At 36.3% G+C, this 1,153,433-nt stretch overlaps 3 protein-coding genes, 1 long non-coding RNA gene and 3 pseudogenes across 22 annotated transcripts; 6 read left to right on the top strand and 1 right to left on the bottom strand.

The window, feature by feature from the left end:
- The first annotated feature begins 47,834 nt into the window (after nt 1–47,834).
- Nucleotides 47,835–48,462, top strand: FERD3L (Fer3 like bHLH transcription factor). The gene has a single exon (XM_003252620.2). It carries the CDS (start codon nt 47,888–47,890, stop codon nt 48,386–48,388), a length of 501 nt encoding a protein of 166 aa, XP_003252668.1. The 5' UTR covers nt 47,835–47,887; the 3' UTR covers nt 48,389–48,462.
- Nucleotides 48,463–77,270: 28,808 nt separating this feature from the next.
- TWIST1 (twist family bHLH transcription factor 1) lies at nt 77,271–81,058 on the top strand. 2 transcript variants are annotated; one of them, XM_030822202.1, is made up of 2 exons: nt 77,271–78,290; nt 78,826–79,494. In XM_030822202.1, the coding sequence occupies exon 1, from the start codon at nt 77,640–77,642 to the stop codon at nt 78,246–78,248; it is 609 nt and encodes a 202-aa protein (XP_030678062.1). In that variant the 5' UTR covers nt 77,271–77,639; the 3' UTR covers nt 78,249–78,290; nt 78,826–79,494. The 2 variants fall into 2 exon arrangements, with proteins under 2 accessions (XP_030678062.1, XP_030678063.1); XM_030822203.1 differs by lacking the exon at nt 78,826–79,494 and adding an exon at nt 81,012–81,058 and having other exon boundaries at nt 77,327–78,290.
- A 112,891-nt stretch (nt 81,059–193,949) lies between these two features.
- On the bottom strand, nt 193,950–1,100,771 carry HDAC9 (histone deacetylase 9). 17 transcript variants are annotated; one of them, XM_030822201.1, is made up of 27 exons: nt 1,100,396–1,100,658; nt 1,028,381–1,028,501; nt 689,007–689,069; nt 599,717–599,958; nt 594,747–594,897; nt 593,597–593,723; nt 591,212–591,333; nt 555,258–555,389; nt 549,994–550,109; nt 539,956–540,078; nt 536,735–536,948; nt 536,052–536,269; nt 517,918–518,181; nt 456,742–456,919; nt 439,901–440,034; nt 426,799–426,919; nt 421,861–421,910; nt 395,616–395,723; nt 362,972–363,027; nt 362,640–362,727; nt 356,615–356,734; nt 356,204–356,301; nt 318,736–318,854; nt 252,750–252,883; nt 234,222–234,306; nt 212,518–212,665; nt 193,950–197,485 (listed from the first exon to the last, which is right to left on the bottom strand). In XM_030822201.1, exons 2-27 carry the CDS (start codon nt 1,028,403–1,028,405, stop codon nt 197,446–197,448), a joined length of 3,276 nt encoding a protein of 1,091 aa, XP_030678061.1. In that variant the 5' UTR covers nt 1,028,406–1,028,501; nt 1,100,396–1,100,658; the 3' UTR covers nt 193,950–197,445. The 17 variants fall into 17 exon arrangements, with proteins under 17 accessions (XP_030678061.1, XP_030678047.1, XP_030678048.1 ...); XM_030822187.1 differs by lacking the exons at nt 193,950–197,485; nt 212,518–212,665; nt 234,222–234,306; ... (6 more) ...; nt 1,028,381–1,028,501; nt 1,100,396–1,100,658 and adding an exon at nt 689,308–689,621 and having other exon boundaries at nt 395,546–395,723; nt 593,603–593,723; XM_030822188.1 differs by lacking the exons at nt 193,950–197,485; nt 212,518–212,665; nt 234,222–234,306; ... (9 more) ...; nt 439,901–440,034; nt 456,742–456,919 and having other exon boundaries at nt 515,552–518,181; nt 593,603–593,723; nt 594,747–594,888.
- Nucleotides 238,695–239,562, top strand: LOC115837350 (annotated as a pseudogene).
- On the top strand, nt 707,293–710,758 carry LOC115837230. Its single transcript, XR_004032250.1, has 2 exons — nt 707,293–710,309; nt 710,519–710,758. It is a non-coding gene; the product is annotated as an uncharacterized LOC115837230 (long non-coding RNA).
- On the top strand, nt 845,465–846,320 carry LOC100607377 (annotated as a pseudogene). Its single transcript, XR_004032249.1, has one exon. The product of XR_004032249.1 is annotated as a 60S ribosomal protein L7 pseudogene (transcript).
- LOC115837426 lies at nt 996,079–996,171 on the top strand (annotated as a pseudogene).
- Nucleotides 1,100,772–1,153,433: the final 52,662 nt, after the last annotated feature.

Genomic DNA, 1,153,433 nt, shown 5'->3' with positions numbered 1-1,153,433 from the left:
TGTTTGTTGTGTATCCAGTTACAGGCACCTACTTTAAGTTGGTAAGATAAAGATACTCCTTTGTTTTCATCCAGTAAAGTTTCATGCAAGGGACTGAATAAAGGGTTTATTTCCAGGAGACTGTTTTTGCCATCGAAAACTCTGTCCTCTTCAGACATTTGGCAAATGATACATTAGCAGGAGCCACAAGGATCACATTGTTTCACACCAAATAGCTCCTACACTTTGATTCATATATCACACATGTTCTGTTTCTTGCATTTCTGTTTCACACCCACTGCCTAAGTGCAAAGGGATTTGAAGACAAGCAACACAGTTTTCTAACTTTCAGCTGCTTGGTTGTATTGATGGAGGAAGTTATGGAACATGTAGAAAATAGAATCAAGATTAAGGAGATCATATTTCTGTTTTATGCCCTGTGATACAGTGAAGTTCACCGAGTAACAATTACTCAGAACATTCATTTCAGATCCTTTAGTTTCACTGAAAATCCTTTAAATTGGCAAAAACAATAAAAGAAAAGATTATTCTAGAGAAGAGAGAGCCAGAGGTGTGACTTCATAGAATGTAAAGGAGGCTATAAATAACAATAAATAATTGTTTTATAAAATAAATTGACAAGCAGTTCTCCGTATCTTTTGAGAAATTTAAAACAAGGTAGTGAAGTGAAATGACTCCAGGAATGTTTGTTTCTTATAGATAACAACAAATAACAATAATACTGAGATATAATAATGAGGATGATTACATAATTTCTTTATGATGTTTTAAAAATGCACAAATAGTCTATTAATGAGTCTTGAAATTTTGCGTAGTTATACTTCCTGGTGATTCCAGGACTCTCAAAAAATGAATTCAACAAATAGCCTTAGGAAGTCCTATCTGATCCTATTAATTCACATTTTTCAAATAAATTTAAATAAGTTCTCAATCTACCAGATGAGTAGCTAATAGATGTTCAACCCCCAAGACATTATTCTTGAAATAATGTAATTAATTTTATGATTAATGGGACCCTGTGACCATACATCTGACTAAACCCTTTTTTCAGTATATATAAAGGTGTTATAGGGGAGACAAATGAGGCTGGAAAATAGTACAGACTTGTTCAGTACCACAAAGTGAATTCTGCAGCTCAGGAATCCTGATTTCGAAGTCAACGTTTTTGCCACTATATCTCATTTCACACACAATCTGCAATGACAAATCTATATGGATGTACTGCTACTACTCAGGTCCACCTTCTATGCAGCGTACTTAACTTTCAGAGGGACTGGAAAGAGATTTAAATATCAGTTCTTCCATCAATGCACAAAGATATTTTGCATAATTTCTTAATTACCATCATGGAGAATGTAGAGTGAAACAATAAGAGCAGTACTGTCAACATTAACAAAATGAGAAGGAGGAAAATTGAATAGGAAGGGTAGGGGGTGACTCAGCCACAAATTAGATCAAGTTTATGAAGGAAGAGGTGAGAGTGGTTATTGCTGACAAGAAAGCACCATGCTTCAAACATAGGAGGCACTTAAATACACCAATCCCACAGAAATACAAACTACCATCAGAGAATACTATAAACACCTCTATGCAAATAAATAGAAAATCTAGAAGAAATGGATAAATTCCTCGACACACACACCCTCCCAAGACTAAACCAGGAAGAAGTTGAATCTCTGAATAGACCAATAACAGGCTCTGAAATTGAGGCAATAATTAACAGCTTACCAATCAAAAAAAGTCCAGGACCAGATGGATTCACAGTCGAATTCTACCAGAGTTTCAAGCAGGAGCTGGTACCATTCCTTCTGAAACTATTCCAATCAATAGAAAAAGAGGGAATCCTCCCTAAATCATTTTATGAGGCCAGCATCATCGTGATACCAAAGCTTGGCAGAGACACAACAAAAAAGAGAATTTTAGACCAATATCCCTGATGAACATCGATGCAAAAATCCTCAATAAAATACTAGCAAACCGAATCCAGCAGCACATCAAAAAGCTTATCCAACATGATCAAGTGGGCTTCATCCCTGGGATGCAAGGCTGGTTCAACAGACGAAAATCAATAAACAGAATCCAGCATATAAACAGAACCAAAGACAAAAACCACATGATTATCTCAATAGATGCAGAAAAGGCCTTTGACAAAACTCAACAACACTTCATGCTAAAAACTCTCAATAAATTAGGTATTGATGGGACGTATCTCAAAATAATAAGAGCTATCTATGACAAACCCACAGCCAATATCATACTGAACGGACAAAAGCTGGAAGCATTCCCTCTGAAAACTGACACAAGGCAGGGATGCCCTCTCTCACCACTCCTATTAAACATAGTGTTGGAAGTTCTGGCCAGGGCAATCAGGCAGGAGAAGGAAATAAAGGGCATTCAATTAGGAAAAGAGGAAGTCAAATTCTCCCTGTTTGCAGATGACATGATTGTATATCTAGAAAACCCCATCGTCTCAGCCCAAAATCTCCTTAAGCTGATAAGCAACTTCAGCAAAGTCTCAGGATACAAAATCAATGTGCAAAAATCACAAGCATTCTTATACAACAATAACAGACAAACAGAAAGCCAAATCATGAGTGAACTCCCATTCACAATTGCTTCAAAGAGAATAAAATACCTAGGAATCCAACTTACAAGGGATGTGAAGGACCTCTTCAAGGAGAACTACAAACCACTGCTCAATGAAATAAAAGAGAACACAAACAAATGGAAGAACATTCCATGCCCATGGGTAGGAAGAATCAATATCGTGAAAATGGCCATATTGCCCAAGGTAATTTATAGATTCAATGCCATCCCCATCAAGCTACCAATGACTTTCTTCACAGAATTGGAAAAAACTACTTTATATGGAACCAAAAAAGAGCCCGCATCGCCAAGTCAATCCTAAGCCAAAAGAACAAAGCTGGAGGCATCACGCTACCTGACTTCAAACTATACTACAAGGCTACAGTAACCAAAACAGCATGGTACTGGTACCAAAACAGAGATATAGACCAATGGAACGGAACAGAGCCCTCAGAAATAATGCCGCATATCTACAACTATCTGATCTTTGACAAACCTGACAAAAACAAGCAATGGGGAAAGGATTCCCTATTTAATAAATAGTGCTGGGAAAACTGGCTAGCCATATGTAGAAAGCTGAAACTGGATCCCTTCCTTACACCTTATACAAAAATTAATTCAAGATGGATTAAAGACTTACATGTTAGACCTAAAACCATAAAAACCCTAGAAGAAAACCTAGGCAATACCATTCAGGACATAGGCATGGGCAAGGACTTCATGTCTAAAACACCAAAAGCAATGGCAACAAAAGCCAAAATTGACAAATGGGATCTAATTAAACTAAAGAGCTTCTGCACAGCAAAAGAAACTACCATCAGAGTGAACAGGCAACCTACAGAATGGGAGAAAATTTTTGCAACCTACTCATCTGACAAAGGGCTAATATCCAGAATCTACAATGAACTCAAACTAATTTACAAGAAAAAACCAAACAACCCCATCAAAAAGTGGGCAAAGGATATGAACGGACACTTCTCAAAAGAAGACATTTATGCAGCCAACAGACACATGAAAAAATGCTCATCATCACTGGCCATCAGAGAAATGCAAATCAAAACCACAATGAGATACCATCTCACACCAGTTAGAATGGCCATCATTAAAAAGTCAGGAAACAACAGGTGCTGGAGAGGATATGGAGAAATAGGAACACTTTTACACTGTTGGTGGGACTGTAAACTAGTTCAACCATTGTGGAAGGCAGTGTGGCGATTCCTCAGGGATCTAGAACTAGAAATACCATTTGACCCAGCCATCCCATTACTGGGTATATACCCAAAGGATTATAAATCATGCTACTATAAAGACATATGCACACGTATGTTTATTGCGGCACTATTCACAATAGCAAAGACTTGGAACCAACCCAAATGTCCATCAATGATAGACTGGATTAAGAAAAATGTGGCACATATACACCATGGAATACTATGCAGCCATAAAAAATGATGAGTTCATGTCCTTTGTAGTTCATTCTCAGCAAACTATCGCAAGGACAAAAAACCAAACACTGAGTGTTCTCACTCATAGGTGGGAATTGAACAATGAGAACACATGGACACAGGAAGGGGAGCATCACACACCGGGGACTGTTGTGGAGTGGGGGGAGGGTGGAGGGATAGCATTAGGAGATACACCTAATGCTAAATGATGAGTTAATGGGTGCAGCACACCAACATGGCACATGTATACATATGTAAGAAACCTGCACGTTGTGCACATGTACCCTAAATCTTAAAGTATAATAATAATAAAATTAAATTAAAATTTAAAAAAAAGATAGTGTGGCTGGTAATAAAGGATAAATATATGGAGTCTTGCCCACATCCTTTTATCTATCATGATTCACAATTCTTCCTTAGCAAGTTTCCCATCCACTGAACACCACCAACAATGCTACTCTGCTATAAAAATTCAATGTTCATTTTTCCTCCTTTGTAGAAATATTCATGAAACACAGCTTAGCACAAGTATCCGTATTCATTACATTGTAACTAATATTTTTTAACTCTATAAAAGCTCAGAGAACCTTTTGAAGTACTTTCTACTAGACCCTAAAACAGACTGTCTAAAATACTCTTTTGAAAACATAACCACAGCAAGGTAAAAAAATCCATATATATTCATTGTATATACATAAATACATATATGTTTATGTATACATGTGTGTGTTAATATGCATTTATACCCACACACAACACAAAAATTTGGCCAAGCTACTGTGATGAAGAACAAAATACTAAATATAATGTTACTTAGTACATAATGACTTTTAATGACACATCGCCATTCCATACGGTTCTAAACATATATTGATAGAAACAAAAAGCTAACAAATAAACAAAAAAGTTCTAATTCTTTCCAAACAAGATCTTACTAAAATGGAAATTTGGTCTTCAAAACTTATTGGCAGCATATACCAGAAGTACTGATGGCAAAAATATATTGCCTTTAAAGAAATATAAATTCTACATGGAAACACTTCAATGTCTTTAAAAAACAAATTTAAAACCCCACTGTTATGATTCATGAAATCCTTAAAGTATTTTTTACACATTAGAACTATAGTACCCATGGTGTTCTCAACGAGTAATCACTGACCATTAAAGCACTTGAAAAAGCAGGAAGATAGTCACACTAAAAAATAAAAACCCTGACTATGATGTATACATATACACAATGAATATATATGGAATTTTTTAACCTTACTGTAGTTATGTTTTCAAAAGAATATTTTGGACAGCTTGAGAGGCCCAGCAGGGCTATATCTAGAAGTCAACTTCAACAGGATGGACCTGCCCGGGATAAGCTGATTCAAATGAGCTATGTTGTTGCATCTTTCTTCGGTTCTTCGTGTTATGATTTTCCATTTTTAATTGATACATAATAATTGTACATATATACATACAATATGTAATAATCAAATCAGGGTATTTATGATATACATAATCTCAAACATGTATCATTTCTATGTGTTGGGAATATTTCAAATCTTCTCTTCAAGCCATTTTGAAATAAACACGAAATTATTATTCACTATAGTCACACTATTGTGCTATAAAATATCAGAACTTATTCCTTCCATCTAATTGTATGTTTGCACCCAGCTTCTCTTCACTCCCCACATCCTCCACTCTTATCATCTTCTGGTAACCATCATCCTACTCTTCACTTCCATGAGATCAACTATTTTTACTTCCATATATTAGTGAAAATATGTGATATTTGTGTTTCTGTGCCTGGCTTATTTCACCTAACATAATGACCTCCAGCTTTATCCATGTTGCTGCAAATAACAGGGTTTCATTCTTTCTTATGGCCAAATAGCATTCCATTGTGTAACTATACAACATTTTCTTTATCCGTTTGTCCACTGATGGACACTAAGGTTGATTCCATATCTTGGCTATTGTGAACAATGCTGTAATAAACATGAGGCTGCATGTATCCCTTTATATACTGATTTGCTTTCCTTTGGGTAAATACCCAATAGTGGGATTGCTGGTATATATGGTAGTTCTATTTTTAGTTTTTAAAGAATTTTCTATGTTGTTTTCTATAATGGCTGTAATAATCTACATTACCATGAACAATGTATGAGAGTTCTCTTTTCTCCACATCCTTGCCAGAATTTTTTTTGTTTTTTATATTATAGCCATTCTAACTGGGATAAGATAATATTTCATTGTAAATTTGATTTGCATTTCCTCAGTGATTAGTAATATTGAGCATTTTTCATATACCTGTTGGCCACATGTATACTGTTTTTTTCAGAAACATCTATTTAGATCCTTTGCCCATTTTTAATGGGATTGTTTTGTGTTTTGTACTTGTTTGTTTTATTTTGTTTGTTGTTGTTTGAGTTTTTTGTATTTTCTAGACATTAATCCCTTATCAAATGACTACTTTACAAATAACATCTCCCATTCAAGAGGCTGTCTCTTCACTCCATTGATTATTTCCTTTGCTGTGTAGAAGATTGTTAGTTTAACATAATCCCATTTGTCTATTTTTTGTTTTTGTTGCCTGTAGCTTCCAGGGTGTTAGCCACAAAGTGTTTTCCTAGACCAATGTCTTGGAGTATTTTCTCTATGTATTCCTCTAATAGTATAACAGTTTTAGGTCTTATATTTAAGTGTTTCATCCAATTTAAGTTGATTTGTGTATATGGTGAGAGACAGAGGTCTAGCTCATTATTCGGCATATGGATATACAATTTTCTCAGCATATCATTTATTCAAAAAGGTGTCCTTCCCCAGTGTATCTTCTTGGCACCTTTGTCAAAAATCAGTTGGTTGTAAATACATGGGTTTATTTCTGGATCTCTGTTCTCTTCCATTGGCCTATGTGTCTGTTTCTTGTTTTGTTTTATTTTAGTTTTGTTTGAGACAGGTTCTGACTCTGTCATCTAGGCTGGAGCACAGTGGTGCGATCTTCACTCACAGCAACCTCACTCTCCCAGACTCAAGTGATTCTCCTGCCTAAGCTCCCCAACCAGTAGCTAGGACTACAGCTGTGTGCCACTATGCCTGGCTAATTTTTGATGTTTTTTTTTTTGGAGAGACAGGGATTTGCTATGTTGCCCAGGCTGGTCTCGAGCTCCTGGGCTCAAGTGATCTGCCCACCTCACCTCCCAGAGTGCTGGGATTACAGACGTGAGCCACAGTGCACGGCCTATGTGTTTGTTTTTATACAAACAGCATGAAGTTTTATTTACTCTAGGATTGTAATATATTTTAAAGTCAGATATTTTGTACATCCAGCTTTGTTCTTTTTTTTTTTGAGACGGAGTCTCCCTCTGCCACCAGGCTGCAGTGCAATGGGCAATCTCTGCTCACTGCAACCTCTGCCTCCTGGGTTCAAGCAATTCTCCTGCTCAGCCTCCAAAGTAGCTCGGGCTACAGGCACGTGCCACCACTCCCAGCTAATTTTTGCATTTTTAGGAGAGATGGGGTTTCACCATGTTTGCTGGGATGGTCTTGATCTCTTGACCTTGTGATCCGCCCGCCTCAGCCTCCCAAAGTGCTGGGATTACAGGCGTGAGCCACCGCGCCAGCCTTTGTTCTTTTTGTTCAGGATTGCTTTGGCCATTTAGGCTTTTCTTTGGTTCCGTACACATTTTAGGATTTTTTTTTTCTATTTCTGTGACAAATGCTATTGAAATTTTAATACAGCTTGCAATCAATCTGTAGATTGCTTTAGGTATTATGATCATTTTAACAATATTAGTTTTCCCAGTCCAAGAGCATAGGATGTCTTTTCATTTTTTTGTGTTCTCTCCAATTTCTTTCATCAGTGTTTTGTAATTTTTCTTCTGGAAGTCTTCCACTTCCTTAGTTAAATTTATTCCTAGAGTTTTTTTTTTTTTTGTAGCAATTGTAAATGGAGTTGCTTTTTTGATTTCCTTTCCAGCTAGTTCATTATTGGTGTGTAGAAACACTACTGATTTTGTGATGATTTTGTGTCCTGCAACTTTACTGAATTTGTGAGATTTCAGAGATTTTAGTGGATTCTAGGTTTTTCTAAATATAAAGTTATGTCAGCTAGGCATGGTGGTTCCTGCCTGTCATCCCAACACTGTGGGAGTTTGAGGCAGGAAGATTACTTAAACCCAGGAGTTCGAGACCAGCCTGAGCAACATAGTGAGGCTTTGTTTCTACTGAAAGTGAAAAAAAAATTAGCCAAGCCTGGTGGCACATGCCTGTGGTCCCAACTACTTGGGAGGGTAAGGCAGGGGGATTGCTTTAGCCTAGGAGGTTGAAGCTTCACTGAGCTATGATTATGCCACTGCACTTCAGCCTAGGCAACAGAGCAAGATCCTGCCTCAAAAATAAAAAAGGGACAACTCGACTTCCTCCTTTCCAATTTGAGTATCTTTCATTTATTTTTCTTGCCTGATTACTGTGGCTAAGAGTCTAAGAGTTCCAGTACAATGTTGAATAGGAGTGGTGAAAGTGGGCATCTTGTCTAGTTCCACTTCTTACAGGAAAGGTTTTCAGATTTTCCCCTTCATTATGATGTTAGCTGTGGGTTTGCTATAGATGGCCTTTACTGTGTTGAAGTATATTTCTTTTATGCCTAGAATGTTGAGCATTTTTATCAGGAAGGGTTGTTAAATTTTATCAAATGCTTTTTCTGTATCTGTTGCAATGATCTTATGGTTTTTGTCCTTCATTCTGTTGATATGATGTATCCCATGTATTAACTTACATATGTCAAACCATCCTTGTATCATTGAGATAAATCCCACTTGCTCATGGCATTTTATTTTATTTTTTGATTTGCTGTTCAATTTGGCTTGCCGGTATTTGTTGAGGATTTTTGCATCTATGTTCATCATGGATACTGGCCTGTGGTTTTCTATTTTGTTGTGACCTTGTCTGGTTTTGGCATCAAAGTAAGGCTGTGTCTGGGTTCAGTGGCTCACATCTGTAATCCAAGCACTTTGTGAGGCTGACGTAGGCAGACTGCTTGAGCCTAGGAGTTCGAGACCAGTTTGGGCAACATAGTGAGGCAATTTTTAAAAACAATTGTAAAAATTAGCTAGGCATGGTGGCACACACCTGTAGTCCCAGCTACTCAGGAAGCAGAGGTGTGAGGATCACCTGAGCCCAGGAGGTCGAGGCTGCAGTAAGCCGTGATCGTGCCACCACACTCCAGCCTAGGCAACAGAATGAGACCCTGTCTCAAAAACAAGCTAACTAACTTAAAATCAAAGTAATGCTGGCCCTGTAGAGTGGGTTAGGAAGAATTGTATCCTCCTTCATTTTTTGGAATAGGTTGAGAAAAATTGGTGTTAGTTCTTTATAAATTTGATAGAATTCCACAGTAAAGCCATTCAATCTTAAGCTTTTCTTTGATGGGAGACTTTTTATTGCCACTTCACTCTTGTTACTCATTATTGGTCTGTTCAGGTTTTCTATTTCTTCCTCGTTCAATCTTAATAGGTTACATGTGTCCAGAAATTTATTCATTTTCTTTAGTTTTTCTAATTTGTTATTGTATAGGTGTTCATAATAGTCTCTAATGATCCTTTTTCATTTCTGGTTTTATATATTTCAGTCTTCTCCCTTTTGTGAGAGGGTTAGTCTAGCTAGCAGTTTATCACTTTTGTTTGTCTCTTCAAAAAACCAAGTTTCCATTTCACTGGGTTTTGTTCAAGTTTTCTTTTTTCTTGTCTCTATTTTGGTTAGTTCTGCTCTGATCTTTATTATTTCATCCCTCCCACTAGTTTTGAGTTTTGTTTGTTCTGGCTTTTCTAGTTCCTTGAGGTGCATCATTAGGTTGTTTATTTGAAATTTTTCTACTTTTTTATGTAGATGTTTATTACTATAAACTTCCCTCTTGGCACTGCTTTTGCTGTATCCCGCAGGATACAATGTTTTGTTACATTGTGTTTCGATTTTCATTTATTTCTTAAAATTTTTTACTGCTTCCTCAATTATTTTATTGACCCATTGGTCATTTAGGATCGTCTTGTTTAATTTTTATGTATTTGTACAGTTTTCAAAGTTCTACTTGTTATTGATTTCTAGTTTTATTCCATTGTGGTCTGGGAAGGTACTTGATATTATTTTAATTTTTAAAAATTTGTTGAGACTTCTTTTGTGGCCTAACACATGGTCTATCCTGGAGAATTTTCCATGTGTTAATAAGAAGAATGTGTATTCTGCAACTGTTGCATAAGATGTTCTGTAACTGTCTGTTAGGTCCATTTGGCCTAAAGTGCAGTTTAAATTCAATGTTTCTTTGTTGATTTTCTGTCTAGATGTTCTTTCCAATGCCATAGTGGGGTTTTGAAGTTCCAAATTACTATTGATTTAGATTCTACCTGTCCCTTTAGATCTAAGAATATCTGCTTTATATGTCTGGGTGCTTCAGTGTTGCATGCATATATATTTAAACTGGTTATACCCTCTTTCTGGATTGATTTCTTTTTCATTATATAATGACCTTCTTATCTGGTTTTATAGTGTTTGTCTTAAAATCTGTTTTGTCTGATGTAAGTACAGCTACTTCTGTTCACTTTTGACTTCCATTTGAGGGGAAAATCTTTTTCCATCCCTTCACTTTCACTCTTTGTGTGTCTTCACTGATGAAGTGAGTTTCTTGTAGATAGTATATCATTGGGTCATGTTTGTTTATCTGTTGTGAGTCTATATCTTTTAAGCAGAGAATTGTATCCATTTACATTGAAGGTTTTTATTGACAGTTGAGAACTTCAGTCATTTTGTTAATTGCTTTTTGATTGCTTGTATATCATTTGTTCCATTCTTTTGCTCTTGTTCTTTATCATTATAGTTTGGTCATTGTCTTTATTTTATTTTGATGGAGTTTTGTTCTGTTCCCCGGGGTGGAGTGCAGTAGTGCAATCTCGGCTCACTGCATTCTTCGTCTCCTGGGTTCAAGTGATTCTCCTGCCTCAGCCTCCTGAGTAGCTGGGATTACAGGCGCCTGCCGCAATGCCTGGCTTATTTTTGTATATTTAGTAGAGACAAGATTTCACCATGTTGGCCAGCTGGTCTCAAACTCCTGAACACAGATGATCCACCCACCTCGGCCTCCCAAAATGCCAGAATTACAGGCATGAGCCACCATGTCTGACCAGTTTGGTCATTTTCAATAGTGGTAATGTTCAACTTCCTCTTTCTCATTTGTGTATCTGCTTTACCAGTGTGTTTTATAGTTTCCTGTGTATTCATGATGGTAGATAATGTCATTTTGCTTCCAGATATGGGGCTTCTTTAAGCATTTCTTGTAGCACCAGTCTAGTGGTGATGAATTCCATTAGTTCTTGATTTTCTGTGAAAGCCTGTATTTCTCTTTCATTTTTAAAGAAATGATTTGCTAGGTATAGTATTCTTTGCTGACAGGGTTTTTCTCTCCCCCTAAACACTTTGAATATATCATTCCATTCTCTCCTGGCCTGTGAAGTTTTTCTCGGAACTCTGTTGTTAACTTGAAAGGTATTCTCTTACATTTTACCTAATTCTTTTGCTAGTTTTAGAATTGTCTCTTTGTCTTTGACTTCTGACATTTTGACTATAATGTGCCTTGGAGAAGACCTTTTTGCATTGAATCTACTTGGGGAATCTCTGAGCTTCCTGTATCCTGATGTCTATATTTTCTACAAGACTTGGGAAGTTTTCAGCTATTATTTCACCAAATGGATTTTCATGCCTTTGCTCAATTCTTCTTCTGGAATTCCCATAATTAAATAACTTATTTGCTTTATGGTGTCCCACATGTCAGGTAAAGTTTCTTCAGTTTTTTAAATTCTTTATTTTTTTTAATCTGACTGGGTTATTTCAAAAGAACTTCAAGTTTAGAAATTATTTTTCACATGATCTAGTCTATTGTTGAAGCTCTCAATTGTATTTTTAAATTTTATTTGTTGAATTCTTAAGTTTCAAGATTTCTGTTTTGTTCTTTTTTATGATATATGTCTCCTTATTGTATTTCTCATTTAGACTATGAATTATTTTCCTGATATCTTTGTATTGTTTATCTGTGTTTATCTGCATTGTATATCACTGAGTTTCTTTAATATGGTAATTTTGAATTCTTTTTCAGCCATTTCACAGATTTTCTTTTCATTGGTATTTATTACTAGAGAATTATTATGTTCTTTTGGAGGCCTCATGCTTCATTACTTCATATTTCTTGTGTCCATATGTTGATATCCCTACATATGCTGTAATAGTAATTTCTTCCAATTTTATGGATTGGCTTTCATAGAGAAAGACTTTTCTAAAGATGTACATAGTGTTGGTTCAGTAGGGTGCTTTGGCTTTGATTATGAGTGGGCACAGTAATATAGTCTCCATATAAATTCTTCAGCTGTAATCAGTATCAATGTATTCTGTGAGTTCTTCAGTGGTAGGCTGTGGCTATTAGTGAAGGCTACAGAGAGGCTTTTCTGGGAATGAAGAAACTAGGTAGGGTAGTTCTTGTGCCCTAGGCAGCATTTGTGAGCAGCAGTGATGGCAGGGCCAGGTGGGTCAGTCCTTGGGCTTTCAGGTGGTTTGTTTGAATGCCAGTGACGGCAGTAGTAAGACAGGTGGGTGAGTAGATTCTTGGGTCCCTGGGTGGTATGTGGGGTGCCAGGGGTGGTAGTAGCAGCATGGATCAATACTCAAGTCCCAGGATGATGTCCACAGGTGCTGGCAGCAGTGGCAGTGATGAAAGGGGCAGACCTGTTCCTAGGCTTCTGGATGGTTCATGTAGATACCCAAGGCAGTGTGTAGTACAAGTCAACCCTCAGGCTCCCTGAAGACATGCACAGGTGCTGGCAGTGGTGAATAGTGCAGGTGTGTCCTCAAGTCTCCTGATTGTTTGTATGAGCACTGGCTGTGATGGCTGAGGCAGGTTGATTCTCCAGGCTTCCAGATGGTACACTCAGTGCTGGTGCCAGTGGGTGTGGTGGCTGTCCTCAGACTCTGGAATGGTTCCCTGACAGTCTGGTTTCCAGGCTCATGGAAGGCCTATGCTGGTGCATTGCAGCCATGCCACTGGAGGGGGCATAGTTGCTCTCAGTGGCAGTGGCTTGGTCCCTCATATTATTAAAACAAAATTTTAAAATTGAATTTTAATGATGCTCAGAAAAGCAAAGCACAGTCATTCCTTTACACCCCACCCTGAGCAAGCATCCAGACTGGCTTCTGCAGTTGCCAGATGCAATAGATGAATATATATTGTATCAACTAACCACAAAGAAAGAGGAGTCAATGTTAGGTCTTCTTGGATGTCTTCAGAGGGAATTAACATACCAACATTTGTGTTTTCTTTTGTGAATGACTAGTACATCTAAGCATATGTGAAGTAATTGTGAGCCTCTTTAAATTTATTTATTTATTTATATTTTATTATTATACTTTAAGTTTTAGGCTACATGTGCACAATGTGCAGGTTTGTTACATATGTATACATGTGCCATGTTGGTGTGCTGCACCCATTAACTCGTCATTTAGCATTAGGTATATCTCCTCATGCTATTTTAATTAAAGATAAATTTATTAGCTTCTGGATCATTTATATTAACTCATATGTATATTTCCATATTTAGATTTCACCAAAAAGACACATAGGAGCAAAAAATCTCACTCCTGTGACTTGAAAAATCTAAAGGCCATTAGGTTAGAGCCATAATTTTACTTTACATAGGGGCTACATATAAAATTAGTAGTTGATGAAGAATTATAAAGAGACACATCTAGTCTGGAAAGCTACAGAGAGAAAGAATATATTAATATTTGCAAACCATATTATCCAATAAATGACTAGTATCTATAATATATGCATATTCTCAAAACTCAACAGTAACAAACCAAACCAAATGATTAGAGAATGGGCAGAAGATATGAAGAGACATTTCACCAAGGAGGATATACAGACAGCAAACAAGTACATGAAAAGATGTTCAACTTCACTAGCTATGAGCAAATTGCAAATTAAAGCCACAGTGACATATTTATATACACTTATATAAGTGGCCAAAATAAAAAATAGTGGCAACACCAAGTGCTGACAAGGATGAGCAACAATGGCTCTCTAAGAAACAGGCTGGCAGTTGCTTAAAAACCAAGCATACAAGCACCGCACAACCCTGCAATTACACTCCTGGCATTTATCCCAGAGAAACAAAAATGTATGTTCACATAAAAACTTGTAAAACAATATTTATAGCAACTTTATTCCTAATGGCCCCAAACTGAAAACAACCCAGATGTCCTTCAATAAATGAATAGTTAAAGAAATAGTGGTATATCCATACAATAGAATAAAAAGCAATCATAATAAATAATCTATCCAAACACACAACAATCAGCATGTGTCTCCAGAGAAATATGTTGAGTCAAAATAACTTTCTTGAAATGACAAAAATTAAAGAAATAAATAACAAATTAGAGGTTTCCAGGAGATGGGACAGAAGTGGGTTTGGCTACAAAAGGGCAACATGATAGATCCTGTAATGACATAAATTTTCTGTATCCAAACTGTATCAATGTCAATATCCTGGATGTGCTATTGTACTATTAATTTAGCCAGATGTTACCACTGGGGAAACCAGATAAAAGGTACATGTGTTCTCTCTGTATCAATTCTTATCACTGCATGTGAATCTATAGTTATCTCAAAAGAGAAAAATAATTTTAAAAAGTTTCACACCCACTGTTTCAACTGACTAGCCTTAAAAAATAGTTTCAGTGTTAACTTCCTCAAAACAATTAGTCTCCACCTCTTCTACAACCCTACTATCCAGCATTTATCCCAAACATATTTGGAAAAGTGATATTAATTATAAAACACTTCATAGTCTATTGTAATTATTATTTTAACCATCTACTTCCACAAATCTTTGAGGCATTTAAACACACTAGCTATAGTCACCATTGTAAGCAAAGATGTTTGTATCTGTTTCTGTCATTGGATTACAATCTTTTTGTGAGGAAGAATGGATCTAGTTTATTTTTAGGTCTCCAAGATTAAATTTTTCTTAATAAGTTCAAAAAAGAGATATATCTAATCTGAAAGATAATTTTTTCCTGTGGTCTTTCCACATTTTATATGTCACCACCATATTTCCTTGTGCATAAAATGCTTTTACTTACTGGAACAAAAGGGCATAATTCTCAATGAAAAAAATTAGTCCAATCTAAAACAATGTATAAATCCTCTACATTAGAGGCCATATGATTCATAGACTCCTAATGATTTGCCACAATACATGTACCAGCTGAATATCTAACAAACAGGTAACATTACCTAAATTCTTTATTAAGGGGCTTCTAACTGATTTTTAAAAGGTGTGGCCTCAAACTGTCTTACAAGTAGTAAAGGCTACAACAATCTCCTGCAAAACGACACAGCAAATATTGCTAAACACTACCTAAAAATCAAATATTTGCATTTTATATACATACTCTTGTCAGTGACTGTTCAGTTTTGACACACATAATCTAACTGGAATTCAGACAACTAATAACATACTTCTAGAGAAAAACCTGTATAAATGCAGAAGACAGTGCCTGAGAAACCACCTTAATGTAATTGCTTAGATTTCCATCTTTTTGCTTTAATAGCATACATAAAAGTTTTAAAAATCTGACAGTGGAAGGCATTATGGTTCTTATACCTCCTGTAGTCTAATGTCACTCCGTTGTGCATGGCAGCCAGACTTGAAGAGCGAAAACTGACAAAGTGAGAAGAACAGATAGAATCAAGAAAATATAAAGTCTTAATTCTCTCTCTCTGGAATTCCAGGGCCTCATAATGGTTCTACATCCTGACTGTTTTTGGTTTGCAAAAAAAAAAATGTGTATCTTACTATATATCCTATCCTCTATTATATACATGCACAAAATTATGATTTCCTTGTGATTTAATTAGGTTTTCCCTTAATTTGAAAATACCTGGAATAATGACATAATATTATGGTTTTATATTTGCTTTTAATTTGTTCTAGTTTTTTTAAGTAGGAAAATAAATTTTTGTTTTCTTACTGATGTGCTAAGGATTCAGCTGTAGCTACACAGACCTCATATTCCCTCATATCAATAAGTGGAGAGAATTGAGGTAGTAGCTGCATAGTTTACTAGGAATGAGTGCTTTCTTTTGTCCCTAATTTTCAACAGGACACTTTTCCCATTCACTACTACTCAGTCCCTGTGAAGCATTAGTGTGTGACCTAAATAAAAAGGTAAAATAATGTTTTAAAATAAAATAATCTAGATGTTGGCAGATACAGAATAAACTGGTGGAAAGATTGTCGGCCAAAAAGCAAAGGGGTAACATTTTATCACCGATAATCTCCCTGAAGTCATACACATTTTTTTTACACACTCCTGTTCTATCCACTATTATTATGTCATCATCGTTTTAATTTTTTTAGGTAAAGCATACAACATATCTCCAAATAAAGCTCAGTCACCACCTCCCTATTTTGGATCTTTTAACCTTATTTTGATATATTCCACCTCTTTATCCTACTTTCTAATCTTAAATATGCTTCTATCCTTTACCTATAACTACTTTTCCAGCTTTTATTTATCTTTAAAATGAGAATAGACAAGGAAATATCACGGAAAAAATGTGAAGTTATGCTGATGTTATGGTTAAGCCTATTACAACTCTGAATATGTGGTCATGGTTTCCTTTATTTTAGACATTTCATACACAAAGAAATTCTACGTAACTTCATGGGAGAATCTAAAGAATATGAACCCAAAAATACAACGTGGGCAATTTATTCAAGACTTTATGCTAAAACAGAGAGTTATGCTCCCAAACCCTTAAAATCAATAAAGAGTAGCCACATTCTGATGGAATAGTGTATCTGAATGTAAAATATGAAGTAAAAATAAACTAGGAGGATCAACACATGTTAGAAACAGTGTAAAATGCAGCTTGAACTAATAAGTGCTTGGATCTATTTAGTTATGCCACCTTGAAATATATCTACAAAGTGAACTCTGGTTTCCTAAGGTTTAGATGCATTAAATATTTAAGCAGATCTCACAGTTTAATCACTTTAAATCATGCTCTTTTGGCCTAAGGCTACTGACACTTTTGTACACATGCACAAGACACTGAAGTTAGGAATAATACACACTTAAATTTTTAAATCAAATTTAAAATTATGAAAAGTAATTTTCCGAAAGTTTTTTCCTATAATTTCTCCTTTTTATTGTTGTTTATCTCTCTAAATTATGAGAACCTTAAGGCACTTTGTATGATTTGCTGCCAACTTAAGGCCTAGAAACAACGCAGACTATTAAATCAGTAGTATAGCCTTGAATAACCAAATCTTGTCTAGTATATATGTATATATAACATATCATATATGTAACATTTATATATATATATGTGAGTGTGTGTGTATATATATATTACTGAGAGTGATCCATGTTGCTTTAAGCACATCACAATCTATAACATGCTCACCTTTCTGGTAGCACATGTCTGGGACGGAAAGTCCTCTGTAACAGGTCATTTTCTATAATAATCACTTATGTTAGTTTAGTCAGAACACTAACATTTGTTTCACATGTCTTTTCTTTTACCAGCTGAACCTCAAGCTGAATGCGTTTCTTCTAGAAAATGCTAAATTGCCTCAGAGAGACTTGGTGGTTACACACAGGGTGGTTCCTGCAGCCAGAATTATGTGCGTTGTAATTCTTGCATGCCACATCATGGTGCTGCAAAAGCAACCAGAAGTCACAGTTGTCCCTAGAAAACCACAGTGACTGGACACATTCCCTTTGTGGCTGTGCCAGAATGAGTTCCTGTCATCTGTTCCCACCTCATTCATGAGCCATCACCTTCCACCTTGAGTCTAAGCTTCACTGTAGTGCGATGACCGCAAAGAAGAAAGTAAATGTCCTTAAATGAATGTCATCCTGAGCTTATACACAAACCTTTCTCTAGTTATCAGAGCTTGCTATTCACACAGGGATAACTTCTTTTGCCTGTAATGTTTCACAAGCACTCACTGAAAGGTTGATAAATTGAAAAGATGGCATCTCCTTCTCTGTGTAGTCTTTGCCAGTGTCCCCAAAATTGCTGTGCTGTATTACATAATACTTCCTTAGCCAGATTCCAAGAATTCTATAGGCTGTAATTTTATCCTAGGAAAACCAGAGGATATTAAATGATCTAAACTGTCTTAGCCAGAAATCTCTGACTTGGCTGCCCTTTGAAGTTTGTATCTGAAACTTTTTGATGTCTTAATATTGTTTTAGAAATTGGGGGGTGAGGAGTTGACTTTGTAAATCATTTTAGGATTGCAAAAATGACATTATGATGATGAATGGCACAAGGCTTTAAAAAAAGTTTCTCTGAATATTAAATTAATCACAAACCAAGGCTGTCTAACATTAGCTCCTGATAACTTAGAGATCCTGTGGCATTCCAGATGCTCTATGAAACAGAAATATTCTGTCTTTATTATGAGCACCTTTCCACATCTGCAATTCTGTTATACAATAAAGTCTTGTTCTTTTGTTGCAAGATTGCCCTGGCTCATTTTTTTATTATTAATTTAAACCATGTGGGTAAAGGGTAATCCAGTAAGCCATAGGATTTCAGATCAGAGCTTTCATACAATCACATGTAACATCAAACATCTGGATATTTAGATGAATGGGGTAGGGGGGAAATTAACAGGAACTAAAGCATTGTATGAATGAATAAATTTTAATTGTATATAATTTTATTCACTTTGAATATATTTTCTTAGTGTGCCTTCTTTAAAGATATAAGGAAATAGAAATAAAAATTCATAACTCAATTGCATCAATCACATATAAATGCCTAATAACAAATTGCTTTCAATGAAAAAGCCTTTGGCTATTAATACGTTATAAATTGCTTGACTAGCCTAAAATCACTTTTATTATACTGATTTTATTACACTTTTATTATATTTTAAAGCATGTCTAACAATCCACGTAAAGAGAGCATGATCTACTAGCTTTCTTAGAACGCTAAGTCACATGATTGTCTATTTAACATAAAACTGTCCCGGAAATAGTTTGCCTCAAAGTACTGAGATATATTGTGGATTTAAAAGTACTGAGATATATTGTGGATTTAAATATCCACATTACTTAATTATAAATAATAAATTAATATTTGTCTTTCTCTGTTTTTGTTTTTGTTTTATTGCCAATTCCTGTATTTTTCCTAACTCCTCTTCCATGAAAGCTTTGGGGAAAATAAGTCACGGTGATGTACAATTAAAAAAACAGTCTTTTGCCTGGTTTCAAATTTTTACATTTTCCCAAAGTACATAAAATTTCCAGACAATAAATAGCATAAAGAAAATATTTAAATATTTTGCTAATTAATAATTCTCTCCTGCCTTTATAAATCTGTTTGAAGCAGAAAGTTACACAGAAACTTTAAGAAGCAAAACTAGTCATTCTTACAAATAAACTAGGTTAATAACACTCTTAGTATTAAAATAAAGTTGAGAATAGCAAATGATCCTACTCAGTACCAAAAAGGGAGGAATAATAGGTCCATCCAAAAAAGAATTAAGGTTGACCCCAAAAATCATGGAAAGTTTTTACTGCAGTCCAAATCAATTTATTTTCAAACAGTTATTCTTAAAGATGTGCCTGAACGGATGTTATTTTCATTCTTTAATCCAGACGCTGTGCATTTTACTGCAGATGCCAGGTGTGGACATTCAAAGGTAAAAATCTAAAGATCAAAGAAGCAAAGGTTGATCCTGTTGAAATATTTAGCCACAAGTCATTCATATGACTAGAGACTTTTTGTTTCATGAGGTGTTTACATCCTTTGTTGTTAAAACTATTTATTACCTTTGAAAACAGGTCACCTTCCTTTTTGGAATACTACAGAGTGTGATATGGTCTTAATGTGTGTTAAGGAAATATCCATGTTTGCAATGAAAATCGCCACCATTATTCCTTCAAATGTAAAGTCAACTTTTTGATTAAAAAATAAAAACAGGTCAATGTTTTACTTAGAGAGAAAACCCAAGCCCTTAAATAAAGTGTGATGAAAAGTAGATAAATATAAAAATGTAAAAGCTAAAGTAAATAAAAAGAAGGAAAAAAATATAAAATTCAGTTAACTCCGAAAGGTCACTGGACAAGGGTCATTAGACAAAAGTCAGAGTCACCATGCAGCATCCTCTCTTTCCTTAATAGATTTGACCATCTGACTTTAGCATCTCTTTAATCATTAGTTAACAAACACTTTTTAAGTACCTTCTGTATGCCAAGCAATGTACATACCAATGAAAACAAAAGAGTTACTTCCCTTGGCAGCTTACAGTCTATTTGAAAGAGACAAATATACTAAATTTTTCAGTATACTGGAAGATGTATTGGTTTGAACAAAGTTCAGGTGGCCACAGAAACATTAAGAAAGAGGACACCTATTTTAGTGGATCCAAGCAGACATCCCAGAGTGATTTCTACTCTGAGACTAGAAAAATGAACATTAGGCTTAGTCAGAGAAGAGGAAAGAAGTGAGTGATCCTGGCAAAAAGATGTGTGACTTCCCAGAGACCAGAAAGTACAGCAAGTATATATATGCACATGCAGAAAATGAGGGCTCTAAGGCAATAAATGGAAAAAATTAATCTTGAGGGGTAAAAAATCTCCAGATCATGAAGAATTGTTTTTATTTCTTCTCATTCCACTACTCCAAGAAGGAAATATTATCACAGCTCAACTCACACTATTCATTACATAGCTCCATCTTAGGCAAGGAATTATTTATCCTCCTCTAGTCTACATTGCATGGCATATGTTCTTCTGAAATGTAGACTTAATCTATTTTTTAAAAATAGAAATCCAGAATGGACAGTTTACACTGTTGTCTCAATAGTCACTTACTTGTGAAAATATTATGCCAGATCTTTAGGACAAATAGCAATGGAGAAGGAGTAGGATTCCGCTGGACCTTTTGCCCTGCTGAAGTTTGCTTGAAAATAGAGAAACAGTGAACTTAACCATTTTCTAAACAATCTATCTTACTGCTACTTTTCATTACCTATTATCATTTAAATGGGCATAATAGTAACATTAATAATAGTAATAACTTTGAGAATTGAGTGTCTGCTAGACATTCTCCTGAGTTTTTCATGCCGTCTCTCATGTGTTCTTCACAATAAAGAGTTCTGAATTGGTTTCAGTCATTATCTTCATTTACAGGTTAAAATACTTAAGGTCAGTGATCTAGGTTGTTTGCCGGAGATTACAAGTCTAGTATGTACAGATCCAGGACTCGAAGATAGAACGTGGAAAATATACAAATACGCAGAGATAAATTTTCACATACTCTGATAACATACCCACAGTTCCAAATAGATAGGAGTGTAGATTCAATTACAAAATAATAATTTCCCAAGTCTGTATGGTCCCTCAGAGAAATGCTAAATGTCCTCTGTGGGGATGATGAAAAACTTTCTGGGAAAAAAAACACTCTTTAGCACTCTAACAATCTCTCATTACTCTTAATCACTTTCAGATTCATCAACCTTATCCTCAGTTGCAAACATATGTGTCCCTTTTTCTTTCTTGTCTTCTTTGGCCAATAGATCACTGCAGTAATAAGTTTCAAACACAGTCCAATCTTTAAACATTCAGAAACCACACACTATTTCCTGTTTCCTCCTGCTTTTCATCTCAGTATCACAGACAGAAATAAACTCTTAGTAAAAAAGATCACATGATCCCCATTGATAGAGTTTATTTTTGCATAATTACCATAACATCTTATAATCCTGAGCAACAATGTGGAGATGAAGTGTTCCTGTTGTCAAATGCTTCATATCAATCACCCCAAAACTTAATGGCATAAAACAACAATTCATTATCTCACATCATTCTGTGGGTCAACTGAGCTCAGCTGAGTCATTCTTGTTTGGGGTCTCTCATTTGATTATAGTCAGATAGTGGCTGGGTCTAGGTTCATCTGAAGTCTTTTTTACCCACACGTCTAATGCCTGTACGGAAATGGTTGGAGCAGCAAGGGGTTGACTAGACATCTTCCTCCGAGTGGCTATCCATGTGACTGGCCTGGGCTCTTCCATAGCATGGTCCTTCCAGCATAGTCAGATTTCTTACCTGGAAGCTGGCTGCCCTCAGAATGAGCATTCCAAGAGGTTAGAATTGGAAACTAACTGCCACTAATTCTTAATAGGTGGGCTTGGAAACATACACAATGTCACACTATCATATTCTATTGACCAAAGATATCATAAACTCCCTCAGATTCAAGAGGTAAGGCATAGACACTACCTCTCCATGGGAAGAATGTTAAATAATTTGTGGCCACCTCTAATTGACCGTACATAGCTCTCAGTTGGAAATAAAAACAATCTTAAATTTTATTTTGAAAAACAATTGTTTTAACATTCCAAATTTCTAAAAGCAGTGAAGTAAAAAAGTGTTGTCATTCAATATGCTTAATCATTGTTCCTAAGGAGAAAGTAATTTACATTCTGTTAGAAATTTAAATTTTAGTTAGGTTACAACTAGTACATAATGTTGACCAGTGTCCAAGTTGGTTATTCATGTTAGCCATGAGACTGAAAATTTGATAGATGGTATTATTATTCATAATTTCAATTCAAATGAGATGAATTGTCAAAGATTCCAAGATTCGTGATTATAGGGCAGAAAACGGTAATTCTTTCATAGTACTTACAAGCATTTTTTAAGCAAGAAGTTATGACAGACTGCATAGCAAATAATATGCTACTTTCAAATGAGTTTATAAAGATAGCAACAATTTTCATATACTGGCATGGGAGAATTTTTCTTTCCATAAGTACTTTTTAACGACTATTTAAACAACAGTCAATATTCACACAGAATTTAAAACACACCATAATGGCTTGATTCACCTCATTAGTAAGTCTGTGGGAAAATCAGTGGCCCCTTAATTTGGGATTAAAAGGTTTCTTCCTATGGTCTTTAATTTAAATTGTCGGGGAGAGAAAAAGGACATGAGTCTTCAAAGTTACATATTTTAATGTAGCCTATCTCAAATACAGCGTTTACTGACCTGTTTCATGCTGAATAAAATTTATGACCCTATCTACAAGGGAAGTGGTAAAATGATTGTTTGTTATGGTGAGAAGTTGGAGATCTGTGAATCCACCACTGGGAAAGGAGATAGATAAAAATGTAGATTTGCACACTATAAACTACTTTCAGAAACAGGGAAAATATTGTATGCATATAAAAATAGTAACACACGGCCGGGCGCGGTGGCTCAAGCCTGTAATCCCAGCACTTTGGGAGGCTGAGGTGGGCGGATCACGAGGTCAGGAGATCGAGACCATCCTGGCTAACGCAGTGAAACCCCATCTCTACTAAAAATACAAAAAATTAGCCGGGCGTGTTGGCGGGCGCCTGTAGTCCCAGCTACTCGGGAGGCTGAGGCAGGAGAATGGCGTGAACCCGGGAGCCGGAGCTTGCAGTGAGCCGAGATCGCGCCACTGCACTCCAGCCTGGGTGACAGAGCAAGACTCCGTCTCAAAAAAAAAAAAAAAAAAAAAGTAACACACATATATCTTAAAAAACATAATGCTAAGTAGAGAAACCTAAGAAACAACCAGATCTGTACAAAATAGACGTTTTATAAAATTAATCAAAGACCAAGAAAAAGTACAAATGATAATGGAATCAAAATCCATGTACATGCCAAATATTAAATTTCTCATGTTTGTTTCAGACTTGCAAATTAAAACCTAAAGCTAAGGTGAAATTCTTTATATTCCCCTCCTACTCCTTTCTTCCCACTTATTTCCTCAAAAAAAAAAAAAGCTACGGTAAAATCATAAATCTGATATGCATCTAATCAATGTTTTTAAGTAAACTGAGTAGATATAGATATACAGGTATTGTTGAAGGTTGGGTCCTATGAAGGCAGATGTTGAGACAGAATATGGGATGCAAAATATTTCTTAAGGACCAACGTCTATCAAGGGAGTGGAGAGAGAGTAGGGTTGGGCACAGGAAGAAGTCACTGGGATGCAGGCTCAACAAAGGCTAGGTCAACCTGGCAGGGAGTTCTGGATGGAATATTAGCCAAAAGAATATCCTTCATTGGGCTAAAATAACCTGGCCCTCCTCATTCAGTCACTAGGTGGGGGATGCCATAGAAAGAGCAAGAAGGGCCCCTGCACTGTGGAAAACTCTAAAGCAGGGGGTCCCTAACCCCTGGGCCATGGACTAGCACTGGCCATGGCCTATTAGGTACCAGGCTGCACAGCAGGAGGTGAGCAGTGGGTGAGTGAGCAAAGCTTCACCTGTATTTACAGCCATTCATCATCACTTGCATTACCTGAGCTCTGCTGCCTCTCAAATCAGTGGAGGCATTAGATTCTCATAGGAGCGCAAACCCTATTGTGAACTGTGCATGCAAAGGATCTAGACTGTGTGCTCCTTATGAGAATCTAATACCTGATGATTTGTCACTGTCTCCCATTGCCCCCACATTAGACAATCTAGCTGCAGAAAAACAAGATCAGGGCTCTCAGTGATTCTACATTATGGTGAGTTGTGTAATTATTTCATTATATATTATGTTGTAATAATAATAGAAGTAGAATAGCAGAATATAATAGAATAATATAGAAATCTCGTTATATATTACAATGTAATAATAATAGAAATAATGTGCACAATAAATGTAACGTGCTTGAATCATCCCAAAACCATCTGTCCTATGCCTGGTCCACAGAAAAACTGTGTTCCATGAAACAGGTCCCTGGTACCAAAAAGGTTGGAGACCACTGTTCTAAAGGATCTAACAACTGGAGGCTCTCTGCTGATATTCCTTGCAGTTGGGCAGCAAAATCTCTTTAAAGTGTAATCTGGGTGAAGTCTCTCTGTGTCTATTACATATAGATAGATATATAAATAGATATATATAAATACAGATATAGACATAGACATGGACATGGATGGATATAGATATAGATATTACAGATCTATAGATATAGATATATACAGATACACATATAATTATTGTATGAGGGTATATATCAAAAAAATAATATATAGCATTGTGTTTGGTTATTTATTATTGCTTTAAAAATTTCACCAAAGTTTGGTGAATTAAAAAGAAATCAATTGTTTGCTCATGAGTTTACAATTTAGGCAGACCTCAGAGAAGACAACTTGCCTCCACTCCATGGGGCATCAGCTGGGGTGTCTTAACTAAGGCTTGAGTATTTACTTCAATAGTGGTTCACTCGTGTAACCAACAAATTGGTGCCAACCATCTCCTGGAACATCAGCTGGGCTCAATTACACTCAAATTGTGTATTTTGATGTAACAGCACGGGCTTGCTCACAGCATTGAAGCTGAATTCTAAGAAGGAAAAAGAAGCTCTCATGCCTTTTATATCGTGGGATTTGCAATCTAGACCACCACTGTTTCTACGTTCCATTGGAATTATGTCCCAATCCAAGTTCAATGGGAAGGGAATATAAGCTCCACCTCTTAATGGGAAGAGAGGCATGCACATCCAGGGAGGAGAATAATTATTTGTGGATCTCTGGAGACTAACAATCACAGCCTAGCTACTGGCCACAAAAACTCACATCCCTCCATGTACAAAACAATTTCACCCATTTCAAGACCCCTAACAGCCTCCTTTCATTATTGCATCAACTACAAGTTGAGAATTTTATCTACATCCAAGTCTAAGTAGAGATGAGTCTAGGCACAGTTCCTTGGAAGAAGTTCTTTGAGAATGGTTCTCCTCAATGTGAGGAAACAAGGCATCTGTTCACATACAATGGTGGAAAAGAGACAGGAAAACTTCAACGGGTGCTCCAATTCAAAAAGGGAGGAGGAAAGGAAGGTTCATAGTAATGACAAATCTATTACAAAGCTAAACACATGTCTGCAGTTACTTGATTAAAGCCAACTGAGTTGCCTGAGAGTGGCTTACCATGACACATGGCTCTATCTTCACCTGTGTTTAGAGCTAAATAACTTTGTCTGCTTCATGTCTATAGAAAGTTAAGGACCTAGATACATCTTGTTATAAAATTCCTCTGTTCCTTTAAATTCAAGCTAACATAATTTATTTAAAATTCTGATGGGCTTCTTGTTTATCAAATTATAAGCCATATTAAATGGCATACGAATAAGCTAAATTTGAACCTCCAAGGAAAGGAAAAGCTTATTTGTGACTTAGCTAAACAGATATGATAATCCATGTTAAAATTCAAACTTCATCTTATCAAAAATAATGCTTTTATTCATTTTTCTAACATGGATCTAAATGCAAAACTTTAATTGTATTTGACAGCATTATGTAAATTGAAAAACTGCAAGAAATTTTGAAGAACATTTTGTTGATATTGATAAATTCATAATTTTCAATTTTGCCAAACCCTTTTGAATTTAATGTTAATAATGTGAAGTTATTGAAGATTTAGTGAATTTACTTAACTTGGACAGATACCATCTTGAAATTAATATACTTTTGTTTTAAAGTTCTATCAATTCCTCTAATAACTGAATCAGTTTTATCAATAGGCATTTGAATGTTAATAAAAATGATTTGGGGTTCTCAATTAAGTTATTGGAAAACTGGTAAGTAAATTTGACATAATTTGAGTGTATGAATCTACCTTTTCAACTATAAATTTTATGAAATTTAAATATACATCAAATATATACAATGAAAATTTGGTGTCCAAATTATGATGTAGGGGTAAAATATACATTGAATTTTGAATACTTAGTATTAAAAAATAAAATATCTCATTAACAATTCTATATTGGTTAAATGCTGAAATAATGCATTGTTAAATTGCATTCAATATTATAGTTATTTATTTCACCTGAGTTTTTCTAATATGGCTGTGTCCGTTATCAATTTATTGCATCTCAGTCCCAAAGTCACCCTTAAGTACATGCTCTGTGATAACGAACTGGATTCTTAAACATTTCTCCTTTATAGGCAATATGATTTTAAGCTTTGTCAGTTGCAGATGCTAGAGGGACATTGCAGGATGCAGAAGACTTCTTTTCCTGGTTCTGACTGCTGAGCTTTGGGATTTTATCTTGTTCCTGATAAACAATCATTCCGCATGTGGGTGTTGGAGGACATTTATTTGTTGGTGCTCAGCCCTAACTATGTATCTAGGGTGCACAGGCCCTCATCACCTTCCCACATCTGATACAGACACCACACCCACAAGAGTGCCCCAACCCTTTCTGAATACCCACCTACTAGCCTCAGCTTGTCACAGTTGCACCCTCGAGGATTGTTCCTTGCTGCTCAGCAACTGTAGACCATCACTCTTGCCCAGGTAATCTAGCAAATTGTCTGCTGTCCAGTGAGCTGAAATCATACTTTTTTCCAGGGAGTATGGACCTCAGCCTGAAAGAGGTCCCCCACTTTCAAGGTTATCCTTCCTTGACTACTCTTCCTCAGCTCTAGGATACCTTTTAGAGTTCTTTTTAAATCTTCATAGTTTTATCTTAGCTTAATAATTCTTTATATTAAACTTCCCCTATTTAAGTTGCTGTGTGATTTCTGTCCTTGATTAGACTCAGATTACATGGTAAATGTGAAGAAAATCTTTAATTACATATATGACTTACATTATATTTTTATTAGATAGTGCTGCTAAAGAGTATATACCTAGAGAAGATAGGGAGAGTGCAAGTAGTTGGAAACCTTGAAAACAATGACAAAACATTAAATTATATTTTAATAAAATTAAGAATTAAAATCAGGTCAAGCTTCAAGAGATAGATGAAGTATTTGAATTGGCACATCAAAATGGCATTGAAATATGATTCTTTCTACCATGACTCAAATATTTTTCTGGGAAAAGTCTGAAAGTCTACCAGAGAGGTTAGCATTCTTGTCCCATTGAAAGATAGTTTAAGTTTCAAACTACAGCTGTAGAAAAGAATGGAGAGGAAGAGATAGACATGACAAAAACAAAAACAAACAAAAGTTAGGAGTAAAATTGGCAAACTAGTCTTTAGACAAAATAGATATGTCTGGCAAAGGCCAATGTGATATTAAAGATAACACCAAAGTGTACAGTTTAGTCATTATTAGAATAGCAATATCTGAAAACAAAGTTTGTTCCTAAAAAACTGCTAGTCTAGATCTCCAGTAGCACGAATGAGTACAAGCAAACCTACAAAATAGAAGCATATTTTAACCTTATCACTTGAATTTAGGTAAGCAATGTTATTCAATTAAAAATCACCTGCTTAGAAATCTGTAAAAAAGATTTTAAAAGGGCTTTAAAAGGGGTCTTTTTAAAAAGGGATAATAATTATAGACTAGTCAGAACTGCACCACCAAACTGTTAAAAGTTAGACAGAATCTCATTATTGATTGTTAAGATAAGGCCTAATACTGTCTATGTGAGCAAGGTTATATAATAATATTGATTTCATGTTTAATGTGAAATAAATATATTATTACTTTTCAATTTTTAAAAATCCTAATTAATTTTGTTCCATGTGGCTTAAAATACAATTATTTATGTACTTTATATATAATAACTGAATAATCTTTATAACATTAGGAAAACTAAAAGCCATCAGCTAATTAAAAGCCGTACCCATTGAACAGCAAAGGAGGGGAATTTTACTGCAATGTAAATTCCAGTACTCCAATTATAATTTCAGTCATGCAAAGACCAGAATATTAAGCCAACAGAAAAAATAATTCATGGAAAAACTGCTTATTCCATGTATTTTTGACTGAATATAGCCCTAAAAATACATTTCAGAAAGTTTGTTTAGTATTATATAACTACTTGGGTTATGTGGTTTTCATATTTTTTAGTATATTTACTAAAACCATTGGTCCTACATTTAATTGTTCACCACAAATACAGACTTTCCAAGCTTTCAAAATAATGGAATTACATTAAGTATCATCAATATTTAGGATGAGAATTGCATTAGGTTTCATATTGATGATAAATGTAATCAAGATATTTTTTAAAATATGTTCAGTATGTGTAATTCACTATAAAATTTTATTTAAAATTTTTCTATGAAAGCCTTTTTCAGAGTTACCAAAATCAATTAAGGCAAGTACAAACTGGATTCCACAAAATTCTATCTGCATTAGGTGTTATAAACATAATGTAAACAACAGGGTCCAAAGCAATCCTACTGAATTGCAGGTGACACAAAACTAGACAATATAAGAAATGCATAATTAGATCATGGGCCAGATAACTAAACTGATAACAGCTTATAAGGTTTTGAGAATTTCCAGGTTTATACTTCAAGAACCCAGATCCATTCTCAAGTCAATAGAAGTCACATTCTCCAAACCTTTCAGTTAGCAACTATTAATCTTGGTAGCACCCCACACATTCTGCTGAGTAATTTCACCTCTCATCAACTCAGGAGAGCTACAGAAGTAGCTTAAGGGAAGCTTTGCCTGTTAGACACATTCTTTTCTTTTTTAAGATAAAACAGCTTTATTGAGGTATAACTGACATATAATAAACTACACATTTAAATACAATTTGATAAGTTTTGATATATGGATCCACCTATGGAACCATCACCACAATCAAAATAATAAGCACATCCTTTGCCACCAAAAGTTTCCTCATCTCCCTTAGGAATTCCTCTCGGTAAAGCATGTACCCCTAGTTCACTGGCCACTGACCTGCTTTCAGTTATGATAGATTAGTTTGCACTTACTAGAACTTTACACAAATGAAATAATAGAATATGTACTTTTATCTATTTTCTTTCAGCAATTTAAGATTGATTTGTTTTTATAATGTGTACTAATAGTTCATTCCTTTTTACTGCTGAGTAGTACTCCATTCTTCAGATGTATCACAGTTTGTCCATTCATTTGTTGATGAACATTTGGATGGTGTACAACAAAATTATAAGAAAGATTGCAGCTATTACAAGTAAATCTGCTATAAACATTTGTGTGCCACATGTATACTTTTATTTCTCTTGGCAAAATAACTAGGAGTAAACAGCTAGATCATAGGGCAGGTGTATGTTTAACTTATTTAAAAACTGATAAATTTTTTATTGTGCAGTCATATCATTTTACATTCCAACTAGCAGTGCATAAGAAGTCCAATTTCTCCACATATTTGCCAACACTTAGTATAATTAGTCTCTTTATCCATTTTTGATAGGTGTATAATGATATCTCATTGTGGTTTTAATTTATATTTCCCTGTTGACTAATGATGTTGAGCCTTTCTTCGTGTACTTATTACTACAAGTATTTTTTCTTGCGAATTTTTGCAATATTTGTTCAAAAATTTGCACAGCTTTTTACCGGATGGTTTATTTTCTAATAATTATGTTTTCAAAGTATTTTCAATATAATTTAAATATACTTCCTAAGTATTTGAATATGCAATTTGAAAATTGTTTCTCCTAGACTGTGACTTTTCTTAACCATGCTTTGAAAAGCAAAAGTTTTAATTCTGATGGTCTAATTTATCAATTTCATATTTTTATGGATCATGCATTTGAAATCAAGATCACAAAGGTTTTTTCTTGTATTTTTTTCTAGGAGTTTTGTAGTTTTATGTTTACATTTATGGCTTTGATTCTTTTTGAGGAGAATTTTATTTGATTTTAATATACACAAAATTCAATTTACTGATATGGCATTACAGAAGAAATGCATAGTGGCTAGTTAAGTGACCAAGAATTATAACCACAGGTTAGGTGATGGGAAGATTTTGCAGATTGTTTGAAAATCTGACCACCTGAGAAGGTTTTCATGATTTTTTTTCCATTGTCTCTTTTTTTCAGGTAGTAGGATAAATTCAGTGCCTTTTGCTCTACTTTGCCTAAAAATGGAAGTCACTTGTTTTTTATTTTATTAAAAGTGTACCAACACTACAATCTCTGTATTTCCTACCTGAAGAACTGGAAAAAATCAGAAGGATGTGGTGGCAGAGGGCATGTAAAAATGTTTTACATGTCAGATGTCCTTTTAGGTATTACGGCCTATCCCTGGAATTCAAAAAGCATAAGCATGTCTAAAGCAAAGAGAAAAACTGAGAGATGGTTATAGAGAAGTTGGCAGTGATCAGATTACTGGAGGCTTTGTTAGTCATATCAGAGATTTCTTAATATATCCTAAGAATGATTAAAATCATTTAAAGGTTGTAAGCAGGTTGGTGGTGATCAGATTTCCCATGTTAAAATAATCACATTTAGCTGTTGAATGAAATATATGTTACAGCAGGGCAAGATATTCAGAGACCAATTAGGAAATGGGAAACATTTTGAGCAGAGGAGTGAAATAATGTAAGTCAGGGGTGTAGAATGAGAAGAGTAGGGAGTACCAGGGCAAATAATCAGGAATGAGAAAATGTATTCTTGGGATGGCTAAGAGAGTTTAAAGAGGGCAGGTGAGGGTAAAAGGTAAGTAAAAATACAGGGTGAGTCTGAAGGGTCCTTAATAGTACTCAAAGGATTTGAGGATTTTATATGTATACGATTTTATATATACATATAATAGTTTATTAATTTTGTTATATATATACAATATTTTGTAATTTATTTTGTTATATAAATATATTTGGGTGTGTAGCTATACAACAAAATAAATAAACTATTAAGAAATTGAAGGTTTTGTGTGAAAGCATGTCAGAGAAGTTCTTTATTGATAATAATATGTCACATGGATTAAGAGATAGACATAACCTTCAAGGACATTTGGAGATAACTGCAGATAGCAAATCAAAATAATCTGGAATTCAAGTAGATTTGAGAAAATGGAAATTGATATTAGGGCAGAAATTTATTTAGATAGTCTTAAAGCTTATATAATTTATTCACACTCCCTCTTTAAACCAAGCTCATTTCTCAAGTCTGCCTTAGATGTAGATAATTGTCTCTTATAAACCTAAAATATTATTTAGCTACCAAAAATGTTTTATGAGGTTTAAGATACCCTAAACATAGTATTTTGTAACTCTTTTTGTAGTATACAAACTTTTTACCAAGTTTAGCATTATTTCGACCTACACAATTTTTCTTAGAATTAGCATCTTAACCATAAAAACCATATCCTTTTATTGATTTCTACCCTAATCTACTTAAGCATTTAGTAGAATAATGGCAATAAAATGATTTAAAACTGAAATAAAACAATTAACATCTTCATAATTATCATTATTTATCAATAAAGGCAATGTGATAATGGATCGATGCATACAGATTTTTCCTTCCCTTTATGGATGAATGTTCCTAGCAAATTCAACTCTCTGATGAACAAAATACATCCAGTGTGTTGTAATTTGAGATTTGGGTTTTAACTATTTGATTCAAACATTGCATTATAGAAATCACTGCTGATTTTTCTGTTCGTTTAAATTACCATTACTGTTTTCAAAACAAGAAAGCTAAGTCACATCAATGAAATGAATGCTCAGATTCACTAAAATTATTATCACCAAAGTCATAAAATATATAAATGGCAACTTCAGTAACTATATAGACAAATATACATATTTCAGAGTACCGTATGTGTGTCTGTGTGTGTGTGTGTGTGTGTTACATTTGAATATAGAATCCTGTAAGAAAATATGCGCCATACCTAAGAACCCTGGAAAGCCATATAGGAGATCACCTGACACAGAAACATAGAACATTAATCTGAGTACTGATTTATGCCTTAGCAATATGATGGTGATTTAAAAACCCAGCAGCAGTTGCAGTAATTGGGACTTCATGCATCAGATTACTATCACCTACAGGATGAATAAGACAGAGAAGGTTTTTCTTTTCATTTTAAATGATACTCTGATTATTATCTTTCAAACCTCAGAGGAGAATTATTGGTTTAATATACTTAAAAATCTATTCCATTTTTTAGTAAACAATGTATGTAACTTGAATTTACCTCATGATTGTATTTTTAGGTTTATAACTTATTATAATAAAGTTTCCCAGGCTAATAGCTCAATACAAGTATTCTAGTTCATGTTTGTTATTATTAATTCCAAATATGTCTCATCTTTCTTCCTGCTGGAAGTGTTGACCGCAGTGGTTGTATAAGAATCCAGCTTTGATTGGACCATATACTACAGGGTCAGAGAGAAAGCAAAGCAAGTCAAAGATAAGATTACACTATTCAGGTAACACTATTTTCCTAACCCATGGCTTTCAAATCTCGCTGCATATTAGAATTCTTTGGAGAAATTCAGCTTAAACGCTGATTTAATTTCTTAGGAATGTGGCTCCACTATCAATAGTTTTCAATTCACAGGAAATTCTAATATGCAGCCAGGATGAAGAATCACTGCTAAACTAAACCTCAATTCTTAGCACACATAACAATCTCCTAACTAGGGTAATCTCTGTATATCATTAGATATTCTGATTCTTTGTCTTTGAGTTGGGTCCAGGAATCTACTCTTTAGCTAACTGGTCATTCTGAGACAGGTGGTCTTCAGCTCAAATGAGAGTCATTGCCTTATGTTCAAAGCTGCGCTTTGCATTTTTCTGATCTGTATTCATTAAGGCTTGTCTAAAGAATACCCCCACTTCCGTAAAATAAAAAGACTCAGAGACTCAGAAAGGAGGAAAATGAAATCAGAGGACAGGTTGACATGTGAGGACTCTAGAAATCTTATTACTTTCATACAATGGAATAAAGAGCAAGAAGAAGAAAGGAAAACCAGTAGGTGGGCAGAAGCTTCACCTTTGCAAGTTCTGCCCACTAGGACAATGACCCAATAAAACGTCCTAGAATCTCCATCAGAAATTACTTATCTTCCTTGGAAATGAAGTAAGAGAAGGACTAGAGAGAGGACTTGTGCTCCTCCTAAAAGCCAGTGTTCTCTCCATTACTGTTATTTAGAAATAAATCTTGATTGATTTCTTCAGGACTATCACTGTCACATTATGAACCTAATTCTCCATAACGTTAAATAAATTAAGATCCTAAAGATAGCATACTTTAAATGATTGTATATGTGATATGTAAATCTTCATCCTACAGTCACACCAATATGCATCAAAATTACTCTGCTCTTCTTAGAGAACCCTGCAGTGGAATATTCCAGGCCAATATTTAACCTAGGTAATGAAACTAATCCACCAAAGCTTTAATCAAGTTATTAACCATAGTCATATCATACTAGAAAAAGACTAATTCCCTCTGGAGATACATGATAAAGAATGAAACTGATCATTCAAATGCAAGAAAATTTCTTGGTCTAGATAGGATGCATATCATGGTTGAAGACAAGGCAGAATCAAAGGTAAAGAGACTGCACTTGCACTGTGCCAAATACATAGTAAGTGCTCAGTAGTTTTAAAAATTATTTTAGTATTATAGTATCAGTCATGGTGGAGCCCCTAGCCTAGTGGAAAAAGAGAGTATTATGAGATCTGAGGGTCACTGAATGAAAATATGAGGTGAGAAAAATGGGAAAAGAGAAAAGATACAATATGGAACCCTAAAAATCCTAAGGCCCCCAGGACCCACTCCACTATAACAGTGTGTGTGTGTAGGGTGTTTCTTCTCAGATGACAGAAAGTAAATTGACAATGGCTAACAACATTACGGTATTTCTTTATGTTGTTACTTTATTAATTCCAAGGGTATTACTGAACCAGCTCATACTTGCCCTACACAGTTTTTGCCTTCCACAGAACATCAAGTTCAAACTTGATATTCAAGCAAGGTCAAGGTCACCAGATTATGAGCTAGAGTTAGAACAAAACAAACCTTGCAAGTCTTTATCTATAAAGTACAGATAAATTCTCAGAAATGTTTTAACCATTTGATCATTTTTTCTCTAATATCTTAAAAAGCTTGTTTAATATCTAATAATCTAATATTTAATATCTTAATAATCTCTACTATCTTTACTTATGTCTACCATCTTACAACTTTACCCTATAATGAACATAAAAAAATTGATCACAGAATCCCTAATGCATTCACAGAGAAAAAGAGACAGAGAGAGATCAGTTAGCCTATAACAACCATCAGAGTAGAATTCTGTAAAGAAGAACCTCAGGCAGAGATTCCTACTGAAGATAACCAATCTGCTGCTAATGGTTCCAAGAGCCACTTCAAAGTCATCTAACCACGGAGGAGAATAACAGATCAAATCTAGAGTATAATAATCCAGGTGGGAGTAACATACTAAATTCTGAAGCCTGGGGAGATAGAGAGAAAGACTGAGACTGCATACATAGATGGGATAAAAAGGGAGTCAAAGACTCCAGAACAGTTCTATTGATCCAGCAGCCATTCTTGGGTTTGGGCACTTTGCTTTTAAAGGGTCTTTAAGTTAATGCTGTGTAGGAGAGCCAGTGTGGCTCTCAAATAAAGAAACAGGATAAGCTCAAAATTCAATCTGAAGACTGCATGAAATCCCAACGGAATGTATTGAAAGAGGTCTTCTTGAGTCTGTGCTCTAGGAAGACGATAAAAAGAGTAGATCAAATCACTTTGCTAAACAAGATGACTGATATAAATTTAAGGCTACTTGGATAGAGTGAAGGGAGATTTGTTTTAAAATTCTGAATTTTCTCTTGGCACAGAGCAGCACTTGTGAGCATGCTCCTGAAGGTCATCATCTTTCAGGACCCACAGGGATCAAGAAGTAATGCCTTCCACCATGTTAATGGTTTTCTCCATCCATGATACTAACCAAAGCGAGATTCTGTAATCCTCAAATGATAGCTATCAGAAGCCACAAAGAAGTTAAAGACAGTAGCAGGATAACCAGAAAACCCTGCGTGAAGTTTGGTGAGTCAAGAAGCAGGAAAATGGTTAGGAAGCCTTCCATTTCAAAGTTGTTAGTGCTGATACAACCAGCATTTTTAAGCTTAAGTAAATCCCTTACGTTTAGAAGAGATAATATAGGACAGAAATAAGTACAAATAATACCCTTAATATCATTGCTTAAAGTTATTTAATGGAAATATCTAATGAACTTATTGTGATATTCTTCATTGAAAAAATGATACTTGGGCATTTGCACATTGTAAACTCAATCTTTTGGAGACTTGCTTTAAAAATGAGGAAAGGAGAAACCCTTCTATACAGGGTTATGGTAAGTATTAAATGAGGTAATATAAGCACAGCACTTAACACATAGTAACTGCTCAGTAACTATTACTGTTATTATTATTATTATCATACCAGTCTTGAGAGAGCTTACAAACTAATGAGAAGGGAGATAATTATCATGTGTAACTCAGGTTGCAATTTTCAAAATTTACTTATTTAATGCCTGTAACTTGGAATATACTGTTCAAAACACTGGAAAATTAGTTCAGAATTAAAAAGATAACTCTTGCCCTCATACTGAGAACAGTTACGAATGCAAGAGGTAAATACATGTGGTGGGGTAAGGGTAGGTGAACTATGAACTATAAAGAGGAAATATGCAGAATTGGGCAAGAAAGGCTTCAGGCTGTCATAAAGATATAACATCTGTGAAAAGAAAGAGGGGAGGAAGTAAAACTGGGCAGAAAGAGCACTAGACTGTGCTGCAGATACAGTGCTGTCTCAGCCAATACAAGAAACAGCTACAGCACAGAGCTTTTCTATTAGAAGAGTCTCATACTGGGCAAAAATGGCCAGGCTTTACTATTATCACCATGCTCAGTCATTGGCTGGAGACTCAGTGAGAAGAGCACGTCTTCAGCTTGAAAGTTGCAGTGGATTCGGTAGATGTTGCAGTTGAAGGCAGTCAGCTAAGTGCACACCTTAGAGCTGAACAATTTCTTCCTAGAATAGAGATCTGAGCATTGCACCTCTACGGATGCCACACTTCACTCTTTGTGCCATGTGATTCACCTCTCTATACATGAGTTGGGTGTTGGACCCTTCAGAGTTCAGTTAGCCTCTCTTCCTGAGCAAAAATTTAGAAGGGAGGGATTAGTGGAACCAACTATAATCCCATTACTGCAGTTCTTGAAGTTACAATTGGTGCTCCTTGTCTTCCTTTTCCACTCCATATTCTAAATTTTCCCCATCTCAGGCATCATCTCTGATGGTCTTGAGAACTTACCTAGTGATGTAGCTCAAACTAGCTTTCCTGAGAAGTCTGAGTCTGGTGTAACCATATCCTCCTCAGTCACGATTGAGCAAGGGAGGGCCAAGAGGCACCAAAGTGGATCATCAGAGTTCGCTACATTTTCCTCCTATCTCCTCCTGCTTATCAGAGGATGATGGCTCCTCTTCCTGCCTGCTCATCCCTGGAAACAACACTCCAAAATGTCCAGCTGGCACCCATAGCTTATGATTCAACAGGACCTTTGCTCCCTTGGTGGATCATTTAATCATTTTTGAAACTCAACAACTCTAACTATTAAGTCCTAAATTTGGTTTTCAGCTTTTTCTCTTCTCCCATTGCAGGAGATAAGAACCTTGGCCTTCACACTTTTTAGAAATTATTTGTTAACTGATTGCAACTTTTCACTATTTTTCATTAGGACATCATTGCCATTTATTAACAATCAGTCAATATCATTATCCTTTGTGTCTTCCACACTTTTATTACATCACCTAGTATAATTCCCTCCACTCAAACATCCTTTCCAGTCACCCTAGTGAAATTTTCAGCAAATGTACCACTTCTTTGTGCCAGGGACTATCTGCATTCTACCCACCATCCAGGATGAGATTCTCAGTGTCAGCCATGGGCGGGGTGGAGGGCGGGTAACCCAATTCCTAAACCCCAAATTACTACTTACTTAGAATGCTCCCAGTAACAAGTGTCTCCATTCAGAGTCTTCATGAATAAAACACTAAGACTTAAGACCAAGTCAGGAATACAAGAGATTTGGGAAGAGTGGGAGATGGAATGGTAAATCTTGTGAAATATAAAGGGGAAAGAAACGGAATTGATGTGGATGAAGCTTGAGGCCAGAATACGGATCTGATATCTATCAAAGGAAAAAGGGAAGGAATCAGGACTAGGCAAGAAGAACGTCAGACTGTGTTGCAGAGCTGAAAAAAGTCTCAGCAAAGACAACGGGGAGATCTGGAGCAAATAATATCTTTGGACAAGTCCCACATTGGGCAGAAATGACCAAGCCCTAATATCCCTTTTCTGTTGGGGCTGTCCAAAAAGAACATGGTCTAGGCTTGAGTACTGTATTGGCTCTCTAAGTCACTGCAATAGAAACATGTTAGCTAATTGCAATCCTTGAAGCTGAAAGAAAAATCTGAGCAGTGCAGTTCCATGGCTACCATTTGGAACTCATATTCTAGTGAAGAAAATCAAAACTAACCAAGTAAATACGAAAATATATATTGTGCCAGATGGTTTGTGTGCTATGGAGAAAAAAGCAAGGTAAAAGTGTTAGGGAGGGCAAGACAGAGGAGGAGAGTACTAGTTTATATAGGGTGGTAAGGGATCACCCGATATAATATAGGGTGCTTCTCTGATAAACTGGGATTATCGAGGGACCTGTTTATCAGAGTGACGGGAATGATAGAGTGAGATATGTGAATATCTGAGAAAGAGTATTACAGTCAGAGAAAGCAGAAATGCAAAGGCATTGAGTCAGATAATATTTGAGAAACAATTGGCTGGGCACAGTGGCTCACACCTGTAATACCAACACTTTGGGAGCCTAAGGCAGGAGAATTGCTTGAGTCCAAGAGTTGCAAGAATTGCTTCAGTCCCAGAGGTTAAGACCAGCCTAGGAAACATGGCGAGACCTCGTCTCTATAAAAAATAAAAAATTAGCTGGACGTGGTGGTTCGTGCCTGTGGTCCCAGCTACTGGGGAGGCTGAGTGAGAGGATTGCTTGAACACAGGAGGTTGAGGCTGTAGTGAGCCGTGTTCATGCCACTCCAGCCTGGATGACAGGGTGAGACCCTGTCTAGAGAGAGAGAGAGAAAGAGGAAGAGAGAGAGAAAGAGAAAAGAAACCAACACAGCTAAAAATGAGTGAGGCAGAAGGGAAAAAATGAGATGTGTTCTCATAGGTATTAGGGTGTAAAAATAGTGTAATATGTAGCACCCTGTAAGACATGAAGATTACTTTTACCCTGAGAGAGACAGAAACTTACTCAGAGTTTCCACCTGTCTGTCAGGTGGAAATAAGTCTGTCAAATAAGTATATTAAACTTAAGATGATTGAAATGGATCTCCTGATCTTTGACATGCCCCAGATCTCCTCTTCCTGGGGTTTTTCTTAGGTTAGTTGATCACAACTCTTTCTTTCCAGGTACACAGTGAACTCTTAGATCAATTACATAATTTACATAAATGACAAAATACATAAATTACAAAATCACACATATAGCATTTAGTCTCCAAATATACAAATAACTTGTAGATTTAAGGATTAATGTAAAACCTATAACATTTATTACAAAGAAAATTCACCTTTAAAAATCATATACCGAGATGTAGTATAAGAAATGAGAAAAAAATTATTTGAGCATAGTATTTTATAGCATCCTGGGGGATATTTTTTTCCTTTATACCTCTCTAATTTTCCACATTTACAAAAAGGAATAAAGAATTTGGAGAGGGTTCAAACAACAACTAATGTAAGAACTAATATAATTGAAAATTTGAAAGATAGATTTACCCCAAAGGCTAACTGAAATGGAATTATTTCATAGGAAGAGAAAAAACCTGAGATGAAAAAAGTGATGACAGATTTTAAGCAGTTTTTATAATTATACTTTAAAAATAGATGTAAAGAAGCATATCTATCTGCTTAATATTCAAGTCATCTTCTAGATTTTTAGGTGCCAGCAGAAAGCATACCACTTTCATAAAGAGATATGAGATGCACTAGAAGTATACTCCCACCTTTACTCTCTATTTGAGAGCTACAGCTCTACTCTACAGGTCATATTAAGTCCCAGTTTTCTGTTGCTCTGCCATTCCCTAAGGCAGGTGTAAGCAACCTATTACCTGAGAACCACATTATGCCTTCCTTCCACTTTTGTAAAGAAAGTTCTTAATAGCTACACCCACTCAGTTATGTATTGTCTATGGTGTTTTCACAATACAATGGCAGACTTGAGTAGTTGCGGCAGAGACCATACAGCCTGCAAAACCTAAAATATGTGCTATCTGGCCCTTTACAGAAGAAAATTTCCCAAATCTTGCCATACAGTGATATCCTTTGCTACATGGCTAATTCTAGCTCACTACCAACATTCCCACATTTTAGGCAATGGGAGGAAGGCAACAAAACCAAGCAGAGGGCACATCATTTGCTATCCAAAAGACCAACTTTAAGTTGCACATATCAATGCTACTCATATCCCATTGGCGTCAAGGTAGTGGGGTAAAAATATGCCATCTAAAATATGTGTGGGTTGTTCTATTACCAAAAGGCAGGAAGAGCAAGTAGATGTTGAGGAAAAATGTGCAGTCTCTGCCAGATAATCTATGGCACAAAGATGGTAATGTAGGTGGACAGGATCAGCAGTTGCCTACATCATTTAATTTGGCAACATTAGACAATGAGATTAGTTCATCTTAACAAAGAGAAGCAGTTCACACAGTAAAAGACTGCTCTGTCCAGTAACTTTACCTCTTCCTTCCTTATTCCTAGTTGAATGTAATTTACCTATAGCCTGCTAATACTAATATTTGAAAGAGTAGATCATCAGATTTGGTGTTTCTTGTCAGTGATTAAAACTAAGCATTCAGTCTCTGCACTGGTAACTTTAAGGTGGTATGCACACCTCCTGTGCAGAGCTGCTTCTTGTTACTCTCTAACACCTCAGTGTAACTTCAAAGACAGAAGCTACAGATTCAGTTGTTTCAGGAGCATTTTTATATTCTCTTTTCACCTCCCCCAACCCATGTGAGATACATATATACGCGTAAATCTAATATACACTCAACAAATTCATATTCACTTATATTTTTGATGGCCTTATCTTGGCAAGTATACATATTAGGTGTACCAGGGTACCAGGGAATATGGAGATAGGCTCAATAAATGGGGCAGGAGTGAGAAAACTATAGCCCAAGGGCCAAGTCCAGCCCACTGCCTAATTTTGTAAGTGAAGTTTTAGAGAACACAGTGATGCTTATTCATTTGCACATTGTCTATGGCTCCTTTTGTACTACAAAACTGGAGTTGAGTAGTTGCAACAGGACTCATGACCTGTACAAACTAAATTATTTACTCTTTCATCCATTAAAGAAAATGTTAGCCAATCCCTAAACTACAGCATTCTAGAGTCCTTATTTTTATTTGAACCTAGATTATAATCAAAATGGCAAGAAATTAGTTGGAGTATAAGCAAGTGAACTATAATATAGTTCAAAATATAGACAAATCCTAGAATTGATTTCCTTTTATATTTGAATTCTTTTCTTAGCACTCCTAAGAACAGAAAAAGTTCTCATTTAGTTTAGAAATTTTTTCATAAAATGAGTAAGTTTAATAAAATATGATAGTCTTTTCAATAAATGTTTCTGGGTCAATTGAAAACCAAATAAATTTTGACCACCGCCTTCATTACTCATACCATACAAAAATAACTTCTAGATTGGTTACAGTTCTAAATGTTAAAGAAAAAACAGGCTTTTAGAAGGAAGCATAAAATAATATCTTCATGATGTTAAAATATGTTAAGATTCCTTAAACATGACATAAACAACACTAAGGACTAAAAAATCGTAATTTTGACTACACTAAAAATAAGAACTTCTTTTCATCTACGGATATTAAATTATTCATACTTCCTGATTTCAAAATTTACTACAAAGCTACAGTAAACAAAACAATGTGGTTCTTACATAAAGACAGGCAAATAAACCAATGAAATAGAATAGAATGCCCAGAAATAAACCCTCACATATATGGTCAAATGATTTTTGACAAGGATACCAAGATCATTCAATAGAGAAAAGATAGTTTTTTTTTTAACAAACGGTATCAGGAAAACTGAATATACTCATGTAAAAGAATGAAGCTGGACCCTTACCTAACACCATATACAAAAACTACGTTGAAACGGATCAAGGACCTAAACATAAGACCTAAAACTAAAACCTCTTAGAAAAAAAAAAAAAAAGATTTACAACATAGGATGTGGCAGTGATTTCTTAGATATGATACCAAAGGCCCAAGCAAAAAGAAAATATAGACAAATTGGACTTCATGAAAATGTAAAACTTTTGCGCATCAAAAGACACCATTAATAGAGTAAGAAGACAACTTATAGAGTGAGAAAAGTATTTGAAAATCATGTATCTGATAAAAGATTGATATCCAGGATATATAGAGAACATTTTCACTTACATATACATAAAGAAACAATTATTATTTTTCTCAGAATACTTTTCAGATGTATACAGGGTTTCAAAATGTATAACACATGGAATGAATCATAGAAAGTTTTTGTCCAATAAAGGTCTTGGAAAAAAAGAAACAAACAACCCAATTCAAAAATGAGTGAAAGACCTGAAGAGACATTTCTCAAAAAAAAGATACACAAATAGACAATAGGCATATAAAAAGATCCTCAACATCACTAATCATTAGGGAAATGCAAATCAAAGCTATAATAGGATACAAACACACCCATAAAGGTGGCTACTATCTAAACAAACAAACAAACATAAAACAAGTGTTGCTGAGGATGTGGAGTAACTGGAGCCTTTCCACAGTGTTGGTGGGAATGTAAAATGGTAGAGCCACTGTGAAAAACAGTTTAGTGGTTCCTCAAAAAATTAAAACTAGACAGCAGCACAAATGAGCCTGAAGGACACTATGTTAAATGAAATAAATCAGGCACAGAAAAATATGTGGTATTTTTCTTATTCATATGGTCTTATTCACATGTGGGTGCCAAAAATGTTGAGCTCATGAAGTAGAGAATGGAATTGTGGGTTTTCAGAGTCTTGGAAGGGTAGTGGGAGGGGAGGATAGAAAGAGGTTGGTTAAAGAATACAAAATTATTTTTAAAATTAAAAATAGTGTTACCATATTATTAGCAATTCCACTTCTGGGGACACATCCAAAAAAATTGAAAACAGGGTCTCAAAATGATTTGTGGATATCCATGTTTATAGCAGCATTATTCACAATAACTAAAATCTGGAAGCAACCCAAGTGTCCATCAACAAATGAATGGGTAATCAAAGTGTGGCATATACATACAGTGGAATATCATTCAACCCTAAAAAGAAAGGAAATTCTAATGTGTGTTAAAATATAGATGACTCTTTAGAACATTATGCTAAGTGAAATAAGCCAGTCACAAAAAGACAAATACTGTATAATTCCACTTGTATGAGCTACCCAGAGCAGTCAAATTTAAAGAGACAGGAAGTAGAATGGTGGTTGCCAGGGGCTGAGGAAAGGAGAGAATGAGGAGTTCCTTTTTTAATGAATATGGAGTTTCCGTTTTATAAAATTAAAAGAGTTCTTGAGATGGATGATGGTGATGGTTGCACAATATTATGAATGTATTTAATACCACTGAACTGTACACTTAAAAATAGATAAAGTGATAAATTTTATGTTATATGTATTTTACTGCCATAAAAATTGGAAAAAATATAAATGAATTTTTTTTTTTTTTTTTTGAGACGGAGTCTCACTCTCGCCTAGACTGGAGTGCAGTGGTGTGATCTCGGCTCACTGCAAGCTCCGCCTCCCAGGTTCACGCCATTCTCCTGCCTCAGCCTCCCGAGTAGCTCGGACTACAGGCACCCGCTACCATGCCTGGCTAATTTTTTTGTATTTTTAGTAGAGACGGAGTTTCACCGTGTTAGCCAGGATGGTCTCGATCTCCTGACCTCGTGATCCGCCCGCCTCGGCCTCCCAAAGTGCTAGGTTTACAGGTGTGAGCCACCACACCTGGCCTGAAATTTTTGAATATACCATAAAGAGAGTGAAAAGGAAAGCCACAGAGTAGGGAGAATATATTTACTTTACATACATCTGACATGGAACTTATACCCAGAATATTCATACAAATCAATTTTTTAAATTAGAAAAATCCAAAAAACATTGGAGCGGTACTTTATTAAAGAGTCAGTAACTAATCGGCTAACATGAAATGGTGCTCAATTTTACTTATCATCAGGGAAATGTAAATTAAAACTGAAATGTGATACCCATACACATCTTTAAGACAGCTTAAATTAAAAAGACAGAAAATGGCAAGTATTGGCGAGGATGTGAAGAAATTGGAACTCCAATATATCATTTGTGACAGTGTAAATTATTACAACCATTTTGGAAAACAATTTTATAGTAACCACTAAAATTGAACATATGCATAATCTATTCCAATTCCAGGTGTATCCCTAACAGGAAAGGATAAATGTACTCACAAAAAGATATGTACAATAACCTCTATGACACTGCTATTTATAGTGACTAAAAATTGGAAACTATCCAAATGTCCACCAACAAGAAAAGGAAAGAACAAATAAATAGTGGTATATTTACACAATGAAATACTATTCAACAATGAGAATATGCACAAATTGCATAAATAAAATATTGACCGAAAGACACAAGAGTATACAGAATATAATTTATTTTTATAGATTATGCATATGCTCACTTTGTGAAACAGTCTCAAACTATAAACTTAAGACTTAACTGTTTTTACATTACCTCAAACTTCAAAAAGGCATTCCATTTCTTCATTTGGGCACTGGTTCCATGGATACATTCACTTTGAAAATTCATGAAGCTGCACGTATATAATTTGTGAATTTTAAAGTACATACACTGAGCTTCAAAAAAGTTTACCTAAAATATGAAATGAAAAAAACAAAATAAATGGATATATATTCTTCTATCTCTAAAACCAGCCATGGTCACAGCCCCACATAATTTGAAATTGAATAGGAAGAAGACACAGGTCCCTTCTCCAGGTCAGCGGAAGGAGTGCTTATGCCTTTCTCCTACAATCATCACAGACATCTACCTTCGTCATATCTTTATCATTTGCCCTAAAAGTTAATGTTTCTGGAATAATAGAGGAAGGGACATGAGGAAGGAAAGGCAGGGTTTTTTTAATTGTGGAGATTTATATATTTGCTTTACTCCCTGGATGCTTTATTTGTCTACCTTTCTCCCCTTAGCACCATTAAACCCAAGCTTCAGCTCATTCAAGAATTATTGCTTAAGTTATTCTTGGTCATTTTTTTTTCTTTTTGCTTTGATTCTGAACAGTTTAATAGTATAAACAAAAAGTTTTATGTCTAATAGGAATGGTCAATAGAAATAAACTAGATAATCAAATAAGCAAAACTGCTTGTCATTTCATAATCATTTCTTGAAATATTTTGAGTAAAATTTGTGAAGGAGTTATCAAACTTTTTATAAATACCTCCCTATAGGTCACTGAATAACTATAAACTATAGGTCTAGAACACAGAGGAAGGGGAGGGAGGGAGAGAGGAAGGAACGAAAGAAGGAAGGAAGGAAGGAAGGAAGGAAGGAAGGAAGGAAGGAAGGAAGGAAGGAAGGAAGGAAGGAAGGAAGGAAGGAAAGCAGGCAGGCAGGCAGGCAGGCAGGCAGGCAAGCAAGAAAGATACATTCCCTTCGCTAAAATCATAAAGGAGTTCTGTCCAGTGAAACTATCTCTTTAGCCTCATGAAGGCTTCTGACCCCCATTTTATGAAATTTTAAATGTAAATATCGACCATGTTTTCCTTCATTAAGTTTTCCAGTGTATTATGTTGTGAAACTAGATTCTCACTTGACTGAGGTGTTTAATCCCCTTGCAAATAGGTTGTAAATGAATAAAAAATAAGTCACTGAGAAGCATTTAACATAATTTAAAAATCAACAATAAATTTGTCCAAATATTTAATAGCATATTAATTTAAACAAGGGTTAGAAAGCATGTTACTACTTTTTTGCAACAAAAATCAGTTCTCCCATTTACTAGCTTCATAGCCACTGTTGACAATCCTATTAGTTTTTATTTTTCAGCCTTCCCTTTGAAAGAAGCTTAGCAAAAATCAACTAAGTAATAACCAAAGATCTCATTCTCTTTAACATCTTCCAGGATTACAAATTTCAATTATTCTCTGCCTGAGTTATCACAATTCAAACTGGAGAATGAAGAGTAAACACAAGCAAAAGAAGATAAAATCTATTAAAAGATCGAGAGACACCAGACACAAATGGGTTAAAAGAAGAAGAAGAATTAAAGATTATACTGTTTTGATTACACAGAGAGAGGCTACGAAGAAGAAAATGAATTGAGATTACCTGTTAGAAATAGGCGGTTTCTGGTTTCTGGGAGCTGTCCAATGTACTGAGTGAACCATCATAGCCACGACTTACCCCCTTAATAGGAACTGATGCCCTGGGCAGTTCCCTTTTGAACCGGGATGTTTCTACATTCATCTTTTTAGGCTATTTCTTCTAATCTACCTTTAAAATTATCTTCTAATCTGTCACTTTGACACAATGGGTCTTTTAAATAAATCTTTACACAGTACTGAATAATTAAGTAAATATAGTTATTGGCAAACAAAGAAAAAGAACCCTTTTGTTAAAATATTAGGGATACTAGAGATAATATAAAATGAGTAACTCTTATTTTTCTTATGCCAAATTTAAAATCTCTTTCTTATCTCAAAAATAACGATCTAACGATAGCCAAAAAGCTCCCATAAATATACTTCAATAAATCATTGTTTCTGCACTTAAATCTTACTGTAGGACAATACAAATCAATGAGGAAAATACGCCAGATGGAAGTGTTAGGTTTTTTTCTTTGTTCAGGAACAAATACTCAATCCGCAATTTAAAAGTCCGAAGACTCCTCAGCAGAGGGTGAGCTGATTGACTCTTTGGCTTATCAAGGGCAAATCGCATTTCTGAAAAGAGCTTGAAGTGGTTTTGTTTTTGAGGAGAGTTTGCTTTGTCCCCCACACTGAAAAGTATACAGCAAAGCCCTAGCATAGAAAATATCCTGAGCTTAAATTTCTCATTTTATTGCCGTCATAACTTTTCCTCTTGGAATAAAATCCTCTATTTTATATGAGTAGGAGGTAAAGGTAGGGAAAGGAAAGTCAAGTATCTCAATTGTTAGGCTGATTGCATCCAAACAGACTTTGGAAGTCAGGGTTTGTAACGTGGCAGGAGAGCTATTTGCGATGCCCTGGAAAGAAAAAGAAAGCCGGTTCCAACAGCGACTCTGGGGAATGCACTCTCGGCCCCCCTGCCATGCTTACTTAAGCTAATGGAAGGTCTTGCCTTTCAGCAGCCGCTGCACTGGGATACCAGACAAACAGCTCCCCTGGATCCCAGGCAGGCAGGGCCCCTCTTCAGGACATCATTAAAAGCACATGCACTTGCTCCACATCCATTGGCAGATGGTGGCAAGATTCAAGACTCCTACCCTGAAGTCAAGGAGAAGCCATCGCGGTGGAAAACATCCTCGCTTTGAAAATCCAACATGAAATTAAAGAACTACACGAGTTAAGGATCCTGGAGAACATTAGTTGGCTGCAGGGGTGAAGACAGACACAAAAAGCACAGCAGGTAAGAGCTGGGGGTTGTTGCCAACAAGGAACTGTCCCGGGTGGCGCAGAGAAAAGGATCTCAGAACTGGAGGCCTGTCCCTTTGAGTCTTCCAAGCGTGCTCAAGCTTGTCATCTTCCATAAGCTTCGAGAGAAGGGACGTTGTCAGAGCATTCCTTATCGGTGCGACTAATCCTGTTATCAGCTTGGTTATAAATATTTAATGTTCCCTGGCCCTTCGATGATGGTGCCCCATCAGATTCAAGGCTGTTAAGAATCCCCACCAGCAGCCTCGCCCCTCCCTGCGGAAAACCGATGAGAGGCAGGGCCAAGCCGAAGCGATGGCGGCCTATCCGGAGAGCTGCGTGGACGCTACGGTGCTGGACTTCGTCACAGACCTGTCCCTGGCCTCCCCGAGACGCCCTCTCCTCTGCGACTTCGCACCCGGGGTCTCCCTGGGGGACCCAGCCCTTGCGCTCCGAGAGGGAAGACCCAGGAGGATGGCGCGGTTTGAAGAGGGGGAACCAGAAGAAGAGGAGTGCGAAGTGGACCAGGGGGACGGAGAAGAGGAGGAGGAAGAGGAGCGCGGAAGAGGTGTCTCCCTATTAGGCCGCCCCAAGAGGAAAAGGGTGATCACCTACGCCCAGCGCCAGGCCGCCAACATCCGCGAAAGGAAGCGGATGTTCAACCTCAACGAGGCCTTTGACCAGCTGCGGAGGAAAGTGCCCACGTTTGCTTACGAGAAAAGGCTGTCCCGAATCGAGACCCTCCGCCTGGCCATCGTCTACATCTCCTTCATGACCGAGCTCTTGGAGAGCTGTGAGAAGAAGGAAAGCGGCTGAGCCTGGTGTGGAGAGTCTGCCCTTCCTCGTCTGGTAGTGCTGGGGTGTGTCAGGACCGGGCACTGGGTGAGGCTAAAGGGCCGGGAGGGACGCCCCAAGACAGAACGTCTGGCCTTTTGGAGGTCGGGGTCGAGATTGTAAGATCCCCACATCCCCTGAGCAGAGTGGCTGCTGTAGAGTTCATATCTACGCGACCGCCCTAAGTGAAGTCGGGGTCACGGGCGAGCGCGGAAGTCAGAGAGCGTGAGGATGAGTCGGGGCCGTTCAGGCTGCTCCTAAGAGCTTCCGTGGGCTGGGTGGGTGGGAAGTGACCCTCCTCGCAAATGGCAGACTTTGGAGCTTCTATAAAATCTAACCTCTCCTCTTTACATTTTTTTTTCATAGAGATAATCAAGTAGAAATTCTTACTTTTTAAAAAGCCTCAAGGGTCGGTGGTACGCCATCCCCAGCAGGCGCTCCAGCGGGCGCCTGCGCGGAGGGTCTGAAGCAGACGCCGCAACGGTGCCGGGGGTGCGAGCTTTTCTGATAGCCAGAGGGTTCTGTCTGGTCCTCCGAGGCTTGTCCAGGAACTGAGGAAAGGAAATATGGAAGTCAGAGCAGTCGAGAGGAACTGCTGACGAAGTGCGACCTCTGAGAAGGGACACCCTTCCTGTCTTCCATTCCCTCTCCCTCCCGTACCTTCCTCTCTCCAGCGCGCGAGCCCTCTCTCTTCCTTTCTCCCTCCCCTTCTCCACCTAGTTGATCCCAGAGGGACCATAGCTCCTTGTCCCAGGGCCACAGTGGTGTTCATTCAGTGCCTTAGCTAGAGTGCAAATCTACGCTTTGCATCTAAAGTGCAGCATCAGCTTCCGTGTTCCAGGGCCTTAAGGCCCCAGGCCAGTGTAAGGAGCGAGTGCACTCGGGTCACTCCTGGGCCGCAGGGGGCCTTGGGCGCCCTGCAGCTTCGCCCCCAGCCAGCGCTACCAACTGTCCCCCGGCCAGGGGTTGGGGTATGAAGGGGCCTGGATCTTTCTAGGAGCAGGGCCGCCTGAGCGCTCACTTTTACATTTTCAGCTGTAGGGAGGAAAGTTAGCTTTCACTCTAATGGCTTCTAGAGACTACCAGGGGAGACAAAAAGTCCAAAGAGGAGATGCCTTCTGACGCCTTGCAAAACGCCTGCCATGCAGATGAGGTTGAAGCGGGTCCATGCTGAGAGGCCGCCTCTAGTTTGGACCTGTGCCATTCCAGGATTCTTCCTACTAGGTGACGTGCTAGTACCAGAACTGGGGTCTTTCAGAAGGGAGTGGGTAACTGAGGAGAGGAACCCGACTGAATAATGCCCACCTAAACATAAATTCAGTAATCCTAAAGGATAATCCCCAGTGATTATTCCAACACTTTATTTCGCCCCTTATTACACACAGGAATAGGCAGGCGCCTGTGCGAACACACAATTCTCTTAATCACGCTTTCAGAAATAGAATTCATTTCATTAATAAGTAACATATACTCATCCTAGAAATTTTGGAAAACAAAATTTCAAAAAAGAAAAAATTCGAATCACTCCACATTACCATACTATTAGCATTTTCATCTATTTCTTTCCAGTCTTTTTTTCCCTGTGCAGTTATAAATTCAATATATTTAACTAATTCGAGATACGTTGGGACACTGATATTTTTCCACTTGGCATTATAGAAGGTGCAATGTTTTCCCTTAACTTTAAATATTATTCAAATGTGATTTTGATTACCATATCTTATTGTCATATCCATGTATCACAACACCAGCCCTTTACAGATAGATAGCTATTTCCTTTTAAAAAATAAATGATGCTGCTAAGAGCATTCTTGTAAATGTCTTCTCTGTCTATTATTATTTCATAATATTTGATACCTAGAAGTGAAATTTCCGGATTCAAGTTTGTGGATATAAATGGCCAGATTCCCTTCTTGGTGGGTTCTGCCAGTTCACTCTCCCACCCTCTAGCATTGCAGGGATTTGCCTGTTTCCCAGCCCCTTCATTAGTACTTCGAATATTTAAAACTTTTCTTAGTTTTCCTTTTCATAGGACCTGGATTAGCTCTGAAATGAGCCCCCACTCCCAAGATGTTTTTTTACTTTTACTGTGTCTTTCCACCAATAATTTTTCCAACTCTACCATAAGAACATCAGGATAAACAGGTAAACGAGAAAAATACATAAACAGCTAACACCAAACAACAACAAAGCCCCATAGAGTGTTGTTTTTTCTTATTCTTCCACCAATTCAAGTTCCCCTGGAAATTAAACATCATTCTTTTTTAAAAAATCTTCTGAAAGTGTTGAATAAATAAAAAGAAAAAAAAGTAATTCCAATCTAGGAATTCTTAATATTTTGTTGAAAGAACCAGTTTTGAAAACGAGAAATAAAGCAAAATTATGTAGACCAGGGACCATCAACATTCCTAAGTCCTGAAGAGTAAACACAGCCACCCATTTTCCTTAGTCTTCTCCCTTATATTCTAATACATTTTGTTCCTAGTAAGCAAATAATATTCCTCCAGTGAATACCTCTTCATCGTTGTAAATGATACCTAAAAAACTTCTAAATGAAAAGTTATTTTCCTATTATCAATAGAGGAATTATCCACCCTTCTTAAAAAAACTTTAATAGTTTATAAATGCTTTGCTATTTGTAAGTTTACATGTTTGGGAACTGCCTCAAATGTAGTCTTTTAAGATATTTTCATAATAATTTTACTCAGAGTAATTTGAACCCAGGTAAGGATCAGAGTCACATAGAAAGGGATTGACTTATTCCTTTCATCAAATACCAATAGAGGTAAGACAAAATGATCCACGTCCTGAACTTAAATCGAGTATACCTCCATATTCTGACCCTCAACTTTTCTAAGCATTATTTTAATTTTAGTTTTCCTCATGTTAAATGCATAAAATCAGTGCACCTTTAATACAAGCTTTTTGTTTGTTTGTTTGTTTGTTTGAGATGGAGTCTCGCTCTGTCGCCAGGCTGGAGTGCAGTGGTGCAATCTCAGCTCACTGCAACCTCCAACTCCCTGGTTCAAGCGATTCTCCTGCCTCAGACTCCCAAGTAGCTGGGATTACAGGCATGTGCCACCACACCCAGCTAATTTTTAATACAAGGGTTTTTGTATGTAATACCCACTACATTAAAATAGTTTTACTATTTATTATCTCCTAAACTAACATTGATAGAAATATGAGTAGATATTGGCTTTTCAGTAACTTCAACCAGGTTTTTTTTAAGACCTAATGGTGTCAGTTACTTCTGGAAAATTAAAATAATTTGTTTTTGAAATCTTAAAGTCATTTGAACATTTAGAATCTAAATACCATCTGAGATGTTGCTTGGAGGCGATTTATTTATATACTCTCTACTGATGGAACACTGCCTTTTGGTCTCAAACTAAGTTCCCCATAGCTATCAGATTACTATTAGTATTCAGACATGTAAGCCATAAAAAGATCTAAATGAAATCATATTTGAAAGACATAATTAAGCTTTCTGAGGAATCTAAAAATAATCAGAGCCCTTACCATCTACAGGGAGTCATTTAGGCTGATCATCTTTTACAGTTAGTTGCCCAATGTTAAAGCAGATTTTGGCAAAATTAAGTGCTGGAAACCGAACCAAATATTCTGCTAGTAAGCATAATTCCTACATGCAGACATATGATACAATTAAGACCCTTGGATTAGTGTTTATTATCACATTTGTCAGCATTTCCATTATAAAATAGTCTTTTGGGAGATCGATAACATAGCTGTAAAAATCCTGAGATGAAACTTGATAAGCATGATTTTAGGATACATTTTTTTCTTAATTACAGATCTTCAAAGGAAACTTCTAAGGTAACGAAGCCACAAGTACATTTTACATGTGCAGTTCCAAAATATACCTGATACTTTAAAAAAACAAGAGAATCTATTTAATACAAAATACAAATTAGACTATTATTTTATTTTTATCAGAAAGAGCTAGCAGATTAGTATTGAATGTTAAGTATGAACTTGACTTTTTACAGGATGATATTATTTCATGAAATTATATTTTAAATGTTTTTGGAAAACTGGTGAAGTTTGCTATACATCATTAACTTGGCACAAGTTCACTCAAAGGTTCCTGAACTTTGCCAACATTTTGGGTGAAGTTAGGCCCAATTTCTGGTCAGCACCCTCTCTTCCTGTGAATACTGGACTAAAAAAAGATTACAAAACAAGAGTCAGCAGTTCTGACCATTTTGTTTTGACTTTGGGGTTTCTTTGAATCCAAAGCTTAAAACCAAACCTGGCGGAGGAGGAGAAGGAAAGAAAAGAACCAATGCAAACTGACAGGAATACAATACCAGAAAGGTGGAAAATTTTCTTCAAGTCTCTATAAACCAAAGCCTATAAATTTTCACAACATTTTCTGTGATACCAAATTGTTAGTTCTGTGTCTATACTACATTTCTTAACGGAGTATGAGGAAATGCAAAGAAAAATATGAATGTATTTTCAAACACTCTTCATGGCAATATGTGGTAGAATCCCACCCTTAATCTGGCAGAAGGCATGGAACATTCGATATGCTGTGAAAGAATTTGGCAAATACGACATGATGGAAATGATTACAATAAACTGTTTTAGGTTTACTTAGTGCTTTATTGTTTTCAAGGCACCATTCACATACTTTCTCTCATTTGATCTTCACAATTGGATTTCAGCAAGTTCTAGAGTCTCTCTATTAAACTGAGTCATCAGTGTACCATCTTAAACATTCCTTCACTCACTATTGAAATCAGCAAGATACTGGGACTCCCAAAAAGGACCAATGGTCACACATAAGCACCACAGCACTTTGAAAGACATTGCCCTCAAAGATCAAAAGCACCTTAACATGTTCTGTGGATGATAAATTATACAAAAGGCTGGTTTGGTCTGGCTCCCTCAAAGGCCAAATTTTACAACCTTCTATTTCAGCCTGTGTGAAGGAGATTTCCACCTGCAGCCAACAAATGTAGATGACCTCAAAGCAGCTGTTATGGACAGTTTTTTATGATTTCCAGTCTTCAAAAGAGAAGAAAAATGTCTATGAGAATTTGGCAATAGATCAAACAGTTGGTGAACAATAGAAGAAAAAACATCTTCTAAACATGTTTGAATGAGTGAACGAATGAATGATAGCACTATTACTTTACTGCAGATAATTTTGTAACTTCTTCAAAAGATAGTAATACAAATCTATATTTGGTACTGGCTAGATCTTGAACTGATTGGCTATATTGAATACCAAAGTTCAGTGAAATATTGGAGAAACCAGAAAGGGTCTCAAAGAGAACAAAAAAATAATTGGATTATTGGATCTGAATGAAGTAATATTATCCATAATAATAAGTAGTAATATCTGTAATAATATGACAACTGTATTGAAAGCTTATGACAGCATATGTTCTATACACTGTGTTGAGTTCTTTATATGTACTAAACACTGTGTTAAACTTGTAAAGTTCTCATAAAAATTTTAGGATATACACACTATTGTTATTTCCATAGTGATGAGGACACTAAAGAATATGGAAGTTAAATAATTTTTCCAAGTTCAATCAGCTAACAAATACTGAAGTTAAGATTTACACCCAGACAAGGATTTCAGAGACCAAACTCTGAGGGATTAAGATTATTTGGTGATGATTATATGATCATTATATTTAAGTAGAAATATTGTAAAAAATGAAAATTGTCTGTCATCTTTGCATAGTCTTGTGAATCTATAATTCCTTCAAAATAAAATTTAAAAATTAAAATAATCAGATAATTACTATGACAATCCTTTGAACCTATAAAACACCATAGTAATATAAATTATCATTAGCTCTAATGAGCCATTCACAGATACTTAACTTATGTCTTGTTCTACTGTAATTTTTCTTCATGTGTTTCATGAAAGTGAAACCAACATTTTGTGCCTGGCATTATGTGGTTTCTGGAAGAAAAATCGAGACTTGTTTTTTCACTCTGACCCTAAAGAATATAGACGAGCACTGAGTGCTTGACACTGGGTTCCTTGGTCTGTGCTGATATTCTTGGTCAGCTACATTCTAAATATGGATTTGTAGTATTTGCACATTCTAATTCTGTTGCTTGCTAAATTAGATTACTAACTTAAAACTTAAACCTACTCATCCTGATTTGTAAAGTGGAAATCATGAACACAGAACTATTTAAAGACTCAGAAGAGATCATATAAGTACAGTGTCTCACACAATATAAAAATTTAGCCAATGCCACTATTGTTGTTTATGTTATTTCAATGTTGAATGTGTGCGTAGGACAAAATGATAATTCAGCCTTTTAGAAAGGCTCATGATAACACATAGAATAGGATTATGAAATACCTGTCCTCTTTCTCCTAAATATAATCAAAGTTTTTTAAGTAATATGACATTTTGTGCCCAATCTAAGTTGCTGCCTTGAACTCTTTTATGTTTTAGAACATATAAATTTAAAGGTAAGGCTTCTGGTCCATGGCATATGTAATCACAATCTTCAGTCTGCCAGGAAGGTCACTGTAAACCCTACGCTCCTGAAATGTCGGCCGGGAATGGTGGCTCAGGCCTGTAATCCCAGCATTTTGGGAGGCAGAGGCAGGTAGATCACCTGACGTCCGGGGTTCAAGACCATCCTGGCCAACATGGTGAAACCCCATCTCTACTAAAAATACAAACATTAGCCAGGCCTAGTGGAGTAAGCCTGTAGTCCCAACTACTCGGGAGGCTGAGGCAGGAGAATCACTTGAACTGGCGAGGCAGAGGTTTCAGTGAGCCAGGATGGTGCCATTCCACTCCAACCTGGGCAACAGAACAAGACTCCATTAAAAAAAAAAAAAACTCTTTAATTTGCATATAAAGCTTTTTATATGAAAAAGTTACCATACGTTTGGTAAATCCTCTGGGAATTTATTTTCGAGTAAGTAAACTGCCTTATCTAGGCTGATATGAAATCTGAAAACCTAGAACCCACTCAGCCTGTTCAACTGGAAATGAGGTGGTGTGCCATGCTTTGTTTTAGGTTCCCTGAGACATATGTCTCTGTTTACCCAAAAAAGTTAAGACGCTTCTACCTGCCTCCCATAGAAAGGAATCAGAGAGGAAAAAAGAAAGGGCCTCTTCTTGGTGCATCAGAGAGGCAATGTGAGCCTTGAAGTGGTCTTTGGACATCCTCTGTTGTATGTGCCATTTACACAGTCTTTAAAAATTTGACACCTAACCTATCCTCTTTATACAAACAGATTTTTTGTTTTTTGCACTTTAACATTAGTGGCTTTATACAATATCATGGCAAAAGCTCTGTATTCTTTGGCCTAGGTTTACCCGCAATCTAAGTAACAGTTTTTGCAAAGATAAAATTGGCGTTCACTTGCACATAATCTCTCAACATTTAAAAATGCATAGCTCCTTTTACATATGTACCATGTTATATAATAAATTTTCCTCCTTGCCTAGAAAGTTAAAAGGAGAATTATTAAATATCCCATTTCTTTTAAAAGCTTTGATTCAACTCAAGTGGCTCATTTGAGGGTTGATGGTAAAGAGCTTTCTGAAATGTACTAAAATGTTTCCAATTTGGGAAACATACCCAATTTCAAATATTCTGACCATCGGTTCATATTTTTGGCCAAATAATGTGGTGAGTATAGTTAACAAGCATTTGACAAGTAGTGGTTTTGTTAATTGTAGATCTTATTGAACAAGCCATGCCATTTCTTTCATCACTATTTATTTGCCTAATCTCACCAAAGCCCATTAAAATTAAAGCAGATGAGTTCAGTTAAAAAATATATATTGGATGCCATTTTGTTTCAGATGACAGAACCACAAATTAAACTTCATACCCTTTATTAGTATACTACATTTCATCAAATTCAGTCAACTGCTTCTAAAGTTAACATAAAACAGGCTGAAAAAGGCCCAAACTCAAAGCATTACATAACAAAACACAACAACTTCTTCCCAAATTACATGCACATGAATATATGCATCATACTTCAATCCAAACCTCAGGGTCCTTACACTGAACACCCTCAGAACTTCTGCTTCTCAATTCCACAATCCCCCTACTCCCTGCTAATTGTATGATTCACACATGGAAACCTACATACATGCAAAACCAAAGTATTTCAATCAGAGTGCCTTCGTGTGTATTTTAGAATGAATTCTGCATATGTAAAGTCTTTTTTGTTTGTTTGTTTTTTGAGACAGAGTCTCACTCTGTTGCCTAGGCTGGAGTGCAGTGGCAGGATCTCGGCTCACTGCTACCTCTGCCTCCCGGGTTCAAGCGATTCTCCCACCTCAGCCTCCCAAGTAGCTTAGATTACAGGCAACTGCCACTATGCCCAGCTAATTTTGTATTTTTATAGACAGGAAGTTTCACCATGTTGGCCAGGCTGCTCTCGAACTCCTGACCTTAAGTGATCCACCCACCTCAGCCTCCCAAAGTACTGGGATTACAGGCATAAGCCACTGCACCTGGCCTGTAAACTGTTTTTATTCCTAGCTCAAACCTTAAAAAGGATTGACTTTTCTTCCTTTTCCTCCATGATTTGGTAGGCAGTTTTACTCTTTTTTCGTAATAGATGTCTCTTTCTTGAATAATTTATGTCTTAATAATAAGGATTATTGAATATTTCTGTCTATTGTAACCAAAACAGGTATTTAAGTGAGCATCAGTATTTTTCTATGCATTGAAAACGAGCCCAGGAATTTTGCTAGTTCTTCACCAAACATTGGCCCCACATATGTATATCAGGTCTGAATATAACTACTAAGACCAACAGCCAGAAAATGGTAGAAAAGAAAGTGTCTGGAATTGCTATTCTGAAAACCTACAGAACACTCATTGATTAGATGAGGGTCATTGACTCAATGAGAAAAACGGAATTTTCCTTGGGAGTAAGACTGTTTCTTCTTGGGGAGATTCAAGAGTATCTGAAAGTTCAAATAATTTACCATATCAAGAAAGGAGTTAGAAGGGATTCAAGAATGCTCTCTGAACCTTGGCTCTGATTGGGAAGATCTAAGTCATATGTATAACATGATGACATTTTGTGTATTCTTACAACTTGCCTACAAAAATTTCACTTGTAGGAATTTAGCCTAAGGAAATAATCAAGACCATGCACAAAGATGGCACTACAAAATATGCACCGCAGTATTGTTTATAATATCAAAATATGGAAAATAGCCTAGATGTCTAAAAAAGTAAGTCCTTAATTAAAATTGTTGCATCCATTAAAAGGATGAGTTATCAAAAAAGTTTGTACTGCAGAAAGGTAATTCCAAAAATTGATAAGAAAAAAGTATTTTATAAAGCAGTGTGTGAGGCGTAATTTTATTTCTGCTTCATATGAGAACATGTATATCTGTGAATGTGCATATTTTCATATCTATAAATATAAATGTTCATTTTATATATGCTAGAGGGGGACTGATCATTTTTTGTGCTTGTTTGTATTTTCCTGGTTTGTAATCAGGCCGTCCTTTTGTAATCAGAAAAATAATAAAGTTATTTTAAACTAAAAAGAGCAACACAACAATACAATTTATGATATCTACTCTTAGTTGAAGAGCAGGATCTAGTTATCTAGGTCAGAACTCTTGTCTTTTTAACTCTAAAACATTTGAAGTAGGTATTTAAGATGCTTAGCAGTTATATTGTATACCTTTTTTTTTTTTTTTTTTGGATACTTGAGAATAGACCCTTCCCAGCACACTACAGGCCCCTTTCCAATCATTGCCCGTCTCTTCTTGCAAGAATATTCAGTATCCTGACTTCTAATAGCCTAGTTTCCCAGTTTTTGTATTGTTTTACATAAAAGAGATCATTGGTTTTGGGAAAACATTGATTTTCTTTTTCTTTTTTTTTTTTTTTTTTTTTTGAGACGGAGTCTCGCTCTTTCGCCCAGGCTGGAGTGCAGTAGTGCGATCTTGGCTCACTGCAAGCTCCGCCTCCCGGGTTCACGCCATTCTCCTGTCTCAGCCTCCCAAGTAGCTGGGACTACAGGCGACCGCCACCATGCCCGGCTAATTTTTTGTATTTTTAGTAGAGACGGAGTTTCACCATGTTAACCAGGATGGTCTCGATCTCCTGACCTCGTGATCCGCCCGCCTCGGCCTCCCAAAGTGCTGGGATTACAGGCGTGAGCCACGGTGCCCGGCCGAAAACATTGATTTTCATTTATAAATCTGTCTTCAACAAAACATGTATTCTGACAGCTTTCCCCAAAAAAGGAAGTTAAAATTAATTAGAAAGATAAGGATTAAATTTACCATTAAATACTCAGAGTTTAAAATTTTAAAGGAAAACCATTTAACAAACATGCTCTTTCATTCTACTGACACTTAAATGGAAAATTTGATTAAACGTTAAGGGATTTCATTTAAACACAGCTCAGTTTATCTATAATTTACACACAAACACACAAACACCTTCCCCAAAACAAACAGGTCACAGTAATCTATACTGACACTAAGGCATTTATTGACTAGTCAGGAATACACTTAACATTTCTAATGAAATTCCAGACTTTTAAACAATTAGTAAACAGTTTTTCTTCCTACTTAGCCCCAGCGTGTGTCTTGTGTGTGTGTGTGTGTGTGTGTGTGCGTGTGTGTGAAGGTGCATAGAAATTGTGTAAAATTTAATATTTACTTTCTAAAAGAACATATTAGAACCTGATAAATGTGATCTCCGAGAGCTTTTACAAATTCATGTTCACATGTTCATATGCATATTCATTTTAACATATTTTGCATATTCATGTTTTGAAAATTCCGCCACAAAAGAAAAAAAATCAACTTTTCTAGCATAATTTCAAAATATTTAAAATCTGAACTGCTTTTAATAACTTGTATTGTTTTTAACATGTGACATTTTATCCCCATTAGTAATAACAGATGTCTAATGCATTAAAAAGGAAAATCCTGCACATGTGTTGAAATAGAGGACTGTACTGAAAGGAAAGCATGTGCTTTGATTTATATTAGTCAAAATTTAGATACTGTACTTGGCGCTATTTCAGGAAATGAAAAGGTGAGGAAACAGTTATATACCAGTAAACCAGAACAAAAAATCTCCTCAGAAACCAAAACAGTTTGCCACTTATGCTAAATTAATACCTAGAATATGGTCATATTAGCCCCGAGAGAGAGCTAATTCTAACAAAACAAAATCCTATCCATTGATTCATGTGAATTATATTGTATTTACAATTATTCTTTGTTCACATTTAATTGTCAAAAATTAATCAGTTAATTACATAATCAGAGATTATGAAAATTTGGGTGAATTCTAAAAAGAAAAAGGTCACGAAAAACAAGTGTTTACTTACTGTTCTCTGACTCCATTATCTTCACTACTGGTGTAAAGGAACACAAAGGGCAAATTCAAAAATAATGAGCCATAAATCCAGTATTATTTGTCTGGCTGGTTTTTGCGTCTGCTTTTAAAGGCACCTTCTCTCCTGCGGACTGTTCCAGTGAGCTGTTGCCACCCCCACTGCAGCCAGTGCAGAGAAAAGCACCTCAAAGCCAGGGGGCAGAGCAATTAATTCACAGGACAACTACTGGGTGCCAGCTGTTTACGTAAGTTACGCCATTCAAACCTCCCAAAGACTTACTAAAAAGGATATTAATATATCCACCTTACACAGAGAAAAACAAATTCAAATTGGTTAAAATAGCTTGTTCACGCAGAGACAAAGGTGGAGCCAGATTTTGACTCAATTGTTACCATCTCTAGAGGTAAACTTGACAAATGTCGGTATAATGAAAGCTCCATGTCCATAACAATTAGGCATAGGTTTGCATACAATCTACAATCCTTGCAAATATGGACCAGAATTGCTGGAGTGGCCAGCAATTTACAAGCATAAACAGAAGGACTCCTTTACAAAGTTGCTGGTAGTTCCTCTGTTTTCTATTTATACTACTTTTCAAATAGCATATCTGTTGCTACTGAGATGATTTCTACTTCATAAAATTCGTACGATGTTTCCCTACTCTCATTTTATATATTAGTACTGCTTTGTGTTCACAGAGTGAGAAAGAAATAGTTCCTTTAATCTGAATTGGGCTATTTCTTAAATGCTTCAGAAATACATCTACGTTTATGTGTGTTTATATGTGTTTGCTATATATATATGTGTGTATATATGTATATGTATATATACGTGTGTATATATGTATATGTATATATATGTGTGTATATATGTGTATATACACACGTATATATACATATACATATATACACACATATATATAGCAAACACATATAAACACACATAAATGTAGATGTATTTCTGAAGCATTTAAGAAATATATGTATATTTCTTACATATATATATACACACATATATATACAGCATCCCCCTGCCTGTGCTATAATAAAAAGATTATTACTGCAAGACCATATAACACTTGTTATTTCCTTTAGGTGATACATTTTATTAGAGTACTTCATTATTAATAATAAATATGATAAATAGGGTACTTTAGCTGACAACATAACATTATCATATTCATGCCTAGAGCATGAATATGAGAGACAGGAAAAAATATGACTATTAGATAAACCCATTCTGTGTTTTAGCCCAGGTCTGGCCCACTACAGTCAAACTTTATATCAATACCTTTGTACAACTTAATTGAGATGAATTTCTAATGGTTAAATTTGAGCATTATAACAAAGAACATTTGTGTGAAATGTTTGTTTCATTATCTCAACGAAAGAGAAACACAACTTCTGAGTGAAAAACTGTTTTATGTCATATGCAGTGCTAGTATTAAAAAAAAAATTGCTAAGTTATACTGTCATACCCAAGGAGCCCAAATCAATGACAAGAGCTGCACTGAGTTCAGAGATGCTAAAGAGTCCTGGCCGAGAGGAGAGTGTGAACACAACCTAAGTAAACACCTTTTAAGAGGAAAGAACACTACTCAGACAAACAGTAATTTTCAGTCTGAGGTCAGGGGGAAACCCTTTATGGAGGCTCATACGAAATGTATTACCAACTGGATCAAGTGACAAAGTGAATACAATTCTCAAATTTATGGCATTTAATTCAGAAATAGAGGTTCTCTTGAAATAAAGTTCCAAGCATTGGGAGAATTTCCAAGTCAGATGATGTGATTTATAACATTTTCTTCATCAGCTTGAAGTATAATGCCATTATTGCATCTATGATTTTGCAGATGTTCTTTAAGAGTACTCCACTCTTTCATAAATCTAACATTTTTAATACTCTGACTGATTTGCTACAATTTAGCTGTAGTTGTTTTTTAATGCTCCTATATCATTAGTAATTGGCTTTCAATGTATTGTACTGTATTACCATTCTACTAGTTGTTCATTTATCATTCATGGCACAAGATAAGTAGCTATGAATAACAATAACTTTTTAAAAATCATAGCTGTCTTCCTCTCTCTCTGTCTCTCCCCCGTCCCCCTTGTCTTCAGTCTTTTTTCACTTTAGTGACTACATTTCCTATGCTGGTATATAAAATTAAAAGTTTCTTTTCAAGATTCTTTTCTTCTATAAAAATGAATGCAAATTATATGTTTTCTACAGAAATTATATAGAAAGAAAACATGAAGATATATTTTATTTCAGCTTAATAAAGTTACTGGGCTACATAAATGTCTCCTTTGGGAAAGAGGGGTTGACAAAATGATCAAGAAGGTGAACAATTTCCTGATTCCCCTTTCCCAAGTCAAATGTTCATGGTCATTCTTACGTGTAGCCCTAAACTAAACAAGCATATAAATGTCATAGTGAGGAGAGAGTGAAAAGCAGAAATAATGTAGGCTCAGTTTACATTTAAATTGGACAGGATCAGATTGAGTTTTCTTGCTCTATTCAGCATCCAATTCTTGTGCTAACTTTCATTACCAATTTAATAAAAATCTATCAAATATTTATTGGATGCTTACTATGAACTTGGCTCTGCTCACCACAGTTTTCTAGTTTGGTTAGGAGTTCATAATAGAATGAGGGACATGCACTTGGCCAACTTGAGTAGATATTGGATGAGATGTGGGGGAATTAGTAACATGAGCCACTAGGATGGGATAGAAGAAATACCGTTAACATATTGTAAATTCTATACTATTTTATATTTAAATGTCCATAAATTGAGATTGCAGGGGAGAGCAGCATTGGCAGGCTAAGCAAAATGTTGTATAACTAGCATGAAGAATATGAATAGAATTAAAAGAGTAAATTCTAACTTTTGAGCCAAATTTAAGCCAAGGATCACGCCTACTTCCTTCTCCACATGAGAAAGGGCCTGTTTTAATTATCCGACAATATTTATTGTCCCCTTCTTTGTCAGCAATAGAACCTGCAGAGGTTATGCTAAACATGGCCATCCAGCTATAGGTACATTTCACAGCCTCACTTGCAGTTAGCTGTGGCCATGTGACTAAGATTTAGCAATAGGAAATGAGCAGAAGTCACATATGTAATTTTTAAATAGTTCCCCTTAAAAAAGCAAGGAGACATGTCTTCCCCTTGCTTCTCTCCTTTCCCATTGGCTAGAATGCAAAATTGGCATGAGACCTGGAGTGGTCTCTTGGTCCATGAAATTGAAGCCACATTCCGAGAATGGCAGAGCAAGAAGTTAAATCTCCAACATGGCTGAGCCACTGCTATACCAAGCCTGTAGCACCTACCCAAATTTAAAAATAAAAAACCGCCTTGTTTAAGCCACTATATTTTGGGATCTCTTTGTTACAGTCCCATATCCTACCTAATGTATGTCTTCATCCCAGGTGCCTTGAGGTAGTGCCTGACACATAATAAGGTCTCATTTAATACTGTGAACCACCAAGGAACAGAATGGTTCCAAAATACACACAAGATTTTTAAGCCTATGGCTAGAATACAACTAGGCAAAGACCAAGCTGAAATTCTTATGAGCATATTAGGCTGACATGAGAGAGGGGGTGCTATACACAATGCCTTGTTCCCACTCCAGCTTATAACACATAAGCTGTTCCTCACCCCCTTACTTCATCTCACAAGGTATTATTCTGATGTTTCAGACCAGAAAAGCAATCCAACTACATAAAATGAAAGAGAGCATGACATGTGATGGAATAGAACGCAGTTGTATACATTATGAAATACAATTCAAAGTTATGTTTATTCCATGACAGTGTGAACAGTATAAATTTAAATGCAATAATGTTTTCCAAAGATACAGTAAAATATATCTTACCTAAATTCAAATTTTAAAATTATAAAAAATGTTGCCTACTTTTACATTATGTCTGATATGACTTTCTGTCTTTGACAATTCAATTCAATACTATTAGATTTGAACTATTTGAACTAATAGTATTGAATTATACCATTAGTTCTATACTACTGAATTGTGCTATTAGTTTAAATATAATAGTATTGAATTATAGATGATGATGATGATTGAATGGTTACTTATTATGTCCTTACCTCCAGTGAGGGGCAAGAAAGCATTCCAGTTAAACATGCCTTCCATTTAAGATTTTGTTGAGTTCAGTGATTCTCTCAAAAGATTATCACCTCACTGGTAACCTAGATTATAGCATTTTATTATCAAATTTCAGGAAGCACAATCTCAAATCGCTTCTCAACAATTTCAATGTATCAGCTAAGAAAGACAATATTTAGAAATGATGACTAGAAGATTATATATAACTCTAGACACTCAAAAACCTATAGCAAGATTAAACCACACAATCAGAAAGAATTAGCCTTTGGTAAAAATTACTTGGAGTACATCATTTTTGCCACCATATCATAAACCTATATTAAGTGACATTATTAAAAAAAAACAGTTCTGGCCAGATATGGTCATTCACACTTGCAATCCCAGCATTTTGGGAGGCTGAGGCGAGTGAAATGCTTGAGAGTCCAGTTCAAGACTAGCCTGGGCAACATGGCAAGACCCTGCCTCTACAAAAAAAAAAAAAGCCAGTACTATGAAACTTAGTGGATATTTAATATGCGTGTGTTGTCAAGGAGACAAGGATACTGTCCTTGATGATATTCAGTGCTTATTTCTCCATGAACTTAAGTGAAAAAACTTTTTTTCAGGTCACAATACCAAGAATAGTTGGGATTCTTCTGGACAGTGCATGTGTGTGTGTACACATATTTCCTTAGAGGCCCTATGAATCTTCACAATTGTTTGTAAAACCTGTTCACATTATTTACTAGACTTTCTTAGAGATCGTTGTCTGACCGACCACTACAAAATACATGACATTAAATATACATTCTGAGGCTAAGTTTTATATTCTTCATATTCTTCTCTTTTTGATTAATTTATCTCACTTGTCTTTAATGTGTCTTATTGCTGAGTTTTTAAAATTCATGTCATCTATCTCAAGTCTGTTTCTGGAATTAAGTTTATATTTACAAATACATGAATACTTTTATAAGATATACTTCTTGTTTAAGAATGTGTTGTTTCTTTTTGTACTTACTCTTGTTGTCTTTTTTTGTAACAATTGATTAGATTTAAATCTCTATGTTTATTTGTACCATTGCTCACCACAGTTCTTGGAAGTGGGATTCTCAAAAAGTAAAAAAATTCTTGACTTTGTTTTTATAAGGGAACAGAATGGTATTTCCATAGTCCTTTCACGCTTCGTGTAGTAACACGCAATCTTAGCTGGGTATATGAACTGGCTGGACAACATCCTTTTGACATTTTTTCTTTATGGAGAAAACCTAAAAAGCCTGTTTTCATTCCTTTACAGGTAAATTTTCCTCCGCATGCTTATAGGATGGCTTCTTTGTCTTTAATGGTCAACATTTTTCTGAGAATATTTATGGATATGAGTCTATTTCATTAACTTTGCTCAGAATACAATGTGCTATTCTGCTTTATAAACTCTGGTTTTTTTGTTTTTCCTGCTCTGGAGAATTTTTTCTATTATGTCTTGCATTATTGCTTCTTCTCAATTTGTCTTAGTCTTTTCTTAGGAAAAGTAATTATCTCTGATTTCACAAATATTACCCTTCTTAAAATTATACTTTCTCCATTAATCCCTATGTCCCTTCCTTGTTTTATTTTTTTTTCTTCATAGCAGTATTCACCATCTTTTTCAGTTTCAGTCCTCATCTCTTCCTCACACAGACTCACTCCCATAGTGATCTCCAATTACGTAGCTTCAAATGCTATCCATACTGATTAATTCCAAATTCTATCCTGGAGCTCCCAACCCAGAGCTCTCTCACAAACTTGAGATGCACATATCCAACTACCTGCCCAACAATTCTACTTGAATTTCTAGCTGACAACTCAAAGTTTACATATCTAAAACTGAATTCTCTATCTCCCTTGAAATGTGTTGCATTCACAACCTTCTCCATCTCAGTGGTTGCCGACATACCCTTTATTTTGCATGGATCAAAAGACTTAGTGTCACCCTTCATTCCCCTCTCTCACACACCTCGTCTTACCTTTAACGAATCCTGTTGGCTACTTTCAAAATGTATCTGCAATCTTATCATTTCTTTCCAACTCCAGTTCCACCACTACCACTCAAGTTCAGGTCACAATCACCTGTTATCTAGATTATTGCAATGGCCTCCTAACTTGTTTCTCTGTTCCCCCAAAGAAAAGCCCATACATGCCATAGACACTGACCAATTTCCAGGTCAGCACTATTCATTCCTGCTGCACAAGAATGGTGTGGTCAAGTGAATACTCATGAGTTCTGAGACTGCTGATGGAGTGACATTGACAGATTATGACCAGAATGCACCACTCCTTAAATGTTTGGACCATCCTGAGAAATCAGAAGAGGATAGAATTGATGTTTTCCGCCGTCAAAGAAACACTCCTTTCCTATTCTAATTACTACAGCCACTGATTGGGAACTCCCTTGGTATTTTCTCCCTACTGTTTTATTACACAAATCTTTGGCTTTTGAAACTACACAAGTGAAACGTTCTTCTCCTCTTCCAGTTCAGGGTCAACTAATTTAATTCATTCTCTGCAAAGAACATAAATCAAATAATTTACAGATGGTCTCTGCTTTATTGTAGTTCTTTTTACTTCTCATCAATACTTGTACTGTGTCACATCCTTCTGGTTCTATGATACAAAATACAATATTGTCCCAATTACTCATTATTGTACTTGGGCAAGCAGGGCCAGATATGTTCATTGGGTAATTCCAGAATCCAGAAAGAAATATTCTCTAAATTAATATTTCTAAAGAAGTGTTTTTTAATCTCTGATTTTAAGTGACAGATATTACTTGGTTTTACTATTTGTGCATATTAGCTAAAATGCAGGTTTAAAGTAACACTGAGGTAAATTGAGAAATATTTGACCTATGGAAGACTGAACTTCTTGTAATTCTCCAGAGAGAATAATAATCAATACACAAGAGTTTATGAAGTATCTATTTTGCACATTACGGAGTCCATAAGTAATATGAGAAGAGTCTGTGTTCTTGCGGCAATTAGGCTACTTGGGAAGAAAATCCTAACACAAATGAAACAGACTCCAGTTATGAGCCATTGTATGCCAAATTGTGCCACAGAGAATCTTAGTGCTACAAACTCTGGCAATGTCGTCTCTATTAGAGTTTTGTGAACTGTCCTGCATGCAAACCAACTTCCTACTATTGGTGAATATCCAGTCTGTCAGTCTTGTTGGGAGACTGCTCTCCTCTCATAATCACTCGGATGAAGGAGATAGTGGGCTAAGAAAAACAGAGGAATCGATGATGGCTCTTAGGCTTTTAGGCTAAACAGATAAACAATTTACCAAAATTTACTGATTTGCAGGGGTGGAAGCAATAGGTTATGTGAAAGCGACAGTAGTGAGATGTCTGTGAGAATCCCACATTGTCATATGAAGTAGACAGTTTAATATAATAGTCTTTACCTCAACAAAGATGTGGCCCAGTATAGAAACTGAAGAAATCATATGTGTCCTGTTACCATTCTTTCACAGGCAGGGCATAGATAAATTATAAAACTTCCAGTTGATGTCGCCAGTGTGCACTTTGTGGCTTCGGGTGGTAATAGATGGATATAGAAATAGTTGCTCTTCAAACAGAAATGGCTCATCAATTAATTTCCTCATTTACCCTTTAAAGTGCAACTTTTGCATTCAGAATTGAGGGTAAATGCTTCATTTCAGTCTACAAGGTCTTGCATAACTTAGTTCTCAGTTAAAACAATAATATAAAACATGCATCAAGTACCAGGCACCATCTTAAGGGGTTAGCACTTAGGAATTTAATCATCACAACCACCTAATGAGGTACATTATTTTCTCCCTTTCACAGGAAGCATGGAGGGGTAAGTAACTTATCTAAGGTTAAACAGGTAGTGAGAAGTTGAGCCATATTTGAACCCAGGCTGACTGCCTCTAGAATCCGGGCTATAATCCACTACTCTACTCTCTTCAGCCACTCTGCCTTGCCAGAAAAGAAAGAGTTGCTCTGGACTTATGAAACCTCTTCTAGCTCCAGTATTCTATGATTTTATTCAAGTGCATTTTGTAAGCAGTTTCTCCAGTCCTCGATTGTGATGTGTTAAAAGTTTGACAATAAGTTAAAGTAGAATTAGATTCCTTTTTGTTCTATTTTTATTCTGCTTTCATTCTATCAAATTATTCCAACAATATGAACTTCTGCTATACCTAGTAACCCATGGGAATGATACAAGATAAAGCAGTTGTGATTGCTACTGTACTCACATGTAAAATTGAATAATCTTTCTGCTAAATTTTCTCTTAAAATTCTTTCTCTTCCATTTAAAATATGTGTTAAAATTTCTACAAAATTACCATAGAATATTTTAATGAATCTCTATTTAAAATCTGGGTGCCCAACATTCATATAAGAATCAACATAATGAAAATAACACTGAATTAAAGTTATATAAAACAAGAAGTAGAGTTTGTTCTTTCTCATAATTAAATCAGATTGTAGTATATTTTAGAGGATGTCCCAGTTAAAACAAATTAAGTATAATTCACTTACAGTATCTACTTGCTCCTCAGATAGTCCAAGTCTGCTCACGTTGTTCAGAATTAATATCTTTGTCTTTTTTTTTATTTTTTTTTTTTGAGATGGAGTCTCACTCTGTTGCCCAGGCTGGAGTGCAGTGGCGTGATCTTGGCTCACTGCAATCTCCGCCTCCCGGGTTCACACCATTATCCTGCCTCAGCCTCCCAAATAGCTGGGTCTACAGGAGCCCGCCACCAGGCCCGGCTAATTTTCTGTATTTTTAGTAGAGTCGGTGTTTCACCGTGTTAGCCAGGATGGTCTCGATCTCCTGACCTCATGATCCATCCACCTTGGCCTCCCAAAGTGCTGGGATTACAGGCATGAGCCACTGTGCCTGGCCCTTTGTCTTTCTTTTAATTTATACATAACTGTTACTTTCTTCCTGTCCAAAATTTGGCTGTAAAGTTAAAATTGCGTTAAGATTGCTTAAGACCATTAATGGATATTTTTGTTTTCCCGGTCTTCATTAGATACACTTCATATTTCCTGGAAATATTCCTACTCTTGATGACAACTATGTCTCTACAGCCCATTACAGTTAAAACGAAGAGCCTATGCAATACTTTTTGTTACTAGCTCACAACTCAGAGTGAAATAGAAGAGTATGTCTTATTTGATAGACATAATTCAAGGTTTCAAGACCTTTTAATTGACAGAAATCAAGACAGTGAGACAAGACCAGGTGGGTTCTTATTTCTTCATTTTCTCACTGTGCTCTATGTATCTAGAACTGGTCCCAAAAGACAGAACTAACAGTTTCAGCCATGCTGTTCAGTCCCAGCTGTGGACAAGAGCTTCTGCCCTGTGTGTCTCCATTCATCCTCCATTCGTGCTTATCCTTAACTTTGGACCTCTTAAGCACAGCATCAGCAGGGAAGATTGATATACAGAAATACAGAGGAAAAAAAACCTAGGACATGTTAACAAATGAAAGGCATGGAAGACTTGAACAGGACCATGATATCAGGCCAATTCCTACGTTAGGAAAAAACAGCATAGAACCTTAGTACCACAACCTTCATTTTCTTCACAATTCTTCCTGCCTTTCAGCCTAGCCTCCCCAACATGTTCCAGTGTCCTCTGGCTGCCTGAGCCCCCCTGTCTTGAGAAAAACAACATACAATCAAATTTATTCAAAGATATTAGAGATCCAATGTGCTCCCTCATGTTGGGGACATTGTGATATAAAAGAGGAGCCTGGAGAGGACAATGTCTGACCCAAATTAATGAGTTACCAGTGATAGATTTAAAGCATGGCTCTGGGAAACATAAGGTGGCTTTTAGAGGGAGTTCCTTTTACCCCATTCAAACCACTTCACTGCCTATTTCAATCATTTTTGGCACTGAAGTTTAGGTCCACAGTTGGCCACAAGTAGTATCTACAACTAGAAGAAAACATATTCTTATCAGTTGGAAAAATGCTTTTGGGTTACACGTATGACTGAATTGTAGAGTTAGAAATGAAGCAGCCAGAAAGACAAAAAAAAATCATCTATAAAGCTGGCTATTTAGACTAGATAATTTCTAAAATCCCTTCGAATTTAAATGTTTTTCAACTTTTTCAAATTACAAATTTAATTACTTCATTTTACATCTCAGGAAACTAATATTTGGCATCAGTTCTGGCTGCTCCCTCCCCCACTCCACCTCCACTCATACAAAAACTCTTTATGAGCTCCTGAAAAAGCCATGCATGCCCATGCCTCTGTGCCTCGCCCACACTGCACCCGGCACCTGGAACCTATTCTTCCCCCTTTCCTTTCTACTTCTTACCTGGTTCACTACCACTCATCTTTCAAGAATAAAGCTGAACTAAAGTGTCCTTCAGAACAACTGCAATGTATGCTTACTACGATTTTTATGAATAACTATTTCTACTAAAGAAAATCAGAGAAACAAGAAGAATAGATGAATTTCAGCAAAGAAACAAGTAGCATGAGAGACATCTTAAATATCAGTGGTGTAAGCAGACCAAATAGAGACAGAAAGACCAAGTAAGCATGAAATTGTCGTAAAGCTTGTAAAGAACCCCATATTCATGAAGCACTCATATTCATGAGGTCTTAAATAGGCTCTTGTCATGGACATCCAATCTGGCCCACTCGTCCTTTAGCCATGACAGAAATAAAATCCATAGCTGCTCAGCAGGCTGTGTCAAGCCCCAGCTGTGGACAAGAGCATCTGCCCATGTCACATCCTGCATTCATGCTTATTCTTAACTTTGGACCTCTTAAGCACAGCACCAGCAGGGAAGATTGATATAGAGAAATAGAAAAAAAACCTAGGACAGGTTAACATCATATACAACAGGATCTGGGGAGCATGGTCCTTCCTTCCTGTTTGCAACCTATGCTAGTATATTAAACTAGGCTATAGATTTTCCTTTTTTTTTTTTTTTGCTGTATATTTCAGATTGACTCAATAAACCATGTGACATGTCATCTGTATCTTAATTTGGTCTGTGAGCCTTTCTGTGCCTTTCCGTGTGGGATAGCTGTAGTGTTCCTGGCCACTACTGTGGCATTAAGGTAATTCTCCAATGCACAAAGGCACTCATCACCTCAGTCCAGGTTTGATGTCCTTCCTTGGCATTCTGTGCACACATATATCATAATATTTAGCTCCCTATGTTACAAAATTATTTTCATATTTTGTTTCCCAAAATACTGTTACATATTTGTCAGGGACTAAACCTTCTTACTCAGAGAACCTAAGACACATTGACACATTTCTGTTAAATTACAAAAGAATCAATAAATCTATTGCAGTTAATTAGTGCCAGTTGAAACCAGATTTCAGATCTCCCAAATGCACCATTAGGCAGAACCAGAACCTTACAATGTCTCAAGGTCTTGAGTAGAGTGAGTGAGAACAAGAATCGTCATTTGCATTGCTTTTACTAAGGTATCTGTGGTGGGAAGGGCAAAGACATTGACCCTAGCGAACCACTAGGAAAAACACAGTTTGACTTCTAATGTGCAGGTCAAATGGAAAATAATATCATGTCCATGGAAAAATGATGACATCTGTCTTCCCCCAGATGAGATCCACCCTGAGATCCGGTAATGACAACATATTGCCATCTTTACTCTAATTCGGCACAGAGCTCACCCATTAGATGAACAGCAACCTTAAGTATAAATTGAATGGCTCTCCACCTGTCTCAGCTTTGTTATGACTTGGGCAACAGTTACAGAAATTTTTGAATCTAAATGTCTGTACCAAGGGACAGGCAGTGTCTTTGATCAGAAACAGAGACAAATAATCCTGGAGCTTTTATATTTCTCTCAAATGCATCAATTTCTTTCTCGTTATTTAGGCCTTTTATTCCTCCTATATATAAAGTCTCATTCTCTTGTTCTCTCTCACTCTTGTCCACTTGTTCCAGCTCTCTCTTTCACCTTCTCTCTCCAGATTCTGCTCTATCTCTTGACCTCCTTATTTTTCTTATTTTCTCTTACTCTTTCCGCTTTCTTTCTTTCTTTTTTTCAGAGTCTTTGGTCTACTGCTCACTCACTACAGCAGGGTCTCAGAGAGAGTAATTAGGGATCTATCTGCATAAAGATACAAATGCAAAGCAAAAGCATTTAGTTCCAAGGAAAGCAGGATTCCACAGCCTGATACTGGTAGCAATCCACCAGAACCATGAAAGTCTTCAGAAAAGTATCAAGCTATAATCCAACTTAATGTACAAAGTAATCAAATATTCTAAAATGTTTTTGAAAGAAGGTACTAGAAAAGAGGAAGGATCTCTAAAATCAGAGATTGTGTGTAATAATTCTGAGGAAGTGCTGAGAATCAGTACCTTAAGATATCGCATTTTTTCCATGTATCTGCAAAATAATTTTTATTATCCTAAAATTTGCATTAAAATATGAGTGGAAAACTGTGAAACATAATTTTCATATAGTTTTCAATGTAAAGACAACCCAAATGCCTGAAGTAGAAATTCAAACTGTTAAAGACATTTTGAAAAATTTTTTAGAAAAAAAAATAAACTGTTTTTCATTGCCAAACATGGAATTATGTAAAATTCAAAGTCACCAAGAGTTTTGTACAAAATTATGTCAACGTAAAATAAACATTTTCCCTTAACTACAACATTAGTATATTTTCTTTATGTTCTAAGAAAGTACAAATTATAAAATCTTCAAAAGTTTGAATGCTAACTCATGCTTTTTTAATAAAAATGGCATAAATCAAATAGACATCTCCAAATGATATTCATTAATTGTGTGTTATTTTTGCTGTTTTGTTAGCTTTCCTCTTCTCTGAGCTTCTTTCTAAACAAAGTTATCTGGGAAATTGTGTCCTCTTGTGGTGACTGGCAAAAACAACATGTTTTCTGCAGAAAGAACCAAATCAAACAATAGCAGCAGGACACAAGGCTTCAGGAAAACCCATTTGTGAAAAACGGAAATCCCTTCAAGTGAAGAAAGGTGAAAGTTATGAGTAATCAGAAAGAGAAATTAAACTGAAAAAACATAGAATGTAAATCATTCAATTTCTATTTAAATTACTGGTCATCGGATGATTAAAAAGAAGATGCATAATGCTATGTAGAAAGACTGAGACCATGATAATAGTTCCTATGAATAACTATTTATTTCTTGCATTCTTTCATCAGTTATTCCAGCAACTCTTTGATATAAGTGAAGTGACTGTGTTTTCCAACAAGGTTAATGGACACCAACTCTCCAGCCTGCAAACCCCCTGAAAAAAAAAAGAAAAAAAATGCTCTTCAAGACTCCATACTTTTCCATATTCTGATCCTGCGCTTTCTACAGGTTAGACCTATGTCTCCTCATCCCATCCTTAAGCTGAGTTCAGAATGTCAACTATTTTAAAGATTAACATTTATTTGAAAATTTCGCTTGCGGTACTGTTGGCACCCCAATTTATTGTGTTTTTTACTTTTTCATTTTATTTCTGAATTGAAAACTTCACATCTTATAACTTTAGTTTTTTTTTTTTTTACTTTTAAAGATATTCCGATAGAAAAATGTAGAATCAGTTGAATTTATGAATTAAATCATCATTTAAAGAGAAAGAATGAGTTTTTATATAGGGAAAGGTGTTCAAACATTATTAAGGCTACCAGGGTCATGAAAGAAGAATAAGCTTTTACACAGTTATTGTGCTGACATGACTTTATATTCCACTTTACTAAAATTCTCTCATTTAAACAGCAGTCCCTCTGGAGTGTTCAAAACAAGATGAAATCTAAGATATACAACCTTATCTGATATTCACTCAATTGCAGCCTTTCTAATTTTCACTCCCTTCCGTGCGAATGATCCTGTGCATTATTTATGCAATTCAGATAAATTATTTCTCAGAACTCGGAGCCAACAAACAGGTGATAGGCCATCTAAAGTCTGAGAAGAAAGAAGGGTAGGAACAGATTGAGGTACTCACCTTTTATGCAAGCCCAAACTCCAGAATTTACCAGTTTGGTAACCATTCTACAGTGTGTGTTTCTTTTCCTTATCTAAAAGTATTTATAACTGATTGTTGCTAAGAGAATGTCACAGCATATTCAAACTGTCAGGATACTTAATACTTATTGTATATGTTCAATGTGAGATTTCTAACTCCGTTACTTTTAACAGTATTTTTTGTTTCAATTTTTAACACAGCACACATTCCTCAGGCAGGATTGCAAACATGCCAAGTGTGCAGTTTGAAAACAAAGATCGTTTTGAACTATCCAAGTACAAAAGAAATTTTTTTTTTCAGTTAAATTTTTTTGGGGAGGACTTTACTTTAGAAGGAGGCAAAATGACTGAATTCCAGTTAATCTAGCATTCCCAAAGAAGGTAGTCCCCACTGACATCCTTTCAGTTAGGCTAACTTCAGCCTCAAAAGAAAATTTCTAAGATTGTTTTTATGATCCCAAGATTGGGATTTTAGAAAGAAGCTTTCGAATTTAAACTAAACATTGCAGAAGTTGCAATTATTGTTGCATATATAAGAGAATCCAGAATTATACCTGACCTGTCAACAAGTAAAAAGGGAGCCATCCTTACAAATGTGGAAAAGAAAATTAGTAGGTAAAATGTTAGATAAGAAAGAGCTGTATATGAGCAGACTGGACTCGTCAGCCAGGGCGTGTTGCAGTTTGTAAAGCAGGGAGTATCTAGCTCCAGCCATTTTTTGAGAGGTAACTCCTGGACTACCTTTTGCTACAAAAGTAACATTCAAGCCCTACTTAAGAACTCAAAAGTCGTCTCATCCTCCACTCTTTGGAACAGTTCAAGAGCCATTTCTTCTTAGAACTAGGCATCAATTGTGACTGTGGCTGAAAGATTCCATGGTCAGGATGGTTCTGGTTAGGTGTTCATTTTGAATTCCCCTCTAAGTATTCTGGCATCAGAGCGTCGCCTGAGCCTTGGGGGGGTCCCTGTACCCAATGGCCAGGAGCTCTTCATCAGCTAGAAGTTTAGTGCCGGGAAAAGGGCTGGGCTCACTTGTTTAAGAACCAGTCTTTGAGATTGATGACTTTGCAAGATGGGCTGGCTAATGACCCCTGGCTGCTGCACTGTTGTGGACTTGGTTTCTCCTCCAGCTTGTCCGCTCCCCTCCCCTTCCCCAATTCCCCTTGGTCAGGTAAGATTTCCTTTACACTTTACCCACACTTTCCTGTCTTGCTTATCCGCGGCCACAAACGAAAGAGTCCAATCATTCGATCTCTTTATTTTTGAGAAAAGAGAAAAAAAGAACAAAACAAAAATAAGATTTATCTTTAAAAAAAATAGCTGAAGTGGAAAAAGTTTCGAGATTTCTGCAGCCACGCTCTAAATAAGAATTGCAGAACACTGTAAATTCAGATTTACAAAAAGAACACTTGGTGGAGAGTGGGGCAGAATTTCTGCCGCATTCTGTAAGCGCTTCCAAGAGATAAAATCCTGTAAGCGGAAGATGCAAACGCAAGGGTGCAGGGGTGACTGTTTTGAGAACTGCTAGAGTGCTACTGAAATTAAGTGGAGGTCAAATGGAATCTGAGTTTCGGACCGACTATTTTACAATAAGACAGCGGCTCACTAAACAGGCCAGTTGACAAGCTGTAGTCACTGTTTCTGAATATTTCTGTAAAAATTGTAAGGGATCAACTCTGCAATTTGTCTCTCCCATGAAAGCACGGTCTTGTTTACACCTCGCTGGAGAAATAACACTCGCTCTTACTTCTCCCAAAAAGCTGAACCCTTCAGTCGGCCCAAGGAGCTCCACACCCTAAGGTTTCCAGGACCAAAGCTGCGAGTCTCCGCGGGCAACAGCCACGTGGCCTGCCTGCGCCTCGCCTGGGTTCCTGCCTCCAGCTTGAGATATCTGCAGCCGCGAACCTTGGTCCAGTCCAGAAAGGGGCGCTTTGCTCAATTAATTGTTCCCGCCGGCGAGTCCGTACTGAGAAGCCCATGAGCGGACCTTATGTGCAGGGTACTCCAGCGCAGTGCACAAAACTCGTCGCCCCCAAACGCTGCCCCCACCCCAACACTGTGTACTGACTCCAGCTTTTTACTTTGCCATGTAAGGGATGGACCTGAAACGGTTATTTTACCTCAATTCATTTCAAAAAGGAAATGCCATAGCATTGCAAAAGATGGGCTTCTTATCCAAGGCAGCTTGCTTTCTCGTTCATCAACTTTGTTGCTTCCAGTTTGCCAGGATCTACATTAACACCCTCTTCAGGGCTCTTCGTTTTAACTTATAGACAGAAATGCTTAAAATGTTAGCGTATCCAAGTATTTGGAATGTGTTTGGGGCTCACGAAGCCAAATCGTCCACTGGATCCCCCAGATAGTGGGGGCTGGGGCGGGGGGGTCTCAGAGCGGGCAGTCCCTTCTGTCCAGGCGCTATCGAATTCCCACTTCACTCTCTTACAAGCTGGCCTTTCAAGGTCACAATGCGGAGCCTAATTTGGGGGTGGGGATGAAATGGCCACAGGGTCTCTCCCTTGGGTTGGCATTGCCAGCTGTTAGGGCCGCAGCAAAGGCGCTGCGCTGCCCCCCTCTGGCTCTGCTGCCTTTCCCATGGACTGGGTTTCCTTCCACCGAAGAGTGAACTTCTGCCTCTTTCGAGCACCTTCCGAGGCGTAGTCCTTTGGATATTGGGGAGTGTTAGACTGGGTCGTTGTAGAGGGGAAAGGAGGGCCCAGAAGGGTGAGAGAGCAGGCCGGGACGCAAATCCTCAGCCCCCGCGGCGCGGCCACGTCTTCAGAAACGCCCAGGCCCTCGGGGCTGGGCCGCCGCGGTTTGGCCCTTGGAACTCCAAGGGGTTCATCTACCTGACCATTGGGTGGGCTACGCGGTTGACAGTTTTCTTGGCATGCCCCCCCACCCCGCGCCACACCACCCCCCAGCCCCAGCAATCCCAAATCGGCCCCACGGACCTAGAGGGATCTTGGGCGAGATGAGACATCACCCACTGTGTAGAAGCTGTTGCCACTGCTGCTGTCACAGCCACTCCCGATGGGGCTGCCACCGCGGCCAGGACAGTCTCCTCCGGCCGCTTCCTGGGCTGCGCTAGGGTTCGGGGGCGCTGCCCGCACGCTCCGGCGGGGAAGGAAATCGCCCCGCGCCCGCCGGAGGAAGGCGACGGGGAGGGAAGGGGGAGGGCGGCTAGGAGGCGGGTGGAGGAGCCGGCCGCCCGGGCCAGGTCGTTTTTGAATGGTTTGGGAGGACGAATTGTTAGACCCCGAGGAAGGGAGGTGGGACGGGGGAGGGGGACTGGAAAGCGGAAACTTTCCTATAAAACTTCGAAAAGTCCCTCCTCCTCACGTCAGGCCAATGACACTGCTGCCCCCAAACTTTCCGCCTGCACGGAGGTATAAGAGCCTCCAAGTCTGCAGCTCTCGCCCAACTCCCAGACACTTCGCGGGCTCTGCAGCACCGGCACCGTTTCCAGGAGGCCAGGCGGGGTGTGCGTGCAGCCGTTGGGCGCTTTCTTTTTGGACCTCGGGGCCATCCACACCGTCCCCTCCCCCTCCCGCCTCCCTCCCCGCCTCCCCCGCGCGCCCTCCCCGCGGAGGTCCCTCCCGTCAGTACTCCTGCTCCCTCCTCCGGGGGCCGCACCGCCCGGGCCGGCGCCGCGCGCGGGGGAAGCTGGCGGGCTGAGGCGCCCCGCTCTTCTCCTCTTCCCCGGGCTGCCCCTCTGCCCCGGGCCCGCGAGGCCACGCGTCGCCGCTCGAGAGATGATGCAGGACGTGTCCAGCTCGCCAGTCTCGCCGGCCGACGACAGCCTGAGCAACAGCGAGGAAGAGCCAGACCGGCAGCAGCCGCCGAGCGGCAAGCGCGGGGGACGCAAGCGGCGCAGCAGCCGGCGCAGCGCGGGCGGCGGCGCGGGGCCAGGCGGAGCCGCGGGCGGGGGCGTCGGAGGCGGCGACGAGCCGGGCAGCCCGGCCCAGGGCAAGCGCGGCAAGAAGTCTGCGGGCTGCGGCGGCGGCGGCGGCGGCGCGGGCGGCGGCGGCAGCAGCAGCGGCGGCGGGAGCCCGCAGTCCTACGAGGAGCTGCAGACGCAGCGGGTCATGGCCAACGTGCGGGAGCGCCAGCGTACCCAGTCGCTGAACGAGGCGTTCGCCGCGCTGCGGAAGATCATCCCCACGCTGCCCTCGGACAAGCTGAGCAAGATTCAGACCCTCAAGCTGGCGGCCAGGTACATCGACTTCCTCTACCAGGTCCTCCAGAGCGACGAGCTGGACTCCAAGATGGCAAGCTGCAGCTATGTGGCTCACGAGCGGCTCAGCTACGCCTTCTCGGTCTGGAGGATGGAGGGGGCCTGGTCCATGTCCGCGTCCCACTAGCAGGCGGAGCCCCCCACCCCCTCAGCAGGGCCGGAGACCTAGGTAAGGACCGCGCCGCTGCACCCCTTTGCCTCTTAGGTGGCAGACGGCCGGCCGGCCAGGCCGCGGTTCCCAGTCCACCTCGATTTCCTCCCCTCTCCCACTCCCCTCTCAGCCTTCGCACCTCACTTGGCACCGTTGCCTCGCGCCCCCAGCGTCCCGGGAAGGCCGATCTGACCCGGCTAGGGAGAGCAGTCTCCAGGGGGATGCGCCCTGGTGAGGGGTGTGTGTGCGCGTGAGTGTGCGTGACAGGAGGGGAGACAGAGACACCCAGGGGTCACGGGTAAGGACCGTTTTGCCAGCGCCACCCTTTCTTTCGGCTTTCAATTTTTGTTCTCCTTAAAACAAATGTTTTAAAACAAATTCCACCTCCTCCTCCTTTCCACCCACCCACTTCCTCTTGCCCTTGGGCTGAAATCCTTCCAGGTTGTTCAGCTTAATTTCTCAGTGGTGGTGATGAGAACAGTGCTCACTAGTCTTAGAAAACAGCCACAGAGACCTAAACAATAACCGACTCCCCCCCTCTGGGTTTTTGCAGATGTCATTGTTTCCAGAGAAGGAGAAAATGGACAGTCTAGAGACTCTGGAGCTGGATAACTAAAAATAAAAATATATGCCAAAGATTTTCTTGGAAATTAGAAGAGCAAAATCCAAATTCAAAGAAACAGGGCGTGGGGCGCACTTTTAAAAGAGAAAGCGAGACAGGCCCGTGGACAGTGATTCCCAGACGGGCAGCGGCACCATCCTCACACCTCTGCATTCTGATAGAAGTCTGAACAGTTGTTTGTGTTTGTTTGTTTTTTTTTTTTTTTTGACGAAGAATGTTTTTATTTTTATTTTTTTCATGCATGCATTCTCAAGAGGTCGTGCCAATCAGCCACTGAAAGGAAAGGCATCACTATGGACTTTCTCTAGTTTAAAATGGTAACAATCAGAGGAACTATAAGAACACCTTTAGAATTAAAAATACTGGGATCAAACTGGCCTGCAAAACCATAGTCAGTTAATTCTTTTTTTCATCCTTCCTCTGAGGGGGGAAAAAAAAAAACTTAAAATACAAAAAACAACATTCTATTTATTTATTGAGGACCCATGGTAAAATGCAAATAGATCCGGTGTCTAAATGCATTCATATTTTTATGATTGTTTTGTAAATATCTTTGTATATTTTTCTGCAATAAATAAATATGATAAAAAATTTAAAGAACCTTAGAGTTTGGTCTATATTTTTAAAGCTAAAGATTAAGTTGGTGGTAAATACCTGCTTGTTTAATTCTAGAGGCACCCAGGAGGGAGGGGGCACTAATACAAACAAAGCAATGAAAAACTCAAATAAAGCAGCTACTGACAGGCACAAGCATGTTATTTTAAAAGACAGCTTTATTATTATTCCAGTTTGGTATTCAGAGGGCTTAGTAGCATCTCTTCATCTCTTATCGTCTCCAAACAGCAAAAACTAACAAATTTGCTATTCACCTCCTTTATATTTTGAGGTGGTAGTTGTCAAAACAGTTAAATGCAAATAAGGAGTGTAAAACCTGCACTATTCTCTTATTATGTACTTTTTGTCATGCTCTTCACTTTGTGAAGATTCCTGAATAACAGGTTCTTTTCAGTGAAAAGATACATAGTGTTAGGAAAATCATCTGTACACACATAGAAATGACCAGAAATGCATAGAAAATAAAGTGTAAATCATCAGAAAAGAGAAAATTCAATTTGTAATTTGCTTAACTCTTTCATGAATGAATATGACATTTAGTGTCATGTTTGCTAAAAAGAAAAGTTAATATGTCCCCATATTGATGCTATTTGGGAAGCATCATTCTTTTTTTTATGTGTGAAGAATATAAGGCTGTGGAATAATATACAAATAATGAAGATCCTGAACTTTCAGTATCCTTGGTAACTGTTGGAACAATCACAGTTTTAAATACTACAGCTATGCAGTTTCTAGTCAATTCATTAGCATTATATTTGATCCAGAATTACACAGAATTTTTCCCTGGTGAGATCATACATACACACACACATTCTGAAGTTAAGTAAAACAATAATGGGCAAACGGGCGTGTTTGATTTTTTATTTCATTCTGATTTTTTGTGGGCCAGGAACATACTGGCTTTTATAATTAACATTATTAGAAATAGTGATTTTATATCAGTTCTTAACTTTTACGTCCGATTTACTGCATTCAAGTGTAACTGGGGAAGCTTTCAAACTGGAAAATTATTTTGGTGCCTATTTCAAACAATGACTAATAAGTGTATGTATCCAAACAGATCGTTTTTGCTTAGCTCAGGTCGAGGTTATTTTATTGCCTGAAGGTTTTTGTTTTCTTCTTCACACAGCACCATAGAATGCTGACATAAGAATATTATGAATTTATTGTTAATAGTTCAGTATTTTACAATAAGGAGCCTGCAGCATTTACTTGTATTAAAACGTTACTGAAAGCTTGGAGAAGTATTATTTTTTTATTTTGATAATCCTTTAGCAAATAACAGAAAGGGAAGGTGATTATGTGTTGGTGTATTTGTGGGGGGGGGGTTGTGTTGTGCGTAAGGCAGGTTAGAAATGTAAGGAGGGTGCCCTAGGAGGATGAGAGAAAGCATTATGTTGGTAATTCTCTTTTGTATGTATCATCCAACCACCTCCATTTTCTAAATTATTCATGGGGAATCTCCTTGTTCACTAGCTTGGTCTGACTATTTGATATTTCAGATTTCTTAAGGTACACCAGGATGGAGCTGGCCATCACTGCTGAGAAGGTAATTGTTATCTTAACTCTGGATATAAGAACTAGATGTGTCAAAGAAAGGTAGCTCTCCATTTGCCTTTCTTTTCTTTCTTTCTTTCTTTCTTTAATGTGTTTTGCTTTTTCTACTTTTTTCATAAGGAAACACTTTGGAGAAGAGCAAATGCCATATTTATAGTAATATTAAATATTAAACTGAAGGTAATATTTCCCCCCAGATTTTCAGAGAAATAAATGAATGAAAAGGGTGATAATTTTATTTTGAATGAGGCGACTGCACGCTGAAAAATATTAACTACTGGAATGCAATTTCCAGCTTGCAGATTCTAATCCCTACCCCCGTATACACAAGACATAAATCGCGAAATTCTTTTTTGGAATAGAAATGAAGCCACCTGTTTCTTTCCCTCCACCATTATATCTTCTTTTGATTTTATGTTACTTCATTTTATTTTTGCTACCTACTCTTATTTAAGGAACACATAGAATGAATTACCTCTTGTTTCAGAAATAAGAAGCTAACGCTTTCCAATTAATGTGTTGGTTCACTCGGGATCTTTTTCCTTCAGGATGCATTTGCTAGGGGAAAGTGTTGTATTAAATTGTCTTGGGTAAATTGTAGAAAATTGAATGTTTCCTTTACTGTGCTATTGATTATTTTTATCTTATTTATAAGTTGGTCAGATTGATAGCCTTTAGTTATAAGAAAGCAGTAATTTTTTTACCCGTATGTACGTTTCCCCTTTTGTGCACATACACGCTAAGCACATGTCAGATGATAATTCACGCACAGTTACAGGTACCCTCCCCAAAGTGGAACGTATTATTAATAAAATAATGTTAAGAAGCAGAAACTTGCACAATGTGTGTAAATTTTTTCCCACACTCAACAACGGCACAAGCTTCTTGACCCTTCAGTCTTAAGGTTCATATTCATAATGGAGCTTTTTAAGGGACACTTGGCCTCTTGCAAAAAAGTAGAGCATTTTGCACATTCCATGGTTTGGCAAAGTCAGAACTGGTTATTTTCTCTAGACCGGTATCAAGTTCTTCTCAGGCATATGATTTCACTTGAAGTCCTGCCCAGGAATCCTTCAAAGTGAGCGTTTGTCCCGCTCTCATGATGTCAGGCGGTTTTCCCTGCATCTGTAATTTGAAGAAAAACAAACCTGCGGGGAACAAACGCCACGGAAACTCAAACAGAACTCCGTGGGGAGCGAGGGTCTCACCTGCGGCAGGCGCGGGAGAGGGGTACCGGCACGGTGTCCGCTGCGTGGGTGGCGGGCCCGGCCCGCGCGGTGGGGAGAATGACGATGTCCCTATCTCCTTCGGTTTGCGTGGAAGGCCCCCAGCCCCGCGTCTGGCCGCTGCTAGGAGGCGGCGGTGCCAAGTGTCAGCGGTAGCAAGGGGAGCAATAGCAACAGATTCAGGCAAAGGCCCAACCTCGAATTTCCAGAGACAGGCCCACATTAGCGACAGACAGGGGTCGGGCGGTGATCCCCGGGGGCCACTTTTGCAGAATTTTCCTCTTATATGTCGTAAAGAGTGCGCCGCCCCCAGCACCAGTGAAAGTGGAAGGAAAGTGCATTGGCAAAGTGGAAGGAGAAATCGGTTTCTTCATATTTTCTCAAAACCGGCAATCCCACTATTTCTCAGAAACCTTCCAACTCTTTGAGAGCCCACGAATGTGCAAATAGGAGGATTATTAACTATATTTACTGGACAGCAAAGGATAGACTCAGTTTAAATTTAAAAAAAAAAAAAGACATGGGATACATTTTCCATTTTCCCCTCGCTTTTGTCTCAAGGCCTCAGGACGTGAGCCCACTTAATGTTCTTAGCAAATCAAAGCACGTGTCCTTTGAAGAAGGTGTGTAATTGGAGTTTAAGGCATGTATGGAATTCCCAGATGTCTATAAAGTAAGAAGGAGCATGTGGCAGGTCACTGGAAGGTGGAGCAGGTTAAAATCACTGGCACAGACGTGCCCCCTTTAGATTCTCCTCCTTTGTAAGGACCAACGAGATAAGCCTTCTGAAAGGTTAGGATGGGATCATGATGAATATTCAGCTTCTGGAATCAGAGTCACAGTAACCATGGTAAAAAGCACATGGTCAGAAAACCTCAAAGAAAACACTCAATTATAGCCGGGATTTTGTGGGCGCCCTGCAACGAGATCGTTTGGGGTTTGCTGCAGTGAGAGCCTCCAACAGCCTCCTTTCTTGTTTACGTGGACTCTTCTTTTCCTTCTATTTTTTTTTCTCCCACCCGCTCTCAAGTTTGTCGATGTGTCCTCCTCCTTCGTGCGATTTAGGCTGAAGTCAGAGGAACAAAATTTCAGATTAGGAAAAGAAAAAACAACTCTAAAAGCGTTCATTCCAGAAGGCAGCCTTCTTGGGGGAGGGGAGATTTCCAGCAAGTGAAATTAAGTTTCTGTAAAACATGAAGTTTGCGTATCTACCAGAGAGGGAAATCTCACGAAATGACTACCACCAAAATCAGCTGCTCTTTTTTCACTTTGTTGAGGAATATATAGATGTATAAGGGACTATCGAACCTAAATGTGAGTTTGTATGGAGTAGTCAGCAGTTTGTATGGCGTTTGTATGGAGTAGTCGGCAGTTTTCCTTTTGGTTTGGTTTTGGTCTGAAGACAGAATCAAAATGTGACTTTTTTTCTGGGGTTCAAAATGCTACCCTCATTTACCTGCACAGTCAGGCCTGAAGTGGGAGACTAAGGATCGGGAGTCTCTCAAAGAACCTGGCCATGGCAAAGGTTGGCACTGGGAGGGGGTGATATTGTGGGAAGCTGGAACTGGGGGCCAGCGACATGGGGGTGGGAGGTGGGAGGACTGGAACAAAGTGCACCCCCACAGAGGCCACCACTGAGGCAGGCGGGAGAGGGAAACGGATGCCTTGGGGGGTGATGTGAGTGTGACAAGTGAAAAGTTAAGCAGGTACCTGAAGGAAGTTTATCTTGCCCAGATGTTAGGGCTTTTATGAAATGTCACGTGAAAGGAACAGATGTACAACTTGCAAATGGGGACACGCCTGTAAATACAAGGAAGGCAAATGCTTGGAGAGAAATCCAGGCATAAATCATCAACCTCCTTTTCTAGATATCTATTTTCTTCTTTAAACATTTGCTTTCAGAAAGGGAAGACACATCTTAAGTTGTTAAGTGCATCTTCCAGAAGTCGCAATTCCATCTCCTGCCCAACATGCCCATCCCCTAGGTTCCTTTGGAGAGTTAGGGTGAGAGATGAATTTCACCATCCCCCTCCTGTTTTCCTTCTTCACATTCCCCATTTCCCACATTGCTCTCTGGACTTCTCAAAGACGTTTGATCCTGAAAAACATATCGAATCTCGGTTTGGAAAAGCTGAAACTAATCAATTGCCTTTTTGAAGGGGTAGAGAGTGATAAGAAGAGCCAAGGAATGCCAGGCCTGACAGATTCTAAACCTCCAAGATGCTTGGATGGGCTGAAAGATGAGCGGGTGATCCCTCACTCATGGGGCCAGGACCCAGCACTCTGAAATCCCTGAGCCCGTGCGGAAGGGCTTTTACCAAGATACGTGATCAGTTTGATTGAAAATGATTTTTAAAAATGACTTGTAAACAGAGGAAGCATTTTTTTTCATGCAAGAAGAAAGCTTGTAAACAAAATTAAAACGAATTAGCAGTTCACCAGATGTGGAAGAGAGTCCAATTCCTTTCTCCATGTTGAATAGGAATGTTCATAGAGGTTACTGTGAATGCTAACATGTGGCTCAGGCCAGGGTCTTGGCATACAATAAGGTTTTAAATATTTGTTGCCCATATATTAAGACGATATATTCAATGAACTGTACTGTGGCTCTTCTTTTAAATGCAACACTATCCCTAAATCTCTATTAAATTGACATTACATCTGGCTTATGTTATTATATAGCCACCCATATAGCTCTCTACTTTAAACAAAATTTAAAAGTCAGGGTATTTTCTTCCACAATATTAAATCCAATTTTACTGTCAGGGTTTATCTTATTCCTTTTTGGGCTTCCTACAGGCATAATCAGAAATGAAATATAGTCAGTGATCATATTAGCTTTAAGGGTTGGCAATTTTTAAAATTTCCAAGACCAGATGGAAGGCTCTTTATCTCTATAGCATTTAATCTCAATACCCATCCAGTCATTCCTAGCCTTCATTTATTGTTACCTTTGGGTGCATATCATATTATTTGGTTATAGCTCACAGATGTCCTGGTCACTGAGGAGCATCAGATCCTGCCTCCCTAGGTTTTCCTGTCCTTGTAGAAATATTGGGTCAAACCCCAACACCCAGATTTGGTTGTGCGAAGCTCTCCTTTGGGACTGCTATGCCTCCATTTTCTAAACATAGTACTGGACAAAAACAGCCCACATTTCTCTTCTTTTGTTCCTGAAACTTAACACCAATCAAATAATTGTTACTATTATTGAAAGCAAACTTGAAGCAGAAACCATCTTCCTACCTCAAATTTAGCAATGACAAGTCCTTCAGAGAGGTCTCTGGATGCACCCCTAATGGAGTCAGCACTCCATTCCTGGGGAAGAATCCTGACATCTAGAGCAATATTTACAAAATGTTCCTATGAATCTCGTTTGCACATTATGATGGAGGAAATTTCTATTAGCTTCTTGCTAAGGTTGCCTTTTGCCTCATTCCACCCCCGACTTCTCTCCCTACCCTTCATCAACACACACCTTTTAAAACTTCTAACTTTGTAACCTAGAGACTCCTTCTTCCTCTTCCTTCTCTCCCCGCTGGACTACGTGAAACTTAAAACACATCTCATAGATCAGTTTTCCTTCTCTGATGTTAGGCACAGTCCACCGCCCGGATTTTCAAATAGCCCAGGCTGGAGTCTGCAATATTTAATCCAGTCAGCTATTAAATGTCCTCTGGCTAAATCAAGAGTATAAGAAAGAATCCATAGCGGGATAATGATACCAAGAGCAGTTTGGTGGAGGGAAAGGAGGCTAGGAGGGGGCAGATAACTCCGGGGATCCTTTGATTTGGAAAAATCCTGTTTTTAGAACTCCTGTCAGAGTAATAACAAAGCAAAGAAACATGAAAGAACAACTGTTTGTTCCAGGATATGGTTTTAATGAAATACTACTAACACACACACACACACACACACACACACACACACACACACACCCCTACTATTAATAACCGCTTCAGAACTCCGCTTTTCCTTTACCTATTAGGGACTAGGAGGCTCTGTAACGTGATCCTCTCCCCCTTCCAGCTGCCTCTTTCCCTCCCCAATTAAGCCAAAGTGGTTGTTCTGATGAGTCCCGGCCCGCACAGAACCGCAGGCTGAGGCTTCCCCCGGTGTACTGGCTCCCTACCCCAGCACCCGCCTTTTCTGGGCAGAGCAAGGCCCATGGGACTTGGCTGTGAGGACCTCATCTTCTCCTTTCCGAAGGCAGGCAACCCCCACCTTAAGAGCAAGCTCTTCTGGTCTCCAGCTAGGGGCCTTAAGACCCTAACAAATGTGGCATCAGGAGGATGGCGTGCCCAAAGTATGCCTGCCTTGGCTTCCTACTGACCCTGCTCTGCGCTTTTTTGTTGACTTAACCACCCAGAGGGATTGCAACTAAGACAGCAAACGGGGTTGGGGGTAGGGGAGGAGAACGAAGAAGCAGGGGGTGGGGACCGCCAGAGAAAAAGCAACAGCATTTGGGAAGGGGGGAGCAACCTTTTAGGCAGCGGGGACCAGGCATTTTAGCAGTCGCATCTGTCATCTGTAACAGTGGACAGATAAAACCGTCCCTGATCAAAGAGATTCGTTCATAAATCACCCGTAAGAAATGGATTGTGAGGAATAAAAGACACGTGTCGAATAATCTCGACCCTGGAGTCTGCTCGCCGCCAGCGCGGTTCCCAGCGCCCCCTCCTTAACATAAACGCTCTGCGAGCGAGCTCGTCTCCCAGCTGGGAATGTCTGTGGGGGAAGGACTCTTCTTCCCGATCCTCTCTGTCCCCCATTCCTGTCATTCCCCTGCCTCGGTTTCAGAAGCTGACTGGGCCATCCCTGTTCGGGATTTCAGGAGATTTCAATACAATCGTTTGATTCTGAGTTGACCAAGGAAACAGCAGGAGGGAAGTTGGCGTCTTTTCATTTCTGAGGCGACGAAGTTGCTCTCTTGGGAGAGAAGATATCTGCCCTCCAGGTCCCCTCTTAGTGTTCTCGTCGCCCTAACGATCTTTCCTCCGAGAGGACTCGGACATTTACAAACAGTTGCAGTGCAAACGTAACGCAGGCGGACGAGTTCAGCGAGGGCTAAAATTGGCTGGGCGGGAGTTTTCTGTTCCGGGTTTTGCAAGTTTCGAAGGCACAGCGCTTTGCAATCAGGTTTCCGCCCTGGAGTAATATCTAAGGAGCGATTGCCGTCCTCTACACTAGGACCTAGTGGATTCTCTTTCCCCGCCTTCCACCTCCTAAGCCCCAGACTCTCGCACCTGCTTCTCCTGGTTGAAAAACAGGCAAAGGCGAAGGTCCAGTCCCGTGTACTAAAAGCCCCGGCCAGCTGTTCCGAGGACTCCAGAAAAGCGTATTGGGTTTAGAAGCGTTGTAGCCTGTCTCCAAGAAGGTAGTTGATAATGCTAACAAAAATTTTGAGATTTGTGTAGGAAATTTACAGCGAAAAGTGCCCGTTACCCCTTACTTTACTCTCAGTTTTGGCATCCTCCAGATAAGTAGGATTTTGCATATAATAGGTGTTTATGGTTCCAGGAACTGCACTTTGATCTAGGATTTTGGGGGTGGAGTGTCTAAAGGGTCTCTAGACGCTTGTCTGATTTGAATGCTTTTCAGGATGATTTATGGCAAAAGGCTCATTTCTGACACTTCCAGATGTCAAAGCTCTTACCTTCCAAGAAGGGATGAGGGAAACTTGCTTCCATAGCCATGCGGATGGGAGCCTGAGCGCCTAATACGCCTGCCTGCCGGTCTTCCTAAACTGACCCTGTCTACGGGCGTCCATCTGGAGCCGCTGATAACCTTTCCCCGCCTTCCAGCTCAGGAGAGGGGAGGGACTTGCTTTTTATGACGGCAAAGCTACAGAGGGAAACCAAGTCACTCGCCTGCAAAACGAGGTTTTTCTGTAACTCTGTTTGTGCAGTTAACCACCTGCTCCCCGCCCCGTTGGTGGTTTGGCTTTAATGCGATTTGACCCCCAAATGTGAAGCTGGGCAGAATAAACCCTCCGTGGGGTCCCTGGTGGTGTCAGCCTCCGGCCTCAACCTCTAGCCGCCGAGGAACGGATCGCAATCCTGGTTCCCGCGGGGTGGAGACCCGCGCAGCGTTCAGAAGCTGCCGGGGAGTCAGGGGAAGGGGGCGATGTCTTTCCGAAAGCTCCCTGCAGGCTCAGGACCGCGAGGTGAGGCCAGGAAAAATAACCCTCGCGACTCAATTACTGAGAGCTCCACCGTGAAGCTGAAAAGCTGAAATGTGCGCCGCGGCAGGGGGGCAGGTCAGACAGGGCGGACGCTTGGGCGATTTTAGGGGACCCCTAGGGCCAGCTGAGCTGAGAACGCGCTGAAGGCATTTGTCAACCTGAAGCTAAAGGTGGGGCAGACCCTCAGTAGCTGCCGCGGACGCTTTTCTCAAAGGAAACGGAGTTTTGCAGTTATTTCTCCTTCTATGAAATGTAACATTGGGAACGGGGAATGGGGGGATTTTGTTTTCTTTTTTCTTTCTCAAAGTGAAGGCAAATTAAGGAAGGAATTGTCTGCGGAGACTTGGAGAGCAGCTGTTAGGAGGGTCTAGTCCAGGGCATTGCTTATACAGGAAGGTGTACCCCAGAGTGATATTCTGGTTATTTGCTTAGAATCCGATAAGACAGGAAATCTGTAATATTTGGGGAACAGTATCTGACTTTCAGTCTTTTTTGATGAGGTTACATAGTCCCTTCTCTTTTCAAGTCCTGTCGATGTTAGTAACTTGAAGGTCAGCTGTTTGCCTTCCCAGTTGAAAAAAATACGTGCGATTTCCCAGGTGAAATAAATTAATTAATTCGAGCCCCTTTAAACAAACTTATTTTCCAATGCACAAGCTTTCCTCATTCTTCATAATGTTACAAAACAAGGAACCAGATCAGAGCTTATTGGTGTGTGTAGAACCGATCCTGATTTGATAAGCTTAATCATATGACAAAGGTCTACTAATTATTCCGTCCTCTCTCTCAAAAGACAGCCAGAAAGGTTTTTGAAAGTCTCTGCCTTTTTCCTAAAGTTCGATTACTACTTCAAAAGACTTAGGTCACCTCTTGCCTTTTCTGTATGTACATAGTCAAGAGCATAAAAATATTAAATAAAAAACTTTCCCAACTTCAAACCTATCAAATGTTTAACAGCTGAAGGATATTCATCTTTAGGAGGCAGGCCAAAATGTCAATAAAAATTTAATTGTTTCTGAAACATATGGGAGCACTTACAAGACCCAAAATGTGATACTAAGTATTGATATTAAGGGGAAACCTTACAATATACTTTCATATTTGCTGGTCAAGACCTTATACCCTCAAAAGGTTCCAGAAGCCACAGAAATTTTTATTCTTCCTGACAAGGTTTCTAAAACTAGCTTGAGCAACAGGTTGATGGCCAAAGGGGTCACCTGTATTTTGTGTAAGGAGAAATTAGTGTTGAACTTCTATATGTTTGACACTTGTTTTCTGTATAAAACTGTGATATGTGTAGTAGCAAATAATATATCATTGTGGAATGGGGAGATGGTATACATTGGTGTGGCCATTTTTGTTAACAGCAAACACTGATTGCCTTCCGAAATGTTTCTTCCAAGTATTCTTCCTGACCTATTGGGAAGTGACACTGGTAGTGTTATTTCCATAGTTGGCTGTGACAAACAAGAATGATATGTGACCTAAAATGAACTCCAAAATATAGGTAGAGTCTTTTGGTAGCCACTTCTTCTATTCATAAGCTACAGTTTCATTTTTACATATAGCTTCCAGAAGACGTTTGATTTTATAAACATGCCACTCAAACTTCAACAGTTGAATTTCAGGTTAGGGGGCCAGTCAGATCAGGTACTGCTTTGGGACCATTCTTCTGATAAACTCTGACAACTGGTTTGACTTTATTGTCATTATTTCCGATTTTCACTGAGGTTGTCTTCACAATGCTTTCAGAAGTTGCTTTGGCTGCCTCTTTCTCCCTGCTAAGACAAGTGGTTTCCAATGCCAACTTTCACCTGATGGTGATTTCCATACCTTTGTTTGGCTATCAATAGGCCTCCAACATTGGAATAAAGTTTCTATTTCTTTCAGTGTTTAGATTCGTTTGATTTAACTATTTAATTTATAGGAAGGACTCAAAGCCCAATATGTTTGAGACATTTGCCCAAGAATAATTTGGCCTAGTCTAGCATTCTTTTCTCTACTTGGAAGCATGATTTTTGTACTTTAAGTACGATAGTAAAATCTAAAATTGGCCTGGGTACCAGAACTACTCATTTTCTTCAGCTGAGCAAGGATTCCCCAAGGCTCAGTATCATTTTCTTTTACTACAAAGTTTTAGATAAACAAAGCAGATAACAAGAACATGACTGTCTCTTAAATAATGAGACTGGACACTATGTATAGACTTAACACCTGGTAAGTTGTAAAGGCCAAATTATAGGAATAAGAATTACTATTTGGCTATTATAGCATTTCATTTCCTGACTGAAAATACGTGTTTTTATTTAAGTTAAAAATTCTAATAGTAGTATTTTGAATACATGTAACTTTCTAAATACTTTTAATTCCATTTTGATTTTTACCATTTCTGATATAAAGCCTTGCTTGTGGAAAAATGCCCTGAGACCATTATTTTTGCCTTTTATAAGGATAATTACCACTAAAAATACTCATATGAATTCAAGACTGATGGAAAAGGAAAGATAATTTTTTTTTTTTTTTTTTTTTTTTTGAGACGGAGTCTTGCTCTGTCGCCCAGGCTGGAGTGCAATGGTGCGATCTCGGCTCACTGCAAGCTCCGCCTCCCAGGTTCATGCCATTCTTCTGCCTCAGCCTCCCTAGCAGCTGGGACTACAGGTGCCCACCACCACACCTGGCTAATTTTTTGTATTTTTAGTAGAGACGGGGTTTCACCGTGTTAGCCAGGATGGTCTTGATCTCCTGACCTCGTGATCCACCCGCCTCAGCCTCCCAAAGTGCTGGGATTACAGGCGTGAGCCACTGCGCCCGGCCAGAAAGATAATTTAACTAGCATGTGCAGAACTGTTTGTTGGTCAGAAAAACCAGGAGTGCAGTTTGCCCCGTGGAGTGATTACAGAATGAGGCAGAACCAAAGGAGAGTGATCATGAGTGGTTTTTCCTACTCTGTGCAGATGATCCCAGAGGTCTTTTCAATCTGTGATCTGTGGTGCCATTCTTACATCTGACATGCTCTCCTAGTGGGTTTTCATGAGTTATTGATGTAAAGAACAACTTGTAATCAGAGTGTAGGTAGCACAATTCATAAATATAACAACCTATGTAAAAAGTATGTGGACTTATGCAAACATACAGCCACAGGTGACTCTCATTTATTTCTGTAAATCATGTACTCAGTTATCTGGCTGTACAAATAGAGTTAAAATTGTAGATCTGCAAGAAGTGATGTTGAAATGTTCATTCTTCCTCAAGCACTTTTCTTCAAGTGACAGGCTGCATGTTTGGTCACTATGACACTGCCTTCAGTTGAACAAATGAATGATTATTCAGTCAACAAACATTTCTTGGAGTTCTGATTATGATCTAAGGACTATGCAGAAGTGACCATGCTATGCTCATGACAATGAAGGAAGAAGCCTCTAATCATAGAAGCGTGGTCTTGCTTGTGTATGTTTAGCTACATGTGCACTGGAGGTCCTTGCAGTGGCTACCATACCCCAGTTTTCTTTGATATTTTGAGGTGGTGCAGGAAATTAGAGACCCCTTACCTGTGGGAGAATAGGAGTGGAGAGGCAAAATAAGTTCCTCTGCATTAAGCATTCTGAGAGTATAAACTTTAGAACAGAACTAATGGAAGTGAGCCCAAGAACTTTTTCTTTTGCATTTGCTATTTTATCTTTTCATCAATTTGTAGGAAAAATTAAGTGATTAGTAGTCACTTATTAGACTATATGCTTTTGGTATACAGATGCCTATCCAGCTTAGTGATGTATTTCTAGCACTTTGCTTAGTGCCTGGCATATGACATTTTTGTTAATTTGAACTAAATATACTAATTATCACCATTATACCAATAGGAAAACCTGGGCAGAAATGACTGAAAAATGACAATACTGACAGTCCCATTCTATCATGGGCGGGGGGGCAGGAGGTAGAAGGATTAATACTCTTATCTTCTGAGTCTGTTTAGAATGAAAGCCCAAGTAAGCACAAAAGATGTTCAAAAACATTTATTGAAACATTATGATTCAGACACTTATTTTAAATGTTTTAGATTTAAAATAGCTGTGGAGCCCATAGTTGCTATTTGCTTATATGAGCTCCCTGTCTAAATAGTAAAGGGAGCCCTTTTTTTCAGGGCTTATAACTTATTGTGCAGAGTGGAACTTATTTCAGGCCCCTTTGCACTGTGGACCAAGTGCCCTTGTTCAGTGAACATCCCTCACAACCATACGTGGCAGCCATGGTATTCTGCAAATAATAAGTATTAAGTCTAATAAGAAATTTGGCTAGCATATTAGTGCATTGTAATGTCTGAAATCAACTCCATTTGTTTCATATGAGAGCTCCACATATACTGTCCACATGTGATTCTTGGCCAAACTGGAGCAGCCTGTCCAGAAGGGTCTGTTTTTTCTCCTGATTTGGCCAATTAGGGCTCTATTTTCATATATTCCTGTGCAATAAACAGCTCCACATTGTTCTTTCACCTTCTAAAACAGCATAATCACTGATGATTAAACAGTATATGTCAATCAGTATCTGCTGAGACACTAAAACTTCAAGTTACTTATTTATTGCACATATACAGACATTATTCCAAACCCAAGAGTGGTGGTTTAGAGACTGAAATGTAATTGATTGTGAATTGAAAAGAGGCATTCTAAAAAGATTTTACCATTTGTGTGATTAGTATGAATGGAGAAAGTTGCTTCTCCACCCCCATTCTTCTCCTGCCTTCCCCGTCACTCCAGGGATGCAGTGAACTTGTGTAATTTAAGGCAGGTGGTCCACATAGTAGGCTGACCACAGAGGATGAAAGAGTGTGCATTTGATACTCTGACTGCTGCTCTTTAATAGACTTTAAATATACTCTGACTATTATTTGGCTTTGGCTATTACATTTATTTTCACTTTCTTTCAAAGGCTTTTCTCTTTCATTTCGTCATTTTTCCACATACTGAAATGTAACCTCGGTCCAATGGCACCAAATGGAGGATTTATCTATATTGTCATCAAACTAAATGCAAACGAAAAATCAAAGGAGAGCAGAGGGCACCACTATATTGGTCTCTTGAATGCTGACAGAAAATGTGTGCATTTTTCTTTGCCTAGGTAGTAGCAACACTTTATTTTTATATAAAGCCTTTCATCTGAGAATCTCAAAGGCCTTCACGATGTCATTTGGGTCTGGCATTCTTCAATTGGCTGCCTTTTGTCTCTTTCAGTAAGGAAATATTGCTGTTGGATGTAGTTTTATAACTGAGCTTGCACTTGGGTATGCACATTCAAAGGTCCAAGGGCATTGGGTGTTTCTTGAGTGGATCAAATAAATGACCAGTTATGACATGCTCAAAACAACCCCAAGAGGAAGATGGGTGGCAAAGGTGATTACTGAATTTGCAGGTGGGGCAGTTGTGACACAGCAGGGTTAAGTGACTCACCTGTAGGCACACAGTGGAGTCTTTGTTACTGCTGGAAACAGAAGCCCATGTACCATTCACATGGCTGTGCTTCTGTGACATACCACTTATCTGCTCCTTCTTTCAAAATGAAAATCTGGAAGAAAAGGCACTCTTGTGCATATAAGAAAAAGATTCCAATGCAAGGGAGAAAAGAGTAACAACTTTGGAAATGTCAAAGATAAAGAAAGCTGTGGACCTTGCTTTTCCAGAAAAGCACACAGCTTCTAGTGAAATTATTGCATATAAATATAGAAAGAATATTGCTTGCACATAGAAAGTGGAAGTGTGATTTTTAAAGTTTACTTCCTTATAAGTACAAAAGCATGTTGATCTCAGCTAGGGAGAAAAGGCATAATGCTATATGTTATATACCTATACACACATACATATATATGTATAACTATACATACACATATATAGATGGATATATATGTATGCTTTTAAGCTACTTGCACATTTTCAAACTTAAAGGCATTTTTCTTTTCTATCTTATTTATAGCTACTTTATTCTGTCCTGGAATTTTGTTTTGCCTCATTATCTCCAAGCATAGGCATCTGCTTCAAGATCGTAGTGATTAGTCTGAAGAGCTTCGAAATAAATGTAGATTATGCCTCCTTGGCATCATTATACAGTTTACTATTAACTCTGTGTGACAGTTTTGACTGTGTTATTCCACTTGACATTTATGTTTTAATATCCTCTTGAGACACCATTTCACAATTTACATTTACTTTTAAAGCCCATTGTCAAGTTTGGGCAGGAATCTCAACTCTGCTTTCAGATGTAAAACAACTTGAGTATTTTATTCCAACGAGGGAGCCGATAGAAGGACTATATACAATTTTAGCAGAGAGGATGTCATAACAAAGAAGACTATAGTTTGTATTCGAGAATAATTATACATTTGAAACAAAACAATTTATTAAATACAAATTTATTTTAGTTTCCCTTTCTTTTACTTTATATTCAAGGTGAGTTTTTAAATTGCAACCTATGTTTCATAGTGAAAGATTCTTACACAAAGCCAGAAACGTTCCGGAATCATTCTAATATCATACATACTAAAGCTGACCTTAGTCCATCTTACTTGTAATTGTTTACGTAAAAAAAAAAATCCTAGATCTATGTCCTCTAATTTTCTAAGCTTAGAAATTCTCAGATCCAAGCTATGTAATTTAGAAACTTTAGAAAAAGCTGTTCCATAGATAACATTGGTTTTACCATATCGGGGTAGAAATCTTGACGTGATATGCCCATTTCTTTATCTGTGCATACCATCTAGGTTCTCAGCTTAGTTTTGATCTGCTCCAGAAGAAATATGCATAAACAAGCAGGAGTAATGATTTTTTTAAAAAGTTAAAAACGTGATTATGTTATTTCGCCTGAATTTGAGAGTCTAGAATCTGCACTGCATTTTGTCATTATTAGTCTCTCTTGTCCATGAAACCTCTGTTGCTTTGTGCTGTCTTTGGTGAAGTTTGAGAGAGGTTAAAGTTTAGCAACATAAAACAATGTTTTAAGAATGTTTCTGCTTCATGATTGCTTTATGAGCAATATGCATTTTGCTCTTCTTTTTCTTATATACAGTAATCAAACCATTAATGTTGCCCTTCTCATTGGCATATGTGTCTTTATTTTGAAGTTATGAGGTCTTCTTGCATTGTTAATTTTGCCCTAAATAATTTTGCCCTAAATAAAAATTCCTTTTCTGATGTGTAGTTGGATTAGCTTGGGGTACAAATGGAAAAAGAAAGAGTCTAAGTTCTGCCAATTATTAGCTCTGTTCCTCAGCCACTTAAATGAATTTATCTGAGCATCTAGGTGTCTATAGTTGCATAGCAAAATGGATGTATCCCTAGCACTATCATTGTGGTAATTGAATATGTCTGACAATGCCTCAGTAAAATACAATTTTCAATTACTGCTCTAAATTATTTATGCATAGTGTTCCATTATTGGAATGATAAGCTTGTGAGAGTTATTTGTATCCTACTGCTCAAGGTCATTGCCAAGGTCTGATTTTTCACAAGAAAATTTGCAACCTCCATCATAAATGGGTTGTCAAGAAATGTTTTCTGTCAGATGCCAAATTTTAAATCTATAGAATCTTTTAAAATGTTGTGTTTTTAAAAATCATAACTAAAGGCTGCAAAGTGAAGCATTATTTTAAAAATCCAAAAATTCTTTTTGAATCTCAAATTACTATAGTGAAAAAACAAAAAGAAAAACTTGAGATCCAAGAGCAAGAGCAAAAACAAAAACAGTGATCAACTAATAATATGTTCTTGCTATTAGAAGTCATTTGCTAATAGTTTTATTTCACTATTTTCTTGTTAAAAGAAAGTATTTGTTATTAATTCATTGAATCAAAAATTAAGAGTCTGCCATAAGTCATTCATAAGATATCTTTACTAGTCAATATTAGTCTTATCCAACAGCTCATAGCTATGTTATATGCCTATGAGAGACAATGAGTGTGTATGCTTATGTAATGATTAGCACTCTTGCTACTGATAATGGAAATAATAGATACAGGAACGTATATTGGCAAGAAGTCTTTAAAATATCAGTTCAAAATTCTTCATCAAAATTTTCTTTTTCACCTATGATCTTAAAGTAAGGTTTAGAATTTGAAACTTTTCTTAGGATCTATGCTCTGGAGTATTTCTGTTTCTTGTTTTGTTTTGTGGTCACTAACCACAGAGAAATTTGTCTTTTTTACATATGCTGGAAATAATTTACTGCTTTTAGAAATATTAAACCACACTAAAAAGCCAATACTAAAGAAACATTATGGGTCTGCTGAATCCCTCAAAAAGCCAGGAAATTGAGAGTTAATGCAGAAGCTCTGATCTGGCTCTGTGTCCTAGGGGCTTTAGAACTCTGAAGTATGACAGGTAGTACCCAGCCCACATATATGCAAAAATTAAGACAAAAACAAAACTATTTCGGCAGGATGTGTGGTAGAGGGCATGCTTAGTTAGTGCAATTTATCTGAGACACTAACATTTACACTTACTTGATATAAAATAATGCTTTTCATAAACACCAATTATTGTCTAACACTTAGATAAAAATTATAAATTCAAAGGCTTCCAATGTAACAATGTAGATTGTGATCTGTGGTATAGATATACTTAATGGTGTAGACTTAACAAATATGAAACTCTCAAAGTTTTAGGAGTAATATTCACTTGTATTATCTCTGCATGTGGTTTATGGTAGAAGCTATGCTTCTAATCTATTCTACTAATCTCACTTAAGAAACCAGAAATTCAGGCTGTTCCCACAGATTCGGTCTTGAAAATAAAGTCTCATTTATGTACATGGCACAAAAGCAAAAGTTCAATGTTTGTAGAGTACGTTTTTCAAGTGTTATTTTCCAAACATTATTTTACATATATACATATACAAATTGAAATTTATAAATTACTCAAGAAAGCAAATTTCAACTGATAAAAACATTGAATCTGATTAGCTATTATACTGTAATGAATTTATTTAAATTACATAACACTTTTCCTCAAGACCTTATAGTTACCTGTTGTTTTCATTTTAATATTTAATTATTATATAATACACAAATGATACTTGGGATTTTTAATAACAAGGTTTATATCAAAAGTGGTTTTATTTTTAAAGAAACTTCAACACATAATTTATTATAATAAAGCTAAGTTTATATCAAAATATTTTCTTGAATTGAGCACAACGCTTTAAATGTTTTAAATCTATAAAAATAGACTGACAATCCTTAAGTTACAGATATACTCCTGATAATATTATTCAAAGTGCATTGTCTCATAATGGATAGGATATAGTATACTTTAAACGTATTTCCCTTGAGCTGAAGTTTTGTCCGAATAATTAAACAATGATAATTATGAATAATATATTGCTTCACTTACAGCCATATTATTTGCTTTCTTTGTAAACGAAAGAGAAAGGTAGTAATATACAAATGTGTGAGTTATTTAAAGTAAGCATGTTTGGAATCAGAAAGCTGAAGATGAATTGAAATAAAGCAGAGAGCATAGACTGCTTCTAATTTTAAAGGAAAAAATATTTTTTGTTGTTTTTGACATAGACTTTACCTCCCCAAATGCAATTTTTGTTTTTTAAAAAAAGCTCTGTTTTAAAAGAAATTTTATCATAAAAATTAGGCATGATAGATGATGTATTTAAGAAATAGTTATTATTCAACATAGAATTAAATTGATTGAAAACTGATAATTTGCCTGTTCATGCTAGTGATTTCAGAAAATACTGGTACAATAACAAGTATATAGTGAGAAATATTTAACAACCCATTAAGCTAGGAGTTAAAATATTTTTATAGTTTGGAAAGGATTCATTGCTGCATTCTAGAAATACTTTCTATACTTATTGAATTTTTATATATTAGTTTAGATCTAAATTATTGATTTCTATACTTCAACATAGAAACGTTTAAAACATATTGCTGAATGAAGGTTATACAATGAAGTATTTCCAGATTCAGGAGTACAATTATAATTTTTCACATTACATATTACAAATCAGAGATTTTATTGGGTTGCAGTTTTGTGTAAATAAATGGATTTATTAATCCTACTATTTAACATATTTTCCCTATAAACATGGGAAGCACATTACCAGGGAGAAAAATGAGTATGTGAACAAAAATTGTCATTAATACACTTCTGAAAATTAAACTTTGTAAGTTTAAAAATCACAGCTTCACAAACAAGAGACAGTTTGCCTTTCTACTCTGGGCTGAAAGAAGGATATTTGACACATTTACATAGCAAACTTAGTCAATGTTTGGAAATGCTTTGTAGTGGCCAAAAGCTATGCATTTCCTTCTGTTGACCTGATTTTTTTTCCCTTCCAATAAAGTAAATTAATAGAAGATGCATCAAACAGGATTATTGCAGATGTGCACATACTGCAGTACTAATTGCTCTTTTATTTTTACAATCCAATCCTGCACATGCTTTAATTTATATTTGCCTGAGTTAGCTTTTTAGTGAATTAGCAGTATCTGCCACACGCTGAATAGTAATGTGCTTGCATCACGCGATTATCTCAGATATATTATTGTCTAGAATCCATGATCCTAATTTCCTTACCACCCACACCCATCCCTTTTCTCTGCTTGGAAGGCTGATTTGTGTTAAGAGGGACCACCAAGATATTAACCCTAGGACACAACTAGCATTGTGCATAGAGAGTAGGGCATATGATCATATCACATTTTAACTCTTCCACCAGCATTATCCTTCTTTCCCCCAATGCTTTCACGAGGTAATAACTCCAAATGCCTCGCATGGAAATGATAAACTGCCTGTTGTGCCTTTCCTTTGACGGAGTTCTCCTGCAGAGTATCATATTTAAATAAATTGCCATTGAGTTTAGCAAGCAGCACAATCATGCCCATTGAGGTAGATTCTTTTGATCATGTTTTGTAATGCAATCAAGGATCACATGAGGATGCTCAAACGGGCCAGCCTTGCTGTGTGCTAAATAGGCAACAGGAGAAAGAGAACATTAATTGCCCTGAATCCCAAGGACATAACAAAGCACACCTGTGTCCCATGTCCCACAGACCCTAAGGCAGTGGGTACATAGACAACCAAAGTAATTCTTTTCACGTGATCGATCAGTAATTTTAATAAAACTATTAGATTTTTAAAATAGCTGATATATTCAGATTTTCAAAAAATCTCAAATGTGAACACATAAGCACAGCATTTTTGTACTTTTATGTAAGGGAATGTACTAGATGGCATCCAGAGACCTAGGCTCCTGGTCTGCCTATTGGTTGAGTGAGTTGGTTAACATTCCTGCCACTGATCTTCCCCTCTTTCACACCCTATGTACAAGAACAATAACTGCCCACTTACTGGCACAGTTCTTTTGAGTATTGCAGGAGACCATGATTAAGAAGAATTTCAGTAATAAAACACCTTACAAATGTATTTTTCTAATAGCTGTGTGGATATATGTGTGGCACAAACTGTATATGAAGTGTTCCATTCCCATTAACTGTTTGCAAACATTTTTACAGTATGAATCTTTCTGAAAAAATAAAGGGCTTGGGTTCTTTCATCTACCAAAAGTATCAGTCTACTAGCAAGGAATTGCCTACTGAAAAATTAATTGAGGAAACCTGGGGACACTATCGAACTTCAGCAGATGGACTTAAAAAGAGGCAGCAGATGTGGAAGTGGGGGCTTGTAAAGAATTTCCTGCTTTACTGTTCCAGCATTCCAACTTTCTGTTAAACTCTGAAATGTGAATGAGAAAGAACTAACCCATACTATCCCAAATCATTTCCTGCCGACAGCTACTGTTTGGTAACCTGTTACCCTGTCCACCCCCTGCCTTTGATGGTGCAAGAAAGATAAGTGAGAGAAAAATTAAAAATTGAGAAAGTAATTAAGAAACAGTTTTTTTCTATCCCTACCAAGATCATTTTAGTGGAAATGTAATTTGTTTTTCAGAATGGTTCAACTTAGAATAGAGCATTGTATAGTGGAAAGAATATTGCTCTTTCATAAAGAAGAAATGTGGAGGTCCAGTCATAGTCTAATACCTTACCTTTATGCCAAAACGGAAGCAACCAAAAATATTAGGGGTGGGAAAGGCACATCTTTGTTCCTAGAGGGTGGTGACTGAGGCTCTTTCATAAATGTTAAACAATGTTTATAATTCTATATTCTTATTATGACGTAAAGTCAAATAACCTGAAAAATAAATTACTGGGAAGACAAATGGGCTGAATGGCTTTTATATTACTTTGGAATCTGAATTAATTACCTAGAGTTGCTATAACAGAGGACCACAAACTACATGGCTTAAACAATAATTTATCTCACAATTTTGGAGGCTGGAAATTTGTGAGCATGGTGTCTGCAGGGTTGGTTTCTTCTGAAGACTGTCCTTGGCTTGCAGAATTTCACCTCCCTGTGTCTTCACATGGCCTTCCCTCTGTGTCTGCCTCCTAATCTTTTCTTGTGAGGACACCAGTCATATTGAATGAGGGCCTGCCCTAATGACCTCATTTAACTGTATTTACCTTTTTAAAGATTCTATCTCCAAATATAGTCACATTGTGAGGTACTACTGGGGATTAAGAGTTTCACATATGAATTTTTAGGGAACACAATTTGCCCCACAACAGAGTCCTTTTTTTCTGCCCAAGCAGTATTGAAAAGATGCTGCCTCAAGTACTCTAGGGGTAAAATTTCTTCCCTCAATTCCTACTGATATTACAGAAAACTTACAATGTATTTTACGGTCCTGACAATTACAGGTGGGATTCATAGGAGATATATTGACATGACTTTTGGATTTTAAACAGTGCTGAGGTAATTAAGCAGAATCTGAATTAAGATTGGAAGTGGCCACCCAGGAATGATAACATTTAAATAATCTAGAAACTACTTTTGTAGTTGCATTAGGAGAGAGCAAGTGTTCTCATGGCTGTTCTTTCTCACATAGATTCACATAAACCATCCACAGCCCATCTGTAAACCTGCCTTATGTTTCCCCATAGCCTTTGTTTCTCGCCTTTCCAACCAAGTAGCTCTGGCCCTCTCACTCCCACCTTATCCTACAAATGTAAACTTTATAGGGACAGGGCATTGTGTTTTTCGGTCACCTCTGTAAAGTCAATGTTAAGCATGCAATGAAAGCTATGTACATATTTGATAAATAAGTATTAAGGTTGTTGTTTTATGTAAGAGGCTAAAGTTTGGACACAAAATTACTCTTTATTTCATCTTGTACTCCGCCTATCACAGGAGCAATAAAAATATCAGAGTTTCTTATGAGTCCAACATGTTTAGTAAAGCTAAAGCACTTAAATAAAGCTAAAGCATGGGAACTATGGTAGAAGTCGCAGTCAGATCAAAGAACATCTTGGTAGCAGCCATACCTGCAAGCCAGTTGGCTCATCAGATTAACAATCAGTTATTTATAATGGGAATTGGTACTAGTAACTAGGCATATATATGCGTTATCTCTAATCCTTAAAGTAACTCATAGTGTAATATATATAACTTCCATTTTACAAATAAGGTAATGAAGTTCAGAGAGGTTTGAATAACTTATCCAGGATTCCACAGTCATTTAATTGACAGACCCATGAGTTCTATTTAAGTCTCTCAGGTTCCAAACACCATGACTTTACCCCTTACTCAACGTTGTATCTCTCTAGTCAAAATGACCCCTCTAGTGGGGCTGGGGAGATCTAGCCAATTACAACCTAATAATATTTTTATATATTCTGCTTAAGAATTTTTCCAAATACTATTTTTCTTGTTAGTAAAGTTGAACAAACTATTGACTTCTTGTTGTAAATGCAACATGTGTAACTAAAAGCTGGGTGGTATTTTCCGAAAAGAAAGGAGAATGGTTTGTCTGTGCTCAACTGGTTTTCTCATAACTTGACTTCAACTAACCTTATTAATCAGGACAATGAAGAAAAATTCACAAGTCTCATGAGTCAGCCCATTTTAGATTCTCAGTGTCAGCATATGGTCTCAAAGCCCAAATGCATTATTTTCACACGGTGCATCTTTGTTTATTACAGGGGAGGTAGAAGAAGAGGAAAGCTTTCTTTTTTGTTATACATTTAGGAACACAGTTAAATGTCTTTATCCCCAAAGGCAACTTGGCAGTTTTGGGCTTGGTGCCCACATTGTTAAAGCTGCGTTTGTTCTCAAGCCCCTAGAAGGACTTTTTAATATTTTAAATATTCTAGTTTCTTCATGTCCCCTCCCTATCCTCAGAGGAATTGTTTAAATCATATGCTTGATCTATTTTTAAGCAGCAATTCTGTCATGAGTGTACAGCAGGGAGACTTGTTTTCTTTTAACTTTATGGTACTTTATATAGGACCTTTTAGTCATGTTCATAGAATATCAATCAATCTGTAATCCCAGTCTCGTGTGTTTTTTTAATGCTTTATGAATTAAACATTGTATTGTATGCATATGACTGAAAGCCCTTCTTTTCAACCACAGGAATAATAAGTTCTAAATATAAATTAAGTAAAAATTTCTCCTCCTTATTTAATTCTAGTGATTTAATTTTAATATGGGATAGGAAGAAATGTATTTGGATTTCATGATTCTTATTGTACATAGAAGATTTTAAATTAAATGGTTGGTGAATTGAACTAATATGCAGGCCATGGGTTTTGTTCACCTACCGAGACCCCCATTTACTGCTACACATAGGTGAGGCCCTTGGCATCCAAGGTCAGTGCTTTTGATTCAAATCTCCCTTGTGCCAGCTCAGCAATGTGATACTGTGCAAGGTGCCCAATCTCTCTACACCGTTCTCACATTTGCTAAGTGATGTTACCTATCCATAAAGGTGTGTCGGTTAAATGAGATTATCTATGTAAAAGATTTAGACTAGCATCTGGCACTTCATACTTCCTAAAAACTACTCAATCTTGTTATAATTGTGGTCATTATTATCACAGAAAACATGAAAATATCACCCTTCGCTTTTGTGGAAAAGAAGAAAAGCTATTTCTCTGAACTTTTCTCCTCCTTTCCAATTCTGTGCCTGTTGAAAACAGATTTTCTCAGCTTTCTGTCTAATGCCAGCCTGGCTGCAGTGCAACTAATAGCACCAACTCACTACCTGAAATCTGAATTTGTTACTAGTGTTGGGGACACTGAAGTTCTTTCCAAGCTACAGTGAAAAGTGCAAAAGAGTGTGTGTGTGTGTGTGTGTGTGTGTTAGAGAGAGAGAGATGAGGGTTTGAAGGCTGGACTCCTAAATAATATTATTTCGGTGGAGTAAATTGTTTTCATCTTCAGCTCCTCCTTTTCTCTTGGTAAATCTAATTCACTTGCAGTGACTCACCGCAAGTGCAGCTGGAATAAGGGTGGCTCTTCCCCAGCAATGGGAAGGATTTTAAAGCTTTTTCTGTCTTAAAAATAATAGGTGGGTTTCTATTGGGTCAGAAGAAGATGTAGGCACTAACAAGTTAATATTTGATTTAATATTAAAATGAAACATCTTGGCACATTTTTGCAAAAATTTTGGGATTATTGCCACTAGGTATAGACATGGAGGAATAGAAAAATAGAAAGATGTGAAATAGATCTTGTATGTCACTCTTTGCAAGCCATGATACTTCTTTTGGCAATAGTCCTGCTACTTGTGTGCATTGAAACCACACAATCAACAACCAGAAAAACCTAGAAAACATAGTAAACTTCTTAGGGTGAGGGCAGTTAGCACATAGTTTCATGTCTTGAGGGCAGTACCATGCTTGCTACTCCAACAAATGGCACATGTTCAGTGCTGTCAGCCTTGAGGATTTGAGGCTGCCAGTGTCTCCTAAATAATTCTGAGTCAGTGTCTCTGCAGTACTTCAATTCTACAATTAAATATCTGATAAATAGCCATACTATCTCTTTTCTCTTCCCCACTATCCCCCTTTCACAGAAAATTTCACTTTTATTTTCTTTCACAGACATAACTTGTGTAGGAGAGCTAGCAGAAAGTCACTGCATGAGAGAAAGTCAAGGGAAGCCCTCGCCAGGACTGTTCCTCCTGCCTCTTCTTGGCAGTACCCGCACATCACCCCTCCTCATTTCCACTAATGTGTCAGCCACAGGAACAAGAACTTCTGCAAAGCACGTTTTAGGCTTTGCTATGTATTAATTTATATACAGCTATGTATTAATTTATATATGTCTAAAAACTCTGGGCTTTTGAACTTGCTATCTTGCTCATCAGTGTCACATGAAACCTACTTCATCATTCAAATTAGAGTTAATAATATGTTCTGCATTTTTACAAAATGTAAGACTCCCTCACAATTCCTGAGATCTGAGTTTGGAACTGGAAATGGACCTTCCCAGAGCTAAGTTAAGTCTAATGTTGTCAAGCACAGCATCATGGTTCAGAGGGAAAAAAGAAAAGCATCCAACCAAGGTTCACTAAGTAAAAAATTTATCAGTTCCCTTAGTCAGCAAATGCTGCCTCAGAAGCCACGCTAATGAATTGCACGTTAATGAATCAGAAACAGAGCTGTAATTAACACAAGCCTTCAATGGGAAAAAATACTTGGTCATATGCTTTTTCAAATTTTGTAAATATTGTTCAGTTCTACAACTGATATGTTAGAAAGTAGATTTTTTACAGCTTACTCAGGCATAGTACACATAGCATACAGTTCACCCATTTAAAGCATACAAACCAATGATTTTTAATATATTTACAGTGCAAAGACCAAAACAGTACATTTTATAACATTTTTTTATTTCAAAAATAAACTGATACTATTTAACTGTCACCTTTCTATGCTCCTATCCCCAACTCTTCCTAAACAATCACTAATCTACTTTTTATCTTTGTTGATTTGCCTATTTTGGACATTTTGTATAAATGGAATTATACAATAGGTGTTCTTTTGTGACTTTTTTCACTTAGCCTAGTGTTTTCAAGGTTTATCAATGTTGCAGCACGTACCAGTACTTCAGTTCTCTTTATGACCGTATATGAGTGTACATTTTGCTTATCCATTCATCAGCTGATGGAAATTTGAGTTCTTTCCACTTTTTCACTGTTGTAATTAATGCTGCTATAGACATTCATGTACAAGTTTTGGTTTGGATGTATGTTTTCATTCCCCTTGAGTGTATGTAGCCAGGAGTGAGTTGCTGAGCCATATGATAGCTCTATGCTTAACCATTTGAGGAACTACCAGAGTATCTTCCATAGTGAATGCACCATTTTACATACCCACCAGTAGTGTATGAGTATTCCAATTTTTCCACATCCTTTTTAACACATGTTATCATCTGACTTTTTTATTCTAGCCATCTTAGTGGGTGTGAAGTGGAATCTTGTGGTTTCCATTTATGTTTCTCTGATGGCTAATGATGTCAAGCATCTTTTCATGTGCATCTCTCATGGCCATTAATACATCTTCTTTGGAGAGCTGTATATTTTAATCACACGTATCTTTATAAATTGGGTTATTTTTCTTCCTATTGTTGAGTTGTACGAGATATGTATGTTCTAGACAAAAGTTTGTTACTATATATATGATTTGCAGATGTTTTATCCCATTCTGTGGGTTTTCTCTTCCTTTCTTGATATTGCTCTTTAAGCACAAAAGTTTTTGATTTTGATAATGTCCAATTTATCTATTTTTGTTTATTGTTCATATTTTTGATTTCATATCTAAGAATTTATTGCCAAATCCAGGGTCGTGAAGACTTATACCTAAGTTTTCTTCTAAGAGTCTTATACTTTTGTAATTATATTGAGGTCTTTGACTCAATTTAATTTTGATGTATCATATGAAGTATATGCCTAACTTTATTATTTGGCATGTGATTATCAATGTGTGCCAACACCAATTGTCAAAATAATTATTATTTCTCCATTGAATGACCTTGGAATCCTTGTTAGAAATCAGTTGACCATAGATATGTAAGTTTAGGTTCTTAATTCTGTTCATTTGATCTATATGTCTACGTCTAACCTTATATCAGCATCATACTGTTTGATCAATGTTGCTTTCCAGTTAAGTTTTGGAATTGCACAATGTGAGTCTTTCTAATTTAATCTTTATTTCAAGATTGTTTTGTCTATACAAGTCTCTTGAATTTCCACAGATATTTTAGAATCAGCTTGCCAATTTCTACAAAGAAGTGAGCTGGAATTCCGATAGGGAGTGCAGGGAAATCTGTACATCCTTGGGCAGTATTGTCATCTTAAAAATATTAAGTCTTCCAATCCATGAATATAGGATATTTTTCCATTTATATAGATATTCTTTAATTTATTTCAACAATGTTTTGTAGTTTTCACAGTATGTCTTACTCTTCTTTTAAAATTTTTATTTCTAGTTATCTTATGTTTATGCTACTGTAAATCAAATATTTTTCTTAATTTCATTTTCATATTGTTCATCACAAGTATACAGAAAGACTATTAATTTGTCCGGGCACGGTGGCTCACGCTTGTAATCCCAGCACTTTGGGAGGCCGAGGCAGGTGGATCACGAGGTCAGGAGATCGAGACCACGGTGAAACCCCATCTCTACTAAAAATACAAAAAAAATTAGCCGGGCGTGGCGGCGGGCGCCTGTAGTCCCAGCTACTCGGAGAGGCTGAGGCAGGAGAATGGCGTGAACCCGGGAGGTGGAGCTTGCAGTGAGCCGAGATGGCACCACTGCACTCCAGCCTGGGTGACAGAGCGAGACTCCATCTCAAAAAAAAAAAAAGACTATTAATTTTTAATATTGATCCTGCAACCTTACAGAACTCATTTATTAGTTCTGCTAATTTCTAAAGTGCATTTATATTTAGACATTTTTCCAAGATCAAGGCAGAATTCAAAAGATTAAAATTAAAATAAATTTAAAGATATGTATAGATGGCCAGGCATGGTGGCTCATGCCTGTAATCCCAGTAACTTGGGAGGCCGAGGTTGGCAGATCACTGGAGCCCAGGAGTTCAAGACCAGCTTGGCCAACATGGTGAAACCTCATCTCTACTAAAAATACAAAAATTAGCCAGGTGTGGAGGTGTGCACCTGTAGTGCCAGCTACTTGGGAGGCTGAGGTACAAGAATCACTTGAACCCAGGAGGTGGAGGTGAAGGTTGCAGTGAGCCAAGATTGTGCCAGTGCACTCTAGCTTGGGTGACAGAGTGAGACTCTGTCTGCAAAAAAAAACATATAGGTAAGCTCTAGATGACTTTTCTTTCTTTATGTTACTTAATTGCTATGGCTAGAACTTCCAGTAGAATATGGAATAGAAGTGTGAGAGTGGACATCCTTCTCTTACTTCTGATCTTAGGTGGAAAAACCTCTAGTGTTTCACCATGAAGTGTTAGCTGTGGGTTATTTGCAGATGTCCTTTATGAGGTTGAGAAGATTACCTTCTATTCCTAGTTTGTTGAGTATATTTATTATGAAACAGTGTTGGAGTTTGTAAATGCTTTTTCTGAGTCTATTGAGATGCTAATGTGGCTTTTGTATTTTATTCCATTGATATGGTGTATTAACATTAATTGATTTCCAGATATTAAACCAACCATGCATTCCTGGGATAAATTCCACTATTTCATTGTGTATAATCCTTTTTCCATGTTGTTGGATTTGTTGGATTCACATGGCTAGAATTTTGTTGAAGATTTTTGTATCAATTTTTATGAGACATTGATCCATAGTTTTCTTTTGATGTCTTTGTCTTGTTTTGGTACCAAGATAACACTAACCTTGTAGACTGAGTTGGGAAGTATTCTTTCATCTTTAATTTTTTGAAAGAGTTTGTGAATAACTTGTATCCTTTAAATGTTTGGTAAAATTTAGGTGTGAAGCCACATGCACCTGGGCTTTTCTTGTGGATACATATGAATTCATTTTCTTTACTTGTTATAGTGCTATTCAGGTGGTATATTCTTGTGTTAATTCTAGTAGTTTGTGTTGTTCTAAAAATTTGTCTTTTTTGTCTATACTACTTGATATATTTGTAGATGATTTTTTTATTTATCTATTGAGACAGGATCTTGCTGTATCACCCTGGCTGGAGTGCAGTGGTGTGCTCACAGCTTACTGCAGCCTAAACCTCTTCAGGCGAGGTGATCCTCCCATCTTAGCCACCTGAGTAGCTGGGACCACAGGCACATGCCCCCACCCCCTGCTAATTTTTTTTTTTTTTTTTTGGTAGAGACAGGGTTTTGCCATGTCACCTAGGCTGGTCTTGAACTCCTGGCAGTTTGCCCACCTCAGCCTCCCAAAGTGCTGGGATTACAGGCATGAGCCACTGCACCTGGCCTGTATATGATTCTTTGTAGTATTCTTTATAATTAATTTTCTTTCTCTAAGGTTAGTAGATATGTCCTCTCTTTCATTTCTGATTCTATTAATTTTAACCTCATCAATTTTTTCTTGGTCATTCTAGCTAAAGTTTCATCAGTTTTTGTTGATCTATTCAAGAAACATTTGATTTCACTGATTCTTAGCTCTTATTTTTATATTATTGTTGTCAATTTCTGTTCTAATTTTCATTATTTCCTTTCTTCCATTTTAGGTTTACTTTGCTCTTATTTTTTTCAGCATTTTAAGGTACAAGGTTAGATTATTCTTATGGTATATTTCTTTCTTTATTTAACATAGGCACATACAGATAGCTTTCCCAGTAAGTACTGCTTTAATTGTATTTTGTAAATTTTGGTATGTTGTGTTTTTATTTGTTTTCATTACAAAGTATTTTCTAATTTCCCTTTTGGTTTTTTCTTTGACTCATTAGTTATTTAGGAATATATTGTTTAATTTTCACATATTTGTGAGTTTTAAAAAATATCTGTAATTGACTTCTAATTTCATCCCACTGTGATTAGAGAACATACTTTATATTATTTCTACATTTTCAACTTTATTTTGAAAGTATAGGTTTGTTTTATGGCCTAACGTATGTCTAACCTGAGGAGTGCTTCATGTGTACTGGCAAGAATGAATGTTCTGTCATTGTTGAGTGGAGTGTCCTATAGATGTCTGTTAAGTCTAATTTGTTTACAGTTTTGTTTAAGTCTTTTATTTCCTTGTTGATCTACTGCCTAGTTGTTCTATCCATTATTGAAAGTGGTGTATTGAAGTCCCCAACTATTATTGTTGAGTTTTCTATTTCTCCCTTCATTTCTGTCAAGTTTTCCTTCATGTATTTTGGTACATTCATATTAGTTGTTTATAATTGTTATATCTTTCCAATGAATTCACCCTTTTATAATTATAAAATTTATATCTTTATCATTAATAAAACTTTTTGTTTTAAAGTTTATTTCATCTCATATTAGTATAGCCACTCCAGCTTTCTTGTGGGTGCTGTTTACATTATATATCTTTTTCACCCTTTTAGTTTCAATCTGTTTTTATCTTTGACTCTAATGTGTATATACTGTAAACAGCATATAGTTGAATCTATGTGTTTTAAAAATCTAGTCTGACAACTCTGTCAATTGGTTGGGATATTTAATCTATTCACATTTAATGTTATTGATATGGTTGAATTTACATCTGCCAATTAACTTTTTGTTTTCTGTATCTCTCATATCTTTTTTGCTCTTCTATTCCTCCTTTAGGGCATTTTTTTCATTAAGTGAATATATTCTAATGTAACATTTTAATTATTTTAATACTTTTTTTCATCATATATTTTAAAAATTATTTTCTGACTGGTTACTCTAAGGCTTATTATATACAGCTTAACTTCTCAGAATCAGCTTTAGACTTACGCTAACCCAATCTAGTAATACATAGAAAATTTACTGTTATAGAGCTGTATTATCTTTTTCCCTCTTTGTGCTATTATTATTATACGTATTACATCTATAAATATTGCAAACTCCACAATATATTATTATAATTATTATTTTATACAATGTTATAATTTTTAAATACTGTGAGAGAAGAAAGAATAGCAAGTACATACTTACAGCTTTTGTTATTTAAATCTTATTTATAATTTCTGGTCCTCTTTATTTGTTCCTGTAGGTCAGAGCTATTATCTAGAGTCATTCCAATACATCTTTTGTTTCCACCCATCTCCTTTGTGCTGTCAGGGTTAAATATATTATCTTTCTTTATGTTATAGGCCCAATAATACACCATATATATATATGGTGTATTTACCTTTACTGGCACAGTTTTTTCATGTCGATTCAGATTATCACGTGGAGTCACATCCTGTCAGCCTGAAGACACTTCTTTAGTATTTCTAGTGAGAGGGAGATTTGCTAGTCAAAAATTCTTTCAATTTTTTTATCTGTGAATATCTGTATTTCATCATGTATGTTATCCCACTACTTTTCAGCTTCTCTCTTTTTTTTTTTTTTTTTTGAGACAGAGTCTAGCTCTGTCTCCAGGCTTGAGTGCAGTGACATGATCTTGGCTGACTGCAACTTCTGCCTTCCGGGTTCAAGCAATTCTCTTGCCTCAGCCTCCCGAATAGTTGGGACTACAGGTGCCCACCACCATGCCCAGCTATTTTGTATTTTTAGTAGAGATGGTTTCACCGTGTTGGCCAGGATGATCTCAATCTCTTGACCTTGTGATCTACCCACCTTGGCCTCCCAAAGTGCTGGGTCTATTTTTTTTTTTTTTAAATGAGAATTCAGATGTTAATCTTATTGGGTTTCCCTTATAAGTGACATACTTTTTTTTTCCTCTTGCTATTTTTAAGATTTTCTGTTTGTCTTTGGCATTCAGCATTTTTTCATTTGTATGTTGAAAATTTTTTTTTTAACATTTTTATGTTTTTCTTTTTAATACTCGGACTCAGCCGAATGCACCCCGTGTTTATCCATTTTGGGGAAGTAAAACAACATATATTGATGAATATTCTCCCAAATGTTTAATATGGCAAACCTTTACTCAAATAATAAAAGCATTAAGTATTCTCTGAGTTTTTGTTCTTATAAAACACATTTGAATAAAATGCATAACTTTGTAAACTCATGAGGTACCTTAAGAGTATCCCCAGAAATAGGCCAGTGCACAGCAGGCAGGGAGCCAGGGCTGACTCTTGAAATGAAACTCACACTCCTGAAATCCCTTTTAGGGTCACATTCTTGAAAAAAATCCCCTTTATACACAGTTGCTTTGTGTTCCCCCAGCAATGGTGCATCCCTTGGGCATATGTTATTGTATTATATTTATTTTTCCATCCCACATATTTGTGAGTTCTTTGGAAGTGGGTGCTTTGAGAAGATCAGCTTCACACTCCCCAAACATAATACTTGGCACTAATCCAATCCCAAATAATAGACCACTAATTCCAAACATTACATATTCAGGTGAATTCATCCCTACTGACATAATTTATTGCCTCAGCACAGTACTATTGATTATTTTTTATTCCTTTATTTATTTATTCACAACCTGGGTGCCTTTAAGGAGGGCCTAAAACTTCCAGTTACCACAATGCCTCTCCCAAGGTCTTTTACCTTGATGTTCTCCAACTCCTGCTGCCTGGATGGTCCCTGGAAGTCCTGGGGATTTTTATCCTTTTCAAAAATAATGTATGCAAACTAAATGACTGAGTAAATTTTAATTATATAGATCAAGTTTCTTAACCAAATATTCATGAATTGGCTTCTGGTAGTTAATTTTTGTTCCTTTGGCATTTATAAAGAATATTATTGATACACATATATAAATGTATTTTCATGGAAAGAAGATCCACAATTTTATCAATGATGAGTATATGTAGCCACCATATTTCCTCAATTGTAATATGCACCATTGATTTAGTAACAGTCTTTTGGAAAAATTAAAAATTAAATGTATGCAGTGTTTTTCAATTGATTTTACAATTCAAGAACATTTTCTTCAATAGCACAATCAAATTTGATTGAGTCTTTTACAAATTTAAAATATAAATAATATTTCTGGCACCAATACATAACTAATTGAGTTGAAAAAGTCAATGGTAGGCAAAAGTATTTCTCTTATGCATGGCTACATTTGTAACTGTATAGGAAGAAACTACAATTGGTGTTTCATTGGTTATTTTTCTACTTAGCAACTTCCAAAGTTTCTTTGACAGTGACTACAAAATACATACAATCTTCATAGAGGTTAAAATTTTAGTATGTTTTTGGAAATATGGTGTTTATGTAGTTGTAACTACAACTGTTTATTCTATTTTGCTCTCCTTTCACAAATTCTGATCAGTGCTGGAACTTTAGCTTCCTAACTCAGGGACACTATTTCCAAGTCTCAATCTTCCCTCTTGCAATTTCTCCAAGTATAATCTTTGAATACGTATTCTTGGCTGCAATGCTCTAACTCATTGATTGTGCCGTGTTGGCAACAGTATGGTCTATGTAATGCTAAGACTGTGATACAGCGATGATGAAAAGAGTTTTCAAGAGCTCTATAGAGATGAGTCTCTCTTCTTACTTTGATTATGAAGTGAAATATGGATCACCAATTAGTAGAGTGTGATTGAATCATTTGGGCAGAACTACTATGGTTGCCTCAATACTATTACAACTTAATTGCTTCATATCTCAATGTGTGGCTTCCAATAGCAAGAATTTAGTTGACAAGAAGGACTTGATCTATTTAAAAGCATCATAATAATGATAGGTTCAAATCTATAGTGCACCTAATTATGAAGATGTAAGTTAGTTCCTCAACCATGTTATCATTTGTGGATAAAAATAGAACAGAAATTGAGATATTAGAGGAAGTTGTGGTTTTTCTTTTTGTGTTTGATGGAATGAGAATATTATGCAAAGTATGACATTTATCTTATGCCTTTTTCAAGTAGCATAAAAAGGTAAAATACATCTTCTGTTTTCCAATTTCATATGCTTTTTCTCTTAACTAACTATACAATTTATGACACCGTCCATGTATGATTGTTTTGATTCCTCCTCATTTTGAGGGACTATATCTTGCTCATCTTTGATATTCTAGAGTCAAGAATAATTACTAGCACATGGTAGATGCTTAGAAATTTTATATTGAATATTATGAACACTTAGATATTGATTCTTAAATATGTAGATATTTTTTTCCCTTAAGAGGTTTTGTGAACTTCCAAATTTTATACTGAGTGACTTTATTTGAGAAAGCGTGCAATTATGTATTTATTTCACAGTTTCCAGTAATCTCAATTATCATAAAGAAGTCAAGTGAACCTTCACAAAATTAGTTCTGTTTATATTTGGTGTCCATGTATGTTAAGAAGTTTAAATGTACAGAACTATCTTTTCAGGCTTCTCTTTAGGAGAAAATGATGTTATAGGTGAATTTCAAGGTAAGAATGTTGCCAGAAAGTGGTCCCAATTCAGACCCAAAGAGAGGAAGGTAAGAATGTTGGCAGAAAGTGGTCCCAATTCACACCCAAAGAGAGGGTTCTGGGATCTCACACAAGAAAGAATTTGGGGATTCTTTCCCCAAGTCCATGGAATAAAGTGAAAGGAAATTTATTAAGCAAGTAAAAGATGCCTCCTCCATAGGCAGAGCAGCAGCGTGGGCTGCTTGATTGAGTATACTTATGGTTATTTCTTGGCTATATGCTAAACAAGGGGTGAATTATTCATGAGTTTTCTGGGAAAGGGATGGGGAGTTCCTGGAACTGAGAATTCCTCCCCTTTTTAGACTATATAGGGTAACTTCCAGACATTGCCATGGCATTTGCAAACTGTGATGATGCTGGTGAAAGTCTCTTTTACTATGTTAATGCATTATAATTAGCATATAATGAGGTCACTTTTGTTGCCATCTTGGTTTTGGCTGGCTTCTTTATTGTACCCTGTTTATCAGCAGGGCCTTTGTGACCTGTATCTTGTGACCTCCTATCTCATCTTGTGACTATGAATGCCTAACCTCCTGGGAATGCAGCCCAGCAGGTCTCAGCCTCATTTTACCCAGCCCCTATTCGGTTGTGATTTGGAGTAGCTCTGGTTTGAATGCCTGACAGGAAAAATGATCAAACTAGGAATGTGTCATGGGGTTCTATACTCAGAGCAGATAATCAGACAGAAAGGTTAATAACTAAGGTTAGGAAAATGAGGTTTTGATGATGATGTGTGCAGATAGCAAGTGGTGAAGTCCACAACTGGGAAAATTGATAACAGGAGAGATGGGAGCTTATGAACAGATGGAAGCAACTGGTTGAATACAGAGGTCAAAAAGAGGTATGAATTTAGGATATAGGTTTAATTAGTACTTAGCATGTGTTTTGAAGACATGGATGGGAGCCCAAAGAAACCGTTTTTATTATAGATATCACAAAATTTTGCTTTTAATATTTTGGGTATTGAAATTGTCTTATTTTGTAGTCTTTCCTCTTGAAAGAAGGAGGAGAATCAACCTTTAGATACTCCTTCTAGATGTGTTTATACCATATTTAACTAATTAGTGAACTGAACAATCTAGTGGTATATATTTTTATGCCCATTTTACAGATAAGGAAAAGGAAATTCAATAAATTTAAAGCCATCTAGTTAGGCAGTAATAGAGGTGGGATTTATACCACTCTGTTATACTACAGATGACAAAAATAGAAAATTCAAAGACTTCAGCTTCTACCATGAAAAAGTAATCAGTTCCAGTTTTGCCTTACTGCTATAAACAACTAGAGAACAGGAAGAAAATATATGAAGCAATCATTTTTACAAATTGGACAGTAGGCAGTACAGGACTGTGATCTTCGAGAGAAGAGAAATAAACAAAGTGAGCTTTATGATTGCATCATCTTTCTGCCTAAAGGAATTTTCCGGACCATAAGACAGGGATGGGACCTAAGGAAAGCACGATGGTCTTGCTGGGTAAAAAAAGAGATTATTGTTCTGGGAGGCAAAGCCAACCGAACTCACAAAATCCTTCAGAGGAGAAAGGTGACTAGAAAAGGAGCATTAGAGTCTGCATAGAGGTGACCTGAGTCTGTGACTGATTACTAAACTCTGCATTTATAGGCTGGAACATGAGGTCAGGCTCAGAACTACTAGGGAGTTGTAAGGTGAAAAATTCTTAGAGCTCACCTGCAAATGGCAGATATTTGTGTTCCAACTAGTCAGAGGGAAGAATTGTTGAACATCTGGGGCATTCAATATTAAGTAGTAAAATACAATGTGTTAATAGTAAAACAAAGCTAAATGTAGAATAAAGGATACTCTAGACCTGCTCTAATATGATTTATTTTTATTGGTACATACTATTTATACATATTTAAGGGGTATATGTAATATTTTGTTGCGTGCAGATATGTGTGATGATCAAGTCAGGGTACTTAGAATATCCATCACCATTAGCATGTATCATTTCTGTGTTGAAAACATTTCAAGTCCTTACTTCTAGCTATTTTGAAATGAACAATACATTGTTGTTAACTATAATCACTTGCTGTAGTATCAAACCTTAGAACTTATTCCTTCTAGCTAACGGTAATTTTGTACCCATTAACCAACCTCTCTTCATTCCCCCTCTCCCTACACACCCACAGCCTCTGATAACTATTATTCTACCCTCTACCTCCATGAGATCAACTGTTTTACCTTCCACATATTTGCCTTTCTGTGTCTAATTTCACTTAGCACATTAACCTCCAATTCCATCCATGCTGCTACAAATGACAGAATGTTATTCTTTTTTAATAGCCAAATAATATTCCATTGCATAAATATACCACATTGTCTTTATCCAATCACCTATTTATGGACACTTGGGTTGATTTTGTATCTTGGCTATTGTGAACAGTGCTGCAATAAATATGGAGCTGTTTGTATCCCTTAGATATACTAATTTCCTTTCCTTGGATAAATACCCAGTAGTAGGATGGCTGGATTGTATGGTAGTTCTGATTTTAGTTTTTTGAGAAGTCTTCATATTGTTTTTCATAATGGCTATACTAATTTACATTTCCACTAATGGTGTATGAGAGTTTTTTTTCCTCTGCATCCTTGCCAGCATTTGTTATTTTTTTAGTAATAGTCATTTTAACTGGGGTAAGACAATATTTCATTGTGATTTGATTTGTATTTCCTTGGTGATTCTTTTGAGTGCTCAATACACTGTTGGCCACGTGTTTTTGTTTTTTTTTTTTTTTGAGAGACGTCTATTTAGATCCTTTGCCCACTTTTTAATGGGATCGTTTGGTGTTTTTTGTTAGTTTGTTTTGTTTGCTGTTGAATTGAGTTTTTGTTTATTCTAGATATTAGTCCCTTGCCAGATGACTATTTTGCAAGTATTTTCTCCATTCCATTGGTTGTCTTTTTATTCTTGATTAGTTCCTTGGCTGTGCAGAAGCTTTTTAGTTTAATATAATCCCATTTGTCTATTTTTGGTTTTGTTGCCTGTGCTCCTAGGGTGTTAGCCATAGAATATTTTCCTAGACCAATGGCCTGGCATGCTTCCCCTTTATATTCTTCCAATAGTTTTATATTTTCAGGCCTTATGTTTAAGTATTTAATCCAATTTGAGTTGATTTATGTATATGGTGAGAGATAGGTGTTTAGTTTCATTCTTCTGCATATGGATATCTAATTTTCCCAGCACCATTTACTGAAGAGGGTATCTTTTCCCTAGTATATATCCTTGGCACCTTTATCAAAAGTCATATGGCTGTAAATACATGAGTTTCTTTCTGGGTCTCTATTCTTTTCCATTGACCTATGTGTCTGTTTTGGCACAAATATTGTGATGTTTTGTTGACTCTAACATTGTAATATATGTTAAAGTCCAGTAGTGTGGTGCTTCTGGCTTTGTTCATTTTGTTCAGGATCGCTTTGGCCATTTAGACTCTTCTTTGGTTCCATACATATTTTAGGATTCTTTTTTCTATTTCTGTGAAAAGTACTCTTGGTATTTTGATAGAGCTGGCAATGAATCTGTAGATTGCTTTGGGTATTATGATCATTTTAACAATATTAGTTTTTCCAATCAAAGAGCTGTCTTTTCATTTGTTTATGTTCTCTCCAATTTTTTTCATCAGTGTTTTGTAATTTTTTTTTTTTCTGGAGGTTTTTCATGTACTTGGTTAAACTTATTCCTAGTTTTTTTTTTTTTTTTTTTTTTCTGGTAGCAATTGTAAATGGGATTGCTTTCTTGATTTTTTTTTCAGCTAGTTCATTATTAGTGTTTATAAACATTACTGATATTTGCATGTTGATTTTGTATCCTATAACTACTGAATTATCTATGTGATTTTTTATGGAGTCTTGAGGTTTTTTTCAATATGCAATGATGTTATCTGAAAAGAGGATCTATGTATTTCTTCTTTTCTAATTTGAGTGCCTTTTATTTTTTTCTGTTCCTGAGTATTGTGGCTAGGACTTTCAGTACAAGGTTGAATAGAAGTGGTGAAAGTGGGCATCCTTTTCTAATTCTACCTCTTGAGTAAAAGCTTTCAGAGTTTCCCCATTCACTATGATGTTAGCTATGGGTTTGACACATACGGCCTTTTTTAGGTTGAGGCATATTCCTTCTATGGCTAGTTTGTTGAGCATTTTTATCATGAAGGAATGTTGAATTTTATCAAATGCTTTTTCTGTATCTATTGAGACAATCACATGGTTTTTGTCCTTCATTCTATTGATATGATATATCACATTAATTGATTTGCACATGTTGAGCCATCCTTGCATCCCTGAGATAAATCTCACTTGATCATGGTGTTTTGGGTTTTCCTGATTTGTTATTGAATTTGGCTTGCTAGTACTTATTGAGGATTTTTACATATGTGTTCATCAGGGATATTGGCCTGTAGTTTTTTTTGTTGTTGTGACCTTCCCTGGTTTTGGTTTCAAAGTAATACTAGTTTTGTAGGATGAGTTAGGTAGAATTCCATTCTCTTCAATTTTTTGGAGTACTTTAAGAAAAATTGGTGTTAGTTCTTCTTTATAAGTTTGGTAAAACTTGGGCTTTTCTTTTTTGGTAGACTTTTTCTACTATTTCAATATTATTACTCATTATTGGCCTGTACAGGTTTTCTGTTTCTTTGTGGTTCAATATAGTAGGATGTATGTGTCCAGGAATTTATTCATTTTCTCTAGGTTTTCCAGCTTATTAGCATATAGTTGTTCACAGTAGTCTCTGATGATTTTTTGTATTTCTGTGGTGTCAGTTGTAATGTCTCCTTTTTCTTTTCTGATTTCATCTGAGTGTTCTCTTTTTGTCTTGGTTAGTCTAGCTAGCAGTTTGTCAATTTTATTTATCTTTTCAAAAAGTCAACTTTTTGTTTTGTTGATCCTTTGTATTTGTTTTTGGTCTTTACTTTGTTTGGTTTTGCTCTGATCTTTATTATTTCTTTTAATAATTTTGGGTTTTGTTTCCTCTTGCTTTCCTATTTCCTTGAGGTGCATCTTTAGGTTATTTATTTGAAGTCTTTCTACTTTTTTGATATAGGTGTTTATTGTTGTAAACCTCCCTCTTAGCACTGCTTTTGCTGTATTCCATAGGTTTTGGTATGCTATGTTTCCTTTTTCATTTGTTTCAAAAACTTTTTTTTTCATTCTTAATTTCTTCACTGACTCAATGGTCATTCAAGAGCATGTTGTTTAATTTCCATATATTTGTACAGTTTCCAATGTTTTTATTGTTACTGATTTCTAGTTTTATTCTATTGTGGTCTGAAAAGATACTAGATATGATTTTGATTTTTAAAAATTTGTTGAGACTTGTTTTCTGGCCTAATACATCATTTATCCTAGAGAATATTCCATGTGCTGATGAGAAAAATATATATTCTGAAGTTGTTGTATAAAACGTTCTGAAAATGTCTATTAGGCCCACTGGTCTAAACTGCAAATTAAATTCAGTCTTTCTTTGCTCATTTCCATATAGATAGCCTAACTATTGCTGAGAGTGGGGTGTCAAAATTCTCACCTATCACTGTATTGGGTTTATATCTCCCTTTACACCTAATAATGTCTGCTTTATATATCTGGGTGTTCTGATGCTGGGTGCATATATATTTAGAATTGTTATATCCTCTTGTTGAATTGATGCCTTTATCATTATATAATGACCTGTTTGGTCTCTTTTTACTATTTTTGACTTAAAATTACTTTTTAAAGATATAAGTATAGCTACTCCTGTGAGCTTTATTTCCATTTGCATGTATTTCTTTTTTTTTTCCTTTACTTTCCTCCTATATGGGTCTTTGCAGGTGAAGTGAGTTTCTTCTTGGCAGCATACAGTTGGGCCATGTTTTCTTATTCATTTAGACAGTTTATATCTTTTAGGTGAAAAATTTAATCTGTTGACATTCAAGCTCATTATTTATATGAGAGGACTTATTCCTGCCATTTTATTAATTGTTTTCTGATTTTTTTTTGTATATTCCATATTCTTTTATTTCTGTCTTATTGCTTGATTTGTTTTTTTCTTTTTTTGTAGTGGGGACATTTGTGTCCTTTCTTTTTCTCATCTGTGTGTTTACTCTACCAGTTAGTTTCATACTTTCATGCATTTTCATGATGGCAGATATAGTCCTTTCACTTCCAGGTGTAGAATTCCCTTAAGCATTTCATATAGGTCTAGTTTATTGGTGATGAATTTCTTCTGTTTTTACTTGCCTGAGAAAGTCTTTATTCCTCCATCTTTATGAAGTATAACTTTGCTGAGTATAGTATTCTTGAATGACAGTTGTTTCCTTTTAGCACTTTGAATATATCATCATATTATCTCCTGGCCTGTAAGGTTTCTCCTGAGAAATTCACTTTTACTCTAATGGGAGTTTCTTTATATGTGACTAGATATTTATCTCTCACTATTATTTTTAAGAAATTTCTCTTGGTCTTTGACTTTTGACAGTTAAACTGCAATGTGCCTAGGAGGGAGAAGACCTTTCTGGGTTGTATCGCTTTGGGGTTATCTGAGCTTCTCATATCTGAATGTTTAAATCTCTTGCTAGACTTGGGAAGTTTTCGGGTATTATTTTGTTAAATAGGTTTTCTGTGCCAGTACATTTCTCTTCACCTTCTGGCTAGTGGGTTCAAGCAAGCCTATTCTTGGGGCTCCAGATGTCTTATGTGGGTGCCCATTGTGACAGTGGTGGGTCAAGAACTCACCCTTGAGCAGCATGTATGTTATGGGTGATTGTAGTAGTGGTGGCTGGACGTTCCTTGGGCTTCCAGGTGGTACTTGCTCGTGTTAGTGGTGGCAGTGTGGCACAAGTGGACCAGTCCCCAGGCCTCCATGTAGCATGTGTATAAGGATATCAGCAGTGTTGGTTGTGGCATGCTGCTCAGGTTGATCCTCAGACCCCCAGGAGAACTGCCCATATTCCAGTGGTGGTGGATGGGGCAGAGTAATCTTCAGGCCTCCAGATGGCATGCTTGGGCAACAGCAGCAGGTTTTCTGGACCTGTTCTTAGGCCTTCTCGTGGTGTGCATGTGCCACTGGGGTGACTGATGAGGTGGGCAATCCCCAGGCCTCCAGATAGTGAGCCCAAGAACTAGGAGAGGGTGGTCCCAGGTAGGCAAGAACCTATTCTCAGGTTCCCCCAATGGTGTATATAGGCATCTCTGTTAGGCAGGGCAGAGCAAGCTCCAGACACGTTAGGTGCCAGCTTTGGCAGGCATTCTGAGGCTGTAATTAGAATGCATAAATAGAAGATGAGAAAAATGGATAAATCAAAGATGAGAAAAATAGAAAAAATGAGACAAACTCCATCATATCAGTGCTTGAATTAATTAAATATAATCTAAATGTTCTGGTTAAGAGGCAGAGATTATGGAATATTTTATACATACAGGCCCAAATATATGCAATCTATTAAAAGATTTTACAATATATGAAATCATAATATATAAATATATGTTTTATTGTATATACATCATACAAATATTAAAAGTAAAAGGATGGGAAAGATACACCATGCAAGCATGTTACATGATAACTCTGAAATGATTATATTAATATCTTACAAAGTAGACTTAACAGGAAATATCGAGGATAGAGATTATTTAATAATAATAAAAAGCCAATCCATCAAGAAGACATAAAAATTTAAAATATGTTTGCACCCAGTAACACAGCTTCAACGTGGCTGCTTCAAGTATTGACAGAACTAAAAAGAGGAATAAACAGATCCACAATTATAGTTAAGATTCCAGTAATTGATAGAAAATGTACCCAGCAAATCAGTAAGGATACAAAAGACTTGAAAATAGTATCAACTAACTTGAACTAATTGGTGATTATAACACATAGTAAACAGACTATATACATTCTTTTCAAGAACACATGGAACATTGACAAATATATACCTAACTCATGGCCATAAAGAGTCTCAAAAATGTAAAAGAATTGAAATTATACAGATTATCTGTGTTTAACTCTGATCACAATGAAATTAAATTGAAAATGGATAGCCAATAGTTACTTTATAAATACGCAAATATTTAAAAATTAAATAACCCTCTTCTAAATAACCACAGTTAAAGAAGTCACAAATTAGAAAATATTACAAATTAAATAGACATGAAAACACAACATGTTAAAATTTGTGAGATGTCACTAAAGCACTGCTTACAGGGAAATTTAAGATTTAAATGCTTATTTTAGTAAAGAAACAAGATCTAAAATACATGATCAAGACTTCAAACCCAAATTAAGTAGAAGAAAGAAAATAGAAATACGACAAATATTAACAATATGAACATCAGTGAACCAAAAAGCATATGATGTTTCTAATTTCTAGCATTCTTGTTCTTTCTTAGAGTTTCCTTCTCTTTAGTGGCATTACCCAAAAGTCGTTGAATGCTGTCTAATTTCCCATTAGAGACCTTACATATTAGAGTTATTTTTAAACCTATAATTAATTCAAAATCTGTGCCATATCTGGGTTGCATTCTGATGCTTGCTTTGTTTCTTCATACTGTGGATTTTTAGCTTTTTAGTCTTTAGTTGTTTAACATGCTTTGTAATTATATTTGTTAAAAGCCGGACATGTTGTATCCAGTAATAGGTCTTTAATGTAGAGTTTTATGTTAACTGTAGATGTAGATGACAGAGCAGTCAAATTCCTCTAGTGTCTTCCCTGTTGACTTTGGACTTCCCTGAGGACTCCTTCCCACAGACAGCCTGTATCTTGCAGCTTGTTCATCCATAGCCCACTATCTTGAAAACAGAGCCCTCTTGTGTGGTGGTAAAGTCTAGTGGGAAGGGGGGAAGTCTTATGATTAAATATTAATCATTTATTGTGTCTGTGATCCTGAGCTATGACTTCACAAGTGTTTCTTAGCTATTTTCCTCCACCCCCTTAGGTGAAACAGGAAGTCTAAAGGGGCCTAGGGTGGGAGAAATGTCATTCACTCAGTGGGATAATGCTCTTTCATGTTAAAAGTAAAAGGATGGGAAAGCTATACCATGCAAACATGTTACATGATAACTCTGAAATGATTATATCAATATCTTACAAAGTAGACTTAATAACAAGAAATATTGGGGATAAATAGGGATTATTTCATAATAATAAAAAAGCCAATCCATCAAGAAGGCATAAAAATTTAAAATATGTTTGCACCCAGTAACAGCTTCAACATGGCTGCTTCAAGTATTGACAGAACTGAAAAAAGGAATAAAAAAATCTATGATTATAGTTAAGATTCCAGTAATTGATAGAAAGGAGTAGGGAGATAATTGATAGAAGAGAGTAGGGAGAGTAGGCCTTTGTTATGGAGAACATTCTAAGTGCATTTCAAAATGATAACTCTTCATTTACCCTGCCAGAGCCACCAGGGTACCTTTCTCTACTTTTCACCATAAGAATTTGGTGGAGTTCCTAGGGACAAACATATAGAAATGCAGAGACCCGCTAAGACTGCAGCCCCTAATGGATTCCTACTCTCACATTAGTCCAAATTCAGCCTCCAACAATTTATCAAAATTGTAATTTAATTGTTCCTACCCGTTTATGGCTCCAACGGCTTTGGCTTCCAATACATAGATCTCAGCAGTGAACTTCTAAATTCTCTTGTCTCCAGATTCATTGTGCTCATTTGCTCTTAGATCTTACCTTTCCAATGGGCCCAAGAAAGTCATTGACTTTTGGTTCATTCAGTTTATTGTTTCTTGTTTTAAAGATGAAAATAATGACATCCAATCTCTTTGCATATTGGAGATAAATTCAGAGTCCCATCCATTGAGTTTTTAAATTTCAGTTATTATAATCTTTAGTTCTAAGACATTTCTTTGGTTCTTTTTCATATCTTCTATTTCTTCTTTGAGACTTCCTATATTTCATTTGTTCCAAGTGTATTTGTAATTGCTCATTGAAGTATTTTTATGATGGCAGCTATAAAATTCTGGTCAGATAATTCCAACAACTATCATGTTGTTGACATCTCCTCATTGTCTTTTCTCATCAGTTTGAGCTGTCCCTGATTCTTTTCATGACAAGTGAATTTTTCATTGATACCTGGATATTTTGTGTATTATGTTACAGAATTTTGGATCGTATTTAAATCTTCCATTTCAACAAGCTTCCTCTGACCCCACTCCATTGAGTGCAGGAAGGTGCCACATCATTACTGCCAAATTACAGTGAAAGTCCAGGTTTTTCACTTGGCCTCCACTGACATTAGGAGTCAGGAGTAGGGGACCCCCATAGGTCTTTGCTGACACTACTCTGGCCACTTCTTGGGTCCTGATGTTACTAGCTTTCCTATCTTCTTTCTATCTTTTATGTTTGTTTTTTATATGACATACAGGCCTTTAAATGTATTTCATTTTTCTTAAAAATCAATGATGCTACACACACAAAGAAGGCATAAAATGATTATTACTCATGTAATGAAACGTTTTGTGGAGAGCTGTGGAAAAGGGCTTGAGAAAACAAGGGAAGAAGATGGGCTTTCAGCTTTATGGCAGTTGGGAGTGGGGCTGAGGGAAGAGTTCTTGTCTGTGAGCCCAGGCTTACACAGTTTGAAATTCCCACTGGCACCAAAGGAGGGAGCACCTAAGCTTTCTCATCAGCATCCCTATATAATGAAGCAAGAGGGGTAGGAGGAGGAGTGAAACTTAAAAACTGTCAAAAATTTAACATTAAAGTGGAGTCCAGACTCTTTATTACACAACCCAAATGTCCATCACGGTGACTATATAAAGCAATTGTGACATATGTATACAGTAGAGTAGTATTCAAAAATAAAAATTAATGGACTGCTCACATATGGAAAAACATGGGTAAATCTTAAGATTTTTTGACAAAAGAAGTAAGACAGAAAAGAAAACATCCTATGTGATATTATTTGCATGAAATTCTAGAATGGGTAAAACTAATCTAAATTGACAAAAGAAGTGTGCCTTTGTTTACTTGGGCTTGGGGAAGGGGTTATTGACTTCAAAGGGACAAGAGGGACCTTTTTTTTTTTTTTTTTTTTTTTTGGAGATGGGGTTTTGCTCTTGTTGCCCAGGCTGGAGTGCAGTGGCGCGGTCTTGGCTCACTGCAACCTCCGCTTCTCGGGTACAAGCGATTCTCCTGCCTCAGCCTCCCGAGTAGCTGGGATTACAGGCGCCTGCCACCATGCCTGGCTAATTTTTTGTAATTTTAGTAGAGACGGGGTTTCACCATGTTGGCCAGGCTGGTCTTGAACTCCTGACCTCAAGTGATCTGCCCACCTTGGCCTCCCAAAGTGCTGGGATTACAGGCGTGAGCCACCGTGCCCGGCCAAGAGGGAACTTTTTTGGATTATGGAAATATTCTATATCTTGATTGTAATGTTGATCATATGTTTGAATATATTTCCCAAAACATGTGGAACCGGAAACTTGACATAGCTAGAATTTTTTATATGTAAATTATACATCAATAAAGTTGAATAGAAAAAGAGGAACTTTACAAATGAAAAAATAAAAATGAAGTATAGACGTGAAAATGTCTAGCCTTGCAAATCATACTAGCAATTAATTTGTATTTTGATTAAATTTTTAAAAATGGTATAGATCAAAGTGATTCAGTTTAAATTCTGATAACCACTTATTAGCTAATAGATTAATTTGGGAAAATTACTTGATCTCTCTGTGTCTTTTTTCCTACTTCAGTAAATGGGACAAATATTAGTTAATACCTCAAGAGTTATTTTGAGTACTAAATGAGTAAATATACCATAGTGCTTAGAACAGGGCCTGGGAAAAAATAAGCCAATGTTAAATATTAGCTTTACTATGTTTTTACAAGCCTCTAGGGAAATGGGTACTTTCATGCACAGTTGCTGGAAATGTATATTATTGCATTTTTTTGAGGTCACTTCATATAAAATCCCTTTAAAATGTGCATTAATTTGGCCACCATTTCCATCCCTGGGAATGCATACTATACAATTAATTGTGTGCAACTGCAAATTTTCTTCAAGGATATATAATTACATCATTGTTTATAGAAAGAATAAAAGGAAGTAGCACAAATATCCACATTTCCAAATATAGGGAATTAAGTTATGGTGTAGTCATATATGATTTTCTTGAATTTCCATAAAAACATGTACCAACATGCAACAACACTATAAATTAGTGTAGAAAAAAATCTCAGGTTAATAATTAATGATAAATCAATGCAAAAACATTGTATACATTACAGCAAGAAAAAAGTAAAATGCTAAAATAACCTATGTAAAAAATTTTAGTACTAAAAGGGAGAATTTATACAGAAAAAAATAGAGTCATATCTAGCTGTGATTTGCTAGCTTTATGATCATCAATAATTCACATAACTTTTTAGAGCTTCAGTATTTCTAAGGGTTAAAATAGGGATAAGTATACAAGGGTATATATATAAAATCTTTTATAAAATCTAAGAAATTTATATATATATATAAATATATTTTTATATATATAAATTTCTTAGATTTTATGAATAATTGAGGTGTCACATATTAATAAAACATGTTAAGTGATGAAAAATGATGTTTATTATTATTCAAATCAGTTTAACAAGACACATGAGTAGATTAACATGCCATTTTGGGGGGATAGTAAAACTGAATATTACAAAGATGCACAGCCTAGCAAAAATTTAAGAAGCATCACAGAAGTCCATTTATAACTCTAATAAGATATTTACTGAAATACTTGCTACATTCATTTGGCAAAACAAACAGTAAACATATCTAAGAACATTAAAAAAATAGGACAAAGGGATGAGTCTTAAAAAGTGTTTTAAAGCTACAATAATTAAAGCAATGTGGCTATGAAGAAATCATAGTCAAGTCAGTAAAATGGGAAATTATAATGAAAATATATTTTTATCTATTCATACTGATTTAGATCTAAATATGGATATAAGATTATATACAGTATAAAAGTAAAATTAAAAATCAATGGTAAATAGATTTCTCAATATTTTATATCAGAAAAAATGAATAAATATTTGAAAAAATTAGGTCTTCACCTCACACCATAACCACAAAATACATTTTAGATTAAGAAAATACTTAAACGTTAGAAAGAAAAAAAACTAGAAAATGAATATATATCTGATCTCTAAAACTTTTTAATTTAAATAAAAGCAAGTAATCACAAAATAAAATATCAGCAGATATAAGTACATAAAAGTGTCTGTTCCTGAAACACAGAAATCTTAAGTGAAATTAAGAGGCAAAAAATTGAAAAATATTTGCAACAAATAAGACAGTCTTGATATTCTTAATGTACATATTTTTTGCTTTAAAAATCATTTTTGTCTGGGTGCGGTGGCTCATGCCTGTAATCTCAGCACTTTGGTAGGCCAAGGTGGGTGGGTCATTTGAGGTCAGGAGTTCGAGATCAGCCTGGCCAACATGGTGAAACCCCGTCTCTACTAAAAAATACAAAAATTCGCTGGGAGGCTGAGGCAGGAGAATCGCTTGAACCTAGGAGGTGTAGGTTGCAGTGAGCCAAGATCGCACCACTGCATTCCAGCCTGGGCGACAGAGCAAGATTCTGTCTCAAAAAAAAAAAAAAAAGTTTAAAATTATTTAAAAAACTTTTATAACATTTCATTTTTCTTAAATTTTAACTAGAAGCTTTTGTGATTTTATAAGAAAAAATAATTTTACGAACAATAAATGGCAAGATTTATTCATGAAAACTGGGTGATTTTGTGGAGGTGACAAAATTTAAACCTATTCTTGACTTGAATGGCAAAACTTCTAAGTAAGGAATCTTATTTAAATAGAGCCATTCATCAAAATTGCTTACTCTGTGAATATAAGTATTTTTAAGTGCGTGTAAATAGAAAGAAAAGGGAATCAGGGATAGTGGATGTAAGCAACAGGATAGTAGATATAAAGCAAAAGTAAGCAAAGGCATAATAGATGTAAGCAATTAATTGTTGATAAATACAACTGATATTGAAAATAATCTGGCCTTATTTGTAATTAAATGAAATTCAAATTTTAAAAAATTCCAATCCTTTATCTTATATTAGCAAATCTATCCTGGTTCCTGTATCACAAAGGCAGGTAAGTCAATGATGTTCACTCATTCCCGCAAATAAAAATGTATGTGTCAAGATATTTGGAATAGAATTAATTATAGAATGAAATTATCGTTAATGTCTTATATTAGAAAATAAATTGCAGCATTCATCCTTATGTTGAAATATTGTCTACCAATTAAATTATTTATTAGTAAGAATTGTTAATGATAATGAAAATAGGAGTGAAAATACCAAGATGTGAAATTATTGGTGATGTATTCTTAACTACGAATCATTAAGGCATTCACAGACAAAAGCCTAAAAAGAAATATGGGTATGATTATGAGTATTATATTCTTCATGATTTTTTGTGTTATTCCAAATGTATTACTCTGCATTGCAATACAAGTTATTTTTATATGAATTGTTTTATAGCAATACAAAATATGCTCTGTATAAAATTCTTTTGCTATGACCATCAAATTTAGAGTTGGTATATTATAAAAATATTTTTAAACGTTTGTGTAAGTAAATTGCTTTGTTTTGGGCTTGTAAAAGAATGAATTTCATGAATGTATTAACTACTTGGTTAGTTGAAGAATTCCAACAATTCCTCACCTTACTTTTAAAAAGTGTGGTTTGTACTTAGACATGCTTATCATTAAAAACAAAATTCCTGTTTTACTCTTTTCTGCTACACTGGAGAACACAATGTGAAGGAGATAGAAAACTCTAGAATTACCTTTTCAAAATGACAGAATTTATTGTTTTAAAAATGTTATTTTATAAAAGACTTCATTGAGTGGATACTATTTAAATGCTAATATATTGCCCACTATCAATTGTTGACATTACTCTTTTTGGTCATTTTAAAATTTGTTTTAATTAATAAACCAAAATATTAAATAGTTTTATCTCCGTATAGTCAGTCTGGAAGGCAGTTTTGTTTAGTTTGTATGTTGTATCATGGATTTTCAGTATGTTGGGAGAGTTCTCTAAAATGCCATTATCCAGAATGATTTTAAATAATATTCAATTTTCTGACTGATAAAAACATTCAGAATAAATGACAGAAAGGTCTTAAAACATATACTTTTCTTATAAAGTCTTATAACACCATCTTTAAATACCATTTTAAAATAAAGGCAATATAAAAAGTAATTCTTAAAAAAATAAAGAGTTTGAAAGATATCATGTTAGAGTTTCAAATGGTGAGTCCTGTTTCCTTTGAGACACTGCTGCTCCAGAGGCCTATAAATATTATTGTTTATACAAGTGGAGTATCCCTAATCCAAAACTCCAAAATTCGAAGTACCCAAAAATTTGAAGCTTCTTGAGAACCAACATGATGCTTAAAGGAAACTCTCACTGGAGCGTCACAATTTTCAGATACTTGGATTAAGGGTGTTCAACTGGCAAGTATAATACAAATATTCCAAAATTTGTAAAACAACATTGAAATCTGAAACACTTCTGGTCCCAAGCATTTCAGATAAGGGATACTCAACCTTTATGTAAAACAGTATTAATTATGAATTCACATACTTTTTTTCATATTTATTAGGGATAGTGGATGTTTTCTACAGACATGCCAATTCACGTGCTACTTAAATCACTCTAAAGGATCCCTATCATATTCCTTAATATTTTATCTACATAGATCTCTTCTCTATTTTAGGATTAATTAGATTTTAGTTCTATGTTTCACATACTTACCCAAACAAGAAATGCTCCCTGAGGAAAAATATTGCCATAATCTTCTTCCTAGAAAGCAGAGAAGTTTCCAGTCAAAGATACGAAACTAGAAATTAGAAACAAGAAATCTAGACCAATAATAAGTGTATTCACTTAGTATTCATCATTTGCCTGTCACTGTGTTAACTGGTTTATATACATTTATTTGTTTAATCTTAAAATCAATTCTGTGAAATAGAAAATTGAGAAAATGTATGCCCACAGAGGTTATGAAACTGGCTTAAGATTATGTGGCCAATAAATGAAACATCTGAGCCTGGAACCCAACTCTGGCTTCAGAGTCCACACTGTTAATCACTATTCTATATGATTAACAGAGTCTGAAGTCAGCTGCATCTAGAAACTACTCAGTGTCTTGATTATTTTATCAGCGAAGTTGGACCTATCACAAACACAATTATTTTTTCATTCAGTAAGTATATTAGCATTATATTCTGGCTGGTAAATAGGATCCCTATATTAAAATTTCAGAACACACTGAGTTCCCATGCTGAAGAGCAAGTATTCATCATGTAGAAGACTTTGAAAGTAGCCTGTTTCACTATCTATTTAATAGTGGAATTAAGTGGGATGGTTACAAAGAACATATGTGGCAGTCACATTAGGGACCAGTAGAAGTCATGTGCTTAGTAGAAAGCCAATGTGCTTGGTAGAATGAGATGGTAGAAAGATGATGGCCTGTGGGATACAAATCATAGCTCTTCTTTACTTACGTTGCAAGCTTGTGCAAGGTCCTCCCCATAACCTTTAGTTTTCCCATGTGCAACTTGCTCTCGTAAGGCCTATTTGGGAGAGTTTTTATGAGGATTAGTGACACCAGTGAAAGTATCCAGACCAGCCTCTAACACGCAATAAATTTTGGCTATTATTACTGTGTATACTATGAGTAATAGGTACAACTTACAGACTAAAGAGGGTCTTCTTCTGCTCTGTATGGGAGTACTAACATCAAGAGAAGGCATGCATTATATAAGATAAAAAGATACAAATGCAAATGCTGGTCTACTTGTAAACAGTGAACATACATATCTTAAAAGCATCTTCTCAGTATGGAAGGGTGTGTTGAAATTGTATAAGTAACAAATGACAGCATTCATTTTATCATTCATTCCACAGGCAGTTATCCAGAGCCTACCTTATTCTAGGTGGTAAAGACAGACTCAATCTATCCATTGGTGAGAATGTAAATTAGTACAACTGCTATGGAGAACAGTTTGGTGGTCCCTAAAAAACCTAAAAATAGAGCTACCATATGATCCAGCAAACCCACTGCTGGGCACATATCTAAAAGAAAGGAAATCAGTATATTAAAGAGATACCTGCACTCCTATGTTTGTTGCAGCACTGTTCACAATAGCTAAGACTTCGAAGCAACCTAAATGTCCATCAGTAGATGAATGGATACAGAAAATGTGGTACTTATACACAACGGAGTACTATTTAGCCATAAAAAAGAAAAAGATCCTGTAATTTGCAACAACATGGATGGAACTGGAGGTCATTATGTTTAGTGAAATAAGCCAGGCACCGAAAGATAAACATCACATGCTTTCACTTATTTGTGGAATCTAAGATTCAAACAGTTGAACTCATGGAGATAGAGAATAGCAGGATGGTTGCCAGCAGTTGGGAAGGGTAGTTGAGGAGTTGGAAGGAGGTGGGGATGGTTAATTAGCACACAAAACAATAGAAAGAATGAATAAGACCTGGCATTTGATAGCATAACAGGGGGACTATAGTCAATAATAATTTATTTGTATATTTTAAAATAACTACAAGGGTATAATTGGGTTGTTTGTAACACAAAGTATAAATGTTCGAGGGGATGGATACCCCATTATACATGATGTGATTATTACTCATTGCATACCTGTAGCAAAATATCTCATGTGCCCCGTAAATATATACACCTATTGTGTACCTACAAAAATTAAAAATAAAAAAATTAAGTATGTTCCATGAATGGACTGCCCATCTAAATTACTGATCTTTGATGAGAAGGAACTTGCTCTAGATGTAAACTAAATATGTTACTAAGGACACAGCTGAATTCAGTAACAACTTTCTTGATGAAGGAAGCTGTTTGTTGATTTACACTCTGGTGCAAGCTTCTAGTAGTGGATCAGCACTTTGAGTAACATTAGATTAGCTGTGTGTCCAAGGGAAAGAAACAGATTGGGATACCAATTAGCCAGTTTCTACTACACTAAATGTATAATTTAGATAGATCTACATTGTTAAGCAGGTGTATTGTGCACTGGTTACCAACTTGTCTCACTTCAGTGAGAAAGAATACCGTCATACACAACTTACATGAAGCAGATTTATTACTTATAGATGGGCAGCAAGGGATGACAGATGCCCAGGATTCATTGTGATGCAGTTGCTGAAGGCTGAGGAAAGCTGCCTGGGATACATGGAGTCTCTGCTGCATATGCCCCACTTGCACTACAGCTGAGGGACCTCGAAAAGCAGTCTGCCCTTAATTTTATATCTCAGGGGGTCACATGATTTCCTGGGCTAAAGCATTTGAGGGACAAGTATTTATCATTTAGAAGACATTTGAAAGTAGCCTGTTTCACTATCTATTTAATAGTGGAATTAAGTGGGATGGTTACAAATAACTTATGTGGCAGTCACATTAGGGACCAGTAGAAGTCATGTGCTTGGTAGAAAGCCAAGTTTCTGCTGGGAAGGGCAGGGCAGGGGAGACTGCAACAGAGCTTGGGCTATTCCAGCCAGTCCCTCCCTATCACAGAGTGTTGCATTCCCAGCACATTCTACAGAACTTTAAAAGAAAAGGGTAGGGCGTGGGGAATTGAATCAATCCAAGGCCACCCAGAGAACTGTCCTGCATATGTGTGTGAGTGATGATTGTTTGGATTTTAAATATCTTTAAGGAGTTATCAATATTAAAATGTGAGTTACTTAGGCCGGGTGTGGTGGCTCATGCCTGTAAACCCAGAACTTTGGGAGGCCGAGGTGGGCAGATCGCTTGAAGTAAGGAGTTTGAGACCAGCCTGGCCAACATGAAGAAACCCTGTTTCTACTAAAAATACAAAAATTAGCCGGGCATGGAGGCATGTTCCTCCATACCATGCTCAGGAGACTGAGACGTGAGAATTGCTTGGACTGGGAGGTGGAAGTTGCAGTGAGCTGAGATAAAGCCACTGCACTCCAGCCTCGGCAACAGAGCAAGACTCCATCTCAAAAAAACAAAAAACAAAAAATAAAAACAAAGTAAGTTACTTAAAAAAATTGCAAGAAATGAGTCTCTATAATGTTCTTTTAAAATATGTGTATGAATATATTAATACATTGAGAATGAATAAATGATAATATAGGTTAACTGTAATCTACATGGTAAGTTTTGAGAATCAAATTTTACTGTCATTTTAAGATGTAAAAATTATATTGCATATACTCATGTAACCCAAATGAGTTTACTCAGTTAACTCATATCTAAAGAAATGAGATTTTTGATAGTAAAAGGGGCTACAAAAGCATAACAGACTTGAAATTAGGAGTTTTGCATTCTAGACTTAGCTGTATAGCTAACCACCTGTGTGTCATTGGATAAGGAATGAGCATTATTAGGAAAGTTTGACTAGATTAGGGATGTCAAATTAGTCTTGCTTCTTGCATCATTGCAACATAACTACTGGGAGAAGGATTCTGAAGCAGAATTTAGGCCCTTTGGTCAAGAATACCATGAACAATAACAAATTTATACTAAGGGTGAAAGATAAGAAAATAGCCACATAAGAAGTAAATATTTGCTGTATTTCAACTATCTTATTTATCAGGTTCTTTATGTCTCTAAAATAAGTGTTCCTTTGGAAGTTGTAGACATAATTATCATAAAGTATACCAAAGGAAGGGTGTGCAATAGAGTATGGATAATTAAACAGCAAAAACAAGAAAACTGAGATGTTTAGAAAGTGACTTCATTTGTTTGAAGAGAACTTTCAAAACATAAATGTCCATGTTTATTGTTAGCACAAAGCACATTACAAATGTAAATGTCTTTTGGATTACTCACCATTTTGTATTATCCACACCCTGTTTCTTTTTTAATGTGGAGAATCAAGAGTTTTCTGGATGGCACATTGTACCATTATTGTGACCTATTCACTTGAGCATAGAAATAGACTCACATGGTAATACTGAGATATAGTACTGTACACATCGTTAACAAGGGTGATGCAATACATTTAAGGAGGGAAATGTGACCCTACTATACAGGATAAAGCACATGTAGATGCAGATGGAATTAATGAAATAGGATTTAAGCTGTGCTTGCAGATGTTTGACATTCCTCTTTAAAACATGTCATATGGAAAAACCAGTCTATTTTGGTCGATCTTGCTTTGACATACACAGTGAATTCGAATCTAGATTACAGATCATTTACATTGGTCAAAGATATTCTGAACATTTAGAATGAAATGGATCTCTTGATCTATCTGGGATAATTTAAGGTTTTTTTATATTTATAAATGCTGCTGATTCAAAAGTCAGGAAGGTAGGATTCTAGTGCTAGCTCTGCCATTATGGGGGCAAATCATTTTGCCACTCAAGATTTTGGTTTCTTCTGTAAAATAAGCTGGTTCAAACAGATGCTCTCTGATACTCATGGTATCTTATGTTTTAATCACAGAACACCAAGGGTTCCCTGGCTTGTGATTTACAGGTAGGAATCTTGAGAACCACATGAAGGCAGAAAGCTAGACCTTGGTGTCAATAATCTTCTACAAAACACGTAGCCACTGTTACAGAAATCCCAGAGTCATCCTGTATATTCCTTCCTCAAATGAAATCCATTTTCTTCTTAACATCTGTTGGGTTCACGCCATACCATGCTTCAACTCTATTGCTGGGGTTGAATGAAATCTGGCATGAAACAAAAGATCACTTATTTCCTTTCCTTCAGGGCTCCCCTGCACTTTTCCACCCTCCAAAACCAGTTCTTACTCTTACTCTTTTTTATCTCAGTTCTTTGTAATATATGTCTGCTTTCCTTTTCTCCCCGAAACAATGCAAAGCTAAAAGGTTCATCGTTAGCCATTCCTGCTCCCTGAACATTGAGATTTTAAAGTAATTATGACAGAATTTTAAGGACTTAAAAGGCAACTATGTCATGAATGACATAGTTCATTGATTTCCAGCCTTTCTTCTTTTCTAAAATGCCCCAGTGGGGGTCCAACTCCCTTCGTGGCCTCTCTTGGATAGCTATGGGATTGTATGTGTTGATATTTACTTTATTATAAATAAAAACTTGAAAAATATTTTTCTAAAAGAATATATTTTCCAAGACTAAGAAATATGAGAAAAGTGACATTGTGTTACAGTTTTGCAAATCTCCTGATTTCTGATTCTGCTTTAGCATTTAATCTTCTGCAACATGCCGTTTCAATTGTCATATGTAGCAAAATTTTGGCCTCACTAAAAAATGTTGTGGGACTAAGGAGTATTTTGCTAGCCTTTTTAAGGTAATCATAAATATTCTTCTTTGATATTACACCAAAACTCAGCAATAGTAGTTTCTTAAAGATGAGTTTTGATGGGGAATTTGAAACCATATCAATGCATTTTTTCCTGCTCTGTTACATGAAAATCTATTAGTCTATATCATATGTCGAATAGGACTTTTAACCATGCATAACTTTGTAACAATATGCATTTATATTTGAAAATTATTGGTTAACTGAGTTACCTAGAACTTCCAAATCTTGACACATTTTATTATATAATATCATAATTCCAAAATCATTAATATCACCAATATCTTCCAAAAAGTCTTAAGTATTGGGAAGCTTTCGAGCTCAGGGCAGTTGATGTAAGTTTTCCAAAATTTGAAACTTTTGTTTGAAAGATTAAATTTTATCATTAGCAACGAACATTTTCAGTTATTGCTTTGGAGTCACAAGCTTATTTTGGTCATTTTCAAGAAAATGTCTGCCAAAAACCCATGTCTGAATAATCATAGTTTGACAGTCATTCTTTCATGTAAAAAATGACACTCACTCACCTTTTCTGTCCCCTCTTGAACCCCACATACTCATCAGCAAGAAAGAGTTTTTTTTACACTTATTATCTTAAACAAAGATGGTCATAATACACAGGCTCAATATGGTTTTGGATAAATACTGATTAGATCTCATTCCTCCAGAGTGAGCCAGTCAGTTATCCTTTTGCCTAGTGCTAAAGTATCGATTTTAGCAAGTCAATTACCCTTCTATTTTAATATACCTAAATGGATGAAGGAGTTTCTGATGTATACATATTCATATACACACATTTACATATATTGCAAGCACCTATATCCATTTAGGTATATTAAATATTGGCTCTTTCATGCATACATATATTGTGCTTTTATACAACATTTATTTAAAGGAGAAAAATTGCTAAAAAAATTTTTTTTCAACAAGAGTCTCTGTTTGCTAAAGTTCTAAAGATACCCCAAGCATGACTGTGATATAAATATTCATGTTCAGCATTACAGAAAAGTGTGCCTCCTATTATTTAAGTCTCTCAATTCCTATAAACTCTTAGGGTCTGTGTCATTTTTTAAATCAGGAAAAAACATTAGGAAGAAATGATCACTTGAATAATGAGAAGCAACCTAAAGTAGTCTGTTGCCTCCAAGTTGAGATAATTGATAAATAAAATAATTTGAGCCAATTTGTATTAGTTCTTGTTTTCAAATTTACAGAAAACTATTCTTAGTTTCAAAAATATGCGAATATTATACTAACTATTATTTTTTCTTGGCATTATTCTAGATACACCTATACAGGTAGAGCAAAATGCAGAGCAAGCACTCAGCTGGAGAATTTGATTAATGCAGGCAAGCAAACCGTTTATTTTGTTTTGTTTTGTTTTTTCCTAAACAGATTTGGATGCCCAATTTGTAAAATTGTCTCCACTCTCTTTACTTCATTCCGGTATATGTACAAAGCACACATGTCTAATAGTAGTTATTGCTTTGGGATAAAAGAGTATAGAGTGGTGGTAGTGCTGGTGGTGGTGGTGGTGGTGGAGAAGATGCGTATATGTGTTTGTGAAGTTTCTCTCAAAGCCAACATAAAGCAACATTGGCCTGGAAAGTTTGTAGATACATCCTAGAGTATCATTACATGCATCCAGAAAGGGGGGCTGGGATAAAGATTGCTGGCCTCAGTAAAAGTTAAAAAACATTTCCTAGGTTGAGAATGTGCCTTTTAGGTCTTAGGTAAATGATACTTTTGACTCTATCTTATCTTTCTTAGACAATATAGTTTTAGTGGTGGCAGCAGGATACTTCTTAACCTACTTGTCATATTTTTCTGATTTTACTTTCACCTACTGGAACTGAGTTGAATATGGGAAAATACAAACTGTTTCTGCAAATAAACGAACCATCAACTGGACTTGGTACTGATAAGTGAAAGAGTTTGGAAGAAGCATTCAAACTTATTTCCATTTATTAATCACAGGTGTTTTTAAAAAGTGGCTCAATGCTAACATCATGTTAATCCTTGTTATAAAACAAGGAACCCATAGCTACAAAGAGGCAGAAAATAGATTAAGGCTTGAAACTTACTTGGATATTTTATCATATTTATTTTATTTTTAAAATTGTAAATTGAAAAAGTGTAGCTATACATATAGCTAAATTAAAGCTATATGTATACATATATACAAAATGATGTCATGATTTATGAATACAATGTAGAATTAGATCAAGCTAATTAACATATCCATCATCTCACCTGGACTTTTATTTGTTATATAACCTCAATCCAGTTGCTTAAACCTTTTGAGCTTCAGGTTCTGCATTTGTAAAATAGGAGCAGTAATATCTCGCGAAGATCAAAGGAGATATCATATGTTCACATATGTAAAATGACCCATGACATAGCATAAGCACTTGATGAATGCTCATTATTTTCCCTTATATTTTCCAAGATAATAGTCCTAGTAAAAATAGTCCTAATTAAATTGATTGACCATTTTTAATTGGAATTTCAGGATAGCAATAGGGCTAAAATACTAGGAAGTATTCCCAATATCATAGGAATTTAGACATTAGAAATCTCCGTAACAGTATAATTTCTGAGTCTATAAGAAATTTACCTCTTTAATAGGAAAGCAACATCATTCAGTACTTTGGTTACTTTCTGATGTAGTAGAATTAGTCTCCTAATTAAGTTGCAGTTACTGCTATTATACATCATTATGTTTAAATGGAGTATCTGGAAGATGTCTCAATTAGACAGTCCTCCCAATTAAGTGTGTCCTGTAGGTTAATAGAAATCACTTCCTTTACCTTGGATAGTGCTGTTTGGAAAAAATACCAAAGGCCTACTCATTAAAAGGTCAAAATTATGCTTCTCAGTTAACACTCCATTAAGTCAAACTGGGAAACTTTGCCATGACTACTGTTTTTTGTCAGTCTGGCTGCAAATCAATCAAGACATTACATTCTGAATTACAGTATGATGTACACTTTGAGGCAGAATAATGCACAGTGAGATCAATAAAACTCTTCAAAAGAACCAAAATCTGGTACTTGTCAGAATAATTCACCATTTTTTTATGCAGGTGTGATACAATTCGTAAAATAATTTGTAATTAAGAAAAATCAGACAAGATGGAGAACAAGAACAAATTTTGATATGACTTCCAGAGGCAAGAAAAAACACTTCACAGAAGAATGGTAAGTTTAAAAGAGTAACATTATCTGCTGTACGAAGCATTTTGCACTATGACAGTAAATATCAAGACACTGGAAAATCTTTTTTTGTCCATGAAGTACAAGATGGTGAACACTTCTTAATTGCTGCTACTGTGACAAATGTCTGCAGATAGTTAAGTTACTGGAAACCTGGAACTGGGTGTAAAATGTATACAATACTAATGTCTAGGGTAAAAATTTTGGGTAAGGCCAGTGTTTCAACTGAACTTGACTACCTGGAACATGCTGCCTTATTATACTTATAGTCTGGGAAGGAGTCACAGAAGGAAAATGCATCTTGCTCTTTCGGACTTAAGCTGCACACAGCCTCCCATTTCTTTGGCTAAAAGAATTGAAAATTTTCAAAGACAAAGATTGATGAGAAATATTTTAGAAGATGAATCTTTGTATTTCCTTTTTTTGCTGGAAATGACTGAGTTTCTTCAGGGCACACACACAAGAAAATATAAAGGAAGAAGTTTTCCCAAGAATATTATTAATGTAATCTTGTCGAATATTCTAGAAAATCGTAGGATATTTTTATATTTTAAATATCAGTACATAGCCAGGAATGAAAAATATTACCAACAAAATTTTTTAGATAGCCATTCATTTATTATGGAATCAACATTATGTTTTACTTTTTTTTTTTTTTTTTTTTTTTTTGAGACAGGGTCTCTCTGTCACCCAGGCTGGAGTGCAGTGGCACAATCTTGGCCCACTGCAACCTCTGCCTCCTGTGTTCAAGCAATCCTCCTGCCTCAGCCCTGCAAGTAACTGGGACCACAGGTGTGTGCCACCATGCCCTGCTAATTTTTATACTTTTTGTAGAGACGGGGTTTCACCACATTGGTCAAGCTAGTTTCGAACTTGTGGGCTCAAAGTAGTCTGCCCACCTTAGCCTCCCAAAGTGCTAGGATTACAGGCATGAGCCGCTGTGCCAGGCCTAAAAGGAATGCACTAACATTACATGTGGCAACAATATTTTTAATCTCCTCCTTATTTACCTCCCTGGAGTTCAGTCTTACTCCTTGACTTCATTTGTATGCATCCTTAATATGCTTGTGATAATACTTTATATAATCTATAATTTTCTTTTCTCCAAAATTGGGTATCATTTTTCAGAGTTAAGAAATGTGAGAAAATCTTTGTTTCTTCATTGGGCAAATCTAACCTTTTCTAATTCACTAAGTGGTTATGATCTTTTACTGGCATGTAGTTTTTTTTGTGGGGGTTCAGGATACACATATACACATAGTTGATTAGGAGACCCTAAATAAATAATAACATTGCAAGGCTTGTCAATCAAACTGAACCAGTTTATTGGTGAATTGGAGATTCCAACAACTAAATAAGGCTGAAAGTTGGCACCCAGTGTGAAGTATTATAGTGGGTGGCTTCATTAGGGGCTTCTGGTATATAAAAATTGATCCAACGCCTAAATCCTCATCATCTAACTTAGAATGGCATTCTAAAAATTGTGCCCAATGGCACCATCCATAGAGTCTACCATGGTGGCAGGAATCAAATTGGAGCACTATGGTGGACAAGATGTGCCACTCAGACCTCACTTCATAGGAGGACATGTTCCTCTGTCTATCAGCAGGCAGCTTCCATCTGTCAGCCCCTTCAGGGTTTGCCTCAGCTACAGTGTACTGTCTGGCCAAGGATCACTATTTCCCAGGGCAGCCCACCTCCAGTGACTAGTCAAGATGGGATTAGAAAAGCTTGGCCATTTTAGCTGCATGCTGCATAACTCTAGCATAATTCTGATTCCAGATCTTGCTGTGAGGATGACAGGTTTTATAGGGCTTGAATCCAGACTTCCCCTTTGACCCTTTCTGCTTCTTCTGTTTCCCTTCCATAGGTGTCAATCTCTGAAAACTTCACCTCAGCCTCTGCTTTCAGAAAAGCTTATTGGCAGCAAGCATAATATGAATTTGTTGAATTTCTGGGCTTCCGTATCTCTATTTGCTCCTTTTCTTTGATTGTTTGTGTTGTGTATAATGACTTTCATTAGATACTACCTTAAGTGCCTGACAATATTTGTCCTTCTCTTTAAATCAAGCTTGTCCAACCCATGGCCCATGGGCTGCATGCAGCCCAGAATGGCTTTGAATGTGGCCCAACATATTTCTTAAAACATTATGAGATTTTACCAATTTTTTTAGCTCATGAGCTGTTGTTAGTGTCAGTATATTTTATGTGTGGCTCAAGACAATTCTTCCAATGTGGCCCAGGAAAGCCAAAAGATTGGATACCTCTGCTTTAAATCATGTGACAAATCCTGTGTTCTACGGCTAGACATTTTTTGGTTCTACAGTGCTATTCTGACCATTACTGTGTAGTTGTCTAAGTCTTTTCTCAGGCCTGGAAGTACTTGTTTTATGAATCTGAGTGCTCCAATGTTAGGTGCACTTATATTTAGGATAATTAAGTTTTCTTGTTGAATTAAACCCTTTATCATTAAGTAATGCCCTTCCTTGTCCTTTTTTTTAATGTTGTTGGTTCAAAGTCTGTTTTATCTGATATAATAGTGACCTCTGCTCTTTTTTGTTTGCTGTTGGTGTGATAGATCTTCCTACAACACTTTACTTTGAGCCTGTCGGTGTCATTACATGTGAGATGGGTCTCCTGAAGACAGCAGATGGATGAGTCTTGTTTTTTTATTCAACTTGCAATTCTATGCCTTTTAACTGGGGCATTTAGATCATTTACATTCAAGGTTAATATTGATATGTGAGGTTTTGATCCTATCTTGAAGTTGTTAGCTGGTTGCTTTGTAGTTTCTATTCTGTGGTTGCTTTATAAGGTCTGTAGGCTATATATCTCTGTGTTTTTGTGGTAGTATGTATCATTCTTTTGTTTCCATGCTTAGAACTACCTTAAGGATCTCTGCTCAGGGTGATCTAGTAGTAACAAATTCCCTTAATGCTTGCCTTTCTGGAAAAAAATTATTTCTCCACTGTTTATCAAGCTTAGTTGGTGGGATATGAAGATCTTGATTGGAATTTTTTTTTTCTTTAAAATGCTGAAAGTAGGTCCCCAATCTCTCCTTACTTGTAAGGTTTCTATTTGGAAGTCTACTCTTGATGGGGTTCCCTTTGTAAGTGATATGACCTTTTTCTTTAAATGCCTTTGATTTTTTCTTTAGTGTTGCCCATGGAGAGTCTGGTAATGACATGCCTTGGTGATGTTTATTTTGTATAGGGTCTTGCAGGTGTTCCCTGGATGTCTTGTATCTGCATGTATCTCTCTCAAGCAAGATTAGGGAAATTTTCTTGAATTACTCTGACAAATGTGTTTTCCAGGTCATTCACTTTTTTTGCTTCTTTCTCAGGAATGCCAATAAATTATAGGTTTGAAGTTTACATAAGTCTATATTTGTTGAAAACTTTATTCATTTTTTAAAATTCTTTTTTTTTTATCTGACAGGGTTAATTTGAAAGACTTGTTCTTTAAGTTCTGAAATTACTTTTCTGCTTTGTCCAGTCTATTGCTATAGCATTCCATTCTATTTTGAAATTCCTTAAGTGAGTTTTTCAATTCCAGAAGCTCTGATTGATCTCTTTTTAAGATGTTTATCTCTTTCTTCAGTTCCTGGATTGCTTTAGATCATTTGTTGTTGTTGCTGTTGATGATGATGATTTTCAGTCTTGGATCTCATTCAGCTTCTTTGCAATCCATGCTTTGAATTCTTTACCTTTCATTTCTCAGTTTCCATTTTGGTTAGGAACCATTGTTGGAGAGCTACTGTGATCCTCTGGTAGTGTCAGTACATTCAGATTTCTCATCCTGCCAGAATTTTTATGATGGTTCCTTCTCATCTGAAGAAGATGGCACTTTTAATTTTTGTAATTATTTTCATGTGGGTAGGATTTCTCTTCTTTCTTTTTTCCATATATCATTGTATTTATTTCTTCCCTTCCTCCCATTACCCCAGAGGTTGTGACTATAGAGGATGTTGGATAGGGTCTTTGGGCTTTGCTTCTATAGACCTATGCCCTTCTCTCCACAGGTTATATACTGGGATGTGCAGTACAACGGAACGGCCAGTAGATGGCGATTATGGGTAAAAGCCGGCTCCAGCCAATGTGGTTGGGTATATGCTTATTTATTTATTTTTATTTTTTATTTATTTATTTTATTATTTTTTATTATACTTTAAGTTCTAGGATACATGTGCACAACGTGCAGGTTTGTTACATAAGTATACATGTGCCGTGTTGGTTTGCTGCACCCATCAACTCGTCATTTACATTAGGTATTTCTCCTAATGCTATCCCTCTGCCACCCCCCGACCCCAAGACAGGCCCTGGTGTGCGATGTTCCCTGCCCTGTGTCCAAGTGTTCTAATTGTTCAATTCCCACCATGAGTGAGAACATGTGGTGTTTGGTTTTCTGTCCTTGTGATAGTTTTCTGAGAATGATGGTTTCCAGCTTCATCCATGTCCCTACAAAGGGCATGAATTCATCCTTTTTTATGGCTGCATAGTATTCCATGGTGTATATGTGCCACGTTGTCTTAATCCAGTCTATCACTGATGGACATTTGGGTTGGTTCCAAGTCTCTGCTATTGTGAATAGTGCCACAATAAACATACGTGTGCATGTGTCTTTATAGTAGCATGATTTACAATCCTTTGGGTATATACCCAGTAATGAGATCGCTGGGTCAAATGGTATTTCTAGTTCTAGATCCTTGAGGCATCACCACACTGTCTTCCACAGTGGTTGAACTAGTTTACAGTCCCACCAACAGTGTAAAAGTGTTCCTATTTCTCCACATCCTCTCCAGCACCTGTTGTTTCCTGACTTCTTAATGATCGCCATTCTAAATGGTGTGAGATGGTATCTCATTGTAGTTTTGATTTGCATTTCTCTGACGGCCAGTGATGATGAGCATTTTTTCATGTGTCTGTCAGCTGCATAAATGTCTTCTTTTGAAAAGTGTCTGTTCATATCCTTTGCCCACTTTTTGATGGGGTTGTTTGGTTTTTTCTTATAAATTTGTTTAAGTTCTTTGTAGATTCTGGATATTAGCCCTTTGTCAGATGGGTAGATTGCAAAAATCTTCTCCCATTCTGTAGGTTGCCTGTTCACTCTGATGGTAGTTTCTTTTGCTGTGCAGAAGCTCTTTAGTTTAATTAGATCCTATTTGTCTATTTTCGCTTTTCTTGCCATTGCTTTTGGTGTTTTATTCATGAAGTCCTTGCCCATGCCTATGTCCTGAATGGTATTGCCTAGGTTTTCTTCTATGGTTTTTATGGTTTTAGGTCTAACATGTAAGTCGTTAATCCATCTTGGATTAATTTTTGTATAAGGTGTAAGGAAGGGATCCAGTTTCAGCTTTCTTCATATGACTAGCCAGTTTTCCCAGCACCATTTATTAAATAGGGAATCCTTTCCCCATTTCTTGTTTTTGTCAGGTTTGTCAAAGATCAGATGGTTTTAGATGTGTGATATTATTTCTTAGGCCTCTGTTCTATTCCACTGGTCTATATATCTATTTTGGTACCAGTACCATGCTGTTTTGGTTACCGTTGCCTTGTAGTATAGTTTGAAGTCGGGTAGCGTGATGCCTCCAGCTTTGTTCTTCTTGCTTAGGAATGTCTTGGCAATGTGGGCTCTTTTTGGGTTCCATATGAACTTTAAAGTAGTTTTTTCCAGTTCTGTATAAAATTGGATAGGGATGGCATTGAATCTATGAATTACCTTGGGCAGTATGGCCATTTTCACGAGATTGATTCTTCCTATCCATGAGCATAGAATGTTCTTTCATTTGTTTGTGTCCTCTTTTATTTCATTGAGCAGTGGTTTGTAGTTCTCCTTGAAGAGGTCCTTCAAATTCCTCGTAAGTTGGATTCCTAGGTATTTTATTCTCTTTGTAGTAATTGTGAATGGGAGTTCACTCATGATTTGGCTCTCTGTTTGTCTGTTATTGGTGTCTAGGAATGCATGTGATTTTTGCACATTGATTTTGTATCCTGAGACTTTGCTGAAGTTGCTTATCAGATTAAGGAGATTTTGGGCTGAGAGGATGGGGTTTTCTAAATATACAATCATGTCATCTGCAAACAGGGACAATTTGACCTCCTCTTTTCCTAATGAATACCCTTTATTTCTTTCTCTTGCCTGGTTGTCCTGGCCAGAACTTCCAACACTATGTTGAATAGGAGTGGTGAGAGAGGATATCCCTGTCTTGTACCAGTTTTCAAAGGGAATGCTTCCAGTTTTTGCCCATTCAGTATGATACTGGCTGTGGGTTTGTCATAAACAGCTCTTATTATTTTGAGATAACGTCCCATCAATACCTAGTTTATTGAGAGTTTTTAGTATGAATGGCTGTTGAATTTTGTCTAAGGCCTTTTCTGCATCTATTGAGATAACATGTGGTTTTTGTCGTTGGTTCTGTTTATGTGATGGATTACATTTATTGATTTGCATATGTTCAACCAGCCTTGCATCCCAGGGATGAAGCCAGCTTGATCTTGGTGGATAAGCTTTTTGATGTGCTGCTGGATTCGGTGTGCCAGTATTTTATTGAGGATTTTCACATCGATGTTCATCAGGGATATTGGTCTAAAATTCTCTTTTTTTGTTGTGTTTCTGCTGGACTTTGGTATCAGGATGATGCTGGCCTCATAAAATGAGTTAGGGAGGATTCCCTCTTTTTCTGTTGATTGGAATAGTTTCAGAAGGAATGGTACCAGCTCCTCTTTGTACCTCTAGTGGAATTCGGCTGTGAATCCATCTGGTCCTGAACTTTTTTTGGCTGGTAGCCTATTAATTATTGTTTCAATTTCAGAGTCTGTTATTGGTCTATTCAGGGATTCAGCTTCTTCCTGGTTTAGTCTTGGGAGGGTGCATGTGTCCAGGAATTTATCCGTTTCTTCTAGATTTTCTAGTTTATTTGCGTAGAGGTGTTTATAGTATTCTCTGATGGTGGTTTGTATTTCTGTGGGATCAGTGATGATATCCCCTTTATCATTTTTTATTGCGTCTATTTGATTCTTCTCTCTTTTCTTCTTTATTAGTTTTGCTAGCAGTCTATCAATTTTGTTGATCTTTTCAAAAAACGAGCTCCTCGATTCATTGATTTTTTGAAGGGTTTTTTGTGTCTCTATCTCCTTCAGTTCTGCTCTTATCTTAGTTATTTCTTGCCTTCTGCTAGCTTTTTAATTTGTTTGCTCTTGCTTCTCTAGTTCTTTTCATTGTGATGTTAGGGTGTCCGTTTTAGATCTTTCCTGCTTTCTCTTGTGGGCATTTAGTGCTTTAAATTTCCTTCTACACACAGCTTTAAATGTGTCCCAGAGATTCTGGTATGTTGTGTCTTTGTTCTCATTGGTTTCAAAAAGCATCTTTATTTCTGCCTTCATTTTATTATTTACCCAGTAGTCATTCCAGAGCAGATTGTTCAATTCCATGTTGTTGTGTGGTTTTGAGTGAGTTTCTTAATCCTGAGTTTTAATTTCTTTGCACTGTGGTCTGTGAGACAGTTTGTTGTGATTTCTGTTCTTTTACATTTGCTGAGGAGTGCTTTACTTCCAACTATGTGGTCAATTTTGGAATAAGTGTGATGTGGTGCTGAGAAGAATGTATATTCTGTTGATTTGGGGTGGAGAGTTCTGTAGATTTCTATTACGTCTGTTTGGTGCAGAGCTGAGTTCAAGTCCTGGATACCCTTTTTAACTTTCTGTCTTGTTGATCTGTGTAATATTGACAGTGGAGTGTTAAAGTCTCCCATTATTATTGTGTGGGAGTGTAAGTCTCTTTGTAGGTCTCTAAGGACTTGCTTTATGAATCTGGGTGCTCCTGTATTGGGTGCATGTATATTTAGGATAGTTAGCTCTTCTTGTTGAATTGATCCCTTTAGCATTATGCAATGGCCTTTTTTGTCTCTTTTGATCTTTGTTGGTTTAAAGTGTGTTTTATCAGAGACTAAGATTGCAACCCCTGCTTTTCTTGCTTTCCATTTTCTTGGTAGATCTTCCTCCATCCCTTTATTTTGAGCGTATGTGTGTCTCTACACATGAGTCGGGTCTCCTGAATACAGCACGCTGATGGGTCTTGACTCTTTATCCAATTTGCCAGTCTGTGTCTTTTAAATGGGGCATTACCTCATTTACATTTAAGGTTTATATTAATATGTGTGAGTTTGATCATATCATTATGATGTTAGCTGGTTATTTTTCCAGTTAGTTGATGCAGTTTCTTCCTAGCATTAATTGTCTGTACAATTTGACATGTTTTTGCAGTGCCTGGTAATGGTTGTTACTTTCCATGTTTAGTGCTTCCTTCAGGAGCTCTTGTAAAGCAGGTCTGGTGGTGACAAAATCTCTCAGCATTTCCTTCTCTGTAAAGGATTATATTTTTCCTTCACTTATGAAGCTTAATTTGGCTGGATATGAAATCCTGGGTTGAAAATTCTTTTCTTTAGGAATGTTGAATATTGGCCCCCACTGTCTTCTGGCTTGTAGAGTTTCTGCCGAAAGATCTGCTGTTAGTCTGATGGGCTTCCCTTTGTGGGTAACCTGACCTTTCTCTCTGGCTGTCCTGAACATTTTTTCCTTCATTTTAACCTTGGTGAATCTGACAACTATGTGTCTTGGGGTTGCTCTTCTCGAGGAGTATCTTTGTGGCATTCTCTGTATTTCCTGAATTTGAATGTTGGTCTGCCTTGCTAGGTTGGGGAAGTTCTCCTGGATAATATCCTGCAGAGTGTTTTCCAACTTGGTTCCATTTTCCCAGTCACTTTCTGGTACACGAATCAAATGTAGATTTGGTCTTTTCACATAGTCCCATATTTCTTGGAGGCTTTGTTCATTTCTTTTTACTCTTTTTTCTCTAAACTTCTCTTCTCATTTCATTTCATTAATTTGATATTCAATCACTGATACCCTTTCTTTCACTTGATCTAATTGGCTACTGAATCTTGTGCATGTGTCACGTAGGTCTGGTGCCATGGTTTTTAGCTCCTTCAGGTCATTTAAGCTCTTCTCTATACTGTTTATTCTAGTTAGCCATTTGTCTAATCTTTTTCCAAGGTTTCTAGCTTCCTTGTGATGGGTTTGAGCATCCTGTTTTAGCTCAGAGAAGTTTGTTATTACTGACTTTCTGAAGCCACTTCTCTCAATTCGTCAAAGTCATTCACCGTCCAGCTTTGTTCCATTGCTGGTGAGGAGCTGTGATCTTTTGGAGGAGAAGGGGCACACTGGTTTTTAGAGTTTTCAGCTTTTCTGCTCTTCTCCCCATCTTTGTGGTTTTATCTACCTTTACCCTTTGATGATGGTGACCTACAGATGCGGTTTTGGTGTGGATGTCCTTTTTGTTGATGTTGATGCTGTTCCTTTCTGTTTGTTAGTTTTCCTTCTAACAGTTGTGTCCCTCAGCTCCAGGTCTGTTGGAGTTTGCTGGAGGTCCACTCTAGACCCTGTTTGCCTAGGTATCACCAGTGGAGGCTGAAGAATAGCAAATATTGCAGAACAGCAAATATTGCTGCCTGATCCTTCCTCTGGAAGCTTTGTCTCAGATTGGCACCTGGCTGTGTGAGGTGTCAGTGGGCCCCTACTGGGAGATGTCTCCATGTTAGGCTACATGGGGGTCAGGGACCCACATGAGGAGGCAGTCTGTTCGTTCTCAGGGCTCAAACACTGTGCTTGGAGAACCACTGCTCTTTTGAGAGCTGTCAGACAGGTTCATTTAAGTCTGCAGAAGTTTCTGGTGCCTTTTGTTCAGCTATGCCCTTCCCACAGAGGTGGAGTCTGCAGAGGCAGGCGGGCCTCTTGAGCTGCAGTGGGCTCCACTCAGTTTGAGCTTCCTGGCTGCTTTGCTTACCTACTCAAGCCTCAGCAACGGCAGACGCCCCTTCCCCAACCAGGCTTGCCACCTTGCAGTTCGATCTCAGACTGCTGCGCCCGCAGTGAGCAAGGCTCTGTAGGTGTGTGACCCACCAAGCCAGGCACGGGATATGATCTCCTGGTGTGCCATTTGCTAAGACTGTTGGAAAAGCACAGTATTAAGGTGGGAGTGTCCTGATTTTCCAGATACCATCTGTCACGGCTTCCCTTGGCTAGAAAAGGGGAATCCCCTGACCCCTTGCACTTCCCAGGTGAGGCGATGCCCCCACCCTGCTTTGGCTCCCCCTCCATGGGTTGCACCCACTGTCTGACCAGTCCCAATGAGATGAACCAGGTATCTCAGCTGGAAATGCAGAAATCACCTGTCTTCTGCATATATCACGCTGGGAGTTGCAGACCGGAGGTGTTCCTATTCGGCCATCTTGGAATGGACCCCCTGATTGATTATTTTTCACTCAGAGAAGCTCTCCCGTTGCCTCTGTCAATGGGTTAATCTGTGGCATGCACAGTGGTTTGAACTCCCTGCTTAGCTTCAGAGGGGCAGGGGAAAAGATGGGCAGGGTCAGACCAGGTAGGTTCCCTGATGGTAAGTATAACCTCCAGTGCTGAGGGTGAATCCAGTGGGCGGCCACCAAGCACCCAGAGGTGTGCCTAGGTGTGGAGCTGGCAAACATTATCTGCCCAGGTGGGTGGGACAGTGGAGGCAGCCTAAACTAATAATCCAGAAGAGTGGATGCTCCAGTCGCTTGCAGTTCTGTCTAGACATGAAGTTGAGAGGCCCTCCCTGTACCAGGGTCTCTGCATAGGAAGGCTGCGTGTACTCAAGCTGCTGATCCAGGTGAGGGTGTGCTCTGAATGTCTGGAGATCTGCCTGGTCTTGGAGTGGAGAGGGCCTCACTTCACCACAGTCTCTGCACAGCAAGGGTAGGGTGGCTCAGGCTGCTAATCCTGGCAAGTGGCTTCTCCAATTGCCTGAAGATCTGCCTGAGATAGTTTATTTTCAATGCAAAATTGAGCTAGAAGAGCAAAGAAAATGTTAAGTATTTGGAGAAATCTAAGGAAACATTGACTTTGCAAAATTATAATATGGGGAGAAATTATGAGTAAAATACATAATAATGACATGGAAGTTGAAGGTCATAACTGAAGTTACAGTGTTCTAAAGACCTGATTGCTTTGGAGTCAGGTAATAAATACTGATCAAATTTGTATACAACAAATTAGGTATACATATTAAAATTCTAAGGCAGCCATTAAAAGAATAAAAATAGAATGTATAACTTAAAAGGATAGAAAAAAAGAACAATTAAAAGATCAATTTAAAAAACAAAATGAAGAAAAGAAAACAGAAAACAGAAAATGCAGAGTACAGAATATATATTAAATAAATATTAAAATAAATGCAAATTTAAAATAAATGCAAATTTAAGGCATAGATATTTATGCCACAAGGAAAATATAAATTTATGTTTTCTTATCACATAGCCTCTAATATAGTATATATATCAAGAATTAGACAAATCCACTATCATATCGGGAGGTTATAATTCACCTTTCTCCTTAATTGATAGATCAAGTAGACAGAATATATTTTTTTTTCTGAGATGGAGTCTTGCTCTGTAGTCCAGCCTGGTGTGCAGTGGCATGAGCTCACCTCACTGCAACCTCTGCCTTCTGGGTTGAAGCGATTCTCCTGCCTCAGCCTCCTGAGTAGCTGGGACTAGAGTCATGCACCACCATGCCCAGCTAATTTTTGTATTTGTAGTAAAGACAGAGATTCACCATGTTGGTCAAGCTGGTCTCAAACTCCTGACCTCAGGTGATCCACCCGCCTTGGCTGCCCAGAGTGCTGGGGTTACAGGTGTGAGCCACCATGCCCAGCCCAGAAGAGGATTTCAAACAATGTAATTAGCACACAATATTAGAGCCATTATATAACTCTGTATCTAACAAAGCAGAAGAATTATAGTTTGCATATTCACATAAAACAATAATGAAAATTGATCACAAAATGAGACACAAAGAAAGATGCCATAACATTCACAGAATATATTCTTGGATCATAATGAAATTAATTTCGAGGTAAAAGACAAAATAATATTTTAAAATTTGGAAATGGAATATATCTCTAATCAATTCAGGTGCTAAAGAGGAAATTAAAAAGTCTGGAAAATATTTAGAAAAGAGACAAAGTTAGAGGCATCACACTACCCTGCTTCAAACTATAAGGCTACCATAAATGAAGCAGCATGGTGTTGGTACAAAAACAGACACATAGACCAATGGAACACAACAGATAACCTAGAAATAAAGCCACACACCTACAACCATCTGATCTTCAACAAAGCTGATAGAAACAAGTGATGGGGAAAGGACTCCCTATTCAGTAAATGGTGCTGGGATAGCTGGCTAGCTATGTATAGAGGAATGAAATGGACCTCTGTTTCACCACATACAAAAATTAACTCAAGAAGGATTAAATATTTAAGTGTAAAACCTAAAAATAAAAAAATCCTGTAAGAAAGCCTCAGAAACACCATTCTGGATGTAGGCCTTGGGAAAAGATTTATCTGTAAGCCCACAAAAGCAATTGCATCACAACCAAAAATTGATAAGTGGGACCTAATTAGACTAAAGAGCTTCTGCACAACAAAAGAAACTATCAACTGAGTAAACTGACAACCTACAGAATGGGAAAAAAATTTGCAAACTACGCATGCAACAAATGTCTAATATCCAAAATCTATAAGGAACTTAAACAATTTAGCAAGCAAAAACCAAATAACCCCATTAAAAAATGTGCAAAAGACATGAACAGACACTTCTCAAAAGAAGACATACATGCAGCCAACAAACATAAAAAAATGCTCAGCACCACTAATCATCAGAGAAATGCAAATCAAAATCACAATGAGTTATCATCTCACACTAGTCAGAATGGCTATTATTAAAAAGTCAAAATGGCTGTTATTTTTAAAAGTCAAAAAATAACATGTTGGTGAGGTTGTGGGAAAGGGTACACTTATACACTGTTGGTGGGAATGTAAATTAGTTCAGCTACTGTGGAAAGCATTTTGGAGATTTCTCAAAGGGCTTAAAACAGAACTACCATCCAACCCAACAATCCTATTATTGGATATATGCCCAAAGGAAAATAAATTGTTCTACCAAAAAGACACATGTACTTATATGCTCATCATGATGCTATTCACAAGAGCAAAGACATGGAGTGAACCCAGGTACCTATCAATGGTGGATTGGATTAAGAAAACGTGAAACATATATCCCATGGAATACTATGCAGCCATAAAAAATGAAATCATGTTTTTTGCAGCAACATGGATGCAGCCAGAGGCCATAATCCTATGCAAATTAATGCAGGAGTAGAAAACCAAATACTGCATGTTCTCACTTGTGAGACAGTGGGTACTCATAGATATAAAGACAGAAACATCTTTAGACATAGATACTGTCTAAACATTGCAGACTACTAGAGGAGTAGGGAGGGGGTTGTGGATTGAAAAACTACCTATTCACTACTATACAGCTCACTACCTGAGTGTCAGAATGTGTACCCCAAACTTCAGCAGCATGTAATATATGCCCATGTAACAAACTTGTACATGCATCCCCTGTACCTAAAATAAAAGTTGAAATTATTTTTAAAAGTCTACTAATAAGAAGTTAGAAAACAAAGGAATAAGATCATAATAACTAATTCTATTTGGCAAATTTCAAGAAACCATTAGGATCAAAAATATAGCAGAAGTTACTAAATATAAAATATTCAGAATCAACCATATACAGATCCGAAAAACAAAATGTAATTTTAAAATACTATTTCAACACTATAAAATAAGAAATCTAAGAACAGATTTACTAAAAGAAGTCCATGATATCTACAGAGGAAACAAATTAGAAAACTTTATCTAAAGCCACTAAATGTGACTTTAAAAATTGTGTATAGTAAGTTTACGAATTGGAAGTTTCAATGCTATAAAAATTTCAGTTTACTCTGATCATAATTTCAATTTAATTACAAATTAAAATTTCAGTGAACTTTTTGTAGAACCTGACAAGTTGATATTTATATATATATAAAAATGCAAATGATCATGTAATGGTGAGATATAGCTGAAGAAGGAAAAATTGGTATAACTTGATTTTAAAGGTATTAAAAGTTATTGTAAAGCTATAGTAATTAAGATGGTGTGATGTTTGTGCAGAACTAGAAAGAGATCGATGGACCAGATACATATATAAGAGGAGACCAGTAAGAATGTTCCCAGAAGTATTGTTCACAATAGCAAAATTCTGCAAACAACTCAAAGGTGCATCAATATGAGATTGATTTAATGGAATCCATTTATACAATGGAATATTATATAGCAGTGAAGATAAATGAACTACTCAAATATAATACATACGATGACTCTCAGCAAATAATATATAAAAATCTGAGAATATTAAATGTTTTACCCTTTTTTAAAATTAAAAAAACCTAAAAGTGAAAAATACTTTTAAAGAAATACATAGGCATGCACTAAATCTAGAAAAAGAAAGAAATAAAGCTAGGGAAGAATAATAAACATAAGACTCAGGGGGATGGTTATCTTGTGTAGAGGGATCCAGGAAAAGGTGATGGAAGGCAAACTGTGGTTAGATAAGGTAATTTTCAATATCCTACCTTTTGTTTTTGATACTGGGTTTTAGGTGGGGTGTTAACTATAAATATCTAAATAGCTATTAAGTAAAAGCACATCATACAATGCTAAAAGTGTATTATGAATTAGGGATTATGATTCAATTTTGTGTGTCCAAGCCATCAAAAAATCAAAATTCAAGTTCTGATTTGATAGTGGAATCTCTAATAAAAGATCTCAGATTCCTTTTTGAGCTGAATGCAAATCAAATTAAAATCATTAAAATAGATGGTTTTTTGATCATTACTATGGTAAAGGCTATTATTGCCAACTAAACATAATTTTATTAGAATGTTATTTCTATAGTTTTCAATCCTAGACAATACCTATTTAGGATGAGCAAAACCTTATTATGAAAAAAAGCACTTGCATAAGAAGAGGTATTAAATCCATATTTGATATACTTTCTTCGCATCTTTTCTTTTAGCTTTTACCCCGCTTTCTTACTCCTTTTCACTTTCCCTTTTGATTCTCTCTTCTCTCCAACCTGTAAGTGTTGAAATGCTCCACAACTCCGTTTTTGGTTCTCACCCATCTATACTTACCTCCTTGTTATTTTCCTCCAATTGTATGGTTTTAAATAGCATTCATATTTGGTGACTCCAAATTGTATATCCCTAACCCAGACCTCCCTCCCAAAGTCTAAATTCATATTTCAATATGTCTTCCTGATACCTCTGCTTATATGTCTAATAGACATCTCAAATGCAAGCTGTTAGAAACTGAACTCTTGATCTAAACCTGCTCCACTACAGCCTTCTCTATATAGTTCAAAGGCAATTCCATTGCTCTCCTTCTCAGCTGCCAAACTTTGGAGTCATTCCTGACTCTTCCCTTTCCTTCTCATCATACATTGAATCTACTAGTAAAGTTGCTTGTTTCAGTCTTCAAAATCTGTATAGAGCTTGCTCCTTATCTACTGCCATCCGAATCTGAGCTAACATCACCCTCTGGATCAGTGGCTTAACTGCCAAATTGATGCATTCTAAATTTGTTCTTCTGAAATCTATTCCTGACAAAACAGACAAACTGATCCTTTGAAAATATAAGTCAGATCGGTCCGTTCCAAGATGGCCGAATAGGAAGAGCTCTGGTCTGCAGCTCCTAGCATAATCGACGCAGAAGACAAGTGATTTCTGCATTTCCAACTGAGGTACTGGGTTCATCTCATTGGGACTAGTTGGACAGTGGGTGCAGCCCACAGAGGGCTAGCTGAAGCAGGGCAGGGTGTTGCCTCACCCAGGAAGCTCAAGGGGTAGGAGGATTTCCCTTTCCTCAAGGGAAGCTGTAACAGACTGTACCTGGAAAAACGGGACACTCCTGCCCAAATACTGTGCTTTTCCCCTGGTCTTATCAACCAGCAGACCAGGAGATTCTCTCTCATGCCTGGCTCGGTGGGTCCCACATGCACAGAGCCTTGCTCACTGCTAGTGCTGCAGTCTGAGATCAATCTCTGAGGCTGCAGCCTGGCAGGGGGAGGGTTGTCCGCCATTGCTGAGGCTTGAGTAGGTAAACAAAGTGGCCAGGAAACTCCAACTGGGTGGAGCCCACCGCAGCTCAGCAATGCCTACTGCCTATATAGACTCCACCTCTGTGAGTAGGGCATAGCTGAACAAAAGGCATCAGAAACTTCTGCAGACTTAAATGTCCCTGCCTGACAGCTCTGAAGAGAGCAGAGGTTCTCCCAGTATGGCGTTTGAGCTCTGAGAACGGACAGACTGCCTCCTCAAGTGGGTCGCTGACCCCCGTGCAACCTAACTGGGAGACACCTCCCAGTAGGGGCCGACAGACGTCTCATACAGGTGGGTGCCCCTCTGAGACAAAGCTTCCAGAGGAAGGATCAGGCAGCAATATTTTCTGTTCCACAATATTTGCTGTTCTGCAGCCTCCACTGGTGATACCCAGGCAAACAGGGTCTTGGGGGGACCCCTAACAAACTCCAACAGACCTGCAGCTGAGGGACCTGACTATTAAAAGGAAAACTAACAAATGGAAAGGAATAGCATCAACATCAACAAAAAGGACATCCACACCAAAACCCCATCTGTAGGTCACCATCATCAAAGAGTAAAGGTAGATAAAACCACAAAGATGGGGAGAAACCAGAGCAGAAAAGCTGAAAATTCTAAAAACCAGAGTGCCTCTTCTCCTCCAAAGGATTGCAGCTCCTCACCAGCAATGGAACAAAGCTGGATGGAGAATGACTTTGATGAGTTGACAGAAGTAGGCTTCAGAAGGTCGTTAATAACAAACTTCTCTGAGCTAACCCATCTCAGACAATGTTCTAACCCATCACAAGGAAGTTCAAAACTTTGAAAAAAGGTTAGAAAAATGGCTAACTAAAATAAACAGTGTAGAGAAGTCCTTAAATGACCTGATGGAGCTGAAAATGAGAACTTCATGATGCATGAACAAGCTTCAATAGCCAATTTGATCAAGTGGAAGAAAGGATATCAGTGATTGAAGATCAAGTTAATGAATTAAAGCGAGAAGACAAGATTAGAGAAAAAAGAGTAAAAAGAAATGAACAAAGCCTCCAAGAAATGTGGGACTATGTGAACAGACCAAATCTACATTTGATCGGTGTACCTGAAAGTGATGGGGAGAATGGAAACAAGTTAGAAAACACTCTTCAGGATATTCTGGGAGAAATTCCCCAACCTAGCGAGGCAGGCCAACATTCAAATTCAGGAAATATAGAGAACACCACAAAGACACTCCTTGAGAAGAGCAACCCCAAGACACATAATTGTCAGATTCACCAAAGTTGAAATGAAGGAAAAAATGCTAAGGGCAGCCAGAGAGAAAAGTCGGGTTACTCACAAAGGAAAGCCCCTCAGACTAACAGCGGATCTCTTGGCAGAAACCCTATGAGCCAGAAGAGAGTGGGGGCTAACATTCAGCATTCTTAAACAAAAGAATTTTCAACCCAGGATTTCATATCCAGCCAAACTAAGCTTCATAAGTGAAGGAGAAATAAAATCCTTTACAGATGAGCAAATGCTGAGAAATTTTGTCACCACCGGCTTGCCTTACAAGAGCTCCTGAAGGAAGCACTAAACATGGAAAGTAACAACCAGTACCAGCCACTGCAAAAACATGCAAATTGTAAACACCATCGATGCCATGAAGAAACTGCATCAATTAATGGGCAAAATAACCAGCTAACATCATAATGACAGGATCAAATTCACACATAACAATATTAACCTTAAATGTAAATGGGCTAAATGCCCCAATTAAAAGACACAGACTGGCAAATTGGATGAAGAGTCAAGACCCATCAGTGTGCTGTATTCAGGAGACCCAGCTCACATGCAGAGACACACATAGGCTCAAAATAAAGGGATGGAGAAAGATCTACCAAGCAAATGGAAAGCAAAAAAAAGCAGGGGTTGCAATCTTAGTCTCTGATAAAACACACTTTAAACCAACAAAGATCAAAAGAGACAAAGAACACCATTACATAATGGTAAAGGAATCAATACAAAAAGAAGAACTAACTATCCTAAATACACATGCACCCAATACAGGAGCACCCAGATTCATAAAGCAAGTCCTTAGAGATCTACAAAGAGACTTACACTCCCACACAATAATAATGGGAGACTTTAACACCTCACTGTCAATATTACACAGATCAACAAGACAGGAGGTTAACAAGGATATCCAGGATTTGAACTCAGCTCTGCACCAAGCTGACCTAATAGAAATCTACAGAACTCTCCACCCCAAATCAACAGAATATACATTTTTCTCAGCACCACATTGCACTTATTCCAAAATTGACCACATAGTTGGAAGTAAAGCACTCCTCAGCAAATGTAAAAGAACAGAAATCACAACAAACTGTCTCACAGATCACAGTGCAATCAAACTAGAACTCAGGATTAAGAAATTCACTCAAAACCGCACAACTACATGGAAATTGAACAACCTGCTCCTGAATGACCAGTGAGTAAATAATGAAATGAAGGCAGAAATAAAGATGTTCTTTGAAACCAATGAGAACAAAGATAAAACGTACTAGAATCTCTGGGACACAGTTGAAGCAGTGTGTAGAGGGAAATTTATACCACTAAATGCCCACAAGAGAAAGCAGGAAAGATCTAAAATCAACCTCCTAACATCACAACGAAAAGAACTAGAGAAGCAAGAGCAAACAAATTCAAAAGCTAGCAGAAGGCAAGAAATAACAAAGATAAGAGCAGAACTGAAGGAGATAGAGACATAAAAAACCCTTCAAAAAATCAATGAATCGAGGAGCTGGTTTTTTGAAAAGATCAGCAACATTGATAGACCACTAGCAAGACTAATAAAGAAGAGAAGAGAGAAGAATCAAATAGAAGCAATAAAAAATGATATAGGGGATATCACCACCGATCCCAGAGAAATACAAACTACCATCAGAGAATACTATTAACACCTCTGTGCAAATAAACTAGAAAACCTAGAAGAAATGGATAAATTCCTGGACACAAACACCCTCCCAAGAGTAAACCTGGAAGATGTTGAATCTCTGAATAGACCAATAACAGGCTCTGAAATTGAGGCAATAATTAATAACATAACAACCAAAAAAAGTCCACGACCACATGGATTCACAGTGGATTTCTACTGCAGGTACAAAGAGGAGCTGGTACCATTCCTTCTGAAACTATTCCAATCAGTAGAAAAAGGGGCAATCCTCCCTAACTCATTTTATGAGGCCAGCATCATCCTGATACCAAAGTCCGGCAGAGATACAACAAAAAAAGAGAATTTTAGACCAATATCCCTGATGAACATCAATGAGAAAATCCTCAATAAAATATTGGCACACCAAATCCAGCAGCAAATCAAAAAGCTTATCCACCATGATCAAGTGGGCTTCCTCCCTGGGATGCAAGGCTGGTTCAACACATGCAAATCAATAAATGTAATCCATCACATAAACAGAACCAACGACAAAAACCACATGATTATCTCAATAGATGCAGAAAAGGCCTTCAACAAAATTCAACAGCCATTCATGTTAAAAACTCTCAATAAACTAGATATTGATGGAATGTATCTCAAAATAATAAGAGCTATTTATGACAAACCCACAGCCAATATCATGCTGAATGGGCAAAAACTGGAAGCATTTTCTTTGAAAACTGGCACAGGACAGGGATGCCCTCTCTCACCACTCCTATTCAACATAGTGTTGGAAGTTCTGGCCAGGGCAAGCAGGCAAGAGAAAGAAATAAAGAGTATTCAATTAGGAAAAGAGGAGGTCAAATTGTCCCTGTTTGCAGATGACATGATTGTATATTTAGAAAACCCCGTTGTCTCAGCCCAAAATCTCCTTAAGCTGATAAGCAACTTTAGCAGTCTCAGGATACAAAATCAATGTGCAAAAATCACAAGCATTCTTATACAACAAAAACAGACAAACAGAGAGCAAAATCATGAATGGGCTCCCATTCACAATTACGATAAAGAAAATAAAATATCTAGAAATCCAACTTACAAGGGATTCGAAGGACCTCTTCAAAGAGAACTACAAACCACTGCTCAATGAAATAAAAGAGGACACAAACAAATGGAAGAACATTCTATGCTCATAGATAGGAAGAATCAATCTCGTGAAAATGGCCATACTGCCCAAGGTAATTTATAGATTCAATGCCATCCCCATCAAGCTACCAATGACTTTCTTCACAGAACTGGAAAAAACTACTTTAAAGTTCATATGGAACCAAAAAAGAGCCCGCATCGCCAAGTCAATCCTAAGCCAAAAGAACAAAGCTGGAGGCATCACGCTACCTGACTTTAAACTATACTACAAGGCTACAGTAACCAAAACAGCATGGTACTGGTACCACAACAGAGACATAGATCAATGGAACAGAACAGAGCCCTCAGAAATGATGCCGCATATCTACAACTATCTGATCTTTGACAAACCTGACAAAAACAAGAAATGGGGAAAGGATTCCCTATTTAATAAATGGTGCTGGGAAAACTGGCTAGCCATATGTAGAAAGCTGAAACTGGATCCCTTCCTTACACCTTATACAAAAATTAACTCAAGATGGATTAAAGATTTAAATGTTAGACCTAAAACCATAAAAACCATAGAAGAAAACCTAGGCAATACCATTCACGACTAGGCATGGGCAAGGACTTCATGCCTAAAACACCAAAAGCAATGGCAACACAAGCCAAAATAGACAAATGGGTCTAGTTAAACTAAAGAGCTTCTGCACAGCAAAAGAAACTACCATCAGAGTGACAGGCAACCTATAGAATGGGAGAAAATTTTTGCAGTCTACCATCTGACAAAGGGCTAATATCCAGAATCTACAAAGAATGTAAACAAATTTACAGGAAAAAAACAAACAGTCCCATCAAAAAGTGGGCAAAGGATTTGAACAGACACTTCTCTAAAGAAGACATTTATGCAGCCAACAGACACATGAAAAAATGCTCATCATCACTGGCCATCAGAGAAATGCAAATCAAAACCACAATGAGATACCATCTCACACCAGTTAGAATGGCCATCATTAAAAAGTCAGGAAACAGCAGATGCTGGAGAGGATGTGGAGAAATAGGAATGTTTTTACACTGTTGGTGGCAGTGTAAATTAGTTCAACCATTTTGTAGAAGACAGTGTGGCGATTCCTCAAGGATCTAGAACTAGGAATACCATTTGACCCAGCCATCCCATTACTGGGTATATACCCAAAGGGTTATAAATCATGCTACTATAAAGACAGATGCACACGTATGTTTACTGGGGCACTATTCACAATAGCAAAGACTTGGAACCAACCCAAATGTCCATCAATGATAGACTGGATAAAGAAAATGTGGCACATGTACACCATGGAATACTATGCAGCCATCAAAATGATGAATTCTCATCTTTTGCAGGGAAATGGATGCAGCTGGAAACCATCATTCTCAGCAAACTATCACAAGGACAGAAAACCCAACACTGCCTGTACTCACTCATAGGTGGGAATTGAACAATGAGAACACATGGACAGGGCGGGAGAACATCACACACTGGTGCCTGCAGTGAGGTTGCGGGGAGTGCTGAGGGTATTGGGGAGGGATAGCATTAGGAGAAATACCTAATGTAAATGACGAGTTGATGGGTGCAGCAAACCAACATGGCACATGTATACCTATGTAACAAACCTGCACGTTGTGCACATGTACCCTAGAACTTAAAGTACAATAAAAAAGAAAAAAAAGGAAAATGTAAGTCAGATCATGTCACTCCTCTTCTCAGTACATTTCAGTGGATTCTTTTTCACTCAGCGTGAAAATGAAAGCCTTTCCAAAGTCCTACAAGGTCCTTCAGAATCTGATTGCTTCTCCTATTCCCCGTCACCTCTTGCCCTGGGCTGACCTATCTGCTGCTCCTCAAACCCTCCAGGTACTGCCTTTGCTCTAACTGCTCCCTCTGGAAGGGTCTTCCCCCAGATGTTTGTTTGGCTAACACCTTCCATTTCTTAGTCTTTGCTCAAATTTTGTGCTGAGCCCCCTTTTTACCAATAAGAACCAATTGTTAAATATTCAAGAATTTTGTTAGCTATTTTTCAAACCTTTGGTAGCTTGAAATTAACCATAGTGGAAGTATTTACACCACAGGAAATAAGGCATACCCTGAAAATTTCATTTAAAATTGTGATTTTTCACATTCTGCCTCTTTAACTCAATTTTTTCTGATTCCAGTCTACTTTTTCTTTCTCTAATAGCACATGCCATCTAATAACTTACTGTTTAATGTGTTTATTGCCTTTATTATGTATTGACTATCTGCAAGCTCTAGAGTTCAAGGTTAACTAGGGTAAGGTTTTTGTTTAGTTTACTGACATAACTGAAGATGTAATATCTAACACATGGTAAGGACTCAATAAATATGTATTTATTGAAAAATGAAATAAGATAAAAGGTGTTTTCATTTGTTATTATACTTTAACTTCTGTGATACATGTGCAGAACATGCAGGTTTGTTACAAGTGCCATGGTGGTTTGCTGCAGCCATCAACCTGTCATCTAGGTTTTAAGCCCTGCATGCACTAGCTATTTGTTATAATGCTATCCCTCCCCTTGCCCCTGACCCCTCGACAGGCCCCGGTGTGTGATGTTCCCCTCTCTGTGTCCATGTGTTCTCGTTGTTCAACTCTCACTTTTGAGTGAGAACATGTGGTGTTTGGTTTTCTGTTCCTGGGTTAGTTTGCATAGAATGATGGTTTCCAGCTTCATCCATGTCGCTGCAAAGGACATGAACTCATCCTTTTTGATGGCTGCATAGTATTCCATGGTGTATATGTGCCACATTTTCTTTATCCAATCTCTCATTGATAGGCATTTGGTTTGGTTCCAAGTCTTTGCTATTGGGAATAGTGCCGCAATAAACATACGTGTTTATTGTTATAATCCTTTGAATATATACACCCAGTAATGGGATGGCTGGGTCAAATGGTATTTCTAGTTCTAGATCCTTGAGGAATTGCCACACTGTCTTCCACAATGGTTGAACTAATTTACACTCCCATCAACAGTGTAAATGTGTTTCTACTTCTCCACATCCTCTCCAGCATCTGTTGTTTTCTGACTTTTTATTGATTGCCATTCTAACTGGCATGAGATGGTATTTCATTATGGTTTTGATTTGTATTTCTCTAATGAACAGTGATGATGAGCTTTTTTTTCATGTGTCTGTTGGCTGCATAAATGTCTTCTTTAGAGAAGTGTCTGTTCATATCCTTTGTCCACTTTTTGATGGGGTTGTTGGTTTTTTTCTTGTAAATTTGAACAAGGTGTTTTATCTTCCTGTGAGATAGTAACAAGTAAGACTTATAAGTAACTTTCAGTATTTTTATATCAATCACTTTAACTTGTTCTTTGAATTGACTAATAATAGACTAAATAGCAAAGCAGGGGCAGTGATTTCAAATTTCAAATAATTTTCTCTGAATGACAAAACAAGTTATCTTTAGTAAGAAATATTTACCAATTTAGTGTATATGAAAGCAGCTGAGAAATGTTAGAGATGGCTTCATAAAGGAAATATTTTTAATAAAATTTGATGGGTATTTTCCATTCTTGCCCAAATGCCAGACAGCCTACATAACTTAAATTTCTCTTAAGTGCTTATTCCACAAACAGAATAATACACTCAGTTCATAAAGCAATGATGCATGGTGAAGCTAATCCTTTGATAGCTATATGTTATTTTTATATTTACTTTTCAATTAAGGAAATTGACTTTCAATTGTTAGAAAGCAGTTAGCTACCCTGTCTTTGACCGTTCCAAAATTGTAGAGAATATTAGAGTTGAAATAAAGTAAATTATTTCATATTTATATATATCTTTTCATTGCTAAGATTTCCATAAGCAAAAATTGGACTAAATTTAGTGTTAACTACCAACAATTTCACTTCGTGGCTACTGAAAGGAAAATGAGTGTGTGTATATACATGTGTACACACACATATCTGAAAATCACATACTTCATTTTAACAATCTCTTTTTTGAAATTATATTTTTAATTTATTTACTGCCCAAAACACTCACCTTCAATTTGCCTGGGTATTACCACTTAACATAGGATTTAGGCTGGGTGTGATGGCTCACGCCTATATTTCCAGCACTTTGGGAGGCTGAGGTGGGTGGATCACCTGAGGTCAGGAGTTTGAGACCAGCTTGGCTCACATGGCGAAACCCCATCTCTTCTAAAAATAGAAAATTAGCCAGGCGTGGTGGTGTACACCTGTAATCCTAGCTACTCAGGAGGCTGAGGCAAAGAATCGCTTGAACCTGGAAGGTGGAGGTTACAGTGAGCCAAGATCGTGCCACTGCATTCTAGCCTGGGGAACAGAGAGAAATTCTATCTCAAAAAAAAAAAAAAAAAAAGTAGGATTTAATTGACTTCTGACTCTCAATATTCCCAACAGGTAAGTTAGCTTTCAAATGACTTCAGCATGTAAACATGATAAAAGTATTTGAAATGTAACGAGATGGCAAAATTCACACATGCTAAAAAAAAGTGGACCAAATCCTCCATGTTTATTCAACTGTATCTTGATCAGATGTTATTGAGATATCTTATATACTAGTGGAAGTGCCTTCTCTTTGCAATTGCCTTATTGGTCTCTCATGTACTTGCTAGCAAAAGTGTAAAGTCATTTTCATACTGTAATTCGAGAAATGTCAAAACATTAAATTATAGCCACTTAAAATAATTACATTTCTCTAGCTACAAATGATAAACATCTGAAGTTTGGTGCATGTGCTTTGCTTGTGTTGACACACTAGTATCTTCTTCAAGGTGTGGAAACCAACAACAGTTTGAAAATTTTAAGCACAATATTAATATTTTTCATTATAGGAAACAATAGTTTATATAAACCAAAAGTTTTATATAAACCAAAATTTTATATAAACCAAAAGTTTTACACAAAAGTAAATCAAATGGGAAGAAGCTCTTTTAAAAAGACAAATCTCTGCAAATGAACCTTATACTTATTTCCAGTCACGTTAAAATTCAGTGAAATACTAGAGGCCTTTAGGAATCTTAAATATGTTTCCCAGAAAGGTTTCACTTTCTTAACTTTTCTAAATATAGAGAAGCTCCCCCAAATTGTTATTTCCTTGGCTTATTACAGTTACTATAGGGAAATATTACAGATTAATAAAGTAAATCCTGGAGTGTAGAAGGATTTATACAAATTAGATTGCACATAAGAAATAAATTTGAAAATGTTTTTGTGATAAAGATACTAAAGCTGTGAACGCTCCTATAAATCTAACATTTACATTTTATAATGATTATGGGACCTCACTTCAGTAAGTCTCATGCTTACAGAATTCTAACACTCCAAGTTCTTTTTCACATTACTCACAGTCATTTCTGCCAACGTTACCATGGACTCATTTCAAAATTCTAGGTATTTATTGCTCTAAAGTGTGTCATAAAATGTTAAATCAACCTGCTAGCCTGAGGTCTACAAGATGGTTTATGACTTAAACAGATACCACAGGGTTGCTTGAAGTCATTGCCCTGGCCTTTCTTTCCTCTGAATCCAAAGGCATTGAGTCTAGCACAAGGCAGTCTAGATGACATAGAGCTTGCTGGTACCCAGTAGTTGGGTCAGCAAAGGTGGTTTGGGAATTTGCGATTTTTACTGTGATAAATATTTCAACAAAAATTGTCCAGCAACTGCACATATTGTAGGTCATGTTTTAAAGCTTTTATCATTTAAAATCATATTCTGCTGCAGATCAAGGAAAACCTATCGTGGATGAACAATTAAGGGTTATTTTTTCCTTTTTTTCCCCACGTTGTAACATGAATGTTGATGATAGGTTGCCCAGGGCTGATGCAGTTGCTCAACCATAGTGTCAGAGACCAAAGATCTTTTTGCATCCTTTGTACACTGCCATGCTTAGTATATTGTCTTTCACTCTCATCCTTGTCATTTCTTGGTCACAACATGGCTGATGTAGCAACAAGCATTATATCTGTATTCCAGGCAAGAAGAAAGAAAAAGAAGCAAAGATCTACATAAGCCATATCTTTTTTTTTTTTTAATTGAGAATGTAATGCCTTTCTAGAAGCTCAGTCCAGAAGACTTTCTCTTATATCTTTTGGGTTAAAAGTAATTCACATGACCACTTCCAGACCAATAATTGACCAAAGACAATTAGATAACTACAATGGTTTATACCAATGGAGCTTTGCTCCCTAGCCTATGGTGAGAACCAAAATCTCTGAAATCAAGGTACTGTAGGCACCAGCTGAATAATATCTAGCAGCAGGAAAAGGTTATTGAATGTTGTGTAGGCAATGAAGAGATATTTTCATATACACCATTCTGCCTCATTCCTCTTCAAATTTAATTCTTAGCTTTAGCAAATAGCACACAAAGCCAAAGTATAAAGTACAGCAGCAATTGTCTGGCAACATGCTTTGACTTTCACCTTGATTTGCTACCTAGTTTTTAGGTATAAAGGGTTATAAATGACATCCAGACTTCTTAATATGTTGATATGTAAGTAAGCCTTAGTCCCATGATATAAGTGAAGGATAATATTCAAGACTTGGCTTTGATTCTTAGTTTTGGCACTTACAAGCTATGAGACTATTTAAGGGATGTTAACTAAAGCTCAATATTCTCATTTGTAAAATAGGAGTGCTATCAGTTATTGTGGGGACATATGCCACAGTGTGGTTGTACAGATTACAAACTTTAATTGCTTAGCACAGAGCGTGATATTTTCTAAGTGTCCAATAAATGTTTGCCATTAGGATTGTTCATTGTCATTACTATTCCTATGCCCAGGGCTTATTGAATCACTAAATTGACCTCCACTTAATATTTATTGTATAGTATATAAGGTGGGAGTCGGGGGAGTATCCATAGTGTGTCCAGTGCAGAAATTCTAGCCTCAGGATAATAACTAAACTTTCAGTATACATATATATATATATGTATATATATATAATAGGATATATATATATATACACACACGTAGTTTATACAAACTATTTTGTATACAAACTATTTTATATATAAACTACATATATGTGTGTGTATATATACACACACACATATATGTAGTTTATATATACACACACATATGTAGTTTATACAAACTATAAATATATATTTATATATAATAGTTTGTATATAAAATATACAAAATATATAAATAGTATATATAATATAAATATATAAATTATATAAATATATAAATATATAAAATAGTATATATGTATATAATATATATACTATAAATATATATAGTATATATACTATACTGTATAGTATATATAAATATATATAGTATATATACTATATATTTATAAATATTTTTATATTTTATATTTTATAAATATTTATATATTCATAAATTTATATAAAAATTTTATATTTTATAAATATTTATATATTTATAAATATATAAAATTGTATATATATAAAATATTTAGAAACTATTTTAGGGTATATATATATATATATATACCCTATTTTAATACCCTATTTACCCTATTATTCACCTATCATGTGATTACAAACCTTAGAATCCAAGGAACACTTCTTTCTCCAAAACTGGGGACCTCACAGGAATCAAGACTGTTCCAGGAATTTTTAGAATTCAAGAGGGAAGTGGGTTCTGCTTGGATACTTCATCAAGGCATTTGCAATGTAATTTCATTTAAACTTTTAATGTTAAGCCAAACTTCTACAAATAAATAAGTTTATGTCAGATTCTGAGCTATTGTCTATTTTAATGATATTTTAAATTAATTGTCCAATTTTAATGATATTTTTATACATCCATGTTTATATAGAACAGATCTCACCCTCTGTTCATTAAAACAAGTCACTCATTAGATTCATTTTTAACTTAACTTTGGAAAAGTTAGCACTGTTCACCCCATCATAAAATCAAATGGCATAAAGTGACTATAGATGTAAAATGTAAAGAAATATAAAATTGTTTAAAAAGCAAAAGAAATCACATTCGAAGCACAGAGATTCAGAGAACCTTGTAGTGATTTAAACGGACTGACCTAGGATGGTACAAGCATTACTCATGGCTCTGTCAGTTTCTCTTAGCCTCTTTTTCAAGTAGAATAAAAATAAGTCTCCCAGCTGAACATGTCTGGTCATGGGGATTTTACTCAATCCCACCAAAAGATCACTAAGAAGGTAGCCTTAGACCTCCAAGGCCATTATCTGACAAACTTTATTGAACACCTACTATGTAAACATATTGCAAAACTTGTTGGAAGTATTTGATGTTGGGTCTTTTTTTTTAAGATAGTATTGGAAATTGCTAAGTAATTGCCTTTTTTTCTTTGATGCTAAAATGTAAAGTCTGTTATAGTTTTTCTACAAATTTTCCAAGGGATTAAAAAGGGAATACATTTGAAGCTCCAGAATATTCTAAGGGTAGAAGATAGCTTGCTGGAACTTTCTCTAAAACTTGAAAAATCAAATTATTACATGCGGGACGTACATGGAAATAGGACAGTGCTTTACTATGTTCCTTACTTAGCAAAAAATACACGTTTATATAAAATATGTTCCTCTTTCTGTTCACTACAGTGTTCATGTAATTTCTATGTCCCCTAACTGAAAACCTTTCAATTTACCATCCTTCTAGATGAGTCTCCATTTCAGAATCCAGTTTTTTGGTGTAGTTTTAGTTGCATCCATTATGTCAAGAGAAGTTATTGCCACTTTACTTTCTGTGTCATCATTCCTCTTCATCCTTGGTTTCTCTAAACCCACAGGTTGCAAATCCTTTGGGGATAAACAGTGCTGACAATTTGGGCTAACTCTAGTCAAAAGTTGGTCTTCTAATCCCTCCTATATCCAGCAGTTATTGCCTTCCCACCCAATACCCTGAGCAACTCCAGTCAATCTGTCCACCCATGCCTGTCCACAACCATGCTTTCTTACTTCCTCTTCCATTATTGTGCTGCAACATTAAGGTTTTTTTCTGATCAGTGTTAATAACCAATGCCTCAAATATCTATCTTTTATGCCAACATTTGGTAGATTTGAGAACCTGAAGTCTTAGGGGAGCGGGTTGGAGAAAGCTTCTCATAGCATCATGGGCTCTTTTCTCTTTAGGTAACTTGAGAGCATATACAATGGTCCTCTAAAGACCATTTCTACCTTTGCCATCCAACCTGGGGAACAAATAATTCTTATATAATTTGCTAAATTCTTACTGACCTACTCATCAGCTCTAGCTTATTTGTTCTTGTCTTCCATATAAAAGGTTTTATAATTTTCTTCTTTTCTTTTTATTGATTTGCTATAGCTTAAGCAAAAATTATCCATATAATAGATACTTAGAAAATCATTCAGCTATAAAATGGCAGTAGGATAAGTAATAGCCTGGTAGTCAGGTGGTAATCCCACTTCTAAAATCTCTAACAAAATAGCAAAGTCACTATGCAAGAAGGATATGACTTATCTGTTTCCTAGTCATATTCTAATTGTGATCAGCTACCATTATTGCATTAATATACATTAAATAAAGATATTTTATAGCATCAATTCTCACAACCAGGGCTAGACTGACATTGTAGGTATCCTAAATTGATTATTGAGGGACACTTCATGCTGATTTGAAGTATTAAAATGTTCAATTTGATTTATTTAATTCAATATTTTTGGTTTTATTTAATATTTTGATTCAAATATTTTGAATATTTCCTTAGGAGAGTTTAAGGTAAGCCAACTTTCTATTAATATACTTTGTTCTCATAATTGGAAATATACTTGGACAGAATGCAACATAACATTTTAAATTATTTGAGATTGTATTTATTGCAAAAATTTTCCATTACTCATTATCATATAGCATCAGTCACTCCTACTTACTGAAGATAGAGACAATGTTTTAAGGTTCTTTCCCCACCATCTTGCCCCTTCTCCACCCCAAGTTTTTTTTTTTTTTTTGAGACAGAGTCTCGCTCTGTCATTCAGGCTGGAGTGCAGTGGTGTGATCTCCGCTCACTGCAAGCTTCGCCTCCCAGGTTCACGCCATTCTCTTGCCTCAGCCTCCCCAGTAGCTGGGACTACAGGCGCCCACCACCACGCCTGGCTAATTTTTTGTATTTTTAGTAGAGACGGGGTTTCACTGTGTTAGCCAGGATGATCTTGATCTCATGACCTCGTGATCCACCACCATCGACCTCCCAAAGTGCTGGGATTACAGGCATGAACCACTGCACCCAGGCTCTCCACCCCAAATTTCAACATATTATTCAATTTTTTGTCTGCACTTTTTTGTGTGTGATTTTCAGAACCAAATAACTTCTTTGGATACCAAGTAAATGGTTTCTATTTGTAGATAGAAATTTACATCACCTGTTCTGGTAATCGGCCCTGTGGCTGCCAACTTCAGGCAACTACAGCTTTGTAGGTCCCAGGGATCGAGGCCTGCAGTTGCACCACATAACATACACATGTCTGTGACAAAACTTTTCAATAAAGTCAGGCTAGTGCAGATGATGACTGTGTTTTATTTCCACTCTGGGGTGCTATCTGTTTCAGGGAAATCAGGGCCAACTGACCTCTTGCCAGTTATATAAAAAGTCCCATGTGGAAACCTGAGTTAGCTGGCCCCATTTTCCAATGATATTTTTGTACCTTTTACAGTTGGCTTCCAAGGCAGCAACACAGTTAGACTTACCCCATAGCATAGCATGATTCAGCTCACAACTATCATAGTTATCAAGTTAACATTCAGAACAGTACTTCCTTCTAAAGGCATGAAAACTCCACTGTGGCAACTGCCGAGCGCAGAAGCTATTTGTTAACGATCCCCAAGCTAATAGGCTATGGTATTATATCTGTCATATACTAATCAGCAGAGGCTTCACAACTTCTTAGGGCCTTGAAAAATAAGTCTATTTCTTTTCAGTCTGGTCAGATTTTAATGAAACCAATCAATAATCCACAGACTTTTTTTTTCCTACGCGAATAGATGGATATAAAGAAAGTTGTTTTTTCTACAAAAAATTCTTGTCAGTGTAGATGAACAGGAAAGACAGAGATTCCAGTTTCTACTTGAAGCAAAATTGTTAATCATAGCAAAGGGCAATGTGTAACTCTTCCTTTTGAAGATTTTCCTACAGTATCAGTGTAAAGTAGTTCGTTCTTAGCTCTTTTAAGTTTCTTTTCTGAAGCACTTTTCTGCTTTTCTGGTGAGGTGCTTTTCTCTTAAATGTTCAGTTATCTCTACCATCCACGTTCTGCTTTTACTTACTGTTCTGTGGATAAATGCGTTTTAATCTAATGCATGGCCTGTCCTAACAGTATTTGTAGTTCTCCTTGTAAAGTTAATGACTTTCCTAATGTTAAATACATGTTTGCTGTATGATAAAGAGGGAGATCCATCAGGGCAGAGGGCTGAATGGCCCTGATGATCTAGTGTAGGAATTGCTTTGGCACACACAGTCCTATGTAAGAGTTTATCAGATGCACCTAGCACATTTTCACAGTAACCTCCAGGGGGGACATTGGGTCAGCTAATCAAAGTCCCACATTTGTTCCCTGACCTGTGGAGCGAAGGCTATTATGGTGGGGAAAGGCAAGGGGAAGCCACTAGAACTGTGTCTACCTAGGAAAATAGTAAACTAAGACCAACGCCACATTCCGGGGGCATTATAGAAATTGGTAGCACCATGAAGGACTTGAAAGATGCAGAGGTGGTGATTCTCCCTGCATCCCCTTTCAATTCACCTCTTTGGCCTGTGCAAAGCACAAACGGATGTTGGAGACTGATAGTACCATCAGCTCAACCAGGTGGTAACTCCAATTGCAGCTGCTGAAACATATGGTTTCATTGCTTGTGGAAACTGATACATCAATTTATACCTGGTATGCAGCTATTGGTGTGGCAAATGCCTTGTAAGAATAATCAGGAGTTTTCTTCTAGCTGACCAGCAATAAGCCTTCACTGTCATACCTCAGGGATATATTAACTCTCTAGCCCTATGTTATAATTTAGATTGTAGGCGTTTTGACTGCTTTTGCCTTCTATATCACACTGGTCCATTATATTTATATAATAACATTATGCTGATTGGAACTAGTGAGAAAAATATAACAACTACTCTACACTTATTGGTAAGAAATTTGTGTGTCAGAGAGTGGCAAATAAATTTGACAAAAATTCAAGAGCCAGGGAAATTGCTGAGGGTCCAGTGGTGTGGGGCATGTGGAGATATCCCCTCTAAGGTCAAGGATAAGTTGTTCTTATCCTTATCATATGCTGGCCTTATCCTGGCCTCTCCTGAAACCAAAAGGGAGGCACAATGCCTAGTGGGCCTTTTTTGATTTTAGAGGAATATATTTCTCATTTGGGTGTGAAACTCTGACCTATTTACCCAATAACCTCAATAGCTGCTGGTTTTGAGTTGGGGCCAGAACAAGAGAAGGCTCTACAGCAGGTCCAGGTTGCTATGCAAGCTGCTCTGCCACTTGGGCTATAAGATCCGACAGATCCAATGGTACTCACACTACCAGTAGCAGACAGGGATTTTGTCTGGAGTATTTGGAAGACCCCTATAGGTTAATTTTCATGCAGGCCCTTAGGATTTTGAAGCCGTGCTCAGCCATCCTCTGCAGATAACTACACTCCTTTAGAGAAATAGCTCTTGGACTGCTACTGGGGCTTCGTAGAGACTGACCACGTAACCATGGATCACCAAGTTACCATGTGCCCTACCTGAACAGCCCATTATGAACTGGATGTTATCTGGCTTACCAAGCCATCAAGTTGAGTATGCACAGCAGCACCTCATTATCAAATGGAAGTGATATTTATACGATTAGGCTTGAGTAGGCCCTGAAGGCACAGTAATTCACAGGAAGAAGTGATTCCAATGCTCGTGTTCCCCATTCCTACTACACTGTCTTCTCGCTCAGATTGCACCCATGGCCTCAAGGAGAGTCCTGTACAATTGACAGAGGAAGAGAGAGTTTGGGCTTAGTTAACAGATGGTTCTACATGATATGCAGGCACCAACGAAAGGCAGTTGCATTACAGCCTCTTTTTGGGACATACTTGAAACATAATGGGGGAGCAAAATTCTTCTAGTGGGCAAAACTTCAAGCAGGGAACCTGGTTGTTTACTTTGCTTGGAAGGATAAATGACCAGACATATGATTATATAACAATTCGTAGGCTGTGGCCAATAGCCATGATGATCGGGCAATTGGAAAAAATATGGTTAGAAAATTGGTGACAAGGGAATTTGGGGAAGAGACATGGATAAACCTCTCCGAATGGGCAAAAACTGTCAAGATATTTGTATTCCATGTGAATGCCTACCAAAGGGCGACTTTGGCCAAGGGAGATTTGAATAATCAAGTGTACAGAATGACTTGTTCCATAGATACCAGTCAGCCTCTTTCCCCAGCTACTCTTCTTATCACCCAGTGGGCTTCTGAGCAAAGTGACCATGGTGGTGAGAATGGAGGTTATGCATGAACTCAGCAAATGGGCTTCCACTCTTCAAGGGTGCCTGGCCACCTCCACTGTTGAATGCCCAATCTGTCATCAGCAGAGGCCAATGCCGAATTCTCTACGCAACCATTTTCTGGTGGAAGGTTGATTACATTGGGCTACTTCCATCATAGAAGGGGCAGCATTTTATTCTTACTGGAATAGACACTCTGGATATAGATTTGCCTTCCTGTCATGCAGTGCTTTTGGCAACACTCTCTTCTGTGGATTTACAGAATGCCTTGTGCAGCAAAGGGCCCATGCTCATGAAATTCACTGGTCTTACCAGGTTTCTCCTTATCCTGAAGCAAATGCTTGATAGAAAAGTAGAATGGCCTTTAGGAGACTCTCTTACAGTACCAGCTATGTGGCAATACCTTGCAGGGCTGGAACAAGGTTCTACATAGGATTATACGTTCTGCATCAACGTCCAATACAGGAGTTATTTCTCCATAGCCAGGACTTACAGGTCTAGGAATCAAGGGTGGAAATGGGAATGGCACCACTGAAAATTATCCTTAGTGACTGACTAGCAAACTTTGTTTCTATTTCCCATGGTCTAATGCTCTGCTGGCCTAGAAGTTTTATTCCCAAAAGAAAGAATGCTTCCATCAGAAGACACAATAATGATTCCAGTGAACTGGAAATTAAGACGGTTACCTGACCAATTTGGGATTCTCATGCTTCTGAATCACCAGGAATGAAGAGAATCACTGTGCTGGCTAGGGTGACTGATCCTGAATATCAAGGGAAAGTTGGAGTACTACTCCACAATGGAGGTAAGAACTAGTAGGTCTGGAATACAAAAGAATTCACAGGGAGTCTCTTGGTATTACCAAGCTCTGTGATTAAGATCAATGGGAAACTATAGCAATCCAGGGAAAGATTTGGATCACTTCATCAGGTAAAGAATTATGACCAGCTGAGACTCTTGCTGAAGGCAAAGGGAATGCAGAATGGATAGTAGAAGGTAGTTATAAACACCAGCTATGACTACAGAACCAGTTACAGAAATGAGGACTGTAATTGTCATAAATATTTCCTCCTTATTTTGTTATAAATATGCTTAGAGCATGTGTGTGTGTATCTATCTATCTATCTATCAATACTTCAAATATATTTTTCTTCCCTCTCTTATTCATTTGTCATGTAACATAAGATATATTGACTTTATATCATAGTACAGCAGGTTGTAAAATGAAGTCATTTTGTTAAACATTGTTTTGTTATAATGTTAATGAGAAAAGAAATCAAATCCCAGCAGGGGCCACTGTCGTGTGGAGTTCTCAAGTTCTCTTCGTGTCTGCATTGAGTTTTCTCTGGAGACTCTGGTTTCCTGCCACATCCCAAAGATGTGCATATTAGGTTAATAGGTGTGTTCAAATTGTCCCGGTATGAGTGAGTGCGGGTGTGTGAATGAGTGTACCTTGTGATGAAATGACATCCTGTTAAGGGTTGGTTACTGCTTTGTTCTTTGAGCTGCCAGATTAGGCTCCAGCCACCCACAACCCTGAATTGGAATAAGCAAATTAGAAAATGAATGAACACACGAATACAAATTATTGTAAAATAAACATTTATAATGTATATGAAAATCATACTAATGCATGACAATAAATGATGTGGCACTTAGGCATGCAGTGACTTTGCCATATTTGCTCTTGTTGGTTTTTAAACTTTATGGTGGGAGGAGATGCTCCTTAAAATTTTCACTTCATAGACACTTATTCCTTCATTTAACCCACCATCACTATGGCCACCATCACTCATGGATTCACCAAAAATTGGAAAAAATAATTACCTTACTTGTTTTTTAATATTAATCTTTCTTAAATGTATGATAGCTCACATTTATTTCAGTGTTTAATATTAAAAGTGTTTGGGGTCTTAGAAATTTGATGATGTTTTTGTATCAGAAATTTGCCATAGGAACTTAACTCTTGTTTATATTAATATCAATTAGCCTATGCAAAACTGGTTTTATTATACATCGTTTTGCTTACTCACAGTCTCCAAGAACCTATGGACAATGTTTAGTGAGGACTTATTATGTGTTAACTTTAAATCATAGTATTTAACGTATGGGATATGAAGGAGAAGAGTAGACATCACTCAAGAACTTTACCTCCTCTTTAGGGGAAGAGGTAGTGCATTTTTAGTGATATGCAGAATAGTTGTATCATGTTAGGTGGATATGGCAGATTCGATTTCATTTAAGGAGATGGGTATAGACTCTAAATTGACAAGGGGTGTACTTGTGAGGGTTAATTTTATGTGTCAATTTGACTGGACCATAGGGCTCCCAGACATTTGGACAAACATTATTCTGGATGTGTCTGTGAGGGTGTTTTTGGGTAGGAGTAACATTTCAATCTATAGACGGAGTAAAACAGATTGTTTTCCTCAATGTGGATGACTGTCATCCAACCAGCTGAAAGTCTGAATAGAACAAAATATCTGACTGTCCTAAAGTGAGGGGATTCCTGCCTACATTTGGGCTAGGAAGTCAGTTTTTGTTGTTGTTGTTGTTGTTTGTTTGTTTCCTGCCTTCTTTTTTCTTTTTCTTTTGTTTTTTTTTTTTTTTTTTTTTGAGAGGGAGTCTCGCTCTGTCACCCAGGCTGGAGTGCAGTGGCACAATCTCGGCTCACTGCAAGCTCCGCCTCCCGGGTTCATGCCATTCTCCTGCCTCAGCCTCTCCAGTAGCTGGGACTACAGGCGCCCGCCACCACGCCCAGCTAATTTTTTGTATTTTTAGTAGAGACGGGGTTTCACAGTGGTCTCGATCTCCTGACCTCACGATCTGCCCGCCTTGGCCTCCCAAAGTGCTGGGATTACAAGCGTGAGCCACCGCGCCCGGCCTGTTTCCTGCCTTCAAATTCAAACTGGAACATCAGTTTTTCCTGGGTCTCAAGCCCACTGGCGCTTGGACTGGAGCTACATCTTCAGCTTTCCGGGTTCTCAGGCTTTCGGACATAGACTGGCACTGTACCATCAACTCTCCTCAGTCTCCAGCTTGCCAGCTACAGATCTTATGGCTCCTCTGCCTCCATAATCCTTTCTGTTTCAATAAAATCAGTAGTAATGTCCCTTCTTTCATTTCTGATTTTAGTTATTTGGGTCTTTTCTCTTTTTTTCTTAGTCAATCTAGGTAAAGTTTTGTGAATTCTGTGCATGTATTTGAAAACCCAACTCTTGGTTTCATTGACGTTCTCTGCTTTTCTATTCTCTATTTAATTCATCTCTGCTCTAATCTTTACGATTTCCTTCCTTCTACTAGCTTGGGTTTAGTTTGTTCTTAATTTTCTAATTTCTTAACTGGATGTGTAAACTTAAGTTATTGATTTGAGACCATTCTTTCTTTCGAATATGTTTACAGCTATCAACTTCCCTCTTAGCACTGTTTTCACAGCATCTCGGATGTTTTGGTATGTTGTGTTTTCATTTTTTTTTCTCTCAAAGACATTTTCCAGTTTTCCTTGTGATTTCCTTTTTAAGCCAGTGGTTGTAGAAGTGTATTGTTTAATTTCCATATATTTGTAAATTTTCTAGTTTTTCTTCTGCTACTGATTTCTAGTTTTATTCTGTTGTGGCCAGAAAAGGTACTTGGTACGATTTCAGTCTTCTTATGTTCACTGAGACTTGTTTTGTGACCTAACATATGATCTATCCTGGAGAATGTTCTAGGTGTGCTTGAAACAAATATATACTCTGCTGGCGTTGTATGCAATGTTCAGTATATATTTTTTTACCTTCAGTTCATTATAGTGTTATTCAAATCTACAATTTCTTTGTTGATTTTCCATCTGATTGTTCTACCCATTATTGAAAGTCAAATTAAAGTCTTTAATTATTATCGTATTGCTGCCTATTTCTCCCTTTAGTACTCTCAATGTTTGCTTTATATATTTTAGGGGCTCTGGCGTTGAGTGTCTGTATATTGGCAATTGTTATATCTTTCTATTGAATTGACCCTTTTATCATTATATAATATACTTCTTTGTTTCTTGTGACAGTTTTTGACTTATTTTTTTCTGATGTAAGTATAGCCACCTTGTTCCCTTTTTATTACTATTTCTATGAAATACCTTTTTATCCTTTCACTTTCTACCTAAGTGTGTCCTTAGAGCTAAAGCATGTTTCTTATAAACAGCATACAGTTTAATCCTTTTTTGTAAAAAACATCGATTCTGACAATCTGTGTCTTTTTATTAGTTTAATTATTTACAAAGTGATTACTGATAGAAAAGCATTTACCTTTGCCATTTTATCAATTCTTCCAATACTTTTTTTGTGTTTAATTCTCTCTGTCTCTTTTTTTTTGTAGTGAAAATATCTGAGATTTTCTCCTTTACTTTTCAGTATATTCTATAGATAGTATCCTTGTGGTTACTATAGGGATTACACCTAATATCTTAAGATTATGATAATCAGTTTTATATTGATACCAATTTAACTTCAAGTGCAAACAAAGCTCTGCTCTTTTACAGCTTAAGAATCTCCTTATTTATGTAAATGATACCAGAAGTTACATTTTCATATTTTATTCTCATTAGCATAGAATTAAGTTTATATTCTATTCATTTGTCTTTTAAATCCTGTTGAAAATAAAAGTGGTTTCAAACTAAAATTACAATAACACTGTTTTGTGTATTGGTCCACATATCTACCTTTACTGGAGAACTTCATATTTCTGTATGGCTTTGATTTACGATCTAGTTCCATTTTGTTTATTCTTGAATGACTCTCTTTAACATTACTCATCGAGAAGGTTTAATGATAATAAACACACTTAGCTTGTTTATCTGTGAATGTCTAAATATTTTCCACATTTTTGAAGGACAGTTTTGCCAGACGTAGAATTCTCTTTAAAAAGTTGTGGGTTTGTTTTTTTTTTTCAGCATTTAAAATATATCATTCCACTATCTTCTGGCTTGCAATGTTTCTGCCAAAAGTCTGCTGATTCTTATTGAGTATCTCTTGTGCTTGAAGGGGTACTGCTTTTCTCTTGATGCTTTCAAGATTTCCTCTTTGTCTTTTTCTACAGCTTGATTATAATGTGTCTCAGTGTCAGTCTCTTTGCCTTCATTCTACTTGGAGTGTATGGAGCTTCGTGAATTTGTATATCCACGCCTTTCCTCAAATTTGGAAGATTTTCAGCTAACATTTCTTGAATTAACTTATTTTGCCCTTTCTCTACGTCTTGCACTTCTACGACTTCCATAATGTACATATTCATCCACTTGGTGGCATCCCATAAGTCCTTTCAGCTCTGTTCACTTTTCATTCTTTTTTCTTTTTGCACTTTAGACTTAATAATTTGAAATGGCCTACCTTCAAGTTTGTTGGTCATTTTCTCTGTCCATTGAAGTTTTTTGCTGAAATTGTCTAGTAAACTTTTATTTTGATGTGGTATTTTTCAGCTCCAGAATTTGTGTTGATTTATTAAAAAAATTCTATATTTTGTTGGCATCCTCATTTTTTTTCAAATTTTTTTTTCTTTTCCCTGCCACGATGATGGATTAGAGGCTTTTGGCATACCACTGCCGCTTAAAAATAGCAAGATAGCACATAAAGATCAACTCTGTGAACTTCAGTTCAAGAAGGAAAACATGACTCATCTAGAATTGTGAGAGACGCCCAGATCCTGGTGAATAGCACACTAGCAAAACTCCGTGTGATGGCATCTAGCTGATAAAGATGAGAGAAGCCCTGGGACATGAGAGCAGCAGAGAGCTTCCCTTTGTGATTCATCTTTCCACTGAATAACTGAGAAATCTAGGCCAAGGGAGACCACTATGTTTCTCCCAAGTCCTAGAGTTAACTTGGGAAGAGGCTTGGAGATGCTATGAGAGGAATACAATGGGAAAAACTGCAGACATTTTCCCATACTGGAGACTGAGAGCAGGATGCCACTTTTAATCTGGGTGCATACAAAATCAGTCATTCACCTCTTAGGGAGGGGGAGAAGGAGAAAGCAAAAAATATTATTATAGGGAAAGAAAGAAGAAAAACTCCTACCCACATGAAAGTAATATGAACATTAGAAGTGCCAGCATCTCCAGATGAGAGGGAACCAACGCAGGATTTCTGGCACCATTAAAAAATCTGAATTTAGTGACATAACCAAAGGATCACACTATCTCTCTAGCAATGGTCCCTAACCAAAATGGAAACTCAGAAATGACAGAAAAAGAATTCAAAGTACAGGTTGCAAGGAGGCTCAATGAAATTCAAGATAAGATTGAAAATCAACACAAAGAAGGATCTAAAGCAATCCAGGAAATGAAGGAAGAGATAAGCATCTTAAAAATAAATCAACCAGAGCTTCTGGAATTGAAAAACTCACTTAAGAAATTTTAAAATAGAATTGAAATGTGTATCAATAGACTGGACAAAGCAAAAAGAGAATTTCAGAGCTTGAAGACCAGTCTTTCAAAATAATGCAGTCAGACAAAAATAAAGAAAAAAGAATTTAAAAAATTAACAGCATCTTTGAGAAATATGGGATTGTGTAAAGTGACCAAACTTATGAATTATTGGCATTCCTGAGAGAAAAGCAGAAAAAGTTAACAACTTAGAAACCATATTTGAGGGAATAATTTAAATTCTTTTTCTAATCTTGCTAGAGAGTATATTTCCAGATACAAGAAATCCAGAGAACATCTACAAGAGCCTATACAAAAGGAACATCAGCAAGCATATCACCACCAGGCTGTCCAAGGTCAACACTAAAGAAAAAGATCAAGGGCAGCTAGAGAAAAAGCTCTGACCACAAATAAAGGGGACCTCATCAAGTTAACAGCAGACCTCTCAGCAAAAAAAAAACAAAATACAAAAAAAACTTACAAGCCAGGAGAGACTGGGGCTTATTTTCAGCACTAAAAAAAATTTCAACGAAGAACTTCATATTCTGCTAAACTAAGCTTCAGAAATGAAGGAGAAATAAAATCTTTTCCGAATTAGCAAACATTAAAGGAATTGGCTACCAATAGACCAGCCTTATAAGAGATCCTTAAGAGTGTTAATAAAATGAAAGAACAATATCTACTATATCTATCTGCTACTACAAAAATACACTGAAGTACATAGACCAAAGACCCTGTAAAGCAACCACACAATAGAAACTACAAAGCAACCACCTAACAACTTCAATATAGGATCAGAACCTCACCTATCAATGTTAACCTTGACTCTAAAGGATTTAAACACCCCCACTTAAAATGTACAGACTGGCAAGTTGGATAAAAGAAAAACAAAAGAAAATGAGCAAGAGAAAGAAGTTAAAGTTATCCAAATAATAAATTAAAGAAATTAAAAAGATCCAGATAAGAAGAGAATAAGTCGAACTATCTCTCTTCACTGATGATATGTTTCTATACGTAGAAAACCCTAAGGACTCTGTCAAAAAGCTTCTAGAACTGATAAACAACTTCAGTAGTGTTTCAAGATACAAATTAAATGTACCAATATTAGTAGCATTCAAGATGGGAACCAAATCAAGAATGCAATCTCATTTACAATAGCCACAACAAAATAAAATAAAATACCTAGGAATACATCTAACCTAGAAGATGAAAGATCTCTGCAAGGAGAACCACAAAACATTGCTGAAAGAAATCACAGATGACACTAACAAATGGAAAAACATTGCATGCCCATGGGTTGGAAGAATCAATATAATTAAAACGGCCATACTGCTCAATGTACTCTACAAATTCAGTGCAGTATTCCTATCAAAATACCAAGGACTTTTTTCATAGAAATAGAAAAAATATTCTAAAATTCAAATTGAACCATAAAAGAACTAGAATTGTCCAAGCAATCCTAAGCAAAAAGAACCAAGTCAGAGGCATCACATTACCTGACTTCAAACTATACCATAAGGCCACAGTAACCAAAACAGCATGGTACTGGTACAAAACAGACACTTAGACCAGTGAAACATAACAGAGAACCCAGAAATAAAGCTTCACTCCTAAAGCCATCTGATCTTCCATAAAGTCAACAAAAATAAGCAATGGGGAAAGAACTTCCTGTTCAATAAATGGTTCTGGGACAGCTGACTAACCATGTGCAGAAGAATGAAACTAGACCCCTACCTTTGTCACCACATACAATAGCTAATTAAAGATGGATTAAAGATTTAAATGTAAGACCTCAAACTATAAGAATCCTAGAAGAAAGCCTCAGAAACATCATTCTGAACATAGACCTTGGGAAAAAAATTATCTGTAAAAAGCAATTGCAACAAAAACAAAAATTGACAAGTAGGACCTAATTAAACTGAAGAGCTTCTGCACAGCAAAAGAAACTATCAATAGAGTAAACAGACAACCTACAGAATGGGAGAAAATATTCACAAACTGTAAATCCAGCAAAGGTCTAACATCCAGAATCTACAGAAACTAAAGCAGCTGAACAAGCAAGAAACAAGTAACCCCATTTTTAAAAATAGGTAAAAGATATGAACAAATACTTCTCAAAAGAAGACATCTGTGTGGCCAACAAACATGAGAAGCATGTTCCACATCACTAGTTATCAGATAAATGCAAATCATAACTACAATGAGATATCGTATCTCACCAGTCAGAAAGCCATTATTAAAAAGTCAAAAAAACAAGAGCTGCTTAGTGAGGCTGCAGAGATGAGAATACTTATATACTGTAGGTGGGAATATAAATTATTTCAGCCATTGAGGAAAGCAGCTCAGAGATTTCTATTAACAAAAGAACTTTAGGTTCTAGATAACTTAATAAACAAAGTTACCGCTCAACCCAGCCATCCTATTATTAGGTATATATCTGAAAGAAAACAAGTCATTCTACCGATAGACACAAGGACTCGCGTATTCATCGCAGCACTATTTATTATACAATAGCAAATACATGGAATCAATCTGGGTGCCCATCAATGGTGGATTGGATAAAGAAAATGTGGTACAGATACACCAGGGAATACTACGTGGACATACAAAAAGTAAAAATACATCGTTTGCATTAATGTGGATGCAGCTGGAGGTCATTATCCTAAGTCAGTTGGGTGAGGAACAGAAAATCAAATACCATATGTTTTCACTTTTTTTTTTTTTTGGGACGAATCTCACTCTTGTCCCCCAGGCTGGAGTGCAATGGCACAATCTCAGCTCACTGCAACCTCCGCCTCCCGGGTTCAAGTGATTCTCCTACCTCAGCCTCCCAAGTAGCTGGGATTACAGGCGCCTGCCACCATGCCCAGCTAATTTTTGTATTTTTAGTAGAGATGGGGTTTCACCATGTTGGCCAGGCTGGTCTCGAACTCCTGACCTCAGGTGATCTGCCCGCCTCGGCCTCCCAAAGTACTGGGATTACAGGCATGAGCCACCGTGCCCGGCCATGTTTTCACTTTTAAGTGGGAGCTAAACATTGGGTACTTATGGACATAAAGACGGCAACAATAGAAATTGTGGACTACGGTAAGGGAGAGAGGGAAAGGAAAGAAGGTTGGAAAACTAATTATTGGGCACTATGCTTAATACCTGGGTGATGGAAACATTCATACTCCAAACCTCAGAATTACACAATATACCCATGTAATAAACCTGCATATGTACCCCTGATTTTAAAATGAAAATTTAAAAATCAATAAGTAAAATAATCTGATAATGATGTAAAATTTAAAAAAAAGAAAATTATTTTATTTCTACCTAGCAGCCTTGCATCACTTATTTCCTCTTTGATCCCTTTCATTTCTTATCTATCATGCAGATTTATTGCTGAAAATGCTTTAGATCATATGAATTTAAATGAAGTCTTTAATGTAGCAAAACTTTTAGCTGGGTCACCCAAAGAATAGGAATGACTGTTTTAAAAGAGAGACCCTAACTAAATGACCTTTAAATGAAAATCGTACTCTATGATTTCAACATTTTCTAAATCTTAAATTGCATGTAAAATATCAAACAAAACACTAAAATAGCCAAAAAATCCACCAAATTTGTTTTACCGATTTTCTTTAGTCCTTGTCCCTGTTTCATTTATTTGTTTGTCTCTATTTCTTTTAGCCTTTTAAGCATATTTAAGACAGATGTCTTAAAGTCTTTGTCTAGGAACCCTGATGCATGTTTCTTCGGAGACTGTTTCTGGAGATTGATTTTGTTCCTTTACACTGGCTATATTTCCCTGTTTCTTTGTATGACTTGTGATTTTTTGTTGACTATTGGACATTTCATCAAATAGCCAGTTTCCTCAGTCTTTAAAATTGGCATGGAAATCTTTTACTGATTAACAGGACCCTGAACCTTGAGGTTAGCCCAAGGTAGTCTTATCAGGTCTTTGGCAGCACGCATTTGTTTGGGCCTATATGTGTGCTTTTTAAAATTTTTTCCCCTTAATTCTCCTGGCTGCTTTTAAGTGTCTTAAGTTCCCAAAGAGTCTTACTCCAGCTTCTTCTTGGGGCCTTAGATGCTCTATTATATTCCTTTGCCCGTAATCAATCATTTGCCCCAGGTGGGTGCAAGTGTATAGTCTTCCTGCAGTTTTCACATGTCATTGTCCATCACTATCATCCACAGCTTCTAGCCTCAGATCTAAACTATGCTACCATTTCCTGTCTGTGCCGTGAGACAGATACCAGTCCCTGAGCAACCCACGGACAGGAAAGAACTACTTTGCCAACAATTTACTCTGCTGTTTCTGGCCTGAGGTAGAGAACCAGGAATTGTGCCACACTGTAGACCGAATGTTTGTGCCTCTTCAATTCACACCTTGAAGCTTTAACCCTCAATGTCATAGTATTAGGAGGTAGAGCATTTGGTAGATAACTAGGTTTAGATCTGGTCTTCAGAGCAGAGCCCCCATGATGTGATTAGTGACCCTATAAGAAGAGAAAGAAATGCCATAGCTTCCTGTCTCCACCATGTGAGGATACAGCAAGAAGGCAGATATTTGCAATCCAGGAAGATGGCCCTCACCCTAACCTGCCCATGCTGGAAACTTATTCTCTGATTTTCCAGCCTCCAGTACTGTGATAAATAAATATCAGTTGCTTACGTCACCCAGTCTATGAAATTTTGTTACAGCAGCCAAGTAGATTAAGATAGGCTGCTTCCTCCTGATCTCAGTGCAAAGAGTGAGGCAAAGATGGATGAAGAAAACTTGAAATTTCCTGTCATTTGAATACAGCTTTTTCTTTATTGGGTATTTACTTGGTTAATGTAGATTTCAACTAGTTTCCAGAGTGTCCATAAAGTTATTTTTATCAGCATTTTGTTGTTAACTTGATATTTCTGTAAGGGAACAAGATCCTGGAGCACCCTATTCCACCATCTTGCTGATGGTACTTTCCCCTATAATTTAGAATGTTTAATAAATGGTGGGTAATATACCATGAATCCAGGCACACTACATCAATGTTAGACTACTTCCTTTACCTAGGAGTTTTGAAAGTTGGCCAAGGCCGGACGTGGTGGCTCATGCCTGTAATCCCAGCACTTTGGGAGGCCGAGGTGGAGTTCAAGAGGTCAGGAGTTCAAGAGCAGCCTGGACAAGATGGTGAAACCCCATCTCTACTAAAAATAGAAAAAAATTAGCCAGGTATGGTAGCTGCACCTGTAATCCCAGCTACTTGGGAGGCTGAGACAGAGAATTGCTTGAACCGGGAGGCAGAGGTTGCAGTGAGACAAGATTGCGCCACTGCACTCCAGGCTGGCAACAGAGCAAGACTCCATCTCAAAAAAAAAAAAAAAAAGTTGGCCAAATATTTAATTAACATATTTAATATTTCAATATCATAATTTGTATAAAAATGCTTAGTTTCTAGAAATTCATTAATATGATTCCATAGTTCAGTATATGCACTGTAAAATATTCTGAAGTATACATGATAAATAGCCAAGTTTCATGCCTAAGTACACACGCTATACATATATACAGAGACATTCCTGAGCAATTACAAACTATGGTTTCCTAACAAACACTGTGTTTTTTCATATATAACAAATGCATTATTTTCTTCTGCCCAAAATGCAAATTTGCAAATTGCATCCAGGAACTCATCAAATCTGCTAGATGAATTATGTAATTCAATTTGGCAAAATTTTTGCACACAGCACAAATAGTTTTCTCTGGTTTTCTTGGATTCTGTTCTGAGAAGGAGGTAGCTGGAAAAAAAGTGAAAAATTACAGGATATGATTCATAAAAATCCCACATCTTTTTTGTGTGCTTGTACATTCTTTTTTGAGGGAAAATGTTTTTGTCCCACGGTAATGGCTCCTCATCCTTCTCAATGAGTACTTTTTAGTCAGAAAGATAGCCACACACAATATTTCCAAGATACTCAAAAAAAGTAGTCATAATGAGAAGATGCATGTCATTTAGCAGCTAAAAGAACATGTAGCATGTTCATTAAATCTCTTTTTCACCAGAAAGGAATGTGAAGACTGAACTTTAACATGGCCACAGTATGTACAAAGAAATGAAACCTCAGCTATGTATGTTCCTGCCAAGCATTAGTTCAAATCTTTCACTCTTCAACATGTAATGAGTATCTGTTTTTCTGTCATGTTTTGACAGTGAAGAAAATGAACCTCATTTCTAAGGTTCAGACAAGTGGCACTCACTACTATTCCCTTCTCTTTTTATTTGATGCCAACAGTAAGATTAAACACATACCACCAAAGAAAGGACTACCAGCACCCATTGTCAGAGACAGTTTTCAGTGGGTGCATTAAACATCAAATCTCTGCAGATGATCTATGTGTTTCTGATTTGTAATTTCTCTCCGGAAGCAGCCTGCAAACTTTTTAATCATTTTCAGGTTGTCAAAAACTGTTAAGGCACTGGCTGCCCATTATCCAAAGTGAGGAGCTCTTTCTTTTTTTTTTATTATTATACTTTAGGTTTTAGGGTACATGTGCACAATGTGCAGGTTTGTTACATATGTATCCATGTGCCATGTTGGTTTGCTGCATCCATTAACTCCTCATTTAGCATTAGGTGTATCTCCTAATGCTGTCCCTCCCCCCTACCCCCACCCCACAACAGTCCCCGGAGTGTGATGTTCCCCTTCCTGTGTCCATGAGTTCTCATTGTTCAATTCCCACCTATGAGTGAGAACATGCGGTGTTTGGTTTTTTGTTCTTGCGATAGTTTACTGAGAATGATGGTTTCCAGTTTCATCCATGTCCCTACAAAGGACATGAACTCATCATTTTTTATGGCTGCATAGTATTCCATGGTGTATATGTGCCACATTTTCTTAATCCAGTCTATTGTTGTTGGACATTTGGGTTGGTTCCAAGTCTTTGCTATTGTGAATAGTGCCGCAATAAACATACGTGTGCATGTGTCTTTATAGCAGCATGATGTATAGTCCTTTGGGTATATACCCAGTAATGGGATGGCTGGGTCAAATGATATTTCTAGTTCTAGATCCCTGAGGAATCGCCACACTTACTTCCACAATGGTTGAACTCGTTTACAGTCCCACCAACAGTGTAAAAGTGTTTCTATTTCTCCACATCCTCTCCAGCACCTGTTGTTTCCTGACTTTTTAATGATGGCCATTCTAACTGGTGTGAGATGGTATCTCACTGTGGTTTTGATTTGCATTTCTCTGATGGCCAGTGATGATGAGCATTTTTTCATGTGTTTTTTGGCTGCATAAAGTTTCAGAAGCTAAAGTGTCAATTTTATACATATGAAGAATTCGCAGAATAACAGAGCTAAAGAGAACCCTAGAGATGTCCTTTCGTGGCTAGAGACTGAGGCCACTTCCAATTCTCATCAATGTGAAAGACCAGATAAACTGCAACACCCCTGCCATAATGTTCAGAGATGCGAGTGGAATATTCTTTTAAATGCATAGCTAAATTCAGTGCTAGAATACCAGGAAGGAAGGCACTGAAAAAGAAAGTGGCATGTGGGAGAGCTGATGGTGTCATTGGCTTGGGATGGGGTTGTGGAGTATAAGTTGCCAGTATAAGTAACCAAAGGGTTTGTGTTTTAATACCTACATAAAGACAGAAGATGAACTCTTGGACTTCTTGAGAGAGATAATTGAAAATGAGAAGCTCATCCTATCACAGGCATTCACAATTGATCAGGAACCTTGAAAGGCTGCTCCCAGGTGGGAGAGTAGAATGAAAAAATGTCTTCCCACTGATGTCAGAATGATGAGGAAGTTGGTTGTTTCTTTGTGCAGACTGGGTGGGTATAAAAAGTTTCTTCGGAGATTGTTAAGCCTGGACATAGATTTTTAAATTTAAATTTATATTAGTCATATGGCCAAATAATCCATAAGCAAAATAGTAATACTAAGCATTAAAGTGGTCCTAGGTAGTAAAACTACTGAAATGCCTGTCAGAAGCAAATAAAAAACTACCTGAGAGGGATACGTCTTCAATCCAGATAACATGTAATTCTCACAGATAAAAGCCCTACCAAAAATTAGCTCATGATAAAATAGTTTTAGAGGAGTAACCAAATTAATATAAGCAAGTACTTAAGTATGAGATCACAGAGAACTCTGATAGAGACTGTAAACTAAATGTGTAGAAAATTATTAAAATATAAAGTAAGAAATCTAAGCAATAAAATAATACACTAGAATAGTGGAATATTTAAAAATTAAGTATGTCTTTAAAAATGAATAATGTTTTTGAAAGTTAAAATTTATAGTATAAAAATGCATAAAATTAGATCTGCAGTTTTAGAGGAAATTATTCAAAGACAGCATAAAGAAACAATGCAGTGGAAAATGTGAAAGACAAGTTTAATGACATAAAGTATAGAGTAAGTCTTATCTATATATATCTAACAAGACTTCTATCTAACAAGAATTAAGAAAAAATGGAATAGAAGACTAGGGGAGCTATTATCAATCATAGATAACTTAGAATTTTCCAGAATACAGGAAATAATGGAATTTTTACATTTAGGAAACACGGTCCCTTGCAGCTTACACACACACACTCACACACATACAATCACACTTGCTCACAGAGAGGATCTTAAAATGCCGAGAGAAAAAAAAGTATTTTCAAAGGAACAATTATTAAGCAATTACAGACACCTTGGCAGTGAAAGTAGAGGCAAGAATACAATAAAGTGATGTTATCACAGTGCTGAGAAAAAATAATTGGCAATCTAGAATTCTATACCCAGCCACGATCATTCAAGAGTGAGGCTAAAAAATAAAAAATAAATTCATCTCAGACAGGCAAGCTAAAAGAAAGTTAATCACTCCCATCCTGAAAGAAGAAAGAAATGAGGTGTAACCAAAATTATTGAGCAAAGATATTAGCAATAATTATTGACAACCTTTGTATTATACCTTGATTTATATAGTCGTACATATATATCAATAATTGCTCTAAATAAAATCAAGGTTTAAAAATAAAGTGAAACTAAATGCTAGGCAATAATGAGATGTAGGATAAAATAGAATATGTAGGACTCAATACAGTTTGTGGTCCTTGTTATCTGCAAGTGGAAAGTAGACATGTGTAGTTAAGACAATTGACTTTTAAGTCAATTCTGCATTTGACTAGTTTGAGTAAAATAATAGACATATAACGTATATTTTTTAATAATAAAAGTTGGATGTATAACTTTCAAATCATTAAATAGGAAATAATAAAGAAATTAAGGCTATGAGAAGATAATGAACTTGCCAAATGTCACAAGCGAGATTGTTGCAGAAATAGGGCTGGAAACTAAAAGTCTGGATTCCCAGGCCTTCATTCTCTTCTCTGGAAATACTCTGGGAATACATCTACTAAACTTGAATATTGTTAGAGTATAAACAAGATTTGTAGATTTATCTGCTTTTAAAATTGTTTCTTTTCTTTTTTTTGAGATGGAGTTTCACTCTTGTTGCCCAGGCTGCAGTGCAATGGCGTGATCTTGGCTCACTGCAACCTCCGTCTCCCGGTTGCAAGCAATTCTCCTGCCTCAGCCTCCCAAGGAGCTGGGATTACAGGTATGCACCACCACACCCAGCTAATTTTTTGTATTTTTAGTAAAGACAGGGTTTCTCCATATTAGTCAGGCTGTTCTCGAACTCCTGACCTGGTGATCCACCCGCCTTGGCCTCCCAAAGTGCTGGGATTACAGGCGTGAGCCACTGTGCCTGGCCAAAATCGTTTCTTAAAGTTGTAAACATCTGACTTGGTTTGATCTCAACACCAAGGACAATGATTTTTTAACACAGATTATTATATGGGGCACTATATACTTTTCCATCCACTTTCCATTGAGCTTAAAAGAAGTAGTGACAAGAAATGACTACTTTATAGCATCTAGCCATCCTTTATAAACATGTACTAATTGCAAAGCAGTGTTTTTGGCTGTTTGGGACTTCTGAGCTAAATTTAATAGTCTAGTGGGAGAAAGGGCACTGTATGTAACCATGAAAAAGTAGTTAGAATGTATCTGGTTAAATACAGGCTGGATTTTAAAATAGGAAAACTAAAACTTCAAAATGGTAGCACAGCATTAATGGCCCAGAGACCACCTCTAAGTACAATCTGCCTGATTGAGGGTGTTACAGTCTATCAGGATTTGGGGTCTGATGAACGAATTAAAAAAACTGCTTATTAAGATCAGTGCTTTCAAAGGTAAAAGAGTTTGGAAATTATGCTTTATTAAGGGGCAATGGAGTAAAGCTAAAATGGTTATTAACGAATTTGACTGTTGGGGACGTGTCTCTCCAGAAATTATAATCAACTAATTTTTTTAAAAGAAAATAATGGGAGAAAAGCAAATGACTGGAATTTAGAAAGCAATTTCTAAGTTTTTTTTTAAGTATTTCTACAAAATTAATCTCCTGTCTTTATACATCTTAACATGCCTTTAAATTGAATGTTTACAATCGGGTAGACCTTAGGGATGAAAGGGACTTGAACAAATACGCTAATCATATCTACTTTCTTGATAGGGCGGTGCCCAAATCTTTCCATGAATATAATTATATGTAATTTAGACCACACATATTTCTTAAATCTATTGTATCTCTGTCTCTATATTATAATACTATGAAGAAAAAAGAGAAGTCATATTTTTTAGAAAGTCTTAGTGTCACACAATTCTAAAGCCAAACCTATTTTGTGGTAATATTTCTTTCGTAGTTATATCAGATGGAGATTTAATGAAATTTTCATTTCCTTTATATATATTGCCAATTTTCTTGCTATTTTCCATGCCATTCTGAGAACAAGTACTGAATACTTGTGACATATTGTAGGCCGTCAGTGAATGCTGATTACATTGTACGCACTAGTTGGATAGCAGTAAAGAAGATGAGCTTTGTTCTGGCATTTAAATTGTAATTTATTCATCCATTAAATTACCCCTCTCATGGGTTTGTTTTGAGATTTAAATAAGAGCACAGGGTAAGTGGTAAATAACTATTAATATTTTTATTTTTAGAGTGAATAAAACAACCAAAACAAAACCTGTTTAACAAAGGAGAAAAAATAAAAATTGTGCACTAAAAATACACATTCTTAAAAGAAACAACCTCATTTTACATGGATGTAAAGTCTTCACATTTGGTTAAGAATAAATCTTCAAAATACATAATTTATTAAAAGATTTGCTTTTTAGTATACCATTAAATTGATTCACTTTATCACATCTTAAGTTTTTAAACCTTACTTTTTTGGAAAAAAATATTTTTTAGGAAAAAATATATATGGGATTATATTATATTTTAAATGCATAAGCTTTCATTATGGAGTTAATAATACCTTTTCTACATACACTAAGACCTTTCAATTTGATTTGATCTAAGGCGAATGCAATCTTTTAAAAAATTCTCTTATTTCTCCAGTTTTTTTTTTTTAAGATTACAGAAGGAATTCATCCATCTTTTCATCTATTTTCCTGAATCTTACTTTCCTTTTCTTAGGACATTTGAAAGAACAGCTGTCAGTCTTTTCCAAAGTAATTATTAGGACATGTGGGGAATTATGTATTTGTGGTCAACCTGGAGGACCATAGGAATTTGTATAGCCTATTGATATTACAAAGTTGAGGGGTAATTACAGTATTCAGAAATATTTTGGGTTCAGTAACCCTAAAGCACCACAGAAGTGTTAAGTAGTGAAAGATATTCTTTAGGCTTTCTTCTTCAACTACAAACTACTCTTTTAAAATAACAATATGACATTCATTCTTAATTTTTAAACATAGGCTCCACTTTTTCAACTGTTCGCTTTTTACCATGGAAACTTAAACGAAACAAAGAACTACAAAGTAACATTTGCCATTTGACAAATCTGATTAAACCAAAGGTGTTTACCATTGAAATCCAGTCTACCCACCCACTCCATCTCAAGTTTACCTTTTGTTAGATAAAATATTACTGTCTTTTCCCAGAAGGAACCCAAACCATTGTCCATTGAAAACAGTTATATTTTAGAATGTTAAACATGCAGGGGGTTATAAAATACAAAAATAAGTATTGGTCTTGGAATATTTAAACAGTTTTTGGAGTATGTGCTCTAAAGATATCTTAGGGTTCTTGGCTAGATTAGAGAAAGTTGTTGATATAGGAGTAGAAACAACCATTTTTTAACTTGTACTTACTGTACAAATCTAGCCACAATTACCAGATCCATTTAAATAACTTAATAAAACTTAGCAAAGACTGAGCATACAGTCTGTTCTGAAGGTTAATCATAGTTTTTTAGTCAAAGAATATCTTTAGTATGCCATCTTTGATGTGTCATATACACATTTGGAGAGGATAGACTTTATAGATAGATACATGTAGATTAAGGGTCAAATCCTGTCTGTCACTGTAACAGTGTGTTAACCTTTTTAATGCTTGATGTTCTCATCTCTAAATGAGACTAATAACACCTATGATGCAGGGTTCATGTGATGGTTAAATATCATTCAGGTACAGTGTTCAGCAGAGTGACAGGCACATGGCAGGTACTTAATCAGTGGTAGTTATTATTGTTCTTTATTCAAACCATCAAGCTACAATCAAATAGCAACTCTTTTAATTTACTTCTTCTTTTGTGAATTTTCACATTATTGTAAGGGAGAGTAACAAGTAAATCTTTTTTTTTAATGGAATAGCACATTTTATGGTAATTCATATTTCATAATATTTTATTTATCCAACAAATATTCGTCAAATATCTGCTATCCAGAGTCTAATGGTAGGCACCAAGGACATAGAAAAATAAGAACACTTTTATTTCAAATAGCTTTTATTCACATAGGACTAGAGGAAAATCTAATTCAGTAGAAAACACAAAACAAAAGGGGATCTTTTATTCTCTTCAAAGGAGAGTCATGACATTAACAACATCAACAATAATTTGGAACACATCGTTGCATTTTCAAATACAAAAAAGGAATCAGAAGAAGGTGGACATTCCATGAGCATGTTCAACAATGGTATTGTTATTAGATATTAATCCTTTATTAGATTATTATTTTTCACATCTGGGAAAATACCACTGGCAGCACAATTTTAAGAAAAGTTTGGCAACATGTATTTTTCTCAGCAGCTCTGGATGACAGATCTTGGTGATGCTAGCCAAAAAAAATTAAGGGCAAAACCACTGGTGCACAGAGGACAACAAACTGATCTTATTACAGAAACAGATATCAGACCACAATAGAAAAGACATTTTAATTTTACACTAAGCCAAAAATTCTAGATTATTGGCATACACATCAACAAGCCTGGTCTAGAATGTTTAATCACAAAAGTAATAAATATTGGTTTTCTGCCTGCCCTGCCTACCTTATTTAAAAATATCAGGATATTTGCCTTCAAATGACACAGATTGCTGAGGCTGTAACCTACAAGATGGTCACTCATTTTTAACGGCTTGTTTGTTATACCTAGAAACCACTGAAAGGACAGTTTCCTGTATCATAGTTATTGTGGAGGTAGACACTGCCGTTGCTTCCCCAGAAAGAATTTGAGAATATTAAAGTGTAGGAAGAACAAATGGGGAGTTTTATCCAAAAACAACCCTTACATACCCAAAGAAGTGCCATTCCACTTCAGATTTTGCAATTCTTCGTTTTTTTAAAAATTATTCCATTTCTGTTGAATTTTAAGTTAATAAAACCAATAGCCAAATATTGCTGCAAGATCTCTATGAATTGTCACAAAATGCCAACTCCAAGAAGGGGCATCACAATGAAGGATTAAGGACATGACCACAATGTCCCAGGAAACATTGAACTCTCCCTATTATATTTGATATTGCGACATTTGCTTCTATTGTGCCTAAGGCCCAAACAAACAAAAAAAAAAAGGATTCCAATTTTCTTTGAAAAGTCTGGAAATCTCTTCCTTTCAAAACATATTGATTTAAAGTTTCTCCTTTGCCAGTTTTCCTTCAGATGAGAGTTCATGCTTGTGGGTTTGACTCAAAGACATCTTCCAGAGGACAAAGAAATGTATGTACAATTTTCTTTACACAATAACTAGTACAACATGATTAGGTAGTAGCAAGATGATGGCAAACTATGTTTGAAACAAAATGAGTAATTCTGCATTAGTAAAACAAACTGCCAAGTCCAAAATTGTAGACCAAAATATAATAACTAAATCTATCTTTTAAGAATATTTGAAAAAGTCAAGTGACTCTTGAAAAGAGATAAAAAACAAAAGACAGAGTATCTATCAAAGTGCTTATATAAAATGGCATGAAAGACAGTAGGCCTAGTGGTATCTCAGAAAATAAGTTGTCAAGGTCATTTCTACTAAGGAAACATAAAGTAGAGATTTCAGAAACTTTTGATTGCTTAGATATAGGCAATTTGGTATAGATTGTTAGGCAGAAAAAGTAGAGAAGAGTTGAAAGAAAATTATTTGTTAGATTGTAAGTTTACGCCAAATTCACCATGTATTTGCCAAATGTTTCAGTTTGAGAATTAAGATGGTTTGAGAAATTGCTACAACCTTATTACCTTATCATTGGATCAAGTCCAAACAGCCCCAATCAAAAGTCTAAGGTTTGTCTGACCTAGTTATTTCCAGCATAGTAATAACTGACTCAATTGTATTTAATGTATTTTACAAAACCATTATATGAAGGCAGGAATATCATAGATAAAACGGACTGCAGTTGATTTGGAGAAACTAAGTTATGTAGTACGAGTATAGCATGTGTGAGTATACCATGTTCACTGACAAATGTCATCCTCTGGCCACTTGACAATCATGCTCTGCTTCATGAAGCATTTAATGGAGTAAAAGCAAGCAAGGAGGCAGGCAAGGACTGTGATTTTCGATGCAAATGTGCCCCAAAAAAGAAGCCACACATAGGAACTTACATATTTAATGGTGGTGTTGATGAAGGTGACAAGATACATTATAATACTTTATTCCAAAGGCAGCACATCATACAAAATACTGCTGGAGACTGTACTATAATAGTGGCCTTTGGGAACACAAGAAATTTGATGATGATCATGACCATGTTGATCAGTTTTGAAGACAACACAATGCCTTCACTTCTTAGCATAGACCATCTGGTTTTCATTTCTTTTGAAAGCGAAAACGCCATCTTTATGAAAATAGTTGAACAGGTGTGTTGTTTTTTTACTTCTATCTTGTTTTCCCCTTATTTTCTCAGCAGGACAAGTGATTTCATTCCTGAAGCAGGAAAAGAATGTTAAGATACATGCCACTAGAAATGACAATGTCAAACACTGACAGAGTCATTTCAAGCTCAGAATGAATCACTTTTAAGACAGTAAGGTTTGGCTTGTTTCTTTTGGGGCCATAAGACTTCTAATATTTCTTTCATTGAGATAAGTTGAGAGTAAACATTCGACAGAGAAATAGTAAGAAATATTTAAATTAATTCTTCTAAACATAAGTGCTGGGATTAAAACAAAAAGTTTGGCCGGGCGCAGTGGCTCACACCTGTAATTTCAGCACTTTGGGAGGCCGAGGCGGGCGGATCACCTGAGGTCGGGAGTTCGAGACCAGCCTGACCAATATGGAGAAACCCCGTCTCTACTAAAAATACAAAAATTAGCCAGACGTGGTGGCGCATGCCCAGCTACTCGGCAGGAGAAATGCTTGAACCCGGGAGGCGGAGGTTGCAGTGAGCCGAGATTGTGCCATTGCACTCCAGCCTGGGCACCAAGAGCAAAACTCCATCTCAAAAAAAAGAAAAGTTTTAAAATGCTGATTGAAGAGGAATTTTTTTCCCAGGGGACTTTCCAAATGCTCATTCTATTTTACTTCCATATGGAGTCTGTAAAGGAACCCAGTAAATCCACGAGGCTTTATAATTGACCTTTGGAAATAAAGCAGGACTAAACTATTAAGAGAGACCAGTACCGTAATTTCTGAAGCCTTTGTGGGAGGAGATCCCCTGCTTTCAAGGCCATGATGTTGTCAGTGAGAGGTTAGTGAGAGTGTCGTGTAGGGTTGGAGTAAAAACTGAAGGCAATATTTCCATCCCCAGGATTGGTAACGGAAATGTGATTTGTAGTGGTTTTTTCATAAATATCTCTCTTTTCTCCAAAGCTGACTTCTATCTCCACTATTGATGTTATAAACTTGGTAAAATATTTAAAGATAGTTCATCTCAAAATGTTCTTTCCATTTACTAAGCAATGGTAACATAGCCTCTGGTTTTATCTAAGTCCATTTTGGTTACTATTTAATAAAACTATCTGTGTTTTTTAGTTTAATATGCAGCCCCAAATTATACAGTTGGGAATATTAATTTTTAAGCCTTCTTTTATACCTACATTTGACAGCTTATTAAATTCCTAGTATTATTTACTAGTAGATTTATCAAAAATCATTTTTATTCACCCCGTATGAGATATCATGAGACCGGGAGAGAGCATATGTGATTTTCCTTCAAAGTAAGGATCACAAAGAGTTGCAAAATTGATAATACTCTTCTAGCCTCTTATTCAGAACAATTGCGAGCAATACAATTTAACCGTGTAAGTGAAGAAAAACTATACCAAGTGAAACTACCCTTTCAAAAAGTGCTGGTCTATTTCAAAAGAAGTGTTGATATTTTCTGAAAGCCTCCATTCTGTCCCTCAGGGCTATGCTCCATCTTATAATGGTATAATCAAAAAGCACTGGCATTCTGTTCTTACAACTACATTCAGCTGTGAATAATCCGCTCCCCAGTTCATTTGCTTCTCCAGGTATCTTAAAGACTCTAAGTGCAACCAATTGGGTATGGTGTCACATGGGAGAATGTGTGATTAACTCATTAATGTGTCAAGTTTTAAATCTGAATAACCATGGAGATGTCCTAGTGATTTGGCTTTATCGGATTAATGGCTTGGCATAAACATGTGGCTAAACTGTTGTAGGAAACTAGTAAATTAGTATGTTTGCATTACACTGTTTTCTTATTCAACATCTAAAAAATATCTGGGAGGACTAAAAAGTAATGACAGAGATAATTATGAAGTTGATTTTAAAACTATACAATTATTTTTCTAATTAAAACATGAGTTTCCTTTTTAAAACGGGGGAGAGTCTTTTGTTAAGCCTTTGGCTGTACTATTTTTTTAAGTAAATATCCTCAAGCAATCACTGCAAAATAACATAAGCTAGCAAATATGATTGGTATGAATTTCTCATGAAAATATCATGAAAATAAAATTTATAAAAAATTGATTACTACTATGAATCTAGACTGAATTTGCCCTTATGCAATGAAAGCAATTTTTACCTAATACTAAGTTACATTCCATTTCAGATTTCCTATTTCAAAGGGTGTCTCAAATTTCTAAGATGTTAAACCAAGTATTGAGCCATTTTTGTATATGTAATAAAAGTCTTTAAAATTAAAATGGTAATCCTAAAAAAACCAAATGCATGAAAAATATGGTCTGACTGTATAACAAAGGGAGTTATATAATTCTACTTGAGTGAAATCTTTCATCTTTGATTTACAGGTTAGAGTCCTCTCTAACTAAAACCACATTGTTCCATATCTTTCATATCATGGCCTTCCCTAAAACCTTGTTTTAATTAAGGTTTCTTTCAGATTTCTGAATAAAAGCATGACAATCTTCACTTATGGCTTTAATATATCCTTTGAGTTAGAAAAATATATAAAAAGAAACATCAACTCTTTCAAAAGCATTGTCAGATATTAAATACTGTGAGATATTCTACCTCAATATGTCTAGGTGTTTGAGTTATATGTTGAAATCGAATTTTAGGAGGTAGGAGGATAACCTCCTTATATTTAGTAAGTTACTTTTTATCTCAGAAATAAATGTCCTTTATTTTTAACTTTTGACACTAAGGAAACTTGTTTAAAGGCTGTTTTTTGTTTTTGTTTTTTTTCACATGAAGGCACAACTTCTAGGTTAAGTCAATTCAAGGTGACTACAAATAAGCAGTGCCTTCATTAACACATTTCAAACACATAGAAAATTTAGCAACGTTGCTTAATGATATTCGTCTCAGCGGCTTCACAGTTAATAAAACGCAATCAGACAAAACAACTGTGTTAACCTGGAAAGTAAACAAAATAAATAGTCAAGGCCCTCAAGTAATAGAGGAGATTATGGGTAATCTTCAGTTTTTCTAAAGGAAGGAATGAATGATGAAAGGTAAGAAGAAAGAAATTGATAGAGGGCAGAAAAGGAAAGGTGAGCGCATAAGTCCTTGATAGATATGCAACAAATTAAGACCACCTTTGAAAAGTTACTTGCTTTTCAAAGACACTGAAAATGCTTGGTGGAACATTTGCTCAGATCTACTGTCATGAGAACAAGGGATGTATGTGGGGCTGGGAGGTGGGGGGGGCTTCATTCTCCAACACAATTGCAAAATTGCAAATCGCCTGTGTGTGAGAACACAAAGATGTTGGGGACGTTTTAAAAAAAGTGATATAAAATATTGCGCTATTACAGTGTGTGAGGTTCCTTTGGCATTTGGACTTCGAGATACGGTGTGGTTTATTCCACTGAAAAAAGCTTCATGCTAGTTCCTCCATCTTGAACTTTTACTAGGAACAGTTGAACTGTGTGTTAAAGTTCAGATAAAAAACCTAACAAAACAAAACAAACAAACAAGAAACATTACATTCTGGGTGGAATTACGATCCGTTCATAGCTAAAAGCAAATCTTGTAAACAAGTTAAGACTGTTTGTTTGAAAAAAAAAATTACCCCAAAAAAAGCTGATCAGAATGTCAGGAATGAATATGTCTCAGGTTTTGCCCAAAATTTCACTGGCTTGTCATAGCTTCTGAAATTAACAATATCTAGGGCTGTACTGAATGTTTCTAGTTCAAACTTGGTGTCTAGGAGTGGGTCACCCAGCATATTAAAAGCATGCTGGACGCAGTTTCTTCCAATCGTGGTTTACTGTAACTCTAGAATCACAGCGGTTACGTTTAAGGAATCTTTAATGCCCTTTCAAGTCCATCCAAAGAACAAGTGAAGCTGCTGTTCAGAATTTTGTGCCCAGTGTTTATGTTCCATTGAATCTGTGCCACCCAGGCAGCAGACAAGACATGTCTGAGGGTGCTGGGGTGGGGGGATACACAATGATGTCACACACAGGAAATATCAGAGGGGGACTTGGCACTTCACAAGGCTGGCTCCTCTTCCATAGGCTCACCAGCAGTTCTGTAAAAATAAACAGGCAATCAGAATACGGCATAAGAGTACACAATGACATTGTAGATTTTCATGCATAATCAAAGCTGATTTTTCAGCTCTCTCTGATGTTTATTTGTGTTATTCAGTTATCCATAAATAGAATTTCTTTCCTATGAAGTATAAACAAATGTCAAGGGGAAAAACATTTTCGATCCAAGCAATCATTGGAAATGTTCCTGTTTATATTAAAACATGTCAGAATATTTTATAATTCTAGATTCCAAAATGTACATGTTTTGTGTCTAGTACAGTTCAATAATTTATTGAAAAAAATTAACTATGATATTTTATATTAGGAGCAATTGCAATGATTTCCTATGGAACCAGTTTGCTAATGAGAGCAAAGGACCCAGCTAGCTTCTGGAGGAGACCCACTAGGGCTCTGGTTTTTGCTTCTGTTCTTTCATAACTGGATTGGCTGCCTGCCGGAGGCATTTCAAATCAAATTCTGAATTTGATTAGCAAATCGTTGCTACAGACCCAATATTTTTACAAGAAATGCACTATGGTAGTGTGTAAATAGTTTTTATTCGGCATCATCTGCGGGGTGTTCTGTGCAGGCAAAACCAAAACTAATTGCTTGAAAATTTATACTTGAGATTTAACCTTAATTTAGTAACACTTTGAGGGTGTTTTAAGGCAAACTTTTAGAATGACTTTTTTAACTTAGTCAAAAGAATAAATTGTTGGAGGAATCCAAATACATGAGGTAGTTGGATTGTCATGGGAAGATTACTGGGATATGAGATGCCGGGTGAATTGAGTTTGCGTCGGAGCTCTGCGATTTGTTAATTTTGCAACTGCTGATTTAAATACACTTTTGTGAAGCTCTGGTTTCAGGTGTAAACCATGAACAAAATGACGTTCCTTATAGAATTAGCAAAGGTTAAAAAATAAAGGAGGTAAAATTGACCTGTAAATGATAAACACTATGGGACATTACTTAATACTTTAGATTTGTCCCTTTGCTGTCTAACATGCATAAAATCATGTTGCCACACAAATGCAGAGTTATGCCTTTGCTACCAGAAGGAAACAATATTTGGATGATGCTTCTCTCCAGGTAGCAGAATAATAGGGGGGTGGTTTTCATTTTCTTCTTCATAATGTTTACCTACTTGCCAGGATTCTATAATGAATTACTTACATATTAGGAAAAAATGCTATATTTAAACCAGAGCTGTTTATGCAAACAAATGAAATATTTGGCCATGTTGTTTTACAGATTTATAAGAAAAAAAGCCAAGATTTCAATGCATCTCTAAATAAAGGTGTTGACAAATAAAGTAGTAGCTTAGCATTTGTATAACAAATCTAAAACATTAAAAGAAAGATTTTATCCATAGGATGGTAATCAAAAATTTTTAAAGCATCCTTTTAAAAATAATGATAATAATTAAGTCTTCATTATTTATTGTTACCAAAAAAGAAAATTCTAAAAGAGTCTGTGTGGAATATTTAAAAAGTTGCTCCTTAAGAAGTTATAGCTTGTCCTAGAGTGTCTGGGATAAGGAGATTGTGAGAGAGTGTTTAGAGGTGGTACATAAGATAAATGAGTCATACTTCAGAAAAGTCTTTTCTATCAAAAATGATCAGCATTGAAAGAAGAAAGATTTTAAATTAAGGAAGACATTTAAGTTTTGAAACTAATTCATACGTAAATATATAGCCTTATTTACATCTGAGAATATGTGAATAATACAGTTACAGAACTCAAACTGGATATTCTAATGGAGACCGATTTTTCCAATTTCTAACCCAAGCTGCAGCAGGATAATCTTTTCCCCCAAATCCAGGATTCAGTGTGGCTGGAATTCCAGAGACAGTCATGTGTGGGAAATGTCTCAGAGGTCACAGATGTAAGGAATACACATGTCCCTGTGGTAGAGGATCTGTGAATTCTCCACATGTCCAACCTAGGCTTAAAGGATGTGAGTAGGCTGTGTACACTGCAACCCACTCACTGCCAAAAATTAAGCCTCTGTGGTTGAAACAGGGCAACTTGCAGGTACAATAGAAAGCTTTCCATCAGATGCTTCTCTGCCTTTTCCTCTCTTTGAAATCATTTTATATTGACCTCCTTTTTTTTTTTTTTTGCAAATAAACCACTTATAGCTGCCCACCTTCTATCGAACCATCTACACATATGCATAATCAACCAATTCTCTCTCTCTCTCTCTTTCATTTATTTATTTATTTTTGAGACAGGGTCTCACTCTGTTGCCCAGGCTGGAGTGCAGTGGTACAATCACAGCTAACTGCAGCCTCTACCTCCTGGGCTCAAGCCATTCTCCTGCCTTAGTATCCCAAATAGCTGAGACTACAGGCATGTGCCACCATGCTGGGCTAATTAAAAAAAAAAATTATAGATGGGGTCTTGCTGTGTTGCCCAGGCTGGTTTTGAACTCCTGGGCTCAAGAGATCCTCCTGCTTTAGCCTTCCAAAATGCTGGGATTACAGGGGTAAGCCACCATGTCCAGCCTCAATTCTCCCCAGTGTCTTGCAGCATAGAAGTGTTAGTAGCCTAGTAAGTTGGAAAATATCTTGGAGTTCAAGGTAGATGTTCTGGGTTCAAGTCCCAGCTGTTTTACTTTCGATAATTTGACTTTGAGTGAGTCAATTTCTCTAGATTGTCAATTTTATATTTAAAATAGAAATAATAATCCCTTACTTGCCCTCAGGGTTATGAGAATTGAATGAGTTAATGTAAAAAAACATGATTTATAAACTGTGAAGTGTGAAATAATTGTAAAATAACTGGATTATTTATATCTGCCATTGGGACAATTTATAGTATCTCCCTTCTCATATCCCTAGCTCTCAGTAGAGGTGGCATTATCTTCATATAATCCCTGTCCCTAGGTCACTATTTTATATGTCTACATTTTTAAAAAAGATGATTTTATTTTATTATTATACTTTAGGTTTTAGGGTACATGTGCACAATGTGCAGGTTACATATGTATCCATTTGCCATGTTGGTTTGTTGCACCCATTAACTCGTCATTTAGCACTAGGTATATCTCCCAATGCTGTCCCTCCCCCCACCCCACAACAGTCCCCGGAGTGTGATGTTCCCCTTCCTGTGTCCATGAGTTCTCATTGTTCAATTCCCACCTATGAGTGAGAACATGCGGTGTTTGATTTTTTTGTCCTTGTGATAGTTTACTGAGAATGATGGTTTCCAGTTTCATCCATGTCCCTACAAAGGACATGAACTCAGCATTTTTTATGGCTGCATAGTATTCCATGGTGTATATGTGCCACATTTTCTTAATCCAGTCTATCATTGTTGGACATTTGGGTTGGTTCCAAGTCTTTGCTATTGTGAATAGTGCTGCAATAAACATACGTGTGTATGTGTCTTTATAGCAGCATGATTTATAGTCCTTTGGGTATATACCCAGTAATGGGATGGCTGGGTCAAATGGTATTTCTAGTTCTAGATCCCTGAGGAATCGCCACACTGACTTCCACAATGGTTGAACTCGTTTACAGTCCCACCAACAGTGTAAAAGTGTTCCTATTTCTCCACATCCTCTCCAGCACCTGTTGTTTCCTGACTTTTTAATGATGGCCATTCTAAATAGTGTGAGATGGTATCTCATTGTGGTTTTGATTTGCATTTCTCTGATGGCCAGTGATGATGAGCATTTCTTCATGTGTTTTTTGGCTGCATAAATGTCTTCTTTTGAGAAGTGTCTGTTCATGTCCTTTGCCCACTTTTTGATGGGGTTGTTTTTTCTTGTAAATTTGTTTGAGTTCATTGTAGATTCTGGATATTAGCCCTTTGTTAGATGAGTAGGTTGCAGAAATTTTCCCCCATTCTGTAGGTTGCCTGTTCACTCTGATGGTAGTTTCTTTTGCTGTGCAGAAGCTCTTTAGTTTAATTAGATCCCATTTGTCAATTTTGGCTTTTGTTGCCATTGCTTTTGGTGTTTTAGACATGAAGTCCTTGCCCAAGCCTATGTCCTGAATGGTATTGCCTAGGTTTTCTTCTAGGGTTTTTATGGTTTTAGGTCTAACATGTAAGTCTTTAATCCAAAAAAAGATGATTTCTTTATGGAACATTTAGAAAGTAATCTGGTGAGTGATGACCCTTTAATGGCTGTGTTTGGAGGAATGAGAAGCAGTGCTCTGAAAATCTGGGGGCTTCCCACTTCAGCCATCCCTAGATATATGCCTACTTCACCTTGATTAACAAAGACACAAGCTAGGGGAAGGAAAGACATGCAGGGAGGTGAAGACAGTAAGTTCAGAGATAACTATAAAATCAACCCAGAAAAGATAAATTTTAGTATAATGGTTTAACGAATTGAAAGACATAAGCTTCCCTCCAGCAAGTCAATGTCACAGTGAACATTGATAGTTTTCTCTCAATGAAAATCAAAGATTTCACATCCTAAAGAAGGATCAATTCAGTCCAACAGTCATAAGATAATTTACAAAAGTAAAAAACAAAGGAAGTAATTTCAGTTGAGACAAGATGTAGTATTAAATTCTTGTATTCTCTCTTGTGGTTTTAAAAATAGCATTTGTTAATGTATATTAATACTGTTATGTAGTAAAATATTTTCTCATTTTACTGATTTAATTTAATTCTTATTTCTTACTTCTACTCCTCTTCCTCCTGAAAGGCAAGCAATACAATGCCTGTTACATTATTTTGTTTGCAGGTGTTCTTTAAAGCTGTGTATTATTGTTTTGTGGGTATATATTTTTATTTTATGTAAATTTTATCTTTATACACATGTGCATAATTTTCTCACTCAGTACTGTATTTATTAGATCCGTCATGCACTTACATTTATCTAGTTTGGAGCTGGTAACTTCTACGTGGCATCTCCATATGGTGCATCCACCACATTTTAACTATTAATTTTCCCAATAATGGACACTGGGCTTTACTCCAACTCTCTATTCACCATGAATAAAGCTGTAGTGAACCTCCTAGTACACGTACTCTAAAGACTTCCGCTGAGAATGCCTTTGGTATACATTCCCAAGAGCAAAATTACCAGGTATATATTTTGTGTATATAAAATGGTGCTAAATTAGTATGCAGCATGGCTGCCATAGTTTATCTTCCCAAAGCAGTTAGGCTCTAAAGCCCCACATCTCCACCCATGCTAGCAATACTTAGTTTACTAATATTTTTCATTGATTCTAGAAAAAGTTGCTGAGTGTGTACTGTGTGCCCTGGTTCTGTTCTAGGCACTAGGAACATAGCAGTGAACAAAATAGACAAACATCCCTGCTCTCATAGAACTCACATTCTCCATTGGCCTTATATTCTAATTGAATATTTACCATCTAATATATGTAAAACAATACCTTGTTGTTATTCAGATTTGCATTTATTTGATAACTAATCAGTTTGGACAAAGATTTGACTTTTAGTAAGCCACAAAAGCTAAAGTAAAAGACAGAGAATCAAATGACTTTCATAAGTATGTGTCATAAGTAAGTCAAGTCTGTTTATCTCACTGATGACTTTTTTTTTTTTTTTTTTTTTTTGAGACAGAGTCTCGCACTGTCACCCAGGCTGGAGTGCAGTGGCACGATCTCTGCTCACTGCAAGCTCCGCCTCCTGGGTTCACGCCATTCTCCTGCTTCAGCCTCCCAAGTAGCTGGGACTACAGGTACCTGCCACCAAGCCTGGCTAATTTTTTGTATTTTTAGTAGAGACAGGGTTTCACCATGTTAGCCAGGATGGTTTAGATCTGACCTCGTGATCTGCTCGCCTTGGCCTCCCAAAGTGCTGGGATTACAGTCGTGAGCCACTGTGCCCGGCCTGATGACTTCTTTATCTTTCCAGTATTCACAAACTGATTTTATATATAACTAATTCATATATTAGTTCGTGTTTTGTGAATTATGTTTTATGTTCTGTCTTTCATTTCCTCATTCATTTTTCTTTTTCATCTTCCCCCTCCAATGTTATACCATTTTGTATACATACTAGTCATCCCATAAATACTTTTTGAAATGTTTATATACATATGTTGGAATGATTTCAATGCTCTTTAGAAGTATGATAATTTAAATCAAGAACAAAATAAGAATTTGCAACAAAAGAATAAAGATCCAGAAATATTCTCAGTAGAGACTTCCTGTGTAACAATTCTACACCTAAATGTGTGATTGGAAATATATTCCCTCATATCACAAGGCTGTGCAGAAATAAAAGCCAAACAAAAGCAAACATATTTATACACACACACACAAACTCACATCTACCATAACAATACAACTGGCAGCAAGTTTTTGTGGGGAATTGACATAGATTTTCTAACAGTACCATTACTCAACCCTAGTTTGCCTTATTACTTCCTTTTCTCCATGTTTGCCTCTTAATTCTACAATATATAGTCACCTTCAACCAATGTATTCCTTTTTTCTCCCTCAGCTAATGGCATTATCATCCAGACTATTAATTTGGACTTCTTTCTCTCCCCTTTCATTGATATTTCATGAATTTCTCCCCTTTCATTGATATTTCATGAATTGCCAACTACTCACTATTTCTCAGCAATTTATCTACACTAGGTTTTCTTCCTTTCCATTTCCTCTACCATGATTAATTGGCTTCTTTACCACAATAACCATAAGGATTTCTTGGCTGTCCCTTTAGTAGTATGCTGGCCCCTCCTCCATGACACTCTCTGTTCAATGTATAGACCTAAGTTGTCTCTCTCTCTCTCTGTGAAAGCTTAATACTGAAAACAGGATATAACTCAAATTCCAATGGCAATATTTTAATTCCCTTCCATTAAATTTTGTGTCATGATCCCTTTCTACCCATCCAGCTTACTCAACTCTGTGGCACCCCAACTGCCCCGAGAGTCCTTTCCTTTCCCAAAGTTTGCACTCATATACTCTCTGAACTTTTGCTCATCTGTTACTAACAAAATGGATCTTGAGTACCTAATTTGTGTCAGGTAATATACTGCTATTAAAAAAATAATGCTAAGCCAAAGGGATGCAGATTCTATTCATAAGGAGCTTACAGGAGAAAACATAAAGTAATCAAATAAGCACACAAACATATCTAATTTTCAATTATGTCATGTGGAATAATGCGGAAGTGTAAGGAGACATGAGAAAGTGTGGAGGACCTGATCTAATTTGGGGGTTAGTGGTCAGTGAATATTTTTCAAGAAGAAGAAGTGATATTTGATCTGAAATCTACAGGATATGATGAAAAGAATGGGAAGGCCAATAAAGGGTTGGTGGAAGAAGGTAGAGGACAGGACAAACATTCCAAACAGAAGAGAAGGCATGTGCCAAGGAAGCCCTGATATGGACATAAGTATGACTTTTTGGAGGAAAACTGAAGCCACAATGAAATATCATTCCACATCCACAATAAAAGGCTAAAATGATAAAGACTGATTTTACCAAGTGTAGGTGAGGCTATGATGCAATTGGAACTGTCATTCGTTGCTAGTGGGAATGAAAATGGTACAGCCACTTTGGAAAACAGTTTGGAAGTTTTTTATGAAGTAAAACATATGACTTCCCTACAACCCAGCAATTCTACTTTTAGCTATCTTAGCTATCTATCCAAAAAAACTTAGTGCTGTGACCACAAAAAAAGACTTCTATGAAAATTTCATTGAGATTTAGATTCCTCAAGAAATTAAAAACAGAATTTCCATATGATCCAGAAATATCACTTCTGGGTATATATCATCCAAAAAAACTGAAAATTAAAACTTAAAGAGTTATTTGCACATCCACATTCACCACAGCATTCATTCACAATAGTCAAGAGGTGGAAGCAATCCAAGAGTCTATCAGTGGATGAGTGGATAAAGAAAATGTGGCATATACATGCAATGGAATATTATTCAGCCTTAAAAAAGAAGGAAATGTTTTCATATGTTACCACATGGAGAAACCTTAAGGACATTACACTAAGTGAAGTAAGCCAGTAGAAAAAGACAAAAGTTGCATGGTTCCAATTATGTGAAGTATCTAAAGTAGTCAAACTCTGAAACAGAAAGCAGAATGATGGGTGATAGGGGCTGGAAGGATGAGGGGGGGAAGAGGAAGGAGCTGGTCAATGGCTACAAGGTTTCCATTTTGCAAGATCAAGTTCCAGAAACCTGTTGCACAACAATACACATATAAACACTGCTGTACTGAAAACTTAACATGGTTAAGATGGTAAGTTTTACATGTGTTTTTAAACCACAATAATAATTAATTGATCAGCTTTATTCATAATAGCCCTCAAAGTGTGAGCAAGCCAAACATCCATCCGCAGGTATATGGATAAACAAATTAGGGTGTATTAATACACTGGAGTAATGTACAATAATAAAAATGAAGAAACTTCTGATTGTCAATGGCATGAATAGATCTCAAAAACATGCTTAATGAGGTGAAATAAGTCAGATTAAAGAATACAGTACACATGCATGATTCTATTTAAATGAAATTCAAGAGCAGGCAAACATAATTGATGGTGTTAAAAGTAAAATGGTAGTTACCTCTGGAGGGAGTGGCACCAACTGGGAAGTGGCAGAAGCAAACTTTTTGGAGGTAATAAAAATGTTCTTGAACTTGTTCTGGGTGGCATTTATATGAGTGTGGCGTTGGTAAAAATCTTAGAACCTGTGCATGTTATTATATGTAAGATATATTTCCATTAAAAATTAATTAAGGTCATTGTTGGAAACATCAGAAAAGAAAGAGGAAGAATGTTAGAAGTAAGGCAGGAATTATAGGTATGAGTCTACTAATACAGACCTTATGGAGCCTATTGAAGATGATGATCTTTATGTTAATGGAAATGGAAAAGTATTGAAGGGTTTCAAGCAGAGGCATGACCAGATATGCTTTCCAGTTGTTTTGTTGTTTTTGATTGAGGTGTATAAAATGGATTAGAAAGAAGGTAAAACTGGATATGAAAACCAGTAAGGAAAGTACTGTAAAAGTTTGGATGAGAGATGAAGATACTTTGGACTGAGTGTCAGCAGTAGAAGTTAAAAATATATATATTGTCTCAAGTTATTGTCTTATAAAGTAAGGGCTTCTTAAATTGTCTTGTCAAAGTAAAGACATCTTGAATCCTTTTGTCCTATTTACTATGTGAAATCTACATATTCTTCCACCCTGATTCACTTCTCCCTGGTTCTGCGATTTGCTCCCCAGTCCTTGACCTATCAGGTGTTTCGTTCTGTTTTGCTTTTTTTTTTTCATTTTGCGAGACCCTATTTCAATCTTATCAAAGACTTGTCATTTATTATAGTTGATTGTTCATGTTTGTTTCTGTGGTAGGAAGAATAATAGTCCCCAAAGGTATCCATGTCCTAATCCTTGGAACGTGTGAGTATGTTACCTTACCTGGCAAAAGTGATTTTGTAGTTGTGATTAAAGTTATGGGTGATAAGGTGGAGAAATTAATCGTAAATTATCCTGGTGAGTCTAATCTAATCACATGAGCCCTTAATGGCAGAAACCCTTTCTCAGCTGAAGGCAGAGAGAGATATGATGACTGAAGAAAGGTCAGACAGATGTGCAGTTGCTGGCTTTAAAGATGGAGGAAGGGGTCATGAGCCAAGGAATGCAGGCAACCTCCAGGAGATGGAAAAGGCAAGGAAACCAATTTTCCCCCAGAGCCTCCACAAATGAAGGCAGCCTTGCCAATACATTGCTTTTAGCTCAGTGAGACCTGGGTTAGTTAGACTTCCGACGGACAGAAACTTTGTGTTGTTTTAAGCCATTAAATTTGCAGTATTCTACTGCTGCTGTAAAAAAGTATGTGAATGTTTTGAGGAATACAAGGCAGCTTTGTGATCCTGGCCCCTAACACTTTATCTGGCTCCTAGAAATAATCAGAAAGTGTTGAAAGAGTGAATGAACTTGATATTTTCACATGTTCTTCTTCCTCATTCTGCTGGTTGGAGGATAGTCCTGATTGATTTAACCTATGGGCAGCTAAAGGTATAGATGCCCAAGCATAGGCTCTATATTCTTATATTATAGATTACTGAATGATGGCCAATATATTAAAAGAAGAAACAGGCTGGGCACGGTGGCTTACGCCTGTAATCCCAGCACTTTGGGAGGCAGAAGTGGGCTGATCATGAGGCCAGGAGATTGAGACCACCTGGCTGACACGGTGAAACCCCATCTCTACTAAAAATACAAAAAAATTATCTGGGCATGGTGGCACGTGCCTGTAGTCCCAGCTACTCAAGAGGCTGAGGCAAGAGAATCGCTTGAACCCGGGAGGTGGAGGTTGCAGTGAGCTGAGATCACGCCACTGCACTCTAGCCTGGGCGACAGAGTGAGACTCCATCTCAAAAAAAAAGAAGGAAAAGAAGGAGAAGGAGGAGGAGGAGGAGGAGGAGGGGGAAGAATAAGAGGAGGAAGAAGAAGAAGCGTAACAAATTGAGGAAGAAGAAAAATGATAGAAAAATAATAAAAATCAACCTTTATCAAGTTTTATCAAGTATTTACTACATGCTAGGTATTGTTTTAAGTTCTTGTGATGTGTTGTTTCGATTCTCAAAACTCTATGAAATTTTTCTCTCATTTTAAAGATGAGGAAAATTAAACTCAGAGAGCTTAAGTAACTTGCCCTTGAGCAAACAACTGTGAAGTGTGGAGACTCTAGAGGCAAGCTCTACTCTTCCTCTGTAGTGATAAAAGGATAGGATTGAAGGAGCGAAGAAAAAGATGAGATGGAAAGCTAAATTATGCATCTTATTTGATATATGTTTCTATTCAATTTTGTTTCTTTTTTCAAAGTAAACACTGTTTTATAAATAATACAGAACTGAACCCCAAAATACATAATTGGGCATTGGAGGATTGGAACATCCCTAATGTTCTAAGTCAGACTTCATATGAACCTCAAAACCACATGTTAGACACGTCGGGAAAATAGAGATAAAATGATGGCCCTGGGAAGAGGAGGAAAGATAAGTGAAGAGGGGTGCCTGCTAATACAGTTTGGATAAATGTTCCTGCCCAAATCTCATTTTGAAATATAATCCTCAGTGTTGGAGATGGGGCCTCATGAGAGGTGTTTGGATCATGGAGGTAGATCCCTCATGAATGGCTTGCACCATCTCCATGGTGATAACTAAGCTCTTGCTCTGAGCTCACATGGGATCTGGCTGTTTAAAAGTGTGTGGCTTCTTCCCCTCCCCTCTCTCTCTTGTTTGCTTCTGCTTTTGCCATGTGATGTACCCACTCCCCAATCACCTTCCTCCATGATTTTAAGCTTCCTGAGGCCTCTTGAGAAGCCACGCAGATGCCAGGAACTTGCTTCCTGAAAGGCCTGTGGAACTGTGAGCTAATTAAATCTCTTTTCTTTATAAATTACCCATTCTCAGTTATTTATATAATAGCAATGCAAGAACAGCCTAATGCACATACTTAGTTATCTAAGTTGTCTAAATAAGTTCTTAGTTACCTAAACAAGTGCTTAACATAACAGTATCATGGAATAAAATAAGAGGGGTGAATAATTTGTGCAACATTTAGCTTCTAGAAGCCTTTGGAGACACAATCCCATTGGATGGGCTATTTGAGGAAAACCATGTTTCTAAGTACATTAGATATGAATGTACATTTAATAATGGTCTATATTTCTATATAAATCTTAAGATTCAGGAAAATGGGGTTTTTGATGTCCTTGGAACTATTGATTAGCTATTCAAAGCTCAGGTAGATGATACTTGGATTTAGCTGATTATTGCACTTTTATATTCACAAACTAGATAGTTACTCAAAAAACAAAGAGGTCAGACTTTGAATAATATGTTTTCTCATGTTTCTGTATTATCTAATGACATGAAACCATCACGTTCATGAGAAAGGTTGCCAAAAGTTGAAAGTTAAATGATTAAAGAGACAACTATTCTGGATTTTGTTAAAAAAATGTAACACGATTTACAGGTCAAAATGACAACTACAAATCTAACTTTCCAGTTTGTTTGTTTTTTGTGTTAGTTAAAAAAAAAAAACAAAAAAACAAAGTCACAAAGTCAGGCATTCTAGGGTGCAAATGTGCTCCTAAATACCTAATAGTTGATCATCTTAAAGTATTGATTGCCTTTCCAAATCTTTTCTTGATCTTCAGCAGAGCCTGAACTGGTATCCAAGAGTAAACCTGAGTACTGCACTGACCTTTCCAAAGTAGAAGCATTTTGAAACAGATATTCAACAAATGCAAACTACAATTGTTTAAAGGTACACATTCCTAGCAAACAAGAAGAAAACTTCTTGCTTCTAAGTAGTATGCTATATGTGACCAGGCCTATATATTTAATTTTATTTGACTATATAACTTGGATCCCTTCAAGATTTTTTGTATTGTTTTGTTTTGTTGAGCCATCGATCATTTTTTTTGATCAAGTCTTTTGCCCCCGGAAAATTATGTGTTATGTTTGAAAATGAACTATCCCCAAAATGAATTCCCACATATCAGCCTTTTCCTAGTAATTTATTCTTCAAGGCCCATCAATGTAGTTATTAAAATGAAATGACTATCTGCACTGTGTTGTCATCCCCTCCCCCATCCAAGAAAAATGAACAAAAAATACTTACAATGGTTCTTAGCCAGGAGCATTTTATCCCTTATTCACTAGTGGTAAATGAGTCAGATATGAGTTGGCCAGGAAAAGAGCTGCTTTGCCCAAAATCTTAGTATGAAATGAGTCATCTCACTCCAAACACCAATATGTTCTCCAAAACAACTGGCAAGAATTTCCTATAAAAAGAATCTTGCCTTCACTCTTTTCCATCCATTTAGCGCTCTGATTTTTCTAATTTTTCAATTTCCTGTGTGCTTATAATATTGCATTCATAAGAAAAGCCCAGAAACATTTCCGCCACTTTATCTCATTTTGAAAGTCATCTTTCCTGTATTGAGTAGGGGGACAATACTTATAGTATTCCCCTGAAAAGAGTAAATGCTCTGATGCTCTGTGGCTTTTCAGAGCATTCTCTCTCTCTCTTTCTGTGTGTGTGTGTGTGTGTGTGTGTGTGTATGTGTGTGTGTGTGTGTGTCTGTCTGTCTCTGATGAAATTCATGCATGGTTCAATTGAAATGCAAGAGCCAGTTCTAGAAGAATTTTTCTTTTCCTCTGCTGAAAAAGGGAGTTCAGTTCAAAGCCATCAAAAATATTTCAAGCAAAACTATTTTTCTTCCCACAAGAAAAATCAATCACAATAGATATAATCTGTCTAAAAGTGATAAACGAACATGAAACCAGGCTACACGCTTTGACTCTGCTTTCCTGCACATCAGAACATTCACATTCTCTCTCTGCCATCAGATGAAGCTTAAAATAAAAATCACTGTGGACTGAAGCCAAGGTTAAATCTCTATAGACTATCATGAGTCAAGCACACTATTTACCTGAGGATAAACAAGTTTGCCTACAGGGCCAATTCCTGCCAAACTGCTGAGATTTTTATATTACTTGAGGCTCATAACATCACTTATTATTGTTAATTATTCTAAGCTCTGCAATTTAACAGGCAAAATTATTTACAATTCATTTCACTCAGGTTGGAATTTAGCTTCTTTTTTCTATATTAAATTAATTCTAAAGAATAGCTATGCTCCTTTTATATCCAACACTAACAGATGTTAGTTTCCTCAGTTTTATGGCCCTCAGATGACAGACAACTAACTGTTTTTGGCCGTGGGAATAATTGCAACACCTTTGGATTATGAACTTGGTTCAGTTCTTAGCTGGGAACGGCAGGGGGTTAGTTCATATTATCAAAGATGTAAAGTAAGTTTTCCCGTATGCTCTAGATATTCATATAAAGATATCTTTCAATAGAGTAATATACAACTTTTCCCCCTTATTGCTAATCTGCTGTTTAAGTGGTTATGGTAAGAGAAAATAACTGCATAAAAATAAAATCTCTTATTCATTTTATCTCCTGCTCTTGGCCAAAACAAGATGTTAAATCCATTAAACTCTGAGTATCCAGTAAAAGCAAGAAAGTAGAACTGTTCGTATTTGTGCATTCTTGGGAAAATTGCCAACCTGTGCACTAGTAGCAGGATCTGCGTAATTAATGGTGATGTTATTGACGGAGGGAGTCTGATTTCCTTCTCAGGAGCAATTTAAGAGTGCAAGCTGGCAGAGCTTTAGCAAAGCCTCACCTGATTTGTTTTTAAATTGAGGAAATGTGACCTTGAAGTCAGCCATAGAAATCACCAATATTTATGTACATTTGTGGTGGCTTTGGTAGACTTCAAAGAAATTCTGAATGTACCCTTTTCTGTAGAACTGAATGATGAACACCAAATGCACAAACTGACAAACATTCCTTAAAAAGAGAACAAGCGAACCAAATCTTAGTTTAACTGAATTTTTTTCTCCAGAAATCTATATTCATAAGAAGACGCATTAAAACCAATTCTGTCTTATCAGAGGATAAAATAAAGTCAGCCCCAAGTTCACACAGTCCTTTACACACAGCCTCTTGTCTCCTTTGCAGGCAACTTCCACCTTTATCCAGTTGTTGGACCTCAAGAACAGCCACATAAGGAGTGTGTATGTATTTTGGCTATCCAACGGTCTAGCATTATTTCCATCTTCTACTCTCCTCTTTCTCTTTGTTATATCAGCAATTTCAAAATGATTAGAGAAAGAAAAAGAACATCTGGAAAAACAGAGATAACTAGGAAAAGGAGTTAAGCCCACAAGCAGCTCTTTCCATAACGATCTGCACTCAATTATCTGATAAGGCGTGAGTTTTCTCACCATCTGTCTCATCCCCTCTATTTCTCTGTGAACTGCAACCACATGCTCCAGCTCTGCATTTCGCCTGAAGAATGAAGCAATGAATTCTCAATAGCCTAAAGCATGTGCTGTGGCATCTGTGGCTTTGGAGAGGACAGGTGGTGGAAGTGGAGGAGACAGGTGAAGGAAAGCCAGGAGGAAGATTCACAAACATCAACGATGAGCCTGGATATGACTGACCCGGATTATTCCCCCACGTTGGATTCATACCTGCTGTCTTCCTGAGCAAAGGGCTGTTCCACATCCACTGTTAGGGAGGCCAGGGCAGAAACGGTCTCTGTCTCCTCTTGCAACTGAGCACCAGCCAGAGCACAGCCCCTTGGCACAGCCACCATCCTTACTGACTTCCAATACTTGCCTAGGAAAAACATCCATCATACTTTATAAGAATTGTAATTATAGCAGTAATAATCAGAATACTCATATAAGTCCAACTCAGAGCAGTTGTCAAGTTAAAATTCCCCACGTTATACACAGTTGTAATTTGGTTTCTTAACTGTTATGATTAAGTCTTTTTCTCAATCTAAGAATGCCAAGTGGTGAAGTGTCCATATTCCCAAGCTGAGTCTCCCCCTTGCTTACACAGCAATAAAGTGAGGAATAATCCATGGCCTACTGAACTCACCCTCAGACTGACAGCTGTCTCTGCAACTAAGTAAGCAAACTCCGGGCTTCACGCTCCCTGGGAAACCCACAAGAGACCAGGAGGCAGCACTCTTACAGAGAAAATGAATGGAATCGTACTGTTAAACATGGCTACTTGAATCATTAACTTTAAGAAAATGAAGTTGGAATATTAAAGAAAAAGAAAAGCCCAGAAATGCCAGCATGAATTGAATGGCAACTTTGCCAGAACAATCAGGTTTGTTAGTCCTGGATGTTCTTTCTTTCTCAACCTCAGGGTGTGTACTAGAACAATAATTGATTTAAAACTTTAATATATATACTGGCTGATGTTGGAGCCCATCCATATGTCATACTGATGTTTCTTTTTTTGAGGCAGGAAAGGAGAAAGAGAGGAAAATAGAAGGTCATTTCATGAGAACATGCCAATGGGATAAATATGAAAGAGCAGAGTTAATGGCTTTCTTGCAGCCCTTAGGCTATTTTTTTGTGAAATGACGAGTAGCCCCAAATCAAAGTAAGAGAATCTCCCTAGGTGCTGACATGACTCACCAGGTTAGTACTATCTCTGCAGCCCGACTAGTTGGCAAGAACTTTGGTATGCAGTGTTTGCTTACTTCTTAGAAAAAAAGCCTTATTTGAGTGGAAAAGGCAAATGGGTGAATGCTGGATTGGGCAGTAAGATAACAGGGTTCTGGACCCAGCACTGCCATCCCAATGACGTTAGTGAGGCTTCGCAGGACTTTATTTCTGTCTCTGAAATAGGGAGATGCCTCAAATCTCTTGCAACTGTAACATTTTATGATTGGCCTTTGCTTCTTACTGTTTCGTAGAGGGACAGATGTCACATCAGGAGAGGATACTCAGTCTCCCCCATCTGTTCCCCATGCCAAAAAGACCATCTGACATAGGTGTCCATTACTATTTAACTTGCTGTGATCCTTTATTCTGACCAAAGTCTGAGAAACACAAACCTTTTAATTTGAACCAAACAATGACAATTCTGTCAATGAATCCAAAAACTAACATTTTTTGAAAGCTAAGGCTTTTCCACATGTCGAGGACACAAAGATGCTTCCCCAACACCAAGAAATGCATGGTCCAGTTGAGTCAGCCCTGTTAGTTAAGAATTACAATTCTGTGTGTAAAATGCCCACAGTGACCTTGAATGGGAATAAGTAGCATATGTATTTAAGATGATGGGAAAGTATGGGAAGACACGCCAGGAAAAATAACACTTGACTGAGTATTTGAAAGAAAGATCATTAGAAATTAGAGTGCAAATGTGCTCCTAAAAACCTAATAGTTGATCATCCTGATGTCTTGATTGCCTTTCCAAATCTTTTCTTGATCTTCAGCAGAGTGAGGTGGTGGTCATGGGATATCCCTGGAAGGGGAAACAGCACATACAAATATACAGAGACTGGAGTCTCTGTGTTTTACTGGGTGACTGTCAACTGCTGGGAATGACTAGAACATAGGAAGAGTCTGGAGTGGGATGGATGAGACTGCTATGGTAGGCAAGGGCTAATTAATACACACTCTTGAATGACAGACCGATGATCCTGGACTTCAGCCTGAGGATGATCAGGGGGCATTTTAAGCAGACAAGATATAGAATCAGGCTTATGTTTTTAAAAGATCCCTTTGGAGAGATTATGGGTGATGGATTGAAAGGTGATAACAGTGGGGGCAGGAAGACCCATTTCACTTCTTGACAAAAGTCCAAGTGGGAAACCATGATGTCTAATCCAAAAGGAAGTAACAGAATCGAAACAAGACGCTAAGAGATATTTGGGAGGTTGAAAATGTATCTTTGGCCTACCCTACATCTATCAACTTTGAAAGTTATCTCTGAATTAACAGTTCCATTCCCAGGGCCTAGTTTCCCTAGATCACAGTGTCAAATATTATCCAGCTCTAATATTTCATGATTGGCCTTTCTTTAACTTGCTGTTTCACGAAGGAACAGATGTCACATTAGGGGTCGGAAATTCAGTCTCACCACCCACTTTCCATGCCAACAAGACCTTTTGACATAGGTGTCCACTACTATTAAACTTACTTTCAAGTTAGTGTTATTGTAGTATTACCCAAGTTGAAAATTCCATATACCATCTATAAGTACATATATTGTAATGAGTTACACAAAATATTATTATTAAACATTATTTTAGCAGATGACATTTGTAAAGCTAGTGATGCCTTATGACATCCTTTTCTTGTTTTCTATGACGGCTAACATGGGGACTCTGACAAACACACTATAAGTGACTAGTGGCTTATGGGTCAAATTATACAGACTATAGGAAAGACAAACTAGCATTATTGAGAACTAAATATGTACCAAGACTGTGCTAGGTGTTTCTACATTTATAATTTGTAATTTTATTTAACCCTGGTGACAACTATTTAGGCAATGTCAGGTAGTGTTTTTTAAGATCACATGGCTAATAGGCAGAGGAGCTAAAATCCTTACTCAGCACTAATTTTAAATTGCCTCTTCCTCTGCACTCTGCTGTCCTCCACCCACCTTCCAGTAGACATAAAAATACCAAAAAGCTCAATTATAAAATTCTCAGCTTAAACGAATTATGCATATTGCAAATTATTTACTAAAGAAATAATCTTTGGAAATGATACGTTACCCTTGTACTTTCGATATGTGATTCAGTTGACCCACATTTTATTGACTTTATGGTTTATTTGGACAGTGTGAGACTATCATGTTGAAACTAGTTCATTCTACTCTTAATTTCTCATAAAATTGCACTATTGCAAGTACCTTTTACCAGGTAAATAATTGAGGCTATCATAAAACTGGAGACAGGGCTAATTGAAGTGTATGAATAAGAACCTCATCAAAGGCCAGGCTGGGATTACACAAAGTGCTGTAAACCCAGCACTTTGGGAGGCTGAGGGGGGTGGATCACTTGAGTTCAGGAATTTGAGACCAGCCTGGCCAACATAGTGAAACCCCGTCTCTACTAAAAATACAAAAAATATCCAGGCGTGGTGGCGCATGCCTATAATCCTGGCTACTCGGGAGGCTGAGGCAGGAGAATCCTTTGAACCCGGGAGGCCGAGTTTGCAGTGGGCTAAGATTGTGCCACTGCACTCCAGGCTGGGTGACAGGGCAAGACTCCATCTCAAAAAAAAAAAAAAAAAAAAAGCTCATCGAAAATTGAGCTAACTAAAAGTATTTCCAGATTGGAGATATTGGAGATCCCACACTAATCCGGGAGAAGTCACTGGATCACAATGGAGCACAATTTCCACATTTATAAATAATAGTGGTAGGCTTAATGATATGAAAGTTTTATTCCTGCTCTCATTCTCACTTATTGTGATCCTTCTGATCACATGTTACATATCAATCTCGGATGTTACAATAAATTTGCTATGGCAGAAAACCTTTTCTTTTCTATGAGCCTACGAACTCTTGAAGAGGCCAGCAAACATTCTTTGCACATAATATGCACATCTGGAATAAGCAAGGGCTTTAATTTTCAAGCATTGGGTCTTATTTCTCAAGAAGAGAGGTCTAGGCCACAAACAAACATCTTTACTTCCATAACACAATCAGGACAGAAGGTATGCATGGTTAATAGCAATCTTTAAGAAGAATGACTGACAATGATCCTTTAAATTTTGGCCCATATGTATGTCAGTACTAGGAAGGATTTAAAATAGTTGAGACCTTTTTGGATAAAATTTAGTGTGTATAAAATATCCTAAGTTAAGATTAAATATTAGAAGTTTGGCTTTTATCCACATGTATGAGTTTCCTGACTCAGAAATAACCCAAAACTTTAAATGCTATTTGGCCTCTGGCAAAGTCTATAAAAACAAGGGAAATATTCTACATTAATAATGCATTTATAGACTACTATCTCTATTCATAGAGGAGAATAATTGAAATGGAAGTGGGTACAGCACCGTCTGTGCAATATGCAGACAATTCAAACCCCATAATTTATGGGTTATATTTTCATGTTATATGTAGGGTCTTTTCTTCCATGACAGAAACAGATGTGCAAGAAAGTCATATCTATTGGCATAGGAATAATATCACCATTATCACATACGAGAAATGAACCAAGGTTGACTGCTAGGGTTTTCAGGAGCTGTTATTCGTAAAGTCAACTATTAGTAATGAGCCACAACTGGGTTGCTCTCCTATGGCTATGCAACTGGCAAAAGAGAAGAGTTTTCCATTAAAATTGGACATGCACACTCCCTCTTCAGTCATATCCTCTATCCTTATTCATTTTTCCCACTATGTAAATCTTCCCACTTTTCGGCACTTTTTAAGGACTATCCAGTCTTCATCATTCTGTATTTTTATCTGGCAAAAGCAACACAAATAATGAATCTACAATAAAGACAAAAAGTAGAGAATGGAATGTAGAGAGTCAAGAGTTAGAGGTGAGGGCCATAGATGGGGTTCTACTGGGTCACACAAGACCCAGAAGAGGGCATCCTGCAGGTACTCTGTAAATGGACTTCAGTATAAACCAGATTGTTCTTGGAAATGGACAATTTGGAAAAATAGGCAGTTGTTGACTCATGAAAATCTGTGTTACACAAGTCACCTATCTACCAAAAGTTTTCTCAATTCAAATCCCTTTGCTACTTTGAAGACTTCCTGACCCCAGAAATCCCCCATTCCATCATCATTTTGGAGACTTAGAGCTGTTACTCCTTCTCAAATTTGCTTTTTTTTTTTACCTTCTTTCCATTTGCATGATGTTGCCTTTCATCTTTACATACCAGGTTATCATAGGAAAAGAAGCTGCTGCTAATCTTGATCTCTTGCTATCTCCCTCCTTCAACCACAGAGATTATTAACACCTGGGGCTTACAAGGAAACTAGGTCTATAGATTTTCTAAAATTTCTTAACACGTTTTTAAGATAAATTTTTTAGCTAAATAGAGAACTTTGGCATGATCGAAAACATTGTTTAAATGCAAAAATAAAGACACATTGAAAATTGGTGCATAAATTGAGTGACCGGGTAATTTTTCATCTAAATTGGGGCTATTTTGAGGCTAAATGGGGATACAAATAAAAATTATATGTTTTGGAAATATTTGTTGGCCAAGAAATTATTTTTATCAGTTGGCCTATAAAATAGTCCTATTCAAAATTTATTGTTACAACTAAAATTCATTTCAAAAAATAAAAATTGCATAATTCATGTTTGTCAAAGCGTGGCTACCAGCTTCTTCTTTATATTGATTATCTGAGCCTTAGAAAATAACATGAGCAGAATTATTACTCCTGCTGAATATCACATATGTTAATCAGTTTTGTAGCTCTATCACTCACTGATACAATATACTGACGTTTTTATGAAAAATGTATTTTTTGTTTCAGTGGGGTCTAAATACTTTAGGCTTTTTGATAGAATTGCCTATAATCTTGAAAACTTAATTGTATGGTTAATAAGTTTGAAATTTTTGGCATCTTTAATTTATCCTTCTCAAGAGACTGCAATATTTTTCATTGAGAAATAGTCTCTACAGCTATGGTGCTACCTGGTAAGCTCAGAACAATTTCTGCTAAAAGCAGAATATTTTCACTTTTAATTTTTAAAATACTGAAATGAGTAACTATTTTATTCCAAATATCTCATGGTTACTGTCTTTTATCTCCTTTCAGCATACTCCACTTTGGCAAACATTTTATGTAACACAAACAAGTTAAATGTCAAAAAGTTTTCGTTGTTTTTGACTCTTCAAAATTTTACCAAATTCAGATGCTGCTATGTCTTCAACTTCACTAATTTTCTTCTTCTGTATTGCATAATCTGCCCTTAATCCATCCAAATTGCAGACTTTTAAAAATATCAAATGCTGTATGTTTTGTCTCTAAAATGTCAATTCGCATGGTTTTTATCTTTTAATTTATCTCTTCATTATGTTCACACTTTCCTCTTCATATTGGAAGTACATTTTTAACGTTCTGAGTCAGTTTCTGTGTATTGATTTGCCTTGTGATCCCTTTCCTACATTTTTGCATGCCTAGTAATTTTCATTTGGATGCTTGACATTGGTAATTTGAACATTTTTTGGCTATTGGATTTTGTCATATTATTTGGGAGAGTACTGGACTTTGTTTTGGCATGAAATTAAGTTACTCACAATTAGCAAAATACTTTTGAGGCTCACTTGTACACTGTGTTAGGATGGCTAAAATGTAGCCTTTAGTGTAGGGCTAATTTAGTCCTATAACTAAGATGATACCATTTTGATGTCTCTGTGTGATGCCTTGTGTATTATAAGATCTCTCCACTCTGGCTAATGCAAACTATTCCCAGTTCTGTGTGAACTCCTTGAATTGTTTAACCTACTACTTTTCGTTGGTTATTTCCGCAGCTTTATGGAGTTTCACCTCACATATGTAAAGAAAACTATTCAAATGAAACATTAAGGAAACTCCTGTAGATGCAGCACTCTGTGTGCCGCGGGTGCGCACGCGTATGTGTGTATGGCAACTTCCTCTCCAATATTTTGCCTCACAAATTCTAGCCACTTTATCCTCCTTTATTTAGAGGATAAGTAATTCTCTGTTTTTTTTTTTTTTTTTTTGAGAGGGAGTCTTGCTCTGTTGCCCGGGCTGGAGTGCAGTGGCCTGATCTCGGCTCACTGCAAGCTCTGCTTCCTGGGTTCACGCCATTCTCCTGCCTCAGCCTCCCAAGTAGCTGGGACTACAGGCGCCTGCCACCACGCCTGGCTAATTTTTTGTATTTTTTAGTAGAGACAGGGTTTCACCATGTTAGCCAGGATGGTCTCGATCTCCTGACCTCGTGATCTGCCCTTCTTGGCCTCCCAAAGTGCTGGGATTACAGGCCTTAGCCGCCGCGCCCAGCGATAAAGTGATTCTCTAACTTTGATCTCTTTATTCTCAACTCAGTAATACCACTGGACCCTATTTGTGTTCTTCTTCCCTATGCTGCAGCCTGGAAACTTCCTCTAGTCAGTTACCCCTGGAATCTGCGGGACTCATTTTGTTTCTTCATTGCCTGAAGGCCAATGTCAGAAAGACAGTGTTCCATATATGTATGGAACATTAGATATCTCTCTATCTATCTGTATCTATATAGTTTTCTCTTGTTTCTGATCAAAGGGCAACTTCTATAGCAGTTACTCTTTCATACATGGGGTCAGAGGTCCACTTATTGAATATTTTGATGAATGATTTCCAACCAATTGGAAAAATATAAAAATTCAGAAAGCTAATTTGCAAAATAGTTCAATATTACTAGAGATGTTCAAACATTCCTAAAGTATGGTTGATAAGGGGAAGCTAAGAGAGAAATTTTGAACTGTCTTGCTGAAGTTTCTTTTTTTTTTTTTTTTTTTTTTTTTGAGGCAGAGTTTTGCTCTTGTTGCCCAGGCTGGAGTGCAATGGCACTATCTCGGCTCACTGCATCCTCTGGCTCCTGGGTTCAAGCGATTCTCTTGCCTCGGCCTCCCAAGTAGCTGGGATTACAGTCATGTGCCACCATGCCTGGCTAATTTTGTATTTTTAGTAGAGACGGGGTTTCTCCAAGTCAGTCAGGCTGGTCTCAAACTCCCAACCCCAGGTGATCCGCCCACCTCGGCCTTCTAAGGTGCTGGGATTATAGGCATGAGCCACCGTGCCGGCCTGAAGTTTCTTTTTTGTTTTTTTTGACTGTCCTCATCAGTCACATATCTAAAACAGTATATTTTATTACCCTAACTATGTTTAAGTAAAGAGTTTTAAAATTTTGACAATAGCTTAGATTTTCATTGGTAGAATATCAAGCTTTTTTAGGTTTTTAAGAGATTGTTATTAAATGTTAACTTTATAATTAAATCTTATTAAATTATTTATAAAAATGGTGTGCTGCATAAGTAATGCTAAGTACATTCCTGCTCTATAAGATGTTATGTTCCACCAAAATTTAAATTTGTATATCAATGCAAAACCAAATGATTTTATTATCAGTGTTACACTTTTACCAAAATTTATAACAAATAGCTTTCACAATAACGCCCTGCTTTTTTTTGGGGGCAACTTTATTTACAAACGCTTTACTTTGATTCCATAAACTGAATGAAAAATATAGAAGAATTATTAGAATTTAGTGATTTTTCTGTTTGAAGCAATTAAGGACATTGTATCATTAGCAAGAAATTATGCTAATGGAATCAAGAAAGAAGAATTATTACCTCACTCCTGAACTTTTCAAAGTAATACTAGAAACTGAAAATTGATTTACAAAATTTTAAATCATAGTCATTTTATCTAAATAAAAAGTAATGCTTCATAGAGTGTTACATAAATGCACCCCCTGCAACTGCACTTCTTAAATTGTTCCTTTTGGTTTTAGTTTTTATTTTTGTTTTGTTTTGGTCAATAATAACTAAACTTTAAAGTAGAAACTGCTGCTTCTTTAACAGCATTGTGTCTTCAGTGTTCGTCTGTGATTTTACTCTGTCCCCTTGACGAATAATGAATATTGACAAACATTTTGTTCAAGTTACATATTCATTATCAGCTCGCTTGGGAAATAGAAGTAGAGCACTCATTTTTAAAATTCACATTCACACTTGTTTGTGAGCTCATTTCAGACAATAATGTTGATAGCGAAATTAAAATATGTAACAAAACATAAAACAAATATATAGTGAAGTTGCAATGTATAATAATTGACAAAATCTCTGTGGCAAAAGTATTGAGAGTGTAAATGCTGTATGGAAGGCTGGTCCTTTCTATTTCCTGAACATATTTTATTCACACCTAACTGCTGATTTCTCAAATTTTCCCCTAACTCTATCTTCTTTTTGGTTTGTTTTTTAGAGTCGGAGTCTCGCTCTGTCACCCAGGCTGGAGCACAGTGGTGCAATCTCCGCTCACTGTAACCTCTGCCTCCCGAGTTCAAGCAATTCTCCTGCCTCAGCCTCATGAGTAGCTGGGATTACAGGTGCACACCACCATGCCCAGCTAATTTGCATTTTTTAGTAGAGACAGGGTTTCATCATATTGGCAGGCTGGTCTCGAACTCCTGACCTCATGATCTGCCTGCCACGGCCTCACAAAGTACTAGGATTACAGGCGTGAGCCACCGGCTCCCGGCCCCTAACTCTAGCTTCTAACGGCTTGGTAGCTTCATGCATGTCACAAGCTACAGCACTGACTACAGCACCCATGACTGGTGTGCCAAGTGGCAGCAATGTTGAGTATTTCTTCCTTTACCTCCCAGATCAGAAATTTAGATGTCATTTACAACTGGTATCCATGAGGACCCTGCATGCTTTTCTTAAAAGGGAAGTGCTAGTTAAATCAGAAAAGGACCTGGAAAACAGAGAATTGTTATCAATTGTATTTCATATAGATTTAACCACGTTTTCAAAGTAAAAATTATATTTACTTTCCATGCATTTCTCATACAGTCAAACGAAACAATGATAGAAGCTAAAGCAAAGTACAGGTGTAACCCATACATCCTTACTCACTTAATAAAACTATAGATAATAATATTTCATTCAGAATGAAAAATCTGAAACAAACGATATCTGGGTGAGATGTTGAGACAACAGACATAAACCAAGACTGACTGTGGCAGACAAGAAAGAACTGTCATTGTAGCAGCCACTGTCAGGGCCTCATCCACATGTCCTGCCCCCTACTAACTCAGTGCACACAACCTCATTTCCATTCACCAGAACCAGCATGTCTTTTCAGGACAGCTTTCAGTGCCCCTGGAGTGTTTTTGCTCTATGACTGGCCAGGAATGTCAGGGTAATATTGTCCCCCAGGAGCAGTATTCAGGCAATAACTGTTTGGAGTTGGAGCATAAATTTCTCTGCTCCCTCGCAGCTCACATGAAATAACTCTGAGCTACGTGTTTTACATCAGCTCTCAGAATTTCCCCAGAGGAATTAAGCTCTAGATACCTACAAGGATAGTTGAACAAATGACACTTCATTTCTTTTCTTGTCACACTTCACTATTCCTCTTCCTTTTCTCCCTATGCCTGCACCTGCAAATAAATGACTTGTACATGACTCCTTGTGTATCAGGATCTGTTTCTGGTAGAAGCCAAACCAAGACAGTCTCCCAGCATGTAACAGATGTGAGGAAAACCTGGTAGAAATTGTTCCTTTCATACATCTCAAGCGTCCTCTCTGTCAATGTTTTGATATATTCAAGCCCTGAGACACATATTACTACAATGCATTGAATGTTGCATTAGAAACCAATCTTTTTTTTGAAAATTAACTTTTATGGAGTAATAAACTATCCCATGTCCTGGAAATAATAGTGCCAACATGAATAGTGAATTATCTCCCTGTACATAGACAAACATAGATATTCCAGTTTTCCTAGCAAGCATGAAGCCAGATTAAGGGGTATTAGATGAAATGAATACTCACCTTCTGGGAAAGAGTCAGTCTCTTGGATATGGAGCTGTGAGTGCATTAATCAGAAGCTATTTATGAATAAACTGCAAAGCTAATTTGTTAACTCACCAAAGAAGTATAGCTTTTATGAGGGCTATACTATTACTGTCAGGATGACCAGTCCATTTTATCTCAATTTCCCTACATGGGAAACCAAATTGCATTCAAAGGATTGTTTCTGTCACTCAGTGATATGGTTAGGCTTTGTGCCCCCACCCAAATCTCACCTTGAATTGTAATCCTCATAATCCCCACGTGTTGAAGGAGAGACCTGGTGGGAGGTGATTGGATCATGGGGGTGGTGTCCCCCATGCTGTTCTCATGATAGTCAGTGAGTTCTCAGGAGATCTGATGGTTTTATGTGTCCGACAGTTCCTCCCTCACACATTTGCTCTCTCTCACCTGCCACCACGTAAGATATGTCTCTTTCCCTTCCATCATGATTATAAGTTTCCTGAGGCCTTCCCAGCCCCGTGGAACTCTGAGTCAATTAAATCTCTTTTCTTTATAAATTGCCCGGTGTTGGGCAGTTGTTTAAAGCAGTGTGAGAATGGAGTAATATACTCTTACTTTTCGCTTTTATTACCTACCAAGCATTCTGATATTGGAAATACAGGATGTGGATACTTTCATAGATCTTACAGGTTGCCATTAATCAAATGATCATGCCCTATGCGTACATGTCTCACACTGAAATAAGCTACTGAAATGAAGGTACTGCATTCTATGAAATTAAAAAAAAATCTGATCTTAACTGATAATCAGAAGGTTTATATCTGATCAAGGGACAATTAAGCTGAGATATAAAGTATGTATAGGAGTCAAGTAGTCAAAGAGAGGAATAGCAGGAAAAAATATATGAAGGTCTTGAGGAAGGTGGAAAAATAGCACACTAAAAGAACTGAAAGAAGGTAAGTTGGGTCCAGAGTAGAAAGCAGTAGAATGGTAATGGGCCCATTTAGGTTTGGTAATTATAAGTTTCTAAGAGGTCAAACTGCTATACATCATGACAATCTCTTGAAGACCTGCATTGGGGAAATCTCTGGAAGACCAGCATCAGGGAAAGTTGTTTGTCATGTATATCCAGGGTTGAGATTTTCTTAGATCGGTAAAGTTGAAGGGCAAGATTGTTGGTAAGGTAGACTGAAAAGTAGAAGGGCAAATGAATGTTATAATTTTAATGCTGAATGGAAAAAGAAGTGAAGACAGGAAAGCGCAATGAATGAGGAGAAATGAGGAATTAAAAACTAGACAACAAAACAGTGCCTTAGGTGTGCAAATCAACAATTCCATGACATGGGTATAATAATAGCCTGATATATCCATACCATCAGAGATATGCTTGCTAGTGTTGCTTTAGGATTCACCTTTTTTTAGGTCTGCTAAGACAGTAACAGATGGTTTCCTTTCTCATTCTTTATCCATAGGAGTTTATGTCTTTAGGAAAAAAGAAAACTCTATTATTGTTTTAGTGGGTTTCCATGAAGAAGTGAAAATAAATGAATATTCTTTATCTATTTTCAGTATTTGAAAGTAATCCTCCTTCTCCATTTTAACTCCACAAATAAGGCTTATTATTCTGATATATCTCATTTCTGCTGACTTTCCCTAGTGCCTTGTGTTATTGTGCATTGGATTTTATTCATTTATTTAAATATGTATGTATTTATGTCTTTCAGTTCATATTTTGTTGGGCTTGATCTCTGCATATATTGAGGGTCTAAATTAGAAATACATTCCTCCAGGAAGGAATTTTACTGGCTTCCTCCAGAATCCAGGAGTGGACAAAGATCAAAACTCTTTAGTATCTATCAAATTCATATCCCTTTGATGCAGATCTTGAGCTTTCTTGTGCATTATAGCACTGATGCCATTATTTGCTTCAGAGATATTCCCCTTTTTTGTGTTACTTACTGCTCCTTATTAAATTTCAGCCTATGTTTTTTCCCCTCTCCTATTTGCTGACATTCTAGCAAGTCCACTAATGTGTTACAATAGATTGTTTTAATGTATGCAGACTCTATTACATTTTAGGAGAGGCCTGTTATAATGTCTATCCTGTTATACTTGGGAAGAGGAAATCTGGCAGAACACTGGTCTCATTTTTGACATGGAGTGAGAACAGGAAAGTCATATAGATGCTTTAATAGAAAGAAAGTGGGCTTTGACATCACAGTAAGACCAGGATTAAAATCTTAGTTTTACTGCTTACCAGTAGAAAGAACTTAAACAAGCTACCTAAACTTAGTAAGTCTCAAGTTATTCATGAACAAAATGAGGAAAGAACTGTGCATTACAGAATTATGTGAGGACTAGAGATAATACATATAAACACTTAGGAAACGATCTTCCCTTAAACCTGACTTTCTTCTAGTATGTCCTATTCTCAGTGAATGGTATCATGGTATCATGTGTGTGTGTGAGATTGATCTGGGTGCTAACACCTGAGTATGTGATCACAAAGTATTCCTACTCTTTCATAATCCACAAAGAGTTTTCAGTCCTAGAAGCATGCATAGTTTTATTTTATTTTCTTGGTTTAATTAGTTTTCCCTTGGTAGATGTGTGAGTGAAAAAAAAAATTGCAGATGCAGTTGAAATAAAAAATACCCCCCAAAATTGTGTCTTATAGCAGATGGCAGATTTTTCTTTTTTATTCTGATACATTCTAGTATTAGGGTGCCACCAACACAACAACCAGACTTTCAACATTTGAAGAGAATGGTTAATTAGAAGTTCAAAATCAACTTTCACAAAGCCATGTGTACAAGTCTGACCTAGCTGTGATACAAGCGAGGGTTGGCAGGGTTAATAGCGGGAAAATGCCTAACGCTGCTTTTCTTCAATGAAGGTCTGCCTGGCCCAGGACTTTAACGTCAAGGCCTCTGTCTAAAGCCAAAGAATATATGACAAATAGCAGCTCGCACCTGACAACAGTCAGGGCTTTAAACTCAACAGGGCAGGGATTTGAAATTCTGCCAATCCTTGCATTTTTTTCTGATTAGATGTATTTTACAAGTTTATAAGGGGCTCAAAAGTGGACGCACAGCTCCATGGCTCCTTGTAATTTGGCACTGAGCTTCCAGAACTGACTGTGGCTAAATCTCAATTAGCCAGAACTTCCCAAATTCCTAATTTTAACTTAACTTAAATTTTGTCTAAATATGTCACTTTGGGAAGAAATGGGAAAAACTACACAAAAATTGCAAAAGGAATGAAGTTGTTTGTGACATAGTGTAACTTAGAGGCTAAGAGGGAAGACTGGATCTAGACTGCTTGGTTTATGATCTTGCTTTTGCCCACTCAGCTGTGTTAACCTTGGGGAATACAATGAACCTTGATGTGCCTCAGTTTACTTCGCTAGAAAATGGGAATGAAAATAGTAACTACTTTACAGGGTTGTAGAGAAGATTAAACGAATTAATTTTTAATAGTACCTCACACACTGTAAGTACTCAATATTTTACATTATTTTATTACGTAAGATGTTATGCTAACATCTTACAGGGTTTGTGTTGTGTAAATAATTTCATGCAGTGCTCCTCTGTAACTTCAATACAGTGAAAATGTATATTCTGGAGGATACTGCCTTCTCCCTAAATCGTCAAGACTTTCGATTAGCAAAGGGTCTTTTTCTTAAGTCTAGTATTTTTCATTTCCTTTCAAACCTTTTCTTTCTTCGCAATTTCCTATCCTGGGAGCTGATCACCACCATCTTCTTAGTTTTCCAAGCCAGAAAACCTAGAATTTGTTAATCCTCTCCCTGTCAGTTAATTACCGTATTCCACCAATTCTACTTCTGAATTAAACTGCTCACATCTGACAATAAGCCCTGCTAATCTGCTGTCTTTAGAGCAAGCACAGTGATCTTTCGATTTGCAGGCTTTATCATGCTTCTTCTCTGCTTGAAATAAAACCTCAAATGGCTATGAGCTAAAAGCTCCTTTCCAATATTGGGAATATCTTCTTGTCCTTCTTCCCTGGATCTCAATAGGATGGAAATGGAAGAGAGAAGAGAAGAGACATATGAAAAAAAGGCAGAAAATCAAAATGAAATAGACGGGGACAAAAAGAAAGAAGAAAAACTGAGTTTGAGTTAGAATTTTGGTGTGGAGTCAAGAAGCTAGTAAAGTCTGTGAGATAATTTATGCAGCACACATTGCAATCTGGAGAAACAACCCTTTTAGTTGTGTATGTAGCCCCATGAGGTCAAAACTTTGGATAACTTCCCCCACAACAAGAGATGTATACAAATTCCTTTCAGCCTAGAAGCAATTTGGGTTTTCTCCTGGATTATCTGATGTAAATGCCCCTTCTCCTTGGAGTGGGGTAGGTAGAGGATATTATAATGATGGGAGAGGATGGTATTTCAGATAAAAGAAGACAATGGTGGTTATCTTTATGGTAACATTACATAAAATACGGTCTTATTTTACTTTTATAGCCTTTTCCTTCAATTAATAACCAGTTCTCTTAATCGCCAAGAAAACTAGGTACCACATATTTTGATTATCCATTCTAATACATCGACAGTGTTTATTTAGTATTTTATTTTACCAGTGAGTTATCTCCCATTGGAAATATAGTAAAAAGTAAAATCAACAAAATTAGCATTGCTTTGTTCTTTTCTAGTGTCAGTTGTTACTTCTAAGACTAGTTCCCAGAACTACAGATATAATATTAGTAATAATAATAGGACGACAAGGAAGAATAAGAGTAAAGACTAACAATAACATAGGGGAAGAGGAGGAGAAGGAAGACATCATTCACTCAAAAACACATATACAAAACATAAATCAAGCACAGTTCTGACAAGAAGTACGTGTCAAATATACTTGCTTCTCATCTCCCAGGGAAAATCTGATTTCATTCTTATTACTCTAGAATGTGTGAGAGTGTGCTCTGTGCATTGCTGATATGGAACCATGCAGATAACTGATTATGCTTTAGTCAATTACATAGTTACCTGTAACATTCTCCTGCAACAAAGGAAATCATGTCCATTTTCAAATTGTCCTCAAAAGTTGGATAAATTCTGAGGACTATAAATTCACTTCTCTTTGCCCTAAATAATACTCTGTGTGTGTGTGTTTACAACAATAGAGGATTAGTTATACTCACAAATTTTATATACAAGAAACATGGAAATTACTCCTCTATTTATGTAAAACACATTTGACAAGAACATACGGTGAAATTGCAGGTACTGTCCATTCCTCATTCTTGCCTGTGCCACCATTTTGCCTTGGTTGGCATAATAAGAAATTCTAAAAAGACCTCAATTCACTAAATAAGGGATAATCCCTAGAGTGGGGAAAACTGAAAGTGGGGCTACAGGAGGAAAATTCCTACTGTTCTTTTAGGATACTTCTGCCTATTTGCCACTTTGTTGTCACAGTAGCACCAACTTAGAAAAGCAATTCTAGTGATGTGCCATGTCATTCCTGGTGAAATTCCTCAAACAAGTGGCTTGCTCATTGTCACATGGTTGCTGGGTGGAGGAGAGGATTACAATGGAATTCATATCATTTTAAAATCTCCTACACTGGTGTTTTTCAACTTGTCAGAGGCAAACCACTGCAGGGTTGCAGCAAAATTGTGAAAGAATCCTCAAATCCTTGTGCATGTGTATGTTTCCTTGATCCACAAAACAAAAGATGCTATGATTATCATTATTATCATTCAAGAAGTCTACAAAATTGGTTGACACTTAAAAGGAATACTCTTCTCACTAAGAAATTTAAATAAATAAAAGGAAACTATGGCTCTATACTTATCATTCTCATATTTTGGGGTTTCACAGATTAATATCAATATCATTATTTGTTTTTAGAACTTAAAGTGATAGTCTTTCAAACTAAATAAATTTACTTTTATAGAAAACTCACTTCATGGTTCCTCCCCTCCCAAATCTGTGAAAAAGTTATAATGGGCCAGCACTGGTATAAAGAGTGGTGTTTGAGAACCCTGGCGCCCACCATGCCATGCAGAAAAGTGAAAGAATTCAATGGCACATGGATGCTGCAAATCACTAGGGTGGGTTTCAGGAAAGGAAACATCCATATGAGAGTTCTTTATCTCACTCTGGGCTAACTCGTTACTGGCATCACTTGTTGATTATCACAGCCAGTTAGCCAAGTGCTAGATCCAGCTCTGGGAATTGTCACCCCAAGCTTACCCATGGAAATGGCAACTCACAAAAATAATCCATGTTCTTCCCAACTTAGAAATGACTCATCCTTGTGGGTCATGAAGAAAAGAGAAGAAATGGACTCTCATGTATTTTGCTTGGTCTTCTTAATCCCTCATTCTGCATGAGTGTGCCAAGGAGTGTAAATATGTGAGGTTAGTTACAAAAATCAATCCAGGCTTAGAAGAAAAATGTGGCAAACACTGACAGACTAGCTGATTCATTCATTCAATACACATTTGCAGAGCACCTAATACATGCCAGAGACTGTGCTAAAGATATGGCAATTAAAAATAAACAGGAACACAGCAGAAATAATATCTGCCATCAAAAGATACTGTGCTAAGTTGCCACGTATTGCAGAATTTCCTTTTGTAGGTCTAAATAATATTCTATTTTATGTCTATACAACATTTTCTTTACCCACTCATCCACTGATGGACACTTAGGTTGCTCCCATCTCTTGGCTATGGTGGATAGTGCCGCAATGTACATGGGAGTGCTAACATCTCTTTGAGATTCTAATTTAAATTCTTTCTGATAAGTCTTCAGAAAGTGAGATGGCTGAATCATATGGTAGTTCTATTTTTAATTTCTTAAGGAATAACATGAAACTTTTTTTCCATTTTGTCATCTCAAAGACAGTTGACCCTTGTATGCCATCTATCATGTTAAGATGGAACCAGACCCTCTCCTGTCAGGAAGGGTCTTCACCTGTCGGGAGAAATCATTGTCCTTCTGCGGACTTGTAAGGCCTTTTCTCTTCAGATGGATGAGCAACATAAACAAGGACAGGACAACATAAATGATCCTGTTGGAAAATATTCACATACATATGGCCAGGCAAGGAGCCAATGCACCTCCAGCACCTGCATACCCTCAGCTGGGGGGCTCAGTTCTCAAAAAGAAATTCACAGGAGACCTGTCAGCACCTTGCCATGTGCCTTGGGATAAGGCTATCTAGAAACTTGCCTGAATGTTTCCCACATGCTACAGGCCTGCTTCTCAACAGTAACATAGTTTTCTGATACTGTGGTTCCAAACTGCAGCACAAAAGAACCCTTCAGAACCTGGGCTAGGAGGTGGGCTGAAATCTGAACACCCCCCAAAGTTGAAAGGAGGCACTTGTGTGACACTCAGAGACGTATGTGAAAAGGAAGTGCTCCTGTTGAACAAAGACTACCTTCAGGGGCAGCTTCATAATGGGTAACCTGTGCACTTGTGAAGCACCCCACTCTCAGAAAGACCCCATGCTTGGTTCAGTGCTTTGCTGTTACCCTCTAGAAATTATTAATTTTTTAACAAGGAAGAGTTCACACAGTTTCATTTTGAACTGGGTCTTACAAATTAAGTAACCTGTCCCTACCACTTTCTCTGCCAAAGGGGAAATGAGGAACACAGTTAGGGTCCTGGAGTCCCAAAGGAGCAGGTGAAATGGAAGCACGGGTTATAAAACAGTGAGAAGCAAGAGTGCGATTTCATATCTTGTAAGGAAATCAAGCACTGTTTACTAATCAGGGAGCCCGTAATTTTAATTTCCCAAGCCATTATGAAGTTTGAGACTCTGAAATACCCACTTGATTTTATTGCTCTGTGGACATTACAGGGCTCTTTTCTCTTCCTTTAGTATAGAAGAGTGGCCCCAAAGACACATAGTTATAACCACATAAAAATGCACCACACAGTGGTCAAAGCCACAGCGCTGAACCACTTTGTCTCTACCAGTTCCCACTCCACTTCTCAAATGGTGAGAGATTGCTTTCCGATCTTGTGTTTTCTTTCCCTTTACAACCTCAACCCACTATTCAGAGCCCTCTCAACCGACATTTAAGCTGTCCTTGTGGTGATGCTGCTATCATTCCTTCTTGGTAAACATTTTCTGACATCACCATCACCTTGACTTTCATCAGTACAGGCTACAGAATTTATAGGGCCTGGTACAAAATGAAAATATGGGCTGCTTCTTTAAAACACAGTAAGAATTTTAGGCAGCAACAGCAAGAGCCTTACACTAAGGATGGGGCCCTTCTATGTGTGGGACCTGTGTGACCATGTAGGCTGAATACCCATAAAGCTAGTCCTGATTTTCACTGGCCTGAATTGAGTCATGTACCCATTTCTTAACCAATCACTGTTAAGTGGGTTGACTGACTTAGACTAAAAACAGCTCCCCTGGAGTTGGAGCTAAGTTGAACTTCCCCTGAGTTGCACGGTATCTGGTGGCAAAGATTCATAAATAAAACCAGACTCCTTTTGAGTAGATGTGAAGAGTGCATTGTTTCTGGGTATACCAAAATCAGTGTCCACTACACCATATATCCTTGACTCAGAAGGAGGAGCTCTGGTTGCTTATGGCCTTTGTTGTTTATGGTCTTGAAGAGTTATTCAAGTCCTACCTAACTCAAATCTGCCTACTTTTAATGGCCAGGCTCCCATGCACCTCACACCTGCTGTCGACCCTTCCTGGAGGGACATCCAGAGACAAAAAGATATGATTCCTGTCCTCCTGATGATTATCCTCTAATTTGGGAACCAGAGCTAACAGACATTTAAATATTTGATATTTTTAAGAGAAACATTGAAAATAAATATATCACTGAACCAACACATATTGGCCTCGAGAAATTATGGCATTATTGGATCATCAGTAATGCTCCAGGCTGGGTGGGGTACTCATTAAGAGTTTAGAAGGAAATGGATTTCACAGACAAGTGATCAGTGTTGGGTGGTGTAAAATGCAGGTTGGGGCAGAAGAGTGGAATTGACAATCCTTAGTGGCAGGATACTCCTACAGCAAGCTTTGATAGTAGATTGAGTCCTTTTCAAGAGTCAAACAGGTTTGCTTGGCTAGAGCAGACTGCAGAGGTCACTTGAAAATATCAGCGGTGAAAGGAAAAAACTGTGCAGTGGAAAATCATTACTAGGAAATTAGATCCAATATAAAAGGCAACAGTAGAGTTTCTAAAGATGCACAGAAATTATGACTTTTTATACCTATGTGGAAATAGAGTCCTTCACTTCTGTTGTTCCTTTCAAAGCATTTTCACTCTTTCCTCAGTTATCCAACATGCTGTTCAGCCCTGATGAACAAAGCTCAGGCTACATCACTGTGAAGCAACCTTCCTTACTATCCAGTCGCTCTCACCCCCAGTTGAAAGGGACTGAAGAAACAGACCACCCCTTCTCCACGATCTCAGTGTACTCTGTGAATACTGTATTGCAATTATTTACTTGGTTGTCTCTCACTCATTGGACTGTTAGCTCCTTGATGCAGAAACTATGTCTTATTCCTCTTCATAACCTCTGTGCCTTGGTAATTGATCAACATGTAATAACTCAAAAATGCCTATTGAAGTGATATGCTCAGAATATACATAGGAACAATCAATTTTAACACTCTGTGTATATAATGGCTAAACAATGCTCAGAAAAAGATAATAATATGTATCAAGACGGAGATATTTTCATTCTATTAATGACCTGAAAGCATACATTGGATTGCATGTGGATGAAGAGGAGAATGCTGTCAAAGATCACTTCAAGATTCCTTGCTTTGAAATCTAGAATGACATGGAATAGACCCTCTTTATCTAGCCCCAGTGGAAACGAGACAAAGACAGGACAATGACAGGATTTTCTTCTCAAGCTTATGAAATCATCTCCAGCCTTCCCTGCTTTGTCTCTGTCAGTTCCTGTACTTTAGGCTTATATCAGAGACTTGAAAGTGCACCCCCGCATTTGAAGGTTTATTTTTCTATTCCCTAAAAGTCTTCGAAATTCATAGTTTATTTCAGTTATGACATGTAGTCAATAAATGTTTATTGGGTACATATGGCCCTCAGTCACAGCATGAGTGAGATGAAGTGGAGAATTATTTTTAGTTCCTGTATGGCCTGATGTGTAAATATTCACAGTATCAAATAAATGGGTAATTTAACTCCAGTCAACCCATATCTCCAAATTGCTACTGAATAAACAAAGGCAATGACCCAAAGAGATAGCTGGCAAGTGGCTTCTTAAGTGGCACTTAATAAACACTTCTACAGGACAGTAGCAAACCTAAGGGTTTTCCTAATTCTCCTGGACACCTAATAGTGCCCTTTGGTTTTTCTCTTCTTGCTAATCTTCATGTTTGTGCTTGATTTCAGCATGTGTGTGCACCCATGCGTGCTTAAGCCTATGTATGTGTGTGAAGGGAATTGGATAATAAAAAAAGTCTATGACTTAACCCCGCTTTGTTAAGTTGGATTTTCCCATACAGAGGCTTTCTCATTCATTTTTTTTCCTCTCTTGACACATATAAATCAGTAAATGATTGCTGAATTCCAACATCATTAGGAGATAACTACCCTTCATTAAGATTGGATTACAAAATCACAATTTCTGCATTTATTTCATGGTTCTGGGTAAATGCTTAGTGATCATAATGGTAAAAACTCCAAATACCTGAAATACATGAGAAAAACAAGATTCTAAATCTAGAGTCTCTAAGTTTTGTCATCAGTGTAAGATAAGATTGCTGCATTAAGAGCAACACAGTAAGATATATACTTAAGAACACGTGCAAATTATAACTCTAAATGTTTCTTTGTACTATAATTCTCAATATAATTTTAGTTAGTTTTACCTGCTTAGAATTTTTAAGAAAACTTTAAAGACATACTTTGAATTTCGATGATCTTCTGTAAAGAAATAACAGCATTCATATTCGGGCTTTGGTGGAGAATATCTTCTGCAAGTGGCTCCAGCTGCAAGAATAGTAGATAACAGTATGAGCAGAATATTATGACTTCATAGTAAGTCTCACAGAAGCAAAGCAAACTGAAACAACCTAATCCTCAGGAAAAGCTTGCTCCGAGAACTAGTTAACATTTTGCTGATATTAATTCTAAAAGTGTAGCCAGTTTTATTTTCTGTTTTGCATCCGTGTAATTGAATTCCAAGGGGCTTTTCCATTGGTCACAAGACTAATCTATGAAGTCCCTGAAGCAGGTGCATGTCTGTGCATTATTCATTAAAAATCTGAGTTATTTGTGTAATTTTTGTAGGTTCCTGACAAACCAAATTCCATCATGTCTGTATATGCAGCTGGGCCCTGCAAACAAAACCTCAGGGAAGTTGCAATAGACAGAAAGTGGGCAGTCTATTATCCATACTTTCACAGTGTTTTTACATCTAACCACCTTATACATTTGAACAGTTCACGACAGAAAGCCATGAGACACAGCTGCTTTTATTCAAAGGCCATTGAATAAAGTAGTAGAGAAAGGGTTCAAATAACCAAATGTAAAATAACTGTACAGTTTCATTTAACTTCTACTTTATTCATAACTATGCAGATGTCTGCGTGTAAGCACAGGCTAAATTCCTACCTTGCAAATCTATCATAATCTTCTGGAATTACACTAATTTTTCATGGAGAAGCTCAGCAAACATTGCTTTGCAAGAAATGAAGAGAAGCTTTAAATAATTTATAGAGCCTATTTGTCAGACCTAAGTCTGATAACGCATCCCTCAGAATGTTGTGGTGATTAGTTAGGCGTGTTGCAGCAGAAAGCACATGGCTAGGGCCCTTGCAAATAAAATAGTTGTCCAGCTATTGTGACCGAAAAAGCAAATAAAGTAATAGTAACAAAAGGATTAACAAAAAAGTAGTTTTCCTAGAAACGTTAAGGTTAATCATCTCAAATAAGAACTGGTGATCAAACTATAATATGGCACGAATGGGAAGCGATGTCACTAGATGCATCAAAGCATGAACTCATCTATGTCTCTTCATCTGTAGGAAAACCTAAAAAAACACAGGGATTACAAGTTTCCACCGCATATGTGAGTGAATCTTCCCCTCAGGGTCCCTCTGAATTGATTATTCTATTCTTCAATCATGAAATCTAAAACAATAGCACCTTTATTCCAGATGCCACAGGATAACAGACTAGCTCAGGGATATTTATACACGGGTAAATTCACTAACTATAACTTTCCAGAGTGTTTTTCTTAGCTGCCAAAGAAAAACTTTGAAACATCAAAAGGTTTATTTGCAATACAGTTTGGTGAGAGGAAAAAAAAAAAACATCACCACCACCACTCTGTGGCAGTACAAGGTTCTGAAATAAACTCTTAAAACTTGTTAAAATCATTTTTTAAAATCTGGTATTTCAAATTGTATCTTCAAGAATATGTTAGTCTAGTAACACTCTCTTAACTCAGAGGGACTACTGAATCATAAACCGAAGCTTACTTGGAAAACTCTAATACATTAGACAAGGTTCAGAGGGCTACTTTGCTTATAAATAATGTTTCACTGCTTTCTTGGAGCTTAGAGAAAATAATTTTTAATAGAAACCAGGTAGATTTTACTAATAAAATATCTTGAAATGACACTCTATGTTCCAATATTTAAGACTAAAAGCACAAGGCGATGTCAGCATATTTAGCTCTTCAAAAAGCTTCCCTGTGACTTTGGGGTAAAAATCCTGACAAATTTAAAGGTGCTGGCTCCTGGAAAGAAAGCTATAGGCAGATCATATATGTAAAACATCTAACTTCTGGTCTCTTGCACACTGAGGTCTGGGCTATTTTAAAGACTCAGGTTATATAGAAAGCATACGTGATTCAGAGTATTGAGAGTAAAATACAAACACCCCTAAACCCCCAATTTAGAATCTTCAGTTAGATGCAAAAGGGTTGTGTCTATTTTAAAAAGCAATTCAGAGAATTAAGGCAATTAAATTGATCATTTAAACCTCCCAAACCATTTCCCTGCATGTTTTAGCTGAATGTCATTTAAAGGATTTAACCTTCAGTAAATTGCCCCAATTTGTTTCATTTTGAGTGTATACATGCAGACAGAGCTGAATTCAGAAAGTTCTCAATGTAGGTTCTTTACTTTTTCTCTGGTAGCTATGCAATGGATAATATTCTCTCCGTTGGCAAGAAGGCAAGTGGCATTTAGAGTTTGTTTTTATAAAATTAAAATCTTGTATGGCGGGACCACAGAATTGGGTTGTCTTTTCTAGAGAGTTGTTTATTTAATCACTCACAATTATAAGCACTAACAACATCTGACTGAAGCATCCACTTAATAAATATTTATGAGTGTTGGTCATTATTCATAATTTAATAACCAATAAAATGATAATAAATATTCATTTTTTATAAATTTGTAGCAGAAAATAAGAATATGTGGTAAAGTTTTGCTATGTATTTAATTTAGGTGATTAGCTACAGCAAAAACATTGGTGACTGAGGTTAATCAGCATTACCAGAAGTTATTAAAAGATAAATAAGGAAGTAATTTATACAAACAAGACAACTTTTGCATGCAAAAGTTACAGAAAGATAAAGCAGATGCAAATGTAGGAAATAGTACACACCCATCATGCCATTTCTGTCGAGCAATTCTGTTTAATAATGGTAATTATCATGGAGTTATAAGATACACTAGATAATTTTAACACAACCTCTTGACACTTAAAGCTCTCATCCAGCTTAATTGTATCTAAAGCTTAATCACAAGCATTACTCATAGCAATTCTTTACACAGATTTTCAGGCTCAGTGACAGGGAAATTTATTTTTCTACATCATTTTCAGAAAGTTGTCATAACGTATTGACATGATTCAGATGTTTGTTAAGTTGCATATACCATATACATTCTAAGTACCATAGCTATTTTAAAACACCATAAAATTGTGGCCATTATCATCTTATAAGTAATTTCCAGGTTCTTTAGAATCAGATCATTTAAATCGTCAAAAATCATTTTAGTTTGCCTAAGATTCATCTATAGAAAGAGGCGAGGGATATTCTTGGAGAAGCTGTTGAGTAAGATTTTTAAAATTTACGCTGTACTGATGAGCTATGAAAAACAGCTCACTGATTTTTTTTATTTGCATGACTCAGAACAGAACATAAAAGAAGCTAAACAGAGCCTTTGCAAATGTAACAGGTGTGTGAGGATGGATGTATACATCAATCAAGCAAAGGATCTATTAAATAGTCTTGTTAGCGTTTTTGTTATGTGTTGATGTTTCCCAAATATGCCAAGTATTTTAATATTTCTGTACCTTATCTATTCTGTTTCCACTGAATTCTATTTTTTTCATTCTTCTTTGAATTGGTAAAACCTTACCAAGCATTCAAGGACCACCACAAATATTGCCTGCTCCTCAAATTCTCTACTAGAGCAAATTTCTTCCCCTCCTATGGCCCTTTCCCCCACAAATATTCTCATTTACTAAATACATTATGTAGTACAAAGTCATTTTATCCCACTCTCTACTTTGTTGTGAGCCATTTAAAGACAAAGATGGAGACTGTATATGAAAGACATTTTTAAAATGTTGAATAAATAGAGAAATAATTAATTGAAAAAGTAACACGAAGAGGTGGCCTTTATTCTGCTCACCATAGCTAACAAGACAAAATAAAATGGGTTCTTCCTTTTGGTTGCCTGCTGTAAACAGGATATGGTTTTAAGATGAAGAATTAGAACGGCAGTGATAATTCATTTTGTTTTCTAAGGTGAACTGTTCTTGCATAATTTCCAGACAATTATTTTCTCCTATGCATCGGCAAGGTTTCCTGACATGCAGGCAGATATTTCTATAGATCAGAAATGCAGGGAAATGCAAAAGAAACAAAGACCCAGGGCAAGTAGAGGCAGAATGGCCGTGCCAATTATTAGAGGAGAAAAGGTCGCTTCCAACTGAGTGGGAAGAAAAAGCAATAGAATGACAATAAAATGGAATGAAATTTTGAAAGGCATTGAAATTAATCTTTAACCCAATTTGAGGAGAATTGGGATCATCTCAATACCTAGACCTCTAATCCATAACATAATATATTCTATAATTTATTTAGATGTTTGTTAACTTCTCTAAAAATATTCTACAATTTTGTGAATAGGGTCATATTTTCAGATAGATTTATTCTAGGTATTTGGTTTGTTTAATGCTTTTGATAATTATGTATGTGTATATATTTACACTATGTATATAAAATATGTATATTTATAATTTAATTAAAAAATTTTCAATCCTGGTGTGATTCTGTCCTGTGTGTTTGTTCTCTGGAGTAGGAGTCATTTATCTCCATTCGCCTTCTCTCCCACCTAAGTGAATGCCACAAACCCATGGAAGATTTGATGGACGTGGACATGAGCCCTCTAAGGCCTCAAAATTATCTTTTCAATTGTGAACTAAAGCTGACAAAGATTATCACTTTATTGTGGATGATGATGAAAATGAGCACCAGTTTTCTTTAAGAATGGCCAGTTCAGGAGCCAGTACCTATGATGAATTGCACATCGTTGAAGCAGTAGCAATGAAATATAAACGCAGTCCAAATAAAAGGAACACTGGCAACTTTGAAAATGTCTGTATAGCCAACAGTTTCCCTCGTGGGCTTTGACATACCACCACCTATGGTCTTATGGCTGAAGCATAGTTCAGGGCCAGTACATATTAATGGGCAGCACTTAATAGCTGTGGAGGAAGATGCACAGTGAGAAGATGAAGAGGAGGAGGATGCGAAGCTCTTAAGTACGTCTGGAAAGCGATCTGCCTCTAGAGGTGGTAGTGAGGTTCCATAGAAAAAAAGTAAAAACTTTCTGCTGATGAAGATAATGATGATGACGAAGATGATGATGACGAGGGTGAGGAAGATGAAGAAAAAGCCCAGTGAAGAAATCTATACAAGATACTCCAGCCAAAAATGCATAAAAATCAAACCAGACTGAAAAAGACTCAAAACCGTCAACATCAAGACCAAAAGGTCAAGAATCCTTCAAAAAACAGAAAAAAAAAAAAACCCCTCCCAAAACACTAACAGGACCTAGTTCTGTAGAAAACATTAAAGCAAAAATGCAAGCAAGTACAAAAAAAGGTAGTTCTCTTCCCAAATTGGAAACCAATTCCATCAATTATGTGAAAAGCTGTTTCCTAATGACTGACCAAGAGGCTATTCAAGATCTCTGGCAGTGGAGCAAGAAGTCTCCTTAATAGTTTAAACAGCTTGTTAGAAAATTTCTGTCTTATTTCATTTCTGTATCATGTGATATCCACCTGTCTTTTAGTAACGCAGAGTGAGAACTTTACATACCATGTCTGATAAATGTTGTCCAGGTTCCATTGCCAAGAATGTGTTGTCCAAAATGTCTGTTCAGTTTTTTAAGATGGAACTCCACTGTTTGCTTGGTTTTAAGTATGTATGGAATGTTACGATAGGATATAGTATAGTAGTGGTCAGACACGGAAATGGTGGGGATACAAAAATGTATGTGTGAAAATGATGAGTTCGTGTCCTTTGTAGGGACATGGATGAAACTGGAAAACATCATTCTCAGTAAACTATCACAAGGACAAAAAACCAAACACCGCATGTTCTCTCTCATAGGTGGGAATTGAACAATGAGAACTCATGGACACAGGAAGAGGAACATCACACTCCGGGGACTGTTGTGGGGTGGGGGGAGGGGGGAGGGACAGCATTAGGAGATACACCTAATGCTAAATGACGAGTTAATGGGTGCAGGAAATCAACATGGCACATGGATACATATGTAACAAACCTGCACATTGTGCACATGTACCCTAAAACCCTAAAGTATAAAAAAAAAAAAAAGTATGTGTGAAATAAACTCATTATTAAAATGTTTTCTGAAGTAATTTTATATTTATAGAAAGTTTCAAACATTGTACAGAATTCCCATGTACTCTTCACCCAGTTTCCCTTAATGATAACTGGTTACATAAAACCAGTTATTCTTAAACTCTTATTTTCTACAGTTATGACAGTTATATAGATATATAATTAATTTTTACTAAACCTTTTAAGTGAGTTTTAAATTTTCACTGATTTTTAATTAACTACCCACCTTGTTAAATTTACGCATTAATTCATAATTTAAATGAACATCTTTTAATAGATTTTCTTCATACTCAATTACAAATCATCTGTAAATAGTGAAAGATTTATTTATTTTTCTCCAATACTGATACTTTTTTCTTTGTCTTCCTATATTGCACTGTCTAGGATTCCCTGAACAATGCTGAAATGAAGCAGTAAGAGTATCTTTGTCTTGTTTTTGATTTAAAAGAATAATTTCTATATTTCACTTTTAAACCTGATGTATACTGTGGAATTTATTTTGTAGCTATCCTTTATCGAGTTAATAAATATTTTTTATTCCTATTTGTAAAAATTGTTCATTATGATTGGGTAGTTTATCAGCTGCTCTTAAAACATTTATTGAAATAGTTACATTTCTTCTTCATTGTCTTAATGTGACGAATTATAATGAATTAGTTTGGAAAGTTAATATGTTATATTTCTAGAGTAAACCCAATTTTTATGAACATTTAAGATGTTGATGAACTGCTAATATTTTATTTAGGGTTTTAACTACTATGACTATGAGAAAGATTCTCCTATAATATTCCTTTCTTATGATATTCTCTTAAGTTCTTCGTATTGGTATTACATAGGCCTCAAAAAATTATTTGTCATGTATTCTTCCTACCCTCCACTCCTTTATTCTAAAACAATTTGTGATTGGTGTTATTTTTCCTTAAATTCCTGGTAGAATTCCCTGGTGAAGCTATATGGCTTTTGTGTTTCCTCCTGGTAAATTTAGTTTTAAAAACTCAGTTTTGTTAGTAATTAAAGAACCATTCAAATTTTCTGTATTTTTATTCAGTCTTGCAAGGTTGCATTTTTATTATTTTTCCATTTAATATATTCCATTTCATAAATTTTTGAAATGTTTACATAAAGTTGATTTTAATATTTTCTTGTCATCCTTTTAATAACATTACAATCTGTAGTGAAGTCCCCTTTTCTTTCCCAGTGCAGGGCATGCATGCTTTTTCTTTGTTGGTCAGTCGTACTAGAGTTCGATCAATTTTACTACTTATTTCGAAGAACCAACCTCTGACTTTAAAAATCTTACATATTATCTGCTTGTTTTCTATTTTATCATTTTATTTATATCTTTGGTTTCTTTGCATTTAATTTGCTGCTTTGATTTTCTAATGAGATATACGCTTTTAAACATTAATTTTAAGCTTCTTTTCTAATATATACATTTAAAACTATATATTTCTCTAAGTTCAGCTTTATGTATCACACAAGTTTTCACATGTTATATTTCATAATGCTTTATTTCAGAATACTTTCTAATATTTCACTGTTATTTCTTTGGACACATGAATTAGAGTATATTTGAAATCTCAAAATATATACAATTTTCTAATTACCTCACTGGTAAGAAATTATACTATGTATGAATTCAATTAGTTCAAATTTATTGAAACTGGCTTTATGCTCCATATACAGTCTATTTTTTAAAATGTTAAGAATGTCCTTGAAAAGAATGATATTCTGTCATGTTAGGGGATATATACTCCATTATATATTTAAATTATAGCAAGTTTATCAAGTGTTTAAATCTTCTACATCACCCTTCAGTTTTATTTTCTTCATGGTTTATCAGTTACCAAGAGATGTGTACTAAAATTTGTTATGGTGATTGTGGTTTTGCCTATTTTTTCATTTGGTTCTTTCCATTTATACTTAATATGTTTTCGTGCTGTCTTAGAAACAAAAAGTTTGAATTGTTTTATCTTCTTGGTTCATAGAATATTTTATCAGTATGAAACATCTCTTTTGATCTCTATTTTCTCTTTTTTCTTGCCTTAAAGTCCATTTTTATCTGATATTAATATGGTCACATGAATTTTCCTTCAGTTAGTTCTTGTGAATAAATTTTTTTTCATGTCCTTCATTCAAACTTTCCTTATAATTATATTACAGAAAGCTTCCCTTTAAAGAGCATCTGTTATTACAATGTAATCACCTTTGTCTTAATTGGTGAACTAAATCCATTTATATCCACTTGTTGTGATTTGTACAACCACCCAAGCTGATTCTAAAATTTTATGTAAAAATGCAGTGGGGCCAAATGTAGCCAAGACTGTCTTGAAGAAGAAAAACAAACTGAAGGATTTGTTCTACCAGATATCAAGACATTTTATAAAACTACAGTAGTTAAGACAGTCTGATAATATCACATAAAAAGAGAGAAACCTGTGAAATAGAATAGACTCCCCATGTATACATGGATAAAGTTAACACTACTGAGCCATAATGAATGGGTGGCCTTTTTTTTTTTTTTTTTTTTTTTTTTTTGAGACAGAGTCTTGTACTGTCACCCAGGCTGGAGTGCAGTGATGCTGTCTCGGCTCACTGCAACCTCTGCCTCCTGGGTTCAAGCAATTCGCTAGCCTCAGCCTCCTGAGTAGCTGGGATTACAGGTGCGTGCCACCACGCCCAGCTAATTTTTGTATTTTTAGTAGAGATGGGGTTTCACCATGTTGGCTAGGCTGGTCTCAAACTTCTGACCCCATGATTCACCCACCTTGGCCTCCCAAAGTGCTGGGATTACAGGCGTGAGCCACTGTGCCCGGCTGAATGGATGGTCTTTTCTATAAGTGGTACTTGATCAACTGTATATTCACATTGAAACAAACAAACAAACCTGACCTCTATATTATGCCATATACATATTCAATGCCAGATGAACTATGCATCTAAATGTTGAAGTCAAAAAATAAACCTTTCAGAGAAGAGGAAGAAAAGAATAAAAATAATCTTTTCTTAACTTTGGGAATCCAGAAAGAATACTTAAACAGAATACAAAAAGAACTAATCCTACAGGAAAAGATTGATAAATTATACCACATTAAACAGTTATTTTCAATTATCAAAGGTCACCTTTAAGACGGTGAAAAGACAAGATATTTCAACACATGAAACCAACACTAGAACCTATAAAGAATTGCTAAATCAGTAAGGAAAAAGACAATATGAAGGTGGACAAAAGTTTTGAATAGATACTTCAAAAACAGTATGTACAAATGATCAATAAATAGATGAAGAACTGCTTTACCGCATTAGCATCTGGGCAAATCAAAACCATGGGGATATACCACTACACATCCAACAGAATGGCTAAGATTTTAAAAGACTGACAATATGGAGTATTAGAAGGATACAGAACTGTGTAAACACTTGTACGCCACTGGTAGGAGTACAAATTGTAACTACCACTATGGAAAACAGTTTGGTGCTATCCACAAAATTTAAGCACATGCATATTTCGGGATTCAGCAATACCACTTGTAGAAATATATTCAACAAAAATATCAGTACAAGTGCACCAAGAAACACATATAAAATGTTCATCACAACATTAGATACAATAGCCCCCAAACTGGAAAAATTCCCCTTATCTGTCAAAAGTAGAATATGTAAATAAACTGTGACATTTTCCTAAAAATTATTTTTATAGAATGGAATACTACATGTTAATAAAAATGAATCAACTATAGCTAAATGCAACAACATGGATAAATCTCACAAACATAATATTGAGCAAAATGAGTAAGAAAAGAATTATATATTGTATGATTTCATGGATATAAAGCTACAAATTAAAATATAGTGTTAGAAATCAGAAAATTGGTTACTTTCAGAAAAGAGGAAGGGGATACTAGTTAGAAAGGGAATGTGGGGTCTTTTGACAACACTGACATTACTCTATCTCTTGGTTGATCATTACATATGTGATCGCTGTGATATTTCATTGAGTTGTACATTTGTGTTTTGCATTTTTCTGTATAAGTGTTATGTTTTACAATTAAAAACAGTTTAGCAAAAATTAAAAATTCAAAAAAAATAAGCACTGTGACATAAGAGAATAGGGAAACAAAGTCTGGATCTTGAGTTCATGTTCCGTCCACTGTGTTATTGTCCTTCCAGGAAACAAAGTGAGATTATATATTTTGCATAAGAGCCACATGTTATATTCTTAGATACAAGGCCACAAATTCACTTACAAAGAAAGCTGAAAGTCCCCCTGCAACATGCAAAGCGACTCAGACAAAATGCAGAAAGGGTTCAGTTGTCAGGGTCAAAGATATTGTGGAACTTTGGAAGAATATGATAATCAAGACCAAGAGGACAAGGGAAGCAGATTGTAATGAAGACCTGGCTCTCCATGCTGATGAACTATTATCAATTCCCTAGTGAGGAGGGATTGGTGGTGGAAACTCAACTCTCATTTGAATAATTGTCTTAGAGGAGTCTGCAATTAGTTGTGTATGTTTAATTTGATTTTGTAAGTAAATCTGGTTATAATTTTATCCATATTGTGATTCATGAGTCATTCTCGAAATAACCTATTTTATTTGTTTGAAGTCATTAAAATTCTTGACCAAATAGATTGGGGGAAATATCAGAATCAGGGTGATTGTATTGACAATCAAGTTATTACACTGAAAAACTATTGAAATTATTCAGATTGGGTCTGCCTGCATCCTACCTACATGTGGATGACATAGGGTGATATCAACACAGCAATAAATATCTCTGGTCAATAGCAGTGACATAAGTCTTATAAGAGTAACAGGAAGACCAAAAGGTAAAGGGAACAGTCACGGTCATCAGCTCACATGAGATATTGCAGGAATTCCTTGAATAAGGTAAGAGGGACCAGTGAGCCACTCTGAGATTATTACTGTAGTTATTGTTCTATTAACTGAGTTTAATCCAAAACTACTATGGCTTAGAGAAATGTAGGTTAAAACAATACATCAGCCAATGAATGAATGGAGGAAGGCTATGAGAAGATGCCTCTGTTCCATATGAAACCCAAATAGTATCCTATAATTTCCATGATGCTTAACCATGGACAGTTTGCACATGATATATTTAAACATCTATGGCAATCACCAACTAAGTAATTAAAAATAAACCTAAAAATAAATGGAAGAAGGAATAGCGGTCTATTGGAAAGAGGATAGTGAATGCAATTTGTTGGATAATTCAGATTATTGATATTCTTGTTTAATCATTAAGGTAAGTTTGTAGATATACAACATAATGAGAAAACAGTTAGAACCACACAGTAGAGTTAGGAAAATGCTATATATGTTGAAAAGTGCATGTCAAACTGAAGTTCTAACAACATTGAAGGGAAGTTCGTTCAGGGCTGTATGTGTAGTTTTCTAACATAATGTCCGTAGTTTGGATATCAGTTGTTATGAAGAAGGCTTGGCTCACATTAAATGCCAAAAATTTTGTTGTTTACTTGCCCCTGTTTCTGCAAGTAAGTTTAAATTTGACAGTCAAATTTGGTAAGTCCTGTTTCACTTTGTGTGCCTTAGTATTCTCTTTATTTGCTTTTTAAATCCCTTCTTCCTTTAATCTGCTAATTTCATATGTTTCAATATTTTCTTTTTTTTTGTTTTATTAAAGAGATTTTGTATGATACTCTTTTCCAAATGTTGACCTTTCTGCTAACAAGACCTGTTTCACATTATGTAGCAGTGGTGTGCCGGTAAATATTGAACCGCTAACTGTCCAAGAAGTAGTCCTAATTTGTAGCATTTGCTGATTTCTGTGGTGTAAATATTCCCACCATGGCCTGTTTCAAGCTACTAATGTGATGTTATTGAACTTAGATTTAAGCAGAGATACACACAATTGGCTTTCACAAGTCATTTACAGTCAGTTTCAGCATATTGTGGTTAGAGTATAATTTTGTTTATTGATTATCTGGGAAAATTGCTAATAGTTATTTTCATAGTAAGCTTTGTTTTCTTCTATAAGCTTCTGCCATCTCCACAACAAACAAACAAACAAACAAAATGCTGTTTTTTTGCTGTTGCTGTTTTACACCAAAGCTTGGGATTCATTTATTCAAAGCTTCCATATTTTTTCACAGAAATTCTAATTCCTTATGATATTCCATTACCCAGATTCAGCCTCAGTATATACTTTTATTCTACTCAACATACCTCTCCTCTACCAAAAACAAAACAAACAAAGCCAAACAGAGCCATCCACAATTCCAAGAAGTCTTAATGTCTTTATCTATGCTTTCCCATTATATGATAATCTTAGATATTAGCTCATATTAGCCTGATTTTTTATTCAAGACCAATTAAATATTAAAATATTCTTCCATCTCTGTAGTTATAACAATGGTTTTATGTTACATTGCCAAAGCACTTTGTTTTAATTTTACTTATATTGAAACTTTTGGGCACAAAATACATGCCCAATAAAAGACTAATGAATGGTCAGATAAATGAATGTCATTACATGTTTGTTTCACCATGGCAAAGAACTGCTTTCTTTTATTGGTTACCACAACCTGTGAAATATCCAGGTCCCTGGCCCATATTCTCCTTAACACCCTCTGAAAAACCTAAAGACTACACAGAAAATTTATATAATGGAGTTTTGAATTATCCAAACAACCTCCACTTCATTTGGCATTTGATAAAACATATAAACAAAAAAAAAATCCACAACCAATTTGGCTCTGCCTTGTTGAATGTAAGAAATGCAACATCACAGGCCATATCTACACTGAAAAGTATCTTCAAATAATATTTTCCCCAAACAGTTTTATTCTCCTTAGATTATCCATACATTCTCTTTCAGAGTATGGAGAGCCTTCAAAGTTTAAAAGAAAACCGTTGAAAAACATTATTCTGACATATCATACATTGTCCCTGTATTCAGTTCCTCCATTACTCATGAATGGCAACTATTTAGGAGCCTGTAAGCTTTCCCAGATTCACACCAATTCCCCAATGGACTAAGCCTCAGCCATACATAATCTAAAGGATGAAAAAGATGGCAAAACAACTTCCCCATTCGGAATCCAATGCAAACAAACCCCTGATGAGCAACTTGGACAACAACATCTCAAGAGTTCACCTCAGGGGTGGTTGTCAACACTTACTAGAGTCAATTCAAGAGACTATTTCAGCAGCTTTAGAGCAAAACGTCATCTTTAAAAGATTATCAACAAACACAATCACTAAGTTTAGCCACTGTTTGTGAAATTCAAGTCAAATAGAAGCAGCTGAGCATACTCAACAGGAGATAGCAGTTATTAAAAAGAAAGTGGAGAGAGGGAGGGAGAAAGGGAGAGAGGGTTGAAGGGAGTGAGGAAGTGAAGAATAACAGGAGGGAGGCAGGGAGGGAAAGAAAAAAAAAGAAGAGACAAAAAAAGAAATCAGAATCCAAATTTTAAAAAGAGTGAGGGAAATCAAAACATGCTACATGCTCCAAGTGTAAATGCTGAACTTGCAGTACTAGACGCTTTAGCATAATCTCAACAGCTTCCAGATCTATGACAATTTGTTTTGCTTTTTTCCTCTAACAAACTTAGAAATCATCATTTATTCGGTATCGACAGGGGATCTTCTAATGGCCATGTTCTCAACTCACTACCCAAGGCTTCTGCTACTACATGTCCTCTCCTTTCTTTGACTTGCTTGAAGTTTTTCAATGTTTTTGTTTTAGATTCCATAGGAATGGCAACTGCTTAAAGCTTTTCTCACCTCTTGGGAAAATTTCTTTCAGAGGAAGTAACCCGGGGTGTCACTAATTGGCTTTGCATAACAGTAGGCAAATTTGGCCTTAAAGCAATTGTGACACTGTTTGCCAATCAGCTCAAATACAGATGACCAAAATCAGATTTTCTGGGAACCTCACAGATGTTTCTATTACGAATTCTAAAAACTGTGTGGTTATTGACACAAGTATCCCTAATGCCTTTCCAAGCAACTTAAAGATTCTTCTCATTTAAATATTCACTTCAATTTCTTGCAAACCCCAAGCTGGTGTTTCTAAGTGCTTCATTGAAAAAGATCAAAAATATTCATCAGGCACTGATTGGACTGATAAATCTAAGTTCTAAACTTTGCCAAGAAAAAGAAAAAAATGGACTTCTGGTATGTCTTCAAAATCAGTTGCCTCTAGGAATTTCCTGTACCATGCTCAAATTAGTTTTAATCCAATAGTATACTATTTTGACTGACCTTGTACATATTTCTTAAAAGAATAGTTAAGAGATGTTTTTCTAAGTAGATCATTTTCATGATAAAGATATTTAAAAAGAAGAAAATGCCTGTTTTGGGTGCAACACTCAGATAACTAAAATTTTTAAAAATCCAGTTTTTTGGTACCCATCTATGTGTCTACACAGATGCAAAGCTAACGGTTCCTGCTGATTTTATAATTACTTTGGGTTATGTAATACATATTATTCTGCTGATAATAAGCCCTAAGAAGCAAATTTTGCTGTATTGACATGGCCTGGCCAAAAACAACAAGGGAAAGAAATAGCATTCAAAAAACTGGCAAAATGTTTATGAATTCTAATCCTCTGCACATGAATAAATACATCTGACAAAGAGCAGAGGCCCTCAGAAAGGCCCCTCTTGACCTTTCTAATGTGAGTTCAATTGCATGTTCAGTGTTGAGAAACTCAAGTGGGTTCTGCCAATGTTTTAAGTTCAAGCTTTACTACATTTTGTTATTTGTAAAAGTGAAATCCCAGATAATGAGTTATAATTGCTCTATTAATCACTGAATAAAGGGTTTGGAGGGAAACTGGGATTTGAAATCACAATCTGAAAGACATCCTTTTGTATTTTTTTACCTACAGCTTACCATATAAAACTACTGTGAAAACTACATATATGCACTTTTTAAAAAATGGCGAGGTACATGCAATATGTCTTATATATTATTTTTCTAAAAGAATGAAATTTAAAACTTCAGTGTAGTCATAATTATCTTTGACCTGGAAAAAAAATTACAGAAAACCAGGCCTTGGATTATAAATTATATTGTCAATGAAAGTGAGAACTCTCCATTCTTTAATGTGTTTTATGTATTATATTTTCATTTCCTTTTTCCAAATGAATTATAATGTACAACACACTTGTATTTTTCTTTAATTTTTCACTTTTAATAATCTTTCTTTTTCTTAACTTTGTTCTTCCACATACTGATAGACCTGACACAACAAAATTTACCTTTCAAAAATTCAATAATCCCATATTCATTGTTACCCTTAAAGTATCTGCTAGGAAATCTATATTCTTATTTATGTTCCCAAGAAAGTTTAATGCAAAAAATATAGAAAAGCATACATTATTTAAACCTCCCTTCCTTTAGAGTTTATATTGAAATAATTTCAGGTTGTGCTTATGCAACTGAAGATCACCAACCAAAAGGGACAAGCTGGTATTTAGGGCATCATAATAACTAACTCAAATTTACCATAAGACATACATATTAGTAAGTTCAATAGTCAATATAGCCCAAAATAATCATTTCAGTTAGCACTTACTGGAAATTTTAGCAATCTAAACACTCACATGGTCAGGTTTAATATTGTCCAGCGATACCTTTATTCCTTTCTCTTTCTCAAGCATGGTCTTTCTAAACATGTAGAGAAAAGGCACAAGTCTCCAACTTTAAATCAGGTGATATCATTGTCATTCTTTCTGCGTTCTGGTCTGCAATTAAATTCCCTTTCCTTCTTAGGCCCAAGGCTCTGACTATCTTTTGCAATATGCAGTAGATTATTAATGTTCAAATTCTGACCAACTGGTGATTTTCAAACAGATGCCTCCAAGGTAGCCAACAGTTACAGTATTCACTCTCCTTTTTCTATCTTTTTGGAAGTCATTCATAAATTTAAAAGGGTGGTTTTAATATTTAATTCAGCATTTTGAGATTTTTGTTTGTTTGTTTTGTTTTTCTGAGACAGAGTCTCGTTCTGTCGCCCAGGCTGGAGTGCAGTGGTGGGATCTCGGCTCACTGCAAGCTCCGCCTCCTGGGTTCACGCCATTCTCCTGCCTCAGGCTCCGGAGTAGCTGGGACTACAGGCACCCACCACCACGCCCGGCTAATTTTTTGTATTTTTAGTAGAGACGGGGTTTCACCATGTTAGCCAGGATGGTTTCAATCTCCTGACCTCGTGATCCACCCGCCTTGGCCTCCCAAAGTCCTGGGATTACAGGCGTGAGACACTGCGCCCGGCCAGCGAGATACTTTCATATAGGAGTATTTAAGAATATGTAATCTCTCATATTGCCATCAATTTTAAAGTCACTAATTGCTCTACAAAAGCAGTCTATTTCATCTCCACGAAAAGCACGGGTACTAAAATGACCAGCGTTCTCCCAGTCAAAAGGGCATAGAATGGCAGCAAGGTACAAAACACACTTTGTTTTACAGTAAACACAGATAAATTAAGAAAAACATGTAACTCCACACAATTGAATCTGTTCTGAAACATAATCATTTCTTAAAGAAAGAGATCATAGGGGAGATCACTCCATCCTCATTGGAAATGTTGAGTTAAGAGCAAAAGATTATGAGTATAGAGACATTTGAATGCATGTGTTCAAAGAAAGCCAGCAAAATCCCTGATTTCCTTCCACATAGGCAGAAAAGTAGTTGGCTTTTGCAATCAGGTAACATTTCTTTCTGGCTAGGTCAATTATCCATGGAGCTACAAATCCACAACCTATTCTGACTGTCTGCATATCTGGTGTAAACTTTTATAATGCAAATATTAATATTATTATGCTTCTGTAATATGTTTCTATATTTAAAATCAAATAAGTGATTTCAGAATACAGGTGACTATGCAAAAAATGTTATCTAGGGGACAAAAAAGCACCCCAATATCAACTTATAAAATAAAAATAGCATTTATTTCTTGCACTCCCTTACTGCCACAAAAAAATACTCAACATCCTGTTTGACATTACTGGCTTACAGGAATCACAGAAAGACAGTAACATTTTAGAAAATTTTACACACGTTGAATTGTGTGTGATCTGAAAGAGCAGTACTTTGTTGACACTAATCATTAGATAATTACATCCTTTGAGTTACTGTGTTGTCTAAAATTAACAAGACAGCCAGGCACAGTGGTTCAGGCCTGTAATTCCAGCACTTTGGGAGGCCGAGGCAGACAGATCACGAGGTCAGGAGTTCGAGACCAGCCTAGCCAACATGGTGAAACCCTGTCTCTACTAAAAATACAAAAATTAGCTGGGCGTGATGGTGCACACCTGTAATCCCAGCTACTTGGGTGGCTGAGGCATGAGAATCACTTCAACCCGGGTGGTGGAGGTTGCAGTGAGCCGAGATGGCGCCACTGCACTCCAGCCTGGGCGACAGAGCAAGACTCTGTCTCAGAAAAAAAAAAAAAAAAAAAAAAAATTAGCAAGAGTAAAGTACTGAGCAATGCTTAAGTTTTCTCTCTCATATTTTTTCTTCAAATTAACAACATACATTTTTACTTCAATATATATGAAAAATAGTCATATGGAAACACTACAGGTTTGTAAAATAATGATTACAATAAGAACTATCTGTTCTATGTGCAGAAGAAAAGGTACATTTTGTTTCATAAATACTACAGGCAAAGGCATGCATTACAGTTAAAAAATGATATGAATGATAGATTTTTAAAAAGATTTTGTATATGTTTAATAAGCGAAATCATATTGCAAATTCATAAAAGAAAGGCAAAATGCATATGGTAGTCCTAACACTACTGTATAATCACTATAGAAAATAGATTAATGGATAATATTAATGAATACATAGAAACTTTGAACTATTTGCTGAATTGCAACTAATTGGTTGAAAATGTTGCCATGAGCTGGAAGTGAACCTCATAGCAATTGGATCTGAATTCTGCAGAGTAGTCAGAAAATATGTTGCAATGTAGCCATGTGATGTGAAAGAAAAAATAATGGTCTTTGGCCATTTAGATTCACGTTCATGTCTTGGATCTTGTAATGCATTCTGACTGCATGACTTTGGATGGATTTCTCAACATTTTTGAGACTCATTCTCACCATCTGTAAGATGGAAATACCTATCTCTTAGCATAAAGAATTCTTAAATGGTGACAAAAATAGTTTACCAATTTTTAAAATAATTTTTTTTTCCCAGAAATAACATAATCCTACATGAAACCTCCAGACATTTTTTAAAGTTTTATTTCTTATTCAATGTTTCCATACTCATTGGTTGGGTCAGTAGACAAAACGTTCTTATTTTTTAGCTCCGTGGCTAACCTGATTGAAGGGAGCGAGTGCTATGTGGATTCTATACCTGGGATAACATTGTAGTACACGAGAACATGTAAACTTATCTAAGGCTTACCTTCTTTCTTAATGGTAAGAGCAATGTTAAGCTTTCTGAGTCTGCAGAATTTTTTTTTAGTTTAAAAATATGCATGCATACATCCCTGATTCTTTACCCCTGCCCTTTTGTACTTTCACTTTTTTACCTCATTTCCTAGAAGGGCATTTACACAGGCTTCTGATGCATCACAGATGGCTGTGAGATCATGTCCTCCTTCTAGAGCCAACACCACACGTCCATCAGCCAATGTCATCAATTGCTTCGTCAAATGACCAAAACCTACAATAATACAAACAGAACATTTCAAAGTATTAAATCAAGAGAAAATGATCACTAGAATCTAGCGTTGAGCACGTATTTTGAGTAAGTCATTACTAAGCATTTTCTGTGTGCTAACTCATCCAATACTCAAAATAACTTCATGGATTAGGTCCTATTATTATCTCTATTTTACAGATAAGGGACCCAAAGCCCAAGATCCCACAGCTAAGAAGTATCACAACCAAGACTGTCACCAATCTGGCTCTTCACCAGTGCACAGGGCTGCTTTTCATAACATGGTCTGTATGTATCTGGATAAAAAAACTGAATACTATTCAGTGGGTGTTAACAAGGTAAACTGTTCCGTTTGCTTACCATATGCTTCCTGTCGCTATCATTGACCTTTATTATAGAAAGTTTTCTATGCCCAAAATTGCTATCTATTACAAATTTACATTATCTAATATAATTATTTACATTATCTAATGTAATGTAAAATCTATTACATTAGATTTTTATAAGCACTATTTTATTATGAAACATTTGATAAATGCAAAATATGAATAACATCTATACGTGTTATAAAATACAGTAATATGACAAATATCTGCTTTTTTACCTTCCAACTTAAAGAAAATTAAGTTAGCAACACTTTTAAACCCCCATGTGCCTCTCTCTGACGCAGCTATCCTCCTCCTTGTGGGAGATCAGGATCCTGAGTTTATAATTCCATTGCTTTCCTTTAATTTCCTTGTTTTTGAACTTTATAAAAATGGTTTTACACTTTTACAACTTGCTATTTTCATGTATTTTGTTAGCTCATCTCTGTTGATGCCTGTAGCTATAGTTTTTTTGCTGTCTAGTAGGCCATTATATGTCAACAGAGGTTATCTACCCATTCTTCTATTGACAGAGAGTTGGTTTTCTTGTTATCACCAAATTCCAGTTTTTTTGCCATTACAAATAACGTCGCCATGAACATTCTTACACGGGTCTTCTGGTGCACATATGCACATTTGAAATGGAATCGTTGAGTCTTAAAAATCTGCTAAATAATGCCAGATTATTTCCAAAGGGCTATTACCAAGCCCCACCCTCAGAAACAGTATATGTAAGAATTCCAGTTAAGTCACATCCTTGCCAACATTTGGTATGATTTGCCAAGTGGGTGGTAAAAAAAAATGGCATCTTATTGTGGTTTCATTCAGTGTAAGAGGGGAGTTTTCTATTTCTAATTTAACTTAGAAATTTCATTACAAATGTAATTTAATCTAATTATTTCTTTACACTGATAGACTTTTCCCCATAATTTCACAGTGTTGCTAGTTACATTAATTAATATTTCAAATATGAAGCCATCATTGCATTTAGGAAGTAAAATAAGCTCCGTCATAATGTATTATCTTTTTAGTACACACCTGGATTTGTTTTTCTAATGCTTTAAGATTTTTTTGAGTATGTTCATGAATGGGGTTAATCTGTACTTTTACATTCTTGTATTGGCCATAATGAATTTTGATGTGGTTGGGACCCTCTGTTTTTATTATCTGATGCCAGAATGTTGGGGAGAAATCTCGTATGAAACCATTAAGGTCTTGTGTTCACTTTGAAGAATATTTTTAGTATTGATTGAATTTTTAAAGGGATTATATGACTACACCTGCTTTCTATATCGTCCTAAGTTATATTTTTACAGGCGTTTCCTTCTTTTATTTCAGTGTTTAAGTTTGCTGAAATAAAATGTTTTTTTATTATATTATTTTGAAATTCCACATAGATGTAGGTGGACATTGTCTGTAAATATTTCCTTGATCTCTTTTAAGTTCTCTTTCATATTTTCCATCTCTCTCTGTCCTGCATTATGTATATTTTTGATTCAGAGCTGTCTTCCAGACTTTCCCTCTTCAGACATCTCTAATCTGCTACATCACATCTTTAGTGATATTTTCATTTCTGTGATGGTATTATTTAACTCTAGAATTCTGATTTTGTTCTATTTCGTGACTTATTGGTCATTATGATACTTTCTTAACTCCTTGTTTATGTTTTTATTTCTTCTTTTATTTCTTTCAGCAGAATTATTTTATATTCTGTAACTGACATTTGAAATCTTTTGGTTTAGTTTACTGTTTGTTGTTTCTGCTGATTCATATTCATGCTGCCTTAATTATCCCCTTTTTAAAAAACTTTTATTAATTTATTTAATTTGTGGAGTACTTTGAGCTCGTATTGATTGTAACTTTATATGTGAAAAATATTTGAAGCTTGGTGCAATGGACTGAATGTGACTACACCCCAAAATTTATATGTGGAAATTCTAAACTCCAAAGTGATGTTTTTGAGAGGCAGCCTTTGGTAATTAGGTAGAGTCCTCATGAATGAGATAAGTACCCTTAAAAAAGGGACCCCAGAGAGAGTCCTCTAGCTCTCTTGTTGTCTTCTAAGGATCTAAGGAGAAGTTGGCAGTCTTTAATCCAGATTAGGTAGAGTCCTCGTAAATTAGATTTGTACCCTTACAAAAGGGACCCAGAGAGTCCTCTAGTTCTCTTGTTGCCTTCTAAGGGTCCAAGTCTTTACTTGGCAGTCTTTATTACAGAAGGCCCTGACCAGAACCTGACCATGCTGGCAAGCTGTTCTCAGACTTACAGCAACCAGAACTGTGAGAAATAAATTTCTGTTGTTTATAAGCTATCAGTCTATTATATTTTGATACAGCAGCCTGAACTAAGACACTGGGGTTGAATGTGGTATCTGTCTTTCAAGTCTGGCTCAAGTGTGATATTGTTTGCTTTTGCTGGATATTTGGGACACTACCATCTAGGACCTATTTTAAATTCTTATATTGCAAGACTGGTTGTGGAGTTTGCTGTTGTTGTTTGCACATGTATATTATAAATATGGACCTTAAAACTTTATTACGAATCCTCATGGAGAAGAAAGTCAGGGCATCTTTCTTTCTTTCTTTCTTTCTTTCTTCTTCTTTTTCTCTTTCTCTCTTACATTCTTTCTCTGTCTTTCTCTGAAACTTTCTTTTGGAAATTCCCTTTATTGGTGGCAAAAGCTAAGATAGATGTGATGTTTTATTTAGGAGTATTTTCTTTTCTCCTATTTATTCTTTTCCAAAGTGTTGGCCATTTGTCATTCTTTCTTTATTCTGGTCTCCAATTAAATTCCCTTCCCTTCTTAGGGCCAAGCCTCTGACCCTCTTTTGCAATATGCAGTAGATTATTAATGTTCCAACTCTGACCAATTGGAGATTTTGGTATAGATGCCCCCAGGGTAGTCAACAGCTTTAGGATTTATTCTCCTTTTTCTATCTTTTGGAAGCCAACCATAAATTTAAAAGGATGATTTTAATATTTAATTCAGCATTTTGAGATACTGTCACATAAAAGTGTTTAAGAATATGTAATGTCTCATATTGCCAAATTTGAATGTTTCTCATTCAACATTTAGAAAAAATTATCATGGCATCCAACCTGTCCAATTTCAGGGGCAATTGCCAAAAGGTAGCATAAATAAAAATAAATAAAAATACGTGTTTCAACAGAACATTTCATTTTTTATATGCTTTATATAAAAAATTAAATTTTTTACAGCAAAAAAAATAATTTTTAAATCAATTGAATTTTTTATAATTCATAGATTTTATTTTTAGAGCAGTTTTGTATTCACGGAAAAACTGAGCAGGAAGTACACAGCAAGTTCCCATATCCAATCTCTTTCTTTCCATATTAACATTTTGCATTATTTTGGTACATTTGTTATGATTGATAAGCCAGTACCAATGCATTATTATTAACTAAAGTATAGCTGAGGTTCACACTTTGTGTTGTACATTCTGTGGGTTTTGACAAATGCATAATGTCATGTATCCACCATTATACTATCAGACAGAATCGTTGACTGCCCTGAAAATTTCCTGTGATTTACCTATTCATCCTCCCTCTCTGCCCCTCAACCCCTGGCAACCAATGATCTTTTAATTATCATAGTCTTTTGTTTGAAAAGAAAATAAATTCTCAGGATGTATTCACTAGAATTTAATGAAAGCCTATAAAATCATCAGATAATAAGAACCTGAAACTAAATTACGTTGCTTCTATTTTGAACAATAAAATAATACATTAATCCTAGTAATGCATTAAAATAATCCACTTGGTAAACAACTGCCTAGATTTTCCCTTCTGGTCTAGCACTTGATGTTCACCATGAACAGGATGAGTTAATCGCCTCAATATCTTGAAGCACTTTAATATTGATTTTAACCACTTAACTACTATTTGGATGGAAGTCAAATTAGTCACTTTACAATTACCCCATGTTTTAAAATTCTTGACAAAAATTCATTTAAAAAGTATTTAAAAATTAGTTAAATACTGTTATCAAGCATTTTAGTGTTTCTCAATTCCTCTGGACCTCATTATGATGCCAATAAGAATCTTTTACCCAGGCCATTTACGAATGAGGCTGTCCACACTAAACTACCTTATTACCGGATGACCATAAAAAGAATGATAAACATTCAGAAAATAAGTAAAGCCAAATTTTGATCCTAGTGCTTAGAAATGTTCTTACCCTAAGCCAAGATTAATAGCACATAGTAATTAGTACCATTCTAGGAAATTTATGTAAAAAACCTAATAGGTAAGGACACATTTCTGTTAATCATATTATTAAATATTCTAGATAGCTTTTTCTGTAACCTAAACCAGGGCTACAGTTATAATTTTAAAAGATATAATAAATCAAGCCAGAAATCTTACTAATAATTTCTAGTAATTGAGAATTCAATTATCTAAAGTCACTATTGAACAAACCAAATCACTGGATTAAAGAAAGAAAGAGAGAGAGAGAGATCCAAATCTGGTTTAAGTTCACTCTTTCCTTTGGGAATGAAAAAAAGTCCCATAAAATGCCAAATTTAGATGGGATAGTAAAAAGTGGAAGGAAAGAGTGGAATGAAGTCAATCTTTGATCTCTATCCAAATTCCTCTTTCTTTTACCTACAGGGTTTATTTCCATTCACATGTTACCCATGTGATCTCTGCAGTCAGAGATTGAGGCAGCTGAACTCTGAGTTATGCATGCACAAAACATTCAAGTGATGTATAGAAATTTCTACAAGGCCCATGCCCTTTCTTCAAATCAAAATAAGCAATTCAGTGTTTTTTTTAATTTTATTATCCTGAATTCTGCTGTGTCCATTGTTACTGTACACATTAGAAACATTAAAGATGCCAGCTAAGTGTGGCTACCAAGGCGAAGGTATTATTTTTCAGGACATATTAAAGGTTTCAGTGGCATGTGTATGCGTGTGTGTGTGTGTATATGTGTGTGTTAGATTAGAGCATATATAACATTTTTAGTAGGCATGATTGCAAGTTTCATGTAATCATATTTACTTCTAGCTTCACTAAAGACACAAAAGCTCATCCTACATTTGACAGTAAACTTAATAAAACCTTCAGAGTTGAAAAATTATAGCAGAGACCTTCCTCAAGGGGGGTTGAGCATTTTGAGTGTGAGGGCTGATGGGCTAAGTGATTAAGTGGAAAACATATTCCTGTATCTACCCTGGTACCTTGTAGGCTCAAGCAATCACTGGACATAGAGATGGAACGGGGTTCTCAACATCCACATAGGCCACCAGTTTCATAACTGAGTGCAGAACTGAAGGAGGAACTTGGATGCCTCAGAGCAGCCACATGTGCAGGCTCATATTGGGATGCACTGACTAAAAATCAGCCTTGACAGTCATCCCTATTACCTGCACTGGCTACAAAAGAATCTGTATACTTTATAGGTGTTGGTTTCTGATAAGAAATCATATTGTTTCAGATACTTTTTTTTTTTTTTGAGGTGGCGTCTTGCTCTGTCACCTGGGCTACAGTGCAGTGGCGTGATCTCGGCTCACTGCAACCTCTGCCTCCCGGGTTCAAGCGATTCTCCTGCCTCAGCCTCCTGAGTAGCTGGGACTACAGGCGTGCACCACCACACCCAGCTAATTTTTGTATTTTTAGTAGAGACGGGGTTTCACCATGTTGGTTGGCCAGGATGGTCTTGATCTGTTGACCTCGGGATCCACCAGCCTTGGCCTCCCAAAGAGCTGGAATGACAGGCATAAGCCACCATGCCCAGCCGTGTCAGATACTTTTTAAAAGAGATTTGGTACTTTAAGCTTTTATTTTAGGAAATATTTTAGAATGAGGCATTAATCAAACATCACAACTACTACTAAAGAATCCTACATGTAGCCTGGTTGTTTTAAAAATTGTCTATCAGCATTAAATTATAAGCATGAGAAGGATTCTACACTGTAACAAATCATTTCTTTTGATGACCAAGTGGAGCTGAACTGGTAATTACCAAGACCTTGATACCATTGAGAAAGAGAATTAGAAGGGCCTTTTCAGAATGAAATCCTCTGTTTGGTTCCTTTAATTTAGTACAAACAAATTTAATATTTTTGATTATAAAAATAGAATTAAATAAGCTATCAATGTGGTAATGGTTTCAAATTATCAATTTCAATTTGATTTCCTGATACTTTATAGGGGTTGGTTTCTGCTAAGAAATCATATTGTGTCAGTATTTTCTCTAGTTTAGAAGTTGTTTGAAATGAAAAGTTGCTCTAAGAAGGCTCAAAGATTAAGCCTTATATACATATTTAATAACTAAGTCAGATAACACAAAAGGATTCATCCTTCAAGGTGGCATGTCTCAAATGCTTCTCTCTAACATTTCCAAATAGTTCCCAGAGAATAGTGGTAGTGAAAGGAAACAACCTTAACTAGCTTTAATTTAAATTAAAAATAAAACTATATTAAAAAACCAAAATTATTGCATTCTCATTGTAAGAAATTTGGAAAATGATAGAAAATAATAAATTAAATAGTATAATAATATATAATAAATAGGCTCTATGTTGTGATATATCATATGAAGTGTTATCTTTTATTTGATAAATATATAAAATAAATGATCATCAAATAATTATAAATAATAAATACATAGTTCCATCAACCAGAAATAGCCAATTCTACCTTTGTGTATTTCATGCTTCTTGTTGTATTTTCTAAATAAAACAGAATCATTCTGTTTTTTTTTTAAACTACATTTACAAATATCAAATAGTGGATAAATTTTTCATGTTCTCTACAATATCATTTAAAATGTATCCATGCACCAAGCAGTTCTGTTTTTAGATATTTAAGTGTGTTATTAGGTTTTCAGTTTAATATACAAGATAGCAAATAATAGCCTAGTGTATAATCAAAGTGACCAATGTATGTTAGTATTTATCTTATTCCAGTGTTATTACATATTATTAGGGTTGGAAGAAGGCTTGCTCTTTTTATTGCTAACTTCTCTGTTTCACCAGAGCATGGGCTAGAACCTAAGTAGTAAAGCACATAAAGCCAAAATGAGAACAAAGTACAGTCAGAACTGTATAAACTTTTTTTCTTTTAGAACCCATGTATATTTAGCAATGCCTATTGTGAATAACCTAATGTTTTGATAGAAGCTCAGAGAAATGAGAGATTCTCCCACAAAGTCTGTTTCTATTACAAAATTGCAAATGGTATTGGAAGTCTCTATGGAGGCCAAAACTGAGTTAATGCTGTAGTAGGTTGAACAGGGAATTCTCTCCAACCTACAATTTAGTTACTATTGCTATCCTGCCTCCCTGTAGTAAAATAGAACAGACTCTAGAATCAGCAGCCAATTCTCAGAGAAAGATACCTTGATCATGATTCATTTGGTTAATAAAGAAATGGTGACACATTGTGATCTATTGTATAAGTCATTTTACTTCTACTTAAACATTTGTTGACGTTGCTGATGCCAGCCTCCCATTCATGACAAGTCTTCCCCAACTATTATTTTCTTTCTATTGAGGAAAGCCTTCAGTTAAAAAAAGAAACAACAAAAATGATTCTGGCAACCTCCATCCTCACTCTGCCATTCAGCGGCAGAGGCACTGGCATCAAGATAAGCAGGAGTGAAAGCTTTTGAAATACTGACACCTATCTCATGATGATTTGTATTAATTTGTAACTCTTCTATGACTAAAAAGTCTCACTACCAATTTACTCATTTATTAACATGTAATTACATTTGGGCCTGAAATATTTGTGAAGACTTCACCACACATTTAATATAGTAGGGATCAAAGGAGTCACACATTGTTGCCCTATTTTCATTTGAAATTAAATTTTTCTCACCCATTGAACTATCTTCTGTAGTTATATCCAGAAAGGATTACTGAAGAATGCACATCCAGGAAAGTCTAATTATAAAAACTGTAGCCATTTTCCTCCCTCTCTAAACCCCCTGGTCATTAAGTTACCATGTTATTCTTTAGGAAAATGCAGTCAGGCTCAAGTAGAGAGAGAAATTTGGGTAGCATGTGGCAGTCTCATGTATTGTGAGGCTCTCCAGCAGGACTTCAAAGCAGCATCTGATTGTTGCAGATGGGAGGAATGCTTTCCACAGAAATACCTTTTTAAGACTCATGGTGCTGTAATTCATATGGTAGGCACTTGTGATTCATTCCTGATGATGTTTGGATCATTTAACTCACAGAACTATTGTTGCTACCATAAAGTCCTTTCATCTGTAGCCAAAAAGGTTTATTTCATGCAAATGAAAAAGTTTCATTAAAGTATCACCTTAATAATGGGTAAAGATACATATTTTCTGGTGATGTTTAAAATGTAAATTTATGAACATATTCTGAAGATTCATTTCATGTTAAGATCTTTACTTATTTGATGTCCCAGGATTCTTTCCAAGTTCATTGAATCCGGAAATCAATTTTAGAAGGAATATGGAGATTATTATCATTAAATCTTTCAATTGGCTTATTCCAAGCAGCCCTATAAATACTGCAAATGTTTTAAAGAAAGCATTTTCAATCACAGTAAAAATCCTTTTACTCTTCTAGTCAGTGATGCTCCAGGAGGTAAGTTTATATTCTCAGCACCTTTTGAAAGCAAATGAATATTTGGTTTGTATCCTAAACAAAGTCTGAAACAACGGAATACTTCAATGCCATTACTTTTGTAAGACAAAATTGATCCTCAGAAATTCCTGAGAAAATAAACGGCAAGAATGATTGACTGGAACTTTAGTTATCCATCAATCCATCCATCCATCCATTCACCCATCTCTCCATCCGTCTATGATCCAACTACAAATCAACTATTATTTATGAAATACCTATCCTGTGCCACAGTTTTATACATAAATCTGATACTTCTATTAGATGTGAGTTATTACAAACTCTATTTGAACCTCAGTTTTATTACCTATGAATAAAATTAAATACTACTTATTCTACCTCACAGGTTTGAAATGAATATTTAATTATTAAAGACCAACTGCAAAATGGATACACAGTTTATCAAACAGAGTCTGGCGTATGGCAGGTGCTCAGTATTTATGCTTTTTTTTTTAGAGATGAAGTCTCATTCTGTCATCCAGGCTGGAGTGCAGTGGCACCATCATAGCTCACTTAACCTAAAATTACAGGGCCCAAACAATCCTCCCACCTCAGTCTACTGACTAGCTTGGATTACATCACACTACCACACCCTACTAATTTTTCAATTTTTTTATAAGGGCAGGGTCTTACTATGTTGCCCAGGCTGGTCTAGAACTCCTGGTCTGAAGCAATCCTCTTGCCTCAGCCTCCCAGAGTTCTGGGATTACAGGTGTGAGCCACCATGCTTGGCCAGTATTTATACTTTTAATGAAAGCTTTTCATTTAACAATTATAGATCTAGATATTAATTGCAAGTTTATGTATTCCAATTCTATCATTTTAAGAAGTGGATGAGGAAACTAAGACCCATAGTGATACTAGAAGCAATTTTTTGAGGAAAAGTAAAGAAGAGCAAGTAAAACATGAAAAACGTTATGCTCTTGTGATATATCTGCTATAGGATGTCTATTTTCCTTTTTTGAAGAATGTTTTTAAAAAAGACATTATGGCCAATATAAGTAGAAAATCATGTTCAAAGATGGGGGTGAGGGTGAGGAGTGAGAGATGTGTGGGGAAGAAGTTCAAGTCCAAATAAATACAATACACCAAATGAAAAAGTCTCAACTCTTTCTGGCCACAAACTCTTGCTTACATCTGTCTATGGGGAAAAAAAGATGTATTTAACTAAAAAAATTTAACTTATACAAAATTTCATTGATTTAGTTTTACACCGGGTAAAACTAAAACACCATGTATTCAAGAGGACTCAAACAATAATTGTGGTAGATCCATTCAATTAAGAGATACCTACTGAGAAGCTACTATGTGACCAAGGAACCGTGCAGGCAATGAAGGCATAGTTATGAGCCAAGCAAAGGTGTTCATCATCCTTATATGGTGTATAAACTAATGTTAGTGAGACCTAATATAACCAAGTACCATGCTAAGTGTTTGAAATGCATTATCTTATTTATTCATCACAAAACTTCCCCAGTAATAAGAAAATTAACGTGCCCAAGCAACAATGACAAAGTTGGGATAAGAGGTTGGGTCAGCTGACTTTAGTGCCTGTCATCCAAACCACTCTTCTGTGGCTAAATCCAAGTAATATTGAAATGCAAATTTAATGTATTAGTACTACAATCACAGTGCCAGTTGTGCCTGAAAAATAATCCTCAAACGTTAATGACTGTAACCCATTCATCTTACTCAAGCTACAACTTACAGTAGTTAAAACTGATTTTCGGGAAAATAAATATCCACTTCGATTTTTTTTTGCTATTTTTTCAGTTTGAAAAGGAAATATATCACCCCCTCAAAAAACTGATTCCTTTTTAAACTAACCCTGGCATCTAAGCTTGCATTTTAACTTTGAGCATAGCATTAATTCATGGCAGTACTCCCAAAATTCAACTCAGGTTATGATGGCCATGGCAACACTTATAATTGACCATTGCCAAAAAGCTTATGCACTGATTTGCCATACTCATCCTCATGGTTTCTTCATGCCTAATTGCTTTTTATAAACTGATATTTTCAACTAGCATAATACCTGACACACAGTAAGTTATCTGGTCTTTAAAAAAAACAAACAAACAACAACAAAAATATTACTATTGAATCTCAATGTGTATATTCTTCACAAACAGATGATCATTCATCTTTAAAGTGCTAGATAAGTATCAGCTAAATTACACAGATCTGTTAAATGGTAGAAAAACAAACTATTGCCTTCTAAGGAAAATGGGGACATGTCTCATTGCCAAAAACATTCCTTGGAATTGCATTTCCCAAATGACCTGGGTTTTTAATTTCAAGACCAAAATACCTGATTTAAAAAGATAAGTATCTACCCTCTGGGCAAAACTGACGACTTCTTATTTTTCCTGCCATAAGTCGAGGTTCAGGAACCCTCCGAATTATAGGTTACAAGCAACCATTTAATTTAGATTAAATTAGACAGCAATAGTATGTTAAATAAATATGAAATGGCTCTAAATGTATTTGTTAAAGATCAAGAATTCCGTAATACGTAAGCTTCTATTATACATTTGTTATTGATGATTTTTAAAATAAATCACCATTTAATTGAAATACTTAAAGAATATTTGCAAAAGAAAGCATAACATTTTGCAAACTTCATAAGCATCTTATAAGCCCAATAGGATAGTTAGGATAGTTTTTTTTTTTTCCTTCCTTTTTTTTTAAATAGGCAATTCTCCAACATCAGGGCAGAAAATCTGCAGTACAAACATGGCCAAGATCCTACACCATCTTTACAAATGCCATGATTCAACCTGTCAATATGGATAAAATAAAGGCTTGTTTTCAAATACTTATCACAGTGGTTTTGTTCTGTTTTAAGTCTATTCCCACCTGCCATTAAAAAAATCATTAATAGAAAATAAAGACTGCCTCCAATTTCCATGAAAGATTTCCATATAACTATCATTCTTTGGGGAATAACATTACATATTCCATAGCATATTGGATCATTGTTTTTATCTTGCATGATTTTCCTACCTTTCCAAGTGGGAGGTGTGGGACATGAAAAGGGAGTCTTTCCTTTATTATGCCAGAGGTCTTTCAACTTAAGCCATAGTCTATTTGTGAAGGAAGTCCAATATCCAACTTATATAAAATGCTATAAAACCTTCATAATGGTAAAAATAGAGTATTTCGGGTAAGGTGGTGACACTTTAGGTCAAACACTTCAAGACACTTAGGGGATCTCAAAGAAGATGACAAGATTGTGGAACTGAGTGATGAGATAGTGAGGTAAGCAGAGGCCAGATCCAGGGTGGGGAGATCAAAGATAAAGAGGAGTTGCTAGGACTTTGGGGAATAGCTGGGTATGTACCAGAATAAATAAAAAAGCACGATGCTGGCCATTCTAGAATCATTCAAACTGAGAGGTCATGCACATCTTTCAACAAGGGTCTGTAATGAGATTAGGCAACTACTTTTCAAACCAAAGAAGCTCACAAATGCATTAGACTGGGAGTCAAGCTGGAATACACTAGGGATACGCAGCTGTTGAGTCTATTGCTCTACCCTTAGAGTGTGAGTTCAGATTTTTAAAAAATAGTTAAAATTTCAGAATCTGGATATTAATGGATAGATGTATAAGATAAAAAAGTAGCACTTTATTAAAGTGGGACCATCAGCATTTCATTTATCCCAATCACAAGTGCTATGGCTTCAGAAAATAATAGCAACTGGGTGTTCAAAATTACCTAATTAATAATAGGTGACAAAAGAAATTCATAGTGACTATTAAAGGAATAAAGCTTTTATCACTATCACCATGTGTCAAAAGAGTTGTGTAACTCATCCTAATAATTTCTAACTTCAGACAAATTCATTGAAGAGGCATTACTTCTCTTAGGAGACACCCAGGTGTTCTCTGCCAGCTGCTTAAACCCTCTCTAGACATTTGTCGATTTTTATTACCATAAAAATGTTAACTGCTTAGGAAAATTATCTAGTCTACCCTGGGACGCATCATCAACAGAGCCAGGGTGGCACCACTGATTCTGAGTTTGGATAAAATGAATCAATAATTACAAATGATATTAGTAGCTAAATCTAACTCAGGTTCCATAGCCTACCGGATAATTGGACCTGCCAATTCCCATCTCTGGGCTTTGCTTTGTTTCTCTAAGGGTCAAATATAAGTGTTACACTAACTCATATTTCTTAAAGTGGAGTTTAACCTTTGATTAATCAGAATCTCCTGGGTGTTTGTTAAAATGCAGATTCATGAGCCTCATCCCAGACCAAGTTTGAATCCAAATCTCTACATTTAAAGTAAGTTCCTCTATTGAGGTTTGAGTGTTTCCACTGAGGTCCTTCTACCTGCATTGAGGTTTGAAGGTCATCTGACTACAAAATCTTGAAGGCTTCCTTCTAGCTGTGCCATTTGAGTTGATCCTTTGACAACTTTTATAACTTTTTAGTAGTCGACAACTTAAGCCCACCAGAACAAAAACAAAAAACAGTCAGGTTTTGATTTGTTTATCAACAAGATAAAAAATAGTATATATTGTTACTCCAGGTCTAGGACTTCCATGAAATTGTATGGGAGGTGGCATTTCATCCTGGTCTTTTACTTCTCCCCTGCATCCCATCTCCCTTTCAAGTGCTCTTTTCTTCTTCCCTCTAATCCCTGTGAAATCTGCTTTGACACAATGAATTTACGTCAATGGGTTGTTTTTATCAGGTAGCTGTAGATTTGGGAGACACATCTCAACATTTAAATGCTAATACTTGCGAAACTCATAGAAAAGTGCCTAACATTGTAAGACTTATGTAACTGCTCATTAATTCTAGAAAGATACAATATTTTTTCTTCTCCAGGAAGATTGCTCAAGTGGACTTGTGTCCTGGCTCTCACAAAATATAGTCCTAAAGGAAACTATTTACTCACATTTAACACCAAACAGGTTACCATCATATTGGTTAGCTTTATGATGAATTATAAACAGTTACATGCCAACATGAAGAAAACTTTCCAAAAATAGTAAATAAATAGTTTAGGTATCATGATAAGGGACAACTCTTTGGAAATGATAATTTGCAAAATGATACATAAGCACCCTTCTGACTTTGTGTTTCCAAAAATTATAAATTTTCCTTGAAGTGCATTGGCTATTCTTTATAATTAGGCCTTTACATTAATTGTGGCTTATTATTGATTAACTCAAGTATTTATTGAAAAAACTTTTCTATGTTGTAATTACCTCTTTATTACCAACGACTTAAAAGGGCAAAGACTTGATTTGCACAGGGGATCTGAAACATGTAATATTACTAAACAAAAGCAACTTGGGCTCTGTTGAACCAATCAGAGAACTAAATACGAGAGGCTGTGATTCTCAACAGAAAACAATTGTTCAGGCCCCTAGGATTAAAACTAAGTTTTTAAGCAGGAGAATGCTCATTAATTCCACCGTAATCATTTAACTACAAGGAAAAGCAGGTTCTTTGGATACTTCATCATTTCAGTTAGTTGATTCAGTAGAATAATTTCAAGTTTTGTTTCTGGTGAAAACAATGGAGGTGGCACCATTTGTAGGGCTATGCAGTCAAACTGTGTATGAATGCATTACCCAGGAGTATATTAATCTTTTAGTGGAGGAGAGACGGACAATAAACGTGAAAAGGTAGTAAGACTGTGGTTATTTTCGTGGCTTAACTTAGGGGCAACTTTTAATGATCACCTGAAAAAAGCCTAAAATTCTTATGTCCATTCTTAACTGAGTAGTAAAAGCTATAAAAATTATATATTAGGTGCACTATATAAAATATTTCTAGAATAATACTCTGTTATTAACAGTTTTATCTCTCTTGCTTTATAAAACACTCTTCTCACCTGGCCTAGTGCCATCACATTCTTGGATTTCCCCCTTTCCCCTCCTTCCCCCCCATGTCAAGCTGCCAGCTCCTCTACCTCCTTCCACCTGAGAAACATGGGTACTCCTCAGAGACTGGCCTCAGCACTCCATTCTCCCTCTGCAAACACGGTTCATCAGTGAATGTTCTCACTGTCACAGTTATATCCATTATCACTGAACCAAAGACTGAAATCTCCTTTTCTTCCTACTCGCCTTTTCTAGCCCTTATCTCCAATCAGAAATGGCCAGAAATGCATTTCTTTGCACATCTACTTGATTTTAATTGAATGTGTTTAAATATTATCCATTATCCATCATCCTCAGTTTCTCCTCCTGATGTCGCTACTTTGGCCAATAGGTAATCAAGACTGTGAAACCTTAATGTCTGTCAACGCTAATGACACACTATCTCAAACTACCCAATGACAAATGAGCTTAAACTGCTCAGTTTGGTAATCAGGGCCCCAATATGCCATTATTGTCAAAATGACTGCACTGAATAGGCTTTCCTTCACATGTATTAGATAAGAGCATAGATTTGGGGGCCTGAATTTCATCTCTCTCACTGTCATCAGTGTCATCTCAGACATATTTTTAATTTCCCTAAGTCTCCCTTTCTTCTTCAATAAATCAGGTATAATAACACCCAAAGTTAAGGTGAATACATGAAAAAAATGTACTTATTTACTTTGCCCAATGCAAGGACACAGTAAAAGCAGCAAATGGCTGCTGGAGAACAAATGTGATCTCTTCACTCATGTCCTTCTTTCCATCTGCTTTTCCTCCTCCTCTCATCTATGTCTAACTTACCACTCAAGAGCAACTCTGCTGCCCCCACCACAACATTGAGACAAGTGTCTCTGATCACTAGACATTTTGCCTGCAGAATTTGCTCAATCAGATACTGTCTTTTTTCATATATACATGTCTTTTCTATTTTCAATTTATTTGTGAGATTTTGAAAGAGTAGTTCAGCATCCTAATTCTTGGCACATCAACCAATAAATAAATACAGTAGTATTTACTGAAAAAAAAAAATCCCAGTTTTTTTCAAATTCATATCCAGAGGTCCAGAGGGATGCTTCAATTGTGCAGTGCCCATGCTTGATCCTGAGTTCTTCCTCATGACTGACTGCAAAAACCATGACAGCGTCTGAGCAGAGAGATCAGTGCTTGGACCTTATCCTTGCTCTTTCCTAAGAAACATAAGACGATTTCATATTTGCGAGCTTTGAAAGCATTTCAGCTCGCGTTTACTATTTTCTCTCTACCACAAATATTCACAGAACTTCTAAGAGCATATTCAAACTGAAGTGTATCATCTCTGATTGGGCACAATGTACTCTCAGAATGTCTTTTAACATCAATAAAATGTGGACTCTTCCCAGCAATACTCAGGAAAGCCTCTTAGGTTCCGGAAATAAACATTCTGGGATGCTCTGCAGGCCAGATGTGCAGACTGTTGAGATGGCATTGTGGGAGAGAAAAGAAAGAACCCAAGCCCATTAAACTTAGGATATTCCCAGAATGGCTTTACTTTTCTCTGCTTTTCTTTGCGAAGACATGGCCAGCAGGTCCTTTACTCCTGGTTTCTATGTATGTACACTTTTTGGTTGTTTGTTAATATTGATTAAATGAGGAAGGCAGAGATGTTTGGGAGTAATGGCTCTGATAGGCGGGTAGAATGCAGCACTTAAATCCAAAGCATTTGTGTGCCTGTTTCTCTCTGAAGCTCAATAGCTTCTATATCTATCTCATTAGCCACATAATAGAATTCATCAACATTTTACACCACTTTATGTGCCTGTTTCTCTCTGAAGCCCAGTAGCTTCTACCTGAAGTTTCAATAGTTTCTCTCTGAAGCCCAATAGCTTCTATCTCTATCTCATTAGCCACATAATAGAATACATCAAAATTTTACACCACTTTACTAAGTGTATTATTTTGAGCAAAACACTTTGCCACCCTGAGACACACTGTCCTCACTTTCTCATTTGTAAAACTAAGAAATTATTGCTGATGATATCAAAGTCCCTTTGCATTTATGATTCTACATTAGTCAAAGATTCATCTCTACCGCCACATCACAGAGCTCTGTGGGCCAAACTCTAATTATTCTCTTCAATGCTCCAAGAAATGGCTGCCAAATTTCTGGCTAGTGACTGACATTTTATATTCACGCTAGTGCACTTTCAAACACAAACCATCCCTGAGCCCTTCTTTGTTCTTTGGAGATGTCTGCTTCCGTCATCCCAAGAAAATGCAAGAACAGCCAAATGCAGGTGTTTGGGTATGGCCTAATGACTAAGGTTCTTTGTCTTTTTCCGTTTTGTTTTGTTTTTTTTTTTTCCAGCGGGGGGGGTGGGAGGAGGGTCTGTTTTAATGTACAGAAAAAGTCACAAAGGCTGATGCGAAGCCTTAACATCTACTCTAGTTTCCTGAAATTCCCTCTGAAGTCTACGGGAACTCTGCACTCTAAGGGCCCAGTCCCATAATTGGTAAATGAGAAAATATCCAAAGGAACACAATTTCAAAGTTAACAAAGAAAAAAACCATAAATAGAGAAAAAGTGATGTTGTTGTTGTTGTTGTTATTAGGGAAAAAAATAGGAGTTAAAACGGCATATTTATTTCGTTTTAATTTCTGGGCTGTCAGACATCAGCTCTGAAGCCCTGATTCAGAACACATGCGGGGTCGCTTTGAAGTCCTGACTGCTTTTTTTTTAACAATGGCAGAAAGATATAAAGAAATTAAGCTGCAACATAATCATAAAACAAAACTTCTGGACTCCTGATTTGCAAACTATCATTCTTTCATTTGTTCAATGCTTCATTTTCAAAGCTTCATTGTAGCACATAATTTTTTGTAATTTTTTCCTTTAAGCTCAACCTTAGCTATTCTTTTCCTCTCCAAAGTGAGGCATTCTAATTTTATTTTATTCAACTAAAAAAAATAGTTTGTTGCGGTTTTCTGAAAACAAGAAAGGAACAGGAAAATCCAGAGCAATATAGTAAATGGAATCTTTTTGATAAAAGCCATAGCAATATAGGGTTTAGCTCTTAAAGTAACCAGTTCTCTTGGCATAAAGACAAAAATGTACCTTAAATTTTCAGGCAATCTAAAGAAAACGTCTACTTGGTTTTCATGCTGTACTTATAAAAGATCCTTACAGAAGATTTTAGGATCCTTAATAAAAACTGTGCATTTCAAATATGGCCTGACAGATCCCACATTTGAAAACACACATCCCCCACACATACAGACACATGCACAAATGCGTACAAATTGATTTACTGTTGTCAATCAGTGGTCATATATCTTTATTTGAACAAGATACACAAGATTTTGTAATCCAACCATCCCTTTTAAATCTTAATACCCGCAAACAAGCTACAAGTTTCTTAGTCCCCAAAATCATGTTTCTCATTCTGTTTTTCTCCTATAATCTCTTCTTGGTTTTATTATGTAAAGTATTCCAATATTTATACTCTTTCCAAATACTGCTATACCAATTCTATAGTGTAACTTCTATTCCAGAGTTTTTTTCTGCTATATCTTTAACGGTCAAGATTTCAAAAATTATGTTTCTCATCGAGTGTAATGACCTTTAGCACACTTACAGTGACTACTAGTCATCTTTTACATCAAGTTCCAACTCAATACATCAAAGTTAAGTGGGAAATTGAAATAACTATCCCATCAATGGTGTGCTAAAGCCAGCTCATATTGACTTGCAAGAATTGACAGCTAAATCTTCAGAAATTTGTGAGCCTGGTTTAAACACAGCCATTATAAATGTTAAATTATATAAACTTACAATTTAAAAATTATATTAGAAACAAAGCATTATGTACCCCAAATTCATGATTTCTGAATTATTTTACTATATTTGCTATTATTTATGCTATTGGGGTTACTTATGTCTATTGTATAGATAGAGTTGAAATACTGGACTACGGATTGCTGTTGCATGTCTTGTCTCGGCTGTGTTAGTGACTTCCACATTGGAAGCCTGAAACGAATGAATAGCCGGGTGGAATGCCTTAGTCTGTCTGGACTGCTGTAACAAAATACCATAAACTGGGTACCTTACAAACAACAAAGACATATTTCTCACATTTCTGGAGGGTGGGAAGTTCAAGATCAAGCAGAAGAAAATCAGGTTGACAGCAGATTCAGTATTTGGTGAAGGCCCACTTTCTGGTGCATAGACAGCACCTTGTCACCATGTCCTCACATGGTGGGAGAGGCAAGACAGCTCTCCATGGCCTCTTTACTGAGGGCACTAATCCCATTTATTTAGGGCTCTGCCACCCTCGTGACCTAATTAGCTCTCAAAAGCCCCACCTCCTAACATTATAACATTGTTGATAAGGTTTTAACATATCAATTTTCAGAGGACACAAACATTCAGACCATAGTAGTGTGGATATTTTCCTTGGTTTTGTTTTTTTGTTTTTGTTTTTTAAGAGCTACTTTTTAAATATTTACCTGCAAATTACTAATTGTCTTCTGTACCAGAATTATTCAAAGAGCTAATTTACAATTTACAATGAGTACTTATATTGAATCGTGGATATTTCATCCTTGACTTCATACTGTTTTTTAATCCATTCACTGCTAGTCAATATATTATCTTTTTAAATTCTTATCTTCTAGGGTTTTAACTTCCCTTCTGCCTAGAATGAAACTGCATTTTCACATCTACTGAACCACCTCTCAAAGCTTTAATGAAAACTTACATATACTGTGATGTCAATATTAATTAGGAAGGTTGCTATAAGATTCTTCTTATTTTCTGGCACAGGGTCAGGCACATGGAGTCCAAAGGAAACAGAAAGAAAATTACGCATATTATTTGTTTAAAGGTGGGTGGAACAAATTGTGTATTGCTATGTCATTACCTTAGAATTTTGGACTGTAAATGTCTAGAAGGGAGGTACCACGTATGTCAAGTAGCCTGATTCCTTAAGCATTAAATAATCATCAGATAGATTGCCAAACATCCTCCCATTCTATTTTGACAACAGCCTACGTCTATAAATGAAAAACATTTCTGCATCAAGTAGTTTAAATTCTATTATTCTGACATGAGTGACTGTCTTGAATACAAACAGATTTTAGACATGGCGAATTAAGATATTTTTATCCAGAAGGGATGTGGAAGAGATTTGGATGAGAACTGGAGAAAGTTTAACCGTGGAAATTAGCCATGTGTTGAAAAGATTGCATTATTTATGTACACTTATACAGCCTTTTTTCTAGTACTCAAAAATGCTAGATTCCTCTCTGACACAAAAGAGAAATAGAAAGTTTTTAAGCAGAGAAAATATCCATTTGTATGTGCTACAACTAAACGACAATGTTTTCACTGAAAACTCTTTAGTTTTCTGATAGTTAAGATCAGTATTATTTACAGTGCAGTGAATTACTAAACATGTTACTTAAGCTCTAGCAGAACATAAATTTCAAGGTGCATGAGCATATTCTTGGTGAAATTATAATACCTACCTCTCAAACCTTCTATATGTTTAACAGAAATCTGTCTCACCCCAACTTCTATGTAATAGGGGATTACTCTAATTTTTTGTTAGAATCCTTGCAATTTATGCAATTTAGAGTTGTCTCATTTTTGTTTTTTAAAATTAAAATCTGACCAATATTTCTTAATGTCCATACTGTTGAGATTTCAGAGCAGATGATGCTTTGATATAGAGAACCATCCAGTGCACTGTAGAATGTTCAGCAATATCCTTGGGCACTACCCACTAGATGCTAGTGGGACCTTCAAGTTGTGGCAACCACAATGTCTCTAGATATTGCCAAATCCCCAGGAAAGCAAAATCACCTCCATTTGAGGGCAACTAAATTAGGCTAATTTTCAGAGAAAGTGTTAATTCAATGCATAACATATTTTCAAATGTTTCTTATTTATTGATAAGACAAATTTAATATTAATACTTATACCCACTTATTGGATACTTTTATAGTTTTCTACAGTTTTAAAATATCATCTCATTTTATTCTTATAAAAACTTAGGGGTACAGGTTTTTATGTTCATTCTCACAGCTGAGAAAAGTGAACATAAGAGAGGAAATAACTTCCTAAAGCTCACTCATCTATAGTGCTGGTCATTACATATTGATAATAAGATCAATTGAGCAAATATATTTAACAATTGTAAATACTCAACACTGGAGCACCCAGATATGTAAAGCAATTATTATTATATGTAAAGAGAGAGAGATATCCCAATATGAAAATAGTTAGGGACTTCAATACCCCACTCCTAGCATTGAACGGATTATCTAGATGGAAAATCCACACAGAAACTTTGGATTTAATCTACACTAGACCTAGCAGACATTTAAAGAATATTTTATCTGACAACTGCATAATACACATTCTTCTCATCAGTACATGGAACATTCTCTGGAGTAGATCATATAGTAGGCTACAAAACAAGCCTCAAAAGATTTTTAAAAATTGAAATCATATCAGATATCTTTTCTGACCACAATGGAATAAAATTAGAAATCAATAACAAGAGGAATTTTGGAAACTGTACAAATACATGGATATTAAACAACATGCTCCTGAATAACCAATGGGTCAATGAAGAATTTAGAAAGGAAATTTAAAAAATTCTTGGAACAAACGAAAATAGAAAAACAACACACCAAAACCCATGGGACACAGCAAAAACAGTACTAAGAGGGCAGTTTATAGCAATAAACAATAGATGTCAAATAAACAACCTAACAATGCATCTAAAAAAAACTAGAATAGCAAGAAAAACCAAACCCCAAATTAGTACAAGTAAAGAAATAATGTTTTAGAGAAGAAATGAACAAAATACAGACCAAAAAATATAAAAGATGAACAAAATGAAAAGTTTTTAAAAATAAAGGATAAAATTGACAGTTAGCTAGACTAAGAAAAAGAGACGAGATCCAAATAAACAAAATCAGAAATGAAGAAGACATTACAAATGACACCAACTATACAACTGTATGACAAGATATTACAACTGATACCAACTATACAACTATACAACACCAAGACATTACAACTGACACCAACTACACAACTATGCAACAACTAGAAAACGGACACAAGTATAAACCAACAAATTAGAAAACCTAGAGGAAATAGATACATTTCTGGATACATAAAACCTACCATGATTAAACCAGAAAAAAAAACCCTGAACAGACCAATAACAAATAACAAGATAGTATCAGTAATAAAAAGTCTCCCAACAAAGAGAAACCAATTCAATGCTGAATTCTAACAAATATTGGAAGAATAAATAACACTAAGTCTTCTCAAACTATTCCAAGATATTAAAGGGGGGAAAATTCTTCCAAACTCATTCTATGAGGCCAATATTACCCTGATAATAAAACCAAATAAGGACAAAACAAAATAAGAAAACTATAGGCTCATACCCCCAATGAATACAGATGCAAAAAAATCCTCAACAAAGTACTAGCAAAATGAATACAGAAGCATATTAAAAAGATTATACACCATGATCAAGCGATCATGGATGCAAGGATGGTTCAACTTAGACAAAACAATAATCAAGATACATCACATCAACAGACTAAAAGATGAAAGCCATATGATCATCACAATAGACACAGAAAGAGCATTTGAACCTGCAGCCTACTGTGATGAATACTGAATGCTGAAAGCTTTTTCTGTAAGAACTGGAATGATACAAGGATGCTGACTTTCACCATTCTTATTCAATCTAGTACTAGAAGTCCTAGTCAGAGCAATTAGGCAAGAGAAAAACATAAAAGGCATTCACATGGGAAAGGAGAAAGTCAAACTCCCTGCTTGCAGATAATATAATCCCATATAAAGACCTAAAGAATCCATCAAAGAATTCCTTGAATTGACAAATTCAGTAAAATTACAAGATACAAAATCAACATACAAAAAATCAGTAATCTTTCTGTATACCAACAGTGAGCTACCTGAAAAAGAAATCAAGAAAGCAATCCAATGGACAATAGCTTCAAAAATATATGAGAAAATATTTAACCAAGGAGGTCAAAGATTTCTATGATGAAAACTATAAAACACTGATGAAATAAATTGAAGAAGACACAGAAAGTAAAAAGACATCCCATGTTTATGAATTGGATGAATTAATATTGTTAAAATAGCCTTGTTACCCAAAGCAATCTACAGATTAAATGCAATCTCTATGAAGTTAATGTAAAGATGTAAAGAGAGAGATTGATCCCAATACAACAATAGTTGGGGACTTCAACACCCCACTCTCAGCATTAGACAGATCATCTAGATAGAAATATCATTCTCTGCACAAATAAAAAAAATTCTAAAATTTGTATGAAACCACAAAAGACCCCAAATAGCCAAAGAGTCCTGAGCAGAAAACCTCACAAAAGAACGAAAGCTAAAAGCATCAAACTACCTGACCTCAAAATATACTACAAGCCTGTAAGAACCAACATATCTTGGCACTGGCATAAAAACAGACACATAGATCAATGGAACAGAAGAGAGGACCCAGAATAAACCCACATATATACAGTCAACTGATTTTTGACAGAAGTAGCAAGAACATACATTGGGGAAGGGACAGTCTCCACATCATGCAATATATCCATGCAATGAACCTGCACATAGTATGTCATGAATCTAAAATTTAAAAAATAGATAAATAAATAGTGCTGGGAAAACTGAACATCCATGTGAAGAACAATGAAACTAAACTCCCATCTCTCACCATATACAAAATTCAACTCAAAATCGATTAATTACTTAAATGGAACACCCATAACTATGAAACTACTAAAAGAAAACATAGGGGAAATGCTTTGGGACATTCAGCTGGGCAAGAACTTTATGGATAAGGCTTCAAACACACAGGCAACAAAAGCAAAAATAAAACAATGAAATAATATACTAGAAAGCTGCAGAGCAAAGAAAACAATCAACAAAGTGAAAAGACAACTTGTAGAATGGAAGACAATGTTTGTAAACTATCAATTAATTTCCAGAATATATACACAAGGAACCTAAACAACTCAACAGCAAAATAAAACCAAATAATCTGATTTAAAAATGGACAGTTGTTGATCAAAATGATCATTTCTTAAAAGAAGACATACAAATGGCTAACAGGCATATGAAAATATTCTCAACCTCCCTAATCATCAGGAAAATGCAAGTCAAAACCACAATGAGATCTTGCTTCACCGTAGTTAGAATGGCTATTATCAAAAAGACAAACAATAACCAGTGCTGGTGAGGATGTAGAGAAAAATGAACTCTTATACACTGTTCATGGGAATGTAAATTAGTACAGCCAGTATGGAGGGTCCTCAAAAAGCCAAAAATAGAATGACTGTATGCTCCAGCCATCTCACAACTGAGTGTATATCCAAAGGAAGGAAATCAATGTGTTGCGGGAATATCTGTACTTTTGTATTTATTGCAGTACTATTCACAATAGCCAAGATATGGAATCAACCTATGTGTCCATTAATGGATGAATGGATAGAGAAAATGTGGTATAAATACACAATGGAATCTTATACAACCATTAAAAAAGAATGAAAGAATGAAATATTTTTTGTTGTCATTTGTGGCTCTAGATGAGCCAAGAGAACATTATGTTATGTAAAATAATGCAGGCACAAAAAAATAAATACTGCACAATCTCACTTACATGTGGAAGCCAAAAGAGTTGATGTCATGGAAGTAGAGAGTAGAATAGTGTTTACCAGAAGTTGGGAAGTGAGTGGAGAGAGGGAGAGATAGGAAAAGGTTGGTTAACAGTTACAAAATTACAGGTCGATAGGAGAAATACCTTCTAGTGTTTTACAACACTGTAGAGTGACTACAGTTAACAACAATTTATTCTGTTTTCCAATAGCTAGAAGACAGGATTTTGAATGTTCCCATCACAAAGAAATGATAAGCGCTTGAGGTGATGGATATGTTAATTTAATTATCGCACATGATTTAATCATTACACACTGTAGAGATGTATCGAAATATTACTCTGTACCATATAACCATGTACAATTATGTCAATTAAAATTTTTTTTAAAGAGTACAAAGAATAAAAAAATTAAGCTCTGAATATATAAAGGCACTATAATTGATGTGGCTGGGAGCTTCTATATTATGCTTATTTTTAGAATTTTAATGTTTTTAAGGAATATACATAATTTGAGAAGTACTAACTATTCCATGTGACATTTAAAAATGGTCCATAGAAAGTGTTTTTCTACTATGTGGTGAGAGGCAGTACAATAAATTATGCCTTTTCCTTTAGAATAAAATATTCTATCCTGGAAAAATCACTGTAAAAATGGCTAAATATACGATATATACATAGTATGTGTACACAATAAAATACACTATGATGAAACCAGAGGTATAAATTTAATCAGATCCAATTCTAGGTGAGTGGCTCCCTTTCAAACTTTTGCATATGGATAATGCTACAAATGACCAGACATTCTAAGCATTACTCTCAAGATGTCACTACCCTAACAAAAGTAAACTGTAAGAATGGCTCATGCTCTCTCAAGTTTGCTCTTTGGTGAGTTTTGTTTTCTTTCCAGAATTATCTGATTGTGCATTATTGGTGGTATGATACAGAGGATTATAGGTCCACCTTTGCCCAAGGAATTATCTAGCTATAGCTCCGAAGGCCTGTGGCCCTTCCCATAAAGCCTGTGGTCCTTCCTTTGACCTTTTGTCAAATTTTGCTTGTCGAATAATATGACATCACAAAATCTGTAGGGAATTCTTACACTAGCAATAAGGCTCAACTAGGAATAAAGCTAGGTGATATAATCTTGACATGCATCATAGCATCTTATAACGTGCCCCTCTTTAAAAAGTCATTGTAAACAAAACTTCATCACTCATGAATTAAGTAATTTAGAATTCCCATTCTAGCTCATCTAGTGACAAATGTGTTTAACAGTTGTTCTGGGCATTGTTCTATTTCACTTGGGAAACATTTTTCAAATCACAGAATTCCAGTGATTTATGTGAGAATCTCCCTTCTCTTCTACATTGAGCTGAATTGTTTTCCATTCAAACAGAATTAGAAAGAAAAATACACCTTTCCATGCTCTGCATGGGACAACATCCTGCAGGATTGATTCCTACCCTCGAGATCATTTGGGTTTAATTGCAGCTGGTTTCCATAGTGCCTCCTTGTGGTTTGTATGCTTTTGGATGCACATAGAGCTGGTTTCTTCTTTTCTTGTGAGGGTGCTCCCGATGTGAAAAGAGAGATCTTCCTTCCATCTTGTGTTTTCTCTTTCCCCAAGTATACTTCCAAACTGTTGTACCTCCAGCATAGGAGTTTCTGGAGAATCACAGGTTTAAATCAGGGCTTTCCAGAGCTTAAAAACCTTATGAAAAGTGCAGTGTACTCATGGCCATATCAGCTGTTATCACATTCCTTTGTCAGTGGTCCTCAAAATTGATTGTGTGTGTACTGAATAAAGAGAACAGGTGGATTGTAATCTCTAGCTGTTAAGACAAGGAATCTGCATTTTAAACAAGACTGCTCAGGTTAGTTGAATCTATTTGTAGGAGGCTGTCAAACAAGGTCTTCAGAATCACTGCTGTATATTTTCTGGAGCTGTGAAGGAGCAAACAAACTGGGCTTCCTTTGCCACTGTTGCATCCTGTAATCTCTTTACCATCATTTTCCCTACCATAGGTAAATCATACATACCCTTGAAGATCCTTTACAAACTCTATTTCACCATTTCATGCATTTGTAGCAGGGCAGAAAACTATATTATCTTAACAACTCAAAATGTTTCTTGGCAGAGGAACTGTCTGTACTTAGAAAAAGACATTTGTATCTGTATTTAGAAAAAGACATTTGGCAACATGGCTCACGTCTGTAATCCCAGCACTTTGGGAGGCTGAGGCAGGTGGATCACCTGAGGTCAGGAGTTTAAGACCAGCTTGCCCAACACTGTGAAACCCTGTCTCTACTAAAAATACAAAAATTAGCCGGGCATGGTGGCAGGTGCCTGTAATCCCAGCTACTTGGGAGGCTGAGGCAGGAGAATCACTTGAGCCTGAGAGGCGTACGTTGCAGTAAGTTGAGATTGTGCCACTACACTCCAGCCTGCCTGAGAGATAGAGTGAGACTCTGTCTCAAGGAAAAAAATAACATAAAAAAAAGGAAAAAGATATTTGAAAGTGAAGAATTAGAAGCAGAGGTTATGGGTCAATGAGACAAAGCAAAAGGAGAGAAAAGAAAGGACAGAAAAGAAAGAGAGAAAGAATGCAAAAAGAAAGAATAAAGAAAGAGAGAAAAGGAAGGAGGGAAGGAAGGAACGAAGGAAGGAAGGAAGGAACGAAGGAAGGAAGGAACGAAGGAAGGAAGGAATGAAGGAAGGAAGAAAGGAAGGAAAGAAAGAAAAAGAAAGAAAGAAAGGAAAGAAAGAAGAGAAAGAAAGATGAGAAAGAAAGAAAAGAAAAAGAAAGAGAACTATTCAGCATTAGAAATAACTATAAAACTTGAGGATGAGGGAGAAGGAAGAAGGAGTGTGAGTGCTAAGTAATATGTTAAGAGGTTGTAGTTTAAAATGCACAGATGGCTGAAATACTTCTAGAAATTGGAATGTTACATTTCTGTCTCATCTGCAATGGAAATCCCTTCAATTTCCCTGCACACAATAAATGCTTTCACACACAAAAACTTGCAGGTTTGTTTCTTCACAAAAACATTTTAAAAGGGTTTAATTTTACATTAGCATTGATATTATGCAATGTAAAAATGGCACTGTTGAGCTGTGGCAATATCTTTAACATAAAGTTATTAAGAGGAAGCAGGCACACAGAGCTACAACATTCAAGAAACTATAAATATCACACTATCCTCACCACCTCACTTGTACAATCTTGGGTAGAAAAATGGACTTTCAAAAATCTACATGAAGAAGCTTTGAATTTAGCTTATCTAGCTTCTGAGGGACAACATTGTCTTAATGAACATCTACTCTGTATAAAATGCCTTATTAAACCTTCAAGTGCCCGCAGGCTGGTAAGAGATATATGGCAAGGCCACAGCTTACAACAGCAAAAAAGAAGTGAGCAACAAGAGAGATTCTGACAGTGTCATGAGCGGTTAACAAGAAATGGGGAGGCGGGGCCGGGCGCAGTGGCTCACGCTTGTAATCCTAGCACTTTGGGAGGCCGAGGTGGGTGGATCACTTGAGGCGAAGAGTTTGAGACCAACCTGGCCAACATGGTCAGGTTGCTAAAAAACCAAAAATTAGCCTGGCATGGTGGCTTATGACTGTAGGCCCAGCTACTCAGGAGGCTAAAGGAGTAGAATCCCTTGAACCTTGGAGGCGGATGTTGTAGTGAGTGGAGATCCCACCACTGAACTCCAGCCTGGGCAATAGAACAAAACTCTGAGAAAAAAACAAAACAAAACAAACTCATTAAAAAAAAAAAGAAAAGAAGTGGCCGTGTGCGGTGGCTCACACCTGTAATCCCAGCACTTTGGGAGGCCGAGGCAGGCGGATCATGAGGTCAGGAGATGGAGACCATCCTGGCTAACATGGTGAAACCTCGTCTCTACTAAAAATACAAAAAATTAGCTGGGCGTGGTGGCGGGCGCCTGTAGTCCCAGCTACTCGGGAGGCTGAGGCAGGAGAATGGCGTGAACCTGGGAGGCGGAGCTTGCATTGAGCCAGTTGCGCCACTGCACTTCAGCCTGGGAGACAGCGAGACTCCGTCTCAAAAAAAAAAAAAAAAAAAAAAAAAAAAAAAAAAAAAACCAAGAAAAAAAGAAGAAATGGGTGGGTAGAGGGTTCCCCATTAACTTATGTTGAGGATCAAGCAAGTAGGAAACTCAGATGATAAATAAGCCAATGCAATATTTTATGGATCTAAATGTTTTATAAAAAAATTCATTCCTGTGACATATTTCCATATAGATTTTAGCTTTCATGAGATTTAAGAGCACATCTTATGTTACATATACTTTATCATTACAGTGGCAACGTAGCACCCTGATCATCATAGATACTCTGTGAATTCTTTCACCTGTTAGCTGCATTTTTTTAAATCCTCCTTTTATAACATGGTTGGACTGGGAAGAAGAATGTATCTCTCATAATTATCTTCTACTTTTATTGTATGAATATGTAAAGCAGAAAACCTTACTATTTCAGTAAATTCATACTTGTCACTAAAGTAGAAAGTAAACTTTATCTACTTAAAAGAAATTGGGAAAATACACATTTTTAATCCAAGTAATGCTAAAGCTTGTTCCAATTGTTGGGTGTTTTGGGAAGGACAGGAATTGTGTTTATTGTAATTATGACTATCGAAACTACAGACTTCCATCAGAATCTCTGTTCCCAATCGTAGCCAGCATTATTCTCATCCTAGATTTGTTGCCAGTTGTGTAAGGGTCATGTGGAGGTGAACAGAATATGAGGTATCTGGCTCCAATTCCATCTGGAACATTAAAGTGACTCCAGATTGATAAAATAGAGAGAGAGAACAGCATACTTGACTACAAAGATCCTGAGCCAGAGTGAGCCAAATGGTACATTCTCGACTAACGGTGACTGGCAATGAAAGAGAGAAGAGATCTTAGGAGTGGAATTGAAGCTCCATTTTATCAGGGCTTACTTTAGGATGTAGGTAAAATAAATGAGAGTGTTTGTCAGAAAGATAGTGAGGAGTAAATGGGAGTAAATAGCTGACACAAAGATAAGAAAGCTGTCAACATTTTCTGCAAGGGTATGAAAATTCATCTTTTCAGGATCACATGCTGGCTGCCAGTGAAACAATGGTAAAAAAGAAAGTTAAGGAAGCTAAAAACAGAAACTCTAGGGATGGCTTCAGAATGTGGAAGAGAGGAAATTCCACTGGATGTCTATTTGAAAGATTGACAAGAGGAAGGATATGTAATAAAGAAGTCAAAAAAGATGAAAATGGATTAAAACTTGAAAGGATTATTACCGATTCCCTGATTTTGTTCTAACACCATTGCTTAGGCGCCACACAAGTATTTTACATAAACTATGAATAAAATGCAGTTGTCGTCTATGTTTTACAAATGAGAAAACTGGGATTTAAAAGAATTAACAACTTGCCTAAAGTCCTGTTACTGCTTAGAAGGGCCAAGTCAGGACCCAAATGCAGGTTTGTTTAGTCCCACAGCCTTTGCTATAGTTAACCATCAGGCTGAAATTCCATCATTTCTCAAAGCACCTCCTTTCTCCTACTGTGATCAAAACACGTATTCTCTGGCCTGAACATGTAAAATTGTTTTCAAATTGCTCATGCAAGAAAATTGCTGAATATATTTGTTCATATTCCCCTACATAACTGTGTATCATGCTTTATTATATCAGACTGACCTTTCCTACTAGGCAGGGAGTAGCTCTGCTCAATTTGTTTTGCTTACCCCTTAGCACAATACCATATGTAAATAAATGCTATTACTACAGATGACTATACTCATTAGAAAACACTCCTGGAATCAGAAAACTTGTACATTTAAGCTAGAGACATATTTCACTTATAGTGTGAAATTTTTTTCCAAACTTTTCCATTCCTCAGATATTAAAATCAAAAGTGTTCCTTATTTATGTGCTAATTCAAATACGCAGCTAAATAATCATATTTTAGGAAATCCAACAAGATGTCTCCTGAGGTAAGCATATTTTTATTTATTTCAGTGATGCAGTTCATTCAATCACTTCCTCCTGCCCTTGTCAATTGTTTCAGTTGCTCACAGGCAATTCTATTAGAAATAAAATATTGTTAGAGGGGGTTCTCGAAACTGCTTTATCTTCATTATATTGAAAATTCTATTCCAAACGAATCTTTGGGGAAATCTTTTTTACTCACATACTTTTCTTTCATAGTTTTGTTTCAAACACAGAGAGTTATTCCTGCCAAAGCCTCATTTTTCTCCTTCTTTTTTGGCTAAAAGCAATCTTCTGGAGACTGTTCATTCCCCTACCCCTCCGCAGATCTCACCATGATGACTCTCCTAAGGACACATTAGAGGGCTTTGCCCTAATCCATATTTTACTAAATAGCCCCAGGAGTGAGAAGAACCTTCACTAGGATTTGATTAAACAAATTCTTAAAGCCAATAAAATGTTTTCAAGTTGTAAGAGAAAGCAGCATTAGTGCATGTTCCCAAGCAGGGCAGACATTTCACTGTTCAGTCATCCTTAAGGAAGACAGTTTGGGATGGAGTACATTCTCCCTGAGACTCCTTCCAGAGGCTTCAGCCTCCAGCAACACTTGCCTGTGAGGGTAGCTTTATTGCATAGCACAATGCAGTTGTGACTGAAGCTGTTTCCAAACACTTTAGGGCAATTTTATGTGTAACTTTTCCTCTGCCACTTTACGGGGTTACTGAAAGGGCAGAAGAAAATACAGTAGGTAAGGCCAGACAAAGCTTGTGACTAAATTGAATCTGGCATAAAATAATAATATGACATACTCTTGGGAGAAATAAAAAAGAAAGCTGCTTGTTGAATGCAGTAGATTAGAAATGTATATATGCAGATGTGAACATTTAAAAGATTAAATTAAAAATACTGGACTGATATATGGAAACAACTTTTATGATTAAATAAGATAGGTTATGAAAACAATCCTGTTCGATGTTCAGGAAATGGTTAAAACGAACCAAGTTGAGATATAGTTGGTTCATGGCCATATTTATACGTGGTAAAATACCCATACTATACAATGAGGTTAAGTCTAGCAATTATGTGGTTAATTTGGTCACTCTCCATAATCATACAGATTCATTTGTTGGGGGTGGGATCCCCTACAGACATTGGATTCTCCCAGTTGACTGGTAATAATAACAAACAGGCTTACCAGAAACAAACAGTTGTAAAGTCTCCACTATATTACGTGTTCAATTGATGCAGTTGAAATATCAAACCTAGCTTTTCTTTTCCCTAATGTCAGCAATGCAGACAAATAAGAGGCCTTTGGAAAAAAAGGATTTTTTTTAACTTTGAGATATTTTAATTCTGTCCCAGCAGAGAGTCAAAGAATCACAGGAACAAAATATATTATTCATACAATTATATATATATATGTATATATGTGTGTGTATATATATATATGTATATGTATTATATATACAGAGAGAGAGAGAGTCTGATCTGTTGCAGTATTGGAGCCTTGGGAATAAAGTATCTTTTTGGGAATCTCTGTAGTGTATTATTAGAAGATCATGATTAATGTTACAGGACTTAAGCAATCTTTGAAAAGAAGTCAAAATGTGCCACAAAAATTCACTTGATTGTGCCAGTGGGAATATTTCCTAACATAGTCCCAAACTTCAAAAACAGTATAAAGCATGCAAATGGAGTAAGGGGCGGGGTCCATCCGTTTCTTCCCAAGTATATTTAATCTATTTAACAGAAAAATGTTGGGAAAGTTGAGGCTCTCATTAGCATGAGAAAAGGGCATCCAGTGGTATCTATACACTAGACTGTTCACACGTCATTTTTCCCAGGGTAGGGGTATTCGTATTTCTTATTGCTTTATGTCACCAGTCTGTAACCCAGATTGTAACTTTAAGATGTTATCTTCTGGCTGCTCAGATAAACAGCCCATTACGTTTTTATGGTGGGCAGTTCTGAATCCTCAGGGAATTAGAAGATATTGGCTAAAGTTTGTGGCTCCCTGCTAGACTATCAAGGGGTCCATGGGATCTTGTCCGGACTATGACTTTAAGCAAACACCTCTCTCATAATGGTATTCTCACACTGCCTTCTTGGCCATGGACTTCAAAAGTTGATTGCAGGGAGGGCCAGAAAGGCAATAACCCTTAATATAGCAGGACTAGCCTAGAGGGGACAGACAGGGCAAAGGTAAGGCGTCTCTAAGGTTGGCATTTGTGTGTTTAGCCACATGGGGTGATTAAGGGCCATCTGTTCTTCAATCGGCTAACTCATCGTTTTTACACCATCCCAGGATCAAGTACATTTCATGCTTAGAAAGCGTGAAGAAGCACGCTAGAGCTTTCCCAGTCCTAATGAGACATATTTTAAATTTATTTATCTTTGATTTCTAAAGAATGATAGTGTGCATAGGTGCATTAGTGTGTGTGCACCTGTGTGTGCATGTATAGATTTCAGTTGTTTTTGTAGACTTGAAATTAAGAGTATCACAATTAAAGCAAAATTCTGGTATGTATTCATATATCTTTTGGACAGGGTAAAAAACCTCTGGAATGCTATGCTGATAGAAGTCTTTTGTTTTGAATATATTGTGTGACCAGTTTTTTTTTTTTTTTAAATTAGAGAAACTCCTTGTTTGAAATTCATGTACAGAGAAATCTCTTTCTATCATCTTTCTGTGTGTGTATTATCAAGTCTTTCAAACAACACTTTCAGAAAATGCACATTATCAATTTGTGAAAATAGAAACTTGAATTTTTCTGACAGTATTTCCATACTGAAGATAATTTTTTTTATATTACAGGTCACAGATAGTATGAAGCTTGTTAAAAGTTAGATGTGATTAGTGTGGATATCTGTCTTTATCCATACTTCTAGGGTTATATAACCCTAGTTATATAACAAATTACACTGATAATTTGTTAAATAACAAATTACATTGAATAGTTCAAGGCTTATAGATTGATTTTTAAATACTGTATCATTAACTCACTGTATTCACATTATTTATAAGGTAAGCAAACCACCATGTCTTCTAAAGAAATAATTAATATACTATTAATTTTAATTGGACTAAACCAAATGATTAAAATCTGTAGATTTTGAATCTATAAAATTTTTGAAGTATGATTTATTTAATTGTTACATAGCTGAAACTTACTATTGGCAATCGATAGTCTTCCATCATGTCACTATCTTTAACATGATCTAGCCTAGGTTGTCAGATTCTTCATCAATCTCAGAAAAGATAATAAAAAAGAAGACATCAAGTTCATGTTTGGGTATTGGGAGAGCGAGTAACTTAGGAAAAAAAAAAAATTTTACCAGTACATAAGGTGAGTAAACTCAGTCCTACTAATTACTAGTTACCACACAGGAGCTCACTTCAAATCTAAGCACTACAAGAAAAGTGCCCTCTATTGATAAGACACCCAAACAGCATTTTTATTAATAGGAATGACAGTCTAGTTTTCATCCAAAAGTTATGTTTTCAATCAGCCAAACCATAGCAAATATATCCTAAGATTAAAACATGTTTTTTCATTAATAACAGTTTGCTTAGTGGAGATTCCAAAACCTAAGCCATACTTTGGAAACTTTCCCTATGCAATAACTTCCTAACTCAGCAATCTTCATACTTTTTGGTAGCATAATCTTAACAGAATTTGAAAAACCATATACCTTCTTTCATCTTTTAAGGGGATGTCTAATATTTTTATGAGTTAGTATTTCTTAAAGGATATACTTTTAAGCATATTGTGTAAGTGATTTAAAAATATTTCCTCAAAATATTGGACCTCTGGATTTAGCTGATTCAATTTATGGTAAATGTCCACTATACAATCAGATAGACAATACCAGTCTTCTCTGTCACACCAATCAACTAAATCAGACTCACTTATAAAAAAAAGTCTTATCCTTTTTTTCCATTCAAATATTGTAAATGTGAATTCCAACATAAGCAGACTGATGATCGATGGATAGATAAGTAAGTAGATATATATTTACTGCATATATGTGTGTATATATATATATATATGCAGTATCTATATAGATACACAGTATATATAGATACACAGTATCTATATATATATATACAGTAAACACCCTTTCTCTGAGTACATACCCTTTCTCAGAGTTTGTAACTTAGATAAAATGAGATACTGCCTCTCTCAGTATTTCTTAATAAAACTCACAGTATTTTGTGGTCAAAGGAAATGCCTTCAGAAATACTATGTTCTCTTAATTACTCTCCTTCACATACCTCAAACACTATCAACATGAGGGCACTCATTATTTTTCTGAAAATATCACATGCCTTTAGAATTTTTAAAAAATTTATGTAAAAAATTTTTAGCTATTTGTTCCATTTGGCTGTGTACCACTCATCTTTTTATGCCATATTCGAGTTACCTTGTCAGTGAGCTCTTTACTCAACCAGGTAAACGGATGTACTTCTTCATCTGTGTTCCCATAGAATATTATAAGTATTTTACAAATATATTGTCATAATTGTGTGTGTGTCTGTCTTAATACACCATGAATGCTTCCCATATGTTAAAAACTCAATAAATGTTTTAAAACAAAACAAATAAATCAATGAATGATTCAATAATTAAGAAATAATTCCACCAAGAAATGTCTAAAATGGTGCTTTACAAGGTCAGTAGCCACGTATGACTTTATGGTCCAGAGGAGATGATTAAAGAAATGTGTTAAATATATTTTACTATTCATGCATATACAAAAATGTGTTTGTTCCTGAAGAGATTGACTCATAGGGAACATTTTAAAAGTGACAGTAAAAAACTGTAACTAGAAAGATCACACGTGGACACAATATTTAAAAGCATTGGATCCATGCATGGTTCCCTGGCCTTAGCTGAAATGGAGGGATCTTTTTTTTTTTTTTTAAGTAACCATATTTTAAAAGAGCAATTAGATAGAGAAAAACATAACATTTGTTTTATAACCACTTTTAAAATTTCATTATACTCATTCAACACATATAATGAGTAGCAAATAAAATTTTTAAGTAGAGTCCAATTCTTAAAATATTATGTAGAGAATTATAGCCCATTATTCACCCTTTTAGGTTGCCAAATCAAGCAGTTTAGCTAGACCTTCTCCAGTAAAACACGGTTGAATTGATGTGACCTACAAATCTGATTATTCGATATTCTGCAGATAAAGGTAGCAGAGCAAACAGGAAGGATCAGAAACCTGTGCATAGCATTCTTTAAACAATTTTTAGTAAATTGTAACACTGCATTTTAAGAGTCACATTATTTTTATTATCTTATAGCTATAGTCTAAGAAAACAAAGGAAAAAGTTGTAAAGTCCTAGAGTTTTGACAAATCATAAATTCTTCCAAGTCTTTGTTTAGATTTTCAAGAATTATTCAATAAGCGATCATTTGAAAGGCTTTATTACCTTTTCTTCAAAAGTCATCTTTAAATCAGATGTACACATTTCTTAGCCACAGTCTGTTACAAATAATTGTGTAGAAAAATGTCACTAAAGCCATTTCTGAAAAATTTAGTCAGACCAGATTTTTTCAGCCTTTATTTTCCCCAAATTTAATTAAATTTTTTTCTATTTTTTTAATTTATTATATTCAGGAAATTCAAGGAAGATATAGGTTGTGGTTTTAAACTAGAAAAAATGAGCATACGCATACTCTAGACTTAATGAATACATATATTGCTAAATCCTTTACAATGTCATTATATGCAGAAGTGGTTCAAAACACCTTATTTTTCTGTGTTCATGTTTACGGTCTCAGGAATTGAGAATGAATTTTCCTCAATGGAAAATTTAGAGTTTATTTACCTTCACTATTTCTCCATAGATACCCATTGTAGTAAAAGTTTCAATAGTAGAATTCGCAGTGTGAAGGAATTGGGTCTGAGACAATGTTCATGCTAGTTCTCTAACAAGCCAGGTCCACAGGAGTGGCGTGTGACCCGATGTCACTATCATTAACAAAATGGCTTTTGCACAAAAAGAAAGACCTTTATATCTAAAAATAAAATCTTATAGCACATTGTGAAAATTATTGAGTCTGGCATGGAGTTTTATTATGTTTTGTGTTATTCAGGAGGGACAAAGAAGATCATGCTCAAGAATGAAAAAGAAAACCCTTAATGGGGTCTGGGCAGTTTTAACAGCATAAGTGAAATACAACACCAAACAGGATGTCTCTCTTCCTTTGAACTTGAGGCATTCCATAGACCCTAAGCTACTGAATTCTCTGGTTAGTTATGTGGTGCCAGACATTCAGTGGCACTTAATGAAGATAAGTTTCTACCTTGTGCTTTTAAAGGTAATGGTGAATGAATCCTGCCTGACCAAATTGAGTGTTTCTTAAAAGTTACTGTAAAGTTGGAAAAAATATACATATTTTTCTTGGCTCTTGAAGCAATTAGCCTCTTTTCTATGTTTTTATGATCAAATGCTAATAAATCTTCAAATTAGTAAGTAGAAATATTTCTATATTTTTATCTTAAGCATAAATATAAATATTTGTCCATTTTTGAAACATAAATAAGACTAATGGAAAATAAAATTTACATTTAAACATCAACAGATCGTATTTCATAAAATAGTTTCTTCTTTCATAAATAACACTTGGAATTTAATGTACATTAGGAAAAGTATCTTCTTGATGTTTCCCTTCGGCATTAATGAAAACTGTAGCTGCTCCTTTTTGAGATTTTCTTGGTTATCCAAATAAACAAATGTTTTCTTTATGCTTGTATAGTCAAGGAATACCAAATCCACACCTAAGAAACTGCTACCTCTCCCCTTTGGAAATATGTCCATTTAAAAAGTGGTTAATCATGATTAAATAATGCCTTATTGTTACTAAGCTGCATTTCAAGTCTCTAAACAGGAAACTCTTGGAAATTGAGTAGAATAAGAAGCTTAACGCCTCAGATCAAATGCGAACTCCAACTGTCTAACCTTACAAGAGAATAGACAGCCAAAGAGAGCTGTTCGATGCTGAGGGAAACATGCTGCCCTGTTGTTTTTTATTTTTAAATCTCAGCATTAACTGAAAGTATCAAGTCAAAACTTTCTTCTTTCATAAACAGATAACACTCATATTCAAAAGAGGAGTACACTGACCTAATAAGAATTTAAAGTGACTCACTTGATGAGTTGATCTTTAGAATAGGATTTAGTGACTCACTTTTGTAATCATGCTCTCGTCCTTTTGATTAACAAAAATCAGAACTCTTTCATACTATCAATTCCAAGCATCCTCCTCTCTTATTATCACCTTCTAGCTTTTCAATTTACTCTTTACTGCCACACTGCAGTATTTCTAGGATCTACAATGCATTGATCCTACCAATTTTTCATTTCTCTTATCATCTTCATTGTCTCACTTTCTTTTTAAACCAGTTTAAAATCCTTGGTACATCAGATAATCACTTGTCTCTTTCACTCTAACTCAATCCTGGTTACATCCTGCTCTCTGCCTAGCGGGGCCTGAGCCCTATTGAATATGGCTGGTGAAATTGTATTGTTATTTGACATAGTTATTCTGACTGGTCTCACTTTAAACTGGTATGTGAAATTTACACGGGCTCATAAGTTGTTCTAAGCTATTTTCCGCTAGTAGATCCCCTTTTTCACTCCTGTAGATAATTATGCCATACCTTCTCTCATGTTTTCAAGCCTCCAAAACGTTCTTGCCCATTCTAATTCTCAGTGATTACCTTGGTTCCTGTTTCACTGAGAAAAAGTCTGAAGCACACTTCATAAATCTCCCACCATTACACCCATCACCTGCCAGCATCTGGACCCACATACTCTGCTTTTTCAACTGCTCCTGTGGATAAATTCTCCTGTATCTAAGACCAAGCCTTCTATCTGTGTCCTAGAGCTCAATCCTTTCACAAATTCAAGGACATTTCTATAGCAATTCTCTCCTCTCTTTACAGCAGCATCAATTTTCCCTCTGTCCTAGAAGATTACCAGCATCACATAAATATGCTGTCATTTTATTAAGATTATTTTTTCAAGTACTCATCAGACCCTTTTCTCCCTCTACCTACTGCTCCATTTATCTCTTCCCCTTTAGAGTAAAATTCCTCAAGAGGAGCAGTCTATATATGCAGTCTACAATTTCTCTCCTCCAATTTCTCCTCTAATCAGGCTTTTAACTCATCAAACTCCTTATCTTGTCTAGGTCAGAAGTGGCCTGCATGTTACTGAATCTAGTGGTCAGTTTTTTATCTTACTTGACCCTTTAATGACATTTGATAGAGCTAATGGTGTGCTCCTCTTTGAACAGCTTGCCTCCATTGGGTTACAGGACAGCACCCTCCGCCAGTGAAAATCAATCAGGCTTCATCTGGCTCCCCCTCATGGCTCCAATGTCATAATGTTAAAGTGACCCAAGCCACAGTCTTTACATCTCTTTTCTACCTACACTTGTTCCCTAGGTGATCTCATCTGGGCTTATGGCTTTAAATACTGTCTATATGCTGATAACAACTAAATGTAACTCTCAGTTTAAACCTGCTTCCACATCTTTCCCCATTTCAGTTAAGAGCTACTCATTCCTCTCTGGTGCCCAGACCAAAAACCCTGAAGTCATCCTTTACTCCATTCCCACCTTCTGATCTTCTCTCGTACCCAAGCCAGCCCGCCAGCAAATCCAGTTCACTTACCTTTAAAATAAATCAAACTATGACTACTTTTCCCCACTTCTATCACCCTGTTCTCTTGAACATCTCACACTTGCCTTCTTCTTCCTTGAGCACTGTGGGCTTGGTCCTGCCTCAGGGCTATTGCCCTTTCTGTTCCCCATGCCTGCAATGCTCCTCCCTGTGATAGTTTCACAGCTTGCTCCTTTATCACCTTCAGCTCTTCAGGCAAACATCATTTATAAGGGAGGCCATTTCTGATTACCCTTTTAAAAATCACAAACCTCCCTTGTCCCAGCAAAACCTGACCCTTTCCCTGCTTTAATTTTATTCATGAACTCCTAATATACTCTATGTTTGCTTGTTTATTTTGCTTAGGCTTTAACCACTAGACAATGCTCCCCAAAAGAACTTTCGGTGATGATGCAAATGTTCCATATCTGCAATGTCCAGTGTGGAAGCTGCTAGCTGTGAATGGCTATCGGGCAGTTGAAATACACAGTTTCATTAAGTTAAATTTAAATAACCACACATGGCCAGGGAGTACCATTTTAGACAGCACGGTTTAAATATAAGCCACATGCAAACAGGGAGTTTTGACTTCTTCAGACTGATGTAGCTCCAGCACTAGGTGCCTGATGTATACCTGTGAATTGAATTAGTCACTTTCTTTTCTTTCTGATTTTATTTCTCTGGTTGAATATCGCCCCAGGCCATGGTATTTGGTTGATAAGGAGAGCGAAGGTTATGTTATGTTCCTTCACGCTGCTGCCCCTTGTGTTAAAGCACAAACCACACAACTACAGGTTGTGACCCTGAGTAACTTGGTTTTGCAGATCTCCCAGTAGCTTACAGTTTACAGCTTTCTCTCTGCTTTTTGACACTAGTATCACTATCAATATGAAAAGAACGTTAAGAGTACAGTGAGAGAGCTCTAGATATGAAGGTGTTTGCATGTCTGTTGTTCTCACTGCTGTAATGACAAAATTACTTAGGGTTCTTTTCTTTTCTTTTCTTTTTTTTTTTTTTGGCCTATTACCTACTTGAAACGCTGTGTAGGCTCTCAACACAGCTGCAGAAGAAAGGCCAAATACGAGAAGCAACAAGTAACAACCTGGGAGGAAAAAAAAATGATCTGACATAAACTTAAGCTCCTTAAACTCAGAATTAATTATCGCTAGAATATAAATCACATCTCTCTATCAAGAAAGACGATTCATCCGTCTTACATGGGGTAGATTTAATTGCATTGTATGTCTGGGACAAAAACAAATACACCTTCCTGAGCCTTCAGAATTTATTTCTGGGCAATAATTCTCCTTTTCCCCACTTTGTATTGCTTTTAAAAAGTTATCCTTTAATAAAGCATCATAAGATAATAGATACACAAGGAGCCAAATTTACCTCTTTCTCTCTTTTCAGGGCAGGGCTCAAGACCTTACAGTGGAAGAGTTGTGCTCTCCATAAACATATGACCTCCCAGGAGAGAAGAAAGAACAGCGGGAAGGACAGAGAGGGAGAGAGACTGCCTCTCTTTGTTTTCAAGGTCAATTTCTGATATAAATGTAGACAGAAAGTATATTCCACTAGCTCTGATGCCAGACCACCTGTGAATTCCATCTATAGCTCTTTCATAAATTTGACCCTTTCTTATCTTTTTTATGCTTTAGTTTCTTCATCTATAAAATGGGGATCATGGTGATATTGTTTATCTTATAGCATTGTTATAAAGATTAAATAGTAAATGCAATGTGCTTACTATTGATTATAAACACGTTTTAAATGTTTGCAGCTCTTGATATTCTAGATGGAGCATTTTAAACCATTGTATGAGTTAGTCCAAATAGTTCATTTTCCAGATGAGGACTGAAGACATCAATTCTTTAAATAGATACTTCGTGTCTGTAGAACGCAGTTCTCCTATTTCCTAGTTTGTGTTTCTTCCAATAAACTCCTTGAAAGCTCACTATGTCCCCTCATTCTTTTTCATTCTTTTGTTGATTGTTACATGGGAGTAAATGAAGTAATCAGAGCTTGGAAATAAGTGGTAATTGTGCCTTTCGTTGCACGTAAAAAATTACTGATTTTACTCTCCAAGATTTATTTTTTATTTTTACTTTTTACCTACATGGGTGTCCTCAAATAGATAAGCTGGATCTAATCAAATAGATCACCCCTAGAGGGAATGAATCCATTCATACAAAGATCTGCCAGGCTGTTTGACACTAGTATCTCTGTCCTATGTGTCCTATATGGAAGGTGGGTCTAGGGCTGCACTTAAATAGATGTGAATAGTATAGGACTTTTCAGGTTCCAAGTTGATGAAACTTCCAAACCTTTGGTGATCTATTGGGATTGGAAGTTGATTGCAACTTTCCCATTGCTAAATATCTGAACACCACCTCAAGTCAGTCACACGAGGAGCTAGGGCCCCAAGCACCCTGGAAAGACTAAGAAGCCAGACTTACCAATATCCTTAGGCTATTACTTTGGCCTGGTACTTACTAGCTCTTAAGCCTGGTACTCAATGATTTACTCTTCAAGTGCCTGCAGTGGTTCTTCCTAATTGCTGATCTCATTTTGCACCCAGGTGCCAAATAGTCCCCTGGAGACTACCGAGTAAAATAACAGGAAAAGTTCCAATAACCATCAGGATCCTTAGTAAAATGCAGCTCTTGAAGTAGAGGACCTTCCTGGAACCATCCCAAGTAGCCTGACACTCCTGTTTTCTTTAGGCACTTCATGTGCCTGTCAGTTTCTGAAATTAACTACATTTCATAAATGATTCCCTCTGCTGGCTACTTGGGCGACAAAGTGGTTTTAGGGACTCACTTTATTTAGATGATTACCCTAAGGCAGGAAGGAAATATTGTGCATAAGGACAGTGCTGTGGGGAGAAATCTTTGACTAAAGAGTAACAACATCTGAGAAAACTGTTTATAGTAGATTCAGAAAAGTGCAAACAAATGAACAGAGCTGGCAGCTCATTCTGAATCTGAGATAAGCAATTCTAAATGAGACAGCTGGATTTTATATAGCGCACAAATACGTGCTATGAAACCCAGATCAGACAGACTCGCCAAAATATCCTAGACTGCTGGAGGTCAGTACAGGTCAGCCAAATAAATTAAATCCTAAGTACACTACCTTGGTCTAATTGCCTGGTCTCTCTGGGCTTACCTTTGTCTTTTCATCACTAGCTCCACCTATCCTTTCATCTATTTTCTACTTTCGCTTAAAGTTTATATTACGGTCCCATCAAAGATAAGTTTCTATGTTACAGCCCGAAAGTAAATATTAATACTTCTATGTTACACTGTAGTGAATTTCCTTACTTTTTAGTTTAAAAAATCTGCTTTTCAAAAGGTAATCAACCACAATGGATGTGGTATAATTCCAATCATCAACAGAAATGTTCCCTCTGTTTCATTCTTTGTATTTATCTTGAGCAGCATAAAGTCTTCTTTCCCACATATGAAAATCTTTGAAGTGTTTATGGAAATGCTTACTAAATGAAGAAGTTTGCTAAATGTCCCAAATATTATTAAACCTGTACTATCTACGTGTGCCTGGCTATCAAGACTGATTCCTTGTTACGTAGATGTCTGGGAGAGTCATCCTATGGGCAGATCTCCAAAACTCTCCAAAACAAATCTCCAAAACTCTATGACTCATGTATTGTAGACTTTTGGTGGTTGCTCATAATAGCAGTTTTCATCTGTTAGGTGGTTTGAAGCATTTAAAGGTCAGATAGTTATACGCTGTTATCAAAACACAGATCTAGAACTGTTCAACTCTCATGCATTAAGAACGATATGCTGTGCAGGCGTTAGAGATGTTATAATCCAGAGCTCTTTTGAGGCACATGAAAATGATAAGACTATCTAATATTGGCTAACATTTGTTGAGTGCTTGCTAAATGTCAGGCTTTAGGTTGAGATGTTTAAATGAGTTGCTGTATTTAATCTTCACAAATCTATGAGATAGATAGTCCTATTTGCATATGAGGAAATTAAGGCCCACTAAAAGGGAAAGTAAGTTGCCCAAGGTCACTCAATTAGAAAAGTGGCAGTGGCCAGGGGTGGTGGCTCATGCCTGTAATCCCAACACTTTGGAAGGCTGAGACAAGAGGCTCACTTGAGCACAGGAGTTCAAGACCAGCCTGGGCAACATAGCAAGATCCTACCTCTACAAAAAAATTTTCACAGGAAAATGAGTTGGGCATGGTGTCACAGGCCTGTAGTGCTAGCTATGTAGAAGGCTGAGGTGGGAGCATCACTTGAGCCCAGGAGGTAAAGGCTGCAATGAGCCATAATTGCACCACTGCACTTCAGCCTGGGTGACAGAGCAAGACCCTATCTCAATGACAAAACAAAGAAGAAAAGTGGCAGAGCCATGTGGTGGTCCTATAAAGGTATATATACTGCAGAGCCTGCTTTTTGAACCACTGCCAAGTAATGGTCTGGCAGGCTGATCATTGTTTCCTTTTTTTTTTTTTATAGCAACAAGCACAATACAACATGGATGCTTATTATGAAAATATCTCGAATAAACACCCATGCAGCAAACTTTTCAAGTAAAAGAAAAAATAAAGAGATTGACTTTAAATATATTTTTGAACAGATCATTTTTTTTTTAAAATCACTCCATACATGAAAGTAAATAAATATCTTTGGAGCCTAGACAATAGCTGAGGTGATATTTTAGCCCCTGGGGACACATAGTAGTTAACAACACACAGTAACGTCAAAGAAGTGATAGAGCATGATGGAGGATGGGTACACTGGTCAGGAAAATTGACCTGAGAAGGTGGTATCTGAGCTGAGAAGATAACCAGGTTATCACTGAAGAAGAGATCCTTTGAATAGGATCTTTCCGTGCGAAGACCCTGATGTGAGCCTGGTCTGTTAGAGAGACAGAAAGATTTTCCAGGCTGCAGAATAGTGAAAAAAGGGCTGGCAGAGGAGCATAGAGTAGGGTAGAGAGTACACAGACATCACATGTGGTAAGAAATATACACTATTGCAGTTGCAGGAAAAGAATATAAAGCAGAGGAATGATACACCACAGATAGTCAATTGTTTGCTAAAATAATTTCTGAAATAGGTAATTTCTCCAGCTTATAGACAAATTTCACCAAGGCAGAGAAAAGAGGAAAACAGCATGGAATAAAGACCTTACCTATAGACTCTATTGTTATATATGACTAGACAAAGCCATTCCTGAAAAAGGGTTGAACATTGCAAAAGCAGGCAGCAATCAAAGCCAATATTTACAAAATTCATATTTATAACCCTAGGCATTTCTGTTTCACTTCTATCATTAAAATAAATATGTATCTTACAAAGGTGGCTCATTTAGATTAAAAAGTTACACACATTAAAAATGTATAGAGAGGGTGGAGCCAAGATGGCCAAATAGGAACAGCCCCAGTCTACAGCTCCCAGCCTGAGCGACACAGAAGATGGGTGATTTCTGCATTTCCATTTGAGGTACCGGGTTCATCTCACTAGGGAGTGCCAAACAGTGGGTGGAGGACAGTCGGTGCAGCACACTGTGCACGAGCCGAAGCAGGGCGAGGCATTGCCTCACTCGGGAAGCACAAGGGGTCAGGGAGTTCCCTTTCCTAGTCAAAGAAAGGGGTAACAAACGGCACCTGGAAAATCAGGTCAGTCCCACCCTAATACTGCGCTTTTCCAACGGGCCTGGAAAACGGCACACTAGGAGATTGTGTCCCGCACCTGGCTTGGAGGGTCCTATGCCCACGGAGTCTCCCTGATTGCTAGCACAGCAGTCTGAGATCAAACTGCAAGGCAGCAGCGAGGCTGGGGGAGAGGTGCCCGCCATTGCCCAGGCTTGCTCAGGTAAACAAAGCAGCCAGGAAGCTCGAACTGGGTGGAGCCCACCACAGCTCAAGGAGGCCTGCCTGCCTCTGTAGGCTCCACCTCTGGGGGCAGGGCACAGACAAACAAAAAGTCAGCAGGAACCTCTGCAGACTTAAATGTCCGTGTCTGACACCTTTGAAGAGAGTAGTGGTTCTCCCAGCACGCAGCTGGAGATCTGAGAATGGGCAGACTGCCTCCTAAAGTGGGTCCCTGACCCCTGAGCAGCCTAACTGGGAGGCACCCCCCAGTAGGGACAGACTGACACCTCACTCGGCCGGGTACTCCTCTGAGACAAAACTTCCAGAGGAACTATCAGACAGCTGAATTTGCGGTCTCATGAAAATCCACTGTTCTGCAGCCACCACTGCTGACACCCAGCCAAACAGGGTCTGGAGTGGACCTCTAGTAAACTCCAACAGACCTGCAGCTGAGGGTCCTGTCTGGTAGAAGGAAAACTAGCAAACAGAAAGGACATCCACACCAAAAACCCATCTGTGCATCACCATCATCAAAGACCAAAAGTAGATAAAACCACAAAGATGGGGAAACAACAGAGCAGAAAAACTGGAAACTCTAAAAAGCAGAGCACCTCTCCTCCTCCAAAGGAACGCAGTTCCTCACCAGCAACGGAACAAAGCTGGACGGAGAATGACTTTGACGAGTTGAGAGAAGAAGGCTTCAGACGATCAAACTACTCTGAGCTACGGGAGGAAATTCAAAACAATGGCAAAGAAGTTAAAAACTTTGGAAAAAAATTAGACAAATGGATAACTAGAATAACCAATGCAGAGAAGGGCTTAAAGGAGCTGATGGAGCTGAAAGCCAAGTTTCGAGAACTACGCGAAGATTGCAGAAGCCTCAGTAGCAGATGCGATCAACTGGAAGAAAGGGTATCAGTAATGGAAGATGAAATGAATGAAATGAAGCGAGAAGGGAAGTTTAGAGAAAAAAGAATAAAAAGAAACGAACAAAGCCTCCAAGAAATATGGGACTATGTGAAAAGACCAAACCTACGTCTGACTGGTGTACCTGAAAGTGATGGGGAGAATGGAACCAAGTTGGAAAACACACTGCAAGATATTATCCAGGAGAACTTCCCCAATCTAGCAAGGCCAACATTCAGATTAAAGGAAATACAGAGAACGCCACAAAGATACTCCTCGAGAAGAGCAACTCCAAGACACATAATTGTCAGATTCACCAAAGTTGAAATGAAGGAAAAAATGTTAACGGCAGCCAGAGAGAAAGGTCAGGTTACGCACAAAGGGAAGCCCATCAGACTAACAGCGGATCTCTCGGCAGAAACTCTACAAGCCAGAAGAGAGTGGGGGCCAATATTCAACATTCTTAGAGAAAAGAATTTTCAACCCAGAATTTCATATCCAGCCAAACTAAGCTTCATAAGTGAAGGAGAAATAAAATACTTTACAGACAAGCAAATGCTGAGTGATTTTGTCACCACCAGGCCTGCCCTAAAAGAGCTCCTGAAGGAAGCACTAAACATGGAAAGGAACAACCGGTACCAGCCCCTACAAAAACATGCCAAATTGTAAAGACCATTGAGGCTAGGAAGAAACTGCATCAACTAACGAGCAAAATAACCAACTAACATCATAATGACAGGATCAAATTCACACATAACAATATTAACTTTAAATGTAAATGGGCTAAATGCTCCAATTAAAAGACACAGACTGGCAAACTGGATAAGGAGTCAAGATCCATCAGTGTGCTGTATTCAGGAAACCCATCTCACGTGCAGAGACACACATAGACTCAAAATAAAGGGATGGAGGAAGATCTATCAAGCAAATGGAAAACAAAAAAAGGCAGGGGTTGCAATCCTAGTCTCTGATAAAATAGACTTTAAACCAACAAAGATCAAAAGAGACAAAGAAGGCCATTACATATGGTAAAGGGATCAATTCAACAAGAAGAGCTAACTATCCTAAATATATATGCACCCAATACAGGAGCACCCAGATTCATAAAGCAAGTCCTGAGTGACCTACAAAGGGACTTAAACTCCCACACAACAATAATGGGAGATTTTAACACCCCACTGTCAACATTAGACAGATCAATGAGACAGAAAGTTAACAAGGATATCCAGGAATTGAACTCAGCTCTGCACAAAGTGGACCTAATAGACATCTACAGAACTCTCCACCCCAAATCAACAGAATATACATTTTTTTCAGCACCACACCTATTCCAAAATTGACCACATAGTTGGAAGTAAAGCTCTCCTCAGCCAATGTAAAAGAACAGAAATTATAACAAACTGTCTCTCAGACCACAGTGCAATCAAACTAGAACTCAGGATTAAGAAACTCACTCAAAACCACTCAACTACATGGAAACTGAACAACCTGCTCCTGAATGACTACTGGGTACATAATGAAATGAAGGCAGAGAAATAAAGATGTTCTTTGAAACCAACGAGAACAAAGGCACAAGATACCAGAATCTCTGGGACACATTCAAAGCAGTGTGTAGAGGGAAATTTATAGCACTAAATGCCCACAAGAGAAAGCAGGAAAGATCCAAAATTGACACCCTAACATCACAATTAAAAGAACTAGAAAAGCAAGAGCAAACACATTCCAAAGCTAGCAGAAGGCTAGAAATAACTAAAATCAGAGCAGAACTGAAGGAAATAGAGACACAAAAAACCCTTCAAAAAATTAATGAATCCAGGAGCTGGTTTTTTGAAAAGATCAACAAAATTGATAGACCACTAGCAAGACTAATAAAGAAGAAAAGAGAGAAGAATCAAATAGATGCAATAAAAAATGAAAAAGGGGATATCACCAGTGATCCCACAGAGATACAATCTACCATCAGAGAATACTACAAACACCTCTATGCAAATAAACTAGAAAATCTAGAAGAAATGGATAAATTCCTTGACAAACACACCCTCCCAAGACTAAATCAGGAAGAAGTTGAATCTCTGAATAGACCAATAACAGGCTCTGAAATTGTGGCAATAATCAATAGCTTACCAACCAAAAAGAGTCCAGGACCTGATGGATTCACAGCCCAATTCTACCAGAGGTACAAGGAGGAACTGGTACCATTCCTTCTGAAACTATTCCAATCAATAGAAAAAGAGGGAATCCTCCCTAACACATTTTATGCGGCCAGCATCATCCTGATACCAAAGCCTGGCAGAGACACAACCAAAAAAGAGAATTTCAGACCAATATCCTTGATGAACATTGATGCAAAAATCCTCAATAAAATACTGGCAAACTGAATCCAGCAGCACATCAAAAAGCTTATACACCATGATCAAGTGGGCTTCATCCCTGGGATGCAAGGCTGGTTCAACATACGCAAATCAATAAATGTAATCCAGCATATAAACAGAACCAAAGACAAAAACCACATGATTATCTCAATAGATGCAGAAAAGGCCTTTGACAAAATTCAACAACCCTTCATGCTAAAAACTCTCAATAAATTAGGTATAGGGACATGTCTCAAAATAATAAGAGCTATCTATGACAAACCCACAGCCAATATCATACTGAATGGGCAAAAACTGGAAGCATTCCCTTTGAAAACTGGCACAAGACAGGGATGCCCTCTCTCACCACTCCTATTCAACATAATGTTGGAAGTTCTGGCCAGGGCAATCAGGCAGGAGAAGGAAATAAAGGGTATTCAATTAGGAAAAGAGGAAGTCAAATTGTCCCTGTTTGTGGATGACATGATTGTATATCTAGAAAACCCCACTGTCTCAGCCCAATATCTCCTTAAGCTGATTAGCAACTTCAGCAAAGTCTCAGGATACAAAATCAATGTACAAAAATCACAAGCATTCTTGTACACCAATCACAGGCAAACAGAGAGGCAGATCATCAGTGAACTCCCATTCACAATTGCTTCAAAGAGAATAAAATACCTAGGAATCCAACTTACAAGGGATTTGAAGGACCTCTTCAAAGAGAACTACAAACCACTGCTCAATGAAATAAAAGAGGATACAAACAAATGGAAGAACATTCCATGCTCATGGGTTGGAAGAATCAATATCCTGAAAATGGCCATACTGCCCAAGGTAATTTATAGATTCAATGCCATCCCCATCAAGCTACCAATGACTTTCTTCACAGAATTGGAAAAAACTACTTCAAAGTTCATATGGAACCAAAAAAGAGCCCGCATCACCAAGTCAATCCTAAGCCAAAAGAACAAAGCTGGAGGCATCACCCTGCCTGACTTCAAACTATACTACAAGGCTACAGTAACCAAAACAGCATGGTACTGGTACCACAACAGAGACATAGATCAATGGAATGGAACAGAGCCCTCAGAAATAATGCCACATATCTACAACTATCTGATCTTTGACAAATCTGACAAAAACAAGCAATGGGGAAAGGATTCCCTATTTAATAAATGGTGCTGGGAAAACTGGCTAGCCATATGTAGAAAGCTGAAACTAGATCCCTTCCTTACACCTTATACAAAAATTAATTCAAGATGGATTAAAGACTTAAATGTTAGACCTAAAACCATAAAAACCCTAGAAGAAAACCTAGGCAATACCATTCAGGACATAGGCATGGGCAAGGACTTCATGTCTAAAACACCAAAAGCAATGGCAACAAAAGCCAAAATTGACAAATGGGATCTAATTAAACTAAAGAGCTTCTGCACAGCAAAAGAAACTACCATCAGAGTGAACAGGCAACCTACAAAATGGGAGAAAATTTTCGCAACCTATTCATCTGACAAAGGGCTAATATCCAGAATCTACAATGAATTCAAACAAATTTACAAGAAAAAAACAAACAACCCCATCAAAAAGTGGGCAAAGGACATGAACAGACACTTCTCAAAGGAAGACATTTATGCAGCCAAAAAACACATGCAAAAATGCTCATCACTGGCCATCAGAGAAATGCAAATCAAAACCACAATGAGATACCATCTCACACCAGTTAGAATGGCCATCATTAAAAAGTCAGGAAACAACAGGTGCTGGAGAGGATATGGAGAAATAGGAACACTTTTACACTGTTGGTGGGACTGTAAACTAGTTCAACCATTGTGGAAGTCAGTGTGGTGATTCTTCAGGGATCTAGAACTAGAAATACCATTTGACCCAGCCATCCCATTACTGGGTATACACCCAAAGGACTATAAATCATGCTGCTATAAAGACACACGCACATGTATGTTTATTGCGGCACTATTCACAATAGCAAAGACTTGGAAGCAACCAAAGTACCCAACAACAATAGACTGGATTAAGAAAATGGGCCGGGCGCAGTGGCTCATGCTTGTAATCCCAGCACTTTGGGAGGCCGAGGTGGTCGGATCACGAGGTCAGGAGATCGAGACCACGGTGAAACCCCGTCTCTACTAAAAATACAAAAAAATTAGCCGGGCGTGGTGGCGGGCGCCTGTAGTCCCAGCTACTCGGAGAGACCGAGGCAGGAGAATGGCGTGAACCCAGGAGGCGGAGCTTGCAGTGAGCCGAGATTGCGCCACCGCACTCCAGCCTGGGCAACAGAGCGAGACTCCATCTCAAAAAAAAAAAAAAAAAGAAAAAAAAGAAAAAGAAAATGTGGCACATATACACCATGGAATACTGTGCAGCCATAAAAAAAGATGAGTTCATGTCCTTTCTAGGGACATGGATGAAACTGGAAACCATCATTCTCAGTAAACTATCTCAAGGACAAAAAACCAAACACCACATGTTCTCACTCATAGGTGGGAATTGAACAATGAAAACTCATGGACACAGGAAGGGGAACATCACACTCCGGGGACTGTTGTGGGGTGGGGGGAGGGGGGAGGGACAGCATTTGGAGATATACCTAATGTAAATGACGAGTTAATGGGTGCAGCAAACCAACATGGCACATGGATACATATCTAACAAACCTGCACACTGTGCACATATACCCTAAAACCTAAAGTATAATAATAAAAAAAAATAATAATAAAATAAAAATGTATAGAGATGATAGGAGGAGAGAAATAATAGTTTTAATCTGGCTACATCCACACAATTTCTCATGGAAGAAGCTGATACTAATAAGATCTGGGGATAGTGAAGGTGGGAGGTCGATAGGATAAGGACACTTCTAAGAGAAGTTTAGCATTTTAAAAGCAACTTGGAGGAAAATTAATACATCTCTATTATGTCACTTTTCATATTGTTTATTGAAAATGTATCAAATCCTGAGAGCTAGTGAAAGCTCATTTCTTATTTTATTTTATTTTTTGAGACGGAGTCTCGCTCTGTTGCCCAGGCTGGAGTGCAGTGGCATGATCTCGGTTCACTGCAAGCTCCGCCTCCTGGGTTCATGCCATTCTCCTGCCTCAGCCTCCCGAGTAGCTGGGACTACAGGCACCCGCCACCACGCCTGGCTAATTTTATTTTTTTATTTTTAGTAGAGACAGGGTTTCACCGTGTTAGCCAAGATGGTCTCGATCTCCTGACCTCGTGATCCGCCTGCCTTGGCCTCCCAAAGTGCTGGGATTACAGGCGGGAGCCACCGCTCCCGGCCCAGTGAAAGCTCATTTCTATAGAGCTCTTTCTATTAATATTGACAGAGATTTTGTGGCGCTTTACCAAGTAACAGGTTACTTGGGATAAGATAAAAGAGGGAGTTCATAAAAGCTACTCTTGGTCTGAAACTATGTGGGAGAAATATTGGGTAAAGGAGGCTAAATTTCTATCATTCTGAGGAATTCTAAGAGCTGTTGGTATGAGAACCACTGCAACTCCAGATGACTTATCTGTGGCCACGAATCTTGGTGCTGCATGGGACAAGTCTAGAGGTTCAGTTGGAAAGGGATTAGGTAGAGGCAGAAAATATATGTGGAATCCTAGCCACTTCCTATAAAAACCAACAAAAATACCTAAATATTTCAGATGTTTTTAGAAATATAAAAAATTATGTTAAACATTTAAAAATAAATAACTTAGTATTAATTTTCACATAAGACTGCAAATGTATTTTGACATATGAATTCTGACCCCAGCTTATATGTATGAAAACAATAGTAGATTTGGTGGGGATGATATCATTTATACCTTATTATATGTAGAGTGTCACATTTTGCAAACCATTTTATTTAGGTCTGTTACTTCATTTGATTCTCATAATGGCCCTATATTTAGCCAAAGCAGACATGATTTGTACTATTTCTGTTAGGAAAAAAAATAACATCAAGACACAAAAAAAGAAATTAGTTGGTAGCCAATTAGACCCAAACTGCAGATTAACCAAGTGAAAATCCTGTTTCCTTTTTTTCAATCACTAGCCCAGTGGTTCTCAAAGAGTGGTCCCTAGATCAGGAGTATCAGCACCACCTGAGAGCTTATTGGAAATGCCAATTGCAGTACCCTCTCCAGACCTACTAAGTCAGAAATTCTGGAAGTGGAACCCAGCATGCCTAACAGGCCCTCCAAGTGATACTGATGCTTGCTAATTTGGAAACCACTGTAATAGTCCATAGTGACTCTCCAGCCCATGACAGTAGTGTGAGGAGAACTTCCTATAGAGGGAAGCTGCACATCCATTCCCCAAGATTTCCTTGATTACTTCATCAGCCACACACATATTAATAGCTGATTCTTGGTCATATGCTATTCCATACACTTAACACTGTTGGCACCAGGCCATGACATTACTTAACAAAGGATTTGACTAACTGATTCTTTTCCGTATTGATTTGATTTGTAAGATGAATCATAAACCAATTATTTTACTTATAGCAATCATCATAATAAAGGTCAAAATCTATGGTTATGGAGATGTCAGGCCAAGGAAGAACCATTTTTTGTCTGAGCTCAAAGCAAACTCACAGTAAGAGAATCAACTATTATTTAAAATTTGTCCATGGCAGTATTTTTTGTTCATTTTGTTATTTTAATTTTTGCTTCTTTGGGATTCTATTCAGTCACTGGAAGTCTGTAAAGAAAATATAAAATAGAAATCTAAGCTATTAGATTAGGACGGCCATTGGCTGGGATTTTACAAATATCCCAAAGAACAAAATATTATTTCCATTGAATCTAAGATGCCATCAATTGTGGCACAAAATAAATGTAACCATTATTTTATATACCACTATGAAAATTAAAAAAAACAGCTCCAATCTCATGATGAAATAGCATCAAGTGTGAGAGACATTCCAATTTCAGATATGTCAAAATATGAAAAAGTATATCTTAGTATTAATGGAATACAGTACACATTAGTTGCAGTTGGCATCTTCCTCTGGGGCAAACTCTGCTTACATATTTTCTTTTCATAAGCAATGTTCATCTGGCCCGTTATAGTACAGTTATAGTAACTTTGTTCTTCAAAGTTAAGCAGTAGTCATCCTAGCCTAAGAATTGTTTCATGGCATCAGTAACTAAACACTGCAGGTGGAAAATATTCTAGAATTTGGTATCTGAGTTATCATGTGGTATGAGGAAATAGGCAATTGAACAAGAAAGTGAATGCAGAGTAATAGTGAACATGGAGCACTCATTCACTTGAATAAATCTTTTAGTTGTAATTTTAAAATAAAATCATTCTCAAATTTGTGTTTTTATATCCTGACAGGTTTGCCTTCTTAATCAGCCATGTTGCTTTATGTTAGCTGTTAAATATATATGAGCGAACTCTATTACATGCAATCATAAATGTCTTGCATATTCCCTTCCTCTGTCATTGCAGGAAGCCATGTACTTGCTTGAGAATATAATAGACATACTGGTTTGCAGGAATTTTGAGTCAAAGAGTAAGTCCTTGACTCGTTCTTGTGAAAAATGCTCCATGAAAAATAGGAAACATGGTCTGTAAACTGCTAATATATTATAAAGCTTACTTTTTTGACCTGGAAAGTTTTATTTAAATAAAAAGTCATTGTTGGAAAAATTTTCTTTTCGAAAAATATTTTCACAATTTAGAGAAGCTTCTACAGCAATTAAAAAGTGCGTACATATTTATTTGAGATATTTTTAATAACCCATTAAACCTAGTGAAAATAAATGAAGGCGGAAGTCTAGAGACACGAGATCTGGTTGTGGTTTTGTTAGTCTTCATCTCTGTGACTTAAGCATGATTACTTAATTTTTCTGTTACTTTTAAAATTAGAAATTTAAATGGTTGTAAAATTTTGTAATGGTTTCAGAGGGATAAGAAAATCTTAAAAAATGATATTAATACAAAAAATACAAAAAGGTACTACGTATATAGTATCTCATTTAAGCATAAAAACAAAATAAGATAGTGCAGAATATGATTTTGTTTTAATCATAAAAACAAAATAAGCATTGAGGCATAGTGCCTAGTGCATAGAAAACATTCAACATCACTGGCAGGTATCATAATTCTATCATCAATAATAACAACACAGCCAGGATGAAGTTAATGTTCCCTTTTCCGTCAATATCTGATGGCCCAGGTCAGAATTATGATGTTTTCTGCTGGACGACCAGGTTGTGCGTTCATAGTTATGACCACATTGCCCTCCACAGTCCTTGATAAGAAGAATGTTTCGAGTAGAAAGTCATCTTTTCTATTTAAATCGTAATTCCCAAAGTATTGCTTGAAAACACCTCAAAATGATATTTTACATATCTACCACATGACTTTTGACCTGCTTTTCCCCTAAAGTTTGGATTAAAGTTGAAGAATATCAGTATACAGAACCACCCTTTCTGCCAATTTTAACTGGAGCCGAAGAGGTGTGATATACAGAGTATAAAACAGTAAAGAGAGGAGGAGAGATTTGTTGTGTGGGTGTGTGCCTGTGTATTGAGAAACAGGGATACGGACTGAAGTTTAAGGAATAGGTAAGGAAGGTCGAAAACATTCTTTCCTTATTTTCCTGCCTCCCTTCATATTTTCACGTGCTACATACTAAAAAAGAAACAGAAGCCCCAACTGACTAAAAACATCAGCCTAAGGTAACTTTAACACACATGCAGAGGGAGACTTGTAAAAGGATGTTCACTTCAACATTGTTTATAATAGTAACTATAGCCATAGATCTTTTCTCCTATGTTTTCTTCTATTAATGTTACAATTTCAGGTCTTACGCATAAATCTTTGCTCCATTTTGAGTTGATTTTTTTTTACATGGTATAAGACGAGGGTCTAATTTCATTCCTCTGCATTTGGATATCTAGTTTTCCCAGCACCAATTATCAAAGACTGTCTTTTCCTCATGGAGTGTTCTTGCCATCTTTGTCAAAAATCAATTGACCATGGTGTGTGGGTTTATTTCTGGGTCCTCTATTCTGTTCCGCTGGTCTATGTGTCCGTTTTTATGCCATTGTCATGCTTTTATGATTACTACAGTTTTGTGGAAGCTGTTAACGTTGGAAAGTATGGTACCTCCAGCTTTGTGCTTTTTGATCAAGATTGCTTAGGCTGTTCAGGGTCTTGTGGTTCCACACAAATTTTGGGGTTGATTCTGCTATTTCTGTGAAAAATGTCATTGGGAATTTGATAGAGATTGAATTGAATCTGAAGATAGCTTTGGGCAGTATGTAAACTTTAACAATGTTCATTCTTCCAATTTATGAACAGGGGATATCTCTCCATTTACTTATATCTTCTTCAATTTTTTTCATCAACATTTTATAGTTTTCCGTTTGGAGATCTTTCACCTCCTTGGTTAAATGTATTCCTAAGGTTTTTGCATTTTTTCCCTTTTGTAGCTATTGTACATGGGATTATTTTCTTAATCGTTTTTCAGATAGGTCATTGTTAGCATACAGAAATGCTATTGATTTTTGTATGTTAATATTATATTCTACGAGTTTACTGTATTCAGTTATTGGTTTTACCAGTTTTCATTTTTTGCTGGAATCTTTTGGATTTTCAGTCTATAAAATCATGTCATTTGGAAACACAGGCAATTTAACTTCTCCCTTTCCAATTTGGATGCCCTTCATTTCTTTTTCTTCTCTAATTTCTCTGAATAGAACTTCCATTAGTATGTTGAATAGAAGTGGCGAGAGTGAGCATCCTTATCTTGTTCCTGACCTTAGGAAAAAACCTTTTATTTTTTCACCATTGAGTATGATGTATTTATAGCTTTATCATATATGGCTTTTATTCTGTTGAGGTACATTCCTTCCATACCTAATTTGTCGAGAGTTTTTATTATAAAAGGACATTGAATTTGTCAAATGCCTTTTCTGCATCTATTGAAGTGATCATATAGTTTTTGTCCTTGGCATACTGTTAATCAGGTATAACACATTTGTGGATTTGCCTATGTTGAATCATCTTTGCATCCCATAGATAAATCCCACTTGATCACGGTGAATGACACTTTTTTTTTTTGAGGTGGAGTCTCTGTCTGTCTCCCAGGCTGGAGTGCAGTGGCGCAATCTCAGCTCACTGCAAGCTCCGCCTCCCGGGTTCCCGCCATTCTCCTGCCCCAGCCTCCCGAGTAGCTGGGACTACAGGCGGCCGCCACCACGCCGGGCTAATTTTTTGTATTTTTATTAGAGACGGGGTTTCACCCTGTTAGCCAGGATGGTCTCGATCTCCTGACCTCGTGATCCGCCCGCCTCGGCCTCCCAAAGTGCTGGGATTACAGGCATGAGCCACCACGCCCGGCCGAATGACACTTTTAATGTGTTTTTGAATTTGGTTTGGTAGTATTTTGTTGAGAAGTTTTTTCTGACTTCTCAAGTGTGTTTCAGATAGTTAACTGTCAGTTAACTAAAATTGTAGTCAATTGCTAAAAAAGCATCACTGGACTATTTATTCTGCACTGGCATATTCACAATGTTAAGAGCAGAACATACCTCAATATATCATAACAAAATGCAGTTTTTAAGCAAGCAATGACTGAGGTATCCTCGTCACAAAATAATAATGTTTTATATTCTTTTAAAAACATTACCACTTTTTCAATTGTCTCTGGATTTATTATAAAGTAGGAATACAAACAGATATAGAAATGTGAAATGCAGGCACTTATTTTGCTAAACTGACTTTTAATTAAATGGACAATACACTTACTATTTACCTAAAATCCTGCATTGCTTCCAAAGATGTCTGCCCATCCTCCTTCCATTTTCTTCAAATAGGAATGTAAAATACCTTCAAAAAAGCTACAGAATTTGTGTTGTATATTTTGTGCTCAAATATATCATCTAAACACCCAGACTTTCAGTGAATATTTAGAATTGTTGAAATGATATGAACAATAAAATTCAAAACTATTAATTCACAACCTAATCATTTATTACATAGGTTATAGGTAAAATTATTATCTCCCTTCCCCACCCACTTTTTTTTTGGCTGATTAGGAAACTAACTTGATTACAAAATTAGTGAGAAACATATTTGAGATCCGAACATATATTTTCTGATACCAAAATTAGCTATTGTTTACTCTCCTTTAATTCTTACTGTTTATTTCAAGTTTAATAATTAAAGGACTCTATCAACTCCCACTGTCCTGCTTTTCTGAGCAGAGATTAAATGAGTTTCTCACCAATTAGATTCAAGCAGGTGTTAACAGCCAGGTCTCCACACTTTTGCCCAAGGCCCACTGTTACAAGGAAACCATGACTTCCCTGAATACAATTCCTATTAAAGGAAAATATTAAACAAGTGTCCATTGTCAGAAACAGTTTTCAGACAAACAAGGTTTTGTTAATTAAAATATGGTAGGACACAGGAATATGTGATTCAAAACTCAGAAAGAAATGGCAGTGATGGGGAAGATAGCAATGGCAAAAAAGAAAAAAATTATGAACTATTTCAAGAAACATCGAATATAGTGGAAGAAATCATCTGACTTAAAAAAAAATCATGGATTCTTTTTAGCCTTACTCATTTTTAAAAATGCTATTTAGACTATGTTCCAGGCCATTGGCCAGTTTTTGAAATACAGCACAGAAGCAGATGAAGGAGGTTAATCTGATGGTAACTGGATAAGACAATACTTTGAAGAATCAATGCTGCATAGTATTCTTCTGTGTTCACCCTAATCTGAAAGAACTGAAGCCCTTCAAGTTTAAGGTTGACCCTTCATGAAGTGGTACCTGGTAGGTAGGTGACTTCTAGACACTCCTTTTCTCCATACCTGTTTGTTGTGGCCTGAAATGCGATTATGAGAAGACACGGCATTGAGTCCCTGATTACAGATAAGTAATAAAAAGTACAACTGCTAAACAGAACTACTACGTTCTGAATAGTTACAGAAGTATTACAACCATAACATTAGCTGAAATACACTTACATTTAAAGACCATAATCAGGTAATTAGTGAAGCATTTAAGTAAATATGATTAGGTTCTTTATAGATTTTAATAATGTGGAAAAAATTAGACACTTAGGAGAGCCATGGACATTTTAAGATAGGTATAGAGTCATTAGTAAAAAAGAACAAGAAAAAGATCAGTCAACTTCACCAAAACACACTTAGTTCTGGCTCAATCTATATTCAACTCTGTGGACACAAGAAATGGATAAGTGGAGGGTATTTGAGCTATATACCCATATATGACCTTTTATTGAGTATCTGCACTGTGATAAAGAATAAATATCCATTGAGAAGACAGGACCTTAGAATCCAAACAGATTGTAATCAAGGCTATCTAAAAAAGTTTATATGTCTCATAGATGAGGAAACTAATTTATCTTATTATCTGTAATAACTGGAGTTAAAACTGAAGTGCTTATTCAGAATTCATAGTTAGATAAAACTTCATGAGGCACCTGGGATAAAGCATGTACATGCATTGCTAGCAGACGACGTAGACAACATGGCCTTGTGTATTTGTCAGTTTGTTTCTTGGCATTTGTTTATCGGATTAGCACTCAAGTTTTTAAAGTCTTACTTTTGGATCATTGACTGACTAATCAAGGAATCTTTGTACTTCCCTAAGAATAACTCACTGTTAAGTCTAAATTCATTTATACAGGTATCTTCCCCCAAATTATGCTTTCTCATTGTTAAACAGACACTCAGTGGGGGAAAGAGAATCAGAAGATACTAAAAAGAAGTACAATTTTCTATTAAAAAAAAGATGGTAATTCAAGACTCTAAGCTTTGTTATTTGATTTCCCCCCTGGCAACTATTAACTTTTCTTTTTTAAATCACTTAAAATTTTTTTTTAACTTTTACATTCGGGGGTACATGTGAAGGTTTGTTACATAGGTAAATTCATGTCACAGGTTTTTATTGTACAGATTATTTCATCACTTAGGAATTAAGCCCAATAGTTATCTTTTAAGCTCCTCTTCTTCCTTCCACCCTCCTCCCTCAGGTAGACCCCAGTATCTGTTATTTCCTTCTTTGTGTTCAGAAGTTCATCATTTAGCTCCCAGTTGAAAGTGAGAACACACAGTATTTGGTTTTACATTCCGGCATTAGTTTGCTGAGGATAATAGCCTCCAGCTCCATCCATGATTCCACAAAAGACATGAGCTTGTTCTTTTTATGGCTGCATAGTATAGTATATATGTACCACATTTTCTTTGTCCAGTCAATCATTGATGGGCACTTAAGTTGATTCCATGTCATTGCTATTGTGAATAGTGCTGCAGTGAACATTTGCGAGCATGTGTCTTTATGGTCAAATGATTTATATTCCTCTGGGTATATGCCCAGTAATGGGATTGCTGGGTCAAATGGTATTTGCACTTTTAGCTCTTTGAGGAATTGCCACACTGCTTTCCACAATGGCTGAACTAATTTACACTCCCACCAACAGTGTCTAAGTGTTCCTTTTTCTCTGCAACCTTGCCAGCACCTGTTATTTTTTGACTTTTACATAGTAGCCATTCTGACCTGTGTGAGATGGTATCTCATTGTGGCTTTGATTGCATTTCTCTAATGATCAGTGATATTGAGCCTTTTTTCATATGCTTGTTGGCTGCGGGTATGTCTTCTTTTGAAAAATGTCTGTTCATGTCCTTTCCCCACTTTTTAATGGGGTTGTTTTTCTCTTGAAATTTGTTTAAATTCCTTATATACGCTGGATATTAGACCTTTGTCAGGTGCATAGTTTGCAAAAATTTTCTCCCATTCTGTAGGCTGTCCGTGAACTCTGTTGATAGTTTCTTTTGCTGTGCAGAGGCTATTTAGCTTAATAAGATCTCACTTGTCAATTTTTGCTTTCGTTGGGATTGCTTCTGTGTCTTTGTCATAAAATCTTTACCAATACCTACGTCCAGGATGGTATTGCCTAGGATGTCTTCCAGGGTTTTATAGTTTTGGGTTTTACATTTAAGTCTTTAATCCATCTCGAGTTGATTTTTGTGTATGGTGTAAGGAAGGGGTTCAGCTTCAGTCTTCTGCATATGGCTAGCGAGTTATCTCAGTACCATTTATTGAATAGGGAGTCTTCACCCCATTGCTTGTTTCTGGCAGTTTTGTCAAAGATCAGTTAGTCATAGGGGTACAGCCTTATTTCTGGGTTCTCCATTCTGTTCCATTAGTCTATGTGCCTGTTTTTGTATCAGTACCATGCTGTTTTGGCTACTGTAGCCCTGAAGTATAGTTTGAAGTTGGATAACATGATGCCTCCAGCTACGCTCTTTTTGCTTAGGATTGCCTTGGCTATTTGGGCTCTTTTTTTGGTTCCATATGGATTTTAAAATAGTTTTCTTCTAGTTATGTAAAGAATGTCATTGGTGGTTTGATAGAAATAGCATTGAATCTGTAAATTGCTTTGGGCAGTATGGCCATTTTAATTATATTGATTCTTCCTGTCTATGACCATGGGATGATTTTCCATTTGTTTATGTTTCCTGATTTCTTTGAGCAGAGTTTTGTAATTCTCATTGTAGAGATGTTTCACTTCCCTGATTAGTTGTATTCCTAGGTGTTTTATTCTTTCTGTGATAGTTTTGAATGGGATTGCCTTTCTAATTTGGCTCTAGGCTTAACAGTTGTTGGTGTGTAGGAATGCTACTGACTTTCGTGCATTAATTTTGCCTCCTGAAACTTTGATGAAGTTGTTTACCAGCGAAGGAGCTTTTGGGCCAAGACTGTGGGGTTTTCTAACTATAGAATCATGTTGTCTGCAAACAGGGAGTATGACTTCCTCTCTTCCTATTTGGATGCCCTTTATTTCCTTCTCTTGCCTGATTGCTCTCACTAGGACTTCTAAACTATGTTGAATAGGAGTGGTAGAGAGAAGGCATCTTTGTCTTATGTGGGTTTTCAAGGGGAATTCTTCCAACTTTTGCCCATTCAGTATAACGTTGGCTGTGGGTTTGGCATAGATGGGTCTTATTATTTTGAGGTATGTTCCTTCAACACCTAGTTTATTGAGAGTTTTTATCAAGAAGGGGTGTTGAATTTTATCGAAAGACTTTTCTACGTCTATTGAGATATTCATGTGGTTTTTGTCTTTAGCTCTGTTTATGTGATGAATCACATTTATTGACTTACTTGTCAAAATTTGCTGAGAGAAATGGTTTCTGTCTCAAGGACTATAAAATGTTTATTAAAGGAATGTATTTCACATGTTTATAAAAGGAACATACTTTTTATGAGATATGGCTATCATCTCACAATGATTTTGCACAATTCCAAAGGAGAAACATATTCTTGTTCACATGACAAAAGCAATTTGAATATATGAATTCACTGCCTGACACCAACAAAAGTAGTGAACGCATATATGTGTTGAAAGGGAAGAAAAAATTTATGTTGTGGCAAAACGAGTTTAAACCAAAGAATCTTTTTTTAAAAAAAATGTTAACAACACTATAAAGCCAGGGGGTGGTAGTATATGGTGAATTAACTTTATTGTTTGAATATAGCACTTAGTTGTCATGGCAACCTGATTAAGCTGCAACCTGAAGACAATTATATCTGAATCAGCATATTTAGAAAGATAAACTGATAACTTCAAGGTAAAGTTTGATGCTGGGTTTAGGGCAGGTTAAAAAGCTATCTAGTCATTTCAGGTTGGGATTTAGCCTTGGTTCTTAAAGAGCAGCACTGATAGTAAGTAATTCAGATTGCTTATTAAAACTTCAGCAGAAACCAATGCCAAAAGTTTTGTAACAGAAAACACTTAGCATATAAAGAAAGGAGAGAAGAAAAGAGGAAGAAAGAAAAACATCACTAGTGAAAGGAATTACCTTTAATTTTAAATCACCTCTATATTTGGGCTGAGATATTGGTGATTACACCAACCTTTTATTATTATTTTTCAATCAGGTAACTAATATTTAAAAACAAACAAAAGGCCGGGCGCGGTGGCTCACGCCTGTAATCCCAGCACTTTGGGAAGCTGAGGCGGGCAGATCACGAGGTCAGGAGATCCAGACCATCCTGGCTAACAGGGTGAAACCCCGTCTCTACTAAAAATACAAAAAATTAGCCGGGTGAGGTGGAGGGCGCCTGTAGTCCCAGCTACTCGGGAGGCTGAAGCAGGAGAATGGCATGAACCCCGGGGGGTGGAGCCCGCAGTGAGCCGAGATCGCGCCACTGCACTCCAGCCTGGGCGACAGCGAGACTTGGTCTCAAAACAAACAAACAAACAAACACCCTAGTTATTCTGACTTCATTTCTCTTTTCCTTTCAGAGATAGCAAACAGAACTATTTTAAAAGATTGATTCAATGTGCTAAGAAAATATAATTTTAGCATCTCTGAGATGGATAGCATCCTCAATACCACTCTCTATAATTATCAAATATTCTACTTGGAGCAGGAATGAGTTCTGCTAGAATTGGAAAACACGGGGAGAGGAACTTGGTTGTGTATCTTGTTCCTACTTTTCACTTTAGAATCTAGCCATCTCTAACTTCTTTTTGGGATCACCCTACTCCCACAATGAAGGATGACTTCCTGAACAAGACAGTGAAAGTCCAGTGTTAATTGCCTGTACAGAACTTTTGGACCAAAGCAATATGAATGCATCTGCCAGGTGGTTAGAAAGCAAACAAAGATACCAGGTGGGGAGTCCTTTAGGGAACAACTATTGAGCTATCTAGTAATCCCAGCTTCTACCCAGTTGTTGTGACAGCATCTCTAGAAAGTACAGCTGACAAACTCAGGCTTCCATGAGATAATATATACAGTTGCCCAGATGTGAGGCTTTGTTTTTCACTTAAGTATCACAATACTAGTCAATGTCTGTCATAGACTATGTTTGGGGGATTAAGGGTCATGGGCACTAATATTGTCTCTGTAGTATGCATCCAAATTCTCTATTCTCAGCTGGGCGTGGTGGCTCATGCCTGTAATCCCAGCACTTTGGGAGGCCAAGGCAGGTGCATCACCTGAGGTCAGGAGTTGGAGACCAGCCTGACCAACATGACAAAACCCTGTCTCTACTAAAAATACAAAATTAGCTGGGCATGGTGGCACATGCCTGTAATCCTAGCTACTAGGAAGGCTGAGGCAGGGGAACTGCTTGAACCTGGGAGGCAGAGGTTGCAGTGAGCCGAGATCATCCCATTGTGCTCCAGCCTGGGCAACAAGAGTGAAACTCTGTCTCAAAGAAAAAAAAAAACCAAGATCTATTCTCATACATTTTATGAAACATTTTCCTTTTAATGGAAAAAATACAGAAAATGCCTGATGCAATTTCACCTAACTACTGATTTAGGATAAGAACTTTGATTTCAACCCCAGTTATTTCAGATTTTAAAATAAATTAGTTTCCTTGTCTATAAGATATGTGAAGAGTTTCAACTACAGTCTGTTTAGATTCTAAGGACCTCTCTTCTCATTGTATATATTTTTCCTTATTAAACTGCAAATATGCAAAAGGTCACGTATTATATCACTTAAAACATGTCTGCTTGCTTTTCTTAGGAAATAGGCACCTAGCGGAGAACGTATGGTTCTTGAGTAGGAAAGATACACAAGGGAAGAAATGGGTACGGAGGGACTGGGAACGAGGGGAGGGGAGTTGGAGGCATTCTAGACAAACTGATTCTAAGATGGAACACAATGAAGAGCTTCCTCTCCAATGGATAAAGATATATGTAAATGGGTAAAAAATATATTGAAGACTCTATTGTACTCTACTAAACCTAGAAGTGGTAGAACCCACGTCTCCTATACCTAATGACCAAAAGAAACCATGCGACTATTCTCAAGGTAACATTTGAGATTTGAACTTGACTTGGCCAACAATGAAGACACAAGGGAACAAAATGATCAATCCCTTTAACTAGTTCTGACAAATAGTCTTGTTACAACCTTTTCCTGTGGCAAGGAGAAAGACCTAAACATAGACACTCCTCTCTTCTGAGTGAGATTCTTGGATTTAACAGCAAGGAACACCTTTTCGAGAGTTCCTTCTTTCTTCGCTAGGTATTTTGTATTTTTGGGTTTATCTCAACTTGATGTGCAAACTCTCTTTTTCTTTGTTTATTTGGACTACTATTTACCAGTTTTGACCCACAAGTGAGGTTTATTTGTGATGGAAAGACTGACTTCCATTGAGTGGAGCTCCATGGATAATAATTTTTTAAAAAGGCCATACAGACATTTAATCTGAGCAAACATCTCTCTATTCAATTTTACCAAAATCATGAATTATTTTGCTTCGTTTGTCTTTGTGGAGTTTCCTGTTTTTATATATATATATATATATATATATATTTTTTTTTTTTTTTAATCAATGTTGACCAGGTTGGCCTCGAACGTGTAGCCTCGCCTCTCCCAAGTGCAAGGGCAACCGGCCTGAGCCACAGCGGCTCCCTTAATATGTTTTTAATAGACAACAAGGCACAAAGAATCCTGGGTAAATAATACATGTTAAAAATAGTTACTACCTAACAATGTTACTGGAACAATTAGAGTGCAGAAAACTCTTTCACATGAGAAGCCAACTAAAAACAAATGTTGGCATGATGCTCTTTGATTTTTTTAAAATTAATACAGCACATTTGCTCCGAACTCATCTCTCCCACTTAAAAGTATTTGGGTTTTTTGTTGTTGTCTGCTTTGCAACTCTCCCTAAAATACACCATTGTGGGCACTATTCTTTGTGTAATTTTACTTTTTTCTTCTATTTTTAAATAGATACCCCTGGTGCCAATGTACATTTATATGTGAGCTATATATATATACCTTTTTTCCCCACTCAGAGAGCAAGGGAATTATTTTTAAAGAAATCCTCTTTCTAGCCAGATTCCATTAGGTTGTGTTATTCAAATACACTGTAACATAAAATTTATTTCTTCATGTGGTGTCCAGTTGCTAAGGAACACAGCCAAAAAGTTCAACTTTGCAACACAACAGAACACGAGTAGAGATTATGAGGGTTGCCCATAGACACATACAGAGGCTCTGAGCAAGGGGAATTACACTCTTGTTTTCAAACCTGGAAGTGCATAATATTATTAACAAATAGCTATTTTTATCCCATGTACAATGGAACTTCCATTCTCCTTGGAAAAGCACAGTAGCTTTTCTAGACTCATGACCTCTGAAGTCATGCAGCGTATTTTAAACAGAAGCCCTATCACTTCTGCCTTTAAATGTAAAACAGGTCTCCTGAAAAGCATACAATTTCTGAAATGTGCTGTCACGTCCACCAAACGAAACACTTTAACTCTGTTTTTCTTAAAGGCAAATTTCTACAGAAACATGAATCTGACAGAGCAATAAATACCATCTGAATCATTTTTAAATGTCTCACCCAAGTTTACTGGACACATGTAAAAGGTGGTGTCTATCATAAAGACCTAAAAGAAGGTATGATATCAGAGCCTTTCATAAAGTCCTGAAAGAGGTACTTACATTTTGCCGTCACTTTGTACCCTCCTAGAGGAGGGGTGTGGCCTTCCAATGCATCAAATCCAGCAGATACTAAGACCATGTCTGGATCAAACTCTTTGGCCACAGGCTTCACGATGGTCCTGCACAGTAAAAATGCAACCGGTCACACGTGGGACTGGTGAATACCTTTACAAATCGTTCAGTGAAAACGAACTGGCACAACAATAGGAACCTCCCAAGAATAAAGAAAAGGGGAATAAAAACATTTGAACGGGACAAAAATGTATCATTTCCTTTATAATGAATCGCTGTTATTTTAGCATCCCTATTCAGTCTTTTTTTGGTTCATCTTTTTTCCTCCAAATGGAAAAAAAAAAAAAAAACTGCTTTGCAGGTACATTCTAAAGTCCATCATATTACACATAAGTCTGTGGCTGTATTATCCCACCGCCTATAAAAAACTGCTTCTTCCAAGGGAGTGACTAATGTTTTACAGAAGAAAGTCAAAGCTTTAGTGAAAACCCGGCTTGCTCCAGTTAGTGAGAACTTGGTGTAAATTTGAACTATAAATTTCTTTTGGGAAAAGTTTGCTTTCCCAACTTAAAAAAAAAAAACATTTTTAAATATTTATCATGGTAGGGGGTGACTCTTGCAAAGGAGAAACATGAAGTTCCCTTAATAGAATCCAGACTACAATGTTAAGTGAGTCCAAAGTCAGACACACCAGGAATGTGGCAGCCTCATCCATGACAGCAACCCCTGCTGGCCCCAGTCAGACACTTCAACACTTCCCTTCCCAACTTCAGGGCTCCCAAACCCCTTTCTCATCATTGCTAGCTTTGAGAAAGAATGACTAATGGACGCAACTGGGCTTTATAAAATTTTTAACATAGGCTTGAAGACCAGTATGCCATCATAAAAATTCAAATTTCAAAAACCAGTTACTGAAATGGGGAAACTGCACGCTATAATGAATTTAAAAAGTAATACAATCACTCTTGTGTGTTTGTGAGATATAACTAAGACAAATATTAAAATAGTTATCCTTCAATAATGACATAATTAATTTTTATGTTTGTAAGTTTCCAGATTTTCTACAATGATTACATATTAATTTTATATTTAAAAAATGTTATTGCATATCATAAACAAGAAGTTGTTGCAGTTATACAATAAAAATATTTAGTTGAAACTTACCTAGAAATGTAAATGATTGAAATATTTTTCCTAATGAATCTACTACTGTCATAAAAATTCTATCCTTCAAGTTCATAAGTATACATGTAAGTGACTTCCACAGTAGTCCCTCCAACTGGTAAACCACATAAATCTGAATTGGCTCATCAGTAAAACTAAGTGAAAACCTAATTTTATTTACTATACACAATTGTATTATGTTTTTTCTTCAATAACATTAAAAATTTCGAATACAGCTACATTATCAGGAGATATACTAGATTCTTCCCCATCCCAGTAATTACAAACCTTACATTATGGTTGTCATTGAGTGTCACATATAATAAATTCACTATTTTTCATGAGTGAAATAGTATAGTGGTGTATGTTGGGATATTAGAGATTGGAACAAGTTTTTTCAAAGAATTAAGAGTGCTTTATCAAGATACTCAATTTAATTTTATTAATCCTATGTACTCCCTTAGAGAATGGATGCTTCTACAAACTTCAGTAAGCAGATGATTGAACCAGATTGTCTATGCAATCATAAGTATCACAGTAATCAATTTTCCATCTCTTTTCCCTCAATCAGAAGGTCATCCTTCCCTCATTTTCCCCCCAGTATTTACCCATCCTTCAAGGCACAACTCATATACTATCTTCTCCATAAAGGCTTCTCTCTACCCATAGTTATTAAATATAGGTGCATATTTTTGAAGTACAAGAAGACAGGAGAGGAGACAAGATTGCCCACATAATTTTAGAACACTGAAAACATAGAGATGATCTACAGCGTAGAAGTGCCTACAGAAAAGCCACAAAAAGCAAGTGAGGCCGGACGCGGTGGCTCACGCTTGTAATCCCAGCACTTTGGGAGGCCGAGGCGGGCGGATCACGAGGTCAGGAGATCGAGACCACGGTGAAACCCCGTCTCTACTAAAAATACAAAAAATTAGCCGGGCGTGGTGGCGGGCGCCTGTAGTCCCAGCTACTCGGAGAGGCTGAGGCAGGAGAATGGCGTGAACCCGGGAGGCGGAGCTTGCAGTGAGCCGAGATAGCGCCACTGCACTCCAGCCTGGGCGACAGAGCGAGACTCTGGCTCAAAAAAAAAAAAAATAAAATAAAAGCAAGTGAATTATTCTCTCTCTTCTTGGAGAAACTAACTGAAAAAGCAGAAAATATCAATAGTCAGTTTATTTTTCCAAATCTTCCTATAGTGAATCAGTGGTCAAAAAGCCCCATTCACCTTTACAGTGCCCTTTTCTTAAATATGATGAATGCAAATATTTTGTTAATAAAGACATCTTACCCACTTACAGGGGAACTATATCTCTCTATGCCACATATCTCTGAATATACGGAATCTACTGGTTTCTATCTGAAGCAAATTGCACATTTGCTATGTAGGTCACTTCTGAATTCACAAACACAATGTGTTTTCTAATTTCCTGTGGGTTTTCAAATTCCTTCACCTTATAGGCCTAATCCTATACATTTGAACTCATTCCAAAAAGTAAGAAAAAGATGGGAAATTTAGAAAAAGGATACATCACCTGATAGAATCCTTTCACTTAAAAATATACATGCCTAGAATTATGTCTGGGTGGAAGCTGTTTGCTGAATCAATTAGTGAAGTATGATGAGAACAGAGGCATCATGCTGCAATGCATGCTGTGTGTTTTCCATTAAACTGAAGAACTACATAGCAACAGATGGTTATGGATGGTGACATTGGTAAGGTTCATTCATTCCTTTCAACAAGTATATATTGAGTGTCTACTATGTTGCAAACACCGTCTTGTTCTAAAGATGTGCTCAATTTTGAAGTGAATATTATTTATTTTCCTATTGTCAGCATTAAACTCTTGCTCTCCTCTCTGATAAATGAATGAAACTGAGACTCCATAGATCTCTTTATTTTGGCAATGACTTTACGAGTGTCCATGGAAGTGTTCACTGTTTTATTTATGCCAGTCTAGATTAATTTGTATTCAAAAAGATCTATCGTGTCTGAAAGATTGAATAATGTATTTGAGAGTACGAAGTAGGAAAAACAATGTAATTTTTATTAAAACAAATCTTCGAAAGCACTGATTTAAAATTTTATCTGAAGAATTGGGATTTCTGATTAAAGTTAGCAAACAAAGAATACATATTTGCCTCTCATCTTTTCCAATATCCCACTGAAAAGAAAGTATAGGAAGATACATATGAACCCATGGTTCTTAATATATAACAGATGAATAATTTAGATGACTGTATCCATGGGTTAGTATATATTTCCTAAAAGCAATGGCACCCCAGTGACAAGGAGCAGAGTTAATACCCAGATCTTGCTTTCTTATATCAATCTCCAATAAAAGGACCCAGAGATCCTTGGAGAGGTGGTTGATTCCAGCACTGCATCAGGGAAAATATTACATGACTCTGGAACATCTTGTTGTGACAGAAATCAACAAAATGCTTAAAAAGAGACATGGACATGTCAGTAGGACATGTGAACCAATCTGAAAGCACTTTCAATAGCCAAAGCTGAAACAATTTGATGAGCAAAATAAATAACGATAGTATTGGATTATAATCCAAACAATCAAACACCAAGTCCATAGTGAATACATAATAATTGAATAGAAAGGAGAGAAAATAGCTCTTTCTTACAGAAAAATATCATCTAATAAATGTAGAAGAATTGAGGAAAATATATAATTACCATTGGAACAAGACAGAAATAATTGAGGTGGGCAAGATTCAAGGATGGATACCAAAATTAGTGTAGCCAGGCATTGTGGCTCATGGCTATAATCCCAGCACTTTGAGAAGCCAAGGCAGGAGAATTGCTTGAGCTTAGGGGTTCCACCCTGGGTAACACAGAGAGACCCCATCTCTCCAAAAAAGATTAGCCACACATGGTGGTATGTGCCTGTAGTTCCAATGACTCGGGAGATTGAGACAGGAGGATTGTTTGAGCCTAGGAGTTTGAGGCTGCAATGAGTTATGATCGTGCCACTGCACTCCAGCCTAGGTGACAGAGCAAGACCCTGTATCAAAAAATAGTAATAACAATAATAATGATAATAAATAAGATTAGTGGACAAAAGTTTGCAGACAATCATTATATTTGCATAATCCCAAAGTATCTTCTGCAAGGTAATAAGAAGGAAAATAATAGAAACTTTGAAATGAAGAAAACTTCAGACACGACCTGAATAAAGTTAACATCTCCTATGATTGGACATACCAGCATCAATACTCCCTGATATGATGCATTAAAGGCAAAGCACTCCTATGGCATTTTTACTAAAAACATATAACTTCAAATCTCATGATGAGGAAATATTAAACAAATTTAAATTGAGGAATATTTGACAAAATAAGTGACCAGTATTCTTCAAAAGTAATGGCCATAAAAAACAAGGGAAGATTAAGGACTTGCTACAGATTGGAGGAGATTGAGGAGGCATGATGTCAAAGGGCAATGCAGTATGCTGGATTGGATTCTGGGACAGAAACAGGACATCAGTGGAAAATTTGCAGTCCCATATAAAATCTGTAGTTTAGATAAGAGCATTGTACACATATTACTTTCTTAATTTTGATTACTATGATTACGTAAGTTTTTAATATTAGGGTACACTGCGTGTTGGCGTACAGGAACTCTGTCCTATTTTGACAGCTTTTTCTGTAATTTCAATATTATTTCAAAATAAAATCCAACAAGTATCAGAATATCAAAATAAATAAAATTATAGCAATTAAAGAGGGTAGGACCATTGCTACCAAGCAAATTTCTAACAAATTTCCAGAATAAGGAAATTGACTGGAAGTACACTAAAAACAAAACAAAACAAAACAAAACAAAAACAAAAAATAAAGCTACTGCTTTGCATATGTGTTCATGGGACCACAGAAGAGATGAGATACACTCCATCCAATTGAGCCTGTGTCAGGAAAACTCTCTAAACCAGTGTTTTTTTCTCTGCTCTCATATGACCACAATAATCTTCAATACAGAAGACGTCTGTGATCAAAGGTGGGTGCTTTTCTCCACACGCCAAACAGTAGATGTCTGCTGGGTGTCCTCCAATTCAGTTTCAGCACTATCTACCTGGAGATAGTGAAGATCCCACAAGTTGAGGACTCAGTCTCTTTATTAGTCTGTTCTTGCACTGCTATGAAGAAATACCTGAGACTGGGTAATTTATAAAGAAAAGAGCTTTAATTGGCTCACAGTTCTGCAGGCTGTACAGGAAGCATGACGCTGGCATCTGCTTGGCTGCTGGGGAGGCCTCAGGAAACTTACAAACATGGCAGAGTAGGAGGAAGAGAGAGAAGAAGGAGTTGCTACTTTTAAACAACCAGATTTCATGAGAGCTCTATCATGAGAACAGCCCTAGGTGAGTGGTGCTAAACCATAAGAAACCGCCCCCATGATCCAATCACCTCCCACCAAGCCCCACCTCCAGCATTGAGGATTACATTTTGACATGAGATTTGGTGGGACACAGATCCAGACCAAGACAACTCTCCCAAGGCCCTTCCCCCCACCTCAAAACACACACACACACACACACACACACACACACGCCCCAATTGTGAGTCCAGGAACTTCCCTTCAATTTGGGGTTCCCATGCCCCCTTCTTTGGGTTGGATTAATTTGCTAGAGCTGCTTCACAGAACTCAGAGAAGCACTTACTGACATTTACTTTATTATAAAGGACATTCAAAGGCTACAAATGAAGAGATGCATAAGACAAGGTATGGGGGAAGGCATATGGAGTCTCCATGCCCTCCCTGGGAACGCCACCCTCCAGGAACCTCTACATTTCCAGCTATCTGGAAGCTCTCCAAAGCAGTCCTCTTGAGTTTTTATGAAAGCTTCAGGACACTCAGCATTCCTTCATTCTAGAGAGAGTCTTAAGACCTACAATAAGAAGGGTGGGAAGAGTAGAGTCCTGCCTTGGGACAGATGAAAGGAGAGCAGAAGATCAGAGGCCCGCCTCTGAGGCCTAGCACACCCAATATTATATTACTTTTAATGACATTACTTTTAATGGCAAAAAACACAATTACTTTTGCACCAACCTACTAAGAAAAAAATCTGTAGCAAGAACTATGGGAGTTATGAGCCAGGAACTGTGGAAAAAAACTAATGTATGTCCTAACACCATATACTCCACTGAGGAAATGGGTATGGTGACGGAAAAGAGGCAGGACTTAAAACAAGAAATTAAAAAAGTGTCAGTCGGTTAAGAATATCAAACTACATCCCAACGCCTTAATTACCTTTCCTCGATGCCAGCAACCAAGCAACACAGTTGGATTGCCTCTTTCTTAAAGAAAAGTACGTATGTGTGTGAACAAAGCTAAGACTTCTAATGCAGATATTGGGACTCTAACATGCAGTCCTCCTTATTTTGTCATTTATGGGGATCCAGAGACCAAGAGCTGCTGTCTTCTAGAATGCTAACACTAAATTGGGGTTTGACAGTCCACACACACTCAATTGACCCATTTATACAACCACAGGGAAAACTGGTACCAGCTACTTTCTTAAATATGAGTGGAAAATCAGGGATTATCTGGCATATAAGAAGACCATGTTGTATGAAAGAAAAAAAAAGATTAAAACAAACATATATATAGAAGACTCTAAATGAAACAGATAAAGTTCAGACAACAAACATAACAAACATAATAATTTCAAAGAAATGCTGGAAAATGTTTTAGCCTTAAAACAAAGACATGCTGTTATGAAAAAGAACAATCAAAGAACAAGGGAAGTACTTAAAGATAAAAACTAAAATTGCATAACTTAAAAAATTAGTAGATGATCTGAAGAAATAAAATTGAAGAAATCGCCCAGAAGAGGAAGCAAATAGGTAAAGTATAAAATAATGGGAAAATATAAGACACAGAGGGTCATTGCAGAAGTCCTATATTTAAATAATAGGAGTCCCTGAGAGAGCCAAGAAAAGAGAGGAGAGGAAATGATCAACTTACAACAGAAGATAATTTTTCAGAACTAAAAATACTCAAGTATATGAATTTGATTAGTCCAACCAGTGTGAAGCTCTATGTATTTTTTAAAAAATACACACTTGTCAGATCCTAAGAGAGCCTTAAAAAGAAAAAACGTGTCCTCAAAGAATCAGAAAATGATATTGACAGCAAAGTCCTAATCAGTAACACTGAATGTTTTTACATTCTGAGGGAAAATTATTTTTAAACTTCAATGCTGCTTGCAGCCATCACACACTAGTATTTAAGTATGTGACTTAAATAAAAATACTTTAAAACATATTAGGGCTCAGAAATTTATTTTCAATGCTCCCTTTCTGAATAACTTACTCAACAATGTACTTTTGCAAAGCAAGAAAGTGTATCAAAGAAAGAATGAGGCATGGGACCAAGTAGTGGATATGCCATCATAGGAGAATATAGAGGATTCACTGGTGATTTGCACCTACACTGCTTTGCTAGAAAACACATGATTGAAGCAATAACAATGGCATATATGCTTTTTTGTCCTCACCTACCAATGGTTATTCTGTCATGTTCTTCTTGAAGAACAACCCTCTTCCTTCTTCCCTGCATGTCTCTACCCCTGGTGAAACCCATGCTAGTGAGAATAAACCAAACTTATAAAAATAAAAGGAGACAAAAAGAGTACTACCACTAACATAAAGAGATATCAATCATGTGACTAGATGCTAAACACAGTAAGCAGAAAATAATTCCACTTTAAATTTCTTTCCATGAGATTTGGAACAATTGATTCTGATTCTGAACTTCCTCAGAATCAGATTTCTGGAACTATTTCATCTCTAGTCAATGGCCAAACAATTGGTTGCACTGACATTGAGTCAAGTGTTGTCCTTAAGTTGAACCACACTAGTAATTTCCCATGACTCACCCCAGCATGTGCTGAGTGAACGGTATAAGACGCTACCCACTCATTTGACGTGCTCAGTTGCAAGAAGGGAATTCCCATAGGAGCAGAACTCTGGCTTGGTTCCACAGCCTGCAACTCAAAATTATAAAGCAAATTTCACAACATCTTAACCTATAAAGTTATTCAACAATATTTTTATATTCATTTAGAAGTAATTTATTGAGTCCCTGCCATATGGGAAGCACTGGGATGGTGCTGGGATTCAAAAATGCAAATATGTTGTAACTCTGCCTTCAAAAAGGTCATAGGTTAGAAGGAAAGGCAGGTGGAAAACAAACCCAGGCGCACACAATGTACTGAGGGACAGAGGACAGCGGGCAACCAACAAGGAAGAAACAATGTGAAAGTCCACCAGAGAGGATATGTGTAAAGTGAGTTAGGATGTCAGTTATAGGCCAGTGTTCACAGCAAAGTCCCTGATCTCTTGCCTTCATGGCAAGACACTATATAAATAAACAGGTAAGCATGTAATAAGGACTAAGGTGAAAAACAAATTGTACAGAAAGTCACGGGGGTGGTGCACGTTGAGACAGGGGTACCTAGAGAAGGCCATTCTGAGGTGGACATAGCCCTGAAGTGGAAGGGTCTTCCACATATTCAGGACATCAAAAGAATGTCACTGTGGCTCACACAAAATGAATGAAAGGAAAGATGGTTGGAAATGGGATCAGAAAGGTGGCATAAAGCCAGTTCATGTAGCATCTCGTAGGCCATTGTGAGGACACTGGATTTCATTCTGAACAAGAGTGGAAACTCAAAAGTTTTGAGTAGGCAGTTATATGATCTTATACGTCACCTCTGAGACAGCAGATTCTGATCCCCTGTATAATTTATAATAGCATATTATAATCATGCAAATGTAGATTATAGGTGTAAATCCAAGCCTACCTTTTTTCTCTATAGTCTAATTGTATATCATTGCATGAAAGCATCATATTATAAAATTATACCTTTTCAAATGGTACAAGAACTTTTATTTCTTTTAGGTTTTTCTGGCAAAACCAAAAATGCACATTACAGACTGCACATTTTTTCATGCATTCACCTACGTTTGTGCATGAAGTACAAGGAAAAGATGCTTCCAAGCAAAGTGGTGAAGGCAGCACATCAAAGAACTGTTTCTATACAGATTCCAGGCAGCTGTTGTGGCTGCTGGTGCTGCAGAACAGCCCCCAGCGTCTCACACACCACAGGCCCAGTAGGGTCCTTGTGGGGGGCACTAAATGAAGGCTTACCATGGGCATTTGTGGAAAAGCATCAGTGCTAGGAGCTCTAAGCACACCAGGTATAATTGATGTTCTCCTCTAGCTCCACCAGCCCAGACCTGAGTAAGTCCTGCTCTTCCTCCTTAGCATTCACCCTCCAACTCTTCACACCCCCAACACACACACATTGCCCCCTTCTCTCTTTCACCACCCCCTTTTTTATTGCCTCTATTTTTCATCTTTGGCAGCTCCCTGTCTCTTTCTCAAACCCATAGCCAATCTTTCAAGGAATCCTATTGTCAAACTTTCAAAATATATCCAGAAATTTACCACGTTCCTACACCTCCACTGTTCTCACCCTGGCCTGTGCCAACTTTACTGCTCACCTGGATCACAGCTGTGGCCTCCTCGGAGGGGCCCATACTACCTCTTTACCCCTGTACTCTGTTCTCAAAATGGCAGCCGGCCAGCTTAACATGTTTAATCAGATCCTCATCTGATTAACTAAAAATTAAAATCCCCCCCAAAAAACATAATGTTTTAAGAAAGTTTACGAATTTGTGTTGGGCCACATTCAAAGCCACCCTGGGCCCCATGCGGCCCATGGGCCATGGGTTGGACGAGCTAAAGTCTAGCACATAGTGGATACTCAATAAATAGTTGTTGAATGTTATACCCAGTGATGCCCTCTCTGGTTTTTCGTGTTTGCAGGTCAGATTTTCTTGGTGCCTCACTCTTCCTCAGCCTCTGCACATTTCACAAATGTATGTAAAATCCCTCTTTTAGTGAAAGGCCATTCACATTTCTACTGTGGCATCATTGTTTATGAGCCTTTGCTTTAAATGCAAACATCAGAAAATCGTCCTTTCCTCTCTTGTCCAGCTGGTTCCGAATCTCTCCAGACACAAAAGCAGAACGGGGAGGATAATTACAAGAATATGCAAATGCTCATTTAATTCATTTTTAATCTAGAAATTATACTACTGTAATGAGGAGAAAAGGAAAAATTGGGCTAAAAATCTTTCACACCTTCAGAAAATGTGACATATATATGATATGGCTTCTATTTTTTTATGTTTTGTTTATTGCATTCTCTGAATCTACATAGCTTTTCTCGTTCTGTCTCCATAATTCTTCTCAAAATGAATTTCCTCTTATCTTGCCCTATTTTTATTCATTGATTTAGACATGCTTCTAAGCTAGCTAGGTTTTTTTTTTGTATTTTTACAAATTGATTATCCAAATTGGAACTCTGTCAGTATAAAGGAAAACATTATTCTCTAACCATTTTGCTTTGATGAGCATTGGAACACTGTATAAACCAGATGGAGAGGGGGAAAGGTGAGGTTTCTCCAAAAGTCTTCAAAAAGGGGGTTAAATTCTGCAATGATTTCTACTGTGTGCCATCTCAAAATTGAATTATCTGGCTTCAGTGTACAATTGTAGGGGGTTAGAAAAATCACTTGATTCCAACTCAAGATATTCAATTTCTGTTCTTGGCACTGCCTCCACTTGGGTAACCTTAGTAAATTGTCTTAGTTTCAACTATTATATGAGACTGGGGGGATTCATTTAGATTAACTCTAAAGTCATATGCGGCTCTATTATTCTACGATTTTTCTATGTTCCAGATCTAATACACCAAAGGGACACTTTTTCCCCCTTCATATGCTCTTTCTCTTGCATTTGATAAGAAAAGTTGTTGCCTGAAGCTCAGCATCCTTGCTGATCAAAATCTTTGCCTACATATCCACTGATTTGCCCCTGGCCTTTCAGATCGATTCTAAAGTGTGTCTTTCCTTTGATGACGCTAGACCCTAGAGTGGAGAGCAAACTATTTCAGTGCAAGAACAAAGTTTGTATGAGCTATATTTTGGGGGCAGAATTATCACTTCTAAAGAGATTGGAGCTCTAAATGTGACATTGTGAGTCCATATCATTTCACTACATCAAAATAGCAATCCTATAGTACTATGTGCTTTTAAATGAATCATTGATGAGAATAAGGAAACTACATACAAATAGCACATATATATCATAATATAATGCAATATATTATAACTAGGAATATGTATGTGTGTGTGCACTCATATATATTCCTGGTCCAGAAAGTGTATTCTTTGAATTAGAGTTTCAAATATGACATTTAATAAGTTTATATTGCTTTAGTGCTGAAGAAGCCAATGCTAATTTTAAATGCTATGTGTTTAAAAAATAATGAATACTTGAAGGCAATGAGGGACTTTCCTTGTCTAAGATGTGTCATGTAGCCAATAACATTTCTGACTAATTCTGAGATATTGCCCAATGTGTCTCTGAGCTAAGAGTTGAGAGAGAAATTTTTCTCAACAGTGTCTCTTCCTGACTTTGGGACATTGTCTGTGAGAATAGTATTAGTATATTTATATTATTACATTTGGAACACCTCTGAATATAGAATGATGCCACCTCCCTAGGCAAAATCCTATATGCAAGCATAGAGAGCTGGGCAAAATGGTAAGATTGCTAGTTTATCAAAACAGATAAACCGATTCTTATCTAATTACCATATATAAAACAATGACAATAGAATTAACAGATTTTGCTTTTGTTAAACTCTGTACTAAAATCTAGTCTAGAAAAACCAACAACAAAATGTTGAAACATGCTTAGTTTGGAGTTGCTAGAAGTCATTAAGAGTTAATATTAAAATTGTATTGAAGTAAACACTCTTTTGCTGAGAAATGTAGAATGTAATGTATATATGTCCCTTACCAGTCATTATTATATAAAAGCATAGAAATACCGTGAATTTTAATATGCCAAAAATGTGTCTTTAAGTTTGCAACAGTGGTTCTCAAGAAATATTTTATTATGATTTCAAATGTGAGTCCAGTAACATAAGGGGGCTGTTATGTATTTGGTTTCATCAGCATTACTAAATCAGTCTTTCCACATTTGTAAGTACTAGAGCTGGAAAGGGACAGTAGTCCCGACTTTGCTCTGCTACTATACAATTAACAAAAGACCAGGTCCTAGAGAACCGAGGCTGAGCTACAAGGGTGTGGGGAGCGGGCAAGGGTCTTTGCCAGCATAATGCACTAGAACTATTGATTCTTCTTGAACCCCTTCAAAATTGCCTGTGATTGCTCAATAAAATACACCCTTCCTTATAGTTCCAGTGGGTGCTGACAAGGAGGTCAGCTGTGTAGCAACTTTTAGTTTTATCTTATGCCTACCTTATTACCCCTTCCTCTTTCCTTCCTTTCTTTCTTCCGTCTTCCTTTGTTTTCTTTCCTTTATTTCCTTCTAATTTTATCCTCTTTTAGCCCAATTTATTCTTAAAGGGCATGAAAAGAGTTTAAGACATTGAGAAAAACTTAACACAAGTCAGAACAAAGTATTTAACTTTGTTTCCTTATATTAAGACCAACTGGATAACCAAGGAAGAAAGTATATTTAAAGAATAACATAATCCTCATGGTTTAGGCAAGAGACGCAGAACAAGCCCCTGCAACATGTAACTTTCCAAATCTTTGTTTATTTTCATTTCTATAGCAACCTGGTGGTTGTAAAACATTGCCATAATGAATAGAAAATAGAACACAAATGACAGTAAAATGTTCTTAAAACTTACATAGCAGAGAATTATTTAGAAAATTCGGAAAGGCTGTTTTTTTTTTTTTTTTTTTCTCAGATGGGTTCATAGCAGGAAAAATGTCTACCCAAGTCATTAGTAAATTTCCCCTCCAGAGGGACAATAAGATGCTGGTGACACGTGCACTTTGGAAACTTAATTATGTGCCTATTTTTTGTTATTACTTTCTTTATCCAAAAAATCCCTAAAGAGATTATACTACCATCAAATCAGTCATAGGGATTTCTCTCCTTTCGGTGGGGTGCAGTGTGTAGCTTAGTACACATATTGCATTTCCCATTACCCTATGAGCAGCATATACTTTTTGCAAAGTTTCAAATGAGCCTCTCTTTAGTCTTTGCACAAGTGATTGCATTCCATAAAATATTATTGCATAAAGCCAAAGGACTTTGGCTAAAAATTAAACTCAGTATTCCAATAAAATCATATATATTTCTCTCTCTTTCTCTCACATACATATATATATGAGAGTGTTAGCCTTTATATTTCTTCTCAAGAGGAGAGAAAAAGAAGCTTTGTAGGCATAAAAATAAGTAAAAAGAAAGGTCAAACATTACTGTAAGTAAATGTTCTGTGGTTTATAGAATTCACAAAACAAATTACAGCATGACATCCTTTTCAAGGAACTGTTTGTGTCTTTGGAAAAAGTGTGTATTATTTTTGGTGAACTCTACCTTTTGATGTGGCCTTTCTGAGGAAGGCAGCATCATCAAGTTTTTTTTTTTTTTTAATTGCGTAACAATGTGAAATGAACAAGACAAAAGGCAAGCTCGTTTAGTAACACATTTTTCTTGTTCCCTGAGGCATAGCCAGAAAGAGACTGAGAAGAAAGAACGAACTTGGGGCCTGAATAGAGTTCTGAAGTACAGAGTCAGGCTGTCTTCTCAATCAGGAGACCAGCCCAAGATCGAGGAGCGTTACATGTATTCATAGCTAAAATAACAGGAGAATAGGATTAATTCCAAAGCTAAAAAAATCGCTTATTTATCTTGGAGGCAAGGAAACTCTTTTCTTCTAGCAGCAACAATAAAATTATCAACCATTTTGACAATGTACTAGGTGCCAGGCATGAAGTTAAGAAGTTTATAGATTCCTTCTAATGTTGCAATGATCACAATATACTTGAAATTATGTATTTTGATCCCAATTATAGATAGTAAGACTAAGACTCAATGAAGGTAAGACATTCAGTCAAGTTGTTTCAGCAAATAACTGACTGACTTGGGATTCAAACTCAGATCTGTCTGAATCCAAAGATCATGTTCTCGGAAACTTGACAATTCCACTGCCTTTTAACTGCATTTTTGGGGGAAAAATTACTGTTTCTAAGTGCTCTGATTCTATGAGGCAATTAAGGCATATCATGTGTACTGAAGCAATCACTTCAGTGTTTCTATGAGTTAGAAAGGAAGTAGGTATGCCACTCAAATTTCACAGGAGATCAGGACATGGTAAAAATGAGACACTGCTGTCAATATTTATTCAGCAGCAACTTAATTCCAGGTACAATTCCAACTGCAATGTTCACTCCACCAAGTATGAACGTTCCATGGTGACATGATAGAGTAGTTTTATTACTTAAGATAAAAATATACTCTGATTAGTTAGACTATGGATTGTCACTTGGATTAGGGTGAAAGCAATTTCTGAGTAAAGTATATTCAAACATTCTAGATAGGAAATGTTAAAATAAGCTGATTTGGTTACTCTGGTGTCCTCACCCAAATCTCATATTGAATTGTTTTCCCCTATCCTGTTCCTGTGATAGTGAGTTCTTATGAGATGTGATGGTTTTAAAGGGGCTTCTCCCTTTGCTGGACACTCATTCTCTCTCCTATTGCCTCGAGAAGACGTGCCTCCCACCATGATTGTAAGTTTCCTGAGGCTTCCCTAGCCATGCAGAACATGCAGCCACATGAGTCAATTAAACCTCTTTCCTTGATAAACTACCCAGTCTCGGGTATTTCTTCACAGCAGCCTAAGAATTGAGTAATACATTGATTATCCGTTTTTCCAAATATGCAACCGTGTGGATCCATATGCACAGATAGCTAGCTTTCTCACTGATTATTTTCATTTTTTGAAAAGGGAATGTTACGGTGGTATGTCGACACTGCTGTCATGATACTGTGACATGCTAAATGAACCACTAAACAGCTGGCAGAATCCAAGATTTCAATGGATAAAACATTTGAAAACTAATTTTCTTTTGTGCATGTGTATTTGTTTTAGACCAAATAATACTCCACAGTTATTAGTACAGCAGTACTATACTCTCATATTTTAAAAAATTTGCTTGTTTTTAAAAATCTTTTCAAGTAGCAGATATTATATAAATATTTTCAAATTGGTCTGTATATATCACATTCCAATTTGGAAACAAAATAGCTGAACCCAACTTTGTCAAGTTTGTCTTTTCATAGATTTTTTCATTTATTAATTTATTCCTGGAACATTCATTGAGCATCTACAGTGAATCTCAATGCCAAGGTGCCAAGTGCTGGATTTCATACTGTCAGGACAGATTCCTATGATTCCTATACTTAACAAGTTCAGGTGGCATGGATGAAGCAACTCCGTAAACAAATTTCTTCCAGTTCAAAGGGATGCGTTCGTTAATACAGATATTGACTTTTTTTCTCCCAGTTCAAAACAATAATTACTCTAAAAACTACAGCTATAAATGTGGACATAGAAAATGAACTTATTAATTATTCTGGAGAACAGAGACAAGGCTTTATAGATAAAATGATATTTTAATTTGCTGTTTAAACAGTGGCTTTCAAAATTCTCAAACCACAACAAACAGCAAAAAAAGTACATTCCACTCCAGGAACCAGTACATACACACACACACACACAACTAAAACATATTTTGTGAAACAATACGTAACACTATTTTATCTTCTATTACATTCTATTAAAATGCCAGTCTTGACCCTCTAAATTGATTTCATAAACTTTTAATGTGCTGCAACACACAGTTAAAAAAAAAAAACTAAAAAAAGAGAAGCAATTATTCAATGAAAGAAAATAAATACTTCCAGACAAAAGGAAGAGCATGTTTTAGTCATAAAATTACCAAAACTACGACACATAGAGAAAATGATAGAAGTTAAATGAAGTTGAATCATGACATATATGGGAGTGAAGAGTTGAAAGCTGGACTGAAGAAATCAGAGAAAGGAAAAGATAAAGCTGAGAGGTAGGAGAAGAATATATGAACAGACTGTGAATAACTGCACTGTGATTTCCTTCAAAGGCACTTTATGGTTTGACAACAGTGACTCAGCAGTGATCATTAAGGTGGCAAATGAATACTACCTATGCTTCAGGGAAAGACAGTAATTTGGAGAAAAGATAGGAAGGCACTGAGGTGACAGGGAAAATCACAGAGACCCAAATCGATGGTACATTTGATGTATTATTCACATCCACCAAAAAAATGTTAATAGAAAGCAATTGATTAAATAAATTGTGCTATTTCCAAAGCTAAATGCACACAAATGTTTTTCTTTCCTGCCATTTATATCACAAACTCATAAACTGAAATTAAGGGAAGCTGCTAATGCATTTGTACATTTGTAATGTATTTGTAATATACATTCATAATGTACATTTGCAATGTATTTGCAATATTTGTAATGCATTTGTAGGCTTCTTTTTACCCACTCCAAGTTCAATGTAAGAAAAATAGAGGTTCTACCTACATAGTTTATAAAATCAATAATATTAACACCCTTTAGGGGCAACTTCTATGCAGCAGCCATGAGTGGTGGAGAGATAACCATGTGTTCAAGTCCCTCTGTTCATTATAGTGACCAAAACAGCAAAATAGATTTTGATTTTTAGGGATAGATTCTTACTTTAGGGGTTTGATTTGCAGTTAAAAAATCTAATCAGTTACTCATGGTTTCTAAATAATACTCATAGTTTCTAAGATAAGAATAGATTCTTATTTTAGGGACTTGATCTGCAGTTTAAAAAATCTAATCAGTTACTCATAGTTTCTTAGGGGCTATGAGCCTTTAGCATGAACCTATGATGCAGTATCTCTCAGGACCAAAACATTATAAGAGCATTCTTTTCAAAGCATGCGTTTTAAGGAAACAGCAGGATTCATCTCCCATAACTAAATCTCTGCTCCAAAGATCCAACAGATGTTGGGTCTGTGTGCAAAGCAAACACCAGCCCCACTAATGTGGTCTGTGCTGAATTCTTTGTAATTAGACATCTATCCCAGTGCAGAGTCAAGGTCATTAGAGTAAAAGGCTGTAATGCTTACAATTATTTTGTTCCTTGTGTTTCTCTGCATGAAGTCAAGGAAGATGACGGTGCACAGAAGTAAAAGAAGGAATGTTTCCATTACTGCAAAAGTCTCTTGGTACCATAAAAGGCTGGGAAACAGAGACCAAGTCGGTAGTAGAATCAGCTACCGTTTGGTTAGACAGCTTGACCTGGATTTGGCTAAGAATCCCTTCTCCCTCTTTTCTTCCCCTCTCCACCTTCTGACCTATGCAAGGGAAACATTAACTGACAGAACAGCAAGCAGAAAAATAAGGGGCTAACAACCACAGCCTAATTAAATTTAACATATTAAGAAGTGGTGAAACCACAGGCAGCTGAAAAGGAGTGCTGAAGTTCAGCACGGCCACCATGCCTAAACACAGTCAGTGCCATGAACTGTGAACAGTGTTCTCAAAGGACAAGCAGGAAAGGCATGCTCGTGATGAAGACTTAAAGCAAAAGACTCTAGCAATGATAGAAATGAGGTGGATAGAGCTACTGACCATGGGCCAGGATAAAAAATAATAAAATAACAATTGCAACTATTTTCTGTAAATAGAGGAAATGTGCATTTATGTCAGGTTTACAGAGAATGGCCACTAATCAATCAGTCAATCTTTCCAACTCCCTTCTCTGTAATAACACTACGCTAGGTCGAGATAGATCTTTAGGGGGTGTATATTTGGAAAACGTCTGCTGCACGTAATTTAATTTAAAGCAAGTCCTGAGCTGGAAGTCTTGAAACCAGTCGGTGACATTCATTGGTTGTGTGATAGAGACATGTCCTATTACTGCTCTGGTTTCAGAGACGGCTTCTGGAGAGTAGAGTGCAGTGGGATTAAGGGATGCCTTCTAGCTAATTCTTACTACCTCTGAAATCTGACACCAATCACTTAGCAGCCAATTGCATCCATTTTCCCATTATATTATAAAAGCATTATTTTAAACCTAGGTGATAATCAAAATATTTAACAATAACAACCCAAGCCCTGCCCAATTTATGCAGGCACTAACCATGTTGCTTGCCTTGGGGATTTAAGTACACTGTCAAAATATATAGACCATAAATGCTGTAACATCGATGACCGTGATAAAAATCCCATTTTCATAAATTTTAGCATTTATTGGAAATAATGGCATTTACTATTTTTTTCTTGCTGTAGTGGCTCCTTACTCCCACCCATTTAAAAAATCACCCCAATTTGATTATTTACTCTTCTATTAGACTTTTTATACTTTTCTCTATTCAGTATTTTTTTCTTTTAGCATCCCATACTAGTGTTTTTGTGCTGTATTTCTCTTTGTTTCTTTCTCTTACAGCCATTTCTGTATTTTCTCTACCCTCCTATTGACTATTCTTCTGATTCCCCTTTCTGTTTAATTGGAAATGCACCTGAACTACCATAAACTTATTTTCTTTGCAGTAAGATACACCGACAGCCTCTGTATTGATTAAATGACCATTATCAACATCATTACAATCATGATCACTACCTTGAACCCCATAAGAATATAATTTACATAATATCTGTAGCCAAGATAGCAAAAATAAAATTCAGTTTTTCAGCTGCCAATATATGACAGTAAATGATATATCACCTGGCAGATAGAGCTAAGCCTTTCTCAGGAACGTGTTTTAAAAGTACCCTTACATTTCATTTTCTTGTGCTGCATATTAGCAAGTATCTGCCAAGTGACATGCTTGCCGAATACCCACAGGTACATCACATTAAGGCAAATTTCTGGTACATTTCTGGTGAAGTCTTCCCACATAGCAATGAACAGAAAGATTTTTAAAATAGAAGTTTTATTGTATTACTTTCTTAACCTTGTTTTTAAAAAGTATTTCGAAAATAGATGTCTATTTATTTATACTAGAGGAATTAAGAGTATGTCACTATGTTCCAAGCAAGTAAACTACATTTTCCTTGGCTAATTCCACTTTTACTAAATATTATAGTCAGCTGGATAAATTACAATTCAATCAGCAGTTAAGATAACCAGACATGTGAATTATTCTTATGTCTAATGTTTGTCATCAGATAGGTAACTTCTGAGAAAAATGCCAATCAACTAATTTTTGAAAATACATTCATTTGACTAATTTAATTTCCTTGAAATTTAATTATATAATCATGTTGTAAAGGTATAGGTAAATGCACGCTAATGAAATCTAAGAGTTGAAAAGATTCTGCTGCCCTTAAATTCTATTAAAATGACTAGTTCTGTATTAGTAGAACGGCTATGACAAACAATTAAAAGCTAAACTCTTAAATTATAACACTTTCAAATAGATACTTTAAAGATGGCACATGCTTAATTCTCATTAAGACAGTAAGAAGTCTGGTATTCGATTTATAAAGATGTTCTGAATATATTTTGTGAATCATGATTTTGGGATTAAATTTTCAGAAGCCAAACAAAACAATATTCTAAATTACAGAACAAATTATCTTACAATTGATGCTCATTTTGTAACCTTCTATTATATTACTGAACTTAATGACTTTAAAAACTTTCATTTCAGAATTGGTAAGAAACCCCCAAACTCATTTTTTTTTTTCCTAATGGATTTAACCCTTCCCAGGGTCACCTACAAATTTATTCTGGTATGGATTGAAGTCTTCCATTTGTTTTAATAAATATAATCATGCAAAAGTCCTGGACATATTTATTTAATATTTTTAAGGAGACTAGGATGTCAAGGGTATATTTTCTGTTTCATTTTATTAACATAAATCACTCTGCTTAAGATGAAACACCATACACGTGAACCACATTAAAGCAACTCTACCCCTTCAGTGGAAAGTCGGAGCCAGGCCAACTCAGGGACTAGCCTCAGTCCACATTCTGAACACGTTCACAAACAGGTGCAGACCCTTCACACCAAACCCAAAAGAAGAGTGTGTGCTCCCCATGTAAATACTGGTTGCTCCCCGCACCCCTACTATGATTTGTTTGGTTTGGATTGACTTCATTATTTTTCCTCGATGGTTCCTTTCTTCTTATATATATTTTTAAAAATCTACCTTAACATACACTGGAAACAAAGGGAAAAAAAAAAAAACTCCTTTACTCTGATCTCCTCAGCATGTGCCCTCAGATGAAAAATGTATCCCAGTTGAATTTTTATGTCAAGATCATTCCCTGTCAGTGCAGTTTCTCTAAGAAATCCCCCACCTTTGTAGAATTTCTCTCTCTTCACTACCCAGCATAGCCATTAATTTTACCTAAGGCTCATTCCATGGTGCAGTGTCCATTGCTTCACTCCAATTAATGGCAATACAAGGCGTTAGGACTATATGTACCAAGGCATATTTACCATAAAGCTAACGAATCTGAATTTTCAAAGTCCCTCACTCACGTGGACCTTTTCCAAGTCCCTGTACCTATTTTTGAATTTTTGCCTTTGTATTATTTCTTTGAAAGAGAGTCCCTGTAATTGTACAAGATTAACACCCACAAATCAGGCCTGGCCTCAAAATAGGAATGATAGTATGTCTGTAATCATCCTCCTCCTCACCTGACTCTAATCGTCCTCAAGTTCCTGGACATGCCAGGAGGACACTGGGCTACTCACAAGACTTGGATTAATAGTCCTTTCCCTTATCTCTGTTCTCCTAGTGCATGGTCAATATTTCAGGCTTTGCTCATTCTCTAATTGTAGTGATTCACACTCCCAGCCCCGACTGTTACATGCTTCTGCATTTTTCTCCACGGCAACTAGCTCAGTTAAGCACGTGGGAGAAAGTCAGCTACTTGTAAGGCAGCTTTATGCACATTCATACTCATGAAAGATACCTCAAAGCACCAAAGGCTAAATTGAGACACTGATCAAGCAGCCAGAACAGAGGTGTACCATTTCAGCACCCCTCAGCAGCCTTGTTAGAAAGACTGTCTCTGAAGACAAGTTTCCAACAATCCTTGGTTCCTAAGGTATTTCCCACACAGGCACCTACCTGCCTGCAAGGAGGAAAGAAGGCATTGCTGAGTAGCTGCTCCTATATTTTTACAAATGAAGAAAGTCTAATGAATCTAAACATTCAGGAAACCAACTTTGATTGGATGTTTCCATAAAAGAAAGAAAATGGAAAATGGTTTGCTTTCCTAAATGCATTTTACAAGACAGGAATAATTAGACATTTGGTATTAATGGAATTTTTAAAAGTAGATTGGATGATGTAATATAAATCACTATACTAACTAACATTTCAGGAAAAGGACATCATACAAATGTAGTCTTAACCTTTCAAATCCTTTCATTTTCAATTGCAAATTAAAAATGAAGTTTCATGGGAAGGCAAATAAAAGACGATAATTACTAAGAGGTAATACTAATGTAGAGCACCTGTATTAGTCCGTTTTCTCACTGCTATACAGAACTACCCGAGACTGGGTAATTTATAAAGAAAAGAGGTTTAATTGACTCACAGTTCCACATTGCTGGGGAGGCCTCAGGAAACTTACAATCACGGTGGAAGGTGAAGGAAAAGCAAGGCACAGCATACGTGGCAGCAGGAGAGAGGGAGAGGGGGAGAGGGGAAGAGGGGGAGAGGGGGAGAGGGGGAGAGGGGGAGAGGCGGGGAGAGGGGGAGAGGCGGGGAGAGGGGAGAGGCGGGGAGAGGGGGAGAGGCGGGAGAGGGGGAGAGGGGGAGAGGGGGAGAGGGGGAGAGGGGGAGAGGGGAGAGGGGGGAGAGGGGGAGAGGGGAGAGGGAGAGGGAGAGAGGGGAGAGGGAGAGGGGAGAGGGGAGAGGGGAGAGGGGAGAGGGGAGAGGGAGAGAGGGAGAGAGGGAGAAGCTGCCAAACACTTTTAAACCATTAGATTTCGTGAGAGCTCATGCAGAGAGAGAGAAAGAGAAGCTGCCGAACGCTTTTAAACCATTAGATCTCGTGAGAGCTCACACACTATAATGAGATCAGCATGGGGAAATCGCCTCCATGATCCAATCACCTCCCACCAGGTCCCTCCCTCCACACGTGGGGATTACAATTCGAGATGAGATTTAGGTGGGGACTCAGAGCCAAACCATATCAGCACCCAAGAAAATAGAGCGAATAGATACTGCAGCTCAGCTGCTCCTCATGGAAATTTGGTGAGAGCAGAGGAGACCTGCTGTTGCTAGGCAAAGGGAAGCACTGCAACCATGAGAACTGGTTACTTCTCACTACTCTTCAAAATCCACTCATGTTTGTCTTGGAGATTGCTATGGCCTAAATGTGTCCCCCATAAATTCACATGTCAAAATCCTAACGCAGAAGGATATTAGGAGGTGGGGCCTTTGGAAGGTGATTAGACCATGGGAACAGAGCCCTCAAGAATGGGATTAGTGCTCTTGTGAAAGAAAACCTAGAGTTGCCTCACTCTTTCACCATGTGAGGATTCAGCTAGAAGGTGCCATCTATGAACCAGAAAGCAGCCCTCAACAGACATTGATTCTGCTGACACCTGAATCTTGGGCTTCTCAGCCTCCAGAACTGTACAAAATACATTTCTGTTGTTTATGGGCCATCCAGTCCATGATATGTTGTGACAGCAGCCTTAATGAAGCAAGACAGGAATGCACTCGGTTTCCCATTTTGAATTAATGGCGAGGGAAGCCTCTATTCTAGACATGTGACTGGTTTCCTGTGTGATTTTCAAAAGTACCATGTTCAATTCATAAGGATATTTGAGGACAAATAAAATATGACAATAGATGCAGAGGTTTTGAGCTTTGAGATAAAAAATACTTCATTATGTTTGGCTGAGGAAAAATCTACTAATGGTCCACAGAAGAAAGCATTCTGTGGGTTTATTCCAGGGAATAATCCTCCCCTACACTGTCATTTTTGGAAGGACATTGTCACACCTCTGCCTCTCCCAGAACAAGAAGTACAAGGGTCTGTGCCCCATAAATATTGCATATTTCAGCCACACCATCATTGCCCAAGCACAGCCCACATTCAGATTGTTGGAATAAGAATCAATGTGCTAAAGAAAGCTGCATGCTTTTGTGTTACTCAAGGAAAGTATTTTCTCTCTCTCTCTTTTTTGTGAACATATAAAGTGTCATAACTCATTTGTGATAATGCTATTCATGATTTCTGAATGCTTCCATACAAATAATGCTTTGTGTTTGCTTATTTGTGTGTGTGTGTGTGTGTGTGTGTGTGTGTGTGTGTGTGTGTTTTTTACTCAGGCTTTTAAAGACATTGGTTGAATACTTATATATGCAGTAAAATGAAAGAGCAATTTAAGCAAACTACTAAGGACTTTGCTGACATACTGCTTTGATAGCTGTAATATCTTTTGAATAAATATGTGATAACCACAGCTGCGGTTTAATAAAGTTCAGGACATCTGTACATCTCCAAATGTGTTATCTTTGGAAACAAAATGGCATTGCCACACCATGATACGCACAGGGTCCACTCCCAAAGCCAAGTTCTTTTCTAACCAGGAAAAGTAATACATTCTAACATTTAATGTCTTATTTCAGGGTGTGCTTTCTCATCATGGAGAGTATGAACTTAATGGAAACTCTCCCCTTTTTGACATAAACAAGTATTTTTTTTCCACAGCAAAATGTAGTTACGAATAACAAATGAAGTCTTAAAAGTTTGTAAGCCGACAAATTGATTTACCCATAAAACCAATTATATGTTCACACTGCCATTAGTTGCTAATTGTAAGAGTTTTTAAAAAAACAAAGCCATCTTTTTAATGTGTCATATCTGATCTAAAAAGGTGTGGGAGATATGTGCCCATACTTAAGCTGAAACAAAATATACTCAGCTGAAACAAAAAATATATGACTGTAAAATATTACCAATTTACTATAATTTTGAATGGCAGTAACTTTACCCTAAGAAAATTCACTGAGTCATTTAATAGTGATAGCAAAGGAAACTGACACTCTTTTCCCTCTCTTGTTAATTCTGTTTCTCTTCCTTTCTTTCTTTGTCTTTAGGGTGTGTTATCTAAGAACCACTCACATGTAACCAGTGGAAAATGGAGAAGACAGTCTGCAGAATATGGATTGTGGTATGCTCAGTTTATGTGATAACACAATATTATAATGACACGTAATATAATGTACTTATTTTATTAAAGTGACTGTGAGAATCTTAGGAGCAGATGTGTTTTACTTACTTTTATTTTGTCATGTTTACTGAATTAGTGATGGACTGTTTAAAATGCCCACTAAGTTTGCTACTTATATCTATCAGAATTTTTCAAACTGTGTTCTACAGAATGTTAGTTTTCATGATAGTTACAGATACTGGGTGAGGAGATGTGAGGAGCTGGGAGATTCATGTTCAAATAATTTGAGGAAGAATGCATTAAATAATGTAAAATTACTACTGGAATTCCTGTAGTTGTTATGCATTTACATATTATATATCTTCAATAAGAGATTTTTCACTACAGGATAGTCTTTATTGTTGAGAAATACTTATTAATACTTCTTGTATCTAGTGTTTAGCAAAATATGGTTTGGAAGATACTTTTTTGGTAATTTAATTCCATTAGTGGGTTGCTTGGTTTCTCATATTAAAGATCTTCGTAGTGTCTGTCTTATTCTGCTCAGGTTGCCATTCAAAAAGAAATACTACCAAGTGAGTAGTTTAAACAACAGAAACTTATTTTCTCACAGTTCTGGTGGCTAGAAGTTTGAGGGCAGTGTGCCAGGATGGTTGGGCCCTGATGAGAGCGCTTTCGCCGGATTGCAAACAGCCCTATCTCGCTGCGTGCACCCATGGCCTTGCCTCGGTGTGTGTGCATGGAGAGAGAGCAAGGAAGCAAGCTCTCTGGTGTCGCTGCCCATAAGGGCACCTACCCTCAAGATTCCATCTAACCCTAATTACCACCCACAGGCCCCAACTCCAAACACCATCACACTGAGGGTTAGGGGTTCAACATACATGTTTTGGGGGAACACAAACATTTATTCCATAACAGTGCCTAATGAAAAACATACATGCTTAAAATGAGCTGAGTATGATCAGATTCTTCTTCTGATCAGAGCTGATATCACATTCATCACTGGCAAAAATTTGTATAGGGCCTCCTTAATTCCGCTTAGGAGAGGTTAGGAAGCAGAAGCTCAGTTTTGTCTTCCTAATACTGGTCTCCCTGGGTTCCTAATATGGTTCCTTAGGCCCAGACACACATCATCCTAGTGGAGACCTAGGACCCAGTCCACCTGTACATAACAATACCCAGAAAGGAGTATTGGATAAATGGTTAGCAGGATCATGGATGAAATTGGATCATATTAATGTCAAGTTTACTTAAATAATGCAAAAAATACTCAACTTGTTCTTTCATAACGAGTTAAGTCTGATAGAATCGCTCATGACTTTCCTAACCAAAGGTGATAAATAGGGCAGGAAATAGGACTGGACTCCGTGTCCCTTGGCTTTCATAGCATAACCAGATCTCCTCATCTGAGAGGGGTAAGGGTTGAATAGTTACTAATTCATTTGTATGCATAATCCATTTTACCGGTTGGACCAAAGGCAGAGCAGCGGCCAGACTGGGGAGGACAGAATCCTCAGTAACTCCACAGCTGACCCCTCAGGGGGAGACTTCCTCGTTTTTGCTTCTTGGCTTCAAACTGGATTGGGAGCACTTTTGTGTAACCACTTTGTGAGAGACTCTAGAAGCTGGGATTTAATTTTGTCGAGTCTCCTGAGGCGTCTTTATTCCTCAGGGTGTCAGGACAACTCTCACACCACAGGAGGGTTCCTCACTTATTTCCACTTCAAAGGGGCATTAATAATAATCCTCCTTATTACAGAATCCAACCAGACCTTCTGGTGTGATGATTAATTGGGAGGTGTTGTATTCTTTTCTTTTCAGTGTATCATGTGCAATCATTTCAGCCCTTAAACATAAACGTTCTCTCTAAAAAAAGGAAAGAAAGAAAAAAGAAAAAAAAGGCACAAACAAAAATGTTTTGAAAAGTAATCACTTGTTTAAAAAATGGAAATTGGGCTTCTGTGTTGTAAGGAATGTATGTGCATAACGGTGAAATTCAACACTGGTAAATGATCTGACTACCTCAAAGTGAAGTTTTTGCCTTCCTACAGTGGCCTTTAACCCTGCCCTTTCCTCCAATCTGAGAAGAGCTGATGTTGATGGAACATATAATGGCCCCTTTCCTGTGTAGTAAAGTCAGCAATAAAGCTTAGTAATTAAGGGTACCAGGGAGGCCCAGCCCAGCAGGCTAGTGGTGTGGCGAACACTTTTAGAACTTCAAACAATATCAAAGTCACTGAGAAACGGGCCTAGCTCAGTTCTGGTTTGAATTAAGCCTCACTTCCACACGCACTTTTCAAATCCAAGCTCAAACAAGAAAGCCAAGGCCTTCTGGATTTCATTAGAGCCAATTATCTTATCTGTTTCATCTCAGGCCTGACCCTAAGGCTGGCAAACAGCTATTCAGTGCATTTGTGTGGTTGTTTGAGAAAGCCTCTAGTCAGCCAATGGCCCGAGGACCTGCTAATTAAAACACCGTTGCCCCCCTGCCTCTAGTGATTAAATATTTTCAAGCTTTTGTAAATAATTTTTCCATTCTTTGCCCCAAGCCTCAAAGGTCCAATACATGCAGTAATTTATTTAGTTTGTCAGAGAATACTGTTGGAAATAGGGTTATAATGGAACCTTTGGAAACTTTTATAAGTCTTCGTACTTCTGAAAGTGACAGTTTATAAACCAGCCAAATGTGTATACTGTTTCTGATGTAATTATGTCCTAATGGCCTTTCTCCTTTTGAAGTGATACAGTCTATAATGGGCTTACATTTTGTCAATAATCATATTTCCTCAAATGTCTACATGAGATCTAGAGTCGGAATTTAATGAGGTCACGTAAGTCCTAGAAATTATCTCAAGGTATATTGCCTTTAAGTTTTTTGTCTGAGGGTGGGTCCCAGTCACAAAGACTAGCTTGGGAAGTTAAGGACTAATCAAACTCTTGCTTGCTCTTTGTGGCAAGGAACTGCTAGGGAACATTATGAATTCTTTCCAGAGCCAACTTCTGAGGAATCGGTGAGTGATATGGTGATACCGCTTCAGAAAAGAAAATATTCAGGGAGGAGAAGAGCATTTAGAATTAAAATCATTGAATTAAAAACTTTTCCCAGACCTAATTTATATTCAGAATGATCTAAGATAATTATCTTGCAATCAAATTGTGGGCAGAGGGAGGACATGAAGAACTTTGTAGTTCTGAGATCCACTAAAGCCTTCGTAGGCTTCGTACACACCCCAGGAAGCCCACTACGGCCCTTGTGACACAGGGGCTTCACTGCCTCCCAGCTCCTGAGATTTGCTACGGCCTTGTGTACCACAGTGCATGTGACGCCAAGCAAACTCCTCCTGGAACAAAACACAGAGCAGATGCACATCCACAGATACCTCTCTTCCTTCCAGGCCTGGGCACAGCCATGGAGACTCCTAGCTCTTCTAGCCAATCTGGTCATGTTTTATTGGAGGAAAATAAAAATCAAGGGTTTTGCTTGTTGTTGTTGTTGCTCTTTGTGAAGTATTACAAGAAAAATTTTCAGCCGATTCATTAGCTGTATCTAGTATTCACTAACACACCTATGAAAAAGAACTATGAGACCAAGCAGTTCTGCTTCTGTTGTTCTTAAAATGACACTTTGGTCTTATCCTAAATAATAAGCTTTTAATAAAAACATCCACCAAAGCAAACAATTAAACAATACATAAAGCACCAGGAGGCAACCTCGTGGTTCAGTTACACTCTGGAGCTATTCCAAAGGAGAACATGTGGGTATTTTATAAGGAACAATACAATTCTCCAAAGTTATTATAAAACAACAAAATTTTAAATTGGGCCACAAAAGCCCTTCAAACTTGGTGCGGATTTCATGCTCAGCTATGACAACGGGAGGATTTTTTTTCTTCTAAAGTATGTTTAGAGACCTGTGCCAAACTCACCCTCTCTCTCCCCTTCTGTGTGTATCTTAGAAGAGAGACAAAATAATATTAATTTGTTAATTAAAAAAATTGAGACTAGTAATTTAACAGGTGAGTGAGCCTTCCTTCATATTAATTTTTTTGATTCTACATACAATCATTTGATTTTTATTAATTGTCACACCCTCAAAAAACCAAACTAAATGTTATATATTAACAAACTTTTGGCAGACTTCAGTTCTTCTAATAATTTAGAATTTAATCAGTTCATTGAAACTGAGTCAGTAAAATATGACACGTCAGATTTTATTATTTCTGTTCCTGTCCTTTTCACCTATTATGACAGTGTCATATTTATTGGAAAGGAAGATGTCACTGAATAATTTCTACAATGCTGTATTCATTTTAGAAGTACTGAAACATAAAAGAATTTACAGTGTCAGAAATTTCTACAAGGGAGATGACATGGGTCTATAAAGCAAAATCAGAGGCCTAATGAGGCAACTCTGACTTTCTGAAACTAAAAGTACAAAAGGATAAGAAACCCATATCTCTTTGGGTAACAAAACTTTTCAAATTATAAATCTGTGCCTGTTCTATTCTTGCTCTTGGGTTTGAATGAACTCTTCTTCATTTATTTGCTTTTGGCTTCTGTTCCAGTAAAAATGCTCTTTTGTTTCTGAAATTGAGTCCATTTCAGTAACTCCAGCATCACTTTAATTTTAAAAGAGTTAAGAACCAACTAAAAATATACATCCTAGGTGAGCCAACATTTTATTTTCAAGTGCAACAATATGTTTCTTTAATGGGAAAGATAATGTGTACATGTTATTTTCTTGATGGCCTTTCATACAAGTGTTTTGGGATATAAAATATCTTCAAATTGAGATGCAGATTTACAATTCTGCTATGCTTAAATATTTCTCCTCTTCTCCTCTCCACTTTGAAGCTGAGATATGAGTGATAATGGGACAAATGCCATTTTGCTAAGTCTTTCCCACTAGAAGCGTTGTCGTTCTTAAGCTTACCACCCTCCCTATGGCTTTACGACAGTAGTGCTGCTCTTTGGAATAGATGTTTAGATAACCAATACCCAGTACTGCAGTGCCCAGAAGAAAGATGGGCAGATTCCTAATGGATACAAGAACAAGCCATTACCCTTCTAGAATAGTGCCAGAAAAGTTTAAATTTCTGCCTAAACGAAAACAGATGTTGATTTATAAGTTTCATCTATATGACATCAAATCATTGGGATGAAATATGGAAAATTGAGTCTATCATCCACATGTTTGATGTCATGCAAAGACTTGAACTACTCTCTGAAAGTCCTGGCCACCAGAAAACAGTGAACTTCAGCTCTGCATCTCAGATGTAATATCTGAACAGACTTTCAGTCGAGCAAAGTTTTCATGAGAATGATTCCTCCACGTGGGAAAGTCAATATGTAAATTTTAATACCAGTAAGCCATTGTATTTATCTAGCTCTCAAAAACGGGACTATAAATTTATATTTACAGTATATTAAAACAAACATTCAATCTCTTTTTTTCCACATTATTTGTCATCTCAATAAGTCTAGTAGTAGTAAACTTTAGACGTAAAATCATAGAAAAAGAGGGTAATTGCTCAGTTTCAAGAAAAATTCACTCTATGACCCAAAGACATTGAAATTTGGTTAAAAAACAGCTGTTCAAAGAAGTAAAGGATAAGTAACTTTTAACTGAGGGAGAGCTTTATCTTACCAGTAAATGAAGCAAATTCTAAAATATTCACTAGAACTCTGAAGAAAAGTGTGACTCTATAATTTATTAATTATGTTTACCTTCCATTCTGGCCATCTCATATCATCATTAACTACACAACAATTCCATTATTACTAGATGAGATTATTTAAGTCAATGAATTGATGTAAGCTCCTTGACAGTCCAAAAGATCTGCTATTTCTGGCCTTAAAATGCTCCACAATAATATTTCATAAAAAGATTTGATTTCCTGATATTTCAAAGTATTACACATACATTGAGAGGATTTTGTGCAGGCAAGGGTTATATAATTCAGTGTTTCACCTGGAAAACAAAAACAAATCACTTCTAGGCATACAAATTACCTTTTTCTCAGAGAGAACTTCTAGAGAAAAGAATTAATTAAACATAGATATCCTTTTAATTAGTCCCCATTATTTGGAAAATTGTTTAATTGCTATACAGATTCCAGAAAAGTTTTGGCTTTAGAACCAATTTAAGGCAGGGAAAAAATATTGTCTTAAAATTTTTATAGCCGATCTGACCTTTTAAAAATAATAATAAAAAGTAAGTTGTAGCATTTGATCTACTTTAAATAGCTCTTCACTGCAGATACCACTTCCCTTTCAAAACTTCAAGCACTTCAAGATACTTCCTGGACTTTTTACCTGAGCTCTATACTGTCTAATAATATCATATCTCTTTGATGCTTGGCTCAAAAATCAAGTTTGCAAGTTTCCCTAGGAAGACAGGTGTGCATAAGATCAATTTACTCTCAGGGTCAAAGAGCAGAAATTCTAAGGGTATCTAGAGACACACACCTAGAAATTGTAATTTTTTGATGAAAATTGGTACAATATGTTGAACAGATGAGAGAAAAAATGTCCTTAAACTATATTTATTTTTGAAGCTGAAAAGCAGATAGAGCTGACAGCTTTCTCAAATTTATTCCTATGGATTTTTTTTTCTTGTGACCCGCTTTGATAAAACTTTTTGAAACATCTCAACATACTGAAACTAGAGAACGGAATCTGGACAGTGAATAATTGTGGTTCACACTAGCAATAAATTCATATGTATTGCTTTTTATTGAAATAAAACATTAATAGATGAAAATCATTACTGCTTTTTTACTAAGATTGATTGACAAGTTCAGATTGAAGCCCACATCTTCTTTATTAGTCAAGTCTTTCAGAAAGAGAGAATGTGGGCTTGATCTGTGAGGTATGATAAATGGTCTGGGAAAGATGGTAGTAGGGCCAATTCAATATGTACAGTATTTCATATTGGCAAATTGTCTCAAGAAACTCCACCCTTTTTCTCAAACTGTCTTCAACATCCTTGGGAAAATACATAATATCATGAGCTTAATATATTTACTTGTCACTAACAATTGAGAATACATTGCAAGACTGGGAAGCATCAACCACAGCTCTCATTGACAAATTAAGATCCCAAATCATTTGACATTATTAAGTATGACTTTTAGATGACAACGAAATCATGCTTTATTTCAAAATTAAATCTAAATGTTCATTTATCACTATATATTCTATTAAAATTTAATTTGGTATTTTCAAGTTCTATTACATATCCCTTCCACAAAATCTAAATGCGTACATAAGAAGAATATTTCTTTTAACAAAGATGAAAACATTTATATCCCCGCTGTAATTAGATTGGTTATTAAAAGGAAAAAAAGAACCAAGGGTTTAATTTGATAGGCTCTCTTACTATGTCAGATGAGGAGAAGACACAAGGAGAAGTGGCTTGGAGATATCAAGGGTAGTCAAAGTCTAAATTTTCAATTTTGGGGCACTTACCAGTTTAGATGTCCAAGCCAAAGTTAAATAGACTAAAATGCATCGCAAAGAATTTTTCGGTATATGATTGTTTTGTTATCCCATACTCTTGACACAGGAACTACAGTTCCTGTATGGTTTGGGACCAACAAAGTACTGTCTCCAAAATCACACTTGCTGCCTCAGAATCCCTGATCACCATATACCAGCTGCGTGACATCGGAAAACCTACCAAAGCTCAAGAAGCGTGGTAACTGCCTGTGGAAAACAAGAGCACTCAAGGACTTGTAAAGCTTTTTAAAAAAATAAACTACTAGCAAAAATTAAAGCCTCAATGAATACTCTATATTACTATGTTATTATTATTATATTGTTGTTTTTACAATGGTATTATTCTACATTCACTTTTCATGAAATTACACTAAAATATTAAAAATAAGAACAATAACAACAACAACAACAAAAAAACAGTATTTACTTAGTTGTCATTACCAAAAGAATGAATGCAAATATTTACTTATGGTCCCATTTTATCTCTTAAATAGAATTTAGAAACCTCTTTTTCAGTTTATACACATAACAAGAATATTTAGAAGTTAATCTTCTAAGAATTAGCCAGAATAATGATGATATATTTTATAAAATAAGAATGAGAGGAAAATATATTTTACTTATTTATGGGCCCTGCCCCAAATTATCTACTATAGTTCCAAGGCAAACCCAACCATTCTAAGAAATCTCTAGGCTGACCATTATTGACTTGTCCAAGGAGCACTTGCAGTGTGCATATGACAATAAAAGGTTTTATTTCATTCTGCACTTGAGTTAAATGCCCTTTTTACATTTTTGTCACAAGCAGGGGAGGAATCCCAGGAAGCCATGATTCCTATATTAAAGACTCAGCATCAGGAACAGAATTGCCACTTTGACTGTGAACTAAGAATAGACGGGATATCTGGACAGATTTCCAATCACAATTTTGTATTAATGGACTTTAATTTTGCTTATGTCATTAAAGCAAACAGATGTGAACTCAAGACAGGAGAAAGAGATAGAAACTGGGCTGCTTGTGTGTGCTCAAATGGTTCAATGGCTTTGACTATGTAGCAAAAACATTAAGCTTCTAAAAATTCCAGTTAATGATATGTCCAAAATATTTTAGTAATGGCTAAATTTAGAAGCACGTAGCATTTTGATTAAATACAGATACTACCTACATAAGTCAATAAAATAAAAATAGGTAGTTTTCAATAATAACCACAAAAATTTTGACTGAATATGTACTACCTCTACTAGACAACTCTCTCAAAGTCCCCTTTTCAGTTGGCATACCGACAACCTCAGTGCAAGAGAGTCCTTCAGAGTTTTCCCCTGAGATGAACTTCCCTGAAGAGCTGATATGTACAGATACATTGTCTATTGAAAATATGCATCAATAACAAATATTAATTAAGGTAGCTACATACTACAACATACTGACATGAAAAGATGATATTTAAAATTAGAACTTGTTTGCATCTAAAGAACCCAGATCAACAGCTCTATGACCTTTCTTTAGCTAGTCCTCAGTATATGCCAAATGGGTCACTTTAATTATTTCATTAAAACCTGCTAAATTTAAGGGGCTTATATTTCTTTTCTTGAAATTAAAAGGGGCTACACAGGAATTGTCCTCCATTCACTCATTTGTTTATTTATTTAATAAAATACGCATAATTTCAAGGACTACTAAAATCTTATTCATTGGAAATTGCTACTTATTTTTTAAACATTTGAAGATATTTTTCTCAGATTTAAACGGAAGCATGAGATTCATAATTGTCTCTTGCCCACTATAAAGAAACCACTTAAATGGTCTGACATAAATAATCACTTTAACATTTGCAGGACTCTTAAAAGAATTAGTCTTTAGAAAAAATAACATGCCCAATCCTCATCAATGGACGGTAAAGAGTATAAAACCATTGGAACATCCTTTTGAAATGATTGAAACAGAGATTCCTTAGCAGGCATTCAGCAAAAGATTTGTTCAATAAAGACAAGTCTGACATTCTTATAACAAAACAAATAGATGTTCAGAGTTCTTTGTAGAGCATAGTTTTTAAGAAGCCAAGGTAGTTCCCTCAGGCCTTTGCTAGGTTCACTTAATACCTGAGCTTGACAATGCTCCTATTGCCACCATTATTCCCTCTTTCTTCTCTGATTCATTCACGCATTCATTGACTCATTCAACCAGATATTATTGAATAGCTCTTCTCTGCCATGTTGTTCACTAGGCATTTGTGCCTCAGGTTGGGAGGCTATGTGGGCATGAAGGTCTTACACTTTGGTAAAAAGTCACTGTGCTTTATCACTCCTGGGTATTTTAAGTCATAAACAGAAGAGAGTAGCAACGTGGTGTGACAAAAGGAGCATAGATTGTAGAGTTACAAACTAAGTTCAAATTATTGCCCTTCCAATTAGTAGTTCTGTGACTTATATAAAGCACTTAAGAATTAGCCATAACGTCTATAAAGTTTCTAATCTAGGACCTGGCATGTAAGACCCCAATAAAAATAGTCATAATTATTTTATACAATGGTAACCTTGGAAATATATTTTAGTTGAACATAAAAGATCTTTGATACTGAATATTTTAAGAATTCCCATGAAGAATCTTAAGTATACCCTTCAATTATTTCAGAGATGAATGATAACTGCTTGGAAGAAATAACTAGTCATTTGAAACAATTTAGTTATTCTATTATATTTTTAAAATTCTATTTAAAGCTTATAGTAAACGTGAAATCTTTGGTTTGTCTATGATTTTCTTTTGCTATAGAAAAAGCACATAATAGAAACCATGAAGCCAATATATGTGACAAATTCTGGCTGGTAAAATAAGCAGCCCTCTTATATTCCACTTTAAATGTAGCTTCACAGGGAGAGAGATTTTCCTTCAAAAGATACTTATAAGAGTCCAGAAACAATTAAAAACTAAGAGAAAAGAAAAGGCACCATTTACTCTTTCCCCCACCTCCATTTCCTGCACCCACACACAGATGCCAGAAAGATCTTCTGGTTCAATACTAGGAAAGAAGAAGTGTAGTAAAGATAAGCTTAGAAAATAATACTACATTAAAAATTATTTGGTAGTCTAGCTGACTAAGCCCAAATTGACAAAGGAGTATATACATATATAGATGGGCTATCCTTTGCCTGCATAAGAGTTTACAAAATATGATTCATTTTCTTTCTACCAATCCCACCCTCATGTCCTTGAGTCAATACAGAAAGATCATTTCATGGCTCCATGCATTTCACAGTTCACTCTCTCTGCCCAGTCAGTATGAATAACCCCGACTCCAATTCTGTTTTTCCCCTTGAAAGTTCCCACTCATCTTTAGAAGCACAGGTTGAACAATACTTGATGAAACCTTTCCTGAAACCATTGAGGACAAGTTAATCACTTTATCTGCTCTGAGCGCTTCTGTTCTCTAGAATAATAAGCATGACTTATATTATGATCCCTGAAAGTAACAACAGCTCTGAATTCCAAGTGCTTACCACAGTGCCCAGCATATAATATGTGTTCAATGCCGGTTTTTGAAATGAATGACTTACCTGTTTGACCTAGCCGTAACAAATTCACAAGTACTTGTAGTCATAAATGATGAATAGCAGACAAGCCATAGTTCAAAAGTGGCAGGATTCTTATAAATTAAATCTGGTTCTTAAATAAATATGGACACTGAAAGCCAGAAATTTACATTTCTGCAGCCTAGCTAAATAATGCCACTTCTCTAATTAAACTCAAGTAATGGAGATACACTGGGAAGCTTAGAAAAGTTTGCTAATCTAAAGTGTCCACCTTCCAGGCAAAGAGAAGTTGCCATTCTTGAGAATAGTCAACTCCATTCAGGAGTACTTCATTCATTTACCATTTAAATCACAAAACAATACGTGCACTTAATATCTGCTTTTACATTATTTAATGAAATGGTTGTGTTCAAAGAGGTTCTTTAGAAAAAAATCTCATCCACCACTCACTTTGTGATGGGAAAACAAAGGCCCAAAATAGAAGTTGCCTTTCATTGCTGTGCATACCTGATTTATTTTTATATAAAGCTATAGTACCCTAAATTGAATTATAATAATTTTAAAAATCTATGAATTCTGCATCAAAGATAATGGATATGATTATATGAGATAGTAAGGTTGAGAATTTAATGTGCATTTAACGTGAATTTAATGTGTATCATGCAAGTTACCAGGTTAACTTGAGAGGCAGACAAATAAATTCATATGTGATATAATATTGAAGTCTATTATCCTGTTAAAGTTCCTACAAGATATTAATAATGTTTGTGAAATTTACAAATGTAATAGTATTTGTGATGTTGAAAAAGAGAATTCATAACATTAAAACCTCTATTTCTTAACATAATTTTTTATTTTGCTCCTAATTAAAGCAAAATATCTTCACAATCAACCCAAGTTTACAGTAGAAAAATTTATTCCAGCCATTTTTTCCTACAATATTGTGGATATCTTTGTGTATATTTTTTCCCAAAGTACACATTCCAGAATGTGGGTAGAATTTTCCTTTGTATCTTGAATGCCAAGCCAAATATATTTATTTTAAATGTATTTTTTAAATAGCTATTTTTCTATCATTTTTCCTGGACCTGCTTTCTCATGAGAAATGAACTTCAAATGAGACAACGAAGTATGCGTGACACACAGGACAACAGGAACCCACCAAAACTTCATTAATTAAAAAATTTCCCCATTATTTCCCTAAGTTTTAAATATAGGGTATCAACAGGATTTTCCTCATAGGAACTTATAAATGGCAAATTTCAAAACTATGAACACATGTAAGTTTTTTTAATGTGGTTGTTTTGCTTTCAAATAAATAAAAAATTCAAGAAATTATGCATTACCAATAGGCTAAAACCTCTTCCAAAAATCTTGCAAGGGAGGCTGCTCAGGTTTAATTAACTAGACTGATTGGCTTCTGAAAAAAGACTAATGTTTAAACTACAAACTAATATTTTCTTAATTCCAGAGAAGAAATGCTCATTTTTAAAATTCTCTCAAAGAGAAGCCTTTAATTTGTTTTTTCTTATTTATATTAATACTTAGTTATTCGCTTAGACAAAAGCAGAATGCTATGTGAATACATTGTATTTAATGTTACATTTTGTAGATTTTGTTCCAGAGAAACTGGAAGCAACCAATTAATTAGTCACTGTTTTCATGTGAAAGGAAAACTATACAAAAGTCATTTACCCTACCATCAAATGAGATTGCCTTGGCCAATGTCATCAAAATGAGTGAGCTCCCCAGAACTAGGAATGCTAAATGGTGCTATGTAAAAAAGGGATTCTGTAGTCCAATGAAGTTTGAGAAATGCTTGTTCAACAAAATTAAATAGGTAATGAAGGACTTCTCAGGGCAATGAATATGCTAATGTCTACTGTAAAAATCACATCATATGTTATAATAGGCAGAATTTTCCAGACAGAACTATTTAATAATAAAATATTTTTTTCTCCTGATTTGGGAGGGAAGGGGGAAAATGGGCCATTGGCCAATATACCTGTATAATTAAAACCAGGTCTTGATATATCTTTTCTTCTTATACATATTCCTATGTGGCTTTGAGCGATAATTTACCTTAATTAGACATTTACATTTCTCTTTCATATTTGGTGTTATTTCAATGGACACTTATTTTCCAATTTGCCACTTTCAGAGAGAAAGAAGTACCAACCTGAATGCTTCAAGGTACTCAACATCTCCCATGGGAGGATCAAGGCCACCTGTCCAGGCAATATTTATATTGTAGCCTTCTCCAAGGCCTGTTCCAACCTGGGAAGAGAAAGACACACCACGGTGGGCAGAGAAGAGGGCAAATGGAAGAAAGCAAGAAGAGAAGAAAACAAGCACATGGGAGCTCTTGAAATAAACATCAAACAACACATCAAATCAGCCCAACCTTCCCTGACAAACAATGCTCTGGGTTATGCACTTGTTCTGCACTGGTTCTTGGTCCCATGGGACAATTCAGTAATCTCGTGTAATTTAAAACACCAGCAAAGGACAAGAAAATTAGGGGTAATCATGCAATGCAATTACGTGAAAGATACAAATAAAAGTGGGGCTCTAAAGAAATAAACCGAACCTCATTTGGGGCTCCACTGCCAGGGAAAAAGTTCCCTTCATCATAGCGATGGAGTGAAATGTACAGGATGCTGGGGTCAGCATAAAAGGCCTGCTGGGTACCGTTTCCATGGTGAACATCCTACAGGGAAATGAAAACAGACGACAAATACAGTCATGTCTAACTTTGTGTGGAGACAACCTTTCTGATTTCTAGTTCCCTGTCTTTTTACCACTTTCTTTCTCATTTTCTGTCTTCTCACTATGTTCCTCTTTTCTTTCTCCCATTCAGCCTGCTTCCACACCACCCCCTTTACTTCCTGAACTTTCAGGCAAATTACCCTTTAATGCACTCATTTTTTAAACTGGCTTCTAAAAATCAGGAAACCACAGCGAGCATGCCCTGGAGACTCCAGATGAGCAGTCATTGAGAAAGCCCAGTCCTTTGGTACAATTAGATATTTATACACCGGCTCTTTGTACTCTTTGCTTCAGTGATGGAATCTTGCATCCTGTTTTATGGAGGAATTTTATGACTTATTAACTGCCAACAGTTCATAACCCCTCAGGCTTAATTAACTAGCCTCATTGGCCTCTGAAAAAAGACTAATGTTTAAACTAAACTACAAACTAGTATTTTGCAGAAGGATCTATGGCTTACAGAGCATTTTCGCAATTCTTGACAGAACACTAAACATACGTGTATGCATTGATTTGCCAAGTCCCACCATTAAGGTCAAAGGCTTTGCAACCAGCTGAATAAATTGGCTTTCTTGAGGCGTTCAGTTCAGTTAGCAATCCCTCCGCAGTTAGAATCACTTCAAAAGAGAAGCCAGATGCAAAAAAACTTCATACTTCATTTTGATAAAACGGTAACACAAGAATCGAAGACACAGGAGCATGAGCTCATTAGCTCTTAAATCATTTAGGCCAAAGCAGAAAGATGGCATGGGGTTTTATGCAATCTCGTGCAATCTGCCTAATTTTAATATCATATGATAGCTTTCTTTACAGCCTCCTTCCTGCTCTTTTTTCCTTTCCCTACACCAGTCCTCTTTCCCACTCAAAAAAAAAAAAAAAAAAATAGCCTGATATAAAACTTGACAGTTCTTTTTTCTCGCTGTTTTATGATACAGACACATGCCAGAATTGATATAAGAAATGAAAAATAGAACTAATAGCATTATTTTAAATGTCTTCACTGAAAGACCTCAAATGTAAAAAAAAAAAAATACTCAATTAATATGCTTCGTAATACCTTCTACCCAAAAAAAAAAAAGAGCCACTCCAAAAGTGGATAATTTATGTATTTGTATTCAATAGAATATTACTGCTATACTTTAAACATACATAGTTTCTGGTTCTGTTATTTAAAAGTTTTAAAAACTTGTAACTAAATACTTACTTTATATTAGCAAGATATAGAATCACACTATTTTCAACAATGATTTCTACAATTTTTAAGTCAGGCACTATATAAATATCTGGTATGGATTATTAGGTAAACTGAGGCTCAGAGAGTTTCAGTTACTAAGACTATACAGGAAATAAGTTGCAAGACTGGGTCTTGAATCTACTTCCTATTCCAAAGGCCAAACTCTTAACAATTACACAGTTAAACTTACGTTCATAATCTGTTTGATCCTCTTGGCAAACCTGTGAGGTGGGTTGTCAGTCATTATTGCTCCATAGGAGATTTATATGACCTGTCTTCATGCCAATCTCCAGCCCAGTACTCCTTCACTAGACACTATCATACCCTCCTTTTGGTGAATTCTGAAAACCTGCATTGATCTTGCCATCCATGGCGCAGACATACAATAATCCTTTCCCCTTTTTGAATGGTACACATATCCAAAATTAAGAAATCATAATGTTGGGGCAGATACACATCATCCCAGAAAGTTGTTTCAGCTAAAGACATACATCATCAGAAAAAAAAAAAACTTAGTCAAATTATATCAATTCCTGGATTTCTGAATCTCCCAAGGAAAGGAAGGAGGAGACAAAAAAACCATTTCCCTGTATGTAAACAAGGGTGAAAAAATTAAAGCCACAATGTCTTTTGTGTTTGTTACTGGATATCTAGAAAATGGACAAATAAAATATTTTGAAAAACAACATTAAGGGGATATTTGTATTTCCCCTCTACAATAGTAATTTTAGTCAGTCCTAAGACACATTTGGTCTGAGCATAAATGCATCCACAATTTGAACAGCAGAAAAATATTGCTTTGATTACTTTTGTTTCTCTGGGGACATTGTAAATATTTACTTAAAACAATCAACTATAAAATGATATGTTCTCTCAGATATAAAATTATTCGTTCTTGAAAAATCTATTGGGTACTTACTAGTGCATAAATTTCTGGGTAAGAAATAAAATCCTGTTCACAGCATAATAAGATTTTCAACAGACATTATTATTAAAATACATAAATCCATTCTAATACGGGCAATTCTTGATTCTCTATTCATATTCACCAAATATTTAGTGATAAAGGTTAAATTCAATTATATCTTTTGTTTGGGGGAACAACTTACAGTATAGCCTTAAGAATATCATTTTTTTAAGGCTGGGCATGGTGACTCATGCCTGTAATACCAGCACTTTGGGAGGCCGAGATGGGCGGATCACCTGAGGTTGGGAGTTCAAGACCAGCCTGACCAACATGGAGAAACCCCATCTCTAGTAAAAATACAAAAATTAGCCAGGTGTTGTGGCGCATGCCTGTAATCCCAGCTACTCGGGAGGCTGAGGCAGGAGAATCGCTTGAACCTGGGAGGTGGAGGTTGCGGTGAGCCGAGATCGTGCCATTGCACTCCAGCCTGGGCAACAAGAGCGAAACTCCGTCTCAAGAAAAAAAAAAAAGAATATCATTTTTTTTGTTTGTTTTCCTTTCTGTAAAATATTCATACAAAGTACTGATTGGTCAGGTATGATCTAAAGCTTGTTTCTGCATGGCAACACATATATAATAAACTAAGATAAGAAAATTATTGGTGATTGTGAGAAATTACTATAGAAATGAAATAAAATGAAACATTAAAACTCCCAAAATAGACCTTGTATCTAAGATACGTGGGGAAATGCTGAAAAATCATTTAAATATTTTACTGGTTAAAAAGCATACTGCAAATATTGATGCTGTACAAGGATTTAGAACCTGTATATTTTCACTATTATGTTAAAATAACTTTGAGTAACCTTGAATAAATCATATATTCTACCAGCTAATGTTATCACTCCTAGTTACTTAGTATAGGGACTTGTAATAAAGATCTAAATGTACTTGATCAACAATGCAATTTCCCCAAATCTAAGGACATTTGAATTAACTTTCCTTTTACAAAGACAGCTTAAAAAGTACTATTGTCAAACTAAAAGTCACATTACCTAAAAGCTACCTGAGTCATACAGTCTTACTTGTAGGACAAGTTAATCCCCTGAACACAATGGTCAGTCTCTTGCAAGTTGAAAAGCAAGTACACCTGCTCCCTCTCCACACCAGTCTGAATATGTTTGGGATCTGCCTCAGAAAGGAACATGCAATAAATGAGCTCCACAGATCAACTAGAATCATTCTTGCCTAAAATACTCAACGCTGCTGAATTTGGCTGTGACCCAAAGTAGTAGGTGAATTAGAACTCTAGCTCTGTATTTACTAAGCATATAAAAATGCTGAAACTGCTGGACAAAGGAGTACCTTTGCCATCTATTGGCGCTGTAATTTGTGGAGTTAGTTCACACCTCCTAGCTAACATTAATCACTTTGGATTTGCAGGAATAACTTTTTTGTTGTTCTTTTTTTGGCTATTGAAAAGCCATCTATTGGCTTTTTCATTGCTAACTTGCAGAATAGACCTGTCAGCCAGGGAGAACGGATGTCTCAAGGCCACGTGGCACTTTAAAACTTCCTTCTCAGCAGCTGTAAGAAACAGGAATTTCCTCAAAGAAGCCCTGCAGCTGCAGAATTTGGAAGACTTGAAAGTAAGAATATGTGGGCTGGTGGTGATCTCAGAGGCAACCCTCTGGACAGAACTCCATATATTTAGAGAATTTGAAACAAAAACTTCTCGTCTACTACAGCCTGTTGGGAAATCAGTATCCTTTCTGATTGGATAATGGAGCAAATACATAATCAAAGGCCAGGAAGCTTACAGGAAACTCCTTGGAGCTACCAAGTAACTTATTTTATAAATCGTATCAGATTTTTCCAGCAGTCTTTTATTCCTATACTGTATTACTGTACAAAAACAAAACTTTACATATACATCCTCTGAAGTACAAAGTATCCATTTATCACAAGGGAGGCATTTTAGCTTTCAAGTCTCTTGTACAATTCACTACTTTTGAGTCTAGATATCACAAATGTGTTTTCAAAGGGGACTCCTAACAGTTTTTGACTATCCTCCTAGAACCTAAAAAGGTAGCGAGGAGATTCTTTAGAAAGTAAACACTAAAAGATCCTCAAGGATAGGACAAATAGTTGACCAATCACCTTCTTACATAATTTTGACAAATTTAGAAAGCCTAAAATATTCTTTCCCTATAATCTTTGCTCTTTATCTGCTTTTCTTAAGTTTCTGGCTTATCTTCCTGGCATAGAACTTACAGAAAGAGTAGCATACTATTTTTAAAGTTTTAATGTCTTACAAATTATGCAGAACAGCAGTTATTAATTACTTTAGCTGTCATTTTGCATATAAATGAGAAAATGGGTACTGATGTCTTGATTTTTATAAAATTGTAACGTCTTGCTGCTGCAGTATATCTAGGCCTTCAACACATTTCTTTAATGGTGAACTATGACTGACATTGAGACTCAGGCGTGTTTGGAAAATACATGGATAGTTAGGTTTCAATATTCTTCTCTCCAAAGTGCTTGCAGGAATGCTTCAATATAGTATGTGAAAAATACCCATTCCAACGAAGCACAACAAATGGGTATCGTTCTTCCATTTCTTTTATCTTCGTTTTAACTTAACTAAGCATTTCTTCACATGGCTTTGTTTGTGCTCTCTCAACCCTTTGGTGTGCCTGCTTAACTGAATTTGAAGGCTGGAGGGTGAGGCCGTGACTTCCAATAAGATTTAATTATGAGTGCAGATATGAACAAGATTTAGACTATTAAGGCTTGCACTTCAAAAAAAACCTTTAGCATATTTTGCCTTTAAATCTTTTATCACCTGCAAAAATTAATTAAGTGCAGATGTACCAGGTTCGGTTTGGATGCCAGGGTTCATTTCCTGTCTATGCTTTGTCAGACAACCTATTACACCTCCTCGAGAACTGGAGGCAAACCGAAAACGGGGCTCATAAATCACCATTCACTTCTCTTTCGCCCTTTCCTGGGTTGGTCCTTTTTGTATGGGGCAGATCTCCAGCTCATTATTCATGAATATACTGTGGACAATATGCCAAGTGTCATCTGCTTTTAAACAAACCATTTGTTAAACAAATTATAACTTTATTGTGTAAGAATGCATCATGTTAAAACACAAGACTAGTCTAATGCCTCTAACTTTTAATCACTCAGGGTTCCTGCAGAGAATCATCCCAAACTGGCATCTGAGATTGGAGATCATTTCAGTAAGAGTGACATGCCGACTTGTTTTAATAATACCACTGTTGCACAACAAGCAACGTGATTGCTAACCAGGGGAAGTGGCCAATTGGTTACCAAAGCAACAGCATTCTTTCCAGCACATCTGACTATTGAGTCTATATTCTGTAGGGAAAAGTAAATTCAGGTTCTGTTGGGTTATTTTAACTGTGGAAGTATCAATTCATTTAAGGATCATAAAAGTTGCCCTGATCTGCGCCTTCTTCTCATTAAATTGCAGTTAACACCATGAAAGTGAAACGTGAATGTTTATGGTTTCAGAACTGCAATCCTGAGTTTAATGAGTTTCCACATTCAAAGGAAAACACACCCTTCAGTTGTTTGCAAGTGCTAAAAGCAAGACAACCTAACAGAGAAATACAAATCCACTCCCTTTTATCTAGAATCACTGAAAATGCAGCTCTGGCCAGGAATACATACCAGATCTACAATCAATATCTTGCTTATATTTAGTTGGTCTCTCAAGTATTTGGCGGTAATTGCAACTGAATTAAAAAAGCAGAACCCCCTGCGGAATAGAGAAGAACAGAGAAATAAGAAAGCAAATCATCCAGGAAAACCATTATAAATAATGTTCAGAGCATTTTTTTAAATGCTATATGATCTCTGAAGCCATAAATCTGCTTCTGGGAGTACCTCGCAAGATTTTTCAGTCCATCTGCTAACAATTAGAGGCTTCAGAAACATGCACGGGGCAGGTGACCGCCAGGAACCGTGGTGCTTGGAGATGGGCAACAGTCCCTGGTACTTACATGGCTGTGGATTCTTCAGCGTGATGGCCAGGGGGCCTCACAACAGCAAATCCATTCTGTGAAAACAAGACAGGTTTTCAACGGTCAGATATAATGGAGAGAGTAGGAGAGGGATTGCTTGGCTCTCCAGGCACAACAGTGCCTCAGGCACACACACACAAAACTGAAGTCTCATATGCTTCCAAGATTGTTTTTGTTCCCCCATCGCCAGCCATAGAATGAAGAGAAACAACACATATGATCACATTTTCTCAGATCATGTCCCAAAAGAAGGCTCCAAGTCAGGGGAAGGGCAGGATTTGGGGAGGTGCACCTAGCTGGCAAACATGCATGTCAGCTGTTAAACTAGCATGATTCATTATCAAGAAGAACTTCTTATTTTATGACATCAGCATCCTACAGAGGGAGAAGAAATTCACTCTTGGTGCAGGTTTGGGTCAAAGTTTGGAAAGACCAGAGAAGATCCGAAGTGAAAATTCTTTAACTGGATCTCCTTGATGGTTATTTACACTCCAATGTCAGTAAAATGATAAATTTACACTCACACACTCACATAGACACAAAAGAAATCCCAGAAAGGTGAAAAAGAGAACAATGGAAAGCCCATATTTCTTCCAGTCTATAAATTTAGCTTGGATGACCGCCAAGACTTGCAACTTTATTGGATTCCTTAAGTCAATTTCTAGCCCGCGTTCTGGAATTTTATAAAGAATTCCAGGGCTGAGAAGCAAGCAGATCCATCCATGATCAAGAAATGCCTTAACCTCCAGATTAGTTGGAACGCATCACGGAAAGCTGAAGTAACTCCGGCATGAAGGCAGGGAACTATAAATCCTTGCAAAGCCAGCATGCTCAGAAAAGTTGGGTTGTTTGACGTGAAGTAATCATTTATCACATGGTTCACACCACCTTTCATTTAACTATGGTTCAAGTAACATGCTCAAAAGAGCATGTTAATGCTGTTTTATACACAATCCTAAAACTTTTGAAATAATTTCAACATACCCCAAGGACTTTTTTTTCAAAACTTTTACTGCATATATAAAAATATTGAGAAAACTAATCTATTCGCTAGGTCTTTAAACGCACACACATTTTTCCAGAATGTTATGGTCATTAACACACAATGAGTTAATTTGCTATGTATTTTGTTGAATATATATAATAATACACTAAGAAGCAAATTAGAATCATATAACATAATATCAATTAGAAATCTAGTAATGGTGATAAACACATTCTCTGTTCTTATTCTTAAGACACTATCTCTCTGATGGTAATATATTAATATGAAAGAAACTATCAATGAACAACACAAGATAATAGAGACTGAAATATTAAGATGGTAGATTGACACTATAGAGTGCCACAGGACTTCTGAGAACAGAGAATTTAGTATAGATTATGACAGATGCACATAGTTCACTGGGAAACCAATAGTTAGGATGAAAATAACAATTATATACTACAAGAATATAATTAGCATGTAAAGAACTTTCATGTAGATCAACCACACTAAAAATTTTGTGATTCAACTAAAAATATGTTTAATGGGTTAAAGGTATGACATAACAACACAAAGAAGAAAACACCCAGTAACCAGTAGCTATTAAAAAATTCAACTTAATTAGTAATTAAATGAACACAGCTTAGAACCCAAAGAGAAGCCATTTTTCTACTCTGGAAATTAAATTTTTAGAAAATGTTCTATGCTGACAATGGAGTGGGTACGCTAAATGCTCACATGCTGCTTGTAGAAGGATAACTCATTAGAGCCTTTCTAGAAAATAATTCACCTCTATATATCCAGAGCCTTAAAAAAAATACGTATCTTCTGATTTAGTCATCTAGTTAAAAAATTTCTGCCTTAAGGGTGCCATTAACTATGTACACAAGCAATTATGTAAAAGATAGTGTCTTATTTATAACAGGGAAAACTAAATTACTTTAGTGAGCTAACAGTAGGAAATTGGTTAATGACTTATGGTACATTTATAACATGGACTATTAGATAGTCTTTAACATTTTGTTATAAATATTTAGTGGAACCGAAAAGACTTTATAATTTTTGAAGTGTTAGTATTAATAATATACATAGTATAATATATATGAAGGAAGGTTTAATATGGGTTATTTTATTTTTAATTTACAATTTCATATATATATAGTTTTTTTTTTTTTTTTTTTGAGACGAGGTCTCGCTATGCTGCCCTGACTTGTCTTGAACTCCTGGGCTCAAGCATTCCACCCACCTTGGAGTCCCAAAGTGCTGGGATTACAGGTGTGCACCACTGCACCCGGCTAAATTTCACATATTTTTCAAATAGTTTTACAACAAAAATGAATTATCTAACAGGGAAAAAATACATATAACAGATAATATTGAGAGATAGGTGTTAATGGGTCTTACCAGAAAAGTTGTGTTTACAAAGGAAGAAAAAAAAATTTAAGGCATCCTAGGCAGGGGTTAAAGCATGAAAACAAAGAAGAAAGGATTTTAGAAAGCATTATGGAAGAAAGTCAATCTGACTCTAGAGTTCTTGTTAAGAAACAAAATGGAAATGAAATCTCATAGGTAATTAACTGGATCATAAAGAAAACAAAAACAAAAACAAACAAACAAAAAAAACAGACTTGAATTCTGTCTTCCTCCTTTCACTTACAGCCAAATTCCTTGAACGAAGTATCTGCTTTTCACTTTATAATCCTTTGTGGGAACCTCCATCATTGTGCTAAACTATTTCTGAAACTGCTTAATCTTAGGTTGAAAATGATCTTCTTCTCGCCAAAATCAACAAACTTTTTCTCAGTCATCATGATCCACCCAAACCTTCCATTGTGCTCTCAGGAATATCAAACTCCTCTACATTTTCCATGTATTTTTTGAGTGCCCCACTTTCCTTAGCTGAAACCTCAAAAGGCTGCTCATTCCTTACCCTTTGCTGATGACTTTTCTTCTGATTTCACTAGATAATAGCAGCAATTCAAATACAATGTCTACATTCTTCCACCAGAAATTCTACCCACCTACTCCACCATCCCTGATCCTATGTGAGAACAGTTAATTGGCATGTGCATTTAATCTTAGTCCCTCTCACCTATTCAAGGACATCTCACTCACAGCTTTCCTCTCTCCCTCTCTGATAGCCTGTGTTTTCTTTTATTGGGTTATTTCCATCAGAATAAAAAACATATTAAGTCTTAATAAAAACAAAACAAAATGACAAAAGTATTATATCATAGTTACAGCAGAATATACAATACATAAATAACAAAATACAAATACTATGATACATAATAAAATCTAATATTTTATTGCCCATTTAATCCTAACAACTTGTGTTAGGCAGATAATATCATTATCCCCATTTCACAAATGAAGAAATTGAGGCACAGAAAGATGAAAGAACTTGCCTAAGGTTCATATCTAGCAAGTGACAGTGCTGGGATCATATTCCAGGCAATCAGGCACATAAGAACAGTCATTTAAGACTAGTCAATTGCCTGATTTGGTCTCTGTTCACCTATGACATAAAAAAGAAATATGTGGCCAGGTGCGGTGGCTCACGCCTGTAATCCCAGCACTTTGGGAGGCCAAGGCAGGTGGATCACCTGAGGTCAAGAGTTCAAGACAGCTTGGCCAATGTGGTGAAACCTCATCTCTACTAAAAATACAAAAATGAGCCAGGTACGCTGGCGGGCGCCTGTAATCCCAACTACTCGGGAGTCTGAGGCAGGAGAATCGCTTGAACCCGGGAGGCGGAGGATGCAGTGAGCCGTGATTGCCCCAATGCACCCCAGCCTGGGCAACAAGAGTGAGACTCCATCTCAAAAAAAAAAAAAAAAAAAAAAAAACCACACAACAACAGCAACAACAACAAAACAAACAAACAAACAAACAAAAAGCAAACCCTTGGACTCTCTGAAGTGTAAGGTGTCTTTTTGTATGTTAATGAGATGGCTGGGGGCTGGGAGCTCCTAGATAGCCTCAGGATGGTGGCTGGTTTCCAGAGGAACCAACAACATGATTAGAAGATTGAAATATTTACCCCCACACCCTAACCTCTGGGGAGGAGAGGGGCTGGAGGTAAAGTTGATTATCAAGGGCCAATAATTTGATCAATCTTGCCCATGTGATGGAACCTCCACAAAGAATAAAAAGATAAGGTTCAGAGAGTTTCCAGGCTGGTGAACATGAGGAGAAACTGCAGGGGTGGCACACTTGGAGAGGCAATGGAAGCTTTGTGCCCCTCCTCCATACCTCTTCCCATGCATCTCTTCCATCTGGCTGTTCCTGAGTTGTGTCTTTCATAGTAAAACCGTAGTCTAGTAGGTAAACTGATTTCCTGTTCTAGTAGGTAAACTGATTTCCTGAGTTCTGGACATGCAACTGGCATCTGAAGTGGGGACAGTCTTGTGGGACTGAGCCCTTAACTTGTGAGATCTGATTCTATCTACAGGTAGAGAGTGTCAGAATTAAGTTAAACTGTAGGACACCCAGTCAGTGTCTGCAGATAATTGAAGAATTGCTGGCTGCAGGAAAAAAACACATACATACTGTGTCTGAAGTGTTCTATGTTAATTGAATATACAGAATAACAGTTGATTTTCCTTTTACCACTGCATCAGTTTTATTTTGTACCACCACCCATCTTGCTTTCTCCACCCCAGTCACACTGGCCTTTTGGATCCTTCAGCCACAGGGCTCTGCCTATGCTCCCAGTTCTATGTGGGATGTCTTCCACTTACCCACTCCCTCCCTTTGCCTGGATAAATGCCTCCTTATCCACACACTTCAGCTCCAACATCATTTCACCAGAGAAACCATTCCTAAGCCTCTATCAGTCACCATCAAGTTCCTCTGTGTTCTGGTTTAAATGTGTTCCCTCCAAAATTCACGTGTTGAAACTTAAGGGTCAATATGATATTATTAAATGGTAGGGCCTTTAAGCAGTGATGAGGCCATGAGAGCATTTCCTATCATAAATCGGATAAGGCCATTATAAAATAGGCTTCATGCAGCCTTTGGTGGGCTTGCTCTTTCGCCTTCTACCCCATAAGGACACAGTGTCCCTCCCCTCAGGTGGCTGCAGCAACAAGGTGCCATTTTGGAAGCAGAGAAAGACCTCACAAGACAACTAAATCTGCTGGCACCTTGATCTTGGACTTGATCCCAGCCTCCAGAACTGTGAGTAAATACATTTCTGTTTGTTATACATTACTGCATCTGTGGTATTTTGTTACAGCAGTACAAATGGACTAAGACACTCTATAATATGCTCTTAGAGATCTCCCAACCCCGATTTCTGAGAACTCATCTCTATTTGTAATGATATACCTCTTCGTGTGATTATTTAATACATTTGTTGTTATTATGTTTATTATACGATTAATGTCCTCCTCCCCACTCCCTAAAGTATCTACTTTTTGCTCACCATTTTATCTGCTAGATTTACATAGTATCTGACATATAGTGGCCAGTAAAGAATGATAAAATAGATTTATGAATAGCTACTACCCTGGCTTTTTTCCTCTCCCTCTGGCAATTCCTCTACTCTGGCCTTTGCTAGAAAATTTTCCTTCTCTCAAGGGCCCCCGATTTTGCACCCCAGGTTTTGGGAGAAGGTTGCTGTTTAGACTTGGGAGCACCTTCTTTCTTAAAACACGTAAAATATTTTGTGCTTTATAATGAATAGAATCATTGATTTGACTAAACTGTGAAAATGTTTTAAAATAAGATTACTATTCTTACAGTATCTGCTTTTCACACTGAATTCTGAGTCTCCTAACAGGGAATTTGTGTAGTATTTTTCTGACATAAAGATGTGTTGTATATTATACTAGAACCAAGTTTCTCCTTGGCTCAAGAACATGTCTCTCTTCAATGAGTATTTCTCAACAAGTTTTTTAAATAATTAATTTACTGTTTTTCAAAGAACTTGAAAATCTACTAGTCTCACAAAATATAACTATCAGAAAACATATGCAAGAAATAATTCAGTGACTTAATTTCTTATTTTCTTATTTAATGGTAATAAAAATAGAAAATTTTTTCATTTTATGAAAACAAATCTGTTTCTCAAACTTTGAAGTGAATATGATATTCATATTTAACCTTTTTAAACTTATGAGCATCTTAGATTGTTGTAGTAAAACCCACAAATGCCATATTATGCAATACAATTTAGATTTTTTTCTACTTAATAATATGGAAAAACTCTTTGCTTTATATTTTATTTTAAGTTACAAAGACCAAGCAGTTAATCTAAGCAATATATCCTATAGTACTTTTCTGTGGATTTCAGTCAACTTAATGGTGATACAGATTTTAGTTTAATAAACTGATTTGTAACATTTCTTCTCAAGTTTTACTTTCTCTTCAGGCATGAACATGACTAATAATAAAACTTTGGCAGTATGTTAATGTCACCAAAAGTGACAATTAATGTTTCAAGGACTGAATACTCACATTCCTACTTTCTTGTTGTTGTTTAGACTGTTGTTATGGAGGTTTCTCCTTAGTTTAAAGGGAAGAAATGATGTTTTCCAGTGGGACCACATGTGGAAGTACAAGAGAATATTTGATTGCCAAATATAGCCATGTGGTATCCAGGAAAGAAAATCTATGGCATCGTCTATATGCAAAACTGGATTTGAAGAAAAAGAATCTGATCATTTTAGACTAGTCTATTTTCATAACTGATGAAATTCACATTTTCTGGGCAAATTTATCAAAATGTCAGATTTATTTTTGTGTTCCTTATATACATAGTGAAACTCTCCCTAGGCAAATAAAGGGCAGGCAGTAAGCAAATCACTGGAACCAATTTAAACATTTGTTTTTTGTTGGTTTTTAAAATTCACTTATTATTATTATTATTTTTAGATGGAGTCTCACTCTGTTGCCCAGGCTGGAGTACAGTGGTGCTATCTCAGCTTACTGCAACTTCCGCCTCCTGGGTTCAAGCGATTCTCCTGCCTCAGCCACCTGAGTAGCTGGGATTGCAAGTGCGCGCCACAAAGCCCGTCTAATTTTTGTATTTTTAGTAGAGACAGAGTTTTGCCATGTTGGCCAGGCTGGTCTTCAACTCCTGACTTCAAGTGATCCACCCACCTCAGTCTCCTAAAGTGCTGGGATTACAGGCATGAGCCACTGTGCCTGGCTAAACATTTTTTTTTTTTAATTTCACATAAACTAAGTCTATTGCTATGGCAATGATGGGTACAGAAAATAAGAAAGTGCAAATTAATATGATCATTTTACTTGCTGCATTCATTAAGATTGTCCCATGGGCAACAGAAATGTATATTTTCATTTCCCTAACATCCCCATAGCCAAATAGTTAGTATTTGGATGGTAAGAACTGCTACAATTCCAACCCAGATGGAGTAATTTAGGCTTCAAAATCATGAAAAATAAGGGTCAAATCTCCACTGATGAGAGTAAGAACACATCGTGTACCAGAATCAGCCAATAAATACAGAATGCAGAACAAAAAAGTCAAGATGATTCAGACTTTAACAAACATTAAGCAATGAGCCAGAGCTTCAATTAATACTACCTTTGATACCCAGCAGTCCTGCTAGCTACTTACTAATTTTTATATATTTATTCTTGGTAAAGGTATAGCTGCAGTGCAGAGAATAGTAAGTCTATGTGACATTTATAAACTGACAAGAGATGAGATGATTGTGTTTCTTTGTTGGAAGTAGTTGATCAAATACTAGAATTTTACTTAAGTTTTATAAATATAACTATTTTAGGAAACTATAACAAAATAAAAAATCATACAGAGAAAAATGTTTTATGTATAATATAACTGCCTACTATCCAAAAACTAATTGAGCATATCAGACCAGCTGATTGGGATTCTGTTTTTAAAATTTCTCTTTGAATGTACTGGTAATTTAGAGCTCAGTAATTACCTCCCAATGCTTAAGTATCAGCACTAAAGTACTTCTAAATGTCCGAAAGCATCAATGCTCAGTAAAATAATATGTATCAAAAACAAGAACAGTATGGAAAAATTCTACAGCATGTATTTCCAAGTGAAGATGTGATGGTTGAATTACTACTTCCAATACATTTGCTGAATTCAAAATTCGCATGCAATGTTTTATGTGTGTGAACTATTTCACTGGAAGCCAAAATTTCAGCTACCCAAATTCGTATCGATGCATTATCAATTTTGAAAATGACCTTAAGAAGCAATTTTTACATAAATGTAGGTTGAGGTTTTTGTTTTTATTTTTTAAGAAGAATGAGGATATTTAATCTACTTTGCTACTTAATGATAACTATAATTATTAAATATATTTGTGCATAGGCAATTTGGGTCTTTTAGAAAAGAAGTGTTGAAAGCAGCCAGAACCTGCAGTTTCTATGACTATCCTGGGATAGTACAGTTTTTCTCCCTCAAAAATAGGTTTGCTAGCAAGTGCCCTTTCTAACCTCCCGGTCATCTTGCTTGCCATTTGTACAAGTCTCTTACCTGATGACAGAACAAAAGAATAATGAAAATAAAGCATACATTAGCTAGTTTAACATATTTAAAAATATTTACAGCAATAAACTTCTGATTTTTTATATTAAGTAGTACAGAGGTCAAGAAATCAGAAACATGGTCAGGACATAATGCTTTTGAAAGATTTAACTGGAAAAAAAGATCCAAATGTTCTCCTATTACACTAAAATTTTGTTTTGGAAAATCACTGCTTCAAGCATTTGTGTTATTGGTTGAACCCTCTTTGGGTTTTTTTGGTTGTTTTTGTTTTGGGGAGTGAGTGTGTAATGATATTTGTTGTAACAGCCTTTACAATATAAATAATACTTCTCGGCCAAGAGCGGCGGCTCACGCCTGTAATCCCAGCACTTTGGGAGGCCGAGGCGGGCGGATCACGAGGTCAGGAGATCGAGACCATCCTGGCTAACAAGGTGAAACCCGTCTCAACTAAAAAATACAAAAAATTAGCCGGGCGTGGTGGCGGTGCCTGTAGTTCCAGCTACTCAGGAGGCTGAGGCAGAAGAATGGCGTGAACCCGGGAGGCGGAGCTTGCAGTGAGCCGAGATCGCGCCACTGTACTCCAGCTTGGGCGACAGAGCGAGACTCCATTTCAAAAAAAACAAAACAAAACAAAAAAAAACTTCTCACCTAGGTATATTAAGTAGTTTATTTATAAGTATTTTCCCCCTTTTATTCAGGTAAAGTTGAATAGGGCCCAAAAAAATACAATCAAAATTCTTTAGGTCCTTGTGGAATACCTCTGATAGGTCATTTGTATGTGACTGCTTCCCCATCCAAAATGCTGTTGATTACACTTAACATAGTGATATGGGATTCCGTTTTTTTTGTGTCTAAAGAAACTGAACATTGTTCAGTGGAAATTAAACACAGTGTCTTTGTTGATGTCACTGGTATGTTAAAAATTGTTGAGTTAGATCATGTATGAAAATTGGAATGAATGAATACTGCCTTCCCCTGCTCTCACTCTCTGGTAATGGATTGGGGGATTTAGATGACCAGAAACCAATTTAGGAGCAGAGAGAGAAAACGAAGTCTTTCCTCCTGGGTCACCTCCCTTGGTTTTGTTGACCTTGTAAGAGCTTGTGCAACAATTGGCTCAGATTCCTCTTTTCAGAAATGGCTCGGGTATACCTATAATGTTAATATCCTGTTAAATAACTGGCAATCTCAAATTAACCAGTATGAATATGATACAGTTCACCATTTATTCAATATGCCTACACTAGCTCACATTCAAAGTTCCTGTTCAATAGTAACTATAGATCCCTGATATGTTCTAAAGTCTTCCTCTTTAGCTACACTAATCTCTGTGATGAAAAATAGTTTCACATGATTTATATTATGGCAACAATAATATGAAAGTTGAATGCTTCCTTCCTAACTTCAATTTATTGGAATTAAGCTTTATTTAGAAGTAAAAATAAATGCATGTGTCTACTAAAGATTGTAGATAGTTGTTTTGCCTTAACACATAAATCTTTATGAGAAAGGGAAAGAGGATCATTCAGTCAATAGGCATCTCTTCATGTCTGAACTATTGGTATTGACATTCAGATTAGTAAATAAAGCTCACTTATTTGTATTGCCTTTGTATTGTATTGCTATGGTTTACCATATGCATAATATTTTGGAATATGCTAATATAGCCCCTAAACCCAGCTAACTTCAGCCTTAAAAAAGACCTTATAAAAAGACAGTTTGCTTTAGAATCAATGCTATTAATCTGCAGCCTTTGAGGGAGGGAATTTTCACAAAGAAAATTTGTCTCTCACATGCTGGAATCTGGGAGATTATGGGAAGTAGGGATATTTGCCAAGAAAACAGTAAGGGACATATGGGAATACCATTTTGTTTCTTTGAGCCAGCTCAAGGGAGCTAGGAAAACAAGAGCCCAGCATTAGAAATGTAACTGGATGGTGGATCCCAAAGTCTATGCACAGCTGCCAGCCCTGCTCTGTAAAGAATCTGGAAGGAGGGAGTTTGTTGACAGCACTGGAAAACAGTTCTTAAGAAGCCTGGCATCTGCGGCCCATCATGCCTGCGGCCTTCAGGCTGTCAAAACTGGGGCTACAGATAGGACTAAATGCATTCGTGAAAAACCAGGCTTCTGGTAGGAAGGAGACAGGGCCTCTGATGATGGCGCTTCTATTACACGTAATTTAAGTTGAGCCTTTTATGAAAATAATAACAATGGATCCACTATGAAGAAAGTCTTGTGAGAGGGGAAATCATCAGGATGTGGTCTTGGTAAGGCAATAATAACCCATTGAAAGCAATTTGTTTAGTTTATCAAGCAGTGGTTTTATTTGACACGAGGCCCAACAATTCAATTGGCCAAATTTTTTGAAACATGACTGATTTTTGGATCACATTGATCAAAAAACAAAATCAGATATTTTTCGTCATATAAATATGGCCCAAGTATGCAAAACTTCAAAAAAAAAATAAATTAGGGAAGAATAATATTTGTTTTTGTTTTTAAGACACTATTTTTTAAGATAGATGTTCATAGCCTTTTTGAAGATCATAACACACAATAATCACGACTTGAACAAAGATTATACTGGGCTATAAAGACTGTATCAACGAATGCCCCATAGTAATATCTCTTTGTCTTATATTTTACTACAATAGATGTGCCTTCACTCAACAGTAATACCAATATTTTCACCATCATTCGTTACCTATAAACATTTTCAATCAGATTTATAAAATTTCAAAAATTTGAAGAGTAACTAATTGCAATGTACATTGTATAATTATTATCAAAATGTCTAGGTTCTTTGGATAGATGATTTTAGTTTTGACTATATTATTCTAATTGTAAATGTTCTTCCTGCATTAAACTCGAATTTTCCATGGCTATACACTAGAAGAATAGCTACCAACAAGTAAATTTGATCAATTTAGTAAAAACTAGGCAATTGAATACAAATTTTGACCAAAGAAATTAAATTATGTGGCATTAGGTACATAATAGCATTATATATAAAGAACGCCAAAGCAATTGACCAACCTTTTCACTTTATAGCAAATTGGGGTGGGGGGTGAGCAGGCACATGTGAATGAAATTTACTGCCATATAAAATTACAGAGGTGAAAAATACTAATGTTCTCCAAGTGTGTATGATATGTACAATTTGAACACTGGTATCAAAAAAGCCAAACAATGTCTTTTGCAGAGATTGAAACAAAAAAGCAAGGAACCATCTGCAATATACATAAGCCAGCGGATATCAAATTTAATACTATCAAAGATAAAAACAAACATAAATTATTTGGAAGATATTTTTCATTTTACATTAGTTATTTGTTCTATATTTTAAATATTCAGGTAAAAATATAGCAGTAGAAAACCTTTTAAGTAAATGCTAAAGACTGTAATTTATTTCGGGAACCATTCTTTCCCATTTATATTATTTTTAAAATATCAGGACTTTGTTTAAAAGTGTAAAGTAGGTGTCAGGTACTGAGAAAAGCTCAGCAAGGTTTAGAGCAGGGAATGATGTAGAGTCTGAAGAAAGATGCAGCAATTTTTAGTCAGTATAAGCTAAAGCATATATAAGTAATGAAATCCCGACAGTCTGAAGCCAAGAGCCAGATGAAGAGGCTGGAAATAGGCAGATCCAATTACCATAAAGCAGGCAGTTAAAACTACAAATGAGAAACTGAAATTTTAGTTTTCAGAAATGCAGACCAAGGGACTAAAATCCTAGAAGGAAATGGACTGTGGTGTGGGAACACCATAGACCAGACAACTAACTGACAGGTCTTGGTACCTGAACAAAAAATCTTTGTAACAGGTAGACTCACCTTTTACTTCACCCAAAGTTTTTAAGTGTTTATTTGTTTGCAACTTTTCAGAGTTGTAAGTCAGTCCATAATTTGGCTAACTTAAGCTTTCAGAAAGAGTTGGAGCACTGGTACAACAGGAGGCAAGAAGGCTGAAAACAAGGCAGTTTCCCACAAAGTAAATGTATAACTGCCAAGGTTTATTCCTTTATCAGATATTTAGGTAGCTTTTCAGCAGTGGATGTGCAGAAAGTATTTAGTAACGTATTTGTCCTTTCCTCCATTTAAGTTGAAGAAATAAATAGATAAATAAATCAGTGTGCCACTGTTGTCATCACTTGACTTTGTCCTTTATGAGTATGACCATAAAATTGGAAACATCAAAGAGCTTCAACACCCTCTCAAATATGAATCTTTTTTGGAGATCCACACCTGACTAGGAAGAAGAAGGATGTGCAAAACCTTCAGTCTGCCAAAGTAACAATAGATAACCAAAGAAGCCCCAGAGAAGCATGTTTTCCTTTAAATAATTGAATAACTTCACAAATAAACTTTTAAAAGAATTAAACTCCAAAGAAACAAGCTCTTTTAAGCCTCCACTGTTTCTTTTTCTTTAACACAATGCCTAGAATATGATCAAATATTACAATACAGGCAAAGAAGCATAAAAAAGAGACTCGTAATCAAGTGAAAAATAAGATAATAGAAACAGACTCACAAATGACTCAGAAGTATAAGATAAAAATCTGAAAATAATTATAAGCATGTCAAATAATCTATAGGAAAAGATGAATATAATGGTGAAGTGACAAATAATTTCAAAAGAGAATTGGAAAGTGTAAAAAAGAACTAAATGGGAATCCTAGAAGTAAATAGCACAATGTGTGAAATGAAAAATTTTTTGGATGATATTAGCAGCAGGTTGAACATAACAGAGGTCAAGGACAAAGAATTTAAAGATAAGGCAAGAAAAACAAAAGTACAAAGAAGAAAATGAGACTCAAGAAAATGAAGAGAGCCTTCAACGTCCAGTAGGCCATACCGAAGTGATAAAATAAACATGTAATAGGACCCTCAGAAACAGGACATAAAAAAATGGGGCAGAAAAGTGTATTTGAAGAAATATTAGCTAAAAGTTCTCCAATTGTTATTAAAAACAGCAAGCCACACATTAAGCTCAATGTACTTCAACCAGAAAAAAAGAGGAAATCTACCTAATCATTAAACTATATAAAGAATCTTAAAAAGAACCAGAGAAAAAATATACATCTTTTCAACAACAAGCATGACAGCTGATTTCTAATTTTCAAAAAAAGGAAAGACAAAAATAAAAAAATGACATTGAAAATATATCTTTAGAGTGTGAAATAACTGTCAACATAGTTTTATATATCAAATGATAATATTAACCAAAGATTAAAGGAAAATAAAAATATTTTCTTATAAACAAAAGATGAGAGAATTTGTTGCTAGCAGAACAGTGGTGCAAGGGATGTTGAAAGAAATACTTCAGATTGAAAGGAAATGATACCAGATGGAAACCTGGATCGACTCAAATGAATACAGAACACTAGAAAGGTTAAATATGTGAGCAAATATAAAAGATATTGCATAAATTATCTTTATTTTATACATATACTGTTGACCCTTGTATCCATGGGTTCTGTATCTGTGGATTATACCAACTGCAGATAAAATAGATTTAGAAAAACTAAAAAAGCAACAATATAATATTTAAAAGTACAAATAGAAAACACAGCATAACAACTATTTACCTGACATTTACATTATATTAAGTATTATAAATAATCTAGAGATGACAAAATATATGGAGGATGGCATAAGCTACATGTGTATATTACAACATTTCATGTAAGGGATTTGAGCTATTTAAGGGGGGGTTCTAAAACCAATCCCCTGTGAATATCAAGGGATGACTATGCACATATTCTGTCTCTCTCTCTTGCTCTCTCTCCCTCTCCCTTTCTTTCCTTTACTCTCTCCTTCTTTCTCTCTCTCTCTCACACACACACCCACAAACACATATAAACATATACCAACATTTAAACTTGTTTAAAATTTTTCAACTTTTTAAGAAAATTAATAATAATTAAATGTGAGAATCTACATATGCATAAAAGTAAATATACAATAAAGTAATACAAATTGTAGGAAGAGATAAAAAATTATACCATTATAAATATCAATAAATGTAAAAGAATTAAAGCCATACAAAAAATGTTTTCTGACCCCAGTGGAATTAAATTACATATCCATTAAAGAGAGATATCTGAAAAAATGCCCAAGAAATCAGACACTAAATAATATACTTTAAAATAACTCATGTGTCAAAAAAGAACTCAAAGAGAAAATCAGACAAATGAAAATGAAAATATAACATAGCAAAATTTACAGAATGTAGATAAAGCTGTATTTAGAGGGAAATTTATAGCAATAAATGCTGTATTGGAAAGGAAGAAAAATCTGAAATCTATGACCTCAGCTTCCACTTTGAAAACTAGAAAAATAAGAGCAAATAAAACACACTGTCTGGAGAAAAAAAAGAAATAATAATGATGAAGTCAGTGAAATAGGAAACAGGAAAAAAGTAATGAATATTAACAAAACTAAAGGCTGGTAGAAGATCAATAAAATTGATAAACTTCTAGCCAGACTGATAAGGCAAAAAAATATATAGACACAAACTACCACTCTCAGGAATAAGAAAGTTGACATTACAGATTCCACAAATAAAGTGGTAATTACTTTGGAAACTAGTTTGTCATTTTCTTATAAAATACACACACAGTTAGGCTGTAACATTGTTTTCTCTGATAGTCATTTACCCATATGAAATAAAAACATATGTCCAAAAACAGATTTGTAAAAGTTTCTTTATAGCAGTTTTTTTCATCATAGCCCAAAACTGGAATGAATCAACAAATTAGTTCGTGTTCATACAATACTTCTCAGCAGTAAAAGTTAACAAACTCCCATGCAAGAGCATGGATGTATCACATAAACATTTTGTTAAGTGAAAGAAGCCACATAGAAAAGACCATATACTCTATACTGCCATTTATATAAAGTTCTATAATAGGAACAAATAGATTATGATGAAAAAACAGATCAGTGTTTGCCTATGATCTAGGTCTACTACCAGGGACATGAAGGAACTTTCTGGGGTGATTTAAATATTTTATAATTTGTGGTGATAGTCAGGTATAGACATTTGTCGAAAGACATTATGTGTGTTTTATGAAAATCTGTGTGTTCTATTCAGTGTACATTACACCTTAATTTAAAAATAAATGATATCATCGATTTCTGAAAAATATCAATGGATTGTTAAACTGCTTATAGCCATATACAGTGAGAATATTAAAGAAGAAATCGACCTTGAATCTTGGGTAACTGGTTGCGGTAGGCAGAATAGTTCCCCAAAGGTGTCCACATACTAATTCCCAGAATCTGTGAATGTTACCTTAAATAGCAAAAAAGACTTTGCAGATGTAATTGAGATTAAAGACTTTGAGATGGGAAGAATACTCTGAATTATGCACATGAGCTCAATAAAATCTTGTGTTTTCCTTTCTTTGTTTGTTTTTTGTTATTGTTGTTGTTTTTAATTTCATAACCTCTCCATTTCCTTCTCCCTGCAGTTTCTGGCAACCCCCTGTTTCTATGAGCTCAACTATTTTAGAACCCACATGTAAGTGTCTGGATTATTTTACTTAACGTATTGTCTTCCAGGAACATCTGCGTTGTTGAAAATGGCAAAATTTCCTTCTTTTTAAAGGCCAAATAAGATTCCATTGTATGCATAGGCTATATTTTATTTGTAGTTCATCTGCTAATGCACATTTAGGTTTTTTTCCGTATTTTGGCTATTGTGAGTAATGCTTCAATGAGCTTGAGAGGGCAGATGACACTTGAAGATCCTGATTTCAGTTCCTGTGTATGAACATTCAGAAGTTGGATTCTGGATCATATGGCAGTTCTATTTTTAATATTTTGTGGAAATTCCATACTGTTTTCCATAATGATAAATTTCCAGTTTAGACTCCCATTAACAGTGTAACATCATTCCCTTTTCTCCACATTTTTGCTAACACTTGTGTTTTGTTTTTAATTATAGCCATCCTAACAGGTGTGAGGTACATCATTTTCATTTTCATTTACATTTCCCTGATAATTAGTGATGTTGAGTATCTTTTCATGTATCTGTTGGCCAGATATATGCCTTCTTTTATCTGGCCAGATATATGTCTGTATATCTTCTTTAAGAAATGTTTATTAACGTTCTTTGCATGCCTTTTCATTAGGTTATTTTGTTTTTGTTTTTCCCATTGAGTTGTATGAATTTCTTATATAATGTGGACATTAACCTCTTATCATATATATGGTTTGTAACTATTTTCTCCCATTACACAGGTTGCCTTTTAATTTTGTCGATTGTTTGCTATGCAGGAGCTTTTTAGTTTAATATAATCCCTTTATCAACTTTTGCTTTTGTTGCCTGTGCCTTTTGTGTATAACCAAAAAATCATTGCCAAGACCCTGTTAAGGAGGGTTTCCCTAAGTTTTCCTCAAGTAGTTTTATAGTTTCATGTCTTATTTTTAGGATTTTAATAGATTTTGAGTTAAATTTGGTCTATAGTATAAAGTGAGGATCCAATTTTATATTATTCCATGTGGATATCCAGTTTTCCCAATTCATTTGTTGAAGAGATTATCCTTTCCCCATTTTGTATTCTTGATGCCCTTATTGAAGATTAACAAACCATATTTAGGTGGATTTTATTGCTGGGCTCTCTATTCTATTCCATTGGTCTATATGTTCATTTTTATGCCAGGATCATACCATTTTGATTATTATAGCTCTGCCACAGAATTTGAAATCAAGAAGTGTGATGTCTCCATCTTTGTTTTTGTTGTTGTTGTTGTTTGTTTTGTTTTTTGGGCTTTTGTTTTGTTTTGTTTTTGGTTAATATTGCTTTGGCTATTCAGGGTCTTTTTTGGTTCCATATGAATTTTAGGATTTTTTTTCTCTTTCTGTGAAAAATGTCATTGAAATTTTGATAGGGATTGAATTGAATCCATAGATTATCTTGTATATTTTACCAATGTCAATTCCTCCAGTCCATGAACATGGGATATCGTTCCATTTATTCAAGTCTTTCAAAATTTCTCTCATCAATGTTTTACAGTTTTCAGTACACAAATTTTTTATCTCCTTGATTTAATTTTTTTCTAAGTATTTTCTGTAGCTATTGTAAGTGGGATTTTTTTTTGGACAGTTCATTGTTAGTATATTGAAACACTACTGATTTTTGCATGGTGATTTGTATCCTAAAACTTTCCTGGATTTATTAGTTCTAACAGTATTTTGGTTGAGTCTTTAGGGTTTTCTATACATAGAACCATGTCATCTTCAAACAGAGACAATTTACTACTTTCTTTCTAATTTGGATGCCTTTCGCTTCTTTTTCTTGTCTAATTTCTCTAACTAGGCTTCCAGTACAATGTTGGATAGAAATAGAAAGATTGGTATGTGAAAGCAATCTGACTGCAACATCTGTCAACTCATTGATCACCAGGGTTGATTTGGCAGATCACTGGCTATGCAGAGATCCCCTTCCTCCTTCACTGCTTTGCATGCTTTTCTCCTGAAGCTGAGCACTTAGTTGAAGATGACATTCCTCAGTAGAGGAGTACCATTCTTCGATCAAGGGTATACAAATAGCTGCACTTCCCTGCTAGAATCTCCAAACATGATCTCAAGAAGTAGCAAGATTACCTTGTTACTGATCTTACAGAATAGATCATCCACAAAAAAAGAATCAATAAGAAAACAGTGGACTTGAAAAACACCACAGATCAAATGGACATAAAAGACAGATGCAGAACATTCCATCTAGCAGCAGCAGAATACACATTCTCCTCAAGTGCACACAGAACATTCTCCAGGACAGATTACACATTAGGTCACAAAACAAGTCTTCACAGATTTACGAAGACTGAAATCACACCAAGTATCTTTTCTGACCACAATAGTATGAAACTAGGAATCAATAACCAGAGGAAAATTGGAAAATTCACAAATATGTGAAAATTAAGCAACATATTTCTGGGAAACCAATGGGTCAAATAAGAAAACAAACAGAAATAAAAAATTAATCTAAATGAAAATGAACACACAATATGCCAAAACAAGGGATAAAGCAAAAGCAGTTCTAGGAAAGAAGTTTATAGCAATAAATGCCTATAGTACTAAAAAAGTAAGATCTCAAATAAACAACAAACCTTTACAAATAACTAAAAAAAGAAGAGTAAACTAAGCCCAAAGTTAGCAGAAAGACGGAAATAATAAAGATTACCGCAGAAATAAATGAAACAAAAACACTAAAAATTAGAAAAGGTCAACAAAACGGTTTCAGACAAGATGAATGAAATGGATAATCCTTCGACTAGATTAACTAATAAAAAAAGATATCAGACTCAAATAAAATCAGAATTGAACAAGGAGACTTAACAACTGATACCACAGAAATTAAAAGGATCATAAGAGACTATGAATAACTATATGTCAAAAATTGGATAACCTACAGACACAGATAAATTCCTAGCCACATATAGCCTGCTGAGAAACAGTCTTCACGAAGAAATAGAAAATCTGAAGAAGGCAATAGCAAGGAGATTGAATCAAAAATTTAAAAATCCCAACAAAGTAAAACCCAGGACCAAAAAGCTTCATTGGTAAATTCTACCAAACATTTAAAGAATCAATGCTAATACTTCTCAAACCCTTTCAAAAATTAAAAAGAAGGGAGCATTTCTAACTAATTTTATGAGGCAAGCATTACTCTGATACCAAAACCAGGCCAGGACACTGCAAAAAAAGAAAACTACAGGCCAATATCCCTGATGAACATGGATGTAAAAATCAAAATACTAGCAAACCAAATTCAAAGCACATCATGATAAAGTGGGATTTATCCCTAAGTTGCAAGGTTGTTTCAACATATGCAAATCAATAAACGTGATATAACACAGTAACAGGATGAAGGATAAAATCATATGATCCTCTCAATAGATGCAGAAAAAGCATTTGACAAAATTCAGCATCCTTTCATGACAAAAATTCCCAACAAATTAGGTATACAATAAGTGTATTTTCATATAATGAAGACCATCTAAGAGCACAGCTAATATCATAATTACATGCATCCTTAAAAGCATAGAACCTTTTCCAACCATGGTCACAGAGAGACATAATGACAGACGGGGTTAGAAAAAAGACAACATGAGAAGGATTCCATGCCATCTTTTTGGCTCTGAGATGTAGAGGTACAAAGAATGGGGAGAGTACTCTAGGAGCTAAGGGTAGCCTGCAGCTGACAGCTAGCAAGAAAATGGAGACTCAAGTCTTACAACCACAAAGAAAGGAATTCTGCCAACCCCTGAATAAGGAAGGAATGTAGTCCTGCTGACATCTTGATTTGGCCCATTGAGTCCTGTCAAAAGACTTCCAGGACTGAAAAGAATAAATTTGCATTGTTTTAAGCCACTAAATTTGGGGTAATTTGTTATAGCAGCAATAGAAAGTTAATAATACACTGATATATCCAATGGAGTGAAATGGAAGCGGGATTATTTTTCTCCAAGCCCTAGTCTTTCTTTAGTTTTTATCTGATGTATTCCACAGCTTTTCAGGTTACTTTTACTATAGAAATAGTCTCATTTTTAGATGTTAAAAAGTCCAGTTCAGCCTCATTGAAAACTTTAATGTCACATTTTATTTGAGGCTTCCCCCACTCCTCCGCTGACCCACGGGATCAGGGACCAGCAGTGGGCAAATGTGATGTGTACATCTGTGTGTGTTGGGGAGGGGAGGCTATATAATTTATAGTGTATATTTTCTCCTTCTTACTCCACTTACTTCCTGCTTACTTTACATATCCTACAGCTCTGGAGACTGGGAAGAAGGAAAAATCATAAAGACTTTGGATTAGCAGTGCAAGTTGATGATCTCTCTGGGTTCTTCAAAGGCCTTCAGTCACAGCAGACATCCAGACGCTGCTCCTTATGAATGGGAACAGTCTCAGGTCCACTGTCAGTGACCTGTATCTGCTAAGTTCACTGAGATGGGTCATGTACTCACTGGCTGACCTTGCAGGCCTTCATCAGCTCTTTCACATGCCTCCAGTCTCATTCTACTGGTGGCTTTTCCCTTGCAGGCAACCATTGTTGGTGAAATCCTTTCATAACGATTAAAATTGGCTTCTGCCCAGTGTCCACTGGCCCACAGGGGGAAAAATCCTTGCCCCACCAACAGTTTTTGCATCTGTGCAGCTGCTCACTTCTCTCTCTTGGACCTAGCCACATGGGCACGTTCAGCCAGCTCTCCACTTATCTCTTCTCCAGGTGACAAGCCTGAGTATTCCTCTATCTTTACATAAGCTCTCAAACTCCTGACACATTTATCAGGCCTTCTAGTGAACATCCTACCCCACTCTGGTAACAGTCTAAAGTGAACCTACAAATTCCTATAGCTCAACATGCAGCAAGTTAAAGACTGAAAAGCTACTCCTCCTGTTTGTGGACATGAGTGATTTCCTTCCTGTCCTTCCCCTTCTCTCGCACATTTAGTTTAAGTGGGATCAAAGCTTAGGAAGGGAACTGAGCAGGATAGTCAGAATATTTAAATTCCTTTTAAGAATCTTCCATTGGGCCAGGCGCAGTGGCTCATGCCTGTAATCCCAGCACTTTGGGAGGCCGAGGCAGGCAGATCTTTTTGAGCTCAGGAGTTCAAGACCAGCCTGGGCAACATGGCAAAACACCATCTCTTCAAAAAACACAAACAATTAGCCAGGCGTGATGGCGGGCACCTGTAGTCCCAGCTACTCAGGGGGCTGAGGCTGGAGAATCACTTGAGCCTGGGAAGCAGAGGTTGCAGTGAGCAGAGATTACGCCACTGCACACCAGCCTGGGTGACAGAGTGAGACCATGTCTCAATAAAAAAGAAAAGAAAAGAATCTTCCATCAATCACATCTATGTTCTCTAGTCTTTTGTAACACGACCTGGATTAGGTACGATAATTGCAGTCTTCTTTGGCTGTTTTAAGGAATTCACTGAAGCAGCATATAGTATGCATGGTAAATATCCATTGTCCACAGTTTAGGATTTGGTCATAATTGGAGTCAACTCAAGTATTTCAATGCATACCTTATTTGTTGAACCATTTTAGGGTAGACAGCAATATAACATTTTAAGAAACGCCAAATGTGTGGCAAAATGTATATGAAATGCAATGCAGCTTTCCTTATTCACAATCAGCACTTACCACCGTCGCTATCCTTATGCCCTAGCTATTAGAAATAGACTCTTCATTTTTAATATTATTTACATATGCATACATGTGTGTATGCACCACAGCGTGTTTGTGTGTATGTGTGTGTGGATGTGCACATGCATCCCATCATGTAGCCCTTGACTATCTCTCTAACCTCATCTCCCGCAGATCACTCACTTTCAGACGCTCAGGCCTTGAAGTTTCTTAAACATGTCAAGACCTACTTACTTGCCCCACCCTGAGAGAGCTTCTGTATTTGATTTTCTTCCTGTGTGGAATATTCTTTCCCCACATATCTACATAATTCTTCCCTTACTTCACTCAGCACAGATCTCTCCTTATCAGTAAAGCCTTTCTGATAAGCTAACAGAGCTAGCCTTCTTCCTCTAGCTCTCTTTCATCCTTTACTTTTATCCATAACACATTTTCACATGAACTTGTATCATATGTCTATTTGTTTATCTCTTTATCATTGTTCTTCAGTAGGAAACCTAATTTCCCTGTCTGGATCACCACAGTATTTTCAGTATTTATAGTAGTTTCTGGCATATGATAGGTACTTGAAACATGTTTTTTTAAAATAAATTAATCATTGATTATTGAAATCAGCAAGGTTGCTTGCAGTCTATTGCAAGGGACATATCACAAATTATCATTGACTGGCTGCATTAAATTTTGATTTTCCTAATACATATGTATTTTAAACAACTTGACTGAGTGAAATCCACTAAAAATACATGGTAAGCAAGATACAGTATAATGAAGCCAAAACGAAGACATTAAAAGAAATCCAAGAGAAAAAAAATAGAAAATCTACAAGAAATGATCATCAGACTATCAGCTGATTTTTCCTCATCAAAATTGGAAGCCAGAAAAGCATAGAAGAAATTCAAAGTGCTGAGAGAAACTGTCAACTTTGAACTGTGTACTTAGCAAAACTGTCTTTCAAGAATGAGGGTAAAAGACATCATAAAAAAATAAAAACTGAGAAACCGTCAGTAAGGAAAATCCAAAAAAATGTCCTGGAAGAAAGAAAACAACCCCAGAACAGAGGTTTCAGATACAATGATAAATGGTGATAAGAAAAATGGTAAATAGCGGGCAAGTATAGAGAAACACTGATGGTTAAAACAGTACAATCATACCTCATCAGTGATGTTATTCTTTTATAAATACAACTAAAGTCCTAAGCATGTAAGTTAGGACATGACTATTGCTTTAAAATAGAAAGACAACATAAAGTTCTTGTATTGTTGGTGGGAAAAAAAAGATAGTGAAGTTTAGGATGTTTTATAAATAGGTTAAATTTTTAAAGGTAATTACTAAAATAATAGAAAAAAAGTATGCATTTTCTGAAAAAAGAGGTCACATAGAGAAAAAATAAACTAATTCAATTAAAAATAAAGCAAGGGGTGGGTGAAAGTAAGGGGACAAACCAATAATGGAACAAAAAGAAAAAACAAAATAAGATGATAGGGATATGTTTCAGTATATTATAAATCATAACACATATAAGTGAATTGAACTCCCCAATTAAAACACACAGTCACATTAGAAAACAAATCCCGACACGCAATTTATAAGAGATAGACCTAGTATGTAATAAAGAGAAAGTCTGAAAGTAAAGGAATGGTAAATAATAAACCAGGAAAATACTAGAAAAGAAAAAAAGCTGTTTTTGCTATATTAATATCATAAATATAATTGAGGATAAAAATATTTACTTAAGATAATTATTAAATATTAATAAAGGATTTATAAGCATATAATAGTCTTAATTTTACTGTACCTAATAACGGAGTTTTTAAATATCTAAAGCAAAAATTAACAGTTCCATAAAGATAAATAAAAAATCTATCATGATATTTAGAAACTTTAACACCACATTTTTAAATAGCCATTATAGAATCCTGCAAAAATCCTGCAGCCAAATATGGACTATTTTAGCAAAATAATTAATAAGCTTGTGCTAATGGACATATAAAATATTACACTCAATAATATGTGGATGCTGATTCTATTCAAGCACACAAAGAACACTTTACAAATAGCAAGAACACTAGTCAATAAAGTGGGTCTCATAAACTTCCAAGAACTAGTATGATACAGACCAAATTTTATGAATATCTTATATTTAAATTGAGTCAATAACAAAAATTGTGACTAAAACAATCATACATTTGGAAATTTAAAAATACACATTTAATACACTAATGGCTCAAAAAAGGAGATAATGGAAATAAAACATTTTAAAAACTAAACTCTCGAGAATTCTTTATAGAAAACAGTTAGCATGTAACTCAAATAGTACTTAAAGAAAAATTTATAGCTCTAATAAGTAGAAAAGACTACAGGTTGAAAAATGATGAGCTAAATACTTTAAGAAATTATTAAAAGAAATATATGGCCTCCCCCCAAATAAAACAAATAATAAAAATGGAAGAAATTCATAAAATATATGACATCTACAAAGGCCAAAGTTTGCTCTACAGGAATTAGAAAATTGTCAAACTTCTGACAGAATTGATCAAGAAAAAGAGGAAAGATAAGCAATATGATAATGAAAAAGATATATTGCTAAAGCTCCTGCAAACATTAAAGTGTTAAAAGAGGATATTATGAACAGATTCATATGAGTAATTTTGAAAATTTAGCTCCAATACGTAAATGTCAAGAAAAAATACAACACTCCTAAATTGACTCAAAAAGAAATACAAATTCCAAATAGTTTCATAATAATGAAAGAATTTGAATCAGTAGTTACAAAGCTTCCTAAATAACAAGGCTCTATGACTTTAGAGGAAAGTTTTACCAAACACTGAAAAAACAAATTTCCCAATTTTACCGAACTATTACTCCAAAGTAGAGAAATATAGAGACAGTCTCAAATTCACTTTATGAAGCCCTGATGCACTAGATTGATGGGTCTTTATAAGAATTACAGACCAATTTCAGTAATGAACATATATGCAAAAATTCCAACCAAACTATTATTAGCAAACCAAATGTGAAAATGTATAACAATGATAATAAATCATAACCAAGGTAGATTTATCTCAAGAATACAAAAATTTTTAATATTTAATTAATATAAGTTATCACATTAATAAATTAAATACAATTCACTTCATAATACCAATAGCCACCTATAAAACATTTCACACAATGTAAAATTCTTTCACAGGAGAAAGAAAATTCTTAGAAAAGTAGAAATGAAAGTCAATTTCTTCCACAAAATATAAAATATTTACAATAGCCTGTAGTAAACATAATATTTAATGGTGAAACAGATAATCTAGAAAGACACAAGAATACTCACCATGATCAATTGTCTTCAGCATTATATCAGAGATTTTAGCCCATGTAATAAGGAAATACAAAATTTAAAATGGCATAATTATTGGAAAAAAATAAATAAAATTGTCATTATTTGCAGATGATATTAGAAAGAAACTCCAAATGACTTATAAATTATTACTAGTTTTGCAATAATACTGATGTACAATGAGCAAAACATAAACAGCCCCTTTGTATATCAGAACAGAGAATGTAATTGTAATAAGATGCCACTAAAATTCTTTTCAAAAACATGAATTACCTACATATACATATTTTTTGTCTTTGGAGAAATTATTACTATTATTATTATTTTGAAACAAGGCCTCACTCTGTCTTCCAGGTTGGAATGAGATGGCACGATCTTGGCTCACTGCAGCTTTGACTTCCCTGGCTCAAGCAATCCTCCCATCTCAGCATCCTGAGTAGCTGGGACAACAGGTACATGCCACCCCACCTGGCTAATTTTTGTATTTTTTGTACAGACAGGGTTTTGCCATATTGTCCAGGCAGATCTCAAACTCCTGAGCTCAAATAATCCACCCACTTCAGCCTCCTTAAGTGCTGGGATTACAGGCATGCACCACCATGCCTTGCCCAAGAAGAAATATAAAACTCAATTAAGAAACTTCAAAGAAAGTATAAATAAATGTAAACATATGCTCAGAAACAAATAGAGTCAATCGTCTAAAAATGTTGATTCTCGTCAAACTCATCTGTAGATTCAAGGCAAAAAAAAACCTCTCATGGAACGTTTCATGCAAAATGACAAGGTGAGTTTAAGCTATACATTTAAGAAAAAAGAAAATGTCAAGATCTAGTGAGGAAGAATAAGAAAGTGAAAAAATTTTTCCTATCAGATAGTCAAGACCTCTTATAAAGTTGAAGTTAATGAGTAGTATGTGGTACTAATTCAGAGATAGGTGAATGGACTAATGGGGTAAAACAGAGCATGTATTAAATTCACCATCATTTTTGAAGGACAGATTTGCTGGACATAGAATACTTGATTGATGGTCTTTTTCTTTCAGCACTTTGATGATGTCATCCCACTGCCTTCTGGCCTACATGGTTTATGATGAGACATAAGTTGTTGATTTTATTGAGGATTTTTAGAGGTGATGAGTTGCTTCTCTCTTGCTGTTTTTAAGATTTTTTACTCATCATTGGATTTCAATGGTTTCATTATGGTGTGTCTAGGTATGGATCTCTGAGTTTATCCTAGTTGGAGCACACTGAGCTTCATGAATATGTAGATTAATGTTTTTATTGAATTTGGGAAATATTCAGCCATAATTTCTTCAAATATTCTTTCTTCCCCTTTCTCTTTTCTTCTCTGAAACTTATTATGCATATGTTGGTACATTTGATCATGTCCTACAGGCCTTTGAAACTCTGTTCATTTTTCTTCATTCTCTTTTCTTCCTGGTCTTCAGACTAGGTATCTTCAGGTTTGCTGACATTTTCATCTGCCTGCTCACATTTCTACTAAGCCCCTCTAGTAAATTTTTCATTTGTTATTGTATTTTTCAAATCCAGAATTTTCTTTGGTTCTTTTATTTTAGCAATGTCTGTGTCTTTATTAATATTCTGTTTATAGAGTCATACATCCTCATATAATCTTTAGACATGGCTTAACTTACTTCTTTAAATTATTAAAAATATCTAGCTTAAAGTTTTTGTCTAGTAAGTCTGACAACTGAGCTAACTCAGGGACAGTTATTATTGACTGATTTGTTTTTCCTCTGTGTGGGGCATTCTTTCTTGTTTCTTTGCTTGTCTCAAACATTTCTGTGGAAAACTGGACATTTTAAACAAAACAGTATGGCAAAACTAGAAATCATATTCTCACCTCTTTCCAGGATTTGTTGTTGTTCCTTTTGTTATTGTCATTTTCTTAGTGACTTTTCTGAAATAGTTGTGTAAAATCTGTGTTCTATGTTTTATGTGCTACTGAAGCCTTTGCATTGTTAGCTTAGTGGTCAGTCAATGATTGGATAAATATATTTCTTTTAATGCTTAAAACCAGTACTCCCCCAGCCTTTGCCGAGGGGCTCTGTGTGGTGTGTGTGTGTGTGTGTGTGTGTGTGTGTGTTAGGGCACATTTTAAATATTTAGCCAGGCAGCTGACAACTCCACCTGGACCTTCACTTCCTGTTTGAACAGAGCCTCAAAATCAGCTTGAGATAAGAGCTTAGGGCATTTTCAGGTCTTTCCTGAGTAGGAACACAAACCTGAGTATATATATAGCCCTATCATACATGTGGCTTTCTAGATCCTTAGGAATCTGGTGTGGCTTTTCATAGACTTATGCACATTCCTCAGTTTTTTCTTTGATGCTTTTGGCTAACCTATTGTTTGCCCCATTGTTATCCACCACCTCAAGCAGCCATAAAGTTAAGTGATCGCCACTAATTTTTCACAACAAATACTTCTAAGAAAAAGGCTTTCACACTATGTGAAAACCTCATGAGGCCAAATAAAGCCTTGCAAGTAAGTTATGCAGGGAAGCACTGGACAGGTCAAATAATAACAATTCTGTAGGATTGAGGCTATGAAGGAGTTCCAATTCCATTATCCACTCCCTTATCTCCCTGTCAGAGGTTGCCAAGTTACTAGTTTATGCTAAGAACGCAAGCTGTGATTTGGTAAGACTACCATGGACCTAGAAAGGGGAAGATGGAAATACGATGAGTTAAAACACCACAAATCTCTCTGTTCTCACCAAGATTCAGCTGGTTTGTTTTTTGAAACATGCTTCCTGAGTTGTTGGAAGACTTTGGTTACTTTCCTGAGTTTCGAAAAATTTCATCCTGACACATTTTGCCCATTTTAACATTGTTTTTATGGAGAAAAGAATTTTTGAACGCTTAGACTGACACTTTGCTGATGTCATTGTGGTAAAATGACTTTGGAATTCCACTTAGCATTACCTCCTGAAATTTATTGTGAGAGTAGCCTAGGAGCTGACTGTTTAACTCTTTGTTATACTCTAGTGAAAGAGCAGCCATGTTCAAGGGTGTTAATATAGCATTATTCAAAAAAGCAAAAACCTGGAAACAACTACAATGTCCTGCAGAAGAATAAATATATAAATTATGGTGCAAAGGGAATATTTTATAGCAATGAAAATGAATTAATCATATATATATATATCCACATGGATAAATCCTCATAATATACCTTGTAGGGGAAACATGCTGAAGAAGAATATATTCGATAAGGTTCCATTTTTATAAAGAAAAAACATGTTTAAAGCTATTAACAAGACGAAAGGAAATTTTTTTTTTTTTTTTTTTTCTGAGACGGAGTCTTACTCTGTCACCCAGGCTGGAGTGCAGCAGTGCAATCTCGGCTCACTGTAACCTCTGCCTCCTGGGTTCAAGCGATTCTCATGTCCCAGCCTCCCACATAGCTGGGATTACAGGCGCCTGCCTCCATACCTGGCTAATTTTTTGTATTTTTAGTGAGCACAGGGTTTTGCCACGTTGGCCAGGCTGGTCTTGAACACTGGACCTCAAGTGATCCACCCGCCTCAGCCTCCCAAAGTGCTGGGATTACAGGCATGAACCACTGCGCAGGGCCATAATTTAAAAAAATATAATAGATTAATGACTGTCTATTTTTAAAATATAGGAATGAGATAAGTACTGAGAGAATTTTAATATTGTGAGCAAAGTTCAATTCTTAAATTGGACGAGGAGTTCGTGGGTATTTATTTTATTATGGTGTTTGTTAGGTAAGAATGTAACTTCTTGTCTTTTTGTATGTGTCAAATGTTTTATAGTAATAAAAAAGATAAAATTTTGCTTACTTAAAATAGTTTTAGCCCCTTTTTTAAATGTATATTTATGCTATCTGTAAAAGAATGTCCTGATAGAGTGGTTGAAAGAAAATAGAGAATTATCAGATTTACATATTTTATTATTTATTAACCTATCTACAGGATCTTAAAAGGTTACTTAACGTCTTTGAGCCAGTATCCTGTACTTACTTCAAGGGTACATTGTGAGAATAATAGTAAATTACATATAAACTGGCTGCCTATAGAAGGCACTCAATGAGTAGCAGTTATTATTAGCAACATGACATCATAATACAAACTCAAACTCATATTCAGTATACACTCAAATTCATCCATCACTCAGATAACCAGGTGTTTAGGATTTTTTTGTTTTTGTTTGTTTTGATAAATATATCTAGAAGCTAAAAGCAATTTTGACTATTTTATGAAGACATGGTAGCATTGTCAAAAGAACATCAAAGTGAACCTTTATATTAAATTTCAATAAGTATGAATCCTTTTTTATTTATGATTACAAAATGTTCACCTTTTAGAGCTATTTCCATGTCTTTGACATACTTTCTAAAATGTCCTATAAAACAATAAAACCATTTTGAGATAATTGTTCTTCCAATTATGATTTCCAATATACCAAACATGCCAACAATTTCAGAATATTTTTGTTCCTTTGTAATAGAATCTGAGAAATAGCCAATTTGAATATCTATAAATTTGAGGAATTCCTTCCTATGTATTTTTTAAAATGTATTGTTTAAAAACTTGGAAAGCCTGAAAGTCCCCATGATTTTCACTGAGCTCCACTGAGCAGGTCTATGCTGTGCCAAAAAATATACCAATTTGCTAATATAGTTTGCTGCACATGTTCTATTTAAGCATTAACATGAAACCCACCCCCTGTGTCTGGTTCATTCTTCTAATTCCTTCAGCTCATCAATATCCCCTGGGGGAAGAAAGGAAAGGACCTATCAAAAGTTAGGAGGTTAGCCATGGTCAAGTTCAGCATCAAACAAAATTTCCAAGTCACACAATTTTTTGTAGCATTTTCTTTTTTTGTGCACATTTCTTATCTTTTAGGTCCTCATCCTCTACGAACTCAGAGACCTCCTCTAGCTAGCTCTCATCTCTCATTTCCACACTATATCCAGGCCCATCATATTTCAAATAAAGCTCTTAATTTTATTCTATTTTCCAAGAAAAATTAGTGCAATCTCATACGATGTGGTATCATAACATGCCAATGTTATTTAATTAAATGTTGATTTACTGGAAGAATGGGATAGAATATGTGAGAACTGAATGTAGATGCAGAAAAATGAATAACAAAATGCTCAAGTCTTTTCTTTTCACGTTTCTTATTACTTACCAGTGTCCTTGAATAAGCTTCCCTATTTTCTTCCAAGTTCTGAATGAATCGAATCCACAAACCATGAGTAATAATGCTCCTGGCCTGCAGGTATATCAGCCCTGTCATATTTGAGTCTGGGACAAGTAGGCACTGGGTAGTCTTTGTGGTTGTTGAATAGCGGTCCACAAACATGGCTGTCTACCTCAGTTACACGTGTTCTTTACTATGGCTCCAAATCATTTGTGAGTTCTACTCTTTCCCCATGGCATCTCTGTAGGCTTACCCAAATTATTAGCAACCCAGGGCTTCAGTCTCTTGACCTGTCAGCATAGTACCAGTGTCTCTGTTATGATTCTGCCTATCTTGGACTTTTACAATGGACTTGGCAATCAGAAAGATAACCCAGCTGCCCAATCTGGAATGTTCATCAAAGCAAATTGAAATTTCAGAATATCTACTGCTTGGTATGCCATAGTGTGTATAATTGAGATTTATATCCACTTTTCATTTGCAAATAGCTCAAAATGCCAGTGCCATGGATGACCTTCAATATTATCAATTCCACCTAGATGATTGTGCAGAACAAAAAATTGAGCCCCAGAAAAGTTACAGATTTGCCACAAATGACACACTATTTAAGTGGCAGAACCTGGACTAACATTTCTTGATTCTTAGGCTGGCTTTTCTTCTTTTTCATTGTTTTGTTTTCTTTTTAAACCATGCCTGCTGATTCCTTAACCAGAGGAAGAGAAGACATTTGTACCAATCCTTGTTCTTAATATAAATACCTGATGTTACTACAGCTGGTGGTCAGCATGCCCATACTATGTGTTGTTGACACATTGTTTGTAACTGGCTATTTTAAATGGATAACTTCCAAACATGGAATTATGTTTTCATTCAACTATCTTCATGCATATATTTGGCAATTCTGCACACAGTGAAGCTAATAATGATGCTTCTGATGACTGAAACATGTGGGCATTCTACTTGAGAAGGTTTCTGAATTATTGCTTAAACTTACACAAACTTAAAACAATTAGAAATTGTGAAAGCTAACACAATAATTATCTTTGTTATCAAAGAGCTGTGCCAGCATAATCTTTAAAATTATAATATTGTGGCCTGGCTGATTTCTGATATTTGGATTCTTTTTAAAATAAGATGTTCAAATTTTCTTTTAAAGTGTTAATGTATTGCAGTAGTGCAAGTACAACACAAGTACTCAAATAGGAAGAATTTTTCCTCAAGTTCTACTGGGAGATAGCCAACACCTCTCCACAGGCTGATTCCTTTCCTCTTTTTATTTGCTCATTTTCAAAAGTAAAGACTGAAGAGTCAGCACCACATTAATGACCCCATATATCCCCTGAGATGAGCAATGTCCTAATACTACTTATGTCAAATATATACAGGCACATCTACTTTTTAAATAGAGCTTACCCTATCAAAATTATATTTCCGTAGGCTCTGACTGTTAAAAACTTCTTGGACAAACGTTGCATTGTGAAGTGCACATTTCTACACTACATTTTTAATCAGAACTGGAAGAGTCCCATGTAATTGAATAAAAATTCACTAGACATAAAGAAAAGTAATCCTAATTACATTTTATCTTGGTTTAACAAAACTCACAGTGCATATGTTATTGGTCATAATATATTTCCCTAAGCCCCACAATTGCTAAAAATACCGAATCAATCACCACCCAGATTGCGTCATGAAGTGTGTGAACTAGTGCATTAAAAGGCCGTGTTAGCACCAACAAAGTTTATTGGGGTAACTGCATTCAAGACGCACATGGCATACCTTTAAATAGCACTGTTAAAATACCAAATAAAATGTCAACGTCTGTCAGGTCTCTGGCTTTTATAAATTGTTTAGACTGGGAAACGCTGGGGTTTGGACATTGTTCTTTTCATATGATGTAGAAAAGAAGAGACCATAAAAAGAAAAGAACAATAAAGCATAGCTCATTTTTTAAGTTCTTTCATGGAAAAACACACTCTGGATCATTACCCTTCTAATCAACAATTTCCTTCTTCCTCCCAGTCCTTCCCGTCTGGTATTTACCTTTCTCTGCCTCCCTCTCTTTGGGTGGTATTCTGAGCTTATACACACTTCTCAGTAATCATATTTTTAAAAGTGCCTCAAAAGAGAATCTCAGGATGGCATGACAGATATGTATATACTAAAGATATTTTTAACCTGAAACATAGCTTTGCTTATTATCTCTATGCTCTTAAATGCACACCGGTGGGCCCTGACTGCAGAGTGTTCTCAGGGAGAAGAAGGCCCTGCAAGCAGGATGAGCTACTCCCTGCCTTCAGATGAGCTATTATCACACCTTAGTGGCCATCTCTACCCTTTTCCTTCTGCCCTTCCTTTTATTACCACACCACCCTCCCCACAATTCCCACACAACAACATCTCTGTTTCAGTTTCTTCTCTGGATTTCCCACACTTAATGCAACCCAGACCTCACCTTCAGCTCTCCTGAGGCCACTTTGGAAGCCAGCTCGATGACACAGCCAACAGCCATGCGTGCAGCACCGGACGAGTGCAGCTCATTCCAAATGGTGTCACTGTCCACCTGAGCAAACAGTCAGCAGAGTCCGAAGACAGAAGAAGAAAGCAAAAGAGAAGGAAGAGATGAAAGGGGTAGAAGGGGAAGAGGTCGTGGGGGAAGAGGGACAGAGAGAGAAAGCAAATCTGTGAGGAAGGGCTGGCAGGGTAACAGCCTATGTACAATAACATTAGTCTTCCGTCTTGGCCAGCTGAAAAGGCCTTCTGGACATGGCTTTGCTTATACTTTTTCTCTACACTGACTTCTCCAATGGAAACACATTCCTGCCATGCCTCACTGCCATTCCCTGTTTAGATTTCTCATTACAAACAGCATTACATAGGCCGGATCTGGCTTAGTTACAGGCCTGCTAGAAACCAGGCCCCAGTAGTAGATAGAGTAAAAACTAAGAGCACTTAGTTATACATAAAAATCGGATTTGCAAGTGCTAGAGGGGGAAAATTCAAATACCTTTCTGACTGCAGGTTTACAGGGAGCCAAAGACAATTATTAGGCAGGTAGCAGCAGCAGTCAGGGAGTAGAAAGTAGCAACCACAAGTCAGGTTCTCCAACTAAATGGAAGGAATGTGTGGTCCTCACACTTAAAACAATAATAGCAAATTGCAAGGAGAAATTTGATGTTCAAAGTATAAGCTTAAGATTTCTAACTTTCAGTATAATTTGTCAGCTTGTTTCAGTTCAAACTGGTATTGTTAAAATTGGATAAGCTAGTAAAATACCTGGTTGCTTACCTACTAGAGAACATTATTATCAAAACAAAGCATGTACCAATATTCTGGATTTCCCTTTATAAAATGCTGTTTACCCTTTTTCATGCATCAGTGAAAACACATAATAATGCATACATGAAAAGAGCAACAATAGTGGTTTATAATTATCATATATGTTATATTTTTAATGTATAAAATACTTCATAACATAAAAAAACAGTATCGGATGGTAGAAGCCTCTAATTTTAGGACACATAAGTTATTTGAAGCACCAGGAAATAGAATACGAAGTTTGTGACTGTAAATAGCAAGACTTCCCAAATAGATCAAAGGGGAGAAATTCTGCATAAAACAAAGCTTTTTTAAAAAAAAAAAAAAAAAGAAAAGAGAATTTAAAAAAAAACAGAATTAAATGCAAGGGGCCTAATCACATGGAACAAATACAATAAATAATAACAACACACATTCACAGTGTAATAAGCAGTTTTCTAAAAATATTCACATGCCTTTTTCTCATGAGGTTCTTACAGACTTAAATACTACCAAGAACAATGAATACATAAATAATAAATGAGAACAGTAAATAAGTATACATAAAAAAAAGAAAATTAAGATCCTATAAACAGCAGTATAGTAGTGAAGTTTCTGGAATCAAACTGGTGGGGTAAAATCATGGCTTCATCATTAAAACCTGAGTGATGTTGGGGAATCAATTAATTAATGGCTCTGTGCCTTGGTTCCTTTATCTGTGAAAATACCAACTTTTTAAAGTACCATCTGCATACGATTTTAGTGAGGATTAAATGAGTAAGTGGTAAGCAAAAGCTAGCTACTACCATTTCAGCTACTGTTATACCTGTTTTGGACAGCCTGGCACATAGTAGAGGCCTATGTGTTGATTGAATGAGTACACCGTGGCTTAGAGAGGCTATTCTGAAGACCGCAGGACCCTCACACAGAACTCTGACCCTGTCAGCACATGCCTTTCCATCACCCTCCTGAAGAAACCCATGCTTTCTAGGAGCCAGCATCCCCTATCATAGTCGATACCATCATGGTCTACACTGTCAGCTAAAGAGTGAAGGAATCATTGAAATGGACAGTGAGACCTAATCATTTGCCCTCTCAATTGGAAGTTTTATTATTTTACTGAACCAATATAAATAAGTAGTTGTTTAAGCTTCGTGTAGCTATATTCTTAAGGAAGATGACTGCACAAGTTGAAAAATAAAAACCATTATTTGCCATGCATTATATAGGTTTTAGTCAGTTTTCCCACCACTACAGAGCTACTAGTACCAAAGAAAAGCCTGCATTAATCAGAATTTAAGTTACTGGGGAAGCAAGCAAAAAAATAAAATAAATAAATTCTAAAAGATGTATTCGGTGACTCAAGAACCATGTAAAATTCCTAACCCCTTTTTACTCAATTTTGGAGTACATCATAAGCTTTGTTTCTTTATTTCTTAAAGCAGTAGAAAATTTCCTTCCAAAAAATTATAAATACTGAACTTCATTAGAAAAACATTCCAGCAGCAGAGTGCTGTCTCTTTGACCATACTAAAGGGCATTAGGTAGCCACAAATACCTTTGTGTGATATCCATATGCCTGTCCATACCTTTCTATCTGCCTAAGATGTTTGTGATGTTAATTTGGTGTCTAAACTTCTACTAATAATGGTAGTTTTGTTTTAATTCAGTTAACATTCATTGAGTACCTACTGTGAGTTGCTGGGTGGGGGTTACTTTTATAATAAAACTATGTTTACTGATCATAAAGTATGTTGAACACATAGGTATCCAGGGGATGATTGATATTTTGACTTATAACCAATATTTGGGCTTATCCCTAAAGAAGTTCTCTTCAGGAATCTATGGGATTTATCATGCATTAATTTACTTATATTTAAACAAAAACAATATTTATCTCAATACTACCTCAACCTATGTTTTACTTACATTTAGTTTATAACTAAATGGTAATGGTCAAGTTTTGTGGATATAATCTGTTCATAAATGGGTAATTGTACTTAATTCTGAATTTACAAACAGGTTTGTCTTTGTCAATTCAGGTTGCTATAACAAAATACCAAGGGGTAGGTAGCTTAAACAAAATAAATTTTATTTCTCACAATTCTGGAGGCTTTGAAGTTCAAGATCAAGGTGCCAACCGATTTGGTGACTGGTGAGGATTCTCCTCTGGCTTGCAGATGGCCACCTTTCTGCTACATCTTCACATGGCCTTTCCTTGTACTAAGGTTCCTGTTCATGTAAGGATATCAGTCCTACTGGATTAGCACACACTACCCTTATGACCTAATTTAATCTTAATTACTTTCTAAAGGTAGTCAAATATAATCAGATTAGCAATTTGAGCTTCAGTACATAAATTTTGAGGGCACACTCTTCAGTTCATAGTAAGATTAAATCCCAAAAGCTTGTTCATAAGTCAAATTACAAGCATACTTTCTTAAGGCATGATGTTCTAAATGGGGTTCAGGGCCAAATTAGCTGCCAAAAGCTCCCCACATGTATTTTCCATGTTACAGTTTCATAAGAACTTCAGTGATAAAACAGGATGCATAACTCATGAATTCTGCTATAATCTGTGTCACTAGAAGAACATCCATATCCACTTTCCAATATTCTCAATGGTAAAAAGTATTTTTCCTCCCTCTATGTCCCTCTCATTGGTTGGCAATCTCTCCAGCCAATTTCCCTATATTAGTGATAGCATCAAGAAGGCCACTTCCTTAAGAGAGCTCTGATTTCAACTGCTGAAGAACATCTTGATAGTAGGAAAAAACTCTGGGTAAGGGAAAACAGTAGAGTTCATCAACTGATAGTGGTTCCTTGCATAGAATAAGATATTTTGGAGCTGAAGGGGAAGAAAAAGGGGAAAGAAGGATTTGCTTGGAATGGATACAGATATGCAGGATTAAGGGGCTGAAATGGCAATGCAATAATGATGAAAGTAGAGACCAGAAGGGTTTGGAACTATAAGAAGACAGGCACCCTCACATTTGGAAGTTGAAGGACAGTGGCATAAAGTTGGCTCTGGAAATGGAAAAATAATGCAAGACATAATAGATGAGGCTGGAAAGGAAAGAAATGACAGTGGAGCAGGGAGCCACCCTGAGCACAGTGGCCTACTACTAAGGTCTTGCTAAAGTTGAGAAGACATGCAAGGCAAATTCTTAAAAATAGAACTACTATATTCTGAAAAAATATGCTTTGTCATTTTTCTTTCCATGCACATAAATTCTCCTTTGTCTCTCCAACAACTTATTCTTTTTCCCAGTGAGAGAGAGAAAGGGAGAAAGAGAGAGAGAGAGACTGTGTGTGTGTGTGTGTGTGTGCATTAAGGAGTAATAGTACATGAGCTGAAAGGGAGATTAGGATGGATATAGAAGAAAGGTAAACAAAATGATGATCAAAATAGGATTTTCCTTCAATATACCTAAAAATACAGATTTTGTGGTGAGAGATGATATTTTCCCAAATTCCTTTACATATCAAGAACTGAACCCGGTTGTCTCAGATCATGGTCCTGTGTTAGTGATAGCATTGAGAGAATATGATTATTTCTTCTCTGAATGATTCACAGTAGAGACCCCTTCTACCTGTGACAACCAGACATGCTTGTTGATTAGGGTACATATAGAATACATTGAGTGGAAGGAAAACCTAAAATCCATCTCTTCTGGTCCTGACAGACTGGAGAAAGCTGGACTCAAGGGGTGCGGCACAAACAAGGAACACAGAAAGCGACATGTGAGCAAACGAGAGAGAAAAATGTTTCAGGTAAGTTGACAAAATGGTCGGTGAGCCTTCACTTTGGTTGATATTTGGGTCTTTTTTTTTTTTTTTCAGACATAGTCTCGCTCTGTCATCCAGGCTGGAATGCAGTAGCTTAATCTTGGCTCACTGCAACCTCTGCTTCCTGGGTTCAAGACATTCTTCCGCCTCAGCCTCCCAAGTAGGTGGGATTTCAGGCACCCGCCACCACACCGAGTTAATTTTTGTATTTTTAGTAGAGATGGGGTTTCACCATGTTGGCCAGCCTAGTCTTGAACTCCTGACCTCAAGTGATCTGTCCGCCTCAGCCTCCCAAAGTGCTGGGATTACAGGTGTGAACCACCCCATTCAGCCAATATTTGGGACTTTTTGAAGTCATGTCTACACTAAACTGTGGGTACCACATAATAAAGTCTGCAGAGTGGTGTGAAAACTAATGGAAGATTAGACTACAGCATTCCTGAGATGCTCTTGGTTCCCGTATAGTGCAGCTGGAAGCCTCAAGTTCTCACCATCCTCCAAGAGGTATGACATGGGAGAACCTTTGAAATGGTTTAACAATAGATGGAGCCAAATGGAGTCCACAGAGGGGTTCAGAGGAACCCCAGTACCAATGTGAGCCAAAGGGAGGCTACTGGAGCCCGGGAACCCTGCCAAGCTCCAGGTGGCAGAGAAGTCAGTAATCGGGAGTTAATCTGCTGCCGACCTCAGCTTCAACTTCTGGGAGATCAGGAAGAGTCAGGTGGTGCAGAGAGGTTGCCATGGAACCCTGAGTGTTCAGAGGACAGCAAGAGGATCCAGGTACCCCTTCAGCTCTCCATCCCTCCCTCAGGTGCCCAAATGCCATCTTCGAAGAGGAATCTGAGAGGCTAAGCAATTACCTAAAGACATTAAGTCCAATAACAAGGTGATCTTGAACAGACAGTTTTTCTAAACTGAAAGGAAGTTATTCAAACTGGAAGAGGCTGATAGATTATTAATTGTAGAGAGGATCACTATAATTGGGAGAAAAAAGAAACAACATATTCATCACACATCTGAGGGAGCATGGGAAATATTGTGTCCCATTTATTTCCAAGGTCAGGAATTTATTTTGCCAAATGGCAGGGGTAAAAATCTAGCCAGGATTCTGTGCAGAAGTCTCTAAGGATGTGCTGTACACACGGGCTAGTGAGGTTTAATTGTATTTTACAGCATGGCAATATCTAAAGATTCCTACCTTCAGATTCCTCTGGAAACTTTACCAAGCCTTGCTTTATGTGCCATTCTAAAAACAGTATGTTTTTAACTTTCAAATGTTTCTAATGATGTAACTAGTGTACAAAGCATGAAGGCAGCTTTAGTAGTCTGCTGAGAAATAGGTCCACAGAGGCCTTGTTTTATTGCCGGAATTAAAGTCTATCAGTCTTGAAAGAGGCGTCCCAAAGTTCAACTCACTTTATAAATATGTAGGAGGATCTGGACCTAACACACATCCAAAACTGGGGTTGAGAAGTGTAAGTGAAGCTATTCCACAGAAAGTCTTTCTGTGTGAGGAAGCAAACACACTTAGTGAGATAGGGTAGAACCCCGCTTTAGGGTGAGAGTCAGAGGAGCTTGGCCAATAAGAAAGATTTAGTCATCAGAGGAGGAGGCACAATCTGAAGTAGCACGGAGTCTCACTGAGATTCTCTCTCAGCCCACACTCCCAGAGTCCTGTCTATTTAATAGGGTAGAAAGGGGTTGAGAAACACAGAAGATTGTAAGTAACTAAAATAGGCAAAACATTTTAAACGCTCTAAAAACATGAGAATTAAGTAGAACACTTTGGTATCAATTTGAAAAATTATGACCTTAAAAGAGGAAAGGAAGCACATTTTCTGTTTCTCTATAAACCTCAGAGAATCCTGAACACTTGACAATGTGAAGACCCCAGAATATCGGTAATGTGCATCAGCAGGGGCCAGCAGAACTCACTGGTAACAAAGAAAGAAAAGACGAGGAAGGAAGGAAGGAAGAAAAAGAAGGAAGAAAAGAAAGAAAGAGAGAAAAAAGAAAAGGAAGGAAAGAAAGAAAGCCAGACTCAAGAGGTGCAACAGAAACAGAGGACACATAAAGTGATATGTGAGCAAAAAGAAAAGGAAGGAAGGGAGGAAGGGAGGAATGGAGGAAAGAAGGAGGGAAGAAAGGAAGGAGGGAGGGAGGGAGGGAAGGAAGGAAGGAAGGAACGAAGGAAGGAAGGAAGGAAGGAAGGAAGCCATACCCAACAGGTGTGACAGAAACAGGGGACACAGAAAGTGTATGTGAGCAAAAAGTACATGAGAGAGAGGAAGGAAGGAAGGAAGGAAGGAAGGAAGGAAGGAAGGAAGGAAGGAAGGAAGGAAGGGGCGATGGGGAAAAACATCTTGCAGTCAGAAGCATATGGTACTATTCACATTAGGCATTATCTGAAGCTCCTAAAATAATTAGGAAGATGCTCTCTCTATGGAAGCATGGAGGAACTGCAAGAGGATAGAGTTAGGGCCGGTAAAGCGCTAGTTATATATCTATTTATTAAAACTTAGCTACTAAATAATGCTGTTCACATTTTAAAGAAGAATAACATGTTGCAATCTCTTTTACTAGTGGTGATCCAGAATAAGGGATAAAAAGGATGAGTGCTGAGTTAAACATAACTTAGGGAACATGAATAGCACAAACATGATCTCATATACTCAGTCATAGCAGAATGCAATTCAGAAAATACATAGAGAAAGTAATAAAAAACTAAAATTTAACAGTCCACGTTTTCAGTTTTATTATATATTTCCCTACTCTATAAAGTCATTTTCTTTTTATTTAGAAATAATAATGACAATAACAATAATATCGTCTAGCAATTATTGAGTATTTACTAAGATCCAGGCACTGTGCAAACCATTAATGCAGATGCTATTATTAAGCAGTTTTATATATGAAATTCAGAGGTTATTCAGCTAGTAATTAGAGAAGGTAGAAAAAGAACTGAGAAAAGTATGAGCTGTTTACCCATAGTAATTTTTATGCTAGTAAAATCAAAATCCAAAAAGTAAAATAAATAATAAAATTATATTTTAAAAAACAGATTCTAATCATATATGTATAAAGAGTTTTCTAATTAAATAAATTAGCTAAGACCTGCAAGAATGCTTTTTCTTTCAAGGTATTGAAACCCTACCCTGTTAAAAGTGCTACAATATTTTTTAAAAATCAAATGTTTCAAGTGGTACCTAGAAGAGTTGAGCTTTTCTTGAGTGTTGTGATGTGTCTGCTATTATGGTAGAGCAGTGGTTCTCAATGAAAGTGATTTTGTGTCTAAGGGGTCATTTGGCACTTTCCGGAGACATTTTTTGTTGTCATGACTGAGTAAGGGAGGTGTGCTACTGGCTTCTAGTGCATAGAGCCAGGAATGCCACCACGCATCCTACGATGCATGTTTTTTTTTTTTTTTTTTTTGGTATACAACCAAAAACAACTTTAATCAATGTCCTTTCCATGAATTTGTCCAAATAATTCTGTCTACTGAACAGAATCAATGCTGTTATATATTTATTTTTAAGCATTGTTCTGCCCTTGGTTTCTTAAGTGCCACAAATGTTAGTGACAGAACCAGTAAAAACTCTTCATAGTTCTTCCCATTCCTTTGCTTCATTCTCACCTTAGCATTCCTTAATACACCAAAGGAAAGGACTGCAATTTTATTTAATGATTTCAAAAAGAGATAATTATATAATATCATTGGCAAAATAGAGGGTCAAGGAACATCATATAATTTATGAGTTTATACAAAACACACACATGCACGCACAAACACACACACACAAGCAATTGCTACCTATTAAAAGCCAAGTTTTTGAGAAATTGTTGTTCATGAGAATGTTGGGTTCATACTATACACGTGGCAGGCTGGGAGTACATGGAAAGTCTGCTGCCTTTGAGTGGCCATGATTCATTCTGTTAAGTGAAAAATATGTGGGCACTGATTCTGAGTAACCCACCCTTCTAATTGTTCACTATCTTTGAAACAGATTCTGAGCAGCTGAGAGATGGGTATAACATTTCAAAACCATTGTTTACACCATTTCTTTATTCCACTGTGAGTTAAGAACATGAATTAAAATGATAAAAACCCATGACCACCTCAGGATTTTGCAAGAACATAAAGATGCTTCCTGAGTGCTCTCCTATCCAGAAGCCTCTGTGCTTCTGCAAATGTCTGGGGCAAGCACCTAGTGGCCTTCAGTTTTTCTTTGTCCTCTTATTGTTCACACTGAGAGCAATAGCAGCAACCTTCTCTTCTAAAATGCCTCCTCGGATTTGAATCAGGAATAAATTAAATGTTTACTAGGTTGTAAAAAAAAAAAATTCTTGAGCTAGCTTTTGGTGGTGTGTGCCTACAGACCCAGCTACTCAGAAAGATGAGCCGGGAGGATCACTTGAGTCCAGAAGTTTGAGGCCAGTCTGGGTAACAAGGTGAGACATGAAAGAAAAGAGAAGAAAAGGAGAGGAGAGGAGAGGATTTCCTTGGTGTTAAAGGGATTAATTGTCTTATATATATAGGAATCAAGTAGTGTCCATGAGTCCACAGACAGAGACAAAGAACCAAAAAATAATAATAATAATAATACCCGGAAAGGCTCAAATATAGAAGGGGCACAAATTAGGGCTAAAGAAGTAGCCATGTGTTCAAATGACACCGAAAGCCACAATGGCGACATAGACATAATGTCAGGTAACTGGGGATGAGGGACAGGCTCTCTGGTTGGAACTATGGTTGACTGGAGTGTTTGTGTCCCAGCTGAAAGGACAATGGCTACACAGTTCCAAACAATTTTTGTCTTAAGGAAATGATAGCATGGTATTTATTAGTAGCCCTAAATATTGTATTCTTAGGTGCAATTTTTCTATCTTAAATATTGACAATAATTCACTTAAAAATCCCCAGGCAGGCTAAGAGAAATCTATGTATGTGTTGAATATGGCTTCTGGCCTGGCAGTGCATAACTTCTGCTACCCAGGGTGATTTATTTTTACACAAAGTTTGAAAATTCTAAAGCAGGGAAGGCAAAAAAAAAAAAAAAGTCTCAGCAGAACTAGTTGAGTTGATTCCTTGTGTGGTAACCATCAAAGCTTAATTCAAGGAGGTTTCTCAGGGCAGTGCCCTGGGAGAATAGAAGTCCTCTAACTCTTACAGAGGTGTGTTACTGAAGGATTCCAGCCTCTGCCTGAGGACAAGGCCAGGCATGATCTGTTGAATCTAATAAAAAATAAGTGAAGTTTTTATGTTCTATGTCTTTCGTATCTCACTTTTGGTAATTTGTATTTATTGCCTCATATAAAAGTATTTCTTCACAACAGATAGGAAATGAAATGTAAGTAAACAAAACCTTGCCCCTTACCACATAATAATTTGAGAAGCATTAACTTCATAGAGAAATGATTTTCTTTGCAAACTGTTTAAAGAAATAGTTCAATTTGGATAAAAGGATAGAAAGAAAAGGTGAAGCCAGAAGTAAAATTAGAATGTTTTAGGAATTTTTATAATAAGTTACACCTATCAAGACAAATTGTACCAAGAGAGAATTACTACCAATAATTTGTCTGAGTCATACACTAATATTTGGTACCTACAGACTGGTATAAACCCAGGATTTGGAGAAATTGTTAGGCTTTAAATATACTTTTAAACAGATATTAAAAGGAAGCAAGCTTTGGGCAAATCCTCCTCTACTTTATCCTTTTCTTTTAGGTGGTAGCATTGGCAAGGACATCATCGACATTTGGTGCAATGACACCTTGTCTATTTTGTTACCTTAGCGTTAGAGACCTTGTAAACCAGCAGTTCCACTTGCAAACTATTCAAACATGGGCCAGTTCATTCACTGATCCAAGACCTAAGAAAAATGGAGATAATACTCCTTCCTCATAGGATTATTGTTAGCATTCAACTGGTCAATACATATAAAGTGCTTAACACAGCACAAGACAATGCTGGAAGCAGTAAACTCTGAGTCAATGGTAACTAAGAAAAAAGAAATCCCTGCATTTTGTTTCTAACATTACTTTCTATTTAGCAGCACACCAAAGGACAAAAATCATCTGTGATAATGCTGGAAGCCAGGAACTACCTCCAATCAGAAAGCTACATGTTCTCTAGCCACATATGGATCTAGTTCAACTGCAGTTTCCTGAATGAATGTGGGTCTTTGCAGGCTTTTCCAAGCACATCCAGCATAGCTCAATCATTGGAACCTGAAACAAAGCTAATGCTCTGAAAAGCCGCACATGATAGAAATTAAGCTACCTGTCCTGAAAGTGGATGTGAAGGTATTTAAAATGGGAAGGGAATGACTTAAAAGAAAAGGAATTTAGGCACAGTCTCCTTTGTATAATCTAAATGCAGCCTGTTGCTTCCTTGTGGAAATATTCCCAGAGTTAAATATACTATTGTGCCCATTAACAAAACAGGTTTCATATGCACTGTGCATGTTTAATGTGGTACACTATCCTTCCTCAGATGCCTTGAACATTTCACCCTGAAATTTGGGAAATGAAACTCTCCACCCAATTCTGAGCAGTTTAGTAAGCTCTTGCTGCTACGTTATGCTGATGCTAGGGCCACAGGGCATTTTCTGAATAATTGGGTTTAAGCTTAAATAATGATCAGATGCCCCTAGAAACCTACTGACAGACACCAGACTCAACAAAGAAACAGAGGTTTTTCATTGCAGTATTGATTCTGTGCCATTTTAGCATGTTGTATTAAAGCTAAACTGCAAAATAAAATAAAAATCATTTTAACTTCTGCACTGTGTCAGATAAAGTGTATTTTTTAAATGAATCATCTACTGTGGACCAAATATTTCTGCAAACAGCATCTTGATTTGGTAACTTAAAAATTATCTAATTTCATCTTCTAATGCCAAATTTCTTTTTGTGTTTGCTTTGGGAAACAAAATAATTACCTTTTCCCACCTAAGCGGTATTTGATAAGCTCAGCATTTTCCTATCCTTGATCCTTTACAATTAGGGCTGAAGCTGACGATTCCAGTAGATATTTTGGTTTTGGAAATGGTAAGAAAACGGGTGTGAGTTGCGAGGTTCCAAGAAAAAGAAAATCCTAATTTATTAGTAGAGTCACAGGAAGAGGTAATAAAGTCAAATCTATTGCCCAAAGAAAGCAAAAAGTAAGTATCTTTGGTCAGTATTTAAAGAACAGCATAGTGGGTAAGATTGGGGCACCTACTAGGTGCTGGACCCTATTAAGCACTTTACAAACACTACCAATTTAATTCCTCATGAGAGCTTTATAAAAGTATTGTTAGTCGCCTTTACAAAAGAGTAAACTGAGCTGTAAAGAGGTTAAGTAACTTGACCAACGTTACATATTTGATGAGATGAAGAGCTGGGGTTTCAACCAAAGCCAACCCTGGACATTAATATCGCTATGGACTGAATTGTGTTTCCTCAAAATTCATATATTGAAGTCCTGAACCCAATGTGACCGTATTCAGCAATAAGTCCTTTGAAAAGGTAATTAAGGTTAAATGAGATCATAAGGGTGGGTCCCTAATACAAAATGACTGATGTCCTTATAAGAAGAGAAAGAGACAGCAGGGATGTGCGTGAACAGAGAAAAGCTATGTGAGGACACAATGAGAAGAAGTGCATCCAAAGACCCAGGAGAGAGGCCTTAGGAGAAATCAAATCTGCCAACATTTTGATATTGAACTTCTAGGCTCCAGAACTGTGAGAAAATTAATACTTGTTGCTTAAGCCACCCAATCTGTGGTATTGTGTTACAACAGCCCTAGCTAGCCAAATACAGATGTGAACTTTAAAAACATATTCTGTGTTGTTTATTCTTTAGAACACGATGGGCTAGTGCAAGCGTCATAGGCCTAGGGTTATGGGTGTCTCTCTTTACTGCTCTGTCTTTAAGGTCTGACACATAATAGATGCTTAACAAATTTTGTCGAGTGAATGAATTAACGGATGAGAACAAAAGAATCCTATAGTGATACCGTTCTTTGCAGGGCTTTACTGTGGCTAAACTATCTAAACTACAAACACCACCCCTGTTTGGATCCTGCAATACATCCATGATGTAGTGATGACTGCTTCTCTCATCTTCAGTCAGCACCATGTTTAGCCTCCCAGCTCTTGCTTGCCAGCATTCAGTGCTTCCTTTCGTGCATCATCCTACAATGATGCTTCTTCACTGAATCATCCACCAACATCTGTGATGTCCCCAGTGCCCTGGATCTCTGTTGTCATGCATCACCCCTGTCTCTCACAGAAGCTTCCCCACTCACTATTTTCCCAAGAGAGACAGACTGCCTAAGACTTAAGTCAACAAAAGATCCCCAGTGACAAGCTAATGGCAGCCTGCTATCTGATCTCTCAAGAAAAATGAATTTTGTAAAAAGCTGTTTTAAATTTGGATAAAGTACTATCACACAGTAATGACACATTTGATCCCCAGAGAAGACAATAAATCACATTTCATTTATCACCTTATTTCATAGGTGAAGGAACTGAGGCCCAGTCATTTCAATGATTTGTGAGTTCATGGTCTTACAGGATCTTACCACTCAAAATGTGATCCACGGATGAGCAGCAATGCCATCCCTGAGTACTATGAGAAATGCAGAATCTCAGCTTGCATTTGGTCCTGCTGAATTGGAATCTGCACTTTAGAGTTGAAAAAGCGCTTTTGGAGCAGTAACAATGTAAAGATTTGAATCCAGATTCTGGAGTTCCTAAATGAAGGCTCTCTGCCTAGATGCTTAATCACTGGGACTCATGAAAACAATGTCCTCCCTCCCTTTATTTGTCTCCCTGCAGTGCCTTGATTCTAATGGTAGACTATTAGCTGGATAGGTAGGTCAGGTGAGACCTCAGGGTTGCAGGGCTTTGGAGAACCTTTAAATCAGGGAGTCTGTTTACCCTCTGCAGACCTGAATCTACTCAAGGTGACCCCACAGGGTGGTGCAGTGCTCATTACCACATATAGCTGCCAGTGATAACCTACATTATCACATTTGATCCTCACAATAATACCATGTGGGAGCCTTGCTTAGCCCTATTTCCTCGATAAAGAAAGTGAGTCTCAGATAAGTGAAATAATAATTAACAGAGACTTTGCATTGCTGGTTTCTCAGACTCAGGCTGGGCAGAAGGATACTTCTCCTAAAATCATAAAATGATTCCAAGCAGTTTTGTGGACACTTAGTGTCAACACTTCAAAACTTCTAGAGCCCTCTCTAATTCTGGGTGACTGTCCCTTTTCTCTTCCTGTGGGATAATAATGAGAATCATCATTCTGGTCTGAGAACCTCTGATATTCTTTATTGCATTCTTTTTCAATCAGCTCTGAGGCTGTAATAATGGGTGTTTTCCCTTCTCCCTTGTGATACAACATGCCAACTCCTTGAATGTATATATTCATTTCATGTTAGATGTTCTGCAGAAACCCTGAGAGTCTTGAAATGGAGCTGGGATGGATTTATGATAACAATGGGTGGGTGAACCCACATGCATTCTCTCTTTTGTTCAACACTGGAAGGAAGACGTGAATGACAGCCCATTCCTTTGGGATCACTTGTAGGTTATAATGCCCACACCTTAGCTTCTTTAGTCATGGTGAGATGAAAAAGAAACAGAGCAGCTACAGGGAAGACGTTCAGATTCCAAGTAAAGCCATGGATATGATGAATGAATACTGTGACTGATATTCCATATGGAAAGAAGGTGTGAACTATTAATGTGACAGCTGGAGGAGAAAAGGGGCATGCCGTGTGCATTAATGTTCTACCACAAACCATCTCCCGGTATGATCAACTGCTTTCTGGCAGCTCCATTGACCTTGCATGTGCAATTTCTAGTCACTCTTTATCTTCAGAAAAATCTCCCTTTTGCTATTTACTTGCCAGTAACAAGAATAAGGAGAGGAATATGTTTGCTCTGGCAAAAGGGCTACATCTTGAGACTCTAAGGATCCTTACTTAAGATCCGGGAGACTCATAGATTTACCAAGTAATATATGGATTCCTGCGAGTTACGTGGCCAGTAAAGGCCAGTAAAGGAATTTGAGAGTCCCTATTGTTATCCAATTTCAGTGAACTGCTGGTCAGTTCTACCAAGACTGAGTTAGAGACAGAGCCAAGAAATACCATTTTAGTACTTTCCTACTGTTTCTTCATTTAATCTGATGTCCACACTGTGTAAAGGGTACTTCAAAATATGCCAATCTTTTTATTCACTGGACAGTGCACATTAGAGCCTCATTCCTACAGAGTGCAGCTTAATAAAATTAACTCTGACTCAGTAGGTGTGTGAAATGAGATTCTCTCTATCTCATCCCACAGTGGTTTGGTCCAAGGATAGAGATTTTCAGTGTTCTAGTTAAGGTTGAAATACTGTGTATAGCTGTGTAATTTTTTTTTTTTACCCAAAATTGATGATGTTTGAGTGCATGGATTTAATACTTCATAGGAATTTCAATAAAAAAGAGAAGGCTCTTGGCAAAAATAGCAATTGTTTTTTTCTTATGGCTAGGGCTATTCTCACTTGGGAAAGGAGTGTTGACAATCATATGAGGTTGAAATTATGGTGAGTTGTGCTGTGTGTGCATAGTATTGCGGTTAAAAGCTTGGGAGTCAGGCCCTCTCTACTCCACGGCCTACTAATTCTATGACCTGAACAAGTTACTCACATCTCTGAGCCTTTGTTTCCTTTTCTGTAGAATAGGAAACCTCAATTGCATCTTTAGCAATAAAACCTCTGGGATTATTTGGGGTTTAAAAGAGATTGAGGCAGGTTATCATTGGAAGGTTTGTGTAAAGAATGGCTAGTCTCTGCTGTGAGGCTGTGAATCAGCCCTCTTGGTTCTTTGAGAATAAGGAGGGTATGTTTTACAGGATTCTCTATTGCCCAGCCTAATCTAGGGCACCTTACCTGTCCCTTTACTTGATGGATAATCCCATCATTAAGGTCGATTCTCTGAATACCACTGGGGTCAAAGCCGAGAATTATTATTTTGCTAAAATGGTAAAAGCATAATCCTAAAAAATTTAGCCAAGTTTTTTTTCTTGCTTCTATTCATTTAATATTGAGGATGCTGAGGATCAGAAACTGATTACCAATAGTAAAAATATCCTGGAATTCAGACTTTTATCTCTCTTGCACTATATAAATACAACACGAAATTGGGCATATGGAAATTGAGACGTCATCATTATTTGGTCCATTCTATGCACCAACACAATGGGACCAACAAATCAGTTACCCCAAATCTCACAGTTCAGATATAAATCAGGATGGACCAGCCAGAGCAACTGAGGCCATAATGTGACAATGTCATTCAAGAAGACACTAAAATGCACAAGGAAAAAAACCCACTTGTAAAGGTCATGCAAATGTCAAGACATTTTTATTAGATTTGAAAATGGGCAGGTGTTGGAGTACTGTATATAATTTGCAGCTGCCCAATTTAAAAAGAAAAGCACGTCCACATAACATTCCAGGGACTTGGAACCCCAAAGCATACAGTGCTGCTAAGATCTGGAACTACCCAGAGAGATATCTTACAGCCCAGGGCCTGCTGTTGAGTCCCAGATCTTTGAGTGCCTGGGTAAGTGTGCCCCGACCCCCAACCTTCTCCATACCTCCATAGCCAGCTCTGAAGAGAAATGTCAAGATCTCAGGATGTGCCTAGAAATTCAACTTGCCCTCTCATCATCTATTGCCACACCTCAATCCAGTTATCAGAAGGAAGACCAGAAGCTCTATGTGTTCTGAATAGAACAACCCTACCTCTAGACACCCAGATCTTGACCAGTGAGAGTGAGATGGGGTCCCCAAACTGTGAGCAGTCTTGGCAAACCTCCTCTCCACCTCCTGAACTTCCCTTGCTTCCCCACCACTCTGCTTTGCACCCTCAGTATGGATCTCATTATTCTCTGTACCCCTCTTTAAGTCAGTCACCACAAGAAACCGGTGCTCCCAGGTCACCCCTCACCTGTCTATTCTAATATCCAAAAAGCAACACTTCTCATTAACCACTAGCTCTCTGCCCCAACCCTACAAGACTCCACACCCCTTCCTTGCTTCCTTTTCTCTACAGCATTCATCATCATCACAAACATGCACATATATTTAAAGTCATTCATTCTTGCTTATTTGTCTCCTCAACTGGAATATAAGTTCCAGTAGGATAAAACATTTTCTGTTTTGTTCAGTACTGTATTTGCAGTTCCGGGCACACAATAAGCATTCAATAAACATTTGCTGTATAAATAAATTACTAAATAAGTGAGCAAATGAATTCTGCCCCAAGTTGTGAAAATTGGAAATTGTGAGTATAGTAACTGCAGAAGCACAGAGAATAGTCTGCACCAGTGAGCACTGGTCTTTGAATTTCTTTCACATTTGCTATTAATGGAGTTGTGGATTGATGCTGGATACTGCGCTTCCTAGCTCTTGGAATGAGAATTTGCCAGGCACAGTGGCTCAGGCCTGTAACCCTAGCAGTTTAGGAGGCCAAGGTGGCAGGATTTCTTGAGGCAGGGAGTTTGAGACTAGCCAGAGCAACATAGTGAGACCATATATCTACAAAAAAAAAAAAAAAAAAAGAAAGAAAGCCAAATATGCATGGTGGTGTGCACCTGTGTTCCTAGCTCCTAGCTCTTAACAAAGCTCAAGCAAGAGGATCTTTGGAGCCCAGGAGGTTGAGGCTGCAATGAGCTGTGATTGTGTCACTGTACTCCTGCCTGAGCAACAGAGCAAGACCCTGTCTCAAAGAAACAAACAAAAAATTGGATGCCTCCATCAAAGAAAGCTGAGACAAAGAGGCCATCTCATAGAACTGTTTCATGAGACAACTGAATTTGAATCTTGTTCAACTGAGTATGGATATTCTGATTATCTTCTGTCCTTAGTCCTATGAACTCCCAGGCCTTTCCTACCAGAGCTGACAATTACAAATAGAAGAAAATCAATGCAGAGTCTAAGTGATAAGTATGATAAGATACATGAGTGGGAATTGAAAAGAAAAAAAAACACAACATAAGAAAAAACGTGAGTCTACATGTTGCTTCACACTTAGCACATAGGATGGTACATACTTGGCACATAGGACAGTACATGTTTATTTAATAATGAATGAATGGATGGTAAATTGTCTTTAGAGGCAATAGATTAAGGAGAGAAAAGTAATCTATTTAGCAGCAAAGAATTTCACTACTTGTAGGTCTTGGTTTTTATTCCTTAAATGGTCACATTTCAAAATGATACAAGTCATTTTGAGAAGTGCTTACAGATTGTCAGGAAGATACTCTATACAGGCACACCTTGTTTTACTGTGCTTCACTTTATTACACTTTCAAGATACTTTGAATTTTTACAAATTGAAGGTTTGTGGCAATGCCAAGTTGAGCAAGTCTGTGGGCATCATTTTTCCAGTAGCGTGTGCTCACTTCCTGTCTCTGTGTCACATTTTGGTAATTCCTGCAATATTTCAAAAGTTTTTCATCATTATTTTATCTTTTATGCCCATCTGTGATCAGTCATCTTTGATATTACTATTATAACTGTTTTGGGGCACCATGAATCGTGCCCATATAAGACAGTGAACTTAATTGATAAATATTGTGTGTGATTTCTGCTCCACCAATCAGTCTTTCCTCCATCTCTTCTCTTTCTCAGGCCTCCCTATTCCCTAATATTCAGGAATATTGAAATTAGACAAGTTAATAACCCTAAGATAGCCTCTAATCTTCAAGTAGAAGGAAGAGTTGCACATCTCTCACTCTCAATCAAAAGCTAGAAATGATTAAGCTTAGTGAAGAAGGCATGTTGAAAGCTGAGATAGGCTGAAAACTAGACCTGTTGTGCCCAACAGTTAGCCAAGTTGTGAATGCAAAGGAAATGGTTTTAAAGGAAACTAAAAGTGCTACTGCAGTGAACACATGAATGCTAAGAAAGTGAAACAGATTTACTGCTGATATGGAGAAAGTTTGAGTGTTCTAGACAGGAGATCAACCCAACCACATTCCCTTGAGCCAAAGCTTTATCCAGAATAAGGCCCTCAATACTGAAGCAAAACCCTGCACCAGCAAAAAGATTACCACTCACTGAAGGCTCAGATGATCATTAGGATTTTTAAGCATAGTTTTAAAATTATGTACATTTTTAAAGATATAATGCTATCGTACACTTAATAGACTACAGGATAGTATAAACACAAGTTTAGTATGCACTGAGGAGCAAAACATTTGTGTGACTCACTTTATTGTGCTATTTGCTTTATTCTGTTGCTCTGGAACTGAATCTGCAATATTTCCAAGGTATGTCTGTTTGTAGCTATAGTAAATATCAATTAGAGATTATATAAATCATAATATTTAGAATATAACAGAATAAATTCACCAAATGATTTCAGGTGCATATAAATATCAAATATATTAGTCCTTCAATAGTCTTATCAGTCTTCATAGAAACAATGACACAATGCATGCTCTATTGCTAAGAGAATCATTGCTTAGTCATTTAATTCCTTTATTTTACCTATTATTTTTTATTTAAAGTTAAGACACTCAATAGCAATAACGATACTGCTAGTCTAAAACCCAGAAGCTATGGGTTTTTCTTGAGTTGGGGAATGATTAAATCCTAGGGATTCTGCTGTGAACTGCCTGCTTATGGCTCAAGCATTCAGTGAGCTAATTTATTTTGGTTTTGAATTTTGAAAAAAAACCTGTTGTTCTCCATTAATGAAAGTTTAGAAGTTATGGTTTACTAAATTTGTGGTAAAATACTTCATAAAGACAAATCGGATAATGACACATCAGTTTTACATATTGAATATTAGTTTGTTACGGGGGTGAATATCTAGATCTGGAACTAACTATTCGGAGTGGAAATATGACAGATGAAAATACAAATGCTGTTACTTCACATTAAAATGAAAAGCTTAGGTGTGCCTGAATGTAGCTGTATTTCAGGCTGTTACAAGAATTATTTTTTTTTTAGGTAGTCCCATTTCCTTTGTCTACTCTAAATTTTCATTTGATTTAAGCCTAATGTCTCCTTGGCAGTCAGAAGTAGCAATCAGTAGATGATCATATTTTCAAATTTATTCAAGTATGTTTTACTTTCTCAGTTTTTATTTAATCGAGCCATAGATGTTCTAAGTTAGATAGAAATTTAAAGTTTGTCAAATCCTTTACCTTCAGCAACTACAGAACCTAAGGCTCAATTTCTTCCTGTCTCAATGTTCATAATTGTTTTCTTCCTCCCTGTTATTGACATTACTTTGGTAGAAATAGTTGCTTTTATGTGTGTGTGTGTGCGCGCGTGTGTGCATGTGCGTGTGTGCGCGTGTGTGTGTGCGTGTGTGTGCGTGTGTGTGTGTGTGTGTATAGTTTTTTTAAAAAATAGGTCTTATGGCCCCAATAATGTAAAAAACACACATAAAGCTTTGATGATGGCATTTTTTTAGCCATCTCATTTTGGCAACAGAAGAATTTTAACAGCTTTGTGATATTCATGCTTACTTTAAATAAGAAAATGAAGTATTCTTATTTCAAAATGCATCTTGTTGTACTTAGCCATAATATCAAAGCAATATAAAGAACTTAATCACAGATGAGATGCTGCAACTAAGTGAATTAAGGAGGAAATTAAGGTTTTCTTCTCTCGTTTTCTTCTTTCCTGCAATGGACATTAGATGCTTAATGATTCTATGTATTTTCACATTTTGTCTCATACACAGAGTAATGTATACATGCGTATCTCTGTAGGGAGTGTTGTCTACATCCCGACAACTATTATTGAGTATACACAATTAGCATAATCTATGCAATACTGGAAACTTCCTTTGCAATTTAGAAGAAATTCCCTGATTTTAATAACATTTCATACTTTTTTTCCAAGTCTGAGGCAACATAATCTTTTTATAGAATTTGCAGCATGAAACTAAATTCTCAGTTTCATTAAGGCGGCTTATCAGTTTTAATTTTGCCAGGTGCCATGGGGTGTTCTTGCTAGTATCAATTGCATCAAGTCTGAAACTGATGAAAATCCAGATACAATTAGGAAGAGGAGATATAAAAAAGAGAGATTCCAAATCAGAGTGGATCCTTTTATTGTGCTGGAGGGAAAAAGTTTGTGATACCTCTTTGATAGCAACAGTGGAGGAAATGAAGTACTGATTGCAAGCCAGGTTTGAGTTGAACATTAATAGGAGGGAAATCAACATTACCCTGATTACTGCATGTGAGAAGCAGATGCTACCCCCTCCTCTTTCTGCTGATGCAACAAAAGGCATTGTGCTTGCTCAGGATAATTGGGTTGAAATAACATATGAAGAAAGAGGTTCCTAAGTCAATATCAAAACCTGAGGAATATGCAAAGTTTTGGTATAAACAGAAGGTGGGGTTTTTCCCTCCTTTTTTGGAAGAAAAAAATTCTCTACTAATTGGCAACAGCTTGGTGCAATTGTCAGAAATATGGTGTGTTCTATTGCCTGAACAGTCAATGCCTGGCTGCCTCCCCCATGACCTATCCTCATACCACCCCCAACACACAACTCACACACATTTATTACTAATTCTTCTTGAAGATTTAGCTTATAACTGCTTGAGTAACCTCCACACCCCTCTTCTTTCTTTGCTGTTTTAAAAGCTTCCTTCTCTGTGCTCTCATAGCTTAGCATTTTTCTAAACCAGCCCAATGGCTAGGCTGTGAGCAACTGAGATTGAGAGCAGTGGTCTTGTCTCATTGGTTTTTGCATGCTGCACCTTGTCTAGTCATCAACATCAAGCCTTATCTTATTCTTTCTGCCCTTCATGCCTTATCTGATGACACACATTATGGCTTTGAAAATATTGGTTCTGTTTCAAAGATGACCATCCCAAATCACAGCATTAAAATGCATTATTAACCAAGCTTTTGTCACATTGAGTTTAACTATATGTCCATAGATTTGGTCATAAAACAAAATCCATTCCCTAGCATTATAATAGAGAGGGAAACACCAGAGCAGCTCTTTGTAGGGCTTGCCACTAGAATATTATTTACTGGTACTGGGGAGAATAAATGTGAAGGACCAATGTGGTGTAATAATTAGAAAAACAATATGAAGATATACATGTGGTGTAAAATAGATTTTTCTCCTGATTATGTATGTATATATACAATATTTCTTGCATATATATATACACACACACATATCTGTAAATTTATAAATAAGAGGAGAGAGCTTACATTTTAATTCTGACAAGATAAAAGAAAATTTAAGACATTTCATCCAAATCTGCCTCTCGCATAGTGAGTATAGTTGGTATATAACTGAAACGTTTGCAGAAAACCTCAGAGCAATTGAAATGGGCCTTAAATTACTACCCTCTCACAATCACCTAATCCTTCTCCCCATCTCCCCTTCCCTAATCACAAAAATGACGTTCCTAAGTGTATCAGATCTAGGTATAATCAAACAGAATATGAACAGGGTAAAAGTTGTAATAAAAAAGCTAGCTTTGTGTTCACAGATTGACTGAGTCGCTGCTGGAGAAGGTGCCTTCCTTAAACGTTTTAGAGCCTCTTTTTGCATATCTTCGACCACTTAGGTCCCAGTTCTGCCCGTGCCCTGCAAATCCTCATTCCTCTTAGGGGATTGTTCTCCCTCGTCCACAGCTCCTCCTCTTCCAATCAAGGGTCTGACACTGCCCATTGACCACGTTTATTTTTCTGCCTTTTGGCCCTGGGAGCTTGTCTGCTGTAGGATAAAAGTGGAATTCTCTGCTGTCTGCAGGGCTTTCCCCAGGGAACAGAGCATGAAACCCAAACTTATATAAAATCATATCCTGTTTGCAAACATCATATTCCCTTTGCTTCTCACTGATCTGGTCCTGTAAACCCCAGCACAGCTTGAGAGCCCATTCCTCATCTAAACAAATGCCATAAGCCCCTTTATACTTTTACAACCATGTCAAAAAATAATATTGCCTGCCAATAGTGATGTGATTGGAGTTGCCTCCTCTGAGCCATAAAAGAAGCGCGGAGTCTGTTATCAATTTCTCTAAGTGTATCAGGGGAATTACGGGTCGATTCAGTTCCAAGTTATAAATGACAACTCAAAAGCCGCAGAAGCGTTTGAAGCTGGGAGCTGATGACGACATTATCATAAAAGCCTGCTCGTCCTTACTTTTGTGGGTTTTTCTGTGGCCTATCAAGTGAAGAGGGGAAAATGAGGCTGAGAAATGACTTCAAGATTTCTTCACACAGCAGCAGGTCAGATGGCCAGGAAAATGATCACTATTTTTAGTGATATACCCTGAGGAGTGAGAACTGAAGTGATCCTGCACTGGCTCTTGTTTCCAGAGTCCCTTAATTATCTATTTTACTACACAATGACCAAGTCCTGGGATTTGGTCAAATGTTCTTTTCAACTGGTGCATTTTCTTGTGTGCAATCACACAGGAATCAGAAATGAGTCATGCCATAATAACTGAACAAAATGAAAAGCAAACACAAAGGAATTCAGAAACCTTGACATTGTTGCTCGAAATGCAATTCTGGAGAGTACATTTCACAGCACCTTAAATATCGTTTATCCACTGAGCTCCTTGACCAACACTAAATTACCATGTGCAATTTTAGGGGAAATTTTAATGAGAAGTAGAGATGTTCTGATTTCATAATGTCCCAGGTAGTGTCCTCAAAAGCCAATTAACCCATCAGTATTCTGTAGGTATATATTAAACCCCTCCAGAATGAAGTTATATATTCTAAGGAACTGGAGTTTACTTTAACAATTGGGGATCACTGAGTATTTCAGAATGGAAACCAACAGGTCCCTCTTAGGTAATTTGAGACAGAACCGTGCCTTAAGACAAAAGTCATTTCAGTAATTTCCAAAATCTCTAGGGTGCTCCCATGTTGCCAAGTTGGGGCCCTCTGAGATCATACTGGGGATCTTTTGTATAGCTAATCTGTCTGGGATTGTCCTGGAGGTGAAAATTTAGACTGGCTTAAATCCAGAGGATCCAGGGTTTCTCCTAGGACTTGTACCAAAACCAAAAATCTGAGAGGGCAAGATGGCTTCTGAAAGGCTAAGAAAACTATTTCATTCCTGTAAACAAAAATACTGAGTCAAACTGGTTCACAAGAGCATCAGCAAGTGCAAACTTGCACACACGTACACACGCACACACACACACACACATTCACACCTACCCTGACCTACATAAGCATCACCTCTCTCCAACCTTCTCCAGCACTGATGGAGTCAAACTAACAATGCAGGACTCCTTCTCCTGCCTCTGCTGGCCTACCCTAGACCCACCACCACTGCTGCCACCATCCAGGTGAGGTCAGCTCTAGGGACATTACTAAGGACTTACTCTATGACCCACACTGTGCATTGTGTTTGATATACTGGTCCAGAGGAAGCAGCCAATATTCACTCCTTGGTGATTTTGAAGAGTTTACTAAAGCAGTTCTAGGTGAGAAATTAGAAGTCAATTTGGGTTTAGAGCAGCTGAGTGGAGGAACTTCGCATTGAAGGGATAGTGAATTAAAAGCACATCCCAGGTCAGATCTGGGAGGTGAGTCCTAGGGAGATGGCCTCAATTCAGTCCTAGGTCATACATTAAATATACAGATGCTCTTTGACTTATGACAGAGTCCCGATAAACCCATTGTAATTTGAAAATGTCCTAAGTCAAAAAAGAATTTAATACACCTAACCTACCAAACATCATGGATTAGCCTAGCCTATCTTGTTCATGCCAAACACTTACGTTAGCCTACAGTTTGGCAAAAGCATCTAACACAAAGCCTATTTTATAATAAAGTGTTAAACATCTCATGTAGTTTATTGAATACTGTACTGAAAGTGAAAAATAGAATGGCTGTATATTCAAAGGATAGTTTCTACTGAATACATAACACTTTTGCACCATCATAAAATAAAAAAAATCGTAAATTGAATCATCATAACTCGGGGATCATCTATACTTCTAAATGAGTGGGGTTTGATGACCGCCACCCTTTTAATAGCTTTGATTTCCTCCACATCACTGTTTCCATTGAGTTGTCATTAGGTTTGTTTTATTTTTTGCCCCATTTACAGGTAGGCAGCCATTCTTATAAAACAGCCATTTGAGATGTTAGAAAGTAAGCACAAAGCCAACGAAACCCATTTTAAAAGTCAGCTTATCCTCTGCTTTCCAGAATTATTTTGCAAGCTCCCAGCTCCACAGGAAGTTGGCTAAAAATGAGCAAGGTTTAATGCGGGATGATGACTGTCCCATGCTGGTGGTCAAAAAGCAAAAGTCACTGGTGAGCTGTCACAAAGGGGTTATACTACATCAGCCACACTGCACTGCTGATCCAGAGGGAGTGGGGGGAAGCTGAGGCTAGTTTGTTAAAGATGAAAGCCATAGAAGTGTCTAGAAAGCTCTTCTGGAACTCCTCGACAAGGATGTGTACATCACCCCCATACTTTCAGCTTTTTACCCTTTACTGTGTGACTTCAGGAAAATAACTCAGCTTCTCCTAGCCTTCACTTTCTCATCTGCAAAATGGCGTTAATAACAATGACTATTTCACAAGGTTGTTTTGGAACTTAGTTGTTTGTTGGCAAACTGTAAAGTCCACACAGAGGCAAATGGATATAGCTACCATCTTGTTTTCCAGAGTAAGCAGAATCACAGGCAAAGGAACAAAAGACTACAACTCACTAAATCTGGCATCATCAAAATGATAGAATAAACTGAAAATATTCAAGATTTCTTTGCATCAAATTTAGTTCTCGCAGAACAATTGTTTAAAACATGATACACATGTGACTAGTTTTGTTCTTTCCCTTCAACATCGAGTCAATTTAATTGACTTAAATATCTCAGTCTTTGAAAACTTCACCTAGAATTATGTTGTTCTAACATAACGCTCAGTTCTACAGGATGATGGTTTGTTACTGGTAAGGGTTAACTTTAAATAGATTTCAGGTTATAGGGTATGTTCTAATCATCTAGAAAAATGTAGACATTTTTCTTCATGTGTTGCTGGGTTCTAACAAATTTTTCCTTGAAATGTGGTCTAAATATGTTAAGTCAAAAGGCTTCCTTAATTATTGAAGACAAAAATGTCCCCAAGGGGTTCACAAACAAAATGTCCCATAATGCAAAGCACTTTGTGAAGTTTATGCCATTTTCACCAGGAATATAATGTATGTGCATACTTAATGTGATTCTATTGAAAATGGAATTCTGCTGCAAATCTGTGTTAAACCCTCTTACAGCACCTTTTCTCTAGCTATATAAAGGCCTAGCAAAGCTGGCTTCATGAGTGTGTGACCTGTGTAATCACACGGGAACTTACAGTTAGAAGGAAGGGCCTTGCTCTTGGTTTAATTCTGCATTGCCACCATCTTGAAATTCTTAAGAAATTTTTTTAACAAGTGCTGCCACATTTTTACTTGGCACTTAGCTCTGCAAATTATGTAGGCAGTCCTGAAGTCTACCATAACCTTTACTGAGAAATAACCTTAAACATAACTGAATAGATAAATCAAAAAAGAATTTTTTTGTAATTTTATGTTATTTAAAGGCAGCAAACCAACTCGTACTTACCCCAAGTCCACCACAAGGTAATGAGGAAAAAAACTTTTGAGAGTCATCACCTATACAGTAAGAAGACATAAAAATATAGATAAATGGGGGTTATATCGTTTTTAAAACATTGGCGTTTATTAACACATAATAATATGTCACGTGGTATTTATCATTTGATGCAAAATAAATTAATAAAACTTCAGACCAATTATTCAATACAGTTAATTTTCAGAATATCATTGATCTGCCTCTCTGTATACACAAATAAGAACTAAAAGCAAATCAGTATAAATATTATTGCATGTAGAGTCTACTGCCCCACATGAATAAACACATGCTCATGAGATTTGGGTCACAAGATTTTTTTTTTTAAGTTGGCCTACATGTCTATATCATACATTACAATTTTTTAAATTTATGGTAACCAATTCAGCTATTCACTGAGTATATTCATTCAATGGGATGTTTTGAGCTACAAGGTTTATGCCATCATATACTGTCATTTTAAAAATATTTCAAATATTAAAATATCTTCTCAAATGTACAGACTTATTCTTAATTTCTCCTTAAGACATAACTAAGTATAGCTGGTTATAAGTAGCTGTATCAACTTTAAGATAGAGCTAAAGCCAAATACACCATAAGCCACTTCTAACATCCACAATTTTTTAAACAGTACACAATGAAAAATAATCCCGTTTGGGGATCTACATAACATCAATATCAATATAAAATATCTTCTTTAAAAATATATGCCCAAAACTGAATTGTGAGTATCTCTTAGAACTGGTGTTTCATGGGATTTTTAGTAATTATTTTGTTTACCTGTGCTTTTATTTTCTACATTATCTACTACACAAATAGAGAAAAACAGTAGTAACTGCTACTAAATCTTTAACATTAAAATCTGCCTGTGGAGTAATCACGGGGAAAGGCAGTGAACATTTCTATTTCGTAGTCAAATGGTTCTGAAGGGACTCTGGCATGTCACTCAGCAGTTCAGTGGTAGAACCAGGTACAAATTTCCAATTCCCCTATCTCATTAATTTGTTCTATTGATGGTCAATGAAATAAGAAATTAAAATTGAAAACAGGTTTGTAGTAGAATTCATATGCCATGTCAGTAAAATCTAAATAGTTTTTATTGTCACAGAAGAGAGTTTGTTCTGAAAATGATAAATCATATTAGTTGGTTTTTTAAATGCAATTACTAAAAGATGGAAAATGATAAAGAAAAATATATGTACAAATGAAGCCATCCAGTTATAAAGAGAGATCTTCATTTTAACAAAAAGATGTGAAGTCAACAGAATTAAAAATAAAAATCATAAAATAATATTAAAACTGCAATATTGGCACCAGTAAAAGGCACATCAAAATTTCCGGGGAGGAGTAAAGTTTTCTTATGTTGTTGCTCCTAACAAAAATATAACTGTATCCTTGAATATTTTGCAAGAGTATATTCATATATCACCTGTGAAATTAAAATACATATGTACATTTTAGTGTCTGAATTCTTAATAGTCAACAAACAGGAATGAAGATAATATTATAACATAGTAAGTTAATTATTTTTTTTTTGAGATGAAGTCTCACTGTGTTGCTTAGGCTAGAGTGCAGTGGTGCGATCTCGGCTCACTGCAACCTCCACCGATTCTACTGCCTCAGCCTCCTGTCAGCTGGGACTACAGGTGCGAGTCACCATGCCTGGCTAATTTTTGTATTTTTAGTAGAGACGGGGTTTCACCATGTTGGCCAGGAGGGTCTCCATCTCCTGACCTCGTGATCCTCCTGTCTTGGCCTCCCAAAGTGCTGGGAATACAGGCATGAGCCGCTGTGCCCAGCCAATAAATTAATTTTTAAGAGTAATTTAAAAAAATTATTAACCCCCAAGAGAATTAGCAAAATAAGTATCCTACTTAGGAGAGTTTTATTTAATACTATTATTTAATACCTACTTAGGAGAGTTTTATTTAATACTGTTATTTAATACCTACTTAGGAGAATGTTTACATAATACAAAACAGGCATATAATTGATACTTTAAATTTAGAAATGGGCAAGAAACTTTTATTTCACCAAACTGACTGGATTTATTTTTAATTATATTGTCTTATCAATGCACTGAAATTTGGCCAGCCTCAAGACAACTGGAAACTGGTCATAAGAGTGACAGGAATATTAATGCTAAGGAAAACCTTGCACCAGAAATAATTGGAGAGAATGTCTTCTCCATGTAACCTTACAGGGTCTAGCGTATTTAAAGAGATAAATGATGTTCATTTTCAAATCCAATTATTTTATCATCTATAGATGTCTTTCAAGATACAAAGACTGATAGGTCTGGTCATACTGAACTTTTATTTAAACCCTTCCTCCTAACTCTAGAACACAACTATCAAGGGAAATAGCATTAATTTAACTCAGAAAAGACATCTCCCATATGTGTTGGGAGGAACTGGGGGATGTAGTAAGATATATGGAAGTGAAAGGAATGGATAAAAAGAGAGAAAACATCTTGACGATTATGAATTTCTATATATTCACACATGGCAGCTTCAATCCGGTCTTCCAGATACAAACAAACAAACAAACAACAACAACAATAAGAAAAGCCAGAAGAATCCAAATTTCACAAAAAGCAAAAAAGTATTAAAAGTTAACCTTTAAAAAGAACAGAATTATTCACTTTGAACTGAGATTGAGAAAAATTAGCTAAACTTTTGGATACACTAGGGAAAGAGAAGTAGTTTTGAAGTGTTGATACAGTTGAATTTAGTGCTCTACCTTAAGGCCTGATAGAATGCAACATCCCTGTTTCTGTGTACTTATGTAGCCCACACACAATATTGAAATTGTTGCAGTGATCACTGAGAAGTGTATATGAAACTCCACACATGTATAGAATGCTAACTCTAAGATTATCAACTGTAGGAATATTATTTCACATCAAATGTTCAAAATTAATGAGATAAATGGCTAATTTATTTAGATTAAAATTTTAAACATTGAATCATAGGTACTTGCTGCTTTCATCACATACATACATGAAAAGAACCTTTGTCCAAGTTAAAATTATAAATGGAATTTCATTTTAAAATCATCAAATTTAAAAATGATATGCACATCAAATATTTTACAAAAAATAGGTTTGTTCAAAAGAGTCAAAGTTTTTTAAAAAAACATCGCCATGTTTTATAAATAAAAGTTTGATGTTGCAAAAATTTAAACTTCATTTATCTTATAAATATGTCTTTTCTCTTAAAATGTGGAACAATGGTTGTTTAGGAGCACCTCTCAAATATCAAGTGTGTGTTTATATTCACAATTTGATCAATCCCAGCCTGTTCCAATAAAGTTGGAAGGTTGATTTATACTTTAGGACCAGAGATTTTTAAAAAGTGGGGGAGGTTTTCTACTTGTTTTTTCTTAACTCAATTAAAAAATAATGACATGGACACAGTCTCCTATGTTTAAGTGCTTGAGTATTATGACCTCATAAAGTCATGACAATTAAAATGTCTGGTTTACTTCATCTTTTTGGTTAGTTGGGTAGGATTATTGATTCATGTTAAAATAAGAACATTTATTATACAATATTTGCAGCAAAAGAGGAATTTTATGTAAAGTATCTGCATGTACAGAGACTGGTTTCTAAAATAGAAAGGAAAAAATAAGCATATATGTTTAGATTGATTCATTTGTATTCATATTAATCTATAATGTTAATTCGATAGTATACATTATTTTTTATCATCAAATATTAGCAATGTACTTTCTAAAAATTGGATAATCTTTATGTGTTGCCCTTTGGTCTTACTTCTCCCCAAGCTACTGCTACCTATACTGTTACATGCATGTGTGGGCATATTTATGCTCACTCATATGCCTGCACTTCATAAACTTACAGAAGCTTGCCACTTGTTTAAAAAGGTATATGGTAAGTGTTACAATGAGTAACTGTTAATTCTTCCTTACAATTGCTTTCCAAGATACCTACCTACTATATGTTATCTACTTGCTTTCAAATTGTTTAGGACCAGTTAACATAAAACTATTTTGAAATAATATTGAATTAGGTGAAAGAGTTCAATAACTTAGAGCTGACACAATACATTCATTTGAAGGAAAAACTCCTAAAATGTCTTTTTTAGTTAAAACATTTAAAACATGATCCCGTCAGCATCTATTGCCAATGTTAGATATTGTTATTCACTTATAAAAAGTTAAAAAAACAATATTATCATTTCAGCTAAAATAAGGTTTGTCACTAATTTTTCTTCCAGAAACCTGTTGTTTCTATCACTCATATAAAGCTTATATAAAGTTCTGCAACATAAATTTTATTATAAAATCTGACGATAAAGTTTCAAAAAATCATACATTAACAAAAAAACTGTTTATTAGTTTTCTAGTTTTGCATTTAATGTATTATTTAATTCCAAAGGTAAGGCAATAAATAGATTTGCAATCTTGCTATAAAATGTAGTGTGATAGGCATAGTAGTAATGAGTTTTCACTTAATACAAGTTGTACTATTTCCTTTGTTTCTTAAGGTCATAGAACAAAGAACTAAAAGATACAAAAAAAATGGGAATGGTGAAAATAAATTTGCATAAAGCATGTGTAAATCATTTCTACTTTAAGTTTGAAAACATAATAAACAAATTCAGCGATGTAGTTTTTTCTATATGCAAAAACACATTGTACAAATGTTATTCAAATGAAGGTTAATTTTAAAGTAAACATCATGGAAACTACATTGTCATTTTCTAATGCAGGATTTTCTTAATCTACAGTGGCTTCTATTGCAACTGCCTCATTCCACAGAGCAAAGCTGTTGGAAAAACTGATTTTTTGTTGCACCACTTGCCAAGTATTTCGAACTGACACCAGCATTGACTAATGATAGTGCTGGAATGTGCTGTTCCCAGTACAGTGGAGGCCCGTACAGACCTAGAAGTATCCTGGGGTCCAGCTTCTGTCCGTCCAGGGGGTTGGTGCCATACAACAGTGAGTGATGTTCAGAATGAACAAGCTGTATTTCCTCCAGGCTGGCTTTTCGACCTTGAATTCGCTGAAAGAAAATAGCAGAAGCCAACAGTACTCCACTGACAACATTTAGAAGAAAATGAGACCCCAAGTCACATTTAAGATGATTAATAATGGGCTGAATTTCATCATGTAGGAATGTGACACTGATTTGCTTAGTAAAGTACCATAATAATATTTGAAAAATGAGTGTATGGAAGGTTCAGATCCAACTGCTTGCTTATACCTAAATGGGCAACTGACATAAAGTATATTCTTATTTGGTATGGAAGAGAAAGCTATAACACAGAAATTAATAGTTAACTCTTTTGTAAAGTATCAGTTTAAAAACCAACAGGGGCTACTATTTAGCTGATAATTAAATTTATTACAATCTTATTTTACACTTACCCAAAGAAGTTGTTAGAACACATTCCTTATTCTTTCTTGAAGGACATAAATAAATACCATTTCATTTTAATGAACTTGATGATCACAGATATGCTAATCACTTCCAATGTGTGCACCTCACAGTAGTATTAGTTTAAATCAATGTTCCTCGACCTGTGTCCCATGGGATCAATAATAGGTCAATATCTGTTTATTAATGGTCTGTAGTGAGGTCAGTACAGAAATTCAGATCAACATTTAGAAACTTATATGGCAATTTGACAGTATTTTTATGTCTTTTGAATCTACTATAATCTTGTATCGCTTCAATATTTATTTCAATTTTGCCACATTTCATTTTTAACATTTTTTATGAGTATTAGTCTCTGACAGATTGGAAATTAAACAAAAACAAAACCTGCTGTTTAATCAGACACAGTTTGAGACTCTAGACTCCATCAATTTTTTCCAAACAGGCTAGGCAGAGACCTTCACTCCATCTAACAAATTACAGCCCTTCAACATAGGCAAAACTGTTTATTAAGTCAAACCTCAATTATCCAATATGCAAAGTGTTCTTTCTGGCTACATTCCTCAGTTGGCACATCTGTGAGCCTGATAAATATTGTGCTGGTGCACGAAGTTAATTAGCCTTAACTTTTGGAAATGGCTGTGCCTTCTAGTATTACAGAGACAGTATTAATATTTCACTTAAAAATATATATAACCACAAGTCAGTTGTAAGTTAATATTTAAGTACAGAACAACAGTGAAATTCAAGGAGAATTTGTTCGGAGAATGCTGTCCTTTCATGTTCCTGACCAAGGAACCACCAGGTGACCTGGAAACATCAGGTGATAACACCTATCTCAGGATGAGGACAATTCCACATTCAGCCTCCCTAGTTTAAGGTGATGCAGCTGCTGCCAGACTCTTCAATGTTAATGTGTGGTTCACTGAAGGGGCAGGCCAGGAAAACGTCAATATCTGACAATTCTTCAGCATTTACTGGGCAGGAGGCAGAGCTGTGCTTGTCATTGAAAATAAATGATCAGGTCACAGTGAGGGAGGATTGGTGGGGGTCTGCAGGGGTAACAGGAAGGGAGTGATTAAAGCAAAATCTCATTAACACTGCCTTTACGTGCTGAATAAACTTGTGAATACTTATGGAACTTTCTTTGTATATCATTGAAGTTCTCTGTTTTTGATGCTATCATTCAGCATTGTCTAACCCAATTCAAATTAGTATAAAAAAATGATTTAGAGAAATTATTCCAGGTGGGTAAGATCAGAATTCTGATACTGAAGACTAAGAAAAATTTAATGATGGCCTTCTGGTCAGCCGTCTTTCTGATTGATAAGAAAACATCTTGAACCAAGTGGCTTGCTGGGAAACATTCAATATGGGAAAGTTTATGGAAGACCAGAACAACCAAAGAAGTAGGATGACATGTAAAGAGACAAAATAAGCATGAGAAAATTCGAAGGCAACATTAAAGGGAAACGTTTTAACTGTGAGATTTCAGGGGGTGGAGAATCCCTCAAGATAAATAATGGTAAGTCCATGGTTTGAGTTATCTAAAATTGGACTGAGCAGGGCATTGGAAAACAGAATGTGGCAACCAATCCTAGTCTGGCAGAATAATGAACACCATGAAATAAGAGGGCTTCGGGCTCTTCTTTCTATGGGTCTTTGAAATCCATAGCCACCAACACCATATATGCTGATACAGTGCAACATCAGTATCTTAAACAATGTCAGTTCTGCAGCTAATGATCAGACCCATGTTTTGATGACTATCATAAACTTTCATTGATTTTTTCCCCTTTCTTCATGTCTATAAAGATTCTTTTCATCTATAAATTAAATTTTTACCTTTGGTATAACATTAAATACCATTAAGTATATCTTGATGTGTTCATACACTAGTCAGGTAAATTTGCATACCATGCACTCTATGCTTGTCCAACACCTTTTCTTATTCTCCCACAATCCCACTGATTCTAGCTGAATGCTCAGTCACATTTGAACACTAATCTGCTAACAAGATTCACTGTAATTGACAGTAGCTGAAGTGCTAGTAAGTCCTAATAACAGTGGTTTCCAATCTTTTTGGCACCAGAGACCAGTTTCGTGGAAGACAAAAAAGTGGGGGTGATGGCTTCAGGATTATTCAAGCACATTACATTTATTGTGCACTTTATTTCTATTATTATTACATTTTAATATGTAATGAAATAATTATACAACTCACCATAATGTAGAATCAGTGGGAGCCCTAAGCTTGCTTTCCTGCAACTAGATGGTCCCATCTGGGGGTGATAGGAGACAATGACAGATCATCAGACATTTGATCCTCATAAGGAGCGCTCAACCTAGATCCCTCACATGCGCAGTTCACAATAGGGTTAGCGCTCCTATGAGAATCTAATGCAGCTGCTGATCTCAGACAGTGATGCAAGCAACAGGGAGCAGCTGAAAATACAGATGAAGCTTCACTCACTCACCTGCCACTCATCTCCTGCTGTGCAGCCTGGTTCCTTACAGGCCGTGGACCAGTAATGGTCCGTGGCCCAGGGTTTGGGGACCCCTGATAAGAGGAAACCTGCTGAACCGGTCATCCCCTTATGTAAGATCAGTCAACTAACATAAAGACAGCGCATTTGGCCCAGCTATCTAGCATTGACTTATTCTGACAGTTTTCTGTGCTAGCTATACTCTAGGCCCCATCCTTGCCATAAAAATGTACCACTATTCCTAAGTTTTCACTTTGATATATCTTTTTCTCCTTCTCTTATTCTTTCTTTTGACTCTAAGCAACTATTTTACACTGGCTCTTATTATTATTATTAAAAATATTTTTTAAAAATAATTTCACTAAATATAAGGAAGTACTTATTCTTGGCAATCACCTTCTGCTTCTTTGGTTGCTAGAGAACAGCCCACAAACATAGTGCACATGTTTCTACAGAAAGAGAGCAGTGAAAACTAATTCAGTACCAAAAAAACAAAAAATGTTTCTACCTGTAGATAGGATCTGGAGAAAGCATGTTTTGAAATTTGTATCCCACAGGGACACTGCTAGGAGAACTTGCGGGGATGATTAAGCTGAAAATTCTGAAAGAGCAACAGCTTTCTTTATTCTTTAACACATAGGATCTCCTGGAGTAATTCCATTTTGCCTCACTTCTATAAATGCCTTAAATTGGTCACATTCAACTTTTCCTTTTATATTGAGATCTTCACCAGTTCCCATTTTCTGGTATTACCATCAGTAATTTAGTATTTTATTTGTGTAGGCTTAAATATAGATATTCCCACTTAATCACTTATATTTTCTACTTCCTGCATACCCTTTATTCTTTCGTTTCTGTCTCTCAATGGTCTCTTGAGTTAAAGGTCAATAGCACAATGAGTCAAAAAAATAGGCTAAAGTGTTCTGATAATCTTAATTTAGGGAGTACTGATTTCTATTCTCAGAGATACTTGTATCTATGTGAAGTTATCCATGATAGTCTGCCCGAAAAAGATTTTTAAGAATTCTGAGCATATTGGGGCACTCAATGCAAATAAGGGATGGATTTCTCACTTGGAGTCAATACAGGTCTCAAATGCCTTACCAACACAGGCCTAGGGATGAAACCTCATAGCTTTTGTCACCTTCTTAATAAAGAAATTTGTGATGTAGGACTGTGTTCATTGTTACCTTATCATTCCCTGTGACGTGCACTTAGTTTCTTCCCTGAGAGTCTGAAAAGGAGCTATGTTCACTGAGCACTTACTCTGTGCTTAGGAATACGATCATGTTTAGTTCAGTGCCCTAAACAGTCTATATTCAGGTCGGAAGTTTGACCAAAGTCATTTAAAATGACCATATCATTGAGTCTCACAACACACCATGGTTCTTTCTTAAAGAAATAGTCTTTCTGAAACAGAGCCCGTTAATGCATCCCGATTATAGAAGAAATGTTCTGAACATGATCTACAAAGTCATACTGTGACAGGATAAAATGCAGCCTACCCACACCCACCCACACACAGAGCACACACACGGTATGGATTCATATTTTTTTCTGCCAAGGAGCAGGGAAAAAAGGAAACAGTTCTATTCCTTTCCCTCCTGTGTTCAAAGCCTGGATTGAGGCCAGTGTCCTAATCAGTTCTCATTGGCCCTGGAGGAATCAGAACCTTTTGTAAAATATAATAAAGGGCATAAAATCATGATAAAATGCATGAAAAAGCAGTGCCTTTGGTTAGGGAACTAGAAATAATTTAGCAGAACAGATGGATTGCATTGGTTTGGTATTATTGAGGACATGAAAGGGCTCATTTTGTGGCAGTTCCAAACTAAGAGAAAATGTCCAACTTAAATTTGACAAGTCAAAGTACCTGCCTCCACTGGGGAAAACTCCATTTTCTTTAATCATTTTCAAAGTGGTGACATACTAGGCAAGAATTTCCACTGAAATATCCCATTTTCTGAAAATATTTCATCCATTGTCTCTAAATAAAGGGATGTGTTTTTATTTATTTTCTCCAAAAATCTGGGGCTGAAGAAATTCATAGGTTAAAAAAATGAAGAAAATAAAGAATCATAAATGACTTCTTAGCGTCAAAGTTACACTCTGCCACAAATACCATACTTAATATTTAATGAGTCAATTCATAGTCTTATTGATTTTTTTGATGTATCTTTCTTTCTTAAAAAAAACATAAAAATATGATCTCATTGCTTATGCCTAAGCACAACTACTGGAGTTTTAAGTTGCTCCAACCAACTGCTTCTTAAAATGTTACGTAAGAAATGGTTTTTAACTGCCCCTGCAACTGCACGATCTTCCTTACAACCCTCCTCGTGTAATAACCTGTACTTCTCAGAGTTTTTCTCATAAAAAAAAAAAGGTGGGGGAGTGATAGAAGGAAGGAGGCAATTAAGCAGGCAGGTGGCCTAACAGACTTTTGGTCCTTTCTGTGGGTCACATGGAAAAAAAGAGAATTGCAAGTTGGGAGGCTTGACTTCTGGTCCTGTCTACCACGTGTCCTTAATGTGCCTATAGTCAGCCATGAGATATCTCTATGGGCCTTTGTTTCTTCATTGATGAACATAAAGATGTTTGAGAAATTATGTCAAAGCTCATTTTTAGCCTTAAGCTGATAGGATTCTATGTGAAATAACCTTACACACAATAGAAATGTAATAAAACATGCTTCACTTTGATTTATGCATTTGCCTTAGGCAAGCAAATAAAATAATTGCAATGATAAATTACTGAGGTTGAGGCTAAAGAGGAAACCTGAATAAGGATTTTCAAAAGGAGTCCAGCTATTCTGTGATGCTCATTTCTTATAAGCTTAATCATAATTGAAAAATCAGAGAATTTTTCACAGCTCATATTCCTATCCCATGACAACTTCAAAATAATAAACACTTTTAATAATTTTTGAAAATTATGTACGACACTTGTGAGTTAGTGTCATCTTTGTTTCTCAGCTTAATGCTTACTTCTGTTACTTTCCAATCTCCAGATATTTGAGTCAGTTGCCTATTTGTCTCTATCTTGTTAAGATTATATTAAGAAGTTGTGTTTCTGTTTCAGTAGTTCTTATCATTGGCTGCGCCTTGGAATCAGCTGGGGAAGTTCAAAAGGTACTGATGCCTGGGTCCTACCTTATTACCTTTGTCTGGGTGCAATTCGGGCACCCAGATGTTTCCAACCACCCAGAGGATTCTAATGGGTAGCTTAGGTCAAGAACCACATGTTAGAGGGAGCTGTCTATACTTACTGCTCATAAGTGAGTGCAAGATACTGACACTGTACTGATCAACATTTGGGACTATGGAATGGTTAAAATATTGGTGGACAGAAGGTTGGTAAGTAAAAAATTATCAATCTTCAAAATGTTAAGTGCCTTTCATGTGTCTTAATAGTGCTTGATTCAGTCACTACGACTTATTTTAAAGAATTTTAGGACATAGAGCCATTTCTAAAGCACTTCAGAAAACAGCAAATCCCAGTTCAATAATAAAGCTCTGAAATGGTGACAAGCATATATACTCTCTATTTTTTTAAGTTTTACTTCCACCTATTTCAAATCACTGTCCTCACCAGAAAGCAAGAAAAAATGTTTTCCTTTAGTCTAACTGCTCAATTTTCACAATCCTTTGTGCAACTGAACCCCCTACATTGCAATTATTCTTTTTAAAAATTGTAAATAAATATTTTAATGGTTGAATTTAAAGCTCTGCATTTTTAAACTGGTCATCATGTATGAAACAAACTTTCAACAAATATTTTTTGTTACTCAAAAACTGCAATTTTCAAATGGCTGAAAATTATATAACTCTTTTTAGTAACAAGCTTTAATGCTGCTGCTTCAAAAGCTCTGTATTCCTTTCCAAATGGACTAAGAAAAACAGCCTCTCTTATTTCCTTTTTGTTGGTTGTTTTCCACATTAATTCTTTCTGTTTAGCAGACATTTTTAAAAGAAATCCTAAATCATTTGACTATAAGCTGCACAATTAGTTTTGGTAATATTTATCTGCCTGGGTCCACTCTGTGATATACAAATATCTTTTAGAACAATGACAATGTAGCCTGGTTTACTCATCAAATCTAGATCACTTGTACTTCTTCCCAAGACTGCCATATCCTTTAGAGACAATTCACAGGGCTCCCCATTTGAGTTTCTCTCTGTTTTGTGGTTAGATTCTAAGACATAAACACATAAATTTTTTTTGTTTTGCAAACTAAGCAAAACAGTACGCTGTTACGTGCTGCCATCTAGTTAGACTACTCTATAAAACAAATGTTTAATTGAATTTCCATTAACTTGCAGTTTTCAGTGCTTTGCAGTCTTGATGTCAGAAAACCTGCACATTCCAAAGTGTTTCACCACAGATGAATGTATTTCCTTACTTAGATTTGATTTAAAACAAAGCGGTATTTTACAGTCACCTATGTGTGCAAGAAGATACGCTGGAATCCCTGCTTCTTGGCATCATAAGATTCTACACTAAACTTGCTCTCCACTTTTCTCGTTGGAACTGCCGAGAAGTCCCTGAAGGGACAACAGTAGCTTGGTTTTGGGTCCCAGAATTGTTTTGTAATTACTTTGTGTTGGCACTTGAATAAACGAGTTAAACATTTCGGCACTGTGTGTTGCTTATGGTTCTTCCTTATGAATTAAGCGAAGCAAAGTTATTCAATATTAGTCACAAAAAGGCAATGCAAATTCCACATAATGTGTAATCCAACAAAAGCATTATAAAATGTTATTATTCTCAAAACAAATGTGAGAGCAAGCAAATGTCTGTGGGTGGCTTGGTGGGGCTGGGAGTCATGAGCATTTCTGGAAAAAACAACTGCAAGTGCATTTCTAACAGATGATGGGTCAACCTCCACAATTTTTTTTGACCACAGAAGAGCACATTTCTTTTCTTCAGGAGCATGCACATCTTAGAAACCCAGCTACTTAATCAAATAGCTTGTGTCTGAATAGGACACAAAATAACCACTCCAGATCCATTTCTCATGGTGATAAGAAAGCTGCTGGTTTTGCTCTTTGCTCCCAACAGAATCACTAAACTAAGTATGAATGATTCAGTAGGGGAAAAAACTAAATGGTATTGGCATGAAGGACTACTAACTGCCTCATCTTATTAAAAACAGTGCCACGTCAGGCCAAAAAAAGTTAACCCATGTAACCACTGTAATCTAATATAATGAGGACTAATGTTTTCTCTGGCTACTAATCAGGATTAGTAAGCAGAGCCAATTTACACTATAGCTTACAAACTAAGAGCAATATGTTTACTGAAACATTCTAAAAATTTAGTCTACTCTTAACCAAAGAGAGTGTTATGTTCCAAAAGAACCGCTTAACAATTCTAGTGTCAGATAGTATTACAGCTGTAAGAGATCCTAGCAAATATCTTGCCTAACACCCTCATCTAAACATAGGAAAACCAAAGATCAGCAAAGTTAAATGGTCTGACAAAAGCACACAGATAATTAATGGCAAAAATAAGGTCAAATCTAATATTGAATGATCATCTTTGAGAGAATACATTTTGATTAATTTGCGACATTGCTAAATGAATTGGCATAAACCAAAAGTTTGATTTGTGGATCAGTCTACTGTTTGGAAATGAAGGAATCCTTTTAGTGTTTTCAAAGTGCTATCTTTTCTATTATGTCATTTTTTATTTCATTAATTGTAAAATTGACTGCTGTCTTGGTTGAGGAAAGCTGACCCTTCTCTGTATGTCAGCAGAATTGAGATTCCTTACTTTTTGTCCTGGTCAAATAGTAACCCCAATAAACAAAGAACACAAATGAAAACACAAAGAGGGCAAGTTATTCGTCTCAAGATCTAGGATATTTTCCTCTTCACACTCTCACATGTAACATTACCTCCTCTGTCTCTTGGTCATAGGGCCCCACTGATGCTGTCAAGACTATAGAGGCAGCTGACCACGATCTTCCTCATTTTTTTCTTTCTCAAGCACAATCAATAAGAGTCTTCAAAATCACAGCAATATAAAATGAATGACTCAAAACCCCTTTGAAATTTGTAATTTTGTATTTATTTGTATGATTGTTTAATTGATGCCTGCTGATTACACCATATAGTAACCTTCTTGAAGACAGGGGATGTATATTTTCTACTCAGTATTACATCTTCTACTCCTAACAAAGATTCCTGGAAAACTCAAATTCTTGATAAATATCACTGAATGGATACATCACTGTTTTCAACGTGTGGTGTCCAGGCCAACAGTACCAGAATCACCCAGACACATGTTAGCAATGAGATTCTCCGACCCCACTCGAAACTTACTGAATTAGAAATTCTGAGTTTAGAGCTGAGCAATCTGTGTTTTACCATCCCCTCAGATGATTCTGAAATATGTCAACATTCAAGATATCCCTCTCACCAGAAGTGGCTACACAGAGCTGGTGGGAAAATAGTTCCCAAAGATGGCAGATGACTATCTGGATACTGAAAAATAATGCACTGACCCAGCTTGTATGCATTTATATTCCTATTTGATTATACCCTTTCCTGTGGAATCTAATAAATCCTCTCTTTTGAAACAACTGAGTTCTTATTTCCCACAAAAAGAGAGGAAATTGTTCATACTGCTTAGGAGAGAATGATAACCTAAGACATCCGGCCTGGTACTCAAATCCCTGGAGTCCCAGTTAGCAGAGATTATACCTCCTCATGTTAGCATGTTTTAGACACAACTAGGCAAAGGAACAAAAGTTTAACTTCCTGATAGCCCCTTCTAGCCTATTTAGAAGTAATGCCCTTGAGCCTTGATTCTCTTTATTTGGGTCCTTGGGGGTATCTTGGTAAATAAGTTACTCACACCTGAGCTGGGACCCAGCTTCCTCTCTTGAGTGAATAAGTGAACTTCAGTGGGCAGATACTATCGTTATCTTTGATTCCTTTAGAAGGCTCAGAAACACTAACCAGATAGGCTTTTGGGTAGGACCCTTCTTGCTCTTTCAACTAGCCTCAATACCCACCAGGCACACAGATCACTTGCCTCCACGGTGTGCTTTTCTCCTGATTCTTCAACAACTTTGATTCTTCAGACATGTGGCAAATTGCTAAAATATCTGTTGATAAATTTGTGTTGTATTTTTCATGGCATTCACATTTTGAAAATAATTTGGCATGAAATAGGAAGTTTAGCATCTTTGTAAGATGGCTTAATAACATACTAAAATATTTGCATATATACTTAATTTGTCAAATCAAAAATGTTAGAAGAAATCTACAAGGAACATATATCAATTGCCCCCATTGTGTTTAGTAAAAAAAATGGACTTGAGAGAGCACTAGGTAATATTCTACTATTTCTGAGGGGGCTAACCTGGTTTGGAATAATCTCTGTGTGTTCCATTTTTATTTACTCCCTTACTCTTCTGGTAAAACCAATCAGGAAGAGAAAATAAGTTATGAAAATAGTGTTTCCCTTTTAGTTCTATGTTTTATCTTATATTGAACAAAAGGTCTCTACACAAGGGTAACATTTGTTTAGTTAATACTTTCTAAAATTTAATTTTGAATTTTTCTAATATCATTCACACATGGGCAGAGGGACATTAAATTCCTAGGTATCTTAAAAGTGAATTAATTTTTAGCGGTTTTAGAAATTCCATTTCATGTTTGGTTTAGGTTAGCATCCCATAATTTCATAAAGTAAATAAATTTATATGGGCAATAATTTCTTTGCTAATATGGGAGTTTTGATAATGTAGGAGCATTATCATATATAATGATAAATAATATGGGCAACAAAATCTTCACTTAAGAAAGCAAACGCCTGGCAAACTGCCATCAAACTATGTTAGGAAAAGTGGCTTCTATTGGCATTGTTGCAATGTTTTGGATATGATGTTTGTGCTTGATCTTAAGAGCAAATCTGCTGATCTGGGCTTGTGAGTGTATTATTTGTTAATCTTGTGATCGAGTGTTACCAAGGAGACTCTATTCTCCTCAAGCCCATAATTGTATGATAGTGGTTCTGACATCTCACCTTGTGTTTGATATTACATCAGTTAGTGCTATACAAACTGAATTGTATGGTTTCAAATAACAAAGAACTAAAATAATGTAATGTATATAAGCAACTGAAAAAGAAGACTAACCAGAAAAGGATGATTATAGACTTTCTAATTTTTAGACCAGTGTGAATCATATCAAATTCCATTTATTTCTGTACTCTGTTCCTTTCATAAACAGTTCTCCTTCAGGTAATAGGTTTTAGGAATACTACTATCTAACAATGCATTCGAAGGCTGTGATCAGCCACTGACAATTTGAAGTAGTTGGGACCAGGCCAGCTGCTGCAGGATATAACACAAACGTGAATGTGAAAAAATGTAAGCAGCAATGCCTCAGCTGGCAAAAGCACAGAAAAATTGCAGAGCAGATGAAAAGGTGAGACAGGAATGTTCACATGAATAAATGCATTTTGTCCATTAAGACCAGCCTACCACAAATAATTCTCCTTGATGGTCTACTTTATGGACTCCATATGGGATTGTGTAGAAAAGAGAATGGTTCGGCCTCCAAACTGCATTATCAGAAACATGAAATCCTTAAAGATAACTTTAAAATTGACCAGAGTATGAAAGCCTTCTGCCATACAATATGAATGCCACTGGCAAAAAAATGAATAATAGACTTGCACGCAGGAAAGGACCAGATAAATAAATCTAGCTCATTTTCCCTCACTTTGGGGTTTCTAGGTAAAGGATACATTCAATCAAAAGCAGAGCTTTAAATATGAAAACTGTTTGATAATTCTACCATAAATATATAATAAAACTTGTGAGACTAAATCTGTACATGGTGTTACGGTATATTCATTCACAATCTCAACTACTGAACGATCCATAAGACACTCCCACAATGTTTTGATGTTTTTAAAAACCAATTAATTTCCCTTGTAACACAGAATATATTATCCACCCTTTAAAGAAACAAATCCATAAAGAAAACTTTTTATCCATAGAAATGAACAAACTGAATGAATGGCTTTGCATCTTCAAAAGTCAATTATTTTTAGTAGTTTGCAGAGGAAGGGGATCAGATTGACGTAACTCACACTATCATATGCAGGCAAGTGCACTTGACCTGTAGAAAAATTCTGTCTGCTTTGGCATTTCTATTTCAAGTAAAATATTTTACAGACTCAGTTTAAACCTAAGTTGAATTTGAATAGGAATTTTGTTGACTACATTTTGGGACCGTATTTGTCTTGTGAAATTTTATAATTCCAGTACTTGAATCATGTTTAGAACCTAACAGAGACCCAGTAAAAGAAATAATTAGTAAATGTTAAAATAATGTGAGAAAACCCATGGAGGGCATTTTTCTTTTAAAAATGCCTTAGATTCAAATGCAGAATGTTACTGGATTTCAGACAACAATGGACATTTATAGCAACTAAATCAAATAGCAGCTAGTTGTTACATATTTTGAACATTTGACAATGGGAGGCTTTCTGAATTGATATGACTGTTGTTTTTAACCTTTGAAAGCATAAAAAAGATATATTTTTCCAAATAAAAATGGTATTCACCAGGCATCTACTGAAATGAGTTTAAAGAAATAATGATAAAATGAAAGTATTCAAATCCCTTCATCAAGTTATAAACACATCAATCATTTCAATAAAAAGAAATGACTTTTAGTGGTAAGAGGACAGTTGATATTTTAAATCTATTCATTTCCATGTGGCGAAATTGGCATATATCTAAATTCATAGTTTAGTTTATAACCAAAAATAGTAATTACTTAGCAAAGAGTTTCTCAGAAGATCAACTCAATAAATAATGTCTATTTGCAAACAGTGCTACCATGTGTATATAATAATACTGCAACATTGGAACACACACATCAGGCAGCTGCTCAGCTCATCAACACTGAGTACTTACAGTGTGCCCCGCCCAGAGTCAGGTGGTAAGCTCTGTGCTACTTGAATCTATGATGGTTCATCAATCATAGTGTTTGCACTATACGGTTAAGATTTTTCTATTACTCCCCAAATGAATACTGGCCTCTTTACATGATTTATTTAAGTAAGTAAAAGAGTGTGTCCAATTCTGGATTACCTCACATTTATTTAGCAGCCCAGTTTCTTGCAGTCGTGACCAGATACTCTGTATTCGTCCAGCATGCTCAGGGTGGGTGGTGGAATTGCCACAAACGCACTGGTGTTTCAGCATCAAGGGATCATAGGCAATTCCTTCAAGACAAGGGAAATACAGGACAAGATTCAGTAATGATACAAGATAATGACACATGTTAGGAGATAATATGATAACTCCAAACAAGTCAGTATTCTTAAAATAAATTTAACAAAGGGGGAAATAACACATAACAAATTCTCAGGAGCACATAAGAACTATTTAGACCTGTCTATCTGGATACTTACTCAAAAACATGAACTCATGCATTAACCAGTAACCAGACCCTAGTTTAGTAAATCTGTACAGTGATGAAGATGATGACATTTTAAGACACTTCAGATTTTAAAATATATATATTGTAATCTTACCAGTATTTTACATCATTATGAAAATATTTTTAGGCAGATGATTTAATTCAGTAGAGGTTTTAATTTCACCACACCATTGGAGCCACAAAACGAGCTGGCTCTTTAAATCTTTCATGAGTAATTCTAGCCTGACTTTAGATTGGGGTTTCATTTTTGTAATAAAATGGAAGATTTTCCCACTCTGCCTATCCTGTTTAGTAATTTCCTCAAGATTGTTCAAAAACAGTTTCTTTGTTTATTTGTGTTTCTCCCCACAATTTATGTCATTATGTAACCAATATGGATGTTGTAGATCTTATAATATTGTGGGGCATTTAAAGTGTTTCTTTTAAAAAAAAATGTAAATTACAATGCCACTACTAGAGATTATACAGATACTAAGGAATACAATCTTCTTTTAAATTATCAGGTATTAGCATATTTCATTTTCAGGCAAGCCTTATGATGGGAAAGATTTTATAATAACATGATAAGATGAATTATTAGCAGAACTTAAAATAGGATTTTTTAAAGTAACAAGTTAGATGATAATTATAACCCTGGCTCATTTAAAGAAGATTTCTACCCGTAAACCTATTCCTTGAGGTGGAAACATGTTACTTGCAAAATTGCCTGACATAAGAAATTATTTAACAAATCAAATGGCTTCCAATAAATGACCATCGAAGTATATTTGTAGATGTGGAGAATACCCATTATAAGAAGTTTTACAACAACCACCAAAAAAAATCTTCAGGAATAGATAAGCACCAGTAATTTATGCTGTAAAGGAAGTTTAATTAAATACATTTTATTCTCCTTTTGGCTTACATTATTGTGTTAAAGAAATGTTACTCAAGAGAAGAAAATATTTTTCCTTGAGTGTGCTAAAATAATGCAGAAGAATGGCACATGCATTTTGAAACCATGTGGTAAAAATTATGTCTAACAAAAGAATATAATTTTACCATTCCAAATAATATCTATTCTTAGGACTCAAATGGCTTCAAACTCTATCCCTCTTCCCCTGATTCTCACAGATTTTCATCCTCAGGACTGACCTCCCTTATGAGAAGCTTACTTACACACTTACCCATTGAATGATCCATCCAAAATCTCCACTTAGTTGTCTCACGGTTTTCATAAAGTGAAAATGTCTCTGATTTTTAATTCATGATCTTAAACCACACACAATATTACTCATGTTTACAAAAGACATCAAGATCTGCCATTGTTCATACGAGAAACCTTACTGTCCCCTTGACGCTCCCCCTCCAAAGAACCAAAGTAGTGTCTGTTTTCCCTCCAAAACAGATCTTGAATCAGCCATTCTCCTTATCTCCACTGCCAAAACCATACACAATCCAAGGTTTTATTATCTCTAATCTGGACTCCTGAGATTGGATTGTAATGCACAATCTGACTTTCACTCTATTCCATTTGCCACACAACAGTGGCCACTTCTGTTTAAATCCTTCAGGGCCTTCACTAAAGAGACTGAAATTCCTCCAGGCCAGCATAAATAGGCCCCTCCCCATCTTTCCAGCTTCAATTCACATCCCTCCCTCTTTTGTTCTCTATTTTGCCTACAAAAGCCTTCCTTCCTTTCCTCAAAAAGATCAGAATCCTAGCAGCCTCGTGATATTTATACATGCTATTCCCTCTATGCCAGAAATTCTTCCTTCTTGACCTCCATAACTCCAGTCCTCATTTGGCTGATCTTTTTTCACTCTTCAAGGCTCAGTTTTTAATGTCACCTCCTCTACCAAGCATGCCCTGAGATCTCTAAATTAGGTCTCCTACTATATGCTCTCTTAGCATCCTCTAGATCTCCTTCAAGCATTTGTCACAATTATATAATTGTTGTGTAATTTTGTTAAGTGTATATTTTCTTCATTAGATGGTGAGATCTTTGAGAGCGCAGATTATGTATTTTTACCTCTGAAATTTCAGTGGCCATAAACATGCTTAAATAAAGCAGGTCCTCAAAAAATATTTTTTAATGAGTGAATGAAAACTGTAAATGAACGAATGTATCCCAAAAATAGGTCAGATATTTCCACTAAAGCTTTCCTCAATGAATCTAATTGGTGGATCTCCTTGGATACCTGAAGGGTAGTCTTACTGGTTTAATCTTCTACCTTTTATTTTATGTCCCTTATCTTCCTACCCTAAGTGCTTCTAATATAGGTATTTATTTTACTCAGCTTTATATTTCTACATGGAATTTCACAAAGTCCTCTTTTTACATTTTGTGTAAAGTCCAATATGGATAAATATTTTTAAATAAAGTCAGAAGGAAGACATTAAGGAAGGCAGAAAAGGAAGCAGGCAAGCAGGAAGGAAGAATAACATTTAAAATACAGAGATGTGTAAGACATGTCTTCACAATTTAAATATATCAAGTATTTATGAGTTACTACTATATAAGAAGAACCGTTTAACATTTTTTCAACTATAGTTTCATAAAATAAAAAGTGATTGTTTAATAATATGGAAACAAAAAGTATAACATCCGCCACATTTTGAAAATATATTTTTGGCTAAGTACAGTGTCTCACACCTGTAAGCCTAGCACTTTGGGAGGCTGAGGCAGGAGGACTGCTTGAGCCCAGGAATTTGAAACCAGCCTGAATAACATAGGGAAACCCTGTCTCTACAAAAATTTTTAAAAACTAGCCAGGATTGGTGGTGTGCCTGCTGCTGGTGGGAAAATTGCTTGAGCCCAGGACGTCAATGTGGCAGTGAGCAGTGATTGAGCCACTGCACTCCAGCCTGGGCCACAGGGTGAGAACTTGTATCTGGAAAAAAAAAAAAAAAGAAGAAGAAGGAGAAGAAGAAATATATTCTTCAAGGCTAGAGAGTCTAATCATTACATTGCTTAACTTTTTCACTCTTTCATCTCGACATATCAAAGCTTACCTCCGTAGTAATGTTTTCCCTTTTTAATGACATTTTCCCCATAATCCACTGCCAAGAAAAAAATTGTGAAACAGGTTATGGTAGCTGGGAATTATTGCCAGGTACCTGAAGATCATGATTCAAAGTCCAGGGGCTCTTGGAAAGCCATTTGAATTTAAAGGGAAATATATACAATCTGGAACCCCAAACTTCCACTGACTCATCCTAATGATGTATCACTGAGGTGTTAACAGGTAGACTGGAAAATGAAACCTTAACCTCATCCTTCATCTCCATTCCTTTCTTCTCTTTCATTCTCTCTCTGGCTTCTCAGAAACATGGACTTATAGGGTGAGAAATAAGCCTGCTCTTCTCTTTGCAATTCATATGGAATTCAACTTTTGTTTGACCCTTTCTGGCTCACTGATTACCATTTGCAATATAACATAAGCCAGTAGATTAATTAATTTTTCTCCTGATCAGTGGGACAAGAATTAAAATTAGAATTTGAAAAATACACAAAGGAGTCTTAAAATATTTACCTGCATTTTAAACAATAGTTGTTTGTTTTCCACATATATGTGTATATATGTAGAAAATATGTATTATATATACATATTTTTACATACAAGAAATCCTTAAAATTTCTTGCTAAATTTTTTAGATAAACTTGGACTTTGTGCTTTCTCTGTGTCTCAGTCTTATTAAATGAGATAATGTATTTGTAGCATCTAGTGTAGTATCTTTCCTTCTTTATTGCATGTAGTTGTCATTTGTTAGCCATATAATCTATTTCTGTCTTCAAATTTACACTCAGTCTAGTAAGACCTGTTAGCCTGAGTCTACAGAGTCTTTATAGACAATTTACTTGTCTATAAAGAAAGCTGAGTTTAGAACATTTAGACTAAAATTATTGATCCTGATTTCTAGTTCCTAACATTCAACTTCATATTGCATTTCTGGGAACTACCTGAGGTTTCACACCTTCCCAAGGTGTTTGCTAAACAACACTTATTAAACTCCTTCTAGGGCAAGGGACTGGACAAAGGACTAGCACAGTACAAATATATATGACATGGCATTCTCCTGGAAGACGCAGAATCAGTAGACAGTTATTGAATGCTCACTATGTTCCAGATTCTAGCAGCTTCATTTTACTACATTTAACTTAAAATCTAGTAGTAAAGGCCGGGCGTGGTGGCTCACGCCTGTAATCCCAGCACTTTGGGTGGCCAAGGCGGGCAGATTACAAGAGGTCAGGAGTTCGAGACCAGCCTGACCAACATGGGGAAACCCCATCTCTACTAAAAATACAAAAAATTAGCCAGGCGTGGTGGCATATGCCTGTAATCCCAGCTACTCAGGAGGCTGAGGCAGGAGAATCGCTTGAACCTGGGAGGTGGAGGTTGCAAAGAGCCGAGGTTGCGCCATTGCACTCCAGCCTGGGTGACGAGTGAAACTCTATCTCAAAAAAAAAAAAAAAAAATCTAGTAGTAAAAGTGAGATGTAAAAATACGACACTTTTGAAAACTCTGCTAAAGAAAAAACTTGTGAGGCTAGAGAATCAAAGAAGATCTCCTAAAAACAAAAAAAAAAATTTTAAAGGTGGAATGATCTTCAAATGGTAGAATTACTAAAAAAAAAAAAAAAAGAAACTATTCTGAAACAAGGTTCATGTCTAATGACCTTCAAATCACACACATAGCGGCTGTTACTATTTCTATCCATAACGCTGATCTATCCATAAGACTTATGTTGTCTTTTTTAATTTATTTTTTAATAGTTTAATTTTAATTTTTTTATTTTATGTTTTTAGAGACAGGTTCTCACTCTGTCACCTAGGCTGGAGTGCAGTTTATATTTTACTATCTGTAATTTTTTTTTTTTTTTTTGAGACGGAGTCTCGCTCTGTGGCCCAGGCTGCAGTGCAGTGGCCTGATTACTATCTGTAATATTTTTTAACAAGAACACATAACCCAAAGTACCAAACAGTGTAATTTTTAAATTATTTGTGAAACTTGATGTGTCCCGCAAGCAAATGATATAATGTCTAAAAAGTCTGTTTAAAAAAATTGAAAATTGTACCTCTCACTAGATGAGAAGCATTTTCTAAACCTTACAGCTTTGTGTTTGTCTGTTTGTTTTTTTCATGTAAGTCATCGTAACAGAGTATCAGACAGCTAGAAAGAAAGTGGGTAGAAGAAATTCCCAACATAAGCCTTCCAACTAACACTATATGAATGTCTGTTAAGGCCTAGGAATTAGATTAAGTGTTACCATTTAACTGTAAAGCCAGGAAGGAGATTCAACCAGCATGTAAGTTGGCAAAAAGTGAAGCCAAACACAATTCACTACACATTTGCTGGCAAAATATCTGGAAAGATTTTCTACATTCAAGAATGAGTGAGAAAAAAAAAACAGGGCCTTTGAGAATATACTACAGATATTATGAAGGAAATATCATTCATACTGCTTAGTTCAGTGAACATGATTTACTATAGGAAGCAAAATAAGATTTTAGAAAATGTTTTGTTCTCTTCAAATGTCAAAAGACACTGGCCCTATAACATCAGAGAACAAAGCTAAAGGCAGAGATAGAACTAAATTAAAAAGACAATGGAATGAATAAAAATAAAACTGGATATGATAAACAGGGATTGCAAGGAAATTAAAGAGTAGAAAAACTAAAATCTATACTGGAGGCAACAAAGAAAGGAATTTACATTTCAGAAAGCCAGATCAGTGCTATTGAATACAAACTTCAGAAGCCTCCAGAATATAAAGGAAAGGACTACTAGATGTACATAATAAGATGAAAATACAGTGGTTGGAAAAAAAAACAAATAAAAAGTTGTAATTGCTCCTGAGGAGGAAATCTGACTAACCAAATACAGGAATACCTGGGACATCTTGCTGGTTTGATTCCAGATCATCCGAATAAAGCGAATATCACAATAAAGCAAGTCACATGAGTTTTTTGGTTTGCTTATGCATGTAAAAGTTATGTTTACATTACACTGTAACCTATGAAGGGTGGAATCATTGTGTCAAAGAAACCAATGCGCATACCTTCATTAAAAATTAATTTATTGCTAAAGTGCTAACAATCATCTGAGCTTTCAGTGGGTCATAATCTTTTTGCTTGTGGAGGGTCTTGCCTTGATATTGATGGCTGCTAACTGATTAGGGTAGTAGTTATTGAAGGCGGGAGTGGCTGTGGCAATTTCTTAAAATAAGAAAACAATGAAGTTTGCAACATCCATGAACTCTTCCTTTCACAAAACATTTCTCTGTAGCATGAAATGCTGCTTGGTATTATAGCATTTAACCCATAGTAGGCCTTCTTTCAAAACTGGAGGCAATCCTGTCCAACGCTGCTGCTGCTTTATCAACTAAGTTTATGTAATATTCTAAATCCTTTGTTGTCATTTCAACAATGCCCACTGCATCTTCACCAGGAGAAGACTCCATCCCAAGAAAACATTTTTCTTGCTCAACCTCTAAGAAATAACTCCTTATTAATTCAAGTTTTATAATGAGATTGGAGCAATTCAGTCATATATTGAGGTTCCACTTCTAATTCTAGTTCCCTTGCTACTTCTGCATTTAGTTCCTCCACTGAAGTATTGAACACCTCGAAGTCATCCATGAGAACTGGAATCAACTTCTTTCAATCACTTGCCAATGTTGATATTCCTCCCATAAATCATGAATGTTCTTAACGGCATCTAGAATGGTGAATCCTTTCCAGAAGGTTTCAATGCACTTTGCTCAGATCCATCAGGGGAATCACTGTCTATGGCAGGTATAGCCTTATAGAATGCATTCTTAAATAATAAGACGTAAAAATTTAAAAGACCCCTTGGTCTGATGGCTGCAGAGTGGATGCTCTGTTAGCAGGTATGAAAACTTAATCTCCTTGCACATGTCCATCAGTGTTCGTGGGTAAGCAGGTACACAGTCAATTAGGCAGTAATATTTTGAAAGGGAACTTTTTTTTCCCCCTGAGCAGTAAGTCTAAAAATTGAGCTTAAAATGCTCAATAAACTACACTCTAAACAGATATGCTGTCACCCGGGCTTTGTGGTTCCATTTATAGAGCACAGGTAGAGTAGATTTAGCATAATTCTGAAGAGCACAGTATTTTGAGGAGGGGAAATGAGCACTGGCTTCAACTTAAAGCCACTAGCTGCATTAGCCTCTAACAAGAGAGTCAGCTTATCCTTTGAAGCCAGTCATTGACTATTTCTCTCTATCTCTTAAAGTTTTCTCTCTATCTCTTCTTCCAATGAAAGGCTGTTTCATCTACAATGAAATTATGTTGCTTAGTGTAGCCATCTTCATCAATGATCTTAGCTAGACTTTCTGGAAAACCTGTTGTAGCTTCTACATCAAGACTTGCTGCTTTACCTTCCACTTTTCTGTTACAGAGATGGCTTCTTTCCTTAAACCTCAAGAGCCAACTTCTGCTGGCTTTCAACTTTTCTTCAGCAACTTCCTCACCTCTCTCAGCCCTCTTAGAATTGAAGAGTTAGGGAATTGCTCTGGATGAGGTTTTGGCTGAAGGAAATAATGTGGCTGGTTTGATCTACTGAGACCACTAAAACTCTCTCCATATAAGCAATAGGGCTGTTTTGCTTTCTTATCATTTGTCTGTTCACTACAGTAGCACTTTTAATTTCCTTCAAGAGCTTTTCTTTTATATTCACACCTTGGGTAACCAGCACAAGAGGCCTAGCTTTTGCCTATCTCAGCTTTTGATGTGACTTCCTCACTAAGCTTAATCATTTCTAGCTTTTGATAGAAATTAGGAGACATTGGCCTAATTTCAATATTGTAGTGTCTCTGGGAACAGAGAGGGCCAAAAAGAGAAAGGAAGATGTGGCCATGCCCACTTAGTGCAGCAGTCAGAACATACACAATATTTATCTACTAAGTTCACTGTCTTGATTGAGTGTGGTTCATGGTTCCCCAAAACAATTACAAAAGTACTATAAAAATATCACTGATCGGGTCCATTCCAAAATGGCCAAATAGGAACAGCTCTGGTCTGCAGGTCCCAGTGTGATCGACACAGAAGATGGGGGATTTCTGCATTTCCAACTGAGGTACCTGTTTCATCTCAATAGGACTGGTTGGACAGTGGGTGCAGCCCATGGAGGGCGAGCCGAAGCAGGGCAGGGCATCACCTCACCCAGGAAGCACAAGGGGTTGGGGGATTTCCCTTTCCAGGACAAGGGAAGCCATGACAGACTGTACCTGGAAAAACGGGACACTTCCGCCCAAATACTGCACTTTTCCCAAGGTCTTAGCAACCAGCAGACAAGAAGATTCTCTCCCACGCCTGGCTTGGCAGCTCCCACGCTCACAGAGCCTTGCTCACTGCTAGCGGAGCAATCTCAGATGGAATGGCAAGGCAGCAGCCTGGCTGGGGAAGGGGCGTCCGCCATTGCTGAGGCTTGAATAGGTAAAACAAAGCAGCTGGGAAGCTCAAACTGGGCGGAGCCCACTGCAGCTCAGCAAGGCCTACTGCCTCCATAGACTCCACCTCTGTGGGCAGGGCATAGCTGAACAAAAGGAAGCAGACAACTTCCGCAGACTTAAACGTCCCTGTCTAACAGATCTGAAGAGAGCAGTGGTTCTCCCAGCATGGTGTTTGAACTCTGAGAACAGACAGACTGCCTCCTCAAATGGGCCCCTGACACCCATGTAGCCAAACTGGGAGACACCTCCCAGTAGGGACCCACAGACACCTCATATAGGCAGCTGCCCCTCTGGGAAGAAGCTTCCAGAGGAAGGATCAGGCTGCTATTCTGCAGCCGCCGCTGGTGATACCCGGGCAAACAGAGTCTGGAGTGGACCTCCAACAAACTCCAACAGACCTGCAGCTGAGGGACCTGACAGTTAGAAGGAAAACTAACAAACAGAAAGGAATAGCATCAACGTCAACAAAAAGGACATCTACACCAAAACCCCATCTGTAGGTCACCAACATCAATGACCAAAGGTAGGTAAACCACAAAGATGGGGAGAAACCACAGCAGAAAAGCTGAAAATTCTAAAAACCTGAGTGCCTCTTCTCCTGCAAAGGATTGCAGCCCCTCACCAGCAATGGAACAAGGCTAGATGGAGAATGACTTGTCAAGTTGACAGAAGTAGGCTTCAGAAGGTTGGTAATAACAAACATCTCTGAGCTAAAGGAGCTTGTTCAAACCCATCGCAAGGAAACTAAAAACCTTGAAAAAAGATTAGATGAATGGCTAACTAGAATAAACAGTGTAGAGAAGACCTTAAATGACCTGATGGAGCTGAAAACCATGGCACGAGAATTTTGTGACACATGCACAAGCTTCAATAGCTGATTTGATCAAGTGGAAGAAAGGGTATCACTGATTGAAGACCAAATTAATGAAATAAAGCAAGAAGACAAGGTTAGAGAAAAAAGAGTAAAAAGAAATGAACAAAGCCTACAAGAAATATGGGACTATATGAAAAGACCAAATCTATGCTTGATTGGCTTGATTGGTGTACCTGAAAGTGATGAGGAGAAGGGAACCAACTTGGAAAACACTCTTCAGGATATTATCCAGGAGAATGTCCCCAACCTCACAAGGCAGGCCAACATTCAAATTCAGGAAATATAGAGAACACCACAAAGATATTCCTCAAGAAGAGCAACCCCAAGACACATAATCATCAAACACACCAAGGTTGAAATGAAGGAAAAAATGTTAAGGGCAGCCGGAGAGAAAGGTCGGGTTACCCACAAAGGGAAGCCCATCAGACTAACAGTGGATCTCTTGGCCCTACAAGCCAGAAGAGAGTGGGGGCCGATATTCAACATTCTCAAAGAGAAGAATTTTCAACCCAGAATTTCATATCCAGCCAAACTACACTTCACAAGTGAAGGAGAAATAAACTCCATTATAGACAAGCAAATGCTGAGAAATGTTGTCACCACCAGGCCTGCCTTACAAGAGCTCCTGAAGGAAGCACTAAACATGGAAAGAAACAACTGGTACCACCCACTGCAAAAACATACCGAATTGTAAAGACCAGCAATGCTATGAATAAACTGCAACAATTAATGGGCAAAATAACCAGCTAACATCATAATGACAGGATCAAATTCACACATAACAATATTAGCCTTAAATTTAAATGTGCTAAATGCCCCAATTAAAAGACACAGACTGGCAAATTGAGTCAAGACCCATCAGTGCGCTGTATTCAGCAGACCCATCTCACATGCAGAGACACACATAGGCTCAAAATAAAGGGATGGAGGAAGATCTACCAAGCAAATGGAAAGCAAAAAAAGCAGGGGTTGTGATCCTAGTCTCTGGTAAAACAGACTTTAAACCAACAAAGATCAAAAGAGACAAAGAAGGCCATTACATAATGGTAAAGGGATCAATTCAAGAAGAGCTAACTATCCTAAATATATATACACTCAATACAGGAGCACCCAGATTCATACAGCAAGTCCTTAGAGAGATACAAAGGGACTTAGACTCCCATACAATAATAATGGGAGAATTTTACACCCCACTGTCAATATTAGACAGATGAATGAGATAGAAGGTTAAGAAGGATATCCAGGACTTGAACTCAGCTCTACACCAAGCAGACCTAATAGACATCTACAGAACTCTCCACCCCAACTCAACAGAATACACATTCTTCTCAGCACCACATCACACTTATTCTAAAATTGACCACATCATAGGGACTAAAGCACTCCTTAGCAAATGTAAAAGAACAGAAATCACAACAAACTGTCTGTCAGACCACAGTGCAATCAAATTAAAACTCAGGATTAAGTTCTAATTAATTCTAATGAAAACGAAGTTCTAATCAAAACTGCACAACTACATGGAAAGTGAACAATCTGCTCCTGAATGACTGCTGGGTAAATAACGAAATGAAGGCAGAAATAAAGATGTTCTTTGAAACCAATGAGAACAAAGACCCAACTTACCAGAATCTCTGGGACACATTTAAAGCAGTGTGTAGAGGGAAATTTATAGCACTAAATGCCCACAAGAGAAGGCAGGAAAGATCTAAAATCGAGACCCTAACATCACAGTTAAATGAACTAGAGAAGAAAGAGCAAACAAATTCAAAAGCTAGCAGAAGGCAAGAAATAACTAAGATCAGAGCAGAACTGAAGGAGATACAGACACAAAAAGCCCTTCAAAAAATCAATGATCCAGGAGCTGGTTTTTTGAAAAGATCAACAAAATTGATAGACCGCTAGCAAGACTAACAAAGAAGAAAATAGAGAAGAATCAAATAGACACAATAAAAAATGAGAAAGGGGATATCACCACCGATCCCACAGAAATACAAACTACCATCAGAGAATACTATGAACACCTCTATGCAAATAAACTAGAAAATCTAGAAGAAATGGATAAATTCCTCAACAAATACACCCTCTCAACACTAAGCCAGGAAGAAGTTGAATCTCTGCATAGACCAATAACAGGCTCTGAAATTGAGGCAATAATTAATAGCCTACCAACCAAAAAAAGTCCAGGACCAGATGGATTCACAGCCAAATTCTACCAGAGATACAAAGAGGAGCTGGTACCATTCCTTCTGAAACTATTCCAATAAATAGAAAAAGAGGGAATTCTCCCTAACTCATTTTATGAGGCCAGCTTCATCCTGATACCAAAGCCTGGCGGAGACACAACAAAAAAAAAGAATTTTAGACCAATATTCCTGATGAACATTGATGTGAATACCCTCAATAAAATCCTGGCAAACCGAATCTAGCAGCACATCAAAAAGTTTATGCGCCACGATCAGGTCAGCTTCATCCCTGGGATGCAAGGCTGGTTCAACATACCCAAATCAATAAACGTAATCCATTGCATAAACAGAATCAACGACAAAACCACGTCATTATCTCAATAGATGCAGAAAAGGCCTTAGACAAAATTCGACAGCCCTTCATGCTAAAAACTCTCAATAAATTAGGTATTTATGGAATGTATCTCAAAATAATAAGAGCTATTTATGACAAACCCACAGCAAAAAACCAAATGGGCAAAAACTGGAAGCATTCCTTTTGAAAGCCAGCACAAGACAAGGATGCCCTCTCTCACCACTCGTATTCAACATAGTGTTGGAAGTTCTGGCCAGGGCAACCAGGCAAGAGATAGAAATAAAGGGTATTCAATTAGAAAAAGAGGAAGTGAAATTGTCCCTGTTTGCAGATGACATGATTGTACATTTAGAAAACCCCATCGTCTCAGCCCAAAATCTCCTTAAGCTGATAAGCAACATCAGAAAAGTCTCAGGATACAAAATCAATGTGCAAAAATCACAAGCATTCCTATACACCAATAACAGACAAACAGAGAGCCTTAAGAATATCATTTTTTTAAGGCTGGGCATGGTGGCTCACGCCAGTAATCCCAGCACTTTGGGAGGCCGAGATGGGCGGATCACCTGAGGTTGGGAGTTCAAGACCAGCCTGACCAACATGGAGAAACCCCGTCTCTACTAAAAATACAAAAATTAGCTGGGTGTGGTGGTGCATGCCTATAATCCCAGCTACCAGGGAGGCTGAGGCAGGAAAATCACTTGAACCTGGGAGGCGGAGGTCGCGGTGAGCCGAGATCGCACCATTGCACTCCAGCCTAGGCAACAAGAGCAAAACTCCATCTCAAAAAAAAATTATCTCTTAAAAATAATTTTATGCAATTTATGCCTACTTTCTACTCTCAGGAAATAGACTGAAGACGGCATCTTTCCAAAACTGACTAAACTCAGATAATATTTCTCCCTTGGAACATTTTTTGTTCTTGTCAAAAAGGGAGTTGTGTGGCTAATCCAGTGGGCTGCGGAGGATGCACATGGTTGGTGAAGGTTTAAATAATGTGCATTGAACATTATGTGACTTTTGTGTTAAATAACTTTTTAGTAGCACCAAAAAGTATAGCTCTCAGAGGATAGATTTAAGCCAGCCGCCTAGCTTTATAATATATCTGTGTCCGCTACCTTGCTATTTAGTGGAACAGCTATTGAGAATGTGAGATCGTATGAGTTTCTTAAAAAAAAAAAAAAATACAAATACAATAGCCTCTCCTCTCCCCCATCTGCAGTTTCTCTTTCTACAGTTTCAACTACGGTTTGAGAATACTAACTGGAAAATTCCAGAAATACACAATTATATAACAACCAAACTCCAAGTTTTAAGTTGTGCAACATGGTGAAGTCTTACACTGCACTCCAGCTTGCCCAGGATGTGAATTATCCCTTTGTCCAGCAGCTCCATGCTATGTCACCTGCCCATTAGTCATTTAGTAGCTGTCTTGATGATCAGGTTGACTGTGGCAGTGTCACCAGTGCATGCTTTTAATTATTTTTTACTTCATAATGGCTCCAAAGTGCAAGGGTAGTGATGGTAACAGTTTGGATATGCCAAAGACAAGCCTTAAAGGGCTTCCTTTAAATGAAAGGTTTAAGTTCTCAACTTCAGGAAATTAAAAAAAAATCATATGCTAAGGTTGCTAAGCTCTACAGTAAGAAGGAATCTTCTATCCCTGAAGTTGTGAAGAAGAAAAAAGAAATTTGTGATTGTTTTGCTGTCCCACCACACCTCACACTGCAAAAGTTATGGCCACAGTGTGTGAGAAGTGCTTAGTTAAGATGGAAAAGGCCATACGTTTATGGGTGGAAGACATGAACAGAAATGGGTTCCTGTTGACCTCAACTGGTTCAATACTATTGGCTGTTGTAGGCATTCCCTGGTAGTCTTAGAACAGTTCCCATGCAGATAGGAGGGTCTACTGTATTCCTAAAGAACATATGTGAATGTTCCTTTAGCTTGTTTAACATTTCTGCAACAAATAGATATTAAAAAGTCAAAAGAAAGGAGATTAGTGCTTAAATATATATTTTCAATCATACTAGAATGAAAACCTTACAGTTCTCATCTGAAATCAAGATCATTAGAAATACTAAAGTGATTTTTAAGATCATGTGGATTACAGTAGTATTCAGGATAAACGGGAAATTTAAGATTGGATTAAAGCCACAGCAATATGTGGAATAGCAGAGTGAAGATGGTGCATTTCATTTCCGTAGGATTTGGAATAGTACTAAATGAATGTTACATATCAAGTATATATATATATTTTAATCCCAATGCCAGTGGAGAAGCTATTATTATAAATTGCATATGCTGCGTTATTTTAAAATATTGTGCCTTTTTCTTGTAAGATTTTCAGTGTAAAGATGCAACATTCTTGTAAGTTCAAATAAGCTAACAAATATTCCTCTTAGTTACTGTAACTTGTAAATAACTTAGTTATCCTTTAGCAGAACAATAGTTACAATGTAACTTTTACTTTCAGTGTATTCAAATTTGAACTAGTAAATTCGTGTTTATTATGAAATTGATTGATTCAACCAAAATGTTTATTGAATGCCTATTAAGTACAAAATCCTGTGTTTTCTAAAATAGTTTTATATAATCTCCCATGTGGACAAGGAATTGCCTCATCAAATCCGTTATATATAAAAAGAATCTTAAGTTCACTTTCCTATTTGTTTTTGGAATACATGCTTTGATAAATACTAAAATGCTGACATTATGAGGGGGAAAAAACCTAACTCTCTGAAATGACCTAGTCTTTGTTTGAATGATCAGGGTAGGATTATGTCCTGTTTATGTTACTGGGTTTACAGTCTACCCTTCCATCTGGATTCTTCTAAGGTCTACAAACCCTATCCATTTGGTAACACAGTTTCCTTAAACTCCAGATTCTCTCTAATATTCAGATATCTTGCTTCATTCATTCAAAGGAGCATATGAAAACTAGAAGACACTGAAGTATGTCAGAAAAGGGCCACCCCTCTTAACCAAGGAAAGAAACTTTATCCATAGGATTACAGTAATATACAGCAGCAAACTTGGGGACATCAACATGAAACTTTGTAGTTAAGCTTACTTAAGGAATTTATTTTTAATATTATTTTTAATTTTTAATATTATTATAATATTAAGGAAATTATTTCAGTCAATGGAAACAGTTATGATAGAATGGTTGTTACTCTGTATTTCCTGAAATATTAGGGTTGAATAAAAGACACTTTCAGGAGAAAGAATAGAAAGTAGGCAATTATTAAAGGCTATTGCTCTTTCTACATGCAAAACATTATTCTTCTGTATCATGTATCTGATTTTGAGCAAAAACTCTGTGAGTCCACAGGAATAGCACCAGGCATGATTGATTCAAAAGGCTGCCACTAACACTGGGCAGTGTTCCTGGGTTTTCCGGAATATCTGGGCAGTTTTGCTATGCTCCTGGAAGTAGGAGAGTCAGAGGCAACGGCTAGTATGGAGAAAGAAATAGACCCAGCTCATAGCTCCTAGTACGGAATGTTTTCTTATGGCACAAGACATTATAAAAAGTAGCTCCTATGCATACTTATTAAAGATGCCTACCAAAGTTAATTAACTTGGCCATTTTATTCATTTGTTTTTAAATAAAAGATAATATCAGGGCTTGGGAATATGGTTTTAGAAAATAGATTTAACTTTTCCAAGCACAAAGGCTTGCATGAGGTCACAGAAGCCACAAAAACAAGCTCTGAATCCTGAAAATGGATTTTAAAATAAATTAGATAACTCAAAAGAGCCTTTGGGGAAGGTACATATAAATTTTCCTTCTGCAGTATCCAAGTTATGAGTCTCTTAGGGCTACAATATCTTTCATTTGATTAGCCACAGTTTGAGAACACGAAACTAGAATGGAGTAGAGTAGACAAAAAGAAATAATTATCCACGCATATATTTACAGCACTGTTCCTTTGCAGAGGAAATAGCACCCTTTGTGTGTGTGTGTGTGTGTTCCACACTTAACCTTCCTTTGGCCTTGGAATTATCTGGCTTGTTTTCCTCTGTAGTCAGGTTCTGAAATATCAAACACAGCTGTAGACAAAGGAAGACGTTGGTCAAAAAGCCCACCCAGAGATTCCATAATAAATAGAAATGAAAGTAACATACATAGAATCAAGTAAAGTTTGCTTTGGTACTATAGAATCTCATGAGTCATTTGCATGGGGAACCAGAAGAAAACAATGAAATAAAACAAACAAACAAACAAAAACCAAACTGGTTAAAGCACACTCTTTGGAGTCAAATGAGGAAGCCAAGCATCATCAATTTCCTAGTGACTGGGCAGAAGGTAAGAGATTGAGGAACACTGCTAAAGAATGTTGCAGGGATTTTCATTTCCAAAAAACTCATGCACCTGTTGATGTATTTTCCAGGCCCTTGGATGATAGCAATTTATGAGGCTATTAGTACTAAGCCCAAGATTTATCAGATGTGCTGTTTGTCTTATAGCCAATATAACCTCATAAAATTTGGGTTGCACTGGGTTAAAATGGAGTGTTCTGCTATTGGAGTTATTCAGAGCATTTAAATCGGTTAATCCTACAAGAACGGTGCATTTAGCCTGCCTATTAGAGAGAGTCTTTAGGGATTCCTACCAGTTGCAGAGCCAGGCTGGAGGGGGCGGTCCATTGCTGGGTGAGGTAAAACAGAGGCAGCAGGGGAAGAGTGAGTCCTGGAGACAAGACGGTGTTTCTCTAATCCATCCATGCCAACCGCAGCCAGCGGAGCTTGGCGCACAGAGAGCGCACGTGTGTGCGGGGGTTCCAGGAAGGGCTGTTGCCAAGAAAAGAGCACAGTAGAAAGAAATGTGAGACAAGGATTGAGGGAGACACTGAGCGACATGTCAACAAATTAAGTTCATCAGGTCAGAGACATAATAAACGGTGTGAAGGAAAAAGAAAAAAAAATAGAGAAAGGGAGAGAAAAAACAAGATCCAGTCAATAAATCCATTCAACAGATGTTTTCACACTGACGGCCAGGGCCTGTCTGCCTGGCTAAGGAGGAGGTGATGGCAGGAGGCCTGTCAGTTTGAACTGATTGAAAGAAACAGACCTTTAACCTCAAGAGTAACGTCGACTTCGACTCATTTCCTACCTAGATACCAACGTTTTGAATACAGCCCCAGAACTGCCACACAACGTGGGAGAACAATTCAACACTTTCCAACTGCCAGTGAGGCCTAATTCTGAAAACTCTCCTGAATTTATTTCAGTGAATATTGTTTATGAATTCTATGGATGTCTCTAAAAATGATGAATTACAAGATTATATTTTGACACCTTTCAGTCTTCATATATTGGTATAGAAAAAAATGAATATTTCATAGTTTGTATGGTATAATTTCAACACTATAAAATTATTTGGTTTTTTAATATACTATTAAATATATCCTCAGTGATTTAACACTGTTATTATTCTTCATCCTTCCCAACTTACCAAATCAGTGAATCACGGTTTGGAAGTTTATGGAAGATTCACTTAGTCACTTCCTCTGTCTCCAAGAAAAGGTATTCTCAAACACAGATAGGCAACTTATTTAATCATCAATGCTACACAGCGAGCTTTGTGCAAAAAAAAGTATATTTTCAAAATATATATTTTAAATTACATTTATATAATTTATATATTTATATATAAATTATATATATTTATATATTTATGTATAAATTATATATATTTATATATTTATATATAAATATATATATTTATATAATTTATAATTTAAAATTATATTTTAAATATATATTCTTTCAAAATTTTATTTATTAATAAAGATTTATTTATTTATTAATAAAAATATTTATCAAAAATATATACTACACTGAATATTTTATCTTCAACATGTGGGAATTCATAATCTTTATGCTGCTTTTATTTATCTTTCCTAACGAATATGAAGAATAGCTCAACAGTGGTAAAAAAACATGATACTCTCTTGTCATGGATAAAGAAACTGTTGCTCCAAAGGTTACCAAAGTATTTTTAAACAAGTCTAATTCTTGTAATTTTATAAACGTGTGTGCTCTTCTGCTTCTGCTTCCTACCTGACTAGTGTTTGTTCTTTCAAGACTTGAGGCAGACATTACTTCTCCTTAGTTAAGGCCTTGCCTTAACCTTCCTGCTAGATTAGGTGCTCCCCTTCTACCCAATATGTGCCATCACAGGTCATACTCATCCTGTATTTCCACCCAAGGCTTGGTACCTGCTAAGTGTACAAATTACACTGGCTGAGAAACTTACTGAGAAAGCTAACAAATTTGTATACAACACAACTGTACTCATTGCGTGTTATGTGGTTTTATGTAATTGTAGCTTTCTCTGTACATGATATGAGTTAATGCTGCATAGAAATCTATAAATTGGGATTATAAATATAGATTTAATTACAGACCATAAGCAGAGATTTCTGAATTTAGAAAAAAGAATGATTTAAAATTAACTTTAAAATAGGTTATAATTAATGTATATGTTGTTACTTCTGTTTTGCTCTACAGAATAATCAAACCATCAATCAATTGGAAGGTATATGTCACATATTGAGGCTTTGGGCATTTGCTTTGATGATTGGGATGGATTGGTCAGGGACCTAGTTCTAGCTACAATGGTTTATACACTTTTACAAGAGTCTAACTCTCCTGTTTTCTTGAGTGTCTTGTGTTCAATGTCCTGAGGACACAGCAGCAAGATTAATATAGTCCTTTCTCATATGGAACTTACTGTTACAGGGAACACAAATATATAATTATGATTTGGGGGGTTCTGTCGGGAAAAGGAAGCTTTTCCACATATGATCTACAATTCCTGGGTACATGTTTATCTGATTTTTTGTAATATCCATCTCTTCCCTTTCTTTCTACTATAATTTCTTCAACTCCCATGTAAGACATGGCAAAAGGCTCCTAACTGATCACCCAACTTCTAATACCAACCAGTCCTATTCCTTCCTGCAAGAATTCGCTTCCTGAAGCCCTGTGGTAAGCAAGACATTAACACAAAAAGACTCCGAAGGTCAACCCAAATTTGAAGAATCTCTACAGCCTGTCATGTGTACTCTCCTTTACCTGAGGCTAACCTACATTTTAAGCCTTAGATTATTTATTCTTTTCTAAGTTCTAGCCAAATACTATCTACTGAACATCAGATATCATTCTGAGGGCTGCAGTACGACTTTCAGGGGCCCTGTGCAATTTTACCTTTGTGGACTTCAAAAAATAGTATTAAAAACTACATTTTAAGGCTACATTGGCATATATTGGATTCATTATTATATATTCATATTATTAGATTCATTTTTTTCTGATTAAGCAATTAAAATTTAAAATGTCCTGTGGGCCCCTAACAGCATATCATAGGCTTTGGGCACTGTGTCTGCTGTGTCTCATGGATATGTTGACCATGAACATTCATGCTTCTTCCAAGCCATCCTTTCTAGATCACCCCTCTATGTGTGGCTATGAAGCTCCACATTCAGCACTACACACATCCTCCAAGGTCTACTTAAAATTTCACAGTCTTTTTTGAACACTCACATTAATCGTGCTTTCCCTTTCCGTTACATTCCCATCACATTTTGTTTTTCTCTCTCCTTTCCCTGCCATAGTCTTTCATATATTAGAGTTATTGCATGCAGTAACTTTTTCCTGAGCTCACACTCCATGCCGGACACTCTGCTAGTGTGCAGAACATTTTTTATGCTTATTCTCTAGTAAGGAGACAGATACTAAATACAGCCATGCATCCCATAACAATATTTTGGTCAAGGATAGACCGCATATATGACACTGGGCCCAGAAGATTATAATGGAGCGCAAAAATCCCTTTCACCTACTGATGTATTAGACTTCCAAATGTCATAGCACAATTACTTTATTTTTAATAATTTAGTGTAGCCTAAGTGTACAGTGTGTATGAAGTCTGCAGTACCATGCAATAATGTCGTAGGCCTTCATGTTCACTCATCAGCCACTCACTGACTCACCCAGAGCAACTTTCAGTTATGCAAGCTCCACTCACGGTAAGTGCCTTATCCAGGTATATTTTGTTTTACCTTTTATAAAAAACTGTATTTATATTGTACCTTTTCTATGTTTATATACACAAATTGCCTACAGTGTTCAGTATAGTAACATGCTGTACAGGTTTGTAGGCTAGGAAAAGTAAGCTATCATATATGGCCTAGGTGCATAGTAGGCTATATCATCTAAGTTTGTGTAGAAATACTCTATGATGTTCGTACAACAATGTAAGTATAAATACAGTGAGTGCTATATAGGAAAAATTCAGGATGATATGAAAAACTTTTAAGAAAAACCTGATGAAGAGGTTCAGGGAAATTTTGTTTAAGAAAGTGATGTTTAATTTTAAATATGAAAGACAAATTGGAATTAACCAGGTGACAAATGCAAGGAGAAGCTCTAAATACATTTTGCATGTGTGTGTGCATGCACATTTGTGTGTGTGTAAAATGATCTTTCCTTGTATAATGTTGAAAGCTCGTTGAACCAAAAACTGGATGTAACTCATCTTTTAACTTACTTTCTGCTGCATTTTATATATTTTCTCATACTTTCTAGAAGCTATATTATTATATTTGTACATTAATAAAATGCAATAGATATTTGGAAATTAAAGGCCATGTTTCTTTTTTTAGCACATGACCATGTTTTAGATGACTGGGGTTACTAAATATTTTTTGTCTTAATGAGTAGTTTGATACTATAAGGACTCCATTTAAATAACACCACCTACTACCTTTCTTTTTTTTTTTTAATAGTAAATAAGTATTGCTTTACTTGAGCTTCGCTGAAACCCTGTAAGATAAAACAGTTTGCTAACTCAAAAGCATTTTATAAATGTTACATCATAGTATAAAATGTCACAATTCAGTAAGCAGCATCCTACCTGTCCAGCATCTACCAGAAGGAATATGGCAATATAAGTAAGAAACAAATAACTACTTGTTCAAAATTAACTTGTTCGTTACTTATAAATGTTCATCCAATATCTATTGCTCAACCAAAAGGCAACAGTCCTTGTGCTGCATCGTACAGTCAGCAAAAGAGATTAAGGATGTTGTGGGTTGACACCCAAAATTTAGGCACTTGCACCTTAACCGCAGTTAATAAGTTCCACGAAGAGATGACCTTTGGCTGTTATATATTCCCATGCATATCTTTCCCATCCAGTGTTTCACACATAGTGGGCTTTAATAATATATATTTTTCAGTTTAAAATGACTGCATAATAAGGAGATATATATATATAAAATCATCCTTAAGATCTTATTATAAGGATAGGATAAAACAAGAAAACATATTATAAGCAATCACAACACAAAATAATCAAGAAATGGCTGAGGAAAACACTATGAGAAATAGAGTCCAGACAAAATGATTACCAAAGGGCGAAATCCTAAAATTATTTTGTGTTGGAGCCAAGAGATAATGTGAGAAAAGTTCCAATGATTTGAGGATTATTTTTCCTTTGTACTTTAATGTCGTTTCCAAGTTTTCTGCATATTACCTATATTAAAACTGTAATTAAGAAAAAATGGTAAATGTTATTTAAACTAAACAGCCAAATCTTCCAAACACTTTATTAGGACAGATTCATAATTATTGGAACTATGAACAGAGATAGGCCAAACATTTTCGAACTTTCTTTCAAAATAGGACTATAGAAGAGAGTAGTTTATTCACTTTCAAAGAGTTGATTGCAATTATACACTTTTACAAATGAAATATGGCTTTCAATGTATAAGGAGAGTTATAATAATCCAGTAAGCCACATGTTATTATACTGCATATTAATAACTGAGTTATCATTAAATGCCAAGTCACTTTTATTTTAGGATAGATACCCAGCCTCATTAACAAAAGCATCCTTCTTGAGCTTGAAAGCTGAAATTACATTTTTCTGTTGTCTCTGGAACTGATTGAACTGTTTCACTAAACCAGTTTTTTTACTATTAGTAGTTTTAATGAGACATAATTTTATTCATGTTTATACTTCTAAGTAAGTATGAAAGAGCATGTTTCTCTCTTACAGTGCCGAAAAATTAAAACGTCAAACAGTTCAGAATCTACTGTTAATAAAATTTAGATGAATACCCAAGTTAACATTTTACTTGTTGAGCACCATTAGAAAATGTGTTATCCCCCCTTAAATGAATAGTTAACATGCTCCCCACAAAAGCATTTTTTATTAACATTTATTTTACATATTCTCTATTGAGTCTGTTTTTTATGCAGTAAAAGCATTCATCTTTCTTTTTCAGCTGATTCAACTGGGGACTTTGTTTTGATGGGTTATTTTGCCAGATGGTCATTCTGGAAAACACTCTCAGCTAACTGAGATGTGTAAGACAACTTTTCATTATATGGTGTGGTCTAAGGCCACTGTGCTCAAACATCTGTCCACTCCCACTGATAAAATTCGTGTAATTACTTTGACAGAAGAGTTGTTACGCACCTGTTTTGTAAATTCCTCAATATTGCCTAGTAAAACATCAATGCCTTTGTGGCCCCCACCATTCTAAGTGGTAGGGCATAGGCATTGCCATCATTTGAAAGTGGGTAGGGATAGTTCTAGAAGGTCTTTGTATGACAAGCACAATATTCTGGCTTAGAATGAAATATTTTCTTGGGGGTGGACTGCTAATGGAGACTATGAGGTGCTAAAGTCCCTGGGTTAAGGAAATTACATGGTTCCATTTTTTATAATTACAGTGAATTTTTTTCTGTTTTGTTTTGTTTTGTTTTGCTTTCTTGTTGCTATCGCACAGGGACCAATTGTATAGCTTCTGGGTTTTCACTTTGCTCTGGATGATCACATTTGCTTCCTGACCTGTGGGTGGTTAGTTACTCATGGGCTATAATCAATATCATCGTGCAGCTTTAACAAGAGCATAACAGAAATCATAAATCATAATGCATACTCTGAAAATACAGAGCAAGAGACACTCATAGACTACTTGGAGGAGAGTAAACGGTTTTAACACTTTAAAGAACAATTCACTAACATTTAGTACAAATAGTTTATATTTGCTGTAAACTATTGCAAATATGGTGAGTGAAAAAACAAGCAAAAGAATATATGAAAAATTTTTATTTCCAAAGTTTGCAAATTAATATCACATATTAAGTATGTTAATGAAATTAATAAAAAGTAAAGACATGCATGAAAAAATAAACAGCAAATTCAGAAGAGAAGGAATGGGAGGGGCAATAGGAGAGAGATACATAGGAAACTTGAATTGTACCTGTAGTGTTTTATTTCTTAAGCTGGATGTTATGAGTGTTCATTGTTGTAATGTTTATACATGTTAATTGTTTAATAATTTTTCAAAAATAGAATTAATGCTTATGGCATGTTTGTCATATATAAAACACCAATATTATTATAATAACTAACCTTTCACATACAGATACCTTTATTGTAAACACTACATTTTTGTAGAAGAAAAAGAAATTAAGAGAGAAAAAGTAAAAATAAATGAAAAAAGACAATAAAAATAGGCTGGGCACATCAGCTCACACTATAATCGCAGCACTTTGGGAGGCTGAGGCAGAGAAACACTTGAGCCCAGGAGTTCAAGACCAGACTGGGCAACATAGGGAGATCCTATCTCTATAAAAAATTAAACAATGAAAAAATTAGTTGGCATGTTGTTACATGCCTGTAGTCTCAGGAGGCTGAGGTGGGAGGATCACTTGAGTGCAGCAGGTTGAGGCTGCAGTGAGCCATGATCAGGCCACTGGACTCCAGCCTGAGTGACAGAGCAAAACTCTGCCTCAAAAAAAAGAAAAAAAAAAGAGCGTAAAAATACGTTTGGTAACACATTTTTTTTTTTTTTTACTAAGGTAAATTATGTGAATTTACTTTCAGGTCATATATTCATAAGATATACATTAACTGGTATCACCTATGAAATAATATCACTGATAAATGAACATGGTAATATTTATAATAAAGTACATTTTGTCTTTAAAATTTCGACATATTATCATTTTAAATTCACTCAGTAAGAAACCCATTAATGATACTACAGGGACTGAAAAATTAAGAAGATTATAAATTGGGAACTTAATATGATGATTTGAAACAAAAGAATAAATAAAACATCATTAAAATTAACTGTAATTACAATTAAAATTAAATAAATTAATTAAAATGCAAACTTTAAGAAAATAATTCAATTCAATAGTATGAGCCAATCTCTTCAGGTGCAGAAGAAACTACCAGAGCTTCTCATATTTAATTTTTAAGTTAAAATATAAGAAAGCAAATAAATTATACCACTATTTGCTATATGGATAGACACCAGCATTTCTACCCAATTCCTGCATCAAAGGTCACATATATAAACTCTATGAAGATATTCTAATATAGGAAGAAGAGTCTAATTTCAAAACTTACTGTACTATACAGGTACACTAATTAAAACAGTGTGTTCCTTGCTTAAGGATAGACATGTAGATCAATGGGATTGAATTGAGAATCCAGAAATAAAACTCTTACACTTACAATGAATTGATTTTCAACAAAGGTGCCAGGATAACTCAATAGGGCAAAATATTTTTAAAATTCTTCCTCCATGAAGGACTTTGTAACAAATAGAACAGGGACAACCGCATAACCATCATCGCATTTTTTGCAAAGGAATACAATAAAACTCCATTCCTCATGCCATACACAAAAGTTAACTCCAAAGGGATCACAGAACTAAATGTAAGATCTAAAGCTATAATATTCTCAGACGAAATAGAGGAGTACATTTTCTTGCATATAAGACCAAAGGCAAAAGTGACCAAAAAAAAAAAAAAATAGGTTACTTAAGCCAGGCGAGGTGGCTCACACCTGTAATCCCAGCACTTTGGGAGACCAAGGTGGGTGGATCACGTGAGGTCAGGAGTTCGAGACCAGCCTGGCCAACATGGTGAAACCACATCTCAACTAAAAATACAAAAATCAGCTGGGCGTGGTGGTGTGAGCCTGTAATCCTAGCTACTAGGGAGGCTGAGGAAGGAGAATCGTTTGAACCTGGGAGGTGGAGATTGCAGTGAGCCAAGATCGTGCCATTGCACTACAGTCTGGGTGACAAGACAAAACTCCATCTCAAAAAAGGAAAAAAAAAATAGGTTAATTAGGCTTCATCGAGGTTAAAAAATGTTGTGCTTTGAAGGACACCAAAAAGTAAGTGTAAAGATAACCCACAAGTTAGAGAAAATATCTGCAAATCATGTATCTGGTAAGAGACTTGTATCCAGAATGTGGAAAGAATCCTTATAACACAATAATCAATACTAAGAGGCAATCCAATTTAAATTGAGGTGAACAGGTAAAGATAACAGGCAACCCAAATTAAAAATGGGTAAAAGTTCTGAACAGACATTTGTCTAAAAAAATAGGCTTGTTAATAGATGCTCACTTCATTAGCTATCAGGGATTTGTAAATCAAAACCCCAAAGATTTACAACTTCACACCAATTAGAATGTTTATTATAAATAAAAGGTAAAAAGCAAATGCTGTGGAAGATGCAGAGAAATTTTTCATACACTGCTGGTGGGGGTATAAAATGATGCAGCCACTTTGGAAACAGTTTGTGCTTCCTCAAAGGGTTAAATATAAAGTTACCATATGACCCAGCAATTTCAATAATATGTATACACCCAAGAAAAATGAAAAAATTCTTCCACATAAAAACTTGTACTTGAGTGTTCATAGCAGCACTATTCGAGAAAGCCCAAAGTACAAACAATCCAGATGTCCACCAATTGATAAATGGATAAAAAACTATGCTTTATCCATAAAATAGAATATTATCTAGCCATAAGAAGGAATGAAACACTGCTAGATGCTACAACATGGATGAACCTTGAAAACATGAGAGAATAGTCACAAAAGGCCACACACCTGCCAGGCGCGGTGGCTCACACCTGTAATCCTAACACTTTGGGAGGCCGAGGCGGGTGGATTGCCTAACCTCAGGAGTTGGAGACTAGCCTGGGCAACACGGTGAAACCCCGTCTCTACTAAAATGCAAAAAAATTAGCTGGGCGTGGCACCGTGCACCTGTGATCCCAGTTACTTGGGAGGCTGAGGCAGGAGAATTGCTTCAACCTGGAAGGCAGAGATTGCAGTGAGCCAACATCGCGCCATTGCACTCCAGCCTGGGGGACAGAGCAGGACTCCATCTCAAAAACAAAAAACAAACACAAAAAAACACATACCATACAATTTGATTTACATAAAATATGCAGAACACACAAATTTATGGAGGCAAAAAGTGGATTAGTGGTTGCCTAGGGTGGTAGGAGGATGAAGTTACTGCTAATGGGTACAGTTTCTTTTGGGGGGTGATGAAAATGTTCTAATGTTGACTGTGGTGATGGTTGCACAACTCAGCGACTATACGAAAAACCACTGAATTGTACATAGAAATGAGTAAACCATATAGTATATATGAATATATTAATAAAGTTGTTAAAAACACTTTTTAAAATCATAGTAAAAAGTTTCTATCCCATTAACTCAGAATTAATTTTAAAATAGTTTATTTCATTTTTATCTCCTTTCTTGATTTCTATTGGTGTGCATGTTTTGTAACATATCACATATTGATGTAGTGATACATTATATAGTTTGTAAATGTATTTTTTATATTTGTACGTCTGTACAATTATATGTGTGTGTGTTTATGCTAAAATATTTTTATCACTTGTGATTTTAAGAAATTGCCCCAGCACTTTGGGAGGCCGAGGCAGGTGGATCACCTGAAGTCAGGAGTTCGAGACCAGCCTGACCAACATGGTGAAATCCCGTCTCTACTAAAAATACAAAGTTAGCCAGGCATGATGGCACATGCATGTAATCCCAGCTACTTGGGAGGCTGAGACAGGAGAATCACTTGAACCTGGGAGGCGGAGGTTGCAGTGAGCTGAGATCGTGCCATCGTACTCCAGCCTGGGCAACAAGAGCAAAATTCCATCTCAAAAAAAAAAAGAAAATTGTAAATCAATCCATAAGAGGTGGAAGGTGAAGTGCTCAGTAAAAATTTGGTTAAGATAGAGGATATCTTTAACAAACGTGTGAGGATCTTTATTATCCCCCCTCCTCCCTAGCTATGGATAGCACTTCTGAATTCTAGTATGCAAGTGTGGTGCACAGTTCAGGGAAGCTGGATTAACAGGGGTATGCTCACCAGCAACAGAATGCGCTGTTTTCTACCAGTCTTCCCTCTAGGGCCAAGTGGTGGCCCCTTGTAAAAGTGGTGAGCCTCTAAGGAGATAAAGTATTGCCCCCAGGTACTCACTGGTCACTTCCAGTGAGGGTAGGTGACTCTCTTCTTCTCAGGTTCTTCTCATTTTAAACAGGAGTTTTTGCCTAGCACATTTTTCGTGCCAGCGAACAAAATACCAAAAAAAAAAAATGTGCTAATGAGAGGTAAAATTTTTGCAAATCAAATATTGTTGTTTTCAAATCATGAAGAATTCAAAACAATAATGTGACTTATAAGACAGGACTGTTGGTAGCTGAATGCTACAAAGCTTTCAGCTACAGTATCACCAACAGAAGCAGAGGGAATTGGATTCAAGAGTAACCAGTGTTTGTATGCACTCACAATGGGAGAGAGTGTGTATGTTTAGTTAACCCATGATTCTGGATTGAGGTTTAGGGACTTAGTTTAGTGTTGGCATTGACCTATGTGAAGCTGCACCTATTTAACAACACTGTTTCTCAATTGGGTAGAATGTTGGTAAAAGTTATTACCTATATACAGAATATTTAAATTGCTTCTGGTATCCTCAGACACAAAGGTTCCAGGAGAAAATAAATTACTAATTTGGTTGCACTATGCATTTATATATATATGAAAACTAGTTGCTTTAGAAATGTTTAAAATTCAGCTGCCTTGAAGCATTCTTGGAAAATGACCACTTTAAATCAATAGAAATTTTTCTGCAGTACAAAATACAAAAGAAGCTATATTCCAATTTTGAAATTAAATAAATAACAAGTCAACAATGAGTAATTTCTTTTGCAATAGAAAAGTAAAGAAAACAAATTATATTTTTGTTCCTTCATTTGCTTTTTAACTTCTATATCTTTACAATTGCTTATAGAAAAAAATGTTCAAGAGAGCACACTGAAATTATTTTAATTACATAACAATCCAGAGAGGGATGAAATTGTACAATGGCCTAGATAAGCATCCCTTGTCTGGTTGGCAGCCAATGGATAGCACAGGATGAACAATAGAGCTCTGGTCTAGAAATAATAGCCCGAAGAGAAGGAGGGGAAAAAGAGGTTTCATTTGAATATGATGGATCTCTTGAGCATTTCCTTTATTCCTCCCTTTTGATAATTAGAGTCTCGATATAAAATACCATAATGAGAGAGATGACAAGTAATATAAATCATTTCTATTTAAGACACATGAATTGGACAGATTTATCTTGAACAGATATTCTCAGTCTAGGATCTGTGGAAGAATTCTAGTGGATATAAGACTCCTGAAATTGTGTGTAAAATTATATGAGAATTTGCATCTCTGAATGTTTCTGAAGATTTAGTCCATAGTTTTCATCAGAGGTCATTAATTTAAAAAATAATATTATGAAGCACAGCTTTAAAGAAAAATGGAGTAAGTGGCCATAATAAAATCTCACTAATTACAACTTTTAGATTTCTCTGTTAATATACTAGATTTAACATTGATAATACATCATAAATGGATTTTTTTAAAACCCATGGGTTCAGACAAATCACATGTTGGGTCAAGTAAGTAGGATCCCAATTCTTTCAGGATCAGACATTAATCTTTATACCCTCTCATACCAAGAAAACATCTTACTAAACATAACATTAGGAGAATCACATTTTTCATCACTGGCATCTAGACCCAATTGCTTGTGTGCAAATTACCAAGCATGTCAAACTCAAGAAAGGTTTGACTTTATCTCTATTTTACCCTTCCTCCCAAAGCATGCATGGGTCAAAGCAAAGATATTCCAATTATCTTTTGTCATTGAACTAGGAGCCAATTACTGATAGTTTATGTTAAGATGTTTGGCTAACAAAAAATTTTAAAAATAAAAATAAGACAGAGAGAATATTGTTTAACATGTATTTATTTTGGCATTTAAACAAAAGTATCTGCTTTAAAAAAAAACCACTTTCCCCTTAAAATAGATAAGTGTTTGAGGAAGCACACATCGCAACTCATAGCATGTAGGAAAATGTCTTAAATAGAATGAAAACTTGTCACTGTGGGTCAGAATTGAAAACTGTGGTTTTCTCAACAACCAAACCTTTAAACAATAATACTCTGGTGTATTTGCTAAGATGAATGTAACATAATATCTAAAAATACTTGGTTTTTGAAAAGAATGTCTTTTCTAAGTATTTCCTCAAACTTAAAAATAAATGTCACAAAAAGGCATTGATAATTTAAAACACTTTTGTAATTATTTCTTGGCTTTCATGGAACTCATTCTTTCATTCGTATATCCATTATATTAAGAGCTTACTAGGTGTTAGGAATCATAGTAGAAATTAGGAGATACCAGGGTAAACTCAACAGATCGAGTTACTCTTCTTCTGAATTTACAATCTGGTGAGGGAGACAAATATTCATCCAGTTCCACACAAATAATTATAAAAGAGCAATGGAGGTAAGAGTTATGAAGAGTAGTACAGGGTCCTAAATTAGGAGCAACCAAGAAAAGCTCCTCTAAGCCAAGAGATGAAGAATGAGAAGGATTTAGCTTGGCAAAGAAAGAAAGAAGAACGTTCCAGGTAGAAAGCATAGCATGTGGAAAGTCACTCTAGCGACAGGGCACCTGGTAAATGCCACAGAGCAGGTGCAGGTCAGCATGGCTATTCATAAGGGTGAATAGCCCTTACTCATAAGACTCCATAAGACTGCTGGTTATGGAGATTCTGGGGAACGAATAGAATTGTGGAGGCCATGCAGTACTTTCACCCTATCTAAAGAGGCTGACTCTCAAACCTAAGAGCAATAGCAAGTCAACAAATAGTTTTAGATTCCAGGAGTTTGGGCCTGAGGACTGAATGTTTAACAGGGTTGATAAGAACAAATTTGCATTAGAAATGATTATTCCAGCAGAAAAATAACCTATATTTGGTGTAGAGTAGGCAACTTAATCTTCACACACCTTGCTACGCAAATTAAATGACGTTATTAAAAAGTGCACAGGATTCAGAAAAAACAAATTCCTTGGTTTGTACTCCAGCTCTACCATTTTACAAAGACGCAAATTAAGAAAACTTTATTTGACCTCTCAGAGCACATCTATAAAATAAATGACAGTGTATTTGATAAGCACTTTTTCTTCCAGAATAAGTGGTTTATCTGCAAAAAAGACTAATCTAATTAGCATTGTTATTTAAACGTTCATAGTATCAGGTATTTCTCCAAATAGGACAAGGAAATTAATTATTAATATATCATTGTTATCAACGATTTATTTTTTAAAACTCAAATTGACTCTATTACCAAAATACGTTATAACAAGGTGTTATTGAGCCAAACTTCTGCCTTCTTTCTGATATCCATCACTGATGCCACAGTCATCAGTTATGACTAGTCACAACTAGATATTGTTTAACAGTCTTTAACTACTTCATTAACCATCTACTATGGTGCTTCTCAGCCTCCATGATCATTTAGCTCCTTATGCAGAATTATGCACATGTTGATTTTTCTTATATATATTTTTATTATAATTTACTAAGATTTTTATATTAGTAAATCTTGCATAAATGCCCTACACCCTTATGAGGATGACAACACAAATCTTTCTAAATCTGTTGTGATGGCTCTATTCTTTTGAAAAATTAATTGTAATTGCTAAATAAGAGTGGTATATATTCATGGTGTTAAACATGATGTTTGATCTATGTGTACATTGTGGAATGGCTAAATCAATCTAATTAATATATATATTACCTCACATACTTAATTGTTTTGTGTCTCTATTCTTATATATCTTCTAACAATTGGTTTTTGAAATAGTCCATGTATTTAGTCTCATGGGTCAATAATTTTTATCAACTCATCAGCAATGCTCATCACCAAACTATTATCCTAACAACACTGTTTAATAATTTGGCCTATAGCAACTAAAGGTATGCAGATTCTGCTAAGTGGTCTCATTAGTTGTCATAAATTGTCACATCTATCAACAGTCAAATTTTTCTTTATGACATTCATTTCTCACAATTATTTTTAGTGGTCACTGCCCACAAAATAGACTCTTCTGTTCTGCTATACAACTTGCATTGCTTTTGCGTCAAGTTATGTTAACTTCAGTTACCTGATTTTAACTACGCTCATCAAATGGAACAAAGAACAAATGGATAATATAATATGATTAGACAAGGCTTAACAATTTGGTTTAAGACCTTGTCTGGTATTATTTGGTTTTAGTGCTACAGATTCAGCTCTAAATAGAATCAATAGAAACAAAGTAAATCTCACTAAAATAGTTCCTGGCTTACATGAATAAACTCTTGCATGTAAAAGTTATTTCATCTCCCTGAAAAACATAAAATAATATTATTATGCAAATTTATGCACATGCTATTATAATTTGTAAAGTATCAAAAATTGCTATTCAAAATTATACTTATGGGCCAAATAAGCAATATAAATAATATGTTAAAATGGTTATATTAAATTATTGGCAAGCTTAACTTTATTTGATTTATAACATGTCAATGGACCTGCAATACCTAGGATTTACTGGCATTGTTTATCATCTGCTTGGTTCTTCAGCAGAGTCATCATCATAATATTTGTTCACAACTTGAGTAAAGGCTAAAACAGTTCTCACCATTCTTAGATGTTAACTAAGCTTGTTATTGCTTATACCTGCAGATTTAAAATCATGCTTTTAGTAATTAGTAGCTATTTATAAATTGACACTGAAACAGGAATTATTGTAAACTTGCAGAATAAGTGACTATGGCATTCTACAATAGCTCTATGCACTGCTATTTGCTTGTCATGCAATAGTCCCACATGCTAGAGCCCATCCCTTCGCTAGAACATGGAGTTTGAAGTAAGATTGGTAGAGAAGGTTGTTGCCGCTGATGAAAGAGAAAAAACTGAAAGCAGTTAAATGAAAAATTTGTCAACATCTTTAGGGATTTTAACTTAATCATAAAACAATGAGAATTCACTGATGTATATTAAAGAATGAAAAAATGTGATTATATTTAAATTTAAGGAAGACTTAAAGTACCCCTATTTATTTAAATTGGGATTCAAAGACTGGCTATGGGCAAACCTGATGAGCCATGACCAGTGTGCCAAGGGGTTTACTACACGTCCTTCATCCTGTCCACTGGCCCACTACATCCACTGGGCGTTTGCATTGATTGATATGAGTTTGATTTATCTTTGTTTGGTTGATTGTTTTCCTGAAGGAAAAAAAAAGAGTTATGGTGAGAAATGAGAGAAGAGATGGGAAAAAACAGGGAATGGACAGCCCCGAACAAAGTGTGTTCTCTGTTGAGCCTGGTGAATGGCTATTTGAGCTCCAAGAGAAAAGGCCTTCAGGAAGAAGTAGAAAGAACTGTGTCATATGAGATTTATAGCACAAGTGCTGTTCTTTTGGGACTTTTGTGGCAAAATGAAACAGTGTCGAAGACAGCATTCCTCTCCTTTGTGACAAAAAATATCATTGAGGGCTAAAAGGAATGAAGAGTCACTTTGCATTCTGAGGACTGTAAAGTTTTGAGAACTGTGAAGCAGCAAACCCAAGTGTGGGCAGGGGTGGTGGGTGTGGCAGATCACAGCTGGTATTGGTGGCTCTCAACTGAGCACAGACTCATTCCTCAACATGTGCAAGACTCCCTCAAGGAAGACCCGGAAGTACCTGAGAGGCACTGATTATGGTGTTAGGACTATTGTGACAGCAGGACGTTAGTAATCAAAACTAATATGAACTTATTTGTAAACACTAATCAACCACTTGGGTTATTAAACTCCAGTAGTCAGACTACCAGAGACTTTACATTAACTCAGTTGACAGTAGCCAGAACCAGAGTTGCAGCAGTGGGTTGGAGAGAGGAAGGTGGACCCCTGAGATATTTAGAAGGTGGAATCAAAATGATTTGTTGAATTGAGAAGATGTTCTCTCTACTTTGGGGCAATGAGGAGCAATGACGATGACAGATAAGTTACTTAATTCCTTAAAACCTCAGTTGTCCCATCTTTTGAATTTGTAAATTTTCAATAATAATAGTATCTACTGCATAGAGATTGTTGTCAACATTAAATGAGATGATCCACTTAAAATATTTAGAACAGTGCTAAGCATATTCTAGGCATCCACACATACTGAAAATTATTACTACACCTGCAGAAGATATTCAGAAGATGAGTAAATCAAATTGCCAATTTTAGGAAGTACTATTTGTATGCAAATTTGAAATGTATGATATCCTTTGTGACTGTTAGTTTAAAATCTGTATTTATTTATATGGGTAAATACACACATGTATATACATATTCCCAATTGGCTAATCTTTATCACTGAATAATAAAGCAACAAAATGTTATGCATTAACTTTTTCTCTATCCATGTGCTCTTTTATGTTATTTAAATTCAAGAGGCTTTCCTTGTTAGGGGCATAGCACGTACATTTTCACTTTGCTTAGCTCATCAAAGAGCATTTGATGTACTTTCAACTCCTAGGTATGAATGCCAACCCTCTGTTAGATGAACGGAAACCATTAACATAGACATTATCCCCAATATGCTGAATGTTAATGAGCTAATATTCTGAATATTTAACCTCTTTTGGGCTTTGATTATGCGTGAATTTTTTTACCAGAATGTGTGTGTATATATACATACGTATGTATGTGTGTATGCATATATGTGTGTTTGTGTACATATCAGTATATGTGTGCATGTGTGTACGAATGATAAAAGCATGTGAAAAATAATCATTTTGAAGTAAAATTATGAGCTTGCATTTAAGATTTTGAATAATTAAACCAATATCAAAGTAACATAAGATGGAACATTAACAAATTGTGATCACAGATAACCAAAATCCTTCTTCCCTGAATGATATGGTTTAGCTGTGTCCCCACCCAAATCTCACCTTGAATTGTAGCTCTCATAATTCCCACGTGTCATGGGAGGGACCTGGGGAGAGGTAACTGAATCATGGGGGTGGGTTTTTTCCATGCTGTTCTCGTGATAGTGAATAAGTCTCATGACAGCTGATGGTTTTATATAGGGCAGTTCCCCTGCACATGCTCTTTTGCCTGCTGCCATGTAAGACGTGACTTTGCTCCTCTTTGCCTTCCACCATGATTGTGAGGCCTCTTCAGCCATGTGGAACTTTAAGTCCATTAAACCTGTTTTTCTTTATAAATTACCCAGTCTCGGGCATGTCTTTATCAGCAGCATGAGAACAAACTAATACACTGACATTTCTCAGAAGACACCCCTGAGCGTAGGAGGACCCTAGCAGAACTCTGGCTTAAGTCTTGGGAGAGGGTGAAGCATAGAATCACAGGGCAAGGCTGAGTGTCATGGCTCATGTCTGTGATCCCAGCACTTCGGGAGGCCAAGGTGGAAGGATTGCTTGAGGCCAGGACAACACAGGGCAAGAAAAGTGCTTTATTATATGATAATCCCTTAAATTCCCCCATTTGATTCTAAACCTTTAAGGGAGAAGTATGTATCTGGTTTATTCACAGTCAGTTCCCCAAGCACAAGTACAAACATGTTGTAGTTCCCAATCAATCTTTGTTGAATAAGTGAATTAAGCTATAATATTTGGGGTTTGTTTCTAAATTTTAATCTAGTTCTTAAAAAATACTTGTTAAATAGATATAATTTAACCCATTTTGCCAATGAGAAAATTAAGTTTTCTGATGTGAAAGTGTCATGTTAAATTATAGAGCAATTAAATATCTGGAATTGAAACAAACTCCATACTACGCAGCCATAAAAAGGAATGAGATCATGTCCTTTGCAGGGACATGGATGAAGTTAGAAGCAATCCTCCTCAGCAAACTAACACAGGAACAGAAAACCAAACACTGCATGTTCTCACTCATAAGTGGGAGTTGAACCATGAGAACACATGGACACAGAGGGGAGAACAATACACACACACCAGGGCCTGCTAGGGGGGTAAGGAGTGAAGGGAGAGAACCTAGAGAATGTGTCAGTAGGAGAAGCAAATCACCATGGCACACATATACCTATGTAACAAACCCGCACATTCTGCAATAAAATAAAGCAAAAAAGAAAAAAAAAGAAACAAAGTCCAGTACTCTTTTTTCTTGGTTGGGAATCTGTTGTTAACATTTATGTTATTTTCTGAATAATATTTCAAGTCATATGTATGAATATATATATATGTATGTATATGTGTGTATGAATTATGTGTGTGTGCGCATGTGTGTGGGTGTGTGGAGAAAGGAGAAAGAATGAGTATGATTTAATCTACACAGAGGATTTTGCTTCTTTTTGTGAGTGTTTCTGTGTACCACATATGATAGGAAACTGTGTTTTCGCTGTCCAGTAGCCACACTTGCTAGAAGAGTCCATAGAGACATCATCTAATGAGACCTCTCCCCTCCACCAAGCACTCTTTCATAACTAGAATCTTGCCGTCCAATATTCTATTCATAGCCCAGACCTTTCGCCATTCAAGTTCTCTCACTCCCTGTCTCCCAGTACTGGGACTTGTAGACCTCATCTGGCTTCCATTCCCTTCAGCCTTCTTCTGGCTTATTTCTGTCCCTTTCCAGCACAAACTCTATTGTTTATTACTTCAGGCACTCAAAATAATCATGTTTCCACAGGGCCTTATGCAGAAAGCCCTTATGATCAGTCTCATTATTTCTGCAAAAACTGCAAGTTATGATCAGTCTCACTATTTGCTTTGCCTATTTTTAAACATGTGACAGTGTGCTGTTTGAGAAAGCCATGTGGGCACACAAATAGGTGCTGTTTGTTAAAGATCCTGTCTTCAGCCTCAGCTGGCCTTTCAAGGCAGCTGGGCAATCTCTGTGTCCCAAGTCCCCTTCCTCCCTCTTTTTCTCCATAACCACCCTTCCAAATCTCCATCATTCTCCATTCTCCGTAAACCCTTGACCCCACTCAGCAAATGACCTCACCTTCTACTTCACAAAGGAAATATACGCCAACAAACAGTAACTCCCTCAACTTCCTGCCCCCTCCTCTACACTCTTATCAGCACCCACATCCATCCTTACCTCTTTTCCTCATTTTTCAGTTGAAGCGATGTCTCTCCTCTTAGCCAAGGCTAATCCCACCACCTGTGATCTGGATTTCATCCCCTCCTGCTCCCTTACGGATGTGCTCCATCAATCATCCATGCTCCTGTATCTTCAGCCTCTCGGGGTGTACTGTCTGTCTCCCCTCAACATACAAAAATGCTCTCATCGCTTCCAACTCAAATACAGACACACACATATATGCACGTGGATACACACACACACACACACACACACACACACACTCCTTTCCCCTCCCTGTGTTCCCTTCAAGTTACTGGCAAAACTTTCTCTGTTCTTTCTCAGCCAAGTTTCTTTTTTTAAGAAAGTTTTCTTCTTATTTTAAAAGTATGATATGCTCATTTTAGAACATTTGGAGATTAATTTCCGAAGAGGAAAATAATAATTGTCCATATCCACCATGCATGAATAAACTGTCAATATTTAATATTTTGGATTTTTTGTAGTTTTGTTCTTCCCTACCTAAAAAAAGAGCAGGTGTCATACTGAATAATGGTTGGCATCTTGGTTTTTTTCATATACTCCGACTATATTCCCATACCTTAAATGCTCCTGAAAAGTATGCCTGTTAGTGGCTGTATATTCCTGCATATATTTATAAAAATTGTAATACCTTTTTATTAGACTGTTGGGCTGTTTTCAATTTTTCTGTTCTATAAATAATCATAAGCATTCCTCCAGAAGATAAATCCACACTTTTTCTCTCCCCTCATTCACTTCTCTGCTTAGGACAATCTATCCTCCGTCACTTCTAAGACTTCCTTCACTTATAATTTCTCTCTTTAAAGTGACTACTGACCTCTTTACCTATGTTAAAGATACTTTTCTGTGTTTATCTCACTCAGCTTCTCTGAGGCATATGACACTGTTAGTGATTTTCTCCTTCTTGAAACAGTCTCCTTTGCTGGCTTCCACACCATCTCGCTGCTTTCCACCCTTCCAGTTCCTCCCTCTCTTTGTGGCTTGTCTTCCTGGGCTTCCTTTTGACAGTTGGCTTCTCTGGGGCTCCACCCCTAGCTCTTGGCTCTATTTCCACACTTTCTTCTTGGGGGTAACCAGTGCCTCATTCTTCACTCCTATGCTGCTGGTTCCCAAGCTGCATACCCAGCCTCCATAACCTTGTCTGGGGAGCCTTCTCTGTCTCTCAGCCATACACTTGGATTTATTTTTCCTTTTGTGAACTCTCAAGGTACCCTCGACCTAACTCTATCAAGGCGTACATCACTTTCCATTAAGCTGTCATCGGTTGATTTGTCCTTCTCTTCCGAAGCTTTCTCAAACTCAGCAAGCTTCACATTCTAGTCCAAATAATTAGTTGTTGGGCTCTGTCCTATATATTGTAAGATGTTTAGCAGCACCCTTCACCTCTACCCACTAGATGCCAGTAGCAACCCACCCCAATTGTGATAATTAAAAATGTCTCTAGACATGACTAGATGTCTCTCAGGACAAAGTCCTCCCAGGTTGAGAACTACTGCGCTCAACTGTGAGCATTGCAAGGGCAGGAGCTCTTTGTTGATCACATTTTGCCCAGAATCCTGTCCAGCGTCCAGCACATAAATGATGTCAAAGAAAGAATCATTTCTTTATTTGAGTGAAATACAAGCTGGGAAAAAGTTAAAATTAGTGGGAACAGCTTGTTGTATTATGAAAGCATTCAATTTTATTGTCAATCATTAAGCAAATATTTTATTACTAACAAATTTCCTTGATCCATGGTAGGTATTGAAAAAAATCAATGAAGTCTTTAACCTCAGAGTGCTTACAATTTTGCTGGAAAGAAATGAGGCAAACAAGCCATCAGCATGCATATGGAAATTTAATTATGCAAACAAAATGTTTGGGTTTGCTGTGGAAATTTATTGCTGCTCAGGGATAATAAAGCAAAAAAAACAAAAAGGAAAACTTTCAGAGAGGATCAAAATTTTACCACATGTAAACAAATGACCTGGTTATCATGAAGGCAAGAAAGATGGGATATTTTCTATTCGTGTGGGAAAGACTGGGGAAAGGATTCACATCTGTGGGTCAGTATCTAGGTCTCCTAGGACACAAATCTGCCCAGACATCAATGAAAGGGTTCCTTTCTACTACAGGATTAATTTAGGTCCTGAATATATCTTCTTGTTTTGTTCTCATGAAACATATCATAATGCCTAGGGGTCTGAAACATTTCTTTTTTTTTTTTTTTTTTTTTGAGACAGAGTCTCTCTCTGTCGCACCCAGGCTGGAGTGCAATGGTGCCATCTGCCTCATCCTCCCAAGTAGCTGAGATTACAGGTATGCGCCACCGCGCCCAGCTAATTTTTGTATTTTTTTGGTAGAGACGGGGTTTCAGCATGCTGGCCAGGCTGCTCTCGAACCCCTGACCTCAAGCGATCTGCCCGTCTCGGCCTCCCAAAGTGCTAGGATTACAGGCATGAGTCCCTGTGCCCAGCCTAAAACATTTCAAATTAATTCAATTCAGTTAATGAGCATAGGTACATGGGTTCAGTTAATCATTGGAATAGAATATGCACACCCATTTAGATCACCAGGTGTGAGCAAATGGGTGAAATCCTGCTCCACACTCTATCCCAGTGTGTGGCTCGGGTGGGAAGAGGAGGAGAATTTTGCACCACACAGTACATTTGACAATGTCTAGAGACATTTCTCATTATCTCAGTGGGTGTGGGGTAGGGAAGAAGGGTATTACTAGCATTTAGTAAGGAGGAGTCAGGGATGCTGCTAAAATACTACAATAAACAGAAGAGCTCCCACAATGGGGAATTAATGGGCTGACATTTTGGCAAGTCAGTAGTGTCATTAGTGCTTAGGCTGAGAAACCCTACTCTAACCTGTTTATAGATGCACAACACAAATTAGCAAGTTAAGGATCCAGAAGCCCTGCAGGTAAATCAATCAATCCCCATTTAATGTGCTTAAACACAGGAACACATATTTAATGTAAAAAATCACATATTATTAAAAATAATTTTACTTGTCTCTTTATTTTTAATTGACTACTAGAAAGTTAAAAATCATATATGTGGCCCACATATTTCCATTAGACAGTACTGATGTATATCATTTCCTCATATCAATAAAACAAAATATTCCATTTCTGGTAAAATGCTGAAAACCGTTTTTAACTAATGACAATCGATATTTTACTTCTATTTCCTCTTCTCTTTTAGTTTATTGAAGTATAATTTAGTATTTAACTGCTTGTGATATGTAGGCTATGTGACCTATTTTTAAAAATTATTATCAAGTCTGTGTATATGCAAGAGAATACCTTTCCTGCTCCTCAGATGTTTAAAATCAAATTTAATATTTCATCAGCTACTGAAATCAGCAGTATGTTTAAACTTCAAATTCTTCATTTTATCTTTGCTCCAAATCTTGTGTTTCTCCCAATTTTGAAGTACTAAAAGTAAGAGAATATCAAGGTCAAAGTAGATGAGAATGCCATTTGAGAATGTCCATTTGTGACTTCAGGATATGACTGTCAAAGGGAAGACGTCAGTCACTTGAGGAGATTCCAAACATACAAATGCAGTTAAGTACCTGGAATGGCTTCTTAAAATGTGGGAGGAAAATTGGATTGCAATAAGAGTTTTCTGTAGTACAGAGTAGAATGCTGAAGCTTAAAGTCACTAAAGGTAAAGAAGAGCCCACGATACTTCTAATATTCCTAAACAAGGGAAAGTCCCAAATCCTCCAAAGTCAACAAGTCATGGAGGAAGAAGTGTGTAAGCAAAAGTAGAGACAGTATACACACTGTACCTTGGTGAATCTGATACTTTCTTCTTTTGGGTGTCACAAATTAAATCTGGCTAAGGCTACGTTTTGCAGGCAGGCCAGAGTGCCTGGGTGCCACTGGGTCCTGACTATACCAAGAACATTTGCGGGCCCTCAAGAGAATCTAGCAAATGCCAGTTACATGGTAGTAGCAGAGTGTACTTCTTGTTTTTAAGAGCTGTTTTTGATACTGTTTTTCTCCAAGCCACCCTCCTCCTCTAGTCCAGGAATGGCGGGGATGCCACATTAGTCAAGGCAGGACAAGGTCAGGGCTTGGCCTAAGATCTGCTTGTGGGAGTATGCAAAAGGAAGCAGCTAAAATTAGTAATGGACTGAATGTGTGCCTGTGTTGTGGTGAAAAAGGCAAAAACAGAGGAGCCAACCCAGATCACACTTGCATAGTTCTGCCTGGAGGAAGAGGTAGGAATGTGACACTGCCCAGGGCCCTGGGGGACAGGGATGGGGATTGGGGGTTATTTCTGGAAGGAGAGGGGGAAATATCATAATTTTTCTTCCTTTTGTTTTCAGAACTGTGTGTTGATCTCTCTTCATTGTTTTCTAACTCTTCCAATTTGAAATCCTTCATAAATATGCATGCATTAGTTCACTATGTCTAAATAAAATGGAAAATGTTAAAATGATAGAATAGGAAACATACCAGATTGTGCTGCTATGCAGAAAGATAGAGAAGAAAGTCAGAGAGAAGTGCAAACTAGTTTTGCTGTCACATATATTTGTCTTCTTAAAGGTCAGTTATTAATATTAATTCATACAATCAGAAACTCACCAATGAGATTTTACCCTTATTGCTACTTTTGATATATTTTATTTAATTTAAAAAATTAATTATTTGGGGAAACTGTGCTTTCTGATATATGAATATCTATAATAATCTGATGGAAATAGGAAGGCAGGGATATAATTACAACTTACAAAATACCATACTATCATTAATTTTTTTGTTTCCTTTGAGCACCTGTTCAGAAATGAAACATTCAAAGTACTGTTTTATATAGAAGAAATATTAAAAATAAGAATTGTGTTACATTCATAAGGCAACTATATATACTCAGTGTATCTGTTTTCTTTGATTGGCTTTAAAGTTTCAGGAAAGAATAAAATGAAACAGGTTTTGAAGAAATCATTGAAACAGATGTTATTTACCATAAAATATTTAATATTCTCTTGATTCCTCATAGCATTTGCTATTCAAATAAAATGTTTAGGATTCATATAATATGTGTGGATTTCAAAATATGCAATTGTCATTCAAATGGAAACAGTGTAGGATTCATATGAGACATGAGAATTCAAAAGATGTAACTCTTTTTTACTCTTGAGGCAGAAAATGCATACCTTCCAAAGGATGTTTAAAGTTCAACAACAGTTTACTAAATGTTAAGACAAAACCACAGTTTTGGTTGCAAAGAGTAAAGTGTGGGCAGAGATTTTTGGTAAAGGCCAGAGGGAAATGGTAATTCTAATTGTTCCACCGAGTTGTCCTTGAATCGTGACAGGTTTGTTACTATGCAGATTTCCGAGCTGCCACCTCCCATGAGGGGAATTCACCCCATGAAGTTGCCCAGATACACCCTCTTCTCCATCTCTCCTCTTTATTCCTAATTAGCTTGTCCCTGGGTTCTCTCAGGATAGCATTATGGTTGTCCCAAAGTGTTTTTGATTCTGATCCACTGACAAATTAAGCCATCTAATGTTTAGCAAAAACACAAATTAAAGTCACAGAAATGGTAAAGCCTTATAGGCAGCATCCCAAAATTATGCAGACTGGACAGTAGCCGACTTTTATCCTCCTCACTCCATCCACTCTCTGGAGGTACTGCAGACACCAGTGCATCCATAAATCCACTCTAGATTTTGGCTTTTGTGCCTTAAGTTCTCCTTATGGCCCCCAAGTGCCTTTTCCTTGAAGTATAATAATAAGCACTAGAGGCAGAACAATTTGGTTGTCAGTATGCATGGAAATTCAGCAGGTCTCCAAAAAGCAGATGCAGGGAAATTGGAGAGAGGAGCAAACAACCATAGAAAGATGGGTCTGGTACAAGCGACAGTCTGTCCCTTTTCATGGGTCAGCGAGATCCGACTAACCCAGAGCCACACTCCCAGGCTGCTTCCTTGCTTCCAAATGGTGCCTAGCTTGCGACTTATCAGAAAGTGTTCAACTGCTGTTAGTAGCTGAAGTTAAACAGTAAGAAAAAGAGTGAAAGGGAGAAGGCAGGAAACTAACACTCAGGAGACTGTCTCTGTGCCTTATTTGACTCTATGTCATCCCTATGGAAACACAGAAAACTGGAGGATTTTGCTCAAGATTAAACAGTAATTGATAGAGCAAGAATTTTAATCCAAGTGGGTCTCCAATATGGAAGATCCTTAGTTTACACTCTTTCCAGGTGAATTTATGGGAAATCATATGTACAAGACATCACAAATATGTGGGAATCTAAGGTGTCTTTGGACATCTAATGGATGTTCCCTATTCATTTCATGTGTGAATTAGGCGTGATATTGACAGATGACTTTATCTAGTAATTATTCAAAGTTCTGTATTCCCATGATGAAATTATTTATAATGGGCTCTGATTTTAAAGACAGAATTTTGAAACAGCATTGTATTTTCTATTAAAAATATGCAACATATGGGCATGTAGTATATGTCTAACGGACATTAACAAAAAATAACTCATCTTTAGGAAATTGCCTTTATCTGAAAATACACGTTAAGACTAACCAGTTGAGTTTCATAGTACTGGTGTACTGTGGTACTATTGTACTGTTGTGTGTTGTTTTTTTTTTTTAAACAGATGCCATAACAGAATAAATGTCTGTATTGGACATGAGAATTTTAAAATGTCTTTTTGGCATGTCAGATCACAGTTTGTAAAATATGTATTTATTATTCTCCTAAATATCTCCAATGACTAGAATGATACACCAAAACTGGGAGAAGGTTTACTTATCTCAGAGAGTTGTTTTCTTGTTTGTTTGTTTGTTTTGTTTTGCTTAAGAGGAAAAAAACCTCACAGTGGCAAGGTTTTTTTTTATGAACAAGTTTCTATGTATTCAGGTTTGTTGATTCTAATATGAATTTTGCAGAAACATAAATTTTGCAGTAACAGTCATGAAAACTTTTTAATTTGGTCCTGTATCTGTCCAACTGAAAGGGATTTCAGAAATTAGGAAGAAAGTGGTAGTAAAGGTAGCAGTACAGGTACCCAGTGAAGCATTCCTCTCTATACACAAGCTTTTAAGTAGCTCCCTCCCATGATAACTCTGAGCTTGGCCGTGGGATGTGATTTGACCAATGAGATAATAGCAGGAGTAACAGAAGCAGACACTTGAAAAGTGCTTGCCATCTGGGGCCAGAGCCTTCTGGCTACTGGGAGCACTTGTGCCATGCCCTGTGAGCACACCAAGGCTAGTCTCCCGGAGGTGACAGCCATGTGGAGAGAGGCCCTCACATTCTCAGCCAGGCAAGCTTTCCCAGACATGTGAGCAAGGCCAGCCTAGCCCTAGCAGAGCAGACTCAGAACAGAAGAACCACCAGCTGATCAGTAGATTCCTGGGTAATAATGCATGTTTATTGTTTTCATTATGTTTCGGGCTGATTTGTTACAGAGCAAAAGGTTGCCAACTCAATACTGCTCCTCCAAAAATGTAAATATAAATCTAGCAAAGGCTCAGAGTGATTGAAAAGTGTTACCAACACACAGAGGTGAGAGAGAGCCTCACTCACAAGCGTATCTTGATAAACAGACCAACGGCCTCAGTTACTTCTGGGAAACTAAATTCTAGAATGGCAGTTGCATTGTCACCATTATTCACGCAAAAGGCCACTGGGGGCAGTGAGGGGTTACAGGGTTGGTCAAGTTAAGACAATAAGGACAAGACAGGCATTCATAAGATGCAACTGCATTTCACAGAAATTACAGGACTTCAAAACTACTTCTCTCCCTCTTCCCGTCACCATACACAAACACATGATTGTTGAAGTAGAGGAAACATCCAAATCTCGTAATTGCGCTAAGATCTCAAAACCTTTAGAATCGTTACCTCTCCAAAAGGGAGACATTTTTTTTTTCTTCTTGTAGCTTCCAATGCCAGGACAAGTGTGCCTGTTACTCTATAACCATCATCTATGAGACTAATTTTCGTAAACAGGTATTCCTTTAACGTATTTTGGCTATTCCACAAAACATGGCTTTGAGGAATATTTAGGAACACAGAACAATGTTAACATGTCAATAGAAAAAAATCACTTTACAAAATTGTACATCTAATATGAATCAAATTTTTTAAAAATATACATATTTTATATATGTATGAAATACAAAAAAAAGACTTTGAAGAAAATGTACCAAATAGTAAAAGATTTTATGGAATTAGAGGAGATTTTTATTTTCTAGTCTTAATCCTCAGTAGTATTAAAATGCATATAAAATACAAAATAAATTAGCATAAACTGGAATCGATGGGGAATATCTTAATATATAAAGTAGATTTCTAAGAGCCATTTAGGAAAAATCAAGAAATTTAGACCAAATAACAGACAATGAACATTCCTAGGAGTAACTGGGTGGGTGTTCACTCTAGTAGGAAAAACATGTTCAGATTTTATATAAATAAATAAATAGATGGAATTGTATGATATACAAGAACTTCTAAAGTTCGTTGTCATGTTCTTCTGTACTGATTTTATACTTCTTACACTTCTTATTTGCATTAAGGAATTCTGATTGGAAACATATTAAATTGCCTCATAGGTTTTGCTAGTATTCTACATTATTTCGACACACACATACACACACACACAAACACACATACACGCACACACACACACACACGGACTCCCCTGCCCACACTGCTCTCTGTGCTTTTAAGATTCTAAGGCACAGAGGAGGTTTGGAAATGTTAACTGTTACCCAAATTTCCTGTCTAAACCATGGAAAGATATCCATCGGATCACCCTCTATTCACTGTGCACAAAGCTTAAAACATAATTATGTTGAGAAATGCAAATTTAGAATAAGGTGTGAATCAGAAGTCCTGGGTCTCAATGGTTGCCCCAGCTAGTTGACACAGTTATGGATAGATACTGTGGATTTTAGACCCCAGAATCACTGCTGTGTCACCCTTTTTTGTGTGATTTTGAGGTGATGAAGAGGAACAGAGTCTGAAGATAAATTATTGTGCATTGCTATAATCTCCCCCATCAAGTGTAAATGAAAAGTCTACTTTTTCCCAACAAATAGGATGACTTTATGAAGCCTGTTGCTAACCTTTCATGCTTAGAACATGACAGAGTGTACCATTTTTTGCCGAAATATTTTGCAAACAAAATGTGATTTAGATCTTTAATAACTAATGTGATACAAGAATAATTAATATTGTAAAAGAAAAAAATAGAGAAATCAGAGTTGCCTCCTCCCTGAATGCAATATCCACCTATTACAGACCACTGTGACCTTTCTGGGAAAAGTCACTTCCATTGGACAGGGCAGTGGCCGCAAGGCAGCAAAACACCACTTGGAATAATTCTTTACAGATGCCAGGAACTGGAAGTTTCAAGGGGAAAAATGAAAGCCATTCACTCTTCCAATGACACAGGCCTTTGATACCATAAAGCCATTTGGACTGAGAGCTCCAAGGTCAGGAAGGCACATAAAGATTGGTGATTAGAGAAATACTATATCAGCAAAGTGTGGCAAGCTATTAAAAGAAACTATAGCTTTTATGATTGTGTCGCTGAAGCTCCCCAGGGCTATTTGTATTAGATATTGAGTTAAGCATAACTTATTTAGTCCCGGCATTCCAGAAAACATTTTGATGTCAGCTACTGCAGGAAAGTAAACACAAAGCAAAGGAGGAAACAGAACTGATCTCAAACAGATAAAAATGGCGTAATTTAATTTTCTGAACCCTGGTGTTTTAGAGCATTAAGAATGAGGAATTTTAGAACAGTCCTTTCAACTTGAAAAATAAAGTGTATTTAGGCATTTGGTGTAGGGGGAGAAAAGTAACAGAGGGCTTACATAATCGACTCATTGAGCTTATATTAAATTGTGATCAAAAAGTATTTTTGATGTATTTAGTGAAGCATTTCCAGAGTTATAATCAGCGTCTACGATAACAGATAAGTTTCCTTCTTTTTCTCATAATCACATAATTTTGTTCATGCATCTTCTCCTGGTGAGTCTAATGGTAGCATTACTCATGATATCAGTGATTCATGAGTAGAGTTCACTGAACACTTCCATGACTACCATCAAAATTCTTTTTATTAAGACAAGGCTTTAGTACTGATCACCCTCATCATGCCTCCCTAAAATTCAACCCTAAAATAACATCCAACCCTAAAATTAAAATGTTGGCAGTCATGAGCATAACAAAAAAAATCTACTGTTTACTTCCATTTTGATCCAAAGTAAGAAATGTTTGAACTCTAAACTCTTGGCTCATGCCAAGACCCCTGAAAGGAATTTCCTCACAGGTCCCATGAAGACTGAGCAAACCATGGTGACGCAAGGGCTAAGAGCCATTTGAACACATTAGGAATATCAGTGTCTAAAAGATTAGCCATCTTAAACAGTCTTAACATAGGTGGTATTACAGTTGGAAAGGGAGTGGGACAATATTTTTACGTAAAAACTTCAGATGTTACCCAAAGGAAGAAATATTTACCATCCTTCCAAACAGCAAGATAATTTTCAGCAAAAAGAGAGAGACAGAGAAAGAGACAAAGAAAGAGAGATTGAGACTAGGGAAAAAACATGTAATAATGGGAATAGTGCTTGCTCTGGGTGATGGTTTTACGAGTGATGTTTCACCTGTTTTTTATACTTGTCAGCTTTTGCCAAATTTTTTACAAATATCATGCATTCCTGATTAAAAAAAAAATAAAAGAAGAAAACACATAGGCCATTTTAAAATGTAAAAACAGGCTAATGATCCCATCTCCCATGGGCTGGGCCTCGTCATGATGAGCATCTCATCTGCCAGGATGTGATCCTAGAGAAGCTCATCCAGATTTACTACTGCTGAAGGGAAACTGCTAGGCCATCCTTACAAGGAGAGTCTTCCAAGTTAAGTATTTGGGACTTTGAATGCATTCCTCAGGCATCATTTACTCTTAGCTTAACTCTAAGAATTTGCATTTGTGTTTTCACTAGCAAAGGAAGTCTCTGGGTTACTTTTATTTATTTCTCTGTAATAAGTTGTTTGTGCTTCTGTGTGGGAAGAATAATACCTCCAACAGATATCTTTGCAATCATATCCCTTCCTCAGCGCCAATGATGCTCAACGAGAATGTGATGATTGTTATCACCACTATCTGTTCTGTTCTGTTTGATAAGTGCCCAAACAAATGGTTGTTCAATATTATGAATCTCACCTGTAATTGTACAGCCATAGATTCCTAAGTAATAATAAGAACAACTGGCTGGGCACGGTGGCTCACACCTGTAATCCCAGCACTTTGGGAGGCCGAGGTGGGCGGATCACAAGGTCAAGAGACGGAGACCATCCTGGCCAACATTGTGAAACCCCATCTCTACTAAAAATACAAAACAATTAGCTGGGTGTGGTGACGTGCACCTGTAGTCCCAGTTACTCGCGAGGCTGAGGCAAGAGAATAGCTTGAACCCAGGAGGTGGAGGTTGTAGTGAGCCAAGATCGCGTGAGCAAGACTCCGTCTCAAAACAAAACAAAACAAAAAAAACAACTGCAGATCATTACATAACTATAACTACATAATGTATAACATACAGATTTTATACATTATATAGTATAATATGCGTTATTATACTATATAATTATATATAACTATATAATATATACAAGTACATAATTATAATATAGTTATGTAATTATGCAGCTATAATGTAGTTTTGCATCTTGTGACAACATTTAAGATAACTATAATTTCACAGCCAATCTATTTCAGTGATTAGTTTGAATTAAAAGTCTATTTGGTTTAAAGAAGTCACCATTTTGGAATACTATATAAATGTATCCTATTAGTGGTCACTATCTGATTGACAATACTAAGGAAAAGACAAAAATGATATTAAAAGCAAGAGCATTCTATCACATTTTAACCGTTTCATACACACAGCATAGTGTTAGGACGAAAGATATTACAGATTTCAACTTTCAAAAATAAAGTAACAGTTTGAGTTCACTTTGTCAAATAGCCATATGTGAAATAGTTACAGAAAACTTTTTACCATCTAGGTCCATTATATTCAAAATACTAGCCAGAAAATAAATAAAAATGTGTGAGAAAACTGAAAAACTGAGACACTATTCTCTAGGTATAGATTTTTCTTAAGAAAAAGGAAGAATCCTTAAAGTTGTGATCTTTTTTTGGTTGTTAAAGAAAGTTCAGGTGAGGATAAGCTCCTGTTGGACACTCATAAACCACCCGTTCTTTCTCAATTTAGAATACGAAGGAACACAAACCTGACATCAAGGTCAAACTAAATCCTGTATCTCTAACCTTGGCAACATTTTGAAAACACCAGAGAGATTACCAAGTAAACTATTCATTCTTTAATGATTTCTTGCTAAGTCCCATTCTGGTCACTGATTGGAAGTGTCAGTATGCTGTGTTAAGAAACTCTTTCTACTCTTTCAAATCAATCTCCAAAAATGTTGAGTCAACATGGCCCATGTCATATAAACACAATCCTCATTTATTGTCACGTTTATGTTGATATTATTTGTTAAATAATTAGCATAGTAGAAACGATAGGGAAACACAACATTCCCACATGATTCCAATATTCCCTCCTTGAGCATTATCTCATGTTCCCTCCCACAAAGAGTCCCTGAATAGACATAACATAATATTCTTTTCTAACTTGAGTGGTAACCCAAGGTACGACTGCATATGTCATTGCTAATAGTGTTATCATTTTTGCCCTGTTAGCCTAAGGGACACCTGTTCAGATGCAAGATTGACTTTCCTCCAATCATCTTGATCCAGTCCCAAGATGTCCTAAAGTGAGTAACTTTGTTTAGAATAATGTTAAGTGTCACTTATGTCCTTACTAATTCCATGCAGCAACCTTCAGACTAAATACAATTTGACTTCCTTAGATAAAGCATCAGGAAAATTTAGGGTTTTAATGAAACAAAATAAAAAATGTCACCCCCACTCCTATGTAAATTAGAGAAAATGAGGAGTAGGAGGGAGGAAATATCCAACACATTTTCTTTTATTAATACTTTTAAATAGTAAAGAAACTCTCCCAAGTATATTGCCCCTTTGAAGAAAAAGTTCCATTTGCATAAACTGGAGGGGCCCCTTTAAGGTAGTTTTCATTATCTTGACTCCAAAGTGACTGATGTCAAGATCAAGGGAGTCAATCAGGGCAGATACACTCCAGGACACCACAGAGAAATAAATCAGCCCATCCTCTCCACCCAGAAGAGTCCTGCTCCACGAAAGGGATTTGCGAGTCTCTTTTCTGAAGCAGGCAGCCAAGTTCCATTACTATAAGGACTGACTCCCATCTCTTAGAAGTCTCTCATTCTTTAAGATAATTGGGGCGCCCTGCATCAGTTATCTAATAGGCTAATGAACTTTGGAGATAAACCAGTTCTTGACCATTTCTTGCCCTCTGAACACTCCCGAGACACCAACCCCATTTAGCCATTTATCTCATTATGTTAAGAAGAGAAAATTAACCCTAAAGAAAATGAGATAGCCCCTTGACTGTTGGCTGAATGTGGTATGGGTCATCTTGTGAGGAGAGAGGGACAAAGGAAGGAGAAGAAATCAACGTATTCATTAGATCCTTTGTGACAATTAACCCTTTGCCTCTCTCAACCATTTTTTCCCATCTACAGTTGCATTTTGGCTATGGAGTTTCTGTCTACTGGTCTTTTCTTTTTTCAGCCTCAGTTATTCAATTTATTGCATGATGAGGCGGGTCTACTGGGTCATCATAGGTGTGGGTGAATTAAAAATGTCATCATTTGGTCTTTATTTCACAAGCTTGACTTCGTGCTGTTTTCACTTGCAAAATACAAATGTGAAAACTATAATTTATTACTGTACTAGCAATTCAAGATGTTTTGCTTGGATCCTGTGTGTACAATTGGTTACCAACATTCCAGCATGTTTTGCTTTAGTTGGCTACTAGTTTACTACCCTCAATTTCATTCTCTAAATCTGTGTTTAAAAACAATTTAACTACACTTTGATTCTGTTTGGAAAAGCAGTTATGAGCTCCCCTCACTAATGCACAGCAACATATTAAATGTGGTTTGTAAAATGTCATTTTAAGGCAGATGACAAGCTCCAAATGATTTATTTAGCGATTCTTTAATTTCACACATACTATTTTATCCTAATAGATATCAGAGGCTGGGTCACTTCCGGAGTACATAAAGAGGTTATTTCGACTAAGACACTTGAGTGGCCTTGAAATCCCAGTCTACTTGAAGTTGTGAAACTTGTAGTTGGAACAATCAGACTTCCTGCTCTATGAGCAACCCCTACTGGACAATTGCTCAATTTGTGCTGCTGCACCACCAGAAGCATCTGTTCTCTCCTCTCTCCTCCCTACTGTGAAAATTTTTTTCGTTAAAAGTAAATTGTGTAACTTCTTTTCTCATATTGAATATTTAGTTAAACAAACACACCAAATACGCCCTATACAAATCTTTTGACCTTCTTAAAATAGGAAGAGTACTATGTTTTCTCAATCTATTCTCCCATTCAAGGACATTTTCTGTATCTAATAATTAAAGAATTCCTTTAGCTTTATAAATGTACTCCGAATTTCAATAACTATTACAAAAACATTGTAAAAGACTAAATAGAAATAATGCTATTTTTGTTTGGTTTGGTTATCTCTCCTTTTAACAATTAAGTATCGGCTATAACCTTATCTCAGTGTATTGTTTTCTGTGAGTCCCAGGACTTTAATAATATCTAAGTTGATCTAGTTTTTATTCTCAGCTACTATTTAAATTTTTTTTCTTTTTAAAGTTTTATTTTATTTTTAATTAATACAAAATAATTGTCCATATTTATGGGGCACAATTAGTTTTTATGTTATTTAAATTTATCACAAAAAATTAAAAAGCCAAAAAATGGCTTAGTCTTTAAAACAGTATAGTATACAGAACAACAAAAAAAATGTATTTATCACCAGCTGCTGAATATGACAATTTTCTTTTATTACAGACATCTGACTGAAATGTAATATTTTTCTTTCCACAAAAAAAAAGGACAAAACAAATCACTATTTACCAGTGCCCAAAAAATGCACTTACTTTTTACCATAAAATATACATGGTCACTTTTATAAATGGCTGGTGAAAGACATTAGATTGTCAGAGCCCTATTTATATACAAGACTAGCAAACAACTAAACTTAGCCACATGATGCAGAGAAAGTATTATATACTAACTAGATCTCCATTAGTTTGTGTGGCCCACAAAATCTCTTTAAAGAGAAATTAACAAGAAATGCCAAACTTAGTCTGAGATAAATAGATTTACATCCAAATCTTCTTTTTCTCAAATGCACAGGAAAAGGAAAGATGGTTTGTTTTAAGTTACACTTCACTTCAGTTTTGTTACCTAAAGTCTGAGATGTGAGGAATTAAAGGCTTGTTACCTATGTCCTAGGTCAGTGTTTCAAAAAGTTTGTTCCATAGAAAAGTAACATTTTAAAAATGTCATGGTCATTTTTTTAATGTCAAGTTCAATAATGTAAATAAGTTGCTGTGCTGCAGGATTTCTCAGAGCCACGAATTTGCTAAAGTACTCTGGGTGTCTCCGCAAAGCTTTCATAGAATGTGACGCTTACAAAACTCATCAGACAAGAGAACATCTCTCTGGACTGATGTTTTAAAACACAATTTGGAAAGTTTTCTCTTAAGTCATCCAGGCTTTTTCCTTCTGAGTATTCTTAAGAAAAGTAATGGTTCATTCCTTTCCAATGTGTAGCTATCACATTGAGCCTTAACTCTGTGAATGGGGCTGAAATATGCTGTCTTTTCTGAGACTCATTCACCATTTACCCCAGGAGACAGGTATTATTAACTCCATCTCATAGATGAGGAACTTGAGACTTGTAAGTGGCCAAGGCAGGTCTCAAACACAAGATGTGATCACTGCAGGGTCTGCCCTCTTTTCTTTATGCTGTGTTACACAGACTGTTCTCTTTTGTTGACACTCTTTAGTGGCTTCTCTGGTACGCCAAGGTCATGTGACCTGACTGGGATCAATATGGGCTACCCCACATTGGCAATCTTGATGGTTTCATCTTTGACCACTGCAGTCTATGTTAACTTGAATTCTATCTATTGTGGAAAAACAATTACACATTGGTTAATTTTATTTAGAACATTATCCATTCTAAAGGACTGCATTTATGACACACAGAGTAGGGTGGAGAATGCATAAATGTTAAAATTAATCACAGATAAATTTGGAAATAACTGAAAGGAATTTTGGTTAAAGAGCAATTGGAGGTCAACATTCATGTTACAGGTAGTCTATATGTTCTTTTCCTTTACCTACAAGCCAAATATTACCAAGCCAGAAACCACGAAGCAGCCCTTTCCATCTCACAGTAACAAGACATTAATAGCCCATGGAAAAATCAACATATAATTTAGTTTTATACTGCTTACTAAAGTCCCTCTACCCTTTGGTACTTAAATGAATATAAGATCAGAAAGAGCAATACAAACTGACCCACAAACCCCTCAGAAAAGTTTTGGTAAAACATATATTTAAACTTCTGGATCATCGTCTGTTAGCATTAATGGGGACGTGCTAAATACTTAAATTGCAAATAACTTTTTGTTAGGAAGTAACAGGTAACCCTCTTATGCAGAACATAAACTTGAGTGCACAAATTGATCTCAATGGTTTGCCATGTCTCCTATCTCCTGAATGCACCGTCTCAGACACTTTTTCTTCCTCATTAATTAGATGGGTTTCATTCACAGTTAAGAAAAGACCTTCTATGCATGTGTAAATACTGCAAAGCAAATAAAATTAGCATTTTGCTCAGAATTTTCTAAGACAGAAGAATTCCACAGAAGTCATTTATAAATAAATATACATTAAACAAATATCTGATAATATTAGTATTTTTTTTGTTTTCCCTACAATCCCTTAGTGGAAAACTATAATCACAAGGTATATGATCAAACAGAAATATGCTTTTGTTTCTGAGTGAGGAGAGGCAAATTCCATAAAGGACATTAAGCAACTCAATTATCAAATCTAATATATCTTTTAACATTGCACAGAAAAAAGGCATAATGCCAAAATATGCTAGTTGCATGCCGTTTGTCTTGTTTGCAAAATTGGTCACTTTGTCCTGTCTTTATTCAAATTTAGAGAGTATTTTCTCTCAAAATAATTAGTCTTCTCTTTTCTAGGAATAAATTCATCCACAATATATAATATAGCCACATTTAAAAAAAAATAAATGGTACTTTAGCAATTTGACCCTGGTGAAAATAGAAAGGGGGCTGCTTCTCATTTTCAGAACAGCAGAAAGAATACCAAAAGAGCTCTAATTCCAGAAAAGAAACAGGGACATAGATTGTGCCAAACATTAAAGAAATGTCTGGAAGGGATTGTTGTCCCACAAAAGATGGATTGGCTAAAAAAGTTATGCTCACAGACACCTTTTCAGCATCAATCTCTGCAAAGGAGAGTCAAAGTTTAAAAATACCAGTCTCTGCCAAAACAAAACCAAAATATACTTATACACCTATCATATAACCTATGAACAGTTATGGGATATAATTTACAAATATTTTAGTTTCATAAATGCAAATTGCAGTCTTTGCATCTTGGCGTATTATAACCAGTAATATCTCTTCACTTTATCTACTCAAAGTTCACATCTAACATTCAGGAATATAAAATATGGATAACAACCTCTTTAGTTACCATCAGATAAAGGGGCTCTTGCAAAAACGGTTGAGAGACAAGCAGCAATATGCTGTCTGGAAATGAACCAGCGGGAATGCTAAACAAACTTTGTGCCTCATTCTACAGTCACCGCCTCTGTTCCTTTCCCAAGGACGCTTAGGCCATTTGATGAAACACCACTGTTTGATGTCAATAAATCTTGATTTCAGGCATAAAATTACCCATGGAAGAATATCTTCTACACATCATAATGGAATTTGTGTCCTGCCTTATAGATATATGCAAGAATGTGATTTCTCTTCTTAATAAAATTTGGACAATTTGGATTATTCCCTCTCCCTAGATATAGTTGACAAGTACACCAAAAATGCTTATTTTAAGCCAACCATAGCCACAGAAGCAATATGCCACCAACCAGACCAATGATATCCTGTTTAAATCAAAGGGAAACTAGGCTGCTAGTGATCCTAATGGCCGTAAGCCCAAAATGGACCATAAATCCATCATGCTAAGCACTAGGCCTTGTTGCTACCATGGTTGCATAAAACCAGTTAGAAACAACATTGCTGTAAAACCATAAGCCAACAAAGCTTTACCTTTAGTTTGAAAATCTCCAAGAATATCAGGCACTATCTGGTTAAGAGAACTTTCTTGATTAAGAGAACTTTTAATATATTCCTAAAACGTTCCTAAAAGGACTCTTTGGTTATAATTATCTCTCTTCCTCTTTGCCTTTAAATCATTACTCTCAGACTAGATCCTCTGCAGCAATTACCATTGACCCTTGTGACATTGTTTCTTAGCCATATCCTACTAGAAAAGCCAATGGGTGTTTCTGAATTTTGAAAATTGTAAGGAAGGCTGTAGTACCTAAAATCTCTCTGTCTCCCATGTCTTAGTTTAAACTCATTATGTATCCTACATTGGGAGGGAAATAACTTATTCATTTGGAACTTGCAATGATGTTTAGAAAAGAAAGCTCCGCCAAATCCAAATTCAGGATTTCTTCTCCAAGGTTAGGCCAGTCTCTGGCAACCCATTTTAATATTTTAATGGTGTGTATGTTTGTAAGTTATTTTTCAATGTAAGTCTTTGTAAACTGTATTTTTAATTTATCTGCTCCCACTTGGTAGTTTTAACTTATGTAACAGAATACAGGTTCAGAAGCAATAAAGTTAAATCACTTTTAAAGTAGACTATAATTAAAACTTCCATTAAGTTAAACTGTCTTTCCTTTACTTTTTCTAAGTTAGTGATATTTTAATTTATTTCAACGGAAAATGGTTTTTGCCAGGTAGCTAACAACGGCCCAAGTGTCTCATGGAAAGATATTTACTTGTGTTAACCTTTCTCTGTAACCATTAGGGTCCTTGTCATTTTGACTTCCTTTCAGCTAGTGACCTCTGCCCTGCTCCAATTTAAAGATAAACTAAAAGACATTTCCCGTGAATGTGTGCTTCTTCTAGTTTTTTGGTGGAAACAGTAGGATCTACTTGTCTAACCAATTATGTCCTATTTGAAAGGACATGTGGGGTGGGTAATTGTGTATTGGAAGAAGGCTTACAAAGAAGTAAACAGGAAAAAAAGATGTGCCAACTATAAGTGAGCCCAGACGTCAGTATCAAAATTGGAAAATGAAAACTATTAGAGAATAAACATGAAACCTTCAGGAGTCAGCTTTTATCAGCAATATAGTGGGCATATGTAAAAATATTTCTAAAATAATTGATTGGAAAATGTCACTGGAATTGGAGTAAAGCAAATCATCTTTTGTACATTTGCACATTATTCATAAAATTTGTATATAAATACACTAGAAATGGAACCTTCATTATTTAGAAGTTTAGAAATGCATTCCCGGTGTCAGTAGTCAAACTAAGACTAGACTAAACAGACTCAGCTTTATACAACAGCATTTTTCCTCCACCATTTCTTGCTCTCTGAGAATATTATTCTTTATGATATTGCTTTTGAAATCCTATTTTTTATTCCACTTGTTGAAAACTAAAAGAATAATAGAGTAGCACAAAGTGATGCATAGAAAAATAGTATTCTAAATAATACACACACATATAGACATAGCTCATATATAAGAGTGTGTGTGTGTGTGCATATATATATATATATATAGTCATTTTGCTCAATTTTCAGGTTATATGGGCTGTTTGTGGAGTTTCCATGTTTTCAGTTAGCTTATAAATGGAAATCTGATAGCTACCTCACTCCTTCACACATTACATTAAGGAAAAATTCTATAAAGTAAAAAGTTATCTAGCCAGAGTTTATACTAGATAATGTGGAAAATTTATTGGGTAAAGACTAAAACAATCTTTATTACAAGAGACCACACCTCAATATACAATGAAGAAAAATGTTTCCCTTGTGAAAAAACATAATAAAATATGTCCATCTAACTAGTCATGAAAGCCTGCAGAAATACACAGCTTTCCCTCTTCTTCCCTTTCTGAATTCCTATTCATTTTGAGTCAGGATAGCCTAGTCCACCAATTAACCTTCAGGTCTTTGAGGTCACCTCCTTGGATCTGTTCTCGATATGTTGAAATAATTTATTCCACAGTGAATATCAAAGATACCTGAATATTGCCAAAATAATGATGTCCTGCATCTACTACTATACCTGGAGTTGTGAAAAATGAAAGAATGCAAAATTCATTGAAGTACTTTTGAATAGCATAGATGTTATTTATCCCAATATAGACATTTATTTCCCATCAATGAGGGTTCTATGATAGTATCAATTATAACATAAAAATATTTTTGTAAATTATATCATACACCTTTGAATATCTGTTATTTCAAGAATAGTAAACTAGTTTGTGGTTTTGCAAGCAAATACACATAAAGGGATCTGGCACGACCAGTGAATTGGGTAGAAGATTTATTTAAATGGTATCTACTTAAATCAGTTGTACTATTTACTAGCTTGTGTTACATATTGAACAGCTTATTGCCTATGCTGGAAAATGTGTTGCCGTAGGAAATGTGTATATACAGAAATAACATTAACAAGCTACATTAAGAATTTTGATAGGATTAGAAAGCATAAATGTTTATTAACTATTTATATTTATGTAAAGCACAGGGTACTTGGAAAATTCAGACTTTAAACAATTATAAAAATATGAACTCTCAAAGCATACTGTATCTGTTCCTATCATGTAGTACCTAACATCTTTTATCTAATAATTTTATATATGTCTAATTTACCCTCTTCTTCTCAGGTTATAAGCTTATTGGAGCCAGGCGGGACCATGTCCAACATTTAAAATAATGCTTTACACATTCTGATGTGCGATCAGCAATTAAAGAAATGAAGGTTTATATTAGTTTAGTCGAATTATTTTATGAGGCTTTTTACCTATGAAGGTGAGAGGATTCCAACCATTCTTTTAAACATAGTGTTTTACTGTAACTATGTACAGAGAAGAGGAAAAACTTTTGTATAAATGTTGATAGACAGAGTTAAAATTTCAGAATCCACCAGGTAGGTTAAGGAGACTTCAGCCATTTGTGAAGAATTTATGCCAGGTTATATATCTAAATTCCTGTTTTTCTAGATATTCTAAGAGGTGAAGGGAATGAATATATATTTAGACTTTAAAACATTAATACATAAGGCAAATTCCACATCAAGTATGTAATGTAAGAATGGAAGAGTTGGGGATTTCATAAATGACAATTGCAGTCTTCCAAGCCACGACCACAAGATGTAAGATTTATGAATTAGAGATGAATAGAATAATTAAAAATGCTAAGAAATGTGTTTAATATGAAGGAAAAAAGCAGAGCCACAACTGTGAAGCCATTCATACAGTGACTTCCTGACTGATGGGAGTTTTTCACATTCCACCTTTGCCTTTGCTTTCTACAAGTGCTGGAACATTACCATCAAAATAATTGGAGGGAGTAAAGAAGACTTGGTTGAAAAGTTAGCATAGTAGCAAATGGCTTTTCTAATTTGATGTTGAAAGTACTGTATTTTGAAGTTACACTGAATAATTTATGAGTCAGACCTGAGTGTCTGTTACTGTATCACCACGAATTGACTGAGACTCCAAGCCAGTCTCTCAACTTTTCTCGATATGGATCGGGGATGGAATCTGAGCTCTACCATAGTTCAGACGTATGACTTCTGCTTTACCACTCTGAAGTCTTCATTTTTTCTTTGGTAAATATGAAATGGTGATTACATGATAAACATAAATTACTGAGTATGTTGTTTGGCAATTAATTAGCTTTCAATACCTACTACCTTTCATTGTTGTTATTGTTGTCATTATCCAACATTCCTACCAACAATAAAATTTTGCCATTCTACACTATTTTTAATAGGGTTTAAACTTTAAATACTGGCACACGCTGACTATTTCTGCATATATTTTATGACTAATTTAGTTAGATTATTTTCATTCCTGAGGAATATCAAAAACTCTGTCAGCATAGAATGTTTCTCCCATCTCACCCCACCCCCCCTTAGAAGGAAATCTATTTGCCAATTCTAGTTCAAAAATAGTAAATCAGCATTCACTTGACATTTTCTTAAACACTCAACAAATCTTTTTCCTACTAGTTAGAATTTTGAAGGAAATTATATGAACATAAAAGAAAAAGAATTTTTCAAACTAAGAAAGTCATTCAATATTGGTCTGTCTTCCTGATAACTGTCAAGAAAGCTGTGGCTATATGTCATCTTCACATGTCAGCATGGGTGAGCAAAACATAGTCTTTCAACGAAGATCAGGATTAACACTTTCAATTAACAAATGAGGAAACTGAGGCATAGAACACCTAGAAATTGTATAGCTGGCCAAGAACAAGAAAAAACTGGCTCTTCTGATCTTTGCTTCTCCATCACATAGGCCAGACTGGTTGGGTAAGCTGCTTCCCATGGGTAAGTGGAAAAGGGAGTGATACAGTTAGAACACACAGTGAACGGTCTAGCACAGTGCATAATGACGCTTCATTTTATGAGCTTTCCAGCAAAACACCAGTAGATTCCATAGCTAAAGAATTGCTGTTTGACAGTCTTTTTTTATTTCAGTGTACTCCAACTAATCTTTCTAGAGGTTGTGGTAAGCCACAGTGAGGGTGGAGGACAGTTTCTCTCCATAAATTATCTTCAAAAAGAGGTTCAGACGAATTTTATCTAACAACAAAAAAAAGTGGGAGGACCTTCAGGAGGAAAAGTAAGAAGGAAAAGAAAACCACATAAAACCGAATAGAGAGGATCATGTTACAGAAGAAACCATTTTCCTTCAAATTTCAAATGTTTAAAATCAAGAGAAATTATGTGATAAACAACTAGAAGATTGGCTTTAGAACATAACTTAGATGGAGGGGAGTTTTCCATGACACCATTAGGAAAAGTGTGCAAAGAAAAAAGTTCACTCATAAATATACATATGCATATAAATATATGTGTATATATATTGTGTGTAGGGGGTTACTTCATAAACCAACTGTCTCTTGGGGTAGGAAATAAAGTTCCCAAGCTGTTGAAGAATCATCAGTCTATATCAAATTTTAGGACCTTGATCTTATATTTAAAATTAAGAGATATGTCATTTTAAATCTGGGTACCTTGCTCAAAAGTATCCAATTACACTCATTAGGACACAGTTCATCAGAAGATGCCTTTAAACCATCTAAAAGTTATCAGTTGGTGTATTAAAGCCTTTTCAGTATAGTTTTATTGTTTGTTTGTTTGTGAGTTCTTGCACCTCAGGTTGGTCTTGAACTCCTGGGCTCAAGCAATCTGCCCACCTTGTCCTCCCAAAGTGCTGGGATTACAGGTGTGAGTCACCGCACCTGGCCTAACAGGATAGTTTTGATTAAAAGAAAGTTTTTGTTGTCAGTAAGATGGATCAAATATTGTTTTCTGGTCTTCATGAGTTAAATATTCTTACTTTTCTTTTTGAGGCAGGGTCTGGCTCTGTTGCCAGGCTGGAGTGCAGTGGGATGATGGGTTCACTGAAATCTCTGCCTCCAGCCTCAAGTTATCCTCCTACCTCAGCCACTGAAGTAGATGGCACTACAGGCATGCACCATCACACATGGCTTATTCTTGTATTTTTTTGTAGAGATGGGATTTTGCCTTGTAGAGATGGGATTTTGCCATGCTACTTAGGCTGGTCTTGCACTCCTGGGCTCAAGTGATCAGCTTATTTTGTCCTCCCAAAGTGCTGGGATTATAGATGTGAACCACTGCCCCTGGCCTAACATGATAGTTTTGATTTTAAAAAGTAAGAGGGATCAAATATTGTTTTCTGGTCTTCATGAGTTAAGTATTCTTACTTTTATTTTAGAGTAAATAAAACTTGAAAATTAAAAAAGTTTGAAAAATGGAAGCATATCATAGAAATTACACGCAGAAAACTCAACTCCCAATATCTCAAACTTTGATGCCTCCAGTTTGTTAACAAGCAGAGTTGAAATAAAATAATGTAAAGATTGGTTTCTGCCAGCACTATCTTTCCATTTTGAGTGAAAAAATACAACAGCTCACTCAATATACCTATAAGAAGTAAGCAAGCTCTTCAGTAAATTTTTTCCATTATCATAAAACAAACAAAAAATAAACTATTATAATTATCAGTGGAAGCCGTTCCTCAAAGTAACCCAGTGGATAACAGAGGTCATGAAACTGTAGTGTAGGGAAGTAAAGATCCTTCCTGCTTTCAGTCTTTAGAAGAACCAGGGACAAGGTGTCAAACCCTTTGCTGAACTGTGGGTTCTGCTCAGAAGTAGCGATGTTTAATGGAAAGAACATGGAACTGGATGTAGGTTTTGATCACAGTTCCGCAACTTAGAAGCTGGAAGATCTTGATCAAGACTGGTATGGGTTTTGTGCCTTATATATATTTTAACCATAGTGGCACAAACGACACTATATTTTTAATCTTTTTCACTTAGAATTTTAGGGCAATGTGCAAATAAAATTTGGAGTAATGTTTACTACAAGCCACATTAATTTTTAAGTTTAATTATAATGACTTTTTCTATACAGCTTGCTGTTTCTAAATCTCTATTTGAAATTGCACAATTACTTTCACTATTGTTATTAGTTTTTTGTAAAACAACAAAAAAAGAAAAGATCAGAATTTCACAAGGATTACATTTTCTAGCAGAAACAAGGTTGTATCATTTTAATACCTATATTCTAGGGCCTTATGTTTGGTTAACAAATAAACTGTCTTTAAATTTTTTTTTTTTTTTGAGACAGTCTCCCTCTGTCGCCCAGGTTGGAGTGTGATGGCGTGATATCAGTTCACTGCAACTTCCACTTCCTAGGGTCATGCGATTCTCCTGCCTCAGCCTCCCAAGTAGCTGGGATCACAGGCGCCCACCACCATACCCAGCTAATTTTTGTATTTTTATTAGAGATGGGGTTTCACCATGTTGGCCAGGCTGGTCTCGAACTCCTGACCTCAAATGATCCACCCAACTCCACCTCCCAAAAAATTTTTAAGGAGATCTCTATTTCTGAATTAACTGTCATCTCATGATTAATTTGATTTCAAATTTTAGTCTTGTTATACTTTATAACATTTTCAACAAAACATCAATAGTGAAAAAAAGACCTTTATGAAAAAAGGACTGCATTTCTGCCATGGCTACATTTTATTTAGAGAATACGGGTGTTTCCCAATATTAAAAATATATTCATTCTTAAAAAGTTACCAGCAAAACAAATTTTCTTGGATGGATACAACTTTATTCTAAAATCAATATGTAGAGTGAGTGTGAATGTGTGTAGGCATGTGTGTACCCTCAGAAATATCACACTCTATACATACAAGGAAAATAAAAATGAAAAATTAATCATACACAGAGAACTATAAATTACAATAATGAATCCCAAAATGGATACAATGATTGAAGTTTTAAGTACAATTACACAGAAGAAATGATGATAGAAAGCATTAGAAGAGAAAAAGCACAATGTTCTCTTTGTTATTGATTGTTTACTCGCCCTTAAACAAAATGCAAAATCTATGCAGATCACAGGTTTGTAAGTAAGATTTATACTTTGCATGTGGCAACTATATTATAAGGTCATTATAAATGTCTGTATTGTGAATGTAAATGATGTTCTGAGAATTGCGTTGTTAAAGAGAATTTAAATTTTTAGGTTTTCATTTCCTTTCCTTAATAATTTAACCTTTTATTCTAAATTTAAAAATGCAATCAGAGGTAAGGGCTTTTCTTGCAAATGTTTATCAAAATGAAATAGATAATAATTTGCTTTAAAAATCCCAATCTATTGAGAAGGAAGGGTTCTATTAGCTTTAGACAAAGGATATTTTCTTTGGGACAGATTGTCATTTATTCAGTATAGGTCCTATGGGTTACTCCAAAGGCCAAGAGATGTCAGAGGGTGGGGCTGTATCTTGGCACCTGGGACAGTAGCTCATATGGAATGGATGCTCTGTGTGACTTAATCTAACTTTCTTAGTGCAGTATTAAGTCCATGGGCACATCTTGAAGTTCTAAACTGTGCATGTATCTATAATTGGTTAAGAACCTCAAATCTGGGACAACTAATTTTAAAATCTGGATGCTCAAAGAAATTGATCACCTTGGACAAGTAACTTTGACTCATGGAAGTTGCTGTTAATTCTGCTGGAAATTTAGGCAGAAATTCTTACTGCAAATCAAGTTCCTATGCTGCAGCATACATTTTCAAATCTTCTGTTTTTCTTCAAACGTTCTTTATTAATTTTAAAGCCTTGAAACTAAAGACATATAATAACAAATATTGTTAAAGAGAATTTTTAAAAACTGAACACATTGACTATAAAAGAAAAAAGTTTTAAAAGTACTTTAACCTTGAAAGAAAGGCTAAAATATTGAGAACAATTCTGAAGGTGCCTAAATGTATTAATTACCATCTTTTTTATGAAAACCAGACAAAACTGGAATATTCTAATTCAAAAACCACACAAAATATTTTCTTTTTCAACAATGAATTCACTGAAAGATTTAGAGATTTGGCAAGATGAAGAAAATCACACAAAAATACACACATGAACCAAAGAAGGAGGCTTGAATTAGAATGACAATTTGTCAGCTAAGTTTAGGGCTAAAGTGATGCAATGAAAATTGTCCTGAGTTTTCACTAACAAAATAGTAGCAAACTAAAACTTTCTGGTTATAAAATGATAATCATCTCAATCCTGTATTAAGCCATAGAAAGCAACAGCTCTTCTTCGTGTACTCAATATTTCTTTTTCACTTCCCTAAGGCCAAATGTCATCCTTTTTTGTAAGACAAAATCAAAGCCAAATGGTAAAAATGCAAAGATTTGGTTAAACAAACAGTCAGAATTTCAGTGGTTTTTATCTTCAGCATCCCAAGCAACCAAACAAAGCCAAGATATTGTTCATCTCCTTGACAGACAAAGAGCCTCAGAGGTCCAGAGTGACATGCCCAAAGGCTGGCACGTGATTGGGCTAATTAAATTAAATAGCAGGAAACAGCTTTTCCATATGTCACTGCCTGGCCACACACAAACTGTAACAGTAAATCTTTTATACTAGTCAAGGAGAAGTGTAACCATTAAAAAATATACAGTATCAACACACCATCCAAGAATCAGTAGTTACATATCCACATAACCTCCCTGGGCCTGAACTTTAATGCCAAATGTTGAAAACTTCCAAATTCACTTTAGGGACCATCTAAAAGTCCATGGTAATTAAAGAGGATGAAAAAGAAACACCTCCGCCCATCAAGGTTCACTAGCACTAACTTCAGCTAATATTCTGATTGCTTTAAGAACACATTTCTATACCAACTAAAATCAAAACCTGAATAGTTCTGAATCAAAGTTAAAATAAAATCTATTGCTCACTTTCCACCACTTTTAATTTCTTCCTCCTCATTACTCAATTGAAGATGAAGAGATAAATGTTTTAAAAGGCATAAAAGCCTTTTGAATCTTTCGAGAAAACTCTCCTAGTATGCTCCCCACAATTTTTAGGTCAATGGCACAATTTTCTCTAAGTTTGCCACTGCAGTTCTAGGCTTTTGGTCAAGAACATTTTAAACATATCTATACTTCCATGTTTCTAGAAAAGTTCCCCTTGGTTGGTAGGTCCCATTCATTTTTATCAGTCATGGTTTATATTGGCATTGATTTCTAATGCAAAGAACCTGAACTATGCCATGGTAATTGTCATCCTGGATAAAGAAACCAGGAACTAAGCACTGCAGTGGAAAACTAAATGCAAGAAAACTGCTTAACAGGGATCCCAAATTAGAAGACTGCAAGGCACTTTTAACTTAGAGACATAGAAAATGTAGAATCATTGCAGAACATCCATGGCTTACCTCTTTAAATAGAAGCATTAAAATATACAAAATGTAAATAATACTCAATTTTTAAAATAAAATTACACTTCTGTTACCTAGTATTTAGATGTTATAAATAGTCCATTATCTATGCTTCATACTGGAATTAAAATTTTTCATAAGACATATTATTTCTTACAATATTAAAGTTACTGAATTAACAGAACATGGTCTAATAAATTTAGTAGGATCAATGTTACTCAGAGAAGAAAAGGAAAGAGAGAGAAAAGAGATGGAGAGAGAGAAGAAAGAGAAAGGGAAAGAAAGATGAAAAGAAAAAGGAAGAAAGGAAGAAAGAAAGGAAAGAAAAAGAAAAGAAAAGAAAGGGAGGAAGGGTAGGAGGGAAGGAAGAAAGAAAGTCTAATTCTTTAAATGGAGATTAGAAAAAAATTTTAACTAGATTGTATTATTGTTTTCACATGGTTTAACCAACATACTTGTAGGATGCAGAAGTCCTCCAAAAAACTTGGGTAAAAATGTCCATTCAGTCTGTGTTTGTCTGTATATGTAAAAGCAATTGTTAATGGTTGTTCCCTCATATCTGCCTTTAAAGTTAATATTTGAATGTAAAGAGTACCAAAATCCAAGAAATTCAAAGCCTGGTTGAAAATGACCAAGCCACACTGGAGAACTGGCTTGGTAGGACCCAGTAAGTGACTAACTTCTAAAGTGAATACAGGACTAAGAATGAGTTGAAGCAGCTCATTCACCCCAAAATAGCCGGATTTATTTTTTCAGATCTTTACTAAATCCAATCCTTTCTCTCCATATTCATTCTCGCACCAGGGTCCTAGGCTAAGATTGATTACTCCCTGGGGTCATCCACTCCTGTTAAACGCTCCAGAGAACTCACAAATTAGTGAGCAAGAGAGAAACCAAGTTGAGAGTAAAGGTTATGATAGACTTGCACAAACAAAACTTTATAGTAAGCCTTGAATGTTTTAAGTGAACATTCTTTAAAGAAAGACAACAAATTTAAATTGTCTAACATTGAATGGAAATTTACTAGACATTAAACAGAACAAGAAAATATGAACCATATTCAAGAGAAAAATTAAGCAGTAGTAGCAGACCCCAAAATGGCAGAAAAGGACTTCAAAGTAAACAAAAATACACTCAAGGATTTAAAGAAAAATGTGAATATGTTGCAGAGATAAATGGAAAACATATCTATATTTCTAGATGTGAAAACCTCAAGATCTTAAATTAAAAATTTACTGGATGTGATTAACAGAAGTTCATCCACTAGGAAGAAAAGATGTGTACAGCAATAGAAAAGGTACAGAAGAAAACATTAAGAAAAAAATACGGAAACTTGATATGTGAGACAGTATCAAGCAGTCTACTCTATGTGTAACTGGAGCCCCAAAAGAAAGAGAGAGAAAATAATTAGCAGGAAAAATATCAGATGAAATAACACTTGACATTTTCTAAACTTTTAAAAAGTGCAAACCCACAGATATAAGAAGCTCAGTGAACCAAAGAAGGATGTACACAGAGAAAACCACATTAAGGGCCATCATAATCAATTTGCTAAAAACTGGTATTAACCAAAAAATTTTACAAACAAGCAGAGAAAAATAAACTACCTAATGTTAAGAGTTACTAAATAGCAACAGTAATCAAGATTCTGTAGTATTGGTGTAAAGACAGAGATCAATGGAATAAAATAAAGAGTTCAGAAATCTGCTAACATTTATATGTTCAATTGATTTCTAACAAATAGACCAGAATAATTCAAAGGAGCAAGAATAATCTTTTCAAAAAAAGAGGTGCTGAAAAATATAATCCTGTAAGATAATGAACCTCAACCTATCTTCATATCATATAAAAATTAATTCAAAATTGCTCTCTCATTTAAATGTTTAAACTGGAAGAAGAAAGCAGGAAAACAAATCATTCTTGAAAGGACACTAAAGCACGAACCACAGAAGAACAAATTGATAGAATGGAACACATCAAGTGCTAGTGTTAGTGCTTAAATATTCTGCTCTTCAAAATGGAAGGCCAACTACAAAGTAGGTGAAATTATTTGTAACATACATATGTAGAAATAGATTGTATCCAAAATATATAATTTGATCACCAACAATAAAAACACATGCTTCAATTTAAAAACTGAGCCACATAATGCAGTCATTAGCTGCATACAGTTAGAAAAACTCGACAATATCAACTGTAAACAAGAACGCAGAGTAACAGAAACTCATACATTGTTGATGAGAATGTCAAACAATAATTAATTACAAATAATTTGGCAGCTTCCTATAAAGTTAAACCTATACTTAGTGTACAACTCATTTTCACTCCTAAGTAATTACTCAAATGAAATAAAATAAATTTATACAGAAACTTGTATAAGATATTCATGGTAGTTTCATTCATAATTACTCACACCTGAAAATAACCTACATTTCCACCAACAGACAAATACATAAACAAATTGTGGCATATCTGTACAGTGGCTAACTATTCAGCAATATATAGGACCATATCACTGGTACATACATGGATGGATCTCAGAAGCATTTTCTGATTGAAAAAAAATTCAGACTGAAAATATCACAGACTCTTTTTTATATGATTCACCTAAATGAACTTCTAGAAAAATAAAAACTAATATATAATGTCAGAATAACAGATCAATAGTTGACTGGGGCTGGGAGGAGAGTGAGGATGTGAGCCTGCGTATAAAGAGGGCAGGAGGGAATTCTCTGGAATGACATAAATATTCTCTATCTAGATAGTGGCATATACATTTCTCAAAGTTTATTAAACTCTATGTATACATATCAAGTGGAGTTTGTATGGATATTATAGTTCAAAAAGTAGATTAAAAATCACTAAGATTTAGGAAGTTGTGGGTAAACAAAAGTAAAAATATCATTTTAAAATTTTAATTTAAACAGTATGCCAAAAACCTCAGGACATTAAAAATTAGAATTTTTTTAATCCCTGAGAGAGTCCCTTTGTAAAGAAGAAAATATTATCTGCTTCCATATCCAGAAAAAGGTTATAATGAGATACAACTGACCACTGTAAACATATAAAGACATAGAATATATACATTTTAAGATTTGTATGTGATAAAGAAAATACAAAATAAAGGAACCAAGTCGGATATTTATGAGTTTGTCAGACAATTAAAATTATTAAGCAAAAGTCAAATAATTTATAATTTGCAGTAGAAAAATAAACAAATGTGCTATAATTCATAAAGTATAAGTTTTTTAAAAAAGGATTTGATAGCACCATCTTCATGACCAAAATGTATCTAAGATGCTAAAAATATAGTGTAAAGTAGACTTATTCTTCACCATGTTAAATGAAGGTAACAGAGAGAGGACAAATGGCTATGCAAAATTATGCAGTCAAATTACTTAAGATCAAGAAATCATTGCAAGATTTCCCATTCTAAGTTCTTTGAGCATTTACCTAACTAGAGATAGTGGGCGGGGGAGGGGGGAAGTTTCCCAGAACATTTGTTAAAAAGCAGAGACAGAAAAATCTTAACATTCTTTATTTCATGCTGATTCCAAAGAAAGACAGAGTCCATATACAACCCCACACTGCTAAATTTGACTGGCTTTAAAAATAAAAATAAAAAAAAAGAAAGAAAGGCAGAGTCCAATGCAAATATGACAAGAGAACCCCCTGTAGGCTACTAGGCAATGCCAATTTTCTGAGTTTTGCTTTCTGATTGATGGCTTTGGTGCTAATAATAGGGTGAGAATTAAAGTTAGAGGAGACCTGGGCACAGACATAGCTTATCCAAAGATCCTCCGTGATCAACACATATTCTTAATACATCCTTCGGAACAATGATCATGTTAATCATTCATACCTAGAGTTGTTTTAACATTGGTGAATCATTAGTTGAAATCTGGTGAAAAAAAATCCAGGATTCTTTCTATGGGAGGTAAGAGGAGACAGAAGAAAAGGCAGTGGAGAGGAAGAGGAGTAATGTACTCAACAGGGTCTCCCAGAGAACATTCCAACCTGAGGACTTCCCTGTAAGTCATGAAAGGGCTGCAGCTGAATCAACCCTAGACGGTTCTCAACTCTTGGGGCAGGGAGGAGAGGCTGAGCAGCCTCCTGCAGTGACGTGGGCCGTATACATATTGCCATTTTTTATGTGTGCTAGGACATAAAAAAGGTGGGAAGTACTGTACTAGAGTTTTTTTTTTTATTTACAGAAGAGAAAATTATTCATTATTAAAGACTGAAATTGAGCGTAAGGTCAGATCCTACCAAGGAGAACAAAGTTACTAAAGTTCCAAGATATATTAATGTTACTTTTCATAACAATAGCTAATTTTTACTGTGTACCCATTATGCTAGTACTCATTACACTATTTAAACACGTTAACATATTTAAAGCTCACAACTCCTCAACGGAAAAATTTAGAATTCCTGACCACATTTAACAAACAAGTAAACAGAGGCTTGGCAGAATTCGGTAATTTACTTCACATGGAGTTGCTAGTAGGTGGGGAAGTTGGAGTTGCAACTCCTGCAGCCTGACTATAAAATGAGTATTACTGTACAACCACTAGGTGGTTACACCTACGAGGCAGTTCCATGCATAGATCTCAAAGACAATGCAAAATGCCACTGTTTTTGACGCATACATAGGGTTTGATGCATACCTAGTCAAAACAACACATCAATTTCCACATTTAGTAAGTTTTCTTTAAATATGCCTAAGGAGGAGGCTGATTCACTCCCTAAGAAAGATTAATATGAATCATTTTGTCTTCTTTTTAAGCTCTCACTTTAAAAATTATCTATAGAATACACGGAAATGGAAAAATTAATACTATAAAGAGGTCATTCAAATTAATCTAGATATTGTATTTTTATCTAAAAATGTATGCTAGATATTAGAAGTCATAGTCAATAATTCATATACAAATATAAATTATAAAAATTAATATGGTGTGAGTACTGTTAAATAATAAATTCATCAAGAAAAAAATTTCCATCATTTACCATTGGCTGAAAATGAAAAATAGTAGCTATTTTTACTAAAGCCAGTTTAAAACATATATTACTAAGGAGGACACTGAGGACAAGAAATAGTCCATCAAATAAAAAATGACTTTACATTTCACATCGAAAACAAAAGTGAGAATAAAATCATAGTATGGAAGAAAATGGCCTTTAACCATTTACGTCTGAATAAGAACAATGTAAAACAAAAACCATTAAAATAAAGTTCAGCTGAACATTTCATAGGTTCCCTGAGTGGCTCTAGGAACAATGATGAACACAATAGAGTACATTTTCCCTGACCTCAAAAAGCAAAAAGATATAATGCCACACAGATAATGATTAAATAAGAATTACATGGGAAACTATGGAACTGATTTCAAGTTGGAGAGTTCAGAAGGGCTGGAGAAATCACAGATGGCATATGGGAGAAGTGAGTGCCTCGTTAGAGTATAAAGTTTGAATTATGAAGACTGTAGCTCTCTGATACCATTTAAGTGAAATATCAGAAAGAAATTACTGTAGGTTGTACCACAGAAAACGGGAAAATGGTATTGGTATTTTACAGTAAGTTAATTGAAGTAGTATAAATATCACACTGAAATAAAAGGGGGCTACTGCAATGAGAGAAGCATGGATTTGTTTTACTGTTCACTAGCAGCTGGAGAAAGCAAAGCCAAAGGTGAAGTAAAGAAATATGATGATCTGAAATCAGAAACAGGAGGACCAACTGCCTATAGGAGATAAAGGAATGAAGATAATCAAAGATGACTACAAGATCATCTATCCCACTGTCTAAATGGTGGTCTCATCAACAACAACAACAACAAAAAGGAAAAGCAGGAAAAACCAGCACATATTATGGATGAATTTACTAACTTTGAGATGAGAATGGAGCAGTAAGTGAATTCTCCTTACAACTAATATTGGTAACAAAACATTTGGTAGACTCTGAGTTGTCTTTAAGGTAAAGGAGAAGGATCTTTAAACCCTTAAACCATTAAGATGCCTCAGATCTCTGCTAACACTAACATTTTATGCCTCTATGTTAAGAGCAACAGAAAGATACTGGCAAGAGCAAATATTCATCTGTTCAAGTTTTATAGCCCATCTATTTTCAAATTGATATGATGAGATCTATCGATTAACAAAATACAAAATGAGATGAAGATGATCTAAAGCAGAAACATAAATACAAATAAAAATATGTGAGTCACAAATGCAAGCCATATATATTCTTTTCGAATAGCCACATTTAAAAAGTAAAACAGGTAAGATTAATTTTAATGATGTTATATGACTTAATATATATTTAAAATATTATTTCAATATGTAATCAATAGACATCATCCTTAATGAAATATTAATAAACTTTTTGTGCTATGTCTTTGAAATCTGCTGTGCATTTTCTATTTAGGTTGTACCTCAATTCTCGCCAGCCACATTTAAATGTTCAACAGGTACATGTGGTTACTAGTTTGAACAGAGCAAATCCAGGGCTTTTTCTCCAGAAATTCTGTCAACAGAGGCATGAAGATCAAAGCGAAGACATGAACATTAGTTCCACATAGTTTTTTTAAAGACATGCTCTTGTTTTGTCACTCAGGCTAGAGCACAGTAGCACGATCATAGCTCAGTGTAGCCTCAAACTCCTGGGCTCAACAATCCTCCTGCCCTAACCTCCCAGGTTTCTAGGTCTACAGACATGCTTCCACACCTGGCTTCAACATAAAATTCAACTGTAGTTAGTAAAAGTGAGTGACCAGGGTAGGATTTTAAAAGTAATATTCATGAAGAAAAGTAATTGATTTAATTTTTAAAGAGCACCAGAAAAAAAGGAATAATAAACATCAAGATTGTAACATTTCAGTGATATTTTGGGAAGAAAAAAGTAACAGTATCAAAAGTTAGAAAGCAACAAGGGTCAGCCACAGAAATATCAGAAAAGCAAGACCAAAATCAACTAGTAATTGCAACTAGTAATTGCAAAAACCACAATTACTTTTGCATCAACTAATATAAATAAGGAAAATGAAGATAATATATGAGAAAATGAAGTACAATAATCATGAAGTTCATATCTCTTTAAAAATAACTTAAATGAATAGAAGAATATTATTTAAAAAACAATGTGTATGACACAAAATGGATCAAATACCTAATATTAAGTGCTAAATTTATATATTAATGAAACTCTAAGAAGGCAATGTAAGTGTAAATCTTTACAACCCTGGATTAGGTTACAGTTTTTTAAATATGCTACCAAGAGCACAAGCAGCAAAAGGAAAAACAGATAAACTGGACTTCAGCAAAATTCAAAACTTTTGTGCATCAAAGAATACTTAAGAAAATGAAAAGAAAACTGACAGAATAGGAGAAAATATTTGCAACTTATATACCCGATAAAGGTCTACTACACAAAATATATCTAAAAGCACAACTCAACAACAAAAAGACAAGCAAGCCAACTAGAAAATGGGCAAAGGACTTGACTAGATGTTGCTCCTATGAAGTTATAGAAATGGCCAATAAGCAAATAAAAAGATGCTCAACATCATTAGTCATTAATAAAATAGAAATCAAAGCAACAATGATAGCACTGTATACTCACTAGGATGGCTACCATCAATAAAGCAGAGGAAACAACAAATGGAGAAGATGTGGAGGAACTGGAACCCTCATACATTGCTAGCAGGAAAGTAAAATAGTTGTTATGTGGAAAACAGGTTGACAGTTCCTCAAAAAGTTAAACAGTTACCATATTACCCAGAAATTTCACTCCTAGATATATATCCAGGAGAAACGAAAATATATCTTCTCACAAAAGCCTTGTACACGAATGATCACAGCAGCATTATTCATAATAGACAAAAAAGTGAAAACTGTGTGTTCAACTGATGAATGAATAAGCAAAATGGTGTATAGCCATACAAGGGAATATTACTCAGCCATAAGAAGGAATGAAGTACTGATGCTATGGATGAACTCCGAAAATCTTCTGCATAAGGAAAGAAGCCAGGCACAAAAGGCCACATAATGCATGACTTCATTTATATGAAATATCCACTATAGGCAAATCCACAGAGATATAAAGCAGATTAGTGGTTGTCAGGGGCAAGAAGGAGCGTGGAGTGGGAGTGACTGCTTAGTAGGTACAAGATTTTGTTTTGAGTTGGGGTTAATGGAAGTGTTTTGGAATTAGATACTAGTGATGGCTGCACAGCACCACGAATATTCTAAAACTTATTGGAGTAATTCCAGTAAATATAGTGAGAATCGCCTATACTTGAGTTAAAATGCAGAAGAAGCCGAGAACAATATACAAAAATAGGAGACAGGATATTTTGAAAACTATGAATCAGAGAATCTGAGGAACTTAGGTAAAAGCTATTAAAAATTAGGCCAGATTTCAGGAAGTGGTTAGGGCACCTGCATCTCCAAAACATTATTTCTGAATCGGACTCTTCAAAAGGCTTGAAAAAGGTAGATGACTGAGCTCCCAGTCAGAACAACAGACTCAGAACCTCTAGGGGTGTGGTCAGAACCTGTTTCCCTCGAGAAGATTGTTATGCATCTTTCTATTAGAATAGCACTTAGGAGGTCTAGAATGTGACAACTGTCTCTATTTTTCCCTTCCACAACGTTTTATACAGACTATTTAAGTCAAAATTATTATCAAGCGTGTCCTTGATAGGTTTAAAAAGTCTGTAAAAGGCAGCGTCCTGATGGCTTAGAAATTGGACTTTCTTTGCATTAGCTGGGGAATGAAGGTAAGAAGTCAAGGAGAGCTCTGAACCTGCTGAAATCCTTTCTCCTTCCCCCTAAAAGTTAACCAAGTATGGCCACTCTGTTTCAGTCCCTCCTAGGACTGGCTATGGTCAGAAAAAAGAAGTCTACAAATTTTCACGATTAAAAACGGTTGAACAAAAAGTGTGCAGGATTAGAACCCTCATCTAACCCTAACCCTCATTAGAATTAGAAAAAAAAAAGAGTAATAATCACTAATCTCATAATTTATAGAAGCTATTGAAAAAGATTATTAATCAAGACAGTTTGGTAAATGCTAATGAGGAGAAAGAGAGAAACAATTGAATAAATTGGACAGAAGCAAGCATATCGGGCAGATATAAAGAATCGTTGCACGAACAGAGCACAATGGTAAAGGTTGAGAACACGGACTCTGGTGCCAAAGTGCCTGGGTTCAAATTAAAGGTAGACCTCCTAAATCAGTGACCTTGACTTTAATTTCTCTGTTGCAGTGCTCTCATCTCTACAGTGGGATGATAATAATACCTCCTTCATCAGGTTATTGTGAGGACCAAATGAGCTAATAGATATGAAATGCTTGCGCACTGTGTGTTTGTAATAGATAAAAGTAAACATCTTTTTCTAAATCAAAATGATCCCCAAAAGTTGCATTGCCTAAACACGGTTTATAGCCTCAAAGATGTTATTATAAAATTAGATGTAACAACAAGAATATAAACGTTTTGAAGCCTACATAGATATATTGTTGGCATGACTGAAAAGTCACATTCCCAATATCCTTTGTATTTGCCCAAATTCTTTGATTGCTTTCAATATTTTCTTCTTAAAACAGAGATGAAGGAATGATCAATAATAAAGGGAATAATTGTCTCAAACTCCTTCTTTTGTATCTCCAAGTTCCTGATATAATCAGTTACAATTAGAGACCTCAAATTATTTGTCATTGTAAACCTTGAATCATACACCCACAATTTATACATATTAAAGCGATTCAAAATTGTACACTTCAATTATTGAAAACAAATTAAAAACAATACTCTCTATATATCTGTTAAGTACTAGGTTTCAACAAAAGGTTTAGTGTCTGAATTCCTTTTCAACATCCTTCGAAAAAAAGAAGCATAAAACAATATGCAACAATTTCTAAAAGACTGTCTTTCTCAGATCTATGAAAAGTAGCAGTCTACACTTCATCAACCACCTTCACCAATGAGAAGGTGAATTTTTACTGCCAGAAGAAAAAAAAATCTAATGATTATTTATTTCAAGACTTGGCAATAACTATTTTTTCTAATGAAAAGCATTCTAATGCTAGATTGATGCTTTGTATTAAAACAGTCACCCTATACAACACTTCAGAAATCAGATATACACTATAAAACCATTTTTTAATTGATTTCTCTAACTCGTATTTTAGGATCTCTGGTACCAAGTTAGTCCTGTAATTTTATAGTTCAAAGGCAGATTTCAGGAAGTTATAATTAGCAATAATGGTATTTCCAGAATTCTTACTGTATTCTTAAATTTATGGTACTATAAAATGATAATCTATTCTGTAACAGTTAATAATTATAGCTCCAGATTTCTTGATACTCTAATGCAATACTGATGTGACTTAGAGTATGGCAGAATTGCCTTTACTTGAATCAGGCTCCTATTCCTCACACTGGTATTATAATAATTGTTACCATATAAGGGGAGATCATTTAATTACTATTTTCTCTTTAAATTTATGTGCTGTCACTTTCTACTTGTATTTCAAGATCTCACTGTAATAGACATAATTATTACGACACTTGGAATATTATTCATTTTAATATTTATTGAGTGTTTGTTATGTTCAAGGGATTATGTTAAGCTTTTTAAAAATAATTTTTTAAGTTGAACAAAGTTAGGAACTGACATCTATTTAGATAAAGTTTTATATTTAGAAGTTGACATTTTAATTTAAATACCAAACATGATAACATATCATGAAAAAGTTTACACTGGCAAAAGGAAAATGAAACAAATTTTACATGTGTTAGCTATTTGATAATTTTGGATGTAAATAGTTGAAAGTCATTATTGCTGAATTTTTTGTTTTTAATGGTATTAGGTGTAACTGCTCAAAATGTCTTTATTTTCTTGTTTCAGCAAAGACTGGCAATGTATTTTGATATATGAGATCTAGTGTGCAAGCTTCAACTTCGATTAAATACGGCAAGTTTACACAAAGCCAAGTGTATGAAAGGGGATCTTTTAAAAAAAACTTTATTTGAGAAAGGAAGAGACTTATAACAGAAGGCAAGAAGGGAAACATACAAACAATATATTTACAACACAAAACAAGAGATCACCTTCAAGGGTGTAAATTATAATAAATACAGTAGATTTTAAAAGAGACATTTATCAATTAATTCTAAGATTATTTAAGTCCAGCTTTCCTTTTCACTGGTTCCAGGTAGTTTCTTGAGTAAATTCAAAGACTATCAAATTCAAACAATTAACGTCCACCAACTGTACTGATGAAACTCTCTCCAATGACATTATAAAAAATAGTTTTTTTTGTTTGTGATTACATATCTTTGAAGTAATATTATACAAAAGTCTGCTCAGCCACATGTTCCTCCCCAAATAAAATGTATTTTAAAAGATGCACTATCCCTTTTTTATGAGATTGAAAAAAGACTTTGAAGAAAATGAATATTTATGAGATGGAAAAAATATACAATTTTATCTTAGGCATGCCATATTTTTAATGCAAAACAACTGACAAAAAGTCATTTTAATATGAAGGAATATACTAACCAAAATATGTTGGTGATAGGGAGTGTTCCTATTATAGCTATTTGTCAAATTATCAGAAGGACTTTCATTATATGGAAAAGTTTTAAACTTTCTAACTTCTAGTTATGTTAATTTAATTTGAATGGAGACTTTTTAAAAAAGGATAATGTATCTTTAGCAGTAACATTTTTAAAGAAATATTTTTAAATGTCACAGCAAAATGTAAACAACACGTGCCAATAACATACAGTTGAACAATGTCTACATTTGGCAAAACTGCTATATCTCCTTTGAAATAGGATACTACACCTTGAAATACCTCGGATTTAGAAATATAAATATTTTAATAGAAAAAACCTCACAAAGATTCTAGGTCAATTTGGATTATCCATATTAAAGGGTCTTAATACAACGAACCTTTAACTAGCTTAACAAAAGTAAACCTATAAAACAAGGTAAACATATCAAAAGGGAATATGAAGGAAATGTTCCAGTGAAAAGCTTCCGTAACAATTTCCCTACTTCTGGTGTTATTTTCTTAGACAATAAATCAATTCATAGAGTGCCCTTTAAAAACAGAAAGAGTAAAACACTATCCTCAGATTTTTTTCCTACATTCCTCAGTACATGAATCACTTGGACTTCCTGTTTCCACAAGGCATTTCCTGTTCAGCCTCACAGAATCACTTTTCTGTAGAACAGCAGGAACCTGACAAAGAACTGACTTGAATAAACAGTGTCTTCTGTTGCCTTCAAAGTTGTTTGTATTTTACAGCATCAAAGGACGTAGTCCTCCTGAAGGTGCATTATGTACAAGTAAATTCTTTTGTTAAACCTATCTTTTCTAATTCTTATTTGCCAGAATGTTATGGTATATGCCCATGTCATTATGGAATTATACTTAACAGATTCTAGTGACAATATAAAATATGATACACCTTCTTCTTTTCAAACTGATTTTGACTTGATATCAGATAATATTCATCCTGTTACTGTGTTTTTTGCAATTGTAGATACAATATTGTATCTGATTGGACCATAATGCTGCACATTACTTCTCACCAACATTTGCATCTGCTTCATTTGCTCTTTTTTGACAGACAGTGTCATCAAATTACACAAAATAAAAGTAAAATGAGCAGTGCTATGTGAGACATAATCTAATATTTAAAGTAGTGCTGCAATTTGCATCTATATATTTAAAGCCACCTGTATTCTTAATATGTTCAATTGCAACCTACACAATAACCTAGGACTACTGGCATGGTGACCAGAACACTTCTACTTAACTAAAAAAAGAGAGAGGAAGGAAGGGGCAGACTACCTTTAACAGTGTTCAAGACTATAGTATGATACATTATGTACAGTGATGTGAAAATTAAATTCTAGATGTTGCAAAAAAATCAAAAACTAATCGAATGCTTCATTGATCAGACTGGGAGACTATCCAGCAGTCACTGATCTCAACACATAAACTCAAAATAACAGTGATTTCGTTTTCCTTAGAAGTAATTGGTGTTGCAGGCTTTGGGATAAATTTAAAGCCTATTAACTGTTCAGATATTACGTATCATAATTTTAGTGTAACAGGTATTTCCTTACCAGTGGATTTTCAATGAAACCTTGATATCTATATAGAGATCAGTATATAGAGAGACCTCTATATAGATATATACATATATCTGCATTAGTTAGAATCCTTAAACACTGAACTCAAATCATAGAGAAATATAAACTGATAGGAAATCATATCCATTTACCAAAACTGCAATGCATTTCATGTTCAGATAATGACTTTAATTACAAATCCTGGAGCTAAATCTTTGCCTATTACCTGTTGCATAAAAGCAGCCTGCTCCCCAGATTCCATTTCCTGGATCTGAGCATCTTCATCACTGTCCACTGGTTCCTCCTTGACCTTCACAGCCCCAACTTGTCCCAGTGTGTCATCCACACAAGCACTGCTGTCGCTCCTAGTGCTGTTGCCACTAGAGGGCGCTCTGTCTTCCTGCATCGCCTGGTCCCCCTGAAGCTCTTCCTCCGCTTCCTCAAGGTGACTGCCTGGTTGCTTCAGTTGTTCAATAGATTTCGAAAGCAGCTAGAAGAGAGTGTTCAGGCGTTCAAAATTCAGTAGTTCTTCATGGTAACAGAGAAGCAAATTACACTTTGATTTCTAATAACTCATACACTGTGATTTCTAATCATTGAACATAAATTTCAGAATGAACTTGTAGGCAATAAGTTTCCTCAGTAATACTAAATCTAAAGTAGTCCCATTATTCCATATTGTATGGGTCTAGTAGGCAGGGAATAAAGTCTTTAAGTGTTGGATTGTTTTTTTCTTTTTAATGGATCACTCTTTAATGCAGTTAGAACATGGTGTAGAAAAAGGTAAATAAACTATCCATGGAAACACTGAAACTTTCAAAAGGACAGGTTTTGAAAGTCGAACCTGGGAATAATACTTCTCTTAAAAGATAAAGGGGGTGATAAAAATGTTGTCAATATCATTTTTCAATGAATGTTAAACGCTATGAAAGCCAGAACACAAATGCTAATAGTCTTTGTCTAATTTTCTTGTACCTATACAGAGAAACGATAGTCAAATGAAAACGCATCTTCTTATATATATTTGTAAGAACTAGAAATATTTATTTTGATATTCTGAGCTTTAAAAAGGTGTATGATTTTTAAAAAATTACAATAAAATGTTTTATGAACAGATTCAAATGGAAATTAATTAGAAAAGAATCAGGAAATTATTTTTTAATTTGAAAATCATTATTTAGACATTTTATTTATTTTATAAATTAGTGAACTTAGTTTTCAGAAGTCAATGAATTAACTGCTTAATGATTTTAAAAGACAATTGACAATATGTCTAACTTAAACAATAGCAAAATAACCATAACATGAAAGCTCAATAAATGGGGAAAAAGTCTCAAGATTATTTCGTCTCACATTGGCTATTTGTTTTATTCACAATGGCCCTGTGGACCAAATCATCTGTAGACCTTGAACTGTGTTTTCAAGAGTTGTTAGTTTTCTGCTAAGTCAGTGCCTATGTAAGCAACATGCCAATTATTGTAACTAGCAGCACACTTATAATACTACCCCCATAAATGTGAATGCAGATTTTTCTTTGTCAAATTCATGCTTACCTCCCACTCACATATAATTACAAAATACATGTTTTAAAACGTGAATATTTAAGTCCTCAGACTTGGACGGACACCTCTGCCTCTTTAGGCTTACAGACTTTCCTGCAGTCCACACAACCTCAAATGGCCCTGAACACACTAACATAGTCCTTCAATTTCACTGCAGGTAGATTTATTAGGAATTTTCATTCGTTTGTTCAACAAATATTTGCTGAGTGCCAACTATGTTCAAGACACCATGCTAAGCATTAGAAAAATAGCCACTGCTCCGCCCTCATGGAGCTTTTAGTGAATGTCTGAGAAAGGCTTCAAATACTTATTCCTATTTTCAAGTATGATAAAACGCTTTGAAGAAAGAAACACAAGGTTTTATAAGAGCACATACTGCTTGGCATAGCAGTGGAAATGGGGATTGTTAAGGGAGTTAAGCTGAGGAAGTGTTATGTTTAGGTTCAGACACAAAGGATGAAGGATGGAAAGGAGTTAGTTACATGTGTGAGGGGTGGGAAGCAGGGGTGGAAATAAGGGTGAGGAGCATTTCTGGTAGAAGGCAGAGTTTGTGCGGACTTTGGATTGGAAAAGGAGAACAGCACATCTAAGTCACCAAAAGGCTAGTGGAGTTTGAAAACCAGAGGAACACGCTGCAAGATAATGTTAAAGTACATGATACAATTTATAATATATTTGGGTGAAGAGTAAGAACCTGGAGAAATAAAATCTAACTTAGGAAAAACACATATAAGACCTAAATATCACCAAAGTAAGTGAGACATGATCCAGCTAAGAAAACATATACCAATCAAAACTCATATCACAATGAAGAAATTTGGATATGAATTTCCTTTGTGCCTACCATCTAACATCCATTGTTACTGGGCAGTCAGGAGAAGGAGGACATCCATTTAGTCACGGTTTAGATGACTTTAAGTATATTTTAGGAAACTATTTGCAGGACTTTTGTCCCAATTCTGAATACTAATCAGCTCTTCTTATATTTAATACATACTACTTTGGACACTACTGAGATTCTGGAGAAAAGAGACAATATAATAGTCCTAAATTTTGACTACAAAGTTGTAGGATCCCATTTAATTGGCTGTTTAAGAAAGAATATGCAACAGCATAGAAACAAGCAAGATGTTAAAGAAAAATTCCTAGTTTTGGCTGGGATGCCAGGAATAAGGACACTGGGTAACAAACATCCACTCATTATTCAGAGAGAGAGAGGGAGAGAGACTATCAGTCAGTGCTGCAACCCTTACTCATACCTCAGACTACAAATAAGGGCAGGTGAGGGGAGCTTGTGGGAAGAAGGGATTTATCTGAGAAAAGATACAAGCCAGGTGAAGGAGGCCGCAGGAGCCCATCAGAGAAACCAACTGTAAGAAGACTGGACAAATGCTCACTGAGCTGTAGAAACTCTCCCTCCCACTAACACAGCATAGCTGAAAAGTTATTGGGAACCTGCTCAGTAGAGCTAGTGGACCAATGACTCTAAGGAATCAAGTAGATACCCAGAGAGGTGTTCAAAAGATCCTGCCAATAAGGGCCTCTTGAGGATAGCAGAAGAACTATATGGGATGTGTGCCCATGGAATAGGAACTGAGTACCGGATGAAAGATTAGCCAGACAGCCAGTGTCCAGGAAATGCTATGTCGGAAGTCCCTGCTTAATGGGGGGTGAGGGGAGGGGGCGTGCGACTTTGAACACTAGCTAGCTTCTGGATGTCTGACATTACAGGAAATATTCAATAACTAAGAGGAAGCCACAAATATCACCCACCAAGTAAAAAGACTCTTCTGTTGCGATTCTTCTCCTTCCTAATCCCTGGCCACAACATGGCCTCTCAATGTCTCAACCTCCTAACCTCCAATGGTCTTGTCCTCCACTCGACCTCATTCCCCGACCTTATGACCTTACCTGAGACCTGATCTTTATCAGTAACCCTGCATTCTTCTAAATCTTAATTTCAAACATCATTCCTTTCTTCTGGCTCTTTCTCAGAATAGTCTGACTCCAACCATTCCTCATTCTAGTGGGTTTTCCAAGCCACATTCTCACTACATATTGTCCCATTCATTTGCTCACTTCTCTCCTTTCTGCACTAGGTTCCACACCTCATTGAAAACCACTCCTTTATATTACCATCAGTGCTCCTGCCCCTTTCAATATGTTTTACTGGACAAATGAGACTTCTAACCTTGGTCAATACTAAATCTCTGCCAAACCCAAGCAGCTGAATGAGCTAGGAAACAAATAAACAAATTACGATCATGCTGAGTGTTCTCCAAATTCGTGACTACACCCTCCAATGGGGTCTCAGTGCTGCCTGGCAACCCTATTCCACTTTTCTAGTTAATTTACTCTCACTGTCTCATACTACCTCCTCTCCCTTTAAATCTCTAACATTCTCCCCTTTTCCTCACTCCCTGCTGATACCTTTGCTTCTCATTTCATTGAGAAAGTGGAAGCATCAGAAGAGAAATTCAGCCTCCTGCTACCAGCACATTTATTAAGCAATCCCATCCACCCCTCCTGCTGTTGCAATGAATGAAATGTCTGCACTCCCATCTCAGTCAACCCCTTGGCTTACACTCTGGATCCCTTCCACTCCTACAATTATCCACTGTGTCCTCCATCACACAGATCCCCTCTCTGCTGGAATGCTCTCACTAGTACTCTTTCAGCAATATCATCCATCTTAAATAAAACTTTCCTTGACCTCCTCCCCCACCCACACAATTACATACCTCCCTTCACAGTAAAATTCCTTGAGTTATCGCTCTTCACTGTCTTCATTTCTCTTTTCCCCTTGTCTTTCGAATACAGCCAACTAGGCTTTCCTCCACACCATTTGACCAAAATCTCTAGTTAAGGTCAATAATGACTGCAGTGATGCCAAATCCAGTGGCCATTTAAATATGATATTAATAGGTGGCAGCAAACGTGAAACATTTTAGAAAGGGAAATAAGACAAAAATCATAGCATTTTTGAAAATAAGAGACTGTTATTACCATTGCAGCCAAAGACCAGACAAACTGAGAGTTAATTTACTAGAATATTATTTCCCATAGTTAGCAAGTTAAAGAAAATCTCTAATATTAACAAACCCCTGAGTTTTCATGGAACGTATCATATGTACATTTTAACAGAAGACCTTCTGAAATCTGACCTGTGAAGTCACTGAAGTACCCAGAAATCCATTGTTCAGTCCATTAATCAAATCTGGTCAGTATTTACAACCTCACTGACACAGATATGCATATGACAGTATATATAACAATTTTTGACATGCAATACAGAAATAATTATATTTGTTCCAGTCAGTTTCTTTGGCTTCATCTACACTTCTGATGTACCAAAGGAAACGTGGGGAAGAAAAAAGCCAGAATAAATAATGTTGTGATCACTTGGCAAGAAGAACAAATGGTGAAATTATCTTTTTCCAAGAGCAGAATTCCTTCATGGTTTGTAAAAGAAATGTTTCTTGACATAAAACAGTAACTTCTGAGTAGAAAACGTATAGATATAAAATGCTGGACTTGAAAATCTTTTAATAACTTCTTAAAAACCCTTATTTTTTTAAAGAAGGAATCTCATGCCCAAAAAAGACAAGTCATCTCTAAGATTGTAAGATATGAATTTGATTTAAAAAAAAAGAGTAGAAACCTAGAACTTTTTATACCGTTCTACTCCATATTTTGCTCTGAAATAGCTATATATTCTGATGACAACTGGATTAATAGGGGCAATTCCAATCTCTCCCCTGAGCTCCAAACTTGCATAGTTAGATGCGTAACTTCTTTTCTTAGATCTAGAATATCTAATAGACATCATAAACATTAAATACCTCAGAAATAACCTTTATTCCCATCTAACCCAATTGTATTGATCACCCAATCTCTCTCATTTGAGTAAACAGCTTTACCCAACTGCACAAGCCAAATATTTGGGATTTATCCTTGTTTCTCTATCACTCATATTTTTCATTTAATTTGTGAGCAAGCCCTGGCAATTCAACCTCCAAAAATAAAGCCTTTATCTTGACATGTTTCTCCATTTCTGCTGCTACCACTGTGCTCCTAAATACCATCATTTTCACCCTAAACTACCCAAAGGCCCTACTCTGGGCTCCCTGATTGCCCTCTTGGCCCTCAACAGTACAATCTCTTACAGTAGCTCTAATAATTATTTTTAAAATATAATTTAGGTAACATTAATTCTCTGCTTAGAATCCCCCACTGACTTCCTATTATGCTTATAATAAAATTCAAACCTCTTACCATGGTCCACAGACTTTCAACAACCTGGCACCACCGACTTCTCTGACCTTAGCTGGGATCTTGTTCTCTCTTTTTCACATGCTCCAGCTACCCTGGCCTCTGGCTGCCCCGTGAATAAAAACGTGCAGAGTTTGTTCGCCCACAAGGCCTGAGTCTATGCTGTGCTCTCTCTACTCCCGCAAATCTTTACATGCCTGACTGGCTCCTTCTTATCATATTTTACCTCTGTTATTATCTCATTAATGTATTTTCTTTAGAGTCCTTATTGTTGTCTGGCATCATAGTGCTATCTTTGTTTACAATATAGTTATCTCCCAGACTATAATATAAATCTCATAGGGCATGAGCTTTACGTTTTTCATCATTTTATATCCCGGTACCTAATACATTGCATAACACCTAGTTGGAGCTTCATAAGTTTCTGAAAAAATTATTAATGCTTAGTAACATGCTTTGACACTTTTTCTCCTACATTACAAAACAAAGTCAATGTCTAAAGGAGCAATAACCACCCATTTTTCATCTTCTCTGGAATAAAATATGCTCTTTGTAAAGATTTACAAAATACAAAAAAGACAAATGGGACATCCGGTGCCAGTGTTGCAAAATATAAATGCAGAAAGGGAGTTAATCTACACTTCTTATTTTATTTTAGGTATCTGACTAAGGCTGTTTTTGTTTAAGCAGTCAAATTTGTCACAGTGGAAAAATTTTCAATTAACTTCAGCAAGAAAATTTACAAACAAAAGTCACAGAGAAATTCTTGCCTGCCAGATTTGAATTATTTCCTATAAAAGTTACTTGGTGCTATTTGTAAATTTCCGACTATTTACTAGGAAAATGAGTATTTGGAATTTCTTGTTTTCTATGTGTTTCTCAACTACAAATATGACCACGGCAAAGCTGGTACAGGCTAACTCTTTTCTAATTTGTACTGTCACTGAGTGGCCCCAGATGTAGTGAGGAGATGTCTGCTTACTCTCAGTGGGGTGGCAGGGTCTCTCTTTGGTTGAACATCTGGAGGTGATCCCCTAGCAAAGTCGACCTGTTGCCTTGCTGGCTAGAAAACAGAAGACGAAACATCTGTGGGACAGATAAATGTGCAAGCCTGTGTGAATCTATGCTGAGGCCTCATCTGTAAAACACACTGTGTGCCACTCGTCTGACAGCAGGTGAGTTACTTCGGTGGGGAACCCAGCAGAGATGAAGAAGAGGGCAGCTGCACAGCTTCTCCTTTGCCTTTTGTTTGTGCTCCTACTCATCTGTCAGGCTATCTCTCTATCTATTCTCTGTGCTACTGTACAGCAATTGGGCCAAACGCTAAGCATGCCACGGGCAGCCTATGACCATTCTGAGTTTGTAACACACACACACTTATATATACTCAAACAGATGTTCTGTGTGCCAGATACCATGGTAATTTATCCAAATTTCGAATGTCTTCAAGGATTACAACTAAACTTCAATTCTTATCAATCCCTGCTCAGGTCATAATTATAGCAAATCCTTAATTTCAGAATCTCACATTCCATGTTTAACATCATATATTCTATTGGCACATGATGAAAAATTCATTAAATAATAATTAAAGACTGTCACTAATGTTTACGTGTTAGCACTTTAAGTTCAACTCTGTGTAAATTATATAACTTGATACAAGTCTATAAGTCACTATAAGCATATGTACTTTAAAATAAAATATGCTTAAATTCTATAATTTTAATGTTTCCCACAGAAATCCTTTGCATCGCAACAAATATCTTCAGATACAAAATATCAACTAAGAAGAGGATCATATAAAGAATAAATCTGTTCTTCATAGACATCTGATTTTCTGACATTGTCAACATACCATTAAATACAAGTGTTTGAATATGATTATTAAACTATGCAAAGTGACCTTCAATGCAACTCATCACTTTCTTATTTTGCCTCAGATTTTAAGACAGATTGTACTTGGGGAATGGCAATAGCACAAGTTGTTGTTGTTGTTTATTTTTTTTTTCTTTTAAGTAAATGTAATATTCTTCCTTTGGAAAATAAAACCTTTCCCTTAAGCTCCAAGGAAACTAGATTTAAAAATAATGTTAAAATTCTGTTTCAATTCACAAATAGATTAGGTATGGACCAACTGTTCTCAAAAACAACATGCAGAGCTTGGAGGGCTTTCAAATTGAGAGGTCTACTTGGAGTAGAACTCCAACCTCAAGCCAAAATAATACTCCATGTCATTTTGCTTCTGTGCATTTTAGGGAAGTAATCAGATGAACCAAAATTAAATAACAAGAGAAGAAAGATTTTCTAAATATTCATTCATTATTCACACAAATTGAAGTCTAAACTGAAAAATACCATTTCTAAGCAATATTAAAGAGGTTCAAAATTAATCTAAGCACCAAGTGAATTTTTAATAAGTGCTGCTTCATCTTTTTAACTCTAAATGATTGTCCAAAACAATGCCTGCAATTAAATTTTTTTTTTCCTCTGGTTCTCAAAACTTCCTAATATTTCAGTAACTTCAGTAACTGTTCCCTTCTGGGAAGGAAACTGAAGGTTTGTTCCAACTAGTTTGAGAACATTGCCCACCCATTTTTTCATTCTTCCAACAATTTTTTATTGAGCGTTTACTATATGCCAGGCCTTAGGAAAAGAATGGTCAATCAGGCAAGATCCCATCACACAGTAGGGGAGGCAGAAAATTAGCAACTGAAAAATGAAACTTGAAGTGATAGGGAACAATGAAGGAACGGGTGAGCAGGTGGGTGTTCGTGTTTACTCTCGTTTGGATGGGCAATAAAGACTGCTCTCAATAGGTGAGGTTTGAGCTGAGACAGACCCCAAAACACAATCAAACCATGAGAACACGTGGAGGTTGAGCCTTCCACACAAAACAGTGGCTGGCGCAACTGCTGGAGGTGGAAGGAGATTCCCCAAAGATAAGAGAGGGGGCCAGTATGGCTGGAGGCTAGAGAGAGAGGGAAGGGAGGAGATGATGAAGGCAAGGGGAGGAGGCAAGAATCAGATCATGACAGCCTTGTAGGCCATGTAAAAGTGTTTGGATTTTATCCTGCAAACAAGAGGGAGCAAGTAGGGTGTTTTAACCATAACATGATTTGGTTTGCATTTAGAAATGATCATTCTGTCTGCTATGGAAGACTGGATTTAGGGAGGCCAAAGTACAAAGAGGAAGACTGAATTTTCAAAACATACAATCCTCAGCAAGAGTGTGGAATTCTTAACCAAGATTTCTTGGTGGGGGTTAGGGCAGTGTTCTTAACTAGGACACAAATAAGCAGTTTTCCCTTCTTTTATAGCACTGCATAATTTTATGTCCTTTAAAAAATTACCTAATAGGATTTTTTCCCTGATAATCTTTAGGATCCTTCAGGTGACAGTATACTTTGTGCCCAAGTTTTCCTCCTTTTCTCTTTAAGAGTAGAAAATAGAGGCACAGTGTGGAAAGGCATCCTTATTTTCTTTGCTAATGATTGATGGTTTGGGAATGGGTCTCAAAACAGACAAAATCTCACACCAATGAATCACTCTCTCCCTACTCATAAACATCTCCCTTTTCCCCATTGATCAGTTCCTGACTTTGGTAAACTGGAAAGCAGGGCAAACCCAGTTAAACACAGTGACCAACAAAGGAAACAATCAGCAAAGTGAAGCTGAAACCCACCGGATGGGAGAAAATGTTTGCAAATTACCCCTCTGACAAGGCATTAATAACCAGGATATATATGGAACTCAAACAACAGGAAAAAACATCTAATAATCTGATTTTAAAATGGACAAAAAATCTGAATGGACACTTCTCAAAAGACATACAAATGGCCAACACTATATGAAAAAATGTTGAACATCATTAACCATCAGAGAAATGAAAATCAAAATTACAATGAGACATCATCTCACCCCAGTTAAAATGCTTTTATCCAAAAGATGGACAGTAATGAATGCAGGTGAGCATGTGGAGAAAGGGGAACCCTCGTACACTGTTGGTGGGAATGTAAATTAGTACAGCCACTATGGAGAATAGTCTGGAGGTTCCTCAAGAAACTAAAAATAGAGCTACCATATGATCCAGCAATCCTACTGCTAGGCATATACCTAAAAGAAAGGAAATCAGTATATAAAAGAGATATCTGCACTCCTGTGTTTGCCACAGCACTGTCCACAATAGCTAAGATTTGGAAGAATATAAATACTGTATAAGATTTTAGTGATGCTTGGCCGGGCGCGGTGGCTCGAGCCTGTAATCCCAGCACTTTGGGAGGCCGAGGCGGGCGGATCACGAGGTCAGGAGATCGAGACCATCCAGGCTAACACGGTGAAACCCCATCTCTACTAAAAATACAAAAAATTAGCCGGGCGTGTTGGCGGGCACCTGTAGTCCCAGCTACTCGGGAGGCTGAGGCAGGAGAATGGCTTGAACCCGGGAGGTGGAACTTGCAGTGAGCCGAGATCGCGCCACTGCACTCCACCCTGGGGGACAGAGCAAGACTCCGTCTCAAAAAAAAAAAAAATTTTAGTGATGCTTATCATGTTTACAAAGCACTTGCAGATATGTTCTTTCAAGTAATCCTCACTGTAAACCTCAAAACTTTGCTGTTTATGGAATTATTAAACAAAAAGGTTGAATATCTTGACCAATATTGCAAAACAAATAATTGTGCAAGACCTCAGAAACTTCTCTTGAAAAATCTATCAAGATGATAGATTTTGCAATTCATGTGAGCTATGCATTTGATAGAATCATATTTGATTATAATGATCTGTTTACAGGTCTTTGAGCCACTCAAGGGAAAGAACATGGCTTCTTTATTTTCATTTCCAGAATGAAGTGTAATGGTTGTTAATAGATAAGTCTTTGTGGAACATCGTCAATTATTCCATGACTGGAGACTGTTGTAGTTTATATTGCTAGTTGATACAACTAGGTTAATAGCAAGAGAGCAGCAGTACATTTAGGATATGAGAGCATAGATCTGGCTGCAATTCTGCCTGCAGGAAGAGGAATACTCTAGACCAGATGACATTTCAGGGTCACTGTAGTTCCTCAGATTTCATAAGTAGTTAGAGGAAGAGCTGAAAGATACAGGAAAAAACGAACTAATACCAGGAACTTGCAAGTTACCAAAACACGCAAAAAAAAAAAAAAAAAAAAAAAAAAGACTGCTACCCACTGGCAGTTTTCATGTCTACAAATCACTTAACTATATTAAAAATTCCTTAGCAAGACCTAATTTTTTCATTCTGTCACATGAAACTACTTGTCAAGGTTGGGAAACAACCAAATTATTTAGCTTCCCTTTCCTTTTGAACTGCCTGGAATCAACATCAATCAAACAATTCACGTGGTTTAATTCCCCAGATATTTTTCTTCCCCCGTTTTCTTACCTCATAGCCATGTCCAACTATTGTTTTTCTCATTCAATAAAAGCGTATCTGACTAGATTAACAGTGCAGAGTGAAAAGGAAAGGTCTAGGTCCCTTCCCTTGGTCTCCAAGTTATGAAAGCAGCACTGGGAATGTTTATGAATGCTGCACATTAATCCACTGAAATGGTCATTTTGTTTCTTTTCCAAACACAGGATTTCATCACATCTAATAATAAAGCAACAAGCCACTTTCTGTATATTAGAAACCATCAACTTGCAATTATATAGTGAAATACATCTATATGAATTCCTTGTGATGATATAAGCTGGTATTGTATAAGTGGATATTTTTTGGAGACCACTATGTACTTAAAAGAATCTATTTATATTGGGCCAATTATCTCAGAATAACATCGATTTAAGGGTAAAGTCAAAGATTCTTTTATAAACCTCTATAGATACATAAATAATCTAGAAGGCTTTTTACTGTTATAAAATTAAGACTGCCTTTCAATGCTTGCTAAGGTTTTTGGACATACTATCCATGTAATGGGCAAAATGTAATCCTAAATTGGTGATTAAAAGGCCCTGCATGGAAACAAGCTGTCAAATGGATGGAAAGAAATTAAACCTGACAACAGTAATGCCTACTTTCCTAAATGAAAGCCCAGTTCCAGTTTCTACTCATCCATTTTTCAAAACATAAAACAAGGCATTTTCCAAACACCCATAGATGAGATGCCAACATTTGCATTTCAGTTGAACCTGATGAAGTCAGTAACTTCCAGCTTCAGGCTTGCCCAGAACTTCTGGGAGAAGATGTTTCTCCAATCTAAAACAATGGCAGTGTGACAACATGCGAGAAAGGAATGAAATGTGGCCTGGCTGTAGTTGGCTCTGTACTGCATTCACTCTGCACCATTTGGAAAGCCTTATAATCCAACAGGATATCTGAATGTCTCACCGTCAGGTCCACGTGCAAAGACTGCCAAGTGAGTAACTTGAAGGAGGGCAATGTGGGGAAAGTTGGGAGGCAGGGCTGGGAAAGGGGATTTCTTCATCGTGGCAAATCTAAACCACTACAAAAGAAAAATAAGATCACCCTATTTTTTTAAATGTTTGTTTGCCTTGTTTTTAATTGTGAATTTCCTACTTTTAGACAAAAATAAAATTAGGAAAATCCGGTTTCCTGCTTGGTCATAAAACAAGACTGTAATCATAAGCACAAATGGTTAAGGACAGGCTTTTGTGTCATACAACCTATGTCAAGATTTCAGCTCTGCACTAGCCCTGCCACCTTGCTCAATCTACTTCAGCCCTGTAAAATTAATTTTCTTGAACTAAGAGTGAGTTGTTAAGGTTGAAGGGATGACAGATGTAAGAATTCTGGTATGGAGTCCAGCTCATAATAGATCCTCCATATAAAAGTGAGCTGATAGTTTTTAAATGACCCTACCCTAAGGTATCTATGAAGAAGGTGCTGAAAAGATGCACAGTGCCTAGAATAAGGGGAGGAAGAGGTACACTAGAAGAAATAGGTGCAGCAAAAAGTCAAAAGTGGGTAAATGGCCCTTGTGTAATTATACTTAACATTTAATTTGCTTACAATTAAGCCACAGATAGAATTACATTAGAATACAGCAAATATAAAGTGTCTGTTTGAGAATATGAAGTATAACTTTAAAAAATGTAAACTTTTGGAATATACACACATGTAAAGAATTGTTCTTCTAATTAATCTCCTTCTCAACATACATACTTTTTTCAATAGTGCACAGAATAGTTCTACATTATAACTGCCTTCAGGGACACTTTACAAGGCAACACATTAACACACACACAGGCATGCATGCTGTTTGTATGTGACCACAAGCATGAAAGAATATACACTCTTAGGTTGCCATGGATGGATGGTTGGGGACAGGGACTGGGTATAAATCAAGAGGATTTCAGAGAATACATAACATTCATGTTAGAAAATTATGTCAAAAAAGGAATAAAACAGATACTACTCAAATAAACAGTCAAATTCTCTTCCAAAAGCTAATGAAAGCTCCGCATTTGCTCAGATCCAGCATTTGAGCATAATTACATTCATGCCTTGCTTGTCAGAACATAACATCTACCTGTTTTAATAAGGGCAACACAGGACATCTGCTTGACCTCACATTTACTGGTCTTGTCTTAGATATATTTTTATTATGATAAAATAGCACTCATGTCAAAATGCCTAAGTATCACAGTAATAAATATATAATAAATACTTATATCTAGACCGAACCTTGGCATATATAAGATATCATCTCATAATTTATGTAAGTTTTTAAAAAAGTCTTGGCTGATAGCCAGTCATAGGAATGCACAAGATATTTATCACAGAGCATATAAGAAAGAAAGAGAAAAAAAAGGAAGAAAGCAAGAGAACAAGCGAGCAAGCAAGAAAGAAAAAGAAAGAAAGGGGGTGAGATATAATAAGAACAAGATAATCCAGAGAAGTAATTAACTCAAGTTTTATTTCCTTAAAGATATCAGTTTTCTTTCTTATGTCTCCTTTCCTAATACTTAACACACTGTATTACTGTTTTTGTTTGTTTGTTTGTTTGTTTATTTTGAGATGGAGTTTCGCTCTTGTGGCCCAGGTTTGGAGCACCATGGCAGGATCTCGGCTCACTGCAACCTCTGCCTCCTGGGTTCAAGCGGTTCTCCTGCCTCAGCCTCCTGAGTAGCTGGGATTACAGGCATGCACCACCACGCCCAGCTAATTTTCTGTATTTTTAGTAGAGATGGGGTTTCTCCACGTTGGTCAGGCTAGTTTCGAACTCCCCACCTCAGCTTATCCACCCACCTCGGCCTCCCAGAGTGCTGGGATTACAGGGGTGAGCCACTGCACGCAGCCTGTATTACTGTTTATTTGAATGATTGACTCCCCGCTCCCCATCCTATAAGCTCCATGAGGACACTGAAGGTTGTTTTCGTAGTGCTTAAAACTGTGTCTGCACACAGTATTTAATGATTTGTTTAATGTACCCATACATAGATTAATAATTTATTAAAGTAAGTACTAAACAAAGTATAAATTTTCTTAAAATTTCTGCTCTTATGGATTTAATGGAATGAATATGAAAAACAGATATTAATAAAGATATTAATATTCTAGTCAAAATAGAGACTGTTAGGCATGAATCAGTGCAATTCTATTAATACTATAACAGAGAAATAAAGAATAATGTCAAGGGGATGGGGCATGGCAGAGATCTATGTCAAATTACCTCACAACAAAAATGCCTGAAGAGATTTTGAAAAATTTCTATACATCATTCAAACAGTGAAGTGACTAGAGATTTGCCCTTTTATTTTTTAGGCAGTGCTTAGAATATTTCTTTAAAATCATCAATATGTCTAAACAACTGTTATGTATTCTGTTTTAATCAATCACAGTTTTATTTCACCAGAAAAAAATCCTGTGGTAATACTTAAACTTGAAATGGGCCCAGGAGAAAATTACCAATACCTTATTACTTTTTGTTTGTTATTTTGTATTTGAGGGAAGTCCTACTTTAGAAACTCTTTTTTCCTCCAATGAGAAAAGCAAGGTGTACTGGCAAAAGCATCAGTCTTCCCTTGATGCTGGTATAAAGAAACTCTTGATTTTTTGAAAAGGTTCTTCCATGGTATTGGGGAAAAATGATATAAATGAATGTGCAATGACATCATTGCACAAAAATATTAATACCATATATTAGCAATAGAAATTGTTTAATGCATTTCTGATTGTAAAATGTCTCAGAAAACAAAAGATCAAATGTTGTAAGCCCTGATTTCCTTATGATTAAACTTCTCAAAACAGTTTCAGTGAAAAATAGAATATTCAAACTCATGAGCAGAGATAAATCATTCTGACAGGGTTTCTTCTCCAGCCCAGCACTCTCCTTTCTGACTTTCCCCATTATTTACTGGCAGATATAACAGTATAAATACTATATAAGCCCATTCCAGGGATATTTCTGCTAAGCCCTTGAACACTTACACCATAACTATAAGAGGCAAATAATCTTAGGACAAACAAATATCCCACAAATATCCCGAATATGATATTAAAGTATAAGGCAACAGGTAGGTAAATTATTTTGTATGATTAATAACAGTTACATTATGTAGTTACACTGAACGTGAATATTTTATAAACACATTAAAATAATAGCAAGATATGAAAAACTCTTTCAGATTTAATAAGTCAATCATTGCATCAGCTATGCCCCTAAAACTATAGATTTGTTTCTAATTCTTCTGAAGATTATTAGTAATTCAAACACATTACTACAAATTTTATACCAGGAAGCCCATCATATTTAATCTGATACAGGTTTAGAAATAATCCTACTTATATTTTTTTGTTCCCACTTCATTTTTTGTTTCTCCAAATTCCTCAAAAAAGAATCATAAAAAGGAAATAAAAGAAGACATATTTAAATATGTCATTTGTATTTCGACATCTTCATGTGTGCCTGTATTTCCTGCTATAAGTATCTCAAGAGTAAGGACCATCGCTTTAGTTTGAATGGGTTTCATAAAGGTTCATCCATGGAAATGGGGAAAAATGACAAAATTTCTGTGGTGATTTCTTACTAATGGGCATTCTCAATGGTTAAATCAAGTTTGTAGCAATATATTATACAGAAACATGTTAGCTTTGGGCATCTAAGTTATGAATCTGACCCAATGTGTAATAAATATCCTTGTCGCCTCATGGAAGCAGGTGAACACTAGCCATTCACTTCTTAAGGGTTCTATTGTGAATATTTCAGAATAGGACACGGGTTTGATATTTTCTTTAATAAGCTTCCTCTCTGTTCCCTTAGACAACTGAGGGCAGGTAAAATATTTTCAAAATCTGGAGAATAACCAACATGCCTATGCCAACTTGATTAAACATATGGAATACATACTTGGAGAAAAGCCAACTGGCGACCTGCTTGAGTCATCTAAACACCCAAGCTGAGAGAGGTTAACATATAAAGATCAGCTTTGGACTTTGAAGTTTTCTGGTCTTCATTTTGCCTAATTAAGACAAGATTTAATAATCAAACCACTGTACAAACATGTACCTAAAAGTATAGGCTTGTTTCTAATTTTGGGAAGAATTCTTAACAGATTCAAAGGAATCAGCTCCACATGGGAAAAGCTCTCTGATAAGATTTGCTTTTCTCATTGCTAAAATGCAAATGCCTGCTTTCCATCTGAGTTTTATCCAGTGTGACTGAGGTTAGCATTCGCCTGTCAAAATCTCGAGTTTGATACTGAAAAGGAAAGATTCTGATGCTAGCATACCATCTGAATCTGAAACAGTGGCAATTAGTTAATAAAAAACTGTATTCCAAAATATTCTTAAAGGTATTCATAGAAACCATTTGTAGATGGCAATTTCAAAGGGAGTAATTTACCTATTTTTCCATAGTGCAATATATACATCCATGTGTTTCTAGGAAATAGAACCAAGCATGGCAGAAAAGTCTATCTACTATCTAATACTGGTTTTATAAACAAACGTAATTCTAGATCAAAACACTATAAGGCAAAAAATAAGATCCCTAATCTTCCCTCCCACATACATTTCTTGCACTAAACAGTGGACAATTTTTCAAGAATATCTAATAATTTTAAGTTGTGCTGAAAGGCCACAAAACAAATAAACAAACCTAACTCTACCATAATATAGAAAACATATGCAGAGTCACATACAAGTCAATGAGTATTATGCCATTAGTCAGAGAAGGAAATTGGCTCTCTCCTGAAGATACTGATTTGATATAAAATAATTTGATATGGAATAATTTGCTAAATTTAGAGAAGTGCAACAGCAATAAAATAGGCATTATTTAATGACACAGAAAGGGTCTGCAATGTATAGTAAAAGGTTAGAGAGAGAGTTGCCCCTGCCAGCCACCCCATCTCTAGCTCCCCAATCCCACACATACTTTTGCTACTTTGAGCGTAGCAAAGGGCTAGGCTGGAAAACCTTCTGTTCAGAAGCATGGTATCCAATCCATGCTTCCTTTATGGCTCTGCCCTTGTTATGATGGAAGCCAAAAGAAGGGAAAAACTCCAGCAACACTTGCCATAAAACCAGCAAGTGATGAAGATCCCTTTCCCCTACTGCCATTAGAAAGATGATTAAGCCTCTGCCCATGGGAGTTTATTTTGTTTTGTTTTGTTTGTTTCTTACATCACAGTACAACAAAGTTATTACTAAGCCAGGTTTTAGCTATCCATTTATCAGTAAACAAAGTATCAGTTTGCAATATCATGCCTCTCATCCCTCTGTAACATAATTTGTAGATGATACAGCACAAAGGCAAGGGAATAGAATTTTAATACTCAAGACCTTAATATTTTCCAGGAATTTTCCAGGAATGAGAAGATGGTGCCTTTTTAAGCAAAGAGTAGTGGAAAAACTGTCCAGACCAGGTTCTTTAATATCATTTTGCTTATAAACTCATAGAAAATCCTTTACTGGCCTGTCTGATATTATGCTGCAATCACTGTTTCTTTGTAGTTGCCTCAGCAGGAGAGCTCCTAAGGATGTGGTATGGTACAGACATCCGCTGTCCATTTTAGCAACATTAAGACTTCCAGGAAGAGATGATCACAAGTTTCTGAGAAACTACTCCAAACGCTTATTGGAATGAAGTGGGGCATTCGCAAAATAAATGTAGCATAGATGCGTACAAGTTGCTGAGAAGTGCCTTATTGGCTAATCTTGGCCTATCTGCCATCACCTGTACAAACTTTTTGACATGTCAATGCACCACATTCAAGTCTGCCTCAAATCTTTTCTGCAACACTAAAACATGAGCCTCCACATACATATGCCCATATGGGCTTGTGTACCAAAATAGATACCTGATCATAAAAGATCTTGTGAATGTATCATCTCAATTTTGCTACAAATGTCTCATGAACATAATGGTGGTTAAACCACTGATATTGTGAGGTGTCCTTGAGCCAAGAAAGCAGGCTTAGGATGATCACATCCTTTCTGCTGTGACTCCCATCAACATTCCTCTTAGATACCCATATCAGTGAAGAGATCCCCAATTTCCAAACCGGCAGTTAGAACATTTTGACTTGGCTTTGAGACTTACTTTGTTCATGTGGATCTGCTGCTGGTATTGCTTCTGCTTCTCCAAGAATTGCTGGTGTTGCTGTTGAATGACCAGCTGAGCCAACGTGCTCTGAGGCAAAGGTGCAGACTGGGTTCGGTTCAGGGGTCTGTGACGGGGCAATTTGTGGGTACCTCTAATGCCAGGTGAAATTCTCTCTTTTGTTGCCAAGGGAGACTGAGGATGTAAGGGAACTCCACCTGAAAAAAAAAATACATGTATATGTGTGTATACACACACACACACACACACACACACACGCACACAATTTTAAGAAAAGATAAGAAGCCAAAGAAAACAGATACATGGTATAAACTATAAGAAAATTAGTGAATTAGTGATACTATCAGGCAAACAACAGAAGAATAGGTCAGGTGTGGGAAGAGAGAAATGTCAAGGCATTGGACAGGTATGCATCTGACCATATGACTTGCCACAGTCTAGTCTGGTATGAATAAAGGTTAAATGAAGTGAGTCTTCCTACCCCAAGTGGATCTGAAGGAATAAATAAAGATGATAGCCTTTCCCACAGTACCAGGTATCAGGGAGACTTTTGTATAGCACTGTGGATCTCTATCAGGGTCTTGAGTAAAAGAGACATTATCCTGGGTCACTAATAAAATAAAACCCTAAAATGACCCACAAACGGTGCCATAATGAATTACCAGCTACAAGAAGCTTTTGCTGTCGCATTTGTTCTTTCAATAATAAATGCTGCAGGAGAGCCTGGTGGCTGCTGTTGGGTGGCTTTCCCTCTAAAGTAACATGAGGGTGGCTGGAAGATGCCGGGATGCTGCCTCCATACTGCCCAGGCAGAGGAACACCTTGCCTAAGCGTCTGCGTCTCACACTTCTGCTTTTCTTTGAGTGAATTCGAAGCCTGTGTTGAGAAATAACAAAGATGTTAATCCTCTTTCATCCATGTGGGTCACTGGGTCTCTAAATCATTAGACAAGTTTCCTATGCTGTAGCTTCCCAAAACAAAAGCCACATCTTACCCAATGACTGAGTAGGGAAAATGGACTTTTTAAACTAACACAATTCAAAAAAGAAGGAATAAAAATAGGGTTGGAGCACTGAAGACAATTTAATATTGTCATTGTATTGAACATGAAAGTTTTTTTAATTAAAATCAGAAGTGATGCTACATACACAATTTTAGGTGGAAAGAATAAATTCAAAAGATCTATTGTACATGATGATGACTACGGTTAATATATTGTACATGTGAAAATTTCTCAGAGAATAGATTTTCACCAAAAAAAATAAGTATGTGAGACAATGCATATGTTAATTAGCTGAAGTCACTCCACAATGTATACATATATCAAATCATTATGTTGTAAACCACAAATATATGTACCTTTTATATGTCAATTAAAAAAACAAAAAATGCTTATTTCAGGCTTAATAAGTGGAAAGTACATTTCTAAAATATTTTATACACTGTTTAAGTTAAAGGCATACTGGAGAGGTAAAATTTATTCAAACACTATATCATGGGGATTAAGAAGCTGGAGATAAGATGGACTGTAATTTTGGAGCTGCAAGCAAAAGGAACAATTTACCCTTTCTCTAAATGGCTTCTAATAATTTCACGGAGCTGTAAGTGTCCAATGTTTAATTTTTTAAATTAAATTCTTAAAATAACCCAATGAAAGGAGGTAAAAATATGCAGAAATTTGATTTAAACATTTTATATTAATTCATAACAGATACCCAAATCTCTAAATATTGAAAATGACACTCTAGATATTTTGTATAATAAACTACAAGTGAAATAAGATATCAAATAAAAATGCTATTAAGAACTTGAAATGTATGATAACACAGTAATAAGGCAATAATAATTATATCATCAATAGCAATAATGAATTATCCTATTCAAAGGATTTAATGAATGGTGGTCATTTTGCTATTACAAAAGCAGGGCTCTAATACCTCAAAATTATGTGGCATGTTTCTTTTCAAAACTCATGTTTCATCTTTCAAAATTGCTGTGCACCAGGGAGGCGAAGCAATTTTCAGCGTTGGAGAAACTGAAGGACAAAGAGGTAAGTGGTTTGTCTGAGTCACAGAGCAAGTCAATGCAATGTTTAATCTAGAAGTGATTCCTTGTCCTGGCCTCCTTTCCTTAAAATTTCCCAGTATTCAGTGGAGAAATGGAATACTACAGATCCCGCTGGCAAAGCAATGCTAAACTTGAAAAATTAATTGTGATGGCCTCATCCACACCAAAATGGAAGCAAAGAAAAATGAAACTTTAATCCAAACCACATTGGTTTATTCATCCAATGGTACCAAATCATATTACCTCTGAAACATTAAATGGTCTGGCTTTAGTACTGGGTCCTTTGGGAAAAAATTTTCCCTGACCACATTAAAAGTGGTACATGTGTGAGTTATTCAGAGGAGTGGCTTAGAACATACAAAAATAAGTAAAAATAAAATGCCTATTCATGTGTCATAAGCAGTTTTTGGGTTGGTATTTACTTATCATTAGAAGAGACAGAAAATAGAAAGAGAAGGAAAAATAATTTTTAATTAGTGATAACTGTAAAATATTATCCATGAATATTTATTTTTAGTTTCATTCCTAATTCCTTTTTGTTTTTCATTTCATTTACAAATGTTTCATGTGGAATTTTAAGAGCATAGCTGAATTCAGTATTTTCAATGCTTTCTTTTATAATCCCCAGATATAAGACAACATCCAAATTTTGTTTTTTCCTCATTGGTATAAGAACACAGTACCATATAAAATGACATTACAGTCTACTGACAATACCAGATATAATATCTCTTAGGTTGATTTTAAAATATGTATTGAAACTATGTATTGAACATACATATGACCTTGACACATTCAACTCAGTGGAAGACTTGAAGGTAAAGATTGGCCAAACTGGTGATGAGAGTTGGAATAAATTTCTCTCTAAACCTAATGTATCATATGACCCCTGTATACATACAATTTAATTAACTAACATTTCAGAGATGAATTATTCTGGATAAGGCCCACACATTTTTTACAACTAAAACTGACACTGTTTTAGGGAATATGCATAGAATAATTATTGCCATCTTCTGCTAGTATGACAATAACATTTCAAGTTTAGCACTGCTTTGGCAAAGAGATCTCTAGTATTCCATTTTCTCTGCTGAGTACTAGGAAATTTTAAGGCAAAGAGTCCAGAACAAGGAATCACTTCTAGACCTGCATGTAACAGTATGATACAGTGACTGCTTTCTTCCCGAAAGAGCCTATTTCAGTTGTCAGGACTTTTAAACTAATTGATTCACTTTGAATCTTCTGGGAATAGTTTAATACTTTTCTTAGAGAGTTTTTCCAGATACATATTCGCCAGTACCACAGAGTCAGTAACTTAAATTCCCAAAATAAAGTCATTCACAAAATAAATGCTATAAGCATATGCTGCTGTGCTTTCGAAGCTGTAGCTCTCAGCACTGCCCTGGCTTGTGTTCCAGGTCTGCCACTTACTGGCTCTGTGATCTTGTGCTTTGAAACTCTCCAAGTCTCAGCTTCTCCTTCTGTAAAAACGTAGGCTGTAATCTCTGTTTCACAGGATGGCTGTGTGGAGCTATTAAAATAATATATCTGGAAAGTGCTTTTTTTTTTTTTAAAAGCTACAAACCATTATACAAATGTTAGTTATTATGTTTACATATGATTATGTGAACCAGGATAATTCTGATTTGAAGTAAGACTGAATGTCTTTGAACAACACAGCAAATAGCAAACAGTGAAGGAGATGCTGGCTCTGTCAAGTTTTTCTAAAGTCTAAATATATAAAACATGAAAGAGAGTTCCCCTATGGAAAGATATTGCTTAGGTTGATTTAGGCTGATGCCGTGCAATGACTTACATTGAGCTGGGATGGCACTGCGGGAAGCCCCAAGGTAATGTTGGGCAAAGAAGGAGAGGTATAAAGGCTTAGCAGGTTCATGGAATCTTCATGAATTAGAATGCGTTGCTGTGAAACCATTTGCTGTTAAAAAAAGAGGAGTCTCAAAATACCACAGTATCACAAATTTTACTGTAAAATGTTCTTATTTCAGAAAATGGGTCTTACCATAATTAAGAAAAGATTTTAAGCATTTATTTTATGACTTCTGTATCCAAAAGTTATAATGTAAACTTTAAATAAAAAAGTTTCTTCTGAAGACATAGTTATAAAATCTGAATAAAAGGCATCTATGTTCATTTTTTGCAAATTCATTTATAAAATTCTGGCTATACAAAATATGGTCAGCATATTTGTCATCTGCTGATAAAGCACAATGATAAAATTGGATAATTCTGATTAGTATGTCTACTTCTTTTGTATTACTCAGTGAAAAAAATATGTATGTAATGCCACCATAGTCATTATCTTCATCTGAGTCTTCATTTAATGTCATTTTATTGATGGGAAAACTGACACAAGAAAAATCTTAGATTAAATATCACCATATAGGGCTTCCATAGTAATCACATCTTTTTTACTTATAAACATTTATGAATAGACAATTCTGTGTGGTGTATTTTTAGATCATTCATATTCAGAAACTAAAGTAAATGTTAAGATGTTATGAGTCCTATGCCACAATAGGCTTCATTTACACTGAAATACCCTGAATGTTTTGGCATCACTGTGCTTTTTACAACAAATACCTTTTTTTAATCCATTACTAAGAGTCATGTTTTCCCACATGTGGCCTAATATGGTTGCTTGAATTACATTTTCTGTTTAACTCTTGCTTCTCTCCCAGAACTTTTATACAATAAGAGTTACAAAGGTCTTATTAGACTAAGGAACTCTGGCCTGATATGGTCCCCAAGGGAACAACATCCCTGAAAAAGAATACTCCATGTAACAGTATGACACAGTGACTGCTTTCTTCCCAAACAAAAAGCATATGGGACTCCAATAATAGACCACCTCCAAGAGGGATATTGCACACACGGGCTTTGACTAAAGTAAATATAATAACTTGTCAAGCATGTTTGGGGGAGCTGTAGATTTTCCCCTGGACAAACCTGGGATATCAATTAACTGGGGAAAATATCATGTGCTAATACAATGCAACCTCAGAATGTCACTGAAGAGTGATGCACCACCAAAACACAGGATGTTATTCCAAAACATCATCTCAATCATATGTTTGTTTGGAGATGAGTCCTAGTCTTAACATAATAAGAGCACAGGGTTAAATGTGGAGTTTTCTCATTGCAACTTGGAACTCAAAGCTAGTTCAGATTTTGTTACTTCTTAAAGGAACATGTCAGATATTTATGCATGAAAATCAAGAGGTATGTTGAAAGCAATAACATTACATTGACTTTATATGCAGCCCTTTAAAAAATTAGTTGTCTAAGTGACATAGCATGAAGATTGTTGGGAAATATTTTAAAATTACAATGTGTGGGGTTGCTATTTTATTTTATGAGCTATCAGACAGAGTTGCATACTTGCTGTAAACAAAAAGGCAAGCTATTCTTTTACTCATACAAGTAATAAGCTTTTCATGAAAATTGTAAGTATAGAATACATACCTGTACAAGAACAAAAGGAATATATAAGGAAGTAAAAATATTTTAACTAGCTTATTGGCAGTAAATAGTAATTTAAAATAAAAGGATATGTTATTCAGTTATCTGTATTCATTGAAGAGAAAATAAGTGTGGAAAAACAAGCATTTTAAATAGTGCATAATATTCATTCAAGGTTATATCTGCTTATCACAGCACTAAGATATGGACTAGGGGATTTGACATGGACTGGGAGAATGGCACAAAAAATATCACGGACCTCACAAAAGAGTTTTCTTTGTTTCCTAGAGAGAATTTCTGTGATATCTTCCCACCTCATCACAGGAACCAGACTTAAACTAAAATGAGAAATAAATTATCTTCTCAGACATAATAATGGCAGCAACACACTGGCTCCTCACACTGGCTTTGACTAAAGTTAAGAGATTTGGGGACAGTCTTACTCTGGGATTGCAGATCTTTGTAGTTTCCTATAAAACTTGAGTGGCTCCATTTCCTCCGTCAGTGTACTGATATTCGGCACCTACCATGGTGCCCTGGGCCAGAATTTTTTGGAGGTTAACCTATTCTACACAGGCACTCTCAAGCTACCATTATGCTCATGCTGTCGATGAGGAAACTGAGTCATTTCCCCAATTTTGCTTCCATGTGGGACCAGCAACAAAACCTTTAAACTGACCAAGGCTATGAGACTTGTTGACAGCCGCTGCTACAGGGAGTATGACTCTGCAGCCACTGCGGGAAGACAGTGGAACCACAGAAAAGTTCGGAGAATGGTGGGTGGTTTTGGAGAAGAGGAAGCAAACTCAGGCTCTGAGGCTCATGGCAGGAATAAAGGAGTGCAGCTGGGAGTCAGGGGACTTGGGCACAAGAAAAAAGCTCCGGTAACTTTATAAATGTCAGGATCTTCAAGTCATGGAGACAATTCTTGATGAAGCAAGGACGGTTCTGTGTCCCTCATATCTACTAGGTATAGTTGGTTCTTCCCAAAGACTCTTAACTGGTATGTCATCTCATAGAAACTTCAGGGACCTGGACATTGCTTAGCTTATCTCCTTGGATTACAGATAAGGAAACAAGCACAGCATTTATGTAGACTTTCAAGGTCTAGAATGACTTCAGAGAATTGAAAAACCATTTCCCTTGAATTATTTTCTTTAAATACAGCTTTCCTCAACTATGCTTTTTGATCGGAGCAATCTATCTGTTCCACGTTTATCTCTTAATAAGACCTGGAGTCATAGTCTACAATGCTAATTGAGTACAGACACACTTTAAAGTCAGACTAACAGATTGGGAGGGGTACCATTCACCTGACACAACGAAAGATCCTGACTAGTATTCTTACAAGGCTGGAAGACCATCCCACCTTAGCACTGCAGTGAGCTCACAAGCGTTTTCAGACAAAGCCAAGATTTTTCCAAGAAGCAGTTTTGAATCTGGCCCAGCCCTTAAATCAGTGCTTTGCTATGATGCCAATACTTCGCAGTTTAGAACATGGGAATGACAGTTTTAATCTGAAAATTTTTCAGAACCAAAAATTTTTATTGTGGTTAGATAAAATGAATATAGTAAATATATGAATGGCTATTGTTTAACCTTCACAAAACAATTAACGAGTAACTTCTCTGTGTTAGAGTAATGGTGTTGGGTGCAAGGCGTACAAAGATGTCCTATAAAACACCAGTTCACGTGATAGGTAGGTGCACAGAAAAGTAAAGAACTAACTCTTTGACTTGTGGTAATTACTGTAATTAGAGGAAGGAGCATTATGTTAGGACACATGATATGAAATGGGCCAAGTGCTGGGGTAGGGGTGGCCTACTCACATTTTACTAAGGCTCTTCAAAATCTTATTTAATTTCTCTCCTGTTATGTCAATAGGAGGGGCATCTCATAAATAATATTTGTAATTCAAATGAATACAAAATACATAGACTGAAACATTATGTCTCTCAATAGAGCTATTTATGTGGAATTGAAATTAAGCCACTGATTTCAATTAAAGGACTCAGAATCTCTTCCAAAAGGGACACTGGCTAAAATTAGAAAAATGGACAATGTCAAATGTTACAGGGATTTAGAAAGGTAAAACCTCTCACATAATGCTGGTGGGACAGTAGCCTGGTACAGCAATTCTGTTGAACTATAAACCAAAATAATTATACTGTATACCATGACCCAGTGATGGCTCTGCTGGGAATTCTAACTTCGAGAAATTTTCTCATTAAGCTGTAGGATGATGGGCCATGGTATATACTGAAGGGCACCAGGACATCTACCTCGGGGAATCAGTATGCGGCAGCACCCACGATGGATTTTTATGGTGATTGAAAGCACACCATTAGATTTCTGCATCCATAAAGACATGGTGTCTGGATCTAAAAACACATGCTTAGTGATAAAAGCAAGAAAATAGAATGATGCAAGATAACATTGTGCCATTTACATCCCATTAAACTCATGGATGCAAAGTAAAAAATATATATAATGTAAAAATTCATATAAACAAGAACACAGGAGAGAATGATGCCTACAGGAGCAAGGAAAATGAAAGTGGGAAAAGGAGACGGAGAGAAAGAACCAAGGAAGGAGGGAGGGAGGCAGGGAAAAAAGGAGGAAGGGAAAGAGAAGAAGATGAACAAATACTTTTCTTACTGTTTAAGAAGACAAAAAAGTCAATGATAGCCCTTGACAGAATGCTAGTTATACTAGTTATGTAAATAATTACCTACTTTTCCTTTTTTTATTTTTTAGACAGGCTCTTGCTCTGCCACCCAGGCTGGAGTGCAGTGGTGCGATCAAGGCCCACTGTAACTTCAAACTCCTGGCTCAAACTCCTGGCTAATGTTTGTTAGTTTTTTTTTTTTTTTTCTTTCTTTCCTGTAGAGACAGGGTCTTTCTATGTTGCCCAGGCTGGTCTTAAACTCCAGGCCTCAAGTTATCCTCCCACCTCAGCCTCCCGACGTGCTGAGATTATAGGTGTGAGCCCCCATGCCCGGCCAGTAATCACTCACATTTTAAAAAGCTCACAGAAAATGTGGATATAGAATTTTCAGTTTACTGTATGTTCCAAATTATCTACAATATGCATGAGAATCAGAAAAAGAAAAAAAATATATATACACACAGAATTTTGGTGAGGAGCAGCCTGGACTTGTGAAACTAAGTCTGGTCTAAGTGTCTTATACTTGAGCTTTCCCACTCATGGCTTGTAACCCTGGGCAGCACCCAACTTCCCTGGACTTCAGAACCTTCAGCCTGAGACTGATGCACCTCTGCCCAGCTCTATCAGGTAACGTGTGTCTATTAGAATGGCATACAGGAAGACATGCTTATGAGTGTCAATCAGCTTTGGCTTTACAAGGTCCCAAGTCCCTGAATCCAGGCTATCTAAAAAGAATATAGCCATGTTTTAAAAAAGAAAAGCCTCAATCATTTAATATGTGCCCATGGTTTTCATTGGATTTTTCAAGATTGTATTTATTTTCTACTCTTCTTTCAGAAAATTAAAATCTCCATGTAATTAAAAAAATTGTTGAAGCAGTAGAAATCTCTCAAGTTTTCATTTTACTGGACACCCAAGAAGGTGTTACTATAAAATGGTGAGACATATTGTGAGACCAAAAAACAAAAAAAAAAATGAAAAAAAGGAAAAATCATTTGACAGAGTTTGCTTAGCATTTGAAAGGCACTGATGTTTTGTTAAAGATCTTACTTTAAAATATTGGCTCATGTTATTCCTAGTAAATGATTATTTTGTCATAGCAACCTCCTTTCCCTGAATTGGGGGTAGGGGGAATGTGTTTTATTTGCTGCTATCTAAAACCACAGCTCTACACCCACTCAGAAGGGAGCATAACATTTACAGCAAATGTCACAACAACTATTATGAAACAACAGGCAGATGAGTCATGTGAGATTGGGGCAAAACAAGTGACATTACAGATGATTTTAGAACACTTAACCTTATTATTAGAATCCTTTTTTAAAAGCATTTGTATCTGCTGGAAAATTTATTTTAAAAAATAGCATAACAGAGACAGCCACTAATGTTCAACTAGAAATAAACCAGCAGCTTGGCTACTGTTAAAATAGCTATCAAATAAATCTACTGAATCTAAAGTAATAGTGGTGATATCCATGGAAACATATTTGAACCCACAGGCCCACAGTATTAACAATAAAGTAACTAGATAGGTAAAGACATCTTTGACTGGAGTTGGAAATAGAAACCCCTGAGGTTTCAGCTCCCCAACCAAGTTTACAAATGAGTAAAGCAAGTAGCTCCAACAATCTGAGTTCTGGGACTGAGCATATGTAGGAAATAGAAGAAATGGAACAGAAGTGGTCAGAGCAGATGGAGACTCACTCTCACATGAGAGCTGCTGGCGTGAAGACAAACATGCTAATGAGTTTTCCCTACCAGGAGTCAGCGTTGATAATAACAAAAAACGAACTTGTTCCGAACTTCACAATTTACCACCTGCCTTCCAAACACTGATTCCTTAAAACGAAGCTGCTAGTGTAGGTATTACGGTACTACCTTCTCCTAGATCAGGAATCTGGGGGTCAGGGGAAGTCTAGCAACTTGACCAATGATGACAAGGTAGCCAGTTTTGGAACCAGGTTCAGACCAAGTCTTCTGAATGGAACACCCATACATTCCACTACAATGTGCTATTTCCTGAACCTCAATTTATGAGTAAATTCTCCTCCTACTTCTGTCTTCCCTTTATCTAAATTAGGCAGGACATATGAATTACAAGATAGAAAATTTTGTTTTCATCTAGAGCTCAAGATCTTTAGATACAGCCTGACTTTCCTACTTCTGAAGCAGCACAATGGGATAGAATCCCATTCATTTACATGGGCTCTGAAAGAATTAGGTGACATGCTTTTCTACTTACAGGCCATGAAATAAAGACTTCATTCAAATATACATTATTTTAATATGAAAACTCACCAGTGTTGCCTAAGCAAAAATAGTAGAATAAGCCAATTTTGTAAACGGTAAAGTATGCAACCATTTTTTTAGAGTGCAATATATTATGCAAATAATTCATACCCCCAAAATATTTGTTGCTATGAAATCCCGTACTACTATTAATCTTAGGAGACATCTGTAAAAATCATCCTAAATTCTAAATGATGGTTACTCAAGTATGGCTGAGAATTTTTTTTTCTCTTTTCTCCAGTTTGGGTGGAAAAATTTAGTGCTAAAAAGCTAGGATATTAATTTGCTGACAGTCTTAGTCTAAATTCCACTGTCTCCTCACCTATCGAGAATGAATTACACTACAGATCTCTGTAAATGCAATACAGCAGAAAACCACATGTTAGCCATCAGGGTTGCATTTTTTGTTCTGGGCCACAGAGAGGCTACTCATCAGTGCATAAAGGTCTGCCCACCTGGCCTTTTGGATCATAGTTCAGGCACACAATTAATTCATTATGAAGTAAGTCACTGCTTGCTTTTGAACTCGTCTTTCCAGATTTGGAGGTGAATGTCCTGTCACTGACCTGAAGAAATACCTCTACCCTTTTAAACTCCATTAAATCACATTTCCTTCTGTTTTGTTTTGTTTTTCTTTTTTTAATGGTGGGGGTGAAAGGAAAGGTTTGCAGCGAGAGAATATGTTTAACAATTAGCTGAAAAGCTAGGGCACCTAAACAGATGATTTGTGGCAAGTTATGGCTTTAGAAATATAAAACAGATTAAAACAGTAAAAGCAAAATCTTCTATTTACTTTCTTCACCAATGTATACTTATTGGTTGTTCCAATATGTCATACTAAATACTATATGCACATACATATGTATTTACATTGAAGGAATATATGTATCTTCTTTAGTAACTATCAAATCATGTTTTTCCTCTTCTTCCCTCCTGAAAGGTAATCATCATGCAAATTTTGTGTTCATCACTCTCTTGCCTCTTAAAAATATACTATTACTACATATTATCAAAGTATTGTATTACCATTTCTGAACCTAATAAAATGCTCCCATGTTGTAAGTGGTCTTCTGAAACATTGCAATGACAATGCATTTCTCAGAATCATACATGCTGCTGAATGTAGTCTAGTGTGTTGTTTTCATTTTTCAATGGCACAAAATCCATCCGGGGAATGATTAGAACCCAGATCCTTTGATGTTTTGGCAATTACTAAGAATTACATTCTTCATACTGAGACATAATGACAATCTAAAGTTTTTTGAAAAAAAATTGTAACCAAGTTGCTCTTGTCCTGGAAATTTACTAAATAGTTGCAGAGAATGGACCAACATCCAGATATAACTGCACTAACAAAAAGATGCTATCTACAACTAATAACCCAAGAACTCCACTTATGTCTCTGGTTGCAAATATAAATAAAGTATTTATTCCATCTGCTATCATGTTTTTGAAAGGATAATGAAAAAGAGAAAGAGGGATGACAGGATAGTAAGTAAGAAATAGATGAGGGACCTGAAGACCATGTAGAGGCCAGAATTACTATTCTTTAAATAGTTGAAAATGGTCAAACGACAACATCTAGATATTTTGCTCATGTTTCTTGGAAACTTATTTGAGGGAAATTTTTGAAATCTAGAAGGAAGGTATATTCTTCCGGAGGAGGGAGGGGGGTTTCTTTGCTTTGTGCAGACTCCTAATATGGGAACTACAAATGTGGCGCCATGATAAGTCAAGTTAACAGCTTGAGGTTATATGATTTGGGCTACAGATCTACACAAGAACTAGCTTGTGGTTACAACTTCTAAGAGAGAGGATCTGCCCTCTGCTCTGTTCCACATCAGACAGCTCAGGGCAGGGGGGTCGGCGGGGGACACAGCAGTAAGAGGGGCAGTCAATTCACCAATGTAACATAGATACGAGCCTCTGGGGTGTCAGCTTAGTGTTTGCAGGGTCTCCTATTAGATTATCCTCCTTGGTCAGTACTAGGCTTTATCTTCTATCTCTTGAGTTTCTGAGGCCCTGAAAACCAAAGCTCAGAACTCAAGTGTGCAAATGTGCCTAGAGCAAAACTGACTTTACTGGCTTCAGTCCTTTGATCATCAGAGACAACTTCTGGATTTCTGCCTTCACTTATATTCTGACCTGATAATTTCATAACTTATAAATAATTTATTATACATATTATGTTTGTGTTTGTGTGTATAAAATATTTGAAATTGCAGAGCAATAGCTGTACAGAGACATTTCTATCAGTCAAAATAACTATTTAAAATCAAGTGCGTTGCCTCAGGAGACAGTGAAGTGAACTCCCTATACGCAGAAGCGTTCTAACAGAGGCTGGATAATCACATGGCAGAAAAGCTATGGAGATGATCCAAGAATAAGAGACTTGACCAGTCCCTTTCTGTCTCAAGGTACCATGACTCTATAAAATATAAAGAAAGAAGCATGTTATATATTAGAAGTTAACACACCAGCTCTCCTTGCACAGAGCAATGAACAGTGAAGAAGGCATAATAACAGAAACAAAAATAAGGCTTTCAGTCAATTGCTGATGACTCCAAAACAGGTGATTTCATGAGTGGCTATTTTCAGATTCTTGCCTTTGACAGCCTTATGCAGAAACTACATAGACAAATTATTGCTGACTTTTATATTAACTTTCCTCTTAGTCTTGTATCATTGGTTACACTAAATCATGTGTTACTTTAAACTAATATCCTTTAATATGTCATTCTTCAAACATAGAGTTATATCTTGTCCATGTTTATATCCCTACTGTGAGGCAAAATGACTTGAATATAGCAGGTGCTCAAAAAATGTTTGCTCAGTGAAGCTTTACACCCTTCAACTATAATACTGCAATTATTTTTCATCACTTTTCAGTTCAAATGGATAAAATCCACCTCGTTAGGTTCTTCCTCTGAGAGGCCTGTATGAGTTGTTTTTACTTACTGATGTGTCCACTCACATCAGCATAACCAATAACCAAGCAGAGGGACTAGTAAGTTATATAATTGTCAGGCAGTGTGCACTGAGGATCACTAAGAATGTTTGACTGAGGATTACATTTCAATATTCTTCAAGCCCGGATTGCCTTCCAAACATCTTTGGTTGTCTGATTTATAAATAAGATCAACTTTATTGAATTTCATACATAAGAAAAAAATATATAAGAAAAAATTGGTATTTATGTCAGCTGATAAATATAAGTTCATTTCTTATAGGTTTATAATATTTACATTAGTAAATGTCAATTTTTTTCAATTGGTTTACAATATGTGGAAATGAGTAAACTTCAATTCATAAATATCATTTGGATATTAAAGGTCAACTCAGAAATATCACTTTGTATTAGGTAGCTAATCAGAAATTCAATTTTTAAAAGAAACAAAATAATAAAGGTCTTACCTCAGCATGAGGGGTAGGGGGCAAAACCGAAGTCTCATTTTCAGTAACACTTCCAGTTGGCCCATTGTTTGGTGAACTGGGACCAGAGCCTGGAGAACTGCTACTGACTGAGGATTCTGAAAAATATTGTGAAGTACAAATGTGTTCATGAGGAACATTCACAGATGAACTTTAGTTACTGTAACATGTAACACTGGGCATGTTATTTTCCCCTATGTAAATGCAAGCACTATTTCACGAAATAGAAAGAACTAAAAATTTCTGAAGTATCTCTGAATTTTCATATCACTTATTCCCCCTTTGTTTTCATGGCAAAAATACAACATAGTATTCAACAGTTTCTAGAGAAGTAAAGATATCCAGGTAGAGAGGGTCACAGGAGCTTTGAATGAGAAAAAAAAAACTGAAGAAGGGAATCTTTTCTTACTTGCTCTTGGGCTATTACAGAAAATAACAGTAATGAAGATAATGAACTTGTGCACATCAAAAGACAGGTCGTTAACACATGAGGTTCAGACCCATTCCATTAGGTCTGAAAAAATTTGTTCAAATGCTGTGCTGTAAATTGTTTTTTATTTAATATACTAAGGCTATACCTTACTATAGTGTATACTAGTTAAAGTTATATGAAGAAAATACAATAGAATGTAAAATCTCAACATTGCACTAATGACCTTGTACAACACCATCTGACTTTATCTCTACTCAACTTATTCTCCAGAAGATGAGAAGTTGCCTAAATTTAACATGTAGATTTTTAAATATCAATATAACAAGACATTCCTTTTAGCAAAAGTCAGGCAACAACAAGACAGATTCCTTATTTAGCCCATCCTTTCCTCTTCAGATATGAAATTCACAGGTACCTCAACCTATGCAGAAACTAATGCATTTATTAAAACATTTAATTGAAAGTACAAATTTCCATTTCCTAGAAATATAGCTAGAGAAGTCATCTTATCAAGCTTTGGCAAATTATTTATTCAGCTCTAATTAATTCCCTACCACCTTCTACAGTTCACTCATTTCAAAAGTTTCCTAGCTGCCCCATCATTACACCTTGTCAACCCAACTCTGCACAAATGATCTTGCCTCATGCTTTTCAGAGACAGTACTTTTGACATGATTTCCACCAGCATCTTTTCTTTCTACTCATGATTATGTTATCTACATTCTCTTTTCCCATTTCAAATATAAGGCATTTCTCTTCCTCTCTAATGCTCACACATTTAGTCTTACCCATGATCCCATCCCCTTAAAAAAAATCCTAAAAGGATTAGTTAAGTGGAATCTTCAAGCCCTCCTCCTACACTGGAATTGCCCCTCTAGTCTGACAGCAGGCTAGTAATTCTTGAGAAGTGGTGTGCTCTCACAATGTCTACTCACTTCTTCAAGCCCCGGCAATATAGCTTACCCACTATAACTGCAACTTTTCTCTCAAATGCCACCACACTTGAAGGCCTCTGAGAAAACATTCCTTTCCATATCCTTTCTACAGTGGCATTCTCTACATCCATGTTTGTCTTTCCATATCTTTGACTTTTCTTCCTCCTATCAATTCCTAAATTCAGATATTCACCTAAGTTTGTGGCTTTAACCCTTTTCTATTTCCCTTGTCAATATCACCCAATATCATGACTTCATATGTCATTTTGGGGCAGAATTATCTTAGGAAAGTCATATTTCTTGCCTTTAACTCATAAATTCCAGCCCAAATTCCTCTGAAAGCTGGACCTTTCAAGCTCCCCTACATATGTGTAAAACTCAATGTATATATTTTAATATTAACTGTTTCCTGCATATCTATATTTTTTCATCACCCTAGAGTCATCCTCACTCTCTCTTTACTGCAAATCTAATTAGTTACTAGGCCCTTTAATGTGATCTTTACACTATCTCTCCATCTATGTCTGACTACAATCATTTCAGTTTAAGGCCTTGTTATTCTGTCATGAACTATAGCAAAAGTCTGCTAATATTTCTGAGTCACTACAGTAGTCTCTCAAACCTTTCTTTCAAACTCTTGCAAAAGGATCATACAGAGAGATAACTCACACCATGTCCCTCTGCTCCAAAATGGAGCCTAATATTATTTCCACCATTGCCCTTTCTGTACTCTACACTCAGTCAAATTAAATCACCTGTTCTCCTTTCATGCCAAATACTTTTCCAGTTCATGCTTTTGTATCCTCCTTTCTTTCCATTTCATTGCAGGCTGAATCCCACCTATAAGGTCCAAGCCTGGCTCATATAACATATGTCCCTCAGAGAAAGGGAACACCCAGCTTCCAGGCATTATTTTCTTACCCTCTCTCAGAACACCTATAACTTTCAACTTGTATTATAATTATATCTCTACTCAGAAATACAGTACCACTGGAAAGAATGTGAGGTTAATATAAGAATTCTAATCCTGCCACTTATTTACTGTGGGATTTGAGCAAATTATTAGTATCATAAAATACTTAAACACATTTTGCTCACTGCCTTTCTGTCTATATATCTTGTTTATATTTTGATTAATCTGTTTTTTTTTAATCATCGCCTCTTGTTTTCCTTTAACAAACGAAATGTAGAATTTAAAAATTCTTACAGGAGCTTCTTTTTCCCAACTCCTAATTCTCGTCTTTACAATATGACTGATTTCTCATTAATGTCTCATTTCCATATCATTTCCATTTCCATATTTTTTAAAAACTACTTTCTTAAACATTCTGTCTTACCAATTTTAAATTATAATATTTATATTATCTTATGATATTAAGACTGAAGTATTTCCTTATGTAGAAATCACTGTGATAAGCACTAGAATTCAAGGCAGCAACTACTGTACCAGAGGATTCCATGATATGACACTAGTTGGGATCTGGGAGAAGGTAGCAACTGATTTTCTGAGATCTCTGATCTCAGTGTATGATATTGGAACTGGAGCTTGAAGAAGGGTAGCCAATGAAATAAGGATGCTGGAGTGGGGAGAATGGAAGAGAAGGCATTGCAGGCACAGGGGGAGTCAATTTTAACATTTGAAAAGAACAGGACTTTTTGTAGGGGGCAGAAAATACTTGAATTTGAAAAAAAAAAAGATGGCAAGTGGGTTCCCATGTCAATGAGGTGGAATGAGTTTGAAAAGAGCTTACACTTTAATGTATGAAATGGGGAAGAGAGAAAAGATATAGAGGTAAGAGGATAACAGCAACAGCAACTGAACTGCTATGATGTTATGACAGTCTCTGACTAGATACTAAAAATATTTAGTATTAAGATCCAAACAAATCTCATCCAAATTAGATGAAAGTTGGCAGAGCAACGGGAAGGAGTACAGGTGAAGACAGCTGTGTGTCAGTAGTCCGGAGCCTCTAAAGACATTTCGAGTAAGTGCGGTATACCAGTTAAAAATATCTACCCAAAACATCCACAAGTCCACTCACCAGAAATGTCTTTCTAATAAATGTACAAGTCTCTCTTCCAATACATTGTTTCCTGAGATGAAAGGGCGAGTGCTTATCTCACAAAATTAAGAGGAGAAATATATTTTAAATTTAAGGAAATTTGAGTAAAACTCTGGTAAATCATAATCCTTATAAATAAGAACCAATCATTACTGAGATGGGTATTGAGCTAAATGCCACTGCAATTTGGTATGGAAAAAAAAGTGACTGTGTAGAAAAAGCTATGATCAAGAAAACAGACTACAGGAAAACAGAAAAGCACATTGGGATAAATAAATATGACTTCAGACATTAAGACTATGAAGCAAAATAAAATAGCATTATATTCATTTTTTTCTTTTCTAGAAGTATTTCTGTTAGAAGGGGCTTACTTCCTGCAGTTAGAAAAACCACCTATCTACATTTACATTAGACACCTGATATAGGTTTATAGTTCTTCACATTCATTAAAACAAATTCACTCCCCAACTGCCCACCCCTATCAAAGACCTCTATTAGAAAAACCTAAGATTTTTATTTACTTGCATACAATAGTATTTCCTGGGAAAAAAGTCTGTAACTCCAAACTTAGAATTCAATTCGTCTAAATTAGTGATTATTTTTAAGGTTGGAAAATACATATAAACTCTAGTAAAATAATTGTATTTATTATTCACTGATTTAATATTCCTTATCCCAAGGAAATATTTTCCATTGAAATCACTAACACTTTTCTTCAGATAAGCATATAAAGGCATCCAGATTGAATAGGAGACTAAATATTTTTTTCCCAAAATTATCGGCCAAACTTTTAAGTTGCATTAGAACCTAAATACATGTTTCTACCACCACTTCCACAGTCTTCCTCTATATTGCCTTCCTGTAGACACTGTCATGGCCAAAAGAGATATATAGAAAATAAAGAATTTTTAAAAAGTTACTAAAAATAAGATCTGACCTTGGAGAACTAATACCAACTGCCCACATTGGTATAAGCACAGTTTTTCTTGAGAATGGGAAAAAAAGTGGTTGCAGATTACCACTTCTTTCTTCATGCAACCAAAGGAAACAACTAGATACAATACATGACTCTTAAGTAGTTACTCAAAAAACAGTAGTAAGTAGTAGTATTTTGGCTAGTATTTTTGGTTCTTACAGCCTTAGGTCTTCCATTTCAAACCAGGTACAACTGGAACTAGGGGTGTTGTAAGACCTCAGGTTGAATTTCATAACCCCTCTACTAAAACAGGCAGCTAAAAAAATAATTCTTCCATTTGAGACCCATGAAAATGACAGTTTCTTCCCCTTCATAAAAAGCAATATATCCCCCTCCTGCCATAAGTCCCACTTCACTAGTAAACACATAAAGTCATTTATGAGTTCTGTAAATTTGTTGAAAAGTCAAGGTTTTGCTGTTCCATGTAGTTTAATTTTCCCAGATGTATTTTGTACATTCATGTCTGAGTACAGGGGAAAGTGTTCTTCTTGGACCTCCCTCTGCTCATTTCTGATCAAATTTCATTATAAATTATTTTCTCCTGGTTGGCATTCCCAAAATGGACTGCCTGTTTCTGAAAAGAATAAGGTGAGCTTTGGTGTTCCCTAGTTATGCCTTGATTGACACATAGTTCTGTTTTTTCATTCATTTCCTGTTTAACACAGTTGGTGAATGCATAGCAAGGTTTATTGAACTACTTGTGAGTTTTCAATATAATTTCCTTTCAAGAAATATTTCTCCTCAAAATAACTTTTAATATGCAGCAGGTATATTTATTCTAAACTATTTTTTTTCATTCCTACTCCCAGCATTCATATGTCTGCCCAATCCTCAATTACCTGTCACCTCAAACATTCGCTTCTTGAATGAAGTGACAACATTTCCATCCTTCCGCCTGAGTAAGGGGCTGCTTCTCCTCTCTGCCACTTTCTGTTTTAACCTGGACCGCACCTTCAAGTTGGGCTCAGAGGCTGGGGATTGAGACAAAAAAAAAATAGATAAAAATTAAAAAAATAGAGAGCCAATTGCTCATGTGTTAAAAAAAAAAAAAAAAGTCTCACCCTTTTCTTGGTCCATTCTCATTCTCAAATGAAAAACCCAAGCACGTAAATGAGGCATTGACTCTACATTAATGAAACAGGCAAATGTTGCAATTATTTTTATGAAATGTGTGAAAGTTTTTTCAACTTCTCTAAATATGAAAGTAAAAAGTAAACAAAAATATAAGTTTTCTACTTATTTATCTAGCAGATTTGGGATTGTTAATGGGAAGTTTAATTATTAATTGTGTTTGGGTCACAGTAAGATTTATTATACTTCATTGTCAGGCCTCTTAATTCTCTCAAGGGTGAAACTTAATAACCACCAAAACAGTAACTTAATGTGATTTTAGAGACTCTGACCTGGCTTGCGGTAATAAGAAGACACCTCTGCAGCATATAATTTATGTCTAATTCTGACTCCTGGAATATTTCTTTGTCAGTAGTTTCTAACCTAAAACCTTGGGGAAACATACTCAGTGTAATGACACCAAACCAACTAGAATCAATGCAAATAAGACATTGCATACATTCAGTATACTATCAGCTGGAAAGAAAAGGTGGCTAAGTCTTTGAATTGAAGGTGCTGAGTTAGGTTATATATTCCATAATACAAATGCACATTATTCACATGTATGTTAGCATTTATTTCATATTCTAAACAGTGAAGCTTATTACAGAGCTTCACTATTTTTAAAATAATACCACTTATTTCAAAATAATTATACTTTAGAAGAATGGAAACATTGGATTGCATCTCTGTGCAGCAGAAGTGGATGGTGGTGATGGTGGTGGTGGTAGTGATGGTGGTGGTGGTAGTGATGGTGGTGATGGTGGTGGTGCAGTGATGGCGATGATGGTGGTGGTGGTAGTGATGGTGGTGATGGTGGTGGTGGTAGTGATGGCGATGATGGTGGTGGTAGTAGTGATGGCGATGATGGTGGTGGTAGTAGTGATGGTGGTGATGGTGGTGGTGGTAGTGATGGTGGTGGTGATGACCATCATGAAAAGAATATTTCTGATAACAATTAACATTTATATAGTCTTTTCTATGTTCCAGTACTATTCCAAATGTTTTATCAATATCAACTTGTTTAACCATAAAAACATCTGGAAAGCCTATGCCTATTTATAATTTGATTAGATCAATGAGGAAACCAAAACAGAGAGACAGGGTAAGTATTTTGCCCAAGGTTACAGAGGTAAAAGGAGATGAAGCCAGGCTCTGTACCCAGGTAGTCTGGCATAAGTCTATTCTAAATACTGAAAATGTTGCTCCTCCAGCTTTCCTTATGTATTATCATCATAAAAATTATAAAATAGTTTTTCCCAAAGCACCACTAATCATCTAGAGCAGATACAATGTTATAATGTAGCCAGATTTTATCAGTGAAAATATTTTTGAAGGAATTTATATTTTTGCCCGACTACAAGGGATATCAAAGGTAGAACTTACAATTCATCTCCACTTTTTTTTTTGTTTTAGTCTTCAAATATCTATACTTTTTGCTTTACGCTTGGATGGAGAACTCTTGCATTGTATGTTTTCTTGGAATTGGCTTGGTGAAATAGGAACTTAAAAATGAAGTTCAGATACAAAAACTAAAGCTAGCTACTTTTTTGTATTGTAAACCTGATTTTATGCCTGAAAATACTGAAAAGATAAAAAAACCAAAAGCCCGAAAATGCTGTAAAAGTAGGGTGTCAAAAGGTGGGGCAGAGATCAGGGGTGAGCACAAGCTCAAAGTGATAGAGATCTGAAATGTATCACTTGCCGGGACTCCCACATGAAGGCAAACCAACCAACCAATTTGGGAAAGGATTAGGATTCTTGCCAGATCTTCCAGTAGTGGCAACACACTTCACCTTAGTGTAGGAATCTATCTCAGTTTCTAACCCCCAACTTACCCAGGAATAAAGTGAGATACTGGGACTGTATTAATGTACTTAGATATGTTTTCATGTACACATTTATTTTTAAATTACTTTAAAAATATTGATCTTGCCTCTAAAAAGTTATAGATAATAAATATATTTATCTAAAACCTAGAAAGGAAAAATAAAGAACCACGAATCCCTAGGTGCTGACTACACTGGTATCCTCTGTAGCCTTGCTAATAACCATATGAAATCACAGATTCTCAGAACTTAGATGGAGATATGATTTTATAATGCAACCTGATGGATTAAATGCTGCAAATTGGCAGTCCATAGAGAGTAAATCAATTGATCACTTCAGAAAGCAGTGGGTGGACTAGAAAAGACCAAGCATTTTCAGTGAGGGATGTGAATGCAGTCTGCATGGGACCACTTTCCCGCTATGAAATTTGCAGTGAGATTATAGTGCTTTCTAAGCTTGATTCTTCATTTGTGAAACATAGCTTAATGCCTTTCCAATTAGATACCTGAGAATAACTGTGAAGATCTGGGTGAATGTAGAAGGGAAGGGTTTATGAAACATATTATTGGTACTATTTCTGAAGGCTAGTTATACAGCTAAGAGGGGCTGATCCAGAACTGGGCCCCAAATCTCCTGATTCTCAGTCTTGTCCTCCTCCCTCTCCTAATATATTGCATCAGCTGGGGCTGAGTGTCTGCAATCAAGATAAAAATGTGCTGACAGACTGGAAAAATAGCATATGCCATTTAAACATTCTAGATGAAACCTAGAATTTTCCAAGATTTTCAGAAAGAAATGATTTCTAAGGTCAGCAGATAGCTTTCACTCCTGCTTGTCTACTTGAGAATCGGCCGGATATACAGCTGTCAGATTTCTTTCAATGGTCAACATAAAAAAGCAAACACCAGAAGAGGAATGAGAACTGGATTTTAGTCTTGTATATACCACCTACTAAAATCAGTAACCTTGAATAATTCATAGTCTTGCTGAACATCAGTTCATTCACACAGACCAACTAAGATGATACCTTCATTGTGCCTGGAGTCAAATAGATGCCTGGATGAATTACTTTATATCATTAAACCTCGATTTCTCATGTTAAAATGGGGATGTTGGAGGGATTTTCTTCATTTTCCCCCCAATAGATTCAATTTGCCTTCCTTCTCTGAGCCCATGGCGGCTGAATCCTGGAGCTGCAACACTCTAGTTCTTTGCTGGTTGGATTTCACTTGGGCTTAATCTACTGGCAGGACAGGCTGGTGGCCAAAGAATTAAGGAGGAGGGAGAGGCCAGGCTGTCCTACACTCTCCCTGTCACAATGCTGCATCACTGGCCATGGCTGTGTCTCTTCCTGACTTCATCTCCCTCTGGAAGCCACTATTCCATGGCTCCAGCTCTCCAGGAAAAATTTCCTCCCCTCTCTTCTTTGTGGGAATGACCTCCCACTATTGCTGTTTTCTGGGTACCCCCACTTCCCTAAGCAGTTCATTTAACCTTACTCACTTTCTTGTTAAGTAGTCCCTTCATAAAAGTCTATGACCCACTCTGCAAAGATCTGTTCCCTGCCAGGATCCTGATTAATATAGTCCTACATATCTTTTGTTTTTGTTTTTGTTTTTGAGATGGAGTCTCGCTCCGTCGCCCAGGCTGGAGTGTAGTGGTGTGATCTTGGCTCACTGCTGCAACCTCTGCCTCCTGGGTTCCAGAGATTCTCCTGCCTCAGCCTCCCAGGTAGCTGGGACTACAGGCATGTGCCACCATGCCTGGCTAATTTTGTATTTTTAGTAAAGACAGGGTTTCACCATGTTGGCCAGGATGGTCTCGAACTCCTGACCTCAGGTGATCAACTCGCCTTGGCCTCCCAAAGTGCTGGGATTACAGGTGTGAGCCACTGCACCCAGCCAGTCCCACATATCTTGCAGCTACTATAGGATGAAATGAAATAATGACTAGTAGAGAATAGGCCAGTGGTTCACAACCAGGGAAGATTTCTCCTCCAGGGGACATTTGGCAATATCTGGAGACATTTTTGGTCATCAGTATGGAGAGCTGCTACAGGCATCTGGTATGGGTACAGGCCAGGGGTACTGCCAAACATCCTACAAAGCACAGGACAGCATCCCATGACAAAGTATTATCTTTACCCAAATGTTAATAGTGCCAAGTATGAGAAACCCTGGGACAGGCAATCAGTCAAAGGCAGCTGTTAATAATTGTACTGCTCTGGGATGACTAAAGAAAATAATATCTGTCAGAGATTCCCAAAGAAGCTAGAGAAGGGTAAGGGAAGAAAAGAAAAGAGAGATTATTAGAAATTGAGAGTACTCTATGTAGCTTGTATATATTAAATGTTTCAATAAATTTTATACTTGGAAGTTGATTTTAAAATATTTCCAATACCAGTAATATTTCTAAAAATAATAACACTAGGCAACTTTTATCATTAGTTGATGGAGTTATGCTAAAAGGCATAATTCTCAGTTTTAGAAAGGATAGCATTTGAGGCACTGTGATGATCTGAGGACATAAGGTTTTGAAAATAAGGAATCTCTGACATACTGTAAAGCACAACATAGATTTATGTTAACAAAATATACAGTATACAACTTCTCTAAAGAAAGTCCCCTACTTAATGTTTCTAGCAAAACCTTCTGCCTGTATTTCAGGTTTTGGGTCATGAGAGATATTAAAATCTCAGTAGTGAGGGTGAGAGACGAGATGATAGATAACTATCATTTAGTCCTGGCAATGCTCTATAAAACTCACTCCTAACATTTCAGAAGCCCACACACCAAAGCTCAGCATGATATGTACCCAAGCAGAAGAATTAATGGCCTAGTGTGCTGACTCGGTTTGCAGTTAGAGCTAATTCTATTTTTAATGCTCTGGTCTCCCCAAAGGCTGAAGATTTCCATGCCAGTGACTTACTAATGGGATGCAAATCCTCAGAGCCCAGAAAAAGATCACTAGCTAGGGAGAGGTTCTGCTTGTATATGAATGTATTTCATGCCTAGTTGCACTAATTACCTTTCCATTTTTACCCCACACCCATCATTCTCTACATCTCAATTAATCATAGAAACAGAAGGCAAGCTTTTTAGTGTGTGTGCTTGTCTGAATACATTTGCCTGCTGAGATGAAAACTTTGTATAAAAATTGACTATCATTATTTAAGTGAAAACAATCAATAGTAAAATAAACAGAACAGACCCAATACCTTTTTCTCTTCTCACCTAAAAGAAAATATCCTCAATAAAAGGAAACAGAAAATATCTGAAGAATGCCTCATGAACTAAAGGTATTTCAAATCTTTATTCTCATACTAGTCTCCATGGTACACAATAAACTTAGAGTGGCAGGTATGAGAATAAAACATGGGAGAGGAATAGTAAACCTAGGTGGCGGAAGCAAAGGTTAAAAAATTAGGATTCCAAGGTACCGTGACTGACACTGCCCAGACTTGTCATTTTACTAAGAGATTGATATGTGTGACTGTGTACATAATTGTGGGGTGTGAATTTTGTACACACATGCATGCAGACAGGCATACAAACTATCTTGTGTAGAAGCACACATGACTCTGACACAAATAGACCAGACCTCTCATTCCAATGCTTTTTTTTTTTTTTTCCCCTGAGATGGAGTCTTGCTCTGTCGCCCATGCTGGAGTGCAGTGGCGTGATCTTGGCTCACTGTAACCTCTGCCTCCTGGGTTCAAGCCATTCTCCTGCCTGAGCCTCCCGAGTAGCTGGGATTACAGGGGCATGCCACCACACCTGGCTAATTTTTGTACTTTTAGTGGAGACAGGGTTTCACCATGTTGGCCAGGCTGGTCTGGAGCTCCTGACCTTGTAATCTGCCCGCCTTGGCCTCCCAAAGTGTTGGGATTACAAGCGTGAGCCACTGTGCCCAGCCACCAATGCTAACTCTTTGATGTAGTAACTGTAACCCCAGATGAGTGATTTCATCTCTGTGAATCATTTTATCATCTATAAAAGAATGGTAACAATGCCTACCATACATCCTGGTTCTTGGCTCACCTGGTTGTCTATCATAAAAAAAAAAGTTGTTCAATACATAGATGTCAAATGAATGTTTCATGAAGTGCACATGTAAGATGAAGTTATGTTAAAATTAAACAAAATAAAAAATAAGTAGAGAGAGAGATGGCTGCAATTGGTACACTCCTTTGCCTAGTGTAATGTTTGAAAACACCATAACCATAACAATAGCCGTTTTCTGAACTTTGACTCAGTATACTTAAAATAACTTTTGGTTAACAACTGACTTCACATATTTTTCTCACTTTTTAATTTGCCTGCTTATAAATTGTATTCTGTTTAGTTCTAAGTCTTAACTAGATCATCATCCACTTAAGAAGGACTACTATGTGTATTTTGCCCCTGTTAACTTTTTTTTTTTTTTTTTTCCAGAGACCGGGTCTCACTCTGTCACCCAGGCTGGAGTGCAGTGGCATGATCTCAGCTCACTACAGCCTCAACTTCCTGGGCTCAAGAGATCCTCCTACCTCAGCCTCCTGGGTAGCTGGGACCACAGGCACGTGCCACCAAACCCAGCTAATTTTTGTATTTTTTATAGAGATGGGGTTTTGCCACATTGTCCAAGCTGGTCTCGAATTCCTGGGCTCAAGCGTTCTGCTTGCCTTGGCCTCCCAAAGTACCAGAATTACAGATGTGAGCTACTGTACCCGGCCTCTGTTAACTCTTAATCCTAGGTTATGAATATTCTTTACAACAATAATTTAGATTAAAAAATTTCAATACCACATAGCGTGGTATGTAGAAGTTCTTCATTCTTATTGAAAATTATCATAAGGGAAAAAGGGAAATTTTTCCATTGTGTTAATATTATATATAAATATTTTAACCTAATATTTCCTATATTAAGATGATTAATTATTAACCAAGATTGAGTACTAAATTAATAAATGTTTCTTTAGGCCGGGCATGGTAGCTCACACCTGTAATCCCAGCACTCTGGGAGGCCGAGGCGGGCAGATCATGAAGTCAGGAATTTGAGACCAACCTGGCCAACATGGTGAAAACCCATCTCTATTAAAAATACAAAAAATTAGCTGGGTGTGGTGGCACACCCCTGTAATCCCAGCTACTTGGAAGCTGAGGCAGGAGAATGGCTTGAATCTGGGAGGCGGATGTTACAGTGAGCCGAGATCATGCCATTGCACTCCAACCTGGGTGACAGGGCGAGACTCCGTCTCTAAATAAATAAATAAATAAATACATACATATATGTTTTTTTAAATAATGAATATTTGGGATATTCAATGATTCCACCTGTAGTGAACATTTAGCTCTGTAATCATAGGTGAAGGTCAAGTCTTCACCACCAGCTTCAGATCCCTTTCTGGCATTGTCTATTCTTCCCTGCATTACTTGATATCTGTCAACTTCTCCACACAGTTTCTCCCTCCCCTGGGTTTCTCCTGCTATCTCCTCCTCTCAGGGATCCCTTAGGAGCTGCCATATTTAAATGTTTTGTTACTTGGAACTAAATACTTATTATAATCTATCACCTATTCATTCACTCTGTGTCCTTTCTGAAGGTTAGATGTCCTGGCACAGTTCCTGCCCAAATCTCTCCTCTAACCCAGGCTGGCATTGTAGAAATCTAGAAACTGTTCAAATAAGTAAGCACTACAATTATGAAAGACACTTTGGGGACACAGTAGATGCTCCAGTCTAGTTAATCAAAATACACAGGTTACTCTAATTAAAAGTTTCATAATTATACAAAAGGTACATATTTTCAAAAGTACTATTCGGCATACTACGATAAATAACACAATGTATGCTTCTTCTGGCTGGGATAAAATGAACCTTTAATTTATGAATTAGATTTTATATATTTTGACACTAAGGAGCAAAATTTCTAATGTAACTATTTCTAATTATAACCACTTTACAGTATGTAACTCATATATAAAGTTTTCAAAAAATAATTTTGGGGGAATTTCTAGCCACATGTATGGTAACATATGAATGCAATTTCCTAAAGACATTATAATACTATTTGTCTTTTTGAGAAATACTACTGCATCTATCCCTTCTCTTATTGCAAATATACCAATTTTGTCTACTTGTTAAGATTATCATTTTTCAAAATCCATACTGGTAAATGTTACTCAATTTATAATATGATCTTTTGAAAAGTGCTAATTTTATAATAAAGTTTATTGCTTGCTTCTGATTATGTAAGTCATACATATTTGAGATTTTTACGAATGGGAAAATTTGTGTATACTCTGAAATGTTCCCTTTCTTTTATAGGTAAAATTATTTGAAAATGAGAATCATTATATTTATGATTATATCCTATTTGTTCATTTAATAATATATTATGAGTCTTTTCCCAAGTAATTACATATTCCTTAAAATTATTGCATTTATTATGTTTTTCACTTAAAAATCTATTATGTGTTTCCCCAAGCAATTATATATTCTTTTAAAAATACATTATGAGGATATACTATATATTATATATCCACACTTACATGTGAATACACAATATCTCATTTAAGAATAAGACAATGTTGGACACTACATTGTTTTGCTTCGAAAGACAGCACTGTTATGTACATCATTGTGTGAATTTTGTAGGAAGTTGTATTTCCTTCTATCAATGTAAATAGAAATTTAATTCTTAGGTTTATCACAGATGGAAACAACAATGATAACCTCTTTACATATAGGGAAAAAAATGGTCATACATGGGAAAGAGAACTACCAAGTCATTGGAAGCATCGCAGAGTAGCATGGGAAGACAATATCGGGGCTGTAAGTAACAGGAGCATGGTCTAGAAGGGGAAAGGTGGGCATTTTTCCTTAGCATCTAAAGCTCATGATAGTGCACTCAGTTCCCTCTAAGAGCAGCACTATATGCTGAGACTTGTTTCCTCCTCCTCACCAATGTGCCTCAAGAGTGCCTGGCACTCGGCTGGCTCAGGTAAAACTCGGTAAAAGTTCACTGAGTGAATGAATGAATGCACAAATTTGTAATTTTTTTCCTGTTTGTTCTAGTATTAAAAAAAAAAACAGTACCACTCAGTAGTAATACTGGTTTTTAGTACTACTTTTAGTACTACTCATTACTGTTTTTTTAATACTAGGACAAACAGGAAAAAATAACTTCCTAAAATTTTTATGACATTTTAACAAATTATCATTTTTAACATAAAAATACTTTAATCAATGTGATTCAGTATGAAAATAAATTTTAATAGTAAGTTATAAAATTCTAATTATTTTATAGTTAAAATTAAAACCTACTATTTAATTAGATCTATTGTTTAATTACATTCGATTAACAGCTATTGAATAATAATATTGAGAACCAAGGTTGCAAGTTTCATGCAGACTGGAAGCATGTGTAGCCATATTTCCATTGTTCAGGTACCTATACAGTGCCAACTATATGGAATAAATCCTTTAGCTATTTATTCAAACAAGGAATCAAGGAATGGGGAAAAGGGCATGTTAAGTGCTGAGGCAACTCCCCCAGAGAAAAGACAGACAGTCTTTTTCTCCTAGGTACTCATGGTCTCAAGAATGAATAATATACTAACTGGGATCAGTGCCACGTGATAGGTATAAGCAGAGTGTTGTGGCTGAAAGGCAGAGATTCATTTGCTTTGAAAGAGGATCCTCCAGGGCTCAGTGAGATGTTGACACGTAAAGGTGGCAGAAGTGCAGTTCTATGCAGGGGAAATAACCACGTCCAAGGGCACAGTGCCCACACATTCAAAGAATGGAGATTAAGTATGCTGGTGAGGGAAGGAATACTAAATAAAAAATAAAACTTCTAAGATAAATATCAAACACATTTTAGTTAATCTATGAGATACTTATAGAGGTTATTCAACACGTATCTTCAAATTCCCTCTCTCTTCTGGCTCCTTCTCAGAATGTAGACAAGCTCAAATATTTCCCATTCAAATAAAAATAAGCCCCCATAGACACAGATCTTATGAGCTACTTCCTGCAACTGCACTTTCATAGTCAAGTTAAAGAAATAGCCTATACTTGCCACTACCAATTCATAACCTCAAAACACTGCAATATGGCTCCAGCCCTCGATGCTTAGCAGAAATATAATGTAATCATTGATTTTGTGTCTATTTCCAGTACTTAACAAGAACATAGGCTCAATGGGTCTCCATAAACAGTTACTGAATGAATAATACATGCCTGTATACATCCAAGCATGAAGGAAACTTACATTAAAAGACTGAGTTTCAAATATTGTTGAGAAGAGAACTAGATGAACCTCAACTACCCTAATTTCTAAGAATTTCTTGATGCTGAATGTTATGGCAAGAGGTCTCATAGATCAGATGTGGAATGCAGAAGGAATTTCTCTTTTCTGGCAAGCATCACAAATACTACATTTTGGAGTCAAGGAAATCCATATCTCACACAGGCTAGAATGCCCTCATATGCTAACTCCTTTATATGCTTTAATTTTTCAAATATATTTTATTTACCTAAGACAAATTTAAAAATCTATCTAGCATCATTTTGAATTATCATTTTAATAAATCGAACTAGATTATAAACATGTTTCAGTCTTCAATCCAGTTTCTAAAATGATTTTCTTTTCTACCTGAATCCCGAAGTTTTATTATAAAGTATACTTCTGAATTGGTATTTCACAAATAACATGCTACTTTGGGGGAAATCTGAATTCATACATGTGTTTATATATCTTTTTTTTATAAACAAGTCCTGTTCACTCTAAAATTCTGTATAATTATTCTGCTATGAATCTTTCTGTAATAAACTAATTCCTACACACACATATATATATACACACAAAATCCTGTACTAGATATATCTTTTATATACCATTTCAAATAGAAATGGCATGAAAAGTAATTTTATTATGGATATAAAATGTTTTAATGTCCCTCCTACTCAGACAGTTCATAAGAGCTACATGTGAACTGACTGCGTGAGAGAGTGGGGCCATTTTAGTAGGTGAGATCTATTTAGGGTGCAGCCCAGTGCTTGATAGGGACACACATGGAGACAGCATGGAATTTACTCCCAGAAAATGTTATAGGTCAGGATTTCATGGTCCAGAAAGGTAATACCTATCCCCTGATAATATCCTGGGTATCATCATAAACCTAAACTTTATTGTACTTATTTGTTCTCTCAGCATGAACCTCATCTTGTTACCCTCCTAAGAGTCTAGAGTTGTTTTCCAGTCTTGACTCTACCACCATAACATCTGAGTAAAGTTTTATTTAATGTCTCTGTGCCTCGATTTTCTTGCCTGCAAATGCGGACAATAATGGCCATTCCTGACCTTAAAGAGTTCAGAAGTAATGAATGGAATACATTGACTACAGTAAGTATAGTAAATCACTGTCTAATTTGAAATGCCATACAATTATCTTCTTCAAATATATTACTTTAGGTTTTTTCTCTCTGATGTTTATCTGAAAATTTTTAGCCAATTCCCATTAAATTGCAAAATCATCCTCTAGCAAGTCATCTCATTCCACAAGAATTAAAATACAATCATATTTAAAAGACTATAACATCAACTTGCTAACATGAAAAATTTTGTTTCCTTGTTTTCTTCTGATATACCCAGTTACAGTCATCCAGAAGCAGTTAGTCTCTTACCTCCAAAATGTTACCGCAAATTAAATTCTTAAAAATTATTTAGTAAAATAACTTCTAGAATTTTAAATACCTAAATAAATGCATATTAGTTCCTATTTTAGTGCATATATTCATTTGCTCATATAACAGAAATTTATTCAGTGCCAATTATGAGCTCTCTGAAGATGCTGGGGATACAATAATAAATGGGCTAAAGATATTGTCCTCAAGGATTCCTCAACTGAGTAGAATGTAATTTTAATATAGAGATATATGCACAGACATATGTCAGGGCATATTTGGGCATATACATTTGGCATAAAATAAGAAGTGACTATTTGGGGTGGCCTGGTGGGTAGGAAGGTACCAGGTAAAGCTTAACAGAGAGGAAGTATATATCATCTGAGCATTTAAAGATGAGTATGAACTATTGAAGAGGGCACTTTAAGAGCAAGGAGCATTTGGAAAACCAGATGAGAATGGCTTGTGTGAATGGGAAACAGAAAGATTTGCTCATGGAATTTCAATTTTTTCAGTACTGCTAGGGTAAAGGGGTATGAGGTAGTGGAGTGGGGAGAGTTGAGAGAGGTCAGAGAGGGAATGAGGAGAGAGAGATCATGCTTGCGATGGAGGAGCTTTAGCCTTGTACATAACAGAAGAGGCAGTAAATGGCTCTTTTAGAGGGTAGGAAGACTAGATTTAAACTTTAGAAAGTCAAAGGATTGACTGGACAGGAGTATGATGGAATCAGTGGTTAGTAACTGGAATGGAGGCTGAACAAAATAGGGAATGAACTATAACAGTAGGCCTGATAAGAAAGGGGAGATTTAACAGCAAGCAATAACAGAAGTTAGTATTGGATGAAATAAAGGAGAACTAGGCACCTGGTGTGGTTCTGAGATTTCTGGACAGAACATGGTTCCATTTATTTCTTTAGGGAATCACATTGTTCAGCTTAATAAAGAGGCACATGTACATTTTTTAAAGGTCTAATTACTGTTATTAATAATTGTTATCTCTCGCAATATAATTTTAAGTCTTTAGGTGCAACTTCTAAGTCTATTCAACTCTTCACAGCCCCTCAGATACATTCAGGTACCATGGATCAGCAGCACCACTGACAAGGGGTCAGCAGTGACTTCTAGCCAACAGGAGACTGTCCTCTCCCCAGTTTAAATACCACCTTGCTTCCTGCTGTTGTCCTGTTTCAGAACCTTCCAAGTCACCTGGGCATCTGTTATTATTAATTTTGCTTTGCAAGTTTTGATTTTATAACCTTTAGACAACTTTTATGGTTTTGGAATGTTCTTGGTAATTCAATTCTGCCTCAACAGCATTTATAACTTTACTGGACTATATCATAAATTTTCTTTATAATATATATTTATAAGGAAACACTATTACCTATTTTGAATGGATATAAAAGGCAAAATTTCACCTCTAGATTCATTCAGACCTCCCCTGAATCCTTTTCTAGACAGATCATCAGTTAAACACCTTCTATTTAGTCACCTTTCTCTGGATGACTGTCTGGATAAAGGCATCGCAAATAAATTTCACATAAAATGGTAAAGGAGTAGTAAGTCAAAGTACACTGTAGAAAACACCATTTTAACGAAAACTCTAAGCAGTTGGGGTAGGCAGAATAATGCCCCGCTCCAAAGATGTCCATGTTCTATTCCCCAGAATTTGTGACTATATCACATTAGGTGGTAAATGTAAAGGTAAAGTTACAAATGGATTTAAGGTTGCCCATCAACTGATTTAAAGAAGATTAACTTGGATTATCCAAGGGGTCCTTAAAAAATAAGGAAGAGAGAGGCAGAGGAGTGTCAGTGCAATGCCATTTGAGAAAGGCTTGGTTGGTCCTAGTGGCCACGAGGATGGGAGAGCCCACAGCTAGAGCTTGCAGGCAGCCTCCGCAAGCCAGAAGAAACAAGGAGAGGGATTTGTTCCCAGAGTCCCAGAGTCCCAGAAAGGAACATGCCAGGGTGATGCCTTTATTTTAGCCCAGTCAAAGCCATTTTGGACATATGACCTCCAGCACTGTAAAATAATAAATATAGATTGGTTTAGGCAACTAAGTTTGAGGTAATTTGTTACAGCATCCACAGGAAAATAATACAGTAGTTGAATGAATTCCAAGATTGGTGCTATTTTGGAAGTCTTAATATTCTGAAATACTGGTTCTGACCACATCAGATTTTACTGGGCTGTATTTTTAATGCATTATTTTTAGGTAATGTAGTAGGATATTAAAGAGTAGTATTAATGATATATGATCACACAGCAAAAATGCCAGGACAAAAATTTATTTAATACTTAGCACTTTGCCACATTTAATTTTCCATGGTAAAGGTTTTATTAATGTATTTGTTTACTTGCAGAAGATCCAAAAGAGAAAAAAGACAAAAAGTATAATTTATTTCCTTTAAATATTTCTGTAAAAGTTCCATAGGGTATAAGTATATAAATTAAAGATTATTTAATTTAACCATAAAATACTAAGAATACATTAAATAGCCAAGATAAGCAATTTGCAAAACTTGAATGGGAATATTTCCCTTTTTTTGTTGCTGCTGTTTTACAGATTCCATTTGAGATATTATTAAGCCAAATACCAACTCTGTGATAGGCCTGTTTCTAAGAATAACTTCATTTTTAGTTTAATGTAAGTAAAAGAGGAGGGGGAACAGTTTAAACCTTTTAACTGCTCCAAAATAGTTAATCAAAATATTTTTTTATTTTATATATGACCTTGATAGTACGAGATACAATTCCAGTCTCTTACAACTTAATCAGCTAAATATAAAATGTAACCTTCCATCTGGTAAATCAGTTTAACAGACATAATTGTGCCCCACCATAACTCAATAAGACACTGAGGAAAACCATTGAAATGCTATTTCCTTTTCTTTAGAAGAGAATTATGTACAATTTCAGCATGCTTTGCATTTCTAAAAGTTAAAGTCAACAGGGAGGTATCATTCTCCTTTACTTGAGTTTCCCATGAGAAAATCAACAGCAAGTTTAAAGCTTGTGCTGTTATTCATGAAACACTCCATAATACTAACTTGGCTTTAACCAGAACATATTATTTGGCAGCTAAAACCTTTAATTAGAATTATGGTTTGAACAGATTTTCACTGAATTCAGATTCTGGAGGGGCTCAAAGAAGAACACTATTTTTCTAACCAGTTTATTCTATTTCAGATGGTTTAAATGTTGTACTTATGATGGGTAGAAAAAATGTTGTACTTAAGATGGGTCGAAAAAAGAGAATGTTGCTCTGATTCACATTTTGTTGGCTTCAATTGTGATTCACCATTTCTTAACAAGTACTAAGCATCAGACAAGAAGAGAGACTCCATTCAACAAATATTTACCAAGCACTTACTCTGTGAAAGGTTTACACTAGGCATTGTGGAAGAAAAAAAAATACATCTGAAAAGATGCTTCCTACTTTAAAAACGAGAAAAAGTAGGTGGCGGAAAACACATAACTTGGTGATAGAGTGGACAAAAGAATACAACAAAGAAGACAACAGAGACAGAACTGAACCCAAAAGTCAAGCTTGCATGTTTGGGAGAGAGGCATTGGCAGAACTGAGAAACTCAGGAGGAGGAGGAAGTCTTGAGGTGTGGAGGATTGGAGGGAAAACTTCCAAATCTGTTACATTTAAATAGTTGCAAGATACCTTGGAAATGTTAGCCTGAAGTCTATGAAAGGGTTGAAGTTTAGAGATGTGGAGTTAGATCCCAAATAAAAGAACTTAGAGGAAAAAAAAATGAAGGCAGTCCTGATCAACCTTTTCATTTTATAGATGAGAAAGCTGGGTTAAACCCTACTATCAGAAACGACTACTGGTTAGAATGAATAACAAGTAGGATCAAAGTCTTTCAGTTGGTGACAATTGAAATAGAAAAGTTAAAACAATAGAAGAGACAATGCAACTTTAGGAACCTCAGGAATCTCAGGTTTCATGAGCTTCATATTTAAAGGATGCGGTGGTAAAAATAGAGAGGTAAAGCAGATGAATGAAAGGGCAGCCCATGAGGTTAAAATTTTAAGGAGCATGGGTTGGACAATGGGGTCAAAAGCCACAGAGAAAAAGGAAGCCTGAGAAAAATGCACAGATTTCAGGATTTGGGAGTCCCTGGTATTGTTTCAGAACACTGATTTAGAAGAGACCAAACGCTGAATCAGATGATACACATTTTTATAACATCATAACCTAGCATAATAACTACTTTAGAATAAATGCTCAATAAAAGTTATTCTAAACTCAATCCTATAGGTAATGATAAAATAGGCTCACCGTTTGACGACAAAAGGAGAAAGAAAAAAAATTATAGCCACAACACATAGTAGTAAATTTCAATGAATTTTTGTTTCTTTCTAATTCACTGTTTAGGAGAGGGATAGATTTTGAGTGTAAGCATTATAAAATTTAGAAGACGCTTACATTAGGGGTAGTTGAGCAAAATCTCTTAGAACCAGACTCTGAGCTCCTTGAAAGCAAAAATGTCCCTTAATCCACTCTATGTGCTCAGAGTGACCACAACTTCCATCCCAGTGTTAAGTGCAAGGAAAAATTTGCTCTCCTCCTTTTCCTTCTCTCCTGTCTCATTTCCCAAAATTAAAAGGGACAACTGTGAAAACGACCTCTTTCTTTGGAACAGCTTGAATTAGAAGACTGCTAATGAAACTCTAAAAAAAAAATGACAAAACTAATGGACTGTTCTTTCCAATATATTCAGTTCCTTCTAATCTTTATTCTATGAAGTAATTGACTGTATTCAGTCTATTATAAATATATCTATTTATATATAAAAGATATATAAATATATCTATTATTCAGTCTATTATAAATATATAATTAGATATATAAATATATCTAATTATAAACATGTACAACTTCTTAGACTATACATTTTAATAAAATTTCTTCCAACAAAATTTAAAAATATTTCCTGCTAGTCAGCCTAAAGTTTCAAATTTTAACATACCTATTTTTAAAACTCAGAAACTTTCTGTAAACATAAACTTCCTGATTTTTGTCTTTCATATTCTCCTCTCAGTATCTGCCCCTTAAAAGAGAGATGAGACCTTAACAGTCATGGTCTTTCTTCATGTGGCAGCTTCTCCATTCTCTTTCTGACTAAATATTTTCCTGTGGTCTCATGTCACTCATCTCTAGGATTTATTCAATACTATCTCTGGATTATCTGATTTACTTATTTTAAACAAGGGAAAGGAATTAAGATGTTTCCAATGCTTATCTATGAAATAGCCTCTTCCTGCCTTCTGTATCACAGAGTTCTTCATCATCGAATTCTGTGTCTACTCGTCTTCTTTTCCAACCCTGGAGTCCTCAGTGAGACTCCTCAGTTCTCTAATTCTCTAACATTAATATTCATATCCTCTGTCCTTCCCCACCCCTTCTCTATCTGACAGTCATCTTTCACTTCTAGAGGACTCATAAAATCACTGTAATAACAATAAATAAGTATATTAATTCTTAAAAAAAGATAAATATCCTAGTAATAAATCCAAAGGGAAATGATTTTCTACGTATGTATATGTAGTGGTAATGGCAAACACAATTGATGTGTCTTTAAAAAACATTTTATAAAAGCTGGAGATATATTCTTTTTTTCTTATAACTGTACTACAAATGAATGATCCCTTTTGTAATAGCGTCTATATGGAATATTTAAACCCATGTAATTAAAGTATGTCTATTATTTATGGGCCTATAAGTTTATCTATTTCCCTTAAGAAATCTAGGAGATTTGAAAAATTGTATTTTCCTTTATAGAATTAGCAAATTAACATATTTTGGCACTACTATCACATTTACAATTTCTCAGAATTTTGTCAATAATCAGCAAATTAGTTCTGAAAGTTTGTTTATGGCAAACATATTTGGAAAGCCCAACTTGAAATAGGTTTTACCTTTGAAATAGCTTATTATTTGAAAAACTTGTTAAATATTTCGATGCAGAAAGAAAACAAAAATTTGTGGTTTTAATAATTTGTTTTCCATTGAAAATATCTCTCATTTTTTTTACAAAGAATATCCCAAACATATGCTATTTCTAAAAAGATTTTGAACTTTATTCATCATTGGACTGAAGTTAACTTACAAATGACACCATCTAAATTGTTATAAGTCACTACTTTTATTAGGATAGATGCTACATGGTACTTTAATTTTAGCAAAATGCCATTCTCAATGATATTAGATATCACTTATTCCTGTTCAAAGAATAAGTGTTAAGGGTTAAGAGACCAGATTCTGAAATAAAACTCGCTGTCTTCAAACCTGGCATTGTACATAATGCCATAATAAAGAAAATCAGAACTGAGGAAAGTTAGTAAACCTCTCTGTGATGGTTCTCTCATGTATAAAACTGGTGAGAAATAATAAAATCTATTTCTAGGATTATTGTATGCAGTTAATAAGATATAGGTAAGATGCCTAAAATGGATCTAGCACATAGTCACCAAAGTTATCTATTCTACTATATAAGTCTGTTAACATTAATTTTCTTCAAAATTATTATTGAACAAATAATATTGTTCTTGCTAGTTGTGATCTCAGAATCCACTGATTACCCATTTATTCCTGACCAAATAATATCCTAAAGTAATGTGCTGTTCCCTTATCAGTGTTTTACCATGGAAAACCACAGTGTGGTGTCTAAAGTAGGCTAAACATCACTGTCATGTAATAAATTATTATGCTTTTCTTGCTATTACATTCTTTATTCTCCAAATATGATTTATATTACAAAGGTCTCAATGCATTTCTCTGGAAAATACAGCATTCATCTCATAAATCTTTTATGATCACCTATTATATTGTTTCAAAAAATGAAGGATTTCATGACTCTATTGTGTTGTTAGCAGCAGTTTTTAAATAAACAGGAAAGAATTTAATAGGAAAGAATATATTATCTGTACTGTTGAGGCCCCCAAAATAAAAGACAAATCCTGCTTCTGAGTAAACTTGATTATTATGGAGGCGCAATGTGTACATGGGAATAGCATAGCAGCAAAGGCAAATTAAAGGAACGGAATTTTAAGATTTCAACATCACTGTTTTGGGGCAGAAAACATAGAGGATTGGGAAAAGTTTCCTTTGAGTTGAAGTGCTTACGATGGCTTGTGAAGAAAGACAATTTAGACTTGAAAAGTCCACTGAGGAAAGGCCAAGCGCATTTGTGAATATCCACACAAAACTCTAAACAGAAAAGTTTATACATCAAAGCTGTCCATTAGATGGATGAATGCTGGTTAGGATTTTGCTCTTAGTCCAAGTTACTTGAGAGGTAAACTGCAAATTCCATCTAAACTTCTAGAGGGGGCAAGTGAGATAAGCTGTCCGAATGAGATGGTCCTGGGAATTTATCAGAATGACCGGGGAAAGAGTGCTTGTTGTTGCTATCATTGTTAAACTGTGAAGAGGCGAGCCTAGGCTTGCTCTGGGTTATAGTCAAAATTTGGAGGGAGAGCATTACTGCACATAAAACCCAGAAGAGGCAAGACTGGAACTCATACTTCTAATAACAAAGTTTAAATACACTGAATTAATAACATCATCTAAGCAGCTGGACACTAGGAAAATTCATTTAAATGACCCCCTCCAAACACCTCCCGCTTTTTAAACTAATCTAATTTGTATTTGGTTCTTGCTTCTTAAAAATTAACGAGTTCTTAATCCAGTCTATCATTGATGGACATTTGGGTTGGTTCCAAGTCTTTGCTATTGTGAATAGTGCCGCAATAAACATACGTGTGCGTGTGTCTTTATAGCGGCATGATTTATAATCCTTTGGGTATATACCCAGTAATAGGATGGCTGGGTCAAATGGTATTTCTAGTTCTAGATCCTTGAGGAATCGCCACACTGTCTTCCAGCAGCCATAAAAAATGATGAGTTCATGTCCTTTTAGGCACATGGATGAAGCTGGAAACCATCATTCTCAGCAAACTATCGCAAGGACAAAGAACCAAACACTGCATGTTCTCACTAGTAGGTGGGAATGGAACAATGAGAACACTTGGACACAGGAAGGGGAACATCACACACTGGGGCCTGTCACGGAGTTGGGGGAGGGGGGAAGGGGGAGGGATAGCATTAGGAGAAATACTTAATGTAAATGACAAGTTAATGGGTGCAGCACACCAACATGGCACATGTATGCATATGTAACAAACCTGCACGTTGTGCACATGTATCCTACAATTTAAAGTAAAATAAAAAATATATATAAAAAATTAACGAGTTCTGAAAATATAATTCTGTTTAGACATTGTATTTTCTTTAGGTGATGTGACTTAGAATGCTTTTACTAAGGCTTGTGTTCAAACTCAGAGGGAAGAGTTTGCTGTGACTGATTAGTGAACTCTGTCTTGGACACTGAAAGGGTTTCACCATGATGCTTATGCCATACATGTGTGTGCTTGGTGTATACTTGTGCTGTCCTACATGAAAATCACTAGACACAGGTGGCTTTTTAAACTTAGATTCAAATGAATTAGTTAACAAAATTAGTTATGAGCTAACTAATAAATTAGTTAACAAAAATTTAGCTCCTAAGTTATACTAGCCACATTTCAAGTGTTCAATTTCAAGTGGCAACATGCAGCTACTGGCTACTGAATTGAACAATGCCAATATAGAACTCTTCCATCAAATTATATTTGGCAGTGCTGGTCCATACTATTTTCAAAGAACCACATATGTACAGCTACAATAGGCTAATACATTCTCTCCAAGAATTTCTCTTCATTACCTCTGTGTTACCTACTTTAAAATATATGTAATGACATTAAAATATGCATTTTGAAATAAAGATACTGAAGGCTTACAACTAAAAAAAAAAAAATAACATCTTATGTCTTTTCCCAGCTATATTCCTCGGGTGGCTTGGATCTTTGCTTTCACTCAAGAATGCCTATAATCTGAAAATATGAAATAGTAGTTCCTCAAGAAGTAAGGTGGTTCAACTGTTCAACTGCTGAATTAAAGTATCAATCAACCTATTAGGAAACTATTACATATGCCTCACTATAAAGACTGTGAGCTCCTTAATGTCAGAAATCCTTTTTTACTGGTTTATTTAATATTTATGTCTAGGCCCAGCATAAAGAGGTTTGTCAAATAAAGAAGGAAGATGTTACAAGGATTATCTTCATAGATATTTTTATCATCTAATTGGGATGAACAGGATAAAAACAACATTATAAAATTTAATATCTCATAATTGACAAAATTACCAGCTTTTATAGCAAAAATTACAATGATATGAGAATACAGATAAGGGAAGTGTTAGAATGAAGGTTCTATGAAAAATAACTTTTGAATTTATCTTGTATGTCAATAAATGGAAAATAATGGAGGAATCATTATGAATATTAAAATAAAAATGAAAATAAGAGGCTAAAAAGCAAATAAGTCTATAAAAGAGGAGACTGATAGACATAAGGCAAAATAAAGTCACTTGATAAAAAATCTTACGTGTCATGACAAACTGTTATTCTGTGCTGCTTTTAATAATAAGATGGTTCTTAAGCCAGTCCCCCTCCCCTCCCACTCCTCTCTCCAATTTCTTTGCCATAAAGAACACTTCCATTTTAAAGTAACTGAGTTAGAGGCTGAAAATTTAAGGAAAATAAAATCCCAAATATTTCATCATTTATTTTGTGTCTCTTAATTTACTTCATTAGGTAAGTCTAAGGACATATAAATGCATATATTTGCATGTAATATTTCCTCAGTGTCTCAGTTCTATAGTTGTGAATATTATAAATTAGGAATCATTTTTCTTTTTTTTTGAGACGGAGTCTTTCTCTGTCCCCAAGGCTGGAGTGCAGTGGCGCGATCTCGGCTCACTGCAAGCTCCGCCTCCTGGGTTTACACCATTCTCCTGCCTCAGCCTCCCGAGTAGCTGGGATTACAGGCGCCCGCCACCATGCCCGGCTAAATTTTTTTGTATTTTTAGTAGAGACCGGGTTTCACCGTGTTAGCCAGGATGGTCTCGATCTCCTGACCTCGTGATCTGCCCACCTCAGCCTCCCAAAGTGCTGAGGAATCATTTTTCAATAAATCTCAGGATTATACAACAGATGGCTAAATGCTTTTAAAGTCTTAATTATTATTTTTTGCCAATTTCTCATTCCAATCTTATCTAAAATGTCCTGCCTGTTCTAAATGAGCATTTTATGAGGAGTGAAAAACATGTCCTTAGACTTTTCTACAGTTACCAGTTATGATTAATTTGAGATACCACTGTGCAATAGCATAGTCATTTATTTCTTATACATTCTTCAAATCACTAATATATTTTTATCACACCTCTTTATGAAATGCAATTATATATTTCCTTCTTAGTTTCATATACAGTCTTAGGAATCATTTGGTCCATTTGCACTTAACTGAAAAAACTGAAATCTAAAATCATGAAGCACTATGCTCATAGTCATGTATTAGTGACAGGATTAAGACTAAAACTTAAGTCTCCTTTTGCCATTCTAGTTCTTCAATAATTACATTATATGGATACTACTAATATTTCCTACCACTAATGCCATACTATTATTCTTAATAATTCATACTGGCAATATGTACTAAGACTTATGTCACGCACTGTGCTGGGCAGTCTATTTTTGCTTACAATAACACTGGGAGGCAAATATTTTCCATATTTGGCATTTGAAGAAACTGAGGCTCAGAGAAATCCTGCACTATGTGCAGGTCACACAGCTCTCATCAAAAGTGTCAAGCTAGAATTCTCAGCCTTGTTCATCTAATGCCAAGCCAGGAAATTATTTTCCATGCTTTGTCTTTCTAGGCTACATTAGCTTTTCTGCCAGCAAAATATTTGAGTTAGATTTTCGAAGTTCTTACAAGGCTGATTCATTATCACACAACTATCATTTGATACTCGCTCTTAGCTCCAACTACTTGTCATACAAATTCCATATGCAATCAATGAAACCAGCTTCTCACTTATTGAACTGTGAAATTTAAATTATTTTGTTCATTGATTTGAAACTAACACACTTAACTTTTTCATCAAAAATTTCATCAAAAATTTTTAGGGTTATTAATTTCTACTATGTTTGTTATTTTAAAGTAAAAAAAGTATAAATTATGAATTTGTATTATTTCTTTATCATGAGGAATCTTAGTATTCTGGACCATTTAATTGTTGGGTAAATACTATGGTAATTAATCAATTACAACATTTACAAGTACCTTGTATACCACTAACTCCCTGCCACCAGAAAGCACTACTAAACTATAAATATCCATTAGAGCAATTCAGATTTCAGATATGTTAGTTTAAAAAATGAGCATCTTAAAATCAACTAAATATGTTCTTTTGAAATTGCTAAGTTTTCATAATCTAAATGATTACATCTATCAAAAAGACTGCTTAAAAGGAAATTATTATCTAGTAAAAATATTATTTTGAAAGTGAATCTTATTTTGAAAAGAAGCTAAAATTTTCTAATTTGATAAGGGTCAAAAATTGGTTTGATTTTCATACCTTACTAAATGGTTTAATGTTATGAAAACAGTAAGACAAAAATTGACAAAAAGTCCTTATAATTCCCAAGTCTTGCTTACAAAATGTGACTTAAAATAAAATAATTTCAACCTATTTTCTCTCTCTCAGTTTTTAGCATATGAACTTGTTAATCATGAGCATGCTGGGCACTGATGTTCATCTTTAAAATATACATAATCATTAATTTGTAAGAATAATATTGCTCAAATATGAATCTGTCACCTCAAAAAATGAAAAAGTTGAGTTTTAAAAAGTATTTTTAATGTTTTACAAATTTAAAAGTAAGTGGTAGTCTTCTGGTTTCATTTCCACATGTGAAAAACTGGGAAATTTTCACTCCCAACCTCACCACAAGTAAAAAGCTGAACAAAGTAAAAATTAAAATTATTTTCTTAGATCTATCAGAGAATTAAGGTTGCAGGGCAAACTGCCATGCTAAAATCTGGAGAAACAGGAAAATACAGAAAATCACAGCTGAGTTCAGCTTACAGTGAGCAGAAGCCACTGGAGTCAGTAACGAAGAAATATTTAAATGGTAATGTTAATGAGGTGTTGGAGGCATGAATTGCTGGAGACTGAATGTGAACCAGCTTGAGAGTTAAAAACTCCAGGGGCAGCCGGGCATGGTGGCTCACGCCTGTAATCCCAGCACTTTGGGAGGCCGAGGTGGGCAGATCACAAGGTCAGGAAATGGAAACCATCCTGGCTAACACAGTGAAATCCCATTTCTACTAAAAATACAAAAATTAGCTGGGCATGGCGGTGGGCACCTGTAGTCCCAGCTACTCGGGAGGCTGAGGCAGGAGAATAGCATGAACCTGGGAGGTGGAGCTTGCAGTGAGCCGAGATCATGCCATTGCACTCCAGCCTGGGCGACAGAGCAAGACTCTGTCTCAAAAAACAAACAAACAAACAAAACTCCAGGGGCCCAGTCTCAGAAGAATCCTACATTTTCATGGGTTTTACTTCCAGGAACCCAACCAGTTTCTCTCAGTGAATATATAAGAAAAAAATCCCTTTCTGTTTAAGTGAAGGTAGGGAGTAGGGGTGGGAAAGGGAAGAAAAGTAACCATTTTGTAATACTTGTCTAATGAAAAGGTAACAATTTTGAAATACACACAAAGGATTCTTCATAACAACAGCCTATTCTCCAAGAGAAAATATTTTACAGAGCCTTATCTGACCCAAGGGAGAAGGCAACTTGTAAATCTCAGCTTCCTCTAGCTTTCCTATCTTACTTAAGGGGAGGAAACAGGCTAAGAAGTAGTTCAAGGGATCACAGCATACAAACTCAGGCCCACTTAAAAAAATGAAATTTAGTAATAAGGTTATAGAACATTTCTCCTGTCCAATGCCTTATCACCACATCAACCAGGTTCTGTATTATAACAGTGAATTAAAACTGAGGGAGCTACAGGACACAAATTCTATTTAAGAAGGAGCTCTTAGGGAAACCCCAAAGCAATAGGAGAAGGAAAAAAATCAAAGGAAACTAGAGGAAACTGAAGACTCTGACATTTACCACTACAACAGATATTAAACAAAGCCCAGCCCCAGCCAGATTAATATAACACCTCACACCAAAAGTATAATTACTCAATTTCTATTGTCCAATATATCACGTCAAGCTTTTAACAAAAAATTACAAAGCATCCTAAAAGGCAAGAAAAACAATCTGAAGAGACAAAGCAAACATCAGACCAGACTCAGTTATGACACAAATTTTGGAATTAACAGAAAGGGAACTTAAAGGAACTAAAAGTAGTATGTTAAGGGTTCTGATGGAAAGTTGGCAACATGCAACAACAGATGGATAATATAAACAGAGAGATGGAAACTCTAGGAAAGATTGAAAAGGGAATGCTGGAGACCAAAAGCACAGCAGTAGAAATTAAAAAAAGGTCTTATCCGGGCGCAGTGGCTCATGCCTGTAATCCCAGCACTTTGGGAGGCTGAGACAGGCAGATCACAAGGTTAGGAGATAGAGACCATCCTGGCTAACACAGTGAAACCCCATCTCTACTAAAAATTAAAAAAAAAAAAATTAGCTGGGCGTGGTGGTGGTCCCAGCTACTTGGGAGGCTGAGGCAAGAGAATGGCATGAACCTGGGAGACGGAACTTGCAGTGAGCCAAGATCATGCCACTGCACTCCAGCCTGGGCGACAGAGTAAGACTCCGTCTCAAGAAAAAAAAAAAAAAAGGTCCTAATGAGCTCATCAGTAGACCGGACAAAGCTAAGGAAGGAATCAATAACTTTGAAGATATGTCAATAGAAACTTCCTAAAAAGAAAGGCAAAAAACAATTTTTTAAAATGTAACAGAATTCCCCAAAACTCTAAGAAAATTGCAAAAGGTATAACATATTCCTAATGGGAATAGCAAAATAACAAGAAAGAGAGAAAGAATAAATATTTGACATAATAATGGCTGGGAATTATCCAAATTAATGACAGACACCAATCCATAGATAAAGGAATCTCAGAGAATATGAAACAATATAAATACCAAAAACTCAACATTGAGGCATATCATGCTCAAATTGCAGAAGATAAAAGATAAAGAGATCTTCAAAGAAACCATAGAAAAAAAGAAAAACTTTATCTATAGAGCAACAAGGATAAGATTTGGATCAGATGTTCTGTCATAAGCTGTAGAATAAAAAAGAAAGTATAGTACAAAATGTTGCCCAAAAAATTTAAAAAAGAACACAAATTATCCCAAACAAGAAGGAGAAATAAAGCACTTTCTTGGACAAATAAAAACTAAGGACATTTATTGCCTGTAGGCCTGCCATACAAGAAATGTCAAAAGTTTTTCAGTGAGAAGCAAATGGATATAGGTCAGAAACTCAGACCTATATAAAGGAAGGAGCATATGAAGGTAGAAGAAAATCTTTTATTTTTATGATCAATTGATCTAATAGTTAACTGTGCACAATAATAATAGGAACAAAATACTGGATAATTGTAGCTTTTGGAAAACAGAAATAAATGAGCAATATAAAGAATAAAAGGGAGAGATTAGAAATACACTTTTATAAGGTACCTGTATTACCTGTAAAGTGGTATACTGTTATTTGAAAGTGGACATGGATTCACTATAAATGTATTCATCAAACTCTAGAGAAACCACTGAAACATATTTTTAAAAGAGGTACAATTGATATGTTAAGAGAGTAGACAGCATTGAATTATATAAAGTTCTGAACACCACAGGAGTCAGAAAGAGAAGTGAATATTTTAAAAAAACAAGTAAATATAATGAAGAAAACAGTTACAAATATTGTAGATATTAATCTAATTATATTAATGAACATTTTAAATGTGAATTGTCTCAATAGAGGAAGAGAGGCTGTCAGTAAATGTAAAAAACAAGACCTAACTACATATTACCTAAAAGAAACCCACTTTAAATATAAGACACAGATCAAAAGTAAAGCAATGGAGAAAGATATAACATGTTCACACTAAACAGAAGGATGTTGGAAAAGCTATATTAATTTCAGACAGAGGAGATTTCAAAGCCAAGAAGATTATAGAAGATAAAAGTGGTGTTTGTTATATATTGATAAAATAGTCACAGTTCTCCAAGAAGATATAACAATCCTTAATACGTATGCTTCTAATAATGTCACATCAAAATACATGAGGCAAAACCTGTTAGAACTGGAAGGACAAATAGACAAACCTATTACAGTTGGAGACTTTAGTACTTCTGACCAAAACAGAATACATTCTGAGGCATAAGATGTACCTCAACAAATCTAAAGGAACAGAATGTGTACACAGTATTTTCTCAGCCCACAATAGAAATCAATAACAGAAAGATTAAAATAAATAACAGAAAGACAGCTAGCAAATACTCAAGTAATTAGAAATTAAATAATATAACTCTAAATAAAACATGACTTAAAGAAAAACTCTCCAGATAAATTTCAAAATATTTTCAACTAAATGAAAATGAAAATACAACTTATCAAAATCTGTGGGACGCTGTAAAAGCAGTGCCTAGAGGCAAATTTATAGCATTGTGTATATATTAGAAGAAAAGATAAAAATTGAATAATCTGATCTTCCACTTTAACAAAAAATAGAGGAAAAATAACAATCTAAGCTTAAAGTAGGCAGAAAAAAAGAGTAAAAATTAATGGGAAAATCAAAACAATTATAACCAGGAAATCAATAGAGAAAACTCAACAAAACAAAAAACTGGTCCTTTGAAAGATCAACTGATGAAACTACAGTCAGGTTGTCAGGAAAAAAAAAGTAAGAGAGAAGAAACCAATAACTAATATCAGAAATGAAAGAGGGGTCATACCATAACTATTGATGCTGTGGAAGTTAAAAGGATAATAAAGCAATACTATGAATAACTCTATACTGACAAGTTTGAAAACTCAAATGAATTATTTGAAAAACACAAATTACTAAAATTCACAGGTGGAGAAAAACATAATCTAAATAGGCCTATATCTAATGAAAGAAAATGGATTAATAATTAATAACCTTCCATAAAAGAAAGCGCCAGGTCCAAATGGTTTCACTAGTAAATTTTACTAAATACTTAAAGTGTAAATGGTATCAATACTCTAATCTCTTCCAGAAAATAGGAGGACTACTTCCTAACTCTTTCTATGAGGACAGCATTACCATACTGCCAAAATCAGATACAGACATTATAGGAATAGAAAGCCATTGATCAATTATCTCTCCTGAATATAGATATAAAAATCTTCCACAAAATACTAGCAAATCAAATCCAATGATGTACAAAAAGTGTTGTATAACACAAGCAAGTAGGTTTTCCTGGTATATGAGGCTGGTTCACTATTTGAAAATTGGCTAATGTAAACCATCACATCAAATGGCTTTTTAAAAAATCATATGATTATATCAGTTGATACAGAAAAGGGACTTGACAAAATCCAACATTAATTTGTGAGAACTCTCAGAAAATTAGGAATAGAGGGAACTCTTGAATTTGACAACACAAACACAAAATCTACAGCTAATATCACAGTTGATGGTGAGAAACAAAATGCTTTCCTCTGACATTGGGAAGAAGGTAAGGATGTCCCCTTTTACCTCTCCTACTCGACATCTCAACATCATTCTGAATGTCCTAGCTAGTGCAATAAGACATGAAAAAGAAAAAAAAAAAAAGGCATACAGATTGGGAATGAAGAAATAAAGTAACGTTTTTGTACACAAATCACATCGTCTATGTAGAAAATCCCAAAGAATCAATAACAACAAACAACTCTGGCAATGAATAAGCTGTTATACCAATTTGCAAGATAGAAAGTTAATATACAAAAGTCAGCTGCTTTCCTATATGCCAGCAATGAACCATTTGAATTTGAAGTTTAAAACACAGTAACATTCACATCAATACCAAAAAAATTAGGAAAGTATAAATCAAACAAATTATGTAGAGGATGTAAATGAGAAAAACTAGAAAACTTTCATGAAAGAAATCAAAGAAAATCTAAATAAAAGAATTATTCGTAGTCATGGATAGAAAAACTCAGTATTGTTCAGATGGCTCTTCTTCTCAACTTGATCTTTAGATTTAGCATAATCCCAGTTAAAGTCCCAGTAAGTAACGTGGTCAACATAGCAAAACCTCATCTCTACGAAAAATACAAAAATTAGCCAGGCATGTTGGTGTGCGTCTATGCTCCCAAGCTACTCAGGAGGCTGAGGCGGGAAGATCACTTGAGCCCAGGAGATTGCACCACTGCGCTGCAGCCTGGGAGACAGAGTGAGACCCTGTCTCAAAACAAAACGAAACAAAATTCCAGAAAGTTATTTGGTGGTTATTAACAAACAGATTCTAAAGTTTATACCCAGAGGCAAAAGACTCAGGATAGCCAACACAATATGGAAGAAGAGTTGGGAGGACTGACAGTACCCAACTTTAAGAATTACTATGAAGTTACAGTAATCAAGACAGTGTGGTATTGGCAAAAGAATAGACAAGTAGACGAGTGAAATAGAATAGAGAGTCCAGAAATAAACCCACACAAATATAGTCAACTGATCTTTGACAAAGGAGCTAAGGCAATTCTTTGGAGAAAGGATGACAGTCTCTTCAACAAATGTTGCCAGCAAAATTGGACATCGATATGCAAAACAATGAATCTACACAAGGACCTTATCTTTTCATTGAAAGTAACTGAAAATGAATTATAGATCTAAATGAAATATTGTAAAACTTCTAGAAGAAAACATAGGAGAAAATCTAGTTAACCCTGGGTTTGGCAACAAATTTTTGGATATAAAACTAAAAGCATGATCCATGAAAGGAAATATTGATGTTTAATAAAATTAGAATCTTCTGTTCTATGAAAGATAATGATACAAGAATTAAAAGATAAACCACTGATTGAGGAAAAATATTTGTAAGACAAACAGCAAATAAAGAATTTGTACCCAAAATACACAAATAATTATTAAATTTCAACAATAAGAAAACAACCCAATTTAAAAACTGTAAAATATCTAAAAAGACACCACCAAAGATGACACAGAGATGGCAAATGACATATGAAAAGATGCTCGGCACCACTTGTCATTAGGGAATTATAAATTAAAACCACAATGAGAAACTACTACATACCTATTAGAATGGCTAAAATTAAAAAAAAAAAACTTAAAATACAAAGTGCTAACAAGTATGTGGAGCAACAGGAACTCTGTTATATTGCTAGTGGGCATGCAAAATGGTACAGCCACTTTGGAAGATAGTTTGACAGTTTTTTGTTGTTTGTTGTTCTTTTTTTAACAAACAAGTCTTACCATATGATCCAGTTAATGTACTCCTAGGTATTTATCCAATTGAGTTGAAAACATGTCCACACACAGAATGCATATGAATGTTTATAGCAGCTTATTCATAATCACCAAAATTTGGAAGCAACAAAAATGTCCTTCAAAAGGTAAATGGATAAACAGTGGTTCAGCCACACAATGGAATATTATTCAGTAACCAAAAAAGCTTCAAGCTACCAAAATAAATGGAAGAATCTTAAATGCATACTGCCAAATAAAAGAAGCCAGTTTGAAAAGGCCACATATTGTAGCTCTATGACATTCTGCAGAAGGCAAAACTATAGAGACAATAAAAAAATTAGTGGTTACCAAAAGTTGGGTGGGGGAAGGATGAATAGGTGGGGCACAGGAGATTTTTAGTGTGGTAAAACTATTCTATATTATTCTGTAATGGTGGATATATGACATGATATGATGCATTTGTTAAATCTCATAGAATCTTACAACACAGAGTAAATCTTAATATAAACTATGGACTGCATTAACAATAATGTATCAATAGTTGTTCCTTAATTGGAACAATGTACCACATTGATGCAAGATATTTAAAAAGCAGAAACCTAGGGGTTAGGAGGAGGCAACAATATGGGAACTCAACAATATCTGTTCGATTTTTCTGTAAATATAAAACTTTACTTAAAATGAAAGTCTGCGACTTTAAAAATGAAGTTAATAGCAGAAATTAAAACTCTGGCCCTAGTGAGCACAGAACATCAATCAGACTTCCTCCTACGATGAACAACAAAACAAGCCTGCTGCTCCCTTTTTTATTTTCTTTTTTAAGAGACAGGGTCTCTCTATGTTACCCAGGTTGGACTCAAATTCCTGGGCCAAGCAATCCTCCCTCCTCAGCCTCCTGAGTCGCTAGGACTATAGGCATGCAGCCTGCTCCTTCTTTTGGATACCATAGTGAGCTCTGAAATGCCAGAGAATATGCAAAATTAACAAATAACTTTACCCTCATTTTGACAATAGCCTTGTGAGTTGCCTGTAGCTTAAAAAGAAAATATTGATCACCTTTCTCTTAGTTTGGTTGTTTTATTAATAAAGGTAGAAGAATGTAAGACATTAAAAAGACTTTCTACAACAAAAAGAGATTTAGTTTTGGCATAATAGAAATAAATAAAATTTCCTTATACAAATACACAGTCAAGAGTAAGCACTCCTTAAATCCTAGGTATGATCCTAAGTGCTTTACATGCATTACTTAATTGAATTCTAAAAATAACTGTGCAAATCAAGTGCAATTATTAACCTCATTTGACAGATGAGGGAATCATGGCCTAGAGAGGTTAAATTAATTGCTCAAGATTGAGGACCCAAATTTCCAAGTGGTATGTGTGGATTCAAAGCCTGAATTACAATGGCCATATTACTTCTCAATTCTGAGAAAACTAGTATAAGATTCATTAAAAGAAGTATATTTCAATAAAAATAAACTTTGACAAGTTTAGTCAAAACAATGTAACCAAGATAGAGTACTAAGATATATAAAAAGGCTCCAGTGTTCATCAATCTTGAATAAGATTTTGAGCAAATATCATAAGCCTAAGCTATCTTTAATGATATCTTTGCAGAAATGTGTATAATGTTCATGTATGCAATGCACACATGCACAAGTGTATTCTGAAAGACACAGAAAGAGGGAGAGAGAGAGGAAGAGATATTCTAAAGCATTAAAAGTAATTATTGTGTTAATTTTTATTATAATGACTTGAATAGGTCATCAAGGTACTAGAACATAACTGCTGACTGCTATACCAAAAGGCAATTTATAAAGCTACATATCTCATCTCTGCCTTCTTTCCAATTTACTCAGTGTGGAAAATGATACTGGCCTTCCAAAACCTTCACTTATGTTTGGACTCTTTCCATCTTTGAGTCTTATTCTAGTGTTGCTGACCATTAAAATAAATATTTCAGTGGGGCTGGAAAAGTCTCTTATTAGCCCAAGCCAAGCTTTATATGGCTTGTGCACTTTAAGAGGTTAATCTAGCCAGCCAACTCACTTTGTTCAGAAGTATTAAATGGAAAGATTGTAATATTCAAAGAAAGGCAAAGTTCATTGGGTAAAACCTCAATAATATAATGCAATGTAAAACTTCCAGAAATTTTTATCACAATATTTTATGAAACATATGCACACACTCACTAGAACAGAATCCAATCAAATGGTTTTGAAGGTCAGTTCAAAATCACCACATATGTAGAATCTCTGTGAGAAATATGTACCATTTCCAAAGTGCCAGCAAATATGTACTATTTCTAAAACTTCCTTTCCCTACTTGATAGTTTATTATCAGTTCAGCAGTGTACTATATAAAAACAATAAAGTCATCTACTACAGCAATGATACTATTTTCAAAGTATAAGTTTAGTAAAATATTCCAAATTTTCCTATCAACATATCCTTGTGTTACAGAACAAAATGAATTACAATGTATAATTCTAGAAGGAAGTACTACTTTAAGTGTGGGCAAAGCATATAAAAATTAAAAACAATTATGTTATTTTCCACTTCAAAACAAGTTATGTAAAGCCTTTGATGTTGTTGTGAAAGGAGGAGAAGTCACTCCATTCTTAACATTTTAAAGAAAAGTGAATTGGAATGGGCACGATTAGAGCCAACTCTTAATATAATTCCATGTTTCTAAAATGCCCAAATTCTAGGAGCAACTATGATTCTCCTAAGGGGAAGGAAGTAAAGGTCCACTTTGCGTGACAAAGGTCAGATTTCTGCAGGCAAATGAGGTTTCTGTAGTTAACTGTTCCCGGGTTATCACTGTCTGGGGAAGGTCCTAAAAGGTCAAGAGAGGTTTCAAATTGTGCTCACTGCTTAAGGGACATCCTAGGGCTACCTCAATCAATATAAGATCATTAGGACTTTTCTAACTCTGATTCCAGTTTTACTCTCGTAAATCTTGCTTGCTAATACATATTGCTGATGTAGATTTAAAAGAAACTAAAATAGCATCATACATAGATCAAACGATAGAATACACTCATTTAACAAATTCTTTTAACTCTAAGATTGAGTTCAATGAAATCCAAGCAGACAAGAGAGGTTTAGAATCTGGCTCTAATAACAAAGCATCACTCTACAATAGCTGGGCTGGTGTTTACACTCTATGATCAATGGCACTATTCCAGGTTTCATTTAGTATGATGTAGCTTTACACAAGCTATCTTAAAGAGTTTCCCCAGTCATCACATATGTTTTATTATGGTAAAATTTTATTGTTCGCTTTGTTTGTAAAGACTTTTGAGTCACTGAAATACAATAAACATTGAAGTAAAAATTATTATTTGACAACATTTCAGTGTTATTCTTTTACTGCAAATATATGTCTAAATTTTCTCACAATGGAATTGGAAATACACCAAACGGATTATATTTATAAAAGCTGAGTGTTCCGCCTATTATGTAATTAATGAAGGGCATCTCTAAGTATTTTAGAGTATAGAAAGCATCTGTATTTAATTACATCTCACTTTTCTTAAACAGACAATTGGAATTGAATTAAGGAATATTTTGAAATCCCTATAAAGATATTAAAGTATTAATGGCTGTTCAAGAACTTTATTGCTACAATGCTTGAAAATGTTTAGTTTTACAGATCAACAGCCAGACACTTCATAAATATCAGATTTTCAACATAAAAGGAAGAAACATGAAATACTGATCAAATACAGAAAAAAATACCTCTAGAAAAGACCAGGGATTTTTCACTATTATTATATAGCACATAATAAGGCACAGAAAATGTCTTGCATATTTGTACAAATCTAAATAGGGTTTGTAACATATATATCCTGAGAAGGATTTCTTTTTAAATTGTGTTGTGGATTGAAAAAAATCTCTGAGAATAAATTAACAGCTTGTTATTTATTCTTCACAGAGGAAAAACCTTAAGCTGTTCGCATGGCAACAGTGGGAAACAAAGTATGGGTTTTTAGTATTTCTCCTTGAGTATTAAAAATATCAGATTTTCTCTCTGGGTGCTTAATGTTCCCAAATGCCACTTCTTTTCAAAGTCACTATCAGTTCTGCAGTCAGTTTTCAATCTCCCAGTGGTAAGGATATATTCAAAGGCTCTGTGCTCAGCAGGATAGAAGTCTTTCTCTGTGAATGTGACTGTATCACTCATCAGTAACCTCCTGCCATAAGGGGAATCCATATTTTTCTTTCCTTTTAGTAACTCCTTGGATTCTTGAATGCCATTCACTGCCCTAAGACCTGGGGTAGTATCTACATAATCTCAGTAAATAGCTCCTACTCATGCTACTCACAAATAAATGTCAAGCCTGCAGATCAAAGTCCCCACATTCTAAAACTCATGTCCTTTATGGATCACTTTTCATAAACTATACTCATGTTTTAGAAATAACATAGAGGCTCACATTTTGCTTTCTTTCTTTCATCCTAGAAAAGTTTATTTATAAGACACTCTGATTTGCAGATAATAGTGTGGAATTCTGATGCAATACATAAAACTCAATTATCCTTGCCTTTGCATAGCTTTCTATTAAGGTATTTTATAATACTTATCATCTTTTAGTAAAAATGCAAAAATATTTGGACTATTTAAATTAAAAAGCCACAGGTTGCTTTTGCAATAGTTAAACATCCTTTCCTAGTGCCTACAATATACACTAGATGGCGAATAATAAATTCTTATTCATAATTGATTTTATTTTTAAATCTTCAATATACCACAGGTAAATTATATGACAGAAAATAGCTTTGGCATGTGTTTTTACAATCTATATTCATTTTAATTACTCAAAATTGCTTGGGAAAATGAATGTAATTATTTGAAATCATTTTCACTCTACAGATATCATATATAAAATAAATAAATCTATACCTCTTCAAGTAGATCTGAGTCAAATACAATAGACGAAGCTATCTTACATGAATATCTTTTCAGATCAGTTGTGGAGATAAACATTTTTAAATTTACTACTGTCTCTAAAGAACTATATTTGGCAAACAACATGAGATTCAGAATAGAATGTAAACGAATGCTATTTATATGTATATCTAGTTAAACATTTATTATAGCAGTAAGAGCATATAAGACATTAAATATATACATATCAGAATGCTCAGAAAGGAGATGAAGATGGAGCAACAAATACAATCCTTAGAGCCACAGAACTGTTTACTAAATTCTAAATAAAAGCTTAATTGTGCTATTTCCCCTAACTTCATGAGATTTTCAGATATAATTTCGCTCTAAATTCTATTATAATCCATGAGATATTAGCAAGTCACTTATTCAGAAGGTAGCTTTGGCCCTACCTGCTTTCACCACAAAAACAATTAAAATTTAAGGTTTGTAAAATATTTATTGGAAAAATTAAACTTGATTATTCTCATTTTTGTGGTAAATGGTTGAGGTACGGCAGAAAAACAGGACAGTGAAAGATATTACAGAGGCCCTATCTAATGGAGAAGAGTTAGGTTTTCCGAGATATCAAATTTTTATTTTTATTTATTCCTAATAAGAAAATAATTTGGCTAAAGTTCAAATATGATAAACTTTTAAACTGAAAAAGAGATATTTTGATTATGTCATGAATCAACTGATGTAGAAATAAGTAGGGTATGTGTGTGCATGTGCACATGCTTATGAGCATGTTTGCTTATGCTGGGGGCAGGGGTGGGGAGGTGTATTATCTATGACCCAAATCCTTTGACTTTCTTCTAGAGGTGTGGCAAAATGAAACTTAAAGGTGTGTTACAGAAGAGCAAACAGAGTTCTTGTTAAACCAACTTACCAGTTTTTCGAAGGGGGAAATCATCCTTTGCATCTTGTGCTCCTGGTAATGTGTACTTGTAGGATGGAGATGTTCCACTAAGGGGTGGAGAGCTTTGATCCAATGATGTGTGGTGGGCAGCCCTAGAAAAGACAAGGAAGTTTCACTATTTACTCGGTAGTTTTTACTGCATGTTGGTCAGCAATAATCAGCTGCACATGCTGTACACGTGCCTCAGTTATGTTTATGCTCTTTCTCCTTAGTGTATATAAACCATAGCCTCACGTAACCAAGTTCACCGTAGCAGTATGCTACGGAATGATGCAGGGATCCTAAGGATGTCCACCATGTGTTTGGTCATACAGTCACATAGAAAAGTTTACTTCACTAAAATAATTTACCAAGAGTCTGAGCTTTTGACAATTTGAGATTATTGCCTATGTTCTCTTAAGAGCCATCCTAGGGGAAAAGTCATCATCTCAACCCTTTTTAATCAACAGTATCAAACAATCAAGGTAAAAGTAAACATATGCAAGGACTTCATTTAAAAAAATTGCTAGATAGTACATGTGACTACATGAGAGTAGCCTTTTTTACTGAAAAGACAGGATTGTGCCAAGGGACTCCCATCTCCTGACTTCCGGGGCAGTTTCAGTAGAAAAGAATGGGGATCACATTCTTTAATATGAAACCGATTTTTTAAAATGTTTTCTTTTTCCTGGGTGAATACAATCTAAGAAATGCAATTGTGCTTCTGGAGAATAGTTTATAGGACCGAACATTGACTATCTAGTAGATATAAATATCTATAATTATATATGTAATGAAAACAATGAACAGGACATAGTATCACAATCACAATGATTGTTCTACCAGTATTATTTATTTAAATCACACATTTTTAAGACTTTATTGGTTTAAGGATATTTCTTCTAGCTATAACTGGCAAAAATGGTATTAAATTCAGATTCTATAAATTAATCATTTGTTGTTATCTGAAGTTGGACTCTACTGAAGTTCAATTCCATAAAAACAAGGTAAATACTGCTAAGTAAGAGAGCTATGCTTAATATTACCTAAGATAACAGCTAATGAACTTTAACTGACAAATTCTTTGCATGTAGCTGTTTCTCATCTAAAAATGCTATTATATTTTCTTAGAACAGACTTTAATTTTGAATTATGAATTAGCTATAAATTATGTATGTAGTTTTAGGTAACAAAATCGTGTTTCTTTTTAAATCATTTGTGATATTGATTGAATATTTGAAATTGTTCTTCAGAGATTTGTTTTTCATGTCAACTGATATACAAGACAGAAATTATGAAAATCATTAAAAAGTATTTATAAAACATTATAGTATCTGTCTGTTACCCGTTTTGGGATGTAGAGAAGGGCAGATACCTATAAAATAGCCTTATAAGTACATTAACTCTTTAAACAGAACTCCCAGGCTGCTTACAATATTAATATAATAGAATAATCAAGTACTATTCCTATCTTTAATGGTGTGAGGGATTGAAAAATATGTAAGTGTAAAATTATATGGTCATTTGGCAAACACTTTTAAGAAAGAAATAAAACTATTATCTATTAGTCTATTATCCATATATTATTTGCCTATCAGTTCTTTGCCCTGAGTTTTAAAATCACCACATCCTCTATATTTTATTGAAATATTTGTGTATTGGACTTATGGAAATATAGTTCCATAAAAACCACAATACCACAGTGTATTATGTTGTCAGGTTGTGTGTCAGAAGCCAAGCTATTATTTTGTTGTCTGGGAAGACATGAGGTGAGGTGGACAGGGGTAAACTATTCACTGAAGACTTAGAGTTATTTATTTAGCAACCTCTCTTCTTGCCTTCCCTACCCTCCCTTATCTTCCTTTCTTCCTTCCTTTTTTCTTCATTTGAGACAAAATTCTACTAGATTTTTGAAAATAGCTCTGACCTCCATCTTACACCAAGTCAAGTGTAATAAAATCACAATCTGCTAAATCTTTTGAAAGTACTATATAGATACCAGATGCACCAGTTGAGAATGGAAAAATGCAAAATACAAATTTCTTTGCCCACCTCACATTTGTCAGTTATTCATTCATCAAATAACATATATACTTCCTTGCCCTCAAGTTGATAAATGCTACCATTTATTTAGCACTTCTCTCTGTTATGTACCTTACCACGTTATTTCATAGGACCATCCCAGCAACCCTAGAGGGCATGCACTATTATTTTCATCTTTTTATGGAGAAGGAAACTGATCCTTAGAGAACTGAAAGAACTTGCCACAGCCAGACAGCTGAGAAATGGCAGGCTAAGGATGTGTACCCAGGTCGGCTAAATACAGAACCTGTATGCTTTACCCCGGGAATGAAAACAGCCAAACACTGAACATACGTGTACCAGAGCTTGGGATGGCGGCTCACGGAATGATTTTTTCCATTAGTTGGAGTGTCTTTCGTTGCTGATTTACTCAATAGGAATTCTTGAAGCTTCTGCTTTACTTCTGTACTTGCCACTGCCCCTGAAATACACACACACACACACACACACACACACACACACACACACACAGAAACAGATGTTGATGGTGAGTTTTGTACTCTCATGCCTCTAGAATATTTGACAAAGATTAAGAAGTAAAATCGCTGGTCACAGCATATAAAGTTTTCCTATTAAAAGAAGAAACCACAGTCCAAATTTGCTTTAGAAAATAGTACAGTAATGCTTTATAAATACTACTTAAACTGCAAATTTTCAAAAGACTTTCAGCTATTTCTTTAATTACTTTTGCAAAGAAGGAATTCCCAAAATCAACTTTTTTAAGTTTAAAAAATACTGCAGAGGAACAAAACACTGTATTTTAATAATAAGTTATCTTAAGGGATTAGATCCATATTAAATCCCTTAAACACATTAAAATAATCTTTTCTGAGTTGCTAGTTTGAAAACCTTAGTTTTAAAAAAAAACCCTTTGAGCATTAAACAAATAAATATTGCTGACAATTCCAGTTCAAGTCATCAAATTTTAAACCTTGCTACGACCTGATTTTGAACTGACCTAATACAGGGGAACTATTTGGATCTGTCTCCCTCTTGTGGATAGTTCTTTTGCATGTGTTATGCCTTAAATCTCAAAGTTTCAGTATGCCAAAACTAAATGGAGGCAAGGCTTTACTTAGAGAGCAATTATTACTTGGCCAGGAGTAAGGAAGGCATAGTCAGGAGATGTGGATACAAGCTGATTATTAAACAAGATGGCATATATTAGACTGCTTTAGAATTACATTATTTTTAAGGTTCAAAACAACAGAAATCAGCACCTTTGCCACATAATGTTATGTTTGCTTCTTGAGACGCTCTGCAGACTCGATGTCAGCTGGTACGTAAATGTCAAAACCTTACAGTTGGGTCTGTAATCTATGCTTTTAATTAAACACATATAATTTTGACGCGTCTAACTGCACTCTTTATCAGGCTTTGTTCTGAATAATGATCAGCTAACGATGAGGAAAGAGAGTCCATCGTTTACCCTGGTGCCTCTTACTTTCTCGTCCTCTATCTTTGCCTCTGAGAGGAGGAAGCTGCTGTTCTCTGCGATGCCTCTCTACTTCCTGTTCTTGCCTCTGCTGCTCCAGTTTCTGCTCCTTTTCTAGGAGTTCTTGTTGCTGTTTTATGGCTAGAAGTTCCTGTTGCAACTTGCGAGAAGAGAAAGACATGAGAGTGTGCAATTTCTTTAGGCTTCATAGTCATCACTGACCAAAACTGAAATGTTATGAGCTTTTGGAACTTGTTTGTATTTAGTTCATATTTGTACTCACTTTTTCTGTAAATCACTGAAATCTAAGGACAAGTAACTAATGCAGTGAAGGTCTTAACATCATCAACAGGCAAGTTTTAGGTAGCTCCATTATCTGTGCATCCCTATCAAAACTATTAAATTCACTCAGGTCTTCTCATTTCCTTTAATTAAATCTTTAGTTCCCTTAATAACTTTTCTTTGAACATACAAACAGGAAAAGGTAGGGACTGCCCGGAAGCCTATTTTACAAAGTCCCTCACATTGTAAATGAACAACTGAAATCTTCCATTCTTAGCCTAAAAAATGGTGTAAAAATAATCAAGGCAAATACAGAATGGTGAGATATTAAGTTAATTTGGGGGAAGTTTACCTGAAGTAAACAAATGCTAAAAATTTCAAAACCTTACAGAGCAAGTTCTCAATAGACTAATGCAATGTATATATTCACAATATGTAGAATATATTGTGTATATATATATATATATATATATAGTCTCTCAAAATATCAAAATAACAAAAGCTTTATTCTTTCATTCAGCACATAAAAGCTTTTAGATTAAAGACACTGGTCAAGAAGAAACCACTTCCACACAACTTCATTTTAATGCACTACTGTTTAGCTTTCTGAATCCCTTGAATTCACTCTCAAACAATGAATGACATGAATATGATGCATTCTTGCACTCTTTTTTATTTTTATTTTTATTCTTGAGACAGGGTCTCACTCTGTTGCCCAGGCTGGATTGCAGTGGCACCATTATAGCTTACTGCAGCCTCAATCTCCTGGGCTCAAGCGATACTCCCACCTTAGCTTCCTAAGTGGCTAGGATTACAGGCATATACCACCACTCCTGGCTAATTTTTTTTAATTATCATTTTCAGTGGAGACAAAGTCTTGCCATGTTCTCCAAGATAGTCTCAAACTCCTGGCCTCAAGTGATCCTCTGACCTTGGCCTCCCTAACTGCTAGGATTATGGGTGTGAGCCACCTTGCCCAGCCTGAAGCATTCTTTTTTAATAGCCATCTTGAGATGTCCATTTCCATTCAGACTGAGAAATATGTATCTATGAACTATATAGTAAATGTGCTCACTGAGGAGTAACTAAAGACCTTGAGTTCTACTTAGGTTCTGACATTAGTAGATATGAAATCTGGACAAGTTACTAAACTACTCGGAGCCACAGTTCCTCATATGTAAGAGAGAGAATAATCTCTCTTCAGCCGCATATCCATAATGTACATAAAATTTAGTTTTTAAGTTTGAACCCTACCGATTTTAATTATTATTATTACAGGTTGGGCATCCCTAATCTGAAAATCCAAAATCCTAAATGTTCCAGCATCTGAAATAGTTTGAGCACTGACATGATGCCACAAGTGGAAAATTCCATACCTGACCTCATGTGATGAGTTCCAGTCAAAATGCAGGCACACAACACAAAGTTTAGTCAGCTTCACCAAGGGAAAAAAGACCCTTCCGGCCCCTTTCAGCTGCAATATATTTTTTCCACACACACCCAGATTCCCCCACATAAGCACACCCACAAAAGGTAACAAAATGGCATGTGTGTGGGCAAGACATGCCAATGGCATGTTCCTCACATTCAGACTCAGCAACAATAATGATGCCAAACAACCACAGATTGTCCACATGGGTGGCTGAGACAATGACACTTTTCCTTTGTGATGGTTCAATGTACCTAAACTTTGTTTGAAGCACAAAACTATTGGAAATATTGTATAAAATTACCTTCAGGCTATGTGTATAAGGTGTATATGAAATATAAATGAATTTTATATTTTGACTCGAGTCCCATCTCCAAGACTCTCATTATGTACAGATATGTAAATATTCCAAAATCTAGAAAAAAAAATCCAAAATCTGATATATTTCTGGTCCCGGGCATTTCAGATAAAGGATACTCAACATGTGTTTGTAACTTTCAATACTAATGAAGTTAGTAAATTTTGTTTTTTACATTAGGTGCCTAAAACTCTTGATTTTACACCAAAAAGTAATAGAACAAAAATAAAAAGCTATTATATGGAATGGCATCAGAGTCGCTCTGGAGCAACAGAAAGCTAACTCTGTATATCAACCATAATAGCCTTATTACTCCCAGAAGGACATAGTTAGAAGCATTTCTGGTTACTCCTCATATTAAAATCTTTGGCGTTTTGGCTTCAATACACTCCCTTAATGGGTGTTATTATTCCATTGTAATGAAATAATATTCCATGGTAGCAGGAGGAATGCTTAAATTGTGCCTTACTGTTAAATTCTATACAGATACTTGGGTTGGTCAAATTAATTTGGTGCTTCACCCAAAGCCCCAATGTATTTGAACTTTAATCTTTCATAGGAATCTAGAAAAGCACACAATTTAATTACCATAGCTACTATTCATTATCAAAGATTGCATGAATGAGGTTTAAAACAATAGAAAGAAATGAAACTTTAGCCCTCTATTGCTAGATGTTCTGGCCCATGAGAGAGGCAGGGCAACTTAAGAGCTTTAGAGGCAGACAGGGCAAGACTATAAATCTTGGAGCAACAATTTATTGGCTATGTAGTCTTGGAAAGGTAACATTATTTCTCTCTACCTCAGTTTACTAGGTGGAAACATGGGATAACAGCATCCAACTCAACAAATTTTGATTATTACAGAAGCTAAAGATTCAAAAAGCTAATATAAATAAAGCATCATGTAATGCATCTTTCCCATAAAAATAAAATCTTAATGAAAAGCATCAACTTCTAGCTTTATCCATAAAAAATACAAGACAAAACAAAATAAAAATTCTAAAAATCAAAAAACTTCCTAATCTGAAAAAGTAATATTAATTATGTCTTTGGTTTCTAAGAAAACAAATTATTATTTTGGAAAATCATTTGAAAAGCTAAATTTTCCTTTTAGCTATCTCATAATTCTTTTTTCTCACAGGAGCCACTTTTCCAATATTTTCCAGATGTCAATAAACCGACACTATTGTTTTGCTTGTGCCAAACGAACAATTAATTATCTACTTGCTACTATTACCTTTTGAGTAAAATTAAGCAATAAATTTCTTTCTAAACAATTTATATTGATTTTATAGCTATCAAAGGCAGCAACAGAAATGAAAAGAAGTATCTAAAGCAGTAACGTATCAGTATTGCCCTGTATTTAGGGAAACATGACTCACATAGAGCAGCAAAATGAACTACACAGTTCCTTACATCTTAAAGTATGGTGAAAAATGTACATTTTACTCATTTCTCTTTGCCATCTTAACATGCTGGAAGGAAACAGATCTAGATATCAATGTTTCTATTATTGTTTCAAAGGTTAAATTTAAATAATGCTTCAGTATTCATTCAAAAATAAGTCTAAAAACTAAAGAAAGGCTACCCATACTTCAAAATGTAGCCGTGAGCACTGATTCCACTTGGGACAAAAGAAAATACTCTCACTTTAAGGTATTTTGTACATCAATAATATACAAGAGTTCTTTTTGGAAAGTTCACTACTAAAAGAAAAAAATATATTTTATATCACTTGTCAAAGACCCTTTTTAGGAATATAAGATAATAAAGTTCTTTTAGGATTAAGAAACATCTTGTAAACCAAGTAATATAGAGAAGAAGACAGCATTTTTACTTCCTTAGAAACTGTCATATTAATGTGGTAAAATTATATACTATTAACATTAATTATCTATATCAACCCTCTATCAATGTGCTTGTACTTGATATGCAAGTAATAAAGTTCCTATAATACAAAATAATAAAGTATGAGATAACATAATTTATTACATTCATAAATTAGCAAGTGTTTGTCATCTTTGAAAGTTAGACATAAAAATAAAATTTTTATTATAAATCTTTGCTGCTTTTCTCTGTCATAATAAATTCAAATTAAATAGCCTTGTTTCAATTGTCTTTGTCAAGTTGCAAGATGTTTCACAAATAAAGCTAAAGTAATATTTATCTCTGAAGATACAAAATTAAAAAAGACACATCTAATATTATTTGATAATAAAATAAGTTATTATTAAAAATTCTGGAATATGGATATATTTGTGCTAGAATAATTTAAACAACTTCAGTCTCAAATTGTCAACTACTCCCAAATACTTTCAATAAATTCTTATCTACAGTCTATAAAAATATTTGCACCAGTTTCTCCATTTATAACTCCCTTAAGCTTTTTATTATATTATTATTTTGAATATGTACATTATGAGATTTTTTCTATAAGGAAGATTAGGACATACTCAGAACATCTACTTATAGACCATGTTTGTTTTTTAAAAACAGCTCTCTTCATATAAGGTGACTAATTTATCCTTTCTCACAAATAGTACATGTAGACTTTTCAGAAATGAAATATAAAATGGGTCTTCCAGGCTCGTGCTTCTTCTTGGTGGAGAGCAGAAGGGGCAAATGAACAAAATCACATAGGAGAGAATCTAAAATTAGGATAGGCAGTTACTATTCCCTACTATTGATTCTATGTGCTAAAAGGTAAAGAAGGTCCCTCTGAGAAGCAAAACAGGTTTTTAACAGGTACTTACCCAAAGTTTTCACTAGTAAAATCACAATTCCCTTCAAGCCATATATCCATGTCTTAATCACAGTGAATCTACCCGCAAAGTGTTCCCATGGGCACTGTTCATGCCCACCACAGTGCAGACTCCTGAGTAAGGTCACAGACAAAGAAGCATTTGCTACCTTGATATGCTCCTGAAGCTGAGCCTGGTGCTGCCGTGTCAAGTTTTCATGCTGTTTCTGAAACTCTGCTATCAGGAGCTGCTTCTGGATTTGTTGCTGCTGCTGGATAAGAAGTAATTCCTGCTGCAACTGCTTCTCACGGACAACAGGGTCCACCACGGGCATCATCATCCTGAGGTCTGTCCTTAGGTCTAAAGGTGAGATGGGCTCCAGGCCCACAGGAACTTCTGACTTCACATCCACTAAAGAACCAGAAAAAAAGGGAAACGGGGTGCGGGAGAGTAATAGAGGATTGGAAATTAGCACATTGATTTAGAAACAAAGAAAAAGTATAAGACATTATACCCTGTACAACAAATTTTATGCCAATGACTCTAGCCATTTCTTTACAATGATGATATAAAGTCATTTGTACATTAGTTTTGATAAATGGGCCATAGGCTAATTTTCATCCAGCAATTTGCACTCTGCCATGAATCTTCCATAATTTCCTTTTACAAACAGGTGACTTCAATTGTTTACTGGTATCAGTCATTCATAAAACTTATTCTACTGAACCACTAACAAAAATCAAGTCAACGAGGACAAAAAAAAAAAATGGAATTATGTTGAGGAAAAGATGCCCTAAGAGAGAACTTCCACCATGACTAAATTTGTACACTTAAGAACATCTTTCTTTGTAATCAGCGTCAGAAGATATCTTCAACTTTACAAAGTAAAGGTTGTAATATAATGTTTCTGCAGCACTATTGGATGTACCAAAGACAGAATAGACAACTGCATGCTAAAATGTGGAAAATGGTGATTAACCACAGCAATGCTGCCAGATCCAAACATCAAGGAGTGAAAGTAGCCAAGTTTCTAAGTCCTGATGTTTAATTGGTAATAATCTGTATCTCAGCTACCTCATTCCTAAAATAAACAAGGTGGAAAAAGTATGAGGAAACTTAAAACAAGTATTTAATCAAACCACTGGAGTAAAAAAGATTTGATGATCTGAGAATAACTATAGATGATAATATTTAAATTTATACAAATTAAATTAGATAATAGATATAAAACTCTTAGCAAAAACTCTTAGTATATAAGAATGCTGCTTTCGGGGCCCGGCATGGTGGCTCACGCCTGTAATCACAGCACTTTGGGAGGCCAAGGCGGGAGGATCACGAGGTCAGGAGATCGAGACCATCCTGGCCAACATGGTGAAACCCCTTCTCTACTAAAAATACAAACAATTAGCCAGGTGTGGTGGCAGGTACCTGTAGTCCCAGCTAAGGCAGGAGAATGGCATGAACCCGGGAGGCAGAGCTTGCAGTGAGCCGACATCTTGCCACTGCACTCCAGCCTGGGTGACAGAGCGAGACTGTCTCCAAAGGAAAAAAAAAAAAAAAGAATGCTGCTTTCTTAAGGTATAGTTTAAGCAGGAAAACTCACAGACAGGGTAAATATCCAGGTGTACCATTTATTTATTGTTGGTGTCCATTCTGACATTCTGAATGACCAGCATCCATGCCAAACTGGTTGTTAAATATTTTGAGTATGACCCTTACCCACAAGAATCGGGAAAATTGTGTAGTTCAGTGTAAAAGATTAAGCTAAAGACCACAGGAATTTTGGAGGGGAAACTGTGGCAAACTGGATTGCATGGCTTTTCAAAAGAGGTCAGTCACTACTCAGATAAAACCAATTATTGGTGGGAGTTGGGGATGGGAAAGAAAATACAGATCCAGTGTAGACAGAAATAATTGTTAACTGAAAATTAAACTGAAAGATTTTTTAGGTGGGTGGAGGGCTCACTTTTTCACCCAGGCTGCAGTGGAACTTCCTGGCTCAAGGGATCCTTCTGCCTCAGCCTCCCAAGTATCTGGGACTTTAGGTGCATATCACCATGACCAGCTAAATTTTTCTTTTTTTCTTTTCTTTTTTTTTTCATAGCTGGGATCAGGGCAGTGGGAGCTGGGGTGTTATCTTGCTATGTTGCCAAGGCTGGTCTTGAATTCCTGACCTCAAGTGATCCTCCTGCCTGAGCTCTCAAGTTCTGAGATTATAGGCATGAGTCACAGCACCAGGCTCTTCAAAAGCTTTAAATACTCCAGGAACCAAACAAAATGCTTCAATCTTTACATGTACCAGTTTTCAAATTCTGCTCTATAATCTAAATGCTTATTTGATTCTTTCATGTGTTTAACATTGAAGATGTTATTAATTTCCCTAGGCCTCTGTTCCCTCATCTGTAACTTGGAGATAATAACAGTAAGTACTAATAGCATCTAGCACATCCCTTAACAGATGTTTGTTTTTGCTTTTTTTATTATATAAAATGGAAATTTCTTATATATTAAAATAAACCATCAGTAGTAAGTAGCTAACAAAACAAAAATATTAGAAACAAATATAAAATGACAATTTCTACTAAACATTAGAAAATAAAAACACTAAAACATCTAGATCAAAACAAATAAAAAAATACAACAACTGAAAATCACCTTCACTAGTAAAGAACTGAAAATTATGAACCAAAATAGAGCATCATTAATTATTATCATATATATGACCCATGTGTATACATATGTATGTACAGTGCCCCATTGTATAGGATAAGGGTATGACCAAAGAGACAATTATTTATGGCAAGTGGAGCTGTCAATTGGTACAAAACTTACGCAAAACCAATTTGGTAATATGTATCAAGAAGTGTTACATATTTCTACCATTTGATTCAGGTTTGTCAACTCTAGGATTATATCTCCAGGAGATAATACTGAATAGGGAAAAAAACAGTTCAACGTCATATTATTTACTGGAGTTCTATTATTGTTATTGAAATCACCAACTCAAGGAAATGTCTCAGCAAAATATGTCACATCCATTTGGTAGAAAAGCTATGCATTGATTAAAAATAATGTTTACGAGAATATTAAAAAAGTTGTTACATTAAGTGAAAAAAGTGATATTTACACTATGATAACCATTTAAAATACATACATATAAGTAATGTAGTCAAAATAGATTTATCAAGCCCCTTAAAGTCCCAGGCTTCATTCTAGATGTTAGGGTTTGGTATTTTAAAAAAAGACAAAAATTCCAGCCCTTATCGAGCACACATTCTACCACGGTTTTTAAATCATATTAGTTTTTAAATTCTGATAGCAATGACTAGTGATGTAGAGAACAGAAGATGGCTGTATTTTAGACGGAAATATGAATGATTCTCCCTTTACTTTTCTGTATTTTTCCAAATTGCATCTAATGCTCTATTACTATAAGTAACTAACTTAGATTTGCAGATTCCAGTTTGGGAACTACAAAGTTAATTTTCCATGTGAATTTAAGAGTTATTTTCAGTGAGTAAAAAAAGGCTAACAGAAATCCTGTCTACAGACGTTAAAGCTTCATATACTTAAATGTCCTTGCTAGTGATCTGAGTTGAATGTCCATGTGCACGTGCCTGTGCATGCAGACTGATATCAATGTTGGGTTGCTAACATTGGTTATTTTGCCATGGATTGACCAGAAGTTTGCATTGATGGTACTTTACATGTCACTTTAATGAAAATGGGAAAATAATTTATAAATGAACTATAGTTTGGGGGACATTGACTTCTCAAAGATGATATTTGTGAAAGGAAAGAAATTAATCATGACAAGTTCTGATGCACATTAGAATGATGGCCTGTAAGATCTCTTTTTTTTTTTTTTGAGACAGAGTCTCGCTCTGTCGCCCAGGCTGGAGTGCAGTGGCGCGATCTCGGCTCACTGCAAGCTCCGCCTCCCGGGTTCACGCCATTCTCCTGCCTCAGCCTCTCCGAGTAGCTGGGACTACAGGCGCCCGCCACCACGCCCGGCAATTGCAGCACCCAACGTAGAACTTTTAGTCAAGGCTCTGGAGTAACATGAGATTTTGAATATTAACTAAAAGAGTTGGCATAATTCCAACCAAAAGCAATGGCAGTTAATGATATATTTCATTTTTACATTAAAAAGGCCAAGCTATAGCTTTCAGCTTTTACATGGAAATCTCAAAAAACAAAGGTCAGAACTTAACCCTATAAAGACAAAATGTAAAAATTCAAGAGACCTTGGAGTCTCTTCTTGCTGGCATTCTTGTTATCCATGAACTACAAACATCAAACCTCTAAAAAAGTTTTTTTAAAAAGATAAGAAAAGTCCTACAAGTCTCTAAAACAGTTATTGTAAACCTCAAAGGGTAATTTGACTTCTTAACCTGCTATCCCAACAGAAATGATTGTGTCTAACTGCTTGCCTTTGTTCAGAGACTAATCACTAAATTGTGAAAAATCACCCTCAACTTACAAAAACTGTTCTTGATTATAAATAATTGCCCAAGACTGAGAGAAAGTGGCAGGCAAGATCCCAGTCTTTCATCCAATTTATTCAGCAGCAATCCACATTCCATTTGTCTAGACTAAATATAGCAGCGTTTATACAAGAAATCAATAGTGCTTGCAGAGAGGAGAGCAAAGGCATGAATATTTCATCAAACTCAGAGAGAAATGGCAATCAGCACACTGATGGTTCTGTGTAGGTCATCTTTGGCCTGCTAGATTAGTTCCTGTTACTTGGACAATAGCTCATCTCTGCCTAATCATAATCATATCATAGCCATTCTTTCTATTTTTAACATTAATTGCATTGTGGGTGACAAAGGCTCATCATATTCCAAAAGGAATGTTGGATTTTTCTTACATCTTTTGTGACAGGCTAATAAGCCTCCCCAGGAGAAATAATAGTAACACAATACCAGGGCTGAGTTTCAACAAGTTACAGTCACTTTTACATCCCAGTATGTTTAAGAAAGGGCATTGTCCATAGCTGCCATATTATCATAATTAGAAATCAACTTAAAAGGAAAAATTAACTGCCATTTTTAACTGTGGATAAATGGAATCATTTCTGTTCACAACATTCCTTGTCTGGGAACATGCAGATTCCTCAAAAATTACTTAGAACAGGTGGCCAGTGATGCATATGTTATTTTCAAAGGAATCTAATGACAGCAAGTATTATTATTCATATTAGTTGTAAATAAAACATATTTTTTAAACCGATCTCAAGACCTCGTGACACATGTAAGAAAGGACTATGATGAAGCTAGCTTTATTTGGACTCATCTTGCTTGTCTGAGGTTGCAAATAAATGCAAATGTATGCTATATTTATTATATTATATTATTCATATTATTATGTTCCAACTGCCCAGTCAGAACATTTCCACATAAATATTAACTAGTCTTAATTATCGCCTTACAAAGTCCTGCCCGTTCTTAACAGTGTCTGTCTTATTTGTTCAATAGTTATTCCTTCTATTTAATGTTTATAAGCTCCTGTGATTTTTAAGAAACATTTGAGTTTTTAGTGAACTTGTAAATGAAAGAGCTCTCATTTCAAAATAAAACCAAAATCCCAAATCATGTAGGTGTTTATAATAATTACATTTATTTGAGCATGAACATGAACATTCACGTTTAGCTTTCAATTTCTGTAACAAATATTTTTTAATTCAAGGGTCGTTAAAGAGTTCATTCAGAGTACTAAGGACAATCTAGTTACCATGGAGTATTTCTTACTTCTTCACTTTAGATGCTGCTATTCATAGTATAACAAACAGAATTTTCATATGTTCAAAAACTGGACTATTTGGTTGCTACTTTATCAGCTGCCTTAAGCAAGATGCCATCCATTTTAATGTTTTAAGTAAACAACTTGCAAGCCTTACGTATGAAAAAATTTTAAGAATGCACAATTTTGTGCATATACAACCATATGGCCCTTCTCAAAGCAGTAGAGTTCAAAATAATAGGTTTTCACACACACACATACACAGAGGCATGGACAAAATCTCAACACAAATTGGTATATGCCAATTGTTTAGTTAGGTTTTCCACTGAAAAAGGTGCTATAAAAATTGAAACCATGTTTAACAACTTCAGTTAATATTCATCATTACAGAGGCCACAACTTGGTTATATCAACAATGCTGCCCAGAGCCATTTTATTCTTAAGTTCTTTTTACCTGGGAAATCGTTGTTCACAACACTGGCAATGGGACATATGAAATAAAATTTCTGGATTTGGGGATATACAAATGTTACTCTGATTATCTATTCTGCTTCTTCTGTTCCTCCCTTCATACATGGAAACCTGTGAGAGTTTGGGCATGCTAACTCCATGGGAAGAGGCTGCCTTCTGTACTGTTTTCTGCTTTAACAATGTTCAACCAAATATGTATTTAACATCAGCAGTTCAGGGTCCAGAAAATATTGTGGGATAGCTGTCTCAAGGCTTCCTTAATGTGTGATCCATAACAATAGTTTACTGCAAATTCTGCAGAAAACCCCTTATACAAAATTTCAACAGGAGTAGATATCTTCCATCAACTCCTTTTCATTTTATTATTCTCTCATTAACATTTTCATCTTTCTGTTCTTTGTTGCAGACTTTAATCTTTGCCACAGCAGGCTGGTTCTATTAAATTACATTTACATGTATCATGATGATAACATGTCATCTCTAAAACTCTGATCAATACCAAGATGTGCACGATGCTAACTTAGCAGGTGGTGCTAGAGATTACTATCTCCTCTATGATATGTGCTGCCTTATCCTATTGTTTCTGTACTTTTTCAGCAAATCAAAATCAATAAGGAATAACTTCCTATAGCAATACTTAACACTGATTAGGAAGTTATCTGGTTTAAACTGTGACTCAAACTCTTTGCATGCACATATGCAATTCTACTGGTCATCTGGTCTGCTAACCTAACTACAGTTTTCATTGGGAGCCTTCTCCAAAAGAAAATGAAGAGGTCTTGAGGGCTGAAGATCCAAGAGTAGCACATTGCAGTCTTTGCTCTAATCATACCATCTCATGTTGAAATATTAACCCGCCTTGAAGAATCTAAAAAGAGTTTTCTCTGGGACTGCAATGAGAAATACCTAGCTTTCCAGAATTCAAGGATGCTAGCGCCACTTCTTTACTATTGGTTATGTTCTTTGGCTGATAAATGTCCCCAAAAAAGCCAGACGTGATCTTCCACACCAGTTTATATTTCCCACTGATGATGAATTTGGCCTTGGAACCACTGCTTCCAGCCATCCTGAAATATGATGATGAGGGACTGGGGACAGGCCTCTAACCCTCTGCAGAGAAGGGGCCTCCAGGGCTGGCCTACAGAGCAAAGCTACTGAGAAGAGTGACACAAAACAGAAAACAGAGGTTTTCTTTGGGTAACATGGCCCAAAATCCAGCTGGGGAAAGCTGATCACCTCTGCTCAGTAGAGCTTCTTTCCACAGGCTAACATGTGTGAAGGGGTCATTACGAATAGCAGGCCAAAACACCTTCGATGTCATTGTGTGGAAAAGAGGAGAATGAATTAGGGCCACACTACTGCTCGGAAGAAGCCCAGCCAAAGCCCAAACATTTTCCCTCAGTTTGTGGAGGTCACTCACCATCTTGTTTCTCTGGCTCCAACATCACAAAATACCCACAGTTCCCTGAAGCTGCTAGGTCCGGAGCAGAGCACTCTGGGAAAGGGATCTTTGGGATTCTAGCTCCCGAAGGTCAAGCTAAGCTGGTGGGGATGAAGACAGAGATGGAGGTGGAGGCAGAAGTGGGGGCATGAATGGGGAGGATGTGTGTGTTGTGGGGAGAGGGGACAGCTGTTAAGGTTTTTTTATTTTTTTATTTTTTTTAACAAGTCCTTTTTTTCAGTCTCATTCTTTCTATCCATGTTATGTATTATGGATTGGGTTTCATAAATACTGTTTGCCTCAACAAATTTTATGACAGACGAGTTTCACCCATACCTCTCTAGACTTATCTCTTGCTACGTTTTTTGGGGGCTAAACCACAGTCTCTTAACACATAGTTTCCTTCCTGCCTTTTACACTATGTTTCTTGCCCATGTCTTCCTTCTTTATCAACTTAATTCAACAAACATTTTTTGAGCATATGCTATTACTCTGCTAAATACAATGGAAATAAAAATGAAAAGTATAATGTGGTCCCTGCTTGCCAAAGCTCACAATAAAGTACATATAAAATGGGGTTGGGCAGGGTGGGGCAAGGTAATCAGGTTCTGTGAATAGGAGAAAGGCATGAGGCAGGCATCCAGCTGAAAAATAATGTCCTATGTTATTTGTTACAGAGAAATTTTGAAAAAGAGAAACCACTGATTATTTCAGGTAGAGTCAGAAAAGGCTTCACAAAGAAAGCATGTTTGCCTAACCCTCCCTACGCCACCGAAAACACAGAGACGTGAACTCAGAGCAGAAGAGCATGTACACAGGAACAGGAAAAGAAAAAGGAAACTGCAAATGACTTGTGATTGGACTCTACTAGGCACAGGTGGAATGAAAGGTCAGAAAGGTAGGCAGGAGATTTGGTTGTTTCACAAAACAAGCAGTGTGGCAGAAGCCACTGTCAGAGAGACAAGTTATTCAACCCCTTAGCAGCCTCTGAGTTTATTCCCTTACAAAATCTGGCCTATTTAGCTGTGAGATGTAAATGAGACTAAAAAAAGTTTCCCTTATTTTGTGAACACTAACTGACATATTGACATCAAATGATTTAAAGTAGACTAAAGGCATGAAGGAACAGTTTATGTCTGCTGGAAGTATGTCATGAAATGGGAAACTAATGGAAAAGAGTCTCTCTCTCTCTCTCTTTTTCTCTCTCTCTGCAGATCCCTTCCATTCCTAGGGCTTTGCTTCCTCTATGTTGACAATTCTATCTCCAGCTTAAACATCTATTCCACCAAATGTGCAACTCATATGTACAGGTACTACTGGGACTCTCTTTAGCTGTCTCTTACTGTTCTTTTCTCCAGTATCCCTCTATTTTTTTTTTTTTATCATTGCAGACACAAGAGAAACAGAGAAGTGATAGTGACTCCTCTCTCTTTTATTATCTAATTGATAGACATTATCTTTCCAACTCCTGATTTTTTTTTTTTTTTTTTTTTGAGACGAAGTCTCACTCTGACAGCTGGAGTGCAGTGGCGCGATCTCGGCTCACTGCAACCTCTGCCTGCCGGGTTCAAGTTATTCTCCTGCGTCAGCCTCCCGAGTAGCTGGGACTACAGGTGTGCACCACCATGCCTGGCTAATTTTTGTATTTTTAGTGCAGATGGGGTTTCACTACATTTGCCAGGCTGGTTTTGAACTCCTGATCTCAAGTGATCCTCCCATCTCTGCCTCCCAAAATGCTGGGATTACAGGGATGAGTCAGCCCGACTGGCCCCTACTCCTAAATAGTTTTTGAAGCCATCAAGGTCTCTCCACCACTGCTGCCTGTTTTATTAAAGCACTTCTCTTACGTTCCTGGCTAACACTCATCAGTGGAGCCTCTGTCTCTAACATGCCTGGCCTGTTTCTCCATAGTGTGCTTTCTCTGTATATTTGCAGCCTCAATACTACCTGTCCTCCACTCACTCAAGCCACACTGATTTTTCAGTTCCTTAAACATGTTATGCACTCCAGGGGCTCAGAGATTTTCCATACGTGTTCTCTCTTCCTAAAACCTTTCCCCCAATACCAACACATTTCTCTAGATTAGTCCTATCCTTCATATCTTAGCTAAAACATGATTTAATATAGATGTTTTTCTGAGTTTTATTTAATTTTCCCATTAAATTTCTCAGTTCTTTTCATAACATTCATTTGTCTATCTTTACCACTATTCCAAATTTCATGAGGGCAGGGACTATGTTTTCAGTGCTTAGTACAACATGAAAACATAGTAAGGCCTCAGTGCATGTGTGGAATAAATGAATGAATGAATGAATAAATGAATGAATAATAGTCACAAGATCATGGGAATAAAATTAGTAACACATGTGCACATCTGCATGTATATGTTCACATACACACATACTCAATTAAAATCCTAAAGCAATTCTTACTGGGCTTTTTGACTGTTTTAATTACAAATATATGCTGTTTTACTAGTTAAATTTCTAAGTTAATACATTTCTGGCAACATTGCATAAGTATTTGAAAACAATCTGAAAAGTTTTTCCACCCAAGGTGTCCTTTTGCATTTCCTGGACTCCACCGTATCTCTTAAAATTCAATGTGCTGACATGTGACAACATGTAGTAAGTGAACACTGAGGAAAATAAAACTTACCCATTCATGCTGTTTGCTTCAGTAGGGATAACCCAGTATAGGTCACATCGTGAATTATTTAAATAATAACGCCTAATTTGTGATTGAATACTCTATGTTACATTATTGAAAATAATTACACCAGAACTGGTAAGCTGCAAGCTAAGCTAAGATTTTTTTCAAATCTTCCATTTTAAAGATAAAGAATTAAATTAATAAATGTAAATATAAAAGATAAATCCTTTTAAAGTTATTTAATCAAAATTCCTTGACATTTTAGCTAAAATAACCAACAGTTGAATCTTTTTTGAGACATGCTGAAATGCTTATTACTGAAGGCTCTTCATTAAAATGTGTAGTCTTGAAAGGCAATTTTTTTCAGGAAAAGTAAATTAAGAAGTTTGAATTTGCTATCACCAAAAATAGAACATGGGAAAACATGTGATGGCAGTGGCTGGCCTGTCCAGAAGGGCTGCTGCCCTGACACCAGCTGCAGTTGGGGCAGGGGCTGCCCACTCCATGGAGCCCGCAGGAGCTGGGAACAGGCGGGAGCCCCACCCGCTTCCGAGTTGAGGGGCAGAAGCCCCACCCTCCTGGGTGCAGCTGCAGCTATGGGGACCCAGGCATCTCTGTGCACAGTCGGGGACCTGGTAGGTCCTCTGCTCCCCACAGGCTTGGAAGTGCCTGCTCTCGCTGCCTGGCCTCTCCATGCTCCCAACACTCGCTCTGATTTTGAAGCAAAGTTCAGGCCAAGCCCAGGCACTGTCGCAACCCGGCTGGGTATGTGCATGCTCAGGGCAGCACTGACACGCCAGCCGCCTGTCGTCTTGGCCTCCTTTGGACTTGGGCACCAATGAGCATGAGCAGGAGATTGAGGGCAGCTCAACAGGGGCCTGCAGGTGCCCTTCGGCAACAGCCTGGGAACCGTGAACAACATGATTGATGGCGGCAGGAGGCAGACAAGCTCCTGGGCAGAAAGGGTAGGGTACCTGGTGAAGCCCCACTTTCAAGCCAGGGACAGCCAAAAGCGTGGGGGCCAGGCTGTCAGTTCCGTGGACCAGAGTGAGAACTTACGGTGCTTTATCCAGGCCCACCCGTGGCCGTCCATGGACCAATTAGCACATACTTCCTCTCCTCTGAAGCGCATAACAACCCTGGACTCAGCCAGACTGAGGCAGAGGATGGGACGACCTGCTTGCCGATAGAAGCTACCCGTTCTAGGTCACCTCTCCACTGAGGGCTGCACAGATGTCTGGACTACTGACTGTGGGAAGGAGCTACCCACTGTGGGTCTCCTCTCCACTGAAAGCTGGACACGTGTTGGGATGACCTGCCTGGAGAAAGGAGCTAACCACTGTGGGTCTCCTCTCCACTGAGAGCTGGACACTCGTCAGGATGACCTGCTTGCAGAAAGGAGCTGCCCACTTTGGGTCTCTTGAGAACTGTTCAGCCAATCAATGAAGCTCCTCTTTGCTTTGCTCAGCCTCCAGCTGTCTGCATACCTCATTCTTCCTGGGTATGAAACAAGAACTCGGGACACATCAAATGGTGGGACTAAAAGAGCTGTAACACAAACAGGGCTGAAACACGCCCTCCCGCTTGCCATGTTGTGGGCGATGAGAAGGGGAGAGGAGCTGTGGCCCTTTGGGGAGCCCAGGCCCAGGGGCTCCCTGAGCCAGGGCTGTGACACTCTCTTTGGGGTTCAGTGGTTCCAGGCATCTCCATGCTTCTGGGTGCCACCATGTTCCCCTGATCCAGACACGGATGCCCATAGCAGAAGCCGCGTGCAGTACATGTGCTCCAGCCTCAGCCTCCTCACATGGAGCTGGCACCTGTGTTGTTGCCTGGAGATGCCTGCCCCATCACAGCAGCCAGTGTGCCAGGCTGTGTGCAGTGACTAGACCCTGCACTCAATCACCCACACACCCCTCACTGCTCCATGCCTTGCTCGTACTTGGCCGGTGTGGGATCTGGGCTGGCAGCACGAGCCGAGTGCAGCCTGTTGAGCCGAGTGGGTGGAAAGAAACGGGCACTAGCAATACTCAGGCAGAAGGCACCACCTGCCACAGAGGTTTCTGGCTGATGAAGCAACACCCTAGGGATCCCGAGACACAAGCAAGATAGCCTCAGTTTGATAACAATACTGCCCAAATTGCACTTCAGTAATGCAGATATTTTTAGCTGCTTTTCCACTATTTATGATAACATTATCATGGGATAAAAAGAATTACTAAATTATCAAACATGAAAAGAATCATTTTATAACAAGAATTATTTAAATTGATTAATTCAGAAATACAATTCTCCCTCACAGTGATTCTGTTCAAGTTATCCATGTCTTTAGTTTCTTAAAGTGAACTACTACATGGCATAAATGAAAAGAAAAAAAAATGCAAAAAGCAACCTGGGCTTTGATTTACTATTCTCTTATTTCCCAGGGGTCTGAACAGGAAACAAAAATAACCACAAATGACTAAAATATCAGTAGGCCTTGAAATATCAACATTTAAGTTAAAGCAAGCTAACTTCTTAATCAAAGCCTTTACTATTTTGATTTACTTAATTCGAACTCCCTGTCTGCAAATATGCTTTTGAATTAAGCAGTCATAACAAACCATAACACAAACATGAACTGCTAACTAATTTGTAATGGCCACTTAGTTCTAAAGTATTGCAATGTTTGCTAGTTCTTTACTATTTAAGAACTGAGTAAAAGCTTTATTCAGCTCCTTGCACTATGGAAACAAAATCAAGCCAATTTATGGGACTCCAAGGTAATAGAGGCTAAGAACCTATATTAGTTTTTAATCCATATTATTTTGTAATTTGAGATTAAAATTCAATTTGATATAAAAGTACCTAAAAATGAAATCTTGAGAAGATTCGAAATTTTAACGTTTTAAAATAGAAAATATAGGTAATAATATAAAAGAGTTACTTATTTGGCCAGATCTAATACTCTTCCTCTGGGATCTAAAGTAAATTCACTTCTAAAGGAACTACGAGGAAGATGGTGCAAACCGTCCCCTTTCCCATATTTTTTTCTACAACTTATATTTTCTTCTAGGTCACAGACAAATACTTGGAGTTATAAGGAAATCCTCTGCCTCAAATATAGGGTTTCATAATGAGAGGGAAGTTTTGTTAGTCATTTGAAATAGCTATTTGTTATATTTGAATATGACATATTTGTGAATATGACATATTTATGAATATAACAAAATAGTCAAATTTGAAATTTGACTACAGCTATTTCAAATGACTAACAAAACTTCCCTCTCATTATGAAACCCTAATATTTGAGGCAAGGGATTCCCTTATAACTCCAGAACCTAGTATATTATGTAGCTTATACTGTAAGTTTAATAAATATTAGTTGAATAAATGATTTTTCTTAGCAAATACCCTTCTCTAACAACATTCTTTCTAAGCAAATTACTCAGCAAATAAACTTTTTCAAAAATGTGTTCCCACTCTTCTATCAGGAACTCTTGCTTACAAAAAGCACATCACTATGTGCTATTTTGACAGGAAAAAAAAAAGGTTTTATCAGTTCATGCCCCCTGCCGCCAGGAAACAATTACCTTTAGCCAGCACAAAATAGTTGAATATTTTCTGAAAGCCTCAATGCTTAATATGTTTAAGACAACAACATACATGAAAATATGCAGGAAAGGTAGGAGAAACAAAGCTGAAATGCCATGTGTGATACCTCCCTTCTTTTCTTCTGCGATTCAGAGCATATCTTTGCTTTTTCTCTGCTCTAATCTTTTCAGTCCTGCAGAACAGGAATAGGGTTTCAACCAATGCATCTTACCTTTTCTCCAGAATTTAGCTGTTTTCTAGTTCTGAGTAAATCTTTATTACCAAAAAAAAAAAAAAAAAAAATTTAAAGCCGCACTGAAACTCCTAATATAGGACTGCAATGGCTTTTAGAAAAGAAAAACATTTCTTTAAACGACTGGATATTTTCTTATTTTCTTCAAATAAAATCTTACGAATAGTTCCAAGATATAAAACCAGCATGAGTGGAAATGTTTTAGAAAAGAGGGAGAGGAGGAACCAACATTCTATCCGCTCACTTCCTCCGCTATTCCTTTCCCCCAGGGAATCCAGGCTCCATGGAACTCAGTTTGAAAATCAGTATTATAAGGGCATTATTTGTTTATTTTGCCAAATTCAAATCACAGGCAAATTACATTACTGTTTTTCAAAGAAAATGCCACTCTTGTTTTATGAGAATTGAAATTAGGGGAATTTAAAAATGCTGAATTGCCGGGCGCGGTGGCTCACGCTTGTAATCCCAGCACTTTGGGAGGCCGAGGCGGGCGGATCACGAGGTCAGGAGATCGAGACCACGGTGAAACCCCGTCTCTACTAAAAATACAAAAAAATTAGCCGGGCGTGGTGGCGGGCGCCTGTAGTCCCAGCTACTCGGAGAGGCTGAGGCAGGAGAATGGCGTGAACCCGGGAGGCGGAGCTTGCAGTGAGCCGAGATTGCGCCACTGCACTCCAGCCTCGGCGACAGAGCGAGACTCCGTCTCAAAAAAAAAAAAAAAAAAAAAAAAAAAAAAAAAAAATGCTGAATTAAAAATAATAAAGTTATACTTTGTACATACAATTTAGAAAAAAATTGAATGTTAAAACATTTAAAAAATTCATGTAATGTGTTCATATTTCAAGCCTTGCCAAGCTAAATGGATTGGCAGCTATATTTATGTTATTGCCACATGGTGGCACCACTTTTGCTCCTAAAGAGACATACCCAGTATCCTTTGTCAGGAAGCACTTTGGATGTGTGTGTTTTAAAATAGGTGAGTTTTGAGGTCCTAAGCATTCTAATAAAATGTGACTTCCCTATATGTACTGATTCCAAGTTTGGTTTTACAAACATGGGTAAGCACAAAGAGTAACAGCATAATTTTGGCCAGTCTCCCGAGTTTCTCTTATTCTAATTTAAATTATGGAATCAACACTAATTACAGCACTTACTGTATAACAAACATCGTTCTGAATGCTTTATAAAGTAAATATTGATTCATTTGTTCTTTACAACATTATGAGCTTGCAATATCTAGTAACCTATGGAGCAGACGTGATTGGGATTCTTATTTACAAATGAGGAAAATGGAGGCCACAGAGGAGCTTGGCCAAGTTCACACACCCACTAACAGGTACAACAGGAATTAGAATACACACCTTCCAGCTCCAGAGTCCATGATCGCAACCACTCCATTCTGATTCTATTTGACTTCTACAAAATAGACATTTCATTTTATTTCTACACATTTCATTCTGGAGTATGCCTTGATACAGATGAGACTGAAAAGTTTTTGTTAAGATAATATTACATATTTTTCTTTTTAAAGGTGAAGAAAAACATTTATTCATAATTGTCAATATATTCCACAGAGACATGTGTAATTGAATATATTCATATTTTGACACATTTATGTATCTTCAGGTAAGTCTAAAGTATCTTTCTTAACGTGTGTATTTCAGCACTCTTTTTAAGGAACAATTCTGTACTTAAGAATTCCAAATTTGATATTTCACCCTTTTCTTTTAGCTATACAAAATTCTATTGAGCCTAGGCAATTAGCATTTTTTTGTTTTTGTTTTTCTTAAATTCACTATGGCTTTACTCTCCAATCTGTGAATCTACTGATTCACAGGGCATATAGTACATGATTCACAGGTAAAGACTGCCTGGTAATGAAGTCATCTTTGGTACTTGATTAACTAAATCCCATTGGGTTATATCAGACAGAGAGAGATACTAAATCATAATTAACTGTAAACAGTGTTAATGAGGTTTGGGTGTATTGTTCATAAATTTTGAGATTATTTTTTAATTGAAGAAAGTGAAGAAAGTAGTAACAAAAAGTAAGAGGCAGCTGTTTTTCGACAGCATGAGAAAAGATTTGAAAAGATAGACTGTGATGGTCTATTTTTTTTATTTCAGTTTTGTTTTTTTTTCGGTTCCCTGTGCATTATAAAAGACAATTACTGGCCATTAAGGCACAACTAATTAGAGAAACAGAAGGTTCTACCATAAAGAAGAGCCTGAGGCTGTCAGAAAATCATAAATACATACATAAATAAATAAATATCTGTGCATTAATTGAAGACATTTATAATTTGGCATAAGAAAATGTAATAATTCTTCTCCGTGGCTTCTATTTAATTAGACTGTCATTAGAATTTCTATTTCTGGCAGAACTCATAGTATCTGTTTATGGAATTAGCCAATATTGAGAAAACCATCAGCATTACAGAATGCTTCTCAATACTTTAAGCACAGCTCTGAGATATCAGTCTGTAATTTGAAGCCATACCTCTTTGTACAATCAAAAGTATAAGAATTATTGAAAATATTTACAATGAAGGTAACTATGCAGAACAGGAGTTAGGAAACTGTGGCTCATGGGTCAAATCCAGCCTGCCTAATTTTTTATGGCCTGCAACCTAAGAATGATTGTTACATTTTTAATGGTTGGGAAAACAATTTTTTAAAGAAAAATATTTTGTGACATAAAAATATATGAAATTCAAATTTCAGTGTTTACAAATAAAATTAATTGGAACACAGCCAATCTCATTCGTTGACTTACTGTGTATAGCTACTTTTGCACTAAAAAGTCAGAAGTGAATGCCACAGAGACAGTACAGCCTGCAAAATCTCAAATATTTATTATCTGCCCCTGAGAGAAAGTTTGAGAACTCCTGTTCCTGAGAATCAATCTATGGCCAAATTTTATTTTATTTTATTTTATTTTATTTTATTTTATTTTATTTTATTTATTTATTTATTTTGAGACAGAGTTTCACTCTTATTGCCCAGGCTGGAGTGCAATGGCGTGATCTCAGCTCATTGCAACCTTCGCCTCCCAGGTTCAAGCTATTCTCCTGCCTCAGCCTCCCGAGTAGCTGGTATTACAGGTATGTGCCACCACGCCCAGCTAATTTTGTATTTTTAGTAGAGATGAGGTTTCTCTATGTTGGTCAGGCTGGTCTCGAACTCCCAACCTCAGGTGATCCACCCGCCTTGGCCTCCCAAAGTTCTGGGATTACAGGTGTGAGCCACTGCGCCCGGCCCAATTTTTATTCTCACATGGTGGGATGTCCCTGTGACAATCAAATTTCCAAGCTACCTCTCTGCTGTAATGGTTGAATGAATTAGGTTAAAAATTATCATAGTGTATTTCATCTAAAATAAAACATAATTAGGAAATAGCGTATGATGACAGGAAAACACCATGTAAAACAAGTTCTAAGTATTTTCACTAGATTGATATACTAATTTTAGACTTTGTTGCTTGCTCTTCACAATACGCAGTCAACTGGAAAACAAAAATATAAATAAGAATGACGGCACTTTAAAATGAGCAACATATGCTGAGTGCTAGCTATGACTTTTGGATGGACTTTCTCTTTGAATACACAGCTTTACTATTATCCCCATTTCACAGACGAGAATAATGAGCACTAGACGGGTTATAGTTAGCTTTGCCATTGTCACATATACAATATTATTTTTCAGTGTTTTTTATCTTGCATATTTAATAATATGCTAAATATTAATTTAGAATGGTGCTAATGAAAGATCCTGTATAATATTCCATACTAAAAGATTCAGGAGAGTTCTCCTAAATTATCTTTTTGCATGAGACAGAGATTGTATACCCTTCAATAAGCTACAAACAGAACAAATACTTGTTGAATCGAAATTTCTTTTAATAAATTATAGCGAAAGAGATAGACTGTTCCAATCTGTGCAGCAGCAGTTGCTACATAATTCCAAGCTTACATATATATATATATATATATATATACACACATATATATATATATATACACATATATATATATCCTATATGTATAAACTAACAAGGCCCCAGTATATTTTATAGAAACCAACATTGGAATAGGTTTTGCAAAGGGATGGTTAGAAATTAAAGGCTACCCTGCTTATTTGACATTTAAATGTTTGTTAATGTGTGGGTTGATATAGTTTATTCTGAATGTTTTAAAACCTTGAGGTTTTAAAGAAACATCTTATACACCTCAAACCTGCAATAATAATACTACAAGTTTAGCTATCGCCCTAGTAATAGATCTGTAGTCAAACCACTACAGAAATTTCGTGCTTCATACAAAATAGTTCTGGTAGTTAGGCATTGTTTAAAAACTATGGGAAAAATATTTACCCAAATGTTGTTCCAGATATTAATGCAAATTTAAATTTATATAACCCAAAATCATAGGAAATACATTGCTAATCATAGAGCTTAGCAAAGTCATTCTGAATCAAATGGCTTCTGCTTATTTTCCACAAAATTTATAATATAACTTAGATCAGACCAGTAGAACATTCAGTAGCTAGAGAACACATTATACAAAATTATAAATTCAAGCTTTTAAAAAATGCTTTAAATGAATTGCTTGGAATTTATAAATCTTGAAGCTAAAAAGGTAAGTATTATCATGGTTAAACAAAAGAAATGGGAGAATAACAAACAGTGCAATTTGTCTCTATCCTAAGGTAAATGGTCTTGTATAGGGGTTATTCAGGTTTCCTCGCCTTGCCCAGTTAGGAGGGAGAAGTATAGCGATAGAATCCCATGCGATTCCTTAGTTCAACACAGAAATTCAACCCCCCACATTAGGCCTCTCTTGGTTAGATTCATGTAGGCGGTTCACTTGGGCTTATTCCCCTCAAGATAAATTTGGCATGCTGCAGGACATACTCAAAGCCAAGGTTCAAAAACTACTGGGCATGTCTGGAGAGCAGGTGGGGCTGGCACTGCAGATGTCTATTTGCATAAATGACTAAGGCACCACCTAAGAAAAACTCATCTTTAGCAAAGAGGAAGCTAGGCCTTGTGACACACTTGACCTGATAACCTCAGGACCTGAGGGAAGGTTTGATTCTGACAGTATGGTACATCCTTCCTCTGCCCTCTCTCACCTCCAGGTCCTAGAGTACAAACCTAGTACACCCACTACACTGCTCTGAAAATGCTTTACCAAACTTGTTGGTAACAAATCTTTGCCATCTTGCTTGATACTCACAAGCATAGGATACAGTTGTTTTAAAGAACAAGTAATGAATAAATTAACATCTCTATCAGTCTACTCTCAATTGCTGGCTAATGCCCAATACCTTGTCAATGTAAAGAAACAGAATTTGGCAGAAAGAACACTGTGTCACCAGTTCTAGTCTTGATTAGTCCACATCTATGGATCCTGGGTTTCTCATGTAATAAAACAAATAAAACCAGGGAGCTAAAATAGTGATTCCCAAGGCTTTCTCTACTGTCAAAGCTATTCCCTCCCCACCTAAAAATTGTGTGTATGTGTGTGTGATTTACTTTTTTAGTTTTTATCAGAAAGTATATCTTATGCAAAAGGCAACTGCTGTTGGCCTTCATTGACTTCTTTGGGTAAATCAATAACCACCATACATAATAGATTCTGACGTAAAGAAAGGGAGAGGTACTAGGAAGCAAGCGGGATACCTACCAGGTAAGAAATGATAGAGAATTGAAAGCAGGAACTCTGAAGAAAGCTTTATCTAATTAAAAACTACCCTAGGACAGGCTTTGCCTGATATATAAAATTCAGTTGTGGTCAAAATTGTTTTATTCCTTGATTGTGGTGTTTGGAAACCTCTCCTCTAACTTTCCATAATAAATAGCAAAATATTACTTTCCATTTTCTGTCTCAATGAAAACACCACTTTCTACAATAGTTGCTTCTTAAGGGGGTGGAATGCACAAAAATATCTACTTTTTGTAATGTTACTTAGGAAAACAAGAATACACATTTTCCTCACTTAAAAAGTTTTTACTATACAGTAATACAATACCCAGTTTGAGAAAAATCAGAAATATTATTCTGATCCTGTGAAATGTGATGGTTATTCAACAGCTCCCACATTGCTTAATAAAGAAACAGAAAATTGCCCAGAATTAGAAACCACTAAGCCAATTAAAGTTGCTAGGGTAAAACTGAAAAAAAAATTATCCACATTATAAATATCTTGGAATACTTTTCTTTCTTTCTTTTTTTGGTTAACATAAAAAGATTTCATTACTTGCAAAGGCTTATATAAATAAAATTAAAGCAACATCACCAATTTGCTTTTATTATTTCAGTTCATTTAGATATTTCAAAATGCGCCCTTTTTTTTTTGGCTGAAAGAATTCCCCACCCTTTTTTTTCTTTTTTTCTATGGAAGTACCCTACACTGTCCAAAACATGTAGTCCTGTTCAACAGCTAAAGAACTCTTCTCCTCCTCCCTCTCTAATTTGGCTTCAAGTCAAGGCTGTTTTTCTCATTCCAACTGTTTTGGACATATGCTGGCCCAACTAACAATGGTAAACACAGCAAGCTGTCTCTGATATGATGCTGATTAAGTAATCTTGTGAGCAAGTAGAGTTTGGATATTAAGACGCTAAGGAAAAAATTACTCACAGAAATTCTCTACCCTTTGAAAAATATTTGGATTCTTGATTTTACATTATATGATAAACAAACCATGGGATACTTAAAAAAAAAATACATTTATTTGGCTGGGCACGGTGGCTCACGCCTGTAATCCCAACACTTTGGGAGGCTGAGGTGGGCGGACCACCTGAGGTTGGCAGTTAGAGATCAGCCTGACCAACATGGAGAAACCCCATTTGTACTAAAAATACAAAATTAGCTGGGCGTGGTGGCGCATGCCTGCAATTCAAGCTACTTGGAAGCCTGAGGCAGGAGAATCGCTTGAACCTGGGAGGTGGAGGTTGCGGTGAGCCAAATTGTGCCATTGCACTCCAGCCTAGGCAACAAGAGTGAAACTCTGCCTCAAAATAATAAATAAATAAATAAATAAATAAACAAACAAATAAATAAATAAAAAATACATTTATTCGATGCTGGCTTAGGCATTTGAAATACGAAAGAGCCTAAGATGTGGTCATTAGATTCATGGATTTTACAGTTTAAAATAAGGGCAAGTAGAGGAAACAGTGGAAGCCCAAAGATGAGCTTAAAATAACGTTCTAAAGACATTGCTTCATCTTGCAGAAAAATAAAAAGGTATAAAATTGAAATTTTGAGGACTTTGAATAGTGTTTCAATAAAATCTAATGGTAAAATATTAATACAAAAATAGTCTCTTAATGAAAAGGAATAGGTATAGAGGCCCAATGACAATCATAAGCATGTGGTACAAGATAATTGGAAGAAATATAAACATTATAGTGCATATTATTCCTATTTAGAATAAAAAAACTAAAAATGGACATCTTCTAACCAGTTTTTGAATATTAGAATTGGACACTTATTTTTCATTTAGCTTAGACTGCTATATACCAGCTTCCTCTCAGTATGCAAGTAGAATAGATAAAACCAAACTGTAAAATAAAGCCAGGAATACAAGTTGTCTTTTAAAAAATACTTGAAAGCTTAATAGAAATAAGCAAGCCCCCGGCCGGGCGCGGTGGCTCACGCTTGTAATCCCAGCACTTTGGGAGGCCGAGGCAGGCGGATCACGAGGTCAGGAGATGGAGACCACGGTGAAACCCCGTCTCTACTAAAAATACAAGACATTAGCCGGGCGTGGTGGCGGGCGCCTGTAGTCCCAGCTACTCGGAGAGGCTGAGGCTGGAGAATGGCATGAACCCGGGAGGCGGAGCTTGCAGTGAGCCGACAGCGCGCCACTGCAGTCCGGCGTGGGTGAAAGAGCGAGACTCAAAAAAAAAAAAAAAAAAAAAGAAAGAAATAAGCAAGCCCCAAAAAAGGATTACCTTACACTTGAGAAAACTGTAATTTCTCATTTATTTATCAATAAAGCTCTTACTGGGTTAGTACTACCTGTAATTTGACAGACATAAAATCAGGACAGATTAATTAATTTATAACCATGGACAATTTTTTTTTCAATTGTATGGTTGCAACTGTACTCACTTTCCTTGTTTCTAAACTATGCAAGCCTTGAACATAGAAGATGAGGAGAATAGTCATTGTTCTCAAAAAATTTATAATCTGGCTGAGTGCGGTGGCTCACGCCTGTAATCCCAGCACTTTGGGAGGCCGAGGCGGGTGGATCATGAGGTCAGGAGTTCGAGACCATCCTGGCCAACATGGTGAAATCCTGTCTCTACTAAAAATACAATTAGCTGGGGGTGGTACGACACACACCTGTAGTCCCAGCTATTTGGGAGGCTAAGGCAGGAGAACTGCTTGAACCTAGGACAGTGGGGTTGCAGTCAGCCAAGATTGTAGCATTGCACTCCAGCCTGGAGACACAGCAAGATTCCGTCTCAAAAAAAAAAAAAAAAAAGCAGCAAAGCAACACGGAACATGTATACCTATGTAACAAACCTGCACGTTGTGCACATGTACCCTAGAACTTAAAGTATAATAAAAAATTTATAATCTAAGTTCATGGGGGGTTGGGTGGTTCTGAGGGAATTGATGGCAAGAAGACATACCAAAGATATAGAGTATGATATGGGCAAATACTGGTGATTTGAATAGATAACTAGAGATGGTGACAGGTGCCATGTTTTGAGACTATTCTCTATAAAGAATATTGTGCTAAACACCTTAAATACGTTGTGTAATCACAGAAACAGGAAAAATTAATTCTGCCTGTAGGGATTATAAGAAAATTTTCTGAGTAAAAGATATTAGGGGATGGAGAATGGGGAAATAACTAAAATAAGGTAACAATAACAACAAAAGAAGATAACAAAAGCATAACCATTGAATAACTAGAGCTTATATATTTTGGGGGGGCTTATATATTTTATATTTCAAATGCTTAACACAGATAAGATGGAAAAAAAAGATGACTTTGAGAGACATTTTCAAGGTATAATAGCAGGATTTGAAGACCAATTGTATAAAACAAGTAGAAATTATTTTTTAAAAATCACTGCTATATGGGGATTATAATAGCACTATTATGGCCACATTGAACTTTCTGAAATTAATTTTAAAGACAGTGGGCAATATCATTTGAGAGCAAAAATGGGAGCACATAAATGGAATAAACTTTTCTTAGCCATCACAAAAGTTTTCTAACTGTCAAAATATATCATAATATATTTAAAAAATCTTGGAAAATTTGATCAGTAAATACAACCAAAATAAATAACTAATCAATAAAACATGACCTACATCAAAAAGAACAAAACTGTTGGGCATAAATTTAACAAAAGTGCAAACCTTGTACATCGAAATTACAACACTGTATGGAAAGAAATTAAAGGAGATCTAAACGAATGAAAAACATTTCATTTTCATTGGTTAAACATTTAATATTATTAAGATAGCAATACTACCCAAATTCATCCACAAATTCCATGAAATCCCTACCAAAATTCCATTTTTTTCCCCTGGCAATTGACATACTAATCTTAAAGTTAATATGGAAATGGAAGAGACCCAGTATAGCTAAAATAACCCTAGAATGGAAGAACAATATAAAGGACTCACACTTTCCAATCTCAAAACTTATTAGAAAGTTAAATAATAATAGAACAAAGAAGTACTGGCATAAGGACAGATGTACAGATGAATGGTGTAGAATTTAGAATCCAGAAATAAACCATTACATTTATGGTTAATCAATTTTAGACAAGAATGTTAATTCAATAGGGAAAATAATAGTTTTTCAACAAATGGTGCTGGGACAACTAATCACATACATACAGAAAACCTCAAAATGGATCACGTATTAAAATGTTAAGAGTTAAAACTACAAGAAAATACATGAGTAAATCTTTGTGACTTTGGATTAAGCAATGGTTTATTAGGTAACAAAATCAGAAGCAGAAGCAATAAGAGAAAAACACATAAATTAGACTACATCAAAATTAAAATTGTTGCTGAAAATAATACCATCAATCCACAGAATAGAAAAAAAATAATTGCAAACCATATATCTTTAATATTCAGTGTATAAAATAAAATGTTACAACTCAATAATCAAAATACAAATGACCCAATTAAAAAATAGACAAAAAACCTGAAAAGACATTTCTCCAGAGAAGATATACAAATAGCCAATAAGCACTTGAAAATCACTCAACATTTTTAGTCTTTAGGGTGATGCAAATCAAAACTAAAAGAAGATACCACTTCACGTGCACTAGAATGGCTATAATCAAAAAGATGTATTATAACAAGTGTTGGCAAGTACTTACGAGCCAGCAAAACTCCACTCCTAGATATATGCAAACAAAAAGACATCCACACAAAAACTTGCACATGAATGCTCTTAGCAGTATTCTTCATAGTAGTCAAAAGGCGAAACAATCCAAATACACATCTGCTGATTCACTGATAAATAAAATGTGGTATATGCAAACCATGGAGTATTATTCAGCAATAATAAAAACAAGTACTGAGTTACATGCTACAATATGGGTAAACCTTAAAAACATGCTGAGTAAAGGAAGGCAGTCAGAAGCGACCACATATTTGGTATCATTTCATTTATATCAAATGTCCAAAATGGGCAAATTTATAGAGATAAAAAATAGATTAGTGATTAATTATGGCTGGTAGTATGGAAAGGAGAATGGGAATTGATGCTAATGGGTCTGGGGTTTCTTTTAAAGGGTAAAAAGCATTCTATGTTAGATTGTGGTGATGGTTGCACAACCATGTGAATAGACTAAAATATACTCAATTGTATATTTTAAATGGGTGAATTTCATGTTATCTCAATAAAGCAGTTAAAATAATCTAATTAAATTGTTTAGATATACTGAGATCTAGGAATAACAAAAGGTTAATATACAGAACAAAATATTTCTTCATTCAGAAATGAAGATAATCTCTGGGGAATTGGTATATTTCCTTTGGAATTTTTAAAGTATGCTCAGTGAAGTTGCCAATGCCATATTAGTGTGCTCACTCTAGCTGTTCAGGTTACATTTAAATTCAATACATACTATTACCAGCTTCTTTTGGAGAAGCATATGCGAAAGCATCAACTTAAAATGCCACCACAAATAACTGACTCCTTTTAATCAAAGCAATGGATCTTTCTATTTCTTCTATTCTAATCACTTGAAAGTGAGAGAAAAATGATTCTTTTTTTTGTTGTTGTTTCTTTTTATCCCCTGACACCAAAGGCTTTCTGGGGCTGACTGATACAGTATGTAAGAATATCGGTGGTATCCTTCAAAGGCACCAGTGTCTTAATAAAATAGTCATTTCCTAATGCCGGGAGGAGAGCACCGGACAAGGTGAGGTCCAAGCAAACTTCCAGATGTGTTATCTGACCTTCATGGCCTGACTTTGCCCCTTGCCTTTTCCTTAACATATTCTTTCTCTCTACCAAGCTAATGCTCCCTCTCTGATTCCAGGGGAGCTAGTTCTATGGTCCCCACAATTCCCATAGCATCAAAATGCTTCACCTCTGTCCATGTCCCCTCTATCAAAACAGAACAGGCCTTTAATGAGGGTGCTTAATTTGTGCACTCACTCGTTCAACAAATACACACTGTTTACTAGGTGCCAATCACTGTGTTGAGTGACAAAACAAGGCACTAAGTTGAAGAGAAAAACGCATATTCCACTACACCGTAGTGAAGAAGTGCTATGTCAGAGATGTGCACGGGGCACAACAGGCACACTTTACACAACAAGGTTTTGGAACTGAGTATATGCAGGAAACCAAGCAGTTGTCACAGAGGCATACAGGGCATGTTGGTGGCACAATGGTTAGTGTTGAGGGTGGGGATGAAGCAGAAGCTAATATGACATCACAAAGAGGTTGGGACTTTAAGAAATTAATATGTATAGAGTGAATATTCTATAACAGAAACTACTATTTCCTTTAAATCGATTTTTCTCAGTTAATTCTCACAACTCCTAGAGGTCTTTAGTATTATTATTTCTAACTCACAGGTAGAATAGCAAGAGTGAGCCCAGTTATGGTCCATGCTCAATATCTCTCTGCTGACAGATAACATATACCTAACATTATGTCAGATCAGTCTGAGCCCAATTATTTTTTATACTCTCCACATGAATCTTGAGATCGCCAGAAATGTTTGAAATAAGAATCTTAAAAATAATAAAAAATTTGCCTCTTGGAAAGAGAAACGTTGACTAAGATTTACAACAGAAGAAAGACTTGTCATTATATAGTCTTTTGCTTATCTTAGCTTTCATATCAGGTCATGTATTATCTATTCAAGTGGACAAGTAATCAAAATAAATATAAGAAGACTTTAGGATTTGGGTCAATTTGACTCATATTTAGTGTAAGACTTATATTTAGGTGGTATAGCCAGCATTACTGCTTCTAACACACAAACATTTTTAAAAGACCTTAGAATATAATATTTGAGGATTAAAAAGTATCTCAGAGACCACAAAAAAGGGTGAAAAAGTTATATTCCCAAAGCTGTTACTAAATAATTGTTTTCATTTGGCTGAGACCCCAGGAAAGTAGGTGTCAACTACTCCCACATTCCAGACCACCTATGCAGGCTGAAAAAGGAATAATTGAACACCAGTGTGGGAGCCTTAGCTCCTTAAACTCAAAGGTATAAAAGGGATACAGTAAAACTGGTGAAAGAGATGGAAAAAAGAGATGGGGAATGTCTTGAGAGAGAGTTGTCAGTATGTTCCATGTCCCTACCCCCTCCTCCTCAGGGATGGTTCAGGCTTGCTTGTCCCTCACCTTAACATTAGTTAGAAGGACTTCAGATAATTCATTTAGAGAGATTGATATGTTTCCTGATGTTTTGGAGATATGATCGATTGGTTTCTCACTCAAGCCTGAGAAATCTAAGGTATAAACATCAAGGATAAGAAGGTGATTGAACACACTTGGGCAAAGATGACCCACCTAATCAGCAGGACGAAGGTGTGTGTATGTATTGTGTGGGTCAGATCTGGGCTGGGAGAAAGGGAGAACAAGACTATTGGCCTTTGCTGTCTTAGAATCTGCCCATGAAGGACACCTAGTTGGAATTCAGAAGGAATATTCTGGAGGTGTACAGACTAATGTCCAAACTGTGAAGAACAAGTTGTAACTGGTCAGTTGGGGGATGCTTCACTTAGTTCAGGGAACTGTAGATGAGTGAACCCTGGGTAAGCATCCACCAGAAAAAGAGGCAGCTTTAATCATCGGTCCAAAACAGGGATGTCACCTCACCCAACATGGAAGGCATTTCCCTGCCTTACCTGTTCCCCTCACTTCCCAATGTCACCACTCTTTAACAAGCTGGCAAAGCAGCTATGAAACACAAAAGCTGGGGCAAACAGCAAAGCTGACCATGCCGTTCTTTTCAGTTTCAGGTGTATCCATGCAGCTGGTTGAGCTAGTGAATCTGAGAAACCTTTACTGTGAAGAAAACGTCATCATTACATTGATAATTACTGAATCGAGACCATTTGAGGCTAAATTTCTTTGATGACTTTTAATTATCTGAATGTGGCCAGAAAAGTTCGTGCTCAAGTGGTGGTGAGTGAGTCAGACTTCTCTTTCAGTGCTAGTTTGAATGGGTAGAAGAGAAAGCAATTAAAGTTGGTTTTCTGTTGGTATCCTACAAAACCCATATATTCAATATAAATGTTACAACAGAGGGACTAAATCTATTTATCATCTTGGCATTATCAGAACCAAGCATTATCAGAACCAAGCAAATTATCAGAACCAAGTATGTTAGGCTAAGCACAACCTGAGTTTGCCCATCTGTAGAGTATGGTGGATACATTTAGTGAGCTAACCCTGAAACGTAGTCTTGAAATGAACCCTGCTGTATAGCTTTTAGATGACCTTGGCAGAACAAAGACCTTGAGATATCATTTTTATTTCCTCTTACCCCTTATTTCTCTGTAGTTCCTTCACTTACCAATGGCCTGTGAAAGAAACACCAATAACCGGAAATATACTATATTTAGGAATAAATTGCTATGTTTATTTATTTTAGTAGCAGGAAAAATGAGTGTGTTTTCTGAGGATTCTAAGAATAAAGTATGTAAAACATGAGAAGACTAAGCATTAATAATGATGGATCGGAGAAGATGTCAGATTGCATAAAGTTCTAAATGGAAAAAAAAAGCTGTATCCTATAACTGGTTTATTAGCTCTGTCTTGTTTGGGGGCCCTTTTTAAAATGAAAATAAATGCTTTCTGTATTTGGGGGCCAAAGGCTAACCAATATAAGAACATTCTTTAAACAGCTTTTAAAAATGTTTAAAGTCTTTATGCTTGTTTATTCTAGGTTTCATATATTGTTAAAGAACTTTTAAATGCTAGATTCTTTCAAGTTCAGCAGGTAGTAGGCTCACTTGTAAAAGGAAAAATATATGTTAGTACATGCTGAAATTCAATTAAATATTTATTAAGTCCCTAATATGCCAAAAGCCTAATATAAACCAACAATTTGTATATAAATAATATTTATCATTTTTGTTTTAAATTATAAAAATAATTTATAATACTTAATATCATTTAATATAATTGTAATATTTTACAATATAAAAATATATTTTTAAATTATAAAACTAATTTATAATATATAATTTGCAATGTTCATGGCAAAACATTTTAACCATACAAGAGAAAAATAGGTCAAAAATTCCCTTTTCTCACCCCTTATCTTCTACTACTACTACTAGTAGGAATCCCTAGTAACAGATTCTGTGTATTCTCCATAAAGTCTATCTTTCATGAAATATTATGCTTATATCTCTATATATTATAGATGAAACAGATAACATAACTAAAATAAAGAACACACATAACAATCCCATTTTTATTTACATTTGTAATAAAGAAAACTTAGGGAGAGGTGACTTTAAAGTATAACAGGAGGATTAAGGTTAGATATAAAAAAAAAACCCATCATTGGTTTAAAGTTGTCAAAGCCCCAGGATTAAACAGCAAAAGTGTTTGCAAAATCTCCTTTGACCTACATCTGCTTTTTAAATTTTAACTCAATATCACATGGAGAATAGATCTAGATTGTTGAAATAACAGAACTCCAAAATAGCGTCTTCTGGCTTCAAAAATAACCACAATCATACAATTCCTACAGTAGCTGGGAATCTGAGCACAGAACCTTGTCTCCTAACTTATAGCTAAAATACAAATGAGATCATTTAAAAATTCCTCTTGAATCTACTGAATTCCCTAATAAACTGTCACCAGGTATTTTTCTCATTAAAAGATATTCAGAAGCCCTCTCAATAAATAGCAATATTAATAGGTTTCTGAACTTGCCATACAGGAAGCAAATAAAAAGACTGAATAAACCAATAAGCAATTAAACAGCACTCATTAGATTTACTTAATTACTCAAAAGAATTATTTACCCAACTTAAAAAATGATTTACCACATTACCCCCAAAACTGTTCTAAATGATAGAGAATCCATTTAGTTTTCCAAGGAATTATGTATGCAGCATTACCAACAATTTAACAGACACATGAAAATGTGTGGGGAAACACTGAGAAACAGAAGTTTTATTGAGTTAAATATTAAGATAAGTGACAGTAATTTTTAAAATATTCAATTTACTTCCAGAGGAACATTTTTCCATATGTGACATTTGGCTGCTGACTTCAACACTGGATTGAGACAGAAATTAGGGAACTTAATTAAAGAGCTGAGAGAACATCTGAAAATTCAATAGACATTATTTAGATAGTAAAGACGCTTTGAATTTTTGATCACATATGATATTGCTATCGTAAGAGAATTTAACTTTCTTCCAATTTTTGCCCAAAAAGTGAGAGAAAAGTCAATTTTAGGTGTTGTTTCCTACTACATTTCTTATTTCTGGATCTTGGGCACCCAAGCCCTTGCTCAATGGATAATTATTGAATGAAGAAATGAATAAATGATTTAATAAAAAGTAATATTAAGGAACTCACCTTTATGCTAAATTTACAAAAATCTTTGTAACTGTTTTTGTCAATTAGAAGTTTGTGAAATCTTACCCCATCTTTACAAAATACACAATATAAACCCCTCCCAACACATATTTTTAACACGAATTGCTACCTGTATTTAAATACAGCCATGATTCGCAGCTATAACATTTTTGAAATGCCTGCAACAATAACCTAAAACTTTAGAAGCACGTACTTTTTTAACAGAATTTTTGATGATCTATTTATTTTTCCAATTAAAAAGATATATTTACTATAGAAAAATAATTCAAGAAAATAAAAAGAAAATCCCAAGATTTTACCACGTAGAAACAATCACTGTGAGATCTACTTTTGGAGTGCAGACCAACCTATGTAAAAAGGTTTTCATGTTGCTCTTTTCACTGAATACTACAACTATTTTGCCATGTTATAAAAATTTCTCATATTGTCTTTGAATGTAATGAAATAACTTAGAATATAGACCTACAATAATTAATTTAGCCATATGTTACTGATGAACATTTAAATTATTTTTGATTCCTTGTTTTTTAAAAATATCCTTTATTATTACACCTGTGTAATGGGTATTGTAGAAATTAGGAAATAATAAAATACAGAAAATATCAACATCAATTCCTAATACCCAGATGTTGGCACTGCTAAGATCTAGTATATCCTCTTGGATCTTTTACATATGTACACATCTGTGTGTTTGTGTCTGTCTCCATGTGTATACTAAAATGAGGTAATATATTCATATTGTATTGTAGCTATATTATTTTGGGGGTTCAACAATCTCCATCTATTTCAGAATAATTTCATCACATCTAAAAGCCAGATCGTATTCATACACAATTCCCCCACAATTGTCCCAAAATTATCCATTAGAATTGGATTGTCAATAATTAACCAAGCTCCCATTCCCCAGACTTCTTGAAGACTTCGGAATTTTTTGCTGTTAGTAACAGTTTTGAAATGGAGACTTTTGTGTATCAGGCTTTTTCTGTAATTAGAATTGTCTCCTTAGGAGAGGTTCCCAGAAATGGAATTAATGAATCAAATACCATGAACTTGTAAATCTCTTGATACCTACTGCCAAATGACTTTCCAAAAGCATTGTACCAAATTATATTTCCAACAGTGGGGCATAAGAATCTTTTTTAAATGAGCAAAGTTATATTAAAGGAGACTTTTGAACAGAATTTTAATTTGATGTCAAAAAATAATGAAACTACATTTTATATGTTTTCATCAACTATACAAATACACAATTTTATATGTTTCTGCCAAGTTCAGGTCAGTTAATTGAATATGCACTTCACACATAGAATTTAACTAGGTAAGAAAGATGTAGTATATAGTTCCTGCCTGCAATATACACATAGAAGCTATTGAGAAGATAGAAAGGACCCTTAACAGATGATATCAATAGAATTCTAGAAGACAGTGACAGAGATGCACCCAGTGATTTGTAAGAACCAGGTTCATAGTCATCCCATCCAGTCTAAGAAGAGAGAAAGCTCATGAGGCCTTCTTGGAAGGTATAACAATTTAGTTTTCTTGATGGTTAAGTAGGAGTTATCCAGGGCAGAAAAAAAAAGGAGGGAGACAGAAGAGGATAGTCACAGCAGAAGAATCAGCATGATCTTCAAGAGTGATCTGGGCAGGGCGCGGTGGCTCACGCCTGTAATCCCAGCACTTCAGGAGGCCGAGGCGGGCAGATCACAAGGTTAGGAGATAGAGACCATCCTGGCTAACACGGTGAAACCCTGTCTCTACTAAAAATACAAAAAATTAGCTGGGCGCGGTGGCGGGCGCCTGTAGTCCCAGCTACTCGGGAGGCTGAGGCAGGAGAATGGCGTGAACCCAGGAGGCGGAGCTTGCAGTGAGCCGAGATCGTGCCACTGCACTCCAGCCTGGGTGATGAGAGAGACTCCGTTTCGAAAAAAAAACAAAACAAAAACAGTGATCTGTTATACCAGTTGGTGTACACAGAGGCAACTAACCAGCCTTTTTTTTTTTCCTGTCTTTTCTTAGCTTTTATGGTATGCATCATTCCTTTAACACAGCTTCGACAATATAGACAATACAGTTCTATAATCACTTCTTATGCGTATAGTGTATATTTCAGATCTTCCAACTGTTCTAAGGAAGAAGGATTAGAATTAATACCTTCTCTAGAGGACATCTGATAAATATATGGACTTATTTTTTTTACTGTCACAGTAACTAACGGTGCTACTAATAATTACTAGGCAGCAGCCAGAGAAACTTAACTTCCTACAATGTGCGGAACGTTTCCGTAAAAGAAAAGAACTGCCCCACCTAAAATGCCAATAGTGTCCCACCCTCCCTTCATGAGAAATACCGAGCCAGACTGTAAGTCCCTTGAGGATAAAGATGGCATTTTACTTATCCATTCCTCCCATCACACCTGTAACTCTCTTCTAATTTACTCCACTATTTACCATGCATCACCATCAGAGGCATTACCAGAACATAAAGAGGTGAGGCTGTAGGATGCTCATAGGTAAGATAAAATCAGTGGCAGCCACCTATCTCATTTCAATTGGCGAAGAAAACAAATCAGCTTTAATTCCCTCTATTATTTGCCTCAGGAGGAGAAAATTCCCAGAGACATTCAAGATCTGTGAAAAACTTATGTTTAAATAATTGTGACTTAAATCCCCTACCAATAGTTACCCGGAATTAAAGCATAATCTTTCGAAGCTTAACACCTAATATGTTATGAAAAGTGCAGAATAAAATGATAAGTTCACACAAGTACAGTTTGTTCTTAATTGTTTGATTGGACTTTTTGAAGTCTGCAGCATGTACTGCCTTTAGAAGTTTCTTCTTAAAACAAAATTGCCATGATTTATTTTTTACTGAATCTTTACACATCATTAAAACACAGTCATTTAGGCTTTAAGACAACCACAGTGTTCTTGAGGGGGGAAAAGCACCCTAAAAACATAGGGTTCTTAAGGTTTTTATTTTACAATAAAACAGGCCACAGGCAAATAAACACAGTTCTGAGTTAAAAGTAGCAGGAGCATTAGGTTTCAGAATTATCGTAAAACAGGAAGGTTGTGAGGGTGTAACAGAGGATGAAAGCAGCCTCAGCCCTGGAGCCTTCCTGCTGACTTGGGCCATGCCAAAATACACAATGGTTTACACACAGCACAAATACACACCAAGGTGCGCACGCACAGTACTCAAAGGATAACTTACTTAGGATAGCTATTATCTTTCAAAAGACCTAGTTCAAAAGTAGAAGATAATTTTTTTAAAAGGTTCAAAGAGTTAATGCAACGACTCCTGAAAATAACACGCTGCCAGTACACTTGGATTAGAAATGGTTTTCAAGCATGTGCATATTAGCGGTTTTTATTAAGGTAAATGCCATCTGGAAGAATAATCTTCTCTCTTTGATGCTAATTCTACAAACACACATACACATCGAAATGCCGGGAACAGGTTTACCTCTAGTGTCAGTGTTGAATTTCTCTAGGAACAATTGCTTCTAGACCACATCTCAGAGAAAAAGTAAATATCTGTGTTGGTAAATATGGCTCAAAATATACACTGCAGTAAGGAAAATATACATTGTGGCAAAGAATGCCATACCTATAGTTATAGCCCATTCCAGTAAAAGAAGTGGGAGAATATGCCAAATGGAGGTAGCAGTTAAATTGCTCACCAGAAAAATAAAGAAAACCGGGTCATTATTTTTCCTTCCCTGAAATAAAGAAGCAGCTTCTGCTTAGTTTGGAACAGTCACTGCAAAAAGGGAAGCTTGTGTTTATTCAGCTCTGTTCTCAGCAGTCCACTTCATTAGGCTTCTAGTGCTTTTTTTTTTTAACTTTGTTGCAGTAATTTGTGGGTACTGTAAAGCCTACTCATTAAGTGGAAACTCAGAATACTGTAATGCAGAATATAAGCAAAAGACAATATAAATACACACCAAAAAATGCAAATTAATTTCCAAATATTCTGCAGGCTCAAAAAAAAGGAAAACCTGAAAATCTAGCTACTTTTTCGAGATCATAATTTGCATTACTAACAATTTATATTTTCACCTATAAACATAAACTTAATGTAAAAATACTTGACATTCTTGATAAAATATATGAACAAATTCAATAAGAAGAGTGTAAGCTACAATATATTTGTCACAGTTTGAAATGAATTCCTACATAATTTTAATCACAGTTACCACACAGGATTACTTGATAATTCCAAGCCAAATGCTTAATCTTTTAAAAATGCACAAGTCCACAATAACATGTGGCCTCAAAAAGTACTATTTATAGAAGATGCTGGTAATAACAAATGTGATCATAATAAAGATAAGATGCTTAATATCTTTTTCCTAAAATAATAATACATAAAATACATTTCAATCCAGCCTCCTAGAATAAGTGTAGTGGTTACCTTCTGCTGTAAATAACGGCTCAAGGAAATTCAGACTCACCACAGAAAAACTGTTAACACCAAATCTAGTTCTTCAAACAATTTTAAACAATGTTGATTCTGTTTGAAACTTAAGCAACAGCAACAACAAAGTCTACTTTTTCTTAGCAGGCTAAATTCCAAACAAAAAATGATCCTGTTTTCCAGTATAAAAATAGAATAAAAATAAAATTAGGGATACAGGAAGATATTGAATCACATCATACACATTTGCACTGATGGTAAGAGATATAGTATAGTAATTGGATCGCTTTTGATACTTGTTCTTCTCTTGGCTGAGAGGACACACATTGTCAGGTTTTCTATCTCACTAGTTGCTTCTTGTCTCATTTTCTGGTTCCTTGTCTATTCCCTGACTTCTTAACTCTGGTTCCCTGGGTTTAGTTCTTGGTCTTCTTCTCTACCTATAGTCACTTCCTTGATAACCTTATCTAATCTCATGATAAATATCACTATGTGTTGGCAACTCTCAGATATGTATCTCTGCCCTGGATCTCTTTCATGAACTCCAGACTCATATACCCACCTGCCTACAAGCAATGTCTACTTCTGTGTCTAAAAGATATATCAAAGTTACCATATCTAAAAAAAGATCTCCTGACATTCCCCCTCAAACCTGCTCCATATGCCATCTTCTCCATATTGGTTGTTGGCAACACTAACCTTCCAGATGCTCATGCCCAAATCCTTGGAATCATCTTTTACCCCTTCCATTCTCTCACAATCTGTATTAAATTCATCAGGAAATCCCTTTGACTCTATCTTCAAAATATCCTGAGGGTTTTTTGGTTTATGTGGCTGTTGTTAATAATATGAATAATAATTCTCTCTTCCTTCACAGCTAAGAGTATAGAATAAGCCAATGTCTTTCTCAACAGGATTGCTAGGGTCCTAAACTATAATTGAGATCATGTGGTCTTCTGCTGAAAGCCCTGCTATGGCTGGCTATTTTGCTCAGAGTAAAAACTAACACCTTCAAAAGCCCTGTGTAATCAGACCTTTCTTTCCTATCTGACCTCATCTGCACCTACTCTCCTCTCACCACTCTACTCCAGCCACTCTGATCTCCCTGCTGTTTCTTAAACATTCCAGGCATCTCACATCCTAGTGCCTTTGGCCTTGCTATTCTTAGTGATCAGAAAATGCATTGCTCAGATAAATTTATGGCAAAATTCCTTACAGTTTCTCACACCTTACCCTGTTTGAAAATTGTAACTTTCCCTCCATTCCCACCTGATATCCCCCATCTGCTTAACTCTTTCTTTATTCCATAGCACTCACTAACTTCTAAAATTTACATACGAATTAAGTCTATTTTGTTTCTGTCTCCTCCTCTTGTAATGTAAGCTTTAGAAGAGCAGCAATTTTTTGTCTATTGTGTTGACTGGTACATGCCAAGCCACATAGACTAACACCTGCCACATACTAAACACTCATTAAATATTTATTGCATAGAATGGAACAGAATAGGATGAATGGAATATATATAGGTTGGAAAATCATAAAATAGAATGGAATGAATAAAATGGGATCGAATATAGTACAGTAAAAAATAAAAGAATAGAGCAGAACAGGTTGGTAGGGCAACTGGCCGTTTTCAGTTTTGTTACTCTACTTCATGCTTTCTATCACTAACTTTCTCTGCTTTAGTTTCTGATCTGTTAAAAAACAAAAAGAGTGAGTTATAAAAGAATGAGATAGCTATGAAATGATCTGCACTTCTCAAAGAAGTTATATATCCAAATTATAATGACAGAAAAATTAAATAACTAAAATTGAGTTGAAAATGGTAAAAAAAAAAAAAGAGAATGCCTTTCCAAAAAACGAAGGCATTCCTAAGCAAGAAAAGTAAGCTATCTCAGTATCCTACAAAACAAACAAACAAACAAACAAACAAACAAAAATAACTGGAAGAAGGGAGAGAAAGAGGAGGAAGAAGAAAAAAAACCTGCAAAAGTAGAAACAAATGATTTTGGAAAGAATAAATGAAATGCCTATATTCCCAATTTACTTCAAAATAACATTTTCCCATAAGAAACTGTGTGTATGTGTGGGTGCGTGTGTGCGTGTGCGTAAAATATGACTTTACCAAAAAAAACCCCACCTTTTTATTTTGAAATAATTATAGATTCATAGACAGTTGCAAAAGTAGTACAAAGAGGAATCTTGTGAAAGCTTCACCTAGTTTTCCCCAATGGTTACATCTTATATAATAATAGTACAATATCAAAATCAGGGAGTTAACATCCTTAAAATGTTAATAAGTTGAAGCATACCATATGTAAACTGTTGAAATTGGCTTTTTTTCCTTCAGTATAATGCCCTAGAGGTCCATCCAAGGTGTTGTCTGTATCAACAGTACATTCATTTTTATTGCAATGCAGTATTCCATGGTATGGATGTACCACACAGTTTGTTTAACTATTCAGCTATTGAGGGACACTGTGAATGTTTATTATTTTGAGTTATTTCAAATGAAAACAGCTGCAATGAACAACTGTGTACAATATTCTGTGTGAACATAAGTTTTAATTTTTGTAGGACAAATTCCCAGAAATGCAATTGCTGGCTTATATGGTAAATTTGTTTGTTTGTTTATTTATTTATTTCAGACAGAGTCTTGCTCTGTCACCAGGCTGGAGTGCAGTGGTGCAATCTCAGCTCACTGCAACCTCCACCTCCCAGGTCCAAGCGATTCTCGTGCCTCAGCTTCCTGAATAGCTGGGACTACAAGCATGCACCACCGCACCCAGCTAATTTTTGTATTTTTAGTAGAGATGGGGTTTCACTATATTGGCCAGGATGGTCTCGTTCTCTTGACCTCGCGATCTTCTCGCCTCAGCCTCCCAAAGTGCTGAGATTACAGGCATGAGCCACCATGCCTGGCCTATTTTTTATATCTTTAAAGAACCAGCCAAACTATTTTCCAGAATAGCAGTATCATCTTACATTCCCAGTACCAAGGTATGAGTGCTCCAATTTATCCACATCCTCACTAGCATTTGACATTATAATTTGAATTCTAGCTATTATCATATATATATATATATATTTACCCACTGATATTTAATATATTTTTGTGTGCTTACTTGATATTTGTATATCCTCCTCAGTGAACAGTCTTTTATTATTTTTGCCCATTTCCTTATTGCTCTGGTTGGTTATTTTACTGTTGAGTTTTGAGAGTTATTTATACATTTTAGATATGAGTCCTTTGTCATAAATGTAGTTACAGAAGTGTTGCTTTTTTATACAGTGAAGGTTACACCAATAGACTCATAAACACTTATTAAAGCAATAAATCCAAGAGCTAATTACATATCAGATACAACTACAGACATATCTCATTTTATTTTGCTTTGCTTTATTGTGCTTTGTAGATATTTTTCCTCTTACAAATTGATGTTTTGTGGCAACTCGGCTTTGAGCAAGTGTCAGTGCCATTTTTCCAGCAGCACGTGCTCACTTCATGTCTCTATCAAATTTTGGTAATTCTTGCAATATTTCAATTTTTTTCATTATTATTATATCTGTTAGGGTAATCTGTAATCAGTGATCTTTGATGTTGCTAGTGTAATTGTTTTGGAGCACCACAAACCACACCCATATAAGACAGCAAACTTAATCTGTAAATGTTGTGTGTGGTGTTTCGACTTCACTGACCAGCAGTCGGTCTCTGACTCTCTCCCTCTCCTCAGGTCTCGCTATTCACAGAGACACAAGAATATTGAAATTAGGGCAATTAATAACCCTACAATGGCCTCTAAGTGTTCAAGTGAAAGAGAAAGAGTTGCACATCTCTCACTTTCAATCAAGAGCTAGAAATGATTAAGCTGAGTGAGGAAGGCATGTTGAAAGCCAAGACAGGAGGAGAGCAAGGCCTCTTGAACCAAACCACCAAATTGTGAATGCAAGTGGAGGGAGGGAGGGAGAAAGGGAGAAGGGGAGAGAGGGAGGGAGGGAGGGAGGGAGGGAGGGAAGGAAGGAAGGAAGGAAGGAAGGAAGGAAGGAAGGAAGGAAGGAAGGAAAGAAGGAAGGAAGGAAGGAAGGAAGGAAGGAAGGAAGGAAGGAAGGAAGGAAGGAAGGGGTTTCTTGAAATAGAATCTACTCCTGGTGAAGATACTGTGAACACTGTTGAAATGATGACAAAGGATTCAGAATATTACATAAACTTAGCTGATAAAGCAGCAGCAGAGTTTGAGAAGCACTGACTTCAATTTTGAAAGAAATTCTAGTGTAGGTCAAATGCTATCAAACCACATCAGCATCACTTGCTATAGATAAATCTTTCATGAAAGGAAAAGTCAATCGATGCAGCCAACTTCATTGTTGTCTTATTTTAAGAAAGTGCCACAGTCAGCCGGGCACGGTGGCTCATGCCTGTAATCCCAGCACTTTGGGAGGCTGAGGCGGGTGGATCACAAGGTCAGGAGATCAAGACCGTCCTGGCTAACATGGTGAAACCCCGTCTCCACTAAAAATACAAAAGATTAGCCGGGCGGGATTGCAGGCACCTGTAGTCCCAGCCACTCGGGAGGCTGAGGCAGGAGAATGGCCTGAACCCAGGAGGCGGAGCTTGCAGTGAGCAGAGATCGTGCCACTGCACTCCAGCCTGGGCAACAGAGCGAGACTCCCTCTCGAAGAAAAAAAAAGAAAGTACCACAGTCACCCTATCCTTCAGCAACCACCACTCTGATTGGTCAGCAGCCATCGACATTGAGGCGAGACCCTCCACTAGCAAAAAAGGTTGTGACTCAGTGAAGATGATCATTAGCATTTTTAAGCAATAAAGTAATTTTTAATTAAAATACGTATAGTTTTTAGGCTAATGCTGTTACATACTTAAATGACTACACTATAAAGTAAACATAACTTTTATATGCTGAATAAGGTAAGTCAGCCAGATTTCACAGGCAGACTGCATTTTAGCTGCTCTAGTAAAAAGGTTTAGTAGAAGTTATAACTATTACAGAAATTTAGTTTTACTGGTTACCTTGGAATATGATTATCCATAGGGTCTCTAATCTCAAATTCTTCAGGACAGACCATTGCAAATAAGCAAGGCCACAAAACACACAATGGAGAGAAGTTTCACTGTGAACACTCTCAGGTGAGGGGAGACTGGTGACTCAGCGATTCTCCAACTCTGTCCCTGCTGGAGAACTTTCTATGGATATATTTACATTTGTTGATGCACTACATTATTAATAGGGAAAATACCACCCCATCACTATACAACACAAAATACCAACAAAGCAAACAACTTTCCTATTTTAAAATGGTAATAAGTTCTATAAGCTTCATCCTAGGTGTTAAAGTCAAACAAAAGACTAAGAGAATGAGAAAAAGGAGAAGGAAGGTGTCAGGATAGGTCAGGTTGAAATAAAAGGAGAAGCTATAATTTATTGAGTATCTCCTTGTGTCAAGCACTGTGATAGGTACTTGTCGTCAGCTAACTAGTCTAATCCTCATAAGAACTTTGAGAGTTCATATTCCAAGTTTACAGGAGACAAATCTAAGAGTCAAAGAAACTTTATGCCTTGTTCCAGATGTTACCCAGTGAGAGTGAGATGCATGGGACTATATATCCCATTCTAAAAGCTGACTTCTTGCCACTATACCAAGAATATTTCCACAAGTTTATATTCTGAAGTCATATTCTTACACTGTAAAGATTTTTTTCAAAAACAAAATAGAATCACTAACTCTAAAAAGAACATCTCTTTCCAACATCTATGCAATCATTAGGCTAGGGCATGTAGTGCTTGGCAAAAGGGGCAGGAAGAAAAGCAGCCAAAAATTTAGGAGATATTCAAATTACTCCCGTTCACATATTCCTGCAGAATAAGATCACAGTTTTGTCAATATGCATAATATAAGTGAGAATAGAAATTTGTATTGGGAAAAAATAATGTAATCTGAGGAAGTAAACTTGCACTAAACTCAAGAAATTTTAGTCTAGAGATTCACAGGCCAAAGAATAAGAAAGCAAGCTTTATTCTTTTCCACTCTCTTATTTTATCCTATATAAGGGAGGTATTTAGGGATGTTGTAGTGCATAGTGAACCAGTAGGTAGAATTTTGCCACTTAACATATAATTCTCTTGACACTTCATTCATTTCATACCTGCCATTTTATTTCTCAAATTTATTAAATTTCCCTCAATCTCCTTATGGATATCTGTTTGGCATTCTTGCACCTCGCACTTGTAGCAGGCACTGTACTGGGTGCTGCGGATATAAAGTACTAATACACAATGCCTATTTCCAAGGAACTTAAAGTCAAGCCCAGTAGTTCCAAGCCTTCTGCTTTATGGTGCCCGTGGCATATCCATAATTTTTTACTACACCCCCTAGGCTAAAAGATATACCTAATAATTGAGTTTCTTGAGTTGTCAAGTCCAAACAATTTAATAACTATTTACATCCTAAAAACTCAATACCTTCTGGTCACTACCCAACTTCACAAACCTTGAAGTCAGATTGGAAACTGCCATTCTCACTTCTTATTCCACAATGATATTCACCAAGTATTTGATTCTTATCTCAACAACTTCCAAAACCAAGTTTTACAAAGATACATTATTTAGAAAAAAAAAAAAAGAAAGCTAATGTTGAAACTGTGAACTATCTTGAGTTAGTAGTTTATTTAGTGCTTGACAGATGCCATTGTGTTTCCATTCACACTTTAAAATATCCTACAGCACTCCTATGTCCATCCTGGGGTGTCTGAGCACACACTTTGGGAACTACAAGTTCAGTGCAGGATTTCTTAACTTTGGAACCATTGACGATTGGAGCCAGATCATTTTTTTTGTTGTAGGGGGAGCTGCTCTGTGCATTGCAGGATGTTCAGCAGCATCCTGTGCCTCCATCCATTAGATGCCAGTAGCATCACTCCACTGGACCCCACTCAGTTCTGACAACCAAAAATGTCTCCAGATATTGCCAAAGGTTTCCCGGAGGGCAAAATCATTCCTATGTGAGGTTCACAGGTTTCCTGGAAGAAACGGATAAGTAAATCAACATTTGCCAAGGAATAGCATCATGGCTCTGACAAAGGTAGCCATTTGGCAATGACCTCCACGATGCAAATCCAGTGGTAAATTCTTTATGTATTTGACCTAGATGATCAGCTTCCCCTTCCTGAAATACTATCTTTCCTTAGATTCTAATAGTCCGCATCCTCCTGTTTTCTTAATTCATTAACCACTCCTACTCATTTTTGTTGTTGTTAGACTCTCTTTCTGCTCCCTAAATGGTGGAGTGTCCCAGAGTTCAGACCTCAGAACTTTTATCTTCACAGACTATGCTCACAGCCCTGGAAGGCATGTCAACACCATAACTTTAAGTACCATCTATATGAGGATGATGCCCAAATACATATCTCTGTTCTGACCCTTTTCCTAAACAGTGTCCCTTCAACATCTCCACATTGATGCCTGGTTGGCATCTCACACCTAATAATACAGCCAGAATCTATTAACATGTTTTCATTCTTAAACACTTAATATAGCATCTGGCATTTAGTGGTATCTCAATTCATATTTTTAAACAAATGAATACCAGAAAATACGATGAACAGATCTGCATGTGGTGTCACAAAAGTACAGAGAAGAAATGCATGTGCATCTGAACAGGGTGATAGGATAAGTTTCATAGAGCAGGCAATGTTTTAGCCTGGTTTTGAGAAGGGAAAAGCAGAAAGGGAAGGAAAGCACTCCAAGTAGAGGAAATGGCTTGGTGGGTCAGAGCTCAGAAGACAGAAGCAGCAGGGCTTGTTCAGGAAACTCTAGGCGGGTGAACAGAGCTGGGGCACTGAGCAGCAGTCCTCAGCCATTTTGGGTCTCCACATCATGCAAATTCACCATTCACATGTCCCTCAGAAAATCTTCCATGTCGTTTTCATGTAAAGATGTATGTCCCTCTATTTATGATGTATCAGAATCTCTTAAGGTGTGGGGGTAGAGAATTTGGAAGGAAACCTAGAGAGAAAAAATGACTCGATAAATACACAGGGTCTGTCAAAAAATAACTTTAAAAGGTGTATGTTTATGTGTGCATGATAATGTACACTTAAATATTTTTATTATCTTGAAAGTGATGGAGGCATTTTGAACTAAGAATTACCATAGTCAGAGCATTCTCCTAATTTATTATTTGTAAAATGTGATATCTACATATTGCATGACATAAATATACCATGAGCTATTTCTTCATCCCCGTTATTGAGATTTTAGGTAGCTTCTGATTTTGCCATTATAAATAACAGTAATTAATATACTTCATTAATTTTTGAACATATTACACACTTAGGATAAATTTCTAGAGCTAGGTTGACTCTGTGAAAGACTATAAATATTTTAATGCTCTGATACATAGTGGTAACTGATCCTCCAGAAAGAAAACAGACACATATTCTCCCATCGGTAGAGTATAGGGCCTTTCGCCACAATCTTATTAATATGAAGTATTTTTAAAAATGTTTCCAAATTTAATAGATTTATATATATCATTATGTTATTTTGTGTTTTCTTGATTATTAATGATGTTGAGCTTTGTCTCATGTATTTACTGTCACTTATTAATCTCCTTTTTAAAAAAGTATCTGCACATATTCTATACAAAGAAAAATCTTAGAATTTTCCTGTACTGTAGGACTATTGCTAACATTTAATAGTATTAATTGATTATTCAAACACTAACTTAGGCATCCTATGTGCCAGGAACTGCTTTAAATGTTTTATATATATTAGTTCATTCAATCCTCATAACAGTCATATGAAGGAGGTTTTATTAATGTATTTATATTAGAGATGAGGAAATTGAGGTATAGAGAAGTTGGTAATTTGATCAACTTCCACAGCTATCAAAGCAGGGAGGCAGAGTTTGCTTCAGATATGCTCCTAACCCCTCTGTAGGAGAAGCTCTAAGGGGAAAATGAGTTTAATTTTGTATATGTCATTTTTCATAAGCCTATAGAACATAAAAATCAGTGGTTCTTGAAAAAAGATGATTTTATTGCCCAGGGGTCTTTTGGCAACTTCTGAAGACATTTTTGATTGTCACAACAGAGTGGAGTGTTATGCTACTGGCATCTAGGGTGTAGAGGCCAGGGATGCTGCTAAACCTCCTACAATGGGAAGGATAGCACCCCACAACAAAGAATTGGCCAGTCCAAAATGTTAACAGCATCAAAGCTCAAAAACCCTGATCTAAATGGATATATCTGTAGGAAGTCTGGAATTTAAAAAAGCGGTCTAGGCCAGAGAGAAAGATTTGGTATAAATAATACAGATTTACCATAAAGGATTACATTTTCATGAATCACTATGAACATATGTTGTTATCTAAAATTCCACTCACAGTCTGCTTGCCATCAAATTTATTATTAAGATTTACAGAATTAAATAGACTATAAAATCTGAACATTTAAACACATATAATTCATTTAGAGAGGGCCCTTGTATTTCAGTCACTGTACAGATATAGAATTCCTGTTTCTGTTCCAACAAAAATATTTCTAAACAAAATTCCACATAATTAATTATTATGTTTGTCACCACAACGCTTGCAAGCAAATAAGGTCATTGCTGAGTAATACAGAATGGAATATTTTAGACATTAGGAAATTCCAACCATAGAAAAGCATAAAATTAAGGAAAGAATGTATTAGAGAGACAGTTGAGCCCCAATTAGAGTCATTAGCTTAGGAGCCCCTTGTGAAAGGACTAGTGCCACATGGATAGATATGGCAAGGCATAGTTGGTGATTCAAAGAGTTTCTTCAGCAAGTTAAGAGCTACTTTCGCTCTTCTGGAATCTTGGCTGGCACACCGGGCTGCCAAGGTCACGTTCTACTGGCAGGCTGCAAAGCAAAAGGCACCCATCCATGCACATTAGCAAGGGGCAAGGTGCCAACTGGAAGGCATGGCAAAGGCTATCTGCTTCCAGAAAAAAACAAATGTTATAACCAGTTGTATTTTCAATCAGAAAAAAAAAAAAGAAAAAAAATATGGTTCCTTGGATATTTGAAACACTTTATGCTATTTCCAGCTGGGAAAGTTAAATCACCATCACTATAGATGCCATGTATTTAGTAGGGTGGAGTGTGTGCTTTGGAGTCAAATACCTGGACTCAAATTCTGGCTTTCTCACTTACTGGCTGTATGATCTTAGGCACATTACATGCTTGGTGTCAGTTTCTTTATCTATAAAATAGGGGAAATAATAGTATCTATCTTCTAAAATTCTTACAAGAATCATGTAGATTAACATATGTAAAGTCCTTACAATAGTGTTTTACTTGGGCTAAATGCTCATTAGTGTTGGGTATTTTAATATACTTTTGAAATAAAAACATTACAATGTTTAAATTTCGATGTTCCTTTTCTAAATATAATAGTCTTACATTACAGACAAGAAAACTGCAAGCTCTTTGTACCTCCTTCACAAAAATTCTTTATACATCCAAGGCTGTCTTAAGTCTGCTCTTAACTTATGTCATCATAATTCACTTTAATTAACAGAGTACCAACATTATCTTGAAATATCATGTAAATATTTCATGTCTGTTTAACCCCCGACATGTCTACACCCTGACTTCATGCAATAACTTTTTAGTAGTATATGCTGGCCTATCTTGGAATAACGGCTTCTTTTAACACCTAGAACACATCAAGTTCTTGTCTACTGGCAAGCCTTAGCACACTACTTGACACACCATTGGGATTCAATGAATATTTGTTAAATGAAAGAATAAATATATTTAATAAGGTTTCTTCAATTTGATGATGACAGTATTATATGTAAGAAAGAAGGCAGCAATTTTATACTGTCTATAAACTTTCCCCCCAACCTTTTTTTTTTTTTGAGATGGCGTTTCACTATTGTTGCCCAGGCTGGAGTGCAGTGGTGAGATCTCGGCTCACTGCAACCTCCGCCTCCTGGGTTCAAGTGATTCTCCTGCCTCAGCCTCCTGAGTAGCTGGGATTACAGGCGCCCACCACAATTCCCGGCTATTTTTTTTTTTTTTTTTTTTTTGTATTTTTAGTAGAGATAGGGTTTCAACATGTTGGCCAGGCTGGTCTCAAACTCCTGACCTCAGGTGATCCACCCGCTTCAGCCTCCCAAAGTGCTGGGATTACAGGCATGAGCCACCGTGCCCAGCCAACTTTTTCCCCTTTTGCCTTATTTTATAAAAGGTACTTATGCTTCCCATTGACATTTGTTTCTTTTATTTTGTTTTATTTTAAACAAATTGGCATACGGTAAAATTGACATTTTTGGTGCACTCATTTTAACACATTTATAGATTCAAATAACCATAATCACAAGCAAGATGTAGAAGAGCCTCATCACCCCTAAAATCTCCCTTATGCTCCCCATACCCTAACCCCTGGCAACCACTGATCTGTTACCTACCAAATGTTTTTCCTTTTCAGTTTAAACAACAACAACAACAACAACAAACTTTTTGTTTGGAATAATTTCAGATTTTCAGACAAGTTTTCAAGATAGTATAAGTTCCCATATATCTTTCACCCAGTTTTCCATAATGTTACCATCTTATATAACCATAAGACATTTGTTAAAACAAAGAAATTAATGTGAGTACAATATCATTTACTAAACTACAGATTTTATTTGAATTTCATCAGTTTTCACTAGTATCCTTTTTGCTGTTCTAAGATCTAATCCAGGGTCCCAGTTTGCATTTACTTGCTGTCTCCTCTGATCTGTGACAGTTCCCCATCTTTCCTTGTTTTTCATGATCTACATGCTTTTTGAAGATTCCTGATCAAGTATTTTATAGAATATTCCTGAATTTGAATTTGTCTGGTGTTTTTTTATGATTGGACTGAGGATATAAATTTGGGGGGAAAAGCAACGAGGAGAAGTGCCCTTCCCATCACACCCACATAAGTAGAGTAGAGCCACATGACTTATCACTGGTGATGTTCACCTTGATCACTTGGTGCCATTGTTTGAATGTGTTGCGTGTTCCCTAAATTTCATTTGTTTGAAATTTAATCTCCAAATTCATATGTTGATAGCATTTGGAGGTGGGGCTTTTGGGAGGTAATTAAGATTAGATAAGGTCATCAGGGTAGAGGCCCCATGGTGCAACTGGTGGCTTTACAAGAAGGTAAAGAGAGACCTGAGCTGGCATGCTCTTGCCCTCTCATCATGTGATGGCCTCCACATCACACAGTAAAAAGCCCTCCCTAGAGGCGGCCCCTCCGCTTTGAACTCCCTATCCTCCTGAACTGTAAGAAATATGTATTTTTTTTCTATAAATTACACAGTCTCCAGCATTCTAACACAGAAGTAGAAAACAGAATGAAACTTGGTTAAAGAGGTTTCTGCCAGGTTTCTTCACTATAAGTTTACAATTTTCCCTTTCCTATACTCCATTCTTGGAAGTGAGTCACTAATTTAAAAGTATTATTATGACTATGCTATTGCAAGCATAATTTATCCATACCCCTATCATGTGAAAGTCATCATGTAAAGGGTGCTTTCCTTTTACTTACAACTGCACACATGAGTCAAGTATTACCATCCTGACTTCACAAGGGAATTAAGGCTCATGGCCATTAAATAGCTATTAGTTAGTAAGGGGTAAAAGTAAAATTCAAGTGTATGAATATCTGATTCCCAAACACATGCTCTCTTCTCGTCAGACTGTCCTTTCATCTACCACAACATAAATGTCAATGAGAATGAAGCGATAAATTCCTGTCACTGTTTCTAAGTATGCAACTCACAGACTTTACTTTTACTCCTTAACATACCACCATACTTAACTAGTGTGTTTATTTCACAGGCTGTGACTGAGCTGTGTGATAATTAGCAAACTGATAGACAGGATCTGTCATTAGTAGGATACCAGACCACACAGATAAACATCATCAAGTCTGGGAACAGGAGGACTAAATGGAAAGTGAGACCCCATGGGAGAATGTAAGTGAATGCACGACCAGAAAATAAATTCAGGGTGAATGCCAGGGAAATGTACAGAAAATAATAGCGGACAATTGTTACAGAAAAAAACTACTGTAGTTTCCCTCTTTCCATACAATCAAGGCTGTAGAAGAATGAGTGGTCTACTACAAAGTAAGTCCATTAAGCTTGTGAAGCACAGAATAGAGCAGAAGTCATGTTGGGCACAGAGGATGACGCTGCCTGAGATTATGAAGGACTAAAGGCAAGGCCCATCAACTGAGGCCTTAGCAAAGCTGCTGGTCTACCTCTTCACTCTGTGGCTAAAACTGAAGTGCTCAAGTTCAAGATTTGGGAATTTTCAAGAGTTGCAATGTCTGTGGGCACTAAGTAGATACTTAGACATTAGCTACATCTCTCTGGAACTGAACTATTCTCCCACATAACTTTTAGGTCAGACTGGGATGAACCAGTATTCCCTCCATATGCAAAATCCAATGGCTTTCTCTGTATGTAAGGGAATTTCCAAGGACTTAGAACCTTAAGGTTACTTCTGGCTTTAACTTCCTGTCTCCACTAAATTATTGTTTTTGGCTTTGCATTTTCCACCTTTATCCCTGACAGAAATTAGAAAAAAAAAGTTTCTGCTTTTGATCCCTATTTATTTTATTTATTTAAAAATAAATCACTCATTAATTTGTGGCCTTTTGTGGGCATTTGATTTTATGGTAGCATTAGAGATGAGTGCAGCACAGTCACTGTAAAATGCAATTCGATATAAGTTATTTTTCAAGTCTATTGGCTCCTCTCTCTTATTCCTTTTCCAAACCTTTTCTCCTCTGTCCCAAACCCCTTAGTTTGGTTCCATTCCTCTAGAAACAACAATGATAACAGATACGTTTCTTCCATTCCCCTGGCGAGAGATTCAACTCTCTCCTTCACCTGTCCCAAAATTTAGTCCTTAGTCTCTTCTGGTAGTCTCTGTGAGAAGATGAGAAAGCAGAATGGAGAAGCATGGAGACAATTTTTTATTCAGGATACACTTAAAATGTTTGCTTTACGATTATTCCTGTTAGTTAAATTTTTGTAGTAGAGTGAGAGTAAGTTAGCCCTATAGTTCAGATGATCCCAAGAGAGTCAGGAGAAAGTGGGAATGTGTCAGCAATAAGGATATTCTAGTAAACTAATTTCCAGGGGAAGCTGGGAGAAAGCACACACAGATATACACATAGTATTTTGTGCAAGCATTTATTTCATAAATGTGTTAACTTTTTAAAAATTTTAGACTATTCTATCTTCATAAGAGTAGTAACTATGACTAACTTATTTAATACCCTCCCTAGTATATGCTCATGAATTTACAGAGGCTCATGGAGGATTTTTGTTGTATACTATTTAGTTAATAATCTCCTATTTCCTTAAAGCACCTTAACATTCACACATGTGTTTTCCTTAACCCAAGAGCTCTTATATATCCAGAATTTTAATCAGATGAATCATTCAGGGTGGTTTAAATTTCCATATAAGTAAAGGTCAAACACTGGAACTATAATATATTAGCTAGATTAAGTAGAAGTCTCCTTAAATATATACATACTCCTCATGTTCTTAAATAGAATATATTGAATATAACTGAATGTTTCCTTACTGAATGTGGGTCATCCTGAATATTAAATATTTTACTTTTTGTACATATAATAATGTCCTGTTGAGGAATATATAATTGTTCTCCAAATCTAAATAGTTCTTTCTTATTTTGGGTTCTCCCAAATTAAGTCACAAATTTTAGTTCAAATTTGTGGTTTAGTTGGGAGCTGATTCGGGAAAACATCATGCTTATAGTAGAGTAGGGGAATGAGACAGTAAAGGAAGGCAGCCAAGAAAGCAGGCAGATTACCACAGTGACAACTGGAGCTTCATCCTTCCAGGGACCTCTGGTCACCAGTGCACAACACATACTTTAGACTTAACCAAGGGGCAAGGAAGCTGGGATATTTACACATCAACTCTGTCAGTCATTCATTGCAGGCTACTTCCTGGTGGCATTAATTCTCTGGCACTTTTAACCTGTCATGCACCTGGGTTGCAATGTAGGCTTGAACTACAAAAGAAAGCTTTGAGGCAAAGAGAGATTTATGCAGACAAGAGCCAGGCCAGGGAACATAAAAATGACAGAGCCCTGGGAGGTTTGAGTGGGGCACCTACACCTTCTGCTACAAACTCCTAATAGGAATGTGAGTTTCTTTGGCTACCATCTGGTTCCCCTCTCTTCCTCTTTATTGTTAAGAGTTTCATTGATCATTCCTTGCCTGTTCACAGGCTTCCCTCTTATTTTCTTCTGTTTTGTTTGCTAAGTTCTGTGTATTTGAAATGTAAATTTCAAAAGCTGTTGTACTTGGTTATGAAATAGAAGTAAATGCTTTTTTTTTTGCTTAATGCCTTTATGGGCTATCCCCAGAGAAATGTTCGTAGATTCAATGCAAACGTTGTTTCAAAGCCATTTCTGATACTTTCTTTTTCTAGCATTTGTTATCAATAAAATGAGATTGTTGGATAATTGAGTTCTGGATGGATGAGCTATTTATAAAGAAATGAATGTATGTAGATATAGTAGAGATCATCATTGAGAGAGATCACAAATGTCCATCACAAATTTTAATCTTATGACATCCTCATTAAAATTATAGATGTAAATATATCAGGTCCCTGGCAATAATGGGCTTCCTCAGTAGTCTATTTTAGGAAATTTCTCAGAATGGCTCCAGTATTATTAACTTAAAATATTTCATATTATAAATAATAATAAGAAGAACATCAACAATAATATTTATTATATCAATTTGGGGATGATTTTAAAATTGTATGACTTCTGAATAAAAATGATGGATTGACCAAATGCATTTATTTCTACTCCCTTCAGAAATGCCATAAAATGACGTAAAAGAATTAAAATGCTATAAACCTACAACAAAAAAAGAAGAGGGAAGAGATGACAAGAATGAGCAAGAGAGTTCAGTGAATTTCTGAAGATGGAAAGTGAGCTGGATAGTGATTTACAGCCCCATTGAAAGGAGAAAGCACAACCTGAAGTAACTGCAGTGAGTGAGCAACAAGCAGCCTCATGCCGGAGAATCCCTAAGAGGTTCAGAACTTGCAGAAAGGCACAGAGGAAGAAGAGTGGTCAAGCGCAAGGTCAAAAGCGCAGCGACTGGTTTAAGGTCTGACTGTAGCATCCTTAAATCACCATGTCCATTCCCTCACAGCCAAGACATTTCTTCTCCTCTCTAAGTCCCTGCCACTCTCTGTATTTACTACCCTTCTTTTCACTAGAAGAATAGTTATTCCCTGGACAAACAAAACTGAGGTGAGGCCACAGCTCTAGCAGAAACATGGGACACAAGAGCTGCACAGTGGTGGATTGAGTGCAATTCCACAAAGCACACTCACCCATCTACTTCGCCAGCTCCGGCAAACAAGCACGTCTCCTTCAAGCCAAAGCTGGGAAAATTCTTTTCTTGAGACATCTAACAACTCATGAGATGAGAAATACACACACTAGTATGCAAGGATTCTCTCTTTCTCTCTCTCTCTCTTTTTAAATTTTTTTTAGACAAGGTCTTATTCTGTTACCCAAGCTGAAATGCAGTGGCACAATCATAGCTCACTTCAGCCTTGACTTCTAAGGCTCAAGTAATCCTCCTGCCTCAGCCTCCAAAGTAGCAGGAACTACAGGCATGCACTGCCATGCCTGGCTAATTTTTTGTTGTTGTTGTTGTTTTGTAGAAACAGGGTCACACCGTGTTGTCCAGGCTGGTCTCAAGCAGCCCTCCTGCCTCAGCCTCCCAAAGTGCTAGCATTACAGCTGTGAGCCATCATGCCTGCACATGCAAGGATTCTTTCTAACCACATACACACAAACACACATGTGCCCACTGAAAGGGCTGCTAAATGCCCACGCCGTCTATACCAGAACCCCTCTATGCTACAACTGCCACACAACTGATGAGCTTCCAAAGATCAAATGCTCACTTTCAAATATGAAAGCTCCCAACACGCAGGAGAGATCAAAACAAACATGAAAGGAGGAGAGCAGAGAAAAAGTATAAAGTGCACGCAGAAAAATTAAAATGTGGCTAACTATAATTAATAGCCTCTATCAAATAGAGGAAGTTACCTAGTACGTTAAAATAAAGAACCGTGCACTTTGATGAAAAACTTAAAAAAAATTTAAACTCTTTGAAATTAAAAACTCAGTAACTTAAATTAAAATGTCACTAAATGTTCTTGAAGACAAAGTGAACTAAATCTACCTGAAAGAAAACACAATTAGACTCTAATCAGAAAGTCTAACACTGAACTAGTAGGAACTGCAGAAAAATAAGAGTAGAGAACACAAAGGAGAAGAAGTTATATTAAAGAAAAGGAAAATAATTCGAGTAAATATCTAAATACTGAAAACATAAGCCTCCAAGGTGAATGAGGCCATAGAATTACTGAGAAAATGAATAAGGTAAGATACACTGTTATACGATTTTAGAACCACAGAGATAAAGAGAAGATTCTAAAAAGCTTCCAAATGTGTTGGGGAAGCCAAATGCAAAGGAAAGAGAATCAAATTGGGACTAGAACTCACAATAATTTTCCACAAGGGTTCTATGACCAGTCATACAAATCTATCATTGAAAAAGATAGAAAAATGACATTTTCAGGCATGTAAAAATTCAACAAATGTAAGCTATTGTAAAATATTCTTCTGAAAATTAAAACAAAAATAAAACCAACAAAGAAGCCACAAGAACCCAAGAAAGAGAGGGTTACACAAGAGAACAGCAAAGGAACAGACCCAGGATGAGTGGGGAGCCTAAAGCAATTAGTTCCCAATAGAGACAGAAGGCTGGAAACTCCAGGAGAAAATAGAGTTGAAGTGTTGCAGGTGTGGAAAATATTTATTTTTAAGCACATGGTAGAGACACCCAAGTATACAAAACCAGATAAATAGAGGGTAAGATTTTGCAATGAACTTCAGAAAAAAAGGCTAAGTTGAAAAGTGACATGGTTATAATACATGACTTGGTTCAGCAGTAAACATTTGACTAGTCATATAAATACTGTTGATTTGATTCAACTACTGGGAAGAGTAGAGAAGAAAAGTGTACATATTTGTGTGTGTGTGCACACACAAGCACACTCCTGTGGGTGAACACATATGGGTAGAGGGGAACCTCCTCATCTCGCAGGCTGAGAAAACAATGCGTAGTGCTTACAATGCATAAAAAAATAATTTTCTATATGGATACATTATTTAGAAATATTAAAGTTAAAAAAAAACAGAAGAAAGCAAGAACGGTTGAAGGTAGTTGTCGCTGTGGGGTGAAAAGGAGGATTGGGGAGAGGCAGGGCAGAGAACTGCTATTTTCATTAAAAGACCTTTTCCTTTTTAAACTAAATGCATGACTTACTTTGATTTAAAACAAAAACAGTATAGGACCAATATATAACATTTTGATAATTTTACTTGTTCACTCATAGAGAACCCAAAATTCAAATCGGTGTTTAATGCCTGAACAGCTCTCACGATAGTCAATATTGAGAGTAGACAGAAGAGGAATAAACAAGATGTTTATGATGTTCTAAGAAAATCATATAATTAAACTAGAAAGTACAAATTAATTTTTGGAATTGGTATATTTTAAATGAATAATTAGACCACTTCTCTTCCCATCCCTGTATCCAGAAATAATCAAATACATTAATCTTGCTTTAGAATCATACCTCTAGGAGAGCTCATAATCTTACTGTAGGCAATAGTGTTCCTGGATAGCCAAAATGTGATGCCTTAGTATGGAAGTATTTTAATTCTTTGTGGTTTTTTGTTTGTTTGTTTTGTTTTGTTTTTGTTGTTGTTGTTGTTTTGAGATGGCATCTCACAGGCTGGACTGCAGTGGTGTGATCTGGGCTCACTGCAACCTCCGTTTCCCAGGTTCAAGCAATTCTCCTGCCTCAGCCTCCCAAGTATCTGGGACTACAGGTGTGCACCACCACGCCCAGCTAATATTTTGTATTTTTAGTAGAGACAGGGTTTCACCATGTTGGCCAGTCTGGTCTCGAACTCCTGACCTCAGGTGATCCACCTGCCTTGGCCTCCCAAAGTGCTGGGATTACAGGCGTGAGCCACCATGCCCAGCCTGCCTCGGCCTCCCAAAGTGCTGGGATTACAGGCGTGAGCCACCATGCCCAGACTTTTAATTCTTTAAATATAAAATGAAAGCTTTAGACCAAAAAATGTATTTGACAATTTTTTTTCCAGAAGCACCAAATTTTGACAAAACATAAAAGAGTTCATTTTTCATCACACGTCAACTTTTTAAACATTTCCTTTACTTGTTTGCATTGAAATGGAGTCAACAGAACTCAAACAGTAGAAGTGTGGTTCTGGGAGGTTAAAGGTATTGAGTTTTGCTTACACAAGCACATTAGAGGCAGAATTACACTGTACAGTTAAGAAGTTAGGGGGTAAAAGTATGAAAGGAACAGAGGATTTTTTTCCTTTCCATTTTCTTATTTATAGGAAATCCAGTACTTTGTCTATTAAAGACTGTCAAGGAGCAACATATAGGTCATGCATTAACTTGATTTTCTTTAATCATGGGGAAAATGACTTTTATATTTTTATAAGCTTTTCAAAACTTAAAGTTTTTTCAAGAGAACATTTCTCATTTGGTTCTTAATTACATACATATTAGCACATCACAGGAAAGAATTTAAAGAAATTAAATTAAGATAAATCATTCAACAATTTCCTGCAGTTTATGTCAAGTGGTTTAAATTCTTATTTTCTTAAGTAAAAGAGTAATTTGAGTGTAACCACATTCCTTAATAAAGCATATTTATATGATGTTTACCGTTTGCTAGTCCACTTACTTACTTTCCAAATCATTCAGATCCACACATATCTCAACAACTTAGAAACCAGTTAAGAGAATTATTCTTCCTGAGGTTTCTGAACACTAATTAATAATAATTATTATAATAAATGAATGAACTAAGAATAATGTAAGTATATTTTGAAGCAGGAGAGAAAAGAGAAAAATTGGTGAGTTATTCTTATTATCATGCATTAAGTCAATAGACAATGTTGAAAGTGAATAAAGCACGAATATTATTTAAAGACAGAGAGATTGTCACTAGAAGCATAAGATTAAAAAATTGTTAAAATGGCTAATATGGGAGGCAGGGCTGGAGTACTGAAACGAGTCAGGCTGAAGTTGAAGTGAAATAGAGGATAATTTCTTTTCACTGTAAGCCTTTATATACTGATTGATTTTTTTAACTATGTATCTATATTTAAATTCTCACAATTTTATAAGTGTTACATATATGTATTTATATACACATATACACATACATATATAAATATATATTTTATATATATATAATTAAGCATTCAAAACTTTTACAAACATGAAGTACATGAGAAGATTGTGACACTGGGGGAAATCCCTCAGGAAGCTGGATGGAGCCAGATGGTGAGTTCACAATGCATGACCAATAGCCTATTTCTGAACTTTGAATAAAATAAAAAGTTAATGACTGTAAAATAAGAAACTTCACACCCTTTCAGAGACTTCTCAACAAGTTTCTTCTTTTTTCTAGAAGATTTTGCAGTAGCTAAAAATCCTCCCTGCCAGCTCATTAAATGGAAAACCAGTATAAATCATTTGTTAGAGCTACACAGCATTAGAAGTAGCTTTAGCAAGGGCACATTTTTTTTTTGTTCAACACCACTGAACATTGTTTCTATTCTGCAGCAGTCATGGGTTGGCTAACTTCACATCAGCAAGTGTCCCTCAACTCTGGGGACAGCTTCCATAAAGTGTTAACGACGTTGTTTTCAGATAGAACATACATTATTTTATAATTGTTCCGTTCTTTTTTGTTTTAAGACAGGATCTCACTCCGTTGCCCAGGCAGAAGTGGAGTGGCATGATCATGGTTCACTACAGCCTCAACCTCCCCAATCCTTCCACCTCAGCCTCCCATGTGCCATCACGCCTGGCTTATTTTTTTTATTTTTATTTCTATTTTCGTAGAGACTGGATCTTGCTTTGTTGCCCAGCCTGGTCTCAAACTCCACTTGAACTTGGGTTCAAGTGATCCTCTTGCCTCACCCCCCCAAATTGCTGGGATTTGGAAGTGAACCACCATGCCTGACCTGTAATTACTCCATTCTTAAAGCACTAAATGTGTATTTTTAAAAAATAATTACAGTAGAAATTAAATCTAATTTTTATGGATAAGTAATGGGACAAGTAGAGCAAAATGCTGGATTTTATGATTCATTCTAAAAGAGTGAATGTCATGAAAAATCATGAACCACATCAGATCAATGAAAACCAATAAAGATTTAAAAAATTGGTGAATCCAATGAGTTCAAGACTCTTTCCTCAACAATGTATGAATGCATTTTCTTAATTCTAAAACAACTAAAGAAATGGCTGAGAAAAAACAAATCTATGGATGAAATAAACTACATAATGTATATAACCATAAATATACAAAATACACACAATTATCAGTTTTCTTTTCTGTTATGTTAAAGTTATTATGGGAAGCTTCTCAAATTCTTTTAACAAACAAACCCTAGGGACTAATCTACTAACTTCCTCAGTCTACTTTGGCATCTACTTTGGAAATCTATACAAGCATTCATGTAAATACCAAACTAAGTGTTGGATGAAAACTTAACTTGGGATTGGCTAAAGTAAAATCTCTGTCCTCATTCTGGGACAATACCTCCCCATTTTTATTGGCTGGTTTCCTACCACTTTTGATTTGCTTTTATGCCCATCTTTTTATTTACTTTTATGTCCTATGCCAACTGACAACCTTAGGAAGATGAGGAAGGAAAAGAAGGGGGAAGGAGATGAGAGGCAGCTTTCCTTGGAAGGTTATCTGGATGACATTTGACCATTTTTCAAAAGATTTTTTTTTCTTCTCTGGTTATTTTCTGTCTCCTATTTTTAATTTTCTTCTTGGCTTACAGAAATTTTCCACTCATTGTTATTTTGTTTAGCTGTTTGAGGCTCTCTTACACTGAGTCATATAAGAAAAAAGGTTTAATACTCAGACAAATGTTTGGGAATAAAGAGATTCACATGACAGAAGGATAAAGACACCAAGCAAGAAAACAGAAATGTAATACAAATACCCCAGAAAAACTCTGAAGGCTAAAATAGCTAATTTATCTCATGTTTTTTACTTATGTGGTTCCTTTGTAAATAGGCATAATTCCAAATATGCACACCCTAGACTGGGCAGGAAATTGTTAAAGTTAGAAAGAAGAGTGGAGATAGAGAGGTATCACCTTCTAATAATACTTGATATGCTGAAACATGATCAACTATATTCCATAATAAGTCCCATGCTCATTGATTCCTGTCTCCTTATGTATCTGTCACTACTATAAAATTCATTGTCATTAATACTGTTAGTACAAAAGTATTTGTAAGTTGGTAAAATTTTATCACTTTTAGAAATGATTTCCTAGAATAAAGTTCCTACTAAAGGGAATTATTCTAGTACATAATTATGAGTTTGCTAAATAATTTTTAATTCTCTATTAAAGACTCATGAAAAGTAAGTAAAGTGGCCAAGAAGAAAGGAATAAACATTAATTTTAAAGGTGATATTTCAAATTTTTAACTAAAGGATCTGACAGTCCATTTGGTCTGAAAACCCAGAAGATAATTCATTCCATTTCCTTCATTGGGCTTATAAATATATCATTTTACTTAATTTTTTTTGTTTTCACTTATATAAAATATTATTTGTTCTAATATGCTATATTAGTATTTCTCATTTCTTCTTACCAGCTCCAAAATCTATTTTCTGAAAAATAAGCAAATTAATTTGACGTAATTAAAAAAAAAAAATACTTCATGGAAAACTGTCTTCTACAGAAGCACCCTCAACCTCCCCAGTCCTCCCACCTCAGCTTCTCATGTGCCACCACACCTGGCTTACTTTTTTACTTTTATTTTTATTTTTATTTTCGTAGAGACTGAGTCTTGCTTTATTGCCCAGCCTGGTCTCAAACTCCACTTGAACTTGAGTTCAAGTGATCCTACTGCCTCGCCCTCTCAAATTGCTGGGATTACAGAAGTGGACCACCATGCCTGACCTATAATTATTTCATTCTTAAGGTACTGAATATGTATTTTTAAAAAATAGCTACAGTAGAAATTAAATCCAGTTTTTATGGATCAGTAATGGGACAAGTGGAGCAAAATTCTGGATTTTATTATTCATTTTACAGAACTGTAAACTGTAAACTGTCTCCTACAGAAGATAGTTTCCATGAACTTTAAACAACTTCTGTATAGAAGTTGTTATAGATAAACATTCCAGTAGATTTGAAACTAGAAAAAATAATAAAATTTTCAGCATTTAGATCCCACATGAATATATTAATACAAGAAAATCATAGGTTGATCCCTTAAATTTTTAAATTTTAATTTGATCAAACATCTTCTGTAAAAATTATTTACCAAAAATAACTACCAAATTCTGTGTAAAATGTCAGACTCCTAACTATAATTCTTAGAATGACTTTTGTATTGTGAATGCTAATTTAGATAAAACCAAAAGAGGGATTTTTTTCAGTATTATCACAAATCTAACAACTTCCTCATTGAGCCACAACTTATCTTTCAGTGACTTTCAAATCTAATTCTGAGATATTACCCAGACACCCTCAGTAATTTTCTCAATGTTTAAATTTTTTTCCAACATTAACTTACTGAAATACATATAGTCCATATAGCAAAGGGAGAGGGAGGCAACTGTGAAAAACAAAGAAGGTAAAATTGAGATCATTCACCTTTAAATAAAATTATCCAAAGACACGCAAGTTTCACTCTCCAACAAATTTTTCTCAAAAATTAGTATCAGGTAGCATTTCAAAAGGTAAAACAATAACATTAGAGCCACTACCGCTCCCTAGTCCTTTCTCTTAGTATTCTTCCATTTTTCTTCTTAATTACAGTCCAAAAAACAGGGCCTAACTGAGGATCATGTGGAAATGGTCTTTCATTATTAAATCCATGTGAATTTCTACTTAATAACCTCAAGAACCCTTTTCTATCCATTATTCTTGTAAAAGCTCACCTTTTTCTATACTAAATCATTTCCTATTGCTGACTTTTATTGTTACAATCTCTAGAATGTAGACTGCTACTCTTCATTCTGGCTTACCTTTCTTTCAAAGACATTGTCTCTGAATTTCTTATTGACTAGACAGAACATTTTTTAAAGCTCAACCTAAGACCCCCTTGTCTTTGAATTAGTTACTATGCTCCATGCTCCTATCTGACCCTATCTATCCTTTTCTCTCAGGCTGTACTTCAGGATACTGTTAAGATCTAGTTGAGTTTTTTCTTTTTAAGTTATGTAGGCTATCCTAAGCCATAGATCCTTTGTACTACAAATAGAAGTGGTGCAGTTAATTGAAGGCTTCCTGCTGCTGTATATAGTCAGCTACTGAGGTAGTTTAAAATTTCAGTCAGTTCTTATAACATGCAGCCAAAGGCAACTTTAATTTCCTCTGACACCCTTATGAGATTAGCTTTGATAATATGTTTTGGTGACACATTGACAAGAACTAGATGTTCCCACTGTTTGCATCTATTGTATTACAACTACTAGAGTCTGGATCTTCAGATGTAGGTACAAAGTAGTAATAAAGGCACAGTGTCAGTTGAAATATCTACAACAAAAGTTTCCATTGCTCATAAAATACCACCCCTTTAGTATTTTACTATCTTTATCGGTAGTGACCATTAATTTCTAATAGTTTACTTTGCAGTGTTCACAGCATGCTTCTTTTTGGAACTGGGGGTGGTCAATGGGGAGACTTGTATATCAGTCTAATAGGAAGATGATTTAAGACACAAGAATTCTCAAATAGTAACAACTTATAAATATTGCTATACAATTCCAACAAAATAGTATAAATTACAAAGCTCATGTGATAATCCATTATACAAACTTATTAAATTATTTCAAAATTGCTTTGTGAACCTTTCCTATGCAGATTGCTGGCTTCTTGAAGGAAATAATTATTTATGTACCCCTAAAAAGTACCTAAAACAATAACAATGACTTTCATTTGGTGCAGAACAAATGTTGAGTAGCAGGCAAAGAGATAAAAATGGGGAAGCCACAAGACATTATGTCTTTGGTGGTGACAGAATGTGGACTGCTGCAGAGGCAAGACTGGCAGCAAGAACTTAGAGTCAAGTAAGCCAGAAATCGTATGCAGAAAGTAAGTGAAACATGTATAAAAACTAGGGATTGTAATTTCTCAAAGTCAGGTAGAACCAAGGCCAAAGGATCTAAGTTCCAGGGAACAGATATACAGCATCCTACTCTGTTCTGAAAGACCAGACTTAGTTTTACAGGCAACAGTCTTATACTCAAAGAGAGGTCCCATTTCATCAAGGATTAATATATTCTATGTTTCAGCAGCATTTCTAATTTTAAAGACACAATACAGTATATATGAAAAACTGGGAAATAGGACTATATAAACAGTAGCTTTTTTTAAAAAAAGCAAAGCAATGCTGTTTACAAAAATATGGATTGAGCAAAATTATTTAGAATGAACATTAATATCCATACAAATTATTTTATTAAGACTGCATGTAATTTAGAGAAGTATAGTTTAACCAAAGAATTATATTTATTTTAAGAATACTCACACAGTAATTTTAAAGATTTATCTTGTATGATCACCAAAATGATTAAGAAATTTCAAGTAGAAAAGGACAAAAGATACAAAACCCTTGGTATTTTTAGGTACTTTAAAATATTTAACCCAATTAGATTTTTTTCATCAGTTACTATTTTTTTGAGTCGCCAATATTATTTGTTCTAGTGTTATATCTGGTCTCTATCCAAGTCATTACATGTTTTTTCAGCTGTCAACACATTTGCTCCAAAATTAAATTTATCAAATAATTAGTAATTATTTTCCTGTAAAAGCAACTGAGGAAACACATTATTGCATGGAAATCTATGAGGCTTTACTGATTCAGACTGATTTATTAGGCTTTTTCTAGTTTGTAATGAATAGCATACTAAAAAAATTAAATCCATTACTATTATTAAATCTTAAAATGATTTTAAAGTCTCATAAGATTTCTTGGGTAGTACATTAAAATCATTATACTACATTTAGAACAGCAGTATTTTCCTTGTGTATACATATTTTTCCATATATATACATATCTGTAATATATATGTGTGTGTGTGTGTGTGTATGTGTGTGTGTATGTATGTGTGTGTATATATATATATGTCACTAAGTTTTATTTCAAAATCTTCTACCCAAAATCTTTTACACAGGCTCTCCATCTATTCTTCAACTCAGGTGTTTGGGAAGTAATAATCGATTAGGCAGTGCTACATAACTCATATCCATTCACTCCAATTCATTCTCTCAATCTCTCTGTATCTCTCAATCCCTAGAAGACAGAGTTAAGAATGAGAAAATATATATTCCTATCTTCTTAATCTTCCTTTGTCCCAAACATAAACTTTATTTTCAATAAAATTATTATTTTTAAATGTTATGCTATTGGAGTTAGATTTAAATATCTTGCAGCCACAACACATAATATGTTGCTATCCTGAATCCAGCTTTGGTACATGTTGTATGATTGTCTTTACGTGGACAAACTACTAATAACAGCAGAGAGTGAGCACCCCTCTCAACTACAGCTGACTGCAGGCCTCATCACTAAGTCGATGGCTGAAGCAATTTCACTCCCCGAAATGAGAAAAAGCAATAATCCGCATCTGAAGTTTACAACTGAGGAGTAATTATGAGTTTAAAATCCCGCAATTCTTGTTGGAGACTATAGTTAGAGTTCTCTTAGAGTATTAATATACAAAGTTGTTAACTTTCAGTCCTACAAGAAATATGGCAGTTAATTACATGAATTATCATGCTCACATTCACTACATAGGTAAATAGATGTATCTGTGTAGATATGAGTGCATGCCAACGCCCAATCTCTATATACCTTCCATACTTGAGTACCTATCCCGAGAATAGCTAACCCAGCCAGATGAAGAAGTGCTTCTTTCCCCTGTATGTTTTCATAGTGTAAGGTTTTCCTACTCTCAGTGTTGCTCTACACTTCATTTTGTGATAGTCAGTCAATGTTACCTACCAAGCTCCACACTTACTCTGCCAGCCCAGGTGAATAGCAAGACAAGCAATGGGAAGCAGGGCGGAGGGCGGGGGAGTGGGGGAGTGGGGGAGGGCGGGGTCTACATTTAAATCTCCTCATCTGTCTCTTGTGTAATTCCTCACCTTAACAATCCTTCTCCAATCCTTTGCTGAAAATCTTACCTTCATAAAAATTACCTGCTCTAACTACTCTGTGATGGTGCACCTTTCTCCCCCAACTCATGGACCACCTTTCTCTGCCCTACCTTTTGTTCATCTAATAGCACCATTTCTAACCAACTACATAATTTAATTATGTATATTCATAATTTATTATCAGTCTCCCAACACACACACACACACACACATACACGTGTGCAAATAGTGTAGATTTCACATTGCACAAGGGCAAATATGCAAGGTTGTTTTGTTCTGTCATCTATTTTGGCACAAAGATAATGTCTGGCACAAAAGAGACACTCAAAAAATAATGAATGAATGAATAATGGCAACACATCTACCCAGTTATGAATGTGGAAATCTCAGACTCTGAATTTGTCCCTTTACGTTTTGCATGAATTCCCAATTTATCTCTTTCTGGTCCTTCCAGTTCACTCTTACTATTCTCTCCCTATTCCTTGCTGGGCACTTCCAGTTAATAGTTAGAGGTTATGTGATAATTACACAACCCATTTTAAGGAGTGTCCCATCCTTTACACAGCAGCTAAAGTTACTTTTCCAAGAAGTATTTCTGATCATGCAGCTCTTCTTAAAATCCTTTAGAGGTTCAAAGTCACTAGCTTTGCATGGAATTAAAGGTCCTTAATCATCTGTCTCCTGCCTGGTTTGCAGTTTCATCTCTGGCCATGGCAACATTACAGATCATGTCCTCCAACCATCTTCAAAAACACTGAACTTCCCTTCATTTATTTCCTTTGAAAGGCTTCCCAGGCCTTCTCAATATTGCAAAGTCTAGTTTTGGCACCTATTCTCTCATGTTTACTTCGCCTTTTTCCTCCACTCTAGACAATGTGCTCTTGGAAGCAAGAAACTACATCATTTACTTTGGCCTAAATACAGTGGACATGCATAAATGCTTGTTAATTAAGGTTATTCAGCCTCTTTGAGCTCAGTTTCCACACTTGTTAAATGAATTTACCACCTACAAAGAGGATTCCTGGGAGAAACAAATAAAACATTATACATTGAAAATTCATAGCACTTAATGTTCACTGAATGTTATTATTCCTTCTTAAGACATATCATGGGCCCCATTTCAATTACCTCACCTAGAGCGCTTAAATAAAAAATAGGACAAGAAATAAGAGAGGCATGTTTGGTTTGTTTGTTAGTTAGATGTTTGTTTGTTTGTTTGTTTTTTAAAAAAAACCACCCTGCGCTTTTTTTCTCAGTATTAACAAATGAGCTTTATGATGTAGAAGCTAAGATACTCTGTCATGTCCAGTTATATGCTTGGAAAGAAATTGGACTGGAATTCATGATTAACCCTCAGGATTGAGAAAAGAAATGAAAATGTGGCCAGACAGCTAGGGGTGCACTCTTAGCATATTGTTGGGAGGCCCTGGCTCCTTAGAGTTTCCCAGCCCGGAGCTTTAGTCCTCTCCATCCCTATACTTTCTTTGTTTAAAACGTCTATCCCCACATCTAAAGTGCACTTACTAATCAGGTATCTTTTGGTTTAGTCTTTCAGAGTATGTGGCTGTTAGTTCTGAATGGCCATAAGTGCTTTTTTGTACTTAGTGGAGCCAACTTAGCCATTCACAGAGAAGCAATCTCTCTATAAATGAACAGATTTTCACACGTGGGCTGTAATATATGCATAACACATTTCTCGCGGTGTTAATTTTGGTCTAACATCCTCCTGTTGGTCTTGATTACCTTGGAGACTTACATCCTGTCTTCTGTATATATGTAGTTGTTAGTCACTTCTACTAAGTTGTCTCACCACCATTTCTCAAGAATGATAACAGAAGACACAATATTTCAATAACTGATTTTCCCTTTCAACAAATGTTCATTCAACCTCCTGTTTCCAGACATCGTACTAAGGCTTAGTCAAATCTAAACCTCATGTAAAACTCTAAAATGCTGTAAAGGTCCAGCTAACTTCGTAGTAAAAATAAATGGAATCATTTCAGAATATTAATTGAATGTTTTTTAAAAAAATATTAAGTAAAATGTAAATCTGAATATAGGTTCACTTCAAATTTATTATCGTTTTTCTAAAAACTGGAAATCCTAGACTGTTGTTTATGATTAGTCATATTATTGATATGGCTGCAAGTCAAACATAATCTGAATTGAACGTATCTTGAGAAAACAACAGCATACGAATAAATATGATGAGACAGTATGGTGATAAATGCCATTTGGGATAGCATATTAATGGTGAAAAAACAGATAGCAATTTTTTTAATTGGGAGTATTAGAAGCTTTATCCATTTTGCTTATTTTATTCATGGTGTGCTAATCAAATAGATGGGCGACTGGACACAAATTCTGTGTAAATGATCTATATTGTGACAAATCGCAAGGCATCTGGTTAAGTGAAATATCTCCCTTGGGAAATGAAACAAGAAGTGTTTTTGTTCTTAAAAATCTGTACCCTGGTAGATAGGATCCAACATAAAATTAAACATCTCATCTAACTTTTCCAATGCCATGTTTCCAAAAGGAAATTACATTAAATTTGTCCATTCAAAATGCAAAAAGCAAGACATCCAAGAATGAGGTTTGTAGCAGAATGTAATTTTAAAGACATGATTTTTCTCCATTACTGGAGATATAAAATGTTTTAAAAGCCTGTTCTTTCCTAATTGGATTCCAGATCATTATTTTTTTGGCCAAAAAAGAAAGGTTTTCTGCATTCTTAAAATAATTAGGCAAGATTTCAAATCAAATTATCCAATTTCAAACCTCTATTTTTCTCTCTAAAATGCCTGTTAGAGGAGGACTGCCGATGACTAAGCTTTGTGTCATTCTCATGGCTTTATTAGGAGAATGTTCTAAGTCCTTCACTTTCTATGTAATCAGAACTATAATTTCTTCAGGTTATTTTAAGACCCAGCTATGGCTAAAGCAGGAAACTCAATTTTATTCTGAGCTGTAGACATGTCGACACAGCAGAGCAGGGCTCCAGCTTTCTGGGCTATCTTCCTTCATAAACCCTCTTGCTTGGTGTCAGACCAAGGCTCTAGGCTAGTTGTACTTACTCTCTGGGTGTCAGGTAACTGTTTCCAAGACATTTAGGGTAGTAGGACTGTTATTTTGGAAAATATGCGTTGACATATTATTATTCTACAAATGAAGAGCTAACTTGTCCAGAGAGCACCACTCTTCATTACATCAATTTGAAAATCATATTCAACAGAAGGGCAGTTGAGAAAACCCAGGTGCCAGAAACATTTGATAAAAAAGCAGAACAGAAAGCTCATATGTCTACACGGTTCATCATACTCCCTTAGAATTTTATAACTTAATTAACCAACTCCATTTAAGCCTGCTTAGTTGCCTCTAATTATTCAGAAAAATTTTCTGTGTTGCAAAGTGATATTAATAGTGAGTGACATTTCTGCAAATAACAGGTAACCTATTTCTTCTATAGTTGTGATATGTAACTAAGTAAAGAAAAGAGAATAGAACAGTATAATAAAATATAAAAAGTTACCTACAAGAGGTGGTCTTCAGAATGAAAAGAAAAATATAGCATGATTACTTCAATATTTTGATGTATATCATGAAGTTTCTCACAGATATGTAAATTAATCTTATTCCTGAAGTAAACTTATTAATACTTTTAATTATTAATTAACATACTGATATAAAAACACTTTACTGAACTGTGATTTTCATGCTAGCATTTTTTTTCTTTGGGTTAAAATACTTTTACTACTTTTCTACTCCTACTACAACAATAAAATAATGGAAACAAGTATCATGAATCCATTAGTTGAGCTTACTATGCTATATGTACTGTATACAATTCTACATTTTTTGCATTCATTGATATATTGAGCTCATCCTTCTATGTTAATATATTCAGACATTAATAACTTTAATGACTTGTATTTCAGAATATGGATTATGTATTGACTTAATAGTTAGATTGCCCTCAATTTTCCATTATTATAAATAAAACTGCTGATAAATATCCTGGTACATAAATTATTGTGAATTTGTGCAAGTATTTCTGTATACCAATTAAGTAGAATTACTAGATTGTCGGGTGTGTAGATTTTTAATTTTTATAGTACTGCCAAATTATGCTGCTCCAAAATTTGAACAGTGTGCTCTTCCACTAATATATGACAACACCCCTTTCCTCCAAACCACAATCAACACTAAGCATCATCTAGTCATTTATTTTTACTCCCATAATGTTGACAAAAATGGCACCTCACTGATGTGTTAATCATGACAGAGATTGATCATCTTCTCAGATACTTATTGCCTATTTTTGGTTATTCCTTTGTAAATGTGTTATTCGTAGCCTTTGATTATTTATCCATTGAGTTACTGGTATTTCTTATTGATTTACAGTTTAGATTTGTGCTTTATAGATATTAACCTCTTGAGCATTTAATATATAGTAACTTTTTATTTGTCTGTCATGTAAAAAATAAGTGTCATAATTTGTCATTTAACTTGTTTCTGACTAAGAATACCAAGTCAACCATTATTCTTTTTTAACTTTCTCTAGAGAGGATTACACTGACCTAGATCTTTCCTAGAATGAGTTGTGATGACATCATTCATAAGCTCGCTAATATAAATAGAAATACTTTTCCAAGGCATAATATCTAAACTATATCTTTTTGCTAGCATCATTTTCATATTGATCTATGAAGTAGGGTCTTCAAACTAAACTTTAGGTTCATTCTATACATAGTATTTATCAATCACTTAGAGCCCACAGATGTTTGCAAAACTAATAATACAGACACTGGGCTTCTGGACATAAAGATTCAATTTCTACCACACTATAGCTTCAAGGGGCAAATGACACATCCCACAGCTTCATACACATGTTTGCTTTCATTCTGGAATAAGAGGATCTAGAAAATAAACATTTCAGATGTTGGAAGCCTTTTCCTTGAAATATCAAAAACAATTCCACTTTAATGTTTTAAGGTATGCTTTCCAAAATGGGTTAGATACATCTCTGCTTTTAAAGACATCTATAACATGGAGGAGCCAGGGCTATTACTGGCCTATCAGTAACTGCACTGTGAAACTCTGGTTTCCTCAGGGCCAGTTAACTACAACATTCGGCTTTAATGGAGATGGGACAGCTTTTGCATTAATTTCTTGACCTTTTCTACATTTGGAAGATGGGTTGGTTTTCTTCTTGCTTTTTATTGTGAGCTGTGGCTCTAGTAAGTCTTTAGGTAAGTCTAAATCTAATAAACTCCCTTGCTTGTAATCTGTGCCTTTTAATCTTGGGCTGAAAACCCAAATAATCAAATTTGTTATCACTCTTTCTAAAATTGATCACTTACATTTGCTAGGGACACAAACTTCTTCGAGTATTAAGACACAGAATTCACAGTCTCTCCCGAAAAATGCACATGTACACAAATATATTTGTTTGCAGACAATTTTCTTAGATTTAGAAACTGCCTAAAGCTCATTCACAGATCCCTTGGGCTCTCCAAGTCTCTTTCTGGGTTACTTCAAACTCTTGATTTTGATCCATATAGAAGAAGTTCCCAAATAAATGAGTCATTAGAAGTCAGTCTAGTTGGAGAAGATAAATACCAGTAAATCAATTACTGTGGGAGAGAGTAAATCAATAAATGCAAGAGTGTGTGAAATAATAATAAATAATGTCCCTTTAAAAGCTCAATTAAAACAAATAAAATAAGTGATTATTTGCTTATGGTGAAAATTTCTCACAAAATTTTATTTCAAATGAGAAAACAATGAAAAATGTATGTGTGAACACTGTATAACTGTAAGTGTGAGCATGTGAGTGAAAGAACTGGGAATAGAAAATGAGAGGGACCATTTGTATTTTTAAAACAAAAAAATTGTACTTCAGCCAGAAAAGCTGTCATTCCAATTACTACTTCAGAAGTATAGTCAGGAGTTTCTTAGCATGTGAAAGAAGATTCTTGTCTTCACTACCCTGTATCTTGTCAACTCTGCACGAAAAGCCCATTTTCTGCCCTGCTGTCACAATTCTGGCAGAAACAGAGGGGTGAGAATGCAAGAAAATAGGAGTAAAGGCCTCTTCTTTAATTAAGGCATCCTGTCTTAACTTGTACTCTTCTACCTGCAACATCGTGTTCTGAAAGATGGACAAATGTTCAAATCAGTGTTGAGAAAAGAAATTTGAGTGACAAGAGAAAAACAAAGTTGGTATACAATGTGTAATAGATTACAGCTAATTATTTAGAATGAATGTATAGAAGAACTATGATAGCAGCCGTACTAGACTCTAGACTGTAAAAGAGGAGAAATGGAGGGGAGGAAATAATGCAAGCTGCTCTCGCATCACACAAGCTGATCCTTTAGTTCGTTCATTCCCAAACATCATATTCAGTTCTTATCAGGTGTAAGGGACCGTGCTTTACATGAAACTACAAGTGGAAAGTAGCAAGTAAATAAAATATCCTCAGAACACATTTTCATAATGTATTCTTTGAACTTTTATCGTAAGAACAGAGTCAGGTGGCAAGCAGTGAAATGAGGCAGTCACGAAGATGGACTCTTAAAAGATATCAATTCCTGTAAGCACGTGACGTCCTGCACTGCATAACCTTTCTGAATATGTTTTTCTTTAAATACCAGAAAGTAAATCTGTCAATGTGTGAGGTCATCAGTTTTGAGCCAAAAAAATTATCTTGGACTAAATATTCATATTTATTTAAACATAAGTTAGAAATATAGAGAATGCTGGCTGTATTGGGGTGATGGTGGTTGTTGTTGTTGTTGTTGCCAGAAAAAGAAGCCTAAAATCAGATGTCTTTTTAAGTAATCTTTCTATATAATTTTTTACTACTATGCCAGATGTTTGATTTTTCTGCTAAGGCAGATCAGATGCTCAATGTATTACTATCTCTTTTTTTTTTTTTTTTTTTTTTTCTGAAATGGAGTCTGACTCTGTCACCCAGGCTGGAGTGCAATGGCGCGATCTCAGCTCACTGCGACCTCTGCCTCCTGGGTTCAAGTGATTATCCTGCCTCAGCCTCCCAAGTAGCTGAGACTACAGGCACACACCACCACGCCCGGCTAAGTTTTGTACTTTTAGTAGAGACAGGGTTTGGCCATGTTGGCCAGACTGTTCTCAAAACTCCTGACGTCAGGTGATCCACCCACCTCGGCCTCCCAAAGTGCTGGGATTACAGTCGTGAACCACCGCGCCCAGCCTAATATATTACTATCTAGAATGTGAATTTGACACACATCAGAACATCCTCTAGGTGAGAGGAAGGTTGAGTTGTCCTTTCCCTGTTTCTGTTGTGAAGTAAATAGGATATTGACTAGGGAGGTAAGGTGACATCCTCCTTTCTGGAAATCACAACTCTAATAACATCAGCTATCCAGAACATACCAAAGACTCAAGTGATTTTGGCCTTTTATTGTCCAAATTACATTTTCTATGGATATAAGCATAACTGAATATATTTTACCCAGAGGAAATCCTTCTTAAAGGTCTTTTAAATTTCATTTTAGAAACCAATGCAATAAGCCCAACCATCTGAGGTTTTATTCTCTAACTATACTGCACATAATAAATTAGGATGACACAATGTGGCCCTACTAGAAAGAGGCCTGCAGGCAGGATGAAGAGTATAAAATCACAGCTGCAAAGCCATTTTTGTCTGAAGAAAACAACCCAAAAAATTATAAGTGTGACTGAAGAACCTCCATATTTGAAATATGACATAGTTAATATTCATAAAAATAATAATGTGTCCTTAGTAAAAGCATCATGAGGAATGAAAAGAAATTCTTCTTCCATTTAAGTTTTAAAATTAAAAATTGGCTTTTAAAATATATTCTTTATATATCTTATGCCTAGAAAACCAGGATAAAAAGCCTAGAACATTTAAAGTGCAAACGCACATGTGCACTTGAAATATCAGCTGCTGTAAACGGATGATATTCAATCCATTCATTCATTCACTTATCCCATGAATATTCATTAAGCAATTATTATATGTCAACCAATCTTCTAAGCCTTAGGTTTGCTTATGTTGAAACTCCATGTTTTAATTAACTTGGAGATTGTATTTTTATTTTATATCTATTTCCTTTAAATGTTAATGAATGTGTTCAGGGATGGAACCCACTTTGTTCTCCAAAATTATAATGCTCTTTGATCTCATCGACAAAATAGAAGTCTGCTTACTGCTATTCTGTTAACTGGCTACAAATCTTGGTCCAGGATACTGTAGCCTGAAGGGTCCAATGTATCTAGAACTCTACCTCATGTTTTGGGAGCTGCTACTTAGCCCTGGATTCCACATAATATGTCTAACGCTGGAGGAGTTAGAAATCTTTGCAAACTGGCTTTCACCAACTACCCAAGTAGCTAAAAAAAAATTTCATTCTCAGAATACTGAATATTTGTGAATGACTGATGTGTTTTTGGCAACGAAGTGAATACTTCAGTGAGGCACACTATATTCAGCAATGAGATACACTTAACATATGAAAGAAAAATTTCCATGCATTACATTTCAAAAGATTGGAATGAGGAAGAAGGAAAAAATACTCTTGTTATCTTGATTGCAACATGTAGCTTTGGCATCATTTAAATATCACCATAGTAGGTGTAAAACCCAATAAAATATGACTTTAGAACCAATAACCAATATAATCTCTCTTTCTGCTTTTAAATTTTAACCATATGACTATAAACTGGAGTTTAGAAAAAGTTATGAATAAAAATTCCTAAGGACTATGTAGTACTTATCCCAAAATACTAGTTTGACGAAGAAAATTATTTTTATTGTTATCATTATTTTCTTCTTATTATTTTTAGAGACAGGGTCTTATGTGTCATCCACGCTAGAGTGCAGCGGCATGATCATAGCTCACTTCAAACTCAAATTTCTGGACTCAAGCAATCCTCCCACCTCGCCTTTGGAGTAGCTAGGACTACAGGCACACCCCACAACACTCAGCTAATTATTTTTCGTTTTTATTTTTGTAGAGACAGGGTCTCACTATGTTGCCCTGGATAGTCTCAAACTCCTGGCCTCAAGCTATCCTCCCACCTTAGCCTTCCAAACCACTACGATTTATAGGCATGGGCCACAGCACACAGTCAAGAAAATTATTTTGATTAAAATAAACTGGGGAAAAAAGATAGCTGTAAATAATTATTTACTTATTAAGCAGCTGACCTGCAGCAATTAATTATATTAGGTGTTAATATTTAACTGGAATTTCTGCTTTTTTACAATAATTTCTGTTATTGTGCTAAACTGAAATTTCTGTTATATTTTAGCCCAAAATAAGTCCGAATTTTAAAAAGTGAAATACAATTCTAAATTGACGTAGAAAATTCAAATGTAGTCACTGGGCAAGGAGATTGGAAGAAAAGCATGAACACTAATGATACAACTTTATATTTCTGATAAACAATCAAATAATAATCTTCATTACTAAGATGGTAATAAATAGTTCTAAGCTATAAGAAATTTGGTATATAGTCAAATTTTCCATCTATTTCTTTCTACTTCTATTAGAAGAATGACATAACTCTTGCTACACAGAAAAATATGAAATAGTTCAATTATAGTTGTAATACATGCATTATATATGCATATACACATACAACACATATACACACCAGAGAAAAAGAGAGATTGATTCAGATTGTTTTGAGGTATCAAACTAAGCTAGATAAGTCATAACAATTTGTGATAGTTCTTTGTAAACAGGTCTATAACAGACCACAACACTTTTGTGAAAAGGCAATACATTCTAAGCCAAAGTCAGACACAGCATAAGCTTCAAAATAAGCAATAACGTTTAAAAAAGCTAGAAGTGAATGGGTTTCTAAACCTAAAATCTGTAGGATTATAAACTAGCAGTATCAAACAAATTACTGGGGTTATTTGCCCACTAAATTAAAATTACTTTGGAGGTTCAAGAAAGACATAGTCTTGTGATATGATCTGGTTTAGGGAATTAAAAAGTCAAATCCCTAACATTTTTAAGGATGGCAGGGACCTAACGGTAATCTAGGCAACCCATCCTAGCTTACAGATGCCAGAGAAGACAGCTAGATTACCTATCTTCACACAGACAGTGGCAGATTTGGCTAAACCTCCTGAAAATCCTCTCTGTTGTGTTGAAAGTAATGTAGCCACGGTGGCCTTCATTCTGAGAACAGCCAAATACATAATGGTCTCAAGGGCCTTGGCACTGGCTGTTCCCCCTGCCTGGAATTGCTGTCCTTTGATCTTTGCATGGCTAGGCTCTTCTAGTCACTCAGGCATCAGCTTAAAAGTCACTTCTTCATTGGTCTTTTAAGGTACTATTCAGTGAATAACTTGGTGAAGCTTTAGGATACAGTTATCTACCTTTCTTCCTTGACTGAATTATCACCTCTCTATTTCACTCTATTGTACTCTTAGATCTGAATCTTTTATTTGGTCTCAGTTATTTTTTGAGAATTCAGTTAGATAAACATTGTGTACTCCTGTCACCTAGTTTAGAACCACTTTACTAAAGTCCCTGCCATATCTTCATAAAATTCCTTCCTGTCCCTCTATACAATGCAAGATCCTATATGCATGATACAATACATAGGCTTTGCAGAAATTTAAATTGTAACCTGCATAATTGGATAACAACAGTATTACAAAAATAGATATTTGAGTACAAAATCATTTGGCTATGAGTTTAAAAACTGAATATATTAATTGTTCCCAAACTATTTAATTAACAGCTTGTCCTCTTTCCATTGATTTGTGATGCAAACTCTGTCATACACAAAGCTACTAAAAATAACATTGTATTCTATTCCTTGTCATCTATGTGAGCATGTCCCTGCCCAAACCAAATAATCATTATTAATACAGCTTTGTATGACTTGACATCTAGGCTTCTTCTCTCCATTTGTTGCTTTACAAAACTGCCATTTGTGCACACTTACTCGTATATTTGAATTTTTGGAATCAGTATGCCTTGTTCCCTCATAGATCCTGTCAGGATTTTAATCAACATTGTGCTGAAATATAATACACATATAATGTATAGAAGAAATTTATAGCAGACTATGTATGAGGCGGGAAATTGAATGGTTAGTAGAGTTGAGGTGGAAATAAGATTTACTTCTTCTTATACATCACTTAGTATATCTGACTTAATACTATTCATCAAGTATCTTTTTTAAAAACTTTTAAAAACAAAGAGATACATAGATAATTTGGGAATAAATAACTTTTTAAAGATGTAGTCTTCCTGTTCATGAGCATAGCATCGCTCAAATCTCATCAAGTTTTCTTATATGTCCTTCAACAATGTTATTAATTTTTCTATAAAATTTCATTTGCCATGTAAATGCTAGCACTATTACATTTTGTGTTTGGTTGTTTTTTATATAAAACAATCCTTTCAATGTTTTATTTTGTACTGACCTTGTACTGAGCAATATAAGTGAACTCTTTATTATTTCAATTATTTTCTTTTCCTTTTAATTTCTAATACATCCTGTTGAATGTTCAAGTCTTGAAACATTGACTAGGACATCCAAAGACAATTCCTGACATTAAAGAGAATGTATTTTAATTTTACCATTAAATATAAAGTTTCAGATAGGGTGAATGGGTTTTGGTTGATAACACTTACTTCCCTCTTCTATTTTTTAGTTTAATAAGAGTTTTTATGCTGGAAGTATACTGAATTTTATGGCATGTTTTTCTACATCTAATGAGAAGATTTTTTTTTTTTTTTTTTTTTTTTTTTTGCTTAATTTGTTATTAACAGGGCAACATTCACTGATAGACTTTTTTCCTTTAACCAATCTTGCATTCCTGGAATTACCTCTCCATAAAAGAAAACCCATGTGGCTAATAGCATATGAAAACCACTCAAATCCAACAGTAGTCAGAAAAATTCATAGAAAAAAGTGATTCTCTACCATTTTCATCTTTAAGATTGACAAAAATATCTACAGTCTGACAATATCCAATATTGGCAGGGGTGTGGAGAAAATGGGTCTCATATATATGACTGGTGAAGCATAAAGATAATCTCTGTTACCTGTTGGTTGAGTGCCCAAGGAAGTTGACTGGGCAGTAGATAATCAAATAGAAAGATGTTGTCTCCTGTGTCTGCTAAACAACTTAATATTTGTCTTTTCTTTCATTTGTTTATTTATTTATTTGAGACAGAGTCTCACTCTGCTGCCCAGGCTGGAGTGCAATGGAGTGATGTCGGCTCACTGAAGCCCTGACTTCCTGGCTCAAGTGATCCTCCCACCGCAGCCTCCCAAAGTGCTAGAATTAAAGGCATGAACCACTGTACCTGGCAATTTAGTTTGGTTTCTACTCATCTAAGACTGAACTGAGACAGAGGTTTCTAACGTTAGAGTTATATCTATATTCAGATTTGAAACTATGTGCTGGAAAGAAAAAGTAAAAAAAGAAAAAGATATTGATCTTTCCAGATCAAGGATGTGGAAGAATGTCCATTTAATTATTGGGATAATAAATAGTGAGAGACTAGGGGTACTATGGGTATCAGTTGTTTGAGGGTTGTTTTCCTTCTTACAATATAAAAGTTAGGTTAAGTTGATATTCAGATAATTTTTTTCTAACATTTTTATGTTCATCTTTCAGCAAACAAATGAACAATGATAAGAAAGCCTAATTGGCAGCCTTCACAAATTCACTAAAAGGACACTGGCATACATTTGTTCACCATGATATACTACATTGTGTTCAACGCCTATGCTGTAAAATTTGGTTTTATTATCGAACTCCTTTCTCGGCCCACACATATATTATCAACGAACTCAATTAATTTTCTAAGTCTTAATGCCCTTATCCTAACTTATGCTGTTTTAAGGATAAAATAGAGCAAAAAGACTACCCTGAAAGATTTATATCCTATTCCCTATACCATTCCTTTCCCACATACACATAAAGATAATTTTCTCATTCTTCTCTTAGAAGAGTTGTATATAGAGATTGATTCACCCATTCCATCTATATTTCCTTAGTATCTCACTATGTTAACTCCTTGTTCTGACATTTTACTTTAGATAATTTTTCAAATTACTGATACCTTTGGCATTGAGATTTTGATTAAATTGTTCATCAAAAATCATCTTTCCTTGCCCCCTTGCCAAATAATATAGCTAATTAAATAATGCTAGAATAAACATAGATGAGCTAGATAGCAATTGTGGGGATAAATTATTTCCAATTGATACCATTATTAACAGAAAAATCCACCAGCCCCTTATCTAAGAAAATTGTCTCTACATAAAAATATAAGAGAAGGGAAAAATACTATTAAGTGCAAAGTGGTATTTGAATAACATAAAAGTATACCTGTAATCATTTTCACAACTAAATTTATTCTTCTGTTGGCTTAAAAAAAGTATGCATTTATATTCAGGCAGTCTTAAATTAGCTATTTCACATTTCACATTTTGAATGCAGACACATATCCCAGGAAATTTCTATTGGCATTCATTATTCATTGAAAAATCAAATCAAATAAGAATATTCCCAAATTTCCTTTGTTAAGAATAACTGAAGCATTTAAAAGGTCATATACACATTGTTAAAGCACTGGAGGTCATTCCTGCTTATATTCTATAATGAATAATTTTAATTTGGGGGCAAAAGGTTCTAACACCTCAAAAATGTCTACATTTTTCAAATCTACAAAGAAACTGAGGAGTAATTTTCTTCATAAAAGAAGAAATCATTTTTTAAAAATACCAAATGTATAAAAACACATTGTGCAATAATAACACTGTACTCTTTAATCACTCATTCATTCATCTAAAAATAGTCTCAGGGATCAATTATATGCTAGGTACTGTAGGGAATAAAAATAGAAGTAAAACATGATCCTTTTCCTCCTGGAGCTTGTAATATAACTAATTGGGGGGATGAGGACACACATACATAGTCACAGTGTAAGACAGAAAGTGGAAATGTTCTAAAGAGAGTAATAAAAGGACTATGAGGATCGAGAGAGAAGGGAGAAAGAGAAAAAAATACACGTAATTAGGCAAGTATTAATATCACGGAGGTAAGGGGGAATCAGTGACGGTGTCAGACATTAGATAACATTTGCATTGGGCTTGTAAGAGAATTTTCCCCAGTGATGACCAGTTGGGATAGAGCATTAAGGTATCTCAGAAGAAGGAAATACCTGGTAATTCTTAGAATAAGAAATCAACAACAACAATAACAGATAAACAAGCAGCCTCGTTTAAAAAATACAGCTTTGAAGTACTCAATAAATACTGATTGAATGAGATAATCACTCGGGGGAAAAAACAAGTCACTACTAACTATTTTTCTCAACCTACACTGTTAATCCACAAAGCATGTTGGCCAGGAGTTTGGCTCGGTCTCAGTCTTCTTGAGGCTAGAGAAAATTGTAGCTGACAGTCTTCCCCTGGTTCTCCCACCTACCCATTGATAAAGGCTTCCCCACCCCTTCCACAAGGCAGAAGTAGGTAGAGATTAAAATAGCTCCAGAACACTTCCTGCTCTATTCTAACTGTGCTTTGACTTAGACCAATTGGAATGTTGAGGGAAAACCCCATGAGGCATCAAGCATGTGAGATAATGTGTCAGTCCCTCAAAAATGTTTGTCCAACCTACTCTGTGTATCCACCGTTGTTCCCTATTCACAAAGCATAATGTGTGGGGAAAAATAGCTCTTAGCTGTTTCTCCCTTTTTAAAAAATAGATGTGTCACCTTCATGAAATACTTCCTTATAAAACTATTTTTTTGTAACAATGTGTCACGAATCTAGCCAGTTGCTAACCCAATGAAGACTATGTATGCTAAATATTTTCTTGGGAAGTTATGATTCTCTAGCTGCCTAACAAAGGTGTGATTTGACCCATGATCTACCTGAATTAAATACCTGGCACATTGTAGGTACACAGTAAATGCCTGTGTGATGAATACTGTATTTTATACCCCTTTAAAAAGTGTGCAATATTGTGTTTATGAGAAAATGTTCTAAGACTTCTAACTTCAGCTGGCGAAGATACTCTGCTCCCCTTCTTTTGGGTTTCTGAGAAAGAGAAACTGTTTGCTTCACTAAACTACTAGCAATGACTCATACTGCTTGGGTAAGAAATTTAAGCACAATTGACAGTGCAGGTGAGATGAGGGACAAGATGAACCTTATGAACAAGGAAAGGGAACAAGTTCTAAAAGAGCCTTCACTTCAAGTTAATAATATGAATACAAGAGAGAGGCACTTGGTTCACGATCTCTATGAAAAACAGAGAAAATCATGGCTAACAGCCTTTCTCCAGTTCCCTTACCTACCTACTGCTAAATGCTTCCCCATCCTTTCCACAAAGCAGAGGTAACAATATTGAAATAGATCCAGACCATTCCTAATCTATTTTAACGGTGCTTCTGTTCTACTTGACTTAGACCAAATTAAATGTTGAAGGAAAGTCTACTTTTTTTAGAAAGATACCCTTTACAGCTTAGCATACTCAAAAGCCTTCACTTAACTACCCTAACTACCCTAGCTAATACTGCCCTATCAGTTACTTTCTACCCCATTGTTTTATTTTATTTCACCTTAATACTAATTCCTATCTCAAGTAGCTTTATCTATCCATCCATCATTCCATTGAACAACCAACCATGTATCTCCTTGTTTTGTTTAATAGCTGTATTTTCTGTGTCATATGGTTGGTTCTTAAACAGTTTTGGGTGAAAAACTGAACCAATAAATGACTCTTTCACCTCAGTTCCCAAAGCTTCAAACAATTTCATCTTCCAAAATCTTCGACCCGCTCATTAAAAGAGTGGTCAGGATGCAACATATTATGTTGTTCCTTCAGTTGCTTCCACTTCCGCTCTCTGAATTTATTTCCATCTTGACTTCTTTTAAGATAATTTCAATTACTGTGTGTTTCCTATTTTTGTCTTTCATTTTGGAAATTCCTAATGGTCAGCAGATAACCAAACAAAACACAAAACATATTTATCTTTTAAAAACACGGGAGGCCGAGGTGGGTGGATTACCTGAGGTCGAGAGTTTGAGACCAGCCTGAACAACGTGAAGAAACCCCATCTCTACTAAAAATACAAATTTAGCCAGGCTTGGTGGCACATGCGTGTAATCCCAGCTACTCAGGAGGCTGAGGCAGAACAGCTTGAACCTGGGAGGCGGAGGTTGCAATGAGCCAAGATGGCACCACTGCACTCTAGCCTGGGCAACAAGAGCAAAACCCCATCTCAAAAAATAATAATAATAGCCAGGTGCGGTGGCTCACACCTGTAATTCCAGCACTTTGTGAGTCCGAGGTGGGCGGATCACGAGGTCAGGAGATCTAGACCATCCTGGCTAACACGGTGAAACCCCGTCTCTACTAAAAATACAAAAAATAATCAGCCGGGCGTGGTGGTGGGCGCCTGTAGTTCCAGCTACTCGGGAGGCTGAGGCAGGAGAATGGCGTGAACCCGGGAGGCGGAGCTTGCAGTGAGCCGAGATCGCGCCACTGCACTCCAGCCTGGGCGACAGAGTGAGACTCCGTCTCAAATAATGATAATAATAATAATAATAATAATAATAATATGTAATGAATATTTGGAAGACCGCTATAAGTTATCCATTCTATAGCATTTGGCAAATGTTTAACATAAAACGCACTCACATCCATTTTAACATTTTTATCATTTAGGAAAAATGAGTTAATAGTAAAAAAATATAAAATGCAAATTTAACATTAAAACAATTCTAATTTTAGAGCAAAGTAACAATTGCTAAGGTTTGAATTAAGCACACAAAGTAAATTGAGAGAACATTTCTCAAATGTAAAACTGCATATTTTACTGTATATGAGACTTTCTGGGAACATCTAGAGGTAGTAATACCCAAACAGCAAGCAGAGGCTTACACTTACTTTTCTCATATGCTGAGAATTTTATCTCATCTATTTAAATCAGTAACTCACATTAGTGCATTATAATGACAGTATCTTTTATAGCTATATTTTATATATTGTGGTAATAAAGCTAGGAGCATTGGTGTTATTTATTATTAAAAGTCATTCATGATGTATACTTGCCTTTTTCCCATACCTTATGGTTAACCTGTATATTTATTGTGCTTATAATAGTCAACTGTTTTTCATAAACCAATTCTTAAACCCAAGCTTCACGGGATTAAAGAAAAAAAAACAACTCCAAATCTACTGGAGAAATTGAATAGAATTTAGATTTCTTAGTTTTTAGAAACGGATATATATACACTTTTACTAATAGAATCATTCTTACAAAGTGAAAAAAGAAAACAGTATGTGTGCTTAATGCCATATTCACTAGAAGGGTCAACAGCCCCCAGGAGCTCTGTTTATGAGCCATATTAACACCAAACAGAGAGCTTAGCAATGTCTGTTTCTAAAAATAAACCCTGTGTGTCTCTTGTTGTCATCATCAACCAGAGTCCTGTGTGCTCTGAGATAGCATCAAGGCTGCCTCTTTGCCTTTCCATAAGCATGATACATCATTACCAGAGCTCTCCCTTTTCTCTCAAGGTGGCAGAGATAAAAAGAATTCTGCAATCACCCAAAGCACACATTTAAACAACACTATTGCCCCTTAAGCAGACAGTTATCATGTTATTTTGGCAGCAGGAAGGAATCTGTGGTTTCACTTGAATGTTATTCTTCTTTATTTAAACTACTAGAAATAACCCAAAAATGACAGAATGCTCTTTCTATAAATAATCATTCCAGTGTAGAGTTATATTAGGAGGTAACTCATATGGCATGATAACGCCTAACAAGCTAATCTTAGACCTGCGATGCCATAAGATAGAAATACCGAGGCTAAGAATAACTGACCCAAAGGAGTCAGGCTGCTAAAGAGGCACAGACATGTGGACATCTGCAGGTTTTAATGCGTTTAATGATCTTCTGAAAGCTTCTTTCCCCTAGGAAGGCAATAAATTATGTCAATCATTAACGTGATAATCAATAATGCTTTTACAATGTATTGATTCCTGAAGATGGCTCAAGATTCTTATAGCAAATAAGATTATAAAAATTACATGTTGGAAAGCAAAGAGTGGGCTTTTGCATAATTGGATTAGTAGGTAATGGGTGAATTTTATGCTTAAGCCACCTACAGAACATATAATATTCATCCAATAAAGTAAAATATAACTCAAGATAAAGTAAAATGTAGTATGATGATCATACATATAAACACAGCCCTCCAGTTTTCACCTAAAATGTCCAAACTGGACCCAAATTGGACAGATATATATTCAAAATAAGTAGAAACTGAATTATGTTAGCTAGATCTTTATCTTGGCTAGAGAATTTCACATTGCAAGTTGAAATTAGGATTTGAGTGGTGATATAGGCTTTATTACATTTCAAGGTAAATACCAAGGTGAGCATAATTCAAAACTTTTGGTCAAAATAAACGAACCCCATAATGCTAACATTTAAAAAAAAATTACTTTCTCCTGCCAAAATACATTAATAATAATTTGCTATTTTGAAGCGGGGCTAACTTTACCCTCATGATCTGTGTATCATGAACACTGGCAAACAGGTGCCAAATGCATCAGGAATGCTGCTTCTGTCCACAGCATCTGCTCCAAGGAAAAGAGCACGCTCATAGAAGCTTGGTTTCCTTAAGCTCCTCTCAGTCCTGGATAGTGCTAACTTCCTTGAATTTAATTATCTAGCACTGAGAATATGAGAAAGGATCTTCCAGCAAAACTTTCAACATATTTGCCTATTTGTGCCTTAAACCTCCCAGGATTAAGAAGTCTGCCTAGGTATTTGTTTATACATATATAAATGTGTCCACATTTTTAGTACCAAGCAGAATTATCCTATGTTAAATATTTTTTGAGAAAAAGTGGCAGGATTTTAAACACGACCCTGCCGTTTCCTACCTACAGTAACTATCAGTAAATTTCTTATCTCTCTGAATATATTTCCTCAACTGTAAAATACCAATATTGCTGCAACAACTACTGCATTATTAAACTGTGGCAAGGATTAAATGATAAAGTGATACACAGAGAAACTTTTGAAACATTAGCCATTGTGTCAATAATAAAAGAATGACATAAAAATTTTTGAAAAAATATGTTTACAATCACTGACCTCTAAAATTGGAACTAGGCTGGGCGCGGTGGCTCATGCCTGTAATCCCAGCAGTTTGGGAGGCCAAGGCAGGCAGATCACTTGAGGTCAGGAGTTCGAGACCAGCCTGGCCAATATGGCGAAACCCCATCTCTACTAAAACTACAAAAATTAGCCAGGCATGGTGGCACATGCCTGTAATCCCAGCTACTTGGGAGGCTGAGGCAGGAGAATCACTTGAACCAGAAGGTGGAGGCTGCAGCGAGCCAAGATCATACCACTGCACTCCTGCCTGGATGTCAGAGTGAGACTCTGTCTCAAAAAACAGAACAAAATAAAATAAAATAAAATTGGAACTAAGCAACTAGAAGATCAAGGAGGAGTATGACAGAAAAAAACAAAAACGGGTGGTGATAACTTTCTTTCCAACTTAAAATGAATAGTTCCTAATGTAAAAATCATGTACTTAAAATACACTCTTGAATTTTGATTATGAGATTTCAAAAGCATCATCAAGAATAAAGTTAATACAGTGCTTAACGCAACAAGAGCCTTTTCTTATTCACCCTACGTTGGGTTCCCTGAAAACTTTCTGGGTAAACACATTTTTACTAAAGCAAGAACTCCCAAGCTATGATGTCATTTAATGAAAACTCAGCGAAATTTACTTATTTTTTGTTTTCTGGATTTTGGGGGGTTTATTTTGTTTTTAATATCAAGTTTCAAATTTTGAAACAACTTCATGACATTCTCATTTGGAAATGTCATGCCTTAGACATTCACCAAAATGTACCTCAAGCAAATTGAAAATAACATCCACATGGCTGCAACTGGGTCAATAATGAACATACATTATGAATTTAAAAGTTTCTGATACAAGTGGTGAACCATAAGGAGAAGCAGGAAAATAAAGTCGTGGGTATTTCCAACCTTATCAGCATGCAAAAAGTTTAATCATAAGCAAATGACTAGTTACACTCTGTGGTTTGGTAAATTTCTTTCTTCCTTAAAAGTGGTTTTCATTGGATTTAATTAATGGGTATTTAAGAAACACTATACACGAAAAGCCCATCACTTATTTTACTATGGAAAAGTTAACATTATGATAATGAATGGAAAATATATTCTTATAAAAACATAAGAAGTACTTATTCTTATATTCATGAATCATAGCAACTTAGAGTAAACCTAAACATAATGTTCTCTGATAACACTTGAAAGTGTAGGTCGTTTAGTATTGTGAAAAATGTTGTTTAAATTAAATTTGTTTTGTGCAACCGACTTAGTTGAAGAAGAATGGAACTAGGAACACCAGGCATTTCCTCTTTCTTTGCTTCCTTATTGCCAACTTACTGGGAAAAGAAAAGGGGAAAATTGCTAACAGGAAGGATACCACATATCCCAAGCTAACCACTCACTTCAGCTTCCTTTCAAAAACAGGGGGGGACCATGGCACAGCACAGCCAACACTGATTTGAGGCAGAGGCCAACATATTTTTGAATTTCTTCTTGAAAGCTTCTTTTCTAAAGTCATTTGCATGAGCTTTTATTTCAATTAAATTATTTTCAAAGCATTCAAATTCAGAAAAAAATGTTAAAATGTAGTTATCATTCCATATTGTAAAAATTGTTCACGATTCTTAAAATGTAATATTTGTGACAACCTACTGGCAAAGACATTCTGAGTATTTTTAAGATAATCCTCCTTTCATATATTGAAAACAATTCATATATTATTATATTTCTCAAAAAAATTTTTGTGTGCCTCGAAGCCAACATTAGAGGAATACTCTATTCAAGTTTGTAATAAATGCTTGTAAGGCATGAGGCCACAATGTTGACTCTCCTTCCTTCAGAAAATATGATTAATAGCTTAGAGAGATCCAGTTTATTCTACAATTATTTTAGTCTCTTTATTAGGGGGCTTCTTCTAACAATCTATTCAATATTAATAAAAAACTTATATTCAATACTAGTAAAAAATACTTATATTAGTATTTAAACAGATATATTATCTTCATGAAAAGAAAGTCAACACCCATAGTTCAACTGAAAGGGAAATTATAAACATAGTCCATTTATTATATTTGTGGAAACTAAAAAGTAAATAAAATTGCAAAGAAGAAACTTCTAATCACCAATATACATGTTGTAGCAAATACTGCTAGTGCCTAGCTAACATTTATTCCTCTAAATTCTTTGTTCTTCCCAACAGAAACTTGAGCAGGTTTAGGTATCCTGCCTTCCCAGCTCAGTCATGGGTCCCACTCCTCTGGAAAACAAGTGAAAGAATAGGCAGGTGACGCTATTCTAGTCAATATAGTATAAAGGATAATTTGCTGGAGAAGTGGGTAAGATTTCCTTCCTTTAAAAGAGATGCCAAGACAGCAGTTTCTCCTCTTTGTCTCTGGAATTTGTGATGCATAAACAACAAGATGCTTGAAACTGCTACAAGTCAACTTGAGACCATTGGAGGATCCAACCTTTGTCTCTGCAATTTGTTATGCATAAATATACATAATGCTTGGAACTGCTACAAGTCAGTTTGTGACCATTGGAGGATCCAATCTTAGGATCACACCAACCAAGGCTAAGACCAGCAGAGTGGGGCTATATGAAGGACCTGAATGCTGCTGCCATTTTTGACTACCTGGTGCTGCCTAACCACCAAACTACTTTATCACATGATAAATGTCCTACTTGTCTGTCATTTTGACTAGAGTGTTCTTTTATTTGCAGGAGAAAACAACCTAACTAATATACCTACTACTTACAATTAATCACTGTTAGTATTTTGACATAGTAGCTTTGTGTGGGGGTGTGTAACGAACACTTCTCATAGAATACATGCCTATTATAAAAAATCATACACTGTAAAGAGGTATGATGCTAAAAGAAAAAGCCCCTCTTCTTCACCAAACACAGCACAGCATGTTTCCTTATTTCTTCCTATCTTTATATGAATTCTTCAGGAGATGGATGGATAGATTTAAAAAATTATAAAAATAAGAACATATCACTGATGTTATATTTATTTTTAAAAACTGAAATTAAACTTAACTGAATTTAAATTTAAATTTAACTGAATTAAGCAGATTTAAAACTGCAGTTGAAGGAACTATAAATGTACTAAATACTTCCTTAACATAAGAGATACTATTTCCAAAAAGACCTCTTTAAGGTTAAATAAACTATTTTTAAAAATCAGTGCTTTGAATCTTTTTTTTAAGTATGTGTTTCTATTTTAAGCAGCAGGGAGTCTGTCCCTGCTCAGAAAGGGAAGGATATTAGCATTTCTCACATCCTTCCATCTCACCTCTAACACCTCACACTGGCCAGCTTTATTAATATTTTTACATTCCCCTACTTTATAATATCTGCTTTCTGCCCTATAAACACAATCCAATAGTTGTTTAAATGCATTCAGTGCTCCCTCATTACTTTGATAATCTTTTCTCTACTTCTCAATTTAGTTTTTTGTTTGTTTTAAGTTCATCTCTTCACTGTGTGGCTTTCACTGTCAAGCAGCCTCTTTCATGTTTGAGAATTTCTACTTTGTCTAACTATTTTCCTTTTTCATTCATTCTGATTTTCTTCAAACCTTTCATCTTTATGTGTAAAGATTTTTACCTGGGCCTATTCTGTTTTCTTCTATTTCTAATGAATATTTTTTCCATAATCATTATGATTTTCCATTCTTAATTCATTTCCTGAGATCTATATCTCCTTTCTCATCTCATTCTCTTGTTTATCATCTCACCTTTCAGCTTTTTTTTATATAAAATTTATGTAAGGTGCTCTATTTGTAGGAAGCAATACTAAGACGTCTAATTCCATGGGTTCAATGAGTTGATGATTTTCTTCTTGGTAGAATCTCTAAGGTTAGTTGGTGAAAGGTACGTCATTCCAAAGAGCTGTGGCTTGATCTTTCTCCCAATTTAGTATGCTGCTCTGAAGCCTTCATTTCTACTATTTCTCAGCCACAAGAGAAAACAAGAACAACCCAAAATGGTGAGGATACCTACTCAGTTTTCTTCTCTTCAGATTTGGGAATCTTAGTGAGAATCCTCAGGAACTGGTCAACTTGCCAGTAAAATTCTAAGACAGCCCAGGAGACAGGTCTCTCTGTTACGATCAAAGAACCTCTGCATCCATTTTTTCCTTGGCTGTTAGCCTCTGAGGTATGTTGCATTAGGTTTTATCATTTTCTTTGCTCAGTTACTGTTGAATATATTGGGTGACAAGGGTGGAAGGAGTGTTTGTTGGCTGACATGCTATTTTGGGCTCACTTCATTATTTATCAGTAGTGAGAAATTATGAGGCACATTTTAAAATTACTCACCTCCAAAATTAAAATCATCATTTAGAATATTTTTTTGAATTCAGAATTTGGATTAATTTCAGTCTTCTAAGGGGTTTTATTGGAATTTTCTTACTTAACGGACATAACAATAATTATGCCTCCTGTGTCATCCTTAGAAATATGAAATACTCATTCTTGTCTCCATTCTCAATGAGCCCATTTATAATTATATTTCTGATTGATACCTATCATCTATCTCAATTGATAGCAGACTTGCAAGTGAAGATAACCTGAGTTAGAGAATGGCAAAACAGTAATTATGGGGAATACCAGAAGTGATTCTTGACATGACAGGAACATTTCACAGACTTACATTTTCATAATTAGATTCTGCTTTTCAAGTAGACATAAGTGACGTGACTACTGAATCTAAAATGTTCCCTTCCCCTCAACACCATACACTAAGGAACAAAAGGATTCAAAAAAGGGTGAAGATATATAAAAGAATTTCAGGATTTTGATTTAAATGTTTTTCTTTTATACCCTAAAATAAGAATAGATGGCCAAAATATGAGCTTTCCTTATTGTAAATATATCTTACATTACTTCTGTACAAACTCTAGGAAATTCCTTCATAATAATTGTTCCAATATTGTCTGGACAGCTCTGCTGCCCAACGTGTTAAGCAACATGCTTGGCAACAGGAGAACACCCCTAATCCTGCCAGCTCCTGCAGAGTGACCTGAGTCAATATTTGTACATGCTTCACTTTCTGCCACAGTTATCACTTACCCTGGCCCATACAAGCCACAAAAGTAGGGATGTACTTGACAAAATGTGTCACTCATACTGAATTCTAAGATTTAATATTATAGAACTTTAAACTAAAATATATTAGTACAATATTATAGAACCTGGTTCTACCAAACATGTTTAGCCTGGCCGAGTCAATATAAAAAAAAAAAAAACCATAAAAAACACTTGTATTCCAATAGTATATAAAGAGCTGTGTACAAAAACCATCAATATTAGTGCATAATATCCAATATAACTAGAACAACAAATGGGAACTCTAAAGCAATTGCTAAAGAAATTACACAACAGAATCAATGTTTTAAAAATAATCTCAAGAAATCTGCCATTGGGCTTCACTGTTCAATCACATACTGTGCAACTTCTTTGCCTTTATTACATAATGAGACATTTCAGAGAACACACACACACACACACACACATACACACCCTACTCTTACCTATAGTGATAATCTGCATAGGAAAGATCTTAACTCTTATCAAACCAAGGTAACAAAATAAATAGTTGATTTATAAGATAACTAAGGCAAATTGATTATCAAAATAAACAATCATTTCCCCCATGTGACCTACAAGGTAACTCATGTGGCTTGTTCAGCAAGATAGAACATGGCATTGAAAACCAAGATCCTAGGTTCATTTCACTAAAAACAACAATTATAATAGTGAGTATACGTTTTAAAGACATATTGATACATTTGAACCTCACAAGAATGCTAAGAGGCAAGCAGGAGGACATCATTATTCTTCAGTTTGAAGATAAGTAAAAAATCAGTACACAATCGGCCAGCACTGGAGCTCATGCTAGAATACAGAGTGTCTGACTCCTAGAACAGTGCTCTCTCCACTCCTCTGCACTGCTGCCAGGCATCCTATCTCTCTTTCAAATCCAAAGACTCTGCTTCTAAGCCTATGAATCACATCCAGACCACTGGTCCAAAAGGGAGCTGAACAAGATTTGTAGCTAAATTAAGACAAACATACCCCTAATTTAGCAGTTAACTCAAAGGACAAACCCTACTGATAGTGGTTCACCAGCATCACCATCCATTCCCTAGCCCTACAGCAGGGAATCTCAGTTTGCTGAAGGTTAAGGTAGGGAGATTTTAAAAACCTCAATCCCCAGGCTGTTCCCCATACCAATTAAATCAGGCATTCTGGGAGTGGAATCTAGGTATCATATTTTGTAAAGTGCTTCTGGTGAGTCCAACTTTGAGAGCCAGTGCCTCACAGGAAGTATACAATAAAGACTAGGTGAATTAAATTTAAGAACATATATGAAATATATGGCATGGTAGGAAGGGTGCAATTGTTTTTATGCTTCAAATTTTAAAAATAAATAGAACTTAGTGATTATGTATTTATACTAGACAGGTTTTGGGAGTCGATGTTAACCTACATCACCTTTCATTTAATAGCTAGCTGGTGCTTCAATGTTGCTTCTTGTAGAACTGGCAAAAGCATGGACAGCCTGAAGCACTTCCCTGTCTGAAAATCTTGTTGCTTTCTACACAAACCATTAAATGCTAGGAAAATGACAATCTCTACTGAAATGGGTGTAAAGTTGTATGTGATTATCAAAGATGTAGAGAAAAAAGCAAAGCTTGCAAACACCTGTAGCCAGCCTTAGCTTCAGCAGACACTTGCTACTTGGAAGGCATGTATGTTTCTACCATATGAAAAAAATATCAAATTTGTAACACAGAAGTGAGGACTAAAAGGATAAAGCATAGTGCTGAAAAGATTTCTAAAATAGTTATTTTCAAAGGGTTCATCCAAATTTTTAAAAATAAAATGCTAAGTTAAATGACCAGTCCCATTAGAGACATACCTGTTAAACCCTCCTGGAGCCCTTGTCAGCCTTGCAGCTATAAGAATAAACTGTACTGAAATTCTGGTAGGTTTGCTTTTGTTAAGCAGGCACTATTCATTAACATAATTCCTGTCACTTAAATGTATAAATACCAAATTATGCAAAATTGATATTTTATTCTGATTCCATGAAAAGATTGGGTCAACAGAAGGATCTTAAAATTATCATAACTAACCAAGGTTTAAAGAAAACTAGCTTTAAACATAGATCCCCATATGGGAAGGTGTATTAACACCAAAACAGACATCATGCCAACCTGTGGAATATTTCTTTCACACCTAGCTCTACAAAGTAAACACTGCTTTATGTGGCATTCTTATCATGGAAATCTAGGCGGTGATCTATAATTACGATTAAGCCCACATGGGAAGTGGGATCTAAGTGAGAACTTTAAGCCAATTTTAGGTTGAAACATTCAGAAGAGGACAGAAACAAAGAGTTCCCAAAGCTTTAGGAAATAGCCATAGGAAATAAATATGAAAGGCAATAATTACACGTAAGTGATACTGCCTGGAGAGTATGTTCATTTAGTAAGTATAAATTGACAAGGCTGACAAGCTCCATCTCCCACCAGCTCATCTCCTTGAGAAACTAGAAATTAGAATCTGTTCCTATTATCCTTTAAAATGCTGCACCTGCTTTTAACACATTTACATGTGTGTTATGCCATCACATCTGCCTGACAATGCTAGACTTCCCACATGTTTCTGAAGAAAATTAAAATAAGCATCTGCTAATAACAATTTTATTTCATCCTAAACAGTTTCATTTGGGGCTCATGAGGAAAAGCCACATAATGGAAAAAAGAAAACTGCCTTTATAACTCTGTAGCAAACACATTTTAGAAGGTAGGTCTATAAATAGATGTGCTTCTGTAGGCACAGAGTAAATATAAAATCGTCAGGCTAGTGGGGCTGCAATTTAAACTGACGCCCCAATATGAACTTACCTGATTTTTAAAGTCCTATTAGAATAGGCTTACAATCAGTACAGAGCTCCTTTTTCTAGTTGCATAGTAAAGGCAAAACACCCCCAACTACATTTTACTTATCTCAGTCTCATCTTTCATCAGAAGCAATAGTTTGCAATTTCATTCAGAAGCTGCTGTCCCTAAGCAGACTGAATATGCACAGAAACAGTAATGGAAGGGATCTAAGTTAAACCCTACAGACGCACCAAGAAAATAGCAACATCAACACGAAAAAGCAGCAATTTCCTTAAGAGAGGTGCTTTTCTTAGCTGCATTTCCCAAGCCAGCCCCCTTTCAAACCTAAAACGTCTCAGTTATGAAAGAGGATCTTACCTGAGCTGATCATACTGTGCATTCTTTGCTGAGCCAAGAGCTGCTCTCGTCCAGCCACCCCATCTGAGGAAAAACAGGAGTCACTCTCGTAAATTGTCTGCAGCATATTCCAGTCACTCTTACTTCAGCTACATGAAACATTCATCACTGCTCAGTGCACCGGCCCCAGGAGCTACCCTCGCTGGTTCTCCCTCCTCCCTGAGGAGAAGCAGCAGAGGATCAACTTCGACAATGATTTCCTTTCTGCTCAAATGGGCATCCACTTTTAAAAAGACCTGGACACTTTTCCCATGTTACCAACCTGTGTGCAAAGCAGAAAGGACAGAGTGGATGCTATAGCTCTCTGGAGTTTAGGTTATCCCGGAAACTACAAGCAGGTGGGAAATAGGAACGTGCTTCGGGGTTATTTCTTTGTCAGAATACGTAGAAAATTATTAAGTCTACCCACGAGAAAAAGAAACCAATTAAACCTGGCTTAGAGTTCTTCAGGCTGCTAGGGTTTTGTTGCAAAAACCCTCAGTCCTGCAAGTGGCTCCAGCCGGTGCCCTTCTCCTATCTGTGTCTGTGCCTCTCTTCCCCCTTTCTCAGTCTCTCTCAGCTCAAGTTGGCTAAAGCGAGTGATAATCCATTTGCATATGAATCAACAACAGCATGGCCCACAGGCACAGAAATAGAACAATGGTCGGCCTGAGCCAAAAATAGGTCAAGCATGGCCGAGTGATTGGAGCCTGCATTAATGCATTTAAAAATACCCCAGCAAACCCAGCTGTCCAGCCTCTATCTTTCAAACCATAATTCTCTATTGCAGGGCCCTAAAAGCAATTAACTCTTTCCTTCCTCGAAGCTTGCTTTACACACTGTGTTTGCATACTGGCGATTTGCTTCCAAAGAAAGGAAGGCAAGAAAAAAATTAAGAATCATAATTCTAAGGGGGCAAATGCACATACATTTCATTTCATTTTATTTTTGTAGTATGTGTTTTTGGAAGAGAGAGGAGAGAAGTGCAGAGCTCTGTATTGGTTCTAAAATAATACTGGAAGCTTTTGCTCATAATGTGGTTTCTGCCTCACCCACGCACAGCAATCCTGGTGTTCTATTTTTGTTGCCTGTTTCTCAGGCTACACTGCAGTTGGCTGTAGCACTAGAAGCTTTTCTGCCTTCTAGTTTCAGGACTAACAGGAGATTTAGTAGAGGTAGTTTTGGAAAACAAGCACACCCCAGAATAAAATTTTTATGAAGGACAGGCTTGATTTTTTACTTGCTATTTATGCAAGACAATTGTCCATTTCACAAATCCTATTGTATCTTAGTACCACCTATGAATTTTATTGCACCCATCCAGTTAGTACTATATCTATAAACAAAACAAAACACAAAACACAAAACCGTGGCTTATATGTGAAAATTTCTCCTCAGCCTCTCAGGCTAAATTCAATTTACTTGCAAAAGGAAAAGAAAGTACTCTGATTTCTTTTGGATACAGAATTTCTGAGCACATGCACCTGTTGATGGATAAATCATATGGTTAGTACTCAACTATGACTGCTCTGCGTTCAGCTATACATTGGTTGCCCGAAATATGGACCTCCTAACTTTTCTGTAGAAATAGCATTTATGATAGTCAATAGATTACCAGACACATTGTGGCGTTCAGCTATACAGTACAGTAGATACTATCAGAGTTTTATAGTCTCTGGTGCACATTTATATCAGTTCTATATAAGAGATAAATTTTACATTCCAAAGAGGGATCCTAGCATCTTGTCACTTCCAAGAGCAAACCCAAAAGTGATAATCTACTAGTCATGGAAGCTCTTTTCTCTTTTCTAAACTAAATCAGCGAGGAAAATGTAATTCTAAGGCATCGGAAGCAACAGGGGAAAGAGAGGAAAAAGCAGATTATTTCAAAATTCCCAGAACAGTCCAATGGAAGAGGGAGCTTGGTCAACTCCAGAGTATGAAGTCAGAGGCGGCAAACAAGGGGACACAGAGTTTTGATGAAAGGGAAGAAATAAACATTTTAAATCATTCATCAAATAAGCCACTGCTGAATTCCTCGTCTTTCACAGATTAATTTCTACTGAATACTCCTTGAAAAATTGTATTTGGATATGTAAGTTACAATTTTTAAAAAATATATATTCCAAACTGCATTTGACTTAAGCTACACAACAAAATCTTATGTTCCTGTCAGTGGAAAAAACAAAAAACAAAAAACAACGATCTGATTCCATCTGATATTACAAATAAACTTTTGATTACAAAATTTATGTGTAAAATTCAAAGGATAGAAACAGTGTGGACCTAATAATTTTCCTTAAGGATGATGTATTGAAGTAGTAACTATCATCACATGGGAGGAAATTTAGAGATAGTCAATTGTAGTTTTCAAACTCTGCCTCATGACATAGGGTACCTGCAAGTTGCCTAAGTTTCCTCAAAAAAAGGTTCTCCGTGGAACCAGGGGAGTTCCGCTTTTACCTGTTTCCATTTGGAGATATAAGATTTCTTTTGAAGAACCTTTTTTTTATTCCACAAAACATTTATTTAAAGAACATTTTTTAAATTGAGGTATATTTGACAAATCAAGATTCTTTATATTTCAGGTGTACAATTTGATGATTTGATACACCTATAACTTGTGAAATAAATACCATAATCAAGCTACAAATCTATCATCTCAGCTAGTTACCACTTTTTTTGTGGTGAGATCAGAACAAGAACTTCTTATATTAAGAAAAACAATAATTGAAATTCACTCATGAGGAAACTAAGGAGGCTTGATTACAAAAGGACTCACTATTGGAGTCAGGCTTTAAAGACAGTAGCTTAAGGAAATACAGGTAATTAATAACTAACCATATTGGTCTAGCATTTATATTATCCAGTCTCACCATCTTCTCCCTTACCAAAATGATACAAATCATTATCTGAGATATTCCAAATAAAATTTAATATGATCTACTGATGAAAAATGGACCCACTGTCTGTTTCAGAGTGATTTTTAACAGAATACAAAAATTCATGATGAATATACAAAAGGGATAACAAAATCACCATATTGATATAATATGCCTATGCATCTTCTGTCTTTTTAAGTTTAAATTACACCTTCAAACCACAACTGATAAAAAAAAAAAGATCTCTCAGCTTTTATAATAAAAAATAAAAAATAGAATAAAACTCCAGAAGACTGAGTTAGTAATTATCCTAGTTCTTAAAGGTTCCAGGAAAGGGCATTCCACATAAAATACTGTAAATAATGTGTCTTCTTCATTTTGACCATTATTTAACATGAGGTTTATTTACGTTTCAGCCTGCATTCTTGCAGTATGTTTTTCCATTAGCCATCTTCTCTTTTATTTAACTCTTGATAATGAAAAAAATATTTTAGAGTGAAAAGACATTGGATACTTACAAAAAACTCCACTTGTTTCTCAGAAGAAAAATAAGTATCATCAAAACAACCATCAACTATATTGATTACTATATTTCCATTATGAAGAATGTTGAGTTAATTCTTCTCACATCATCTCAGTAATGTTAGTAAAGAAATGTGACTCAGTTTCTTTTGGGGTATTTATAAAACTACAGTTTACTAATTTGGGGGAAAAAGATATATGTTCTATTACAAGAACTATAACAAGCTAATACAAATGTCAGGCTAGGTAGGTGGGTAGTTTAAAAAGTTTCAATATAATAAATTCAAATTCAATTAAATAAGCATTTATTGGAAACTAATCCAAGTATTATATTTTATATACATATAGGTCAAAGAAAAAGGTAAAAAAAGTAACAAGGGCCAAAAGTCTCAGGTTCTCAATTTAATAGTAAATGAAAGTGGGAATTAAATCCTAATGTAAAATGTTATTTCAAAGTTATCATAATCCCATTTCTTTTTATGCAGACATATAAGCAAAAAAAAGTATTAAAAAACCTGTATGGCACCAAAATATTTCCAGAAATATCCTCGGACCTCTAGCTCACAATGACCTTTTCTAAAATGGATTTGGATCACAATCCTGAAAGACACAATCCCACATGCCATAATCCTGAATGTTGAAATCCGAAAAGATACAAAATCCCTAAGGTCTAAATCCCTTAGGTCTAAAATCTCTCATGTCTACAATCCTGAAAATGACAATCTCAAAATATTAAAATCTCAAACATGAAATCCTGAAAGCTGAATTCTGGGGAAGGGATTAGTTTTTGGTCGTATGCAGGATTATTGCATCATGTTAGTTGCATCATGTTAGGTGGCTGTTACAGTCTCTATTTGGAAATTAAGTATGGTTAAGGAGAGACTTATGGGAGCCAAGTTGACAAGGGGTGGACCTATGGATTCAATTTTAGATGTCACTGGATTAAATACTTAGAAACCTAGTAAAGCATTTTTTGGGTGTGTCTGTGAGGGTGCTTCCAGATGACATTAGTGTGTGAGTTTGAGTGGATTAGGTGAAGAAGATCTGCCCTCAATGTTAGCAGGCACCATCCGATCTGCCGGGGACCCATACAGAACAAACACAGGAGGTGAACTGGTTTCTCTCTGAGAACTAGGGCAGGCTTCTCTTTGAATTCCTTGGACATCAGAAATTTGATTCCACGAGAAGTGCATTATCACAACGTTGACTTTACATATAAGCATTGTTTCTGAACCCAAACATGTCGAAATTTTTTCAATAAATGAAAGATTTTGTATGCCTGCATTTGTGAAAGAAAATTTATCAGGATCTCGGTTCTTTGGGTAACTACATGTGTGTTGGTGACCCATTGAATTTTTTGATCCATCTTGCCAAAAAGCTTCGCTTGTTCATCAGGAAATTTAAGATGACTACAGTTATATAAAGCTGGGTGCACACAATTATTAACCACAGTGATATGCATTTATACATTTCCATTTTTGACCAATTTCTTTATAAACACGGTTTGTCTGCATCATAACTGTTATACTGGTGTGACTGTTGCTAGTATACCTGAGTGTTTTTGCTTGTAAAAATATGTGCTATTATTTCTTATTTTATCGTGCACAGCATATTGTTTTGTTGTTATTTTTCTCAAATAAACCCCCTTTTAAAATGTAAATAAATATAAAGAATTATTTTTTTTTCAGAATTATATTTTCATCTTTTGGGATTTCAACACTTGAGATTATGGAGTTCAAGTTGTATTTTTCTGGATTATAATAGGCTTTCTTCTAAAATCAATCTCAGTTGATAACTGGAAACAAGCAAGGGAGGTAATGTAACCCAATTTATTCTACCACAACGATATAACATCAGTTCATCTGTAATTAAGCAGAGACTTTACATGTATTAACAAACCCTATGATTCTGGAATCTAAATGAAGTAAGATTTAAAACTTAATTACCTCAAATACCGAATTTGTGCTCTACAATTGTAGTATGCTGCAAATTACTCACCAATAACTGGTGCTCCTCCAATCACTCACTCACTCACTCACTCACTCATTGATGTTACCTCTTCTCCCAACCTCACATTCCTCAAACTATTGTTAAAGCAATAAAACTATATGCATTTGCCTGCAGTCAGTGAGCTTGATTCCCTTAGACCTCCAAGGAATGGGATGGAGGGGAAAGTACAGTGTCCTAATTTTTGTTCCAGCTGAAGACCTTATTTATCTGAATTTTCTATTTCTTAGAGGAACAGCATCAATTCCATGTGAATAAGGGATACTCAATTAACAAGTGATTTCTCCCCACTTAGAAAGCCTAATTAGATAACAAATGGTCTTCTGAGAAAATCTTCCTCATCTGAGGAAAGATTTTATAGCAGGTAAAGGGTCTGAGAAATCATGTTGGCATTGAAATTTCAGGGAGACTGTTATATTTGAAAGCAAAACAAATCATCAACAACAAAAACTTTAGAATCATTGGCCTTGCAGTGATTGAAAATAACTCTTCCCTTCAAATGGGATGTGTTGAGCCAAGATTTATTCTATTTTTAGAGGATTACAGAGGATCAAAATCACCTGGGAACTTGCTAGAAGTGCAATTTATTGGTTCCTACCCCAGAAGTACTAAGTCAGAATCTCTGGAAGGAATCTGTATTTTAACCAGCCCTCCAAGTAATTCTGATGCACAATAAAGTTTGAGAACCATAAGATGAGATCATCCTTTCAAAAGCAGGAATTATATAGCAAAAATATAAAAGAATAAAGTATCTTTTGGTGTGATTTCAAATTAGCCAACATTTTTAGAGAACAATTTTTAAAAATGAAAATAATTAGACTAGGTAAGGCTAGGTAAGAACAAGGCTATTAATATTCGGAGTATGAAAGACTAAGGTGGATTGTTAAGAAAGGGATCCTCTAGCTTGCGAATGAGAGCAGCATTGTACTCTAAAGATGATGGGCATGTGTGCACAGCTTTTCCCTGCTCAGCCATTTTGTTCCAGGTTCTATTTTTTTCTGAGTGTTTTCCAGTTGCACATCAGCCCCTCTCTGCAGCGCTCAAGGCAGCCAGCACAGGAGGAGAAATCAATATGGCCCTGTGCAGTCCTGTAATTAGAGATAAGTAAAACTTAATGGTCTTTTGATAGAATCAAGGGAAGTTTATTTTTTCTCCGAAAGTGAGTTATTTCATATATTGAATATCAACTATTTCACAGCCACAGTGCAAGCCCTGAAGATATAAATGTATACAAGAATGACACAGGCTCTACTTTCATGGAATTTTCAGTTTTAGAAGCAATACAATCAAGGTGATTACTACACAGTTTGATAAGAAACTCTGTAACTAAATTTTCTTCAAATCTTCCCTAAATTTTAACTTATAAGCATGGATTCAAAATAATAAATTTCTCAGGATTCTTATAAGGATGACAGAGAATTATATAATACCTGGCAAATAGGTATTCAATAAATACTAGCTATTATTACTATAACTAGTTACTAAAAATATCCTTCTATGGACCTTTAATTCACGATTATTAAAATGTTGAAAAGCTGTTACTCATCTGTTTTTCTAAGAAACTGTATAAATTCTAAAGAAAGTTATATAATTGATTAAATGTTGAATTATTTACTCAGAGTTATAAAAAGTTTCATGCATCAACTTGAAAAAATAGCTCATTTTTCTTTCTGCTGTATCACCAGAGCTTAGCATAATGTCTGGCACATAGTATGTCACTCAATAAATATTTCTGCGATGAATAAATGATTCCTTCTTCAGATGAACCTATTAAGTTACTATGGATCTTGAGTAAGTCACTAATATACTATTCAACCTCTAATATTTCATTGTTATTCATTTTTATAGTTTCTTATTAAAATATTAATTTAATAACAAAAATAAACCATAATTAAAAGCTAAGTATATAACTGAATAAAGAATCTCATTGAAAGCAAGTGCAGTTTAATCGCACTTTCACTTTTTGCATTTCCTTTGCCTTGTTGTTGTCCCACAACATAGACCAACCAGTGAAAAAGACTTGGCATCAGACAGTAGCAGAAATGATCTCAGTGTGACCATCATTATCTAGTACAATTTGAATGAACAAAGTATTAAAATATCTTTCTTGTGAGGCATTTATAGCAGATATCAGCACTAAGAAATTAATATAAAAATGTGTTTGTAACTCTGCTTTACAGTAATGAATCTAGTAACCTTGTAGTCATGACAGAGCTTCCAGAAAACTCTAGTTATGAGCTGCATTGGCTAATGTCTTCATGCTCTATCTTTAACTCATGAATTTCACTGAATACACCATTTGCACTCAAAATTCTAGAAGAAATATATTACAGCTTCAGACCCAACTTTGCCTCCCTTCAAAGGTCACTAGAGAAACTTATAACACAATTTTTATACTTTGTATAAACAGTATTTCTGTGACCCTAAAACTAATGTTTCATATAAGATAACTAAACAACTTAATATCATTTTGCATTAGTATATGTAATACATATGCCTGAATGCATCAGTACACATCAACTAGAAATCCTTGCTTTTCCTCTAAGTGACACGTAATGGTTCATGCTGAATAATGAAGCACTACTTTCTTTATTTAACAGTGTCTACTTTGAAATGCAAGTTAACACTGACTAACCCATCCTATGTTGACTAAGCCATGTACATACAAGGTGTTCACAGGATCAGAAACTTAATGGAAAGCTCTGTTTCAAGAAAACACTATTTTTAGCTACAGGGCTATGAAAATTAAAAAATTCTAGAAGGCCAGTTAAGGATTAGCATTCTGATCTTCACTACTTGGTATGAATCAAAAGTTTATTTTATTCCACGAAATAAGTCTCCTTCTTATGTAGCTGCACATTTAATATTTATCAACTTGGAAATTCTGAACACCAAAAATTCTGTCGTGTGTAGCATCTGAAATATATACTACATTTGAGAGCTGTGATAAGACTAAGTTACTACTTGCTAACATAATTGTAGCAGATACCAAAAGTCAACCCAGAGCTTTTTGCATTATTTCTTGCTACAAAAATCAAGTTGATAACGTGGTATACCACACCATGATCTATAACCAAGTTAAATCAAGAGGATTCTAGAAAGCTTGCCTCTGAAAATAGCAACAACTTTTGGTTAATGCTGCAATTCAATTCTGACTTCACAGTTCAATCCAGTTGGGTGTGAACTATTGAATTTAAGAAATAGCAAGTACCTAAAACATGTTTTACTTATGTTTTGACAGATCAAGAGCATTTATAGCAACGGCATATAACTAAATACAAACATTTACAACTGGCCATATCACTAAGTTTATATCATACATCCTATGGTTATGGAATCTTCTCTATTTCAGGACTTCTCTTATTTCAGTGCCAAGAACAGAGGCAAACACACTCTAAGGCCACTCAAGTTTTGACAACCACCTGACCTAGGAGTTTAACCCCTAACTTTCTTTTGCAAACATCATGCAACAGACACAATTACTGGATATTACCCACACAAATTTTTCATTTTTCCATGTCTCTGAACATGATGTTCTTGTATTCACTCTTTTTCATTTGGGAAATTCTTTTACATTTTACCAGTATATAATGTCCTTCTTTGTCCCTTATGATGTCTTTTGCCTCAAGACTACTACAACAGACTTTCTTTTTATTCACATTTGCCTGGTAGATATTTTTCTTTCCCTTTATTTTCAATCTTTCAATGCCTTTATTTTAGGCATCACTCTCTTTTATAAGCAGCCTACTTTTGTATTTTTTTCCTTATATCCAATATAACAGTCTCTGCATTTGGTGAGCTCACAGAAGGGAGATAGAAGCCCTTGCTGGTGCACCATATTCTCTGGAGCTAAAAGCAGTAAATCCTTTTCATCCCCCAAAACACTCTCCAAAGATGAGCTCCTTGGCAAAGCCACATGTTGGTTGAATAGATATATATGAATCTACAGAAATGTAGATAAAACATTTGATAACTATACACTTCCATTCATACTTATTTTCACAAATAAATGTCAGGCACACAATTTTGATCATCTTCTGCATTATCATTCCCCATTCCACCTACCACCCTTCCCCAGATCTAATGTTTTTTCTGGACAAAATTATAGCCATACGTAAGTTTCATATTATCAATATAAAACATGGATATTATAAATTATATTATGCTTTATTTTCCTATAATTAAACACAAGGAATTAGATATTCGAGAGTCCAGAGAATTTACTTAAAACATTTCCATTTCTATACTGAAACTATTTTTACTGAAAATAATTTTAACAATTGTTTCTATGCTCTTAAGGGTCTCCCTGGTTCTGTCTAATGGCCATACTGGCTTCTATTACAGTTTTTCTACAGAACACATTGATCAGACACTCTGAGAACATCAAAGCTCTAATAAAAAGAAGTTCCACCTTACATTCTCATCAAGTTGAAGGCTGTCTTTTCAGCTTTAAAGAGATCCTACATGGTCTAAGCCTTTTGAAGGAAGGGCCTTATGATCATATACTTTCTAGATCAGAGAGATATATTCTGGAAAATGTGGAAACTTTGGCTTCAGATATTAATTTAAATTTGATTCATGAGAATCATGGCATCTCTTTTATATGAAACAGAACTATATAACTGGTATAGTTTGCCCTCAAAGTTCATATGTTGGAAACTTAATTCCCAATGCAACAGTGCTGAGAAGTGAGACCTTTAAGAGGTGATTAGGTCCTTCACGAATGGATTAATGTCATTATCATGAATGGGTTTGTTACAAAAGCAAATCTAGCCATCTCTTGCTTTCTCATGCTCTCTTGCCCTTCTGCCTTCCACCATGGGATGACAAAATAAGAAGGCCTCACAAGATGCCCTTACCATGCTCTTGGATTTCCCAGCCTCTGGAACTGTAAATAAATTTCTTTTCTTTATAAATTGCCCAGTCTGTGGTATTCTATTACAGCAACACAAAACAGACTAAGACAATAACATTTCAAATAATGTGGCTTATATAAGAGGCCTGGATTGAGACAGAATTTGATTTGAATTTTGTCTCTGCCACTTATTATGCAGGACTGTACAACTTGGATATGTTACTTAGCCTTTCTGAGTCACAATTCTCTCATGTTATAAATGGGGATATTAACATCTGCCTTTCAGTATAGCTTTAATATTTAGAAACGGTAAATATAAAGTTCCTAGCATTATGATAACATAATAGCACTCAATATACAGTAGTCGTTATGATTATAATATAATATTAATACATAAATTAGAACTAAATGATTGAAGGACTACTTAAAACTCTGTATTCTGAACTAAGATAATTGAGTTCTGTATTGCTGAACTAACATCAGCTATAAACATTATAAAACAGAATATAAAAATCATTAGTCTGCTTTGTTTCTTAAAGAAAAAATAAATATATATAATAAATACATATAAATTAAATATGAAAAGTTAGAATGGAAATTTTCATCATATGAATATCACTCTCCAGGCTGCTAAACAAACCATTTATATTCAATGATTCAATGATTCCTAACTGCCAAATAAGATACGGAAATAATGAACAAGAAGGTGGTGGAATATGCTGGGCTATTTGCTATATTCTTTTTATAAAGCCAAATCTGACATTTTAATATGAGAAGCGAAGCTTGATAACAACACTCACATGAAATACAGAGCCTTCATTAGGTACAATGAATTACGTCTGTGTTTGTCATTTAATTTGAACCTAGGAATATCTTCAGTAAACAATGTGTTCCCCCCAACTAATGTTTTCTCTCCAGATGGCAGGGACAGTCTATTTAAAAATCAATAAGCTAACATTAGTTATTTCACCTGAAGCTGTAACAATCTGTTTTTTGTAATGAAGCAGGGACTGTTGTCTTATTTTGGCTATGTCTGAAGGAAATTCTCAATGGTACTTGCTTATAAGCAGAAGGGACTCTTTGGAACCCAAGTTTAGTTATTTTAAATTCAAAACCCTAGTTGAACTAAAATTTTTTACGTTTTCCTTTTTTTTTTTTTTTTTTACAGGTGGGGTCTTCCTCTGTCATCCAGACTGCCATGCAATAGCACAATCATAGTTTACTAAAGCCTCAAACTCCTGGGCTCAAGCAATCTTCTCACGTGATTTCAGAGTAGCTGAGACATAGGCATGCATCACCATGCCTGGTTAATACTTTTTCATTATTTCAATTATGAATAATTATGCGTTGACTTCAAAAACCGAGGCCTAGTTAAACGAAACTAAAATCTAGGAGCTAAATGGTTCTAAGGGCTAATTAACAGGGAATCCACAAACATAAGTTAATGCTATCCCCTTCAAAAGCTAGGGAGAAAACACTCAGCAGATGTAATATTCAAAAACTTCAGGCATTTGATTTCATTTAAAATATGCACTTCACTCAAAACATGCATATAGCATTACATGAACAAAAAAACTTAAACCAATATGGGGGTTGAGAAATGAGAACCCATGATTATCAAGTTCTATGATAATGGGGCTACCTTTGTATTTCAATACCTATAGATATTTACTTTTTTTTTTTTAAATAGGATCTTGCTCTGTCACCCAGGTGTAGTGCAGTAGTGTAATCATAGCTCACTGCAAACTCAACCTCCTAGGCTCAAGGGATCCTCTCCCCTCAAGCGCTGGGACTACAGGCACACACCACCACGGCAGGCTATTTTTTTTTTTTTTTTTTTTGAGAGATAAGGTCTTGCTTTGTTGCCCAGGTTTGAACTCCTTGGCTCAAGCAATCCTCCCACCTCAGCCTCCCAAAGTGCTGAGCTTACAGTGGCCACCATGCCCAGCCCCATAACAGTATTTTAAATATTTAGCCATTAGGGTAAAACTAAAGTACTCTTTTTTACACTTTCAAATGAATTACGAATTATTGTAACATCTCAAAACTATGTAGATCATTACATAGTAGAATATATTGGCCTTCAGACATTTCAATGTATGTGATTCAAATCAGTTGATAGAAAAGAGAAAGATTAAAATAATACTCAAAATTTTGAATTTTGAATCTGTGCCAATAATACAATGTTTAGACAATCATGATATAAGCCTTTCTGGTAATAAAATTTGTTAATTTTGAACTTTAACAGAATTGCCAATATAGCATCAGTTTTAGAAAATTTGAGATAAATGAAAAAACAGAAAGAACTTGATTTGTAAAAATTTTCAATGACTTTATTTCCAGATGAGAAAAATTCTGCCAGAAGTTCTTATGTGTATCCAGAAGCAATTTAAAATTTTCCAGAATTAAGCTTCTTAACATAGGGTGACCTGGGTAAGAAGACACATTAGACAACAGGGCCACTCTTCATTCCAAAAACTCTCTTTCCCAGGATTTTCCTATGATCATAACAACAATGCCTACTGATACAGGTCATAAATAATCCTCAAAACACATCCACTATCAAATAGATTACTGGTCGAAGTTCTTCCAATTCACTGTTGTGGGTTTATTTTCCTTTATTCTGCTTTTTCTGAAAACCTTGCTCTCATTTTTACTTAGGTTCTTCAAAATCACTGTATCCTGTCTGTATATCAATGCTTTCGCACATCCTTTCTAGTTGCTTAAGATGATATTTCCCTCATTTCAGCAATCATTACCTGTTCTTGAGTCACCCATTCACATAATACTCATTGAAGCCTTTGTTTTCTTTTATAGAAATCAAAATTTGACTTTCTTGCCCCAACTTAAGCACACATTTCTTACCCATTAACTTTCATTTTATTTTCTGCATCTTTCTTCTTTCTTTGTAGTATATAAAGCGTAATTTACTGTATATAATGCATATAGTATGTAATGCATAATTCACCATCTTTTTCTTTTGCTAATTCTTAATGTAGCAGTGGAAAAAGTTACACTTCAGAGCAGGACTTCAAAAAAATCTGTCTTATAGAGTAATGTGTTAGACTTTGTTCTGTTTTTAAGAGTTTCCTCATATTTAGATAACAAATATGATTTGCTTTGACAAGTGCTGGTTCTTCCAATGGCTCCTGGGAAGAAGGGCCTTCAATGTTCGCACAAAGTGGGCATGACCAGAGAGGGCAGCAAGCCACTGGACAGGACACCCATGAGCTGTAGAGCCAGGCACACCTAGCTGTTAATGCTCCCTTGGTAATGCTTTGATTCGATGGCCCAGGAAGAAAAGTTATGCTCTGTGATTCCAAAAAATGTCTTAAAAATGTGTGATGCTTCTCTAAGAAAAAAAATAAATAAGGGCATTGCTCAGTTACTTTTCTTCTTAATTTATGTTTTAATCCTTCAATACAATTTTCTATCCTTCTGTAATAATCATTTGTAAGATAACTCTAATAACATCTCAAGCATTTATTGCTGGAAGATAACTGAGATCAAGACAAAAATGCAAACAATATCCACATTACGGGAAAATAGCTTTTAAAAAAATCCCTGAGATGTGGCAGCCAAGGAGAATTTTTTTTTTTTTTTTTGGTGAGTCCAGGTCTTGCTATGTTGCCCAGGCTAGTCTCAAACTCCTAGGCTGAAGTGATTCTCCTGTCTCAACCTCTCAAGTAGCTGAAATTGCAGGTACACACCACTATGCTCAGCAGCCAGGGATACTCTTTAACAGTGACAGAGCACATGAGGGTCCATGGTTGTGCCCCTGTTTTCAGTTTAGACCTCTTCCCTTCTTGCCAGAACAAGCAGAATATGATCTTTTCCATCACCTTAATTTTGCAGAGAAAGTACAGAGCACAGTCAGAGTTACAGAGGCTCCTGACTGAATGATCATGCCTCAAGGCATATACAACTTGGCGATAGGCAATTGATGAATGGCATGGAAGGAAACCAAGCCCTTTGGAAATGCTGGTAGTGAAGACTTGGCACATAAAGTCACCCACAGGCAATTACAGACACAGCTAATAATCATTTTTCTGCAAATAATCACAAGGATCTGGACATGAGGAAATAATAACCAGACAAAAGTCATCATGCAATACTGTGGCCCATCCAGAACTGAAACTCAAGCAATCAGACTACACAAGGCAAGTAATCTAGACTGGACTTAGCTCCATATGCTAAAGGTATACACTAGATCCACAGTGAGGGGTGAACTGAAGATTCATATCACAGCTCATCATTTGTCATGTATAATTTTGCTTTACTTTAACTATATAGGAAAGCAGGCCATTGTGCAGTTGATTAACTCACATTACATCATTTTATCATCTTCCCAAAGCCTAGAATGAACATAAATTTCCTAGGTATTATAATGGATACTGGGGTGACACAATCTGACTACTGAAGACAAAAATACCCTGGTACTCAAAGTAAAGAGAACCAAGTATAACCCTTATAACTACAACCCATAGTGTTCAGCAGTTTATAGTGGTGTTGTACTTAATATCCATTTGAGTAACCCAAAAGTAATATCTAAGTAAGTAAGGTCCATTATTTATAATTTTTGAACACTACGAAGGAAACAATAGACCTGTAACAATACAGGTATGCAGCAGTAACACAATAATTGCATTTCGGAGAAAATTCATATTCTGTTAAATATGTACTCTAAATAACAAGTTTATGAGATGATGGGATTATAAGCAAACTGTTCAAAGCCTATGTTATTTGGTAATTATACCACCATGTCCATCATCACTATCATTATCATATAATATTATTATTATTGATATTTACAGTTGTTAAGTGGGGATAAAAGTTGGATTGCCCTCTCCAAAAACCCAGCAGCTCAGCTTGGCCAGAGGCCGCCACAGTGGATGGACAAACACACAAAACAATAGAGAGGACAATGAAGGGGGGTGATGGGGACTGAGGCACTGCTGGGAGAACTGGAGCTCTGCGGCGGGGCTGCAGCCTAGGTGGGCTTGGAGGAAATGTCCCCTGCCATGAGCCTACAGCATAACAAGTTTGGGCACAAGGAACTGAGATAAGCAACTCACTGGATGCAGATACTAGTTTTTAATTTCTTAAACATACTCCAAATGATTCCTGTTGGCAATGTAGCAGCCCGGTTGATGGTTTTTTCTTTTCCATTTATTACTAAAAGTTATTATTGTATTTCTACTCTTCTGGTTCCCCATGACTAGAAAAAAAATCACGTAAGAACCAACATCACTTTATACTCATTATCATCTATGTACCAATCACATTTAATTTTTGTTATAGAAACACATGTTGCAGCAGACCAGGCTAAATATCTTAAAACTCTCTTTATTTCCTTTCCTCAATCTGCAGCTCCGACATACTGGAAATGCTTTATTCAGCTCACTACAACCACCTTTGAAAGCTTCCTGCAGCTCTGTCCCCCAGGTATCTCTGTCTCTCCTACTTACCTAGCCACTCTCCCTCCCTACAAACTTTCTGGCACAGGAGTTGCTCTATGGCCCCAAAGTTAGGGAAAGGTGCCCATCCTGCCTCAGAATCAGGTTGTCTGGTTTTAGAATTGTACAGCATTGTCTCTGATTACACTTCAGTGTTAAAATGTTGTTATGTGTTAGAGGCAGGGTGGTGCTAGGAGAAAAAACATAGATTCGGACTCAATCCTGACTACACAGCACTCTAATTTCATAATCTGGGGCATGTTATCCTCAGTTTTATCTATCTACTGGTGATTACCATCTATCCCTAATAGTAGTGTTGCTGGGAAAACCTAGAGTGTCTAATACAAACACTGGTGCACAGTATTTAATCAACAACTAGTAGCTAATTAATTAGTATGTTGTCATACTCAAAATAAATTTACTTTTATCTCAGAAAAAAATTCTAAAAAGTTCATTGGCAGCAGACTAGGAAAAAAAAATAGAAAGGAGGAAAGGGTTCTGCTAGAAACAGGCAATCTTCCAGAAAAAAAAAAAAAAAGACAGAGTGGAATTTATAAAATAAAGGAGAAAGAAGAAAAGCTAAAATTAGCAGATTTTAGACCTCTCTTAGCATTGCAATCTAGGATAACTGAGTGTTGGCACACACAGGCCTACTCTCACACTTCAATATTATGTAATATAATAAACCATTACCATATTACATAATATTAAAATAATGTTAATAAAATAGTCTTGAGTGATAAACCAAGTAAAGTGTCCTCAATTGAAGAAGTCATAGATAAAAGACAATAAAGAAAAAAATTAATAGGGAGATACATTTTGTCCATGGATAGAATAAATCAATATTTAGTGTTAATATTATTCTTAACTTGACAAGCTACTTCTATATTTACATGAAATAGCAAAATTCCAAGAAAAGTCATAATTTTGAAGGAACTTAAAATGAGGGTATGTGCCTTATCAGATTTCAGGAGTTATTTGTTAAGCTATATAAAAGAGAATACATTATTGGTTCAAATATAGACAACTAGGTAAGAGAACAGAATAGACCAATGACAATTAGGCCCACATATGTGGAATATAGTCCCACATACATCAATACTAGCACTACAGAGAAGGGAGGATTTTCAATAACTGGTGCTAAGATAATTGCTACTCTATGTTAAACTCTTATTTTTTGTATTAAACTATACATACACATATACATGTACACTCCCACTCAGAAAATCAATTCCAAGTAGATTAAACATATATACAAAAAGCAAACTTGAAAAGTTTTACAAGAAAAAATGTCAAAGAATACATTTAAATTCTCAGGTAAAGAATTGATTTAAATGAGACATAAAAGAACACAAATCATAAAGAAAAAGATTGATAAACATGATATAATAATATAATTTTGTGCAAAGACATTTTTAAAAAGGGAAATGTATTAATGACAGATTGAGAGAAAGCATTTACAGTGAATTTAATCAATCAAAAATGAGTATTCAGAATATATATTAATAATGGTTAAAAAATAAGTTAGAAAAGACAACCCAATAATAAAGTCGGCAAAAGAAAATAGGCAAGTGATGGAAAAGAAACTCTAATGTCCAATCCACATATGAAATATGTTACAGCACATTAGTAATCAGAAAATTGAAAGTTAAGCCAAAATGAGACACCATTTTAAACCCAGCAGACAGACAAAAATTGAGCCTAACAATACCAAGTATTGGTAAGAATGTTGAGTAATAAGGACTCTGATACATTGATAGTGAAAGTTTATTTTGTTACAAACATTTCATTTAACAAGGGCTAGAGTTTCTCAAGAAATTTTCATTTGAAGTAGCAATACTTTGTTTTTTTTAAGGGAACTAAATATTCTGGTACAATCCTAAATTGAATCTTGGCTAAAGTTACCTTCCTCTTTTCTTTTCTATTTAATTTAAACTAAATGTATTCTGTTCAAGGTTTTCTCATTTTTATCAACAGTGAGAAATTACTATGGCACCTGAAATGAAAGTTGATTTTCAAACTAAGTAATATAACATAAAAGGAATGCGCAGCCCACCATCCTGAGAGTGCAGCACAGAATTAGAAAATGCATAAACTGCCTTAAATATACAGTATTTTGGCCGGGCGCGGCAGCTCACGCCTGTAATCCCAGCACTTTGGGAGGCCGAGGCAGGCGGATCACGAGGTCAGTAGATCAAGACCATCCTGGCTAACACGGTGAAACCCCATCTCTACTAAAAATACAAAAAATTAGCCGGGCGTGGTGGCAGCTACTCGGGAGGCTGAGGCAGGAAAATGGCGTGAACCCGGGAGGTGGCGCTTGCAGTGAGCTGAGATCGTGCCACTGCACTCCAGCCTGGGCGACAGAGCAAGACTCCGTTTCAAAAAAAAAAAAAAAAGAAAAAGAAAACAGTTTTTTTTGTTTGTTTGTTTTTTCCTAAAGGTGATTGGTGCTTTAAGGAATCATTCATGTCTGTTTACAACCCTTGGGCAATTAGAGTACTGACTGGTCTTTGTTTTCTAGTGTGAAAAGCAAGCATAGAAAAATGCAGGTATAGTTGTGGTAGGCAAACACATTTTAACCTAAAATGAAAACTATTAGAATTGTTATTAAAATACATTAATAAATACACCATTGGCAGAAAGGGCAGATGGTAGTTATAGCCTGTGAGTCGTTAATATTAGATAAAGGAATATATACAAAGAGAACTTTATTCTAAAGTTCTCTTGATTTTCATGAACGCATGTGATAAATATAATTTGTGAATAATGGCCAATTTTAAGAATCGACATAACATTAAATTCTGGAACTCTTATGTAATTTGTCAAATGATAAGCTCCTCTCTGGCTTTAAGTTTCAAAGGCTCATGAATGCTGGAAATGTGATGAGAAACGAGTTTTGAAACCATCTTAAACCTCTTTAATTATAAAAATATCTTTTACTAGTAAAGAAGTATTTTTACCATATGGAAAAATTTGGCCTTAATTTAATAACTATCTCCATCTCAAATATATTTTGTAAATGCAGTCTTTTGGCTCCTGAAATAAATACACCTGTGTGTATTTGTTTCACACACACACACACACACACACACACACACACACACACAAACTGATCACCCTGTTTGTCAGCCTTTGCTTAAAAATTAGGACATACTGGATTAAACTGTGAGTTAGTGGGGACCAAGTAAGGTCTCAAAGGCTATTATTATTGCCCTAATATTCATGTTCTTGGGGAGCTAACTCAAATTAGAAAATATATAATAGATTGCAGATTAGTCATAGTTGACTATAATATAATTAATTACTTTAATCTGTTTAATGAAGCATTCATCAGAAGGGGTGTGTGTTAGCTTTGGAGTCAGAGAAAATGCAGAGCACAAAGGTGAACATTGTCAAAGTGAACACTGTCAATGCCCACCTAAAGTCTACTTTGAGGAGAGGGTGTTCAGTACCAAAGGCATGTGAATTCCTATATTTGTAAGTAGTAAGTATTATTTTTCTTAGGAGCAGAATGTTTTCCTAGGAATTATTAGGTAAATACTTTGAAAATCTATTTGGCATGGAACATGAGACCTCCAGGGGACAAACTTAAAAAGCAGAACTTTGCAAACAATAGAAAGGGTTTAGCTAACTGCAGGCTTTGCTTTTCTAGGTAGGAATACAAAACTGGAGCCAGAATTTAGTTGTTCAAAATAATAAAATCTATTTGGGATCTGTGTGGACAGAGAATGAAGAAAAATTGAAACAGAGATATACAGATAAGGTTATTGCCTTCCATGGAGAAATATTAAGGGAAGAAATAAGATATTTAATTGGGCTTTTAAAATTAACTGTATGATAATCATTTGGCTTTTTTCTTATACATTATGAAGTCTGAAATACTAATGCTTCAGGCCTTAAAGTTTAAAGAGAAAGTCCAGAAACTTACGTCATGTTGGGTTTGGGGTCACATCTGAGGCTGTCTGTGGTGGTCCTGCCACATTTAAGTCCCCTAGAGGCAGATCTAGTCAGCCATCTTAGCCTCATGCTACTAAACACTCAAACCATGTAACTAATAAGCATGGTTTTGAGTCAGTATTCTGCCATGATACATCTAATTATAATCTGGTTTCTTAGAACTTGTTGGTCATAAGTCATGAGGATATTGTCCCTTGGGGAAATACTTTTTATTGTGAGTATTCATTTGACATTAGGATTGAATCTACTAGTCTTTGTGGGCATTACTGATGTGAATTTGTCAAGGTGATGCCACACTGTGGGAACTTATCCTTAATCAGTGTTTTCTGAGCCCACTATCCCTGCAGAGTAACACAGTATAAACATTACACCTGCTATTTCTATTTAAATATAATAGCATCCAAAAACAAAATGTAAAAATTGAAGTTTAAGACTATAATAGAGAGAAGTCTTGATTTCCAAAAATTGGCCTGTCATCCCTAATGGAGACCAAACATGCAATAAGAGGTCTGCCTTATAAACACATAGTTGGGTTTCAAGAGACATAATCTAAACTGGGCTACAGAAAACACATAAAAAGTCACATATGGTTGTACCACAGAACATTCCTAACTATGCCATTTTAATCTTAAAATCACATAGAGCTACATGCAGAGCAAATAATGCTGAAGTTGCATTGAGATGTTCTGGATTGTTAGTGATTTTAGTGGATTTTGCTGATATTTTGCTGTTTATGACTGACATTTACAGAAGCTAGAGCCTAACACAGTCATTCCAGAAGAAAATTTCCCTGCAGTGAACAAAGCCCTTTTGTGCTTCTGGTAAAACATGACTCCACTAAGGCAATTAGCTGTTTTAAAAATAAACTAATTCATTTTGGAGATCTGATGTATAATTATGCAGCTGCATGGGCTGGGACGGCATGGTGACTGGCTACAGTGTTAGTAAAATTAGAAAAAAATGCATCTCCATGTTGACAAAGTACTGATTTATTGTCCAATTGCCACCTTTGCCTTGTTTGGGGCTACAGAATGAACTTCTTTCTACAATAATAAAAGTAATTTCTGATAATGATAGCAAGATATCTCCCGGGACAGGGGAAATGGTAACCAAAAATATTTATCCACATTCTTGCTTCTAAGAAGCTTGGCACACTCTATAAAATTAACTCTTAAATCTCTGTAAAAATGTGACTCAAAGAATTTAACTTAATCACTTTATACACAGAACAATTCCCTACTAGTTCAAGAAACAGAATATTTGGTGACATGGCACTTTGTGTGGGATCAGGGGTCAGAAGAGTCCATGACTCTTGTCCCATTTGCAGAGATTTGTTACTAAGGCAGTGGCTTCCCTGGGTGAAAAGATCAAGGTCTGGTCATTGACCACCACAAGATCCTTCCAAGCTTGGTTAGGCAAAGGATTCCTCCTGACCATGACACTACAGCAGGCCTTGCTTGAAGCCTGAGCTGCCACAAAATCCACAGGGTAAATCCACACCATATAATGAACTTTAGTTTAAAATTCTATTAACACTTACTGTGACTATCTTTCAATTACATTTTATGCTTCCCAATAAGTGACATCAGCAACATCATACAAGGTGTCTTTATAGATTTCTCTTTCTTTTTGACCACTCCTTCTTTCCTTTCTTTCTTGCTTTTTGCTCCCCTCCCCTTTCCACCCTTCTCCTCTCCTCTCTTTCTTCCTTCCATACTACCTTATTCATTCACTTTTTCTCCTCTAGATTTTCCAGATTCTTGCTATGGAGATGGTTTTAAATTTCACTGTTTTTGTGTCTCTGACTTTCAGGTTTGATGCTGTGTTTATTAAGAAGTAGTTCACTAATACCTTGAAACCATAGAATATGAATTTCAGCTCAAGATAAACACATAAAATAATCATTATCTATTTCAAACATGCTTTAAATGCTCTGAGAATATAAAATCTTGTTAAAATTTGGCAATAAACCTGCCTTACTCCCCTAAAGGAAAAAATCATAGTTCAAAGATAATAAAATATGTACAAATAAAGACATGTATTAAAATTTGATTATTTTGTTTCCCTGAATGTCTGATTTCATCAGTTTAGCTCAGCCTACCCTAGAGATTATTGTGGCTACAGTCTGGTAGGAAAAAAACACATGCCACAGGGGCAGCTATAGATGGATACCTGACATGCAAAAGCACGAGTATGACCACGTTGGATGCTGCTGATAGTTTGTTAAACATTTTTCTAGACAACTAAAAACTTACAGTATAGGTACAAGACTAGTACTAAGAACTCCATATACCCTCTACATAGATTCACCCATTATTAACATTTTGCCATATTATATTGTTGTTTTTAAATTTAATTTAATTTAATTTAGCTTCCATAAAATGCATATATGTATGCACATAGAAAAGTTGAGAGAGATTACCAAGGCTCACAATCAGCATTGGGTGGAAAGAAATAGCCTTCCTCAGAGAAACGTTATCATGCCATCCCCTTCCTCCATTTCTTCTTTGATGGTTTCCAAGAACATAGATAAGAAGCTGAAAAGTACAAGGGCTTGGCAAGTTAAGAACAAGTTGTTTCATTCCTGCACCCTAAGTGATATGTGTGGAGCACCATTAACTCATACAGGAGCCTTTTTATGCATTATTTACTGTACAGCTAATATAATGCTCCTCTTAGACTTTACCCAAAGATATTGAAGGGTTTGATTTCTGAACTATTTTAAGACCATTTAACACCATTTCACCAACAGGTTGATCCATCAGTATGAAGCTTTAAGGAAAACATAACAAGGCTCTAGTCAGTGAGAGGTAAGCTGTATTACTATTTGATATGCAAACTTAAGGGTGCTATCCAAGAAGAGCTACTGAGGAAAAAACTCAGGGTTGCTAAAGACCACTTAATGTATGTTTTGTCTTTTATCTTTCTTTACCTTAAGAATTTCCAAAATAATCTCTTCTTATATTGTCAGAGGTTGTCTTAATGAGTTATGCTATGGCTTGGCTTCTGCCAAAACTTCTTAAAATGCAGTCACTTGTCTGTGCATTCATGCACATGTGCATCTGGGCTATGAATACACATATTAGTGGAAAAGAAATATTGTCTCCTAGAGACTTGTAAAGCTGATGTGTATATAGGTACTGTTGATTTAGCAGAAAATAGAAAGGCTGGGTTTCATAAAAGGAAGAATCGAAAACAAGTCCTCTGAGTTAATGTTAGAGGCATGCCTGGTGCTAAGGTTTCATCACAACTACCATATGTTACTTCCTCCTAGCCTGACAAAATTCTCTGCTGAACTCTACAAACATGCTGATACAGATACTGAGAAAGGTGACAAAAGAACATGGGTATAAAAGTTGCTGCAAATCCCCAATGCCTTTCTTTGAATGGGTGTTAAGTAGTGCTGGCGATCCCTGTCTGTATTTGTTTCTGGGACCAGAGATTCAGCAAGGCCAGTGATCTCAGCTCCCTACAGTCTGAAAAATGGTGATTGCTGAGTTTTCTTCTCCCTGGCTTTGACATACCCCAGACAGGTGAGTCTCTCTGGATTGCTGTGCATATGGATTGTTGTACATCAAAGGTGATTTAGAAATTGCTAAGTGGCTTTAATTCATTCATTTTTACAAGTGAACACCCAGTACACCGGGTGCTGTTCTAAACAACTGGGATAAACCAGAGACAAGATCTCTGCCCTCCTGGGGCATACACTCTAGCAAGAAAACAAAGCAATAAACAAGTATGCAAAGAAGTGACATTCTACATAGGGATCATTGCAACATTAAAATATAACAGGGCAAGGGGATATAGAGTGACTCAGGAGGCATGCTCTATATATTTAGAAAGGGTGGTTGAGAAGGCATCTCTTGCTAAGTTGGTGACACTTGACCTGAGATCTGAAAAACATGAAGGAGCCGGTCTCGTAAATATGTAAGGAAGGCCCGCTTCACGCAGAGGGAATAGACCTCTGTGTGTCTGTAACAGAAAGCAGGCCAGTGGAACTGTATCACAAAAAGCAGTGGGGAGAAGAATACATGATGCTTTTGGAGAAGACAGCAGTCAGAACCTGTCAGTAGTTGCAGACTGCAATAAAGGAACAAAGAGAGAGTTTGTGGGGGTTGGGCATGTGAGAGATGGGGACATAAACTGGGAAAGAACTCCATTCTCTTTCTAGGATCCTTATCCTATGGCTTGGATCTAGGACCATGCTGGGGCACTCTGTTTGGGTGGCAGCTACTCAAGGACAGAACTAGAGATGAGTAGATTACAGGGAGCAGTCTGAAGATGATCTGTGTCATTTCTTAGCATGGAATTTGATTTTAAACCTGGAATTAACAATCTTTTCTTGGAAGTAGAGAGGGATAGATATTATAAATAAATATAATCTAAAAGCAAAAACAGGACTCAAAATCAAATCTCCCAGCTAAAGGCAGCTAAAGCAAGGCTCCAAATCAAATCTTCAGGTTTAGAGGAAGTCTGTAACAATTAGAGAACAGCCCTGTTCACAGCAGACCAGAGGCCTGGAGAGAAGAATCAGCATGGACCTCAGAGGTCTGCAGCCTGGTTTGCATTAATAGCAGAATTTAAAACAGGGCTTTGGCAAATCAGAGCACAAATAGCTATTTACAAAGCTTTTTTTTTTTTTTCTTAAAGGCACCAAAATCAACATATCTAAACTAGTTGCATCTTCCTATCATCTCTCATCTCTTCTCGTACATTCTTCTGGTAGTAATCTCTGATTTTCTCTCCACAAAGATGGTTACATAATGGTCCCCCTGACCCACCAGCCAAGAAATTAAACCAAACAACAGGCACTTGTCCTTAGCTGGGCCAATCCCAATCTCTCAGAATTAAAAAAAACTGGCACACAGAACAGCATGTGCACAGGCCTGGAGGTAGGATAAGGTTAGGAGCTGAGTTATGTTGGGTGGCATTCCAGAGAGAAGTTCAGCAGGCCCCTGATACTGAGCTTTCACCTAACCCATTTTCCTGATAGTTACCTTTTTTGTTTAAGTTGACCATATTGATTTTCATTGATTATAGTCAAAAGATCCTTAGCTAATATAATCACATATACTTATAGATGTTGCTTTGGAACCATGAATGTTGAAACAGTACAATTAAGGGCAGCATTCATAACCCCAAAATTAATGCAAACAGGTGGAATATTGGATAAAAACTAAAAGATATTGTGTAAAAGCAGAAAGGCTATGGCTAGGACTTGATTACCCAGATATCAAATACAGAGACAGTCCAGCCATTTGGATTCAGGCCATCACTGTATGCTGAGAGTGAAGTAATACAAATGTGTATTCATTCATTACACAAATATTTCTCAAAACACCTGCCCTGTGCCGGGTATAGTTCCAAGTACTAGAAATATAGCAATAAAGAGGAAGAAAAAGGTCCTTGTTCTTTCAGCATTTCCATTTTTGAACTTTAACTGAACAGAAACTTACCCTTCATATTTTCTCGGTAAATTATTTGTAACAGAGGTTCCATCTGATAAAGGTATACTCCATAAATATAGTTCAAAGTAAAAAAAAAAAAAAAAGTTCAAAGTAACTATTCAAGCTAAATGAAAAATCCCCTAGCAATACTGTAGAGACAAATTCAGGACTCACATATACATATCCTAGTATATAAATAAAATGAAAGTTCACAAACTTGAGTATAAGTAGTAATAATAATATTAATAATATAAGCAACTGGTTAAGCACACAGATTCCAAAGGCTTACTTCTCTGAAATCTAATTCAGGAAGGTGTAAGAACTTGGTCTTTGCATTTTTAATGAATCCTCCAAGTCAGGGGTTGGGCAAACTATGGCAAATTCAACCTTCCACCTATTTTTCTAAATAATGTATTACTGGAATATGGCCACACCCATTTATTTACATATTATCTATAGTTCTTTTCCTGCTAAAAAGCAGATAAATCCTTGTAGCAGAGACCATATAGCCTGCAAAGCCCAAAATATTTACTGCTATCTGGCCCTTTATAGAAAAAGTTTGCCAACTCCTGCCTTAAGAGATTCTCACATAGGCTTTCTAATATCTGTAGTGAAAGATTCTTTCACCTCTGCATTTTAATGATTTAAAAGAAATAATTTTATTTTAATACCATAAAAAAGAAAACTCCACAAGTGGCTAAGGGTATGGAAATAAATACAAGGAAACACTGAAATTATTGTTACAAATTAGAGATTATAGTAGCTTAAAACAACTGGCTTTTTGGTTTGGTTCTTTTTTTTTTTTTAAGAGTTGAGGTCTCCCTCTGTCACCCAGGTTGGAGTACAGTGGTGCAATCATAGCTCACTGCAGCCTCAAACTCATGGGCTCAACTGATCCTCCTGCCTCAGCCTCCTGAGTAGCTAGGACTACAGGCATGCACCACCACACCTGGCTTATTTATTTATTTGGTAAAGACATGGTCTCGAACTCCTGGCCTCAAGGGATCCTCCCACCTTGGCCACCCAAAGCACTGGAATTACAAGTGTGAGCCACCATGCCTGGCCTTGTTTCTTAAATTCAAAAAAACATATACTTATCTTAGAAACCATAGAACATTTGGAAAATCACTATTAATAAGCTATACACAGAGATCACCTCCATTAAGTTTCTGACATAGCTCCTTATATTCCACTCTGCTACTGGTTTATTAAATGCAAGAAAACACATCTGGGCATCAAGCTGGGTGACATGATTTTACTCTCCTGGTTGATCTCACCTATAATTCATTGTTTCTATAATACATAATATGAATGATTTACCTATAAGATCTGAGTTCCCCTGCTAAGCTGAGCTACATGCAGGAAAGAATTGTAAAACTCACTCATTTTTATTTTCACAATAACCAGGATCCTGCCTGCTACTTAGTAGGGACTCATAAAATGTTGATAGAATAAGGATAGAGAAAACTACTATACAGTTGTGTTCTTGCATGAGGTCCTACTTGTGGGAACTTTGTGAATTGCTCCCATTCATGAAATACAAGGTGGTACCATTAGGTTGTTACTATTGAACACCTACACACTTTCTCTTGCTCTGTTAAGCTCCCTGTTAGATGTGTCACCATTTAAAATGTGCTTTTTTTTCTTGTTAATGTGAGTTTTGCAAGGTCAACCCACAGTTTCCCAAAATAACGCTAGATCTGGTATTTCCCAGAAATAGCATTTACAAATATGACATTTAATACTGCTTTTTGATTTATGAGATCTATAATTGATGGTGAATAATAATGTAAAGTTCCCATATTTGACCATGAAAATGTACTTTTCTTTCCCCAAGGGAAAGTAGCAGAATATTAAAAATAAGTTATCACTATTCTTTCAGCACACAGCCAAAAATTTTTAAAAATTACATACACGTACATAGGTCCACAATAAAAAAATCTTAGCTCCATCCCACAGGTTTGATTTAGTCACACTGGCCAATGGAGTAAAACTAGAAATCATAAAAACCTGGTGGCTATCTGTGGGAAAACCCAGAGGCCACCACAATTAGATGTGGGTCTGAATCAATATAGAGTAGGTGATTATAAGACTTAGAGAAATGGAAGGGTGAGTAAGATGCATGAATAAAAGTCTGGAGTGAGACAGATGCCCAAGGTAACAATGATGTCATCCATCTAAACTCAAGGCTGACAATACAGATATTTATCTTTTAAATTGATTTTTGTGTCTCTTGGTTTGTACTTATACCACAGTCTCGAGGCTCAGAGAATATAAAGAAATATCTGGCACTTACAAATGGAAGACGACGCAGGAATCATTCAACATTAAATAAGCACAATGATATTTTCTCATCTTTACAGATCCCATTCATTCATGAATTGATTTTTGCACAAAATACAAATTGATTTTTACCAGCCATCAGGCTTCTCACTAAAATTTTAAAAGACCTGAAGCCCATCCTCATGTAGTTTACATTCTACCCAGGAAAAGAGACATTTAAAAAATTATACCTCCCAAGCTGGGCCAAGAGACATGTGCCTGTAGTCTAGCCACTAGAGAGACTGAGGAAGGAGATTCACTTGAACCCAGGAGTTCAAGGCTGTATTATACTATGATCACACTTGTGAATAGCCACTGCATTCCAGCCTGGGTAACACAGCAGGACCCCTCTCTTAAAGAAAAAAAAAAAAAATTACACCTTCCGATGGTTAAAGCCATAACAATTTGAGCAACAAAATAAAGCAGTATTGAATTGTAACACAAAGAATAAAATTAATATCCATGTGTGTCCACACTGATCTAAGTAAGTGATTAAATAAATAAATGGAGAAGAGATAAATCTCCCATACAGAAGAATTCTAAATGATTTATGTGAATATCCTCTTCTCAAGGAGGAGTTTACATTTCACCCCCTTGTGTATGAGTTGTGCTTAGTGACTTGCTTCTAAAGAGTGGAGTATAAAAAGGGAGAAAAAAGTAACTTTAAAGAAGTCTAGCAAACATTACCTCAGCCAAGTGGTCAAAGTTCATATCACCAGCGATAAGTCATATTTATACATACCCTCTGCATCATTTGAGGGAAAGGTACTTCACCTCCATGATCTTTCTCTGAAAACCTATAACCTAAGTCTACCCAGGAAGAAAAAACCAGATATAACCCAACTGATGGAATTTTATAAAATATTTGAGTAGTACTACTCAAGATTTTCAAGGTCTTCTAAAACAAATAAAGTCTGAGAAAATGGCATGGACCAGAGGAAGGCAAGGATACACGATGGCCAAATGCAATATGGTATACCAGATGGAATACGGAACAGGAAAAGGACAAAAGGGGAATACTATTAAAATCCAAATAAACTGTGGAGTTTGGGCAACAGTAATGTGCCAACGTGGGTTCTCTGGTGTAATAAATGCAATAAATGTAATATAGTGATATGAGATATTAACAACACATAAGGCAATAAGAATGAGTAATAATATATAGGGACTATAATATCTTGGCAACTTTTCTGTAAATCTAAAATTTTCAACAATAAAATGTTTATTTTATGAAGTTACATAAATTATCAATCATTTATAGTTATGGTAATATAAATGGCAAGTATAGAATTTTATGACAGCCCTGGGATTTGTGGAGAGCTTTTCCAAGAAAGTGACGTTTATCAGAGGTCTAAAAGATAAGTATAACTTAGGCAAGAAAGCAGGAAAAACAACAATAGTTGTTTCAGGCAGAGAAAGCAGCAGAGGCCTGGAGTGAGATGGAGACCAGCATATATGACAGTGAGATAAACTGGAAACATTCAAAGGATAGTTGATAGGAAGCATCAATAGGTCAACGACTGATGGAGGTAGGGTATGAGAGAGAGGGAAATATCAAACATGATTACTACATTTCTGGTCTGTATAACTTACTGGGATTGTGAGTCCATTAACTGACAGAGAACAAAGAGGAAAGATCAGTAAGTTTGCAATGTGTGATGAGGAAAGAAGATGGTGACATATTTTGGCCTTATTAAAGTTTATTTGACTGTGAAATATCCAAAAAGAATGCCAAGTAGGCAGTTTTACAGATAGGTCTTGTCGGCAGATAACAGATTTGAAAGTCACTGGTGTATAGACAGTAATTGAAACTCCTTGAAAAAATAAGAGTGCCTAGGGAAAGAGAAAATAGTCAATCATAAGAATGAATAGATATTTTATAAAAGAGGGAGGTAAGGCCGGGTGCGGTGGCTCACGCTTGTAATCCCAGCACTTTGGGAGGCCGAGGCGGGCGGATCACGAGGTCAGGAGATCGAGACCATGGTGAAACCCCGTCTCTACTAAAAATACAAAAAATTAGCCGGGCGTGGTGGCGGGCGCCTGTAGTCCCAGCTACTCGGAGAGGCTGAGGCAGGAGAATGGCGTGAACCCGGGAGGCGGAGCTTGCAGTGAGCCGAGATTGCGCCACTGCACTCCAGCCTGGGCGACAGAGCGAGACTCCGTCTCAAAAAAAAAAAAAAAAAAAAAAAAAGAGGGAGGTAAATTATAAATGGTAGAAATAAGGAAATTGAGCAGCATAAGGTTTCCCTGAAACAGACAGATGATCTTCAGAAAAGTAAGAAGAAAGAGCATTCAGTACATGGCAGTGGGCAGACCACAGATCGCGGCAGGCAGAATTTTTGACCACATGATTTTCACCCCCCAGTCTTACTTCTTTGAATGTGTTACACTACATGGCAAAAGGGAATTAAGATTGCAGATGGAATTAATGCTGTAATTAGCTAAATTTAAAATAGGAGATTATCCTGGATTATTTGGGTGAGCCCAAGGCAATCACATTGTCCTTAAAAGTAGGAAAGGAAGTCAGAGGAGCTGGTCAGAGATGTAGAATGATAAAGAGACAGAAGCAATTTGAAGTACGAAAGGACATCTACCCAATATTACTGGCTTTGAAGATAAAGAAAAAGGGCTGTGGCCAGGCGCAGCGGCTTATGTCTGTAATCCTAGCCCTTTGGGAGGCCCAGGTGGACAGATCACTGGAGTCCAGGAGTTTGAAACCAGCCTGGGCAACATAGCAAAACTCATCTCCATTAAAAATACAAAAATTAGCCAGGTGTGGCGGTGCATGCTTGTAATCCCAGCTACTTGGGAGGCTGAGGCAGGAGGATAGCTTGAGCCCGGGAGGCAGAGGTTGCAGTGAGCTGACATCACGCCACTGCACTCTAGCCTGGGCAACAGAGTGAGACCCTGTCTCTAAATAAATAAATACATAAAAGAAATAGAGGTCATGAAACAAGGAATGTGAGTAACCTCAAGAAGCTCGGAGTGGTCATCGTTAAGAACACAGTAGCTCATTCTTAGACAAACAAAGAATTGAATGCTGCCACCAACTTGCATGAGCAACAAGCTGATTTCTCCCTTACAGCCTCCAGTAAAGAACATAGCCAATGTGCCCCACTAATACTTTGATTTTAGACTGGTGAGTTCCTTACTGTATTTCCAGATCACAAAACTGTAAAATAATAAATTGTGTTGTTTTAACCTGTTAAATTTATGTTAGTTCCTGATGGCAGCAATAGAAAATTAATGTAACATCTAAATAGATATATCTCCACATTAGAAAAAGAAAAAAAGTCCATCACTGGATAAGGGATTTTTTAACAAATTTACAAAAGATAGAAGTGGAAAGGGGTGGAAGCTTAGTAACTGATTAAGAAGATCAGACACAGCTATAAATTATTGTACTTTGGGAAAGAAATATAGACAGAGGAATACAGACTTTAGTCTCAAAAAAAATCAAGGAATGAAAAGGAAATGGCTAATACTCAGATCTGAATGTATGAAGAATTATTCAGATTCTGTTTCCAGAAGAGTAGATCCTGCTCCTATTCCCACTCAGCAGAAACTACCAGCCCAGAAAAAAGAGTGTATTTGTATTGTTTACATTCTGCTCTTTAAAAAATTTTAAATGAAACCTGCAAAATTCACAAACCCAACCCACCTCCACAGAAATCAGACTCTAATGTATTTCCTCTTTCTTAATAATGAATATACAATGAAGGATCACAGTGAAGGACTTTGTGGGGAAAGTAAGCAACATGAAAAGCAACATCAAAACAGGAGGGAAATCAATAATAGATGAAATACAAATAATTCAAGAAATAAAAGAACTTATAAGCAATTTAAAAATAATGGAAATCTTTAGAAATACACAAGAATATGTTGTATCTATACAAGGAGAAGCAATATAAAATTAACCAACATAAAGCAAAGAACTTCAAGAAACTAAAAAAATTTTAGAGTTTGTTAAAAGAGGAAATTCTACTTCATATAATGGCGTATCATGTAAAAAGAATCAACACTTGTAGAAAGAACTAAAAAAGCTCTACAAATATTTTTAAAGGCAACTAAAAATGATGAAAGACATCAAGCTAAAGATCCTAAGTGCCCAAAATATCCCAAACGTACAATAAAGTATTAAAGGGATAAGATACAGGATAAAAAGGAATTCAGAGGAGTAAGCCTAAAATTTGAGATCACATTGACCTTGGAAAGTTTAGTGATTCCAGAAAAGGTAGTTGAGAGGCTAAACAAAGGTGTGACAATCTACTAAATCTTAGAGGACATAAATTTAAGTCCAGAACTCACCAAAGAGGGGGTTATAACAAAATGCTACATGTAGGATTGAGACTCCAAGATGTTATAACTCAGAAATAAAAGGAAGCATAAAATATTCCTAGATAACATAAAAGTCCACACTTGAATCATTTCAATCCCAGAATTTTGATTAAACTGATCCAATATAGCAATACTGTATAGCAATGCTCCCTGTCATTTGAAAAATGACTTGTTAATTTCAAACAACATACTAGGCCTCACATTGTTTCTGAGAATTTTAACACAGAATATCTGACATGCAATTAAAAAATGACTAGGCATGTGAAGAGACAAGACAATCTGACAAAAATCAAGATGACACAGATGAACCTATAGGCAATACAAATAATGTGTTATCCAAAGCAGATATTAAAGTAAACATACTTAACATATTCAAGTAAGAAAAAGGTGACTTTGAGAACTTTTTAAGCCACTACCTACCATTTAGAACTAAGAAATATGATGGTAGTTTGAAATCCAAATGTAGCTGTAATCATATTAAATGGAAGTGAATTAATACTACAATTTTAGAAGACAAGTATTTTCAGTCTGGACTAAAACATGCTGCTTAAAAGAAACCTTAAATATAAAGATATAGAAAGTTTGAAATGAATGAGAGATACATTATGCAAACACTAACCAAAAGAAAACCAATGTAGTTAAATTAGCACCATAAAAAAGTACTATTAGATACAAAGGAAAATGAAATATGTTTAAAATAAAAGTCAAATAGACAAATCGACATGCTGGGAGATTTTAGCATATTTTCCTCAGTAAATGCCACACAAGCAACAAACACTTAATCACATGACTTCAAGTACATACAAACCCTTGATGATAATCGATCAGAGGAGTCTCAACAAATTTCTAGTATTAAAATCTGAGTATGTACTATACCCATAGTGGAATTAATCCAGAAATCCATAATAAACAATAAACAGATAACATCTGTGTGTTTGACAAGTATTACACTCATAAGTCAAAAAGGAAATCAAATGGAAAACAAAAAATTATTTTATTTGGATGATAATAAAACTGGTAAAGACTAAAGCATAATATGCTGAGAGGAAAAACTATAGTTTTCAATATATAAAAGAAAACAAAATCAATAAGCAACCAACCACTTCAAAAATTAGAAAAAGAAATAAAAGTTAAACTCAAGGAAATTTTTAAAAAGGTAACTGCAGAAATTATTTAAATAGAAAAAATGTGCAGAACAAAGAGGTTCAGTAAATTCAAACGAATAATGCAGGAATTTTTTTTTTTTTTTGAGACGGAGTCTCGCTCTGTCACCCAGGCTGGAGTGCAGTGGCATGATTTTGGCTCACTGCAAGCTCCACCTCCCGGGTTCATGCCATTCTCCCGCCTCAGCCTCTCCGAGTAGCTGGGACTACAGGCGCCCGCCACCACGCCGGGCTAATTTTTTGTATTTTTAGTAGAGACGGGGTTTCACCGTGGTCTCGATCTCCTGACCTCGTGATCCACTCGCCTCGGCCTCCCAAAGTGCTGGGATTACAAGCGTGAGCCACCGCGCCCGGCCAATGCAGGAATATTAAAGGAGACTTCAAATATATTATAATAGGATTTTCCATTATAAAAATAAAAATGGAAAATTTAGGTACAAGGGACTAGCCAAACATACACAATTGACATATAAGTAAATAGAGTATTTGAATAGTCATAAAATAATTTTTAATAAATCTAATCCATAATTTAAAACCTCCCCTTGCCCTCCACACACACCTGCAGGCACAGATAATTTTATCAGTAAACTGTTCCAAAACTTTAAGGAAGAAATAACACCACATTCTTCCAGAAAAGAGAAAACACTGAATAACTCATTATGTGGGTATACCTTGGTGCCAACTCTAATAAGAGAATTTCAAGATAGGAAAATTACAAACTAGTCTTATTCATAAACATAGAGACTAAAATCCTAAACAAATGTAAGAAATAAATCCAGAAATAAGTTAAGGATGAGTTCAATTTATTTCAGTTATGGGACTCTTCAAAAAAAATTTTAATTAAAACTGAAACTATATACTCAGTAGCATAGCTAAAATTACAAAACTGTGGACACCAAGTATGGACAAGGAATTGGAGTGACCAGCACTCTCATACAGTACCAGTAGGACTATACATTGGCACAATCACCCTGGAAAACTGTTCAATATTGAGTATTAAATTTGACTATATTTATATGTTATCCTATCGCATATAAATGGCATATAAAGCTTTCCCTATGAATAGGAAAAACAGCCATAATAAAAACACTATTAAACATGGTCAAAACTGGACACACCTAAACACTCATCAAGAGTAAAGTGGTAAGTAAATTGTCATATATATTCACAGTCATGGAGTAGATACTGTACAGCAGTAAAAATCAACAAACTAAAGTTATAAACGACATTGTGAATCAATCTCACAAACTTAAGTTTCAATAAAAAGGCCAGTCACAAAAGAATCTATACAATATCATGACATTTTATATAGCATGAAAACAGGCAAAATGAAATAATAACATTGATAGAAATCAAGATAGAGACTACCTTTAGGGAAGAAGGTTGGATTGGGGTTGGGGTTGGGGGCTTGCTTGCTATAATTCTAATGTGCTGGCATTATTTTATTTCTTCATCTGGGGGTTCAGAACTAGAATATGTTCATTGAGCATTTTCTATATGAGGGTTTTAATTAAGAAAATAAATAAAGGTTCCTGACTTTTAACAGCATTCTTAAAAATAATGGAGTAATAATGTGAACCTAGTGTCTGAGTAATTTTATAAAACAATTCTATGAAGAGTGAATGAGAACCAGAAGCCTAGACAAAGGAAAGAAGCTAAGAGGCTGTGTGTAATAAACAATAATTCATTTATCAGAGATCAAATACTGGGGGGTGACTATGAAGATGGAATTGCTTATAACATCATTATATGAAGGTTAAAACATACTTTTATATGACAGTCATAATTTCCAGCTGATTTTTTTCTAATGTTAAGACCAGAAGTTGTAAACTCTGAGTTTTATAACTATTTAAAGGAGATAGATAGCATTACATGATAACAAGAAACACTTAGTCAAAACATAACCATTTACTAATTTAGTGATCATGACCACACTGCTCAGGTTCTCCAGGCCTCTGTTTTCTCATCCTCACATCTGGGAGGATGAAATGAGATAATCTATGTCAGCTGTCGAGCTGAATGTCTGGTACATAAGAAGCATCCCTTACATGTAAGCTACATTATCATCATAGGAAACTGACTAAAGTCATATTAGTTTAAACACATTTTTAGTGTAATATTTTAATAAAATATTTCATCTAAATGTTTATTTAAAAAATCTGACAGTAACACAGTGATCTTAAAATAATTAAGGGAGATCTCTGATCAGATGCTGCCCTGGAGATAAAGGTAGGCAATGACAAAAGTGACAAAGTGACAATTTCAGTCCAAATTTGCCAGTAAAAAATGTGATACTTTTTTTAACACGCAGTTGCTTTTCCTAGTACTAATTTCAGAGTTATATTTATATAATAAAAAAGAAATTGTATTATTAGAGAGCATAATACATCTGCCAACAAAATGAGGGGCAAATGTCACACTACCAGGTTACAATACTACAAACATTTTAGCAAATATTGGATGTGACTAAAACTTTTTAAGCATTTTGGACTTTTAAAAAAATTGTAAGCAAAATATTTTAATATCCTTCAATTTTACAATAAACACTTCCACTAAAATTCTCCCTTTACCATTTTAACTTAAACTTAATCCAAAATTACCAATATCTACTTAAGCATTACATAACAGATTTTTATTTTTAAATTTTATGAATTTTATAATAGGATCAATCTATGTCAAAAAGGGTTAGGTTTGCATTCTAAAAATCAATTAAGTACTGGTTCCAACATTTAGCCTTTTTTTTTGTGACTGAAAAGTCCGCGTATGTCTGAGAGAAATATATGTGTGTATGTATGCATACACATGCACACGTACACATACGCAAGATTTGTTGTAGGCTTCTTTTGCCTAACTTTGTTATTCTTTTCCACGGTTAATAGGCTTCCTCAGAGAAAGAGTGGCACTCATTTAATTTTCTTCTTCTGGCTTTTTTACTCTTCTCTTGAAACCATTGCTTATTTTCCAGAGCCTATTAAATAGGCTGAGTTGCAAAATGTTAGTCACAGTAGATCATTAGGTTGTTTTAATAATTTTTCTGCTCAATCTGCCTTACAGGAAAATATAGTCTTTCCCTTCAAATACTTTCTATTTGGGTTCAGGATAATCCACTCCTTTTTTTATTTTTATTTATTTATTTTTTTTTTTGAGACGGAGTTTTGCTCTTGTTGTCCAGGCTGGAGTGCAATGGCGTGATCTCAGCTCACCGCAACCTCCACCTCCTGGGTTCAAGTGATTCTCCTGCCTCAGCCTCCCGAGTAGCTGGGATTGATTACAGACATGTGCCACCACGCCTGGCTAATTTTGTATTTTTAGTAGAGATGGGGTTACTCCATTATTGGTCAGGCTGGTCTCCAACTCCCAACCTCAGGTTATCCACCTGCCTCGGCCTCTGAAAGTGTTGGGATTACAGGCGTGAACCACTGCACCTGGCCCCAGGATAATCTACTCTTAATACAACAGAATGAATTTGAATTCCATAAAATACAGAAACCTTTGAATTTTGGTCCTCAAATGCAGTTGCTATTTACCATAATTCTACAAAATTTTATATAATTGAACAAAACATTGTTTATTCTGCCCTGAAACCAAGCTTAGCCCCTGTCAAAAGATTTGTTTCCTCTCTATAATTCCACACAGGTTAAACTACAAACACAAGTACAAATAATGCTATAAATTAACATCAGTATGGTGATGGGCTGGAATTATACCTTCTACTCATGAACAACTATGATTATTAGAAGCAAACATAACTTTGGGAGGCCGAAGCAGGAGGATCACTTGAGGCCAGGAGTTGGAGACAAGCCTGGACAACACAATGACATCCTGTCTCTACAAAAAGTAAAAAAGATTAGTGGTGCGTGGTAGTACATGTCTGTAGTCCCGGCTACCCAAGAGGCTGAGGTGGGAAGATTGCCTGTGCCCAGGAATTTGAGGCTCCAGTGAGCCATGGGTGCTGAGCAAAACCTCTGTCTCAAAAAAAAAAAAAAAAAAAGCAAATCTTTAGGTTAACATTTCCAAAACCGTTAACTTCATCCATAAGCAGTATGCAAACTGACTATCTGAAATACTTGCTATAAGAAAAGCTTGATATTTAAAGTGGAATAGATGGATGCCTTTCCTAAATATGAGGACAGGAAGATAAGCTGTAAGAAAACCAAAAGGGAATTTCCTTTCACTTTAATAAGGAAGTTATATGATGTAGCCCAAGGGGACATACTATCCTTAGAGAACTCTACTAGGCTTCAGCATAACCCCCAAATCTACACTTGCAAATGTTAATTTGTAATTTGAATACCATGAAAATTAAATCATCACCCCAGGCAGGATGATTTACTGGCAAGGGAGCAAAAATTGAAGGCTAAGGGCTATTTTCTGTGGTTGCCATTAGTCAATTATAGTCAGTCAAAGGAAGCTTATATTACCTGTTATAAAATTGCTTCCCCAGAAGACAAATGCTTTAAAAAAAAAAAACAGAACAATAAAGCATTCGAGCATGTAAACTACCAAAATGCTATTTATTTACTCACCGCTTTTGTAGAAAATTTTTTCACCTACCAGTTTAATATAATTTTATGCTTTCCTATCAAATTCCCACTCCACTATAGTATCTTTCTATTAGAGTTTTCTGGAAAGAGGAGTTAATTCTTAGCATTTTAACCTCAGTCTGGTTTATCTGCTAAAACTTAGTAGGAAGTAACAGATACCAGGCACTTGTGGCTAAGGAGAGGAAGGAATGTAGGGGCCTAAGATAAAAAATTATAACAAGAGTAGAGAGGGGTGAAAAGACCCCAAGATACATCTAATCGATCTGAGTTTTGCCTAGCTGGTAACCTGCTGGTAACCTGTTTCTCTGACTCATGCCAGCTCCGAACAGCAACTTCTTGTTCAGTAGCTCATGGCAAAACTGGGTCAAGCATATCTTGGCCAAGTTGTTGCTGACCACAGCTTTGACCAATAGCCTGGAAAAGGAAGTCACCCACTCATGTTCAGCTCAACTCCCAAGAAACCAAAGAAACAGGATAAGGTCTGGTTCTACCTGGGAAGATCCTACAGCAGCCACAGAATAGCAGCCATGGTACAAGGTTCCACATGAGGTCTGTGGGGATAAGAAAGTCAGGTTGAAGAAGGAAGGACTCTCCATGGGAGTTTGGGTGAAAAGCAAGAGCCACTACCTCCAGCTCTCTCTTTGTTACTACTCTGAGTAGAGGTCTACAGCTTATCATTTATTAATCGAAGTTTTGTCTAGTTAAACCACAAAAAAAAGTTTCGATAGCAAGATATTATTTTGTGACCTTTCGTCATGATACAGAACACTGCAAAAGGAAACCAAAATTCATTAGTTAAAATACAGTAGCATTGGCTATGAACTTTTAAATAAATTCAGTCTTTGTGAATTGTTACCCAGTACTTAAAAGGACAATAAATCTTACTTCCTTTGTAAACAACCTACAAGAGTATTAATAATATTAGTGGGTTACTACTGGTTTTAGCACAAACTGATCTGAATTCTATATTTATTGGTATAGCTTGGAGGTCACATAATTAGGGGTTTTTTTATGGTTTCCTAGTAACCATTTTCTATCAGAAGCATTAGCCATATTTCACATATGCTCATCTAAGTTACCAAGCCTAAAAGAGCTCTCCTCTTGCTCATTAGACATAATGCTGCCTAGCTCAGGTTTTCTTTTCCATACATTCTTTTCATCATTTTCACCTGTGAATTCTGGTCAACCATCCACGATTTAATTACCAGCACCCTGGCACTGACACGGTGAGTGCCTCTTTTGATAATGCAACACTTCCCTGGGGCAAAATGCCAAGGAGTTGTCAGCACAAAGGCACCTACTCTTTGATGGCAATGCAGCAAATGTCACAACACAACAAATGTGATTCAGCCTTAACATTTTTATAAAAACTAACCCCATTTGAGGTGTGTATGGCCATACACAACCTCAGAGAGTGAGAAAGAACACACGAACCGGACTCCGTAGTGTCAGTGTGTGCATTTGCATACACGTGTGTGCTTCTGGGAACACATGCAGACTCTCTTTCAATGGCAATGATCTAGCTACCACCTGGCAGAATAAGACCCATCCAGGGACAAGGAAAAATCAATTTAGAAAGTCTTATCACCTGAAAATAGGTGATTTCAAACACCATGAAGCCAGTTTAACAATACTTTTGACTAATCAACAAAATGAAGCGCTATGTAAACTATTTTTAAAAAACTCATTAATGCCTCAACAACAACATTAAATTCAGTTGATATGAAAGAAAATTAATTAGAGCAGATGTTTATAACCTACAGTTTATAAGACTATTAAGGCCTATATGCAGAGATCAACCAATTTGTAAATATAATGGGTCAGCTGCACAGAGGCAGACAGCAACTAATCAGAAAGAAACTCTCAATTAAAAGTTTATGAGTAATTTGATTATTTTTTAAAACTATATTTTGTAACTAATTTTAAAAGTTAAATTAAAATTTTGAAGGCAAATACAAATGTATAATATCTCATGAATTTTATTTCTTCACAAATATATTCACTGAAGCAATTTCCCTTTCAGTTAATGACAGTTCTATTTCATATTAAATTAAAAGAGTAAGGCAGTATATGTTGATGGGATTGTCACTGAGTAGTTCACTTGAAATACTGTAGGAAAAATGGGAGCAGAACTGCATGCACATTTTCTGGGATATGAAATGAAAAAAGCTTTATTGTCTTCTTTCTCATTAGCAAGGGTTAAGAAATGGACATGCTGAGTTAATCAAAATCTCTGAGATTCAACAAGTATCTGCAAGGAATCCTGGGAATGGAAATCTACTAGACTAAGATCTCAGAAAAGGCAGGCACTTGAGCTCTACTGCCATCTTTCTATACCAGAAAATCTGAGTTTAAGGACAACACAATTTGTAGCAAAACTGAAGGTGGATAAAACCATGTGTGACTCCCGAGTATAGTTATATCTAAAGCTGGTTCCACTTCCAGGGCCATCATTTATGTGAGCCAATAAATACCCTGCAGCTATTTGAATTGGACATTTTTAACTTGGAACCAGAGTTCTGCATGGCACATCACTGCATATTCAATTTAGAAAATAAAAAACAATTTGAAAAATCTCTTGTGAACAAGGAACTTGCTGATCATCCCATTTAAGTAAGTACACAGTAAGGATTGTTATTCCCATTTTATAGACATAAGAAGAGAGGTGGTGTAGAGAAAATCGTAACTGAAATAGAGAGGCCAAACCTTAAATTTAGTGTAATGTTATACATAATCTTATTTTCTAATATCTTCCATCAACTGTTTTTCAGGTTCATAAATCATATGAATGAAAGTGGTGAGTATATATAAGCTCAAAAACTAAAGGTGGGCGGGCTTGGTTGCTACCACCTGTAATCCCAGCACTTTGGGAGGCTGAGGTGGGCGGCTACCTGAGGTCAAGAGTTTGAGATCAGCCTGGCCAGCATGGTGAAACCCCAACTCAACTAAAAATACAAAAATTAGCCGAGCATGGTGGCATGTGCCTGTAGTCCCAGTTACTTGGGAGGCTGAGGCAAGAGAATCACTTGAACCCAGGAGGTGGAGTTTGCAGTGAGTGGAGATCACACTGCTGCACTCCAGCCTGGGCAACAGAGCAAGACTCCATCTCAAAAAAATCAATCAATCAACCAATCAAATCAAATCAAGTCAAAACTAAAGGCAGACAAATAATGCAAATGACTTAATTTATGGTAGAATGAAATTATTTTATCAAAATTTGTTCTAGCTCAGCTGTAATTATTTCACCTAATACTATCAACAAGGAAATAAAATGTGCTGGGGACTCTATTTATGTAATATGTCATTACATTTCTATCCCAAGAAAATTTTAGAGATGGAAACTCACAAATATTTCAAGGAGTTAAATCTCCCTAGCAAGTAAAAAATCTTTCTCTGTTTCTTTTAGAAATAATTTCCTTGCTTCTTTATTTTATCCTTTGGTTTCAATGTTTTCTGGTGATAGCTGATGTCATCAAGGTTGGCACTAATTGATGATAAAGGAACATTTTTAAACAGCAACGAAAACACATTCTAAAGAATGCTTTATAGCTTTCAGTAATCTAATTCGTGGGAAATGGAGAGAGGAGTACCACAGAGTGCTTTTCAATAATTTATGGTGGAGATTCATCTTCTAAATTTAGAAACATAATTTGTGACCCAACTGTGCTGTGAATCTATTTGTGTAATTAGATGGTTGGCCACATCCCCAACCCAGTCCATTCTTGCACTGTCTTCTGGGTGTGCAACAGATTTTGTGCTTCAATCCATCCTTTGGAAAATGATTAAATAAAAATGGAAAATGATTAAATAAAAATCATTCATTTATATTTTTAAAATACGATTATAATCAACACTGAGACCTGGCTGGCAGATTCTCACTGTAGAGAACTGTTCCTTCTCAGTTTGGAAAAAAAGATAAACACCAGTAACAAAATTCTTTTTTCATTTCATTTAAATGCTGTAATTATACAGGATTCTTCAATTGTGTAATGAAATCAATGTCCTGGCTAAAATTTCACAAAAAAGTGAGAAAAAGGGACAAGGATATCATAGCCATAAATACTTCCAGTAAAAGTTTTACAGGATTCTTTGGGTTTGACTTAACTTTTTTTTTAAAAGCTATTTCAAATATCAACTTGAACTTAAACTGAAAAAACAGAAGTCATTTTATCTTTATTTACATGACTATATACAAGCTACAGAATATTAAGTTTCTTAGAGCAAACAGGAAGATATCTGGCTTTTTTACTATGCTTATTTCCATGTCCCTGACTCCTTTTTATTATCCAAATATTGGGCTTTAAATAAAGTAAAAAAAAATTCAGTTTTCAAGGAGAAAAAAGAAAGAAAAAATCAAGACAAAAGGCAGCTGTGAATTATGTGAGACCTGTGTGTTCAGAGACAATTTATTAGAAATCAGTTAAGATGACAGTAAATTCTGACACCATCCTCCTCCATTTTTAGGTAAGATAAAGCTTTTATTTTGAATATTTTCATCAGCAAGAGCCAAGATACACAATGAAAATTAATTTATGATGTTTTCCTTTACAAAGCTATAGAAAAATAATTATATTTAACCCCATAATTAGAACAACAAAACTGTTAAATAAAACTCATATAATTGGTTAATTATCCAATGCCACATTTTTTAGGATAAATGCTGAAAATAACAGGTGCATAACAAGGTATAAGATAATTTTGTTTAATTAGGGAATTAAAGAAAGTTTCTTGCTGTTCACAGGTTCTTCACATGGTGAGCAATAAGAAAAGTAAATAAATAAATTTTATTTTACCTTATAATGATGTTATGTTTCTAAGTTGCTTTCAAGAATATATTATGTTGAGCTTACTCTAACATAAAGAAAGGATTTGGAACTAGAAACCCAAGTATTTGGGTTTGACTTCCAACTCCACTGGCTTTGTAAACTAGAGTAACTTGTCTAAATTTTCTGAGCCAAAGTAGCCTTACACAGAAAGTGGAGACAGTACTTGACCTATTTATATTACCAAGTAAAGTATCTGAAAACATAACGCTTTGCAAATTTTAAAGTGCTATTCAAATATAAAACACTGCTATTATAAAGTATTCTAGAGTTTTAATCTTAAAATTGGAGTGACCTACCCAAAATTATAAGATTAATTACACTGTCCAAGAAGAACTTCAATTTTTTGAGCCCAAAAATAAAAAAATCTCTGATTTTGTAAATCTCCAGTATTTTGATAAGATTAATAAATGTATCAGACAATTCCTAGATCTTTTTTGTTACATCTAAGCTGGCTTTTAGTAATTCCATAATTAACACTTTAGAAAATTTTAGCAATTCCATAATTATTAATTTAGGCAATTATACTTTGGAATAATATGTCTGTTTTCACATTAGATTATGAGGCTCTCAGTGCATAATCTAATTCCGAGAATATCTTGGTACTTGCTAAATAAATATTTCTGCAACTGAATTGAAAAGGAACAATTTCCCCATTTATTCAAGGCTCGTGAGTCCCTTCCCTTTTGTCGGCAGGCAATTTTTTTTTTTTTTTTTGGAGACAGAGTCTGGCTCTGTCCCCCAGGCTGGGGGGCACCATCTCAGCTCACTGCAAGCTCCACCTCCCAGGTTCACGCCATTCTCCTGCCTCAGCCTCCCGAGTAGCTGGGACTACAGGCACCCGCCACCACGCCCTGCTATTTTTTTTGTATTTTTAGTAGAGACAGGGTTTCACTATGTTGGCCAGGATGGTCTCGAACTCCTGACCTCATGATCTACCCACCTCGGCCTCCCAAAGTGCTAGGATTACAGGCTTGAGCCACCGTGCCCAGCCGTCTGTAGGCAATTCTAAATGTGACTCTGGTTTTCATCTGTAGCTTGCTTTAGCAAGTGTATTGTTTGATTTAGATCATATTTATAAATATTGATAATTTAGTTCCAGATACCTGCATAAAATATCTGGCTTTTACTTATTTGTAATAATCTATAGAAAAATTTTGGAAAATAATGTAATCTCTATAGACAAATTATGAAAAACAAAATAAGTTATGATATTATATAGTATTAATGAACTAGCTAAACTAAATGGTTAAGGGAAGCTTTAGACAAAGATTAGCAAATATGTGGCACTTGTGTCACCACAACCTCCCAGTCACTAGTTTAGGCACTCCCAGATAAGCACTACTAATTCTTTTCCAACAAACCTCAGCCTCTTTCTTAACACAATACTCTAGGCAGCTACTGTTAATACTGTGAATTTAACATCCAAGGAAAAAAATACTTGCCTATTTATGTCTTAGGCTATTATGTGCTTGCAGCAGCCTATTAATGTATGTCCTTGATCTGTTTAACTAAATGGATTTTAGCTCCAGAATTAAATTCCTCCCCCACTTTTTTTAATCAATGCTGACCTTTGTGTACTTATCATCATTACACCTGGAAATAGGTTAATACTTTAGAATTAATAAAGTATAAGAAATACATAAGAAGTAAGTGAATACCTTCAGTAAATAAAAAGATAAATAGCACATTCCAGTCTTTTGAAACCACAGGCACATACAAAGCAATTTTTACCCTAACTACACAATTAGAGAAGTTCCTAAGGAAAATTCTGATTAGAAGATATAAATTCATTCAATGAATACTTTATAATTTATTTTATAAAAAGTATCACAGGAATGAGAAAAAAGCAAAATCATGGTAACTTACATTGGGAAAAAAAGGTAACATTTTATTGTTCCCTTGATAGAGCATCCTAGTTTATATTATGTATGTCCAAGTTTATATTATTGTATTAGTCTGTCCTAATGTTTCTACTAAAGATATACCCGAAACTGGGTAATTTATAAAGGAAAGGAGGTTGAATGGAGTCACAGTTCCACATGGATGGAGAGGCCTCACAATCACAGTGAAAGGTGAAGGAGGAGAAAAGGCACATCTTACATGGCAGCAGGCAAGAGAGCGTGTGCAAGGGAACTGCCCTTGATAAAACCATCAGATCTTGTAAGACTTATTCACTATAATGAGAACAGCATGGGAAAAACCTGTTCCCATGATTCAATTACCTCCCACTGAGTCCATCCAATGACATATGGGGATTATGGGAGCTACAATTAAAGATAAGATTTGGGTGGGGACACAGCCAAAACATATCAATTATATATTGATGCATCTAAGTCTGCATCTTATAAGACTGTTCACATGCTCTTTCTCTTTCTCTATGCAAATGGCAGGTCTTCCCACCTGTAGTTTCCCACAAAGGTCCTTTGACAAATCAAGCCCACACTCCAGGTTGTTACCCTCAATTGGAAGACAAGAGCCTCAACTTCCCAGGCTCACTTCTGATATTTCTGCTTGTTTCCTCAGAGTGTCATACGCGTATGTGTTCTTACTGACATATCCTGGACAATGCTCCTGCTGCCACTTCTATGTTATCCTTGGGCCACATTCTTAGTGCTCATTGTGGTTGTTCCTGGTCTTGAAATATCACTACAGAAGGCTCAGGGAGTGTGTGGCTACCACAGTTCAGCCTAGGACTCAGGTCACTTTGCTGTTGACCTTGGAACTCTATCTTGATAATCTGCCCAATGGCCACTTAAACTGCCCTGGCTAGCATCTCAAGGCTGCTGACTGAAGTTCAAATGCTGACTCCAGACTTCAGATGGATCCCACAGCAAAGTTACTTGAGACCTAATACTTTAGTGAAGCATCTGTTTTAGGTTCCACACAGTCCTTAACATCTGGGATATGGATCTACCATAACGATGGCTGAACTGGGGCAGATTTAGGTGAAATTACCATGCTGTTCCCAAAGCCATAATTCCCCTAGTTTCCAGGTGCCCTTTAATTCCAGGTCACTGAGCCAGACTCTTTGAGTGAACTTTTTCCTAGGGACCACAAACTCCTTCCTAAAATGTGCTGCCTGTTCTCCAAGCCATCTTACATCACACAGTTCACCAAATATGCCAATAGGGCTGAAAAGCAAATGTTTCCCCCCACCCAACCCCCGCCAAAGCACCTCTATATCCACATAAATCAGTGGATACAAATAATATCCACATAAATCAGTGGATACCTCTATATCCACATAAATCAGTGGATACGATGCATCAGTGGATGCATTATATCTGGGAAATCCATATGTCAGATGTGTACTGTATAATTTCTACTCCTGGACAATTGAGATTCACCATTATTTATGTATATCTAATGTAATCCAATATACTCACCTATATGTACGCATATATATATATATACATATATATATACACACACACACACACACACGCACGCACATATACATGTGTCTTGGGCCATTCAGCCTGCTATAACAAAAATATCTTAGACTGGGTAATTTATAAACAACAGAAACTTACTTCTCACAGTTCTGGGGGCTGGGAAGTCCAGAATCAAGGGGCTAGCATATTTATGTCTGGTGAGGGCCCATTCCTCATGGATGATGCTTTCTCTGTGCCCTCACATGATGAAAGGGCAAAAGGGCCCACAAGCTCCCTCAGGCCTGTTTCGTAAAGGCACTAATCCATTCTTGAGGGCAAAGCCATTCTGACCTAATCACTTTCCAAAGACCTTACCTCTTAATACCACCACAATGGTGATTAGGTTCCAACATAAATTTTGGAGGGGCACAAACTTTCAGACCACAGCAATATGTATATGTATACATAACCTATATGTGAACATATATCCACGCAGAAACACGTATGACATTTGACATCTACTACTCTTTTCCCTTTGACACTGTCTCCCTCATTTTCTATGTCTTGTTGCATAGCAGTCAAAAAGTAAATGTATGAGATATCTAAACAAACACTCTTTTCCTTTTGATTAAGAAGCTGACCAATCAGAATATAATCTCTGAAGCTTCACCTCTTCCTAAAAAATAAAAAAATAGCATAAAAAGTTTGGTATTAGCAATAGTAGTTATGGTATAAATATGAAGAAACAATGAAAGCACAATTCCAAGTCAGACCTCTGAGTTCTGTAACAAAAGAGAAGCACTCTTGAAACAGGAAATAATTTATTTCTTAAAGTCTAAATAAATAATGATAGAATCATTTATCAGACAAGCAAAATTACTAAAAGTGTCTGCCCTGTAACCAGAACTGGGAAAGGGACGGAGACTAAAAATGAAATTTACAAGCTCTGTTAGAAATTCTTCTGCCGCTAAAATAAAGCCTTTTTGGAGACACCTTGTCTACCCTTTGCCAAAAGCAAAGGCTTCCATCAGTATTCATGGTGCTTATCATCTATCTTTAAAACAATGGCAAAGTTGGCGAATAAATATCAAAGAGCTGGGGTTGAATCAGTAATCACAGATGTTGATGTAATAATTAGAACCAGGCACTGTTATGTACTATTTAGTGTCAGTGAGTGAGCATTTCACAATAATCTTGCTGACTTTGCTTATTCTAGGCAATCAGAGTTGGAAGGACTTCCAAAAACATTAATTCATTCCACAGACACATTGAACAGCCCAATATTTGCCAGGCATTGATATCTTAGTCTGATTCCACTTACTTCTCCCATAAGTGGCCATGCAGCCTCAACTCAAATATTTAATAGAGGTAGCATGATCTTTTGTGATACTTGTTTCATTTGTTAACACCTTTGTTAGAATGTATTTCAGTTGACAATATTTAATGTAATGAAAAATGGCAAAAACAGAATAATAGATGAAACATATTTTAAAAGTCTAATTCTAATTTTGTTAAATAAAAAAGACATGAGTATAGAGCAGAGGTATAAATTGGAGATTTTCATTATCTGAGATACTAGTAACAGATAATTAGTAAACTTAAATTTTAAACTTGAGGAAGACCTTTTCTCAAAATTAAATAAAACATTTAAAAAGTATATTTAAATATATCTTTAATAAAATTTTCAGTAATATTTATAACTCTGAGTTCCTTCTTTAACGAACAAAGTATTTTTTTGTGGAGGGTGGAAGAGCCATGGTGGGGAAACTTTTTTATTTTATGTAAACTTTTATTCCAGTGCTACATACATCCTGAAAAGTGGGCAAACCATAGGTATATATCTTAGTGTATTCATATAAGTAAACACTCTCAATAAACCAGCTAGATCAAGAAAGAAAACATTTGAACACCACAACAGCACTCCTTGTGCCCTCTCTCATTAATACCCTCAAAGTAACTACTAGCCAGACTTTTAACACCCCATATTAGTTTTGACCATATTTTTAACTTTATAAAAATTGAGTCACACAGTAGGCACTCTTGTGTTTGGTTACTTTCTTTAAGTATTATATTTGTAAGATAAACCAATATTATTGTATGTAACAATGGTTCATTCTTTTTCATTGCTGTATGGTGGTCCATTACATGGATGTTTCATAATTTATCCACTCTAATTTTGAGGCACATTGCTTTCACTTTTTGGCTACTATAAATAGGGCTGCTACAAACATTCTTGTGCAGGTACTTTTGGAAAACACATTTAGTGTAAACATTTCTATTGGATATGTATCTAAAGGTGTATGCTGGATCTTAAGGTATACATACGTTCAGACTTACTTATTATAAAGTGTTTTGGGCTTAATTTTGCCAGCAAAAAAAGGTAAGATTTTATATCACAGTCTTCAGTTTTGACAAAATACTCTAGGGTCTATCAATTGTCCCAAGAGCTTTTCTTATTCCTCTGACATGCAAATTATTCTCTCTGCCCCGATTCTGTCACTTTATTATTATATTTTTAAGCATCTACTAGGCCACAAATCTTGTAGGTTTGTTCTTCTTGAACTATCAACACATCAAATTTTACCAGAATTTCAGGAGCATTGCAGTCCAAGTTGTTTTCCAACTTCACTTTTAGCAATAAAATCCTAAATCTTTTCCCAAAAAACACAATTTGACTTTGCAAATTAATTTGTACCATTTTTGCAATATATCTTTGAAAGGAGTCTCTTCCAAATTGTCTTCAGAAATGAATAGGAAATTGACCAAAAAGGAAACTGATGGAATGGGTCCGTTTTAAAAAGTGGAATATTTAAATAAAAAAATTATTACAAATGTTCGATTTACCATAAAATAGTTATGTTACCCTCTCTTCCCTATGCAATTTAATAACTGTTAGAAATCTAATAATTAATACTCAATTTGAATACAACCATACATATATAAGATCTTTAAAGAAAAGGTACCAAACCATTTCTTGGTTATGGGATCAAAGGTGATATTTTTTCTTTTAACGCTTTCTTGCATTTTGTATGATAAATATGCATTATTGGTATTAATATAAGCAGAACATATTCTTAAGGATTAAACTAAAAGTGAACGTTGCTCTCCTTTCCAACATCTACTCTTTGGTCTTAGTTGACTTTACGTAGCTATACAGAATAAATTTAATGTGTTTCCCACATAAGAGTTTATGGAATATTTTATAACAGTCACAGTTGTCTCTTTTTCACAGGAGAATACCTCCAGATCACCAGGCATGGTGGCTCACGCATGTAATCTCAGCACTTTAGGAGGCCGAGGCAGGTGGATCACTTGAGGCCTGGAATTGGAGTTGGAGTTGGAGTTGGAGTTGGAGTTGGAGTTGGAGACCAGCCTGGCCAACTTGGTGAAACCTCCTTTCTGCTAAAAGTACAAAAATTAGCCAGGTATTGTGGTGCATGTCTGTAATCCCAGCTATTAGGGAAGCTAAGGCAGGAGAATTGCTTGAACCGAGGAGGCAGAACTGCAGTGAGCAGAGATCATGCCACTACAGTGTGGGTGACAGGGTCTTCTACGATTTAACCACTCCCCTTTGTATATGCTCTAGTTGTGTTCTTTCAATTGTATATTCTAATAGGAATACATACATTATAGGAGCCAAAGGAGTTGTTAAGCAATCAAATTCACAGATTTCACAAAATTTATGCCAGTCTTCTGAGGTGTATATGACAGTTAACTATAAAGTTCTTGCTACAATACTCAGCCTGGATAATAAAGCATAGTTAATAAAAACTCTGAATACAAATGTTTAGGTATTGGTGAAAATAATCTCAACTTTATAATTTAAATTTGCATGACTAAGATCATTAATCTGATGTATTTCAAATTATAACCTACACATGAATAAAAGGAGTTATGGACGTGGCTGCATTTCTGTTTTTCCTCTACATGGGCTAACAATACAAACGGCTCCACAACAATAATAAAACTAGACACATCTCAAGGTCTTCTGTTTTATAAGCAGCATGACTTTATTGGTTTTATTTTTATCTCTGAAATAAAAAAATGGTAAATGAAAAAGGTTAATATTAGTGACCATAATTGTGGTAAGGGATATATAAATGTTTCTGTAAAATATAAAAAATATATTAAAATAAAGTGTGAAATATTTCTTCACATGGGGGTTATTTTAGGTGTCAGTATATTTCATCATAAATAATTTTAAACTCTGTTATTTTTTGTTTTCACACCACTGACTCATATCTAGATTTGGATTTTTTAAAAGGTCAATGATACCATAGATACACTAGGGCCAATAAATATTTCCATTATTTTAAAGACATCAGTAATCCTATCTTATTTTTAGGGTTGAAAGAATCTATCAAGATGGGAATTCAAGATTTACCCAAATATTCAAAACTTTTTGTTTTTAATGTAAAGCTCACATGGTCACAAGCATTTATTGATTAGCATGTACTTAGATACACATTGAATCTTTTTTTCATAATAGTGAAAAATTTTAGAGAGACTAAATATCCAACCTTAGGAAAAAATTAATCATGTTACACTTACATTGTGGATAATGTACAACTGTGGATAATCTGCTGAAAGTATTTACAGCTTTTAATACAGAAGGCAGCCCTTGATATTTCCAAGCTTTTTTTAAAACCACATGATTATCTCAATAGATGCAGAAAAGGCCTTTGACAAAATTCGACAACCCTTCATGCTAAAAACTTTCAATAAATTAGGTATTGATGGGACGTATCTCAAAATAATAAGAGCTATCTATGACAAACCCACAGCCAATATCATACTGAATGGGCAAAAACTGGAAGCATTCCCTTTGAAAACTAGCACAAGACAGGGATGCCCTCTCTCACCAGTCCTATTCAACATAGTGCTGGAAGTTCTGGCCAGGGCAATCAGGCAGGAGAAAGAAATAAAGGGTATTCAATTAGGAAAAGAGGAAGTCAAATTGTCCCTGTTTGCAGATGACATGATTGTATATCTAGAAAACCCCATTGTCTCAGCCCAAAATCTCCTTAAGCTGATTAGCAACTTCAGCAAAGTCTCAGGATACAAAATCAATGTACAAAAATCACAAGCCTTCTTGTACACCAATCACAGACAAACAGAGAGCCAAATCATGAGTGAACTCCCATTCACAATTGCTTCAAAGAGAATAAAATACCTAGGAATCCAATTTACAAGGGATGTGAAGGACCTCTTCAAGGAGAACTACAAACCACTGCTCAATGAAATAAAAGAGGATACAAACAAATGGAAGAACATTCCATGCACATGGGTTGAAAGAATCAATATCGTGAAAATGGCCACACTGCCCAAGGTAATTTATAGATTCAATGCCATCCCCATCAAGCTACCAATGACTTTCTTCACAGAATTGGAAAAAACTCCTTTAAAGTTCATATGGAACCAAAAAAGAGCCCGCATGCCAAGTCAATCCTAAGCCAAAAGAACAAAGCTGGAGGCATCATGCTACCTGACTTCAAACTATACTACAAGGCTACAGTAACCAAAACAGCATGGTACTGGTACCACAACAGAGACATAGATCAATGGAACAGAACAGAGCCCTCAGAAATAATGCCGCATATCTACAACTATCTGATCTTTGACAAACCTGACAAAAACAAGAAATGGGGAAAGGATTCCCTATTTAATAAATGGTGCTGGGAAAACTGGCTAGCCATATGTAGAAAGCTGAAACTGGATCCCTTCCTTACACCTTATACAAAAATTAATTCAAGATGGATTAAAGACTTAAATGTTAGACCTAAAACCATAAAAACCCTAGGAGAAAACCTAGGCAATATCATTCAGGACATAGGCATGGGCAAGGACTTCATGTCTAAAACACCAAAAGCAATGGCAACAAAAGCCAAAATTGACAAATGGGATCCAATTAAGCTAAAGAGCTTCTGCACAGCAAAAGAAACTACCATCAGAGTGAACAGGCAACCTACAGAATGGGAGAAAATTTTTGCAACCTACTCATCTGACAAAGGGCTAATATCCAGAATCTACAATGAACTCAAACTAATTTACAAGAAAAAAACAAACAACCCCATCAAAAAGTGGGCAAAGGACATGAACAGACACTTCTCAAAAGAAGACATTTATGCAGCCAAAAAACACATGATAAAATGCTCATCATCACTGGCCATCAGAGAAATGCAAATCAAAACCACAATGAGATACCATCTCACACCAGTTAGAATGGCCATCATTAAAAAGTCAGGAAACAACAGGTGCTGGAGAGGATGTGGAGAAATAGGAACACTTTTACACTGTTGGTGGGAGTGTAAACTAGTTCAACCAGTGTGGAAGTCAGTGTGGTGATTCCTCAGGGATCTAGAACTAGAAATACCATTTGACCCAGCCATCCCATTACTGGGTATATACCCAAAGGACTATAAATCATGCTGCTATAAAGACACATGCACACGTATGTTTATTGCGGCACTACTCACAAGAGCAAAGACTTGGAAGCAACCCAAATGTCCAACAACGATAGACTGGATTAAGAAAATGTGGCACATATACACCATGGAATACTATGCAGCCATAAAAAACGATGAGTTCATGTCGTTTGTAGGGACGTGGATGAAACTGGAAAACATCATTCTCAGTAAACTATCGCAAGGACAAAAAACCAAACACCGCATGTTCTCACTCGTAGGTGGGAATTGAACAATGAGAACTCATGGACACAGGAAGGGGAACATCACACTCCAGGGACTGTTGTGGGGTAAGGGGAGGGGGGAGGGACAGCATTAGGAGATATACCTAATGCTAAATGACGAGTTAATGGGTGCAGCAAACCAACAAGGCACATGGATACATATGTAACAAACCTGCACATTGTGCACATGTACCCTAAAACCTAAAGTATAATAATAAAAAATAAATAAATAAATAAAGCATCTTGCAGGAAAATATATGTTTGCAATGACAATTGGAATATATGTTCTACATCTACACACACACAAAAGAACATGTGTGTATTTGTAAATGCATAGCAAAAAGGTTGAAAGAAACTTTATCAACCGTGCTTTTGCTGAAGATGTGGACAAAGAGGCAGAAAGACAGTTTCACTTTTTAAAAAACAGCCTACCCATAATATATTTGAAAACAATAAGTGCCTATTACTTTTGTTATTAAAAAAACTAAAATATTTGAATATACGTTATATGAGAAGCAGCGTTAGCAAAAAGGAAAAGATTCAACTCAAAAGTGTGTCCCTAAACCTTTCCCCATTTTTAAGTCCTGTCAAATGTATGCTCAACACTTTCTTTTTTTAAACCCACCCCCCGACTAGGCATGAGAAAGAACAGCGACCAACGCTGATGAATGGCTGGGTTTAAAGCAGTGATGTCATACACACCAACCTAGAAAACCGTGAATATAATATCTGAATATGACAATAAACTATTTATTTTTGGCCATCTTCTGAATTCCAAATTAGATACAGTTCTCTCACTTTAGTGGAAGTTCTGTGTGTGTGTCTGAGAGTGTGGGAGCCAACAAAGGGTAGTGTTTGTCCCACTGAATTTAAATGTCTGCACATTATCCTCTTTGCTGGCCAGACGACAAAGGCCTTTGCCAGCCCTACTCTCTTTAAATAGAGACCTACACTTTTTAAATAGGGCTTACTTGTTCCAGAGAAAGGTTTTCTTTCCTTGTGCTCAAATTTTGTTCTTTAAGGAGCAAATGAGCGTCTATGTCATCAGCAGCTCATGCATAATCCTAAGATATGTCTGACTTGTAAACCGGTTTTTGTTCAAAAGGTTAAATAAAAGTCTTCTTTTAATTCTCTGCTTTTATTTCTAGCACCTAATGAAAAGGTCAAACCATTTTCAGGATGTTTCCAAATATTGCTGTCAACTGTCTTTTTGGCTGATTTAACTAACCATGCATAAAAGGAGGTTTTTGATTCAGGCAAGCTGAAGTTTCAAAACATTGTTTTCATGGCTATCTATAAACAGCTCTGCCTCGGGGCATTTGGGAATAGATAGGCCCGGTTATAACATACAGGGGAGCAATTACTGGCACTGATAAACAGTATTGGGTTTAACTTTTCATTAAAATTTGCTCCGAAAATTCTATGAACATTAATTGATATCACAGGTAATTCTTTCAACAATGGAAGATGCAATCTGAAACAATCACAGAGACCGCTCAGCCCCTATATATTTCAGCATTAAATTATGAGTGCTTTGACAATATAGGTAGGGATATTATTTAATGAGCAGAAAATTATTATCCTCTTAATATGTCAAGTTGATTAACACTATCATAAAAAATCATATAAATATATAAGCAAATTATTCAACTCATTGAAAAATAGCCTATAGTAGAAAACTATAGTCATGAAAAAAGTTAACTCAATGTAATTAGATTTATTTTACTACTTAAAGGAAGTTGCGAGTTGAGCTAACAGAACTAATTTTACCTTCACAATTACTAAAAGCTGATTACAGTTGATTAAGTAGGTAATCTGTTACCATGATATGACTATTGTCTTAAGAAAATGTGTAATTCATTTTTCTGCAGCTGTGAATTCTTGTTTCATTTATTTGGTGAATGTAAACTCCTGCCTTTCTATAAGACAGATAATGGCCACCATGCAAGAATTTTTCAGGCCGCCATAGTATGATAAAGCTCTTGCATAATTTGAGAAACTCACATGTACCTCACATTTCCAGTCTTGGGTCTTAGATCATTTGTATATTCTAGGGAAATTTAGTCATTAAATGAAAGAGATGAGAAAGATAGTATTTTCTATTGCTAGTACATAGAAACTAAATACAAAGATTATAAATAGCTTGATAGTAATGGTACTTGATGGTAATGGTCAAGAACAGCCTCAGTAAGACCTTACTTTGAGAAAAATGACAATACAACAGTGTTATCAGTCAACCAATGGGAAAATTTATATTCTGGTGCCAAACATGTATCTTAAAATTGGCACTTTTTTATTCCGGTATTCATGCCTCCTTTGGGCGTAGCATACTATAAAGAACTATGAAACTATAAACCTGTGGGGAAAAAAAAAAGTTCTGGCAAAATAAAATAATGAGACTCCTTTGTATCTAGGATACCATCAACTCATCCCATATGATTAAGAAAATGAATGTATTTGGAAATAGCCATTTAAGTACTAAGATGAATATGGGATATACAGTGGTCGGGGAATAAAAAATACTAATCTACCTTTCCCCTTTTATTTACAAGGTATGTAACTGAGTATGTAGAAAATACAAACTGAGATGTCTATTCAGATATGTACTTCATTACTGATGTTGATAGCACATCACTCTTTTTTTTTTTTTTTGAGACAGAGTCTCACTCTGTCACCTAGGCTGTAGTGCAGCATTGGCATGATCATGGCTCACTGCAACCTCTGCCTCCCAGGTTCAAGCAATTCTCCTATCTCAGGCTCCCAAGTAGCTGGGACTACAGATGCACGTCACCACGCTCAGCTAATTTTTGTATTTTTAGTAGAGAAGGGGTTTCACCATATTTGTCAGGCTAGTCTTGAACTCCTGACCTCAGGCGATCAACCCGCCTTGGCCTCCCAAAGTTCTGGGATCACAGGCGTGAGCCACCGTGCCCAGTTGCAAATCACCTTTATTAGTAGTGGCCAGCATGAACTTTTCTCCTTCAGATAGACACATACATACACACATACATGCTTACATGCATACATACATACATGCAAACATACATTTGTATTTTATATATATATATATACACACACACACACAAACACAGAGGGAGAGATAGAAAGGACATAATGTTTGTGTGTGTACAAATTAAAACTGGTTCTACTGTCATCCAACACATATTTAAGATCTTGAATTCTATTTTACAAATGAAGGGTGGTACTCTGCTATTTAACACAAAGTTAAATATTTAGTTTTAAACCAAATATTTATATATAAGATGTCTTGAGGGTTCACTAATATTCATCCCCTGAGGATCTCCTCACTGTTATAAGAGCATAACATGTTGTTTAGAATGGACCATAACTAACAATTGAAAAGGGAAGACTTTTTAAAAACTATTCACCCTATGGTATAACTAGTGCTTACTTCTTGTTGATTTAATTCTATTTACTTTTATGAGGTGCATGTGTGTTCTTCCTAGAACACACCCAGTTTCCAACCTGGTATTTACAAGAAAGGTGAGACTAGTTACCCATTGGTCTTCTTTGGTGTAATTTTCTAGCAAAGCAAATACAGTTACATTTAATCATTAGATAATTTTCCCAAATCATGTTGCCACGTACACAAAATTAATGATAAAATATAATTTATCTAATCCCTGTGGAAATTTATAAGCATAAGCAATAAGAGGTATTTTCTTCAGAAAAAAAATCTCAAGTCAATAAGCCAATTTAGGTCAAAGCAGGTCTTCACCATTCCTGGCTAGTTTGTGATTACTGAGTGTTTGTTTCAATTCAGTGGAAGTGGATTTGTATCAGGGCAGACCACTATTAATTCTCTTTCTGTTTATGATACCATAGCAAATCAGTAGCTCCCATTGAGTTGTGTTGTTTTGAGAGAATAATTCAGATTATTAGGAGTCAATCAGCTATCAGCCTGGATGCCTAGGCCATCCACTGTAGTTGAAGCCCCAAATATAGCCCCTTGTGATCTTATTAGACCCACATCAAAGTCACCTTCCCTGTTTGAAGCTGTGCTTTTGTGGCTGGGCTGGGACTGAATATCCCTCTGGGGATGTAGACAAACCAGCTGCTAATTAACCAGGCACTATCTTGACTATCCAACCACTGAAAACCTCAGAGAGAGGAAAAAATACAGCTTTTCCATGACACTAGAGTCTAAAGAATTATAAATAGATATTGCAAATTAGTAAGACAGTATAAACTCCTTTCACTCAAAAAGATAAAATTTAATACAGACATAGGTCAGTTCAGATAACTCTGAGGACAATTGTAGTACAGTATTTCAGATAATGGAGGCTCCAATGCAGGCTAAGGTATCTGACTGATTTTGGGCCTCCCTAATGGAAATAAAATGAGCACATGAATACATTAAGCAAAGGTTGGGGAAAGGTGGAGAGGGAGATGTACCATGATAGCATGGAGTGGAAGTCTCAGCTTTGAAGGAATGTGAGTCCGGCAACTGGTGGGGAAATAAATATTTGGTCACTTCTATTGTCTCAAATTTATTTCCAAGCATTAATGTGAATCTTAAGGCTACAATAAAATAACGTATCTTGTAAGAGAGATGAATGGACAGGAAATAAAATTAGAAGTCTTCCCAACCACTCTTATACATAGGGGTAGAAAATGCTCAATGTTGACAGGAAAGAAATCCTGTAAATATGATGTCAAAACATTGTCATTGGTAGTCATCTATCATCTGTAGGTTGCTCTGACTTTGAAGAGTCCCTGCATTGGGAATTGAAAATCTGTGAAAACTAATTTCCCCTCTATGTCACTGTATCTCTTCTAAATATGTAAGTTCCAGCCAGGCGCAGTGGCTCACGCCTGTAATCCTAGCACTTTGGGAGGCTGAGGCAGGCAGATCACGAGGTCAGGAGATTGAGACCATCCCGGCTAACACAGTGAAACCCCGTCTCTACTAAAAATACAAAAAATAATTAGCCGGGCGTGGTGGCGGGCACCCGTAGTCCCAGCTACTTGGGAGGCTGAGGCAGGAGAATGGTGTGAACCCGGGAGGCGGAGCTTGCAGTGACCTGAGATGGCACCACTGCACTCCAACCTGGGCAACACAGTGAGACTCCGTCTCAACAACAACAACAACAACAACAACAACAACAATATATATATATATATCCCTTTCTGGATGGAAGACAGGTGGAAGAAGAGAGGGATTCTTAAGTAATTTTCCTTCTTTTGTTTTATATTTCTAAAATATAAGTCTCCTGAGAGTCTCACCTCCAAACAAGTGAATACTGAAGAATGTCCTCAGAATGTAATACAATTTGCAATCTATATTATGCATGTGTGAAAATAAGAGCTGAGATAAATCACTTCATGTTATTTCCAAGAAAGTGTTGTACCACTATACAGAAAAATATGGAGATTTTAAATGTGCTTATATGTGTGTATTTTATATGCACCTAATACTTCACAATATATTTATTTAAACATTTAACATTTTTCATTGCCACACAAGTGCTAAGATACTAAAAATTCATAAAAGGAAAAAGGTAATCCAAAAATAAAGAGAAAGATAAATGTTCCAGTAAAATATTACAATAAAAGCTGACACGTGATGTGGGAGAAGCAATGGAATACTTTTTTTTCTTTAAAAAAGGTCAGATGTCTACACAGCACCGGATATAAAAGAGTTTATGAAGTTGCTATTAACAAACGAATAGAATGACATGTTGTTTGATATACAAATGTTAGACCTAAGAAAGAACTTTGAGTATCTGGGGTACCCCTTCAGCTTTTACGAGCATTTGATATTATCATATCCATTTTATAGATGAAGGAACATGATCCAGAGAAGTCCACTGAATTGCCAAATTCTCCAAGAGCACACAGTGATAAATCTGGAACTAGAAGCCAAATCTCTTTCCCCTAATACACTTAATTAAAGCAGTTAATATCATTAACTCTTGGCTTACAAAACATTAATATGAAAGACTGGAAGTCAAACAGCTTTCGGAAAAGATAGTATTTAAATATAAAAGATCATCAAGGTTTGAAGACATATATGAGGCTGTACTAAGAAAGAGAAATTCCTGAGTTTTACATGTCTTGTTGTGTTTGTTTATTATGGCAAACAAAGTGATGGTGGCATCTTAGAATCATTAGCATCTGTGTATGTCTTTTTTTTTTTTTCAAAAAACGTTATTTATTTTAGAAAAAGAGTTAATACAATCTATAAGGGTAATGAAATAGAGAGAAAACAAGAGTAGGTTTATAAAATAATATCAGAAATAGCAAAGGGAAACAAGAATAGAGATTAAAAATGTCTGAAATAAGGCAAAGTAAAATGCATACAAAAACCCTTAGATATTCACTTATGGGTGAATCAGAGCATTAGTTCTAGTCTATTTAATTACAATATAAAGAAGTAAACAGGCTGGATGTGGTGGCTCATGCCTGTAATCCCAGCACTTTGGGAGGCCGAGGTGGGTGGAGAACTTGTGGTCAGGGGTTCGAGACCAGCCTGACCAACATGGAGAAACCACGTCTCTACTAAAAATACAAAAATTAGCCAGGCATGGTGGCACATGCCTGTAATCCCAGGTAGTCGGGAGGGTGAGGCAGGAGAATCACTTGAACCTGCGAGGCGGAGGTTGTGGTGAGCCAAGATCGCACCACTGCACTCCAGCCTGGGCAACAAGAGTGAAACTCTGCCAAAAAAAAAAAAAAAAAAAAAAAAAGAGGTAAACCTAGTTAAGAGAATATTTCACAGTGTCCCAAAGACAAAACAAAACAATGTCCAGTTATTCTTATATTTATACCATACAGGAATTTCTCTTACAGTCTCCACGATGAAGTGATGTAATGAATAACTTCCTTGATAATATACTAAGAGTGGGTACAGTGATGAATTTCATAAAATATTTTATCAAGCATCAATACAAGCTGAAGATATTGCTATCATTAAGTGAAGTAGTATCTACTATCATTAAGTGAAAGCAGTTCAAAAAATAGAAGATTTTGAATTTTTTTACCACAACCCATAAAAGAAATACATTTTACATTTTGTGTGTGTGTGTGTGTGTGTGTACATTCAGAGAGAGAGAGAGAGAGAGAGCATCCCTTTTGTGTGTGTCTGTATGAAGAGAGAGAAAGAGACTAAAGTTTTATGAAATGATACTTCTCTTACTCTTTCTACATATTATACATTCTGATACTTTCAATCTTGTGTTTAAAATGCCAGTTTCAATCCACTAAATTGATTTCTCAAACTACAAATAGGTCTCCATGTCAATAAGAAGACAGTAGTAATGAAAGCTAGTACCTTTGAAGTTTTTGAGCCAAAATTTTCCCAGGGTTCCTTCGAGGAATGAATCAGGGAAGGTGTTGGTGGGCATATTAGCATTATCGGTGCACAGGATGTTGGGAACCTGATGGAGCAGACGTGAGATGGGCAAAAGTTCTTGAGTCTTTACCTAAGTGAGAGACTGTAACAAGACTGACAGCCAGACAGGGTTTCATTTTTGTCTTGATTTAACCAATATTAAGCACTTCAAAGTTTGTCATTGCTATTGGGAAGTCAAATTACAATGCACTTCCAGTATTTATATAAAACCGTTTTTAGAGTTAGAGACAATGAAAAAATAGATGAAGAAAAAAGCAGAATAGGGAAACACTTTGTAGTCACAGAGAAAGAGAGAGAGAATGAAACAGACTGAAAACTCCTATGTGTGGCAACCTTTTCATTTTGATTCTCTGGGATGATCAGAAGCGATATTTAGCATTATTCAAAGCCACCAGATCCAATAAATAAAGATTATGTAAGATAAATTAACACTTAAGTAGAGGGTACTCACACTCATCCAAAGTTACATCTAATATACATTATATGGAAGTACAAATACTAAGGATGATATCATATCCACGGTATGGACACACATTGTTTTGTACTATGCAGTGTTCGAAAATAATTTTCACTTCACTGATGCCCTTAACTGTTAGCATCATCACTGTAATGCAGGCAAAGATAATTTATAATTTCTGTTGGTTTTAAAAATATTATTAAAAGTTTAGTCCCATAAAATGAAAATAATTCATCCATTTATAGAATGAAAAGGGAAAGTCCCTCTCACAGGATTATAGGATTAACAATTATTAACACTTTTGTGTGTATCTTTCCAGATCCCTTTTTCTGAACATTTACACACATGCACCATACACACACACAGACACATTATATAACATTACACACACACACACACACACAGCATATCACTGTCTTTTCACTTAGCAACATGTCTTGGACATCTTTCCATGTCTAGACATATGTTTCTATTCTAAAGTATAGATATATTCTAGTTTAATCTTTCTCCGATTGTGTTGTGATTGAAAATAAAAACTCTATATGCATGAGTTTGCAGAAATGTATAAATATTTCACTACAATACATTGATTCTAAAAAGTCCAATGACTGGCAAAGTGTTATATTTAAAATTGTTAAATGAAAACATGGTGCTTCAAACTTTTCTAATAGTATATCAGAGTGCCCAGTACATCCCATAACATTACCAACACTGGATAACAGCAATCTTTTTAGATTTTTTATCAATCCTCAGAGTGACTAAAGGTATCTCATATTAACTTTTTCTTGATAACTTATTAACAAGCATATGTCATGTTTATTGGCCATCTAATTTCTTCTTCTATGAATTGTGTTTGCATATCCTTTGTTCATGTTTATATTCAGTTTGATTTGTGAGAACTCCTTATATACTATTTATTTTTAATATATATTTAAATATTTAGCCACATCTAATAAATTTATTATATATATAAACTTTATATATATATACCACTTTATATAAAGTGTATATACATATTATAAAGATATCCAAGACATGTTGCCAAGTGAAAAGACAGTGATATGCTATGTGTGTGTGTGTGTGTGTGTGTGTGTGTGTGTGTGTGTGTGTGTAACGTTATATGAATGTGTCAGTGGGGTGTGGGTTCATGTGTGTAAATGTTCAGAAAAGGGGATCTGGAAAGATATACAGAAAAGTGTTAATAATTGTTAATCCTATAATCCTGTGAGAGGGACTTTCCCTTTTTATTCTATAAATGGATGAATTATTTTCATTTTATGGGACTAAACTTTTAATAATATTTTTAAAACCAACGGAAATTATAAATTATCTTTGCCTGCATTACAGTGATGATGCTAACAGTTAAGGGCATCAGAGAAGTGCAAATTATTTTCGAACACTGCATAGTACCAAACAATGTGTGTGCATACTGTGGTATGATTTCATATCATACTTTATTTAAAGTTTATATATATATAAACTTCCAGATTTTTATTTATATATATATGTATATAATCTGGAAGTTTACAACATATTAAATTTGCAATCTTTTTCCCTTATGACTTCTGAAGTATATATTTTGATGGGAGCAATCATTTAAAAACAGAGCATAGATGAGCACATAAAGATGCAAAAGCTTGAAATGAGTTGTCCATGGTCACAGAGATACACACTGGTGATTCAGGGGTCTGACTTTGGTTGGCTGAAGTTCCTCTGGCTAGAATTCAAACAAACTACAGTAACAAAAAAGCCGTATGATATTTTTGGCAGGCTTTATCTTAGTGTTCTTGAATATATTATATGTATATAAACACACACACATACCACATGCACACATACACTCTTTCACAATTCTCCTTCTACCCTCAGACCTTAAAGGCTACTTTCTGCAGACCATTTTAGCTTCAAATGAAGTTAAATTGAGCCTAAAATCAACTTTAATTAAAATCAGCTCAGAAAACCTGATACTGGACTGCTAGTGCTGTGAGGAAATTTACAGAGCTTTAACTAGTATATAAAACTCCCAGTCCCATGGGAAGACAGTCTTCAAAATACCTCTGGCTTTACATGACCTTCATCCTAAACAGAATCTTCACTTAATAATATGTGTATTTGTGCTATCTGTTAGATTTATTCATCAGTAAATAATATATAACCAGGCTTGAATTTCAGGACCAGCAATCCCATTATTTTCATCACATCAAATCTATTCCTTATTCATCTACTTCTTCCCTCAATAAATAAACAATGCTGAACCACCATCTACATTTCATTATCTGGTTACTGCTAACACAGAGATGATTTAACTATAAATTGTGTATTAAAATGAAGCCTCACTTAGCACATGCAAATTTTTATGAAAACACCATCTATTGAATTTACAATTTACAAGGTACAACCATTCATAGCAGATGCTAAATGTTTTACACCCTTTCCCGTGCAAAGACGTTAAATTAAATGTTTATTGTATATGTGAAGCACCAAATAGTCCCTCATGACAATTCCACAACTTAAAATCATTAAGACAGATGGATTCATAAAGATCAGTCTATCAGAAATTAGCATGAAAACAAAACCACATATGGATTTTTTAAATGAAAACTGAATGAAATTGGGAAATCTTTTCCCATTTACCTTACCATTACTCACAAGAATTCCTAATATGATTACACCAACTTTCAAAAACTGCAGGCTTTTTCCATTAAGATTACTGCCTAAACCTTTGTGGGGTAGCAATAATAAAATCTACATAATTTTATTTGAAGTAGAAATTTTTAAAATACCATCTTAATTAAACTTTAGACAATACCACTTAAGATTTTAGCAGTAATTAATTTTTATAAAACTACTTCATGTATGTTATGTACATACATATTAAAAGAAAAATATTAAAAGAAAATATACAGGAGTCATCGATATTAGTACTGGAAAATCGGCCAAATGCAGTTGTTCACGCCTGTAATCCCAGTAATTTGGGAGGCCAAGGCAGGTGGATTGCCTGAGCTCAGGAGTTCCAGACCAGCCTGGGCAACATAGTGAATCCTCGCCTCTTCAATAAAAAATATACACATATATTTCATATATCTGTATACTTTATATCTATATAAATTTTCCAAATCTTTCTCTCTCTCATTATATAGTATATATTTTATTATATATATACACATATATATATATATATTGCATATCACCGTCTTTTCACTTAGCAACATGTCTTGGACATCTTTCCATGTCTAGACATATGTTTCTATTCTATTCTAAAGTATAGATATATTCTAGTTCAATCTTTCTCCAATTGTTTTGTGATTGAAAATAAGAACTCTGTATGCATGAGCTTGCACAAATGCATAAATATTTCACTACAGTAAGTTGATTCTAAATAATCTGTACACCAAACCCCCAAGACATGCAATTTACCTACATAACAAACCTGCAAATGTACCCCCGAACATAAAATTGTAAAAAACAAAAAGTCAATGGCTATGTAGACTATAGTAACTAGGGTCAAATGAATAATATTTGTACTATACTAGTAGCAAAGTTTTCCAATACTTTCTCTCTCTCTCGAAAGTTTTGCTACTAGTATAGTACAAATATTACTTAATTGACCCTAGTTACCATAGTCTATATAGCCATAGACTTTTTCTTTTTTACACTTTTCAGTTCCGGGGTACATGTGCAGGTTTGTTATATAGGTAAATTGCATGGCTTGGGGATTTGGTGTACAGATTATTTCATCACCCAGGTGATAAGCATAGTACCTGATAGGTAGTTTTTCCATCCTCACTCTCCCACTTACTTCACCCTCAAGTAGGCCCCATTGTCTATTGTTCTTCTTTTTGTGTTCCTGTATGGTGTATGTTTAGCTCCCAAGTATAAGTAAGAATATGCAGTACTTGTTTTCTGTTCCTGCATTAGTTCACTTAGGATAATGGCCTCTAGCTCCATCCATGTTGCAGCAAAAGAATGATCTTGTTCTTTTTGTGGGGGGGCGGGGGCTGTGTAGTATTTCATGGGGTATAGATACAATATTTTCTTTTTTCAGTCTACTGTCAATGGGCATACAGGTTGATTACACATCTTTGTTATTCTGAATAGTGCTGTGACAGACATACAAGTTCATGTGTCTTTATGGTGGAACTATTTATATTCCTTTGGGAATATACCCGATAATGAGATTGCCGGGTTGAATGGTAGATCTGTTTGAAGTTATTTGAGTAATCACCAAACTGCTTTTGACAATGGCTGGACTAATTTACATTCCCATCAACTGTGTACAAGTGTTCCTTTTTCTCCACAGTCTCGTCAGCATCTGTTATTTTTTGACTTTTTAATAATAAGCATTCTGATTGCTGTGAGATGGTATCTCTTGTAGTTTTGATTTTCATTGCTCTAATGATTAGTGATGTTGAGCATTTTTTCATATGCTTGTTGGTCATGGGTTTGTGTTCTTTTGAGTAGTGTCTGTTCAAGTCCTTTGCCCACTTCTTAATAGAGTTGTTTGTTTTTTGCTTGTTAATTTTATTAAATTCCTTATAGATTCTGGATATTAGACCTTTGATGCACTCATAGTTTGCAAATATTTTCTCCCATGTCTGTTTATTCTGCCGATACTGTCTTTTGCTATCCAGAAGCTCTTTAGTTTAATTAGGTCCCATTTGTCAATGTTTGTTTTTGTTACAATTGCTTTCGACATCTCTGTCATGAAGTCTTTGCCAGGGCCTATGCCCAGAATGGCATTTCCTAGGTTGTCTTCTAGGGTTCAGGTTTTACACTTAAGTCTTTAATCCATCTTGATTTGATTTTCATATATGGTGACAGGAAGGGGTCGAGTTTCAATCTTCTGCATATGGATAGCTAGTTCCTCCAGTACCATTTATTATATAGGAATCATTTCCCCTTTGCTTGTTTTTGTCAACTTTGCCAAAGATCAGTTGGTTGTAGGTGTGTGGCTTTATTTCTGTGTACTCTATTCTGTTCCATTGGTCTATGTGTCTGTTTTTGTACCAGTACCATGCTGTTTTGGTTACTGCAGCCTGTCTTATAGTTTAAAGCAGGTAATGATGCTTCCAGCTTAGTTCTTTTTGCTTAGGATTGCCTTGGCTACTCCGGCTCTTTTTTGGTTCCATGTGATTTTTAGGATTTTTTTTCCCCAATTTTGTGAAAAAGGTTGGTAGTTTGATAGGAATAGCATTGAATCTGTAAATTGCTTTGTGCCATATGGACATTTTAACAATACTGATTTTTCCTGTCAATGAGCATGGAATGCTTTTCCATTTGTTTGTGCTGTCTCTGCCTTCTTTCAGCAATGTTTGACAATTCTCATTGTAGAGATCTTCCACCTCCCTGGTTAGTTGTATTCCTGGGGCGGGGAGGTGTGTGTGTGTGTCTATTGTGATTGGGACTGAGATCTTGATTTGGTTCTCAGCTTGGATGTTGTTGGTGTACAGAAGTGCTACTGATTTTTGTACACTGATTTTCTGTCCTGAAACTTTGCTGAAGTTGTTTATGAGATCTAGGAGCTTTTGGGCACAGACTATACTGTTTTCTAGGTATAGAATCATATTGTCTACAAATAGAGATAGTAGACATCCTAGTAGGCATCCTATTTGGATGCCTTTTATTTCTTTCTCTTGCCTGACTGCTTTGGCTAGGACTTCTAGTACTATGTCAAATAGGAGTGGTGAAAGTGGGCATCCCTGTCTTGGTTTGGTTCTTAAGGGTAATGCTTTCAGCTTTTGCCTGTTCAGTATGTTGTTGGTTATGGGTTTGTCACAGATGCTCTTGTTATTTGAGGTATGTTCCTTCGATGCCTAGTTTGTTGAGGGATTTTAATATGAAAGAATGTTGAATTTTATCGAGAGCCTTTTCTGCATCTATTGAGATGATCATGTGGCTTTTGTTTTTAGTTATGCTTATGTGATGAATCATTTTTATTGATTTGAGCATATTAAAGCAATCTTGCATCCCAGGGATAAAGCCTACTTGGTCACGGTGAATTAGCTTTTTGATGTGTATATAGTCATAGACTATGATCCTCCTGTGCAGAACCCTTCCAGTGGTATTTCTTTTTTTTTTTTTTTTTTTTTTTTTTAAGATGGAGTCTCATTCTGTTGCCCAGGCTGGAATGCAGTGGCGAGATCTCGGCTCACTGCAAGCTCCACCTCCCGGGTTCATGCCATTCTCCTGCCTCAGCCTCCCGAGTAGCTGGGACTACAGGCGACTGCCACCACACCCAGCTAATTTTTTTGTATTTTTGTTTAGTAGAGACGGGGTTTCACCATGTTAGCCAGGATGGTCTGGATCTCCTGACCTCGTGATCCGCCCACCTCGGCCTCCCAAAGTGATGGGATTACAGGCGTGAGCCACCGTGCCGGGCCTTCCACTGGTATTTCAAGCATGCAAAATGAACATTCAAATTTTCAACAGTGTTCAGTAGGTAGACAGTGGCACTATTCCCAATTATAGGGGAAGATGCAAATGTCAGTGCATGAGAATGCTTTAACAAAGGCCCAGAATCTGAAGGAATAGGAATAGCTACAATCATGTGGATTGTGATGAGAAATCTATGTCAATTTTTATTTAGTGTTTCTCCATTCATTAATTCAACATTTGTTGACTGTCTACCATGTGCAAGGCCCTCATACTAGGCTCTAAAAATCCAAAGGTAAATATGTTAAAATACATGTCCTCGTAAGAGTTCACAATCTATTAGAAGCAGACAGGTATATGGATGGAATGCGGGAGCTGCCAGTGGGTACCCAGAGCTAAAAAGAAATGCTTCCCAATGGCAGATAGTTCAGAGCTTCCCAATCAGTTCAGAGCTGGAGCCTAGTAGGTAGCTGGAACCTAGTAGCATTTGTTGAGTGGATAGATGGACAGGTGGATGGAGTTGCAACTCTTAACTTGGAGGAAGAAAGCAACATTTGATTGGTAGAGATTTTGAAAGCCATGATTGAATTTGTCAGACAAATAGGGCTAAACAGCTGGGCTAAGGCACAAAGGCATGGATACATGTTTTATTCAGGACACTTCAACCAGTACTTGTCCAGAAGGATGTGAGGAGGAAGGTGGAGAAGATGCGTTTGAAGAGGTAAAAAGGACACATTCTGGAATTCTGACTTTCTCATGTAGGCAATGAAAATGGTACTCAACACAGTGTTCTTTCTACACATACCAAGTTCTCAATAAATGTTGAATAAACTGACTGCATGATTTTTCTTACAATAGACAAAAAAATTAATGTTCCAGTCTGAAGGAATTGATATGAAATTCACAGTCATACTCACAATCGTATTTTACAGTATTGAAAGCAGCATATAAGTCCCTCATTCATCAATCCAGTATGTATTTACCTAATGTTTACTTTTTAAGGCATCATGGGGGTATAATAGGATAATAATAATGTTAGCAGCAATGATATTTACATCAGGAATGAAGTATTGCCTAGAAGCCCTCTCATTTACAACTATCTTATTTGGCTATTCCTTAAATTAAAGCTCTCAGAGTTATTGGGGAAATAATACACACACATTAAAACACCTATAAAATTAAAGTATAACAGGTTTTGGTTAGGTATCAAAATCCATGTCATGGACAAAGAAAAACTAAATGGAAAAGTTACACAGGCATGATGTAACTACATTATGGCAGTCGTTTCCCTAGTTCTCATGACTTCATCAGGCTGGGACCCTTGAAATTATCCGAGAAGAGTGATTCAAGGAATATCTCCTATTTTGGGGCCCTAATAGAAGTAAAAGAGTCAAAGGGCTTTAACATTTAATATATTATTTCACACCATTACCATATCTAACCATTAATTTTCATTTATCTGTAAGTTCCTTACTATTTATTTTTTTCCCATTTTGTATCCACAGTGTTTCAAGCATATAGAAACAGTGTATGGAACAGTAGGTGCATCATAAGGCCAATTTAGTGGGTTCTGAGATGGGATGGGCTGGGAAGGAATGGGACAGGACTGGACTGGCCAGAACAGGACAGGACAGGACAAGATAGGATAAGCAATGCAAGGCATGGCAAGTGTAGGCTAGATGAGATTAGTCTGGAACAGAATAGAAAATATCAGTGTGTTACATATGGTAAGGTTTAGTTTTGTTTGGTTTGGTTTGGTTTGGTTTGGTTTGTTTACATAGTCTCACTCTGTTGTCCAGGATGGAGGGCAATGGCACAATCTCAGCTCGCTGCAACCTCCACCTCCCAGGTTTAAGTGATTCTCATGCCTCAGCTTCCCAAGTAGCTGGGATTACAGGCATGTGCTGCCACATGGGACTATTTTTTTTGTATTTTAGTAAAGACACGGTTTAGCCATGTTGGCTGGGCTGGTCTCAAACTACTGGCCACAAGCAATTTACCCACCTCGGCCTCCCAAAGTGCTGGGATTACAGGTATGAACCACCATGCCCAGCCTGGTGAGGGTTTTACTTAATGAAACTTTCGCTTCAATTATATGTATGTGTGTAGATAATTATAATTTAGAATTTGAGGTGAGGCACAATGACTCACACCTATAACCCTAGCACTTTGGGAGGCCAAGGATGGAAAATCACTTGAAGACAGGAGTTTGTGACCAGTCTGGACAATATAGCAAGACTCTCCTCTCTACAAAAAATTAAAAAATTAGCCAGGTGTGGTAGCACGTACGTGTGGTCCCATCTACTCAGGAGACTGAGGTTGGAGGATCACTTCAGCCCAGGAGTTTGAGGCTGAAGTGAGCTATAATTTTGCTAATGCACTCCAGCCTGGGCAATAGAGCAAAATACCATCTCAAAAAAAAAAAAATCATTTAATTACTGTAGGTTGTGGTCCACAATTTGAGAAACACTAGTCTAGGAGAACAAGTTCAAGCTATAAATTCAAATTGGGTCAATTTCCAACCTTTGGCATTCCTGGCTTTGTGTATTTTGTATATTTTGGCAAACTAATCTCTTGGAAGCCTCAAAGTCCTAATATTAAAAAAGGATGATATTCTTTATCTTATAGAACTATTATAAATTTCAAATATTAAATATCTAATGTATGAAATGCCTATAAGATTTCTTGACACCCAAGTGGTATTTATAAATTATTAACATTAGTTTACATTGTAGTCCCTTAGGCAATGCTGGTTGAATGTAACTGAAATGAATTGCTTTAGTATTTTCATCAAATACTGACAAATTAATTTAAAGAATTCAGTCCACTGAGAAAAATGTGTATTCTTTGTCAGCTCTCTACTCAATGGAAGTGTATCTAAATAACATAGGAATTCCATGATTCGGTTCAAAGAAATTTTGAATTTCTGCCTCTCCAAGTTTAAACTTTATGCTTTGCATTCATTCTTGAATGACTTGCAACAATATGAGAAAATTTTACCAAAAACACGTAATCTATAATCTCCTTTGTTTTTATTGCAAACACTAAAAGGTAAAGACAAGTTTAAAATACACACACACACACACACACACACACAAACACACACACAGAGTCAAACTTATGGATAGCCATCTGCAATAGAGGACATTAAATGATGAAGCCCAAGCATCCAGGGGAAAGTTAACTTTTCTATAAAAATGGGTGAGGGAGTATTACATTTACAGCTAACAAGGAACAAAACACCACATTCTTGAGACATGAGAACTTGGCAGAATGTAGAAAGGTGGCAGTGGGGAGGATAAGATAAAAGAAAAAACAAAAGAAGAAAGTAGAGGCATTAATTCCTACTCATTTATTATTTAGTTTTTTCATTCAACTAGTATGAAGTAGGGATTTGTTGAACTCCTAATTCATATCATGGTAGACATTTGGTCTAGGCACTAGGAATAAAGCAGTTCCAAAACAAATTCTCTGCCTCTGTGAACTGTATGTTCTAATGGGGGAGATCGATTGCAAGTAGCAAAACAACAAGCCTTGCTAGTTGGTGATAAGGACTGTGGGGAAAGCAGGGTAAGGGGAAAAGGAGGGTGCGGTAGGTTGGAGGTGGGTAGGATTGCTATTTTCTACAGGGTGATCTGAAAAACTTCTCTGAGAAGGTGACAATTGAGCACAGATCTGAAGACATGAGGCGAGGAGCTACACAGATAATCTGGAGGTGAACTCTCTAAGCACTGGGATCAGCAAATGCAAAGGCACCAATCTGGTGTGTGTTCAGCATGTGGATGGTGCAGCAAGGCCAGCATGGTAGGAAAGAGTGGTAGGAGATGAATCAGAGTGAGGGGAGCCACAGATTCTGGTGGACCCTGGAAAGCATTTTTGCTTTTACTCTGAGGCAGATGGGAAGCTACTGGAGGGTTCTGAGCAGAGAAGAGACATGGTATGTCTTCTAAAACCTCACTGGGGCTGCTGGGTTTAGGATAAACCAGGGCTCCAATTTCTCCACATACTTGTCAACCGTTCTCTTTTGTTTTTGTTTGTTTGTTTTGAGGTTAGCCATCCTAACAGGTATAAAGTGATATTTCACTGTGGTTTTAATTTGCATTCCCCTGCTATTAGTGACATAGAGCATCTTTTCATATACCTGTTGGTCATGTGTATGTCTTCTTTGGAGAAATATCCCTGCAAACCTTTAGCCCATTTTTAAATGAGATTATTAATTTTCTTACTGTTGCATTGTAATTTTGGAAATTAACCATTTAGTAGATGTTTAGTTTAGTTTACAAATATTTTCTTCCATTTTTCTAGGTTGCCTTTTCACTCTGTTGATTATTTCCTTTGCTGTGTAGAAGCTTTTCAGTTTGTTGAACACTGTTAGTGGAAATGTAAAATGGTGCAACTGTTATGAAAAACGGTAAAGAGCTTCCTCAAAAAGTTAAAATTAAAACTATCATACAATCCAGCAATCCCACTTAGAGTATTTATATAAAAATTGAAAATATAAATGTACATTGACAGATGAATGTACATTTTTAAAATGTGGTATACATATAAAAGGAATATTATTCAGCCTTAAAAAAATGGAAGTCCTGCCATATGCGACAAAATGAATGGAACTTGAGGACATTATGCTAAGTGAAATAAACTAGTCACAGAAGGACACATACTGCATGATTCCACTTACATGAGGTAACTAAAACAGTCAAACTCATAAAAGCAAAGAACAGAATAGTGATTCCAGGATCTCGGGGAGAGGATGGGGAGTTGCTAAACAATGGGTATAAAATTTCAGTTATGCACGGTGAATAATTTCTAAAAGATCTGCTGTACAACATTATTCCTACAGATAACAATACAGTATTATACATTCAAAAATCTGTTAAGCGGGTGGGTCTCACCCTCTTAAGTGTTCTTGCCACAATAAAAGAAAATATTTAAAAAAAAAAAAAGGAGAAGAAGAAGAAAGAAACTGTGTCCAGGGTGGGCAACGAGAGGTGGAGGGGAAGGGGATTAAGGACAAAACCAAGGAGATCAATGAGAAGGCTACTGTAATAATCCAAGAGCCATGGTGGAGGCCAGGATCAGCAGGATTATGGTAGAGGTGGAGCAGATAGGATTCAAAGATAGATTGATTGTGGAATGGGAGAGGGAAGAGGAGTCAAGGGAGGCTGCTTGTGTTTAGATATATGGAAGTCAAATTCTAAAATGAATGAATGAGTAAATAAGTAAGGAGGCAAAAAAAATAAAGAAACAAAAGCAAGCAAGGAGACCTAACCTTCAAATGTTTAGGTCTAGAGAACCCAGAATACCTCTTACCCCTGCTAATGACCAAGTATTCTCTGGCAACTGGGGAGTGGGTAGATAGGTAACGTGCCACGAAAAAGATGAGGCTGTCGGTGTGAATGAGTACCTATACTTCTTTAAGGACTTACCTTAGTTCAATAGGAATTTAGGAATAGAGAGAACAGAGCTTTCAATTTGAAACAGTCGGTCATTAAAGGCAAAGCATATTAGGGTGTTGTTGTGCCTGCAACAATTGGTTGTTACTCTCCAGCCAGTTAATACCAGCTAGGCAATGAAGTTAATTGTACAAAGGATCAAAGAGTTGAGCTCCTACAGAGAAGCAAGTGTATACGTTGCCAATATTTCATCATTCAGAGCTACTTTCTTCTTTTCCTAATATGAAAGCTATAAAAAGAAAAAAAAAAGAAAGAAAACAGCCCCTGAAAGTGCTATTGTTAAGACCAAAAACTAATTAGTCATTGCTTCCCAAAGTGTTATGTGAAATGTCTCCAGAAATAATGGTCTGCTTTCTCAGATTTTATAGGTTTGCTGAGTCTAGTGTTCTCTGGAATTTCCTGTTTCCCTTGCTAGGGAAGATTGAGTAAACTTTACAAGTCATCTTGAATAACACAAACCTTTCAATAAAGGCAATCATTTGCAGATTCATAAAGTATACAACTAGACTCGAAATAAGGATGAGAGTGGTAAATAAAAGCAATTTCAAGATGGTGTATATGAGTGTGACTAAACTTTTCGGCTATTAGATGCCTGAGGTAGTCATTTTCTACTCTTTGAAGATGCTGAATACAAATTTCACATTTCCTTTCAGTGCATTCATACATCAGATAAATTATGATCTAAATATCGTAACCCAATGCCCTCAATGTATGTAAATAATTTGTGCCAATTCAATTGTAAATTATATAGCTATCCCTGGATAAAAGCTGCTATTTAATATTAAGTATCATTGTTATTGTATGTTAGCAAAATATTCAGGTTCTCTGCTTCTCACTAAGATTAAAAACTGCATTAGCATTTGCGTAAACGCCGCCACTTATATGAAAGCTGACTTGGCAAACTGGCACTTAGTGGAAAAGAATGACAAATGACTTGCATAACAGCTGCTTTCAGAGATTGCTATGAACAAAAAATAATAAACATAAACCACTAACATTTCTCTCTTAAAGCTCTCGATATATGTCAACCAATTCCCTGGAATTACTCTATCTGATTTAGTCACATGTGGCTCATAATTATGCTTGATTTATTCAGAAGAAACACTATACCAAAAAATCAAATGAAAATACTGCATCTGCATTTCTGCAATTGTGTGTCCATATATCACTGTGCTAGTGTTATGAAGAGTCTATTCCCCACTGAGAGCCTGCAACTACTCAGTCATGTCCAAAGTGAAAACAAATCTCTCTTCTGTTGTGTCCTCCCAAAGTTAAAAAATATATTCCGGCTTGGCAAAAGGCAGGCTGGACTTGATCACAAGGGGTATAATTTCCGAAGAACAAAACAAACCTGTTCTAAGATATATGATGATCTCACCTATATGCATAGATCACAGGGATATTGTTAAAGGGACTTGCAGTTCATTCTAGAAAGAACCCAAACCTTGCATGAAGCCTGCCAGGAAGAAATTTCCTCTCAATCTTTTCTATAAATGTAATGTACAATGAGTATTTCAATGCTAACTCTCCAGAATCCACTACCCACATGGCACTTTCTGCTTCCTGCCAAAGCACTGGTAATTTAGTATTAACTGGCGAAGGAAGATCCTCCTCTGGAGCCATGTGTAAGACTTAGTTAAATGTTAAAATATGCCAAAGACTTCATCCACTCTGATATTTTGAAAACTCCAAATACAATTTAGTTGACAAGCTTCATCAGCGGAATATCAGATAGCAGCTCTCTCCCTAACACGTGTCACCTGCCCACTCAGCTGTGAATGGGAAAATGTGTCATGCCACCTTCAGCTCTGCATTTTTCTCTTTCATGGTGACATGAGTACTTGTTGAATAGTCTTATTTCTTATTCAACTCTGAAAACAGTGTCATTGTGATACATCTCAGATGCAAACTGGCGTTTTACAACTATTTCTATATCTACTTGGATGAAATTGTCTGTGATAATAATTTTGTTAATAATATTTTTGCATTTTTCTGAAATTTTAAAATCTACTTGGACACAATCCTGCAAGCTCTCTGCAAATTCTGTCCAATTAACTTCAGAAAAAGCCAAGGTTCAACTTTCTGCATGCTATTTTATGACAAGAAAAAAATTGGTGTACTACACCTCAAGATTAAAATTAATAATAAAAATATTTTCATATACCTCTCTCCTAGGTAACCCACAAATATCTTTGACACAAAACACATAAGTAACGTGCAATTTGAATACACAATAATAGAATATTCTGAACTAGGAAATCATAAAATATATTCTTATTACTATTATTTTAATTATTATTATTATTTAATTGAGATAGAGTCTCGCTCTGTTGCCCAGGCTGGAGTGCAGTGGTGCTATCTTGGCTCACTGCAAACTCCACTGTCTGAATTCAAGCGATTCTCCTCCCTCAGCTTCCAGAGTAGCTGGGCACGCCCAGCTGATTTTTTGCATTTTCAGTAGAGACAGAGTTTCACCAGGTTGGCCTGGCTGGCCTCAAACGCCTGACCTCAGGTGATCTGCCTGCCTCAGCCACCCAAAATGTTGGGATTACAGGCATGAGCCACTGCGCCCAGCCTATTTTAATTATTAAAGCCTAATAGAAGAAAAATATCTCTTTAGATTTTTTTGTTGTAAAAGTCATATAATCACATAATAGCCATAAAGGCAAACAAAAATACTACTACATGACTTCCACTTCTGAGCACAGTTGTCATTATATAAAGTAAAAATAAAGAACTTTGAAAAATGAGCCCTCCGGTATAATGTCCAGTGACTGTCCTATAATTATTTTATTTCATCTTCATAGCAACCTGATGAAGTAGGTATAATTATTTTCATTGTACAAATGAGTAAAATTACTCCCCAACATTTTAAATAACTTGCCCAAATGTCCACAGTCAGTAAGATGCAGGATTGGTATTTGAACCTAAATCTGTTTGCCTCTATATTCTTTTCACTACACTGGTGAAGGGGATGTTTTCAAAAATAACTCAGTTGATTGCCAAGTGTGTAACAGTAAACATTTGGAAATTGACTTGAATGAGAAGTCAAGCTCTTTTTTGTCAGACTAAAGATCAATAACGTGGAATGTCATAGCTCCAAATCAAGGAAACAAACTCATATTACAAGATTAGGAGTGAATACAAAATTACTGCATATTTATAGGTGATATGTATCAAAACTACCTTCATAATTAAGAAGGTTTCTCATTCTATTCAAAATATTTGTTAAAAGGTTATGCTAGAGTCTCCAAATATGGCAGCCAACAGTTCCTTCCCTCCTTATAAATGTGAACAATTCATCCCAAAAAACTGTGAAGTCCACTTTCCCTCACTGTGAATCTGGTCTGGCACCGTGACTTGCTTTGGTCCATATAATGCAATATAAGTGGTACTGTGCCCATTCTGAGTCAAGCCTTTAAACAGATCTAGCCTACAAGAGGCCTGGCACTTTCTACTTTTGCTCTCTTGGGATCCATTCTCCACGTAAAAAGCTTGGGACTACAAATGCTAGGAGGCCATGTGGAGAACGGCCCTGAAGAATGAGAGGCCACCTTAGGCCTGTCAGCCCAAGCCTCCACTAAATGCCATGAGAGCAGAGACCACCATTCTGGTAAATACTGTCCAAAATGCAGAACCATGAGCAAATAATTAGCTGTGTTTTATGTCAGTATATTGTGGGGATAATATTTTACAGACCTATAGAAAATGAAAACAATGCTTCATTAAATCTATTCTTTTAAGCCACTGCTTTAAGCATCTTGTAATATTTTATGAATAAAGCCCTGTCTTGATGGTATTTCTAATACCAGAAACTAAGCTCTTTTAATATTGTCAAAGAAATAAATTAGGTTTACTGATTTTCTCAGTCTTAAACTATATACACAGCCTCGCTTAAATAAAAAATATCTATGGTTACAAATGAATCACAGCAAATAGACATAAAAAAATCAAAAATTATTTGTTGAAATTTTCACTCTGCAAAAGCATAGAAAGCTGTTAAATTTTAAACATTCATAAAAATAATCAATGTACTTTTTGAAATAAAAACAAAATATAGCTGTTCTGAATAAACCATAGTGTTCTAGGTAATTGGATTGTAAAAACAAAAACAAGTATTAATAAAATCCACTAGTTTAAACCTGTTATATTTTTAGTAAAGTGCATCTAAATTACCCAATAGCAGTCTGCTATAAAATAACTTTTGATAGAAAACTGACGTATGTGTAGCCAAATAGAACCCTTTTCACATTACACTTTAAGGGCATACCTTGGACTATGAGATTGAAAGTTTTGAGACCTAACCTCTCCATATGCAAACTCAGGACTGTAGAGAAGCAGTAAAATTATTAACATAAACTTAAGATAGGAAACCAGTCTTGAGAGGGGAAAAAAATAACCTTTAACCCAATCCATTCTGAGGTAAGCGGTGGCTGTGTGTGTGTGTGTGTGTGTGTGTGTGTGTGTGTGTGTGTGTGTGTGTTAAAGCTAATGACAGGTTGGCCTGTGGCCTGCTGCTACTTTTTCTCTCCAAGTCCAAACCCCACAGTGATTCCTTCCTTTCCCATGACCTATTGCCAGACTTCTGCTTTCTTTCCCCACAGGCCTGGCTTCCCCCTCCTTTGAAGATTCTGTTTTATAAAATCAATGCCTCATTCTTGCCTAATAGAGTGCTCTTTAGAGACCACCACTATTAGTCCATGGACAGAAACTGGGCAAAGTGGAATAGATTGGGATTTTCTGCATGCGTATAAGTATTTGTTTATGATTGATTTGTAATTTGCATATGCATTCTCCAACCAGGCTACCTCACCTGACAATATTGAATCTCTTGTTGCTATTGCTTGGCTGATTGTTAGTTGCCAATGTCTTCTCCTTTCTAGTCTTTCTCCCTTACAATAACTAGACCGAGTTTCCTTTACTGAAATAGAATAGGATTAAAAGAAGCAACAAAATAGGGGGAAACTGAGGAGAAAGGGAAAAATTTACCGACTCTTTTCTTACCATTTTATTGGCCACTAGAAGACCAATGCTAGGAAAAGAAAAAGTCTTTAGTGTGCTTGGAGGGAGAATAAACTAGAACCAAGGCATTAACTTCCAGATGTGAGAATGTGTCCTCTTTATATCATCTGGAAAATAAGTGGAGTAAAAGTAGAATAGAAAGATCTACATTTAGGCACAGAAAAAAGACACAAGGATATGCAGTGGCTCCTAAAAATAGATTCCAACAGACAACACAATGGCAGTCACAGAAAAACATGATCAAGCACGAAAGATATACCCAGATTAGGAGTCACCACCACCATGATCCCTTCTGGGATTAGTCCAGGCTCAGCCTCCACAAACAATAACAACCAGCCTTTCAAGATTTAGTGCTGTCCTTACAAGAGACTGTTTTCACTCAGGGCTGTCATTAATCTTGTGCATTCACCCTGAGTCTAATCACGTGGTGAGCTAAGGTTAAGAGTCTGTTTTGGGGGGAGCTAAATGCTTACTTGTGAGGTAAACTCACTCATCCGTGACACTGAGCTACCAAGAGGGCAGTGAAAGAAATAATTTAGGAAATTATGCCCTGGAAGTTTCACTTTATGAACGTGTGAATCTGTCTCCCAGCTTCAAAGTTACCTCATTTGGGAAAAAGTTCCCTGTATCTTTCCAGACATAAAAATAATTGTGTTCTTTCTGTTTTATTCTATTTCTTTCTTCTTTCTCTTTCTTTTCTTCCTTTTCCTTTTCTTTCTTTTCATTTTTTCATTCTTTCTTTCTTTCTTTTTTCGCTTTCTCCCTTTTCTCTTTCCCTTTCCTTCCTTCTTTTCTTCCCTCCCTCCCTTCCTCCTTCCTTCCTTTTTTCTGTTTTTAAGAGATGTCATATTTTCTCATTTTAATGCAAGTTTTGAGATAAAAGGTTTTGGAAAGAAGTGTTTTGAAATTTACCTATTAAGGAACTACTTTTAAACTAACTCACTTTGCAAAATTATTCTAAATATGAAATAATTTCTTGAAAACACTACAGAATCAATTATCTAAAATAACAATATTTCTATGGTCACCTAACAATATAGTTTTCACTAAGAATACACAATTTGAAGGACAATGAAGGGTAAGGGGAGGTAGGACATAGTACAGAAGCAGAATTTTAAATGGTAAAAATGAAAGCAAATCAAGGTACAAGGTAAGGCATTATGATGCATGTCTAGGCATGTCCTCATTATGCTATATCTTTGCATTAGCTGTTACTTCTGCCTGGAATGTTCTTCCAGCAGATCTTTGCATAGCAGCCTGTTTCTCATTCAAGTATCAGCTTACACGCTAGTCCTTGGAGGGACCATCCTTGACCACACAATCTAAAGCAGGTGTCCAAGCACACTTAATTGCTTCACTTTGTTTTACTTTCTTCTGGGTAGTATCACTACCTGATATTTTCTTGTTTGGTTTATTCACCTTTTATTTAAGCCCCTCCCCCAATTAAAAAATGAGTTCTGTAATATCAGCGATATTATTTTTCTTCTCACCACTGAGTCTGCATGATCCACAAGAATGTCTGCCAGAAATTGGGTACTTAATAAAAATTTATGGAGTCAGTGAATAAACAAGTAAATGAATGTATGCTTTCAGAAGAGTTTACTTACCCTGCAGCATGAATTTTATGAGTTTTAAATATGAAAAATCTTTATCAAGAAGAAACTGAAGTATCACTGATACAACACTGTAACTAAAGCCATAAAAAGAACAGGAACTCTGTTTATTGTTAGATTATTATACCAGGGCCTATCCTTCAAACCTAGAGTGATTTACTAAGATTTTACTATTACAGACGAGGTGAGCACATTGAACTTTGATATCGTTACCTCTAGCAATCACAAAAAGTAACATGAGAGAAGTCAGTGATTTCTGAAAACAAAATAACTGCAGAAAGTACACCTATTCCTAGGCCTGAAATGCAGACTTCATGTCAACAGTCTAGAAGGATAAATAAATCATCTGGGGTAATCAGATAGTACGCTTGTCCCAAGTGCAGGAAAACTACATTTAGGAAGAGAATGTTTGTTCCTGCCTGGCCTTCCAAACAACTCTAACAATTTATCTAATCTCAGTGGTTTGTGAGTTTTGTTTATCTCACGCAGGTCCGCTTCTCTTTCCCAACAATTTCTATAGAATAGCAGAGCTTTTTGTTTTTACAAAACAGGGGCTATTCTCATAGTGCCTGTGCCTGAGGCTGTAATCTGCAGGTGCAGGCCTCCGAGATTCATGGGCAACCATCGCTGGAAAGCTGCACCCTTCCCAACGTGCAGGAAACAGGCTATAGGAACTTTTCATAGTAATGGTGTATGCTTGTAATTTTTAATGAACCTACCCAGTGACATATCCTTGCAGCTATTTTCACAAAGAAACCAGAAGGCTTTTATAAAAATGGAAATATTTTAGGAGATCTTAAGCAAAAGAAAAGATTTATTAAAAAAAAATGGGTCACACTTCTTCTGGAATGTCTGTTTCCTTTGGTTTCCAACCCTCTTCAAAGGTCTACAAGGCTTATTTCAACAAGAGTGTAATTTATCATTCTCCCCTTTAAATAAAGAGTTCTGTATAATAACCGGAGTAATAAATTGTGCATAGAATAGAGTCGTTTCTCCTCTTTGGAGATTGTGAATAGCATCTGGAGAGAAACACTGCCAGGAAATGCTTAGTGGAAAACACTAAAACTTATCTTCTCACTTGGAGGCAGTAGATGGAGCACAGTCTTTGTCTGACTCAAACAGGGGTCTCATATATGGCTTTACATTTGCTGTGACTCAGGGGTCTCATATATGGCTTTACATTTGCTGTGACACCTTGAGCAGTTACTTAACTCTTTAAGCCTCAATTTCTTCATTTGTAAGAGAATAATAATTGTGGCTACTTCCAATAATTGTTATAAGTACTGAATGATATACTTCTTAGTACATCAACAATTGACGCATACTTATTATTAATAACATAGTTAAAAAGGCATTTTTTCTCATTGGTCATATGTTCATGACAAAGAGGGCAGGAACCAAATCAATTCCTGTTTCCTTGTCATACAATAGAAAGAAATAATATTAGGAAACAATGAAAATTAAAAATCCATCTCCAAATAGTGCTTGTATGTATTAAGGAAATAATTGATTTCCATATATTCTATATGGTGTAAAGAAAAGGACATATAAAGATGACACAAGTTAGCCATTCAGACATGTGCCATTGTCCATAAAGATTCTATGAGTTGTACAGGGCCGATGCTCAAAAACAAAACAAAGAAACAAACAAAAAACATTACTTCTCTGAATAGTCTTAGGTAATCACTCTTTGAATAAAAATGGGTAAAGTTAAAGTATTTGAGTGTAGCCAAACAGTTGTTTCCAGACTATTGGAGTACAAAAATGTTATGGAGACTCCACATAGCATGCACCCCCTCTTGTACTTTTGCCAGGTAATGAATGAAAAGAAAAAAAATCTTACAATCCATCAGCTATCATATTAAAAAAAATTCTTAAGATCCATCAGCTATCATATTAAAATTCAATTAAGCATAAAATTTTATCACTAATAAGAATGACATGGTAAAAAATAAAGTCCTTTAAATGGAATAAATTTAGTTTTGTGAAAAACTTCCTAATTCTCATTGTTCTGTGGCCTGGTAAAATCATCCTTAAAGGTAAGTACCCATACATACATTCATGTGACTTTGGAAAACACTTCCACAATCTATTAAATTACCTACAATCATAGTATTTCATTATCTTATTTTTAAAAACTTTAAATGTTTGTGTGGCTGTAGTTTTTTTTTTTTTTTGGTTTGTATACTTTTCCAATTTTAAAAAGAGGCAAGTTTTTATTTTCTGAAAAGAAAAAAGTAACTATAAAGATGTATTCAATAGACAAAATACTAGGATTTATTCTCTTGAGTTTTACTCTCTGAAGTGGACACTTCAGTAGTTAGTCTAAAAGTCTTCCCACTTCAACTCTGCGTGAAGTGTCAAGGAACTTCTCCCTTCAACCTGTAGTAGCAGGAACTGAATTTACCCTTCTGCCTGAAACAACTAAAACCCTGAAGTGAAAAAAACCAAAAGCTGAGCAATGGTTTTCAAGATTCTAGACTTGAGGCATCAAAGGATAGCAATCCTGAGAGATGAGAAACAAAGTTGGTGAGCTCTATGATTGTCCAAAGTTGTTGCCAAGAGAGCATTTCTATATGATGGCATAGGGAGGGAGAGTTTGGGGGAGCGTGGTGGACATCCATCCATACTTGAGGAAACAGAGCTGAGATTTCAGGGACAATAAAGCAGTTAGTTTTCTGGATAGAGCACCAGAGACGAGGGCTGAACAGGGACAGAACTCTAAAAATCTATAAAAGATCTCTATTAACTATTCAGCAGAGTGCAAATTAATACATACATGTATGGGAACTATTTGAGGCAAGAGAAAGTACCATCTGAGAGGCCTAAAGCTAACAGCGACCAGCACTCACACAGGCCAGGAAGAATGCTGTTCCTACCAGCCATGCTAGAAAACTTCATAATGGAAACTGTATTCAGTAGAGTATCCAGAAGTGTGTTGTATCAGTACTAGAAAATAATTAATCCAAAACTAAACACTGCATTAGTCCTGATAAATCTTAAAAACAACACTCAAGAGGATAAAACTGTTTATAAGTAACTTAACTGCACTCCAAAACAAACCAAGATTCATAGGATTATGAAAATATCCAGCACCCAAGAAGTTAAAACTCACAATGACTGGTTTCCAATAAAAAATTATCAGGATTGTTAAAAAGCAGAAAAATATGACCCATAATGAGGAGAAAAGCCAACGAATTGAAAATGATCCAGCACTGAAACAGATGTTAACAGCAGACAAAGACATTAAGACAGTCATTGAAACTGTAATTACATGTTTAAAATGTTAAGTGGAAATACAGAAGATGTAAAAAAGATGGAAGTTGAACTTCTAGAGTGAAAACTACAATATATGAGATTAAAATATACAATGGATAGGCTAAACGGCAGAGGAGACAATGCAGAAGAAAAGATTAGTAAATGTGAAAGCATAGCAATGGAAATTACCCAAAAGAAAACACAGATAGAAAATTAAATAATAAAAAGTCAGTGGGCCCTGGGATAGCTTTAGGCAGCCTAATATATTCATAATTGGAGTCACCAAAGGCAAGGGACGGAAAAATATTTGAAGGATATTATCTAAATTTAATGAAATCTATAAACTCACCCATCCAAAAATCTCAGCGAACCCCAAGCACAAGAAGCATAAAGAAAACTTGACCAAAATAAACCATAATCAAACACTCAAAACCAAAGCTAAAGAGAAATTATTTTACAAATTTACAGAAGAAAAATCACACACAAAGGGACAAAATATGAATGAGAGCTAATATTTCTTAGGAAACAGTATAGGCAAGGAGATAGTGGGTCAACTTGTTTAAAATACTGGCAAAAAAGGAGATCCAAGGGTGACATTACTACAAATTCTATAGACATTATGAAGATAATAAGGTAATATTATAAACAATTTTTTTTCAATTGAATTGAAGAACTTGAAAAGGACAAATTCTTTGAAAAACCCTATCAAAGCATACTCAAGAAGAAATAAATAACCGTAACAGCCCTATATCTGTTATAGACATTAAATATTTGGCAAAACACCTTCCCACAGAGAAAACACGAGGCCTGATGCCTTTGCTTGCAAATTCTATAAAATGATTAAAGAAAACATAATACCAATTCTACACAGCTCCTCCAGAAAAATGAAGAGGAGGTAATACTACCCAACCCCTATGAGGTATTACTCTAATAATCAAAACCTGACAAAGATGTTACAAAAAAACTACAGAAAATAGTAATATCCTTCATGAACACAGATGTAAAATTCTCTTTTTGTTGTTGTTTTTTGTTTTTTTTGAGATGGAGTTTTGCTCTTGTTGCCCAGGCTGGAGTACAATGGCACGACCTCAGCTCACTGCAACCTCTGCCTCCCGGGTTCAAGCGATTTTCCTGCCCCAGCCTCCTGAGTAGCTGGGATTACAGGCATGTGCCATCACGCCCAGCTAATTTTGCATTTTTAGTAGAGACGTGGTTTCACCATGATGGTCAGGCTGGTCTCGAACTCCTGACCTCAGGTGATCCGCCCACCTTGGCCTCACAAAGTATTGGGATTACAGGCGTGAGTCACCGAGCCTGGCTGCAAAAATTCTAAATAAAATTTTAGCAACTCCAATCCAATAATATATTAAAAGGATAATACATCATGACCAAGTGAAGTTTATCACAAAAAAAATAGATGATTTAGCATTTGAAAATCAGTCAATGCAATTCCCTATAACTAAAAAAAAGAGCAAGAATACAGTAAAGATATAACAATAGTAATCCCATACTTGAAATCTGTAAAACATATATACTCAGTTATTTCAGAATTAAAATGTTTAAATGATCTCTAAAGGGAGCCACACTTGCAAAACTTTAAGTGAACACAGGGGCTAGAAAACTTTGATACTGCATCATAACATTCTCATATACTGCTCAGGCACTTTTCACCACATGAAGTTTTTAAAAAACAAAAACCAGCAAAACCTGAAATCATTCTTTGAGCAGAATAAATTTTCCCTCTCATTATTATTATGAGAAGAAAACAAACCAAAAAGATAATTATGTTAGAGAGCGTTGCTCTTTATAAAAACATGAAGTATTACACTAATCATCTTATCCAACTATTGGTGGCTAAATGCCTCTCTTTGATTGCCACTGGACCAAGTTGTGAGGTTCCTGATGGATTCACTAACGTCCTCTAAAGAAGGAAGAGGTACAGCTGAGAGGCTCCTAACAGTAGCTACCAATTAGCCAATGTGGAAATATTTCAGTATGTTTTAAACTAGCACAGTTGTACCAGTGTGAACTGACTTAGTATCAGCCCCATGGATTCTAGTTTACACAGAAAAACACATACACTTTAAGCAATCAAGAAGTACATCAAAGTCTATCAGCATCATGTTCTACGACAAGTAACTCCATTAGAAAGAGCAGTGTACCAGGAGGGAGAGGATTAGAGTTCTCACCTCAGTTTTGACCAATTAGCAGCTGTGTAAACTCTGTCAAGCTACTTAATGCCGCTGAGTATCAGCTTTCTCATCTGTAAAATAGGGAAAATATTTGGGAATACAATGAGAAGAAGGATGAGGAAATAACAAAGAGAAAAGAAAGAGGCACACAGGCCATAGAACAAAGAGGCGAGGTAGGAAGCCATGGAAAGCAGAGAATGAGGACCAGATATAAAGGGTTTCAAATAAGAGTATTCTCTATGAAAAGGAAGAGGAGGAAAAAAAGTTGAGGTAAAAATATCAAAGTCAAACATCCTCTGTTTCCCCATTAAATGTAAAGTCAACCAAGATAGTCTTCAAAAATAACAAAGAGCCTTTCTTCTTAAGTTATATTCATTCTTAATTTCTTCTAAGAAGCGTTTGTGCCTACCGTTACAATGTTTTTCTGTATTTAGAAGTAAATATTGATATTCTTAATACTCTGCCAACCTGTTTATTCAATAACAACAGGCAATGTAACTTGGAAATAGCAAGATGTAAAAATTTTATATCTCAGAGGTCACTTGTTTACTTATAATTTATTTGTTACAAATATCTAAAAGGCATTTTGGACAGCAAATATAACTAAATACTTACGTTACTGAATTAAAATTCAAATAAAATGCACAGTGAAAGGTATGTCCTTGTAGTTAGGCTAAGTTATTTACCTAAACTGAATACTAAAGTTAATTTTCTGTCAGCCAATGCAAAAAAAAAAAAAAAAAAAAAAGAAGGATGAGTAAGCAGCAGACCTGTCTCCCATTATTTGATAAGAAAAAACATAAAAGTTACTTTTTGTCTTTTTTTGTCCTTTAATGGACATCAGGTAATATAATGGTCGATATCATTGTGACATCTTTGCAAAATACATGAAAGTAGGATATTTCCTTTAACAAAATGAAAAAAAATCTGAAAGTTCTGCTTATCTCAAATATTTTTCAAATTTTCACTTAAATACATTTTAAAATTTAATATAAATAACGATGTCTTTTAAATGTCTAAGTACTTCAATATCTTAGCAGCATTCTAGTTATGGCACCTCAGTTTTAAAACGCCATTCATTTACTTATAATTTCTTCCCTCTGGCCTTCCAATTTCCTTTTGAGGGGAAGTTTCTCATGTGTGGTCTTAGTCTAAAGGGAGTTTATTAGCACTTTCACTTAAATCTCTTATAACTGGCTTATACAATATTCAAGGAAAAGTCCCAAATATTGAAGTATGTTTACCTTAACACAAAGATATAGCACCTACCACAGCGTTAATCATTATTAGCTAATGCCCAAATGCTAAATATCTTTAGTTTTAGGCAGCAAAAAACACCAGCCTAGTCCTGCAATGACGTATGAGGTCATTTTACTCACCTAAATGTCTAAGTACAGTATACAGAATAGTGATTCCCAGCCTTTTCAATATACCCTTTAATTATCTATTCCTCTATGTATACAATTAATTCAAAAATTTTGCCTACCAAGCAAATTGTATAAAGTAAGAATTATATAGTTTCATATTATTTATAAACAAAGACACATATAATGGCGAATCAGAGCTTCTGATATATAGGAGAGATGTTATCATACTCTTGATGTAGTAATAAAGAGGGAAAATGCTCAACAGTTTAAGTCTTGTGTATCTTTAAGTGGGAGAAAGGTATTAACACTAAGACTTCAAAAATATCAACAAGGAAACTAATGTTTAAGTTGATGAATCCTTAGGGATCCAGAGATAGACTCCACATTGGAATCATTAGTTCCAAAGAATTCTTTTCTTTCTCTTTACAGTCTTTTAATGGAACCTATAGAACCAGTGGTATATTATACTTATCACATACCCTTTCCTCAAATTAAGACTGAGACGTCTGGGCTTCCTACTGCTCTACTTTCCTTTTTTGATATCATTGCAGCAAATACCAATTCATAACAAAAATATCTATAGGAAATTATATACTATTATTTTGCATACCCTTCAAATTGCGATGAAAACTTTACTGTTTAGTTGGTAGTTAAAACTAATGAATGCCTTTAAATGAAATTTTAGTAGATAGACATCCTTGACAGAGAAATTTTATAATTTACTTAAGCTAAAACATATTTTTAATTAGTTAATCTAAAGATGGACATATTTTAAAACTTTGGCATTTGTTTCTAATGTGGCTTAAATTGTTTCATATTCCACTAATTTCTAAAGTTTTTAAAATCAATATTCATTTAATTATGAATTTTAAAAAAATAATCCATTTCATTACACTATTGTTTTAACTTTTTCAAGTTTTCATTAGATGAAGAGTCTTCCTTTGCTAGATGGCCTTTTCTTCTAATTTTTACATAATTTTTACCTCACAGTTGAACTAAGAAAACTGGAGATATGAGTCCCTGTTGCATGTGGCATATACTTTTTATTATGAATAACATTCACTTTGTTTTCTGCCATGTAATAAAGAGATCAGGCTTTGGAGCAAGTCACAACTGGGTGTGAGTCCCTTAGTGATGCAGTGGCCAGCAAGTTACTTCATACATCTGAACTGCCGGATCCTCATCTAACAGGAGTATGATCATGTCTTCATCATAGGATTCCTATGGCACTAAATGGTAAAAATAAATGATTTATAAGGCATATAGCACAAAGCTGACAAACAAAGCTGCAAGCAATCACTACCACCATCCCTTATAGTACTGTGGGAAGCCTTTCTTTTCTGAAACCTTTGCCTCTGTCTCCTCCTCTTATTGATACATTCCATCGTAGTTTCGACTTTTATGTTATTATAGTTTTCTCAGTGAGCTATATATTGTTTATTTATTTATGTACTCTGGCTAGAAAATAAAGAATGTGCAAGAAAAAAACAAATCCTTATAACCCATTCTTAAATAACATTTTCTCCCAGACAGGCACCTAGTAAAAGACCTATACAGATGCTCCTCCACTTAGGATGGGGTTACAACCCTATAAGCCCACCATACATTGAAAATATAGCAAGTTGAGGCTGGGAACCTGTAATCCCAGAACCTTGGGAGGCTGAGGCAAGCGGATCATTTGAGGTCAGGAGTTCAAGACCAGCCTGGCCAACACAGTGAAACCCCTTCTCTACCAAAAAAAATACAAACATTAGCTGAGCATAGTGGTGCATGCCTGTAGTCCCAGCTACTCAGGAGGCTGAGGCAGGAGAATCATCTGAACCCGGGAGGTGGAGGATGCAGTGAGCTGAGATCACGCCACTGCACTCCAGCCTAGGCAACCGAGTGAGACCTGTCTCAAAAAAAAAAAGCAAGTTGAAATTACATTTAGTACACCTAACCTACGTGAACATCATAGCTTCGCCTAGTCTACCTTAAATTTCTTCAGAAAACTTACATTAGCCTACATTTGGGCAAAATCATCTAACACAAAGACTATTTTTAAAAAAGCCAGCTGGGCACGGTCGCTCACGCCTGTAATCTCAGCACTTTGGGAGGCCAAGGCAGGCAGATCATGAGGTCAGGAGATCGAGACCATCTTGGCTAACATGGTGAAACCCTGTCTCTACTAAAAATACAAAAAATTAGCCAGGTGTGATGGTGTACACCTGTAGCCCCAGCTACTCGGGAGGCTGAGGCAGGAGGATGGCTTGAACCCAGTAGGCGGAGGTTGCAGTGAGCCAAAATCGCGCCACTGCACTCCAGCCTGGGCGACAGAGCAAGACTCCATCTCAAAAAAAAAAAAAAAAAAAAAAAAAGAACAGAAAAGGAAAAAAAGTCTAATATTTCATGTAATTTATTGAATATTGTGCTAAAAATGAAACAGAATGATTGTGTATTTGAAGTTTGATTTCTGCTGAAGGTGTATTACTTTTGTGCCATCGTAAAGTCAAAAAAATCTTAAGTCAAACCATCAAATATCAGGGACTATCTATATATAGAAAGTAGGTCTCCAGTAAATTTTGTGAACTGACTTGCAGCTTTCCCTAAGGTAAGATACCCACCAGCACTCCATACCAAATACTCAGGCTGGAACTCTGGGCTTATTTGCTTATTAGCACCTCCCAAACATTGACAGACAAGCCTCTGCTACAAATGACTTCTTGCTGAGAAGCTTAGCACCTTTTCACTTGGCAAGAAATGATTTCCAAAACTAGGCTTTGATTCCCAAATACTTCCTTGACAATTATAATTCTATAAGGCTAACTCTTTTTTTACATCTTTCCTATAAAATTGAGTTTGCTTCTCACAACCCTCATTAAAATGGTGAATTATTTGTAAAGCTATATTAATCATAAGACTTGATAAGAATATCATTTGGAGTACCTACACAATTTAAAAAAAATTTAGGCAGAAACTTTCATAAAAGTCTCTATTCCCACCTTCTTAAATTTCATTGGGTCAAAAGAGTTGATGATTCTTCTTTCCTGACACAATATATCCTTTAAAAATAAGGAACTACATTTCTGTCAACTCTATTGTATGTACTACTGTCTCACATTTTAAAATGAGATTTTAAAAACAAAGCTAATTTAACGAAAGCCGTAAAGGTCATTCAAGTCTTTATTAAAATATAGTACATTATCAGTGTATGTATGTATATAACATGTAAATAGTGTCTGTATATATACTTATTATCATATACAATTATATGCACATAATTGTCATGCTCAGAAAACATTCTTTGTTGAAACAAAGAACTATAGGTTCTTGGCAACCAATTTGGAAGACAAAATTTTTATGACTGATGTCAGAGCTAAAAGCCCAACAGGATTGTTCATCCAGCATTACTTCTTTCTTCACTATGTCCATTGCCAGTGCCTTCCTGTGGTCCTCGGCTTCTCCATGACACACTCATCTTGTCCCTGAGTCTCTCCATCACCTGGACCCATGCAATCCCACCTCCCTTGCTGCTCCATCACCCTGACCATAGGTTAAACCAATTTAGAAAATAACCATTTTTAAAGTATGAATTTTTCAACAAGTGCAAATGGATGAAGTACCTTCAAACTACAACATTATATATTTACCGAGAGAGTGAAGAAACTAAATCACAATCTAGTGTTCCAAAAGGGCTATATTAAAATTATTATGATACTAAGAGAAACAAACAGAAATTCTCCAAAAAAAATGTGTAAAGAAAAATGATGGACTAAAAATTTAAAATAAAACAAATACTTTCTATTGTTCACTTTTCTACCCTTTTTTTAGTTAAAGCTAATTCATATCACTATTTCTCTATGTTAAAACAAGCTATGCTCCTGAATACAAAGAGCTACTTCTAAGATTTTCGGGCAAATGTTTAATTTAGCCAATATTTGAGGAGCTTTCCATCCTAAGATTACATGTAAAATATAAGAAAATAGAGTTTCCAAAGAACTACAATCCCCTTATCACTTTTTCCAAAATTTAGTTCATTATGTGGAATCACATCACTAGCCACAGTATATGTCTTTGTATTTCCTAATGAAAAGATGGACTCGAAAAAGGAAACATACCATCTATTAAATGTAAGTAAAATTAGGCAAACACGGTCTTTTGAAAGTAAAAATAAAATGTCAGATTTACAGTGTTTCATGTGGTAGAAGCAATTTCTGAGACAAGGGCAGTTTCTGAGGGTTGGGAAGCGAATGCAGAGGGTGTCACTAAACTCAGTCTCAAAGAGGCACTACCAAGCTAATTATTTTCTTCTATGCTTGTCTATAAGCATTACACTTTTCACTTTCTATGAAAAAAAGGCCCATCGTTAATGAGATCCATAAAGATTCCTTAATCAGCTTATACTGCAAAAGAGTATTAAAGTCTCCATTTTCACAACAGGCACATGAAATACACACTTTTATGATATATTACTAGCACAGGAACTTACATCTCTCTCCCCTTGAACCACCTGCAAATTTTAATAGTCATGTATCACCAGGGTACCAGAAACTCATAAAAGTTTAACCTGCCAATTAACAAGTAGGTAAAGTTCCATTCCTGTACCATAATTTGTTTGCTTCCAAGGCATAGACAGCAAAACCTAAAAAATATTCCCTTGAATTTTTTTGCAAGGCAACTACATTCCAGGACTGACTTCTTACAAAAGTCACCAACAAGTAAAAGCACACAAATGCATATCACAAATCACATCCTTATGGAGGGCATAAAGTTAGGAAAATGTGGAAGTCTAAAAATGGATTTGATTATCTCCAAAAAGCTGCTACCTGAAGAGTTTTATTTGCACTAGGTCGCTCTTGTTTCAACTGCGCCTTTTCTAATGTTGTGCTGTAGATCTGTGCCATTTGTTGCGTTCTTGTTACCAAGGAGCTGCATTAGAAATTATTACATACTTTTAGGACTGTTTGCTCTTATGTAAATACCCAAACCATGATCTCAACCGTAGGACCCATAACATAAAAAAACTAAAGAAATCATTGCAAGAAAGAAAAAGCCTCCCAATTCTTTTCTGTAACAATGGTGATGGTTACTAAGGACATTCCGATAGGATGACTTCAGGCTATGTAAGTTTCATAAACGGCCCATTAGTGTCAAGGTCCTTGGTCTCAGTCCCAGCCCAGCTACTCATACAAGGAATTACTGCCATATTAACAAATTGGTTATTTTTTGAACTTACAGAACCAGGAAGAGCTATTTTCTTTTTCTAGTGTTTTATTTATGTGAACTAGCCTCCTAAGAAGGAAATTGAAAGATTTATGTCAGAAAGCTAGTAGAATTATTATCATAATGTCTGATTTTCCTATGGCTGTGAAAATACCTATATACTCAAAGAATATATACCTATATGTACATATAGGTATATACCTATACCTATATATATATATAGGAAAATACCTATATACTCAATAGACAGACGCAAGTTAGGAATTTGTTCATTCATTCATTCATTCTCTTCCTTCATTGAGTGCCTTCTATAACTCAAGAATTGTGTATTGTAGAAACAATAATTTTTTAAAAGACAACACATACTTGCCTTCATGTAGCTGATAATCTAGTGAGGAAAAACCTTTAGGCTGTTTCTTCAATATTTGCTGATTTTAACACAATTCATCCCCTTTTGTCATCAAATTAACAAAATCATCATACTAATAAGTATTAACACTTATTGAGTACCAACTTTGCACTAAGTATAATGCTAAGCATTATACATACATCATCTCATTTAATCCCCTCAATAATTCCATGATGTAAGTACTATGTAAGTATGAGGTTAATTTGTCCATCGACACATAATTGAATATGGCCAGAACTCAAACCCACTCCATTAGAATCCAAAGTGTTTCTTCTTATGATTTTATTATCTCTATCTGAAAAAATAATTTAGGATCAAATCTTAGCAGATTCTAACCTACCGAAAGACATTTTCTGCAGAACTTATATATCTAGACCAAAGGAAACACAATAGATTTCCTTTAACAGCGGGGAATAGCAGCATCCTTTTCCTTAATGGTCTCCAGAGCACAGTCTTAATTGACATACGAAAAACAGTTTTGCCAGTTTTACTATTGTTCTATGGAACTGGTGCATCCTAGTGCTCTAACATTTAACTCATAAATGCTTTGCAGGGTTTCAAGAATTCAAACTGCATTGTAATGTTATTAAGTGCCTACCCACATTCTGCTAGAGACTGTGTGAACAATGGGATGATATTTTTTTATCCAAGATCTTACCTGGTGAACTGATGAATCACAGAAGGCTGCACATTGACTTTGAATTTCCTGTTTCTATTGGCTGTTCATATGTTTTTAGGTTCTTTGTTTGCCTAAACATGTCACCCCACTTTGAGATTTGTTACAGTAGCTTGAGACATTAGAATACAATACATAAGGAGACAAGATTTTAATGTGCAACATTATTTGTCCCTGATGAACAACTATACTTAACTGCAGGGATGTTCAAATAACATTTTGAACAAATGACTCTTGGGTCCAATAAAGGAATCACCGGATAGCATTCAGGAGTTTTTCTAGATATAGAGCAAAGAACTCAATAAATAGGTGAACAAGACATGAAGATTAGGAAAGTGGAATCTTCTCCAACAGACTGAGAGATAAATAAGATCTAGAGTGAACGAAAAAAGGATCAGACCTTAGACTTTGGAAGTTTAGAAAGAAAGAAATACATATAGTGAGATCAGGAGATTTCAGTAAGAAAGAATACCTAAGCTGGGTCTATACATATTGATATACCTTTAATTGCTTATAGACATATTGTTTATATATTTTTATTATTATTTTCCAGGCATGTAACCAAGTTGTTTATTTTATCTAAGAAGATATATCTGATTATTGCTGGCAACCTATCTTACATAAGTAATTTTAAGCAATACATCTTTATGTGTATAAAGAGAGTCCTTCATCACTATATTATTTTTAATAACCAGAAAAAGAGAGAAAAAAAGAAGAAAGAACCTAAAACTCTAATCATAAGAGAGATGTTTCATACAATATGGTATAGTTACTAGACCAAAATTAGGCATCCAAAAAAGCTATATGTAAAAGTATTTTAGAAAAAAAGGGAAAGGCCGAGCATGGCGGCTCACACCTGTAATCCCAGCACTTTGGAAGGCCAGGGCGGGTGGATCACGAGGTCAGGAGATTGAGACCATCCTAACACGGTGAAACCCTGTCTCTACTAAAAATACAAAATATTAGCCGGGAGTGGTGGCAGGCACCTGTAGTCCCAGCTACTCGGGAGGCTGAGGCAGGAGAATGGCATGAACCCGGGAAGCGGAGCTTGCAGTGAGCTGAGATCGCACCACTGCACTCCAGCCTGGGTGACAGAGCAAGACTCCATCCCAAAAGAAAAAAAAAAGACAAAAGAAAGAAAAAGAAAAAAAGGGAAATATTGATTGGGTCGGTGCAAACATAATTTCAGTTTTTGCCATTAAAAGTAATTGCAAAAAACTGCAATTACTTTTACACCAACCTAATATTTGTCTTATAAAAATGTTTGGATGAGAAAGTAGGACAATGTTTTGTGTTAACTCTACTTACAATTATGGAAAAGTCATATTATTTTGAATCGATTAAATAATTTATAAACCAAAATGATACACTTGTTCATGTTATACTAGCTGAATTATCAGTATTTTTAAGAATGTTTTCACTATTCTAAAAACTTTAGGTAACATAATTGTACAATATTGCTTTTAAATTTAAAACATATATTTACAACCAATGATTGGTCTAAAAGTAACTGTTTGTGTGATAACTTCCGGTAGACAGGATTCATGAATCCTAGCGGGGAAGGGAGGCCAGTTACCCAGAAATCCGGTCAGAACAGAGAGGAACTGCCAGGCGACTGCACAAAACCCAGCTAGAAACCACAGGCAACTAAGCAGAATCTGCCAAAGGTTGTTTTGTTAAATTGTTTTTATGCTACAGGTTAAAGTGCTAAAGTAGTACTTCAGTTCAAGTGCTAAAGTTGAAGATGGTAAATTATTATCAGAACTTTAACTATTCGAAAACAAAAAATTCAAGTGTACCTTTTGTAACACTATCAATTCTGCCTTATTTCTTTCCCTAGCATATTTTTTTTCTCTCTTGAAAATCCTGCACATTCAAAAGATATTTTCTTTCTTCTCATGCCCCAATCTCCATTACCTTTCTAAGAAGGATGCCCAGGTAAGCTGGATATTATTTTTCAGATTTGATGAAGAAAAGTTGCTCAGTACCGGGAGGAAAGGAACCAAATGGCTATTCCCACTTTATGGGTTACAGATGCTTCTATACTGGCTGTGCTGTATTTTCACTTGGGGAAGGAAAAGTGAATAAGATAGGGGGATGATTGTGGGGAGAGAATGTGTAGAGAGACACTGAAAAGCAATCTAGAACCGGAATCAATAAGCAGAATTAAATATGGCAAAAAATACTTGGAAATTGGAGTTATATTTGAGCATGTTTAGGTAAAAATAGGAATGTAAAACTAGTCCGAAGCAGCTCTGTTTTAAGGGAGAGCTGAGGAAAGTTTACTAGGTTTTCATTCCCAAATGAAGCTGTCTATGTACAGCATGTCCTCAAATAATGTTGTTTTGTTATAACTTTGATGAAGAAAAAAATCAATTCCCTGCCGGGGGCCACTATCTATATGGAGTTTGCGCATGCTCCCTTTATCTGCGCGGGCTTTCTCTGGGTCCTCCTATTTGCCCCCATAGCCCAAAGCTGCGCATGTTCGGTGAATTGGTGTGTCCACATAGTCCCCATCTAAGTGAGTGCGAGGGTGTGTGTGAGTGCACCCTGCAATGGGATGGCGTCCTGCCCAGGGCTGGTTCCCTGAGCTGCTGGGGTGAGCTCTGGACACCCACAGCCCTGAAGTAGAATAATCAGATAAACAATAATCATACTTGTTTTTATTAATCTTTCTTTTTATACATTTCTACATATAGCTTACATTTATTTCAATAGTCAATATTAGAAGTATTTAGAAGTTTGGTGATTTTTGTGACCATAAATATACTGCAGAAACTTAACTATTTTTTATATCAATTAGCCTATGGTAAAATTGATTTTGTTATACAACGTTTCTCTTAAAGTTGCAGTTTCCAAGACCTATCAATGATTAAGTGAAGATTTATTGTATTTTGTGTTTCTAAGCTTAACTATTAATAGTATAAGAAACCCTAATTTCAAGAATACAAAGTGAAGTAAAATCAATTCAACATTAGTAATTATATTATATACCTGCCTAGGCACTAAGCACTGGAAACAAGTTAGACACAGCCCTTACCCTGTAGAACTTACAGTCTAGCATAATCCTAGCATAATTCTCCAATATACAACCTATTCTCATTCTCCTTCTTCGGATTTGACATTGCTCTTCCATTCAGGATAAATCGTTTACATGATTTATTATTTTTCCCTTTTAAAAAAACATTACATTTGTCCTGCCCATATATGTTATATACCTCTTAAAGACCGGATTCCTCTTATATTTTTGCTGGCTTTCAACTTGTCAATCAATAGATACCTTTTGGTGGACTAACTAGATATTAAGTATGAATATAACATCATTGCATTACACGACATTATATTTGTATTGTTATATAACAAGTACATGCTGTCAAAGAAGAAATTTGAAGATACATATTGCCTCATCCTTATTGATTTCTGATTAAGGTCGACTCCCCTTTTCTTTTCTGCATTGGCCTGTCAGTTTCTCCAGCATGCCGCATTCCTAGCCTCCTCAAGTGCTCTAAAAGACTCTTCCACTGCCTGCAAGGTCTCGCCCCTCTTCATGGAACTAATGCTAACTCATTCTTCAGGTCTGAGCTTGAAGACTGCCGCTTCACAGAGCTTATTTATCCTGCCCTACCCGGGGTAGATCAAGTCTCTCCATTAAATAGACTCATGGCAAGCTCTACTTTTCCTTCCCAATGCTTACAATATGTCTTAATTACATATTTTCTTCTATAACTATTTGATTAACATATGTCTTGATCTATAAAGCAAGAACTCAAAAGGCAAGAACTGTTTTTGTCTTGCTCACCATGGTGTACCAGATCAGAACCTTGGACGTAGTAGCTACTCAATAAATGTTTATGAGTGAGCCAAGCCCACCTAGGGTTCATTTACTAATTTGTTTATGAATTTATTTATTTTCATTTACTCATTATTCACTTTGCCATTTCATTCTCACAAATATACATGGAGAAATTACTAGGACTAGGCACTGTGCTGGACTCTGATGCTACAACCAAATACACAGCAGGTGTATTTGTGAATATAGAAAAAAGACCCAGGAAAATAACAAGTGCAACAGCGTGTTTCGATTTTATGATAGAAAGAAATATGGAAGTACATGGAAAGAAATAGTTAAAAATAGTTAAACCTGTTCTGCCTCCCCCCAATAAATTATTATTGATCAAATCATAAGAACTAGTATGCCATTCTATAGTAATGATGACTTTACCGTAAGAGTCATTGAATTCCACTGTTATATCTTGGATATGTTTCTATTTGAGATAAAATGGCAAATTAGCATTATCTTGCTATGTAAGTATATACCTCACTGAATTTATACACTTAACTGGGAAATTTAAGTCTGTATGTACACACAGTCAATATAATTCCCAGCTCCAAATCTGTAAATAAAGATATTTTATATCCAATTCTCAAAACATGCAATCAGATGTACAATATGAAATGAAATGTAAACATATTTCCCTAAGCCACTAATTTACTATCAAGCAAGGGACTTTTCAGGATCAAGCCGACTCTGACTCACAGCTAGGCAATTCTGTGATTGCGTTTGCTTAAGCCACAGCCAGCGTTTTATATAATCGCTCTGTTTAGAACATCAGATTTCCTGTGGATTTTTTTTTAGATTTGCTATGCCACCCAAAATTTTCTCTGAAGGGTAATATAATGTATATGGCTTTTTATTGAGTCTGTTCTTAAAAGAGGTGCCTAGCCAGTAAAGAAGTGCCTGAAAGCAACCTTTCATTCAACTGTTTTATGTAGAAAATTCATCCCAACCATCAGCAATACCAAATATGAACCAGTCTCTCGCCTCTATGTTCATTGTTCACATTGCTACCAGAGTGAGCTCTCCAAACCAGAAATCTTATCATGCCTCTCACTTGCCTGAAACCTTCTGAGGGCACTCCAATACATTCACGATAAAAGTCCAGTTCCTTGGCTTGGCAATCAAAACCCTCCATGAACTGGTCTCTGTTTTACACTCCCAGCTCACCACCCACCTCACTCAGTCTTTTACTTTATACTACATTGATAGTGAGAAGTTAATGGCTTCTCTATTCCCCACGCTGTCTCATGCCTTTGCACAGGCTCTTTCCTCAGATCAGAACCTCCTCCTTTTCTGGCTTAAAGATTCCTACTCATTCTTTAAGATTTACTTCAGTTCATTCCTTTAGGAGGCCTTTGTTGAGCTCTCTATCCTGGGATAGATGGCTTACTCTGTTTTCCAGAACAATTTGAGCTTACTGTATTTTTACACCTATTATATTATATTGATATACCTGTTAACCTGTCCTACTTCTGGCTAGACTACAAGATCCTTGAGAACTGAAGAACAGGGATATAAGTCATATTTTTCATTGTATCCACCCCCTCCAAGTCAACCATAGTGTTTAACTCAAGATCAGTACCTAATAAATATTAGTTGTTTCCTTTCTCAAAAAGGTACTGAAGGCATTTACAAAAATAGATTATTGAGAAAAGAATGAAACAAGTATAAAAACAGTCATAAATCAGGAAGTGGATATGAGAAGTGCCACAAAGTAGTGTGCAAATAAAGGCCAGTGGGAGCTGAAAGAGGAAACAACAGATTGAGAATATCAACAAAAGTTATATTCGAATTGTGTTTCTCAGAATGAGTATAATTTTGATAGCAGAAAATGGAAAGAGGGCCAGAGAAACTGCCTGTATAAAAAAATACCAGAGGCAGGTAACACCAGATTGTGAACTGTGAGTAGTAACTCTGGCCAAGAGAGCTGTACGTAGCAGAATATGGAAGAAAAATAAAAAGGAGGATAGGACTAGAGCATGGGTTTTTTTGAAAGCTCATGCATTTAAGTTTAGTCTATACATGATGTAACTAAGGCAAAAACCAATGCAGGTTTTTGAGCACAATTATAACAAGAGAAAATTGCCTATCCAGTTCTGCTGAGGCATTGAGGTTATTCTCCATCATGAATACCATGATCACCACCATGATGATCACCACAGTATAACCTAGCTCTGCCACTTTATGATTGAAAGGGACGGATTAAGTCTTATCATGCTAAGTGCAAAGCTCCCAGAAGAATGCAGTGTTTTGCACAATATGGCCACCCCAACCACCAGCATAGCCACTCTTTGCTCCTCTTCCCAACTGCATGTTGAAGTGAGGCAAACAGCCATAGAATCATGCAAAGCAGCTGTGCAGAAGTGAGAAAGGGCACGCAAAAGATGTATACAGAGTAGGGAGGAGCTGACCTTTCCTTGAGTATAAGTTTTTCTCAAGGAGCCCTGGAAGTGACTATCAAGCTGTTTTGTTCTCTGCTAGCTGTAATTTCACAATTATATCACACTTTAAATGGATAACACTTCATTAAAAATACCAACTAACGGCACTTTTCAAAGAGAAAACCTTTGACATGCCATGACCAAAATGATTAAAAGTAATGACAGCTGAACAAAAAGTAGGAAGACTTATTTTCTCCAGAAAACCCATAAACAGCCTACAAAAGATTAAATTTAGATGAGTTTCCCAGTGTTTTTATACCACAACTAAGGCATCTGAGACTAGCTTATGCAAATTACACTACTGTTATTTAGCTTCTGATAGCTCAATCTAAACACTCAGGCCTCAATCCGTTAAAGAAAACCTAAGAGAAAAGTAAGTTTCACAAAATGCAGCCTTGGTTTGCAGGATTCAACCTCCAGTTTTTGAAGGGGAATGTCACTGTAGTCTATTCCGCCTTTTCTGGGCCTCAGGATTCACAGCTTTCATCGTACATCTACTTTCTTGTTCTTCTGCCTCTCCTATCCAGTAGAGTCCTAATTCATCTTCATCCTCCTCTATTTGACTCACATAATTGCATGTATAAATTGATGCAGGGTTCTCAACTTTTCTATGTGCCACTTTTCAGCATCTGCTCCCATTCCAGAAACTGTCCACTTTCCTCATCCAGTCTTTTCAAGTTCCCATTCATACCTCCTGGCTATCCTCTCAATGAATGACCCCACGTCCAACTTCACAGTGAAACCAAGGACTCATCTGGTGGGAGGGAATACTGCCAACCCCCAGTTTCTACAGCAACACGCTTGTCTGAGTCTACACCCATCTTGATCTCTGTCTTCCACTGCAGTATTGTAGTAAAACATGTCCTCTTCCCTGTCAATCACTCTCCAAACCATTTATACAGCTGTTGAACAGCAGTTATGTTGGAAATTTTACATTTTTCTACCCTTACAATCCAAAACCTCTCTCGCATCTACACATCACATGCTTTTACCTTTATTAAATGAAACTAAATAAGAGAAAACAGTCTGTATCTTCCAAAGTCCTTATAATTGTTTTTCTCTCTTTACCTTCATCTAAGACATGACTCCAAAGTAACATGGTACTTCTTCCATCTAATGTTGTCAGCTACAAGTCTCCATGCTAGCTGCTAAAATAGAAATCACAAAAGAAAGACTCACCCATCACCTCTCCAAATTCCTGTGGTTTCTGACTTTTCCTTTGGGCTCTGATACGAATAGGCCAGTGTAAGAAGGCCCTAGGTACCTTGACACAAGGACAGAAAAGAAGGGATCTGTGACCTCCTAAGCATACACTGCTGCTGTGCATCCTCGCTGTTTCCCAGCATGAAAAACTAAAGAAAAGAATGTGACTTCAAGCTTGCTGGGAGCAGATTTGCCAGCTACACAGGTGCCTGGGAGCCTTATGCAGCCCTGCTCCAGCTTCTTTCCTGGAATGTAGCCTGTGAATATCTTGGAGAGACAGGAGGGATGTGTTATTTCTCTATCATGCTCTGCAAAGCACAGAGCAAACACTCTGCTGAACCTCAAGGGAAGCAGCTCCAGTTCTCTTGATTAGAATGTCTTCTTAGCACTCCTCTGAGAAAATGTGATGTTTGGGGAAAAGAAGCCTTGCATATTTATTTGAATGACAATCGCTTTCCTGGTTGCTATGATGTGCCTTGCCCCATTTAGCCTATTACTATGAGATTCCCTTGTCGACAAAACAACAAATGAAAGTTGAGTTTTATTGTGCTTTAAACAATGAGTGCCATTTGTGTCCGAATTTTAAAATCTAAATTTAGCTGAACACGTCCATACAATTTAGTTCTTCCTTTTGTACCTTTTATAATACAGAGTTTTTCATTATTGTACTAGAAATTGGGAAGAAAAAGTGTCATTTTTTTTTCTTTTTGTGACACTGGCGATAACCCTCACCCTTGTAAATCTGGTACAGAAGGGTGGGTTTTTCAGTTTCCCATATTGTTTTACTCAGTACCACCTGATAAAAAGCTTATAGAAATTAGCTTTGCCACACACCACTGACCTGCAGAGTCATTTTTCAGCTTCATGAACAAGTCCAAAGGAGAGGAAATTATTTTTTATTAACCAGGTACTAAAAACTAAAGCCTTTTATAAGGGTTGCTTGCTTCTTTCCACAGAGACCAGTGGGCAAAGGAAAAGAAATCCAACTGCAATAACTTTGCCCATAGGCAGCTTTATTAAAATCTATAAGGTGAAATTTTTTAATACAATCAAATCATCATAAAATATGTTAGGTATTTATGGTAAATACAACTATTATTATACACCTTTCTCCTGTGACACCACCTCTGGGAGAAAGGGATTTCGTATGTTTCAAAAAAAAAAAATGAGCCTTTTTGTAAGGTGCATTTTGGTTCCTCTAGTTAAGGTCAAGTTGCATTTTCCATTATAAACATGTTTCCAGGGGTTTATTACTTTGTCATAAAAATCTGCTTGGGGCTAAAATACGGCATATAGAGTCTTAGCTCAACAGCACATTCTTTTTAAAAATGCATCAGAATTGGCTAAACTTAGTTTAGCCATATTTAAATGTAAAATTATGACTGAAATATATCTTAAAGAATTCAATGGGCTAACACAGCTCAAGCACTGGATTGAGCAAATGCTCATACTCAGAATCCTGTATCTTTCTACTTGTCCAATCTAAGGAACCATAAAGTCCATCACAATGTTTCCAGGCTAAAAAAAAAAAAAAAGGCAAATGTTTTAAGCTATAAAAGACAAAAAGAAACAAAAACAAAACAAAAATAAACAAATTCAACTCTAAGGCAGTGCTTTACTTTCTGAAATTTGAAGTAAAAGGGTTTCCCAAGAACAAAATCTTATTTTGTTTCACAATGTTCACATTAAGCATACCTTCTTCTCTACATGGAAAATACGAAGACATCAGTTAAAATCTGAGAAAAATATGGAATCAATTGAAAAACGGATATTATTCATTATTAAATCATGCTAGTCTATGTTTTTTTGAGTTGTGCTTTACATAGTTTTTGCTTATTTTGAAATACTGTTAGTTGAAGAAGGACAGCACTTTGAAGCAGTTGTGGAAAACACTTATAAGTAGAAGCTACAAGGGATGACTTCTAGGATTCGGGTTTAGAAATAGATCATAACACCCTGTAATACAAATTTACTTTAGAATAAATTTGGAAACTCAGGTTGGGTATTTAAACCTTGGACAAATCTCTGAACCTCAGTGGGTTTCAGATCCCTCATCTGTAAGATGATGTGGCTGAATCAATGAGGATCAGGATCTTGCCAGCTCCCGCTTCTTAGGATGAAATACACAGACAATACCTGTTTGGGAGGCTGCTACTTTGTGAAATTGTTAAAATCACACAAATTTACAGAGAAGACGAGCCCTTCTCTGGCCCTCCTGACTGATTTAATACTACCAATAGGGTTAATAACAATCAGGAATGTGGAATTTCTGTCTTTCAAATTCTGATGTAAATTTCACTACAACTGGCTTTTTGTTATCAGGCAATGGAGAAGGGATGTCATAGAGAATGTATTTCCATATGGCAGAATGTTTAAAAATCACTTATATTTTAATTTTTCCATATATTACATGAATTTTAAAAAGCAGATTGCATTTCTGAATGATGTCTGGTTTAGTTAACATTAAAAGAATTTTGCATTCTCAAAGACACCCACTAACACTGGGAGGATGGGAAGCTAAATGTTTTCTCAGGAGGTAGGGGTGATTACATTTTCCTAAAACAGTGAATAACATGTACGATCCATCTCCCAAAAATTTGCCTAGGGAATAATCCCTATGCTGATTTTCCTTAATGAAGAGCTTTGATTTCAGATTTCCCCTTCAAGATTTTGTGACACGATTTTCTTTCTGTAATAAAACAGCATTTGATGCCTCTCAGTGCATTCTGAGTTGAAAATACACTGGATTTTTACCAACAAATTTCTTAGGTAACTTAGTGCTAATATGTCAATGTCAATTTTCTTTCTTTGAAAAACAAAAACTATGACCACTAATATACAAGGACCACTCCCTTCTGCCCCCGTATTCTCTTGTCCACACATTTTCACCCATTTAAAAGCTGTGTGCCTTCTATTTCCATTCACATCCATTATATCCCTTAATCACCTATTCTCATGCATCCTAAATCTATTCTCTCAATACCCTTTTGTTTCTTCCTGAAGATAGGAGTCGAAGATGATTTTTTTTTCCAACATAGAGTGGATTTCTCTCACTCAGAAGACTGAATTCTGGGGCAAGTGTGGGGAGCAATGGGTATTGGGAGAAAAGATATTACATTGTAAGTCAAAAAGAAATGAACAAGCAAACAAGTAAACCAAAAAAAAAAAAAAAAAATGTGTTTTACAACACAATGACAACCTTTGACCCAAGTAAATTCACCCATCAAAATCAGCAACAAGGAATCAGGAGAACCTGTGGGATAAACATGCTAACTGAAGTATTTTTCCCCATGTAAAATTCCAAATATTTAGCATTCTTTAATATATTGGCTAAACACAATTATCACCGCTGATTAGAAACCTGGAATTTTTAAGCCTGGTCTCCCTAAAGGAGTGTGAAACTTAGGGGCATTGTCTCTTAACAGTGACAATCAAGGGTAAAAATTAACACCTTGACCTCTATCCCTTAAAACAATTTCCAGGATAGAATCTAATTCAAGTAAAAAATCAAGAGCAGCCTAAAATGGAAAATCAAGTTAGAGAGAAGAATATATGGAGAAGGTGGGGAGGGGGGAATATCAACTCCTCTTTGCTTCCAAGCTATTGGGAATATTAATAAACTAACTATATATCCTGTGCTGAATGCAATTAGATGAGCTCATCTACACGATCCCTCCACCCTTCTACAGCATCCTGCCAATACCTATGTAGTCCTTTTCATTTCTGTAATCATCTTATAAGTTTTTTAGCCTATTTATTGTCCATATTCCTCACTAAAATGTAAATTCTGTATGAGTGGGGAGTTTGTGTTTCTTATTCACATCTACTCCCAGTGCCAGTGTCTATTATAGTACCTGGCACACAATGTCCCTTGGTAAACATTTGTAGAAGAAAGGAAAGAGGGAAGGGGAGGGGAGGGGAGGGGAGGGGAGGGGAGGGGAGGGGAGGGAAGGGAAGGGAAGGGAAGGGAAGGGAAGGGAAGGGAAGGGAAGGGAAGGGAAGGGAAGGACAATTTGAGCGTCATTGGCAGGACAATCTACTCAGCTAGAAACCATATAAAAAGACTGGCTTGTCCCTACATCTTTCCTAATAGAATAAAAAGTGTAATTTCAAAATATTAGAATTTATCAAAACATAATTTAAAACAGAATCAACTACTAGGCCAATATATAGGCTTTCAAAAGAAGGTAGCTACCTCCTAAATTTTTCTCACATAGAAAAATGGTATCAAATGTTAATGGTATCAACATGAAATTCTACAGATCAAAACTTTTTGAGGCAAAATTAAAGGCTTTAGGCTTTCTCTGAAATAAGGTAACAGCCTTGGGAGAGCAGTGGTTGACTGTTTAAAAAGGTAACATGTTTAAAAAGTCTAATGTGTCTTGGCAATATCGTTTCCAATACATAAAATGTATCTTTGTTGTGATCATAAATAATATCAAAGAAATCCAATCTCAGGAAAAAATAATCAAACTTGAGAATACTCTAACAAAGAATTCTCTCCTTCCCATAAGAGTGGAGAGGTATCTAGTTATTTTTCTTTTGAAGCCTTAGGTTACTAAATATATAAATGTGAAAATGTCTGCCATAATTCATTTATTCTGCAATTCCACAATCTATATGCACAAAATTACCACATGATAGTCCCATACATGCATTAATTCCAATAGAGAAGAAGTGCAAAGGGAGTCCAGTCCACACAATTAATGATACTGCTTTAATTTTTATGTTGCATTTTCACACATTATCTCATTTAATACTCAAAATTACCTAGTCAAGTTGAGTATTAAGTGAGATAATGTGTGAAGTTGATAAAAATTAGCCCTATTTTAAGGTTAAATTATTTGCCAGGTCACACAGCTGGTGGAATAATCATGACTCAAAGCCTGAACTTACCTCAACTATCATCTTCCCTCCAGTTTCTCATAACTGTCTCCATACACTACAGCATTTTAACAGGTACTCCTATTTTGGTAGAATGTCAAACACAGTGCAAGTATCAATTTAAATCCACCTTGTTAAATTATGATATTATCATTTTTACTGAAAATTTTTGGTGAATCACATTGACCATCATATTGAGTCAGAATACTATTAAATGTCTGAATACTTGTGTATTTAACTCAGTGGAAGTTTTGTTTTATTTTGTTAAATTATGTTAAATGAAAAATTTCCAACTAAAATATGAAACTATTTAATAAATACATACGTAACTGTGTTGCTGATTGGTCTGCAAAGCATCATTTGGTATCAGAAATGACACACTCCTCCATACAACAGTTCAGCTAAGACTTTACCTTGCCATCTTGTAAGCAATAGCCTTGTTACAGCCTGACATGGTAAATATCCAGAGTACAGTTCTTAAATAATGAATTTCAACAGAAACGAAATATAGTCTATTGTACTAGCCCTTGATCCTCAGATCTACTTTAAAATAACTTGTGAAAATTTCCACACACAGATACACACACACACACACACACACAACCACACATAACACACATGCATACACACCCAGGGCCAGTCCCCTTGGACCACTGATTCAGAATTTCCAAAACAGGGTCCCAATATGTGTACTTTTTAAGAACTCCACAGGGGATTCTGTTTAAGAGTCAAAATTCAGAAGCACTCCTAGGAAGTGTAACATTTGCTTCCTCTGACAATTTTTAAGAACAGTATTTTATGGCATTGTAGGAAAATGATGCTGAGCGGTATCTCTAAGGATTCTAGACTATGCTCGCTCTTAATATTTCCAATCACACCACCTGCAATAACCCTAACTTTTCCAGCCTCTGTTTTAATTTGTTAAAATAAATGTGACACCTACAGAATTTAGTAATAAGACTAAGACAGCCCCAACCTTTGAGTGTCCCTTTAACAAACAAGGTATAATTGTAAAAGATAGCCTCTTTCTAAATATTTAAGGCCCCTTGTAGAAATGCTAAGTGGAGATTATTTAAAGACTAAGGTACACAGAAACCTGACACATTCACTTTTAATAGGGAGGTAGACTGTTGTTTATTTAGCTTTTGAAATCAATCCTAAATTTGGCTTTATGAAACCAAAAAAGTCTAGCTTTAAATTAACAGACTGCCTTCTACTGTCCAAGGGATAATTTGAACTTCACTGAGACATGTCTATGAATGGAAATAAAAATAACTCACATTAAACTCTAAGTACTTCCCCACACGCATTTCACTTGCCACAAGGCCCATTGTTCCGTGCATGGCTTTTAAGCAGCCTGTAGGAAATTTTCACTGAAACAATTTCCCATAACCAAGAAAAGGAAGGCCAAAATGATTTCACTCAAAACAAATAAAACGAAACACAAAACACAAAAAAACAAAAAGCTTCCTAAGCTTTCAGCATCTAGGGTATTAAAAGCAGCTCTGTCAGGGTAGCAGGAATGGGAAATGGGAGGTTCCCATAATACTCTAAAATTCTGTGCCTTTAATTTTAGCTCACTTTCCTCCTGCACTTCTAAACAAAAATCGACTCCAGATGAGTCTTTCTGTTCACAGTTCTACATACCTCCCCCTCCCTGCCTCACCTCTTCCATCCTTTTAAAAACTTAATTTTAAACCTAGAAATATTTCAAATATCTAGAAAAGTAACAAAAATAGTAGGAGAAGCATGCCTGATTTAAAACAGGTGACTATTTGGCTGTATTTGCTGCAAATCTCCTCTGTCCCCTCTACTCCTTTACTATCCAGGTTTAATCCATCTCAAGAAAACCTCCTTGATCCTATCTGGTCAAGATTATCTCTCCTCCAAAACACATTTTTCTTAATTCTAATTTTGACCAATTTTATGATTCTTCTCTTGTCCAGGATAGTTCTTATAAACTTTACTGGTTTAATTCACTCTTCTCCTCAGCCTAAATTAATTTCTTTAGTGATTACTGTTCCTCAGGTTTTCTAGTTCATCTTGAGACAATTTTTCTTTTTAAAAAAAATCCATTTTATCTAAATTTTTAAAATCATCAGCAATTTTTTTGTATTTATTTAAGATTTTAATATCACAAGTAAATCACTGTTCTGCCCATTCCCATTTCTAATAATGATCATACATCCCTCCACACTTAATTATTTTCTTTAAAAATCTTGGTAAAATTTTGTCTATTTTATTAGTATTTCCAATTTTTTTTTTTTTTGGCCAGTCATGGCCAGACCTACATTCACACCTTTTTAGTGAACTGTTAACTCTGAATGTCAAGTCCAGCAAATAAACAAGGTGAGAGGGAAAGTATGTTCAGCTGCTTCCCTTAGCCCTCTCTGGTTCTTTCTAGTCTAAATCATATCTGAGTGACCCCCTCCCATGTGAAGAATGAAATATCATGTCCTCTGGAAAAATAAAAGCATAACTCAAATACTTTGTTGATGACAAGGTAAAATACTAACAATATCAATAATAAATGATCTCGATGCACAATACACAGAGGTCAATCTCTTACCATTCTCTGGAAAATTACATTAGTTAGATTGCAGGTGTCAGAAAAGGTGCCAGAGTGAGAATAGGATTTAAGCTAATAATTAAAATAATTATAAGAATATCAAGTTTGCAGTTACCAAATTCCTATATTTACCAGTAAAGGATTTTAACATAATTAGCATCACCCATAAAGAATACCTATCTATCTATCTATCTATCTATCTATCTATCTATCTATCTATCTATCATCTATCTATCGAGACAGAGATTAGATATAGACATATAGTGTGTGTGTGTGTGTGTGTCACAGAGAGAGAGACAGAGACAGAGAGAGAGATAGAGAATGTATAATCATGTGCCTGAAGGTTCACAGCAGACTTGTGGATCATATTATAATAATCCCAGATTGCCAGGCAATCTAAGGTCAAGGTAGGCTGAGTAACTCACTCAGGTAATACAACTTGTAAATGGTCATTCTAGAATGAGAATACAAATCTGTGTGACTCAAAACTGCTCTCTTTTCACTGTGTCTTGCTCACCTCATTAAAGAAATTGCTAAACTATGAGGATGAGGAGGTCATTTTACATAAGGGAAAGATACAAGTAAAGGTAAAGTGTGGGAAAGTAAAAGGCACCACGGAGGAGATACCGCCTATTGATAATGGGCAATGCTTACTACATACCAGGCTCTGCTCTGAGCACTAGACCTGTATGAACTCATGGAATCCTGTAAATAACCCCATGGTAAAAACTTCTATTGCCCTCATTTGACAGAAGAAGAAACCAGAGAGCAAAAAGGTTAAGTAACTTGCTCGAAATTGTCTGTGTACTAAGTGTGGGGTTTATATCCAGGCATCTTACTTCAAAGCTGCCATTCTTAATAGGTGATAAAGATGAAAAAGTAGAGAAATTTTCAGAAGCTCTCTAGTGTCCTCAACCTAGTTCATTATTTCTAAGTGTGTCTTCTGGGTAACACTATTTGTGTGGAGGTGGAATGTTAATGTGTTGTGTGAATAAAAGGTTTTGCTGGCCAATTGGTGAAGGCTATGCAAGGTTTAATGCAGGTAAACAGGTCGCTTTGTGACAGGATTTCCCAAAACATTTAAAATATACCACTATACAAGTTCAGATGGCTAAGAAAAGGATGTAGGACACAATGTTCTCTCTTTTTTTCTTGTTTATTTTTTGTTTTGTTTTGTTTTGTTTTGTTTTGTTTTTAGATGGTGTCTCACTCCATCACCCAGGCTGGAATGCAGTGGCACAATAGCAGCTCACTGCAGCCTCTGCCTCCCGGGTTCCAGTGATTCTCCTGCCTCAGCCTCCCAGGTAGCTGGAATTACAGGCACATGCCACCATGCCTGGATAATATTTGTATTTTTAGTAGAGACAGGGTTTCACCATGTTGGCCAGGCTGATCTCGAACTCCTGACCTCAGGTGATCTGCTCACCTCAGCCTCCCAAAGTGCTAGGATTACAGGCATGAGCCACCGTGCCTGGCTGAACTTTGTTCTTTGAGACGGAGTCTCACTCTCTTGCCCAGGCTGGAGTGCAATGGCACAATCTCGGCTCACTGCAACCTCCACTTCCCGGGTTCAAGCAACTCTCCCACCTCAGCCTCCCTAGTAGCTGGGACTACAGGTGTGTGCCACCATGCCTGGCTAATTTTTGTATTTTTAGTAGAGACAGGATCTCATCACATTAGCCAGGATGGTCTTGAACTACTCACCTCAAGTGATCTGCCTGCCTTGGCCTCCCAAACTGTTGGGATTACAGGCGTGAGCCACCACGCCCAGCCCAGACACAATGTTTTCTAATCTTCCTTAGAATGCTTATTGTTTCACAGAGAAGCTGGGGACAGATATATTCTCATAAGTCACTTCTCCTTGGCCATGCAGCTAGTTAGTGGCAAAACTGGGGCTAGAACTGAAGACTTCTGGCTGTTGGACTAGGCTTTGTCTAGGCATAGACTGAAATATATCCTTTGAACAATGTACAGCAATTTAAGGTTTTATGAGCAGGAAAAAGCCAGACACAGAATACACTGAAGTGGAAAGAGAGGAGCAGCCTGTATCAAACTACTACAGAACTCAGGAATGACATGCAAAGTGGCCTGGTCTAGGATGTGACAGGAAGGAAAAACAGGAAGTAAGAATAAAACCAAACATTCAAGAACATAAGTAAACCCTAAGGGTTTCTAGGAACCAATGGCTGCTGTGAGAGACAGACTTTGCTGACCTACTGGGATCTCAGCCATAATTCTGAAAAACCTAAGACCAGGCACTGAAACCCCCTCTCCAGCTCTCTCAGTGTATTCCAGGGAGTGATCAGTTGCCAAGAGCCATGCAAACACTACTGAATTGTGTCTAGCCATTATCCGAGAATTACTTTTAAATCTAGCTATATTCTTCCTAACAAAAGCCAAGAAAATCATGGTCAAACCTTTGAACAAACAAATGTTTGGTTCTCACCCCTTGCCTCATCCCCCATTACTTCCCTTCTCAACGACATGTGTGTGTGAGTGTGTGTGTGTGTGTGTGTGTGTTGTCTTTCTCTAGGGTCAAACACAACTGAGATCTAAAAATACCTTTTTTTTTCAGAACAGCTACACTAATTGATGTGTATGGAGAACATGTTAGTCATGTTCACAAAATGCCAAAATAAATATAAAACTGTATCCTCAGGAAGTCACACACTCTCTAAAGTATACAATCCCAGAGGCCAACTTTTATTAACCCCTCTTTGCCTTTGCTGCATTTTTAGAAAATCAAAATAGTTATCTCTTTCAGAGTATCACATGATATTAATGATTAGTTCACAGTTCCTTTTCCATATTTTGGTCCCTTATCATCTAATCATTAAGTCCAATTGTCTTTAAGGTAAACATTTTCTTTTTGCTTATGCATGTACTTGACATACATAAATTCCTTCCCATCATCTTGTGTCAGAGACCACAAGCCAGCCACTAATGTTTCTCTCCTCCTACCATACACATTCCAGCCTCCCTTGCAGTTAGGTAAAGTGACAACCTTGTCTCCAACAGAATGTGAATAGAAGTAACAAGTGCCATTCCAGATCTAGCCTTTACAGAATGACCATGAGCACTCATCCAGATGCTGTTTCCCTTCCAGTGCCTGGGATGCAGACATCCTGAGCAACACTGGAAGCCATGTGTTGATTTCGAATCTACCATCACTACAGAGCCCTGAAGAATACAGGAGAGCTGCTGTGCTGTCCTAAATGCCTATAACCCCAGGACTCTTACGTGAATGAGAAATAAAATATTATTGTGATTATCCACTGATTATTTTGTGGTCTCTGTGCTACTACTCCTAGCCTAGCTTAACAGAGAAACTGAATTGACAACTTAAAATGAATTGGGACTGTAACAAAGGCTCAACACTTAAGTATTAGCTTAGTGGCTAAAATCAGGTAGCAAAAAAACAGACAAAACAAGCTGGAAAACTAGCAACTCCCACCAATGAAAAAACATTCAGTAAAACTAAAGCCTACAACTATTCAAAAGGCAATCCAATTGCCTAGTGAAACTGCAGCTTTAGCAAACAAGAGGTTTCAAGAGCCCATGATGTTCTTATATATTGTTGATTTTTGCCACTGATTGCAAGGTACGACAAGAAAAAGGTTAGTTCAGACAAAAATTAACTAGAAATGGAAAGGAATGAGAGTGTCAAGAAATTTGATACTTTGAAGAGTTGAAAAATTACACTGCATCTGATTTCCAAACAGCAAAAATAAATATAACTATAAAAGCTTTGAAAAACAAAATTCCATTAAAATTCCCAATTCACCAAAAGACTTAGTTCTGTGACAAAAATAGTATTGAAGCTAAGAATAAGGCCACCCCACCAATTCCCCCAGTCTGTTGTTTCAGATGGACTCATGGTGGCCACCACTGAATGGAGAAAGAAGCATGGGGCATGGAAAGAAAGAAAAAGAGCAGAGTTAGGAACTACATTTAGAGCAACTTTTCATGTGTTTCCTGGTCACAGAGCTGACTGGAAGCAATATATCAGAATCTATTAAATTTCTGAGGGAACTAAAGTACTAAGAAACTACAAGTCTATGTTTTAAAAAAGCAAACTCTATGATTAAAATTTCAAAAAAGCACTGTGAAACTAGTTCTCAAAAATACTTCCTTCTTCCCTCCTCCTCTATCCTCAGAGGCTGCACCAAACAATATTGGGGCTTCAAACTTACATGGAACGGATGGGGGCTCTGAAAGCTACACAAGCCCTCACTATGGACACCTTCCCTACCAGCTACTTCAGATGTGCTCAAGGAGGATCAGTGTCAAGGGAGAACCTCTCAGGGAGTCATGACAGGGGTACTGGGAACATAAATAAAATACTCTAGGGACAATTTGGGAATGGTCTTATTTGATTATCTTAGCCACATGTACAAATATAGCAGGGTGTTTTTTAGTCATAATATTTGTGTCGTTTTTGTAAAACAAGCCTACGTGAGTATGTGAAATAAACTCTCTCCTGGATAAGATGGGCCCGCATAGATCTTATGTATAATTTAAAAATATTCTTACTAGAATTTAAAACTAAAATTTCAGAAATTATTTAAAGTACAAGAAATCACTGGGTTACTGCAATCTAATGTGAATGGAAAGCTTTTTTCTTTTTTTTTTTCTCTCCACAGATTATTTTGTCCTCTGTAACCTACTTTAAGACTTATAAAAAATGTTAAGATGTTTTTCAAATAATGACATAATAAAATTTATTGCTTTACTGTCACAAACACAGTCCCCAACAAAGACTATAACCATATCACACTATTGGAATTCGTATAAAAAATATCAAGAAATGAGATGTTTTATTCGCTTATCCCTATACCAACTGCTATTATTATTTAATCATTTATTTTGCCACTGAAATAAAAGATTTTTAAAAGTACATACTGCCTTAGTTATTTCTAAAATTCTAAAGATGAGCAATGGTGCTATACCACTGGCTTGGCTAGGAGTACTACTTCAGTTGGAATTTCTCTCTGTTCAGCCTACCTCCTTCCTCATTTTCTATGAGTAGTCAAAATAGCAGAGTATCACTTTTGGAGTGACATGGCATTTCGGGAAAAGCCCACACGACAACTGTTTAAAATATTCTTTGCAAGCTTCTGACTGAGAAATACAACACAGGCAATTTGGAGAAAGCTTTAATTGTACTCAGATTCTATAATAGCAAAAGAGAATAAAATGTGGGACTTTTTTTAAATGGGCAGGATTATGAATCCAGCATTTAATTGAGCCCTTTTTATATGCAAAACTCCTCACTGGGTACCAATATATTATATTGGCTGAAAATCTACACATAAATAGAACAAGAATAGTGATGGACAGAAAGCTGTGGCAGGGTAGATTCCCCCCTTGATCCAGCCCATGCTGAAACATAGAAAAGATTCAAGTTATAAAAATGGGAGCTTTTTAAAGCAAAGAGAGACAGGCCCTCTTTGAGCAGGAGATACTCTTCCTCTTTTAATCTTCTTTTATCCTCAGAAATGGAAGCTCCACATTCCTTATCTATCAGCAGAACTAGGCATATCTGAGACTGGCAATCTTCATAAAAGGCAAGACCTAAGAGGGTTACAAAGACATAAAAACACTGATGAGCTGCCACATTGCAGGAGGTGAAGAAAATGGTAAGAGAGAGCTGAAGGGAGAGAATCCATGGTAGATATTTCTGTCAAAAGCAGAGAATGAATTTGGCCATGTGGTGTATCCCAAGAGACCAGACTAAATTCCATTAGTGGAATTCAGTAAAAGAGCTGAAAAGACAAAAGAAGGCAGTGTGTAATCTTTTCCCCGGGGACTAAATACCAGTGGGAATAGATTGCTTGAAACTATAGCAATGGAACAGTCTCTTTTCCAGCTATAGTTTAATCGTAATGAGTCGCTTTGATTACTCTAACTAGGCTGCACAAAAGGGACTGGGGGACCACCTCATAGAGTGTAATGTTACATGCAATGTTCTTGTAAGTGTTTAATTCCCCTCCACTGGTAAGTGGGAAGGTTCAAGGTGAGTGTGACGTAGGTTTCAAGTTAGGGTGTGGCCTCAAGGTTCTTTTGGCTTCAAAAGGTATTAAGTAACATGCATGGGGGACCACAACGCTTGTCTTAGAGAGGCCATTGCAAAATAACATTACAAAATAAGATTTTCTATGCAAGTTCAATGAAAATAAGACCTCATTTAAAGGTCTAAAACTGGAGTTGATAGAAAATACAAACCAAGTGAGGTGAGGAGTAAGGAATTACTCAAGGAAATGAAAACCATAAAGAAGTGAGAAAACTGCACATATATGATACAGGTGCCCAGGGTGCACATTATGGGGCTGCCAGAAAGTTAATTTATGAAAAGATCTACACAAGGTACATGGTGTCAGAGGTGCAAACAAGCAATCATGGGAGTTCAGAGTTGGAGATCGGGGAGAGCTTCATTGATGAGTTAAGCTGAGCCTGAATGGCTTTCACCAGAGAGAAATGGGGTAGACAGATATATCAGGAAATCAAAAGCACGATGATCAGAAGAAATAGAAAATGAATAAGTATAATCATCTAAATACTAAATGCTAAATTTTTACAGAAACAAAGAGTGCGTTAAACATTAAAAGCAGTTTGAAAGGTAGTTTTGGGTATATGGAATGTGACTTTGTTTTTGACAAGCAAACTGGGAAGAAGGAAAAGAACTCAGTGAAATTAAATATCGTCTGCTTTATGACATACTCAGCAGGTCCTATGCTAGGAAATTTTTTCTTCCAGCTCTTAGAGAATGCCTATAATGACCTCAGTATTATAAAATGTAACTAAAAATAAAAAGATTCAGTGCATTGGGTTTGTTTTGCAATAAAGTGGTCACTATCATGTTGTTTAGAGGTATATTCTAAAGCCAATTTATGAGAAATGGCTATTAGCGAATAGTTCCAGAAGAACAATATCATAAGTATGACTATGGCCCTTATTTTAGTCAATTTGAAAATTGTTATATCTGATTAGATGTTCTCAAATAATACTCTCCTGTCAACAGAAGAGGAAGGGAAAGACCCTACCACAGACCAGAAAACAATACAATGTATCTATAGTGATATAGTGATGTATCTTTCCAAAATACACTCAGATTTACTTTAGTAGGTTAACATATCCCAGACCAAAATTGAAAACTGGCTACATTCATTAGCATACTAAGGCAAATTTATTCATTTCTTATGGTGTTATTATCCCGAAGGAAAATGATATGATTTTAGAAGCACACATACTGTGAGAAGAACGTTATTGAACATACACCTATCTAGTATAATTAACTGTCTTAAAACATTCCTGCATTTGAGAAGTGCTTATTTCTTACCTGGAGCTGTAATGTGTTTATTTGATTCTATCACTTTGCCTCTTTTTGCAGTAAGGTGCCTATCACACATAGAATTAAGGGCTCTGGAATGTCTATAATAAGGAAATAAACCTTTTATTTTTCAACGTTAACACTTTTGGCAACCACACCAACTTGAATCCAAGCTTTACACATTGGTGGGCCAGGAAAAGAAGGATTGAAGGATTATCTCAGGCAGAGTCTCACATTTGCAAAAGGTAAATAGAAACAGAAAGGGCTCACTTTACATCCAACTGTGATGTTTTGTCCCAAAAGCCTAACATCCTTCACAGGAGAAATGTGTCTATCTAATCACCTCCTTGAAGGACTGAATAGGAGCTACTGGGATGGAATGAGGAGCAGACACAGAAAGTAGGATAAAATAAACGCCCTTCTGCTGATGAAAGATCAGGCCTGGACTTGAACTTAACCTTTTTTTTTTTTCTTTTTTCTCCCCAATCCTGACATCAAGCAGGGCAGAGATCCATAACATGCTGGCTAATGGCTTATGGGATCACTCAGTACTGGTTTCCAATCACAACCCTGCTGCTTTCCACCTGAGTGATATTGGAGTATTTACTTGCTCTCCCTGAATCTCAACTTCCTGATGTTTAAAAGCAGAACGCCATTATGTATTTCAATAAGCTGTTAAGGGAATTCAAAAATAAGCTAAGGAAAAAATATTGAATATTTGATATTGAAAAATATTAGTTTCCAATGTTTCCCTTCATAATTTTGACAGGCACTCCCTTTCAGAATTACATAATATAGAAAGTAAAAAATACAATAAAATAACCTATAATATCTCAATCTTTAACAAATGACTATAAATATTTTAGCATTATTCAATTTAATCCTTCTAGTATATATGTATATGTTTTGGGTGTATGCATTTTTTTTTTCTTGAGATAGGATCTCCCTCTGTCCCCCAGGTTGAAATGCAGTGGCACAGTGACAGCTCACCACATTCTCCTCCTGGGTTCAAGCAATCCTCCCACCTCAGCCTCCCAAGTACCTGGGACCACAGGCACACACCACCACGCCTGGATAACTATTTTATTCTTTGTAGAGATGAGATCTTCCTATGTTGCCTAGATTCATCTTTAACTCCTAAGGTCAAGTGATCCTCCCACCTTGGCCTCCCAAATGGCTGGGATTACAGGCATAAGCCACCATGCCTGGTCTATGTGTATTTCCAAATAATATTTTACAAAACATTGTAAAACATACCCAGTATGTTTTGTAACTAGTACATTTAAGACTTAAAGAAATTTAAAATGTTGTAGTAATTTCATCAGTTCTTTCTTTTTTTTTTTTTTTTTTTTTGAGACGGAGTCTCGCTCTGTCGCCCAGGCTGGAGTGCAGTGGCGCAATCTGGGCTCACTCCAAACTCCGCCTCCCGGGTTCACGCCATTCTCCTGCCCTCAGCCTTCCGTGTAGCTGGGACTACAGGCGCCCGCCACCACGCCCGGCTAATTTTTTGTATTTTTTTTTTTTTTTTAGTAGAGACGGGGTCATCAGTTCTTTCTTGTATTGATTTCTTCCTTTTCTTTCATGCTAAAAAAGCTTTCTTTAATGTTAGATGCATATCTATATTATCTTCAAGCTTTTTCCTGCTTCCTTTTTTTACATTCAATACTTTGATCCATCTGGAATTTATTTCAGTATATAATGTGAAGTAAAGGACTATATTTTTTTTCCAAAGAGTTAGCCAGTTTTTCCCAGAATCATTTCTGAAATAACCCTTCATTTCTTTACTAATTTAAATGCCAGTTTTATCATATACCTAAACAGGGTGCCAAAATGTTTTAATCCACGTGCCAACTTTGATAGCCTAATAGTGTTCATCTAGAGTATTCTGAGATCACGTCCAGGCCCAGCAGGGAAATGTGACAACATCAATTACTAGTGAATGTCTACAATGGTAACAATATGGGGAAAGAAGGTAACTGTGCCACAAATGTGCCATCCCTGCACTAGCGCATCGATTTCTGGGTTTTCTAGTTCATTTCTATTGCAGCTTTATGATATGCATTTTAATATCTTGTAGGCTGGGTGGCTGTTTATTTCTCTTCTTAATCAAATTATGTATGGTTGTTCTTTAATGTTCATTTCAGATGAATGTCATTTTCTCTTTACAAGTTTCCTTAAAAACTTGTTAGAATTAATTTATAACAGTACATTTATTTTAAAAGTATGACAAGTACATTTATTTTAAAAGTATTTAAAAGTATGACAAGACATGACATCTTTACCACAATGAATCTTTCTACCCAGAAATTTAAGTTGCTCCATTTAGTCATGGATTTCACAAATTAAAAAGAATATATGTATATTTGTATTTGCGCATTTATATACATATACATACACACTCATACACATATACAGATATATATTTCATGTTCTATACTTCCTTAAGTTTGTTTCAATATATTTTATGTTATTTGTTGCTATCATGAATGGAGATATTTGTCTGTAACTGTTTCCAAATAATTATTTTAAAATTATTACTTTTATATGTATTTTACATCCTCAGCTTACTATTCCTTCATGTCATTTCTAATAATTTTTCTGCAAACACATTTTGACTTTTAGGTAGACAGTGACATTTGTATCTGAAATTATTAGATTGCTATCTGAAATTATTAGATTGCTATCTGAAATTTTCTTGTTCATTTGTTTCCTTATTGTCTTTCTCTACATAGTCACTCTAAATAATACACTCCATGGGAGCAGGCCTTGCCTGTCCTGTGCACAGTTTGATCTCCAGGGCTTAGAAAAGTAACTGCCACATGGCAGATACTCAATACTTAATGAATGACCCTGTTCCTTGAAATAAAATCTTGCAAAAACAATGGCAATATTCCCTTCATATTTCTAAGAATTATATCTCAAAGGTTTTTTTCCTGACATAATACATTCATTAGAACTTCCAGAATACCATGGTGGAGGTGGTGATTTTTCCTTATTTTTTATTAAAAACGTAGTAGTTCTCTATTACATACATAACTGATATTTCAATGCTGGCTTGGGAATCACTTGTTACTATTAAGAAAGCACTTTCTATAACTATTTTTGTTTCTTGTTTTATTTTGTCTTATCTTATTTTTAAGATATGGAATAGATATAGAACATATTTTGGATATTTCCTAAAGGAAAAATACCATGTAGGTTTTCTCCTTTGGTCTACCAAGATGATTTACTGTTTGTGTGAAAACAATAACTGGATTTTTTTATGAGGGAGTTCCAGACCAGTTTGAGACTCTCATATTTACATTAGAAAAACATTATTACTACGTTTAGAAAAATGTTACTCACACACACGTTTGTATTTAACCTCAGAGATGAACTGGCATTAAAGTCTTTCATGCATGGACTATCCAAGAGTCCATATACCTGAGGCGAAAAATAGGAAACAAGTAACAACAAAAAAAGTAAGTTAAAATATTTTCTAACGTTAAATATACTGCCAAATCCTGAAATAAGAACTCTCTTGCCAGCATGTATTTTACTAAAATATACTCTTCAACCTATTTGTCTACTCTGTTAAAGTTTTCTCTAATTAATATTTTGTTATTTAAGTTATTTTTATTTTCTTCATATTATTTCAGCAGCATTATTTATCTAAATTTGAGTATTGAATGCATAGTTTATTTTCACTTTTTCTTACTTAATAAAAAACAGGCCTAAAATTTGTCTATTAATTATAGTTTTGTCCTGTGCCATACATTATGATATTTTATCCCATCATTGCCACTATTTTCTTGTTGGTGATTAGTTTTTATTTCCTTTTGATCCCAAAATTTAGAAAGTTGATTTTTGTTTTAAATCTCCAGTGATTTTCTTACATAAAGCTTTGATATTAATTTATACTTTACTACTTGGTGGTCAGATAATATAAACTATGCTCTTTCTAGTTAGAGAAATTTATTCAACCATGTTAATTATATCCTCCAAATTCTTCCCAAACCATGTGGCCAAAGACCCAGAATAAAATTGTGTTTGTAACACAATTACTCTTTTTCTTTTCCCTTTTTTTTTTTTTTTTTTGAGACAGAGTCTTGCTCTGTCACCCAGGTTGGAGTAGAGTGGCATGATCTCAGCTCATTGCAACCTCCGCCTCCTGGGTTTAGGCAATTCTTGTGCCTCGGTCTCCCCAGTAGTGCGAGACTATAGGCAGGCACCACCACATCGGACTAATTTTTGTAATTTTAGTAAAGATGGGGTTTCTCCATTTTGGCCTTGCTGGTCTTGAATTCCTGGCCTCAAGCGATCTGTCTGCCTTGCCCTCCCAAACTGCCAAAGTGCTGGGATTACAGGCATGCGCCACAGCACGTGGCCCTAACCATTTTTTTTTCCCCAAAAGTTTTGCTTTATAAATATGAAGAGACAGCTTTCTTAAACTCCAGAATGCTGGAGATAAAGATGTTTGGGGATCCCTAGAACTTCTCTTTCCTCCTAGATGAGAAAGCAGCTTTGAAAATCATGCACTTGTTTAAAAACAAACAAAAAACCTCTAAGAGAAGCCTATTGATGTTTGGTGTGAGTTTGGTGAAGGACACCAAAGTGTAAATGGATTCCAATTTCCAAGTATTTGGCCTCCCTTTCAACTCAGTGAAGACCATCGCTAGACCATACCTGTGCCAGGAGAGTCAAGGGCAGCAGCGTGAGGGCCAAAGGAGAAGCCATACAATCAATTGCTGCATCCTTCCTCCCTATACAGATGACTCTCTTCTGTTTAACCAAATACTCTTGAAAAATTTTATGGCAAACTTATAACAACTAATGCTTTGGTCTCTTCCTGCTAATCTTAATAACCAAACTGCAACATACAATTTAATCAATGCAGTTTAATTTGACACTCTTTTCTTTGGTGTTTGGTACATAAACTACAACAACTGTGTTTTCACTGTGGATGTTTCTTTAAATTATTTAAATAGGTCCTTTTTCTCATATAATGCTTTTTTGTCTTATATTCTATAAGTTGTTATATAATTTTCCCTATTTATTATATATCAGTTAAGATATATGTTAACCCATTATTTGATTTTAATCTTATTGTGTCATTTTGTTTCAGGCCTTCTGCAAACAATTTTCATAAAATCTAATTTTGAGAGAGCCTCTACCTCTTAAAGTAAAACTTGATACATTTGTATTCACTAGCAAAATTAAATGTCTCATTTTACTTAGGGATCAGAGACTTTAAGAACTCAAATGGTTTTAGAGAAAGACTAAAATGTGTTATTCCACTCATTCTACTCCTGGTGGGGAGCAACAGGAGCGATTCTGCCCCGACTTAGTGGAGGTTTTCTTGAGTAAGAGCCAGCTGCAAGACTCAAATCCAAGTGTGTTCCAGGAAGTTCTAACTGATCCTTTAGGAATTCTGCAGCATCCATGTGGAAATAAGATTCCTTAGATCTGTTCAGGAATCATACGTGAGGGCCAAGAAATAGAGACCTTATAATTATTTGCCAATAATGTACTGTGAGCCTCAGAAAAACTACACAATGAAGTCAGACAACAATCCTCCCAGTAAAACAGAAGAACAAATATTGGGGAAAAATTCAGTGCCCTTGTGACAGGTTCTGAAACTAAGACAGAAAAGGATTGCATACTTAAAGTTAATCTTAAAATTTAAGAACTGTTTGTGAAACTAGACTTTGAAATCATTTGTGAGTTCAAAAAGACACAATTGGCACACTAACTAATTAATTCCTTACCCTAACTCGGTTCAATTTCTTTCATAGGACAGGAGGCCATTTAGAGACAGAATAGTGTAATGCGTTCAAGGATTCAAGAAAAAACTAGTATCAATTTCCCTGAAAAGATGCTCACAATACAAACAGATTTCTCATTGCAAGACAAAGCTGTCGCTTGTCTGGTATACATGGATTTCAGGCCTACTTGCTACATTATCAAACTTAATTGTTTTCTCTACTGACAGAACTTCTAGCAACTAAACAGTGACCACTAATGTTAGATAATGTGGTTACGATTTTAATCTATACTTATCTAAGAATCAATATAACCTGATGACATATTAAAAATAATGTAGAGTTTGTATTCATTCTCTTAAGTGCATTTTCTATTATTCACAGAATCAGATTTTTGAGTGGTAGATTTTCAAAAGTATTGTAAAAGAGAGAAGTTATTTATGAGTTATAAAGTTATAAATTTCAATAGCTGCATTTCAATTACAAACATAGAGCCTCATGTGTAGTAAGAATAATGATTTCTTTAGATACAAATCTTTTAAAAAGCAAACTTTGGTTTTATTTTGGTGGGTATCTAAGTAAAACTGATGTGCCCATAAATCAAATAACCAATTACAACATTAGATAAAATTGAATTAAGGGAAGGCTTTCCATATTTAGTTCTACTAAAAACAATACAGATGTCATTTAAATAAAAACAAGCTCCCTTTGCTATATGCTTTATCGCTGCAATTGTATAGACATATTGAAGTGAAGGCATTTTGTTTTGTTTTGTTTTGCTATGGGCTATGCATTTATAAAATGCGTGTGTTTACTCCAAAATAGAGACTATGCATACACATAAACATATTTATATGCATATAAACATATGTGCATAAATATATATCTACAGTTAGGTGTGTGTGCATATATTTCTATATATATATAATTTCACTTTTCTCTAGTAAACATCCACATAAAAATTAGATTACTAAAATTTGACTTTCTGTGGTTAGGCTCCTTTCTCTCCTAACTATTCTTAATGCGAATTTAATCCATTCTCAGATATTTTTATCTGGCATTATTATGAAAAAGCTATACTGTAATATGATTAGCAGTGTAGTAAAACAAAATAAATGTGGTTTCTAAGTATACACATAAAGTTTTTTATATAATTTATTAAAAATAAGGTTTTTAATATAATACATACACAGATATAAACAAATACATACTAAATTAATTTCTCAGAAATTTAACTGTGGTATATTTGTTTGTACTAAAAGAAAATTTCTAATTGCTTTGACATTTGTACAATTGAAACTCCTTTGACTTGTCACCTGCTGATTACTCGCATCTCTTATATTTTCCTAAGTCTGCACTCAATCATTCAGTCAGTGCTATCAGTATGGGGTCACTGGAAAATGGCACCTAATTTAGTTATGCCTCTTGTTTTTGCTGCCTCAAAACTCTTCGAGCACTTCATTTTGCTGACTAATTATTTAAAACACCATCTATTTCCAAGTTTCTAGGTTTACTCATTTTCTTGCATCTACTGGGGAATCTGAGACCTCCTTTAAGTCTTCTGGAATGAAAGCTAAGTATTTCTTAAGATGTAAAATTAAACCATTTTCTTGTTCCCTACTCTATCTACAGGACCAAATGTCTACTTTAAATCTGGAGAACAAAAGGAAAAATAATAAAAACAAAATTCTTATCTTTGTATGGATAACTGCAGATTTTTTTAATGCTGAAATGTAACGAGATCCTTAACGAATCATTATTACATTATTATCTTTGGAGGACAAAACACAAGTGAGATAAATCAGAACAGCTGCTCAATATAAATCCATAGTCCACCCAATTTACTGAAAGAATAAAGTACACCTGAACTCTGGAGCCTGCTATTTAAATTTCAAATCATATTAAACACATTTGCTATACTCACTTTGGTTAGAAGATTTTAAAACTTATATTGAAATTATTGTCTTTATTTTAGCTTCAACAAATCAAGTGTCATGAACATATATGGATAACGAGTTTATTTCTCATTCTTAAAGGGAAAAAAAGAAGAAATCTTCCTAGTTAATATAGTTAATAAATACTACTGACTAGAAAAATATCGACAACATTTTGTACATAAAACTTATGTTCATTTTTAAAGGAAACCTCTAGAAAACCAAACACTATATACTGAATATGTTAAAATTCTAACCTCCAATGTGATGGTTTTAGGAGGTGGGCCTTTGGTAGGTGATTGGGTCCTACCCAATCACCCATGGCTCTACCCTTATGAATGGGATTGGTGCCCTTATAAAAAAGACCCCCGAGAGTTCCATCACCCATCCACCATGTGAAAAGGTAACTGTCTGTGAATCAGGAAGCAGGATCCCACCAGAACTCAACCACGCTGGCACCCTGATCTTGGACTTCCAGCCTCCATAACTGTGAGAAATCAATTTCTGTTGCTGTAAGAACAGAAACTGGTGCTATACCAGCACTCAACACTGTATCTCTAGCCAAGAACTACTTTACAGTCTCTTTAATTCATCAATAATCATATGCTTGTTCCCTTTAAAAAAACATTAATGTCTTCATCAGCTTAGGTTGCTATAATAAAATACCATAAACTGGGTGGTATAGCACCTAAGTTACACTGCTATAAGAAAATACCATAAACTGGATGGTATAGCACCCAGCAGCCTATCACAGCAGCCTAAGCTGATGAAGACACTGATGGTTTTTTAAGGCAAACAGGCATATGATTATTGATGCATTAAAGTGACGGTAAAGTAGAAGTTCTAGGCTAGAGATACAGTGTTAATCCATAATTTCCAGGTTATTATTAACTTGACCCTAGCTTCAGCATCTCTGATAGCTCTTTCTCAATTTAAGCAAAAGGAAGGGAGGCTCATGTTAGTTTTATGGTTATTAACCAGAAGTCTGCACCCATATGGTGTAAGAATTATTTCATGACTGCCAGGCACCCGAAACAACAGAAATATACAATAATTAATTCAGTAATTTAACATTAAAATGGAAATATGCATCAACTTAGAGTGCCTAATATACCAAAGCTGATAAATCAAAGCATTCTGCATATGAAGCATGAGGAAGTATGTACTCATTCTATGAAATCAAAATTATGGCATCAGGGCAAGTTTAGTCACATTTTAAAATAATATTTATGTCCTGGAAATGGAACTATTACAAATGTACACATTTCAAATCTTATTTAGAAGAGAAATTATCTCTACTTCTAGATCGAATTTATTTTGATAATTTTTTTAATTGAGCAGAGTACCCACTTCTCTTCTTTCATGGCCCAAGCAACATCAATGTCATGCTCTAATCATTGCCTTTCACAGTGGTCTTCCATGTATCTCTTACTCCCTCCAAGGCCTCATTTCTTATACCTCCTCCTCATTACCAAACTGCCCTCTGGCTCAGAAGGGTCACAAAGATCTCTTGGCCCCTTCTTTAAAACCACCCACCTAACTAAACGATAACACTCAATGTCAATAATCATGTTTTAATGATCTTGCCTATTCTGCATATAAAAACTATTACAATGGAAATTGTACAATACATTCATTTTATAATTATTTCTTCATAAACATGATTCCATTTCATCTTTGAAATAAATGACATCTGAATTAGCATTAGGGACAGATCCTAATGCATTTCCTCTAGATGAGGCATGGATACCAAGCTGTGAGGTGGCATACCCAGGACCTTGCAGCTGGTTAGGGCCAGCTAGGATTCAGTCCTGGATGAACTTCTGATTCTCAACCTCAGAGCCCTAGGGGCAGGGCCACCTCTAACCCAGGCTAGTGTGAATGCAGCTCCACACTGGGGCTTTAGGCTTACTAAAAATGAGAGCACACTGGATTGTAGCACCCACTCACCCCTCAGCAAAGTGCCAATGTGCTTGGTACCATCTGCACCACATATGTGGTGGTCTAGCTAAGGAGAAAAGGAAAGGACAACTTAATAAGGGCCTACCATATACCAACCGCATTATATAAATTATCTTTTGTTTTTTTGTTGTTGTTTTGAGATGGAGTCTAGCTCCATCGCCCAGGCTGGAGTGCAGTGGCGTGATCTCGGCTCACTGTAACCTCCACCTCCCGGGTTCAAGCAATTGTCCTGCCTCGGCCTCCTGAGTACTGGGATTACAAGCATGTGCCACCATGCCCAGCTAATTTTTGTATTTTTAGTAGAGATGGGGTTTCACCATGTTGGTCAGGCTGGTCTCAAACTCCTGAACTAAGGTAATCCGCCTGCCTCAGCCTCCCAAAGTGCTGGGATTACAGGTGTGAGCCGCCTCACCCAGTCAAATTATCTTATTTATTATCCCAAACAATTTTACGTAGTAACATGCATGGAGCTATCATCTCCTTCTGAAGGACCAGCCTGAGGCTGTTTACAATTAACTTTGCTTATATAACCACATTTTAAAATAATGATTAATAGTATAGTAAATTCACAAACCAGTAACATAATTGTTTATTATCATTATCAAGTGATATGTGTTGTACATAACTGTATGTGCTAGGCTTTTATGCAACTGGCAGATTAGGCTTGTTTACACCACCATCACCAAAAAACACGTGAGGAATGCTTTACGCTATGACACTAGGACAGCTTGATAGCAGCAGGCAATAGGAACTTTTCAGCTCCATTATAATCTTATGGGACCACTGTTGTAGATACCATCTGTCATTGACCCAAACATTGTTATGCAGCACATGACTGTATGTTATGCTGCCAACAGCAAAGCATCTAAATATATAGACTTTATATATTTTATATATATAAAGATTTTAAGAGGTCTGAAGACACCCAGCATAACAACGCTTCAGTCAATGACTGAACGCATATACAGTGGTCCCATAAGATTTTTATGGAGCTGAGAAATTCCTATAACCTAGTGACGTTGTAGCCATTTTACTGTTGTAGCCAAATGCATTACCTTTTCTATGTCTAGATAGACAAATACTTACCATTGTTTTATAATTGCCTGAAGTATGCCATACAGTAACATGCTGTACAGGTTTGTAGCCTAGGAGCAACAGGCTATACCATATAGCCTAGGTGTGTAGTAGGCTATACTCTCTAGGCTTGTGTTGTAAGTACTCTCTAAGATGTTCACACAATGAGGAAATCACCTAACCATGTATTTATCAGAACCTATCCCAGTCAACAACATATTTGTGTATTTGTGTGTATATATTCAAAACTATATATACACACACCTACACCTATACTACACATATATATAACTTCTAAACTGTACCTATATATGTGTGTGTATATATATATATACATACATACATACACACTAGATTTATACATGTACTACATATATCTAGTATATATGATATGGTTAAGCTATATTTTTATGATATACATGCATAGTATGATTTAATGAATAAGCATTTTTTTCAATGTAAAAGAAACACACCTGAGAGGGAACTAGTGACATTTTAACTCCATTTTGTGATTTTAATAATTTTTATATTCATATTCTAACATTTTTTACAGTATCAATAAATTAATATCTCCTCCATTATTTTTAGAAGTACTTAGATTAAATATCTAATTATAGAGTGCTTTTCATATTTCTAAAAATATCAAATGTCAACCACAAAAAAAATTGGAGTCACAAGTATAAGTCTACTATTTCTCTTTAAAAGTTAGCATGACTTAAATGCCAGAAAAAATATATTATCATTTTTTTCCAAAACAAAATATCAAGGCAACCTAAAAAATGTCAATGATTAGAAAAGAAGGGTTACCTGAAGAGTTTAAGTTTTGGCATGTTTCCTTCAAAGCTTCTTTAGTTTCACCTGGATTTCAAGGGAAGTAGCATTGCAATTGTGGCATTTACACCTCATTTCCTGGCATGGAATCTCTAACCTATTATGAAATCCCATTAAAGTAGAAAAATGTTTTCAATATTCAAACAAAAAGAAAGTTCATCAGGATTTCTGAACTACTTGGACACAAAGCTCAACAAAATAGTTTTCACTGTCATTGCTAAGACCCTCCAAATACACATCTTTTTGTATTGTAATAATCCCATATGGAGTCACTATTATTATCCCCTATTTTACAGATGAATAAATAAATGAAGGATACTTAAGCTACCCTTTTTTTTAAGGTAACATATACCATAGGTCTTCATTAAAAATGTTCTAAAACCATATGAAGTTTACATAAACTATAACTTGAAATAAATGAAGAAACATACCCACCCACCTTTTCTTACTACACCACCTTTTCTCACTCATTAGTGCTCAGCTAGAAATTACTACAAATACAGAGTAGTAGACTTACAGTAGACTTACACTTGTGACTCTAGTTCTTTTTGTGGTTGACAGTTGATATTTTTAAAAATATGAAAAGCACTCTATAATTAGATATTTAACCTAAGTACTTGTAAAAATAATGGGGGAGATATTAATTTATTGATACTAGTAAAAAGTTAGAATATAGTGAATAGTAAAAATAATCATTAAAATTACAAAATGAGGCTAAAAAACTCAAGTCTTTTGACTCCAAGTCTGAACAAATATCAGACAAATGACTCTAAATATGCAATTTCCAGTTTATTAACAGTAACCATTGCTATGAATAGAGAAATCTGTTATATGGTTAATACCTCTGTTTGCCTGTACCAAATGCCTTGTCCTTTTTACAATCTGTAACAGCCAGTCACTACCATGGCATCACCGACATCACCATAAATGCCATCAAACACAACCAAGTCTGCCAGAAGCTGTTCAGCTAGTCAAAAAGCTTTTTTCTGTCAACACTGGTAGATCATAGACTAGACTAGGTCTGGGCCTAGCTAATAATCTTAGGGACACTGTCATGATTTTCTCATGTTTAAAATTTGCAGAAAATAATAACATCTCTGCCCCTCTTACTTTTCTATCAACATATTTCAAACCATTCAAGAATGACACTAGGAGTGGGAAGAAGTGTCTATACTAAGCAAGCCAAAGCCTTTAAAGGGTCATAGTCTTCATTTAACATCTGACGTGGTCTTCATTTAAGGGAAAATACAGACCTGGAAAATAGACTACCTTGTCTCACCAGCTCTCTGCTGTGGTTCAACCCTCTTCCTGCCATGCCTGTCCTGGTTTGGAGGTTTGAGAAGCTCTTGGTAGATCAGCAGGGCTTGGTTTGCAGGTTTGAGAAGCCCTTGGTAGACCAGCTAGCTCTAGATGTCTCATGGGTGTCCATGTATTTCATTCTGCCTGGAAAGTTTCATATTCATACAGTTGCAATGATTCTGTTCAATCTGCCTAGCTCAGTGGCTTTGAACTTGGCTTGCACATTAGAATCGCCTGGGAAATTTTCAGAACTACTCACACTGGAGCCTTGTCAAAGACCAAATCAGTTTGTTGAACGTGAGTTACCTTACTGGGTTAGCTGAGCTCATTCAGCTTCCATGAATGCTTTATTTGTAGTAAGAAAGTCATTGATTCAAAGATCATCCATGTCATTGTAGGTTACTATTCAATTTTAATCCAAAGGGTCCCTAAGTTAGCATAAGTTCTGTCGTTACCTCGAGAAGCCCAGGATATAGCAGTTAAGAGCACCAAAACTTCAGTCTCCAGACTGAGGAAAGACATATGACCAATGTCAAAAGATCTCTGAAGTCTGTTTTTGCCCATTGCAAGGCAAGTTAACCTGGGGAATTGAAGCATTATACATTTTCTTGCCCACAGCATCATATCAGTGGAAACTGATATCCTTAATCATTTTAGACAACTTTGAAGAAAAAAAACCTTGATCGCATAATTATTTTGTATTTCATACATATGAAAAAGGTATGAGAGAAGAGAATGGATAGCTGTGACAGAATGCAGCAACTAATAATTCATCTATTGTTTCGGCTATTGTGTCTGTATAGCACTTTTCAATGTAATTAGTTCCTATTTTTGTTTGTTTTTGGTTTTGTTGTGGAATTCCTAATGCGTTCTAATACATGTATTATAATAGACATAATGGATACCAAAATAGACTATCTTATACTAGAATGTTAGAATCAATGAGATAAAATATACACACAAAAAGATATTTCAGCCCAAGCATACATTTAGTTAATTCATTTAACTAGAATTTTAGTGGAAAAAAGTTGATTTTGAAAAATTCATTTATTTTCCTTCTTAACATTAATTTTAACAGTTAACAATAAAACTGCTACATACTTTCTGCAGGAAAAACAAAACAAAATAAAATCTCCTACACCCAAACATCCACATTAAAGTTGTTTTTGAAGGGGAAAAGTGTGCACCTACATATCATTAAATTGAAATCCATACTTCGATTATTGCTGCAGAGCAACTGGCAAGGTTTGTTTAGCAAATTTCATGCCAAGATTCTGAAGTATGCAGCCTACTCCTTTCCACACATAATTCAGTATAAACACTTTTCTTCTGACAGACATTCTGAAAGATCAAAGTGCAGAACAAAGGCAAAGAGTGACATGATGCGCGAGTTCTGGACTATTGAGATGAATGGATAGATTAGCCAGAAAATGCACGATGACACCTCAGACCTGCAGAAGTGGTTCTGTTTATGTGATTACAGTTTCAATGCTTAGGAGACCCAAACCTCTGCGCCCCTACAGGAAACTCTGCAATATTTCAACAAGTCCATCCATCAATGCCAATCAGTGCAATTCACCTGACATCTCATTATAGGTTTTAAGCAACTGGCTGTCATCTAGAAGAGAACAAATAGTTCATTACACAAACCATTATGGACCAAATAGAACCCTTATGCAAAATGCATCAAACAGAATCCAGTATATTGCTGGCAAGGGCTAGATAAAAGTCAAATAAAATAAACTGGCTATTGTGGAATATGCTCCTTACAGAGCACAATGATCCAATTGCCTCACACTTATGATTTACAGACTAACATTATAAAAGGCAGTGTTCAGCTTGCTAAACAAAGAAATATGGTTTTATGCATATATACTTGAGGTAGAGAATTAAATTAAGAGTGAAGTTTTAACTACATGGACTTCTCTGATCTAGAAGTAGAAAAAAAGGAAAATGTTTGAGTTCACTAGCTAGAGTTCAATATTTTCAGCAATTTCCAGCCACCCTCTAAATTAATGTTTTCAGCAATGTCGTATACCATCATGTTGATTTTAGAATATGGCAAAACATCAAAATCCTGGCCAATGTTACTCCTTTCACTGCTAGCTTGGAAGGATATGCAATTAATTATGTTACAGATTTATGGGATTCTAACTAGAACCACACTGACTGGATTGCTAGTGAGTACAAGAAGAAGGTAACCCAGTTGGGGCTGGAATAACCTATAGAATACATGCACAATGGTTTGCAGGAATAAATTTACCTTCTTAATAGTCTGTGCTCCATTCATTTAAAATTCATACTTCTTTCCCTTTCAGTGTCATTATCTCTACTGACAAGTTTCGTTTGTAGTTACAAAAAAAAATGAACTGAAAAAGTAAGTCTTAAACATCTTTTTAAAAAAACTCTTCTTGAATATGCTTTCAGCCTACAAAAAGAAGTTATTGCATTGGCAGGTGATGGGAAAGTTGACCTTATAATTTTTTCCTACACTGGAATAATTTAAAGATTCTCTATAAACTTTATTTCCCCTTAGAGCAGCAGTTACACTGATGCAAACAATCCCATTTGGGGATGATGGCAGGGACACATACAGTGAGAAGCACACCTCCTCAATCATCCCTCTGAGTCTCTCCTTGATGGACCTTGAAACACTTTTCATGACTTGCTGAACCTTGAAACACTGTTCGTGGCATTTAGAATAACAATAGTAGGTATCTTGACTTAATCGGCCTCCTGTACTGCAAAGTCCACAGCATTTAGGGAAAATGTATTTCATTTATAGTTAGAAATTCCACTAAAGGAGTCATTAAATAAAGTCCAGATACCAAGCTCAAGATAAAATATTCTCAGGATTTCAAGGTAAGGACATTAATTTACAAATATTTAAAAGAGAAGAAAAAAGGGAGGAGAAAGAAAAAAAGGAAAAAGAAAAGGTAAAGAAAAAGAGGAGAAAAAACAGAGAATAGATCTGCAATATAACTCTCTTGGTTAACTTTCAGAGAACATGATAAGCATATTATTACAATATTTTAAATACCACTATAGAAAATAATGATACAGTTGATTTCTTTTTTTCTTGAATTTGAGGTCTCTAAAAGAATTTTTTAAGTGTAAAACAATTATTTCCATGAGAATTCCACTATTCTGCTGTTACACTGAGACAAAACAGACTCAAATAATTCATTTACAACAATCTAGAATTGCACTTCTAATTCAAAAAATAGAGCGACATGGAAGGATCTACTAAATTATTTTAAATAGAGATATGTGGAAATACTTGTCACTTTAAACATATAAAAGATCCTGAAGTAGAGCAAAAGGAAAAAAGATATAAGAAAACCCTAAATGCCTCATACATAAATAATGTGAAAGCACTTGGCCAGGTGGTATATTTTTCATGGGCTGAAAAATGGGTTTAGTAGATTTTAAACTAATAGCAGATGGAATACAAGTTTAATTTATAATCACTATCTAGATATTTATAAGGATTTTTATCAACAATATATTCAAGCATCAGGCTGTGGCCTACATAGTGAGTTCATCAATTACAACCCCTGTTCCTCCTCAGGGGAACCACAGAGAGGCATTTCTTTTTTTGACTTGGCTACTACTTAGGTAGGAATTTCTGTATTCCATTTTGCTTCCCTGAGCGTGTGTCTGAAACCTGGACATGTTCTTCCTTCTTTTCCAATATTACTCAAGTGGATCATCATAAAGCTTAGATAGCGGAAAGGGTTAATCCTTATAATCAGCATAAAGGGGCAGATGGGAAAAGGTATAAAATAAACTGACAGCAATTTTTTCATAAAATTAATATAAACCTTGGGTTGTTTTTTTTTTTCCCCAGAAAATACAGCATGGTTTAGCAAAACAGTATGTTTTGCTCTATAAACACAGTGTACATGAGAAGCAAAGCTCTCAGCAATGGAACCAAACAGAGTTCAGAAACAGAAACCGCATGTTTGATATATAAGAAATTTGATACATGGCAATAGTGGCACTGCCGATCACCAGTTAGTCAGGGATACTTGGTTAACCATATGGAAAACAAAAATGAAACTGGATCTGCACCTCATACCAAACACAAAAAAATCCCAGATGGATTAAAAGGTAAAGTGATAGATCACTTTCATCTTAGAATAAAATATGGGAGGATATCTTTATGACCTTTCATAGGAAAGAATTTTCAAACAAGACATTAAAAAGTATTAACTGTTTAGTTAAAAAAAAAGTTTGAATCCATGAAAAATAAAGCTTCCATTTATCAATGACACTAAAAGGAAGTGAAAAGATGATATGCAATCTGGGAAAAGATATTGGTAATAAAATTGACACGGGATTAGTATCAAATTATTACAATGACTTCCATAAGTCAGCAAAAGATAGAAACAACCCAAAAGAAAGTAGACAAAGCAGGCATTTCCCATAAGTTGAAACACTATGTTGAATAAGTATCAAATCAGTAAGTTTCAAAAGATACTCAACCTCATGCTAATCAGGAAAGTGCAAATGATCACATGAACATTCTCCAAATGACAAAAATGAAAAAATCTAAATATACAAGTGTTGGGAAAGATGGGAAACACTAGGAGCTTTCATACACTGCTGATGGGCATATACATTGGTTCCAAACATCTTCAAAAATAACTTGGAATTATCTTATACAGTTGAACATGCACCCACCCTATGACTTAGCTCAGTAATTCCACTTCCAATATACCTTATACCCATACATGTACCAGAAAACATGCACAAGCATGTTCAGAAAATGATTGACATAATAGCAAAGCCTAAAACAATGCAAATGCCTATCAAGAGGAAATGAGATAAGCAAATGTCATTTATTCAAGGAAGAAATACTAAAGTGTAGTCAAAAATGAATAAATGCAAACACCATTGTAATTTCTAACATTATAGTTTATATATACAAAAGAAACAAAGCAAAAGGTGTGCATACCTATTCTGTTTGGTTTCTACAGTCTTTACCAATTTTTATCACATTCAAATTTCAATATCAGATGTGTTACATAAAAATCTGATACCCTTCTTCTCCTGAAAAATAGGAAGAACAGGGCACCCAGGCCCACATGCTTGCAAGGACTAGTCCCATGGCCCCCATCCAGCTTGATTTGTACATTTATGATATCAGCTGGGCTTCTCTATGCATCTGAGTTTGCAACCCCTTAGAATGCACTGGAATTAACAATGGCTTTCTTGGAATGGTGGAATTAAATATGATTGTATTTCTTCTATTATCTGTGGCTTTTCATTATTCTGAAATGAACATCTATTACTTGTGAAAAAGAAACAAGAGCATGATTTTGATGTATATTCTGAAAGAAAATGAAAAAATCTCATACAGATGGGAAGAGAATGAGAAACTAGTTATATAGAAAGGTAGTGAATGCTACATATTAAGAACTGCATGTTAATAAAACTAACCAAATGTAAGAGATTTTAATAGGCATACTTCATCCAAAGCATTTTCTATAGATTTTTTCTTACTAAACTGATTAAGTACACAATATATAGAAGATGTGACAATCTAACTAAAAGCATCACTTTACATAAAAATAGGAGAGTCAATACATTTGAATTTCAAGCTGAGAATGAAATATGAGCCAGGTGAATAGCTATGAGGACTTCTTTTAGAAACCAAGTTATAACTCTGCAACTACAAAGATGGAAAACTGCCTTGTAGCAAAGACCTAACAGCACTGCCAAAAAAATGTCATCTGTCAGTGTCATATATTCTCAAATTTTTTGAAGGATAAAGAAAAAATGTGGTTATGGAATTAATGCATCCCACTCCTTGGCTCTCAGCTGTGCTCTTTTATAGTGTATCCATATAAAAGTTCATCAGCCAAGAAGGTTCCTGGCCAAATGTGACTGAAGGACCAGAACCCATGGCAGTGTAGGCACAAGTCTTGATTGGCATTGTTGCCAGTTACTTTGGGGCAGAGAAATTCCATTGGTGCAAATTCTAGGTCTGGTTTCCTGGGCCAATTGCCATGATCCAGAAACTTTTATTCCCAAAGTTCTATGCTATGTCAGCCCATTATTTTCTTCTAAAGCACATAGAATACTGCGAAGTAATAACTGACCCTGTTTGTGACAGAACCTCCACTTCCATGAGTCACTTTGTAATAGATTTGTCAGTTTCTGAATAAGCCTTGCTTATAGCAGTTCTGCAGTTATCATTACCCATGATCAGTTTCCCTCCAACTGATCTCTATATAATACATAAAGCAATGGAAATTAAGGAGATTAGGAATAAGCATTAAATTATAGCAGTCGGGAATTTTATTTTTCAAATAAATTTTTGAAATAAATATTTTTCAAATAGTCTGCCATTTGATTTTTCAACCATAATCTATGATTCCTGTTGCTTTGGGTGGTGACTGAAAACAATTTTTAATGGAGAAGAAATTGACAAGAAAAAAAAAAACAACTGAAAACAGCACTAAAGGATAAAAGTAACCAGCAGAAGAATGCATCAGGCATGATGTCACATTCATTTAATCTTCTCTTCAACTCTATTTGAAAATTACTATTAGTTATTATTACTACTAATATTAAACTCAGAAAACTGAGATTTTCATTCTAGAAAAAGGTTAACTATAATTTACCCAAAGGCATAACTAAAAAGTAGATGAGGTGTTCAAATTCCATAGTCTGTTCTATACAAGAGCCCACACTTCTTAAAACATAAAATTGTTCAACTGTAGGCTTTATTTGCTTTTTTATAAAAAAAAAAGTCATAAAGACTATAAAAGTCAAGCCTTTCAAAAATAAACTTATTACTGCTCATTAGTCCCTTGACTGCATTTTCTATTCCTAAGCTAAGGATTATTGGAGAAAGAAGAAAAAATACTGCAAAAATGATTCATCACACTTTCATGTTACAGTTCTTTATTTCTACTCAATAATTGCATACAATGCCAGGAGATCCTTTATACCAGGGATAAATGTGCAGAGCATACACTACTATGTCTCCCTAATTATAATGCCAGGAACTGCTCCTTACATACATAGCTCTTATCTGTTTATATTATGTTGGCCTCAGAAGCCTTCTCAACACAAAATTCCATGCAGCTTCTACCTATCAGAGTTCACACTAGATCTAAAATTTATTTACAACTCTAGTTCTGTCTCACTCACCAAAGTGGTTCTAAACCTATCAAAACACCAGTTACCAATAATATTCCTGCCCTACTTACTCCCAGCAAACAGCCCTGAAGACATCTAATTTCATATCTTCTCTCTTATTGACCTCACCCTTTCCATCTTTGCAGTAGTCTATGAAGGTGTTTTTCTGAAACTTCCCAGCTATCAATGTTTTTCAAACACTCTTTGCCCCATCTCTTAGCTATCCATGCCTTCATATATTCATTACTTTTCAATCTTTTACCCTGTGTGACACTTTAGCTCCACCTGCACACAGACTCAACTTTTTCTTGTTCATAAAAATAAATTTCCCTTCGATTCTGCTACATTTTAAATGTATTATCTAACATGTTTTCAACCCTGATTAATTTTTGAGCTTCTTGAAAGAATTATCAATACCTGATTTCTCTCTTTTATTTGCCACCTGTTCATTCCTCCCTGTTTTCTCCACTAAAGGTCTAGCAGGAAAACTCGAAGGTTTGTTTAGTCTTAACCTCATTTGTCAACTCTGCTGCATGTTAGGTTGTAGACCAGGCCTTCTCAAACTTTAAAATGAATCTCCTGGGGATTTTGTTAAAATGCAGATTTAGATTCCTGGGGCTTTGGGGGCCTGAGATTCTGAATTTCTGGAAAACTTCCAGGGTGCCCATGCTGCTGGTCCAGGAGCCATTCTGAGTAGCAAAGGTATGGATAATTCTCTATTTTTGAATGACTGTCTCTTCTTTTTTACTTTCAAGACACACCCCATGCTAATTCTCACCATTTTCTGACTGTTCTTTTTCTTCCACCTTATTGCTTAATTGTTTCTTCCTTGTGCTTAAATGTTTATTTCTAATGTTAATACAAGTAATAGTACTATTTTGAGCATTTATCATATGCCGGTGCTGCAGATCTTATATTATCTTAATCCTCACAGTAATCCGTGAGAAATTTTTTGCTTTAAAGATGGTTGAATTGAGGTACCATTACTAACACTGCACAGCCAGATTAGAACAGGGATTCAGCCCCAGGCAGCTTAACTCAAAAGCCTGGGATCTTCAGCAATCCTGCCTCACAGATGTTCAAGAAGCCATGAGCAAGTCAGTGATGCCAACTTTGCATCCTGAAAATAAGTGGACAAAAGAAGTGGTAAAGAAGGAGAAAAGGCTGCTGAAAAGAGGATTATGAACTATTGTGGGAAATTTTATAGACAGACATTGTAAAAGAATGAATGGCTTGTTATTGAAAAATAATCTCATAAAGCCCAACCATTCAGAATGAAATTCTGGGACCTGAAGATCTTTAGGAAAAGTTAGACTCTGAAAAAATATTAATGTTAAGGCATTTCATTAAGAAAATCAAATGAATTCTCGGGCAGTCAGTATCCTTTCAATGCAAGTCATTGGACCAAATAATACAATGAGATGCCCTTTGTATAAAAAAATTGAGATTGAAGATCAACCAAGAACAAAAAGATGAGGCACCTGGTAATGTCCCCGTTTGTCTCTATTTATGTCTTCCTCCCTGTTCAGCCCATTGGCATTCTCTAATTAATCCTTATAACACTGCACTTCTGAGGGGCAAATTAGAAACAGAAAACATCTCCATTTTGTAAATAGGAAGCAGATGCAGAAACTTAGTGGTTCTTAGTGAATCAATAACAGCACTTCAAAATCAAGTCTAACTTAGATGCCACTGATTTATTTACATAGCACGGTACCAAATGCAAATAAATAATAACAACCAGTTCTTTCTTTCTTAAGAAAATGAACAATCAGAAGTCTCCAAAATTTATTTTTTTCTTTGCGAATCTAGGTCAAATTCTACAAAAATGGACAAATGTGTGCCAGTTCTTTCTCTAGGATTAGTATGTTTCTTCTAAAACCCACAATTACTAGATAGAATCCTTGTCCATTAATCCTCACAATCAGCTTTAGAAGTGTCTAAGATCAGACACCAGGAAGTTACAAAAGATATATATGCCTCATCTGACATTAAGAAAAAGTAAGGAGGGAAATTATATGGAAAATCTACCATGGTGAAAATAAAAGCCATGGATTAAAGGCTTCAGGAAAACCCACCTTATTAAATCCTAGCCTTCCTTAAAAAAGATAAATAGAATTAATTATAACTAATGGTTGTAATTACTTTCAAAATATGCTTTTCTTGACATAAACATTCTTTAATCAATCCAAAATACAAAAATGCTTATTAGTGAGTTTACTATTTTAATAAGCTGTATCAACACACGTCTGAAACTGGTCTCTCCAGGTATTTGAATCAATCTGGGTGGGATAAGTCTCTTTTGTTCTACCATAAATTCAGCACTTTCAGTCAAGCATAGATTTTTACCAGAAGAAATATACAAACTAGATATAACAGTGCATATTTCTGACCTTTAAAGACGTAAATCAGAACTCTTTACTATTCAAGATTCTCTACCTTCAAATATGAGACTCAGGAATAATTATTGCTAAGATATAAATGTAGCATGAAAGCCAGTATATGAAATTTAAAGTCACCAGCAAGTTAAGTTGATATCAGATTATTTTTCAATAGCAATCCATTCACTCTTTTACAATGTCTGTCTATAAAATTTCCTACAACATGAATAAGGGTTAAAAAAATTTCTTCAATCCAGGGTCAATTTTGGCTTATTTTTTAAAGAGGAATCACTGCTTTTACACTTAACATTTACACTCATAATTCCAAGTTATTTAGAACTGTACACCATATACCTATTCATTTTTTATAATGCCTTTAAGAATCATAAATCTCCAAATTCCCCAATATTTAGAATCTATATCATGATTTTAATGACTGGATCATCTAAGTTACCAAGAAACTTGTTTTTAAGTTACCATGATTGTTAAAAACCAAGTATTGGTATTTTTGTTAAAAACCAAAGTTCTTCTACAAAGATAATAGAAAAATATAACTTTCCTCTAACACAGATATATAGAGAAATTAGGTTTGCAACACATAAGCATCACAGATTTCTATTCTGTGACAATAGAATCTTACGATCTCTGAAATTCTGTTAGTGAAATTTGGAAATGAGGACTGGAATAAATGTGGAAAGTCTACATGGTCAAGTATGGAAGTTTAGATCATTTGCTGCCTAACAGCTCATTCTGTTCTCCCAGAAACAATTCATAATCAGTGAGGAGAGCTACAACACCTAGGAGAATTGGAGAATGTGCTGGTGCTCCATTTGCTCCCCCTCTGGTGACTCCTTAGGAGCAGGGAAAGCAGAAAGTTAGCCTAAGAAGGTGGCCCATGCTGAGTCAGCACTTGTCCTTGAACCAAGAAATTCCAGAAGGGTGAGGAGCTGGCAAGGAGAGAAGGTAAGAAATAAGGAGCACTTGGAGGAAAATAGCATATCATATACTGACGGTGAGTCTCCCGAGTGTATCAGTAATAAGTTGGCTTTATGCCAGAATTTTTTTTAGTAATAAGTTGGCTTTATGCCAGAATGTTTTTTTTCTCTCTCTCCTTGCAATAAAGGAAATAATACATTAAAGCGTTTTGTGGACTATGGACAATTTGGAAAATTACACATTTGCAACAGCATTGCTCTGTGAATTAAAGTTAAGGTCTTTTCCTTAAACAGAAGTAGTATTAACCATATATTCAACAGAAATCTAACCCTCAGTAAAACTTTATGCCTATTGAGTCAGTTAAAATGTTTCTAAAGTAAGAGAAATGAATGTTTCTTTTGGTTTCCCTGGTGTAATACAACTGAGTATAATTATTTACCAAATATACAGAATAAGAATGTTTAAAATGATGAGTTCATGTCCTTTGTAGGGACATGGATGAAACTGGAAAACATCATTCTCAATAACTATCGCAAGGACAAAAAACCAAACACCGCATGTTCTCACTCATAGGTGGGAATTGAACAATGAGAACTCATGGACACAGGAAGGGGAACATCACACTCCGGGGACTGTTGTGGGGTGGGGGGACGGGGGAGGGACAGCATTAGGAGATATACCTAACGCTAAATGAGGAGTTAATGGGTGCAGCAAACCAACATGGCACATGGATACATATGTAACAAACCTGCACATTGTGCACATGTACCCTAAAACCTAAAGTATAATAATAAAATAAGGCCAGGCGCGGTGGCTCACGCTTGTAATCCCAGCACTTTGGGAGGCCGAGGCGGGCAGATCACGAGGTCAGGAGATCGAGACCACGGTGAAACCCCGTCTCTACTAAAAATACAAAAAATTAGCCGGGCGTGGTGGCGGGCGCCTGTAGTCCCAGCTATTCTGAGAGGCTGAGGCAGGAGAATGGCGTGAACCCGGGAGGCGGAGCTTGCAGTGAGCCGAGATTGCGCCACTGCACTCCAGCCTGGGTGACAGAGCAAGACTCCGTCTCAAAAAAAAATAATAATAATAAAATAAAATAAAAATAAATAAATTGAAATAATTAAATTTCAATTTAAAGGTTTTCAGGCCTTCTTGAGGTGCAGTGGTAAAGAAGGGGTAGGGAAGGCAGTGAATACTACTCAAATCGACATGCAATAGATTAGATGTTTGAAATGAATTGAAAGCAGTGGTCTAGGTAACTTCAGGAGAGAGGTGTGGGTGGATAAGAGGCTTTCATCACCATTTACTTTCACTTACTTATGTATTGTTTGAGATTTTTAATGAGTACCTGTAATTTTTGGAATTTAATATTTTAGGAGAAGAAAACCTAGTTTTTCTCCTTGCTAGGCGTCATCAGACAAAGGAATACATCTCTCCAACTTTCAATACCTTAGTATAGTCTATAAAATACATTATTGTTCATAGTTAGATGGTATGTAGACAAAGAACCACTTGGGAGGAAAAAAAAATTTGCTAACTAAAGCACTTTCTTACAATTCTCAGAACAGGAGAAACACCATTCCATTCTGGAACTAGGCTCTTTTGAAAGAAGCTTAATGAACTGAAAATTTGCCTCTTAACTGTGGCATGTTACAAAACTGGTCCTAGACAAGGGTAATTATTCTGCCATTTCTTTAAATAATTTTCAGGTATATAACTTACTGCTAATTAATTTACCCATTGATCATTATTGGTCTAGAATGAAAGTCAATCATTCAAGTATTATGTATAAAGAAATGCTCTAGACACTGAAAGTAAATAAGTATAAAAAAAAGTCAACTCCTGGAAAGTAAACATTTTTACTGGTGTAACAAGACAAATAAAAAAATTGTCAGCAATGTAGTACATAATAATTTTGAAATGAGTGGTGCCAAGAGTGCTGTAGTAACTAAATGAAAGGAATATATTATTCTTTGAGGAAAGAATATGGAAATCTTCAAAAAGGAGATGAGATTGAAGTGGACCTTGAAAGATGAAAAGAATTTATTAAAGTGACAGTGAGAGGAAAAGCACTGAAACAGTCATTCTTAAATTCTCCTTTTTTTTTTTCCATAGCAAATGGGGAGCCTCTGGAAATTTTTGGCTAAAGAGATGTTCAGAAAGTATAGGGGAAAAGATTAAAGTGAGGATAACAAGTCATAAGGTTGATGCATGTTTCTAGAAAAAGGAAAATAAAATAAGAAGAAGATACTGAAAAATATTACCAAAAGACATTGGGTCTAAATGACTGAAGGAGTACGAAAGTACAGAGGAAAAACTTGAAAAATTCACTTATGTAAACTAGAAAAATGATGGCACAAAGGAAGTCCATCCACTTGGTGGCAGATATGAGTTTTGTCATAAATGTTTAAAAGTAATTGAAAATGTAGGAATATACATAGGATAAGAGGTTAGGACTAGAGATTAATCTCTTAATTACAATTATAGTTGAGTCCAAGAAACCATAAAAACTTTCTGAAAACAATCTAGAACAAGAAGAGCAGAAGAGCAAGAAGCGAGGGGTTTAGAGAGGAGAATCTGAGGGTGGAAGGTGACCGTGTCCTGTGACAATGCTAAGGCAGAGGAGAAGGTGGTGTCAGCAGGAGCCCTAACTGCAGAGGAAAATGAGGGTTAGGAAAATGCTCTTGAGTGTGGTTAGAAAATCACCAAAGTGGCCAGGCACGGTGGCTCACACCTGTATTCTCAGCACTTTGGGAGGCCGAGGTGGGCGGATCACCTGAGGTCAGGAGTTCAAGACTACTCTGCCCAACATGGTGAAACCCTGTCTCTACTAAGAATACAAAAATTAGCTGGGCACGGTGGTGCACGCCTGTGATCCCAGCTACTCAGGAGGCTGAAGCAGGAGAATTGCTTGAACTCATGAGGCAGAGGTTACAGTGAGCTGAGAGTGTACCACTGCACTCCTGCCTGGGTGACAGAATGAGATTCCGTTTCAACAAAAAAAATCACCAAAGCAACCTTGCTAGGTCCCTGTAGACACAAAGCAGGTACTGGCGACTACAGTTACACGCAAGTTCATTGTACTGTTTGCTCTACTTTTATGCAATTTTGAATTTTTCATTCTCAAGTTTTAGAAAATGTGAATGAGAGTTGAGGAAAAGCAGGTTAGTGGAAGAAGAGAAGTAGGAGGATAGTTTGGGACAAGAGCAAATATCCTTCCTTCCCTGTCCCTTCACTGCCACAGTTTATTATTTAATTTATTTTATTTTATTTTAGACAGAGTCTCACTCTGTTGCCCAGGCTGAAGTGCAATGGTGCGATATCGGCTCACTGCAACCTCTGCCTCCCAGGTTCAAGTGATTCTCCTGCCTCGGCCTCCCAAGTTGCTGGGTGTGCACCACCACGCCCGGCTACCTTTTGTATTTTCACTAGAGACAGGGTTTTGCCATGTTGTCCAGGCTGATATTGAACTCCTGACATCATGTAATCTGCCTGTCTCAGCCTCCCAAAGTGCTGGGATTACAGGCGTGAGCCCCTGTGCCCAGCCTCACTGCCCCAATTTAAGAAAGGAGTACTGGACAGTGATGAACAGTGCAGATTTTAGCATAAGGCCTTCTGGGTTGAAATATTAGTCCTACGATTTATTAGCTGTTGTCCTTGGACAAATCATGGCAAATCACCTAATCTGGTATTAATTGAATACTACTGACTATATGTGACAGATACTTTGCATAAATTTTTTCACATAATCCTCACCACATTCTTGTAACGTGGTTATTATATCTCAATTTTCCTGTTCAGAAATATCAGTGAGGGGACAGGTGTCTAAAGTTATAGCTAGAGTAAGTAGTAAAGCCAGGAATCAAATGTGTATCTGTAAATTCCAGTAATGCCTAGTTTTGTGTTAAGTACTAAATGATATAGAGAAGGAATAACCTATGGTACCATGTATTTGATTAAAAGATAAGTTCCTAACAATGATATCAAAGGATATGTAGGTGTACTTATCAAGTTCTTCATGTTCTCATCTGCTCCCATATTTCAATTTTTCCAAATTCCAGCCCTCAGAGAGAAAACACTCATTCGAAGTTGCTTAAATTGCCTCAGCTTTTAAAATCAATGCCAGATTGCATAAAATAAAAATCACAAGATATTCATGTTTCCAAAATCACTTTTAAATATCCCACTAATCATTAACTACTGTCTCAACATAGCCACACCTAATAAGCTAAAAGCTATTTATAACTTTATAGGAAAAAAAAGTGTTTCTTCTACCTCCTACATAAGTGTTTGTGCTCCCAACATCAGTGGCCTCAACACATTACTTCCCATTCTTAAATTACAGGTGAAACTCAGTTGCAAGAGCATTTTTGTCTAGATCACAACCACCTTCTAAACTTCTTTGTTGTTGTTTTGTTTTGTTTTGTTTTTGAGATGGAGTTTCTCTCTGTTGCCCAGGCTGGAATGCATGGCACCATCTCAGCTCACTGCAACCTCTGCCTCCCGGGTTCAAGTGATGCTCCTGCCTCAGCCACCCGAGTAGCTCGGATTACAGCTGCCCACGACCACACCCAGCTACACCTTGTAAACTTCTGCCACATTCATATGAGCTCCTCTCCAATCCAATCTCCATAAAGAAACCAGAATAATCCTATCAAAAGCAAAATCAGATAATGTCACTGTTTTTCTTTTGCCCTCTGAAGCCATCACTCAACCTAGAAACAAATCCAAGCTCCTCACAAAGATCTTTCAGTCCTGGCCAGTTACCTCCCCAGGCCACAACCTAGTTTACTTCTTGATTCACAGTGAAACACTTAGACACTAGTTCAGTTTCTGCAACAAGCCATGCTCCTTCCAGACTCAGGGCCTTCTCATACTCTGTTCCTCTGCCTGGAGAACTCTTTGCCCAATCCTTTATGTGGTAGGGCCACCTAAGTTCACCTCCTCAGAAATTCTTTCCTAATTCTCTAGCCTAAAGTTGGCCCCAAGAGTTATATATACTTCCTGATCTTTTTTTCTTAGAATTGATTTCAATCTGTAATTATGTATTGTTATTTTTTGTTTATATACTGTTTTGTCTGTCTCCTACACTGGCTATAATTCCACAAGGGCAGAAATTGTCTTTGTGTTCTCTCCCTTCTCCTTTATTTCTTTCTCTCAATAAACAACCAAACAATGCCTAGCACACACAATTAGCAAGCAATCAAAGTTTACTGGGGAAAAAAAAGAAGAACAGAGACGACAGAAGGAAAGAAAAAGTCAATTTAACTGCTAGGATCACCCAAATACGATTTTTTAAATCATTGCTTAAAGGTCTGTTCAGGCATTTCTCATTATTTCTTAATATTGATTGATGTCTACTCTTTTTCACATATATATTAGATTGTATATATAGGAAGAATGTCAGAAACAAAGTAAAAATAACACATAGTGAGGGGGTCCTAAAACTGTTTCAGGTTCCTACACTAAAATCAACTGTGATAAATCCTATAAGATTCTATAAGATCCTAGAATGGTATAAATTTCCAGGTATTTTTAAAATTCAATGATCATAAGGAAAATGCCATTAATTGTGGGGATGAGAAGAGGTAAGGCATTTCTTAAAATGACTTTCAGGTATATACCTTAATGCTAGTTAATTTATCTTTCCAACCCTTATTTGTTGGCTTCTACTGTACATAAGACTAACAACAAATAATTAAAAGAAAAGAACAACAATCAGAAAACACGCCAGGATGCTTATGTCTTACAATTTTAAAAATTCTTAGAGATTTTAAATCCTGCATCCCTAGTTATTCATACATTGAGGAGAACTCTACATTTATCTTTTGGCATAGCCTGATTCTTCCGATGTGATCTGAAGAACTTATAAGTGTCAGGAATTCTTTTTTTTTTTTTTTTTTTTTTGAGACGGTCTCGCTCTGTCGCCCAAGCTGGAGTGCAGTGGCGCGATCTCGGCTCACTGCAAGCTCCGCCTCCCGGGTTCACGCCATTCTCCTGCCTCAGCCTCTCTGAGTAGCTGGGACTACAGGCGCCCGCCACCACACCCGGCTAATTTTTTGTATTTTTAGTAGAGACGGGGTTTCACGGTGGTCTTGATCTCCTGACCTCGTGATCCGCCCGCCTCGGCCTCCCAAAGTGCTGGGATTACAAGTGTGAGCCACCGCGCCTGGCCCAAGTGTCAGGAATTCTTATGACAATCTCCTGGGCGTCAACCCTCCCCCATGTGCAAATACCAGTTTTATTCATTAACTGACTATTGTCTTTACCTAAAAATCAAGCTCTCTAAAGGAAAAAGGTTGTGAAAGTCTCAACTGAAATTACTTCTATGTTCCCCCGTGGAGAGAGCCGAAAGATCTTTCAAGGACATTAAATAGCCAGAGGTGAAAGGGAGCAACTAACAGGAAGGAAGGGAGGATTAATTCGCAGGAGTCACTATAGGAAGGTCCTCCACTGTGAGGTCGTCAGGATGAACTAAAATTGGAGGGTTCATCTAAAACAACTGGGCATTCCTGATGCTTGGGAGTTACAAGTTTGTTGTCTTTCAAATAAAAAAAAAACAAAAAAAAAACCTATGTGCTGCCCTCTAGAGGCTACAAAGAATAATGGATCCACCTATTAACAGAAAGGAAAAACTACAGGCAGGAAGAATTTGTCTTTGCCAAATGTATGACCTAACGTGTTACATTTAGTGTCATACTTCAAATTAGAGAAGTAAATTAATATCATGTATGGGAAATTCTGAATTTGATGTAAATAATGATTCTGTCTGAAGACACAATTCTGGATCTTCCTTTTTTTCTTTTTTTAGTCTTTTTACATGCATTTTTAAAAATGACTTTACTAAGTACATTTAGATACCATAAATTTGGTCATTTAAAGGGTACAATTCAATGATTTTAAAGTTCATTTAAACCAGGTTGTGCAATTATCACTATAATCCAATTTTTGAACATTTCAATCGCCTGCAGTAAGATCCCTCTAGCCAGTTTATGGCTAATACCCATTCCTGCCCCAGCCCTTGGAAACCATGAGTCTACTTTGTTTCTCTATAGATAGGCCTCTTTTGTTTTTAAAATAGAGAGGTTTAGAATTAAATGCTTCATAACATGACAAGGCAATTCCTCCTTTTTGTAGTGCTTTTCCTTCAAAATGTCCTGCCTTGATCAGTGTCATGAAATGGGGGTTAAATCCCTCACCAAACCAAACTCTGGGGAAAAGTAACTATAAATGCCTAATTCTCAGTGCCTCACACTCTGTATATTTAACCTTCCACAGATTTGAGGGTGATGTTAAATTTGTCTCTAATGTCTCTGAAAATTCACTCTGGGTATACTTTTAGCATGCAGTCCAACAGTCCATTTCAAAATAAGCTTTCACATCCCAAGGTTTTATAAAGGATTCATGGTTCAAATATCTGCCTTCATTAATTACGAGCAACCCATTTTTAACAGAATTTTTTAAATCTAAGTTATTGACTTCTTTAATAATGAACTTATTAAAAGTCTCCATTTTGAATATCTGAAGAACACGCTAGTTCTGGTAATATAAAGAGCCTATGTTGAAAATGAAGATTCCCAAGAATCCAGACTCTTGGAAGGTTAAGACCAGAGGCTCTAAACCATCCTTTGTGGTAAAAATCCAGCTCTTGAATTTTCTGTGTAACCCTGAGAAGGGTACTTCATTTTTCTGTACATTGGTTTCCCCATGGACAAGTGGAGATAATAAGAGTTTTTATTTCATGTGTAAAAATGGTAAGAAGTGTACTTGGAGCATAGCCTTTGGTGACTGTCTGCAATCAACATTATCTGAAAGTTATTTTACCAAGGATAATTATCATCACTTCTATTTGAGAATAAAGACTGGATTTGTAACTGGTGGTAGAAAAAATGACTGACAATAAGCGGATTGAGGATCTGTAATTATTAATTTATCATTCCTTGTATCACATCCTCTATGGCTCTTCAAGACCAGCTGTGGTTTCAGTGCATTTCCAAGCCTAAGGAACAAACCAGGAAGAATGCAAACACTGGTCTCAGAGATAACAAGTCACATCAGAGCTTACGTGCCCCGATGTGTTGACTGTCTAAAGCTTTTTGTATTGCCTGTTTTAGATCCTTCTGAAGGGCATTTCCCTCACCGCATCCAACTGATGAATTGCCTTTTTCACAGAGGTCAGGTTTTGGGATCAAGGCAAAGGGAAAGTGGAGTAAATCTGGGCCTGGATAACTAAAATAAAACAAATTAAACAAAAGAAGAAAGCAAAGATAGATACTAATGGTTTGATTTTTAAGTTCCTTTTTCTCCTAAGCAATTGATGCTTTCTTAGGAACAGCGCATATCTTTGTGAATCAAAACCAGTAGAGAATCAAACCACTATAATTAATATAACAAGGCCTGCTGACTCACCTCCACTAAACACAGTCTCTAAAAGCCTAAATCTGCACATTAGTTGCGATAAATTCTTCGCTCCTCTTTCAAGCACCGTAGAGCAGAGCTTTATAACCAGCAAAGTGTGTTAATTTAAACAAAATATAAGAAACCAATTTTTTCAAGGTGGTAAAGATTGGCCTGCATATTTTCATTATTGCATAATGGTTACCTTTAGCCCATAAACTACAAGGTCATAATAAGGTCACAATGAAGTGGCAAATGTAATAAATGGGAAGAAAAGTAACTAGAGACCATATTTAAGGTGACTTTTTTCCCTAACTAGGTAAATAAATGTTCTTTTAGTATAGTTCATTCAGTAGGGCTGATTTAAAATAGGTTTTCTATTTGAATCATTCATCCACACCCTATATGATGATAAAATGTCTTTTAACTTTTCTTTTTAGTGCTTTTTTTCACCTTAAAACGTACAACCCAGAATTTGCTAAGTCCCAAATGGTTTGATTTAACTTAAAGGGTAAAGCCACCCTTGGCTTAGAATGTGCATACACTAACATTCAAAATAAAAGAAGGTGAAACAGGTCACACTGTTCAGATTGTGAAGATAACATTAAAATAAACAAAGAACAAAACGAAAAGAATAAGGCCATGCTCTTTGTGTTTCTATAAAACCTATCCCTTACACCAGGTGGTGGTAATCTAATGCTAGGAGTTCATAATTTTAAAAAGTTGTGTACCTGCTACTTCACTATAAAACACAAAGGTGCAAAGTCTGCTTAGGCAGAAAATAGCTCGAGATCTTTCAGATCCGAATGTGTAGGTCAATGTGGTAACACAGGCCAGGCATTCTGCTGTGTTTTTCATTTATATGCTGTTGATACCCAAGATACAGCAAATAATGTCATCAATTTCCTTCAATTACCTCATAAAGGATTCATTTGCACTCGGGGAATAAAAAGGTTGCGACAGTAGCTTTAGGCTCACTCAGCAGCAAGAATCGGCATTAATAACTATCCTCAGAGGCACAGAGGGAGGGAATAAAGTCATTTACTTAACATTCTTTAATTCTTTGTGGTATAACAAGACTATGTCATGATTTAGAGCTAAAAAGCACAGTTGTTTTGCTCAGGAGAAAAGTCTTTCATAACCTACACATTTTTTGTGACACATGGAGTTATGAGATCTTAGGCTACCTTTAAATATGGTATCCTCCTGCTGAAAGCTCTCAAACAGCTTGCAGAGGAAAAAAAAATCCCAATATTACTTTACTCCTGAGACATCAAATATCCCATGTCTTACTTTATAAAGAAGTTTCTTTGTACAATAGCTAGATAGTGCTGAAGAAAATAACTTTTGTATGCCTGTATCATAACACAGGGTCATGTATAGCTAATTAAGCATTCTTCCTTAGGTTTGATTACATAAAGAGTTGGTTTTGTAATATAATAGCACATGAAGGTCAGTATGGTTATGAGAGAAACCTTAGATGCTATGACAAATCCAATAACTATCAGGGTATTTGTTCATAAAAGTAAAGCATTTCTCAAAATATTTTGCTGATTTGTTAAGGTACTGGAAGATATTTTGCTGGCTGCCAAGCTGACCTTCTGCAACACCCTATATGGTGAGGCTGTTAAAAGATTTTCTTAGAAGATACAGATTTGTATTTTAGAGTAGGACAGAGACAAAAACAAGGATCATGAAGTTGAGGTTCACAAGTATCTGAACCAAAGAGGGGAAAAGAGGGGAAAAAAACAAACATCAGCTGGCTCCTTATTTGCAAACCGAGATTCACTAACTCTATATGATAAGTCCTATTTCCCGTCATTTTCCCTGAATCTAGCATGCTAACCATCATAACGAAAAAGAGCTTATTTTCACCTTTACGTTCCCTTTGAGTATTTAAAACGGGGAATGACTCACATCTCACAAGGCCAAGAATCATTGAGATGAACTTCTGGAAAATTTAAAGGTACCTGAAGCTCCTCCAACAAATATAAGACTGCACTGCCCTCCAGAGGTGACTCCCTGGCAATTACCTTTAATCAATTAATGATATGAGGACCAAGTAACTGTGTTGCAGTAATCTTCATTGCAATTTTAGTCCTTCCATCTCAAATAGTTTTCAAAATATAGGACTAAAAATCAGTGGCAACCTACTGTTTCCCTCTAAGCAGAATATTATATTGCCTCAGCTCTTCTATCTTACTTCATTTTGTTTGAAAATAATATTTGCTACCTCTTTGGCTAAATGTTAAATATTAATATTTTTGGTTGGAGGGCCTATTTATTCATGTACGTTTTTCAGAAAAATCAGATTAAACAGACAGCCTAAGGAAACCTTAAGAAAGCTGAGGATCCGCAGAGATAACTGAAGGTCACACAAAGAACAGTTCAGAAACAGAATATTTTACTGTCTAATTATGTTGTCATCACTTAACTGAAGCTCGAAGGGTGCCTACAGCTATTGTGAGAAAAATATAAACTCATTTTGAATTTTTTTCTTCTTGAGCTTTTGTTCTCCACAGCTACGTGATCTAGTTCTGTTCTGTTCCACACACTCCTTCAAATAGTGGATAATCTTGTATATTGTCACTTTCCACATATTCATCGTCAGTTCAAATTTTTTGAGATTTAAGACAATATAATTTCTTGATAAAATTGTAATAACCTGTGTGGGTGTGCCTGTATGAAAGACTCAAAACACATCTTTTAAAAGTTCTTGACAAAATTAAACATTATCTACACAGCAAATATTTATGTAGGGCTTTTCAAATGCTAACTTATTTAATAATCGCAACAGCTATGTAATAGATAGTTTTACTATCCTTCACCTTTTTTTACAGATGAGACAGATTTTGAGAGGTTAACAAAATCATAGAGCTGGGACATGATAGAGCTGAGATTCAACTTCAGTTTAGCTTCAGCGTCCTGGTTTTTAACTTCCTCACTTTGCCTTAAATGGTCATTTAAATATACAAATCCTCCCTCCCATTATAAAAAGCATTAATAAAATTTAAAATAAAGTTAATACTTTTAATATAGCTGTCTTTTTTTGTTTTGGGGGATTTTTGTTTTATTTTACAATTCATAACACATAAGAAATTTTAAAAATATTAAAACTCTGGGAGATCAAAATGTTGGAAGACAGAATGAAATTGGAAAACAAATTTTTTGTGTGATTATTGCAAATTTTACCAAGCCATTAATCTTTAAAGGGAAAAATATTGAAGCAACATGGAAAAATGTTAACTATCTTACAATGATAAATAAAAATTATATAAGTAAATCAGGTAATGATGTATTAAAGTCAGTATTACATTTTATCTTGTAAATACCAAGCAACTGTTCAGTGTTTTTGAAATAAATCATTGTGATTATGTTTAATGCAATAAAAAATAAAGCAGAAAAAACTATTTACAGCCGACTACTAAATTCACGAAGGAAAAAAAGGAGTTAAGAGGAGACTTTGATTCAATCACAGAAGCTCCATCACAGACCTACAGTCATTTAACTTAGGCAGGGGTTATAAAATGTATTTCAGGTTGCACTTACAAAACAACATTCTTGCACCAAGCACGGGTCGACCAGCTACCCAGCGGCTGGGTTCAGAAACTAGAAGGCCCCTGGGAAAGTAGCTCAGTAACTACAAAGCAAATGTGGTCAATGCCCAGTGTCGTTATGGGGATTAGACAGGGGTCACAGCTTCACGGCAGCACCTGCACAGCTATGACATAAGCTTATATTCAACATAAATCATATTCCCTCTGTTTTGAAAGCAAATAATAAAAGAGTTGTTCCATGTCTCTTGACCTTTATTTCTGGGAAAAAGTGGATTTTTCCCTTATAGCTATGGAATGTACTAACCATTCCCAGTGGGACAGACTTAGAAACCCCGTCATAGAACAAATGTATAAATATCCACCTTCTCACTTCCAAAGTGATTTGCATCTTACACATCAGTAAAGTATTACTATTTTCTAAAGTAGCTTAAAATAAGGAGAGAAGGGAGAGTGAGAAGGAAGAAAACACACAAAGAGGATACCTGAAAGAGGAAATTAAAATACTTGTATTGATGAAAATACGTGATTGACCAGCTAGTGATAAAGAGAAATTAGATGAGTATTGCCACTGACAGTTGCTAAATGTTGTTTTGCACAAATGCCTGTAAACCTGGTACACAATTAGCTCCTGAATCCATTTTTTTCATGGAATCCAATTACCCAAAATTACTGCCTCCAAAAAGAAAAATTGCTTTTCAAAACTTGGCATTAACATTACTTGAGAGTCAATGAAATGATGTTTTCAGATCTTGAATTTTTAAAATAAATTCTAATTTGTTAAAGGCTAATGACTTTTGAACCACTGAGTTACACACATGTACAATAATTCTGAATACCCACAAATACAACTTGAAATAAAGGCAACTTCAAAATAAAAGATAATAACAGGAGGGAGAAAAAACCTGGAAAACCTATTGAATTAGCATTACCATGCTTATATACTACTACTAATAATAATGAATGATGGCCAGAACTGGGACAAACGAAGTATTCTATCAGCAAGTAGAGGGCCTCCTAATACTGAAGTAATACCTAATTCTCACATATGTTCCAAAGCCCTAATTTCCAAAGCAAAGAACAAGTGAAATATACTAAGTATTAATACTGAATAGCCACTTCATTACTCGAGTAAGGGATCTTTCCAAAAACCCTTTATTCTAAATATTCTGTATAGAAAGATATATTTTTTCTGCATAGTGCTATTCCTGTTGGCGCAAAAAGTAAAACACAAGACCACATTTTTTTTTATCAGGAACTTTGTTTAGAAAAGTATACTTAACAAAGACAATATTAGGGTAACCACTAAGATATCACATATGAAGTTCAAATGCTGTGAAAATTATTAAATTACTAATATAAAGAATATCAGATATGTCCCCCAATTCAATGTTTGAGATTCAAATATTTATTGAGTCCCTGCTATTGCTAGGCAGTAGGGATAAAGCAGATAACATTAAGCTACCATTCTCAGGGACTAACATTATACTGGGAGAAAGAAAAAATAAAGAAAACTATATAAGATGTTAAGATGTTAGCTGTTGATCACTGCTACAGAGAAAAAATAAGCCAGCAAAGAAGAAGGGCAATGTGTGTGTGTGTGTGTGTGTGTGTGTGTGTGTGTGTGTGTGTATGTGTGTAGATGCTCTGAAGTATGGGAGGTCATCTGGAAAGACATCTCTAATGAGGCCAGGGAAAGGTGCACAGCTTACCTAAGGCAAGACAGTTTCAAGCACAGGGACCAACAAATGCAAAAGTCCTTCAACATGAAAGACATATGGTGCAGTGCTTTGTAGGCCTTAGTAAGGACTCTGAATTTTACTTTGAGTGACAGGAAACCATTAGGAAGCCAATTGGAGAAATTCATATCCTAATCTTGGGAAAATGACTGTATTAAAGTTATGGGAATAGCTTATAGTGGACAGAACTTGGGCTTGAAGACAGATATACAGGGATTAAAATAATTTCTGTTCTTCACAGCATCATACCTGTAAGATGCTGTCTCAATTACTGAGTTCTCTGTTCTCAGACTCCACTTAAATAGTCATAATACCTAAACTGCAGTACTACTTTGAAGATTAAATAACACAAGCAGCATCCAGGACTGTGCCTGGATTACAGTAAGTGCTTAACAAATAGTAGCTGTAATTTTAATAGTGTTTCAAGAAGTTGAAATATGTGAGTTTAAGTAGGAAATACACCAGTTTTAAAAGGGCTAAAGAGAAGGCAGAAGGAGAAAGTTTGTGTTAGGAGACTTTGGATCCTAAAAGTTGTTAAAGGATTCTTTACCTCTAAATACATCTCCAAAAGATGCCACTAAGAACCACAGTTCAGAACAACAGATGTGTGATTGCATAATGAAATCTTGGTATATAGTAAAAATACCTAATAGAAATAATTAAATCATGACCCCTACAGTATAATAGATGCCTAAAAACAGTGGTATTTTTCAGAAAAATTAAGCATTTCTTGGGGCATATCTAATTGAACCTTCCCAAAAATCCATGAGTAAGGTATTAAGCTCATTTTTTAAATGAGAAACTGAGATTCAGAAAGGGTAAAAGACAAGTTCAAAAATCACACATGTAGTAAGTATGCTCAAATGTGGTCCATAGTATAAACGCTCAGTAAGTGTTGATAGGCAAGTGTTTCCTAAATGAACATATGAATCTATACTCCACATCTTACCTCTTAATCGCTGACATTGCCTCTATAATTAATTAAATCAGATAAATGTTTCCCAAATTCTCCTGATCATAAGAATTACCTGGGGTGCTTGTGCTTTTCATGTCCAACTGCAGGACCCAAAATCTTTTGTGGAGCAGCCTAGAAACTGATATTTTAAACCAGCAATTCAAGAGATTCTAATGATGAGGGAATTTTGAAAAACAGTTGCCAGTTACTGCATGATCTGTCTTTCAACTCAAAAATTTGCTACCTACTTCTTTTCTCTTAAAACTAAAAGCAAGAATCTATGACTGTCAACCCTTTACCTATTTCAAAACCCAAAACTTATCATCTACTTTGTAAAAACAGAGGGCACTGAGATACAGATTAAAAACATACTGCAGGCCGGGCGCAGTGGCTCATGCCTGTTATCCCAGCACTTTGGGAGGCCGAGGTGGGCGGATCACCTGAGGTCAGGAGTTTGAGAACCCCGTCTCTACTAAAAATACAAAAAACTAGCTGGGTGTGGTGGCACATGCCTGTAGTCCAGCTACTCAGGACCCTGAGGCAGGAGAATCACTTGAATCTGGGAGGCAGAGGTTACAGTGAACCAAGATTGCATTCCAGCATGGGCAACAGAGTGAGGCTCTGTCTAAAAAATAAAATAAAATAACATAACATAAAATAAAATAAATAAAAACATGTTGCAGTTTATCAACTTGGTCTAAGATCCCTTTGTTTATTTTAACTGAATAGGAATAAACACAATTTACATAGGAGTTGTTTTTGTTAGTTTTGTTTTCCCATTAGTGGTAGAAATCCAAGCAAATGGCTAAGTAAGGATGTTCTAGTATTAAAAATTTCTTTGTGGACTCATTATGAAAAACATCCTCCCCTAAGACTCCCCAGGGAGTCATGATGGAGTTCCCATAGTATCTAGAAACTTTACTTCATGTTTTATTTCTTGGCTGCACAACTAAGAGTGTTGCTAATGAAGTGCTCATTTTCCTTCACTTTCTGCTAAGAGTTGGAAAATTTATAATATGCTTTAAAAATACACATAGCTGCATATTCTGGCAGTTGTTGAGTGGTGTGTACTTTGCAGTGCTGGTAACTAGGATTGGAAAATGTTACATTAATATGGTGAATTTTATTTTTCACAAAGTTTTGTGTTCTAAAAAGAGGTACTGTGAAATATTCATTCAGTATGGTGCAGAAAACAAATAAGAATAATTTTTAAAACACCCATCCCATGGTACAATATAAAGAAATTGATGCATAGATGTCTTATTTCCTTTGTGTCACCAGCCTCTCCTATGAATGCCACACCCATGAATTAGGAAAGACTGAACAGATCATTTTAGACCTAGAAAACAAAGTGGTGGATTGGCTATTCCACTTGCCTCAGATGAAGAAAAACGACCTGCACTCTCAGCCTCTGGCTCCCAACCAAACAATGGGAAATTTTCTCCTGTTGATATGAGATTTCGGTGAAATATAACTGATGAGAATCATCAATAAACCATACCAGTGTCTATTGTAATTGTAGGAGAAAAAAGTATCTTTCAATCCCATTGACCATTATCTTATCAAAAAGTAAAAACATCTTATTTTCAGATGGGAAAGAGAAGATTCTGAGGGTATATTTACTAAAAATACTATTTCCTGGTCAGATGATTTTTTTTCTTTTAATGACAGCAAAAGAACAAAGTAAAAACTGCAACTCTTCTCTTCAATCTAAGGTAAATAATTTCCAGAAAATATTCACATGTATATTTTAGTTCAACATAAATAAAAGGAAAAAATACAAGTTGTGTTAATAGAGGTTGTGGCATCTAACAAAAGCAAAACTACAAAAGCTAAAATAGCATGTGACAATTTTTGAGAGTTAAATTATCGAAATTCTCCCATAAAAATAGTCATAAAGAGGTAATGACAATGAGTGACCCTTGTTTCAAAGCAGTCAAGTTAACTGTACTTTGAAATCTAGTTCAATTTATCTGCAACATCAAGCCATAAATTTCAAAGGTTTTATAATTCATAAGACATTTTTAAAATAGAAACATTTTGGTTTTTTTGCAGCACAATTACTGCTATCCTAGGAGGGAGAAAGAAACTTTCTTCATTATGGGCCATAACATAACTTTTCTTTAGCAAAATGATTTGTAATTAAACCAATTACATTTAGCATTCAAAAATTCAAAATGTTGTTTCTATATTTTCTAAATTAGCATTTGTCTACTTTAGTCTCTCTAGAAAAAATTGAGAAAAATGAGTTCCTGAAAACTTAAAATACCTACCTTTAAACTGATGTCGTTTCTGCTGTGTTTGGAACATAAATGTACTATATATGAGGCTCCTTGAAGAGAAACAGACAGCAACAGGAGTCGTTGGAAAAGAGTCAACTCTAATGCATGCCAGAGGCCAGCAGGGGGAGTAAAATCCCAAAAATACAGGTAAAAGGGGGAAAAAAAAAAATGCTGAATGAAGGTATAGGTAGCACCAACTTGTAAAGAAAAGAGAATCAGTCACCCAGTCAAATAAAAGGTGAAAATCACATTCTTCAGGGCCTTGGCTCAGGAAGATAAAATGAATTCTCATCCACCTGTGAGAAACAAATGCACCTCTTTCTATGTATGTTCCAGGGAGCATAATAAGCTAAAAGGGCAAAAAATTGTCCTTGAAATTTTGTAGTTTTTTTTTTTTTGTCTTCTGTTGAATAATAAAGGGAACAAAGTGTCCTATGAGAACAAAATCATGTACTTTCACTAAACAACAATTCATTAAATGAACAAGCTTTGAATCCTGCTGTGTGGTTGGCTAGGAGAATTGTGATTCCTAATGTCAATAACCTCTTAATCAGATATTTGTTCTAATATGTGAGAGGAAATAATGCTTAGTATGATCTGCATGGATTAACAATTTAGAAGCACAAAGGAGGGAGAAATTCTTGAAAGCAACGAAGAACTAAAGAACATTTTAGGCTAAAATATATTCTACATTCTAATGTTTCATTTTAAGTCGTTTTGTACACAAGGACACAGTATTATCTAGAAAAAAGAAAATTCCAGGCTTTGGAAACACAACATCCCTTTCAGGTCATAGAATTACCAATGCATCTGATTAAATCATTACCTGTCATACCTCTCAGGAGCACCTACTACCATCTGACAGATGTTTGCTTGCTGGTTATTTCACTCATTACATAAGTCAAGGGCTATAAACTTCATCTTCTCTTATTTCCATTAAGATGTGAGGTCGTGAGCTTTTAGTAGAGAGCCCAAGACCATCCAAATCCTGATTATGCAAGCTCTCTGTGGAATGACCTAACTGATTACTTTTTAATAGAAGATTTGTTCATTAAAGACCGCAGCTCGTTATGGATTTTACTTATCAATCCTTAGAATTTGGTGAATTTTTTTCAGTGTTAAAAAGAGAAAGTTTTGCTAGAAAATCTTCAACTGTGCAGTTAACACTGAATTTGATAAACAGTACATTCCCAGTAACAGCCACCAAAATTCCAAGTTAAATCTGTGCCCTTGGAATAATGCCAAAATGCCACAGCATATTTGCACTTTGAACAAATTGCAAATTTTTAACTCCTATTTTTTTCTGCCAAAACAAAGGCTGAAAATATGTGGATTCTATCTTCCCTGAAAACTTTACAATGGTAATTTTGGATGCAAAGAAAAATGATTTTAAGACCAATAGAATGGTAGATTAATTTGATTTACTATTTCAGTACGAATACTACCTGAACAATTTCTGGAAGCCATTTGTAAACATAAGTGCTATGAAACAGTCACTAACATAGTCTATATTTGAAATCAGACAATATTATTAGAATTCTTTCTTTGCTACTTGGCCAATATTCTTAACCATTCAACCTCAGTTTCCTTATCTGTGAAATGAGGATAATAATACCTTATAAGCTTGTTGGAAGAAGTCATTGAAATAATATCTGTAAATTGCTTGATCTAGTTCCTAACACATAGTACATAATCAACAAATAATACCTCTATTATGATAGCTTATCAGACATTTTCATCTACGGGGTTCAAGACACTAGTCATAGCATTTGCAAAACAAAAATAATTTTTGAAAAGACATTTCCAGTTTTTACTTATACCCTAATTTTTCACATTACATGTGCTAAGAAACTAAATATTTTCTGTCAAAGGCCACTCCCCCAAGAAAATTACTCATTAAGACCCTAAAAAGTGATATTGCTCACCACAGAAGAAATTGAATTGCTCACCACAGAAGAAATTGTAGAGAAGGCAGATGTGACTTGGTCCTGACCCAATACAGTTGGGTTATTGGAAAAATAAGGGTTTACTAAACTATTTCTGAACTATACTAGACTAGACTAGGCTATGTATTACTTTATTGGGTATCCTAAAATAAATATCATCTATGCTTACTTTTTGATAAAACAATACTATGATTCTTTTTGTTAGAAGTAAATACATAGCTCTTTTTCCGGCTGGAACCATGGAGGGTGTAGAAGAGAAGAAGAAGGAGGTTCCTGCTGTGCCAGAAACCCTTAAGAAAAAGCGAAAGAATTTCGCAGAGCTGAAGATCAAGCGCCTGAGAAAGAAATTTGCCCAAAAGATGCTTCGAAAGGCAAGGAGGAAGCTTATCTATGAAAAAGCAAAGCACTATCACAAGGAATATAGTCAGATGTACAGAACTGAAATTCGAATGGCGAGGATGGCAAGAAAAGCTGGCAACTTCTATGTACCTGCAGAACCCAAATTGGCGTTTGTCATCAGAATCAGAGGTATCAATGGCGTGAGCCCAAAGGTTCGAAAGGTGTTGCAGCTGTTTCGCCTTCGTCAAATCTTCAATGGAACCTTTGTGAAGCTCAACAAGGCTTCGACTAACATGCTGAGTATTGTAGAGCCGTATATTGCATGGGGGTACCCCAATCTGAAGTCAGTAAATGAACTAATCTACAAGCGTGCTTATGGCAAAATCAATAAGAAGCGAATTGCTTTGACAGATAACGCTTTGATTGCTCGATCTCTTGGTAAATATGGCATCATCTGCATGGAGGATCTGATTCATGAGATCTCTACTGTTGGAAAACGCTTCAAAGAGGCAAATAACTTCCTGTGGCCCTTCAAATTGTCTTCTCCACGAGGTGGAATGAAGAAAAAGACCACCCATTTTGTAGAAGGTGGAGATGCTGGCAACAGGGAGGACCAGATCAACAGGCTTATTAGAAGAATGAACTAAGGTGTCTACCATGACTATTTTTCTAAGCTGGTTGGTTAATAAACAGTACCTGCTCTCAAATTGAAAAAAAAAAAAAAAAGAAAGAAGTAAATACATATATAAAGGCGAATTTACTAAGAAAATAATTTTTTCTTCAGAAAATGCAGCTCAGTACCCATAAAATCTATGCGAAAATGGTTGTTATTTTTACTGAATAATAGAAAAGTAGAGAAGGCAAATGAGCTCTCTAGTTAGATCCAAGGTAGAAATTTATTTCTATGTTTTATATTTTGCTGTTTTTTTTTTTTTTTGAGATGGAGTCTCGCTCTGTCGCCCAGGCTGGAGTGCAGTGGCGCGATCTCGGCTCACTCCAAGCTCCGCCTCCTGGGTTCACGCCATTCTCCTGCCTCAGCTTCCCGAGTAGCTGGGACTACAGGCGCCCGCCACCACGCCTGGCTAATTTTTTGTATTTTTAGTAGAGATGGGGTTTCACCGTGTTAGCCAGGATGGTCTTGATCTCCTGACCTCGTGATCCACCCGCCTCGGCATCCCAAAGTGCTGGGATTACAGGCGTGAACCACCACACCCGGCCATATTTTGCTGTTTTTAAAAATGTACATTAAGCACAGTACTCTTTAATATAAAAATATGCTTGAATTTCTGTTTTAATTTTGAGTTTAAAAAATCGCTTCTTCTTCCCTTTCTCAATATTCTGTAGAGACACAGCAGAGCTGAACACACCATACACTAGGCAACATTTTCTGTAGATAATCTGAATTCTATGATGATTTGAAATATGCCTAATATTGTTTCCATTAAACTCTGTCAAATATGTTATAACTGTGTTAAGAATTTATATACCATAAATTTCCTTGGACATTTTAAATACCAAGTTACTAATTACCTTCCCTGCCAAAGTTCATAAGATATAAAGTATTTACTGTTAAGTAGCTTCTACATTTCACCTTAGGGAACGGTGAAATGTTTTCCAGTGGGTAGCTTTAGTGACACATGCCTAAAAAAACTGATGAGTAAGATACCATAGAGATATGTTAAAATCCCATGCTTCTGGTTTAACAGCCCAACTTTTACTGAGAAAGATGGAAATAAATGTGTGTCTTCCTTCACAGGAGATTTTATACAGGAGGGTACAGAGAGGATCCAAATCATAAATAAAGGACTTGGCAAATTGTTACTGGGAATCTTTTGTCTGGATAGGGAATTTCACTCTCAGAGGAAAATTTTGAGCACCATGTTAAGTGTCCTTAATAAAATTTCTCCCAAGAAATTTTACCCAACTAACTATATTCACAGTTACCACCTGTCTTTCAAGATGTATGATTCTTCTCTCTCATTCAGTAGATCCACTTCACTCTTTGCTTGCACATAACGTAAATATTCAGCTTGTTTAATAGAAATAGAAATTGAATTCAATATAAGTGGACAGACAGCATTTACAAATGACTGTTTCATGTGATTTGTAATATAAAATAGTGATAAAATAAGTAATTTATTGGGTGCTTGCAATGTGTCTATTCAGAGCTTTATACCATTATATCAGTAAAATTTCTCAACCACTCTGAAAGTAGGGACAACTATAATTCTAATTTTTAGATGAGGGAATTGAGGCAGAGAGGTAAAGTAATTAGCCTTCTTAGTAAAAAGTGAAAAAGTAAGCATTTAAAACATTTTTCTTGTAACATAAAAATTACTATGAGTCAGAAACTCCATTTCCTGTCAAGATGGCATAATGAACCAGATTTACTATCCCACCTGAAATAATTAAAAATGGACAAAATATTTGAAGCAAACATTTTATGACACTGGACATGAGGCAACAAAGGAGAGTAATCCCTGTGAGATGTGAAATTTTCAAGGTGAGACCAAATATTGTTCCAGTTTAATGCCTTGAAAGATTTTCCAGTGATGAGGCAGTGAGCAGAAACCGAAGAAGAAGTGAGGAAACTCACAGAGTGGAAGAAACAGAGCTGAAAGTCTGACAACACCGAAGTGTTCACAGGAGGAAGAACCAGAGAGGAGAGGGAAGCACCAAAGAACACAGAGAATTCCAGGCCTATACAGAAGTTCTTCCCTTGAAAAATCAGCAGGGTACTGAGCTGTACATGTGTGTAAGGAAACTAAATGAGGCTAGGGAAAGAATAAGCATAAAGAATTAAAGGTAATAGTTCCTGATGGTCACAAAAGGCTAGAAATGAGAGGAAAGCCTCTTTGATCACGGGACACTGAGTATGGTAAACCGAAGAGGCTTCCCCCAGTGGTGAGAAGTAATAGCCCTAGACAGCATTACTCTAGTCATGCCTAACTGGAACCAAAAGGATAAAACTGTTTTCAAATAACTGCCCTTAGATAAAGCTAAGGAAGAATATTTATAGAAGTACAAAAAAATTTTCAAGACCCAAGAAAGTAAAATTTGCATTATTTCGTATATAATAAAAAATTACCAGGTATGCAAATTAGCAGGAAAATATAACCCCAAATAAGGAAAAATTAATCAATCAAAATAGGCCAAAAACTGATAGAGATCCTAGGATTAATTGAAGAGAAAACAGAAAAAAACACATTGAAACAGTTGTGTCACTGTATCCCCTATGCCCAAAAAACTAAGTAGTGACATAAAAGACTTTAAGAAAGAACAAAATAGAAGTTCTAGAGATGAAACTATAACCTGTCAGATAAAAAATACTTTGGATGAGACTAACAGCCAATTAGATATTGCAGGAATAAAAGATTAGCATACCTGAAGATACAGCAACAGAAACTACCAAAATATGAAACACTCAGAAAAGAGAATTAAATTTTTTAAAAAAGAAGAGAGAATTGTCAACATGTGGGAGCATTTTAAGTGATTTAAAATACATATATTTGAAGCCCCCAAAGAATAGAAGATAATTTAAAGAAATACTGGCAAAAAAAAATTTCAAATTTTGATGGAAAATATAAATCCACACAATCAAAAAGTTCAACAACCACCAGGCACGTGTGTGTGCGCATACACAAACACACACACACACACATAAACACACAAAACATGAATAAAACTACTCCAAGGCACATTATCATCAAATTTCTCCAAAAGAGTCATAGAGGTAGGGGAAAATCTTAAAAGTAGTCAGGGGGGAAAACACACACTTTAAGTACAAAAGAAAAAAAGATAAGGATGGCAAATATTTTATGTCAGAAACATTGTAACCAAGAAGATAGTGGAGCCAACATTTTTCAAAATACTAAAAGAAAAAAAAAAGTCAACTTTGAATTCTACACCCAGCCAAAATATCTTACAGAAAATGGAACAGACTTCTTCAAACATACAAAAACTGAAAGAATTCATCACCAGCAGACTTGTACTTCAACAAATGTTTAAGGAAGTCCTTCAAGCAGAAGGAAACTGATGCCAAATGGGAAAATTGATTTATACAAAGAATAAAAGGCACAGGAGAAGGTAACCATATGAAAAAATAAACATTTTTAATTATTTAAATATCTAAAGATACTTGAATGTTTAAAGAAAACTCATAAAAATTCAGCATGGGATTTATAACTAATATAAAGTAAAATCTATGACAATGACAGCACAATAGGAGGGAGAAATGGAAACACACTTTTGGTAAAATTCCCATGATATACATGAAATGCTACAATATCACTTGAAGATAGATTATAATTTAAAGATGTATACTATAAATACTAAAGTAACAACTAAAATAACAAAACAACGAGTTGTAGACAATAAGCCAATAAAAGGAGATACAATGGAATCATTTTCAAAATAATCAACCCATAAAAAGGTACAAAAGTAAAAAGGGAACAAAGAATGGGCAGAACAAGTAGGAAATGAGTAGCAAAATAATAGATTTAAACCTAACCATATCAATAATCACACTAAAGGTACATGGTCTAAACTAGAAAAAGAGAAGCAAATGAAACCCAAAGCAAGTTGAAGAAAGGCAATAATGAAGATCAGAGTGGAAATCAGTAAAATAGAAAGTAGAAAAACAATAGAGAAAATCAATGAAATCAAAAGCTGATTATTTTAGAAGATCCAGAATACTGACAAACTTGTAGCCTGACTGATCATGGAGGAAAAAAAGACAAGATACTAATTACCAATATTAGGAATGGAAATCGCGATGTCACTACAGATTCTATATATACTCAAAGCATAATAAGAGAATATTACCAACAACTTTATGCCTATACATTTGAAAACTTACATGAAATGGGCAAATTCCTTGGAAAACACAAACTACCAAATTCAAGAAGAAATAGGTAGCATGAATAGCATGATATTTATTAAAGGATTTGGTTTCATAATTTAAAATCATTCCACAGGAAGAGCTCTAGGCCCAGATGGAGTTAACTGTTGAATTCTACCAAGGATTTAAAAAAATACTAATAATGTCAATTCTCTGTAAACTTCCATAAAAATTAAAGACTAAGGACTCTTTCTCAACTTATTATATGGGATCAGAATTACCCTGATACCAAAATCTGAGGAACACATTACAAGAAAAGAAAATTATAGACCAATGTTATTTAAATAGAATACAATACTATATAAAAGTATTATATACCTTGACCAAGTAGGATTTATCCCAATAATGCAAGATTGATTTATCATCTGAAAATCAATAAATAAAAGATGCCATATTAATAGAATAAATAACAAAAACCACATGACTTTTCAGTAGAAGTAGGAAATACTAAATACATTCTTGATGACATGAAAATAGGTGCAAACTTTTTGTTTACGTCAAAGTAAGTGATATTCATTCAGTAATATTGCCAAATATTTATTAAGTACCTGCTATGTACCTTGAGCCTAATCCTTGGGTCTAACAAAACATTAAGGAAAAAGAGACAAAAACCTGTGCCTCAACAGAGATTATATCTGTATTGTTGTCATTATCACTGCAACATCGTTGTCATTTCTCTTCCTCTGTTCAGGTATTTCTTTGAATAGCAATGGTACTCTACCACCCACTGCAACGTTGCCAACATGGTGAGTTGTTACTGCATACTGAGTTGATTATATATAACTTACCCTGTATCATCATAGCCTGTGCACATTCTATTTCTACTTCGGAAATGTGAATTATCTTAAAGATAATAATTTTATTTTTCCATTCCTGTTTACCAGGAAAAAGGTACTTAACCCTGTTGTAGATTTAAATAACAAAATAGTGAAAAATAGTAATGCCTTAAAGTTGCACAGTGCTCTATACTTTTCAAAGCATTTTCACATTGATTATCTCATTATCTCATTTTTAAAACTATTTGAACTCACCAGAGAAGGATAATGTTATGTTTATTTTACAGATGAGAAAACTGAAGTCCAAAGAAGTTAAGCGATTTATCCATCATTCACAGCTATTTAATTTTTATACAAAAATATACGTTATTTACCCATCTCCTTCAATTTTCAGAAAGATAGCTGGTTTTAAAAATATGCATCATCTTTTTTGAATGTAGTGGCACATGCCCAATCATTTCATAAGCGGGCCACTTCAAATACATTCAATAATGAAACCCTTTTAATATGGCGACTAAATATTTCTACTCAATAGTAATGAAGTTCAGAACATACACACGCTGCAAGTCTTACACTGTTACCAGATGATCAGGCTGGCCGGAGTGAGCAAGTGCCCTTGTGAGGAAGATGAGATCAGGAACTAAAAATGCACATTATTATAACATTAGAATCCAAACGTAAAAAATATTCATTACATGTCTACAAAGTTACTCTGTAAAAATAAATTCCCCTTACTGAGGGATGTTTTCAAAGTATTATACAGGAATGTTAAAAAATAAGCTGCTTTTTAGACCTATATCATGAAACCATGTAGTTGATTTAGCTAGAAAAATAATCATCTTACTCAAATTATTGAACAGAGGCTAACTCAAAGTGCTAAAGCATATTTTGGAGATTCTTTATCCAATTTCAGTAGTTACTGCACAGCTGACAGGAAGAAAGGAAGAAAGGTTTTCCTCTGCTATAAATAAAATACAGAAGTATAAGAAGGGGGAGCATTTGAAAGTTGGTTGATTTGCTGTTCCTCTTTTAAAAGTCACTAAATTAATGTGAAAATAATTAATATAGTAAGTTGTTCATGGATTTCTCCAAATGACTGCAAATTTTTGAAGAATAATCTTACTCTATCACTATCTCTGAAATAAATTAAATATATTATAAAATAATTAAATTAAAGAAAATCTAACAAAAGCATTAAAAATTATGTTTCTAGGCACATGCAGAGCTCATTTTACTTTAATTATACACTTCTTTAAATTGGTAATTATAAAATATATCCTGACAAAATTAGTTTTAGTTACAAACTTAGGCATGTAAATTTCACACAGCCACCATTTTTTTCTGACACACTGTCAGAATGTCACAGTTTTAAATAATGACAGTACATGGTATGACACCACTACTTTTTAAAGAAATACATCCACAAGAACTTAACGTTCAATTGGCTTCCTCAAAAGAATATAGACAAGGAATAAATCATGACAATAGCTTGTCATCTTATAAAACATGAAATTAGCATAATGAAATATTATAATAAATATCCTGAACTTGGAGAGTGACTTTTTGAAATATTTTGCATGAGATTAAACTAGCAATAATAATTAAATCTCACCCAAATGGCTAGGATTGCAGCCAAATTTCTATCAGTTTTATTCTTTAAAATATAGAGACAATTTTACATATATTCATAGTGAAAAGTACATATGTTAAAATGAAGATGTTATTTACAGCAGAGAGGACAGTATAAATCAACAGTCTTCTCATTACAGAATTCATTCCACAGAGCCTTGTTTGCTTAACTGTGCTTATGTATGTGGACTGCATTTGGGTCAGTGGTTGAATGTGAAAACATGGGACACAAAGAGAGAGGTTAGGATATAGCACATGGATAACCAGATCTAGGCAACATCTCATGAAAGATTTAAAATGAGGCTAGACCAAAATGCTTATAATAATAACAACAACATTAACAATAACAACTATTTGACCTGATACAAGATATGCTATGTGCTATTAATTTCCATCTTGTAAATGGAAAAACTGAGGCACAAGAGGTTAAAATACTTGTCCAAGACCTGCTATCTAGCAGGCATTTGAGTGAAAATTTGATTTCAGCCATTCTGACTACAGAAGGTAAATTCTTAATTTTCTTAAGAGAAAATGTAAAAGCATTGCTCCAAACTAAATATTTTATAATTATATCATTTACATCATCAATGTTACATCATGAACAATAAAATAAATAAAAAGACAAACTACAAACTGTTTGTGTGACTGAAGTACTTCTTGAAATATACTAGTTCATGTCTTATACTTGCCCTTATTTATGGATTGGCCTTCCAAACAAAATCACTTCCCCACCATTGGATCAGCCATGATCCTTTCTTCACTCATCAGTTCTGCTGACAGCCAGTGAAGGTGATGGTTTGGTATCATCCCAGGTACAGCAGGGCTAATAATCCTGCCTTTTTCTTTACTTCCTTCTATGAGAAAGAGATTCTAAGCATTCTTAGAAGGATAAACAGTAGCTCAGCATTTACCTCCACCCTTTACCTGAGAATGAATCTACTTTCCCCATTAATCTTTTCAGACTCATTAGAGATGTCTAAAATTAAAGTTATCTAATTCTTGCCCTTTTACTCTCCCAGGCTCCGATAGACTCTTGCAAGTTAAAGCAATGAAAAACAGCTAATAGCCTTCCCAGAACTGCACTAAGATAAGAAGAAAATCCACGTACATCAAGACCATTGTGGGCCTGATGAAACCTTGGAACATGGCAATGAACAATCAAAAAGGAACCACGAGATGGGATCTCTGGGTCACAGTACTACCTGCTGAAGAAGCCACAAGATTAGGACCTAAGATTATTGGTGGCATAAAGATCAGTATTTTTTATCTCTCTGCAGCTATTGCTAAATTGTTTTAATTTTTCTCCTGTGCCCTGCATTAAATGCATTTCTTCCAAGTTCCATTTTTTTGCTTCTTCCTATTTTCAAGGTTTTATTTATCTCCTTAGGGTTGGAAAATCTTCTGAAAGATGGTGGGTGGGAAGTAAGTTGACAATTCTCACTTTCAATATGAAGACTTTCTCTTAATCCCTTTTCAATCCCTCACTTCCAGCTTCCCATATTTCAGTTGTCTGAAAGTCTCAAAATCTATGGATTAATTTCTTCTAATAATCAACTTCTTAAACCCTGCTGGACAAAAAGAAAAGTTGTCTCCTAATTGTGCAGGGTAGTGAGCCAAAGAGGGGATAGAAGTGATCTGGTGATCTGTTATTTACACACATTTTTAACCTACCATTATGTACTCAGCCCTTAACCTCCTGCCTGTAATCTCTGGACCCGTTAGAGTTTCAGAGAGCAAGATAGCTTGCTTCTCAATGTCACTCTCCTTATAGACATTGAACCTGAATTTCCTCTGTGGTGCTAACTCCTCCACCCTCTTCATATATTCCTAAAATTTGCTAACATTCCTTCTTTACAATTATCTTTGTTCCTATGCTTTTTCCTGTGCATTCATAATTTAAATTCTTATTACTACTTGAGTGGAGTTTCTGGAAATAATGGATATAAATATATATTTTTATTAATGTACTGGAAAAGTTACTTGATTTTTGAAAAAGTGACCATCACCAATAATCTTTAATATAAAACATGCCCCGATTGTAACAAGAATGCCTCTGGCATTTGACAAATTATGAAATAGATTGAGATACATTTTCTTACATAATAAGGATTATATTATTTCTAGTTTATTAATATTTTCCTGCAGGAATAGTTTTTTTATCCATCTCTAGTGGGATGTTTTTTTCTTTTGATCTAGTTCTGTGATTATTAATGAATTCCTGACTCTAAGCCATTCCTGATTCAGGTGAATTATTATTTTAAGATATTGCTAAATTTAATTTGCTACTTTATACTTACAATTTTGCCTATAAAGTCATAAAAATTATTGGTCTGTAGATTTTTTGTGATATGATATTCTGTCAGGTTTTAGATTCAGGAGTATGAGACCTTCAAAAACAGTCACTGGAATACTTTCTAGCAACTTCTATTCATTAAGAATTTATCTCTTGAAAATTTGAAAACCTAACTGGTAAAAACATTTTGAGAAGTAATTCTCAAATGATATTTTTCCAGTTTTTCCCTTTTCAAAAGCTGTATTTTTCTACTCTGAAATTATAAGTAATCATTGACTTTTTTCCTGCCACCAAGTTTCACAGTGTGTTAGCTTATAATTTCTATTTTTATTATAATTTATATTTCATTTAAACTTCTTTACTCATTTTTAAAATAACTACTTAACATTTTTAGCTATATTTTCAGACATTTGTAATTATTATTTTTAAGAACCAGCTCTTGCATATGTAAACTCCACTTTTTACTGATTCTTAAACTTTATATTTTATCGTACCTCATTCCCCTTAACATTGTTACATTATGTTTAAATTTTACATTAAAAAATTCCTAAGAGATTTGCTGGGGTTTTTATTGTTGTTTCATAGTGAAATTATTTAATACTAATATATTTGCCATAAGAACAGCTTTGGCTGCATCTCATAAGGTGCACCGTTTTGTTTATTCCCTTAATGGTGTTACTATTTTCTAAATAACCTATGATTGAAAGTTTTTTAAAAACACATTTCATGGTGTGTATTTGAGGTTTATATCCTGATGACATGGGATATAGAGAGATAATAAAATGGCTATATAATGAAGCAGATGAACATAGCTATCATCTCACATAGTTACTATTTGTGTGTGACAAGAGCGGCTAAAATCTACTTAACATAAATCCCTAATACTATACAATTTTATTAACTTTAATCCTCATGTTGTACATGAGATCTCTTAATTAGTAATCCAACACATGTGCTATTTTGTGTTCTTTGGCCTAAATCTCCCCATTTCCTCTCTCCAACCTCACCCCATCCAATGGTAAAGACTGTTTTAACGTTCTCTATTTCTATCTCTAGTTGAGCTCTGTTTAAAAACTGCCTCTGACCCAGTAGTTTTTAATGGCTTGTTTCTTCCATATAGTTATTTATTTTGTGTTACTGTTTTTCTTACTAATTTCTGCTTTATTACATTGTGATCAGAGAATACAGTATACAGAGTATCTTTTGGCATATAAATTAATACCTAACAATATCAGCAACTATATTTGGCATGACATAAACATAAATTTCGACATAAAATAAATTAAGGCTTTTCAGACTATAGGAAATACTCTGAGAAGGGATCCTTGTGTAAATTCATTTCCTCACAGTAGAATATTTCTGTCAAAGATTCCTGCACTTCTGAAATCAAGCCAGGTTTCTGCTTCTCCAATGCCATAAGGTGTATGTTGATTTCTCAGCCCCTAACAAAACTATTAGCTCACAGTCCACTGAACATGAAAAAAGATTACATCCTTTATCTTCAACACAAAAACATAGGCCAAATTGAGATGTAGTATTTTTCAACTATTTAAATAATCACCATCTTGAATTTCTGGAAAGTATTTTAGAAATGTATTAATTGAAATCCACAGCAGCTCAATGGCTTGCCTGCCATTCCACACCTAATATAAAGGAGCCAGGTGCAAAACATTTTTTTATCCCTGTGCCATAGCTCCCTTCCAATGCATCCCCTCTTTTATTGGACCAATTATGGAATATACTCGATTTTAAGTATTTTTAATTTATTTGGTTAGAAAAGCTATATGCAAGAAGAAAAGCAACAGTCAAGCTTAAGTGATGAGGGGAATTTTTTAAAGTAAAAATCTCTCTCTCTCTCACACACACACACACACACCCACACACACGCGCACACGCACAGCCACAATTCACAGACACTTGGAAAAACTAAAAAATGGTCTTTGAGGTGGAATGAGGAAGGCTCTTAGGGGAACTCTGTCTAAATAGACCAGTTTATAATATTTACTTGTCAACCTTACCTTATTTCTACCAGAATATTTTGGTTGTTAGTTTGAAAATCTCTAAATGAAAAAATAATCAGGGAAATTATTAAGTATCTGGGTGAATTACTCACTCTGCTAGAAAGAATTTTTATTCGAACTCCAAAGAAAATAGATGGCACTGTTTTAAACAAATTTAAACATCTGAATGACTGGCAAACGCCATGAAAAGTATATTGTGCTTGACAGAAGTCCAGTATCTGTGTTCCAGTCCTGGCTCTGGAACCTGAGCATCTAACTCAATACTTCTCTAGGCCTCCTTTTCCTAAGAGGCTCTGTACATGTGATCACCACTGTGCCACTGAACTCAAATTTTGTGAACCTGAGTTTGAGGTAATATTGTTTATTATTTCAAGCAATCTCTATTGAGGATCTACTGAGTGCCAGACAAAAATGCTATGATATAGAATATAACATTTAAAAGGACAGTTCTAGTCCCTCTCTGCAACAAACTTGTAGCAGTCCACTACTTCATCACCTCGAATAAGGTAGGTAGTATACATAAGATAATCATTATTCTAATACATTTTTCCTGTGTACACAATAGACATTTTGTACTTCTTTTTTAAAATTTTTTTTTATTATAATTTAAGTTCTGGGATACATTCTGAACTTCTTTGGGAGTAACTTGAGGTTGATGAAAACAAAAAGAAGAAAAGTTAAACATTTCTGTTCCATTCTGCAAGCAATACTACAGGGTCAAAAAGTTACATTTTACTACACAACTAATAAAAGGTAGTGCTATAATCCTCAGCTCCATTTTTGTCTGATATTATTAGAGCTATTCTAATTTTAACTGAAAATATATATTTCCTGAAAATATGTTAACTGAACACGTCTTCTTTTCATTAAAAAACACAACTTTTCATTATGCCATATCAGAGATTAATAACAAAAGTAAAAGATAATTAGGCAAAGATATTTAAAATAAATGAAATTCATAAATGTATTACATGCCTGATTGTTTGGCTAAAATTAAACAACTAATCTGAATATGACTGATGGGAATGATGCTGAAAGAACAATTAAAACAAAGGCAAAGAGGCTCTGCACATGTGATCACTTCAGGTTAGGTCTCTTGTTATTTTCCATTTACCTCTTGATAGTTATACCTATCAAATGCAAAACCTATGATCAGTTTCCCATCTCTGTTTATGGTTGTGATGACAGAGAAATCAGTTGTTAATTGGTCAGCTCAAATTGTATTCATGTATTACTGTATGTCTGTGTAATCCTCCTTGATCTAAAATTTCCCTGATTCTCCTCAGGGTTATTTGCCTTATGTTAGTAAAACCAGGATGCCACAATGCTAAACTTACTGTTCTGCCATTTGTTTCAGATTATTCTTCCTACATGCTCCAATTTGCATAACTTTATTGTTTTGTAGATTCTAAGCTTGTGAATTTATTACCAAGGCACCTGCCAGTGTTACTGTATTTAAGGAACTGTCAGCAGTTTCTATTTTGGGGTTCTAAGTTGGCTACAAAAATTCACTCTGGGATAAATTTTGGCATGTGTTATAGGGTAACAAACCAAAAGTGACTTATTTTTAGAAAACAGGGAGGGAGTAGAGGGGAAATAGTTTTTGGTTGTTTTTTTTTTTCCCCTCCTGAGGTATAGAAATATAAAATCAAAAACAGAAGTTGGTGGTTTCAGAAGTATTCTAAGAGATTAATTCTCTTTGGCTTTCCTGAAGTTAATATCTTTTCAACCCATTAGTCAACATTACAGACTAATGCTTTGGGGGACTGTAACAAAATATTAAAAATATCTGTTCTATTTACAGACGATGTATCTTGTATGTCCATTAATTTTAATAGCGGAATAGCAGTTTTAGGAGAAAAATATAATCCATTTAGTGAAAATTAAATGTGAACTAACAAGTCTCAGATTTCTGGCAAATATCTAAGTGTCTGAAATACCACCCTAAGTGTCCCCACGCCACACATCTACTCACTATTATCATAGAGCTTCACTAAAGTGTGAAGAATTACAGATGCCCTGGGTTTCATTTAGTTTTGAAACTATGTCTCTGAAAAGAATCTTCACAATCTAAATCTTCATTTGGCAAGCAGAAAAGACTGATAAGTATAACTAGAACATCTGCAAAATAATATAATCAGAAAAATTTTATTTTCCCAAAGCATCAAGGTATGAGAGGTGGGTATCATACCTTCCCATTATTCTCACACACATGAAACACACACACACACAGACACACACACACACACAGACACACAAGCTTTAGAATGTAGCAATAAAATATACCCAAAGTACCTTAGAAGTAAAATATATACTATTCCGAAAGCAAAACTAGTAAGAATGTTGTGGCTAGCTAAATGGTAGTTAAACATTTCTTGAGTACTTCTGGGGGCCAGGCACTAAGCTAGAGAGCTGGGTTAGTAAGCCTACATAAAATGCATAAAAGGCAGCAAGGAGGTGTAATGTGAAATGCAGGAAAGAAACGGAAGGCTTCAAAAGACATAATCTGGATCCAAGTGCCATCAACAGGAATTATACTCTACCCATGTTCTTGAGCAATCTGATCCCCTGACAGGCACATCACTTTTGTGAATCAGAGACCACAGAATATCAGAGACCAGTATCATCAAACATTGAATTATACAATTCATTCCATTCACTGTTTTTTTTTTTTTTTTGGAGAGATGACATTTCTTTTGTTTACTAATCGAACAATTATTCCATTCACTCTCAAGCCGACACTTACCGAAGTGGCCTTCTAAGTATAATTTTTACATATTTATTTTAACTGACAAATAATAATTGTATATGTATGGAGTACAATGTGTTATTTTGATTTATGTTATACATTGTAGAAAGATGCATCAAGTTAATTAACATACCTATCAACTCACCAACTTACCATATTTTGTGGTGAGAATGCTAAAAATCTATTCTCCAGTAATTTTGAAATATAAAATACATACATTAAAACTGATTCCTCCAGTCTAAAATTTTGTACCCTTTGATAAAAATGAACAAATCTTTAGCCACACTAACAAAGAAAAAAAGAATACCCAAACAAAATCAGAAATGAAAAAGGAGATGTTACAACTAATACCACAAAAATACAAAGGATCAGAAGAGACTATTATAAACTATTACATACCAACAAATAGGATAACCTAGAAGAAACAAATGAACTAGAAACATGGAACCTACCAATACTGAACCAGGAAGAAACAGAAAATCTGAACAGATCAATAATGAGTAAGGAGACTGATTCAGTAATAAAACATTTCCTATCAAAGAAAAGCCCAGGACCTGATGACTTCACTGACAAATTCTACCAAACATTTAAAGAAGACCTAATACCAATCCTTCTCAAACTATGTTAAAAAATTGAAGAGGAGGAAATACTTCCAAACTAATTTTACAAGGCCATCATTACCATGATACCAGAGGCGGACAAGGACAGTACAAGAATAATAAATAAATAAACTACAGGCCAATATTCCTGACGAACATAGATGCAAAAAGTCCTCAACAAAATACTAGCAAACTGAATTCAAAAGCACATTAAAAAGACACCTCACCATGATCAAGTGGGATTTATCCCAAACATGAAAGGATGGTTCAACATCTGCAATCAGTAAATGTGAACACCATATTAACAAAATGAAGGATAAAAATTACATGATCTTCTAATTATAATTTGATTTTCCCTATAGAGTGACTTTCAGTTAGTTAGCACAGAGTGGGTTTACTTGTGTATTCTAAATTACTTAGTGCAAAGAATTCTTATTGTAAACCAATAAATTTGCATTTTGGTTGTACACTAATATCTGGTGAGTTTGGTTAATGCAAGCCTCTCCCTGCATGAGAGCTCTACTCCCAATATCCTAACCCAGTAAGTGTCTGGATCTCCATGGCTAAGATCTACACCCTGGAAACTGTGAGTCCAGCACCAACACATAACAGGCACTCTTTAACAAATGAGTAAAGGCAATTCCACAATTGCAAAAAGCCCTGGAAGGCAGCTGACATCTCCTGTGATCACCCTTAGATTACTGTGTAGTTTTCTCTCCAATTTCAATAGGAACTAAAGTTCAAAGAGAAAAATACTCACGGGTTAAGTTTCTATAATTTCATTTTATTGTAATGAACTCCAAAAAAAGCCAAAAGCAAAAAGGTTTCTAAGCCATACTTCACTTCCACTCTGATGTCTTCCAGTCATAATTACTGCTTAAATATTGTTTTATACCATGCTAGACTTTTCCAATTGGTATGGCAGCCTATTGCTGAAAGCCACCTTAGAACACTTCTAACTCAACACCCTCTTTTACAAAGGAGCAAATTGATGTTATTATTTCATCTAATACTATAACAATAAAAAAGGAAATAAGTACCAAATGAATATTAAAATAACCAAAAAATTGTTATCTTACTAATTAAAATCAGGAAGTTTGGTGAGTTTGATAGTAGGAAATAAAAAATTATTTCAGAGTAACTCATCTATATTATATTTTGCCATTTATTCAACTTTGGTTGGTATAGGCTCTTCAACTTTATCTTCAATTTTCTGGTAATTAATAGTTTTAATTAGCTTTTTCTCATTTATGCCAGATATAAAAACAAGTTCCTCAGAAATATGTGTTTTTCTTTTTGTTTTTCTCATTTTTTTTTAGCATAAAAATTTGCATCCCAAGATGAAGTGTCGCACATTCCATGTTCTGTTGTGTAACGGTTTTAATTAGTGTAATATTCCATGTTTTGGCTTTTCATAGTAGGTTGAATCTATGCAACTGTCATATCTGTAGGTCAGAAATGATCAATTATCAGCAATTTCATATAGTTCAAACAAATATTTACTGAAAATATGATTATTACTGCAAATCAACTATATTATAGCATTACATCTTCTGGCCATTATATCTAGGTTCTTATATGTAAACTACAAATAATAATATTTTAGTTACCAGATTAAATATAATCTATAGTAGGTAACTGCTTTTCATAAGAAATAAGCTTATTTCCCTAAACACAACTATTTTTAATCTTATGAGCCTTCCATGCACTAATTAAAAATGAAAAAGAGGTGTTTCCTTACTAAATGAAATAGTCCAATAAATAATAAGTCAAATGTAAAACAAGCTCAAATAAAAATCAATGTAAGAATTCATTTATAAATATTTTATAATATATCTATATTGACTTTAATGGGTCATCAGCAGACAGGAACTAAAAAAAAGAATTCCTTCAACTCTTAATTGCTTTTACAGATGTAATGAGGTATCCAAAGTCATAATGATGAAATGACAGAAAATAAGGTATTCAGGGGAAAGGTTCATGTTTACCTGAATAACCTTCAGGACTTAACCCATCAATAGACTACCTGTCATCAGTTCTCCCCTGAATTCTAACTCTGAAGACCTCGGATTTCTGCAAAGTTTCTACCCTGTACAAAAGGTAGAAAGAAATAGCTTCTAGAAAGAAATAGCTTACAAAGATAGATGTGCACCAAAACAACATAGCCCATGCAGTACACAAGTCTTAACTAGCCCTACTATTAGGGCTAGTTTTTAAAGATCTCAACAATTTAAAAGTGATGATAAATCCAAAGTATACATTCATCATGGTTACAGATGGAGCATGTACACTGTTAACATGTTGCTTTTCCTAATCAGATCCTTCATTCTGAGCACAGAAATTATGGCAGCATGTTTGGCTATTTGGGACAAAATCAAAAATATATAAGTGGTGAAGAGGAATTGAGAATTGGTAATTCCTATAGAGAAGTGAAGCATCTACTGCGTTAGCATAAAATAACCAAGAAAATAATATAAATATTTCTGAATATGTGTTATCTAACGTCTACTTCTTTCAAACAATTTTTGCCCCAAACAAATTACAAAAATTCCTAAGTATGTTGTCATTTATAAAAAAAAACACTTTCTTTTAGATGCTTGTATTCAAGCATACCTTATTTGAAGAATGTAGGGAATTTCACTTTAAGTTCTTGAAAGTAAAGGCCAAAACCTTTTGCCAGCAAAAATGAAACTTGAAATAAGACAATAACAGATCTTTACATTTACTAAAAACAGAAAATATTAAATGTAATTTGCTATGAATAATTTCATTTCTGCTGTGTCAGAATATCATTGGTCTAATTTATCACCTGAAAAGCAATAGTTTTACACACGTGTATCAAGAACAAAACCCAGCAGAATGTGTTTGCTTTGGTTAAATATAGTGATGTGTGGCTTAACAACAGAGATACATTCTAAGAAATGGATTGTCAGGCAATATCTTCATGTGGACATCACAGAGTGCACTTACACAAACCTAGATGGTATAACTTGGCTATATGGTATAGCCTATTGCTCCTAGGCTACAGACCCGTAGAGCACGTTACTGTTCTGAATACTGTAGGCAACTGTTACACAGGTATAAGTATTTATGTATTTAAACATAGAAAAGCTACTTTAAAAACATATTATAATCACATACATGGTCTATCACATGACTGTACCATTAATTACAGCCAGTGATAGAAACAAACACTTATTTTATTTATTTATTTATTTTTTGCTTAGATTACACTAGACCATGTGATTTTTACCACGAACTGAAGTTAAATAGCCCCAAACTTGAAAATTTTGTGTGTCTGTAATCCCACCTGCTTGGGAGGCTGAGGTAGGAGGATCACTTGATCACAGGAGTTTGATACCAGCCTGGGCAACACAGTAAGACCTCATTTCTTAAACAAAAAGAAAACAGCAAAATTAATTTCAAAAATAATAATTACATTGTGGTGACTATATGGAACTTAAATTGCTTTACTCTGGCTGTTCTAGTAACTTGTAATGGTAAACATGACAAGATGAAATCAGTCCTATTAAAAGGAGAATAATTATTAAATTGATATTTTGATCATAATGTCAACTGGGGAAATTGAAGACTTCTTTTTGTTTTATTCATTGCTGTTATATTTAAAAAATAGGGTTTTCTTTTGAAAAGCACTGAGCATCAAAAATTAAGGAAACTAATATTTATATTCACATGCGTATCTTAACCTTGATCTTTCTCTAGATAGTCTACTTCATCTCATAGACAAAATTATTGAGTCTTTTTTTTATTAACTTCTGGTACTTCTTGTTCCTTTTATTTCAGGCAATGGATTCAACTCGTACTTGTTGGTCAATTGTTTCTAATGTGCATAAACAGAGGTAGCTCTCTGCTTAGATATTCAATAAGCTCTATGGTTTACAGCAATTGAAGGATGGCAGAAAGGGAAAAGGGCTTATTATAACTTTAAGAACTTTCATACTTTATTAGACAGAAAAGGAACTTTATACTATTTTCAACTGGAGCTTAAAACAATCTGCTGTATTTTAGTATTTGGTGAGGACGTCTCATGTCATTTATCACATTATACCCTGCATTATAATTATTTCTGTAAATGCTAAAGTTATTAAAGGGACCTCTAAGCACCACAAGGCAAGAGCTATTTCTTGTTCACCTTTTTATGCTCTACAACAATGCTTCTCAAATTTAATGTGCACACAAATCATCTGGGGGATCAATCTTATTAGAATGCAGATTCTGTTCAGTAGTTCCACAATGGGCCCTGAGGCATTGCAATTTCTGCCAACTGCTGCCCGTACTGGTGTGAGGACCACACTGTGAGTAGCAAGGGTATACAGCACCCAAGAAAAACCATAAGCCACTCAAAAAGTATTTCCTTTACTTTTCTTTGAGAGAAATGCCTAATTGGCTATTGTAGAAAGTTAACATTATGAAGTATCTACAATACGCCAAAGACAGTTGATAATTCTTACATCCCTATGAGACTGGTACTATGATTATCTCCATTTCAGAGACAGGAAAATTGAGACACTAAGAGGTGAAGTAATTTGCCAAGAAATTGAACTGGGGTTTGTCTAATTTGAAAGCTTCATCTATAATCACATCAGCATGGTTCCCATTAGCATTTTGTAGCCATAATAAATGAGGTCATCTTGACTGCACTTTCCTCTCTCAGGGAAAGCCTTCCTCATCCTTCAAAGTCCAGAAAAATGCCACTTCTTTGACCCCCCTCCACTTTGTATAGTTTTGGAGATATAGATTGAATGTCTATGTGCCCCCAGCATTCATATGTTGAAGCTTCATCCCCAATGTGACTGTATTTGGATGTGGGGCTTTTGGAAGCTGATTAGGTAATGAGAGCTGAGCCTTGTGAATGAGGTTAGTGCTCTTATAAAAAAGATCCCATAGAACTCCCTCACCCCTTCAGTCAGTCATATGAGGACAAAGTGAAAAAAACAAAACAAAACAAAAAAAACCACAAGCCAGGAAGCAGGTCCTTCCTAGGCTCTGAATCTGTCAGCACCTTGATCTTTGACTTCCCAGGCTCCACAACTGTGAGAATAACTGTATGTTGTTAAAGTCAAGTGGTCTATGATATTTTTGTTACAGCAGCCCAAACAGACTAAGACACCTGACTTTTCCTGAGATTCCCCAGCAATTTGCTTCTTGGTACTCACCAAAGACTATTAGTTACCAGGGTGGGTGTCCCTGGTCTTCCTTGCCAGGTGTCAAAAGCTTAAGACTTGGAACTAGGTCTTATTCATAGTTGATCCCCAAAACTTAGGACATGGGAGCTTTTAAAAGATACAATGCCTCTACGCTCCACTTCCAGGGATTCAAATTTGTTAAAGCCCAGACATCAGCATGTCTATAAAAATCCGCTGAGGATTCTAATGTGCCCCCAGGTGAGAAGCCCTGACTTTGGGCTTCATGAGAGATGGTGAGGACTGGAGCTTTCACTGTGAGTGAGGTGTGTATCCCTTTGAGAGGTGTGACTCTCCACTAAAGTGTTGAGAATAGTCTATATGGAAACAAAGGCCCAAGCCAAGAACTGGGCCAATAAGTCAGAGGCCACTGTAATAATCTGACAGAGAGAATAGTGCTTTGGATCAGGGAGGTAGCAATGGAGGTGGTGAGAAATAGTCATGGGTCTAGATATATTTTCCCTAGTAGAGCCAATAAGAAAGAATTGGAAATCAGTGGATATGGAGTCTGGGAGACAGAATGGGTTCAAAGATAACTCGAGGTTATGGGCCTGAGCATCTAGAAGACTAGGTTTGCTACTTTCTAACATGAGGAGGCCTTAAGAAAGGATAAATAACATGTAAACCTTTGATGCTATTCATTCCAGAAGTGGGCCAACCATCCTTGAGGTTGTTGTTATTTAAAATGGCATCCACCCTTTAGTAATGGAGTTCTTTTCCCTGTCATACTTTCTCCATCCTGACACCCTTCTCTAAACTAGGCACCTTTCCTTCCCCAAGCCAACTACCAAGCCCTTCCCAGAATCCTCCTTTCCCCTCATGAATCCTTTCTCATTTCCCATATGCTTATTAGAGGTATTTTTCTCCCAAGGGAACATTATTCTTGCTTCTTTCTTCATCTTGAAACGAGCTGTTATTTTTCTCTCTCCTACAGTGACCCCACACTTTGCCTTCAATCCTGTTCTCGAGTGCCAGCTTACTATTATCCATGACTGTCTGCTTTCTCCTCCTGTGCACCTAACAAGAAAACCACCTTGGATGCCCCTGCCAATTGGCCATCAGCATGATCCTCACCAGCATACTGTAGAGGTGGAAACAAACAAAAAACATTCTGCGTCTGTCTATAGAATTAGATCCTTTCAATATGGAAATAATAATCTCTTGCTAAGTAGAAGATAAGGGCTGCAGTATATCAAAATGACATGTTCCCATTAAGTAAGCCTTGAAAGTTATTCTCACTGACAAATCAAAGATGTATCTAACTATACTCTTGAAGGTAAAATGGATTCTGTGATATCTGATATGGTAATCCACAAAAATTAGTTACTCTGTGATAGCTTAGAACCATGACAGTTACACTCAATACCCCTTTCTCAACATCCAAAAATCTTTCTCTTATGCCCAAAGTTTGTGATTATGAAAAAGAAACAGGCCAAGTAATTCAAATTGTGATGCTCACATTCATATCCTAAAGTATGGGACTAGAAAAAATAATTTTCTGATTGTGCCCCAAATTTACAGATGAACAGTGTTTAATGCTGTTAAATCAATAGTGAAGAAGGGATTATTTTAATATTGGTTTTACATGTAGATGATATTGTTCTAAATGTTATTGTCAGGAGATGGTTCAAATAAGAGAGAAAGGACCTAAGAAGGCTGAGTGACATGGGAGCTTTACATTTATTCCACTAGAAATCTCAAAGGCATTCTCACCTCAAAGAAGAGTAAAATAAATTTAACTAGTTTGAAATGTTAAATATCTCTCTGAAAATGAGGCGAATACATAATGGAAGCAGAAATATTTCAATTTCTGCCCTACTTTTTATATAAATTCTAAATGAAATATTCAAAGCTACAAAAAAGTTACAGCTCTCCAATTTAAAAGAAGTGGATAACAACATTTACATGGTTCTATTGTGCACCAGGGCGCATCTCATCTGGGGCACCCTATACAATTTGATTGGAACTTGGCTTAGTTCAGGAAAGAGAAGAAAAGTTAATAAGGCAATTATTCATGTGCTACCTAAAATCGGACAGGAATTTGAACCTTCTTCGAAAAGGCACAGTATATAAAGGAACAGACTGTCCAAAACTCACCAATATGTACAATTTCTGAACTAAATCAACCACTTTCCCATGTAATTTTTTTATTCCTGTAATTCCACAATAACACAAACATTTTTTTTAAAAAAAAAGCATATAAAATGATTCTGTGGTTAAAACGGAGTATCTTCAGCAACATAAAGGCATATCACCTATTTAGAATGGCCTGTTATTGAGTTTATGACCATTCTCTAGCTCACCTTTTTCCTTTCTCTTGTATAGTACATGGAATATGGTAAGTGTTAAAAACACATGTGAGACAAGTAGGGAGATGAATAAGGTAGATGAACTAATGATGAATGGATAGGATGGAAAGAGCATGAAGGTTTTTAAGGTCTGGAGTTAACCAGGGAGGAGAGAGAATAACATGTAAGGGAAGAGATAGAAAAACAATTAGTTGTAAATACTAAGAACAATTTCCATCTGCTCCACTATTTAGACTCAAGCCAGATCTGACTTGAGTAGGGAAATCTCTGACACATCTAGAGAACTTGCCTTACATATGTTAGAGTCCTTAGGCCTTGAGGTGTGGAGAGAGGAACCTAATTGGTCAAGTTCTATACGTAGCCTACAAAAATGGCAATTGCATATGTTCGACCTAAGACAAATATTTTTATTCTCAATACTAGTTATTTCCTTAATTATCTCTCTTCTCTCTTCCTCTCAACCATGACTTAGATAAATGTGCCGGAAAATGGACAATCGGAAAGATCTCCTAAAAAGTTTATGGGACTGCTTGAGGTCACACAGCTGGCCACAGGCAGAACAGGGGCCAAGCAACCAGGGTTTACCCCCAGCCCAGTGCTCTTTCCACAACACTATTGTGACAACTGGGGTGGGGGGTGTCCAAGGAGAGAAACAAAGTGGGAGGAAATGTTAGACTTATCTGCTCACTCAGAAATTCACTAAAGGACGTAATTATATCTACCAAAATAGAGATCCCTTCCTCCTCATATACTAGAGAACAATGAAGGAATAAAAAATGAGTCGGCAGAAAGAATGACAGGTCCTTCAAGTTCCATGAGCTAACAGCACTTTTAAAGAGCAAATCCCAAGTTTGCCAAATTCAAGAGTCCTCTGCCGGTGATTAGTTAACGTGATTGACAATAAGGGATACTCTGAAGAGCCACCGATCCTGCAGCAACACATCTTTCAAGGTTGGACAGGAGAGCCGGTGCAAAGGATTTTATTCCCTCAGTCATTATTACTGTCCTGAAAAATAAGAGCTTGTACTATTCACAGCAAGCTCCTCCATTAGCTGGAAGTTAAAGACAGATTTCGAAGTCTTGTGGAGGTGTCACCACTGGATTTAATGAGAAATCAACCACAGAGTACAGGGAGGGGAGAAAAATACAGTACAATCAAGTATCTGATGAACCCAAATTAATCTCATAAGCAGATAAAAGGAAGTTAATAGGCTGCTACTGCAAGCATCCTTGATGATCAATGGGCCCCTCAGTGTGGTTGCATGTCCTCAAGACATTTCTACCACAGATTTGCTGATGAGCCTGTTAAAAGTCAGGCTGCCTATAGTGAGTAGCAGGTGCTAAAGTAAGTTGGACTAGAGAGTGAGAAAAAATCTTTAGTTCCCACTGCCCCTCGTGAATTGTTAAGGTTAAAATTTGGAACTGAAAATTGGTCATCAGCAACAACAAAAACCTGCTACAGTAACTAAAATAGATTCTATACGTGAAAAAGAAAATTACTTTTCTCACTCAGTTTGTGCTCCAAGAAAAAAAAAAAAACAAAATACTGGATGAATGTTGTGATTGCCTGCCATTAATGGCAAAGCTGTTATTTTAAGTAACTGCAAAGAAACTTTCCAAAAGCCTTCAATAATTTCGATAATATTTAAGACCAGCTGTAGATGACAAATACATCTTTACCTTCCAAAGTTGGATGGCTAAATATTTTTTTGAGGAACACAACAGAAGTGCCTCTTAAATTTAGCCTTTTTTATATTTTTGTCAGAGCTAAATTACAAGCAATATATTGGTGAGTTTTAAAAGTCAAATAAAGAAAGTAAATTTAGCACATAGTTTACAATGGCAATTTCTCATTCCAATAATGATGGGGATCTCATAACATTTAGACTTTGCAAGAATAGCAGATTTGTTTGACTTATTTTTAAATTTATAGGCGTCAACAAATAGCATAGTTTCCAAATATTTGATCTGATTTTTAAAATCTGGCTGGGAATCTGCAAGTTTCCATTTTATTGGTTGCTAGATGAGCTTTTATTTGTAGATACATTGTGCCTAATTTTAAACTGCATTTTGGCTTTATAGTTTACGTTTAAATGCATAAACACAAAAAGAAGGAGATAACTAAAAGATACTTAAGATCTGAAAGGCGATTTTGAAAGTTTTACTGAACCCCAAACAGATCTTCACCAGCAACAGAAACTACTCTAGTTAGTATGAATAAAAAGAAAATACCAGAAAATAAATACCACAAAGTGTTTTTGTTTCAACCATCATGGTGTTTTTAAGATTATCAGCTCAGAACTGTAAAAGCAATCAACAATTATGGTAAATGCTACTACACTAACAAACATTTAACATTTGTTTGTATCAGTGCTTGTCACTCTACAAGTTACAGAGGAATCCCCCGGAAATGCAGATTCTGACTGAGGAGGTCTGGAATGGGCCTGAGATACTGCATTTCTTGGATCTCTCTGCTGTGATACAAATACTGCTGATCCCAGGGCGAGACTTTGAGGAGCAAAAGTCTGTAATCTACTAAGCACTATACAAGTCATTATGTTTTTACATTTAACCTCCACCACCCTATGATATAGGGTGTATTATCCCCGCTTATCACATAAAAAAAAAACAGAGGAAAAGAGGTATTTCATATAATTCTGTGACAGACCCAAAGTATGAACCCAGGTCTCTTTGAAGCCAAAGCACAGACCTCTATAATAGTTTACTTGCCTTCATCTCTCAAGAAAAGAATTGATCATCATCAGTAGTTAATGCTACTTACTAGCAACTTGCTAATTCATGATGAATTGATTCAAATCAACAATAGAACAGTTTAAAAATCCAGATGCTGAGACCCCACTCCACTTTACTTCTTTTTCCATGAATGCAGTAGGAATTGTCAGTTCTAAATATTTTCACCATCTCCGCAGGTGACTCCAGGTATCACTGAAGTTATTCCTTAGTTATTGCTGTCTGTAGTTATCACTGAAACAAACGTCATCTGCATTCCATTTGTGATTGAAAACAGTAAGTGTGAGGTGTGCTTGCTGATCAAGCTGATCAGCAAGATGGAAAGGATTTCATATTTTTAAAAAGGTAGATGTTTATGTAGCATTTTTGTATTGAATTAAAAGATACAAAATTTAATCTTTCTATTAATCCCCTGGCCTGAGCTACAGTCCTATTGTAATTCTCCCTTACTCCATGAAGGGCTCTGATCCAAGAGATGCTGGCATATCTTGCAGCTGCAAGTGAAAAACCATCCCATTCTAACACCTCCCTAGGAGGCCAGGACACTGGGATGAACCAGGCTCTGATATAATTCTTTTCTTCTCTCTTTGATGCTGTTTTGATGGCAAGCACATGTCATCAAAAAATATATGATTAGTCAGAGCTCCTACAGGCGACCATTATCACATTTTCTGGAGATTAAGTAGGGCAAGACTCTCTTCCCATTTCTACTCTTACAGAAAATTTTTAGTTTCACCAACCATTTTAAAGAGCCTGTATACTAGGCCATTTATGCAAGACAGAGCAATAAAATTTATGAAGAACTTTTGACAACACGGATTTCTGTTAGTCTACTAAGTATTTCTGTTAGACTACTTTTGACAATACAGAAGTAGTCTACAGAAACAAAACACAAAGGATTGCCTTACACCATAGATTTACAGATTTTCCCCAAAGTAGAAAGTCCCATCCCCCGAAACAATTCCACAGGTGGCCAGAGGCTTTTCACTGCCTTGACACTACTTTAGGCAGCAGTTGATTTAGCAGTTATCAGAACACAGATATGGCACAAGCATGGCATGCCATCAGTAACAACTGGAGCCAGTTACTCAACTCACGTTTGGGAAATACACACGTGAGTCATAGGTTCTACTATTTTTGTCAACATTACAAGTGACTGGATATTCCTACACAGTTTTTCTTCCTATGTTTTCAAAAGTCTGTTTTAAGATTCAAATTTATCAGACACAAGTCAAGCATACTTAATTTCAGCATTTTATTATTCAAAATATATTAAGAGCAATGCCCTCAAGATAATAAATTCACTTTTTAGAATAATCAGAGAGCCATGACTTATTATTGCTTTAGTCAAGAAAATCTGGCTGCTAGAAATAAACATATGATACAAAGTTACTCAATCACATCTTTCATTCATTACTACACTCATGAGTCTTTTAATATGGCTGAATTTTTATTTTTACTTTATTTTATTAATTAATTTATTTATTTTGAGACAGAGTCTCACTCTGTCGCCCAGGCTGGAATGCAGTGGCGCCATCTCTGCTCACTGCAAGCTCTGCCTCCCAGGTTCACACCATTCTCCTGCCTCAGCCTCCCTAGTAGCTGGGACTACAGGCACCCGCCACCATGCCTGACTTATTTTTTTGTATTTTTAGTAGAGACAGAGTTTCACTGTGTTAGCCAGGATGGTCTCGATCTCCTGACCTCGTGATCTGCCTGCCTCGGCCTCCCAAAGTGCTGGATTTATTTTCTTATTTTTTATTTTTGAGATAGAGGCTTGCTCTGTCACCCAGGCTGGAATACAATGGCATGATCTTGGCTCGCCACAACCCCCAACTCCTGGGCTCAAGCGATCCTCCTGCCTCAGCCTCCTGAGTAGCTGAGAATACACCATCTGAGTAGCTGGGTGTGCGCCATGACACCCAGCCATTTTTTTTTTTTTTTTTTTTTTTTTTCTGTAGAGATTCGGTTTCACCATGTTGCCCAGGCTGGTCTCAGACTCCTGAGCTCAAGAAATCCATGTGCCTTGGCCTCCCAAGTATGGAGATTATGGGTATGAGCCACCGCACCTGGCAACATGGGTGAATTTTTAATGGAATCTTATTCCAAAGAGGACTCCAAATTTATTTTTTGTCACAATGCAGCACAAAACCATTATAGAATGCATTATTTCCCAATGAAAAGATTCTAAATGCTACATTTCTCAATACTTATACATTATATGTACATATCTCAGCAGACAACCCCAAACCGAGTGCAAAATTATCAACAGAAATGTTCTGTTAATACAAACTTTAAGAGCTCCTATTAATAGAAACATTTCTTCTATGCATCTTGTGCAGGACCTTGTGATTCAAAGTGTGGTCCCTGAACCAGCACAGTATCATTTGAGAGCTTGTTAGAAATGCAAAATCTCAGGCCTCACCCTAGATCAACTGAATAAAATGAATCAGTGTCTGCATTTTAAAAAGATCTCCAGATGACTTCACAGGTACTTAACATTTTGAGAAAAACTGGTATAGCTCTTATTGCAGCTAGGGTGCTTATAGATGTTTTCACATTTCATTCTCACAACCACCCTATGAGCTAGATATTTTCACTTTTATCATTACCATTTTAAGGAGAAGAAGAAATAAAACTCAGTAGTAACTTTCCAAGGTCACATAAATAGAAAAAGACAATTGCAAACACAGGTCCATCAGACACTCAGTCTCTAAAGGACTCTCTTCAGTGCAGACACCCAGTTTGTGACTGGCTCTCTTGTGATCTGTGACAGAAGCCATCATCATAAGGATCCGTCCAGGAAGAAAGTCAGTTTAGACTGAGCAGGTAGCCGGGTGCGGTGGCTCACGCTTGTAATCCCAGCACTTTGGGAGGCTGAGGCGGGCGGATCACGAGGTCAGGAGATCGAGACCACGGTGAAACCCCGTCTCTACTAAAAATACAAAAAAATTAGCTGGGCGTGGTGGCGGGCTCCTGTAGTCCCAGCTACTCGGAGAGGCTGAGGCAGGAGAATGGCGTGAACCCGGGAGGTGGAGCTTGCAGTGAGCCGAGATCGCGCCACTGCACTCCAGCCTGGGCGACAGAGCGAGACTCCGTCTCAAAAAAAAAAAAAAAAAAAAAAAAAAAGACTGAGCAGGTAGAGGAAATGCACACTTCCATAAACATGCATCCCTCAACATCCAAAGGTTAGGGTGTCATCCTCCTAGAAACTCCCCCCACCTCACCAAAGGGGATTAATTTAATCACTTAAATTATGTAGTGCTGTGAATACTTACATCAAATAACTCATCCTTTTCTACACAAATAAATTTCAAGTCTCTGATCCTAGCCTAAAGCCTGTATTTTTCTAGTGCAAATTGGACATCTATTTAGGCTTAAAGCAGAGAGGTGTTAACTAATATGAAGTGAAATGAGAGAAAGTATAAAGCACAGAGGTTAAGAGTGTCGACTCACAAGTCCTGCTGCTTGTTTTTCCAGCCTGGTTTCATGAGTTATGAGCTCTGTGACCTTGAGTAGCTAATGAGCCACGTTGTGCCTCAGTTCCTTTATATATTCTAAAGGGACGATCATAACATGCCCATCTCATGAGATGTTAAGGACTAAAGGAATTCATACATATGGTAAACACAGAACAGTGAATGCCTGACACCTACTAAGTGCTCAATAAATATTAATTTTACAATAAGGTATAGGAAGCAGAACAAAAAAAGTTGGTTTATTCTGTCTTCATTAGTCTTATAAAAAGAAAAGAATCCATTTTCTTTAACATAAGGATTACAGAAATGCATTCTGTTCTGATACTCTGCCTAATACCTACAATCAGATCACAACCTGTGTGTGGTTAATGTTATTTGTTTCATGTACTCTTGCCAAGGTTTTTCAACCATGTTGCTGCGAACCATTGAAGAGAGAACCTTTCTTACTGATCTTTATTTCTCACTGTTCCTTGCTCATATTAACTACTTAACACATATTTATCTGTGATGGTGCAACATGAAGAATAAAAATCTGAATTATAAAACACAAATTTCAAACTTCATTTATTTAAAAAAAAAGACAGCCACAAAGTTAGAAATATAATCATGTAGCTTAAATATTACTAAACCTATTTTAAATTTATTGCTAAAAATGCATCTACTCATCAAATAATTTCTGTAATATCAACCATGACAACTCAACCCAGTTGTTTGTTTCATGGAGCTAGAATAAAATCTCACTCTTAAAACACTGTAAATAACTTACTCTTCAATAAGTAAAAACCTGTGTATGACACTGAACATAAAGAACGATGAAGGTTATATCATCCAGCCCTCCTAAAACTCTTCTAGATTTTCTTGCCAGTGCACCAACAGAGATAAAAGGAAAGTTATTACTGAAATAAAACCTCACTCCAATTTACTGCCCCATTTCCAGGCATCTCATATCAAACATAACTATCAATAGCAGGATTCTCACACTGCAAGTCCAGTCTAATTTATAATTTATCTCCCCGACTTTTCCTGTTTTTCTGTCCTGGGATTTTTCAGCCTGAAAGAAACACCATCCTGTTTTATAGGTTTGCTTTAGAAACAGTGACTGCAGATCCTCTGCAAATGGGACACTATCCCTTTGGCTGGGCTATGATCTGGAGATAGGGCAGGCTTATTACTATCTCTAGAATACAATGGCCTCCTCACCCACCTATCCCACCCCTCTGTCTCACATTGCTAACAGCATAGCTATGAGTTTCTATAGAACTTGTCACCAGGGAACTGTCCAACATATTTTGGCAAAGGAATTATTTTGCTGCCTAAGGAAAGAGGATAGGAGGATAGCAAAAAGAATAATCTCTTGCTTGGAAGCTGGCCATCTAATTAAACTCAGAAGAGTATTGATTCTGTCCACTTAGATTAACTTTAATTTTATGTATAACCAAATTATAGATTCAACTTAACCAATGTAGATCCCTGAAATCCCTCCAAAAATACATCAAATGTCTCTAAGTGAAATTTCCCAAGTGAACATGATTGCAGTCCAACTTGATTTATTGTTTATTTTCTATTTTAACTTAAAATCTTAGCACAAAAGGATACATTGAGGCAGTGTATTAAGTAGAATGCAGCCCGCATGATTTAACAAAGGAAGAAGAAACAGTTTTATATTCATTAAGGGTATGTTATTATTCTAGTGGTTTATAAAATATTCAAGAGTAGCATTTTAAATTAAATTGTTAGTGTGTGCAATAACTTTCACCTAACACATCACACATTATAAAAGCATTTGCATATATTAAAATCCAAATATTCCAAAGTTCACACATGGTGACAAGGATATGAAATCCTGAATTCTGAGCTTGACTAACCAGTATCTGACTAGTGTGTTCCACATCTTTACTAAATGCTGAGCAAGAGAAAATGAACTAAGTATTTGGATCTTAGCCTTAATACTTCTCAGTGTCAGGTCATAAATCTCCTGACAGGAAAATATTAAATTCTGAAATCATTTCTGAAAGAATTTACAGCATTATTTTCTTCAGATTATTTGCTACATAGCACCAATTTTGTTATCTCTGAGTTACTGTGGATATAATTGAATCAGAAAAATGCAGAATGGACCACGTCACTTATCTATACATTTCTACCAAGTTTCCACTTGATTGCTTTACTGGTCTATTTTTCATATAATTATCACTCACTAATATTGAATACTTTTTCCCTGAAACCAGCTAAAATATTCTTAGAATGCATGGGTGACAGAAAACTCAGGTGGTGAAGAAATGTTTTCTTTGTAAAGCTGAACAAACTGTTCCCAGAATTGTCTTGAAATGATAGGACAAAGGAATAGGTAACCATGCATTTAAGAAAACAGGTGCCTTATATCTAATTTTCCAAATCTCTATGAATTATAGGAAGACAAATCTGAAAAGTTTTTAATGGCTATTGAGAATAAAGTAACTAGAACTTTCAGAGAAACAAAAATATTTCTCCTTCTAGAAATATACCCTCAAGTCCCTAATAAATGCATTAAACTGTTAGCAAATTGCATTTCTTAAATCTTTTAAAGGGGGCCACTTTAATCTTCCAAGAGAAGATTGTCTAGGGCAAGATACAAAGATTTCTTACCATGATTACTGTTCACAAGCTAAAAATAGCCATCTGAGAAAATTGAGATCAAGCAACTTCCTGACACAAACCTGACCTAATTCAACAATTTGATCTTTATCAGTCCCTGCTGAAGACCCAGAGAGTTGTGAAGCTTCTGCTAAGAATAAAAGACCACATAGAGGACTCAGAATCCTAGGTGAAATTTAAATGTAAAATAATCAGGCTTGCAAGAGATTATAAATTACCTAATGTCTGCTAACAGAGGATCTGTCAAATTAATTTTGGAAAACCCACACAACAAACTACTATGTAGCTGTGAAAAAGGAGGCACAAGGCACTTCTACATGTGGAACAAAATCTGAAACATACTATAAGAGGAATGAATTCAAGACACAGAAAATGTGTAGTAATATGTTAATGTTTACTACAGATACTCACACAGACACACACAGCATAGCATCCTGGAAGGCTGCACAAGAAAGAGACAACAGTGATTGTTTCTAGGAAAGAGAGAGAAAAGAGAGACAACCAAGGAAAAGATGGAGAAATATAGATGTTTCACTCTATGGCTCTCCTATCTTTGCATTTTGTGCCTGCTCATCTGACACATATTTTTAAATCACATTTAAAAGCACCAGGGAAAGAATATGTCTGTGTTCAAAAATATGCAGCCATGGTAGCAGTCCTGCACCTCTAACTGTATGCCCTAGAAGGAGTCAGGACAATAGGCTCTACAATCACTTTGTCCTCTCCTCATTCACCAGGAAGCTCCACATAACAAAGATTTTGTTTTAAATCTGGGTACACATCTTTTCCACCTACTGTTCTTCAGATTGTTTAAAATAAATTTCCCGTGGTAGTGCCAAGAGGGTGGTTCAGTGGCAAGACATTTCCCCCCATATTAATCTCCATCAGCCTCTTTACAAATATTTCCTAAAACAAACACACATCCTAAATAAAAGGATGCCTTCAAATGGAAAAGTAGCTCTAACACCAGTCTACAGCCAGTCTCCATTCCTTCATCTCTAAATCCTTCTATTTAGAAAATTTGAGGCTGTCACTATATTGTCCCTGTATTTGGGAGAAAAACATTCCCCATTTGGTTCATCCTTCCTCGACAGTAGTAGAATCTGAAGGAACTGACTAGGTAAGACAGAATATAGTACTATGAGTGAGGGCTTTGGAGACAGACTACCTAAGTTTGAACTGTGGATTTGCCACTCACTGTGTAAATTTGGGCAACTAACCTAACCTCTCTGTGCCTATTTCCTCATCTGTAAAATATAAATAATAATATTATCTGTCTGATAGCACAATTTTTCATTCTGCAGGCTGTGACTATTAATGTGAATAATGAAATCAATTTTCTGTATCTCAACTGGACTTTTAAAAATGAAATTAAACATAATAAAATGGAATGGAATAAAAACTCATGAGTTATTAGACATAATAAAAGTTGATTCATTATTTATTTTCCTAATCATATACAATATATACATAAAGGAAGTATATATGTACTAAATCTCAATTTTTTCATTGGGGGTTATGTTCAAAAGGTTAAAGGCTTTTGTCATAGTAGGCTGTGTGAATAAAAAGTATTAATAAATATAAAATACTTAGAACACTGTTTGGTACTGTGTAAGACCTCTAAATGTTAACTGCAGAATCCTTGTTATAAAAACAGTAACCTATTTTTGTCATCATCATCATCATCATCATCACCTTTCTCCAGAACTGAGAGGTAAACAAATAATATCAATATCAAATTGATGTGAGCAAAAAGTTACATTAACATAAAGATCTCATTACAATTTAATTAATGATATTAAAAATCTATATAAATAACCATTAATAATATATAATTTTTTTAGAAATAGAAATTCGAAAGAGATAATAGAGTAGATTTGTATAACATGGTTCAGAAAGACACTGAATTTAGCAGCCCTCAGCAATTTAGTAAGAGTGTGTATGTGTGTGTGTGTGTGTGTGTGTGTAATGGATTTGTACAAGTTGATAAAAATCTGTAGAAAATGTCAACTTCTCTTTCCCCTGATTCTATAGTTGTAAGTTAACAATGCTGTATGATGTCTATGTCATGCCTGCAGGAATATATCAAAGGTGGAGGCCTGAATTGGTATCATGGACAATTCAATCACTGGACAAGGGATTGTTGGGATATCCCCATCTCTAAATGTTAACTTGTGCACAGTGAGAATATCAGGAGAAGTTAAACGTGAGTGTACGCATAATTTTTTGTTATGCCTCTGATTGTAATTAGAAAAATAAAACTGGCATTTCTGATTTGTACATGTGTTCCTTAAGAGACTGGTTAACATGAGGCTGTCACTGACACACAGGCTAACTCTTACTTTACTGACCAAATTCAGTTTCAGGACACACATAATGCTAAAATGATGTGAACACAGCCAGAGATGCTGTCATTCTCTAAAGATTTTCTGGACCATGGTATATCGTCCTCCAAAGAAGTATCTATTCCAGTGTTTTTCAAAACCGTGTAGTCACAGAGCCCAACATAAAACTTTGTGATATGTAAAACAGAAAATCAAAGTTGCTATAGCTGAAATGGACATGGGGAAGCCTGGGAACCATTCCTGATCATCCTCCCCTACCCCCACCCCCACCACAATCCTCCCTCTTTCCAATCTGGCAGGCCTTGGGATAGCTTGAAAGTCTGTACACTATCTGGGCACTTATCAAGCTAAAGTGTGCATCTGAATGATCAAGAACACGAGTTAAAAATCCAGATGGCTGGGCTGCACCAGTGTCTGAATCAGAAAGCCTAGAATTTGCATTTCTAACGGTCCAGGAATGACACTTTGAGGACCACTGCCCTATCACATTGCTTCAACACATTTGTTTAATATCACAAACAAGGACCACGTGGATTTCATCCTTTGCAACTAATGCAAAATATTTAAATATTTTTTATTATAATAGCATATTTTTAAAAACTCTAGATATTGAAGTAGGTAAATTTGAGCTTTTTTTTTTTTCATCCAAGCCAGTGTTAAAATCTAGTGATTTAGTTTTATTAATTGAGAACAATCTCACCATGGCATGAGAAGGCTCTGATAACATGCTACCACAACAAATGTCCCTGAAAGTTCTTTAGGTTCGGTTTGCTTACAGAACAATAAATGTTCCCTGTTTGGAAATAGTCCCCAAATGTTCTCTCTTGTTTAAACTGTGTGAATTCTTAACATACTTAGCACACATACTGTAATCTATGACTGAATGGAGGCCTTTCTCTCCTCAGGGAGAATGGAAGGATGTTATTTTGGGGAACAGTGAGGCTACCTTTACCATTTTTTTTCTAACTCACAAAATACTGCAATGAAGTATTGCTCAACTCAGACTGAAACAATTTTCCCATCTGTCAAAATATTTTAAATAGTATCAAGCTGGTATTACTTTGTCAAAACATTTCATCAGAGACAGTATCTAAATTTAAACAAGCAGTTCCTCGAACTATGTAAGTAAGGTGAATAAGCTGCCACTGACACAGTATATTTTTTGGAAAATCCACAAGGTCTCATTAGAAAGTCCTTAAAGGAAATGGGTGTTTAAACCAAGGACAAGTGTACCCTGGGCTGAACACTTCATTGTCCTTGAAATGATTTATTTCAACTCCTCCCAAATGCCATAAAACAAGCTCAGCTTTACAATGCTTCTGGTCAAAGTCTCAGTAAACTCACAATCATGCAATGAAATGTGGGTAATATGGATTGACTTAGAGATCTCCACAAACACGAGCAGGTAATTTGCATATATTCTCCAAAGGAATTGGAGTTAACACGAATTCTCCTCTCACCAGCCATGTGACTTTGTTCAGGTCCCCTGGTGTTTCTGGACCTGTTTCTACATCTACGCACACAGGTAAAGCCTGCCTTATAAAGTGGATCTGAAGAAGGGATCATTCAATGAACCCTATCTTCCTGTCTTAGTATTTGCCCATAAAAACTCATACAAATCCCCAGAATTTGAGTTTAAATTAGAGAACAGCATGAATAAGAGAAAAAATAATGGCTAACATCTTTTCATATCCTATAGATATATATATATACACACATACACACATATATATATGTAACTTATGTCCTTGCTTAATATAGTTTCCACTTCTTTTTGTTATAAATCTGACACAAGAAAAAGATTAATAGAACATTCTTTCCAGCTCAGACACACCTAATATATTTTTCTCCATGAAGTAGCGTATCTTCAATCACCTACAGAGTATACCAAAACTTTTTTATATCTTTAAGAAATTTAAAATCCAATACCACATACTAAATGCAGATTAAATATCATTTTGAAAGGGAGTATGGTATATTTACAGCAAATGATGATTAGGCTATGAACTGTCCAAAGCTTAAATAATTACAGATCAGAGTTCAAGTGTACCTTTTGCTCAAAAGAAAAGTTCTTTTCTTGTATATGGTTAAGCAAATTTATATAACTATGAAAGAAACAAGGCTACAACAGTGATTTATTTTCTTCTGATGTTTAAAAGTATTCTACGTAGGCTTGGTTTTGCAAATTTCACATTTTAATTAACCTAGTTCATATTCATTGCTAAAACCAACTTCATGAATTGGATGAAGTCTAACAATCAACATCAGTCAGTGACACTATTAAAATGTTTAAGTTACTTGGCAACATAAATATAAATTAAGGCAAAGTTCTTAAAATTACATTTGAGTTTGAAAACGTGTTTTTATATTTGTAACACTTTCATATACATGTATATTTGTAGGTATCAGAAATGGTTTTTCTTCTAGAACTTTTTGAAAAGCTTCCAAGTATTTTCATTTCCTGGAAAGTATATCTAGTCAGATGGAGAACCACTGGTGCATATATTCCACACCCTGATCTTTGGTGTTAGTGATATTGGCTGTTTTGTTAATGTGTGATAATTGTTTTTAAAATATTACTATGACTTTAATAATTATGATTTTTTTCAATTTTACAATTTTTAAAAAAAATTGAGACAGAGTCTCACTCTGTCACCCAGGCTGGAGTGCAGTGGCACAATTTTGGCTCACTGCAACCTCTGCCTCCTGGGTTCAAGTGATTCTCCTGTCTCAGCCTCCTGAGTAGCTGGGGCTACATGTGTGCACCACCATACCTGGCTAATTTTTGTATTTTTAATAGAGGCAGGGTTTCACCATGTTGGTCAGCCTGGTCCACAACTCCTGACCTCAGGTGATCTGCCTGCCTCACACCCCCAAAGTGCTGGGAATGCAAGCGTGAGCCATGGCACTGGGCAATAATTATGATTTTATAATGTTAGAAACTAGTTTTAGAATCTAAGAAAGAGCAAGCACTTTATTTGTGAAAATGACATGGTAACAAGAAGAACTTTGGAGGAAAGGAATTTTTTTTAAAATGGCCTTTTACAATTACCATTATTTTCACAAAACTCAATGTGTTCAAGATGATTCTCATATTCAGAGCCTTTCTAATACACGTCAGAACTTTCATTTATGTGCCCTCCCTTTGTACGCTTGGATTAACAGGCATAAATGTTCATGCTTGTTGAGGTGTCAATTATTTGCCCATGGACTCAAAGCTCATAAACAGGGAAGCCAGGATTTGAACTTGAGAGGTATGGCTTTAAGACAGATACTCTTGCCTCCCCCTATACATACACACACACACACACACACACACACACACACACACACACACACACAAAGAACTGCCCTCCTCTAGCTGAGAGGCCAAGATATAAACACACAATAAATTTAATAACATAAGAAAAAATTAACTTCACATTAATAGGTATAATACATGTCACAATGTTAACTGTGGAATGAGGTCTAGGAGAGAAGTGAGATCTCAGCCTGCTGGCTCAGATGACCAGGGGAGATGGCTGCATGAGGGAGTTTGGAAACAGACATGGAGAATGGGAAGAATTTAAGTAAGTGGGGGGTGTCTCGCAAATCCAAAATAGCACGAGCAAAAAGGAGTGTGAGTAAATAAGTCTGGTTGGAGTGAAGAATTTATATTCAGCAATATTGATGAAGCTAGAAAAACAGTTGAAATAACTGTAGAAATCTTAAAGTCTGAGGAGTTAAGACTTAATCCTGCCAGCATGAATATCCATCCAAAGATCGTAAGCAAGAAAATGCCTGGATCAAAAGGCGTTGAAGAAAAGTAATTACCAGCAGCACGAACAGCACCATTTGGAGAGAGACCAAAATTATGTGTAGAAGGCTTCAGAATCTATTGGTCAATTCCAAACTACCCCTATATTACTCAGTCTTAATTAAACTTAGATTACTATCATCTTTTCTTTCCTACAAAGGCTGCTGCTTCGAAACCATGTAAACATATTTCTGGAGCATGGGTAAAACTCAAATTTACTTCTGAAAACACATCATAGCAGATGCTATCAACAGTCCACCCATATCTCCTTGTTTTTGCGACTGCAGTACACACTGGCCAGACATTGACTTCTAACTGTAACGATTAGATGTATTTTTCAGTGGCCAGAAGTGCTGACGAATTAACACCCCCACCCCCAGTCTGAGTCCTACCCACAGCAGCCCCCAACCAGTAACGATGGTCAGGAGTTGATATTGAAATACCCCAGCTCCTCACCCTGTGCACCTGTTGTACGGAGATTTCCAGAGTTCCCCAGCAGAATTAAGCTTTAGTTACCTAGCACACCAACTTACATGATAACATATTGTTTTTAGGCTGCCTTCCATTCCTTGCCTCATTTCCCCTATTGGAGTTTCCTGGGATCTCCTCCCAAATAAACAACTTACACTTCATTCCATGTCTCAGGACTGGGGAATGAATTGCTGGGGGTGGGAATAAATTCAAACTAAAATACATCTTGGTGTTCTAGCTCACTCATCTTGGCTCAGGTTACCTTCCTTGTTCTAGTTAGTCCCTCAAGACCTGGAAAGTAATTCCCTTCACCAACCCATTCCAAGCTCTCCTGATCAGCCCAGGCCACTGTGCCAACTTCCTTTCCTAAACCCTTAAGCAATTACTGCCTGCACTCTTTACTCACTTTATGTTACATGGTGTGCTGCTATGCATATGTCTTGTCTTTTCATCTATTAGACCCCCGCCTAGAGATCAGAAACTTTGTTTCTTTGTATGCTCTACAAGGGTACAGCAGAACTATGTGTCATTCAAACAGTTCTAGATTACTACTTCTCTGGTTGACTTACAGACCAGAAAACCTGATGATAAAAGGGGAGTCATGCTTTATTTAGCTTTGAGTTATGTTTCTTTGGACACATATGGGTTGGTACCGTGGAAGAAGGTGAAAGGACTAGCAAATGTGAATGTGGATTTCTAGCTTCAGTGGAAGCCAACTATTCCAGAACATGTTTTCCTTTTCCTTTTTCAGAATTAGTTGAGAAAGTGGGGAAACTAACAATATTTCTTTTTCTTTTACTCAAACCTAATATTACTCATATATTTTCATATCTGATGACTGTTTATTGAGCACCTGCTATGTGTCAGGCACTGGCCTAGGATATCTGCATGCACTGGTTGGTGGAGGGTACATGATTTTTGCTATTGTGGCACTTAACATCAAGAGTGAAGATGGAAAAAGATACACAATGTGCAAGTAAAAACAAACACAAACATTACAATTACAAAAAGTGGGCTATGGAGGAAATATACAGAATTCTGGAAAAGAGAATAACTAGGAGGGAAAGGTGCTACCCAGATTGGTGGGTCAGAGAAAGTCTTCCTGCCCTGAAGGAAGAGTGTGTGAGCAAAAAACTGGTATCTTATCCTATAAAGAAACATAATTTAGAATTTTCCGGTTCTTAAACTTTTTACCCTATTCCAATAAAATTAGGGACCACGGCATCTGGATGTGTTAGGAAGGATTCACTAGTCCGGAACAGCGGAGGTGGGGGTGGGGGCATATGTGAATGTCCAGGGCAGCACGGATCATTTTCATACATTTTCCACTGAGGGTTCTATCCTTCTGATTTGCTGGAGAATTTCTCTTAGAGAAATCACAAGACATATTCTTAAGTCTTGGAATACGTAAAAATGGCTTACACACTCTGCCCCCATTAAAAAGTGATGTATGGACCTTAAATACTAATTTAATATAAACAGTGTAGAATATGGCATATTTTGTGGTCGCATGGTAGGTGATCTAGTTTCTGAGATTCATTGATCCCTATTACCTCTTTGTCGAAGAGAACCTACTTTTTTTCAACTTTCATGCAGTACTTGTACTCTGATGACTTTTTTATACATCTGTGTCCCCTGCTAAACAGCCTGAGGGTCCCCAAAGCACAAACCACATTACTTTACCTATAACAGGGGCTCCATGATGTTTGCTAAGAATTAATAATACTATTAGCACTTATGGAATGCTTAATATTTTCCAAACACTTTGCTAAGAGCTGCTGGTATTGCTTGAGAGTATGAGCTCTGAAGTCTGGTAGTCCGAGCTTATTAAAAACCTGGCTCTATCAGTACCAGCTCTAGACCTTTGGGAAAGTAATTTACACTCATCATTCCTCAAAGCTACCATCCATAAAATCCAGATAATTCCTAACTCATAACTTAGTCATGAACACTAAATGACAGTGTATAGAAGGCACTTAGTACAGTCCCTGGTATATTTAAATGCTGAACTTTTAAACTCTTACATAGTATAATCTCACAATAGTACCATGTAACACTTGAGGACCCTGGGGCTTGGAGATTCAAAACACTTTGCTAATGCTGGGCAGAGTCCAGGTCAACCAAATTCTATGGGACTCTCTATCAAGCAGGGTTTATACTAAGCTGCTGTAACAAAGAAACCAATTAATACAGTGTTGTAAACAACAGAGGAGTTTATTTCTTTCTTGTGTAACACTTCAGGTTGGCAGGACCTCAGCAACCAAGGTTCTTTCCACCTTGCTGCCCTGACATTTCTAGAGCACTGCTACAGCATAAGGTTGACACTGGACCAAAACCATGTGAGGTTCCAGCCAGCAGGAGGGGGAAGGAACATGGAGCCTAACTAATATCTAAAGCACAGATCCACAAGTGACACAAATTGCCAAATCACTCACATTCTATTCATAAGAACTCAGCCACATGGCCACACCTATCTCAAATGGGAAATGGAAGTCACAGTGCCTAGCTGGCAGGCCATGTGCTGAGGTACTGTTTCCATGGAACAAGAAGGAATGGAATTTGGTAGTCAGCTAACAATCTTACCATGGACTCCAGCACCTATGCTTTTCAACATAAAGAATGTAAGAATCTCATTCCGGCCGGGCGCGGTGGCTCACGCCTTTAATCCCAGCACTTTGCGAGGCTGAGGTGGGCAGATCACAAGGTCAGGAGATCGAGAACAGCCTGGCTAACACGGTGAAACCCCGTCTCTACTAAAAATACAAAAAAAAAAAAAAAATTAGCTGGGCGTGGCAGCAGGTGCCTGTAGTCCCAGCCACTCAGAAGGCTGAGGCAGGAGCCCAGGAGATGGAGCTTGCAGTGAGCCGAGATCACACCACTGCACTCCAGCCTGGGCGACAGAGCGAGACTCCATCTCAAAAAAAAAAAAGAGTATCATTCCATAACTACCTTTTGCCATCTCTGAAAACTTAATAGCTTTATGCTAGTGACTTGACCATAATCCAGGTGGGATGAATTTACTATACACTTAATCATTATATTAACTGGTGTTCTACCCTTTCTATGAAAAACTATCAATATTTTAATGGCTTCTTTATGCTACTGCATCCAGTAAAATCAGGTTTTTAGGAAAAGCCATGAAAAAAAAAACAATTGACAAACAACACTTTATATTATACATTATATATGTATGAAATAAGACCTGAAGGAAAAAGTTACTTAACTGAGATGATTAACTATTGTTAACTAGTAATTCAACCAGTTAAAGAACTCTGGAAAAAGAAGATCACAGAAATAATATTTGTTTAATATCTGTCAGTATCCTAAGTGCCTAAAGTCACTCAAATGACTACTGAGCACTCCCTAGGCCCCAAACACTGTACTATAGACTAGACACTGTCTATGCCTTCTAGAAGGTTTGTTTCTAGCTTTACAGAATGACTTCATCGTACAATTACTACCTTACAGAGTAGACATTTAGATGAAGAAACTGAAACACATGAAGACAAAGTCAATTTGTTCACGTCTTCTAGAAAGTAGGTTCAAACTTTACATAAATTTTTTCCTTTTAGTTTACTACCAACTCACAAAGAAGGCATTACGGATGAAGAAACTGAGACTTGGAAAGGTAAAGTTAGTTTGCAAATATCACTGAGGTAGCTAATAATATGCTTATGTAAAAATCTAGATCTTCCTGGCTCCAAGACTAACGCCCTTCTTTGACACCTCAACCCTCATAACCAGCCACACCATACACATTAACAATGGCTTCACCAAAGGACAACATTGCATACTTCATATCATCATCTGGATTTCTTCTCATTTTCTGACTGAGATGATGCATATAAACTACATATGCCAAGTAAGTCCCCTTCAAAACCACAATTAGAGAACTAAGCATATGGGCATACATCACAAGGTGTCAATTAAGTGTGTAAGATTACTAGCACTGACCCAAAAGGGCAAACAAACAAGCAGACTGGAATTATTATTAATCACATGTACATTTTCTACTTAATTGGTGTACAACTTGCACCCTCAAACTCTTAAATTTTCACTTAAGGAAATCACCAACTGATGGTAAGGCTGCTGTTCTTAACACCTGAGTATTTTAAATTTTTAAGAACCACCCATATGACTTCAAAAGCAGTAGAGTCATTGGACATTTAAATCATTTAAATTAATTACTTGGTCAAATGCATATGCACAAAAATAAATAGATCTGAAGATTTATACAAGATCCATTTTCTTGAATTCTATGCTGATTTAGAGGGAATATGGAAAACACAGGTGTATTAAGACTTCATCATCTGAGAACATCTAATTAACAAGACAGACCTTTATCCACTGCATCATTCATTCATTCTCATTATTAAACATGAGTGTCTGGTGGGAGAAATGGGAAGCGAAGAAGCTGGCACTTCTCATTTGAGGGCAGATTTATTTTGATCTCTTGGTCTCTGTAGCAAGAGCTACAAAAAATATAACAGTGATTTTTTCTATACACATGCTTATTGTACATTTTTATATATGTAAATTCATACATTCAAATGCACTACGAGTCAAAGTTTTCATCTACATTTCTGCATTTAAATACTTAGATAGTAATATGAAAGAAAGTATTACGCTATTTACTACCCCAGTGGGATAGTAAATGAAACTTAAATAAGTCTCTGGAATTAAATAGAGGATTAAATCACTTTATGCAAAAAAAAAAAAATCTATAATGTATCTAGATTGCTTTTTCCTATAATTATTTTCAGGGTAAGGTTAAAAAACAAGACAACAATGTCCTGCTCTATCATAAAATGCAACTTCAACTACCATATTTAAATTAATCTACTCCATCTGAGAATATAGACATTCTATCTTTAAATCACTTAGTCAATAGCTTCTGATATTATGACCTTAAAGTATTATCCTGATGCTTATATTGAGAAGCAGAGAAGTTTCAATTGAGCAACTTAACTTGAGGGAATATTATTTTTTAAACAATTTCACACAAAATGAGTATAATAAGGTCATCAAGATACATTTGCAATAAACCTTTTATTTATAAAATTGCATTGCGGAAAAAAACAGTGTTTTCAATCCAGAGAACAAAAATGTTTGCATTTCTTAACTTCAGTTTTGAAGAAACAAATTAATTTCTTTAACTCAACTTAATAATTCTTCATTTGACAGGAGTTTTCTCAGCATGATTCATGAGGAATAGTGTGAGCTCTCCCTTATTATACTGTATTAACTAGCATCCATGACTTTAGAAGTTTCAACTGCCATTTCATAACCTTTAATACAATAATTATATTTCTCTTAGAAGTATTTTTTGTCAATTACATATACAAAATTATCTTTGTCTTCTAGAATATAGGCAAAATTTATTTTCTAGCAAGCATAGACAAAATACGGCTTTGCTAGTTTTAATATAACATGTCTGTTTATGTGGAATAGTGTGTGGTATATAGTTCAAGAACTTTAATGTTACATTTATTGAGATCTTTGCTTATATTTAATTGGGAAGATAATTGCAAACTGAAAAACTAAAGTCAATTTGTTCTTGTAGTATGTCTTAATTTTATTGTGATAAAAATAATGTCTACATATAATTAACATATTGTGAAACTGCTTTTTTATACTTATATGCAGAGACTAGGCATTATTCAAACATTTTTAGTGGCTTATACAACCTGCTTTTAAAATGTCCTTCAGTTCATTGTTTCTTCATGAAGGTATTGATAAGTCAAAGAAAACCTGACATGTATAGAAGAAAGCCTTCCACCAGAAGTGGAACCAATTAAAAACAGATCTTACCTCCTGACCTTCCTTGGAAAAGTCAGTATATCTAGAACAGGAGCATCCAATCTTTTGGCTTCCCTGGGCCACACTGGAAGAATTGTCTTGGGCCACACATAACATGCACTAACACTAATGATAGCCGATGAGCTTAAAAAAAAAAAAATTGCAAAAAAATCTCATAATGTTTTAGGGAAGTTTACAAATTTGTGTTGGGCTGCATTCAAAGCCACCCTGGGCTGCACATGGCCCACAGGCCACAGGTTGGACAAGCTTGATCTAGAGAGAGGCTGCTGTAAGGGGAGGAAGACCTGAATTTTAGGGTGGTGAGATCTGAGATCCTGGGAAAGTTACTTAATGTCTCTTAGGACCTCAACTGCTTCATTAATAAAAGGAGATAATAAAGAATATCTTGTTTATCATGAGAGTCTCTTGAGAAGCCTTCAAAATTTAACATATTTCACTAAAATACGTAGCTCACTGGAATCAAGAAGAGGAAGAGTGCTTGCTAAGATGAAGGTGGATTGGTAGCCCTTCCTCCGCGCTGCTTCAGATCTACATTGTATAGCCCCTGAATGACTAATTCTGGAGATTTTCTTTACCCCTCGGCCAATCATACTTTTCAACCAAGTTAGAATTTGTTCCTGCCTTCTTGAGCTAGCACCAACCTGTTTTACAAATGGCATCAAGCCATGCATTTCATTCAGTGATAACCTTTCTTTCTCTAACCTCTCAAGATGAACAGAATCTTTTTTCCCTGACTGTAAAAAATCAAATTATGTCACCTCATTTCAAGGAAAAGATCAGTAATGGCGGCCAGACCCAAAACACCATTTGTATGCAAAGAGAGTTAAACTGCTGGAAAAGTACCCTCGCCAGTAAAGTGTGGTATCATTAAACACAGACTAAATTTGAAGCAGAAGTTCTAGGAAAAAAAATATATCTTGAAATGTGATAGGGTCCATTACGCTTCTTGATGAGATTACTTGTCCCTCCAATACATTACCCAAAGGTGCTTACAAAACAAGGAATATATTACGTTGGAATTATCAGAACTTTTCTAAGTAGGTCAAATTTTGAAGCAAAAAATACTTCATATTTTATGCAGTGTTGCAAAAAAAAAAAATCTTAAGAGTTGTACAGCCAAGGTGCTAATCACTTTTTAAAATAAATTTTTTAAAAAATCTTACTCTTGCATAAACATTAAATGTACCACTTTACAATGCAGAGTCCTACACCTGAGGTTATTTACTGTCATCTTAATTCATTTTTCAATAATAAACTGAATTTTTATTATATAAATATCTTTATTCATTTGGAAACTCAAGAATAGTTGGGCTCCAAAATAAGTTTAAAATCTAACTCATCATTTTGAATCAAACAGATAGAATCCTAACTATAAATACAGAACACTTTCCCTCCTACTTACTGGGTTTTCATTCACAGTGTTGTTACAAAATTTTTAATAAAATTTCAGTTTTTCTATAGGTAAATTCATAATAACAGCTTTACTATTTGTTTTTATAACTTTTTATATGGGATATTTAAACCAACTCACAGCTATAGCTATATGACTAAGAGTGTCCTATGTAGCAACATGATCACATAAAAATTGACTTAAGAACAGTCAGTCAATTCAGATACAAGCTAAACAAAGGAAGTTCATCAACTGGAAAGTAAAAACTTTTGAAAATTATCTCAAGTAAGAAAAACATAAAAATGTAGGTCTTACATTTCTAATGCTATGTTTATAAAGGTTAGATACATATGGATCAGAAAAGTACTTGTGAAAATAAATAATAACAATATCACCCTGCTTAGCTTACCTCTGCCATGCTACCATTGAGCACCACTTTAGGTTCAGGCAGTGAAACCCCCAGTGAAGAAGCCATCTGGGAGTGAATATATTAGGCCAATCATAGCATATTGTGAATTACTGGAAATAATACAGACTTGACACATCAGCATTAGTAAGTAGCAGGACTCTGAGAAAAACGAATTTAGAGCTGTAACATTTAAATGGCCTGTGAGAGAAGAAAGGGCAGAGTGAAATCCCCCAGGCACAGGCCTTAGGCAGGATGGAAGGTCATGAAGGTTAAAAAGCAGAGTACATGTTTTCAATGATTTGACACATTATCCAGACCAACTTCTTATTGTGAAGATGAAAAAATGTAGGACCAAAGAAACTAACAAAAAGGAGAATGGCAGCCCTAGAAACAAACTTTGTTGATGTCACATTTTTACCTAGCACTGACATTTACTGTGCCACTTGTGGTTCTTCTGATGACTAAACTCCTTTGGATCAGGACTAAAAACTGTTCCAAGTCTTACAAGAATTCCAAGCCAAACCATAATATCCTATTTACTGTCACAAGAATCTAATCTAGTTTAGAATGTTATTGTAGCATTCAAACACTTAACATTTTGTCAAAATTCCACTATGTATTTATGTATCCCCAAACAAGGTATGAAATTCGAGTTTTTAAATGTCTATGCTTGTAGGATGGATTGGCAAGGCCAGCAGTCGGAAAAATAAAACAAACTCAATGGCTATTTGAGAAATGCTGACACATGGACCAAAGAATTGGTGCAAAATTCTTTCGTCCACTCCATTTAACGGCAAAAACCGCAATTACTTTTGTGCCAGACTAATAATCCCCTACCATAACATATATTGTAAAGACAGCCCAAGGAAGCCTATATGTGGAAATAAAACAGTTTTTAATTAAAAGTTTTTTAAATAAAACAGTTTTTAAATAAAAATAAGCAAAAGCTTATAATGTGTTTTCAATACCACCATTAGCTATGGGCATTCCCTAAGCTTTTTGTCCCCAGGTTTCTTCCTTTCATGTGGCTTCAACTCGTACCTACACTGAAGTTTCTCAAATCTTCACCTCCAGCTCTACTGCTCAACAATGACGTCTCTAAGTCTCTATTTTGAATTGCCCAGACAGAGCAAGCTCTCAGATGTCCTGCTTCCACGGCAAGTACAAGACTAGACAATAAACATGGCACTTCAATCTTCCTGAAAGAAGGCACCGCATACAAAGTCTGTCTCAGCCTCTGTGCTTCTTGTCCCCTGCCTCCTTCTGTGATTCTGTTCATAAAACCTCCATTCCAACACTGTGTTTAAACCACTATCATCTTGACCTTAGGCTCCCCCTTTCTCCACAGAGGCAGACAGTCACAGAAATGTCTACTTCTTTCTAATGGTGCCACTGCCCCCACGCTTGGTGCCAAGCCTCAAAGCCATGTGTCTGCATTTCTCAAATAGCCATTGAGTTTGTTTTATTTTTTCCATGGCTCTCCTTGCCAATCCATCCTACAGGCATAGACATTTTAAAAACTAATTTCATTCTTCGTTTGGGGATACATATATATGTAGTAGAATTTTAACACAAGGAAACAAACAAAATATTCAGAATTGTGTTTCTCCTTGGCAAAGAGGGGAATTCACATAGGAGGTTTTATTGATAATGGTTAAATTCCATATCCTGCCTTGGTTATGGGTATCTAAGACTTTATTATAGTTAGACACACACACACAAATATGAGCTATATGAATTATGTTATAATCAAGAGAAAATAAAATTTATTATTTTTAAAGAAGTAGATCTTTACAGGTTTTAAGAAAATTAATCTATTAAATGTTTAAAGTATGTTTTAATACTGAAACTTCTCTAAAATGCACTTCAGCATAGGAACTAACTTTGTATAAAGAATCCAGTTCTGCTGTAAGAAGTCTAACATGCACTGGGTGGAGCACTGTCCTCTATTTTTAACCACATAGATAAATTCTATTGAAAATTCTGCAGAGGTAATTCACATGAGTGCACAATACTTTTATTTATTCACTTTGTTTTTTACAAAGAAGTTTCAAGATAAAAAACAAATTCAAAGATCACTTACTACACAAACCTATCGGTAGACCACGAATAAAAGGCAGTAAAGGATCTCCCACTCTCCTGCAGAACAATTCTAGTGAAGATCTACTATTGCCAAGGCCTGATGTTAGGCACTGAGCAGGTCTGCATTAGTCTATGTCAAGGTTTCTCAACTTTAGCACTATTGACATTTGAGACCAAATAATTCTTTGTTGTGGGAGGCTGTCTGGTGCATTATAGGATATTCAGCAGCATCCCTGGCCTCTTCCCCCTAGTGCTGCCCCCTAGATTACCTGCTGCCAGCTGTAATAATCAAAAATATCTCTAGACATTGCCAAATGTGCTCTGGGGTACCAAACTGCCCCCGGTTGAGAACTACTGGTCTACGCAAATGGTTTCCTCAGCAACGGTACCTGGTAATCTTGATATTGGGAATACACAAGAAGAAAGTGCTGAATTCAAGTACTTTGCACTTCCAGGGAAGTAAGTTTAGACCAGCATAGTTTATTACTGCTTCCTTGTATACCATACAGTTACGTAAAGACAGAAGTAAGATAATTTCTAAATATACTGCCACTTCGGAAAATAGTACGTCTCTTTTATTGTCTTCATACATTTATTCAATTGGTCAATAGTAAAACTGATTAGTCAGTATGTTAAAATACAATGCAATTTTAAAGAAATTACATTTTCTGCCTATTTATTTTATGTCAATGAGCTCCATGATACCAATTCCGTGGTGTTTTTCGATTATTTATTAGCTCCTTAGCATTTGACATGGATAATCACTCCTTTCTCCCGAATACGCTATTTTCTTTTGTTTTCCTTAAAAACCACAACTTTCCTGTTTTCCCTTTTCTCTGACCATGACTTATCCACCTCCTTTACTGGCTACTTCTCCTGTGACCTCTAAATTTTGGAATTTCCAGTGGTTGAGTACTGGGCCCTCAGCTTTTCTCACTTCATCCCATCTCTCTGAGTGATCACATCTATTTCCATGGCTTCACTTAACATCTACATGACATCTTATGCCTACTTGACATCTCCCCTTGAATGTTTCAAAAGCATGTAAATTGAGAAGTCCAAGCCTGCTCTTCTTCCAATTTGCCCATCTTCATACAAGACATCTCACCAGACCCCACTGCTGAACACCATAGGATCATAACTGATGCTCCCCAATGACATCCAATTGTTTACCAAGTCCTATTAATTATATAGGATTTCTCACTCTGTCCACTGCCCCTACACCCCTGACACTGTTTAATCCAAGTGGCCATCATTTTTGGACTAAGCTATTGAAATAGTTTTCTAACCTATTTCCATGTGTCTACTCTTGTTCTTCACGAATCTATTCTCCACTCTGCAACTAGTTTAAAAATATTATTCAGGTCATGCAACTCCCTGTGTAAACCTTTCAATCACTTCTGATTGCACTTGCACAACATGCAGCTGCATAACATGACCTACTAGGCCCAGCAAGATCAGGACTCTGTCAGTACCTCTAAGCAACTTCCCCACTTTTTACATGTTTCAGCCATGCTGACCTTTACTCTCTTTCTCAAAGAGGCAAAACTCTTTTCCATTTTGTCATATCCAGTTCCCTGTGACTAGAAGCATCTATGCCATTCAGGTTGTTTAAAGTTAACTTCATTTGAGAAACTATCCTTGATCCCCCAAAGACTATAGGATATACTATATAAATACTTAACATGTATCACATGTTAAATTAATACAACACCCCTAGCAGCTCAGTATCATTTTACAGGTGAAGAAACCACGGCCTAAGAACATTAGTTAAATACCCAAAACCAGACAGTAATGGGCTTTGAACCATGATTCTCCAATCCCAGGGTCTGGGATTACCCATACACACACACCCTCTCTCCCAATGTAGACAGTACAATGTAGTTAGAATATATTTTGTGAACTATAGCGTCGCTTATTTCATACAACTGTTTTTCACCCCAAACCTGTGAATTTTCTGAGGGCACAAACTGTGATTATTGATTTCTGGATCTCCAGCAGGAGATGCTAAGCAATTGTGAATAAATGGACAAAAGAACAAATGAAGACAGAATTCATCTCAAGGGAAAACAATGCTTTATCTATTCAAGACTTTTAATACATTTTATTATTAAAATTTAAATTGATTATTAAGTTAATAATTAAATCAAGCACTAATGTTTATTGATTTTTAAAACTTATTAAATTTTTACATTTAACAATAGCAGTGACATAATGCATTGACAAATGTTAAAGATCAGGATAGAAAACAATCTGTAAACATGAAGGCACTAGTACGCAGTAATCCCATGGATGACCAACCCCACCAGAAATTACATTAGTGCACAAAGAAGTGGACACTGACAAGCTAAATGGCACTCTGAATCTGTCTCTAATGACAGACAAATACAGAAATTTCCAACCCTAAACCCTGCTTTACAGGTTGTGAATATGTTCTTATGAGATAAAGACATTAGAGACAAAAAGAAAAAGAAAAAAAACAAGATGATGGAACAATTCTGGAAAATGGTTTCCAGTGGCCAGTACTAAAGAGCTGTTCTGATTTCTCAAAGGTTTAAGAATCTAAGAATGCCCCGGTGTGTGATGTTCCCCTTCCTGTGTCCATGTGTTCTCATTGTTCAATTCCCACCTATGAGTGAGAACATGTGGTGTTTGGTTGTTCGTCCTTGCGATAGTTGGCTGAGAATGATGGGTTCCATAAGTAACAAACCTGCACGTTGTGCACATATACCCTAAAACTTAGAGTATAATAATAATAATAAAAAAGAATCTAAGAATGCGACATAACAGTGACCCTTCCCACTTCACTCCCCGCAACACTGGAAGCTGCAATTCCCTTTATCCTTTTCTTTTTCTGCAGAAAGATCATATGATTTCAAATCTCTTCCAATATTTTTATAGGTAAAGCTTGGCTGATTCTGTCAAGATGACAAAAGTACTATAGCCAATGAAGGAAAAATGAACGATTGCAAATTGATCAGATTGCCTGATAAAAGGCAGGTCAATCATTTATATCTGATGTTTCCATTTTTAGCTCTAAATTTTAGAACATGTCTCCTTGAGTGAAGAAAAAAATTTTTTAAAACACCATTACTCTATTGGAGGGGAAAAAAATTCTCCAAAGTTGTGAAATTAACCTCTCTCTTCATTCACACATTCAGTTCTATTTTTGCAGTTGTACCCGTAATGTAAAAGATAAAGCACTTCAAGTCAATTCCAGGTTTCTAAAATGTCTGACTGTGCATGTCCCAGTTCTCTTCAGCACCTCCCAGAAGATTCAGCCAATTTTTATTTCTGCAGCGCATCAGTGTTTATCATTTGTTTTACAACAGCACTGCATGTTCTCAAAAACTGACTTAGATGTATTTCACCCTCCTCTACAAAAACTCAAGAGAGACAAATGGCCTTAAAAACAAAGTCCACCACTGAAGCATGGTTAATTTACTAAAAGAGCATTTCTTTTTTTACCTGTCAGTTCAATATTTACTTTTTACAGTGGTAACTCCACACCACCCCCACCCGCCTCTGTATTTGTCAAAATTTATGACAAATTTCCAGCTTGTAATTAGGCATTCTGAAAATTCACTGTGGGAAAACTATTACTAGAGAAAAGGTTTTCCATTCAGCTTGCTTTATAGGAATACTGACGACTTTCACCTTCAGGAAGCTTAAGAGCAAAACCACAGATGCATTTTGAGTGCACGTTTGAACAAACCTGTTTCTTGTGGACAAATGCTCTAAGAAGTCAGACAGATTTGGAACAAAATCCTGGCTGTCTCTTATGAGCTGGTAAGTAGCTTAGCTTCTCTGCACCTTAGTTTCCTTTTCTATAAAATGAAGATATTAATACTAAGTATTACATAGGGATATAGGGAGGAGTAAATAAGAAAACCACACAGCACAGTGCCGGATGCATTGTAAATGCTCAATAAATGACAGCCATTACTATTTGATGAATAGTATAGAAAAAAAAAGCTTAGGGAAGGTCCTCACCATCCATTTGTTGCCATCCTCAGAATTTCACCATTCTCATCAGCAGTGAAAAAAGTATCTGAGCAACTTGCAGCCCTGGAAGACCTCTACATCAGAGATGGATGCATAAGAGCTCAGATATGAGGCAGCCTCTCAGGCCCAACAGTGTTGCCTAAACCCAACTGCAGCGCCCCTCCAAACAGACATTAGAGGAGCCCATGAAGCCAATGACAGGGTCTTTTCCATTAGATCTACTCCTTGCTCTGTGAGCTTAGACCAATCTCTACTCCCTCATCCTCAAAGTGAGAGGGTGGGCAAGACAAGCTCAGATGCCTTTTGTTTGTAGAGAGAATTAATTCAGAGCTGGTGGGGGAAAGCAAGAGCAAGGAGTTTTCACAGGGTGCAAAAGCAAGCAAGATATCTCAATGGAGACTTTTCCTAGCCTGGCATTATAAAATAATCAGGAGAAAAGCAATGGTCAGAAGACAGCCCAATATGCTCAGATACAACCTTTGGCTTTCTGCTTGGACAAATCACAACCCTACCATCACTCTAATAATTTTGACCAACAGTTGTAGGGCTAACAAACATGAAAACTCTATGTTCCCAGCAATTTTCAGAGTCTTGGCATGCACTGGTTCATCATCCCTCATGCTCAGGAGATCAGTGCTATTGTATTCATTTTCAGGTGAGGAAACTGAGACACAGAAAGGTTAAGAAATTTTCTTAAGGATACTGGATTGTGATGGAACCAAATTTGACCCCAAACAGTTTGGCTCCAGAGACTACAATCTTAATATCTACTATCCTCTACTCCTGCTCCCACTGGTAAAACAACCATTGGAAACTCACTTGTGCTTTCTATGACTCATAATTCAAGTTTATGTAATAATATTTCTCTAAACCTTATATTGCTGAGCTGGCATGAGCCTTTAGGAAACTTTAGGCCTCTTTTATTTAATGTTCACAATAGGCATATTTCAAAATGCTGCAATTCAACTAGATTGAAGGAGGGAGTGTACCACAGAGGTGTGGATTATACAGCCTGGGCTCTGAAGTCATAGCTGTTGAAGCTATGTGATAGATGCATAGGAAATCTCTACACTATTCACTCTATTTTTGCTTGTGTTTTAAATTTTTGATAATAAAAGAGTTAAAAGCAACAAACATTTTCAACCACAAAGAAGACAACAGAAGACTAAGCTGTTTCAGGATCCAGATGGATATTCAGCTTCAGTAGATTATGCCCCTGCTGACAATTCCAGGCTAAATTTCAAAAAATCAGAGTACAGGAACTTATTCATCAATAGTTTTACTAATTCAAGAACCCTCTCCCCAAAATACTTTAGTCCTGTCTATCTGAAATAATAAAGGCATTCTCAGAGTTGAATTTTTTGCTCAATGTAATTTTTGTTGTTGTTGTTGTTGCTACTGTTACTGATTGGAAAACCTTTTGCTTCCCTCCTCATGACAAGTTTATCTTTCCACAGCCTACAAATTATTAAAGATGATTTGCAGAGTCAGACTTAAAAACATCTACCCCGCTATCTTTTTCACAGTTCTCTTAAAATATTAAAAGAAAGAAACTTACCCGTTTTGTTGTGCATTCCCTCTTTGCCAAAGTGTGCTGTGGTTTCGCAAACTAGCTCAGTCCTTCTGAACTTTTCTGTATCCGTTATAATATTAAAGAGCCACAAGGAAGGGAAGTGGTTAGTCAACTTGCTAATTTTATCAGTCCCTCCCACTGGTTAAATAGTACCTGATGTTACAGATGCAATATCAGTTTTCCCAGCTCATTTCCCTGCTACTGAACGACTTCATAAAGACTGCATAATTTGGGGGCAAAGAGAGTGACTATAGCTGGTATGCAGGCATGAGAGAGTTAATGAATGAACATTTTATTACTATTAATAAGAAGCCTAATAGACTACAGAAACCAGCAATTCAACAGAATGAGGAGGAGGAGAAGGAAAGAAAATGTTTGTCAGCTCCATACTCTAAGCATACTCAATTTGGGTAGGAAGGGGAGTGATTTTTTAATGCAATCAGAGGACGTGTGGGAAGTGACTGGTGTTTCATTTGTTGATAAATGATTCTGCCCTGGAATGGATCCAATTTACCGGATATAGAAACTTCCACAACTGGGGGCCCTGGCTCCAATGACTCTCTTTCTCTGAAGCTTACTAATTAAAGCACAGGGCAAAGTACCAAATGTGTCCCTCTGAATGAGGGAAAATTAGACATCCTCTGAAGAAGCAGCTATGAATTGTTTCTTAGATGGAAAGGCCTGCAGTGAATGAGAGGAAAAAGAGGAGGCTGAGACCGATTTTAATGAAATAAAATGATTTTGCTGTTTCAATCCCACTCCAAAAGATTTCAACATATAAAACACTGTCACTCCAGAACCCTAGATTATGCAATTTTCTGAGCTACTTAAATGGGCGCATTTGAATTAAATCTGGAGTACTCACTTTGAAGTGCCTTTCCCACCATATCTAAGGATTGTGGCATTAGAAAAAAAAAGTCTGAAAACCAAATCATCCTGAAGCCTCATTAGCTCTTGCTTTTGATTGGCTAAGAAAATGTTTCTTCAAAGAAATTCTAATTTTTTAAATATATTTACATGGGGTAATAGTTTCACAAAAAGATTTAAATTTGGTAAGCTGAGGCAGGTTGAGGAAACTAGCAATTCTGTCACTGATACCCTTCTTAGTATACCCCCAATTCAATGATACTTAGCTTATAAAATAAATAAAGGAAAAACTTTGAAGACTTATTGAATTTATTTTCCACCTCCTAAGTCTCTTTTATAATTAGATCTAAGAAAATGAAAATCTAAATACTACACTGAAGGGAAATACAAGCAATGCCTTGCTCTGAGATCTCTCCAATAATTTCTCTTGAAGAACAAAAACTGCACAATTCTAAGCCCCCAAGGTCATATTTTTATATTTGGTTTGAGTTTAAGGTGAGAACAAATACCCGAAATCAATACTTCACAGTCATGACTCTGGCTTTAGTCCCTCTCACTTACATCTGTAGCTTTTGCATCTTCAGGAAAGAAAGAAGAAAAGACACAGTTCTAGAAGAAAAAGAAGGGGGGAAAGTGAAAAAGAAAGGGAGAGAACTTTCCTTGATTGTCCCCTTCTCCAAAACTCTTAACAGCTTCCCCAAGCATCTAGGTTTGGTGGCACCTCCTCAGCTTCATCCACAGGCCTTCCTCACCCATTCAAACACACCTACTTGCCCCTCTCTGAAATATTGGAGCATATTTCATCATCCTCTCAGTCTAGGCATAGCTTATTTCTATGTAATGTCCTTCTAGAAGCCTGTAAGCCTCTTTAGGACCAATGTATATTCTCAATGGTCACCTAGAGCATTAAGCTGCTCAAGCACAAAGCTTCACTTTTAAAAATAAGTATTTTGTAATGCCGCTTTTACTAACCTAACACAAAGCTCATAGTTTATACAAACAACCTCTATACATAATATTCTTTTTAATCATAAAGTGCTCCAGGCATGAGCATAACTTACATGTTGAGGAAGTCATCTGATGCCTGCCCTACTACCAACAAGTAAATATGAATTAAAGAGAAGTAATAAGCAGCCAGTACTTTCAAGAAGGGTAAGAAAGTGAAAGACTGGAGGGTTGAGTGGTTACATGGACATTAGGCTAAAACTTAGTATTAGAATAAGAAACAATAAAGCAGGCTTACAGGCAAGTGATAAAAGGAAAATAAGAGTAACTGAAGTCTAGATAACATGCCAAGGCAAATTATAGATGGTAAAAGTAAAGAACACACAAAGAAGAATTAATATTCTCTCATAAGATCTGGTATTTATTTCTTATTCATAAAAAATGTTAAAGGAGTGTTAATTTTGCTTTTTGTTATACTGAACAAGGGTGCTACAAATGAACACTGATGCAGCTGCACTGTGTTGGTTATTCAAATACCATGAGCCACCTTGTTGTCAGCAACATGGTTTTCCAAATGGTGAACAATGCACAGTAAACCTTCCAAAGCAAAGAACAGTTTTACCTGAAATTATACAGTAGCTGTAGTCTTAGGAAATTCAACATATACTAAAATTGAATTAAAGCAGTTTTTATATGTGCAACCAGTTTTGTTTCTAGGCTCAAATAATCATAAACAAGTGTTTCACCTATATGAATACCCAAAGGGATTGTTGAAAATGCAGGACACAACTTCCAGGTCCAGTCCTCTCACATAACAGGACTGCAGTCCACCAAAGGCCAGTAGTGCTCTCCAAGCATTGTGGCATCCAGAAAACACTTTCAAATCTTCCCTTAGGGGCCAGTACAGCCTCATTGAAAAGCACTACCCTAGACAAACTACTACCCTTCAAACAGCTGGCTTTGGGAGTCAGGTAGGCACATCAAGATGTGAAGGAGACCAGGGCAGGAATGCGCTGAATGCAGAGTGCATGCTCCGGCTGGCTAAGGCCAACTGTGGCCATCTGCTCTCAACTGTGGCCAACCAGGAGTCTCAGCCCCAGTAGCACAGAATCCCCATCTATCAAGAGAAGGTGGACATCTGGATTTTTATGTAAAATCTCCTTTTAAAAAAAAGGTTGGCAAACACTCTTTGAACTATACAAAGTTTGTCTCCAGGCTAACATGATTACTGGTTGCTCAATCAAAAACATAAAACAACATTTACAAAATATGTAATGTCAGAGTATGGTATTCAATGTAACAAGTACTTTGATCCCCTATTGTATATAGGAATTATATAGAATAAACTGGAGTATCTGCCAATATGTTAATGAGAATTCTCTATTAATATATTATTTTTTCATTTTTCTTTTTTCTTTGCAGTATTTTCTAACTTTTCTAAAATAAACACATAAGGCTTTGCAGTAAAAAAAATAAGCAATAGAAAATATATTTCCATTTTAAAAATTGGAAGATGGTAGTTATAAAAAGCTCTTTAAATACACTCAGAAAAAAACTACCATTAAAATGGGCAAAACAAATTAAATTCCTTTCAAATACCCAGTTCTGCTTCATCTCAAGCACTAGTTAAAGATCAGATGTAAAAATTAAACTGTCTGCAAATCAGAACAGGGATATGCCTAGGTAATGGAATCATTACCTTGTGTTCCAGATATGTAAGTCATTACATTATCTCTTTTATTAAATAGTCAGAGCCCACACCAGGAAGGATGCAAGTCTGACTGCGTGTCATAGAAAGCACTCAAATGAATTGTGCAACAATTTAAAAAGACCTAGGGTTCTAAAAGTGGTAAAAAATAAACTTTCCTATGAGCAATAATAATAAAGTTAACCTTTAAAATTAAGGTCCTTTAGTAATTTAATTACCTTTTTCCTATTTACAAAATCAATATTAGAAGCTGAGTCATGATGGAATTCAATAAAATTATTTTATTAACTTCCTCTAAGGCTTAAAAAATATTTTATTAAACCTCTCTTTTTATAATTCAGTCTTATCCTTCACTCTGCTGAAGACTTGGACCACATTTTATTCCTATAAAAACTGATTTTCCCCCAAATTAGAAATATGTAACTAGAAATGATTCAAAGCTGATCCTCCTAGGTACCAAAACACAACATCCTGAAAAATAAGCTTACACCTTGAAATATCATACATAATAAGACCACTTAAAACACACATTTATATACACTATATATAATTATTATTTTACATAATAATTATATAATATTATATAAATACATATTACTATATATGTAATTATTATTGAATTTTCACAATTTAGAAAAATGTACCACCAGACTGTATAGAGAGGGACTAATTGAACCATGGTAACTGGTATGAAAATAAGGATGATACAATTTTTAGAGATATTACCTTTTCTTTTTTTATTAGGAAGCATGGTCATGCATGGTGCTTATTTTGAAAGGAAATTCAACCTTTTCCCTGTCTTAAGTTATATGCTGACTAGAGCTTGAGTTCTTAAATATGTGTTCAAGTTTATTCATTTCAATTCTGCAGAATCAGAAGATTACACAGTTTGTGAACTAAATCTTTCAATTGTATCTTTCAATTTTGATTACAAAAGCAAATGTTTGCAGGTTTCAAAGTTGCTAGTTCAACATCGTTGGGGAACCCAGGGTGAACAACAAAATTACCAATTGCCCAGCATAAAAAGAAAATCTCATCAGCATAGTATCATGTTTTTCTGAGATGCATCCCAAATTTAGTCTCTTTAAAATGCCTTTGACACTTGACTAAATTTAGTGCTAAGGTGATTATTTTTAGCCAAGATTTTGCTTATTGACATATATTCAAATAAATGAGAAAAACTACCACTGGAACACAATGTGTCTAAATATATACTTGCTGAAAAGAAGGAGCATTCCAGTGTGCCTGTCTTCTCTAGTAAACATAAGACATAACACTCAACTTAACTGGTAAGCAAATAAATGTAAATTATGAAACATTAACATTTTTATATATCATTGATGCTAATAGATAATGACAAGCACATGATGTGAAAAACACTGCTGGTAGGAGTATAAATTGGTACACCTTTCCCAGGGAAAAAAATGTCACACTATATCAAGAATCTTTTAAAACGTTCGCACTCCTTAAGAGTGATTCTATTTCTAGGAATCATTTCCAAAGAAAAAAAATCAAGGATGTGGATAGTGATTTATGTAAACAAATGTCCATCACACTGCTACCTTAAAATGTCACTGAATAACTGCAAATGGTGTATATTTCCAATATAAGGAAAATAATAAAGGAAATTATGGTATAATTATGTCATTATTATAAAAACTTCTACAAATCATGATACTGAAAATACTGAATAACACTAAAAACTGAACAATACTGAGTAAGAAAGGGGATAGAAAAACATACATTATGACTTGGTATTAATGACCCAAGTCTTAGAACCCAAACATACACTTGCCATTCACACCCTCACAATTTCCCCCAAATTTTATCCCACGGTCAATGGAAAGAAGACCAAAAGAAAAGCCCAGAGTGTGAAGACTGTGTCCTTTACTTGTCCTTTAGCTTCTGGAATTTAATTTCATTTTACTTTGGTTTAGTGGATTTTAATTTTTCTCCTTGATAAAATGAAGCTTGTCTGGCAACTCAGAAGCTTCAGGGTGAAATCCACCTCACTTTAATGTGGAAACAACTGTCAGTGGGTCCTTATTTTAGTTACTCCACAAGAAATCACATTACTTTTTAAATCAGAGTGCTGAAAATCATGTCTGACTTACAGCAAAATGAATTTTTAAAATTTTACCTGGGACAACAGTAAGAGTGAGTGTTGGATTTAAATCAAATGAAGAAAGAAATCTACCTATATCTAGTCCCTATAAAACCAAGCACTGGACAAATTGGAGCTCTTTTAGTTCTCACAACAACCCTAAAGGTTACGTTTTCTCATTCCTAATTTACACATGGGGAGACTAATTTACCCAAAGATTAGATAAATTGGCCAAGGTCTCACATTTGGCAAATCAAGAACCAGAATTGATTACAGTCGATCCTGACCACAAAACCAAAGACTAACACTATATACAAAGATTTTATAATGGAATACAGGTAGTTAACCCGTGGTAGTCTTCAAACACACTTTTCTTGTCTGAAGTTACTACGGTGGAAGATGAAATAGGAGATAATGGAAAATTGGGTAAAAGTACACAATTGAATACATTAACTGAGCCTGTATTTTCTGAACCAAAAGTCAGGACACAGGATCCGAACCTATGAAACAGAAGTAGTCCCAGAGTTTCATGTTTCATGTAACCACCATTTGCCTAATGTTTAATGAAAAAAAATATATATATATATGTGTGTGTGTATATGCATGTTGTAAATACCAAATTAAATTTATAATTGTTTGTATTGACTTTAAAGGTAAAGCCACACAAACAATATATGATCATAAAATCAAGTAATACACAAAATATATATAGACAAAGCAAAAATTGCCTCATTATCCCACACTACATAAAAAGCCAATGGGAACAATTTGGTGGCCTCCTGGACTTCTTTATATTAACATTCACAAAATTATCGTAGCACTTAAGGAAATGAATGTTGTGTAAATTGTACAAGTGACATGAGGCAGGGTTTAACTTTGAACACATTGCTTTAACTTCCAGAGGATCTCCTTTCTAACTTTTTATTTTGCTGGGGCCAGAGGGGAGAATACTCCACAAACGAAGAAATGGAGAACTTTGTTGTTCTGATTTGTTTATTTTTAATACTTTCCAAAAATCCAAAGTATTAGGTGGTTGATTCTGCCATTTATTCCTGTTTCCTTTTAAGCATATCATTTAATTTTGCAGCTGAATGCTTCCCATCTATAAATAAGGGTGATTACCTATAAGAGTTACCTGAAAAAGTCAATGACTCAGTAACTATATGGAATTATACTTCAGTATCTTTCTTTTAAAATCTGTTTTAGAGTAATGCAACATGCTTAACAAAAATGAAATGCAAACCTTTAGAATTTCAAATGAAGAATTAAGATACCATTGGGCCACATGTACTCACAACCTATTATGCAAAAAAGAATGATAATCAGTTCACCAAATAATAGCCATACCACTGTTATACTTTCTGCTTTACATAAACTTGGCATTCCACTACATTTAAAATAACTCTCTAATTCATCTTGCTTTACTCAGTCTCTTTGATATGGTTTGGCTCTGTGTCCCCACCTACATCTCATCTCGAATTGTAATCCCCACATATCAGTGGAGGGGCCTGGTGAGAGGTGATTGGATTATGGGGGTGGACTTCCCCCAAGCTATTCTCTTGATTGTGAGTTCTCAGGAGATCTGGTTGTTTGAAAGTGTGTGACACTTCCCCCTTTGCTCCCTCCTGCCACCATGTGAAGAAGCTGCCTGTTTCCTCTTTGCCTTTCACCATGATTGTAAGTTTCCTGAGGTCTCCCAGTCATGCTTCCTGTTGAGCCTTCAGAATGTGAGTCAATGAAACCTCTTTTCTTCCTAAATTGCCCAGTCTCAAGTAGTTCTTTCTAGCAGTGTGAAAACAGACTAATACACTCTTCTTATATTATTACTATGCCCCACTATGAAATATCTCCCCTTGCTGGGTTAGAGTGTTGAGTATCTAAAAAATTGAGATAGAAATTTCAAGGCACTGAGAACCAGAAAAAGGTCAAAGAGTTTCACATGCCCTATTTATTACCTTTCAAATGCAGGGCCCAAAACATATTCAGAATTTCCAACATGTCTTTCAGTCCTAATTTTAAGGGTGGGAATCCTTAATCAATCAAATAGTCCTGGGCTCTAGCTAGTTCTGTTCACAAGGTGACTGGCTATGTATAGAGTGAAGATTACAACATCAACCATGTGGCCAAGAGAAGGGAGTACCCAGACTCATTTATTATTTTTCCCCCGGTAGATTGGTATGGATGCACTGTGAAGTGCAATTGCAACATCCTTTTGCCTCATGGAATACATGGGGATAAATTCTTCACCATATTACACATAATCCAAGTGAGCAGAATTCTTAGGGAAATGCTCAGCAAGTGATAATCACTTTCCCTCAGTGCAAGTATGTCATTTCCCTTTCAAAAAAGGGTCCCAGGACCTTGCGTTGTCTTGTTTAAGAATAATAATCACAACGTATCACTCTCATCTATTTCCCCTAAGAAGTAAAATGTTTTTATTTCTCAAGGACAGGGAGTCTTGGGCACCATTTTGAGATTTTCTTGAGAAATATTCACAATATACTTCCATTTACTAACTATATAATCTTAAGAATGTTATTAAACTTTCTGGACTTTATTTCTCATTTACAAAATGGGATTTATAATACCTATTCCATAAAATTGCTGTGAATATTAAATAAGGTTTCTTATATACAGGGCCTTGCACAGTGACTAACACATTGTAGACAGTCAAAAACTGATAAATACAATTACTGTAACTACTAGCAATAAACGGTATTTAGTTTTTTCCTCCTCATACTAAGAAGGATATTATGATGATTCTCTGTGTGTGTGTGTTTCTTTCAATATTTTTTACAGTAGCTGCAGGCTTATTCAGGCCCTTTTTCTAAAAGCTTTACTATATAGTTTTAAAAATCCTTTTAAGATCCATAATCCTATTGAGTCAAGAATAAAACGTGTACTTAGTTTCAGGCAAACAATTGTTCAACAGAAGCCCCTTCAATTTTTAATTACGCTCTCTTCCCTTTCCAAGTTCACTGTATTCTCTGATTTTTAATCTTAAAAGTCAGTCATGGTACATTATTTATGTTATATTCAATACGGAGAAAAAGAAGAAAAGGGATTTTATTCAGGACACTAACTCTAACCTTGAAATGTTATTTTCTGAACATTTGTTCTGCTCACTGAGCAAATTTTAGTCTTCAAGTCAGATGTCTAAATACAGTGCTTGAGCTCTGCTTAAAGGCTAAAAATACAGACTTCTGCACAAGGTGATGGTTACAAAGGAAGGTGTTTAGAATATGGTTCAATAGAAGCTAAGGTAATTGAGCATTAGCTATATAGTTCAGCCAGAAGAATTCCTCTTCTACGCTGAAGCTTTGGAGTCAAATCGTAGGCTATTATCCTTTGAAATACATTTTACATGGAAAGAGAATCAATTAAAGAAGTGGTTTCCTGAAACCTTCACCAGGTCCTCAGTTTTGATCATTTGAAGACTAGAAGTTATGGAATCCTTTGTCAACCTCTCTCTCTCTCTTAAATTGAGCACTTAAGCAGAGTAAATCTGAACAGGAAGACTAGCTGCAAAACCCATGCAGTATTTTCCTCCTCTTAAGAAAATACATGAATAGAAGTCAGTGAATAGTTTTGATGCTCACTAATACCACGATAAAACAAGGTCATCATATAGAAAGTTTATTATCCTCCAGGAAACATACTGTGTATCACTGCCTAATTCTGCTTCAGACTCACAAACTAAGCTTTGCTCCACCTTGTATCATCTTACACTAAGTCTTCTCAGACTCACAAACAAAGCTCTGTTCCATCTTGTATCATGTTTTTTTTTTTTATTGTACTTTAAGTTTTAGGGTACATGTGCACAATGTGCAGGTTTGTTACATATGTATCCATGTGCCATGTTGGTGTGCTGCACCCATTAACTCGTCATTTAGCATTAGGTGTATCTCCTAACGCTGTCCCTCCCCCCTCCCCCCCCCCCACAACAGTCCCGGGAGTGTGATGTTCCCCTTCCTGTGTCCATGTGTTCTCATTGTTCAATTCCCACCTGTGAGTGAGAACATGCGGTGTTTGGTTTTTTGTCCTTGTGATAGTATACTGAGAATGATGTTTTCCAGTTTCATCCATGTCCCTACAAAGGACACGAACTCATCATTTTTCATGGCTGCATATATTCCATGGTGTATATGTGCCACATTTTCTTAATCCAGTCTATCGTTGTTGGACATTTGGGTTGCTTCCAAGTCTTTGCTATTGTGAATAGTGCCGCAATAAACATACGTGTGCATGTGTCTTTATAGCAGCATGATTTATAGTCCTTTGGGTATATACCCAATAATGGGATGGTTGGGTCAAATGGTATTTCTAGTTCTAGATCCCTGAGGAATCACCACACTGACTTCCACAATGGTTGAACTAGTTTACAGTCCCACCAACAGTGTAAAAGTGTTCCTATTTCTCCACATCCTCTCCAGCACCTGTTGTTTCCTGACTTTTTAATGATGGCCATTCTAACTGGTGTGAGATGGTATCTCATTGTGGTTTTGATTTGCATTTCTCTGATGGCCAGTGATGATGAGCATTTTTGCATGTGTTTTTTGGCTGCATAAATATCTTCTTTTGAGAAGTCTTCCTCAGGCACATCTGCCCAAAAGTAAAGTGTCAAGGAGAGGGGAAGAGGAAAATAAAACAGAGGCCTGGAATGGATACCGTCTGTGTTTTCAAATGACATGTGAGGTTCATTTAATTCTTTTTCCTTTTGAGAAATTGGAAAAGATAACATTAAGTCAACAAAGAAGAAAAGGGCAGATAAAAATGTTGATGTGCTCATGATAAATAATGCCTAAATAAATGATTAAATGGAAGGAGAAGTCATAACAATATGAAACCATCTCAATAAGTTATTTTATTATCCAAATCCCCTCTTTTTTATTTTTATTTTTTTGAGACAGGGTCTCATTCTGTCACCCAGGCTGGAATACAGTGGAACAATCATGGCTCACTGCCACCTTGACCTCCTGGGCTCAGGCTATCCTCCTGTCTCAGCCTCCTTGAGTAGCTGGGACTATAAGTGCATGCCAACACGCCCAGTTAATTTTTTTTTTTTTTTTTTTTTTTTTTTTTTTTTTTTTTGAGACAGAGTCTCGCTCTGTCGCCCAGGCTGGAGTGCAATGGAGAGATCTTGGCTCACTGCAACCTCCACCTCCCGGGTTCCAGTGATTCTCCTGCCTCAGCCTCCTGAGTAGCTGGGATTACAGGCACACACCACCATGCCCAGCTAATTTTTGTATTTTTAGTAGAGATGGGGTTTCACCATGTTGGTCAGGCTGTTCTCGAACCCCTGACCTCGTGATGCGCCCGCCTTGGCCTCCCAAAGTGCTGGGATCACAGACATGAGCTACTGCACCCAGCTGCTAATTTTTAATTTTTTTGTAGAGATGGAGTCACACTATGTTAACCAAGCTGGTCTCAAACTCCTAAGCTCAAAACGATCCTTCCACCTTGGCCTCCCAAAGTGCTCGGATTACATGTGTGAGCCACTGCGCCTGGCCCAAATTCCCTCTTTAAATATTGATTATAAATAAGTCTCATGAACCTATCCTGTCTTTTTCAATATTCATTTTATTTCCAGTGCCTAGAAACGTAACTGACGTAGGTCCTTAAATATTTGCTAAATGGATAAGTATATTTTCATTTTCTTTTTATTTGCTTTTTAACTTTTCAATCTTTTTAAGGGTAATTCAGTTATTTTTTTACATCTCTAAGAATTCCCCTTTCAACACTCAGAATGCCCCTTTCAACACTAGCCAGAAGAGATAAATGAAAAATTACATCGTAATTCCTTAATAAAGCTTTCATGCAAGAAATAATATTTGGCCAATTTACATAAAAAAATGAATTAGACCGCTTTGAAACTAGTTTCTAGGCAATATTTGTCTTTATTAAATGAGTAAATGTGGCCGGGCATGGTGGCTCACACCTGTAATCCAGCACTTTGGGGGGTTGAGGGGGGTGGTTCACAAGGTCAGGAGTTTAAGACCAGCCTGGCCAACATGGTGAAATCCCATCTCTACTAAAAATACAAAAATTAGCCAGGTGTGGTGGCGGGCGCTGTAGTCCCAGCTACTCAGGAGGCTGAGGCAAGAGAATCACTTGAACTCGGGAGGCAGAGGTTGCGGTGAGCCAAGATCACGCCACTGCGCACTCCAGCCTGGGCGACAAGAGTGAGACTCTGCCTCAAAAAAAAAAAAAAAGATGGAAACATACATTCATACTAGATATATATCTGACCAATTTTTTGCATCATCTTCATCATGAGGTCACTGGGTAGAAAAGATCAAAATATGAAAATTTCCCTAACCATTTCATTTATTCTTATCCCATAACAATCAAACTTGCCTACAAATTTACTCTTTAATAAGAACAAGGATAAAATTGGTGGTGGAAAAGCCAGGCAGGCAGCGAGATGAAGTAACTAACATTGGGACAACAAAAATCTGAAAGTCGAAAGCACACTGCCACCTCCTTGTGTTGTGTCAAGTACATTTAATAAAAAGCAGTTTGCTACAGTCAAACATTTCTCTGTAAGCGAGCTTTTATTATGATTGGATTTTGTTATTTGGTAGAGATTTAGTTGTGGTTTATTGAATGATGAATTGAATTCTGTCCATGCCTGAGATTGGTCCAATATCTTTCTAATTTATTTCCAAAATGACATATAAAATTGACTTTAAAATTCCCCAAACGTCCATATCTGTGTTTCTGAATTTCCAGATCCTGACTTTTAGAACAGAGTACCTACTTCCATAGCAGAGAAAACTCTTGTTATAGAATGTTCAATAGAATATTCAATAGGAAAAAAAATATTTTTCTTCCTTGAATTACTAAACACCTCTTCATACTTTTCAAAGTGATCTTTTAAAATCAAATGTGGGATGCATAAGAGATTATGTCTCTCTTCATATGCATAAATTCACAATGTCCTGGGGCACTGACTTCAGCACAGAAAATTCCTGATATTTTAGTCAATTTAAAACAAACAAAATGTTTAAGAAATAACTGCATCATATAGAATTGTAAGTACTTCTCTTTCATCATATTACATAAAAGGCATGTCTAAATTTAGACATATGTAGATAAACATGCCAATCCCTGAAAAACCCTAGACCACAGAAGTTCTAGGGAAAAGTCTGTATTATATTAAATATGAGACTCCATTTCCTTGTTTTGAATTATTGGTGCTGCTGTGGCAACAGCACAATACAGAACTTTGTTGCTCTCTCAGCAAAGCTATTTATACTATTTAAACTCTTCCCAGGGAGTTCTTCCTCTACCATGTGCTTCCATTATTTTAATAAAGCACTCCATTCAAAGTGTATGTTTTTGTTTTTAAATCATTGCTAAATGTGAAATAAGGAATCTCACCTTGGAACTGTTTAGGCAGACTCTAGACACGAAGCTATCTCTTGATGTGTTCTAAAGTCACTGAGTACCCATTTCACAGATCACAGTGTTCTGATATAAAAGGCCAATTTCCTGCAACTGAAAGGGGTGATATGTGACTTCTAAATTATTGGAAAATTAACCAAAATATCCAGAAGTGAAACATAGCTGGTTAAGTAATGATTAAAATACTTCCGAAGGGAAGAGATTTCTGTGGAAGTTCAAGATGGTGCTTCTTCTTGTTTGTACGACGTTGCTAGTGAAGTGAAGGTTCTGATGTCACTAGCTGAAGAAGCAAGTGCAATGACATAGACATGGAAAAGGACTAACAGTAATTAGTTGCATAAAGCTACACGATAACGAGTCTTTTTAAAACTTGATCTCTGGGATAGTTAAATTAACCAAGCGAAAAGAAGAATCAGTCAATTTTATTTAAATTATTAACATGTTAATTAACTATAACTATAAAGCATTTCCTATTAATTAGTAAATTGGCTAACCATTTAGCTGAATCAGAGGCAAGACTTTTTAATAAAATCTTTGAACATGGTAACTGAAAATATTCCCATATTTGGAAATTAATCAAGACAGTTGAAAGAAGTTGTCAGGAAATGAGAAAATGAGGTAGGAAAATGACTTCCAGTAAGTCTTCTTTCAAATGACTGGGAGATATTTGCAGTTGTGGGTGTAAAATAAGATATTAGATTCAGGCAGACAATATCAAAATGGAAGAAAAGAACTATAAGTTCTATGTATAAATAAAAATTTTACTTCTCCAGCTTCATCTGTCATCCTCCTCCTCCCACCCTGCACACCTACTACTCCAGGTACAAGTAATTTTCATCTTTCTTTCAACAGGCCAAAACCTTCCACTCTTCCAATTTGCACCTGCTGCTCTGCTTGTCTGCCTCATCTCGTCTCCTTTTTGCTGGTAAACGCACATTCATTTTTAAGACATGGATCAGTTGCCTTCTCTGCCAACTTGACCACTTGGCCAGTGTCCTCCATCCAAGCAGAGCCTGCCACTGTTTCTTCAGTGCCGCAGGCGATCGTTCCTGCTTCCTCTGGAGTATACGAATTTTGTCATCATTTCTTTCTCCTTCTCACACTAAACTTGGGTCTCCTCTAGGGCACAGTCCACACAAAGCTCATTCATCTAGCTTTGTGCCTGTTTTTTTTTTTTTTTTTTTTTTTTTTAAACAATGTAACTATCTATGATTACTGAATGGTAAAAACAGTATCAAAATAAATTTCAAATCAAATTAATAAACTATATGTTTCAAGATTAGAGGCAATTTGCTCATATAAAAGGATGAAAGAAAAATTTAGGTATAGAAAAAATGATAAGGATAAAAAGAAAAATTTAGGAGAAAAAGACAAAGAAGCCATTTTTGTCACTGTCAACTATGAACACAAGAAAACTTATTTAGTAAATATTGTCCTATTAAAATGTTTTTGAAGTAAATATTAGACAGGCTAAAATGAATAAGCTTTATTTCTAGTTTTACATTTGGCTCACAAAGAAAGGCAAATTGGGTAAGCTGTCACTTCAACTATTCATTATTTCATTATAAAATGTAACACCACTCACTGTCTATGGAAGAAAAAAAAAGTCACATATTCTCTCTTACTAAAGCCTATGCCCTCTAGAGGTGCTCTGTCAAGCTGAGAAATGGCATGTCAGGAGACATAATATGCTGCAGAGACAGATGTCCCTATTCAAAATGCATGTATGATGATCAATCACAGCTCAGAACACTCCTGAAAATTCGAGTGCCACACTTAAAAAACAATTACAGAAAGATGTGTTAAAATAATATCAAGAAGCTGACACAAACTGAATGCATTAGGCAAGACATTCTAAAGTATTTGTAGAAAATAAGAGAATTTTGTGTTTTTCTAAGGTTCCATATAAGAGTTTAAAGGGTATTATAAAGGAAATACTGTATCAATACCACACCTGCTCTTGGGAAAGCTCTTTCTTGCCTTTTCCTTCATTGCTATGAGCTACCTATTCAGTATGCACACCTGGCCTACCATTAATTCCCTTCCTAGGTTCATACAGGTTAAAAACGGAGTCAAGTTATAGTATAAGAATAGATATAAAATCTGATAAAAATGTATACTATGTTTGCAATTATTTTTTAGTATCTACCACTGACCCACAGCATCTTTCTCAACCAGATAGCTTTCTTTAAATTGTTACATTATAGATACACAGAATAACATAACAAACAATTGCATATTCATTCATTCATTTATTAAACATATGTTTATCGAGAGTTTACTATAGCTGTACTCTTCAAGGTGCTGGGGATATGCTTGTGGACAAGACAGACAAAAATCCTGGCTTTTGGCTTTTGCAAACTTTATGTTTTATCATGGGAAGCAGACAATAAAGAGTGTATACTAAACAGAGGTAAATGACAGGTATGTTAGAAAATAGGAAGAGCTATAAACAAAAACGAAGCATGGAATGAGAGTGACACGATCTTAAATAGAGTGGCTAGTGAAGGGCTCAATGGTATGGTGACTTCTGAGAAAACACTTGAGGAAGAGAAAGGCCACGTAAACAAGCCCATAAAGGTACTTGACCGTGCAGATTGAGAGAAAAGCTCAAGGATAAAGTATGTCTGGTGGGAGCACTTGAGGCAGGTCCAGTGAACATCAAGGGGGCTCTTGCAACCGCAGCAATTCGATGAAGGGGTGAGTTAAAAGAATAGTGAGACAGATGGCAAGGACCATACCATACAGCGCCTTTGAGGCCTTGTAAGACTTTGGCTTTTTCTGGAAGAGAAACAGGGAGCCACTGCTGGGCTTTGAGAAAAAGAGTAATACAACATGATTAATACTTAACAGGACCATTCTGGCAGCTGTGTTAAAAATAAATGGTGGGGCTGGGAAGAGTTTCTGGGGTGAAAGCTGAGAGGCCAATTAGGAAGCTATTTTGAAAATCTAAGCAAAAGATTGTGGTGATATAGATCTGTGAGGGTAGCTGTAAAGTGAGAAGGAGTGGCAGGCCTCTCCTTATGTATTGAAGGTACAGACAAGAGGAGTTTCTGATTGAATTTAGGATATGAGGAAAAGACAACATTCAATGATTTTTCAAAAATTTCTGGCCTGAGCAATTAGAAGTAAGTGTCATTAATTGATATGGGAAACACTGTGTAGAGCAATTTTGCTGAAATGCCAGCCGTTCAGTCCGGCCATTCTAAAAGGCTATCAGATCATCTGGATATACATGCCTGAAGTTCAGGAAAGCTGCCTGGGCTAGACATACAAATTTGGGGCAACTGTCACATAAATGGCATTCACAGCCCCCATCCCTAAGAAATATATTACAAATATACTTGAAGCTTCATTGCATCCCTCCCCACAAATAATCTGCTCTGAAATTCTGAATTTATCATTCTGAAGCATGTCTTTGTGTTTTATTTCATATGTACATAACCTTAAAGAATATATAGCAGTGTTATGCATAGATTTGTCCATGACAATATGTCAATCCCTAGTTCATTCTTTCTCAGACCGACATAACATTCCATTGCATAAAAATATCTCAAATTATTTATCCATTTTCCTACTGATGGCTGCTATAGTTGGGATGTGGTTTGTCCCCACCCAAACTCATTTTGAAATTTGGTCTCTGATGTGGCAGTGTTGGGAGGTAGGGCCTACTGGAAGGTGTTTAGGCCGTAGGGGTGGATCCTTCATAAATAGATTAATGCCTTCTCTTAGGGGTAAGTGAGTTCTTGGCCTTTCAAGAATGGACTCATTCCCCTGAGAGTAGGTTGTTAAAAAGAGCTTGACTTCCTCTGATTTGCTCTCTTGCATTCTCTCTCATCATGTGATCTATGCGCATGCCTGCTCACCTTCTGTTTTTCACCATGAGTTGAAGCAGCATGAGGCCCTCACCAGATGCAGCAGACAATTTTCCAGCCACTTGAATTGCAAGCCAAATAAAACTATTTTTAAAAATAAATTATCCAGCCTCAGGTAATCTGTTAGAGCAACACAAAATGAACTAATAGCTATTCACTTTGATTCTATTTTTTTAATATTATGAACAATCCCGAATAAATATTCCCATACATGTCTCTTTGTATACATATGAGAAGGTATCTCTAGGGATTATACTTCCCATAGAATTTCTGGGTCCTTATAAAATATGAAACTTTACTACATATATATGTGAAATTTTCTCCCAGCTGTCACCAATTTACACTCCTCAGAATTATGAAATTTCCTACTGCTCCGTATCTTCATTAACACCTGGTGACACTGAACTTTACAATTTTGTCAATATGATACATGTGTAAAATTGTATAACACTGTAGTTTTGATTTGCATTGCCCTAATCCTTGTCTTGGCTGCTTAGTAGCCATTTGGGTTTCATTTTAGGATTAACTATTCTTATTTGTCCCATCTTCCACTGTGTTACTTATATTATTTTTGGTATTCTGAATGCAAATTCTTGTCATATTTAACGTTCATCATTTTTGTTCACAATTACAATCCCTTCCTTTGAGATTAGTGCTTTTTAAAATGTTGTTTATAAAATACTCTCCTTCCCTATATCACACAAATATCCTCCAATTTCCATTTCCAATTTTAATTTGTAATTTATCTGGAATTGCTTTTGTGCTTTCATGAGGTAAAGATACAATTTCAAACGTTTGTCCCAGCACCATTTACTAAGTGACTCATCCCTTTCCCTCTGATCAACAATGACACCTCTTTCAGATATGTATATATTATGTGTAAATTGGTCCTTTCTGGCTCTCCAGTCTGGTCTATTTTGCTATACACAATATACCTTATGGCTTTATAAGAAGTCTAGGCTGGCTGCAGTGGCTCACACCTGTATTCCCAGCACTTTGGGAGGCCAAGGAGGGAGAATCACCTGAAGCCAGGAGTTTGGGACCAGCCTGGGCAAAAAAGCGAGACCCTAAATCTACAAAAAAAGTTTAACAATTAGCCAGGCATGGTGTGGCATGCCTGTAGTCCTAGCTACTCAGGAGGCTGAGGTGGGAGGATGGCTAGCTTGAGTCCAGGAGTTTGATGCTGCAGTGAGCTATGATGTCACTGCACTCCAGCCTGGGCAACAGACATCCTGTCTTGTCAAAAACAACAACAAAAAAAAAACGAAGAAGGGGAAGAAGGGGAAGAAGAGGAAGAGGAAGAGGAAGAGGAGGAGGAGGAGGAGGAGGAGGAGGAGGAGGAGGAGGAGGAAGAAGAAGAAGAAGAAGAAGAAGAAGAAGAAGAGGAGGAGGAGGAGGAGGAGGAGGAGAGGAGGAGGAGGAGAGGAGGAGGAGGCGGAGGAGGAGGAGGAGGAGGAGGAGGAGGAGAAGGAATAAATAGTAGTTGTAATAGTAGTAGTAGTAGTAGTAGTAGTAGTAGTCTAGTTATCTTATAATGCCATTCTTCCCACTTTATTCTTTCTCCTTAAATTTGTCTTTTCTTTCCTGACCTTTACTCTTCCAGATAAATTTGAGCATTAGCTTGTCAAATTCTATTTAAAAATTTGTTAAGGTCTTGATTAGAATTTTACTGAACCCATAGCTCAATTTGAAGAGAATTAGCAAATTTATAACATTGACTTATCCAATCCATAAAAATAGTATTTCTCCATTGATTTAAATCTTCTTAAATGACTTTCATTAAAAATCATTTTTGTACATGAACATATTTTGAATCTTTGATTACGCCTACTCCCAGGTTTCTTTTATTTCGATAGCTGGTGTTAGAGATAGCTTCCACTGCATTTTGTAACTATGGAAATATATCTTCTTGATCCTTGTATACACATCTCATTATACATTTTAAATTTAGTGGTCCTTATTCATATATTGATTATAAATAAATGAATGGCAAACTACTTAATCATCCCTTTCTCGAGAAAATGTTGTGACATTTAAATGAGAAATAAAATTCTATAATGATGGTAGAGTATAAACATACTATTGGATATTATTTTGTTTTAATTTCAATTGAGCTAAGATTAATATACAAGAAGAATGCAGGAAAGAATTTCCCACAATTCTAGAGACCTATTTCCAAAGAAGCTGTCTAAAGAATGGGAAGAAAATTTTGTACAAGGCAACTTTCAGGCAACAGCAAGAAGAGTAAGCTAAAACCAGGAAAGAAAATATTAAAAATATATTTTTTAAAGTCAGACTCATATTAAAGGGTTTGGAAATATTTATTGTAGAAAAAAATTATCCCTACATCCTACTGACTCCTTCTTAAAAAGGTTTTGCTGCAACACACTATATATGTATTTTTTAAAAAATCTTAAATATGCCCCTGTCAAGAAAGAGTTAATTATACTTACAAGGTCTAAATACGTTCAGGAGGCTGAATGATGTGCTGCTTTCAAATAGAAAAGCACCTATGCAAAACTGGTGAGATTCAGAAACAAGGAAAATATTTGATGAAACTGTTAATACTATAATTGCTGGTAGAGTTAGCACTCATCCTATAAAACATAAACATTTGAAATACTGCCATTCCATAATAATCTATGATATTACTAAAATTCACATTTCCAAAATTTCACATGTCCAAATCAGTACATTGGTGATGAATGCGCTTTCAATGGCTGTTATTGTTCAACAAGTATTGTACTAATCTCTATTATTTGAGAATTAATTTTTGATGCTTCTGACTCTTTCCTACCAAAGATGTTGGAACTGATTCCTTCCTTCATTTATGGATGCATTCATTCATCATTTACTAAACGCTATCAATGTTCTGGGCACTTTGTTAGATGCCCGAGATACTGTGGTGAACAGGACATGCCTGATTTTTGCCCTCATAGAAGCTTATAGACTCCTGCAGAAGGCAGGTATCAAAGGAAGGTTCTCCATCCTATATTAAAATGCTGTTGCAAAGGAAGCATGGGGTGTCAGGAGCACAACTTAGCATCCAAGGAAGAAGGCATCATGAAATGCCCATCTTGAAGAAGTGCTTTCAAACTAAGGCTTAATAAAAATGTAGGAATTCGGGTGAAAAAAAATGTGCTTCATGCTGAGGGATGCATGAAATGGAAGACTGCAGCATCTCTAAGATTCAAAGTTAGTCTATACAGCTGGATCAAGAAAAGCAAGGGGGAAACTGGTACCAGATGTTTGCTCTTACTGAAACATATGGCAGGCTGAATACATATACCACTTGGGCTGTTCAGTTCAACACGATAGTGAGGAGGCAAAACTGGGAACCACTAATGTTCTAAGTTGTGGATCCTTGTAAAATGTATGTATCTAATGTGTGCTTAGGCAAGACAGCTGGGAGTATTTCACAAAAAGCTCCTGTACAATCTCACTTCAATATACAAATCAATACATAGAGTATATATACATACAGGTATATAGCCACATTATCTCTCTAATTGAAAACAGGTAATTCTTTTAAAATCACACTGTACACTTGCAACATCTATGTTTTCTTCCCTAATTACAGGTTCTACAAGAAAGCATTACCATGAGATAATCACAAGGAATAATAGTGAAAAACAATCAATATTACACTGCAATGTTGCAATACAGACAAACTTTGTAGAAATTATTTCTTCTACATTTTAAGAAACTTCCATATAGTAGTTACTAAATATCATGAGCATTTTTTCCAGGCTATGTTTAGCATACAGAATCAATTTTAATGCTAAATTTATTTTTGCAAATTAACAATGTTACACAGAATTGAATAATAAAATTAAAGGGAAAATTTTGTTAACTTGTTATTTATTTTTCTTTTCATTAAAAAATGAAAAAAAATCTATTTCCAATGATGATATAAAATTCACTCAGACTTGGCTGGTTTTCTATTGGTTTTATTTAGCTTGTCAAAAGACCAAAGAAAAAGAAAGCATCTTCTCAATAATTACTCAGAAGGTGCACATAAAATGTAATCATATTGCCAAAAGCAACCACGACTAATAATTTAGCATTTTTCCTCCTACTCTTTTTTCACCAAGAAATAATATACTACGTATGTATACACATACATACGTATTAAAAACAGATGATTATGTAAGTTTATAGCCTAACTTTTTACAGAAAAAATAACATTTAAACTTTTGATAGACAACCTGTTTTATGGAGGTAGTATCCCACAAAGGAAATGTACCATATTAACTTGGCCTTTTCTATATTATTAAGCATCCAGAAGTTTTTCTGAGCTTTTGCTTTTTATAAGTAATGTAGCATTGAACTATTTTATTCTATGCCTGTTCTACCAATAACAGGAAATCAGTAGCAGAGAAGAAAACAGGAAAAGAAATCCCCTTTCTTTTCTAAGTCACAGTTTTTTTTTAATTTCTACAAACATTTATTGAGAAGCAACTCCATGCCAGGCCCTTTGAAGATACCCCATTGAGGATACACAGATGACCAAGAACCAATATCACTTGCTAGGAGTTCACTGTCTATTACAGTGGGTTTCAACAAGGACCATTTTGCCACTACACAGTGCCCCAACCCAGGGGACATCTAGCAATGCCTAAAGACATTTTTGGTTGTCACTATGTGGGCTGAGTGTGCTAGTGGATAGAAGCCAGGGATACGACTGTACCTCCTATAATGAACACAACAGGCCCCTACAACAAAGAATTATCCAACCCAAAATATCAATAGTGCTGAGGTTGGGAAACCCCTGTCTAGCCCTTTTGCGTGGACTGCTTATCTCTATCAAACTCAAGAGATCTTTTCACCTCAATGATAACACTTAATAAGTTATAAGAATCAAAAGGCACACCAACTAGGAGCAGGCAATCCTGGTTCCCATGCTTATTTATATATATATATATATATATATATATATATATATATACACACATACACATATATATGTATCAGACAAGGTCTCCCTCTGTTGCCCAGGCTAAAGTGCAGTGGCACAATCATGACTCACTCCAAACTCCAACTCCCGGGCTCAAGCAATCCTCCCACCTCAGCCTCCTGAGTAGCTGGGACTATAGGCACACACCACCACGTCCAGCTTCCCATGCTCATATTTCACACACAATGACTTCATATACTGATCAGTAAACTCTGGAGACTGGTGAGTGGTGAAGGCCTTCTTTTCTGGTGCATACACTTCAGGCCCTATTCAGTGTAGTTCCTTCTACTCTCTTTTAAACCTTTAGACTTTAGGATTTTCTCAGGCAAGGAAATGAAAACAAGGTATTTTTAACTACCTGCTCAATTGCTTGGAAAATTACCTCTTAAAACATTTAAACACCCACTTCTCATTTTTTCCAAAGCCCTAGAGTAGCCAAGTGATACAAATCACTAGAATTCCTTATTGAGGAACTATAATTTTTCAAAGTTTAGAGTTTTATTTATATATATTCCATGTTACATATTCCATATATGTGTATGTATATATGTGTGTATATCTGCAAAACAAATAATCATGAATTTCCTACAAACCCTGAAGCAGCACATTCCCTGAACTTCCAGAAGACTTAATTTTGATAGACCCACTTATTAACCCTCAAAGGGCAGCAAACTCATCATAATGATGGAAATCTAAGTAACTATAAATGCAATATTTATTAGGCAAAAGAATCCTGATTTTGTGTAATGCTGTATAAAACGAGATTGTACCATTACTTTAGTCTTCCATTTGTTCAAATAACCATAGCACAGCTGGCGGCAATAAAAGCTGTTCAATTGTTTTCTTACTGTCTGAGTTTGGAATAAATGGTCCAGCTCTAGAAAAGAAATTGTTCTTCTGATCAGTTCCTTTCAAGTGGCTATCCATTTAAGTAGAGAAGTCAAAGTAGCCCATCAGTAAATACCTCATTACATAAAACATCAAATACCAGCAACCCCCATTACTGAAAACACTGGCTTGGAAAATAAACAAGGGCAAAATGGCTCACTGCCTTTAATCAGTGTAATGAATACTATTAACTCAAACCACAAACTCCCTATTCACTAGAAGTGAATTATTTAGTTCCAATATCTTTCCAATAGTTTCTTTTTCTCTTTAAACTTTAATTAAAACCAACCACATTTGAAAATTGAGGCTCTTGAGCCTAAGAGAGAATTTTCAGCACAACTTTTTTTTTTTTTTAATTTGGTTCTTGTAACCTCTCTGACACTTGAAAACTCTTCAACTCAGCTGGAAATGAGTTCATAAACTCAGGCCCATAAAGTGAAATTTAAAATTCAAACTCATAACAAACTTTGGTCATGCAAATTCTATGTGCTAAATATTATAGGTATATGAGAAATAAGATATAGCCATCAAAGAAACTATCATCTCAAGCAATGCATGTGTCGATTGTATGTGTGTCAATAAAACATGGACATGGACATAAACTTTTTGAAAATAGCTGCAAAATACACAGCACACTGGATATGTTAGATGAATTTTATAAAATATTTTCTACACTTCCCCTTGATTTCTTCACATTCTAATAGGCTTAGTGTTTTATTAGATCAATTAAATAAGTGAGCTGTAATGAAAATACTAATTGATCAAGAAAGGCACATTTTAAATTATTCCAATAACTGAGTAGCACCAACACCAATTAAGATTGTGTTAATTCAGGGTGCTCAGCATTCTATCAAGTACTATGCAAAGAAAGAGTAAAACTGGAAATACACTATAAGAATGGTGTCACAGGTTTTTTTGTCGGTATTTTAAGAGTGTTTAGGTATCTGCCTAATATTTATTGTCTATCATAAACAGCTATGTAAGGACAGAAGCAGAAGCACAAAATATTTCTAGTCAAGATCTAGCAATCCCACTACTGGGTATGTATCAAAAGGAAATGAAGTAAATATGTCAAAGAGATATCTGCACTGCCATGTTCACTGCAGCATTATCACGACAGCCAAGGTATGAAATGAAACTAAGTGTCCCTCAAAGAAAGAATGAAGAAAATGTGGTATATATATGGAATACCTTTCAGCCTTAACAAATAAAAGGAAATCCTGTCATTTTCAACATGGACAAAACTAGATGGCATTACGTTCAGTGAAATCAGCCAGGCACAGAAAGACAAATACTGCATGATCTCACTTATAGGTAGAATCTATAAAAATTACTCTCACAGAAGTAGAGAGTAGAAGGGTAGGTACTAAGAACAGTGTTGTGGGGAAGAGACTGGGGAGCTCTTGGTCAAAAGATATAAAGTTTCGGTTAGATAGGAGGAATAAGTTCAAGAGATCTATTGTACATCACGGTGAATACGGCTAATAACAACGCATTGTAGTATTGAATATTGCCAAGAGAAATATTCCTAAGTGTTCTCGCCACAAAAAAAAATAGTATGGAAGATAATGCATATATTAATTATCTCAACTTAGCTGCACCACAATGTATACATGTTTTAAAACAACATATTATACATTATATATATAGTCAATTAAAATAAATTTAGAAATAAATTTTAATGTTTCTAAACTACACTATCATAACAAAGCCATGTCTTTTAGATATGACCTTGATTTAGCAAAATGTACTTTGGAGTACAGAAGCTGTAGATTGGTCCCCTCACAATTTATATTAATAACATGGTTTTATTTTCACAGTTGAACAGCACAGAAGTCAGGTTAAAACCTAAATATGTGATTTTTATAATTTTTTTCTCAGTTTGAAAATTCTTAAAACCTATGTACCTTACGTTTTTGCATCTCTAAAACTGGATGGCTCCATCATAAATATAAATAAAGCACTAGTTCTCAAAAAGCATGGCACATGGGCTCTTGGGCATCAAAATTACTTTCATAAGAAGACTAAGATGTTATGTGTTTTCTCACTGTGTTGATACTTGCACCGATGGTGCAGAAGTGATGGCAGGTAAAACTGCTGCTGTCAATTATCAACAATCAAGGCAGTGGTATCACATTGTATTTACAGTCATTGTATCCCTTAAAATTGTACCCTCACCTTCCGGAAAAAACCTACAACATACATTTTATTTACTAATATTCTTGATGAAACAGGAAAAAATTAATTTTATTGAATGTCAACTGTTGGGCATGCATCTTTTTAATATTCTGTGTGATGAGATGGGACGTGCACATAAAGCCTTTCTGCTGCATACAGATGTACAATGTCTGTCCTGAGGAAAGGTACTTGTGCAATTGTTTGAGTTGCAAGCCAAACTGTCGTCTTAAAAACAGAAAAACATTTTTACTTGAAAGATTCAATCAACTGATTATTCGGACCTGAGTATTTGGCATATATTTTATCAAAAATGAACCCAAAGTGCCTGTCACTGTAAGGAAAATCACTGAGAGTAATTGTTGCTAATAAAATTAGAACTTTCAAGGAAAACTTCAAATTTTTGAAAATGTGTGTTGGCCACCATGATATCTTGTCAATACTTAGAATTTTCTAATGAGACAAATAGTGTAATTAATGAAAGTGTTTTGTTAGAAAACGTGTAATGAAGTGTGTCAGCATTTGGAAAATCTGTATAATTTACTGACACACATTTTCTCCAAATGACCAATGCGTGATACAATATCAAGCATGGTTAAAAAGCCCATTCAAAGTGCAAGATAGACCAACAAATTTTAATGTAATAAGAGTATTAAAAAATTATTGATATGGTGTCAGATTCTACATTGTGACCAACCTTTAGGAAACTACTACTTTTGAAGTTTGGGTGTGTTATTAAAGAATAATCTCCATAATTGTCTGCAAAGATTCTTAAAATACTTCTTCCTCTTTGAACAATATTATCTGTGGAAGGCCAAATTTTCCACATATTCTCAACCTAAAACACATATTGCTACAGATTGCATGCAGAAGCAGATATGAAAATCCAGCGTTTTGTATTAAGTTAAATATCAAAGCTATTTGCAACAATGCAAATACTGCTACTCTCCTCACTAAATTTTTTTCGAAAACATGGTTATCTTTCATAAAAAAAGTTTCTCATGTTAACATGCAATGGGCATGTTATTTATTTATTTAAATACCTTTAATTTTCTTCTAAATGAAAAAAACTTGTGACTAAAGAGCCATTTATAGGAATCTACTGAATTATCATAAGGAAAAAAACCTCTCAGACTTAAGAAATGTGCATAGACTCTTTGTAACCCCAACTCTAATTTCTGGTGTTTTCTAGCCACATGCTTTGTCAGAACAAAACTATACAATATGCTTCCTTGGTGGGTACTTTGGCATTCTAAATAAATGGCTGATTTTGAACCTAGAAATTCTGTGAAGGTAAACAGCATGAGCAGATAGCTAATAGCAGATAGTGCTTCCAGCAACATTTTTGTGCATATCATGATTTTTGCTTTGGCCTGCCTTTCAACTACCATGAAGATTATTATAATTGAAAGTGCATCAATTCAATTGAAACACTCAATATTGATTTGTCCTTGCCCTGAAGAGACAGGTTTTCTCTAAATTATTGCAGGACCTATTTTTTCGTCGTTTAATGTAAATTCGAAATTAAATAAAATCCACTATTTGTAATAAAAGTCCTTGCCATTCTTCAGCCAGCATTGAGACTCCTAAACACATGTGCTCTGAACTTAACGACATACCATGACAGACATAACACAATCATTTGTGGGAACAATGTTTGGCTATTCCTAGAGTAACTAAATAGTTTTCCCTTAATGGCACTAAAGGCTATAATAAAACAAAAAGTCCATAAAAAGATGTGGACTATCTCATACCACTGAGATATACTGCCAATGTTTTTAAAAGCATAGATAGCTAAGTTTCTAAATTCGCTTACATAAACAACTTTTCCTTGTAACTTAAGATTTTGTCTAACTGAACCATAAATTTAAACCAAGGACTTTGAGATGTCAATAAGATAGATAGTAATACAAATCAGTCTATTCCATTAGAAAGAAAATCCAAACAGCAGGTATGTATAGGTAAGAATGTCTTAACAGGAGTCATCCTTTCTAAAATAAGAATGTTAATCCTTCAAACTTAATTGTTAGCCTTTTAATGTCCCTCTTACATAATAACTATATGTCACTTTTAGCAAGCTAACATCTCCTGTATCCAATTTCATCATGGCAATGAGGTTCTTTATTTGAACAATAGTGAAAAATTATTTTTAAACCATAATGTGACTAAAAATTCTTTAAATTAATTCATTAATATGGATATACATGTATGTTTACCCTGCTTTGTTCTTTGACCTATTGGTTATTTGGGAGTATATTGTTTAATTCCCATATATTTGAGAATTTACTAAATTCTTATGTTTTTTATTTCTAATTTCATTCCATTGTAGTTGGAGAATATACTTTGCATGCTGTTGGTCCTTTAAATTTTCCTGAAACTTATTTTATGGCCTAGCATATATGGCTTATCCTGGAATAGTCCTTGAGCACTGAGAAGAATATGTATTCCACTGTTGTTGGGTGGACATGCCTATTAGGCCTAGTTTTTAGCGTTGTTCATGTCTTCTATTTCTTTGTGGATCTTCTGTCCATTATGTAAAGTGGAGTAGTGAAGTTTCCAACTATTATTGTTAAATTTTCTATTTCTCCATTTAATTCTGTCAATTTTGCTTCATACATTTTGGGTGCATAAATGTTTACAATTCCTATGTCTTCTTCATGGTCTGAGCCTTTTATCATTATAACATGTCCTTTTTTGTCTGTAGTAAAATTATTGTCCTTTAAAATCTATTGTGTCAGCCAGGCCCACGTGGTGGCTTACATCTGTAATCCCAGCACTTTGGGAAACTGAGGCAGGTCAGTCACTTCCGGCCAGGGCAAGACCAGCCTGGCGAACATGGCGAAACCCCATCTCTACTTAAAAACAGAAAAATTACAAAAATTAACCAGGTGTGATGGCACATGTATGTAGTCACAGCTACTTGGGAGGCTGGGGCATGAGAATTGCTTGAGCTTGGGAGGTGGAGGTTGCAGTGAGCTGAGATCATACCACTGCACTCCAGTCTAGGTGACAGAGCAAGACTCAGTCTCAAAAAAAAAAAAAAAAAAAAAAAAGGTCAATTATAAACTCTTACCAAGCAAGATTCTGAGTCCATAGGGATGAGGACCTGGTAAATTCCCAAAGGTCATGCCCCTTATGGAGGTAAGGCATATGAGCTCAGGTAGTTTGTTCAAAGCAACAGGTGAACAGAAATCAAGAGTAGATGCCTGAGTCAGTAAATGTTTGGTTCCTTTTACACTTCAGTACCTTTCTTTTAACATCCTCCTGCCTGCCCTCCTGATGTTGTTGAATCAAGCTGTGGACCAGAGTGTTAACGAAATATTGCAGAAGAGATTATGAGAAAATTGGTATATCATGCAGATATTATATAAAATCTTCTTGTAACATAAAAAATGCAGTTTTATTATTTAAAAAATCTATTGTGTCTGATACACAACATACTGATATTAGTGTAGTCAGCTCTCTTTCAGTCACTGTTTGCATGGCATATCTTTCTCCATTCTTTTACTTTCAACTAATTTGTGTCTCTGAATCTCATATGTGTCTCTTACATACAGAATACAAATAGATAATACTTTCTTATCCATTCTTTCAACATCTGCTTTTTTGATTAGACAATTTAATATATTTACATTAAATAAATTACTCATAAGGTAGGATTTATGTCTACCATTTTGTTATTTGTTTTCTATATGTTCTCTTTTTATCCTCTCTCTATTACGGCCTTCTTTTATAAAAAATCTATATTTTATAATGTATCATTTTAATTCCCTTGTTATTTCTATTAGTATGCATTTTAGTTGTTTTCTTAATCCCTGGTGATTAATATTATCTCAATGTATAACAGTGTAGTTAGAATTAATACCAAGTTAATTTCAACAGTATATAAAATCTTGCTTCTAAATAGCTCTGTTCTCTGCCCTCTTCTTTGTGTTATTGTTATACAAATTACTTCTGAATACACTATTAGCCAAACACATAGTTTTATCATTATTGCTTTAATGTCATTGTATTTTAAATCAGATAGAAGAAAAAATGTTACAAACAAAAATACAGTTATACTGTCTTTTATATTTACCTATGCAGTTACCTTATTAGTGTTATTTCTTCATGTGGATTTGAATTGTGATCTAATACCCTTTTATTTCAGCCTGAAGGACTTCCATTGGTATTTCTTGTAGAACAGGTCTACCAGTGGAAAATTCTCTCAGGTTATGTTTATCTGGAAATACCTTAATTTCTCCTTCAAAATTGAAGGAGTTTTTCTACAGATAAAACTTTTGCTTGACAGCCTTTCCTTCAGCACTTTGAATATGTCATCCCACTGTCTTCTAACCTCCATGGTCTCTGAAGAGAAATCAGCTGTCAGCCTTATTGAGACTCTTTTAAGTGAGATAAGTCGCTTTTGCCACTTTCAAGATTCTCTCTTTTGTTGTTTAACTTCTGTACTTCCTTACTCCCCTATGTTTAAATATGTAACCTTTGCATTGGGTTAGTATAGCCCTTTGCAGTTAATTGCTTTGTTTTGGTTTTATTTTTAAAGAAACAATACGGGAACTGACAGTTTTTAGTACTATCAGTGTTCAAATGGTCCTTGTTGGTTTTTACAATAATACCTTAGTAAGAGGAGTACATTAGGGGATTTGTTATATCTTTGCTAGGGCAAAGATGTAAACAAAATATTAGCTGCTCGGCTAACATTTTTTGCCAGATTGCACTAATAAGCAGCAAATCACTATGTTAAAATGAATTGAGAGAGACATTTTCATTTAGTTGTATGATTGTATGTTTAGGACAAGTAGCCACAATGCACACATGAAATCTTTAAAGTGTCCTCACCCATTTATTTCTGCAACAAAAACAAAGGGAATATGGCTTTTACTTCACTAACTCCATTCCACAAAACTCTAGCAGAAAAAACAACTAAATTTATCTTCTTGATGTTAATGGAAAAAGTATGCTCCATGAAACCCTAACTATCCTAATCCATGCTTGTTTTCTTCATAAGCCTCAAACCTTTTGCATGGGTACTTTATATTGCATCTCAGTTCTAGAAAGTAAACCTTACTTTGGAGTGGGAATGAAGATAAGAACCCTTCCCATTATTCTCACAGAGTAACAGCCTGACAGTTTCTGGACTTGTGTGACTAACCTATAATATACTGGCCCAATGGACTGAACTGTGGTATATGTTTATTTCTCGGGATTCTTAAGGATTTATTATTAAATGAGTGGGAGAGAGCTGCAGTACTGGATTCACAGAAGCATAGAGTTTCCATTAGAACACATTCTGCTAAGTCAGAAACAACTATGTTTTATTTTATTTTATTTTGTATTTTGGAGACAGGGTCTTGCTCTGCCACACAGGCTGGAGTGCAGTGACATGATCATGGCTCACTGCAACCTCAAACTTCCAGGCTCAAGCAATCCTCTTACCTCAACCTCCTGAGCTGCTGGGACTATAGGCCTGCATCACCATGCCCACCCAATTTTTTTTTTAAATTTTTTGTAAAGACATGGTTTCGTTATGTTGCCCGGGCTGGTCTCAAACTCCTAGGCTCAAGCAATCTCCCTGCCTCTGCCTCCCAGAGAGTTGGGATTAAAAACATGAGCCCCAGAGCCAGCCAGGCCAGAAATAATGATAAAGTTGTCCAGCATGTTTGCTTATATTTCAGAACCATTAGGCACCTATTCTATGGCTGGATCTGTTGTTTTAACATACCGACTGTTACCTTCTCTATACACAGCTCTTTATGACTTCTGAAGTAAGAGCTTGACCATTCCACCAAAATCAGTTTCCAGGAAGAAAGCATTATAGTGTCTCAAATCAGCCTATTTTGTATATTCATGCTCTTTGAGAATAAATGGCCAGGTCATTCATTATCTCCTAGTTATTCATTTACTCTTACTCTTGAGCAATAAATTATTAATTCCTTATAAACCTGTTTCTCTATCTCCACTACAGACAGTAAGAGTTCCTAGGACTGCTGTACTGACTAAAGGAAAAAATGTTTTAAATAACATCTGTTGGCCGGGCGCGGTGGCTCATGCCTGTAATCCTGGCACTTTGGGAGGCTGAGGTGGGCAGATCACGAGGTCAGGAGATCGAGACCATCCTGGCTAACACGGTGAAGCCTAGTCTCTACTAAAAAACACAAAAAATTAGCTGGGCATGGTGGCGGACGCCTGTAGTCCCAGCTACTCAGAAGGTTGAGGCAGGAGAATGGCATGAACCCAAGTGGTGGAGCTTGCAGTGAGCTGAGATTGTGCCACTGCACTCCAGCCTGGGTGACAGAGTTCACTCCGTCTCAAAAAAAAAAAAAAGTGTCTATCACAGAATTAGCACCCAGTAAATGCTAGCCCTCTCAACAGCAATACTAAAAATACTCAGCAGCATGGTCATAGATCATCTTTGACTAGCAAGGCTTTGACCAGGTTTAAAAGGCAGCCATTGGGAATTCACTATAAAGGCACAGGTTGCTGGATTAGATTTGACTTAAAATAATTGTAGTGATCATCATTAATTCTTCATTTAAATACTTAATGACCATCTTCTGAGTACACACACCTAACACTAGCCCATATAGGAAAGAAAAATATAAAGATTTCTCTAAAAAGCTCATACTATTGTGGGAATATAAGACAAATATACATATCAGTATGATATGGGGGCAACTGTGGCCAATGCCAACTGAAGTATGAAGTACATAGTGATGGGGAGTTCATATATTGTCATGACAATTGGTACACTATAAAATGTTTCTAAAAGAGGTAAGATTTTTAAAATTCTAAATATATTCCTTTCATTCTACTCTTTTATTACCCAGTAAAAGTGGGCTCCAAAGGTGATCTAAAGGGTAAATATTAAATTCTTTTACTCAATCAATATTTATTGAAAATCTGCTATGTGCTAAACACTTCATGAATCCTCACACAACACTTGAGGATAAAACTGGCTTGTTTGCCAGGCATGGTGGCTCACGCCTGTAATCTCAATACTTTGGGAGGCTGAGGTAGGTGAATCACTTGAGTCCAGCAATTTGAAACCAGTCTGGGTAACATGGCGAGACTCTATCTCTACAAAAAACTACTAAAAATTAGCCAGGCATGATGGTGCATGCCTGTAGTCCCAGCTACTCAAGAGGCTGAGGTGGGAGGATCTCTGGAGCCTGGGAGGCAGAGGTTGCTGTGAGCTGAGATTGCACCACTGCACTCTAGCCTGGGTGAAAGAGCAAGATCCTGTTTCCATAAAGAAAAAAACAGGCTTGTCTTCATAAATCAATAAAATCTTACCTTTATTGGGGGGGTGGCAGGGGACTGCAATCACGGCACTGTTTATTTTGGCAAAATTTAATCCCTTGGCTGGACACTGTGACTCACACCTGTAATCCCAGCACTTTGGGAGGCCGAGGCAGGTGGATCACTTGAGGCCAGGAGTTCAAGCCAGCCTGGTCAACATGGTGAAACCCCATCTCTACTAAAAATACAAAAATTAGCTGGGCATGGTGGCGCATGTCTGTAATCCCGGCTACTGGGGAGGCTGAGGCAGGAGAAATGCTTGAACCTAGGAGGCAGAGGTTGCAGGGAGCCAAGATCATGCCACTGCACTCCAGCCTGGATGAAAGAGTGAGACCCTGTTTCAAAAAAAAAAAGGAAAGAAGAAGAAGAAGAAGAAAAGAAGAAAAGAAGAAGAAGAAGAAAAAGAAGAGGAAGAGGAAGAAAGAAGAGGAAGAAAGAAGAGGAAGAGGAAGAAAAGAAGAAGAAGAAGAAGAAGAAGAAGAAGAAGAAGAAGAAGAAGAAGAAGAAGAAGAAGAAGAAGAAGAATCCCTACTTTATTACCTCCTGAGGAAAACTGCAGGAGTCACCTCAGTTTATATTAACTAAAAACAGCACTTGCTCCAGGAGATGTAATTCAAAATTATTACATTGTCTAAAATACTGGAGTTGAATAGAGAAGCTACTGATTTATAGTACAATTTTTCTCACTTTCTGAATAGTTTTCCCTTTCTTTTCTTTCAAGAAGCTATATTTCAGAAGTGTAAACTGAATTTAGTATCATATAGACCTTGAGTTCAGTTCTTAACTTTGTAACATATTAGCTGTGTAATCTAAACCAAGTTATTTCTCTGAGCCACTTTCTTCTTCTGTATAAAATCTAGAGAATAGAAAAAACCATCACAGCACTTTGTTAATACCTTGTAGTTTCCTTCCCTCAACTTGTTTACAACTAAATTGCCCCTGCTAATGGACTCTGGGGACTTGGGAAAAAGAGTGGGAGTGGGGTAAGGGAAAAAAGACTACACACTGGGTACAGTGTACATTGCTTGGGGTAATGGATGCAACAAAATCTCAGAAATCACCACCAAAGAACAGTATTCATTTAACCAAACACCACCTGTTCCCCAAAAGCCTACTGAAATAAAAAATAAGTAAACAGTTACTATGTCTGTCTTGTTCATCTTTACATCTCTCATTTAATCCAGTGCTTCACCCATATTAGATAGTAACTGAATGTCTAACACCCTTCCCAATGCTTGGGTAAAGGCAAAAGCATTAGATCTACGCTTAACCAGTAAAAGAATTTATATTTATTTCATTTCCTTTTCACAAAGAAAAATCTCCAAATTTACTGCTCCATAATGTTTATCTAAACTCAGTTAAGGGAAATATGATTGATGAAGGCTTATCTAACTGTCTTTTAAGTCACCTTAGATACTTTAATATGTACTTCTCAACAGTGCCTTGAAGATTATGATTCAGTGAGTCTGAGATGGGGTTGGAGAGTCTGCCTTTCTAATGAGGCCACAGATGATGCTGCAGCTGCTGGCCAGCAAGTGGCACTGACTGGCCCGGCTCTAGGTCCCTCCCTTACAGTTTGTGTCTAGTGTACATTTTTTTGACCTCTGTAAAAGTTTTTTCTGGATGATGCTTAGGCATTATGCAATTAACCCAAAGCATTATAAACGTGTATTTTTAAAGTCCTAAAACAAGTTTTCTCTATTTACTTGTAAGGATGTTTTTAAGGATATTCATTACTCATTACATTCTATGGGGCTTCTCTCAGAGAACCTACAGAAAAGATTTCTTTCTCCCTAGAGTTGGTATTAGGAACGGCTGTGCTCTTCCTGAGTAGCTGGTTTGTTTTTATACTACAGACAGTGTCAATCTTATAAACCTCCTACCGTTCACTCTTTTGTGTGGCTAACAGAAAACTCAAGAGACAAGTATGTGGGTCATTTATACAAAATGGATAGTACCTTAGCACCTGGATTCTATGTATAACTTCATCTTTAATTCATGCAACTTTTTCTTCTTTTCTTTGTGTGTGTGTGTGTGTGTGTGTGAGAGAGAGAGAGAGAGAGAGAGAGAGAGAGAGGGTCTCGTTGTGTCATCCAGGCTGGAGTGCAGTGGCGCAATCACAGCTTACTGCAACCTCCACCTCCTGAGCTCAAGCGATCCTCTCACCTCAGCCTCCCAAGTAGCTGAGACTACCGGCATACACCACCACATCTGCCTAATTTTTGTATTTTTTTGTAGAGATGGGATTTCAACATGTTGCCTAGGCTAGTCTCAAACTCCTGAGCTCAAGAAATCCACCCACTTAGGCCTCGTAAAGTGCTGGAATTACAGGTGTGAGCCACCACACCTGACTCAACTTTTTTTTCTCTTATTTTTGTATTGTTACATTTATACATTTATACAAACACACACACACATACACATACACGTACACAATTTGAGACAGGGTCTCACTCTGTCACCCAGGCTGGTGTGCAGTGGTATAATCACAGTTCACTCTAGCTTCAACCTCCCAGGCTCAAGCAATCCTCCCACCTCAGTTTCCCAAGTAGCTGGGACCTCAGATATGCACCACCATGCCTGGTTATTTTTTTTACTTTTTGTAGAGATGTGGTCTTACTATGTTGCCCAGCCTGGTCTCAAACTCTCGGGCTCAAGCAATCCCCCTACCTTGCCCTCCCAAAGTGCTGGGATTACATGCATGAGCCTCTGTGCCCAGCCACATTTATGTATTTTAAACAAACTTAAAATCCTTTTCAAATAAGAGAGCAATGGAACTAGAACATAAAAGAACAGAATTGTTCAACTTTTAAGAAACAGAAAATATACCCACCACAGTTCCTAAACATTTCACCATTATCTGTTGCAAAAACTATAAAGCAACTAAAATTTTTATTAACACAATTATTTTTTAAAAGATTCAGCTTCAAAAATTCTTTATGATTGTTCCCAATACTGGTGACAACGAATTATGCTAAAGCAATGCCACAGAAACACTAGTTGTAGAGGTAGAAAAGGCTCTTCACTGGCTGCATGATTTACCTGAAGCTCCTTGATGATACACCATCAATTTCATTACTCAGTTTTGGGGTTAGAGGTCCTTTGAACTCTTCCATCTAGCTCCTCTGAAATCCAATCACAGCTCCAAACTCCTACAGAATTGTATTTTCTATCCTATTTATTTGCTATTCCCCAAATGTTATGCAGTATTATTATTATTATAACATCATGGTTTTATATATTTGTGTTTCTCACTTCACCTACCACCCCACTTTCCATGTAGTCAGAATCAATATTACTTTCTGCTTAAGCAATAGCATTACTATCTTTTGTAGGAACCCTAAAATACGGGGCATTGTATAATAATCTCAGATACGCGACATAAAAATAGGAAGTGAAAACCTAAAAACTGGGGCAAACAAAATTAGCTCTTTCAGATATTGAGAGAAGTCCTAGATATGCTGAGATGTCAAGGTTTCTAAAGAAACAACAATAATCATGAAATCATCTCAGCAATTAAGGCTTTTTAAAAATGTGCTTTCAATGCTCTCTTAATCACATCACATGATGTGGTGCGAAAACTCATCAATGTTGGGCCAGGCATGGTGGCTCACACCTATAATCCCAACACTTTGGGAGGCCAAGGCGGGCGGATCACAAGGTCAAGAGATTGAGACCATCCTGGCCAACATGGTGAAACCCCGTCTCTACTAAAAATACAAAAATTAGCTGGGCATGATGGTGCGTGCCTGTAATCCCAGCTACTCAGGAGGCTGAGGCAGGAGAGTCGCTTGAACCCTGGAGGCAGAGGTTGCAGTGAGCCAAAATCATGTCACTGTGCGCCAGCCTGGGCGACAGGGTGAGACTCCATTGAAAAGAAAGAAAGAATGAATGAAAGAAAGAAAGAAAGAAAGAAAGAAAGAAAGAAAGAAAGAAGGGAGGGAGGGAGGGAGGGAGGGAGGGAGGGAGGGAAGAAGGAAGGAAGGAAGGAAGGAAGGAAGGAAGGAAGGAAGGAAGGAAGGAAGGAAGGAAGGAAGGAAGGAAAACTCATCAATGCCACATCATCAAAACTGTCCATAAAGCTGTGGTCTTTTAAGATTATCCACAGTCTGGCCACCTATGTTTCCGAGCTAAATAATTTTCCAATATTCTTGTACTTATTTAATTCTCCAGGCAAATCAAATGGCTCCTCCCTTTGTCTTGCTCATACCATGCTCCCTGCCTGACTTATAGCTGTCACATGACTAAATTTTTTCCATTCTCCAAGAATCAATGAAAAACTTCCTTCCTCATGATGTTGTCTTGCCCGGCTCTCCAATCTAAAAAGAATCTCACTCTGCCATATTTATACCACTTATCTGTCTCCTGGTCTCTTCCAAAATACTGGCTTGACTACATTTTATTTTTCTTGTATATGAATATCAGTTATGTATTTAGCTCTGTGATGGAAGTTATGGCTGCTTTTTGTTAATATCCTGAAAACACCTACTGGGCTCCCTACTACCAACAACAACTTAGTCTTTAAATGTCTATTAAATGAACACATCCAACAACCAAGAGGCATGCATTAACAGGTCGATATAAATAAAAAAGGGTTGTTTGCTTGTTTGACTTATGAAACAAGTCACTTTTAATCATACCTATAATTTACATATGTATATGTGTGTATATGAAAAGCATATATTCATAATTTTATAAAACATATCAAATATAAAAAATGTTTACTCTATATTTTTCAGTTTTGATTATTTATGGCATGGTTTTTCTTTACAGAAGTTGAAAAGAGCTACTCATAAAATGCAAATCCACACAATAGTACTCAACTTAGTATTACTGCACTTAATAAAGTACTTAAAAATTCGTATCAAAGTACACAGTGCTCTAAACTGCCAGATTTAAATTATTTTAAGTGTGTGATTAAATATGCTATAAAATTTCCCTTCAGAACACTTATTTTATTTGTTAAAGAACATATGTTCTACCTCAAAATAATCTGCTATTTTTGAACAATTACTCAGCTACATACTTCCAACAAGCAGCAAAGGTTACCTCAGATAAACCTTAATTTTACAAATTTGAAAGCCTTTCTATGCTACTCTAGCCAACTGGAAATTCATGAGTCATAGGTGAATAACAGAAGTGGTCTTGGAAGTAATTTTTCCTTAATGCAACTAGCCTGAAAGAAAACTTGTTTAGCAATTAATATTTCACAAACACCCTCATATATATAATTGTTTGCTTCACAGCAAGCATGAAAACATATTAGCATCATGTCCACTATTCATACAATGCAATCAAGTCTTAGAGAAGATAAGTGAATAGTCCAAGGGTGTATGGCTACTTAATGGGGATTCCTAGATAGGTAACTCTTTACACTATTTCATTTAGTCCAAGATTTGAAATAGTTACTTGCCTTTCATTTCCACTAGAACTGTCTTTGGACAGCCATTTCTTTTAAAATAGATGCTTCCAAATTCACCAATTTATTTGATATGCCTTCATTCTTGTTTGTTATGTTTTGGGCCATTCCTTTTTCATTTGACTTTGTGTTAAGCTGGAAACTTTTGATGAATATTGAAAGTCCAGAAAATTTTACATCAATGCATGATGTTTAAACACTATGGCAGAAGCAGTGCTGCATGTTTCAAAACTCTGTTTTCTTTTCCTCCCCAGCAAAGGGCTAGATTACATTTCCCAGGCTCCTTTAAGTTAAGTGGAATGATGTGATTAAATTTTGGCTAAGGAAAGGTGGTCAGAGGTGATGGCTAGCACCTCCAGTTCAGGAAGAAAAATGAACCCTTCAACACAATCCTCCCTTATTTCCAGGCCAAATGCAGAGGATCCACTGGGGACTCCACAGCCTTCCTTGATAGTGAAGCCTATCAGTGGAAGAAATCGGAATTCCTAAAAGATTGGGCAGAACAAAGGTTCCCAACACCTGTCCCTTTACCACGAATACTAACTCAAATTGGATGATGACATGGTGAGAAATAAATTCTTTATTGTATTAAGCAATCAAGATTGTGGTTTGTCAATTCCATTAAAACATGGGCAAAGGACATGAACAGACACTTTTCAAAAGAAGACACACATGTCGCCAACAAGCATATGAAAAAAATCTCAGTATCACTGATCATTAGAAAAATGAAAATGAAAACCACAATGAGATACCATCTCATACCATTAAGAATGGCTATTATAAAAAGTTAAAAAATAACAGGTGTTGGTAACGTTTTAGAGAAAAAGGAACGCTTATATACTATTGGTAGGAGTGTAAATTAGTTTAACCACTCTGGAAAACAGTGTGGCAATTCCTCAAATACCTAAAAACAGAAATACCATTCAACCCAATAATCCCATTACTAGGTATATACCCAAAAGAATATAAATTGTTCTATTATAAAGACACATGCATTCATATGCTCACTGCAGCAGTATTCACAACAGCAAAGACACAGGATCAACCTAAATGCCCATCAACAGTAGACTAGATAAGAAAATGTGGTTCATATACACGATGGAATACTATGCAGTCATAAAAAAACAAGATCATGTCATTTGCAGGAACATAGAGCTGGAGGCCATTATCCTTAGGAAACTAATGCAGGAACAGAAAACCAATTATTGTATGTTCTCACTTGTAAGTGGGAGCTAAATGAGGAGAACACATGGACAGATAGAGGGGAACACACACTGGAGTGGAGGATGGAAGAGGGAGAGGGTCATGAAAAAATAGCTAATGGGGACTAGGCTTAATACCTGGGTGATGAAATAATGTGTACAACAAAGTCCCGTGGTGCAAGTCTACCTATGTAAGATTGTGGTTTGGGAGTTAAATTTACCTACCATAATATAAACATGAGCAAATAACTTAATTTCTCTTTTAATAATCAAACAAAAATATAAACAAAAGTATGTGATTTTAGGTTCAGATTCCCTAGTTATTACTAGCTTTCACAATTAGCTAAGTGCTTTTATGAACGTGCTTTGGTGTTAAGTAGGCTTGAGACAAAGTAATACATTCAAAGTGTTAAAAAATGAATTATATACAACTCCAAAAATCTTACCTTCAAAACATGGCAACAGAGAAGGATTCCTAATTTTGATATTTCTAAAGTCATTCCTATGTTTCATGCACCTTAGGGTATATAGGATATATATCCTACATATAGGATAGGTTCATTATATATATGTAATTAAGCTATACTTTTGCAATTATAAAAACATTAAAGTCTAAGATTCACATGTGTAATGTTCACATTTTAATAGTGCATCTGTTACCCATGAAGAGAGGAGAAGGTTGATATGCTCTCTGCTTTCAGACAATCTGCCTGTAGTTCTCCAGGCCATTCCTGGAACCAGTGGCCACATTGACTCCCACCACCCTTCAGGATTTGAGGATCACTGCAACTGGTTGTAGTTCCACATTTCTCTTGTAGATGGCAACAAATATTTCATAATTTTTTTGTCCCAAGTTCTCTATTGAATGCTAACTTCATGAAGGCAGAAGACTTCATCTTCTACTTAATTTATTTTGCTCTATGACAGTAAATGCTGCATGCTCTCAAGACTAGCTTACTGACATTTAAAATTATTTGCTATTTGCAATTATTTGCATGATAGCGATAGAAGTGAAAAATCTAGGGAAATGAGAAAATGCAAGCCATCATTTATGGAGAGTGCACTCTTGGGGACATACGTATATACAGTGCATCTAATTTCCTTCCTTTAACTCGTCTAACCACAACAAAGTAAGTTTCTAATACTAACTTCATGGTAGTTTGCAGAATTGGGAAATATGTAAGCCACATATGCATATACAAAAATGTCATTCACCTGTTATCACTCAGATAAAGAACATGCATTAAATGGAAATTTTATACAAGGTAATGACAGTATTGATGTGATACAAGATTAAAGGTTGTCCATCTTTTCTCTTTAGTTGCAGGTAAAGTCCTACCAGAAAAAATTCAAAAGCTCAATGACTAATGTCACTTTCATTTGTTTTTAGAGTGTCACAAAAATTTGTTCTTAGAATCTCCCTGCCCTCCATCTTCTCCAAAGTCCACCCTAGAATTTTTTTTGTATTTTTTTCCTTCAACATTTATATGAAGTTCAGGGGTACATGTGCACAATGTACACGTTTGCTACATAGGTAAATACGTACCATGGTGGTCTGCTGCACAGATCGTCTCATCACCTAGGTATTAAGCCCAGAATCCATTAGCTATTCTTCCTGATGCTCTCCCTCCCCCCACCACTCTTCTCCAACAGGCCCCAGTGTGTGTTGTTTCCTCCCAGTGTGTCCATGTGTTCTCATCACTCAGCTCCCACTTGTAAGTGAGAACACGCGGTGTTGAATTTTCTCTCTCTGCATTAGTTTGCTGAGAATAATGGCTTCCAGCTCCATCCAAGTCCCTGCAAAGCACATGATCTCATTCCTTTCTACAGCTGCATGGTATTCCATGCTGTATATGGACCATAATTTCTTTATCCAATCTATGACTGATGGTCATTTAGATTGATTCCATGCCTTTGCTATTGTGAATAGTGCTGCAATGACCATACATGTGCATGTATTTTTATAATAGAATGATTTCTATTCCTTTGGGTATATATCCAGTAATGGGATTGCTGAATCAAATGGTATTTCTACAAACCCATTAAAAAGAGGCCAAAGGACATGAACAGACACTTTTCAAAAGAAGGCATACATGTGGCCAACAAACATATGAAAAAAAAGCTGGACATCACTAATCATTAGAGAAATGCAAATCAAAACCATAATGAGAAACCATCTCACACCAGTCACAATGGCTATTACTAAAAAGTCAAAAAACAACAGATGCTGGTGAGGTTGCAGAGAAAAAGGAATGCTTTTACACTTTCGGTGAGAGTTTAAATTAGTTCAACCATTGTGGAAGACAGTGTGGTGATTCCTCAAAGAACACTCTAGAATTTAATACAAGAAAGGCTTTGAGATTTGTGTGGTAACTCATTTGCTAAAAAATATTTATTGAGCACTGACTATGTGTAAGGCTCTCAGCTAAGTGGTAAACATACAAGATGTTGATCTACTAATCTTGCCCTCATGATGGTGACAGACTACCAAGGAATACCTACAGTAAGCCCACAACTATGAGTGAGAAAAGTGGGATGATGGAAAGCCAGATGTTAACAACCAACAATAGCAACTGAAGGCTCAGGGACATAAAAGTTGGAAGGTTTGCTTGGTGAGAACCATTCTCTTTTCGTCTTGCTGAGGATTCATACTGTACTGGAAAGAACATGCAACATATATTTCTGGTTGCCCAGGAAATGTATTTACTTTTACTGAGACACTAATTTCTGTGAGGGGCAAAATAATCACATTGTTTTAGATGTTGCCTCTAAACCCAATGCTGTTTGCTCTTCTGCTTCATCTATCTTACATGGGCCCATCCCAACTTGAATCATATGACAATGCAGAGAAATAAAAGCATTTCAAAATCTTTATACAAGTATCATATCTAAATAAGGTATGGTTTTCCTGCCTATTTCAATAGTCCACCACTGATCCCATTGTTTCTATCTCACTGGCAGGGCTTTTTAATCCAATTCCACCTGAATAATGGGGGGTTCACTCTCTTACTCTCACTGGTTGGTTATTCACTTCACAGCTGAAAAGACATTTATTTTCTTTGTTTCTTTTCCAGTTCCTAGAATAGAATCCTGCCTAAAATTAGCAGGAATATTTATAATTAATTAAACCTTATTTTAAAAATATTTAAAAATTCTCATCTAAGTGTTCCACTTGCAGGGGAGTATAACCTATTCATTAAAAGGAAGATTATAATATTATAATTAATAAGGTATGAATAAGAAATGTTAAAGACATTAGGTACCAAATTACCTAACTACTTAATTGGTGTTCCCTCCCAGAAAAAAATGGAAATACCTTTCATTGATAAGAAAGAGTTAATTTGGGGGTAGAATGGTAGGTGTCTGTGGGGAGCAGCAACCTGACAGATTTGCTCACTTGAAGGAATGTTAGGAAATAACCTCTCCCCTGTAAAACTACCCACTTAAAAAATAGATTTGTTCGGAAAGTTTTTTTTTTTTTTTTTTTTTGAGACAGAGTCTTGCTCTGTCGCTCAGGCTGGAGTGCAGTGGCATGATCTCAGCTCACTGAAACCTCCACTTCTCGGGCTCAAGCGATTCTCACACCTCAGCCTCCCAACTAGCTGGGATTACAGACACGTGCCACCACACCCAGCTATTTTTTGTATTTTGAGTAGAGACAGGGTTTCACCATGTTGGCCAGGCTAGTCTTGAACTCCTGACCTCAAGCAATCTGCCCACCTCAGCCTCCCAAAGTGTTGGGATTACAGGCGTGAGCCACCACACCCATACTGAAGAAAGATTTTATGAAAATATTATTTTATTTCAGAATTCACTAAATTTTTCTTGTTTTAAGAAAATATATACTAAAATATGAAAATGTAAAGAATATAAGTTAAAGATTAATTAGGATTTTTTAAGAGCTTTGGGAAAACAGGTATAATAGCACTTTCCTCAACTGTATCCCTGAGATTCCAGCTGAAAGTAGTTTGAACTCAAGACTTAAAAAGACAGAAAAGTAAGTTAGAGCAGGTAGCATAGTTGTTTATTTGATTAAATTACAAAGCAAAAAATAAGCTTTAACTCTATTTTCAATTGTTGCAGGATGACTGTCTTTAGATATTTTTTGAATAATCCAAATGATTTTGGATAAATGTTGACTGAATGAATAAATTGCTGAATGAATGAATCTAGCTCTCATCTTTGCATCACAGAATTTAGCATAGTAGATAGTAGATAAATAAGCCAAACAGTAGATAAATAAGCCAAATAGTTATTGGAGGAAATGTTCCTTCCCACAGCCTTGGTGAGAAGACTTTTACAGACCAATCCTCTAAGACCATTTATTGCATTTTAGCCTCCTCCATCTCATGTAGTGCATGAAAAAAGCTGATTTTCATTCGGAAATTGTAAAACAATGATCAAATGAGATAGTAGAGTAGCATGCAAGAAAGGAATGAGACATGAACCAATGTGCCTGAAGAGACTGTGGAAAGTGACACCTCAAAAACTGCCAACAGTTCCACCAAGTTTCATGTCCACCATGTTCAATACATTCAAGGGCTTTCTCCCCTTTATGGTACAGCTACTTTTTCAGAAAACTTGTCTCTAAAATTTTTTAATGTCATAAGAGCATAAAACTAGCTAAAACAGGATCTATTTATGTGCAATACTAGTATGATGGTTGTTCAGGTGTTTGCCTGCTTCCCAATTAATTGAGCATGTAAGAAATGTTAAATTCATTTCACTGCAGCAACTTTAGAACCCTATTTGTGATTTAAAAAATTAAAAACATCAAATAGCAAATTCAATTAGTAAATCTGCAATTGCTTTCTTAATCTACCATATTTTTAAAATTTAATTATCCCAGACACAACTTTATTAGTTATACATAATACATTTAATAAGTTATACATAATACATTTTTATGTACTTAAGTAAATTAAACATTGTAAAGGCCTTAAAATAAGTCTTGCACATAATTTCCTGTTCTTCCAAGAAACTAGGAGGAAAAGCTATTCAGATATTCTCCCCATGACTTCAAAATTTTCCACATTTTCTTAGTTTTTATAGAAACAGTTATAAGCTAACCTATAAAAAGTACATAAATAAGACCTTCACAGGATAGTTTTTAAAAGTGTTTTATTTTGTAAAATATTAAGCTTATTATTAGTGTTCCAGAAAGAGAATCTTCTCTCAGATCTGTTTCTTTTCTCTCCTTACCTTGCTCATTAGTTTATTTTTCTTTTTAAATGATGACAAGAAGCATCCTGAGAAACTGTGAGGAAGAAACTGAAACAAAATTTTGCAAAGAAATGTATCACTCACCAGAATTAACTATAATTATTTGTTATAATAATTAAGAAATATGGAGATTTCCAGTGAAGGTGAGGCACCGAAGAAGGGGGTACTGCCCTCATTTTTTTCAGCTTTTGTAAGAAAGTCTTCCAAATATTTGTCCCTACTCACTGTTCCCAATTCTCCTTTTTTCATTTTCCCTTAAACCCATTCCCATATGACTTTCGATCCAATCACAACCTGCTAGAGCCAACTGTCCATCACTTCAGCAGCATCTCATTCAGTTGACCTCTCCTCCTCAGTTTACTTTCATTACATGGCTTCCAAAACACTACACACCCATGATTTTTCTCCTACTTCAATTCTTTCTTTTATAGTTTTTTTCTGTGCACTAAAGGAGAATATGCCCCAGTGCTCACCACGTGGCCTCTTCTCATTATCTGTTCACACTCAGTCTCTCAGCGATTTCCCCCATTCTCATACCTTTAAATACCATCTCTATGCTTATGACTCTCAAGTTTTTTTTTCTCCACAACAGACCTCTTTCTAGAACTCGAGACAGACATATCCCACTAACTGCTTGACACCTTTATTCAGATGACCAGACATCTCAAACTCAACCTGCCCAAAACAGTATTCTCTATATTCCCCAGCAAGCCTGCTCCAGCCATAGCTTCCCTGTCTCAGTTAACGGCAACTCCATCCTTCCAGTTGCTCAGGTTAGAACAACTGGAGAATCCTTAGCTCCTTTCTGTCTCATCCCAAATCCAAGCCTACAGCAAATTCTCTTGGCCCTAGATTCAAAATCTTACTAAAATTCAACTCCTTCTAGCACTCTCACTCTTGCTACCCCGTGCTGAGCCATTATATCCTCTCACCTGGATTACACTGATAACCTCCTAGTCAATCTGCCTCTCACCCTGTCTCACACATACGACCTACTCTTGCATAGAGTTTTGCCCCTTGGTATAAAACTCTGGAATGTTCTCCATTTCGGTCAGAGTAAAAGTCATAGTTCTTACAGTGGCTTACAAGGGATCTGGCTCAGTCCCCATTACTTCACTTTCTCCCCTATGAAACTCCCCTTCATTTACTAGACTCCAGCCCACATGAGCCTCTTCACCTCCCCAAAATGCCAAAGACACCCAGAGAAGTAGAAAGAAGATTAGGAATTTCCGGCAGTCTGAGGGAGGTGGGAATGGGGGGGGGGTGACTATTTAGTGAATATGGGTTCTCCTTTGGGGTGATAAAAATGTTCTGGAACTAGGCAGTAGTCATGTCTGCACACTGTGAATTTACTAAATGCCAATGAATTGTACACTAAAAATGGTTAAAACTGTAAATTTTGTTATGTGTATTTTACTAAAGTAAAAATGCCAAGCAGACTTCAAACCTTTGCTGTAGCTGTTTCCTCTGCCCAGAGAGTGCTCTTGCCCTAAATTCCACTTGACTACTCCCTTCCACCTCTGAGTCTCTGTTCACTGTCATATGTAATGAGGCCAACCACCTACTTCATAATGCAAACTGCTCCTTACTCTGTATCTCCCTTACCCTGCTCAACCCTTCTTTTTCCCATAATACCTATTTCCTAGCATACTAGATAACTTATTTTTTCAATAAATTCATTGATTATTGTCTCCTTGGCTAGAATGAAAGCTCCACGAAGGCAAGGGTCTTTGCCCTTGTGTTCAGTGACAGATTCCAAGTGCCCAGATAAGCACCTGGTACATAGACTCAGTGATTATTTGCGAATTAATGCTCTTCAGTGTTCCCAGATATAAGCAATGACTGATCCAGTCATGGTAACTAACTTCTGGAAACATTAAGCCTGATTCATTCACTATTATTTCAAAAATATACATCAGGCCTCCTGAGCCAAGCAGTTTGCTGAATGTTAGGGATTCAATGGTGAACAAAAGAGCATAAAACTCCCTCCTCTTAAGTACAGGAGGGACTTTGTGGAGAATTCAGGGTGGCAGAATAAGCTCCTGAGAATTTAACTTAATCTTATTCTTCTCAAATTTAGCTTCAATGAAGAGAAATGAAAGCTATTGTTTTTCATTCTCACATCCCCCAGAAAGTAACATTGAAGGTAATCTCAGTGTCCTTGAAGTTAGTCCTTTTGAGTGATTAAGTTGAAAAGAAGTTCTATCTTGGTGGGCTCCCCCAAAGGCTAAATGGGCCTTTGCACTGGAAGGTCAAAGGCCGGGTTCACACCATTCTCCCACCTCAGCCTCCTGAATAGCTGGGACTACAGCCCATGAGGCTACTGAGCTAGAGTTTTTGTTTGAAGATGGAGGAGAAGAGGAGGTCTCAGTGTTAGAAGTGGTCCCATCCCTTGGGGTGTCTAATAGCTTCTAGATACATAGAAAAGACAGGGGTTGCAATTCTACAGGTTGGAAGATATATGAACCCATTTGATAGCATAGCCTCTGATGTGACGATACCACAAGGGGATGCCTGCTGGCAGCCTGCAAAGGAGAAAGAATTAGTACTAAGCACTAAACCTTTGGGAGATGAAGCAAAATTTTCCCTGCTTTCCTAGAGTGAAACCAGCTGCCAGTGGAGTCATCCAAATCAAATTGGCCCCACATGCCTAAGCAAAGAGCCCAGGAGAAGTCACATCAGTATGAACTGAGGACTGAGTTCCATCCCTCCTCCATTTTCTAGAACTGAAGAAGCTTGGAATGCATCGATAGACAGACAGACAGACAGACAGACAGATAAGATAGATAATAGAGAGATGTATATATATGTTATGTCCATATATAGATACAGATATAGATATATATATATAGATATATATAGATATATATATATATCAGGAAGGAGGAATCCTCAGACTGAGTGACATTTACTTTCCAGTCAATCCTGAATACAAAAGAAAAAGTGAAGATTTAGCTCTTGCAACCCTTCTTTTTTTTTTTTTTTTGAGACGGAGTCTCACTCTGTCTCTCACTCTGTCGCACAGGCTGGAGCACAGTGGTGTGATCTCGGCTCACTGCAAGCTCCGCCTCCCGGGTTCACACCATTCTCCTGCCTCAGCCTCCCAAGTAGCTGGGACTACAGGCGCCCGCCACCACGCCCAGCTAATTTTTTGTATTTTTAGTAGAGATAGGGTTTCACCATGTTAGTCAGGATGGTCTCGAACTCCTGACCTTGTAATCCACCCACCTCAGCCTCCCAAAGTGCTGGGATTACAGGCATGAGCCACCACACCCGGCCACAACATCTTATTAAGCAATACCAATCTGTAAGCTCATAGAAGTCAAGGACAACATGCCATTTGTCTGTAACCGCTGTTATAATTACAGTCCCTTCCATGAAGCAAGTTTTCAAGAAATGAACGAACAGTGATTTAAAATGAGATGAATGGAAATCTGTTTGCATTTTGCAGTAGTTTAATACTTTTCTAGAAAATACTTCATTTCAGCTGCCAATTTGCATAGTAGTGGGGTTTTGTTTTTGTGTTTGGCCCTGAAATTTTTTTCTCATATGACTAGAACTCCAGTTTTTGTTGCATCAAAAGAATCCCATCCCCACCCCTCCAGCCCCTCACCCTCCTGCCTTATTGGATTTTCTTTTACCCTTGCTCAGCTGTTCACTTGTTCATATTTGGGAAGTTACTCATTTTATTTTAAAAACTTACTTTTGAGCTCTTGCCTCAAAAAAGAAAAAGCCTTACTGTCATACTGGGCTATTCAGCAACAATCTATTCCCCTCCATGGGATAAACTCAGCCTTCTCCCCCATAGTTTACCTGCTTTTGGGAGCTGGATTACTGTCTCACAAAACAGCACAACAGTACTATTATCACATAATCATTATCATTACCTCACTTTCAGCCATACAAATCCTTCTAATCCTGAACATCTTGCCTCACTAATCTTGCTGTATCTATCTTCTCCTGCTGTGAAACTGGTGCGTTCCATTTTCATGGAAGCTTAACGTAATCACAAATAGAAAAATAAAATAAATTTTTTAACTAAGCTACATTTTATTGATACCATTGTGTTATACAGACATTTAAAATAGCTCCATATTTCATTCAAGTAAACAAAACAAACATGTAGGTGGCAGTGGGGGAGAGGAGATGATCTTAGCCTAGGTCCATGTTTTCTTCCCCAATCTTACCTTTTGGCTTTTGCCATATTATTTAAGGGAAACACTTCTGAACGGAGACTGCTCAGCAAGCAATAGAGCTGTCCCCACCCTGAGTGGAATTTGGAAGGAGCATAGCCTTTCTATGACATTTGTCCAGAGGCTACAAGTCATCACTGTGTGACTGGGCCTTCTCCATGCCCAGGTAAAGCTGTAAGGGACATCCAACATAGGGCCCTTTCTTGAACACTTTGGCAAAACATGGATCATTCTAACTCTAAGAGGAAGACATAATCCACGCCCTCCAAAGCTCCAAAGAAGTAGGGATTATGCTTTAGTCCTTAGAACCAAAGAAAAGGAAGTCAAGAATAGTTTTATAGCACCATTGGTGCTATAAACGTTCACAATTATTTCTTTACATCCATAGAACATTTTTTCCTGTATATTTTCCCAATTAGTGTTTGCTTTTACACTAATAATACAGAAAATCAGAAAATAAAAATGCACAGAAAAAGAATGAATGTGCGAATGAATGCATGAAATAGTGCGGAAAAAAGAAAGAAGGAAACTACAATCAACAAGACTCTAAACATTCTCAAATAATCAGTTAATATTTTGATAAGTAACCTTCCACATCTTTTCATATGCAAATAGCTAAAACAAAATATTTGTTTTTCCAGAAGTAGAGCACTCAGTATCTATTGTTTTGTGCTATTTTACGCACCTAACAATAGAGCATGAAGGTCTCTTTCTGTCAACAAATGTGATGCAGATAAAAATATTTTTTTTCTAGTAAGACTCTTCCATTCTAAAGGTACATAATAGACCAAGAGATTCATAGAAATCTCTTGAATTGTAGAGACTAGGGAACTGACAGAAACATTTAAGGAAAATGTGAGAGAAGCACCTGAAGTGGAGATAGAGTAGAAAAAAGTAGAAGGCAGAAAAAGAGAAAACATAAAAAGCTATGATTAGCACAAAACTTAATAGAATTTTACTTTGATGTCACTATGAAATACAGATTGAAGAGAAAATAATACTGTCTGTATTCCTTAAGGATAGAGAATGGCATAAATATATGCTATAATGCTATAAATATATGCTTCACTTTCTCAAAAAGAAAATGAAGAATACCAGAAAAATTGACTGAGAAAATATTACAGATGGATGATGTTACATTATCAGATTAGATCATCTCAAGGATTTAAATTCAACTCTATATCCCTAGCTTTGTTATCCAGTCATTTTTCTCAGAACAAATCATTCGGACTCCTGTTTCTTCCAGTAACCTAGGGCTTACAACCTTACAAAATTCTACTCATGCAAATATAGTACAAGGATTAATGAAAAGAAAATATAATAGTCGTAAGTCACACAGTTTCATTTCTTCATCAAAGTGTATCAAATGCCTTACATATACAAGGAGTTGGGCTATATGTTCAGAAAGCCCCTCAGAGAATTGCAGCTAGTGGGGGAAAACAGTGATAAGGAAATTCTAAGTCAGAATGTGGTAGAACGCTGTGTATTGGGGAATGACAAGCAGATACCCAGTGATTCCCTTACCATGGACTGGGGAAATGCATGGGATCCAGGAAAATCTGACACAGGTAGAGCACCCTAGTGGTTGGAAACCAGCTGTTCAGAGCCATCACCTAAAGCTCAGTCCATGCTATTCCCAAAGGTTTGCTAAAATCCCTGAACTGACTTGCTGTGGTTATATAACAGAAGCAGCCCAATCCCTAGACAGACCTGGGCTCCATCTTACCTTCCTTCATATCCCAGCACAGCCTTGTGGCATATATTTAAAAGTGATTGCATTTTTTTGGCTCAAGAAGCAACTGCCACTATTCTCTTTTCTTCAGCATGTTAATATATATACTGCAACTGGCCTCGTCATCCCACCATATGTATAACCACAATGGTACTCAGGCGATTCAGTGTCAGGAAACACTGAAACTTGGCTTGCAGGCATGGTTGAGCCAAGTGACCAGAACACTTCTCGCTAAATTACACTAAAATGTTGTTGACTTGGGCTTTTCATTGAATAACAGCATTGGACTTTTAAATCATTAATAAAATAAGAAACATTTTATTTTATTCTCTTTTCTTATTGTGACACTGTGGTCTACATGTAGTGAAAACAACAAAGAGGCAGCAACGTGAGGAGATCACAGATTACTTCATAGAAACAGCTGTACACAGAATCTGAGCAGCTACAGGGCAGGAAGAACAGAAACAATAGAAAGAAAAGAGCTCCCAATAATGGAAAGAGGAAACATCTTTTCTCTTTTTAACACCAAGGAAGGCTATAAACTAACTATGACAATAATGGAGCATTTCCCAGAAGGAATTCCCAAAGAGACGATTAGATCACATTTTCATTTGGGAAAAGATATGCTTTATGAATTTTCAGTATATACTTTGTTTTGTGGAGTAACAATTAACAAACTAAATAACTACAGACACACAGTTGATAAACAGCAGCATAACTTAAGTGAAAGTATTTGTATTTTGAGGTTACCCAAATTTTAGCTGGGGTCCCCTGGCCTTTAAGACCTAGAAAGAACTACCTTCTCAATTCTAGAACCTGGGAAGCCCTAAATCCCCTAAGGGTATCTCCTAATTTCTGAGATCAAAGATCTCACGGTCTGGACTCTGTATACACCTGAAGTACTGGTCTTATTTAACTTCAGATGGTCAAGGAAGGTCTCAGTGACACAGTGACATCTGAGCAGAGACCTGAAAGAAAGGAGGAGAGGCAAATCATGCAAATTTCTGGGAGAAGAGATAAAGGGAAATGTAAAGGCCCTGAAGTAGGTCTGTGTTTGCTATATGCAAGAACCAGCAAGGAGGCCAGTTTGGAGGAGAATGAACAAGGAAGAGGGTTTTTATAGATGAGGCCAGAAAGATATATTTGAGGTACATATCACTTATAGAACCGTGGAAGAGGATGACTTTTCTAGATTTTGTTCTGATAAGATGGGAAGCCACTGGATGGTTGTGAGCAGAGGAGTAACGTGATCTGACTTTTAATAGGATCACTCTGGATACTGTACAAAAAAAAATTAAATCGTGGAAAGCAGAAGCAGAAAGATAAATTAGGAGATGACTGTGAGAGTCCAGGCAGATATTTTTTCTCAGAGGAATTCTCTTACCAGCTGTTTGGAAAATAGAATAAAATATTCTTCAAATTTTAACATTAAAGATAGAAACTAGAAACACCAGGGGATTACAAATTACAAATAACTGCAATCTTTTAATAAATTCCAATACAAGGAAGGTACTTTTTCCATAGGGGAAAATGCAGTATAGGGTAAGAAATCAGAACACAATGTAAATCCAGGACCTCAACAGAAAATATCCCAAATTACAACCTACACTCAAAATTCTAACCAGCTATGGTTGAATAAGGCCTTCATCAATACCCAAATAGGAAGAATCATGAGGAATACCATGGTGGTTTTAATTGTACAGTATTTGCAGTTATAAATCTAGGAAATAGCCAGACTTTTTTAAAGAATTCACCCCAAATGCTTACATTTAGATCTTAAACAATATTTTCTATTACTTTTACCAAGTTCCAAGTTAAAAGGTCTCTTCTGACATTGTTAAGGAGATGAGAACGACTAAATAAACTTTAGAAACACCAAAGTTTTCTGTCCTGGACAAAGTCCAAATTATCCAGAAAAAAAAAAAAAAAAAAACATGCAACACATATCACAGGAAAGGCGAGCTGTACCAGGATACTTCTTTTAAATACGTCACCTCTTAGATTTCATGGAATATTCCTTTAAGTATTATTTGCCTACTTACCTCGGAACTTTTACCCAGTATTATGATAAAAGGGGATTAAAATTCCAGGAACTATTAACTGTTCCCAAAAGTCATTCCCATTCTCCTGGGGCAACTTAATATATTTGAAACTGAGCCCATTTTTGATTAAACTATAGGAAGACTCTGCCAGGTCTCTGCTAAAATTTATCACGTATTTCTCTTTCATGTCATCTAAAATGTTTTTGAAGAAAATCAAAGGTACATCTAAAATAGAATTTTATTTTTAACTTCTTTTTGCCACTTGAAAAGAACACAGTCGTCAATGACGCTGATCTATGGGTGAAGGAAAAAAACCAAGGTGGTCAGGAAGGCAGCCCAAAGTTTTCACAAAGTCCTTGGTCAGCTTTTATGTACATCAAAACGAAACCTATGGCCCCTGATGACTGAAAGCCTTCATCCACTCACAGCCTCTCTCCTATCTCCTCTCCATGCTATGTAGTTGCAGGGGCTCTTCCTTTTCAAGTCAGAATGTCAGACAAGAGGGTGCTGGTGGTTGATATTCATCCTTTGTGAGAGTTAAATCTGTCAAAGTAACCCAGATAAAATGGGTTTCCTTCTATTTCTAATGGCAGTTTAAACTATTTTAAAAGGATGTATCCTTCTGTTTGCACATGATCTCAGTTTTTCTCCAGTGTGCCAGGGATATTCTATCACCTTGTATTTTGAACACTGTCTTTTAGGGGGAAAAGAAAAAAACAAAATGTGTACTCTGACACTCAGAGGTATTGTGATAAACTAGGCAATTTCCAATCATAAGTGTAAAGCCAGTGAAAAATCTTTAAGATACACTTTACAACACCCATTAAGAGGAAAAAGATTATGCCCAGAGTTAAAAAATTATGGGGAAAACAACTTGTAAACATTACCAATTTGAAGCTGAGTGCCTAAGGCAATGTTCCTGACTTGCACAGGAGCCAGTGATTTGCCTCTGGAGTCTGTTCCACACCTCCCTAATAGGTCTGGAAGCTACAGACAATTAATTATTAGATTATGTAACTCCCACTGCTAAAAGTTAGCGGAACATTCTATGGTTTTCCTTCAAGTGTGCTGCTTTTCAGCTAGGGGTGCAATTTCATCAGCTCACTCATCTTTGTCTTGGTGCTACTTAATCCTGGCTTCCCAGAGTTTTCTTTAATTGGCTCAGCCTTCTTCTGCCCTCAATCAGCCTGATTTTACTCCTGGGTTCTCAGTGAAGATGACTGAATCTAAAATTTGTGGTACTAACGCCTTATAGCAATGTCAGATATATTTATCCATCAAAACTTCTATATATAGAGGGTCTATCTTTCTCTGATTAATGAAGGCATGTCATCAAAAGCTTCTGAAATCTACACTGTGCTGGGAAAATACTGGAGCAACCTCCCACTACACTAGTGTTAATGTGTGGTAACCAGCAAATATGGCACTGTGGAAAGTGCATTGGTCAAGGAACTAAAAGACAATCTGATGTGGTTATGATTGATGTTACTACATGCCTTTGCAAGCAACGCACTCACTCTGAGACTCAGTTTACTTATCTATAAATTAGAGATAAAGCCAACTGTCTCAAAGGGTTTTGGTCATTGATAAAATAATAAAATGCTTTGCAAATTATAAATGCTGTAGAAATCAAGGGATCACACTACTATTGGTATTCTCAAACTCTAATTTCCTTATCATCATGGAAGTAAACTAGCTCTTGAGAACTTGGAGTTTTTATTATTAAAAGTTAATTAAGAAGATCTTCATTAGCATGTGCAATCAAGTTCACTGTTCTAATTGGTTCACTGAAATTTCACTGCTAAAATAGCATGGAAGGAACCACAATAAAATCCTGAATAAATGTTAATTTCATAACACCAAATGTATTAAGGACCAAACAAAAGATTTATGGCCATTGACATTACTCAACTCAGCTGTCTGCTTTTGATGATCACCTACATACTGATGCAAGAATACTACACCAACTCCAGTGCTTCAACCATCACCTTTGATAAGATGCTCACAAATGAACATATGCAGCCCACACCTTTCTCCTGGGCCTTAACTCAAATCCTTAACTGTTTGAAATCATCTGAGTTCCTGACACCAGTCCTAAAGTTTAGTTCATTGCAATTGTCTAAATTTAGGCTTGCTTATTTTTCATTAATAATGTCATCATTCTCTCAATTACCCAGCTCAGTACTTCATCCGTTCTTCCTTCAAAATATTTCAATAATTTTCCTTTTATTCTGACCATTAACTCCCTAGTATGCCTTTATCATCTCAATCCTAGACTAACATGTGTTCTCCCATGAGCCTCCATACTCACAGTCCCTCTATTTTATTCCACATATGCCAGAATTAATTTTCTTAAGATTCCACTTTCAGGTATCACCCATTTATTCCAAATAACCAATACCCCAGTACCATGCCAAGTTTTCAAATTCCATCCAGAGTGATTTTCCTTAATTGAAGTCACTCCACAGCAAGATGTTTCCAAGCTTTAATAAATTGCAGTTGGTAATTTATTAAATTACTATGTCAGTTACATGTGACTAGATATTTCCAAATCAGCAAGAAATACTTAACACAGCCTAAAAATAACTTCTAATCATGCTTCCTACAAATCTTACACGTACAAAAAGTAATAGTTGACTCTTTCACAGCAACTCTCCATAGCCAGTTGCCCTGGCAGCTCTCCAACCAACAACAGTGTAAGCTGGGGTTGCCAGCCTGCCAAAGATGCGGGACCAACCTGCACCAGCGGAAAAAGCAAAGAAAACACCCAGTGGAGGTCTTAAGTCAAGTGGGATACAAACAGAGTGACTAACTCTACTGGCTTGCCCAGAACTAAGAGGTTCCTGGGACATGAGAATTTCTATGCTAAAACTGAGAAAGTCTCAAGCCAGCTGGGATGAGTCGGTAGCACTAGTTAAGACCATGATGCACGTTGCCAAGCTGCAGGAGAAGCACTAAGCACAATCAGGTCAGGAAAGTCAAGGCCATGGGGTAGGGGGCCGGACTCCATGGTGCCAAAGGCCAAGGAAAACTCACGTGGATCATATTTTGCCACAGCTTGCCATTTCAAAAGCTTTGCTGCCCCCATCCCCACAGCTGTACATCATGAATCTTAATTCGGCCAAGTGTATGAACTACCTCCTGACACTACGTGAGGTACCAAGGTCTGTCTGTTCACTTCATCTGTTTGGTTCACTCCAGGACAAAATTGCAAGTGCATCCAGAGTGTACATAGAAAATTCTACTTTATAAGCTACAAACCCAGGTGTGTATGAAGTGTAACTATCTTAATTTCCTTAAACTGAACTTAATTCCTGCCTTAAACCCCCAATTCCAGCTAACAGCAGACAACTTAATTGAGTCACTTCAAGTAAATGCAATCTAATTAGTGACTACTCAGTTACTTCTGATTTAAACTCTGTCAACTTGGAATAAAACACTCATGCCTTCTCTTCTTTAAGATCCCACAAACTTCTCTAGGGTTTCTGGGTTGGAGGGGATGATATAAGGCTCTTCTCGAACTTCAGGAAGCAACAAAGTCACCTGGAAGACTTGTTGATTACAGCCCACAGTGTGTGCAGGTCTGAGGTGGGGACCCAAGGATCTGCATTTCTAACAAGTTCCTAGTTGATGCTGATGCTGCAGGAGGTCTCAGGGATCATGCAATGAGAGCCACTGGGACAAGGATAAGTCTCTTTCAGGTGACATTAGCTCCTCATTGGTCTTTTTCTAGTCTCTGAACTGTTTCTCTCAAGTTTATCATCTCTGTATTTGACAACAAAACAGCTCTAGTGAGAGTGGAAGGAGTACCCTACCAATCTCAACTTCAGGATGATTCATAGAGTATAATGCAAAGAAATGTGCAGTTGTAGAAGCACCTCAACTAATATATCCAAATTATGATTTCACTGTATCCTTAGTGTCAGTATCTTAGCATTGTACACAAAGGCCCCCTTGGTTACATCCTGTAGCTTGTTACATAGTATTGATCCAGTATAGAGTGAAGAAAAATGACTAGAAATAATCAGTCTTTGTCTCTTAATAGCATTGTGACCTTAGGTTAAGTTCTTTTAAATTTACTTGCTCTCAATTTTCTCAACTACAAAATAAGGCTAAGATCTTCCCTGCCATGGCAATCTCACAGAATATTTGCAGAATTCAAAGGTAATGTATGAGATCGTGCTTTGAAAATAGTTAAGGATTAAAGTTAAGTTATATGCAAATAACTTCCAATCAGCCTAAGTGGTTAAAAGTTTATAAAACCTGGATACATATAAATATTTTTTCTTGTAAATACTCATTAACACTTCTAATACTGCCGGTCACTCACTGGTCAAACTCATAGGCAGTTAGGCAGTGGGGAACTGGACCCAACTGTGTACATCTCTTCCCAACCCCATGTTCAGTGACATTAAGTTGGTACCTTGAAATCAACAAATGCTACAAATCAAAACTTGTGCATTGTTTGTTTTTAGAGAGTTGGTTGTTAAAACATTTACCAGAATACCACTGCCTATAAGACACACTGGGTCTCTCAGAGGTATATTTCCAATATACCTCTGGTAAACTTTAATAAAGTGGTAGTCAGATTTTGATAAAGTGATAAAGATTTTCTCTTTTTATACCACACAAAAATGTTTTCATTTAAGCAAAACATATTAAAATATAAACAAATATGGTGTTTTACCATATGTACTCCTTTATCTGCAGCAGTGATTTTCCACATCAAATGGGATAACAATCATCTAGGGTGCTTGATTAAAATGCAAATTTCAGAGCCCTACCCCTAAGAAGAATCTGAACAAGAGCTCTGAGCAAAGGATCCCGAAGGGGCTCTTTTCACAAGCTCTGGGGGGATCCCAAATAGAGGGTCCTAAGATGACATGTGAAGCTATGGATGAAACAAAAACCCCACATTCTGGCTTTCAAAGTCCTCTACCACCTGGTCATTAACTTCCTTCTCTCCATCTCCAAGTGTTCCCATAGGTGTGCCACCCCTGAATTCAGAAGCTACCATCACTGTCCTGCAACGGAATCCTTGGCCTTCAAACTTACTTCTGTGGTTTCTCAAATGGAGGGATTTGGTTCCACTATCTCTATGTCCCAGCTGTCTCTGTGAACCTACTACTTGACAAGCTGTCAGCAAATGTTAGGCAAAAAACAATAGGACGTGCTGGTTAAGAGCCAGGCTCTGGAGTACACAGACTTGGTTTCTCACCAGTCTCTTCCACTCATTATCAAGTTGGTCAAATGCTACGCCTCGGATTCCTAATCTGCAAAACAATGGCATATTAAATGAGTTGTACATATAATGCTCAGTGCCTGAACAGCTAAATAAAGGTTAGCTGCTTTTTATTAATAAGGTAGTTAATAGTAAATGAGTAGATGGAATAAAAGAATGAATGAGGAAAACTGTCAGTTCAATTCCTAAGAAATAACATTAGTTTGGCCACTCTAGCCTACCTACCCCTTCTCTAAATTTCTGTAACACTTACTCTCCCTTCTACATATTGGCAATTTATCAGTCACTGCTTTTTACTGTTATTCACAATTTTAAATACAATTATGCTCCGCAACTACACCTAAGACCCTTGAGGGAAGCATCCAAGATGTGTTCTTGGTTTTGGCCCTACTTTTCCCAGCACAGGCTTAATTACCAGCACTCTGTAATACCTGGTACACTGCCTCCCTGATATAACATGTGTCGGGAAGGGAGAAAGCTCTCCCTTTGTACACACAACTACGTAATCTAGCACACATCACCCGGCTAGGCAAACTGAAGAACCAACAAAATTGAAAACGTCCAGATTAAGAAAGCAACTCTTACATATTTTATGTCAGTGTTTGTTTGGATTATGAAACTATGAACGTAATTGATGCAGATGACTATATAAAATGAAGACCAAACTTAAGAAAAAAAAAAAAACTTGGTTTACCTATTTGCCAAGTTTCTTACAGTATGTCTTGAAAGCGCTCCAATGTGGACCTTGTGTTGACAAGAAAAAAACAGATTTCAGAACCTTTTATACTAGCAAACTTAGTAACTGTTTCAAGGGCACATTCTGGCAACAAGTCAGGACAGGTATGCAAGTTGAAATCTTGCAAAAAGTGGCAAGGAAAGGGGGTCAAGAAAGAAGGATGAAGGTCTGTGTGTACTCCGTTCCCCTACAGGCTACAGAATATTGCTGAGCCTTTTGCCAAAGCAATTTTACTTTAGTCACAAAAGTCCTGCTGTATGCAAATAACTTGTTTTATAAATTAGCTGTCAAATCCTTGGAGAAACCAACCATGAACAATTTGTTCTTGATTATATTTCCATTATTGTCACTATTTAATCCATAGTTTAGTGATTAATGGTTTTCTAAGAAAACTTGTTTGAAGTATAGAGAATGAAATCCATTAAACCAAGTAAGACCCAAAAATATTTATTCCTCTTGGGGTCTCATCAGTACTGAAACCGCCTTGGCATAATTAATGGTCCAAGAGATGAAACAGGACTCCCATTCTGTCATGTCTCTTCTATTTAAGTCCTCAAAAAATGAAAAATAATGAGTAAAGGTGTAAAATAAATTGCTTGATGCCAAGAAGCAGAACAATCTCATTAAAATAATTAGAATTTCATCCCAAATTATCAGACACTGTTTCACTGCAGGAAAAGCCCAGTTTAGGTGATCCTCTGATGTATATGGGCATCAATTATGACCTGCCATTAAAAATGTTCAGAAGGATGTACTTTCTGAAGCTTGATAAGAAACCTCTAGACATGCTTCTCTCAGAATTTAAAGGCTGTTTGGGGGCAACAATTTTTCAGAAGTTTATACTCATAGACAAAATTGCTTATTCCTTTAGTTTAATTGAGTCTCCTAGATATCTGAGAGAAGAGTACAGCACGCAAAACTGTTTATTATGAACCTATGCTCATAAATTCATGGAAATGATGTTTGCATGGATAGCAGATTAGAAAGGGGAGCAGAGAATGATAATAGTGGATTTATTCAGGAATTGGGCAAAGGGCATTAAATTTTCTGTTATGCAGTAAACATGAATTAAGAATGCTGACAGTAACTCAACCTGGCTCTACAGTATTTAGGGCCAACAACCTGTGTCCCTGAACTGGTGGCATGTAAACCATTATTGTAATCCAATCTGATTTGTGTAGTATGCTATTTTTTTGAGTAAGTACCAACTATGAGAAATGCATTCTGCAAATATCATGAGCAATAGAGATACAAGAATTAATTAGAATCCATGCCTCTAGGGACATTGAAACCTAGTGGGGGATAAAGACACAAATATAAATAACTATGATAGAAAAGTAAATTTTGAGGCACTCTGTGAAACACCAGGGAGGAAGTGATTAGGTCCAACAAGGGGGACAGGTAAAGGTTTTACAGAAAAGAAAGCAACAGAGAAAAGTTTATAATTTTCCTAAGATGTGGAGGCTTGGGACAAACTTGGTTAAAGGGCACATCTCAGGAAGTGTTGGGGACTACAGTAACAAGGAAAGAAACAGACTATCATAAAAGGCTATAATTACAGCCCATATTAATTACACTGCAACCCTGGGAGCTTCTGGTTTGGGTTTTGGATCCTCTAGCAACAAACGTGGCACACGGTAGTCACTCAACATATATTGAGGGAAGGCAGCCAAGCTGGATGGAATGAAGGAGGGAGACGACCCCAGCTAGGGCAGTTATTTCAGTGTAAGTTCCATCCAGAAGATCACTAGAGTTTTAAATGTGAAAGTGTGCTTATTTTATATGTGCTTAAATATAATGTCTCATAATTATGATGAGTAAGCAACAAAAATCACAAATGCACTCATTATTTTACCTTTGATGGAAATTAATTTGTTCTCATTTAATATTACAAAAATGTTAACTAATTTTTCAGTTTGTATCTTTCCATGTCTTCATGTATGATTTCACCTGTTTTCATCAGTTTTAACAATGGAATACAAATATGATTTCTTTGTACCAAAGGATAAGAAAAACTTAGGGAAAATTACACTCAAATATACAAGTAATAGTTAAATTAACAAATCCTTTAGGAAGGAGACATGTAAACCAAAGCCAATGTAATGAGAAATGCTATTTCCTTCTGCATCAGTTTTCTGCATTTCCTAGCTCCCAGCTCCCACATAGAGGCTCTGGTCCTTCACATCCCATAATCTTATCAAAAAGTGGAGAATAACTGCTGTTACAATTCCACTCTAATTAGTACTCATTCATATTTAAAATTAACTCAAAATATTTTCACTTTCTAGAGCTCTCTAATTGGCAGTGTTTTTTATTCCTAATAAGGAAAGGCATTTTCTCACTTTAAGGGATTCTTGAATACTTAGGTTGCCTACTAAGCCTATCTAGCTGACTCAGGTAGTTCTAAACACTAGCCCGTATGGTGCCTCTTCTTGGGACTGGTGTAGTGGGGAGCACAGCCCCATTAGAGGGGATGAAGCTTGATCGCCATAAAGTGGGAAGAAACGCAGATGCCACTGCCTATCACCCAATGAGCCTATGCAATGGAAAATCTTCCACAACTGAACATGGCAGCCCTGCTTAAAGGGCAATCCAATTTAATTCTTGTGGGATGATTGGCGAAGAATGCACAAATGCACACTGTAAGGCCAGACTGGTTCCTTACTCTTCTGGGATCCCGGCTAAGGCTCCTGGAAACTTCAGGGAATAAAAGAGCATATGTTACATTTTCTGAAGTGAGCCTATATCACCACAGCAAAGGGTTGTCTGCCAGCAGGTCCCTTGCTCTAAGCTTGTCCCCAGTGGATTTTCCATTCCCAAGTATAAACTGAGCCCCAACCTTCACCTCCTTTAACTTTAGATGCCTAAGCTTTGCTTAAGACAAAGATATTTTTCTCACTATTTAAAATTTGTTATACATTCTTGCTTATGTGGAACATATCCTTCTGCTTCCTGGATTATTTCTGCCTGTAGTTATGAAGTCTCTAACAAATAATTATGCTGTTGAAATGCATTAATCTCATTAATAGAGCTATTACTGCATCCAGTGAATAATGTTGATGACAGGCTTTTAAAATCAACTTTTAAAACTACTTTTAAGAGTTTTGTTTACTTATGCACTGTCTCTACTTCCAAAAAAGGATTTGAGATGCCTTAAAACACAAAGACCAAAACCCATTAACATTGCATATAAAATCAAAGTCAAACAGCAACAAGGAAATGGCATCCCAAAACCCAGACTGAGCAAAATGACCTCATTTGAGCACAACATTTAATTCTGGTAGCTCCTATTGCTCAATCACAGGAATCTAATAGGTCATTTCGGGTGATAAATGCTATTCTGGTGCTGAGAACAAAGAGGAATTTATCATGTGAATTTTTCTTTGCAATTCACCAGGTTACACAGTGAATAAGGTCTTTGACAGCAGCTCTCAGGAACCACGCAAAGGCATCTTTTAAGGGCTAGCTTCATGGGCACATAACATGTGCCCCAAGCTTAGAAAAGCCCCACACTTGGTTCAATGCTCTGCTGCTGCTGACTTGAAACTATTAACAATTTTTAACCAGGATCCCCACATTTTCATTTTTCACTGGGCACTATAAATTATGTAGCTGGTCTGGACATCTTTCATCCAGCTTTTTCTTAAATCAGCCCCTAAGTTTCTTGTTTTAGGATGTTTCTCCTTTGGCAGAAAAAGTATAGTACTTGCAGAATTTATCCTATGTTTTTCTGAGTATTAAAAATAATCCACCATGGTTATATAGATCCTCATCCTACCCTGCACCCATTATTTTTAAATCTTACAAACACTAAACTTAAGCAATAATAGAATTATTTGTGGAGTAGAGGAAATGCCACTATTTTTCTCTCTCTTATTTGTTTAAGTTCAAGACACTGTTCATTAGAAATAACATTTATTATGATGACTTGCAGAAACAGTTAGATATCTTTGCTGTAAAATTAGTAAATAGGCTTCTGGTTTAAAATCAATGACCCAGTTAGATGAAGTGTGACTTCATCAAATTGAAGAATTTGATCTTTGAATCATGCTTCCCATGATTTTTTCCCTTGATCTAATTGTCTTAAAAAGTAAATGTTGAAAGGTGTTCAAAGACAGCAGCAGCTCTCAGGAATAAGTAAAATATCCTCAGAGGACATTTTGTATCTCACTCTACCTTCAGATCTGTTATAATCACTCCTTCCTACCTGACGGATGGACACCTAGCCGGTCCTTTACCAATTTTTGTGCATAGTTGAAAGATATCTTTGCCATCCATAACTCACCAAGTAAAAGAGAACTTGGCAGCTGCTGTCCATATGATTGATGGAAACTGTGTCTGCATTGTAATAGCACTGGAGGCACCTTTTGGCACATCAGGCACGGCACCGAGCCTGCTGCTGGAATATGTTTGAAGGTGTCGTGACTCCAGCATCCCTGCCCTCTACTTTTAACAACTACAATTTTCTAAGCACTGTGCTAGGCACAAGAGATACAGCAGTGGGCAAGACATCCTAGCCAGTCTGCAGCTTAGAGTCTAATGAGCAATTAGATGGGTAAATGGATCGTTACCACACCATGTATATGTGACACAGTGGCATTACAAAGAAAGCAATCAGGGAAGGTTTCCTCAAGAATGTGACATTCAATCTCATTTTAAAATATTTAGCTGTATTATCAATTCACAATTTAACTTACTAGATATAGGTTTATGTATGAGGTTAGAAGTGAATTTATTGTGAATTAATGAAGTTTAAGTACAGGGCCCTTTCCTTGCATAGGCCCCATCCGAGATCTTTTCACTAATTTTGTATTTGTAATTCTACATTCTTTTTCTTAAAGAGGGCCCCATGAAACTGCACAAGTCTAATGACCCACAAAACCTGGATCCTGCCCTGCATGGGTTCCCATACCAGATTTTGACCTCAGCACACATTAAGTCCCTTTCAGAATGACAGGCTCATATGACTGTATTCTGTTAGAAATGTTGGTTCCATTTTACTATCTCATAAACTTATAAAGATAATAGGCTAGTTTGGAAGGCTGCAAACTTTACCCTAGTCAGCCTAATTTTTTCAGGCTAAACTTTCTTCCTGAGTTCAAAGTTGTATTGCTAATGCCAGCCTTCCTCCTACTGAGAGCATAAAGACAAGAGAAGGTGAGCACATGCATTTTGGTGTTGATCTGAGAACCAAAGAGAGGTTAAAAAAAAACACATATATATATATAAAATGCTAAGAATAAAGTCCTTCAACTGCAGTTCCTTTCAGGCACTAGAACTTCTCACTTCTTGGTCTCACCTCATGGCCTGGATGAGCTTTCTAGACAACTTCATCAGGAGAAGGAAATATAATTTGCCTATTTTTCTCTAGAATATTGCTATCTAATATCTTGGATTTCCTTTATCACAGTGATAGTGAACATCAAGATTGTTGAATGGGTAAAACTGTGTTTTCAGGGATGTGGTGTTTAAGATAACTTTTAATCAAAAGAGTATGTACCTACGACAAAAACTGAGTTTTATGTATCATTTTCAGTAAGTTTATCTGCTTTATTTTAAAAAAAAGGGTTATCTACTCTGGGATCATTTTTCTTTTTAAAAAATGACTTGGCAACAATAGAAATAAAATTCAAATAAGAATAGTAATTCTCGGAGTTTTAAACAACCCCCTTTATTCTATGAAAGTGTCTGTGACTAAAGGTGTGTTAAACAGTATTTACAATTCTTTTGCCACTAAACATTAACATTTCCACCAGATAAAGCACAATGATTAAAAATTGCAAGCTAAAGAAACTCAATTCATATGATGCCATTTCCAGCAAAATTTATTTTGATGTATTCTGGATAGAAATGCAAATAAATCTTTTCAGCATATATAGACTAAAGAAGATTGCCATGAGACTTAAACATAGTTATTATAACACAAGGGAAAATGAATAAAAAGTGTATTAGCACAGTGGCTTAGAAAAAGAGACATTCAAAGAATATAATTCATCCGATAGGCGCTAACAGGTCACACTGTTTCAAATCAAGAATGCAAACAAAAGTTCTCAAAATATTAGGAGAAAATCTTTAGAAGCTATTATAACATCACACAAAAGGTGCAAAAATAGTAATATGATAATATTTCTAATAGTGAAAAAATGACAGCAGGCAGCAGGCTACATTGTTAAGTTGATACTGAAGAGCCTTCAGCTAAGCAGCACAAGATTACCTTTGCCAAAGACTTTCTGGTGTAAACTGGGAAGGGTTTTATCAGATATGGTTCCAGGCTCTTTATCTGCACCTAAGAACGTTAACAAATTATTATCTTTTGAAATAGTCCAGCCTTTAAATAGTTGTATATTGGCAGCAACTAAAAAAATATAGCTGTGCAATCACTTTGTGTGTGATCATGCAATTTTAGCAAGTTCAATTTCAATGGAAATGTGTCTTCCCAAAAATGAACTTAAACTTTCCTTTCTCCTCCCATTAACAAGAACACTTACCAGATATCAACAGTATCTTGTAGTAAACAGTGGCAGGAAACAGCGAATTTTTATATTCTTTCAAAAAAATTTTTAACTGAATAATTTTATTTAAATAAGTAGGTTCATCAGAAAACTAAAGAAAATACTCAGAAGGATTATAAAGTCTCTATCAAAATGGGAGAAGGCTAATTAAATTTATGGCTACCCTAGCTTTAACATAAACTCATTGATCAGTATTTCAAATAAAAGGCATTCACAGAAAGACTTATGTGTATGCACCCATCTAACTTGCTTAACAGCTTTATTTGAATGTCTTGCTCTTCAAGGGCAAAATTTATAAAACTATACTAATCTCATTTGTCCCCTCTCACAAACCTCCTTTCCTTGCATACCACTAATAGATCTTCCTCTCTCTAGCTTTGCTTCCCTCCAAATTACAGTTAGAATGATCGTCCCCTCAAAACATAAATCTGATTCTGTCATCGCTCTATTTGAAACCTTTCAAATGTTTCTATTGCCCTTCTATTTGAAACCCTTCAAATGTTTCTGTTGCCCTTTATTCATCTGAATTTGACTCACAACTCACTCTGAGATCTGGTCACTGCCTACATATCCTGCTATATCACTCCTGATTCTGTCTCTTAGTCTAGGCTGTAACCGGCCATGCTGAATTGCTGTAAATTCCACAGATGTGTTAAAACATCTTTCTTCTTGCCCAAACCCACCTTCCTCAATCCTACTCCCCATTCCTTCAGCTGAAATATCACTTCCAATGAACCCCTAGGCTAGACTATGTTCCCACCATATTCCATACTTCCTTTTTCATAAGCTCTGTCTTACACACATCATTATTGCTATGCGAGGGAATGATTCTTCCCCACTCCTTTAGTTTTTTTTTATGGAAGGAGCACTACTAGTGTGACACTTATTCTTCCAGGAGGAGTGACTGACCTGGTAGATTTAATAAGGGCAATGCATGGTCAGCCTCTTCTATCCCTTTTTTTTTTCCTGGGAGTTAGCTTACCTACAGGGAGCATGTGCTCAACCTCTAGGTGCTGCATGTCTCACAGGGGCCAAGTCTTTTCCCTGCAGGGGAGCCTGCAGTTGTCCACCACTCCCAACACTGGATGGGTACATCTCTCTAATTCTGGGGTTTAATATTAGAAATATTATTTGTTCCTTGATACAAGAAACATGCTCCAGTATCAGCTATAGCAGTCTAAAGGTGATATTTTGGGTTAAAGAACAATTCCACAAAATATTTCAGCCTTAAACTTCACATACTCTAAATTTATCTTATTCAGTGACATACATTAAAGTATAGATATGTTACAGTTAAGTACATTTCAAGATAGCTGGAAAGAGGCAAGTTAGCATTTTGGAAGATGGAGTACTGGGTTAGTGAATTATATTATGGTAAAATTAGGAGAGATAGATTATTATATTTTGAGAGTTTCTGGTACCCTCATTTTTACTTTATAATTTTTCTTGAGCATAACAGAAAACAGTTAATACTCTAAGTATGACTTAATACATTTTATAAGATTACTATTTTATTTTTAAATATGTTATTAATGTATTTCGGAATATGACTTCCTATTTAAAAATCAAGGAACAAGTTTTCCCTTTGATAAAATGAAACTCTAACTTTATCATGAAATCCAACAGGAAAATATAAATCATATAATAGAAAAACCTGTCAGTGAATTTTTTCTCCTCCAAACTATCTTTTAAGTGAAAGATGCCTGCATAAACTAATTTGTGGCAACTTAATTTTTATTCATTCAATTATATTTAAGATTCCATGTATATGCATGAACACATAATTAAACTTTCTTGTAAGATTTGTCTCTAGACTTGAAAGAAAAAATATATATTCTCAGAATTTGAGAATTATGATGCAACTGCATAAAACATAATGAAGGATTATATGTCAATAGCTTCCTTTTGTATTTATGACAAAAAGAAAAACATTCCAAAAAGAATTATAAATGAAAATCTCAGTTGTACAGGACAGGAACAAAATGTGCAATAAGCAGAAGTCTTTTGGGATGTATTTTTAAACAGGAGGTTTTGAAAACTCCAAATTTAGCTTCATAAAAAGAGGTAGTGCAAGTGTGAAGCATGTGGTCATTTTGGCATACTCAGTGTATAACTTCTCTCTTTACCTATATAAGGATATAATAAAGCTTCAGAAATGTGCAAAGCAGAAATCTTCCAGTTCTGTTTATCAACTTTCAGTCAGGTAGTAAAATATCCTAATGTTCTATGAAGAAATCTTCAAAATGCACTACTGAAAGAGCCTGCTAAAGAGAGAGAAATCAACAAGTTCTTTATTTAGCTACTGAGCAGTTTAAAGGAAAGGATCAGTGAGGGTTTTTTCTTTTAAGCCAACTATGTCTGTATCAGTCCATTTTACTAAACTTCCATCATCTTTACTTTGCTGCATTTTCCTACTGTCTTGCCCCTTTCTTCTATCCTCTATATCCTCCAAATTCCTCTGCAGCTTTTTTGGGGGGAACAAAGGGAAGGTTCAATCTTCTTCATGTTCTTATTTACCTCCTCTTTATTATCCTTTCTCCTCCTTCTGACCTTCTTTGATTAATTACTTTACATCCTCGTATTTCTTTTAGAAATTCAATTTCTTATACATTCTCCATTCAACTTCTAATTCTACAATCTTTGGTCATGCTTTGTAAAGAAGGGCCTCCTTTCTCTTGGTTATGGGAGACAAGTAGCAGTAATGGAGGGAATAGGAAATAGTAATGGAGGGAATAGGAAAGAGCCTCCATGTGAATGTGTGTGATGTTTCTGTGCCTCCCAATCTCAAGAGAATACTGAACCCTTCCCAGAACCTACTGTGGCACAAGCACCCACGCTGGGTGGTGGGGCAGGGAATAAACCTGTTTGCAGAGGTTAATTTGTGCTAAGAATTTAAATGTGACTTCCTGCCTATTTCCATGGTGCTATGTGACTTTCAGTTCAATTTTGAAGAATTTTGGGCCCCTAAGGACCACTATGGTTTTAAATACAATTTTAAATTGATATCCAGAATTTGAACCAACCAAGAACTATGAGTCATATCTAAAGGAAACGGGACTTTCAGTCACCAACAGCTGGTTAAGTAGAGTCTTGGCCATCAAGACACTAAAATTATTCCTCACTCTCTAACACTGAATGTCTAAAAAGAGGATATGAACTAGCATAATATTCATAAAAATGGACACTGACTTCATAAACATTAATGAGTTAACATGTACCCACTGTCAAAATGGTATGCAGTCAGACATTTGAACAATAATGAGCACAATCAAAATGTAACCCAGGAATATACCTACAATAGCATGCCCCAAATCTAAATGAAGTTAACTATACAGCTTTACTAAAAAAGTTAATTAAAAGACATACTATTTTCTTGAATAGAAAGATCAATAGTGTAATGACGATGATAGTACAATTACAATTAGGGCAATTATTTTTATTATTATTTTAAAAGGAGAATTTGAACATTAAATTTTACATGTTGATTCTGGAAGAAAAGATATGTGTGAATAGTCAATAGAAGTTTTAAAGACAAAAATAAAGAGGGAGACTTTCCCTTAGATATAAAAATCACTCTAAAACCAGAATAATCTAAAGAATGTTTTACTGATAAAGAAATGATGATGATTATAATAAGAGTATATAGTAAGCATGTAGACACATGTGCATATATAAATAAGCAGTATAAAATGAAAATGAAATTAAACTGGTGAACCCCACAGGAATTAAATATTTAACAATTAAAAAAAGAAAACACAGTGGCAACAATACAGGAGATATTGTTGTTTGTTTGTATTAATAATCTTGGGTCTAGGGAGATATCTGACTGCCTGTATTTGTGTTATGGCACTATCATTTAAAACTGTGTAGCCTTGGATAAGTGATTACCCACCATCTATAAAAGGGAAGCTAAAGTGTTCTATTCATTGGGTTGCTGGGAGGTTTCAATAAGAACATGCACATAAAGTGCCTTGGCATCCAAAAAAAAAAAAAATTGACTGGGGTTTTTACTCTTAGCACGCAAACAAAAGCCAGAAACCATAAGCAAAAAAGAATGATGTGTGTAAATATGTCAACTTTTAGGTATTTTGTGCAACAAATATCATCATAAGAGGTAAAAGAAAAAGATGTATGTAAATATTTACAACATACATATCAAAGGCTATATTAAACGCTCTTTAAATTACTAGAAAAAACAAACACCCGTAAGAAAAATAAGGTACATGTCATGAACAATCTGTTCCCGAGAGAAACATAAAGGTCCACAAACACATGACATTCTTCTCAACTTCACTAATAATCAAAGAAATACATTTCATTTTTCTCACCTGACTGGCAAAAACTGTTACTCATATTATTGTAAAAGAGTTAGTCAAATAGGACTTTCTCCTGCAATGCTGACGAGAGAGTAAATTGGCAAAACCTTTTAGAGAGCAGTTTATGAACGTATATTGAAGTTTAAAATATGCATTACCTTTCCCTTAACAGTTCTATTTGTAAGAACTTCGCCTAGGGAAATAGAGAAGTGTGCAAAAACATACAAAAGAGGTATTTCTTCACACTGTTATTAAAATAGCAAAACAAACCAACAATCTAAGAAATAGAACTGTCATTACTGAAGGGGAAATAGATCAACAACAATTTTCAATAAGAAAAAGCAAAATAAAGAATAGTACACGTAGTACAATCAATCCCATTTAAAATGTTTTAAATATGTAGACAGCAATACAGGTTTACAATTGCAAATAACAAGTTCTGGAAAAACGTGTTAAACTGTAATCAGTGGTCATCTGTACGTGGTAAGATTATGGGAAACATTCACTTTTTAATGTATACTGTTTAGTATTGTTTCAATACTTTTAAACATTTAACAATTCCTTTTATAATAAGAAAAAAATAGGGACATTTCTATTTTGGAAAAAATAAAAGATTAAGAAGCTCATAATAATTACTTTCCTAGTTTTAGTTTCTCACATAAAGCTAACAGCTACCTGCCCTTTTGAAAACACGTTGCTTAGGTTTAATAAGGTCCTTGTCAAGAATTAATAGATACTTAAGAGTTAACTTCCTTTTTAAATGAACTACAATTAAAAGAGCCACTTACAAAAGAATAAAGAAAAGCATGTTTCTCATTTCAGGTTTTAACTTGCAAGTAACATTTCCATTAGTATTTGAAACCAAGAATTATGAACCAGATTAAGCAGCACATAATTCAAATTTCAAAATGTGTTTTATAATTTAGAAACTCAGAAGTTCCCCATACTATCTAAACCTTGCACCTTTCATCATAGTTTTTAAAAGGAGAAAGTTACCTTTGACCCACTACTAGCAAACTAATTCGCTTCTTTCAGGAACTAGAGTGGAAAATTCATGATCATTATAGTAGAAAGGAAACAAGACATTCTTTTTTCATTAATGAAGGGTATCAGAATCTTCTTGAGATCAGATATTTTGCATTTTCCAAAGTTTTTAACACTTTTACTAAAGCAAGCTGTAACTGTATCTTTAAATATGGAAGGTCACTACCCAATTTAGTGAATTTCACTTCCTCAGGAAGCAAAGGAACAGCCCTGTGACTAGATATTATATCCCTCAGAAAAAAATCAAGTTGGATTCCTCTGAGGGAGACTAACTTCCCTATCTCTAAGGCATAAAAAAAATTAACATTGCTGTTCTTAGTTTAGTCCCTATTTCTCCTGCCAAAAGTTGTGCGTTCCTCAGATTCTCTCAGGCAGCATCATGTTATAAAGCAGAGCGTTCTGCACCAATACTTACCAGTCATCTAATTTTCTGGAAGCTCAGTGTACACATCTGTAAAATAGGAATAACATCATCTGCTTTATAAGGATACTGTAAAGACTAAATGGGATGCTGAGACTAACATGCATAATACAATGTAGGAGTTTCATAAATGCTACTCCCTTTCCAGCAGGTCTGTAGCCAGGATAAGTCATAGGAAACACCTCCAAGAAAGGAATACAATTGGGCTTGTGCCTGTAATCCCAGCACTTTGGGAGGCTGAGGTGGGCGGATCACCTGAGGTCAGGAGTTCGAGACCAGCCTGGCCAACATGGTAAAACCCCATCTCTACTAAAAATACACAATTAGCCAGGCATGGTGGTGGGCCCCTGTAATCTCAGCTACTCTGGAGGCTGAGGCAGGAGAATCACTTGAACCTGGGAGGCAGAGGAGGTTGCAGTAAGCCCAGATCGCACCATTGTACTCCAGCCTGGGCAAAAACAGTGAAACTTCATCTCAAAAAAAAAAAAAAAAGGAATACAAATGCAAAATATTATAGAAATTGTCACTGTGGAATTATAATTATACGATTTTTCAAAGTATGTGTTTTCTTGAAAAATAAAGTGTTAAAATAAAAAGTAAAAGTGAGGTCAACCAAAGGAAAGCAACGGCTATGTCACATTTTAATTTCTTCTTTTTAAAACAACATATTCATAAGAGAACAAGATAACATTACTAAAAGCTTCTTGAGTAGGAAAAAAGTGAGAAATTATGGTTCCAGTGTTTGGAATCTGATTGCTTTCTTCCTGAGTTACTGAGCTCACTTTAAGAATGCATCCCATGTCTGAACTATGACAGAGACCCTGCATCACTGCTACATTAAAGTCCCTCAAACCTTTCAACTGATGGTCTACAGTCTGCTTCATCTCTTTTGCCTGACAATTAAGGTTCTCAGTATTCTGATCAGACCTTTCCTATCCATACTGCATCCCAAACACAGATTCTCTAGGTTAGGACAATTTATTCACAGCAAAACACTACATGGTTATCTGTCTCTGTGTAGGTGTCCATACTATTCCTGGGCTTATGACACTCCTTCTCCCTTACTCTTGTGCAAACCAACCCATTCTTCAATTCCAGTTCAAGACCTATGATCATCAGCCTCCCCCAGTGAAATCATGAACATCTATGTATCTATACACTTAAGAGCTGGTTCCACAGAATTCATCACATCTATGGGTTTCAAAGTTCATACTGCTAGTCTATTGCTTGCTTTGCTTGGCACGGTCTTCAGTTCTGAATAGTCATGGCTAATATTATTCTATTTTTAATCTTTCAGCAAACTTTTATAGCAACGTAATAATTGCAAAATTCTTCACTGGTGCAAAAAATAAATATTTGTTCCCCTCCCTCCCATCACATACACTCTTGGTCAGAATTATAGCATAAATTTAATGTTCACCTACAAATCACTGAATTTTTCATTTTGTTATGGTCTTGTGAAGATCTCCCTTTCCAACTACTTATGTTAAGAATAGTACACATTTCCATAGTTATTCCTGTTGCTTTATACATGTATCATGCACTTGTGTGTGCCAGGCACTATGTGTACATTATATAACTTAGTTTTGAAAATAATCTGGCAAATCTGGCAAAATGTACTCCTTTTGTATAGATGAGAAAACAGGCTGAAAGGACCAAAGCCACAAAACAGGTAACAGAGTTGACTATAAAATAAGTGCCTTATTCCAAGGTCTCCCTGCTACACTCTTCTCCTGCCTTGCCAGACAACGTGTATGCTCATATTCTACCCACTCACACTGTCAAACTTGCTTAACAACTTTCAAATTTAAAACCAATTATTATGAAAATATCAAAAACCAAAATAAAGTTTTTTGGAAATACAGAAAACTGTTCAGCAAGCTATTATTTTTTTTCTTTTTTGTACAACACAGAGAACATCAGTTATATGAAAGTCCTGGGCAGGAATCTTTTCAAGTAATAACAGTCATTCTCATTCTATCACATGGAAACACTGAGAGTGTTTTTATTATTTTTTCAGACTAGACAACTCTCAATTATGATTTTATTCGTTGACAAATGTTCCTCAGCACTCACCAAATTTTGGCAGATGGCTTACAACAAAAGTAAAAAAAAAGCATCTTCTCACTTTTTAACTCATTATTCTAGCAAATGTTCAATCAATAAAATGTAAGTTAGAGAAACTTAGTTTAGTCACCAACAAACTAATTGGCATTTTGAAAGTGCTTAAGTTCTTCAATTATTTTTCAACATTTCCAGGTTCATTACAGAACCACTCCCATTGTATAGCCTTAATGAAAACATCCAGTGAAATATATTTTGAAAGAAAGCAAAATATAATTTTTTAAAGAGAACTAATTACAACTTTAAAAGTAATTATGATAAAGATACCTTTAAAATCAAGAAGAAAAATACTACATAGATTCAAGAATAAGACTTTTAAAATAATTCCCATACCTTATTAGTAATAGAAAATTAAAACTGCCATGAGATACTATATTCCTTATCAGGCTCCTTATATTTTTAAAATATTGTACCTAGTATTGAAAAGCACATAAGAAGTTAGGCATCATTTTGTTATGGCAATACTAGTATAAATTTGGTACAAATTTCTGCAGAATATTTTGACAATATGTTTAAAAAGCCTTAAAATGTTTACATGCCTTGACCCAGGAGTAACATTTCTAGGAATCTATTTTAGGTAAATGGCAGGAGATGTGCTCAAGGATTTGTAGACAAGAAATATTATAACTTATAATAGTGAAATGCTCAAAACAACCTAATTATAAAATAATGTTAAGAAACTGGTAAAATAAATTGGCATGCCCTAACAATGGATACTAAGCAAACATATAAAAATCTCATTTTAGAACACTACTTCATAATATAAGAAATGTTTATGGTCTGCTGCTATGGAAGGGAAAACAAAAACCTGGAAGATCCACAGGGACTGAATGGTGGACCTAAGAGTAACTTCTATGTCCTTCTTTGTGTAGTGGATAGCTTTCAAGATGGCCCAATGACCCCCACCTTCTGGCATTTACTCCCTTGTGTCATTATCCCCCACACTGTATCAAGGTTGGTTAGTAGGGTCAATGGAATACAGTAGAAGGAACAGTATGTCACTTCTTTTTAAATTTTTTTTTTTTTTTTTTTTTTTTGAGACAGAGTCTCACCCTGTCACCCAGGCTGGAGTGCAGTGGTGTGATCTCGGCTCACTACAATCTCCACCTCCCAGGTTCAAGTGATTCTTGTGCCTCAGCCTTCTGAGTAACTGGGATTATAGACGTGCACTACCACGCCTGGCTAATTTTTGTATTTTTAGTAGAGACGGAGTTTTACCAAGTTGGCCAGGCTGGTCTCAAACTCCTGGCCTCAAGTGATCCGCCCACCTCAGCCTCCCAAACTGCTAGAATTATAGGCACAAGCCACTGCACCCAGCCAGTATGTAATTTCTGAAAGTAGTTCATAAAACACATTGTAGCTTCTACTTTACTCTCTCTTGGATCACTCACTCTGCAGCAAGAAGAGGCCCACATGGCAAAAAACCAACACCTTTTGCCAATAGCCAGTGAGGAACTAAGGCCTCCAATCAATAGCCATGTGAGTGAACCATTTTTGAAATGGTTCCTCCAGCCCCATTCAAGCCTTCAGATAACAGCAGCTCTAGCCCACAGCTTGACTACTACCTTTAGGAGAGACACAGCCAAAATGGCCCAGTTAAACCTCTCCCAGATTTCTGACCCTCAGAAACTGTGTGAGAAAATTAATGTTTGTCATTTTAAGTTGTTAAATTTTAGGGTAATTGTTACATAGCTAAGCATGTTTCTCTATATTTTCCAAATATCCACAGATAACATGTACTGCTTTTAAAATCAGAGAACAAACTGCCATTTTAAAACACTAGACATTGTCAATACAATCCTAATACAGATTTTTAAGATTAATTCTAGTGTTTCAATTTGTCAAGCTAAATGTTTCCAAAGGATTCTCACACGGATAGCATACCTATGCTAGTTAGTTCAACTCCAAATTAAATGCTCCAGTTACAGTAAATTAGCAAACTTTAAAAGTACCCAAAAAGGTCCTTTGAAAATAAAAAATAAGAGAAAATAAGAAAGCTAAATACTCAATGCAAATACCTTTCTAAAAAATGAACAAACTATATCTAAGGAAAGTAAGAGGAAAAAATAATAAAGATAAAAACAGTTATTAATTTCAAATACTAAAATATTACATTCCAGTAAATAAAGCCAAAAGTATTTGGAGAAGGAAAGAAGAGGAAAACAAAAGGCAAATCTTAATATTCAAGAAAAAGATAAAATAGTAAAGTAATAAAAGGGGGATGAAAAACACAGAAAAGAGTAAAAGAATTATAAAGAATATCATGTACAGTTGGCTGTTAAAGAATGAATTTTAATAGTTCAATGAAATTAAAAGATCATCCCAGCTGAGTAGAATATATAAACCCTAAAGAGATGAACAGTTCTAGAAGAAATTTAAGTAAACAACTATTGTCAAATAAACCTCACTGATTTTTTGCGTGGATTCTTTTAAACATTGAAGGAATGGAAAAATACGGAATTTTTTAAAAATCTGTTTTAGAATGTTACATTCTGCTAGTTGATATGGTAAGTCAATATGGTTTTTTAAAAAAAGTCCCTTCCTCAAGATACTTTACTGTCCTCCTTTGTAAAACTGTCATAATAACTATGCAAATTACAATATTATAGGTGGCAGTGTACAACTTGTATAATCGCAAGTGATGGGCCTAGTAACCCTGACACTAAAACCTGATAATCAGCTGACAAAACAGAAAACTACCATTCAGTATCACAAATATAGAGGCAAAAATGCTAGATGAAATATATTCCAAAAGACCCAACAGCATATTAAATAATAATAAAACATGTCCAATTGAGTTTACATCAGAAATCCCAGAATGGTTTAATACTAGGTAATCTACTAATGAAGTTACGACATCAATAGGTCAAAATATATTAAAACAGAACCTATCCCTGCCTGCTAAATAACATGTAGTCATCTCAATACATGTCCATAGGCCAGGGTAGTTCTATAATATAACAAAGATTCCCTATCTTTAACTTACAATGAGCACCTTATTAAACATTTAGCAGAGTTGTTTCCAACAAAGCCAGATGTACAGATGCCTATCACCAACATTAGGAAGATTGTGACATTCTTACCAACACAATAGAAAAACAACTAAAATTTGAAAATATTGGGATGGCAGATTATATATACTTATAATATTACTGATTATCTAATAAAAATAAGAGATTTCAGTGAAATCCATGAACTTTAATGAGATTTTGTTAAACTTTCAAATATGCCAATAAGACCAGTTGGAAAACTTTCTGGGAAAAGCTCCAACCAACCAACTAATCAATCAACCAATTAATCAATCTCTCTGTTCTATCTCTCAAACTCTCTCTCTCTCTCACACACACACACACACAGACACGCAGGCACACACACACACATACATTTCATGCTGCATACACCTAAAAATAAAATTATGGTATTTACTGAAAAAAGAAAGGAAGGGTGCCTTCTGAAGAGGTGCGAGACGAGAGAAGCCATAGTGAAGAAATGACACAACTCTAGAAAGCCATCATGCATATGAATATGATACACCAGATGAATGACTTCTTTCTTTATAAGAAATGTTTCAGAAATTGTCTAAATATGTATTTATATGATTGACAAAAACAGCTTGGAATATGCCAATGGTGCCCAAGGGTATATAACAAACATTTTCAGCCCAATGCTTATCTTTTCTTCAGGAAGACCAAGGCAAGAAAGACCCCCATGGGATGAAGTAAATACGTTTTCCTTTCATCTACTATTTCCTTTGGAGTCACTAACCTCCAAAAGCCCCACTATTCGGGGACTACATTTTATGTCACAAGAGAGCAGTGCCCCCTTTTGGTGCCAAATGCCAAAAGTTCTTTGAGGGCAAGGACACAGTCACTTCTGCAGATCCTCAACACTGCCACATAAAATCATTTAAGCGAAGCAAACTATTAAGCTACCAATCCTTCATATGGTAAAAGAGGAACAATTTACCCACATTAGCATAAACATGGATATATTTGGCAAAGATCACTTTTCATGTATCATGTTCTTTTCTTGAACACCAACTATACGACCTGACATGCTAACAGAAAACTGATGTATATTAATTGAGTGCATAGGCCTTGTTGGCTCATTCTAACACAAATCTCTTGACATAAAGAAAGGACCAAGACTTTCTCTAGAACTAAAATGTCTATAATGTCTCTCATCTAATGATATCAAAATGCTTTTTTCGACTGGCCCACAGAGGTATCAGATTTCATATTCAAATCCGGATCTTCCGTACAACTCTGTGAAATATGAAAAATAGGGTTAAGTAATTGTTTAGATATAAAATTGTCTAATAGGATGGGGTAGAATAGAATAATCCATTTATTAGAAAGGAATATTATCTGTTTCTCCCTTTCATTTCCAAGAAACAACAAATAACATCAACTCTTTGCTAACAAACAGCATAAGCCCATTATCATACCATAGTACTTAAGTATAAACTGTTCTATTATTTTATGGTATCTTTCAAGAAGTACCATTTTATAGCTGCAAATGAAAATAATACCAACAGTATGGTCTTCCAAAATAGTCAAAAGTAATAAGATCTTTTCCATGCCCCCATCAGTTTGCTTTGAGTGGACAGAATCATAACAAAGAGGTCTTTTTATAAACAACGCTTTGCTTTATTTCCTGCTACCTATGACAGAATTTGCAGGTATGCCCTGCTGCATTCACTAATGAATTTGTCTCACTTTGTTAAATAAAAACATAAAGGTATTATTTTGCTTTTGTAAACATTATACACATTATATATAAGCTTATATATGATGGCTATTATACATTACATATAAGTTTCCTATGCTGTTTCATATCACACAAGTGCTTACCAATTTCTTCAATTACTATCCATCAGTGTAATTCTTAACTATATACTGGAAAACCACCAAAGTGAGATTTTTCCCCAGCAGTATGAATTATTTTTAAAGCGCATCAGTTATAATTCATCTAACAAGGTAGGATGAGAGAGATCAGACCCTTTCACATATAATCTGAGCTTAAAATAAATGCTAAGAAGCAATACTGTAAATTCCTTGAAGTATACGAAGATGGCCAGAGGCACACATTTACCTGTGAAAAAGCAGCGCTAGTTAGGTCAAATGTCAATTTTCATAGCTTAACCGGTGGAATTAAAGATCCTGAGCCAGATACACCATTAATACAAGAGTAGCTTCAAATTCTGGCTGTAATACTTTCTGTATGATGTTGAATAATCATCATTCTAGTGATAATTCTAGAATAATTATACTCTATTAATATAAAAATGTCATATTAATAGTGACATCCTTATCCGCAAAACAGAATAAAAATATATACCTTATAATACTATGTTGTAGTGAGGCTTAAATGCAATAATGTATAAAGTGATTAGCATAGTTCCTGGTAAGAGTAAATAAACCTGTAGCTACTATCATAATGATGTTTATGTTCTAATATCACTTATCCTGGAAATGAAATACCCCTCCTCTTAAACTGGGTAAGGAAAAAAACAACTGCTGGGTGATTACTAAACTTACAAAGCTGGAAGGCCTGGAATTATGGAAAAATTATGACTCAAGAGATCCTTCAAAGGTACTTCACAATCTGTTACATGCTGCCTGGTATACATGTCTCAAGAAATAAAGCACAGAATATTTCAGTTCCTCTAATGGGAAACCAGGGCTTAAATATGCTTTTCCAAGAAGTGTTGTCACCAGTGAAAATGGAAGAATTGATACTTTCACATCTCCTAAAAGTAGGCAGTATCTGAGTTTAGGTCCTGCAGTGTAAATAGCTTAGACATTTGGCTTTGCTATTTTGTCTGAATAGGAGCTGAATAAAATTAGAATTCAGCCAATATCAGTAACTATGTTTGCAGTCCTCAGCTGATGAAAATCAGTCATGGCTACATCAGGCTAATAGAGAAAATTTCTTCTCAAAGAATATGATCATAAAAGTAAAATCCCAAGAACTACCACATTAATAAGCATCTGTAAGCAAACAATAATTCAGTAACTATTATCAGAGTTTATAGTAATTAGACATGGGTAGAAGAAAGTCAAAAATTAGCTAAACCATCTTTCTACAAGTAAAGCAACATAATTTCAAATATGAAAAATCCTGGTCTCTTATATATACATGAGGTTGTAAGGAGAAAAATGGAGGGGGAGGTCGTGAATACTGCTCATCATTCTCTAAATGCCAAATTGAAAAATTAATCACTGGCATACAATAACTTTTGAACAGTACTCTGTTCCATGAACAGATATTTCTGTAACCTATTAAAAGTATTCTTTGTCTTGCCCTAGAGGGAAAATTTATTAAAATAAATTAACATTTTACTGGGTCTCTAATTGGAAGTGGCTGTTCTCAACAAACATGTTTATCAAACACTGTGACTGGCAAAATGTATTACTGTAGCTGTAGTTATCCAAATTACATGCTGTCTAAAGCAAAAAGGGCAAAAGCCATCTGGCTCACATAACTTGCATTTTCTAGACAGCTTGCAGCTGGTTCTGATTAAGCAGCATCTCAGAACTCCCAGAAATCTATTTTTATCCCTGGAAGTGTATTTTTAGGACTCACACATCCAAGGCACAGGGCATTTACATTAATAAATGAACAACCACTTTGATTAGGAAAAGGTTTATGTGACACTCTGGTTTAGTCTCCAGCTGCACAGATGGACTGCAAGTTGTATATGACAGTCTGAAACCTAATCTTTAGAACTTACCTCCTCCCTGGCCACTTCAGTATCTCAAGGGAGGAATGTAGAAAAGATGCCTCCTCTGTCTTATGAAATAATCAAGGAAATATATCGTAACAAGAAACTCCGCTGCAATATCTTACCTATCCTAGGAGGCTGGTACAATTATTATCCCATTTTACAGATGAATAAACAAAGGTTTTGAAGGCTAAATAACATATTAAATGTAAATAGTCAGTGAATGATACAGCCAGGACTCACACCTGTATCTTTGATGATGCAACAAGAATTCACACCCATATTTTCTGGCTACAGAGACTGAGCTAATATTAACCATAAGATTATGCTGTGTCATCACAGACAGAGTTAATAGTGAATTTTAAAAATGTATTTTATTGTAAGAAAATGTAATAATATTGTATGAGGTAAAGAATAATCATAAATTTGGATGGAAGAAGCATATTAGAACATTCTAGAACTGAATAACAATACAGATTTGTATTAATAAATCTTACAATAATAAAAATGATAATGAAGCTTTTTTCTTCTAATTTAAATCTCCATAGTTGTATTATTCATCATCCTGTTTATCATCATCCTAATCATCAAATTGGGATGAAGTCAGACATGGGTGCTGGACAGAAACATGCAGAAAACATTTAGATAGCTATAAAGACATGGACATTCCAATTTTTATAAGCCTCTCCCCCAAAGAAACACAGTCAGTGAATCACTGAGCAACGTGAACAAATCAATTTTATAGTAACTCAAGAATTCTCTTTATCCTTAATCCCAGGTGACTTTCCCCTTTATTCACTCCACCATGACGGCCATTTGTCCCTCAAACTCCCACTCTCCCCTTCCCTCCAGAACTTCTGACACCCTCTTAAGTCCCCTCCTTACCCTTCCTTCTCGGCTAAATGTCCTCATAGGAGGCTTTTCTCACTCCCTCCACGTTATTTACTCTCACAACACTCTGTATTCACCACAATAATCACAATGGACACGGCACATTTTTGCATTCTCAGAGCTTAGGGAAATGACCAGCACTCAAAAGTGTTTGCTGCATACATAACCACAAAAGTCATTCTATCCAGGCACAGACGTAGAACATGTGGTTTACCTAGTTATCTCCAGATTACAGTTTTCTTCTTGTTTGCCATCAATTAAGTAGACACTAGTGGATGTCTCGATAATTTTGTGATAAGAATCAAATCAAATGGCCATGGAATACCGTACAATAATCATTTTAGAAGGAAGTCATGAGTATACAGACTTCTATAGAAGCAAGTCATTTTCACAGGCAAGGACAAAAGGTCAAATCAATTCAGATATCGTTGACATTGGCCTTCTCTCACTGTACCACAGCATTATCAAGCTCAAAGTTCGCCTACTATGTGCTATATTTAAATCCATGAAATAGCCTCAGGGCCTAAATATTCTAATTTGTGTTTAAGCTCAGATTTGTCATGTTGAAACTATAGGTAAGTGGGCTTCTACGATGAGCAGATCTTCATACAAGCACAAAGGTATGGAAGCACAGCTCAATAAGAGCTTTGTAAAACAACAGGTGAAATGCTACTGATTAGATAGTCACTGATGGGATTCCTGAATCACTAATCCAAAACTGACATTTTCTCCTTTTATTATTAGACATTCTCATTCCACAGCTATAATCACATGCTTCTGAGTTTCCAGGGAACTTTATACATCTTGACTGGTAACTATTTGCATGCATTTTAAGTAACTGTGTTCATATTTACCATCATGACTCCAAAGGAAAGGCCGTCCTGTACAAAAATGTCCCACCCTTGACATCATTGCTACACTCCCCCTACAAATAAATACCTTCTGATGATAAAAACAGATAATAATGAATGGTTGCCAAGTTTCCTCTCCTCCAGACTGTCATGGAAGATTAAGTGTTAAAATGATGAACTTGGCTATAAATAAAAGGGATTATTTCATTACAAATAAATAAAATTTGTCATTTTATAACATGAAAAACTACTTCATGTCCAAATCTAGAAGTGAAAAAAGTGAATTTCTATCTAATATCCTACCTTGAACTGAAAATTACTTAGTCATATTAACTTGGCTTTGGTTCCACATAATATAGCAAGTCCCTAAAAACAAAAACAATACTTCTCTGATTCTGGAAGTCTATGTGTCACAGAGTGCAAAGTAAGAAAAGGAAGTAACTGGTTTTAAAATAGGCTTGGTAAGTGACTCAATCACATTATAATGAACTCTTCTCGACATATCTTTAGTTCTAAAGGTAAAATGCAGGTTATATTTGAAAAATATTAAAAGTTATGGAACAAGCTGATTTACTCTACATTGTCTGAAACAGGAAACCCTCTTAACTGGAACTTATATTCTTCATTAGAAAAGTGTTAAATTTCCAAAGCCGATGATGCTAATAAGCAACTTATTGAATTTTAATTTTTGAAAATTAACAATCTAATTATAAATTCAAAGTTTCCCCCGTAGTCTATAAATATTTTGAGAGCCAGATCTATGTCTTGTCTTATTTAAGGTTGTATCACAGAATACCACAGAATATCTGGATTATACTAGGTGCCCAATAAATGTCCAGTGAACAAGACAACATTTTAAAGAATTCCTACTGTGCTTCACTTTCTTTACTATTTCAGAAAAAAGGTTTACAGAATGTATTGTTTGTAGTTGTCCTTAGCAGTCAAAAAGAGAATTAATGTCAGTGTTAAAAAAAAAAAAAAAGTACCTTCTCTTGGCGGGGTGCGGTGGCTCACGCCTGTAATCCCAACACTTTGGGAGGCCAAGGAGGGCAGATCACGAGGTCAGGAGATCGAGACCATCCTGGCTAACATGGTGAAACCCCGTCTCTACCAAAAATACAAAGAATTAGCCAGGCATGGTGGCGGGAGCCTGTAGTCCCAGCTACTCTGAAGGCTGAGGCAAGAGAATGGCGTGAAACTGGGAGGCAGAGCTTACAGTGAGCTGAGATCACACCACTGCACGCCAGCCTGGGCAACAGACTGAGATTCTGTCTCAAAAAAAAAAAAAAAAAAAGTACCTGCTCTTTTACCTTAAGATGTTCTGCTTTTTTATTAAGCTCCAACCACTCTGATTTCAATAAAGGAAAATTTGATCTGTCTCATCTCAAACTTGTTGAACAATCAACAATTCAATCTGCATCTCAATGATTCAATTCCACAATTTTGCCCAGATAATAGTAGCAGTCTTAGATTTCATAAAAGATCACAGTTTACACCAGAGTAATTAATAATCAAAGAGAAGAGTATCTTAAGTAAAAGTCAGAAGTACTTAGCAAGAGACATGGCTATAGAAAGAACACTGGCTTCAAGCATCAAGATGGGTTTGAGCCAAAATTTAGCACTTACTAGCAATGTGATCTGGGCTCATCTCTCCTTGAGGCTTATTAGCAGTGTCCTATGTTAAACGGGGACCATAAAGTATTTACCTCATGGGTTTATTATGGAAAGTAAGATGTGATAAGATATGAAAAATCTCTTGGCATAGTGACTGTTATATAAGCGGGTGATTAATAAAGTTTTGTTGAATCAAAATGTAAAAGGTCACAAAACCAGAAAAGTCACTAGCCCTTTCCATTAAAATGTCTATGCCTACAATGGTTTATGGAGATTACCGACCAAAAGGCCTACAGGAATTTGGAAATGACATAATAAATAAACAAAATAAAATTTGAAAAAGGTAAAGCTGCTAAGCAAGGTATGTTGACAAATTACTTTTGTTTATTCAATGGATTAAGACTTAACTAAGGGACAATTAAGTTGTATATAATAAAATATTAAATGCAAAAAATGCGTATATGAGTAAGGCAGGAGTCTTTTCCTGACTCAACAACATTTCAAAACTCTTAGACTTATGAGCCACATAATTTATGTGGTATCTTCCAGTCTCTCTTTAGTTTTCATTTTCCTCATGCTAATTTAATTTTCATTATTTAGCTTGCTTTCCTTCTCATTGACAGCTAGATCAAATTTTTCTTTAAATTATTTTCTATACGCTATCTTATCAATGATAACTTTGTTTACAATTTAAAATATATACATGCCGGGTGCAGTGGTTCAGGCCTGTAATCACAACACTTTTGGAGGCAGAGGCAGGTGGATCGCTTGAGTCCAAGAGATGGAGACCAGCCTGGCCAACATGGCAAAACCCAGTCTCTACCAAAAATATAAAAATTAGTCAGGTGTGGTGATGTGAACCTGTAGTCCCAGCTACTAAGGAGTCTGAGGTAGTAGAATCGCTTGAGCCTGGGAGTTAGTTGGAGGCTGCCTGAGCCTTGTTCATGCCGCTATACTCTAGCCTGGATGACAAAGTGAGACCCTGTTTCAAAAAAAAAAAAAAAAAAAAAAAGATACTCTCAGACATTTTGGATACAAATGACTAGGTCCATCCCATAAATTAAAATTGGCTTCAGATTAGGGGAGTCGTTTTGTTTGTTGCAGGTGATGTTAAGGGAGAAGTGGTAGCTAGGATGAGACAGAAAATGTGAAAGGTGGTCATCTGGGGAACTATAAGCATTTGAATTTGTCTCTCAAACAGAAGAACTGAACAGGTTGGTCTGAAATCACCCACAGGTAAGCTAGTTCTTTGAAAGGAAAGTACTACTAAGCATACATATGAGAAATTTATTTTAGAAATTAGAGATCCACATAGCTGTGCCGCTCCTAAGGAACATGAAAGCAATTTGCTTTTTAAAAATAACATAAATAGGCCAAGCACAGTGGCTCACACCTGTAATCCCAGCACTTTCAGAGGCTGAGGCGGGCAGATCACCTGAGATCGGGAGTTCGAGACCAGCCTGACCAACATGGAGAAACCCCATCTCTACCAAAAATACAAAATTAGCCAGGCGTGGTGGCTCATGCCTGTAACCCCAGCTACTCAGGAGGCTGAGACAGGAGAATTGCTTGAACCCGGGAGGCAGAGGTTGTGGTGAGCCGAGATCGCGCCATTGCACTCCAGCCTGGGCAACAAGAGCAAAACTCCCTATCAAAAATAAATGGATAAATAAATAAATCTAATAATAAATAAATAATTATGAAAGAGAGTATGTAAGTGTGTGTGTGTATGCATGCACACGTGTGTGACAAAAGACATGACATCTATATCTATCCTTCTATGCCACAGCACTCTTTTTGTTTTTGCTGCTAGAAAGCTCAAATCAAAAAAAAAAAAGAAAACAACTCCTTGGGCAGATGAGATGAGAGGACAGATTAAGCCCAGGAGTTCAAGGCTGCTGTGACCTCCGATTGTACCACTACACTCCATCCTGGATGATAGAGTGAGAACCTCTTTATTAAAAATAAATAAATAAAAATAATGAATCAAAACAAAATTGCGTGGATCCTAAAATATTTATTTTCTTGTTTCCAGTTAGGACTTTCTACGTATTTATACTTTTCCAGATAATGCACCTTTTCCTCTATGTACATTTTATTATTATTAAGTTGAACATGTTCTTAGAAGATATTTCAAATCAGGGCCAGTCGCAGTGGCTCATGCCTGTAATCCCAGCACACCGGGAGGCTGAGGCAGGCAGACTGCTTTGAGTTCAGGAGTTCGAGACCACCCTGGGCAACATGGCAAAAACTCATCTCAAACAAAAACAAAAACAAACCAAACAAACAAACAAAAACAATTCCCAAGCTACTTGGGAGGCTGGGGATGGAGAATCACTTGAACCTAGGAGTCAGGGGTTGCTGTGAGCCAATATGGCACCATTGCACTCCAGCCTAGGCAACCAAGTGAGAACCTGTCTCAAAAGACAAAAAAAAAAAAAAAAAAAAAAAAGAAAAGATATCTCAAATCATTTTTTGAATGATACAATACATAAATGAAATAAGATAAACATTTGTACTAAATTTATTATCAAGTTGCTGCCACTCCTCTTCCTACACTTAAACTAACTTTAAAGGCTTGGAGCTGGGATTACCAACACAGTTTCAGTGTGTCCTCAAAAAGCATTACGCACCCCTCCAAAAAGTGAATTTTTTAAGGGCCATCCATTTATTTAAGTCAATGGCCCTGTGTATACCCGTATTATATTTTTATGATTCACATAGGAAACAAACTCATTATTCTTTAATTTCCTGCAACCACAAGAATAATCAAGTAATTGAAAGGCTGAATTTCTCTGGGAATATTCACCCTCCCCCACATCCCCACCTTTTCTTCTGTATAATGGGATCCTGGCCAAGGATCCTGTATATACAAAGAATTACACAAAAGAGAAAGTCCAAAGACAATCTTCCATTGGGATTTATTTACGTCACTGAGGCCCTGCTTACTCCTGACCTAATTTGTAAATACAAACATATTTTTCAGTAATATACAGTTTAGAAACTGGAATAATGAAATAAACTTTATTCTATATTTTAATAGTCAGGTTTATACAACTGATATGAGCAGAATTCCAGAAATGATTGCTATTTGAAATGTGTTTAAGTTTTATTTTCCAAAACTCCTTAATGCCTTTAATCCCCTCCTTGTTACCAATTAACAGCTGCAATGATAGAAATTACAATTAACATTCCAAAAATGATCATCAGTCACAGGTTTCCATGACTATAAAACAAAGATTGTTTTCCATAATTCCAATCAGGTTTTCATAAAAATATAGCTTTCATGGCACACACATTTTTCATTGGCCTATCATTCATTTCAAAAGCAACTATTCAAAATTTTAACTAATAAAAGTTACTATTAAAAAAATCTCAATGAAATTTCTACATTGTATCTGTGTGCAGTATTTCTTACCAAATCCCAAAGTTATTACCAATGAATGTTTGAGACCCCACACTCAATAAAGAAAGATAAAAAAGTATGGGCTCCAATTTTCCCTGTGAATGTTAAACCCCAAATATAGGCTTCTTTAAAGAAATAAATCAACTGAATTACTTGCAGACTGTCACAAATAATATCCATAAGATGCATATGTTTAACATGAAATGTTTCTAACCAGTATTTAACATTAAGGAAAACTACAGAATTTAATTAGAAAATTAAAAAGATGAAACAGACAATAACCCTGAGGGAGAAGATTATAGGATTTTTAAAAATCAAATTTTTCTAAGTTATTTTGTAGATATAATAAATTAGCAATTTAGATGATAATCAAACTTTCATTAGAACTAGAAAATATAGGGGAAAAAGGTAAAAATATACTGTCACCTTGGTGCTATCTGTGCTTTGTTCATCTCTCCATTCTGGATTTGTAGCATTACAGTATAATTACATTTTTACAGGTCTATTTTTCCAGCAAGACTTTGATTACCATGAGTGGGGAAACTGTATAATTTTAATTTTCATATTCACACTTTGTAACACAGGAGAAGCTCAATGTTCTTGGAAAAGAAGACCTGAACCTACTACATTTAAAGCATATTATCAAGCATTAATAATTTGAAGAATTAAAAAAATATTTTTATATCTAATTTGAAATAGATCAGTGAATAAAAAAATAAAGCCCAGTAAAATATCTAATTATATGTTAGGATGTAATAATATGATAAAGAGGAAATTTAAAACAACTAGGGAGGAGAAGACAGAAAGCTATGTAATCAATAAGGCTGACATAACTGGCTAGTAATTTGAGGAAAAAAATGGATCAAAATTTATGCCATATACTATCATTATAATACTAATGTCTCTAACTCCCTATGTGTATTTGTGCATATATGTATCTGTGGGTTTATAAACACACACACACACATATAAATCAGTTCACTAAACATTAGCATAAAATAGAATTGAATATTTTTTTGTAAGATGACAACTTTTTAAACCTAGAGTCAATAAAAGAAACAAAATAATATAACTTTTATAACAGTTTGAGCTTTAACACTAAGAAAAGTAATAGTCATGGTAAAATAAAAAAACAACATATTGAAGAAATATGTTTATCAAACACAAGAGATAAAATGTTGATTTATATGTTACATACAGGGGATAAACAATCTGACAGAAAAACAGAAAATCAAGAAGAAATATACCTCAAAAACATGAACATGCACAACAGGAAATTAAATTATTAAGGACACATGAAGAAAAAAAGAACACACACGCATTTTATTTACCAAAGCAATGCAAATTGAAACAACACTGAAGTTCCACTTTATTGAATAAATACAAAAAATTATTTAAAAAAAGCAATATTGATCACTGCTCAGGGTCTCAAAAAGTGAAACTGAAAAACCCATACATTATTGTTAACAATTTATATATTTATATTAGAAAGCAATTTTGCAAAGCACTTCAAAAGCCATTTGTTAAAATCTACATCCTTTGACTCATAAAGATATGCAAAGACTTTAACCTAATAATATCAGGTCAGAAATTTTAAACTGAGTAAATAACTTAAAAAAAAAAGGCAGATTCAAATAGATATTTGTGGTGCCCTAATTTATTAATAGCAAAACTTTATAAATCTGTCTGTAACACCATAGGAATGATTAAGTAAACTACAGATTATCAAACAGCCACTCCTGAAGGAATATCATAACGTCATAAATATAAAGGAAATCTTAAACAGAAAAAATATATATTGTTTTTAAAACTTTCACTGCCACTAAATTTTTTTACCTTTCCCCACTAATGTAGGTCCCTCTTTGTTTCTCTGACCAATAGTAGCCCATTGATATCTAACTAGGAAAAGCAAGATGGTTACAATCAGCTTTTGTTTGTTTACATTCACCATGTGGACACACGCTTCAGTATGCATGAGCTTTCAAAACATTGAAAGCTCATACATAGGTTTGGAGAAAAGGTAGGCTACCCCCTGTATCTCTACATTACCTCCAAAATACAGTGCTCCTTCTACTTTTACTTTCATTAAGTGTAACCAAAAGGAGAAAATTTGTTCTGCCACAATCACAGGTGTTCACACAACTCTACCAGATCAGCCTCTGTGTTGAGACACAACTGGTGTGTCAGAAACAAACTAGGAAGTCGTGTGTGGGAGGAAAGAAAATTAAAAGTTGTTAAACATATTTCTTTAGGCATTCAACATAATCTGTTGTTCTAATTATTTTCCTGGCATTTATGCAGCTGAATTAATTATTACATAAACTAAAGTAAAACTTTAGGTTCCCCCAAAACTTTTCCTTCATTATTCCTTTCATGATGAAATTTGCCTACCCACATATACCACATACATATAAATGCATTATATGATGAAATTTTCTACTTGGAATAGTATGCCTCTGAGTCTTATATTATCCTACATTTCTCCAAAATACCAAACCATTTTATGCTTCTTAAGATCTGTCAATAACTGGAAGACTACTTCCTCAATACTTCCCTTCTAATTGGAGCAACTGTGAAAACCGCACAAAATAATTTAAAAATCAAAATGCCAAAATCAGTGCCAATAATGAAGACAATATACACAGTTTGGCTGTGGAAACAAAGTGCCTGAAATCTTCATATTTCACGTGGACTATCAAAGAAGTCAGGTTATTTATTAATATTAAATTACACAAAATTTAGACTCACAATCTTTTAATGCATGGTTCACCTTTTAAAATATCAGCCAGGAACACCTCAGAAAACATCTTTTTAGTCTGTTTTTCCTAAATAATAGTGTACTGAGGGAAACACTTGAAAATACAGAGGAACCTTGATCTATTCACCCAATTAGGCACGTGAGGACTGTTTAATGGCTCACATTTATAAAACATATATAATGTTCAGACACTCGTTTAAACTGCTTTACATGTATCCATCCATTTAATCCTCACAAGAACTTTCAAGGTAGATATCTTAATTAGTATGCCCACTGTGCAGATGAGCAAACTGAAACAAAGGAATGAAGAGCTGAGTTTCAATCCAGGCAAATGGCTCCTGAGCCCATGGCAACCACTTGAGCATCATTCCAGGTGTACTGTGACAACTTCTATGCTATTTCCTGTATGCCCTCTCTCAGGTTCCACTATAACAGATACTTGACATGCCCACGAAGCAAAAACATTATGGTGATTCAAGAGAAGTCTGTTAAGCCGCTCACACAAAAAGAATTCATCTTAATAATCATGATTTCGGCTCCAAGTATGCTACTGGAACACCTTAAATCTTAACATCTTAAATCGTAATACATAAACTCTTAAATCTACTAGTCTGCAATTTTGTATCTTTTTTATCTAAATGGCCTTCAACCTACTAAAAGGAAGTGAAACCTGCAAGCATAAAAACAGTGAAGGAGAAAGTATGAGTATCAAGAATATTAGAATTGTAAATTACTTTTCATTTACCTCTGAATTAAGTACAAGTGTCTGTGCAACATGCACCACAAGGCAAGAAATCTGAAGGAAAAAAAATCCCTTAATATGAAGAAAACTTAACTATTATCTGGGCTCTCATAAGTAAGTATCTTGAAAGCTAATGTAGAAGATTTTAAAAAAGAGATAAACAGTGGAAAAATATCTGGAACAAAATGAAATAGTGAAACCTACAGAAACCTACCTACATGAGTCAACTAAAATTTCCAAGAGAGTTCTGTGATCTGAAATTTTACTTAATTCAAAATCACAGGAAAATGAAAGTAAAACAAGATCATGTGAATCCACCTATAGAGGGCTGAGAATATATTTATCAAAATACAATGGTGGGTGCTGGCAGAGGTCTAGAGCTTAAACAAAGATGTAAACTGAGAGGTAAAAGTCTTTCCCAACTTTCTCTTCTTAAAAATGTGAGAACAATAGCCTGGTCAGGAGAGAACAGGAAAAATTATTCATCTTCCATTACTGGAAAGTACTCTGAGCACATTCCCATGGTGCCATCTCTCATTACCAGCTACTTAATTCTTCATTTATTTTTCTCTATTGTAAATAATCAGTTGCCTAGGCTGATTTTGCTACCTTTGCTTTTTCAACTGTACTCAGGAGAATAATGGGAAAATAACTCATCTTACAAGGAAAAGAAATATAATAATATTGGTTTCAGAATACCAGTGTGAAACAGGAATGCTAAAGCAAGGAAAAGAGAAAGACACTCACCAGAAGGTGAGCCATTGAAGGACACTGCTTTCCATGAGTGGGTATGGACTGCTCTACTTGGCCAGACTTGAGAAAGAGGCCCTTCCCTTGGCAGGAGGCCCTTGGCTCCTGGAGTCTCTCAGAGGTGCTGCTCAGCTAGTCCTCCCTGAGGGTGGGCCCTGCAGATGAGGGCTGGACCAGTTGCTGCAGGTGCAGTTGCACGCTTCTCTATGACTGAGTGGCTAAGCTCAATAGGGGACTGTTAAAGGCATAAGAAGCTGGCTTCCACCTTGGGTCCACTATGTGTTCTAAAATTTAACACTGTTTATAATAAAGCTATTATTTTGATCTCTGTCTTGTTCCTATATTTATTTCTTAGTGACTCAGAACACAAAGAGAATGGTATCATAAATAACACCCTACAATCCTAACAAATGTAAAACTAATTTGTTGGCTGGTTTCCCAAATTAATATAATGTGTGGGGAGCTACATTTAAAAAGCTGTAAGGAAAAAAGGAAAGCTACCCAGAGGTACAAAATCTGAGACTGGGAATGGGGAGTGGATCTTTCAGCAGCCGCATAGACTTGCAGAGACCCGTTCTGTTGCGAGGCGGACGAGAGTTCCATCCTAACAGTGCCGTAGCTTCCTGTGAGAACTAAGGAACTGGGCCTGGCTCCCCTTATGTGTAAAACGAGGAGGCTGTACCAAACCATTTCTAGGGCACCTACAGGCTCCAGCATTCTATGATGGTATAACTAAAATTAACTAGCTTTGGCAGCACCTTCAAAGTGAAAAATGAAAACGCACATCAGTCCCACATCACAAGACTAAAGTCAGCCAAGAGCCAGAGCCATCTCCCTTTAAGAAAGAAGAAAAAGCTGTTGATCTGCAATAGGTTTAGAAACTGCTGAGGGAGGGAAAACTATAATAAGGAATTAAAATAGGACATTGACCTCTGTGAAAGAGACCTCTGAGAAAAATAAGTGCTGGGCTAAAGGAAAAGTAGCTTCTCTTTGTATTATTTTTCAGATAGATATGTCCTTAGAAATATCATTCATAATATTGAACCCCCAACTGCTCGATGGTGTTAGTCTACTACCAAACTCCAATGAAGTCCCATATTAGCTTGCGGATGAATTACGGCTTTTAGGGTTTATCTGGAATCCAATGTGATACTATAGATTGGTCAGGCCAAACTCCACAGAAAATGCCAAGAAACATTTGAGCCAGGCCAAAAAGTACTGAAACATTCCACTGACACAGAACCCACAAGTCAACATGAAGCTTTCACTGGAAGATACAGCCTTTGAGTGAAGTTTTCCAGGGATCCAGCCAAAACTCATAGAATATTGAAAAAACCTCTCAAATCTAAAATGGCTCCAAATGGAGGTTTATATAAGAGGGGAATTATGCATGGAAATTTATCATTCACAATCAGTGGATTCAACTACTGATTCAATTACATCAGAGGATTTTAATTCTTCCTGGAAATTCATTACAAATTACAGGTAACTGCAGTCTGAACAGACCTGTGTATTTTTAAACAAGTCAATTGTTTCAATGAGATAAGTACATTATTTCCAGCAGACAGATAATTGTTTTCTTGTTCAATTGCATTACATTTGTGTATCCAGGTATAAAATGTTACAAATGGAAAATTACTAAGAAGCAAAGCAGTCATTAGTGTGACTTATAAATGGAACAAAGTTGTCACAAAAGTTTTACTCTTGCTTTTTTATGTTTCTGAATACATACATCTTACTTTTTTTTTCTCTCTCTCTGTTTTTTGTTTTAGCGACAGGGTCTCACTCTGTCGCCCAAGCTGGAGGGCAGTGGTGTGATCATAGCTCACTGCAGCCTCAAATTCCTGGGCTCAGGCAATCCTCGCTCCCATCTCAGCCTCCTGCGTGGTAGGACTACAAATGTACAACACTAAGCACAATCTTTTTTTTTTTTTTTCCGTAGACACATGACCTTACTATGTTGTCCAGGTTGGTCTTGAAACCATGACCTCAAGCAGCCCTCCTGCCTCAGCCTCCCAGGGTGTTGGGACTTCAGCATGCCACCACATCCAATTAATTTTTTTATATCTTGTAAAGACAGGTCGCACTATGTTGCCCAGGCTGGTCTCAAACTCCTGGCCTCAAGCAATCCTTCTGCCTTGGCCCACCAAAGCACTAGGATTACAGGCATGAGCCACTACACCCACCCTATTTTAATCTCTTATCTATCAGACTGCAGAGCAAACAATAACAGCAGATCCTTGGGTTTATATAACGAGACATTACATTATACAAATGGAACTAAGAGGTCAGCTGATCAACATGAATGGCTAAATGCCTTCTATATAAATATAAACAAAAATAAAATGAATCCAAGGATAAATTATTAAACTTCACAAGAGATCCAGAAATTGGGATCTGTGGAAAATAAAAATAAATAATTTGAAATTATATCTATTGTAAATCAACAATATTTCTAGCATTACTTTGTAGATAGAAGAATTGTATCTGAAAAGTCTATGTGTGATTTTTGCTGTGACACTATTCCCCAAGAAAACTCTTAACGGTTAGTGGTCCTCAGTAAAGAAGCTCTAAAGCAAATTAAAACAAACAAACAAACAAACAAAACCTTAATGACAAAAAGCAAAATCAGCACTTTGGTAGTTCAAGGCAGAAGATTGTTTCCCGATGGAAATTTTACATTGTAGGTGATAAATGACAAAGAATGGTCATGGAGAGTACCCCTGCATACCAGAAAGTGAGAAGACAATTATAATGTTAATTAATATCTAAAACAACGCATGATCCTGGGGGCATAATAAGTTCTATTTGATAAAAAAAAATGTTGGTTGTTAGTGCTAGTAGTTTAATGCCTTTGAATTAAAGTTTATGACATCTATTCCTGTTTGACAGTTTCTATGTCAAATACATGATATCAACATACATGCACTTTTTAAAATAGAGTTCATATTTTCTCCAAACTATTTTTGGAAATTCATGATATTTCAAATTGTACAATTAGGAAAAAAAGTTAACCATCTATAATTTAACCATCACATATTGATCAAATACCCCAAACTGACATTGGATATAACCTAGAATAATGTGCTATTCAAAACAGAAAGTATTCTTGCATAAATTAAAAATGGATATTGTGAGATTGTATGATGTTAACATATCTAGAAACATATGAGGAGATGCAAGAGAATTTTGAATGAAGTATGGTAAACACAAGACCATTTGAGCCACTGATTCTTCCCTTTGTTTTAAATTACATAATCAACTCTACAAGAAGATTTTAGAGTTGGAAGATTTGTAATAGAATAAAATTTCCATAAGAACCAAAATTTCTTTATGGTGTTGATATTAAAAGAAAAATGCTGCTTATATATTTTTTTCTTTTTTACAGTTACATTAATTTAATGCTATATAAAGTGGGGTTAGGTCCTGTATTAAGAGATTTTCTTTAAAAATCACACCTTTAATATTTTGCGAAGAAAATTTTTAGCCCAAAGCTGCTTCCAGACAAGATTATATGTGTTTTGATTTATTTAATCTATTACAATATTTTGATTGATATTAAATAAATAAAACATCCAAAAAAGGGGTATAAAAGATGATTTGCTGTAATGTTTATTTTCTGAAGTTACTCAAGGCCATTTTTGCAGCTTAGAACAATTTTCAGCCTATAGATATTTTTCTCCATAACTTTTGAGTTGTAAGGAATCCTAGAAATTCTTAATCCAATTTCATTTTTTGAAAAAGGAGTCAAAATCCTAGGAATTAAAAAGTCAAACCCCAGTCTCTATATCTAAGTGCAAAGTCAAGATTACAGCAAATAAATCCTAATTCCTGGTTCAGTTTTCCTTTAAAAGGCTTTGTCTCAAGTGGAAAATGAAGAAAAAACAATGTCTAGAAATCTCAAATATCTGAAGTACAACACTTAAAGCTAGGGAAAAAGGACTGAGTAAATTGTTGGCCTCATGGATCTTAAATTCTGGTGCAAGAGGCTGACAAACCAATATCAAGAGAGCTCTGCCACCAATATTTTTATATTTTATACACTGGATCATCTTTCTCCTCTAGCCCCATAATTCCCACCTGAAGAACCTCAGTCAAATCCTTGCCTATGCTTGTCTCTCTCATTCCCCTGTGAACTCTGTTCTGTCATATAACTTCTTTTGCCCTACTTGTAGATGATTCCCAGATGCAACATCCATCCTCACCCACACAAGCTACCTACCTCACTACAGCTGCTTACAGTAATTTAACTTGAATCTCCAATATCACTTCAGGGTCAACAAAACCAAAACCAAATATATTTTCCATCAAAATTGACTGCCCTTTTCAATTTCTCCATTCCTATTCCTAATTGTTAATTCCTTTCTCACCTCCTGTGGCTCCCATATCTAGTTAGTCTCCATATACTTCGTGTATTAGTCAGGGTTCTCCACAGAGAAAGAGAGAAAGAAAGGGAGACTGATTATAAGGAATTGGCTCACATGATTAAGGGGTTTGGCAAGTCCAAAAGCTGCAGAGCTGATTTCCCAGTTTTGAGTCAGAAGCCAGAAGGCTACTGCAGAACCAGTCAGGGTCAATGTCCCAGTTTAAAGACTGTCAGGCAAGAGAATTCTCTCTTACATAAGGGAGGTCAGCCTTTTGCTCTATTCAGGCCTTCAACCAATTGCATGAGGCCCATCCCCATTACAGGGGGCAATCTGCTCTACTCAGTCTACTGATTTAAATGTTAATCTCGTCTAAAATCACCCTCACAGGATCACCCTAAGTAGTGTTTGACCAAGTATCTGGGCAACCTGTAGCCCAGTCCAGTTGACACAAGAAATTAACTATCACACTATGGTTTTACTTTTCAAAAGTTTCACACCCTTTTCTCCAGTCTCATTATTGTCTTCTCGGTTCAAGTCCTTATGATGTAAAACAACTCAGCCCCACACCCCTATACCCTTTAGTTCAGGCATCACTGGGTACGCTGTGGACACATTTATTTTCAGAAATGTTTTTTATCTTAACATCCCTGTTCTACTCCTTAACTTATAATGACACCTTACTCTCAATAGATCCAATTCTTTTTCTTATTATATATTGCTTTATATAATCCAGCACCATTTGGCCTACTGACCTTTTCCTGCCATCATCTCATAATTCAGAACTTCCATTATAATTTGCCAATAGCTTAAATATCTTGTTCAGCCACCAATGCCAATTCGCTCCTCAACATACTCCCTTCTCTGAAAGCACTGTACATTCTTCTTTGCCTGTTCCATCCCAAGCTCATCCATTTGCCCAGGTTTGTCTGAAGCTTTACCTCCTTTTTGAAATTTCTCCATTCTCCAAACCATATATATCATTTAATTTCCTAATCCCCGTGTGCACATAAACAAAATCACTGTTCCTCTACACTATTCTGTCTTGCACTCTAATTTATTAAGATTGTACATCCCTCTTTCTCGTGTCTCCAATCTTACCGCACTGCCTCCAAATGTACACCTTCTATTTATCTTGGGCTGAAAAGCTTTGAATCTGTATGTGCCAGGCACTGTGCAAGGCAATGGATATATAAAGAGGTATTACTCTCAAGAAATGCGCAGTCTTACGTAAGAGATGGATAAATATTCAAGTAATTATGGAGGAATGTAATGCGTGCTAAAAGAGTGGTAGACACAAAGCTTTAAAAGAATATAGAGAATATAATAGAAGGAGAAAATAGGTTATCCTAGTACAATGATGTGGTAGAGGATAAATTAACAGGAGGAAGACAGAAAAAGGCATTTCAAGTATTGAGAATAACCAATGCAAAGGAACAGGGATGATGATGAACATAATATATGTGTTCACGTTATGATGAAACATTTACACATGATGGCAAACATATTGAGTATAAAGAATGAGAGCCCATATACAATATGGCTGCAAAAAAGAGGATTAAATTCATCAAAAAATGACAGGTGCAGAACCCCAGAAGCAAAAATGTCTGTAACAGTGAAAATGCTAAGTCCATGACTTGAGTAGGGCTGAGGAGAAGCAGGCCCGGCTGGAGCACGGAGCCAAACCACTCCTGACCAAGGACAGTGGAACCCCCTAGAGTATAGGTGAAATTGTGTTTGTCCCTTATCACTGATCCTAAAGAACAAAAGATTTTTCAGAAATCTTATGGCAACAAACCTCAACTTATCTGGCAGCAAAAACTGACGTACACAGATGTGAGGCTATTTCATGTTTTTATTTATCTCATTTAAAATTAAGATCTATGAATTTAACTGCAGAAATATTATTTTTTGATTATAGGGAACCATCCCAGACCCCATTAAAGGTGATAGGTAATATGGGCATATATGGTACTTTTGAAAACCTAATACATTTTTTAAATCATACTACCTTTTTAAAATCTGATAAATTCTTGATTCCAAAATGTACCTCAACTAGGGTTTTAGATAAAAAATATGGGAACCTTAGGTTTTGAAGTTCCACAGAATCTGTCAGATACACAAAGAGGTCTATTGTCCAAAAAAGGTTTCAGAGTCCATGTGCGATCCATTTAGAATTGTTGTTTCAGATAGAGAATAAGTTTTCAGTGCCCCATACTTCCTATTATTGACAGCGTTTGTGACCAGTGGCAGAGTTTATTTAAATAATATTAGTTAAAAACAAAAATTGGCAATCATGAACTCTTAAATCAACCTTTCCTCCTTATAATGCCAAGAACACCACACACACACACACACACACACACACACACACACACACAAACTATAAAGCAACATTCTCTTTGCCTCCTATAACCTTAATAGATAATTTCCTGGAATTGTCTACTCAAATAGAAAATTAATTTCCATGCACAGCTGGAAATACCACATTGGCAAGCAAGGAAAACATCAAACACCAGTAGATTAAATAACAAGTGGAAGAACTATAAAGACTAAACAAAACAGAATTTGCTCAATAAGATGGTCACATGAGAACAGCTGTTTGCCTGTTTATTTAATGTATGAATACATCTTTAAAATGAAGTTGCAATCATCATGGCAGCACCGGATCCAGAGAAATAATTAGGGGATTAGATGATTCAAGAAGTGTTACTAGTGTTGTGGGAAAAAAGAGAAGGTTAGCATCTCTCTTGTTAAGAATGGAAGAGGCCCTCAGGCCTATTCTTATAGCACCCACCACGGTTTTTTTCAGTTTGGGATAGTGGGAAATTTCTGGAGAGGGGACAGTTGTGAGGGTGGCAAATGGTGTGAATGTACTTAATGCCACTAAAGTGCACACTCAGAATATGTTAAAATGGTAAAATTTAACCACAATGAAAATGATTAATTTCAATAGGATAGAAAAAAGGTCTGATAAATCAGTAACAAAACAGAACAGTCTAAAAGAAAAATAACCAAAGGACACAAACAGAAATTCCAAACATGGAAGAAAATCCTACAGAGATATGTAAAAAAGCTCAAAACTACTAATAATCAAGAATGCAAGTAGAAATGACTACAAAATATCATGTTTAATCGTTATAATTAGCAAAGATTTAAAAGATTGACAGTTAATAAAGAAGCAGTTTTTCTAGACCCACTAATGAGATTAGGCTGTACTGATACATCTCCTTTCTTTGGCTTAGACCTACCTCATGGGTGTCCCTTTCCACAGTGACAGCCATCAAGAAAAATCAGGCTCATGGTGCCATTTGGGACTATTCCCTGATGCTGTAACTGCTTCAAGCAATAAGTTACATAGCCGATAACTCAATTAAGAAGCAAAGTAAAAACAGAATAATATGCTTTGCACAAACACTTTAAAAACAAAAAAGAGATAAAACAGAACACCACCTTCAGGAATTGCCAGGCATAAAGGCAAACAAGAAGCATAACAAGGTGGGAAAGACAAAACCTCACATGGCAAGTTGGCCCCCTTGGCCCTGATGCCTCGATTCTCAGGTAGTCTGACTACCTGAGAATCAGCTCGTAGAGCAGAACTGACACTATATAAATAGCAACAAGGAGAAAGCTCAATATAAATCAATGTGTTATGAAAGCAAATATAGAGAAAAATATTATAGGTGAGCTTTATATTGCAGGACTTCCTAATGAGTGAAAGGTGGAGTTCAAGATATTAGGAACATTTCTAGATAAGGCATAACAGATTTCCAAGTAGCATATTGCGTTATAAAGCATGGTGCTACACCTCTTTCACCTTTGATAAACAAAACCTCCTTTTACTTCAGTAAATCTCCCTGTACACCACAAGCAAAGGGAGAGAATAATTTAATTGTATGACTAATTAATTTATCATAAAGAAGGAAGTAAGTGGCTAGCTTTTAAAATACCTGATACTAAGTAGGAGCTCAATAAATATTTGTTGAACTGAACTGAAACAAATGGTAGAAGCTACTGATGATTGGTAGTATCTATTGATGAAATGTATTAGATTATTGTTCCACCTTTTCATCTGACTTTACCTAAGATAACGGATCTTATCTCTACAGAGAGCTACAAATATTCTGTTCTTTTCCCCTTGGTATTACAAGCACCAACTACCCCTCCAACATGGTGCTCAGAGACTCAGCAAAGATTATCTCCCCAGAATCAGCATATTTGATCCAATTTCTGGTCACAAAAATATAGCCAATTTTTGAGCAAGGGTGAAAAATTGTAAAAGATGCATAGGTAATTAAACAGATTCTAACAAAAGACCCCTGATGATAGATAAGCTGCCTCAAGGAGACTCACTCAAATAAAATGAGAATCAGCCTCTTTCAATTTCCTCATCTGTAAAATGGGAGGAAAAAGTCAATCAGTGGCTTTTAAGCTTTTTCAACAGCTACTCATACTGAGAAATACATTTCATATTAAATACAATGCACATATATATAGAAACATGCTTATCTATACAAAACTCATGCAGTCTCATAAATTAATACTAAATCTTACAATGTGTGTACACTCTGGCATGTTGTATTTTAGCCTATTCTATTCCATTGTTGAATTGCAACCTACTAAATTGATTTCATGGGCACTGGACTACATGATTTCTTGGCAGTTCATTAAAAGAAAAATCGTGATTTTACTTAGAAACATTCTAAAAACACCTACCATCCCCAAATACTATTTCCTTAATGACATTTCCAAAAGCAAATTCCTGAGTGAAATGATATAACCCCTACAACATCTTTACCTTCCCTTCTCCTCACAGTAAATACCCATGATCCTTTCCACTCCACTGCTTTGCCAGTGATTTTCCCAGGGTGCATGACTACTACCAAATCTGGCAACATAAGTGAGTACAAGAGGTTTTGCAATAAAAGTTGAACATCTACCCGAGGAACTCCCTTTTATCCATAACAAAGTGCATCTGAATATTTACAAATGCAATAGCTATGCAAAAGTCAGAATTATGCAGCAGCAGCAGCAAGTCACACCAATCTTAATTTTAATTAAATGAAAGACACTTCTAAGAAGTTGCATTCTTCCTGCCAAATATATAGGATTTGCTTCCTGAAAAAAAAAAAATTAACTTTCTAGAATAGCATTTACTGTCACTTGTAGATTTTCCTAAACCACCACCTTCTACTGTGCACCCCCCCCGGGTTCATCCTACCTCATTTCCAGGAATGGACAGGAAACCTTGGTGAAAAATGAGTTGACTTTTGCGTCAAGCAATACTGTACAATCACAATTAAGGGTTTTTTCCTAGCACATAGCTGGGGAAAGACCTTGTTTATGTCTTCTTGTCTTCTCATCATAGCTTTAAAAGCACCTATAACGTCTCCTCAAGGGTAGCAGTACAATCTTGACATAGAATCTAACAGTATTTGTGCTTGTCAATGATTTCAAAATGTTTTACTCTAAATCTTTTCTCAGTTTTCCAAGTTTACAGGGCAAGGAAAAAATTAATGGATTTGGATATTTTAATCATTATAGTTTATAAAATGTAAAGCTGCAAATTTATAAGTTTTCAAAACATTTTAATTCATAAGTATCAATGAAATACAAATGTTAAAAAATTAAATTCATTGTCATCTTGTAATCAAAGAATTCTGTGTAGTTTACAAACTTGGCAAGCCACATTTTTATTTTTAATTTCTGAACTACTAATTCTGGAGGAAAAACAAACACCATTAACTTCCCCTTCAGTCACTAGCTGTCTGTGCCATGTGTGTTTATCGTTTCCTGCCACAAGGAAATACATTTGAAACAAAGAATGATATTCAAAGAGAGTTCTCTGGGTTTGTCTAAAATCATTCTCTCAGGAATCGAAAAACAGTGTAAAGAAACATGATTAAATTATGATACAGAGTGATAAGACTATGGAGAAAACCTTCACGTTTTTGTCTTATTACATTATTTCATTCAGTGCTTACCAGGTCTGCAAAGATTATTTAATGAATAAACTGAGCGTAGTCAAGTTAAGTAACTTTTCTTCACCCACACAGCTAATAAATGGCAATATATCTTCCCTTATGATTTTCTTAATATTTTTTGTATAGCTTACTTTATTGTAAGAATACAGTATATAATACATACAACATAAAATAATGTGTTAATCAATGGTTTATGTTATCAGTAAGGCTTCCAGTCAACAGTAGGGTATTAATGGTTAAGTTCTCAGGGAGTCAAAAAGTTATACATGAATTTTCCACTGGGGGTGGTGATGGCATCCTTAACCCCTGCTTTGTTCAAAAGTCAACTATAGTTTGATGCCTGTGATTCTAAAAAATTATCACTTAATAGTATTCAAGTATTTATTGGTGATAGGAAAGTAGACTTTTGACAGTGGGTGAAATCCATGAGATAAATAATATTCTGCATGTTTTACAAAGGTAAGAGTTTACAAAGGTAAAACATGCATAATATTTAAATATTTAAAAGGAATTTGGGACAAATAAATTTCTGAGAAGCAAAATATCTGTAAATACACAGTGAGACGATACAAGTGATTTTAAAAGCTGAGTAATTTTACTTAATGAGAGTGAAAATTGGGAAAATAAAAAGAGAAAAGCAACAATCTCTATTTCAATATACTATTTAATAGCTATTTCAATGGTAGTGTAGAAAGTTTTAGAGAAACTTTTTCCACCCCAACTTATTTTCTGGTCATTATTTTCCTCTTGCATCATAATCTTACAGTTAATGCCTTTTACCTTGCAATATTGGGGGGTCTTTTGATAAGCCAGTTTATAATTACAATTTTTTGACTCATAATTGGTTTACCAGGATATAGCCCCATTGTAAGTTGAGAAACATCTGTATAATTTTTGGTGAAGGCAAGTCATCTATGCAGGTACGTGTGTGTCCCTAACCCTACGCACATATATTCAAACACACAAATACATATGCCCATAATCATTTATGTACACATATACACATATTTATTTATATACAATTATATATGTATATCTATCTATGTATACATGCCCAAAATTGGACAATCATGTACGAGCTAAACAAGTTATTTATGGCCGTGCGTGGTGGCTCATGCCTGTAATCCCAGCACTTTGCGAGGGTAAGATTGATGGATCAACTGAGGTCAGGAGTTTGAGACCAGCCTGACCAACATGGTGAAACCCCGTCTCTACTAAAAATAAAAAAAATAATTTGGCAGGCATGGTGGCAGGCGCCTGTAATCCCAGCTAGTCGGGAGGCTGAGGCAGAAGAATCGCTTGTACCTGGGAGGCAGAGGTTGCAGTGAGCTGAGATCGTGCCACTGTACTCCAGCCTGGGCAACAAGAGCAAAACTCTGTCTCAAACACACACACACACACACACACACACACCACACAAGTTATTTACAAGTTAAATCTTTTTATGTGTTTCACATTGTGCTCACATAAAAATATCTCATGCTCTTAAAAATGTGAGAAAACCACTTCTTTGGAGGATTCAATTTAATTAATGTGTCTTTGGGTTTTTTGGCACTTGGTTTGCACCTCAGTAATGCGTGAGAAAGGGTGACTGGGAGGTCTCAGATATGACGAAGTGTCATCGTATCAGATGACACTGGCTGACTTCCTCAACACACAGTGCTAGCAAGAGACCTAGGATGGTCACAGGCATGCACCTGTGTTCTGGGTCTTTGGGAGGAACACCAGTCTTACCATGCCCCAAAAGGCTCTGTAAATCCTTGCAGATTCTGTCTCAGTATGGTCAAGTGGGGCCTGGGAACTCACATACTAATAAGCCCCAGGTGATTCTTTTTTTTCTTTATTTCTTCTAAAACAAACAAACAAACAAAGAAACAAAACAGGATACCTGTACAGAACGTGCAGGTTTGCTACATAGGTATATATGTGCCATGATGGTTTGCTGCACCTATTGACCTGTCCTCTAAATTCCCTCCCCTCACCCTCCACCCCTCAACAGGCCCTGGAGTGTGTTGTTCCCCTCTCTGTGTGATGTGTTCTCAATGTTCAACTCCTGCTTACGAGTGAGAACATGCAGTGTTTGGTTTTCTGTTCCTGTGTTAGTTTGCTGAGGATGATGGCTTCCAGCTTCATCCGTGTCCTTGCAAAGGACATGAGCTCATTCCTTTTTATGGATGCACAGTAATCCATGGTGTATATGTACCACATTTTCTTTAGCCAGTCTGTCATTGATGGGCATTTGGGTTGGTTCTATGTCTTTGCTATTAAAATAGTGCTGCAATAAACATACATGTACATTTGTCTTTATAGCAGAATGATTTATATTCCTTTGGGTATATACTCGGTAATGGGATTGCTGGGTCAAATGGCATTTCTGATTCTAGATCCTTGAGGAATCGCCATACTGTCTTCCACAATGGTTGAACTAATTTTCATCCCCACCAACAGTGTAAAAGCATTCCTATTTCTCCAAAGCCTCGACAGCATCTATTGTTTCCTGACTTTTTAATAATCGCCATTCTAACCGGCATGAGATAGTATCTCATTGTGGTTTTGATTTGCATTTCTCTGATGATCAGTGATGTTGAGATTTTTTCACATGTTCGCTGGCCATGTAAATGTCTTCTTTTGAGAAGTGTGTCTTCATATCCTTTGCCCACTTTTTGATAGGGTTGTCTTTTTCTTGTAAATATGTTTAAGTTCCCTGTAAATTCTGGATATTAGACCTTTGTCAGATGGGGAGATGGCAAAAATTTTCTCCCATTCTGTAAGTTGCCTGTTCACTCTGATGATAGTTTCTTTTGCTGTGCAGAAGCTCTTTAGTTGAATTAGATCCCATTTGTCAATTTTGGCTTTTGTTGCAATTGCTTTTGGCGTTTTTGTCATGAAGTCTTTGCTCATGCCTATGTCCTGAATGAAACTGCCTAGGTTTTCTTCTAGGGTTTTTACGGTTTGGGGTTTTACATTTAAGTCTTTAATCCATCTTGAGTTAATTTTTGTATAAAGTGTAAGGAAGGGGTCCAGTTTCAATTTTCTGCATATGGCTAGTCAGTTTTCCCAACACCATTTATTAAACAGGAAATCCTTTCCCCATTGCTTGTTTTTGTCAGGTTTGTCAAAGATCAGATGGTTGTAGATGTGTAGTGGTATTTCTGAGGCCTCTGTTCTGCTCCATTGGTCTATATGTCTGTTTTGGTACCAGTACCATGCTGTTTTGGTTACTGTAGACTTGTAGTATAGTTTGAAGTCAGGTAGCATGATGCCTCCAGCTTTGTTCTTTTTGCTTAGGATTGTCTCGGCTACACAGGGTCTTCTTTGATTCCACATGAAATTTAAAACAGCTTTTTCTAATTCTGTGAAGAATGTCAATGGTATTTTGATGGGAATACCGCTGAATCTATAAATTATTTTAGCCCCAGGTGATTATCATCAGACAAGCCTGGGAAACACGAATTTTGTGCACAGGAAGATGCACACTGAAGAAGGCTGAAAATATGGTTTGCCCTATACCCTTGACAGTAGGAATGCCTTGTGATTACTGACAATTTCTGTAGGCCATGGCAAGCCGTGGAAGATTTTCGAGAAATTACATAATTAGATTTGTGCTTTAGTAAGATTCACTAGGCAACACTGTATGGATTAGGCTGAATGGAGGGGCGAGTGAAAGTAGACTAGTTGTAAGTCTAGTACAATAGTAGTAGCAAGGATTAATAAGTGCTAAAGGTTGGCAACAAAAATGGAAGACAAGGTTTGTCAAGATTGGAACAGATTTGATGTGGAGGGGAATAGAGTAAGAGTTTTAAAGATGGTGCCACAGTTTTAACCACAGGTGGCTAAGAAAATATCTGTGATGCTCATAGAAGAAAGTCAAAGGACTAGACTGAGTGAAGTGTGAATAAATGAATTAACAAATAAATGGTCACAAGAAAAGCCACTTGCTAGAAAAGAAGATAGAATAGGGTTTTAATCCCAGTTCTACTTTTCTCCTTGCTAGGATGTGCCAGACATGCCTCTTAAACTCTCTGACCTTCAGTATCCTCACTTATTAAGTAATGCCAGTAAAACCTATGTCACAGGATTGCTGCGAAGATTCAACGAGACTATATGTAACACTTTGTCCACATTAGGTGCTTAATAGGCAATTTCATTTTTGCCCTCCTTTATTTTCACTGACTGTTATTTCCAATGACTTAAACCCATTCCAGGGACATAGTAGGTACTCAATGTACACTTATTGAATAATAAATTATTACTGCTATAATTCTATGAAGACTGAGAAAAGATCATGGGGTTTGCCCATTAGGCAGTAACTAGTACACTGAAAGTTGCTTAAATGCCTAGGGGTTTTGAACACTTTGGGGAAGTAAAAGTCAGTCCAAGTATACCACACAGGCATTCTAATTTAAGTAGTTTTGTAGAGTAAATATTGTTTTACTTTTATTCTGCATGTTAAAGAGATAAAGTTTTCCAATTAGAAAATAAAAATCTGCTTTTATTAACATTAACAGTTTTCAAAACCACCTTATGATTTATTTAGAGTTTTTACAGTACATTATCTTATTTGATCATCTGTCCTTTGAAGTATGGAATTCAATTACCACATCATCATTTCTATTTTAAAGATGAGAAAACTGAGATTCAGAAAAATTGAGTGACTTTCAGGGCATGAAGTGCAGAGCCAGGAATTTAATTAAGGTCTTCTGACCACAAATTTTCCTGGCTTCCCACTCCCAACATTCCTCAAGCCAATTCATGTTAATCCAGATGAGCTCTCTTCTATTTTCCCCCCACCCAAAGTTTTCCTTAAGATTTGGTAGTGAAGGGTGGGGCAGAGTCTTATGGGCTTTGGGAATTTTTGAGTGTCATGCTCCTTCCTTAAAACCCATCCAGCACCAGAAAGCACCATCCTACCACAAGTCTGGTGCCAGCGGCAGAAGCCAACACCAGCAGTGCACCTGTTCCTTGTTAGCTTCAACAGAAAAATCTGTTGTTCAGTTGGGAAATATCAAGACTGTCTTTTTGGAAAACATCCCTGTAAAGAAGGTACAAGCTTTAATTTTAGTCTTAACCAGTCAGCTAAACAGAAAAATTTGTCTTCACAGAGGGTTAGCACTACCTTGTTACCACTGGCTATGGTGTTGGACTGCCTAAATTCAGATCCTGGCCCAGTCGATAACAGGAAACAAAATTTTAGACATGTTAACCTAGCTAGGCAAGTCTCTAAGGCTTGGTTTTCCATCTTCAAAATAGGATTTTAGAAAATAGTCCTTATTCCATAGTGTTTTCAATCTGATAAAATGAGATATCACATATAAAGCACTTCATACACTTAGAACCTGAAATACAATGAACACTCAATAAATGGTCACTGCAATTCAGCAATATGTGATAACCCAGTTTTACAGAAAAAGCAACATAGGCCCAGAATGATCAAGATACTTTGTACAAAGTGACAAAATACCATTTTGTAAGAGTAATCATGCTTTCCTTATGGAGAAAAAAACGCCCGAGATAATTGCTGGATTTTTTCATTGATTGCAAGTGTCCCATTTACTCCATTGATTTTAAGTTATTCATTTGGAAATTAACGTACAATTTCAATTCGTAAGTTGGAACAATGTGGAGGTAGGGGAAAACAAGGCCCATAGCTGAGATTTAATAATCTTGAATATAAGAAGATAAGTGAGTTTAAATACAAAGAGAAAAAAAGGGGCTTTTTAAAAAGTATAGATATGTACTCTTACCTATGCTTGTAACAATATTTAAATGAGATTAATTTGTCTCTTTTCAAAATAGAACCAAAAGTTTAGTTTTCATAACTAATCAGACAATATTTTCTCTTTTGGAAAGGATATGTCATCTCCTAAATAGTAAGGATTTTGTATTTATTTACTTTATCCTGTTCTTTGTGCTTTCCTGATGCTTGCTTTAATAGCAGTCCTCAACATTAGTTGTACATTATAATTACCTTAGAGATTTAACGAATATTCACGCCTAAGCCTCATAAAAGTCAAATTAAGTCAGTATCATTGAGGTGGTGGTCCTGGTTCAGACTTTTTGTTTTCATTTTCAGTTCTCCAGGTTATTTTAATGTATAGTCCAAACTGAGAATCAATGGCTTTCCTGATGTCTTTCAAATAACAAATGGACTTTTTTGCCTCGATCGCTGTCTAAATAAAGTTGTTTTACTTCTAACCATAAAAATCACTTGCTTTGAAAGCCAGTCTTGAGCTTTATTGCAAATTAGTTTGATTTCCCATGATTCTAATCAAACACTTTCGTGATATTGCGATATTGTGATGCTGCGATATAATAGATATTGTGATGTCTATTAATTTTCCTAATAAAGTTAGGTGGGAAGAATTACATAGGCAGACCACATTTTACATAGCAACTCAATTACAGTACTAGAAAAAAAATAGGACATGCAGGATACAGACTAAGGCCAGCTCTGCAGTATTTTTTAAGAGATTAGGTATAAATTATAAATCTTAATAAAAATATGACTGATACAATAGCACAAAAATACAGTACTATAATATTAAAATATCTGACACAACTATACAGCTGTTCTGAAATCCTTTTTATTCAATACCCTACACCTTTCAAATGAATATGCTGGATTCTGATTGTGAAATAATGAGGGTCAAGAGAACAAGACAAGCTTAGAAAATTTGATCTGGTTAATATAAGTTGAATATACCTATTTTGAAAATCTGAAATCCAAAATATTCCAAAACCTGAAACTTTTTGAACACCAACATGATGCCACACGTGGAAATTCCTCACCTGACCTCAGGTATACAAATTTTGTTTCGTGCACAAAATTATTTAAAATATTGAATGAAATTACCTTCAGGCTATTTGCATATGGTATGTATGAAACATAATTTCATGTTTAGACTTGGGTCTCATCCCCAAGATAGCTCATTATTTATTTTTTTTATTTATTTGAGATGGAGTTTCACTCTTGTTGCCCATGCTGGAGTGCAATGGAGTGATCTTGGCTCACCGCAACCTCAGCCTCCCGGCTTCAAGCAATTCTCCTGCCTCAGCCTCCCAAGTAGCTGGGATTACAGGCATGTGCCACCACAGCCAGCTAACTTCGTATTTTTAGTAGAGACGGGGTTTCTCCATATTGGTCAGGCGGGTCTTGAACACCCAACCTCAGGTGATCTGACTGCCTCGGCCTCCCAAAGTGCTAGGATTACAGGCATGAGCCGCCGCGCCCGGCCAATAGCTCATTATTTACATGCAAATATCCCAAAATCCAAACAAATACAAAATCTAAAAACTTCTGGTCCCAAGCATATCAGATAAGGAATACTCAACCTGCAATGACAGGTAACAAAAAAATTTATAATTTATATATTTTAAAGGCAATAGTTTTATTTTCCTGGATTATTTAATAGTGACTTTTTATGCATACTCATTGTGAGAATGGTAGAATGAAAGAAGTTTCAGTGCACTGGAAGAGGAGGGGAGGAGAAAGACACTCAACAGCCCAGGATACTTTACAATTTATGTATTGTCACTTTAATATCTTAGTTTACAAACTGTTTAAAATGGCCAGGTGTGATGGCCCGTGTCTGTAATCATAACACTTTGGGAGGCCAAAGCCGGAGGATCTCTTGAGGCCAAGATTTTGAGATCAGCCTAGGCAACATAGTGAGACCCCCATCTCTACAGAAAAATGAAAAATTTAAATTAAAGAAACTGTTTAAAATGACAAAAATAGTGAACTGTTCTGCCAATCTTCTTATGCTAGGATAACCTTCCAAAAGCAGCTATCTTCTGTGGGGGAAAAGATGGAGTAAGGTGAAAAAATAGAATCCAAGGAAGATCCCCAAGGATTTGAAACTGAATCAGGGTCACAAAAACAGGCAGCAAAAGTTGAGGAAACTCTTTAGATTTGTCTCCTCCTAGCCATCGTAATTATTATGTATGTAGAATCTGAAGCACAGGTAGAAAAATTCACGATTGAGGGATTGGTTCATTTGCTTACTTAAATATTCAAGGACTTTTTTTTAAAAAAAAAAAAACCATGGCCAGGCGCGGTGGCTCACGCCTGTAATCCCAGCACTTTGGGAGGCCGAGGTGGGCGGATCACGAGGTCAGGAGATCAAGACCATCCTGGCTAACACGGTGAAACCCTGTCTCTACTAAAAATACAAAAAATTAGCCGGGCATGGTGGCGGGCGCCTGTAGTCCCAGCTACTCAGGAGGCTGAGGCAGGAGAATGGCATGAACCCGGGAGGCAGAGCTTGCAGTGAGCTGAGATCGCACCACTGCACTCCAGCCTGGGCGACAGAGTGAGACTCTGTCTCAAAAAAAAAAAAAAAAAAACCATATGTTAAGTGACTGGCAGCCATAAACAGGTATCTGCCCTGAAAGCTTCAGTCTTGTCCCTCTACTCTTCTCTCTTTCTTCCGTCTTTTAATTTATAAGGTGATGCTTGCTGATTTGATACTACCCAAGTTTTTGACTGTGACCTCTCTTCTGATGATTCTTAAATTCCTGTCTTTGAATTCAACTACTCTTCATCAGCCTTACCCTCAAGCCAGTCTCCTGACAACTAGCAGAACTGTGGTTAACAATACAAACTCTAGAATTAAGGTACCTGGATCCAAGTGCTAGATTTACTGTAAGACCTTGACAGAGCAAGATAACTAACCTCTCAAAGTCTCAATTTCCCTGTCTGTAAAATGGGATAAGAATAGTACCTACCTCAAGGCTTATGAAAATAATTCATTGACATAAAGAAAATGCAGTGAAAGCCCCTGGCTTGTGAGAAAAACTCAACAAATGCTAGCTATCTTTTCCATCAATATGTCTCACTCCCACTAATTCTACTGTCATTCTTGAACTTCTAAATTACCTTTGTTACCTCCCACTGTGTTTGTCTGTTTTCCAGTCAGTCATCACATATTGGCTATTCTTCTTTTGAAACACTTTAAAACATTCCTCTCCATTTTTATTTCCCCCACAGAAGCCTGCTCCTAATACTTGTAGGACATAGAGCAAGAGTACAAATGGAAGCCCAGAAATCATGTTTCTAAATTTTTAAAAAGTATAAATCAACCTATCACCTGTCAAATAAAATACATTTTACCCTCCTGCCTTGAAAAAATATACCTTCACAATGACCTAGAAGACCAGATTTAAATTTAGAATTCTCAAGCTCTTCAAGTTTCCAGGCCAAAAAGTCTCAGCAAAAGGAGAGAGAATTGGTGCCTAGACCTTGGCTCCTGGGCCCTGCTGCTGGCCATGACACACACCCTTTCCCCTACTCCAGACCTCTGTGGATTCTCTTTCCTCCACCCTCCCCTAATCAATGCCTGTTGAAATTTTACACATCCATCAAGGACATTTCAAACACTTCCATCTTCAAATTTCCCTTGAGCCACATGTGATCTCATTTTCCTCTGAGTATCCAAACTATTTTGTTTCTATATATCCTGATAAAACTTACAGCACTTCGACTTGCATTTGTACCAGTACCCTTGTATTTGGTTTTCCTATTATTCAGACCACAGGTTCTCTCTGTTCAATGCTCTCAGCATGTAAGAATCTGCTAATAAGATTTTTTTTTAAAGGACCCCTGGGCTCCACCCAGAACCAAGTACAAGGTGGGGTGGGGGGACAGGTATGAGTAGTTTGTAAAGGCCTGCTATTGATGCTGATGTGCAGCCAGGGTTGATAAAAACTGTATAATTGTGGTGGAGATCTAAACTTTATTTTTGTACTCGATATATTCATCTGAATTGAATTTAAGCTGATGCATGCTTTGACCTCTGTAAAATACTTTCTGGTCCACAGGCTACACATAATCCTTATAGTTACTGAAATGATTTACAAGTACTGAGGCATGCTGGTGGCTTGTGCTCTAGAATTGTGCAAAAGGAGACATACAAAGAATTAATCCAATAGTCCAAATTGTCTCTTTTACCTTTATTTTAGCATTTATTCTGTATGGTAATCTCACCAACAATATAATGAATTTACTAAAGGCATGATCAGTGGGTTATTCCTAATGCCTAGAACAGTGTCTGGCACATATTAGGCATGAAATAAAAGTTTGGTGAATGAACAAACGAATGAAATGAATAGCAATTACAAGCCAAGTCAGCATGACTTCAGAAATTATTTCAGGTGTTTAGTAGCTGAATAACGACCTCCCAAAAGATACCCACATCCTTATCCCTAGAACTTGTGAATATTACCTCTTAGGGAAAAAAAGGACTTCCCAGACGTGCTTAAAGGTTCTGAGATGGGGAGATTAGCTCAGATTATCCAGGTGGTCCCAAAATACAATCACACATAATGCATATAAGAGTGAAGGAGGAGGAGATTTGACACACACACAAAAGAAAGCAATGTGATCCCAAAGGCAAAGACTGGAGTGATACAGTCATAAACCAAAGAATGCCAGCAGCCACCAGATGCTAGAAGAGATGAGAAACAGATTGTCCCCTGGAGTCTTTGTGGGGAGCAAGGTCCTACTGACACCTTCATTTCAGCCCAGGGAAACTGATTTTGGACTTCTGGCTTCTGGAACTGTGAGAAAATACATTTCCTTTGTTTTAGGTCACCAAGTTTGTGGTAATTTGTTACAGCAGCCACAGGAAACTAATACAAGATAGAAAACTGACATCCAGAGAGATAAAGTAACTTGTTCTCAAAGGCCCAAAGTTAGGGCAGATCGGGGTTTCTAACAGGTATTTCTTGGCTCCTTCTGGTATTCTTATTCTTTCCAATTTACTCTGCTACCTACCACATGTTATACAGCCCATTGAGTTCTGACACTCTTTGATCTAATCTAGGTACCAAATACAACCTCTCGTATGGCCGCAGGACGGAAATTGTAAAATGATCAATGTCTCATACTCATCAATCTTATCAGTGACTTAGCTGATTTGGAAAAAAAAAAAAAAGAAAAAAGAAAATCACTTGACAAAAATGACAAAACAAAGTTGCTAGTACAAGGTCCAGAAAGATACACAGAGCAAACATTTTCATTGCACCATATGTAATGAATTTACAGCAGCAAATGTCCATAGGTTAAGAGTGTGTGCATGTGTGTGTGTGTGTGTGTGTGTGTTTGGGAGGGTGCTCACAAGAAATGCTGGCACGACGAACAGTGTAAAAACACACCAAAAGATGAAGCAAGGCAACTAAGGCGCTCACTACTGGGGGTAGGATAAAGTAGGGAGCTGACATGTAATTTGAAAAGGATAGCATAATTCTATGTGCTCAAAAGTGAGCAAACCTAGAGACAGAGACAAATCTGGAAATTGTGACACGGCTGGGAGATGATGGCTTTAGGCCTCAATCTCATTAGTGTGGAAAGGCTTATAGACATGAGATTTTTGTGACATTCAAAAAAGGATAGCTACAGGTCACAGTTGAGAGAAAAAAGCACATATTTATGTGTGATCATTCTAAATGAACATGTGATACTTTACTATCTCTTTTACAATTACATCTTTCATGATACCAACATAACAAATTCATGACATATTTTCCAAATGAGGAATCTGGGACAAAGAGAGATTTACTAAATAAAAGATAGATGACAGGTGTTTCCAGAGCTGTGTTTAAGTCCTTGGGCTTTTACTAAGAACTTCAAATATGCATTTGTATAATTTCTCATTAATAGATAAACAGATAAGGTAATAAAATATTCAAAGCAAAGACGTTTGGGTTTATTTAGACCCAATGAGTGTGAACACCATTTTTCCTTAGGAGAGGGAGGGTAGAGAATGGAAAGAAATATAAGAGAGGTAGAAGCAAAAAGACCAAAGCTTCTTCATCCTTATATAGTGGTTAAGAATATAGAACCCCAACAGGATATAAACATTTCCTTAATGATCCTGCAGTAATAACAAGCAAAATAAACAGTCAAACCTTAACATGTCCCTCCTCCCTTAGGACCTCAGCTTTACCTTGTAGTTTAAGAATTAGTCACTCATTTGGACTGGGGCAAGTCCCTATGGATTCAGAGAGTTTGCAATCAACTAATGGGTTACGGCATTATTGTTAGTGGATGATACCCCACAGGAGGCTGGACTATTGCATCATTCAGGGTAAAGACATACTTGTTATGTGTGTGACAAACAAAAGCCTACCCAAGGTGGTTCCTCAGAGACCTCTGAATGAAAGACATGCAGTGCTTGCCTGTTCCACATCTGTTCTTTCCATAATCTTTAGAAAAATGAGCTTCCTGGGCAAATAAGAAAGGAACTCCATTTGATCAGATATATTCCAAAGTAAGAGATCCTGTTCTCCATCAAATGCCATACCACAACACTGTCAAATAATGAAGCCAAAAACACATCTTTAATGGAGACACACAGAAAGTTTAAGATCCTAATTTAATCTTTATAAAGACTTCAACCATTATATTAAAATATTAGTCCACCACTTTAAATAAGAGGAACTGAAAATGTATACAGATTGAAAAGTCAGGAATTTTAAGCCGGATGTTTTCCCTTCTATGTATTTTACTGAAGGTCCTCAGAAACATAGTATATTTAACAGTTACTGCTAATTATACCGTATGCAAAACTGTATTACTTTTTAAAAGTATAAAGAACGTTGGATCAATGAATTCTCAACTAACTTAAAACAATTTCCTGCTTAACGACAATTAAAAACCATTTTACTCTTCCACTATTCTTAACTACAGTACATATTTGTTTTGGGAGAGAGGTGGTTTATAAGCATTGAAACAGGGAGAAGTTCAAGTTACTAAAAGGGAAAAGGGTGGTAGGTCTGCTTCTACCACTGTGCTAGCTGAAGGAGAGCCAAATTTAGCAACTTCCCCACATTTAGAGAACTCAGTATGAAACCACAAGTCTTGCAAACAATGACTACCCTATTGCAATGTTTGTTGTTCAATGAATAGACAAGCCACCTTAGAAAGAGGGGGGCCGGGCGCGGTGGCTCACGCCTGTAATCCCAGCACTTTGGGAGCCCAAGGCGTGCAGATTGCCTGAGGTCAGAAGTTCGAGATAAGTCTGGCCAACATAGTGAAACCCTGTCTCTACTAAAAATACAAAACAATTAGCCAGCATGGTGGCATGTGCCTGTAATCCCAGCTACTCGGGATGCTGAGGCAAGGGAATTGCTTGAACTAGGGAGGTGGAAGTTCCAGTGAGCCAAGATTGTGCCACTGCACTCCAGCCTGGGTGACAGAGCAAGACTCTGTCAAAGGGTGGGGGGAGTGAATGGGAGGGAAGGGGAGGTGGGGAACCGGAGGGAAGGGAGGTGGGGGGAGGTGGGGGGAGGAAGTTCAGTGGATAGCACTAGAGGTGAAAAGAACTGAAAGTCAACAAATGAGTAAGCAAAAAGAAAAGGGATATGATTCGTGACACATATGAAACAGTTTGCTTTTGCTCAGGTATATTCAACTGCTTCTCTCCTCCCCAATTCCACGCCCCCAACACCACTATAATCAGCCTCCTCACAAAGTGCCCTTTATTCTTCACTTATTTGGCTCCTTTTGTGTGCTGGGCAGTATATTACTTAACTAAGAGAGCAAACATAACTACAGCTGCCAACTGCTTCGCTCTATATATCCCCCGCAAAAGGTACTTAGATGTCCCTTGCCCTCAAAAAGCTAAGCCTATTAGAGAAGACAACCCCAATACTAATATAAGTTCCAGAATTGAGAGAGGTAACAAATATCAGCGTCACCCAGGAAGGCCTCACAGAAGAATGGAGTAGGAGCTGGGTGTTGAAGATAAGTAAACAGGACACTCCCAGTGGTGAGAAAGGGTCATTCAAAGGCCTCCAAGCAAGAAAACTGGACCTGGGGAAGGTAAGCAGCTCTACATGTTGAACAGAGTGGGGTTCACTGAGGAGAAAAATAAGATAAGCCTGAAAACGGTACGGGTCCTTGTATACCTTAAATAGATGTGATAGAGAGCCATTGACATTTCTTATACAGGGCAGTGACTATATCAGAGTTAGGCTGAAAAAAGATTAATCGCACCATAGACAACAGACTTGCTATCAGGAAGCTCAGACACAGATCCATCCATCTTCAAGCAACTTCACAGAATTTAAATGTAGGTACTAACAGGGTGTACCCAATTTCTCTTCATTTCCCTTCCTCCTCATGTATTTCATTTTCCAAAACTTACTTATATAGACCCCAAATCTTTTCTGGACTTAGGCAGAATAAAAGAAAAAGAAAGAAAGAAAACTAAGAAAGGTAGGAAGGCAGATGGGTAGGCGGATTATCAGTTCTCCCAACAGAAGGGAAAATGAACTCTACCTTGACATACTTTATTGAAATTCAAAGACTCGATAGTGTGCATTACCTAACACAAGTTATGATATGTATTATTTTTCCACTTTCCATAATTGGCTTCCTGCATTTTTCTGCTAATTTCTAGGTTCTTTCATTGACATACCATGACCTGTTAAAATCTTTCAATTTACTGTTTCATTTTAAACATAAAGCCAAAGTAAGATACATCCAACTCTTCTTTAATAAAAAAGGAAGCACAATAATATAGACAAAAGGATAAAAATGCATTCAAAAATAACATAAAAATTACCCAAACATGATGAAATTATCTGTACACCAAAGCCCCATGACACATAGTTTACCTATATAACAAACCTGCACATGTACCTCTGAACCTAAAATAAATTTTTAAAAGAATTACCCAAGCAGAATTTTCATAGCTGTATACTTCTATTTTCTAAGAGTTTAAAAAATATCTCTAATTATAATAATTTTTTAATACAACATATAATGATAGGAGATAGGGCTTTTGGAAGATCTAGTTCACAGTCACTGGGTTAATAACTTATTTTACAGACAGTATACCCTAAACAATAGTAACATATCCCAAAATTTACATGTCCATGAACCACCAAGCAAATATTTGGAATTCCAGTGACAAACCAAACAAGTAACTACAATGACTTGCAATATTTTTTTTCTTATCAGATAGAGATTTCAAAAAGAGAGGTTCAAGATAACAGTCTGGCTTTTCCCATTTGTATGGCAGTCCTGGATCTTCAGAAAGCACTGGAGATCTCAAGACCAGAAAAACACAGCGAAGGAAATCAAGCAGACTTTCCAGTAACAGCAGACTGAAAAACTGTCAGCAGCTTTTATTAAACATGTTTACATTCCTAGAGAGTCCAAAACTCATGACTAGTTTTTCTCATGAATAATTTGTCATTTTGACGTTTCTTTCTGAAGAACAATTTCTTCTGAGAGTTAAAGATAAAAGGTGAGTGCATGGTCATACACCACTATGATTATCTGCCCTCTCACAGAACTCACAGAATTCCAAAGAAGGCAGAATTACTAGGGCAAATTCCAACTCCAAAGGAAAAATCCCCAGCTCACCCAGAGCACTTTCCAGTGGAACTACAGTACTGGTATGAAGAGAACATTTTCTTGGACATTAAGAGCCTGGGAGAAAAGGTTAATTATGCAATGATATGTGAGGAGCAATCATCTATCATAAGCAGCAAGAGCCTTATATAATCCAGTGCCAGGAAGTTATTCTAAAAAAAGCGGGGGGGTTAAAAATAATTTTACAGACTACCCCAAAGCTTATCAATTTCCTATAAATCAATACAATATTTTTTAAAAGCTCACCAATAATATGGTCATGAGTCTTTCATTTGGATATTAAAGCAACTCCAAAGCAACACAAATCAACACACAGGCATGCAGTATACAACTTATGGATTGATCCGTTCCAAGATGGCCGAATAGGAACAGCTCCAGTCTGCAGCTCCCAACATGATCAACGCAGAAGACAGGAGATTTCTGCATTTCCAACTGAGGTGCCCGGTTCACCTCATTGGGACTGGTTGGACAGTGGGTGCAGCCCACGGAGGGTGAGCTGAAGCAGGGCAGGGCATCACCTCACCTGGGAAGTGCAAGGGGTTAGGGAATTCCCTTTCCTAGCCAAGGGAAGCTGTGACAGACAGTACTTGGAAAAACGGGACACCACCCAACCAAATACTGCGCTTTTCCAATAGTCTTAGCAAATGGCACACCAGAAGATTATATCCCACTCCTGGCTCGGCGTGTCCCACACCCACGGAGCCTTGCTCACTGCTAGCGTGGCAATCTGAGATGGACCTGCAAGGCAGCAGCCTGGCAGGGTGGAGGGGTGTCTGCCACTGCTGAGGCTTGAGTAGATAAACAAAGCCGCCAGGAAGCTAGAACTGGGTGGAGCCCACCACAGCTCAGCAAGGCCTACTGCCTCTGTAGACCTCACCTCTGGGGACAGGGTATAGCTGAATAAAAAGCAGCAGAAACTTCTGCAGACTTAAACGTCCCCTTCTGACAGCTCTGAAGAGAGCAGTGGTTCCCCCAGCATGGTGTTTGAGATTGGAAAATGGACAGACTGCCTCCTCAAGTGGGTCCCTGGCCCCCATGTAGCCTAACTGGGAGACACCTCCCAGCAGGGGCCGAATGACACCTCATACAGGCAGGTGCCCATCTGGGATGAAGTTTCCAGAGGAAGGATGAGGCAGCAATATTTGCTGTTCTGCAATATTTATTGTTCTGTAGCCTCCGCTGGTGATACCCAGGCAAACGGGGTCTGGAGAGGACGTCCAGCAATCTCCAGCAGACCTGCAGCTGAGGGTCCTGATTGTTAGAAGGAAAACTAACAAACAGAAAGGAATAGCATCAACATCAACAGAAAAGACATCTACACCAAAACCCCATCTGTAGGTCTCCAACATCAAAGACCAAAGGTAGATAAAACCACAAAGATGGGGAGAAACCAGAGGAGAAAAGTTGAAAATTCTGAAATCCAAAGCACCTCTTCTCCAAAGGATCGCAGCTCCTCACCAGCAATGGAACAAAGCTAGACAGAGAATGACTTTGATGAGCCGACAGAAGCAGGCTTCAGAAGGTCAGTAATAACAAACTTCTCCAAGCTAAAGGAGGATGTTCGAACCCATCGCAAGGAAGCTAAAAACCATGAAAAAAAGATTAGACGAATGGCTCAATAGAATAAACAGTGTAGAGAAGACCTTAAATGACCTGATGGAGCTGAAAACCATGGAATGAGAACTATGTGACACATGCACAAGCTTCAGTAGCCGATTTGATCAAGTGGAAGAAAAGGTATCAGTGATTGAAGATCAAATTAATGAAATAAAGCAAGAAGACAAATTTACAGAAAAAGAAGAGCAAAAAGAAACAAAGCCTCCAAGAAATATGGGAGTATGTGAAAAGACCAAATCTACGTTTGATTGGTGTACCTGAAAGGGATGGGGAGAATGGAAATGAGTTGGAAAACACTCTTCAGGATATTATCGAGGAGAACTTCCCCAAACTAACAAGACAGACCAACATTTAAATTCAGGAAATATGGAGAACATCACAAAGATACTCCTCTTTGAGAAGAGCAAACCCAAGACACATAACTGTCAGATTCACCAAGGTTGAAATGAAGGAAAAAATGTTAAGGGCAGCCAGAGAGAAAGGTGAGATCACTCACGAAGGGAAGCCCATCAGACTAACAGTTGATCCCTCTGCAGAAACCCTACAAGCCAGAAGAGAGTGGGGGACAATATTCAACATTCTTAAAGAAAAGAATTTTCAACCCAGAATTTCATATCCAGCCAAACTAAGTGAAGGAGAAATAAAATCCTTTACAGACAAGGAAATGCTGAGAGATTCTGTCACCACCAGACCTACCTTACAAGAGCTCCTGAAGGAAGGACTAAACATGGAAAGGAAAAACCGGTACCAGCCACTGCAAAAACATGCCAAATTGTAAAGATCATCGATGCTAGGAAGAAACTGCATCGACTAACGGGCAAAATAACCAGCTAACATCATAATGACAGGATCAAATTCACACATAATAATATTAACCTTAAATGTAAATGGGCTAAATGCCCCAATTAAAAGACACACACCGGCAAATAGGATAAAGAGTCAAGACCCATCAGTGTGATGTATTCAGAAGACCCATTTCACATGCAGAGACACACATAGGCTCAAAATAAAGGGATGGAGGAAGATCTACCAAGCAAATGGAAAGCAAAAAAAAAAAAAAAAAAGCAGGGGTTGCAATCCTAGTCTCTGATAAAACAGATTTTAAACCAACAAAGAGCAAAAGAGACAACGCAGGCCATTACATAATGGTAAACAGATCAATTCGACAAGAAGAGCTAACTATCCTAAATATAAATGCACCCAATACAGGAACACCCAGATTCATAAAGCAAGTCCTTAGAGACCTACAAAGAGACTTGGACTCCCTCACAATAATAATGGGAGACTTTAACACCCCACTGTTAATATTAGACAGATCAACGAGACAGAAAGTTAACAAGGATATCCAGGACTTGAACTCAGGTCTGCATCAAGCAGACCTAATAGACAGCTAGAGAACTCTCCACCCCAAATCAACAGAATATACATTCTTCTCAACACCACATCGCACTTATTCCAAAGTTGACCACACAGTTGGAAGTAAAGCACTCCTCAACAAATGTAAAAGAAGAGAAATTATAGCAAACTGTCTCTCAGACCACAGTCCACAGCTCTCTCATAACCACAGTTCTAATCAAATTAGAACTCAGGATTAAGAAACTCACTCAAAACTGCACAACTATATGGAAACTGAACAATCTGCTCCTGAATGACTACTGGGTAAATAACGAAATGAAGGCAGAAATAAAGATGTTCTTTGAAACCAGTGAGAACAAAGACACAACGTACCAGAATCTCTGGGAGGAATTTAAAGCAGCGTGTAGAGGGAAATTTATAACACTAAATGCCCACAAAAGAAAGCAGGAAAGATCTAAAATCAACACCATAACATCACAGTTAAACGAACTAGAGAAGCAAGAGCAAACAAATTGAAAAGGTAGCAGAAGGCAAGAAATAACTAAGATCAGAGCAGAACTGAAAGAGATAGAGACATAAAAAACCCTTCAAAAAATCAATGAATCCAGGAGCTGGTTTTTTGAAACGATCAACAAAATTGATAGACCATTAGCAAGCCTAATAAAGAAGGAAAGAGAGAAGAATCAAATAGACGCAATCAAAAATGATAAAAGGGATATCACCACCGATCCCACGGAAATACAAACTACCATCGGAGAACAGAATACTATAAAAACCTCTATGCAAATAAACTAGAAAATCTAAAAGAAATGGATAAATTCCTAGACACATACACCCTCCCAAGACTAAACAAGGAAGAAGTTGAACCTCTGAATAGACCAATAACAGGCTCTGAAATTGAGGCAATAATTAATAGCTTACCAACCAAAAAAACTCCAGGACCAGACAGATTCACAGCCGAATTCTACCAGAAGTACAAAGAGGAACTGGTATCATTCCTTCTGAAACTATTCCAATCAATAGAAAAACAAGGAATCCTCCCTAACTCATTTTATAAGGCCAGCATCATCCTGATAACAAAGCCTGTCAGAGACACAACAAGAAAAGAGAATTTTAGACCAATATCCCTGATGAACATCAATGCAAAAGTCCTCAATAAAATACTGGCAAACCAAATCCAGCAGCACATTAAAATACTTATCCACCACGAACAAGTTGGCTTCATCACTGGGATGCAAGGCTGGTTCAACATACACAAATCAATAAACATAATCCATCACATAAACAGAACCAACGACAAAAACCAAATGATTATCTCAATAGATGCAGAAAAGGCCTTTGACAAAATTCAACAACCCTTCATGCTAAAAATTCTCAATAAACTAGGTATTGATGGAACGTATCTCAAAATAATAAGAGCTATCTATGACAAACCCACAGCCAATATCATACTGAATGGGCAAAAACTGGCATTCCCTTTGAAAACTGGCATAAGACAGGGATGCCCTCTCTCACCACTCCTATTCAACACAGTGATAGAAGTTCTGGCCAGGGCAATCAGGCAAGAGAAAGAAATAAAGGGTATTCAATTAGGAAAAGAGGAAGTCAAATTGTCCCTGTTCACAGATGACATGACTGTATATTTAGAAAACCCCATCATCTCACCCCAAAATCTCAAGCTGATAAGCAACTTCAGCAAAGTCTCAGGATACAAAATCAATGTGCAAAAATCACAAGCATTCCTACACACCAATAACAGACAAACAGAGAGCCAAATCATGAGTGAACTCCCATTCCCAATTGCTACTAAGAGAGTAAAGTACCTAGGTATACAACTTACAAGGGATGTGAAGGACCTCTTCAAGGAGAACTACAAACCACTGCTCAAGGAAATAAAAGAGGACACAAACAAATGGAAGAACATTCCATGCTCATGGATAGGAAGAATCAATATCATGGAAATGGCCATACTGCCCAAGGTAATTTATACACTCAATGCCATCCCCATCAAGCTACCAATGACTTTCTTCACAGAATTGGAAGAAACTACTTTAAAGTTCATATAGAACCAAAAAAGAGCCCACACTGCCAAGACAATCCTAAGCAAAAAGAACAAAGCTGGAGGCATCACACTACCTGACTTCAAACTATACTACAAGCCAACAGTAACCAAAACATCATGGTTCTGGTACCAAAACAGAGATACAGACGAATGGAACAGAACAGATGCTTCAGAAATACCACCGCACATCTACAACCATCTGATCTTTGACAAACCTAACAAAAACAAGAAATGGGGAAACGATTCCCTGTTTAATAAATGGTGCTGGGAAAACTGGCTAGCCATATGTAGAAAGCTGAAACTGGATCCCTTCCTTACGCCTTATACAAAAATTAATTCAAGATGGATTAAAGACTTAAATGTTAGACCTAAAACCATAAAAAAACCCTAGAAGAAAACCTGGGCAATACCATTCAGGACCTAGGCATGGGCAAGGACTTCATGACTAAAACACCAAAAGCAACAGCAACAAAAGCCAAAATAGACAAATGGGATCTCATTAAACTAAAGAGCTTCTGCACAGCAAAAGAAACTACCATCAGAGTGAACAGGCAACCTACAGAATGGGAGAAAATTTTGCAATCTATCCATCTGACAAATCTACAAAGAACTTAAACACATTTACAAGAAAAAAACAACCCAGCCCATCAAAAAGTGTGCAAAGGATATGAACAGACACTTCTCAAAAGAAGACTTTTATGCAGCCAACAGAAACATGAAAAAATGCTCATCATAACTGGTCATCAGAGAAATGCAAATCAAAACCACAATGAGATACCATCTCACACCAGTTAGAATGGCCATCGTTAAAAAGTCAGGAAACAACAAATGCTGGAGAGGATGTGGAGAAATAGGAACACTTTTATACTGTTGGTGGGAGTGCAAACTAGTTCAACCATTGTGGAAGACAGTGTGGCGATTCCTCAAGGATCTAGAACTAGAAATACCATTTGACCCAGCAATCCCATTACTGGGTATATACCCAAAGGATTATAAATCATGCTGCTATAAAGACACATGCACATGTATGTTTACTGCGGCACTATTCACAATAGCAAAGACTTAGAACCAATCTAAATGTCCATCAATGATAGAATGGATTAAGAAAATGTGGCACATATACACCATGGAATACTATGCAGCCATAAAAAGGATGAGTTCATGTCCTTTGCATGGATATGGATGCAGCTGGAAACCATCATTCTCAGCAAACTATCACAAGGACAGAAAACCAGACACCACATGTTCTCACTCATAGGTGGGAATTGAACAATAAGAACACTTGGACACAGGGCAGGGAACATCACACACCGGGGCCTGTCATTCGGTGGGGGACAGGGGGAGGGATAGCATTAGGAGAAATATCTAATGTAAATGATGAGTAAATGGGTGCAGCAAACCAACGTGGCACATGTATACCTATGTTAACAAACATGTACGTTGTGCACATATACCCTAGAACTTAAAGTATAATTTAAAAAAAAAGAAAAAAAAACTCATGGATCATAACTGCAAGGAAAAGTGTGGCAAAATTAAAACCATAACAATGCCTCACCCACTGGAAACTCAAAATTTTGTAAATCTATAGAATAAAGACAGAAGAACCAAGAAAATAAGAGGGGTGCAGTGGATAAGGAGACAATTAAAATGCAATTACAGTATGTAAGAAAAACAAGTACATCTATTTTGTCCCTAAAAAATACTTTTGCAGGCTGGGTGCAGTGGCACATACCTGTAATCCCAGCACTTTGGGAGGCTGAGGTGGGTGGATCACCTGAGGTCAGGAGTTCAAAACCAGCCTGAGCAACATGGTGAAACCCCGTCTCTACTAAATACAAAAAATTAGCCAGGCATGGTGCCACATGCCTGTAATCCCAGTTACTTGGGAGACTGAGGCAGAAGAACTGCTTGAACCCAGGAGGCGGAGGTTGCAGTGAGCCGAGATCACGCCATTGCACTCCAGCCTGGGCAACAAGAACAAAACTCCATTTAAAACACACACACACGCGCGCGCGCACACACACACACAAAAAAACAAGACTTTTGCACCTCCTCAGAACTTGTGATCTTTTAACAATTTTATTTAACATAGTTCTTAGCTTTCTAACCCTACAACAAGTTAGAGACAATGGATTATAAATGGAGAAAACTGCTATACGTTGACATTCTCAAAATATGACAAAAATTAAGAAATATGCAGAAAATCACAGAAAGTAAAGCCTTTGGGGGATATTTAGTGTAAACGTACAGGTTACATGGTTCCACATACCTTTGTATTCCTCTAGAGTTATTATAGTACTGCAACACAAGCACACATGCACCACACACATACACACACACACACACACTCACACAGAGTTTTTGTACTCTTAAGAATAAACTCCAATCTATACAGACAAAAAAATCCTCCATAAAGGTTCCACATAATGTTATAAACAAACTGCTGTACATGTGTATTTGCAGAGGTAGCAAGATTTTGCTTATGGGGCTTAAGAAAATATATAGTCTAGTATTGTTTTATAATAGTGTTCATGAAAAGATCAGTGTAAAACAAGTATTTATCAACCACTGTATATTTGGCCTATATTTTCATCATAATACTTAAAACTACAGAGGTGTTGAAAAACGTGACCCCAAAATGCAATAAAGAACAAACATAAGAATTGTGATTATAAAGTTTAAAGTACTTTTTCCTCAGCATATGTGCAATTATAATTTCAGATAAATTGACATTATTTTTAAACACTAATTAAGGACATATAATATTCCGCATACATTTTACTCCCATTTTCTGCAGAGTTCCCACTAACAGGAACTTGAATTTTCTAATAGCTACACTGGACATTATCTATTCTGCATGATTCATAAAGAAAGGCTTAGGCAACTCTTAGAAAATGTTGGTAAGCTGATCTGTCCTGATTTTAATGTGTTTCAATCTCTTCAAAGGAAAATTACTTAACTTTTTAATGACTGGTTAAATCAAGAGTGCATTATAAAATACTCCACCTCTTGGTAAGCAATACCATATCTGCAGTCCTAGGTATAAAATTTTAAGACAAATGTGGTAGAGAGAGGCCAGCTGTTCACCAAACCTGTCTCCTCCTCTTCCTGGAGTACTGCTAGACTACATTTCCCAGCCTCCTTTGTAGTTAGGTATGGCCATGTGGCTAAATTCCACTCAACGAAATGTGACCAAAAGTGATGTACCTTTGGAAACTTCCCACACTCAATGCACTTCTTCCATTTCCCTCCCATCAGCTTGATGTGGAGATGCACAATGACCTTAGAGTACATGAACTGAAGAAGCACAAACCAGTTAGAAGCTGTCCAGGGCAAAGGGTAGCCATTAGAAAAAGAGCAGCTCGCTACTCAGGAAAACCCTTTTAGTCTTTATATGAACGAGAAATAACCTTCTTTTCTGTTTGGCCTGCATTATGGAGGTTGTTTGTAGTGTTACAATAATGAAAATTATATAAGTTGAATTAACCACCAAAATTAATTGTGAAAAGCAAATATAAAAACAAATAAATGTGCAAAACAAATTTATTCTGAACATTTTCAGAAAAGGTTTATGCCTCACTTATTAAAGCACTGTCCTTCAAAAACTAGTGAATGAATAAAATGCTTTATTTGGTTTATGTTTCAAACTTGAATATCAGATTGAGAAGTTTTGACTTACAAATAGCAAAAGAATGAATCACTTAACTGTGAAGTTAAAGTAGTAAAAAAAAAAAATCCAAAACAATAGTTAATAACTTTAACATACAGTGTTTCCTATTAATACCATACCCTGTGATCAACTTCTGCTACAACAAACATCAAAAAACTAATTTGTTTTATTATCCTGGAATATTTTTCTTGAATATTACTTGAAATAGATAATTGGCCAATGGCCTGAAAATATTTTAGTTATATAGAGCTACTTGTCATGGGATTTGACCTGTACTTCATTAAAAAGCTAACTGATCATACTCATCTAGGGAAGCCATAACCTATTTGATTTGCCCTAAGACTATTTCATTTAACATTCATTTTTTTGGTAACACACTACGAACAAACTGAAGAAAAAATACCCACTTGGACATTATGATATTTGTTTGTAGCTTTGTCCTGGTTTTAGTTTCCTACTTAATGACTAAATGGCACCACAGTGGGTAATGCACTGGGGTAAAAATGGTGAATCATTAAAGAGTTCGTAAATTTTAAAAACAGGGGCAGGCCTTCTGGGTCCCATATGCTTCTAAGAAACCCGATGTTGTGCTGTATTAATTGAACCATGAAGCTTTTATTAGTCCTCTTTAAAAATGCTTGCAGAGAAGCTTTTATTAATGCTTGCCCCTAAATTGTTTATACTACTTAGCATTTCCATAACAATTTATATTTCAAAGAACTTTTTGATCATTAGTTACATCTACTCTACATTTCTATAGGTGAATTCAGCTGTTTAGCAAAACAGAGGCATGAAGATAAATCTCTTAACTAATTTTTGCCCAAGACTTGCCAATAAGAAAATGAATAGAATATGAGAAAATGAACAGAATATAAGATCTTGCTATAAATCTTTCACTTCTATAAATAGCTTGGTCCTCTCACTCCATATGAGTAGAGTAGTTGTAAGTGTTCCCACAATGGTGAAAAGAGAGATGAGCTAGCTTTATACAAGGGGCTTTGAAAACTAATGTTATAGGACTTTGCAACAGCTTTGGCCACTCTACCTTCCAAACTTACCTAAAAGCCCACAAGGCCAGAGCATTGCACAATTCTAAGGGCAACAGGCACATTGTGTTCTATGCTTGGAAAATTCCTTTGGATGCATTTTCATCAAAATTAATTACAAAAAATAGATTCACCAAATTTAAAAATCATACTGGAATCATGTTAGGGTTGATGTAGCCCAATTTATTTAAAAACATTCAGGCTGAAATTAGGTTTTCTATAATCTTGAGATCAGACTAAAAAGCTGCTCTGGGTTAAAATATGCTTAAACTTCTTTTGAGGAAAATAAAGGCACTCCATAAAAATCTCTTTGGTCCATCCACCTCCCCATAAAAATGAGATGGCCTAGAAAGAAGCAAAGCCACTAGAATGTTCCCCTCAAATTATTGCCTTCTCTAGGTTTCCACAGTGTTAGCTTTCTTTCCTTTTTTTTTTTTTTTTTTTTTTTTTTGAGACAGGGTCTTGCTCTGTGGCCCAGGCTAGAACACAGTGCAGTGGCATTATCATGGCTCACTCACTGCAGTCTTGACCTCCTAGGCTCAAGCAATCCTCCCACCTCAGCCTCCTAAGTAGCAGGAACTACGGGCATGCACCACCACACCAAGCAATTTTTTTAAAAAATTTTTGTAGAGATAGAATCTCACCATATTGCCCAGGCTAGTCTCGAACCTCTGGGCTCAAGCAGTCTTCCCACCTAGGCCTCTCAAATTGCTGGGATTACAGGCATGAGCCACTGCACCTAGTCAGTGTTAGCTTTTTATTTATCTATCATCAGAGAACAAAATAACTAAATTAGCATAGTTTTGCTCACAAGAGAGACACTTACTTGAGATAGGACTTAATGATGTATTTTTTGTGTTTATAGTCTCCAAATATGAAACATTAGTGCTGTTGAATGGACTAAGAGCATTTCTACACTTTGCCAAGTCATAGTAAAGAACAATATACATTCTACAATCCAGTATCCTTCCCCCAGGCTACCACACGATACTTTTCCAGGGAGGAGTCTGGAAATCTGTATTTTTAACAGGTCTCAGGAGATTTTTACTATCTGACATGTTTGGAAAATGCTAGATAAGATGAGTCCTAAAATCCTTCCTTCTGAGATTTGGCAATTCTGATAAAAATTACATTACTAGAAATAGTATCCATAGTGTTGTACAGAGGAAATAAATTTCTGGTCATAAATTTATTAAAATACTTCAGACAATGAATGGACTAAAGCTATTAATATTTGTCTCTCCCATGAAAGGGTGCTGTCCATAGGGTAGAAACTATGTTTTAGTGCTCATTGTGTCCCTATTGGATAACACACTGGCTGGCACAAGTTAGATGCTTAATAAGTTTTGAATGAAGAGCTCAACTGCAGCAGCTAGCTGCCAATCTTACCCAGATAGTCCTTCCTCCATTCAGGATCCTCAGTGCCCAAAAGCAGTACCCAAGGCTCTAACTTTGAACATAACTGGGCAGCAAAATTCAAATAAAAACTATTAAATTTCATATACAAAAATCAGCACTTATTGTTTGACTGAATACATGATTAAGACGGTAGCATTTTGTATTTCATATCAACCATATTTGAATATGTATGGAGAACTTTTCTAAGAATGATGTTAATGCATGGGAAAAATAAGAATTCACACCACACCAGAACCAATTTTGAAGACAAACATACTCAGTCTGAAACATGGACTATTAAAGAATTTCTGGAACTACTGAAGTGAGTCTATTTTTCTTTCTGGTGCACAATAACTCCTTAGAGCCATTTGTGGAACAAAAGCAAAATAAATGGATGGTGATTGCATAAGACCAATTTAATTCTCTTTTTAGATAGTGGGGAAAAAAGATGTAAGAAAAACATATTTTTTTCTAAATCAAACAATCAGGTTATTTCTCAGAATATATATGGCACCCTAAGATGCAGGCTAATAACAGGAGAAAAATTTTTTTATGTTTGTGGCAGGAACATTTTCCTTTATCCATGCAAAGTGAATTTCAGGTCTCTGATCATAGTTTTTTTACTTGCAATAAATAGAAGAAACTCCTACCCACCTGGCACATTTACTATCACTTTCCTCAACTTCAGATTTCATTCATAAAAACTTCCCAAATGGAGGTGATTAAGACATCTGCATAATGTTATTGTCAACACAGCAGAATGATTTATAAGAAAAAAGTACATGAGGAAATTTTGGGGACCCTAAAGTCAAGTGAGCTTCACTCAATGGTTGTCTTATTTATCCATCACCTTTTCTCTTCTGGTAACTGAACAATTATCACAACTGGCAAGAATTTCCTCATCAAAATAGCAGCTTCAAGTGAGATTTTCATTTTATAAAATCAATATTCTTGGGGAGCAGGGTATACCAACGTCCACTGCCAAATATTATCACAAGAAAAAAATACTTGACCATAGTGGTTCTAAATTAATGCCTCTTTTAAACAATCCAATTTTGAAACACTGAATTTATATACAAATAAATATACATAATATTTAAAATGCAATATATACCTTTATAAGGCAAATGTTATTTTAAGTTCATCCCAACAGAAAGAATAATAGTACTAGACTATAATTGTAATAAGCAATGCCGCTCACAGAACACAGTTCAACAAGGTTGTTTGTAGAGGCTGGTAGGGGATGGGGTGAGAAACGGGCAGAAGAAGCTAAACCAGTGATTCCCAAAGTGTGGTCCCCAAGCAGCAACAGCATTGCCAGGGGAACTTGTAAAAATCACAATTCCTGGGCCCCACTCCAGACTTACGAAATCAAAAACTATGAGAATAGGGCTTGTTTTAACAAACTCTGCAAGTGATGTCAATGCATGCTAAAGTTTGAGAACCACTAGGCAATAAAGACTCAGAGATAACAAGCATAAGTAACTGTCATCTGCTTAACCTAGTGACATGCCAATTATCAAACATGGTTGTGACTAAAGACTCAGGGATTTCTTGACTGCACCATTTAGAATCAAGTTCCAAATTCAGCATACAAGTTGGCGGCCTGTTAGGGATGTGGGAAAAGGTTGATGAAACAGCAGAATTCCCAAACAGCTAACTTGGGTGTGGCAATCCAGGGAATGAAAATTTTGGCAAGTTTTCTCCCTTATAAGCCCTGAATATGATAGTACATAACCTTCAACTTAGAGTTAAATAAACCAAGGATATCAATATGCTAAAGAATCTATAAAGAAATAAATGCTCCTATAAGTATCCAAGCAGAAAATTCTCGTAAAACTTGTCTGTTACTAGTATGTGGTATCTGACCCTACTTCATCATTCCCAAAACTTGGATTGTGTTTGTTCCAAAAATGACAGCCTGTTCCTGGAGGAATGGGTGTTGGCTGTGCTGATCACAGCACTACATGAGCAGCACACATCACTGGAATAGGAGGAAGCAGGTGCTGAGATTATAATTAAATATGTATATAGGAAACAGGAGTGGCAGCAAAGAAGGGTGGGGAGGAAAAATATCCTTCCTGTGTGTCAAAGAGATAGAGGTGGAGTCAATCCACAAACTGACTTCCAAAGCCCCACAGTATAATTTAAAAGCATACAGACACGTGTTAGGTCAGAAATATTATGGGTGCAAAATGGATTCCTACATAATAGTTCATATTCATAACTTCATGAAGTTCAATCTGAATGTTACCTTGGAAGCAGAAAAATTAAAGTCCTATGCTCAGACTACAATGCAAATCAAATCAGTTGTCCAGGAAGCAAACTGGGTTAAGCAACAGAGAATTAGCTATCGAATGCAAAATTCAAAATTTGTTACATTAAGCAATCTTTGTTCAAAAAAAAAGTTCCTTCATAAATTAAATTACTTGGTTTGAAACAACGCAAAGCAACATCTTTTACATAAAGTCTATTAACAATTTAAAAAGCAACCAGACTGACCAGGCTGTGCAGGTGAGCTCATCATGAGAATCAGAGGGACTGCTAAAACCAGGATGCAGATTCACAGCCTTTGTCGTTCAACTGCTGACGATGATCCAGGAGGGGTTGGCAGAGGAGAAACCTAGAACATAAGAAAAATGCAATGTTTAAGATACAAGCTATGTCAAGTCACACTGAAAAAGAAACACAGAGAACTGGCCTTGAGTGTCAACTCAGCCACAGCGCAACCATATGTCTTTGAGACAGTCATATCAACCTTCCAGGTCTCTAAGTCTTCATCTAAAAAAGAGCAAATTTAGCAGTCTCCCTTATAGCACAGGAATATTGTGAACATAGAAATAAAATAATAGGTCTAGAAGGAATCTGTGAGGGAGAAAGCAATTCACATAATTATAATTAGCTTACAGTTTACTGTTCACTATAATTTGCTATTATCATTATTATAGAAATTAAAAACCTTTTTTGGATTTTTGGATATAAGTATCTCATTACATAGCATTTTAAACTATCATTATCAAAGACTTCCTTTTACAGATAGGACTTCTTGGCAAAAAGAAATGTTTAACGGACTAAAAAAAGAACAAATAGGCCATAAACTATAAGAGTGACAGAAAACTCCCATGATAATTTCCACTTTTTCTTAAAGTCTTTTGTAATCTTGTTCCAGCCCAAAGTAACAGCAACCATAGTCTTTCTAGGAGTCAGACTAACAGGATGGACTTCTTAAAAGGAATTTAAGGGACTTTCTGCTTTTAATTTGAACGTACTTCCACTTCTAGACACTTAGAGGAAAAGCAACTGGAAGGACATTTTCCTAAGAGTTTACTGGAATGTCAAACTTAAGAAAAAAGCAGCAGCTTTTAAAATTACACTCAATGAGTTTCTTACTAAAATAGTATATCCCAATTGCACTATTTTTATAGACAGATGCTGTAACTCTGAGAATTATATATTCCTTTATCTTCAGAATCCAACATATTTATTATGACTAGTTTTTCCATCACTATTTTGAAAGTGTTATTGCTATTTTTGCCCAAATGTATAAAGCCAGATATAAATACATACTTTCTTTGAAGAACTTTATAACATCACCAAGAATATCTATAATACTTATATGGTCTCTAAATAGAAATGTGCTATTTAGTTATTCAAACAGCTAAGTAGTGTCATTAGACCTAGCAGGCTACTTCTCATCACATCCTTGGTGCTCAATAAGTATTAAGATTTAGTGACAATTAAAATGTACATTTTTATAAATCTCCTTCAAAAATTATATTGATGTGCTGTTTTATTAACATCATCTGAAGAGTCTTGATTTCTATGTCAATGAAAAAGCAACATCTCTACAGAAAGATAAAAATGAAGAGCAAATTTTTTTATTTTTATATCAAGAAATGGACATTCTGACATTAGTTTTAGATAAAAATTGTTCAATGTGATATTTACTATAATAATAATATCACCCTTTGGGAGGCCAAGGCGGGTGGATCACTTGAGGTCAGGAGTCTGAGACCAGCCTGGCCAAGATTGTGAAAACCCATCTCTACTAAAAATACAAAAAATTGGCCAGGCATGGTGGTGGGCGCCTGTAATCCCAGCTGTTCAGGAGGCTGAAGCAGGAGAATCACTTGAACCTGGGAGGCGAAGGGTGCAGTGGGCCAAGATGGTGCCACTCCACTCCAGCCTGGGCAACAAAAGCAAATCTCTGTCTCAAAAATAATAATAATAATAATAAATGTAAACATCACTCACATTGTTCTTTATAGTTACAAAGTGCTTTTAGACATGTCACCATATTTGATATGACTTTCATAAGAACCATGCTAATAGATAACTTGTAACTCTCTCCTCTCACCCTGGACCTAATAGGTGAGGAAACTGAGATGCTATCTGCTTCATAATTAAAAGTAAATAAAATAAAAGTTAAATTTACTTGAATTTGAATTTATAGACTATCTTAAATTAACAAGTGTAAGCTTCAAGATTTCGTCATTCTTACTTTTTTACATTGTAGTCTGAAACATTTTGTAAATGCTCTTGATACAATCTTGATTCTCAGTGGCACAATTTGATTTTAAATTAAGAATAACGAATAGAAAGCAACAGGAAACCTTTAGAGAAGGTAAGTGAAGCAGCTCTGAAAGTTACCTTCCATCAAGGGCATAGTTAGTGTGATTTTTAAAAAAATGTTTTTCATCTTTAACGTCACTTTGTACAATTGATACTTGTGTATTTGCAAATATAACTCAAATTTAACCAATAATTTCCAACAGTTCAACAGCAGTTAACTTCTCCCACTTATTTCCACAAAAACACACATAACAACTCTCCATGACATGCTGATTTGTGGCTGGGCATGTAATAGTTGGGTTTTGACTTCACAGCTCCAAACCTGAGTTGCAAAGTAAATCTGGGATGGAAATATAAATTTGACTTACAAATATCAAGTCTTTTTGAAAGTTAAACAACTCCCCTTGCCTTCAGTCTTTTTAATAACTGCCTCCACATGACACATTGCTCTAACATTTATGAAAATGTTATCTGAATACTCTTTTAATGAAAATGAATAGGCATTTCTATATTGATATACACTAGTTTCCATTTACTGCATTTCCATTTCCAATAATCCACGTTAAACCAAAGTTATCATTACTGCCACAGCTGCACAAGTAGAATATGGTCATTTAAGGAGTTCTCCTAAAATGTTTCAGGGATACCGATCTGCTGTACATATGTGCACATCACATGTATGGATACATCATAGGCTATACATGCTTCCCTCTCCTCATGCCCACAAAATCAGATTAGTAGTCTGATCCACATCTTTTAGGGACAAAATTGATATATAATTTTATACGAATTAAGACCACTTTAAGTTACTTGGAAAAGAAAGAAGGGTCAGTGGTCAACATCTGTCGATGAGAATGGGGAATTTATTCTCAAATCTTCCCACACTTCTTTATCCAAATGGGCTGCAGAGTAATAAACTGTTTAGAAGTTCCCCTCATATATTAGTCATTCTTATGATAAGCCTGAACTAGAAATAATAGGAAACTCACCTTCAGGTGGGTAGATGACAAAAAAAGAACAGAAAAATAATACAAATTGTTTGTAAGTACGGATTATCAAAACATATAATAGAAATATATCTGCTTTCAATTAATGTTTTCAATGAATTTTAACATGAGTTTCCCCATGCTGTAAAAAACATATACATATAGGTGTACATTTAAGGAGATAAACACAAGTGCATCAAAAACAACTGCTGCTATGAATCCTTTGTCTCTTAAGATCCAGGAATGATTATTTTGGTTCTTAACTATATCCCTTGAGCTACATAAATCCACAATAAAAGACTAAGAGTCCTTTGCTTCAGAAAGATCATCTCTGACTACAATTTTGTCAGCTCTCTGAAAGTACTCTGTAATATCCTCAGATGTAGCACAGGGCAACAACTCAAGACGGTGACATCTTGCAGTCTCAGCTTACCCATGCAGCCAGAAAAAAGAGAGGGCACTACCACATTTCACTATCCCAGCCTATTACTGTCCTTAACATCATACGTAGTGGTCTTATCGGTCCTTTAACCATTCCATCTATGTGGCCTGCTCAATAGTAATAGCATCACAAGTCAGCAGAGCTTTATATGTCACAAAGAAATTGTACATGGAGTATCTCTTCTGATCTTCACAAGAGCCCTTTGGGGTATACCAAATCAGCTGTTATTATTCCCATTTTACAAACAAGGCCTCTGAGGTGTAAAGAGGTTCAGGGATTTGTTTACAGATATGTGGCTGGCAAATGGAGGGCTGATCCTGTAACTCTCAGCCCAGTGGTTTCTTCGTGGCATTGCAAGGAATTACAGGCCACTTGAGCAGAGCTGTTTGAACATCAAGACCTTGCCTATCTACTCATTACAACTTCAGTAATGGCTCATTGTGATACAGGTCTTCTTTACTAAAGGACGTATCAAGCCATTGAATAAATCAAACTCAGTCACAAAACATGATACAATGAATCCAAAAGTTGCCATAAAAGTCTACAAATCATCTCACAACAGAAGCTTTCAAATTTGACTTAGACTTCATGTTCCTTGAATATCACAATAATCATTTTGGTTTTTAACTATACTCTGAGCTTCATATTACAGTTGTCTTTTTTCCTCACTTTTGGGTAATTAGTATTATTTTTGATAGGGTGCTACTAAAAAAGCAGAACGCTTTTGTAGTCTATGTAGGTAACAAAAACTTTGTCTATTTAAATCTGATATATCTTTCTCACGGATAGGGCAAGCCAAAATGTACAGTTCAGTCTACACAGCCATTCACACTTATCTACAGGTCCTTCTCTTCTCAAATTGAGCCATTAACCATGGTTCCTCCATAGAGTATGCTTCAAAAACTCAGTTTATCACAATCACCATACAGATCATTTACTGGTGGGAAAAGCTTACTGTGCCAACACATTGAACACCAAGAGATTCATCAGATACTCTCTCTCTCTCTCTCTCTCTTTCTCTCATGCCTTAGAACGTGAAATTCTGCTGTAATTTCAACTTTGGAGAAAAGCATTAGAAAACTGCTCTTAACACTGTGTTCAGTTCAACAACCCTTATTGAGCACATACAAGACACACTGTTACCCAGTATGGAAACCTTAGATTCTATTTCATTTCTCTGTTTCTTGCTTTTACCATAGACAGTCACCAGAGTCAGAACACTGATCTCTTAAAAATATCTTTCTTATCTGAATCCTCCTTTCCATTTCAATTAATACTGCCTTAGCTCAATTAATTGTTTGTTCTTGATTGGATTCTTAATCTAGTCGTCTATCTGGTATCCCTCCCTCCAGGGAATGTATAAATAAATGAATGAGTCAGTAACTACAATTTGGTGACACACAGCTCCTTAGTTGGTATTCAAGTGCCTTCATAACTGGTCTCTTTTCATCCCACTTTTTCTCCTTCCTTCTTTTCCTCATGTATAACCCCTATGGTTTCAGGGAATCTGTGATTACTCCTAGAGTGATGTTCAACATTATTAGCTACTACCGAGGCACAGGCTACTCAGAATGAACACCTGTATGAGCACTGGTGGAGCTTTACTAAAACATATCAGCTGACTATGAGTCCTGACTATTCCTGCACAGTATCATTCGCATGTCCATGCTTTTGTGTCTCTGTCTGCAAAGGATACTATTACCTTTTCTGCATCTCCCACCTCGAATTCTTGGGGTTTTTTTGGTTGGTTGGTTTTCGAGATAGGGTATCAGTTTGTCTCAAGTGATCACAGCTCACTGCAGCTTCAACCTCCTGGGTTCAGGTGATCCTCCCACCTTAGCCACCCGAGTAGCTGGGACTACAGGCATGTGCCACGATGCCCACCTAACATTTTTACGTTTTTTATAGAAACAATTTGTCCCCATCATCCTGCCTCAGCCTCACAAAGTGCTGGGATTACAAGTGTGAGCCACCGCACCCAGCCGTATCTTGAATTCTTTAAAGCCATACTGAAATGAGAATTCTTAGCCAACCACTCCAAGTAAAAGATCAGCTTTCTCATCTGTTTCCATTGTATCTTGTACCATACCCATAATAACATCACATATGTTAGACAATAATGATGTATCTTATGTTAGTGGAGTACATTCACCCATGATGAGACTATGTTCTTCAGTTCAGGGACTGCACTACATTCATCTTTGTAACCCCCAAGAACTTAACCAATGATTCTGTAGTTATGCAACTTTGAGGCAGAATCACTTAATCCAATTTGTTGGTATAGATTTCTGAAGGACTAGAACATAGTCCTTGGATTTGGATTAGAAAAAAAAAATATTCTTGAGTTTGAGCCACCATCTAGAAAAGGCAAACACAGGTGGGATGGGTGCCTTCATGGGCTGGGAAGTCACCAGACATCCCCAAACCTTGCCCACGAAATATGTTGACCAAGATAGGGTCACTTCTCAGGCTTTTCAATTGAAGTAATTTCTTAGCTCACTGAAAGGATTCTGTTTCTCTCTCACCTTATTAGCCTCAGCTTTTTTTCCCCAAGGACATCCATCTTTTTATTAGACAAGCTCTACAAACTCAAGTTGGCCTAAAAACAATCAAACCACTTATTCATGAAGACAGGGGAACATGGGATACAGAGATGTAAGGACACTCATTTCTCTTCAACTTTAAGTAGCAGAAGTAGGACTGTGCTCACAGTGCTCTCAACAATATTTATGTTGTCTTGAGGAAAAGGATGATGACAGTCTAGGACTCTGGGGGTTCTGGGGACTGGGAAGCTGATGGGCACAACAAGAGCCACACCAGCAATGCAGTCGGTGATTTAACCTTCCCCAATACCGTAGCAGACACCTGCTGCTCTGATTCACCAAACATGCTGGCAAAGACTGGCACATCAATTATTTTTGGCTCATTCTGGACTCTGGGGAGTTATCTATGCAAGACTATTGGTTTCACTCCCCACCCGCACTGCCAAAGGTTTGCTGACTTCACCCTTAGAGTATACCTAGGAGCAGAACATGTCACCCAGAAGGCCACACATCTAACATACAGTCTCTGTGCTTAAATTTTAAAAGCAAATAATAAGCTCCATTCTAAGACTTTTAGGAGAACCATTTAAGAACAGGCTACATTGTTGGCTGTAATATAGAGCAGGGAACGCAGCTTGGGAGGTTAGTTATGCATATATTTTGCATATTTAAGATAAGATTCAGTAGTCTATACTATAAATATAACTCAATGGTAACATCTAAAAATACACAACATAATCAGGAGTGGTCTGCTGGATATTGCATTTCGTAAGAAGAAATCTTGCCAACTACAGTACCTGCACTAATAAAAATAGACCTTTTCATAGTAAGCCTTGATTTTTAAACACTGGGCTTAGCCCCAGGGTATCCAGTACCCAACCCATATTCCAAATGCCTCTACATCATAAAGATCATTTTATCAAAAAGTCTTACTCCACTGATTTTTATTGGATCATCTTTGAAGGCCCTATCTGCAACTCCCTTCCTTGGACAATAGGGAGTCACAGTCACCATTATCACCAATTTGAGTTTAAAAGGAGACTCACAATGCCCAGAAACTGCAGGATATACAGGCTTCTTTTCAGTCATGGCAAAGGGGTTGTTAAAAAAAAAAAAAAAAAAAAAGAAAGAAAAAAAGAAAGCTTTGTCTACCTGTAAATACACACTGGACAGAAGTCCAAAATAGAATTGTGAAAAGGAAGTAATAGTCGAAGTGAAGGAACTTGTAACAGACAACCTCTGATACCTGTGCAGCAGGAGGGCTTTGTAACTCACACGCTATAACCTTCCCTGCAGAAAACTGCCGACCAAGCATGTTGAAAAGAACCCGTCTCCCCTGGTCTACTACCTCACCTGTGTGGAGGCATGGGTTATGATCAGCTAGCCAAACACAAAAGACCTTTAGCCATCATTGTAATTTAGAGTGATATGATTTTCTTTTTCAAGCTTCAATATTGTGTATATTTTTTAAAATTCTGTGATTTCTTTAATCACATTTTTTTAACGCTGCAACTCAACTCTTGAAGATCTGATAATCCCCACGTTGAGCAAAGTGCTCTTGTAAAATGTTTCACTAGCTGGGCGGTCTGGAAGTCAATTAACCTCTCTGAGCCTCAGTTGCTTAAACATGAATTATTTAACTTATGAGGTCGTTGTGAGGCTTGAAGGAAATAAATGTAAAGTAATCATTGGTAAGGTGAAGGTGCTCAAAAATATTGGCTGTTATTATCATTACAGAAATTTTATTTTACTTCAGGCCAAATTTCATCCCAAGAGAAAACAGTGACACACAGTGCCTCTCACTGTGGAACAGAGTCCTGCAGCACAACTATTAATCTTTCTCACTCCACTAGGGTTACAACAGGTATCTAATTACTAAAGCTTTTTTTCATTCTTTTTCTTTCTTTTAGAAGGCAAATGTGTACTCTAAGGAAATATACTGTGCTATCCTTTGCTTGTGAATATACCATGTTTACTTTAATCTTTCACTTGTGTTAGCTATATAAAAAAATCACTTGGATGTTAATAGAAAGAAAAACATTCAAATAGAAAAAAAAACTGTAAGTTAGAAACAAGTATCATTTTGTAGAAATGTGAAGGGAAGCATCAAGTCTATTCCCCTGATATTGTATAGATCTTTCTATAAAGAACTTGAATATGTTTTAACAGATTGGCTTGGGAATTTCAATAGACCCTAAGGTCCCCCTATTTTGGGAAGGATATCACTGATCATTTTACTCACTGCTCTATCTGTTGCTAGCAGTCCATACAATTTTAAGCCAGCCAAGACATATCTCTAGGCACAAGCAGATGTGCCCCTCGGGTGAAGAAGTGATAACAGAAAATACCCACACAATGTAGAAGGAAACCAGTATGAGTCTTAAGTCACCAAGGCCATTGCCCAAAGATGTGAGGTACATGGCACCCTCCCCAGCCAAGACCCACATTGACACTGATTCTGTTTACTCCTTATCCCTCCATCTGAGGCAGGAGAATAGGTTCTAGAGGCAGGGACCCTAAAGCCGATTCGCACTGACTTCCTAGAACTAAATCAAAAGGAAAACCCCAACTTTCCATGCTCAAGTAACAAAAGGACCAAAGGCTACTCCCTTTGTAACCCTCCCCACCTTTTTCTGCATGGCAGATGAGGAATTGAAAGTACCTCTGATTGGACCCCTCCCACAACCAACCAGGCTGGTAGAGCGCCAAGACTTCATTTGCATAGAACTTTATAACTTCGCTTCAGCCTCTGATTGGTCACTTTCTGCAACCAATCAGACTGGTCATGGGCTACTACTTCATTTAGATAGGGTGTATATCAAGTAACCAATGGGAAACCTCTAGAAGGTATCTGAACCCCAGAAAATTCCATAACCGGGCTCTTGAGCCCCTATGCTCAGGCCACTCCCACCCCGTGGAGTGTACTTTCATTTTCAGCAAATCTCTGCTTTTGTCACTTTATTCTTTCCTTGTTTTGTCTGTGTGTTTGGTCCAATGCTTTTCACCGCTAATACATCTGTGACCCTCTTTTCTACTAGGTTTCTCCAGAATCCCTTGCAATTGATTAGGCCAGTGGTTATTTGGCCCCTTTCCAAAGAACTTACCTTCACTAATGAGTTGAACCAACCTCATCTCCCATCTTTATCTCCATCTCCTCCTCCCCTTCCAAAGAACTCTACTTTATACCTACAACTTACTTCGATTCAGTCCCTCTCTGGTTCTTTTCTAGCCAATACTGTTCCTTTGTCTACAGAAACTTCCTTGTGAAAATGCACCAATACACCTAATTTAGGATACACCTAAATTTCCAGAATACACCAATTTGTAAACAATGAATCATATCAGATATTGTGTTCTTTGAACTTCACCCTATCAATTAGTATTGACTTTTCTAACTTACACAAACTTTATATTCAAGTTAAGAACAACCCAAGTTCATGCTATGGAACCTTGTGGGCTATATTTTGCACAGGAGCAAGTTAGCTCTGCTTGAATGTAACATGTACTTATTGAGTGCTTGCTATGAATGTTCAGAGCTGGGAGAGTTGTTCAGATAGCTCCTGTCTCCCAGATTTCATACCAGTGATTTCTCAGAGTACAGTCAAAGAACCCCTCAGAAAATGCAGATGCAGACACTCAGGACTTATCTGAGACCTTCTGAATCAGAATCTTTAGGACAAGGGCCCAGAAACAGCATTTTAAACAAGTTTCCATGGTGATTCTTAACTAAGCTAAAGTATAAGAAGCACAAGAGAAACAACATATGCATATGAACAATTAAGAAACAAAATAACAAACATATATAGAGAGTAGCACAAGGAAAAGTACCCTGACTTTGGAGTCTGGCTGACCTTAATGCAAATTCCAATTGCTGTATTTTCACAGGCAAATTATTTACCATTCTGATCTTCAGTTTCCTCACTGGTAAGTTGCTGGCTCTAATAGCTACTTGCAGGGTCACTAGGGATGAGTGATAATATATTTAAAATACTTAGCATAGTGCTCAATATATGTGAGACATTATGACACTCAGAGCCTCTGTGTTACAAACTGCCCCTCGAATTGTGAAACACTGCAGCCCTGATAGCTATTTACTTTAAAAAAAAAAAAATGGGACAGCACAAGTGCTACAGGAATTAGAAGAAGGGAGTTCTCACTGTGATTAGAGGTAGAAGGGAAGATACATGAAAGAGCTGGTGCACAGCTTTGGGAGACTGAAATTTATTCAAACATGCATGGGTGGTAAAAATGTCCTCCTTTCCCAGAAGTTCTCCAAGTCATAGCTACTACGCTCAGTGAATTGTAAACAATTGCAAGAAACAATTTAAAAATTACCTTGCTGTGTCCTTCAACTATTCTATGAATTAAATGATCTATTTTTGTATTCCTCATATCATAAAACATTTCCACTGTCAAAATTATCCTCAAAATTATCTCAAGTTTTATGCTAGTAACATGATGATAGTTTGTTGTATGTAGCACATTCCATTCCCAAGGAGATGGTGGAATTTTATACAGACAGCTTCACAAATATGCCATCAGTTATTTATACACAAAATGATAGTACTGACCTCCTGCCAGAAGAGGGAACTCTGGTTACTATACTATGATGACAGTACAATATAGGCTGCAGCTTTTCTATCATCTCTTCGAAGAACCATGTGAAAGATGTCTAGTGAGGATCAAGGAGGCTGCAAAGACATTCACCTGCTCCAGGAAGCTAACTGGCCCATGAGAGGATAAAGCCTCCTAATGATCCCATTAGTAAAACAGGCTAGTTGATTAAGCTAACTCACTCAGAACCAATCTTATTAAACCTCATTATTCCTGTGAAGAATCAAAAGTAACTGCAACTCCATCTCAACAAATGGAGTAAAGTTTCAAATGATAAAACCTGAAAAAACAAGGTAACCATTACTGAGTATATAAATACAGTGTCAGAACTCAAAACAAACTCGGCACTCAATCCACAGGACATCTATTCCCCCTGAGTGAGAAAGCCACCTTTGAAACTGAAAATCTGTATAAAAACAAGGGGACCAAAACAATTCATTTTATTGAAGGCAATTTCTATTAATGTCATATAGGGGAAGAGATACAGCCTTTGCTTTTATATTCCAGTTCTACAAAAAAAAATGCATATATATATGCATGTACTAAAATAGACTGAGACAGATCAACACATATAAATAGCTCAATCCAACATCTGTAGCAGCCCTTCAGATTGTATTAAAGTCCTAGCTGTTTATCAGGCTGGTAAATCATATCAGCTCCTAGTTATTTAAATTACCAGTTTCCAGGCAACCATTTCTTTTTGTCAACTGTCACTCACTCTTAAGTTTCTCTGCAATACTTCCTTAAGAAAAAAATAGTGAAAAAATCTTGACACACTTATTTTGGGCATAAAAGATGCACTTAATTTTATCTCTGATCTTCAAGAGTCTGAGAATCGAGTGATATTGGGAAAATAAAACCTGTTTAGTGACTTGGAGGAGGAGCAGTGTTGGAACAGGTAGTGATGTGGATGAATACCCAGACAGAAGAGTTTGGGGACTTTGATAAAGTAAGGATCTCTTTTGGGATCTGGCCCACAGTAGAGGTATGTTTGTGACAAAAGCCTTACAAAAGAAAATATGCACTCTAGAGATGAGAAGATTATCAGCAAAATTGATGTCCAGTTATTATTTTTATAATCATGCTTTTCAAGGTAAGGCAGAGTCCCTTAGCCAACAAAGATAATATTGCAGTGTGTATGCAATTCACTTTGTCAATACAAGCGCTTCTAGAATCACCATTCCCTGTCTCTCTGGACATCAGTTTCAGACCAGATCATCTATAAAGTTCTTGCTAGCAATAACATTTTATAAACCCATCAGTCTTTAAATTACACAGTTCTCAATTGCGGCCTATATAAAACTGGACCAACCTAATAAATCAGACTGTTTTGTTGCTACATCTCAAAAAAAAAAAAAAATAGAAACATACATATCTAGATACAAAGAAAATTATTTCAATGTATAATGGTGCTCTTTATTTAAAAATGAAGAGGGATATCTTACTTCAAGTAGGAAATGGCAGAACTTGTCGACTTTGAAATTAAAATCTTTGTGCACTAAAAAAAAAAAAAAAAAAACCCTAATAAAGTGCAAAGACAAATCACACTGGGAAAAATATGGGAATGCAAATAACCAACAAGAATTAATAATGGGATTATGGCTGAGCACTTTAGAATACACCTGTAATCCCAGAATTTAGGGAGGCTGAGGCGAGAGGATCACTTGAGACCAGGAGTTCAAGATCAGCCTGGGCAAAAATAGCAAGATGTCATTTCTACAAATTTTAAAAAATGAAAAATTGGGCTGGGCGCAGTGGCTCATGCCTGTAATCCCAGCACTTTGGGAGGCCACGGTGGGCAGATCACAAGGTTAGGAGATCGAGACCATCCTGGCTAACACAGTGAAACCCTGTCTCTACTGAAAATACAAAAACAAAATTAGCCAGGCGTGGTGGTGGGCACCTGTAGTCCCAGCTGCTTGGGAGGCTGAGGCGGGAGAATGGCGTGAACCCGGGAGGCGGAGCTTGCAGTGAGCCGAGATCAAGCCACTGCACTCCAGCCTGGGCGACAGAGGGAGACTCTGTCTCAAAAAAAAAAAATAATAGGCTGGGTGCAGTGGCTCACGCCTGTAATCCCAGCACTTTGGGAGGCCGAGGCAGGCGGATCACGAGGTCAGGAGATCGAGACCATCCTGGATAACACGGTGAAACCCCGTCTCTACTAAAAACACACACAAAAAATTAGCCGGGCGAGGTGGCGGGCGCCTGTAGTCCCAGCTATGCGGGAGGCTGAGGCAGGAGAATGGCGTGAACCCCAGGGGGCGGAGCCTGCAGTGAGCCGAGATCCCGCCACTGCACTCCAACCTGGGTGAAAGAGCGAGACTCCATCTCGAAAAAAAAAAAATATAATAATAATAATAATAAATAAAAAATAAAAATAAATTAAAAACCTTAGCCATGCATGGTGGTACGTGCCTTTAGTCCCAGTTACTCAGGAGGCAGAGGTGGGAGGATCACTTAAGCCCAGGAGGCCAAGACTACAGTGAGTTATGATCACACCACTGCACTCCAACCTGAGTGAGAGGGTGAGACCCTGACTCTAAACAAAAAAAAAGAAAAAGAAAAAATTATTAATTATTATAAGAATTAATATGTTGTTAAATATTATAATTAACTACTAATTATTTTTTCTTTTCTTTTTTTCTTACCTATAAATGAGTAAGAAAACAAAACAAAGAACAATTTAGAAATAAGAAAAGGACAGAAACAGGCAATAAATAAAAAAGACAATTTCAGCAGCTAATAATTATATGGAAAGATGCTCAATGAGATACCAAAACACATCCATCCAATTGGGTAACATCTTAAAGTCTTATAATCCTCATGTTGGCAAGGATATGGAACAGTTAAAATTTTCATACACTTTCAGAGACAGTATAAACGCACACACCATTTAAAATAGCAATTTAAAACTATCCTGTCAAGTGGACAATGTATGACACCCTATGACCTGTGTAAGTACAATACCATCCCCCTGCAAAGATATTCATGACCATATCCCCAGAACCTTTGATTATATTACCTCATATGCCAAGGGGAATTAAGGTTGCAGGTAGAATTTAGGTTGCTAATAAAATGACCTAAAATCATAAGATTATCCTGGATTATTCAGAATGGCCCAATGTATTCACAAGGATTCTTAAAAGTGGAAGGGAGAGGCCAGATGTGGTGGCTTACACCTGTAATCCCAGCACTTTGGGAGGCCAAGGTGGGAGGATCACCTGAGGTCAGGAGTTTGAGACCAGCCTGGCCAACATGGTGAAATCCCATCTGTACTAAAAATACAAAAAAATTAGCTGGGCGTGGTGGTGAGCGCCTGTAATCCCAGCTACTCAGGAGGCTGAGGTGGGGGAATCGCATGAGGCCGGGAGGCGGAGGTTGCAGTTAGCCAAGATCGCACCATTGCACTCCAGCCTGAGTGACAAAAGCCAGACTCCATCTCAAAAGTAAATAAATAAATAAAGTAGAAGGGAGAGGCAGAATAGAGTCAGGCGGAAGTGGAGATGTGACTATGGAATAACAGTCGATGCAGCAGTGCTGGTTCTTCAGTCCTGCTGAAGATGCAGGAGAGAGACCATGATCCAAGGAATGTGAGCACTCTCTAGAAGCCAAAAAAGGAAAGCAAATGGATTCTTCCCTACAGGTTCCAGAAGAAACACAGCCCTGCGGATACCGTGAGTTTAGCCCAGTGTGAACCATGTCAGATTTTTCATCTATAGAACTTGAAGACATTTCTGTTGTTTCAAGCCAGCACACCTAGGGTGATTTGTTTCAGTAGCAATAGGAAACTAGTAAGTGACCCAACAATTCCACTCCTAGAGAAATTCCCCAACATCTTCTTGAGAAAAATCACAAAAATATTAACAGCAAGACAATGTAGAACAGAAATTCTGGAAACAGTCTAGATATCCATCAACAGGAGAATGAATATGCAAAAACTGTAGCAGTTTATATATTAGAATAATACACAGCAATTAATACAACGGACCTAGAGCTATATATGTCAAAATGGATACACCTCAATACTTACAGTAAATTAATGATAATAAAATCAAAAATGATTTATATAATATACCACATATATAAAGTTCAAGAACATATGAAATAATATCGTAATATTTATGAATAAATATTTTATATTTAAAAGAATAGATAAATGGGAATGGTAAACACCACATTCAACTCAGGATAATGGCTAACTCTGGGCAGTGAGTGAAATTTTACAAAGAGCACTTCAACTATATTTTAAATGCCTTATTGCTTAAAAAAAAAACCAAGTCCTGAGGTAAGACAAAACATAAACATATAATGAGTAGATGAGTATTTATTAAATTTATTATTCATATTTTTCTGAATTACTAAAATATTTCATAATAAAAAAATAAACAACATATGCTCCAATGATGTATTTTCCATGTGTCCACCAGCGAACAGGCAAACTGATTCTTCCCAAGTTCACAGAAAATGATCTCACCCAAGGAAGTATCCCTATTAACTTGCCAATTAAAAGACAAAAATACCTAAAAGCAAACATCAATATTTAATCCAATTTTTGTAACCGTCCAAATGTACACTAAAACAAGCAGTGTATTTTTATTTTTCCTTTTATTTTAAGCAATTTCATCTTAAGTCTGCAAAGTCAAGAAGTAATTCACATTGGGAGGGTTTCTTCTGCATGTCTCCAAAGAGGCACACCCAGGTATGAAGAGGTCTATTCGCAAGCGGGTATTTACAAAATGGACCATAATAAATATACTGTCACCTTTCAGACAAAAAAAAAAGGGGGAGATGATTCATTTAGGAAAAAGAGTTTAAATAAGCTGTAAGTTGTTAAATAGACAAAATAACATTCTACATATCCTTGTCAACCCTCCACCAATGAGGATCAATAAACCTATTTGCTAAAATACACAAATATTGAGGAAAAAATATAAATCCACTTTTTGTGGTTTAATATTTTTCCCTTGTTACTTATACTTCTATCAAACATGATGCAATTTCTATTTTTCTCCTTTTTAAGGGACAATATCTGTCTAATGCCCCCAGGGCATTATGAGATTAAGAAATGACTGTTCTGCTTCTTGGGAAAAATGTTAAAAATGAGGGGGTTTTCTGATTTGAATGCTTTTCCTCCTAAACTGGAAAACTTACACTTGTTCTCTAGGAAGCATTAATAACTTAAAATACTGGAACCAAATTGTTTTCGCTAGAAGGAGAAAATAAATACAAGAAGAATCGAAAATAATGTGTAACTTAAATATATGACATGAATAAAAGTTAAAAGCATTGTTTCTGCAGCCCATTGTTGCTGAACTAAAGCTTATTCAATGTCTTAAAAAGCCAAGGTCTCTTTCTTTTAAGCCTGAGAAAACTAATTTTATGTAGTTTTGGGTGGTACATAACTTAATACCTGTGCTGCCAAAATGCCAACCACAACATAAAAGCATAAACATAGCAGCTCTGAAGAAAAACTTTTTCCTTTGTTGTTTTCCTGACCAAGCCAAGCCTGAGTCCAAATAAATTTATGTCTCAATCAACAACTGTGAATATTGAAAATGAAGAGTTGCCATATCATACCTAAAATGGAAGGTAAATATATTATTCTAGATTCATTTATAGAATACTATTCAAGGTACTAATGGACTATTAGGTAATAGACTAAAAACTATTACCTAAGAAACAGTGATGTAAGAAATAGCTCAGCCAGACATTAAGTTATAATCAAAGCTCTTATCCCTTTAATTGATGCCGCATTTATTCACAGCATGACAGCATTCAGCATTCTGGAATTACTTGATAGGGCCCCTCTTCTTCAATAAGACGTTTCCTTTTCTTGATCTCTTTTTCTTCTGTTTCGTTTTTCTCCCAACCAATCAGCATGAAGATTCTTTTGCTGGTGAATCAACAGTCTTACATATTTGCTATGTGCCCTTTTTCCAGAGAAATATCATCTCTTGTTCCATTGACCTCTTTTGTGGGGTCTTTCTGTTCTGCCTCAAATTTGCTCCTCTCGGGATACCTCTATTTCTCCTAGGTTGAGCTTCCTCAGCGTAACACAATAGAGATCTCTGAAACTATGTAGGCTACTTTGCTCTCCTTTAGAGGAACTTCCTCACTCACCTCTGACTGATCACCAGTATCTGAATACAACCTCTATCAAAGATTCAGCACATCCATGCTATTGATGAGAAAACCATAAACATTTAAAAGATGTTCCCTATATTAAGTTAAAATGATACCCCTCTGTAACTTCTATTTTTTGGTTTGCTCCAATCAGTGTTCTGGAGTGTTCTAGAATCTGTTACAGTACTAATATATAGTCATTCAATTATTTGAATGCTATCATGTTTCTTTCCAATCTTAAATATCCTCTATTCATTCAAATAAGGTTTTAACCCTAAAACCATTAGCCCAACAAATATGCACAGCTCCCACTACCAAATGCTGTTGACTTAGTAATATGATTGACATATGTCTGGATAATACACTGGTAGGTACTACAGCACAGCCCTTACCAGCTCAGTCAACTTGAAACCATATAACTGCACCCAATGCCATTACATCACCCTGTATTTATTACTTCAAATTATCTCCATGAGATTATCTTGCTTATTCATTGCTTCTTATTGAGTGCCTGCCTACATCAGACTATACCAGACTACAAGCTCCATGAAAGCAAAGATTATGCCTGTCTAATTCACAAGAAGCAGAGATCAGTGCTTGACATATAACATATAGTCCCGATCAACTGTTGACTGTTCAAATAAAGTCAGCCTAAAATATTGCTTCTCAGGGATGTCACCTGAATAAATATTCAGGATCACTTACTGACCTAAAGCCTAAGTGTTGTCCATAAATTGTGGAAACACAAAGCAAGTGAAACTTAGTCTTTGTGGCTAGGGAGTGTTCCCAGAGTTGGTGATGACAAGCTGACTTCTACAGGAGGAACAGAAAGATGTCATTCAAAATACATTTTTACAATAAACATACAGTACCACAAGGTCTTTCTACTTCATTCCTCAGACCTCGGGGAGTTTGAAACTTCAAGGTGGTTAGAAGAAAAGGTACAGGGAACAGCATGTATGACTGTGCAAGCAAAAAAGAGGACGATCCAGAAACTGCTAGCACAGTGACTGAGATGATGGCTGGGGAGGAGATGGAAAGAGAAAAGGCAGAGAGTGAGGCTAAGGAAGAGATGGAAAGGGGAAACTTTTAGGGCAGATCACGAAAAGGAGAGCAGAGAGGCTTTCAGAGGCTTAAACAAGAGTACAACATCATAGGGTTAACTTTTAGGGAAAAAAGATATGATGGTCTCAGAATGGTGCATATAGCAGAGGAGGGTATGACTAGGGACAGGGAGACTGGGCAGAAAGCTGCAACAGAATTCCAAATAAGAGAGAAAGGGAGACTGAATTAGAATAATAGGAGTGGAGTTGAACCAGAGGGAATGGGCACGGAAATCCACAGAGGTAGGACCTACCAAAAGATGACAGGGTGAGTGAAAGGGGAAGTCCAAGATGATGCCGAAGGTTTCTGATTTGGTGGACCAGAAGAAGGTCCCAGTTACAGAAATCAGGAACAGAGAATGAGGAACAACAAGCAGTTCAGAAGCCTTCACTTTCCATGAACTGTGGGAAGAAAATACCTCAAAGTGTTAATGGATCCCTCTTAGAGCTGGTATTTAAGGTGACTTTATCTTGTTTATCCTTTTTTATATTTCCAAATTTTCTAAAATAAACATGTATTATTCATAATCAGAAAATGTTTTTATTTCCAGAATTTTTCAATAACACTGGTTTTATTATTGTTTATTTCCTTCCCAATGAAGAGTCTGAAAGTCATTAAAATCAAAACCAGGTGTGACATGTAGATAGACATGAGGGTATGAAGATTTTATTTTTTTTGCATAAATAGATCCAGCAATAGAGAAGACTGTGACACTACCAGGTGATCCATGTCGATTTAGGCTTTTTTTCTTCTTCTAATGAGATTATCTGCCACATGGCACAGGATTTTTGTATAATGCCTACAGTAAGAATACATCATGCACAGCCATACTGTGCACCAAATTAATAGGTAAAATAAAAAGAGACACTCTCTTTTTTTTTTTTTTTTTTTTTTTTTTGAGATGGAGTCTCGCTCTGTCACCCAGGCTAGAGTGCAACAGTGCGATCTTGGCTCACTGCAACCTCCACCTCCTGCCTCCTGAGTTCAAGAAATTCTCCTGCCTCAACCTCCTGAGTAGCTGGGATTACAGGTGCCCACCACCAGGCCTAGCTAATTTTTGTATTTTTAGTAGATACGGGGTTTCACCATGTTAGTCAGGCTGGTCTCGAACTTCTGACCTTGTGATCTGCCTGCCTCAGCCTCCCAAGAAACACTCACTCTATATGAATTTATTACATTGCTTTTAATTTTTACTTGATCATAGCAGCAATTCATCTTATTTACATACTTAAAAACATGACATGGTAATATAAAAACAGCTTCTGCCATCACCCTATCAATAAATAGAACTTCTTCTAAAACATACCATTTTCATAATCAGACTGACCAAAAGCATCATACACATTGAGCTTTTATAAAAATGTCTTAATGTAGTCAGTTGTGTGGTAAGAATTAACAAGTAATATAACTTAATTTCCTGATTTCTTTGAAGAATGTTCTTCCATGTTTTGGAAAGAATTACTATCAGCAATTGCTACAAAATGCAAATATGCCATTATAGAGATTTATTAATTCGACAATAGGCGTAGGTGCACAGGATAGACCAGTTTACAAAAGCGGGGGGGATCTTTGCCCTAGTGTCACATTTGGGTGATGAAGCAGAAGGGGATGGAGTTTTGGAAGCAACTCACCCAGGTTACTATAAATCAAAAGTGATTCAAAACTAGGGATCCAAGGATGGAACTGAAGGACATCCCCTGCCCTGGAGAGACTGAATATATCTCACAACTAAGTCCAGGGTGTCTGCGGATGCAGCTGTTATAATGGAAGGTTATAAGGAAGGAGGCTCCCTCAGCATCATATAATGGTGGCTGCTATCGGTTTACGCCACACATTTGGGAGCAGGGAGAGGAGGAGTCAGAAGTTGTGAATGTGAAGCTGAATACTCTTGACCTGCCATATCCTCTAGGAGGATGGTTGATGGAGCTTCACTTCAAGGGAAGTAAAAGTCTGCAGCCCTATGGGCCACCTGAGATGAAAGGCCTGGGCCCAAGGGCAAGCTGCAAAGTCATTAGAATGGCCTAAGATGAGCTGGTCCCAGAAAGGACAAAACTCTCTGACCAGTTGTCCCTCTGATTAAAGCAGAGAAACAACTAGGGAATTAACAAAACTCTAATTCCCTTGCATGGTGAGGGAGGCACAGCAAAGTTCCACGTGGTGACGTTCACTTCATCCCAATAACAACAGAACAGATGTCTCCATAAGACGTCATGGCACTGCATAAGAATCCAGTATATTTCATCTTCAAACTCGTATTTTTTCAATAGGGAGAAGAACCTCAGGGATAAGAATGAAAATTGCCACTGGGGGGACAGAAGCATGAGCAGAAATGAGGGGCTCCCTGGGGGATCACTCTCCTCTTACTGATTGTTTTGGAAACACAACGTATTTTATGGGTAGTTTCATTGGGCCAAATTAAGTTACTTATTTAGGCCAAATTAAGACATGTCTAATCCTTTCTATATCACCTAAAATATGCTTAGGGGCATGGGAAAATGCAGGAGACCCTTAGGAGTACAGGCTCTTTGTAGCCTTGCTCTATACTCTCTAGGAGACAGAAAAATAACTCATCTACAGAGAGTGGTGAAGTGCTGGAATTCTTCAAATAGGACTTGTCACTCAATTAGGATTTAGGAAAAAAGTCCTGACACAATAAAGGACTAGGGTCAATTCGATAAATTAAGAACCCAAGGATTTATGTGGGGAAATTATGATTCAATGAACTGATAGGGTATTCTAGATCCAATCCAATATTTGCCTCCTTTATTCCAAACTCTGCTTACCCTAAAATATTTCAAATCTATAAAGCCACAGTCTTGGTCCTGCTCTAAGACATTATTTATTGAAATAAATAAATAAATGAAATGAATAAATAATTCAATAAATTTATTGACAGCAGGACCAAGATTGTGGCTGTTTCAACTTGGTAATACGGAAATGATAAAAGTCACTAAGAATAACAGACATGTGGAAATGAAAAGAGGTTAAAAAAAAAAGCTCCAATCCCACCTGTGCCCCCACTATTCTGAGAGCCCCATGGACATTGCATCAGAAAAATACAAATGGGCTCCAAGTGCCCCAGCAGTTTAAAATTTTATTTGAAAAACTAGGCTGTCAGTATCTATACAAGTACTCTGGCATCACGAAATTTTGCTCTATTCAGAGATGTAGTCCTCACCTGGATTTAATATTGCTCTCTGAATACCAAAGTTTTAAAGTATTTACTATGCAAAATTTCCTGCTCAAGCAGCAGCTCAGGCAGCAGAGACCTGCCTATAGACTCTGATGGGTTTTTAGACTCTCTGCACCTTGGATCAAAGGCAGGATTTCCAGATAATTTTAAACCTCTTGCCAGGATGCTCATGAAATGTTCAAGGTTTTAAAATTTATCACCAGATAAAGGGAAAAAATGTTTTTTAAAGTACATAATTTTTCTGCAGTCCTGAAAGTCCTTTTTAAGGAACATAATCACCTCACTCAGATGTACTGAAACTAGCAAGGGAACAATACAGTTTACTTTTGAAAGGACTCTGCAAAACACTTATTACAGAACAATACAAGCTGTGCTTCAGTAGGGCCCTCAGTTCAATTTTAAAATGCTTGAAGTCTAGTGTGGCTTTCTTGCTAATCAGGGCACACAACTTCTCACACAAGCTGAAGATGCTTGTTTTCATAGAAGCCAGTTTATCCTAAATAAAAATGCTGCTCATTGAGAATTTTAGCTTTATGAAGGCATGGGGAGTCAAATTCTATTGTAGACACTCTCTTTAAAAAAAAAAAATTTAAAGTTTGGCTTCCCATTTAAAATATGAGTGACCTCCAAATTAAAGGCTGTGTCAAAGAAATTGCTTTGTTTTTAAGGTGATATTTTATTGCTAAAGAACTTTAAATAAAAAACAGAATATATACATATTCAGTGTATATATGTATTCTATATATATGTATGTTCAATGACATAGGCATGTAAGTTAAAATCCTTGATAATGGAAGGAAAAGGTTAATTTTATTCTTTCAAATACTGCATACCAACCAATAACTTATTTTAAAAATCTGTTATCATAATTAGATGGATATAGTAATTGCACAACTAAAAAGAAAATATTCACTAATCAATAGCCTAGGCATAATGTATAACAATTTTTCCTACATAATATGAAGTATTGACAGTTTCTTAATTTTGCTTATTTGAAGTAAAATAATAAGAGATGGGATAAAATCTGGATCTAGTCTAAGAGTGACTTTTTTAAAGTTCTGTGGAAGACAGTTTTTTTTTTCTTGTTTTTGTGGGCTCAAAGAGAAAACCCTGTAAAATAACTTTTATGCAGACGTTTCAATCTTTAAAAAATACAACGATATCCACAATTTCTTCTTTTGCCAGTTCTGTCTCCCACGGGATGGAGGCCATATCCCTGTTGCCAAGAATTCCCCAAGCAGTAGACTAATATGCTGTCACTGTTTTCCTATCAGAAGGTCCTTTCCCAGGTAGAAGGGCCCTGGGATGTTTGCAGATTTCGTTTTGGGAAGATATGAATTTTATTTGAGTAATGAGTACCCTGGCTTTGGGGGAGAACACCTACATCTAGCTGTGGCTTTCATCATGGACTGAAGTTGCTTATGGGCTTACACTTCTCCACAGTGTTGTATTCATTTCTTGTGGCTACCATAACAAATGACCACAACCCTTGTGCCACAGAACAACGGAATGTATGTTCTCACAGTTCTGGAGGATAGAAGTCCCACATCAGTTTTCCTGGGCCAAAATCAAGGGTTGGTGGGGCTGTTCTCCTCCAGAGGCTCTAGGAGATAATTCTTTCCTTGAAGCCTCTAACTTCCGGAGGCTGTCCAGTCTTTGCTTTCATGATCGCATTGCCTTCTTCCCTTCTGCGTGTATTAAATACCCCTCTGTCTCCCTCTTTATAAGATACATGTGACTGCATTTAGGGACCACCTGGACAATACAGAATAATCAGAGTAATCTCCCTGCCTTAACCATATTTGCAAAATCCTTTTTGGCCATATGAGGTAACACTCACAGATTCCAAGGATTAAGAAGGTGGATATTTTATGGGGTGCCATTATTCAGCCTACTAGAAGTGTCTCATACAATCCAACATATTACAAAACAGTTTGTAAAACTTGCTACTTTACTTTTCCCTGACTCTCAGGGAAAAAAGGAATAGCATAGTCTGTATAGATTATAAGTAAAGCATCATAATTACTTGGTGCCATGGGATAAAATAAAGTGTCTAAAGAAGTCCAGGGCCAGGCACGGTGGCTCACACCTGTAGTCCCAACACTTTGGGAGGCCAAGGCAGGAGGACTGCTTGAGCTCAGGAGTTCTAGACCAGCTTGGGCAACATGGCAAAACCCCATCTCTACAAAAAATAACAAAAATTAGCCAGGCGTGGTGACACATGCCTGTAGTACCAGCTACTTGAAAGGCTGAGGCAGGAGGATAGCTTGAGTCCAGGAGGTCAAGGCTGCAGTGAGCCAAGATTGTGCCACTGCACTGCAGCCTGGGCAAGAGAGCAAGAGCCTGTCTCAAAAAAACACAAAGTCCAAATTATAATTATATGATGGTGATACCCAACAAAAGTAAATATTTAATATTCTTAAGCATACTTTCCACTGTCTAGAATGAATCATTTAAAAGAAAATTTTAACACATCTGATTACCTGATTATCAAGTTTAGAAATGGAAGATTACTAGAACTGCTAGTAAGCATAAACATAATCATAACATTTATTTGTTGAGATTCTACCATGTCTCATGCTAGAATTATTATTTTAGAGTGCCAGGAAGGTATAATAAAGAGAATCCAGTACTCTGAACTGAGAGACTTGGCTCTGCAGTCCATCCTTGCCCCTGATTAATTGAATGACTTCAGAAAAGCATTTTTTCTCAATTTCTTACACTGTGATGTGAGCGATGTCCCTGGGCATTTCCCTGCCAACCTAGATTCTTAATGAAATAGACTTGAGCCCCTAATTTTTTGGCTGGTACATGTCCAAAGGAATTCCTAGAAAGGTTGCAGCCTGTCCCACTCTAATTCTTGGGCTCTCTCCAGCACTGTATCCCCTTGAGCCAAAACCCAAATAACTAAATGAGCATGTGTATGCGCACGCACACACACACACACACACACACACACACACACACCTCTCTCTCTCTCTCTGTCTCTCTCCCTACAGCTTCCCACCATCTTGCTATTTGGCTCCATTTCTTTCTCCCCCTCTCATCTCTATTCCACACTCCCTCCATCTCCTAAAACTAGGAGTTCTAAACCCTTCTTACACCATTTGCAATCTAGATCTCATTCTGATGTCTTGGCACCAGCAGAAGATGTCCTTGCAAGGACAGAGGGAGAGGGAGGCACACAGGTATTAATAGATCAGGGCTCATGGTCTCCTCAGAACCCTTACAAAGAAATTTTTGCAAACAAACACAATTATCTTCCTAAGAGGATTTTGTATTTTTGTCAAAATGGTAAGACATTTCTTACCTCATTACATTTTAAATGGGGTGAATACTATCCCCTTGAAAAGGTAGTTGTGAGAACTTAAGGAGAAAATAGATGTAAAATAATTTATCACAGTCTGTCATATATGATGAACTCATTATATCACTACCATTACTACTATTACTATTATGCTTCCAGGATTTAAATTAGATCTGTTTAGATACAAAACATATATAAGAAAGTCTATAGTGAATATTCGTAAACTGACTACAAAAATCATTGAAGTCAGAATCATAGTTTGATTCAATGCTATATTCTAAGGGATTGTCATGCATAAAAACAAATGCCAATGAATTCCACTTTGAAAACAATTTTGCATAGCTTTATTTTTAGTTCCTCAAAACTGGCCTGATTTTCTTTTTCCTGGATGAAAAGAATTCCCTCTGAAATCCCTAATGTAGCAAATAAAGAAAGGAGAATATTTCTAGTATCAGTCAAATATTATTTGGGTGAGGGTAAGAATGGGCATGGAGATGAGGGTGAGAACTAGAAACAGAAAGCTGATTTAGAATCACACCTAGTGCTTAAGAATGAGTAATAATGTTGTTCACTATGTTGATAACTTACAACTGATCCTCTTCTTTTTTCCTTTTATGCAGCCCTTGTAACTAATTTCTGCCTTTAAAAATTCCTATGAAGTTTCTACTGCTTCAGACAGAGTCATGCATGAGAATTTCTAAACTACGTATATTTAATCCATGAATTTTGATAATGACAGGTATAAGTACAGCTAATGGTGAAAATTAAGCATTAGCTCCATTGGTCTTGATCTATCAGAGTTACAGAGGAATTTATACGGTCACCCAACGGCTCATTTCTTTCCCTAGCAGTCCTTAAATAACACTTAATTAATATATACCATGACATTAATAAAAAATAATATGCTATCCAGCAGAATTAGTAATAAAGCAGGTACACTTGGCATTACTCAGCCACAAGATAATTTAGTCTCTGAAATACCAAGGCTCTTGATAAGGAGAGTTGAACTTTAAAGCAGTCCCACAGTATGAACGCTGAGAACACTATGGTGCCAAGGAGCCAGCACATTTACAGGAAACTTCTACAAGGTTATTCCCACAATGGTTGTAATGAACCAATTCCAGGAGGGTGAACATTATAATCAAAGCTAAGTTTTACTGTGTTGACCTTGCCTAAGAAGTGGTGCTCAGACACATTAAAAAACAAAAAATAGATAGATGAAAGGCTAGAGATGTGTGTGTTTGTGTGCGCACGCATGTGTATTCACACACAGATATACAGCTATAGATATTTTTAAAGAATAACTGCAAGCAAGCAAATAAGAAAGTAAAATGTAACGCCATGGAAATGTTGCATGCTTCCCATAGCAACTTCCAATAGTCAAATGGTGTTTCTCTGAGTTAGCGACACGAAAGCATTTACAGAAACATGTTGCTTTCCCATTTTTCTACAATAATTACTTTTTCCATTCTATGCTTTTGGTTATCTGTCTCAAGTGCCATTTTAAATTCAAAACAACCAACAAAACTCGAGCCCATTAAGTCATTTAAAAAGGTGTTCACGTACACAGTTTGCTAAGTGAAAACGTTCATATCTGCTGAATAACATGTGCATCCTATAATTGCAAAATTGAGCCCAGGGATAATAACCAGGAAAAACAGACATCACACACTGCTAAATATAAGCTGATGCCAAAGCTACCAGACTTAGCTCCTAAGTCTCCCTAAAATGACAAGAAGTCATGCTGTTTTTAGTTTCAAGTCATGGATATTTGACAAGTCTTCTCACATGTCATCTAGAATATCACCACTGCTTAACTAAATGCTCAGTGGATTTTTTTTCTTAAGAGGGTGATAAGAGGAATGAACAGCTCTAAATATATTATGAGATTCTGATATGTTCAAAGACTATAATTATTTTTTGTGATTAATCCTGTATTTTACTGATATGCCATGGGCAATTTTTGTGGAATTTGTTCTATTTTGAGCCAGAGTTCATATTTCTGTGTTTTTGTGTTTTTCCAATGTATTTTCCAATGCAATTTGTGACAGAAGCTAAGGATGGTGAGCTGAGGGTGGGGAGAAGTCTGAATCAAGACTTGCTTTCCTTGACAAACAGACCACTGCTATCAGCTGTTTCCATGGTGAGCAGTTTCAGCTACATTAAAGACCAGAGGACCAGGACTCAGGCCAGGGCCCAAAGTTCACAGCCAGTTGATTTAATTCTGAGAGTCATTTTAAAAGACTGTTAACCTTAAGGTGCTATACGAAAGTAAAATCAAATAAAAAATAAAGTCACTTTATTTAGGGAAGGGGGAGCAGGGCACATTGGGATTCTGATATAAAGAAACAATATCATTCGAAAAGGTCTTGCACCAATCACCTTACTAAAAACCAATCTAGGCCAAACTCTTTATTTTACTGATAATAAAACTAAAGCCTCACAGGTCCAAAGAACTCAGCCAAGGTCTTTTAATGATTGTAGGCCATTTTCTGAATAAACTTACTTGAAGGAACATGCTGTCTTTTTTGAAAATTATTAATTTCTTCCACTTAATGCAGAAAGGAATGTTTTTGGATCCCACAAAAAGGAGGCTAAAAACTTCAATCAAAGCCAGGTGTGGTAGTATGTGCCTGTGGTTTCAGCTACTCAGGAGGCTGAGGCAGGAAGATCACCTGAGCCCAGAAGTTGGAGGTTGCAATAAGCTATGATCACCCGCTGCACTTTAACCTGGGCAACAGAGTGAGACAAAGGCCCTGTCTCTTACAAACAAACAAACAAAAACAAAAACAAAAAAAAACTTCAATCACAACTTTTGAATATATTCAGATATGACAAAATATTTTACCTGTTAATCTTCATATTATTACAATCTTATGAGAGTTTCTAAACACCTTGAATGTAGTTCCATTTGACTTCTGTAGTTAGTAATTTGGAGATCATCATGGATTTTGGAAGCTACTAATTGTCTGAAGAAAAGAGAAATAACATCACTGGGACACACTGGCACAATGAAAGGAAGAAAAAGCCCTTAATTGCTGTGACTTGGGAGCAAAGGGAGGGAAGTAAATGAACACGCAATAGAGAATTTCAAAAAGAGGCGTGTGAAGGTGTTAGAGAATGGAACACATTCAACTCTTATATCTCTAAGTCTGTAATTACCACCTGGCCCACAGAACAAGTAGTGATTCTCCATAATCTATCTGTTGCCATTAGCTAAAATAGCTCTTAAATACTTGACGTCAGCCTCTTCTTTGCCTAAAACATATTGGGGAAGAAGGTGTCTTAAATTTTGACTCCCAATTATCTATAATTCCAACCATAATTCTTAAATTTTGTATTGCTCAGAGTGCAAAGGCCAAAGATGTGTGAACATGACTGCCTGACTAGATCTGCTCTCCATGAGCGAGTGTGGGTCTAAAACCCTTTGCTAGCACTGAGGCTGTCACCACCTCACCTTCACCCTCCTCTCTTGTTCATAACATCAGAGCTTCTGTCCTTTGCTTAAAAGGAAGGGAGGAGTGACAATGACCAAAGCTTTGGCTTAGGAAACACACTAACTCTTCCTTTTCTGCCTTCAAAAAATGCCCTCTACAATTTATTTCAGAAGATAGTTTAATAGTGTGTATATACTTTACCCCCTACTGTATCCCACAAGTTGTCTAGCCAAAAACAAATGAAGACTATTAATACTTCTTAATTCCTTTTCTTTGGTAGTAAAGAAGCAACCTCCTAATTTCCCAAGAAACCAGGGAATTCTGATTAGTGCTACTAAACTAGTTCTTTAACCATAACATTTTGATTTTCAGCAGATTAGTCATCAATCAATCAATATTTGTTAAGTTCATACTAATAAATATTGGGCACTGAATTATCACTGTTCTATTTTTAAAGCAGAGAGCTCACCTTTTGAAAAATCACCAGAATAGATTTGTAAGTATTTGTTCTTTACACATACCATCTAAAATGTCAAAATGTATGCTGTCCAAGTTTTCCTTTTATTTGAGGTGGATGGAAGCTTTGTGCAATTTGTCTATTATAGTACAAAATCTCATTTGGATTCCTAATTCTTTTAGGTGAAAGAGCACAAATTTGAGCAAAAGAAAATGACCAACTGGTGATTTGTAAAGATTTCTAAACACTGGATAATAAGAAACTAAAAAGACAACTTTTCATTAATATAAATTTTATGACTTCATTTAGCAATATGGAAACTCTTTGAAGTTTGGACATTGCTAATGGTGTAGGGAAACAAAAAGAGAAATAACATCACTGGAACAAGGTAGCACGCTGAAGGCAAGAAAAAGTCCATAATTGCGGTAACTTGGGAGCAAAGATGAAAAGCAGATGAACATGCAACAGAAAATTGTTAAAAGAGGCATGACACAAAAGATCACAAATTATATAATTCCACGTATATGAAATATCCAAAATAGATAAATGGGGAAAAAGTACATTAGTGGTTTCCTAGGGCATCCGGAATGGAGGGATTTAGGGGTGACAGCTAAAGAGAATAGCGATGAAGTTGTTCTAAAATTGATTGTAGTGATGGGTGCACAACTCTGTGAATGTACTAACGACCACTGAATTGTATGCTTTAAATGGTTGAACTGTATGATATGTAAATTATATCTCAATAAAGCTGTTACCAAGAAAGGAGGCATATGAGGATGTTGAAAAATGAAACACCAAAAAAAGCAACTACAACGGAGTAATTTTGTAAGGGAATAAAACATTTGGGGAATTGGGCACTATGAACAGCACCACCGTCCCTCATGCCACTATTCCTCATGCTTACCTTTCAATTCTTTGAGTCCTCATGGCTCTTTCCTACCTCAGGGCCTTTATATAGGTTGGGCATTATACAGCTTGAGCATTGATCTGAAAATCTGAAATCCGAAATGCTCCAAAATCTGAAACGTTTTAAGCACCGACATGATGCTCAAAGGAGACACTCATTGGAGCATTCTGGGTTGTGGATTCTGGATTTCAAATTAAGGCTGCTCAACTGGTATATATTCTGAAAATATTCAAAGGATTTTGGTTCCAAGAATTTTGGATAAGGGATACTCCATCTGTATGTACCATGTAATATGTCTGATCCACTCTTCATCCGTTGTGTTGTTTTGGTTTGGTTTGGTTTTGTCTAGCAAGAACTAATCATCCTCAAGAGTAGATCTCTCTTAGCTTAAATGCCACTTCCTCAAAGAATTTAAATATATCCATTCTAGAGTGGGTGACACTGTTATTCTCATTCATTTGAAACCGGATGCTCTCCTTAACACTTATATCACTTTGCCATTACATATTCATTTGTGTTTACTTATTTTATTGTCTTCTCCTCCATTGACTATAAGCTTCATGATGTCAGAATTTATATGTTTTGTGCCTAGCACAATTCAGAGGACAGTTAATGGGGAAAGTAACTATTGGCTGGATAGATGAATGGATTAAGAATGAATGAGTACCACAACCAATGTCTTACAAGACTGCACAAGCTACAGATAACTGAATATGCAAAAAGATAGTAAAGTATTTAATCAACTATAATAACAAAGATAAATATTCTGCTTTCCTCAGGTTTTAATATTGTATTAAAAACTGGACAGAATCATAAGTCAAACAAAAATTAGTTAAATTTATGTGTACATGCCTTCAGACACATTAGTACACACAAGACCCTACTAAATGCTGACTCATTTTATAAGTTCTATAGGCTTATTAATTAAAACTTTGAAGGTAAATAAAACAAGGTCCTTCTCTCAATGAATTTAGAGTCTAGCATGAGAGAAAGACACATTATAACAACTCTGGGATTACAGAGAGAAGAAAGGAAACAAACCTACCTAGGCACATGAAAAAATAATTTCCATGGTATATCAGTTTAAAAACTGTTTTTCAATAGAATCTCAGTATTAACGAAATCCTAAGAGTTCAACGAGGATTATACTCACATTTTAGACATAATGAAATGTATTCATTGACTTCTTCAATAGCCATACAAATAGTAGGTAAGAGGAAGACACGGAAGTCAAATCCCAGTCTCACTCTCCTTGCTTCAATTACAGCATTGTTCTCTTTAACATATTTGAAAGGATTAGGGGCTTATGTTATGTTTTCTCTCTTGCGAAAAAGCACATGAGGAGAAATGCGCTCTGGAAATCCAGATAAGGCAATGTAACTATATCATTTCTGGAAAGCTAGCTCCTAAAAGTCCTGTTCTCAGCTTGTTAGAGTGGCAAGGAAGGAAGAAAAGGAAAAAAATGAGCAATGAGAGAGGGAGGGAGAAAAAAAGAGAGACAGGAAGAGAGGGAAGGAAGACAAGGAAAAGGAAAAAGAATCAGGATTCAGCTGTACTAATCATAAGGAATAAAGAGACATGGCACAAAGACCCATTAAGAAGCTATCTTCCCTAACCCCTACCATTTAGGTAAAACATGCCATTCAATTTTTTGAATACATCTGCTTTGTCTGTAGTCAAATCTAAGTGCATGGCTGACTGAAGAGACCTTGGGGAACAACCTTTCCGGATCCATTGCTTCTATTCAAGGGATCTGCACATAGTTCAGATGTTTTTTGTAATCACTCAGCTACCCTAAGGTGTCCTGAGAAGCAGTTCTGAGAAAGGTTCATGTGTCTTGAGGCTTCCCAACTTTGTTGAAGCCAGTAACAAACTAATAAAGACCTCGGGTATCATTCAATCCCACCCCTGCTTGATTTTACAGACAACAAAGCCAAGATTCAGAGAGATGAAAGGAGCCACATTCATCCATAGTATGCTGTTAGCTGACCCAACGCTATCATTCTTATTGCAGCCACATTATGGCTAACAGCACACGCTTCCTGCTTAGTGGTCTGAAAAGAGTTTGAGGCCCCAGTTAAAGTCCTTAAGGTAACTAGATAATAAAACAATCCTACTCATTTACCCAGTGGTTTCCAAGCCAGTCTCTGAGATTTTTTGGTAAAGATACAAGTTTCCTAGAGTTTGGGCAGAGAACATAAGGTGCTGGCTTGGATTAGCTTCACTGAGAAGCGTCTGGTCTGCTACTATGTTGGTATATAGCTAAATGGTTGGATACTGAGAACCGTAACTTTTCCCTCTGTATTCTTGTTACTCAAGAAATAAAAATTGTATTGTAAAAGTGTTACCTTTTACTAAGTGAAAATATAATTTAAGAATTGTTAGAGACCTCGATCATCTACTAATTCTTTAAAAAGTATTTTATAAAGTTTATTTTTTTAATGCACCAAAATTGTCTTCAAAATTTGTTTAGTATACAAGAATCAAAAGCAAAAAATTCTGAATAATCATAATAATCAAATTTTAGATAAAATTAAAAACATAAAGTCACCAACAGGTTCTGTGGGAAAAATACCCTATCAGAATAACTAAAAGAATGGTCTTAAACTGTTCCTTTTCTTTGCACAGGGTCTAAAAATTTTGGCCTCTGGAGTTACCCTGCATTAAAGCATGGCTGTGTTAAGTAAATACATAACTTGAAAAATATAATCACTGAAGACATTAGCTCTGACAAACAGGCTAATCCTATTCCTTTATTAGAATAGTCACTAGACACTTTGAAAACCAGAGAGAATAAGGTCCCCAGTTAATGTTTAAGTTTACCTGAGCAGGTAAACTTCAAACTAAAGAAGCAAAGAATGGGGTTAATAAGCCAAAGCCAGAAGCACAGAGGGAGTAGGGAAGCAGATAAAGGGGTTCCTGGACAGACTTAATGCCTAGAGAAGGAGAGAGAAGGAAGGGACACTACTAAGGTTTACAAATTTCACAAGTAATAATAAAACGTGACACCCACTTAAATATAAATTTCAGATAAGCAACAAATAATTTGGTAATATATGTATGGCTCACACAATATTTAGGACAACAATATTTGGGACATACTTATGCTAAAAAAGTATTTGTTGATAATATAAAATTTAAACATTACTAGGTGTCCTATATTTTTTTCTGACAATCTAGACACTGGTGAAGAGAAGCACAAACTCACAAGTCACACTAATATTGATTCATACCCCAGCTCTATCAATGATCTTATGCAAGTTCTTTAAATTCTCTGAGAGTCACCTGGAACCTAACAGCATTGCTGCAAAGCCAAAATTAGATAATATTAAAATGCCCATGCATCAATAACTATTCATTTATCCTCTTGTGCTCATGTACTTCACAGTTTTGTCTGGAGCTAACTTGGATTAGAAAGATACTTTTCCATGCAGATTACTAATTTTAATCCCAATTGCTCTTCCTTGAATGCAGACAATATATAGGGTGCTTAAAACCTTAGCTTATAATCAAACTACTACTATCTTTAATCCAAACAGAAATATAGTTTGATTTGGGGAAAATGTTTAGAGCAAATTGACAGCCAGCACTAGCAAACCCCTCACTCTCAGAAATTGGTAGTTTCCACAGAATGATTGGACTTTCTGTGGCCAATAAACTAAATTGAAAAATCTCCAGCCAACTGTAATAAACACAGAATTGAAGCTAATAAAACACCACAGGGCATTTCAAGGTAACTCAGCAGGAGAGAGCTCACCAATATAGATGTGTTTACAGATGGTGACTAAAGATATAATAATTAATCTGCTTTTGAACTAATGAACAAATCACATGCTTCCTTAAAATACAAAGCACAAAGCTCTTAGCTGCTAATTAAGTTCAGGAGTGGAATAAACACTTGATTTGCAGGAAAGGATAAGGCTCATAAACAGTAATATACAGCTATCCAAGTCTTGCCTGTATGACTCAGAAAAAACACGTGCTCTATTCAGAATGTAAAAACTGACCCAACACTATCATTCACCTGGGGTTTTCAAGTCTTAACAAGATCCAAGATAATTTTTTATTAGATGTAATGTACTTCCTCAAGGATCTTTTACAAAGTAATTATTCTAAATTGGTTATAAGAATGCTAAATGTAGTATTTTAAAATAATAATAATACATAAAGCTTGTACAAGTTCAATCACAGGACACAGTGAATCAATACCAGAAATCCAATAAATCAGTTATTCTCTATCCCCTTTGTAAGTGTTTAGAGTAGTTGACTATATAAATAGGAAAGAATTTCTCTTACAAAATTTAATGGAACCAGATTTCTTCTCCTAGATGAAAGAAGGAAGAAGGAAAACATACAGGTAGATAGACCAACAAATAAACAAATGATAGCCAGACAGACTCGGGGTTGACAAACTACAGCCTGCAGGCCTGTTTTGGCACCACTCACAAAGTAAGAGTGTTTTCACATTTTTAAATAGTTTTTTAAAAACAGAAAAATATTTTATGACACATGAAAATTATATGAAACTGAAGGAAACACAAGGAAGTTGTCCATAGCTAAAGTGTTAATGGAACACAGCCAACTTGCTTAGCTATTGTGCATAGCTGCTTTTCTGCTACAAGGGCAGAGTACTTGTAACACAGACCATATGGCCCACAAAGCCTAAAATATTTACTATCTTGCTGATAGTAAATATGAATGGTATGCCGACCCCTGAGATAGATAAGTAGATAGGTAAACACAGATTGTAATCCCTGTCTACATGTCCCAAAAGGTTTCCAAAGTGTTGTCATTAAAATCACCATAGTACTTCAGAATTTATTTTATCATCGCTTAAGAAACAAATCATATATATCATGAGCCAGTCCTCATCTTGTTGCTCCATTTAACACGCACACACACACACACACACACACTCATATATATATATGTGTTTGTGTATATATACACTGCCTTGGAAAAAAGAGATTCAGGAAAGTCCTAGAAACTCAGCGTCTCAACAGAGGATCTCTGTGCCATCTCCCCTCACAGCCCCCAAACCTTTGATGTTGCCTTCACAGCCCCTTCCCCTCTCCAGTCCTTGATCTTCACCTGCACTGCAGCCTGTCCTAGGCAGTGTCCCAGGTGGCAGGAATTGATATGGCTGAGACAAAGGGTAAAAGATAGGGGGGTACCCTCATTCCCCAGGACTGCTGCAGCTGTTCTCAGCCACCAGTCAACTTCCTCCAACACGTCCTTCTCCCTCCTCCTTATCAAATCTGGCTATTTATCAAAAATATGAGAAGATAATATCTCAGTATTACAGACTCAAGAACACACTCTTTCTGCTTTAATGTTCTTTTATCTTCCTCTACAGTGCTAGGATGAAAAAGTGTGAAGGGCAGAGAAGCTTCCCCCAACAACCACTGCCCTCTATTTCCTTTGTTGCTAACAATATTTAAAAAAAAAAAAAAGAAAGAAAGAAAAACTGAGAAAATATCAATCATCTGTAACTTCAGAGGCAGAAGTGTAAGAAAAATGCAGTGAGGTTGTGTGTTGCTCCAGAATGGGCAATACGGAAAGCAGAAACCCTGTCAGTAACAGCAGCTGGGGGCAAGGCAAATGGGAGGAACCAGATCAATCTCTTGGATTCTTAAATAAATAAATAAATAAATAAATAAATAAAGTGAAATGAACCCATGAAGTCCAAAAACTCCCCCAAGAGTTGACAGTATTAGAAGGCCTCACGGGTGCACACCATCCCTACACCAATGCCCATAGCTTTACCAAGACCACAGCTTCTTACATGGAATCACGTAAAAACATAAGATATCTGGGAAGAACTTTGGAAGGTTCACTATTGTAACCTCCATGCATAAAATACTGTTTGTAACAAAGTAAGTGCTCCATTAACATTTGTTGAATGAATAAACTGAGGAATAAACAAATCTATCCTATCTCCTTATTTTATAGAAACTGGAGTCTGCAGAAGAAAAGCACGTGACTTTTTCAAGATCACACAGCTACTTGGAAAGCTAAAATAAAAACTCGGATTTTTCTGACCTTGCCCTTGCCCTAGGCCATTGCTGTATGGAAGCAAACTGTAAAAGACATAGATAACATTCACCCAACAGATATTCCACCTTCTTCGTCTACAGATCTCCAAATGAGCTTGGCAAAGTGATGAGAGAAGGTGGTCACCTGTCTATCCCCTGAAGGTGAACTATACTTGAACTAGAACTTAGACTCTAAGCCACTTCTAACAATCTGATTCTTGGTGGCCAGTGTTTAGTTTGGGGCAGGCTGTGAGTCAGGGTTCTGGCCAATGGCATGTAAAGGGAAACTTGCTGGAGGTGGGGCTTCTGGGAAATAGCTTCCTATTTAATAAAATTAAGAGAGCACCCCTCATGCTTTCTCCTTTAGGAGGTTGTTATGTATAGACAAGATTCTTACATATTTAGTGGACATCTTCCAACTATAAGGTTATAAAGGTTTCTTGAACCCTGACTTCAATGAGATGTTAAATTAACCACTGCTTAAACTGCCTGTTTTAGACTTATTATGTGAGAGAATTAACTCTAGTAATCAAGTTCAATAGTCTCTTGTCTGTAGCCAAAAGCATGTTGAATCATGAATTCACCCTTGGAAGACACCCTGTTGCCTGCCCTAGCCTTCATCCTGCTTCACCCCAGGTCATGGGAACCAAAGATACTTCTTAGGGAAAAAATGCTGATCCTCATTGCCAAAATGGCAGGAGGACTTTAAAATGCCCAGTTCTATTCCAGTGAAACTCTAGTCTATTCCAAGCTAAACTCCAAATGCATTTTCCCAATAGAAATATTATTATATATGTTGTGTGGGCCCCGTGATGATTTTAGAGCAGAAATTGTACGATATGGTTTAAATAGGCTTTTGTGGGTTGGCCTGGAAACCTAACATTGTTTCTATGGAAAAATGTTTCAAACTTCATACGACTCTGTTCCAAATGAACTTTTGAATGCCACCTGTTTTAAATCGGGGGGTTACATATTTATTTATAATTAAAATAGGCATGAAACTGAGTTATCAGCTGCAAAAATCACATTTGGAGTTCTGGCTTTTAAACTGATGAATGTTCCTTTACCATTTTAGATAAAATAGCTCTGAATAAAAGGGGGTTGTGACCTCTTGCAGTACCAACTTGCAATGCAAAATTAGAACTAAGATAGTCTACTAGCTTCCATTTTAAAGTAATTTTCTGTTGGAGGAGGGAATTACTTTACAAATTAAATAGGTATTTGGTTATTCATTAGGAAATAACCACCCATTGTGACAAAACCTGTCACTGCAACCAATGTCTGTTTAGGGCCACTGGGAAATATTTAAAGCAGTAATTTGAAAAAGCATATGAATTCTTTGCCCTCAAATAAAGAAAAAAACCCTAACTAGCAGAAATCTTTGTATTTAATGATAGATCCTGGCTGGGCACTGTGGCTCATGCCTGTAATCCCAGCACTTTGGGAGACTGAGGCAGGAAGATCACTTGAGGCCAGGAGTTCAAGACCAGACTGGCCAACATGGTGAAACCCCATCTCAACTAAAGACATAAAAATTAGCTCGGTATGGTGGCACACACCTGTAATCCCAGCTACTCAGGAGGCTGAAGCAGGAGAATCGCTTGAACCCGGGAGGTGGAGGTTGCAGTGAGCTGAGATCACGCTGTTGCGTTCCAGCCTGGGGGACACAGCAAGACTCCGTCTCAAAAACACCACCACAAAAATTAAAAATAATGATAGATCCAAATCCTTAGAATTCCGTGTTCGAGTCAACCAACAACTAAAAGTTGCCCCCACTAAACATACACATCAAAAAAAAATATCCATTTCTTGACTCAGATAAGGATATAGTAAGAAAAATACTTCCTAGTTATTTTGGCTTTTTTCTTCAGCTATAAAATGAAAATAATATCATCTAGGTCCCAGAGACATTGTGACAATTACATACCAAAGCATTTCCCAGCACTGTGTCTGAAACCCAGTAGGCACTCACTGTCAGTTCCATTACTTTCCATCTTCTTCTCCCCCTACAAGAATACTGCCCTCATATAACATATCCATATTCTCACCAACCTACACACATAACTGACAACCAGAGTTTATTCAACTGGTAAATATGCATATGGTCTCTAAAGAAAGTCAATTCCATCACAATCTTTCAACTGCTTGTAAAAATGTATTAACTTAGCTCTCCCAACCTTAAATAAAATATTATGATTGAATGCTATGGGGGCTTTTCAATACTATAATTACTGTTACTTGTACTTAAATTCTGCTGATACCATGGATCTTGAAGTTGGTTTTCGGGGAACTGGCATGTTGAAGAAATACAAGAATGCCTTCATTTCATAGAAGGTTGAAAAACAAACACAAAATAATAATTCCGATTCAAATCACGGTTGGATATGACGTAGAAAAGTTCACCTTTTCCTCAAGATCTCTTCATCTCTTCTTTGTAAACTGTTAAGAGTTTCAGAGTGTCTAATACTACTCTCAATAATAACCATTTTTTAACTTAAAAATAAATTGCAATCATTAGTAATGCCTGTAAAAAGAATGTAGTTGTTATAAAACAGTAAGACTCTTTTTAGTATAAGACAGTAAGGGTTAGGCCTCAGTGTTCCTGATGCTTTGAAATTCACGTTGAAAAGCTGGAATTCATTCTTTTGGTTAACTTGACTGCCACACTGAGCACATCTCTGTGTACTGCTCCCTTAAAAGGTTCAATTATTGAATGTTGATTAAAAGCTGTTTTCAACTCCTTTATAGATAATTTCAATGGTTTTTTTTTTTTTTTTTTTGCATATTCTTATGGTGCTCACCTTACCTTGGCTGTATTAGCTACATGTCCTGTCCTTTCTCTTTATTAAACCTACCGATTGACAGTATGAACACCTAGTAAATTACTGAGGTGCCTTTGCTCTGTGTGCTGATTATCACACAAAGCAGCTAAAGCTGCTTCCACTAGTCTCCAGAACAAAATCCGACTCCCTGTGGAAGTGTAAAACTCTACGGGCAAGTATAGCCCTACATAAGGCAACTGCCTATATTTTTCAATGTGCAAGTCCCAAAATACTCTATTCAAACGGTAGTTTTGGCAAAAATTTAATATTCTGGAGGAGGGAGTCTTGCCAATTACCCTAAACCACACTTCCCACTCATAAAATGTAAGTTTTCAAATAAAATAATTTAAATTAACTTTTTCTTACCTCTTACATTCCAATAACCTTACTTATCTGTCAGGATTTGTCCCAAAATTGAGATTTATCAGTGACCAGAGATGTAAGTAAAACACAGTTTTCTCATGGGGTTCTCCACACTTCTTTCTCTAAAATGCAATTTGGCCATTCTCTCATCTCTATGTCTTCTGTTATGCTCTAAGTCCAAAACCCAAAATCTACCTTACTGCCAGTGTGGAAGTAAACTCTCATCCTTAAGAACCCACAAAGAGTCTTCGATTTCTCAACAACCAGCAAGCTCTACAAATCACCATCATGCCCAAGAGAAGAGCAAATCAAATTGCTTTTGAAAGATACAAAGAGAAGCAAAAACTAAAAGCTCTCATTCTTAATCTAAAAACAATGCATATGTATGAGCAACACTAAAGTCTAAATATACATTTTGTATTTCACCCACACTGCTTATGACTACAGATTTTTGCCAAAAATATTACATTTAAGCATAATACCTCAACTTTTTGAAAATCTCCAAACCCCCTGTCTTTTCTCCCCCCTGCCTACCCCCACCCAAATATACTACTACAAACTTGTGGTAAAGGAAAGATCTTCTTATCTTAAAAATGAAGAAACAAGGATGAAGAAAACTTCCCAAAGCAGCAAAATAGAAAAGGTTTGTGTTTGGGGACCATCCCTCAATTGGCTTTACAGACTGGAATGGAATGCTGGCTCCATCTCTAATGAACGGCTTGACATTGAAGAATTTACTTAACCCTTTTGAACCTCAGCTACAAGATGAGCATAACATCCTCTATGATCAGCATGCATATTTATTAAACAAGCTGTAAAGCAGGATTTCTCAACCTTACTACTAATGGCCTTGTGGACCACATAATTCTTTGTTGTGGGGGGGCTGTCCTGTGCAATGTAAGATATTTAGCAGCATCCCTGGCCTCTGCCCACTAGATGCCAGTAGCACTCCTCCCTTCTGTTGTGATGTCTCCAGACATTGCCAAATGTCCCAAGGGAGCAAAATCTTCTGCTGTGGAGAATCTGGTGACTTTTCTACCCAGTAGTAAATGTTTACTAGACAGTAGTCACTATCATCATTATCTATTAGACATTGATTTCCAGATACAAACTGTGATATAATTCACATTTCAAACTTCCCATACATTACCCCTAAAAACATTCTTTGGTGGCAAAGATGGAAAGCATGACAAGATCATGGCAAACACCCCAAGGATTGATCAATACTTGATGAAATGAATTCTCAGTATGACACCTATGGTCTTTTAAGTAGAAAAGAATTTTGAGAGAAGTTTAAGGGATGTAAAATCCCACAGCTTTGACTCACGGAGAAAGTTACGGCCGCAAACCATCACTTCCCAGTCATAATGTCAATTTGTAGCAGAGCTGTGACCAAAATAACTGACACACTTACTTTCAGTCCAACAGATATTTCACTTCACCATGACAGGTATATTGGGAAAATCCAAATTAGACAGTCAGATTTTCCAGTGTCTATTCACTGTCCAAGTGTGTTTTCCCGTTAAATCCCTCTGATCAACTGGCTAAGCTCCTCAAACTCTCTTCCTGTTTCCTTCGCTACACTGAACAGTTCTTCAGAAGACCGACAGTTCTCTAGAGTTTAGAAGACAGGAGACAAATTCAACCAAGACAAGTTTGGGTGGTAAGAAACTGGTAGCTTCGGTCTCTCTACTGTGCCATAACAAACATTTTCTATGGCAAATGTCCTCAGCTGAGATAGAACAGACTGCCTTTCATATTTCACTTAACCAACATACATTGCTTGGTCAGATCAGTTTTGCCTCTAAGACCTATTCCAACACTGCTGCTTGCTGTATTTTCTAAGACTGTTTAGTATTACAGGCATGTGACAGTATCTAGACTTGCAAGGAAATAGCATGGAGCATGGAATGGACCTGTGCACTTTGATTTCAGATATAGCATCTTTTCAGTTATAGTAACCTACCATTTACTAAAAGGTCCATGTTAGAAATAGAGTGTAAAGTTTGTTATCATGTTCTTGACTCAGAGAAAATAAGCAACCAAAAGTGAAGTAGGAAACATCCAATTTTTGCTTGGCCCTAATTATGATAATTAAGGAAATTAGTCTAATTCTAGAAGAGCTTTAGATAAAATATTCTGAAAGAAGCCAGGTTCAACTCTGATATCCCCATATTGACAAAAATGGGGTCCTCATGCTGTGCCCCATCCTTAAATCTAGGCTGCCTGCATTCAACGTGCCACTTTTCAGGTGTTTTCCGATTTCCCATGCTACCCTGTCTTGGCCAATATTCTCTTAAAGCCCAGATGTCCAGCTTCCAAGTTGATAATTAATTTGATAAATTAGTCCATGTCACTGTAGTAATGGCTTTCCCTAAAAAGAATATACAAAAATAGGCTCTGGATACAAAATAGACAAGGATTTGAAGGCTAGTAATTTGGACCATGTTACTTTCTTAAGCCCTGGACTGTCAGGTGTGGAGTAATAATATCACCCATCTGATAGTCTGCTGTACATAATGCTGTTCCTAGCACAAGGTGAATGTCAATAATAGCAGCTATATCATTAAATTCCTCTGTTATATCCTAAGTAGCTCTGACAGTGAAATTGTTAAGCAAGCTAGAAAATAAGGGAGTTATATTAAAATTATTTTCCCCAATAAAATAGGGGAATATAATGAAGAAATAATTTTTATAAAAAATTTCTATGTTCTATACATGAAGAAACTGTGACATGGCCAAAAAGAACACACCATGTTGATGTAACACCCCTTTCCAACGGCCTTCACCCCCATTCTACCCATTAAGTAAAGTTAGGGATCTGCTATATTTCCCATCAAGGAACCATAAGGACCGACAATATTCCAGTTCTGACTCTCATGTTCAAGTCTCTGAAGGAACAAGGCAAGAGAAAGCAAGATGTCATAGAGAAATGTGATTAGTTGGCTCATTTGTGAAGTAGTGATAATAACAATATAATCCTCATGGATTCTGGTGAGGAATAAATGAAATAATGCATGTTAATCCTGAGCCCTGCCTTTACTATGGGGTTAAACTCCCATAAAAGTTGGTCGTTATTATTACTCAAAGGAGTTTAAGATCCTCATCACACTGACAAGGCAAATGAGACTCAGAGAGATCTGTAAGTGATGAAGGGGGAGGAAACAGAGCCCAGTTGTCCAATGTGTATGATAATAACATAAGAGAGGAGGAAAGATGTGGAACTACAGGAGAAAGAGTCAATCCAGGGAGCACTACCACTGCTGCTGACTCTTCATTCTCTCCATTGTCTCTCCATTCTCAACTCCTGAATTCCTTTCCTAGGGCTGCCGTAACAAAGTACCACAGACTGGGCAGCTTAAAACCACAGATATTTATTTTCTCACAGTTCTCAAGGCCAGAAGTCTGAAATCAAGGTGTCAGCAGGTCCATGCTCCCTCTCAGACTCCGGATAGAGTCTTTCCTTGCCTCTTCCTAGCTTCCGCTGGTGGCTGGCAATCCTTAGCATTCTTCAGTGGGTACATCATCCCAATGCATCAATTCAATGCTGCATCATCCCAGTCTCCACCTCTGATGTCACATGGTGTTTTCCCTGCGGGGGTCTCAGTCTCTCTATCTGTTCTCTTCTTTTTTTTTATTTTAATTTTTTATTTTATTTTATTTTTTGAGACAGAGTCTCGCTGTGTCGCCCAGGCTGGAGTGCAGTGGCGCGATCTCGGCTCACTGCAAGCTCCGCCTCCCAGGTTCACGCAATTCTCCTGACTCAGCCTCTCGAGTAGCTGGGACTACAGGCGCCCACCACCACGCCTGGCTAATTTTTTGTATTTTTTGTAGAGACGGGGTTTCGCCGTGTTAGCCAGGAAGGTCTCGATCTCCTGACCTTCTCTTCTTTTTATAAGGATACCAGTCATATTGGATTGATGGGCCACCCTACTCCAGTATGATCTCATCTTAACTTCGTTACATCTGCAAAGACCCTTTTTCCAAATAAGGTCGCATTCACTGGTACCAGGGTTTCAGATTTAAACAGACCTCTTGGGGAAAAACAATTCAACCCACTACAATCCTCTCACCTGGAAATAGTTTATAATGTTGCGGTTTGGTTTGGTCAATCCTAAAGCTACAAACGTGAAGTTCATTGAAATGTTATTCATGCTAATGGACCAATTCAGAATGATTGTAACAAAAAGGCAACTATGCCTACTTAAGTATGTTTACTTCCCAAACTCATTAGTGGTTCCATGTGGTGAGAAAAATTTCCCACTCACTGTATCAAATTTAGCACATTTATTTAGTCTGAGTCAATACCTGAAATATCCCTTCATACATTTAAGCCAATTTTCCCCCGAGGTCATGCAGCAAGATAGAAGTCACAGATCTTTCTCCTCTGAGTCAATCACTATAAAATATAGCACCGAATTTGGCGAAGGGGAGTTAGGCTATGAAATGTGGCTAGAATAACAGAGTTGATTTAATCAACTCTATTATTAGTTAATAAAAAACATTTTTATTATTTTATTTGATACGTATGTTAACCAAAACCAAAGCACTATTGATCTAGAATGAACTATAATTTCATATAGCTGTTTCTATAAAGAGGTAGGTTATTTTTAAACACTGAATAGCAATCACATTTTTCCCAATCATAATTCACAGTATAAGGGAATACACGGTATTAATATCATTTAATCAAAGTGATAGTTGACAGATAAATTGATCACTTTATCCTTTTCAAAAAATTTTAGCAAGTAACATAAAATGTAACTTTTCCAAGCAGGCATAATTTTCATAATTGCTGGAATTTGTGCCCAATTTCTCATTCTGTAATTTTTCTAATATAAATTTATTTTTTATTCTCAAAAATTCAATCACCTAAAAAATGAACTAATCTAAATTATGGTTATATATGCAAGAAACAAAGCAATGCATATCAAATTTTCATTAACATACACCAGGAAAATTGCTAGCAAATTTGATCTAACATAGGAAAATTATCTCAGTATGAAACCATTGAGAAACATGAGAAGGCTTTTCTTGAATTTCAAACCGTGGATGAATTTTTCTCTATAGAAATAAACACTACATTTTATAGAAAACTATAGAGATACAATTCAATGTGTAACTAAGTATCAATGTAGTGAAGTGGTTAGGGTCCACATGGTGTCAGATGACCTGAGTCTGAAGCCACAGGTTAGCCCTGGAAGCTGCAAGAAATTGAGACAGCTACTGAATCTCTCTAATACTATTCTCAGCTTTAAAACAGGAATGATGATAGTAGTATCAGCTTCCAGGATTTTAATGAATAATAGATTAAGTGACTATAAAATCTTTGGCATAATGCCTAACTGTTATTATTACTAGGAGCACAGGTCCACAGCTGGCAGGTATGGCAAACTGCTTGGTTTCACAGTATAGCTGCTATGAGTTACTGGCACTAAACATTGGTCAAATAACATAACCCATTTGAACATCAAATTCCTCAAAAGGAGAAAATAATAGTAACTCCTTCAAGGATATAAAATAATGTAAAATGTAAATGACTTAACCCAATACTGGAATCTACTACATTTTCAGAAAAACTTATATCTCATTGTATCTTCATGGTGGAATGTAATTTTGCAAATAACATAATCATTGGCTTTTCATGCACTTGTGCAACCAATTTTTTTGTCATCTAAAAATATTCTCACAAATCTAAAAGAATTATTATTTGCCTAGAAGATCAGAAGTATTATATTTTTGCAAATGTGAATACTGCAAGATTGATCCATATATGGATTTTTTTGTTGTTGTTGAGACGGAGTCTCACTCTGTCACCTAGGCTGGAGTGCAGTGGCACAATCTCTTCTCACTGCAAGCTCTGCCTCCCCGGTTCATGCCATTCTCCTGCCTCAGCCTCCCGAGTAGCTGGGACTACAGGCGCCCGCCACCAAGCCCAGCTAATTTTTTCGGCATTTTTAGTAGAGATGGCATTTCACCGTGTTAGCCAGGATGGTCTCGATCTCCTGACCTTGTGATCCTCCCACCTCGGCCTCTCAAAGTGCTGGGATTACAGGCATGAGCCACGGTGCCCGGCCATATGAATTTTTTAGAAATATACACTGCTAATCTATACTCTATGCTCCCTGGGAGTGTATGAACAAATGGTTGCCTTAAATTTCACTCGTTTCTAATATTTTTTAGCTGTGAAGAGGCTAACATATTTCAAACAAGAAGTCTGAATATACAGTCCCACACAAAACGGAAAACCACCCAGCAACGTATGCAGCTATACTTGTTTAAATCGTTCAGATATAAAAAGTATTATCAGGCAGATTCTCAGATTACTTTCCTCTTTGCTTATCTTTTTTGCAGAAGCCTTCCCAGCAGCCATGCTTGAGAATGAGATGTCATTAATATTGGTTCCCTTTCAAGTCTGGGGTTACTTCCTGGACTGCTCTATCTAGATTGACATTGAAGAATGGATCCTCTCCACCAGAAGGAATTGTGTCAGGTCTTCACTTATTAATTAAAAAAGTCTAGATGGAGGTCAACAAAGTTTGTCCCAGGCCTGCAGGTAAGGACTAAAAAGGCAGCCTTCCAGGTGAAATGGCATTCAACTGATAGTAAGAATGCAAAGGTTGGAGCTAAACAGGACTTGAGATCATCCCCTTTGGCAAACACTACTAGTTGGCTAACAACAGTCATTCTCTACCAACTTCTCCTTTGCTGTCTCCCAATATAGATGTGGGAAAGCTAAATATTCACATTCCCAAACTCTCTTGTAGCCGAGGGTGGCCAATGAGGTCTAAGAAGAACTCTGCTAAGGACATCTCTCTAACGCGTTTGCTTCCTTGATTAAATTAGACACACACATGGCTAGTGCTGTGCTGATTCTTCTGTTTTTTTCTACCTTGAACATGATATTTAGACCACAGTATCATCTTGCAACCATGAATTAATCAACAAACACAAGGACCAGCTGTCTGAGTGGGCTACAACAGTATTCTAACTCTAAAAACATACATGCAGAGTTATTTTTCCAAAGTCTTGAGGTCCTCAGCCAGATGTCTGAGGTGCTGTTAGACTGCAAGGTGAGGGGGAATGTAACTACAGTGTTAGGCTCAAAGTGATAGCTACAATGGCGCACTAAGGGCAGATTACATATGTATATTCATTATCAACAGCCATATTTAGCATCATCAATACCAATATCTATGAATATTTAGGATAATTAATAAATATTTCAGAAAACAGATCTGAAAAGATTTGAAACGTCAAACTACCATGCAAATATAAAAAAAAACTCTGTATCTTATTATATTTCAACTGAGAGAAATATAAGGACTGTAAATTTTAATAGAGGAAAACTAATAGAACTAAGACAGTGTAAGCAAAATGTTATGCATTTCTTTAATTGAAGCATACATATATAAATAAGAGTGTGTTAAAAGCAAGAATCCAAGTGAAAAAGTCATAAATTACAATGCTGAAGAAAGTCATGTTCCAAAATAAGACTTGTTTTCTTCAGCAGTCTGGATAACATTTTACCTTGTGTTCAAACTATCCAGGCATGCAATGAATGTAGTTTAGTTAACCTCAAATTATATCCCATTTCTGATCATCTCATAGAAACTTAATCCATGTCCATGGAAATGTAGCATTACATTGCAAAGCTAAGTAAAAGAAATAATAGTTGGCATTTAAATGCAATGAGGCACCTTTAAATTGTCTCTCATTTTTTATTTAAATATTTCAGCCTAGAAAAACAGACTAAAAATACAGCATAATAGTTCAGAGATTAAATCAGCATGAAATCTTGCCATGGTCAATCATAGTATTCACCTCTTAATCTATACTTTATTCATAAGTTAACTGGTATCTTTCTGAGCTTCTTTTCCTGACCTCACCCTTCTTATTTCTTAAATTACAATTCACTGATGTACATGATTTTAATGTACATGTACTTAATTTATCACATCTTATGTTTATCATTTCCTCATCCTTACAAGAATAGGGATCCTTCCTGTGTTCAAGGTTAATTTTCCCACAATAGTCTATATCTCATTTCTTCCTATTTCTTTATCGCCTTCTTCTAACATTTACATCAACCTTCGCTTGTACCATCAATCTCTCCCTCTCTACTGGCTGCTCACTTTCCACTCAAGGAAAAACACAAACAAACAAACGCTCTCCCAAACCTGTAAACATCTTCTGACTACCTACCAACCTAGTACCTATGGAACATCCCTTCTCTGCCATACTTTTCAAAAAAGTACATGTGACCTGCTTCTTCACATCCCATATATATAGCCACCGTGTGCTGATAAATGTTAATAACTGGTTCTCATCAAAATAAAAGTGTATATACACACATACATATGTTCATTATAAATTGTACTAAAATAAAGGAGATATAGCACACAATTGACAAATAGTAAAACATATAATATCCTTTACTGAAAATTCCATAGAGCCAACTGTTTCTCACAAAATGCTTTCATTAATACTTACCAAACATGGTAGGTTCTGACACAAATAATATTTTCTTTTGCATTAATAAATAAGAATAAAGTGAAACAATGTGTATATCGGAACTTCTCTTACTCATCAATATTGATAGCAACTTCTTTATTGAATTGGATAACAGTTCACAAGTACCGAAAGACTATTTCCTCGATTTTTTTGTGCCATTCACAATGTAATTGTTGTATACCAACACAAGTTTACGTGTAGTCTGCATTCTTAACAATTTCTCTATCACTTTCTCAGGTCTAGAAAATCAACAAAACAAAATCTCCCATTTGTGGCATTTATTTGCCAATTTCCACGGTGTAAATACTCTCACTTTGGCTAATTTCCATACGCCAATAGGAGTCAATAAACACAGACTTGAAAAGAAATGTGCGGTAGTACACCATTGTATAGTACATCCACCCATTCAGGAAAATAATAGATATAAATAACCTTAAGAGCATAGATAATAGGAAAATGTTGTAAAATTATTAGGGAGGATGAGTTTTAATATTTTTTATTACATTTATTCTAATACAATTTAATTGTAAGTGTACATACTTTAATTTTTACTAATGGCTATTTTAACAACCAGTTTGCATAATTCCTGAAAATTTAACAATCCAGCTCTCTCAAGGCAGCATAAGCTAGATCCAGCACACCACTGGGAGGAAATACAGCTTGTACATACACCACTCTACTGCACCTGCTCTTGCTAGAGCCAGCATGGAACTGCAGTTTCAAAGCCCATGGCACCTCTTACATTTACTTTATGTGACCTCTTGGCAACATTCCCCTTTCCGTACACCTTTAAATTACAATTGGCCCTCCGTATCTATGGGTTCCACATCCCCAAATTCAACTTCAAATGCAAAGTATTTTTTAAAAATAAATAAATAAACAATAACAATACAAAAATACAAGTTGAAAAACAATACAGCATACCAACTACTTACATAGCATTTATACTGAATTAGGTATTATTAGTAATATAGAGAAGATTTAAAGTATACAGTGTGGATTATATGCAAACACTATACCCTTTTACCCAAGAGACTTTGGCATCCACTGATATTGGTATCCAAGGGAGTCGCTGGAACCAATCCACCACAGATACCGAGGGGCAGTGATACTCTGCCACTCTTTTCCAGCTTCATTTTAGGACTTTATCTAACTTTCTCCTTAAATATTCACATTCTAACCTCAGCCTCCTTTTCTGCCCATTTTGCAAACCTAGTCTGAGCAATCTCACTAATGACTTCAGTTAGCAACTACTCACCAATCATCCTCAAATCTCTGTCACTTTGCAGACCAAACTATTTTGCTAAGTTCCAGAATGGACAGCAGACTGCCTTATGAGTTAGGTCCCCTTCTTCTATACTTACTAATGAAGTAATTAGTTGGGTAATTATTTATGTCTGTCTCTCCCAGTAAGCTGTAAGCTTCGCAGGCACATGGAACATTCTGACTCTTTTCTTGCCACATCCTCAGAGTCAAACACATTGTTTGGCACAGAGTACTTACTCTAGGAACTGATGAAAATACAAACGAATAACCCATAAGCACTTCAAACACAACAAATACAGAATACAACTCAGCAAATGTCCCCTAAAATGTGTTTCTCTCCTGAATTCTAATTACACTGACTGATACCAACATCCAAACTCTTCCCCATGTGAAAGAATCCCAGACTCCCCTTATCATCTCCCTTCCTCATCTTTTAAATATATATCATATCCATTTTGTCTTCCCCATCATCACAATTACTACCTTAGCTTAGACTCCCTGTTGGCTGGACCACTGTAATAGCCTCCCAAGCTCCTGGCCCCTGTCTTTCCTCACACCAACTCAACTGCATAGTTGCCACTTACCAAATTGCTTAAAATTGTGACTATGGCCATCTCTGTCTAATAATCTATCAGGTGTGCTCTACCATCTAGAGGCTAAACTCCAAACTCTCTACCCCAGCACTTACACAGCCCTTTATGGTCAGGACTCCATCTGGCTTCCCAACCTCACTCACCATCCACATTCCCACGTGGGGTCTACACTCCATTTGCACTCACATGGAGTTCCTTGTCCTTTGTCACATCTCTGGGCCTCTGCACATTTACTTCTATCTGCCTGGAATATCTCTATTGTTCATGTGGTATTCAAGGTTCATCATAAGTATCTTTGCCACTTTTCTTGACCCCTATGGAAGACCCCTCCTCTGTACTTTGATAACACTCTGAAGCTTCTATGACTATATCTATCCTCTTCTACAGTGGTTACTTTTGAACATTTATTTTTTCCCCAGTAAACTATGAACTTCTGCCCAAAATAGACTACATCTACCAAAAGGACAAACACATAGTAGGAATTCAGAGCTCCTTCTATGACTATAAAAAGACAAACCATTTGTTCTGCAGAGAAAGTGCATGTCCAAGAAGCTGCTGTCCCTTTTAAAACCACTCACCTTGAAAGTCATCCACTTAGTTTAATGATGATGGCATTACTCCAAGTATTTTTGGAAGTCAACTTTCAGAATTGTCTTGGGAATGTTCTTTAAATTATCTCAAGTGAGGCCAAAAAAACATCATTCCGAGCAGATCTGAGGCCTGGGAGAAATCATGGGGTGAGCAATATAATTCTGTGTAGAAAATGAGGAATGAAATATGTAAAGCACCATATAATGATTGATGTGGGGGCAATGACTAAGAAACTGCTCAGAAGCATGCCTAGAGAGAGAATCACAACAAGTATTTTGAGCAGAGTTTCTTATTATTTCAAGCCATTTACAACTCCTTAAGATAGACTGACAACATTAAAGTGGACATATAAGTATTGGTAACTTGGTTGGCCCACCACATGAAGCTCTTCAAATTCACATTTTACAAAGAATGTCCAATATGAATAAGTATTACATTAAGGGGAGAAAAGAAACCAGCAATTAAAGAAATTTAATACACAGCATTAAACAGGTAAAAAAAAAAAAAGGTTTATTTATTGCCGCACTTCTCAGCACTGTTAATATCTTAATGTGCCTCTCTATGAAATCCATCTATGTATGGTACACAGGATTTCTCAAATTCTTTTAATGTCATAATCCTTTTTTCTTGCAGATGTTGTGGGGTTTACATCCCATATACTTTAGGAAACACTGCTTTCTTTGGGACTGGATAACTTATAATCAGAAACTACACTGACACCAAAAGCTACAGATGAAGTTAGAATTTACCCTATCCTACCTACCTTATATGACGTAGCTCATTTATCCTTACAAGATATCCTTACAACAATCTTATAGCGTAGATAGTACTAATATCCTCAATTTGTAGTTAAGGGGGAAAAAAATGCTTAACCTGGGCACCGAATGGTTCTCAGTTGCACTGCCTCTAGGACTTTGCTCAAGTTCTCCTGGAATTCACTGTTCCTTCAGAAATTCCCTGTTTCCACATGGATAATTCCTATCTATTACTTTAAGGTCCATTTTATCCACTTTCCCCAGGAAGTCTTCACTACCAACTGGCTAAAAATAACCATCCCCATGGTACCTTATTCCTTTCATGAAACTTTTAAATTTACTGTCTTATATATGCTTCACAGAGAGGCCAAATTCACATGGCCTAATAAGAAAACAAGCTTTTGACTGGCTAACATATTCCGGATAAGAGACGAGTGTGGCCAGGCGCAGTGGCTCACTCCTGTAATCCAACACTTTGGGAGGCTGAGGAGGGCGGATCATGAGGTCAGGAGTTCAAGACCAGCCTGACCAACATGGTGAAACTCTGTCTCTACTAAAAATACAAAAATAAGCTGAGTGTGGTGGCACGCACCTGTAATCCCAGCTACTCAGGAAGCTGAGGCAGGAGAATCGCTTGAATCTGGGAGGCAGGAGGCAGAGGTTACAGTGAGCCAAAATCACGACACTGCCACTCCAGCCTGGGCAAGAGTGAGACTCCATATCAAAAAACAAAAAAGGGAGATGAGTGTAAAATGCTCTCAACATTTTAAAGTATGTTCAGGAATACTATCTCATTTGATTCTCCATTTTGAAAGAAAGAAAATAAGTTCTCATTTGAAATGAAGAAACTGAGCTTTAAACAGCTAATTGCCTCTACAAGCGAATTCATACATCCCATTACCTAGCACAGCCTTTACACACACTAGGTGCTTACCTGAGGACTGAGTAAATGCTTGAGAAAAACTAACTTAAATTCTGGGCTTTTTCAAACTTGAGCACTCCTCCCATGATGGCGCCCATCTCCATATACAGTGAACGCTGTTGGTACTCCCCCACACTCCCTGGTCATTGCTACTTGAATCTGTGCCCACAGACTTCCAACCGTCAACCCTTTTATTTCTTTACTGGGGGGTTTTCTCTGGACCTGCACTGCAGTTGGAAACTCTGGGGATTAACACCCCCTAGAAGAGCCCTCAACTAAGGACTAACAGGTTCTAGGATATCATATCCCAACTCCGTTGCTTCTCACGTAGCTAATTCTAGGCATATTTTTCACAGGTCCCCTGAAAGAATTAAAATTTCAGTTGCTCAAGTCAGTAACTTGCTTAATACAAACAGTTTACTGAATGCCTCCTTAGTAAACTACCTGCACTCAAATCTTTATCTGACAGTCTGATTCGGAGAACCCAAATAAGACATATACGGTCGAAACAAGAATTTCTAGTTTTAAAAACGAAAGGTAAAAAAGGAGGAATCATTTATAAATAACTAAGTATATCACATTTTTGAAAGAGAAAACATTAACCAGCCACTATTTACCACTGCATAATGAGCAAGTCCAAAATGGGAGTTAATGTTAGTACATGAATGTTAACTCATGAATTTGCTGACATGAAAAAGAAAAGCTGTTTTAAAAAGTGCAGAAGAGACTTTAAAAATATGTTAGGGGAAGTGTCAGTTTAAAATCCACTTTAGGCCTTAGCTAACACCTTCCTCAGGTGTATAGGTTGAGAAAAAGTTTTAAATCTCACTTTTTTGCTTTCTACTCTTTTTGAAATAGCTTTTTAAAGGAGATGTCTGTGTGTGTGTGTGTGTGTGTGTGTGCATGCGTGTGTGTGTGTGTGTGAGAGAGAGAGAGAGAGAGCAAGAAAGAGATCAAGTTGTATTTCAATGAAGCCATCTAATTATTCATTTCTTAAAATGTCCTCAGATCTCTGATCTTCAGTAGGGCAAATGCTAGTAGTCTCTCTCACTTGCCTGCATTTGACCACAAAGGATGTCTAATCATTTGTTCAAAACTTACCAAACACTTTCTATGGAGAATTACTAGAATTTAGTTGTAAAGATTTTTTTAATGAAAGACACAGCAGCTATCACTAAGGAGTTCCCAGTCTAGATGGAGAGACAGAAAAAAAAACAGTTACCATTTAGAGTAGCAAGGAATGCCCAGGGTATTTGGGAGGTGCAAACACCCTAAGTTTGCTCCTAATCTATACAGGGCAGGGGAGAGGGGGCAGCAAAGCTAGATTAATATTGTGACATGATGCTTGTTCTAAAATACCATGGTTGCATACCCAGTCCACTATATTTTATTTAAAGTTTAAAAAATATGAAACATAACACTTACATGCACACTCAAAAGAGCTTCTTTCAAGATTTTCTGATTGCAAAGCTGGGATAAACTCGTCAAAGTTAATCTATTTTCATTTGTAGGGTACTCCTGCCTGCCCTGAAGAGTTTACATAATCACCCTATTAAGAATTCCAGCACTGGTGTATAAGGGATTCCAGGAGAGGTGAAATATGAACTTAAAAGAAAATCAGGAATTTAAGAGATGAATGTGAGGAGAAGAGAGTGCACAGGACTTTTCTCGTAGAAATGTGTATACAGGGCCAGCCATGGTGGCTCATGCCTATAATCCCAGCACACTGGGAGGCTGAAGCAGGCAGATTATTTGAGGTTAGGAGTTCAAGACCAGCCTGGTTAACATGGTGAAACCCCATCTTTACCAAAAATATAAAAAATTAGCCAGGTGTGGTGGAGTGTGCCTGTAATCTCAGCTACTCAGGAGGCTGAGGCAGGAGAATCACTTGAACCTGGGAGGCGGAGGTTGCAGTGAGCTGAGATCGCACCACTGCACTCCAGCCTAGGAGACAGAGTGAGACTCCATCTCAAAAAAAAAAAAAAAAAAAAAAAAAGAAAAGAAAAGAAATGTGTGCACAGATAATAAGACTCACAGACAGCATGGAACTCTTGGAAGAGTTTGTAGATTAGTATACTAGTGCAAGGGAGAGAGGAACAGACAGGCAATGGGTATGGAAAGACAAAGTACCCAGAAATGAGACTGGAAAAACCAGCAAAGGTCAGATCATGAAGGATCTTGAGTTCTAAGGAGCTTTCGGTTTTTGTTTTGTTTTTCACTGTGTTCCCTGACTTTTTCTGAGGTATCACTCACATACCTAAAAATTCACCATTTTAATCTATATAATTCAGTGATTTTTATTATATTCACAGAGGTATACAGCCATCAGCCCCATCTAATTCCAGAAAATTTTCATTGCCACAGAAAGAAACCCTATATCCTTTAGCAGTCACATCTCATTCCTCTTCCCTTTGCCTCAGACAACCACTATTCTACCTTTAGTCTTTGGATATTTCCTATAAATGGAATAATATAGTATGTGGCCTTGTAAGTCTGGCTTCTTTCACTTAGCATAATGTTTTCAAGGTTCACCCAGGTGTAGCATAAATCACTGCTTCATTCCTTTTTGACGACCTAGTAATATGCCACTGTGCAACTACACCACATTTTGTTTATCTATTCACCAGGTGGTAAACATTTGGGTTGTTTCCACTTTCTGGCTATTATAAATGGACATGAATAATCATATATACATTTTTGTCTGGAAATATGTTTTCAATTCTTTTGGGTGTATACCTAGGTAATATAGTAACTCTCTGGTTAGCTTTTTCAGGAACTACCAAAATTGTTTTCTGAAGTGGCTGTGCCTATTTTGCATTCATACCAATGCCAGAGTTTGAAATCATCTAGAAAGCAGATGAGCTAATCAAAGTTTTGAGGCTAGATAGAAAAATATTAAAATTTCATTTTAGAAAGGCTATTCCAAAAGTAATATTGGTTAGAACTCTATTGCAAGGAAGCCAGGTAAGACAACATGATTGTCTGATTAAGATAGTAGTAGAAATGATCTGAAGGAGGAAACGGAATTGAAAACAAAGGGGCAGGAAAAGGAAATAGCCTTTAGAAAAGATTAATTCAAAATTTAAATTACCTAGGAAGATGAGTATCTTCTCCACTAAAATGTCTAAAATATCAGGCAAGTAATGAAAATAAATAAAACACAAGATGTAAGCAATGGGGAGTGGGGGGGACTATAACAAAAAAGAAAGAACACACCTCTCTAAAGGAGGCAGCTGTAACTCAGCTCCAATCACCTAATGCTACAGGGAATGTCTGTGCAGTGCAGTGAGATTGTCTCCTTATTTAAGAAGAGCCAAAATCTGTACCTTCATGTCGGATGTCCTGATTTTTAAACATTGTCAATTCAATATTTCTTTGAATTCTGTGTGGCATCAACAAAACATGTCTATAAGCTGCCAATCTGTGATCTCCCTTACAGAGTAAAGGGAAAAGTGAGCCAAGAATCAGAATATGCCCACATTGAGGGAGTGAATTAAATACGGTACCAAGAAGGAGACAAGGAGAGAGCAGAGGCAGAGGAGGAAACTGGAGAGTGTGATATCCCAGAAGCTCTGGGATGATCATTTCCAAAAGGGGGAGTAGTAAACAGTGTGAAATGGCATAGGGAGTCTTTTCACACTGTGAACTGAAAATTGAAAAAATATTTGGTGTCTGGGGGCAAAGTAGAAAGCTGAATAACTTAGCATTCTCTCTTTTCCCAACCCTTGTTTTTTTCAAAAGTCAGCATAAGGATTTAAGTGCCTCAAATCTTTTTTTAAATTTCTCAGAAAAGAGCCAAATAAGTTTAATTATATTGTGTTCCTTACCTCAGCTGATAGATATTGAACTAGTCTGGTTCTAAAAAAAATGAAGGCCTTTGAAAAAGTTTAGATCTCTATGATGTATGATCACTTGGTCCTTTCAAGCTTATGGTTACAAAAAGAAACTCTTAATGTGTCTTATAAACAAAAAAAATACAATTATGGGAACAATGTACAGCAGGTTCTCAAATAATGTCATTTCATTTGTTTCATTATAAAGTTGATAAAAGAAAAAATCACTTCCTAGCTCGGGCCACTGTGTGCATAGAGTTTGCACATGCTCCCCTTGTCTGCATGGGTTTTCTCTGGGTACTCCGGTTTCCTCCCACATCCCAAAGCTGTGCATGTTAGGTGAATCGGCGTGTCTACACAGTCTCAGTCTGAATGTGGGTGGGTATGAGTGTTCCCTGAGATGGGATGGCATCCTGTCCGGGGCTGGTTCCCAACTGGTGCCCTGAACTGCTGGGATAGGCTCTGGCCACCCAAGACCCTGAATTGGTGTAAGTGGGTAAACAATTTTTTGACTTTTTAGGAATCTTTCTTAAATGTATGTATAGCTCACATTTATTCTGATGTTTTATATTAGAAATGTTTGGGTCTTTATGTAGAAGTTTGGTGATATTTTTGTGACCAGAAATATGCCATAAGAGTTTAACTCTTGTTTATATCAATTAGCCTGTGGTAACCAGTGGTTTCCTTATACGTCATTTCACTTAAGGTTGCAGATTCCAAGAACCTATCCACAACGGTAAGTGAGGACTTACTGCATATAGCTTTGGCTGTATGTGACAAAGACTGAAAATAATAGTGGCTTAGACAAGACTCCAGGCTGTTATGGCAACTCTGCTTCAAGAAGTCATCATCTATGAACAAGAGGCACTGGGGACTCCAAAAGGGAGGAGCTAGAGAGAGGGCGCGAAGGGCTGAAAAACCTCTATTGGGTACTATGTTCACTATTTGAGTGATGGGATCAATAGAAGCCCAAACCTCAGCATCACGCAATATACCCGTGTAACAAACCTGCATATGTACCCCCTGAATATAAAATAAAATAAAACAATAAAGTAAAAATGTCACTATCACGGTGTGATATGGTTTGGCTGTGTCCCCACCCAAATCTCACCCTGAATTGTAATAATCCCCATGTGTTAAGGGAGGAGCCAGGTGGAGATAATTGAATCATGGGGTTGGTTTCCCCCATACTGTTCCTGTGGTAGTGAACAAGTCTCATGAGATCTGATGGTTTTATAAATAGGAGTTCTCCTGCACAAGCTCTCTTGCCTGCCACTATGTAAGATGTGCCTTTGCTCCTTTGCCTTCCACCATGATTGTGAGGCCTCCCCAGCAACGTGGAACTGTGAGTCCACTAAACCTCATTCCTTTATTAATTACCCAGTCCCAGCTATGTCTTTATTAGCAGTGTGAGAACAGATTAATACACTGCCCTAGGCCTTCTTTAAAAATCTTGTTGCTCTGCCATTCTTAAAGTGCTGGCATCCTTAGCAAAGTCTAAGATAGGCAACCATTATTCCCACATTCCAGCAAATGAGAAGGGAAAGGAGACAGCACACCCCTGTCCTTTAATGGCCTACTTGGAAGTTGCACATAATCATTCTGTTTATATCCTGTGGTCAGAACTTTGTCACATGGTTTATAATTCTTAGCTGCAAGGAAGGCTAAGAAATGTCATCTCTATCCTGTAGGAATTTGTCCCCAGCTAAAACTTAGGGGCTTTATGTCTGAGGACAGTGGGAAAAAGGGAGACTAGGAGACAACTAACAGTCTCCCTCACAGAGTAGTATTTGCTTTTTCAAGATTCTATTCTTAAAATTCTATAAATTATTTATATTTTGGTTCAATTTTGCAAGAGAATATAAATCTGGCCTAACCTTTATTCTTAAATATTGGAAACATAGCCATGTAACACTGCCACAATTTTGGCTTCATGGTGCTGATATTTATGACAGTGCTGAAGAAAAAGTTAATTTTAATTTGTTCTTACAAAATTATTTTCCTAAGAATTCTAAAGTAATTCTAGTCTTCTTGCCATGCTTAACAACTAGCTTTCAAAAGACTACATTAAAAACTCAAATTGCAAAATTAAAAAATCATTGACATATTCCTACGGCATATGGAACTATACCACCTCAAGGATTCTTTTAAATTATCACAGTCAATTGTGCCCTTACTGCCAGAAAACTCTTGAAGTAACAAGATGTATTCACTATAGCAAGATGTGCTCCTGAATTTTGACACTTTATTCTCATATTAGTTCACAGTAGTATATTTTATCATTCAAATATGAGAGAGGATTAAAAATAAAATAATTCACCAGCACATAGTTCACTATTGCTTAACATATGAACAATCTCAAGGCCTATCCATGAACTATAGAACCTCCTAAATAAATATAAAAGAGGAGCAATCCATAAGAAGTGATCCAATTTAAAACATAGTAATTTATGAGCTGTTTTATGATCATTCACATTTACTAGATTCAAGAGTACATTATTTCAAAGCCACTTGGCTTCTATCCTTCTTAAAAAACATGGTACTTTCCCATAGTGGCATCTTTTATCCACTTAAAAGTATGTAAATTATTATGTTCAACAAATTTAACTCCTTATTTTATGACCAGTTTGCCTTAAGAATGGTTTTGAATGGCTAGGAGAGTGATAAAAGCATCAAGCATAATATAGAATATAACTGTGCAAAATGGGTTTTTTAAAATATGCTTGTAATATAAAATGTTAATTAAAGAAAATTTGGAAACTGCTGAAAAGAAAGACGTAGAATATCAAAATAAACTGCATTAAATTGAGCATTAAATACTTAAGTAGTCTCCAAAATGATATTGACCAATAAGGTTTTACATGGAAGAGAAAAGGAATGCGGGAACCACTTCCAAAGAAGACTGAGTAAGAGGGACTGGAATTATCCCCCTGCCTAAGAAAATGAAAGTTCTGTACAAAATATGAAGCAATAGTTTTCAAGACACTGGACACAAGGCAATAATCCTTGAGAAATGGAAAACATATGAGGTGAACCCTAAGAAATGGGAAACTGATGACCTGAGCTCTATGACTATTCCAGCTTCCAGATCGTGGCCCAGGAAAGGAAAACCCAGGCAGAGCCTAGCATAATCCCTGAATTGAGGAGATGAATTGGAGGAACTAAGGAGATCAGAGCAGCTGGATGTCACAGGCCAGAGTACTGGAGGGGGGAAAGCTAAATATGAAGAGATATCCAGAGGTCTACAAATGAGCTCCCCCCTTGAATATTCAGAAGTGTAATGATCAGGACACAGATGTGAGAAAACAACCCAAAGTTAGGAAAAGAACCACCTGAAAGTGTTAATGGGAACAGTACCCAGCACTCACACAAGTCTGGGAATTGTGCCTATTCCTACCAGCCAAACTGGAAAACTTCATAATTCATGGGGTGTTGGGTAGAGTACTCAGAAACTAATCTTAAAAACAAGACCTGAAAGGATCAAGCTGTTTCCAAGTAACTAATTGCATCCTAGAAAAAAAATACTCAAGAAGATTTATAGGAATATAAAAATATCCAGCACCCTACAATTCACAATGTCTGGCATCCATCAAAAATTACTAGGCATGCAAAGATATAGGAAAATATAACCAATAGCAACGATAAAAAGTCAATCAAACAAAATTGACCAAGAACTAAAAAAGATATTAGAATTTGCAAACAAGGTCATTAAAACAGTTATTATGAATCTATTCCATATGTTCAGAAAGTTAAATAGGGACATGGAAAATTTTGAAACACCCAATTGAACTTCAAGAGATGAAAACTACAATGTGTGAGATGGAGAACACACTAAATATGACTACTTGGTAGTGAACGTGAAGACACAGCAATAGAAACTACTCAAAATGTAACATGGAGAAGAAAAAATAAAAATAAACAGAGCATCAGTGATCCTAATATACATGCAACTGGAGTTCCTGAATAAGAGAAAAAAAAGGAGGGACTCCTAAAAAAATTCTGAAGAAATAATGACTAACTTTTTTTTCAAATTTGATGGAAACTATTAACCCTCAGGCCCAAGAAGCTCAATGAACCCAAAGCACAAGAAATACAAAGAAAGCTATACGAAGATACATTAAAATCAAATTGTTCAAAACCAGGAATAAACAGAATATGTTATAGGACTTGATATCTATAAAGGAGAATAAAAGTAAGAATGACAGCACGTTTCTTGTAAAAAAAAATGCGAATGAGAAAACAGTGAAGTAACATCTTTAAACTAGTAAAAGAAAAAAACTGACCTAGAATTCTATATCCAACAAAAATAAGGTGAAATAAAGACATTTTCAGAAATACAAAAGCAAGCTGATAGGATTCATCACCAGCAGATCTGTGCCACAAAGAATGTTTAAAGGAAGTCCTTCAGGCAGAAGGAAGAGGGTATCAGAGGAAAGTCTGGATATAGACAAAGGAATGAAGAGCAGTGAAATGGTAACTACTCGAGTAAATACCAAAGATTTCTGTTTTACATAAATATCTTTAAATAATTACTGTTTTAATAAAATACCAATGTAGTAAGGGCTTTATAACATATGTAAGAAAAATAGAATAGGGTATAAAATATATTTTAATGAGTTTCCAGTAGTATAACACACAACAATATTTCAGATCTGCTATTCTAGAGACATTAAAACTGTAGCCGTTATTCTGAAATATTATTCCATTTGGCCTACACTTTCCCACTTGGCTTGAGTAGTCTTAGCATTATATTTGTGAAAATATAAGTTAAGGTGAATATATGATGTTTGTTCTCACAGAAAAAAGTAGTAAGTAACTCCAAAAGGGTGTTCTGGTTAGTAAACAAGTTATCTCATAAGTTTAAGCAAAGGCCTTTGATGAACTTTATTTTTTTTTTTCTTTATTTTTTTGAGACAGAGTCTCACTCTGTCACCCAGGCTGGAGTGCAGTGACGCGATCTCAGTTCACTGCAACCTCCGCCTCCAGGGTCCAAATGGTTCTCCTGCCTCAGCCTCCCAAGTAGCTGGGATTACAGGTGCCCACCACCGTGCCTAGCTATTTTTTTTTTTTTATTTTTAGTAGAAACAGGATTTCACCATGTTGGCCCGGTTGGTCTCGAACTCTCAACCTCAAGTGACACACCTGCCTCAGCCTCCCAAAGTGCTGGGATTACAGGCATGAGCCACCACACCCAGCCTGATGAACTTTATAAATAAAAGCAAACTATTGTTTCATTATAATACTAAATTTATTTAATATTTATTTTAATGTAGGTAACTTTTAAAAATTGGGTCAAATACATAAATAGGAGATTTAAAAATATATCTACAGCACAAGTCGCAAAGGAAAGTTCCCTTCCTCATTTCCCCAACCTGTCAAGAATGAACATAATGTATCATTTACATCATTAGGGCTTTTTAGGAGAATGTTTATGGGGAAAAATTGGGAAAGAAGATGACCAAGCAGTACTATCTTCTCACCATCGAAAGGCATATGAAAGCAGTAAGAAGATAAAAGCTCAACTGGGGATTTACAAGTTCAAAATTCTATATATTGATACTGAATTTGTCTCCCATTGTGTGGAATCTATTCAAGAGCACATCTACAAGTCCACTCAATGAGCAGCTGTGTGCTGGACTGAAAGTGGAATAGAAGGAATAAAGAGGAGATGTATCTTTGGGGTAATGAGGGAATGGTAGGTTCCAAGATGAAAATCTAGTATAGACAAAACTGCCTTGAAAAGAGGTTAACTTATCCATAAAGTATAGTTAACAATCTTTTGTGTGTATCGCCCTGAACAGAAATGCTGATGCACACTCAAGTTTGGGAACTACTAAGCTAGACTAAAAAAATGAACAAAAGGCAAGCTTCCATGCTGAAGTCTGTGCATTCAAATTCTGCCACATAAGACAACGATTAAATCTCTAGCAGTAAACAGAAAATGAGTGGAAAATTCTAAAGTATTTCTGCTAGTCAGCAGAGCTGATTTCAACTTATTTGCATAGATAGCCTCTATAACCATTGCATACAACTAGATTCAGTACCATTATAAGAATTAAAGGAGAATTGAATATACCCAATACTGAGGTTCAATATATGTACAATAACTTCTAATAGAAGTCTTGCTCTAGCAGAACTACAAATTGCATAAAGATCTCAGCCATTTGCAGGAAGCAATTCCTGTCTTTCTAAATGACAGTCCTGTAGTATCGATTTCACGGATTTGGCAACAGCAGTGAAACTTGTCACGATGGGATTACATCTTATGTAAGGACTGAGTTGTAATGTTTAAATGCATATGATGCTACTTCATTCTTCTGGACCAGAAAGGGTAAAAGGGCAAGATAAGCAAAGAAAACAATTGGAGAAAAAGAATATTCAGACATTTTTCAGATTATAATAAATTTGAAATGTGTTTAGACTATCAGTAGACATTAGTACATAACATCAAATATGGGCTGGCAAAGCATAAACACCAGAAATGAAAATGATGATGGTGGCATTAACAATGATAATATAGGCTGGGTGCAGTGGTACACTCCTATAATCTCAGTTACTCCAGAGGATCACTTGAGGCCAGAAGTTCAAGACCAGCCTGGTCAACAAAACAAGATTCCATCTCTAAAAAAGAAAAAATCTAATAAAAAATTAGCCAGGTGTGGTGCTACATGCCTGTAGTCCCAGCTCCTTAGGAGGCTGAGGCAGGAGGATCAGCTGAGCCCAGGAGTTCAAGGCTGCAGTGAGCTATGATCACACCGCTGCATTCTAGCCTGGGTGACAGAGCAAGACCTTGTCTCTAAAAATGATAATAATAATGTAGATAACCCAAGTTTAAGTGGTTTATTAGGGGAAAAAAAGGACTAAAACAGAAAGACAAGCAAACGCAAGATAACCTGGGTCATTAAAAAAAAAGGTAAAAGTGTACATAAAACTTATTTGGTAAAGTGGTGTCAGGCCTCTAGCCTAATAAGGAAATGATGAAATACCAAAATAGATGGTGGAGCAAGTGAATAGATGACATCCAATGTTGCTGGTCATTTAGGAAAGAATGAAATCAACTTGGTGGACTATATTGCCCTATTTTTAAAGTGATAAACTCACTTCATCCATCCAATACAACAAAATCAAATAACAACATCCAATTATAACCAAAAATATAATAATGTTAGATATGAGAGCAAATAAGTTTGAGAAAGTACATTTTATCATTTGGGTCTGTGCTTCCCACTAGCCATGTGTGACTATGTACTCATTAAAATTAAATAAAACTCAATTCAGGCCATTGGCCACATTTGCTAAATTTCAAAGACCACATGTGCCTAGTGGCTATGATGTTGGAAAGCACGGACACAGAATATTTCCATCATCACAGAAAATCTTACTGGACAGCACTGATCTATACAACCGTTAGAAGTGCCCTGTACATGAGAGATTAGATCTAAAAGAATACGAATACACACACATACACACACACACACACAAAGCCAACAAGTCATCCATTCTTTCATTCAGAACATTTATTAGGCATTTCTCATGTGAGAGTTGCTGTGCTACGCATTCAGAGACCACAGATTAAAACAAAATAGTCCCTGCCTTTGAGTCACAGAGCAATAGGAAATAACAATATATTAATAATTGGTCAATCAGCAAACACTTGTTGGGCACCAACTATAAGAAATGCACACAGTGTTATGGAAGAAAACTAAACAGTAAGCATATAGTCTCACCTCAAGGAGCACACAATTTCATTAATGACACACAACATACAGCAAGATGTAAAATGTTTTAAGTGGCCAATTAACATTTGCAACTGTGTATTTCAAACTGAGGTCCATGAGCTTGATGTGAAATATTTTTTTTCCATTTTGGGATTTCATTGGGATGATCATCTAAATATATATTTTGTATGCTAATCAGTTTCTGAATAAACGTTTAAAAACTAAATACTGCCACCAAATTTTCATCATGTTGTTTGCACTTGGTGTTTTCAATCATGCATATACTAAGTGGAGATCAAAGAATATAAAGTTTGCTAAACAAAGTCTGTTTAGAGAAAAGGTAAGGATGAAGTGAGTCTTTACGGAACACATGGTAGCACAGGCAGGCAAAAGTACCTGTACTATAGAGGTTATAATCATCATGAGTGTGAAGATAATGCAAGCATCCTATCTCTGTGTAGCTTCTACACAATCTGTTCTCCATTCCAGAAATCTTGGAATACGGCTTACAGATTTGATTTAGAATTCGATGACTCCACAATACTAATCACATTTTCAAGGGAACAAAAAGATGTTATAGAGATCTCAGGTGATATCTCATTAAACCTGACATTTGAGGATTATTTGAGGAATTTTGATCATGTGTAAAGTCTGATTATCCTGAGCCATACACAAAGCCTCAAAGTTAATATTGTTTGTTTGGTTTTAACCTACTTATAAAAGGACAATTTCTCTATCTATATTGATATAAAACATAGAAATAGATTAAATAAAAACAGAATCTGAGACTGCATCTTTATACTCTTAAACTGGATACTGGCAGTGTAATTTCAACAATACAGCATCATTTGTCACAGAGTTCAATGTTGTTTCTTTTAATTTCATCAATTCTGTTGTTTATATTCAACATTTGTTTGTTGGGTTTGGTTTTATAATTTATGAAATCTATAAGCAAAAGCATTTATATTTTATGTTCCTATATACTTAAGTAGAATGTTTAATAAAAAATAAACACATTCATACTGTACAGACCTGTAGTCTTAGTCAAAACCGGCCCATTCTTCCTGTGGTGTTTTATTTGGAGAAGGTACCCACTAGGAAGCCAAATCTTCTCTGCCCTCTTTTCCATCTAAGTGGTGGGAGACTATGAATCTCTAGCGAGCCCCAGGGTAATTGCAAGAAGACCATAAATACACATGTAAATCCTCCTGTATATTAAATATACCACTATATTTCAAAAATATAAGGATGCTGTTTGGGGTAATAAAAATGCAAATTCCTTTTAAAGACTTTCCTAATACAGTAGCCTTTTTATTATGGATTATCTCAATTAATACTAGAATTCCATTTGTAAGCCTGTGAAAACATAGCCATAACCCTAAACTACAGTAGGAATTCAGAGAGGAATGAGATCTCAGTGTGTTGTAGTAATCAGAGGAAGCATCACAGAAGAGGTGGGACATACAATGGGCTCAGTGAAAAAGTAGGGCAGAGAAGCACAGCTTCCTAATCCCCCAACAGAACCCCAGCAGAATGAAAGTCTGATTTTGGCTACAAGATGATCACTCATAGAAACCTATGCTACATAGTTCTCTTTCTGTTGCAAGACACAGAAACTCAATTTATGGATAATTTATTGCTCACATAACATATCCCTGGAAAAAACCAGCTATAGAACGAGACCTAAGAATGACTGGATATAGGAAGTGAAAAACTGAAATGTTCTTATTTCTCTCTCTCTCATCTTGACTTTTCTTTACACGTTGATTTATTCTCTCAGGCTGGCTATTCCTGTTTATCTAAAATCGAAGCCACTTGCTAGCTCCAAGTTTAGGATTTAAATCCTTAATGATTTACTGGATGAAAGGCAGGGAGTTGCAACAGTTAAAAATGTAAGGGCCTGGCACGGTGGCTCACATTTGTAATCCTAGTGCTTTGGGAGGCCTAAGCAGGAGGATAGCTTGAGGCCAGGAGTACAAGACCACTCTGGGCAATACGGCAAGACCCCTTCCACAAAAAATGTTAAAACATAAACAATAAATAATTTTTTTTTTTAATTAGCCAGGTATGCTGGCATGAGCCTGTAGTCCTAGCTACTTGGGAGGCTGAGACAGAAGGATCACTTGAGCCTAGGAGCTCAAGGTTATATTGAGCTGTGATCACACCAGCCTTGGGAGCAGAGCAAGACCCTACACCTAAAAAAAAAATGTAAAGGTAATAAAGATAGGCTGCTTCCAGGCTGTGAAAGCACTGGTGTCATGCTAAGAAGTTTGGGCTTTTAAAGTCAAATCTGGCCTAATCTAGTTTAGGAAATCTAAAACCTATATGAAGAAATTAAGTTTACTTAGAGACTTTCTGAGCTACAGTGTGCTCCAGAATAGATTAGTACTGTTGACCCCTGTCAAGCTGGGGCTGGATCACAATTTCCTTCTTTGAGAACAGTAGTATTCTAGAAGGGCGGACACCCGAACCCAGATGGAGCAATAATAAAACTCCCTTTGCCTGGACACAGTGGAGCAGTCCATAGGTGTGCAGCTGATCTAACACAATCCAATCATACTCTTCCTTGAGGTATTCAGTTTTAAATGTTTACATTTTGACTCAGATACCCAGGGAAATCTTAAAGGCTTCCTCATACTGTGCTGGGATGTAGAGTAAAACTCAGTAAAATTAACAGAAAATAGATAAGACTTCCTGGGTACAGTGGAGCAGCAAGGGGATCTGGGCCAATGATTCTGATCAATGGAACTAGATCCATTTAAAGAAGATATTTAAGTACATAAAACAGAAGAAAAAAGTAGAATATCTATGAATAGATTTCAGAGGCACCACAGAGTAGAAAGAGGGACTGAGTAATAGAAGAACAAAGGAAGAATGTCTCCATAGACTTTTCAAGATCAAAACAGTGGCATCTACTGAAAAAGCTATAGAAAGAACCCTATGGCCAAAGAGGCAACGAGAATTCATAATGTTACCTGATTTAATTTAATAGTAGAAATCTACATATAGGGAAGAAAGACACAGCGCTTTTGATTTTAACCAAAATGATAAGTAGAAATAAAAATGCATAGCCTCTACTCCCCATTCTTACTTTTAGATCTAAGAGAGACCTATAATATGTACTTCCTGCTGAGAAAATAAAAGAAGGCATGATACAGCACACTCTCTCACTCCTCTCTTTAACCCTCATCTTGCAGTATCCAGTTCTCTCAAGGTGAATGATGGAACCCAACAGCAATTGTAGCACTGACATCCACTTCAATGTGAGTAACAGGCTTTCCCCCTGGAAACTTCACTTACTGCTTGTGAGTATGGGATGTGTACTACAAGACTTCAGGCTCTGGAATCAGACCTGGATTCAAATCCTATTGCCACCCCTAGCTGAACGACCCTTGGCAAAGTATTTAGCCTTTCAAAGTCTCTACACACCTGCCAGGGGAGAAGGGAGGCAGAACTAGGGGAATATAAACTAAACTGCCAGAGTTTGAGATACAAAACAGATAAAATATGTCTGGCAAAGCGCTTAGAGCACAGGGTGTGTTCAATAGTCCCCAACCCCCTACATAGCACCCCATAGTCACTGGGCCACAAATATAGTACAATGGTCCTTAGCTCTACTCCCTTCTATAAAATGAGGGTAGACCACACTGCAGGCCTCCAAGTCACAGCGCTGGTTCCCTGCAAGGATTAGTGGCATCAGTCCCTTAAAAGTCTTTCATGCGTGGAATATATTTAGGGACTAATTAAGTCAATACCCAGACTAATGTACGTGCAGTGACTCATCTTTCAAAGGTCTTCTACTCCTTTCTTATCACTACCACTCATAAATGGACCCTCATTACCATTATTCTCCTAAATCCTGGAAGAGTTTTCTCTTCCAAGGAGTCACCATGACTTCAGTCACTTTCCAATTCAATCCCATCCCTAGAAGGCTATCATGCCTATCCTGGCCAAAAACTCAAACATTTCATTAAGCAATCATTTTTTCTTCTTTCCCTCAGCAGTGGACACCTGTCATTCTTTTTGGCAATGGACAATGGGACCGCATTATTATATGTGGAGAATACTCTCTTTTATGATATGGAGCCCACATTCAACTGTAGAAGCTATATGCCAGCAGCGACAGCAGCAGTACCTCGCAGGAAAAATTCTGCAGAGGGATTTGGAGCCTTGTTTCTACTTGAGTGGCTTTGAAGTCAGGTCTGCTGACTTTACCAGAGGTTCTTTTTTTTTTTTTTTTTTTTAAAAAAAAAAAAAAAAGGGGGGGGTCTTACTGTGTTGCCCAGGCTGGAGCATGGTGGCACGATCATGGCTCACTGTAGCCTCAAATTCCCAGACTCAGGTGATCCTCCCACCTCAGCCTTCCAACTAGCTGGGACTTCAGGCACACACCATCACGTTCAGGTAATTTTTTCTGCATTTTTTTGTAGCGACGGGGTCGCGCCATTTTGCCCAGGCTGATCTTGAACTCCTGGACTCAAGCAATTCATCTGCCTTGGCCTGCCAAAGTTCTGGGATTACCGGCATGAGCCACTGTGCCCCCCGCTATACCAGAGATTCTATGAGCTAGTCAATGTGGTGGATATATCCTAAGCTGACCTCCAAGGAGTCATGCCCTTGTATAGTCTGATGTCACTCTCTCACTATTATATTATAGTATATAAGACTCTTTCTTATCAGACTGGAACAAGAGAGACTTCCTTGCTAGCTTTAAAAAGTAAGATGCCATGTTGTAACAGTACCTATGAGAGGGCCACATGGCAAAGAATAACAGCAGCCTCTAAGAGTTAAGGGCAGCCTCTGGCTGACAGCCAGCAAGAAAATGGAGGCCTCAGTCCTACAGCCACTATGAGATAAATTCTGCCAATTAATAGAAAAGAGCTTGAAAGCGGATCTTTTCCCATTGATCTTCTGTTGGGATTGCAGCCCTAGCCAACACGGGAGAAGATCTCTGGCCAGAGCACCTAGTTGAGCTGTGTGGACTTCTGAGCAATGAAACTGATATGATAAAGGGGTGTTGTGTTAAGCTGCTAAATTTGTGGAAATGTGTTACACAGCAAGAGAAAACAAAGTTAATATCCTCTAATAAATTTATTTGATGCTTATATTAACTAAAGTTAGTTTCCATGACTTGCTACTGAATACCCTGAGTGACACACAGACTATCCAAATCTTACCCTTCTTTCAGCGGTCACTTCAAATTCCAGTCATCACTACTGTACTAGAACTAAACCAGTCCACACTCATCTCCTTTTTATCACAGCTTCTGTAGAGATGTGAAGAAAGTACCATTTCCAGCAACCTCAATGCTCCTCAAGCTCACCAGCAACATGTTATACTCTCTTTGGTGCAGCAAACAATAGATAGTAGTTTTCCTCTCTTTGAAGCTCTAAACAAAATTCATCATAGTAAACAGGAAACCACATCTGAACTTTTTTTCAGTACTTGATACTTAATTATTTGGATGAGTTCCTATAAACCATTTGTAATTTAGGGAATGGAAGAGTAAGAATATATATATTAGCTTAATAGAGAGCTTTTGGTACTGTCTGCTTATTCAAAAATACTTGCATAAGATTACGTATTACTATTTTCTACAGAATTACAATGCTTCCTTCTGCAAGCTGGATAATATATTCCACTGTTAAGTGTAATAATGCAATATCAGAAGTCTATCACTTTGGCTGTTACAAATCATGTGGGCAATTATCCTAAAAAAATTCTAGTGGGGTTTGAAGGAGAGGAGATTTGGTGAGATGAAGAAAAAGAACAAGTTTCTGTCCTTTTCTTTTTTAAAAAACGTCTGATTTATTCAGATGAGATCTACATGGAAAGAAACGACTAGATAATTCCATAAACCTTCTGTTCACTTTGATACCTGTAAGTTCGCCCAAAGAAGCAGAGCTGATGAGAGAAATGGACATCCCGACACCCAGAATATGATCTCTGACCATTACTGGCTGCCTCTGGAGTGAACACTCCATTACTGTCCCCCGTCAATACTCTCTCTTCCCAAAAATCAGGTTCTGACTTTTCTTTCCAGTGAGGCTGATGATCCTCAAGCTTGACAACTGTGCTGATAAACTTCAAGAATTGCTTTGATCAGTAAAGGGGCAGTAGGTAGTTGATAGGGTGAGGCCATCAGGGGCAGAGAAATATGTGGACTATGGATTGATTGCAAGAACAAATATTCTGCAGAGGTGTGTGTGCTTCTTTGTTTATTTCAGCAGTAGCTATTAGAGTCATGGTTCTCTCCCATCAACAGGCCAACAGTATGATCCATCCCCTTATGACTATATTGACTGATTTAAAATCTGATCTGCACATATATAAAGATGATCACTTTAAAAATCTAGAAATACATAAATTTATGAAGTTATAAGATACAGGAGCAGCTTGCTCTCATAATTAAAATACAGGAAATATAGATGTTACGCTCAGCTTCACACTGATTCACTATGGTGTAACGTTGGGTATATCAGTGTACCTGCCGCCTCCTTCCTAAAATGAGAACAATATGTCACCCTACCTATCTCTCAAATGTTTTGAGGAATCACCAAAAAGTGTAAGAATTATAATAACAAACTGGGAAACAATTGTATATATCTGCAGATGCATGCAATACAAATTAAGTATGATGTCTATTGAAAGCAAAAGGCTTCAAGCAATCAGCGCCCCCACCAACTTAAACAGTAATATAAATTATATTTTAAAACAAACAAAAAAAACCAATGAAGCAAAAATAAAAAGCCACATTTGGATGTAATAACAAAAAATGTCCATAACTACAATATTTCACTAATGAGAAGGTACAGATGCTACATACAGAAGGATTTTATGATGTCCATATGTTTCTCAAATGATGCTCCTTGTTAGCTATTTCTCCACATCTCTATTTAAGAATAACCTGCACCTTCCCCACTGAGTGTGTACAAATTATAATGTAATATGTTGTAATATTTAAACAAATTCAGAAAAGAAGTAATTCTAATAAAAAGAAAGGAAAGCTACATAAACCTAGATGTAGATATTAATAAAAATCTGAATTCTGGTGTCATTCAAATTAATTAATTAAGTAGGTTTATATCTGGTCAGCTGGCCTTAAGATTCAAAACTCCTAAACCTCAAATAGAGTTCATCTATATCTTAAATATATAATTATTTATATATAGTGGCAATAACTTCATAAAACAACTCTTTCTACTATAATGACGGTTATAGTTAATTTGGTCACCAATCACAAAAATCTATAACCATGTATAAAATTACCTTTTAATTGCAAAAGAGCCATCATTATTTTTACAGAAGACAGCAGTTTAATGTGCTAAACACTCTCTAGTCAGAGTGCTGGTCTGACTCTCCAGTAAAGGCCAGCCCAACAGGCTGAACTGCAGAAAGAAACAGGAAGATCAAGGTTAAAAAAAAAAATCTGTCTCCTACCCATAAACTGGTATTTAATTTAAAACTCTTAACTTCCTTCTGCACAACCTTATGTACATCTAACCATGTCCATTTTGTAGTAAAGATTATCAATTCACGAGCACAGCTAAGAAAGCAACTCTCTCCCTCTGGCTGGCAGTTTATCAAAGGTCAGACAGGATTCCCACCTTACATGCATCTGTTTAATAGCTAAAACATATATGAAAACACTAGCTTTTTCCCACACAGAAAATGGCATATTCTAAGAAAATGCTGCTGTTCTTCAAATGTGCCCCATTCAAACAAAATGGATGAGAATAAATTACAAGCAAGTTTTACAACTGACTAAATTATGTTGTTTCGGAAATATAATATTCTTATTAGCCATTTTAAACATAAATGGTTTCCAGAAGGAACATCAGTAATTTGATGTTTGGGGAATTAAATTGGTCCAAACTGGAACAGTGGTTTAAAAGGATAAGGAGGACTAATTATCTGTGGTAAAAGGCAAATATATTAAACAACAAATTTTCAGTCACAATAATTTCCATAATAAATATCAAAAGTACCAAACAGAAGGTCAAAAGATATCCTTTAAACATGATTTCTAATTTATTAAATGCAACTTATTCTGTGTTGTTGTTAATTATAGGATTAGGAAGATTTCTGGAGCATCAGAAAACATCCAGGCCTTTTCAAATGTCATAAGGTTTTCTTTTGGAAGATTTTTAATTTTTTTTCCTTTAATATGGGTTCTCTATGTACGGACTCCCTTTTTCCAGATTTCGATAGTGTCTGCAAGATTTGAAAACATGACAGTGCTCTGAATACTTGTAATTACTAAATCTTACTCCTTATGAGAAATCTCAGCATAGCAAGAGTATTTCGTTGTATATGCATTGTTATACCATTTGGGGAGAAAAAAATTAACTCTTCGCTTTCTTTTCTGGTAGAAGTTAAACTTTTCAAGCCTTTCTTACCCCTTTCCCATATTTTACACACATACATACACACCCCACATACATGTAATAATGAATATATGTAGATATCTCATTTCTTATAGGATTTCAAAATGCTACAGTTACTTAAAGCTGAAAGTTCCTTTTAGGAGATTACACACACCTCCCTGGAAGAAAAAACAATTGACAGATCTTCCTGAAATTAGAGCACAGGAGACACACTAGAGAATTCTCCAAGTCCACATCACAGGAACTGCATCCTCAGCTCTCCGTCGCAGGCCACCTCTCCTGACAACCGCGCCTCGGATCTGGAGAGAGCTCGGTCCCGCTCTGTCACATCACAGACACACAGGCCTGACACCAGCACCTCTCATTGCGGACAAGTGGATAACGGCTTCAAAGCCAAACAAACGCAGCCTGCTAGGCGCTCAGGGGACGCCCCCGTCCTCCGTTCCCTCTAGTCCCCACTGTGACACCCTCTTATGGCATCTAATTAACCATTTTACCTTAATAAGCTTACGATTCATCACTCTCCTTCCACTAGTCAAGGAACTGCTTTATCTCCCATCCCATCCCCCAGCCTCCTGAACTTTTCTTAAAACCCAGGTTTCTGATGTATTGACTTAAAACTGAAGTCCTCCACGAAACATCAAAGGTACCCCCCAATAAGCGTTGCTCCCCTCAAGCAACACGTTGCCAGTACAAACTTTTCATTCATAGCTCGGCTCCAACATAAACTGGGTGTGTTTGGGGGCGGGAGAGAATCACGCCACCGACCGCTCGCCTCAGTTTGCCTAGCCAAATGTCAGGGTGTGCACCACAAAGATCACCTAGCACCCAACTTCTGACAAAGGTTCCCTTAAACCCACCGGTCTCCGGGCTGCGAGATGCAAGGCAAGTGGCATCAGAGTCCGGACTGAGATGCTGTTAACCTGCGGAACCCGAGAAGGGAATACCGCGGCGCATCCTGAGGACCGGTGGCCCCCAATTCCCAGGGCTTTCCTCGAGCACCAGCCGGGGACTCTGCCGTGGTGCCACTCACCTCCGCCCGCTCCTGCTGAGGCTGTCGCGCCCTCCTTCGCTCCGCGCCGGCGACCTCCTAACTTCTCCCCCTTCTCCAAACAGCCATCTTTCGAGGAGGAGAAGAGAATGGTGAGGCAGAAGCAAAAAGGGAATGAAAGTTGACTCGGGGGCCGCCGCTGCTCCTTCAGCCGAGATTTACCGGCCGCGACGGGCGCTAGAGGAGGAGACCGCGGCGAGAGCGGCGGGCGCGGCGCGGCCGGCTCGGTGCGCGCTGCGCGATGTGCGGGACGCGCCGCCGCCGCCGCCGCCGCCGCGCGCGGGGGGGGCTCGGGAGGGCGGCAGCGGGCGGCTGCGAGCTGCGAGCTGAGCGGGTGGCGGCGCGCGGAGGATTTGCTAAAAATAGCACTTCTTGGGGAGGGAAGTAGGGGACGGAGGTGGGAGGAGAGGCTCGGCCGGGAGCCCCAGCGCCGCGGAGGCTGGGCGGGGCTGGGTGGGGATAGGAGGAAGGACCCGCGGCGAGAGCGCGGGCCCAGGCTCTGGAGACCCGCAGGGCGGGTCGGGAGGCGCGAGCCGGAGGGGATTACGGGCGCGGGAACACCTGGGCGCGCGGCCGACGCGCTGGGAAGGACGCGCGGGAGGCAGGAGGGCAGCAAGGGCAGCCAGGGCAGCCCAGGGTGGAGCGGAAGAGGGTTCTGGGCTGCACCAGCGTTTTTTTTTTCTCCCAGGGGAAGGACCAGGGAGCCTAAGACGACTTGGGATTTCTGAAGCGAGACATGCCCACGCGAGGCGCGGGGTGATGGTCAGGCGGAGGCCGTGACAGAGAACGGTGCTGAGGAGAAGCCAGGCCGCTGCCTCGCCCTCTCGCGCCCCCCGTGGCTCGGGGAGCCCCGGCCGCTCAGGTGCGCGCCACACAGCGCCAGCCCGCCCCAGCTGAACGACTTCTTTTTAAGAGGAGGTAGCATTGTGGGGCGGTACCTGGAACGTCCCCACAGATGCGTGGAGCTTGAAGAATCATTCAAGAGAATTTTAAGAGAAAAAATGCTACATTTGGGGTTTGTCAAATGGGAAACGTGAGGGAATATGGTGACTGCTGTTGGAAACATGACTTAGGTATGCCGCGTTTTAAGGCTGACCAGAGAGGACCATTCGTTCTGAAACCAACCCTGAAAGAAGGCGAGCACAGTTAGAAGGGCCGAGAATTAACGAGATGATCTCCTTCAGTGGTTAGTATTCTTACCTTGGGGATTTTTTTTTTTCTGCTATAAATGAAGTCTATACTAGCATCACTAGTAGCTGTAGATTCCTTTATGAAGTGTACAACATTAAAATTTTTTTTAAGTGTAATCCTAAACATACTTGGCTAAAGCTAACAGTTGATCACTCAAAGAGGCTAGTATTTATGGTGTATGTAATTTGACTGTCAAACGAATTAAAGCTGGTGTCTCTGCTTTTATATTTATGGTTTTCCTCTACGTCAGCTAAAACACAGCTAGCTTATAGATTAATTACATGGATGGAAAGATCAAGAAAGACCTAACCCAGTACCCTCATTTTTAGAGGAGAGAACTGGGATCCATGGGAGTAGTGTGATTTGCCCAAGGTCTCACAGTGGCAGAGTTAAGATTAAAATTTAGGATTAGGGCCTAGCCCGGTAGCTCAAGCCTATAACCCCAGTACTTTGGGAAGCCGAGGCTGGAGGATTGCTTGAGCCCAGGAGTTCGAGACCACGCTGGGCAACAAAGTAAAACCCCCATTTCAAACAAAGAAACAAACAAAAACCTCAGGAATAAAGCCAGACTACCAATTTCATAACAGCAAGATAACTCGAGAAAAGGAGTGGTATGGTAGCTGTACTTTTAAAATAGTTCAGCATTCTTAGGAGAATAAATGGCTAGATTTATCCCTCACTTTGCTCTGATCAAGAATTCACGCTGCAGGAGTGGTCAGCTAGCTTTAAATAAGAATTTAAAAATAAAAAATAATAAAGGTCATACTCCAAAGGCTGTTGGTGCTAGAGCTTCTGCTTAACTTTCTGTCCACACTGAGGATTCTGTTCATTAGCATGATGAATCTTAGTAATGGGTTCTCATTTCGTGGGTGAAATTGATGATACTGACTCAAGTAGAGATATTTCTGATTTGTATATATGCCAGATATAACCATCTAGTGACCTTTCACCCTTTACCTTTCAAAATGGAGTTAAGAAATGGTCAAGTGTCCAGCCTTTAAGTTTTTGGAGGGTTTTTTTGTTTGTTTTGGTTTTGGTTTTTGTAGGGGTTTTTTGTTTTGTTTTGTTTTGTTTTGTATTTTGAGACAGGGTCTTGCTCTGTCCCCCAGGCTGGAATAGAGCTGTACCATCAGGGCTCACTCCAGCCTTGACCGGGGCTCAAGTGATCCTCTAGCCTCCCAAGTAGTATCTGGGACTAACTTTTTTAGAGACGAGGCCTTACTTTAGTGCCTAGGCTAATGTTTTTTTTTTTTTTCATGATTCTGTTAGCCTACCATTGACTTTAAGGGAAAAATTCTCCCTCTATTGTCTCTTAAGAAACCTTTCATGTAAAGTATGGCTGAAGCACATAAAAAGAAATGTCCCTGGGATTTCAGTAGGCATCTGAAACAGATTTTGTGTAGTAAAGATGTATATGGCAAAATTTGAATTGAAACTTATTTTCACCTTTTAGGGTAGTGATAACAGGCATAGTTAACCTTCACTTAAGTCTAATTATTTAAGTATCCCATGTCCAGGTCATTTCACAAATGGGAGCAGTCCTCCTCATCATTCTGCTAGATATTTGAATGCTGACTTTGAGTAAGATACATGCTGGGTGCTACTAGAGACTCAAATATTTTAAATTATGATTAGTTGAAAAGATAATTTATCTTAAAAATTTTGGTTGGGTTGGCATGTTCTCTGTTCAAACCTATGTTATTGCATATATGACACTATATTATAATTTTTTCCTGGTTTTAGTCTCTTGTCAACTGAGCTCTAAGAGGACAAAGATAACTCATTCACATTTTTTGTAGTTTTTAATAGACTATTTTTCAAAACAGTTTTACATTTACAGAGAAATTCAGAAGATAGTACAGTGAGTCTTGAACAACACGGGGGTTAGGAGAGCAGACCCCCTGCAAAGTTGAAAATCCACATATAACTTGACTCTTTAAAAACTACTAATAGCCTACTGCTGACCAGAAGCCTTCTCAAAACATCAACAATTAACACACATTTTGTATGCTATATGTATTATATACTGTGGTCAAACAATAAAGTAGTCTAGAGAAAAGAAAATTTTATGATGAAAATCATAAGGAAAATATATTTATTATTCATTAAGTGGAAGTAAATCATCATAAATGTCTTCATCCTCTTCATCTTCACGCTGAATAGGCTGAAGAGGAAGAGGAAACGTTGATCTTGTGTCTCAAGGGTGGTCGAGGTGAAAGAAAATGTGCATATAAGTGTATCCATGTAGTTCAAACCTGTGTTATTCAATGGCCAACTGTATAGAGAACAATATACATGCATACACACATACATACATAATTTCTCCTGCTATTATCATCTTTCTTTAGTATGATACATTTTCTACAATTAGTGAACTGGTATTGGTACATTATTTAACTGAGGTCCATAGTTTATCAGATTTTTTTTTTGTTAGCTTTTATTAATGTGCTCTTTCTGTTTAAGGATCCCATCTAGGAGGCCACAATATATTTAGTGATCATGTCTTTTTAGGCTTCTGGCTGTGGCACTTCCTCAGACTTTCTTTGTTTTTTATGACCATGACAGTTTTGAGGAATTCCAGTCAGATATATTTTAGGATGCCCCTCTGTAGTAATTTGTCTGATATTTTTCTCATGGTAAAAATAAAGTGATGGATTTTGGAAAAGAAGATTATAAAGTTCTATTTTCATTACATTATATCAAGGGTGTATACTAGGCAACATGGTTTGTCCCTGTTGATGATGATCTTAATCGCCTGGCTGAGGTAATGTTTGTCAGGTTTCTCCACTGTAAATTTACTCTTTTTTTTCCCCCTTTACATGCTATATTCTCTGAGAGGAAGTCATTATGTGCAGCCCACACTTACGGAACAGAGATATGACCTCTTCTTTTAGGGCAGAGTATCTACATAATTTATTTGGAAGACTTAGTCATTCACTTTTTATTTCCAAAGATCAGCACAGAGCCCTCAACATAGTAGGTTCTTAATACATGTGAAGTGCAAGAATAGGATTAAACAGAATTTTTCCCCTCAAGAAAGTTTATAGGATCTGGATGTCACCAAAATGGTGAATAAGACTTTCCAATGCTTGTACTCCTGCAGAAACATCAATCTGAACAACTATACATGCACAAAAATACACCCCCCAGGCTATCTGCTGTGGTCCTATACGCCAGTGAACCCACAGTTCGGGCCTGCTTCAACAGACCTTGGGTCTAGGCCTATTCTAGTAGACACCATGCTCCAGGCTAGCTTTCATGGCTTCAAGTACCAAGCCAACACCCATGATCCTTGGCTCCAGGATATAACCCAGAGACTCAGAATCCAGTAGACCCCAATGTCAGGCCAGACCTCATGGACTGAGACTCCAGAACCAACCCTGCCGACTCAGGCTACACAGTGGCCATGGTGGACCCAGGACCTAGGCCTGCTCCTGTAGACTCAGCCTCCAGGGTCACCCCAGTGCCAAGCCAGTTTCCAGCCCCATCTTAGTGCCTGCCTATCCCCTGCAGATTGAAGCTCAAAACACACAGCAGTACCAGGTCAGCCCCTATAGACCCAGGATTGGGGCAGGATCCCATGGACACAGACTGTAGACACACCCTCATGAACACAGGCTCCAGGGCCACCCCCATGGATTCAATCAACATGTCCACCCCAGTGGATGCAGACCCCAGGTATAACCCCATAGACCTGGTCACCAGGGCAGCCTCCCTAGGAAATCCAGCAGTAACTCTACCTGTGAACCACACCAGATAGCATGCCAGAATCTCTAGACAGACTGACTGGTAAAAGCTTTTCCAGATAAAGTGTGTCTGCAAAGATTTTAATAAGTCCCTATTTATTCAAATTAACACACACCAATACATACCGATAAGGTTCAAGAAAAATCAGGGAAACATGACACCACCAAACAGGGAAAATAAAGCACTAACTAATCCTAAAGAAATTGAGATCTATGAAATGATTTACAAAGAATTCAAAATAATTCTTTTAAGGAAACTTGGCAAACTTAAAGGAAATGCAGAGAAATAATTCAATGAAATCAAGAAAATAAATGATGAAATGAGAAATTTAATAGAGATTAAAATTATCTTTAAAAATCAAATCCTAGAGCTGAAAAATATAGTGAATGAAATAAAAAATACAATAGAGAGCATCAATAGTAAAATTGATGAAAAAGAATCTGTGAACTGGAAGACAGGTTATTTGCAAATATATAAGGAGAATACGTAAATAAGAGGAGAAAACAGAAAAAAAAATTAAAGGAATGAAGAAAGCTTACAGAATTTATGGGAAAGCATCAAAAGACAAAATATTTGAATTATACCATTTCAAGGAGAGAAAACAGATAAAGGGTCAGAAAAAATATTATTTTTTTTTTATTTTGAGAGGAAATCTCACTCTGTCATCCAGGCTGGAGTGTGGTGGTGCAATCTCAGTCACTGCAACCTCTGCCTCCTGGGTTCAAGCAATTCTCCTGCCTCAGCCTCCCAAGTAGCTGGGATTACAGGTACCTGCCACCACACCCAGCTAATTTTTATATTTCTAGTAAAGACAGGGTTTTGGTGAAAAATGTAATATAATCCAGTGAAAGATATAAATATCACTGTATGGGAAGGTCAAAAGTCTCCAATCAGATTCAATCCAAATGAGACTACACCAAGACACATTAAAATCAAACTGTCAAAAATTAAAGAGAAAGGGAGGATCCTGGAAGCAGCAAGAGAAATTAAGCATATCACACAAAGGGGAGTTCTAATAAGGCTAGAAGTGTGTTTCTCAGCAGAAACCTTATAAGCCAGGAGAAAGTGGGATTATATATTAACAATGCTGAAGAAAAAAAGAAATCTTGCCAATTAAGACTACTGATATTCAGCAAAGTTGTTCTTTAGAAATGAAGGAGAAATAAAGGCTTCCCAGGCAAACAAAAGCTGAGAGAGTTTATACCACCAGAACTGCCTTACAAGAAATGCTAAAGAGATTTCTTCAAGCTGAAGGAAAGGACCCTAATTAGTGACAGAAGTATATATGAAAGTATAAAATTCACTGATAAAAGTAAGCACAAAGTCAAATTCAGAATATTCTAATCCTGTAATAGTGGTGTGCAGATCATTTATATTTAATGTAAAGGTTAAAATACAACACTATTAAAAATAATAGCTACAATAATTTGCTAAGATATACACGATATAAAAAGATGTAGATTCAAACATCAAAACATAAAATATCAACATTATTGACTCAGAGTGAAAAGTTTTTAACATAAAATGAGTAAAATAAAAATACTGAGTTTTTCTATGCAATAATAATTAAATAATTATCATCTTAAAGCAGCCTGTTATAAGATATTTTATATAAGCCTCATGGTAACCGCAAAGCGAAAACCTTCAGTAGATACATAAAAGATAAAAAGTAAAGAACAAAGCATACCACTAAACAGAATCACCTAATCACAAAGAAAGACAGTAAGAGAGGAATAAAGGAACAAAGGATCTACAAAACAACCAAAGAAAAAAATAACAAAATGACAATAATGAGTCCATACCTATCAATAATACCTTGAATGTAAATGGATTAATTATCCAATCAAAAGATAGAAAGTATATTAACAAATAGGCCCAACTACACGCTTGCTAGAAGAGACCCCTTTCACCTTTAAGGATACACACAGATTGAAATGAAAGGATGAAAAAAAAAAAAATTCCATGCAACTTGAAACCAAAAGATAGCTGATATGGTTTGGCTGTATCCCCACCCAAATCTCACCTTGAATGTAGTTACCATAATCCCCACGTGTCCTGGGAGGGGCCCAGTGGGAAGTAATTGAATCATGGGGGTGATTACTCCCATGCTGTTGTTTTCATGATAGTGGGTGAGTTCTCACGAGTTCTGATGGTTTTATAAGGGGCTTTTTCCCCTTTTGCTTGGCACTTCTTGCTGCCACCATGTGAAGAAGGACATGTTTGCTTCCCCTTCTGCCATGATTGTAAGTTTCCTGAGGGCTTCCCAGTCCTGCTGAACTGTGAATCAATTAAACCTCTTTCCTTTTTAAATTACCCAGCCTCACGATGTCTTTATTAATACAATATCAGAGGTAGCTATGCTTATATCAGATAAAATAAAGAAGGTCATTATATAATGATAAAGGGGTTAATTCATCAACAGGATATAACAATTATAAATGTATATGCACACAACATCAAAGCATCTAGATATATAAAGCAAATTTTAATAGTTTTGAAGGAAGAGATAGGCTGTAATATAAAAATAGCAGAGGACTTCAGTACCCCACTTTCAGCAGTGAACAGATTATTCAGACAGAAAAGCAATAAGAAAATCTTGGATTCAAACTACACTTTAGATCAAATGGGCCTAATAGACATTACAGAACATTCCATGTAACACCAGGAGAATGCATATTCTTCTTAAGTGCACATGAAACTTGTTCAGTGGCCTAGACAAGAATAGATCATATAGTATAGACCACTAAACAAGTCTTAACAAATTTAAAATTGAAATCATATCAAGTATCTTTTCTGACCACGATGGAATTAAACCAGAAATCAATAACAGGAATAATTTTAGAAAATTCACAAATACGTGAAAATTAAACAACATGCTCCTTAACAACCAATGGGTCAAATAAAAAATTTAAAGAGAAGTTAAAAAATATCTTGAGACAAACAAAAATAGATACACAACATGCCCAAACTTATGGGATGTAGCAAAAGCATTTCTAAAAGGGAATTTTATAGCAATAAATGCCTACATCAAAAAATAAGAAGGATCTCAAACAACAAATCAAGGAGGTAGGGGGAAAAAGAACAAACTAAGCCCAGAGTTAGTATAATGAAAGAAATAATAAAGATAAGAGCATAAATAAATGAAAGAGATTAGAAAAACAAGGAAGATCAATGAACGAAAGAGTTGATTTTTTTGAAAAGATAATCTTAACTGACAGACTAAGAAAAAAGACAGAAGACTCAAATAAAATCAGAAATGAAGACATTACAACTGATACTGTAGAAATACAAAGGATCATAAGAGACCACTGTGAGTAATTATACCCAACAAATTGGATTACCTAGAAGAAATTAATAAATTTCAAGACACATAAAACCTACCAAGACTGAATCATGAAGAAATAGAAAATTTGAATAGGTGAGTAACAAGTAAGAAGACTTAATTAATAATAAAAAGTCTCCCATTAAAGAAAAGCCCAGGACTTGAGGTTGTCACTGCTGAATTCTACCAAACATTTAAATAAGAACTAATACAAATGCTTCCAAAAAATTGAAGAAAAGGGAATACTTCCAAATTTGAAGCCAGCATTACTCTGTTACCAAAGCCAGAAAAGAACACTACAATAAAAGAAAATTATAGGCCATATCCATAATGAGCATAAATTCAAAAGTCCTGAACAAAATACTAGCAAACCAAATTCAATAGCAAGTTAAAGGCGTTGTTCATCATGATCAAGCGAGATTTATCCCTGCAATGCAACGATAGTTCAACATATGCGAATCTCTAAATATGATGCACCACATTAACAGAATGAAGGACAAAAACCATATAATCATCTCAATGGATGAGAAAAAACATTTTACAATATTCCACATCTCTTCATGATTAAAAAAACTCACCAAATTAGGCATAGAAGGAATATACCTCAACACAATAAAGGCCATACATGACAAATCCACAACTAACATCATATTCAATGGTGAAAAGTATTCAAAGCACTTTTCCTAAGATCAGAAACAAGAGGAGGATGCCCACTCTTGTCACTTCTAGTCAACATAGTACTAGAAGAGCAATTAAGGAAGAGAAGGAAATAGAAGGCATCTAAATTGGAAACAAGGGAGTTAAATTTTCTCTGTTTTCAGATGACATGATCATATATATTGAAAACCCTAAAATCTCCACTAAAAAATTATTTGAACTAATAAATGAATTCAGTTAAGTTGCTGGATACAGAATCAACATATGAAAGTCAGTAGCATTTCTGTACACTAACAATGAACTATCTAAGAGAAAAAAATCAAACAATATCATTTACAATGGCTACAAAAAACAAAATACATAGGAATAAATTTAACCAAGGAAATGAAAGACATGTATAGTGAAAGCTATAAAACATTGATGACAGAAACTGAAGAAGATACAGATAAATGGAAAGACACTGTATGTTCATGGATTTGAAGAATTAATATTGTTAAAGGGTCCACACTAAATGCAATCTACAGAGTCAATGTAATCTCTGTCAAAATTCTAGTGTTATTTTTCATAAAAATAGAAAAAAAAACTAAAATTCATATGGAACCACAAAAACTCCCAAATAGCCAAAGCAATCTTGAACAAAAAGAACAAAGTTGAAGGCATCACACTCTCTGATTTCAAAATCTATTATTAAGCTATTGTAATCAAAACAGCATAGTACCTACACAAAAATAGACATATCAACCAGTGTAATAGCATAGAAAGCATAGAAATAAACCCAAGTATTTACAGTCAATTGACTTTCATCAAAGGTGCCAAGAACATACAACAAAGAAAAGATAGTCTCTTTAGTCAGTGGTGTTGGGAAAGCTGGATGTCCACATGCAAAAGAAAAAAATTGGACCTTTATCTTAAACCAGATACAAAAATCAACTCATAATAGATTAAAGACTTAAACATAAAACTTGAACCTACAAAACTACTAGGAAAAAAATAGAGGAAAATCTCCATGACATTGGTCTGGGTGATGATTTATTGCTTAGGACCCCAAAATCACAGGCAGCTAAAGCAAAAGTAAACAAGATGGGATTAAATCAAACTAAAAACCTTCTGCACAGTCAAGCAGACAATTGACAGAGTGAAAAGACAATGCAAAGATTAGGAGAGAATATTGCAAACCATACATCTGATAAGGGAGTAATATCCAACGTATATAAGAAACTCAAACAGTTTAATAGCAAGAAAACAACACAATTTTTAAAATAGACAATGGATCTGAACACACATTTCTCAAAGAAAAACATACAAATGACCAACAGGTATATGAAAAAATGCTCAACATCTCTAATCTTTAGGGAAATACAGATTAAATCCACAATGAGATACCACTGCATACCTCTCGGAATGGCTATTGTCAAAAAGATGAAATATAAGAAGTGTTAGGATGTGAAGGGAACCTTGGTACACTATTGGTGGGATAGAAATTAGTACAGCTGTTTTGGAAAATAGTATGGAAATTTCTCAAAAAACTAAAAATAGAATTATCATATCATCCAGTAATCCCACTACAGAGCACATATCCAAAGGAAATGAAATCCACATGTTGAAGAGATATCTGCGATCCCCTGTTTACTGCAGCATTATTCACAGTAGCCAAGATATGGGATCAAGCTAGGTGACCATCAACAGATGAATGGATAAAGAAAATGTGGTATATATGGTATATATACCCAATGGGATACTCTTCAGCTTTAATTAAAAGGAAATCCTGCCATTTTCAACAATGTGGATGAAACTGAAGGACAATATGTTAAGTAAAATAAGCCAGGCACAGAAACAAAAATACAGCACAATCTCATTTATATGTGGAATCGAAAAACGTTGAACTCATAGCAGAGAGTAGAATGGTGGTTACCAGGAACAAGGCTGGGGTAGATGTTAAGGAGAGGTTGCTCATAAGATATAAAATTTCTATTAGACAGGAGGAATAAAGTCAAGACATCTATTGTACAACATAGTAACTATAGTTAATAACAATGTATTATATTATTGAACTTAATGAGAGTAGATTTTAAATGCTCTCACCTAAAAAAAAAAAGGATGTAAGGTAATGCATATGTTAATGGGCTCAATCTAGCTATACCAGAATGTATCCATATTTCAAAACATCATTTTATACACAATAAGTATACACAATATGTACTTGTCAATTAAAATAGAATAATTTAAAAAGAAAGGTGATGCTATTCTCTGCATTTAAGCAGGAAAAAAGCCTGTGCTAAATTTCCATCTGAAAAAAAAGTTAGGTATGGTGGGGAAGATAAATGAGGTATTTGTGGTGATGGTGATGGTAGATGTTTTCTAGTTTTCTTTAGAGGGAGAAGTACTGTGTACAATTTACTATTAGTTGAAATATTTGTGGCATTCCCTAAGGGGTCATACTTCCCATACAGCCTTCCCCTGGTTTTTCCATTTATCTTTTTGTCCTCAGACACTAAATCAGCAGTTTTCCATATAAAGGAAATTGCTCCCTTTTCCAGGAATGAAGGCCACATGAGCAGAACCTTTTCCAAATCACTGAGGATATAAATGTGACCCAGAAGTAAACCTCTGAGATTTGGAAGTTTGTTGCTATTACAACATTAGTTAGCCTATCTAGTCTGATTGCAAAATCCTAAGTTACTAAAATGAGACCACCAAATGCTGTGCTTGATTCAGTTCTTATCAGTGATCACCTTTGGGGTGCAGCCTTTTAGGACTGTTTGTGTTTGGTTATGATACAAGTATGTTTTAAAATGTTTTCCCATTATATTTAAAATTAAACATTGTTCTTTATAAAGCAACAAGCCTCATCTTTTGTTGCAACACTGTCAATAAAATTAATTGAACCCCCATTACGGCAGAAACTGTAATCATTTTTCTGAATATTAATTTTAGGATATCATTTACTTTTCATTTACCTGAAAAAGTAAAGATGCAGTATTTAGAAATAATAAACAAAGAAATTTAATTAGAATAATATACTATCAGAGGGGGATTTTACCATGACACTAATGAAGCTTAGGCTTCAGGAAGCCTCATTTGCACAGGTACCTTCTAAGACTGTATTTGTAATTTAGTATTATTTTACTTAAAAGGGTCCCAGATGCGTATAAGCTTCAGGCCCCACCAAACCTGGCTCTTTCCCTCAATACTACCAAATATGAAAACATGAAAACAAAGAGCTATAAGAGTCCTAAGAATAAAGGGCAGCACTCCCACACTGGAGCAAGTACACAGAATCTGTACATCTCAGCTCCCAGAAATAGGGTTTTTGGAAAGGTGAACCTGAAGTTTGAGTTCTGTAGTGAGATTTAAAACTGAGTCAGCATGTGCATCTATAACTGTAAGGCAGGAGGATACATTCAGCCTCGGGCAAAGTCCCCTTAATCTGGAAGCTACCTGTATTAGTCTGTCTCACACTGCCAATAAAGACATACCCAAGACTGGATAATTAATAAAGGACAGAGGTTTAATTGACCCACAGTTCCACATGGCTTGGGAGGCCTCAAAATCATGGCGGAAGAGTAAGGGACATCTTACATGACAGCAGGCAAGAGAGAATGAGAGCCAAGCGAAAGGAGAACCCCTTATAAAACCATCAGATCTCATGAGACTTATTTACTACCATGAGAACAGTATGGGGGAAACTGCCTCCATGATTTAATTATCACCACCTGGCCCCACCCTTGACATGTGGAGATTATTACAATTCCAGGTGAGATTTGGGTGGGGACACAGCCAAACCTATCACTACCCAACATGCAAGGCCAGTGTCAGCGTACCCATCATAGCATTTTCCCATCATGTGGCTTTCATTTTATCATCCAAAAAATATTTGAGCAAGTTATTAGTCTTCTTCATAAAAGTTCCAGTTTTTACCGAGATTTTTTTCTAGAAGTCATTTCATCTTGAAAATAAGCTTTCTTATGGTTGCTGATAATACTTTTCCTTGAGGTTTAAGTAACAATTTTTCTCAATTAATTTTGTCAACTTCTAGGTCTGCAACGATGGATATTGTACTGCTCATCATCTCTGTTCAGGAATTCCCCATTGAAAGGACAGGTCTGTGCAGTAATAGAAGTTGTAATGTGACCCATTAAGGATTTCTTTCTCCTGCTAAATTTTGAATGGGAACTGAATGAATATACTGCCTCTATTTTTGATAATTCCTTTCTTATGCAAAAACATGTGGGTCATGGTGAAGTTTAATCACAATCCAATGTTCATTTATGAAATACTCTGAACTGCAATTAGTCATGTACAAATATGAAGGACCATTATCATGTGCATGTTAGCAGGTCCTCAACAAAGTTTTTGAATTATGAAACAAACAAGAGCCTTTGCATATACATGTATGCTTTCAGGGTGAACTTAAAATATTCCTTTTCATATCTATTATTATAAATACTTTATGTTAAGGTGATCCATGTACCTCAAATCTATAATCAGCTTACATTGCAAGAAAAGATTTTAAAATCTAGATATATATTTATATGTATATGCCTACATTTATACATGTAATATTAGTAGGTGAACTAAAACCCTTATCAGAAAATAACATAAATAAGTTTTATACCAATTAAGTTAGAGGAATAATGTGAGCAAATAAGTACTATTTATGGGCTGTTTTCAGTGGATTTGAACTAATCATTAGGTTATATTTCAGCTCTAATATAATATTACCTTATGATGTAAAACATAAGTTCATGTTGCCTTTTGAAGTTGGGATGTTCAACCAGCTTGATATAAAATCTTATATCCCATATGAAAAAAATAATACACAAAATTTAGGATGCCTTTTTGAAGGGATCCATTTTTAGTCCTTTTAAGAGTTAGAGTTTGCTAAGCTATGAAATATCTAAATGGTGGCTCAATCAAATTAAGTTTTATTTATTTAATTTTAACATAAGAAGTCTAAAGACAGGAAGCTATTGATATTGATTTGTGGTTCAAGGATAGAAGGCCAAGGTTGATAATTTTTGTGACCTTTTCTTCATTAAATGGCGATTACAGGTTCAGCCATCAAACTAATTTCTAGACAGTAAGAAAAGACAGAGGAAAATATAAAAGGGATAGTACATGCATCAGGAAAACAAGGGCTTTGCCAGAAGTTCAACATACTTCTGCCTAGTTCTCACTGGCCACAACTATGACACATCATCAATGCTGTCTGCAAGGAAGACTGGAAAAGAGAACTCTGTTTCTTATTTATTTATTATGTATTTTTCCAGCCCCCATACTAGAGAAAGATAAGGGAAAGAGGGTTAGAATGGATGAGCGACTCAACTTATAATATCTTCCATAGTCCTTAAAGTTTCCTAAAAAATGTTGTATTGACTGTAATAGGAAAATTGTTATCCAACGATATTTGAAGAATGTGCTTTGTTACAGAATTCATAGAGTTTCAGACGTTCATTTACATGACTTTAGTGACCATATCTAACCCATCTAGGTTTTACAAATGAGGAAGCTGAGATCCACAAATTCTAGCTGACTTGCCCAAGACAACAGTCCAGAATTAGTTATTCCGGAACCAAGAGCCCACTCTGATTTATCGCACGGCTTCTGTGTTAGCATCCTCCTCCCGGTGTAACCCTTGTCCATTATTATGCCTTTTCTGTGTAAGTACTTTTTAAAAACAGTTTTAAAAAGAGAGAAAGAAAGAAAAGCGTGCATCCCATGCTCTAATTTATTTCCATATACTGAGCCAAAATTCCAAATACATAGCAAAAATGTCTCAATATATTGGTATGGTTTTGATTAATATGAAAAGACAGTTTTACATTATAACCCTCTTTTGCTGCTGCCCCCATTCTAAATCTTCTGCTGTTAACTTTGGAGTATTATTTCTGAACATTAAGAATACTAGAACGAAACTTCCTTTACTAAGGATAACTGTAACTGCCTATTCAGGAGTACAGTCTCATCTGTACCTCCTTGGAGCTGTCTGAGAAGACAGGATACATCCACAAAATAGTCTTAAGAAAATTTAAGTTTAGAAAAAAAGATTAATTTTGAGAACAATTAAAAAATATTTGTTTTACAATAGTTTTGATCATTAAAATCTTCAATCATGTTCTGTTAAATATAATTGGAAAACATAAAAATTTTTCTTAGAGTTTATTTTTTAAATTTTAGTCTTTAGACTTGATTATGTAACAAGCTCTACTAGTTATTTATAAATTCCGAATTTTTATTTTCGTGTAATTCAGGAACATTTAGAAGGCATTAAGTAGGCCCGGCATGGTGGCTCACGCCTATAATCCCAGCACTTTGGGAGGCCAGGGTGGGCGGATCACCTGAGGTTGGGAGTTTGAAACCAGCCTGGCCAACAGGGTGAAACCTCATCTGTACTGAAAATACAAAAAAATTAGCTGGGCATGGTGGCGCATGCCTGTAATCCCAGCTACTTGGGTGGCCGAGGCAGGATAATTGCTTGAACCTGGGAGGCAGAGGTTGCAATGAGCCGAGATCGCACCATTGCACTCCAGCCTGGGCAACAAGAGCGAAACTCCATCTCAAAAAAAAAAAAGAAAGCATTAAGTAAATTCTCATCATGTCATTGTCTTTTAAAAAAATAATTCATTGTAATGTGGATTTGTTTAAAATATATAAGCTTTATTTATTCTAAGCTAAAGAACTCCAACAAACAGCTTTTAAATGGTCTCAGTCGGCAGATAATTTTTAAAAGATAAAATACAAGATTGTATAGCTAAATTCACATAATTACCATGTTACTCTGAACAGAGTATCAAGAAATAAGACAATGGTGGAACAGAGCAGAGGGTACCATGGACTTGACTTAAGGGTGGCATTCCTCAGAGGTTTTTTTGTGTGTGTGTGTGTTTTTTTTTTTTTTTGAGATGGAGTCTCACTCTGTCACCAGGCTGGAGTGCAGTGGCACATCTCGGCTCACTGCAGCCTTGCTCAGAAGTCTTTCACTGGCCAAGTGGGCAAATTTACTATGAAAGTAAAAACATGTCTTTACAGATATTTCTGTCATTAAAAAGTAAACATAAACAAAGACCTACAGATAGTGAACAAGTAATAGTCTGACAATGAATTCTGATGGCATGAGGAATATATTTGCTTTTTAAAAGTTATGCAAAATTATGAACACCCCCACACACACACTTTAAGGGTTTATTTTATGTTCATGAAATTGGTCCTTGGCAGGTCAGCTATCAGTCTCTTCTACAATGTCTCTATTCCAGGGCCTAGGCACATAGAACATAGCTATCCTGAAAGTGCATTCTCATAATGGAGGAAACAAAGCTATGGTGGATGGGTGCACTGGCTCTAAAAGCTTCTACATGAGAATTACATACATCTGCTCTGCTCATATTACATTAGCAAAAGCAAATCATTTGGCCATGCCTAACTTCAGTGGAAAGAAGTATAATTGTCTCATGGGGAGAAAGTTCAAGCAGTATTGAACGTACTGTAATATTTATTAAGGATTTCCTGTATACAAGGCACCAGACTAGGTGCTAGCACATAGATGATCTCATTTAATTTTTATAACCCTACAGTTTGGGTACTAATAATTGTCACCATTAAAGAAGAGGAAATTAAGACAGAATAAAGTTGACTAGTTAAATCTCACAGCTAATGAATGAATAATGAAGCCTAATTCAGACACAGACAGTCTAACTTTGGGGCCCAGCTCCTAACAAATTATACCGAAGTAGCAACACAAGGTTCTACTGCACAGTTTATTGAATGCAGAATGCAAAAGATGCAATATTCAGAAATATGAGCAAAACAAAGGAAGCTCATAAAACTAAGTCAGCAAGTCTTGGTAATACAAATATTCAGTAAACTTGATTATTTGCAAAAGCAATCCAGACCCACCTTGCAACATCCATAATAGCACAGAAAGAGGCATTCCAAGGAAATGAGGCCAAGAAGGCCAATAAGGATACTGTCAAACAGATATTTATTGAAAAAGACCAAAGACTAAGATCAAGAGGACTGAAAAAATTAACCAAGATGTGGATCCCCGGCCTTTCAGGGATCCCTGGTTAGGAGGAATTTGTGGTCAAAACTAAACTCATACTGAATGTTTCTTTACTTATAGGTGTCTATATTAAAATGTTATCTTAAATCTTAATTTAGTAATAGTTTTATTTATAATACATACTTGTGACATTCTCAAATAATGCCATTTTATCAAATCTAAAATTTAGTGGATATTGCTCCCAGCGAAAATAACAATCAGAACCATCCTAGACATGGTCATTGGTGTTGTGATCATCATCATCACCACAGCTAACGTTTAATGAGAGTTCATAAGTATCATATGTTTCTCTCTATTTACATTATCTCAATCAACCCAAATAACCTTGTGAGAAATGTACAATAATCAACCATGAGGTAACTGAGGCTTAGAGGGATTAAGTAACTTGCCTAAGTTCACAGAACTGGTAAGACGTGAACCAAGATTAGACTCCAGGTCTGTCGGACTCTATGGTTTGGCTTTCACACTGGTGCTTAGGCAGTTCCTTCCTTTGTTCACTCCAGAATGAGTTAAGAGAAGTAGGCAGGAGTATATAGAATCAAGCCCAAACTGATACAATTACATGAAAGGTACATGGGATTAATCAATCAGTTTATTTTGCAAACCCCAAACTTTACTTTTCCCCTTTTCCACTCACATCCATCAAAATAAAAACAATATGATATTTATTATATGCTAGTGCAAATACATTTCCGTTAATTTCGTCACCTTAAGCAGGATAAGCTTACTGCTGTAGCTATAGAATTGTTTCTAGGGACAAGTGTGGACACACTAATATGTGAGCTGCTACCAGCATTTCCAGCTGGTCGAGTCCACTCTTTTCCTGTTCACCCAAATCAACCCAGTCCTCTTTCTCATTTGTCCTAACAGGCCCAGTTGCTGCTGCTGCTGCTGCTGCGTTCTCAAGCTATGCAACATAAAATTGTTCAGATATGTAAGTGGAACTCAGTTATCACATAAACTTATTAAATAAAATGCTGCATATTTCTTTCAGTCCTATTATTCCTTGGTTCTAATCCTGGCCCTCTGATATACTAACAAAGGATAAAGTTTTTTAAAAATTAAAAATTAAGTTAGACTTTGAATATAAATCACATTCTACAGTAAACCACTTACCTTGAATAGACAAGTAGATGTCTGAATGGATAAAGAAATGAACACAATATTGACTGAGCACATTATTAAATGTGTCAATTCATTTTGGATTCCAATCTTAACTGTTCATTTATGCTCAGCTCTTCATCATTTGTGGCTTTGTGTAATCAGTGATCAGTAAACGGGTCACATTTTCAGTTTAATTTCAATGTAGTTTCAGTTTCATGGTAATTGGGTCACATTTTGCAGTTTAAAGAGAATTATTTCATTCATTCTCTTCTCAGTCAGCCCAGATGGCTGACCTCTGCAGACTGCATCACCTAGCTTCCTTGCTTTTGGGCACCTGGTTGGGTTTGGCCAATGTGAGAGTCAGAAAGAGAGGTCGCATATTATTTAGTACCACCACTCCCAGCTTTGTCTGCTGGGCCATAGCTTGGTAGTGACTGCATGCCTCTTCAGCTTGAGGTTTCCAGAGCTACGGCTCTTACAGGGTTTGTTAAATTGCCCTCACTTCTCAACTCTTTAGACCTAGGGATACTAAGGACTTGCTGCTATTGCTGCAAGAATACCAGAAGTACCCAGTTCGTAGGTACTTTATTACTTGTTGACTTTTTTAAACCTTGCCTACACCTCTATAAGTTGTCACTGAAGCCCTTTTTACACCTTTGATTACACCTTTGATTGTGCTATCTGTTTTTCTGCCTGGACTATTATATAGGCTAAAACCACCTATAATAAGTCTTTTTTTTTTTTTTTTTTTTTTTTGAGACAGAGTCTCGCTCTTTTGCTCAGGCCAGAGTGCAGTGGTGCTATCTTGGCTCACTGCAAGCTCCACCTCCCAGGTTCACGCCATTCTCCTGCCTCAGCCTCCTGAGTAGCTGGGATTACAGGTGCCCGCCACCACGCCCGGCTAATTTTTTGTATTTTTAGTAGAGACGGGGTTTCACCATATTAGCCAGGATGGTCTCGATCTCCTGACCTCGCGATCCACCTGCCTCAGCCTCCCAAAGTGCTGGGATTACAGGCGTGAGCCACCTCACCCGGCCAAGAATAAGTCTTTAAGTCAGTCAACCGCAAAATATTCTGACTGAGGCTACCATGTTGCTCTATCATCATCACTAGAATAAGATTGGATACCTGTTTTAAGGCACATCACGCAGCTCACTAAAGCTTAAAATTCCAAGGTTTCTCAAGAATGCTGGATTTTCCCACCTAACTGCATTAAAGGTACCTAGGACATGCTTGTATTTATCCAAGCTTTAGTCTCACTGGCCAGGGAAGAATCACTTTGAGTGTGTGTGTGTGTGTGTGTGTGTGTCTGTTTCAACTTAATTATGAACATGTGTATCTTCAATGCATATATCTGATACAATAATAGTAGTATCAATATGATAAGTAGAGCATTGCAAGGAGATGGATCCTTCAGTTAAAATAGGTAAATTGTGGACCAAAAAGGAATTTGTTTTTGAAGTACTTGTCACAGAAAAGCATTCTTTCCATTATAGTGTGTTATTAGGGGCTATGGTTGAAGAATCAATAATTCTATCAGTCTTCAAAAGACAGTGTCAATACTCCCAACCAGGCAATTTTAGAATAGATGATCTGAGACCATAATTAGGCATTAGAAGAACTGGAAAAACAGGAAATTTCAGATTTGAGGATATCCACTACATATAAAGAGGAAAAAAATGTGCCCATAAGGTTATTTTATTAGCATGGTGGTTCATGTCAAATCTACTAAACAGCACAAATAAATGAGCTTGTTGGGAAAAAAGAGATCAAAATCATAAACAAAAGTGATCTTTAATGATTTCAAAAGTAATTGACAAAATTCAGATGATTCAATGAATGGGGACTAATCTCCTAACGCAGTAAGGAAAAGTTTAAATTAATTCTCTCAGTTTGGGGCTGTATCTCCATATTGTACCTCCAACCTTGGTATTTATTTGTATTTTTAAGGTAATGTCTGTATTTTACCTCTTATGGATGCATGTATTTTTATGCTTTAAAGAAACTGACTTTCTCTAGTTGAATCCAGAGTATTGTAAATCCCCAGTACCATCAATAGCATCTTCCTACTCTTTTAAAAGAGATTTTGATCTTTTGTTCTTGAGCAAGAATGTTCTAGTGTCAGTTGAAAACCTTTGAAAAACATATTTCAGCAGCTATATTTTACAGGGTTTTACTTACTTCATAACAGTTGCATACTTTAGTGCTTTAAAAATCATTTTAGATTGGTAATATATTTCTTAAATATGTATCCTCTTTTCTCCACTGCCCCAGGGTTTGTTCAGACTTGTCCATTTAATACTCAGAAATGAAGTGCTACTTTCCCTAAATCTTTGGCTGACTAGTAAGAAAGGCATATTTTGTCATCTTTAAATATGAAATGCATCCATAATTTTAAAAATATGTTACTTTATAGCCTCACAAAGACTGAAGTAAAAAATATAGGGCACAGGAGACATAAATTATGTTTTCTGAGAAAAGCTTACTGGGGAAAATATTCTTTTCTGCTTGTTTTTCTCACTTAGAAGTTTTAAAGGGATGAAGCAGCTATTTCCCCAGAAAGGAGTAGAGAATTATAGGACAACTGATAGGCTATCTTCACAAATCCTAATATTGAAATGCTATTTTAATATATTTCATATGGAATTATAGCAAATCCTCTTTTCTCCTATTTCAAATTGATTTAACCTCAATAGTAGCCAAAATATTAAGCTAAAACAGAATACTTTTGAAGACTAATTCCTATATTTCATCATTATGACTTGTCTTCAATTTTATTATAAACTTAGTGTCTATAATGGAAAAGTTTAACTGTTTGAGGGTACTCTATTTAAAACTTTGAGTTAAATATAGTGGATTGAACATGTACTTATCTTAGCTTCCCCTAAAACCCCATTAAAATGACAGTGAAGATTTTTAAAAGCATAAATCCATGAAAATATAAAGAGTGAGAAAGAAGATGAGAACACTACAATTTTAGAGGCTGGAAAACAAAGCGGATGAATGTAACTGACTTAGAAGCCAAGAGAAAGCTAAAATCAGAAGTTAGTCAACCCACAACTCATGAGTCAGAAGTAACGGGTACCTGTAAAAGTGAAATTGCAAAGGGGCAAGAGTTGAAATAATGGAAGGAAACCCTGGACAATGTTTCACATTTCAAGTTCTCAGTAGCCACGTGTAGCTAGTAGCTATGGTATCAGACAGTGCTGAGTTATATATACTGGCTCTGAGAATTTTCATTTGCTTTTAGGAGATGACATAATAGTGGATCACTGAATGGCTAGGGAAAGTGAGGAGACATATCTGCACATTACATTGGTAACTAGACCACATGGTGAGCTGACTTGAAGTGTCAGACCCCACTTGGCTCTGTCCAATTGATGCCCAGACTTTAGGAATTTGATTAATATGACCTGGCATGCAATGAGTGTGATCCTAGAAATCTTATAGTTTGAGGATAGGATTCTCTTAAAAGAGAAGGAAAAGGTTCATTCTGGATGTTTGAAAAATGAGATGCTTAAGAGGGCAGAATTTGAAAATAAAGAGCATAATAAAGGCTGGGCATGGTGGCTTACACCTGTAATCTCAGCACTTTGGGAGACTAAGATGAGCTGATTGCCCGGGAGTTTGAGACCAGCCTGGACAACATGGTGAAACCCATCTTTACAAAAAATAAAAATAAAAAAACACACACACAAAATACAAAAAAAAACAAAAATTAGCCAGGTGTGGTGGCATGTGCCTATAGTCCCAGCTACTCGGGAGTCTGAGTTGGGAGGATAGCTTGAGCCAAGGGAGGTCGAGACTGCAGTGAGCCAAGATCACGCCCCTGCTCTCCGGCCTATCTGACAGAGAGACTCTGTCTCAAACGAAACAAAACATACACACAAACAAATGACATAATAATAAAGACCCAGGATGTGTTCATGAGGGTCCTCCAACGAGAGGTTTACCATTTTGTGCTTCTGCCCTTTACACTATGTGTTCAATCACATTTGGTTGTAATAACTTCTGTTGCCTGCAATGCTTCAGTAAGTCTGATATATCCTTGTAGCTTGATGTAGGTGATATTGTAGGGGAATAAAGGCTTAGGACAGAAAGGGGATGATGCCTACCTAACATAGAGAGCTGTAGAGAGCCTCCTGCTGGGAAAAGGCAGTATTGCAGAGTTCCCAGAAATGACCAGCTGCAAAGAGAGGGATTGAAGCAAAGAGAGAAGATGAGCTTTTGGTGCAGTCACAACAAGGACTCAGCTGACCCCATGGGGAGCTCTGAAGCTGGGACAGCCCTTCCAGATGTCCTGAGTTGGAGTGAGGGAGCTGAGCCACTTTTATCCTTAGTTCAACCAATTAGATTCAGGCTGGCCATAGAAGGGGGCATGAATCTGGACAAAAAGACTCCCTTCCAGAGATGATATTTCGTCCCATCAGCTGAGAGAAGAAGACCCCCAGTTCTGAATGGAAGATTTGGACAGCACAGTACAGCATCCATGAAAGTGGAGAATACTGGTATATTGAAAAGTGTTAAAATTTAAAAAATACAGATTATATTCAGTTATCCAATGATTCAGATTTATATGGCAGGGGAAGAGAGTTTGAAAATAATTATATACACGAATAAGAAATTGAATGGTAAAAATGAGTATAAAGATTGTGAAAATATCAAAATTTTCTTGGCATTTTATAGTCCTCTTTATGCAAATTATGACCAAATAAAAATAATACATTTTTATCCAATGTTGTAGTCTTTATCCAGACTTGAGAAAAAAATGTGTATTGATTTGGAAAGTCCCCTCTTCAATACCCAGTCTCTGTCTCTCTCCCCCTTTCTCTTTCTCTTTTTCCCTCTCTTACACACACATATGCACATATACTCTTTTAAAGAGACCTGTTTTGTCTGGCAGACACTTGGGTGAGAAGTGTGTTGGCATGGATGATTGGCTACTTAAAAGACAAATGAATTAGTGTAGAAGTTGCTAAACTGCTTTGTGAGAAAAGTAGATTTGGTTAAATATAGGGAGAGGTTTTGTTTTGTGGAGGGTGGAGGGTAAGCAAACTTGAAACTAGAAATGACTCGTTTGGGTGGTAAGGAAGTTTCTTTGAGATAGTGGGGGATCCGGGGAAGAGAATGGAGGTGACTGCTGGTGGCCCACGAGGAACTTTGGGGGAAAGAACAAAGAAGGAAATTTTTATTACATTTTATCTATGTAGTATGCAATGTCAACTTTCTCATCTGTCAAACCACAAAATCTGCAATACATTCTTCATTATTCACCAATACATTATGGAGTTGAATATTTTCTGTTCTGCTTCATTCTGTTTTATTTTGAGCTGCAACAAGTGTGAGTACTGTCTTCTAGTGGCCTTGAGGTTAGAGGGCTTAGATTGCTCACTAGTAACCAGCTGCACTTGGCAACAAATATATTTATAGCCAAGGTGATGGTAAAACTGGAAGCTGAAAATAGAGAAAATGCCTGTGTTTTACGTTATCCTTAGACCAACTTCAAGTATGTCAAAACACCTAAAAATCAATCTATTTGCACCATCACCATGAGAAAATACAACTGTATTAGAACTGAGAATTTGATCTAGTGAGTACACCAAGCTTATCACTTTAAATAACATATATACATGGATGACTTCCAAATGTATATCCTAGCCTAGATCTCTCCCTTCATTCCATGTTCTGTGTCTGCTACCAGACAAGTCTGCTGAGATGCCCAAACCGGGCATCTAATTTTCCATCTGCAGTAAAGTTCCACTTAACAATTATTTCCCTCAGTTAATAATAACTCTAAACTTCCATCTACTCATGCCAAAAATTTGGATTCATGTTTGACTGCTCTCTTTCTCTCACAAGTGATATCCAGTCCATTAGCAAATCTTATTAGCTTTACCTTCACAAAATATCCAGAATCTGACCACATCTCTCCGCCTCCACCATTCACTCTCTAACCGTCATTACCTGGATCATTGCAACATTGTCTTAACCGGTCTCTCTGCTTCCACGCTTACTCCACAGCTTATTCTCAACACAGAAGCCAACACAAATAAAAGCCAAAGACTTAGCAATGGCCTACAAAATCGCTAGATGATCCATTGCCCCACTGACTTCTCTGTACTCGTGTCTTATAGCTGTCTTTCATTTTCCGTGGATCTGACTGTCCCTTGAACATGCCAGACACACCGCTGCCCAGACCATTTGCGCCTGCTGCTTCTTTTGCAGGAATGCCCTTCTCCCGAATATATGCAAACACATCCCTTTTAAAACTTTAGTATTTACTCACAAGTCACATATTTAAATTTACAAACCAGCACCCCCCATTCTGTCACTCCTTATTCCCTTCCTTGCATATTTCTATGGTACCAATATCCACCGATGTACTAAATTTTTTACTTATTTATTGGAATACTATATGTCTTCACTCCCACTAGAGGCAAACTCGACAAGGACAGAGATTTTTATCCTGTTCAGTATGGTATCCCTAAGTGCCTAGAATCATGCTTGGCGCATAGTAGGCATGCAATAAAATTAACTTAATAATGAATTTAACAAATTAATTTTACACTGTGAATGTTTGAGAATGTTAATGCCTTCATCTTGATTTTTCTTTTGAGAATTTTATCATGTTTCAATCTACGTATCTTTTCATTGATGCTCTACAGATAGGAGAGTTTCATTTGGCGATTTCACTTTCTAGTATTTTTTTAAATCCAGTCTGCTCAAGTTTGCTGTTATGAGGCAGATTACCTGCTGAGCATAATTTTACTGTGAGGATATGCAGGAGACAATACAAGAGATGCTTATGATACAAAACCCCAAATCCCAACCCCTCTCTTTCAGTTCATTCCTTGTGTAAAACACAAAGTTGCATATAACATTTCTAACAAAATGCAATCATCTGGGGAAGGTAGAGTGGAAAAATAAGTGGCTGGCTTGAAAGAAAAACACTGGAAGTTGCAATTTGCCTTTCATAAATTCACACAGTAAGAAATTCATCTAAAAATGGAAATTCTAAAACAACTAGAAAAAATACATGATGTTACAAAACAAATCTTTGTTTTTGTATCTCTTCTTTTGTGCAAGTGGCTTCCATTTTCTGTGATTTCATCACCCAGAAGGGACTGTCTGCATTGGTAAATACACTCCTGTGACCCATCTGTCCTTTCATCCACGTCAATCAGGAAAACTTAGTGACTGTCCACTGCTGATACAAGATACTGTGATGCATTTTTTAAAATTTCTTTTTGTATACTTTAAGTTCTAGGATACACGTGCAGAACATGCAGGTTTGTTACATAGGTATACTCGTGCCATGGTGATTTGCTGCACCCATCAACCCGTCGTCTACATTAGGTATTTCTCCTAATGCTATCCCTCCCCTGAACTAGACAATGCCTTCCTTAATCTTTTTAGTTTTTCCAATTGGAATGAGGAACATTGGAAAGACAACAATACCTCGTGAATTCACACTCCACTAAAGCTGAATTTGTGATTAAGAAGGCCAGACTAATGTTTATACTATCTCTAAAGAAAGTCTTTGTTTTTGTTTTTTGTTATTGTTGTTTTGTTTTGTTTTGTTTTTTCCTTTTTAGACAGAGTTTTGCTGTTTCACCCAGGCTGGAGTGAAGTGGCGTAATCTCAGCTCACTGCAACCTCCGCCCTCCAAGCTATTCTCCCGCCTCAGCCTCCTGAGTAGCTGGGATTATAGGTGCCCACCACCACACCCGGCTGATTTATTCTTATTTTTATTTTTATTTTTTATTTTTTTTAGTAGAGAAGGGGTTTCACCATGTTGGCTAGGCTGGTCTTGAACTCCTGACATCAGATGATCCACCAGCCTTGGCCTCCCAAAGTGCTAGGATTACAGGTGTGAGCCACTGCACCCAGCCAAGAAACTCTGTTAAGTAGATGAACATTTTCACAAAATTTTATGAAAACTCTTTCAACTATTTTAGACCACTATTTTCAAGTACCTTTAAGCATTTAAGAACACTCACTTAAACATGGCTCACTGTTATGCTATTTAGAAATAATTTTGATCTATTTACTAAAAGCAAGTCAGTAAAATACATCTAAGCCAACTTTTCCTTCAGACCCAGTTACGGTATCTTCTTTAAAAGAGGAAAAATTGTAATTATTTTCAAATATCATATTGACACATCAAAAATTTAGTTGGGGCTTTTTAATGCTAAATATAAATTGAATGCTTTTTTAAATACTTGTAACAAATTTTTAAACATTCTTATAAGTAACTTAAGTTATACAGAAATACATATAAGTGCTCTGTAGGTAGGCAGAGAATGGCAAAAAGAAAGAAAGAAGAAAGAAAGAAAGAGAAAGAAAGAAAAAGAAAGAAAGAGAGAGAGAAAGAGAAAGAGAGAGAGAAAGAAGAAAGAAAGAAAGAAAGAGAGAGAAAGAAAGAAAGAGAAAGAAAGAAAGAAGAGAAAGAAAGAAAGAAAGAGAAAGAGGGAGGAGGAAGGAGGGAAGGAAGAAGGAAGGAGAGAAAGAAAGAAAGAAAAAAAGAAAAAAGAAAGAAAGAGAAAGAGGGAGGAGGAAGGAGGGAAGGAAGAAGAAAGGAGAGAAGAAAGAAAGAAAGAAAAAGAAAGAAAGAAAGAAAAAAGAAAAAAGAGAGAGAAAGAGGGAGGAGGAAGGAGGGAAGGAAGGAAGGAAGGAAGGAAGGAAGGAAGGAAGGAAGGAAGGAAGGAAGGAAGAAGGAAAGAGGGAGAGAAGGAAGAAGAAAAAAAAAGAATCATAAATTTAGCGTCAATGACCATATGCTTTATCATTATATGTGAGGTAACTGAAACCAACTATGTTACAACTATAGACTACACAGCTGTACAATCAAAGCCATCTGTGAACTGGTCCTGTCTTATTTAATTCATCCTCCAAATAAAAATATTTTGTGTGCTTATTTGGTAGTATTATAAATTTTCCTAAGATGAAGACCATGCAATTTGCATATTTTGTATCCCCAGTGAGTATATTGATTTGGACATAGCACATACTTAGGACTTATCATCCAAGAAAAGCAATAGACTAGGTGTCAGAAGTTTTACTCCTAAATCTTCTGTTTAAAATTTTTGGTCAACAGCATAGTATAGGTGTGTAAGAGCTCTAGATCTCCATCCTTGGGTTCGTATTCTGCTTCCTTGTCTTAGTAGCTCAATAAGCATGTCATGATCTCCCTGCCTTAATTTTTTCATCTGTAAAATGGGGGCATAAAAGTTGTAAATACTTAGTAGGTTTTTGCAAAGATTACATGACTGCTGGCCTGGAAAGCTCTTGGTACTATGCCTGGTACAAAGTAAATGCTCTATAAATGTTAGTGCCAATTTTTACTGCCATTGTTATTATGAATGTGATGTGTATATGTAACTCACTCAACGACTCAGTGTTTAGTTTCTTCGTGTACTTAGTGAAGGTAACTGCCCTGTTACACATCTGCCCTCCAGTCAAGCCAGCAATGTCACCAAGGCTCATGGAAGCAGGCTGGGCCCAATCTGAGCTGGAAGAAGTATCTGCACACTCAGTCAAGTGTTGGAAGGGAACAGTCAGTTGTTGCCCTGGAAACCGAACATGGAGATAGACCCATGCTAGAATAGCAGAGCAAAATAGCAGCTGATGATACAAGGAGAGTATAAAATGACCCAGCCAAAGTGTGGTGAGTTATGGGTATTAGTTCAAGGCTGAGAAAGGAGCTAATACTCAGGTTATTGAGTGTTCACTCTGGGGCTGTGTGGGTTTGGGACCTGTTTTTAAAGCTGAAGGTAGAAGGAGACAGCAGGTAGGATGCCTGAATCTCCAATTTTGCCTACTCTACACCTCACTATCCACCCTTTCCTCCATTCCCTTGCTGCTTCTTAGCTGCTGACTGCTTATTTTGTTCTGTCTCCTTCATTCTTGGTGCATGAACCAGTTTGCCTTAGCGTTCAACTCCTTAGCTATGCTAATCTCCCAGTTATGCTAATCTCCTCCTCATCTTGGCTAATTCATTGACAACGATCAGGAACACACTTGTCCAGGCTGCAACTGTCTTCTACACAGGACCCAGAAAATTGTATAAAATCAATGAACATTATAAAATTAATTTTTAAAAACATTTTATTTTACATTCTGGATACATGTGCAGGATGTGCAGGTTTGTTACATAGGTAAACTTGTGCCGTGGTGGTTTGCTGCACCTATCAACCCATCACCTAGGTATTAAGCCCTGCATGCATTAGTTATTTTTCCTGATGCTCTCCCTCCCCCTGGCCTCATCCCTGATAGGCCCCAATGTGTGTTTTTTCCCCTCCCTGTGTCCACGTGTTCTCATTGTTCAGCTCCCACTAATAAGTGACAACATGCAGTGTTTGGTTTTCTGTTCTGTATTAGTTTGCTGAGAGTAACAGCTTCCAGCTCCATCCATGTCCCTGCAAAGGACATGATCCCATTCCTTTTTATGGCTTCATAGTATTCCATTATGTATGTGTACCACATTTTCTTTATCCGGTCTATCATTGATGGGCATTTGGGTGGATTCCATGTCTTTGCTATTGTGCATAGTGCTGCAATGAACATACACATGCATGTATCTTTATAATAGAATGATTTATATTCTTTTGGGTATATATGCAGTAATGGGATTGCTGGATCAAATGGTATTTCTGGTTCTAGGTCTTTGAGGAATCTCCACACTATCTTCCACAATGGTTGAACTAATTTACATTGCCACCAACAGCGTAAAAGTGTTCCTATTTCTCTACAGCCTTGACAGTATCTGTTGTTTCTTGCCTTTTTAATAATAGCCATTCTGACTGGTGTGATGTATTTCATTATTGTCTTGATTCGCATTTCTCTAATTATCAGTGATGTTGAGCTTTTTTTCATATGATTGTTGGCTACATGTATGTCTTCTTTTGAGACGTGTCTGTTCATGTCCTTTGCCCACTTTTTAATGGAGTTGTTTGGTTTTTTCTTGTAAATGTGTTTACGCTCCTTATGGATTCTATCCATTAGACCTTTGTGAGATGGATAGATTGCAAAAATTTTCTCTTATTCTGTAGGTTGTCTGTTCACTGTGATGATAGTTTCTTTTGCTGTACAGAAGCTCTTTAGCTTAATTAGACATCATTTGTCAATTTTTGTTTTTATTGCAATTGCTTTTGACCTGTTTGTCATGAAATATTTGCCCATCCCTATGTCCTGAATGGTATTGCCTAGATTTTCTTCTAGGGTTTTTATAGTTTTGTGTTTTATATTTAAATCTTTAATCCATCTTGAGTTAAAAATTAATTTTTAAAAATCCTAGGTATTTATTCAAGAGAAATGAATACTTTTACTCCCACAAAAACTTGTACACAAATGTTTATAGCAGCTCTTAACTGTTTTTGGCAGCTTATAATCACCCCAAATTGGATACAACCCAAATGTCCTTAAACCAATGAATTAATAAACATACTCTGACATCTTCATATAATAGAATGTTACTCAGCAATAAAGAAGAAAGAACTGCTGATTCACATAACAACACAAATGAATCTGAAGTACCTTTGCTAAGTAAACAAAGCCAGACCCCAAAGTCTACATAGTGTATGTTTCCATTTGTATGATTTGAAATGTAAAACTCTAGGATCAGAAAACCTATCAGTGATTGTCAGATGCTGGAGGAAGGTGAAGGCTTGACTACAAAGAGACAGCATGAGGGAATTTGGGGGTACGATAGAACAGTTTTGTGTCATAATTGTGGTGATGGATACATGACTTTATGCATTTATCAAATCCGATAGAACTTTATACTACAAAGCGTGAATTTTACATGACGTACAAAAGTAGAATAGTGCAGTTCCCCCAGATTAGTAGTAATGGAGCTGTTATCACATTGAGGCCTAAATAACCTCAAGGTAAGGATGCAGTCATTGGAATCCAGCAAGAGAGTCCTGTAGAGGAAAGGGCCACCTTGAGAGAAGTTGTATCTTTTAATTGAGGAACATATGCAACCCAAGGTGATGTTCCAAGGAAGGATCCAGAGAAATATTAATAAATATGCCAAACTTGCTCTCCTCTAACTCCTGATGAGATGCCTATGAGCTGAACCCTACTGAAAGCAATAGATGAAGGAAACCCACAGATGTAGTCTGTACAGCGCATCCTTGCAAGGCACAGAAGTGGATGCAGGAAGGTGGAACGTGAGTCTGGAGAAGCCAACAGAAGATAACTGCACATTTAATAAGGCAGTGAAGATAGGAGGTAGGAAATTAATACCTTGACTTTTTTATTTTCCCTTAATGCCTTAGAGCACACATTGTATGTTATGAATTAACCTTTTTCCTGTGCATGATGAAGGGTACCATCCATGAGAGATTTGAAAAAAAATAGTCACTCGAATCACTTTCTATAGGGCTTAGTTCTCTCTTGCAACTCTGTTGAGAAAGGCATGTATAGTTGGACAGAAAAGTAAAAATTAGCTTTAAAAAAAATAGGCCAGGTGTGGTGGCTCCTGTTTGTAATCCCAACACTTTGAGAGTCTGAGGTAGGAGGATCAACTGAGGCCAGGAGTTCAAGACCAGCCTGGGTAACACAGTAAAACCCTGTCTCAATTCTATTTAAATTAAAAAAAGGAAAGGAGAAGGAACAGAAGCTGCATCTTTCAAAGGTTTTTAGTAGCTGGGTTGTCAAGAGCAGAAGACAAAGGAGATCTGACTAATGCACTGACTGCCAGAGGAGAAGGGAGGGTTTAGCTTTGGATAGAAGAAGAGGTACTTTTTTCTTCTCACAGATGAAAAAAGAAGATGGAATGGATGCTGGTAAATTTTAAGTGCATATCAGGAAATTGAAGAAATTCACACATGATAAGTCTTATTTTCTCTGTGCGAGATGAGAAAATTTGCATAATCCTACTTCATTTCCCTACTCTGTTATGACTATCACCTATAAAATGAAGCCGCTAGGAAACAGCAATGTCAGAAGATCACTTTGTCTTTTTTTAAACAAGTAATTCAACTTCAACTTGGCACTTGAGTTAGCATTGGCTAATAATCATTTTCTGAAGTATTCTATTTCATTTACATCTCTTGTCTCCTAGATGGAAGAATGTTAGTGGTGCGGAAAGCTGTCAAGTCTCTGATTACTGCCTACAAATGTTATCACTTGCTACTGTTAAACAATGTTCTGATGAAAATATTACTACTAATGGAACAACGTGCATATGTTCTTAGGATAGAAATAGTACTGCTACATTCTGTTTGCTTACAAGGAGAGCAAATTAACATTGAACTGAGGTGAAAAGTAATTTCTTGAGCAAAGTTCTTGTGAAAATTTAACTCTGAACACATGCATTTCATAGAAGTTTGTGAGAGACTTCAGAGTTGAGCATGTTCCTAAGTAAAACTTCATCTAACATTAGGAATTGTTACAGAATGAAAGCAGGTAACGCAGCTCCTGAAGACTAATTTCATAAGTCTGGGTATACTACCCATATGTTTAGTGCCATAAACATTCCCAAAAAGCCTGATAAAGGGCAAAAGATAGGGCTAGAAACCACCCTCAACTCTATCCACAAGCAAATTTCACACATGTACCAGCCATCTTCACCAGTTTTTCTTAAATTTATATTAAATGATATAAAAGCACATCCAATGTATTCAATGAAGATGACAGAAATGCAAATTTGAATTTTAAAAGACTTAGGATATAGTGTATTAAAAAGCAACAGGGAGGTAGATATAAGCATTTTACATAAAATAAGAAATAGCAAAGAAATTTTAAGATTAAAACCGTATTTTTTACAATGTGGTATATTCTTTAATTGGTACACAGAACCATCTAAAATATTAAAGAATTAAAGATTACCACATTAAAAGCTTCCGGCCGGGCGCAGTGTTTCACACCTATAATCCCAGCACTTTGGGAGGCTGAGGCTGGCTGATCAAGAGGTCAGGAGATCGAGACCATCCTGGCTAACTGGTGAAACCCCGTCTCTACTAAAAATACAAAAAATTAGCCAGGCGTGGTGGCATGTGCCTATAGTCCCAGCTACTTAGGAGGCTGAGGCAGGAGAATCACTTGAACCTGAGAGGTGGAGGTTGCAGTGAGCTGAGATCGTACCACTGCACTCGAGCATGGGTGACAGAGCAAGACTCTGTCTCAAAAAAATTTAAAAAAAGAAAGAAAAAAAAGAAAAAGAAAAAGAAAAAAGAATTAAAAAGCTTCCTTACAGAAGGCAAATGAAGAAAATCCTAAAATTCTTTTTCACAAAATTTTTGAATATTATTCAAAATATTTAACCCTCTGGGCAGAAATTCTTGTTTCATTGGCCAGTAAAACAATTTAGATCCTGATACCCTATTTTAAAAAATTTATAAGATTGATCAAGAGTCTTAAGCTTTTTCATGTCTTAAATTAATAATTCTAACAGTGGGACTCTATCTTAAGGAAATAATTTTATACGTGGACAGTTATTTATGGGTAAACATGTCCACTGCAACATTGTTTTCAGTTTAGCATCACTCTTAGTTTTTAAAGTTAAGAAACAAACTAAGCCCCCATCTCCATTAATGGGGAGTGGGAGTGGACAGTGGGGAAAAGTTAAGGACACTGTCGCACATCCATTCAATACAACAGGGGTGTCCCATCTTTTGTCTTCCCTGGACCACAGTGGAAGAAGAAGAATTGTCTTGAGCCACACATAAAATACACTAACACTAATGATAGCTGATGAGCTTCAAAAAAATTGCAAAAAACATCTCATAATGTTTTAAGAAAGTTTACGAATTTGTGTTGGGCTGCATTCAAAGCCATCCTGGGCCAAGTTTAACAAGCTTGTAATACAATTTTATGTAATTATTAAGATTTTTTTTAAGATATTGCACTATGCAGCTGTTAAAAGGGGTAAATAGTCAGGTAGCGTGATGCCTCCAGCTTTGTTCTTTTGGCTTAGGATTGACTTGGCGATGCGGGCTCTTTTTTGGTTCCGTATGAACTTTAAAGTAGTTTTTTCCAATTCTGTGAAGAAAGTCATTGGTAGCTTGATGGGGATGGCATTGAATCTATAAATTACCTTGGGCAGTGTGGCCATTTTCACAATATTGATTCTTCCAACCCATGAGCATGGAATGTTCTTCCATTTGTTTGTATCCTCTTTTATTTCATTGAGCAGTGGTTTGTAGTTCTCCTTGAAGAGGTCCTTCACATCCCTTGTAAGTTGGATTCCTAGGTATTTTATTCTCTTTGAAGCAATTGTGAATGGGAGTTCACTCATGATTTGGCTCTCTGTTTGTCTGTTATTGGTGTACAAGAATGCTTGTGATTTTTGTACATTAATTTTGTATCCTGAGACTTCGCTGAAGTTGCTAATCAGCTTAAGGAGATTTTGGGCTGAGACAATGGGGTTTTCTAGATATACAATCATGTCATCTGCAAACAGGGACAATTTGACTTCCTCTTTTCCTAATTGAATACCTTTTATTTCCTTCTCCTGCCTGATTGCTCTGGCCAGAACTTCCAGCACTATGTTGAATAGGAGCGGTGATAGAGGGCATCCCTGTCTTGTGCCAGTTTTCAGAGGGAATTCTTCCAGTTTTTGCCCATTCAGTATGATATTGGCTGTGGGTTTGTCGTAGATAGCTCTTATTATTTTGAGATACGTCCCATCAATACCTAATTTATTGAGAGTTTTTAGCATGAAGCGTTGTTGAATTTTGTCAAAGGCCTTTTCTGCATCTGTTGAGATAATCATGTGGTTTTTGTCTTTGGTTCTGTTTATATGCTGGATTACATTTATTGATTTGCGTATGTTGAACCAGCCTTGCATCCCAGGGATGAAGCCCACTTGATCATGGTGGATAAGCTTTTTGATGTGCTGCTGGATTCGGTTTGCCAGTATTTTATTGAGGATTTTTGCATCAATGTTCATCAAGGATATTGGTCTGAAATTCTCTTTTTTGGTTATGTCTCTGCCAGGTTTTGGTATCAGGACGATGCTGGCTTCATAAAATGTGTTAGGGAGGATTCCCTCTTTTTCTATCGATTGGAATAGTTTCAGAAGGAATGGTACCAGTTCCTCCTTGTACCTCTGGTAGAATTCAGCTGTGAATCCATCAGGTCCTGGACTCTTTTTGGTTGGTAAGCTATTGATTATTGCCACAATTTCAGAACCTGTTATTGGTCTATTCAGAGATTCAACTTCTTCCTGGTTTAGTCTTGGGAGGGTGTATTTGTCGAGGAATTTATCCATTTCTTCTAGATTTTCTAGTTTATTTGCTGGAGGCATCACACTACCTGACTTTAAACTATACTACAAGGCTACAGTAACCAAAACAGCATGGTACTGGTACCACAACAGAGACATAGATCAATGGAACAGAACAGAGCCCTCAGAAATGATGCTGCATAGCTACAACTATCTGATCTTTGACAAACCTGACAAAAACAAGAAATGGGGAAAGGATTCCCTATTTAATAAATGGTGCTGGGAAAACTGGCTAGCCATATGTAGAAAGCTGCAACTGGATCCCTTCCTTACACCTTATACAAAAATTAATTCAAGATGGATTAAAGACTTATATGTTAGACCTAAAACCATTAAAATCCTACAAGAAAACCTAGGCACTACCATTCAGGACATAGGCGTGGGCAAGGACTTCATGTCTAAAACACCAAAAGCAATGGCAACAAAAGCCAAAATCGACAAATGGGATCTCATTAAACTAAAGAGCTTCTGCACAGCAAAAGAAACTATCATCAGAATAAACAGGCAACCTACAGAATGGGAGAAAATTTTTGCAACCTACTCATCTGACAAAGGGCTAATATCCAGAATCTACAATGAACTCAAACAAATTTACAAGAAAAAAACAAACAACCCCATCAAAAAGTGGGCAGAGGACATGAACAAACACTTCTCAAAAGAAGACATTTATGCAGCCAGAAAACACATGAAGAAATGCTCATCATCACTGGCCATCAGAGAAATGCAAATCAAAACCACAGTGAGATACCATCTCACACCAGTTAGAATGGCCATCATTAAAAAATCAGGAAACAACAGGTGCTGGAGAGGATGTGGAGAAATAGGAACACTTTTACACTGTTGGTGGGACTGTAAACTAGTTCAACCATTGTGGAAGTCAGTGTGGCGATTCCTCAGGGATCTCGAACTAGAAATACCATTTGACCCAGCCATCCCATTACTGGGTATATACCCAAAGGACTATAAACCATGCTGCTATAAAGACACATGCACACGTATGTTTATTGCGGCACTATTCACAATAGCAAAGAGTTGGAACCAACCCAAATGTCCAACAACGATAGACTGGATTAAGAAAATGTGGCACATATACACCATGGAATACTATGCAGCCATAAAAAATGATGAGTTCGTGTCCTTTGTAGGGACATGGATGAAACTGGAAAACATCATACTCAGTAAACTATCGCAAGGACAAAAAACCAAACACCGCATGTTCTCTCTCATAGGTGGGAATTGAACAATGAGAACTCATGGACACAGGAAGGGGAACATCACACTCCGGGGACTGTTGTGGGGTGGGGGGAGGGGGGAGGGACAGCATTAGGAGATACACCTAATGCTAAATGATGAGTTAATGGGTGCAGGAAATCAACATGGCACATGGATACATATGTAACAAACCTGCACATTGTGCACATGTACCCTAAAACCCTAAAGTATAATAAAAAAAAAGGGGTAAATAATACATAAACATGAAGATGATAGATAGTAACATATCCAAAATATATTAAGTATAAAATGTAGGTTGCCAAACTCTATACAAAGTGTGATCCCAATGCTGCATGTTTACACATATATTTATCTGTATACACACATACAAGTTTGTGTTTAAAAGCATGGGCAAAAATTTGGAAGGATATACACTAAATTTAACTGCAGTTATTTCTGTGTGGCGGATTACTGTTGCTATATGCACTTATGTATTATTTGGAATTTCTATAACTAGCATGAATTATTCATATCATGAGACTAGGAAACAAAGAAATATTCATTTTTGTTTAAAAATTATGCTTGCTAGGCATTTTAAATGGCTAGAAAAAAATCCTTATGTTATAATATTAAATGCAAGAGCTAGAACTGAGACTCCATGTATAGTAAAGTTTACTATACTATATACAAGTTTAAATTGAGGAAATATGCCAAAATCAGTGGTGGGATTTTCAATGACTTTTCCTACTTATTTATACTTTTTTATACTTTGTAAAATTTTAACAATGAATGCTTATTAATTTAAAAATAAGAAATAGACAAACATAAAACTTCACAGGAAGTGTGAAGTCTCAAATAAAAGTACTAGTAACTAATGTTCACTGTTGAAAAATGTCACTAGAACATGCTCAGGTATGTATATTACACAACCGCGTGATTCAGTGTGTCATATGCTGTTTGTGACAGGCACTTTCTGCCAAGTGTTCATTTATTAGTTTTTGAAAATGATCTTGAAAACTTTAGCATAGACTAGAGCTTCCAAATTTCTAGGTTCTGGGCTGCTGCATGGTTGGCCTTATCAAATACAAACTAATCAGAGGCTAAGGTGACTAAGCCTCTGATGAAAGTCTAACCAGTTGCATAATGTATCCTTGAGCCGTTGTCAAATGATAGGTATAAAATATAATAACAATGCTTTAAATTCAGAGGTTAAAAAAGGGGTTGCTGCTATGACTTAAAGTTTAGTAAAGTGGGGTTATGAGAGTTTAGGGAAGGTAAACGTGTAGGACTTATATTGGGCAATATTTGATTAAGATGAGGAAAGTATTTCATGTAGTCATCATTTACATTGAAGTGAGTTAAAAATTAACATCTTACAACCCAGATATGCAAAAATAATAATAATAATAGTATCTTTGTGTTTTGTAATGGCCATCCTATCTATCATGAGCCTGGTCCTGCAGGGAGTTGGCCAGGAGAGTGCTGTAGGTGAAGGACACACACTTACCAAAAGTTGGTTTCTCGGTCTCTGACCCTCTCATTGATGACTCAGTATTTTTAAAATTAATGCTGAACCTTTCATAGTTCCTTCAGGAGGTAAGAGGGGAATGAGCTATTCTATGTAAAAAGAATAGTTGTTATAATTGTTGTAATCACCAGGTTCCTGACCAATTTCTTTCTCCACAGACCCATCGAGGTAAAATGAAAGTGGTGCCATAGCCTTTAATTTTTTGAGACAGTCTTGCTCTGTCGCCCAGGCTAGAGTGCAGTGGCATGATCTCAGCTCATTGCAACCTCTGCCTCCCAGGTTCAGGCAATTATTGTGCCTCAGCCTCCAGAGTAGCTGGGACCACAGGCGTGTGCCACCATGCCAGGCTAATTTTTTTGTATTTTTTCTAGAGATGGGGTTTCACCATGCTGCCCAAGTTGGTCTCTAACTCCTGGGCTCAAGCGATTCAACCGCCTTAGCCTCCCAAAGTGCTGGGATTACAGGAGTGAGCCACTGTGCCTGGCATATCCTTTAAATAATGGACTTGCATTTAGCCATTTTAACTTTCCCAAAACAGATGTTAATTAGGGGATAGCATACTCTAAATCCATACTAAGAATAGAAATCCTGTCTCAATTAGTGAGGTGTCTTCCCCTTCCCAGATTACGTCTCATTTGGTTACTTCCATCTGAGGGATACTACAGATAAATAATTTCTTCTAAGGAGTTATAAAGCACTCTAAATGCTGTTTCCTTGTTTCTATTTCAGATATTTATTTATGTTTAGTACAGATAATTGCACATTAGGCCAGGCGCAGTGGCTCATGCTTGTAATCCCAGCACTTTGGGAGGCCGAGGCGAGCGGATCACCTGAGGTCGGGAGTTCAAGACCAGCCTGACTAACGTGGAGAAACCCCATCTCTACTAAAAATACAAAATTAGCTGGACATGGTGGCACATGCCTGTAATCCCAGCTACTCAGGAGGCAGGAGAATCGCTTGAACCTGGGAGGCAGAGGTTGCGGTGTGCTGAGATTGTGCCATTGCACTCCAGCCTGGGCAACAAGAGCAAAACTCCATCCAAAAAAAAAATATTGCAGATTAGCATTGCTAACCTAACAATCTGAAATGCTCCAAAACCCAAAAAGTTTTGAACACCAACATGAAACCACAAGAGGAAAATCCTGCACCTGACCTCATATGATAGAACAAAGTTTAAATGTGGACAAAACTTTATTTCATGCACAAAACTATTTAAAATATTGTATAAAATTACCTTCAGCCCATGTGTAGAATGTGTGTATGAAACATAAATAAATTTCCTGTTTAGACTTTGGTCCCATCCTCAGATATCTCATTATGTATTGCAAATATTCAAAAATCCAAAACAATTCAAAATCTGAGACACTTCTATTCCCAAGCTTTTGGATAAGGGATATTCAACCTGTAGTTTGGAAGTGTGAGGAATCAGCAACACAGGGATGCCAGGAATTCTTTTCAAAGCATCCTATTCTTCCCAGTCAGCTTTCCAACAACTCTGTTGCCCCTTTTAAAGGTTCAAAGCTTCATCTCTGCATTGCTAACTAAAAGGACTCCTTGCCCATCATTTGATCAGTGGCTCTCAGTTGTGTGTTGCTTTTTTTTTTTTGAGACTGCAACTTCCGCCTCCTGGGTTCAAGTGATTCTCCCAAGTAGCAGGGACTACAGGCACGCACCACCACACCCAGCTAATTTTTGTACTTTTAGTAGAGACAGGGTTTTGCCATGTTGGTCAGTCTAGTCTTGAACTCCTGGCCTCAAGTGATCCGCCCGCCTCGGCCTCCCAAAGTGCTGGGATTACAGGCATGAGCCACCATGCCCGGACTACCTTCTGTCTTAGGAGACCTCTTCCTGGGGCTCTGCCAGGAAGAAGTTCCTTTCTTCTGAGGAAGAAAGGAACTGGGGAGAGAAGAGCTGGGCTGAAGGGTCTGCTAAGTGTTAGGCTTCATGATTCACTCAAAACTGCCCTTCCCTCTGACCTTCAGCCACTGTCTCTGGGGCAAGTCTGTGAAGCTCAGCTCTGTGCCACTCAGGATATGCTCCTTCTCCATCAAGCATACTGCCAGGGAGCTTTGGAGAGAGGTTTTATTGCCAATTTGGAGAGACCAGCCAGTGACTCCAACAACTCTTGCAACTGCCCTTTCCAGGAGGCCTTCAGCCCATTTCATGAAGGATAAGCTGTGTCTGGTTTCTCCATATCTGCTCCATGTGGCCCTCTCTTTGAGTCACCTACCATTAATCCAACGTAACCTGACCATTGCTCACCTGCTAGGTCCTGAGCTTCAGCTTTAGCTGGAATAAAAATGTGTGAAAAGGCATGTCTGTACTCTAAAATATGTCAGAGGCGAAGAAGAAATTAAAGGCAGAGGCAGAAAAATTTCATCATAAAACTGCAGTGTAGAGGTTCTGGGAGTGGGTGGGCAGTGGAGGTTTCTGAAAGGTAAACTGGGGCTAGAGTATGGAGGACCTTTAATTCTGAGTGAAAACGATGAAATGCTACAAATTTTATTTCTTAAGCAGTGGTATTTTTGTGATTTATGTCAACAGTTTATTTTTGAATCTTAAAAAAAGTTATTTTGGTCACTTTAAATATACCACAGGCACATTTTTAAACTCTTAGATTTTGTTAACACCTGCAGCTTTGTCATTGTACAAAATAAGTCACATTAAATGCTAAGTGGAAAAGCTTAAATTAAGTCTTTCAAGAATAGCCTTATCTGGAAACCAGTGCTTATGGTGAGGTTTTGGAGCACTATTGCTCTAATACCATGCTAATCACTCTTAAATACGACTCTGAGATAAATACTTAAGGAAATGTAAAGAAAGAGACCAAACCACTTGCTGATTGCTCATCAAAATCATCATCAGCTATCTATTAACACATACTTCTATGCTATGTGCTATTTAGGAAGAAGTTAAAAGCATGGTTTTCATTTTTTCACATCTATAACCTATAAATCTATAAAATAAATTTAATTCTAAAAACTCTGTCATAATTCATATTGATTTTTTAACCTACATCATAAATCTGTTACATGATCTTCACTTTTTCAAAAACCCCTCAATTAATGCTAACTACATTTTAGTTATTGAGCTCCTACTCTATTATTTATTTATTCTGCATCAATTATGCGCTTGACCTTTGCATATGCTACCCAATTTAATCTTCACAACACCTACATGAGATAGACTTTACTATCCTCATTTCAAAACAAGCAACCTGACTTTTGGCAAAGTTAAGTAACAGGGCTTGGTTACACAGCTAAAACGTGGTCAAGGAAGGACCTAACCCAGTTTTGTCTGATTGCAAAACCTGTGCTCTTTCTCCTTCACATATTGTCTGCTCATCAAGTTATGAAAAAAACAATGTGGAGAGAATAAATACTGGGCATGGTGGGGTCATAAACATTGGCGTGCCTGGCTATGCCTAATGGAGTCAGAAGCAAAGAAATCTCCCCACGGAGAGGCAGAGACCTAGGTCCAGATTAAAGGAATAAATATTACTGGATAGAGGTATCAGCATTTTCAAAGACAAATATGAGTGAAGAAGCATGTTGGCTTCAGGAACCTTCAGGTGATCTGATAATGTTAGCGTACAGAGTAAAGTGAATTACTCAGACAATAAATCATAAAAAGCTTCTGGAGTTTGACTTCATAGGAACGTCTTGTTTCCAGAAAATGAAAGTTTCATTTAGGGGAATTCTATAGTTGTAACAGGTTCCTTTGTTTGGTGAAGTTGCCAAATGGAAATGTGGCACCCAGGCAAAAATGATTTGTTCATTCATTAGCCATTTACTGAGTATTGTTATATGCCAGAAACTGTGCTAGCTACTGGGAATACAAAGATGAGTAAGATACTTTCCTATTTAGAATATTGTACTGTAATTGATATTGACTCTCCATCATCCATCCTGCCATGCCCCTTGTGTACCAGCAAAGTAATTTTGAGGATTGGCCCCAGTCACAATACATATAGTAATCCAATCTCTCTTTCAAGTGATTGGTTCAGGAAACCAGACTTAAGTCCACCAGTTTCAAAATATCCTTGAGACAATTCTTGACCATAGGTGAATTAATAGTCCAATTTTTTTTCCAGATCCCATAGAACTGATCATAATCCCATTGTTAAGAGACTGATAGATTGATTGATACACCACTTTATTCTAAAAAAATGTTTGAGGCAGCCAGCAGATATGCATGCAAAATAACAGGATCAAGAATGAACTGATGGGCTGGGCGCAGTGGCTCATGCCTGTAATCCCGGTACTTCAGGAGGCCAAGGCAGGAGGATTGCTTGAGCCTAGGAGTTTGAGACCAGCCCTGGCAACATAGCAAGACCCTGTCTCTACAAAAATGTAAAAATCAGCCAAGAGTGGTGGCATGTGCCTGTAGTCCTAGCTACTCAGGAGGCTGAGGTAGGAAGATCCCTTGAGCTTGGGAGGTAGAGGCTACAGTGAGCCATGGTCACACCAGTGCACTACAGCTTGGACAACAAAGCAAGACCTTGTCTCTAAATAAATAAATAAACTGATGAAAAATTGGGAATAAGGAGAAAAAGAACAGTGAACAGCTACTTGAAGAAGCAAACATGATCCTAATGCTCCTAGGAGAAAAAACAAAATGGAAAACTTGAATAGTTACAAGAATCACCAATTCCATGATTAAAAAAAATAAAGGTTTACATTTTTAATTATTATATTCCAAGTACTATTCTAAACACTTAAGATATATTAACTCACTTAATTTACAGAACAGCCCTACAAAGTGGGTAAAATTTTTATCTCCACCTCTGAAATGAGAAAGTGAGGCCCATGGATGAAATAAATTATCCAAGTCTTATATCTAATGAGTCTTCATAGTCCAATTTTTGTAGGTGAGGCTTAATATCTACTTACATTTCAACCATGGAAAGAATCTGAAGGATATAGTCACTGAATGTAGGGGTTATCTGAAGTCGGCAGGGCTTACCAATTTAAACATATACTCCAAGTTGAGGGAAGAGATAAAGGGAGGGAGAAGCAAAGGGAATAAAGTTCAAAAGTGACAGTGCTGAGAAAAAGTTAAAAAGTGAATGAGTGAATGGGTGCTTAGGGGAAGCACAGTATTCCTAATACATTGTCAGGAGAAGAAGATCTCTCATGGGTCCTCATAAATAAAGTTTGTACTTTGATCTTATAAAAGTAAATATTGCATTCTAATAGCTAACCTGATTGTGAATTAATGCAGAAAAATCCCAAGGCAGATAAACAAGGTTTTTTTTTTTTTTAAGTATAGGGGAAAGCCCATGAAGGAGAAAGTCTGGATGTAAGAGCTGGATGCTCTGAAAGACCTTTGTATTTTCTCTCAGTAGTTATGATCCTTTTCTCTGCCAGATGAGTAAGGTTTTCAGTTTCAAAAATATAGGCTTAAGCTGATTATGAAATGAATCCTTCAATGGGGACTGGAAAATCTACTTGCCTAGCAACTACCTTTCAAAGATAAATATATCTTTGAAAGATAATTATATATATATGAATGCCTATAAATATGCATCTATAAATATATACCTATATACATATATATGTGTGTATGTGTGTATATATATATATGTAAAACTATGTATACCCAATATATACCTAATTTGCTATCTGAAGTTTCCAGTAAAACTATTTTGATAAATAGTAATTTCTATTTTTTCTTACAGTAAATAAAATTCAAAAATACCTTAAAGCCTCATATATTTTCAGTGCAATCATCTTACCTTTCCTTCATCATCAAATGTTTGGGTTGTTTTCCACTTGGACAATAATTCTAACACGAAAATCACAAGTAAATCTTTGGTGCTCTATTACCAGGCATGTATCCCAGACAGACATGGCCCCCTTTTATGATATCCGCTCTCCACAGCTGAATCACTTCCTCCCCCCAGGCTTTCCTCTTCTCCTTTTCATTAAAAGCTGTTTTCAGGAAAGGATCTGAACAAATCACTCCCACTAAAGTTAAATGCAGGTGAGGCTTAATATCTGCTTACATTTCAATCATGGAAAGAACCTGAAAGATCTAGTCACTGAACGTAGGAGTTATCTGAAGCTAGCCAGGCCTTGCAATTTAAAGATATACTCCAAGTTGAGGGAAGAGATGAAGGGAGGGGGAAGCAAAGGGAATAAAGTTCAAAAGTTACAGTTTACATTTCACTCTTGTATTACATTATAAAGAAATACATTTTCTGCAAATGAAGAGTATGTACTAGAATATTGCTGCATTGTAAGTGTTGTAATATACTTATTTTTGCTAAAGAATTTCAAATTTAGAAAAACGATAAAGTCAAAACTTGCCTTTCAAGACCAATGCTACTCAGTCTTGTTCACAGAGTACAGTTCTGTCAACTCTTCGCTATGACAATTATAGATGCGCACTGAGAATAAAAATTTAGAGACAAAGAATTTTAGAGCAGTTTGACAGAATAATTTTGTCTTTTGCATCAAATGATAAAAAATTTGTATTTGCATTTTTATGCCTTCTTAAAAACATTCTTTTTCTAGTAATTCATTTTTTTTGTATTGGTAATACAATTACAATGGATTGGTAATTTTAAAAAGAACTGTCTTTACACCACAGTTAGTTTGAGAAGCTCTCTATTAGACCAGATAAATGCTTCTCAAATCTTAAGAGTGTACAAATCATCTGGGGACCTTTTTAAAACAAAGATTCTATTTCAGTAATTCAGGAGAGAGGTATTTCTAATAAGTTGCTGCATTTCTTTTTGGCACGTTCTCGGCTCACTGTAACCTCCACACCCTGGGTTCAAGCGATTCTCCCACCTCAGCCTCCCTAGTAGCTGGGATTACTGGCGCCTGCCACCACGCCCGGCTAATTTTTGTATTTTTAGTAGAAATGGGGTTTCACAATGTTGGCCAGGCTGGTCTCAAACTCCTCACCTCAAGTGATCCACCTGCCTCGGCCTCCCAAAGTGCTAGGATTTCAGGAGTGAGCCACTGCACCCAGCCTGCTACTGCATTTCTAATAAGCTCTCAAGTGATGCTGAGGCTGCTGGCTGTAGAACACACTTTGAATTGCCCCCCTATTGCTGAATCAAAATTTGCATTTTTAATAGGATTCTCCCAGATGATTCCCCTCCATGTTCACATTTGAGAAGCACTGTTCTAGAGTTTATTGTGGCTAGAGAAATAGCACTTCTTGATAAACTTGTCATCCTGCAGCTGCTGTTTGGTGCACTATAGGGCCTGGAATTTGTGGAAAGGTATACCACCTGGAAATCTTGGGGTCTTTGTGACACACCATGGAACACAGACATTGTGTCAGATAAATATGATGGTATGCACTGTCTCATATATTCCCTTGGCCTCACCTATTTCCTGTACCTTAAACATCATTGTGACTGAGTCTGTGAGAGCCTGCTTGATTTCTCCTTCTGCAAGTTGCATCTTCTGAAACTGACTTGTGTCACTCCTGTAGAGTGCATTTTGACCAGTGGGAGAGTCAGTAGATAAAGTCCCTTGTTTTTTTTTTCTGTTCGATGGACTGTTCTGGGGTTAATTTTTTATACAACTCATCTGAAGACTTCATGCAAGGCTGGGCAGATGCACCTGCCAAGGAGTAGCCATGTCTCTTCAGGGCTTGTTAGAAGCTGTGGTCAGAATGGTAAAGCACCACCTTGTATTTGCTTCCCATCTTTTTCTGCCTCGATTTTCTTTTCTGTCGCTTTAGCTACTGTGTGATTGAACATTTCAACAAAACATTACCATGTAAGCCTTGCCTCTGGTTCTGTTTTCTAGAGAATATAGGTGCTAAGGCAGATATATTTTGTATGAAATTATAATATAAACAATTTTGCACTGCATGGAACACACTATCGTATTTTGTTCTAATGCAAACAAATGGTGTCAAGTGTCAGAGGTTTTAAAAATATTTTATGGGAGAAATCTTCTATCCATTAATTCAACTTTTCTGGTGAATTTGGAAAACATTTCCATGATTTGTATAATCAAATATATATTCATAAATCAATATTTGAGAAACACTACACTCAGGTAATAAAAAAACTAGATGATAGAAGATAAATGAATTTCCAGGAGACGTTAGGGAGTAGCCAAGGGATCTCTAGGCATGGGCACTCTTGCATTTTGGCAAATGGCTGTTAACAAAAACTGAAAGATTAATAGAATCAGAAAAAGTTAGAAATCACAGAATCCTACTTCATTTTGACAGATGAGCCCATAATAAGGAAGAAATTGTTGGAACTAAAAAGATAGACTGGTGGGTGAGAACTGCAGTTCCCAGTATATGCACAGTTTACATATATAAATATATCCTTGTTGCTATTTTGTAATATCCAGAATCACACAATATTAGAGTGAGAAGAAATCGTTGCTATCACATAATATAGCTTCTAAATTTTACATATAAGACAACCAAAGACATAAGAGGGTGGGTGACACGCCTGAAATTACCCAGTACTTAAAGAAGGCAGGCATGGAGATTAGAATCCAAATATTCTGACTCCCATTTCAGTAATCATATGTGGCACCATGGCATGGGGAACTTCTAAGTGAGTTACCATCTTAATTCCTCAAAAATCTTCAGCGTAGTACCTGGAGTGTAGTAGTATATTTTATAAGAATAAAGCTTTGCTTTTCTTATGTAAATTAACAAAGAAGACTTATTTCACAAATTAAATGATTAACCATAAGGATGGGAATAGAGGAATTTTGTCATGTAAAGATAATGTATCTGAATGAATGGTACAATTTATGAAAATTAGAGAATTTCAGGACTAGAATAGGCCTTAACTAATCTACATATCCTGGCTGGAGCTACTTACTATCTATCCTACCCACCAGAAGAATGGCAACAACCTCCAAAACCAAGACTTCTATGTTTTTAGATGCACGAATTTCACTGACATAAAAACAAAGTTATTTCCTGAGTACTTTTATAATCGAGACACCAAGATAACCCATTTAAAAGCCTCTTAGTAACCCTATGAGGCAGGTACTATTGTTAACCCCATTTTACAGATTGGATCATTGCAGCTGAGAGAAGTCAAGCAAATTTTACATGTTTACATTGCTTATAAGATCAAACTTCAATCTGCTTCCATACCCCTCATTTATATATATTATACCATATTATAGTCTAGCTAGCCAGTCAAAATGGCATCATAGGCAGCCATGAGGCCCCTGGAGTCAGACAGAGTTCAAATCCTGCCTCTACTGCGCACTAGCTATGTGACTCTGGGAAAATTACTCAACCTCTCTGTGCTTGCCATTTCCTTTCCTGTAAAATGGCGGTGGGATTTTACATGTCTGGTCTATAGTAAACACTCAGTAAATTAGCTATTATTACCAGAGGTTGAAGAGCCAACTCAAGCTAAAATAGACCTCCTGGTTGTCCTGGGCACAGCAAAATCAAATTGACTCTACCATCACTAATCTCCCTGCCTTTAGGCTCACCGTCTAGTGGGAAGAAGCTTCTGTAATACTTCTCAAAGAAGTCATGTATTTATCCTGCTGAGGTAAACAGGCTCAGACATTTCCTTATGCCAGAACTTGCTTGGAGGTGTCAGCCTCTCCTTCTCCCAGGGTTCCTCAGTGTCATTTTATAAGTTAAAAAAAAAGAGAAATATTTGAAGATGGTAATGAAATTGTCAAATTGTAAACCAAATCAATATTCACTACAGGAAACTCTGAATATTGTATAGTTTAGAGTATTTGTAGTAGACTGTATTCACGCAGCTATAAAGAAGTGCTTGAGACTGTTTAATTTGTAAAGAAAAGAGTTTTAATTAACTCACAGTTCTGCATGGCTGAGGAGGCCTCAGGAAACTTACAATCATGGCAGAAAGGGAAACAGGCACACCTTACATGGTGGCAAGCGAGAGACAGAGAGAGTGTGTGTGTGTGAGCAGGCAGGATAAACTACCACTTATAAAACCATGAGATCTCATGAGAATTCACTCACTATCATGAGAATAGCATGGGGGAAACCATCCCCATAATCCAATCACTTCCCTTCCTCGATGCATGGGAATTACAATTCGAGTGAGGTTTTAGTGGGGACATGGAGCCAAACTACATCAGTAATAGTTCTCAAACGTGGCTGGACATTAACCTGAAAAGCTCTTAGGGTTAGGGTGACCCAGAACCACATACCTCAGAATCTCTGGGGTCAGGGCTGTGGCATCAGGGTTTTTTAAGCTCCTCAGGTGATTTTAATGTACGGCCATGTTTGAGAATCACTGGTCTAGTGCTACTGAGTAAAAAAAACTCCCGGAGTTGGGAATGGAAAAAAATATTTTCAAAACATGGATGATTGGCCACACTGGCAGTCACTGGTTTAGAAAAGGTATCACCCCAATAAAATGGCTGAGGGCCTACGTTTTCAGTTATGAAATCTGAGGACACATTGCCAATGGAGTTTTCAGACAGGAAATATGTAGTAAGATTTTGGTTTTATTTATTTATTTATTTATTTTTTCTTTTTGAGACAAGGTTTCGTTCTGCCACCCAGGCTGGAGTGCAGTGATGTGATCATAGTTCATTGCAGCCATGACCTCCTGGGCTCAAACAATCCTTCCACCTCAGTCTCCGAAGTAGTTGGGACTACAGGTACAGGCCACCACACCCAGCTAATTTTTGTATTTTTAGTAGAGATGGAGTTTCACCATGTTGCCCAGGCTGGTCTTGAACTCCTGGGCTCAAGAGATCTGCCTGCCTCAGTCTCCCAAAGTATTGGGATTACAAGTGTGAGCCACTGTGCCCAGCCAATATTTTGTATTACAGATCATGAAATTTGAAATCGCTTCATAATATCTTACTATTTACTAGCCTATAAACAACATAGAGGATTTGAAGTTAAAAGAGAGCTTCATTTTATTTTAAATTTTTTGAGACAAGGTCTCACTATGTTGCCCAGGCTGGTCTCAAATTCCTGGGCTCAAGCAATTCTCCCATCTGGACCTCCCAAAGTACTAAGATTATAGGCAGGAGCCACCATGCCTGGCCTAAAGGAGAACTTTAGATTTGTAGTTTCCCTTCTGTTTTACTTAAATCATAACCCTTAACACTGGACCAACGTAGTTTATCTTTTACCTACTAGGAATTAATTTTGTATGAAAATTGGGTGAAACTCAGCCTTTATAGTACAGAAGAGACAGCATGAAAATCACAGCTATGTAGCAACCAAGCAAAAACAGTGCTGATTTATGAAACTTCACAGACTTAGAAATAGAAACAAAACACTAAATATTCATGAAATCCCATACAGTGCTTGCACATAAGTTACATCTCAGGGATTTGTAACTTAGTTATAGGAAAAAATAATAAGCTGAGCACATCCAAACATACGAAACTTCTCAAGTGTTAGGTTTCGCTAATTTCTGGTCTCATTTTGTTTCGAATCATAAATTAACCATAAGTATGCTATAAGTGGTTGGCCACAATCTAAACCTCCCAATGAAAAGTAAACAAAGATTTCATCAGCAAAAAAAGGAGTAACGATGGAAAGAAGGATTTAATATCAATCTTCCCTGATTGCAAGGTTTTTTAAAAGTGGTACAAGAAGCTCTTTAAAGACACAAAGCCACAAGTGAAAGAAGCAAGTAAAATTCTATCATTCAATGAAGCAACATCACAAACCTATCATGAAAACATTCAATTAAAATAAGAAAATCTGTGCCATGTACACTTTAGAGTGAATCATGAATTCAAGAAATTATCTGAGAGGCTAATACAATAATCAAGGGAATCTTAGATTTCATTGAGTCACTTTGTCAATTTTGGTCTCAGTTTCATACCACAATTAGCCGGATTTTATTTAACTATACTAATGATAGATGCAGACTTCAAACACAAACACTGTGCATACAAGCCACATTTCAAGTGAAAAGATGAAAAGTAGCTCACTGATGAAATCTAACAATTCAACTCAAGAGCCATTTATTTATTTCAGACACATTGGCTTTTTAAAATAAGTATTATTCAACGAATTATTAAAAATCCACCATTTTCATCCTTTTTGCAACTTGTGTTTTTTATCCTTCAATGTGTAATAAGTCGTAATTAACCCCAAATCACTCTGGAACATAATACTGTTTTTCAACAACTGTTAAGAACTTGTTTAATTAGAAAAAATTTACCATAAAGATACACTGTGTGTGTGTGTGTATGTGTGTTTAAGGGAGAGTGTTTTCAAATGGCCTTAGTTTACCTGCGAAACAAATAAATGCTAGGAGATAATGTATCGCCTCCATTGAAGTGCTTTTACTATTCTTAAAAAAGCATGTATGATGCTGGAATGTATAAACAGTAGTTAAGCATTAGGAATGTGAAGTGACACATCCAGTGTAATACTACACTGGTCAGACCCACAAGAGCTCAATTGTTTAGATACAGATATTTAAGAGAGATGTGGAGGCCAGTAAAAATGATCAAAGAATTTAAAAATGTGACTAATAATGAAGGCCTTGACAAAATGAGATTATTCAGCAAAGGGGTTTTTAAATGAGGGTTCTCAAGTATATAAAGAGGATGATATCAACTGCTCTCCATCTTTACTGTGGAATGAATGAGCAGGAAAGAGATTAAACTTCAGCAGAAAGACTTAAGCAAGATATAAGAGAATTTCCCAAATGAGTTATATTTTTAAAAATAGAAAATCATCAAAAGGGTCTATGGAATTTCCTTCCCCAGAGATATTTATAAATAAGGCATATATTTTCTTATTCAGAATGTTCCAGCGATGTCTTGCTGTGAGGAATAGTCTGCTATCATAGAATCTCAGCAGAGGAAGAGTATGTTTCCCAGTCACCATTTATTGCTATAAAATATACTAAAAATGGAGACTTAAAATAGAATTATAAGAAGTAAGCATTGGCCAGACGCGGTGGCTCAGGCCTGTAATCCCAGCGCTTTGGGAGGCTGAGGCAGTCTGATCATGATGTCAGGAGATGGAGACCATCCTGGCTACAGTGAAACCTGGTCTCTACTAAAAATACAAAAAAATTAGCTGGGTGTGGTGGCAGGCACCTGTAGTCCAAGCTACTTGGGAGGCTGAGGCAGGAGAATGGTGTGAACCCAGGAAGCGGAGCTTGCAGTGAGCCAAGATCATGCCACTGCACTCCAGCCTGGGTGACAGAGCGAGACTCCATCTCAAAAAAAAAAAAAAAAAAAAAGTAAGCATTAAAACAGTAAAAAGATTTTTTGATCTACAGTTTAAAATATGCTTAATTCCTGTAGGATAAACTGAGGAAAGCAAGAAGCTGTCCTCTTTTGGTTAACCAGAAATTTTTCACATGGCCTTATGACCAAACTTTTTTAAAAGGGAACTCACTCTATCCCTGCATGAGGAGAGAGCCTGTTATTACAAGGATCCATTAAGATGTCAAAGTAAACACACCTCAATCTATGGAGAAAGGAAATAAAAACCTGCTCCACCTATAGACCCAGGCTTCACTCTCACCTGAAAACCCTCCCAGGCACAACGTAAAAAGCCTCCTTTCGGTCTCACACCACACCACTAGTGGTCATTTTGCTGCCGTTCTTTAGGCCGCACCATCCTGCTTTCGATTTTGCAGATCCCTACCCTATTGATTAGTCCGAATGTTCTATCCTCCCAACTCTCAGCTGACTGGAGAGTTTTTGGGTGAAGACTCACCTGCTTTGAGGAAACTGACGGAACCATGAACTCTTTGGAAAAGAGCTACCTTCAGTGTGTTCCCCTCTCATCACAGCTCACTCTCACTCCCTGGAGAGAAATGGACACAGTGATAATTTACCTGTTCTACCTCACTGTTCTTGCCCCTTTAGGAGGAAGATAAATGGCAAGTAAAAAAGAACTTGGAGTGGGTACCCATGTAGACCAGGACTCTACTATCAGTTTTCAAAAAATTTCAACACCTATCTATATCCTGTATACAAACTAGCTTATATGTGTAAAATACATCTGGTACACATATAATGCATAAAGTTCCTAATCCTTTACATTTGATTTATTTGTTTCATTCTAACAACCCTAACAGGTTAGGACTATTATTGTATTCATTTTGCAGATGAGGAAAATTTGGCAAAAATGTGTTAACTAATTTGCCCCAAGTCACCCAGATCTTAGGTTAATGAGCCAGGACTACAAACTCAGGCAGTCTGGCACCAGAGTCTGTGTGCATATCCACAACACCAAACTCCCCGCCTGCAATTAGGTTAAACTTAAAGGACATAAGAAATCAACTATTTTGCTCTACTAGTACTTAGAAAGATCATTAATCACCATTTTTCTGCACTCCAAACAGATAAAAGAACTAAAGTTAGTGACAATAAAATATTGCTTTAAAAATCAGTACATTTTTAAGAAATAAAGTATTAGCTTAACCACTGGCAAAACCTCCTTTTCCTATGTCTACAAAAGGAATAAAACAGATTGACACTAATAAGCTGTTTCTTATTTTTCATTGTAGTTTGTTTGAAATGAGAGCTCATGAATTGAATTGATAAGAAGCAAATTAACATATAAGGATATGAAGCAGAATGTATTTATACAAAAATTGACTGTTGGTGAAGTAAACTGCTAAAGTCAACAACAATTACAAGTAACATTTTAAAGATGAATTACTGGAAGGTAGCATGTAGAATATATATTTATTATATATATTTAGTGTCTGTTAGTGTTACCAGTTAAGGGTAGTTGTCCAGGTTCTTGATGTTTTGAACAAAGAATTGGACAAAACACACAAACAAAGCAAGGCAGCAAAAGCAGAGATTTATTTTAAACAAAAGTACACTCCACAGTGTAAGAACAAGCTCGAGCAAGTGTCTCAAAAGCCTTGGTTACAGAAGTTTTGGGGCTTTAAATACCCTTTAGAGGTTTTCTGTTGGTTCACTCTATGCAAATGAAGTAGTGGCCTGCGACCAGTCTGATTGGTTGTGGAACAAGAAGAGTAGGCCCATAACCAGTCTGATTGATTGCAGGAGGGGACCAATCAGTGGTACTTTCATTTTGCAACTGCCACACAGAAAAATGAGGGGTTGAAAAGGGAGAAGCCCCTAATGTCCAGCTACCATGAAAGGGCCTTAGGTTCCCTGCCTCCAGACCCTATTCTCCTGCCTCATTTGCACTGACCTGGAGTATATTATAAATACAAACGGAGACCTCATTTCCAAGGTCATATCAGGCATGGGAAAACCAAGTTGGAATTGTAAATATAATTATGACACAAACTTAATTCCAAAAATTACCTCATCTCAAAGTGTCCTACAGTGAACTATTTCTGACAGTTTCCCAGACTACTAGTTTGTTCTATTTAATACAGGATCTCACATATTTGTCCACTCCAACCTCTTCATCTGCCACCATGGCACAGCCTCTGCTACCACTGATCTTCCTAAGATGGCTTCTTCTCAGGGCACAGGTGTTCTCTGCCAGTGGCCATTGTGGCTTGTGGCTCCCATCATTCAGCCCTCAGGGAGGGGATATGAGCACGGACTCACTCTAAATTATTGATAGAAAAGCTAAGACTAGATATAATCATCTCAGGCTTCATTTTTTTTTTCTTTTTTTTGTTTTTTTTTTATTATACTTTAGGTTTTAGGGTACATGTGCACAATGTGCAGGTTTGTTACATATGTATCCATGTGCCATGTTGATTTTCTGCACCCATTAACTCGTCATTTAGCATTAGGTATATCTCCTAATGCTGTCCCTCCCCCCTCCCCCAACCCCACAACAGTCCCCGGAGTGTGATGTTCCCCTTCCTGTGTCCATGAGTTCTCATTGTTCAATTCCCACCTATGAGTGAGAACATGCGGTGTTTGGTTTTTTGTCCTTGCGATAGTTTACTGAGAATGATGTTTTCCAGTTTCATCCATGTCCCTACAAAGGACATGAACTCATCATTTTTTATGGCTGCATAGTATTCCACGGTGTATGGGAGAAAATTTTTGCAACCTACTCATCTGACAAAGGGCTAATATCCAGAA

This window comes from Nomascus leucogenys, chromosome 11, assembly GCF_006542625.1.
Source record: "Nomascus leucogenys isolate Asia chromosome 11, Asia_NLE_v1, whole genome shotgun sequence".
NCBI lineage: Eukaryota > Metazoa > Chordata > Mammalia > Primates > Hylobatidae > Nomascus > Nomascus leucogenys.
The sequence above is the reverse complement of the archived record's forward strand: the minus strand, read 5'-3'. Positions and strand labels throughout refer to the sequence as shown.

Coding starts and splice junctions, on each gene's coding strand:
- TWIST1 (XM_030822203.1), top strand. CDS start 77,640: ATGATGCAGGACGTGTCCAGCTCGCCAGTCTCGCCGGCCGACGACAGC.
- HDAC9 (XM_030822201.1), bottom strand. CDS start 1,028,405: ATGATGAGCTCACCTGCACAGCCTG. Junction 212,666..234,221: donor GAAGATCATCGAAATTCAAA/GTATGTCTTTAA, acceptor TGTTTTTCCTAG/GCAAGTATTGGAAGTCAGTA. Junction 197,486..212,517: donor TTTGCTCAGGAAGACAGCAG/GTATGAATCCAA, acceptor TTATTTTTACAG/AACTGCTGGTGAGCCTATGG.
- FERD3L (XM_003252620.2), top strand. CDS start 47,888: ATGGCGGCCTATCCGGAGAGCTGCGTGGACGCTACGGTGCTGGACTTC.